Source organism: Puma concolor, chromosome A1, assembly GCF_028749965.1.
Source record: "Puma concolor isolate L17-30 chromosome A1, mPumCon1.1.hap2, whole genome shotgun sequence".
Classification (NCBI taxonomy): domain Eukaryota; kingdom Metazoa; phylum Chordata; class Mammalia; order Carnivora; family Felidae; genus Puma; species Puma concolor.
The window spans coordinates 173104812-174229821 of NC_141667.1; the positions used below are offsets into that span (position 1 = coordinate 173104812).

Sequence of the window (1125010 nt, forward strand, 5' to 3'; positions counted from 1 at the left end):
ATTGAGAGACAGAGAAAGACAGAGCATGAGCATGGGAGGGGCAGAAAGAGGGGGAGACGCAGAATCCGAAGCAGGCTCCAGGCTCTGAGCTGTCAGCACAGAGCCCGATGCAGGGCTCGAACCCACAAACTGTAAGATCATGACATGAGCTGAAGTTGGATGCTTAACGGACTGAGCCAGCTAGGTGCCATGAGTTGCAGATTCTTAACTGAAAGCTGGAATTGAGGGAAAGGTTGGGGAGAAGGAGTCCTTCAAACTCAGGAAGGACAGCATTCATGCATCTCTCAAATTTGCCTGGATGAAGAACTGGTCTGTTTTCAACTAGTACCAAGTCAAATTAGTTTACAGATATGTAGAGGAAGAAAGGAAGATGAATCTTTGTGAGTAAAATGTCTACCCATGGTTCCTCTTGGTACAACCCCAGCCATAGTTTCCAAGGACTCTGAAGGAATGTGAGAGGCACAGGGTTACAAGTTTATGCCTCCCCGGTCCACTGGCAGCTTGAGAAGAGGAAAGAATGAATGTTAACTCAGCTTTGGAACAGCACCAGAAAAACCCAGTGTGTGTGTGGAGGGAAGGGAACTCTAACGGGGTGGGGTGGGGTATTGTTGGATTAAGAGTTTACTACAAAATTAACAGATACCCTAGAAAAATCACATTTCATCATGAATCCTACTTGTTTCCCCCCTCCCCCCACCCCCCGGCAGGCAAGAGGGTGCCATGGACATAAAATAGTTTATGCTGCCATTTTTTGGTCCTGTCTTCCATATCAGAAGCTTGGAATCCCTGTCTATGAGGTTCATTGGCAAATTGACATTTAGGATAGCGGTTCTCAAACTGCTTGTTTCCAAAACACTGATAGCCTGCAGCTAGCCTCAAAGAATCACAATCTCTTCCCAATTTCCGAGAAAAAAAAATCAGCCAAAATGATGTGATTTTTTTCCTTTGTAAAAATATCCCCAAATCTTTGGTGTTTGCTTTTATTTGTGTGTTATCTGGTTTAGTTCAAACATATGCATCTGTTTATGTTAAAACTTAATAGATCATTATTTCTAGTTTGTAAAGAGTCTGTTAGTTCTAGGTGGTCTATAACCTCCCTTTGATTGAGGTCCGCTGTTGGAGCAAAATGTAGGGAGCATGTCATATCATTCTTGAGTGTCCCCTGAATGTAAATGAGTCCTTTGTGGACATCTGGCTCTCGGGATAGTAGCAGTGAATTGCACGAGATTGTGGGACGACTGAGGAAAGAAACCTGACCTCACATCCCTGACCGGTTTTGTCTGTTGTTCTAAACCTGACACATATTTTGTAAACTCAAACCATTCTTTTGCTGAGGTTTGTGGAAGAGGGGTTAAACTTCTTGGCCAACCCCTCCTCCCTTCCAGTTGGTCTGTCAGTCTTCATTAAATCCCCAGTTGAACTGTTGTTTTTCAAAACAATAAAGTGGTTGTTTCTACCTACAACCTGTCTTTTCCTGATATGATTATTGTTTAAAATGGGCCCATGACATGGCCAGGGGTTCATTTGGCAATGACAGAAATTATAATTTTGCTTCTTACTGTATTTATTTTGTTTAAAATTTTTTTAATGTTTATTTATTTTTGAGACAGAGAGAGACAGAGCATGAACAGAGGAGGGTCAGAGAGAGAGGGAGGCACAGAATCCGAAGCAGGCTCCAGGCTCTGAGCTGTCAGCACAGAGCTTGATGCGGGGCTCGAACTCACAGACCGTGAGATCATGACCTGAGCCGAAGTCGGAAGCTCAACCCACTGAGCCACCCAGGAGCCCCACTTCTTACTTTAAAAGTGGTTAAAGAGGGGCGCCTGGGTGGTGCAGTCGGTTAAGCGTCCGACTTCAGCCAGGTCACCATCTCGCGGTCCGTGAGTTCGAGCCCCGCGTCGGGCTCTGGGCTGATGGCTCGGAGCCTGGAGCCTGTTTCCGATTCTGTGTCTCCCTCTCTCTCTGCCCCTCTCCCGTTCATGCTGTCTCTCTCTGTCCCAAAAATAAATAAACGTTGAAAAAAAAAATTAAAAAAAAAAAGTGGTTAAAGAAGCAAACTTAAAACAAACAAAAAAAAGTTGCCATTTCATTAACCCTTCTGCCCCAGATAAAATTTTGCTGAAATTACTCATTGTTCTTTTCGTCAGCAAATATGTATTGAGAACCTTCGCTGTGTTGGCCCTTAGGGTATGAGGTGATTCCGTGTTTCTGGTTTCAGGGAGTTGACAGACAAGCAGTGTGGACCTAAGGACTTGCTAAGAACTGGCTTCCGGAAGTGCTGCCTCAGGGACTCTTTGACCGTGACCATTTTCTTTCAGGTACAAATTACTGCTCCCATCTGGGCATGAGCCCATTTAAAGAGTCTGGCCAAGGAAAAAGCTGTCTGCTGTAGTTTCCTGGCCTCAGAGAACCCTTGCTGGTCAGCAGTACCTGACTCGGATCACCTTCACTGCTGTGTAGGTAATAGTTCTAGGAATAGTGTGTCCAGTGAGAGTAAATTAACTTGGCAAGGAAGGAAACATTTGCTCTCCATCTGTGATACACGGTCCCAGGGAGCACTGGCGTCTCCCCTGGAGGATCCTAACAGCTGCCCAGTGGCATGCTTCACATCCCGAGGCTAGTCTTTCCCCAATTCGTATGGAATAGAAGTCATAAATGTTTAAGGCCATCCTGATCTGCACCCTAAGTGAGATCCGGAAGAGTATATTCAAGGCCAATGAACTGGGGAGGAGTCTACTAGTTTCGATTAGTTAAGCTGGGCCAGTCTGAAATCTACCTCTTTCCTGCACTGGGGGAAAGCTTGAAAGTGTCGATTTTAGTATCAGATAATAGTAATAATGATGGCAGACGATGATATAACACGTATGTCTTTCAAAACACATACATAAAGTATGTTTCAAAATGTACTTAACTCATTTAACCTCTCTCAACCCAAAGAGGTGGGTGCCGTTATTGTTGACAGGTTAGCCCTGGATCACACAATTTAGGATGTTTGATATACTTAGCCCATCTGGGATACAGTCTAATTCAACCTTGTTATTTTAGAGCATTTATTTGCCTCTTGCCTACTCACTGTGAGAGGCATCCCAGCTCTGCAGACTGACTGCCCTAGTCCGCATCTTATGGCTCACTACTAACTAGCAGGGTGACCTTGAGCAACTCATTGTCTTCTTGGTGCCTCAGTTTCCTCTGTAAAATGGGCATGATCACAGAACTACCTTGCCAGACTGCTGGGAGGATAAAATGAATGCATACTAGAGTAGTAGTGCTTTGTACCCAGGACGCGCTATTATTTTTATTATCAGCTATTACTTTCTTTCCAGCTTCATCTCCCACTGGTCCTTAATATAGCAGCCATGCTGAGCAGAGCTCCCTTGAATATCTCCCTCTGTCATATCTCAGTGCCTTTGCACATGCTATTCCTTTTGCCTAGAATGCCTTTCCCTTCCTCTCGCTACTTTCCGCTTAAATGTTCCTTCCTAATGACCTTGCTTCGTGCCCTCCCTTGTTCTCCAGGCAACTGTTCCCTTCCTTCTCATGCCATTCATCTATCAAAGGACTTAGTGATTAACAACTACCCAACATTTATTGAGCACTTATTATGTGCCCAATAGTGTTCCAAGTGTTTTTCCTGCCTTTTTAAAAAAATATATTGACAGCTCCATGTGGTAGGGTTACATTTTGTCAAAATTATGTCCATGTCTCTCCCCCAGTAGACTGTGATAGTGGCTTGTACATCTGTGTGTGTTATTCATTTTGTATCTCTAGGAGCTGGCAGAGTGCCTAATTAATACACAGTGGGCACTCCGTAAATGTGTAAGTGGGTACATTTTACCAACATCTATTTACATCTGAATAATAAGCTAATTGTAAGTGATTCTTCTTTTAAATAATCTTCATGCTTTTCTCGTTGCAGAAATTCACTGTCAAAATTTTAGAAAACCCCGATAAGTAAGAAGAAGGAAATTAAAACGCCACTGCTCCCAGCCCTGGAGAGCTTCAGCAACGTGCTTAGGGACACACAAGTGTTCTCAATAGCCAAACTGAGAATCAAGGTCAGGCAGGCTGGTGACAGAGCGCAAAGCTTTAACGCTGCATGAATCTGCTCTTCCTTCTCCCCTGGCAAACACACACACACACACACCCTCCCGTGAACAAATTATATTAGCTATTAAAATAGGTTGGAAGAGCCGACATTGGAAAATGAAATCTACCGTATGTATGATGGTGCAAGATGTGAAATCTACATTTAAAAAACGGACAGTATTCTGTCTTTTCATGCCTTCACACTTCCTGTTCCACCACCTACATGGGGGAATCTGGACTGGGAGGCAGCGTAGTGAGGGAAGCTAGAATTGAGGATGGCCTCTAAATCAGAGAGACACAGGTTCGAGCCCCGGCTGTGCCACCAGGTGCCTTCCAGGGATGTGTTGCAAAACCTCCCTCAGTCTTTATTTCTCCTGTAAAATAGAGATAATAAGAAACACTTCACAGCGTCTTGTGAAGTTTAGAGGTTACATGATGGTGAAGTGCCTTGCGCTTGATTAATGGTAGGTCTTGTTAAGTCTCTAATGGTGACATTCTGTGGCTTCCCCAAACAGCAACCTTGCCAACTTGATGTCCACTGCCGCTACATGTATTTGTTTATTTGCAATCCTTCGTTTTCATTCTGGTGGTAACTTAACTTTCATATTATTATTAGATGCCTTGCCTCACAATCGTTTTCTTAGAAATTCAATCTCTTCTCCACAGGGTCTCTTTGAGATTAAAGAGAAAGAAGTGGCACATTTAGGATCTGAGAGCAATTTTCATTTAAAAGAAGATCATTGTTTTCATTACCCTATCATTAATGTTTTCTATTTTCCTTTATCAGGGAGTTAGTTTGAAGTGATTTGTGTTGCCAAACCGAACGCTTGTTTTCCTGCAAGATGAAAGGAGACAGCCATGAATGAGCCACTGGACAGTTTTGCAAATGCTTCTTCCGACTTCCCCGATTTTGCAGCGCCTTTTGGAAATTGCACTGATGAAAAAATCCCACTCAAGAGGCACTACCTCCCTGTAATATATAGCATCATCTTCCTGGTGGGCTTTCCAGGGAACGCAGTAGCGATTTCCACTTACATTTTCAAAATGCGGCCGTGGAAAGGCAGCACCGTCATTATGCTGAACCTGGCCTGCACAGACCTGCTGTATCTAACCAGCTTCCCTTTCCTGATTCACTACTATGCCAGCGGCGAAAACTGGATCTTTGGGGATTTCATGTGCAAGTTCATCCGCTTCGGCTTCCATTTCAACCTGTACGGCAGCATCCTCTTCCTCACCTGTTACAGCATCTTCCGATACTTCGTGATCATTCACCCCATGAGCTGCTTTTCCTTTCACAAGACTCGATGGGCCGTGGTGGCCTGTGCTGTGGTGTGGATCATTTCCCTGGTGGCCGTCATTCCCATGACCTTCCTGATCACATCAACCACCGGGCCCAATAGATCGGCCTGCCTCGACCTCACCAGTTCGGATGACCTCGCCACTATCAAATGGTACAATCTAGTTTTGACTGCAACTACTTTCTGCCTTCCCCTGGTGATAGTGACACTGTGCTATACAATGATTATCTGCACCCTAACCCAAGGACCTCAGAATCACAGCTGCCTTAAGCAGAAAGCTAGAAGGCTAACCATTCTGCTACTCCTCGTGTTTTACATATGTTTTTTACCCTTCCACATCTTGAGGGTCATTCGGATCGAATCTCGACTGCTTTCAATCAGCTGCCCCATCGAGAATCAGATCCATGAAGCGTACATCGTTTCTAGGCCGTTAGCCGCCCTGAACACCTTCGGTAACCTGTTACTGTATGTGGTGGTCAGTGACAACTTCCAGCAGGCCCTCTGCTCGATGGTGAGATGCAAAGCCAGTGGGGACCTGGAACAAGCAAAAAAAATCAGTTACACAAACAACCCTTGACATACTTCATTTAGTCAACCAAGAAGAAAAGCCTGCTGATATTTTAACTTCTAAGTCCAGAACGGCTCCCTCAGTGGCTCTCAGGAAATATTGTATGTTCAGGTAATCACGTGCCAAAGCCAGGACGGGGCTACCGGGAGTTCTTGGTAACCCGTTTATTGAGATCTTCCCTAGGGTAGAGGTAAGAATGGGATACATGCATATCAGCAGAAGATTCACATGTAGAATCCAAACTATTAGAAATCAGGGACATCTTGCAAAACATCTAGTCTTGGGGCACCTGCATGGCTCAGTTGGTTAAGCCTCCAAATCTTGATTTCGATTCAGGTCATGATCTCGAAGTTCATGAGTTCGAGCCCCTCGCTGGCGCCTGCACTGGCACTGAGGAGCCTGCTTGGGATTCTCTCTCACCCTTTCTCTCTCTGTCCTCCTCAGCTCTCACTTTCTCTCTCTCTCCTCTCTCTCAAAACAAAAAAAATAGATAAACTTAAAAAAAAGAAAAACATGCCCTAGATCTGTCAGGAAGTTAGTGCCAAGATTGGGGAAAACCAAGCTACTCACTCATGGTTTCATGCCCCCTTCATACTGGGGCCTGTTTGTGTTGAACCCCCAGACTATCCAAGGCATTATTTATCTCTTTTTCAGTATTCTTTTTGTTTTCATTTCATAGCTTTAAAACTTACTCTTTCAAACTTTGCTTTGAGGCCATTAAACTGCGTTTCTCACAAGGCTTTAGTCAAGTAGATTCAAGGTGGTCAGTACAATTCACCTGAGACACCCCAAAGATGTCAGTGCAAATAACAACATATGTGGGTCATTATGTCTGTATTGTTGTAGGTCGTTTTAAAAGTTGCTGCTGATTTATAAAAATGATCAACTAATACTAGTTATTATCACCACATCCTGGGGAAGGAGGAGCCACTTCTTGGGGAAACAGAAGTCCTTTTATTTATTTATTTTTTTTATTATTATTTTTTTTTTAATTTTTTTTTCAACATTTATTTATTTTTGGGACAGAGAGAGACAGAGCATGAATGGGGGAGGGGCAGAGAGAGAGAGGGAGACACAGAATCGGAAACAGGCTCCAGGCTCTGAGCCATCAGCCCAGAGCCCGACGCGGGGCTCGAACTCACGGACCGCGAGATTGTGACCTGGCTGAAGTCGGATGCTTAACCGACTGCGCCACCCAGGCGCCCCAGAAGTCCTTTTAAATACCTTGTATATAGGGGCGCCTGGGTGGCTCAATCGGTTGGGTGTCCAACTTCGGCTCAGGTCATGGTCTCACTGTTCGCCGGTTCGAGCCCCGCGTCGGGCTCTGTGCTGACCACTTGGAGACTGGAACCTGCTTCGGATTCTGTGTCTCCCCCTCTCTCTGCCCCTCCCATGCTCATGCTCTGTCTCTCTCTGTCTCTCAATAATGAATAAATGTTAAAAAATTTTTTTAAATATCGTGTATATATTGGATGTTAAGTAAAATCTAACGTCGTCATGATTTCTGTGGAAAACGATTCTCGGAAACACTGATTCCCTTTAGATAACGTTCTCTTTTGTGACTCTCTTGAAAATATGTTATCTATTTATTTTAACAGCTAAAGGTATTTTTGATTTATGTGTGTGCCTAATTATCACAATATAAGTTGAAATAATTTGAGAAAAATGCTCAGTCTGGACATTTAAAACCTTAGTAAATGTGTCGATACAATTAATAAACTAATTTATAAATTTTTTATGTTTGCTTTTGAGAGAGAGACAGAGCGTGAGCAGGGGAGGGGCAGAGAGAGAGAGGGAGACACAGAATCTGAAGCAGGCTCCAGGTTCCGAGCTGTCAGCACAGAGCCCGACGCAGGGCTCGAACTCACAAACCGCGAGATTGTGACCTGAGCCAAAGTCGGATGCTTAAGCAACTGAGCCACCCAAGTGCCCCAATAAACTAATTTAAAGACACTGGATAAATACTGAATAAGCTGGTAGTATTTTTCTGTGAAAGTGCAGCTTTACCACCATTATATATATTTACATGAAGCTTACGTTCTCCATGTGTAGAGAGAAAAACTGTTTGTGACTTTCAGGTTCTTCTAGAACATTACATCTGACTTAGACCTAAGTAAAGATGTGCTCCGGGAGCCTCTGCCAGGCTTGCAGGGGGAAGGAAGAGGCAGGCCGAAGGCTCCGCACATGGATGTTTCTGGATGATGACACTGTCTCCACCACCCACCTTCTGAGCCATCGTCTCCAGGGCCTTTCCAGAGCATAAGGAACGAGTTGTTTGACTGGAGGGCTTGACTTCCTCATGCACGTTGGCTGCACAGCATGAAACAGCATTCAGAGACCCGTTGGGAACCTGAAGGCCGGGTAGCTCTCCTTCCTATCTCCCTAGTGTCCCGCCCTCACCAAAGTGTGGACAGGTCAGCCTCTGTACCACAGCTGTTGTTATTCTAGCCCAGGACACAAACCCCTTTCTGTCTCTATTCTTTCTTATTTCAAAGATTTTACCCACCAGAAAAAAAGCCACCCGAATCTCCTTTATGTCTGTCTCAACTGTCTCTGTAGAATCTTTTTTATCCTTTTCCTTCTTCCCACAAACGTACAGAACAGTAAATCATTTCTCTTTCTGATTCCAATTCTTCCACTGTGTCTTTGGTCCTTACTCTGCTGTCTTAGGGATTTAACTCTGCCACTGAATCCTATTTTCTCAAATTTTTAACATTTCTATTACCTTGGATAACCGACCTTAGTTTGGGAACATGCATAATATTCCTTTATCCTCAAAATACCTTCGCTCACTCAGCTGTGTTATTCTTTTATTGGCCCTGCTCCCTGCAGGTATGGGTCAGGTGCAGATGACAGTCTGTCCTCCAGGGTTCTGCTGATAGAATATAATCGCAAAGATCCGAGCTAAATTAGACTCAAAGGGTCAGTCTTATTTTCCAAAGTAAAGAGTTCTGGGCTAATTGTGTTTGGAACTGAGGCCAAAAGAAGAGATTGATGATACTCCCAAGACTAGAATAGGACCCGAATGACCTTGTCTCGTAGTTGTAGGCCAAGAAAGTACAGAGACAAAAGAGCAGAGCTCTGACTGTCTGCCAGAGAGGGAGCTGCTGGGTCTTCTCACCATATGAGGAATCTAAGTTCAAGTCAGGCCCAATGTGCTTGAGTGCAGGGAATCTAGAAAAAACTGTTCCGAACTTTAGCGACGCGCTAACCCCTCCACTTTGTTTTTAACTGTCGATCATAGAATTTTTAAAAAAATGTTTTCTTTTTAATTTTTATTTTAGAGAGAGAGAGTGTGAGCGGGGGAAAGGGACAGAGGGAAAGAGAGAGTGCACAAGAGAGCATCTCAAGCAGACTCCATGCTCAGCATGGATCCTGACATGGGGCTCAATCCCCCGACCCTGGGATCATGACCTGAGCTGAAATCAAGATTCAGACGCTCAACCGACTGAACCACCCAGGAGCCCCTATCATGGAAATTTAAATGGTCAAAGAAGTAGAAAAAGTAACAAAATGACGTCCCATATCCATGACTGAATGTCACCAGTAACCAACATCCTGCCATTCTTGTCTCATCCATTCCCCCCACCCTTTTGTGTTTTTTGCTAGAATATTTAAAAGCAAATCCTAGGAGACATAGTAGTTTCACCTATAAATGCTTCAACATTGATCTCTTTCAAAAAGCAGAAAACCAAACAAAATAAAAAATTATTTCTTAATATTATCTAATATCCAATCCTTATTTTCCTTCCCTTGGTTACCCCAAACATGTCTTTATACAGTTGGCTTTTTCAAATTAGGGTCCAGGCAAGTTCTATGCGCTACATGTGGTTGATAGGTCTATCAAATTTCTGTTCATCTATTAGAGTTCCCCTTTCCTTTATTTATTGTCATCTATTTACTGAAGGGATTGAGTCATTTGCCCTGTGGAATCTTCCTCATTGCGTTTTAATTCCGTTCGGCTGTTTGTCATGTGGCTCCATGTCCTGCATTTGGTGTAAATTAGAAAGAACTGGAGGTTAGAATAGATGTAGATTCTTTTCTCCCACCCTCGCACCCTCCCTCCTCTCCCTTTCTTTCCCTCCCTCCCTCTTTCCCTGCCTCCTCTCCTTCCTCCTTTGTTTTCTTTTCACAGAAACAGGACTCCACCTCAGGAGGTATAGGGCCTGACTGCTCTCCATTTAACGATTGAGCAGGGGTTTCAGGATGTATCAGCCTGATCCTTGTATCATAAGGATCCTTTGCCCTTCATAGTTTTTCCGTCATTACTTATTGTCTGGACCCACTAGGGTGATCACAGTGGTGACTTTTAAAAGTCTAACACCCTTCTGCTTTCATTTGTTAAGACTTTTCTGTAAAGATCTTTAACCCATCAACTGTCTCTTCCCCTGCTACTCTGAGCACAGACCCACCGATTACATTTAGCTCCTCCTCCTCCTTTGGGAAGGCACAAATAAGGCATGAAAAGACAGAGTGTAAGTACTGGCAGAGTATCCTTTCTGTATGGGCCACATTTTTGTTCTTTAACTCTTCAGGGTTAACGGCCATGCCTGTGACCCACAGGGTTAGAGCTGCAGCCTTGGGGACCGAGCTGGCCTTGTTGCGCCATGCTTCTACAAACCCACCTTAGTGCCTCTGTGTATCTTCTTGGACTACGGCAGGGCATTTTCACTTTCCCCTAGAGAGCTCTGAGAAGAGGGAGAACAAGGCATTAATAATGACAAGGCCACGTAGCACTTGAGGCTAAATGCGCACTTCCTGTGCTAATTTCATTCTTAAATTCCACCCAGCGAACACCGTTCAATACAATCTACCTGATACTATACAATGAGTCCAGATGATATCAGATGATACAAGGCCAGCAAGGCAAAAATCCCTGAAGGGTGAGAGCCCTGTTCATTACTGAGTTCCTGGGAAAAGACTACATTTGTTATGCACATTGATCTGTCTTCTTTCAATTCTATTTCCTTTTCTGCACTTTCTTCTGAATATTCTCTATTTATCTTTCATTAATCCTGGCTTGTACTATAGATAATTTGCTATGAAACTCATGCATCGAATTCCTGATTTCAGATATTGTATTTTTTTTTAATTTATACAATGTACTTTTGGTTCTCTTTATTCTACCACTTCTGTGAAGTAGTTTTTGTTGTTGTTGTTGTTGTTGTTTTTGTCTTTTGATCTGTTTTGTCCCTTTCCCTATATTTTCTAGAACTGAATAATCAGTTATTTTAAAGTCCCAATCTATTTGCTCCAATGTCATATCACCATTGGGTCTGCTTCTCTTGTCTGCCATTTTGCCTGTGTTTATGGGTCATGGGATCCTGTCTCCTTGAATGTCTATTAGTTTTTGCTTGACTGATAAAAATTGCCCATAAGAGAATCAAAGGGACTCCCCTGAGAGGTTTTTATTTCAGTTATTTTACTTTTTGATTATAAAGTTTTTATTTAATTCCACTTCTGAAATTTCCTCTCACTCACTAAATAAGTGAGAGAGTTAAAAGAAACTCTTCAAGCATATTTACATAGCTCCTTTATTATCTTTGTCTATTAAATCTAGCAGGACTGGCTGTCTTGCCTTACTTCTGGTGGCTCCACAAGGAAGCCATTTCCTGGCATTTTCCAGGTTCTAGAAGCCACCTCATTCCTTGGTTTATGGCTGCTCCTTCCATCTTCAAAGCCAACATCTTCAATTCTCTCTGATTTGTGCTTCTAGGTGACTATCTCCTCTGCCCAACTCTGATTCTCCTACTTCTTTTTATTGTATCTCTTGCAATTACCTTGGGCCCACCTGGGTAACTCAGGATAATCTCTTCATCTCAAAATCCATAATTGAATCACATCCTCAAATCCCTTTTCCTGTGTAACGTAGGATATTTACAGGTTCCTGGGATTAGGACAAGGACATTTTTGGAAGGCTGTTACACAGCTGACCACAGTGGTTTCTTAAAGAGCAACTGACTCAAGTAACAATAATAACAACGTAAAGTGACCTTGAGGCTGGTTTCTGATTGCTTTTTTTTTTTTCTTGGCTGTGAGACACATCTTTCTGTTTTTCATGTGTAATCATTTTTTACTGAATACGGGATATTGTGAGTACATCATTGTAGAGATTCTAGATTCTATTATTGTCCTCTGAAGATTGGTGACTTTTCTCTAGTAGACACAGCATTTACTTGCTAATCACTTTAAAATTATGTTGACTCGGTTCTACAAATTTTTAAAGAACAGATTTGTGAAAAGTCCATGATGTTTTCCATACCCTTCTAACACAGCAGCCCCAAATGCCAAATTCTGTTTCTCCTTTGGTCTTGTCCAGACTTGGCTTTAGGCTTTTTTTGTCAAAGCATGTCTAGAATAGACCTTACTCTGGGGCATGGTCTTTACAGCTAAGACACAGCTTTCTGCCGTCTCAGCAAGATGCGTTAATGGAGTGTTAGTGAGATTTTTCTTCCCTGGTTGGGCCAGACGCCCTCGCACTGCTTGACCACTGGTGTCTCCGATGCCATAACAGCATCTTACTGGTGAATATCAAGTAGTCTCTCCTTGCAAACAAGAATCACAGGAAATCTGCATATATTTCTGCCCCTAAGCTCCCCATGATTTCTTTGTCCTTGGTGCTCTGCTCCAAATATTTCAAATGATTCAACAATGCCAAACTCTGGCCTCTGTCTCCTTAGATCAACGGGACCACAGGACTGCTGTCTTCCACTTAGACTTCAGATTTCTGCACCACAGTCAGGAAATTATTTCCGGACAGAGAGCCCGGGTGACCGTGGGGCTTATAGCATTACCCCGTCTATAGTCCCAGCCTGAAAACATTGGATCCTGTGTTTCGCCCGGTCCTAGTGTTGCTAACAGTGGGAGAGCCTCTCCCTGACGTTCTACTGTACCGTGTACCAGGTGGGGGAGCGGTATCTGTGTGGAGGATTCCTGCCTTTCTCATTAATGCTTTCCACAAAACATGGGAGATTTTAGGGGCTCCTGGGTGGCTCAGTCAGTTGAGCGTCCGACTTCGGCTCAGGTCATGATCTCACAGTCCGTGAGTTCGAGCCCCGCGTCGGCTCTGTGCTGACAGCCTAGAGCCTGCTTCGGATTCTGTGTCTCCCTCTCTCTTTCTCTCTGCCCTTCCCCCCTCATGCTCTGTCTGTCTGTCTCTCTCTCTGTCAAGTACAAATAAACATTAAAAAATAGTTAAAATGTGGGAGATTTTAATTTAAACATGGAGGTGAGTCTCCTCCTCTCCTCAAGTGACACTAGAGCAATGACAGGAGCATAAGTATAAAGATATTGGAAGGTATGGAAGCTGAGAGCCCATGGTTGAGTGGTGAAGCCAGACAAAAACAGAGCTGGTAATGCGGGGAATCTGTAGGTAGGCTGACGTACTCCGGTTAACTGCAAAATGCTTAGGAGTTACAACTACCACTAGCTCCCTCTCGGGGACGGTTGTAAATGGGACTGACAACAGGACGTTTGGTTTAAAGCCTGAATAAGAAACAACGGCATCTCCAGAGACTCTCCCTTCTCCTGTGCAAACCGACGACTGTCCCTTTCCCACACCAGAATTCAAGACTCTTCATTCTGGGGAGGTTGAAGCAGGAAGTTTCTTGGGGACAATAGACAAAACCGAAGGCAGTAGAAAAGCGAGGTGCCAAGTACTGGATAAAAAGACGTGGCTCTGCTACCAAGGGCAACTCGTGCTTGCACTTCCTAGCAGAAGATTGGTGCATTCTTCTCTATGGAAATGAAAATACAGCAATAACCGATACAAATTCCTGATGTGGAAGAACGGCTTTCTTCATGCACCCAGGTGATCTGACTTCAGAGCCTGTGTGCAGAACTACTACACTCTCCTGACTTACATAAAAGGAGAGAAAATACTCGATGCTAACAGCTGGGGAATGGCTCAGCCTGCTCACCCACGGGGCTGCCTACGAGTTGACCCCCTCGTCAACCCTGCTTCTCAGCGCCTTCCTCTTCAGAATGAGCGGTCAGCCACAAATGACAAGGCGGCCGATGAAAGCCTGGAGTAGGGATCAGAGACTCCAAAATGAACACACAGGGAAAAAGCACTCAGGGAAACGGAAACACCGTAGGGAGCATAAGAAAATTTCAAAAAAAAAACCCTATAAATTAATACTCTCAGAGACATCTTTGAAACAGACCAGGAGGTTCTAAAAGAATGACTGTTCAAAAGACAACAAAGAACTCTTGGCTGCTGAGCAGGGGGAGGTTAGTGGGGTTATTCCACATGCCCTCCGCTACCTGCCCACGTCTTGGCATGTGCTCTGCACTGGGGAGCCGAGAGTTCTCCTGGCATCTTCTTTCAATTTATTCTAAATGTTTGATAACTAGAAGAAAGTCTCCGAGGCTGGTAGCATGATGCCAGAGTTATTTCCTGATTTCAGTGCAGGTAAAGCATTCTCTGATCTTTGTAATCTTGAGTGCCTCTGTGAGGTTTTAGGAAAGTGGGATGTCTTTAAGTGTACCCAAACACTGAGTTCCTTGAAGTTGCCCTATTTCCTTCTTATTTTACCTCTGTGATCACATATGAAATAAGAGTATATGTTATGTGATTATATAGTAGCATATCATTTTTTTTTCCTGTGATTTGAAAACATGCTCATAGCCTGAACATTGTTTTTCTTTCTAGAAATGCTCGCTGACACTACCTTAATGCTTCTAAATGATTTTTGGGGGGTTAGTCACAAGACCTTGCAGGAACATTAACAGAAAAATAAAACATACGTGCATAGATTCTTTGTTAGTCTTTATTTATATTGCTGCTGGTTAAGTAAAGGGAATTATAGAATGGAGGAATGCCTTCATGTTCAGGACTCGATATCAGTTTTAAATGCAATCAGGTTAACTAACACCAGCATCTTCTAAACCTCTATACCATGTGCAAAGTTCTGTGCTACACCCTGGAGACAGAAACCTGAGTAAATAAGCAAGTCTGCTTCCAAAGATAGACAATCGTGCAAACTAGCTGCATGATTGATATGTACCTTTTAGGGTGATTATTTATGCTACTCTGCATTTACTTACCAAATCTCAGCGAAATGTTTATCCAGTTCATTTTGCATTTTAGTTTATTATTACCCTAGTTATGTTCTAAGGAGCTTAATCCAAAGGGACTATTTCAGGAACATATATAATTATCTAAATCTCTCTCACTGATAACTCTGAAGGGTGTTCTAAATGGCAAAGCCACAGAAATATCCTAGGGTGCTAATTGTATATGGTTAAATGCCCTATTTATCTGTTTAAATCCACATAAGAGATAATCAATACCACAGTTAATACTTAGTATTATTTCATTATCAGAGGCAACACTATAAATATCTGAATCGTACACCATGAAAGCCAAAAAAAAAAAAAAAAAAAAATCTACGTGTGCATCACAAATGATGCTCTCTGGATCAAAAAACAAAGTACCTTCTTGCAAAACATTTTCTGATTCACATAGTCCATTTTAACTAATAGTGCTTCCCCCTTCCCCAAACCCAGATGTTATTCATACTAAAGAATTAAAACACAGCCAATGTTAAGGCCTCTATTCAATTTTTAGCCATCCACAAAAGCACTGCTGAAGTTTAGTTTTTGAGAACTTTTCTCCAACCATCCAGCCTAGGAAAACAAGCTTACCACCTCTCTTTTCTATTCATGAGGCATTTTGAGCACTTTATTACACAGGATTTGGATTACCAGTCTTCCATGTCCATGCATTCTTTTTGTCTCTGGTGAGATTTTAATTCCTCCAACACACAGTCACATTTACTTGTGTTTCCAGCTCCTAGCAATGTGCTAGAAGGTATGATATATGGAACAACAACACAAAGGAGCATCTCTGAGAATAAGAAATATCTACTTATAATCCCACTTCTTATTTGACCAATTTCTGGATATGGAAAATTCATGCTTAAACTGAGTCTTTGTATTGCCTTTGAAGAAGAGGGGAAAGACTTGTTTTTAGTAACATGCTAAATTAAATCTACTGTGCAACCTTCCAATTGGAAACGACAAAAATGGTTAAACAAAGTATTGTCGTAAGCACCTATAAAAAGGCTCACTGAGCTGGTAAGAAACTAAAAAATCCACAAAGGACAAAATACAATATATAGCTAGGGAACTAGAGGTCAGCAAGCAACAAAAACAGCAATTTTCCAAACAGGTGCTTTTGAGCCTAAGTTTTGATATCTGTCTTTGGATAAGTAGGGTGATCGTATATCTTGGTTAATGCCTGTTGCCTTGGTGTAATTATTAGTAGCACCTACTCTTATTCTTAAAAGTATCTAGGGTGGTACATGGTCATCCTAATTATAAGAGACAGGACATAATGTAGGAAACTTGAAAAAGTAAGGATTCTAATAGGAGATCTCACGAAAACCAGCGTGTTAATGGGCTCCATTCTCCATGTTAGGAAGAACGATAAATAAGGACACAAAGCTGAAGGAAGCAGCATGTGAAATAGCCTGTATTTACTTTGACACCGGGCAGAAGGAAAATGAATCTGCCCCTGAGAAATCATAGTCAGCATCAAGCCCTCATGTACATTTGTTGTTATCTGCATGTTTAAATTGAAGTTCAAGCGGAGAATTGCATTTAAAGTGATTTCCAGATGGGTAGTACCACCAGGCAACTGGCAGAGCATATGCAAAACCTCTCTGAGGGGACACAGCTTTCACCTAGGTCTCCAAGAATTCCTGGTGGTAAAGTTTCCAAGGAAATGAGAAACACATTTAAAAAGAAAGCACAAGAAACGCCAACCAAAAGGCACAATGGGTGAAGTACATCAGAGTTGGAGGATAGAAGAATCAGAGTGTCAGACTTTCCTACGTGAGAAATGTTAGGCATGGATTATAAAATGGAATGTTTATTTTGTTCAAAAAATTAAGGAAGTTCTAAGAAGTGGACTGATAAAGATAAGACAATAAAATGATTAAGCAAATTTAGGAAAACAAGACTTCCAGAAATAACAAATGTAAGTCGCTATAAAAAAATATTAATGGATTGGTAAAATAGAGGATTAGATACAGCAAAAAAGACCATTAAGGAGTTGGAAATGAGATAAGAAAGAAACTACCTGGAATGATACCAAAGAAACCCAAAGAAACCAGAAAATGAAAAGTGTAAAAGGGCCCTGGATTGAAGACTGAGGAGGCTTCACATATACATGAGCAGATTTTCAGAAGGAGATGGAAAAGAGAATGGGGGAAAAAGCAAAAACAGTCGCACAATTAGGTCACACGTGTTTATCGTAGTACTTAGCATGCAAACAAATGGATCATACGAAGGAAGGCTTTGCATAGAATGGTGATGAGAATCTGTCATAGGCCAAGGATTGTGATGAATCCAATTCTGTCACATGGCAGGTATAAAAGATAAGTCAGTCAACCAGCCAGTAAATAAATAAATAAATAAATAAATAAATAAATAAAATTTAAATGAAATCAAGAAAGAAGAGGGAAAAAGAAACAGAAAAGTGGAACAAACAGAAGCCATACAATGAGATGGAAAAACAAACACAAATATGTCAGTAATCACAGTAAATGTGAAAAGACTAAATATCCCAGTTAAAAAGAGCCAGGCTTTCAGACGACCCTTTAATATAACATATGGCCTTTTATTTATTTTTTTTTTAATTTTTTTTTTTCAACGTTTATTTATTTTTGGGACAGAGAGAGACAGAGCATGAACAGGGGAGGGGCAGAGAGAGGGGGAGACACAGAATTGGAAACAGGCTCCAGGCTCTGAGCCATCAGCCCAGAGCCCGACGCGGGGCTCGAACTCACGGACCGCGAGATCGTGACCTGGCTGAAGTCGGACGCTCAACCGACTGTGCCACCCAGGCGCCCCCGTATGGCCTTTTAAAGAGACACATCTAAGACATAAAAACAAGTTATGAACTTGTGAAAAAATGAAAAATGCAACAGATTATAACCATGAAGGAAATAGAACTAGAAATTGTCTTAAGACAATACAAGTTTGATACTCATTAAAAAAATCAGTGTAGATGTTCCTGGTCAGAAGGCAGCTTTTGTCCATGCAGTGATTCATGGACCGAAAGACTTTTCACTTCATGAGGCGTCCACTGCCCAGGGCCTCAGAATCTTCTTTTCTTTTAATGTTTATTTATTTATTTTGAGGGAGGGAGGGAGAGAGAGAGAGAAAGAGAGAGAGAGAGAAAGAAAGAGTGTGTGCGTGAACGGGTGGAGGGACAGAGAGAGGGAGAGAGAGAATCCCAAGCAGCCTCTGTGCTGAGAGCCTGCTCAGTCCCACAAAATGTAGGCTCATGACCTGAGCCCAAATCGAGAGTCTGATGCTTAACCAACTGCCACCCCACTGCCACCTGCGTGCCCCCCGAATCTTCTCACCTTTCTCACATTCCATCAGCAATAACCGATCACAGTTCTCTCCAAATGGTTTGGTTGTAAGAGCCTCATTATCTGGCTATTTAGGAATTAAAAGACTGGTTTTCTGCCGACCACACCCACCTCAATACAGAACAAAGTAAAGATAATATCAATGTAAAAGCTCCTTCAGAGAAAAGAAACGGAAGAAAACAATAGTCATGGAAATGTTGAACCCCTGCCATGTAGACATTGTGAAAACCCTCTTCCCTGGCTGTGATGTTCCCGATTAGACTCAATTCTGTTCTCTAGAAGAAACTTCCTTTTCACTGTTCCCCATCCTCCGGGAGATTTTTCCTGATTCTTTCTCCTCTAAGGCAGGGGTTTTAAGATTTAGCAAGCATCAGAATTCCCCGGAGGGCTTGTTACAATACAAATTGCTAGGCACCATTCTTAGAACCTCTGATTCGGTGAGTCGGGATAATTTACATTTCTAACAGATTCCTGGGTGACGATGAAACTGTTGGTTTGGGGACCACACTTTGGGAGAACCACAGTCCTAAGGCCCCATCTAAAATGGGCTGGAGGAATACGTACTCCCTGAGGGTGCTTCATGTTCACTGCCAGCTTCCTACTGGGGCAAGTTTGGAGGCGTGAGAGCTGTTTTATAGTTGCAGGCTTTTTAATTTTTTTTTTTAACATTTATTTATTTTTGAGACAGAGAGAGACAGAGCATGAACAGGGGAGGGGCAGAGAGAGAGGGAGACACAGAATCTGAAACAGGCTCTAGGCTCTGAACTGTCAGCACAGAGCCCGACGCGGGGCTCGAACTTACGGACCATGAGATCATGACCTGAGCCGAAGTCGGACGCTTAACCGACCAAGCCACCCAGGCGCCCCGTTGCAGGCTTTTTAAAACCAGGCTTCAGTTTATTTAGCAAGATATTCCCACAGATACTTCCTAGATTCCTCATGTATTTGCTTCCAGTAAATTCCATGTATGAATAACCACATTAGTTCTTCCCTGGATAGAATTCTTTGATGTGTATCTTTACTTTCTGCTCCGCACCCCCCAAGGTTGACTCTCTCAAATACAATGACAGGTATCTCGAGGCCATGTTACAAAGTAACCTCGAAGTGGAAAGAAAGAACCTTAATGCAAACTTGGCCACAGAGCCGAACCCCTTCGTGTAACTGAGAACCCCTGTGGGAACTTTGCTGCTCAAAGTCCTTTGTTATAGCTTCTAATTCTGCTTTACAGCATAGATACAGTTTTGCCAATCCTCAAACGTGCAAGTTCCTGGACTCTCTCCATTCCCGTTCATCTCTGCCCTTGAGCCAGCCACTTCTTGTGGGGACTCACCTTTTTGTTTTTTGCACTTCGCTATAAGAAGAAACCAACACACCAACATTTCTAGTTCCTTCCAATTACTGCTTGCAAATCCACACATTTACTAGGCATCAGATACGCTTTCGAGATTACAGCAGGCCACGTTTTATGCTACCAGGGAATAGAGCTCTCCGTATTTCTGTCTGGTTTTATTGTTTTCCTTGCTGCCTGCCACCCACCTATTACCTCAATGCTACAAATTTTACAGTTTATTAAGGGGCGGGGGGGATTCCCATTTCAAGATAGCAATTTCCATACTGGTTAGGGTAATAAATGTTAGCTGATGAAACAAAATAGTCCCCAAATATAGTGATTCACGCAACAGAGGTCCTTTTCTTGCACAAGTGACTGCCCAACATAGGTGTTCCTGGCTGGCAGGCTATTTACCTACGTGCAGGGATTCAAGCGTTTCTGTGCTTTCTATCTGTGGCCTCACCAAGTTCCAGGATCCCAGAGTCCCTGCATCTGAGTGGATAAGGAAAGAGAGAAGGCATGCACTTCTTGCAACAGTGCCATATCACTTCTACACATATTCCGTCGTCAAGAGCGGGTCATGTGGCCCCATCTCCATGCAAAGGTGGGTCAACTAATTGCCGACTGAGCAGACGCTTTCCCACGGTAGCTACCCTCGGGAAGTGGGGAGGGGCATGAGTTAGGGGGAGCTTTCTTTGCGACAAGTATCAAAGATAATACGGTAACACTTTCGAAGGTAAAGGAGCCTGTCTTTAAACACCCGAAAAGGAAAGGATTTTTACACAAGCCACGAAAAGTTACAAACCGTAAATATATTGATAAATTCAACTATGTAAAAAATTAAGAGCTTCTATTCATCCAAATACACCATGAAGAGAGCAAAACGACAAGCCTCAACTGTCTTTCGAGGCTGTCTCTGAAGATATTTGCTGTAGAAACAGCTGGCCCTACATACCCAGAATACGCGCAAAACTCTTCCAAGTGAATAAAAAAGATAATTCGGTAGAAACAGTAAGTAAAACCACGTAGGTAGCGACTTCCTGGAAGTAGCACGAAAGGCCACCAGGTATGTGGAAAGCTGTTTCCACTCATTGGAATTTAGGGAAATGCAAAATGGAAGTGCAAAGAGCTGCCCTCTCGCACCCGTCAGGTTGGGTGAGTGTTTAAAGGTTGGGCAAAGCGAAGTATCAGTGAGGAGATGGAGAGAAGTGAATTCTCTTACGGTGCTGTTAGGGACAAACATTTACACACTGATTTATCAAACAGACTGACATTGCCTCGTAAGGGTAGTGGGTGCCAGGGTTCTTGTTTTCTCATTATCCAATAGTAAACTGTGTGTGTGTGTGTGTGTGTGTGATCTATCTCACAGTACAAACATTTAAAACAGCACTCTTTTGAAAATATGGTGTAAGAACTATGGAAAAGAGAACGGCCACACCTCGGTTTCCCTGGACACGTTTGTGACGTCCCGTACTGCCTCCCTGTTTAGAACTGGCCCTTTCTTCCACCCTTGGATCAGCGGCGGATGGCATTTCTTCTCAGACTGATGAGAAATTCCAGCCCGAACAAATCCACCTTGTCATTTTAGTCTCAGTACTGGCAAATGGGGGATGAGAAAGCCGAGGCATGGAATCTTCTCCATCCCAACGCGCAGCCCTCTGCAGGAAATTCACGGAGGAAGCACACCTTCTGTTTATGTCAGAGGGGTTAATTAAGAAGAGTTGGTGTCATTTCCAATAATTACCAGAGATCGAAATTTACAGAAGGCACAATGAGGGCCCAGAGGCTCTAGTAAAATAAATCTGCCTCTGACCACAGGGCTGCAGCTGTTACATCTCAGAATGTATTTTTCAAATCACCTTGGCTTTTTGAAAGCCGGAGTCTGAGAATAGCGTGATTCCAACCACGTGGACTGGACCAGAAAACAAGAAGTCCCCACAAAATGCCACGTGGCTGTCCTCGGTGGCCTTAGAAAGGGACACAATTCATTTTCCATTTCTCAGAGGAGTGAATTTTAAAGCTTCTTCTCCAGGATCCAGAATTTAAGGACAGAAATAGGCTCTTCTCTGTCAACTTTCAGACTGAAATAACCAGTTCTTATAATAAACTATCAAATGTAGTCTAAGTGAGGCAGAATTTCACACAGCCCGGTGTTGGGGAGCACAGGAAAAGAGGTTGGAAAGATAAATTGGAAGTTTGCAACCTGTCTTTGTGGAAGGTGAAGTGAAGCCTAGAATTCAAGAATCTCCCGTTCTCTGAAGGTGCTCCAGAAACCACTTCAAATCCTACAATGAGTGCACAGCAGTTTCTCCTTTATTCCCCACAGGCGAAATTTTGCTCCCTAATTGCACATTGCCTTGCCTCAAACACCAGAAACAAAACATCCACTAGAGGGCATAGAAAAGCTTATTAGAAATAAAAGTGCCTCCGAGAAAACCATATTGGACAAAATGAAACGCTTAAAATGCGATCTCAGCCAAATGCAGCTGGGAAAGGCAAAGTGAGGATGCATTTTAAAAATACAGTCTCTTTCTATAAAATAAGATCCTCCTTTTGGAACGTGAACTAAATAGACAAAATTAGTAAATGGGCACCTTTTCCTACTGATGTGAAACAACTAACAATTTCTAACTTACCTTACAATTTAGATTAGCCCACAGATATCGGTGGTTTTCATCCAGAAAGGTCTTTCAAAAGAAAAGTACTGTAGTGGCTATTAAGCATCACAGCACTATTGGCTTACAAAGCCAACACTTTCTTAACTCACTGTGCTTAGAAGCTTCCAAGGGACCCCTGACCCATAAGAGATGGGGTCTAATGAATGGAGATTTTGTTTGGGAGAGAGTAGGATCATCTGTTTTAGGAATCTGTGCCTTGAACTCACTGGGAAATAAAGTCATGATCATTTAGCTGGCTAATCCTTCATCTGGTTGGTTTATGGCCTTTGTGTTGTTGTTGTTGGTGGTGGTGGTGTTTATCTTGGGTCTATGGGTCTCTCTCCGGAATGTAAGAAATGCATATCAGCTTTGGAATCCTGTTTTGTGATAAAAATGAATTGCTAAGTCATGCTATGACTTCATTTGCCAACCACATTCCTTCTGCCTCTGCCGAATCACCAAATATCTCCACGTTGCTGAAATCAGTTGAGCTACAAGTGAACTTTTAATAAGTATTGATGCATAAGGAAGATGAGGACATACCTGGAGACGAGATGCTGAGGGAAATTTTGTTGATCCCAACAGATAATCATTTGTTTTAAACTTGCAAGAAAATGGAAGTCAAAGGAGAAGTTGCCAAGAAATATAAAAAAATTATGCTGTGGGTTACTTGGTTCCACGGAGCTTGTGGCAGAAGAGAAAAAAGGGGGAATGAAAAATGCAACAAAGGAGATAACACACTATAACAGAGCATATGTTGGTAATATTTCAACATGGAGACTGCTGTTATCTTTTGTCTTCCGGGATGGAAACATGGAAGAAGAGCTGAGGAGCTTTTGGAAGAGACTCTCATCTTTTAGTGACAGGTATGGTTTCCAGACCAAAGAATTCAGTGGAACCTCATCTAAAATTCCCTTGGGTGTCAGAAGCATCTCAAGTGAGCAGAAATTTTGAGGATTACGTTTTCTCCTGTAAAGGCAGTCTGTTTGCTTAAATTTTTACTGTGTGCTTGGCTTGGCGTGTACAATAGAGAAGACACTTCAAATCAGAATTAAGAAGAACCATTAGACTACAGAATAATGATGGTGGTATCGATTATGACGATGACAGCAAATTCTTCAGAGTGCTTGGTTGTAAGCGCTTTGCGTATACTAACTCATCAAATCCTCACAACGACCCTATAAATTAGAAATTACTATTATTATTCCCGTTTATAGATGGAACTGAAGCGCAGAGAGATTAGGGAACTCACCCAAGGTCACGGGAGTAATAAACAGCGGAAATGGAATTGAACTCAAGGGATCTGTCTCAGGGCCTATGATTTTAACTGCTGGCCAAACTGCTTCTCTAATAAATAAATATTGTCTGTTATCATATGCTGTTATGGTAAAACTTTGGTTTGTGAGCATAATTCGTTCCAGAAACATGCTTGTAATCCAAAGCACTTGTATATCAAAGTGAATTTCAAGAACCGTTGGCTCCGTTGTGATCACGTACTACTCGCTTTGCAAGACATCCCTTGTTTATCAAGTTAAAATTTATTAGAAACGTTGGCTTGTCTTGGGGAACACTCACAGAACAAGTTCCTCACAATCCAAGGTATTATGGTATTGTATATTACTTTATTGTCTATTAGCCCTCGTCGTGTGAATGAAAGGTAGTAATCTGTAAGTTCAAGTGTCCTGTACCAGTTGACAGATCCCTGCACAAGTTAAGAAGAACGAATGCTATTATTTGCACACAGTCTCATCTCGATTTTGTATCTTGAAATGTACAGTGGTATCTCAAATAATAAACTCTAAAGAAGCAGATCTCAACAATGTTCTTCATGTTAGATAGAATGTGCCAAAAATGTTTATATTCCTAGTCGCCTGGAAGGAATGGTTTGGGGCAATCGGAAGGCAAGTTCAGACACTGGTGTCATCCACTCGGCATCTTTTTCCCTCCACTACCTTATTCCCACGTCTCCCTCTTCATTTTCCAGGCCTTTCCACATACTCATGACTATAAAATTTGCTCTCGCCCAGCAGTTTAGAAACTTTCATAAGACTGGTATCACACAGCGTTGGGGCTTTCTCTGAAGGTATGTTTCCCTCCCATCAGTCATTTTTAAGTAGAGCTTAATTTAAAATTCTATGACTTTGATCAAACCTAAGGGAATTCCTCGACCAGAAAAGATTGAGGGAGTGCCCATGAGGCACGGTTTTTATGGGTTTAGTTGGCCTATTCCTGTACTTACTCCCACCAAAGTAGAAGACTTTAAAATATAGGTTTTATATTTAGTCCAATCATATGATCTCAGGCATTTTGCTTACCAAGTTTATCTGAGCATCTGCCTGAACTTTTCTAATCATTTCTTTCAGCTAATATTTTAGACATTAGGAGGTTTGAAAAACCATAAAACAATGCCACTCTTTTCACAAATATCTTTTGCTTTGGTAAATACAGTTATCTTTCAGAAATATGCATTATTTATGTTAATACGTGATAGGTTTATTGTCATTTTAAGTTAATAAATAAATTTAAAACTTATTCTTAAAAATTATAAAGTTTATTTATTTTGAGAGAGACAGAGAGAGAGCATACACACAGCAGGGGAGGAGCAGAGAGAGAGAGGGGAGAGAGAGTCACAAGCAGGCCCTGCACTGTCAGCACAGAGTCTGACATGGGGCTCAATCCCATGAACAGTGGGATCATGACCTGAAAGAAATCAAGAGTCAGATGCTTAACTGAACGAGCCACCCATGTGCCCCTAACACTTTTTTTTTTTGCTTTGATATCTAATATCACATTGATAGATATAATCCACATTAACCAAATCTCTTTGAGGTCCTCATCACTTTTTTCATGAGTGTAGAGTGGTCCTGAGAACAGAGTCTAAAGACTTGTGCTTCACACACCTGGCCTCAGCAGCCCCAACCTCCACGCCATCAGAGGACCTGCCATGCTCCAGTGCCAAGACCACAATGGTAGAGTCTATAGCCCTGAGTCTGGTCATGACTGCCCATTTACTAAGAGGTGAGTCCTCCATGCTTTCATCCGTAAGGTGGAGACAATAATAACTAGTTCTAGGGATGTTAGAAAGCTTGCATAAGTTGCCAGAGGTTAATGTGCATAGCTCAGGGTCCAGAATAAAGTAGACAAGAAATACATAGTAGCTCCCTTCTAGTTTCCTGGGTGCCTCGTATGCACCATACCATTACATCATATTGTCTTTAAATCCTTAATTTTTAGCCCAATAGATCACCAAGAACACCTGCTTATCTCTTTCCTAAATAATGTTCTTTCTAAATCTCTCCTCATGACAAAATCTTGTAACCAGAAGCACAGCTTACATTTATATAGTGCTTGCTGTGTGCTAGGCACGGATCTACATATTTCATCTGTATTAATTCATTCAATCCTAACGACAAACTCAAGAGTTAGGAGCTATTACATATAGTTTGGTTTTACACAATAAAAAACTGAAGGACAGATAGCAAGCAACTAATATCATATAACCAGCAAGTGTTGGAGTCAGCACTAGAACTCAGGCTGTTTTCAGATTCTATGGGCTTCACTTCGGCTGATGGTGCTAAACATTTTATAAATGGCTCCTAAGGAACTCTGCACCGGACCCCACGGGTTCTGTGTGCAGCCAGTTAAAATATGACTAATGGCAAATTGACTTCATCACATCGATATCTGCTTGGTTGAGAAATTGCAACAGCGTCTTCTCTCTCCTTGCTTTGGTATCTCCGTTGCAAAACATGCCGACTTGTCAGCACTTAAGTAGGGTGGACCAACAAACCCAAGCTCGTTCTTCCGTGCAGTGGCTCTTTGGGACTGTTGCTGCTTAAACGCAATCAGATAATTGCCTCTGGAAGATAAACAAAAACAATTTAATATTTTCCTTCCAAATAATTGCACTGTAATCCATCGATTGGACTAAGGCCTCAGCATCAATGGCTACTTGACAGCCCATGTTAAACATCTTTAAGTTGCCAGGGTGGACAGAATGGGACATTGATACTTTTGTTGATGTGGGCACATTTGCATCCACACATACTGGAGACTTTTTAAACATTTTAATAACATAATTACATAAATACATGACATACATTGTGTATGCACTCAAGCAGTAATTTCAAAACACGTTGTAATTTTTAGAACAGACGCTACATTGCTGCCAGAAGGATCTGAACAAGCCATTGTTTGGTGCCATGAGAATACTTCTCTTAATTTGTTTTTTTCCCCCTCACCTAGGTGTTAAACGACTGTCATTATTTTGTCATCTCCAGTGCCTAATCAAGTTAATTCGGAGCACCAAACATTTTTCTACAATAGGACATAACTTCTATTAGTTTTCCCAAGCTCAGTGGAAGGTTGAGACTCACAGAATATTAAAGTTGGAGGGGCCCTGAGGGACCACCTAGTTTCTCCCTCTGATTTTACAGGTGGAGAAATAACTCGGTATATGGTTCATGTGGGGTACGTTGTTCAGACAGGGACGTAGAATGGGGGAAGGATGGTATTTCTATTTCTATTTCTTTTTCTAAATTTCCTTGCTAACTCTGGTGACCTAGTTTCTTCGGAGTTCTTTTTTCTCTTTGATCTCTGTGCCTTTCTCTCCGTCTTGGTCACATGATGGGTCACATCTGTCTCCTTCACACGCCAAAAGTTCCACTCACCTGATGAAGTCACAGAGAGGAAACTTTCACTGGACGTAGGTAGGAGTAACAGCATGGGGGCACTGCATCTCCTGACCACATGGTAGATGAATTTAAATTGAACATTAGATCCTTCTTTTTGTAAAAGTCTCTGCTTCGTCTGGTGACATATGTTTTCTGCCACATTCTCTGGATCTCTTCTGCCCATCCCCCCATCTCTCCCCCTTCTCTTCTCTCCCAGCTCCATACTGCTTTTTGTGGGTCTCAGGTTTTTAATCTGTCTCTGTGTTGTTCCTACTTTCTCTCAAGGCCTTATTTTCTGTTAGCTGTAGCTTTTCAGTGTGTTTTCCTAAACAAAAATGGTTCCTTCCCTAACCGGAACTCTGGTGTCAACAGCGAAACAATACTCTTCTTTTTACCCAGTTATATCATAGCTGAGATATATGCCAGAGCATTTTGGACAACTGGGCAAAAATGCTTCATCCTATTATAGGAAAGGTCATGCATGGCACCATTTGCTGTGGGAAATGAAGGAGGCAAGTTGGGGGAGGAAGTCGGGTCAGGCCAGAAGAGCCACGTGGAGGTGAACGTAGAACAAGCAGCAGTCTGCAGGGCACGGAGGGGCCTGAAGTTCACAGTTCCTCTGGCGGTGGGAGGCGGTGATACGCAGATGGATGTAGGGGCAGATAGCAAAGGGTCTTTCTTGTCATGGTGGAAACCATGCACATGGGGAACACCAGGCACCAGGATCTGCTCCCCTGGATCTTTAACTTCTCTACTAACATACTCTCCATCTGCCCTGCTGTGACCGTGGTCCAGCCTGCCATATCTTTTGCTTGGACTACTACCGTGCTTTGAGGTACAGAGACAAATAAGGACATGATACATGAGGCACACAGACTGTTAACTCAGGAGAGTTAGAGGAACAACGTGGAGGAGTAGATAGGAGATGAGGGGAAGACAAGCAGGGCCTCGTCTCCTTCCAAAGCCGACTCTCCATCCACTCAACTCTCGAAGATCCTGGCAATCTATCTACCCAAATCTGCTTATTCAACCTCCAGGAGGAAGTGTTCTCACCATCCAAACCTTTCTACCCACTGTCCTCTGGAAAAAAACAAAACAAAAACAAAAACATGAACAATTTATGATTCTAGCGGATTTCTAGTGTCGCATAAAAGTTTCTTATAAAAATGAATATCAGAGTAACAATATTTTATTGATAAAGATCAATGAAATTAGTAGAGACGCTCCACGTTTACAAGAACTGGTTGTAATAATGTTTAGTTATTCTAGGCCATCTGTGCACACACAGAGATAGCCTCATTATATGTAAACACATAATAATACTAGTTATTAAAATTTGATTCTCTTTGTAGTGTATTCAAACAAAATGAGAAGCAGAGAGGCTAAGGTACATATTCTTTTTTTTTAATTTTTAAATGTTTATTTATTTTTGAGAGAGACAGAGAGACAGAGCTTGAGTGGGGGGAGGGGCAGACAGAGAGGGAGACACAGAATCGGAAGCAGGCTCCAGGCTCTGAGTCATCAGCACAGAGCCCGACATAGGGCTTGAACCCACAAACCGTGAGATCGTGACCCAAGCTGAAGTGGGACACTTAACCGACTGAGCCTCCCAGGTGCCCCACTAAGGTACATTTTCTATGAATGTGGAATCAGGAAAATAATTAGATGTGAAAAGAACTGTAGAGTTAAAACATTTTTTTTCCCCTGGGATATTTATAGTTTTCATGAGAAAATCCAAGATGCCCTATAGGTTATCCTAGCTACTGACTAACCTTAATCACCCAGAGCTGGCAATGTTCGTATATGGAAGTTCAGAGTCATCGAAAGCAGCAGGCTGCCTTGGGGAGTGTTCTCTGTCACACCATGTCATGCCTACGTGCTGACCACGATCTCTGTCAAAGTCCCTGACGTTGACGAAGCCCATAATAAATGGTAGCTTCCTGGGGCGCCTGGGTGGCTCAGTCGGTTGAGCAGCCGACTTCAGCTCAGGTCATGATCTCGTGGTCCGTGAGTTCGAGCCCCGTGTCGGGCTTTGTGCTGACAGCTCAGAGCCTGGAGCCTGTTTCAGATTCTGTGTCTCCCTCTCTCTGACCCTCCTCCGTTCATGCTCTGTCTCTCTGTCTCAAAATAAATAAATAAATAAATAAATAAATAAATAAATGTTAAAAAAAGTAAATGGTAGCTTCCTTCCTTATTGGGTGAGGAAGGGGCTCCACCATCCCCACTGGAGTTTTACTTTCATAATTTATGTTTTGATTCTTTTTGAAGAAAAGAGAAAACAAGGCAACAGTTTATGGGTTTCTAGTATCTGCTAAACACTATGCACAATAGTTCTTCGTATGTGTATACACACATACGTATTTTTTTATATGCAGAACTGTCTTGTAACGTTGGTTTTACCATCTTCTTTTTACCGATGAGGCAAAAGTCTCAGCCATCGAATGGACACTGCAGACTGTAGACTAGATGAGCCAAAGAGCCAATATTTAGTTCAAGTTCTTGGTTCTCCAAAGCTCATCCTCTTCTTGAGCTTTCTTATTCTCCTGCCATCAGCTTTTTCCCCATGGGACTTGGGAGCCGATTAAAGAAACTTAAAGCCTTTTCTCCGACATGTATCGAAAAAAGATGTCCAACATTCTGCATCAGCTAAGTTTGGGTTTTACGGTTGAAGCACACTTACTATTCACCCACTAGCTTTTGAAATTCCTTTGAATATAGGTAGCCCTCACTGCAGATGCAAACTGAAACCACGCAAAGTGGTTTGAATAATCAATAGGAAAAATCACAAGTGTTCCTTGGCCTTTAAAATTTTATACTGAGACATTAAAAACTCCCTTATGTCTGTTGTAAAACATTAGAAGCACTGAGAATGAAAGTGTTTTCTTTGTAAAAAAAAAACAAAAAAAAAACCAAAAAACGTATCAAGAGTAGTTTGAAGCGTGCTCACTTTCTTCTGATTGTAGAACTTAGGACACAGAGCAAGCATCTTTTCTATGCCTTGTTGAATTGTTGTACTCCTTTCTAAACTTGGATCAGCTCTCGACGTTGTGTTCTCTGGGCCTTCAATGTCATGAAACACCTCTGAGAATTCCTTTCATGTGAAGGTTTTCTTTGCCAGCTTTGCTTCCTCTGGGACATCTTTATTTATTTATTTCTTTTATTGCAACCACTTTCTTCATTTATGTTGATGAGTTCACTTCCAATAAGTTCCTTCTGCTGCACATCCAGACTCTCTCAAAAGGAGGCAGACTCAACATTCTTGACACCTGCTATTGCTTCTATAGTTCTTTTATGTTTGATTTGCATTTCACTTACATGGTTATCAGTTTTCACTTTTCTTTTTCTTTACTTTCTTTCTTTCTTTTTTTTGGCCGTCTTTGTTTCAATTTCCTCTTTATTTCCTAAAAAATGTTTATTTATTTATTTTGAGAGAGAGAGAGAGAGAGAGAATGAGAGCAGGGGAGGGGCGGAAAGAAAGAGAATCCCAAGCAGGCTCCATGCTGCCAGCACAGAGCCCAGCGCGGGGCGTAATCCTGAAAACCATGATACCATGACCTGAGCTGAAATCAAGAGTCGGACACTTAACTGACCGAGCCACTCAGTTTCCTCTTTAGATCACCCTCACTGGTAAAGGCAAACATAACGATCCATACAAAACTATAATGGGGACATTTAAACCACTTTTAACCCTAATACATAAGTTAAAAGATAAAAAAAAATTAAGAAGAGCTACAACTACAGAAATTTGCCGGTGGATGTATAGCATAAAACATGTTAAGTATGGGGGATAAAGGGAAAGCATAGGGAATATGGTCAACAGTATTGTAACAGTGTTGCATGGTAAGGGATGGCGGCTACATTTGTGGTACATGCCTGTTGAATCGCTCTGTTGTATGCCTGAGATGAATATGATATTATGTTTCAATTATACTTCAATTAAAAAAAAGATGTAAGTATGACATCAATAACATAAAGGGTTAAAGGGGGAAGGGTAAACATGGGGAGACTTTGTATGCGATTGAAGTTCAGTTATCAGCTTAAAATAAACAGTTGTAACTATGAGATGTTTAATGAAAGCTTCATGGTAACTACAAAGAAAATACCAACTGTAGACACACAAAAGAAAAAGAGAAAGGAATCAAGCATAAGACTACATTAAAAAAGAAATCAACAAATCACAAAGGAAGATGTCAGGAAAGGAAAAGAGGGAAGGACGAAAGAACCACACATCAGACAAAAAAATAACAGAAGGGTAATAGTGACTTTTTACCTAACAATAATTTCTTCAAACGTAAATGGATACAGCTCTCCAATTCAAAGATACAAAATAAAATCAGGAAGTGTGATGACTACAGCTTTGCTTTTCTTGTCCAAAATTGCTTTCTCTATCCAGGGTATTTTGTGATTCCACATGAATTTTAGGATTGTTTTTTCTCTTTCTTTGAAAAATGTTATAGGAATTTTCATAGGGATCGCATTCATTCTGTAGATTGGGGGAGGGGGGGTGGCATGGACATTTCAACATTATTCATTTTCCCAACCCATTAGTATAAGATATCTTTCCATTCATTTGTGTCTTCAATTTCTTTAATCAATGTTTTATGGTGCTCACTGTATCAATCTTCTACCTCCCTGGTTAAATTTATTCCTAAGCATTTTAGTCTCGTTGATGCTACTGAAAATTATTTCAAATAATATTACAAAGCTACAGAAATAGAAAAGGTATGGTGCTGGCCTAAAAATAGACACAAGAGTAATGGAACATAATAGAAAACCCAGAAATAAATCCAACTGATCTTCGACAAAGGTGCCAAGAATACACAACGGAGCAGGATAGTGTCTTTAAGAAATGGTGCTGGAAAAGCTGCATATCTAAATGCAAAAGAATGAAATTGGGTCTTTATTCTACACCATGCACAAAACTCAACTCAAAACGGATTGAAGACTTAAACCTAATATCCAAAAATGTGAAAATTTTAGGAGAAAATATAGGGGAAAAGCTCTTTAAATATTGGTTATGGCAATGATTTCTTATATATGGTGACAAAAAAACACAAGCAACAAACACAAAAATGACAAAAAAAAATCCAGCGGAAAAGCTTTGTATAGCAATGGAAACAATCAACATAATGAAACACCAACTTTTGGAATGAGAGAAAATACCCACAAACCATATAGGTCATGATGGGTTATTATCCAAAACATATAAGGAACTCATACAAGTCAATAGCAAAAAAAAAAAAAAAAAAAAAAAAAAAAATAACCCAGTTTAAAAATGGGTAAAGGATTGAACAGACATTTTTCCAAAGAAGACAAATGATGGCCAGTGAAAAGATGCTCATTATCTAGGAAATGCAAATCAAAACTGCAATGAGATATCACCCCACACCAGTTAGGATGGTTATTATTAAAAAAAAAAAAAAAAAATATGGGGCGCCTGGGTGGCGCAGTCGGTTAAGCGTCCGACTTCAGCCAGGTCACGATCTCGCGGTCCGTGAGTTCGAGCCCCGCGTCAGGCTCTGGGCTGATGGCTCGGAGCCTGGAGCCTGTTTCCGATTCTGTGTCTCCCTCTCTCTCTGCCCCTCCCCCGTTCATGCTCTGTCTCTCTCTGTCCCCCAAAAAATAAATAAACGTTGAAAAAAAAAAATACAAGTTTTGATAAGGATGTGGAGAAAAGGAAACCCTTACACACTCTTTTTGGGAACGTAAAATGGTTAAGCCACTATGGAAAACAACAAAATTAAAAACAATAAATTAAAAATGGAACTACCATATGATCTGACAGTCCCGCTCCTGAGTATACACCCCAAAGAATGTAAATCAGGGCCTCTAAGTGATATCTGAATAATATCTTCACTCCCATGCCATGACAGTACTATCCACAATAGCCAAGTTATGGAAACAGCCCAAGCGATCATTGACAAACTAATACATAAGGAAAATGTGGAATATTAGTCAGCCTTAAAAATAAAGGAAATATGGGGTGCCTGGGTGGCTCAGTTGGTTAAGCACGTGACTTCGGTTCAGGTCATGATCTTGCAGTTTGTGAGCTCAAACCCCGTGTCGGGCTCTGTGCTGACAGCTTGGAGCCTGGGGCCTGCTTTGGATTCTGTGTCTCCCTCTCTCTCTGCCCCTCCCCTGTTCACACTCTGTCTCTCAATAATAAATAAACGTTAAAAAAATTTTTTTAAATAAATAAAGGAAATACAGCCATTTGTGACAACATGAATGAACTTGGAGGACATTTTGCTAAATGAAATAATCCAATCACAGAAGGACACATACTGTATGATTCCACTCACATAAACTACCTAAACTAATCAAACTCGAAGCACAGACTGGAATGGTGGTTATCAGGTGCCAGGAACAAGGGGCACCAGGGGAGAGGGGCAAACGAGGAGTTGTTCAACTGTTCTAAAGTTTCAGTTATGCAAGATGGATAGTTCTAATGATCTGATGTCCAGCATAGCACCTAAGTCATCACTATGTATTATGCACTTAAAAATTTTAAAGTGTGGCTCTCGTGTTAAGTATTCTTATGAAAAAATCCACAAAGAGATAGAAGGAAACTTCAGAGGTGTTAGATACATCTATTACCTTGGTTGTGGTGACGGTTTCATGGGTATATACATATGTTGAAACTCATCAAATTATATACATTAAATATGTGCAATTTATTGTATGTTGATTATACTTTAATAAAGCCATTTTTTTAATTTGTTTTTAACAACAAGCTAAGTGCATAAAAGGAAGAGTGAATTTCCTGGACAACTTCAGAAGCTTGTTCCTGCTTTAGGCACCACGTGAAAGAGTTGTCCTCAGTCTTTGTAACACCAATTTTTAACTCTGCTCTTTGGAGAATTATTTCCATGACCATGTATTTACCCAGCTCTTGGAGTCAATGAAGAAACTGCTTTCACTAATATTTACTTACTGCTGTTAACATATCTAAATGTTGAACGGCAGCTGGCCACCCCAGTTTCCATTGGGAGCTTTTATCTTCTTTTAGAGACGATTTTGTTTGACTATGTATCCCAGACTTTCTTCATGGTAAGTCAAGATATTTGCTCATATAAATATTTCAGGAAGGAATACAAAGAGCCTCGGAAAGAATCCTTGAAGAGGATACAGATTTAAGTCCAGATTCTCTTCCTGTGACACTTAAATTCTTTCTTCTTGTTTTCTAAACACAGTTCCAGAAATACTTCACCAGTGCAATCTCTCCAGATTTGAAGCGTCTCCCAGAGAGGGTCTAAAACAGGTCCAACCAGGGGCTGGCAGAGAGCTGCTCTTAGTCTGTGGTATGTGTCAGGCACCATGCTCTCATTACAGTGCAGGGCTCTGTTGTGATGGAAGGAAGGACAAAGCATTCAAAATAAATATCTTGGTATTTTAAAGAGCCTTAATTATGAAAAAGTGGCATTTTCACAATTCTTTCAACACTGTGGAAGGAAAAGCCTTTGTGCTCAAATGGCTTATTTCCTTGATTATTTAAAGGTTCTCTGCCTGTGCAGAAGGTCTTCTCCCAGAGGGAGGCAGAACCCTTGGGTCTCAGGGGGAAGGAGGTGAATCTGAATTCCACACAGTGGGTTAGTCTCAAGGATGAGCTTTGATGAAAGGAACAATGAGGATCGAATTGCATAGTAGTGATCGTAAACTTCATGCTTCCAAATCCCTCTAAGCTTTGGAGTAGATGAAGTTCAGGGTCTGCTGTCTACAGAACAGACAGTCATGATTCCAGCTGTGTCCACTCCTATACTATCCACTTACTCCTTCAAGGAACTGATGTTAGAGTCAAATTTCAAATAAAGGACACATGCCCTCTTTCGGTAGGCCAGAGAAGACATCTTGGTGAGAAGGAGTGAGTTGTGTGCCTTCCCAAATGAAGTTATATTGCAAGCCTGAGTTTGTTGTTTGGAAATATGGTAGTTCAATCATCTTCAGAGAAATTAATTATTCAAGAATGTTCTAAGACAGTAAAGAGAAAGTTTTTAAAGAAAAAGGGGATTAGCAATAAAGCTACTGATGAGCAAATATTGAAACTAGAGATAATTAAAATTAATTCACCAGATATTTATTGAGCAAATACGTTATGCCAGGCAGGTCTGCCATGTGCGATTGTGTAGTATGTAGACTGTGCAAAAGCATCTGGCTACTCACAAAGAAACCATGTGAATTAGTGGAGACCCTAAAGTGAAAAAGATATTTCAGCTCTGGGGATAGAATGGTGAACCCAACAGACAAAATGCCTCTCCTAATAGAGCTTATATTTCAGTGGAAGATGCAGACACATTGGCAAGCACTTCTATAACAGAGTGTGGGATGTTGCATATGTGGAATGCCATGGGCACAGTCAAGAGGACTCTGATCCAGGTAGAGGCTGGAGAGGGCAGAAAAAAATAAACTAACACCAGAGGGTGAGTAGGATCTAGACAGACTCACACACAGAATGTGGGCAAAGGGAGTGTTTCAGACTGAGAGAAGGAAATCGGTAAAAACTCAAAAGTGTTCCTGAGCTTGGGATTTCCAAGACTCTGAGTGAATTCCATTTTAGCTGGAGCATCAGAAGGAAGGCTGGAGAATGAGGCTGGGGGTGGGGGTGGGGGTAGGCCAGGCAGGGCTCCCTACTGCAGAGCTCAGCTGACCATAGCAAAGTGGTTGGAGCAGTGAGTAAATGTTTTTGAGCAGGAAGGGAGGGAAGCAGGGGTGACAGGATCTTTTTTTTTTTTAATGTTTATTTTTGAGAGAGAGACAGAGCACGAGTGGGAAAGGGGCAGAGAGAGAGGGAGATACAGAATCTGAAACAGGCCCCAGGCTCTGAGCTGTCAGCACACAGCCCAACACAGGCCTCCAACCCACAAACTGCGAGATCGTGACCTGAGCTGAAGTCGGACACTTACCCGACTGAGCCACCAGGGGCCCCAGGATCTGCTTTTTGAAAAGACCATAATGAATGCAAGGTCCAGACTGATTTAAGGGGAGCAAGAGACGAGTGTGCTTTGAACACACCCAGTATTGATTTTACTTTGGAACCATATACATTACTTCAACCACATTTAAATAAATTAAGAAGTAATTACTTAAAATTGAAAGTAAAATTAAATGGATGACCTTAACTACATATCTATTTGGAGACAAAACCATACAGAGAAGAGTTATTCCCAGTGACTTTAAAAAAACAATCACTAGGGGCGCCTGGGTGGCGCAGTCGGTTAAGCGTCCGACTTCAGCCAGGTCACGATCTCGCGGTCCGTGAGTTCGAGCCCCGCGTCGGGCTCTGGGCTGATGGCTCAGAGCCTGGAGCCTGTTTCCGATTCTGTGTCTCCCTCTCTCTCTGCCCCTCCCCTGTTCATGCTCTGTCTCTCTCTGTCCCAAAAAATAAATAAATGTTGAAAAAAAAATTAAAAAAAACAAAAAACAAAAAATAATCACTAGATTGACCCTAGTGGGATAGACCTTGAGGAAAAAAGCACTGTAAAAAAAAATCCCTTAAGATTTTAGAAAAATCCCTTAAGATTTAGCAATTATTTTGTTGGAAGAAATGTTAATATAAGTTTTCTGATATTTTTCTGTATGTGTCATGAACAATATCAAGCAAGTAATTAAGTGAGCTTTTCAGCAGTCTTGAAAGAAGATACAAGTATCAGAGCAAGGAGGTTAAAGGAAAACTCTATAGGCCTGAATCTGAATGGCAAGTATTACTATAAATTTATGCTCCATTTTTTATTTAAGAAAAATTATATTATTATTAGACACAACGAGCAACCCATCTGCCGTGACACCATTAGTGCCCAGAGTGTCATCCATAAAGAGTGAAAGGAATCAGAGATCTTGTGAGAAGTATATTATCCTAGGTCTGGCCCAGAATATGCACAAAATGAGTCTGGACTATCTCTTTGCACCAAAAGACACGATCTGAATTAGTTCCTGCTGACCAAACATGAGCAAATGCGACCGTTAATAAGTACGATGGATTAAAAGACAATGTCTTCGTATGTTTGGGCTACCATAACAGAAGTACCATAGAGAAGGGGGCTTATAAACAATAGAAATTTCTCACAGCTCTGGAGGCTCAAAGTCAATGTGCCTGCATGGGTCTGCTGAGAACCCTCTTCCTTCCGGGTTGCACATCAGTGACCCCTCACTGTGCCTCACACGGAGGAGAACAGAGGAAGCAAGCTCTGTCTCCTGAGTCTTAAACCCACCCTCATGACCTTATCTAATGCCAATCACCTCCCAAGGGCCCCACCTCCTAATACCAATGTGCGAGTGGGTAGAATTTCATGTGAATTTGAGGGGAGGACACGTTTATTCTAGAACACACAGCAAATGATATTTAAATGCCTGACCTCATAGATACCACAACAAACCAATAAATAAACAAAACCAAACCCTTACTGGTCAGTATGGGAGGATGAAAATGACTGACCTCGTGACCAAAGGTCCTTGAAGTCTTTAGACATATCTGAACCCTTGGGGCAAGACAGCCAGTACTGGGATCAGGGTTAGACCTAAGATTTAAGCAGAGTCACCCATGTTTGTGGGGTTTCTGTTTCACAGTGTTTAAAAATCCCATTTATGCTCTGGGTCTGAGAGAAAGCCCATTATTACTTAGAGCAACAGGTCTCACTCACCGAGACAATACTACCTTCCCCATTGTAAATGAAAGTACAGCTCTTTTTGGGCTGAAACCAAAATTTTTCTAAGTGATCTATGTGATCATCCATCACATAAATGAGATTTCCTAATCATATAAGCACAAGAATTTTCCAACATTCTAAAGAAATTGATTCCTCTCAGTTTAAATAAAAAAAAAAATGTGTCTCTCTTTTAAGATATAAATGGTGGAAGCTACAGAAGAACTATATCCAACACAAAAAAGAATTTCTTCCATTAACTAATTTCCAGAGACTGTCATTTTCTTAAAGACAAAAAAACAAAACAACAACAACAAAAAAACGCTAATACAAATTTAGCTGGTTGGGAAAATCTTGAACTTTGCTAAATATGTCACTGTTATTTCTTTGTTTTCCCTGTAACAACGGCAGCAAAAAATAACTATTATTGGAAAGCTTTGCAAGTTAAAATGAAGCTACCCTGGGGAACCAAATAGAGTTGCTAATCCTGTATACTTAGCTGGTTAGTTGATATTTTAGACTATATTTTTCAATGTACAATGAAGGGCACCTGGGTGGCTCAGCTGGTTAAGCGTCCGACTCCTGATTTTGGTTCAGGTCATGATCTCATGGTTCATGGTATGGAGCCCCCATAGGGCCCTTCGCTGACAGCACGGAGCCTGTTTGGGATTCTCTCTCTCTTCTTGTCTCTGCTCCTCCCCTGCTTGCATGCTTTCTCTCTCTTTCTTTCTCTCAAAATAAATTAATAAACTTAATAGATAGATAGTTGCACGTCAAGAGACGTCCACTTAGGGAAAGTAAGAAACTGAGGGCTAAGCTAAGAAGGGACCCAGTTTGTATCGAGCACCCCAGCACACATCTCCCAGGCCTGGGCCCTCTCCTGTTTGAGAGAGTTACTTGCAATCTAAACAGAAAAAGGACATTAACTTGCATTCCTAGTGCTCTTAATTCGTCTCCCTACAAATCGATAAGAAAAAACAAATAGGAAAGTGTGTGAAGGATGCAAAGCTGCTTCTCACAGGACAGGAAGGCCGCTGGTCAATAAGCACATCCCACTCGTAAAGGGAGAAAAGCAGACGCAGCAGCAGTCCATTGCCATTTCCCACCTGCCTGACACGTTGGCCAAAAATTAGAAGTCTGACCAGCCGTGCCCGGGTGAGATGCGGAGCAATGGGAGCCCCGCTCACTGCTTGTGGGATGAGACACCAGTCCACACTTTCTGAAGGAGAATTTTGTACCATCTGGAAGTCCTGGATATTTGTTTCTTCTTTATGATGAAATATTTTGAGTATGAAAAAAAAAAAAGCGGGGGAAAATATGCAAACATCCACGTATCCGCCACCCAGAAGGAAGGATGCACGTGAAAGAAGCTCTAAATGTTTCTCCTTCTCATCCCTTTCTCCTCTGTTCAGATGAAGCCACCGTCCCGAAGGTGGTGTTTGCCGTTCTGATGCTTACTTCCCTGCGTATGCGTCCACACGCCAAGTCCTCGAACTCCACGCAAATGATCTTACATTGTATATTTCTTCCCGGAACTTGGTTATTTTTATTTCTGTTCTTGGTTGCACGCACCATTATCTTTTCAGGAGTGACCCATATATCCACTTACCTTTACATCCATGGTAGATGTAGCTGGAGTTTTTTCCTTTTAACTTCTTGCGGTGTTCCTTTGATAAATACACTGCAACTTATTTTTCAATCCACTACAGATGATCAATTATTTTTTTCCAGGTTGTTTGTGCTTTCTGTTTGGTTGGGGGTTTGCTATTATAAGCAATATTTCAATAGGCTTTCCTGTGTAGATAGCTCCTGTGAAAATGTGCGCGAGTTATCCTGGGTGTGATTTGTACTCTCCTGTGGAGTAGTCTAGTTGAAAACCTCCCCAACTTGTAATGTGCATCGGAATCTTTTTCAAATGCAGATTCTGGTTCAGTGACGTCTGGGGTGGGAAGAGAAACCTCATTTTCAAAAACTCCAAGGTGATGCCAGGGTTGCTGGTCTGTGGACCACTTGGGGAGTTATGAGATATTAAGTAGCCTTTTGCTTCTTAGGACACTCCCATGCCCTTACATCAGTGAGCTCATGGTGTCCTTAGGTACACCTTAAATGCAATTGGCCTGCTTTAACTCTTTAGGGCGGAAGGGACCACTTATCTCAGTATACCTTCTCCGATCAATTCAAAACACCATAACGGCGTTTTTAAGAGATGTGATAGAGTTTCTTTACGATGTCTTAACGTTGCCATAAGGCTCCCCTTGATTTTCACGTACAGGAGAGGTGACATGCAAGCCTTGGCTCAGCACTGGCACTAAGCTGTCTCCGAACACAAACAGTGCTGGAGCCTGGGGTTACGAGGACGATTGCCAAGTGAACGACATGTTTTGTCCCTGGTCTTATATTTTATTCTCTTTACTGATTAGTGAAATTGCGTGCGTGTGTGTGTGTGTGTGTGTGTGTGCATGTGTTTATTTTAATAAAAAAGTAATAAATGCACTTGGAAAAAACTAAACTGTGAAAAAATGAAACTGGATCCAACCCAACTGTGTGGTAAGTTACATGAGATTGTAGCGCTCATCTTGCTTGAGTTCCTTGCTACCTTGAGGGCTATGTGGGTCCCGTGTGACATCCTTTAGGTGCCAAGGGGGGGCCTCAGCTTCTGCAACAACCATGTGAGTTTGAAAGCAGATCCATTCCAGGGCACCTGGGTGGCTCAGTCGGTTAAGCATCAGACTTTGGCTCAGGTCATGATCTCACAGGTCATGAGTTCGAGCCCCACCTCGGGCTGTGTGCTGACAGCTTAGAGCCTGGAGCTGCTTTGGATTCTGTCTTCCTGTCTCTCTGCCCCTCCCCCACTCTCACTCTGTCTCTCTCTCTCTCTCAAAAATATATAAATATTAAAAAAAAAAAAAAAAAAGAAAGCAGATCCATCCTAGTCAAAGCTTCAGGTGAGAGCACAGTCCACCTGCCACTGTGACTGTGCCCTCGGAGGGAGTCCAGCCAAGCCATTCCCCGACTCCTGACACAGAAACCAGGAGATAATGAGTGCGTATTGTCCTAACCATTGTAACAACATGGATACACAGTAATAGAAAATGAATGCACTACTTCCATAAATGATAAACATATACAAAAGATTTATACATTTCTCTCTCTCTCTCTTTTTTTTTTTTGCTCCAAATTTGGAAATTATTTAACATGGCCACATACACATGTACTCTCTTAATTTCTAAGGCTGTCTTGTATTTCAGAGATTGAGGCTCCACATTTTCCTATTTAATGCACTTCTAGATTGTTTCCCTTGGCTTTCAAAAGATCCCATTCTGTCGTCAGGGAATATATGAAAGTGGCTTCCAATGCCTAGGGACAGTAAACCATTTTTAAACAACTATCTGCTTTAGTTCCTGCTTCCCAGTCTTGTCTTTCTAGCCTTTCTTCCACTTGAGGTTTGAACTAAGATTAGTAACCATTTGGTTTACTCAGGACTAGGGTTTTTCTGGAATGCAAGATTTTTGGTGCTAACACTGGGGCAGTCCCCTCTCCCCCAAAGGGACAGTCGCTAGTCCTGCAACCCCTTTAAAAGTTCAAACAAGAGGAAAAGGAGGCATTCTAAGGACTGCAGGTGATTTCCTCTACGCTCAGCCAACAGTGAAGGAATAACAGTCCCCACGTCTGGTCTCTGCATTGCGGCCACGCTTGCATACCCAGCTTGGGGTTCCCTGCGAGGCCTCTGCTAAAAGTGAATATGCAAGTGTCTTTACCTAATGCAAGAATGAATAAAAGACTTTGGATTTTCAGAGCAATCATCTACCTCTTTTTATAGGAGGGATAAACCTCTCAACCTAAAAGAATAGTTATCCACACAGGGCTTGGATTACGCCTCATAAAACAGCAAGCCTTCTATTATCACCTAAATAAAGCTGCCATCAAGCTGGAACAAAGAGGCCAGGCAGAGAAAGTCTCTGAAAACAAGAGGCTCGGCATTTTATTTTTTTTATTTTTTATTTTTCTCTCAATATATGAAATTTATCGTCAAATTGGTTTCCATACAACACCCAGTGCTCATCCCAAAAGGTGCCCTCCTCAATACCCATCACCCACCCTCCCCTCCCTCCCACCCCCCATCAACCCTCAGTTTGTTCTCAGTTTTTAAGAGTCTCTTATGCTTTGGCTCTCTTCCACTCTAACCTCTTTTTTTTTTTTTTCTTCCCCTCCCCCATGGGTTTCTGTTAAGTTTCTCAGGATCCACATAAGAGTGAAAACATATGGTATCAGTCTTTCTCTGTATGGCTTATTTCACTTAGCATAACACTCTCCAGTTCCATCCATGTTGCTACAAAGGACCATATAGTATCGAAAATCTATAAAGAGCTCACCAAACTCCACACCCAAAAAACAAATAACCCAGTGAAGAAATGGGCAGAAAACATGAATAGACACTTCTCTAAAGAAGACATCCGGATGGCCAACAGGCACATGAAAAGATGCTCAACGTCGCTCCTCATCAGGGAAATACAAATCCAGACCACACTCAGATATCACCTCACGCCAGTCAGAGTGGCCAAAATGAACAAATCAGGAGACTATAGATGCTGGCGAGGATGTGGAGAAACGGGAACCCTCTTGCACTGTTGGTGGGAATGCAAATTGGTGCAGCCACTCTGGAAAACAATGTGGAGGTTCCTCAAGAAATTAAAAATAGACCTACCCTATGACCCAGCAATAGCACTGCTAGGAATTTACCCAAGGGATACAGGAGTACTGATGCATAGGGGCACTTGTACCCCAATGTTTATAGCAGCACTCTCAACAATAGCCAAATTATGGAAAGAGGTTCGGCATTTTAAAGGCTTCGGAAATGCACAGTAGGGTGGTGATGCCGGGGTCTGGAGTCTGACTGGCTAAAAGCCTGGAGGAGATTACTTCCTGCCTCCGCTTCTCTGTTTTTTCATCTGCAGGGCCTAATACATGGCAGACGTTTTGTAAATCTACATCCCACCCTCTCCCTTTTCCAGAAGAGGACACGGAGGTCGTGCCGGGTGGTCCGAGGTGAACGCTCGTTTCAGAAGGGCGGATAAGCCCATTCGACCTTGATGACACCCGTGTCCAAGTGCACTTGGGAAGAGGCACTGAGAGGAGGCTCCAGAGCCTGGGGCCCCACTTCCTGCCCTCAGAAAGGTGACGCCCCAGGTTTACGGCCCACACGTGAACTATATCCAGAGACAGACATTGCAAATCTGCTCAGTAGCACATTTGAGAGTCTCCACGAGGACAGATGGTTAGGGGATGTTTCCTTGCGCCCAATGGCAGGATTTCTGGCTTTGTGTTTATGACTTCATGCTTCCTTGTCAGCGTTCAAAGCTATGGTTCTAAGGAATGTAAAAAAACAAAACCTAAAAACCTACACTTTCATATACTGGAAGCCCATAAATTAAGCACCTTTTAGCCTTTTCTTTCTTGGACTCAAAAAACCCAATCCACATACCATTTCCTGGGGAGCCGGAGGTGCATTTGTGTGGCAGCTCGGAGCCTTCCATCCACAGCTGTCATTCTGCAGTCACGGTGCTCGGAGACCCTGGGACAAAGCTGTTACCTGCGCTTGCCAGCTCAGTAGTCAGGCTAAGTGGAATAAAAAGGGGCCCCAGGCAATGAGCACCCTCCTTTCACTCATGATGCTTCTAAATAGAGGCACAGGTGCCTGTGTGTTTGCTATTTTTATTTGCAAGTGTCCCATCTGCGGAAGGGCCTTTAAAACAACAACAACAAATGGGCTTTCGTTGGGGAAGGAAAACAAAATTGTCCGTTGAGAGTAATGAAAGTTTACTGATGACGACAGAAGCCATTAAAGATTTTTCAATGTTTATTTATTTCTTTATTTGAGAGAGACAGAGAGTGCATGAGTGGGGGAGGGGCAGAGAGGGAGGGAGGGGGGAGACAGAATCCTAAGCAGGTTCCATGCTTAGCACAGAGCCTGACTCAGGGCTCAATCCCACCACCAACTGTGAGATCATGACCTGAGTCCAGCTCCAGAGTCAGATGTTTAACCAACTGCACCACCAGGTGCCCCTGTTAAAGACTTTTAGAACAGACAGGAATCTGGGGTCTCCCATGTGTGACACCACAAGGTGTGTTATCAAAGAGAGAGATGTGGTTAAATGACTGTTCCTGGGCCACGGGGACAGGAAAGGAGCCAGAGAACCTTCGAGGAACGGCCGACAGACTTCCCTTTGTCTGGGGGCTCAGAGGGCAGAAGAAACAAAGGGGGGGTGGTAGCCCATGCGGATTCCTTCTGTACATTTTATCTTCTTACCTCCCTTTTTGCCTCACTCCCACCCCCTGGCCCTGAGACCTTTTAGTGACGGGCCTTCTGAGCCCGCAAACCTATCATGTAAGGTTTATATAGCCCCCTTACGAGGAAGCTAGGATTGCATCCCTGAAAATGTCACTCAAGGTTTTTGCAGGAATCATTTCGGTCTCCTTGGTTACTCGAAGCCATCCAGGTGACGTGTGTGTCTTTCACAAGCACGTGCTGCGAGGAAGCAGTTGAGAACCCAAGTGTCACAAGCACCAGGGTGTGCACTGCCCACGTTCAGCAGCAATGGCAGTAGAAGAGGCAAACTGATATAGAGTTGATACGTGACTCAATACTGATGCATATTTCCGCTCTGGAATTTTTCACTGTCCTCAGTCATTCGTTCATTTACCAGATATTTATTTGGCCCTAGCCATCATGCCCCTCATGTTCCCACTTTCTCTGCAAACACCTTTAATTCCCTTGCTCTCTACCTGCCTGGTCGATACCAATACTAGAGAAACCAAATATCCACTTATTCCATTCCTGCAGCGGAGTAGCCAAACATTGGCTTAGCAAAGCACACAGTTTCATGTGTTTGTCTCACTTTGAGTCATGTTCATACATTTCAAATGGGCATACAATGCTGCTTGCTAATCTTATCACAGATCCCTAGTGGTCTCTTTCCCATTCCCTAAAGTGACTTTTTAACACATTGCCCTCTCTCCTCAAACATCTTGCTTCCCCTCCTCCCCCTTCACTCTCAACAAATGACCTTGCTCTAAAGTTCTAAGAGAAATTAGAAACAGTGAAATAGGAATTTCTTGTGCTTCCCTCCACTAGATTCACCATGAGCCTAAGGTTTGCACCTGCGCTCCAAGGGTGGTGAATAAAGTATCTCTTCAGATGTCAACCACATGTCTTCCACCTTCTCTCCCCTTTTCAAGAACATCACTCGTGTAAGTATCCCTTCTTTCTCCGGGATCATTAGTTTCCTCTTTGTACCAGATCATTCTAATGTGAAACAAAAGTGCCTCCAATCCTTAATAAAATATAAGATAGAACCACAGAATCCTCTCTCGACAATCTACCAATCTATTAGTGTTCCTTACCTCCCCAAGCAAACATTCTTGCAAGGGCTGTCCAGAGTTCCTGTCTTTACTACACATTGGGACTCTGCTAACACTGCTAATTAAAATTCCTGAGGATCCTGACTCTGCCACATTCTTTCTCTATTTTTGCCTTACCTGATTTCTACGGAATAGTTGATGTGATCAGACATTCTATCCTTCTTCAAACACTTTTTCCCCTTGGCCTCTGTGATAGCACACTCTCCTGATTTTTCTTTTACTTAGTTGTGGCCATTTATTCAGAGTCACTCATTCTTAGTCTCCTTTGTTGACTGATGCTCTTCTGCTTGGCCTTAAATATTGGAATATTCCAAGGGATATGTCTGGGACTCCTCCTCCCAAATGATACTCTCTTTAGGTGGTTTCAAGTGTCTCATTTCAATGTCATTTATAAGATAAAAAGTCTCACCTTTGTGCATATACAGATCTTTTACACACCAGACTCTTGCATCTAATTGATTACTAGATGCCTTTACTTAGTAACGTATCCCCCAGTCTTTCCTATATCAGTGACACTTGCAACTGAAAGTCAAAAAACAGGATGAAGTCTCTTTTTCCCTTACCCATCATATTGAATTAATTAGAAGGCTCTGAAAATTCTTCCTCCAGAACACATCCTGAATCTCTCCATTTCTTCTTTTTTTTTTTTTTTAAATTTTTTTTTTCAACGTTTGTTTATTTTTGGGACAGAGAGAGACAGAGCATGAACGGGGGAGGGGCAGAGAGAGAGAGGGAGACACAGAATCGGAAACAGGCTCCAGGCTCTGAGCCATCAGCCCAGAGCCTGATGCGGGGCTCGAACTCACGGACCGCGAGATCGTGACCTGGCTGAAGTCGGACGCTTAACCAACTGCGCCACCCAGGCGCCCCCTCTCCATTTCTAATGCTACAACCTGAAAGAAAGCCAACATCATTACTTCTCTAGATTATTCCATTAAGCCCTCAATGATCTCTCTTCTTCCAGGTAGGTATTATCTTTATTTAACATATGAGGACACTAAAGCTCCACAAGGTCAAATGACTTCATACATTCATTCAGAAATATTTCTGAGCACCTGTTTTGTGCTGCCAGATGCTTGTCTAAGTTGCAGGATATAATGGCAGTGCCAGTTCTATCTGACACTAAAGCCCTGCTCTCAGTCTCACATACCATATTGGTATCGGATCAGGAATGTGCCAGAACATTCCTTCTAGTACAAGAAACAAATACATAGAAAATACACCGGTATGTAAGAACATCACATGCTTTATAATAGCAGAAATATACTAACTCAACCTGAGGGCTTTGGGAAGTTTACCTAAGGGAGCCAAACTGATCTATTTCTATTGGAAATTTCTCCCAAGGATCCTGACATCTTTTCCTTTACCAAAGTGGCTTTCCCTACCTGGCCTACCTTGTAGATCATTAGCCTGGCTAATGACTACTTAACTCTGCAAAAGCATTGCCTTATCTAGGAATGGTCTACCCTTGGCCTATCCATGTCAACAAAAGTTCTCTTCCTCTGTGTTCCTTAGTTGATGCTTATTATATTGTATTGCAATTTGGGGTTTATACCTACAAATAACTTTGTGAAATCCTTTAAAAAATATTAGGTGCAGTTGATAAATCTAGATGGAAATACTTGGAAAATGCATAGGGAACATCTAACTATCTAACTTTCCTTTGCAAAACCTGACACTCATCACCATGTTCTCTCTTACTAGCCTACATGTCTTGAAAACTAAAGAAGTTTAAAATGTGTATTCAGTACAGGGTTGAATGGAAATGTCATCCATATCAGTCACTACACAAGCCTGGAAAACAAATACAAGCCCTTCTCTTTGATCTTTCCAATGAATCACAAGACTCATTTGCCTTTCTTAGTAGAATGGTGCTACAGTGATGGTGGTGACACTTCCGAGGGCAAAACAGAATCTGAACCAACTTTCCCCCGCACTCCAGGAAGTGGAGACTCTGTAAGGATGTTGCTGAAAATTGAGCCTTCCCAGCCATCAAAGAAAGTGGGAGCTAGGTACTTTGCACGTGTATGTATTTTTTTATTCCGAATGACTCGGGTTTTAGTTTTAATGGTTACTGCATCTCTCATTCAAGGCTTTTCATCTGGAATTCATCTCTATTCAAACAAAGTTGGGTTTATGGATGCTTGGCGCAGCAAGCAAGACCACACATCATGGGGGAAACGCCCGGTATTTCAGTAGGAGAGTGTCTGAAAGGATAATTAGTAGGGATGTGGGCTCTACCGAACATCAGGATGTTCTGGCACATTCCTGATCCGATACCAATATGGTATGTGAGGGGGTTTGGGGGGGAAATTTAAGGAAGCAGGAATGCTCTCTGCATAGGTCACTGTCAGAAGGCAGGGGTAATTCTATAATCGAGCATGTCTCTTAAAAATTATTTATTTATTTATTTATTTATTTATTTATTTATTTATTTATTTTTGAGAGAGAGAGAAAGCGAGAACGAGCAGGGGAGGGGCAGAGGGAGAGGGAGAGAGAATCCAAACAGGCTCCAGGCTGTCAGAGCAGAACCCTATGTGGGGCTCAAACTCGTGAACCATGAGACCATGACCTGAGCCAAAATCAAGAGTTAGATGCTTAACAGTATGAGCCACCCAGGCACCCATATATAATTGGATATCTTAATAAATCTTATATCTAGAACCAAACAAACAAACAAACAAACAAACGAAAACAAAAAAAACACACAAACCAAAGAGTGAGGTCAAAGCATTAATTGGTAAAGGTGAGGTAGTCACTCAAGTTTGCCAGGAGAAGGGGACTGAGATATTATGAATTATAAGAAATGTACACATCTGATCTTCACCCACGTCTTTTGGGTGGCTCACATTTGGGGCCATTGCCTGAGTAATACCCATAGGGTATGCAGGGCAAAACCAGATGTACGTCTTTGTTCAAGTTTCTAGAACTGCTAAGTCAGCCCTTGCTAGCAAACCACCAAATCATCACCTGGCTGGACGGCAGAAACCAGCTGGCTTTTGGAGGGGTAACGTGGTACCAATGCCACCTCTGGGGTCCACCCCAGACTCTGAGGCTGGAATGCTTGGGTTTGAAGGCTGACGTGCCCACCCATTGCCTAGCTTTGCACATCTATGCTCTGTTTCCTCCACTAAAATAGTATATACCTTGTAGGATCATTGTAAAGATTGAATACTTCCATGCATGTGAAGTTTCTAGACCACTGAATGGCATATTGCCATCTGTGTTACTTTTCAACCCCACCATGCACACACATTCCTGGAATCCTTGGACCCCATACCTGAACTCAGTGGTTAGACAAACCCAGTTAGAGTTCCCAGGGCTGCATGGTTAGACAAACTGGATTAGCGCTTTCCAGTGAGGGGCAGGGGTCGTGGTGAGTAGGCAGGCCTGTCATGTGGTATTTGTGGAGCTGCAGAGATCAGAGTCTGAATCTGGCATGAGGAGTCTGAATTGATTCTGCCAGTCCCCTGGGTCCTACACAGGGTGCCTGTAAGGCAGGGGTCATGGACCATGTGCAGATAAACACACTCTTGAGTGCAGTGGGCCGGAAGTGCCATTTTTCCAGGCCTCTTTCTTTCCAACGTGCATTTTCACACACAATAGATCCCAATAAAGCCTGTAAAACTGCCACAGTTTCCCCATTTTAGGAAAGGCCAGCCTCCCATTATAGGGAGGGGCTGTGTGCAGCAAGCATTAGTGCTGTAAATCACAAGGATGGGCTCTGCACACAGCGACTCCTTGCTTATAAGCCTTTTAATGTCTTCTTCCGTCACTGGGGCGTATGTTATTTACTCTCTGCTGGAGCTTTGGCTTCTGCCCTTCTGCTGACCATAAAAGTAATAGCCTATGTTTGTGCACAATGACAAATCAGAGAAAGCAAATATTATACCTGTGGAGTACAAATCCACCTGAACTCCTTTTGATCCCTATCACAAGGTTAGGTTATTTGGATGTGTCAGAGTAAGAGGATTTGGCTCTGTTTCCTTATGAGGGTAGATCTTACGAGCAAGCAGAGCAAATAGGCAAATACAGTTTGATTTGAGGGGTACAGACAAGGGCCTCTGTCCAGCTCCCCATCCTCCACAAAATGTGCAAGTATACTTTTAATCTATGTGCAATTGATTGCTTTACTCAAGAGTGTACAGTCTGAGGGCGGTCAGCTGGTCTTTCCTATTGATCTATTGCCAGATTTCAGACCTAGGGGCATTTGAATTTCAAGGAATGCCAAGAGTTTAAGTTGAAGGAATACATCTCCAGTTGTGTAATTCAACCAACAGTTAGTCTGTGGTGGAGGTATTTGCTGGAGCATGGCAGGTTGAGGTCCAAGGTTTTGGGCTACAATTTGCTATGCATGTGAACGTGGGTTCGTGCCCACTCAGATTCTAAAAGATATAGACAATTCTTTTTAGACCATTGAGGGACCATTAGTCCCATTGTGGCCACTACATTGTGTTTTGGTTCAGTTGTATGCTTATTATTCTACATCATAAGCAAAAAGCTCCCAGTATGGATCATGATGAAAATAATTTAATTGCCAGCTTGATGGAAACTCAGAAATTCCAACATCCCACCTCCTAAGAACCTATGCTAATTTCTAGGAGAAAATTCCCAATCGGGTAGACTATGAGCATGGAGAAGGCTTTCCTGGGGCTGTGTTCTAAGGGAGGCCCATGTTCTGACCCTGGGGAAAGAAACTATAGACCCAGGTCAACTAGTAACCACAGATGAACAACCATAGAAACAGAGGAATGGAACAAGACATGCCCTGGAAGGATTGCGTTGAGGAGACATGACTCTGGGCAGGAGATTCAACCCTGTCATGAAGTCTGAAATGTCCATTAAAGTACTCTACCTACAGTAACGAAGACTTATGAATGTGCAAGTATAGTTTTAATCTATGTGCAATTGACTGCTTTACTCAAGAGTGTACAGTCTGAGGGAGGTCAGCTGGCATTATATTGGAAAATAACACATTTCAGGGGCAACTACAACATGTATTTCTGATAGCTAAATTTTAATCAACCCACAGTGTTCATTTGTATACCAAATGTCAGAAAGGGTCTTATTGGTGAAAAAATATTGATCTATTGACTAGTATGAGGACTTAGAAATGGGATCTGATTGGTAAATTCAAGGTTTCCAAGATATGTAGGTGCGCTAAGATATTTTGGAGACATCCCTGCGTTCCCTGCATCCCCCACATCTCACATGGCAAGGGTATAAAACCCAGCGAGGTCGGTAATCTGCTTATGCATGCATAACCCCTGAGATCCCCAAATGGTCCTTCATCCAGCCATCAGGAGGATTTCTGAACATCTGACTAACTTTACATCCCAGAGTACTATGTCTGCAATGTTATGTTTGGCTCAAGAGAATATTTCATGCAAAGTAAGGCCAGAACATTTAGAAGGACCAAGAACCGGACCCTCATTGAACTTACTGAATGCTAATTATTTTTGCCTGCTTGCTTAATGTTGATTTAATAAATGTCTGACATGTGGATTGGCATTTTGACCTGCTCTCTTTAGAGTATGGCAGTGAGGTTATGGATAAAAAGCCACTCTCATCTAACTTAGTCATTTTGGGGTAGCTTCTAGTCTCTACCAAACAAACTAAAACAAAAAAACACAAAGAGTTGGACATTACTATTTTTTCACCTGTTCAAGATGTAGTCTGAAACCTTTTTTTAGAAGGATAATTATACTATGTGGTTTTTAAATACTTTTCTAAATATAAGGATCTGTGGGAACATTTCTCTAGAGACATGGGGAAAGGGAAGGGATAACCGGATGGGGTCAGAAAAAGCTTCACGTCTTTAGAGGGCATTAAACAGAAACACAGCACTGAAGGGAGTCAGAGGAACAGGTTTTTCCCTTGGTTCTGCCACCAAACAGTTCTTTGTGGTTGGCTTTTCCTCTTGGACTCCATTACTCTCAGCTGTGTAAAATAAGGAAGATGAATAGAAAAAGCTCAAAGGTTCCCTCTGGCTCTCAAGTTCTAGGTGTTCCAAGGGGTGCAAGCAAACGGATCTCTCCACCTTCTGGGTAAGTCACCAGGAAGGTAATTCTATCCCAACAGAAGAGCCCCCTGCCTGACGTTCAGGTAATAACTGGAACCACACTTTGGTGAACACTCCTCCTTTTCAATAAAGTATTATTAGAGGACAGTGGGAAATTACAAACATTTACAATTCATTGAAAATGAATTTCATTGATAGCTTTCTGATAGCTGTTAACACTTCATGAACTAGAATGTTGATCATTCTTCCATGACTGGAAGGGGAGGTAAGAAGGAAAAGAAGCAAGGGGTCATTTTCATCAGTGGTACAGCACTGAGGACAGGAATGGGGGAGGAGGTATGTTGAGGGGTGTTCAGGACATGTGTAAGCACAAGTGGTGGTTAGTCAAAACCTGGACATCCAAGATTCCTAGGTTGCCTGGGGAGTGAGAAAGGGAAATTGGGAAAGGAGGGACAAAAAAGGCACAGGTGATTACTAAGCAGATTTGCCTATGGGTTACCTCTCCCCCAACAGGCCCTGTGCCATTACAGAAGCCACTGATGAACCCTGAATTTAGATTTGAGAGCAGAAAACACTATCCAGAAGGGGAGAAGGCACTGCCGTCTTGGGATTCCCCAACTTTCCAGCTCTCTGCCACCTTTCCTCCAGAAGCTAATGCTTTCTCCTTCTCTTTGCTTTGTGAGCTGACTCAATGGGAAGGCCCAGGTTAACAGGGCCCACCCAGTTAACAGGTGTGTGTGTGCAGAGCCATTTTTGGTTGAAATCTGCTTCCCCTGTCGGCAGTTCAGAAGGAGACTCCTGGTCTCATCTGGGCCCCCAACAGAAGCTGACATGGCATCAGCCTTCTGGTGCTCGAGGTAAGATGGCAACATTCCAAACACACTTCACAAATCTTGCTCGGGGAGCATGGGCACAAGCTGCCTCAGGAGCCTACCGTTGGAGCACCTATCAGTCCCAGAGAGGGCAGCAGCCATCCTGCTTTCTTAGTGATCATCCAGTCCTATCTCTTCTGCCAAGAATATCTTCCAGAAGCTTTCTAAGATGGGGGGAGTGAGGGGGAAATTAGAACTTTTGCATATCCGAGCTCACTTTCATAGTCCCTACTCACACTTTATTGATCACTTGGTGGGTATAGATTTCTGGATTGAAAATGATTTCTCATTTTAACTTTGAAGGTGATGCTCCATGATCTGCTAAGCTTGTAATGGTAGCCTTGAGAAGTCTAAAGACATTCTGGCCCCTTACCCTTTGCTTTTTGTCCCTGGAGCATTTAGGGATATTTCATCACACTGCAGTATTTTGGCATTTGGCAAAGATATAACTTGGTATTGCTGTCCTTGCTTTAATTATGCTGGGGACTCATTTTCCTCATTTCTCAGAAATCTTATCATATTTCATTGATAATGTCTCTATTTTCTCTGCTATTCCTTTCTTGATTGCAATTTTAGCTGGATGTTGTATGCCCTAACTTGATGACCTAAATCGCTTATATTTTCTCTTCCATTTTCCCAACTTGGTTTTGCTGTTATTCTGTTTGATGTTTTGTAAAGTGTATGTTTTCAATCACTTTGATTAAGTTATATTTTCATTCCCCACAAAGTGCTCAGTTTAGAGTTTATCCCTTACTTTCCTATTTCAGTCTATGCACGTTTTCTTTTTAGTAGTGTCCTTTCAGTCAAAAGATTCTCCGAAAGGATAAAGACACACACCAGACAAAACCCGCAAGACTACAGAAGTGTCTTGACACTTGTGAAATACACATGATACTCTTCTACTTCAATGTCCCTTTTGTGGCCACATGAGTTGAGACACTCTTGTGGTTCTTGTGGCCTGCCCTGAAGCTTCTATCCTACCTCTAAAATGCTGTTTCCACCAGAAGTTTCAGGAAACAACCGAGTTGTCACCAAATCCATAAATGGAAGGGTTATGCAATCACTGTAGTCAAATGGATGAGCAAAGCCCTAACTAGCAGCTGCTTTAAAACATTGATTCAGAGTATGGCAAATCAGTACTCCAGAGTGGGGAAAGTATAGTCATGATCCTTCTGCTGAGTTTCATAGTTATAATCCAGAACGTATCACTTTTACCGACTCCAGAGGATCAGAAAAGCCACTGAAATGATCATGGTTGTTGTAAATTTTTTCTTACTGGGTAACACAAACTCAACGTTTAATTGTAACCATGTCCATGTACCTATACTCTGTTGAGATTCATTTTTACAAGGAAATATATTTTTTTCTGGTTTTTGTTCTTTGGGGTGTTGAGATCTGGAATTCATAACTGCAGATCTAAGAATGCTAAAGCCCTTTTCAGCCACAGGCAGTTCCCTATTTAAAAGATAGATTCCAAATTGGCATTTATCTCCAGTTCCAGAGTTGGAAAGTGGGTAGCAGCCTATAAGTGCCTCCCTGCTAGGAAAAAAGAGTTCCCGGGGTCAAGGAGACCAGGAGAAAGCAAAGACAGAGGTTGGCAGGTTGTCTGAGAATTACGGAGTTTCAAATATGCACCTTTCTGTCTCTATAGACACAAAAGTAAAAGAAAAAGTGTTGTAAAGGCCCTATTCTCTCTGAGTATGAGGGGTATTTCTGTACTGTGAGTCTGTCCACTGGGAAATCTGATTTCAGCCAGTAAATCATGTAGAATGTGGCTCAACAACTCTTCCTTATCCTTTTCTTAGCTTCACTCCAGAGAAGCAAACTTCCTAATTCCATGAAGACCAAATATTTCCATTAGAATAATAATACAGATCCCATAACTGTGTTATCACACTACTGGGCATTTATTCCACAGAAATAATTCTAGAAAAGAAAATATAGTTTTACCTGTTCTTCACAGAAAAATTATTTATAATTGCAGAACTACTGCGGTGAGCATTTGTGTCACACAGGGGAATGGTATGTAAACGATGCTATTTCCTTAATGGGTCATTAACAGTAATAACTATTAAAACCATGTAACTATTAAAACCATGTAACAGTAAGAAAAGAGATTTGCAGTTAAGTTTTAGTGAGAAAGGAACACAAAATATCACCTATGTGATGATTGCCAATTTTTAAAATGTATTTATATGGACTACGGTGAGAAATAAAAAACAAAAATAAAGAATATTTACCAACAGTTGCTGGTGGAAGTTTGGTCGGTGTCTCTTTGTTGTTATTTGTCAAATAGTGGTCACCGTGGAATCTCATTCTGGAACAGCCGTTCTGCAGAGAAGCAATTGGGAATCCCTGGCCTCTGATAATACTTCCTGGGTATGTTTCATGGTATACTAGTTAGGTCTAGGATACTAAGATATTCCATGAAAACAATACAAAGCAAAACAACAAAGAAAATACTTTTGACCAAATGAATGTTAAATCCGTTTGCTCTCAAAAATGTTACTGTAGGGCTCCTTAGAGACTTAGATATGCTAATATAGAACATGAAGTTCCCAGAAGGGAAATAAATATGCAGTCTTTTCAAGACACTTCTGGCTACACAGATTCCCACCCTCTCCCCCAGCCCCACCTCCCTCTCTCCTCCCTCCCCTCCACCTGCCTCACACACACACACACACACACACACGCACACACAGGCATTCTGCAGGACTAGTGTCTTGCTGAGCAAGCTGTGGGTCATTTCTGATTGGGTTGGCACATTTCCTTGGCTGTGCCAGAACTAAACAAACACTTCTCCAGGGTTCATCGTCTAACATAGTAGCTGAGCAATTTCTTTTCATCTTTCAAGGTCTCCCTCGAGTGTCACATCCTCTATGAGAACCTTCCCAATCCCTCCAGGCAGAACTAATGTTCCTTCCTCTCACTCCCCTTCCACTTTGCCTTTGTTATTGCACACTTTATTCTTTGGCAATTATTTGTGTTTGTTCTTCAGCTAGAAGGGCTGTTTTCAGTCCTCCCTGTGCTTCAGAATCCACTGGGGACCTTAACATAGTACAGATGCCCAGGAACCACCCCCAGAGATTCGGGTTCTTTGGGTCTGGAGTGAGACCTTGGCAAGGTCTGATGAGGACCACTGGGAGAAAGAATCAGCTCCTTAAGGCCAGGTGTGAGTTTCATTGATCTTTGTATTACTACTGCCTGTCACTAATGGATAGGCACAAACTTCTGCTAAATCAATGTGCTTTAGTGAGAAAAGAGGAAATGCTTACTTAAACACTGGTTGTTAAATTCCTCTTAGTGAAATAACGTGTTTTGAGTAGCGAGGTTCCTTCGTTTGCCATTTTAGTTATGGAAAGACAGCTGTGGAAGTGTCCAGGAGATGAGGAGAGAAAGGACACAAAAGGTCAGCATGTGAGAGACCATGAGGAGTGAGTGGTCCTCTGGTGAGAACCAAGATGCCCGATGTTCAATGTTAAGTTTTCAGTTTTGCCTCATTGCCATACCCTGCTGTTGCTCTCAAACCTTAAGGAAAGATCATTCCAGCATAACGCTCTGAAGTTCAACCAGTCAGGGCCTGGGCTGGGCTATCCCTTGAGTTTTGTCTGAAAAGAAGAGAGGCCAGAGCCTGCATTAGGGTGAGGTGAGTGTGGTGCTTAGGGCACCAAAAACTGCAATCAAGATAAATACTATTTTGATGCAGTATTAAAAAAAATCAAAATGGAAACAAAAATAAGTCTATGATCAACCAAATACCAACATTTTATTATTTATTTAATTATTTATTTAATTTTTTTTTTTTTTTTTTTTGAGAGAGAGAGAGAGAGATTGAGAGAAATGCCAGCAGGGGAGAGGGACAGAGGGAGAGAGATAGAATCCCAAGCAGACTCCATGCTTGGAGTGGAGCCCAATGCAGGGCTCAATCCCACAACCCTGCCATCATGAACTGAGCCAAAATCAAAAGTCGGACATCAACCGACTGAGTCCCACAGACACCCCCCAAAATTTTAAATAAAGACAGAATCAATCATAGCTGTGTCCCTAAACATAGTAGAGCCTGAGGAAAGGAAAAATCAGTAATACTAATCCTGTCTTTATCTAAAACTTTGGTATTACGTTCATGATAGATTTGGGGGTTCATTTTGATTGTTTAGTATATTGCACTAAATAGTATTTATCAAAAGCTTTACTGATCTTGATCACTGAAGCATCTGGTGCCCCCACCGGTTTTATGTCTGAAGCAAGTACCCTCACTTGCTTTACTCTAGTCCCAACCCTGAGATGGACACTTGGAAACTCCTCTGAAACTAGTCTTCCAGCTTTGCAAAGGATGCTGTGTTTGAGAATACAGGATGCCCAATTAAATTCCAAGAAAGGAGGCTAACCAAAAAATTGCTCAGATGACACAGTATAACCCAACATCTATAGTCACAGAACGTCTTAAAGAAAAGAATATTGCTTTTTGATAGTAGGAGGCTTCAGACTGATCTGGAGAAGGATCCCCACTGGACTAGCCCATTGATGCAAACTGCATGCAATCCTGGTCTGGGGATTTTCTTGGGACTGACAGAAATTGGAAAGGATAATATTGAAACATGGCAAGGATACACCAACAATCTGCTACAACATTGGCATGTGTATGACACAGAAAAGCAAGGAATCCTCCCTATGCTGGAATCAATGTCTTGGGCACAGAACTTCAAATCCCTCAGTGCAGGAGACTTCTGTCCCTGAGCCCACGAGTGTTGGTTAGGTGAAATGCAACCAGGACTTGCGGTCTAGTCTATAAAACATGGATGATGCACCTGCATTGCTTGATGTATGTAAACCATTTTATCTTGGGGATCAGTGTAAACAATTATTCAAGTTCTACAAATAAATGATGTGTTTCTTTCTGCCATCCTCACTCATCACTTCAGGGTGAAAATTTGAGGGGTAGGTACCCTTATGGGGACTGCAAAGATTTTGCTGAGAGGAAAATGTAACAGAACCACCACAACACCCCCCCCCCCCCCGACCTGCAAAAACCAGCTATGGTTGGCATATCAGCTGGTGGCAGGATTCCTTTCTATGGGGTGAAGAAGTTTTTCTGTCTGTAGTGAGATACCTTGATGGGTCCTTTCAGTTGGAGTGAGTGAGCACCCAGTCATGACGCAGGTCATCAGGGCAAAGCAGAGGGAGCCACGTTGCCCTGCCTTGTAAAGTGGGAGAAGCTGTAAGTTTCAGGACATCGCCATGATGCATGGGGTGGCCTGCTGGAGAATGGACATGAAAGGGAATGAGTGCCTTTGGGGCTTGGGGAGGCTATCCAAAGCTCTGTTTGAAGATACTTGCTACACTGTGCTTTGCTGTCATTTATAGCCTCACCCTCACTCACTCCACCACCAAATTCGTCAATAAAAATCTCTCTAAATACAAGCGGTTTTTGCAAACGGCGTTTTGAGAGAAAAGCACAACAAAAGCAAAACGGGTTAGCATTCTGTGCTTGGGTTGATGGGGGGCGGGGAGAGAGGAAGTGAAATGAATAGTCAGAGAATGGGAACTTCAGGGGAACTGAAATAAAGTATAGAAGCAAAATAGAAAAAAAGAAGCAAAAGCCCTTGAAACTCCTTGGCCTGTGTTAGGTGGGGGATGGAGAAACTGGGAATGAGGGTCCTTCCTCGTGGGGGAGTGAGGCTCCAGCCACCTCCTCTCACTATTACGAGAAAAGGTGACCCATAAGACAGGCTAGGGTGAAGACTTCCAGGTGACTGACATAGAAATGAGAGCTTAAATGCCACCACGTGTCACATAATGGCATAATAGAGCTTCTTTTCCCAGAATAATAATAATGCACTTGACAAAAGGCTTTTACATGAGTGAAGAGAACATAATTTCTGAATATTTAATGCAAATTGCCATAGAATAAAATGATCATTAAATATGTAAATGCTATTTACACGTGCTTATTGCTACCATAACTCATCTCTTATATAATGCGATCTCTGTGCCCTAATTTGTTACTTGGTCATGGGTTCCACAAATCAAAATCTGGGGCAGCTTCTCACAAAGAAGCAAGTTGATGAAATGCACAAAAAATATCTCCTTTCAGCGCTAACAGGAGGTTTCTGAATTTGGCCTTTGTGCTCTTGATCCGAGGAGGAAAGATGGAGACCAGCACCCTACTGGGAACTGATGTGATGCCAGGTGCTGAAGGGCCATTCGGATCAAAGAGAAGCCCAAATGTCCCGTCTCAAGTACACACCGTGGGTCTCCTTAGTCTCCTTTAATGTAATACTAAGCAAAAGATTAAGAAAGTTTAAAAAATTGTCCTTTGATGATCACAAGTGAGCCAAATTTCTACTTTCTCTTGAGGGCTGCTTGGGTGCTATTTATTATTTTAAAAAGAAAATAAAGCGAAGCTGGTGAGAGCAGCCTCCCTCATTCTGACCCTCATTATTGTGCAGTTTTTGGATTTTCGTCAAAGGGCCCAAGGCCCGCTTACTCAAAGTGCATCTGGGCCAGCACTGGCGTCACCAGGAGCATCTTCGTTAGAATCCACATCTTAACAGATTCCCCAGGTGGACTGTATACACATCTGTGGTGGGTTGTTTTTAAGTTTATTTACTTATCTGGAGAGAGACAGAGACAGCACGAATGGGAGAGGGGCAGAGAGAGAGAGGGAGACAAAGAATGCCAAGCAGGCTCTGCACTGTCAGCGTGGAGCCCGAGACTCAAGAAACCATGAGGTCATGACCTCAGCTGAAACTAAGAGTCAGACGCTTAACCAACTGAGCCACCCAGGCTCCCCCCGTGGTGGTTTTATAACAGTGTCAGTTTGGATAAGACTACCCCGAAATTAGGGTTGGCCAAAAGAAAACCTTTGCGGGAGATTGACAAGATGGACTTAAAGCAGCCTCGGTCCTGCTCTGGGGCCCTCCTAGCCAGAGTCCCTGTAAACAGGTGGCTGGGTTCCAGCTTTTCCCTGCTGTCCCCCCTCTATCTGCACACCCAGCTCTTCTATCCGACCGTCAGCCCAGTGAATCAAGGGAACTCCAGACAGGGGGCAACAGCCTTCCATAGGCTCTAGCATCCCTTCCCTTTCCCACTGGCCTCCTAGATTTCCCAGAAAGTTCCAACTTGTTCATGCATGCAAAAGCTTCAGGTCAGTTTCCTTAGTGACCTTTCTGATTCCCCAGTTCCACTTATGGGAACTTCCCAGCTCATTCCACAACTATAATAGGTGCAGTTTGTATAATAAACCCCTTCCTCTATATTACTCAGAGCAGCTTTGCTTTCTTGGTAGAATTCTTAACTAGAAACGCATTGAAGTTCAGAAGGCACTGGTCTAGGTTACAGTCGTGATTAGCAAGCAACATTGCAAGTTATCCATTTTGAGCAAGTCCACTGGCCCCATCCCTTACAGGGTTTATCCGAATGAAGTATGTGCTTTCCAAGCAGTGGTGGAGGGAGATTCGGAGGTCTCTGGTAATTTCTGGTGAGTGCCCCTTATTTATATGAGAACTAGTTTGGTGGAGACAGTTCATCTGGGAAGGCTATTGAGTCCTTTCAGCCACATTGATTGGATGTTTCAGCTCGGAAGAGGAAAAGGTGAGCTGTTCCTTTGGACTTTGGATACCTTATCCTGGTCCTTGAAAGTTTTCCTGGTGCATTTTTGAGTGATTTTTTTGAACTCTTTGAAGTTCTGTGCTGATCAGCTCTCTGTCATTTGAAAGTGATAGAAACCAACTCAAAAACAGCCCAAAGCGGTTAGAAGTGCTGTTTTGGTTTTTTGTTTGTTTTGTTTTGTTTCTCCCTTAACTTTTTTCTTTTTTTTTGGCTGGGAGGAGGGGTCAGCAAGTTTTAGGCTGAATTTGATCCAAGACCTAGGTGATGTCCTGAGGACTGAGTTTCCATCCCTCTGTCCTGGATCTTCCTCTTTGGGGAAAGATTTTTTTTCAGTGGCTGCTGGAGACAATTCAGGGATCCAAAGTCCAGTGGCACAAAAAAGGTAATATCTTCTTTCTGGTCATGCAGGTGGAAATTCTGGGACCAGCCTTATAGGATCTGATGGACTGACCTATGCCACCTGCTCATCCATGATCCAGCCACCTGGCTAGGAGAAGGTCATAGGCCGAGGTCCACCCTGACAGCTGTGATTGGCATAGTCTCTACCTGAGGCACCCTGAAGTCCTGGGACTGAGAACCAGTATGGCAGGAGGTGGTGTTTTTACAGGAAGAATAGGGAATTGCTGCAGGCAGACACAAATCACCACAACCACCATGATGAAATGAATAGATGGCCACTTGAGGATCATAGTATAATATACTTTGGATTTCACTGTTCGGATTCTAGAAAGGAAGTAAGATCATGGCCTCTTAGTTTAAAACTCATCAAATGTTCATTGTTGAAATTTTAGAAAGTGCAGGAAAGCATAAAAAGGAGGAAGAAAAAAAAGTCACAGCAATCTTATCACCAAGGGAAAATCATTGTTATTGTGTAGGCAAGTAAACTTTTTTTCCAAGTAATTTACTGAAGAGTATTTTCCATATCATTAAATATACTTCTATACTGTGCTTTTCAGTAAAGGCATAGTTTTTCACTGTATGTTTGTGCTACACACCTGGTCTCATATTGTAGACCTTTTTATTGTTTCTAAATTATGAATCCAATGTGTAAAATGCTTACCCATCAATCTTTGTGAATATTTATAATAATTTCCACAGGATAAATGCCTAGCAGAGAACTCGCTCGGTTAAAAGACATGGACATTTCCTCTAATTTCCAACATCTTGCTATCCTAAATGTATCAATTTATGTTTCTATCGGATGTTCATTTTGCTACTTCCTCAACAGTGATTATTAAGAGTGTATTTTAAGCTTGCCAACTCCATAAGCAAAAATGTCATTGTTGTTTGCCCTTATATAACTTTGCGATGTTAACACACTTGCGTATGTGAATATCGGGGCTTGTATATTTGTATGTGTGTGTGTACTTCCTCTTCAGGTTGTTTGCCCATTTAAGAAATTGGAGCATTTTTATCTTTCCCTTTTATTTGTTAGACTCTTTGTAAACCAGGGACATTAATTCTTTATAATATATGTTATAAATATTTTTCTCAGTTTAACATGTACACTAAATTATTTTTTAATGGAAATTCAGATGTTTCCCTTTTTTTTTTTTTTTTTGTAGATCAAGTAATCTTTCCACTTATGTAACTTGCCCCTTTAGAATCGTTATTAAAAAATGCCTCTTTCATTGCAGGAAAGGGGGGGAAAAAGGAAGACAAAAATGGAACTCCTGAAGTTCCTTTCCAGGCATTCTGTGCTATTCAACAGTTAATAATAGATATTTTGTTACCCGCTGATAGGAATTACACCAGCCGTTTCCCGTTCCTCCCAAACGCTTCTAAGAAGGCGAAAGTTGTTGCTAGCCATTTCTGACATAAAATAATGTTATTTTGCACTGCGTTTTCCGTATGAATTTGGGTTTCTTTTCATGTGGGTCGTTCATTTCCAGTGATAAGTGTGTCTGTTCTAGTCCCAGAAACACACTGTTGAATGACTGCTACTTGGTAATATATTTTATTTTCTGCAAGTGTAAGTCACATCTAATTATTTTGATTATGTAAAATTTGACTACTATTTTATCTTTTTTTTTTTTTTGGATACACTGTAGAATACTTTTGTCAATCTAAACAAGTCCTTCTGAGTTTTTTATTGGAATTGCTTTAAGTTGATGAATTAACTTGGGGAAAAAAGTATTTCTTTCCATTCAATAGAATTTCATATTTGTTTCTTTTTCTCAAAGAGCATCATCCCCCAAATTGAATATGCTTTAAGATCCACAAAACCATGACACCTCTCCTCCCACATTTAGAAATCCCAGGCTTGGGGCTGACAGCAGTATAATAGTTTAGCTTCCTTCTTTCTGGGTGATCTGCTGATCCCTCTGGCATTCCCAAGGTTTTCCAGTGAGGACTGGGGAGCGCTCTATAAAATTCTCCATAACCAAAGGAGATCTGACCTTGATCTCCAGCCCTGCCATGAGAGAGAGGGAGGAACTAAGAGGCCCCTCCCATGTTCTTCGCTCTTCAAGGGGAAAAACACACCTTGCAGACAGGCTAACTCATGCTCCTCAAGGAAAACTGGCCAGAAGTCACAGTGGCAGAACTGGTCATTTTCTTCCACCTCAGAGCAGATTCTTTTAGAGCAGCAGGAAATGAAACGGTATTCACACTATCAATTACCCCAGCTGTTTACCTAACGAACTCAGCTGCAGAGACAGGCGTTTTCAAGACCAAAAGAATATAATAAGCCCACGGTAACCCTGCAGTAACAAGCACCTTGGCAAACTCAAGGTCTGAATTCACACGATTACAGTCTGGCTGCCGGGAAGATGCCATCCCATTATTGACTTATAATGCCATGTTATTTATTGGGATAATTATGCTTTTCTACCCTTCAGGGGCCCGAATCAGAGAAAGTGAGCAATTTATTCTTATTCATTCAGCATGTGAGCAAATTTCAAATTAGAATAGATCTCTCCAAGATCTATTATACTGCGTGGAGGCACTCTGCAGGCTTTGGTCCCTACCCCTAAAAATTACAGGGGCTTAGAGGCATTGTAGGAACCCGTGGGAAGCAGTGAAACAAATTTCCATTTTGTCCAGAACTCTACTCTCCCTCTCTGCCCTCAAATGTTAGCATCTTGTGCCGGCTCTCTGAGCTGGTTTGTAACGTTGGACGCAGTAAAATGAAATTTTAAAAAAGCATTGCATCTATTCTGCATAACCCTGGAAAGGAGTTATTATTGCAGACGAGGACGTAGTTAAATGACTTCTTTGGTGAACACAAGTTAATTATTTTCTTTTCACTGGGGCACCTGGGTGTCTCAGGGGTTAAGTGTCTGACTCTTGATTTTGACTCAGGTAGTGATCTCACAATTTGTGGGATTGAGCCCCAAGTTGGACTCTGTGCTGTCAGTGCAGAGCCTGCTTGGGATTCTCTCTCTCTTCCTCTCTTCCCCTCCCCCCCAAATAAATTAATAAATATTTTTAAACATAATTTTCTTTTCACTGAACATAATTCATTTGTTTGCTTATCTAATTTCCCACCAGGCTTCCAGGTCCTTGAAATCAGGCATCTTCTAGTTAGATATCAAATATCTCTGGCTCTGGTATAGGTCCTAATATACAGTGGGAGTTTAACAATTGTCTGCTGAATGGTGGGTCAATACTGGGCTAAATGTTGGTAGAATGCTCAGATCCAGTCTCGGGGCTAATGATTATTATTAGCCTCGTGAACCTGGGTCTATCGCTTTGCTCTGGCCTTCATTTTTCTCATCTCTAAGGGGACATAATCATACCAAACTTTTCTTTCTTTTTCTCACAAGTTTTTTTGCTAAGGATGAAATGAAATTTAGTGGAGGAGAGGGCTTTGAAATAAATTATAAAGTACGAATAAAATGAAATCCACCATGGGGTGCCTGGGTGGCTCAGTTGGTTAAGTGTCTGACCTTGGCTCAGGTCATGATCTCCAGTTCGTGAGTTCAAGCCCTGCATGGTGGTTGGGGGGGGGGGGTCTGTACTGACAGCTCAGAGCCTGGAGCCTGCTTTGGTTTCTGTGCCTCCCTCTCTCTCTGCCCCTGTCCCACTCGCGTGTGTGCGCTCTCTCTTAAATATAAACATTAAAAAATTTTAGAAAAAGAAAAATTTTAAATGAAATCCATCATATTAAATTCTTTTTAATACAAATTGACTAGATTAGAAGAGGCCATTATGAATGCGCTCATGCCTCTTAATATGCAGGTCAGGGCTGTTTTTGTGTCATCTGCGTTTACTGAGTTTATTCCGGTGGACCCTTCTTTCTGATGGGTGGTCTCTAGGTTCTATGCCCTTTTGAGTGGTGCAAGAGAAAGATCTCTGAATACGGAATCAAAGTATTAAGGCTTACTACCCGTTTTGCCAGTAATAAACCATGTGGTCAAGTCATTTAAGCCCCGGATTTCAGTTTGTATTTTCTTTTCTGTAAAATAATGATGGTGATAGTGTTGGTGGTTGTGTCTACGGAGAGAGAGAGAGAGTGGGGTGGAGGGAATTGGCTAGATCATCTCTAAATTATGCTGCAGCTTTATTATTCCACGTTTTCACCTGTACCTTTAAAGTCTAGTTTCTATGGTCCAACTAGAATTTAGAGAGAGCGTAGTTGAATTAGATGGAAAGCTCCGAGTTTGAGGCATATGCATGAGCACACAGGGTCACTGCTAAAGAGTGAGAATCAAGAATACCATTTCCCTTTCTCCGCCTAAAAGAAAACATTTTACATATGCCAGTTGGGAGTAAATTCGGCTCCGAACTTGGACCTGCTTCCACTGGAGTTGAGGTAAGTTAGACACCAAACCTACCACTAAATTGGATGGCTTCCTAATGAGCCACTGGAGCTCAGGCGGCCAGACTTCACTGTGAGGGCCTGAGCTGTTGACTTCTTCAGTGTGGGGAAAGTACTTACGAGGCTGTTGTCACAGGCATCACATGGAACTTTCTGAGGCCAGCACATGTCATGCCCAGAATCCGTGATCCCCAAAGACCACCAGGGAGCCGAGTCCGATGCAAAAGCAAAGAGCCTTTATTCGCGAGCTAGCTAAAGCTCAATCCCCTACCTGCACCTACGCCTCGGTGAGATACCGGAGACAGAGAACGGGTTTCAAGAGCACAAATGTTTTATAGGGATCATGGCCTTAGCCGATTGGCTGGGGGAGGGTCGTGGCCTCAGCTGATTGGCTGGGGAAGGATAGAACAATGGCTGCCAAGGTGTGGTCCCAGATCAGCAATTATCAGCGTCACCTGGAACTTGTTAAAAATGCAAATGTTGGGCCTGGTGGTCACAGACCCACTGAATCAGAAACTCTGGGGGTGGGGCTCAGCAATCTGTGTTTGAACAAGTCTTCCAGGAGATTCTGATGCACCTGAAGTTTAAGAACCACTGTGTCTGAGGGTCTCTAACATGTTTGGCCTCAAAGTATACAGAATGTTTCTCACTGGTCACCTATTAACCATTGGCTGTCAGCCTTGCTGTGCTATATAAATACCTAGCCCCAAACACCATCCCCAGAGACTCTGATTAATTGGTTTGGGGAGGGGTAACATGCTCCCAGGTCATTCTAAGCCTGGACAGGGTTGAGGGCTCCTGCCTTTGGCTCCCACCTGAGAGAAGCCCTCCCTCTTCTACTCACACTTTCCACGCCTCTCACACTCCCTTTTCTCCTGCCTTAGACTTCAGAAGAATGCATCAATCGGTAGCCTGCTTTCTTAGAAAACATAAGTTACTCAAGGGGAGGAGGCGTGGCCTGAGGTTTGAGCGGGAACTTCTTTCTGAGGCCATGTCAGGGACATAGTCACTAGTCAGCCAGCCTAGGTCTGCTCTTTCACACAGACTGTTCGCCCACTGTTGCTTGTGTCCTGGTCTGACCATTCTTCCAGTGCTTCCTCTTCCTGGAGGTGCCCCAGCTCTAATCTTCTCCATTTTCCTAATGAATATTGCCCAGACATTGCAATTCTGCCCCTGCAGTATGTCTGAGAAATTCATCACCTTCTCTGGCAGGCTTTGAACTTAGCTGCTGACTCAGAGGATAGGATCCAATAAAACTGGTTTCCGAAACAGTGGGAATAACACAAATTTCATAAAAATCAAAGGCCCATCTTCTCTGTTGTATTTCACATGAGTTTCCCATGATTCACACATGTTGCTGTATTTTACCTTAAGAGATTGATGCTTCGTAGGGAGAAAACATGTATGCTTGCAAAGTTTTCCATGGAAACTTTTCCTCCATCAGCCATGTTACTGCACTTCCTCAGGACTGTTCTGTTACAGACCCTGCTGAGACCTGATTCATATTCATGGGAAGAGAATACAAGCCTCTGAAGACATCTTGAACTTAAGGGTGAAGAAATATGCCTTGAGGAGACATTTCAGCTCCAGAGTACAGCTCAGAGCCACCAAATCTCCGAGAGAGGTGATGATGAAAGACAAAAACATTTTTTAGTCATGGGTTTTTATCAGCTAAACCCTGGGGATTAGTTCTTGGTGCTGGAAGAATGTGAGAGTCACATGGGCAAAGAGCCTGCTCAGTAATTTTAATGACCTTTCCTATGAATAAAATAGTTTTATTACTTTGTACCTTTACTAAGGATTCCGGGCCTAGGAAAAGGCAGGCACGGCAGCAAAAGATAGTTAGCTTTGACTTCAGTGGTGGAAAATACATTCCCCAAATAATCACACTGGGCTGGGCCAATGGAAGAGCTATTTTTGAAAAATACTGGAAATTACTGAGATCCAAACCAAATGGGGTCTGAATACTCTCCCGCCACCTTATATTTTCTTTCAGACTGCTGCCTTCCATCGTCCAGAGAGGCAACTTCCAGTCATCCCCACTCATCCCTAAACACCTCATGCCACCTCCCCCGGGGACTCCCCAAAGATGACGTGGGGGCCAAAGTCATAGAATAAGAAACCACCACCGACTCAGAATGGCCTTGACTTCTTGCCTCTCACATATGAACTTACCATGGCTGATATGCTGTTAGTCAGCTAGGGTTTCTATAACACAGTAGTACAAACTGGATTGCTTGAACGACGGAGATGCATTGCCTCACAGTGCCGGGGGCCAGAAGTCCAAGATCAAGGGTGGGTTCCTTCTGAAGGTGCCAGTGAATAATCTGTTGCAGGCTTCTCTCCTAACTCCTGCTGGTTTGACAGTGTCTACAGCCTCACCTCGATCTCTGTCTTGATCTTCATGAGGCACTCTCCCTGTATGTGCATGTCTCTGTCCAAATTTCTTCTTCTTCTAAGGGCATCAGACATATTGGATTAGAGGTCCACCATAGTCCAGTATGACCGCATCTTAACTAATTACACCTACAATGACCTACTTCCACATAATGTCACATCTGGAGGTACTTAGGGCTGGGACTTCAACCTAGAAGTTTAGGGAGACACAATTAGATCCATAACAGGTTCCCATGCCTGATCTTTTCCAAAGTACCTTTCTCTCCCATGTGGCTACCCCTTAGCAGGGATGTTTTGGAGACCAACCACTCCTGCCTCCCCTAGAATCATCTCTCTTCACCAGGTGCCATTGCTTCTGCTATACTGATCCTCCCAATCAAGCCTTCCAACAAATTCACTTCTCTTTCTTCTGAAGAACCAGCTGCGGCAACAAAAGCTTTCCATGGCCTTTACGTTCCACTTAAGCCTTGGCCCTGCACCATCTTTTCCGTCACTGCCCCCCGTCCGCTCCCTCCATGTGCTGTCTCCCGTTCGCCCAACTCACTACAGTGTGGCCTTCACCTTCACTGCCTTACTGAAATGGCTCTTGCTGGGAATAGTAGACACCTTCCTTCAGCTATGGGCTGCAGAGGCTGCATCTTCCTTGACTGTATATCATGGCTTAACATTGCTAACCTGTTTTGACTTTCGGAAGTGCTCTCCCATTTCAGCTTCCCCAGCTCCTCATTCTCCTGACATCATGTTGTGTTGTGTTCCTTCCTGTCTCACTAGATGTTACAGTGCAGTCTCCTTTGCTGGCTTTTCTTTCTTTGTCAATTTCTTGAAGTGTCAGCGCTTCTCAGGGTCCAAGCCTCGATTCTCCAGACTCCCCCCTCCTGTGATCTCCTGTCCCACCAAACTCCAATGACCACCCGTATGCTATGACTTTCAAATGTCCTTCAAGCTCAGATGGCTCTCCTGAGTTCCAGGCTCGCATGTCTAATTATCTGCAGATGTCTTCGGGTGGATAACCACAGCCATCTCAAACTCAGTTTATTCCACACTGAATTCATGACAGACAATCCAAGTCTATTTCTATTTCTCTCTCTCTGCTCATTATCTTAATGGTACCATTAATGGTTTTACCCAGTGTTGAAGTCTTGGATTCTTCTTCACTCTTTCCTTTCCCATATACCACATCTAACCACACTTATTCTCTAGATTCCATCTTGTTATCTTTTGGAATCCTGCTTCTGGCAGTGGCTTAAGCAGGCTGGGGGCATCATTTTTCCAGACTACCACAGCAGCCTGTGGACAGGTCTCCTTGCCTCTGATCTTGCAGTTTGCTGATCCGCTCTCCACACCGCAGCCAGAGTGGCCTTTCACAGTGCAATACTGCTCTTCTGCTAAAAGAGAGTTTTAATGCTTTTCATTGCTCTACAGTTGAAATTCAAACTCCTTAGCACTGGAGTCTCACAATTTGCTCACAACTATGCTGGACTCCTCAGCATCATTGTTCAATATCCTAATGGAGAGCTCCAATCTTTCTGAAGTACTTGCAAATCCCCAGTGCACTATGATTTCTTTCCACTCCTCACTCCATTCCCCTGCACGGCAAGCTCTTAGACCAGGAAACTCACCCCCAAAGCTGACCTAAAAAGTCTTCCTCTATTTTCTCATCAGACAGGTTTCCACCAGCTTTCCTAACTTTACCACATTATATATTGCATGCACATTCATATATTCCTTGAAGACTAGGACTTTGCCATCTATGGAAAAGAAATAGCCTAATTTAGTGCACACAGCACAGGGACTGGCATATAGTAATCGTTCAATAAATGCCTGTTAAATAAAATGAAAGGATCAAACCTCCAGAGATAGCCACCTTAGCCATATCCAACTTAAAATAGCAAATAGTTTTGAAACCCCCACCAAATATTCTCAAATGCAGAAAAGTTAAAAAAAAAAATCAGAAAGGTCCCCAAAAGCTTGAGTACGTGGGTAACGTTTAAGGACATAACATGAAGAATATGTCCTTCTAATCTATTTGTAATATTTCAAGGTAAGATTGAGCCCTCTGAGGGGGAGAGGGAAGATTACTTATGTCTATGACTAATAAAAACAAATTCTGCTAACTCTTCCATCAGAATATACCCCAAATCCAGTTACTTGCCACTACCCTCTCTGCTACTTCTCTGGCTCTAATCACCGTCATATTTTGCCTGGATTATTTCAAAAGCTTCCTAACATCTGCCTTCACACTTTCACTTTGCATTCTTAATCCAGTAGCTAAGGGGATCCTGCTCAAAGAGAAATGTAACTTTTCACTCCTGTGTGTAATCCATAACAATAATCAAAATGCTTATAATGAGCTTCAAGATCTTACAAGAGTAGCCTTCCCACCTCCAGCCACAACCACCCTGACCTCCTCTCCCGCTGCTGCTCCTTCACCCTCACCACATCCCACACCTTGTTGCTCTTCACACACTTCAGGCGTGTTCCTGGCTCAGGGCTTCTGCACTTTCCCTTCTCTCAGTCCAAGTGCTTTCGCCAGATATGTCCGTGACTAGCTCATTTGTTTCCTGAGGTCTTTGCTGTGACGATTTCTTTTCAGTGGTGTCTCCCCTATTCACTCTACTTTAAATTACAATTGCTTTTCACCCCCAACACTCCCTGTTTACCTTTCCTGTCTTGACTTGCTTTGTAGCACACAATCCTATCTGGTGCTCTGTCGGCTTGTTGACGTGTTAGTTTCTATTGCTTGATTTTTCCCACATGATATGCTCTTTAGGAGTTTTATCCACTCTTGCATTCTCTGCATTTAAAGCAGTGCCTGGCACATAATAGTCAATTGATAAATAAATGTTGGGTGAAAATATAAAATCAAATTTGAGGACTTTCACTTTAGCCATAGTGGAATGAGAGGGACCAGATTAATCTTCCGACTTAGAGAAAACATTAAAATGGAAAAATATAGGTAATAACATTTCCAGGTATTGGACAATGGGCAGCACAGGAAAGTTATCTCTGAGAGAAGGACAAGAAAGAAAATGAGACTCAAGATTGCTCCAGTTTACTGGGGTGTAATGCAGGTAGGGACCCAGAAGAATCCCTAAGTTGAGGAGGCAGAGACAGAATTTGGAGAGTCCAAGATGGCTAGAACTCATAGGGAAGAATAATGGAGAGGTGATATCTATATATCTACATATTTATATATTGATATCTATCTGTCTACCTACCTATCTATCTATTTATTTATTTATAGAGAGGAAGAGGGAAAGAAATTTCTGGAAATCTACAGAGGATTCCCTTTGAATCTTTAACTGGGTACTGGCCAGTGCATGTGTGTGAGAAAACTGCACGAGGCCAGAAAAAGATAGCAGGAAGGATCAGATGGGACCAGTCCCCAGTGATCACATAGAGCCAAAAATAGTTTCTTTTCCACTAGCCAGAGTGGAAAGACCTCTTAATACCTGGATCATCAAATATAATGTTTGGAAGGGTATTATCATAGCAGTGGGGCAAACAAGAATCAGAATAAAAATTGTTCTGAACCTATCTTAAAGTGGTTAAAAGAAAACATAAAGATCAAATTATTTCCAAGTAACTTAAGTGTAACACTGAACATAGCCCCACAGAATTTATAGTTCTCTAGAAAATCATGATGTTAATTTCACAACATCTGGCATTGAATCAAAAATTAATAGGCATGCAAAGAAACAGAAAGTTTAATTCATAACAAGGACAAAAATAAATCAATAGAAAAGACCCAGAAATGAGATTGTTATAGGTTGGATAATGTACCCCCCCCCCGCCCCGACAAATTCATATGTTAAAGACCTAAATCCCATACCTCAGAATGTGAAGCTATTTGGACATAGGCTCATTTTAGATATAATTAGATAAGATGAGGTTATTAGGGTGGTCTCTAACCCAAAACGACTGGTGCTCTTATTAAAAGGAAAATTTGGAGACATAAAGAAAGATGATGTGAAGAGACAGGTAGATGATTACCATCTTCAAGCAAGAAGAGAGTCCTGGAACAGATTTTTCCCTCATAGTCCTCAAAAAGGAACCAATCCTGCTGACACCTTGATTTTATATTTATAGTTTCTAGAAATGTGAGATAATAGATTTCTATTGTTTAAGCCACTTATTTTGTGGTACTTTGTTAAGGCAGCCCAAGCAAACTAATGCAGACATCAGTGGTAAAATTAGTACAGAATGACATTATAAAGCTCCTATACATGTGAGGTATATATTTAAGAAGGTAAAGGAAAATATGTACATAATAAGAGACTTGGAAATACATTCAAAAGACTCAGACTGAAGTTCTATAAATAAAAACTATATTATCGGAGGAAGAGAATTACTAATAGGTTTTACCTGTAGAAGAATAACTTGAAGACACAGCAATAGAAACAATTTGAAATCAAATACACAGAACAAAAGAAAACAAAATAATAACAGTATCAGTGAGTTGTGGGACAACTTTAAGTGGCCTACCACACAGGTAATCAGTCCTGGAAGGAGAAGAAGTTGAGGAAAAACAAATATTTGAAAAATAATGGCCCAAAATTTTCAAAGAAGCTCAAAGAATTCAAGCAGATGAAACATAGAGAAAATTACAGCAAGGCATAATGTAATCAAATTATTTAAAAGTAATGTTAATGATTAAAAATTTTTAAAGCAGCCAGAAGAGAAAGAAAAGAAACATTATGTACACAAAACAAAGTTAAGAGTGACACCAGGGTCAGAAGTAATGCAAACAAATAGTAGTATAGCAACATCTTTAACATCTGAAAGGGGAAAACTATCAACATAAAATTTTATATCCAGCAAAAGTATCTTTTAAAAAATGAAAGCAAAATGAAAGCAGTGTGGAATGGCCCACCAAGCCATTTACTGAAAAACATTACAAGATAGTGAGAGATTAAAAAAAAAAAGAAAAGAGAAAGAAAAAACCAAGAACAACAAAGACACAATAAATTGTTAACACTTCTCCTCTGTTGAGAAAATGCACAAAAATGCAAGCAATCCATGGTCACTTGTGTCCCAACAACAACAAGAAATCTTTATGCACCCAATAACAAACATTTAAAATACATAAAGTAAAACTGTTAGAACTGAGGAAAGAAATAGACACATCTAGAACTATATAAGACATTTCAATGTTTCTCTCAACAATTGATGGAACATGTATACAGGAAATTGGTTAGGATAGAAGAAATTAAGAACTCATTTGACCAACTCGACCCAAGTGCACATGGAAAATTTACTAAATTAGGCCATATGCTGGTCCATAGGATATTGAAGTTTTAAATTATATAAAATATGTCACCTGATCACAATAGAATTAAATTAGAAATCAGTAACTCAAAGATATGTGGAAATTCACTAAATAGTTGGACACTACACACATACTTCTTAATTCATGCATCAAAGAAAAAAATCATATGGGGAATTAGAAATTATTTTGAAGTGAATAGAAATGGAAATGCACTATACCAAACACTGGGAATGAAACTAAAACAGTGTTTACAGGGAAATGTATAGCCCTAAACACTAGTATTAGAGAAGAAGAAGGGTTTCAAATCAATGACCTAAGCTTCCACTCTATAATCTAAAAGAGGAACAAATTAAAATCAAGCAATCAGAAAAAATGAAATAACAAGCATAAAAAGAGAAACGAATAAAATGGAGACAATATTAAAAATCAATAAAACCAAAAGCTGGGTCCTGGGGAAGATTATAAAAAAAAAACAACAAAAAAGATAAATCTCTAGCCAGATTCATCAAGATGATCAAGATAGCTAGGGAAAAAAAATTGACAAACCCACAAATTATACCAATATCAGAAGTTAGAGTGGGGAAATTCTACTGGTAGTGCATTTATTAAAAGAATAATATAGAAATAATATGCATGATTTTGTGGCAATAAATTTGGCAACTTCTATAAAATAACACATTCCTCAAAAGTCATCGGCTACCAAAGTTCATTCAAGAAGATAACCTAGGGGCCTGGGTAGCTCAGTTGGTTAAGTGTTCAACTCTCGATTTTGGCTCAGGTCATGATCTCACAGTTGTGGGACGTGAGATCAAGCCCCATATCAGGCTCCACACTGAGCATTGAGTCTTCTTGGGATTCTCTCTCTCTCTCTCTCTCTCTCTCTCTCTCTCTCTCTTTCTCTCTCTCTCTCTCTCTCTCTCTCTTTCTCTCTCTCTCTCTCTCTCTCCCCCACCCCCCTCATGCTATCTCTCTCTCAAAAAAAATAAGTAAATAAAAATAAAAGGTAACCTAAACAGCTTTGTATCTATTATAGAAATTAAGTTCACAGTTAAAAACCTTCCTACAGTGAAAACTATAAGACCAGATGGCTTCACTGGTGAATTCTACTGAGTATTAATGAGGAAACAATATAAATTCTACACAAACTTCTCAGAAAATTGAAAGAGAGAGAGAGAGAGAGAACACTTCCAAACTCATTCTACAAGCCCAGTATCACTCTATAAAACCTGACAAAGCTACTACAAGGAAATTACAACCAATATTTCTCTTGAACACAGATGAACAATGTATTAATAAAATCTTGGCACATGATATTTAACAATATATAAAGGTATAATACATAATGACCTAGTTGATAAATCACATTAATTAGAAAAAAGGAACAAAATCACGTTTTCAGCTCAACAGATACAGAACATAATTTTTCAAAATTTAACACCTATTTATAAATTAAAAAAAAACTCTCAGAAAACTAAGAAGGGAGGAGATTTCCTCAATATGGTAAAGGAGATGAACAAAAATCACACAGCTAACATCAACATTTAAAGTCTGTGGGACTTAACGTAGGACATAGGAATTCTGTTCCTAGATATTTACTCAGAAGAAATGAAATAAGTTGTAGGAGGTTTTTTTGTATATTTCTTTGCAGTATCGTAACTATCTTTTCTCACCTGCAGCTTGCATCTCCCTCTCTTAATATGACTTTTGATCAAGTCTCTTAATATGACTTTCATCAGGAGTTCTTAATTTTAAAATAGTTCTACCTATCAGTCTTTTCTAGTTATTGTTTTTTATGTCCTGATATTAGAACGTGATTACAAAAATGACTCTGTAGGCAAAAACTGGAAACAACCCCAAAGTCCATCAAGAATTTACTAAATAAACAGATTAGGGTATTTTTACATGACTACTACTAAGCAAAGTGAAGAAACCAGGTACAAAAGAATTTATGCTGTATAATTAATTCTATTTATATGAAGTTCTAGAACAAAGAAAACCAATCTCTGCTTCTTACAATTAGAAGGATGTTTATAATTATCAGGGCCTGAGATGAGAAAGGGCAGGAAGGAGGCTTCTAGGAGGTTCTATATCTTGACTGAAGTAGTTGTTACACAGATATATGCATTTGTTGAATATCTTCACACTACATTTAAAATCTGGGCATTTTATTGTATATCTTTATAATTTAAAAGTATTTTTTGGTAGTGAAATATTTATTTATTTTTCTTTAAACACTTTTTAAAAATTCCTTAATTTTTTTAATTTTTTAAAATTTATTTGAGTTCAAGTTAGTTAACATACAGTGCAGTCTTGGCTTCAGGGGTAGAACCCAGTGATTCATCTCGTACATATGACACCCAGTGCTCATCCCAACAAGTGCCCTCCTTAATGCCCATCACCCAGTAAACCCACTCCCCACCCACCTCCCCTCCAGCAACCCTCGGTCTGTTCTCTGTATTTAAGAATCTCTTACGGCTTGCCTCCCTCTCTGCCCCCTTCTCCGCATCTATGAAAACATGCAGTAATAGGGATCAAGAACTTGAAGCTATGGCATATAAGGAACATGATGAGTGTGAATCAGGCTTGTAAAAATAAGATAGAGGAGTATCTCATCTAGCTTTTTAGACCATGTGAATTTCTTATCTTGGGTACCTATAAGGAAATGCACTCAGCAGGGAAGATAACTCATTATTGTTCAGGGGCAAACATTGATCTTTTTAAAGTTTCTAGAGGCTCTTGTGTAAAGGTCCTCCACTTTGTATCCAACAAAAAGGGGCTTGTGACTCAGCAGACACTTGCCCAGCTTAGGCTCTGACGGAAAATCCAGTGCCAAGTGCTACTTGGAGATGTACATTCTGCAGCCATTTAGCAAACAGGTAGAGGTTGAATGAGTGCCCTCCTCTCTCAGGAGAAAGGGTAATCTACCCCTGAAGTAAAATCCAATCAGGTAGGATTCCAGTGGTCCTTGCAGCATGACGGTCACATGGCTCTACAATTAGCCTTACATATGCCCAGCCTTAACTGCAGGCGAGAGCACTGGTCACAGTTTTCAATCGTTCTCTGGAGGTTAATGCACTGGCTTTCAGCAAGATTTGACACCGCACAGAACAAGGTGCTGTGTTATTAACTACTTGGGAATTACAAATAGGTTATGGTAGACCAGATATGATTTGGAAACCGCATAAAATGGAATGATCTGTAACTCACATTAAAACCGGAATTATGAAAATTCTGCCTTGGCCTATGTAGCCTCTGTCCTAAAGGTCCAATGTATTGAAACCTCATTATTCCAGCTTTACTTCAAAGGCCCTGGGCTTTCTGTCCTCAATGAGTCTCCTAACTCCCCCAGTCAATGAGGTGGTAACAAGGGCGACAACAAGACAATGAGCTGTGATGCAGAGCAGGGAGGATTCTCTGGAGTTCCCGCTGAAAGGCAATAGTCAGCCCTTCCTGGGGAGACATGACACAGTAGCATTATCGGAAGCTCTCCCCCTGCTTCCAGTTATTTTTCTTACTCTTACAGATGTCCAAGCGGCACTCTTACAGTCCAGTGGTCTTAGACGCGCACAGAAGGCGAGCCCCAAGTAGCCAACATCTTTTCAGTTATGGGAACTATCACCCTATGCCATAGATACGGAAAGCAAATGACATAACTACTATTCATGGAAAAGGCTTCTGTGAATCAACAACTAGCCTGGGAAGATGAGGCAAAGAGCACAAATGGAGAATTTACAAAAGAAGAAATGCAAATCTCTAATCTGCATTAAATAGATCCACGTGTCACTAGTGAGCAATTTAAAGCAAAATGTGCGCCAGACTTCACGTCTCAGGTTAGTGCTGATTTGGAGAATAATTGTGAGTGTATGGTAAGACAAGTACTCTTACGCACTGTTAATGGAACAGTCCATGCCATACCCTTCTAGGGAAGCGATTTGGCAATACATATTGAGTGACTTAAAATGTTCTTTCAATCAGTCATTATCTTATGACATGGTCCAAAGGAAATAATCTCACATGGGGACAAAGATGTGTATGCAAAGTGCTTATCACAGTTAGCAAAAACTGGAAATGACTTAAAGGTCTAATAAAAGAACAATGATTAACCAAGCTATGTCATATTAAGGAATATCATAAACCCATTATAAGTAATGTTTGTGGGCAGTTAAGAGACAGGATTCAAGGTTAAATGTTAAGTGCAAAGAGGATAAATGGGCAAAACTATGAATAGACATTCCAAAGAAGAAGAAGGTACATAATTCTATGCACAAGTGTTGAAACCCCACAGCTATCAGTTATAAATACAAATTAAAAAGAGACATTGATTTGCAGGCCTCAAAATAGCAAAAAATAGAAGAGCATATAATACAAAATGTCACTAAGTATGTGGGAAGATGGGAACTTGAACAACACTAGAAAGTGATATGTAGGTTCTTTGAGAAGTTTTCTCTGTGAGAACCCAAGGCCCAATAATTCCACTCACTCCTGGACATAGATCAGAAAGACATTCTTACGCCCGTCCTTTTTTTTTCTTATATATATTTTTTTAATTTTTTTTCAACGTTTATTTATTTTTGGGACAGAGAGAGACAGAGCATGAACGGGGGAGGGGCAGAGAGAGAGGGAGGCACAGAAACGGAAACAGGCTCCAGGCTCTGAGCCATCAGCCCAGAGCCTGACGCGGGGCTCGAACTCACAGACCGCGAAATCGTGACCTGGCTGAAGTCGGACGCTTAACTGACTGCGCCACCCAGGCGCCCCAACGCCCGTCCTTACAGGAACACGTAAAAGACGTTTGCCATGATATAGACTGGGGCGGCAAGGAGTTAGAATAACCCAAGTGTTCAACATTGGGGAAAGAACAGGCAAATGTAGTAGATTTACACTATGAAATGACAAAATTTGGATTAGGTATATGTCAATAAATCTGTAAAAGAGAAGGTTGAATGAAAACACTAAAGGAGAATGGGATTTTAGTAGAAATGAATATTAAAGACCATATATGTAAAACAGTGCAACAATGTATTTCTCAAGAACAGGTGGATATATAGAAATGGGTAGGTAAGCATCTTTATCAGAAGGGAATCATAAATGTTATTATTATTATTGCTAGTTTATAATTACAATAGAAAAGGACTTTGCCTAGGTGGATAGTCAATGATGAAATAGTTCTATAACTGAAAGGCATGAAAAATTCATTGCTTGGATACCTAGGACTTTAAAAAGAGAAGAGCCAGTATTAACATACCATATAGTTCTACCATATAGTTCCAAGTTTGTAATAAATGTGCAAAAAACACAGGAAGGAAAGAAAAACATTACGATGTTAAAATTAGAATCTTTGATTGATCGTTTGTCACCTGCCTCCTTCATATCTGTAGGTAGGTGCCAAAGTCTGGCATAACGTGTCCAGCTGTTGGGATATGGAGATATTTGAGCATGGGGGGTGGGCTGGGCTGGGGTGGGCAGAGCGACCTAAGATTCCACTGGATCAATGTTCTCATGGCATGAGCCTCAGAGCTCAGGCACCAAAGGGGCAGTAAATGTCCTCTGAAGACCCATTCTTTGGATACAGAACTTAGGCTAAGGGAGAGAGGAGCCACAGTCAGAAGGCAAGAAATGGTTCCCTAGTTTGCTAGGTCCTCAGTAAGAAGGTCTGGCTGGGGATGGGGGTGGAACTTGCTTTCCTCACATCTGCATGAAACCTCAGAACTTTAGTCGCACCGAGTGTCCTTTGGCAACTCCAAATCCTTAGGGAGGGGACTCTGAGTGGTCATATAAAGAAGAGCCCAGGGGTCCCCTCATTCGGTTTTGTAGGCAGCTGATGTCACTGAGTATGGCCAGATGTGGAAGGGAAATGATCAAAAGCCACAAATAATGGGCCAAACTAAATTGTGAACATCAGTCCAGGTGCTCTGGCCCCTTGGGTTTCTCATACTACCTAGAAATAAGAGGATGGAGGGGAAAATAATTGGTTAGGGATTTGAGAACTTGCAATAGGAAGGAAGAGAAAGAACCGGTGAAATATGAGTTATTACTATTAATAATCATTCAGGTCGATGAGCTGAGGAAATGTTTCCTATTTTCTCTATTTTCTGAGCATTCAGCAATAAACATATTTTTATAATAAAAATTATAATAAATTAGAAAATAAAAGTCTCAACTATAAAGGAAAAATAGAGAGGCAAGGTATTTCTAAGAAAAGTCCTGACGACAAACTGTCCTCATCTCAGGCTTATATTGCTTGTCTCTCTGCCCCATCCTAGGCTTTGTGTTGGAGTCTGGGAAAGAGAGAAGGAAAACACTGCCCTGTTGTCAAATGGCTCATGGTCTTGTTCTGGAAGAGCATCTAAAAGCCGTTCTTTTGACATAAGAAAGTTTAATCCCATAGTTCAAGTTAAAGGACTGTTTCTAAGGCTATGGATATCAAATTTTGTGGAAGACAGTCTCTTCATACCGCCACCCTTACGGATGAAGAGTCACACCCCAAATTCTTCTTCTGCGGCTGGAAAGAAGGAAGTTGGGTTTATCACGGACCAACCACATTCTGCAGAAGCAGCTTCTTCCTGGTTAGTGTCCTGAGTCCTGTGGTAACCACCCCGCAATCCCTTTCCCCACAGGTCTCCCCACCAAACGCTAGAGCCGGGGCGAGACTTCAGTAACACTGTTTGTCTTTGGTACTTTGCCTGTTTTCCATTTCCTGGGGCTTCCTCTCCTCTATCCCCAGAGAGGGCGCCCAGTCTCTCCCAATGCCCCACGCCTCCTGTTCCCATACCTACGTGCTACTGCGGAGCTTCACAAGCCAATATTTTCTCTTCCTCCACCTTCCTATTCTATCTCAGAGCTATATTTGAATTTTCAAAGCACATATTTGTTATTATGAATGGATCTATTAGGCATGCTGTATATTTTACTTGCTTATTTTCTGCCTCTCTATATACTCTCTCCCACTCCCCAACATCAGTAATTCTTGTTTCTTATTCTCTGATGTAGTTCCAGGGTCTAAATCAGTGCTTGGCTTATAGAGAAAATCCTACTAGGCATTTGATGGAAGTATGAACAGATTTGAGGGAAATAATGTGGGGTAATGAACTTCCAGGAAGAAAGGCCTGGTAGACGATTGACCATTCCATTCATTCATTCATCATTTATAGAATACCCATGAAGTGTCAACCACTAGTATGGGAGGGGGGATTCAATTCTTGCCCTGGGGGAGCTCACAGTCTGCAAGGGTAGACATGCCAATGGAAACCAAATAGTGTGAAAAGCGCTATAATTGGGTAAGCTTTGGAGCAAAGAGTGGGGGGCATCCACTTGGAGGTCTCCATAAGGGCATCAAATGCCCACCTAGGCTGAGGCCATCAAGTAGGGAGGAGTAGCCGAAAAACCGGAAGTGGTAAGTTTTGAAACAGGGAGTTTGGGGCGGAGGGGGAAAATGCTGCCAAAGCTTGAGGGTGAGAGAGGGTAGTATAATCCGGGCCTTGGTGCTGCACAGCTCAAGGGGATGGTGTTCACATCATGCTGGAAGCGAGTACCTCTCTAAGGCACTTACAAATATCCAGAAGCAAAGGCCGTCAGGTGGCCATGGGAGTGTTCGGCACTTTGTAAATGCTCGGCGCACACTGGCTCTACCACAAGAGAGAACAGGAGGCTTCGGGTGGGAAAACGGGGAAGATGGGGCTGATCTTCCTAAGACAGTAGGCGTGGCTCACACTGAGAGAGTTTCTGCCAACAAGGAGGAGCAGGGCAGCGCGTGAGATACGTAGCGTGTGAGGATGAGGTGGCAGTTAGTGGGGGTGACGGGGGACAGGGACGCAGGGCTGGCTGAGAGTACTGCAGTTGTCCAGTTGTGAAGTAGCTCAAGGTTTCAACCAGAACGCAGGCAGTGGAGCAGAAGCACTGGGCTCCGGTGGGTAAAGGGAGGGTTGCTGGGATCTTGACTAACTATAGGGGAGAATAAAGTAGGTGGATGTGAGGACCGTCTCTGCAAGCCCCTGGCTCCAGGGCAGTGACGGGGACATGGTGAGGATGGCACAGGGGGCCGGAAGGAGAGCTTGCTCTCTGGCCCTCAGCCCCCACTAAGCACCTGCCAGCAGTCCGAGCTGCTCTGCAAGTGCCCACAGGACAGCAACTGCCCTGTGCTGCAAATAACCAGAAAGCCTCGAGATGCTTCTGCACTCAGCATTTTAATAGATGGTGACAAATATTAAACCAAGGGAATGAATCTCTAATTATGGAGCTAGTCATCTGGGAGCAAAATAAGGATATCCAGGGCAGGAGAAATAAACTTCAAAATGCCTCCAGCCTGCAAATAAGATAGAGCCAACACACCCACTAGAATGGCTGTAATACAAAGGATGGAAAGTAACCAGCATTACTGAGGATGTGGAGAAACTGGGACACTTGCATTTGCTGGTGAGGAGGTAACACGGTCCAGCTGCCGTGGAAACAGCTCAGTGGCTCCTCTACAAGGTAAATATAAGTTAATTTATCTATTTTGAGGGGGTGAGGGCCAGAGAGAGAGAGACAGAGGAGAGACAATCCTAAGCAGGCTTCACACTGTGAGTGCAGAGCCAGACATGGGGCTCCAACTCATGAACCATGAGATCATGACTGGAGCCAAAACCAAGAGTCAGATGCTTAACTGACCGAGTCACGCAGGCACCCTTAAAAGGTAGAGATAGAATTACCAGTCACCCGGCTATTCCACTCCTGGGTGTACATCCAAAAGATATGCAATCACAGATACTCCCACGCATGTTCATTGCAGCATTATTCACCACAGCTAGAAGGCAGAAATAACCTGTGCCCATCAACAGATGAGTGGATGCACAAAATGTGGTGTATACATGGGGTGCAGTATTATTACTCAGCCCTAGAAAGGGAGGATGTGCTGACAGAGGCTACAACACAGATGAAACTTGAGAACACTGTGCTAAGTGAAATAAGTTAGGCACAAACAGGCAAATACTGCGTGATTCTATCTACCTAGAAATGGCAAATTTGGGGGACAACCGGTCGAGTAGCATCCGGGGAGAGACGAGAATGGGGAGTAACTGCTTACTGCCTACCGAGTTTCTGCCTGGGGAGATGGAAACGTGGTAGAAATTGATAGTGGTGACGGTCATACAACACGGTGAATGTCATTAATGCCGCTCAACCGTAAAGAACGGTTAACACGGCAACTTTTGTGTTATATGTAGTTTAGCACAGTAAAAAAGAAATTTAAGCACGTACATAAAATATGTAGGAAAAGGTACTGTAAAGATATGTCAGGGATTAAGATAAATATAGGGGGGATTTTCTTCTGGGTTTTGTGATGTTTTCGGGTAAATTTTAGCTTTTATACTTTGTAGTTTGTTGTGATTTCTTTTCTCATTTTGAGTACATTTTCCTATGGTAAAAAAAAAAAATACATAGAGCCAATGTGTAGTTGATAGTGCCATTACCCAAACGAGATACTTGCGGAATAGTTAACTCGCTGCTGGACCTCCCTCTGTCTCTCTGTCTTCTTCACTCTTGCGGCATCCCTGGGCCTGAGTGTCCTCTCTTCACAGCTGAGGAAAGGGATCTGAGGAAGCGAACGGACTTGCAAGGAACCCCTCATCAGAAGCCCGTGCTTGTGGATGAGGCTGCCTTATGTTTGGAAAGTGCCACTTTGGATCATAACGCGGTTGAAGGAAATCACCACGGTGCAATTCCTTTCTAAGCAAATGTATGCCCCAAAATGAACTTTTCAGACTGAACCACAATGAGTTTTTGGTTGGAAAGAAAAAGCTGCTATCCTGTCCTGGCATAGCCACTGACAAGTCATGGAGCACTGGAAAAGCCAGTTAGCCGCTCTGGGCCTCGGTGACAACATCTGCGAAAGCCAAGTCGATAATATTTATCAAGTGGCCACAAGGCACAAGACCCCAAGTGAGGCTCTGAAGGATGGGGAGGCAGCATCGGCAGCTTTGCTCTCGGTGAACTTGGGATCCAATTGAGAAGACAGGATCTAGTTGAACAGAACTGAAGGCCCATGAAAGACGACGGAAGCCAGAGAACAGATCCATCAATTCTGTCTGGGGAAACAACACTTGATGAAGTGTGAGAAGGAAATTGATAGGCGTGTAACTGAGTCACCGGCCTTTGTGTCTTGGAGGTGGGGGTGAGGGCTTCCAAGAATAGTCAGTGAAATCGGTTTTTCTGGTTAGCTGGTTGGCTGAACCCCTGCTTTGCTCTCTTCCATTCTCATAATGTATGGTTTTGATCTTAAATGCCTGCAGGTGACTTACAGGGGGTGGGAGAGGTGATGATCTATTCTCCGTCTTCTGCACGGTCCATACACACACACACACACACACACACACACACACACACACATTCCAGAAAAGGCCAAGCATTTGCTTTCATATCTCAGTGGTAGAATGCCCTGTAAAGAGCTGGAAATTCTCATGCACTCATGTCTGTGCTTGTCCTGACCCACAGCCTTCTTGCCCCCACCACCCTGGTGCCTCCACTGGCACGTGGGCTTTTTTTTAACTCCTTCCATCCCTTGAAGTCTTGACCTCCATCATTCTCTGGCTGGCCCTTCCTCACTGTTTCTCCTCAGTCTCTGAAACCTTAGATGTGTACATGAGTTATTCTGTTTGCTCTTCCCTTTGTTTCTGTGGTTGGGTTGGTCAGGAGGGCAGTGTGAAGAACTTTGGGTCTAAGAGTACAGGAAACGAGAAGGGTCATTTTAAAAGACAGGGATTCTGAATGGCAGCCTTTTGGCTCTTCCTAAGCTTTCACTACACCCCAAAGTCTCATTGTGTTAACTTTATTTGTCTGTTTTTAATTCCTGACTTTCTCAAACTTGAACACTCAAAGGGCCATAGATAAAAGACCAGCCCATTTCAGATACAAAAGAGGGAAGGGTATTTCTGGCAGAGAGAACAGAAGGAGCCAAGTGGAAAAGATGGGAATAGGCATGATACATCATAGGCATGGAGATTGTCTAGTCCATCCAGTAAGTAGGGTCCTGGAAGAAAGTGGTAAGAGATGAACTCTCAGAATTAAATTGAGGACTCTGAAAAGTCTCGAGTGCCTCAATTAAACATGGTGGCCTTCATTCTGTAGCACATGGGAAACAACTATGGAAAGGTTCAGAAAAAGTAATGATACGATTGTGTCTTTGTTTTGCTTAATTCTGATGGTTGTACAGAATGAATTAAAGGGGAGAGAATATAGAAATCGACTTTTTAATTTATTCAGCAAATATTTATAAGTTGCTTCAATGTTACGGGTACTATATTAAATGTTGACACTAGACAGTGAACAAAATGGACAAAAATCCCTGTCCTCACAGAGCTTAAAGGCTATGGTTAGAACACTGTGGGTTTGTTGTCACCTTCAATGGAGCAATGATAGGGGAATAGTTAAGAAATATGAGATAATATTTTGGAAGTTCAATTAATAAGATGTTGAAACTTGGAGTATGAGAGAAGGTGGTAATACAGTTGACTACTTTAACCAACATAAGATACAGAGAATAAGAAGAAAGTTTTCTATAGCTTTCAGGAGAGTATGGTGTAGGTATACTAAGTACTAAGTGGGAGGCCTTTTAAAATTAATTAATTTATTTATTTTGAGAGATAGCATGAGCTTGAGCCAGGAAAAGGTAGAGAGGGGGGAGAGAAAGAATCCCAAGCAGGCTCTGCATTGTCAGTTCGGAGCCTGATGTGGAGCTTGAACCCACTCACTGTGAGATCATGACCTGAGCCAAAATCAGGAGTTGGATGCTTAACCAACTGAACCACCCAGGAGCCCCTAAGCATGAATATTTTATAGGCATCCCTGTGGTGGTATCCAGAAGGCAGTTGGAAATATGCCTGGAGTTTGGGGGACAGGTGAGAACTACAGAAGTGAAGGACATCAGAATATAGGTGATAACTAAAGCCATGGGCAGAGTTGGAGTCATCCAGAAGGAATACATAGGGTAAAAAGAAAAGAAAATCAGGCTCATAACTTTTGACATTGGGGCTGCAAGACAAGAAATCAGTTAAAGACTGAGAAAAAGCCATCAGGGAAGCAAGAGGAGAAGTAGAAGATACTGGTGCTTTGGAGCTCAGAGGAAGCAAGTGTTTTAGGAAGGGATGGGTAGAGGTCAGTACGGGAGGAAGCCCAAGATAACCCGCGAGACGGTCAAGTCCATATGGAAGCTTTGAAAGCAGCTTCTTCCTTGGAGCAGAAAGGTACAGGGAGGGAAGTCTGATTTTATAGAAGGAGGGAAATAAAGGGAGTTGAGGAAGGACTGTAAGGCATTCTCCAACTCTCTATTTCTTAACTTGAGTCTAGATACATTAGAAATAGTAGTTTGGGTGTTCTGTGACTTCCTCTGTGACACTTAACATGACACAATTCCTTTGCTATAGTTTGTCTTATGAATTCCAAGAGACTAAATGTAGGGAGTGCAAAAGAATCAAACTTCTTCCTAAGGCCAACAGGAAATGTCTGATTTCCTTGTTGGAAATCAGGTCTTGTTCTCACTCCTCAGAGAGCTGGGGGTGCCTTGGATTCCCTCTCCATTGTCCATAGAAAGGATTCCCGGATTGCAGTGTCTAAGTGCTATCCCAACATCTTAGGAGATGGCACGGACATGTTTCCCTATTTTGTACCAGTAGCAGCAGCAGTGGCTTCAGATTAAAGATGAAATTCCCATGAAGGCTTCTCTGCGGTCAAAAAGCTCCGAAGCTTTTTGACTGCAACGCTCTTGAATGTCCTACAGAAAACAGGGTCCCCTTGGATGTTTCAACATCAGTATTTCTGAGGCATCATAAATCAGTAAATAATCCTTGGATCCGAATAAACTGAGTGAACCACAGCTGAGAGCTCTTAACTGGACAAGGCCTGCAGGAGATTTAAGGGATTAATAACTCAAACTTCCACCAGTCTACATGGTGACACAGCTTGATGTTGTCATAAGAACACCCGGTCCCCCTCTTTATTTATTGGAGTTCAAGTGCCTCTTCTTTCCTCCCATGGCAGTTCTCAGTGAATTTTGTGGCCAGCTCACACTAATTTATTTGTTCAAGTCTGCCCCCTTCAGCTTTCCGCAGAGGTTACAAAATTAAAAATTGTCAGTACCCATAACTGCCTGACCTTTTCAGTTGGAAAAGTTCAGAGACTGGCCCACTGGGGCTACAAGGTAATTCTGCCAGGAGCAGCTGTGGCCTCAAAGAATCAATGTAAATATTTCAAAAGGTAAATAATCAGTCAGAAGGCTTGGGCCAAAAAAACTACAAATGTTGAGCCAGACACAGGATGTCAAAGGTGGAGTAAACTTAAAAGGAAAGCTACAAGAGTGACATTTCATAAAAATAAAACCTTGTCAGAAGAAGAGCTTTGAAGTAGAATTATCTAAGTTCCAATAAATGGCTACTCTTCAAGGGAACTCAAGAGAACAAATGGAAGAACATGTGAAGGTTTCCATTCATCCCGGACTTTGCACTGTAAGTGCTGCACCATCACAATGGCCAAATTTATTATTTAAAACCTATGCAAAAAGCCTTTTTTTTTTTTTAGTCTTCAGGAGTTACTCTGCTGTTGGGTAGCACTGTAGAAAAGAAGCCAGGAAATACTTTAGTGAATGAGGGAGGAAAGACAAAAACATGATTACATGGCCTGAAAGTCTCTCAAAAGTCTTGCAACCAAGAGAAATGAGCAAAATGGAACTAACTGTGTCTGAATTATTCCCCATGAAAGTTCTATAAAAAGAGAGGGGTGTGAGCATTGAGAATGCACAAATAAACCCATATATCCACGGCCAATTGATTTTTGACAAGGGTGCCAAGACCATTCAATGGAGAAAAATAGTCTCTTCAATGAAATGTACAGGAACAACTAAATACCCCACATGGCAAAGAACTAAGTTGAACCCTTGCCTCACATTATATACAAAAGTTAACTCAAAATGGATCAACAACCTAAATAGAAGAGCTGAAACTATAAAACTCTTGGAGGAAAACATAGGGCTAAATCTTCATGACCTTGGATTTGGCAACAGATTCCTAGCTGTGATACCAAGAGCACAAGAAATAAAGGAAAGAATAGATATATTGGCCTTCATCAAAATTAAAAACTTGTGCACATCACAGGATATTATCAAGTAGTTAAAAAAGCCTACCCAATGGGAGAAACTATTTGCGAATCATATATTTGATAAGCGTCTAGCATGCAGAATACATAAAGAATCATTATAACTCAACAATAAAAAGATAACCCAATTTTTAAAATGGGCTAAGGACTTCAATAGACATTTCTTAAAAAAAAAAAAAAAAAAAAAAAAAAAAAGCTATCCAAAAGCTTACATGCCTTTAACTTGGGGCTCAGAGAAGACACACCAGATATTGACAGGCTTGTCAAGTAGACTCCTGTGACAGTATTGTCCTTCTTCAAGGGGATTAATCAGACTCATTCTCTAAGGCTCAGCTTAAGTGTTACCCGAACAAGAACATGAAAAATGTTCAACATAAATAGTCATTAAGAAAATGCAAATCAAAACTACAGTGAGATGCCTCTTCCCATCTGATAAGATGGCTATAAAAAAAAAAAACAAAACAAAACTCCCAGAAAATAGTACATGTTGATGAGGATATGGAGACTTTGGGACCCTTGTGCATTGCTGATGGGAATGTAAAATGGTGCACCTGCTGTGGAAAGCAGTTTGGTGGCTCCTCAAAACGTTAAGCGTAGAATTATCATATGACCCAGAAATTCTACTCCTAGGTACATACGCCACAGAACTGAAAACAGGAACTCAAATAAATGTATGTACATGTATGTTCATAGCAGCAAAATTCACGATAGCCAAAAAGTAGGAACAACTTCAATGTCCATTTGTGGACGGATGGATGGATAAATAAACTGTGGTGGAATATTATTCAGCCATAAAAAGGAATGAAGTCCTGATAGATGCTACAGTGTGGATGAACCTGAAACCCATTATGCTGAGTGAAAGAATTCAGGTATAAAATGTTACGTATTGTAATATTCCATTTACATATATTCAGAATAGGTAAATCCATAGAGACAGAAGGCAATTTGGTGTTTGCCTGGAGTTTCCAGAAGGAGAAGCTGGCGAATGACTGTTTAATGGGGATGAGGATTCCTTTTGGAAGATGAAAATACTTTGGAAATAGACTGAGGCAGTGGTTGCACCATATTGTGAATGTACTAAATACCATTGGACTGTCCATTTTAAAATGGTTAATTTTATTCTATGGGAATTTCACCTCAATTTTTTAAAAAAATTAGAGAAGTGTGGGTCATAATTCTATGCAGAGTGACTTGGGCTTGCTCCTTTAGGAAACATCTGAGCCCAGTAATGTAAAAAAGTATTTCCGTAGAGCTTAGCCCAAAGACACATGTGAAGTAGCTTTTGAGACTTTTCTCTCCTCATTTTACTGCACCAAGGCTATGGGTGGTGCAGGGTGAGGTCTTTTTTTCACTGTCAAACACGCTTGCTTTCTCTACCCACCCCACACCCCAGAAGGGTCCCCAACAACCACCCTGAACTCTCAGTTTCATCCCTCCAGTAAATTTCACTTATCCTGGGGCTTTGAGAAGTGACACCAGATAGTGACAGATTTGTCAAGTAGACCAGTAAATTCACTCCTGCTATAGTATTGGACTTCTTCAAGGGGTGCCTAGCAGAATGCTCAATGTATTAAGGGTATCAATGCCAATAGATTGAAATACCTGTTGGATAATACATCTCAGACTAAGTAAAAATGTACTTATTCCTTAGCAATATATCCATGGGTGTGTGCGTGTGTGTGTGTGTGTGTGTGTGTGTGTGTGAGAGAGAGAGAGAGAGAGAGAGAGAGAGAGATGAATTGGGCAGAATATATTCGCTTGTGGAAGCCTTTTCATGCATCAGATGACCTCCTGCCAATGCCTATGGGTATATCAGTCTTGCTGCCACAGAGTTTCTGCCCTTCAAAGAATAAATTTATCATTCAGAGACCAATTAATTTAACCTAATTCTATCTTCAAAATAAATTGGGAGCTGCTTTATCGGAGGCCAGCTCTCTGAGATGGAACTGGAAATGGGCCGGAGAAAGGTGTTTGATGAGCAGCCGGTCACTGGTGACTGGAGGACTTGGCGGGAAGCAGGGGGCCATGGACACCACCTGCGGCTCTACACCTGGCTGTGATTCTGTCACCCCACAGCAGGCTACAGAGGACTTGGACGCTGTCAGCCTCCGGGAGGGAGGACAGGAGAAGGAGGGTGGGGGAACTCAAGAAAGAAAATGCAATCGCTAGAGCAAAAATAACATTTTCTCCCCGAATCCAGAGTCAACCCGATTACTTCCATGTCCTCATTAGATAAACTCTGAACAATGTCCGATTGTTCTGAAAGTGAATTCAGAACCTCGGGTGGAAGACAGCTGGTGGTTGGAGAAGAGGATGCAGACGATGAGGAGAAGCTGCTAGGGCCTGAGCCCCCAGGGGAGGCGCTACAGGCAGCAGAGTGAGGGCCAGTTTATTTAAACTAAAACACAAGGTTTAATATATAGTTGACCCTTGAACAGAACAGGTTTAAACTGCGTGGGTCCCCTTATATGTAGATGTTTTCCAGTATACACAGGACACGACCATAAACGTATTTTCTCTTCCTTACGATTTTTCTTAATAACATTTCCTTTTCTCCAGCTGACTTTATGGTAAGAATACAGTATATAATCCATATGACATACAACATGTGTGTTCACCACCTGTTCATGTTATCAGTAGGGCTTCCGGTCAACAGTAGACCGCTAGTAGTTAAGTTTTTGGAGAGTCACAGTTACACTTGGGGTTGTGACTACGCAGGAGGTCAGTGCCCCACCCCCACATTTTGGAGGACCGGCTGGATCCACATTTCGCCGGCACTGCTGGGCTGCCGCTGTCCCCCATGGCATACTTTGGTTCTAAGAACTTCCCAAGACTCTACAGTGTGTCCTTTGCGCTAACCCCCTGGAGAGGAGCCGTACTACGTGTGTGTCTTGCCAGTATGTTCTTTGATTGCTTTCACTGAATGCTTGCTTTGGAGTTTATAGGTTCAGACCACTGGAAATCATTTCATTGTGTGCCCTCCTCTTACTTAATCTGGTTGGCTTTTCTTAGGAAAGCCGTGAGGGGAAAAACTAACTTTACTCACGTTTGTGACATTGGTAAGAAAAGATAAGAAGAAGGTAGAGGGCCTGGTGGGAGACGTGGGGCAGAGGGAGCTGCTGGGTAAGTGGGTACATTGTTACTCCACAATTTTGAAAGGATAGTAAAATCAACATAGAGTCAGTCATATCATTACCACCATGTAGTGGTAATTCTTGAAGCATGCAGGGGCAAATCAAATCACTGGCTTGAGTGTATGACCAAAGTTAGCCTGTTGCTGCACTGGTCATTGTAAAATAGTTTTGAATGTGGAAACACAGAACATTAAGACCAAAAGGCAGCTTAGGTATCATGTAATAGTATCTCTTCATTTTTCCTTCACTCCCTCTCTCACTAAATGAAAATCGGAGTAGCCACTGCCAGTGATCATGTTTCCCAAGATATGCCCCTGCCCTTGTGAAGCCTCTAAGCCTGGGAAAGAGTGGTGAATGACCTTGTCAAGGTCATATGAGTGCCGAGAGGCTGAGTCAAAACAGAATCCATGATACTTCCAACTGGCCTTCCTTCCCCAAGGGGTTTAAAGTAGCGGGAGCCCAGGAACCGCAGAAAGCCACGGGTCTTGACATACCTTCCAATCTATGACTAAACTAAAAAAAGTTAAAAATTCCTGATGTTTTTTTCTGAAAAATTTGTTATGGGTTTTGCCTTTCCCCCTCAGGACACAGGTGGTTCCTGGAAGTCTGCAATGGCTTCCCCCAGCCCCCGCCACTTAGCACAGGGAATTTTTCCAGCAGCACAATTGCATTCTGAAGTTTATGCTTCAAAGCGAGTACTAACAGTGCTCTCCCTAGGTGCCCCAGTGAAGGCAACTCCCCCAACACCACCTCAAATGACTTTTAATTAAATCGAACTCAGTCAGTCATGACTTATGCTTTGCCCTTCTGTTTTCCACATCTAAAGTTCTATTTATAAACCATTTAGTCATATGGGCTACTGGATTGGGAGCGTAATTAGAGTTGTATTACAGTATGGCCGCCTCAAACATTTGCCTCGCTTTGATAGGAGGTGGGCTAATTAATTGCTTGTGAAGGACCCACTGTACTTCTCTTAGCAGGTTTGTCTGTGGATTCCATCTAAAGGGGATGCACTCCCTCTAAAAGCCCCAAACCACACACTACTCCTTGGCCACCTCTCTCCGCTTACTGGCTGTGTGCTGTGTGGCTGTGTGCTGTGACAGAGGGAAGGAACAGCAGCCCCGCACCAAGCCCATGGGCAGCAGTCACTGCAGGCCCCCAGTCAGTGTGCGGGAGGCTTGGATCACCTTACAGCCTGCTGGTGGATCGGTATTGGAAGGTTTGGGCCCATTTCTCCTCCTGTCTTGGACGAAAGCCAGGATTTAAATAAAGGAAAGAAATAATAAGAAAAAGAAATCAAATAGAAATTCAACGACTGGAGTCAAGGGCAAGCGAAATTGATTTTAAAGGGCTGGCTTCAAGCCACAGAAACAAAAGAAAGTTGAGATGGAAATGACTCTCCTGCTCCTGGTTGAATCGCGGCCACTGCTGAAGGAGGGGGATATAATGGGAAAGGGGACATGAATGCTTCATTTTAGAATGCCCAATGTACTGAAAATGAAGACGGGGCACGCTGCTTAAAATTTGAGAAAAACCTGTCCCCCAGAACAGTTCTGTCTGCCTAAAATGTAAGCAAGAGGCACCAAAATCAGAGCAAAAAGAAAGGATGGTGGGAGGACAAGACAGCTTATATCTTGCAATTCTGCACTGTTCCTTTATTACTCGATTTCTCTACAGTCATGTAATTTGCAGCATGTAAGTAAGATGTCCAAATTTAGCCATTTTAACTCCACTTGTATCACCAACTGCAAACAATGTCAGATTTATTAAGAGGTGATACTGCCTTGTGGTTAGGGGAACTGGTTCTAAAGCCAGAATGCCTGCGTTCAAATGTTTGCCACTTATTAGCTGTGTGGCTTCAGACAAATTGTTTGACTTCTCTGAGCCTCAGTTTCTTAATCTATAATATAGGGATCATAGTAATAGTAAGTGTAGTACATAAAACGAGTGACATATGTAAAATGTAGAGGGCAGTATTTGCGCATACTAAGTGGTAAAGTGTTTGTTAGTTTTGTTTTTAAATATTAATGCTTTCTGCTGCCTATCCTACTTATCTATTTAATTTTCCTCAAAAGTTATCAGTGCAAAATATCCAAGTGGGTAAAAAATGAATCTTGACCTGATATTATACCGATATTATATACAAAAATTAATTCCAGGTATTGTGGGTATAAATAATAAAGTTGACACAATAAATCTTCTGGAGGAAAATGAAAAAATCTCTTTAGGACTATGGTTAAGGCAAAAATAATTTTTAAGCAGGACATAAAAAAACACTAACCATAAAAAAAAACACTAAAAAATTCTACTTAAAATTATTTATGCTATGGAAGTTAACAAATAAATGTGCTAAATAATTTAACCCCTCAAGTCTTAACATTTGTTTATAATCTATTCACATCTAAGTGAATTGAGCATGTGTGTGTGTGTGTGTGTGTGTGTGTGTGTGTGTTAGAATGTAAGTTCCATGAAGACAAGGATATTTGACTTTAAGACTTGCTGCTCCCATCTCTGGCCACTTCAATAGTGTCTGATATGTGGTAGGCACTCAATAAATATTCATTGGGTGCATAAATGAATAAATGCCTTGCATTTGATAAATTAAAGGAAAGTTAATTTAATACTGTATTTGTAGGCCAGGGAAATGGAATGGGTTCCTTCCTAGGAGGTATAAATATTATGATTGATCTACTTTTATGTTTTCTCCAGCTAGTTTTTTTCAAGCAGGGTTTGTAATTGCAGGGAGTGATATATGAGTAATAGTCAACAGTGGGAACCAGTGTTCAAGGCCATGAAACATAAAGGAAATTAATTTCTGAGCCCACCAAGATATCTCAGTATCTATCACTTAACAGAATACATGCATTCCAGTAAAGATAACTCTAAAGCAATTTCTTTGGTAAAAGGAAATCTATTTTCCTATGGGAACTCTCAAAAGAAGTTGAATGAGTGTTTTCACAGGGAAAACTCCTACAATAAATGAGAGTTACAAAAGAAGTCTTTCTGTGAGAAAAGGCACAAGATGGCGGTCAGTTTCGTAACAGACTAGACATGACAGTACCTAGGACAGATCCTAGAGCATGCTTCTGATTGTCATTTCTACCTTGTTTATTCTTTATTTGCATAGGTTTCCCAAATTTTGCATTCTTTATATCCAATCAGGGAACAAATTTCTGTGAAAGTCTGCATTTCCTACCTTCTTTTTGGGGTCAGGTATTTTCCATATAACGAAGCTGGCTCATGATAGTATGGGTCACCAGCATTAATAGTGATGTCACACTCTATCTTCAACATCCTTCAAGTCTGAAGTCAAAGATTGTATCAAAAAAAATTTTTATAGTCTTTTGTTTAATGTTTATTCACTTTTGAGAGAGAGAGAGAGAGAGAGAGAGAGCGCAAGAGAGTAGGGGAGGGACAGAGAGAAAGAATTCCAAGCGGCCTCTGTAGTGAGAGCAGGGAGCCTGATGTGGGGCTCAAACTCACGAGCCATGAGATCATGACCTGAGCTGAAACCAAGATTCGGACGCTTAACCGACTGAGCCACCCAGGTGCCCCGTGAAACAAATTTTTTAATGTGGCAAATTCCAAATCAGGTAAATCAGCCTTAATTTTCCTAATGGATGAACTTAATTTGCACACATAGCTTCCGAAGTGATTAGGTCAGTAAGTGGTATCATCACCATCACCATCGCCATTTACACCCAAACGGCCAGAAGCCACTTGGCCAGTAGCCAAGTGATACAAGCCCAGTAGTTAACTGCTGGTTTTTATGTGGATGGCTAAGAACTGGAATGGACTTTGGCCCTGAGACAGTTTAGCAGCTTGGCCTGAGGCACTGATCAGCTGGGGAGACCAGCTATTGTAGCTGCTGTTTTTGGTTCTGTCAGCACAGAGCAACTCATCACCATGCTTCATATTTCCATCTGCAAAATGGGGCTGAACACCCATAGCCACTCACAACAGCAAGGATTTCCACACTACCCATCTTGGAAACTGGCTGTGGAGGGAGCAGGATTAGCAAGGCAACGGGGAGGGAGGAAGGCCCTTGGGTTGCTGGTTGGAAGCTGAGAGCTGGCTGGAGATAATTCTCTCTGATCTATTGCCTGGAGAACATCAGGAGCCAGCTGGTCTGAGAAGATAAGAGAATTGTTCTTCTCCAGGCGAGGCGGTGCCATTACCTATCAAGGAGTTGGGCTAGCTGCTTAGCAAATGTTACTTTCACCATGTGCCAAAGTTTGCCCACGTTTCATCTGGATTTGAGAATTAGAAAAAAAAAAAAAAGGAAAAGGAAAAAAGCTCATGTTTTAAAAAATGACTTGGAATAACTTTGGAAATAACAGTAGTTTTGCATAAATGCTAAATTGCCCCTCATTGCCTCCTCCATCTGTTTGTATACCTGCTCTTGCTATCAGACTCTACCTTATCAGAAGCAGAGGTTCCACAGCTCAGAGGAAGAAGGGGAAACAATGGACTTTTACCCCTGCAGGATGGACGCATAAGAACAGAGCTGAGCGTGGTGATGAGCGAATTTATATCTACTTGGGTAGGTTGTGGTGCCCAGCTGTTTGGTCCAAGACCAATCTAAGTGTTGCTATGAAGGTTATTTTTTTAGCTGTGGTTAACATTTAAATCAGTAGATTCAATTCTGACACCAATTCTAATGTGTGAGTTCTCCAAAGCCATTCTGTGACGCCAACAGTTCAACTCAATTCTCAATTCTGACACTAAGTACCTGGAGATAAAATTAGGTCCCATAGGTTAGGGGCTTGTTCCCCCCACGCCCCCCCCCCCCACAACACTTCCAGATGCAAACCTGTGTTTCTGACTTACAAGCTATAGGTTGGAGGTTCTCATGATCCCCTCTCCTTGAATTAATTTGCTAGAGAGGCTCACAGAACTCAGAGAAACATCTTACTAGATTAGCGGTTTATGATAAAAAAGACTTAAATCAGGAATAGCCAGATGGAGGAGACACATTGGACAGGGTAGGGGGAAAGCTGGGAGAATTTCCATGTTGTCTCTGAGCACACTACTGTTTCCCAAAGCCCCACGTCTCCACCAACCCCGGCCTTTCCAGACCCTGTCCTCTTCTGTGTTTATGGAAGTGTCATTACACAGGCATGATTGATTAACTCATTGGCCATTGGTGATTGAACTCAATCTCCAGCCCCTCTCCCCTCCCCAGCAGTCAGGAGGTGGGACCTAAAGTTCCAATCCTCCAACCACAGGGTTGTCAGGTGACAAGCCCTAATCCTTAGTTGACCTAGGAGCATTCAAAAGTTGTGTCATTAACATAACAAAAGACACCTTTATGCTTTCATTGTTTCAGAAAATTCCGAGGGTTTTAGTTGTGTACCAGGAATGGTCTAAAGCCAAACATACAATTGTTATTGTAGAAATAGAAGAAGAAGTAATTCTAAGTTACAACATAGAAACCCTGCCTGAGTTTCTAGTTTGCTGCCTTGCAGATTGTGGACTCAAGACTGCAACATCAATTCTTACCTGTTTCCAGCCTGCCCACCTGGCCTACAAATGGCTGACTAGCTAGCCAGCCCCAAATCACATGAGCCAATTCTTTGCCAGATCTATCTATCTATCTATCTATCATCAATTATCTATCTCTATCTATCTATCTGTCTATATCTATCCACAGATAGAGTTCCCTACAGGATCTGTTTCCCTGGAGAATCCTGACGAACGCAAGCATCCCACTATTACGGTAAAGGGAAGATGTGCTGTTCCCCAGGAGGTATGGTTGAAAAGCTGCCAAAATATGGCCCGTCCTGAAACGTCTCCTTCCTCTCTTTATCCCCAAGTCTACCAGTTAGCTTGCAAATTCATTCTGGAAAGCCACTGAGAGGGACAACATCTCATACAGAAGGCCATAGAAGTATCCTTACCCATTAGGTTATTAGCTTGGTAAATTTCTCTGTTTGGGCAGGCCTTGCACCTTGAAGAGAGAGGCATAATACTGACTCCTGAAAATGGAGTTATATGGCTCATAGCCCTCAGGGGTAGGGGCATGTCAGGGTAGTCATATAGGATGAGACAGGGACTACAAGAGCTGCCCGGGAGGAGGGTGAAAAGACACAAGGTAGATGCTTTGTTATGGACAAAGCTTTGCTTTGTTATGGACACTATTATGAATGATTAGCATCATAAGATCAGTAAGCCCCAAGCTGGTCATCTAGTCATGGGGAGGCAAGTGACTCAAGCAGCTCACAGGGGCACCATAGTGAAGCCCCACACCCCAGACCACTTCCAGCCACCCCCTGCTTCCTAAGTGAGGTGCCCAGGTAACCCCACCCCGTCAGCAGGAAGCAGGGACTTGGCTTTCTCGATATGGGAAGAGGCACTTTGGGGTCGTTCAGCTTTCAAGGACTCACCGAATTTCTCCTCCTGGACATGTCATTCCTGGAAACCCAGCCCCCGTGCTGCAGGGGGATCCTTGGCAGCCAAACTCTTCCTCTCACTACTCCATCTTTGGTCTCTTATCATTTTTTTTCTTTAAAAAAAAAAAAAAACAATTACCGCGAACCTGGTTCCCATTCTCTTATCCTTACTTAGAACCCTTTGAGGTTAATAGTGCTCCATTTTGCAAGTGAGGCAACAGGCTGGGAGAGCTTGCCCAGATGTCAGTGGGCGGATCAGAGTTCGGCCTGGCGGAGGGCTGGTACTTGTGCTGACCCACAAGGAACTCAACGAGCGATAGACCAAGAAATGCCACGGCTGAGACCCCTTGGCCTGAGAGGGGCTCCAAGGTAGGGCCCCAGCACATGTGGGAAAGCCAGAAGAAAAGGGAGCTATTTAAAATGAAAGCCAAGGGGGTCTTTATTCTGTGAATTTAAATGCAGACATGACATTAACAGCAGGATAACCCAGGAATACTAGCTCACTGCTGGTAATTAGACCTCGCACGTCTTTACTCTTTGACAGATGCAAAGAATTTCAAAATATAATTAAACCTTCCAATACCCTTGTGAGGAGGTGGCATCATATTCATTTTACAGATGGGTGAATTGAGGCCAACAGAAGACGAGTCTCTGAAAGTTAGATCCCGAATCCATGAGAAAACATTAAGGAAAACCTGTGGTTCTTGGCTCCTCTGTGTTTCAGCCCCAACCAGCTCAGAGCAGTGGTCTAGAATTTTTAAGGGAGGAATCAAGATTAAATGTCGTTAAGGAAAGCATTTCACCCATATGTATCCATCCCAATATCTAAAGCAAATATCTAAAGCAACAGAACAAAAGTCGGTCCGTACAAGCATTTAGCCCCTGAGTGGCAGTGGTCTTATCCGGGGTTTCCGAATAGGACTCCCACAGGTGCTACTTGTAAATGATACAGGTTTTCTGGATTCTCCCCTGGAGATTCTGATTTGGCAGGTCTGGGATGGATCCTAGGAGTCTGCGTTTTGAACAAGTTTCCAGGTGATTTTTTATAAGTAGGCAAGTTTGGGAAACACTGGATTAGTTTCGTTTTTTTTTCTAAGTACTTCTGAAGCCTATTAATGTGCCTAGCACTGTGTTAGGTTCTATCAGATAAACTCAGAGTATAAAGAACAGCCTCTCGGGGTGCCTGGGTGGCTCAGTCGGTTAAGCATCTGACACTGGCTCAGGTCATGAGCTCGCAGTCTGTGAGTTCGAGCCCCACATCGGGGTCTGTGCTGACAGCTCAGAGCCCAGAGCCTGCTTAGGATTCTTTGTCTCCCTCGCTCTCTGCCCCTCCCCCACTCATGCTCTGTCTCTCTCTCTCTGTCTCTCTCTGTCTCTCAAAAATAAACAAACAAACAAACAAAAAAAGAAACAGCCTCTCCAATACCTTTCTCCCCCTACTCAATGTCATGGAGTATACAACAAATGTTTAATGCAGGCCTACTCTACGGAAAGCCTTAGCTCTCGGGTTGGGTGCTACAGCAGTCACAAAGATCAAGAAACCAGGAGAGACAGACAGCTAAACAACAATTAACAGCATCAGATAATAATGTGATAGAGGTGTGTACAAAGCATTCTGATGGAGGAGACAAGGGGGCAGGTAAATATAGCTGGAAGGAAGAGAGGGGAAATGTACAGCAAGAGAAGACCTATGAGCTGGGTTTTGAAGGATGGATAGGAGTTTGTCCACTGGGAGTACATTACAGAAAAAAAAAAAAAAAACCCAGTAACATAAGCAAAGGAATATATATATGCACATGTATGTGTACACATATATTTTAATCATGACTCTGAAGGAAAGGCAAGTGATACAGTGTAAGTCTGTGACAAGGTGTGGTAAGAGGTGGTGGCTAAGGGTTTCTTTTAGTGCCCTTGTATGTCTTGCTCATTCATTCAACAAATATGTATTGGGTACCTGTTGGCTGCCAGACAGTGTTTTAAGCTCCGGTGACTTATCAGTTACAAACTAATTTTTCAAAATGCCTTTCCTCGTTAGTTAACACTCCAGTGGGGGGAGAAGGTCAAAAGAACAGCAGTTCTGCCTGGACGAGGCTTTGCTCATAAGGGGACATCTGGTCCTGGCTCTGAAGAAGGCAAGTGTGGGAACCAAGTGGGGGACAGAGTGTTTACATTAGAGGGGGAAGCAAACGGAAAAGCCTTGAGCATAGAGTTTGCCTGGGGCCTCTGAGATATAGAGAGGAGGCCAGCATGGCGGGACTGGAGGGAGACAGGAGAGAGTGTTAGGAGATGAGGTTAACAGGGTGACAGTGTTGGAGGGGACAGTTAGTGAGGTCTCAATAGGATGTTTGCAGTCAGGGTGAGCTATCAGGTAAGTCAGAGGCCTGTTCCTGCAGCTCTCCCAAAACGTAGCCACAAGAAGCCAGATCAAACCAGACAGGCCAAGACAAAGAAGGCTGGAGACACTGACCAAGTAAGGCAGAAAAGGCATGAAACCCTGATGCCCCCAAATCCCCTCCCCAGTAATAAGCACTGCACCCCCCTGGCTAACATCTGTCAATAAAAGGTAGAGACCCAAACCTTAGGTACAAACTCTCCCTTGAGCTCACCTGCTCTAATATCTCAAGAGTGCACTCACTTTAATAAACTTTCTTGCTTGTGCTCACTCAACCATCGTTATCTGGTCTATTCTTAAATTCTTTCTTGCCGTGAGACCAAGAGCCTCCAGTGACATCCCAGAGATGGGCTGACTGGAGGTCTTAAGGTTGGGGACCTCCCCAGTCTACCCAGCAACAACAATAGGCAGAGAGAAGGGGGACCTGATTACGAAGGGCTCTCTAGGATATCTTATGGGTTTTTGGCTTTTTTGAATGAGAAGGAAAACCACTGGAGGGTTTTAAGTAGAGGTGTGACGTGATCTGATTCTCTTCAAAGATGTATCACTCTGACGCCCATGATGAAAACAGCATGCAGGGTTAAGTGCAAAGCAGAGAGGAGACTACTGCAATGATCCGAGTGTGAGCTGATGGCAGCCTGGGCCCTGGGGGAAGCACTGGAGGTGGTATAAAATGGTAGAATTCTTGATGTCTTTTGAATTGTTAGAAGGGTGGATATAGAGCATGAAAGACAGAAGGAAGCTGAGGATCTTGGTCTCATTCTGGAAACCATTTGCAACAGCATTACCTGATCTCTGCTTTGTGAAATCTTTCTAGTTTTCACCTAGAGAATAGGCGGAAGGCTATTATAACAAGCCAGGCAAGAGTTAAGGATGTTTGAACAAGACTGGGTCTATGAGTTCCAAAGAAGGAACCGTGGTAAGAGAAGTTTTGGAAGAACAAGTGCAGAATTAGGTGACAAATTTAATGGGTTTAGTGTGACTGGTGCATGATGGAGGCACAGAGTAGCAGTCAGACTCATGGCAGGAGAGAGGATGACTTTGGCTTTGGCTTGTTGATCTTGAGATGTCTCCGATCTTTGGATCAATGATCCTTAGAAGGCCACAGGCAATTTAGCTCTGCCACTTGGGAAGGAGATCATGGCCAGGAAGTTGTGGAAACAGCTAGTGATTTTAGATATTGATGCTAACTTTAAAGTAAGCCTTCTAGATTTTGCCAAGAATAATGATTTTTACAATATATAGTGCTCATCTCTAAATTTAAGCACAGGAGGGCTTGGGAAATACTTGGAGATACAAATAGTCCAGTAGGATGAGCATGAGTGTTGGGGTGGGTGGAGGAGTATAGTGTGGGCTGTGAGAAATTCCCCAGCCGGCTTGGATTGGCCAGCCTCCACAAGCAGACTGCATTCCTTGTGAGTTTTGTCTTTGCATAACTGCATAAGCACATTTATAAACTGTCTTTGCATTTTCATACGTTTATTTATTTATTTTGTAAGAGAGAGAGAGAGAAAGAGGCAGAGAGAGGGAGGGAGAGAGAGAATCCCTAGCAGGCTCCAGGTAGTTGATGTAGAGTCAGATGTGGGGCTTGACTTCAAGAAGCATGAGATCATGACCTGAGCTGAGATCGAGTCAGATGTTTAACCGGCTGAGCTACCCAGGTGCTCTGCTTTTGCATTTTTGAAGCATATAACGGGGCAGTGGGGGCAGGGTTTGGGGGGAAGATGCCTGAGTGGCTCAGTCAGTTGGACATCTGACTTCGGCTCAGGTCATGATCCCATGGTTTCATGGGTTCAAGTCCTGTGTCAGCCTCTGTGCCGACTGTCAGAGCCTGGAGCCTGCCTCAGATTATGCATCTCCCTCCCTGTCCCCCTCCCACCTGCACTGTCTCTCCCTCCTTCAGAAATGAGTAAACATTAAAAATATTTTTTTAATTAAAAAAAAAAGAAGCATGTAACAGGGATCTTCAGAAAACCCCCCGAGTGGCCCTTGAAATCCCTTACATGCCCACTGTGTCATCTCTTGCTTTGGTTGTTGGCTGGACAGGCAAGGGCTTCTAACGAACAGAAGACGGCCAAAGTGATGAGATGTCACTACTGACATTAGGTCATTAAAGACTGTGACTTCCATCTTGCCAGCACTTTCTCACCCCACCTGTTCACTTTGATGAAGCCAGCTGCCATTCTGGGAGCTTCCCTCCGGGGAAGCTCATGTAGCAAGAACCAGGGGTGGCCTCTGACCAATAGCTCAGGAGAAACTGAGGTCTAGAGACCACTGGTCCACAAGCAACTGAAGCCTGCCTACTACTACTGAAACAGCTTGGAAATAAGAGTCTTCCTGGGTTGAGCCTTGAGATAACTACACCCCAGGTGAGCCCTAGACTTCAGCCTTGTGAGGGGCTCAGGGCAGCACACCCAGCTCAGCCATGCCCAGATTCCTGACCCACAGCAAATGTAAGATAATAAACGGGTATTACATTAAGCTGCTAAAATCCAGGGTAATTTCTTACACAATAGATAACGAATACACCGATTAATGTAGCATAGCCTGGGATGGTTTGGAGGAAAAGAAATAAAGGGTCTTACATAACGAACCTGGGGGGTTTCCAAACATGTGACCCTGACATGGAAGGAAAGCTAAAAAAGAGGTCCTAAGAAGCGCTGGGGCAGAGCACAGAAAGAAAAGTGTGGAAATAAATGAAGACCAACCAAGTGAGAAAAGCGGAGGCTACTTATTCCAGAGCTTGCTGGAACAAGCGAGTCGTTGACCATCACTTGCATTTGGCAGAGACTCAAAGGCGGGCAGAGGATGGGAGAGCTTCGAAGAGGAGAAAGAGGAAGGCTCCAGGGGTGTCCTGATTGGAGGCTGCTGGCCTGGGGAAGCAGGAGGCTGGCCAACTAGAAGTGGGCTGTCCTGTGTGATGGGTTAGGGGTGCACGTCTGACTTCCTCTGGTTGGCCCCAAGTTGGAAGTGAGAACAAAAATTAGGGAAGTTGGCAGTTATTTATCGAAATCCTGGCCATTCGAGGCCAGTTGTTGCAGGGATTATTGTTCGGTTTCCTGGGCTGCTGATAAAGATAGTGCTCTGACTGGCCTTCTGGACGGCTTCACATAGATAAAGGGCTGGTTGCTGGAGACTGTAGGTCAGAGTTTTATTCTTATATTATGGTCTGGCCATTTCTGTACTCAGTCTCTCAGAAGGAAGAGTAACTATGAAGAAATGGGCTACCTGAGCCAGATCCAGGAGATGCCCACAAAGGGACTCAGGACATCCCTAGTCACAGAAGGGAAAGTGTCGGGAGCCCCTGCTGCTTTTTCACAGGGTCACAAATGACCCCATAAGTGAATACCATGGAGAAATGCTTGGCTGCACCGTGCTTCTGGAATCTGGACCCATGACAAGTCACTGGTCCAATTTGAATTGCTCATGACCGCGTTTTAGCCACACCTGTCTCTCCTTTCCTTACCTGGGTCTGAAAGCAAGTGGCAGTGCTTCCCGCCATCCACCTGATAGCCTTTCACACAGCCTGCTTTGCTCTCGCTGCATTTCTCTCCATAAAGCCACCATTTAAGTGGACTCTTAACCACTACGGCTTTTTTTTCTAGAAATAGTCCCAGGAGAGTCTTTACCTACATCGTCCTGAGTTGCACTGTAACTTTCTTTACTGGACCCCGTTTAATATGTTCTTTTTTTCACAGTCAGACTTAGGGGAGGTTTTCTTTTCCTTTCTTTTTTCTTTTTCTTTTTTGCTTTGCCTTTTCACCTGCTGACTAACTAGAAAATTACCCTCCGCATAGTAAATGCTATCTCATCCCGTTGTGAGAATCAAAAATTATCTTGTAACTTTGCTCTGTTGGGCAAAAATCTACATCAGATCAACACTCCCTCTTAGCAAGCAGTGACTTTCAGGAGAGGGACCAGGGTCTGGATAATAAGAGCAGGGCTTGTAATCTTCCCCGTGCTAATGAGGGTCGCATCCTCCCTGACTTTCAGGGCTTCTGCGGAGAGAGTTACAGCTTCCCCTGCTCTAATTAGCAATGGCTGATGGAAGTGGAAACCTGCGCCTTTAAAGGTATCCATTGCAAGTGGTTTGAACAATGCAGAGAACAATTATTTGCAGGCCCAATGGCAAAGATGGTTAATTAAAATAGTGATGATGTGGATGAGAGGCACGACAAACGGGGGTCTCTCTTTAATGAGAATGGTCTCATTCTCTGCTCCCTTCTCCCTTGGCTCATCAGGAAATAGCAGAGCGGAGCCCCCAGGAGACTCCTGCTCAATTAGGCCCCGCAGGCAGTGGAAGCTGCCAAAGGCCCTGTGAAGAGAAAATTTAACCACCTAATTTGGGAGGGAAGGAGAGAGGGCACAGGCTTTAATGGAATATGCCACTGGCACTTCCAGGTCTGTAGCTGATGGGACGCGCCTCTGGAAACAGAGCGTGTGATGTGAGCAGGAGACACACGGGCTTTGCCACCACGCAGGCCTACACCGGGATCCTCATTCTGGCAGTGTTCCTTCCCCACTCTGAGCCTGTCTTCTCATCGGAAAACACAATGACAATGACCTCCTTGAGGGCTGGGTGTGTATGTGTGAGGGGAAAAGAGAGGACGTTCACAGGGCTCACAGAGCACCCAAATAAAAATTGGCGCTTTTCCTCCTTACCTTCCTTTGTCCCAAACACACCTGCCCCGATGCACTTGATCCCTGTCATCTCTTGCAAACTACCGCTTACAGTTGATAGGACCTGTTTACAGTGGCCCACACTTTGTCCTGCCCGCTGTCACATCGAAGGTGTCCTAAAGACCTTTCTTGGGCATTTTGTGTCCTTTCTTCTAGGCATCAGCACCCTAAGCATAGGAGCTGTTCTTTGTCACCTTCTTCGATCCTCAACAGACTGCCACTTGTCCCATCTGAGTGGACATCACCTCCTCCCCTAAGAGAGAAGGGTCCTTGGAGGGACTCTGAGAACTAATGAACCCGACATCTGTCTCTTTCAGCTTTGAGGAAATCCCCCATTGTGGCTAACACCAATCTTTGTAAAGCAGAGGCATCTCGCGACCTCGATTTTGTTCTTTCCAATGACCTTGTGAAATTGTCCAACTTGGCCACAATCTAACTTTTTGGAAGAGGCAGAACTCAGGCCAAATATTCTGAGGACAAAGCTGGAATATACTCTCCATTTTCTGGAAATAACTAACATTGGACTCTGTATCTCAGGATAAATTATGAAAATCGCAGTGGCTGAAAATAACAAAGGCTTATTTCTGCCTCGTGCTACATGTCCATGACAGGTCAGTTGGGGTCCTGCCCACTAAGTCACCCCTGTAATCATCTGCACCGTGAGACCCGGGCTGATGGAACAGTGTCCGTTGGAGCATTGCTAACTGCCGGGGCAGAGGAAAGGCAGGCAAGCTAAGCATTTGCTTGATCCTAAAGCACTGGCCTGGAAGAGATGTATTTCTCTCCACTCCCATTTCACTGACCATGCGTGAGTTCACCAGGGCAGGGAAGCATCACCCTCGCTGAGTGCGAGGCAGGGACACTGGTGAACAGTTGCACAGTTTCCCACTGACCCCATTTCTCTTTGTCTCAACTCCTCAGTGTTCTTGAAATCAGCAGAGTCTGTTAGTGGTCTACTCATTCCGGCTAGTGATTGTCACTACAGATGGAGGACTGTGGACCCTCTACGTGCTCTTTTTTGAAAGCAAAGACAAAGCAAGGATATCCACTGTAGTGTTTGCTTTGGAGGACACAAGTTAGAAGGTGATGTTTGCGCTTGGCGATCAATAACATGTTTAAATCCTGGACCGGAGGTTATATTAGCAACTGCAGAAGAAGCTATGTGGGGCTTCTTGCCATAGATACTGTTCCAGTCTCCAGGGGTTCAAAGCCACGTGCAAATGTTTATGGTCTTCAACAGCAAGGTACTAACATGTCCCACTTTTTTGGTTTGTTTGCTGAAAAGAGGAGAGAACTAAATAACTTAACGAACGGCAGTTCGTGACGAACAGCAGAAACAGAATTTTAAAAGTGTTTGGAAGTGATACAGCAGAAGATGGCCAGGGGCCTGGAGTAAAGGACCCGAGGACTGAGTTCCCCTAGGACTGGAGTTGTCTTAGGACAGGCTGTGTGACTCCTCCATTTCTACCTCCAGTGTATGCTGTGTCTTCTTCCTTGAACTCATTTGCTTGTAAAAGAAAACAAAACAACACAAAACGAAAGTACCAAAAAAAATTTTTTTTTTTTTTTACAAACAAAAACCCAACCCAAACCTTCTCCTTCTAGTTTACGTGATTTGTTGCATACAGGTAAACATCAGATATATTTACTTACCTACTCAGACTTCATGCTTCATCTACTTCTAGGTGGATTTGAGGCAGGGTCAGCTTTAAACTTTATGCAAAATAGGGAAGTTGGAACTGAAGCCAGAGCAGAGACCATAGAGTGAGTAGATGTTTCCACATCCCTGAAAACAGCTAATGATGTGCTCAGCACTGACTTGTCTCCATAGGTTCTGGAAGCTATGGCACAACAGGACCACACTGGCCTCTTGGGAGTGTCATGCATCTGAAGTCCAGGTTATTGTGCAGGCAAAGTGCCACTTTGAGTGCCATCCTCTCCTGTCTTGGTGGGACTACCTGTCCCCTGAGGCTTAGGAAAGGCTGACTTATACTAGGATAGGTATGCAACAAAATCTGTCACACCAGCCCACTGACCAACAGTGTACGTAGCCCTCTCTCCATTCTGGTCCCTCCTAAGTCTCATGGTGGAAAAGCAGTCTGATCCATCTCTATGTTCAGATGTTATCTGAGACAACCTCAAGACCTGACCTGATTTAGGGATTTTTGTTCAATTCCATTTATCTAATGTTTATATATTGACTACATGTTCAGAGCCTGGAAATACAGAGATGGAGAAGACAGAGTGTCTGAACAAGAACACTGATTGGCAGAACCACCCTGGGACCTAGGCAGCTGGGCTCCCCTTGCTTAGAGGACCCATTTTGGGCCTCCACCAGTCATGCCCCACCTTATAATGAAAGATTCTACAGTGCCGGGAGGGATGTGTCCAACTGAAGCCTGTGGCTCTCCCTCCTTCTACTCCATGTTCTAGGTACACGGCACCCCAGATTTCCCTGCCCTAACAACCCACAATAGCATCTGGGGCCAGCATAAGCATCTTCTGAAGATCTAACCTGGCCTGGTGGGAGTGCATCCAAAGTGTGAGAGTAGGAGAGAGTTGGCCACAGTAGGACTCTTGGCCAGAGGTGTCCGCAGACTTGAGACCATCCCCTTCAGAGTGTGGGATGGAACAGGGGTGGGAGGTGGAGCAAGAGGGTCAGCAGGCCATGGCCTGTATTGGAATGTTTGCCCCTGGTCCTGAAAATGTGGAGATGACCTCGTGATTGGGCATTCTGGGAGGTAATGATAGAGCTAGGTTGGAGACAGATCCCAAGTCTAGAATGGGTTTCTTTTGGCCAGCAAGGGGTTAGTCATCCACTGTTACCTATTTCTGATTGTTTACGGGAAGATTTGATCATGAAAAGCCAATGAAAGTGTTCAAGAGTCTGATTCTTCTTGTCTATCTAAATTACCATCTCAGGAGGTAAAGCAAACCAATTTACCTTGAGGCTTTCATCAAAGAAATCCGTAGACAGTTCAGGAACCACATGCTAACAAGATAGTGAGTCTCAAAGCAGGAAAACAAACTAAAAAGCCAAACTCAAACTAAAAGGTATTGCTTCATGATGAACTCCCACTTATTTGGGCCAAAGAATCCAAAGATAGCAGTATCATGGGGAAACACAAATAGTTTTGTTAACTGGATGTAAGTTAGGATTGTGTCTTCACAGATTTAAATTATTGTAATTTATAATATAATATAATATAATAATTATATTTATTATATAATATTAAAATTATACTAAATATGATTATATCCCTTCTTTGTTACTGACTTCAGTAATTTGGCAGATTGCCTTTATTATTATTATTATTTAGGTTGCTAATATGTGCTTAGGGTCTATCCTCCAAAGACTAAGCAGTAGAAGTAGGACAAGAGGTCCCCTCCTTGTTATGACTGAAGACAGGTGCATGGGAACTTCTCATTAAAGAGAGGCAGAAACGTTTCTCCCATTGTGGCCCCTCTGTGGGTAACTCATGGCTTCACTGTTGCGATGGTACCTCCGTCTTCTCAACTGTTGTCATTCTAGAGTGTAGAGCTCATCAAAGAATTCTCTTTCACAAGAGAATTTCAGTGAAATTCTTTTTGCTCTGCCTTCTGTGTTGGGGGTCACATAATAGTTGTCGACTCAGACAAAATGGTTATCTTGCTATTTAAGTCCCTGCACCTGAAAAATGTGTAGGTCTTTGCTGTTCTTTGACTTCTTCCCTTATATTCTTAATTAACTCCATCTGTACCCACCCAATGATCCCCTGAAGGCATTCCTCCTGCCATCCACCATGCCCACCCCAGGCCATTAGGTAGAATTCTTCAGAAATTCTGTGTAACTGGAAGACAGATTTAGTAAAGAGGAAGATGACGTGGGAGAGTGTGAGTGTGGTGGGGAGAGGTTGCTGGGCCCTAAATGCCATGCTTACTCTATCTCAAGGTCAATGGATTACCATTGGGAAGGTTGAACAGGGAAGTGATATGACCGGGTCTTTGAATAAGAAGAGGAAAAGGTTTAGAGGCTGGGAGAGCAATGTTCTCATAGTAGAATGTGGGCTTTGGGTAGAAGCAAAGCTGATCTCAAATCCTAGTTCCAATATTTATCCATTAGGTGGTTACTGTTTACTTTCTTTGATAAGTCAATTTCCTAATTAAAAAAAAAATTGTAATGCCTCAGAGTGTTTCTGTGAAGGTTAAAATGGGTATAAGAATCTCCTACTGGCAGACTGGATGAGACAGAGGAAGGTCTACAGGCTGTGGCTGTGGAAATGGAGAGCAGCGATGGATGCTGAAGGTAGAGTTGCCAAAAATGGTAAGAAGAGTCAGGGGTAGGCGGGTGTTCTGCCTCAAGTGACCTTATAGGCTGCACAGTTCATGACTGAGTGGGGGTGAGGCAGAACAGAAGGAACCAAAGACTAATTCAGATAGAAAAGAAGCTAATTTATTTCATTTTATATAAGTTGAATTGAGGGGTGAGTGGAAGACATTTAGGTGCAGGTGGTTATTAGTTCACCAAAGACAGGGGTCTAGAGAGCACTATTGGGACTGGTCAGAACATGGGCCATTGTGGTCACCCTGGGATTTGCTAAGCTTGCCCAAGAGGACAAGTTGGATTCATTCTCTTATTGATTTTTTCACCTACTAATTCACTCATCAAATATATACTATTTACTATGTGCCAGTGTAAGTGCTATTAAACAATGATGAATGTGCAGAAGTTGTGCCTGATCCTCAAGGTCTTATGTCAAGGTTATAGGATGAAAGGGAGCCAAGGATGCCCCTGGCCTTCAATCCTGGGCAGCCAAAAACCCAGGTCTGTGTGTGGGCTGGATGCCAGGCTGCTGAGCTGAGCATGGAACAAGGTAGACTGGTCTGTGGTCGTGGGTTAGGGCACAAGAGGAGGGAAGACTGTCTAGCCTGACAGTGTCTGAGAACAGAGCAAAATGCGGATCCAGAATAAACCACGTACAACACAGGGTAAGAAAGGTGGAGTGTGCAGGTCTAGATGTGGAAAGAGGAAAGGTTTTCTGAGGTATGACTGGGGGCCAAGGGAAGAGCCTTTTCCAGCACACCTGTCACTTGGCCTGTGACTGCTAGAGAGATTGCTGAAGACATCAGATGGGCCCTATTCTTTTAACTTTAGCATCCAGCATCATGCCCCACTGTTAGAAAGTTTAGTGAACATTTCTTAAAATGGAAAGACAAAGGAATAATAAAAAGAAAGGTAGGAAAGAGATATTGAAAAGAGCTCGATTGTCATTGTCATCAGTCTGTAGATTTAGAAGGTGGTAAAGATATTGTGGAGTTTCTATTGACCTTCAACCCAATTACAGAAATTATTAAGGGGGGCAAAAAGTAGCTAATCTGAATTTGGGGGCTGTTGAAAATTCCTAAAAACTTGCTCCAATGACTTTGAGTACTAACACCAAGATGCACAACGTCATAGCGTGATGCTGAATGTATCAAGCACGTTTTCTAAAGTTCAGGATCTTAACTAGGGAAGGCTTTCTCCCCTAGAGAGCAAAGAAGCTGATGACATCAGATGGGGATTGTGGCTCTTCAGCTGTGACTGAGCTTCCTACGTGGGGTGCTGGTCTACCTTTCAATGGGGAGCAGCATGGGGGTGGCTGCGGGATTACTGGCTGTGGCTTGCAGCTGAACGTGGGAATCCTGTCAGCAGTGACCTCTTAGAACAGTAATATATATGCTTCCATTTGAAACTTAACTGGCAGAGCTCCTGGGAGTGATGCCCTGGTTTGCAAAGACATAATGACTCCGTGTCATCCAACACCTGTAGGTACAGAGACGAGATGGGAGGGCATCAGCACCTGGCTGTGCCCCAGATAAAGTGAGCCGCGTGAATTTGTGAAGGCACCGCCTTTCCTTTTGAGAAAAAAATTCTTTATTCAATAACTGTTACCTTGATTTTAAGATTACCAATGTTTTCACTCAGAAGTATTTTAAATTATATTCTTTTTGTAAGGTTTATTTATTTGTTTTGAGAGAGAGAGAACGAGCAGGGGAGGGGCAGAGGGGGGGACAGAGGATCTGAAGGGGGCTCTGTGCTGACAGCAGAGAGCCCGATGTGGGGCTCGAACTCACGAACTGTGAGATCATGACCTGAGCTGAAAAAAAAAAAAAGGCTGTTGCTCAACCGACAAGTCACCCAGGTGCCCCTAAATTATATTCTTAAAATATATCCCTGCTAGGTTCAATTCCCCCTTTTGTGTATATTAGGATGGGTTTTGTTAGTCATAAATTAAACTTGAGGACAATTGCATTTCTAGAGTCCTGATAGAATTTTCACTCCTTTGATTTCTTCTTTCTCTGAACAAACATACAATTCACAGGAACTGAGGACATCCTGAAAGCTAGCTGCCCCCCATGGCTTTCAAACCCAATTTGTGAGGTCCTAATTTCCTCTTTAGCATATATCTTCTTATTTCACATGTGACAACTGTTTAAATAATTTAAATGATCAGATACATGCAAGCCTCACCCAGAAGTGTGAGGATTTTGGCTTTGAAAGTAACTCAGTATTTCCAGATTAGGATGAAAGTAACAGTTTGCCTATTTTTACTCTCCCATCTCCTTTTGATATAATTATAATGCTAGCTACAATGACGATATGACAACAGCAATGACACTATGAATCTAAACGTTCATATTATTTCTAATCCAGGGCTATTACTTCAGGTATTAAAATATTAAACACTTGGAAGTATGATGGGGGAAACCGATAAATGCTTGCATTTATATAAATGTGAATATCTTCAGATTACACAAGGAAAGCCAAATAAATATGATTGCGTTCTTACCACTGATTCCAAAGAAATTGTAGCTTATCAAAACAACAGAAAATAAAACAGGAAAGGAGCATAAGTAGTAGAAATCATAAAATAACTGAAGACAATAATCCATAAATTATAACCATTTTCTAATGAAAAGACCATGACTCAAATTATGTGAAGACAAATTAAACTACATGTTAGTTACAGATTATAAAAAGTTGAAAACAATATTAAAATGAAAGTTGAATTGAAGGCAAAAAGTATTAAATGATACAAAGGGGGTCATTTTATATTGAAAATGGTAGCTTCATCAGTAAAGAATGTGGAACATTCTCTCTAATAAATTCTTATTTATTCTTTGATAACAAATCACCAAAGTATATAAACTAAAAACTATTATGAAATGATACACAGCTACAGTGGGAGAGTTTAGTATGCACTGTGTCTTTGATTAAAAAAAATACACACACATACAGTCGAGATATGTGTATATAATATAAATATATACATAAACAATACATATTTAATACATATATATCCTGGTATATAATCATTTAACTTGTGATACAAGTTAAATGTGCATATATATATATATATATATATATATATTTGTGCGTGTATATGCATTTGTGTGTGTGTAATTTGATAATGCAATACATTTTCTTTCCAGGTATCCATGAAATTTTTATGAAACCTGACCACTTACAAAGCCCCAAAGGAACCTCAGTAGAGTTTAGAAAGCACAAACTTTGCAGGCAGATTTATCTGAACACAACATGTTGATCAAAGATAATAGGAGTAAACGAATTTGTTTCAAATAAAGGGACAGTTAAAACCAACAATGACAAACTGAAATAAACTTATAGAAAAGCAAGTAAAAGGATAAACTGTCAACAAAAATCAAAGGCAAAGCATTGAGACAGATGAAAATGGTGGGATTTAAAATAAATCTTAAGTGGAGCCTGGGTGGCTTAGTTGGTTGAGCGTCTGACTTCAGCTCAGGTCATGATCTCTCTGTTCATGAGTTCGAGCCCCGTATCAGGCTCACTGCTGTTAGTGCAGACTCCACTTTGGATCCTCTGTCCCCCCCTCTCTCTGCCTCTCCCCTGCTTGCATTCTCTTAAAAATAAATAAAACATTAAAAAATAAAATAAAACATAAAATTAAATGAAAACATCCGTGCATAAATTAAGATTAATATTTGAAAATGAAAATTAAGAAGTGGGATGATAAAGTAAAATATAATCACAAATAGGAAAAGAAAAATCTTATTAAAGGGAATGAATATTAACAGAGAGGTTTATGGGAGGGATGAGCAGACACAGAGGGAATCCCCCCAAAGCAGAAAGAGAGTGAAAGTTAATCACGAAACTCTGGAGTTTTGAAATAGAATGTGACGAAGCGGCCAATAATGAGAAAGCAATGGAAATAGAGAATTGATAAGAGCAGACTTGTTTCTAGAAACTTGTCAGACTGAGCTAACACGGATTCCTCTTTCAACCATAAACAAGTAGAAATGTTGGACCAAATATGCCAAAATAACTTTTCAAAACGTAGCTGAGCTCCAAAGACAGGACGGGAGCTAGAAGGAAGCAACAGCAGCAGCAACAGCAGCAGGCCCTGGAGGCTGGAACGCAGGCAAGCCTGGGTCCCTGGAGAGGAGGTGTGTGTGTGTGCGGAGGGTTCACTGGGAACAACCTGTCCCGAGAGTCAGGGCCCCAGGAGGGGCAGAGGCAGGATTTCTTACAATGAAATCCTCAGCTGACCCTACCTACAGGCGTGTGCTGTGGAGCCGAGAAGTCCCCAGTTAAAAGACCTGGCCTTTGCCTCCACAGCCACGTCATTAGAAACAGCCTGGCCTCTACAGGTGACATGACCTTGGAGGCGGCAGGTGCTCCAGGCAGACCCAGATGAGAGCTGTCAGCCAGCAGCCACACTCCCAGCATCTTGCGGGAATGTGCGCTTCCCTCCAGGGCCAGGAAGACAGTTCTGGAGAGATAACATATAATTTTCTTTGAGTATATGAATAACGTTCATTTTTTCCCCCACAACTCATTTAGCTGCAGCTACGTTATTTTGACAACCTTGAATATGTTTTCTTTCTCAGTTGTTGGGGAGATCCAATCAAGCAGTCCACTGTCCTCTGTCCAACACGTGCACAAAGACAAAGATGCTACTTATGTATGCATATATTCATTTCAGTGTTAGTCATTTGGTGGAAACATTGAAAATAACAAGAATGCCCCAAAATACGGGAATGGTAGAATTACATGCACCTATTAAAATTACATTTTCAAAGAATGGCAGTAAGAAGTTAATATATGTATTTACATTATATAGATTGTATGATTCTAATTCCCTAAAACATCTGTTATTTAAAATTTTACTCTAATTGCTAATACATAAAAATATGAAAGGAAAAGGTCAAAATAATGTCAGGATTTGGCTCTATTATGTATGCATTTTTTCTCACATTTTTCAAATGATCTAAGATCACGTAGTATGTTGTAATAAAAAATTAACGTAATATATAAAATAAATAATTATGTTGAAATTAGCTTTTATTAATTTTCAAATTTATTTTTATGTAAAAGCTGACCTGTGAAAGGGAAACTTTACTATATTGAGAGCAGATTTTCAGTAATATTTTTGACATTTCTTTCAGTCTTACCTCGAACAGTATTTTCATGGTGAAGGGGGAAAGAAGTCTTGAGTATTTCTTAGTTCTTCTCTTCACTTATCTGTTTTTTTTTTCTTGGAAGACAGAAGCCCACAAAATGTCCATGCATGTCTGTGTGTGGGGGTGTGGGGGGATGCACACTTGTTTATATTTAACTTCAATTGTCTTTTGAAGCCTCTCCTATGGCTGCTCCAATTGCTCTAGAGTCAGGGACTTTGCCTATGATCCCCACTAGTTAGAGGAACACAGTCAAGTGACATTTCTCTGAGGCTTTAAATCTCATGAACCCATAAGCAAGGAAGGAATCCACAAATCCCACTTCCACAGAATAAAAAGAAAATGATAAAATGAACCATTCAGGGGATTTTTTTGAATGAAGGAACTTTTCTCTACTAGAAGTTAATTTTATTCTTTCTTTGCTTTTGTTGTAGGAACTAGTTATTTATTAAAAAATCTATGTGGACAAACTGTACACTTAGAAATTGTGGAGAAACCCACATCGGCTGCCATTGTTGTTGTTTTCTTCTTCTTCCATTTTCTCTCCCTGTCTTGCCTTTCCTCTCTCCCTCTTTTCCTTCCTTTTCTCATTTCTTTTCAGTTCCAAACTCCTTTGCTTCAGTTCCTGTTTTTGTCTCCCACCACTCTTTGTCAAAACTTTCCCTCATCCTTCCTCCCCAGGCTGCTGCTTTTCCAGGGCTCACAGTGAATTTCAATGTGCTGGGGGAGGGGGGGGGGTAGCAGGGGTGGGTGGGGAGGAGGGGGACAAAGAACAGGAGGACCCCCGAAAACGACGGTTCTAGAAGCTTATGTGTTTGAGAGCCTGTGAAATCCTCCCTGGCCTCAGAGATTTTAAATTGTTCCAATCTATATTATCTTTGTCTTTTATGCTTCTAAAGCTTCACATCCAATAGCCACATTTGTATCCAAAGCATGGATTCTTTAGAGTTTGACAAAGCTGATCCCATGCATTCAATTTCCATAAATCCCTTAAAGTGTTTGACCAACTTTTCTCATTTTGCAAAAACGTCTAACAAAATCACAGGGGAAAACAATTGTTCTTGACATCACAACAGTTTAATATGGTAACTTATTCATTAAATTGTGCTTCACATCAATGGAGATCCTCAGTTCTACAAACTATCATGTTTTAAATAGCAATAAGGGTTGATAATGTCACAATACAATCTCCTAGTACCCGAGTTCATACATATTATTGCACAGAAACAAAAGGAAATATCTCTTAGGTGAAATAATTTACTATCTATTGGATCACTATCTTTACATCTAAAATGGGGCACCAGATAAAAGTCTAGATTTTTCTTTCCAACATTTTTCATCTTTGATACATTAAATGAAAAATAATGCAAACAAAACCCAGAAAGTACCTCTGGGGAACAAAAAGAAACAAGAGAAAAAGGAAAGAAAAGATGGCCATGTGATTACAAACAAAAGAAATGATGGGTTGGTGGAGGGCAACTGTGACAATAACTAAAGCACGCAAACTCTGCTTCCTTAGAACGCCGTCTTCCCCGGCAAGAACTGAGGTCTTTCAGCACTGACATCTGGCCCTTTGAGGAGTTCCCACAGTGCAGCAGAGCACGTATCGCGCAGAGGCTCCATTTAATGCGTCAAAGGATGACAGTTGCAGCCTTTTCCGTAGAAAAGGAAACAGAACACAGGCTTCGGAAACATCTGTGCTTCGGCGTTCTCAGATCTGGAGTTTTGTTAGGTCACCTCGAGTCCTTGCCTGGAAGTTCAGGGGCTTTGGTCTTGCAGATGTAGCTGGTGTTCATAGCAAGGCCAGTCCTTCTGGAAATCTCAGCACTTCTGCAAGGTGGATTGGTTTTGCCAACGTGTGGCGTGGATGGGTCCATGTGCGTTCCATCCACGAGGCTACAAAACACGCAGGTCTCAGAACTCACCCACTTGCCCAGAAGGGCAAATTCAAAGTTTTAGGGGGTTAATTCAGATGCGTCCAGGTGAATGTGGTAGGAGGACAGCAGGATTCTGTCCCGTGGAGAACAGAGGAGGGGGATAAGGAAGGTGCCTTGGAGAAGGAACCTCTCTCTGCATGCTCCCCAGAGGCGATGTGACTGGGTGGAATCATCAGACTCAGGCTGCCCTGATACCCAGCCAGGAGACTTTCAGTTGGAGTTCTGATGACCAGTGGAGGCACAATAACTGTGGGAAAGGAAAGCCTTGGAGACGCAGCTGTGAGCAGATCGGGGTATCCATTGTCTAAGTCCAACCCAGGTTTCCCTTTCATCCAACCCTTCCAACTCATTCAGCCTTCAGTCCTGTCGATGCTCTCGTCCTGTTTCATGAGCCTCATGCCCTTGTCATCTCTTTTAAGTGGCCCAAAGAAATACAGTCCACATGTCTTCAGCCTGCTCTTGTTCTTGAGGACAGAAACCGTATGTCGTTTTTCTACTTTTCAATATTTCCTGGCACATATGTAATTCCCATTCTTTTCACCTTTGAAAGACTGCTTCCCTTTTAGGAGCCCTCTCCTCCTCTATAGTTACTCCTACTCTTCCAAACCCCCACCACTGCATGATCCCATTATACAGGACTTTCTTCTCAGCTAGAGGTCAAGTTTAGAGAGGAAGACGATCAACTCTGTGTGAAGATGTTAGCCTATGACAGCTTAAAGCATTTCCTCTCTCTGGCAAATGTGCAAGGGGACTCATTTAACACCAAATATAACCTTTAAGAACCAAAGCAATGAGTTGCTGATAAAATTCCAGAGATCTGGGGAAGAAGTAGAGAGGAGGGGAGATTTTTTGAGCAGGGTTCTATTGATCATTCCTCACACCTAACTATTCAGGCTGTTACTGATTCTAGATATTTCTAACACTGAGCTTCCCTAAGGAGTTGTGAGCATATTCCCTCAGCCTTCATCTTGAATCGGACTTTGGATTGGCTGGGGTGAACAGCCAGCATGAGGTGTTTGAACGTCTGTGCTTCTCAATCTCCCCTGAAACACTGCCCATCTCTTGGACATTTCACTGCTAATAAGATGATTCATCATTGGAGGCAGGGGTTGTGAGCCAACTCTACCAGTTTCCTTGGTATCTTGTAAGTCAGTAGTTCTATAAGAAGGTAAGGAAAGATATAAATCAATAAAGACTTAGATTTCATATTCTTGCAATTCCCAATCCTGATACTGATGCTGAACAGCATAAAGTAGTAGCAAAGGCTATGAAGTCAAGACAGGGGCTCTAAGCAACTTTCTTGTTAATAAACTAGAATTGAGAAATCTTTTAACATCTCTGAATCTCCATGTGAAACTATCAGATGGGATAATGAATAGAGGTCCTCTGTAGCTAACACACAAGAAAGTAGTGGAGATAAAATGGGATACTGAGTGTACAAATGTTTGGAAAGCATTAAATGCTATACAAAGTTATGAATTTTAATCTTATCCTTTGCAAAACATATGACAGAATAGAGAACTCTGAAGAGCACTCGAAATAGTTTTCAATTCCCTTTGGTGGCAGAGACTGATAGTTTTATCAGTATTAAGTTTCATATTGCCTCTTTAATAATAGATTCCCCCCTGTTGGTCAAGGTGCATGGCAACCAATAAGGAAGACATTTCCTGGTATCCTTTGTTTACTTGTAGCTAATGGCTAGGTTCTAGCCCATGAGATGTGAGTGGAAGCGATATTTGCAACTTCCTTCCGTACCCTCTCTGTTGTCTGAAATACAAACAAGATGGCAGGAGCGGCAGCAGGCACCTTGCATCATGAGGTGGAAGGCACGTGTTCGTGTTCGTATGAAAGAGCAACAAAGAGGGGGCCTGGGCTTCTGTAACTCACCAGAGCTATCCGACCAGTTTGTCTTTTAAATGAGAGGACAATGGCTTTGATCTCCTTGAAGTCATTATTATTTTGAATTTCTCTGTTAAAGTGGCCAAGTGGGAATCCTATCCTATGGATTTAATGTTTGTTTTTGTTTTTGTTTTAATGATCCGTGCTCATCTCCTTGCCAGGTCTATCTCTGGTAGACTTTCTTCCCTGTATAAATACTATCTCTACTCAGGCTTGAACAAGTCCTCATATTTCAAACCCTTGATTAGACGATGACCAAGTTACCTCCTCTAGATGATAAGAAACACGGTCTTATAATTCTTTAATAGCACACACGATATCTTTAGCTGTCGCCCAACACTGATTGCTAGTGTTATTAGTTATTAGAAGGAATATCCAAATAATTCTCAGGGCAGGCTTTCTCTGGTTAGCAAGAGTAGGCTGCCAAAAAATTAAAAAGAGACAGAAGAGATAGTATACCTTAGTCCCTGATGATAATTTCAACACACACACATAAACACGCACACGAGGACACCCCGTCCCAATCTGGGGCTCTCCTTGCCAAGAGAAGGGAAGAAATGTCTACCTGGGTGTTGTAGGAGTCAGTAGGATGTGGAAGCCCCTGGGGAATTTTCTCCCCCTCCTCTTGGGCTTTTAACAGCAATGTACCTGGTATTGGTTTGGTTTTGGATCTTAAAGCTGTTGACTCCCCATGGCTCCCAAGATCCAGATGTCTTCTGTTGGCATCCCCTCTCTGAGCTTCACTCAGCATGTAGGTGTGCAGTCAATTTTTGGAGAACAAACTGTGTCCCTACCTCTTCATTTCTATCAACATAGGACCCCAGGGATATGACAAGCGTGCTGCTTTCGAATGAAATGATATGAGGGAGGAAGCCTGTGTCGGTCTTTTTAATTTGCTCAGCACTGGCCTCGGGCCAACACAAAGAGATGGTTTCTCCTCTGAACATCCTGATATCTGGTCTCAAGTGGAGCTCCATACATCACGCCTTCAGCGGCAAAGAGCCTTTTGATATAAATCTCGAGATGCCTAAGGAACAGTGTGAAGTCAGCAGAGGCTGCCTCCAAGTCTCAGCTATGCATGAATTCCCTGCCAAACATTTAAAGTGAGTTTAAAAGAAACAATCCGAATGCTTTCTAACTTGTTTTGATTTTCCACATGACAAAACACTGGATTGTTATTGTGTGAGTGTGTGTGTGCAAGCGCGTGCGCGTGTGCGTGTCACAGCGGCAAGCAGATAATTTGCAGCTAGGCAGAACATTAGATCCTAACATCGAAATGTGACGATGGAGAGAGAGCTGCTCATTAACTGTAGCTGCCATCTTCTTCCCTCTCTACCTCAGGAACAAATCATGGGTAAGATTTTGTGAGTCTAATTTCTACCGACTAACAAGCAATGTTTATTTGGTCCCTTTAACTTATATATGTCTCAAAAAGTGTGACTGCCTAAAAAGTCATCAGTCTCTCAGCTTGCTGGTGGGCCAGGGATGTGGAGACGTCCGGGCTCACCCCAGGCGGCGTGGCTCTGGGTCACGGCCGGCTCAGGGCTAGCACAGTTGTGCCATGCACGTGGGTTAGAGACAAATCCTTCTGGGCTTTAATAGCTGGCTTCTTGCATGATTGGCAGGAAGCTTTTATCCCTCATGGAACACACGAGTAAAAGGAACTTGCACTTTGCAGTCTGTCACATCTAGCATACAACCTATGAGGAAGCCGGTTATTGTCTGTGGGATTCACTTTTCCCATCTACGTAATTGGGCCTAATAATATCTACCTTGTTGTGAATAGATTTATAGTATGAAAAGCCCCCCCCCCCACAGTGATGGACACAAGGGAGGCCCCCAATAATACTCCCCTCACGGGGCAGATGAAGCCAAGTGTAGTGAGAGAAGTACAAAGCCGCTTCTCCAAATCTCTCTTTGATGGAGACACTGGGCTCCCCTCTGTGCAGGCAGGCACTCCATGAATGCTTGTGGGTTGATTGACTCTCAACCCCAGAGAGACTATTCTGGAGGCTGAGATGTGGCTTACGTAAAGCTGGCTTAAACATCAAACATGTTAGATATCAATGAAATAGGCTTTTCAATCTGATTTAGGGGTTTCACTCATTTTGCCTTGAGCTCCTTGAAAGGATTGATCAGATCAATGTTGTGAAACTCTTGACCCGCTCTGATCCTGCTCCTGAATGCCAGGCAAGGGCTTTCTATCCCCTTTTCCCCGCTTTTCTCCTTATTATTCGACAAACTTGGTGTTCCTGTAGTTGTGATTGGGAAAAATTGAAAACGAGAAGTAATTGGCAATGCAGCACATTTTCAGGTCCTGTCTCACACACTCCAGCCCGAGCTGCCAGCTATGGGCATAGTCTAACAAGAGGAGAAGATCATGTGGGTAGAAGAAGGTTACCAGGCTGGAGACAGTCAAGATGTTGGGAGGTAGTCTGTCTAAACTCCTGGGACAACTGGCCCACTGAGTTCCATGTCTCCTAGCATAAATCAGTTATCATTTATTTAGTGACCCTGAAGATCTTTTGCATATTGGCTAGCTAAGCTCCTAGTCTTTGGGCCACATTCTTTTTAAACGTCTTCGCCTCTGTGCTATAGCAGAATTTCAAACTTGGAAGTACCATATCAAAGAAGATGATGGCTCCAAAGAGGTAAAACGGAAATACTCCTGGAAACACTACAAGTTCTGTAGCCTGTTTGGAAACGTTAGACATAGAGTTTTCTTCCTGCTTCCCCCAGCTCTTAATTTATTAGTCAATTCTTTTTGAACGAAAATAAAATCGGTAAAGGGTGATCTTAGACACTTGTTAATAAGCACATTTTCTCTTAAATGCCACTACCAGTGTTCATTTCTCAGGGCCTTTCCTGAGACATGCCTGTCCTGATTCCACCAGCCATTCCCTAAAAGACGGGAGATGCAGCACGGCTCCGAGCTGAGATGCAGGGGCTTTGCGGGGTGTGAGTCTCTAGTGATCGTCAATAGGAGGGTGACCTTGTTTAAAAACAGCTGCAACAACAAAACACCGCTACTTATGATTTGAACCGCATTCGCACCGGGTTCAAGATGAGAGCGAACAGCAAAGCGAGGGTTGGCGAAAAACCTCATTTAAGGGTGGAAGGGGACTTCTTTCTTTCTCTTTCTCTCTAGACAGACCAGTATTTCCATTACAGAGGCCGTGTGAAACAGACCAGTTTCAGCAGAACATCCAAGCCATAATTTGGCTTTTCATGTGTGCCTCTGTGGGTTCCCATGCTGCTGCAAAGGATGTTTTCAAGAACTGTTTCTTTCTGGTGCTTCTCTCCTTGAGCTTCTAAGGACGTCTAAGTCAGATGCATCCCTACCCTACTTAATATCATGGATTGAAAAACGTCGGGGGAAAAAAAGAAGAAGAAGACAGATCCTCTCCAGCTGGGCAAGGATGAAGACAAAGAGGAAGCAGGTGTCCAAATCAAGCCACCTACAGCCAGATGTCCTCCAAAAGGCCCATCCTTCTCCAAGGTAACCAACACCACAGAAGGTCGGTGAGCCTGCTCATCCCCCCCAGTCCTGAGGAAGGAGAGTGCAGGGGGTCACCATCTCACCACCTGGCTGTTGTAGTCCTCGGTGACCGCCCCGTCTGTGTTCCCGTCCTCCTTGGGCCACCGGTGGCCCCTGTGCTCCCGCTGCAGCCTGCGCCCCTCCCGCCTCTTTTGCCGGTCCCTCTGGTGCTCTAGCTGCTTGGTGTGGTGGTAGCGCTGCTGGAAGAGATCCTTCGCGTACTCGTAAAGCTGCATGTCCAGGAAGTTGAGCTCCTCGATGCGCTGGCGGGCGCCCTCGTTGATGTCCACGTTGGAAGCCCGCGTGATGTTGAACTGCGTGAAGGGGGAGATAAACTTGAGGTTGAATGTCCTCTCAAAGAGAAACTGAGTCTTCCTCTGGAATTCCGTGAGCCCAAAGAAGGCCATGTTCTTCAGGTTGTTTTTCGCGCTCTGCAACAGGATGGTGTTTCTCTCACTCTCATTCATGAAAGTCAAGTTGTAGCAGCCCACCAGGCTCAGGTCGGCCAGCATGCGCACCTGGCGGTTGTTGGCCAGGTTGTAGGTGCAGTCCATGAATTCCCGCAAGCTGACCCCAGACCAGTCATCCCCGGGGTAGCAGGTAGGCAGCTCATCAGGGGTGGGGCTTCTCCCATCACACATGTGGAGGGAGGTTTTCCACGTGGCCCCTCTCTGGACGTGTTTCCACTCGCTCAGGTAACGCGACACTGGATCCCGTAACATGGTGATGTAATAGAAATTCCTGGAAGAAATTAGAAGGAAGAGGGTCAGTCAGTCGTTGACAACCACAGCTCTGGGATTCTGAACCTCCGTTGTGTTTATATCAGCACTGAGTCAATTGCCTCTTCTGCCAAATGTTCATGCGAGCGTTGTTGCTTGGATTTGCACCTATCAGGCAAATGTTCCCAAATGTGATATTTCCATAAACATGCACGGACTGGTTTTCAATACCATTCATTTGTTGGGTATTTCCTCCCTTCTCCAGTGTGGGGAGAGATGTGGTGGGGGAATAGGTCATTCATTCATTAAGCAATTTCTTCACTGATAAATTACTACCAGAAATAACAATACCTTATGTTAAGAAAACACACCAAGAGTTTTCAAAGTTATTCTCCAACCAATGTTTTATTTGATCCTTACAACAAACCTTTGTAGCAGATGTGGGACTATTTGACAGGGAAACGTGCAAGGAGGCAAAGTGATTCATCCAAGGTTGTGGGACCAAAAAGGGCAAAGCCAGGAGCCAAGCCTCCTTAGTCTTGCCTATTTACACTGCTGTTTTGGATTACAAGGTAGGTGGGGTTGGGGGACGATGTGTTGTATGTGGAGACTGATGTTCACTGAACACCTACTGTGTACTAAGAGCTGCGACAGGTGCTTTATGATACTAGCACAGATAATCCTCAGCACAATTTCATAAAAGGTTCTTTATCATAACTTCTTTTTCTTCAAAGCTGAGACCATAGAGACTGAGAAAGGTGAAAACACAGTCTAAGATCCTAGAATGAATTAATACTTGAACTGCAATGGAGTCCAGGCCTATTGATTTTAACAATTCTGTGCTTTCCTATGTACTGTATTGCTTTTTTAAAAATAAAAATATAATTAATATTTATTGAATGTCTGTTTAATTTTTAAAAACGTTTATTTTTGAGAGCCAGAGAGCCAGAGAGAGAGAGAGAGAGAGAGAGAGAGAGAGAGAAGAACCATGAGCAGGGGAGGGGCAAAGAGAGAGGGAGACACAGAATCTGAAGCAAGATCTAGGCTCTGAGCTGTCAGCACAGAGCCCGATGTGGGTCTCGAACCCACAAACTGCGAAATCAGACCTGAGCCGAAGTCAGACGCTTCACTGACTGAACCCCCCAGGCCCCTTGAATGCCTATTAGTTGTCAGGTACTGTGGTTATTATAAGCACAGGTCTTCTCTACTGGCATCAGATGGAACATTGAGAAGAAATATGTCTTTCAAATGGTTAGCTTCAGAATGATTCTGTAAAGATCAGGGTGCTTCTGGCTTAAAGAGGCAAGAAAACTGTAAAGAGGCAAGAAGAGAGTTGGAAAAGTAGATAGGTAAAGACACAACACAAAGCATTACAGGAAAGTAAATATTGATTAAAATGAGGAAAACCCTTCTCATGATTTGAGCTGCCTCCCAATGGAATGAGCTGCCCACCCACCACTGGGACCAGGAGTGACAGTCAGAATGCCCCTGAGCAGACAAATGGTCCTGAAGAGCTCAGAAAGGAAGACTGGTCTTCCCTTGGCCAAGCTAACCTGGATTTTTTTTTTTTTTTAAACTTAATACCCAGGAAAAGCAATGACAAACATAAGGGCTTTGAGGGTGCACTGCTTTTGATGCTGCTTTTAAAAAGGAGTTGATAGGGTGCCAGGGTCGCTCAGTCAGTTAAGTGTCAGTCGGTTAAGCATTGGGCTTTGGCTCAGGTCATGATCTCGCAGTTCATGAGTTCGAGCCCCGTGTTGGGCTCTGTGCTGACAGCTCAGAGCCTGGAGCCTGCTTCAGATTCTGTGTTTCCCTTTCTCTCTGCCCCTCCCCTGCTCATGCTCTGTCTCTCCCTTTCTCTCTCTCAAACATAAATACACATTAAAATAAATAAGTAAATAGGAATAGATGAACTATAATATTTGAAACTACACATTTACTATAGTCAGTTATTTTGAATGTCTAGCCAGACAGTTTGAAACGTGCTAATGAAACTGCACTACCTTAAGGAATGCTAGCGTCTCCTTAAATTAGAAAGAGGAATGTGCTGACCACAGACAGGCCAGCCCCAGCCCTTGCTGTGGCCAGGCCCCATTTTACGTTACTCCATTGTCTTTCACTGTGACAGAATGACAATTCCATCAGTGGGAGAAAATTTCCTGAAAGGTCAGTAGGGAAAGCAGAAAACAACTTGATACAGCTTCTGGGCTCCACGACGAAATGTTGATGGCGAAGTTTTGTTCAGAGTAGGTATTACTATGGTTGAACGCTATGTGACATGTCATTACTTAATCCTGCTTTGGTCCCATCTCAGGGCTTGTTCATGTTTACATTTTATAAGCAGAGACTGATGTTTATTTCACAAGACAATTGCATAATAAATATAGAAACACAATAATGATGATAGTCACATAACTCATTAAGGATGCCAAACACTTCAAGACAGAACAATCTAAAGCAGACCGATCTTTAAATTGGGACAAAGACCACAAATGGAAAATTTAAGATTTTCCTGTTAATTGGGCAGAAGAGAAAACACACACAAAAAAAGGATTTAAGGAAAACGCATGATGACAATCAGTTGATAAGTCTCCACCTCATTCACGTGTCTCAGGGTTAGAAACAATCTAGATTTTTTAAATCATAGGAGCTGGAGGGTTTTATGGCCAGGAATTACAACGGTTTGTGACGTAAAGGTTTAACTGGAATCTGCTCCTGGAATTTTAGTGGCTTTTGTCTGACTCGGGAAAATTGGCCATAGAATTGCTGGGGCCCTTGTTCCATTGGAAATTTACAGGGTCTCAAAGCTGACTGAACCTGGCTTGGCTTAAAATGGTATTGGTTTCAAATTTAACTTTATTCAATTTAACACCGCAGTTAACAATGACCACCCAAGCTGTAGGATGATGTTTACATGAGTAAAATTAGTCCCAAATGTCTTCAGGTTCTGCCAGCTAAATAGGTAAGAGATCAATTTGTACGTAAAACTCCGACATCAAGACACAAGAATGTACTAGTGGGACATTTACATTGACGGAGTACAAAGTTGTCCCAATCTCATGGTTCCGTAAAGGAATGGCCCTTCGCATTTAAGTATTGCTTTAGTCAGACATATTCTCATGTATGTTGTGTTTCCTTGTTTAAATCCTGCCAAGGATTCAAAATAGAAATTTAGAAAAACAGTAAAAATAAAACAACGGGTTGAAGAGCACTCAACTACTGGTGAAAGACAAAACACTTAAACATGATCAATTAAATAATTTTTTCTCATCTCTACTTTTCCATTTTCATTTGCTTCTCTCCTTTCAGACAGAAAACTGCAAAGATCACTGTTGAAATGATGTTTATGTCCAGGCCACACGCCCACATGTGCAGCGTACAAGCTTTGCTCAGGTTTTATGAATCTTCTGCTCACTCCAAAGAACAACACGTACTCATTTTCTTCTGTTCTCCAGACTCCTGATTCAGTTTCTAGAGAGAAGTCTTAGAGGGTGCCACACTACTTAAATTTGCAAGTTTCTTTTGTACGCCTTTCTTGTTCAACAGCACAATGGAAGGTAAAGCAAAGAACAGAGAAAGACTAGCCCCAGCTCCCTAGCAAAGCCTGTTATGGCCACAGTGTGGAGGTCTTCATCCACTCTCTCCGTCTTTCCTAATGCAATCTCCTAGCCTAGGTACGGCGTCATCTGTTCAGACACCGTCCTTGCAGTTGACTTCAACTCCCCTCAGATTTGGGAAACACAAATAAGTAAACTACTATTTTCCTCCCTCATCTACCATTCATTCGTTTGTTAATTCTGCCAATGTTAATTGAGCCCCTTGTGTTTGGTAAGCACGTGGGGGGGTGGGGTAGGGTGGGTAGGAGACACCAGGGACTCAGAGATTACCAACACATCACCCTCAAGGGGATCTCCAGCACCCAGTGATTTTGTTGCAGTGAAAGAATCGCTAACTACCACGGTAAGGGAATGTTCTACCAGTCTCCTGGGACCACAGCAATCTCCGAGACAGATAACTTTATTTGTCGGTGACAGCATTCTGTCAGCAGGTCATCCGTTTGCCACCAAATTCATCGAGAGTTTGGGCAAATTCATTTAAGAATGTCTATAAAGCAATTGCAGCCCTTTCGAATTATCATTCTTGGGCCCCCAAGGTAATGATGGCAAATATGGGGTGTGCTCGGGAAGATTAGGGAACAAGTCACCTTGGTTAGTTCAAGGATGATTTTAACTGATGATGATCATCTGGGCCATCATGGCTTACTCAAGTTCAGGGCCACAGAAAACACGCTTTTCCACGGCTGCTTTAGAAGCACCTGAACGTCCTGCTCTGCTCTGAGGGAATCACATCAAACAATTCTACATGCAGCACAGAGGCATGACTGCCCTCCTTCAGTCTTTGACTTGTCTTTCGCTCACTTGCAAGCTGCCGCCTGGCCTTTTGTGGCCCAACTCCACCTTGCCTGATTTTTCCAGCCTCTGGGGTTTCCTGCATTACTCACTGCACTTTTAACCTGCACGTGAACATCGTGGTCACCTCTACCCTTGAATCTCCTTTTTGATAACTGGACTCAGGCCTCATGTCCCACAACACCTCACACAAAGTCCTGCTCACAGCAGATGTTCAATACACGATGCCACATAAAAGAAATGATGATCGTATGAGATTAAATGTATTTTAATAACTAAGGTTAATATCGCCTTTGATAAATATGCCACTATCTCCTTTCCTAAAACGAATCCAATATTGTTTTTGAATGTTTAAAATGTGTGAAAAGTGTAAAAAGATACATAATCTATGAGTGTATACATCATTTGATTGTGATGGTCCACGTGCAGAGAGAGACAGTCAACACAGACTTTGGGTAAAAAGTAGAGTGTTCAAGCAACAGGTAATTAGTAGCGATGAGGTGGCTTTTTAAAAATGTTAAGCTTACTAGTTTTCTTCCCTATTGCTTCAAAAATCTGTATTTCACCAAGCAGTTTATTGTATAATTGCTCATTTCTTTAATTAGCAAGCCATTTAATTAACACATGCTTATCGAGGGTTTGTTATGTGTAAGGATCTGCTCTAACAAATGTGGAGAACATAAAAAAAGAATAAAATGCCCTCAAGTATTGTGTGTGTAAGGGTGGTCGATTAGAAAAAGCCATTGTGTAGCAAGTTACGGAGGTAAGGAGTGAACAGGCAATATTTAAGAGAATAGTTACGAATGTACGGAGACAAGAGTGGTCTAGGTTAGACCAGGAGGTTCATGTTGTGCCTTTCACAAAATGTTTGTTTAATATATGAATGGGTGGGAGCTACAATAGGATGCTGAGTCCAAAGAGTCATGGGCTCTGAATACAACTGTCTATTCCCCAAATGGGAAATGTGTTGATTTAAGACTCATTTAGCAACAGTGTTCAGTGTAGACAGAAGTAGGCAGAGCCAGGAGAGACATTTGGTAGCTGTGGTGAAGGGCCAGCGGGGAAGAGCCCAGAACCATCGGCGTGGATGAGGAAGAATCAGGGACAGATTCCTATCATGAACCCATCTGTCATCCTTCCTTCCCTACTTCCACATTGCCAGCTTCCTCCAAACTACCTTTCCCTCTGTATATTCTTCTTCCCTTTTACCTCATCCTTCCTTTTCAATTCCTAAATGAAAGAAGGCAGAGCCAGTATGCCCATCAAAATGGTGGAATGAGAGTAGACGTCTCTAGAATCACCCTGCATGTGGTGATTAAAAAATAGTTTTATGAGGCTATCACTTGCCTAGCCATTGAAAACACATCCAGAAGAATCTACAAAATGCTACGTTCACAGGAGAGATTTAATAAATGTATTCCTTCCACCACTAGATTAACTCTTGTAAAATCAAGCAACAAAATTAGTAGCTCCATGGTCCACAGCTCTGTGCATTCAGAAAAAACAGCTCAAGTAGAAACTCCTCCAGCCAACACCCTGTGATGTCCTCTGAGGAAGAAGCTTCTACTCCCCTGTAACCTGTGCCATTCATACTTTGTCTTCATTCCAGTGACCAGTGACTATCCTATCCCTTGAACAGGTGTCATGCCTCACTCTTCTTGTTTCACCCGGAGCATATGGTGCACGACTTTATACAACATGGATGTTCAGTTGTTCAATGTTTGTGGAATGAAAAAATATTTTATCAGCTACTGTCTCAGGGATTCTGATAGTGATACCCCCGGGAAACTGAACTTGGTGCCTGGACCAACAAAAGGTTACCCAGGCTAACAGTTTCTCTTAGCCTAGATCTTGTGAAATGTATGGAAAATAATCAATTTCTCCACCTTCCTGTCACCGTACACTTTTCAGTGAGTTTTCCCTACCTAATCAAGTTTTGCCAAAGCTCAGCATCTCACAAAGAACCTTGTGAACAGTTGGAAGGTGGACTTGGGGGTCATCTGACGGAGATCTTTGGTCCTCCCAAAGGAGTGGTACAGACATCTAACAGTATACACCTTAAATGTAAGCTGATGTGCGCATTTTCAAATAGTGACACTTAGCTCCCCTTCTGCCCCGCTGTACTGCGTACTGGAGTCATTTTCCAAACGCTCAGAATGGAATTAATTTCTTGACTCTCTTTAGAGCTGCACACTCATTATGGGCTACCCATTCTTCATTATCTCAGTAGAGTGTTATCTGCATTATACTGTATCTGATAGGCGGAATGGTGGCAGTTAGAGCTTGGCAATCAGACTGCCCTTTGACACAGTGATGAAAAGGCCTTTTATTCGAGCCTTGAAAACAAATTAAGAAATTTAAGAATGATGTTCTAAGCAAATGGGAAATTGGGAACTATGATTGTTAAGTATGGTAATAAAGAACTTTCAGAGGCTGACAATGGTGTGTGTCAGAGCGATTGGTTCCAAGGATGTCCAGTATTGTGATGAGAAAATGGAGACATGCATGTGTGGTTATCTTACTTCACACAGAAGCTACACGTCCCCCACCCAGCTGCCACTGCTCCTCCCTCGCGGCGACTTACAAAGCAGCCAGACCCTTTTGGCTAAGGCCTTTTTATTTTATGTACTACCCAGAGATCTTGACTCTTTTCAGTTGGTAAGATAGAGGGGAGAGGAATGCCCACAGCCCTCCTCTCCTCCTCTCAGGAGGAGAGACACTTCTCATCACTTTTCCTGCCAGTGTACCTGATAAGTTTAGAAGGAGAATACTTTTAGATGTAGCTGGTTTGATCCTTTTTGTTTTTAAATCAGTGATTCCCCACCTTCCCCCAGTTGGAAATGCAATACATCGGGGCACCTGAATGGCTCAGTTTGTTGAATGTCTGACTTCAGCTCAGGTCATGATCTCACAGTTTGTGGTTTCGAGCTCCATGTCGGGCTCTGTGCTGACAGCTCGGACCCTGGAGCCTGCTTCAGATTCTGTGTCTCCCTCTCTCTCTGTCCATCCCCCTGCTGTGTTCTCGTTCTCTCTCAAAAATGAATGAAAAAATTTAAAAAAATAAATGCAATACATTGATTTTCATGCCACTATGGAAAATATGAGCAATGAAGAATAGCAAAAAAGAAAAAAAAATTAAAATTATGTATAAGCATTTCACTCATATATAACCATAGATAAATATATATTTTTCTTTGTAGATTAAGGATCATAAATGAGCATGATATTTTTAACCTGTAATTTTAAGAAAAAGGGTTTTTTTTACATTTATTTATTTTTGAGAGACAGAGTGAGACTGTGCGAGTAGCGGAGGGGCAGAGAGAGAAGGGGAGACACAGAATCCCAAGCAGGCTCCAGGCTCTGAGCTGTCAGCACGGAGCCCGATGTCAGGCTCTAACCCACGAACTGAGAGATTATGACCTGAGCTGAAGTCAGACGCCCCATCGACTAAGCCACCCAGGCTCCCTTAACCTGCACTTTAAGTCAAAACTACAGAGTGAACACTTTTTCTGTTTCATTTAATATTTTTCTATAAGAGTGTGATATTCCAATTATAGATGTACCATAATTTATGTGACTCATCTCCCGGTTTTGGACAATTAGGCTGATTCTATTTGGAGGAGGATACTACAAACAATAATCTGGTGAATATCCCAAGCCATAAATATTGACGCGGGAATAAATTGCCAGGAGTAGAATTTTGAGTCAAGAGAATTGCCCCCATTTTGCTCCCAAAATGCCAAAATATAGCTGACCATCACTAGCATTGGAGAGGACAGGGCCCTTCCACGAGGCCTGACATCAGGAGGTGCTGGGGGACAAGGCCGCCCAGAAGCTAAGGGAGGCCTATAAAACAGGCTCTTGGCTCTGCTCCCTTCTGGTTGGACCAGGAAGAGGTCCCACCGGGATCACATTTACCAAAGTTGGATGTTCAGGGACAGCCGGGGTGGGGTTTGTGACAGGGTGGTATGGAAACATTCTTCCAAAAAGATTTGTTTATTTTGCACTGGATGAGCAGCTGGAATATCAAATTAGAGACTAGACATCTGTGGAATCAAATCCCACTCATCAGTCTTGCAGCTATATTAAAGCTGACATCTGGATCAGAAAGACGGAGGTCCCTCACCCGATTATATTGGGGCCGGTCCTCCCAAGAAACAGCCCCTTGAGAGGCAGCATTTCTGCAGCTTTTAGTTGTCAACTAACTTTAATTATGAGAAGCCACAACACAGTACTAAAACAACCACACAAAAGCGTGAAATAAGAGGCTTCCGGACCACACTGGTCATTTCTCAGCGACGATCAGCCCACCTTCCAACCTCCCCAGAGGAAGAGGTAGTATTTATCGATAAGATAAAATTTTAAGTCCTGTCCCATTGCTGCTTTATATTGACACGAACGCTAGGAGCCTCAGACTCACTAAAATGCCATGATTTTTGGGCCGTTGTCTAATTTGCTTTTACTTTCCCCCAAGTGGCTGCCGCAAGAATAAATTTCAGGGCATGCATGTTCCAGGGGCTTGTTTTTTGCTATCTTGCTGAGTACAGTTCCTTCCAGTACAGTTCCAAATGTGCCAGGGAGGGTCCTGCTCTCATGCATTATTCAGGCGCTTCCGTGCTTATTTGGTTCAGAGGCGCCCTGCTTTGCGCTGCCTTGCTGGGATTTGGGCAGGAGGACGTCTCAGGGCGCTCCGCTCTGCAGAGCTGTGGTTTATGCGTGTGGGCATCCACCTGAAGCCTGGAGCCGCCCCAGAGTGAGATAAGGCCCAATTCCGTCTCACTTGCAGCTCTAATCCCAGCCGGGCAAAGCGGAACACCAGATAGTACACTCCGATTGTGTTATCAGGCCATGCGTGTTCTGCTGTGCTCTCTTCTTAGCTAATTTCCCAGACGCTGCTTTTAGCAAACGTGAGAATTACCCAGGGTAGAAGCAACGAGGTGTTTCCATTGCAATTGTTTTGCTCTAACCAATTTGGAGAGGAAAAGAAGTAAATCGGGATATTTAAGAGCAAGGCACGTGTTTCAATATTTAGGCTTATATATTGAATATATATATATCTGACGGCTTCGGTACACATTTCCCTAAAATATCTTAAGAACTTAAGAAAAAAATCGTCTCTGTCCAGATTTTGCTGTGCTCGTCCATAAAAGATTCTTCTGAGTTAGGATTTTCCTAGATTCTGCTATCATGACTTGGCAATCATTTTAGGATATTTAACAAAATACCTGAGAGATCTCTGCTTGATTCCATCCCTTGGCAGTTCTCAAAGAAAGAGTGACTTGGAGGTCATCCCTTGCACAAAGATTAAGGACCAAGCTAACTTAAAATATGCAAAGTTCCATGTGAAACAAATATTGATATTAATAGCAGTAATAATAACGGCTAACATTTATTGAGCTCTGTCTATGTCCAAGTACAGTTATAAGTGCCGTATTTGCATTAAGCAACTTAGTCATCAAAATAAGAGTTACATAGGCTTTTAGATGATGTCTGTAATTTCACCAAGCTCTCCCAAAAAGAGTTCTGATGGTCTCCTATCCTCTTCTAGGAGTCAGGCTGTTTTAAAGATGCAGTTTATGAATTAATGCTGCAGTGGGCCAGGCTTTGTTTAACTCAAAGCTCTAGAAGCAAAATGAGCATTTTGGGGTAAGGGGTTTGTGTTTACCTGTGGGGTGGGCAGCAGGAATGAGGGTGAGGCAGCACACTGTAGGGTCGGGGGGCAGAGGGTTTATCTCAACTCTGGAGCATATGGGCTCAGAGGGTCCTCTAGACGGTCACAGCTTAGAAGTTCAGAAACACTTATCCCGACCTCGGCATGCACACAAAACTGCATAACAAATTTGCACTTGAGCTATAGAGACTAGTGGGAAAGACTGCAGCTGCATGAGTTTTTTAACACTGCTGAGGAATCTAGAAGCCAAAAGACTGTGGTAATCTCAGGACAATAATGGATGGTTGGAAATAGCGACACAAGAGAATTCCGATAAGGCAGAGCTCATGCAATGCCATAATTCTCTTCCTGGCTTTAACATAAGTCTTTTTTGAACACAATGCTACAAAATCTCAGAAATGTGTTCACAGGAGGTTGTCGGATCCTGAAGTTGGCTTTTGTTTCGGAAGAGAAGATTCAAGAAAATACACGTCAAGCTCTCCTCATTTGGACATTGCATGGGCGCATAATTTCGAGCACGTTGGAAACTTCACTGAAGGTGCAGTGGAAAGAGAATGGGTTTGAAGTCAGAAAGATCTGGACTTCAATTTTGGATCCTCCTCCCCCTTGATGTGCGCTGGTTAGCTTATATGACCTCTGGGGGCCTTGGTTTCCTCGTCTAAATAGTCAGGGTATATACATGCTTATTTCATAGAGTTGCAGGATTAAAGTAATGAGCATGAAGGGCCCGGCGGCAGCTGATGCATGGCAGTCCCTTAACGTAAGTGCACACCCTCCCCTTTGACAGTTTTCCTTCTTGCATGATTATCAGAACCTCAGGAACTAGCCAAGTACCGTCAAGTTTTAAATGTTAAACAAGCTGTGTTAATAATAAAGAAAGAGAGAATGCCTTTCTATTTGTATAACATGCTTACAGTTCTCAAAACACTTTCCTTATCCATTATTGCACTTTATCCTCAGTAAAGGATTGTATCATAGCAGAATTTTCCAGGTGAGGACCCTGGCATTCAGACATAGGAAAGGATGTTCCTGAGGTCAAACAACTCAGGCGCAGTGGCTGTGGGACTTCTCTTCTGATCCGTCTTCATCTACTATACTCATTCATTTATTTATTTAAATATATTTTTGATTACGTCTTTCATGCCAAACACTGTGCTAAGTACTTGCGATATAATGGCACACAGGACGCGGCCTGACCTCAAGGAGCTGACCACGCAGTCATCTTTGATGATCCTACACTGTTGTGTTTTGCTCCTATGTAGTTGAGTTAGAAAGAAAACATGGGATTTGCACATCATTCTACAGTTTTGGAGGTTTCACTGATGTGTATATTAGCTCATTTTCTCTTTGAAACCCACCGAAAAGGGAGACCCAGAAGAAATAGGCAAAAATGCCAGGATACGGATATGCCTTTAGGTAATATTTGAAGTTGTAGAAAAAAATCAATCTGAAATAATAAACTCTTATTTCTAAGTAAGCAGTGTTGTGGACCTCAGTCTGGAGGCACACAATGTCTAGCGGTCTCTCTTTCTGTGATGCCAGTGGCCACTGGTGATCATTTATTAAAGGATTGCGAAATGGTGAGATTCTAATTCTATCATTTCTGCTTCATTTGTTAGCCACAATGCTTCTATAAGGAGAAACTGCCCTTTATCAACTATTTGATCCCCCAAGGTATAGTTGATATAGTTAGGAAAGGTAGATGAATGTGTGAATCATGTTATTTATTGGTTTCAAAATAATAGATTACTTTCCTAGAATCCTCCAGAGGGGCTTTTTTTTTGGATGTTGTTTGTTATTTGTTTTTCTATCACTAATAGGTCATGAGTTTAAACATATTTAGTGTGTTTCAAGACATTGCAGACATTATACTTACTGATGTTCAAATGGTCTAATTTTTGGCCAGTAGGATCTTATTCAAGATGGATTCTGAGTCCCTTTGATTTGGTCCCTTACATCCCTATAAGCCTTTTATGCATATTCTTATAGGATCTTGAACGTTGCAGAAGTTGCCTATTAACAAAGACCAAGGAAGATGGGGTTACAGCTGGAAACATGCCACCAGTCTGAAAGAACAAAGTGATAGCTGCCCAGCCTTTCCTCCTGGCCAGCCCGACCTCTCGCAGTCCCTACCCAGCAATGTAACTGACGCCTGTGCTAATTACCCCTGAGCGCAAATGGGGAAACAGACCAGACACCATCTTTAACTCTCATATGTTCTATCTGGGCCCAAACATCAGGGGTTTCCGCTTTGATTTTTTCTTCTCTCTTTTTTAAGTGCACACGCGTGACATTTTCCTCTGTGCTTGGAATAATAGGCAGGGCCAGTGACTCATCTGTGACTAGATGCCAATGTCACTCTACAAACTAATCTAGGAGAAACCAAATTATGCTGGAAGTAACACGGAGCTCTAATGAGGTTCTCTCCCAAATCCACTTATTCCCAATAACAGCGTGAGTTCCTTCCAGAAGCCCGGCTTACCACGTGGACACTCAGTGGGACCCTCCAGCTGCGGTGGGCTCTGAAGCACGGCTGTAATTCTGCCTAATTAATAAAGCAATGACAGGAATTTAGAAAAAAAATATATATGCACGAGAATTTAAATCTCCCAGGAAAAAATCAATTCGTTCTGTCTAAATTTTGCCTTGGGTGCTCCCTTTATCAATTCAAGTGTGGAGCACAGTGACCTTAAGTTGCAAATATTTTTCTTCAGGCATGATTGAAGCATCAGAGAGGTAATAGCTTTCAACATGCATTTCTTAGAAATTTAAAAACACTCAAATGAGGACACTCATTTCCCCACTTTGCTCTGCTGTATGGAAATCAGAGAAAATAATCTTTAAAATGGTCAAAATAAATGTAGCTCGGGGCTGCTAAAGTTAGCTTTACCTTTGTGTAGTCAACACCTGGATTAAAAATAAGAAGCAGCAAGCCTCAAGAAGCGGAATTATACACCTGTAATGCCCTTGCTTGCAAACTTCCCTAAACATACCCCCTCTGCATTTATTATTTCTCTTGGTGATAAGAATCTGAGTTTAATAATCAGAAAAAAAGGAGGCGTCTGTCTCTTAAAAATGGACACGGCTCCCGTCTCCGAGTCCTCCACTGAAATGATGTGAAATATGCTGATGTTAATCTAAAATGAAAAACAATTCAAAGCCATAATGCAAGCAAACAAATGTAACTGAAAAGAGAGAAAGAAAAAAAAAATCAACCAAAAACATCAACCAAAAAACCCAGCTAAAAGTGGATCGTCAGTGTTCAGTTCAGCTTTGCTAGAGCCACAAGGGGGCTCTCAAATCTTTCCAAACACTAGGTAAGTGCTGAGAACTGTTTTTCTAGTAATTAATTTCCACAAATCAATATTACCTATTAATGTACACTACAGAGACAAGCTACAGACTTCTGACACTTTATGCTCAAGTTAAAGAGAGAATTTCCTATAAAAATTCTAGGGGCCTGTAGCGATTGTAAGTCAAAACCAGAATGAGTTGCACCTGTGATTTCCTGTGTCTGCTCTAGCATAAAAAATCCCAACACTGCACATTTCATCAAAGGTTAAAACTGAATTTGAAGCACCATGTATATAATGGAATACATTGACCTCTGATGCATTTTTAAAGGCTGTCTGCTTCCTTCCACCACATCGCGCACCCCCAAAACAGCCAAGGAGGCTGATACACAAAAGTTAAAATGCGGTGACCCTTTCCTGGGGCAGGGGGAAGTTGCTAGAGCCATTAGTTCTGAAGGTTTTCAGCTCATGCTGAGAGTTTTATGGTGTCTTGGTGTTTGCAGCCTACATAAAGAAAAAAAAAAAAAACTTGAAAGGAAAGAGGGTATTTTCATTCTCCATTAAGCCAGAAGATGGAGGCAGGGTCTGCTGAGGTACAGGGGCAGAAAGGAGGTTTCCGCAACTAAGGACAGATTGGAAACTCAGCTTTCTCCGAAGCTTTCCCAGAAAAGAATACCACATATCACCCCTACCTCAGGCAAAATAAGGGAACAGAACAGACGTGCCCCCAAAACATTCTGTCAGATTCATTAAAATATCAAAATCATCTTTGTACAGATTCAGAAAGCCCCTCTGAGCTTTGATATAAAATGGCTTCTGATAACGGCCTTTCCTCTAATGGTAACAGTCCCAGTGAAGGGTAAGGATTGGTAACAATTCCACTGCGATAGGGCAGGAGTATTTTCATGGCATCTGGGGGATGTGGACCTTCTCCTTCTGGGCAGCTTCTCTCCTAGAACTGGCAATGAGGGAGGAAGGGGACACCAGTTAGGACAGCTCAATTGTCCCTTTGGATCAGAATTTCCACACATTCATCTACTTCTGAAATTAAGAATCACCATAGAGAGGCACCTGGGTGGCTCAGTCAGTTGAGCAGCTGACTCAGGTCATGATCTTACAGCTTGTAGGTTTGAGCCCCGCATCAGGCTCTGTGCTGACAGTGTGCAGCCTGCTTGGAATTCTCTCTCCCTCTCTCTCTCTCTCTGCTCTTCCCCCACTCATGCTTTCTCTCTCTCTCTCTCTCTCTCTCTCTCTCTCTCTCTCTCTCAAACATAAAAAAATAAACTTAAAAAAAGAGAGAATTATCATAGAGTAAATCCTGGTGTAAGAAGGCCAGTGTTCTGCCTTTAACTCAGGCACCCAAGAGATGTGTTATGGAAAAACAAAGTTCTCTCTCATGAAATCCGACACTGCTTGGCATATGCCCCAAATGCATATTGAACTAAACCTTGATGTAAAATGTGTAAATTTTTAGCTAGCACTTTTTAGAGTTAGTGCTTCCCCAAGTATTTTTTTAAATTGAAGTATAATTGACACATAATACAGTTGACTCTTGAACAGTGCAGGGGTGAGGGGTGCCCACCCCGGCACAGTTGAAAATACATGTATAAGTTTTGACTCCCCAAAACTTTAATAATAGTTTGCTGTTGGCCTGATAGCACAAACAGGTGATTAACACATATTCCGTATGTCATATGCATGATATACCGTATTCTTATCATAAAGTCAGCTGGAGAAAAGAAAATGTTATTAAGAAAATCATAAGGAAGGGAAAATACATTTAGAGTACTGTTCGTACATTTATTTTTGCTTTTTAAATTTATTTCTTAAAGATTTTTTAAATGTTTATTTATTTTTCAGAGAGAGAGAGAGCTAGCAAGTGAGGGAAGGGTAGAGACAAAGGGAGACAGAGAATCTCATGCAGGTTTCATGCTGCCAGCCAGAGCCCAACAGGGGGCTCTAACTCACAAGTCACGAGATCATGACCTGAGCTGAAAACAAGAGTCGGATGTTTAACCAACTGAGCCGTCCAAGGACCCTCCCCCCAACAATACATTTATTTTTAAAAATCCACCTACAAGTGGACCCATGCACTTCAAACCCATGTTGTTCAAGGATGAACTGTATTATATTAGTTTCAGGTGTACAACATAGTGATTCAATATTTATATATATATCATGAAATGCTCAACATAAGTGTAGTTACTGTTTGTCACCATACAAAGTTATCACAATATTATTGACTATATTCTATATGCTTTTCACTCCCATGACATATTTATTTTATAGCTAGAGACTTGTACTTGTACTTCTTCATCTTCCCCTACATCATCCATCCCCACTAGTTTGTTCCCTGTATTTATGAGTTTGTTGTTGTTGTTGGTTTTTTTTTTTTTTTTTGGTCTGTTCTTTTTAAAAATATATATTTTAGGGGCGCCTGGGTGGCGCAGTCGGTTAAGCGTCCGACTTCAGCCAGGTCACGATCTTGCGGTCCGTGAGTTCGAGCCCCGCGTCAGGCTCTGGGCTGATGGCTCGGAGCCTGGAGCCTGTTTCTGATTCTGTCTCCCTCTCTCTCTGCCCCTCCCCCGTTCATGCTCTGTCTCTCTCTGTCCCAAAAAATAAATAAACGTTGAAAAAAAAAATTTTAAAAATAAAAAAATAAATAAAATATATATTTTACACGTAAGTGAAATCATACAGTATTTGTCTTTCTGTGACTTATTTCAGTTAGCATTATACCCTCTAGTTTCATCCATGTTGTAACAAATGGCAAGATCTCAAGCTTTGTCATGGCTGAATAATATTTCATATGATATACATATCTCACAATCTCAATGGTATATATATATATATATATATATATATATATATATATATATATCTCACACCTTTATCCATTCATCTAACAATGGACACTTGGACACTTGGACCTTGGCTATTGTAAATAATGCTGTAATAAAGATAGGAGTGCATATATCTTTTCGAATTAGTGTTTTCATTTTCTTTCCAGTAGTGGAATTGACGGATCACAAAGTAGTACTATTTTTCATTTTTTGAGGAAACTCCACACTGTTTTCCACAGTAGTTGTACCAATTTACATTCCTATCAACAGTGCATTAGGGTTCCTTTTTCTCACTAACACTTATAATTTCTTGTCTTTTTTAAAAATTAAAAAAATAATTTTACTTTTGAGAGACAGAGAGAGACAGGGAGTGAGCAGTGGAGGGGCAGAGAGAGAGGGAGACACAGACTCAGAAGCAGGCTCCAGGCTCTGAGCTGTCAGCACAGAGAGCCTGATACAGGGCTCGAACCCACAGACCATGAGATCATGACCTGAGCTGAAGTCAGATGCTCAACTTACTGAGCCACCCAGGAGCCCCAATTTCTTGTCTTTTTGATTTTAGCCATTCTGACAGGTGTGAAGTGATATCTCATTGTGGTTTGGATTTGCATTTCTGTGATTCCCCAATTTTAATTCCCAGTTTAAGTAGCAACAGTCTCTCTTAATTTGCCTAAATAATTTCTTTTTGCAATTTCAAAAGGTACGTCCTAAGAGATCATGTTTTTCTTCCAGCTCTAATCCAGACTTCCATTCAAATCCTTCTTCTTCACCACTTTGCACATTACTTTTATGCTGTCCCACATCTAACCCATACTTTCATTCATGCAACCTCAGAATGTTGACCTTCTCAAGGGATATCCCTTGTTAAAATTCTGGTCATGACCTGGGATTGAAGTTTAGTCTAAGGCTTAGGTGTACACATGAGGGTCTTCAACTTGGTCTTGACTCAGAGCCCTACCCCTCCAGAAGGCAGCTAGGACTGAGGCAGAACTTGTGAAGGAGGAGGTCAAGCAGTAAGGAGGTAGAAACAGATCTTTAACTGATCCCAAGGCATTCCGTTTTTAGACAAAGCACATCTAGTCAAGTGTAAGTATATTTTTTTAACTACATTTTGATCTGTGTACTTAAAATCACTCAAGGTCATAAAGAGATAGAATTCCCCACCTCTAAGTAGGAGGCGAACATTATAGACTGCATGTTTGTGCCCGCCCCAATTCATATGTTGAAACTATAACCCTCAATGAGATGGTATTAGAATGCAGGGCCTTTGGGAGGTGACTAGCTTTAGAGCCCCACGATGGGATTAGTGCCCTCATGAGAATAAAAAGAGACTAGAGCTTGCCCTTTCTACCATGTGAGGATACAACCAGGAGACAGCTGTCTGTAAACCAGGAAAAAGGTCCTTACCAGACACCAATTTGCACCCTGGTCTTGAACCTCCCAGCCTCCAGAACTATGAGAAATAAATTCCTGTTGTTTAAGTCATGCAGTCTGTGGTATCTCATTATAATAGCCCCAACTGACCAAGAGAGCAAAGGTTGGTGTTTTAGAGAAAAAAAAGGAAATCTTTTTCCACCAACTTTCTCCTCTCATAGAATATCCATTGCAATATACCTGATCATGCTGAAACCTGCTTTCTAAAGAAACTAAATGACTAAATGATCTGACGTGATGGGCTGGGTTTGGGGCTGGGGCTAGGTTTTGTAGAATTGGTCTTTCTCAATTTAAAATTCACCAGCCCAACTGCTCCTCTTCACTAATCAACTCAAAACCCATCACTGATCTCCCATTTAGAGGTGTTGTGAGTTGAATTGGGTTGTCCCAAAAGATGTTGAAATCCCAACCTCCAGTACTTGTGAAAGTTACCTTATTTGGAAATCAGGTCTTTGTAGAGAATCAAATTGAGGTCATTAGTGTCTCCAATATGGCTAATCCAATATGCCTGGTGTTCTTGGAAAGGGGAGACATTTGGACACAGAGACATTGTGAAAAGGGAAGACAGTGTGAAAACACAAAAGGAGAAGACAACCATCTATAAGCCAAGGAATGTCTGAACATACCAGAAGCTAGGAGAAAGGCATGGAAGAGATTCTCCCTCACATAACTCAGAAGGAATCAACTTTGCCAACACCTTGTTTTAGGCTTCTAGACTCCAGAACTGTGAGACAATAAATTTCTGGTATTTTAGCCACACAGTATCCGGTGCTTTTGTTACAGCAGCCCTGAGAAACTAATGCAAGAGAGACATTTACTAGAGAAACAAGAACACAATGGTGGAGAAGGCACACACTAGCTACCCACATTAATAACCCTAGCTTTTCTCTATAAATATGAATGGACCATTAAGGTTTACTAAACATTTGAGGGGAAAAAAGTGAGTAAACAGAATAAATGCCTGGAAGAAAAAGGCAATTTAATAAACAAAATGTATTATTATGAACTATCCTGAAAAGTTACTGCAGCCATTAAATAAGAATAGGATAGTAGGGAAAAGAACATGAAAGAGTTCTTAGAAATTAATTTATATTCATATATATATTGGACCTGAAAAAAATTGATAGATGGAATAAGTGATAGGATCCAAGAAACCTGGTAGATAGGGAGGGGGAAGGTGTGGAAAATATGAGAAATTAAGAGACGAGGATATGCATTCTATAGGTCCAATACCTGTCTAGAAAAAATTTCCAATAGAGAGTAAAGAAGGAACAAGAAACCACAGGAAGAAATAATAAAGGTAGAGTATTTCCTAAGCCTAAAAATACTATGAATTTGCAAATTGAAAAGTCCTGTGGAATTCAAGGGATGTAAGTGGAATTTTAGAGCCCCCAAGATAAAGAGAAGTTCCCCAAAGCTTCCAGAGAAAAGGGATCTAAAGAGATCTAAGATAAAATAAAAAATTAAATTGCTAACAGTTTTCTTATCAGAATTCTGAATGCTAGAAACATTGGATCAGTGACTTCAAAATTCCGAGGGAAAATTATTTTAAAAATTGAATTTTCTACCTAGCCAAACTATCAATTAAGTGTGGAATAAAAATACTGATAAGCTCAGAATATCTACTTCTTCTACATTCTCTGGAAAGAAAAAAAAACTATACTCTAGAAAATATCCCAACACAAGTAAAAAGAAATCCATGAAAAGGAGATGGGATCTAAGACACTGGAATTAACAGTCTACACGGGAAAGATTTACTAGGATAGGAACTCAGATATCTCCAGAAAAAGAAGCAAGGGAAGTGAGAGAAAAGTCATTTCCTCAGGATTCGTAGATTGAATATTTTATTTTATTATTTAAAAAAATTTTTTAACCTTTATTTACTTTTTCTTTTTGAGACTGAGAGAGACAGAGCATGAACGGGCGAGGGTCAGAGAGAGAGGGAGACACAGAATCCGAAACAGGCTCCAGGCTCTGAGCTGTCGGCACAGAGGCGGACGCGGGGCTCAAACTCACAGACTGTGAGATCACGACCTGAGCCGAAGTCGGACGCTCAACCGACTGAGCCACCCAGGCGCCCCTAGATTGAATATTTTAGATAATAATGATGAAAGAGGCATAGAATTCTTCTCTCCACAAGATAAAAGAAAGACAATTTCCTGGCGACTCCAGGAAAAACCAAAACTGAAAGCAAAAGTCACAACTATATGTGAAGCAAACTAAAACATGGCAATATTTTAAGGATGAAATGGAATGCATGAAAGGAGAATCCATTTGGCTTGGTGTGGTTTGGGGGAACCAACGTACATTTCCTTTTTTTTGAGTCCAATCACACCATTTGTAGTTATTTACATGGTTACATTAGGCATGGTGCTTATTGGTTTTTTAATTTTTAATTTTTAGAATCATCTTACAGAATAAGTTCAGAAGCCTATGTTTCACTGAAGGCCAGAATGCAAATATTCACAAAAGCCTCACAAAATGAAGGTAAGGGCAACCGATGTTGAAGGTGGAGTGAATTGAGGGGCACACATGGAACTAAATGTGCCTTAATGTCCTCATTTTTCATAAGAGAGAGTCAACAGAACTCTTTGCCACAGAGGAAGAAATAGGCTTTTACTCACTGAATAATGAATAGTTGTTGAGCCCCTACGTAGCAGAGGCAGGAGTCGAAGCAGCATATCAGTAAAGAGGCTGTGGTCCAGGGTCTCATTCCCTATTGTACAGTGACACCATCAGTGACAGAGTATGTGATGGAGTATACCTATCTCGGGAAAGAGAGTTGCACATTGACGCCTTTTCCCACCCTTGCATTCAGTCCAAATTACATGGGAGAGGTTCTCCTAAAGTCAGATGTTGAGTCCACACTGCACCTTTCTTCCTGAGTGTGTGTGTGTGTGTGTGTGTGTGTGTTTACATTTTCTTTACCATTTTTGCATTTATTTCTTTTTCTCAGATCCTAGGGTAGCTGTGGATTAGGTAAACCTGCATGCATGCCATTATTTTTCTGGAAGGAAATTGTAAATATATGTCGATAGCCAGCTAGCTTCAGAACCAACGGCATTATATATACTTCCTCTACCTGGCCAGATATAAGATTAGAGACCAGGCAGGGCTGATCTCACAGGTATTGTGATCAGAGAGGAAGACCAGAAGGAAACAGGCCCTGAGTCCTAAGAAACTCTAAAGATAAGAAGCTGATAACCCTATACCAGATTCCTTCAGGTTCAAATCTGCAGGAGTCATTGAAAACACGAAACCTTCCAGCAAATCCTAAGTCAGGGTATCAAAGATATGTCTTGATTGTCCAACATCAATGCTTAAGAGGTGTGTGTGTGTGTGTTCACTTTTAAATACAAAGATAATTCCTCATATTCAGAAGGAGAAAAGACACCATATATGCTACTGTGATTTCTAATTAGGAAATATATATTTGGTGTTCATCTAGTTCCTGGCACAGAGCTCTTAAACCTTTGGAATTTCCTGAAGTGATGACAGCATAAATGTGTCTTTTGTTTTGCTAATGAGGCTACTGTTGGAAAGCTTCTGGGTAACCTAAGGATGGGAGAACCAACCCGGTGAGTGGTGAGTGGTTCCATCTGGAGTCTTCAGTTCCAGATGTGGCCACTGGGGAGGGGGGAGGGGCTGGAGATTTGAGTTTCATCACCAATGGCCAGTGATATAATCAATCACACTTATGTCATGAAACCACCATAAAACATAAAAATAAAAAAGGACAAGGTTCTGAGAGCTTCTGGGGTTGGTGAACCTGTGGAGATATGTGGAGAGTGGCATCTTAGAAAGATAAGAGAAGCTTTGCACTCTTTCCCCACACCTTGCCCTGTGCATCTCTTACATCTGATAGCTCCGGAGTCATATCTTTTTTATAATCAACTAGTGATCTAATAAGTAAAATATTTCTCTGAGTTCTGTGAGCCTTTCTAGCAATTAATTGAACCCAAGGAGGAGGTAGAGGGAAGCTCTAATTTACAGCCAGTTGATCAAAAGCACAGGTAAGAGCCTGGGCTCGCAAATGGTATCTGAAGTGTGGGTGATGTGGTGGCAAAGACAGTCTTGTAGGACTGAGTCCTTACCCTGTGGGATCTGATGCTATCTCCATGTGGATAATACTGGAATTGAGTTGAACTGTAGGACACCCAGCTGGCGTCAGAGAATTGCTTGGTGGTGTGGGAAAACCCTCTACACATAGTAATTGGGATTAGAATTATACCATGACTGGTTGACAACTTTATAATAAGAAGAGCTTCACCTAAGAGTTGGGAGAAACCAATATCTCAAAGCTTGAAGAATAAAAGGTTAGCAAGCTGACAATTGTTAGCAGGCAAACTGCCCTTCTATGCAAACTTCATTGTTCTTATGTGCTAGTGAGAAGGGAAAAAAATGTTGAAAGGTTAATTTTAAGATTCAACTTCAAAATTCTTCTCAGGAAAATACCTGTTCTAGCTTTGTGGAGGCCTTGTGGTACAGGCTTGCAGGGAAATATTGGCCGGCCAAAAATCTCTGATGGCAGAATGGTTGAAAGATGTGAAGAACAGAGATGACTAATATTAACCCTTAAATTTATCCCTTGGATTCTGTATTGTAAGCCCTCCTTGCCACCCCTAAGTCATCAGTAAAGTCTGGAATACAAACAATCATCTTGTGCAGGTGTCGGATTGGGACAACCCAGGACAAAAGGCTGGGTTCTTCAGCCGAGTCAGGATTGGAATGTCACTGAATTCAGGCCATCAGAGCCAAAGGTGACCTTGAAAAGGAATGGAATTCCCCGAGTGCCTAGAAAACTTGGGGAAGGATGTGTGCTCCCCTGCCTGTCCCCAGACCCTGATTCCGACAGTATGAACGTAGCCCACCTGGTAAACCCCAGCCTTACCCCCCAAGCCCACGCATGCTCTAACCAACATACCCCCGTTACCTAAGTCTATTCTGAGCATATTCTTTCTGGTCTAATAGAAATTGAGTCTTCTAGCTTGGCTGTGACTCAGGCTTGAGACCTAGGTATTCTTGGTCCTTCCATACTTCCATCTTGAATTTCAAGCTTTGATGTTCATATTTTAAACAAGGCTTTCTTTGGGTGTAAAAAGACTAAATTCAATGGCAGGTACAAATGGTTATTTATTATATGTGTTCAACTTTCTAATTTGTTTTTAATGAGGTCTCCTATTCATGTTTTTTATTCATTAATTCACTCAGCAGATACTTACATCCTACTATGTTGCAGCCACTATACGTTCTAGTCTATGAAGTAATTGCACCTTTTTGTACATTGTAACAAATGTATTTGCTTCCCAGTATAAAAAAAAAAAAGTTGAATACTATTAAGCTTTTCTTAGGTATTCTTTTTACAAATAATGGCATTTTTCCTATTTACATAGAGCTCCAGACATTTATTGAACATTTTCCAACGATTCTTTAACACTCCAGCCAAGTGGGTAAAAAAGAATTGCTATTCTGATTCTAAGATGATTTAGGAACAGGGCCCAAATCACATCAGAAGTAGAAAAGCCCTTTAAAAATAGGACTGCTTTTTCTGGGTTTCTCTTTGCCAAAGCAGAGCAGTGCAGGGTCTCGTGATGGTGCCTTATCACTTCCTAGCTAACATGCTGAAGATATTTCCTTTGCAGCCCCAAGGTAAGTAACAGCAGTGGCTTTTCATTTCTGCTTTTGGTTTTACACCATTAAAAATGCTCATTTTGCTTCATTAACAAGAAAAAGATTCACACTGTCTAGGGGCCTGCTGCTTCTTCATACAGAACATTGTCTCCTTATCACCTGTCCTAAACAGACCCAACGGAGCTGGGAGGTCTCTGGAGAATTTGTTTTTGGATGGCCCCTATTATTAGTACTTAGTGTATTGTTCACAGCAAAGAGGCCTATAATTAAGCTGCAGGAAAACTTGAATTGTAATTTCTCATTTTTGACTAACACAAGTAATAGAAAAATTGCCTAAGCTCTTTAGCTACATTATTGTTGCTATTTCGTTTTGTGTTTCATGGACAGTTTTCCACGAGGTAAAGGCAAAGAAAATTCCCTCACCCCAAAACACACACCCAGACAAATTCCCCAAAGTTAGGGCAACTTAGATTTCCCTCTATTTCAACGTAACAATTATTCCATTTTTAACATCATCCTAAGATTTGCTCATTAGACAGAATCCAAGCTGTGACACCACTTACTTGAACAAATTATTTAACCTTTCTGAGCTTTACCTTCCTCGTGTTTAAATGGTGATAAAAATAGTACCAAGTTCGCAGGGTTTCCTGGGAGGATTCACTGGGATACGATACGGAAAAATCTCGGCACAGAGCCATCCCATAATAAGCATCCATGAAGGTCAGCTATTCTCATCATTCACAAGGTTTTATGATTAATACTACTAATAATAAAAATACATGAAAACAACCCATGTGAGTACCTTTCACAGAGTACTTCCTGTGCCTTGTGGGGGGAGGAAAGAGGTCTGCTTCCTCCTTTGTTCTTCTATGTCTTTGTGTCCCTCACTGATGGAAGGAGAGGGGATTTCTAATGAATTGATTTGAGTCTAGAACAGGATGAAGCCATGCTTTCCTGATAATAAGGGCTACCAAACCTTCCAAGGAAGCCACCATAGGGAGACCACCCTATACTTGCTTCCCTCATGTCAGGGAGCTGTGATGTCTCACTGTGCCCTCCAGATCTCAAATCGCATTCTCCAAATGAGCTTTGACCTGATTTCAGCCTTGCAGGGTATTGGATGCCATCTCAGTCCTTCATCAAGATGAATGTTGAGTCCTACTTGGCATTGCCTCCTTGGTCAGGAACCCCAGCTGTAGCATTCTTGTGAGCTGGCCATACTACTATCCGAATGGTACCATGGTCTCATTTGGAATCCCTGGCCCCAGGCACTGGGACAAGTTCTATGGAAACATGACCTCGTGAAGCTCCTCAGGGAGGAAGGCGTTATTATCCTCAACTTTCGGAAGGCCACGCCAGGTTTAGAGAGGTGATGGCTTCTGCCCCAGAACTCATAAGTGTTAGAGCCAGCGTGTATATCCAGGCCTGTCTGACTGCGAAGCCAGTGTCTGTAAGTCTTATTCAGGGCTGCCTCGTATGTGCTAGGTATTAATAATTAGTGCCAGAGATACCAAGATAATGAAAACACTGTCCTACCTTCACAGAGCTTATGGCCAAGTCTGGAAGCTCAGGGTCAGTACTGTCCCACCCACTGTGGTCTGCAGATCCCCTGCATACATGACTTGACCTACTTCTTAATGTGCAGGTTCCCAGCTCCTGTCTTAATTCACTCAGGCTGCTATGACAAAAATATGGACTGGGTGGCTTAAACCTAAGCATTTATTTCGCACAGTTCTGGAGCCTGGGCAGTCCAAGGTCAAGGTACTGGCAGATTCAGTGTCTGGTGAGGGCCCTCTTACTGGTTCACAGGCGGCTGTCTCCTCACTGTGACCTCACAGGGCAGACGGGATAAGAGAGCTCTCTGGCATCTCCTCATATAAGGGCACTAATTCCATTCATGAGGGCTCCGCCTTCGTGACCTAATCACCTCCCAAAGGCCCGCCTCCTATTACCACCACATTGGAATTTACATTTCAACGCATGAATTGGGGGCTGAACTTAAACATTTAGTCCATAATACTGTTCCTTCCCTAAGTATGCTGAATTAGAATCGCTCTGAGGCAGATCTGAGGATTCTGCATTTTTTAAAAAATGTGTCACCGGGTTATTCTTAAAGTAATTAAAAGTTGAAAACTACTAGTTTTAAATTTAAAAGCAGAAGACAAGACAGACTAAGAAATAGCATATTCCTAGGAAATTCTCCTAAAACATTTACCCATAAGGGTGTCCTTTTTAAATTCTTAGCCTGAATATTTCCTGGGGTTGCCTAAATCCACCAAACATAATTCTTAGTTAGGAAGAATCGTGTTAGCATCGGATTACAATAAAAATTTTATTACTAGGCTTCACTTTAAAAAAAAGAGGACATTATTACAGGGCTAACAAGGACCATTACTCAAGCGTGATGAATGCAAAATCAGAGGTCCAAGAGCTTTTTTCCTTGAGTCTAAAATATTAAGCCAATAGCTCAAATGGTTAGAGGTGAAACTATAAATTCTGCCCAGAGTAGCATGTATTTTGTTTTGCTCGTGTGTGTGTGTGTGTGTGTGTGTGTGTGTGTGTGTGCAGTTTAAAAGAGAGGAATGCTCTCAGTTTAGGAAAACTTCGCTTCTCCCATCCCATCTGTACTCTGCAGAAACCTGGTTGGGCTCCCTTCTTGAATGCCCATGGACCACTGCCTTCACATGAATCATCACAATCACTTCTCATGTTAACTTCTACTCAAAATCAGTAACAGGCTCCTGAAAAAGTCCCCACTTCTTACCCTGACATGCAAAATTCTCCACAATCTGGGCTCCTTTGCCTTTTTTTTTTTTTTTTAGCATGTACTTCTTTTCAAAATTAAGCTTTTTCAAGGAGTTGACCTACTTAAGATGCTACATTCCCATAACTATGCTTTCTCTTTTGCCTTTTCTCCCACAAGTGCTGAGTCAGTAGGCACAGGCTGGGTTCTATGCAATAACAAAACAACCCCTGATTCCCAGTGGCTTAAAACAACAAAGGCTTCTTACTTTTTGTGCAAGTCGGGTATCTCTCATGAATTAGCACGGGGCTGGCCTCATCGTACACTACTGGGTCAGCAGGTGAGGTCGCCATTTTCAGCATTGCTGGTTGCCACGCCAGAGGATAAAGAGAGCTCGAGGAGACTCACATTGGCAGTTAAATGCTTTGACCTGCAAGTGACACGCATCACTTTTGCTCTCCACTCATTCATCAGAACTGGTCACATGGTCCCACCCAGCTGCAGTGAAATCAGGACATGCAACCCCATCAGCAGCTCAAATGGGAAAAGTATCAGTAAACAGCATTCATGACAAGCTGAAGTATTTTTTCAAATCCCATCAGTACTAAAGGCTGAGCTCAAATACCTCCTCCGTTGCTTTTCCTACAGAGCCCAGCTGGATGAGAGCAGGGTTTTTTTCCCCTTCACTTAGAACTTTTATTTTTCTGTTCCGTTTATTTGGCATAATCAAATCCAAAAAAATTTACATGATTATTTCATATACACATGTCTTATCTCTTCTGAGACCAGAAAACTGTCTTTTTGCAAATCATTTACCTGATGTATCATAGTTAAGATAACATGATAGATGTTTAATAGTATATGTAGGCATTGATTATCTTTCTAAATTACGTTAAAAATACGGCATCTATCCTACCACATTTTCATTTTGTACCTCTAGACATGAGAGCTTTGAACTCCTAGTTTACCCAGTTTAAATCTTATGACAATCATTTCAAATACTATATCCTTAGTTGCTGGTTTTGTCCAGTACTCACATTCTATCAAACCCTGATTAGATGTTTTCCAATGTTTTATATGTATCCCAGACACATAGGACAGTGACTGACAAATAATAAGCACCCAATAAGTTCTTGTTGAAGAGTTCATTCTATGTTCAAAATGACCCTAAAAGAAAACATCCCCATTTTACAGATGAATAAATGGGTTGAGGCTTAGGGAAGTCTGGCAAACAATATGCAGTATAATATTCCTAAACAAAATAAAGCTTCTTTTACCAACACCATTAAAAGGATATTGTTTTGATTTAGGATGCAATTGATATTTCTAGAACTTTTTAAAAAATGTTTTATTTATTCTTGAGAGAGCACAAATGGGGGAAGGACAGAGAGAGAGAGAGGGACAGAGGATCTGAAGTGGGCTCTACGCTGATAGCAGCAAGCTGACATGGGCCTTGAACTCATGAACCAAGAGATCATGACCTAAGCCGAAGTCAGACACTCAACTGGCTGAGCCACCCAGGTGCCCTGATACTTCTAAAACTTTTAAGCTCTTATTTTGGCTGGGTTCTTGATGGTGATCAAGAGACGTCAACTCTGTGGACTTAGGCAGAAAAAAAAATGGGGGGGGGGAGGAGGAAGGACAGGAAGCCTGTAGAAATGATGAACTGGCTAATTGACAGGTTCAGAAAGGAAAAGTGGGATCTCAGGGAAGCGATGCCTAGGTGCAGGCCCACAGCAGGAAGTCTGCTGAGGAAACCATTCCCCTGCCCTTCCCACCGGCCCCTGGCTCCCCAGCTTTAGGACTTTCCACTCAGTTGTAACTCTGACTGTCTTCACTTTCCTCACACCTGTGAACCACTTTCTCAACTATAGACTGGCTGAAACACGCCTGGATGAGCCTTCTCACATGTTTGTGTCATCAATGCCCAATGGTACAAGATGGGGCCCTACCACTCTCCATCTCGGGAATTCCCAAAATAAGAAGAACAGTCAGTGAACCAAACGGCAAATTTCCAACACCGTTATGTGCAGTCAATCAGTCCCCAGGGGCTGGACTGACATTCCTGACCTCAGATCCAAACAATAAGACCAACACTTGTATTAGACACAAGAGTAGAGAAAGGCTTCCCCAGACATGATCCACTAGAAGCGGGCAGAATTGCTACTCTCATTCCACAATAAGAACACAAGTCAGGTAGGTCATCCGACTAGAACTGTGGAGGCAGAGCATAAACTCAAGTCTTCCTTTCTGCAGATACTGTGTTCAATTTGCTACATTATGCTACAATTCAGTCTATATTAGAATTCAGGGAAGACAAAAAAATTATTTATAAAAGTTAGAACCAAGTTTTCTTCATTTAGAACAATGCTTCCCAACTTCTTCCATGGAATGGCACATGTAGAAAATAGTCATTACTATGCAGCCATCTGGGATAAAATGGATAAATCTGGTTAGGACCAGACCCTCTCAGACTCCACAGTACAGCTACTAAAAACAATCATGGAAAAGCTGAGTATCGACCAATGTATCTGGGAGTATAATACTGATATAGTCCATGAGCAGGGATAGTTCCTCAAACATGGGCTTCTTATCTCCCATGAGCCAACCTGAATAGTCAGGGCAGGAAAAAACAGGTCAACATGCATGAAGAGCTCAGATTTTCATAGGGGAGACAAAAACATAAGCAGAAAATTACAATGCAGTGTGACATAGCCACAAGGCAAGGGATACCAGCAGCCACTAGATGCTGGGAGAAGCAAGGAGCATATTCTCCCCTGGAGCCTTTGCAGGGAGGGCAGCCAAGCTAACACCTTGGTTTGGACCTGCTGATATTGATTTCAGACATCTGGGCTCTAGATCTGAGAGAGAATAAATTTATGTTATTTTTAGCTGCCAAATTTGCGATAATATGTTTTACTGTTAACTTGGGGATGACATTGCTCAGAATCTTCTTCTCTGTATGGGCTGGGTTAGAGTTCTGCAAAACAAATTATGTGATATTTGGAGCTGAAACTGAGGCAGAATTACACTCTGAAGGTCATCATTGGTTAGGAGCTTGAAATACGTGCAGAGGTGCAGGCAAACTCTCCTCTGGCCCTTCTCATCTACTCTGCCCCTACATCTTGGTCCGGACAGTGGCCCTGCTGACTGACAGTACTTCCAGACCCACACTGCATGGGAACTCACAGGGACAACAGCCATGAGTAGTCAGGAACCTTCCATAGGCTTTGTATACCAACCACCTCATGGCCCCACTGTGTCAACTGCTTGTGCCTACCTTCAGGATCTCCTTGCAAGCTTCAACCCAATTAACTCATAGCGAGACTGATCAGTGATTTTTCCTTTGATTTCCCAACTCTCTTTCTCATTTATTATCATTTTTTTAATTTAAGAAAGAGAGAGAGAAAATGCATGCACGTGAGCAGGGGGACAGAGACAGAATCTTAAGCAGTCTCCGTGCTGTCAGCGCAGAGCCCCGTGCGGGGCTCCATCTCACGACCATAAGATGGTGATCTGAGCTGAAGCCAAGAGTTGGTTGCTCAACCGACTGCATCACCCAGGTGCCCCTAAAATTCTCCTTTTCAGATCTTCACTTTCCTAGCTTCTGTCCCTGTTGTGAAAATTCTTACTCCTACGGTAAATTTCTTACTGTGCATAGTGGTTTACTCCCCTGATTGAATCCTGATTGATCCGCACGTGTGAGCCAAGCTAGGCCTTTGCAAAACGTACTTGGAAAGAGGGGAAGGATGTCAGCAAAGGTACAAGACAAAAGAGCTAGGGAGGGCTAAGTGCAGTGACTTAAGAAGAGGGAAAAGGTTTGGGTGGCTCCCGGGTTTCCAGCTTGGGAATGGGGGTGCTGATATTAGTTTTCTAGGTTTGCTATAATAAAGTACCAGACCGAGAGGCTCAGACAACGGAAATTTATTGTCTGGCAGTTTGGAGGCCAGAAGTCTGGGCTATGCTCCCTCTGAAGGTGCTGGGGAAGGATCTGTTCTAGGCTTCTCTCCCAGCTTCTGGTGTTTTGCTGGCTATCTTTGGTATGTCTTGCCTTGTGGATGCATCACCGCAATCTCTGCCTTCAGTTCATGTGACATGTTCCCTGTGTGCATGTCTGTGTCCAAATTTCCCTTTTTGTAGGAATACCAGTTACATTGAATCAGGAGCCCACCCTACCCCAGGATGACCTCATTTTAACTAATTATGTCTGCAAAGAATCTATGTCCAAACAAGTCACATTCTGAGGTACTGGGGGTTAGGATTTCAACATACGAATTTTAGGGGACATAATTTAACCCATAATAGGAGGATCATGACTCAATGAAGAAATTAGGAAGATTGATGGGGGAAGACTGAGTTCCATTTCTGACATAATAGTAATAACAACCACCATCTTGAGCACTTGCTATGTGCCAAGAGCTGTGTTCATTTTTTTTTCCATGTGTTTAGCTAGCTTATTCTTCACAAGTGATTCTTTAAAAAAATGATTAAAATTGGCATTTGACTTTCCAGAGGCTTAGAAATCCAGCTGTATGGCATTGAAGTCATTTGGACAAGGTCACACAGCTAAAACAGAGTAGATGAACCCAGATATTTCTGACCCAGGACCTTTGGTCTTAACCTGTATGATATTCCGCCTGCAGGGATGTCCATATAAGAGGGGTCTATAGTAGGCAACTGGATCAGGTGAACATACAGGTTTGGCAAATAGTAGCTTAGAAAAAGCTTGGGCATCCTAGAAACTTGTCCAAATCTAAGAATATAATTGAACAATTATAACCTGAAATCAAATAGCCAATATTCAACTGATTTATAGTTGTTTTATCTTCTGTGTACATCAATCCATTCAGTTAACTAAGACTACACTTTAAAATCTGATAACCAGGAAGATTGAAGGTGCAGTGAATGCTTTCCTGGTGCTGATTTTTTTTTCATGATCTGGTAAAGATTTTGTAATATTTGCTTTAATATGCTTTTTTCCCCCCAAACCAGGACTATTATGGCTACACCTTGACTCAATCCTAATATTCTTTTCAATTTCAACTGAAATGTCACTTCCCCAGGAAAGACTTCTCTCATCTTCTCCCCAAATAAAGCAGGCAGCTGTGATGGGTGCTCCCCACGTACCACAAATCTAACTGATCTTGGTTCTACCATGTTTCATGTTAATGGCTTATTTAGTTATGAGTCACTATCGGAAGATCATATGCTCAGTGATGAGAGGGGCTAGCGATATTTTGTTTCCATTATGCCTGTAATCCCTGGCACATCTCAATAACGTTTCCATGGGTGCATAAATATATAAATTAACTGAACTTTGATTATTGATTATTCTGAGACTTGAAAACATTTCGGAAACATTTTACGAGAAGCGTTTTGGTTCTACTCATGGACATTCTCTGCGTGAATTTATAGTGACCTGCTTGCTTATGTGTCCTCGTTAGTGTCCACCACATTTATAAGATGAAGTCAATCCCTCTTCCAGCTATGGGCTGTATTTAGCAAGTGGCATAGGTACCTACAATTCCAGGTGTTTGTCAGGGAGCATACATATTTAATAAAAGCTCTGAAGTAGAGTTTGTGGAACGTTGCTTTGAAGATAGAACTACTCATGCCTCTAGATACCCAAAAATACATCCTCGGATGAGACTGCAGTAGTACATTCCTGCATACCTGGGACAAAATTGCATAGCTTGTCATAGAATTTCATTAGCAAACTTCACTTGGATATAAATGTAACATAACAACACTGTCATCTTTCTAATGCTTTTTAACTCACTAAGATTCACCAGAAAAATATTTTTGAGGGTACTGGTCACCCTATTGCTTTGTGACCCTCTTGTTAGTGACCCACAGAGCAATACTAAGCTCCGTATTTTACTTCCTTTGGAACTCTGTTTATTTTTATCATATTGCCAAGTCTTGGGTTTCTTATTGGAAAGATGAGGACAATAATACTGAGATGAGAAAGTTTTGGACAATATGAAATGGGATAACACCAATAAAATGCTTGCTTAGCATAGTGCTTGGTGCATGGTAAGGAATTTGTTATGTACTGTTTTGTCACCATCATCACCACGATCACCATCACCATTATCATTGTCATATTACCCTCTTGGCATTTATGCCTGGAAAGTGCCAAAGCATGTTCCTAACCACCTCCACCAAGTGAAATTACTGTTTGGACAAAATAACCTTCACCTCATCCTAATTTTTCCCTACTCTTACTTTTCCCTTGAACCAGTTTTCTCATTTATACATGTCTAAGTACATTTTTGTTCATAGCACTAGATGCTGGCTCACAATCTTTGTGGAACCATTTGAGTTATTACTACGCACATATGTACGTACGTTAGTTTCCAAAGGGCAAAGATGGATCACAGAAAAGTGGAATGACTTGTACTCAGAGTAGCAAAGCAGAAAGAATTCTTGTGTTTTAAAGTGCGGCTCCAGCCCTTTTTTTTTGTGCAGAAGGCCACTGAAGCTTCTCTTTTGCTGAATTCCTACACAGTCCCGTCAAAGAGTCTGGTGTGCCTTTTGCCACGTTCCATGCTGCTTATTGTTGAAATGAAAGCTTTCCTTCTTTCACCAAATAAGGTGCAGAAACTTCATTGAGGGAAGGAAGGAGCCTGAGAGGACAGACCACAATAGCTGGAAAGGAAGAAAGGATTCCTGGCGTGCTGTGTACTGCCTGGGTAACCTAAATATCGCATAGTGAACTGATATAAGCAGGGATTTTAATATTATTTTTAAAGAAAGAAAAAGTCAATTTCTTTTTATTCCCAAAGGTAGCTGTGATTAATCTGTGGGGGTAAGAAGAAAGAGCGGCGAGACACAGAGCCCTTGAAGATTTATGGCTTTGTATGTGTAACGAACATAAGTTTATAAATACATTTGTAAGCCCCAGGCTCTACCCTTAAACATTCAAGACGCTTCCCTCCTCCCTTTTTGTACCACATGGCCTCAGAAACCACATAAAGGACACTCTGGGCTGCCATCTGCCCTACATTCTTATACAGAGACTAACTTTTCTCCGTTCTGACCACTTCAGCTGCGTATCTTCCCTTCCCCGCACTACCTCCCCACTTCTGGTTTTGCACTCATATATATCTTTTTTCCTTTTGGATGGGGTAACTTGACTAAAGCATTTGCCTTGGCACAAGAGAATAGGAAACCCCACATGGAATGCTGATCCAGGCATCCGCTCCACTGCTCAGCCTTCAAGCTTGTAAGCCCGTGTTTTAGGAGCTGTCTTTTGAGCCCTGCCAGGTTCCCAGGATAGGAAAACAGGCATGTCTAGCCTCCAGCTACAATCAGGGGTAGGAGAGATGGGTCCTAAATAGTTTTCCTTCAGACAGGCTGCAGCCTTTTGAGGGCAGGACCCACTTCACTGCCAAGGTCTTTCCAGTTGTGCAGAGCAGGAATCGTGTTGGAAATTTCTTTTCTTTCTTTCTGTTTTGTACATTCTCCCACACCCAAAGCATGAACACCTCTAGAGTTATATTCCATGTGACCCAATAAGTGCTCATTTAAGCAGATTATGGAACAGAAAAGGAATCATAATTTTCCTCGTCTGCTGTCAAATACTCCAGAGGGTAGAACTACCCATGCCCCAACACAAAACTTCTTGCCTATCCACTCTCAGTATTGGATCTCAAACTATGAACAAATAAACAAATAAACAAATACTGGCAAGATTTCAAATTTGAGTAGAGCCTATTTGCCAGAAAATGTTGAGTTCCAATCTTGGCTTTAACTCAGAGTCTATTTTTGTCTTAAAGGAGAAAAAAAACAAACAAAACACATTTTCTCATCAATTTGCGCAAAGTCATTCTTACCTGCCCCTTTGGGTACCGTGAGGATTAATGACTTCTATTTCTTAATAATACCCGAGTCCCTCCCTGGTAGTAAGCTAGGGATATGGGCCCATTAGCTGCAAATGTTGCTCCAGTGGCCTTTAAGGATTAATATACCTCCCAAAGCCCTTAACTTACTGGGACAAATCTGGCTCAATGAGTTAATTGGCTAATTAGTTAATTGTCAACTCTGCAAGATGAGAAGTATTGTTATTTTCACTTTATCAAATTCTTGAGGATTAACAACTAGAGGGAGTGCATGCTAAGAGGATTTGAAGGATCCTGGATGAGTGTGACACAAATTATTGGTCTTGTCAACAACCTCTTGTCCAGCCTTTCCTGGGGGAGTGAGGGGATGAGGCCATTCATTCTATCCCACGGGTAACTGACAACCAGAGCTGTTGGGAAGAGATTGGACTCCACTGTATAAAAGCCTTCTTGACATGAAAGTGCGTGTCCTAAAGTAGGACGAAGAGTCAGGGTGGTAGAATAATTGTCAGTTTCCATGTCACTGAGTGAGAGAGAGATGACTGTTGTGATGTGTGAACTGAGGAAAGATTTGGTCTGCAGCATAACTGGATATGCAGAATGATGAAGTACTTTTTAGTGAGGCTTTATAATGCCACTTGAAAATATGGTTCACTTTAGAGCCAAAGGAAAGAGCATGGGGGAAAGTATTTGAAAATGTGAATATTCTATAAATAAGAATGAGGTGAGATCAGCATGGGGCATCTGAGTCACAGATACTATTAACAAAGGGAAGTCATTGGAAGGGGTTCAAATTGTTAGTTATGATCAGAGATTATAGAGCTCAGACAACTTGTTTCTAAGGACAAACTTTAAAATTGCATGAGCCTCTGGATGGTTTAGGAGTGTGTTCAATCCCTTTGCAGACCAGTGCGTTTTGAAAAATTGGAAATTCTACACAGAGCAGTCATAGCCCAAAATGATGGATACGTAAGCCTTCCTGGTTCCACAGGAAGCATGTTTTATTTAAGGCTCTTAACAACAACAAAGTGGCTAATTAGACTTTTGGAAAAAAGGTATGCATGAAGAACAGGTGAAAAGTTGTTCTTAACAAAGAAAAGCTGTGTTAAAAGAGAAAATGGCTTCAAAAGGGAGCATACACAAACACAGATGGCCAGTTACAGACATTGTGCCAGAAACTCCTTGAGATACGGAGTAGACCCTCTCGGCTGTCTATGCAATAGTCATCATTCCTTCACAATGTCTAAGCCCTGATTTTCTTCTTGTTTCTAATCCCTTCTTCTTCCCCACGAATCAGGTATATCCTGAAAAGTCTCAGCCATTAGTGATGGGTCTACTGCTGCCAAGGTGGGGAGTTTACAGATGGGTATGTAGCCAGTTTTGTCAGTGGGATATGAAAAGATGCCTACTGAAGGGCTTCTGAAATTTTCCCTTCCTAATACATTTCTTTAAGTCAGAAATATCTCCTTTTCTATTGCTGGACAATGTTATACTTTGATGTGTTTCTATAACTCCTTCAGCCATTTTATGGTTATAAGGAAAAACAGCCTTTAGATGACGTCAACACAGAGGATGGCAAAACAGAGAGCTAGAAGGAGCTTGGATCCTTGATGACATTTTGAGCTACAGATCTTACGATGATATAACTCTGGAGTTCCTTTCATTAAGATGATAAATCTCATTATTTATTCCAGGTAAACTGAGTTCTCTATTGCTTGCAGCCAAAGGCACTGTATAAATCCAAAATTCCTGTTCGCTTTAAAACGCTAAATGTACACTGCAAATTTATTTTATTTTTTTAAAGTTTATTTATTTTGAAGTAGAGAAAAAGTGTGGGTGGGGGAAGGGCACAGAGAGAGAGGGAGAGAGAGAATGCCAAGCAGGCTCCTCACTGTCAGCCCATTGCCCGATGTGGGGCTTGAACTCACGAACCTCAGGATGGTGACCTGAGGAGAAATCAAGAGTCAGAGGCTTAACCAACTGAGCCATCCAGGCATCCCCATTGTACATTTATTAAGAGTATCATCAATGCATCCTGACATGGGTTTCGATCCTTGCCATTGACTGTGTGAACTTGGATAAGTCACTTAAACTCTCTAAGCTTCAAGTTTCTGTCAATAAAGGAATAATAACCACTATTTCCTAGGGCCCCTGTAAAGATTATGTAAGAGAACACATGGAAAATGTACTCAATAAATACCTGAAATAACAAACATGCATACATTCTAAAGGCAACTCTGACAGCTGTTTTCAAATAGGAAACAAATCAAGTGAGAAAATAAACACCATTCAAGCAGCAGGATAAATAAAACTAGAAAGACATATGGTATATCAGACAGCATCTGAGTTGAGAACTTAAAGCCTAATTTTTTATACCTAATCCTGGATTAAGTATAAAAATATTGGTATTTTTCTCAGATCTCTTAAGAACCCAGAATCTGAGGGAAGAATCCCTTAGGGATCTACAATGTGGGGCATACTCAATGTTTCAGGTCCTTGAAATTGTCAGAGAAGGATCAAACAATGAGACCAAGGTAGACTGGCCAGTGATGATAAGTAGGGCAAGAAGAAAGCGAAAATGTTGACCCCAAAGCCAAGGGAAGAAAGTGTTTGTGAAGTATGGAGTAAACAACAGTGCTGAGTGCTCTTAAGAGACTAAGTAGTGTAAGAACAGAGAAGTGAACATATGGATTTCCACGGAGGAAGATGATGAAACATGAGTGAGGGGTAAACGGTAAATGAAGGCTGAGAAGTTGGAAACAAGGACTACCTATACATTCTATATTTTACTCGGGCAGGATAGAATGAGTGGGACAAGAACTAGTGGGTAACCAGCGGTGTTTTTTCCTTTCTTTCTTTTAAGATCAGAGATGCTAGAAGATGTCTACATGCTGCTGGGAATGTGCAACAAGGAGGGTGAAACTGACCGAGCAGAGAGAAGGGGGATGATCCCAAGAGTGAAGTTCTGGAGAAGAAGAGAGAACAATGGGACATCTGGCTTTAGGTAGGAGCTGGGAAACTATTCATTATAACAAGATGGGAGGTATGGTTGTATGCAGACAGAGGGAGGTACTTTGGCAGATTTGGAAGATGAGTGGATTTCTATCTGTTGGTGGTGGACTTGGAAGGTAAGTGGATTTCTATCTATCTGTTGGCTTCCATCCTAGACAATGGACAAGAAAATATACCAGTCAAAAGACAGAATTTCCCAGAGATGGAAAAGTGTTCTACATTTCCCTTGTTCTAGATTTCAAAGTTTGGACCTTGGGTTAAAATCCCAGAATTCTGAGAAAGAAGAGTAGAATTTTCCTTAATTAGAGAGCATTCTAATTGCTCAGACACTGAGCTGCTTGGATGCATAGCTTCTTTGGCATAGATGCAGTATAAATGCTTTGGGACAGGATAGTCATGAATTTAACAGGAAAATTAATTCTCTGACAACTGTCCAACTACTTGGTGGCAGCATCATGTGGTGAAAAGAAAACAGTTTGAGGCTGGAAAATTGAGGTGTAATATTACACAGGGAGTGTAAACAACATTACACACCCTGTGTAATATTGGGCCAGGACTGTAACTTCTTTGTACTTCAGTTTCTCTGCCTACGTATACAATTATTATGATAATCTGCATCTAACAGATTTGATAAGAAAATCAAATTATATGAGAATAATGATAATAATGTCCCTGATAGTTATAAGGGCTATTTCTTATTGGGTGCCTACTTGGGGGCAGTAATTCTAAACTCTCTCTCGGGGGTGCCTGGGTGGCTCAGTTTGTTAAGTGTCCAACCAGGGCTCTGGTCATGATCTCACGGTTCATGAGTCTGAGCCCCGCGTTGGGCTTTCTGTTGACAGCTCAGAACCTGGAGCCTGCTTCAGATTCTGGGTCTCCCTGTCTCTCTGCCCCTTCCCCACTTGCACTGTCTCTCTCTGTCTCTCTCTGTCTCTCTTTCTCTCTCTCAAAAACAAACATTAAAAAAAATTTAAATTCTGTGTATGTGTATGTATATGTATGTACATATATACATACACATACACACACACATATATCTTGCTTTTGGCTAATTGTGCCCCCCTCCCGATAAATTAATGTGTTGATGACCTAATGCTCACTGCCCTGTATTTAGAGATAAGGCCTTTATGGCAGTGATTAAGTCAAAATGAGGCTATTAGGGTGGGCTCTAATCCAATCTGACTGTGTCCTTACAAGGTGTCCTTATAAGAAGAGGAAATTTGGACACACACAGTGACACTAGGGGTACACGCACACAGAGGACAGACCAGGTGAAAACACAGGGAGAAGGAGGCCATTTGCAAGCCAAGGAGAGAAGTCTCAGAGGAAACCAACACTGTCAGCACCTTGATCTTGGACTTCCAGCCTCTAGACCGTGAGGAAGTAAATTTCTGTTGTTTAAGCTTCTCAGTCTCTGGTGTCGTGTTATAGCAGCCCTAGGAGGCATATTTTATTTTATGTATAAAACCTCTTCTCCTTCCTCCAACTCAACAAGGTAAGATACTGTTATCCTTGCGTTACAGATGAGAACCCTGACACTTAGATTAAGTGACTTCCTCAAGGTCACGTATGACAGGCAAATTCTCACAAAGTGCATATTAACTTCAGAATCCCTCTTATTTTTTATTTTTTTAAGTTTATTTATATTTATTTTGAGAGAGACGGAGTGAGCGGGGGAGGGGTAAAGAAAGAGAGAGACGGAGAGGCGGGGATGAGATAGAAAGAGAAAAACAGAGGGAGAGAGACAGTCCCAAACAGGCTCCACAGGGTCGGTGCAGAGCCTGATGAGGGGCTCGAACCCACAAGACCATGAGGTCATGACCTGAACTGAAACCAAGAGTCAGCCGTTTAACCGACTATGCCACCCAGGTGTCCCTAGAATCCCTCTTAAAGTTAATTGTAAAAATTTGAAGTCATAGAAACAAATTTAAAAACTTCTCTGTTTCTCATAACCACATTCTTAGATTCCTAGTTCATATGCTCGGATTTCATAGCTGTTTGCTGTTGTTATTTTCAGAGCTCCTACCCTGCTATCTCTTCAAGGTTTATTAGAATTTTTAAACATCCTTCTTATTGCACCTTTTATTGGTCCCTCATTGCAATTCTATCATTCAAACTCAATTAACCAGATTGTTTATTCTCTCGGCCTTTGTTACCTTCTCAGCTGGGATCACTTATGGGGGTTGCAGCTTGCCAATTCTGCAATGAAGTGCTTAGATCAGAACTTCGAGCAGGACCTGGTTTACGGGACAGCATTGCAATCGGAAGGCGCCCTTGTCAGCGCAGCCTAGGACCTCATTTGAGGCTTGCAAACGTCTGCTCTCCCTGCAGCATTTCACTTCCATTAAACGTGGAGCCTCCAATCTCCCTTGTGCATCCATGCTTGGGCACTGGGTGACTTCCAGTTGAAGGGTCAATAAATATAATTAAAAGGCTCATTCAACTGGATCTCATTTTCCCAGTGTCTTCTCTTGGAAAGCCAACACTTTCCACGTCATAAATGGATTTTTTAAAACATGCGGGCTTTGAAAGGTTGCAGATATCCTCAGCCTATTGATTTGCACAGTTGAATGTCTGTCGAGTTGTAGTCAGGGGCCTTAGACTCATAAGGACACACTTTTATATGCAGAAAGTTAAGGGATAGTATTCACTGCATTATTGTCTGTTCAGTGGCTCCACTGAAGCAATGTCACCCATTCAGATCTCCTCACGGACAGGAAATAATGACCATGACTCATCAGGAAATAACAGTGAGAGAAAAAAACAGCAGTAGCCAGTTTCTTGAGCAGCTATTATGCGACAGGGCATTTCTTCGTATTCTTACATACCTTGGTCCTATTTCTTATGTTAACCTGGCATCCTGCCAATTATTACTTCCCTCTCATTACTAAGGAAACCAAAGCTTGGTGAATTTAACTAATGCATCCAAGGTTTCATAACTATAAAGTGTCTGAGATTGCCTCCCCATCTCCAAGACTCATGTCTTCTCGCTCTATTAAATTTTCCCTCAGCCAATCATCGCTGGCATTCCAAAAATATGAGTTTTCTTTAAAAAGTTACCCTTTGAAACTTCATTAAGTTGAATGTTGCTTTCTTATACCAACAGTCTGAACTGCTCTCCTGTTTTAGAAGTCTAGATGTTCAGCGAGCCTTTGAATTATTGGTTTATTGCCATATCAGTCAAAAGAAATGACAGTATGGTTCATTTTAAAAATTTCTTTTGCCTCTGAGGTTTTGCCAAGATCTGTTTATCGCTGTCATGTGGAAAAGGGAAATATGATGAGGCCTGAAACATTCAAATGTGAAGTTTTCCTTTTCCCATTCAAATAAGGGACAGTAACAAATCAAAAGGCGAGATTTCATTTCCAGTGATTGACTTAGACAAACGAAAGGCTGAATAAATGCTGGGTAAATTAGATGTGGTGACTGCTGCTTAAAATACGTGAATCTTAATGCTTCCGAAAAGTAACAGACAGATTAGAAGCAGATCTTCTATCAATACTAATGGTAACATCAAGGATCATGATGACGGTAATGTGGATTTGTGTCGCCTTTTTCCTTCCCACCATCTCCAAGCCATCAACAGATGCATCTGGGAACAAAGACCACAGGTGGACAAGTCCAATGAGCGCCACTGTGCTGGACCACTGTGCCTCATCTCCAACAAGCAGCAGCCCCTCCAGGAAGTGCAGCTTCTTGCCATTTGGTGGGTTGCAAAGGAGCATTCAGTCAGATGCTTGTTGCCATGGGGATAAGAGTCAGGAAAAGACCTGTTCAATTGGTCGCCCAACATAAAACCCTTCCCTTTAGATATAATTCTCTTTGGGCTCTCCGGGGGCCAGGCTGAAAGTGATTTGCAAAGAAGTCAGAAATTTGAATGAGTAAGAGCACAACCTTTAAACATATTTTTTATAGTTGCAGTCTTATCGCATTTTTGTTTGAAAAATATAAGGCAGGTATTAATGAAGGGGTAACAGAATTATCAAGTTTATACGATTTTGATAGCTTAGCATTTAAGAGAATGGGATTGGGATTCAGAGACTAGCTTCAAATCCTGCGTCTGCTACTTATCAGCTCTGTGGCCCCAGGGACGTTACTTAACCTCTTTTGTCTTTACTCATTGCAACTATATGATGGAAATAATAATACTTAGCGTATAGAGCTGTTGGAAGAATTTAAGAGCCATAATGAATATCAATCATATTTCAAATATCTGGCTCAAAGACAACACTGAAAATAGTAGATGTCAATATTAAAATTGATTATTAATGCCATGATAGCATTATGATGACCAGACTGGATAATAATGTCATCAGTCAGTTAGAAATTTAGGTTTATAATATGCACTTCCAAAGATAATAAAGAGGATGGAAAGGAGTGAAGGGTTTGAGTGATAATGAAAGCACTTGTGCAGGAATGACTTTGATATAAATAGGTTTTTGTTTCGGAGGGTGGGGTATTTTAAAGGAAACTAAGCAGAACAATTTTTTTTAAAGCCACACAGTAGGGTACCAAGGTGGAAGTCACAGGTGACAATCAATATGCTTTGCCAAAAATATAAATAAGAAAATTCATCAGCTGGAAGAAGCATTGCTACAATGTGCGTGTTGCTTCCATCTGGAAGGAGAATGCTAGAAAGAAACTTAATATTCATGACTGACACATTTTCTTTGTACTGTCAGTCAGCCAGAACCAAAATACACAGCTGGTTAGAAAGCCCATCTCTAGTTCATGTTTCATCTGATGACCTTATACATCAAATCAAAAATTGTGGGACGAAACAACCCTCTTCACCTAGTTTATTATTTTTTTCCTGAGGACGGTACAGGGACCAAAATCTGCCACCATGTAGCCTGTTTCCTTTCTTCACCTTTCAAGTTCTTATCAGAAATCAACACCAGAATTCAGTAATATAAGTCCACTTATCATCTCAAGAAATAAAGGAGGAGAAAATACACACTTGATCAAATACCTTATTTGCAGGCAAAGTAATTTGTCAAACAGAAGATTCATTTTTGTTTTCAAAGTGCTGAAGTTATGTAGAGATGTCTTAAAATACATTTTTTTTTGAAACTCAGCCATAAATATTCAGGAAATCCAAATGTTAGAAAGACTCTCCATTGTGAAAATGTTTATTTTTTATAGATTGTAAATTTCTGGAGTCAGATCCAACCTTTTCTTACACAGTTTCCTGGAAATGTTATCTGCATAGAGGAGTATTTATCAGTTTTGTACACACGTGGAACTCACGTGCCTAATTATAAGTTCAGGGCTGTGCATTTTCACAAAGAAGATGAACGTCAAAAGTGTTACTATTTAACCTATCATCAGGGATTGAAATAAAGGAATTGACACATAAAGAATGACATCGAAGTGTCTGTTCTCAGCAAAACAAAATCACCACTGGGTGTTGTACATAAGTGATGAATCATGGGAATCTACCCCCAAAACAAAGAGCACACCATACACACCGTATGTTAGCCAATTTGACAATAAATTATATTTAAAAAATAAAATAAAATAAATGAAATTGCAAAAAAACAAACCAACACCTCCACCACCACCAACAGAAAAACCCAGAAAAACAAAATCAGTGGCCACCTGTCATTTATTTTAGCAGAAACTGTCATAATTGCAAAATCAGTAGAAACAAAAGTAGTCAGGTACGTGCACACCTAAATCTTCCTCGAGGATTCCATTTCTTCTTAGCATGTCATATTCAATCAGTAAGAAAATATTTGGCTGATGATAAAAAATGAAAATGAAATGCATTATTATCTTTAAACAATATTTTAGGAAGGAAGTCATCCTTAGAACCATAATCATACCCTTGTTCCCTCTCGAGGGATTACTTCAAACTGGCATAGGAGTCCTAGAGCATTGTAGTGGAAATAAATTCCTAGTACTCTGGTCTTCTGAGGATTGATTGCAGATTTATATATCTTTTCTTGCTTTGGTATGGAACAGCCTGTAAAGATCCCCACATGACAAAGGGTGGTTGTGATCCTGTGGTATGAGAGATTTAATTAGACATCCAATGTGCCTCACCTAATGAGGGTTGTTTAAATTATCAAGGCACACACTGCCATTCTCCAGCTCACACACTGGAAGGAAGCATGAGGTAAAAATCCAGTGAATCCCTTTTCGACATAACGGGATGCAGGGAACTACCGTGTTACCCTTGGCAGGCACACAGCTCACCGACTCTCCTTCTCAAATGTCTGGGCTGTTTTGTATTACGTAGATGATCGCCACTTCTTCTCTTGTCTCTCAATCAACCGGTCCGCTCACCATCCCATTGATCAATTTAATACCTTGGCTAAGTTCACCCCAGAATAATGTTTCTGTTTATGGAAGTCTGGCTTCTGGGGTAAGCAACAAACACACAGGAGTGTCCATGAAGCAATGACGTGGATGCTGGAAGGACAAGGAGAGCCTCTCCAATCAAAACACAGTCTCAGCTTCCAGGGAGCCTGGGTGGCTCGGTTGGTTAAGTGTTAGACTCTTGGTTTCAACTCAGGTCATGATCTCACAGTCATGGGATTGAGCCCTATGTCAGTCTCTGCTCTGAGCATGGAACCTGTGTGGGATTCTCTCCCTCTCTCTCTCTCTCTCTCTGTCCCTCTCTCACTCTCTCTTCCTCTTTCAAAACAAAGGTAAACAAACATTAAAACAACAACAACAACAACAACAACAACAACAACAACAGCCCCCTCCTCCATGTCTCGTCTTCCCCCTCCAGGGGAATTGGTGGTTAGAACCCTTCTGTGCACAGCTCTACTTGTCCACGCAGCCTGTTGGGAGAGGGATGGTCCATGGGGATGAGGGTACCTCATTGCCACAACTTTCAGACTGCAAGGTAAAGAATGATGTGAAATGGATCCTTTCAAACCAAGGTCAGGGCTATTAAGGTATGTTGGCAAGACACGAACTCACTTCTCAGACCAAACAATTTGTTTTATTTCCCTCCATCTTTCTAATACCAGGCATGGGTCACATGTGACCAAAAGGAAGCAATTCTTGGTCATCTCGACAAATCGGTGTGGTGCCAGGAGGGAAGGAAAACTTGCCGATTAGAAAAGGATTGATGACTGCAAGTGTTTTCCAGGTATAAACCATCTGGGCAGGTGTCTTTTAACTAAGATTAATAAACATATGTCGCTGCAAGTTTCTCATTACAAGAGGCATGATAATGGAGATTCAAAAATTTCAAGTCAAACTGCCAGCCTGCCTGCCAGAGAGCAAAATCTCTCCAGATAAACAAAGCCATGCCAGCTCAGATAGGAAAAGCTCCACTTACTGCACCTGAAATGTGATGTCCAAGGTAAATAGTCCTCTTTGTTTCTGGAAAAGTGAATGTAGACCAGAGGTCTCTAGGTCCAGGCCAAAATACAGGTTATAAAATTTCCTCTCAATTGGCAATCTGTGCTCATATGGACAAAGCAACATCCTGGCCTCTAAGTTAATGCCTACAGCCAAGCACGGAACTATTTTAGAGCCTCTCACCAGAAATTGGTGGCCAGGGACCTGAATACAGCAACATTTTCATAGGGTAACTACACAAAAGTCGAGGACCATGGCAACAAATATCGGAAGTGTTCCATGGAACACCAGAGGGGAACATACATGGTCAGTTCAAAATTTCATTTCTCCCCAAATATCAAAATGGGCCAGGGCCGTAAGCTTCCAGGGAACCATCTGAACCATGGTTTGTGTTTCAAATTCAGGATCAATGCGCATTTCCATTTTACAGCCCACGTGTGTAAATCCATCACTGAACATTCATTTAAATCTTGCTGTGAAACTGTGGGCGAACTCTTTTCACAAAGACGATTAAAGGCTCAGAAAACAGAATATCTAATCTCCTTGCCCACAAAAGTTAATTATTAATTTTTCCATTTGCTTGAACTTTTGGTTGACTGAAGCCTTCACCTTTCACTTGAGATGTAGAGTAATGTTTGTGTTATCCTGTATGATAACATATATATGGTGTAATATGCGTATGCGTGTTATCTGTTTATATATGTTAAGACACAGGGAAATAATAACTCTATTATTTTGCCTCATGAAACCATTATGTTGGTAAAAAGTAGACAGGCAAGTCCTTAACAGGGACTTACAGGAAACCATCATCAATTTGAAATAATTATCTGGAGTGGAATGTCAAAGATCTAAAATACATGACGGTACTAAAGAACGGCATGAATTATGAAATAAACACAGATAAAGGAGGACAGACACAAGAAGACGTGGTCAGTGTTGTACTGTCCAGGTAAAGACTCCAGAAATTTACAATCTATAAAAAATAAACATATTTTCACAATGGAGAGTCTTTCTAACATTTGGATTTCCTGAATATTTATGGCTGAGTTTCCAAAAAAAAAATGTATTTTAGACATCTCTACATAACTTCAGCACTTTGAAAACAAAAATGAATCTTCTGTTTGACAAATTACTTTGCCTGCAAATAAGGTATTTGACCAAGTGTGTATTTTCTCCTCCTTATCCAGCCTGCCATATAAATAAAGATTTTTAATATCAGAATGAGAATGAGTGTTATTTTCCTGGATTATATTCATTATTACCTTTCATAGCCTGACAGAGTTATGGCAACCAAATTTTATCCCATGTGTCAAGTTTGATGGCTTGATGTGGCTGTCTGGACCCTTGTGCCGAGAAGGTTTCTGAAGCTGCATCTGGGTCAAAGAGACCAAAGATAATCAACAATCCCTGCTGTGGCTGTAAGACTGGCAGCTGGTGATTACACAGTATACACTTGCTGTGACTCACTCTGTACCTAACAGGTGTCTCTCTCTCTCTTTTTTTTAAAAATTTTTTAATGTTTATTTATTTTTGTGAGACAGAGAGAGAGAGAGAGAGAGCGAGTGAGCATGAGTGGGGGAAGGGCAGAGAGAAAGAATCTGAAGCAGACTCCAGGCTCTGAGCTGTCAGCACAGAGCCTGATGTGGGGCTTGAAACCACAAACCACGAGATCATGACCTGAGCCAAAGTCAGACGCTTAAACGACTGAGCCACCCAGGTGCTCCTAACGGGTGCTTCGTAAATGTTTATTATTGATAATAAAGAATGGAACATTAGCATGCAAGATGCCAAAAAACCAAAGGTCAGAGGTTAAAGGATGGTGAGGACAACCAAAGCTAAAATTTAAAAATGTGATTACATCAAACTAAAAAGCTTTTGCACAGAGAAGGAAACCATCACCACAATGAAAAGACAAACTACTGAATGGGGGAAGAGAAGATATTTGCAAATCATACATTCTGTAACAGTTATACGGGGCAGCTGGGTGGCTCAGTTGGTTAAGCATCCAACTTTGGCTCAGGTCATGATCTCACAGTTTATGAGTTTGAACCCTGCATTAGGCTTTCTGCTGTCAGCACAGAGCCTGCTTCAGATTCTCTGTCCCCTTTTCTCTCTGCTCCTTCCCCACTCTTGCTCACTCTCTCTCTCTCAAAAATAAATAAACATTAAAAAAATAAGGGATTATTATCTAAAAGATATAAATAACTTACATAAATTAATATCAAAAGAAAACACCTCTATATTTTTAAAAAGGCAAAGGACTTGAATACACATTTTTCAAAGAAGACATACAAATGGCCAAAGGTATATGAAAAGGGTTCAACATCACTAATCATCAAGGAAATGTGCAAGTCAAAACCACAGTGAGATATTACTTCACATCTGTCAGATCAGCTAGTGTCAAAAAACAAAAATAGAAACAAGATAACAAGTGCTGGTGAGGATGTGGAAAAAAAGGAACCCTTGTGCACTGTTGGTGGGAATGCAGGTTGGTGCAGCCACTGTGGAAAAAAGTATGGAGTTTACTCAAAAAATTAAAAGTAGTACTTTCTAGCAACTCCACTTCTGGGTATTTATCCGAAGAAATGAAACTACCAATTTGAAGAGATATATGCACGCTTATGTTTATTGCAGCATTATTTACAGCCAAGATATGGAAGTCGACTATGTGTCCATTGGTAGATGAATGGATAAAGAAGATGTGGTGTATATGTGTAATGGAATATTACTCAGCCATAAAAAAGAATGAAATCTTGCCATTTCCAACAACATGAATGGACCTAGAAGGTATTATGCCAAGTGAAATAAGTTAGACAGAGAAAGACATATACCAAACGATTTCGTTTATAAATGGAATATAAAAAACCTAAACAAATGAACAAACAAAACAAAATAGAAACAGCCTCATAGATGTAGGAAACAATCTGTTGGTTATCACAGGTGGGAAGGGGCTGGGAGGGGTTGGGTCAAATAGGTGAAGGGTACTAAGAAGTAACAAACTCCCAACTCACGAGGAGGTCATGTACAGCATAGGAAATAAAGTCAATAATATTGTAATAATTCTGCATGGTGACATATGCAGACTAGACTTATCCTGGGGACCATTTCATAATGTATAAAAACATTGAATCACCATATGTACTCCTGAAACTAATAGGATGTTGTATGTCAGCTATGTGTTAATAATAAAGTAAGAATAATTTCTACCCTACTGCTTTTAGTGTTTTTTTTAACTCCAAAAATATAAACTAATAAGTTTATGTCTCTCACAGTCCAAAATGATGAACTTTTTTTAAAAAGCTGCCATAGGATAAAGAAATTGTGGTTTATATACACAATGGAGTACTACGTGGCAATGAGAAAAAATGAAATATGGCCTTTTGTAGCAACGTGGATGGAACTGGAGAATGTGATGCTAAGTGAAATAAGCCATACAGAGAAAGACAGATACCATATGGTTTCACTCTTATGTGGATCCTGAGAAACTTAAGAGAAACCCATGGGGGAGGGGAACAACAACAACAAAAAAAAGAGGTTAGAGTGGGAGAGAGCCAAAGCATAAGAGACTGTTGAGAACTGAGAACAAACTAAGGGTTGATGGGGGGTGGGAGGGAGGAGAGGGTGGGTGATGGGTACTGAGGAGGGCACCTTTTGGGATGAGCACTGGGTGTTGTATGGAAACCAATTTGACAATAAATTTCATATATAAATAAAAAAAAAAAAAGCTGCCATAGGAAGAAAAAAAAAAAAACAACAACCCACAAGGAAGACAGATCCCAAATAAAGGTAAAGGAAGATTTTTGTATACGTTCCAGAAAGTTTTTAAATGCCTTTCGTCTTGGGCATCCTGTGGCTGGCTGCCTTTCTTTATTACTGTAAATCAGTGAGGGCGACTCCGCTGGCCATAGGGCCTGGATCCATGGAAGGTGGGAGTCAGTGGCAGGGCAAAGCAGCCCATGCCTGTAAGCTAAGGTTGACACCAGAGCTAAAGTTGATGATTCCTGCACAAGGAGATGAATGTCTTTGCTGATCTCTTTGTGTTGTCTGGATCACATCTCCTGCATGAACACATAATTAGAAGTTTGTTAGACTTGTTATCTGTTCCACAAGTCTCTGTCTGTTGAAATGAGGGCTATTTTTAAGTGAAAGGAAATAATTATGAAAATGGAATTTATATTTGACAGTTTCACCTGGCTGGTCAAGGAGAAATTTGCCATTTCCCAATCTGCTTTGGAGATGGCAATGAAACGAGCGAGCAAGTTTAAAAAAAGGAAATTAGGGGAGGTTAGGGGTGGCAAAAAATAGTGCAGCACAGAAGCGTCCTAATGAAACAGCCTCAGCAAAGTTCAATAACTTGAAGACACTGCCCGCTGCATGAGGAAGTCATCTCTCAACCTAGTAAGAATCTATTTCAGGTCACATAACTTGAGGATGTGGGACTAAAAATAGCCACTAAAAGCTGAAGGAAGAAGTTTCCTCAGAACTGCATCTATTATCAGGGCAGGTAGCAGGGAGGAAGAGACCTCTAAGACACTACTTCATGAATGACCATGGCAATTAGGGAATCAAAGGATATATGCTCTCTTGTTTGTAATCCTACAGAAATTTTTTTAAAGGGGAGGGATGGTACTTTCAAGGGAAAGTTAGACAACCATTTCTCAGAATTTGGGGAGGGAATTGGTTCGTGAGATAGCCAGGGTCACTGTGAACGAAGGTGGGGCACCAGAATCACCTGTGGAGCCAGCTAACAAGCCATCTTATGCAAACCTTCGGCCATGGGACCCGGGAATGTGAAATCACATCAAGAGATTCTGGCACAGAGACAGTACTGAAAACAAACAACGTTTTACAGAATGTCTTCTGAAGTTTAATTCAGACAGGCAAAGTTTTGTAATAAATAAAAATCAGTCTGTGTGGATATTTGGAATGGCACTTCACACGCAGCAGGAACTAAATAAATGTAGGTTGAATCTGAATCTTAATTTTGAATGTTTTGTATTTCCTCGTTTTAAGTTTTCCCCTCATTTCCAAAAATGATTACAAGAACTGCAGATAGCCCGTTACTTAACATGTAGTCAGGACTCCATAAATGTTGGTTAATTTGAATCCTGAGTTACTTTTCAAGACTTCTTAATATTAAATAGTATCTTCATTGAGTTAGCTCTTGGGACTGATTTTAAGTTTTTCTTTCATTTGCAACAATGATTATAAATAGGTGTTGCACATAGTGTAGAAGAGGTGTGTGTGTGTGTGTGTGTGTGTGTGTGTGTTAGAATCTGATTACTGAGTTAGTTTCCAGGAAACAAGCTTTTAATAAACCACAAATCTTAAAACACAGAAGTACTTGGTTGCTGAGTGCTCAGTCTATAACAGTGCTTATCAGTGAAGAGGGACATATGTTTCAGATGCTCAGTCTGACACTTTTCTAAAAAAGATGGGATAACCAGAGTAGGAAAAGTTGCAAATCAGAAGTCCTAACAAAGCTGATTGTTTGCTGGCCTTCTTTTGCTTAGGATTAGAACCCAAACTGGGGAAGGAAAACAGAACTTGACATACCATCAAATCAGCGGGGACTTTCCCAATGGCCTTGCCTCTGGTTTCTCCTGGCAGGGACACCTGGAGCTGCGCACTGGGTACAGCAGAAAAATCTCCAATGGAAGCCCTATTTTTATTGTTTAAGGAGTGGGAAAGAGGCCCCTGCCCTGTCAGAGAGAGTGTGGGGAGTGGGATCTGTTTTGTTCTGTTTTTTTGTTGTTGTCTGCTCTTGCCCAAGCTTCCAGGCAATCTTATGGTTTAGGTTAAGAGCCTAAAACTCTGAGAGGAGGAACCTTTCCTTCTGACAGAAGAACCGTGGTCCAGAGGCTATTGGGGAGGTATTCCCATTGCTTTTATTTTGCTACTTGGCCCCAAAGCGGGTATAGTTACAGGAAGTTTATGACAAAGAAGGCAAATACAGTTCTGGGTTTCTCCCCAGGGTGCCATGAAGAGGTGCCCTTGGAAGCAAGAATGTATAAAGGAGATCCTAGAGGTGAGGAGCCAAAGAAAGTAATCTCATAAAACTGTGTATGATCTCCTGAGCTCACCACCAAGCCATGAATATGTGGATCTGCATCCAGACAGCTTTCCAAAGCTTTGAGGACTGAAGTGTGAGGCAGATGATTGCCCAGGTCCTAGACTGGAAGTGAGCAGGCCTATATGTGACAGATCCAAAGTACATAGCAAAGATTTTTAAAAATGAACTAACAAAAGGACCACAGCTCACAGAAGGTGGGTAGGAAATTTTGGCCTGAACATAATCAAGTTAATTGCCTGCTAAACAAAAAAATCAACATCCTCCATACAGTCTTACTCAAAATGTCTGGAACATAATCCCAAATTACTTAAAATGTTAAGAATCAGGAAGATCTCAACATCACTCAAGGAAAAAGACAATCAAGAGATGACAAACAGGAGATAAAACAGATGTTGGAATTATCAACAAAGGCTTTGAGGCAAATATTATAACCATGACCTAAAAAGTAAGAATGAATACTATTGAAATGAATGGAAGATAGGAGAAAGAAGATACAAGGAATGACCAAATTAAAAGTTTAGAATTGAAAAATATAATAGCCCAAGGGGAGCCTGGGTAGCTCAGTCGGGTAAGCATCTGACTCTTGGTTTTGGCTCAGATCAGGATCTCACAGTTTCGTGAGTTCGAGCCCCGTGTTGGGCTCAGTGCTGACAGCATGGAGCTTGCTTGGGATTCTCTCTCTTTCCTTCTCTCTCTGCCCCTGCCCACTCATGCTCTGTCTCTCTCTAAATAAATAAATAAACTTAAAAAAAGAAAAAATATGATAGCCTAAAAAATAAAAATCACTGGGAGCACTCAATAGCTGAGTGGTGATGACAGACTGAAGTCAGTGAACTGAAAGATTCACAGAAAGTATGCAATCTGAAAAATGGAGAGAACAGAATTGAAAAATTAGAACAGTGAATCTAGGACCCATGGGACAATACCAGAAAACATTTATATTATCAGAATTCCAGGGGAGAATTTGTCCCCAGGGGAATAAAGTGTGGTGCAGAAAAACTGCTTGGAGAAGTAATAGATGAAAATTTCCCAAATTTGGTAGAAAACAAACTTATAGATGTAAGAGGCTCGTAAATTCCAAACAAGATAAACTCAAAGAACTCCATACCCAGGCACAACATGATCAAACTTCTAAAACTGAAGGCAAAGGAAAAAAATCTTTAAGGAAGCAAGGAAAACTGTCCTCTACAAAGGAACAGCAATGCAAATGGCTGTGGGGTTCTCATCAGAAACCATGGAGGACCAGAGGTAGTGCAGCTTTCTAATGTTTAAAGAAAAGAATGGTCAGTCTTGAATCCTAGAGCCAGCAAAAATATGCTCCTATAAAGAGGAAATAAAGACATCCTCGGAAGGAGAATTAAGAGAATCCATCGGCAGTACACCCACTCTAAAAGGCAAATTTTCTTCAACAGAAAGAGGAATGTTATCAGTGAGAAACTTGGAACTTCAGACATGATGGGAGAACAACAGAAATGGTAAATATGTGGCTAATATATTGGACTATTCTTCTCCTCTTACTCTTTAAATACAAATAATGGATGAAGACAAAAAAGATAATATTATCTGACTGGAGCTTCAATGTATAGAGGTTATGATGATCTTGAAATGAATGGTGATGAGAACAACATAAAGGGAGAAGGGCAAAAGAACTTTATGGCAGTAAATTTCCATATTCCACTGGAAGTGATAAAATAATAATTATAAGTAGACTATAAAAGTTAAGTATGGGGGCGCCTGGGTGTCTCAGTCAGTTGAATGGCTGACTTGATTTCGGCTCAGGTCATGATCTCATGGTTCATGAGATTGAGCGCCACAGGCTCATGTTGAGTGTGGAGGCTGCTTGGGATTCTCTCTTTCCCTCTGCCCCCACCCTCAAAATAAATAAATAAACTTTAAAAAGTTAAGTATATATTTTGTAACCCCTAGATAAACACAAACAAATTAATACAAAGAAATATTTAAAATTCAATAGATAAACTAAATTGGAATAAACAAATTCAAATAATCAAGAATGCAGGAATGAGAAAAGAGAGGAATGTAGAACCAAGGGAACCAATAAGCAAACAAAAATCAAATAAACATAAATCCAAGTATATAATACAAAATGTGAACAATGCACATATGAATTAGAAATGAAAGATTATCAGAATGTCAAAAAAAGAGCCTCAATTTTATGCTATCTTAAGCAACCTACTTTAAATGTGATGTCATAGGTAATTTTAAAAGCTATCCATATAAGCACTAAACAAAAGAAAGCAGCAGTAACCATATTAATTTCAGACACAGTAGAATTCAGGACAAAGAAAATTGTCAGTGTTAAAGAAGGAAATTGCAGGGGTGCCTGGGTGGCTCAGTCAGAAATTACATAATGATAAGAGGCTCAATTCACCAAGAATACATAACAATCCTCGATGTGTATGTAATCTAAAAACAGAACTTCAAAAACTGTGAAGCAAAAACTGTTATAACTGAAAGGAAAAATGTACAATCCATAATCCAACCCTTTCCCTTCACCTATAACTATGACAAGCAGACAGAAAATCAGCCAGGATATAGAACTGAATGATGTCATCAACCAATAGATCTAATAGACATTTACAGAACACCCTCAAAAAAAAAGCATCAAAATTTTATACTGAAAAGTACAAAAGGCTGATGAAAGAAATCAAAGAACTAATAATTGACCTGGCATACCATGTTCATAGAGTAGATGACTCAATAGGGTAAAGATACCAATTCTTCTCAAGTGATCTTTACATTTAATGTGATTCCAAAAAAATAAAAAATAAAAAAAAGTCCCAGGAAGATATCTTGTAGATATAGGCAAGCTAATTCTAAAATTTAAATGGAAAGACAAAATAGCAGAGTCAAAACAATTTTTAAAAGCTAGATTAATGTAGGAAAACTCATACTGTTTGATCCTAAGACTTACCATAAAGGTATAGTAGTCAATACTGTGTGGTTTGGCAAAGAGGTAGACTTGCAGGTAATGGAACAGAACAGAGAGTCCAGAAATAGATCAACACAAGTATGCTAAACTGATTTCTGACAAAGGTGCACAAGCAATTCAATGGAGGAAGGAAAAGTGTTTTCAACAAATGGTACTGGAGCAGTTGGACATCCATAGACAACAAAAGAAAAGAAAAAAAAAAGAAAAAGAACTTTGACTTAAACTTGACTTCTTATATGAAAGTTAATTAAAAATGGATCATCAACCTAAATATAAAATGTAAAGTGAGAAAACTCATAGGGAAAAAAAACATAGGTGGAAACCTTGACATTGGGTTAAGTGAAGAGTTCTCAGACATGAGACCAAAGGCACAATACAAAAAAAAAAAAAAAAAAGAAAAAAAGAGGATAAATTAGGCCTCATCAAAATTGAAAATTTCTGACAGTGCAAAGCACACTGCCAAGAGAAAGAATAGATGAGGTACAGTCTGGAGGAAAACGCTGATTACAAAATATATAAAGAGAGGTGCCTGGGTGGCTCAGTTGGTTAAGTGTCCAACTTCAGCTCAGGTCATGATCTCATGGTTTGTGGGTTTGAGCCTCACATCAGGCTCTGTGCTGATGGCATGGAGCCTCCTTGGGATTCTCTCTTTCCTTCTTTCTCTGCCCCTACCTCACTATCTCCCCCCCCCCTCAAAATAAATAAATAAACTTAATATATATATTCAATATATATATATATTATATATATGTGTGTGTGTATATATATATATAACTCTTATCATGCAATAAGACAAAACCTCATTTTTTAAAAAATGGGCAAAATATTTGAACAGACATTTTGGTAAAAATATATAGAGATATATAAAGAAACACATGGAAAGATAAAGAAATGCAAATTAAAACCAATTGAGATGTCACTGCACACCTATTAGAATGGCTGAAATGAATAAGTACATACATACGTACACATGGACATATGTGCATACATAAAGGATAACGCCAAGGGCTGGTCACGATGGAGAGCATCTGTAATTTTTGTACACAGTGCTGAGAGTGCGAACTGGTACAGCCAATCTGGGGAACATTTTGGCAGTTCCTTAATAAGCTAAATATGCATTTACCACTGACCCAGCCATTGTACGCCTGTATATTTACCCCAGAGAAATAAACTTGTATTCACAAAGAAACCCAGACACAAATGTGTACAGTTATTGAATCCATAATTGTGAAAAACTGGAAACAACCCAAATGTCCAGCAGCAGGTTAACATAAACTGTGGCACAACCATACAAGACAACTATTCATTAATAACACAAAACAACCAATATACTCAACCAACTGGACGGCTCTCAAGGGAGTTATGCTAAATGAACAAAAGTCCATTTCAAAAAGTTACATACTATGTGATTCCATTTATGCCGTTCTGAATAGGTAAAACTCTAGTGATCAGTGGTTACCAGGGATTGAATTAGGGAAAGGCTGAATCTAAAAAGAGCAACACGAGGGAGGCTTTTTGTGTGGCCATAAAACTGTTCTGTGCAATGGCTGTGGAACTTGTAAGAATCTATGCGTGTGCTAAAACTCTTAGAATTATACATCTTAAGAAAAGTCAACTTTATTGTATTTAAAATTCTTAAAAATTTACTTTTGATCACATGCCAAACTTTCTTAAATTTGTAATGTTTTCTCATGCAAAGTGTATGGCTGTGTGTGTGTGTGTGTGTGTGTGTGTGTGTGTGTGCATGTGTGCGTCCTGTCCCTGTGTGTAATTCTCTATTCATCTGTGCAACCACCAACAGGAGATCCTTACAGTCTAATGGAAGGAACACATGCTTTGGGGGCAAATCAAAACTTGAATTCTTGCCTCCCAAATTTATCTAATTAATAGTAACCTACTATGTGCTAGGCATGTGCTGCGTTCTAGGAATAGAAAGCCAAATAAAACAGATGTTTTGACATCAAGAAACTTACAATCTTGGGGTGCCTGGGTGGCTCAGTCGGTTAAGCGACCGACTCTTGGTTTCAGCTCAGGTCATGATCTCACGGTTCTTGAGTTCAAGCCCTGTGTCGGGCTCCACACTGACAGTGAAGAGCCTTCTTAGGATTCTCTGTCTCCCTCTGTCTCTGTTCCACCCCTCCCCCTCAAAATAAACAAATAAACTTAAAAGAAAAGAAACTTACAATCTCGGGACGAATTCAAAAGTAAGCAGATAAACGTGATAGTAGATACATAAAATGTGATAGGCTGTGGTAAGTTCTATCCAGAAAATAAACAGGCCGATGAGCTACAGCAGAATGAACGAGGGGACATTGAGACATGAAGGAAGACAATGAAGCATCCAGGCAGAGCGCTAGGAAAAGAGGCCTTCTTGTTGTAGGAATCAGTGAGTGCAAGGGAGCAGGGGGGAGAAAGCCCTGTGGAATTCAGAGAACGACGAAGCTGTCAATGTGGCTGGAGTGCTGTGAGGGGAGACAGGAGGCACGGAAGGTGCCATGTCATGGAGCCTCAAGGACGTGGTATACAGTGTGGCTGTCAGAGCAATGGGCAGCCACTGGTTTTTGTGGTTGTGTTTTGTTCTTTTTTTTTTTTTTTTTAAGCAAGGGAGTGGCCATGATCTGGTTTCTGCTATCAATGGGACCTTTAGAAAATTCTTTTTTTTTATTAACTTTATGTATTTTGAGAGAGAGCTAGACAGAGAGAACTAGAGAGAGAGAGCGAGCAGGGGAGGGACAGAGAGAGAGAGAGAGAGAGAGAGAGAGGGAGAGAGAATCCTAAGCAGGCTCTGTGCTGCCAGGGCAGCGCCTGACGTGGGGCTAGATCCCATGAGCCATGAGATCATGACCTGAGCCGAAATCAAGAGTCAGACGCTTAGCAGACTGAGCCACCCAGGCGCCCCTGGAAAATTCTTTTAACTCTGAATCTCAGTTTCTGCATATGCCAAATGGGAGGAACAATGCTTTTGTGAGAAATACACGTGCGCGTGTGCGTGCGTGCGTGTGTGTAGAATTGTGCAGGTTATAGCAGGTGCTCAATGAAATATGGGCTTCCCTTTTTTCACTGTGTCTCGTTATCTCTGGGTATGTGTGCCCGTGTACTGCTTTCCTGTTCATGTGAGCTTCTGTCTCTCTTGTCTGTCATTTTATCTTTCGTTGAACTCTGGGTGACCTTGGAAGGAGAATGCTAGCAAGTCCACAAGCACTAGCACAGTCAAAGCCTCTGGTTCCTGTTTGCCCATTTGCAGCTCAGATTCAATTTGGGCGAACCATATGAAGTGGCTGTGTCCGTAGATCTCAACTGACTGAATCAGGCTGACCCAATTTCACGGAACTGAGCTTTGTAAGCACACCAAAATGTGACCAACACGGATCTCAGTGGTTTCCTCATCTGCTAGAGATTAGATTATTTTTGAAAACCAGTATGGCTCTAAATTCTGTAATCAGGCCCACGTTGATTAAAGGCACAGCCTTTGTCACCAGTATAAGTGAGCATCTATCTCTCTTGCAAACTGTCTTGATCACCGACAAATTCCCAGGAGGCTCTCTCCAGGATCACAGCACCAATATACAAAGGAGCTTCCCCAAATACTGCACTTTATCTCTCAAAAGCATTCAATCCTTGTTATCTTTTCATTAGGCAGGTTTTAGGGTTTCATTGCATGGAGCACCATTTCCATCACTTCCTTGAGGATAGGCTTGGTAGAGAATACAGCAGAATTAGAGAATCAGGTCTAACTAATTCAGTCAGTTGATAAAGTTCTAGTTTTCAGGTCCAACGTGAGACACATAATTTATGGTTCCTTGAGGATAATGTGTAACATCTATAAAAAGTATCTTGAACAATGCTTTTTAGCCCGCTAATCAGTTGTTTGAAACAGAAATCCACTCTCCACCGCTTTCTAAGCAAAGCCAAGTCATTTTATCTGTCCACAAGCAAGAATAACGTTATCGTGTATTAGCTGAACGAGGTCCTATGACGTGGTGGGTAGGCGTATTTATAATACTCTACTTTAGTACATAATATTTTATCCAGCTCTCTACCTCCCCTTTGACAAAAATAAGGAGATAAAAATTAAAAAGTTACAAATCTCAAAAGCTCATTTCCTGAAGAGAGGATTGCAACTCCTTGCCTTTTCTCCCGCTCTGTGCAACGTCTGCTAACTCCACCCCCCAAGCACTGACTTTCACCAGACAGGTCAGTTTAAGCAGGTCATATTCATTTCCAAAGGGTTTTCATTACTACCATTAATCTTTCCCCAGATCCTCATGAGGAGATAAAGCAGATATCAATACAAATAAATATGCTGTTTATTTATTCATATCAAAGCTCCTTTCTTCTCAGCAGGAAGTGAATTTCGGCCTCAGTCTCCAATCTCCCATTAGTGATGAATCAAAGGGCGAGAGCAGGGAAAACTTGAAAATATTAAGATCGAGGAGGCCTCCAGGGCCTGGCTGTCCTCCGCTTTTTCTACTGAGTCTTTCTTTCTTCAGGGTGTTGTCATTAAGCTCACTGGTGAGTCTGGGGTGTAGCATGGTGGGAGTTTATCGTGAAGATCAGTGACACAATAAATATGATGGTTTTAAGTACACTCTTCTCAACCCAATCAATAATAGCTTTCATGTGATCTTGAGATGCAAAGTTCTTCCACACATTGCTTCTGGGCTCTGCTTAATCACACCTCCCCCTCCTGTTTGAGTTCTCATGACTGAAAACCACGCTGCTAATCCCCCAGCAAAAGGAACTGCTCTATATTGTCTCCACTTGCTTTGCAAAGATTCAGTGGCTCCATCCTGTCCATAAACCAAGTTATCATTGCCTGAGCCCCTGGGAGATTCTTCTTCCTTTCACAAGAGAGAAGAGACACTTTTATTTGTCTAACCCCTCCCCCCCCCCCCCGTATCGTTATGGTGGTAATCAGCTGTGGGATTCACAATTTCTTCATAGAAAAATAAAAACTGTTTTGAATTTCCAACCCAGAGAAAGAAATGAAGAGAAGGGGGAATACGTCAGAGATCATTTCAGCCTGTGTAACACCAAAACACTGGGTAAAAAATAAAACCATTAGCCAGACTTTGTGATGTTTAGCTGGTAGGGTGTTGCTGTCCAAATGGGACAAGAGGTAAGGAGGGCAGAGTCATGACCCATGATGGAGGCAAATCAGGCCAGTTCAGGACCCCAAAGACTAGCTACATCATTGGTTCCTAAGAAAGAAGTGATCCCAACACACAGCTTTGTGCACGAAGGGCTCATTCTGTGCCATACATTCTGTTTTCACATTTTTCTGTCCTATCCACATACCCACTTAAGACTCTTAGTTCATAAGCCTCTTTGTTCCTTCAACAAATAATGTGTTCTATTTTGTCCTCATTTGATCATATGGCTTGAAATAATTTACTCAACTTACTCATAAATTATTCCGGGTCCGATGCTCTGTCTGTTCTTACAGATGAGAATTTCTGGCCTCTCTCAGAGTTTATCTTTCTTACCATAGACAGTTTCTGTGCATATTTTTCCTCTCCCTTCACAATAGGGACCCAGAAGTTTCAGTATTGAGGTATTTGGAGGGTTTCTCCTCCCTCTACCTAAAATGAGTGATTTTAAGTGAGCATCTGATTAGCCTTGTTCAATAAAACTTCCCAAATTCCAAATCTCCCTTTGCATGTCTACCATTTTAGAGCTGGCCAAGGGCCACTCAGCAGCTCATGGCCACACATCCATGTGCAAGGAAAGACACTAAAGCTGAATAGGAACAAAGAAAATTCATTATGTCTGGCAATGATGTGACGTGTTCATGGCAACCATCTTGGAGAGTATGGAGAAAATTGGCAATCCTTAACTCTGCGATAATTTTACTGTCTTCAGCTTCTTAAATAATTCAATAGCCCTTTTTGCTTGACGTTAGCATATATAACCAGAGGAAACTTGGGAGCAGCATCGGGGCTAGATTGGTAAATTTATTATGTTCTCTGAAGAAAAGCATCAGATTCCAGAAAAAAAAAAAAACAAAACACACAACAGTATAGCTGAGACAAGCTTGAAAGTTCACCATCAATATGGATGCTAATACATCACAAAATTTGCCTTCAATTTCTATTTATTTCCTTAACAGATTTCTAGGTTATCTACAACGATTCCTGTTCCACATGAGAAGTTTATATTAAGGCTATGCGGATATTGGACACGAGATAATTATTTGGGAACATATTTATGAAAATAAGATTACTTTTTCAGGGTTTTAGTCCATGATTTTTCCTTCAAGGTTTGACAACTGACTAATAATAATGCCAATAAACACCAACAATAACATATTTGTCATTCCACTATAATAGCTAAGTGGAAGCAATTTTAGCGAAACATGATCATCTCTTGAAAACAAGATTTGGATTTGCAAGAAATGAAAGAAGGTTCACATTTCCCCTAATAATGGGAAAGAGATTATTTTTGAGGCCCAAAGACAACATAAGTTGTTTTGAATTGGGCTTCATCTCATTATTGATATATTTTCATTTGCTGAACTGCAGCAGAGTTATGATCTTCTCTGGTTTCCTGTTGAGAGTTTTATCTTTCCATTTTTATAGTGTATGCTTTTTTCAAAAGAGTAAACTTCCAGAGCAATTTGTTTAAGAAGATACAGCTACTGAATATCAAGAATGCTAAGAAACTGTTATGAATACACTACAGCTTTTCCTGAGAACAAAGCTTTGCCCTTGGCTCTTCACCTCTGATAGCATTCTGGAGAATTTCGCGCAAGGCTGCTGGGTACAGTTGGGTAGGTTGTTCACTGCACAAGGGCAACTGACCAAGAGATGAGGGGCTGAAATTTGGCTTCACTTGCACAGCTGTATGCCCTGGCATTGGGCTGCAACCCACTGGAAGAAGGAGTGCCTTTTACTAATTTTCACAGAGGCATTTATGCACTCGTGGCAGCCTTATTTAGCTTGGCAACTAACACCTAATAGGAAAACTCTCACATGTTGAGATTAATTTGCTCCTTAAAGTGCAGAAAGAAGAGAGTGTGTCCACAAGCAAGATATGGGCACTGCAGGTATGGAAGGAAGAATTCCTCATCGCGAGACAGACATAGCTATCTACCTCAGGGTATGTCACAACTGCTTCCAGACTCTTTCCTTATCAGTAAATTAGCTGTAATAATGTTTATACAGCAAGGTAAAGTATATCCTATACTGGCTGGTACTTAATAAGCCTGAAGTGCTTGGTGGTAGTTGTGGTGGTTGCTGCTGCTAGTGTTTTATTGTGCTGTGATTAATATCTCTTCCTTCCCCTCACTTCACAGTTAAGATTGCCACTCTGCCAGAACCAGCTCTCCCGTGCATACACGTGCAGCTAGGAACATTCGAGAGGAGAGGACAGAGCTCATCCCCACCCTGTCTTCTGTCGGCTGTCCATACAGCGGATGGTGAAGCAGAGCCTTTAACTTTCCCCCCCAGAAGCTAGGGTGTGCTGCACAAGAGCTGCCTTATTCTCACCCTGGACTAGCGGTGTCGAGGGGAGTTTGCGAACCGCTGTAACAATGGGAAGTATCTGAGGGTTCATGAGCCTTTGCAGTTCTGTGAGGAGCGAGTCTCTGGCTTTCACTCACCTCTGAAAGTGCCTCTCTCCCAAAAGTTAAGACCTGCAGTTCTGGACTAAGGAGAGGGGGAAGGAATTAAGGAAGATTATTTCTCTCCAACTGCAGGAAATGGAGTTCTTGTCTGGAATGCATGTGTCAAGATCTGCCCTGTCCAGCTCTCTGCCTCCTATTCATCTCTTTGTGCAAGACTTGGGCTGCCCAGCTAAGGCTGCTGGTTCTTACTAGTGCAGGATGATCACCCTTCCCTTCAGCTGAAGCAAATACTTGGCATATAGCGTGTGCAGTATCCACTGCTGCTTTCTATCTATTCTGTCAGCCCTCGGCATGGATCCCTAATCTCTACTACCCATTTTGTCTTTGCAGCCTCTTATTCCTTGATACTTACTTACTTCTTCCGTTTGGCACATCCATCCTCCCTCAGTTCTAACTGCTACTGTTCCAAATCTGAACCTGTTCTGGGAATCGTGTGCCATGCCTGCCACTGAGACCAATCTCCGTGCGTGCCCTCTGCCCACTCTGCTTTCTGATCTTGTGGTTCTGATTCTTTGCTTTAGTCTCCTGCTCTAAACGCAGGCTTTTAAAATAAATCATGTTATTCAGCAATACATTCCAATAACCACAGTTCCATTCTGGGATTGGACAATAGGTCATTGAGGCCTGTAGTTTCTGATTCATCTTGGCTTTTTTCCAGAGCCTCAACTTGAATTGCAATCTTGTTGAGCTAGGCAAGGATTCAAACGTCCTTCCGAAAAAAACAGTGTAAGTAAGATCAGGGGTTCTTTTTTTTAAAAAAAATTTTTTTTCAACGTTTATTTATTTTTGGGACACAGAGAGACAGAGCATGAATGGGGGAGGGGCAGAGAGAGGGGGAGACACAGAATCGGAAACAGGCTCCAGGCTCTGAGCCATCAGCCCAGAGCCTGACGCGGGGCTCGAACTCCCGGACCGCGAGATCGTGACCTGGCTGAAGTCGGACGCTTAACCGACTGCGCCACCCAGGCGCCCCAAGATCAGGGGTTCTAATAAGGGAAATATACCTGCTTGATCTCGGGGCAAGTCCGAGAGTCAAAGGGCCACGAGTTCCCTTACCTGTGTTCCTGGATCTGCCCTCACATTCACTCCTACACTGTGACAGGAACATTCCACTGCTTTACATTTCCATCTCTATTCTCCTTTTACATCCTGCACTTGCAACAGTGATCACACTCACCCTCGCGTGGATGTTCTGCCAACTCCTCACACTCGAAATGTCCAAACCCTCAATTCACTGTCTCCCCGCGAATGACCTCTAAACTCAGATGCATTTTTACACACTGCTGTCAGAGCAGCCTTTCCAATAGGCTTTGAGATAGTTGTTGAGATAGTTGTTGGCTACCTCAAAAAGTTCCAGTAGGGGAGCCTGGGTGGCTTAGTCGGTTAAGCATCCGACTTCAGCTCAGGTCACGATCTCACGGTCTGTGGGTTCGAGCCCCGCGTCGGGCTCTGTGCTGCCAGCTTGGAGCCTGGAGCCTGCTTCGGATTCTGTGTCTCCCTCTCTCTCTCTTCTCCTACCTCCCTTGTGTTCTTTCTAACAAAAATAAATAAACATTAAAAAAAAAGTTCCAGTAACAGTCTGTTCCCATAGAACAAATTTCGAACTTCTCAAGATGGCACTCGAGACCACAGTCTACTCTAGAGGGGGAAGGACCTCTTTTGCCAACATTATAATAACTTGGGGGAATGTCCTTCTCATTGAGTGTACCTTCCATGCCAATTCATAAATATCAAAGTACCTGTAGAAAGATGCACCTGTATAACTTACTGCTTTCTAGCACCAGGTGTGGCCCACAGAAGATGCTTAATAAATCTCATTTTATTATTTCCTCATCCCTGTGCCCTTAGGACAATTTTTCTTTTCTTTTCTTTTTTTTTTTTAGTTTTTATTTACTTATTTTTGAGAAAGAGAGAGAGAGAGAGAGAGAGAGAGAGAGAGAGAGAGAATGAGAATCCCAAGCAGGTTCTGCTCCATCAGTGCAGAGCCTGACATGGGGCTCAATCTCATGAACTGTAAGACCCATGACCTGAGCTAAAATCAAGAGTTAAATGCTTAACCAACTGAGCCACCCAATATTTAACTCCAACATAGAATTTTTGATTTCTCTCTATTTATATGTATTATAAACATTTTTCTCTTTACAATATTCCGAGTATTTGCTGACCATGGCTCAATAACCGCATAGCTTTTTTGCTCTGAGGTCTATTTTTTCCTTCTGACAAACATAGCATTGCTCTCTTGTTCTTTTTTAACCGGGTTTGTTTAGAATTTAGAGCTGAAGAGTGCTGAATCTACCATTCCATGTTGCTGGTATGCACTGGAATTAGGCATCTCACAAACCCTACTGAAATAAGGCAAGCCTTTACCTCTGGATGGTGAATCTCCAGATTGGGGATGGGTGGGGGGGCAGTAGTTGCTGATCTAAGTAGCACTTAGATAGCACAACTCTGATAGCCTTGCTGAATTTCACTTTCCTCTTAGGTCCCTCTCACCTTGATTGGAATGGCCTGCACCCATATCTCGGCTGCAGATGTGTGCTACTGTCCATATCAAACTCTGGCCTATGCATGAACCCAAAGGTCTTCCCTTGTGATCCTGAGCAAAGCTGAGGCACCATGAAATAAAACAAACAAGAAAGACTTCACCAAGTGTGAAAGAAGAGCAAAGATACAGCAAAGAAAGAACTAGAAGCCTAGACTTGGTCATGATTATACCCACATAGATTTGTGGTATTTCATAGCTAGTGTCTGACTTTTCTTGTTCATGGCCCATCCTTGTTGGAAGTAGAAGCTAAGGGCAAGATGGCCTCCTTGCAACACACACACACACACACACACACACACACACACACACAGAGTGAATGTATTTACATTGTAGTTTCTGGTAGTCTTGTCTAAGGTTGATGCCTAACTTCTTGAGGACTTTTTAAAGTCAAGCTGGGGTTACAGGTATCAAAAGCAGTCATGTCAAGATCCCTCACTGTGTGAGAGAGGACAGGATGCCTGCTCTGTAACAGGACAAAGCTGACAAAATCTTGGGAGGCTTGGCACCTTCATAGAGGAAGTGATGAACATTTGTTCACCGCAGTATTCCTAAACTGCACATATGCCCTCTGGATGCGGGGCTGGAATCATTGGGTTTCTTCTCCTCTACCCCCTCAGCCATTTTGGTCTGCTTATTTGATACTTCTATGAATAGCTGAGTGATTGCATCATGAGAATGCTCACATCGGTTTCTCGAATTCTTTCTAAAGCTGACTCTTGCTTTCAATGTACAGGTTGCCCTCGCTGTCTGAAAGGGTGCTCCTACGGAAACTTTCCCAAGCCAAAATGGCGAAAGGCGAAAAAGCAACTTCCATTAATTTTCATGGGAAACATTGTAAGCCTACCTAGATCCGAAAAATCACGTCTCCCAGGCTTTTCTGATACCTTAGCGCACATCTTGCTAACGGATGCACAAAACAAACCGAGACAAAGCCCAGATGCGCACAGACACCGCGCAAAGCTCTGGCAGCTGGAGGCGGAGGTGCTGAGCGCGGTCCCCAGGGAAGGAGCCTGGCGGGGTAGCTCCGGGCGCGCTAGCTCCGGGCGCGCTACTGGGGGCGCGCCCCGCCTCCGCGGATGCTCACCGCAAAACCGAGGTTGAACGCTTACTTGCACGTTTTGCCTTTTTCCGTAAAAGTGAAAATCCTCCTCAGATTTCTCCTGGTTAGTGAAAACAGATACCGACGTAGTAGGTCTTTTGCGACGCAAACTTTTGAAAAGTGGGGCATGCATGTCTCATTGAGTTTGCTGATCTCACCAGCCATTCCGCCAACGGATTAACTACCAAACACAGCACTGCCTCCTTCCTTTCAGGGACGTAGCTGACCAAACGCGTGTAACCTCCTCCAGGCTACTCTCGATGGGGTGACCAGAATACTTTCAGAGAAGTTCCCTGTCTCAACCTTCTATCGGTTTCTGACAGTCACTGCACGATAATTAATGAATCCATATTCAATACCAATCTATTGAATACTCACTACAACACAGAATCCGCTAGGTTTTCTTCCCTAATACCTCCTATTTTATCCCCACCAAGAAAATCACGCGCTGTTTGTTTTGCATTATAGTTTTTCCATATGTTGTGGCAAGCAAATTGTTATAAGACAATTTGCTACTCCAATGAAATAAATATGATGTCCCATCAAGAATCTGTTACCTCTATAAGGCAGGTATGTAAGTAAAACATGAAAGCGTTAAGTCTGACTTATATTTGTCTAAGTTTCTGGGTGTGTGTGTGTGTGTGTGTGTATTTATATAACATGTATAACATGGTGTATATATATATATATATATATGTATATATATATATACATATATATAACATGGTATGTGTGTATATATATATATATATATATATACATATATATAACATGGTATGTGTGTATATATATATATATATATATATATATATATATAACATGGTATGTGTGTGTATATATATATATATATATATATACATATATATATAACATGCCAGCATTAAAATTACACTAAAGAAAAATTATTTGAAAAATTATTAATTGCTAAGTTGCAAAAAAAAAAACAAAAAAACAAAAAACACCCACAATCAGGATGCATTTTCAATTAATGAGTCCAGCCTCTGGATCTCCAGTTTGGCTTGTATGAACAAGTGAACTGCATTGGGCAGTAAAGCCAGTATTTAGAGCCAGTAGCTGTGTGCACACATAGTTCTGGACGATTTATTATTCTGTACAGTAAATGGCTGGCCCATAATTCACAAGCTGAGAGTTAATGAGAATATCTGTCCTTAATACCCATAAGAAAGATAAGGACCAGCATAATGTGGTTTATCCAGCACTTCCCAGCCTTTCAAGGGCAAGAGTGAAAGCCTCTGACAGCAAAATGCAACAAGAAATATTGCACTGACCTACAGACTTCCTGCTCTCCCATCAAACCAATCCATGTGTACAGGCACTAAGGAACAATTCATTCTGAATAACTGTTCCCAAATAACTAGATCCTTTATAATTGTTGGCACAATTAATGATATGATTGTGTTGCTCCAAAGAAGAAAGGGATGGAGAGAGAAATTTATTTCTTCCTCATAACTTAGCTAGCAAAACTAGAATATATATACACATATGTGATGTTATACAATTATTTTCACAACCATATATAAAATATACATTCTCTATATATTCTATTCAAAACTACATGTGTATTATTATATATTATATATTTATATATATATATAAGATATGTAATATTCATACACACAAATGATATATACACAAATGCACATACACATAACATATATACACAGAAGGGCGGGATAGCAGTGAGAAACAAATTAAACAGGGAGAAAGTCCCCCAAATGACTAATTGTTTATCAGTTTATCTGATTTTATTACCAACCTTTAGAAAGTAAATATCTGCTTGGGGCCTCATCAGAGCAGTAATAAATATTAATAATTACCAATTGACTACAGGTTTTAAATGGTCTTTCTAAAGCAACGTGTCAGCAATACTGTGTTCCTAGTAAGCATAGAATGGATGTCTGCATTAACGGCTTCTCCTCTGTGTGGGGTTTTAAAGTCAGGGATGTTCTCAACGGTCTATCCTAATGGCCTCTAACTCTCTCTGCTATTTCCTTGAAGGCAGTTGAAGTGTCTTGTAAAGAAGATGTGTTACCACTCTGTGCTGAAATGAACCTACAAAATGCCCCACCTTAAATAAAGGCAGACTCTGTGTGTGTGTGTGTGTGTGTGTGTGTGTGTGTGTGTGTGTGTGAAACAGAGAGAGAGAAAGTGTGTGCGTGGGTGTGCATACATGTTGTTTAGGAACCTGATAGGGTTTAGCTAGGATGTGTTCCTCCCAGTGGTTTGTGGACCAGCAGTGTTGAAGTTTGTTAAAGCCGAAAATCCTCAGGTCCTTCCCATTGTCGATCTACTAACTGAGGGGAGCCCAGGAATCTGTGTTTACAAGTTTTGCAGGCGATGTGTTTGCTCACTAAAGCTTCTGAAGTATTGGAATGGTTTTTCTTGACTCAGTGTCGTGCTGTGAATCAAGTGGGTATGAGCCAGCAGATGCCAGAGACTTCGTAATGTGATCGCTGGCATTTTAAATTTTATATAAACGGTCAATGGTGTTGCTTGTATATTAATGGAAGATTTGATATTGCATTTTATGGAGGACATGCTCACGGGATCCAAAAGAGTAAAGAGGTATTAAGAGTCTTTTTGTCCCCCTCCTGCACTGTGGCTTACGTGGCAGGAAAGCATTCATTTTCTTCTGAGTTTAATCACACTTCAGTCAGACCACAAGAAACAGAGTTTGAGTATTCATGTTAAAATTCTATTCCTTCAAACAACGGTGTCTGAGGAGAAATGCAGAAAAAGCCAGAGAGGAATACAGGAGTGACCCAGTCGGGTTTGTGATCATTCGCTAAGAAAGGCTTACGCGTGTACTTACATGTACCACCTGCAAAATTTGGGCCCCAACTCACTGTTGGCAATTCCTGCTCTACACGGTCAACTAGCTGATGGAGTAACACTGAGCATTCTCCCTTTTGTATAGACTGTGTTCCTTCCCCTTCCCCTTCCCCTTAATCTATTGCCTCAAAGGCAGTCCAGAGTGGTGTGCAGGCTGAGCAAGTGTGACCTTCCTTCCAAGCATCAGTGAGGTAAACAGAGAGCAGGCGAAGTCAAAGCTAGTGATTGGAAAAGTAATGCCAGCCTTCTTCTCAAGCGCTCGGGGAAAAAGCATGAGTGTTTGAGACTCTACTGTGTCTGCCTGAGTAAGGAGAGACAAAAGAAAACAAGGTACAACGTGACCTTAGGGATGTTTTCCTTTCCGGTCCCTGGCCTCATCCTTCTTAGCTAAAATGGGAGAGCAAAACTATTATGGCATCCAACTGGGACAGAAGAAAAAAGATGTTACCTAGTTTTAAGACCAGCTCAAGGTGTCCCCTGGTTCTAAGCTAGGCGTTGGGTTATGGGTATCTATTCAGTAAAGTTGTGTATCTGATGCTTTTCTTTTTTCACTTTTAGCTCAGGGTGTGCACAATATCCTGCCTGCGTAACACTTAATTTCTGGGCTGACTGAGGTTTTGGCAATATGTGAACCTGGCTGGCTTCTTGCCACAATCTGCAATCTGCAGCTGCCAGTCTAATTTCTGCCCCCTGAGCTGTTCCACATGGCTTCAGGTGCCATTTATCACCAAATACCACGCAGGCGTCCAGTGGGCAGAAATTCTATCAATATGCGTGTTTGCCACAACATGCATATACCCAGTTTTATTTCAGTATGGCAATTCAAGACTTTATCAGATCAACAGAGAAGGAGTACTGTGTGTGTAACAGGTTATAAATGTGCAAAAGGTTTTGTTTCGTAATTCCCACACCCACCCTCCAACAAAGCCATAACATTTTCCCAAGGCTATTGTAATGAGAACAAGGCAGGTAGAGATTTGTCAGATAGATGGAGATACAGACGACCTTTGTTTTCTTAAATCATAAGGTTGGGGAGCATGTGTATGTGCATCACATGCATGTGTGTTTACCTGTGTTAGTCACAGTGCACCATGGATAGGAGTTTGTGGTCAATGTTTGTTGAATGAATTATTGAAAATATTTGTTGGATACTTGGCTCAGGTCATGATCTCATGGTTTGTGAGTTTGAGCCCCGCATCGGGCTCTGTGCTGACATCTCGGAGCCTGGAGCCTGCTTTGGATTCTGTGTCTCCTAGTCTCTCTCTGCCCCTCCCCCACTTGTGCTCTCTCTCTCTCTCTCTCTCTCTCTCTCTCTCTGTCTCTTTCCCTCTCTCTCTCCCTCTCACTCTCTCAAAAATAAATAAACATTAAAAAATTTATTTAAAAAAACAAAAATATAAATAAACAAAGACATACATGTATGTATGTGATTCATAACAGTTATAAAAAAAGCAAGCTACTTCTGGAGCGAGTTACACCCCTGTGTTAGGTATCTTAATCAGTAGGGATCTAATGAGACAAAGTTAGCACATAATTTCTGGCACACAACTGGAAGAGGTCTCAAATAATCTTGTCGAAGGGCAAACATCCTAGCAGAGGATGGCCTCATAGTCATAAATTGTATTTTGGCGACAAAGGGGGGATTATTTCCATCAGAAAATAAAAAGACCAAAGCTGGTGCAAGGTTGCCTCGGAAATATTTCTCAGTGACACCCCAAAGGAAGCTTATCCTTAGAGAAAGCTGCAATTCTTTTGATGGATTACAAGTGGAAGGATTCCCCTTAAAGATGTTAGAGACTTTCCAAGTCCCACAAACAATTGGCTGCAATCATGTAATCAGTCATCTCCAAATGTTATCCCACCTAGGCTCATAAAACTTTTACTTAATGATTTTGTCAGGCATATCCACCCAAGGGAGTTTCTGCCTGAAGAAAGTAGTGGGAAAATAGACATATGCTAAGAATCTTCCTAGTTAAGGGATTGAAATAACAAGCAAAAGACAATTAGCGCATATAATCAGCACTTTGGAAATTTGCTGCCTGCAAGGTTTTAAAGTTCCCCTTTTAAAGATGATTAACACCGCACTGTCACATTTACTTTTCAAAGGGATATAAACAGAACTTTTGTGTGGTATGATTTTTTTAATCATTTGTTTTAGTTTGTAAACTGAGGTTCACAAATGTTTCTCACCAGGTAATTAACTGCTGCCCATTCATGTAGGCAGTAGGAAAAGAAAGGAAAATTCTAGTGTCAATGATTTTAACGTCTATTTTTCTTACTCTTTTTTTCTTATAACCCCAGGGCCCCCCCCCAAAAAAAAAAAAAAAAAGAATGGAACAGAGATGAACTTGTAGTTCTGATTGATTGACAATAGGATGTCCTGCTGGTCTATGTTCAGAATGTGTACCTGGAAATTTGGAAGAATTTGCCTCATACAATCAAATAAAAATCAGTTGCTACCCTGACTTCATTAACTGTGATGGCATTTATTACAGTGTCATTTCTTCATCTCAGATGAAGCTTTTATCTCAAAATAGAATGTGTCCTCGTCTCTTTCTGAGACCTGTTTCATAGTAAAACAGCTGCCAACACTCATAAAAGAAAAAAAAAAGCTCTTTAAAAGTCTGAGGCTATATTTAGTACACAAAGCCTTTGTTGCATACATTACCATATTCTTTGTCAAGTACATGGTTCCAACATACAAGGTGAAGATAAGAGAGGTACCCTTCGCAAGATGAAGAGGGAAATGGAGAGAGAGAGAGAGGGAGCCGCAGCTCACAGAATCCAAGGCACTATTGCCAAACCCAAGAAAAATGCTGGGGGAGAAAATCACAGAATGTTAGTGCCAGGGGGAATCTTACATTCATCTAGCGGAGAAACTACCAAATGCTAGCGCAGGAGGGATCTTATGGTCACCGAATGCTGTCTTTCCACTCTAGAGGCGAGTAGACTGAGGTTGGAGCTGACAAAGATAACATGGTGGTTACTGGACACTTGAAATATAGCCAGTGCAACTGAGGGCCTGAATTTTTTATTTTATTATTTTATTTTTAATGTTTATTTATTTGGGAAAGAGAGAGACAGAGCATGAGTGGGAGAGAGGCAGAGAGAGGGAGAGACATAGAATCTGAAGCAGGCTTCAGGCTCTGAGCTATCAGCACAGAGCCCAACTTGGAGCTCGGACTCACGAACCACGAGATCATGACCTGAGCCGAAGTCAGATGCTCAACCAGCACCCAGGCGCCCCTGAGGGCCTGAATTTTAAATTTTGGTAACTTTAAGTTCCAACTTCAATTTCAGTGGGCTCATATGGCTAGTGGCTACCCTGTTGGACAGGTCAGAGGCCCTTCCTAGATCCTTCTCTTCAATTCGGTTTAAAGTCACGGCCAATCTGTTAAAACTCAAAAGAATCAAAAAAGACAAAAATCATTCACAATAAACAAAATCATCAAAGCCTTCTGAAACCATTCAGGAGCATGACAGGCACTCCAGGGGAACGTGATCAATAAAACAAAGACCTATGAGAACCAAAAACATCTATGAGGACTTCGATTCTTTCTCAGGAAGTGTGGAAAGCATAAGAGAGAGACAAAGTGGCAGCAGAGAGCAGCCAGGAACACACTTCTCATTCTGACCTCTCAGCTGGCGAGAATTCTGCCCCAACAGCTACAGGATGAAGGAAAGAAAGCCTGTTGAGAGACAGAATCAACAAAGGACAAAAGGGGAACCACTGAGCAAGATGGCGAGGTTGGAAAGACCAAGAAGATCACCCTGCCCATCTCCTTCTCGAATCACACACGGAATCAATACCGAGAGGATGAGTGGAGAGCAGACACTAATCAAGAATATTGGATTTTTATCGCTATGTTAGCAAGTTGGAGTATGACCTTGGGAAGCACACTTAACTGGCTATCTCACTTGCTTCGTCTACTGGAAGAAATGGTAATGAGACTTGGTTTCAGGTGCTTGGGGAGGCGTAAGATGAAAGTGTAAGATAGAATCATCACTTGTTCCTTTTCCCCTTTCTATCAGGCCATACTTCTCTTTCCAGTTAATAAGACCAATCACTTTCAAACCACAATCTAGTGTCTTGTTATAGAATCCTTCTTTGAAAACAGTCAGGCTTAACACTTTTTTTAGCTTCTTTGAAAATATAACAATTGGAGCTAAAATTAGTGTTGTTCGTGTACTCAATAGAAAAGGCTTTACAATATTTAAAGAAGGAGGATGACTGTGTGAGGAAGTCCGTGGAACCTAAAGAAGTAAATGTGAGTAAATGTTGAATTAAGAATACTCTGAACTATTCTTTTTTTAAAAAATTCATTTCTATTATAAATTTAAACAATTTTCAATGTTTATTTATTTTTGAGAGAGAGAGAGAAACAGAGCACAAGCAGGGGAGAGGCAGAGAGACAGGAGGACACAGAATCTGAGGCAGGCTCCAGGCTCCGAAGTGTCAGGACAGAGTCTGACACGGGGCTTGAACCCATGAGCTGTGAGATCATGACCTGAGCCGAAGTTGGACGCCCAACCGACTGAGCCACCAGGCGCTCCTTCTATTGTAAATTTTTTTAATGTTTACTTATTTTTGAGAGAGAGAGAGAACAATAGAAGGCAGAGAGAGAGGGAGACACAGAATCCGAAGCAGGCTCCAGGCTCTGAGCTGGAGCCCATACACATAGAGCCCAACACAGGGCTCGAACTCACAAACCATGAGATCAAGACCTGAGCTGAAGTCAGATGCTCAACTGACTGAGCCACCCAGGCTCCCCCTATCCTGAACTATTCTTAATTAAAGTTCCAACAATTATGATTCTGGGGGTACAATTGCAAGTTATTATAATTTCTTTCACTTCTACTATTTTTCTGCATGCCAGAAAATTTTCTTATTTTCTAACTTCAAGGTTACTCAAGTAACTCAAGTTACTTCAAGTAACTCAAGGTTACTTTCCTATCCAATGTTTTCCCCATTTGTTTTTTAATTTCGTCTATTTAGGAAACTATATAGTGCTTGCTATATATCCAACACTAATCTAAGCACTTTACAAACGTTGAGGCATTCAATCAACAATGTTAGGAGGTAGGTACCATTACTCCCTCCAACTCATAGAGGAGGAAGCAGATGCGAAAAGGGGCTTAAGAGTCTTTCCCAAGCCATGGACAGAATTCCAAATGGTGGGGAGTGAAACAACCCATCTGGGACTCTTAACCTCTAGGCCATGCTGTCTCGTTTTATTTTTATTTTTTTTTCAACGTTTATTTATTTTTGGGACAGAGAGAGACAGAGCATGAACGGGAGAGGAGCAGAGAGAGAGGGAGACACAGAATCGGAAACAGGCTCCAGGTTCTGAGCCATCAGCCCAGAGCCTGATGCGGGGCTCGAACTCATGGACCACGAGATCGTGACCTGGCTGAAGTCGGATGCTTAACCGACTGCGCCACCCAGGCGCCCCTCTGCCTCGTTTTATATACACACTTAGGTCAAATTTAAAATGAGTGTTTGTAAAATTAACTGCCTTGAAACACTTTTTTAGGCCACAGTTTTTCCTCAGTGTTGCTTCCCCATACCCTCTATCCCCACTCACTTTATTTCTGAAAAATCTCATACATGTGAGTCATTTGTGTCCAAAAGAGCTAAATCACCACTAGAACAAAGACCATATTGGAGGAAAACATCAGTACCAGTTTGTTTGTTTGTTTGTTTGTTTGTTTGTTTGTTTTTACTTTATTGTTTCTGAAATTTAATTTTTTTATGTTTTATTTTTTATATTTGAGAGAGAGAGAGAGAGACAGAGCATGAGTCAGGGAGGGGCAGAGAGAGAGGGAGACACAGAACCCAAAGCAGGCTCCAGGCCCTGAGCTGTCAGCACAGAGCCTGACGCGGGGCTTGAACTCACAAACTGTGAGATCATGACCTGAGCTGAAGTCAGATGCTTAACTGACTGAGCCACCCAGGCACCCCTATTATTTCTGAAATTTAAGGAACAAAACTGGAGGGGTGCCTGGGTGGCTCAATCAGTCAGGCGTCTGACTTCAGCTCAGGTCATGATCTTGCGGCTTGTGAGTTTGAGCCCCACATTGGGCTCTGTGCTGACAGCTTGGAGCCTCGAGCCTGCTTCAGATTCTGTGACTCCCTCTCTCTCTTCCTCTTCCCTACTCACGCTCTCTCTCTGTCTCTCAAACATGAGTAAATGTTAAAAAAATAATTAAAAAAAAAAAGAACAGAAATGGAAGAAGGCCAACTAAAAGAAAAGAAACAGGTGGAGGAGATCAATATAGAGGAGAAAGAACAATAGAAGGAATAAGGAAATGTAAGAAAGATACAACACCTGTCAGCTTTGCAGAGCCTCCTAACATGTTCAGTTCTCACAAGACAAATTTAGTAAGCGCTAATTATTTAGAGTCAGTGACTTGAGTGGTTAAAGAAAAGGTTGGCCTTCAAATAAGTACACCTTATTCTCCCAAAAGGAAGTAGTCTTGAATAAGTCTGCTGAGCCAATGAATAATCTTTTGTTAATTTTATTCACAGGTGGCAAAGACAACCTGAAGAACAGAGAATAAGGCTCCAACTGGAGTTGCACAGAAACAGCCTATGAGAGAGATCAGCACGATGGCAAACACCACTTTCCTTGCTGAGGAAATCCAGTGTGAAAGGCTTAGAATTTGTGTCCTCACTGTCAATATTTAGAACGATTTTAACACCTCCTCCACTCTGATCTGATGGTATATGTCTAACTATCTACACATTTGAATTATAAGCAATAATTTTTAAGTACATACATATGTACTACATGTATACACACTTCATTTTTTCTCCACTTTTATTGAGATACAATTGACATATATTGCTGTATAAGCTCAAGGTATACAGCAAAATGGCTTGATGTACACATACTGTGAAATCATTGCCACAATGATTTCAGTTATTTAGTGCCCAGCATCTCACATAGATACAATAAAAAAGAAAAAACAAAAAATTGTTTTTCCTTGTGATGAGAACTCTTAGGATCTACCCTCTTAACGACTTTCCGGTTACCTTTCAGCAGCATTAACTACAGTTGTCATGTTGTACATTCCATCTCTCTTGCTTATTTATCTTACAATGGAAAGCTTTTAATCCTTCCACCTTTTGACCATCTTCCTCCACTTCCGCTACCACCGCCCCCCCCAACCACTGTTAACCACAAATCTCATCATGGTCTATGAATTTGTTTTTGTTCTTGTTGTTCTGTCTATTTTGGATCTCACATATAAGTGATGGTGAATCCCTAATATATAAAAAAAGATAACACATCATGAACAAATATGGTTTGTCAGGGAATGAAAGATTTGTTTACCACTTGAAACTGAAACTGTAATTCACTATATTCATTAAACAAAGGAGAAAAGTTACATGATCATCTCATTAGATGAAAAAAATAATGACAACATGTAACCATGTTCATCACTTAAAAATTTTCAAAATTGCAAAGGTGGTTTTGAAAGCAGAAGTCGTTAAATACAATTCACCACATTAATAAGTGAAAGGAGAAGAAAGAAAGTCATATATTCTCTCAAAAGATGAAGAAAAATCTGTGATAAAATCGATTTACTCATGATCAACATCACTGGTAAGCTAGAAATAAAAGGGAACTTTCTGAACCCAGTAAAGAGTAGTTTCAAAAATCTAGACTGAAAACATTCCTAACAGTAGAATGTTAGAAGCAATCTCTTTAAAATCAAGAGCAAAAGAAGTATGCCCTGCTTCTATGCAGGTTGTATTAGAGATTCTTGCTTGTCTAGTAACACACAGGAAATAAAAAAAAAATTTAATGTATTTATTTATTTTTTACAGAGAGAGAAAGCATGAGTGGGGGAGGGGCAGAGAGCGAGGAGAGGGAGAATCCCAAGCAGGCTCTGCACTGTCAGTGTGGAGATGTGGGGCTCATGAACTGTGAGATCATGACCAGAGCGAAAGTCAGGTGCTCAACCAAATGAGCCACCCAGGAGCCCTGAGAAACAAATTTTAAAATATAAAAACCAGAATGGGAAAAACAAAAAAGGTCAACATAGATGATATAATTATCTACACAAAAAATCGAAAATAATTAAGAGAGATATTAAATTAATATAAGATAAATGAATTTAGCAATCTGGCTAGAACTAAGATCAATACATTTAATCTATATGCCATTAATGACAATTGAGAAAATGTCGTTTTAAAAAAAAGATAGCTCTTAAAATAGCAACCGAAATATGCAGCACCTAGAAATCTAACAAAAGATATAGGTCATTAAGGATACAATTTTACAACTTCATTGACAGACAAGGAAGAAATCATAACTAAATGAAGACATATAACATGTTCCTTGGCAAGAAGGCCATTGTATCATAAAGATACAATTCTCTCCAAATTTATCTACAGACCCAAACCCTATTCTTTTTTAAAGCAACTTACTGAGGTGATTCTACATGTGCATTAAAAAAAACAAAATGGCAACTGACTACTGGAAAAGATAAATAGTTGTGAAGACTTGCCCCACAAGACCAATTTAAGGCAACAGCAGTAAAAACACTGCAGGATAATTACAGGGATGTATAAAACAGAACAAAACAAATTCCAATAAAACTGAATAGAAAGACCACAGAGTTGATATAAGACAGACACAGATGGCAACACAAAGCTCTAAGAACAGAGATGCCTCTTCAAGAACAGGTTCTGGACAATCACGAACCAGTGACCTGAGGAAAGAAGTGAAATTTGAACATTACCTCTCTCCCCACTCACAAAAATCAATTCTGTGTGCTTTAAGTATAAACGTCAAACTTCCAAAGCTTTCCGAAGAAAGTACAGGAAAATATCTTTATCCTGCTGGAAGTTGGAAAGCGTTTTTAATTTTTTTTTTCAACGTTTTATTTATTTTTGGGACAGAGAGAGACAGAGCATGAACGGGCGAGGGGCAGAGAGAGAGGGAGACACAGAATCGGAAACAGGCTCCAGGCTCTGAGCCATCAGCCCAGAGCCCAACGCGGGGCTCGAACTCACAGACCGCGAGATCGTGACCTGGTTGAAGTCGGATGCTTAACCGACTGCGCCACCCAGGCGCCCCAAGGAAAGCGTTTTTAAAAAGCACAAACAAACTAAGGAATTAATAGATAGATTTAATTACATTAAGAACTTGTGTCATTAAGAGATATTATAAAGACGGTGAAAGAAAGGACACCAAGGAGAGGATATTTACAATATCTGTAACTGACGAGGATCTAATATGTGCAGAAATCCTAGGTATCAATATGAAAAAGACAAATGATTCAGTAGAAAAATGAGCAAAAGGTATGAATAAGCATCTCACTTAGTGGGCAACATAAATGATATAAAAACTTGCTTTTTATTTTATTTTTTAATTATTTCCTTTTTTTAACTTCATTTATTTATTTTGAGACAGAGAGAGAGAGACACAGCATGTGCAAGCCAGGGGCAGAGAGAGGGAGAGGATGAGAATCCCAAGCAGACTTCGCATTGTCAGTGCAGAGCCTGATGGGGGCTGAAACTCACAAACTGTGACATCATGACCTAAGCTGAAGTCCGATGCTTAACCAACTGAGCCCCCCAGGTGCCCCTAAAAACTTATTGTAAAATGATCAACGCAGTTAGTAATCAGAGAAACACAAAATCAGATCATAACCAGATTCCATTTTATGCTCATTAGTTTGGGGAAGTAAAGGATCCTTATGCTATCAAGTTTCGTAGAGTACCTGGAGTAGTGGAAACTGTCCTAGGCTGCCCGCAGGAGTATTAACTGGTGTCAACCCACCAGAAGGCAATTTGACATTACCCTGTACCCCAAACACGTGCACACCCTGAGAATCCGCAGTGTGGTATACCATGGTACGCGCACAAGCATGTTGTAAACGGCAACTACTACTAACAAAATGCTACAAATAGGTCCAACGTCCGTCCGTCCACAGAAAAATAAATACACAAATGAAGGTAGCACATGGGTAAATCCTAGAAATGTTCACTGAATGATAAAAGCATCTCTAAAATGACTACACTGAGTAAAATACCATGATATAGACTCAAAAGAAAAGCAATATAGTATTTGGGAAAGCATATGCATTTCTAAAACTTTTGGAAAATAAGAAATGTTTTTAAAAAGTCAGAGAGTAGTTACATTTCAGGGTCATGTGGGAGCAGGAAGACCACCCAAGAAGCTTTATCAGTACTGGCAATAATCTTGCCCTTAGATTTGACTGTCAGCTTATGACTCTTTGTTTTTAAATTTGCTTCAAAATTTTTCTCCAGGTGGGGCGCCTGGGTGGCTCAGTCAGTTGAATGTCCAACTCTGGATTTCGGCTCAGGTCATGATCCCAGGGTTGTGGGATTGAGCCCCATGTAGAGCTCCATGCTGAGCGTGGAGCCTGCTTAAGGTTCTCTCTCTCTCTCTCTCTCTCTCTCTCTCTCTCTCTCTCTCTCTCCCTCTCTCCCTCTACCCCTGTCCCCCACTCCTGCTCTTTCTCTAAAAAAAAAATTCTATATGCAAGTTATACAAATGATTCTATATTTCTATAATTCAGAATAATTCTATATATGGATATATAGCTGAGATTATATGTGTATATTTGTAATATATATACTATATGTATTATATGTAGAAACATATCACATTTTTTTGAAGAGGGAGGATGCATATACAATATACATACAATGTGTATCTCGATCCTGGAAATCAGCTTTTATTCTTTTAAACAGGGTATTCCATAAAATTGTTGCGTTGGCTATGAATTACATGCTCTGTTCTGTCGCTTGCCTCTTCCAGCTTCTGGTGGCTGCTGGCATTGCTGGGCTTGTGGCTGCATCTCTGCAGTCTCTGTCTCTTCTCACTGACCCTCTCCTCTGTGTCTCTAATTTCCGTCTGCCTTTCTCATGTAATGACAAAGCTGGATTCATGGCCCATAGTCCACAATGCGTTCATCTCAATATCTGTAGCTTAATTATGGCTGCAAAGACCCTGTTTCCAAATAAAGTCCGAGTCATGGTTTCCAAGTGGACGTATCTTGGGCACCATTCCAACCATAACAGTAAGTCACCTGTACTCATTTTATTTTAAATATTATTTAAAAATCTGAGATACTGTTCCTAACAGATGATGAGGGAAGAAACAGTTGTGTGATTCCCTTAATTCAAATGTAGACAAAATATACACTGATGTCTGAAAAGGGCATGGCAAGATGGTTTCATTTTGTGCGAGAGAAAATAGCAGTTTTAATTTTACATTTTCCTATATTGTTTGAAGGTGTTTCAATGAACCTGCACTTTTTTTATAAGCACACACAAAATTAAGCTCTTTTCTCTTTAACGCTAAAATGCTATTGGCATGGTTCTTTTTTATATTTGAAAATCTCCACCTACATTTCAACTTAGGTTGACAAAATTGTAAAGGAAGTTAGTGGTATGTCACGGTATGCTATGCCATGACTGGCTTCCTGCCTGTTGGGCAAAGCTTCCAGTCTTCCCTGAATATCTTCATGGTTAATTGCTTCCTCTCAACAAAGGCAGGGGGGAGTCAGACTCAGATCTGAGTCCAAGGCCAGCGGAGCATTTCTTCTTTTAAAAATACCTTCTTCTTTGTTTTTGTTTTTGCTCGGTCAAAGACATACAAGGGATTTTAAAAGCATTATCTTGTTAACAATAACACTTCTGTTGGCATGATGATGTCATGAATGAGTTACCAGGATGAAGATGTGGCGAATCCTTTATCTTCACTATAAAAGACAGACAGACAGGGATGTGGCTTGTCAAGGCTATGCAGTGAGGAAGGGGGGATCTAGGGCTGACCCGAAGGTGATGGCCACCAGTCCTAGGTCACTGGAAGATGGCACAGTGAGATACCGCATTTCTTATAATTGCTGGGTTTCCTTGGGACTTGCGCAGAATCGGTAGCATGTATGAAGCAACTTTCAAAAAATGGAAAGGTTTAGTTGGGCCATGTAACTATCACTTTGTGACTTTTCTTTACCAAGTGCCAACTTTGAAATGTGTGGTAACTGCTATAGTCTCTCCAAGGGTACTAGGGTAGTTAAGATATGTAAATGAAAGAATTGGGAACTTCTGATTATTTCAACTGTCTTCCTGTTAAAGTCATGGCATTTATTATAGGCAAAAACTTGTGAGAGATTTTGCAGTTACCAAAAAATTCTTTACACAAAATAATATCTTCCTCGATTTCTGACCGTCAAGAATCTTAAGTTTGATTTATTCTCATGACCATGGATTAGGGTAATGGATAGATCAATTTATTTATTAACTCTGGATTATGATATTTAGGAATATTATGAATTAAATAACTCAGTGCAGCAAAATAAAGCTTAAGAAAGCTGAGATACAAACTTATGAAAGATAAAAGTAGAAATTAATTAACTAGAACCCAAAAGACAACAGAGCAAGTAAACAAAAGTGTAAAATATACAGAATTTTGACGATGAGGGAAATACAAAGTGACATTACTATAGATATAAAGATGGAATTAGAAATTATAAGAGAGTACTATGTACAAACTTATGCAAGTGCATTTTAAAATATATATGGAAGGGACAATTTTAAATTAAATTACCAAAATTGAATGAAGATTTAAATATTTTAATGGACTAATGATCATAGACAAAATTAAAATTTAGGCAAATCTCAGGGCACCTGGGTGGCTCGGTCTGCTAAATGTCTGACTTTTGGTTTCAGCTCAGGTCATGATCTCACAGTTGTGGGATCTAGTCCCACGTCGGGCTCCAGGCTGGGTGTGGAGCCTCCTCGGGAGTCTGTCACTCCTTCTCTCTCTGCCCCTGTGCCACTCACACTCTCTCTCTTAAAAATAAATAAACAAATTTAAAAAAAAAAATTAGGCAAACCTCTATCCTTAATTTGAGACTACCAATCCAGATAATTTTATAAGTGAATACCAAAAAAATCCCCTCCCTCCCCCAAAAAAAAGCCCAAGGCAATGCACAACAACACCTAAACTATTTCAGAGCTTAGAAAAAGATGTAAAATTTCACATTCATCCTACAGTGCTTATATAATATTGACTCCAAAACTGGACAAGGAGAGCTCTCATGCACACACACATACACATAAGCACATGATCCAAAATTAATCTCATTTATAAATAAAGTACAGAAATCCTAAATAAAATATTCACAAAGTACACCTATCAGTGTATTGACAAGTTAATTAATATACATGTGCATTTTTATATGTGTATGTACATATATGTATAATTATATAATTATATATGACAAGATTTATTAAACTGTATATATTGTGCTTATTTTCACTCAATATGTGAGAAAATATCTTGACTTATCATCTTCAACAATAGTATGATGTTCCACTGAAACCACCAGTTTCATTATGCTATGAATGATGGACACTTGGGTTGTTTCCACTGAAATCACCAGTTTAAGGCAAAATAAAGAAAGAATTTATTTGTATTGAACACAAAGCATAACTGCAGTGACATTAGGGGGAAAAAAAAAACAAACACTTTTCAGTTCCTTTTGTGTTAGTTTCAATAAATCCCCAAGTAGCTGTGGAATCAACTTTTAATTTTCTATCTCAATAAGAGTATGTTTTCTCGGGGCGCCTGGGTGGCGCAGTCGGTTAAGCGTCCGACTTCAGCCAGGTCACGATCTCGCGGTCCGTGAGTTCGAGCCCCGTGTCAGGCTCTGGGCTGATGGCTCAGAGCCTGGAGCCTGTTTCCCATTCTGTGTCTCCCTCTCTCTCTGCCCCTCCCCCATTCATGCTCTGTCTCTCTCTGTCCCAAAAATAAATAAACGTTGAAAAAAAAAATTTAAAAAAAGAGTATGTTTTCTCATAACAGAGAGAAAAGGGGGACAGTGAGAGGGAATTCCAAAAATCTGTTGAGCTGAAAGTATTTAAATGTCTGGGCTATTTATTTCCTAAACTAAGGGGGAATAGGAGAGGCAGGGGGTGAGAGAGGCCAGGAATCTGAGGGAGGGTATCAAATGCCAACTCGGAAGAAGACAATTAAAATGGCAAGAACTTAAACTGTGAAAGAACAGTTAGTGCCAACCGAACTCTACTGGTTGTTCCACAAAAGTGAGAAAAAAGTATGACTATTATTATTCAGTTCACAAACTTTTTAAACTTGGGGTATAGTTGACACAGTTTATGTTAGTTTCAGGTGTACAACATAGTGATTCCATAAGCTTATACATTATGCTATAGTCAAATGTAGGCAAGTGTAGCTGCCATCTGTCCCCATATCACTATCACAATATTATTGACTATATTCCCTATGTGGTGCCTTTTATTCCCATGACTTATTCATTCCAAAACCGGAAGCCTGTATCTCGCTCTCCCCTTCACCCATTTTGCCCACCCCACGTCCCTCTGGTAAATATCAGTTTGCTCTCTGTATTTATAGGTCTGGTTCTGCTTTTTCTTTGTTTACTTTTTCTCATTCCACTTAAATCTGAAATCAGATGTTATTTGTCCTTCTCTGTCTGACATATTTCACTTAGCATAATGCTGTCTAGGTCCATCCATGTTATCACGAATGGCACAATCTCATCTTTTTTTATGGCTGTGGAATACTTTGTTTCATATGTATGTGTGTGTGTGTGTGTGTGTGTGTGTAAATATGTATGTAAACACACAACCTCTTCCTTATCCATTTGTCTGCTGATGGACACTTGGGTTGTTTCCATATCTCAGCTATTGCAAATAATGCTGCAATAAACACAGAGGCGCATATATCTTTTTGAATCAGTGTTTTCATTTCTTTGTGTAAATAACTAATAGTGGAATTATTGGATCATATGGTATTTCTATTTTTAATATTTTGGGGAACCTCCATACTATTTTCCACAGAGGCTGTACCAATTTACATTCCTATCACATACTCTAAAATACTCTGTAGTTATACAGAGGAGATTAGCATCGCCCCTGTACATTTCACAAACATTTTTAAGGTTCTACTATAAGGCAAGAAGAACAATAGGTGAGACACAGTCACTTAATGAAGCTTGAAAATTTACACTGTAATGAATGAGACCAGGCAAAACATTTATGTAAAATAAAGCATACAAAAGTATATATGGGTTGCATGTCAGACATTTGCAAACTAGTTTAGCTCCAAGTAGCTAAATAAAAGTGCATGAGTTAGACTGATTAGTTCCACTATGTGGGGATTAGCCATGATTAATTAGCCAGGATCAAAAGCTTTTCCTCTATATGAACTGAATCACCTTTTCATAACACTCTGTACTCCTGGGTCACAGGGGTGCACATCCCTGACCCAAGTCTGGTCAAACAAGCATTGGATCCCCATTTCTCCATCCATGGTGACTGGTCCAGGAGAGGACACAGGATCCAACCAGGGCTACAGAAATCTTGTCCTAGGAGTTGTATGTGGGCTTTGTAAGACATAAGTTCTCTTTGAACTCTGCTAAACAAAGAAGTTGGAAATCTGGAAATGCCCTTGGTCATCTTTCATGCCGTATAGAGAACACTAGTCTGCAAAGGCAGAGGATGAAGTAAACACAAGAGTGAAAGAGACAAGGTAAGGTGAGAGATGGATGAAGAAAAATGCCCTCCATCATGTGTGAAGTGGGGTATACCTCTAGCCTTCCCATTTATATGAGACGATAAATTTGCTTTTTGCATTAGTCAAAATTTCTGACTCTTATGATCAAATACCTCCTGAATATATCTTCCCAATATCTACCTTGTTCCTGAGAGGCTTCCATATATGAAGAATTCACACAACATGCTAGTGTCACCATGTTTTTATTATGGTGTCTCTAGTGGCTCTGAATCTCAATCTACTTCAACCACCACTGGACCCTTGTCATTATCCACAACTGCACCCCTATAAAATACTATCCCTAGGGGCGCCTGGGTGGCGCAGTCGGTTAAGCGTCCGACTTCAGCCAGGTCACGATCTCGCGGTCTGTGAGTTCGAGCCCCGCGTCAGGCTCTGGGCTGATGGCTCAGAGCCTGGAGCCTGTTTCCGATTCTGTGTCTCCCTCTCTCTCTGCCCCTCCCCCGTTCATGCTCTGTCTCTCTCTGTCCCAAAAATAAATAAACGTTGAAAAAATAAAATAAAATAAAATAAAATAAAATAAAATACTATCCCTAATATCCCCAGTTTCTCATAATCGCAGAGATACACATATATATTAGTGGCTGAATTATGAAAAATCAACTGTGACAGATTGCATCATATAATTAGGTGTTATGAAAGTTAAAAAAATAGTTCTTATTTGGAGTAGTAGTATTGAAAAAATCTCAAGTGTTCAATATAATTTCTATTTAAACATATGGCATGTAAAAGAATCGATCTTGTTAATGATTTTTCATTGCCCCTATTTTAAAACACATGGTATTCTTATATATTGATCAGTCTTTAACCAAAATAGACAAAAAGGGAAAACCGTAGCATTCCAACCCTGCCGAAAGCTAAATATAATTGATCTTTTTTTCTTCACATTTCTTTTAGCCTTATGCTGCATATTTAGGAAGCATGTAGAATTAATTGAATGTGATGAGCTACTGAAACATTCTGAGATAGCACTGGGATAATAGAGAGGTAAAGAGCTGGGCCACCGTTAATCATAACAACATCCCACTTAAAAGCTGGAATGTATCAGCAATCTGCTGTTGCCATATTGATTTCACTTAGCCCTTCTGGATGGAATACGAGGGAGATTTTCCAATGTAGAATCAAAACAGATGGTGGGGAGGTTGGGGAAAAAATAGTCTCGCAGTATAATGGAAGTCACAGCAAAGCTTTTTGAAAAATATTATTATAATTCCTTGACAAACAACTGACATAAAACCAAAAACATCTATTGGTACCATGGCAAGAATCAGTGTCATAAGAACCTTACAGTCTTCAGTGATGTTCACTGGCTGTTTACTTTTTATCAATGAAGTTAGACCTTGCGGGTCTAGGGTATGACTCTCTAACAGGGGAGTTCCTCAAATCACTTTATCAATCAAATGATATAATACAATTAATTAGATTAGAGCTTCAGGGGAAATCTTAACCTGGAAATGGAATCTTCAAAATAACATTTAATTATAGAGCAAGTGTTTAAATGTTATATTTTTATAAAAAATGATCATTCATATTCATGAACCAAACATTTACAGTGATGCCTCATGATTTCATATGAGATTACTACAGAAGCCAAAATCATGTTATTCTTGATATGCAAAAAATACGGAAGCCTAATATCACATAGGAAGCACTTGTGGTTTTCTTTATTCTATCTAAAGCATTGTAAGTAACCAGTTTTAACTAGTTAACTCAATATAGTTACTACATTCTACCTTCCTTGTGTACATCCTTCCCTTACCATCCTTTCTTTGATCTTTACAATTTGAGAGGAACTAAAGTAATTGTATTCTACGTCCTTGCAAACAGCAATAGTCTGGTTGAAAAAAACCAAAAACAAAACAAAACAGAATTTTTAGTTCAAGGGTTTTAATTCAATTCTATCACATATTAATTCTTTGACCTTAGGCAGGTCACTTAACCTTTTAAACCTTCAATTCCTCATTGCAAAATTGGAATTATATCAAATAATGCTAAAGGTTATTAAGATTAGATACATAATTATATAAAAGTGCCTGAATTAGTTCCCTTACTTTCCCTTAGTCTTGTCAAGAAAATACACTCTCTCTTTAAAGTGGGAGTGGAGCAGGGTAGTTCTCAAGTGGAGTTTTTTGCAGCTTGGAAGAGTCTAATGCATTTCTTGGGTCTAGTCCTAATATTGGAGGACTGCCTCCCTACCAATGCTTGCTTTGTTTGTTTCACTGGGGCCGATTATTTATGCCAGGGAGGAAAGGCAGTTCAACCAGAACTTGCTGCTACAATACATTGGTGGGCTTTGTCTTTCTGCAGCAGTGGGAAAGCCTGAAGATGGGAGTGAGGCACCAGGAACAAGACCAGACAAGTAGAAGCAGAGACCCAGAGGAAATCTGCTTCCGATCATGGCCAGCAGCCACATGGCTACAAGAGCGTTACTGGAGGCAAAGTAGAAAGTTTCAGGAGTGGTGTCAAACCACCTCCTGGGTGGGGCAAGCCAGAGACCTACTGAATTCAGTGCATTCAAGTGAGTTCTGAGATACTGATGTACATTAAGTATAATTGGCGCCTACTGGAAGCTCCTCGGCCTTCACGAAGAGAGGGCCTTGCCCTCTTCCTCCATGCCAAAGCCGGTTCACTCAGGAAATTGTGCTTCTGTTACAGTTACCTTCATGACTTTGGGTGCACTGCCAAAACATAAACGTCCCCCTGCCAACTCTGCTCTGACACATAGCTCCCAGAGATAACTGATTCATCTCTTTTAAATGGACACGGAGTCATGTATGCCTAGTGAGACGAGAAGCCATCACTTTTACAACTTGGCTGAGCACTACCTTAAATCCTAGCATGTTTAGTCACTACCACTGTTTTGCACTTTATTTGTTCTCTTTATGCCTTTTGGTCTCCTACTTCCTCTTCTAGAGGTTGGCATGTAGGTTCAGTGAAGTTCATTGAGGCTATGATGTTTCAACTAGAAGGTACGTTAGAAAATATTTATTTAGGTTTCCTCATTTTCATAAAGGCTAAGAGGTTGGGTGATCTGCAGTGATCACATAACTCATGGTAGAGACGGGAGTAGAACTCAGATGTTTTGAGGGATCTTTTGTACTTACGAAGCAACGTATCTTCTCTCACATAGGAATTACATAATTGTCTGGGCACTTAGTAGGTCTTCAACAATAAACGTTGGGTTAGTAGTTGTTCAACAGGTCATTTCCAATTTAGACATTTGATCCTTAAGAAAGTAGAACCCTCAGTGAAGTTGATGAAATTGTGAAACACAGCACAAGTGAGTGGAAAGAGCTTAAGTACGATGTGATGGTATGTACACAGGCAACAGATTTGGTTTTGATGGACAAATATCGTTATATTCCTCTTGGCTACCTTGCCACCTCAGAAAGTGCTGCCTAGTGCGTCTACTTATGCGAAGTTGGTATTAAAAACTTGATTCATCAAAAGTGGAAAAAAGATGATTGTCACAGGGGAAGGCTTCTCAGAACTGAAGACAAGCTGCTCCTTTCCAACTGAAAATGTCCAACACTTATTCATACAGTTCTTACCAGACTTGATTTATATGAGCAACTGCCGATCCTTAACCTCCCCCTCATGCAAGTGCAAATGGGAAGCCTGCTCGTTCAGCCATTAAAATCACGTTAGTTTTGTTTGATATCCCGAATAGAAAATCATTTCTTCCCTCCATGTGGGAGTTATTGATTTACCCTGTCATTCGCTTTAAAATCTTCTAGTTTCTAAATATGTTTGTTGTTTACCTGCGGGGTTGTAAAAAATATGATTATTTTCTTTATGGGTTTCTAGGAGTTTGGCTTAAAAAATAAACATTGCTTACAACCTAACTGATCATTTGAATTCACATTTTCCAAGCCCAGTGAAAATTACACTTTTTGCGGAGAGAGGGGGGAAAAAACCAAAATAAGGTAAAATTTCACGTGTACCGTGTTTCCAGGCAATAATGAGGTTTCTACACTGAAACCTATGCATTTTCTTAAGGACTCAAATATTAAACATTTTTTTACTTCTGAATTTCCTAGATGACATATGACTTTTATAGAAATATTCTTCAAATGGGCATGCCCAGATAATGGGAGAATTGCCAGGAAAAATGACACATACGTGGTTGGGGCAGATGAAAACAAGGTTTTCAGTGAAAATGAAAAAAAAAAAAAAAGAAGAAGAAAAAGCAAAAGGAACAGGCTTGATCCTACAGAATGAGTCACTTATTTCAGAAAGAGAAGAGGGAATCAGAAAGCGTGATTTATAGTGCCATGGTCCAATAAATCATAGCCAGGAAAGAGTTGTAAGGTACAAAACGTTTCCTGTGATATGCCTCTTCAAGCACCAGATTGATAAATCTTCAAAAATTAGTCCCTACCCCCAAATGTATATTACAACAGAGAGCTGTCTTGAAATACCCTGATTCACAACACCTTCATTGTCAAACTAACAAAGAAAAGACCACAAGCTGTGTTTTGGGTTTATTTCATAGAGCACAAGGACTAAGAGCCCCAGAAAAACTATAAAGAAACATGCCCCCATTTCCCCACTTCAAAAAGAATAGAAAGATCAGTTATTCACTAAGCAGGATTTCCACTGTCATTATGGGATTTTACTCACAGTATGGAGCAATGCTACAATAGAAGAATAGAGGATGTTTAATGGCCATGTTCTCCAGGGAAAGCTGGGTCATCTCAGAAGCTTTACCTCCCAATATAAACGTTCAGTGCCAAGACTGCCAAAGAGGCAGGGGCAAGTCAATACAGGGAGGGTCCCAGTGACTGTTCAATAGCCTCGGTATTTTTAAAGCATGAATTTTGAACCTCGCAACTTTCTTCACACTTGCTTTTTCCACATTAAGTGGCTTTCTTTTTAGATGCTCCTGATGAATAACTCAGAAAAAAGAATGACTTGAGACTGCATAACTTAACCAGTGGTTTGACCAGAAGGAGATCCACCATGTCCCCCAGGATTAGCAAAATCAAGACCTGATCATCCAAGGTTGGCAGTGAAGCATGGAAAGGATCGGAGGTCCCTTTGGAGCTCTCATCCACATGACTGCAGCCATATGTGGAAAGGGATTACCACTTTAAAAATCCAGCCACATTTCTCTATAAATCTTGGAGGATACAAAAAATGTGAGAGGGGACACTACCTAGTTTCCTGAGAAGAGTCTCTCTCTTCTTCCCGATGTTGGCAGGCTGAACTGGATTTCATCAGGGAAGTAGCTAGTCCTCAGCATCCCATCAGTTAACATTCTGCTGCCCTTAGATTACAGCTTCACCACAACTCAAGTTCATGAGCTGCAACGAAATAGGGTGCAACTTCCCATGGAAACATGTTTCACACAGAATGTGTCTTCATGGATAGCATTTTAATAAGAATATGACATTAATATCTGTAATCATAGGGATGTAACTCTTTAATGAAAATAAATGTGAAACTGGCATTTTCTAGGGGAAAAAATGAGCTCAGAATTTAAAACAAGCCTGAATATTCAGCTGAACTATTATGCACCTGAAATCGTGGTATTCAATTACATCTTCTTGTTCCTTTAAAAGGTGCAGAACCTTGAAATCTTACAGCTACAGGTAACAGAATAATGTGACTGTAGTGGCCTCAAGTACATTTATGATTAACATTCGCCTGGTGTACCTTTTTTCCTCCTTTAACTTTCAGTCTTTCCCTATATTTATGTTTTAGCTGTGTCGTTTTACATGTGTCACCTGTAAAGAGAATGAAGCTGAATCTGGGTTAGCTTTTATTCAAACTAGTGTGTCTGTACTTTACACAAGAGGGTTTGGCCCTCTTATACCACTTGAGATTATCAATGTATTTGGAATTATTTCTAATCATCTTATTTTGTTGTTCTCATTTTTTTCTGATTTTACCTATTTTTATTTTTTTCTCCTTTTCTGCCACATTTTTGAATTCAAATTTTTAAATTCCACCCCCTCTCCCCCTGCCACTGGTTAGGACGTGACACACACTATTTCTATTCTTTAGTAGCCATTTCTGTTAACAAGGATCTGCTGAGACTAGGTGAAGAATGTTGTGCTTTTTAATGCCATCCTAACTATTGGCTTCACACACACTCTTTCAGTGGGATGCTGGTATAGATTCAAAGGTGACAAGCCCTAATCGTGCTTAAAGAGATGTGGCATGTTTTGTTAATCTTGTGAAACCAAAGAATCACATAGAGGGCAGAGGAGCAAAGGAGAGGAGCCAGTATATCCATGATGCCCCCATCTTTGTCTATACTGCATTCATTCATTCATTCATTCATTCATTCAGATAGTCATGTATTCAAGGAGCAGGCCTTTGCTAAGTGCCTCCCATGCTATGGGTATATTGCTTGATAATAAAACCAAATTGCTTTCTATGTAAGGGGTTTGCCTTTACTCACTATATTGTGCATTGCAAAGGAACAAAGGCACGGTCTTCTATTTATTTTCATCTTCTCACGCAGTAGTTCTCAAACCTGAATGAGCAGCAGAATCATGGAGAAGCTGACAGTGTGTCTTTCAGATTAAGGTGAAGCATGACCACGTTTGCATGGTGTTTCCTGTCAATTCTGCACATAGCAGTGATCCATAAATGTTTGCCACAAGTGAAGGAGATAGCTGCACTAGACTTGGGGGGCAGGTAGAAGTCTACATTTCTACAAGCCAGTAGTTCTGATGTTAGTTGACAAAAGGCCTTCATAGTGTGGTTTGCAGAATAAAAAAAATTAATCCAAAGTAATAATAGCCACGGTTGCATTTTATCTTTATGTCGGTCTGACCCATCTAATCCTATAAAGTTGTACCAAGAACCTCACTCTTTCAAAATCATCTCTGGCTGAAAAGCTCTCAAAATAGATTATGCCAGGTAGGACAGACAGCAAGGGAATCTGTGATTGTGGAAATGTTGCTCATTGGCAAGAAAAAAAAAGTACATTAAGAGAATTTTAAGACTTTAATAATGCCACATAATGTCAAATGGCAGCCAATTATATACTTTGCTAAAGGAAGACACGTTTCTGGTGGCAGTAAATTGTTTTCCAGACAGAAAGTTACTTTCAAAAATAAGAAAGAACGGATTGTTTCCCCTTGTGGATTTATCTTTCAGTTGAAGGGGAAAATGCTTAATGCTAACAAAGTGCCTTTGCTTGTCAACACCATAACCGCTATTCTAACTTCTCACAATTACATGCTGGTTGGTATCTGGCACCTGTTTAATCAAGTATGATTGCTGTCTCCGTCTTGTTGCCAGACACACTGAGTTCGTCCATTTGTGAGCAGCTATTCGTCTGCTGACCTATGGCTAGCCTCTGTCTCCTCCTTGGAGGAAAGGATCGAATCTTGTTGCAGCTCAGAGCTAATCTGATTTTGATCTCAAGAGCCCTGTCTTTCTGGACACGACTTTTCTGCAAGTCCTCTTAAAATATGGGTCAATGAAAAACACCAATTCAAAGGGATACATCCACCCCTATGTTTACTGTAGCATTAACAATAGCGGAATGGTGGTAGCAGCCCAAGTGTCCATCTATAGATGAATGGATAAAGAAGATGTGGTGTATCTGTATACACGATGGAATATTATGCCATAAAAAATTATGAAATCTTGCCATTTGCAACAACATAGATGGATCTAGAGAGTATAATGCAAAGCAAAATAAGTCAGTCAGAGAAACACAAATACCATATGATTTCACTCATATGTAGAAGTTAAGAAACAAGACAAATGAGCAAAGGAAAAAAAGAGAGAGAGACACACACTCAAATCAAGAAACAGACTCTTAACTATAGAGAACAACCTGATGGTTACCAGAGGGGAGGTAGGGGGTGGTGGGTAAAATAGGTGATGGGGATTAAGGAGTGCACTTGTCATGATGAGCATTGAGTAATGCATAGAATTGGTGAATCACGAGATTGTACACTCGAAACTAATATAACACTGTATGGTAACTACACTAGAATTAAAATTGAAAAAACTTAATAAATACAAAAATAAACAATACTACCCCCCAAAAAGAAACCCAAAAACCAGGTCAATGGAATGAGAATGAATGATCTAGTGATGGAGAATACCATCAACACTTCTCCTGACGGACTTACATTAAATTACCATATGGTTAGCAGAGACATGTCCACACCAGAGTGTTGGATGACTTTGAATGGGTATGGGATATTTCAAATTCTTGGTTCAAAATATGTTACTACACCCAACTCCCAGCTGAGACTAAAGCCTTTAGCTAATATTTTTTCTTGTTTGTAAATGATCTATATGATTGTTTTAAATATAGAAACAGCATAAAAGTAAAAGATCAGAATGTGTGGAATAATAAACATTTCCCTTCCCTATTTGTCGCCCCAAAATCCACTTCCCCTCCACAGAGAAGCCTTTGTCCTCATTCTCTTGTGTATCCTTCTAGAAATCTGCTGTGCCCATATAAGGAATTAATAACCCTTTCAACAAATATTTATTTACCACTCAATATGTGTCAAGCATTGAATATGGTGTATATATATCAGTGAGCAAAGAAGTCAATATTCTTTTCCTTCAAGTAGTATACATTCTAGGGTGGGGAGACAGGCAATAGATAAGATAAATATGCGAATTTTTTAGTCTAGTAGAAGATGATAACTGTTTTGGGAGAAAACTCAAACAGGAAATGATAGTAGGGAGTCTTGGGAAGTTGTAGAAAAGGGTGGTCAGAAAGAACTTCATAGACAAAGTGACATTTGAGCAGACTTGGAGGAGAAGAGGTTGTAAGTTCTGTGAATACCAGGGAAGAGCATCCAGGAAGAGTGAGTTGGGAGCATAAAGTGAGAAATGAAGTCAAGGTCCAAGTGGACCAAATCAGACTGGGATTTGTCCTTGTAATAAACTTAGCTTTTGTTCTAATGGAAATAGAGTGCCATTGAAGGGTTTTGAGAAAGGAATGACACTATCCCAATCATACTTTGGCAGGATGTCTGGATGTTTCACAGAGAGCAGCCTGTATAAGGTAAGCAAGAGCTGGGGGACACTAAGAAGGACATTGCAGTAACACAGTCAAAAGGCTGATCAATGACTTGGATTAGGATGGCAGCAATGGAGGCGATGAGAAACAGCTGGACTCTGGATGTAGTTTGAAGGCAGAGGCAACACGAACAGACTGAGGCTTGGATGTGGGCTGCACGAGACCCTGAGGATTTTAGTCAGAACAAATGAAAGATTGGAACTGTCATGACCTGAGATAGGAAGGCTGAAGAAGGAACAGATTTGAGGGGGGGACGATGGGAAATTCAGTGTTCGATATCCTAAGCTTGAGATGCTTACTAGATGTCAAAATTGGATATGCCAAGAAGACAGTTGGATATATGAATATGAAATCGGGGAAAAGATGTGAGCCAGACATTAAAATTTGAGAGTTGAAGACAAATGGATGATATTCAAAGCTCTGAGTTTGGGGGAGCCCTCACAAAAGTGAACACGGAGAAGAGAAAGGGAGCAAGGACGAAGCCCTGGGGTCCTGAAACAGTGGTGAAGGCCATGAGGTAAAAGCAAAGAGACGAAAAGGAAAACCAGTGTGAAGGGTCCTGGAATCCAAGGGAAGGACAATATTTCAAGGAGGAGGCATGACAATTGTGTCCAATGGTGGTGAACGATTTATCAAGATTGAGGTCAATGGTAGTACTGACGTGAAGAGTTTTAGCGGGACAAAAACGAATTAGAATGGGTTTAAGGAGTAAGAAGCCAAGGAGAAGTTAGAGAAAATGAGTATACATTAAGTCTCTTGAGGAGTTTTGCTGTAAAAGAAAGTCAAGAAAAGAGGTATTAACTAGAGGGAGAAAATGTGATCAAAAGGAGATCTGTTTTTCTTTAATAGAAGAAATACAAAGCTTTTTTTGAATGCTGATGATAATGATCTAATAAAGAGGGAAAATGTGTGTTTTACACATAATTATTTTGTTGCACATATAATACAGTTACACACTAATGTGAACATCCCCCCCCCCACACTTAACTACAGTATTTCATCAAGTTCCAGTTCTCACTGACCAGAAAACACATCATTATTTCACTGCTAGGGAAGAACAAAACTATTCTGCCATTGAAAAAGGACAAGTCATTATTTGAAAGACACACCCTGATTTCAAAACGTTAACAAAACAAAACACAACAACATCAACAACAACAACAACAAAACACGTGCTTCATAAACAAATGACATACAGTCTGCCTCTTGGTGATAATAACAAAGAGAAAAGCATCTTTCATGAAAGGCGGCAGCATATTCCATTTTATCAGTGTACCATGACTATCCAACCAGTTATTTGTTGGTGATGACTTCTTTACAATTCTTTAATGTTACAAAAATGGAGCACTGAATACCCTTGTATATATAATCATCTTCACCTGTCTAGGTGTATCTGAAAGAGAAATTCCTGCAAGTGCAATTATACTCTTATGGATAATCCAACTGGCTGTGCATCAAGGTTTTACCAATTGCCAGCAATGTCTGAGATGCTGTTGGCCACCTTCATCCAAAATATGATGCTATCAAATCTGTTAACCTCTGCTTATATGGTGTGGGAGGTAGAAGAGTGCCTTTCCAAAGATGCCCATATCCTAACCACAGAACCTGTAACTGTATTACCTTACACAGCAAACACGACTTTGGGATTAATTTAAGGACCTTAAAATGGGGAGTTTAAACTGGATTACACAGGTGGGCCCCCTGCAATCACAAGGGTCCTTTAATAACTGAAGGAGGGAGGCAGGAGATCAGAGAATGGGATGTAAAGACAAGAGATGTCAGAAAAATAGGGCAGGGCACCTGGGTGGTTCAGTTGGTTAAACATCCGACTTTGGCTCAGGTCATGATCACACAGTTCATGGGTTTGAGCCCCGCACTGGGCTCTGTGCTGATGGCTCAGAGCCTGGAGCCTTTTGGTTTCTGTGTCTCTTTCTGTCTCTGCCCCTCCCCTGCTCGTGCTTCTTCTCTCTCTCTCTTCCTCTCTCTCTCTCTCTCAAAAATGAATAAACATTAAAAAAAAAAAAAAAGGAAAACAGAGGGCAGAGGGATACAGTTGCTGGCTTTGAAGATGGAAAGGGGTCACCAGCCAAAAATGGTGGCCTGTAGAAACTAGAAAGGCAAAGAAACAAATTCTCTTCCAGAGATGATAGCTTTACTAAAAAAACACAGATAGTATCCTCCTTTATCATACACTCTGAAACAGTCTGAACAGCATTGGAGTTCTCTATTCGTTAACATTTCAATAAATTGTGCTTTGAAATTATCTCTTTTATAGAAGTTGGTCTGTATAGATTTTCTATACATTCTATAATTCCCTATGAATTCATCATCTTCATCCATAGTCTTTATCATGTTTGTATAGACCTGAACAAAACAGTCTCTTGTGATTTTTAAAATTTTTACATCTGTACTCACTGTCATTTTTTTTTCTATTTTGCTTTATCTTCTTTTCTGTGATTAAGTCAGCTAATTTTTTTTTTCTGTTAACCAGCTTTTAGATTTACTTACTTTTCTATTTTTCTATTTTCCCATTCATGAAAATCTGTTTCATCATTTTTGAGGTTTTTTTTTTTTTGCTTTTCTTAGTTAGAAGTTTAAATCTTTTTCTTGTTTATTACTTTATTATTCAGTGCTGTAACTTTCTTTGAACGTGACTAGATGCCTCACATTCTGGCATATCACACTCTCATCAGTCTCTCCTACATGTATTACAACTTACATTTTGATTTTCTTATTGTCTCAAAAACAGTTTAGGAGAAAAATTTTTAAATATTTACATGGTTATGTTTGTTTGTTTTTTTTTAACTTTAAAATAGCTATATTTTGGGGCACGTTGGTGGCTCAGCTGATGAAGCATCTGACTCTTGATCTCAGCTCAGGTTTTGATCTCAGGGTTCTGAGTTCAAGCCCCGTTGGGTGTGGAGCCTACTTTAAAAAAAAACATAAAATAGCTATACTTTGAAGTTTTTCATTTTATTACATTGGATCAAAGGATGTTTTGGTCCTATTTCAGCTTTGGTGAATTTGCTGAGGTTTTATTGATGGCTAATATGTTACTTTATGCAAATATTTCTTGAGCACCTGAAATAAACGTTATTCTCCATTTTCAGGATAACGAGTCTCATATATATTTACAGAAATTAAATCTATCTTATTGTTATTTAGGTTTCCTGTATCCTTACTTATTTTTGTCCAGTTGGTCTATTGATGACTGTAATAAATAACTTAAAGTCTCCAATTTTGCCTTATGTTTCTGGTGGTTTTATGATGATTTTTATAAATGATTTTTTATGATGATTTCCATAATGCTCTTGATGCTCTATTATTTATTTGGTGATTAGGGCTTCACAGCGGGAGACCTCCATTGTGAGCTGTACTCTGTATCTTTATAAAGCACCACATTTTGTCTAGATTTACCTTGGATTCAAATTCATCTGGTATCAACATTGTGGCCAATACTTTATTTTTGTCCACATCTGCCTGGGATGTCTTTGTGTCTCCTGTGACTTCCTCCTTTTGTTGGTCACTTGGTTTCAGAGTCTTCCTTTTATACAGAATGCAGGTGGGGTTTCTCTTGTGTGTTTGAGAGCCTTCCTCTTAGATGAGTTTAACCAGTTTAAACTTAATTATATGATAGCTATATTTAGGCTTACCTCACTCATCTGTTATGGCTTTTACTTCTTTTTTAATTACCTGGCATAGGGGAGGAGAGAGCACAGTTTCCATTTATTTAACACAGCGATCTTGGGTAGTCTGGAGAGAGGCTGACTCTTAAATACCAGGGATCGAGATCTTGGCTCTTTTTTTTTTTTTTACTATTTTTCAGTATCCCACACCCTGCATTCTGACCCAATATCCTTCAAAATGTTTTCACATTTTGTTTAATATTCTTCCTCATATATATTGATGCCTCTTTGATAGTGAGTGCTTTTCATGAATAAGAATTATGTAATTGACAATAGGTGAGTGTTATCAACATATTGCCTTTCTGATAACTTTTCATGATTTGCAGCATTTCTGAACTTGCGCACTCCCCTTCCCATGTGCCCGCTCCATCCCCAACACACAGAACACATCAGCCTTTCTCAGATTTTTTTTAAAGAAAAATAATTTTTTCTTTAGAGATTTTGTGTGTCCCTTTGGTTCTTAGCTACAGGTGATTTTCATCATACATCATCCTAGGCTCTTCAAAAAAATTGTGCAGGTAATGGCTAATGTACTTGGCTGAGCAGTCTACCCCATTGCACAGCTGAAAGCCTGACGACTTTACTTTCTTTGTCAACTTAATATATTACATTCCGACTTTGAATGAGTATAAATGTCAAAATCCAGCATCCAGAATCGCCCTGCAGCATCTCAACCTTCAGCTTTTGGGGAGAATGCCAGAATCTGTTCTCTAAGATGCTTCTTAACTGTTAATGACTAGCACCTCAAAGCTTAGAGGCACTCATGACTCCTCATCTGAAAAAAATACCCATTAGCAGAAGCTACACTGGTGTGTGTGAGTGAAGGAAAACAAATTTCTCCAGACACCATGTCCTGGTGAGAGAAGTAAATGGGGGGTGTGCTGTCACTTGCTCATTCTCTGCGTTAATGCCGCTTCAGGCTTTGCTCATTTTAGTTTTGCATTAGCAAATAATCTTATTAAAAAGATGGCCATGATAACACTGATTGATGGAGAGGAAACATGCCTGGTTTAAAATACTCATAATTTATAATCAACTGTGCTTTAACAATGTAAAAGTGTCATTTAAAATGCTGGGTATATTTAATCTATTTCTGAGGGAGCAATTACATCTATATGAAATTCTAATGATTTGAATGTAATGTTCATCAAAGCGTTCTTCATTTTAATTTCAGTCCCCTCCTCTTTAACAAATAGTTACTTTAATCTATAAGAACCACTTTCTTGAATACTCAATGATTATTAAATGTCAATGTCTAGATAACAAAGGTGGGGCCAGTATAGGAGCAATCATAGTTTTACCATTGGTCGCTGTGCAACGTCTTTGAGCAATGTATTTTAGAACACTGACCTAGGAAGAGAATCTACGGCCAAGCTACAAGACAGTCTTTTGTTTCCCTTGCAGCAATAGTGCAGAGTATTTCCTTCATCTAGCAAATATTTGTGAGTGCCTCCTGTGTGATAGGAGACTGCCTGGTGCATGCTGCAATGACAGGCTGGTCCCTGTCCATGTGGAGCTTGTGGTCTGAGGGAAGTGGCCAGATCATAAGTAAACAAGGGGGCTGGATTGTATGTCAAGTCGGAGAAAAGTTCCTGCAACATGTCAGCAATGGAGTGGCAAGATCTGATATGCACTTTTAAGAGGTTAAATCTGACTTTTCAGTAGGCAGTGAACTGGAAGAAGGCTCCGTTGAAACAGGGAGATGTGGTCCATTGCAGGGACCCTGGGGTAAGGTACTGAGGTGGCAGTGGGTGGATCAGAGGTCTTCTCAAGAAAGTGGCAATGAGGCTCGCTATTTTGTGATGTGGAGGTGAAAGAAGAAGCCAATCACAGGTGTCTTCTGAATTTCTGGCTTGAGCAATGGGGCAGAGGGAGCTATTTCCTGAGATTAGGGGAAGGTGGCAGACGTATGTCTAGAGCCATCACTTGCCAAGAGTCTTCCTAGGGCCTGTCATCTGTGACATTCACAAAACCTCATGTGGTTGGGGCACCTGCATGGCTCAGTTGGTTAAGTATCGGACTTTGGCTCAGATCATGATCTTGAGGTTCATGAGTTCAAGCTCTGCATCAGGCTCTGTGCTGACAGCTCAGAGCCTGGAGCCTGTTTCACATTCTGTGTCTCTTGCTCTCTCTGCCTCTCTCCTGCTTACTCTCTGTCTCTCTCTCTCTTTCAAAAATAAATAAACATAAAAAAACCCAACTCATGTGGTTAAATATTATCATTCCCATATCACGGAGGATGAGACTGAGGGCTGGAAAGGGTTACACAACTCACTGAAGTCATTGATCTAACAAATAACAGTGTCAGAATTCAGTTCTTTTTTTTAAAGTTTATTTATTTGAAAGAGAGACAGCCATGAGAGGGGAGGGCAAAGAGAGAGAGAGAGAGAGAGAGAGAGAGAGAGAGAGAGAATCCCAAGCTGGCTCTGCACTGTCAGTACAGAGCCCAATGCGGGTCTCAAGCCCACGAACCATGAAATCATGACTTGAGCTGAAGCCAGATGCTTAACCAACTGAGCCACCCAGGTGTCCCCCTATTCTGACTTCTAAACTCAGACTCTCCTCTCTTCTCCCTTCTGCCCCTCTTGGAATAGTTTAGAAGAACTTTTAAAGTATGTATTTTTCCTTTCCTTCTCTTTTATTGTGTTCTTTCTTATATCCTCCGACAATAGGTACTGTCTTACTATAAATAGCAATTTATTATAGGATCTCTCAAATCCTATTAGGACTTTTGTGGGGTTATAAAGGCAACTGATTAATATTAAAGTTGCTACAGAATACATATAGCACTTGGCTATCTTTCTTGCTTATTGTTTATATCAGCACCTGGATTAAGATAGTTTCTGAACTATCAGAAAAAAAATGTAGCATCCTTAATACTTAAAAGTAGAGAAAATAGCTAAAATCTATCTTGCTAAGTCCGTCACAAAAAGGATTTATGATTTTTGTTTGCTCGTTTGTTTTGTTCTGTTTTGGATTTGGTAGGAGTGAGGTTGCCAAACACGTAAAAGCAAATGGCTGACCTGGTGACCCAATTTTGTTCTACTAATGTTTATCTAGTACTTATTATGTGCAAGGCATTCTGCTAGATTCTGAAACATAGATCACACAATTAATTTTAAATGACTGGATATGAACAGTATCTGGAGGATTGGGAAAGTGGTTGGCAAATCCTCAAAAAATTATATGCTATGATAAAGAGCACTGTGTTGAGCTGCAAGATGACCAGAAGGAAGCCATGGGAATAAATGTCAGGTTCAGTTTGAGGTACAACTTTATTAATGATCTGGAAGAAGACGTCCATTAATGAAATTTCCAGATGCTACTACACAGGGAATTGTCAAGCACACCAGTGAAAACAGAGAGCTAATATTATGTACAAAGGCTGATAATAGCAAGAAATAAAGGTTAAGTCTACAGAAAAGATCTTACTGCATGAAGTTCCACATTAAAAACCACCATATTCTAACAGATTCAAAAACTAAATAAATGCTAATTGGACTGCACATGTACCAGAGGTGAAAGAAAGAAGTAAGACAATAAAATCTGGAGATACCAAGGTGTTATATATACAGAAAATGAAGAGGAAGCTGGAAAAATAATTGCTAACCAAAACTAAAAATATTTTGTGATGTTTTGAGTACAGGAAGTATAAACCATTTTAAAAGCCCCTCAAAACAAATAGCGAAACAGAAGTCAAGACTGAAAGACTGTACTGAATTAAGCGTTTTAAGCTTCGAGCGTCTGCTCCATTTTCTTGGTTTGTTATAGTTCAGATTGCAGGATGGTCCATGGCTTCTCTCTACTGCTTTTTTTTTTTTTTTTTTTTTTTTTCAATGTTTATTTATTTTTGGGACAGAGAGAGACAGAGCATGAATGGGGGAGGGGCAGAGAGAGAGGGAGACACAGAATCGGAAACAGGCTCCAGGCTCTGAGCCATCAGCCCAGAGCCCGACGCGGGGCTCAAACTCACAGACCGTGAGATCGTGACCTGGGTGAAGTCAGACGCTTAACCGACTGCGCCACCCAGGCGCCCCTTCTCTCTACTGCTTTTAAGGCAGAGCTTCCTTTTGCACCCATAGCAGCTGAGATAATGCAACAATAGAATTAATTTTTAAAGTCAGTGAAGGTTCTTTGTTTCAAAGCATCACTGGAGGTTGGGATTCCAGCCTGAGTGGGCATTCTACTTATTGCCCTAGAGGATATATCTTCTCCCAACAATGCACCCCCTGGCATGGGCACTGTCGTTAACCACCAAAACTAGAAACTTCTTCTCCCTCCCCCTTAGATACACTAATTTTATTATTTAAGTTTATTCTTGGACTAGACAATGAAAGGAGGCTTTAAGCCTTGCTCTTAAAGCACCCTGTGTGTATTCTTACAGCTGATTCAGTGTTTGGTAAGTCAGATATTACTCACCTAAGTATGAAAACTAACAATTTGATATTAAGCAACCATCTGGCTCTTTTTCTCTCTCTCTTTTTCCCCCCTACACCAAATAAAGGAGGTAATTTCCATTACCACTACCACTCTGATTTATAGTTTGGTTGTAAGATGAATGGTAGAAAACACTTTTTTTTATAAACAGAATTAGTTTTTATTTAGACACTACAATATGCCAAGCCCTTTGCACATATTAGCTCTTTTATGCCCCATAATAATCTTATAAAGATAACAGACTACATTTTTAAAAAGCACTTCTTTTAACAAAACCCATAAAAAAATATGGCTTTCTCTTGAATATGATAATTTTTCATGCATCAGGTCACGGATGATCAATTAATATCTTAATTGTGGGAAGTGCCATATTCACTGGGTTCCCAGATAAAGCTTTTCAACATTTGAGCTTGCCATGCTATGAGAATGGTAACAAAAAAGAAGCTGAGAACGTTGACCTTCTAACCCTGAAAATGACTCAGTGTTATATTTATACTTTGTACAGTGTAACATGTAGAAAAATCTCAAACAGTGGGTAGGTAGCCTCTCCTTTCAGGAGAAGATAATTTTAAATATTAGAAAAAAGAACATTTTCTTTGTTAATATTTAAGGCACTCCTGAGTTATGTTTAATCTCAGTTCTAGGGTCTGTCTTATCTATATTTTAGGAAACCGAATGATGCCATGAAAAGTACCCTCCCTAACCTAGAAGACTTGCAACCTGAATTGTAGATATGGTCTGACACAAATTAGGTAAATGAATATAATACTGGGCTTCTTTTTTCATTCAGTAAATATTTATTGAGTACCAACTGAATAATCTCTCACCTCTGATACTGGAAGTGTAACTTGATTATCTATCTTGCATTTTCAGTATTTGTGTCTTTGTTCTTTTACTTTATTTTATGAATTTATTCAAGACAGTATTTATTGAGTGAATGCACTTTGCCAGGAAGTGTGCTAACTGGGTACTGTCTCCTTGCCTTCAAGAACTTAAAATCCGTGGAGAAGACAGACAAGAAAATAGACAATTACAATCAAAAGTACATACATGTGAGGAAACTACCCAAGACCAAGGAAAGAACTCCCCAAAAATATTAGAGGGAATAGGACTCGGCTTCTCATTCAGGGCTGGGAATGGTGACTGTTATTATAAGTCAAACACTAGATACTCTCAAAATTCACAGGTTATTGAGTAAAGTAGTATTTTCTGGTTCCCCCCCCCCCCCCCCAGAAGAATTTAGATGCAAGACCTAAAAGAATCTATTTCCAAGTAACTTAACTGCATTTAATAAAAAGTTTAAGAATATTTATAGAAATATAAAATATCCAGCATCCAACAAAGTAAAATGACAATGCCTGAAAGCCACTCAAAAATGATCAGACATACAAAGAAGTGAGAAAATACCACCCATAATGAGAAGAAAAATCTAACAAAGCAGATCCAATACTGACCCAGATATTAGAATTAAGAGATAAGGATACTGGGTTATTATGACTGCATTTAACATGTTCAAAAATTTTAGTAGAGACATTGAAAACATATAAATGATTCAAAATTAACTTTTAGACATTAAAACAACAGTTTATGAGATGAAAGTATGAGCTGGAGAGAAATAACCACAGATTAGAGATTGCAGAAGAAAGAATTAGTGAATTGGAAGATATAGCAATAAAAACTATCCAAATGAAACAAAGAAGGAAAGCCTTTTTTTTAATAAAAAAGAATATCAGTGAGCTATCAGACAACTTCAAGGGGCCTAACATTTATGTAATTGTAGTGCCTGAAGGACAGGATGAAGAAAGGGAAACTAAAAATATATTTGAAGAAATATTGGTTGAAACTTTAGACACACTGATCCAAGAAATTGAAGAAATACCAAGCAAACCCTACCAGAAAAAAAACACACAAAAATTATGAAGCAAACTACACCAAAGCACATCATAATCAAGTTGCTCAAAAAAAGTGATAAAGAGGAAATCTTAAAATCAGTTACAGAAAAATACACATAACAGAGAGTGAAAAGAAAAAAAAATGTAGATTTCTTTTTGCAAGCAACACAAATGAGAATAAAATGGAACAATAACCCTAAAGTACTAAAAGAAAATAAAAACTGGCTACAGTGAAAATATCTTTCAGAAATAAAGGAAAAATATTCTTTCAGTCATACTAAAGGTGAAATTATTCATCATCAGAAAACACGGACTCCAAGAAATGCTAAAGGAAGTCTTTAAGGCATAAGGAAGATGATACTAGAGGGCAATATGAATCAACAAATAGGAATTAAGAAGTAAATTTTTCTTTATTCCAGATGACATTATTGTCTATGCAGAAAATCCAATGGATTTTCCAATGGATCCAATGGAATTTACAAGGAAAGCTACAAAAATAATTGAGTTTAGCAAGGTCACATGATAAAAGATCAGTATTCAAAAGTTTGTTACTATTTACATATTAGCAATACTGAGGATTTGAAATTTAAAAACAGGACTATTTATAATATCAAAAATATAAGGGTGTCTGGGTGGCTCAGTCAGTAAAGCATCCAATTTCAGTTCAGGTCATGATCTCACGATTCATGAGTTCAAGCCCTGCATTCAGCTCTGTGCTGACAGCCCAGAACCTGGAGCCTATTGAAGATTCTATGAATCCCTCTCTCTGCCCCTCCTCTGCTCATGCTCTTTCTCCCTCAAAAACAAATAAACTTTAAAATAATATATTTAAAAAATATGAAATACTTAGCCATAAATCTAACCAAAGATGTGCAAGACCAGTACAGTGAAAACTGCAAAACATTTATGAAGGAAGTTTAATGGAAAGTTATACCATATTCATGGATAGGAAGAATCAATATTTTTAAGATTTCAGTTCTCCTCCAACTGATCTATACATTTAAAACAATTCCAATAAAAATCCCAGCAGTCTATTATAGATAATGCTGTTATAAACACCATGATGCATGTATCCCTTTGTTTCTTCTATTTTTTTTTTTTGTTTCTTCTATTATTTTTCTATTCTTTGGGTAAATAACTGATAGTGCAATTCCTGGGTTGTAGGGTAGTTCTAAACAGCCCAAATGTCCATTGACTGATAAATGGATAAAAATGATATGGTATATATACACAATAGAATATTACTCAGCCTTAGAAAAGAAGGAAACCCTGCCATTTGCAATGATGTGGATGGAGTTAGAGATTATTATGCTAAGCAAAATAAGTCAGTCAGAGAAAAACAAACACCATACGATTTCATACATATGTGGAACCTAAGAAACAAAATAAAGGTGGGGCACCTTGGTGGCTCAATCAGTTAAGCATCTGATTCTTGATCTTGGCTCAGGTCATATCTCATGGTTTGTGAATTTGAGCCCAGTGTCAAGCTCTGTGCTGACAGTGCAGAGCCTGCTTGAGATTCTCTCTCTCTCCCTCTCTTTGCAACTCGCCCTCCGTCTCCCTCTCTCTTTCTCTCCCTCTCCCTCCCTCTTTCTCTGTCTCTCAAAATAAAAAAAGGGGCACCTGGGTGACTCAGTCAGTTAAGTGTATGACTCTTGGTTTTGGCATAGATCATGGTGTTACGGTTTTGTGGGTTCAATCCCCACGTGGGGCTCTGCACTGACAGCACGGAGTCTGCTTGGGATTCTCTCTCTCCCTCTCTCTCTCTGTCCCTCCCCCACTGGTGTGGTCTCTGTCTCTCTCAAAACAAACTTAAAAAATATTTTTTAAAGAAACAAAATAAATGAGCAAAGAGAAAAAAAGGAGAGGCAAACCAAGAAACTCTTAACTATTGAGAACAATCTGATGCATACCATAAGGGAAGTGGGGGGGGGATGGGTGAAATAGGTGACGGGGATTAAGGAGTGCACTTATTTTGATGAGAACAGAGTGAAGAATGAAAGTGTTGAAATACTACTATATTGTACACCTGAAACTAATATAACTGAATAAATTTTTTTTTTAAATCCCAACAGTCCTAAAATTCATATGGAAATGCAACTGACCTAGAATAACAAGACAACTTTGGATTAAAAGAAAAAAGGTGAAAGATCAATATTTCCTGAGCTAAAGACTCACTATAAAGTTGCAATAATCAAGACAGTGAAGTATTGGCATAAAGATAGAAAAATATGTCAACAGAACAAAATGAAGTCCAGAAATCTCTCCCTTTTTCTTATTATACACACACACACACACACACACACAGGAAATTCAGTAAAGAAAGAATTGTCTTATCAACAAATTGTGCTGGGATACATTGGATATCTCTCTGCAAATAATTTTTAACTTTTATCCATATCTTGTACCTATATAAAAGTTAACTTCAAATGGATCATACTTCTACATGTAAAAGCCCAAATTTAAAAACTAATAGAAAAAGCATATGAAAAAAATCTTTGTGGCATAGGTTAGGTAATGATTTCACCTTTAATACACTAAAATCATAATTCATAAATGTATATAATGACAAATTTTACTTATTCAAAATTAAATGATTCTACTCTTGAAGATACTGCTAAGAGAGTTTAAAAAACAAGCCAAATACTAGGAGAAAGTCTTAGCAACTCGGGTTCTAACTAAGGATTTATATCCAGAATATATAAAAACTCATAAAAGTCAATAATAAAAAGCCAAAGAACTCAGTAAAAAAGAAGCAAAAGTTCTGAAGAGATACTTTACTAAAGGTGATATGTAAATAGCAAATAAGCATATAAACAGATGCTCAATATCATTTTTTGTTAGGGAAATGCAAATCAAACCCACAATCTGAGACCACTATGCACCTATCAGAGCCTACATATCCTCAGTACTAAGAACATAGAGTGGTACAGTTACGATGAAGGACAGTTTGATAGTTTCTGAAAAAAGTGAAACATGCATCTACTATATGATCCAGTCATACCGTTCTTAGGTATTTATTCAAGAGAAATAAAAACAAATGCTCATTCAGAGCTCACATACAATATTTCCAGCAGCTTTATTTATGATATCCCCATACTGGAAACAACCAAACTGTTCACCAATAGCTGAATGGATGAACAAATTATGGTCATCTATACAATGAACTACTACTCAGCACTAAATGAATAAACTGTGGGTGCAGACAAAATATGGATGAAACTCAAAATAATTATGGTCAGTGAAAGAAGCTCAACCCAAAAAAAAAAAAAGAGTATGTATTTTATGATTTCATTTGCATCACATTCTCAAAAATGACAACTCATCTCTAGGCACAGAGCCGATATAGATCCATGTTTGCCTGGATGAGGGTGAGAAGGGGAGCCAATAGAAGGAATTACAAAAGGGAACAAGAATTTGGGGGATGGTGGATATGTTCACTATCTTGATTGTGGTTTCATGGTGCATACATACATGAAAATTGATTGTGTTGTATACTTTATATGTGTAGAGTTTATCATATGCTAATTATATACTAATAAAGGTGCTTAAAAAGTTACAGACATAACCAAAGACCCCATTTCTCTCCCTGTCTCTACAGAAGTTGTCACTATCAAAGTTGAGATGTATCTACTCAGTGCATTTTCCTCACTTTTTCTACATTTCTGCGTACCCATTCAATATACACTTCTATTGTGTGTGTTCTAAGTGTACATAATGGTTAATATAATGTGCACATTATGTTTTATTGCTTTAATCTCTCCAGAGTGTTGTGAAGGATATATGAGCTTTGTTTGCGAAGCTGTACTGCCTTCTGGGAAGAAGCCAGTCTAATCCCAAGAGGAGAATAAAGCAATGGAGAGACAACTTTTTCTAAAATGTAAAAGTAAGACCACAAAAGAAAGCAAGCCAGCAAAGATGTGATGAAGAACTTGGAAGAGAGGAGGCAAAAAAAGGAGGCTAATAAAGTATTTCACAATGAAACATCAAAAGAGTTTTAGAATCATAAAATAGGAATTAAAGGGATTTAAGATGAGACCATTAAAAAGCTCTTTAAGAGGCTGGAGGAAATGAAAGTAGGATAAAACAGAAATGTCATGGAAAATGCCTTACAGAACAGACTACCGGTTAAGCCAAGATCGTGTTGAAGCGCGGAGAGGCAGAAAGCACTGCCAGGAAAGGGTATGGGGAGGAGGTGCCCACAGCCGGGTTGTGAACGCACCATAGAAATTAACCAGTAAGCCCCAACGTCAAGGTTCAGAAGACCTGCAAAGAGAGTCTTATGGGTACCAATGAAAAGAAGATGGTGAGGACAGCTCAGGAGAGCCAACATTTGTTGAAAGCTTTGCCAGTTAGAATCAGGTCGTCTGTAAGCATCAGAATATCCAAAATAACAGTGGCCTAACAAGATGGACTTTGGCTTCTCTGTCTCCTAAAGGAAATCCAGAAGTCGGCAGTACAGGGCTGGAAGGCCAGCTCCAGAGCTGCTCTGAGCTGCCCGGTGTCTTCTTCTTGTTGTGACACCATCCCCAGGGAGGGGAGAGTCCTCATCGTGATCCAAGGATGTCTGCTGGAGCACCTTGTGAGGAAGGAACAAAGGGGAAAGAACAAAGGGCACACACACCCGCTGTTTCCTCAGGTTTCCTGGCAGGTGCCATCCAGAACTTCTGCTTTCATTTCATTTCATTGGCGGTGACTGTGCGTCACAGGCATACCGAGCTTCAAGAAGGCTAGGAGATGTCGTCATCCTTTAGAGTGGCTATGCACCAGCTCAAAAATTAAGGTTCTGCAACTTGGTAAAAAGAGACCAGGGAAATCGGGTACACAATCAGCTGCTTTGCCACAAACCCCTTCAGGCTAAGTACTTTTATACATATATACTTTTAATCCTCACATAAACCCTACAAGACAAATCTTAGTATTCCCACTTTAGAGGTGAATAAAATGAGGTATCAAGGGTTCAAGTATATTTCAGAAAGTCACAAAAGGATTAAAATCTAGATCTGTCTGGCTCTAAAGCATATATCCTTTCACTTTTAAAAATGGGAAATTTAAGAGCCATGATCCCAGGATAAAGATGCTTGAGAATACAAATGCAAATGCAAAAAGAAAGCAGGAGGCCCAAGCATTAGAATGATTAAAATTTTATAAAAAACAGGACAGGGTATTGACAATTTTGGTTTTTTAATAAGAAATTGATAAGCAATGCCGATGGAACATTTTTGGCTTTTGTTAGTGAAACCCTGGGTCTTTGACATAGTTTTTGTATAGCTTCATGATCCTGTACTTATGTGCCAAATCCCCGCTCTCTCAAAACCAATTTTCACTCTAAATCATTTATTGGCAAAACCTGATTTAAACTGAAACGCGAGTCTTTAACTTTATTATTTAGCTTACTTCGTGTGACTATTCAGGAACTTCCCCGCAACAATACCAGAGAGCTTGACCACAGGGACTTCTGTGCACGGCCCTGGATGCCACATAATAAATGGTATATGTACAATCCTACCCTTACAAGTCAAACTTTTTAAGAAATATATCTGGCTCCAAGGATTCAGATAAGGTCACGTAGACTGTGCAACGATCCTCCTCAAACTGGAAACCAACTAAGCTGATGCGTGTGGAAGGGCATGGGGAGGACTTCAGAAATCCGTACCGATGTGTAATGTAGTATTATTAGTCCATGACCAGATGCACTCTTTGGTCTGTAGCTCGGTAAGTCAGTACCTGAGGTGTGTTTTCTTCCATAAAGAGAATGTGTCTATAAATTCGCCTTGAATCTAAATTTCTTAGACATTACTATTATTAGACAAATATTGTGATTTACGCTAACATTCTAATTAGCTTGGGTTTAATTTGGCAATAGAAAAATCTTCCTCAGACACAACACTTTATGCGCGGTTAATCCCCGAAGACTCCTGACTGGAACACAAATCACCCGCAGAGGCAAATATGAGGACATTAAGTAGATAAAGATATAAAAATGCTGTGTCTGTTCTAAAATAATATGTCTAAGCACCTCGCGCTCAGGTGATATGCACCATAAAAACACATAAACACCTTGTTCTTCAACAAGAGGAATTATCATTAGCCTCAGTACAGAGGCAACCAGCATGGGAGGGTTTTGAAGAATTTGAAACTTTGCTGCAGAGTCTGCTTGTTAATTCACAGTTTCTAGGTCTCCGCTATCTGCTCACCATGTGTCTTTGTACAAATTGTATGATTTTCCTTCAGTTCCCGCAGTGGTTATCATTACATAGACTTTCATTGAGCTCTTACAAAGATATGCAATGAAGAGAGAACAGGAAGATGTGCTGATGTGAATTGTTCTTTTAATGACACCCTTAAATGTGTGCTATGAATGACATAAAACACCATTTCCTAAGTGAGCAGCAAACTTCAAAATACCACCAGGCACATTATGTCATCATCTTACGAGCCAGGGGTCAAGCCCGATATGAGGATTATAAACCAAAGGAGAAAAATACTTATTTCCATATTGCTTTTCATCGTCGACAATACACGGTGCCTTTTTACCATGTCAGGATGAGGGTAAAAACAAAAGATGTCGAAATACAAACAAAACAGGGCCAATCAGTGACTCAGTCGGTGAGGATAACCATAACTAAGCAGGTATGTTAGCTCACCTGAGAAGAAATTCGAGCAAACACAGAAGACTGCTAGCATGTCATTAAAAAGCTCTCTGTTCATTCAGTTTTTTTTCCTGACCCCCCCATAAATTCCAAGAGAGAAAAAGAAAGCTAGTACCAAACCCAGGAGTGGAAGGAGAACCCACACGTGCCTCTCCCAGCTTGATTCCCTGGGGCGACTTCAGACCGAGCAGAAGCAGCCTGCAGAGTTAAGAGTCTCTCCTTTCTGTATTTCATTATCACCTACTATAAGCAAGTAGCTACTATGAGTAATACAAAAGGGAAGACAATAGCCATGGCCTTGTGCAGCTTATAATCCATTTCTCGGAGATAAAAGTACAAGAACAAGACAAATTCTATAGGAAGGTGCACATGAGTGGCAATAGGGTCTTAGAACTGATATACACTATAGGCGTTTAGAGGAAGAGGATAGTTAGGATGCTTCCAGAAGCTGAGTGGTTTCTTTTATCAATGCCTCCAATGTCAGGGGACCTAAAGAGTCAGATAGGAAGGAAGAAGAATGGGGAAGAACAGGAGAGCCAAACCCACATGTTGGCTTCTGGTGCTGTGAGGACACACACGTGCAATTTACCAGCACCTGGTCAGCAAGCATGAGAGGGCACCCCCTTGAATCCAGAGAGAGAGATGCGGGTTTCCCAGCAGACGGAGAGAAGGAAGACAGAGGGTGTTAGGAGACTGGGCTGTCAGGCCCCCAGGAGTCTGTGGGTTCTCTTGTTCTGGGCTTTACTCAGAGAATCTCTAGACAACTTTGTGGAAGGTAGAGTCACAGTTATAGGTAATGGCAGAGGTGCTACATTATTGAACTACGTTTTCTTTAGTCCGGCAAGTAAGAGCACCATAAACCTGTAGGAAGCTGGATTCACTGAAAAAGCCGAGTGCAGATCACATAATGTAAAACAGTAATTATGCTGGCAATTACTCATTTTAAAGTCTAAGCAAGCTGGCTTTAATAAACCACAAACCACCTATCACCAAAACTCTCCTTTTTATTACAATAAAATAACACTTCCAAGCTTGTAATTGCTTTAGAGACCTAGAAATAGGATGTTGATGAGATTATTTCCACAGGGTTCAAATATTTATGAAAATCCTAATAATTTCAAAAGTTACAACACAAACATTACCAAAAAAAAAAAAAAAAAAACAACCCTCATAAAATAAAAGAGTCTCTGTTGCTTTTTCTGTTGTTTTTAAACCAAGAAGAAGTGTTGGTCTCACATTTTCTGGCTTCTTGAAGTAGGAGCTTCTTAGGTGCCATTTTAAAGTAAAGATTTTGTAGGAGCACCTGGGTGGCTCAGTTGGTTATGTGTCCGACTCTTGATTTCAGCTCAGGTCATGATCTCGCAGTTCGTGGGTTCGAGCCCCACGAACATCACACATCACACATCAAGCTCTGTTCTGGGGGTACAGGGCCTGCTTGGGGCTCTCCCTCTCTCCTTCCCTCTCTGCCCCTCCCTAGTTCACTCTCCCTCTCTCTCAAAATGAATCAATAAACCTTTAGAGATTTTGTAGAGGAAATTTGCATGGCATATACATTGAGGCTATTTCTAAGGGTAAGTTTATTAACGTTTATTTATTTTTGAGAGACAGAGTGCAAACAGGGGAGGGACAGAGAGAGAGGGAGACACAGATTCTGAAGTGGGCTCCAGGCTCTGAGCTGTCAGCACAGAGCCCCATGCGGGGCTCGAACCCACGAACCGTGAAATCATGAACTGAGTCAAAGTCTGAAGCTTAACCGACTGAGCCACCCAGGTACCCAGAGGCTATTTCTAAAGGAACAAGCTTCTCTCCAAAGATGCACCTCTATCTACTACAACTTTAAAAAGCTTCATCACTGAAGGAAAGATGTAGCTGGGAAGGGGATACAAAATAAAAGAGGAACATGGATGGTGAGGAATAACGTGGAAAACAGTAGCTACAACGGCGAATGTAGGCATTTACCAAATGTCTTAGTCTGCTTGAGCCGCTGTAACAAAGTACTGTGACGGGGTGGGGTGGGGGGCTTGTAAGACACAGAACAATTTATTTCTCACAGTTTTGGAGTCTGGAAGTCCGAGATCAGAGGCATGGTTAGGTCTGGTGCGGGGCCTCTTCTGGGTTGCAGGCTGATGACTTATTGTATCCTTTCGTGCCAGAGAGCAGGGAGGAAGTAAGCTCTCCTGACCCTCATAAAGGCACCATCCCATTCCTGAGGGCTCCGCCCTCACAGTCTCATCTTACCCTAATGACCCAAAGTCTCCACCTCCAATTGCAGCACGTTAGGGAGGGGTGGGTTTCAACATGCGAATTTTAGAGGGTACACAAACATTCAGTCCCTATCACCATAGAGCATTCATTCATCCCTCCATTCATTCATTCTGTTATTTAACAGATTTTAATTAGGGCCTCTTCTGCACCCAGCATTATTTTGTGAAAGTTACATCAGTAGTTATTTAATTCTGTTTCAGATGAAATCTTACACTCTCTATATAAAACAGATTAAAAGGGTATTTTAGGAAGCTAGATATGTGTCATACTTTCAAATTTATAATCTTTATTTTGTATAGTCAATCATCAAACAATATGGCTATTTTTGTGAACCCCCAGATTGGAAGTTGGTAGTTACAGAAGTCAACATCCAATTTTTTGCCACCCCTCCCATTTTTTGTTGTTGTTGTTATTGTTGTTGGTTTCACACTATATAGAAAGAAACTTTGATTCATGCTGGAAAGGAGTCACAGTTGGTAACAGTTCCTTAACAGCATGACAGCATGTGTTGTAATCTCAGGGAGCTCTTCAATTAAATAGAGGTGGAAGGAAAGCTTTGATCTGAGGTCTGCACAAAAATGATTTAACCTGGCACTTATTTATAGATTCAGTAAGTCACTGCGAGAGATACAGTGGTGAGAAACTATCTTTGTCACCCTTGTACAATTTAAATCTGGCAGGGAAGATAGACATTAAACGAAATTAATTACATGAACTATTATTTAAAATCATTGTAATAGGTGCTATGTGAGGGTAGCTGGGATGCTGACCCAGACTCGGGATTCAGGAAATCTCAGGATTAAAGGCTTGAAATAGAGCGGTGCCAAGGACTGCTGAGAGGAACCTGAGACACGGGACCCTGGGTGGATCACGTTTGTTATTATCACTTATTTTGCAGGGTAGGGGAGGTCCAGTGTGGGAACCCCGGTGTATTAAAATGTGGAATATCACACTGCTGAGTGTATTGCATTTTTAATTATCTTTTGTAACATACAGCTATATGATACATTTAAAAAAATGAAAATTTCCCCTACATATGTAGAACCTCTAAAGCACCTCTCTGGGATCCCCACACTGCCCTCCCATCAGAGAAGTTCTTGGGGACACGTGCCAGGGTTAAGTCCAAGCCTAGCTAGCTTGACACCGAGCAAGTGCTGTCTCATTTCTGAGTGTTGGTTTCCCCACCTGTGAAATGGAGTTGTGGAGAATGAGCAAAACTAAATACGAAAGGCACCTTGCACAGTACTTACGAGCTAATAGCCATGTAATACGTGTTACATTTCCATTTCCTCCTCCCTTTCTTTCCTATACCTCAGCATAACAGGAATGAGAAGACGCGCTCTCCAGGGCTGGTCTGTGGAGTGAGTGCCACTCTCTACATGAAAGCATATAGTATGCGGTACACTTCCAAAAAGGATTAGTAATAAAAAATTAAAAAAACAAAACAAAACAGAAAAAGCATAGCAGCATGGTACTTCACACTTACTTGGGACCAAGATGCTTTTATTTTTCCCAGAACCTGTTCCCTCTGAGTGCATAATCTGTCAATGATAGAAGGGCCTACACGCTCCCCATTTGCCTACCTAAACACTAGTCCCTCGTATGCATTGTCGGAGACTCACTTCATTCGGGTGGACAGCAGAATCATACGCCCTGCCACACAAGTGTCCCCACTCTATAAAAGTATACTTCTTTCTTGACTGCATGTTTTCAGATACAACCTTTGTGGTTGATGTTTGCTCCTTTACTTGACCCACGTACCTAAACCGACGGAGGAGTCAAGGGCATTTGCTATCTTTCCCCGTGCATTTCTTTTCCTTTTCACTTTACTTTTACTGCATGCTGTCTTTTATAAGTCCAAAAACTAACTTGTGTCCTTACTGGAACAAAAACAGAAATAAAACGGCATAGAGATGGGCATGTATCTGGAGACACGGATGGCTAAGTAGATGCTGGATGATAGGGAGATTACGTAGGTAGGCAGGTAGGTAGGTACATAGGTAGGGAGGTAAAGGAAGGAAGGTGACAGAGTTGTGGGCAAAATTCTAAAGATCCTACCCCCAAGATTCTCCTACCCTGTTTATTCAGTCAAGCACTAATCCAGGTGCTGCTTAGAAGGGATTTTGCACATGTAATTAAAGCCCCAGATGGGCTTGATCTAATCACAGGAGCTCTTTAAAGCAGAGAGCCTTCTTCGGCTGATAGCAGTTTAGAAGTCAGATTTGAAGATGGAATGGGCCACATGAAACAGAAATACTGGCGGCCTCCAGGAGCAGACAGCAACCGCTGGCAAAGAAATGCAACTTCATTCCTAAAACCATCTGAATGAGTTTGGAAGCAGATTCTTTTTCAGAGCCTCCACTCAGTGTGGCTAACACCTTAATTTTGGTCTTGTGAGAACCTGAGAAGCCACCTAAGTCAACCATATTTCAGAACTAGAGTTATTAGCTAAGTTTGCAATAATTTCTTATGTAGCAACATAAAATTAACACAGATAAACAGAGAGGTAGGTTAGATAGATAGACAGACGATAGACAGACATCATTGCTGGCCTTTGTATTAATTAAAATATTAGTTGGAATTAGTTAATGACATGTACTAGGAGGCCTATTTGGTGGTGAGTCTAGAACAATTACATATACCCTCTCGGTTATTACTAGAGAGAGAATTTACATTGTACTCTTGGTAGACTATTAGGCTATTTAAGTTTTTTGTCCAGATTCACTTCTACTTAAAACAAACAAAAAACAAACAAACAAAAAAACCCCTTCTCTAATCATATCAGCCTCTCGAATGGAATGCTTGATATTATGGGATATTTGAACAATTCAGAAAATAATAATGGTATCTAATTCAAGAAATAAAGGCAATTAAAATTTCTAGAAAAAGCAAAAAGTGATATGAGAAAAGTAATAAAATCATGATACACTGCTAGGATCTGTCGTAAATCACTGTAAATAATCACAATAATGTAAATATTCCTTATTGATTGTGATCTGTTAGCTCAGAGACAAAGCACAAAAGATTTAATTACGATTACAGAACAGAATGTAGATGTTATCAATCTGAATAACGTAAAAGCACAAAAGAAAAAGTCTCAGGTGGAAAGGGAGGAAAACAGTAAGAAGTCAGAGGAGTAGGAAACACTATCTGTAATGGATAGAACAAGAAATTAAGATTTAAGTATGTCGTGTTTCCTAAAAGTCAATACAACCAAGAAGGGAACTTATAAAATCTTAATACAACTATGTTTAAAACATGTCGAGGGAAGGTAAGAAGTAATATAAGTGAATACAATCATTCACTTTCATCATGAGAAAGAGATAATGTTTCAATTAGATGGATTTCTACTGTAAATAGCTAAAGATAGGGCAATTACTGCTAGAAGAAACAGGTGGTTAATAAGGGTTGCCTCTGGGAAGTGGTACAAGGAATGGAAGGGAGTCAGGAACGAAAATGTTGTGTAGTTATTTTTAATTGGAAATATTTCAAGAATTTAACAGAGATAGGATAATGACATAATAAACATCCAAATACACCCAGCTTTATCAAATTTACTGTTTTCCTGTATATCCTCCAGATTTTTTTCTAATTTGAAAAATGTTGAAAAGAAAAAAAATCTCCCCAGAGTTAACGACTAGCTTTGGAGTCGGTGTTTCATCCCCTTGAATATTTTGTTTTCCCCTTCATATACATAAATCCAAAGCACTTAAATATTATTTTGCATGATTTTAAACTTTAAATTACCAGTTTGCCATTTTTTCCTTCGACATTCTTTCTTTGAAATTTATTCAAGTTGACATACGTAGCTCTATTTCATTCAGGAATGTTTGTTTTTGCCATTAGTATATTTAGCAAAATGCTATTTCTATTTAATGACTACTCCACAGTTTACTTGCTAATCCTTCCAATTAATGGACAGTTGGACCCTTTCCAGATCATCACTATTATAAACAATTATGAGTATCCTTAACCATCTGGTTGTGTATTAATACAGATGTGCAAACGTTGTTCTACGTTGGCAGTGAGTTGCTAGTGTGTTGGGAATGCACACCTTCAACGTTATTCATACAGGTAAGTCAGTGATGCCAATTAAAATTCCTACCAGCAATGTGTGAGTGTTCCTGTGGCCTCACAATCTCTCTAACGCTTGGCATTCTCACACATTTTTAAGTCTGCATACTTGATTAGGTAAAATGGCATTGCTTTGCGTTATTCTGCCTTCACCTGACCATTCTAGAAGAGGAAGCGCCTTTTCGTACGTTTGCTGGATTTCCTCCTTTATGATTATTCTGCTCCTACCCTTTACCCAATTTTGAATTGTTATTTGTTTTTCCTTGGTAATATGTGGACGATATCTATAAACTCAGGATATTAATACTCTGTTGTAATATACGTTACAAATATATTTTTCTAGATTGTCTTTCCATTTGGTACACATTTTTATAGAGATGTTACATACTTAAATATAGCCTTATTTATGTATATTTTCCTTTTCACTTTGTGGGGTTTTCTACCGTAAATCTCTCCCTACCTAGTGATCACAAAATAGTCTCTATTTTCTTCTAAAAATTTTAGTGTTTTTCATTTTCACATTTAATTTTTTAATCCACATAGGAGCTATTCAGGGCCCAGTGTAAGGTAAGGGTCTAATTTGATCCTCATGGGTAACCAATTATCCCAGCATCACTTACTGACTAGCCCAATTCTTTCCCCACTGGTTTATATGCTGCCCTGCCTACCAAGTTTCCATACATATGGAGGCGGTCTCTAGGCTGTTCCAGTAATCACCATGTTTCATCACTGGGTGTTCTGGAATATTTATTTTATTTTATTTTATTTTATTTTATTTTATTTTATTTTATTTTATTTTATTTTATTTTATTTTATTTTATTTTTTATTTTTTCAATATATGAAATTTATTGTCAAATTGGTTTCCATACAACACCCAGTGCTCATCCCAAAAGGTGCCCTCCTCAATACCCATCACCCACCCTCCCCTCCCTCCCACCCCCCATCAACCCTCAGTTTGTTCTCAGTTTTTAAGAGTCTCTTATGCTTTGGCTCTCTCCCACTCTAACCTCTTTTTTTTTTTTCCTTCCCCTTCCCCATGGGTTTCTATTAAGTTTCTCAGGATCCACATAAGAGTGAAACCATATGGTATCTGTCTTTTCTGTATGGCTTATTTCACTTAGCATCACACTCTCCAGTTCCATCCACGTTGCTACAAAGGGCCAGATTTCATTCCTTCTCATTGCCACGTAGTACTCCATTGTGTATATAAACCACAATTTCTTTATCCATTCATCAGCTGATGGACATTTAGGCTCTTTCCATAATTTGGCTATTGTTGAGAGTGCTGCTATGGAATGTTTATTTTAACCATAATCAACTTCAAAATAATAAATGTTAATAAAAACAGAAAATCTAATCATGTTTACTCTAAAGACAGAGAGTAAATTGGTAGAGCCACTATGAAAAACAGTATGGAAGTTCCTCAAAAATTTAAAAATAGAACTAACATACAATCCAGAAATTCTACTTCTAGCTATTTATCCAAAAAAAAAACCAAAAACACTAATTCAAAAAGATATGTACACCCTATGTTCATCTCAGCATAATTTGCAATAACCAAGATATGGAAGCAACCTAAGTGTCCATCAATAGATGAACGGATAAAGAATTCGTGGTACGTACACAATGTAATCTTACTCTGCCATAGAAAGGAATGGAATCTTGCCAGTTGTGACAGCATGGACAGACCTAGAGGGTATTATGCTAAGTGAAACAAGTCAGACAAAGACAAATGCCATATGATTTCACTTATATGTGGAACCTAAAAGACAAAACAGAACAAAACAGAAACAGATTCATAGATAATACTATGAATAATTACAATCATAAATTATATTTAGGTATACTTATATATATATAATTATAAATTTATATATATATTTATATCACAATAGCATTGCAATAATTTTGTATGTTAATTACAAATGGTAACTAGAGTGTGGTGGTCACTTTGTCATACATACAAGTATCAAAGCACTGTGTTGTACACCTGAAACTAATACAATATCATGTGCCAACTATTCCTCAGTAAAAAAATTTTTTAAAAGATTTAATTAAAGACAAAATAAAGGTGAAGAATTTTCATTTTTCTTTTGCAGCACTATTAAAAGAAAAAAGTGCTTTCAATAAAACCATGGATGACTGCTTCTACCAAAGCACCGCTCAAAGCAAATTATTTTTACAAAGAGTCACAAAATTGTTGAACGCACATGCCCTGGAAAAATATATTTTATTTAAAATATTGGATAAATTACCCAGTAGCATTATCTCCTCCCTTGGTATAAAATAAAATTCATATATGGGAGGTGTTCAGGATCTATTCTTGGAAAGGAGTTATAAATGGGCTCTAATGCATCTTTTGGAACCATTAAGCCTTGCCAGGTAAATAATGTGTGTTTTAAACATCGCTGAATCTATATTTACAGTCATATGATAGATGGTAATGGCTCTAAAGAGAAATGTTAAGATCTAATGGACATTTAAAACAGTCCCTCAATATGTATTTATGCAAGGGATCCAAAGAGACTCAAAAGCAGTTTAGTCCTATTTGATCAATGGCGATCAATGGTTTTGAAAGATGTAGAATATTTAGAGTCCATATTTAAAACTCCTATAACAAGCAAGCCTGCAAGCTTAGGGTTATAAATGCTTCTTTGTAGCTTGGGACAGATGTGGAATTTTGAAAATATCCCATTAACATCACACCAAAAAAAGGCCAAGAAAATTTAGCACAGAAAAAGATGACATTTCACAATAGTAAAGTTGTGGCACCGAACAAGGAAAGCTGGAGCATCCTTTTTATATCCTCAAATGGATTTTCATTTTATGTTACTCGGTAGGAGTCATTTTGAAGACAATTTCTTCTGAAAATAAGCTTTGAAGATTTACTGTTTTTAAAAATCTCATTTGATTCAGTTTGCACAGGCTTGGTTTCTATTTCTGTTCTTTTTTCCCTGTAGAATCACTTACATTTCCATTGTATTGTTTGAATGAAAGAATCACACCTACTGAATCCTTTAAATGCACTGGGTGTATGGGGAGGGAGAAGATGTCATAGAACTAGAATTTGTGTCAGATTCCTAGAAAGTCTTTATTGGCTAAAGAGTGTCAGGACACTGTCGGGGACATTTGGAAGCTATCCAACAGCTGTCTATCAACATATGAAATGGAGTCATCTTGACTGATCTAAATGGTAAGCCAATACTCTTTACTCCAAAAAAAAAAAAAAAAAAAAAAAAAAAAAAGGCTATTTGACATTCCCAAAGCACTAAGGTGCAGTCCTGGGGGCTAGTTCATTCTTTTACTGTCTGTCTACACAACACCATCCCTCAATCCTTACACTGGAATAATAGAGACCGTATGGTTTTGCTTGGGTGAGCCTGATATCTCGTTGAGTTTGGCATATGGAATTCCAATCTAACAGAGCCTATCAGCATGCAACTTAAAATTCCATAGCCCTAAATCACCAAGTGATGCCTAATCCATCTGTTCCCTTACTTTATTGTTGTTCCAAGTTCTTATGAGGCTGTCACACCAGGAAGTATCTACAGATACTGGTGTCAAGAAAGATGAATATGTATCTCTCAGTGTTCATTAGTGTTCACACCCTAAAACTCTAATTCTAACATTCACCTTCGTTCAATTCAGTTCAATTTAGTCATTTTTCATGAGTCTAGGAAGCCCTTAACATGATCACCAATCTATAGGTCACTGTGTGAAGTGAAAAAACTCAGGACTGGTTCACAAAATAGACAAGAAATGAAATAAAACCATTCATTCCTAGCTTATATATCTTTGGGCAAATATCCCATAATGGAGTAAATCATCTGTTATCCCATAAAACTAGAGTCCTACACAACTCGTATGGTTTAAATTCTATAGGGGCAGAGAATTACAATAAGAAATCTTAACTTCACAGATAGAATATGAACTGACCTGCTCAATCTATTGCAATTAAATTCAATGTCATTCTTGATAGAAGATGTACCAGAAATTATAAAACAATTCAAGTTGACCACAATATGGATTATATAATCATAGGTAGAGATACAAAGAAACATGGATATATAAAGAATAACCCATAGAGAGAGGGTGGCACAAAATATATTGGGATACACAAGGAAAGTCTGAAATGAGACACGCAATGGCACATAAATAGAAAATATGTGGGAAGGCAGTCCCTGAAAAAGTCCTATGGATATGCAGGTGCTTAATTGATGCTTTGGATGGTGGCTTAATAAGAAGATATCCTTAGAAGTTAGGAGAAAAAAAAAATATATGTGTGCAAAGTAGAACCTAGGAGGTTCACAGAAAGACACTAACTGACAAAAGCCAGAATGAAGACAGGCAAAGATGAGAACCACCTTGTCATAATTGCTCATACTGTATTTTCCTACAGAGAATTACTTAATAAATGTACATATCTCCCACATAAAAAGTGATTCATCTCCATGTTAAAATGCTTATGTATGTATGTATGTATTTTATTACCACATATTATTTTATCAATAAACTATACATATATTTAGGCTTTTATGCATTATGCATCATAAGAGTGTCCACTTATTTTATTTTCACCACATAGTTATATGGTTGGTGGATGTTCTGACTGGCCAGGTTCTGAGAAGTGTGGGTCATTCAGACTGAACTAGCATGTGGTCGACTCGGGGGAGACAGGTCAGACTGGGATTGCTGGCCAGTGGCAGGCCAAAGTCTAGGAAAGTTGCCAAAGCTGAATATGGAACACAGGTTGTTCACCTCCCTTTGGAAGGGACAGGTTACACATAAGTGGGTTCAGAAGCAGGACAGACTTAGGACAGAAGGTACATTTTTGTTGGTAAGACTAGCAAAAGAAGTGTCAAGGTAGGTATGGGATCATTGAGAAGTCTGAGAAAAATGTTCGATTCTGACACTGGCAGGGTTCACCCAGGTCCAGCTGGCTAAATTCACTTTGGGATACCTCCCATTTCATCTTCAAGGACAGAGACAATCCATCTAAGCCTGGCTTCCTAGGACAGCAGGAGATTCAGCTTCCATCCAGAATTCTCCATAAGGCCCTCATCTCCACTGGAGAAGCATTTCTCTTGGATTTGTGAGCAGCAGTACCCAGCAGGAGGCAGAGGTGATGATACGCACCCCACTGCAGTGGGGTCAGCCTGCTTTTCTTCATGGCAAGAGGAGGCTGGGGATCAGGACCCTGCCTGGCTTAGTAGGTATTTAATGAACATTTGTTGACTTACAAATGGAGGAGGAGTTATCTGCCTTATCTGTGCATTTGCTTACAGAGAGAATGTCCATTGTCACTTATGTTTACCTGGGGAAGACCATGGCCTCATGTGGTCCAGCTTTATCATTTTGGTCTCTGGCACCTGAATCAGCCATCTCTGGGTGGACTGTGCTCAGGACGTCCCACTGGTAGATGCGGGGCTCAGAGGTGACCCAGCGCCAGCTACCTTTGTGCACAATGCTGCTGAGCTACACCCCCAAGATAGCGTGGCCAGTTCAAGACTGGGATCTGCACTATGCTTTCATTTCTAAATTCACTGTTAGATGAAATTGCTTAATACTTTCTCCTATTTCCTTTAGCTGTCTTTTTAGCCATTTTCCAAATCTTGAGTTATATATTGAGTAGGCTAATTACACATCGCGGGAAAATTAGAATAATAGTCATTGCAACAGACGTTAATACCACCGCCTGATTATTTACTACGCAGCAGCCCTATTTCAGCTACTGTCCTTCCCTTACCTCTCCAAGTGACTGAGAAGCAGCACAGAGTTGCAGTCAATGACGCGAACTAAAGACACAAGTTCTAATAGCGCTCAGCTGTTCATAGCCGTTTGCTTGAATTATAAAATATTTTCTTTACATCGTTTCCAAGCTACAAAATAGGAATCATAATAAGGAAGATGGGGCTTTCTATTCCAAATTACCACTTTACGTAGGTATTAAATTTAAACAGTATCTTAAAATGCTTCACCTTGAGTAATCTATTTGACATTTATTGATTGCTTACAGTGCTAACTCAGGCTGCTCTAACAAATCCCACAAACAGGGCGGTTTAAACAACAAAAACTTATTTCTCACAATTCTGGAGGCTGAAACTCTGAGATCCATCTCCGGCATGGACAGATTTTCGGTGAGGACCCTCTTGCTCCTTTACACATGGCCACCTTCTTGCTGTATCCTTCCATGAAATCATCTCTTTTCTGTCTCTTCTTATAAGGGTGCTATCACTTGAGGATAGCACCTCTGAATGTGTGAGGGTGTATCACTCATGGCCTAACTACCTCCCCAAATCCTCTCTTCCAAACACCATTGGGTTGAAGATTAGGGCTTCAACACAGGAATTTGGGGGAAACACAAACGTTTAGCCCATAGCACTTATCAATGGGAAAGGCTCCAGACACAAAGGGGAATAAGACACAATTCCTACACTGAAAGAAATGGCAGTCACGTGCATGTGTGCTTGTGCATGTAAGTGTGAGAGAGAATGTAAGAGGGAGATGCTGTGGGAGTGGGGCAGTGGAGAGGTGGTGTTTAGGAACGGGAGAAGGGGTATCCAAAGGCATTGCTCTCCTATCCTTTCCTCCATCCTATCAACAGCTGAAAAGCATCTACTAACACTGTCTTTGTATTCCCTTGTCCTTCATTGATAGCTTATCATTTTGCATTTTCTCCCATAATGTGTTGTGCCAGAGATCAGTTCCACAGAGGAGTTGAAAGGAACAATCACATTCGTCCAGCTAAACTGGTATGATCTGCCCAGGATCCGTGGATCCCTCACTACTGGGCTATTCTTCCCCTGGGGACCACATCTCTCTGGAGAGAATCAGGCTCCAGGCTGTATATAAGGTCTGCTTAGTTAAATAAAAGCCTGACCCATGTGTATGGAGACAGCAGGGACCAAATGAGGAAGGGAAAGCCAGAGGATAGCACAATTGGCGTTGAGAAAATAAGGGAGGATGTATTAAGCAAATTAAGTATCCTTGACATCACGCATCAGTATTTTGCTGACCTTCCTCATTGAGACAATGAGCCTGATCGAGTTGAGAGAAAGAGAATGGTGCCTTTCAAACTGGAACACCCGTGCCTTGGAAAGTCTGAGTACTCGTATGGAAAATTCCACATCACACGCTAAAATATGAGGTCCAGACTTTCCTATGGTCTCATGTTTTGCGGAAACCTAATCTGAAGTCATAATTCAGATAATTATGACAAAAAAGTAAAGTGGCTTCTAAGTGAAATGTTTATTCATTTTCCACAAACATACTGTGAGGTAGCGAACATGTAAACAAGAGTTCCGGAATGATTTCTGGCTGCTGTTTTCTTGAACTCGTGACACCAGCACTTAGTGTCTTTCTGAAGGCTGGTTGAAAGGTTCACAAATCCAATATCCCTAGCAGACATTTCATTAGATTTCCTAACTTTAAAGCCCATCTGGAATGCCCTTATTCCTTGGCAACTCTTATTGACTGATGCTGATTATGCCATCAGCAAACCTCACGAACTCCAGTTCTTCATTTAGATCATTAATGGTCAATACAAGGCCTGAGATGGTTGACTATTAACCTCTTTTCATTCAGAGGACTGACACTGAATAGTTTTCCTTTGTTTTTCACTGCATGCTTAGCATGGCTCTCTATGGGGGAAAAGAAGAAGGGAGTGAGATAAATAAATCTCTCGGAACCTTCCTATACTCGTCCTTCATGTGCATGAGCTCTAGGGCTGTCAGGGCATCCCTGTATGAGCTGAGCACACGCAGTGCCAAAAAGAAAATATCCAATGTGTTTGGCTCCTGGTGTACATATGTAGAAGCCAGAAGGAGGCCCAGCCAACATGGACCACTGCCAGTGTGCTGTAGGAGCACAGCTCTGGGGCTCAGGCCCGGCTGGATTCATCACAATTCCATGGGGAGACTTGAAAATGCAGATTCCTTGCTGTTCCATTTCCAGTGATGTCTCAGCTTCCAGAGATCTTTTTTTTCCCATGCCTTTTTGTTCGAAGAGCCAGGCTACTAACAGCTCTGTCTGCTCCTTAGTCCATCTTAGAGGGTAACACATGACCCCAAACTCAGCTTCCAGGGACTGCCTGCTCGTTTTCTGTGCGTCTGATCCCGGGAAAAGAGAATGTACTTATTTCCTTTCTGCTCTTAGGGGACGGAGAGACTAAAAAGAACTCAGTCTCCTTATTTGTCAAGGATAAAAAAGACAATTTGAGATGATATTTTGTGGGAAGTGCTGCAAAGAAAGGAATCAATGGATTATTCCAGAAGAAAAGACTCCTAGATGAGCCCGGGCTTGACAAACTAAAGGTTGAGAACAAGCCAAACATCTAGGAGGGATGGAAGAAAGAGGGTGAGGGCCAGTGAGAAGTATCTGTCCCTGCCACCGTCCTTTCGGTGAAATAAGCAAGAGTTTGATGATGGGACCTATAGCTGAGGATTCAGTAAGACCTGTTGCCTGGCAGAGTGCCAGGACCATGGATGTAGGTAGAGGCCTGGGTGAATTGCTAGAGACTGATCAGGCTGCTTTTCTGCCTGCCTGTTATGTTTCTCAGCACTGCAAGCAAGGACTTGCTTCAGGGACAGAATGAACACAGCAGCTCCTGAGGATGTGAGTCATGGCGGGACTCGGAGGCTTGAGCCAGAAGACACCTGCCTTCACTCATCACATGTGGGCTGGTGGAAAGGCCATCAGCATCTGGATGCAAGGGTGCAGCACTGGTGGGCTAGAATGGCCTCGTGAGCTTCCAGCATCATTTTGTAGCATCCTTATGTAATATCTGATGTAGACACCCTCAGCAAGGCAAATATGCACCGTGTTCCACAAATGGTATCACGTGGAAGAATCTGACTAAAAATCCCATTGACAGAAGAATTCATCTAGGTCATTCTTTTGGCCGCTCTTATCCTTCTAAAAGTTGTTCTTACATTGGTTCAAATTGGTGCACTTTTAAAAGACCTATTGTTAAGGGAAGAGAAGGGATGAACAACAGGCAGAGCACAGAGAGTTTTTAGGGCAGTGAAACTCTTCTGTCGGCTACAATAACGGTGGGTATGTGACATTAATGCATTCATCCAAACTCAGAGAATGTACAACATCAAGAGTGAACTCAAACATAAACTATGGACTTTGGGTATAATGACACATTAGTGTAAGGTCATCGGTTGTAATGAACGTACCACACTGGTGGGGGCTGTTGATGGTGGAGGAGGCTGGGTGCATGGTAGGGCAGGAGGTATATGGTGAATCTCTGTACTTTCTGCTTGATTTTTTTGTGAACCTAAAATTGCTCTAAAAACTAAAGCCTATTTTTTAAAATGCCCTAGTAGAATCTCTGAAAATTATTTGCATAGTTTCTGAGAAGAGACTAGGTAGCTCACCAAAGGGAACCCAGGCCACTTGGGCCCTTCTCATCCCTCATAGAGACCCCAGATTACCTACAAAGCTGATTTGCAGGCTCTGACGTTTAGGAACTTGGGGGAATTGCTTGCTTTTCTAGTCCTCTGACTCAAATGTGCTTGTGGCTGATACAATCTTTATTTCCTCTAGCTCAGGTTGTAGTGTTGCCTGAGATATTTGGTGCTAATTAGAAGTGCCTACTTAGAACTATTTTGAGGGCAATGACTAATCCCAGCATGCTTAAGACAAGTTCTTCTGTAACGGAAGACATCTAGTATCCTTTGTTACATGTTAGTGAGATCAGTAATCCCAAGGAATCCAGCAAAGAAGCAGAATAGAGTGATTGCCAGGAAGCAGTGGTAACATTGATGCCTGTGAATTTGCTCCATTTTCTTTGTTATCCCCACTTTAGACATATGAAAATATTTGCAGCAATTTTATGCTGAACAAAAAGCAAGCACTCAATCAGGCTAAGTGCCTCTGATGAGAGCATAACATTATTTTCATTTTCTATTTTTAATTAGGATGCACCAGAAAATGACAGGTTGGTTACTCTTCTCACAACCTTAACAAATGCAGATGAGCAGAGATGCCTCACCGGTTGACACTAGAAGTCCTTAGTGCCATTTGTTAAATACAGTTCTTAAGCAAGCTTAAATAAAAGCATCAATTGATAGGCAATGCCAATGTCAATAGATGATTTAGAAAAGTTGGTCTTTAGTGGAAGCCATCTCATAAGTACACATGGTTTGCTATTTGGAAGCAGAAACTGTTGCTGATAACAGAGGTTATGCCCAGTATTAAAATTTGATTTTCTCATTAATGGAAGCAATTTGGAGAGCAAATATGTTCAATATACATGACTATTTTAAACCTAGAAGAGACTAAGTCTTGGAGATCCTAAATTTCAATCATATTATTAGACAAAGAAGTCTTAGACTAGTTGGATGGGCTAGATCAAAGTTACAGAACAGAAAATAACAATAATAATAGCACCTAATGCTTTATTAACTTCTACAGTTTAAAAACACCTATAAGTGTATTATTCCTGCTCTGGAAACTGAGGCTCACAGAATTTAATTGACTTGTGCTGGTCACTTACCCCTTCCTTTTTCAATCCCTTTGCTTCAGGTAAAGCTGATATACCTTGTGAGCTTGAATTCTCATGGTATTTCATGGTGGATATTTAAAAACTCTTTAAAGAGTTCCAATTATTTTACTTCTATTTCTCTTGGACACATTCTGAAATGAAAAGATTGAACTCCTCAAAATTTCTTCTTTCTGTATATAGAAGCAAGTGATTTGTTTCATACGTTTTCAATAGAGATACAGGCAGAAGGTTTGATATAGCTGTGCTGATGCCCAAGGTGGTATCAGCAGAAAGGGAGTGGGCAATCCTCAGTGCACCCTAGTAGTTTCAACATCAGACTTTAAAAGTAAGGTAGGAATATGTTCTATTGATAAATATTGATTTGGTTCATTTGCATATTGAATTGGGTATTCATTAAGTACTCACTGAGTATTTCCTTTTTTTTTTAAGTTTTTAAAAAATGTTTATTTATTTTGGGGGAGTGGGGTAGAGAGACTCAGTGCTGTGATTGCAGAGCCTAGGGCAGAGCTCGAATTCACCAACCATAAGATCATGACCTGAACCCAACTGAGATGAAGTCAGAGGCTTAACTGACTGAGTCACCCAGGAGCCCCTGAGTATTTCTTTTGAGAACTGTCAATGAACTACCCAGAAATATTGTCCCCAGAGGGCCACTTTACACATGGAACCACCAGAATGGTTTGTCTGAAAGGCAGAGAAATCTCTGTAGATAAACCAGATTGCTTTTGTATTATCTTACTGGAATGAGTGCAGACCATTTTGACCTAAGAGGAATGGATTACACGTTCTTTAATGGTGTTTTCTACATCTATAGTTCATCCCACAACTAAAATGGGACAATCAGTATTGTCTCTGACTTCACCTAGATATTTAATCCCATAGATATCTGCACAGCCATACTTGCTGTTCCTCTCATCCTCTTTCTCTTCACACCCTCTCTCCATCCGTCTGTCTGTGAAGTCCAATGATCACCTTGATCATCAATAGATGATCAGTCTCTGTCCTTACACCCATCATCTGTGCTGTATTGTTTTTTTCACTTCCCTTTGCTTACAGGAAATTCTTGTATCTTTCTTGTCTTCCTCAATCAGTGATAAATAGTTTGGTCATGGGGACACTTTTTTAAGTCTACCAAGGGCCCAAAGTGCTCTGAGTAGTACATTTTGATTGACTTTTCTTCCTAGCTTGTGAATTCCATAGTGTTAAATTTTATTTTTGTGCCCATTAAAAAAAGTCTAAGGCAAGTTAAATATGTATATTTAACCACTTTGAATAGTTATTTAAAATCAGCCTCTTCTATTTTTATTCTTAAATACCATCATTAAGATTTGTCTATACATAAGGTAGAATCTCAATGAGCTACCACATTATTCGATTAGTCATTCTCTACATCTTCAGACCAGTAATTAACATTTCACCTGTCTCAAATTGTGCAGTGTCTTAAAAGGAATGAAAACAAAGTGAAAGGCTGGTTTTAATAATACACCATGCCAGTTGTCATGACAGAAATGTTATGACTTTGGCAAGTATAGTACTTCTTTTGTTAGATGGTAATTTTGATTGATTGATCAACCCAACTATTTAAAATAGCTGATTATTATCCAACACGTTTCTTCCCCCCAAAAATCAGCCAAAATACGATTGTTCTGCTTATTATGATGATCAAAACAACTCTCTGGGTAAACCATTCACCCTTAAATTGTAACCAGGTCATTTGAAGATGTGAATTTCCGCTAGCTCCACTGCTTCTTTGGGTGAACTGAATGAGACCCGGATGTCCCAATGTCCTTGCCCCATAGGAGTAAGGAGTTTACACTCATTAAGTCATTATCTAGCCTAATGATTAAATCCCATGAAATGAGAGTGAATCATTCGCTCCAGGGGAAGTGTGTCATCTATTTTGGGCCAAAAGGAAACAATTTTGTAAATGACCTTTTCGGGGAGACAAGCAGTCCCTTCGGAGCCAGGGGGAATTAAGGCTCTTCTTCCTTACGGTGGGTAATTTTTCCTCCTCTCTTACACAGACCCAGATACAGTAAGATCACAAGCAAAGGACTTAAGCTGTCTTCGCTTTAGGACTAACAGATTTATTAGTTTAGGTTTCATATATAAGATAAAAAATCAGCATCAACAAAAATGTTTACAATGTACATGATGGGCTACCAGAATTAAAAAAAAAAAAAGGAAAATTGAAAAGGGATCATTGAAAAGGGATAATCTTTGGACATCGCTACAAACAAACAAATAAGAAATAATGCTGAGGTCCTGAGCAAAGGGAGATGTGCCTTAGGGACATACAAATGAAAAATAGTTTAGGGGCCTAGGCTGCCAATGCATTCAATAGGATTCAGCAAAAACTGTCACCAAAAAGGCTAATGGCAATCTTAGCCCACTGCTCAGTAGAAACAAAGTATTTTAAAGGACTTATGTAACAAACTTACACTGCTAAGCACTGATTACACTACATGTGGTCTTTTGTGTTTGTTTCTCTGATTCACACTTAAAAATTTGAAAACATATCAGTCTTTGGAGAATATCAGCGTATAATATAAAAATGCTCCAAAAACAAATAAAATAACCCATCGATTCACCATGCAAAGGTAACCATTCGCCAGTAGAATTCTGGGATCAAAACCATTTTCCCTGGTAGTTTTAAAGACATTGTACTGTTGTCTTCAAGCATGCATTGTCACTGATGAGACCTCCATCAGAGGTTACTTGTAGTTTAAAAATTTTCTCTCTAAATGGGAACTTTTAGATTTTTTTTTTTCTCTTGGTGCTCTAAAATTTCACATTGATAGGTCTAACTGTGGGTGTTATCTCCTTCATCCTACTCAACATGCAGTGAAAACTTTTAACTGGAGAAATCTTGCCTCCCATTAGCTCTTAAAATTTTCTTGCATTGTCTTTAGTTTCTCCAGCTGTATTTTCTCTTTCCGTTGGTGGAACTTTTAACTGTCATATGTTCAACTGCACAGATAGATTTTAATAAATTTGTAATATTTTCTCTCCTATTTCCCACTGTTAAAATTTTCCTGTGTTTGGATATATGGTATATATCTTACATATATATCTTAGGATATATATATGTGTCTGTGTATATATATAATCTTAGCATATATATCTTACATATCTTAGGATATTTTTTGTCACTTTTGTTCATAGCATCGTGTTCTTGTTTTATGAATTGTATTATCTTCTCAAATCTTTCTGAATATAATAGTCATATTATCACAAGTTATCTTCCAGTTCTTGAATTTTCTGTTTTTTCTGGGGCAGTTTTTCTATGTGCTCTTTCTTTAAAAAAAAAAAAATGCTGCATTCTTCCTCAAATGGCTGAAGACTCTGGTTTGCCATTTATAGTTAAGGATGAGTAAACAGAGCGGCTGCCTGAGAGCTGTGTCTGTGTGTGTGGACCATCCTTGCTCATTGTTTCGATTCTGTGCGACCAGATCCTGAGCTCACTGTCAGGCTAGGGACCTCTTCTAAATGCTAAATGAGGCAGGCCTCACTTTCATCTGCCAGCACCCACATTGGCTATCCTAATTCTTCCCACATATTAGTTCTGCTTCCGTAGAGAAAAACTCTCTGATTTTTTTGCTCTGGTTTAATGGTTAGTTTCACGCTATTGTGCGGAGAGTCCAAGGAAGGAAGAAGAGAGGAGGTCAGCTGACTTTTAGTGAATACCCAGTCTTCTGCCTCACTTCCCAGTCTACCCTAAAACCTGTCCCTGGAGTTCTTTCAAGCTAACCCCATCAGTGTATTATATATGCTGGGACCTCCTCCTCTCTGATTTATTGGATACATTCTTCCATCCATTTTCTATCTTCTAGAGTCATAGTTTTATATATCAGTTTGATGAGCCTACAGTTCCCAGTTATTCAATCAACGGCTAATCTAGCAGCTGCTATGAAGGTATTTGTAGATGATATTAAAAGTCCCCAGTGAATTGATTTTAAATGAGGGAGATAATCCTAGATAATCTGGGTGGGCCTGATCCACTTAGTCAGAAAGCTTTAGGGCAGAGTTGAGGCTTCCTTGAGAAAGGAGCCAATCTACCTGTTGACAGCTGCTTCAGCTCATACCTGAGATCCAGTCTGTCCTTCCTGAGCCTGGACTGTGGATTTTGAACCTACCCGATGAGACATAACAGTCATGGAAGCCGATCCTTTGCAGTAAATCTCTTATTATTTACCTCCTATTTCTCTGGTTAGACTCTGACTGATAGATTTCTTAAATTCTTTCATCCACTCAGAGACTCCTCTCTCCCTGTATAGTGCTCCTTACTGTTAACAGATTTACACTACTCTTTTTCAATACGTTATTGTGAAGGAAGAAGATCTGAACATAAACTCTCAGTCTACCATTTGGTGCCAGGAGCCCAGGATTATTTAATTCACTCATTGTTTGGGTTTTCCCAAATTTTCGTGATTATTATGTATTATTGTTGCATTATTATGTGATTATTATGTATTATTGTTACATTATTGTGTCGTGTTGCACATCACTGTATATGAACCTTGCACATCTCAATCTTTCTCTACACTAAACTCCTAGAAGGAATTGCTGCATCAAAGAATAAGCACAGTTTAAAAGCTTTTGTTGCATATTGCCAAATTGTCCTCAGGACACCTATTTCTCATTCCTGACTGCAGGGTGTGAGAGTGGCTCGCAAACTTTCTGACGGGCCATGGAACCAGAACTAGGGATGGCCAACTTAGAGGAGACTCACTTGCTACCTGAAAACAGTCTTCAATATTTTGACTCAAAGGAGTAAACTAGGACAAATGAGCAGAATCTGAAGGAGAGAGAGAGTTTTTTTCTTCTTCCTGGCCAACCTAAGACAGAACGTTAAATTAAAAAAATAAAATAAAAATAATGAATAGTTTTTAAAACACGATGATGGTATCCTTAGATGAAATGAGTGTTCTCATCACTAGACCTTTCATGCACTTACTGATAGGCTATCAAACAGCTGGGACTTTGGACCAAAATATTTGTAAGGATACTTCCAATGCAGAGCTTCTAGGTGTCTGTGTTTCTGTGCAGATGTGTGCGCATATAAGTGTGTGTGTGTGTGTGTGTGTGTGTGTGTGTGTGTGTGTGTGTATGTGTGTGTGTGTATCTTATTTTGATACATCAAGTTATTGTTGTTGTTTTTTTCACCATAACATTCAAAAACTATGGACAGGGGAAGAAGACATTACAGCCTGCAGATATGAGGAGGGTGTTACTGCTTAAGCTTAGCTGCTTTCTGAGTTTCAGGCCTGTAGGTTATAAATGGTTGCTGAGGGCAGCATTGAACGTGTATTAAGGGTCAAGTCTGAGCCTGTGTAACTTTAGTTTAAGGATGAGTCTCTATGACAGGGCTAGAGCCAACTGCCACATGAAAGATGCTCAGAGACTGAGAATGTGAATATGAAAGCAGTTCTCTCTGGCTTTAACCTTTGTGAGAGACGGTCTCACACTAGCTCTGCCTAATTTCCTCTAAATTGTGCTTATAGCCGATGATCACTTTACCATAAAAATAAATAACTGAAATAATCTGGATTAGGCAGTAATGACAATACACCTCTGAAGAATCTGGCTAAGATTTTTTTTTTTTTTAATGGCATAACAAAGTCACATATATTTGACATTAGAAAAGGTTGTTCTGTATTCAATAATGAGGTTGGAATCTGGTTTCATATTTTTATTAAAAATAGGTGAAGCAGAGCAGTAAGCTTTCTTGTCTTCCACCTATAGAGTAGAGAAAGCAGCCTTACCTACATAAGAGTGACGTACCAGATGAAGGGTAAATTTCATCTTAGAGAACCAAAATAAAACTGTGAATTGATATTGTAGATGGATATCAACACTAGGGAGTCATTGTACCTGAGTAGGAGACTTAAGTTTTCAAATAGGTATTATCATCTGGCCACAAATGGCCTTTTCAAGCAAAAAATTCCAGCGTGAGCTCAGTAAAATACAGACCATACCGCGTCCCTCAAATAGCACATTAGAAAATGCCCCTGTCTGAGGTGCCTGGGTGGCGCAGTCGGTTAAGCGTCCGACTTCAGCCAGGTCACAATCTCGCGGACCGTGAGTTCGAGCCCCGCGTCAGGCTCTAGGCTGATGGCTCAGAGCCTGGAACCTGTTTCCGATTCTGTGTCTCCCTCTATCTCTGCCCCTTGCCCGTTCATGCTCTGTCTCTCTCTGTCCCAAAAATAAATAAACGTTGAAAAAAAAATTAAAAAAAAAAAGAAAATGCCCCTGTCTGACAACAACATATTTCCTCCTACACAGTAATTTTTGAGAGTAGTAATTGGATTTGCATAATCCTGAATACAAAATAACAGAAAAATAAACACAAAAGAATTAATAGGAGACCAAAATTAGTAAATAAGTGAATGGAAAAAATATACATTTCTGTTTAATAATTTGACCAATAATAGCTATGCCAGAAAAAGAAAAGAAGTAAAAAATGAACATCTGTTACTCCATGAAACGTTATTAATATTCATATAGAAAGAGTTGCTGCTGAATCATTCAGTATGGAATCTTAATGCAGTTTAATTATTTTCATCTTCAGGATTTGCACAAGCTCCCTGAAAGCAATCTGTGATTAAAGTTCCCCACAGATTCAGAAATCTGTAGCTGTCCTAATAGTGGCAAGCGACCTTGAATATACTATGAAATCTGTATGGCCCCCAAGGCTACGTAACTCTGCAGAAATGAAAAAACAAAAACAAAACCTATGCCTTTCCTAGAAATATTTGTTGTTTGAATGAATCTGAAAATTTCAATTTTAATTTTTTTATATTTATTTACTTATTTTGAGAGAGAGAGAGAGCAAAAGCAGTGGAGGGGCAGAAAGAGAAGGAAAGAGAATCTCAAGCAGGCTCCACACTGTGGGCACAGAGCCCAACGTGGGGCTTGTTCCCACGAACTGTGAGATCAGGACCTGAACTGAAATCGAGTCGACGCTTAACCGACTGAGCCACCAAGGCGCTCCTGAAAATTTCAATTTTAGCTGGTTACTGACTGATCTATATTCCTCATTCTAAGTACTAGTCTTTCTCTTAGCCACACTAACCATGATTTTGTTTACAGTGGAAGATACTGAATTTAGGCCTCGCTGGAGTCCGAATGCTGCTTCTCTCGCTTGGACGTGTGTGACGTTGAGTATCCACTGTTTAACTTCCGCCATCTGTTTTTTCTTCTGCGCGGGAATATTGATGCCTACGTTAATGGTGACTAATTAGGGCAAGTGCTAGATGAGATGAAACAGTCCCTCAATGAAACGTTACTGAAGAGCAGATATTCACGGAAGAGCTCATTTCTTTAGGGCGCACAGCCACCAAATATGCTATTTTTCTTTTAAATCTCTGTGCTGACTTGGTGTTCAGGTTGTTCCCACGGTATAGGATGAGGAAAGGAAACGAGGAAAGAAGTAAAAAGCAAAAAAAGGAAAAGAGAAAGAAAAGAAAAAGGAAAAGAGAGGAAAGCTACGCAGAGTTGCCCGAGCTAGCTAGCAAACTCCGGATGTGCCCGTTTTGCCAGCTTACGAAGTCAAAAACTCAAATTAAGTTTATGTAAATTCCAAGTGACTTCCCCGTCCCCCTATTCTCGATATATGACCACCAGCAGTAAGAAGAGATACAATGGGGCTCCTTCACTGGCCAACCAGTTGAGAGACTATGGAGTTCCAACGACCGAGGGCAGAGACATGTGGCAGGTGGCTACCAGTCTTACATTAAAACCCCCCTTTAAATCCTTCCTCTCCAGTAGCCTGTCACCAGAGCCATCATTGACACATGGCCCTCTGACAACTTATCAATTACGAGACAGCTGCAAATTAAATATTTTGGCTGAAAACACCCCCTCCTTATGTCAGGACACATGAATTTGAAACAAACATTTTGCTGAGATGTGAAATGAAGCAGATCCATTAAAGGTTACTAGTCATGTGTTTTGATGTATTACTTTCTGATGTAGTATTTGCTGTTGGGCAGACACAACAATAGTTGACCAATGTGATGTATTCTTCATGGGACAGGAAGGAAACTGGAAATTATAGAGGGCCTGCTGTGTGCCAAGGACTGTGGTATACACTTTACTTTCTATACTTCCCTATAGTAATCTACTAGGTAGGCATTTATTCCCAACTTGGGAATTGAAAATTTTGAAACCTACCATAGCTGAGCATTAGCAATAAGAATAAAAACCATATTCAGGTTTTTGTTTTTTTGTTTTTTTTTTTTTTCTTATCTCTTATGGGCATTCATTTCATAAGGGACCAAACCTTCCCATGTGTTGGAAATGCATTTTCTCATTTCCCTATCCCTAGGTAGTTTCCATGCAGAGTAATGGTCTCTGTGCAGGAGCACTTGGAAAAGTGATCCAAAAATGCATTTCAACAATTTCAGAAGTTCTCGCCACTGCTTAAAGGGTAATCTCTGTCTACGTAAATAGAGGTAAACATTGCAAGGTGCCAGGGCCAAGAGTGCTTCCTCGCTATCCCTTCCTGGCATGGGAGATGGCTTTCACTTCAGATGATCCATGAAGGTCTTCGGGAGTGCAGTAGAGATGTCTACGTTGTATTTGTAAGATAGCCTATTATCTGGTTTCAAATACCGAGTCAGAGGGGAACCAAGCAATAGTGTCTAGAAAAGCTTTTGTCACGAAAACTCAAAATACCAATCTATCAAACAAAGATGACCTGATTGCATTTTGAATAGTAAATCACACACAGCACACTATGTCTGCATATAATTATAACCTGAGTAATGAAACCAAATGCTCTGATATCCGTATACTTTTGCCTTAATATTTGGGGTCTATTGGCTCTGTTTCCAGTTTTTTTTAATTAATTGTTTTCCTTTAAGTTTCTATTTCATTTAAATTGAGGATTCATTTATGCTTTTACATCTAATATTATAAGATGGGGCTGAATGATGTTCCCTTTGTAAGGACTCAGCCAGATCTCAAATCTGATGCAGCAATGTTCAGTGTGTAAGAGCTGATTCTTGTCCATAGGATCCATCACTGGTTTTCTTCAGCTGTAATTCAAATCATGAGCAATGAAAGGACCTGTGGGACCTTTCTTCAAATGGGTCTGTTTTCTCTGCTTATACCCCCTCTCCTGTGAATCTTCAACTTGGTAGCCAATTTAGCTAATATGGTTATAATATAGCAAATTCTCAATATTGATACAAAATCAAAACTGCATGCTACATATTCTCATTAAAAAGGAGGTGCCTGCGACCAGTATCATCTGAAGTCAATACTCTTTCTCAACAAACACTGATGGACAAATAAACTTTAGGATGCTGAATAAAGAAAGAATAGCCAAGGAAACTGCCTTCCTCTTTCTAGGAGGAAGATGAGCCAAAATTTGCACTTCATTTCTTTCATACATAAGTAGGTGTAGTTATTTCTACATATCAGTCCACCATGCAAACAAGTACCAAACACAAAACAAAACACAAACGCACAAACACAATTGGTGATGCTGATGGTTGTATAACCAATGAACCCACTTCTTGAAGACTCGAAATTGTGCCTATCCTTACGTCAGTGCCAATATAGTTGAGGATACAGGGCATACACATCAACTACACCAGAATATAGTTTATAACAAAGCTGAATTTGCTAAAGATCAGTATTTTAGGAACTAAGATGAGGGAAAGACATGGGAAACAAAGAGAAGCCTGGATTTTATTGTCCAACAAATTTGATTGTAAATTCCAGTTCCAGCACTTACTAGCTGGCAAAGATATGAGTCATACCTACCTTCCCAGACCCCTATGTGGACTGGAAGTGATAATCATTTGTCTGCTAACTATGTGTACTGAGCTAACCCTTATAGATGCCATTTTATTTAACTCTCAGAGCAACTCTGAAGGGCTGTGAAAGACTGTACTTTGATGATCCCCGTTTTCCACAGTATGAAACTAGGACTCAGAGATAAAACATGTATCAATACCACTGCCCTACCTTGTCCCATAGGAAATACAAAGACCTATCACAGACGTGGAGATAACAGGTGCTTTATAAATGGTGACTCTCAGGATTAGGGTGATGGGAAAAGCTTCAAGGAGGAAAAGATTTCTCCTGGACTCTAAAGCATAAGTCTGATTCAAATAAACATGCAGCGATAGAAGGATGCTTAAATTGGGGTGTCTTGGGTAAACAAAGGATCAGCAAAGCATCCTTGATATGTCATAAGCTGACTGCAGTGGCTACACAAAAGATATATGCCAGGGATTAGTGGGACCCTTTGCATAATGATGGGCAGCTTATTTAATGAAGATTATAAATCTATTTCACCATACTAAACAGGTCACTGAAGAGGAGAGAGAGTTCATCCACAACTGACAGATTCATAAGTTCAAGGAAAAACTCATTAACAAAAACACACTTAAATTCAGAGGTTGTGAATCTGACAGCTGATAGAGTTAGAATAAACTTCCCTCTCAAGTGAATATCTCTTCTCTATGATTCCTTCTGCAGCGTCCTTCAAGACCTGAAAGGGTGGGGCGGGGGGGTGGGTAGTACTTAAAAACAGAAGGAAGCAAGTACCTTCAACCTACCATCCTTTGGAACCACACAAAACTAATCCTACCTCTTCATGCCACCAGCTGGATGAAGCCACAGAAATCACAAATTAAAAAATCCATTAAAAAATAAAAACAAATTTTATATGTGCATAAACACATAGCATCCAGCCAAGCTCCCAAAGCCTAGCTTAGTGGCATCAGGGGGAGGTTTGGAAGGTTTTGGTTGACAAGATTGGAGCTGGAAAGAGTCAACTCCTCTCACAGATCTATTATTCAAATGGTGTAAATGAGGACTAAGCCAGTATTTGATCATCTCAAGCATTGTTTTAGCCAGTTTTTAGTGAGAAATTGCACGGTGGTAGCCATCGTGCCTCACTGGCTTTTTCCTCATCTATCGCCCATGCCCCTAAAAACACAGAGGGTCTCAAGCCTAGATATCACCACCAACTCCCAGCTTTTACCACTCTATTTCCAATGCCACCAACGGGCCTGCCCGCCCTCCTCCTCAGAGATAATATTTAGATACAACCAGCTCATCCTGTGAACTGCCTCTTAGATTGACATGCATACTACCAGATCATTTTAGAGATGGAAAGTGCTTCAAACTTTTCAGAGATTGGCTGATATGTGAGTTGGAAATATATAATCATTTCTGCCCTTCATTTCCTACAAATCTAAAATACCAAAGTGAGCTCAGCTGTGGGCATGTTTAGAGACATTCTGCATATTGTCGTCATTCTTTAAATGCACCCTGTCTAGATGTGTTACAAACATAAGTTGCCCAAATTCAAAGTAATTGACTTTCAGCCAACTGTGACCAAATCACAAAAAAAGAAGACACCATGTGTTACAGCATGAAAACCCACCCCAAACTCAGAAATTCCCACCCCAAGGAAACTTTTAATAGCCTGCCTTGAAACCAAATGCATTCTACGGTGGCTAAAAATAATGTATTCACTGGGGGTGGAGGGTGTAAATCTGTCTCCCTGCACAGATTATTCTTTAACAGAATTATTTTGTATATTTGTTATACTAAAAATATTCACAAAGTGAACATTTTTACCATCATATTTACGAAAAAAATAAAGGTTCTTTTGGCTGTTTCAGAATATATTTGATATTTGCTCAGTGTTTCTTTAACGAAAAGGAGAAAAGAGAGCCTGGAGGAAAGGGAGCAGCAAGCATGCATAAATTAAATTGCACTTTTATCTCTGGTGAATATTAAATACCAAAACCCACATTTTAATATATCTGATTATCACATGCATCGGACTCCACAATGGGGAATGGTGTAAAACCTAACTATAGACAATAGATGCCGAATAAATTGTATCTATGACATATGGCCATGAATCCCATTCCTCAACAGTAGTGTTATACAGTTAACTTCTAAGTCTGTTTCCACAATGGAAGAATCAAGCTCCAGAGCTATAATTTTACACAGGGACAGAGATTAAAGGACTGCAACAAACATATGGCATTTTAACTTTCCTTGACTGTAAGCGTGCTTGCTTTATCAAGGAGCCTTTTCTATTTTATTATTTAGTTGCACAGATCACCAGCTTCTTGATGGAAGGGGCTGTCTTGTGCATTCAGTGTCTTAGGAATGGAAGTTATTAGATGTACTAAATTAAAACAACAACAACAGCAATAAAAAAATGACTATCAATCCTTCTCAGATGTGCCTAGCCAACATAAGATAGCACATTAAACCCGAATAGGTTCAGTTACCTTGCGTTCAATAGAAAACTACAATAACTCAAGACATTTTTTTAGATGGCTTTGGCCTCTGAGCTGTATGTACTAAGCACCGTTTCAGCACTATTTACACAGGTAATAAACCATAATTATTAAAGAGGAATAAATGCATTGCTGTGGGCTAAACCACAATCTGGTCTGCACATCAATAAAAATATCTTTTCACTTGTGACAGCTATTTTCTTGGCTCGAAAGGTCATCATTTGCTTGAATAAATAGGCAAAGAGGAAGCTTTTCAAGCTGCATTTGAAGGAAAATGAGACCCCAAATTGGAGGAGACGTGTATGGTAATGAGAAAGTGTGATGATGAGTTGTGTGTAACTGCAGGCAGACGCCTTCCTCCTCATATGAAATTTTAATGATGGGTTACTTTTCCAATGGGAAAGTAATAACTTAGGTGAGTACAGTTGTACACTCCAAAAATGAAATTATTTTCAGTTTTAAAATATAACCCCGATGCTATCTACCTGCAATTTCGTCTGCCACTGTCATTAACGAAACACCTAAAATGAACATCTCATTCTCTGAATTACTCTCTGGTCCTTACGACCTGGCAGGGAGACATGGATGTAGACCACGTTTCTTAGCACCTCGGAAATTCTGGGAAATTATTCTGGGCAAAGGAGGGAAAACAGGAAGGAAATGTAGTCATTGCCATCTTTTCTGTGGTTGTGTCTGTAAGAGACGGTATTTTTTATCTATTGGATGTTGAATTCTCCTTCTCTTCCCTTTCCATCGCATCATGGGTTAGGTACACGGTTAGGCAGGAGGATATATAATTCATAATTGTCACATTCCTACAGAAGGGAAGATCTCAACTCCATGGTACTCTGAATATTGTTGATGCTCAGCATATGTTAATGAATGGGTGAATTATTGTCATGTTTATTCTCTTTGCAGAATATTAATACAATACTACATGTGGTAGAATGGAATCCATTGCATAAATGACTGATTGAAACATAAATTGGTGTGAGATAAACTTAAGTAAAGTACAAAACACAATGGTGACTTTGTCCTTCCGTATCCCTGTGCCAGGTATGCAGGAATTAACACTCCTTCAACAACCACAACCGTCCACCCTCTTTCCATCTTTATGAAGACAAAAAAAAAAAAAAAAAAAGCGAGAATGAGGTAATAATAGAAATAAACTATCCATATTTAATCCTTTCGACTTACGTAAAATAATCAATTTCTGGTCTACTTAGTGCCAAAATGACTGGTTTGACCCACATTATCACTTTTCATTGGTTTGTTTTGGAATCGTGGCAAAGAGAGTAACAGTCAAATGATACTTGTCTGTTAAAAATAGAAGACTGCCAGATTAGGAGAACCAGCCCCTGCTAAATAGATTGCTTCCATGTGCTGTGTGCTGAATACTCCTTTTATGTACTGATCATTTTTTTTTTTCACTCACATGTCTTTACTGCAAGCTACAGAACCAAATAAAAAATGCTGTGCAGGTATGCTTGTGTATATGTGTGTGTATACACGTATACACATTATGTATCATGCCAGGACAATCATAGTAGAAAAATGCCCTGTGTGTGTGTGTGTGTGTGTGTGTAAACATAACATATATACGTGTATACACACACACATACACACACACACACAGGGCATTTTTCTACTATGACTGTCGTGGCAAGCAGCTCTCAAATGCACCTAGTAACTTCCTGCTTGGATGGGTCTTCTGCTGGCATTCTTGCTGTCATCCACTCCTGTGAAGTGCATTGTAATTAGGCGTATGTTTCATGCCATGGAGCTGCACTACCAAGTGATAACAGGTTAGGGCTGTCAGTTCAGGTGTCAAGAATATGAAAGGATATTTAAGTGCAGATGACAACACAATGGGCATACTTCAAATCCAAGAGGCATTCGATGCTTGGTCCTTCATTGAGCAACAGGCCACCTTTGCAAAAGAAGCTATTTCTCGGATCCACTGGCCCTCCTCATGCCCCCAGCAGTATGCACAAACTGAGAACTTTGTTCTTAGGCTCCAGTTTTCAACAAGCCTCTAATTATACACACAAGCCTCCCAGTCCTGATTCCACTTACATTTCTGACTGTAAATGAAGAGTTCATTTCAAAAGTGTTGGATGATATCAAATATTAATGCCAACATTTAATTCAGCTACTTAAAACAGTTCGAAAATTGGACAACTCCTTTTGCTACGGCACTTGGTGTTTCTGGAAATACAGAAATATGGTTTAAAACAGACTACCTTTTGGGGCATCCACACAGGAACCTCTGAAACGGTACACCAAGAAAAAAAAATCACAGTATAAAAGAGAAATGAAGAGAAAAGATAACTATTTTACCCAGGTTCCTATAAATTATATATAATAAAAATATAAAACTTTTTACTCGGAGTGAAATAGTTTAGTTACTGGGGCAACAAATATATGCATAAATTCAGTGTTTAGCCTGTGCTACACAAACGACTTTCCCCAAAATTACAACTGCTCAACTATTTCTAGATAAGTCAATATTAGTGGACTTGCAGAAAGTGACTTAGCTGTCAACATAACCTTTCAGATTTCCCAGTATACAAAGATCATTCCCATCACAGTAGTATGGCACAGAAATGCCTACTTCTATTTAAAAAACAAAACACACACACACAAAAAAAGCAAAACAAAACAAAAAAAACACAGCCTTCAAATCCATCCACCCACCTTTCACTTCTTTTCAGATTCTCTGTGGTTGGTAATTCTTATACAGGTTTTTATAAAACTAAAGATAGTAGTGATTGTGTTCTGTTATGCTAAATGACTTGGGAATTGTTCAGGTTTTGTTGTTATTATCATTACTGCAGATTTTCCCCTTACAGAAAAATGTAATACCTTTTTGAGAGAGAGAAAGAGAGAGAGAATTTTAAGCATGCTCCACTCTCAGTGCCAAGCCCAACGGGAGGCTTGACCTCATGACTGTGAGATCATGACCCGAGCCAAAATTAAGAGTCAGATGTTTAACTGACTGAGTCACCCAGGTGCCCCTGATTCTTTTTTGTGCAAACAACAGTCCAGTAACACCAATAGAAATTAAATATGTGAAGAGAGTATTGCCCAAAGGCTGAAGATTATTTCACAACAATGCGATGACTTAGCCAAATTAACCAGCACCTATTAATACAAGTGGCTACCAATCTCGTTTCTACAGCATTTTGGCTGGCATGTGGTTGGAACAAAGTAGCAACAATAGATGAATTATGCATGTCCTAAACCAGTCATTAAATAATACCTGCTAGTATTCATGCTCTTACAATGTCTTAATGAACATTTGGAGGAAAAGGGGACTGCTTTAGAGGATTGTCTCCATCAGTAAAAATTCCGCCAAGGCATACCAAGGTTTAATTAAAATATCAAAATGTGGAGGAGAAACACAATTTGACAGATAAATGTAGATATCATGGCATTGTCACTGAGCTTTCTAATGAGATTAGATTCCTACTTTAATTGACATTTCCAACTGAGGCACAGATAAGACAGATTTAATGGGAGCAGTTATATATAGCTGGACTCTAGCTGGATGAATAAGTGTTTGACATTTAAATATCGTAAACGATATATGCTCCCGTCACTAATGCACTGTCAATGTTAAGAAGGATAAGCAGATACTTTAACTATACGCGGCACAGAAAGCACAAGTGAGGTAAATAAACCTTATGGCAGCTTAGTTGTTTCAAGCAAACCTTCATGAAATCGCTTTCATTCTGCGCATGCAGGGTCTTCTATAAAAAAGGGAAAATCCTCACACAGAATCCCTAAGGGTAGTTTAATTTCAGGTTTATAAAAGGGAATGGGAGAATATAAAGTTGCTTTCCTGGAATTATTTTCGTTTGGTAGGAACAAAAGTCATGGAAAAAAAATTGATCAACTAATGCAAGGTTGCATCATGATCAAGGCAAAAGAAATAAACCCATCATTTATTTAAAAATATCAATACAAGAACTTCTTTCTTTATTGGCCTTTAATGAGGTTTCCACCATGAATTCACCTTAAACACTTCAGCTTAATGAACAAAATTTGCTATTATGAAGTCTCTTTTGTATCGGGTCTAAAACCCAGGTGACACGGCTCTGGGATCTATGTGCAGTGCACTGCATTTAGTTCCCGAAGGGTCACTGGTTGTCTCTGGAGTCAAAGTCATTGTCCTCATTTGTCCAATTTACAGCTGGAGTTCCCCTGAGAATTCAGCAAGTACCACAGGATCATTGTATTTCCACAAATCCTTAAACCTAACTGCACAGGAACAAAGGAGGGAAGAAACAGAAGCGGAATAAAACATTCAGCTTCAGGAGGCAAGGTTTTACTGAGCTTGGTAAATATGAAGAGAAAGGAAATGATATGAAGATTGCACGGTTTAAAAAGTCGTTATTATGCCACCTAAATATTTATGCACAAACACAATTTCAGTGAGTTTAGAATATATCTGTGAATAGAAAGAGGTCATTATTCATGTATAAATATATATGTGTCTGCAATAGCGACATCTACCCTTAATATCCGGATTGAGCCCTGTGTATCAATTAATTTTGGAGAGTAAACTAATACCTTTATGGATTTTATTTTATTTATTCCCCAAATATTTATGAAACTCTTACTATGGTCCATACACAAAGATAAATAATGCATTTCACTGGTCTCCAGCAGCTTAGTCTATGAGATACACAAGAATATATTCAAGCAATTATATTCAACAGCCCCCTGATTTTGCCCACGTAGTCAGCACAGGCTTTGCACAGGTTGGAGGTTGGTGGGCGGGGGGAGTGATGCTGAACTCAATATGAAAAGGATGAGGAGGTATTTTTCACAGGGACAGTGTGGAAGAGAAAGGAGAAAAGGTCCTTTCTAGATGAGGCATGACAGGACAAGATCTAGTCAATAAATGGCCATCAGCTCAGCAAGTCCAGGCTTGGACTGGTTTAAAAAGTGGGCGACATAGAATCTCTCGGTGCAGGAAAAAGTGAGGGAAGGAAATGGGGAAAAAATGTTCCCCCCCACCCCGGAACTCAACTGGAACAGCCCTTTTCATTCATTCTCATACCAGCCTTTAAATAGGATTTTCTTTGAAGAAGTAGTCTCCTGTGAAGAGAATATATTAGAAAATCAATTCATTAGTGGCACATAGTCCATGATGGAACATACTAGGGATGATACTAAAAAGAATCTAGATTAATTTAGGGCTTTGAGTGCCCATCCAAGAGGTGTGGACTTTAGGGCAATAGGGCCAATGAAGGGTGTAATATGGTTAGCAATGTGATCAGTTCCGCTTTTTTGGAAATTAAGTCTAGTAGCAGCAGGATGGAGAATGGTTCACAAGAGATCATGAGAATCTAGAGCAAAGGAGGCCCAGGTGGAGAGAAGGTAAGTTTGATTCTGCAGATGAGAAAGGAAGTCTACACTGTTTTCCCAGATTTGACAAAGAGTATTGGTTGAAAACAGGTGTTATAATTCCTTGTTTCACAAAGCACTCGTATCTTGATCAGTATAAAACACATTTTGGGGGACTAATTTTATTTCTAACATTCATGCATCTGAACACATCCAAACAAACTTTATATGATCAAGTGTTATTATTCTTATTCTAGCCCAAATTGTGGAAAACCCATAAAGCAGAGCCAACTGTCTCAATTAGGCAAAGGAAAGAGCTACCCAAATGGCACATTTTGGCGATTATAGGAAAAACCAACCTAATCAGAGTATTTCCTGCCATTTTAAAGATGTAAAAACTGAGGCCCAAAAAACCTATGTACCTCATCCCAAGTCATAAAGCTAATGAGTGGTGAAGACTGCATTCCAAATCATGTTCATGTAATTCTGAAGCCATCACACTCTTTCTCCTTCCTCTACCAACTACCTATGTGCTTCCCACTCTTCCCTATTATTTCTCATCATGTCTATGATTCTAGAAAGGACTTTTCTGAAGTATAAAGCCTACAGGAGATTTAAATATCCCTGTAGTGGGTAGAAAATTATGCCCAGGGTTGAAGGATGGGACGGTTGCTCCAAGATGGTGGGTCAACTCCTAGTGCAACAGTCTTTAAAAGTTTTCCATGAGGACCCATGTCTTGGCATGACCAAGAGCTATGGTTTAAACCTCTTAGGAATATGGTGGTGCTTAAACCTTCCTCAGCTGTGCTAACATATTGTCTACACCTCTGTTGAAACACATTTCACTGTACTCAGGTAATAGAAGTGTCCTCTCCCCTTTGTCCCAGACTGGAGTGCACTGAAGTGTCTTGCTTCATCTCCGGGTAGGAAGACCCTGATGTGCCCCCACCCCAGCCTGGCTTCTAATAACATTTAATCTGAACTCACTCTCCCTATCCTCTCAGCAGAGTCCTGCCATCTCATATAGCTTACAAATGTACGGGAGGATTGCCAGGTTACATTTATCACACCACAGGGCTTCTAATGCAATATGATACCTTTTAGGTTAGGGCAAGGGGTTGCTAGGCCATGCCATGGTGAAGTGGCAAGATTCCCACCATGAAGCACAGAAGTCACTGGGGGGAACCAAGGAGTCTGTGGTAGGCTGCTTGGGTCAGTTGTCCCCCAGAAAGAGATGCTAGGATAGGTGCGGGGTCTTTTGTAGCAAATTTCCCATCCATAAACACTGGCGTCTCCAGAGGACAAGCCTGTCCTGGAGCACTGTGTTGGATGGGCTCGGAGGCTCTTCCCTCCTAACCCAGAACCGGGTCCCTGTCCTCCGAACTGCTTGCATTCCTTCCCCATTCTTCTCTCACCTCTGCGTTTCGGTTTGAAATATGGCACTTTGGGGTCTTGGGCACACCGTTTCTTATTTTGCTTCAATTCTCCCAAAGATTCTAATGCCCTCAAGGCCAGGACCTGTTTTCTTGGAACTTTTGATCCCGTTATTGTATCCCAGCTCATACCAGATCCTTAAATGTTTGATGAATGAATGTGCGATATCTACCTAAAAGCAAGAAATGGCAAAGAAGGATCTGCTGCTTACAGCTGTTGCCACAGTAACCAGCAGGTGACCTCCCTAAAAGAAGGCATCTGTGGGGGCAGAAAGCTAGGGAACAGCAGCATTTCAAGTGAGTCCTCATAGAAAAACAAAAAGGAAGCACTGACAAAGACTGGGAAGCAGCAAGGTGCTGAAGGGTAAAGTGTCTTTGGCTCTGCCTTGTGGCAATTGCGGAGGGTGGGCGGGGGCTTGAATGTTGGAGTGGGCATGTGTGGGGAGAGGGGTGGGGGAGGGGGCAAAAAGCTCCCAAATAAAGGCATCCAAACATGCACGTGCGAATGTGTCTGTGTAATCCTCTCACACTGAGAATCTGTGTAACTGCTGGTGTGGGGGTTAGTGAGAAGTCCATGGTCAGCGCTTTCAGGGTGAGGCAGGAAGGGATGCTGTGGCGTGCTTTAAACAAGCCCGTTAAGAGCTTTTCAAAGTAATGCTCATGTGTCTCATCATTAACTAATGAATTAACTAGTTCAGTCGTCCTCAACTTTTGACTGTTACATTAAGATGGCTGGATGCTAAGGGGCACTTGTACCCCAATGTTTATAGCAGCACTCTCAACAATAGCCAAATTATGGAAAGAGCCTAAATGTCCATCAACTGATGAATGGATAAAGAAATTGTGGTTTATATACACAATGGAGTACTACATGGCAATGAGAAAGAATGAAATATGGCCCTTTGTAGCAACGTGGATGGAACTGGAGAGTGTTATGCTAAGTGAAATAAGCCATACAGAGAAAGACAGATACCACATGTGTTCACTCTTATGTGGATCCTGAGAAACTTAACAGAAACCCATGGGGGAGGGGAAGGAAAAAAAAAAAAAAAGAGGTTAGAGTGGGAGAGAGCCAAAGCATAAGAGACTCTTAAAAACTGAGAACTGAGGGTTGATGGGGGGTGGGAGGGAGGGGAGGGTGGGTGATGGGTATTGAGGAGGGCACCTTTTGGGATGAGCACTGGGTGTTGTATGGAAACCAATTTGACAATAAATTTCATATATTGAAAAAAGAAAGATGGCTGGATGCTATCATCCTGTAGATACTATTAAGATGCTCAGGACATCAAAGACAAGTCCTGGTCCCATCCAACAGCCTAATAAGGAAAAGAGGTTGGTATCTGCAGATTATATCCCCATGTGGAAGTTAAATTAACAAGCATAGAAGAACTTTGCAAAGGCCAGCCAGACAGAGGAGGGTGTGGTGATTAAGAAAACAGAGCCATTGTCCTGTCTCCTCTGGTCCCTACAGGAGTGACCTCTTTGTTCTATGACTATGCAAGGAAACAGATGCAATTTTCCTATCATCCCCACACTCAGGGTGAGTTCAGGGTTGACATTTTAATAAATTGTTTTATAGATAACAAAAGCTTTGAAATTCTGCTTTCTTTGTTTCCTCTTCTGAATGCTATGAGGGTTGCACAAATAGCTGAATTGTTAAGAAAAACAAACGATGAAGTGTACAGTGTGGTAATTAATAGATGGACAGTTAATGAGATAAATTGGAATCGAAATCAGAGGAACTCTATATCATTGTCAGTTCTTCATGTTGCTTTTGAGGTCAGAGAGCCCATCTTGCTTTTAACTGGTTTTAAGTATTAGTCAGAATGCTACAATAATGTATTACAATGGTATTAGCAAATATTATAGGCCCAAGTCCTCAAAATATTTCTGCACCTTAAAGAATTCAGTATGAAACAATAAATAAATAAGTGTTTTGACCAAGTACAATATTCACTTAAATTTGAAACGAGATTTATGTGAATCTAGCATGACTCAAGTTCTCAAGAAGAAAGATGTAATCAAATATTTACAACACAATGTCATAAGATATATAAGAGAATTGAGTGCAAAATGATCTGGGCACGGAGTTGCTAATAATATCCTGAAAATAAATCTCTTTTAAAAAGAAATATAGCACAGGGAATGAAAATGACCCATAACCTTCTCATTTTAACTTTTCTTGAACAAAAATGTGTGATATACATACATACATACATACATACATACATACATACATACATACATAATATATATATGCATATACAGTTGACCCTTGGGCAACACAGATTTGAACTGCATGGGTCCATTTGTAGGTGAATTTTTTCAATAATTACACTGCAGTACTGTAAATGTATCTTTTCTTCCTTACAATCTTCTTAATCATTTTCTCCAGCTTACCTTCCGGTAAGAATACAGCATATAATACACATTATATACAAAATATATGCTAATTGCCTTAATTGGTAAGGCTTCTAGTCAGCAGGCCATTAGTGGTTGTTTTGGGGGAATCAAAAGTTATGCACAGATTTTTGACTGCACAGGGTGTGTTGGTGCCCTTATCCCCCACATTGTTCAAGAGTCAACTGCACACACACACAAACACACACACACACACACACACACACACACACACACACACACACGCCTAACTGAATTTTAAAGTACCAAGAAATGTCTTATCTTACATTTTATTGTGTCTTTCTGGGTAGAGAAAATATATCCTATCAAAATGCAAACTAATCCACATAACTTGCTTTAATCCAAAAACGGACTCTCGGAACAACAACAATATAGATGTTCTCCTGCTTCACCTCTATTTACTGTAATCCAAGACCCAGGGATGTGGCAAGCAACTTTTCCTTTTAATCTGAAAACCTCCCCAACCACCCAAAGAGATGACCCGTGCCCTACCTGTGAGATTGGCTGTAGGCATCGCCATGCAGTATTTGAGAAAAGGCAAATACAATGTCAACTTTTCTTTATTGACTATGACCTTGCCTGTTGTCCTGCTTCTAGTTTACTCAGAGAGATTTTCCACCTAACAGAACCTGCTGACCACCACACCCAAGGATAAGGTGCTGGAAAAAATCAAAATAACTTTCTGAGGAACAAATCACAGCCATCTAAATTACTCCTTTGACAGAGTAATGGATCTTATAGATGAAAGAGAACACAAGGTGTCATTTATCTTGACTTCACAAGACTTGTCAACTTTTCTTGGTCTTTTCTGAAGAATACAATCATAAATAATTTAGAAAATTATGACTTAGACCTCAAAACCTTTAAGGGAGACAACTACAACCTGGGAATGAGGACTTTAAAAAATAATAGTTACCTGGGTCTCCTGGGATGGAATGGGAATCATAAAGCAATTTGTCAGGGAAATTTATGGAGCCTGGTACTACCTATAATTGATATGAGGCATTCATTTCTTGGACAATTCAACTTCATTCAATTCAGCAAAAATACATTTGTTTAATGGAACTGTAATGGGGTTGAACACTGCCCTGGGCATGTCAGTGATGGTGTTTACAGCCCTGAGAGTTGGCTTCTGGTTCAAGAAGCTCTGCTTGTTGCCAGTGTGTGGTATTTTGCTACAGCAAGCAGTCCAAGCAGACTAATACAGAGCTCTGGGCCAAGAGGCAGCCCTGGGTCCTCTGCATTGCACAGGTGGCTCTGACGGGACCAGGGATTCGCAATAGACACCAGGGTAACTCATCTAGAAGGCTGAATGGCCCTGTATGGTGGCCAAGAGCACAGCTCTCTGTGCAACTGGGCAATGATAGAGAGCTACACAACCAGGCTGGCTCCTGGTGGATTTGCACTGGTGGGTGCAGTGGATTAATAATCAAAATCTAAAGAAGGTACAGTGCACACAGAAAAAAGTGACAGTACAGGAAGAGATCATGTGGGGTATTAGTGAAAACTGAACAGAGAGGTGAGTCTTCAAGTTGCTTCAGATGGATTTCCAAATCTGATTCCAATCTTCATAATTTAGCCTTATAATAATCTCCTCTGCCTCACTCCTTGTTTTCTCTCCTTCCTCCCTTCCTTCCTCCCTCCTTCCCTTCCTCTTTCTCTTTCTTTCTTTTTTCTTTCTTTCTTTCTTTCTTTCTTTCTTTCTTTCTTTCTTTCACTGAGAATATTTAAGTCCTATTCTCTTAGCAAATTTTAATTACACCATACAATGATGTCAACTCTAGTCACCATGATACACATTATATCCTCAGACCCTATTTGTTATAGCTAAAAGATTGTACCCCTTTACCAACCTCTCCCTATTTCTTCCATCTCCCAGTCTCTGGCCACCATGTTTCTACTCTGTTTTCATGAGTTTGACTTTTTTCTTTTTAAGTTCCACATATAAATATAAGTGATACCATGCCAACGTTGATCTTTCTCTGTCTGGCTTATTTCACTCGGCACAATGTTCTCAAAGTTCATCCATGCCGTTGCAAACGTCAGGATTTCCTTCTTTCTCACGTTGAATAATATTCCATTGTATATATACCACAATTTTATCTGTTCATCCACCAAAAGATGTTTAGGTGGTTTCAATATCTTGCCTTTTAATAATGCTGCAGAGAACCTGGGAGTGCTAATATCTCTTTGAAATCCTGTTTTCATCCTTTGAACATATACCTAGAAGTAGGATTTCTGGGTCATATGGTAGTTGTATTTTTGATTTTTTGAGGAACCACCATACTCCTGTCCATAGTGGCTTCACCAATTTACACCTCCACCAATACTTATCTCTTGTCTTTTTGATGATAACCATTCTAACAGATGTGAGCTGATATACCATTGTGGTTTTGATTTGCACTTCCCTGCTGGTGAATGATGGTTTCTTTAAACACTTTTATGTGACTAGAGGTCCAGGAGAGACTTGATCTTACATGGCTTTTGAAATTGGAAAAAAAAAATGTTTTTTGGAATTTGAAAAAAAAATTTTTTTGGAATCGGAAAAAAAATGTGTATTTTCTCTTATAAAAAGTGGGACCTTTAATTCTGCAAATATGAGAAAGCTCCTTCCTATTTTACCATTTTATTCTTGAGGAAGCCCTACATTCAACAAAATAACCAAAATACTCTTTCTTTAGAATGAGATAGACAATATATATTTTAGAATTTATATATATGTGTGTATATATATATATAGTTATATATATATAGTTATACATATATATATACACATATATATATTAGAAAGAGAGAGAACTTGTATATATTTAGAAAATAGTAAAGAATAATTCCCTCTCAAAATTAGAAAATAATAGTTCTTAAAAAATACAGTTCTTGATTTTTTTCAAATTGAGATTTAGCTTCAGATTCAGGGATATCTAATTTATATAATTAAATGTATACTTAAAATTATAGCTTATACTAGGGGTGTGTGTTTGTGCGTGTGTTGGTTTTTGTTTGCTTTTTATATTCTTGTCCAAGTAGTAGCTTCCCAAACATCAAGAGTAGAGACTGAGCTCCTGTGATAAAGGCATGCAGGCCTGAATTCCCTGCATCTTATACTGGAAGAAGGCTGGGCCCAGCATAGCTAAAGCTGGAATGGATTACTTGGATGCTAAATTTACTGTTATTTCAGATGAAGCGTAAACATGGTAAGTTGAATCAAGGCATGTATCTCTACTTTCTCCTGAAACATGATGTTTAAAAACAGTAAAACAGTAAAGGGATAAAAAAGGCATAAACTCACAAGGATATTCCATTTGGGAACAGAAAAGGAAACAGTAGCAAGTAAAAGGAAATCAGCACAAGTTCTGAGAGCAGAGCTGAAATCAAGTCTGTTGGGGGTGGAGGGAAGGGAGGAATGGAGAAAGAAGAAGTGAGCAGCTGAGCACCTACTGATCCCAAGAAGGCTCAGAAGTTGGAGGGGCCATATTTCCAAGGCTCTTCCTCGTCTTAATAAAGGAATGTGGAGTTTCTATTGAGACTAAATCAGAGCATATGAACTCAGGAACAATGAGTCCATCTGAGGGCCATGGAGAATGAAGTGAAAGTCTGCTCATGAATGGTGAGAAGCCAGCCTCTTTACCCATTCAGCTCGTACAATACTAGCGGCTTGGCTCACACATCCCAGAAAAAAGAGGGTTTCTCTCTAAGAGCAAGGACCACCTATAGGAAAAACAAAAAAACAAAAAACTTATAGAAACTGACACTTGGAGGTCACCCATCAAAAGAGCTTTGTCATCACCTTATAAGTGTTCATTACCTCACCACTAACTTTGAGCAAACATTCAGACATTTGAAGAAATCTTCCCACATAAATGAGAGAGGCGGGGCACCTGGGTGGCTCAGTCAGTTAAGCATCTGGCTCTTGATTTTGGCTTAGATCATGATCTCATGGTTTGTGAGTTTAAGCTTGGGATTCTCTCTCCCTCTCTCTGCCCCTCCTCATTTGTGTGTGTGCACTCTCTCTCTCTCAAAATAAATAAACGTTTAAAAAACGAGATAGGTAGAAACAAAGATTTTTTTAAAGCCCTTGGAAGAAAAAGAGATGAAACTAAAAGTTTAAAAAAAAATAATTAAAAAATCCAGAGGGTGCCTGGGTGTCTCTGTCAGTTAAGGGTCCCACCTTGGTTCAGGTCATGATCTTGGGGTTTATGAGTTTGAGCCCTGCATTGGGCGCTGTGCTGACAGCTCAGTGCCTGAAGCCTGTTTCAGATTCTGTGTCTCCCTCTCTCTCTACCCCTCTCCCACTTGCTCTCTGTTTCTCTCCATCAAAAATAAAGAAACATTAAAAATTTTTTTCAAAAATCATCAGAGATGAGAAAATATTGTGGTCATGAAATAAGAATTGGAGGCTATAAAAGTGAGGAAAAGTATTATTAGATATTAATATTTTAATGTGAGAAATGTAAAATATCAATAGGAAGGTTAAAGGATCTAAGTTGAAAGCTCTCAGGAACTGGAGCAAAAAGTTCAAGGACCAGAAAACACAAGAGAAAACATAAGCAGCCAGAGAATTCCTCCCAGAAGAACTGGGAGGTTCCACAACTGACAGGTAGGAATTCTTGACAAGGATCAGGTGTACACTGGAGAAAAAAGTTCAAAGAATCAATAAAATAGCCCTGAAATCAAGGACACGAGTTTCTAGATTAAATTACCCACAAAGTGCCTACGAAGCAAATGACTGACAGAAACTAACATCAAAACACATCATTTTTCAGTTTCAAAAGGGAAGATTCTATTAGCTTTGAGCAATAAAATACCGTTTACCTTCTGTGGATGGCTGAGTAATGGTTACCTAAAGATATCAGTTCCTAATTCGGAGAACTGTAAGTTTGGAAAAAGTGTTCTTGCAAACGTGATTAAATTAAGGCTCTTGAGATGGGGAGGTTATTCTGGATTATCCCAGTAGGCCCTAAATGCAACCATGAGTGCCCTTCTAAGAGAGAGGCAAAGGGGAAATTAACACACACAGAAGAGAATGTAGATGACGCAGAGACAGGCTTGAAGATGCTGGCCTGATGTATTTCAAGGACTGCTCATTTCCGGCACCGGATTCCCCCAGACTCCCCAAGAGGATTGATAGTGGCAATTCTCTTCCACTGAATCTATACTTAATCACAAGGATGTGCCCTGGGTCCATGTCTTCAATAGGACAACTGCCATAAAGGAGTCCCAAGTGTATCAGTTTCCTACAGCTGCTGTAACAAAGTACCACTGACTGGATGGCTTAAACAACAGAAATCTCTTTTGTCACAGTTCTGGAAGCTGGAAGTGTGAGACAAAGACGTTGGCCGAGCTAGTTTCTTCTGAGAGCTCTCTCCTTGGCTTGTAGACAGTGTCTTCGCCCTATGTCCTCACATGGTGTTGCCTCTGTCTGTGTCCAAATTTCCCTGCTTCTAAGGATACTAGGCTTATTGGATTAGGGTCCACCCTAATGACCTCATTTTAATTTAATTCCTCTTCAAAGAAGCTGTCTCCACAAAAGGAGAAATGTGGTCCAGAAACCCAGCATATAAATTTTGGGACAGGCACAATTCAGCCCGTAATGCCACATTACAATTTATTCAGCCTTAAAATATTTTTATCAAAATGACATCTAAAAACAAAATAATAGTTTAAAAAGTTAGAGTATTACATAACTTAAAAAAAATGTTTCTTTATTTTGAGAGACAGAGGGATAGAGAGCGAAGAGGGGAGGGGCAGAGAGAGAGGGAGAGAGAGAATCCCACCCAGGCTCAGTGCTGTCAGTATGGAGCCCAAAGCAGGGCTCAAACCCACAAACCGTGAGATCATGACCTGAGGCAAAACCAAGAGTCTAATGCTTAACCGACTGAGCCACCCAGGAGCTCCTAGAATATTACATAACTTACAGTTAAATGAGCACTCCTTGTCCCACTAGCCCCATCTGTAATATTTGCTCTCCAACAGTAGCCACTTTCAAGTTTTTTTTTCTCTATCCTTTATATCCACATTTCTAAATACACTTTTATACTTCTATTTATTTTTTCATCATAAATATTACGTGTTGGCTCCATAGTGTGGAATGTAAGGATTTTACTCTCTTGTACCCCTTATACACACTTCCCACCAAATGGTTAAATAGTCAATATTTACTTTATTATCACTATGTATCATTCACAGGTGATCCAAAAAGGAATTGTGTTTCCTTTCTTGTGCTGTCTTTCGTTTTATATGGGGCTTAAAATTGCCTTCATTTTCCCTAAGTGTTCAGTAAAGCCCTGTCAGTTCTTGTGGCACTGGCGGGTCTGGTCCCAGATATAGGAAGGAATGGCCAAGGAGCATCAGTGGTGGCCCCAGGGAGGACAGCCATGCCCGGCAGAAAGCACTTATCAGATCTTTGGCTGCATAAACACCGCACACAGTCCATTTCTGTTAACTGCTCATTATCCATTTGGCACAAGAGACCCTCTGCCAATGGCCAATGGATTATTCAAAGAACTCGTGATTAAGAAAATATTTGATTACCTGAGACAAATTCGATTCAAATATCTAAAAAGAATGGTTCGATATATTATTCAATGAGCCAAATCTCTAAACCTCCTCCATCTTTGCTCATATATCTGGCTTCCCTCTGATGGCCATAGATGAACACTCCCAGCTAGATCCAGGATCAATACTCGACTTGTGGGTACCAGACATCATCCCCTCCCTGGCATTTCCTTTCTCTCTAGCATTTTCATTTCTCTCTGCTACTGAATAATTCCCACTAGTATACATTCTTGCTGTTGGATCTCATACCTTAAAAACACTTATTCTTGAACTCACATTCCCCTCTGTTGCCATCCTGCTCTCTATTCCCTTTTATATTTAACTCCCTGAAAAGGATGTCTGCATTCACCTAGCTCTGCTTTTCATCTGCCATTGTCTCTTGAATCTACCTCAAACAGACTTTGTCCCTATTACACCACTAAAAATGACTTTGCCAAGGTCAACAAGGACTTTCTCTCATTTGACCTCCCAGCAGCATCAAACACAGCTGGCCACTCCCATCTTCTTAAAGCATTTCTTTATTTGGTTTCCAGGACACCACATTCTCCTAATTTTTCTTTTCATCTCTGGCTTCACTTCTTCTGAATCTTCTTTACTGGTTCATCCCTCTCTTTTCAGACCTCAGAATGCTGAAGTGCCCCGAGGCTCTGTTCTTTTTATATCTAATGCCACTTTCCACATCCACTCCTTAGGTTATCTCATTCAATCCCACTGCTTTGAAAATAATCTATGACTTGATGGGTCTCAAAAGAAATCTCTAGCCTCATTTTTTTAAAAATTTTATTAGAGAGAGAGAGAGAGAGAGAGAGAAAAGGAGAATCTCAAGCAGGCTCCACGCTCAATTCAGAGCCAGACGCGGGGCATGATCTCATGACCCTGGGCTCTTGACCTGAGCTGAAATCAAGAGTCAGATGCTCAACCAACTGAACCATCCACGCATCCTTCTCTAGCTTCATTTTGTCCCCTCAACCCTGCATCAGTGTATTCTCTGCTACTTAAACCTCAGTTCCCTGTTCCTCCTCCCAGACACTTGTCTCTCCTTCTCCCGTCTTAAGGAACAGCAGCAGCACTGGCTAAGTCAGCGTAACAACTATGATGACAATTTCCTGCTGCTTTTGCCTTAGGATGAAAAGTTGTCAGAGAAATTTCAACTTGTTAAAAAAAAATTTCTTAATGTTTATTTATTTCTGAGAGAGAGGCAGAGTGCAAGAAGGGGAGGGGCAGAGACAGAAGGAGACACAGAATCTGAACCAGGCTCCAGGCTCTGAGCTGTCAGCACAGAGGCCGTCGCGGGGAACCCACAAACAGTGAGATCATGACCTGAGCCAAAGTCGGCGCTCAACAGACTGTGCCGCCCAGGTGCCCCCGAATTTTAACATTTTTTTAAATACTACTTCTTTCAGAGCAGGATCCAGGGTAAAACAAGGAGATGAGTATTAAGTGGTAAAGAGAAAAACAGTGTGTCCAAGTGTAGGAAAGTTGAAGAACCACCAAATCATATATCTAGCTCTTCAGAAATAAGATAAAAAGACAGAGGTTAAACCACTGCTGGAGAGACCACGAGGTGCATGAGAGAGGACTTTCTCCACCCGGATGGGCACTGGCTAGAAATGGGCCACGGAGGAAGGGGGCATACACTGTCCCTCTGAGCACTTATTAGACATGGGTTGGTAACAATCTGCTCTGAAAGATTTCAAGACATGTCCTCCCTGGAGGGAGGAGGAAGAATCCAAAGGCCTCCTGAGGGCCCATATAACTCCTAGATTTACAGTGCACCATTACATTACCACCACGGTTTAGCGACACAGTGCAGTAAACATATAACATTAAGCCAGCTGCCATCTGGACCTTTCTTGGCCTAGGCACACTCAGTAGCCGTCCAGGGTTTACACCTAAGGAGGTGTTCACATATGTGTGTGCCTCCAGCATAGTTCATTATGGTTTTGTTTTATTTTATTTTATTTTATTTTATTTCATTTTATTTTCTCTTAATATACAGTGCCCTTCAAGTTTTCTTTTAAGTCTACCGCAAATAACAGGTTTTAGCACATCAGGTGATATTTTGCTTCCTGAAGCAGTTAAATTAATTTTCTATTACCAATGCAAATGTGTACTTTCCAATTTACCCACTGCACAATAAAACCTAATTTAAAGCAATTAATGTTCATTAATGGCCCCATCTGCATGTTTATCGCTTTATCCTTAAATACTTGAGACATGGTATCCATATTTTATAGCTCACTTCTTATCAGCAAGAATTCTTATCCTCAAGGGTAAATGTAAGACTAATGTGCCAGGATCTCATATCTTTATAAGAAAACTACATTGTCTTTTTTCTTTTTAGAGCTGTATGAGTAGGTTGAATGCGCATCATACCAATCGTACCTACTACCGAAAAAAGTGGGGGGCGGGGTTCTCCCTGGGCACTCACCTCCCTCTCCATCTTCCTTTCCCCAGAACTCGTGTGTCACAGCAGTGAGCGTGCTCTGGCCAGTTCTGCAACCCTCTGACAGGATTTGGCCAGGCATAGGATGGAATGCGGGGACAGCAGCACTGGCAGGTTATCTCACCTCGTCCCCTTCAGCAGGGCAACGCCTTGCCCGGAAGGGGCCAGGGGGCGGCGCTTCCTAGAATGTCAGAAGGCGTTCTGAGCATGCGCCTTGATATCAGCCAGGCATCGCTTTGCCACTTAATTGCCTTCGTTGTGTACACTTAAGGATATTGTCTACACCTGTTCCGCATCAGTTTTCTCACTCTGCTTGATTAGGCTTTTCTCAGGACTAAGATAATATGCTAAAAGTGAAAAGATGTGTCGTCAATAAGAGGGTAGCTTTCACCCGACCAGACTGTTGGGTTCAAATCCTGGCTTCACCTCTCACCAGCTATGTGTGGGTGTGAGAGAGGCCTCTCTCTGCCTTGGTTTTCTCATCTGTAAAATGGGCATCATTAATCTATCTCAAAGGGTTCCTGTAAGGATTAAAAGGAGCTAATATGTATAAATAGCTTAAAACAGAGCATGGCAAATAGCAAGGACTTGGTGACTGCTTGGAAAAGAACAAAAGCGGTAGTTAGATGGAAAACAAAAGCCATTTTTATTAAAGGAATTTGTCTAGAGTCACCGTCTGTAGTGATAAATTGTGGTTTCTGAGCTTAGAGACAAGAATCCTGACATAAGGGCACATTGCAGGTGGCTGGTCTCACAATATCTCCCCCACAACCTAGAGGAAGGCATAGTAAGTATCTCTGCTATGACACTATTATGTCTAAAGCCCTGACAGCCAAATGCATGTATAATGCTTGCAAAAAGAAAAAAAAAAAAAGGAAAAAAAATCAATAATATGTTTACACTCTTGTAACAAGGAAAGCGAATTCGTTTGGAAGGGATTTTTTTATATAATGTTGCTGAGCCAAGATCAACCCGTCTGATTTCTCTATTCCTTAAAAAAAAAAAAAAAGAAGAAGAAAGAAAGAAAAGTTAATAAATGTTTCCACACGTGTGATTTCAATGAAATTTACATTTATGAGTCATTATCATTTTGGCGGAAGGCAGAATGATACTCGGCTTGTCACTGGCGGGACAGATGGAGATGGGAGTTTAGGAAGTTGACACACTAGCTGACAGAAACGAGTAAAATTTACGTCCCAACCAACCTAATGGCAAGCAATTATCTCTGAACTAGGATAACAAATGTGCTTTTTTATACTCAAAAGATGACATGCATTTTAGAAGTTTCCAGAAGCCATATTTTCTGTAAAGAAGCAATTGCTTCTGTATTCAACATTTAGTACAAGAGTTTAATTGGATACTGACCCTCTCAGAAGATTTCGTTACAAGTTAAAGTTAGACATTAAGAGAATGGAAAAGTCTACCTAAAGTGGTGGCTACTTTCTGTTACCTATTTCTCTGTTTAAACATGGCCTTACAAACATGCTTTTACTGGGGCGCCTGGGTGGCTCAGTCGGTTAAGCAACTGACTTCGGCTCAGGCCATGTTCTCGCGGTCCGTGAGTTCCAGCCCCACGTTGGGCTCTGTGTTGACAGCTCAGAACCTGGAACCTGCATCAGATTCTGTGTCTCCCTCTTTCTCCGCCCCTCGTTTGCTTGTGCTCTATCTCTCTCTGTCTCTCAAAAATAAATAAACAAACAAACAAAAAACAAATGTGCTTTCACTTCATATTCAATACTGTTTCTAGACTTTGGCATCAGCAAAATATAAATTACTCTATGCACAATCCATAGGCATACTATCTTGTGAGCATGATAAATAAAACAAATACAAGTGGAAATCTGGTGTTTATCTTGTCTTGAAAGACTATCTTAGTATGAGAAAGGCATTTTTGATTCCACGATTAAATGACATCTTACATAACAAAAAATTGGCAAATGTACTGGTATAAATTCATCACGATGACATTATGTAATTAAAATGTATTGATATAAACCTTTAAGACACTTTAAATGTCTTACAGTGTAAATTTCAAATGCTTGGGCTCATAAATTTATTCTATATAAGAAAGTAACTTAACTAGATGCACTGTCCTATCTATAAATTATATATCGTGAAACATGATGAAATAGTTACATGAATGACTTTCATTTACTTATTTTCATGAGGGCATAGAATATAACTACTATTTGATAGAGAAGTAAAATTTTGAAAATTAACTTACATAGAAAGTCCAGAAATACACATTCTTGGCCTATTAGAGATGGAAGTGACCATGCTTATTCTCTAGATCAAATCCCTTAGGTTAGAAATAGGGAAGCTGAGGCTCAAAAATGTTGCTGTCACATCCTAACTGTGATATTAAATAACAGCAATGATACCGATACAATGAAAACATCCTCAGCCATTTAAAAATTAACCATATCTCTATTTAATAGTATCAAAATCTTAACCTCACAAAAATATTGGAAAGAAAGGAATACCAGAAAAAAAGAGCATAGATGTGATGTAATCCAATGAATTGATGATGGTGCTGTGACGTCAGAGGAAAGAGCAAAAGAAAGAAATAGGTACAAAAGAAATGATATTGAGCCCTTGCTCTCTGCCAAAATCACCGTAACATAACTTATTCAAAAATGACTTAAAGTCTGTCTTAATGCTTACTAGTCAGTGTCCTTGGGTGAATCAAGCCCTATGAATCTCTGATCCCATATTTCAAAGTGAAGGTAATAATACCCACAGTTACCATGGGAACTAAGCGAGATAATGCATGTAAAGTATGAAGTTATTCCTGCAGGACAGTAAGACTATACTGTACCCTTAAATCTTCAGATGGGCTCTGTCACTCACTGCTCGTGACCACACCATGATACAAAGTCAGTGGCAGAGCTGGGATTCGAATTTTGTCTCTCTAGTCCCAAACCCAAGCAATTCTCCTGTTTGGCTTCAAGACATTTGTACATGGTCATCCCTCCACTGAGAATTCTCTCCCCACCTCCCTGTCCTACATCTCCAACTGCCTGCTAAATCCTATCCATCATTCACAATTCATTTTAAATACAACTTTCAGTGAACTATCCCTGGAACTTCCCCTATATGTTCTCTTAGTATTCCCATATTTTTGCTTTGTTGTACTTATTAATAATTAAAGTTAATTACTCTTCTAACTATTTTTAACCACTGTTTCTCTACTAAACTGTATAAATTCCATGAGATCAAGGGCCATTTCTCTCTTGCTGAACACCATATCTCCGATCCTTGGGAAGGTATTTGGCACAACGTAGGCATTCAATAAAAACTTGCTGGATACATCAGTGAAGGCATGAATGGATAAACAAAGAATGAAAAAGAGCTTTGTATTGGCAAATATTTTTTATTTTGTTTAGTAATGGCAGAATGCTAATAAAGTCCCTGAGGAAGTCAAAGGACTTTTTCCAGGGCAGAAGCAAGAATTGCCCAAGAAAAGGAGGAGGGACGATTTTGACATTTGTAGAAAAGAAGATGGAAAGATCACTGCAGACGTACAAATATCTTCAAAGGATCCCTTCATAGACATGCTATTCTCTGTGAAGTGGGAGGTGGCCTTCACGTGTGATTAAGAGAGAGGAGGGAGATGAAGTTTGGAAGAGCTCTGTGAAAAGAACAGAAGGTTCTGAATGAGAGACACAGAACTGCCAGGAGGCATCAAGCATTCAGCCAAAGTTAGAGACCATGAATTTGGAATGTTACCAATTTACACCGGCTTGGGTAGCATTTTCTGTTGCTCAGTTCAGTGATCAGGGTCTTGAAGACAGATGTTTAGATTCAGTATAAAGATGAGGATCAGGAGGAGGAGGAGGAGGAGGAGGAGGAGGAGGAGGAGGAGGATGCTGACAAACATTGACTCACTCCACCAAACACTGTGCAAAGTTGTTTCTATGAATTATCTCATTTCTTATACACACAATATTGTGTATATCCATTTTTTACAGATGAAAATACGAAGACATTTTTATACCACTTTTTAAAGGTATAATTCACATACCATAAAATTCACCCATTGCATATGTAGAATTAAGTGAGATTTATAAATTTACAGAGTTAGCAACCATCATCACAAGTCAGTTTTAGACCATTTCCATCACTCCAAAAAAATTCCCTTGAGCCTGTTTGCACTCAATCCTCCTTCAACCTCCAAACCCAGGCAACCACTGATCTGCTCTCTGTTTGAATAATTTGTCTTTTTTGGACATCTCGTATAAATGGAATCATATAATAGAGACATTTGTATTTTGTGTATGAGTGTGGCTTTCTCACTTAGGATAACGTTTTTGTGGTTCATCCATGCTGTAGTATGTATTAGTATTTTGTTCTTTTTTTATTGCTGAATAGCATTTAATTATATGGATACATCCCATTTTGAAATTCATAGGCATTGGGATTATTTCCAGTTTGAGACTATTATGATGTTGCTATGAGTGTTCATATATAATTCTTTGTGTGGACATATATTTTTATTTCTTTCTGTAGATCCTAGAGTGGAACTTGGAATTATAAACCTGTCTGGTAAAGTTATATTTAGCTTTTTAGGAAACTCTCAAAATGTTTTCCAAACTAGACATGTACTGTCCAGTACCGTTGTATATCCCTACCAGAAATGTATATATCAAATGTATTTTCTGTGTCTATTGAGATAGCCATGCAGTTTCTATTCTTTATTCTATTAATATGGTTATTCAATTAGTTAGTTTTCAGATGTTAGTTTTCAAAGTTTTGCACTCCTGAGATAAACCCCACATGCTCATGCTATAGAATACTTTGGATATGCCTCTGAATTTTTTTTTGCTAATATTTTGTTAAGAAGTTTTGCATCTATATTTCTGAGGGATATCCATTTATAGTTTTCTTGCCATGTTTTTGTCTGGCTTTGGTATCAGGGTAATTGTGGCCTGAAAAAAAATTAGGCGAGAATGTTCCCTTTTCATCTATTTTATGAGTTTGTAAAGATTGTTATTACTTTAAACATTTAATAGAATGTACTATTTAAGACAAGAGAGGCAGGACCATTGTGGCAAGATTTTAAATTACTAGTTACATTTCTTTATTATTCTGGACTTTTCGGGTTTTCTATTTCTTCTTGAGTCCATCTCAGTAATTTGTAAACACACAATTTTCTACTCACATCTTTATCATTTCCTTCCTGCTGCTTACTCTGGATTTAGTTTGCTTTTCTTTTTCCATTTTTTCAAGATGGGAGCTTAGATTATTGGGATTAGAAACTTGCTTTTTTGGTGTTATAAGCATCTAGAGTTATAAATTTCCTTCTAAGCACTGCTTTAGTTGCACTCGATAATGGTCACCTCTTTTTAGCCTTCATTCAACTCAAAATAATTTTTGATTCCCTGTTTGGTTTCTCCTTTGACCCGTGGGTTATTTAGAAGTCTATTAGTACCCCAATGTTTGGCACACATCTCTTTCTGCTGTGGATATCTAATTTAATTTTGCTGTGGTCAGAAAATATACTTTGCATGATTTCAATTATTAAAAAACCTGTTCAGAGGGGCGCCTGGGTGGCTCAGTCAGTTAAGCATCCAACTTCAGCTCAGGTCGTTATATCATGGTTTGTGAGTTCAAGCTCCATATTGGGCTCTCTGCTTCAACACAGAGCCCACTTCAGATCCTGTCTCCCTCTTTCTGCCCCTCTCCAGTGCTGCTTGCTCCTCTCTCTCTCTCTCTTTCTCAAAAATAAGTAAACATTAAAAAAAGTATTGGGAATATTGTGTGGCCCAGCATATAGTCTATCCTGGAGAATATTCCATTGCAAAAATGTGTTCTATAGTTCTTGAGTGAGATGTGCCCAAATATCAGTTAAGTAACATTGGTTGATGATGTTGTTCAGTCTTTTATACCTTTGCTGATTTTCTGTTATTTGTTATATTGATTATTGGAGTGGAGTATTTAAACCTCCAACCATTAATTTTTTGATTGTGTATTTCTCTTTTCAAACCTGTTATTTTTTGCTTTAAGTATTGGGGGGGGGTCTCTGTTATTAGATGTGTATACATTTATAATGATTATATCTTTCTAATATATTGACCATTTTAACATTATAAAATGTCTTTCTTTGTTTCTAATGGTATTTATTATACTGAGGTTTACTTTGTTTGATAATAATATAACTGCTCCAGATCCATAATGGTTACTGTTTCATGGTGTACCTTTTTTCAACCTTTCTTTTTTTAAAAAATCTATTTATTTATTTTGAGAGAAAGAGAGAGAGAGGGAGAGAAAGAGGGAGAGAGAGATAATGAACCAGGGGAAGGGGGGGGAGAGAGAGAGAGAGTGAGAGAGAGAGAGAGAGAGAGAGAGAGAGAGAGAATCCCAAGCAGCCTCCATGCTGTCAGTGTGGAGCCCTATATGGGGCTCAGTCTCATGAACAGTGAGATCATGACCTGAGCCCAAACAAGAGTCAGACACTCAACTAACTGAGCCACCCAGGAGCCCCTTTTTCCAATCTTTTACTCTCAAGTTCTTTGTGTCTGCATCTAGGTTGCATTTCTTCTAGGCAGTACATAGATATCACAAAACACCAAAGAACACGTGGGTTTGTTTCTTCCTTGATTAGCACTCCAAGGATTTAGATTACAAAGCTAATGAAGACACTCTTTTCCTTAACCAAACAGTTGTGAGAATAGGTAATGAGACACAGAAGTTTTAACACTCTAATCTTCAGAAAATCTGGATAGCTTTCCTTTTAGGTTATCTCTGCAATTTGGAATTAAATGTTTAACTGCTCTGAGAGAACACAGATAAATGATTTTCAGCTTCTCAGTCACTTTGTCTTCTTTCACTGTGGTTCTGATGATTTCAGATACCCTATTAGTTTTAAGGACAGAAGGAAAACTTAAAAAACATTTCAGTCTTCACATCATAACATTCCTTCACTGAAACTAAAGGAGAATGTACCTTTTTCTTACAGTTTTAAAAACTGTCAACCAGGTCACTGACTGATATACCAACAAAGCAGGTGTGTGACATTTTACTCTTAACAATTTCATGACTGTTGGACACTGCACCTATGAGTAATGACTCATTGCTTCTTTTCAGCCCCTACATGTGGACATTTCATCTACTCCGTGCTCACCAATAACATGTACTGTTCTCCTAAAGTCTATGTTTTCAAAACACTTGTAATGATAGATTACATTCTCTATATATACAATTGCATCCAATTCCAGCCATTCGATTTTTAGGAAATGCACGGTTTCCACATCACTCAGGTTACTATTTCTACTGACTAACATGCAACAGGCTGGACACCGTGTTAACTAAAATGTCACGGCACTGGGACTAGAGGTCTGAATAAATCGATATTTCCCAGAAGCTCAGGAAGGATGGCCTGAGAACTACCCCAGGAGCTCAATGTGAGGAGCAACTTCTTGGAATAAGCAAAGGCAGACCCATCTTTCTCAATCTCTACCTTGGGAAGGCTGAAGATGTCAAGGTCATTGTGTCTCCTGCAGACCATTCTAAAATGTCTAAGAGGACCATCCTTCTGGAATGTCACTGCTGAAATTGGTAGTGTCCAAGCAATGCATAATCATCTGACTCCAACCTTAGTAAATTTATGGGCTGTTTTATTCTCATCATTTTCCCAGGCCTTTGAATTTATGTCTGAGACACCTTCATTGATTTTTGCAATCTAGGCGAGAAAGTCTGCCTGCCTTGCTTCATCAGGTGATGACAAGGAACATAGGGCAAATTCTTCTTGAAACTTTGAAATCATTTATTTAATTATCCCAAAATTACCGATTTAGGATGGCTCCAAGAAATAAGGCAAGTACTTAATGTTTAAAAGGTTACTACAATTTAAAGTTACTGAAGACTGGAGGTCTCTTCTGGATTAGAGCCTTGTCCCAGATAAGGTCCATTTCCTCATGAACAAGCTTGAGTGATTTTGTTTGTCAAATAAGCTAAAATGATAGGATTCTTGCCAAGCTTTTATTATTTACCAATAACAAAAGATATTTTTATAGTAACTTATAATTTTCAAAGCATTCCCATGTCCATTATCCTGCTATATTCTTGTTACAATTCTGAGAAGTAGGTGTTATTGTGCCCAAATTGTAGCTGGACCTAATAAGTGCCAGAATCTTGATTGGAATTCAGTTCTTCTGATTCTATATTAATGCATTTCACACTATATAATAGAGCGTCTCTTCATTAAAAAATTAATTGCCCTGGTATTGTTACAGCATTTGTACAGAATAAGAATTCGTAAAGATTCAGTATACATAAGAGCGAAAATAAATTTAATAAGTGAATTCATAAGCCATAGGGATTAAGTAAATTTCAGTGCATCTATAAATTAAATCCTGTCTATTTATTAAGAGGGTATTATGTTGAATATTTATTATTATAAAAATATAACCATAATATACAAAGCAGAAATTTGCAAAAGACTATGTGTATACAGAATAGGCAGTTCAGAAATAGATACACACATATACAGTCAAATGATTTATGACAAAGATGCCACTAAAATTTTGCAGGAAAAAAATTCTATTTTCAATAAATGGCTCTAGGGCAATGGGATATCCATATGTCCCATTATTTCACACCATATTTAAAAACTAACATGAAAAAGCCCAAGAAACCAAATGCAAAAAAATGTATTTTTTTTCCAGAAGAAAACAGAATCTCTTCATACCTTAGGGTAGAAAATAATTTCTTAATTAGTACATAAAAGCAATGTACATCAAAGAAAAAATAATAAATTATAGCTCATTGGTTTGAGAACTAATTTATCAAAAGATACCAGAAAGAGAATGAAATATAATCCAGGAAGAGAAGATATTTAAAATACATATACCCAAAAAAAGCTTAGTGTGGTATATCTCAAAAACTCTTACAAACTAATAAAAAAAAAAGACAAACCCTAATTTTTAAATTGGACAAATATACAACACACAGCCACTATACAAAAGAGAATATCCACATAACAAATTAGCAAAAATCAATAGAATTAATCATTAATTCAATGCAAATCAAATAATCCTTTTAGAGTAGCTAAATCCAGAAGACTGATAATACCACTCATTGGCAAGAATGTGGAGTAACTGGAAAGTTCATATCTTCCTCAAGGAAGCCAAACTGGTGCAAATAAATTTGAAAAACTATTTGCCATTTTTATTACCCTATGATCCAGCAATCACGCTCCTAGTCACAAGTGTGTATATCCATCAAAAGACATGTACAAGAGTGTTCAGAGAATTCTTACTCATAATAGCCAGAAACTGGAAACAACCTAAATGTTTACCAATAGAAGAATAGCTAAATACATTGAGACATAAAATAGTAGGCAGCATTGAAAATTAAACAGGGTAACAATACATAAAATGTGAATAAATCTCCTAAGATATCATGTTGAGGAACCAGACACACACAGAAAGTTCATACAATGTTATTTCATTTTTATGCACATCAGTAGTAAGGCATAAATAATTAGTCAATGGTGATAGAAGTAAAAAATCATTGCTACCTCTAGGGGGAAGTGTACTACTGAACATTCTAGAATGCCAAGAATGTTCTTAATCTTAATGTGGTGACAGTTGTATGTAAGGGCAGAGTCAGATGTTGCTTCAGTTTGATGTGCCTCCTTATGGCCAATGCCTTTTAATCATCTTATTGAATCCTGAGTTCAGCAACTGGCAATGGTGTCCCCTTTTTCTTCACAATTTTGTGAACGGCAATGTTGAATACTGAGCATGCACTTATTAAAACGAAGTTTTAGAACAGACACTCCTCCATCCCTCTCTCTCCACTTCTTTTTCCACAGCTACTGCCATGCAAGATTCTGAAAGACGTCACTGAACACTCCTAGTGTCAACGTGACCACAACCAGTCAGGTTCTTCACAAAAGTCCCTCCTGCAAAAGTTGCCAACAGCATTTTTAAAACACCAGCGCTCATAGCAAAGCACTTTTCAGGCTTCCGAAAAATTTTCTTTTGAAACAATGATAACAAGATGCACTTAAGGATTCTTGATCCAGTCCATTCTTGTTCCACCTTGAACGTGAATGACTTCTAGATGTCTTTCTTTCTCTTTTTAAAATTATCCTTGTTATGTTTAAAATTTTGCTTTGCAATAAATAAAAATAAGGAAAGAATATCTCTTTGCTTGTACTGAATTAATATTAGAGTTAGAGTGATTCTACCTTTCTTCTTTTCTTGCTTTACTATTTGAGGCATGTCCCGGGAGGCGGGGGGAGAGAATGCCAAAGAGACACATGCATTCTCTCTCTTTTACACACACACACACACACACACACACACACACACACACACACACACTTAAAGAAAGAGTAATCCATTTGACCATGACACATCTAGGTTTTGACAACCAGCATCCCGTGAAAAGGCATCCCAAATATGGCTTTAGAGCAACCATAAGACTTTTTAGGTATAATATACATAAAACCAGTCAGTTTGCTATGAAATCTAAGGTTTAGAACCCACCTAAATCTTGGAGCTCAGGCACATTAGCCCTAGTTTCTCAGCACAGACTATTTATTGAAGAATCCAACCAGCATCGCTCTTTTGTCCCTTTCTCTCATTCCCCTATGGAATGGCTCAGAGTGGAGCATAGCCAAAAGGAAAAAAGCTTTATGGTAGCCCTTATCTTAAGCCTAGAGACTTGGCCTCGAACACACCTCTTCCATACTGTCATATTTTGGTTTCATTTTGTTTCCTGGCCCTTATTCTAGTCCCAGAGGAGAAGTTTGAGATAGGATCAGAATTAATTCCAACAATGTACTCCTAGTCTATCTTTTGAAGATAAGTTTGTGATAGGAATAAAATGAGGTTTCCCTCAATAAATGAAAGTGTATGTGATATAATTGGGATATCGTAAAGCATCCTGAGAAATCACGATGGAAAGCATAATGGAGAATAAATTACTAATTGCATTAGTGGTCTTCTGTGCTCAACTCAGAGTATAACTTTTAAGTATACCTGGCCTCTAGTCCCATCACTGTAATTTGTTTTGCTTGCCTTTTTTAAAAACTCACACGAGTTATTTTTAATAATGTGTTTTCAAAGGTAGGACAAAGACAATCTTCATAATTGTCTCAGGTTATGAACAAAGGCACAGAAATAGGAGTCTAAATTAGAAGCTCTAGAGGGGATTATATCTATTGCTATGTTTTATACATTATCTAATTTCCTCTTGGCAACCGCAGATTCTGAATTATCACTGTGGTGATCATAAAAACAATGAAAATGAGTGACATCTCTTACTAGCATGAACTGTGTTCAGCCCACTCCTTTGTTCTTGAGATGTGGGATCTGGTTTCAGAATCTGTAGAGAGCCCTAAAACAGCATGATAGAAGGTTAACAGGAAAATAAAGGTTGGAAGACACATCTTTACTTTCTATCATCATGTTGTCTGCCTGTCTCTCCTTCTTTCCCAAGATCAAAATACATATGTGGCAAATATGGAAGGGAAAAGATCTGTGTGTACTTGGTAGAGTTTCATTTCATTCTTTATCCATAATGCCTGGTTTTTCTCAGCGCTAGCATTGATATTCTCCAGCATACGATCAGAATTTTCTTCCTGCAGACAGCTCATTTCTGGTATAACAGACAGTCTTCTAACAGTCTTTTAAATGAAAGGACTAGTGTTTTATGTAGGCCTCCAAGAAGTCTAACTATTTGAGGATAGATAACGAATGAAAAAAAACCTAAACAAAAATCAGCAACCCTCCCCTTGGCAGCCCATTTACAAGTTTTGAGTAAGAATTCAATGATGTTCTGAACATCGATAATAATGTTTTCTAAGACATTCAACTTCCCGGAGATAAGCAATAATCTTGTTTGCTCCAAACACTTTGGTATTCCCTGCTGAACTACTCTTTGAAGCACATTTTCTAACACATCTGCAATGCCCCCTGATTTAGCCTGCTCAAGGAAAGGGGATGACCCACCCACTCTCTGGGGTTCAGTGTCTCCAATCCCTGTCATCATAAGTGTGTGAGATTGAGAAATTCAGTTGCACTGAAAAGCATAAAGTAAGGAACTAAGATGCTCATTTTATTCTCCCTTGACAGATACTGGCAGAGAGAAGATATAAACTTAACAGTGTCCTAAGGGCTCAGGTGAGCTTTTACCTCACTTCTAAAACACCTTAAAAATAACAAAAATTGCTGGTAAAGCGGCCAAGTCGGCCAAGAAGTTCCTTCTTCAACATTTTGTAATGTAAACTCTTGTGGGGAAAAATTGGTACTGCCCTTGTCAAATTAAATAATCGCTGCAGACACGGTAACTCCAGGCTGTTTTCTAATAATGATGGCTTGAGGAACAGGTACATCTAAGTATGCGTACAAGAGATAAAGATGGGATGTGTGTTCTTACATTCATGATGAAAAAAGAACCATAGAGAGTCTGATTCGGTATAGATTTCCTTCATTTCAATCAGAATATTTGATTGAACAAAAATTGAAAACAAAAATTTCAGAAGATTTCCTACGTTGCCTACTCTTCAGCCTCAGTTTCCTTGGGAAGGGGTGGGAGGTAAGAATCAGACACACTGCGAATAGACAATCAGGTCTTCCCACCAGGTCTTGGTTCAAGACCAGAATGAGTCATGAAGTGAGATTCTCCTGCCTTCACACTTACCTCAGAAAAGCTTTTAGCAAACACAAGACCCCAAATAGTATTGACATTTTAAAAATATGTTTTTTTTAAAAAGCATTTCCATTTTCTTGCAGAGCAAACGGTCAACCATGAGAGTTTGGTTGTCAATTCACTGATGATTATTAGGATGTGATTATTATATGTGATTGAACTTTGTGACACCATAAGAAAGCCTTCCTTACTTCCTTTATCAGTGCCGCTTGTTTTTATGGCGTTTCTAAAGAGCTACCAAATATGAGCTCAAAGATGGCCAGCAATGCCTTTTTAAATTCAGTTTTAGAGTAATTAAGAGTCCCATTGCTAACTGCAGCAATATTTTCAGAACCCATACCCCCACAAAGGTCTTCAAAGACTAGAGGCAAAATTCACAGATTACGACTTGCCTGTTTGAATTCAATCTTTCTTTCAAAGAAGCACACAAAACTTTTTTTCTTATGCACTGTACAATCAAGAACAAATAGGTGAGATGCTTTCAACCCATAAGCCTATATCTCAACAATTCAATACAAGGTAACAATGGTTAGTTTAACCATCATCAGAACCTTTTATTGTGTGTACCAAATACATCAAAGTGGAGCCATATCTCAAAGAACCAGGAAGTAAGAGATAGGTGGGTAGACAGAGGGGAAGGAAAAGAAAGGAGGGTGGAAAGGAAAGAAAATGTGTGTTTGTGCATTTCTTCCTGGGCCTCAGACCACAGATGGGGATTCGCTGATGTGGTGACTGTCAGGGAGTGAATTACCTACATTTGAGTGGGGGTCAGGTGGGGGATGCCTTTACACTCAGGAAAATCCATTTTTCACACAGCAGAGTCATCTAGCATGCCCCAGCACTACCTTTCCCAGTGCTCCAGAAGGCCTAACCTCTTCTTGGAGAGATGATTGCTCCCTTAGATGAAAAGAGAGTCAGGAACTAGGGAAAGGGTTGACCTGACAGGCAGAGTATCAGAATAGCTGGGACAAAGGGACAAGGTCAGGAACTGGAAAAGCACCATTGTTTCCAGTGGCCATTGGGAAGTCTATGAGATACTCTCACAGCTCATAGCATATTCCCTGTGGCAAGAGATGTCCTAAGTGGCCTGTGTCAACACCATGCAGGTGTCACTACTGTCACACATGTGGCCCATGTCCTGCACTAGACAGCCATGAGACCATGATACTCTGACCTATACTTTCTATTATTTAATTATTGAGCTTTCTTGATACATTTAGCCCAAGGAAAGGCAATGACATTACATTTCTATTATTCAAATTTTATATATACACGTGTATGCTTATGCATGTGTATATATAAAGATGTGTTTATACATGTATCTATACAGAAAGACTGTACTAAATTACTGTATTATATAAAATAGTAGAGATTTAATACAGTATTATATATATACACATACATATATATGCATATATGCACATACACATGTGTATATATATATGCACATACACACATGTGTATATATACACATACACATATCTACTATACACAACCACACATACCAGATATATAGTAGAAACTTAACATGGTATATTTTATACATACATAGATGTGTATGTGTATGTATGTATATATAGAATTGACAGCATTATATATAATAGTAGAATTTAATGCAGTTTATAGGTCTTAGACTATATGCTTGAGACTATATACCAGGTATTAAACTTTTACATATCTGGTATTTATCATGACAGTGAACGTATCAAGTCAGATATGCATTCCACATTCTGCATTCATTCATTCTATACTTACCAAAGGTTTTCCTATGAACACAGAATTGGACCACATACTGTGAGGATAGGGAACCAAAGAGAATATAGTTCCTGAGGTCCAAATGAGCTTCAAGCCACATGACAGAAAACGTATGTCAGTAATTCATTGAATACAAATCAGTATGGAGCAGATGTCCCAAGGCAGACAGAGCCAGATGCTGAGAGTGTCTGAAGGAAGGAAGGGTTATTATGATTTGGTCTGAGAAAGGAGACAAGGAAATCATTGTTAAAGGAGATGCTTTTGAACCATTTTAATGACCAAAGGAGGAATATGGGATCTACAAGCCAACAGAGAAATGTGAGCCAGGGGATGAGGTGAGGAAGGTATCGCATGCTTAGGGATAACAAGCAGATTCACTTATGTTAAGAGGAAGGTGCAGCAAGGGAGCCAAGCCAGGGGCAATAAGAGAGACAAGATTGTCTGTTGGTGTGCATTCTATGTTGAGTCTGTATCAGAAGATGGGCCATTATGGATACGGTCAGGGCTGACGATGTGGAAGGCAAGGCATCTGAACTAAGTATTGAAAGATAAATATGATTTCTATAGTCAGAGGTATAATGAAGAAGAACATTGCAGGAAAAGAGAATTGCGTTAGGAAAGGGGCAGTGACAAGAACAAATAGTGGGGACTTAGGGAATGGTACAAGTAGGATAATAAATTTTGGCCCATTCCTCGCATGTACTGTGGGTCAACAAAAATTTGTTGAATGAATGAATAAATGATTGATCACAGGGATTTCAGGCAGAAAGAAGTTTCAAAATCTAGGTTGGAGTCAAACCTTGAATTCTAGACTAACAAGTCAGGCCCTTAGCCAGTAGCCATTGAGGAGGAACTAAAGAATTCTAAAAGGAAAGAGTGACAGGATTGACACTGTGATCTGGAAGAGGAATCTGGTATTGAGATTGAGAAAACGGTTGCATTAGAGAGGGGTTGTCACAAAGAAAAGGCTACGCATGTATCACCAACTCCTGTTGGCAGGGATTTAGGTAATAGTAGGAATGTAATAGACAGAATGAATGGAAGAAACATTAGAAAGACACGTAATACTATTACTCGGCTTTATCAGACTGGCCCACCCACACACAGCAAGGTTTGCAGGCCAGGAGAAATATACCCACAGGCCTACTTGTGGCCATTGTCTGGGGCTTCACACTTTGCTTCCCCTGGTGCATCATTCTTCTATTTCAATCTTCTGCCCCTTTAGCTCTGTTACCTGTTTCCAGGCAAGTCTGCACATACCTCTTGGACTTGAAATAAGTTTTACTTCCTGATGTGACATTCAACCCTCATTCTTGTACTCTTCCTGTGCCTGACTGTTTCAGATAAACATAGCCCTCATCTCAGCCTCAGCTTCAGCCCCTCGGAGGTAAAGCCACGAGGAAGGACTTACAAAAGGAGGGATTTCAGTAGAGATTGAAAGTGAGAAGGAAAGAAAAGTCAAAGATGAATTACCTTTCAAGAGAGATCATTCACTCATAGATATTTCTAGAGTTCCACTGTTTGCAGTCATGGTTTTTCATGCTTTACATAAATTAGGGAACGAAATGGCCAACAGTCCTGCTCTCATGTAGTTTGACTTCTAGGTGGGAGAGACAAACAATAAACAATAGGTATCATAAAAATATAAATGATACAGCATGTTTGAAGATGTTAAGTGTTCTGAAAAAATCAGCACGGGGTATGGCAGAAATAGTACTGTGGGAAAAAGTGGAGCAGGATGCTATATTGAAAAGGTTGTCAGGGTTGGCCTCACTGAGGAGGAGCGATACGAGCAAAGGCAGGAAAGAGACAGAAGAAATTAGCCAAGCATGTATCTGGGGGGAAGAACATTCCAGGCAGAAGGAATAATAGCAGCATGTGTAGCAGGTTCAGTGAGCAACAAGAACGTCAGTATACCTACCTCAGAGCAAACAAGAAGGGGTATAATAGGAAATGAAAAACATAGTAAATCTGGGATAGATCATGAAGACTTTTACAGTCCATAGTAAGGGCTTTGGCTTTCACTCTGAGTGAAGTAGGAGCCATTAGAGCATTTGGGCCAAAGAGGAACATGATCCAATTTACATTTTGTGGGATTACACTGGGTGTGCATTGAGGAAAATTACAAAGGAGCAAGGATAGAACAGGGAGGTCCCTGAGTAGGGCTTAGCAGTAATCCGAGTGAGACAGGACAATGTTCTCACAGCAAGGATGCAGCAAAATAGGGGGTGAGAAGTGAGCAGGATATATTTTCATGGTTAAACCAACGAGAGTTCCTCCTGAAAACCTGGATAAGGGGTGTGAAAGAGAGGAGTCAAGGAAGAGTTCAAGGGCATTTTTTTGGCTTGGACAACTAGAAAGATAGAGTTGCTATAAACTAACATAGAGAGAACTGAGGTTGGAGCAGATTACCTGGAGCACAGTGCAGCAGATATGGAAGCTCAAGATGTCTGTGAGCTATCCACATGGCATGTTCAGTAGGCAATGGGATGTGGGGGTCTGCAGAAAGGTCTGCGATGGAGACATAAATGGAAATGTGCTCAGCATGAAAACCATACATAAAGTCATGAGACAAGATGAAATTACCAAAGGAGCGAGTGAAGATGAGGCAGGGAAACAAAGAGGACCAAGGACTGGGGCCAGGGGCACTCCACATTAAGAGACTGGGTGGAAAAATGGTGCCATCCCTGAGGCAACAAGAGATAGTCTGAGTGTGGGGAGAGATGACTGGTTCAATAAATGAATTCTTTTTTTTAAATTTTTTTAACGTTTATTAATTTTTGAGAGACACAGACATGGCACGAGTGGGGGAGGGGCAGAGAAAGAGGGAGACAAAGAATCCGAAGCAGGCTCCTGGCTCCGAGCTGTCAGCACAGAGCCCAACGCGGGGCTCGAACTCATGAGCTGTGAGATCATGACCTGAGCCGAAGTTGGACGCTCAGCCAACTGAGCCGCCCAGGTGCCTCTACATGAATTCTTTTTTATCCATGTTGTGTTTGAGGTGAAATTATGAAATTCAGGTGACAGCTAATGGTGCACTGGTAAATAGTAAACAACTGACTTCAGGGGAGGAGAGTGTAATTTGTAGACTTGGCCAATTTCTCTGGTGTTATATACTCCCATCATTGCCAATTAGGAGCTACAAACTTGGAAGTCATTGCATTTTAGTGGCTGATGGAAATACAGGAGTAAGACCCAAAACAAAAATGTATTACTTTTTTGATTTTGAGAAATCAGCTCTAGGGAGGGGACAATTAAAGTGATAGGAAAGGATGAAATCTTCAGAGGGCATATTGTGATAAACAGGAGACAAGGCAAAACGTGGGTAAATGTCCATATTAAGGGGGCTCGAGAGATGTCCAAGGGAAGAAAGAAACGCAAAAAGCTAAATTCCAGAAAGGTTTTATAAACTGGGATCCTTTTTCTACTGTTGTGTTTCTTCTTTCTTTTCTTCTTAGTTTTCCCCTGGCAGGTGAAAGTATATGACTCAGGTAAGAGTTTTTCTTTCAGTGCCTCAGAGAATGGACACAACAAAGCCTTTTCCTTATCGATAGAAGAACTTTAGTATGAACGTGCTTATGAATAGTTTTACCCATTTCCAGCTTTCCATAAAAGAAAATGTCATAAGGATATCTGCATACTCCAACATTTATACCATTTGGATTTTCCAAATGGTCAATGTGTTTTTTTAGACACATTCAAAAAAAATTTTTAAGTCAATTTACATTTGGTATAAAGCGCTGTACTTAATAGCCAAAAGTCTTGTTACACTGATTAATACTGAGAACAACCAGTAGGAAACAGTGGCGTCTTAGTTTGCTTTTTTGTGTGCAACTTAGTTGCACTGATGAAGAACAGAATTAAGACTATGATTCATTCTTAGCTATTTAGATACAGGTCATGCTATGGAAAACGAGACATATGTTAGAACAATCAAACATGTGATGCAACTTTTTTAAATGTATGTATGTTTGTTTGTTTATTGAGAGAGAGTGTGTGAGGGAGGGGCGGAAAGAGAGGGAGAGAGAGAGAATCCCAAGCAGGCTCCACACTGTCAGCGCAGAGTCTGACATAGGGCTCGAACCCACAACCTGTGAGATCATGACCTCAGCTGAAATCAAGAGTCAGATGTTTAACCAACTGAGCCACCCAGGCACCCCAATGTGATGCGACTTTTTAAAAGCCTTTAAAAGTCTCTATGTACCTTTCAAGTATAGCATATGTGTGCTAATCACATTTCTAGGATATTTCAAGATTCAAGTACAAATGTATTTGTAATTGTCGAATCATGTATTCTAATTTTTTTCATTTGAAAAACATGAACACTGTTAGCAGATTTGCTTTGGGCTAAATTCAATTTAGATTCCACCCCCAGTGTCTGCTGGATGGTAGAGAGAAGGCTACTAAATCTAAGGAAAATGCACTAAAAGCCTACCCGACATGCTCATTGGGGCTGTACTCTCAAGAAAGCTTGGGCAGCCCAAGCTTGCTATAACACTACAAGTATTCTCAAATAGCAGTTGAATGTTTGTCCTAGTTCTTAGTAGCTGCTCTGAATCAAAAGAGCTCTCCGTTCTTAGGACATTGAAATTATGACTTGAAAAGGAAAAAAAAAAAAGCGTGTTACTGCATTTTTCCTGGATTGAAAATCACACTGAAGACAGTGAAACTCTTCCAAAAGGCAAAGTTCTGCTTCACCGTTTGGGGTCCTTGTGCAATCTCCCTCAGGACCCATACACAAAATGAGGACAATACGGAGACCTGCCTGTTCACATAATTGATCCACTTTCATCCGCATAAAGGGATGAGAAAGTCTCAAATTATTAACAGTCCAGTGCTTTTACAGCTCCCACCTACCATGCACTTATCGCTTTCAGATTTCTCCTAATTGAATTACTCAGAGCAGACCAAATGACCTTAGTTGTCCAAGCACTATTTATCACATTGTACTGTAAATGAATTACGTTATTGAAAGAAAAATATTCTCCTAATCCATTTTCCATCTTCTAGTAATTATATTCTCAGTGTCCTAATTTTTCCATGACTTTTCTTTTCAAGAAACAGCTATTAACCTTCAACATAGTCAGTGACCTTGTTTGGATGACTCTGTCCCCCCAGGTGACCTTGAAACAAAAAATTATAGAAGCATCAATTGGCAAGTTCACCAGCATTCAGCAAAGTATGAAAAGGGTAAGAGCTCTTCATTTCCCAGCACTGGCATTCATCATGGAAAGACACGTAAAAGAAAGGGCAAATTGCAATGACATGCATCCAATAAATTGGAGACTCTTGTCACAGTAAACGCAAATTCAGCAGTTTATAATCACAATGCATAATACGGCTACATTACTTATTTTTCAACCCTCCAAACTTATGCTTTTAATATGGGTTCTTCTGTGTCTTCCTTTTTATCATTAAAAATCCTAAGTGCTGTCTGCTATGAGATCATCTTTCTGAGTCTGTTGAATTTCATCTTGACTATTAGTAACAAATCTTTTTTGTAAAGGCATCCAATCAAGCGTCAAAGATTTTGAAGAAATCTGAAAGGTCACGTAGTTTCAAGTAGACCATGAACAAACTGAACTAGAGGGGAAATGACCTACCAAATTGTTAATAAACTATTTGCAAGTTCAAAAATCCAGCCCTTCTCTTGGCAATCTGCATGGCATTTCATTTCCTTTAATGTGGTAGATGGGATCCAAATTCTCTTGCCTAAATTGGAGTTAAACCCAACAAATCAATGATCAAGATGATTCATCATTCCTAAATAGATTTATGAACTAAGAGAGTGTAGTTCAATACATATTGTACTGGTGTCAGTAGAGTGTCCACACTAAGTGATGTTCTCTATTACATGTGCTTGATTTTTTTCAGATAGTGTGAATGCTGTCACTAAAGTGCATGTAATAAGGTCAAACACACTTACAGAGATGTCCATGTGTGGTCAGGCTCTCTCACCTCCATATTACATTTCACCCATGTGGGTTATGAAAGGTAGAGCAGCAACACAGAACAGACACTGGCCAAAAGGGATCACAGGTATGGGGTTGAGTCCAGCTCTCTGACTCTTGTGAATTCTACTAGACATTCACTTGAACCCCCTGGGCTTCTACTTCCTCATTCATGAAACTGTCTCTGAAGTCATACGATCCTATCGGTCTCCGTTGCTACAAGTAAACACCGGATTCATTTCTCCCTCTTCATTTCTCCCTCTTCTCCCAAAGCAAAACAAAGCAAAGCAATAAATAAATAAATAAATAAACAAACAAACAAACACACACACACACAGAAAAGGGGGCAAGGAGACAAAACTGGCTCTAGTCTGTCCCTGAGACATGATGAGTTTCCCAGTATTGCATGCCTGCTTCCCGAGCACTGTGAGTGTGTGCTAGCAGTGAGAAGCACTACTGTGGTAACCCATGCTCTGATGCTGTGATGATGCTCTGAATCCGATTAAACAATAGGATTCTTAGATTTCTGGATCTTTTCATGGTTCATCCCCAGTGATCGTAGCATACATATCACAACTTGAACAGTCAGTATTTCTGGTTCCGGACGGGTCCACATTATGAGGTGGAATATTTCCTCCACCTAAAATAGAGCCTTCTTCGAGATCATTCTTCAAATAACTTCCATTTTTGGAAGTATTATCATCTCTGCAGCTAGATCCATTGAGGAAAATCATTTCCAGAGATTTGTTTCCTGAAGCATTGTTTGTCTATTCACTGTACCAACAAAAGAGCTTGACCATTCTGTGTTTTGGAGTAAGGTGCTCCCAGGACATTTCTGATCCTGAGGTACAGCCATAGGTTCCTGCTACTGATTCTCATGTCCAATTTTGAGTTGCATCAGCTGCATGTTACGAAGCCAGTCCTCACTACATCCCACCAAGAATGTCAATCGGTTTTCCAGGCTGTTTCTACTCCCTGCCCCCACACCCCTGAGGCAGTGCCCTAATCATCTCACAGGAGCCCTGGCTGATCTCCATGCCCACACTTGGAGTTGGACTCTAAACTAGACCCACTAACGAGATTCAGGTCTCCTGCCCATATGATACCATTTCAGGCATCTCAAGGGCTTCCTTGCCTTAAAAACAAAATTCTACTTTTCTAACTGCTGCTTCAAATTCCCTTAAGAGGATAAAGACATGCTTTGACTCAGTACACATTTTCCTGGGATAGGAAACATATAACCTGAAATCTATATAATTGATTATTCTGACAAAATTGATTAATATCAAATCCTTTCCTGAGGAAGGACTCTGATGGGGGAGCCCCACTGGCTAGCGAAATGGGGAAAGTACAGCCAAAGGAGGTGAAAGACACCACATATTTTGCTTCCTTTTTGCCTCATTATTATTTGTGATAGGAGCATGATGTTAATCTCCTGAGGTTCTTCAGCTAACTGAACAATAAATAAACACCATTTACTGAGTCACTCAACAGTGAGAAGCAGCACCATGAAAACGCTGGTAAGCTCCAAAAAGCTTCTCCTTTATAAAAGCAAGGAGAGCACTGGCAAATATCATCAGAAGTTACTTCTTTATACCTCTGTATATTAGCTGAAGGCTTGCAACCATTCATGGAACTTTTGCTGTTGTTGTTGGTAAACGATAAGCCTTGTTAAGAGGAGCAAGCTTCATTGTGTTTTTACTTGCCCTATTTCCACCCCACCCCTAAATTCACAGTCCTCTTGAAAACTGACAGCCACAATCACTGTTAAAACCAGCAGTCTGGCATCCCTCACAAGGGGCAGAATGGTCCTGGAGCTTCTTGAAAGCCCAATTCTTAGAGAATTAATCATTATTTGACCTGTCTAGTGGTTCCCCAGAAGACCTTATTTGCAAAGATATCTTTATATGACATGACTTGAAACTCATCCAGTGTGAAAAGCCTTTGTCCCAGGGGTATTTGCCCCCCTCCAGAAACAATCTTAGGCTCCTATTTAACACTGCAGCCACCTGAGGCAGTGGGCAACAATGGGACAATGGGTAGGGAAAATGTTTAAAAGAAAAAGACAGGGAATGAGATGTCCAGAGGGGGTTTTGAACCTATTCCTAGTCATCTAGAAGCCCGTGTGCATGTGTGGGGCTGTGCACAAGGCCAGGACTGTGTGCACGTTCAGGAAGACTTAAGAAACTCTACCTTCTTGCTAAAGTTGACATTCCGCGCAAGTAGAAAATGAAGGCTAAGAAGAAGTAGCCTAGTTGAGTGTTGAAGGTGTTCCCCAGGACACATATAGAGCTCCTGGCAGAGACTGGGTGACTTATTAATTCCAGGCATTTAAGAAAATATCTATCCAATTATTATCTGACCATTAAGAGAATTGGGCAGGGACTTCACTGACCACACACACACACACACACACACACACACACAGAATTCAGAGTTTACAGAATTACAGAGTTCAGTAAAGTCACCGAACAAACACCAACAGCAACCCTGGTGAGGAGGAAGAATCTGATTTCCAGGGTTACCACAGGGTATTAGCTAACATGTTCATTTTTCAACAAAAAGTAGGAGACATACAAAGACGTAAGTGGGTATGGCACATACACACACAGGGGAAAAAAAGCAATTAATAGAAACTATCTCTGAGGCAGGTTAAAGGTTGGGACTTATAACACTGACTTTAAGTTAGCTATTTTATTTATTTTACTTTATTTTATTTTCTTAAAGTTTTATTTATTTATTTTGAAAGAGACAGACACAGTGCAAGTGTGGGAAGGGAAGAGAGAGAGAGGGGGAGAGAGAGAGGAATCCCAAGCAGGCTCCATGCTTCCAGCACAGAGCCCAACATGATGCCCAAACCCACAAAGCTGCGGGAACATGACCTGAGCTGAAACCAAGGGTTGGACACTCAACTGACAGAGCCACCCAGGCACCCCTAAATTAGCTATTTTAAATATGGTCTAAGAATGGTCACCAAAGAGAGTATGTCAATAAAAAGGCAGAAATTATACAAAGGAACCAAATAGGAATTCTGGAGACTAAAAGTATAATAAAGGAAATAAAAACTTTACTACAAGAGCTCAACAGAAGATTTGAGCAGGTGGAATTAAAAATTAGTGAGCTTTTAAGGCACCTGGGTGGCTCAGTCAGTTAAGCATCTGACTTCTGCCCAGGTCATGATCTCACGGCTCATGGGTTTGAGCCCCGTGTCAGGCTTTGTGCTGACAGCTCAGAGCCTGGAGACTGCTTCAGTCAGATTCTGTCTCCCTCTCTCTCTCTCTGCCCCTCCCTTGCTTATGCTCTGTCTCTCTCTCTCTCTTAAAAATAAATAAACATTAAAATTTTTTTAAAAAATAGTGAGCTTTTGGTGGGTATTTATCTCCCACAAAAAAACCCAAAAAACCAAAAATTTGAAAAGATATATACACCCCTACATTTACTGTAGCATTATTTACAATAGCCAAGATATGTAAGCAACCCAAGTGTCCATAGACAGATGAAGAGATAAAGAAGCTATGGTACACATATACAATGGAATATTACTCAGCCACATAAAAGAATGAGATTTTGCCATTTGTGGCAACATAGATGGACCTACAGGGTATTATGCTAAGTGAAATAAGTCAGCAAAAGACAAACGCTATATGATTTCACTCACAAGTGGAACCTCAAATATCAAAACAAATAAATAAACAAAAAGCATAATCAGACTTATAAAAACAGAGAACAGACTGATGGCCGCCAGTGAGGAAGGGGTGTGGGGAGATGGGTAAAATGGGTGAAAGGGAGCGGGAGGTACAGGTTTCCAGTTATGGAATGAGTGAATCACAGGAGTGAAAGGTACAGCATAGGGAATATAGTTAGTGGCACTGTGATAGTGTTGTACTGGAACATGGCAGCAACACTTGCAGTGAGCATAGGATAGTGTAGAAACCTGTTGAATCATGGTGTTGGACACTTGAAACTAATATAACACTGCCAACTATATTCTGATAATAGTAATAATAATAAAAATAAACAACGTAATCTGACTTCATGTACAGAGAAGGTGTACATGCATATGTGTGTGTGTGTGTGTGTGTGTGTGTGTGTGTGTGTGTGTGTAATGTTCAATTTTGGGTTTTTGGGAGGTGGCTTCTAGAACTATCACTAAGTCATATACATGTGCCTTTAAGATATAAAATGATCTCAAAAATATTTAGTGAGCTTGAAGATAGGTCAATTGAAATAATCTAGTCTAGAGAACAGAAAGAAAAAAGAATAAAGGAAAATGAATATAGCCTAAGAGCACCAAGTAGATTAATATATGCATAACGGGAGCCTCAGAGGAAGAGAAAAGAGCAGGAAAAAGGGGCAGAAAAATATTTGAAGAACTAATGGCTGAAACATCCCAATTTAAAGAAAACTATCAATCTACATATCCAATAAGATCAAAAAAATTCCAGGTGAGATAAACGCAAAAAGATCCACAGCTAGACACTTCATAATCAAATCATTTAAGCCTAGGACAAAGAGAGAATCTTGAAAGTATCAAGAGAGAAGCAACTTAGCATACACAAAGGATCTTAGACAAGACTAAATGACAAGCTGATTTCTCATCAGATATCAGGGAGTCCAGAAAGCAGTGGTATGACATAATCAAAATGCTGAAAGAATAAAGGCTGTCAACCAAGAATTCTACATCCAGCAACACTATCCTTCAAAGATGAAGTAGAAATTAAGATAGTCACTGATAAAAACTGAGAGAATGTATCTGCTTGCTTTTCTGCCCCACAAGAAATACTAAAGGAAGCCCTTTAGGTTGAAATAAAAGGATACTGGACAACAACTCAAATCTACATAAAGACATAAAAACCACTGGTAAAGGTAACTACATAGGTACACATAAAAAAATGATATAAATGTTTATTCACTTGTAACTCATTTTTTCTCCTATCTGATTTAAAAGACAACTATATAAAATGATACTTATAAATATGTGTCTATGGGCACAAAATGGATAAAGATATTTCCAGGACAATAATAGCACAAGGAGGGGGAGAAAATGGAGCTACATAACAGCAAAGATGTGTATATTATTGAAATTATATTGAAAATAACACTAGAGGGGCACCTGGGTTGCTCAGTTGGTTGAGTGTCTGATTTCAGCCCAGGTCATGATCTTGCAGTCCATGAGTTTGAGCCCCATGTTGGGCTCTGTGCTGACAGCTCAGAGCTCGGAGCCTGTTTTGGATTCTGTGTCTCCCTCTCTCTCTGCCCCTCCCTGCTCATGCTCTGTCTCTCTCTCTCTCTCTCTGTCAAAAATAAATAAACATAAAAAAATAAAAAAAATAAAATAACACTAGAAAATATCTATGTAACACAAGAAAAAAAGCTGTTATGGGCAAAACATTAAAGACATAAGACCTACAGGAAACAAATAGAAAAATAGCAGATGTATATTCTACCTTATAAGTAATTTCATTTAACAAAAATGAATTGAACAACCCAGTTAAGAGAAAGATATTGGCAGAATATATAATCCAATTATATGCTATCTGCAAGAGACAAACCTTCAAAGACACAAATAGGTTGGAGGTAAAAAAGATATATCATGCAAACAGAAACCAAATGAGAACTGAAGTGGTTATATGAATATTAGACAAAATAGACTCCAAAACCAAAATTATCACTAGAAATGCAGACATTTTACGATGTTAAAAGAGTCAATCCATCAAGAAGATATAGCAAGTATAAACATATATGTACCTAACAACAGTAGCAAAAACTGACAATACTTGTAGCAAAAACTGACAATATTAAAGAAATAGATAATTCAATAATAATAGATGAAAATGTCAATAACCCACTTCCAAAAATGTTTGAAAGAACTAGCAGGTGATCAACAAAAAGTAAAAATCTTGAAAAAACACCATACATCAACTAGACCTTCGGACATTTACTGAATGCTCCACTTGACAACAGAATATGCATTCTTAAGTGCACAAGGAACATTCTCCAGGACATGCCATATGTCAGGCCACAAAACAAGTCTCATTAATTTTAAATCTATATTACTAAAATGGAATTAATCAAAAATCAACACCCGGATAATATTCTGGTGTGTGTGTTTTCTTTTTGTTTGTTTGTTTTTAAGTAGGTTCTATGTCCAGCATGGAGCCCAACATGGGGCCTGAACCCACAACCCTGAGATCAAGACCTGAGCTGAGATCAAGAGTCAGATGAATAATCGAATGAGCCACCCAGGTGGCCCAGCCAGGCAATCTTTTAAGTCATTTACATGAGTTATTTTAATTAATTCTGAAAAAAAAATTCTATGAAGTATTGATAATATTGGGTCTCAGAAGCATGATTAGGTATGATGATTATCCACTTTTACAGATGAAGAAGCTACAGTAGTGAGGGTTATATGACCTACCTATGATGGAACACTTCATAAGGAACAAAGGTATGAGCTAAACTTAATGCCCTACTCATGTTTGAGGTCTCAGCTTAAACATTGCCTCATCAGAGATACTTCCTGCCCGATCTACACAAGATCCCCCCTGCAATTCACTCTTATAGCATCCTATCCTCTTTCTTCATAGAACTTTTTACAATGTGAAATTCTATATTTCTGGTCTGACGATGGACAAGTAGATAACATGAGTAGTGTGAACAACTTGTCTTTGTTTGCCTGGGACTTTCCCAGGGTTGACACTGACAGTTCCAAGTACTAGGAATCCTTTCAGTCCTGGGGAAACTAGAGTGGTTTGTCACACTAAGGAATAAACAAGCTATGAGCGTTTCCTCATTGATGTCACACAACAAGACATTCCCTCCATACGTGATCAGAGCTATCACCAGGACATTAGTGCTATAGCCAACCCTCTTTCCCCTGACAATCCTAAGTGGCTTCTAAGTCATGGGAGCGTCTCTGTGTCTACCCGCTACAAGGCACCCTCTTCAGTCACCATGGACACACCATGTAGAAACTAAATAGAGATGGGATTTTTAAAAAAATTTTTTACATTTATTTATTGTTGAGATACAGAGAGAGATAGAGCACAAGTGGGGAAAGGGCAGAGAGAGAAGGAGACACAGAATCCGAAGCAGACTCCAGGCTCTGAGCTGTCAGCACAGAACCCGATGCGGGGCTCAAACCCACAAACCGCGAGATCATGACCCGAGCCGAAGTCGGATGCTCAACCGACTGAGCCACCCAGGCGTGCCAAGAGATGAGATTTTTAACCCAGGTTTTGAATAAAAATGGAAACTCTGTGAGAAGGAACTCCCATTTTGGGTACCATTACTGTTTACTTGTTTATTCCCCTTCTTTTCCATTTACTCCATAAGAGCAGATGGCTTACATTTTTGTTCACCATTAAATATGCAGCATGTAGCAAAGGCCTGCATCTGGTGACTGTTCAATAAATATTTGAAGCAGGGACCATGTAACTTGTAAGGCCTTGCTCTTAATCACCATCTACCTGTTTTGATGTAATACTTTAATTCCCCTGCCTTAACAGTAACACAGGCTAACAGTATGAACTACTCACAACATTCCAGGAATGATATTATAATTAATTGACAGACCAAGTTTTTGAGGTAATTATTCCCATTTTCCAGATGAGGAAAAGAGAGATTAAAAAACTTGTCTAAGACCTCAAAGTTAATTTGTATTTGCTCCACAAATGTGTGCTGTAATTTCTCAACTCCATCATGCTTGTGGCAAGAAATATTTCTATACCCACACAGTGTAAAGTACAAAACATCAGATGCTTACTAACATTCCTTGTAGAGACCGCTTCTCCATGCTTCCCATATTGTTTAGCGTGCCAATCTGGTAAGCTAAATATTTTTCATATCTGGGAGTTTCACCTGGGTTCCTCTCCAATTCAGTTCAAATTTACACAGAGTTATAGTAGTTGTAATAATAACCTCTGAATTCCTCAGGCACTAGCAAATTTTGAGTCCATAATAATATAATTTCCCAAAGTTGTTTCTTCTTCTAATTTCTAAGACAATCAAGGAAACCATTTTCATTCATTTTTAAATTTCTATTTTATCTTATTTTATTTTATTTTATTATTTTCCATAACCAATGTATCTCTTAAAGCTCTCCTTTCTTCTTCTCCTTTTTTTTTTGAAAAGAATTCTCAGGTGTACATGCATGATATTTAAACTAAACTCCCTAGAGCTGAATATGATTTATCTTCAAACAGCAGGGAGGAGGGAGGTGAGTAGAAATCTTCAAATATATATAGATTCATAGCTAGCTTCTACTGAACTCCTGCCCTTGTCAACTCGTTTAGAACACAATTTTCCAAATGCCACTGCTTTCTGGGAATCAGGGGAGGGTAAGAGAGCTCTTTCATTTCATTAGATTTGTGTCAACTCCATTCTGAGTTTCGAGCAATGGAGACTCTTGGAAAAATATTCTGAGCTCCCCTTCAGGGCTGGGCTGCTGCAAATCTGGCAGCACAAAGCACTGAAAGTAAATAAAATGGTTCTCATTGTGCTCCAGGCATGAAGGAGCCCTAGAGATAGGACGAGAAATCCAGTTGATGTGCTCAGACCCTACCTCCAATTGTATGCTGCTGTTTTCTCAATAGTCAGAGCTGTAGCCATGGCCAAATTGCACAATTGGAGCCAAATCCTCCCTCAATTCTGTGTAGGCAACTTCATCCAAAGTCAGTAGGTGTAGAGTGCATATCTAAAAGGGACATTTGGAAATAGTGCCATTTAGTTCTCTTATCGGCCACATACTTACTATGCGGTAAGTGCTTTTCCACCAATTTCTGCACAAACGTGAGCCTGTTTGCTATTATCAGATGGCAACACTTGCTGTACAATTTCCTCACTTTTTAAAGCTTTTTGTGTTTTGCCAGTCAGGAGTACATCTTGCAAGTCCCTGGCAAACACAAGTGTACTTTCTCCTTGGCTTGAAAACTTGCGGAAGCCAGATGAAAGAAAACAGCTCCCAGGGAAAGCTCAGGATTTCATCAGTTCATCGGTGAAGTAGTCTTAGGCTTCTCCAGTCCAGTTTTGAGTGGATTGTATTTCCTTAATTGAAGAAGTAAAATTTCAGAAGAGGGTAAGTGAGGAAAAGAGCGGAAGGTTCACCTCATGAACAAGTTCTCGTCCTTCCCTTGGCTCTCCATCCTCAGGCTGAGGTGGTGGTTTCCATTTCCTATGTACATCTCACATCCTTTCATGTGGGGGTGAGATTTACCAGATTCATACATCCCCCACCGTCTAAGGTGGGCTCCCTGAGGCAGGACCAACAGTGTCTTCATCTCTATAATGCTAGCATGTCTCATCAAGAAACATTTGCTCTCTATCTACTCTGTGTTGGGCATTGCTGCTCCTCCCAGGGAAAGGGATAGGGTGGGGTTGCATACTTCTATTCCTTGAGGAACTTAGAGCCTAGTCAGGACACGGATGCATAAGCATAACATTTATGCATAATGCGAGTCAAGGTTATATGGAGTATGACCAGGGCGCCAAAGGGAACACGGCAGATGTGTGTGTAATCCTGATGGTATAGTCAAGAAGACTGCTGAGAGAGGACTATGCCAGAGCTGAATGCTGACAGTGACACTAACCAGGAATTACGTCAAGAATGAGCATGGAAGACAGGGAGTTCTAGGCATGGGCCACATGCCAGTGAAGAGGCACATGCTTGTCAAGAGCAAGAGGGCAGGGAACAGCATGTGGTGTGCCATGCAAATTTCAAGGGCCAGGCTGGGAATAGTAGGGCCATTAAAACTGAGGAGGTGGACAGTGTCCAGCTAGCCAAGACTTTCTTTTTAATTGTCTAAGTTTTTAAAAAGATAGAGACTAATTTCAACACTGAGAAAACAGGCTCGTATCTGTGTTTTAAACAGTTTGAATTGGGAAATTAATAAAGAGGACGGATTTTATCTGTGCAAGACAGAAAACAAGGAGCCCAACTGGGAAACAATTTTAATCATCTTGGTGAAAGACCAGGGCAGCCTGTGTTAGGGCATTGTTATTAGGCCTGGGAGTAAGGTTATGCAAGAAACATTGACAAGGCAGAATGGGAAGGATATCGTGCTGGAAAGGGGGTGGATGGAGGTACTCACTGGGCCCTGGGCTATGTAAACTTGAAGTTCAGAGAAGAGTGAGAGATTAAAGTTGCCTTATGTGCCTCCTAAATTTATCGGAATCAGAATAATCCTTGAGAGCAGATGAGATTCCCCATGAAGAACTTGTTAAAAGAGAAAAGCAGTAGCTGGGCATCCTTGGGGAAAAATACCATTTAGGGGGTGAGCAGGGGAGCAGGTGCCTTTCAAGGTGACAAGACCCTTCAGAGACCTACATGTGGGACAAAGACAGGGTGAGACCCTAGAGGTTCAGCAGTAAAGTTTTTCATAGAAAAGGCAGAAAACAGGGGCACCTGGGTGGTCCAGTCGGTTAAGTCTCCAACTTTGGCACAGGTCATGATCTCATGGCTGATGAGTTCAAGCCCCGCATTGGGCTCTTTGCTGACAGTTCAGACCCCCTGGAACCTGCTTCGGATTCTGTGTCTCCCCCTTTCCACCCCCCTCCCCACTTCATTCTCTGGCACTCTCTCTCTCAAAAATAAATAAAGATTAAAAAAACATTTTACAAAGAAAGGGAAGAAAACAGTGTCAATGCCACTTTGTGATTAGTCAACATAATGTCATACAACTTTGGCAATAAAATAGTCTTTGAAGACCTTTTGTGTAGTAAAGACACTTCTACCTATTGCTTACTTAATACATGAATGAATGAATGAATGAATGAGACCAAAACTTCAGAGACTCTGTTACCTTAGGATATAAAGGGGGAGGCTTCATTTGTTGGGTGAAGGCTGAGCTTCAGAGTAGTCCAATCTCTAGCCTTACTTACTTACTTACTTAGTATTGGTAACACAAAATAAGCCATTCTGTCCCAAGCTGTTTCTTATCGACTTTTCCTCTCCATAGAACTTGCCGCCACGCATATTAGCAGTGATAGAAGAGGGAAGAACTAAGGTGGAAATGCAGGATCCAGGGATAAGCTCCCTTCATCACTGGTCACAAATAGGACCCACTTCCACATTTCATGTAGGTTAAGGGTCATAGGTCTGTGTTCGGAAACATTGACAACTATGTGTCACAACGTCCAAGTTTTAGCACTAGCTCTTTTATTGCCCACAAAGAGATCTCTGGGTCCGCACCTGTTCATCCTTGAATTGAAGTGACAGACTAATGGACTTCGACGTTTTCTTCCATTTTAAAGTTTTTCTAGATACTCACTCTCTGATGCCTGTGAAGCATACTATATTCACTTAATAAGTGCTCAACAAAGATTTCAGCCACTAATTCAGTCCCTCCGTACCGAAAGCTTTACACTGAAGCGAACAGAACGATGTGCTGTTTGTTCCTGAACCAAGCAGAGATTTATTTCGCTTGCTGTGGTTGTTCTTCGTTTCTGCTTTCCCCGTTGTGTTGGTACATATGCCTTCACTTTATATTCCTGCCTTTCTCTCCGGAAGTCTGAGAAACACTGGTCGCTGCCAACGCATACACCCATGCTGACTCATCCAAGGAAGGTACTGAGATCCGCTCCTCCATGTTTTGACTCACTGCAGGGAAGAAGCACACTGCCAAGTTTGCAGCTTCCAGGGTTAGGAGAGTGACAGGACAGCAAGATGAAAGAACAAAGAAAAGAATGAGAAGAGGTTCTGATTCCAAGTGTGGCTTGCAGCACGGTGAGGGGAGAAACACAAACAAATGACCTGGCTGATTTCACTGGGAACGTGCGCATCTCACTCACGTGTTCCCGGATTTTGACATCTACTAATGTCTTGCCTGGTGTATTCAGATGACTCACCATATGGACAGAGGCAATGTTTTCCTTAATCCTTAGTGTAGTGTACAGCCCGAACTATCCAAGTTCCATCACCAACACTAACCACAAAAGGAAATGGTACTGCTGTTGCAAAACAGTGATTCACTTTCAGCACGGAAGCTGCAGAGGGCAGGGATCTTGTTTACGTTATATACTGTTCTCAGAGCTCACCAGGCAGTGACTAAATAGCGAAACCCGCAAGCCCATCTTCTTTCACTAACATACATCTAAGTCCTTAATGGCCGCCTAAATTCTCAACGTTTCCAAGGGTTGGTGCTTTGGAACTGCTTCGCAAAGGTATTTAAAAAGCCTGAACTGCAGAAAGCAGGCAATGTTTTGATGTTCAGAAAACAAGTCAGAATATCTGGTATTCTGGAGCTCCCCCAAATAACAGTCCACTCTTTGATATTCTTGAATTAGAACAGCTCTCCATTTGGTTCAAACAAGAGAACAGCCTACTCCCTCCTCTCTCACCTAGTCAGAGCTCTAACTTGCATGTATTTCCAGATATTCCCTATTGGGCTTGCCAAATGGCAGCCCTTTCTTACTCTGCTCTGGCACTCATAATCTTTTGCTTTTCTTGAAGATTTTCATGAGCCCCAGAGCACTGATCCTGACATCCAATCATTGCAAGAAATGTTTAAGAAATGTATGACATCTCGACCAAAGTGAATTGTAATTAATTGACTTTTTGAGAAATTTGCAATATTATCTGGAAATATATGGAGAAAACTTTTTTTTTTAAATTAGTTTTCTTTATTTTTGAGAGGTAGAGAGAGACAAAGCACGTGTGAGGAAGGGGCAGAGAGAGAGGGAGACACAGAATCCGAAGCAGGCTCCAGGCTCTGAGCTGTCAGCACAGAGCCCGATGCGGGGCCCGAACTCACGAACTGTGAGATCATGACCCGAGCCGAAGTCGAATGCCCAACCTACTGAGCCACCCAGGTGCCCCTAGAGAAAACTTTTAGTTGATGTTTTAAAATAAGACACACAAAAAATAAACATATGACATACAACCAAAGCGCACCGAAGATAATTATATTTTAAGAATTTTGCAACTTGTCTGGGATATCAGTAGATAAGATGCTATAGACTAGGGCTGAAAACCAGTCCCTTAGGGCAAAAGAATCTCCCAATAGAGTGACTGGTGGTAAGGGTTGGTGCAGAGAAAAAGAAAAATAGGATAAATGGCTATTTCTTTTCCCACACAAACAACATTGTTTACTCTTAGAACATTCTTGTTTACCTCATTAAATGTACGACTCTTGGACAAAGTCAGTGTCTTATGTTACCAGCCTTCTGAGAATGAAATTTACAACGTTCATTGCTGTTACTTCATGATAAAAACATTTGTTATTGCTGTGCCCTCTGATCTAAACAGGGCCATGGGCTGCTAAACTTTTATTTTTAGAAACAGAGAAGAATTGATAGATGATACCCAGGAACAAAAGAGAGAAAAGGACCATAATCTAAGCCATAATAAAACTACTCTGAAGAAAATTCTGGAAAAAGATGAGCTTTTTTGCGTATGCCTTACATTGCCCTTAAAACCAGAGCAGCTTGTCTGAAGTATTACCTTCACCTCCCAGCTCATTTGATTACAAGTCGGTTCTATCTACCTTTATTTTCTTATAGGAAATTAGCAACAATATCTAACTCATATGTGTTTGTACTCTCACATTTAGAATGTTTCTGCCTTGATTTTACATTGAAGAGTACTGAAAACCATTGATTTCTAATTATAATGGTAAGCTTCATATCTAAAACAATGTAGAACTCAATGAAATAAATTTCATTCATATCCCTATTCCAGCAGGCACTATAGAAAAAAGCCCATTTAGGGAGAATTTCCCATTTCTGAAAGTATGGCAGACTAAATTTTCTTTTTCCCTTTGAAAGCTCCCAAAATGATTAAATAAAATCTTTTTTAAAGCATAGCGTTTTAAAGCCATCTTGGAACTCATGAGAAAAAAGGAATCCCAGATAAACTGAATCCCCAAAATGAAATAAAAGCCAGCCCCAGAGAGGTAAGCCAGCATCAAAGCCTCAGCTGTCTTGAGGGTATTGGCCGAATTGTGTAACCTTGACTCTCTATTTAGGTAGATTGTCCAGGCATAGGAGGTAACAGACAAGAGTCTGGGTCTGCTCAGAGTGAGGAACTTAATAGAATTCTACACAGTGCTGAGATTCCAAAGTGGAAGAGTAAAAAATAAATAATCTTTACCCTCAGGAAAGGAGAGTAAGGGAACTTGCTACCATAAACTTGACACTAGGTATGAGGAAAAACAAATATCCTTGAGAATTAATAATCACAAGTCAATCCTTAGGGACAATTTGTGATTTGTAACCCACATTTGTGTTCTTTGTATGTACTGAAAAACCACAAGCATGGAAAATAGTTAAATGTGCAGCCAGATTAATATTAATCCCTGACATCCTTTAGAGAACTCAACATCAGGATGGAGTTCTAGTTCTCACAGGTAATTCCAAGAAAAACAAGGAAATCACAATAAAAATGATCACAACACATACAAGAAACAGCACACCAAGAATGAGAGATGACATAATTATCTGCAAAGACCTCAGATATTGAATACATAATACTCTTCTTTCAATGTTATTTTGAGAGAGAGAGAGAGACAGAGAGAGAGAGAGAGAGAGCATGCACATGTGTGTGTGTGTGTGTGTGTGTGTCATGTGTGTAGGACAGAGGGGCAGAGAGAGAGGGAGAGAGAAAATCCTAAGCAGGCTCCACTCAGTGCAGAGTCCGATGCAGGGATCAATCCCATGACCGTGAGATCATTACCTGAGCCAAAATCAAGTTAGACGCTCAACTGACTGAACCACCCAGGTGGCCCTACGTAAGACTCTTAACATAAAAAAATTTAATATGCTCCAAGACATAAAAGACTCAAAAAGATGAAAAAATAAGACATTTTTAAAACCAATCAATATTTCAAAGTATCTATTGGATTTATTGATTTTTCAACTGAAACTTAAATATCCGTATGATAAATTAGCAGACTTAACATAGCTGAAGACAGAACTAATGATCTTGAAGATAAATCTGAAGTAATCAACCCAGAGTGAAAACTATTAAAAATAGAAAAAAGTTGAAAAGAGATAGGTGGGATCACTGAGAAAGTTTGACGTACATATACATGGAGTCTCATAGTTTCATTTACTCACAATGAATAAAACTAGAAGGAAATGTTGGAAAAATATTTTCGACAGTGTTTGAAAGATACTAAACTTATTCAGAAAGCTTAGTGATTTCCAAGCATACCAAATAAAAAGAAATCCATACCTAGACATACTGAAAGTAAAAATATATATCGATGAAAATAAAGAAAAGATATTTGAAAGAATCAGAGGAAATAAGGGTTATCACTTATAAAGAAACAATGATACAGATACTGATTTCTCAGCATAGCAATGGATATCAGAAGATAAACTGCAACACACTGAGACAAAGCAGTCATTACCCTAGAATTTCATACCCAGTATAACTAACTTTTTAAGAACAGGGGCAAAATAAGAACATTTTCAGAAAGGTAAAACCTGAGAGTTTTCATCATACACAGACTATCCCTAACTGCAACTCTAAAGGATATGCTTTAGAAAGAAAGAAATCTAGTCCAGATGGAAGGCCTAAAATGTAAGATGGGATTCTGAGCAATGAGATTAGTAACTATATGGTAAATACCAACACTAACATCTAAAAAAGCTTAATTTGTGAAGGTTAAAAATATAGAACATCATAAATGGAAAATAATAGCTTGTAAGCTGGGAAGGTGGTGAAAAAGCTAAAGCATTCTAAGGTTTTTGCATCATTTGGGATGAGAGTGAAGTTATGATTAATTTTAAGCTGTGCTCATTTACAAATGTTAACATATCCATAGTAACTACTAAAAAGAAACATAAAGAATAAATTTTTTAAATGAGTGCAGAGATAAAATTAAAAAGAAAGCAAGAAATTAGAAAAATTGAGTAACTAAGCAAGACGTAAATTTAAAATAAAAAGGTAAAAGAAAATTCCAATGAAATAATCTTTGGGGAATTTTTTAAAAAGATTGCTAGAGTTGACACACACACACACACACACACATATATATTTGTGTGTGTGTATATATATATATATATATATATATATATATATTTGTGTATTTACAGGCACACACGCTAACATACATATATTCTCAACAAGTGAGAATGCAAAAGTATCAGTTAAGTCAAACAAATGCTAACCCAAAATATCACAAAGAGAATAGACTTTAAGGGGAAAAGAGCATGAGCAGAGAAAAATAAGGTCTCTTCATAAAGATAAAACATTTAATAAATTGGTATTTGTGACCAACAAAAAAGCCAGCATAAAGATGGAAGACCTGGACAGCCTACTTGACTCACATGGACATATGTAATACAGAACACTGCACCAAATAACTCCAGAAGTTACCTTCCTTTTAAGAACAGATGAACTATTTATGAAATCATCCACATGAGCGGCCATAAAGTACATCTCAATAGTTTTCAAAGGACTGGTCTCAGGTAGATTGTATTCCATTAACAGAAAGCAATCAGGTTAGAAATCAAAAACAGAAAGGTATATAGCACAAGAACTATATACTGGCAATATTAAAAGAGCATCTGCTTCTAAAAAAATACATGGATCAAAGAAGTCATGAGAGAAAAATTTTTAATGAACTGTTGAATGATTCTTTAAAAAAAACTGCATATTAACACTTGTGGGATTTAGCTAATAAGTTCAGCTAATAAGTTCTGAGGGAAATTTGTACACTTCTATGAATGTATTAAGAAGGATAAAATCTTTAAATAAATGAATTAAGTACCAAGCTTCAAAAATTAGAAAAGGAACAACAGTATAAATCCAAATAAAGCATGATATAGGAATTCATAAAGAGCAATCCATAATTAAAGAATGAGAAAACAAACATACAATAGAAAGTATCAAAATGCCAAGCCATTTCTTTGAAAATATCAACCACATAGGAAAACTGCTGGTAATATTAATTTTAAGAAGGAGAAAGAGTACAGATAAATAATAATAGGTATGAAAAAGAAGGCATAACTTTAGATGCAGAAGAGATTTAAATTATAGTGAAAGGTTATTATAAACAAATTTATACCAAAACATTTGAAATCACAGACAAAATGGGTAATCTTTTAGAACATACAACTTATCAAAACTGGTTCAAGTAAAGTAGAAAACCTAAATAGTCATATAATCATTAATACACTTAAATCCACTGTTCAAAATCTTTTAACAAAGAAAACTCCAGGCCCAAATTACTTTACGGAGAAATAAAAAATATAAGGCATAAACAAACTCTTTCAGACAATACAAAAAACCCACACTTTTAAACTTATTTTATGTAGCTAATATAGCTTTAAAAAAACAGAGAAGAGTATGAGAGAATAAAATAATAGGCCAAGTCAATCTTGGACACAGTTCCAAAATTCCTAAATAAAATATTAGGAAATAAAATCTAGCATTATATTAAAAATATACTCACCATAGCCAATTGTCTTCCTCCCATAAGTACAAAATTGTTAGAATATTGATGATTCTAACTCATCACATTAAAAGATTAAAAGAGGGGCGCCTGGGTGGCGCAGTCGGTTGGGCGTCCGACTTCAGCCAGGTCACGATCTCGCGGTCCGTGAGTTCGAGCCCCGCATCGGGCTCTGGGCTGATGGCTCAGAGCCTGGAGCCTGTTTCCGATTCTGTGTCTCCCTCTCTCTCTGCCCCTCCCCCGTTCATGCTCTGTCTCTCTCTGTCCCAAAAATAAATAAACGTTGAAAAAAAAAATTAAAAAAAAAAAGATTAAAAGAGAAAAATATATCATGTTCAACACAGATACATAAAATCATTGGTTAAAATTTAACATGCAAACATGATTAAATTATATGATGACAGAGGTGCTAGCTAATGCTATAATGGCAAACATATTACAGTATATAAATGTATCAAATAAACATGCTATAGACCTTACATTACACAATATTACATGTCAATTATAACTCAGATTAAGAGAATTAGTGAGATCTCTGCCAGTAAGAAAATACAAATAAATAAAAATAGAAGAATCAGAATGGAAAAAATAAAACTGTCCCCATTTGCAAAAGATATGAGTACATCCACAGAACACAAAAATAATATACAGATTATACATTATAAATAATTAGAGTTTTTTAGTAGACAACCTGGGTGGTTCAATCAGTTGAGCATCTGACTTTTAACATTGGCTCGGGTCATGATTTCACGGTTATTGAAACTGAGCCCCAGTGGGGCTCTGTGCTAACAGCATGGAACCTCCTTGAGATTCTCCCTCCCTCTCTGCCCCTCCCCTGCATGCTCTCTCTCTCTCTCTCTCTCTCTCTCTCTCTCAAAATAAATAAATATTAAAAATAAAGAGATTTTTTAGCAAAACTGTTGGATACAAAATATACAAAATTAAATTATATTTCCAATACCGCAGCAATAAGAAATGTAAATTTTGAAATATACCATTTATGGGCACCTGGGTGGCTCAGTTGGTTAAGCATCCGACTTTGGCTCAGGTCATGATGTTCCAGTTTGTGGGTTCAAGCCCTGCATTAGGTTCTGTGCTGACAGCTCAGAGCCTGGAGTCTACTTCAGATTCTGTGTCTCCCTCTTTCTTTGCCCCTCCCCTGATTGCACTCTGTCTCTCTCTCTCTCAAAAATAAATAAAACATTAAAAAATTTTTAAAAGTATACCATTTAAAATAGCACCAAATCCTATTAAGTACCAAGAAATAAATTTAACCAATGATATACAATACTTTTTAAAAATTACTCATTTTATGAACAATTGGGATCTCATGAAGATAAAATCTTCTACACTGCAAAGGAAACAATCAACAAAACTAAAAGGCGACAGACAATGGGAAAAGATATTTGCAAATGACATATCGGATAAAGGGCTAGTATCCAAAATCTATAAAGAACTCACCAAACTCCACACCCGAAAAACAAATAATCCAGTGAAGAAATGGGCACAAGACATGAATAGACACTTCTTTAAAGAAAACATCCAGATGGCCAACAGGCACATGAAAAGATGCTCAACGTCACTCCTCATCAGGGAAATACATATCAAAACCACACGGACATACCACCTCACGCCAGTCAGAGTGGCTAAAATGAACAAATCAGGAAACTATTGATGCTGGAGAGGATGTGGAGAAACGGGAACCCTCTTGCACTGTTGGTGGGAATGCAAACTGGTGCAGCCACTCTGGAAAACAATGTGGAGGTTCCTCAAGAAATTAAAAATAGATCTACCCTATGACCCAGCAATAGCACTGCTAGGAATTTAGCCAAAGGATACAGGAGTGCTGATGCATAGGGGCACTTGTACCCCAATGTTTATAGCAGCACTTTCTCTAATTATTTTTTTTAATGTTTATTTATTTTTGAGACAGAGAGAGACAGAGCATGAACGGGGGAGGGTCAGAGAGAGGGAGACACAGAATCTGAAACAGGCTCCAGGCTCTGAGCTGTCAGCACAGAGCCCGACGCGGGGCTCGAACTCACGGACCACAAGATCATGACCTGAGCTGAAGTCAGCTGCTTAACTGACTGAGCCACCCAGACGCCCCAGCAGCACTTTCAACAATAGCCAAATTATGGAAAGAGCCTAAATGTCCATCAACTGATGAATGGATAAAGGAGTTGTGGTTTATATACACAATGGAATACTACTTGGCAATGAGAAAGAATGAAATATGGCCTTTTGTAGCAACGTGGATGAAACTGGAGAGTGCTATGCTAAGTGAAATAAGTCAGGCAGAGAAAGACAGATACCATATGTTTTCACTCTTATGTGGATCCTGAGAAACTTAACAGAAGACCATGGGGGAGGGGAAGGAAAAAAAAAAGTTAGAGAGGGAGGGAGCCAAACCACAACAGATTCTTAAAAACTGAGAATAAACTGAGGGTTGATGGGGGGTGGGAGGGAGGGGAAAGTGGGTGATGGGCATTGAGGAGGGCACCTGTTGGGATGAGCACTAGTCGTTGTATAGAAACCAATTTCATATTAAAATAAATAAATAAAAATTAATCATTTTAAACAAAAAATTAGTCTATAAAATAAAAAAAATTGATAGGAATGACAAATTCATTAACAGAAAGAACCAATATTATGAAAATAACAGGTTTTCCCCAATTTTTCTACACACAAATAGATTTTTAAAATTATATGGAATATCCAAATAATGAAGAATAGCCCAGATACACTTGAAGAAGAAAACAAGGTGAGAACACCTGCCTAACAGGTAGTAGTACTTACTGTATAATAAGACAGTAAGATGCTGATTCAAGTATATGTAAATAAACCAGAGAAGTAGAACTGAAAGCTTTCAAACTGACCCAATCATGTATGAAAACTAACAGTTGATGGAGCTGGTTGAAAAGCTATAGAGAAAGCTATATGATATTGAAGAGTTGGTTTTCTATGTGAAGTAAATAAAGTTGGATTCCCTATCTCACACCATACAGAAAAAATCAAATCTAGGCATATTAACAGATAATAGAGGAGAATATCTCTGCAAATTGCTACAGATTAATATTTATAATATCAAAACAGGAAAATATTGATAAACTGGACTATGTTAAAATTAAGAACTTCACTTTATAAAAATAATCATAAAAAGAACAAAAGAGCTAACAGAAATTGGGGTAAGTTATTTGCAACCCATATGATGTTACAGTGGAACCATACATACAGTTTAAGGTCTAACCTTTCAAAAATGGTGGAAAATAAATATATGACCTCATCTGCACACACACACACACACACATACACACATACTGAGAGCTGGGTGAATAAAAGTTTCCCTGAGAATATTTACTCACAAGTATGTTCTTATATAGATTTGGTGTCTGAATCTTTACTACAACATGATACAGGAAATTACAACCTGATATTTAACATAGAATATTCTCTGCCAATAAAATTCCTGAGATTCCTGACTCCCATCCCCACCCCTACTCTAATCTCAACCCAGGATGCAAAGGATTCCAACGAATAAAACCACAAGGGAAATAAATTCACAATCTTAAATTACCAAATAAAAACAGGGAAAAAAATACATTAGGTAAAAGTCAACAGATAAATAAGAATAGATCTTGAAATAGATTTTGGATAATAGAACTATGAGATATGGAATAAAAATGAAGTATATTAAAATGATTGAGGACATAAAAGGAGAAGTTGAAAATATCTAAAAGGAATGAGCACTATCACAAAGGCAGGCAGATGTGAAAAATAGCCACCTGGAATTTCTAGAAACAATATAATTGAAATATAAAATCCAAGAGACAGATTAACAGCTGAATATGACCTAAATGAAGACAAAATTAATAAACTGAAATATAGAGATGGTAAAATTATTAAGAAAGCAGGACTGAGAAAGAAGTATAAAACCTGAAAGAGTCATTAAAAAGACCAACAACATCTGAGTTCCAAAAGAAGCAATAAGATGTGGGTAAAGCAGGCAATATGGAGAGCTATGGGAAGAGAAAGAAAGAAGATATTTAGTGATTTTCAAAAGATGCTTGATCAAACCTTGCCAGAAGCCCTTTCCATTACTCAGCCCTTCTGTTGTTAGTCCATACATTTTCTTAATTATTTAAGCCTATTTGTGTTGAGTATTTAGTTCTTTGCAAGTGAAGTTTTTCTAACTGATATGGGGAGTAAGAAAATAAAAATTAGTTAAATTGAAAAAGTAAACAAGGTACCTCTACATGCAGCATCTAGAAAAACAGATACAGATAAAGCCAGCTGAAAGTTAACAGGAAACAATACTTCTCCCAAGTACATACTGCCGATGTAAAGTGTCTCAACAAACACCTTTGGGTGACTACTGCTTTTTTTACTCACTGAGATACTTTGTTCTAAGGGATGAATCATTGGGTTCTATCTACTCCTGAAAACAATACTACACTGTATGTTAACTAATTTGAATTGAATTTTTTTTTAAATTAACATTTTAATTATCAAAAACTTTGGGTTTTTGGGGGGAATTGTATCAGTAAAAATTAAACATCACACTCTTGTAGAGATCTAAGCCACTTTGACACAGAGGCATCCTCAATTGCCAATCCTGGTGCAGAGCTTCAGATAGGGTTTCGAGACCCTACACTGTATGTCTGTCTTAACTTTGTAGTTTCCAAGGAAACAGGACTTTAGATCCACTTCACAGCCCGGACTTGATGTTAAACCCTTTGCACACAGCCCTGCTTTGCTTGAGCCTATCCAAACACTGCTTTATTTAAATGTAACCTAAACTCCATTATCCCTCAAAATCCTATAATAACCCCTATGTTTTCTTCTGTTTGGTGAAATGCCCCATAGTTCCCTGGTATGTGGTCTCCCTCACTGCAATGGCACAATAAACCTGACTTTGCTGAATAAAAGCTCGTTCCTGGTGATCTCAGGCCAACTGGGCTAGAAAAGAAGGCGAAAGAAAGCAAACTAAATAACTCAAAATATAAAAGTATATTTTTAGTATTTGCCTGAAGAGAGTCACGTTGAGAGGAGTACAAAAGAGGCAAATGACAGAATCATTTGGTTGGTCTGTAACTAAATAGGGAGGGTTTTCATTGATGATAGCTTCTTGGAGAAGGCGAGTTTTGGAGAGAGAGATTGATTCCCTTTGCTCCATTAAGAACATGGAACTAGCAACAGAGGTCCTTAAAGAAAAAGGACCCCCCTACCCCTCCCCTCGCCACATGTATGCTTCCAGACAGGGACAGTTCCTTGTTCAATGCAGGTGGCCATGGGGCTCCCAGAAAACTGAGTGCAGCTTAAAACAAGTGCCAAAGCACACTCTGGGATCCAGCTGCCTCCCAGGGCTAGGGCTGAGCTCCTGGGCTGTATTTTCAGCAGAGAACTGGCAGTCATAAATGTCAAGCCCTGATCAACATAATCCCCTTAGTTCTTCCAGCTTAGTTCACAGCAAGTAAAGGTGGCATGAAGAAGATTTCCTATGTTGGAAAAAAAAAATAATTGCTGAACTCAGATTGGCATAATATTATAGTATTAACGTTATCTATGGCCTTTATCTCCAGCAGGTTCAAGATTACTTAAGCGTTTGTGGGAATTAGATTTCTTTGTAATCAAGACAAAACACAGCCTTTTGGTGCCTTCTCTGATGGCGAAGTATGGTTATTTTTCAGCTGGGGGAACTAATAAGAAAAATCTGGTGTAATGCAGCAGTAAAAATAAAAAGTGGAGCATAATGAAGATGTAGCTCTCTGATATCCTCAGTTTCAAGAAACCCTTGTGGCTCCTCTCACCTTCTTCAGGTCCCACGGCTTTGACCTTGAACAGTGAAAGTCATACCCACAAGGCGTGCATAGGCTACTCAGTGTCTTGAATGTGGGGTACTTACATAAGTAAACACTAAGGAAAACTATACATGAACCAAGTACAGTTGCATTTTTAAGAGCTTGAAAACTGTTCTAATCCTAACTAGTTCACCTTTAAATTACTATGGCTTCCTGGGCTCTATCAGTCCATCGTGTTTGCATTTCCAAGCATTTTTTAAAACGCCAGTATGTTGATTTTCTTGACCAAACCATACTGAATTAAACGCATCAAAGTGTGTGGGGTGGGTGGGCGTAGATTCTAAATGGAACATTGAGAGATTGTTTGAAGGCACAACTTTCTTTCATAGCAACAGCTTTTGGAGCTTTAAATAACTCAGGTCATGCACGGGTACCTTCAGCCCCAATGGAGAGCTTCATCACCAAACTCCGTCCACTTCCCAAAGATGCAAAGCACATCTCACCTGCCAATCTCTACAGGTGTCAGCCTTGCAGGAAGAACATGACAGCCAGCTTCTCAGAAACGGAAGGGATCTGCCAATTCACCTACCTTGTATATTTCATAGACAGGCGATTTTAAAAGGTTTCAAGTCCCAAAGTTTGGTTGTTTACATCGATCCTGCCACTGATATGTTGCCCGGGCCTGCCACCTGTCAACTTTGTCCAACCTACCCAAAAAGGAAGCTGTAAGGGTGCATGTGCCATTACTGTAGAATATGGGATATTAAAATAAAAAATATTCCAGCTCTTTGATTTCCTCTGATTTTGTGGGTAATACAATAACCAGAATGAGATAGCTGAAACCAATAAAATCTGATTTATAGCATTAAAGGCAATCTTTATAGCACTTATTTATGGTACATTACATCTAAAATCCAATTTCACAGGCCGCTGTTTGAAACTTTCTGTTCAATCATAAATACACTACATACACTGTACCTCAGTGCCACAGAGTTAGATTACATAAATGTCTGTATCCCCAGAAGGTATTAAAATTCGGTTACTATGGTGGTGAGTGAGCTTGACAGTAATTTTCCTAACCAACTCTTCAACCAAAAAGATCCAGTCAGCATTTGATAAATACTGAAAACGCTAGACTACTGTCATTAAACCACACACACACACACACACACACACACACACACACACTGCTTAGATAACTCTACATTCTAGAATGAAATTAACTGAAAAGAAGTATAGAGAAATAGGATAATTGATGACGCTGAAGGATACTTGCATTAATGTCGCTGGGGTATGTTTTCAAGCCAATGAGAAAAAGTACTTTTTGCATGACACCATCCGTATTGCAAGGAGACACATGGCTAAGTCTACACATGCTACTGTGGAAATATAACCTTAAGTGTCTACATTCATACACTTCAATGGAGAAGCCTATATTGAGTTCAATTACTATAATCATTGTCAAAGAGAGGGCAGAGAATACAATCTTTCGGAGAACTGTCATTTGAATCTTAAGCAACTTCACATTAGTTTAAAAAGGTTTTGATCTTAAAAAAAAATCAGGTCTCCATAAGCTTTGCTTGCCAGGTATTAGATAAATGTAAACAGAGTGGCTGGAATCTTCGCCTGAGCTAAAAGGAAGCAGACTCTTGCTTTGTGAGAGTTGGCACTTAAGTTTTATTCCCTAAAGACATTTCCAACTCATTGTCTCCAGAAATGTGCGTCATGCACCCCTCACCTGGCTTATGTTCTATGCTGGTAAGTCATTCCAGACTACAGTTCAGGGCTCAGATGTAAATGACAGAAAATGGCAGGAAAAGGGAGGAGACTCAGTACCCAAATAACCAACACTCACTACGTCTCTGGCCCGTGCCAACCATTGCACTATGCCAGGAGTGCACTGGGATTCTGCGGGTCCTGAAGCTAATCCAGTTTGAGGATCCTCCTTAAGAAAAGAATACAGGCTTCAAAAAAATTACAAAACTAGGTTGCAAACTTAGTATTATCTAGAAGGGACTTGAAACAAGTGAAGCTTCGGTAACAAAGTGGTAAAAGCATCTCTGAGTCTTGCTTTTCACATATCATTCTATCCTCCCTACAACCCGGCAAGGTCAGCATTATTCTTTAGTTGAGGAACCTGCTGCTTACATGGGTTATCCCAGATGAGGAGTTAGGAATCCATTCCTTGGAATGCAAGCTCAAGTTTGTCTGCACGGAAACCCACGTATACTGTTGAGTTTCAGTTTATATTGATGAAGGTGTGGGTTGTATTAGCTGGACCTCCCTGAGATGGGAAGGTACTATTGGTTGCTTTAGCCTCCAGAGAATTCTTCACGGCAAGGGAAGATTTGAGCAAGAATTAGATTCCCCTGGAGGGCTTGTGAACTACAGATTGCTGGATCCTACCTCCGGGGATTCTCACTCGGTAGGTGTGGGCAGAACCTGAGAATCTGCCAGGCAATGTTGATACTGCTGGCCCTGGACTATACTTTCAGAGACGGACCTAGCGAAGCGGGATTAATCCCAGCATTCCGTCCATCCGTTGTCTTCCTCTGGTACAACTACAGCTACTGTCGTTCAGGTTTACTCTTACCAGCTCAGCTCAAACGGAGCTAAACCCCATCCTTTTCCGTAAAAGCCTTAGGCTGGATGAACAGTGGCTAAAATCCAAAAGATGCTGCAGAGGAAAAATGTTAGTGAAAGATTATGTTGGAAGTGCAGACTGATTCCTAAAATCTGATTCAACAGTGATAAACTCAGCGTATTTAAATTAGTTTCTATAGCATAATTTAAAATTGTTAAGTAACTGTAGTTAATGAAAACTCATATAAATGCCCCAAATTTTCTGTAAACTAATAGAAAAATAAAATCAATGAACATGGTGAGAAGCCAAGGAAAGACAATCACCATGTTGGTGGGGGAGGTGGGGGAGACCCTAAAACACTAAGGGCATGAAGTGTCATTCAAAATTGAGTTAGTAGGATTTAATCAAGGTATTTAAATGCATTCTACAATAGAGTACAACATACATTCTGTATTTAAGTCGGATTCAATATAATAATGATGGACTTTTATTACAAGACAGCTATTCAGTGATACTTATGAAATGATTGTAGACAAATTATCTCTGTGACATACTACAAAAGTCACATCCATAAATTATTTTAAGATGCCAGCACTAAGTATATTAAGATTTGAAAGACTTCAGTTCTCTCTGAACTCTTATGTCTCTTGAACATGTTTACGGAAAGAAAAAAATGACCCTTTTGTCACTAGCATCTCATGAATTATTCTGTAGTAAAGCATCTTGTGTATTTTGCCCTTTGGTTGAAAGCCTATGAGGAGCTTTGTTTATTCAACAAAGAATTACTGACACCTACTAGGTGCCAAAGGTACACAAATTAATAAGATACCGATTCAGCCTTCAAAGAATTAGCCAACTACATTATTCTCTTTGTCTCCTTTACTTGAAGAAAGAAAGTAGAAGTAATACAACTATCCAGCAAGTCATGTCAGAGATAGAAAAATATAATCTGAGCTTTGGGTTCAGGGAGGTTTTCTTCTGCTAACTCCATGTGACTTATAGAAATGGATGTTCAGAGATCCATAGTTTCCTCATGTGGTGATCAACAGACTAGGGGGTGCCTGGGTGGCCCAGTGGATTTTGGCTCAGGTCATGATGTGCTTCGTGGGATCAAGCCCCGCATTGGGCTCTCTTCTGTCAGCACAGAGTCCACTTCACATCCTCCACCCCTACTCTCTGCCTCTCCCCTGATCTCTTGCTCTTAAAAATAAACATTAAAAAAGAAAAAAGAAAAAACAGACTGATTTCTAAAAATATATACATAAGGTGAATATGGCCCTACTTAGAATACTTTCTGCTTCTAGGAGCAGAGAGGTTCATAAGGAGGGCTTGTGTGCATGGGCATCTGTATATGAATTGTCTAAAGAATAGGAAAGTGCTGATAATGAAAAGAAATTAAGAGTTTTTCAAGTAGAAACAGATTCTGAAAAGGAACCACAGATTTTTTTAAAGAACTAGTGATAAAATGATCAAATTTTAGATCAATAAGGTGATATACATGGAAGTTCTGCAATTGCCTAGAAAATGTACCAAGGGTAACAATAAATCTTAGCTCTGATTCCAGTCAATTACCTAGTTTATGGACCAGTACACAAGAAAACAATGAATTCCCTTCAATTATCGTGGGCTATAAGCACCTTCATTTATAAGAGAGTCCATAAGAAAATATATGTTTATATTTATAATATCAACATTTGATACTATTCTTGCTTTCTAAAAACAGCTGCTATAAATGTATTTTTACTACACATTTCATAGGCAGATGGTTTAAAAAAATACCGTTTAACAAAACAAAAACAAAAACAAAATAAAATAAAAAAACATTTCCTAGCCAGTGTCAACCGTGTTTCTATTAATCTGCAATATATGGGAATAATTCTTTTGATCCTCTCTTAAAGCTGTTAGCAGAAAACTTTTATTTAGTACAATCAAGGGAAGGGGTGCCTGGGTGGCTCCGTCGGTTAAGCATCTGACTTCAGCTCAGGTCATGATCTCACTGTTTGTGGGCTCGAGCCCCACATCAGGCTCTGTGCTGACAGCTCGGAGCCTGGAGCCTGCTTCAGATTCTGTGTCTCCCTCTCTCTCTGCCCCTCCCCTGCTCATGCTCTGTACCTCTCAAAAGTGAATAAACATTAAAAAAAATTAATTAAGGGAAATCATAAGTTTCTAATAGAAACAGATGACTTAAATGTTGCAGCAGCCTTACCAAAGTAAACTTCAGGTCATATATATCAAAAACGTGCCTATGTCAATATGAAACAAACTTTCAGTACATTCCACACGAGGAATGCTGCCTGTTTGTACAATGCCTATGATGACGTGTCCAAACACACTTCACTGGTGTCACAATGTCATAAATCCTTCATGCTTCACCAAAATTCTCTAACAGATTCCGCTAATGGTTGTGTTTATTCTGCTTCATTGACTTTCAAGTTCACATCAAGTCTCAAAACTTTGAACTAAAAGGAATCTTGGAGATGATTTAATCCCCTCCTTCCAGCTCACTCTCAGGTATGATTCATTGAGACCCAAAGAAGTCTGGTGATATGTCCAGGGTCTACATCTGGGTGATGAAAGAGCCAAGGTTGATTGAGGCCCTGGTCACATGACTCGCCGTCCATTGGCATTGGTCTCACTGTGCCCGTTGATCAATGATCTTGGATGGTGCCCTGACACCTTCTTTGGAATCACACGCTCTCAACAGCTATGTGAGTGTATGGCATCCAGACATTTGAAGAGCAAATATGAGAAGCAGGAATTTGTACATGGAATTCTGGACTAGCTGGCTTATGCTAACTCACAGAACGATCACTAGGAGCAACTGGTATGAAGTAGGTAAACTCTTAAAGCAACAGCCTTTGTAAATTGTAAAGCACGATGCAAATATAAGGCATTTTCAAGACCACATAACCTAAGACATTGTTATATGGAAAGTTTCTTAAAGAAAAACCGAGGTGTCTTGCTAAAAATGTATGGGATACCACAAAATATCCAAGCCAAGTTCTACCCACAAGCAAACTGACCGGATACATTTTAAAGATGTATTATAAGCAAATGTTAAGAACAATCTTATTACCAAAACATATCTGAGATGAAAACAAACCTGAAATTTAGCCAAAGGTTAACCAGCATTTGTAGAAATTTGGCTGCTCTTGAAAACTGTACCAAAATGCCAATTCTAAGGGGATGGAGTTGAATAAGACCATGATTTTCCATTTTCATAATTAAATGGGAATATATTTAAATCACCCATAAAATGATAGCATATTATTTTGTTTTTATTTTCTGTCATCAATGTGTATACATACGCAACTCTGAACCTTCAATAGTCTTACAGCAATTTATAGAATTAATAAGAAATTGGATTCTCACAAACTAATAGACTTTTTCACCATGAAAAACCAACTTGAACAAAGATTCACAACATGGTAAGTTTCCATTATTCTTGCTTCGTTCCTCTGCCTGGAAAGGCTTCCACCCACCGTGGCCACCAATTCTCTCTGCCCCGAAGTAGACCCCCCCCTGAGTCGGCCTTGCAGATGCTCACCTACCCCCCTCACCTCCATCAAGCCTTTCCTTGTCACTTCTCCTCCTTTATCCAATCCTCCTAACGTATAGCTCTCGGCTCCTGTTGTACGCTAGTGATCATTTTTGTACTTACTTATAGTCTACCTCTTAGACCGTAGACTCCATAGACGTAGGAACAACTCAAAGGCCTTTACGTTCACAGCACAGTGCTTGGAGCTTGCCATGACCAATAATCTTGCTCAGTTTGATAAGGCTAACGTTCCTCATCAAATATCTTTTTATTGACTATTTCCCACAGTGCAATTAAAGGGAGGAACTTTTAGACACAAGCCTTCTTTTGATTAATTTACTCAACTCAGCACGTGATCATAGAAAAGCAGTCAAGTATTTAGTATATTTAGTATTTACTGCTGAGTTTACAATAACAGCATTTTAATAGAAAATGGAATCAGGCAGGCCGATAAAATAAACGGCTCCCAAAAAAGCAACTTAAGTGATACTCTCAAAAGAAATAGTATATAGAGACTGAACAAAAACAAACTTCCTGATTTGTATCTTTCTATTTTTCCACCGGTCTCTGAACACAAGAAAGGAATGGCAAACCACCACCTCAAAATTAATAAAGTCAATGTTTATTTATTTATTCATTAAATGCTGAGCCAGGCACATCCTAGGTGCCAGGGAAGCAGCATAACAGTGACCACAACTAAGTCTCTGCCTTCAAAAGACAAAAACTTAGTGGTGGTGACGATGGTTGACGACCTGAGTTTGACTCTGAGCTCTGCCACATAGGAGCTGTGAAATCTCATGTAATTTACTACACCTCTCTCTGCTGCAATGTCCTAGCCTGGAAAATAATGCTACCTATGTTGCAGGGTTATGAGTAGTCGATGAGTTAATATTTGGAAAGTTCTTTAAAGCGTTCCTGGCACATATGATGCAAGTGTTTGACAAAATTTCAAGGTGCTTCAATTCTACCAAAAAGAGACAGACACAGAACACATCTCTCTATGATCTGTCACCTGGTGACAACCGCTGTGAAAAAAAGTAGGAGGCGGAGGGAACAGAGGGGTAGGTCGCTGCTACTTTATTCCTGGGTCACTGGAAGAACCACAGGGACTAAAGGAGCAGGACACTGGCTGGAGGCCAGGTCACAGAAGAACTGAGGGAGTATGATAGCTCCTGCTTCCGTGGGAAATACGGTCGAAGACCCCCAGTGGATTCCTGAAACCACAAATAGGACTGATCCCTATATATACGATGTTTTCCCTATACACATATCCATATGATAAGGTTTAATTTATAAATTAGGCGCAATAAGAGATTAACAACAATAACTAATAAAAAAACAGGACAAGGGGCGCCTGGGTGGCGCAGTCGGTTAAGCGTCCGACTTCAGCCAGGTCACGATCTCGCAGTCCGTGAGTTCGAGCCCCGCGTCGGGCTCTGGGCTGATGGCTCAGAGCCTGGAGCCTGTTTCCGATTCTGTGTCTCCCTCTCTCTCTGCCCCTCCCCCATTCATGCTCTGTCTCTCTCTGTCCCAAAAATAAATAAACGTTGAAAAAAAAAAAAAAAAACAGGACAATAATTGTAACAATGTACTGAAAAAAAAAAAGCTGTGTGAATGTGGTCTCTCTTATTGTCAGCGTCCTCACCCTTCTTCGTGTGACGCTGTGAAGTGATAAAATGCCCATGTGATGAGATGAAGTGAGATGAAGGACGTAACTCTTCTGCTCTGGACCGCAGGCAACTGAAACCTTAGGAAGCAAAACCATGGATAAAGGGGGATTACCGTAATCCCACAGGGCATTGCGGGTCGTGAAAAGGACCACACGTTTCAATGTGCATGAGGTGAAAAGCCACTGGAGGATTCAGAATGGAATATTAATGTTACTGGGGTTTTGTGGTAAAAGGACAATTGTGTCTGCTACAGAAGATCAGCGAGCACACAAACAGTCTAGATGAGAGACGATCTGTCTTTGACGAACAAGGTAGCAGTGGAGAACATAACATGTGGCCAGTCTCAGGTTAGTTTCGAGGTATAGTCCCAGGATTTCCTGACTGAGGGAAGCAGGGAGAGAAAGAGAAGTCCAGGGCGACTCCAGGGTTTTTGGTCCAAGCCTCTGCAATGATGAAATCATTATCCATGGAGATGTGCAGACCAAGGGACAGTTTTTATCTACTACAAGTCAAATCAGTCTCCTCCTCAGAAATCTCCGGTGGGCCCCACTTACTTTGTGAAGTAAGTCCAGCCCTCTTGGCATTTGATTCGAGGTCCTGCTGGCTGACACCACAGTCTTGCCCCCATCCATTTCACACATGCTCTTTCTGCTTCAGCCATACCTGACCCATTGCTGGTCCCCAAACCTTCACAGTTTAATGACTTTTCCTTGATCTTCCCTTTCCTGGAAGCACTTCCTCCTCTTGTGTGCCTAAGTAAAAGTTACTCAGTCCTTCAGTGATTAACTCGAAAGTCCATCTCTCCAATGACGCCTTCTCTGATATTTCTTGGCAGAAAGTTTTGGGCTTTCTATTCTTGTCACACATACCTCATTTCACCTTAAATTATTTTACATACTTGTTTTCCCGTTTCATCGAGTAGACTGTATGCTCTTTGAAGGTAGAAATCATTTCTTATTTATGTGAATAGATCCATGGTTCCTAACACACTGCTTGCATTAAAAATAATTCAAATTTTTGTTGAAATGAGATTAATATTAGTATCACTGAAAATATCTTTCGGGGGGGGGAGCACCTGCGTGGCTCAGCTGGTTGAGAACCCGACTCTTGATTTCTGCTCAGGTCATGATCTCGGGGTTCGTGATATCAAGCCCTGCATCAGACTCTGCACTGACAGCATTGAGCCTGCCTGGAATTCTCTCTCTCCGTCTCTCTCTGTCCCTCCCTCTCTCTCTTTCTCAAAATAATAAACTTAAAAAATGTCTTTTGATATGGAAACAAGCAAGTGCTCTCTTCAAAATATGCTAATTTCAGAATTTTGCTATTTTTTTATTTCACCAAATAAACATATATTTAACATTTTCTTCACTTATAGAATGCCAATAGGTAAATCATAGAGGAAAGGAGGAAGGAAAGGAAAGGAAAGGAAAGGAAAGGAAAGGAAAGGAAAGGAAAGGAAAGGAAAACGGAAAACGGAAAACGGAAAAAGGAAACAGGAAACAGGAAAAAGGAAAAAAGGGAGAATTGATGTGCCTCTGGTTTTTTGCGTTTGTTTTTCAGCCAGATACATTTCTTTGGCTGATCGTGTAGGTAATACTCTTGAGCTTTACATGATAAGGTTAAAATTTTTCTCTATGATATCCCAGCATATAGTTCAGGCAATATGCCTTAAGTTTTTATTTTTTCTTTCTCTTTCCAGCACAGCTACAAGCTTCTCTGGGGAACCAGCTGTAACACAAAGATTTGGTACACTATCTGTCTCTTCCATTTCAGAAAACTACAAATTATGTGCTTTGAGACATAGGGAAGTAAAACATTGATTGTATACAACATTTCAGTAGAGTGGAAGGTATTCTAATTAACATGATAATCAGCACAGTCCTTTTCATTGGAAGAGATTGTATAATCGAACATTTTTTATGGATTTTGATAAACATACTTTATTCTCTGAGGGAGTTCAAGCTTCTGGTGTTATTTCTCTTTTCTGGATACCAAGGTATACAATTAAGGTAAAAGAACAAAGACAGAACCAGACGTTAACTTATAAATGAGCTAATAATTGACTATTACATAAGGGAATAACACCACTCCCTGACTCTTCTGATGCTGATTAAAATAAATCATACTGGGGACACTGGAAATCAATAACGGTCTCAGAAATCCTCTACCATTCTTTATACTGGTGTGTAAGCCTGACTTTCCATCCATATTATTTGTTGAAAATAAATAAATAATTTTACCTGGGGCACAATGATAGCAACCTTTATTATATGAAGTTACTCTTAATTGAGTACAAACTCAGCCAGGCATTGAACTGAACATTTCATATATAAAATCTTAAATTTTTGCAATAATCCAGAGGATAGCTAATATTATCCCCACATGTTTTAATTGAAGCTGAGAGAGATTAAGTAATTGCTCCAAGGCAACAGAAGTCATTAACAGTCCAAGTCGGGATTTGAACCCAGGCTACCTGATGCCAGAATCCACGTCCAGAATCATGGATTCTGGATACTACCAATTTCCTTGATCTTCCTGTGTACCTATGTGCCTGTGTTGTCATAAGGAATGAACTGGTGGAGAAAAGTTCAGTAACCACTCTCATGGAGCCTCCCTAATCATTCCGAGAGGAAGGAAAATGGCTTCCCTAGTGTATATTTTGAAGATTCAAGTGGAAGGCAATATTGACCTTCCCAGTTCATTTTCCATCACCACATTTTATTAGAAACAGTAAAGTATGATAGTATATTTCAAATTAAAGTATGTTTTAATGGAATTATTTCCACTAGATTCACAGGTAAATTTTCATAGAACATAATGAATCTTCCCCTGTTAGATTCCTACTTTGTAACTGAAGAAAATGTTTCTATGATCTTGAAAATGTATGACTCTATTGACAGGACTTGCTGATGAATCTACCGGCACCTATTTGGAGCCAGTGTCAGCTGAGTTCTGGTCCTGGTGTTGCCATGATAAGAGTCAGTACCTACTAAAAGAAGTGCGTCATATGCATGCCTCAGTTTATAACAGATTGTTGTCAATAAACACTCATTTATTATTTATGGTTTGTAGCTCATAGAAGCATTTTTAAAGCGTCCTCTCTCTGAACACTGGTTCATGAAGATATCCACACAGTCTGTTTTGAAACTAAATTTATAAGGATGTAAAAAATGAAAAATAAAATTCCTTCAAGGTGTAAACCCACACAGAAAACCACGGTAAAACTTGGTGCTATCTATCCAGACATTTTCATATTCATCTACCAGACAGAGATCCTTGACTTCTTATATTGGACCATTTATTTAATTTTTTAACATTTATTTATTTTTGAGAGACAGAGACAGAGCATGAGCAGGGGAGGGGCAGAAAGAAAGAGACACAGAATCCAAAGTAGGCTCTAGGCTCCAAGCTGTCAGCATAGAGCCCAAAGTGGGGCTCGAACTCAATGAACCATGAGATCATGACCTGAGCCAAAGTCAGACACTTAACCGACTGAGCCACTCAGGTGCCCCTATACTGGACCATTGAAAATAATGACTAATTTAATTTTTCTGAGTTTCTTTTTGTTTGGTCTTTAAATTTTAATGTAAGTTTCTCGTGAAAAAAGATTCACAATATATCATTTGCTTTATGTATTGGGATGGAGTAGGACTAATTATACCAGATCCTCTGGTTAGTAATATAGGGAAAGTTTTGGTGTGGGAGTCCTATGAACAATGTGTGGGGCCCAAAAGTCTTAGAAAAATATAAGTAGGTAATATTTCACAGACAAACTGTAAGGAGTAAATAAAAAGCTTTGGCTTTAATTCTTCCAAACCAATACAAAGAAGATACAAATGAAATCTGATGGGATTAAAATGCGTACCTCTGAGATGGTTCATTTATTACAGACATGATGTTAGTGCATTGTCATATTTTTCAGAATTCAGTCATTATTTCAAAATAATATTAATGTGGGATAGGCTCCTCAAATCCATAGAACCCTATTATTAATTATTTTCCATTCCCTCTGCACAATATTTAAAGGGAATAATATATCTCTACTGATAGGTAAGAATACCTTCAGGTCCCAGAACCTATAAGAGCTGGAGTGGAGGCTTTTAAAAAAATCTGTTGATAAATTATTTAAAACTGACTGAGCTAGAAAACCACCAGAAGAGAAAATATTTGGTAAATGATGTAGAAATCTTAAAAATCATCAATACTGGAATATTTTAAAGCCTTTTCCCTTTTCTTCTCCACCTCACACCTCACTCATCAATTCTCCAAATGTCAGCTTAAACCCTCTGGCCAAATCCTGTTTCAGGGAATCCACTTGTGGAAGTGCCACAGCAGGCATTAAAGATGCCATTAAACTGACATCTGCTCCCGGACACATGAACCTTAAATGGCCCAAAAGCATATAATGCATATAATGTGCCATGCCAACTTAAGAGAAATAAAAAAAACAGAAGCAAGAAAACAGAAACAAATTAAAAATTACTTAAATGAAATTTGAATGTAAGTGTGTGCACAGGCGTGCATGCTCACACACACACACACATTAATATGCTCAACTGGCTTTAGATTCATAGCATTGAGCACAGAACTGGAATACCACATGCTCCATTCTGATAGTGACGCATGTTTTGCATTATTTTGAAAGAACTAATCCTTATGCTCTTTTGCCAAACCATTATATTATCGATGCCATTTACATCTCTGCCACCTTTGGTCATACAGAGAAAGACTCTCTTCTTGTTCTTTTCAAATAAGCCCAAATATACATATCTTATGAAACAAAGACACATCTCAAATATGCACTGTCATCCCTAAGACCTGAAATTTCTTTCCCAGCACCCTGACTCAAATGATGTTCTCGGTATCTCCATCTCTAAAATACACTTGAAATTAATGGAAAGTTGAATTACACCCACTGCCTTTATTTTTAAAAATATTTTTACAAAGTAGCAAATTGTTTCCACTCAGTAAAAATGATGGATTATTGTATAGTGTGAAAAAATTAATGAGCAGATGGAATGCCAACCCATTATTCATTAAAATATTGCACTGGGTTAATTCAGCAAATAAAAATGGAGAAGAGAGCAGATGGCCATTTATAGTTCTCTTGAATTCTTAAACTACTTCTTTACAGCCAGAACTGCTCCTATATTTAACTTGAAATGCACAGCTCTTACCATATGCACAGTAAGCAAGCATTCATGTGACCTCATAAACTTTTCATATAGCACAGCAATGATTTTTATGATTTAGTTAAAGGAACACTATACACTTACAGAGCAACTTATTCCCATATCCCCAATATTCTGGGGATAATTTGAATTTCCTAGACTCAGTAGATCCTTGCCATCATTATCTGGTCTGAAGGAGGTTCAAGTAGGCACATGGGTAAAATTTCACAAAAGGAAGTGATCAGCTTTGTTATAAACGCTTAAGTATGCCAAGCATACATAAAATTATTACAGAGTAGGCAGTGTTTCTCTTAAGGCAATGCTTTTTCCCCCCATCATATCCTGATCTTACAAGTTATTGCCTTTTTCAAAAATTCTTTTCTCATGTAGAGTAAATGGAACTCTCACGCAAGTAAATTGAATCAACCACTCTGGAAGGGTGTTTGGCAGTCTCTATCACAGCGGAACATACACACACTCGATGGGCCAGCAATTCCACTCCTCATTATACGCCCAACAGAAATGCACACTCATACCCACAAAAGACAAAAAATGTGAATATTCACAGAAGCACTATCTGAAAAAGCTCAAACCAGGAAACAACCCAGATAGAATGAATCAATAACCGGTGACATATTTATACAATGGTATAATATAGGAAATGAAGATCAAGGAACAACAGCTATAAGAACAACCTGAGTCAATGTCACAAACACAAAGCTGAGCAAAAGAAGGCAAACACAAGAGCATGTACTATGTGATTCCCTAGGTAGAAACTTCAAAGGTTGAAAAACATCACTCTGTGATGATAGGACTTGGCATAGAGGTAGCTCTGGGGGGAAGAGTGGGGAACAGTCATTGAAACAGGACGGGGCTCTTTGGGGGTGCTGGCCAAGCTCTATTTCCTGATCCGGGAGGTTGTTAGTAGGTTCTTAGGAAGTATGATGACTTTTTTTTTTTGAAATTTACTTTAGAAGCTAAACAGACACTACGAATGAAAGAAAAAAAGTCCTCTGTATCAATGCCACATAAAGAAATCACACTAGGATTAATAGCAAGAATTATATTCTATCAGAGGTAACACAAGTAACATAATACAACAAATACTATGTGAACACTTTTTTCATGAAATTCTCTGATCCCCATATTCCAAGAAAGCCTTCAGTAACTTCTCTTTTGTACCTTTACCGGTTAAAGAAGGCCTATGTTATTTCTCCCAAGCACTGGGCCTTCCTCTTCCTGGTGAGTATCCTAACTTTCCTTGGTGAAATTCCTTTCCCCGGTTCTCCTCCGTGGTCTATGCCCAATGATGTTCTCACCAGGAATGGCTGAAGCCCAGTGTTTCTCTCAGGGACAGTGTTCTCATTTGGGGTAGGATAATTTTTTGTTGTATGGAACTGAGCCAAGCACTGTTCCATAAGGTCCAGGGAATCTTGGTTAGATTCCCTGGACCTTATGCAAGATGGTGGCTTGGTTAGATTCCCTGGACCTTATGCAAGATGGTGGTAAGCCTGTAGGATGTGTCATTGTTATTATATGTAGCCTGGAGTTCATGACTGGGCTTCAGTGTAAGCTTTCAGAGACAAGAGACCAGGCATAATGTCTTGTACATTGTTATTCCATCTAAACCCAACAGTGCCTGGGGCATGCTAGCTCTTCAATAAAGGTCATCTGAATTTATTTGGCATATATTCAATAAATGTTTATTGAGCACCTTTATATGCCAGGCATAGTTCTGGACAATAATAAGGATATAGACTTGAGTAAAATAGGCCAAATCTTGCACACATTACTTTTCTTCTAGTGAGAGAGAAAGAGATGATAAACAAATAGCAAATAAATGCAAATAGAAAAACTGCAGATAGTGAAGTTAGGAAAATAGGATAATGTGATAGAAATAAAGTGGAAGGGGGCTGGTTGCTTCCGTGGCCCTCAACCAGCAGTGATTTTGCCTCTGCGGACATTTGATGAGACAGTTTTAATTGTCTCAAGTGAGGGCATCTAGTGAGTAGAGGCTGCTAAACATCTTACAATGCACAGGACAAGCCATCCTCACAAAGGATTCTCCAACCCAAAATGTCAATAGTGCCGAGGCTGAGAAACTGTGCTTGATAGAGTGACCAGGGGAAGCCTCTCTGAAGACGTCCCATTGGAGCTAAGAGCTGAGCAATGATAGAGACAGGTGAGCAAAGCGTTGGAGAAAGAACATTCTAAGGCTCAGGGACAGCAAGTGCAAAAGCCCTAGTGTGCAAATCAGTGTGGGCAATGTGAAGAAAATGAAGGATAGAGGGGCTGAACTTAGCCAGAGGGAAGAATGGTGTATTCATGATGAATTTGGGCAGGTAATTGTACCTGGAAGATAAAGCTGGACGAGGGGGCATGGACTACATCATTTAGGGCCTTGCAAGTCACAGTAAGGAGTTCGAATTTGATTCTAAGTCCAAAGGGAAACCCCTAAGATGTGTTAAGCAAGGAGATGACCGTAACTACATGAAAAAATATCACCCTGCCTGTTCTGTGAAGAACGGCTTGTAGAAGAGCCAAGTGGAAACAATAGGGTGAGAAGGAAGACTCGATCCAAGAGAAATAGGATGGTACATGCACAGAGTTGCCAAATAAAATACAGGATGGCAAGCTTAATTTGCATTTCAGAGAAACAATTAATACTTTGTTGTATAAAGATAGCCCACAAAATATTTGGTATATACTTATACAAAAATCGTTTGTTGTTTATGTGAAATCCAAATTCAACCGGGCATCCTGTATTTTTATTTGCAAAATCTGGCAACCCTGTGCATGCATGAATGGATGAATATCCACATAGGTAAACAGAGAATAATGTGTATTTGGAAAATAAGCCAACTGCTACATTTCTCAAATTCAAAAATAAAAGGTTCTGCACAAATGATTCCTATATGTAGAAGAGGGGTGTGTCTAAATATATAGTGTTTATAGAGGAGATCAACTAAGTCTCTAATCAATTTTGACATTTATGTCTTCCTGTCATTAGTTTAAAATCTAATGAAAGTAGGAACATATATAGTAAATTGGTTCTCATTGCCCCCTGAGCTGTCTTCTAAGTCTCCAGCGACCTAGACCCCCAAGTTCAAAACTTTGCAGTAGGCTTCTTCCATGGCTTTAATTTTATATGTGAACTAATAAAATTTCCAAATTCTGTCAATTATTCTGCAAATTCTCTTAAATTAGATGCTCCTTCCCAGTTTCCATAGACCCATTTTTGTCTGGATCTGACTCCTGCTCATTTCCTACACTCTCATGTTTAACCGTTCCCTTGTTCCTTATCATGGAAGTGGTAACTGGTCATCCTTAGGCTGTATCAAGCCAGCAGGTGTCTTTAATTTGGCTCACACAGTAGCAAAAAAGAGTAAACGTTTAAAATTAGGAGCATTTCCTTTAAAATGTGGGTATCTGGCTACATTTGAAAGATCTGAAGATCTGGCCACACCAGATCTATCTACTCATGGTTACCACAGCTGGAGTTGAATGAAAACTTCCTTCTTTAGACAGAGCTTGTAAGTCCTCCTCTGTTTTGGGACCTGGCTGGCATCTGACATTAGATCACATTCAAATACCTCTATAGTGAGCGTCGGAGACCTCTAAAAGCTCTTTCTTGCTCTCCACTTGAACCCAAACTCTGGATTAGACCGATAGCCCCAGCAATCTCCTTTTGTTCCTTCTTCCTTCACCTGCAATAGCCAGGAGAGGCTGAATCCACATTTCTTTTCCTCAATTCAGATTGGTTTATCTTTATGTTGATTTCCTATGTAAAGTTTTTTTCCATACAATCTCACCCACATTGTTCATTTCCTGGATTTTCTTTCTGAAAGTTAACATGCAGATATTCTCTAGGCGTTTCTTAGGAACTTGCCTTTTCTCGCCAAGATGACTGTGTCAGCTCCCTGAGGACAAGAGCCTTCCTTGCTACCTCTTCTAGCAGTTCTGGGCATCCAAAAGCACTCAAAAAGTAGTTGGTGCATGAAATGACTCTACCACAACCTAATCAGCATGTAAAGAGAAAAGTGGGCCTGAATTTATTCCTTTTCTGAATGGTATACTAGTATGGTTTGAAACTGGTCATTTTTCCTGACATCAACTATTTTAAAAAATAGCATATAAGAAATAGAAACTGAGAAAGCTCTTTTAAAGTTCTGTTTAAAGTAATTTAATAAAGCCTTTGTATTAAACCACATTATCTTACTTTATTCCACAGATATATTTGATTCTATGACCAATAAAAACTAAAAATTTCATTCATTTTGCCCTTACTTCTTATGAGATTATTAAACTCAAAGATCCAATTTTCTATCGTTTTAAGAAGGCTGATTATTTAAATGTTAAAAGCTTGAAATGAGGAAATAAAGCATTCTCTGGGTTTGTATGTATCTATTAAAGCACAAAGGAATAAATGAGAAGCCTGAATCCTAAGGGAAAAAAAAATTAACTATGTGAGCAGATACCAAAATCTATTTAAACTGGTATGTAAGAAACAGTGAGTCTTAAATCATTTACTTTAATTGTACACCTTAAAAAAATAAGATTTAAAGTGGTCCAAAACGCAGTATTTCCTTAACGAAAAAAAAATTCATTCCACACAATAATTACCTCTAAAGAATATTTTTAAAGAGGTTCAAAGTAAAAAAATAATTAGTAAGAAATCTACTCGCAGTAGGGATTAGCAAACAGTCTGTGTTTTCCTAAATCAGCTCCTCTCGATGTGTTGTCAGGATCATGAGGCATGACAAATTTTAAATGGGCTTTCTGCCGAGAACTCATCCATAAGGTACAACCATTTCACACACACACACACACACACACACACACACACACACACACACACACACACTTCAAAGGGGTGAATAAAGCAGCAAACAGGCATGGCTTAGCCATTTTCATCATAATCAGTAGAAATGAAAATAACATTCCAGATAAATCTTTTAGGAAAGGCATATATGTCAATATGCTATGTGAAACATGAACTGCATTTTTCATAAATTTACATGTATGTAAACTTACACATAAATATATATGGCTTGAAAGATGCTTACTCATTAACAAATAAGAAAAAAATGCACTGCTCAAGCAATTGAATCTTTAGCACAATATAGAAGAATTTAAGGGAAAAGTATATACAAGGACATTGGTTTCTGATTAGATTTACTCAGATTTCATGTTTCTGGTATGATTTACTCTAAATCATAAGATCATATGGTGAATAAAAAATAAAAGAACATACAAAAAATAAACAAACAAAATTAATGATCAACTCAAATGTAAGACAGCAGCCCTTAATTATCCAAGGGAAATTACATTGTTCATAACACAGCACATGACTTACTAATATCATTTGCATAGAATCATATGTCTCATTAGCACTTGGAAGGGATCTTAATGAGTGTCTAAGACCTGTAACTCTAGAAATACCACCAAGGAAACCTCATACAATGACTTTCCCAAGGTCACTCAATTTGTCAGTGACAGAGAAAGGGCTGAAACTTGGGACGTTTTGCTTTAGAAAAAAAAACCTGGTAGCTCTTGAATTTGTTTGGTTAATTACTTGCCCTGCTGATATCTTGCTTGTAGTTTGTTGGTTTCTTCACTTGTTTGTTTAAATGAAAGGCTGAAGATTCTATCTATTCTAAGAAAGTTTGTGAGGGGTTTGAAGTGCTCTTTGGTCAGGGATGTAAAAACACATCAAGAGTAGACTGGCAGATATCGAGCAAGAAATGGAATTGAAAAATGAGCCCAGGAGATTTTCACATTCAACTTTGTCTAAATATCTATGAACAAAGGGACGTCCGGAGATGCGCTATGGCTTGCTCCATGTTAACACAGCTAGCTGGTGGCAGGAATGGGGCTAGAACCCCGTGTACCCGTCTGGTCTAGGTTCTTTCATTTGCATCTTGTCCTTGAGTTGTGTCTTCAGGGTGAGGCTTCATTGTAACATTGAAATGGAATTCTTCATTGAATTAGATCATCATATTAATTACAAATGCGAACACCATGCTCCAAAACCGGATATAGATGTTTTGATTATTTGGTGTTCTACAATGAGTCTATTATTGTTCCTTGCAATTAGAATGGATAAACAACCATTGCCTTAGGGTACTGCTCATGTGTCTTTAATCCGTTAGTTCATCATGGGCAAACAGGAACGCAGGCAGGACCAACACATCACATGTTTTAGAATTAGGCGTTGTGTCAAGCACAGGCTGGGACAAAACACTTACAGCTTCATTGATTCAGACTATTTGGGAGGAATATGGTACAAGATGGGGACAAGTGAAGTGGTGAAAAGACGAAGTCTAAAATTAAATAGTTTTGAAGAAATACAAATCAATTATTTTGAAATAAGCGAAAGTAACCCACTCCACTACTGCCAAATATGAGTCCTGTAGGGCTTATTTTAATAACTGAATAACTCAGCTGTAATTAGCAGACAAATTGTTTATATGCAAATGGCATCAGAAAACATTTGAAAATACTTTAGCACATTAAAAATGTGCCATTGAATCTTATTTATTCCAAACTTCACATGGAAAACTCTTCCCTACAGGGAGCAGAGAGGGAAAAATTAGTATATTTGTAGTTAAATTATCAAAAAGTCTCCTACTAATAATGCTCTTACTACTATAAGAAGTGATAAAGAGAGTAATAATAATTCATTTCTGTTCCTTCGAGGGAGTCCATATGTATTTTCTAATTTGTACTCTAACAGAGCTCTGTGCCCTGAGGGTACAAAGAGGTGACAGGACTTACCCAAGATCTAATAGCAACTATGTTCTACAGCCTGAACTAGAACCTGGGTCTTCTGACCCCTGCCATGTGCCCTTTTGCTTCTCCACATACTCTCCATGATAGAACACAGTGCTCTGGGTTAGGCCAGATGAGCCCTATGTCATTTTTCTTGCTAGCAGGGTCTACATTTGCCTGGCTTCATGTGCACTATGGCATCAAAGAGAAAGGTACAAAATCCACATATGTGCAATTGGGGCTTAGCTTCCTGTATTTCAGGGACACTGGATTGCCCTTCTGTGTGATCACTGTTCCGTGGATCAGTACCTATGTTCACCACCTCAAATCCTTGTTGATATGAGGTGGGCATAAATATTCAAACTATCTTTTTTTCCTAAACACTGGGTTTAATTTATAAAGGAAACAAAGTCAACTGTCCCTTAGTTTTGTAACAGCGAGGAAAAATGATAGCTCCTAATCTACCATTAACATTACCAACACCTAGATATATGGATAATCTTATTTTCTCAGGCAACAGCTACTGTGAGCCTCACTTTGTCAAGGAGAGCAGAGACACCAAAAGAAAGAACCTTGGAGATTAATTTGTTAAACTAAGAGACACATGCAGGCTAAGAAAAAAGCCTTTATGCTGTTTATGCTGCTAATTTAATTAATAAAGAGGCAGATGAAGTAAGCATGCACTCGTTCAAGAGTCTCTTTCACCTTAGCCTGTGTGTATGCCAATATTATGTTTATGGCCTTACTTATGTTGATACAGATATGATCTTAGACAAGACTCAGTTTGAATTTTTTAATAGTAAAATTTCACCTCTCAGACTCTGTATATGATACAAGGGAGATCTTTTTCGACTGAAGTGTGCCCACATGTAATACTGCCTATGACAGCAGATGAGGGTGCTAATACCTAATGACTGATCAACACTGGAGTTGACCAACATGCGTAGAGGGGAGGAAAGAAGGCTTGAGCTTTAAGTAATGCTGTGAGTGGCTTAAATGAGTGTTTCTTACATCCCTCTCTTTGTTCTTTATTGTCAAGATTTTTCAGCTTGATTTCTCATGCATATCCTCCACCCCAGGCCTCCTTGACTATTTACTCATGGTTGCTTCAACAATAATTTTCTCACGCTGTTCCTTTGCAAATAGTATTTTGTCACCTGTAAAGCCCCTTTATCCTTTCGCTTCTCCACTCATGGAATTCTACTCATTTTTAAAGACCCAGATTATATGTCACCTCCTGAGAGAAGCCCTCAGGAAATGTGCACTCATCTATATTCAAAAATATGCTGGTCACACCATTATTATAGCACTGACCGTAATGTTCTGCAATTATTTGATTAGTTACCTCCCCAGTAGACTGCACATTCTTCATGGCCTGGGTCATTGTGTTATTCCTTTCTGCTACTCCTTCGTAGCCTGCCTCTTAAATGTGACCCTTGCCAATATGCTTCCCAGTGTCTTGCACACTGTTGGGCATACAGTAGGTATTCTATAAATGCTTATTGACTGAACCAGAGTGGAAGTGGCCAATGGATAATCAGGATCTAATGGGTAGTTAGATTTATGTGTGATGAAAACCCTCCTAAACATAATGCATTGACCTAAAGTCTCAACTCCCTGACCTTTCATTTACACTGCAAACCAGAGTGCATGAATCTTTGCTTACTTTTTTTTTTAATGTGCTATACACTTAGATTTCAGCCTTACATTAATCTGGGATATTAATTCCACCAGCACTTTTGATAGAAGCTATCATTTATACCACTGAAAAACCCTTCTGTGGGTTAATATTCAGAGGTGTAAAAATACAAATGACATTAAACATTAACTAGGCAGAGAAGTATGAGTAAAGAAATTGTACTGTGTAAAAACTGAGAGCTAAAATTAAGGCTAAAACATTTCACAATTAAAACAGGATGAAATGAACGTGTTACAGGCTATGCATTAATCAGAAAGGACATAAACCAAAGCAGAGGCGTATTTATTCCTTAAAAAATATTCTCAACTCCCTAAAGCGCCTGTAATTATTAATTATTTATAAACAACACTGGAAGTGTTGACACTGCATATTCCCATAAAATGAAACATAAAATAATAATGCCTCAATTTTATACAATCCCTTCAAGTTAATGATACATTTGAAAAAGGATCCTGTGAAGTTTTAGGTGGGCACGCATTGATGACCACCCAGAAATGGCACCCATTAGGTTAATACCTCAGTCTCCTCTCTCATTAAATATCCTCTCTTTGACCCTAACACCACAGACAGACAATATGAAGTGGCTGATCCAGTCCTGAGATCTTATGTTGACATGCCACAAACTTCCTGAATGACCATGAGTAAGGTCTGTATTCCTCTGGGCCTGAAGTTCCCAACGTAAATGAAAGGACTAGAATAGTTCATCTTTATTTCTTTTTCAGCGAGTATTCAATCATCGGTATTTCTAAAGTTTATTTTATTTGTTTTCCCTGCTCTTGTTTCTCACACAGAGGGAAAGGGTGGTGGTCTGATAAAAACACATGCCATTTTGTAGCATTTTTGGTTAGTTGAAAAGTCAGTTTATTGAAAAATTTTATCCATTTTGGTGTTTCTAGCCTCACCTAATAGACAGTCTAACCTCATGCAAGTATTATTTCATATACTAGGATAGGCAGGGTGGAGATGGGCTCAGGTGAAGGTATCATCAAAGACAAAGATTCTTTCCATCTCTCGCCCCTACCCTCTTTGTGTCAGTCTGTTCTTCAGATTTCTAGTAAGACAGCTATCTTGGTACAATGGTCCAATAGGGAATACAAAGACGGGACTCATAACTTCCAATATCCTTGGATGATGTCATCATTCTCCTCTAAGCAAACAGCCAACAACTCATCTAAGTACCTTCTTCTTTCTGTCACATTATTAAGGTAATTTGGAAAGTAACCATTGAATCCCTAGAAGTCCAGTATGGTGCTAGGAGCTGTTAGTTATACAATGAAAAGTATTAAGGAAAATCCATTCACTCTTTCACTGTGGAATCATGACTGATACAGAAAATCAAGCATATCTGTTCCAGAGTCTAAAAACAGGACACAAACACTCTCCATGAGGTTAACCTAGCCCTAGCTGAATCTCCAGGTATAGTTAGACAGTGTTGCCTCATTCATAGTAGAATGAATAGTAGAATGAATTGTAGAATAGTAGAAATTCCATACCGTTAAATTCCATACTTAAGAAATTCCATACTTTTAAATGAAAATTATTTCATTATTGCAGGCTGCAGTGACCTTGTTCTTGAAGTGACTAAAGCTCAGTGATGCAGAATGCATTTCAGATTATAGTGGCTAGAAACCAAGGGTTTCCTGCAATATCTAGAATAAAATTTTCAGCAAGGTAAACATAGTATAATCCAAAACATAATCATAGTTGCTATAGATTAAAATATGTCATATATCACAGATGGTATGTACAATTCATTCCCAAATCCACTCTTCTCAGATAGGACTTGATTTTGAGATGATAAGTATTACATTAGAGTCTAAAAAGGGAGTACGTGGGGTGCCTGTGTGGCTCAGTCAGGTAAGTGACTGACTCACGATTTTGGCTCAGGTCATGATCTCACAGATTCGTGAGTCTACACCTAGCCTCGGGATCTGCACACCGTGTGGAACCTGCTTAGGATTCTCTCTCTCCCTCTCTCTCTGCCCCTCCACTGCTCCCACTCTCTGTCTCTCAAAATAAATAAATAAACTTTAAATAAATACAAATAAAAATGGAGTATGTGATAAAAATCATAATCATAATACCCAGGCACTTGAATGTAAATATTCCCAGAGTCAAATGGCCCTGGGCTTTGTTTACAAAAACAAAAAACAAAAACAAAAAACAGTGTGGTATGACTATATCACAGAATATCTAAATAGATCTTTATTTCTTATTTCCAACAATGTGGTAGTAACACTCACATATGTGCCTTCTGGAATATATTAGTGACAGTTTCTCTGTGCTGGAGACCTAGTAGTAGAACTCCTTCTGGGTCATAGGGTAACCACATTTTCCATTTTCATGACTGCTGCTAATTACCTCCAAAATGGCTGTCCTAAATCCCACCAGCTGTATGTTAGAGTTTTTGTTTCACTGAATTCTCCACAAATGTATGCTATGATAAGACATTTTAATTTTTACCATTCCAGTGGGTGAGAAACAGCACCTCATTTTTTAATTCGTTTGCACTTCCCAGATCCCCAGTGAGATTAAAGTTGAACACTTTCTTGTAGGTTCATTAGCCACAAAAAGCCTTTCTCGTACTAAAAAATGCTGAGGCGCCTGGGCGGCTCAGTCGGTTGAGCATCCGACTTCAGCCCAGGTCATGATCTCGCAGTCCGTGGGTTCGAGCCCCTCATCGAGCTCTGTGCTGATAGCTCGGAGCCCGGAGCCTGTTTCTGATTCTGTGTCTCCCTCTCTCTCTGACCCTCCTCTGTTCATGCTCTGTCTCTCTCTGTCTCAAAAATAAATAAACATTAAAAAAAAAGCCTACCTGTTCTGTTTGCTCATTTTTCTATTGGGATCTTTTCTAGTTCACATGACTTTGTAAGTTTTTCACATATGTGTTGCTTTTTGTGGGTTGATGCCTTTTCTATTCCTTTGCTCTCATTTTCTTTTTTTACAGTTTTGTTGAGTTATGGTAGAAAAATAAAAATTATTGTGTATATTTAGGTAGTTCAATGTGATTTTTTAAAGGGCTAGAGTGTGACAATTTAATATGCCTCTATATTGTGAAATGATCAGCACAATCAAGTTAATGCACACATCCAGTGCCTCACACAGAAGTACAGAGATTTCTTCAAGACACTGATTTCATCTCCATTGCATATATACCCAGAAGTACTGTTGAATCATATGGAAGCTCAAATTTTAATATTTGAGAAACTTCCATACTGTTTCCAAAATGGCTGTGCCAATTTACATTCCCACCAACAGTATACAAAGGACCCCAGAAGGAAACTCTACACACTGACCCAAACTTGTTATCACTTATCTTTTTAAAATCTCTTATCTTTTTGATAATAGCCACCCTGACAAGTATAAGGTGGTATCTCATTGTGTTTTGATTTGCATTTCACTGATGATTCCTCATGTTGAGCGTCTTTTCCTTTATCTGTTGACCATTTGTGTGTCTTCTCTTGGAAAAATGTCTGTGAAGTTCCTCTGCCCATTCTTTAGTCAGATTGCTTTGTTTTTAGGTGGTTTTTGCTTTTGTTTTTTGCTATGGATTTGTAGGAGTTCCTTACATATTTTGGGTTTAAGCCTTTATCAGATACGCAGTTTGTAAATATTTTCCCATTCTGTAGGTTGTCCTTTCAGTCTGTTGATGGTTTCCTTTGCTGTGCAGAAACTTTCTAGTTTGATGTGGTCCTACTTGTCTATGTTTGCTTTTGTGGCTGTGCTTTTGTTGTCACAAAAAAAAAAAAAGACAAACAAAAAACAAAACATTGCCAACGTCAAAGAGCTTTTTCCCATTTTCTTCTAGTAGTTTTATGATTCAGATCTTAATTTACATCTTTACTTCATTATGAGTTAGTTTTAAATTTTTTTTTTCAACGTTTATTTATTTTTGGGACAGAGAGAGACAGAGCATGAACAGGGGAGGGGCAGAGAGAGAGGGAGACACAGAATTGGAAACAGGCTCCAGGCTCTGAGCCATCAGCCCAGAGCCCGACGCGGGGCTCGAACTCACGGACCGCGAGATCGTGACCTGGCTGAAGTCGGACGCTTAACCGACTGCGCCACCCAGGCGCCCCTGAGTTAGTTTTTATGTAGGGTACAAGAGCCTAAATTTCTTTTTTTTTTTTTTTTTTTTTTTGGCATGAGTCTATCCAGTTTCCCCATTTTATTTTTTTTTTTTAATTTTTTTTTCAACGTTTATTTATTTTTGGGACAGAGAGAGACAGAGCATGAACGGGGGAGGGGCAGAGAGAGAGGAAGACACAGAATCGGAAACAGGCTCCAGGCTCCGAGCCATCAGCCCAGAGCCCGACGCGGGGCTTGAACTCACGGACCGCGAGATCGTGACCTGGCTGAAGTCGGACGCTTAACCAACTGCGCCATCCAGGCGCCCCCAGTTTCCCCATTTTAAAGAAACTATTCTTTCTCCTATTGTGTATCTTAGCACCGCTGATAAAGATTAGTTGACCATATATGTGTGGGTTTATTGCTGGGCCTTCTGTGTTGCTCCATTGGTCTATGTGTCTGATTTTACACTAGTACCATACTGTTTTGATTACTATATTATCTAATAAAGAAATAAAAGGCATCCAAATCAGAAAGGAAGAAGTTAAATTGACACGTCAATCTTATACATGGAAAACCCCAAAGATTCTACCAAAAAAGTATTAGAACTAATAAATTCAGTAAAGGTGCAGGATATAAAATCAATATACAAAAATTAGTTATGTTTATATACACTAACAATGGACTACTTGAAAACGAAATTAAGAAAACAATCCCATTCAAAATAGCAACAAAAAGATAAAATACTTAGTGGTAAACTGAGGAGGTGAAAGATCTGTACACTGAATACTAGCTGACACTGTTGAAAGTAACTGAAGACACAAAAAAAATGGAAAGACAGCTCATGCTCGCGTATTGGAAGAATTAGTATTGTTAAAATGTTCATGCTACCCAAAGCAATTTATGGATTCAATAAAATTGCAATCAAAATCCCAATGGCATTTCCCATAGAAATAAAAAAAATAATTCCAGTATTTATATGGACCCACAACAGACCCCAAATAGACAAAGCAATCTTGAGAAAGAAGAATCAAGCTGGAGGCACCACAATTCCTGCTTTCCTTTAGTCTCATTCTATAAGAGTTTGGGAAGGAGAAAGGAGTTAAATGCATGTAGCTGACTCACTATGTCAACTACAAGTTCTGAGCGCTCCATAGTTAAGACCCTCTTCATATATGAAAGGGGTCTGTCATATATTTGGACTTATGCTCTGTCATGCATGCTGGTCTGCACATAGCTGCGGCTAGAATGTCACCGTGGCTTCTAAACTTGTCCTTCTAACATACCAACCACCATAGAACTTCTGATTTCTTTTCTCACCAAAGAGACAGGTGGAGATAATGTAATTATTCTGCAAACGCACATGGAAAACAAGTAACTTCCAGGGATTTAGTATGAATTTTGTTACGATGCGTTCTTTAAAGAATTTGGGTTTTTTGTTTGATCTATTCTTGATATGTTGGAGCACCATCCCAGAAGTCAATTGAGTACCTATTTAGGGTAATGAGAAGTATCTAGCTTGTTTTAAACTAGGGATGGGGATGAGGGAAGATTGAGTTTAATGAGATAGTCTATCATTTCTGTAAATTTAATGAAGAGCTCTGTAGTCTAGAGTTGCCCAGATCGTTTCGTGGGGAAAACATCCCCCCATTAATTCTCAGGACCTTGTGCTTTCTTCTTCTTTTATTTTCCTGTGCTTATTGCTATGGTTTTAAAGAGTCACTTCTCGTCAAATAGGGAATTTCTTTTGGTTGTGTGACTAAATGGTGCTTAAGCGGTATGCCAATGAGACATTCATTATGCAAGGTGCTACGGCAAAGCACCCAATGATCTGTGAAGGAAACAGAACTTCATCTTTGGTATTTTAAAAGTACTTTCCAAGACAGATTATAGCAGTTCACCACAAAGGGGACAAAAAAATAGTCTCACGTAGTTTTACAAGACAAAAGAATAGCAAGTATGTGCTATCTTGGCTTAAAAACACATAAGCTGCATGCCGTCTGAGTTTTTCCCAAACAAAGAGTTCCTGAACAGGTAGAAGAAAAGTTCTACAAAATGCATCAGCCAGAAGTACTGTGCTAAATTGCCCAATTACTCATGCTTTACAGAAACTTTCAAAATGCAGTTCACACCACTTGCTGAACTTGTTAGTTCATTTTCAATTGCAAGGAACAACAAAATAGTTTCTTTCCCTATTTTTGGGCGGTGAAAAATGAGTAACCTCATAAACTAGATATGTATCATTATCATTTATATCTGAGGAGGCTGCAGCCAATTATATTATTTTCTATGTTATCTGCAGGGCAACAAATAGAGGCAGGAGAAAAGTCAGCAAGCTGTTTGCACACGGGCTGACCACACTGATAGAGCACAGACCTGAGGCTTGGGGCTGAAGCAGTGAGTGGGGATTGGGTGGAAACATATGTGTGAGAAGCTCCTTGGGCTCCATTCTCTTCCAAAAGCCCATCAGCCCAGAAGGAGGCTGTGTCATAAAGGAAGGTGATAAATGTTGGCCTCAGGCATGTCACTTAACCATCTGGGAGAAGAGGGTATGATAATATATACTTCATAGGGACTCCATGAAGACTAAGAGAGAGACAATCCAGGTAATACAGACAGCACAATGCATACTTAATAGGTGCACAATTAAGCTCCTTTGAATCCCCCTTCCGTGTTACCTGTCAGATCCCAATCATTAAACTGGGTCTCATTCTCATGCTGCGATGCTACACTAAAGAGCAGGGCACACTTTTCAAACCTTTGAGTAGCTCTATATAGAGTGACTATTTCTCTGGGACTGTCATAGGCCCCATACCTGTACACCCACTAGAGTTTCTGCCAGTAAGACCTGTGGTCTGTGACCAGACTTCCTTTCCCTTTCTTACATGCTTCAGATTCTTCCTCTCAAATGGAACTTGAAGTGTTTTCTCCCCATTGCTACAAGACTTCTTCAAGCATAAAAGTAAATACCTGAAGACGGCACAGCTTTCTCAAAAAAAAAAAAAAAAAATTAAGACTAATGGGTGTTCATTCTAAAAGAGCAAGGATCAAAAAAAAATAATAATAACTTTCAAAGCAAAACAAATGCTGTTGCTCTGTCACCATCGAAGACACCTGGGGTTTGGTTTCCTTTTAAGGTTTTTTTTTTTCATTCCTTTGAAATATACATAAATGTGATAGGTTTTCCCATTTAATCAGGAACGGGTCTGAGACAATGTGATAGAAAGAAACCCAGCCTTGCCTAAGCCACTGCCAGACCTACATCATGGGATCCTTTTTATTCAAATCTCTATATAGGATGACTAGAAGTGTGATTTATTAGAAAAATTAAAAGGAGATCAAAAGAAAATATTTTACCTGTTGAATTGCTAACTAGCTTTTCATCCTGAGGCTCTTTTTCTGTTTCTTCTAGATGGATCCATTGTTCAGTCTAGCCCGACTTCCAGGAAGCAGCTTTGCTTTCTCTTTCCTTAGCTAGATCTCAGAAACCTGAGAGTTTCTATCTGGGTTCCCAGTCTCAGTGTTGGCTGCTTTCTCTCTCTGCCTCCCTGGCCTTTGGTGAACCACAAGCAAGGCGCCTCTTGCCACTTGCTGAGTTGCAAAGTACCTGCCATCTTCTCCCCCACCCCCACCCCCACCCCCCCCCCTACCGCCTGCTGCACAGAGGCCTTCTGACTCCTTACTTCTGGATGCAAGATGCTAATTCCAGTCACACACTTTCCTTGCCTGGTGCAGGGACACAGTAAAACATAGTTGATTATTTTACCAAAACTCAACAGCTAGGCAAGAATTTGTTGTTGTTGTTGTTGTTGTTGTTGTTGTGATCCCAAAAGAGAGATTCAACTTGCTTAACAGACCTTTAAATCTACATTTTTAAAGTCTGAATCGTCAAGGATGATGTAATCACAACTGTTTCAGAAACTGTGTGGGAAATAAGTCTACATTTACTGGTTAAATATTATCTCTGATGTCCAACATTTTTTATAAATATATGAAATTTATTGTCAAATTGGTTTCCATACAACACCCAGTGCTCATCCCAACAGGTGCTCTCCTCAATACCATCACCAGCCCTCCCACCCCCCATCAGCCCTCAGTTTGTTCTCAGTTTTTAAGAGTCTCTTATGCTTTGGCTCTCTCCTACTCTAACCTCTTTTTTTTTTCCTTCCCCTCCCCCATGGGTTCCTGTTAAGTTTCTCAGGATCCACATAAGAGTGAAACCATATGGTATCTGTCTTTCTCTGTATGGCTTATTTCACTTAGCATAACACTCTCCAGTTCCATCCACGTTGCTACAAAGGGCCATGTTTCATTCTTTCTCATTGCCACGTAGTACTCCATTGTGTATATAAACCACAATTTCTTTATCCATTCATCAGTTGATGGACATTTAGGCTCTTTCCATAATTTGGTTATTGTTGAGAGTGCTGCTATAAACATTGGGGTAAAAGTGCCCCTATGCATCAGTACTCCTGTATCCCTTGGGTAAATTCCTAGCAGTGCTACTGCTGGGTCATAGGGTAGGTCTATTTTTAATTTTTTGAGGAATCTCCACACTGTTTTCTAGAGCAGCTGCACCAGTTTGCATTCCCACCAACAGTGCAAGAGGGTTCTTGTGTCTCCACATCCTCTCCAGCATCTATAGTCTCCTGATTTGTTCATTTTGGCCACTCTGACTGGCGTGAGGTGATATCTGAGTGTGGTTTTGATTTGTATTTCCCTGATGAGTAGCGACGTTGAGCATCCAACATCTTATTTTTAAAGAGCTACTCTACTGAGCTTGGTGCTAGGGATTTACTTAATACAAATCACCTTATTGCTCACAAGGTAACACTGTTCTCAGAGGTGATTAGGTAATACATCCAATGTTGGCCACTAGTAAGCGAAGTCTTTGAACCTAAACCAGCACATTCAGAAGCCCCCACTCAACCCCACACACCAATACCTTCTATAATAAATAATGTGCCCGTCGTTCATTTAAGAGGTTGGATAAGCTTCAAGGTTATTTCCAACTATAAGCTTGTGGAGGGCCTGGCTGAAACCCTCATAGATCTCAACTCAGGAATATGCACAAAGGAATTTTGGATACATGCTTTTTGATTAGGATGATAATAATTAAAAATAAAATTGTATGAATGATCATAGGGAATACTGATTAGACCAATTTAATAAAACCCCATCACCACCCCTCTAAAGATACATTTTAGCATCTCAATGATTTAATAGAAGATTGCTATATTGCAATTCCCAGCTGCACAAAACCTATTCTCAAGCATGATCATTATAATCTCGTGCTTTATTAAACATCTGAAAGGAATGGCATAATGGTCCTTCAAGGACAGCTCCATTAGGGGAAAAAAATAGAATAATCTACAGTATAATGTGTTTAAAATGCTTTTTAAAATAGTGTTGTCATTAAGGTGATCAGCACCTGGGTTATTCTCACTGAAACAAGCCTGAGGTCTGCTGATTAAAGAGACAGCTACACCCCCTTTCCCTGACCCATTAAATGAACCAAAGATGTAATCTACACATGTCTTCCTGTGGTCTAGTTTCATTAGGATGGAAATCTTCAAAAACCAGTTCGTTATCAGCTCAATAAATAGGTTGGGAAATAGAGGAGTGGAATGACACATAGCTTTATTGACCAATAAAATTTAATTGACTATATATATTCTCACTTGGAAATTGGTCAAAATGACCCCCAAATTCAGTTTGATGCTACCAGACCTGCCTTCAAAGGTCAGAACAAAATTTTTAAAAAGCACAAGTCCACCGTTCTTCATCTTTTCCTGGCCAAAATTATATCAGGCATTCCTTCCAAATGAAGCTTGCCTGATAGTTGATTAATACTCCCCAATCTTGGGGCGCCTGGGTGGCGCAGTCGGTTAAGCGTCCGACTTCAGCCAGGTCACGATCTCGCGGTCTGTGAGTTCGAGCCCCGCGTCGGGCTCTGGGCTGATGGCTCAGAGCCTGGTGCCTGTTTCCGATTCTGTGTCTCCCTCTCTCTCTCTGCCCCTCCCCCGTTCATGCTCTGTCTCTCTCTGTCCCAAAAATAAATAAACGTTGAAAAAAAAAAATTTTATAAAAAAAAATAAAAAAAAAAAAATACTCCCCAATCCACATCTAAGATTATAGGTGGAACTCTACTGGACTGAAAAACAAATAATAAGATTAATAAAACTTACATTTATGTTGTGACATAAAATCTACTGGCAATTTTAATGTCTGTTCCCATTTTTAAATTCTCACCTTGACAACATTATGATGCCCGTTTTTCAGATGAGGAAAATGAGGACTGAAAGATTACATGACTTGCCTGAGATGACAGAAAGCACAAATCACTAAAAAAGGATTCCCAGCCAGAACTTGGAACTGGCCCTGGGCTTTCTGTAGTATGCTATCTTTTTTAAGTTAAAACTTTCCCCTTACCTGGCACTTGCCATACTGCCCAAATTCTCCAGAACGTTATTACATGCTTTGTAAATGAGTCCGTAAATGGTTTGTGAAAAATGAACCTCTTACGCACAGCAGGCAGCAGGCAGTGATAACTGTTATCTGCCTGCTGTGAGACGTAGGGCAAGTTAGTAAATCTCTCTGAAACTTAACTTTCTCTTCTTAGTATCAAAATAATAACATACTTGCCTATAGAGAAACCAGGGCAATAATGCATCAGAGGACCTCTCACAGAACTTGGCACATAGGGAGTTCTCAAAACGACTTATTTAATACACATTTCAATTAGAGCATTATCAGAACCTACATGTAATTAAGCTTGGAATTGTAGCCTTTCTTTTCAAAGATGGGACTGTTGGAGGTAAAATCAGTGGAGGGCGGACTTGATGGCATGCTCATCTAGAAAATCGGAAACAGAAGAGCATTGGAAAGAGAGACGAAAAGAGACAAAGATAAAAAGCTGAGGGAAATCAAAAAGGAATTTCAAGAAGACTGATGATACCTATGCACAGACAGGTATCAGCCTGCAGATGATGACTGGATGGCCCAAAGCAGATAGAACATTTATGTACTTAGTAATCCTCCCGCTAACTCTATGAGACAGCTCTTGTTGTTACTGTTCCCATTTTACAGAAGAGCAAATTGAGGGACAGAAGGTTAAGGATTTCCCCAAGGTCACACAGCCAGGAGGTGGCAGAGCTGAGATTCGAAGCCTGGCTGTGTGACTCCAGAGTCTGTGCTCTGATTCCATGCTATTGTTTTCCTGGTCTAGCGGGCAAAGGCAGCTGAGCGTTAGAGTGGGCACTGAACATACTCGGTCGCTCCACAAGAGGACATGGGTCTTGAAGGCAAACACCACCTGCGTGTGCCATCCTTTGGACACAGCCGTCCAGGGAAGCCGCTGGCTCAGAGCTTGGGATGACCAGAGCACAAGGCAGACGCCGCTCTTTGCACACTTGCCAAGACGGCTGAGGGATCCCTTAGGGTGCATGATTGTGGCTGAAAGACACTAAATTTTCCCAGTAACGTTCTCTGCACATTGTGAGAGAACTAAAAAGTTCAGAGGGGTCCGGGAGAGCTGGCTGCAGTTTGCTTGGGGGTTTTCCTTAAGCTCTTCCCTGCCCTCCTTACTCCTGAGCAACACCGCGTCCGCTTATCTCTCAGCCACTGCCTTGGCATCTCACCACCTGCCTTAACCACACAGACCCTTCCAGCTGAAGCCCTTCCGTACTGGCTCTGCAGCGACAACCTGTTCAGTGCCACCGCTGCTCATGTGACCTTTAACTTCCCTGAGAACCTCTCCGTCTATAAAACCCGGTACAACAGGATCTACCTCCTGGGGTAGGTGCAGAGGTACAATGAGATTATACTTGTGAAAATGATCTGGGATTATAGAAATGTTTGTTGAATCTGGACTTTAGTAGCAAATATTACCTACAAACAGCTAGACTGACTGTTTCTAGACCCTCACTGTTGGTGAATCCATCTCAACTTTAGAGATGACCTATAAATCACCTGGATTAAGTAGTTTAAGAAATTGGATGTGACATCAGATATAAGGCTATCTCATTTCAGCATACCCAACAATGGCCTGTGCTGTAGCTGCTGCTGCTGATAAAAATGCGCGCAGCCAAAATATCCTGAGCCATTATTATATGCCATTAATGTCACTTTCAGCATTGGAAAACTGCTTTTCTGTCATTTTTATGAGTAATGACTCACCTGTGCCTGGGATGTAGTTACCATCATTCACTCTTCCCATAGAAGTGGATGGTTTGGAACACACATGAGGGTTGGTATGAGAATCGGGATTCAAACTACTCTACCTGTATTGCTTAGTCAAATCAAGCCTAATTGACCAGGATTAAAATACACTTGTATCTTCAAAGCAAATACTTTTCTCAATCAGCCCCAAGGTACACCAAAGCAGGATTTTGTTTTTAATGGTCAAAGAGTCATTCCAGTTCACAAATTTAGGGATAATGAGTTCTGGCCAAATCTACGGGTAATTATGGAAAACCAAAGATGCCCATTTAGATATCAATTTCTAGGAATGAATTCATAAGAATGAAGGTAAAACCTAAATATATATACACATATATGTGTATATATTCTGGAAAGGAACTTTATTTTAAAGCTAAGGAAAAGGAAGCCGGAAAAACTACCTAGCTACACAGTTGGTTAGTACAAAAACTAGCAATAAATGCAAAGTCTCTTCACCCAAGTCCAGTTTTTTTTAAGCATTATAAATCTAGAGGCACGGGGCTCCTGGGTGACTCAATCGGTTAAGCGTCTGTCTTCAGCTCAGGTCATGAACTCGCTTTCATGAGTTCGAGCCCCATGTTGGGCTCTGTGCTGACAGCTCAGAACCTGGAGCCTACTTCTGATTCTGTGTCTCCCTCTCTCTTTCTGCCCCTTCCCTGCTTGCACTCTCTCTCTCTCTCAAAAATAAATAAACATTAAAATAATAATAATAATAATAATAATAATAATAATAAATCTAGGGGCATGAAAAACTAAGGCAGTCCTATTAATTTATGAGCAACACAGCCCCTCCTACTCTCATTCTAGGGAAAGTCCAGGTAGACCTCTTCAAATGGAAGAATAGCCTAGGAAAGCAAATAGTCAGTAGTGGGTTGATCAAAAATTCATTTCCATTATACTAAGAATGGTTCAGATTCAAAGGGCAAAAGCATAGAGCCAACTCACTCTTTAGACCCTTCTGAAATGTTCCATTTCCCCTTCATTCAGATATACAGGAGGTGACCAAGGTATAATAATCTATGGTGCTAATTTAAGGTGGCTGAGGTCCTGGGAAAATAAATTGTTTGAAGCAATTTTCCCACTAAAAAATCTAGAATTTATTATCTCTGTCTGGCATTTATTGTCACTGACATCTGTGAAGATTTTCAGACAAGAATGTATTGTCTTCCACATCTCGCTCCAGTTCAGTGCACCATATTCCATTCAGGATTTTTTTTTTTTTTAAATAAAGAGCCATCTGTTTAAAATGACTTTATTAATTCCTTTTGGTGTATTTTTTGATATGTCTACAAATTACAGATCATAAATTTTCTAATAACAAATTGTTCATGGAGCTCTAGGCAGAACCTAACATGAGACTAAATATAGAAGTGGTATTTACATATGTACCCAAGTAATTCATACATAATAGAAGCCCTGTTTCCCAAGACCAGGATCACCGGTAGACAAGCTCTGATAACACAGAATATAGAGCCCCTATAGAGTTTCCATTAGGTCTAGCGAACTCTGCAGTAAGGCTACAGTTTTACTCTCATTACAAATCTCTAACTTATTTCATTGTTTTCTTCAAAAATACCATATTTGACTTGAGCCTAAGGCAAATGTTTTCTGAAAAGTTTGCACTCAGCCAATTTCTTTGTGACCCATTGTTTCCAGTGGTATTCAAAAGAGCAGAAGGGGAAACAAAGGAACAGAAGCAGAATTAGGTCTAATACTCTTAATGTACAAATATCCACACAGCGTCTCACTTTCTTCTGCAGATTGTAAAATTTCTCAACCGCCAGGCTCCATGAAATCCCACAGTGCCTTTTCCAAGCTCCTGATGGGAAGTGCCCCAGGGAGGTTGGGAAGGTGATGCTGGATGATGCCCTGGAGAAGGGCAGGAGTTGCTGATGAAAGAGGCACATTTCCTGTGCCCAGAAGCTGATGAAATGGGCTTTGCTACCATCTTTCAGATTCCTTCCTTGACCTGAGGTCCAGATATAAGAGATGGTGTTCAGACTCTTCACCAGAGAAGCCAAATAAAATGTTACTTAAGCAGTGAACACTGGCTTGGTTACAGCAAAGACAGGGTATTTCTATCTGCTATTGTTTTTAGCTGTTCACGTTCTGAAAATGGATATTAATGGATATATGTACTTGTTTGGCTCTGACGCTCTCACTCATCTTTGACTCATGTTGACTTTTACTGTTCTATCTATATCCCACTGTAGTTAATTTACCCAAACATGTTTAAGTCGTAAATACATATATTTTAGAGAGAGAAAGATATGACACTTTCTCCATGAAACTGTCATCTCTTGGCTTGGTGACACTTATATTTACTGGTTCTCATCTATTCTGAACAGTCCTTTCTCTGTTCCTTTTGTTCCTCGTTTTTCTTCTGTCCCTTAAATGAGGATGAACCCCAAGGTTCTGACCTCTCTCCTGTTTTAACCCCTAACATATCTCCCAAGCTGTGGCACAGCATTCTAATTACCTGGACATGTTCACATCCATTTCCAGCCAGCTGCCTAATCAACCTATTTGTATTACTGTCGTCGGCATTCATTACCTAGCCTAGTGCGTGCACACACGGCCAATTCCTTTGTCTAATTTCCCTAATGCTATTTGTGCCAATATTCTCTGAGTCAATCAAATTCAAATCCACAGCTGTCTTTGATTCTTCTTCCTCTGCCACCAAATTGTTACCATCACGGGCACTTCATGATGGTGTCACAAATGCATATGCTTTCTGACATGGCCTTCTTCTTTGAGTCTCTGTTTAATTCCGTCCGGATAAAACTAAGCACCTCTTTGGTTGCATTAATCTTATGCATAATATATTCAGTAAGGCTCTGGGACATCCACACAAAGTTTCAATGTGATTTAGTGGAATTAATCTGACACGTAAGATTCCACCAAATGTAGGCATGTCTGTACGAGGCTACCTTTCCATTATAACCTTTTGTCTCCTTGTTGCCCTAAATACCAACAAGCTTAAAGAATGCTTTCCTATCTTGTACGCCTGCTCTTTCCTCAATCTTATCCCCTTCATCTACATTTACTGGGATCATTCCTGGGAAGCTCCTTTTCTGCCCCTGAGTACTGTGGCATTCTAGACCACTCATCCTGCATTCCCTGGACTTTTCCTCATTTGTACCCTGTCATACCTCTCCAGCATAGTGACAGCATCTGGAAATCTGGAAATTTCTGGAATTTCTGGCATGATCTGGAAATCATGCCTTATCGAACACTAGGACCCACATAGCATCCAGCACGTGGCCTTTGCATAGTAGGTGCTCAGTAAGAACATGCTGCATATTGAAACAATGGACACAGGAGTCCCCAGGAAGAGGGAAGAAGTGCCATTAAGTCAAGGAATCAAGGCATCCCAAGGTAGACCTGACAGGTGACAAGGTAAATAAATTGCACGTGTGGGAGTTACACGACCTCTTCAAATATACTTTGAGTTTCATGAAGTCCAATATCTCCAGTGACCCCAATGTCCACACCTCAGGGAGGACCCACTGACCCCTAGTGTCAGGCTTACCCTTTCTCAGCCCCTACTTCACTCCTGTCCCTGCAGCTGGACAACTCAAACCCCTGCTAGACTCCAAGGGCGTCTGCTACAAGTTCTGCTCAGAATCTTTATTTCAGCCATGATAACTGGGCTTAACTCTTCTCCCACCGGAGTTTCCAGTCTGGTAGCTGTATTCTTTTGTTTTGTGCCATGGCTACGGCTTCCTATTCTTCCCTGTCCCCAGTCCCCTGAGTGTCAGACGATTCTAGTTTGTATTTCTCAGTGCCATCCTCACATCTCCTCCAGTGTAAACTCCTACACTTGAACCTCAGCCAGGTGCCCTCTACCTGCTGAAGTAGCTCTTGATACTGAGTGCCTGACTCCTGAAAATCCACTGCCATGCTCCAACCACTTGTCCAGACGCCCCTCTTTGTCCTTACCATGAAGTCTCTCTGTGTGGCTCTTGCTGGCCCGGATATCTACTTTGGCAGCCCCACTACATTTGCTCCAAGAGCGAGCCGCTGGATGTGTGCCCACAGTGCCCATAGTGCCCAGATGGGAAGGTCTGGATTAGAGCCCTGGACCCTTGCCCTCTGACCCTTCCTGTTCTAGTTGACTTGGTACTGACCACAGATGTGACAAGCTGGTAAAAGGCCAGCTACGGAGAACCCAGAGACACATAGCACAAACACTATGTCACCTCCTGAGAAGTCAGGATCAGCTGTCTCTTGCTGCATCTGGCCTCAGGTGACCCCGTAAGGCTACGGCCAAAATACTACAAAGGAACGTACTTCAGAAGAGTCAAACATTTTTAAGAGCAAAGACATTGAAAATATCACAAGCCTCTGTACTCTTATAATAGGTGTATAGCATACATCTAAGCAATAAATACATGCACTTTGAATTGCTGCAAACCATTGAAATAAACCAAATTTCATTTTTTAATGCATGCAATAAACTTCTTCCGTAGCCTATCAGTTAAGATTGCTCTAACTTTAAAAAAAAACCACAACTGACTCGTTCTGTATTCCTATAGCTCAGAATAAATAGATCAACTAACTTTAAAGTTGGCAGGTTTACAGTTCTCACAGAGAAGAGAAATTAAAGCCAAGCTGAAGATAAAAAGTAAGTATTTTTTTATATTTATGAAGTCTTAAAATTACAGAGCTGAACATACAAGGTCAATACAGAGCTGGCAGAGAGCTGAAGTCGGATATTTCCTACATTAGCTTTATTTTCTAAACTGAGAAAGTATGATCCAGGGGGTGGAGATGTGTGAGCAGAGCAGCAGGGAAATGGTGAGGCGTGGTTCCGATGCAAACTGCGCATGAAGAGTAAACATTTACAGGTGGAACCCCAATTCTAGGCTTCATCCAGCGAAATCCCTTCCCAAAGAAATGTCAAAATATGAACTGTGGCATAGAATGCTTTCTTGGGTATTTGCAAGGTATTAGGTCTTCATTTTGTAATTATTTTGTGTTTTATTTTCCTACGTATTTGCATCTCCTTACCCCCCAGCAGTTAACTCCCCAGGACAAAATTTCTGCTTTCGTTAAACAAAGTCATAAACAGGACCATAATCCCAGCATCGAGAATAATGTCTGACACATGGCAGTTTCTCAATAAAAATTTGTTGAATAAATGAATACATTTTTAGTCCTACCGTGACCCTCTCAAAGGAGCTCACCAACCTTAGCACCTATTCAATGCACACAAAAAACAAAACAAAACAAAAAAAACACCCTGCTTGTTCACTTTCTATATAAGGATATCTAAGCACTGTAATTTAAGGTGTCACGTTCAAAGGTAACATTTTATTTTATCACTTTGAGGGCCCATCTCTAAGCATGAGAAAGAATATTAATCTTCCTTGTATTTGTCTCTCTGATCACTAGAAATTTATTAACATTTAATTGTCTGGAATTTGAATTTGGCTTCCAGGAAGCTTCAAAGAATTAGCACACTCTGAGTAAATCCTTGTACGATATTAGTTTTTGATCTCAAAGGATAGTTAATTTAGCTTGTTTACATGACAGATTTGGACAGAGTTAAAGGTTAAATTCTACCTTGGAAGTCTAAATATAACTGACAGTTGATATTAATAATTTTATAATTACTGAAACTATGATTAGCATTGTCTAAGTATCTTGTGCTAGTAAAAAGTGTCATATGATTCTAGCTTGTTCTCCTGGGAGATGACCTGACTTTTGAATTTTCATTACCCCTAAAATTATCAGCTTCAAAACAGCATTTATGAAAAGAAATTAACATAAACCTTTAAATGAGGTTTTTCTGAAAAGCTACTTGCTCATATAAAATTGAAAGTCAACAATGAAATTACTTAAATTAATCATTCTTTCATTCACTCCACACATAATTATTGAATATCTGGTGTGTGTTGTTTATTATGCTAAGTTCTGGGGATACAAAAAAAAAAAAAAACCCATAGGTTTGGGTCCCTATCATTGAGGAGTCTAGTGCAGAGTTGGGTTTTATTTGCTGGTTTCATAAGCCCTGGTATTTACAAAGATGCCAAGACTTGAGCTCACATAAGGCTCGGAGCTCCGTGATGGTAGCATTCAGGCTGTGCTGTTCACCATTGAATGTCCAATGTCAGGAGTATTAGTAAGTATGGGTGTCTCTGTGGTGCTTTCCAAGGTGCTGACGTGGTAGAAAGACAAATGTGGAAACAGAGATCAACACACAATGTGGTAAGCGAAATAACAAAGAAATAGAGCAAAATGAACATGGCCTGGATGAATAGCTCAGTCTGCCTGCAGAAGCCAGAGAAGGCCTCTGACAGGAGTCACCCTTGGGCTGAAGCCCCTCTGGGATGAAGCATTATTATGCCAGGCACGGGAGAGGGTTCCAGGCACACAGCACAGCACACGTCAGGCATGGAAGCATGAGAGAACATGACGTGCTCTAAACCCATAAATGTTTGGATACAGCTGGTAAGGAAATCTGAAGACTGCCATGGACGTTATCAGGATTTCCCTCAGGTTTCCTTACTAACTGTTGTTACCTCATCAAAAACAATGCTCCTGCAAGTAATCTAAGTGAAAAATTATTATTGGACTAAAGTTGACTCTTTTATAATTATTTCAGCAAAGGAGAGAGGACCTTTTACAATATCATTTGTAAAGTTTAATAAAGTGTTCTCTTTTCAAATACTTGTATTTTTATTACTTCCAGAAACATGCTTTAACAATTTCTCTATAAGCCTGGAATCAAATCAGAGCCACAGCTATTCCTTGACTCAGTGCGGATTTAATATTCTAAGCTATACTGTGAAAAAGCCAGCATCAAAAATTCCTCATGGGGGTTCCCCGGGTGACTGAATCGGTTAATCAGCATACTTGATTTCAGCTCAGGTCATGATCTCACGGTCCTGGGATCGAGCCCCATGTTGGGCTCTGCACTGATGGTGCGGAACCTGCTTAAGATTCTCTCTCTCCCTCCTCTCTCTGCCCTCCCCTGGTCACGCACACACACTCTCTCTCAAAATAAATAAAGAAACAAAAGAAAAAAGAAAAAGAAAAAAAATTCCTCCGCCACATTTCCCCCAGTCTGATAAACTATCTCAAATGTGTATTGAAAAACACAAATAAATTAACACAAGCACCCAACTAACAAATAAACAGTGGTTTGTGGAGGCTGTGGAGGTTCTTCATTTTGTGTGCACACCCAAGAATAATTTCCACTGAGTGCCTCCGGTGAGTACAACAAAACAAGTGTGTCTGGTCACTTGGAGAAATGAAGGAGACTAAACAGCCCTTCTCCTTTGAGACTGGATTGTGGGGAGGAGGGACGGTGGGGAACAAAGTGCAGTGTGATTCATAGGAGCGTAATCAGGGTCCAGGTATACCTGGAGCACAGCTGTATGAGGAATGACTCAAGGTCACTCCAAGGTCTGGGATGTTTAGGTTGAGAGCTGTGTATTGAGGGGAATAATAATAACTGTCTTCAAATGTAGGGAATGTGATGGCTAATTTTATATGTCAATATCACTGGGCCAGAGGGTGCTCAGATATTTATTTAGTCAAACATTATTCTGGGTGTTACCATAGGGGATTTTGGATAGATGAGGTTAACATTTAAATCTGTAGACTGAGTAAAGCAGACAGCCCTCCCTCATGTGGTTGGGTCTCATCCAATTAGTTGAAAATCTAAACAAAACATAATGATGGGCCTCCCCCAATTAAGAGAGAGAATTGTCCTGTCTGACAGCTCTCAGACTGAATATCAGCTCTTCCTGGTTCTACTGCAGCTTTGGGTTTGAGCTGGGATATTAGCTATGTAGACTCTGAACTTGCCAGCCCCCATAATCATATAAACCAATTCCTAGATTGGTCTATATCTAGATTGGTATAGATAGATAGATAGATAGATAGATAGATAGATAGATAAAGAGAGAAGGGGGAGAGAGAGAGAGAGAGATCTCCTATTGGTTCTGTTTCTCTGGAGAACCTGACTAATACAGAAAGTAATAACAAAGGAAGAATACCATGAGAAAACATGAAAAGTTGAGAAAGTAGAAGGCATTTTGGGGTGACAGTAGAGAGGCCAATTTACAGGAAGAGAGGGATATTGTAGAGAAGATGAAATAGTCACATTAGAGCCATGAGGTTGATTCCCACAGTTTCCACATCACTGGAAGTCTTTGAGTGGGGTGGGATAAAATTAGTATACTTTTTGAGGAAGAAGTGTTTGGATACAGCATATAACCTTCTAGGGGAGGAAAAGTCTGGAGGCCCCAGGGTCCACTCACATGCTGAAGAAGAGTGAACTCCTCTATATGAACCCAATTTTGAATCAAAAGAACTTGACAGTATTTTGAGTTAAACATTAGGTTGGCCAAGATGGAAAGGGCGGGGGCATGCTTCAAGTGAAACAGAATCATTGAACAAAATGTAACAAGACCGGATTTGTCCTTCTCTATATGTTACAACTTTGCAATTTTTGCACTTTTCTGCATTTCTCCTAAATAAAGCTTCACAGTGGAAGGGAATTGTTATGACTTCCTTGGATGCCTCTGTGACAGCTTCATCTTTCAAGCAAATCTCTAGGATTAAAAAAGGATTCTCAGGCCTTAAAACACCCCTGATACCCTAAGTCTTTTAAGCCAAAAACAAACTACAAACCAAGCAACCCTAAGACCCAAAACTGGAGCCTTTCCCATGTCAGCAGGTAAACACACTATGATAGATACACTATACAAACTTGAAACATCTCAGATGACAAATGAAGATGAGGCAAAAAGCAATCAAGGCAGCAGATAGAACACTAAGACTGTATAAAGGACAGAATTCATTAACATGCTTAAGTTGAATTCTCTCTTTCTCTGCTTTTCACTTTTTTGACAACAAGGGAACCACTAAGGTTAATCTTAAGGAAAACTATTCGATCATGTTTAAGTTTCAAAAGCAATACTAAGAAAGTAATAAATATCACATTAGTAGAGTGTCTCTAATTTGTCCCTGATCAAAGGTATCTACTGATGTAGCACTCTGTCTCCAATGCCCTTTAAGGAGTGAAGAAATACTAGTCTGAGAGGCTGGGCAAACCCTCAAAGGATGAAAGACTTGTTAGAATCAGCTGGTGGATTTGCTGTGAACTGAGTTTGGTACCACATTAGCATCCTGATGTTAATAGCTCCCCGAGCCATACCTGAGCTTACCTTAAACTTCACCCGTACCCTATACCCCCAAGCTGTTCTCTCCAGGGTTACTTTCTTCCAGAAAATATTTACTGTACCCTGCCGAGAGGAGTCCTCCACAGTATCTCTTCACTTCTCCTCTGTTCCCATGGTGCTTGTTAATATCAGCAAGTTTCCACCTAACTGCCATAAAAAGAGCCCAGCTGTTGCCAGGGACAATGATGCCACAAGACTTTAAGAAGTGAAACCCAGATCACTATAGCTTCTGGCTTCTGTCATTTACTGTTTTTCTCTGGCATCAGATGTGGATTACCCAGATCAGATTCCCCTCCACTCTTACTTGTAACAGAATACAAAAGGGAGACATGGCCGGAACAAGTGTGGACATTGCTGGCCCTCTAGGAATCCTTACATGAGCCCAGGTCGATGCTGAAACATGTATTCTAGGGTAAGTGCCCATTGTGGCTTGGGAGTTTATTTTAAATTGAATCTTTAATATGCAAATGTGAGATTCACCTGGGGCACCATAAGAATGAAATCTATCCTCCACCCTGTCTTGCGCTCTTACATTAAAGGGAAGAAGAGTAATTTTTAACACACCCCTACGATGGTTTTATGCAAATTCTTCAAGCTAGGCAAATTATTTTTGTGTTAAAATTTTTCAACCCCATAAAAACAGGAGTGAATTTATGTGGCATTTTAAAACGATGTTAGGCACATTGTAAACCTATTTCATCTCATTTATAAAGAAGAGTGAACATAAAAACAGGCCACAGCATAATTAATAGTGAAATGATTTATAGCACCAACTCTTTCTCCATTCATATTTATGTATTTTCTGCAGTGTGGTGCAAGTTTTCCCTTACACATCCCCAATGCCTGACCTTGCCACAAGAGAGAAATGCTAGCAGGTGAAATTCACCAGTTGGAGCTTAAATTCACTTAGGCGCACACGCACGCATGCTCACGTGCCATATACTCTTAACAATGGTTTCCAACTTGGCTGCATGCCAGAATTTCCTAGCGAGGGCTAGAAAGTACTGATCCCTGGGTTCCACCACCAGGGGGTCTGTTTCAGTTGGCTTTGGTGGAGGGGGGGGCAGTGTGGAGCACTGGGATTTTTCAAATGTCCCAGGTGAGGCTAATGTACAGTCTAGATTGAGATTTACTACATTAAAGTATTTTAAGATTATTAGGCAAAGCTATGGAATTTACATACTCCCTGTTAAATAACTTGAAGAATAAATTCAGAGGCTACCCTATAAGGCTGCTCCATTTCTAATTCACCCTGTAATTTATGGCTTATAGCAAATTCAACAAGTATTCAAGTGAGTACCTACAATGTGCCAGGCACTGCAGTAGGTCCTGCAGATACAAGAATAACACCTATCTTATCTTCACAAAGTAAAGTGTAGAGTTGCGCAGATATTTGTAAGTATTTTTTTCGACTTTCTGTATTCCAGCTAATGCTCTACCTGCTCTTGATATTTACTTTCCGTAACAGGTGGTTCTTAAAGTAGATCTTGGCTTTTTCTACTTGGAGCTTCTGTTTTTAAATGTCTTACGAATACAGATGAAAACTAGCAAACTCACGTATCTTTATAAGAGCAATAAGAACACAGGTAATAAACCAATTCTAAAACTAATTAACATTTCAAAGAACCACCTGAAAGAGAAATAAGAAATATTATCTCCTCATGAGGATTTAATCCTACATTGTGAAGTTTATGAGAGAAATAAAAGTTCAGCACAGACTATACGGACAGCTCTTAAGATAGTAACAGTCTGATGTCCGTCGGAAGTAGGGCAATGAGTTATATACTTCCCTCCTTCCCATGATTATTGGTGTGGGTTTGAGTATAATTTGAGATAAGCTCTAAACTATCTCCTAAGCTTTTCAGAAGAGTAGTTTTGGCTACAAAGGGAGTGCAAAATAGTAAATATGCCAGCATCATTTGTAAGATGTCATTTAATTTCTCTTGACTATGTTCAGCTGAGAAGTCTGCTCACAATGGTTTAATGAGGTAAATTGAAATAATTGCTCCATTCTTACATGGGAGAACATGAGCACAATAAGCTGAGTTATCAAACTCACAATCCAAGTAAGTAGCAGAAATTTGAGCAAGAATTGATTCAAAAGAAAAACAAGTTTCAGTCTTGCATAGAAACCACCACAACTTTCTCATGGCTGACACAGGCTGCATAAAAAATGCCAGGAAGACTTAGAGAAATGTTCTCAAACATTTCTATTATATATTCACCAGGCAAGGAGTGCAGTTTCCATTTTTTAATTAACAAAGATCTGTTTGATTCTCTCTAGAATACCAATTTGGAAGGTAGTTTCTTTATTGTTATAATTTCCAAAAATCTCTTCTAGGACGAGCTTCATTTCAAAGCAATACAGACGTGAATTTCTAAGAAGGTTCATTTTTAAATAGTATAATGAGCCAGATTTTCTCTGAGTGCCCAAGTCACAACTTGGGAAGACTTCCTGGCCAGCAGAGGACCACTTACCACGTCCCATCAGACAGACATCCACCAGTGAAGATGGTAATGTGGAAGTTGGCGCAAGCTTTATGCATGCACAAGAGGGTAGAAGAGGGACTCAAAGCTGGAAAATATTCATATTCTGGATTTTTCCATATTGTGGGTCAAAGAGGAAGACTAACAATGAGTTGTTTTGAATATCATAGTAATAATTGGAACCAAGATAACTAACAGTGATATATATTTTGCAGATGTGTTTAGGCTCCTACCTGATCATTTTCTGTGCCAAAGCACTCACCACTTTATTCAGGAGCTTTTGCCACTATTAGATTGTTCTCAAATTCCTGTTTGTCTGACATAGTTCTATCTACTCATTCTTCCATATGCTACCCATCTAACTATTTAAAGATACATATCATATTTACTACAAGCCTTCTCTTTCTGTGTGAAATTCCTTAGTTTTCAGATGCCCTTCTATTGGATTCAACCTACTCTGAATGCTCTCTGGTTTGTAAATATCTCTGTGAGTGAGTTAGCACCCAAATTTGAGACAATATTCCAGATTTCAGCTTTCCAGTGCAGATGTCTATGGATATCTATCTTCCCTTGTTCTGGCCGCTTGCCCTCTTGTTGCCATGCCACCCTGTAGAAGGGCAAGTTTGTGATCTACTGAAGCCATCAAGGTCTTTTTTCACATCAACTGTCATTGAGTCATGTCAGGCCTCCCCAACCCTGAGCGAGTACGGATAAGGTTTAGAATCCAGTACCTTACATTTAATCCTATCATATTTAATATCCATGGTTGGAACACATCATTCCATCCTATTAAGAAAAAAATTTGATTCTGTCATTATTTTGGCCTGCTCAACATTTTTTCTTAAAATATCTCATATGAACACCAGTTTTAAAGCTTACTTGCCATCACTCATATTTTGTATCTTACACAGAACCCAGAAGCATGTTTTCTATGTCTAACCGAAGCACAATTCACCCACACCTTTCTGAAGTGTTACCTGGACAGAAGAAGAATTGATCCTGAAACTGATTCTCTTTACACAAATATTATAGGAAGATGTTCTGGTCAAGAAATTGTCTTGGCCCCAGATTTAAGCAAAAATATATTAATTGCAAAGTTTTTCCTCGATATTTGTATAGCTAAGAGATGGCCCCTATGGAGTGGTGGACCCTGTAATGGTTCCTTTTTTTTTTTTTTTTTTGTATTCCTATAGATTTCAGTGTAAGTCAAAAGCAAAGATCTGCAAATTAATTAAGGTTCATGAAGTTGTTCATGATCTCTCTGCTGTGGGCAGGGGCAGCCGTGAAGATTATGCTTCTCTTTTTCAACATGTGTTTTGACCATCCTCTGAGAATTGTTCCTGGAGTTGAGCACCTGTTTGGGTTCAGTGATCATCCAGGGGATGACGACCAAAATAAGGAGAGCTATTGTACCACACGCCATTGAGACCTGGAACCAACCAGCCCTGAGAGAGAGGGTGGCAATGTCTCCCAGCAGATTGATCTAGACAGAATAAATCAGGTATCCAGTAATGCTGCTGGGAATGCTGTGTCCCAGACTGTCTGGAGGGGAGATGGGAAGAGAAATAGAGTCCTGTCTGTGAGTGAGAGTGGCCCTCCTTAAAGGCAATCCATTGTGACTGTGTTAAGATATCGATATGGATGTGTGAAGAATTAAAAACTCTAGTGTCTTTTTCTTCATAGCCCTAGTCGCTATCTGAAAGCATTTGTTTACTTGAGAATTTTTAATCGTCTCTTTCCTACCATCAGAATGTAAATCCCCATTTGAGCAGGGACTGCCATCATGTTTTGCTGTCATGTGTCCTTGAACAGTGCCCAGAGAGGCTCTCAATTACTATGTGTGACTATAATGATGTGTTGAAAGGCAGACAGAGACAGGACAGGCCTTGAAAGTGGCAGAGCAAGGACCTAGACTATGTCCCTGAGAGGAAATCTCTCTTAAAAATTGATAAAGGTGAATGCAGTCACTTCCACACTTCCCACTCTGCTGAAGTTTGTGAGAAGGAAGAAACAGCAAACACAGGGGACTGTGGTCAGGAGGTGTCAGAAAGGGGCAGGAATGGAGAGAAAGCCCCTAAATGCATTTGCAATAGGAGATCAAGTCCTGCTTTCCCAGGATATTCCAGGAGGGATTCACTCGTAAAACACTGGGAGGGTGTTACTTTGTTTAATCATGCATTTGCATAATCATAAATAAAAACCCCAAATGGACAATAGATTATCTTTAAGGTAAGGTGAATCTAACACTTTACGGGTAGGTGTTCAATCAAAGGGACCATCTGACTCTATTACCACGCCTTTCAATTTCTCCCTACTCACCACAGGCATATCCGTATCGGCAGAAAAGCTGCTGGAGATCTTAATGAAATAAAGATATACTGTTTCTATGGTTTATGGTCTTCCCCTTCATCTGCCAGTCCAGTAATCCCATCTATAAATGTGAGGAAGTAATTTGGTCATGTCTTGTCTTAATAAGCCAGGAACCATCTTTTTCTTAGGTAATTGTTCAAACATAATTTAAGTATTTGTTCCTGAGACTTTCTTTTTCTTTTTTTTTTTTTTTTTTTTTTTTGCCCCTGGGGATCCTTGAATCAAAAAGGTTTCAGGTCTAAGGATCCATAACTAATCCACAGGAAGGAAAAAATATTTTGATTCAATAAGACTAAGAAAAAAATGTAAATACAAAAAACTCTCAGGAAATGAACATGATGTCAAACTTAACTCCCACTGTGTTACATTTCAACTGACATAAGAAGAGCAGTTGGTAAATTGTGGCACCGCCTCTAAGTCAGATGATACAATGAGTTGCACAGTCTACCAACAAAATCGCTTCATGAATAATTCAGCACTGATGAAAATACTTTATGTGTCGGGCCCCTAGGTGACTATTTTGGGCATCACGGTTGCAAGCCATAGCTAATGGTAATGGGCAAAGATTCCCCTAGATTCCACGAGGTCACATAGCACCGGGTGATTTGAGGAGGCACCTCCCCTCTGGCCCTGGGCAGGCGTCATATCATCCCATTTTCAGAAGCTTCTCAGTAAAGTTATCATTTTCATTACATTTTGCATTTTTACAGCACCTGTAATCATAGCTCCCAGGCACTATACATTGTTAATTTATTACAGGCATTTCAATTTTGCTAGTTAACTCCCCGGTCTCCTTACACACTAAGCCCTAAAATCGGCACCGAGAACTGAAATTCATGCGGCTTCAAACCGGAGTATGTTCTCGGGAATCTGGAGGCCTGGGTTCCAATATCAGGACTTCCCCTGATTGGCTCTGTGATGAGGGGAAGTCCCTTCTTCTTTCTGGGCTTCAGTCTTCTCTTGGATAAAAGGCTGAGACTGGACGACATGTCTTCTAAAATCCCCTGCAGCTCTAAGCTTTTCTGGTTTTGTGTGTCAGAGCTCTCAGGAAGATGTGTCTGACATATATCTGTGCATAGATATGGATTAAATCTGTTCCTGAGGTCACTCTTGCTCTGCACTCCTTAAGTGCATCATCCATCCTGGTGTTGGCCGCTGACAGCTCCCTGTGGAGGACCTCATGCCAAATCTAATTCCATAAGGTACTCAGAACCAGAATTAAATAGGAATGCCTAGGGCTAATTTAGATGTCCCAAGCTAAGCCAAGAGAAGTGATTCCTTCATGAGATTTATTTTAGAACAAAAATGGTTTGCAGAGTGAAGTGAAGGAAATGGCATTAAGTTACGAGAGCATGTTAGTTAGTAATTAATGGCACAGCTTAAAATGTCAATTTAAGAGATTTTCCTCAGTGAGGAAAATCCATTAACCAAATTTAAACAATGCTGACAAGGTCCCTTTGGCTGAGGAGGAACTGCGGATGTTGAGGTAGATACAGGAGGTCAGACAATGTCCCTACATGTTTCTTGCCCTTCATGTGCTTACAATTTAGCAGATAAAATGAATCAAACATTTAAGGAAGAGACAAGTTAAAAAAAAAAATAAATATCTGGACTGACAGCACATGATACATATTTGGGAAATCTTGAATCAGGTTTATATCCAAGTGCCATAAAGACCTCAGAACGGGCCTTTAGGGAAAAATAGAATTTGTTTTGGAAAGTGGCTTGGAAGAAATAAATACAATATATACACTGGAAAGTACTGAGAAGAAATGCAATCAGGTTGGACTTACCAAAGAATCCGTTATATATTAAGGTCTAGAGCAATGCTCCCCACACAGTAAGACCCAACCTGCCAGGAAATTTCAGAGCTCTGCCTGGCCATCCCAAGGTTAGTTCTCTATAGACGCTGGGTTTCAGATGACAGCCACTGCTCCCTTGCCGGGCCTATCGACGACCTCTACCTAACAATCTGCTCTAGTTATCCAGCAGGGAAACTGTGAGAATGAAGGAATCAAGTAGATTCTCTTATGGGAAAGACCCAGCCCCTGGGCTACAGGAAAATGCCAAGCGTGTTTATGGTGTAGGCCACAAGAGAAGTGGGAAGTGAGAAATGCAAAAGCAGAACAGTAGTTAAGGATATTATCCAGGGAAGAGAATGTGTCAATATACAAAAGGGAGCCACTGCAACTTTCTGAACCTGGCAGTGGCTACTCAACACCTGGTATTCATCACCCAATTATCCATTAGAGGGTTTCCTTTTCAATTCCAGGACTCTATTAAAACAGAACGAAAACAATGAAGAGGCAGTTGGAGATAGACAGACTTTCACGTGAGCACTCAGAGCTGTGCAGATGCCTGGGTTGAGCTGGGGGGTTGGTAGTCATTGGAGTCATATGATAGATACAAATCTGAGCTCAGATAAAAATTTATAGAGAAAACTAGTAAGACAATGAATGCTAGGGCAGAACATAAACTGAAAAGGACTTTTCTTATGTCTGTAATTTCCCTATTTGGGAACAAGTATACCCAAAGTATAAAGCACCTGCTTTGTGCCAACAACTCTTTCCTAGATGTCATTCTCTATTAGAAAATACAGTGCTGGGAAAACCTGGAGGAATGAGCCACTCTTCTGCCTGTGATGATACAATGATATCACAACCTACAGAGACATTGGGGCAGGAAAAATGTTGGTCTTATGCAAAAATACAGAACAAGAGACCTGCCCAAAGACAACGTACAAACCAATTGGAGATACAGGATCTCCTCTGAACCAAGTCCTCTATAAGCCACCCTCACAAAAAAACAGTAAAACTGGTATAAAAACAATCCACTGAGGGGCACTTCTGTGACTCAGTCGGCTCAGGTCATGATCCCATGGTCGTGAATTCAACCCCTGTGTCAGCCTCCATGCTGACAGTGCGGAACCTGCTTGGGATTCTCTCTCTCTCTCTCTCTCTCTCTCTCTCTCTCTCTCTCCCTCTCCCTCTGCCCCTCCCCTGCTCACTCTCTCTCTCTCTCAAAATAAATAAATAAACTTAAAAAAAATCAACTGAAAAAGTGGAATTGGTAAAAATTTCAAAAGGAGATTCTTCCTCATTTAAGTCTCGAACTCTCGATATCATCTAAATATTGCTAAAATCAATTTCCACACACTCAAATAGTTCCTTAGGATATCTCCCAATACTTTAAAACAAAAACTCCTTTCCTCCCAAATTGCTAATAAATGCACAATGCAAAAATCGCTCTAATTAATATATAAAGCAGGAGAGGGGCATGACCACTGTCATTTTTTTTTTCCTTCAACATGTGATTAGAATTACTTCATAAATTATTCACATGTTCTGCTAGAATAATAAAAGAGCATCTCATTTTACATAAATCACATTACTTATTTGGAAGGGGTGGCAAAGTTCCTCTAAAATGTTGTTTTGATAACATGGAAGACAAGGCACCCCAAGCTCTGATTAGCATTTGGTTCATCCCGTTTTGAAGTAAACAGTGTAAGCAACCCACTTGCATGAGCAACCACTTCACCTGCATCTATTATCTGTGGAGCATCACCGTCAAGGTTTGCCAGGGCTGCAGCGGAACTGTGAGGCTGAAGAGAAGAATCTCTCCATGTCTCTCCTCCACGTTTTCGGATACTCACTTTCCCCTTTGAAAGCACCATGACCCACCTGTACCTCCTGCTACACGGAAGCTGTGTCTTCCATAAGCCTCTGCCAGCAGAGGCAAACTCTCTCCCACTCTCATTTATGAAACAGACTTCTGACATCCAACCATCCTCAACGCTTGATCTGTCCCTAGCATCGGTTTATTTATTAGTGTCCTTGAGTTTTGAGACACATGAACAAAATTCACTGTTCCAAGCTAAGACCACTGTTTCCTGTTGTATTATAATTAACATTTAGTTATGTGAATAGCACCCTACTAGTTATTAGGGAAGACGATGACACAGGAATGTATGAAACATGTGCCCTGTCCTAAGAGGTTTTTTTTTTTTTTTTTTTTTGATCTTATGGTCTACATGGGGAAAAAAATATATGTATATAAGTAATAGAATGAATATTTCAAATGGGGGACCAGCACAGAAATAGAAGGTGCTCAATATAAGATGAGCATGGAAGTTGATGTAACTGGAAATGTGGACCCCCTGCAATCCTGGCCTATTGTAGAGTCTTCCTCAGGTCTTGGAGGCAAGAGAGAAGTGCTTTGGTCTAACGAAAAGAGTATGAGCTTCTCAATGGCTTTTCATGTCACACACAGAACAAAGGGCCTAGTAAAGGTTTAAAGAACATTTTTTGAATGAGGAGAGCCTAAAAGGGAAGACCATCAGGGATATGGGTAAGTGGAAGAATCAAAAAGTAGAACCCCCCCAAAAAAAGAACAACAACAAAAAAAGAAGAACCAAGAAGTATCCTTCTGAAACCACACAGCTTAGGTAGCCTCTGTACTTTTTTGACAGCGTTTCTTTTTTGTTTTGCGTAATCATCCACAAACAAAGTATTCCCTATCACAGACCCTTTGAGAGACCCTAGGACCACATTCTCCCTGGCTGACTCAGATTATCCTAAAAAGAGAACGGCAAACACCAACCAATTCCTTGAGGGTCATGGTTTTCCACCTTGTCTGGCCAACCGAAGTCAGAATTCCAGGCATCACTTTGCCTCTCCTCTCCCCAAGCACAGATGGACAAGAGCCACAATCTCCAGCTGTCTAGAAACGAACGCCCTCAGCTAAGAATGCCCTTTATATTTGATCATTCAGGATCTGTACAGAGTTCTTCTCTAAGCATCCCTGTGTGTGTTATTCATGTGGAGAGAGAGCATCTTGTTTTTATGTTGCCTATAATAAATTATAAGTGTAACAGCGGGAGCTTTTTCAATACTATTTGTAAATGCAGCCAGAGGCTATTAAGTGATTGGTGTATCAAATAAATATAATTAGTAAATAGAAAAATAACATGTCTGTAAACTGCCTTTGGAAATATGTGATTAGACCAAAGACAACAATTTCTGCCAAAGCTTCTAAGTGTTTCCAAGAGATACCAGGAAAATACTTTAACGATTTCATAATGACTTTGAAAAATTTCTATGTAAATCTGTTAAGAAGGTAGACAGTACGCTTACTTAGTCCCAACTCCTTCTGAATGCTACATGTTGGAAATTTAAGTGCAGGGGTATGCTTAAGTGTGCATCATAATTTTTTCAGGGGAGTTAAAATGTGCTTGATTATTGACTCTATAAGTTTTGAAATTGACATTTGATGAGGTTAAGAAGAGTTATAAATATACCTCCATGTGCAAAGTGCTCTCAGGCGGTAGCGTTATTCTCAATTACTAACACTTAAAATGATCCCAGCAAGTCAATCAGTGTGAAGCGAGGTGAACTCACCCTGCCCTTCTCTCTTATTGGCATTATGGAAAAGTTTGCTCTTCACCAGTGATGCGATGCTCATTGTCTGGCAATGGAAACTGAAGAGTCACCTGAACCCACTGATTCCTCCTCTGAGAGATACAGACAGACACCCATGTTTGTCCCTTACTCATCTCCCCTGAATTCATATGGGACTGCACTGGAACCCCGCCTCCTTCATTGCTCCCACCCCAACTTCTCACTCCCAGGCCACATGAATTACTCTTCCAAGAACCTCACTTTTACCTGTGACTTCCTGGGAAAGAACCTAAAATGGATCTCTATGCACACGTAGCAAGCCACACATTTAAACCCTACCTACCCTTCCAGATTGTCCAGAATTTAGCTCCACCCATGCCTACAGAATTTCATTTCCTACTAACCCCCAATCCAACCTCCTAGTCAAGTTAGACTAGTCTCCTCAATGTCCCTGGGGCCCACTCCCAGGGACACCTCTGTCCCCCATCTCATTCAGGACTCTCTGCTACAATGACTTGCCTTCTAAGAGCTACCTACTTCCCCACCACATCGGATCCCTCCATACATACCTGAGCGGGCCCTACTTTGCATTTGCGGTCTTTCTGCATTTATGGTTTGTTCTGCATTTCACTGCTACATTGTTCCTGCCTGTGTCTTTTTTCTTGTCTTCCCAGTCCCTTAGAAATTCCTCCTGGGAAAAGAACAAATTTTATGTCTCTTGCCTCCTCTACAATGCCAAGACTGGTGCTGAGCTAAAAGCATGTAAACAATGATAACCGTGATGACGATGACTGTGACTGTGGCGTCATTAATTATGTTGTTATTTGCTTATGTGGCAGGCCCGGTGCCATCCAATGTCAACAATTATGTAATTTAAATCTCTCAACAACCAATTGGGATAAGATATGGTTAAATACACGATTTCAAACATGAGAAAACGGAGACATATGAAGGCAGTTTGATTAGCTAGTCAGTGAGTTACAACTGAATTTCAAAGAGGTAGGTATATTATTACCCTAGAGATGTTTACTAATAGAGTCAGTGTATACATTTGGCTTACAATCAGAAATATATGGCTCTTAATCCTCTGATCAGAACATTTGGCTGAGTTTCATGATTACTCATTTACTCATTCATTCAACATACACTAACTGAGTCACCTCTATGTGTCATATGCTAATTACTAAATCCTAAGGATAGAGAAAAGCAATAACATATGGTCCCTGCCCTCAAACAACTCACAGTCTTGACATTGCCCAAAATTACATCTATGGCTTTATTTCCTATGAGTTGGAGGAGCCTGGTGGACAATAGTGTGGGATGGTGGAGAAGGAGCATTTGAAAAGCAACCAAGATCCAATGGTCATTTTGGGGCCTGGGTGATCAGTGCCTGGTGGGATAAAGAATGATGAGAAAGGAAAAAGTATATCAGGAAAGGATAGATTGGTGAAGTGACTGGGAGAGCTAGAGCAAAAACTCTGGAAAAGCAAAGACCATGCCATGTGTACAGGTTTCTAGAAAAATAATCCCCGGGGCAGTGCACTAAAGCCCATATTTATCTGTCCAGAGCAGAGGTGTGAATGTGTGCAAAGACCTCAAGGCCAGATCAAATGAGACTGCGCTTCTTTCTAGTTTGGGGGCCCCTGGGGATTACTTTAATACTGAGCACTTCGTCATCATGCTTGATGGCTTCGGCGGCCTCATTTATCAAGGATCTATAGTTAAATTTAATTTTCCTGTAAGTGGAGGACAGCCATGGCAGCCGGGCTCCTTGTTGCTGATCCGTCCCCGTTGATGTCTTCTGAAGTGGAAATGATGGATGCCACATGTTCTGGCTGTGATTAAATTTGCTTTGACAAAGCAGCATGGAAATCTGATTTTCAATAGACTTCTGCATTTCACCTAGTGCTGAGTAAACAGATACAGAACATAATGCTTACATGGCTGTCAGGCCGCTAGCTAATTCATTGTGCCCATCTAATCAGGCTGTCCATTAAATTATTATTTGTCAATAACATGCAGGATCATTTTTGAAACTCTTGAGGAATGGGAAACTTGTTTTTAAGTAAATAAACGTGAAGCCCTTGACAAAGGCTGGGGATTTTCTTAGGAAGATCCAAATAACTCATCCGTCTCTATGTTCCCCACTCCCCTGAAGAATCAAAGCACCATTTAAGAAGTTTTTAGTTTCACTTCACTTGTCTCCCATTTCAAATGCAAACAACAGCATCCAATTACAACAGAGAATGAAGCTACAAACATTGACACTTTAGCTCCCCAGTTTATCTTTAAAGGAGAATGAAGCAGAAAATCACATTAAGTATGCATCTTATATTAGAGCTTTTAACCTCCTGCCTAGAAGTGCTTCGTGCAGACCACCTCCTGGAAAAGGCTCCCACTTTGGGGGAACGCAGAAGAGAGTTGTCTCCAGAGGCAAGCAAAAGTGGCAAGAGTGTGATGTTAATGCTTGTTCTTTTCCCCAGTCAGTGGGGGTCCATGTAATATCAGGAAAGCCCAGCTCCCAAACTCAGACATTCCTTCTCTCTGTACTCTTTTACTTCTGGAAGTTCACACCAAGTACTTTCTGACCTTGCCTGAGCCTTTCTTAAAACATCTGAGCCTCCATCAACGCTCTCCTTTTGAGCCAACCTCTTGTCAACCACCCGCATAGCCCTGAAATCTATTTGCCAATGGAACCCACAGACCTCACACCTTCCGTATCACTGAAGAGCCAAGAGTAGGCAGTGTACTTGCATATCCACACTGGCTGAAGGACCTTGAGCACATTTCTTAAGCTCTCTAACCTTTATATTTCTCACTGGAAGAATGCCATGTAGTCAAAGTGCAGTTGCAAGAGTTAAATGGAATAATGTGTGGAAGAAACCATTTTTCCCCTCAATCAGTTACCCTTTGTGACCCTTCAAATAGGAATTACCCTCTCTCAAAATTACTGGGGACCAGCTGTCAGTCTTCTTACAGTCATTCTTGCCTTTCCACAGAAAAGGGTGACTGCGTGATGAGGTCTGGCTGCTCTTTGGATCCAGATGAGGCAGGTCCCACCTCTGCTGGGACAGTGTGGGGCTGCCATCTCTGGAATGGCCTGCAGTTACCTGTCTAGCTCATTGGCTTTTGGAGGTAGGTATGTTGTATTCAGAAGAGAAAGAAGGTATCACAAATTGGCCTCCAGTCCATGGTGTGTTCTTCTCCCCAGCTTTAAGGGTAATGAAACTGATATGTGACAGTTGTCTTTATTTCTCAAAGGGGAAAGGACTGGGGAGAGACACAACACGAATTATTTATTACACTCATTGCCCCAACACGGATGACTGGACATGCCAGCTACTCCATTCTAGCAGCTTTAATAATAAATAAGTGACTCTAGGAGATACAAAATGGTAGTGATGTTTCTTGTCTCATTAAGCCTTCACAACACCCCAGGTCAGCAAGTAGGGCAAATAAAACCTCCATTTCACACGGGAAGAAGCTGAGTTTCACAGATGTTTGGTGATTTGCTCAAGTTCACAAAACCTAGGATACAGGACAAGAAGAACCAAGCTTTATAATGTCCACTCAAGTACACTTTCTTTTTTTTTTTTTTTTCTTTTTTTTTTTTTTAACACTTTATTTATTTTTGAGACAGGGAGAGACAGAGCATGAACAGGGGAGGGTCAGAGAGAGGGAGACACAGAATCTGAAACAGGCTCCAGGCTCTGAGCTGGCAGCACAGAGCCCGACGCGGGGCTCGAACTCACGGACCGTGAGATCATGACCTGAGCCGAAGTCGGCCGCTTAACCGACTGAGCCACCCAGGCGCCCCTCAAGTACACTTTCTACAACCACACTCTGCTTTCTTACTTTCATGTGTCCAGGAGGGGACAGATCTCTGAAACAGTCCCCTGAGTTCTCAAAGTCCCTTGGATTTCTCAGTATAAGGTTTCTTTTCAACTTCCATGACCCCGCCACTGTGCTATTTTAACTTACTCGAAAGTATTTTGTTGCCAAAACACTTACACCCTCAAGGAAGCTGGCATCTCCATAATGCTTACTGTAAAGATGACCATGGATTGGCCAATGACCCTGTCACAGCCAGAGGATGGCCCTAGCTACAACAGCAACTAATGAATCACAGTCCACCCTCTGCCCTGCTGACCTGCACTGAAAGAGCAGTAAATATAAGAAACAGTTCAAGGCTTAACATAATTATCATGAATTGAAATTTAAGCTAACACCTAGCCCACAGTGAGATGTTCCCAGAAGACTCCTCTTCTAAAATTTGAGCTTATAGTGATCTTACAGTGACTGGAAAAGAATCAAATCTTCTGCAGTATGTCTAAAAGGAAATGGAGGGATATCTGTAAAACATGACTTAATCCAACCCAAATCCCTTTTTTTCAAATATCAACACCACCAGGCCAAGAGAGTTTGAATCTCTCAAAGCCTGGTTGTACAGACAAGGTGGGGGTAGAGGGTTTTCAGACTTTTACTTTGTCCAAATAAATTCATTGTTTATTAGGAGCGTGACCAGAACAATAAAGAGGGAAGAGAAGAGGATGAGTGGAGAGAGAAAGTGGAAAGAGATATTGCTAGCAATATAGACTCAACACTTTCTGATCAGCATTGAATGTTGCTCTGAAGATGAGGCATTGGTAAGCCCTGAGGAGTGCTCTAAACTCTTGCTACTCAGTGTGGCCAATGGATCAGCTACACAGGATTCACGTGAACACAGACTCATCAGATCTACTAAATCAGAATTTGCATTTTAACAAGACCTTAGGGTTCTAATGAACCTTAAGACTTGAGAAACACTCGCTGGTTATGGCTTTAAAAATAGGGATGAGAGGGGTGCCTGGGTGGCTTAGTTGTTTAAGCGTCTGACTCTTGATTTCGGCTTAGGTCATGATCTCCTGGCTTGTGGGATTGAGCCCTGCATCAGACTCTGTGCTGACAGCATGGAGTCTACTTGGGATTCTCTGTCGCCCTCTTTCTCTCTCTGTTTCCACTTGCATTCTCTCTCTAAATAAATAAATAAACTTAAAAAAGAGTAAACACTAAAAAATGGGGATGAGGGGCACCCGGGTGGCTCAGTCGGTTAAGCATCCGATGTCGGCTCAGGTCATGATCTCCCAGTTCATGAGTTCAAGCCCCGTGTCAGGCTCTGTGCTGACAGCTCAGAGCCTGGAGCCTGTTTCAGATTCCGTGTCTTGCTCTCTCTCTGCCCCTCCCCTGTCCACGCTCTGTCTCTGTCTCAAAAAAAAGTAAAACATTAAAAATAAATAAATAAACAAACAAACAAACAAATAAATAAATAACGCGGTGATAGTATGAGATCTAGGGTTCAAGCAGGACTGGGAAGCATGGGAGACAAACAGCAGTATGGGAACAAATTATCAACAAGACAGGTTATAATATCTCCTTTGCATGTTATCTGCTTTGATGTGTTATTTTGGTGGAAGGATATGAGAAAATTTGTCACACATGTAGTTGGAAATGACAGGAATATTCTAATGTCACTTTTAGATAATTTGAATATGTTTCTTGGGTACTACATGCCAACTTGACAAGTGGTAGTGCCTTCAGGGTTAGTTACAATGTGGAATCTGAAGCTTTATCAATGAACATTTGTAAGGTATTGTGGTAAGATACCTTGCTGTGTCTCACACTTTGAATGATTCTTTATTCGGGCATGATTTCTGACATTATGTGTTGGTCATTAGAAACCATCGGTTCAATGGGTTATGTGGAACTGTCAAATGTTAACATACTTCATTGCCTAACATTTAAAAATTGCATTTGTTAATATTACCACCAATCTCATCAGTATTGGGCAACAGTGACGCTCATGGAGCCTCACACAGGCCTTCCAAAAATTTGAACTTTCTCTTGAGAGCTCAAATTTTATCATTAGCAACAAATATTGCCATTTGTTTCCCCTGAAGTGACAGACTCGCTTTCAAAGTGATAGGTTCATTTTTGAGAACCTTTCTGCCAAATACCTGAGTCTGAATAACCGTAACTTGCAAGACATTATTTCAAATTAAAAAAAAAAAAAAAAAATGATGCTCCATCAAAAACACTACCAGTTGGGCTCACAATCAATTGTGCCATTGCTTTCCCTTGGCACAACCATCATATTTGGGTATTTGCTTCCTATGTACTTCCCAAGTCATTAGAAAGAATGTTAAAAAGATGTGTACTCACAGCTCAAGATTTAATGCAATTAATAATTACACTGCTTTAGCAAGGTCATTCTTATGTGAACCTGGCATTATGTGTACTTGTCCTGAATGGCAATGAAGACTATAGTGACTCGTACAGTTTGGTGCCCCACCTGGATAAGCCCTAGAACTCCACCGCTGCCTTTCCATCAGGAGTGCAAATATTAACACAGTAAAATAGTTTTGACCTTGCAGATGCCCCCTGAAAGGTCTTGAGATCCCCAGGGGTCTGCACAGCACACTTACAGAACAACCCTGCCTACTTCTCCAAGGGAGCCCTTACTACTGCCTGCCTCACTCTGCCCCAGCCACATTGGCTTCCTTGACCTTTCGTGAACACACTGAGCTTGTTTCTGCCTCAGGGGAGTCGAGCTCTGTGGTTGCAGTTTCTTCCATTGGTGATGTGATGCTCCTACCTGCGGGGTTCACCTAGCCGGCTCTCCTCATCACTTCTGGTTTCTGTTGAAGTGATAGCCCCTTGAAGATGCTTTCCCCAACCGCCCTATCCACATTAGGCTCCATCTTATCCAGCAGAGACTCAGGAAACTCTCTATCTCCTTATCCTGCCGTAGTTCTTCATGTTACTCATCATTAACGAGATTTCCACCATGCACTTATTAGTTTACTTGCCGATTGTCTGCCATCCCCACCAAAACAGATCCTGCATGAGATCTAGGGCTTTGTCACATTTACCACTACAGCTCTGATGCCTAGAAAAGTGTTGACATATAATAATCAATACTTGTTTCATGAATAAATTAACTTACTTAAAAATCCCTCAATACTGTTGCTATCATTTAAAAAAATTTAATGTGTATTTATTTTTTAGAGAGAGAGAGAGAGAGAGAGAGAGAGAGATAGGGCACAAACAGTGAAGGGGCAGAGAGGGAGATGCAGATTCCGAAGCAGGCTCCAGGCTCTGAGCTGTCAGCACAGAACCCGATGTAGGGCTTGAACTCATGGGCCGCAAGATCATGATGAGCTGAGGTTGGACACTGAATCAATTGAGCCATCCAGGCACCCTTACCATTGCTAACATTTTAAAGAAATAAAAGAAAGTCTTCTGAGTCATTGCTGTCCAATAAAAATATAAGGTGAGCCACAGATGTAATTTTAGATTTTCTAGTAACCGCCCTAAAAAAAAAACAAAAACTAAAAGAAACAGCTAAAAATAATTTAATGGTGTATTTTATTTAACCCAAAATATTCAAAATATTATAATTTCAACATGTAATCAATATAAAAATTATTAATATGCTGTGCTTTCTTATTTTTCTTGATAAACCTTTGAAGTCTGGTGTGTATTTTACATTCACAGAACATGTCCGTTCTGATCAGAGAATACAATCTAAGGAAAAATTAGAGGAAACTAGAAAGCAAACAGTATTTGCTTTCTCTCAAATGTAATGGAATGAAGAGAAAAATTATGAACAGTAGCAAAGAAGAACAATAATAATTACCAGCACAACCGAATAAAGGAAGAGTCCAAGTTAATGCCATGTATTTTACAAAAATGGAGGCCACGAATGAGGCAGCGAATGTGCCCCAACCCACCCCTTCTAATCATCCCCACTTCCACTCCTAGAACCGGTACTATGAAAAGAAGGTGAGTTACCAGTTTGCTGAGAATTTTCACTAATACCTCTTAATTTGGCGAGGATTAGAAGGAGGGGGTGAGCAGGCATCCCAGCCCTTAACTATCACTGCGGTCTCTGCCAAAATAAAATAAGCCCCCCCACCGCACCACACAAATTCAAGGGACTAATTAATTCTAAGTCTCCACACAGCATCCGGAGTGACCTTTCTAAATGCAATTCTGATCATGACACTCACCTATTTTAAATCCTTCACTTGTGCACTAACTTCATCCTCTGGAGAAATTCTGAGCTCATCAGCACGTCACACAAGCTCATTGTGGGTGAGCAGCTCTATCCTCCCTTTCACCGCACCAAACGCGTTCTCCAGATCAGGAACCGCTGTTCTTTCCCTGAGCCACTCCATTTGCCCAGAATATACTCTATCTTCCCCTTTCCAGGCTAACTCCAAAAATCCTCTAAATTCAACCCAGCAACTTAGCAAAAGCCTTTCCTCTCTCCCTGGTTTACCTAATGATGGATTCCTGTGTCCTGGAAACCTCTAGATTACTGCATACACAGCTCTATCATTGTAGCTCTACTTGTATCTCTTTTTTTAATTTATTTATGTACTTGGAAAGAGAGAAAGCATGAACAAGAGAGGGGCAGAGAGAGAGGGAGAGGCAGAATCCCAAGCAGGCTCTGTGCTGTCAGTAGAGAGCCCAATGGAGGGCTCGAACTCACAAACTGTGAGATCATGACCCGAGCCAAAATCAAGAGTTGGATGTTTAACCGACTGAGCCACCCAGGTGCCCCTCTCCATATATGTCTTGACTGAAATGCAAATTCCTCCAGATCAGGAATGAGATCTTCCATTGCTCTGTCACCAGAGCGTAACACAATGCCTGCTTCATGGTTTGCAGAATACATAGGTGTAGGACAACTTAGACTTGTCATTTACTGGCTGTCATCACACTTATAACTAATAAGTACATTACAAGAGATAATGAAAACCAAAGCACTCTAAGTAGGCACGTAATAATTCCGGGTGAAGTTCATTCAAAGTCACAGGTCACATCTGTTTATATCTCAAATAACTGAGAGCAAAACGTCCCAAGTTAAGTTTGGGATGTGTGCGTGCGTGTGTGTTTGTGTGTGTGTGTTTGTGTTTCATATGGAAACATTAGGCAAATGTTCAAGGCTTTTGTGTCAGTATATCATCAGTAGCTGCTGTGCCCTCTTGGCTGTAAGAGGTAAGAGCCAGTCTGCCTGATGAAGTCTCACAATTGCCACAAAGTTCAGAGTCACTGGTAACCAGGAGGGGTGGAGGATGAGACAGAAAATGAGGTGGGTAATTAAGCAATACACCAGTCCCCAATCTCCCATCTCTATCCTAGCATGTGCTAACAATGAGCAACTCAAAATTTACCTCAAGGCAAAACAAACTAAATACTCTCTCTCTCTCTTTTTATTTTTTTACAGAAATTAAATAATTTGCCTGTGGCAAACTAGTGTGGTTACATAGAGGGACTGAAGGTCAACTTGCTGGCCTATTTCACACCCCAACACTCTAAATTTAATTGGTGCCGGAAGAAACATAATTCAGAGAACAAAAGACAACTTTCATAAAATGAATTCTTATTCTTGTAGGCATTTGAAGATATTGCCATCATAAAATAAAAATAGGATGCTATGAGAAAGAATCATATGTGAAACTAAAAAGAATATAATTATATATTATAATTATAAGTATAGACCTAGCAAAATAAAAATACAAATAAAGGCAGAAATTATTTTTAGGAAATTTTATAGCATGGAAACAGAAGAACAGGAGACAGAAGACATGAAATAAAATTTAAGAGAGAAAAAGATTAGGAGAGTCCACATCGAACCAATAGGAGATCCAAAAAGGGAGAACAAACAAAATGGAGGGAAACATGTAATCAAATAAATAATAGAAGAAAAATTTTTAAGACCAGAATGAAAATAAAAAATTCAGCACCCCAGCACATCCCTGTGAAATTTCAGCACAATCAAGACTAGCAGAAAATCCTAAGTGTCCAGAGGAAAATAAAACATGAAGAATATCTACAAAGTTATGAGTGTTAGACTTTTCATTATCAACACTAGATTCTAAAAGGCAATGGAATGATGCAGTCAAAATACTGAAGGGACATTCCATTATCCTAAAGTGCTTTGGCAACCCAAATTGTCAGTTATTTGAGGATAAAACACTGACACGCTCAAGCATCCAAGGACTCAGAAAATCTTCCTCAAAGGCACCCTTTCATAAGAAGTTACGAGAGTGTGTGCTCCAACAAAGCAACCTGCATTGCTTGGCTTATTAAAAATTGTAACATTCAATAAAACGAAATGAGCTATCAAGCCACAAAAAGACATGGAGGAAACTTAAAATGCATATTTCTCACTGAAAGAAGCAAGTCTAATATGATTCCAATTGTATGGCATTCTGGATAAGGCAAAACTGTAGAGACAGTAAAAAGATCAGTAGTCACCAGGGTTTGGGACAAGGGAGGGAGGGATAAATCAGTGGAGCACAGTGGAACACAGTGGAACTGGGGGACTGTTCTACGTGATACTGTAATGATGGATATGGAACATTATACTTTCGCCAAGATCCACAGGATGTTCGATAGGAAGAGTGACCTCTAATGTAAACTGTGGACTTTAGCTAATAATAATGTATAAATATTCCTTCATCAATTGTAAGAAATGTACCACACTAATGCAAGGTCATAACAGTAAGGGAAACTGTCATGGGAGGTAGTACATGGGATCTCTGTACTTTCTGCTCAGTTTTTCTGTAACCCTAACACTACTCTCAAATAAAAAGTTGATTAATTAAAAATAAATACATTGTACCCACCCCTCACTAACCCTGCTGGTCTCCTTTACCCTGATCTACATCATCTATTTTTTCATATATCACTCACTCATCACCTTCTAACATGTTAATATAATTTACCTATTCTTTATTGTTTATTTTCTGTTTTCCTGGCTTCAGGGACACTTCCACAAGACAGGGATTTTGTCTTTCTTATACACAATTGCATCAAAAGTGCCTGGCACATCGTGTGCTCAAAAAGTACTTATTGAATAAAGATAAGAGCGCAGTAAAAAAACAAAAACTGCAAAGGAAAATAAGAACAGGGATTCCTGGAAATAGAAGACATAATCCATACCAGTAAAAGTTGCTCTCTGCCTGATGCTGGACTGCAGACCTAGAAAGATTCTCATTCACATTGGGGCAGGAAGTGTGCAGGCTTTAAGAGAATATCTGAATATACAAAGTAGACTCAGAAAGATGAAAAATGATAGACAGATAGATAGATGATAGAGATATCATCTATCTAGACTAGAGATCTAGTCTATCATCTATCTAGATCATCTATCAAGACTAGAGAGATCAGTTTCCATATTTCTTCAAGATCAATCACCATTTGACTCTTCAATAAGCCACACTTCCATAATCATAATAATACAGATGTTGAAAACATTTTTATAGTTTTAGAGTTAACTGACAGACAAAATATTTAAATTATGGTTTCAGAAGAATGGGTAAATTTTATAAACCCTGATGATAGGAAAATAATAGTAGAGCTAATGGAATTTGGGAGTTAGAGGAAGAGGTGGGAGTTGGAGGAAGAGGAGAAAGGTAATGATGTTATTTCCCTCAGCTTTTGTAGTGAGGAATCGTGAAATGTTGCCTAAAGTCAATGCGACAAGCAATGGAGGTTCAAATAGATTATTAAAACTGATAACATTACAAATTGTAATAATAAAAGAATCATTAGTGAAGTGAAGGGAAGAAAGGCTGGGGGAAATCAAATAGTCCTTCATTTTTCATATTAAGTGATCAAAAAGCCATATTTACATTTTCCAAATCAAGATCTAAGTGTATATGCTTATAACTTAGCATTACAGATATTATTGCCAGCAGAACCAGGAACTTCATTTTCAAACAACTTTATGGAGTAAATTCTATTATTTTACCTAAAATAAATTCTATTATTTTACCTGTGCATTTACACAGGAGGAAATGCAAGCACAGCAAGGTTAAGCAATCTGCTTGAAGTTTCACAGCTAATAAATCACATTGGTGGGATACAAACTCATTTTGTTGGACCTGTGCTTATAGCCTTCACACCATATTTTCTCCTAAGCTATCAATGGACAAATAAACATGGTCTCCCCAAGTAAGTTTCAACTGCTTAAGAGCGGAACTATTTTTACTCATCTTCATATACTCTTAGGCGGTCAGTTCATTACCAGTCACATCCCTGGAACCCAATAAATGACCACCGGGCAGACCATGCCCAGAAATATTCACTCATTTGCTCCTCTGACCCCAGGGGTAGGTCAGTACGCCCGAGAGTTCAGTTCAGACATAGTCATTCAAGGCACAGAAATAAGACCTAGCCCAGAATACCCCATCTCTCTCCTATAACTTAGGGAGTATGTAGGTCATTGAGTAAAGCCATAGTTCTTCTCTAGCAGACAGACTATCAAACATGATGCCAGTTACCTACCACTTAGGAAAATGTTGGAGTCAGTGAGAGCTGAGACCACCGGTCATTAACACAGTGATGCCACTGCAGTGTTAACCATGTTTTAGACCCAGAGGTCTCTCCAGGCATTTCTCTGTCCTGCCCACTAAGAACACGTCTTCTGAAAGGCAGGGAGAATGAACTCTATTACCTTGTGCTAAGTAAATAGGTTTTAAACAAGTGTTCTATCATTTTAGACAACTTACCAATAAAAAAATAAAATAAAAAAGAATGCACATATTTGGATCATAAACTCTCTATCTATTCTAAAGTCATTTTCAGCCAAAATGTGAAAATAAATGTTTTCTAAAGGCTTGTACATAGAAAGGATAGAGATAATGTTCCAGAACATAGAAATCTGTCCTTTTTAGAAATAAGTGAAATGATTTGAGTATGAATGCTGCTTCATAAAATAACCTGAAAACTATAAGATGACTTTGAATGAAGGATAGGCATTACAAAATGTACCTAATAAATCAGAAGTTCAAAAATGCTATTAGACACTTCCTTCTCACGTGACAGTTGCCTTTACTGGGAACATAATATAGGCGAATTATTAAATTACTGCTGTCTTAATCCAGACATCCGAATTCTGAATTCCTACAACTTCAATATCTGGTTAACCACTCATTAAAGATAAAGAGCTACTTATAGCAATCAAGTAATGGAAACGAATGTTTGCTGACTTTATTTTTACCACCCAAGGGTGAAGGAGGAAAGGCAGTTGGGGTGTACATAACATAATATTCTTTTTCTACATTTTTTAATAAATAGTTTCAAAGTTGCTACATAGCATACCTAATATACTACATAGATCAAATAAATAGCACTGCTTTAATGAATATCTTGCTCTAAGCAACTAAAAATTACCTAGTATTATTCCAACCGCTCCCCATAGAAAGGGGATTAGAATTAATTTGCAGTCATACCCCCCATTCATGTAGGATTATATTTAATTAACATTTGTATGATCTTAATCAGAAAGAAATTGAAAATGTTCTAGGTATCACTGCTTTTCTTTTAATAAACATCTACCTAGGAGATGGTATTTTCCTCCATGGAAAAGGAAGCATTTCCAGGAAACCCAAAATGCCCAAAGGAAAACCAGTTTAATAAAGGTGTATAGGCCCCTGCAATGATCTTAGCTTCCATCTTAGTCAAGGAATACTTAAAAGCTCACTGTGATAGATTTGATTCTTGTCCCCACTTCCTGGTCCCCAATCCTGACCTCCACAGGAGGCTGTGATATTATGATTTATAATAAGAGATATACATTTGGTCTTTGTCCCCATTCCTGGCGCAGAGTTCCTAAAACCCTTGGAATTTCCTAAGGGATGACAGCAAAAAAGGTGTCTTCCGTTATGTTAAAGAGGTGACTTTTGGAACCCACCCTTGGATGGGTACCTGCTGCCAAAGGAGCCAACCAAGTGATTACAGGGTTGAAACTTTAAGCAACGACCCCCCTCCCATCTCCTGCTTCTGGGAAGGAGGGAGGTTCTGGAGGTTGGATGGCTAGACAATTGCCAATGATCTAACCAATCATGCCTATGTACTGAAACCTCCATAAAAACCCAAAAGGACTGGGTTGAGAGAGCTTCCCAACTGGTGGACGCATGGAGGTGCAGAAGCAGTGGTGTCCTGGAGAGGGTATGGAAGCTCCATGCCCCTTTCCCGTGCCTCAGCCTATGCACCTCTTCCATCTGGCTGTTTCTGAGTTATATCCTCTTATAATACTGGTGATCTAGTAAGTAAAATGTTTGTCTGAGTTCTGTGAGCCACTTTAGCAAATTAGTGGGACACAAGGAGGGGACTGTGGGAATGTCTTTGTAGCCAGTTGAGCAGAAGCACGGGTAACACCCTGGGCTTGTGACTGATGACTGAAGGCATGCATACGAAGGGGAAAACCTTGTTCAACTGAACCTTTAACCTGTGGGATCAGACACTATCTTCACACAAATAGTGTCAGAATTGATTTGAATTGTTAGCACACCAAGTTGTGTCCAGAGCATTGCTTGATTACGTGGAGAAAAACAAAAACAAAAACAAAACCCTCCACCCCACCCCCCCGCCCACATACACACACATATTTGGAATTGGGTCCTAGAACCCAAACGAGAAGTGTATTCTCTGCCTTGCTGTTGTTGGGTTGGCCATAATATTTGCCTTGGTCAATGGGACACAGGTGGAAATGGGTGATATGCCAGTTCTGAGCACATCCTCCTGGCCCTCTGAGAGCTTCCAAACACTGCCATACCCCTGGCAGCCTGCTGGTCACAGAAGAATGAGAAATATGTGGAGGGTGCCTGGGTGGCCAGTAGGCATCTGACTCTTGCTTTTGGCTTAGGTCATGATCTCACGGTTCGTGAGTTCGAGCCCCGTGTTGGGCTCCATGCTGGTGGGCACAGAGCCTGCTTGGGATTCTCTCTCTCTCTCTCTCTCTCTCTCTCTCTCTCTCTCTCTCTGCCCCTCCCTCACTTGCATGCTCTTTCTCTCTCTTTCAAAAGTACATAAATAAACTTAAAAAAAAAAAGAAATATGTGGAGCTGACCTGCACCTCACCATGGCTTTAAACCAAGACTAACCAAGCCCAGATCTGATCACTGAACCTGCAGAATTGCCTGTAACAAAAAGTGCTTATTGTTTCATGCCACTAGATTTTAGGACAGTTTGTCACACTGCATGATTGTGGCAGTAGTTAAAGTTAACACATAATAGTTTTGAAAACTATTTAGGTTGTCAATAAACCTAGACAATAAATTCCTAGAATAAATTCTAGACTAGAATAAATGCGATTCTTTTCAGTGTGTCCCGTGAGGGTCTAATGCAAATCACTACCTGAACCAATAAAGGTTCTTCCAGTATCTTCCCTAAGCATAGAAAATAAAACTGAAAGTACTTATTAAGTTCTTATTCAAAAATGTATGCCAATTTAAGAACATTTGAACTTCAACAAAATATATCAGGGGTGGAAAATGTTTTACTACTTACTAGTTATTTACTGAGCACCCATTAATTGCTAAACAAATGTCAAAATATAAAGATGAGAAGTATAGGTTAACTAAATAGGGCAGCATCAGCCACATAGTAAGTATGATATAAATTTTAATGCTGTTACTCTCTTCATAATCATTAGACAAACAATAGAGTGTACTATAATGATGTAATATAGTAACAACTAAAATGGAACCTTGTACAAAGTTGAAATAGGAGTTTACAGTACAGAGCCTCCATTTACTTTAGGCAGTCTGACAGTCTCTTAGAGGAGGCAGCAATCAAGGGGAAGGTAGGAAGATGTCTAAGAATTTGCAAATACAAGAGCAGGGGAAAGGCATTCTAGCACATATAAAAAGGCACAAAACGTGAATGTGCCCAACATGTCTAGAATGAAAAAAGCAGGAGCCACTCTACAAAAGGCGAACAAGGCCAACCCCTCATGCCTACCGCTAGCAAGGACCTCACTAGCTCCTTGCTTCCCCACAATCTGGACCAAGGGAGCCCTCCTGGTGAGCTGCATACTGACTTGAGAAATATAATTGCTTCCTTGAATTCTTATAAAGGAATTATAAGAAACTCAACAGATCTTACTTTTGAGTTGCATGTTAGTGATTTATTGAAGTTTGCCAATATTAGGTATTCCTAATCAAACACTATATTATTCCTAAAGTTAATACGGACTCCAGTGACAGAGTAGAACAAGGAGGCTGGCTGATTACACCAACCGCAAAGCTCCTTCCTCCAAGGCAAAGGTGCACAGAAAGATAGATAAAATTCTTACCCATTTCAGAAAGAATGCTTTGCTTTTAGTGCAAACTGAGTCGCCTTAAGGTACCTCTGACTTTCAGTTATTCAGCTATTCTAGACCTTTTATTACAAATAACTGTTACTATACCTTCATCATTATTAACACTTTTCCCCTGAACTCCTTGTTACCAGACAACGTCACTTGCATGTCTAATAGAATCTCAAATTTAACTTGTCAAAAACTGAACCCTTTGATAAATACCACAACGTGAAAATAACAAAGTAAATAAATAAAGGAACTACTGTATTAGTCTGCTCGAGCTCTTATAACAAAATACCACTGATCGTGGGGATTGGGTGGTTTAAAAAACAGACAGTTTTTTAGATAGTTTTCACAGTTCTGGAGGCTGGAAATCCAAACGAGGTGCTGGGAGGACTGGTCTCCTGCCTGTGACTGGTTTGTCAACAGCCACAATATGCTTGTGTGTTCATATGACCTCTTCTTTGTAAGTGTAGAGATAGAGAGGTCTCTCTTTCCCTTCTTATAAGGCCACCTATCAGATTAGAACCCCACCCTTAAGATCTCATTTAACCATAATTACCTCCTAAAAACTCTATCTTCACATATAGTCATGTTGAAAGTAAGTGTTTCAACATATTTATTTTGGGAAGGATACATAGCGGTCACCAATGGTAAATTGTATCATCATTCAGTCTGATGATCAGGCCAAGAAAAACCTTGAAATTGGTCCCCTTTCAAACATTTTATAACTCACATTGAATTTATCACCAAATCCTACTGGCTCTACCTTCAATATAGAGCCCAAATCCAGTAAATTCTACCCTGCTACACTCTTACCAACCTAGTTCAGGCTGGTATCATCTCATCTCAGGGTTATTACAGTTGTTTCCTATTTGCCCTCCCACCCCCACCCTGCCATTCTACCCCCCTCCTAAAATCTGTTCTCCACATAGCAGCCAGAGTGATCCTTTGAAAAACAAGTTATGTCATTATCACTCTCCTACTCGGATGCCCCACTGGCTTTTTTGTCCCACTGAGAATGAAGTCCAAATCCTTACTGTGTCCCACAAGGCTCATGACATGCTCCTGACCACCCTTCCAACCCTCCCTAGAATTAAAGCTTTATAAGGCAAGTAGGTTCTCCTCCTCCTCTTCCTCCCTATTCTTCCCACTATATATTACCCTCTCCTAGAAAAGTACCTAGACCATTTGATCTATTTAAGTAATATACATATTGGATAAATGAACGGATTTAGGTTGTTAGAGTTTCTTGGTCAGCCTTACAATATGTAGTGATAGAATATATTAATATTATTTTAATAAGATTTATAATTTTCAAAAAACTGGACATTAAAATATCTACGGGCTATGATTCAAATGTAAATCATCCAATTCCTCACTCCTAAACTAAGGATGCAAACATAACACTCCAAATTTGTTCATACTTCATCATTGTATTGTTGTTCTTTTAAACTATTTTTTCACTAGGAAGTAGAACCTTAGAGAATGGGCCGCAGATAAAATGTTTGAGAACCACTATGCTAACCCTGTAATGAACAAGCTCTCAGGAAATATGATGATGAATAACTCCTGGCAGTTTCACACACATATGCCCTTATTTATAAAAGTGTATATTGTGTAAAGTATGCAATATACTTTATGAATGCATCTGCTATATAGTGTGAAGCCCAGACCAAGTTGAGGGACCACCTGAGAACAGGTGCACACTTCCTCAGAACTCAAGCAGGACACAGACGTTCTCTAATTTACCTATATGATCTTGAAAACAAATATCAGCGATCCTTGAATCAGAGTAATGAGATCTAGAGTCATGGCCACAGGCATGAAAAGTGGGTGATGATTCTGTAAATCATAATTAGAATCAGGAAATCAGGGAAAGATCATTGAGAGGGAAACATGCCACTCATCTATTTCTACTGTTTACCACCTGTCTTTTTCTCAGGGAGACCGTGGCAGATAAAGTGGAGGGAATGGAGAAGACAGACACATAAGTCACATGGCGACGGTAAGACATCCTGACCCCAAGCCATAGCAACCTCCTGAACTCCCAGTCTGAGAGAAGCATCCCCAGCGAGACTGAGTAGAAGGGACTTCAGATCATTTCAACTCCCAAACACCCTGCCTTCATTGTCTGCATGGGCTTTCCTTTAATTAGTATCTGTCTGCATTACTACAACCCTTTGAAAGATCCAGTATCACAATTATGCATCAAATCCGTGAGAAGAGAAAAGTAAAGGAACACAAGCAAAGCTACCTGGGGAAAATACATTATAAGAGGTACAATATCTGGGGGAACAGAGGCAGAGTTGAGATAGTTCTCTGTTGCCTCAAAGAGATTATTGACAGTATGATGGCTCTAAAGAAAAAAAGCTCAAGAAAGAGACACAAGAGGGGCACCTGGGTGGCTCAATCGGTCGGGCATCCGACTTCGGCTCAGGTCATGATCTCACAGCTTGTGAATTCGAGTCCCGTGTCGGGCTCTGTGCTGACAACTCAGAGCCTGGAGCCTGCTTCAGATTCTGTGTCTCCCTCTCTCTGTGTCCCTCCCGTGCTTGCACTCTGTCTGTCTCTCTGTCTGTCTCTCTCTCAAAAATAAATAAAGATTAAAAAGAAATTTTTTAAAAAAAGAGATACAATTGGGGCGCCTGGGTGGCGCAGTCGGTTAAGCGTCCGACTTCAGCCAGGTCACGATCTCGCGGTCCGTGAGTTCGAGCCCCGCGTCAGGCTCTGGGCTGATGGCTCGGAGCCTGGAGCCTGTTTCCGATTCTGTGTCTCCCTCTCTCTCTGCCCCTCCCCCGTTCATGCTCTGTCTCTCTCTGTCCCAAAAATAAATAAAAAACGTTGAAAAAAAAATTTAAAAAAAAAAAAAAAAAAAAAAAAAGAGATACAAGAATTCAAATATTTAAGACACCATAAGGAAATGAAAAGTAAGTTGCCAGAGCTCAGACAAGAAGTAGCAGGGGAAGGCATATAAAAAGTCATACAAATTACAAGTAACACATAGAAAAGTGAAGATAATAGTGAAAAATCACACAAAACAAAAGGTAATTTAGGAAAGATACTTCTATTTCAATGATTATGGCAATGAGCAGAGACATGAAAACAAAGAAAACTCCAAATGAGTATTACTGGTATTTAGAAAGTAGAGAACAGGCAAAAAATTAAATGAAAAAAGCACCCAATGAAATAATAGAGCTTTCCTAAAATGAAGACTTGAAACTTCAGATCTTGTCCCAGAAAAAAAAAAAAAAATACACAGAAAGATCAAGGCCAGAATGTACTGTGGAAAGTCACTGAACTTCATGGATAAGGAGAAAGATTATATTGATATCCCATAAAAGGCAGGGGAGGAAGAAGCATTTAAATGGGGAAAATTACAGTCTGATCTCATATCTACCCACAGCAACACACACTGTGATCTCACAGTGCAGCTGGCCACAGAATTTCAAGGGAAAGAAAGGGTATTATCATTATTTTAGAATCATGCAGTTGGAGTAACAGAAAGATGCTCTTGAGCTTACAAGGACCAAGGGAAGGCAACGTCATGAAGCTTTCTTCAAACTACTGGGGAGCAGTACCATCACTGTTTCTGTAGAGGAAAATGGTGCATACTATAAACACAACATGAACAACGAGAGGTTAAAGATCGGAAAAAAGAAAGAGAAAAACAATCATTATTATCTATAGATGATATAACTGCCCCCAGAGAAGAATCAATAGAATCAACAAACAACTAGAATTAATGAGAGGGTTTGGTGAAGTGGACAGATACAAGATCCATTGATACCAACAGTAGCATTTTTCTACAACAATGAACTACTAGAAAATATAACTAAGAAGATAGCATTTGCAATCACAATAGACTTACGAAGTTGCCTAGGAATTTTAAAATAATTCACAAGCCCCTCATATAGAAAACATTTAAATCTACTGAAGGACGTAAGAAGACATAACTGATGGACAGTTTGTACTCTTAAGTGGGAATACTTAATATCAAGAAGTCAGTCCTTCCCTGTTAGATCTAAACTTTAGTGCAACCTGGAGCGCCTGGGTGGCGCAGTCGGTTAAGTGTCCGACTTCAGCCAGGTCACGATCTCACGGTCTGTGGGTTCGAGCCCCGCGTCAGGCTCTGGGCTGATGGCTCAGAGCCTGGAGCCTGTTTCCGATTCTGTGTCTCCCTCTCTCTCTGCCCCTCCCCCGTTCATGCTCTGTCTCTCTCTGTCCCAAAAATAAATAAACATTGAAAAAAAAAATTAAAAAAAAAAAACTTTAGTGCAACCAAAATCAGAATTCCAGCTGAAATTTGGTGGATTTTAACCAACTGAATCTAAAACTTATTTTAAAATTTAAATAAGAGTTCTAAGAATTGCCAGCTCAATACTGCAAAAGAAAAGCAAAGACAGGGGACTTGCCTAAAGAGATATTTTTAAAACAAAGTCATACTAATAAATACCATATGATACTGGGGCAAGAAAAGGAGACTGTATAATCAAATAATCTTTTCATATGATAAAGTTCATACCTTAGCTCAATGGATAAATATTAGTTTGCATAGTAACACTAGGAAAATTGACTTACTGTGAGGAGAAAAATAAACCTATATTCCTATATAATAGTGTATAGTAAAGTGGATCTCAGACCAAAATGTGGAAATTAAAATAATGAAGTTAATAGAAATGATGTAGGAGAAGACTGTTGTAACCTAGGAGTACAGAAGGACTTCATAAACATAAGCCTCAAAGCACATTTTACATAAATTAACATAGACGGATTTGGTGAAATAAAAATAACAATATCTATTTAACTAAGGACACCATGTGCAAAGTTAACAACAACAACAGACAGACTGAGAGATGCCTGCAATCTAACACTAGCAAGGAACTCTTATTTATTGAGAATGCCTGCAAGTCAAAATCAAACAAACCAAAGCAAGAAACCCAATAAAAAAACAGAATGCTCTGTATATGCACAGGCCATTCAATGGAGGAAGAAACTCAAAGGCTAATAAGCCCAAGCTTAATAGTATTTAGAGAAATTCACATTTAAACAGCATTGAGCTATTACTCTACGCTATCACCTTGACAAGAACTGGAGAGTTGCCTCGCGTCAGAGTTGGACAGATGTGGGAATCTGAGAATCCCCATGTACTACTGATAAAGTTTACACAGCTGGGGTCATTCTAGAATGCAAACCAGCTCGTTAGACAAATTAATCATATGTACACCTCTGACCCAGCAACCTCTAGGTATAAATTCCCAGGAAATTCTCACCCAGTTCCATGAGGGCATATACAAGCATATCCATCTAGACATACTTAGTAGTGGCAGAAAGTTGGACACAACCTAAGTTTCCATGAATAAAGCCCTGAAAATATAAAATGTGGAAAAGGTATCCTAAGGATACGGTGACCATGCTCTTCAGTGTTCTGAGTCAATCCCAATCACTGTATGCCTACTGTCCTGGTGTAATTTATTAGTACAGTGTTTTGGCCTCAACGGTGTTCCATTTTGGATGATAAATTACCCCTAATGCTCTGCAGAGAAAAAAGCCACAAACTATACACACAGGAACATGGATGAAACCTTAAAATGTCATGATGAGTAAAGAAGAAGTTCAATGAAGTCCTTAGTACAGCGTCACTTATGTAAAAACACAACGCTGTATGTTTTATAAGGAAGCAAACTCATTCATCAAACACCTGGGATATTCATCAAACACACCAGAATGATTGTCTATGGGGTCATGTCAGGAAAATGAAATTGGGGAATAAAACAATAATAACAACAATCATAAAATAATTATCATAATAATCTTTTCAAAGAGATTGTGTCCCATAAACTAAGGAGCAGGATTAACCTAGCCTCTAGAAGTGAGATTCAAAATGATGGTGGTGGGGATGGCTATTGCCAAGGGATCCAGCCAATTATGGAATAAATCAGAGCAAAACTAAAAATATAAACTCAGTAGTAGGAAGGCTTGAGTTGAGCATTCTATTCATTTAAATGCCGATTACCATTATGAAACCATGGGGATGAATGAGAACCGCAAAAGGTAAATGCTATAAACTTCAGTGGTGAAAAACCTAACCATATAACTAATAAAAATAGTATGTTGTGAGGAATCAAAAGTGTGCTAATCTCCTCAGTCTTCATAGCAGGGAGTCGACCGCTAAAGTCTAAATTTCAAACATGTAGGTAAAATAAGCAATATTCCTTAGGAAAGATTTACCTGAATTTCAACTACCTTGGGTTCATTCAGCTTCCCTCATTAACCTGAACTAAAAGTCAACTGGATACTTAATATTAAAATTGTAGCTACGGCATTATGCATTCTACAGTTATTTCGATTTTACTTTTGTCAATCTCTCTACCTATCTGCTTAGGGCAACATCTAGAATAATGCTCACCAAATGTTCGTGATGATTACACCCGAACGTTTATGTTCATTTTCCTTGCCTTTTTTTTAATTGTTTAAATTTTACGATGGCTTTAACTTCTTTAGAGGAACAATACAGTTATTACAAATAAAATGAGAGGAAAATAGTGAATGCACGGCAGTAATGGCAGGAACCGTTCTTAGCTGCTAAGTTACACAAGTAAGTTCAGATACAGAGGCAGAGAACCAAGCTCTGTATGCCAAGACTTCCCAGTACCACATATTAATTGCAGAAAATTGAAAGCAAAAACGTTATTCTGAGTAAATTCCCAGTTGCAAAACCCTATTTCCTCCTCCAGAGGTGAGATCTGTCTTCTTAGGATCTCAGAAAGGCACAGCTCAGCCAGGGTCCAGCTTTCCTCCACAGTTCATTACTGGAAAGGCAAAACCACAGGAGACGGTGAACAGAAACAATGTCAAATTTGTCATCGACAGCCAACCATTCTCGCTCGGGACACACGTCATTACATTTTACATTAAAAGGTAAAGTTAGCCAAAATAGTGCCCATGACTGATGCACCAAATTGCCACCCAGAATTCTCCAGTGGAGGCTGAGGTGGAACAGTTCTTGATATCCTTAGTTATTTGAGTTAAATGAAGTCTGACATAGTCCCACATGGAAATAGTAAGGAGAAACGTTTTTTTTTTTCAGTCTATTAAATTTAATTCATTGTGTATATTTTTCTTCCTTATCAGCAGTTCAAATTAATTTTTCTCATTGTCAATGGGGCTGACAGACTTCCACATTTTTAAATCCAAGCACACAATATTTGCTAGGACTATCCATACCCACGGGTGTGGAAAACAACATGTTCATTCCATTAGGTCTTAGCCAGGCTCTAACAATTACACAAAATAATTTATCCCTCGACGATCGGGTACAGCTGTATCTAACTCCTCCTGTCAATTTCCATTTCAGCAGCAGAAATTATGATGTTCTCGGGAGAGGAATGATTGGTTTTCAGTTACACACTGCAACAGGTGGAAGTCATCTGAAAACTGTAATGCCAGCATATGGGTAACCTGTGTGGCAGCATAATGATATCTGTATGTGCCTTACAGGTGCTCATTCAGGACTATGGCAATGTAATCAGTTTCACAGGGGGCAGAAATAACATGCATCTCTCCATTCACTTATTGCATTGAGCACTGAAATAATGATCCCCATCTAAATGGAAGGGCAGCATTCAATAGAAAAATAAGGGATAACTGCAAAGAAAGATCTCTTATCCTATTTAAGAAATGAATGAATGACAGACACAACTTGCAGAGGCAGCCTTCATGGGAAGTCTCCCCACTCGTATCTCATGTGTAGTGGAAATACATTTGCCATTTGAAAATCAGGAAAACCTCCTGGAATCAGAAATACAGGTTTTTAAAATTAGTACTCATTCCAACATCTTGCTGCCTCATTTTTTTTTTACCTGCAAAATGAGGAAGCTGATACTTTCTCATTCTTCCCTTGAAAGGGTATTTTGAGGACAAATGGAAGAAGAATGTACAAGTGGTTAGAGCTTTTGGAAGAAAAGTTCTCTTAATCCAAGCTATTACTATTATTATCACCGCTGACTATACAGTGGTTTCAAATTTCAAATCTAAAAGCTTTTTCAGACATGTATTATTCAAATCTTATAAAAAAAAATCCTGCATTATTTAGCTCCTTATTAGAGGTGGGTAAACTGAGACCTAAAAAGAATAAGAAACCTCCTCAAGATCACACAATGGCAGCTAAAGAAACAGAAATATTAATTCTGTGTACAACATCCCACAAAAAGGCGAAGTGAAACTCAGAACCATTAATATCAGAGCCTGAACCAGCAACTTTTATATTTAAAAAGGATTCAATTGAAAACACTACCCCAGTAAAAATCTTGGAGAAGCCCTAAGCAGAAGCACTTTTGCACAAACCACTTTTCTATCCTTTCTTTAGTTGTATTTTTTTAAATGTTTATTTTAGAGAGAGAAAGTGTGTGTGTATGTGTGTGGGGAAGGGACAGAGAGAAATGGAGACACAGAATCTGAAGCAAGCTCCAGGCTCTGAGCTTTCAAAACAGAGCCCCATATGGGCTCAAACTCACGAGCTGTGATACCACAACCTAAGCCAAAGTCAGACACCTAACCAACTGAGCCACCCAGGCACCCCTCTTCAGTTGTATTTCTTGATGTGACATATATTTTTTATTGAGAGTAAGGGCAATGTACTTCTATATATGATTCTCTCTCTGTACTTATGAAACCCCTCAATTTTCTTCATTGAATAACGAGAGGTCTACCTATGTGAAGTTGTCTTCATTTGCAATGCATTTTTAGAATAGACGAAGGCAAGTAAATATCTTCCTGCCAGTGTATTTCCCTCAATTCATTTAAGTTTTCCATGTACTTTGCGGAAATCAGTATTCTCTGAGTGATGGTAAGGGCTATAGGGACATGTACAGCCCAAAGCCATGTATGAATTGGATTGCCCCATGGCACAACGGGGCAACACCCACCTTTAACTCATGGACATTCCAACTTACAGCTCGAGTTATACTTTGAGAATTCTTAGAAATATTTTCCGGGGAGCCTAGGTGGCTCAGTTGGTTGAGCTTCTCACTCTTGATTTGGGCTTAGGTCATGATCTCACGGTTGTGGAATTGAGCCCCTTCACTGATCGTGGAGCTTGCTTGGGATTCTCTCTCTCACCCTCTCTCTCTGTCCTTCTCCCACTCACATGCTCTCTCTCTTTCTCAAAATAAATACATAAACTTAAAAAAAAAAGAAATATTTTCCAGATACAGAGCTCCACCTTAAAGGGCTCATGACTGTCCTACAATGGCACCTACTTCCGTGACCCACTTGCTGTTCTTATCAGCGCTTTTTCATTTTAATGGAAGCCTGCCTATTCACATTTTCTTGCATGTTTTTGATGGATTTAAACTGCGGCCTGCCAATCTTTTGGGAATTCTCCCATGTGATTACAGGGGATGTAAAGTAGCAATTACAAAGGAATAAATTTGTTCCACATTAAAGATATTTTCAGCTGCTTTGGGAGATCACTTTGAAAAATTTGGAAATGTTTCCATCTTGTTGAGTAAGCATTATTTACATTCTCATAGGGAGGATGTCACCAAAATTTAGTACTTGAGTATAACATAGAGTACTGTGGGTCAGAGTTGTCTCATTGGGGTAATACTTCTCAAAAGTGGCAGGCAGGAAAGCTGGACTTTGGGGTCACTTACTATTTTAAATTTTATTTTTATATTTCTCAGTTTCACCTTGAAATAATAGTATTATTTTATTACTGTTGCATAGGAATTATGCAACAGAACTTTATACATTTCAAACACTTTTGAAAGCTATTCTACCACCACTGAACATCTTTGGAGTTGTGGTCGTACATCACAACATGCTTGTAAGAAATACATTGAAAGCAAAAAAAAAAAAAAAAAAAAGAGAGAGAGAGCCTCATTTTCTAAGAGTAAAGGTCATATTTGATTATGTTAGGTACTTTAGAACTAGGTCAAAGGAATGGAGAGCAGGGGTGCCACTAAATGTCATTGGGTGTCACTCAAGGTCTCCTTTTCCTATCTATATTCTAAGCTCTACTGAACTCTGCTAGCAACATTCATACCAAAGCAATTGCTAACACCTGATCAGAATCTGCTGTAAATATCTGTAGTACCCAAGACTGCCCACAATACACCAGCTACCACAGTCAGTGGCCACCAGAGGGGCAAAATTGTAGTTACAGATGTGAGTGTTGCAACATCTGGAGTCATGCTGCCTGCATTCAAATCCCACATCTGTCCTTTATCAGCTGTGTGACCCCTGGGCAAGTGATTTCACTTCACCATACTTTAGTTCATCTTCTGTAAGATAGGAATAATACTAGCCACTACTTCATAAGGGTTTTGGAATCATTAAACGTATTCATAGATACAAAGTATTTAACACATAGTATGGCGCATGCTCAGTAAATGCAAACTATTATTATTAGTCCAAACTCTTCTACTCTACCACCCAATTCATACTGGTTTCATTGTTGTTCTAGAATGCTCCATGCTCCCATATGTTCCCCCATCCCCACCTCATGATGATCTCCTATCCCATGAATCTAAAATGGAAGAATCCCTGTGTTCTTCCATTTATAAATCCTACCCATCTTGTTACACTCACCTCCACCATAAGCTATTCCTGGGATACATCAGGTCACAGTGATCTCCCACTATTTCTTCTCTGTCTTTTATACTCTCATATTCTTTCATTGTTAATTACATACTTTAGTATACCGTTCTCTATTTGTTTTCCATGTATTCATGTTATCTTCATAGTTAAACATCAGCATTAGGCACTGCCTTGACCTTCCTCATGTGCCAGAATGGTGACCAATGGTAGTTCCAAACAGGTGTTAGTTCACTCCCTTGTAAACACCCTAGGGGAGTTTTCTGGGCATTAGATGAAGGAGAAGGAGAAGGAGAAGGAGAAGGAGAAGGAGAAAGGGGGAGGAGAAGGAGAAGGAGGAGAAGAAAAAGAAGAAGAAGGAAGAGAAGGGGGAGAAGGAGCAGGGAGGGAAAGAATGGGGGTGAGGAGGAGGAGGAAGAGGTAGAGGAGGAGGAGGAAGAGGAGGAGAAGAAGGAGAAGGAGAAGAAGAAGTTTTCCAATCATTTAATTCAATCCAAGCATTTAGAAAACAAAATTTATAAATGCAGGAGGGGTTCTGATTATCACACACTCACACTGCACTGAATGAAGCTCACTAACATCATATTAAAAATAATAAGCTCTTTTGTGAATAGCATAGATAGTGGATAGTGGATAGATAGTATGTGTGATTTAGTTAAGTTACAATCAAGCTATAGTCAGTTGACCTAATTAGGGATTCTCAATCCAGGAAACTCATACCAGTCCACCAACCCAACAAAGGAGATTCTGTTATCTCTACTTCAGTCAACACCAGAAGTTTTGCTAATTAGTGTAATGAATGTCCAAAATGGGTTTTCATCGGCACTAGGGTATGTTCAAGATATGCAGTTTGGCTAAATATTTCAGAAATGTTCCCACCCTTGAAAGAACAAAGTATAAGAACTACTGAAGCCGATAACTTGTACTCTGAGGGCTGGTACAGAACTGGCACTGGAAGACCTATAGTTGCATAAAGCCGCCTGCAGAAACTTCTACAGAATCCTTACTTCGGAATACTGTATATCTGATTCCAGTGACTCTTGCTGGCAAGGTCACGGTTGCAGACCCTAAAAAGAATGGAGAGCTGGGACTTCATCTAACTTACAGAGCAAGCTGTATATCTGCTTTGTCCCCGCTTGCTAACAAATAGGTTCTTTAAATAATAATAGTAAAAAAAGCTCATTTGTGAGAAAGTGTCAGGAGGGAACCAGTACTTTGAACCATTTCCCTCTATATGTCGAAACTTTTGATCTATTCCCATTTAGAGTGTCCAAAACTGACAAATGAAAGAAAATAATGTGATATAAATGTGCACACACATGGACAAGGCAGGCTATGCTGGCACTTTGCTAACCAGAAGGCTGTGGAAATCAAATCAATCAATCAACTGATATTTACTGAGTGCCTGCTAGGTGCCCAGAACCGTGAAAGTACAAGATATCAGAAATTGGCATTTCAGATATCACCTAAAATAAATCTCCAATCTGGTCAGGAACAGTAGGCTAACTGAGTACTGTAGTCTACACAGTGAGATGAGGGTACCTGAGGGTTGCCAGAACACTGCTATTTATTATTCCAGCTTTTCTTGAGGGGAAAAGTTAGATATCTGTCATACACGGCCTTAACAAACAGTCATGATTTATGGTCCATATATTTGCTTATAGGTCTAAGGAGAAAAGAAAAGGGGAGAACAAATGTAAGTAAGAATATAAGAAGCAACATAAATGAAGTCTCATTTTCCCGGAAATTTTGCTTTATTCACCATTACAATTTTATGCTAGATTACAAAAGTTTTGTGGTGTATGTCAGAGGTCAAGTGGCTCATATCCTAATCAACCAACAAATTCAACTGGACTCATCTCATGCTGTAGGGGACTTTAGGTCCCTCCATTCACGAGGAATTCTTAGCATGCCAGAAGTGAAACAGGTAAATTAGGAAAGTGTAAATCATGCATAATGTGTTATTCTTCTATGGATTGCAGCAGCGTGTAAGGTGAAAGGAAACAAGTCAGGCTCTTGGCAGAACTTACTTCACACTGGTTCATGGAAGACTCACTCTGGGCCAGGCTCTGCTCTAAATGCTTTGAATATATTAATCCTCACAGCTGCCCTGTGTGGTAGGTGATCAGTATTATCCCCATTTATAGATAAGGAAATAAGCACAGCACACTTACGTGCCCCAAAACAGCAGTTAATAAGTGGCAGGAGCTGGAATTTGAAGTCAGGGAGTTTGGCTCCAGAACCTATTCTCTTAACCCCAGCATCCACTCAGAGAGTATAACGGAGGTCAAAGTGTAAAAGTATATATAGTAGTAGGCGCTCGATACACTTAATTCCACTTTCCCTTATTTAGAAACCAATTTTATGTACTATAGGTGCTCAAAGAATAGACACTCCTCTATTAAGCAAACAGACCATTAGGTTCTAAGCCACAGCACAGGCACAGTATACCAAGGGTGTCATCAACTGTGGGCGTCAAAACTCGACAGATGTGGGTTGAGACACCTCTGTCTCTCTCTCTCTCATCAGCATTAGAAGACATTCTATAGTCAGATGTGTGGGCTCTATTTTTTTCTGGCCCTATCCATTTCTTCCCACAATTCCTTCCTCCCAAACTTTCATTCTACCAAAGAGAAATTAAGATTGCCAAGAGTGTCATAAATTGCAATGCATTTCACAGCCAAGGAAGCCCACAATTGGTGAAAGCATTTAAATAATATGGCCACAAATTTATTTTTGCAAGCCAACTACAGTTATGCTTTATGGCTCTAACATTATTGGACAATTGCATTTTAATAGATTTCATATTGATCCAGTGCAGTATCATTAGACCTATGAATAGAAACTCTCTCTAGAAAACAAATGCCACAGACAGCTAATCCATTAAACGTGGGGCTTTTCATGCCATCTTCAGTATGGCAGGCAGACTTGTTGATATGTTGTTATGGCACCATCCTGAGCAATGGCTATCACCAGGGGCCGCAGCTCAGTCATGTCCCAGGACTTGTGGTTGGTCGAAAACTTTCAGGTCACCATCCTCTCGCATCTGGATTACTGCAAAAACCTTTACTTTTAACCCCCTTCAGTCTATTCTCATCATAGCAGACAAGAGTGGTACTTTTTTTTTTAAGTTTGTTTATTTATTTGTTGAGGGGGATGGCACAGAGAGAGGGAGAGAGAGAGAATCCCAAGCACGCTCTATACTGTCAGCTCAGAGCCCAACCTGGGGCTCAAACCCGTGAGCCATGAGATCATGACCTGAGCAGAAATCAAGAGTTGGATGCTTAACCAACTGAGCCACCCAGGCGCCTTAAGAGTGGTCCTTTTAAAACAGAAGTCATTCCACTCACAAGTGGATACCCAAGGAAACTGAAAACATGCAACCATACAAAAACTTATACATGAATGTTCATAGCAGCATTACTCACAATGACCAAAGTGTGGAAACAACCCAAATCAATGAATAAAGAAACTATGGTATACCCATACAGTGGAATGACATTTGGCAATACAAAGGAATAAAGTACTGATATATGCTACAACATGGGTAGACCTTCAAAACCTGCAACATGGTTGCTAAATGAAAGAAGCCAGCCACAAAAGACCATGTATTGTGTGATTCCAATTATATGTGATGTCCAGAATTGGCAAATCTACTGAGACATTCAACACTAGAAGGCACCACATGGAGAAGAAAATGAACAGCCCAGTTCATCACAGTCCAAATTTTCATTCATATGTCTGACATTTCACCTGTGGTGGTTGGACAAGCTGGAGAGAGGTGTGGGGCAGGCCTCTTCCCACAAAGCCTCTACATTGCATGAGCCTTGTCGTCTTAAGTTGTCATCTCTTGCTTGGCAGCCAGCTTCCAAGAGGGAAGAAGACCGAGAATGTCACATCTGCTAAACTCTACTGGTTGAAGCCTGCTGGAAGGCTAGCCCATTCAAGGACAGGGAATAAAGATTCCACCTCTTGATGGGTAAAGTGGCATGAGCATACAAGGGAGGGGAGGGGTGGATGGTGGCCATTTTGGAAACAAGTTCCCAGAGCCTCACAGAGGGATTTTGAGGAACTTCAGATGTTCTCTCCCCGTGGTCTTTACTCCATTCCAAGGTAGAATGGAATTTCCCCAGAGTCAAAGATAAAATGAGTACCAGGAATAGAATGTGGCCACTGGAGTCAGGGGTGGAGACTTCAGGAATTCCCCCTCAGGGATAAAAAGGATTTTAGGTGGAATTGGATTAGAGCATAGCCCTGTTCTTGGAACTGTTGACTGTAGTGAGTGCTCTTAGAATCACTCCCTTTTTTTTCTTGCCCTCTTCTTCTAATGTGGCTCAGACAGCAATCTTGATTCCACATCCCACTTATGAGTGCTTCTGCCTCTGTCCATCACCCCTAGATGGCCCAGTTATCCAAGAGGCTCAACCAAGGATGTCTCAGACTCAGAGCATGTTGCTCATGCCTACCTTGTGTCCAGGCTTCATGGGATAAGAACCACTGGTCTGTTCCTAAGGGTAGCAGGTACGTGAGAATAAATCTAAACCTTAATGAGTTACAAAAAAAAAAAAAAAAAAAAAAAAGCATGCTTTGTTCTGTATTTATATTTATCACAAATCTAGTCTTAGTGGCATGCAAAGGATTATATTCAAAAATACTAAGATTCAGGTCTTGGCCACACATTTACACAACTAACAACTCGTGGCCCTATGAAGTCATATCAATTACACTCCCACTGCCCCAGGCTGAGATTATATTAGAGTCTTCATTAAATGGCTCTTTAAGTAAAGAGGCAATATGCTCTTTCATTAAGCTGTTAATAATCTTAGCTTGAGCAGGACTAAAGAAGTTACTCAAAGAAGCCATCAACAACACAAAAACAATCTCTCCACTTACTCTGTGGCTATTTTCCTCATCAACTCTTTCCACCTAAGATGGAGAACCACAAGTTCGCTGTGTGTAAGGCACTGTTAAAATTCTAAGGAGGTAATGGCATTTTTTCTTAATGAGGACCCTTATAAAATACTGGCAAGAGGGGAACCGCTAACTAGCCAAAAATAAAGATAAAAACACAGGAGGGATATTTCTTACAAGTGGCAACAGCCCTCAAAACAAGAATCCTCATACATAGTATCCTCAGCTAGTATTAAAAGAGGGAATCTCATTCCATTAATGAATTCTGTGCCAATAAATTCTTGAATCCATTTAACAAGAACTGAGTGTTATAAATGGGCTATGGAAAAAACATAAAAATCCCCCTCAGGGTGATTGTGGAAAAGGAAACAGTATAATATCAGTCAAGAGGAATGAAAAAGATGACAAGACAGAATAAGAGAAGAAAAGCAGCAGGCTAGAAGGGGGAGGCGAAGAAGCAGGAGTGAGTACAGGAGAAATGGAAAGGATGGTGTAAAGTAACCAGACACCATCCACTGTATGTAGTCAAACTTGATTGTCCTTGGGGCAAAACTGTTCCTACTTATTCTTCATATTGCTATATCAAAGCGCATATCAAAGAGACATCTCAAAGAAAAGGCTCCCAACAATACTGGTTATGCTGAAGCACAGACTATCAGTGGGACCAGTAGCAAGAAAGCAGTCATCTTATTACCTCTTTGTTAATAGAAGCATACTGAGGGAGTCCCTCCAGTATATGTGCTGGGACATGTGCTCAATATCATTTCTCTTTTCTTATCATTTCCCTCATGTATGTATACGTATTTTTGGTGATTCCAAAAGGATGTTGCAAAATTGCCAGTAGAGCTTGACAAAAGCTATCTTGAGAGATTGTGATTTAGTAAATATGTGGCAGTTCTAGGCACCTCTAATCCTATAGGCTCCTAAGGTTATTCTGATATATCACAAAGACCAAGAGTCATCAGCACAGAGCAAAGACATGGACAGAGATTAAGGACAGTATGTTTGAAGTCTGACTGAACTGATGGCTTTTAAGCAGGACCATGAGATCTTCAGTAATTCATTTAGCCATTCTGAAAAATTATAATAGTCCTTGCATTTGTTTTAAAATGTGAGATATTGATATTCATATGTTATAAGCCATAATATTTCTCATAACTTTCTATACTTGCCTCTATCTTTTTATCATTCTACTCCAATTTGCAGCACATGTCATTTGAAGTTAAAAAGACATGACCATAAAAAAAAAAAAAAGACCACAAGAGAAAGAAAACCTACCCTTTTTTCAGAGCTTGTGGCAAAGCAAAATCACAGTATAATTAATATTTTGCTATGGAGGAAACATGAAGTTCAGTTCATAAGTTAAGATATTAACTTTTCCCCATCATTATCAAGGTCAAGAGGATAGCATTAATTTATTTGAGCTGATGAGTGCCAATACCACTCCAAAGAAGAGGTATCCCACACTGTGCCACATACTGTCCCCAAGGAATATGGTAACATTGATATTGAGAGTGGTTGTGCAGAATAAACATGATAATGAGTCAGTATAAAACATCCTGAAAAACATTCTAAAACCTAAATGGTTATCATTATTAGGTATATATGCAGCCAAATGCTCTGTTATTTTTTTTTTTTTTAATATTCTATTAAGAGAGCCATCAGAGAATTACTTTGAAATCCTTGAGGGGAACTTTGAGAAGGATGAATAGAGGGATGCCTACAATCTTTAAGGTAACCTCCCTCAGAAAGGTGAACTATCTGGGAAATGGGTACAGTGAAACCTTCTCCGTACCAAGAACAAAAAGAGAAAAAGTGCCCAATCTCTAGGTACAGGTCTCCAGGGGCAGGAAGAAAACAATGGTTCTAGTTCTGAAAACGGACTAAACGAACTGAACAGCAAGAACCATGACCTTGGGAAGCCAAGTGAAGGGCAACTTTTTTGGAGCATGGCTCTGAGAAATTAAAGTTGTCCTCGCTCAAAAGTCAACATTGGCAGAGTGCCCTTGGCCAGTGTGGAGATGTGAATTAGCAGCATCTGTCAGAGCAGGGAGCATGATTTTGTCAACAGCCACCAAACTTGGCAGCCTCAAGCAATAGCATTAGCAAACTGAAGAGGATTCAATCTCTCTGCTCTTATAATGGAAATTGAATTGACCTTTCAGCCCCCATTTGGATCCGATATAAGCCCTCAGGTTTCAAGGAAGTTTTAAGAGGGGAAGGATCCCCAAAAGGGAAGCTACTGTACTTCCTGTCAATATACAAGAAGACTCAAATCAATTTTAATTTGTGTTTAAAAGTCATAGAGGAGTTCAAACTCAGTTATATGCCCACATATATGTATTAGGGTCTCAGCAAAGGCCATTCTTCAAAAAAATTAAATTTCCCTGTTAGAAATGGTGAACGTATCTTGGGACTGATCATCCATCTGTAGACACTAGGACTAAAACTCTTAAGGAAGAAGAGACAGAATGCCCCAAAAGGCAAAGTCCTCAACTTACTAAGGAGGAATTGAAGGGTATTTACTCTGACATAGGACCAAGTCAAGATTAAGGAGGAAGATGTACCTATGACACAGAGTAGTATCACACATTAGCCCTAAGCCCGGCTTCTTGATAACTGGTATATGTTCCTTAATAGAACATGCTTTGAAGCAAAATGAGATGCTAATCTCTCTAAAGTTGGCTGAAAGAATGGAGATTCTGTCCCGTTGCCACAGAAAGAGTGGTACTGCTGGCAGAACGTGTGGATTGGGCAGAAAAGCCACAGGAATGAACCAAGTCTCTAGAGTGTGGACTGACCAACAAAATGACAGCGTTTGTGAAATAGTAATTAAGACATAGTGGCCATACTGGGCAGAAAACAACAATAACAAAAGCAACCTGAGCCACCTACAATCCACAGGTAAAATGGAAAAAGAAAAATCAGGATGTTTCATCCTCTAGTATATAAATAGACCCCTTAGCAGAGTCACAATGGGACACCCTTATAAGGAGAGCCAAGCCCATAACAAAATCTGGGTTGAGACTAGATCTATCCACTTCATTCTTACACTAGCTTTTAATTTTTCCTTTGAAAAATAGACTAGGAAACAAAAGTTTAATAGTGTCTCTGTCATACATGGGAGAATAAAATCACTGGTGATGATGACGCCTACCAAGCTACTCTAAAGATTGACACGAATGACCCAACAAGATAGCAGCCTTCATTACCAAGAGCATACCTTCACAGTATTAGGTAGCCAGACTGACACAAACTAATGCTTGCTAAATGTGACGTATCAACTAACAATGGGCCATCAAGTCTCTATGGATCACACGCTAACCAAAATGGGAAGCAGAAGAGAAGTACAGGAGTGTCTAGTCACAATTACGAGAGAGGTGTGAGACTTCTGGGACACATATTAGAGATTTGTGGACTGGGACACATATTAGAGATTTTTTATTCAAGTGAAGTCAGTTTTGATGTGCTGGGAACAACTATGTACCAAGTACTTCCACAGGAGGCACGGACAAGGAAAGAAGAAAAGATGAGAACATGACTTGCGTGAATGTTGAATGCCAAGCCAATTACTGAGCAGCAGTCAGAATGAAGCATGACTCTAAAAAAATGTAAGATCTGTATTTGTTTATATTGATTACCTGGCAAAGGAGAATAGTTGAGGAAGTACTGTGGAAGGATTTATTAATAAACATTAGTTAGGAGTCATACTGTACAATGAATTAATTCCCTGGGTGGGAAACAATAAGCAAGCAATAACAAAGTTGCCCAGGAGATCCTTGAGACACACTTCTGAGCAAGAGTGGCTGGAATTGAGAGATCTGGAAATGAGGGCAAGATGAGCACAGGTATCATGACCATGGTCTCATTGAAGGGTTTAGCACATCACTGAGACTGGAAGAGGCTATGTGTTTACAAACTGGCTACTAGGAAATATTGCTAACAGCTAGGGTATAACTCACCACTGTAACTGGCCCAATGGGGCCCAGAGGCCTATTAATATGCAAACTGAGGATGCAGGCAGGTGATCGCAGATTATGCAGTTACGAAAGGTGACACATTCAGGGGCAGACAACTGGGAACCCCCATCTTGCCGTGCTCCTGTCAAAGTCTCATAACCATACATCTGCACTGTTCTGGGTATTTTATGCCCATTAATATTATAATTGCGAAGTTACTAATAACCATGTAACAGGAAAATCTCCTTCCTCCCTTTGAAAACAAAATATCTCTCCACTTTTCCTGCTCTTCTTTAATGGTGGTACGAAATGTGTCCCTGAGTCCCTCCAACCTACCACAGAACACTGAAACAATAACCATGAGGATAAATACCAGATGGCAAACTTATGGTGCTGGGAATAACTTTCAGCAATGGTCACTTTTTTTTTTTTTTTTTTTTTTTTTTAGCTTTCAAAATGCATTTAGTTAGCAAAAATAATGAGATAATTCACTCAAATAAATGGAATCTATTTGAACTTGATTAGCTAAAGTATAATATTCAGATTAACATGGGTCTTCTTCAGAACTGGTCCAAGAAGATAAATTATGTTAAAAACTAACTTCTACCCTACGGTAACCCCAGACTGAGTATCAAGGAAGTCATTGTGATAAGTGTTCAGAATAGCTCATAAGCAGTCATAAGCCACACACTCATGTCCTAAATACACAATGGCAGCAAGTGTCCTTTGCACTGTAGATGGCTCACCCAGGCTGTCCAGATGGACCCATTATTGATTGCTAAGACAACATATAGCACAATAGCACAATATGACTGAAGATTTGAAACAGGTTAGCCTGTGTTAACACAATAGTGGAAACAGAGTGGGGGTTAGCTATGAGTTTGCTTACTACCCAATGAATGCTGTGGAAAATCCTGTATTTAATAGATTACCACTCTGTAGACATTTTAAGGAGTTCTATTTATAGATCAGATGATACAGGGGAGCCAATAAAATATGTCTCTCAAGTGATATCATAGCCATGAAATGCAGTTGTGTGGTACTTAGGAAGACAGGGTCTATAATCATGTCATTTAAATATCCTCAGCATTTCAGAACCGTAATATGTACACATATTAATATTTTAAATGCATTCTTAGTCTGGTCAATGCAAAACAGTCATCTCATAAATCTTTCAGCACTGCAATACTGTTTTCATTTTATTCATTTTATTATCCCTAAAATTCTGCCTTGCACATTTATTTCTATTTATGACCCTTAAAAATACATTGAAAATATCTGTGTATGGCTGAACTCCTTGGGACAGTTCAGACTTCAGTTCACTCTCTGAGGTTCAGATTAGGGTGCACATGTTGTCCTTTCTTCTCCTACCATGAAAACACATGTCAGATGCCCTTATTCTGATGCACACCACAAACACCGAATATTTCTAGAATTAACATTCTGGGGCTGAGCTAATTATGTATGTTTTCCTATTGCATTAAGTTCAGCTACTGCCAAATCCAAGTATGTTTCAACGAATCTAACTCCAGAATTGGTACCATTGATTATAATTATTGCCTCTGTAACTGAAAGACCTAATCCTCAGAAATGTAACACACTTGTCCTTATTTAATGCATTTCCAGGTTTCTTTAATATGCAAAGAAAGACTCAGAGTTGAGTATGAGTGGAAAGGCTAAATGGAGCTAACTCGTTCTACATAAGAAAACATAGTGAAATTTATATTTATACATACGAAGGAAGGGACAGAAGTAAGAAGAAGAGAGAAAAAAAGACTGAGCTACACGGAGGAGGATATTTTAAGAGTATTATTATCTGATACGCTATGATATAAATGTACTCTTTCCCCTAAATATCAACAAAATCTGTTCAAACAGACAAGAAGTACACACATGTGATTTAAACAAGTTAATATCAGGGCATGCTATTTGAGAAACTCTTAAAGAATATTAGGTCTTACTATGATCCATACCATTATTTACCATTTATAATGTTGACTAACGATAGAGACTCATGGTATTACAACACCCATAAGCAGTGCTATTAAAATGATGGGTGTTTTTAGAAAACATGGAAAGATATTTAAAAAAAAAAAAGAATTTCACCAGGAACTACGATGAACTAGTTACTATAATTAAGAATAAAAATTAATTCTAAGTTTCTTAGTTGGGAGTCAAAAATAGAAGCAGATTTTCTTTTATTTTCCTAATTTGAGAAAAACTATATGTTTGTACATATACAGGCAAAAAAATTCCTGGCACAAAATCTTGTAAGTTTATTGTGTGTCTTGATGAATTAAGAGCCATCAAATAACGAAGAGCTATTTACTAACTGTAGTTTGTTCTGTAAGTAGTCATTTTGCTATAAAAAGCCTGGTTAAAAGCTGAAGATATAACATTAAATCATAGCTTCAAAGGCAGTTCTTTGGGGAAAGAAAGCTAATAGAGGCTAGAAATGCTATTTCCTCTTACTTCAATAATATAAAGATAGATCTTAGAGAACCTAACGGTATGGCTTGGTTCGCATGCCCATTGTAGTATCATTTATTATTTCTCATGACTCTTTCTGAATATCATCATACATTGCCAGCCGGCCTCTTCAGTATATAAGGCACACGTATATCAAAGAGCAAGCATGCTGTCTTAGACATAGAGTTCCATTAGGCATACATTCTTGAAATTTTTTAAATCTATTTTCCTCACGAAGGTAAAAGGAATGATTTTTAAGGATTCCAAAAATTTTGGGTAGCTGTTATGAAATATATTCACCTACACCAAAAGTAAAATTGGTGTAGAAGCATTCAGTGTGGCCAAGAATATTATTTTAATTGAATGCATGTTCCACTTAAAAAAAAAACAACAAAAAAACACTACACTACCGTACAGCCAGTACTGATTATTTACAACATAAAAGATGATTTGATTGACAAAAGGCTTCATGGTCATGTCCTTATTCACCAAATGCATTTTCCTGATCTTTGTAAGTATCCAACTACTTGATGGCAATGAAGCTAGTGGAAAAAAAGGAAGCTCAGCTTTGAAAACATAAGGCAGCATTGCCAATGGACATCAAATCAGAAGTTATGACAGGAGTCAACAGGGAATGACGAATCAATTTACAGTCTGATTTTAGGAACCCATCCCACTTACTAAAACGCCTTGATATACAAATACCAACACATGATCTAAATAACAACGTACAGCATGTATCATCAATAATTTAAAGATTTCATCTCGGAGGCATCCTAAGAGATATCAGTTTTCAAGTTTAGGAGCACATTCTCAGCATATTAAAGGACAACAGTGGAACAGAGAAGTGATGTTTCTTACTAAATATAACTGAAGCACAAAAGAAAAATATAAGCAGTAAAATGATCCTTTCTTACCTGTCATTGGAGAGAAGGAGCCAAGTTCACAGGGTTCATACACATCCAAAGGAGGAAGCCGGAGGGGGGCGGTGGGGGGGGGGGGGAGAGAAAAAAATGACACAAAGGATCATTTTGGGTAAAACTAAAGTAGAGGTGACAATAAAAATGAAACATTTTGCAAAGAAAACCACTCTCCTCCCATACAGGAAGCATCTGATTATGTGGATTTATTCAGTTTTTTTTTTCTCCTGCCAAGTAAACTCGAGTTAATTTGCTTATAATGTTGTGGATCTCTCATACTAGACATTGTTAGGTTGTACAGCTGCTTCTATTCACAATGATAGATGTATAAAACCAGTCTCCCATTTTAAACATCATTCAACATAGAAAACATTGAACATGTCTCATGGTATCAATGGGCTCACACTCAGCTGCAGAAACTCTGCAGTCGTGTTCAAAATCACCTTGAAAAAGGGATTATAAGCCAAATGTGAATAGTCTGAATGTGATTTGCGATCTAATTATTTTCTCTGCTTTTAAAAAACATTGACTGTATCTCTAAAATACAGGAGCCAGTGCTGGGAACTAGGACACATAGACGCCAACCTCAGCCCCTGTCCTTTAATACCTACTATTCTACATGAATGTGGTTTTCATATGATTTAAATAGGTGTAACTAGAGATCATCCATGAATTCTGAATCTGAGATCACCAGAAGATTCTCTGACACCAGCTTCACCAGGAAGTGTAGTCCCTGTTAAAAGTCAATTTTTTTTTTTTTTTTTTTTTTTTTACTTTGCAGGGATATCATATTTAGAAATGAAATTTCGGCATACAGTATTTTCTGAAGTTATTTATCAGTCACCTATTAGGCCTCTGAGGCAATGGCTTACAACCCCAACCCAACATCAAATCACCATGTGCTCTAGGAAACCTCAAATATACCCATGCTATTGTACCTTTCTAAGTAACATTGTTCTATTAGAGTTTTCCTTTTTTCCCTCATTTCTTAACCATTTTATGGTTAAGGGAGGCAGACAGGAAAACCCACACAAAAGAAGTCAGATCTCCCTTTAAGAACAAACAAAACAAAACCCCAACACCCATGTATTTGAGATACTTCACAACAAACTGATCATAACTGAACAGGGTCTAACCTTATCCACCTTATCCTTATTCACCTTATATGGGTCCTTTCCAGATAATGCCTCACCTCTTACAGTTCCCAGTGACCCTGTCCCTTTATCCAACCCTTACCAGATTTTGCATTCTCTAAACTGAAAATTCTGCCTATTTGTAAAGTTTGACCCAATGGTATTGTTGCTACTGAATACCAGCCATCCCACTTTACTGCCTTTGTAGGTGAGGATGTCACAGATCAGTTGGAGATTTGCCAGCCACTGATATTAGTCATTCTATGACTCTGATCTATTCAAGGCTTCCTACCGTATAGAAAATTAACAAGGAGGTACACAGATTTCTAAAAAGAATTTGCGAGCTCTAACGAATCTCAGACTGCATGAACCAGGTCAAAACAACTCCATATGTGTTCATAACACTAATGTTTATTCTTTTGTTCATCTCTCTCTCTCTCTCTCTCTCTAGCCATTTACTCAGAAGCAATTTAATGTGCACCCAATATTGTTCCAGGCACCGTGTTAAGTACTAATGTGGAAAAGATACAAAACAAAAAATATTGTTCTCTTAAGGATGCCCATCTCCTGAGTGAGACAAATAGCCCACAAAGATATACAATGATATAATATGAGTGATAGAAGAGTCAGCCAAAGAACCATATACTCCAAATTTCTCAAACTAAGTATCTTTCTTAATTCTTAGAATATATGTTATCCCTTCTTCACTTTGAAGCTAAATGCCTCTTTTAAAAGTAAAAAATCTGATTATGTCCCAATCCTTACTAAAACTATTATAGCCATTTCACATGACCTTGCATGGATAATCTACATGGCCTCAGGAGTCTTGGCTTTGTCCATCTCTCCCACCTCATCCCAAACTACTGCTCCCTTGATCTCTGAGCTCCAAACACACTGTTCTCGTTTCAGTTCCTCAGAGATGCCAGGCTCTTTCCACCACTGGACCTTTGCACTTCCTGTTCCCTTTTTGTGGAATACTCTCCTTATAAGCTCCATCCTTCATCCGGCTAATCCCTATTCACCTTTCACATCTCCAGGATCATTTCCCTGACTGCCATGCCCTCAAAGTCTGATCATTTTCCAGTGTTAAATGCATCCATCATACCATATTCCTTTCCTTCAGAAGTTAGATCTCAGTTTGCTTTTATAATTTCATTAGTATGATGTCTCATTAACAACTGTCTGTGCCATGAAGATGGAACATCTACTTTTGCTTACGAATGGTATCTTCTGTAGCTAGCATCTGGCGTAGTGTAAACGCTCGATACACACTGCTTATATCAAATCTGTTGATGGAATAAGAACCTCTTTTAGTGTACATGGCATGCGAAAAGTAACACTAGGGGGAAAAAAAGAACATTCGTTGGGAGACATCAGAGAGGCCAGAAAAAGGTAATGAGTATTAAAGGCATGGGCATGTTTTCTCTATTTAACAAATTTTCCTAGGATCTCCTTTGAACATAATGATATTAACAACTAAAAGGAACATATCCACGCAGATTAATCTCTCTGTTTAGTTTTATACTTTCTTATACATTTCTATTTTACCTATTTCCTTATATTTCATGTTTGATTGAACTTGAAGTGGGGAAAGACCACTGCTGTATGGGATTGAAGAAAAGTCATTTTGAAAGCTGCTGAGGATCGAGACAGATTAAGCTGCCTAGGCCCAGGAAATGACCTTAATCAAGTCATTTCATTGTTATGGGCTTCTAAAAGCACCGCAGGGGAGACCAAATAAAAAGTTAGTCCCCATAGGACAGACAGTGCTATATCCAAGCTGAGCTTTATGGAAAATACAAGGGTAGGAATGTGAATCCTAAGATATTGAAAAATATTGTCATATGAGCAGAAAATACATTCTGTTTGGTTTCAGGGAGCCAGATTGGAAAGCTAATGATCTCAGTCTCATAACCAGTCTCCCCATCAGTCTCCTCTGGGAGATATGGCAAAGAAAGTAGATAGACCAAATAATGAACCTGCATTTGCCCCAGGAGAAAGGACCCTGAAGATCGGTGTTATAGGTTACTGGTAAATATTATTGCCGGTGTAGAAACAGATAATTCTCTGGGTTATTTTGTATAGGAGTATTTATAAAGTACCCCAGTATAGGAGAGGCGCTGTGAATAATATACTTGAGGACAAGACGGGAGGAAGAGAAAAGAGCATTTTGCTGAAACTTTCAGCAGTAGTAACAGATTCTTTCCCATTTGTATTCTTTAATTTTGGGGGTTGATGAAACACAGAGGGTGGAGATCTAAGAGCAAGGAGCGGCATGTAGTGAAGAGAGAGGCGAGTAGGACTCAGAGAGAACAAAGAGGGGAAGACAAAGACAAAGATAAGCCAGGTGAGACTACGGCCAGACAAAGAGAACTTTGAAAACTGATTTGTTTCCCTTTAGAGCTCATCACAAGCTGTTTTCCAGTGTCCAAAGCACGTTGCACATGTGACTTACATCAAGCCTATGAGACAGACGGAGCAGAGATCACCACCCACGTTCTTGATCACCTGAGGCTCAGAGACAATGCAAAATGCCAGACCCAGTGAGCAGAGGAGCAGAGTGGATGGACAGGATGACTCTGACAGCAGCACGCATGCGGGGAGGGCAACAAGGCGCACCATGTTGTGAGGTTGGTAGAGCGTGAGCCCATGGAAGTGCTGGTACCATTGCCAGCCTGGGAGACAGGCAGAGCTGCTTCCAGAAAAGGAGAAATCCGGTTAAGTCCTGTTTTTCTACTCTCCATGCATTCTACAAAGGTTTCCTGCGGCCCAGTCTGGGGCCACTCTAGAGAAAAGCGGGCACCGCATCTTTCTTCAAAAACCCACCACTTCCCTCTGCTTACGCAGGAAGAAAACCAAGAAGCACAGTTTTTGTTGTGACTGTTTTTTGTAATCAACAAACGCAGTTTTTAAATTTCCACTTTACATCATAAGCTTTTCTCAATGGCCTCGACACAAATTCTAAATCATGTGCTCCTGGGTTTCAGAAAGTTCGTCTGGGTTTAACTTGACCGCATCTAAAGCATAAGCCAAAGATGTCTACGATATACTTGGTCGTTGATTAGTCAGATCCTGAAATGTATTATACTGAGAAAATAAAGACGTTCTCATTCCCGATTAAAACCCTAAATCCGATGTTACAAAATAGAAAACAAGGGTTTTTAGATAGAGCAGATATTTTTGTGATTAATCAATCTGATTTATGGTTAGGAATGAATCTAAACAAAAAGTGTCCAAATCACTTAGTTTCTCTTCAACACACTGCCATTTGTAAGTGCATGTACACATTTCATAAGCATCTGGTGCTGTGGGCTCCTGAGTACACTGAGGCCACACTCAGATGAACCTACAACCTGGGTCAGTCCACACAAGGACTGAGGACAGCAAGTGAGTCACCTCCCAGTATTGCACAAAACTCCCCCATAAACCATTTAGAAAGGGACACTGATGCCAGGATGGCAGAAGGTGGGCAGGAATAGGAGTGGGGAGTAGTGAGATGGAGAGGGAAAGACCCAGAAGCCTAGAGGACCTCGTGATATGCAAACAGACACCCTAATAAATATCAACACACTTCAGGACAAAGCAGCCAAATCTGTAAAAGCCACTGAGACCCGCATGCCCTTTCCCATCTCATGAATCAGCCCAACACTTGGAAAGTTAATCCTCTGCTGCCACACACACTAGACTCTCTTCTCTCCACACACATGTACCTATGTCCTTATAATTCTTCAAGTGCAGAACTTACTAGTCCTTGTGGTAGACAATGCTGTGCATTCCTGCCATTTGGGGGAGGGGGGCATGTGACTCATTCTAGCCAATGAGATGGAAGCAGAAGAAAGTGGGTCACTTCTGGGCTAAGGCAGTGAAAAGCTCACCACACTCCAAGTCTTCCTCGCCCCCATCAAGGTGATGGCAGAGGAGTTCTAGTGTCAAGACAGAGCTAACACAGGCTGAAGCCACTAGATCACTGGGCATGCAGGACAATTGCCTACAAGAGTTGCCTGGACCTACGTGGACTCTGCACTAGAGAAAAACAAGTTTTTGTTATACTCCGGAGATCTAGGTGCTGTTTTTTAGAGCAATGTAACTTGGTTTAATCTGACTCAGTCTCATTGTCCATATTACTAATCACCAAGTTCTCTTACTTCCATTTTTCAAATCCCCTGAAATCTAACCACTGTGACTACCTTAAATCAGGTTATCATCCCTCTTACCTGTGTCAGTGGAACAAGTGTTCCTGCTTCTGGTCTTGAAGCAGAATGGGCGGGCCCAACCCATCTCTTACGTACCTAGAGTCATCATTCTAAAGTGCAAATTGAACCTTTTGTTCCTCTACCTAAAACCATTCAACGGTTCCCAGTTGCTCTGAGGATAAAACGCAAACTCCTTCCCATAGTATTCAAGGCCCTCTGGTTACCTCTTCAGCCTCATCTCTTGACATCCCACTCTCCATGCTTCAGTCCTATAAATATCTGACGTCCTTTGAATTACCATGGTGCAGACTCATTAGTCCTTCTTCTTAGAACACTGTTGTCCACCTCACTCAACTTTCTCTAGACTAATTTCTCAGGAACCTGTTTAGGCAACACCTACTCTTCTGATTTCTTAAGGCTGAACTGAGTATTCCAGAGTCAACCTCTGTTCACCCAGGTCAGTTCTTTGGGATAAACAATCGCCTGTCTCCTTGATACTCCTCTGCTAGAGTGAGAGGTCCCTGAAAGGCCTAGAACACAATAGACCTTTAACAAGTATTTGCCAAATGAAAAATGAATAACTGAATGCTTAAATCCGAGGCTCCCACCCCCACCCCGCTCCCCGCTTCCCTTCTCCACAATTATTCCCTTCTCTGTTAGCTTGGGCATAGAACAAAAAGGAAAGAGAAAGGACTTAAAGTCTGACCAAGCTGGCTTTAAATTATTTCCCCAAAACCAAGAGCACACTACATACACTGTCTGTTAGCCAACTTGACAATAAATTATATTAAAAAATAATAATAATAAATTCTTCCTCTATCACTTGAAAACTGTGTGACCCCAGGCGAAAAACCGAATCTTTCTCAGCCCCCAAATCTCCATTTGTGAAACTCCATTACTCCATTACTCCAATGGAGTAATCGCATCTCCATTAGGGAGTTGTAAACAATGGACTTGTGAACATAAAACAGCCCTGGAATGAGAGGCACAAAGCAAATGCTAAATATAAATGCTAGGTATAATATTATTCCTGTTGTTATTATTATTATTGATCAGATAAAAACTAGTCTGATGGCAGCAATGGAAATGCACTTGAAAGTGAGATCAGCTTCCATTTCAAGCAGGAGCAAAGAGGAAAGAATTAGGCTAGAAATGAGTCCGGGGAACTATGCGGGCGATAATGGACTTCTACTCAACTCCCCTGCTGGCTTCCTCTGTCTTTCTCATCCTTTATGTTTTTCATAAATGCATTATTGTTTAAGCTACTCCCAATGTTCCTTCCTTTTTTGCCTCTTAAGACCCCAGTCATTCCTCCCCATGCTTTCCACGTCCCCTCCCCTTCCCCTGTCATCCTTGAAACTCCTCTCTGCACATGTCCCTTTTTATATTCCTGGCCAAGAAGAAGCAGGCTGTTAATGAACACAAATAAGACAGAGCAATCCATCCTCACTTGAAATACTAAGTCTTAATTCCAGGTCTTCCAACGTCCACATCAGTCATTCATTCGCCACACATTGATTGAGTGCCCACCGTTCGAGGCCTGGGGCGCTGAACTAGGTGCAATTTTTCTCTCTAAACAAGAATTAATTAGTTACAAACTACCGGGCACACCTATTAGAATAAAATTTCTTGGAGGAAAAACCAGTCTCTTCCATACTCAGGCCATCTCAGTACCCAGGCACAGAGAGGGGGGTTTTATTTTGCTGCTGTTGTTGCCGTTAATAAATCATGTAGCAAATTGGTAGCATAGAATTTTGTTTTCGGCGTATATGAGACTTGCATTTTAGTCATGAAAATTAGCCACTCTTTTGATTGAACCAGACCAGACGTAAGGGCATGCATGCATAAACGGGAGCTCTGCTGCTCTAAAAAGCTGACCCTATCAATACATAAATGCATTTATCTTTTTAACCTAAAAATCTCACAAGTGTCAATGTAGCATACAGTATGGTCGCATATTAAAGGACATGGTAATTTCTTGACTTTCTGTTTTGTGTAACGTGAGATTCTTGTTGCTACAGAAATCTGATGACCAAAATGAAAAGTCGGTTTATATCTCTATCGTCTTCCTCTATCTCTCCCCCACCTCCCCCAGCCTTCTGTATAAACTAGATGAGGCAACAGTATCATGGACACTATTGCTGGTCAAGAATTCCAAAGAATAACCTTCCCATAGGTCTAGGTAGAGTGTGGTACATGAGGGAGACTTGGCCTCTATTAGACTCTGGATCTTCTTGAGGGAAATAGAAAGAAATGTTACATGACCAATGTTTTACTAAAGGTTGATTTAAACACACACACACACACACACACACACACACACACACACACACAGTTACTAACCTTCCTCATGTAACTCATGTCCAATATTAAACAACCCAATTTCAGGAAATTCCTCCTTATAACTTACTCCAACCCTCGGTATGTGCAAAATTCTCTGAATTATTTAGGGGAACTCAAGGACACTATCAAATTAAGGTGTTGTCCTTGTAAGCTTCATTTCACTATCCTTTGATATGAACTCTTCCTCAGAGATTGGTTTCCCCTCATTAACAGCATGAATATATTTCCCTTTCTGATGATTAAAGTATGGTCCAAGATACTACGCCACAAATATATCCCATCCCAGTGAGCCACATTTGGCAACATTCATAAGATCTAATGTCACCACAGGTGCTAAACAGTCTCAAGGAATGATTCACATCCTAGTCCCCTGTCTCCTTGGTCAACCCATCATTGGATCTGTCTAGGGATCCTGAGTAAGCTATAGAGGAAATTAACCTAATTATCTGTGTTCTTAGAGTGTTAAGGCTCCAGCAAAGATGAAAATAGCCTCTCTTTCTCATGTCTGTGTCAGATTTATTCCTTAAATTTAAGAGCTTTCACCAGCTATGAAGAAGCACATTCCATTCCTTTCAACAAAAGGATAGCTACCTCTTCTTTTCAGATGGTGTTTGTTTTCTTCAAATAAAAATCTACCACTAGCCAAGGTCACTGTGCACCTCAGCAAGTGAGGTTATGTTTTATTTCATGGTTCTTCCTGCATTTCCTCCTTTTGGCCATTCATGGATGAAGATTTTTAAATGTAGGTAAGCTAATTACCCTAAGTTTCATCTCAACTCTGAATTCCTCATTTTGGAATAGACCACAGATGTCTTTGTGTCTTAACAGGTTTACCAAGGGATAAAGTTACAATGATTTCATCTGATTTTCTTTTTTTCTGCAACCATTGTTGGATGAGTAAAGTCCCTAATTAAACAATTCATACCATTAGCAAAACACATTTAGAACAGTCCCGGACTTCATTTTCTCTTTGTAAAACTGGTTGATGGGTAACACTGCTGTTTTCTCAGGGCCATATTGTAAACACACAGCTTCTGCCAACATGGACCTTAACAGACTGCTGATGGTCAAAGAGCAGGCAGAGGTTTCCAGGGAAATAAAAGAAAACTTGCAACAACCAGCTTAAGGAACACACTACATATTTATTATCAAGCAACTAAACTATTATGTTTGTATTAGCGCCCAAGGCTGTAAGGAAAACGTGCATTCATGGAACCTATTTTAATAACCACTATCCACCGCCTGTCATCCCTGTTTCGTATGCCCAGAGCTACATAAGCACTTACTGTCCTGTTAAAAGGCATTGCTTGCATGAGAGAGTAGGCTTTTAAGTAACTGCCCACCTTTCTGGTCAAAAAAGTAGAAGCCTGAAGAGTAAGGAGAGCCCAGAGAAATGAATATATTGTAATCCCAAGAATGTTCAGGACACTTTAGTGTTAACTATGGGAGCAGGAATTTCCAAATGCAAACTATAAGTTAAAATGTCTATTTAGGAACAAAACTATAGCCTCACTGGTGAGAAGAGAGTTGCAATTTAGCCTTGAACCTTGGTTTTTCTACTTGAGGAGATTCCTATAACTGTCAACTGCTTCCCTACAAGGTAATATGTTTCAGTAGCCAATCGAAGACAAAATGTTTAGGGCTTTGAGCTCTCATCCAAGCATTGTATTTAGCATCTATCTGATGTTACATCATTTTTTAAAAATATTCTGTGTCTGAGTTTCACACCTGAAAGTTAAAAAATATGAAGAGCCATCCACCGCTTATTTGAAAGAAATAACTAAAACAAGTTCTAGCTAGAGATAATAATTGTTGCAGGTTACTATAAGTTTCTTTTGATCTTTTTCTCATTAATTTCAACAGACTTCACTGGTGCAAACACTCTGGAGAGGTCACGATTTCTGGGTTTCTGATTTTTCTCCAGGATAGCCAAATTATTCTTCCACCTAGGGTGGTAACCAAAAACACGATTAACTTACTAATTACACTAAACTTGCATCACTGTAAACCAAATGCCATTCTTCTTCTCTGCATTCACATAGAACCATCAATATAGTAACTGTGTTTGGCCAAAGATACCTCTGAAATCCTATCATTAGGCCCACACAGATTTAGTACCACTCACTTCCCAGGGCACTACATGTGCTCTTTATCTACAGCATCTGTCACTGATCCTCTTGCCCTTTCAATATTTTCTATCCATTTGGACACAATCACTGCAGTTGTTAAGCTAACCTACTCAACCCTAATACCCCCAGCCCCGCCATCCGCCCCCTGCAACCGACACTCTCTCTAACATTAGGAGCAAGCATCACATTCTCCAAGCTTCGGTTTCATCTCCCCGAGCTCTTCTGCAAACCTACCCATCGCCATCACTAACGGCCTTCTGTGATTCAAGGAACTGTCACTCTCAGCTCCCCACTTGATACAGAGCACTGACATTAAGATGTGCCCACCAGGGAAAAAATACTGAAGGAGGGGTGTACATAAAATGAAAAGGATTCATTGACCAGCAAAAATCAATGAAGCAAAAATGGGCCATTTTCCTCTCATTGATTTTCACTGCCCATTGTATGTTGACAGCCATTTCTGCAACTTTTCCCTCCTTTGTAGTTCTCAGGGAGGCCATGCAACAACATGGGATGCTCACAACACTTGGCCAGGCCCTTTCCATTCCACTGGGTTAGAGCAGCATACCAGAAAGAAATGCACATTGAGGAAACAATGAGATTCTTTCTTAGTAAACTGCAGCCAACACGTTTGTGAGCAAGCTGTCCTCGCTGGACTCTGAAGAAATCACACCATGGCCCTCACTCAATGGCCTCTTGACTTCATCTGGCCACATTCTCAGATCTGCTGTCCTGTGGGAACCACGACCTACCCTCTTCTGGATTCAACCTCCCAGTATTCTAAAGAAATGGCCATTTTACACAAAGTGCCATCCATCATCTGCAAACGCTAGGAAGTTTAAGTCCCTGCCAAGAGCAGGGGCAGATATTCTGAGTAATTGGATGCTGCCTCTGTAACCTAACTGCTGCTGAGCAGCTGGAGACAAGAGGTGAGGTGACGAGGAACCTTCCCAGAAGAGGCTGCAATGCCAGACACTTCGAATTCCATCTCCGAGGCAATCAGGTGTGTGTCAAACTCCCTACCTATTTTTAAACAGCACACGCATTCTAAAACAAGTCAGCATATACTTTTTTAAGAAGTTATTTACCATGATGTGTCATGCAGTCACTTAGGTCCTAGAGAAGCTCAGATAAAGATAAACTCTTCTGAATACATGCCTAGAATATGAGGGAACTCAGCCTGGGTTACATTCACTGCCCTTTGTTTTACCAAGAAGAATATGCCTAACTAAAAACCAAGTCCTTCTTTCCTTAATTAGCATTCTAGCAGGGCTACACAAACCTGTGCATTTAACTATGCATCAGTCAATAGCAGGGCAAGAGTGCGCCTGTGTAATTAAACATGCCCATATTCATGCACACACTGCTAAGCAAGGTAGAAGCCACAAAATATTCACAGACAAGTAGGAAGGGCACAAACTTGGCTTTGGAAAGGGACTTAGGATTTAAGCATGTGCTTACAGTACTAATTCTTTAGAGGTGGTCCATGAAAGAACGTTGCCTAGAAAACAGAGCTAACGATGTATCGGTTAAGGTCTAGCATCTCTTAATTACATTCCTAGCATATGCTTACTAGATGAACCCAGTGAATGAACTGTCCCACAAGTACCACGACCTTTCCTTGCTTCCTTCTTTCCTCCCTCCCTCCTTTTCTTCCACCCTCTCACCTTGTTATTCTTCTCCTTTCCTTTTACAAACATTGATTGAATGCCCATAAGTGTCAGGCACTGCACTAGTTCCTGGGGATGCAAGTCGACTAAAGTTTTCCCATAGCCCTTGAGTAACTGCCTCAAGCCCTTTCGACTCGGTCTAAAGGAACAGATAGTTAAGGCAATGATAAGGCACCCAGGGTTAAGTGCAATGATAAAGGTAAACCCGAGGTGCTAAGAATCACAGAGAAGGGGCATCAATCCATGTTTAATGGAATCATGGAGGGCTTACAGGGAAGAAGTCTTTTCTTGACCTTAGTTTTCGAGGTTAAATAGGAGTTAGCTAGACAAAGAACGGAAGGAAAGTCCAAAAGAGTAGCATGCAATGAGAGGCATGATACAACATGATAGGTTGAACAAATTGGAGGACAAATGAAAGAGAAATGAGGCTCCAGACATCAGCCAGAGGCAGTTACAGACTTAGCACACCTGGCTAAGGAATTTGAACTCCACCTTAAAAATTAAAATTTCATTGAAATCGTTTAGGCAATTTAGAATTGTGGTAGTTCAGTTTGCCCTGTGTCTGGCGTGCCTGTTTGCTTTATTTATTTATTTATTTATTTATTTATTTATTTATTTATTTATTATTTTAGAGAGAGTGGGGAGAGGAGGAGAAAGAACCTCAGCGCCAAGCCTGACACAGGGCTTGATCCCACAACCCTGGGATCATGACCTGAGCTGAAATCAGGAGTCAGACAACTGACTGAGCCACCCAAGTGCCCCTCTCTGGCTTTAAACAATAGGACAACTTCCCCTTCCGAGCCCAGGCCTGCTGAAGCATCCCATATCTGCTCAGGATTCTGCCTTGGGGGAGCAAGCTCTGGGTAGCCTCTGTCTTCTCAACCCAGTTCCTGAAAGGAGCAGACCCAAATCTGACTGCACCAAATCCAACCAAGCTCGGCCAAAATCAGCCAGACCTCAGCTCCTACAGACCCATGAGCAAGAAAAATAAATTCATGTTGTGAGCCCTGAGACTTGGACCATTGTTTATTACTCTACCTTGTTGAAGCAATACATTATTTATTACTCTGACTGACCGAAGTACTGAGAAGTACTCATTCTCCCTACTTTTTTTGGTGGGAAATATTTGTGTTTGGGGAGTCTAGATTGCTTAAAAAAAATGAGAGAAGGGGTGCTTGGGTGGCTCAGGCAGTTAAGCGTCCAGCTCTTGATTTTGGCTCAGGTCATGATCTCAAGGTTCGTGGGATCGAGCCCCATATCAGGATCTGAACTGACAGTATGGATCCTGCTTGGGATTCTCTCTCTCTCTGCACCCACACCCACCCCCTGCCCCCCACACTCTCTCTCTGAAAATAAATAAATAAACATTTTTTTGAAAAAAGAAATGAGAGAATGCTGGGAGGTAGATGTTCAATCATTCACCACATTTTTAAGTGAACAATGAAAGAGACCTATGCTGGAGCACCTGGCTGGCTCCTGTCCCCTCCACGGTGAGCAGCCCATGCCCCCTCATGGGACACCATGTTTCTACCACTTGTCTCTGCTCCCCTGGCGATAAGGACAAGAAGTGATGATGTCAGAGGAGGGACAGGGAAGCCAAGAAGCAGGGAAAGCTTGTCTGCAGAGGGAAAAAAAAATGGAGCCAAAACACAGAAAGCAGCAGAAACCAGTAGCTATTTGGCCTTGGAGGGTAGAGGACATCCAAGATAAATTGCGTTGGTGCCCACAGCTGTCTGTCCTATTCTCAGTCTCCGCAAAGCCTGGCACACTTCCTGCCTATTAACCCAAAACGTGACTCTGAATCACAATAATAAATCCTCCATTTGCTTAAGCTCAAGAAAAGATCTGTTACTTGAAACCAAAAGAAACTTGAGGAAAATTGTGCCCATTCTGTGCCATACATGTGCATGGCATGAGGGGTAACAAAGAAACAGGACAGATAAATAAATAGACTTTTTTTTTTTAATTTTTTAACGTTTTTTTAATTTTATTTTTGAGACAGAGAGAGACAGAGCATGAACGGGCGAGGGTCAGAGAGACAGGGAGACACAGAATCTGAAACAGGCTCCAGGCTCTGAGCAGTCAGCACAGAGCCCGACGCGGGGCTCAAACCCACATACCGCGAGATCATGACCTGAGCCGAAGTCGGACGCTTAACGGACTGAGCCACCCAGGCGCCCCATAAATAGACATTTTTGAACAGTTCCCAAGTTATGACGGAAATGCAGATGGTAGGGGAGTACTTTCCCACACATAGAGGCATCCAGAAAGTCATCTTGGAGGAACTTACATTTAAGCTGAATATAAGCAGAATACTTTACCAGAGAAGGTGTAGTCAATGAGGTCAAATGTCATTTAGGTGGCCAGTAGGAATCTGAGAAATGGCCTCTCAGTTGAGCCAAAAAGGTCACTGGCTAATATTGAGAGGAATTTTGAGGAGTGGTCAGGACAAGCCAGACCACAGGGGTTGAAGAGAAGAGTGGGAGGTAGGAACAAGGGACGACAACACTTACCATACTTTAAAATCCATGCCTATGGAAGAGGCAGGTGTGTGGGATGGAGTTGAAAACTTGTTTGTTGTTATGTTGTTATTGTCTGAGTAGGAAAGCCTTCACATCCCAGACATGAGGACACAGGCTGATGTATCTAGAAAGGGCTATCTTTTTTGGGAATTGATGAACAGAAGGAACGGTACAATGAAATTAGGAAATAATGTGTCAAGAAGATAAAGACAGGCCACTCAGAAAATGCAAGTTTATTATAAACCAACTGCTTGGAAGGAAATTATTTTGGGGGGAAATGCATTGCCATCCTCAAATGGAATGCCTGAAAACTAATTACTATTCCTAACTTATTTATGCTCGGTGCCTCACCAACATGATCTTTCCATAATAGATTCATAGTTCAAAGTATGGAATGAAAAAAAAAATGTAACAACCAGCAATGAATGACACAGAGACAATGATCTCAGGTATAACAGCAATTGGAAAAGTGAATATGGGGAGATGTTCAACTCTACTAAATTTACACGATTGTTTTCCTTTTTACAAGTCTCATTTCTCAAGGGCACTGAATGTATACCAAACAAATAATTGAAAATTAATTTTGTTGACTTTGAAGAATTTCCCATATGCATACAGTATATCCAATAAAGACTTCCCTTGGTGTAATCAGTTGTATTTTTACACACAGGAAAATATTAGCAGAGGAAGAGAATACTTGTGAAATGAGCAGAGCGCAGAAGTAAAGAAAAGCATCGTACTAAATACATCTCCTAGAACCTGGTGTTTGTAAGCCACTGCTATGCCCCTTCCACCACCACAATCATTACCGACACCACCATCCCCATCATCATCATCACCATCACCACCCTTGCCACCATCATCATCATCACCACCACCACCATCCCCATCATCATCATCGTCACCACCACTACCACCATCCCCATCATCATCACCATCACCACCCTTACCACCATCATCACCATCACCACTACCACCATCCCCATCATCATCATCACCATCACCACCCTTGCCACTATCATCATCATCACCACCACCACCATCCCCATCATCATCATCACCACCACCACCATCCCCATCATCATCATCGTCACCACCACCATCCCCATCATCATCACCACCACCACTACCACCATCCCCATCATCATCATCACCATCACCACCCTTACCACCATCATCACCATCACCACTACCACCATCCCCATCATCACCAGCAGTAAACCATCTCTACTACCATCCCTACCATCACCACCACCATAGCTACCAATGTCATCACCACCAGCTAGTTTCCAAGAATGATCTCTGAGCCGTGAGGGGCTATTCGAATCACCAATATTAGGTATGACTCATTCAGTTGCAACACAGTTTGGTGCTACTTTTTCTCCTGAAACTCCTCTCCTTCTTTATTCGTATAATAAATATAATAAATATACAAATGCAGGCCAGTGGCAGGGGTGGAAGTGAAGAACTAAGCCTCAGGGTGAGAGGTGGAGGAGCGGGACACCGAACAACCAAGCTGCAATAATGACCTGACTCTCAAGGCACACTAGCCTGCTGCAGGACGGATTTTTGATAGGAACTTACAAAAATAGCATGTGCAGCCAGGGTTTTATTTTTAATGTCCCAGCATTGATCAAAAAAAAAGGGGGGGGGGTGGGATTCAACTAAGCCAATGATGGAGAAAACTAATTTCATGGTAAAATAATTCTAAAATGTATTTAAGGTGCACTGGCAAGACCATTTTCAAAGACATCTGCATTACAAAACATGCATGGGAATTGAAGACTCTATTCAGACAACCTCCAGCTGCTAAAGAAAACTGTTTTTCTGTAGCTCTCCCCCACTGTTTCGTGTAAACAATTTTATGAGGGAGAAAGCTTCCTTACCACATCTGCCCTTGTCAAAAAGAAAGGCACAGCATGGTGTAAATATTTTGCTTTGTTTCTTCCATTAGCAAATATTTCTTTCCTCTAGTAAAAGACATGAATAAACAAAAAGAAAACAGTGGCACTGAAATCATTTACTAGCTTACGTGGAGGGTATCGATATGGAAAAGCGATCGAAATCATCTTTTTCAGGTGTTGCCAAAGAGAGGAGATTCAGTGAAGGTGTGTCTTCCTGTGAACTGTTGTATTTTACATTTGATGCCAAAGATCCAAGATAAATATTTTACTTCTTAAAAAAACATCTAAAATTCTCAAGTATAGCTTCTATAGTGTCTGTATACAGGGTTCTATAGTATATTTACATAGTACACTTGCCTTGTTTTGATCACCCCTTGCTCCAGCATGTGTGTGTTGAGTGAACTTAAACTTGCAGTAGGACGTAATACTCAAATACAGCCTTGTAGTAGCATGCCTTTTTTCTTTCAATTTCCTTGTTTTCCTTACAGCAAAAGGAGCTGATTGATCGCCGTGGGTGTGTGTGTGTGTGTGTGTGTGTGTGTGTGTGTGTGTGTGTAGCCTTTTAAATAAAATTTAAATGACCACACAAAATCATTCAATTAAATGACCACATAACCAGATAAATGTCCCATCAGTTCAATTTCTCTCTTCTTATTCACACTTATTTCAATTTAAAGACATCCAATTTCTGGCTTTCTGGGACTTCTCATAATTTATAAGGAAAAATGCCCATTCACGATGCCTAGCACATCACGCCATACATTGTTTGTGCATTTGTTTCTAAGCCTCATTTGTCATTTTCTCAAACTTAAGGCTTGAAGTTCTCATTTAGGATCGTGTGCAGCAATCTCTGACATTTTAGAATGCAAATAGCTGCTGGGAAAAGTCAACAAAAAGGTACCTTTAAAGAAAACAGAAGTTTTAATCATTAGGAAGACACAGCCCTTGGGTGTCAACATAAAGAAACACAGGACTGACTAAGACTAAATACACCATTCCAGGAATGGGTCTTTAATGAAGTCAGTTCCAAATTCCTGGGTTTCAGTTTGAACCTTGACACTGACTAGTTTTGTTCTCAATCCATACCTAGCCCTTGCACCAACCTTGTTCTTGGCTTTATTTTGCAGTGAACTTAAATACCATGTGTGTGGTGAGTACAAAAAGTGGGTCTTCAACTAGGCTACTCAGTTTTAAAATTCTGACTGTACCCTGTATGAGTTTGGGCACATGATTTGACTTCCCTCTCTCAATTTCCTCCTTGCAAAATGGTGCCAAGTAGTACCCATGTGATGCAGTTATTATGAAGGCTAGGCAAGTTAATACATAGAAACTGATTATCATAAAGGATATGCTAAATTAGTTCTGTGGTTGTTATCGCTTATTCTTTTTAATGTTTATTTATTTATTTTGAGAGAGAGCAAGCGCACAAGTGGGGGAGAGGCAGAGAGAGAGAGAGAGACAGAGACAGAGAGAGAGAGAGACAGAGAGAGAGAGAGAATCCCAAGCAGTCTCCATGCCATCAGTGCAGAGCCTGATGCAGGGCTTCATCTCACAAGCCCCAAGATCTGACCTGAGTTGAAGTCAAGAGTTGGGCGCCTAACCAACTGAGCCATCCAGGCACCCCATGTTATCACTTATTTTTATAATAATAATTATTTTCAATAAATATTGTATCTACTTAATGTATACAACATGATGTTTTGATACACCTATCCATAGTGAAATGATTGGTACAGTCAAGCTAAATAACATATCCATCTCCTCAAATGGTTACCTTTTTTGTGTCTATGTGTTAAGAGAACCTGAAATCTACTCTCAGCTAATTTCCAGTATACAATGCAGTATTATTAACTATAGTCATCCTCTATACATTAAATCTTTAGACTTATTCATCCTACGTAACTGCAACCTTCCTACATAACGGGATCCTTTGACCAACATCTCTCCATTTTCCTTACCTCCTCACCCTTGATAACTACTATTCTGTTCTCTGCTTGTATGCATTCAACTCTTTCAGATTACACATATAAGTGAGATCGTGTAGCATTTTTCTGTGTCTGGCTTATTTCACTTTGCACAACGTCCTCCAGGTTCATCTGTATTGTTGCAAATGTCAGGATCTCTTTCCTTTTAAATGCTGAATTTTATATCTATATCTATAGATATAGATACATCTATAGATATATATTATAGAATATATATATCACAATTTCTTTATCCATTTATCTGACAATGACAGTTGTCTCAATACCTCGGCTATTGTGAAAAATGCTATAATGGCACCAAAAGTTCAGGCAGAAAAAGCAAAAAAAGTGACCAGGAATACATTAAACCAAAAGGCTTCTGCATAGCAAAAGCCAAAATCAACAAAATGAAAAGTCAACCTACTGATTAAGAGAAAATATTTGCAAACCTAATATCTAATAAACAGTTAATTCAAAATATATATCCAAAATATACAGAAAAAAACAATCCAATTTAAAAATGGCAAAGGACTTGAACAGATATTTTTTTTCTAAAAAGACATGCAAATGGCCAACAGGTATGTGAAAAGATGCTCCGTATCACTAATCATCAGGGAAATACAAGTCAAAGCAAAATGAGATATCACCTCACACCTTTGAATGCTTATTACCAAAAAGATAACAGATAATAAATACTGGCTTTGGTAAGGATGTGGAGAAAAGGAAACCTTTATACACTGTTGGTGGTAATATAAATTTTTTTATTTTGTTTTAATGTTTATTTATTTTTGAGAGAGACACAGAGTGAGAGTGGGGGGAAAGAGGACGAGAGAGGTGTTAGCACACCTCTGAGCTGTTAGCACAGAGCCTGATGCAGGGTCCAAACACACGAACCGTGAGATCATGACCTGAGCTGAAGTCGGATGCTTAACCAACTGAGCCACCCAAGTGCCCCAGTGGGAATGTAAATTTGTATAGCCATTATGAAAAACAGTATTCAGGTTCATCAAAACATTAAAATAGAACTACCAAATGATTCAGCAATCTCACTTCTGGGCATATACCCAAAGGAAATTAAATGAACACCTCAAAGAGGTATCTGTGCTCCCATGTTCATTGCCACATTATTTTTAGTGACTATTATCATTAACATGGTTGTCTGTCCCTTTGAATTATAGGTTCCTTGAAGAAAGGTGCAGGCCCTGTATATTTGTGTAGCCCAAACAATGCCTTGTACACGGTAGATGTTTAATAAATTAAATCTACCTAGACTCTGGTTTTTATTAGAAACTCTACAAAGGTAAAGATAAAAAATGACCAGGGGCACAATTATAAAAGAATAATAAGAATTCCAAAAATATCCCATCTTGAAACATGATCTTGTTTTTCTTTTCCTATGAGACTAATTAAAGAAACACAGGACTAAGAACAAACTTAAGCAGAGGTTGGTGCCAGCTGCCAATATGGCATTCCTCTGAGTTTCCTTGCCATCTTTTTCCTTTGACATCATATCAAATGGAGATGCTTGAGAAATACCATTCGAATAATGGCAAATAGAACACAAGGACAGTTGGAAAGTATAATCATATTTTGAAACGTATCATAAACAACGTCAATGAGATCTACACGTGTGACAAATTGAATTCCAGCAAACATGGTAGACCCAGAGATCCAAGAAAAACTGGTAAGTACAACCACTAATATGCAAACAAGACCCTAGACAGACCACCTAATATCTACCCAGATTGTACCTCTTTCTCTACCCAAAAACGAAAAGCAGGGTATGATGTCAAGTTAAGGGGGGGGGGAGCTAAAAATCCAAAAAACTTCAATTTCACTCTGAGTCCAATAATTTTGTCTCCCATTCAACTTGTAAATAGGAGTCATTAAGAACAAACAGAAAACACATATATAAAGGCAAAATAATTGAAATAAAGGAAGCTACCTTCCAGTGATACTACATTTTTTTCTAACTTTTTTCCCCTAACATTTCTTGCTAAGAAGTATAGAAAAATCAAATTCCACTCAGGGAGCACCACACTTCTCTTCTATGACCAGGAAGCTTTCATGTGTAATGCATGTGCCCCGTCCCATCAAATAATTGTTACCACGTTTTAAAATGATACATGGTGGTGTGCCTGGGTGGCTCAGTTGGTTAAGCATCCGACTTCAACTCAGGGCATGATCTCACAGTTTGTGAGTTCAAGCCCTGCGTCAGTCTCTGTGCTGACAGCTCAGAGCCTGGACCCTGCTTCGGATTCTGTGTCTCCCTCTCTTTCTGCCCCTCCCCTGCTCATGCTCTGTCTCTCTCTGTCTCTCAAAAATAAATAAAACATTAAAGAATAGAATAGAATAGAATAGAATAGAATAGAATAGAATAGAATAAAACATAGTGTGTGTCATTTCTCTTCAGTTATTTTCATGGCTCCGCAGTACTCGAGAAATGAGTAAGCCCCCATGTATATTTTGATTCTACTGCCAATGGCTATTTGGGGTGTTTCTATGTTTTCCTGCTAAAAATATTTTTATGCAAGTTTCTGGGTGAAAATATGCAAATGTTTTCTAGGGTTTCCACCTAATAGTGAATTTTCTAGTTTCATGAGTTATGTGTAGGTTTAAATTTACTAAGTAATACCAAAGTGTTTTCCAGAGTATTATACAAATTCCTACTCCCAGTAGAAGTAAATGAGAATCCCATCTACAACCTGATATTTAGTGTTATCCAATTTTTTATTTTTTGCCAATCTGGTGGGTATGTATAGTTTTAACACTAATAACTCTTGAGTTGGAGCGTCTTCTTAAATCAGCTTTGCCATTTGAGGATCTGTGTGTGTGTGCCTGGTGTGTGTGCAGTGTCTTGCTTAAATCACAGTATATTTATTATAGATACTGTGGATGACTATGTTTTGTTTTTATATTGAGAAACATATACATTGTTTTTATATATGCTTTTAGAATTAAGAAAACATATATAGCAATAATGAGAAAAATATCATGGTCAATGGCACCACTATCGACATCATTGGCCAAATTAGAACTAGAAATCACTCCACTGCTCTCACTTTCCGTTACTCTACCTTCCAGGAGATAGGTCCTCTGCTACCTTCCAGTAGGTGATCAAATTCTGCTGAAACTATTTAACTACATAGTTAGGTCTAGAAAACTGGTTCCTCTCCTTCCATAATGTAATAAATATTTAGTTATTTGTATGCTCTACTCTTGTCTCTCAAGAGCAGCTATTACAAACTGTGATGCCATGAACATTGTTGTACAACAGTGTGCAAGCATTTCTCTAAGATGTATATTAAAAAGTGGCATTTAGAATCATGACAGTGTGTGAGTGTTGAAAGTTACTATTAAGAAATCCCAAAAGTGAATGAGCGTCCTCCACTGCAGTCACAACCTCACAACACTTTTTAGTTTGGCAGCTTTCATGGGGAGGTAATGGTATCTAATGTTTTTAATTTTCATTTCTCTGAGTAATAATATTATTTAACATCCTATAAGATGTTTGTTAGTATTTTAATTTTCTCTTTTTTTCTCCTTTTTCCCCCCGTATTATTGTATTAGATTATCTTTTCTTACTGACTTGAGGAAGTTCTTTCACCTGGATACTAGTTATTTGCCAGTTGTACATGTTGCTAGCTTGCTGGCTCCCCCTTGTCTTTTCACTCTGCTTACAGTATCTTTTGATAAAGAATATTTCAACTTTAATATGGTCAAGTTAAATCCTTACTTCAGGGTTTTGCCTTCTTGTGCCTTGCATTATTTGTATCTTTGTTTAAGAAATATTTTTCTATCTTGTGGTCATAAAAATATAATCTTCTACTTTCTTCTAAACGTTTTGTAGTGTTTCTTTCACTTGCAAAATTTTAATCCGTTTAATTGGCTTCCTCATAAGAAGATAGGCACCCGATTTCAATCTTATCATATGCTTAACTAATTATCTGCCTTATTACTATTTACATTGACCCCTTTCTGCAATGTTCTCTTGATAAAGTTTTCATACATTGCCTTTGTCTAGTGGGGTGCTCTGCATTTTACCACATAGTTCTATATATCCAACCCTGTACACTGTCTAAATTGGAATATAAACTTAACTAAGCTCTATTATCTGAAAGAGTTTGCCTCGCTTACTTATTCTTCATGAGTGTCTTGGGCAATCCTTGTACTTTCCTTTTTCAAACAAAAAATTTTTAACTTTATCTAGTTACACAAATACACACTACTCTGTTGAAGTTTTTATTAAATTGGCATTGAATCAACATGGGAAAAATTAACATCTTCCTATCTAGAAGAATGATAGAACTCTCCATTTATTCAGATTTTCTTTAACATTTTCCAATATAATTTATGATATTCTATATTTGTTCCCTAGTTCTAATCTCACACATCATTTAAATAGGAATATGATATTATAAAATTTTTGTTAGATTTATTTCTTGTTACTTTATATATGCTGCTACACTGACTTCCTGGGTATTCACATAGATAACTGCAACTCATGTTTATATCTTGATTTTATATCTAGCATTTTACTAAACTGTCTAATTAATTTTAGCATTTTATTTATAGATCTTTTGAGTTTCCTAGATAGGAAACCTTTGAACAATGGCAGTTTTGTTTTTGCTTCTCAGTTATTTATTTTTTTGTCTTATTACATTAGCTAACACCTCCAGTAACATTGAATAGAAGTGGCAATAGTCAGCATTCTTATCTTGTTCTTGATTATAAAAAGTGCTTCCAAAGTGAATTACTGGGACCTTATGAAGATAAAAAGCTTCTGCACAGCAAAGGAAACAACCAACAAAACTAAAAGGCAACCAATGGAATGGGAAAAGATATTTGCAAATGACATATCGGACAAAGGGCTAGTATCCAAAATCTATAAAGAGCTCACCAAACTCCACACCCGAAAAGCAAATAACCCAGTGAAGAAATGGGCAGAAAACATGAATAGACACTTCTCTAAAGAAGACATCCGGATGGCCAACAGGCACATGAAAAGATGTTCAGCGTCGCTCCTTATCAGGGAAATACAAATCAAAACCACACTCAGGTATCACCTCACGCCAGTCACAGTGGCCAAAATGAACAAATCAGGAGACTATAGATGCTGGAGAGGATGTGGAGAAATGGGAACCCTCTTGCACTGTTGGTGGGAATGCAAATTGGTGCAGCCGCTCTGGAAAGCAGTGTGGAGGTTCCTCAGAAAATTAAAAATAGACCTACCCTATGACCCAGCAATAGCACTACTAGGAATTTATCCAAGGGACACAGGAGTACTGATGCATAGGGGCACTTGTACCCCAATGTTCATAGCAGCACTCTCAACAATAGCCAAATTATGGAAAGAGCCTAAATGTCCATCAACTGATGAATGGATAAAGAAATTGTGGTTTATATACACAATGGAGTACTACGTGGCAATGAGAAAAAATGAAATATGGCCTTTTGTAGCAACGTGGATGGAACTGGAGAGTGTGATGCTAAGTGAAATAAGCCATACAGAGAAAGACAGATACCATATGGTTTCACTCTTATGTGGATCCTGAGAAACTTAACAGGAACCCATGGGGGAGGGGAAGGAAAAAAAAAAAAAAAAAGAGGTTAGAGTGGGAGAGAGCCAAAGCATAAGAGACTGTTGAGAACTGAGAACAAACTAAGGGTTGATGGGGGGTGGGAGGGAGGAGAGGGTGGGTGATGGGTATTGAGGAGGGCACCTTTTGGGATGAGCACTGGGTGTTGTATGGAAACCAATTTGACAATAAATTTCATATATAAATAAAAAATAAATAAATAAAAATAAAAATAAAAAGTGCTTCCAGCATTTCACCATTAGGTGGATGTTTTGCTGTACATTTTGTAGAAGTTTCTTTTACCAAAATAATGAAGTTTCATTACCCTCCTAGTTTACCAAGAATTATTCTTTCTAAGTCATGAATAGATGCTGAAATTTATCAAATTTGTTTTTTCCCGAATCCATTAGGAGTTTTAAGAAATTCTTCAATGTGTTTGGGTAACTTATTACATTAATCAAGTTCCTCATATTAAGTAAACTTTGCATTACTGAGATAACATTATATACTATCTTCTTTAGATGTGCTAGATTTCATGTGCTACAACTTTAACTAGGTATTTGCATCTATATTCATGAGAAGAATAGCCTATAATTTTTCTATCTTCTTATCTATGTGCTTCCTTGCCTCCAACGTTTTGCTTGCCTCACATAATAAGGTTGAAACTGCTCCCTCTTCCATATTCTTAGAAAGATTATATGTAACATTGGTATTACACATTCCCTGACCATCTGGCAAGCCACTTGGCCCTGATGTGAAGGTTTAAGGTCTCGTGGATTTGGCAGAACCCCTCAGGGTGAAAGCCAGCTTTGGAGCTCATCCACCTTGCAGAATTCCAACTTTTACTTCAGCTGTAGTTTCTTCCGATTCATGTTGTGTTCCATTCAGCAATGCATGTTACAAGACTTTTAAAAATGCATTTTCACCAGCCAATGGTTCTTTTAATCAGGTGGTCTTTTATACCAACAGAAATGGATATCCCAGCGGCTATGTTCTTCTAACAACATTCAAACTGCCCTTACTTCTGAGACCATGTCTACTCTGGCACATGGTAGAGGTTCAAGTAATATTTTTCAAATAAATTAATGAATAGTACAACCAAACATGTTGTTGTCCTTATCACAACACATTATAACATTTACCTATGTGTTTATCACTCCTGCTGAATGGTCAGCGCTGAAGGACAGGAGCTATGTATATATCTGTTTACACATCTTCTTATCCCCAATGTCTAGCACATAAATATAATGAATAAATGAGTGAATAAATATACAGATAAATCAATCACTATAGTTAATTTGAATATATGTAGGTTAAATTTTACCCAGATGCTTTTTAATCTGCTACCAACTAGGTAATTAATGCAATGCAGGGAAACCAAGATGTAAATTATTGAATTCTGCAGCAAAGTAAATTTACTGTCATTTAATTGGGTGTATCTCCCATTTTGTAGAGTTGCATATGTAAATCTCAGATAATTAAAAGCCTACAGTGAGTTGTTCAATAGCACTTATGATGCTTTTTTTTTTTGTTTCTGCCCCCAGGCAGCTTGTTTTTGGCAGTAGATGTCCAGCTCACATGCATTATTTGAACATAAGTTATACTTCTTGACAAGATGCTCTGACCTCCCCATTGAAAGAGAGGGAATTCAAGTAGGCCTGTGCTGAGCAGGCACACTGCCAGACCTCTTTCCTTAACTGAAAACTGCCTGCAAATTGAATTTAGAGTCATATGAGCTGTCTAATTCTTAAAGCCACTGTTATGTGAAGTAATGGCCTCCCGTAGTTTACTGCTAAGTATAAAGATATAAAAAATCAATACCAAGCACACATATTTCTCTGAAGAAAGACAAATGGATCTGCAATCACACAGCATCTAGTCTTAAAGCTTATATGAACCACACCAATGGCTGTGTGACCCTGCTGAGGTCAAAGTCTGAAAACAGCAGTGTGTTTCCCAAACCCTAGAGCTCAGAGAATATAAACCAACTAAATACATGTTTACAAACATTATGGGATCTTACAAAAATACATATGAGCCTTGAGAAGGAAAGTGCTCCAGAATGAAGCTTAGTTACCAAAACAAAAAACAAAAAACAAAAAACAAAAAAAAAAAAAACTTTCCTATATATAAAACCATTAGCAAACTTAAATAACAAGTAGAATTCCAAACAAATAAATTACTTTCACAGTTCAACTCCTTTGCTTTGTTTAAATTCCTAGTAAATGTCTGATAGTCTGAAGCCAGAATTCTCTGTCCATTGTTGGGTTTGCTTTCTGCTCCCACATACTGATAATGGCACCGTGGCTAGGTTAAAAACACAGAAGAATGGTACAATCCCAGGGAAAACAATACCTTTTCACAGAAATTATTTTTTTGCTGTTATGTCATGTATAATATCTTGGCCCAATCTCGATCTCCAAGTAAAGGAATTTAATGAGACTCTTGCTTTTAATAATGCCAATATAGTGAATTTAGCTACTTGAAAACATATTTAAAGTAAACCAATCTGCTCATTAATCATCATTACAGTTACAAAGAGAATCAAGCAAATAACCTTTCAAAATGTTTCTCAGGTCAAACTTCAAATCACTCCTGCAACTTTCAAACACTGAGTTTTAAAAGATAGTTTACCAATACATGCACACACTGTAACCAGTTAATTAAAGTAGATATTAATTATGCTATTATTCAATTTATCATTTTTAAGTTACAAAAGCAAATGTGAACACTCATCAATCCCTTTATGGCTTGGAAGGCATCATTCTCAGGTAAACGTTACAGCCATTTGTGTTCCCAAAGCCAGAAAAGGAACAGACTATGCAATCTTATCAAGAATTGTTGAAAACAAAAGGACAATTAAAATCACCTCTTAATCCCAGTGAATATGTAGGAATAAACACATTGCCACACTGCAACAGTACAAATATCAGACTCCACCATTATTCCAAAACTGCACACCTATTCCTACTGTCAGGGATAAAAGCTGGCCTGGTTCGAACTGTACCTGTATTTTCAGATATACTCAGTATTTCTCCTTATTGCTTTATACTCTGCCCTGAAAGCAGTATGACCTTCCCAGTTTGTAGAACTTCTCCAATACAACAACCAGGATGACCTTCTATATAAGTAACTCAATGATGAATTGATGATCTCGACATCCCTTTTTTGAGGTCATGTAGGCGTTCCGGGTTTGGAACAAGATAAAATGGATGTGTATTTCTTCCTTTGTTTAATGACTCCTATGGGGATTTATTTATTTTCTTATTCCTTATTTATGATTCAATTAATACAATTCAGATGAGCATGAATATGATCTCAGAACACCTACCACCAGGTTCCGGTGTCTCTCCTGTCAAGACCAAATACAATCTGAATCGTCTCCCCCTTTTTACACCACCTCTTTCTTATAGACTGCTTCATTTTTATCAGTGACTACCTCAGTCTTCACTTCCCTCATGGTTTTAATATATCCCAGCTCCCTCAGAATATGTACAGCAGGAAATGGAAATATGATCTGGGAATTTCAAATCTCAAACTGCAATTCAAAGATCTTTTTTTTTTTTTTTTTTTTTTGTCTTGAGAACCTGACAAATGTAACAGATTGGGCAAGACAGTCTCTTAGAACCTATTCCAAATGTTATAAAAGAAAGTCAAATCAGAACCAGAGCACCTTGAGTTTGAAATGCTGCTGCTTGCCAAGGCTTTGTCCTTTCTCAATTACTTCCTACTTCTTTGAGTGAGTCTGAACTTTATTTTAGCATGCAGAAAAATGGCTCCATTAGAAGAATTGAGCAGAAAACATCAAAGAAAAACTGCTTTGGGCGCTCTGTTGTAAGATGGAAATATCCTAAATCAGATGTCACACAGGCAATCCACACACCTTCTGTAATCTTGTTACTACAAGTGTGATTATATGCATAAATGCTTAAAATAGAAAATACAATTTGACATTCCTAATAGGCAGTGTATTCTGGATTCCAAGTCATCAACCAGTTACCCTTGAGCATAGTAAGGCTGGGTAAATGTTTTATGAATGAATAAAGGCAGGAGTCGTGTTCATTCGGATGATGATGAAAGAAAAAGCACTACCATGCTATTAGCCAAAATGGTTCTTTTTTTATTATTCTATTTTCCCCCATTCCTAAATGATTTATAAAAAAGGTCAAAAATGCTGATTATACAGCTAAACCCATCTAGTTTTCTACAGTTTTACACAGCAGTAATTATAACCAAAGGATCAAAACAGGGATTGAACAGTCACTTTCTATGTGGAATACTGACTGTATTCATCCTACCACACCTAGATAATAAGGCAGATTATGCAGTATACAGAGGAAAAATTTTTACCTAGCAGCAAAGATAGAGTAGAATAGGGGTATTATCCACTAGTGAAGGCCCTCTTAGCATTCTTCCTGAGGAAAGGGGGGAAAAAAAAACCCAAAGAAACACTTGACATACTGAAAAAAAAAAAGAAACAAATTTTACTGTGAAAAATGCCAGCATGCAATTTTTATCTTAACTAAAATATTTTGAATCGTATTACTCAAGAGTATCTAATGATGAGATTTCCAGGGCTAAATTAACAGAGCTACTTCTCCTTGATACAGAAATAGGTTCCTATTGATCAAATTCAGCACAGGGCAAACTAAGCAGTCTTGTCTGCCCATCTGTATGTGTTTTGCCAGCTCAGAATATCCCTAAAGAGGAACAGAAGTGCTTGGAATCAATACTGTCCAATCCAATTTTTTTTCATGGCTATCAAAGAGAGTTCGGTAATTAAGAAACAATTCCATTAAAATGTCTAGCACCTATACTATAATCAACAGGGTCTCAGATGATTCTCTGTTTCTGAAATACTATTTACGTTTTCACTTTGTACATCACATTTATGTAACTACCACATTGTCACCAAGGAAATAACCACTTTCTCTTTCTACTGCCTGTGCTGCCAGAAGTTGTAAGTTAAGGGAAATCCCTATATGCTGTTTAAGGTTTGAGATTCTTTTAAGGAGACCCATCTTGTGATTATGAAGCTTGTGACGTTAACCATTTTTTTCAATTTAAGCTGTTTCTGATAAGTGTTTTAAAGATAAATGCCAATCTGGCCATATTCAAATAATAGAAATTTTCTGCTAAAAGGATAAGTAAGTGTTTGACCCCTGCAATGTATTTCAGAGCAAGGACACAATAAGAGGAGGAATTCTAACCGAGGTCTTTAAACTAATTGTTATCAGCTTCTATGTAACTGATAGAATTTAAAGTTCTACATATCAACATTTTTTGCCTGTTATTTTGTTCTTTTATTAAAATATTCACTTATACATTCTAGAGACTAAAAATGATTTGCATGCACTAAGGATTGCTATGGTAATAATTCAAAGAGATTAATTTATTTCAAAAATATGCGATTACTATAAATATGTACAATAGCTACATTTTCAAAAAATAAAAATAAAAACTCTAGATAACAGGCCAAATACTTCATCTGAGATTGAAAAAATATAAATAAACATTAAAAAAAATTTTTAAAAAGGGGCTCCTGGGTGGCTCAGTCGGTTGAGCTTCTGACTTCGGCTCGGGTCATGATCTCGCAGTCTGTGAGCTTGAGCCCCGCGTCGGGCTCTGTGCTGACAGCTCAGAGCCTGGAGCCTGCTTCAGATTCTGTGTCCCTCTCTCTCTGCCCCTCCCCACTCATGCTCTGTCTCTCTCTGTCTCAGAAATAAACATTAAAAAAATTCTTTTTAAGAATAAAAAAATATTAAAAAGTCAGGACTGCATAGTCAAACCCATGACTTATGCCAAAAAATAGATGTAAATATATATATAAAGTTTTATAATTTCATATAAATGAAGTTATAGGGAAAAACAGATTAGACCAAGAAAATCTCAGCTTAAATACCACCATCACCGAGGGGAAAAAAAGCTTTTGCCAAATCTCTAATTACATAAGTCATTTTCTCAAATGACTAAAATAAATTAGAAGCAAAACTGTCCTCTAGGAACCTAAAATCTCAGACTCTCATAGCTAACAAAGTTAGGGCATTTATAGTACATACACATAATAGATACCTATATTACAGAATATATAAATAAGATGAAATACTGTATAAGAAAAATTCACTTGCTTCTCACTTAGGAACATGCATTTACACATCAGTAATTTGTGTAATTGGAGTGGAGAGCTGCTGGGCGTTCAAAACTGGATATAGCGGGGCCACTCTGCCTCATCTGAAAACAGATTACAAATGGATAACACATGTTCTGATTAAGCCCCCTCATCTTCAGTTTTACACAACCGAAATGATTTGCAACGAAGGCGATTACACAGCTAACTGGATCTAGTCTTTACTTCTACACAGCGGTAATTAAAACAAAAGTATCAAAACATTGATTGTCCGGTCGCTTTATATGCAGTATATTTATTGCAGTCATCCTACCACACCCAGATAATAAGACAGAAAATAAATATGTTCTTTCAAAAATTTACCTACCAGAGCCGAGTTTTTATAATTCCACTGAAGCCTCAGGGTCTGACTGAACATACATGTAATAAAAAGCCTTCAGAGAAGTTGGCTCTTCGACAAAAGATAGCACATCTTCGTCATTCTGCCAGGAACACCTGAGAGACCGTAGCTAACTCAAGAGGCCGTGGTTTAGCCATCAGCATTTAAAAGACATTTTTCTACAGTAATTCCACTGGCCTGATGAGTTCTGTTTCACAGAAGTACAGGCTTCCTGTGTCCATTATAAGCCAGGATTAAAGAGTTTTAAACCGACCTTAAAACCAGACGATCGTTTGGATATCCTGGAAATCACGTGGATAAACAGTTCACTCTGCTTTACAATAAAGATGAAGTTCTAAATTAACTAATCACCAAAATTTCATTTTAGAAAAAGCAATAGGCATACAAAAAGTAGTCAGTTATTCAAGTTCAAGTCTTACAAGCAATTAATTTCTTTTAAACTTCTTTCATCTATCAAGGGCTGGGGACACAAATATGTTGCCTACATAGTAGATATTCGTCCATATGTGTTTGATGGACTGATGTTTAGGCATGCCCCTTGAGCTCCATTATTTATGGAGCTAATACTCACTGAGAATCCTCTTACCCTACTAAGAAGCCTTACTCTGTGGTACTTCATTCTAACACCATGCCACATGAACACATTTTAAAGCAAAGTAGTCTTGGTTAATACACAGAAATTAAGTCAGACCAGCAGGTAAAAATGGAGAGGAGAAAGCTGAGTCCTCATCCATAAAGAAGGAAAAAGAAGAATTTACACCACTCATCTTCCCACCCTCTACACACACGCACACACACCCACACAGCTAATTCCTGAACTTCAATTTATTTCAGCATATCAAGAATACTGTATACTTCTCTGCTAGGTTGGCATGAAGGCAGACATCGCATATTTTAGGATCCGATTATGTCATTCCTCAGTAATAAGAGAAGTGGCAGAAATAAAACAAGAAGAGAACTAGATAATTAGCTACAGGACTCAAAGTCTAAAATGCCAGCACTCTTGCTACTCCTGACTACTGTCCTCAAGATATGAGGATTCTACTGCCCATAGTGATCCACAGCCAAACTGGCTGCAAATTTATCTTTTTTAATCAAATGGGTCTCTCCATTCATTAGAGAGAGAGAAAAAAAAACCCTAAATGTTTTAAGCTGTAAGAAGAAAGCCCCGATACTTTAGCAGGCACCCATCCAAATGAAGATAGAGCACCACATATGAGCGGACTTTAGTGTTATAATCAATGCAACTTAAAAACATTGATCTGACACATATTTAGTATTATGAATAATCATTGTGCTGCATGGTAATTAGGGATAAATGCTAAGTCGTTCACATAAATGACAAAAATTAATGTTAGGTTTACACAGCGAAATCAAATTTTCATGGTACTACACTTTTCTTTAAATTACCCCCCAAATCAATGTCTGCTATCACATGCAGCAGATCTTGTATCCAGCAGCTCTCATTAAAAAGGCAAAGGTCTCAAATCTTAGCCCCATGAGGCTGGTAGATGCTTCTGCCCTGCATCACCACAGACCCGCTGTGAGTTTCTCAGGGGCCCAGAGCTGAGGTACATTCAGTTCCTAACACACGCCCTCATCTCCAGATCTTGGTCCACAGGCTCCATGGAAGGACCTGTATAACACTTCCATGCTTAGTAGCATTTAGTTGGCAAAGAGCCAACACTACAAGATAGTGGAAACCTTGAGCTCATAAGGCTAAGGGTGAGCTGACTATAGGTTGTGGAATGTGTATGAGAGAAAGGGAGAGATACTTTCTTTTTCTATTAACTTTTCTCGAGGATCTTCGACAATTCCTTACAATTATACCCAACAGGGCAAGATAAGGAGAGTAAAATCAAGGGAAGGAGTCCCAGAAAGGGGAGCATAGTTAGCCTTATAACAGACATTCTTTTCCTTATCAGTGTTTCAATCAAGGCTGACTGAAGTATAACCAGCAAAAGTTGGTCAAGAAATATTTAAATTTTCTAGACCACTCAGAGGTAGGGGTAAGAAGGAGTTTTATGTACCCAGGGGTTCTGGGATGCAATTCTAGCTTCCTGTTATTGATTTACAGGTGTGTGATGACTTTGGTGGCCTTCCAAATGAACAAAGTCACCAGTGGCTAATGAGATGACCTGTGGCTGCAATAAAAATAAACTAGAACCGGTTTCCTTCTACCTCCATATACTACTAAGACAACATTACAGATACACTACTGAAGTGGCTTGAAACAGGGCCTGATCATTTTCACTCAGCAGCATTGACAGACAATTCTCCAAGGTGGTTCTGCACATCTCGTATCAGCTGTTGTTTCAGGCCTAACTTTCCAAGATTGTTTTATGGCAAACAGTCCTAGAAGATCAAGAGAGTGTCTCTCTCCAGGGCATGGGTTGATCAGGCTACACACAGTTTGTTAGAAAATATTGGGTTTCCTATACTCAGGGGTCCTCAGCTGTGGCACAAACCCACTGTGTGCACAGCATCTACCTGGGCTGCGCCTCATCACTCCCACGGGACTTGGAGATGAGGAGAATGGGGAAGAAGGGGAACCAGAGCAACCATGTAGCTCATGCCATCTGTTGTGCCATGAGTAAATCCTTTGTCTCAGGCCCACGAGTCTCATGTCTTTTGCCAGCATCCAAACTGTGGCAGGCTAACCTGTTAGTTTGCAAGTAGAGCAAAATCTCATACCTTTAGGAGTAATTCCTGGCAGGATAAGACTATCCTCCCAGGTAGCAGGGTAGAAAGTTGCTACGGATTTTCCATCCCCCTGGGAAAAAAATATAGGAGTATATCTTATCTTGGGAGAGGTAGTTCTGATGCTGAAGGAAGAATAAATAGCCAGCTAGAAAAGAACTTCTCCAAGACCTTGGAGGCAGCCATATTGCCCACATAATCTAAAGATTCATTTTATTATGCATTAGAAAAAAACGTGTATTATTTTAAGATATCCCTTGTTGATTCCTGATGGAATTAGAATAGCTGATAATTCAAATAAAATTAAGACACATTCAGTAAACTAAGAAAATCTTCTTAAACTCCTTTAAAAATAAAACTGTAGGGGCTCTTGCGTGGCTCAGTTGGTTAAGTTTCCAATTCTTGATTTCAGTTCACGTCATGATCCCAGGGTCATGGGATCTAGCCCTGCATCAGGCTCTGTGCTGAGAGTGTGGAGCCTGATTGGTATTCTCTCTCTCTCTCTCTCTCTCTCTCTCTCTCTCTCTCTCTCTCTCTTTCTGCCCCAACCCCACTCATTCTTGTGCTCTCTCTCTCAAACAAATAAACATCTTAAAATGTAAATAAATAAGAAATTTAAAATATAAAATTAAAAAGTTAAAACTGTAATGACATGAGAAATTAGGGTTTCTTTTCCCATATTAATTTCCTGGCTGCTCACAAAATACGAACATTAAGCTCAATCATTTTCCTGTCACTGGTTTTTTGTCAGTATTTTGAAGTGAGAAAGGGAAACCTTTAAAATTCTCTGGAGTACGAAAAATGTCTCCTTCAATACTTGGGTTTCTACTGCTCAGCTGTGTCATTTGGTTGGAGCACAAATTCAGTGATATGGTTCCAAAAAATGGCTATTTACCCTGAAGTTCTGAGCCTCTATGAATTTTACAGGTTTACTATATAGATTCTGCTGATGATTATAGTTCTCCTTGGTTAATTAACGCTCTGCAACATTTAATTTTGCACTACATAAATACCAGTAAAGAGAGTGAAAAATAAAACTAGATGCAAATTTTATGCTCATTGCAATGCACAAATTAGGCCATAGAAAATCCCTGGCTGGATTCAGAGTTTTCTTGCGCCAGCTAGAGCCTCAAAAAAAATGTTAAATTATTTTTCACCAATTCAACAGAGGTAAAAATGATCACATAAAAACCAGACTAAACAGAAACAAGTCAATGAGGCTGCTACACATAAAGCTTTATACAAATGAAGCATTGTCAAAACATTTCAAAATGTCAGAAATTCATTTAGAAATTTACAGTCTCTAAAAAAAAAAAAAAAAAAAAAAAAAAACATACACTCCTGGCATAAATTTGCCTTTCTGTAAATGTAGTCCCAACCTCTCATTATCACAAAAATGTCAGTCTTCTCAATTTCTAGAACTGCATCTATGATATTAATTTGCAGAGTGCGAGCTGTCTGCCAGTGTCATGTCCCAAAGGTGGCCTTTTTGATCGGAGTGTTTGAGGAACACAGCATAGAAGGACAAAACTGTGCACAATAACAATCAAGCTGCACAAGACGGCATTTCAAAGTCATTTTTAGACACACATTAAATCAGAGATGCATTTGTGTTGCCTAATCACTACTAATGAAGCTTGAGCAGATAATTCAAACTTCAATATTTAGCTAAAATGTTGAAGTGTCGGGGCACCTGGGTGGCTCAGTTAGTTGGGTGCCTGACTTCGGCTCAGGTCATGTTCTCACGGTTCGTGGTTCGAGCCCCGTGTCGGGCTCTGTGCTGACAGCTCAGAGCCTGGAGCCTGCTTCAGATTCTGTGTCTCCCTCTCTCTCTGCCCCTCCCCCACTCTCAAACTCTCTCTCTCTCTCTCTCTCTCTCTCTCTCTCTCTCTCTTTCTCTCTCTCCTTCAAAAATAAACATTAAAAAATAATAATAATTTAGAAAAATAAATAAAATGTTGAGTGTAGCATCTAAATTAAATACTATTACTTGGGAAGCTAAGATTAGGCATTTTTACATTTTCTAGACACTCAGGACTGGATGATATGACCACAGACTAGAACAGAACTGAAACCCAAAGAGTTTGAAAAACCATTCTTGCTGATATTGGAAATTCAAAATAAAAGCCTATTTTTGTTTTTGTTTTTGTTTTTGTTTTAATAAAGTTCTGTTACCTAGGTCAACATCGTTGAGGCTTTTTAGTCGTAGAAGGATGGGTAATGTGATTACCATCTACCCCTTCTTTTTTCTCCTCTAATGTCAGGCGATTTTTTTTTTAATACATTGAAAGAAAAATGTTCTGTGAAACATGAAAAAAAAGCCAGAAATAAAATTACAAAAGTTTAGTTACAGCCATAGAAGACTAAATCTGCTTCTTTAATATTGGTTGGTCTACTAACATGGCAAAAATTGGCTGTTGGTTCCAGCTGGGGCCTTCACATGGAGCGGGGGTTGAAGAGTCGCCATTCTGACTTCACAAGCCACAGCCGAGTGTTTGTCTAGTGCCAACGTACTTGATAACCCACCCAGATTGTTTTGCCAATAACATAATTTCACCTCTTTAGCAGAGATGCCAAATGTTCTATGACAGGCTACAACTGCACTTTCAACCACATCTATCTCATAATGAACAAAAAGAGTCACTGCCTCTCCCTCAGTGGAGAAAAATATTGCTAGAGCATAATTTCTTATTAATCATACACACAGTTTCTGAGGACAAGTTAGCCAGAAACCTCTTGGGCAATTTGTGTGCTCAAGACAATCATCTCAACTTCTTGTGGGACTGGTAAATATTTGTACTGAAGAATGAAAGATAGATGGCCAGTCTCCAGGGTATGGGGAAAAATACTCAATAGTCATTCCAATCCAGCCAGGAAAAAAAAAAAAAAAAAAAGGTACAGAGGTAGGCAAGCAGAGGTCTCTATTCAACACAAAATGCTTAAAGACATCTTTACTAAAAATAAGCAGATTGCAACAGTAATTCTATAAAAAGTCAACTATGGTGAGATATTTCACAAATATCAATGTTCTGTTGAGATGAATAGACAAGTTTTTAAATAAGTCTCAAAACAAATCATAAAAGTTCCTATGGCAAATACCACTGGGAAAACAAGAAAGTAACAGTCCATCAAAAAGGCTCATAAAACTGAATAAAAGCCAATCGTACACCCCCTGAAAAAATGACTGTGTTCGAGTCAACTCATTTATTAAAACTACCCATCTCTCAGAGACTGAGTTTCCAGATTCCCTGAACTACCTCTGAGCAAAACATTTGTTTGAAGTCAGAGCAAGGCAGGCACCACTAGTGGAAGGACTAGTGGGGTCTTAGGGAGAAGAAAGCATAAACACAGGGAAAGGACAGGAATAAAAATCACTTGGTAACCTGGGGCTGCTCTGTGGAGCGTTTTTAAAAATCCAAACTATACATCTGATCTTGGGTTTTCACAAGTCCAATTAGAGTTTTAGCAAGCAATATAAGGTAATGCATAATACCTTTTATCTGTAGAAAATCCTCACTTTAAAATTCTATGATCTCTTTCTACATAGAAAGGAGAAGGGCAACAGAAGTAGCCGACATTGTTCAATGTCTTTGAACATGTTCCTAAGTAGGAAGTCTATTGTGACAAATAGCTGGATAGCCCACTACACCTGCATTCTCTTTGGTTAAGAACATGATATTGGTATGGCCTTCTGAAGGGTTAAACATAGGCAAGTACACAGCTGGGTAGGTAGATATAGGTGGACACACATATGGGAGTACAATCTTCTGAAGATAAATACATACATATATATGTGTGTATTTATTTATTTATGTATTCATTCATTCATTCATTCATTCATTCATTCATTTATCTCAGATTTAATATGAGCCCACCCCATAAAGAGATCTGTTTAGTATTGTTATTTGGTAACAAGGGAGTCACTGTCCATGAGGTAGAGTTGAGTAAGTGAGATGGGAGACTGAGTCACATGAAACATCCTCTCTTACAGGAACTCTACAAGAACTGGAATCAGACAGACTCATAGCAGGGACATAATTTTATTTCTCCAAACTTGGCATGGTAGATGTCATAAAGAAGAGTAGCAGTGTCTTTCTGGGGTGGAGGGGAGAGAGGGCCTATTTTGAATAATAGTTCATACTCAGCCTTCAAACCATTCTAAAGGTTTCCAGACTATACCCATTCATCACAAAGGTAGGGAGAAAAGACACAAAATTATACCTCATCCAACAATTATGCTCAATCTGTGTCTGCTAAAGTTCTAGGCATGACATATAAAAATGAACAAAACAAATATTCTCATAGTCTAATGGAGACAGGCAATTAAACTTAATTGCAATACAACCTAAGTGCTACACTAGAACTACAGAAATAAACAAGAAAGGCACTCTGGTAGGGAAGGCTTAAGCATTGGATGGGAAGGCTCCCCAGGAGGGACTCTCTAGAGTTGAATCGAGAAAGTCAAGTGGATGGGGAGAAAGAGAAACTGTAGGAGCTGTAGCTGGAAGGAAAAGGCACAGTGGCAAAAGACAACATGATTCACTAGAAGCACAAGTGGTTTAGGATGGATAGGATTTTTTTTTTAGTATTTCATAGGCACTGCAATAGACATTGGAAATATCCAGGAAAAAAATTGTGTTCAGGAGTCTGAAAGTTAAGTTAAGCCACAGGCAGAATGGAATGAGTATTGGGTGCCATTCTAAGTTATTTTGGCCTTTCGTACAGGTGATTAAAAAAAAAAAGCTGAAAAATTTTAGGCAGTAAAATTACAACCTTATTTGCATTGGAAAGAGACAGTTTGGGGCATATTCGGAGATGATGACAATGGTTGATTATTTAAGGGATACAATTAAGTGAGTCAATACAAGAAGCATAGAATTTATGACCATAAAATGCATTTTTAGTGGGTTGATTTTTTTTAAAGTAACCCAGAAGTTTTGTGTCAAGAGAGAAGATAAGCTACACCATCCTCAAGTTTTTAGGTGAGAACTAAAAGATAAGATGATGTGGGCAGAGGAACAGACCTGGCTTCACCCAGCTGCATTGACCACCGTCCCATGGACAATTAGGTGAAGAGTCTCCATCGCATCTGCAGTAAGAAAAACACCATTTCCTCAGCCTCTAGTAAGATGGAAATGAAGAAAACACTTCTGGAGATAGCACACAAGGGTAGGCCTTCTGGGAACTGAGAACGGAGACACAAAAGAGAAAATGAATGAGGAAGTGGGATGGAGGAAAAGATTGACTTGGGATAGTTACGAACACAGAGGATGCAGGAAAGCGGATGACCCTGCCATGTTAGTGAGCTCCACCCAGAAATCCCTCAGCTGGTAAAGTTGTCGAATGAGACTAAAGTAGAAGTTGATGCTTTCGTGAGTGTCCTTACCTGGAGACCAGATATTGAGGGCTGTGGCTAGAAAATGCACAAGCTGGGAACACCTAGAAACAAAGGTGTTTCAGATTTCCAACTGGATAATGAGGTTGATACTAGCCCCACTAACTGAACTAAAGAAAGCAAAAGGACTACATTTAGAGGGCAAACTGCTTGCCTTTGTGGAATTCAGTTTCTTCACATTCATGGAATGAGGGCATTGCCCTGGTGCACCCTAACATCCATGCCAGTGCTGAGAACAAGAATTCATCAAGAACATTCCACTTTCAACTAATGGATCTCACCCCCCACAGCCCTCCTGGACCCCTCAACATGCCTCCTCTTTTCCACTACCAAAGCATGTATGAATACAGTAAAACAGAAACTTCTGGAATAGGAATAATGAAGTCTAGTTCAAGGCCATTAGGAATGCCAAGTATTCTTTTTTTCAGAGGGAGGTCATACCACAGACCTTGTCAATCATGTTCCCTTATCATTATGAAGGGAGAAAACTACTCCCACTTGCAACCCCACACGGGTCTTCTCACAGATAGAGGATTCTTTCATTATTAAATAGCAGCAGTCACAGAAAAGCATACATATTTGAAGGTGTTTCTATTGGATAGGTCAGTATGCAGAGTAAGATACTGCTGATTAAATTCAGCCTCAGTTCACTGGTCTAAAAAGAAATCCTACACATAAAAAAATTATTAACTTACTTTGGGACTCATTTTTTATAAAAGATGTAGATATTAAGACTGATAGCCATCTAGCATGAATTCCATAAATAAAATATTTTTATTTCAAAAAGTTTAACATTATCATTTTTTTTATTACTTCTACCAAAGTGGAATGAAGAAAAATATATAGCGCTGCGTACTCTTGCGGGGCTTTATTTGAAGTCTTTACTAGGAGATGTTTGGGTAATAGCGGATTTTAGTTGCTCTCTCAAGAAGGAGTTTTAGGTTTAACAAAATATAATCTGTAAGAAGACTTCAAAGTACTTTTTAAAAACATAAATGTTAAATATAAATGAACAATCATATTTGGCTGTCATATACTCTGGTTACCAATACGGATGTCAAGCCTTCCTCTGACACACTTTTTCCTCAACTGATTGTTTTATTTCATAAAAAATGTAATAGCTTCAGTGTTTTCTTCTTCAGTAAACACTGGGTGATATCTGGTTCAATGCTTTTCAGCACAAAATTACGCCAAAGAAAGGCCGGTGTAATAGGTTTGACCTATTATTTTTACCTATTTCTTTCCAATTTCCACAACCCATTGTAGCATCAAGCATCTCTAATGCAGGGTAATTCATTTCTGACTCTACAGCTGACCCCTAACTACACCGAGGTCATTCACTACATTTGATACCCTTATTTTTTTTAACAACCTCTCCTTAAATTTAGATTATGCTACAGCTTAGACGGGTGTAGTATGTGCTAAATCTTCTGATCTTCAAAGAATATGTTTACGCGCTTCGAGTACGGTTTGAAAATGAGAAAAAAAAATCTCTAAAAATGCTATTTCAGCAGACGCCATCCATTCAGTCTATTTATAAGAAACTAGCAGATGAAACTTCATCTCACATCACTATCCAGAGAGATGTCACATGTATAAATAGCACAGTAGCAGTATCTGTTTTATATATCACATAATTGTATACTTGGTCACGTTCAAATCTTTTTATTGCCTAAAAAAGGTGAGCTCTATCCAGTATAGTCCTACAGAAGAAACCCTTTCGTTTAGGTATCACACTGAACCCACAAAGCTTAGTATAAAATGTCAATGACGTACAAACCCATTTGTGTTCCATATGAACACAGAAATTTCCAGATTTTAGTCACAAGAAATTGAGACGACTCACTTAATTATTAGGCTATTCTGGATGTTCCAATCTTGTTCGGCTCACAAAAACAAGAGTGAAACCTCACGACTATAAATCAATTCTTGTTAAACATGTAATGTCCATTAGTGGGAAGTCTTCATTCTAATAAAACTTCCTTTTTGGGCTTGTTCCCACATCAGGGACCATGCCAGAATAAGCAGTACTGCTTTGAAATCCACATGCCATGTGATATAGGCTATAACTCTGGTCATTTCCAAAAAGTCATAAGGTCTACCTGCCTCAAATTACACAGTGCTTCCATTTATACACCCCAGCCCTGTGTACTCACTGCAGTGGTAATTTGTTTTTAAATTTTGCTCAAAGTGTACTTGCCCATGATTTAAACAGCAAGTAGTCCAGGAGGATCTATGGTATAAAGAAGAAGCTTCTGCCCCACAGTCTATATTTTCTCCACCTCTCTCATCAGCTTCTTCCAACTATAAATGAAAGTCCATAATATGGGAATGATAGCAGTGAAAGCAGTTTACAGTAAGAAGTAAATGAGTTTATACATATATATACTTGGAGGAGTGTCACGAGCATAGGACACACTATGTAAGTGTAATCTGTGATGATAATCACTTTTATAGTCCCAGGGCCAACACTATCAAGAAATACAACAGTTGTATTCTGTCCTATAACTAGAATTAAGTCAAGACCAGAAACTGAGCACTTCCTAGGAAAGGGCATTGTCTTTAATGAGAACCATGGGGAGCCAGTGTACATTTCTAGTTCAGCAGCATACCTATCATGGGCCACTCTTCTACAAGCTGGGTACAGAGGGGTGAACCAGCCCAACACGGTGCTGACATTCTAGTAAGGAAAAACAATAAAGAAACCAACAAATAAACTTTTGAAGAAACACATTCAAAGAATGATTCCTTTTTTTTTTTTTTTTTAAGCCCATGATTACTCAAAATTTGCCAGGATTTTAGTGTGCTTTACATTTACATGGCACTTCCCTATATGCTTCCTTTCTTTGTTCTTGTTAGAAGTAGGACTTTCTCACCTTGTCCCTAATATCATCCAGTTCACTCATTCTTTCTGTTGGAGCCTCTTCCATTTTTCTTGAAGCCCAGTAATGTCCTAATCTAACGAGGGCTGGTTGTTTCATATTTGAACCATAAAAAAATAAATTTTTTTTTAGAATTTCAACTTTAGTCTTATGGTCTATTTCTCATTATATTCTCAAATGTTTTTCTCCCTGTTAATTGTACCTTTTATTATGTTGAATCCACCATTTTCTCAGAACCCCACCTCCTGAGATCTTTTTTCTCTTCTCCGATCTGGCCTCCCTTGGTGAGCTACCCTTCAATTGTCACCCTTCAATTTTTCTATCTCCCTTGGATGCCTTGTTTTTTAAAACCCACACTTTTTAAAAAAAAATCTTACCTTCTTTTTGCTGCTATGCATTATCAAGTAACTCTCTCGGAGTACATGTCTGAAAACGACTTCATCCTGGCCTCCTGATTGATAATTTATCAAGATATAGAACTCCTGACTAAAAATCTCTTAATGCAGGTTTGAAAGTCAATGTTCCATTGACTTCTAGGATCCAGTGTGCTAACGAGCACAGTGGGAGGAAAACTGGACTTTTTTTTTTTCTTTTAGGTCTTAACAAGGTTAATTCTCTCTGTTAAACTCGATATCCAAAAATTTTTAGAAGGCATTGTTACTCTGCTCAACCCTATCTGCAATGTGAAAATCTGTGACCAGTTTTCACTCCAGGAACTTTCTTATATAAGATTTATTCCCATCGGGGTGCCTGGGTGGCTCAGTCAGTTAAGCATCCGACTTCAGTTCAGGTCACGATCTCAGGGTTTGCGAGTTCAAGCCCTACATCGGCTCACTACTGTCAGCACAGAGCCCTCTTTGGATCCTCTGTCCCCCCGCCCTCTGCCTCTCTCTGCCCCTCCCCCTCTCACTTTCTCTCTCTCTCTCCCTCAAAAATAAAACATTTTAAAAAAAGATTTATTCCCATCAACTTTTTTCAGTTACTTATTCCTGAAACTCCTATTTGTTGAACAGTGGACATTCCAGATTGAATTCTATGTCCCTTATCTTTCTCTCACACTTCCAGTCTCTTGTCTTTTCATTCTCCATCCTTATAGACCCCCTAAATTTTAACCTCCAAATCTCCTACTGTAGTTTGTATATCAATAATATTTTTTTCAGGAGCTCTTTCTCTTTATCTGATTATTCACTTTTACAGTATATTATTCCTTTTATGGATGTACTATCTTAAATCTCTGTGTGGAGACCAATGATAACATTTCTTATAATTTTCCACGTGTTCTGAACTCTGAATTACCTGTTTCCTTTACAGTCAGTTTTCCTATATTTTTTACAGGTCTTTCTCTAATGTTGAAGACTTTCCTCAGCTATCTTGTGCTTCCGTGTTGTTCATTATTTTATAATAATAATGGGGCCTCTGTGTTCATGGGTAAGATTTGCCAACTGGAAAGCTCTACTTTAGAATGAGCAAGTGAGGAGCAGTCTTTGAGTCAATGCCCCCCCCATATCCTACCAAGTGGAAAGCTTTACTTTGCAGCACAACAAACGCTCCAATTGTTTTCTGGGTTATCCTCTCACCCTTCCCCCAAAAAGCATGTTTAATATTTTCAAGTTCACTCTATTTTTCATCTACCTAGTAATAAGTGCTGGAGAAAAGTTGGGGGGGGGGGTTGGTCAGTGAAAGGATTTATTAATCTACTTCATAGTCCCTGTGCACAGGGCTCATTCCTCATGGCTATAGTCTTGCTGAGATTCTTTAGTTAAAACCCCTGAAGGCTCCCCTGCTCTAGAGGCCATGTGGAATCAGAATATTTTAAACCAGAAAAGGCCTTGAAATTCTGAACCACAGGACCATACACATGATGATTCTCAACATTCTTGAGAAGTTTCATAAGCATCACCCATGTATGGACATTATTGGTCTGAAACAGTTGTAAGGTCTTTCAATGGACTCAATACATTTTTATTGACATGGTGTTCATTGTAAGCCAACCTCTCTCATTAAGAAATGTGAACAAGATAATTTAGTCCAAATAGTTCCCTCAGTATGAGCTCATATGGGTTCAACATGAGCCAAATAAGAAAAAGTGAGAGAGAAAAGAAAACACAAGACTAGAAGGTAGGAGATCTGGGTGTGGATCCTAGTTCTACCTCTAATCAGCTATGAGACCTTAAATAAGTTGATTCACCTTCCTGGACCTTTTCTGTAAAATAAGAACCTCTCATGAGAATAAGCAGCATAATGAAATACTAAGCATGGCCCGAGATATATGTCAGAATATGATTTAAATTTGTGTATATATTAAACCTACAAAATACTCTTGTTTTATATACCAGAAGTGGAGGAGGAAAGAAATCAAGTTGTTATACAACGAATAGAGTATATGGAGACACAAGAACCAGCTGGAACTCAATAAAGACATCAGTCCCTTGACACAGTGGAGTATATACTGAATGAATGAACAAGTGGAAAGAAATATATGTTTAGAGCAGTGAAACTCTTAAAAGATGAATGTTGCTGACATTTGTAAAGAGTAAAAAGTCATGACATCATAACAGAGTGTCCCCCGGCGAGTTCACTGTTAAAAGTGTTACTTCTCCCTAATACAGGTTGGAGATTTCCAATAACATTTGTCTGTGCCTCTGACTGTCAAAGGAATTTATTGTGCATTTACACAAGCAAGAAAGAAAAATTAGAAGAGAGACCAATCCTCATACTTTTTTAACATGAGAAGTATCCCCAAAAGTTCCCCTTAAATAATTTCAGGGTCTTTCCATCCAATGTATTGAATAGTCAATAGCAGTTTGCTTTTCCTTTGCACATCATGAACTGACTAGAGCAAGAAAGATATCAAACAAGAAAAGGCAAAGGCTTAATCTAGCATAATAATCTGTCTTTGCATTCAGACATTCCCTTCATTTCAGAAAACAAATGTTGATAGTTCCTACCAAGTTTATTTCTTTTTTTTTTTTTTTTTAATGTTTACTTATCCTTGAAAGAGAGACAGAGCACGAGCAAGGGATGGGCAGAGAGAGAGGGAGACACAGAATCCGAAGCAGGCTCCACGCTCTGAGCTTCAGCACAGAGCCCGACACAGGGCTCAAACTCATGAACCGCAAGATCATGACCTGAGCCAAAGTCAGATGCTTAACCAACTGAGCCACCCAGGCGCCCCTACCTACCCTATTTCTGATCAGTCGTGAGGAATCAGAATTGTGGAAACCTCTTAATTTAATTCAAGTGCTAAGAATCCTCATGTGTTCAGTGATAACACTAGCCCCTCTGGGATAGGGACAAAGCAGTGATGGTGGGGAAGGACAGGAGTGAAAGAAGTGATAGTGCTGTCCTTGCATCCAGAAAATATAAAATTCCTTGAAGGCAAGGAAGACAAAACATTGAAGGGGCTGAACAATGTAAACAGCTGATGATGACACTCAGCAACTAGGAAGCCACCTCAGTGGACAACATGAACAAAGGGCCAAGGATAGAGAAGGAAGAAATTGGTGTAGACTGGGGAATCAGGGTGACCTCCAGGAAGGAGAGAAAATTAACAGCATGCAGGACAATAGTCGTGGTCTAGAAATACGGGAAGGAGTGCGGAGGAATCTTGAGTTGGTAAACTCAGCAACCAGCACTCAAGGAACAAAACTACAAAGAGGTTAGTAAAGTGACAACGAGGAAGTGGACCACAAGGTGTCTCAAGTTGTTCGAGGAATGCTCTTGTGGCATATTTAGTATCCACCATGGCCTTCTAGACCACTGCCCTGAGCTCTGACCCCACAGTGCATTTGTGAGGATAACAGGAAGAGCTAAAAGAGAAAAATAGAAAAGAAAAAGAAGGACTTTATTCCCCAACTTTAATATCCTCCATTTTGAAATTTATCAATCAATATATTTGAGTGTTTATTTTTGCCATGAGGTTACATTAACTTGCTTGGCTGCCACCACAAAATAGGTCAGACTGGGTGACTTAAACAACAGAAACTTATTTTGTTACAGTTCTGGGGGTTGAAGTCCAAGATCAACTTGTCAGCACACCCTGGTTTCTCCTGAGGTCTCTCTCCTTGGCTTGCAGACGACTGCCTTCTTGCTGTGTCCTCAAATGGTCTTGCCTCTGTGCACACATCCGTAGTATCTCTATGTGTGTCCAAATTTCCTCCTCATATAAGGATACCGGTCTGATTGAATTAAAGCCCACCCTAAAGGCCTCATTTTGATTTAACAAGCTCTTTAAAAACCCAATCTCCAAATATAGTCACATTCTAAGGTACTAGGGGTTAGGGCTCCCACATATGAATTGAAGGGAAAAAAACTCAGCCAATGACATGTATTTTATGTGTTTTTTAGGCAAAAGAGAAATGACACTGATAACTATATACAGTACTTTAAACACAGCATGATATACTGGACATTGTTGTAAATGTGAAATGTAATTTAAAAATACAGGGGCGCCTGGATGGCTCAGTCGGTTAAGTGTTGGACTTCGGCTCAGGTCATGATCTCCCAGTTCATGGGTTGGAGCCCCGCATCAGGCTCTGTACTGACAGCTCAGAGCCTGCTTCGGATTCTGTGTCTTCCTCTCTCTCTGCCCCTCCCCTGATCGCACTCTGTCTCTCTTTCTCTCTCTCAAAAATAAACATTAAAAAAAAAATTAAAAACACAGATTTTGGGGGCACCTGGGTGACTCAGTCAGTTAAGTGTCCAACTTCAGCTCAGGTCATGATCTCACAGTTTGTGAGTTTGAGTCCCTTGTCGGGCTCTGTGCTGACAGCTGAGAGCCTGGAGCCTGCTTTAGATTCTGTGTCTCCCTCTCTCTCTGCCCCTCCCCCACTAGTGATCTGTCTTTCTCCCTCTCAAAAATAAATAAACATTAAACAAAATAAAAATACAGATTTATACAAAAGTACAGATAAATACCTTATAATTTGAACAATTAAACTCCGAAATCTCGCCAGACAGGGGAGTCGCAAATTTAGACCAGGAAATGATAATGTCGACCTTCGATTACCTGCCCACTGAACTGAACTGATGAAATATCTCAATAGATTATTTGCTGGAAAGGCTTTTTGATAAAACAAATAACCATGTCCTAGGGAAATGTAAAGCAAAGGGAATAATGTAGTAGAAAGAGCCATGGATTAGGATTCTGGTGTTCTGGATACTAGCTTGAGGCAGAAATATCCAAAGAGATTGACAAAGAGAAGGGAAAGAATTAGGAAAGAGCAACATTGTAACAGCTAAAGGGATTCAAGATCCAAAGAAGAGGTCAACCCAGAGTCCCCTGCTGTGAACAGATCAGCCAAACATGGCCTGAGAAGAGTCTGACACACCTCTGGGTTCACTCAACCTTCACAAAAGCAAGCCAGGAGAGCTGAGACAGTTAAGGACAGATTTGGTGGACGGAGCAATGAATAAGAAATAAAGTGTAGAGGATTAGTGATTTTTTTGTTTAGGTCTGACCACTGGAGACTTTGGTGGTGGCTTAGAGGAAGACCAGACAAAGGAGTTTTTTTCCTTCCTTTTTTTCTTTTTCTTTTCCCTCTCTTGTTTTGTTTTGTTTTGTTTTGGTGATAAAACTAGAGCTTGTTGACAGGTTTAAAGAAAGAACCTGCTTGGAAGTAAGGCTTGAGGAATCTAAGGAGTGATGGAATTCTCCCTGGGTTCCCTGAAGCAATGTGTGAGGAACTTCTAGTTATGTTTGTCCCTCCCTGTCCTCAGGGGGCTTATAGATTAGTGGGGCTACAGACAATTACCATAAAATTTTTGTTTTCATGGCTGGATGTCAAACTGAAAAGAACACATTGGCAAAGGAGAACCCACATGTCCTTGAAAGTCTAAGAAGGTCTTCCAAAGAAGTTGGAGCCAAACCTTGTGGGATGTGAACCCAAGAGAGGAGGTATTTCATGCAGATGAGTTTATGCAAAACCAGAATCATGAAGAATACAGACAGACCCCATGGAGAGATTCACCTAAAAAGGGAATAAGACGCTTCTATAATTCATAGAAGGAAAAACAGAAAATACGAAAAACAATCTGGTCAAGTTTTGGGAAAGAATGGATGGGAAAGGAGAGGAAGTAATGCCTAAGGACCCCCATTTTCTCAATTTTCTTCTTAAACCACATGAGCTGTTGGTCCGATATAAGCATCACACTTTGAATGTTCACTTTTAAAACTGCATAGTGCTTCATGGGACAGTTTAGCATCAAATACAGACACCCTCAGAAGAAAGGAAATAAGATGGACTGGGCAGAGGATAGGTTTGAAAAGTCACCTGGAGACAAAGGCAAAAAGTTTAAATGAGGCAGATAACAAGGGCTCTGCCCATCAACACAGCTCAGTTGTAAGTGCAAACAGGCATTATTTGATAAAAAAAAAAAAGGCATTGAATCAAGAATTCTTTCAATTAACCTCCTTATAATTTACAATGAGAATTAGTCAAAGTACTAACAATCTTACAGGAGAGATAAAACATGAACCAAAAATACTGGTGTACAAATTGGAATATGATATGTACCTAAAAGATAAATAATGTTCAATCCTCATAAAAGCAATCAAAGTAAAGTTAATCCTATCTAGGGATCAGATCATGCGCCAAAAAAAACAAACAAAACAAAACAAAACTTCATAGAAAGTATAGGGGGTTTGGAAAGGGAATCATGGATCTCCACTGAGTTGGTAAGGTCAAGACCTGGTAATATGAGAGAGGAAAGCAACCAGCAACAAAAGGGACTATGATACGGAGGCATCTGTACCCTTCAGAACAGTCTTCAAGGCTGAGTGAACTTGACCAGTATTAGGAGGCCAATCAAGTCATCTGACTGGAAAGCAAGGGTGACTGAGAAAGCCATATGGACAACCGAACCTAAGGCCAAGGCAGCCACTGGTCAAGGAAGGCAGGGAGCTGAGGCAATCATGGTGATAATTAGGGTTGACACGCAGCAAAATAAGAAAAAACCTGATTGGTGTAGTAGTTGGCTAAAGCTGCCATAATAAGTCCCACAGTCCAAGTGCCCTAAGCAACAAAAGTTTACTTTCCCACAATTCCGGAGGCGGGAAGGCTGAGATCAAGGCGTTGGCAGAGTTGATTTCTTCTGAGACCTCTCTCCTCAGCTTGTAGATGGCCATCCTCAACCTGTCTCCCTTCACGTCCTCTTGCCTCTCTGTGTGACTGTGTGTTCAAATTTTCTCTTCTTATACGGACATTGGTTATATTGGATTAGGTTCCCTCCTAATAGCTTCATTTTAATGTAATCATTTCTCAAAAGATGATCTTCAAATCCAGTCACATTCTGAAGTACTTGGTGTTAGAACTTCAACATATGACTTGGGAGAGGGAGGAACACCTCAGCCCATAACAGTTGGTAATTATAGGATTCTTTTAAAAATGCAGCAGGTAATCAATCTTCCTGGTCAAAATTTAGTCACAGACATTCTTGCTTAGCTTTGGAAAATAGAGCAATATTCAGATGACCTTATCCGCCATAGAAAGGTATCACCCTCATTCGGTTGAAGAACTAGAACGTGAAGTACAATTTTTGGTTGTGGGCTCTTTTTTATATTAGAGCTGAGAATTTTATTATCACCCAATCATTTTACCTCAAATAAAAACATAGAACAGAGAAGTGGAAAATGCTTTTTTTAAAAATGGACAAATTTCAATAATCTGTGGCTTTGGCTACTTCCCAGCTTCACTTTTCTTACTATTTATTAGCTAAATAAGCCTACTTAGGATTTAAAGTCAAAAAGAGGAGGCAAAATTGCCATGTTCTCTTCACTTACGATTTTCAATATTTTAAAAAGAGCTTAAAGACCTTTTATTTTATACAATTGCCCATAATTGTCTTTATGGTCTTATTGGTATTAATTTCATACAGCTCATTTAGAATGTCAGGCCACATACTCAACATAGTAATAAAGTCATTATTACTGCATAGAGATATAATTATAAGTAATTTTGATTCTCTCATTTTTGTCCTCTTACTTTCTTCTCATTTCTGCCCACATTTTATAAGAATGAAGATGAGTTTGGTGACCTTTTGCTAAAGAACATTTACTACAAAGAAGCTGATGATTTCATCCTGATCAGGGTCCGGGAAACTTTTATTTTCTAGCACTTTTAGCGCCTTCGGAGTAAGTCTGATTATAATATCACTGAATTACAAATAAACTTCTAAATTCAGAGGAGAATGCTAAGGCTACAAAACAGTAAATAATTCAAATAATATATTTGAATTTTAGCCATAATTCAATATAACATTTTTTCCTTTATTAACAATATACTAGAGAAATAATTATTTAAAAGTAAAAGAACACAGGAATAAGAGGAAAAATAAAATTTCTCATTTTTTGTCCAAGATGGGATGACATACATCATTAAATATCCTACAATAAAGTTTCTCGGAATTAGGTCAGCAATTTAAAATATGTAGTAAATGGAATCTATGCCCACTAAGGCAATTTGCATATTTCTACAGGCTTCATTAGGCATAATTTTGAAGGACTTTATGAATCTATTAGTTCTTACATAAGAGAGCACACTATTTGGCCCTGGTAAGGATAAGTACATTTTGGCAAATGTTTTGAGTTCCAAACGTATAGGGGAAAAGGCAAAAAGAAATGGAAGATCGTATTTCCAGGCCTTGTGCTGGGAGGGGGTAGAGTAACACCCCCTTCTAGGTAGCCAGACTAGAACCTGTGATCTAAAGGGGAAAAACCCAACCAATTTCAGAGCTTGTACCATGAGGGATGAAATGAGATGAGTGGAATGTACTTAGTGCTGACCATGCCTTTGTTTTGGGAAAGACACAGGTGTAGACACAGAATTATGCCAATGTAAAACAAAAAACATATTGTACAGTGGAAACTTAGAGAAGCTGGGGCTTTGAGGAACTAAGTGGGTCTGCGAAAGATGATTATATAATAGGCAAGATTTGTATCTCTGAACACGATCTTCTAATTGGAAAAATATTGCTTGCCAACCATCACTCCCTCTTAGGCGCAAGGGTATGTTGTATTTCAGCTGCCTGCTCATAGCTTAAGCAGAGCCTGAGAACATTCAGATGGCAGAAAACCCTAGAAAAAGAACTAGACCTGTCATGACAAAGCTCACCCAGGAAGTCCAACCCACGGCAGTACATAAAAATGAAATCTGCAGATATTCAGAAATGTCTACATTAAAGGACCTTTTCTTTTTGTAATTTAGAAGAAGACATGAGGAAGAGATTTAGAATTGCAGGACTACAGCTGTCTGGAGAATGACTGTGTTATTTGGGGAAAAGTGAAAACCACAACCCTATGAATAGAGGGTGGGATCTGAAGGAACTGGACATACTCACTGTCAGTCACCTTTGGAGTTTCAAACAGCAAGACTTGGAGGGTGGGACTAAACTGGGAAGAGGGGAACTCCATACTCTTCCTTGTATTGTTCTCTTAGGACTGGACCCGAAGGAATCTACCTCAAGGGTAGACATAAATAGTGGAGGAAATATACCTCTGAAAGATGAAAGCAGGCAGGGGGATGCTGGCAAAAGCATACCCTGTGGTCAATCAGGGCAACATGATTTGCCTGAGCAGGGAAGCAGCTTCAGCTGGAAGGGCTGAACAAGACTATAACCTATGAGAGTCGCCATTGCTAGTGGCCAATGAGAATTTGGTCTGGGTGGTGATCTTCCCCTGGGCCATCTCTGACCTCGTGCTGCAGGTAATGACTGGAAATCCAAGGTGATAAAGAGAAGAGCAGGGCCCTCTGAGACTAGCAGAAAGGGCAGCATGATAGCAGCAGGACTCAGCTGCCCAAACAAGCAGCTACTTGGAATGCAGGCTCCAATCATGGCGACAGTGAGGACTGGGGTCCCAGGAAAACCTGAAGTCAGCTCTCTGCAGCGAGCAAAGAGCCAGCCAGTGCCCAGCCTGACATCAGCGGTTCATGGAAGCACTGTCCTGGAAAAATATTAGCCAAAGGAGGTTATCTTGAAGAATCCAGAAAGGAGAGAGAGTTCGCCTAGTACAGTTTTCCAGGCAAAGGGAGCAATCGTATTCGAATTTAACTTACACGTGACATCCCGTGTATCCCCCATGCTGGTGAGACCCCGGGGAAACATCTGTATTACATTTCAAATAAACACAACTCCCATGAAGCTAGAAATTAGGGTTATTCTAATTTCATCGGTAGGAAATTTAAAGATTGTGATATTTCCTCAAACTAAAAAGGGTAATACCCCAAATTAGAGCCCAAAGCTGCTAATATTCACAGCGACGCTAAGACACTAGCCGCAATGTTGTCTCAGACAGCGAACACCCAGCAGGCACACTACATCAAATTGTGGAAGCACAGTGATCAACGTCAATTCGGATTCTATGAATGAGCCCCTAGATTTTACCATGCCTTTCTGTCAGGGTTTATTATCTGTTAAGGGGTTTAAATTGACAACAGAAAAATATTTCTGTGAAATCCGGTAATACACAGTGGTTAACCACAGCCGAATTTTATAAACTGTGATTTGTCAAATAATTCATGCTTTTCCCCAAACACAAGCCCTGCATTATTCTGACAGCAAAAAGAGTCTACCTAGCACCTATAATTTACCATTGAACCTACCGCATATCTGCTTTATCTGGCTTCTTAGAGGGTTAGGAATTTAAGCCCCCAAACCACTTTGTGATAGAAAATGTAAAGTCTTCAAGCTAAAAGGACTGGAAATATCATTTCCCTGGACTTCAAATGCGACCATACATGCCAGCTCAGGCTGAGCAGAGAACACTGACTGTACTCTTTAGTAGACACATCTAAGAAATGAAATTATACAAGAGAGAAAGTAACAATCAATCAAATTAACAATTATTGAGTGGCAAGCTCTCTTCTCAATATGCTCAATTTACATTAGTAACTCTGTTAAAATGGCTGCTAGTAGCTCACTTAGTCCTTAAAAATAATGAGACCGATAGTGTTGTCATAGGGGTTAAGTTCTCTGTCCAAGATCGCACAGCCAAATGGTAGAGTTGGTATTTAAAACCAGTGTCTCTAACACCGACATCACTGTTCTTTTTACAATATCACGCTTCTTCTTCCATCTGTAACCTTTCTGGTACTTAGCCACGGCTTCTGTCAGGAAATTTTTTATTCTATTCTAAATCTCATTCATTTAAGCCTGTTTACTTGAAATCTTTTCTCGTAAAGTTTTGAAACAGCTGGTCACTGTCCTTGGTTTCAGAACTCCCTCACATACAGTACTCGGAGATAATTAAATCCCCCATCAGCAATTTCTTCTTTTGGCTGAATAAGCCCCTTCCAATGTTTCCTTAAAAAGATTTCTGCACCCTTAAATATCTTGCAGCATCCCCATATCGTGTTTTACAGCTGGAACACTGGCACATGTGTTTTGGGGAATCATTTATAACCCTGAGGACCAACCCTTCCCCCATTGCCATCATGTTCCTTAACCAAATGTCTTCTGTTTAATGCTTAAGCAGCTTGGTTCTCCCTGCTAAGCATTTTGTCCTCCTTGAGTTTCCTTATGTTTGCCGTGACCATTTTCTCCAATTCGCCAAGAAGCTGCTTCTGTTTTCTAAGGAGCACGGCAGATCATTTGCCATCCTGGCAAAATCCTTACCTCTTCTGTTTCAGTGTATGTATCTGCTTGAGAAGCACCTGTTACAAGCTAAATGGTGCTCCCCCATCCATAGGTTAAAGTCCCAACCACCAGTTCCTCAGAATGTGACTGTGTTCGGTCGGAATTAGGGCATTTAAAGGTATTTAAGTTTAAATGAAGTCATTGGGGTGGACTCTGATGCAATGGGACTGAGGTTGTTATAAAAAGAGACTGTGGGGGCTCCTGGGTAGCTCAGTCGGTGAAGCATCTGCCATCTGCCTTCGGCTTAGGACATGATCTCATGGTGCGTGAGTTCAAGCCCCACATCAGGCTCTCTGCTGTCCTTGCAGAGCCTCCTTTAGATCCTCTGTCCCCCTCTCTGCCCCTCCCCAACTTGCATGCTCTCTCTCTCAAAAAAAAAAAACTAAACTAAAAAATAAGATTAGAACACAGACACATGCACAGAATTAGGACCATCTGAATGCACCATAAAAAGACCAGTCACCTACAAGTCAAGGAGAGAGGCCTCAAAAGATACCAGTCCTGACAACACCTTGATCTCAGATTTCTAGCCTCCAGAATGGTGAGAAAATAAATCTCTGGGGTTAAAGCCATTCAGTCTGTGGTCCTTACTATGGCAGCCGAAGAAACTACTGTAGCTCCCTGTAACGCCTCATCTCACTAACCATATGATTAATTATGTAAAGAATTCCACACTAGGTACCTGGGTGGCTTAGTTGGTTTAGGCGTCCGACTTCAGCTCAGGTCAAGATCTTATGGTTCATGGGTTCGTCGGGCTCTGTACTGACATCTCAGAGCCTGGAGACTGCTTCGGATTTTGTGTCTCCCTCTCTCTCTGCTCCTCCCCCCCACTCATGCTCTCTCTCTCTCTCTCTCAAAAATAAATAAACTTAAAAAAATTAAAAAAAAAAAAAAGGATTCCACACAAACTGAAAATCCCCTAATACTGAAAAGGTCACATCACTTCCGTGGTATTCATGTCAAAAATGAGCCAACTCTATCCATAAGTAGGCATTCGATGATTCCTGAATCGTAAAGCACTCTACAAAATAACTGACCAGTACTCTTCAGAGGGTCAAAGGCATCAAAGCAAAGAAAGAGCAAGAACAGCCACAGAATGGAGGAAACTAAGGAAATATGAAAACTAAATGCAATAGGAGATTCTGGATTGAATCCTGGGCCAAAGAGTATTAGTGGAAACCCGGTGAATTCACAATAAGGTCTATTCTTAATTAATAACATTGTACCAGCTTTGATATTTCAGTTTTGATAAAAGTATTATTGTTATGCAAAATGTTGACATTAGGGAAACCCAGGCAAAGCATACATGGAAAATCTCAGTTTTACCTTTGCGATACTTTTGAAATCCCAAATTATTTCCGAAAAAACCCTAGGATAACAAATATATAGCAATAAATATATCATAATACAAATACATATTATAAAAATTATATATTCTAAATACATATAAAACAATAGATATAACAAAAATTTAAATAAAATAAATGCATCAATAAATAACCACTGGGAGAGGAAAAAAAACCTTTAAACACTAAAGTATTCTCTGAAATAAACTCTATTAAAGAAAGCAGGGGAGAAGGAAAGAGCGACTATTCATTGAGATCTACTGGATGATAGATCCAAGCACTTAATCCTCACAACACTGTCATCCATAAAATGTGACAGCGGATGAAACAAGCTCAAAAATATTTAAGTAACTCATTCAAGGTCACATAACAAGTATGAGGCCTGAATTTCAGACCCAAGTCCATTTAAATCCAATGCACACGCTAGTTCTACTGGCCTCCCCACCAACTTAACATTCATTTAGTTGTATCTGTTCTGCCTTTGGGGTTCCCTTCCTTGGCCGCACATTGGAATCACCTGGGGGGCTTTAAAAACACCCCGATCCCAACCTAGAAAACTCTGATGTCACCGTTTTGGGGTTCAACCTGATCTCAGGATTTTAAAAAATCTCCCCAGATGATTGAATATGAAGAGAACAACTGTACTAGCTTATCAATGTGTGGGGTCACACAGAACAGAACTCAAACCTTCCCAAAGACGGAGCAATACTATCTATCATTTCGCTGGGAGTGAGAACGTATCATCAAAATCAATTCAATTTCACCAGTGCAACACATTCTTTATGGGAACAACGAGAGAAGTGGAAATTCTTCAGGAGAACAGGAGAACAGGGACCAGCTGTAGAAGGGTGCCATCAGCTAATTGCGTATGTGCCAAGAATTTAGAGGCAGTTGATTTGAGAGATAAATCTCTGAACTCTTTCAGTACAGAGAAGAACGTAGCAATCTTTTGACGGGTAGAAGTCAAATGACTTAGTGTCTTTGATTTTAATTTCCTCTGGTCCCTTTAAAATGGCAAAGGAAAATCATCAAGCTATGTAAGACTCTAATTGAAAATAAACATTTTCCTACTTTTGAGTGGAATTGAAGCTGGGAAAAAACTGAATAGCTTCAAGGTGAGGAATGAAACAGAAAGCACCATCAAGAAGGCTGCAGTGAGGGGATTTGAAAACCATTCCGTTTGCTGAATTGTGAGCCGTGCAAGCACTTACAGACAATTACAACCCTAGAAAACAAATAAAAAGTGGGTAAGTAGGCACTTTGATACTTCTTCCTAATTATAGGGTTTACGAGCTGGATTCTAAAAACACAAATAGAGGCAATGCAAACAATAGTAACCCTGAAATGAGGTTATGAACTTATTAGCTTTACATAATTACACAGCTGTGACAGGTTGACGAGACCCCTCCCTGAGGCACAGTGCCTCCTCGCCGCTGGGTCTTGGAGTAAGGGTACCACCTTTGTGCTTTAGATTTTGAAAAAAATGCAAGTTAGGTGGAGACATGTGGAACTGCCAATATTTGGCCTACGAAACGGCAAGTCCATATTTTGAGTGACAATATGAAGATCTCCTTCATCTCCCTTGGGTTTCTCAGGGGCACAGACTTCTTTTCCTAGAGCCTTTGAAACATCCATAGCACCAACCACAGAGCTGCGAATAATAGAGCAAGCTTAGTAAAGGCATATACAATAAAAGAAGAAAGTCACCTACCTATAGAGAAAAGCTGTATTTTTCTAATATCTAATGAATCGAGAAGCCCCTGGAAACCACCATCTGTGATATATATACCAAATAACATTTCATTCTGGTAATTGGCCCAGATACCAAATTGCACCTGCAAATCGGCTGACTGGGGCTTTTAGAGAATGATTATTTACTGTCCCTCTTGATTTATTTGTAGAGGGCTTTGGAAACTCAGTGGGGTTAGGAGCCTTTCACTGCATTTAGACACACATACACACACACAAAGAAGGCTTATAATTAACTGTTTTACATACCCATGATTCACAAATGCTTGTGATTAATCTTCCATGTTTTTAGATATAAGGGAAAAAAACTAGGCAAAGAGCAATCGCCAAGAAAGGCATAAACTAATTCTTAATTGTCTAACATTTGTTTTAGTAATGAAAACCTGTTTGTGAATTCCCATGTCACACACACACATTTTGCCTTTGAAAAGCCAAATATGGACTTGGCAGATTTTTCTCATATATGCCAAAGAGAGATGTCTATAGAAAGTTTCATTCCAAAGAAAAACTGCTAAGTTCTTCAAGGCTCCAGGCAGCAAACTGCAAGATATAATAATAAAAGCTCACGTTTATTGAGTGCTCGCCATGTTTGCTGTTCTAGTGCTTTAAACATATTAGCTATTTACTCTTCACAATGATCTTAAGAGGCTGGTACCATGTTTATTCCATTTAGCATAGAAATGAGAGGCTTCAATAGGTCATTTTCCCACAGACACATGCTTCTTAAAAGGCAGCCTGAGCTCTGTCTTATGTGGCCTCTTGCCTGAGCATGTACTCAGACTCACGACTCTCCTGCCTCACATCGATAGCCCACACCAGCCAAACTACAATGCAACCATAATAATATTCCAGAAGTACATAACCCCATTGTACGTTATTTTGATTTGTGTAGTAGGTTATTAGCAGCTATCTTGAGTGTTGCTCAATGAAAACAAAGAGGCATCATCTCCCATACAGGCATGCATTATAAGTTTGTTTTATTATGTTTATCACTTCAGGGTTTATTTCAAGTTCATTATGTAAAAGAATGTTTGTCAAAAAAAAAAAAAAAAAAAAAAAAAACACGAGGATATGCCCACTGAATGTATATTGCATTTCTAAGTGAAATGCTAGCAAAAGATGTTAGAGAGTTTATAATTCTTTTAATTTATTGAACAGTTTTACTGTTTTCAGTTTGGAAACTAATTAATTGAAACCATTTACAGGTATAATCATTAAACAAGAATTGGTTGGACCCACGTTTTATCAAAACAAGATGTCTTCGTTTTAATTGGAAAGATTCCACTGCTAGAATTCATTTGTTGGGAAATGTCCACAGTGGGGAAAAAAATGTGTCTCTAATAAATTTAGTCATTGTAATTGGATTTCATAACACAGATCTTGTTGAAGAATGATGATGCTATATAGGAAACATACACTTGTAATATGAATATGATTGGTCTCTGTGGTTGGTTTTTTATTTATTTATTGAGAGAGTGGGAGAGAGACAGAGAAGTTGAGTGGGGGAGAAGCAGAGAGAGAGGGAGAGAATCCCAAGCAGGCTCCACACTGTCAGCACAGAGCTCGACCCGGGGCTCCATCTTACAGACTGAGATCAGATCATGACCTGAGCAGAAATCAAGAGACTGTGGCTTAACCCACTGAGCTACCCAGGTGCCCCCCTATGGTAGATTTGAATCCAGTCTTCATGAAGTGTAAAACTGGGATAACAGGCTTAAAGTATTGAATGCATGTGAATAATTCAGATTATTGCAGCCAAGATACAATCGCATGCTTGGGGAACGAAGTAAGTTTGGAAACCCACAGGTTGTGTTACTGTGCGGTTACATGGAGTACTACAGTAGCTTCCTAATTGGCCTCCCTAATTTCATGTTATTCACTCCCTGTAGTCTATTCTCAACACAGCAACCCATAAGGCGAATTAGATTAGTTTTCTGAAGTGTATCATGGTGGGTAGAATCAAATATAAAATCCTCACAGTGGCCAACAAGGTCCATTCTGCTCCAGCCACACTGGCCTCACACCGGTCATGTGAACCCCCATCAAAGAGCCTCTGCACCATGGTTCCTTCTGCCTGCAGTGAAGACTTTCAAGTGGATGGTATTCTCACTTCATCCAAATGTTACCTCCCAAGGGGCCTTGGCCATCCACCCCATCTCAGACTCACCCATATCCCACCCCAGCATTCTCTTCAGGCAACTGACCCATTTTGTTTCTCACTTGCTTTTCATTCCCTTGAGAGCATGTACCATTTGTTTATTTGTTTGTTTCCTGTCCTCCCTGCTAGAAAATAAATTCACTGAGGGCAGGGACTTATTTTTTTTGGACCCAGGACCAAGAAGAGTGCTAGGCACATAACAGACATTCTCTAAACGTTTTTGGAATGAATGAATGAATCTGAAAAACTGAGTGACTGTCTATGAATGAACAGCCCATTTTGATTTAAGGTGAAATATCAGAATTAGAATGAAGATGGAACCTTCATCCTTAAAGAAAGCAGGATTTGCAGATTTCATGGGTTCTATTTGGAGGACCACTTTTCCCAAATCCAATAATCCTTGGGGAAAATATATGGAGTCCTGAAAAATAAGAAAGTAAAAATTGTTGCATTTTCTCTATTGTCCACTGAAGATTTTTATTTCAATTATATATTTATTTCATTTTAGTGCTTTTTTATTTTATTTTTTTTAATTTTTTTTTTTGCAATGTTTATTTATTTTTGGGACAGAGAGAGACAGAGCATGAATGGGGGAGGGGCAGAGAGAGAGGGAGACACAGAATCGGAAACAGGCTCCAGGCTCTGAGCCATCAGCCCAGAGCCTGACGCGGTGCTCGAACTCACGGACCACGAGATCATGACCTGGCTGAAGTCGGACGCTTAACCGACTGCGCCACCCAGGCGCCCCTTTAGTGCTTTTTTAAAGTTTGTTTATTTGAGAGAGAGTGCATGAGAGTGTTATTTTTTCAGCTATTTATTTATTGTGAGAGACAGCACATGAGCAGGGGAGTGGCAGAGGAAGAGGGAGAGAGAGAATCCCAAGCAGGCTTTGCACGGTCACCATAGAGCTCGACTCAGGGCTCGATCTCATGAACCATGAGAGCATGGCATAAGCTTGAATCCAGAGTGGACACTAACCAACTGAGTCACGCAGGCATCAGTTTACTGTTTACTTAATGAACAGTTCTGTTTACTTTTACATATGCATGCCTCCTTTATTTTTGTAGTTTATTTATTTATTTTGAAAGAGAGAGAGCACAAGCAGGGGTGGGGCACAGAGAGAGAGAGAGAGAGAGAGAGAGAGAGAGAGACGAAGACAGAGAATCTCTCCACACTGTCAGCACAGAGCCCAACGCAGGGCTCGAACTCACAAACCATGAGATCATGACCTGAGCCAAAACCAAGAGTCAGACACTTAACTGAGCCACCCAGTCACTCTTAAATATACATGCCTCCTTTAATGTTCACATTACAAGTATATTACTTACAATGTGATGATAGTATTATATAAGTTAGGTGGGAGGACTAGATGCTTTAAAAAGCAAATAAAAAAGAGAAACCATGTTTTAAAAGTAAAAGATAAATGGGAGTATTTTCTGTTATTACTTCTTGCTAGTTTGTTATTTTGTATCCTATCACATTTCTTGCTCTCTTGCATTTAATTCTAAGAGTAAATACATACCTCATTTTAAGAATAGGAAGGAAGGAGGTGGGGTGGATTCCCAGATAAGGGCTCTAAGAGAATTATTTCTAGTGTGACTCACATAACATGAAGCCATTATATCTTTGTCCCTATGGAGATGCATCACACAGTGACAAGAGCTCCTTGATCCTCCTCAACATGTCCTGGAATCATGATACACCTTCCACCATAGTTTGTTCTAGACCCCAGTCTCCTTTAGAACATCCTGCCCAGTCTGTGGGGACGTATACGTGCCCTCCATAATGTCAAGGGACTTGCCAATCCCTGATTTCCTGATAAATATTATCCTCTGTTTTCTAGAACATTGCTTGGAGGACCTTTAAGCTACCATAAAACCCAAATTTCAATACTAAAAAGGATATTGTTGCTTTGCAGAGATGTCTGCCAAAGTACAAAATATGTGACAAAGAGAGAGAACACTACAGACCAAACTACATGTGCTGCAGAACCCACTCGACTCAGAATAGTGCGGTGGGCTCACACACGGCTGAGAGAGTTTGCAGTGTATGTGCTAATGCATTCTGGCCAAGAGCGTTCGGCACAGTCTGCCATAGCACTCACTGGCTGAAAGTGCACGGCAAAGAGTATATATACAGGGATCTGTAATTTTGTTTTAATTACAAAAACACTTCTATGATAAATAGTGCTAAAACGAATCATTATTACGCAGGGAAGCACGGAACATGCAATATATTCAGGAGGAGGTGATAATTATTTCACGAATGATAAAACAATTATGTAAAGATGTGAAAAGCTGAATTGTGGAGAAAATGAGCCAAGGCACGAAAACATGCATTCATTTAATAAACATTTACTTATCATGTGCCAGCGAGGGGCACTCAACCAATACCCAAATTTATAAACTAGACATACAACAAGGAGAAGACATTGTTCCTTGACCTCAAAGAGCTTACAATCTACTATGGAATAATACATACATAAATAAGCAATATGTTGACTGTTTACTAGAGCTTTTGCAAAATTCTATGGGGTTTTTGTCGGTCTTTTTGGAGAAAGAGGTGGAAGACATGAATCCTCCCTGTTTTGTCAGGGGCACCTTTACTAAAGATTACTAGAACAGAACCTAAGGAGATGATTGCGTGAATCAAGCAAAGAGGGCTTCCTAGATATAAGGAACAGCATGTGCCAAGGTGAGAAGGAAAATGGCACATTCAGGTGACTGTAAGTCATTGTGAGTAGCAGAGGTCAGATCATAAAGGGCCTTCTATACCATGCTAAGAAGGAGCTTGGTCTTCATCTTGAGTAAAATGGAAAGTAAAATGGAAATATTTTAAATAAGGGAGTATTACGATCAGATTTTCAGTCCAACTATAACAGACTGTAAAACAGTCCTGTCCTTTTCCCTTCCTTGAGAAGTTGAGGCATTGACAATACCCTAAAAGTTCTCCATAGAGGGGAGACAAAATCATGAATGAATGAATGAATGAATGAATGACTTAATATTTTACTAATCTCCGTTCTATGTGTTATGCTAAAGCAATCCTACACAAGGAGTATTTCTGTGCAACAACTAAAAAAATGGGGTTTTAATAATTCAATAGTAATCAATATTAACGTTTGTTACTAGCTTTCTTATGCAACTCTGATTTCCGCCATGAATAACTTCCAGTGGAGTCAACATAATGGAGTCTAGAAATTCTCAATAAAGGAGAAAAACAAAGGTTAAGAGGCATAGAAAGTGGGGTAGAAAAGAAAGCCAAAAGAAAAGAAAGCCAGCTAAGAGAACCAAGATTCGAAACACATTCTCATTCCCTAATGGGGTGAATCTCAGTTCACACTCTCTCAATTTTCCTCCTTCCAGACAAAGTGGGAATAACTATACTACTCCCTGACTATGCAGAACTGTTTCCCAAACCAAATGAAAAACATGCTTATCAGTGAAAAGCACAAAATATCTAGGTTATGAAAACCTCATCTATCAGTGTGCATAACATAAGTGCAAACATGGGCACTACTGTGATAAAAGTCATAAATCCAATACTAGTACATATTTGACCATTGATTATGAGATGGTTTTAAAATTTAGAAAGCGTATTTGTTGATCTAAAGATAGCTCTTCCCCCAAATATTTACCATGTGGGCACAACAGTAAAAATACGTAAAATAAATTTTTCAAATGAAAATTTCTCATCCACTAGAGTCCTTCTCCATGTTACATTAAAGTGCATTCAGATTCAGTACACCATGAATCTGATGAAGAAATAGGATGGCATAAAGGGTGAAGGGTAAGGAAGAGAGAAATATACAAAGATTTCCAGGAAAGTAGACACAACACAGGGACACTTCCAAACACAAAAATGTGACCTTTTATTCCCCCCAGATGTGCCATGAATCCTGTCATATACATCCAGGTGCGCATCAGGTAATTCCCAGCACTGTACCCCACCTAACCAGAATGTATTGGTGACAGTACATGGTTCCAGGGCACGCAGATGCCAGCTATGTGTTTCTTGCTACTGCTGGCTGGAAAACTTGAGGTAAATCCCCAGCAGGAGGGAACTGGAGAAGCCCACAGATATCTGTGACTGTGTAAGGTTGTGTCCCAAAGTTAAATACAAGATTTTCATGAACGATAGAGCAACCCCTCTATCGTGGGGCAGAATCTCATCTTCACAAAGATACATTGAGGGGCATCAGAGTGGCTCAGTCAGTTGAGCGTCTGACTCTTGGTTTCAGCTCAGATCGTGGGATTGAGCTCCACATCAGCTCCACGCTAGGCATGGAGCTTGCTTGGGATTCATTCTCTTTCTCCCTCTGCCCCTCTTCCCTGCTTGCACTCACTCTCTCTCTCTCTCAAATAAAGAAAGAAAAAAAATATATATATATATGAAGATAGGTTGGAGTCCAAACTCCTGGTACCTGTGTGTATGACCTTATTTGGAAATAGGGTCTTTTGCATATGTAATCATGTTAAGATGAGATCATTAGAATGAACCCTAATCCAGAATGCCTGGTGTCAGAAGAAGTGGGATGTACCACGTGGGCACAGAGACACACGGGGCAAAGACAGCCAGGTGACAATGAAGGCAGAGGTTGGAGTAATGTCTCCATAAGTCAAGGAAAGCCAAGGATTGTTGGTACAAGGAAGGATTCTCCCCTACACATTTCATGGGGAGCACAGCTCTGATGACACCTTGACTTTGGATGTCTAGACTCCAGGCTTATACGACAATAAGCTTCTGTTGTTTTAAGCCACCTAGTTTGTAGTACTTTGTTATGGCAGCTGTAAAAAACTAAAACATAGTTTCATACAAATTCATCTATCTACCTACCTATCTCTCTATTTATCTATCTATCATCATCAAAAGATCATACCAAGCAGGGCGCCTGGGTGGCTCAGTCCGTTGAGCATTCAACCCTTGATTTCGGCTCAGGTTGTGATCCCACAGTGAGATTGAGTCCTGCATCAGTCTCCATGCTCAGTGTGGAGCCTGCTTAAGTTTCTCTCTCTCTCTCTCTCTCTCTCTCTCTCTCTCTCTCTCTCTCTCTCTCTCTCTCCCTCTGCCTTTCTCCCCTGATCATGCTCTGTCACTCTCTAAAATAAATAAATTAATTAATTAGTTAATTATCAGACTAAGCAGAAATGATGCTTTAGTGAATACTATACCACAGAGACCAGCTATATTCCCTGTCCAGGCCCGATCAAATGCAAACTGGTCAAATTTCCCTTTTTTTCTTTTTTTTTTTTAATTGGCTGTTCCATTTTCTCCCTACATTTTTATACAGTTTCAGTATTAAGGTATCCTTTTGCTACAGATGCCTGAAGGACGGTTTCACATCAAAATAGAAAAGAAACTCAAAATGAATAATGTACATTTGTTGACTAGCTGCATTTTAACAGAAAAACATTCATACTAAACTGTTACAAATGAATACTTTTGTGATCTTTTCCTTGCTGCCATATTACAGTTTTTTTTTTTCTCATCTCAATATAGGAATTTTAGGCAACTATTAGGCACCTATTCAACCAACACTAAAAAAAGTCTAACTTAAAATCAGTAAAAAGCCTGAATACAGTTAATCACTCAAGAAGGTATTTATGGGTGGGTTGCCTGGGTGGCGTCAGGAGGTTAAACGACCAAGACTCAAGTCATGATGTCAAGGGCTCAGGTCATGATGTCAAGGTTAGGGAGCTGGTGAGTTCCACCCCTGCATTGGCTCTGCACTGACAGTGCTGAGCCTGCCTTCGATTCTGTTTCCCTCTCTCCCTCTCTGCCCCTCCCCCGTTCATGCACACTCTCTCTCAAAAATAAATAAACATTAGGGGCGCCTGGGTGGCGCAGTCGGTTAAGCGTCCGACTTCAGCCAGGTCACGATCTCGCAGTCCGTGAGTTCGAGCCCCGCGTCGGGCTCTGGGCTGATGGCTCGGAGCCTGGAGCCTGTTTCCGATTCTGTGTCTCCCTCTCTCTCTGCCCCTCCCCCGTTCATGCTCTGTCTCTCTCTGTCCCAAAAATAAATAAACGTTGAAAAAAAAAAATTTAAAAAAAAAAATAAATAAATAAATAAATAAACATTAAAAAAATAAAAGGAGATATTTATGGGGGCCTTGCACACACTGATGCTGAACTTCAGGCTCCCAGGGCAACGCGTCCCATGTCCTTGAAAGAACTGCCAGTCAGCTGGGAAGGACACAGTCTTCAGGAGGCTGGGACCGGTGGCGTCTAAGTGTGCAGTGAGTGACTCAGTGAAGCCTGGAGTTACAGCCATAAACAGGAATCTGGCCCATAACCGAGAACGAAGCCACGCTGCCACCTGGTCGAGTTCCGATAGCTTGTTTTCTGGTGTCTCCATACACTCATCGCTGCTTACGTCCTCATTTCCAGCCATTTCTTCTCCAGCTCAGTATTCACAACCCCTGGGCCATGGTTGGGATGTGCCTGTGGGCTGATTGAACCACTGTGCCATCCCATCTCTTAGGGTGCTACCAGTATAAAGGCAGAGAGGAGGTCTGGATTGCTGAGCCCAGCACTTGGGGGAAGGGGATTATCTTGCCCCCCTACTGTGAGCTGGAAACTGCATTTCCAGCTTTGAATTACAAACTCGTCCAGAGCTAAATTCCCAGCGCAGAACTCACGAAAAAAGACAGAAGATGCAATTTAATCTGTGTCTATATATAAAGCCAATCCTCATTATTTGCAGATTCCATATTTGCAAAATCACCCACTCGCTAAATTTTTTTTGTAACACCAAAATCAATACTCCTGGTGCCTCTGTGATCTTTCAGACCCCGTACTCAGAGCAGCAACAATTCCGATCCACGTTCCCAACTGAGGTTGAACAAGGCAATGCTCTGCCTTCTTGCTTCAGCTTTCATAGTGCAAACAAGTGTCTTTTTTGTGCTCTATTTAGTGCTATGTTTTTTTTTACATTTTTTGTGCTTTTTCTTGGTAATTTTGCTGCTTAAATGGTCCCCAAGCATACAGCTGAAGTGCTGTCTGGTATTCCTAAGTGCAAGAAGGCTGGGGTGTGCCTTAGGGAGAAAAATACATGTGTTAGATACAGGCAGGAGTTATAGTGCACTTGGCGATGAGTTCGATGTTAATGAATCAACAATAGATACCAAATATTGTGTCTTTAAACAGAAACATACATAAAATAACGTTGTGTATTGATCAGTTGAAAATGCTGTGTGACCAGAGGCTTGCAGGAATCTAAATCTAGATTTCCCCTAGGAGTAATTAGTATTCACTAATTCATTGTTCACAGAAACTTCATAGACACAACTACCACAAATAACGAGAATAGACTCTGTCTCCATATACGTATACATATATACGTACGTACAATTATGTATATATGTGAAATCAACTATATACACATATATAAATATATTTACACAAATATATAAATATAAAATACATTATGTATACATATATACACATGTTATTTATAGGATGTTATATCGTTTTTCACTATGTTGGCTCTATAGAGGTGGTAGTCAACAAAACCGATATGGCCTCACTTCTCAGGAAGCTTAGTCTAGTAAAGGAGTAAAACATTAATTAGCAAACCTCTCTGGGCTGCTAAATCGAAAGCCACATTCTCCAATCACCTTCATCAGTAGTAAAACTTGATATGTTTACCTTCGCTGATTTCTCGCTCTCTCTCAAGTGGTTCTGAGGTAGAGCAAGGAAGAAGACATTGCCTTAAAATGTGAGCTCAGTGGGGCAGGGCTCTTTGTTTATTTTGCTCTGAACCCCTCGCTCCTAACACAGGTACTGTGTACATAACGGACTCTCATAAATGAATACATTTATTGGTCCACTGAACACACAAACAGCTGGTACCAATAAGAAAAGGGTGCAGAAGCAAACTGCAAAGTAAAACTACAAAATATATTCATTCATCTGATAATAATTCTTCTAATTCCTTTCTCCTTGCTAAGAACTTCTGAATGTGTGCTGGCAGTGGGAAAGTTAGCCAAAGATAACCAAGCAGGCAGGCTCTCTAAGGGCCAGTGGAAATTAGGAAATGAGCAATCCAAAAACATGCTTGTGGCTAGTTTAGTGTTCTAAAAGATTCTTCTTTGTAACTGCCAAATACCTTTCTGCTCTCCAATCAATCAATTTATTGAGTTCAGTTGCTCAATAAATTTGGCCTGTATAACCAGCAATGAAAATGCTTTAAGCCCTTCAGGAAAATGATCAATAATTGTAAATGCCATTAATGAAAAATCATCTGTAAATTGTTTGTGCCGTTGTCATTTTATTCCTAACTCTATGCATATTGACAGTGAAACTGGTAACATTCCAGCTGTTAATCTTTGTATTGGGCTAAATGGGGGAATCCCCCAATACAACTAGGCAAATAGGTAAAACATTTTAATGGGGAAAAATTTTTTTTTTCAATTGACTGCAAATACATTTTAATGCATGCATCCCAAGATATCGGCAATACCAACTGAATGAGAAGAGACAGTCTGGCCAGTTGCCATTTTGCCACTAACTAAAAAAGCTAAGGACTGCTCTGCAAATCTCCTAAATAAAAAAGCAATCTAGTTTCTGGCAAGGAGATCAGCAATGGCCATTTCATATAAATGAATCTGTCATGATTTCATTTGCGCACAAGCTCGATCATCCAAAATAGCAGAAACAGCAGGCTGTGGTGTGGCTTTTCTTTATCTGTTTTTGATAGACTGCTTCTCCCTTTCCTGCCCCAAATGATGACTGCCATAGATGAAAAACTGTACTGTGAAATTGCAAGAAAATTATTCTCAATTTTAATAGTCAACTAACTTACCAAAGAGAAATTGTGCCTTTTATTTTGTTAGTGCTTTACAGATTCCTAACACAAGATCAAGTACAAATGTGATCTTCCCCTTATATATCTTCATCAAAATAAGATAAGTGGAGTATGACAGGCTATAAAGCACATTCTTTGCTTATTGGTATGCCCACCTGTTCCAGATCATTTGCAAGGCTGCCAGTAACAGAAGGAAGTGGCATAAATGAAACATGCCTTTTTCAGTAAGATTTTCTTGCAAGATCCACAGAGAACATCAACTATTATTTTCTAAAGCCAATCAAAGGTCTTCTGTGCCAATATGCCCATCTCGACAGCCATGCACGCTGGCCTTATTTCCCAACTCTGGCTATTCCGGTCACGTGGTGCCTAAGCTGCTTCATTAGGCAGAACCAGCAAAGACAGAGTGAGGAAATGGTGTGCTCTTCATTCCAAATACAAGCAGAACACTTTATTTTTTCTTTCCTTCAAAAGGCAATGAAAGTTGTTATAGCTTAGCAAGAGGATAATGGCAGTGCATCACTGGGCTAGGAGAGGCGTAAGACTTGTATTATACTGTGTCCTCTCCACCAGCAGGACTTGGGGGCTCCTCACCGATGCCCGAGATTTCCCAGGCCAAGAAGGATAAGATGACTCTACCTCCCTCCCGCTCCTCATCCGCTCCCATCCCATCTGTACTGAACATCATGTTCCCAGACAAGTTCCCTCAGGAACTGTAATTTTCTGATTAATGTTACACTGTGAGAAGATTCAAAATGGCTGAGCAGGGTCACTCCATTCCCTAAAGAACCATAATTGTAAGGCAGCGATAGCCTAGCCTGAATTTTTTCAGTTATGTTTGAAACATCCTATTTTTAAATCTACCTTTTTGAGGACTTAATTATTATAACTATGGAGGCTAAATTTAGAAGAATAAAGTTTGTTGAATCCTCAAGAAATGTTTTGGGTTTCGGTGGTGATTGTGTTTTTTAAAGGAACAGCAACTTTAATTTCCTGCTCAAATATCACAGAGCTCTAAAAAAGTCTCCATCATGTCTTATAAAGTATACCATTTTTTAAACACCTAATGTCAATTTTGTGCAAAATGAAAATAAGCCCGTATTTATTCAGCAAGAAGTAGCACCATGTTAAGAAAGAAAACTAGAATATAAATCTAGTCATCTGACTTGAAGTTGAAATCACAAAACTAGTTAAAATTTGGCTTTGAGTAAATATACCTCTTTGGACTCCATATTTTGCATACACATATGAAAAGGTCAGGCCAAAGGATACTAAGATCTCTTCAAAGTCCCGAATTCCACTATTCTAATCAGCAAAGGAACAATATGACTAAAAATCACTTCTTGTTTCATTTAATACTTAGTAAACCACAAACAAAATAAATTGTCCCTCTGCAGGGCTGATCTATGTGAAAATTCTATTTTACTTTTGAATTCATCTCCTAAAATGCATTGTTAAAATACCTTCTTTCTTAAAGATACAACTAAACAAGGCCATTTGTTACGAATTTTACAACTGTAACAAAATCCGCACAACTTACCATATGGGTTTGAAAAGACACTGAAAGTCTTCTTTCTCAGTTTTGACTTTGCCATCCTCTGAAAGAAATTTGGCTATTGTCCAGTTTAATTTATGTAACACTTTGTTGCCTGTGTTTAACATAATTGCAGACATGATACGCATTCATAATTGCAACCTAAGCTCTAATGGTCTATTTTTCATCTCATCAAAAACTAGCTACAGGAAGAAAGGAATTCCAAGACAGCAGCAACAATCACAATTATTCACAGGACGTCCATATTAGGCATCATTAGCTGGTAAAGTTCAAGACTGATGATGTTTGCAAAACTTAGTAGATGGGTTTAGACCCAAAACATGAATCATAACAATTATCACATGATATATATTCAAGCCTTCAATAGCCACCAAATATCCTATTATTTGCACAACTCTAACCTTTTTAAAAAAATATTTAGGGGCGCCTGGGTGGCGCAGTCGGTTAAGCGTCCGACTTCAGCCAGGTCACGATCTCGCGGTCCGTGAGTTCGAGCCCCGCGTCGGGCTCTGGGCTGATGGCTCGGAGCCTGGAGCCTGTTTCCGATTCTGTGTCTCCCTCTCTCTCTGCCCCTCCCCCGTTCATGCTCTGTCTCTCTCTGTCCCAAAAATAAATAAACGTTGAAAAAAAAAATTAAAAAAAAATTTTTTTTTAATGTTTACTTATTTTTGAAAGAGAAAGCGTGAGCAGTGGAGGGGCAGAGAGAGAGAGAGAAGGAGACACAGAATCAGAAGCAGGCTCCAGACTTGGAGCTGTCAGCACAGAGCCCGACGCGGGTCTTGAACTCACAAACTGTGAGATCATGACCTGAGCCGAAGTCAGACGCTTAACCGACTGAGCCACCCAGGCGCCCCAAGAATACATGGACAGCTAGAAAATTCTTAAGAGATGTTACATAAAATAATGCATTGCTTTTCTATCTCTTTCACCCCAATTTCTTCTCTGACCATGTTTACCAAGATTGTCCTTCATGCCACAGGGGTGCCAGTGTTTTTTCTGCTCCTCTAAAGAACATAACATTGTGTGCTTTAACCAATTAAATTCTACACTGTGTGTACCCTTTCGTTTGATTTCCAGATTGCTTTATTTTCAGATGTGCTCAAGGTACTGTTATTCATATATTTAAGAAACACTTGGATTAACCAATGAATAACATTCAAGAAGAGGTGAAACAATATTGAGACCAAGGCTGGAATCTCAAATTCTAATTAAAAACAGTTTGCAAATGACATATCAGACAAAGGGCTCATATCCAGAATCTATAAAGAACTCACCAAACTCCACACCCGATAAACAAATAATCCAGTGAAGAAATGGGCAGAAAACATAGACGCTTTTCCAGAGAAGACATCCAGATGGCCAACAGGCACATGAAAAGATGCTCAACGTCGCTCCTCATCAGGGAAATACAAATCAAAACCACACTCAGATACCACCTCACGCCAGTCAGAGTGGCTAAAATGAACAAATCAGGAGACTATAGATGCTGGAGAGGATGTGGAGAAACAGCAACCCTTTTGCACTGTTGGTGGGAATGCAAACTGGTGCAGCCGCTCTGGGAAACAGTGTGGAGGTTCCTCAAAAAATTAAAAATAGACCTACCCTATGACCCAGCAATAGCACTGCTAGGAATTCACCCAAGGGATACAGGAGTACTGATGCATAGGGTCACTTGTACCCCAATGTTTATAGCAGCACTTTCAACAATAGCCAAATTATGGGAAGAGCCTAAATGTCCATCAACTGATGAATGGATAAAGAAATTGTGGTTTATATACACAATGGAATACTACGTGGCAATGAGAAAGAATGAAATATGGCCTTTTGTAGCAACATGGATGGAACTGGAGAGTGTTATGCTAAGTGAAATAAGTCAGGCAGAGAAAGACAGATACCATATGTTTTTACTCTTATGTGGATCTTGAGAAACTTAACAGAAAACCATGGGGGAGGGGAAGGAAAAAAAAAAGTTAGAGAGGGTGGGAGCCAAACCATAAGAGACTCTTAAAAACTGAGAACAAACTGAGGGTTGATGGAGGGTGGGAGGGAGGGGAGGGTGGGTGATGGGTATTGAGGAGGGCACCTTTTGGGATGAGCACTGGGTGTTGTATGGAAACCAATTTGACAATAAATTTCATATTAAAAAAAAAACAACAGCGCCATCTGATAATGACAGTAAAACACAGAATGCAGCCCACCCAAAGGACCCTTCAAATGAAAGAGGGCTCAGGTAGCACACACATGTGTCCATGTACCCGTAGTGTGTTGATGGTCATGTTCTCTGCACCTTAAATACAGTCAGTCCGTCTCCACCCTCAGGAGAGGGTGCAAATGTAACCATTTACATATTACATAATACACTTGTATATTCCCTGACAGTGGGGCTGAAGAACTTTAATCTGGAAATGCAATATCCCTGTTCCCAGCTATGAGCACCAAGGGTCACAGTAAAGTTCAAATTGTGTAGCAAAACATTTCTCTCTACTTCTTTAAAAAGAATTATTTCTTTATTCTCTTATCATTTCTTAATTATAGTGAATTTGGAAAATATGACCTTCACAATGTAACCAAAGTCAGACCATCATGATTACCATTTAAATGCATTGCTTCCAACCTTTTTATTTATCTATATTCCTATTTTAACAAAGCAATATTATCCTTTATGGATGTGCTACTTATTTAATATAAGGCACCTATTATATAATTAAATATTATATCTAAGTGGGGTTAACTAACATTCCACTGGATATAATTTGGGTAATTTAGCTAACAATAACAAACAATATTTTGACAACTGCCTATTATGGATTTTTTTTCAATTTTTCACAGCTGAAGGGAAAAAGTGTCAACAAATATCCAAACAGTATATTAGAGGTGTGTGTGTGTGTGTGTGTGTGTGTGTGTGTGTGTGTGTGTGTTTCAGAACCTCCCCCCAGGACAAAGGTTTTGTTTTGTTTTAAATCATTATCAATTTGATAGTTAACATGAGGCATCTCATTATGGCTTTAAGTTTTTAGTTCTTGAGTATCAGTAAGATTGTTTCTACGTGCTTATTAAATTATAATATATATTAATATATATTATATATGACATATAGAATATATATGAATAATATATATTCATTTCTTCTGCCCATTTTTAATTAGGGAATTTGTATTTTTCTTATTTATTTGTAAAACACTTTTATATTAAATTAAATTATATCATATCATATCACATCATATTATTATATCATGGATCTTAACCTCCAGATGCATATTTTGTTTTTCACAATTTGCCATTTTCGTTTCAACTTTGTGCATGGTATCTTTTTATTCTTTTGATTTATAGAAACTATAAATATTTCTGTAGTCAAATCCATCATTATTTTCACTGTTGCTCCTTTATCTGCTTTTATATACAGAATGTCTTTCTACCTACAAATATAAGGAAAATACTAACCTTATGGTGCTTTTGTAATTTCTTTATTCTTTTTTTTTTTTTTTTTTTACATTTAACTCTGTACTCCCTCTGGCATTCACAATGAAATACTGGTTCAGGTAAGAATGGAACTATTTTTCTACTAAAATTAAGACCTTACTCCTAGTTATTGAATAAATCTCTATATTTGCACTTGTTTTAAGGCAGTATGATCATAGTCTATTTTCCTTTGTGCCATAGACCCTTTCAGGAGCTTTCTGTTTCTAGATTCTTTCTCAGGTCTTACTGATCTTGTGTCCTTGAATAAGCCCATTCACTTCCTGATGTCTGATTCCATTACCTACAAAACAGAGTTGGATCTATTTGCAGATCATTTTAAAAATTAGAGATGATTCATATGAAATGCTTATCACAGCCCATGTAAAGTTTGGAGCACTCATTAAACAGAAGTTCCTATTTATTGTTTTATTTATTCATTTTTTTATTGATCTATATCTCATCTTGTGCCAGTACCACAATGACAAACACATTTGAAATTTAACATATGCTCTGATACATCAGTATAGGAAAACTCTGACATGTTTACTTACCACTTAAGCCTAATTATCAACACCCCCTCCAACAGTCATACATTTAACAAGTATTTCAGCACCAACAATTACACCAAGACTGTATTAGGCACCATAGGGGCAACAAAGAAATGAGAAATAGGGGTGCCATTCAGAATTTTTCAAACCCCTGCCTCCTTCTGTTAATGCACAGTGTATATTCATTTATTCAACCAAATCTTCATTAGCCCTTGAAATGATTGGATATCATGCCAGGGGCCAAATATAAGGATGGAATATTTTGTCCAGGTTTCACCATACAAATCTGATGCTGCACATATCAGATATGAACCAATATCTCCCAATATTGGGGAGTTTGCTGAGATAATAATCTCCCTTCAATATCCAACTCAAAAACTTCTCTCATGAAGTCTTCCCTGATTTCCCCATTAGAGGTCATTATTATTTACTTTTTTACCTGGCTATTCTGTTTATCTGTATGTCTGTCTATCAGTCACCCTCCCCACCTTTAGACTCTTTCCTCCTCAAGGCCAGGGCTGTATCTTTCTCACTTTGCATCCCTGGCAAACCACTACCATTCAATAGTGAGCACAGTGAGCAGGTACAAACATGTTTGGTCTCTTTCCTCACCTAGGATATGTTAGTTGAATGATCTTATCGTATCACATGTCATACTGTAGTTTCATGTGTATTTGTGCAATGTGCTCCAGGTTGGGGAATATTTTCATCCCTTATTGTATATCCGGCTGGGCCATATGTTAGCCTTCATGTAGGGAAGCATAAATATCACGATTTATTTTTACACCATGTACTTTGAAATATGAATATTGGGGGGGGGTGGAGAATAGGACACACTTACCATCATCAGTATTAAAAACAAGGCTAAAAATCCCAAATATTCTCAATATTGAAGTGTTGCGTTATAACAATCTTCCCTAAATCCTGAGGCTTGAAATTTTATTTCACTCCTAAGATTTTTATTATCTCCATTACTTACTAGAGACTTTTTAAAAATCATTCTCTTTTTTTTTTAATTTTTTTTTCAACGTTTATTTATTTTTGGGACAGAGAGAGACAGAGCAGGAACGGGGGAGGGGCAGAGAGAGAGGGAGACACAGAATCGGAAACAGGCTCCAGGCTCTGAGCCATCAGCCCAGAGCCCGACGCGGGGCTCGAACTCACGGGCCGCGAGATCGTGACCTGGCTGAAGTGGGATGCTTAACCGACTGCGCCACCCAGGCGCCCCAAAAATCATTCTCTTTTATCATGTCACTTGTTACCTAAATTCAGTATTACTGTTGAACATTTCAAACGTTCAGTTCTTATTCCCCCATCTATAATTGTAACGTAAATTCCTTATGGACAAGGACATCTTCTTCTTTTGCTTTATATATCTCACAGCACCTAGCACAGTGTCTTGATCTTGCTAGGTCATCAAAAACTTATTACTGATTCAAGTAATTAACACTTTACCCAGGGATATGTGTAATAGATCACCAAAGTGAACCCAATCTCTCCAGCCAGGTGTTTCAGAATCAATTTTGTTTGCAGAACCCAAAGCATTGACTTATTTATTCAATAAGTAATTTTGAGCATGGGCAAGACACTGTTTCAGGCTCAATCTAATTGAGCCCCTAATATGTGTTCAATATTGGGCTTTTCACGTGGTCTTGCTTATCATAGCATTACAGTTCTATGAGGTGAATATTATGATTCCCATTTCATCAGTAAAAACAAAACAAACAAAACAATGAACAAAAAGCTGCTGAAATTTAAACAGGCAGTGAATAGCTGAGCAAATATATGATCCCAGTCTATCCAAAAGCCAAGTTTAACATCTTAACCAGTACGCATACTGCCTGTAGAAGCGTCCAAGGCTTTATCAATGAAGAGATAAATGGTTTATCAGATGAAATCGATAGAAACTTTATAAATAGCTCTCTCCTTTTTTAAAATTATATTTATTTATTTTGAGAGAGAGAGAGAAAGAGAGACCAGGCACAAGCAGGGTAGGGGCAAAAGAGAGAGAGAGAGAGAGAGAGAGAGAGAGAATCCCAAGCAGTTTCCACACTGTCAACACAGAGCCTGATGCAGTGCTTGATCTCACAAACTGCAAGATCATGACCTGAGCTGAAAGAGAGACATACACTTAACCTAATGAGCCACCTAGGTGCCCCAAGAGCTCCCTGCTTTTAAGCTTAAAATGTCACAAAAAATATTTTAAATTTCAATATTAAAAATGACTGCATTAAGTTTCAATATTAGCAAATATGTCCATTTCTAAGACATTCCCTGGATTTAAAGTCAGATACAATTTCAAAAATGTAATTTTTTTTATAAATCATGACACTGTAGAATGTTAATACAGAAATGCAGAAGCTGAAGTGGAGAATAATTATCAGGATGCAGTTTCCATTGAAAACAAGAAAACTACATTTCAAACATACAAGTCTATGTATATCTTGTCTGCAGAAAATGTTTAATGAATGTTGACCTAAAGAAATCAATATAGGAAGAGACTTTCTTCACAAAATCCCAAAAAATAGGATAGCATGTGCCAAATCAAAAACCTGTTTAGAGGAACTTCTGCCAATTTAAGATTATAAATACCTGATACGCACCTTAATCTAACTCAAAGATGTGCATTCTCCCCACCCCCACCCCCAGGGCATAAAGACATGCTATGCTTAAATAAGTTATAGATGTTGCTTTTTTTTTAACATTCTACAATTCTTGTTGCCTGAGAAAACACTAGTAACTACATTTTTAAAAATCATGCCATTCCAAAAAAAAAAAAAAATTGAGAATGACCATAAATCCAGTTCCAAACTTCCCATTAGATATGCCTGGGTTGAACCCCTCTCTGGTCATGAAATGCAAATGACAGATAAAACATTCTGCTAATTCCAAAGTTCCAATGCAAGATGAATATACATGGCACTTTAGTGTTCCAGTCTATAGCTAATGGAGAGCATGGGTATTTTCAGACATGAAAGCAAAGTGCCACAATTTCATGAAGATAAATGCGATATACAGGCATACGTAACAGTGGTATTCACTAGTGTTTGAGGAGGAAGAAATCAGGATCACTGAGGCTAAGAATTATGGTACAAGGTCTTACACTCTTCAAAGTACTAGTTGAATGTTTTCCTTTTTTTTTTTTTATTAAGCTGTCAGAATTATCTGTGTGTGATACCAGATTAATGTCTGTATAAAAATATAAAACTGATTAGAAGAGACTGAGTGTAATTAAAATGAACTAATCCAAAATAAACACAACAGTTTAATGCCATTAGTATTCCAGCTCCTTAAAAAGTTGTTGAACCTAGCACAAAAAGGATTACAAATTTCAAAGAAAACTAAATTAACCACATAGCTGAAAAGTGAATTAGGAAAACAAAAATTCCAGGCTGTTGAGCAAACAAGAATTTTATTTTCTATTGTTCTAAGTTTCCAAAGTTCGGAAGTTCCCTTTCTTGCTGGAAAAGTAAATCGGTCTAAAAGTCAAGCCACAAGAGTTTATGAATTGGAATCTCTTTAAAAAGTAACTAAATACCACACCAAAGTCACTTGCAAGAAAATGTAAATTATCTTCTGAAATTCCGTTGTTCTTCCAAACTGTGTTTGTGTGTCCCAGGCCTTTTAACACCAATGGAAAAAATCAATCCGAAGATTCTTGACTTGCTATGCCATAGGTAATCTCTTTCTGCATTAGAAAGGTAATTCAGGGGCGCTTGGTGGCTCAGTCAGTTAAGCATCTGACTTTGGCTCAGGTCATGACCTCAAGGCTCATGAGTTCGAGCCCCACGTCAGGATCTGTGCTGACTGCTCAGAGCCTGGAGTCTGCTTCAGATTCTGTGTCTCCCTCTCCCCCCCCCAGCCCGCCTGCACTCTGTGTCTCTTTCTCTCTCTCAAAAATAAATAAACATTAAAAAGTATTTTTTTTAAAAAAAAAGAAAGGTAATTTATACCAGTAAAGGGGATAAAAATGTAACACTGTTGGATGTGCTTACCACTTAAGAAAAGGGATTGGTCACATTCCATCCAGAAAGATCATTATTCTGAAGTACTGGTAGTACTCAGTACAGTAGTAGAAAGCTCCTAAATCTGATTTTATTCCATTAACTGATGTTCCCTGTTTACCTACCAGAGGCAAGGCATGGTGTTAGATCCAGAAGGTATAAAAATGAAGAGATATGGATCCTTCCTTCTAGGAGTTCCTATCAACCAATGACCAAACATAGTAACACCACATTTCCACATACAGCCATACCTTCATACGGTTTACTGCCCTCCCCCAAAATAAAGCACTAACATTTGTTAACATGACAAATTAAAGCTAACCAATTAAAAATTCTCTAACGCAGAGTGGCTTTGGGGTGAGGTGTTGGCTACACCCATGGCTGTTAAGGTGTTGACCTTTTGCAAGCTTCTTGGCTTCTTAGCCTGATTTGGCACTGAAAAACCACAACTTTTCCTTCCAAACTTTGCTGCCTATACTGCTCCATAAAATGTCTTCTATTCTTCTCATGCCACAATTCTTACTTACTCTAAGATTTCCCCCAGTCCTTCATCACACTGACAGATGAGAGTCTGCAACAAAAGGTTCAAAAATATATCAGCCCACTCTTTAAAATGTTAAGGAATTTCTCTCCCTGTCGTCAAGTAAAAAGGAATATTGAGCCAGGTCTTTCCAGGACAGGCACTGCCTCCTGAGAGCACATTAGACTCTTTTAGAAACAATCTTAAAATTTTTGGGTCACACAGTATATAACACTAAATTGTATCCTGGGGGCATATAAGGCCCAGAGCAGCATCCAAAAGAATTTATTTTATTCCTAGGGAATAGTCACTTTTTTCCCCCAAAATAATGTTCTTTAAAATGAAATAATTGGAGAATGACTTCCTTAGTCCTACATATGAGATCTAGAAACACAGTTGAGTGTTAAAAGGTATGTTCTTTTAGAAAAGTTTTATAATTATAACCCCTCTCTTATGAACAACAGATGCTAAAAGAAATTGTCATTCTACAGAAACAGTTCATTTTAAAATAAATCAATTAGAAGACGTTACTAAAGACAAATAAAAATATCGAGATATTTCTCATTTATATTCAAAGCTAAAGATTAGGAGAACAACCCAATTACTCATCCAATCTGCCCATTTAAGCACCTGTCAACTAAAGGGATTAATATGCCTTATGTTTATGGAATTAAGGGCAGTTCTGTCACAGTCTCTGCCTGAGAACCATTAACAAACACATTTTCTAAGTATGTATTAACATTTCTTAGCTGTCTCTACTGTAATGACCATGATACAAGCTAATCAAAGCATTCAAATTTCACAGCTATATTATTGTACATAGAAGGCAATGCCCCCCAAAAAAGACAGGTGGTCCCCCCACCTAAAAAATGTTTGTTGCAAATACCCAATTCATAGAAACTAATTATTCTCACATTCTCAAAGGGATTTTGTTTCCTTGAAGAGACCAATTAAAACAAGTGTAAGAAGGAAATGATTAAGTCACAAAAGTGTAAAAAATGTAGAGAACTACATAATGTAAGATCTGAGTTACCAAAGATACCATATGTAGCATCTGCAAATGATTATCACTCTCAGATGGTAGCAACACCTGCTTTGGCTCTGGTTTTGGTGTGAAAACTCTGAAACAAAGGTATTGATACTTTACTGAGCCTATCTGAGGATAAGTGAACTACTCCAGCAGTGATTTCTTTCCCTTGACAAATGGAATAAATGCACAATAAATAGCTTTTACATATACAAATAATTTGTTAATAATTACTGAAATCACATAATCAACAATAAAAACAAACAGACCAATTACAAATTGGCAAAATACTTGAATAGACACATCACAAAGGAAGAAACATGAATTGCCAATACGCACACGGAAAGAAGCTCTTCATCATTAGCCAACACGGAAATGGAAATGAAAACTATGATGAGATCCTCTTATACCACTAGAATGGCTGAAATGACAGACTGGGGTCAGTGTGAACATGGAGGAACTGGAAATCTCATCCGTTTCTGCTAAGAATACAGAAATGGCAAAACCATTTGGGAACTGCTGGACAGCTTCTTAAAAAGCTAACATGTGCCTACCTGATTCCGTGATTCTGCTCCTAGGTGTTACCCAGGAGAAAGGAAAATATACATCCACAAAAAGATGTATACATGAATATGCGGTTTCATTCATAAGAACCCCCAAACTGGAAATAGCTCAAACATTCATCCATAGGAGACTGGGAAAACAAATTGTGTATATTCATGCAATGGGCTACCCCTCAGAAAAGGACCAAACAACTGACACATGCAACAACATCAAAAATATGTTGCAGAAAAGAAGACACAAAAGAGTTCTAGAATAGGCAAAACTAACCATTGGTGATAAAAAACTAAATATTTTTTTTTCCTCTGGGAGACAGTGGATCGATTGCAAAGGTGCACAAGGAACTTTCTGAGGTGATATAAGTGTTCTATATCTTAATTGGAGTGTGAATTACATGAGCATATAGTTGCCAAAAGTAAAAAAAAAAAAAACTGCACAACTAAAATTGTGCATTTTTATTGTACGTAAATTATGCCTCAATTAACAAATACAAAATCAGGAATGATCAGTCACATTAACATTGACCATTTCAGACCACCCAATAACTAAAACTTATATGGTATGCATATATTCCAGGCTGTTCTAAGCAGTTTATGTATGTTATCTCACTTAATCCACCTAACAATCTTATGCAATAAATGGTATTATTGTCCTCATTAGATAGATGAAGATCTAAGAAGTTAAGTAACTTGACCCAAAGTCTCATAACTTGTATATCCATCTGTCCCTTATTTAGACAGTTAATAAGTTAAACATACATTATATCAACTTGAAAGAGTCCCAGGTAGTTTAGAGTTTGGGTTGATGAGTTCTTTAACTCACAGATTACTGAATTATTATTCTACAGGGTTATATGGTAAATTAAAAGGCTGTTATAGAGTATTTCTGACTCACGAATGTGTACGCTCATGACAACTGTAACAGTCAATATATAAAGCTCCATGAAACAGAGAAGTGATAGACTTTTAAAAAATTTTTTAATGTTTATTTATTTTTGAGAGACAGAGAGACAGAGTGTGAGTGGGGGAGGGGCACAGACAGAGAGGGAGACACTGAATCTGAAGCAGGCTCCAGGCTCCAGGCTCTGAGCTGTCAGCATAGAGCCTGATGCAGGGCTTGAACTCACGAACCGTGAGATCATGAGCTGAGCCAAAGTCAGATGCTTTACTGACTTAGCCACTCAGGCACCCCAGAAAAGGGATAGTTTTTACCAAGATTCATTGAGTGCATTCAGGCACTTTCAATCTGTGCAGGCAGGACAGAAGTGTGTAGCGCTGGGAGAACTATCAGTTAACTAAGGGACATCCAATGAGGGGACGGGGGACCTGCTACAGCTGATGTGTTGAACGGTGACTTGGACGATGAAAAAACAAAGGATGCTTTAAGTCTCTATCGACACCCAACTTGGAGGGCTTTAGAGGGTCATGGTTTCAAACAACCCCTACAAGTTGGAGTTAAAAATAGAATGATGTTCAATAGCAACAAAGATAGATCTTTCAATCAGGAAAAGGGGTGGGGGGACGTAAGTACAAAAGAAAAGGAAAGTCTTCTGTTAAAAAATGCCCCATAAAAGCAGAGTACAACCTCTTCTGTGCTCCCCTGGTCTCCACACCATTTTCATTACTTTGATGTCTTTGCTATCCCTGCTTAAAATAATTAAATATGCAATAATCAATACATTTTAAATTAGAGATACTCAGTTACACATTCATATAATTTCATTCCAGAAATGTATGCTTTAAATTTTTTTTCTAGATTTTAGCTCTCTGTACTATCCATCTCTATTTTCATTCATTATCTTCAAATTAATGCTCTGGGTCTGGGAACCAGGGGATAGGTTTACTCTAAGGAGAAGGAAAAGAAACCACTCTGAAATACTGATGGACTATAAGTCAAGGACTTAGAGTGACATGACATGAGGAAAAGGAAAATCCCCTGTACAAACCATGACATATTTTCCTGCTCTTCAGTTTGTCAGAGAATTATCCTATACACATAATTCCAAAACCACAAAGCCCTGAGCCATTGGGGGATCTTCCCTCAGCTGCTCAGTCTCAGTGCCTCTTCTCATGTTCCTCCTCCCTGGTGGTGTCATGTTCCCAACAGCATCCCTTTCCTGATATACTCCTGTTATTAGGTCTCTAATTATACCATTACCAACTCCCCAGTTCCCATCAACTGTGATAAGTTCCTGTTATCAACCCACTAATTACGTCCATCACCCTCTTCCTTATCCATACTAACCGATTAATCAATTAATCAGTTAACAAACATCAAATTAATAATTATCAGAGCACATTACTAGATACTGCAGGGGAAGAAAATTAGTATATGACACTCTTCACTCAACTCAAAGAATCTAGTCTATTTAGGGAGCCAAGAGCATGTGTGTGTGTGTGTGTGTGTGTGTGTGTGTGTGATTTAAGCACTACCTAATCAAAGACAGTATTCTCAGTGTGTTGAGATGAACAGAGGCAGCCCCCATTGAAGAGAGGGAGGACTTGAACTTCCCTGTCTGAAGGAAGAACAGAGTTCAAACCTGTAGTGAGTTGTATGCACAAAACCCAGAGGTGGAAATGATAAGGCCAATCTCCCTTGAAAAGAAAGTTTGAGTCCTGCAGCAGAGTGTTACAGAACTGAAGCAGTAAATTAGCCAGATCATTGAAAACAGACTTTCAATAGCAAAATGCAGAAATTTACTTATTCTACAGACATCATTGACTTAACTGAACACTGCATTCTCTGTAAGAGAGATCCAAGTAAACTTATTAAACTTGGGTCTCCTGATCTTAAATCAGAAGCCAACCTACTGATAGCACATAAGAAGAGGAATAGCATGACTGATGGCACCAGCCATTGGACATGGATAACTCTTGGATACCTCCAGGCCTGTCTCCACTCTGTAACTATCAATGATCTATAATGGGTAGGGAGGGCTCTTGTTAACATTAAAGTATTTTCTTTGTATCTGTACAGTGCAACTTTAGGCATTTCTTCACTCCTATAAGTAAACAATATAAGCAAAGCAATGTTGTTTCAATATCCCTTGAAATTCTGTTGAAAATCTCGTTCAGTAAAGTAAGAAAAATCTCAGTAAGAATTTCACAATTCACAGAGTCAATGGAAGGTACTGTAAAAGTGATTCAATTTTCTCATTTATAAAATAAAAGGGTTAGACAAACTCTAACATCTCTCTGAGTCCAAAAGGGTTTAACTCTGTAATCACACTCACATTTTAAATTTGTTGATATGATAATTAAAAATTATTAGTGGCCCCTTAAATACTTAAGAAACTAGATTTTATTTTGCTATAGTGACAAATTAAATTTAAGACATACATTAATGTCTGATACTCATGTGGCAAAAATGGGTCAAAGTTAGACAGGTATTGAGAAACTTGATGTATCTATCAGTAATCTACTGCTGGATAACAAAGTACCACACATGTGACAATAAGTGTGGCTCAAAAGAAGGCATATTTATTATCTGGTAATTTCTGAGGGTCAGGAGTCTGGGCACAGCATACTGGTCCTTGGCTCAGGTTCTCACAAGGCTGTAATTTATGGTGTCAGCCAAGCTGCATTCATTTCTAGAGCATGAGGTCCTCTGCCAAGCTCATGGGGTATGGAAGTATCCCATTCGTGAGGTCCTTATCCTACTTTCTGGGTGTCCTTGGGGGGCCAACATCAGCTCCTAGAGGCTGTCTGCATGCCACATGGCCTTCTTCTCTGGTCTCTCACATCATGGCAGCCTCTCCCTGCTGCTGAAGGGCCAGCCAGAGAATTTGGCACTCCTGTCTGCTAAAAACAAAGTCTTATGTAATACCACATATCCACAGGAGGGACAACCCACCACTTTTGCCAAATCTCATTTGCTGGAAGTAAGTCACAACTTCCACCCGCCACTCAAGGTTAGTGGATTATACAAAGGCATGATTCACCAACGGTCACCTTAGGGTGTGTTTCAAAATGTGAAATGTGAAACAACTGAGTTACTACAGCCACCTAAGTTCCTCCCATCAATTAAAAAATATTTTTGGGGGGCGCCTGGGTGGCTCAGTAGGTTAAGCATCTGACTTCACCTCAGGTCACGATCTCGCGATCCGTGAGTTCGAGCCCCGCGTCAGGCTCTGGGCTGATGGCTGGGAGCCTGGAGCCTGCTTCCGATTCTGTGTCCCTCTCTCTCTGCCCCTCCCCCGTTCATGCTCTGTCTCTCTCTGTCTCAAAAATAAATAAACGTTAAAAAAATTAACAAAAAATATTTTTTGATGGAAAGATAAGAAGTAAAATGAGAATGGAAGGTTACTATTGGAAAACTTCTTGTAATAGTCGCCATGACAAGAATAAGGGTAGAAAGCCTACGTTCAGCATTTTTAAGCAGTGGGCACCACACACCTCTTATGATATTTACCGGTTACAATAAGTCCATGGGGGAAGTTATTACCCTCATCTTACAGTAAGTAAAATGAGCAAAGATAGGTTAAGTTGGCTTGCACATGTCCACACAACTAGAAAGCAGAACTGTCTCAGAACCCGGTACAGCAGCAAAGGGAATGTCTAGTAGTTTTGCAAATCTAGTAACGAGGTTACTCAGCAAATCATAATAACCTTAAGACTCGGTTTTCTCATCTGTAAAATGGGGAAGATAATAATACCTAGTCTAGAAATCTCCTAAGGTTGTTGTGAAGATGAAATACATACATGTATAATAGAAAACCTAAAGCGCTTCACTCAAATCTGAAACCTGGTAAGTTCTTAATAAATAGTATCATTGCTGTTCAGTTATAAGCACTGAGTAAATGCTGAAGTATTTATACATTTGGATGTATGGGTAAGGATGATAAATTTAATGGGCTTTTGTGTGTTATTTTTTTTTTTTACTGGTAGGAAATGTTCAGGATATTTACTAATCAGTCGACTACTTTTCTGTGTTAAAGACTCTCAAGAAATAAAGAGGAATAAATATTGCACCTATCTTTCTGTACAAGAAGAAATAAAACTCTCTTATCCACCAATAAATTGAAATGCAAAATACATTTTTTAACAATTCCTGTTGGTGGGTCAAAGACGTGGACTGCTTACATGCTTGATAAGGATGTTTGAATTAGCCTTTGTTAAAAAGTAAAGTATTAAGATAGCCAAAAATGGACTATTCAAAAGAATGAGTGGATCAAAGAAAAAAAACAAGATATTCAGAAAGATTTAATCGTACAGTAATAACATTATAGAACATTATATAAGTCATCCTTAATAAATCTATAATGTTCTTAAAACTTAGACACCTATATTGTTAATTGTCTAGTCTAAAAGGTGGCTATTTCTGAGACCAGAGATGACTATATACTTCCCCTTGAACTCCTTGGCTTGTCTTTCCCATTAACTTGTTTTTCATTTTTAAATGTTACTAATCAGATCAATATCATCACCATTTATAAGTGTTGACTTTTCATAGGGGATATTCATCAATGTTAGCCATTGCACATGACCAAAGGCCACCTATAGGACACTGCTGTGCTAGTAATTGTTCAACAGACAACCTCTGAGCAGAAAAAGAGTTTTGTCAATCTCTATGGCCAATTTCAAGCTACCAATAGGGTGTCAATGATCAAGAGGTAGGAAAAGGTAGGTCTGGCACACCACATAGCCCTAGTGGGAGATCAAAAGGAAACCACTGAGAGAATATAAAAATTCAATTTAATGTAGTATAACTCATGTATCTATATGGTGATGTCTTGGAATTTCCAAACTGGGCTTGGGAAGACCTCTGGAGGAAGTATGGAATTTTTCAAACGAAGGATTGAAAATAAAATAATTAATCATACTACATATTCCACGAATGTTCTCTCAGGTAATCCCTGATTAACCACAGAAGGTAAGTATTATTTCCCTCATTTTACAAGTAAGAAAACAGAGGCTCAGGGAAACATCCTCATAGCTAGTAAGAGGCAAGTCCTTCCACCCTTTCGTCCCTTCCTCACCTCTTTCCTGTGTTTCTTTCTCATATTTTCCTTTCTTCCTTCCCTCTTTCTATCCCTTACCAGCTCTCCTTTATTGTATATTCATCTACTGTTTTCTATGCTCAAGATAGTGTGCCTGGAACCAAGTATATGGCATGTTGGGAGGGAAGAACCACATGGGACCCAAAAGAGAGAGTAAACATACTCATATTGCAACACATACTTAACACTAGACCACTTACTTAAAATTGAGAATAGACTTTAGTCTGCTATTAACAATCAATTTGACTTAACATGGTTTTTTTCTTTACAAATTAGGAACAATTAAACTATTGCTAGAAACTCCACAGGAATGTGGTAATGCTAATAGACACACTTTTTGCTCTTCTCCGTGAATACGATAAAAAAAATTTGCAATATATTATTATTACAAAAACCTAATTTATCTTTTAACTCAGAAAAAAAGTAGAGTCTCTCCAACATCCTCTGGAGCACACAGAAATCCTCCAAATAATAAAAGCACATTAGCAAAAGCTTTCCTTCTGAGAAGACCACAAAGCAATAAATGAATAAGTGAAAACTTAACAGGAAGATCTTCTTGGCACAAATATGGCAGTAATATTTTAATGTCTTAGCTACCTTCTCTGCTTGTTTTTTCTACAGTTAATAAAATAACACAATTAAATATATCTATTGATTTTCACATAGTATATAAAACTGAATGATTCTGAGTATTTGATACTCCAATTCCCTCACCTTGGGGTACATTTTTTTCCTTAAAAGATCTAAGCCTCACTTTGTACAAAAATGATTTTGAATTTGCACTATTCTTAAACTACTCCCTATCACAGTGCTAAACAATGTACTATAAGGTAGGGATAATTTAAATAATAGGATCGCACTCTGAGCTCTTTATTATAAAGATTACTGGCAAAAAGTTATATTCACGCCTTCCTTCATGCTCTGCACAATGAGGATTATACATTTTATACAACCATATTTCTACCAGATATGAACCGTGTCACCTCTAAAGTTAATTTATCAAGCTTTAGGTGTAGCTTTATAAAAATGATACCATGCTGATTTTAAAGTGAGACTACAAAAGATATAAAAGCTTCTATCCTGTCCAGAGAGTCAACATGAAAGCAGAATAAGATTTAGGATTAGAGGAGAAGTTTAATCTCTGGCTACAGCCTAGAAGAATGGCCTACCCCTTATCCCAAGATGTGTTAGAGCCCTAAATACTACTGAACTCCTGATTACCAGCTGTGGCCATTCTATTCTAGAACAAATTGGGAACACTGACTAAGCCTGTCTCCAACTGAGGCACTCTTCTCAATAGGCATTAAGGACCATAAGAAGAGTCTTGGAGAAACTCAAGCAGTAAAGGAGCCACAACTACAACCAGACATCTGGTTTACCCTGCTTCCTCAGCACATATATATTTGAGAGAAGAAGCTAAAAGAATATAGAAGTTACCATCTGCCAAGAGAGGTAGAGAATATTTTTAAAAAGAATATTCTAATGTTTCCATGTTTGCTTAATCTTTAAAATTGATGCCTTATAAAAATTTTCATAGGACACATGACTGTGATCATTCCTCCCCCACCATTATTTTCATTATTAAACAATTTTCTGGCATCACAGGCTAGCAATAGTTACCAGCATCTGAGTGCCAACCTACTGACCTCATCCACAAAGAAGAAATCTTGGCCTGGTGAAGCTCTGGCTCGCTCATTTAGCTTGGTGACGTTAAGAAAGCTGAACTGTTTGGTGTTAAGAGAGGAGGTCAGAGACTGGTGGCTAGATAAGAGGCTGTTGCAAAAGTCATCCCAGAGTGATACATACTGAATTAGCACAGTTATGGGGAAAAGGTAAGAAAGGGAGCATGCATTGGCATACACATAAGAGGTAAAAAGCAACAGAGTTCGGTGACAGATTGAGTGTGGTGGATGAGAGAAAGGGAAGAGTTTGTTGAAGACTGGAAGAATGATCTAAACATACTGCATGGTACTTTTAAGAATCTACAAAGACTCTTAATATCTAAGAGCCCTTAGATGTGAATTATGAGCGTCTCATGGAAGATCATTCAGTTCATGCTTACTGGGCTGAATTAAATATCCTATGCAATATTTCAAATGATACTAAAATTACAGATAATTTAAAAAAAATTTTAAAATGTATTTATTTATTTTTGAGAGAGATCCAGAGAGAGTGAGTGGGGAGGGGCGGAGAGAGGGAGAGAGAGAATCTCAAGCAAGCTCCACACTGTCAGTCAGCATGGAGCCCAATGTGGGGCTCTAACTCACAAACCTATGGGATGCGACCTGAGCCGAAACCAAGAGTCGAACACTTAATCGACTGAGCCACCCAGGCTCCCCCGGATAATTCTAAATAAAAAGGCTTAGTTTGCATACTGAAGACATTCTTACATTTAACCAAAATTAAAATGAAAAGAAAAATAACTTATTGCAGCACTGAAGAGATACTGCCATTGACACTACAAAAAAGGGTAGAAAGCAAGAAATTTCAAGCCAAGTTCCTCCTTGCTGAGCCAGTCCTCAGTTAGCATTAAGTTATTTTAAACGTTCTGTTTTCTCCTGGAATGTGAAAAGAATAACAGCCAAAGAGACAGAGAAGCAGAGCGCAAACCTTGACCCTGTCACTGTTAACATCTTGGGTCCCATTCAGCTATCTGGTCCTGAATCTTCTCATCTATAAAATAAAGATTTCAGCTAGATGGTTTATAAGAATCCATCCATTTCTTTTTTTTTTAACTTTTTAAAATGTTTATTTATTTTTGAGAGAGAGAGAGAGAGAGAGTAAGCATGAGTGGGGAAGGGACAGAGAGAGAAGGAGACACAGAATCTGAAGTAGGCTCCAGGCTCTAACTGTCAGCACAGAGCCCGATGTAGGGCTCAATCCCACAAACTGTGAGAACATGGCTTGAGCCGAAGTCATATGCTTAACTGACTGAGCCACCTAGGTGCCCCTGAATCCGTCCATTTCTTATAGTCTTTCATCCACTATGCTAATTAAAAGCTTAAATACTATATATTCATATTCTCATAGATAGTCCTTTTTGTGGAGAAAAGGTGAGTTTAGAGGACCAAAATGCACTCATCACCTTACAGATAAATGTCTCAATTCTTTTTTTAATGCTAGGCCTGCATATCAATGTATTTCATACAGGTAAGAAAAATCATACATACACACACACACACACACACACACACACACACACACACATAGTGGGACAGGTTTTTAAAATAATTAACAATCATTTATATCAATATGGTATACACATTTATTTCTAACTTATAAGTTTATTGAATATTTAACAAACCAATAGGATTTCCACAAAAGCTTCCCCATCTGTTAGGTTAAGGACGTAGCCAATGGCAAAAAGAGAATCAGACTGTGGTTACCAGAGGTGGAGGGAGGATTGGAGGAAGGTGGTTAAAAGGCACAAACTTCCAGTTATAAGATAAATAAGTACTAGGGATGGAACACACAACATAGTGACTATAGTTACCACTGCTCTGTGAAATACAGTAAAGTTAACAAAATAAATCCTAAAAGTTCTCATTATAAGGAAAAGAACATTTTTTTTCTTTTTTTCCATTTATTTTATTATATCTTTATGAGATGATGAATGTTAAGTAAACTTATTGTGGTAATCACTTCACAATGTATGTAGGTCAAATCTTTCTGCCATACACCTGAAATTCATACAGTGATGTATGCCAATTACATCTCAATAAAACTTGGTGGGGGGAAGGGGGCAGGGGATGTAGCCAATGGTAAGAAGCTTCAGAAACTTTCAAAAAGTATAGATGAGTGACATTTTTCTTTTACTATTATCAGGTTTTAGGTATGATCACATTTTCATGAACTCTAAACCTAGGGGCCATTGAAATTTGAAGGTTCGTCTACATGACCTGCTTTGTTTCCAGAAGCCTTTGAAATCATTTTAGTTAATGATTCCTTATAACTGCCATCTCATTTAGTAAATTAATATTGCCTTAGCATATTCATGAAGACTATATTTCTTAGGCGTAAATGTGATGGCAATCCTTCAGAAACCGTATCACCCCATCCTTGTGAATATTAAACTTTTCTAATTAGAATCCATGGACTCACTTAAAATCATGTCCAACTTATTACTTAAAATCTTAAATCATGTCCAACTTATTACTTAAAATCATGTCCAACTTATTACTTAAATAAATCAACATGGCTATTTTGATTCATTCTGGATATCCATATAGAATTCTTCCATACTTGCTCTGTGATTAAGCTCCATAAAGGCAAATATAACACATACTAACTTGGATGTGACCAAAAGTGTATGATTAAATACCTTGAGGTTCATTTTCCAGCAAACAAACCACATATGAGTTTATGGCAGTCAAGGCAGACCAGAGGGTACTTGACAGCTTAAAAGCCATCAAAGTTGGCCAAATGATTGCTCTATAATAGAATGGGTGATAAATCCACTGCTGGGGGCTCCATGGCTCTAAGACTCAGAGGCCATGGCTACACCAGATGGCCAGCAATCAAATGACCTGGCACAGTTACCTGCAAATGGCTCCTAATGCACAAAATGGGAGAAAAGACAGGCTTTATGCAACTCCCTATTGAGAACATCATGCAAAATCTCTGTGCATTGATGGATCCAAAATAAATAAATGAATGAATAAACAAGCAGGCAAACAAACAGCAACACATGAAACCTTTACTTTTAGAGACTGATTGATTCTGCATGGGGCAGGCAATATTTGGGATTTGGGGGTAACTGGAGTAATCCAGTTGGCCCATGGCTGTAAACGTGTTTTTCTCCTAATAGAGAATAATAAAGTATAATGCAAAATTTAAGCACCCTTTATAAAATACCAGCTTCCCCAATGGATTATGTTCAACATGGATTTTGGCTGTATTATAATTCTCTGCTTTCTAAGCCATCTTTTTGATTTCCAAAAGAAAATATTTTAACCAACATGCACAGATGGATGATGAACAGCTCCATGAGAAGAATGATTCCTGTACAGAATAGCATAATAGTTCAACCATCTAATCTTATATGTAGACAAAGGATTTAAATTATTAGTTTTTTCAGGTGTGGATTATTTGCTTTGAAGATCATCCATGGTTAATTTAAACGTCTGAATCACTCAACACACTCCTGGTTATCTTTCCACGGTGTTCAAGTTTATACTCAAGGAACCCAAAGTGATCATGGTCTTAGACAAACATAATAAGATGATATAAAAGTATGATTGTTTCAAAAGTCATATAATGCATCCCAAAGCTATATATTAAGGTATTATCTATGCTGCAGGTTCTCTTCAATGCAGAAGACTACCAAGAATTACCTTCATTTGAAAAAGAAGCAAAAGACTTCAAAATAAAAAAGGCATTATACAAAAACAGAATCAACTCAGAAATGTTTCTTAAGCACTTGTCTTTGGTCTAACATAGTGCTGAGTTCTGTAACAAAAAAGAAAAAAAAAGACATATATCAGCCTTATGGGAACTTAACAGATATATCGAACAAGACTTATCCAATACATTCACACACATTGCAAAATTATGACATCTTATAAGGCCAAATATTATTAATCAAAGTAAGCTTACAGTTTATAGACTATAGTGCTATAGAAATTCAGGAAAGACAAGATCACTGTTAAGCAGGGTTAACCAGAGAAGATTTCTTGGAGGACGTGGATCAAAGGGCTACCCTGAAGGGAGACTCTTCTCATTCTTTCATGTGTCCAGATTGCCTGGCACAGTGCAAGGATCACATAACAGTTTTCTGAATTTAACTGAAGGGAATATAGAGTTTGCAATAATGAAATGGAAGTGAAAGACCATTCAAGCTAAGAGAGCAACATAAGGAAAGAAGAAAAGGAGCAAATCGATATCACTTATGTAGGATTTTTACTAAACTGTTTAACTGGGATATAACCATAAGGAAACCACCAGACAAATCCAAACAGAAGGACATCCTGTAAAACACTTCAAGTGTGCTCTTCAAAAAAACCATTATCACAAAAGATAAAACATAATATAGGAGTGTTCTAGAGTAAAGGATACCAAAGAGTCCTAACAATCTAATGCAATTCAATTCCTTAACTAGATTCTGGAGAGAGGAAAAACAGCTGCACAGAACTTCTTCCCCCCAAATCATAGAAATGTGAATATGGACTGCATTTTAGATAATATTACTGAATCATTGCTGAATTACTGGATGTGATAATGGTTGTGTAGAAGAACATCCTTATTTTTAAGACATGCAGCTGAAGTATTTAGTGGTGATGTATCATGTCTACAACTTAGTCTCAAATGGTTCAGTGAAAAAAAAAACAAATCTATAAATAAATACACACCTACGAAGAGAGAGATAAAGCAAATGTGGCTTTGGTGAATCTCAGTGAAATAAATAGTGGTGGGGAGAGAAATAATGAGTCAGATGGGACTAGATTAGGAGGATGGATGGCACCAAGAAGTGAGGCAAAGATCTGTGAATAAGGAAAGTATGAACAACTGATGGAGATCCTTGGATTGCAAAAGAGGAACTTGGCCTTGACTTGGAAAAACAGTAGGGACACAGGATACACAATAGTCTTTGACTTAAAAGTAAAACAATGACTTCATCCATCAGGAAAATAAATATGGCAGCCCTTGGCAGACAGCACTAGAAAAGGAATGATTTGAAGGCCAATTAGAACAGTCTCTCGTAATAACCAAAGGGACATTTAAAAAGTGTTGGCTTCGGGGCCCTGGGTGGCTCAGTCGGTTAACCATCCGACTTCAGCTCAGGTCACGATCTCGCGGTCCGTGAGTTCGAGCCCCGCATCGGGCTCTGGGCTGATGGCTCAGAGCCTGGAGCCTGCTTCCGATTCTGTGTCTCCCTCTCTCTCTGCCCCTCCCCCGTTCATGCTCTGTCTCTCTCTGTCTCAAAAATAAATAAACGTTAAAAAAAAATTAAAAAAAAGAAAAGTGTTGGCTTCATAGAAGCAGAGGAATTGAAAAGACAAAGATAGAACCGGTAGGAAATATACATTGTCGATGGATTACTTCCACTTCCACAGATATTAATTCCTTAGGATTATTTCTCTCACCAGCCTCCCCTAAAATCTCAAGGCAGATATTATCATCTCTCCTAATAATGGTCTGATTCCACTAGAATTTGACCACAGCAAGATCCCACGCTGGCTGTGATTGTTCTCACAGGATTGAAAGTCTCAGCCACAAGTAACCCTCAATAAACATGAAGCTCCAGGAAACAAGTGTGTATCTGGTTCAACATTAATGCCCAGCATCTACACAAGAATAAAAAGGAAAGTGACACACAGGGTTCAAAGGAAAGGAGGAGGTCAAAATGCTTGTGAGATTTCTAACATGGAGGCTGAGAGAAGTGGAGACATCTAGAAACAGAGCTTACTTAGAGTGAAGGTGTCATTCTCTATGCTATTTCAGAGATGATAGTATGTTAGTGGGATGGAGAATTTATTTCAGAAACTGTCTATAGCAACAGTATTCTTCCCAAATTGTTTTTGGACCTGATTTGTTTAAAATACGGTAGATATTCTTACTCACATAATTAGTTTGTCTAATTTCCTGTCAAATCAATATTTATTCACACAAATCAATCTTGTTGCTTTTTTCCCTGAAAGTATTTGGTCAACTTGTGTCACTATAAAGAAACTTTCCAGGGCATTTTCTCCTACAAATCTTTTTTTTTTTTTCTTTTCTACACAATTTATTCCTAGTCTCTCTTTTTTTTTATTGCCTAGTTCATTTTGGTGTAGATTTTAGTTTCCTTACAGACCAATCATACATTGATTTGAGTATTTTTCTGCATGCACTCTATGTACATAATAAGAACCATATGGACCTGGGTTTTAATCTCAGATCTGCTACCAATTAACTTTGGCTCAGTACATGATCGCATAGTAAGTGAGTTCAATCCCTCCATCAGGCTCTCTGCTGTCAGCATGGAGCTGCTTTCAATTCTCTGCCCTCCTCTCTCTCTCTGTCTCTCTCTCTCTCTCAAAAGTAAACATTAAAAAAGAAAAGAATAAATTTGAGGACCACTTCCCAAGTCCCTCTAATTTCATAAATATCCAAAGAGATTAAGTAACTTCTCTATGGTCACACAGTTTATAATGGTAGAAATCCAGTTCATCCAGGGTCTTCTGTCTTCCAAGCCAGGGAGTGTTTTATCCACTTTATCACAGTGGCATCCAACTGGGAAAGAGCTGGAATTACTACCAATGTGCACTGTAATTTTAACACATTCCTAAAACCAATGCTATACTGCAGTGTGAACAAGTTAGCAAAGAGGAAAGTTCACTGAGGTCTTATGTACATGAAAGAGTTGCCTGGGCAGGGGAAATATTATTTTTTCAAGGGCAGCAAAATGTCTTTTGACAAATATTGACACATATTCTATTACAAAGCTAGAAATTATCCTTAAGGAAAACTTCTTTTAATCTCAAAAGAACCACTTTAAGAGCTCTTTTTAATTATATAAATGCAAAGCAAGGTTCCAGTGCTTTATCTTTGGGATATACAACATGGCAAGCTTAACTAGAATCTGAGCGTGGGCCAGTAAGTGGAAGGAATCACTTTGTCCCTTAACCACAGTCACTGGTATAGAGTTAGAAGCTGTTAAAAACGGGTTGAACACATTTGCAACTTAGGGGTGTTCTGAGATGGAAGGCATTGAGAACTCAAAAGCTTCTCTCTGACACTCAGTGGTACTGAACTCCATTGAGTTAGCCCTGACTAGGGCCAAGTTGGAAAAGCCCCTGATCAAATTCACCATAAGAAAGAGGAACATCTCCAGCTAAGCCTAATGCCAGCATAAGGAAGAAACATTCCCACCCACTGCCACAACCACAGCAGCCAACAGGGCTAGTCAGCAACAGCAAAAACTCTCATTGCTTCAAAGGAAGCAATACTCTCAACTTTTTGGACTTAAGAGAAGACAAGACCAAGGAAGGCTGGCCTTTGGTTTTCAGCAGCCACCTTTGACAGCCTTAGACATAAGATAGGAGGAGTTCCTAAGGAGAAGAAAAATTAGAAGAAGTTAAGGTAGGAGCTCAGAGTTCTCATTTGAATATTAAAATAACTATCTTATTTGTAGTCACAGGCTGAAAGACTAAGGATGCCTCATTACAACATCATATGACATTATGTTAATAGACTCAACTATGGCTCAGGCAGAGGGCTCTTTCCACAAATATAACTTCAGGGTCTCAAATAGTCTCTACCTTTCATGGATCACTTTTGCCTCTGATAGCTTACAGAGTTCTCCAGAAGTGTCTCCCATGGGATCAGGGCTCCCCTCCTGGAGCTGTCTCAGAGCCCCTCTGCCCTGCTGTGAGCCACCTCTGCTCTGGACCCTTCTTTTCTTCAGTATTTCTTCTCAGGACACTCCAGGGCATGGAAACTGCCTCAGATTGCTGATGCCCTCTCAGGGTGCACTGACCTGCCTTATGAGGCCCAGAACTCCCTCAGGCTTCGGCTTCATCCTGAACCCTGATCTCCCTCAGACACTATCTATCCACTAACGTTCACCTTGAGGCCAACTCACTGCTCTCAACCACTTTGTGTTCACCTCTTGGCCAACTGGGATCTGCTCCCCTTCCTTTGTGTTCTCCTCTCCTTGACATGTTTGGCCCCCAGGAATTCACCCTTTTAGGTTTGACGCAAACAGTGTTCATCTCTTGGTTTGCACACAAACTACCAGGGACCTGGCAAACAGCAGGATCAATCAACAACCTCACAGCTGACCCAAAAACACAGCTTCCTTCTGAGCTTCAGACTCCGCTGCCAAGTGTGCCTTGTTGTTCCAGAAACAATTTCTCCAAGGAGGAATATTTGTAATCTCTTTTGTAGTTGGATTCTCTTGAGTCCCTCTCTCCCATGCTCACTGCATTCACTGCCTCTCAGCCTTGCTTCTATATGGCTGAACCTCAATCTCTAAGACTGAATCTCAATCACTAATACTTTTTTTCTACATTAGGCCCCTTAGTCCCATATAAATCAGTTGATACAAATATACATCACAGTATGGAGGTGGATTGTTGGCTTTTCACACCTAGGCAAGGACATGCTTTAGATTCAGCAAGGATATACTTTATACACACTCATACACATAAACACACAGCAAAAGAATTTTAAATATATGTACACATTCTTTCATTTTCATCTGACTATTCATTCCCATGAATGGAATATACTGAAAAATATTATAGATTAATCGTAGATTAAGGGAAATAAATAAGGAAAGAGAAGAATGTCCTTAATTATATAGTTCTTCATAACTTTGACATTATTTGTCAGATGGAAATATTGATCTGAGAAGTAAAATAGCATGATGAGCCAGAAACATTAACTGATGTCTGCTATCTACAAGGTAAGTTTTATCATATTCACCCTTTACTAGAAGTGCATGGCTCCTGGGCTTCAATTACTAAAGTAATAGGACTAAGTTTGACATCTATGTTAGTTATATTATCACAAGTCTTACTAAAACTCATTAATTTTCTATATGGAAACACAGTCCTTGACTCTAAAAGAAAGGAAGTTTCAGTAAGGATGTAAGAAAGATCTTGACTTGTGCAAGAGTTTGCCAAGATATTGTTTTCAGAACATTACCATCAAGTTACAGGCAATCATATTCAGTCATAGCTTATTTAATAATACCACACCTTTGTGGACTATGCAGTTTGTAAGACACATTCATTTTAAGTCATACTTTTTTACAAAGGAAGAAGAAGAGTTGCAATGGGATGAAAGTGAACTTTTCAGCGTCATAGTGTGATATATGACCTATAATTAAGGTTCAATATTATGTGCTGCCTTGACATCTGGTAAAATCAGGTGTAGAATAGCCTCACTATAAGTGAGGCTTCCCATACTGCATCCATAAAAAGTGCTTTAGCCAAATAGCCCTCCTTGTTGTTGTTTTTTAATGTTTATTTACTTTTTGAGAGAGGGAGAGAGAGAGAGAAAGAGAGAGAGAGAGAGCAAGCAGGATAGGGGCAGAGAGAGGGAAAGAGAATCCCAAGCAAGCTCCTTGCTGTCAGCACAGAGCCTGATGCAGGGCCTGGTCTCACAAACCGTGAGATGATGACCTGAGCTGAAATCAAGAGAGGGATGTGTAACTGACTAAGCCATCTAGGCATCCCCAGATAGCCCTCCTCATTAAAGAAACCAAGCAACAGTTTTTGCTTCTCCCTGAGTAGCAGATTTTAGTTCCCTGCCAGCCCACAAAATTATTCAAACAAGCCAATCACATCCTCCCACAGGAGCAAGGAAACATTCCACCCTCTTGATACTACAAAGTCTGCCTCCCACAGCTCCTGGTTGTTCATTCTGTTCTGGAGTGCAACCCTGTGCGACCCTGCATGATACACTGTCCTCCTCTTGGCTGTGTGCATATGTGACTAAAAAATTGGTCTCCATCTCATGTATCTAGTAGTGGATGTCCTGTGTTCAGCCATCCCAAAAACCCTAGGCAAAGAACCCCTCACTCACCAACAGGATGAAGAGGAAGCAATCAAAACACAGAGCAGGCACATGGCAGAGAGGATGTTCCAAGCCAAGCTTTCTGACTGACTCCACAGCCACTGCTATTCCAGTCCCCAGAGCTACACCCACCACATGATGACAGCACTCAGGGGGTAATTTCTGTGTGAGTTATTTATGAGGATTATCTCATCTAAGCCACACAACTATCCTGTAAGATAGGGACCATGATTCTTACCATTTTACAGATGATGCATCTGATGCACAAAGAAGTTGAGTAACCAGCTAGAGACTGATGGAGCTGGGATCTCATAGCCTGCCACTGCCAAACCCCACTCCCAAAAGAACTACGGCCTTCCCAATCGAAGAGTCCTCTGCTAAATGGATTTTACAGAAACACTCAGCCACCAGACAAAAAGAGCTGAAAAATATAAGATTATGAGTATAAATTGGGTGTACAAAGGTCACTCTGATTTGCAACCACGCCTAAGCAAATAGTGGTTTCTACTGAGAGTACAAACTGAAGGCAAGACTTGCCTCAAGCATGGTTAATGAAAAGCAGCACACAATCCTGATATTCCTATCCTCCAAAGTCATAATTTTTATTAAACATTTTAAAATAGTTTAGTATATTTTAGGTCCTCTCTTTTTTCTATAGTCATTTTCAAATCCAGATATAATTACACACAGTGACATGTCTAGCTCGAGCTACGTCTCTTCAGATTTCTTGAATCCAGCTTCTATGCTTCCAACTGCCCTGCTGAACATCTCATTCTACTTCATCATGTCCATATCTTTCTCCCTCATCTAGACTACGATCTGCTTGTGAGCAGTGACCAGGTTTTACTCATTTCTTTTTTCTATCACCAAAATCTCACTCAGTCCCTGAATGGTTTTTGAAAATGAGCCAATAAATGAATATAAAAGTAAATAAAGTCAAGCAAGGAACAATTTTTTTTTTTTAATGTCAAGGGGTTAGAAGCTACTTTATTTTTATCCAAAACTAGTTCTTCATTTAGAGGCTACATTTTTTTTCTGAACATTTTGACAATGTTTGGAACAGAATTTACAATTTTCATACAAAGTGATAAAGTACTTCCCTAAAAATAATTTTTTTAACTTGTCATCTTTTTAAAAAAAGTATGGTAATTTGGAACTAGTACCTGTTATACAGTCATATGTCATTTAGGAATACAAATCATGTACATACACACATACAAAGTCAACCAACGGACACTATTGATGAGCAACATTGAAACAGACCTTCTATGAAGCAGTGAGCTCCTCACAGAAAGTAGAGTGTTCAGTGGCCAATCATCAAACATTTCTGCCTTTGTAAATGTTGAATCAACTCTCTTTCTCAGAGCATTTTTAACTATAATACATGGTTTTACAGAAAACGCAAGCATCTTATTATTCTAATATAAACTGGTTTTACAATATTTTTTCTTTTCTCTGATTCTCTGCTCAAAAAAAAATGTTCTTTTATGTACTAGGCTGTGTCCAAAACTCTAGAAAATTTCCTTGTAAGAAACTTTTTGATAAAGCACAGTCTCATTCTAGGCAATATTTAACCTATTGTTCAAACTTAAATTTATAATAATCCTCGAGGAAGGTTACTGAAATGCAGGTCCTAGGGGCCCATGGGTGGCTGAGTCAGCTAAGTGGCTAAGCATCTGACTCTTAATCTCAGCTCAGGTCTTGATCTTGTGGTCTATGAGTTCAAGCCCTGCATTGGGCTCCATGTTAGGCATGGAGCCTACTTTAAAAAGGAAAGAAATTCAGATTCTAGGTCCCAATAAACTTCCCACATACCTCACACCAGAGATTGCAATCCAGCAGATCTGGAATGTAGCTAAGGGATCTACATTTTTCTCAGGTCCTGTCTAAGTTGGGGTTGTATCAACTATACTTGGAAAAATATTGCTTTCAGAATATTGCTATTCAAAATATGATGTCAGTTTGAACAGCAAACTTAAATTTAAGATTTTTGCAAGGCTGTTTGCAACGATGTGGAGAATGGTTTCAGGACAAAGAGGTTTTAGTCAAGAAAATCTGTTAGCATAATCCAGAGAGAAGTTTACACAGGATTGAAGAAGAATGTAGGATGGAAGAAGGATAGCAAGAAAAATATTGCAGAGGCTCAATATTGACAAACTAAATCATTAAGACTTGGTGATTCAATAGTTAGGCAAAGTGGGGGGAAGAGAGTTGGGGTGAAATCAGGAATACTGAAAGACAAATTCACTTCCATAACTCAAGCCCTGGAGACAGACTAGCTGGAGATGCTGTTAAGTGAGGTGGTTATTAGCCAAGTCTGTAACCTGCACAAACCAGCAGGAATACTGCCAGTTCATAGCGGTCTCTGTGAAAATTTGGAAAAGTAACCACATTTTATGTAGAAGCACATCTCGAGTCAAAGCTTGGTGAGTGGAAAACTCCTTCGGGCAAATTAGAAGGTGCTCCAGTCTGTGAACAAACAGCCCTGTGCCAGTCACATTTGGTGTAACATAACAAAGGCTGGATTTAAGCCCCCACTTCCCCTGAAAAAAGGGTCCTCATGAAAAGCATGATGTGCAGTTGGCCCAGAGAGACACTAACAAGATTCAGGGTGTGGTGAACGGCCTTGGGAATTGATGGTTAGAAAAGAAGGGAGGCAAAGTCACTAAATGGAATAATTCTCAGGAATGGTGAGGTAAATTGATGACTGGGTTACCTACATGCATAATGAATTCTTCTAGGGTTGCTTTCCTAAAAGGCCCCATAAAAACCTCACAGAAGCCCTTATCACCCTGCCTGATATGAGAGCAGATATTACTAAAGTGAGGGTCCATTTAGGGGAGGGACCTTTGCTGTGTGATTCAGAATAACACAGCCAGGGGTAACTCTCACTAGACTGCAAGATGAAAGAGGGCAGGGATGGTTTCATTCATGGCTTCTATACCCAGCACCATGGACAGCACCCAGCACACTGGTACAATGACTGAAGTCCAGTCTTCAGTAATATTCTTCCACTTCATTTGTGGAAACACGATTTGGGATTCTCTGTTCTTGTTTTCACCATCCCTAGTACTATAAAATAACATGAATAAGACTAACTTTATAAATGACACGTTAGTCTGGAGGGGAGGTGGGCAGGGAATGGATTAAATGGGTGATGGGTATTAAGAATACACATCGGGGCGCCTGGGTGGCGCAGTCGGTTAAGCGTCCGACTTCAGCTCAGGTCACGATCTCGCGGTCCGTGAGTTCGAGCCCCGCGTCAGGCTCTGGGCTGATGGCTCGGAGCCTGGAGCCTGTTTCCGATTCTGTGTCTCCCTCTCTCTCTGCCCCTCCCCCGTTCATGCTCTGTCTCTCTCTGTCCCAAAAATAAAATAAACATTGAAAAAAAAAATTTAAAAAAAAAAAAAAAAGAATACACATCAAGTATTAAGTGATGAGCACTGGGTGCTGTATATAAGTGATGAGTCACTAAATTCTACACCTGAAAATAATATTACACTGTATGGTAAATAACTTGAATTTAAATAAAAACTTGGAAAAAAAAAGAAATGACAACTTAGTGTATTAATACCACCAAAACTTGGCAAATAAAGTAAAATAGCCTTCTTTTGGAGATTTCTCAATTGTAAAAGAAAACAACTCTACCATGCATTTCATTGTATCTCAATTTCTGCTTACTCAATTTACATATTATTCTATAATAAATCTTTTGTCTTCTTTTGACTAATTCTGGTCCTACAACATGTAGCTTTGTATACCTATTCTGGATTTTCTCTCCCTCTTCAATAGTGTCACTTTTTTGTCACAGTCATTTAATTTCCTTGTTCTTTATAATGGTGCTTAAGTTGTTTTGACTGAGGATGTTCATCAGATGGAAACAGCACAGATGTCAGCACCTGTATGCTAAACCTGTGTCTTAATGTACCATTTGGTTCATTATTTTACAGATTTTACAGCCATAGTAGGAATTGTGGCTTTTTTATTTACAGGGAACATTTCAGGAAATACTGTTTTTATTTCTTTTGTAAATTCCTACTAATTGTTAGTGCTCATAACTTTGTGCCTCAGAGACCTCATTAAATACAGCAAAAAATACTTGAGAACCACTACCAATAATTATGTGTGTGGCGAATTGCCTTTAGAATTAAGCTACATTTTCTTAAAAAGAACAGCCTCTTAACTTTCAAAAGTCAAAATTTCTAGGGAAAGGGAGAACAGAAAAGAGAGAATAAGTAAGCATTTATTATGTACTATAATACAGAAATTTATAATATTTCTCAAAACATCTTGACAATAATTCTGTGATGTTGGTATTGTTCACCCCAGTCCACAGATGAGGAGCTTCATAAAGGCCAAGGAACTTGCTGGAGACCATAGATAATGTTGTAATCAATATATGTTGTAGATGCTGGGAAAAGGCAGATCAAGGATTCAGTCCCTGAGCCTGCCAGGCTCTTGTCATGCTACCAGTTGTGGACAGTATTTAAGCAATACAATTTTTCCTAACATCACAGTCCATTTTCAGATTATGACATACCAATGCATGTGAATGTAACACTGAAGAATAAATTTATCTCTAGACTGAATCACTTTGCTATCTGTCTGCTTGACATGAAGGATAACACAATGGCTCCCAAGCATTTGTCTATTTACCAAAAGCTTCTTAAAGGAGTTTACAGTAACAAATTTGCATCTGTAGTTAATAATCCAATAGCAATTTTAGATATCAATCCATAAGAAGCACAAATGGTACTTGAGCATGTTTGCACATATGTTTCATAAAAGATAAAATATACTGTTGGTTAAGCCATGATGGCAAGTTTATTTTTCTTTATTTAGCTTAGTCCCTAGGACATTATGATGCCCCCTTGTCAACTCCGTCTGCTCTTATGACTCAAATCACTCACCTACTTGGTGGAAGCTTAGATTATGTTGATCTCTCAGGGCTCCATATGCTTCTAGGGACATGGTTACCATATTGCCGACTTGCAAAGCTCAGAAAACAAATTATTAAGGAAATGAAATGCCAGGAACTCAAAATATTGAAGACAAATATGTAAATAAATCCAGAGAGTAATGTTGGCTGAAATTACCATTGAAATGTGGCGTTAAAAACATATACACAGGGGCGTTTATCTTCCCAGGGCCTCTAGCATCACTAATTCCATGCTAGTGTCACAAACAGTAATGTTCATAAAGAAAAGATTTACCAGTAACATCTAAGTTGTTTAAGTCCACGGGATATATTTTGCACATAAAGGAAATACTAGCAATCAATTTTCATTCAAGGTCAAGTGTAGTTGGTATATTACAATTTTCTAGAATTTAGGTGGCACATGTTAATTGGCTTTTATCTCATGTTGAGAGATATTAATAAGCAATAAAGACAAATAATTGAGAACCAAAATAAGCACCCTGCCATACACACTGACCCAGGTCACAGGCTTGAAGATAGAGATTCTTTAGAGTACCCATGATAATTTATTAAATGTGCTTTATTGAAGAGCAATTTGATACCCTTAGGAAAATTAATTCATTCAATGGAATTTGGGGGGGGGGGACATTTATCTATATACTCTAGGCACTGGGATACAGCAAAATAACCCAGAGAAGATTGCTACCCTCAAAGTACTTATATGCTGAGATACAGAGTAGAAGTAGATAATAAAAAGAAAGTAAGGAAGCAAGATCACTACAGATCACGACAATGGCTATAAAGAAAATAATCCAGGGGTGTCTCGGTGGTTCAGTCAGTTGGGCATCTGACTCTTGATTTCAGCTGAGGTCATGATCTCAGGGTGCAGAGCCTGCTTGGGATTCTCTGTCTCCCTCTCTCTCTGCCCCTTCCCCACTCACAATCTCTCTCTCTCTCTCTCTCTCTCTCTCTCGCTCTCGCTCTCGCTCTCACTCTCTCTCTCTCAAAAATAAACATTTAAAAAAAAAAGAAAAGAAGCAAAGTGATGGAAAGAAACTAGGAGTCAGAGGTGAGTGGATGAAAGGCCACATCTTTGTAGAGAAGCCAGGCAACACTTACTGAGGTGGCGTTTTTGCTAAGTCTTGAACAATGAGAAGGGACAAGACCAGGGATGAGCTGAAGAACCATGTGCTGAGTAGAGGGAATTGCAAATGCAAAGAGCCTGAAGCAAGAAAGAACTTTCTATGTTCAAAGAACAGAAACAGTGCCAGTGTGGCTAGAGCGCAGTGAGCAAGGAGGGTGGACTACGATGAAGCTTAAGAGGTAAATAGAGGCAGATTTTCCTTGCGTGACATGAAGGACTTAGAAATGACAGAAATTAGTAAAAGTTTCTTGTAACTTGGTGGATACCTAAAATTAATGCCATCTATCTGGGCTTGCTAGTGAATTGGAAGAAAATAATAATAATAAAATTTTAGGATTGGAGGGGAATTTATGGATTATCTATTCTACCCCTTGTTTCATAGAACCATGAAGGCCCAGTGTGGTCAGTGAGGAGGGGAGTCAGAACTCTGGGTTCCCTGAGGTCTAGTGACCTTTTCATGACGCCCACAGGCTTATAGTTTTTACCACTTGAGACTCCAGTGGCTTTCTACCAGACCCTGTACATTGCAGACATCTAGCTGCTGAAGAAAGCTACTCAAACTCTTCTCAGAAGATGGAAATGAAAAAGAACTAAAAAGTGTTAATGCATGCCCAAGGGGGGAATGTCTTATTACTCTGTCTTAGGCAAACGACAGCCTTGAATAGAAAATACAGAAAAATACAGGGATAAAGATTCAGGGAGTGCTACTAGAAAGAGAAATTTGATGAAATTACAGAAAATGGGGAACCCCACAGGTGAAATAGCCTCAATTAGCAGGTAACAATAGCTAAAGTTGGAAAAGACATGAAGTCTGCCAGAGCTAAAAGATAAACATATAAAAACACAGTAAAAATGACCTTTAAAATTCAATATTAACAAAAATCTCAAAATTACTGATTGTCAGGTCAGATTCTCTTTCCAATTGCAACCCTTTTTCAGGTCTTTTTTTCAACTGACCAACATAAACAAATAAAAATACTATAGAGTAAAACAATAATATAATACTGGAAGGACACATGACAGGATGCTTACTTGAGGAACAGACTGATAAGGGTTAAGACAGTCCCTCTCTTTCCAGAGAGAGAGAGCTTAGACTTGTCTGGTCAAGGTATTTACCTGTTTGAGGGCATGAAGCTAAACCAAATAACTTTATAAGTAATGCTCTCTATAACAAAATGGAATCACTTTGTCCTCCCTGAATGCAGAGCATGATTAACAGGGTCAAAATTCTATAAGAGAGAAGGAAAGCATATTTAAACTAACATCATGACAAAATAAGATAAATGCAACATAGAAGTTTTGATAGTCAGACACAGCAGTGTTTTTAATGTCGCTATCAGTGTGTCAGGCAAACCATGATTTGTACACCCCTGGGATTACATTGGGAAAAACCCAGCCACTTATTTCAATCAAATTGATGAGAACAGACATGATTGAAATAAGCAGAGAATGCTTGAGGAAGATTTTCCTTAACACTCACAGCTTCACATAAAAGAGTCCTCATACATCTCCTTAAATCACATATTTGTTAGCAACACGAACAAAAATCTAAATGGCCCTGTTTTCAAATTGGTGAAGAAAGCAAGCAATGAGACATAGAAAACACAAAGCTTAGTCTTCAGGAAGCTTCATTCCAATGTTAGATTTATAAATTGTTTAAGCGACAATCACTACATATTCTCACTCTTGTTCTTTTAATAAAAATAACACATAGCCAAAATCCCTTTTTTATTTATGTATATATGTATTTATTTATATTTTTTAGAGCAAGAGAGAGCATGTGCGAGCAAGGGAGAGGGGCAGAGGGAGAGAATCTTAAGTAGGTTCCACACTCAGCACAGAGCCTGATGTAGGGCTTGATCTCACAACCCTGGGATCATGACTTGAGCCGAAATCAAGAGTCAGATGCTCAGCTGACTGAGCCACCCAGGCACCACTCAAAATCCCTTTTGTAAAGTATGTCTCTAAAAAATGTAGATATAGTGTATTCAATTTATGTGCACACCATGTCTGGTATTGAAATACTGGCATATTTGAAGATCATGTACATTAGCTACTGTAAGGTGGAGGTTTTTAGAGGCTTCGTTGGTGGCTCTCAGAATGATATGTTCACCTCCTAACATCCAGGAACCTCAGAGTGCGATCTTATTTTAAAAGAAGGATCTTTGGGTATTGAGGAGGGCACCTTTTAGGATGAGCACTGGGTGTCGTATGGAAACAAATTTGACAATAAATTTGATATTAAAATAAATAAGTGAATGAATGAATGAATGAATGAATAAATAAATAAATAAATAAATAAACATTAAAAAAAAAAGGATCTAAATCCAATGATAAGTATCCCTATAAGAGACACACATAGGAAAAAGTAGGGAGAGAAGAAAAGGCCATGGGAAGATGAAGACAGAGGCAGGAGTGATGCAGCCAAAAACAAAGAAATGCCCGGAGCCACAGAAGGTGGAGGAGGCCAGGATTTCAGAGGGGACCCAGCTCCGCTGATGCCTTGGTTTTGGACTTCTGGCTTCCAGAACTGTGAGAGAATAAATTCTCTTGTTTTAAGCCACCAAGTTTGTCATGATGTATTACAGTCGCCCTAGAAAATTAATACAGAATCTTTCTGCTCTTCTTCTTAAAGACTATAAAAGCACTATTGCAACATTAAAGAAAGGTTTGACCAGAAGATTGAGACAAATCATTCAACAAAATCTAGCAGGTATTTTCATTTTAGCATACTCCTGCTGACTTTTTGTCCATTTACTTACATTGTTGCACTCAAACTGAGCACATGATTTCATTGCCCTTTTCTCACTAAAAATTACATCATAATCATTTTCACTGCATCTATGATGGCCTTCAAATGTGTTTTAATGTCTGTATCAATTCTGCTGAATTGATACACTATATATTACCTATTTTGCAAGCTTCGAAGGTCTGGACTGATTCTTGTATTAGTCTAATAAATGGCTTAGATAGAACTATAGTAAGACACAAGTCCTGGATATGTTTGATGCAACTATTACAACATTGCAAATAGGCTGGATGATAATGCACTGAGAAACAGTCAGTCACTCGCCAAGTATTTCTTGAACAACTACTAAGTGTCAGGCACTGTTTCATGTCTTAGAAATGCTACAGGAAACATAAAGAAAGTGTACAGGCTATTGGTTTATATCACAACCAAAAAGTCAACTGATAAAACATGGTCAACATATTTTACAAACATGATACATCTGATCAACAATGAAAGAACTCTTAGCAAACTAGAAATGGAAATGTTTTTCCCTAATTTAATAGATGCCATCTCTCAAAACTACAGCAAATACCAAGCTTCATAGGTAGAATGTTAAGAGCATTTCCTTTGAAACTGGCAACAAAGAAACAGTATCATCTGTTACCACTTCCACTTAACATTGTTCCAGATATCCAAAAAGCACCATAAGATAAGAAAAAGAAAATACAGGACTGAAACAAAGAGAGATAAAACTATCATAATTGCAAATAATATGACCATCGATATAGAAAATACCTCAAATATCTACAAGTTTTTACAATTAACGAATTCAGTGAGATGGCTGGATATGACATCAGGGTACAAAACAAGTTCTTACAAGAGCTACAGAGAGCATAGTTATAAAAGAAAAGATTGATCATTTTGACCATGGTAAAATTAATCATTTCTCATCAAGACACCATAGAGTGATCTTGGCAACACATAAAACATATTTCCACGTATATGGCTTGCTAGGCATGAATACTAGAAATGTATAAAGAAGTTCTACATGTTGATAAGGAAATAAATACAACCATTAGAAAAAATAGACATAAAACTTGAACAGGTCTTTCATGGAAATGAAAACCCAAATAGCAAATAAACACATTAGAAGATATTTAGTCATCAGGGAAATGTCAATTAAGACTACTATGAAATACCAATTTATTCACATTAGATTGGCCAAAATAAAAGCCCCCAAACCCTAAAGGTTTGCCAGTATATGTTCATGATATGCAGTAGAGTAACATGTAACCTAATATCCATTATCAGGAGGATGACAAAATCATCATGTGCTTTGTTCATACAAATAAAATGTTACCCAGCAATTAAAATGAATGAAATATTTTCTATGTACAGCAAGGAAGAAGACTCAGAAATAATCTTAAGTGAAAAAAAAATTGCACGAGATAACACAGAGCATAGAATTATTTTCATAATGCTCAAAATCCAGCAAAACTAAATAATATATTGTTTGGTATACGTGCATAAAGTAATAATAATAAATATTTTAAAAACAGTAATGATGAAAGCAAAATCCATAACACTGATAACCCTTGAGGAAATCAGGAGATAGGAGATTTTAGAGGAACACATAAACAAATTCATTAGTTAGGGTAATTCCTCTAGTTCTTGAGTTGGATAATTTGTTCATGGGTTTTCATATTATTGTTAAGCTTCAAAACTTATATATATGTTACATAAATGTTTCACATATCATAAATATTACATAGGAAATTTCTTAAAGTAAAAGTCAGAATACACAAAAGAACAGACAAAATTTAATTGTTCTAGAGAGAAAAGTTGCAAATGAACAGAAAATATTGCTGCTGAAAGCAACTTTAACTATAGACCTCTCATTCTCAACCCTAGCTGTACATTAGAATCACTTAGAGATATTTTTTAAATTAAAAAAAATGTTTTATTTATGTTTGGAGAGAGAGAGTGCAAGCAGGGAAGGGGCCGAGAGAGAGGGGGACAGAGGATCCAAAGAGGGCTCCATGCTGACAGGTTGACAGCAGGGAAGCCGTGTGGGGCTGGAACTCATGACCCACAAGATGTGTGGCTTGAACTCACCAACCCGCAAGATCATGATCAGAGCTAAAGTCAAATGCTCAACTGACTGAGCCAACCAGGAGCCCTGAGGTTGTAGAGACTTTTTAAAAGAGGCTGGACCCCTCCTGGACCCCTCCTGAGATCCGATACATCAAATTTACTGGGCTAGGCACCTGCCATCAACTTATTTGTTCTCCTTTGATTTTACATTCAGCATTTGCCAGATGATTCTTTTTTTTTTCTTCAATATATGAAGTTTATTGTCAAATTGGTTTCCATACAACACCCAGTGCTCATCCCAAAATGTGCCAGATGATTCTAATATGCAGCCAGGCAGACAGATCACTGATCTAGACCAGGCCTTCTATTTTCTATTGAGAAACTGAGGCCACTATGTTAGTGGAAATCCCAAGCTGCAAACCATTCGCTAACTCACCAAAGTAACCCTACCGTCAGGAAATTTCACCAAACTTTGACTAAAACGAAGCACAAGATGTGGAAAGAGTACATTTTGAAAAGATCTCATTCTGAAAATAGTCACCAGTGCTCTCCTTGCACATTTTCTCCAGGCGAAAATTACACAAAGCTTCATCATTTTTCCATCCCTTTCTGGGTGGGTGGGAGGAACCCTCCCTGCTCTATATCCTTTGCTCCACTTTGTACTTATTGAAGTGCAGCAAAGCCCTAGAAATCAGCCCAAAGAGGTGTCTAACAGCCTCTTCCCCACACTCATCAGTCTTTTTGTGCAACCGCTGCCCAGATGACAGAGGCCAGTGAGGTGCTGACAAATGTGCAGGGCTGCCTAGAAGGAGCACAGATTCAAAATATAACCTGCAGCTTCTACTTTCCCTAGGCTTTGCCCGGAAAGGCTTCATGGCAGTTCAAACGGTGGCCATATCGTGGGATCCCAGATTATACTCACACGAAGTCACCAGACAGCTGTTAATAATACCTAAGGCGATTGGGTATGTTAAGGCGTCTGCTTTCTGCTTCACCATGCAGAAAACTGGGGAAGGAGGGAGTGATCTTTTGATTCAATAACCAAAAAGCCTTCTGCCTGCCTCTCCTGTGGTTGGTTCTGACAGGGCATCAGCCAGTCACTGCTTGGTAGTTTTGCCCGAAGTACTTTAGGTCCTTCTCTCTAATAGGCTGCAAGAGGGTCGGCCCCCACTAACCCTCTGGAGGATTTGGTGCTTAGGAGAAGGGATAACCATGTTCAAACAACTGGGTCCATATCACCCTTCTATGATTATGGGTGCACACACACCCCCACTCTCACGCTCCTTCCCCAAACACACAACCTCAAGGAACCACCATTTTTCTCTCACCGACTTAATCCTCCTGAATCCAAACACAGTACCCTGTGATAGAGTTGTATGTCTCCCTCAGATCCCAACGGTATTAAGACAAATGTTTCCTGAAGGTAAAAATGTGTCCTTATGCATTTACCCCAAGATGGAAGTATCAGGACATTTGCAAAGACTTGGAGCGTTAGGAATAATAAACACTGGCGTGTGTGTTACCAGTTTCAATGGGTCCTGCTCTTGAGCAATTCACGCAACCCTTGCAATATCATAACTAACTTACTTGAACTGAGACTCCTTTCATTCCCCTGGCGAACCCAGAATGTTTTGTCTAAACTCAAAACAGAAAAAGGCCAATGGATGGGATTACGCCCAACACAGACAAATTCTAAATAATTGATAGTTGACTAAGACAAAATGCATAAATATGCAAACAAAAATAGAATTTTTACTCCGTTTTATTATGTTTCTGTTAAAATGAAGAATTATACTGTAGATCCTGAATTATACCATGTAATTTAACATGAAGAAGAAAATTATGGTTTTTTAAAAGCTCCGAACATCAGGCTTGTTGGCTAGAGACTGGATTAATGCTTATGATGTGAGAAGTCCTTTTTTCATTGAACATGTCTGCCAGCTGGATTGAAAACATGTCTTCTTAAAATACAGTAAAGCCTAATATAATAGGCATTTATACACAAAGCAGCCATTCTTTTATGACTGAGTTCTGAAAATTCTGTTATTTATAAGCACCCCATCTTCAATTCAAATAGGGTGGCCCCATGCCCAGAGAGCCCTTTATTTTGGAGTGGTTAATAGGATTCAGCCTGCAAGTGTAGAAGCAGGGCCTAAATTTAGTGAACTATTATGCCTAATAAAGGAGAGAAAAACGTAGAGTGAGGAAAATAAAAAAGAGATAGCCAGCAACGTGGGGGCGGGGGCTGTGCTAGGGTTGGGGCTGAGGGTGAAAAACCATAGGGGATGTTGAGCAAAACGATGTAGGAAAATTTGGAGGGTTTTTTGGAGCAAAATACTGCACTCTGAACTCTCTCTTTGACCTCGTACATTTACAGGGGGGAAGAAATTAAAAATTAGGCCATAAGTTTTCATTGAATTATCAATAGAAGCATGGAAAACCTGAGCACTGCTCAGTGTGTGTGTGCTTAGAAGAGTTATCACAAGGAAAAAAAGAGGTGCTGACAGCTCAGAGCCTGGAGCCTGCTTCGGATTCTGTGTCTCCCTCTCTCTCTCACACTCTGTCTCTCTCTCTCCTTCAAAAATAAATAAACATTAAAAAAAAAAAAAAAGATTAGGCCCAGCCAATCAACTAGATATTGCCAGCCACTCCTCCTCTGTGATTTCAAAGTAACTGAGTTCTACAAACTGAGGGTTGATGGGGGGGTGGGAGGGAGGGGAGGGTGGGTGATGGGTATTGAGGAGGGCACCTTTTGGGATGAGCACTGGGTGTTGTATGGAAACCAATTTGACAATAAATTTCATATATTGAAAAAAAAAACAAAGTAACTGAGTTCTAGAACATTCTGAGTTGTTTGAATCTACAATAATAATGGACAGCATGTGATTTTGTTCTTACATTTTGCAAAATTGTTATCATGTTATCTCATTCACATCCCCTTTGTTTTCTCCATTATTAACACCCAGGAAGTGAACCAGTCTTAAAGAGCAGGAAAAAGAGCCAGTAAGAATTGAGAAGCAGAAACTTAGAAGTTCATCTCAGAACATAAGTAATAAGCATAGTAAAACTGTACCAGCATCACGGTCAACAACTATGATTTGGGTAAAGTGTGGATCAATATTTAATTAAACACATTACACAGAGGAAACAAAACATGCAGACATCTGATTTGCAAAAATAAATGTGAACCCTATCATCCTGTAATCAAAAGATTTAAAAATACAAATCCTTTTATCATTCATTACTGTTGTTATAAAGCACCATTGTCTAAGAATATTATCTTAGAGTTATATCAACTTTTACCATACAGAATTAAGATATCTTTTTTACTTCAGGTTTTTTAACAAAAATATTTTAAAATATTGCTATTAATCTGTATTACAACAAGTATTATCCTTATACAAGAGTAAAATGCAAATTGTAATTATTCACAGCTCAGTTTACCAACCTATTGTTTAAAGCTGTGTTCTTTACCCACATCAGAATCATGAGGGGTACTCATACCTGGTTCTCACCACCAAAATTCTGATATAATGCGTCTGGGGTATAGCATGGGGATGGGGGATTTTTGAAATTCCCTAGGTGATTCTGATGTGCACTCAAGGTCGAAAACTACTACCCTAGATCCATTGAAGAATTTCTGGGCATGGGTCCTATAATCTTAATAGGCCTTAGTGGGTTCCCAGGTGATGCTTAAACACAATAAATTATAAAAATATTTTTAAAAATGTTTTTGATTTACATGTACCTGAAAAGGATTCAAAGATACTCAAGTGTATAACAAAATCCAGCATCCTCCTAACTTTAGTTGCCTCCCTAGAGAAGGGGCAGAACTCATTCAAAATGCTGGATGTGATCATTTTAAATATCTCCTTAGAATGCCTCACTGTTTCAAAAGGTTGTCTTTGTAATTTATCTCATTTAATAAGACAACTTTGTGGGGTAGTCTTATAATCCTCATTTTAAATATAATGCAAATTTAGATTCAAGGCTTTTGACTCACCTAAAGTGAAATTAGCTAGTTAAGCCATGAAATTAGAACAGAAGAATCCCAAATTTCTTCCTGAAATATCTGCTTTTTCCTCTGTATACACAATGACCACATTAGTTAGAAGGAAATCATAGTTCCTGGCCTGACAAAGGCACTAAACTTGAAAAAACTCACATTTCATACTTGTGGCTTTTCCTTTATCTTTCTAATTACACAGTTTAAAATGAGTTTCAGAGGCTCATGGGTGGCTCACTCAGTTAAACATCCAACTTCTGGTTTTGGCTCAGGTCACGATCTTGCGGTTTGTGAGTTCGAGCCCCACACCAGGCTCTGGGCTGACACAGAGGAGCCGTCTTGGAATTCTTTCTCTGCCCCTCCCTCCACGTCTCTCTTGCTCTCATGATAAACAAATGAACTTAAAAAATAAGTTTCAGAAATAATAGCATCTACATGGTGCACAGTACATGTCACAGTTGACAGTATTCATAGAATAATGTCACATGAATGATTTTGATCTCCTTATTTAAAACCTTTAGTTTTGACCCATGACTCCCAGTACCTAGTACAGAGCCCTAAAAGAGAGACAATCCAATCAATACTTATTAAACAAGGGAATCATGTGTGCCACTTCGAGGTCAAGTTTCTTTCCTCTAAACTTTTAATTTCAAAATAACTACAGATTCACAGGAAGTTGCCAGAAAAAGGGTACAGGAAGATTCCTTGTTTCCTTCACCCAGCCTTTCCTACTGGTCACATCCCATATAACTCTAATGTAGTATTAAAAGCAGGAAATCAATATTTGTATCATCCATAGAATGTGTTCATATTTATAAACACTTGTGTGTGTCTTTCTATGGAATTTTGTCATATATATATAGATTCATGTAATGGTAATGGCACCACCCCAATCACGTCACAGAACTGTTCTGTCACCCTTAGAGTCACAGCCTCCCTTTCATCCTTAACCCCTGCCAACCACTAATCTGTTCTCCACATCCCCAATCTTGCTGTTTCCAGAATGTCTTATAAATAAAACCATACAGTACGTAATCTTCTGGGATCAGCTGTTTTTCACTCAGCCTAAGGCCTTTGAGATTCATCAAATGTGTTGCATCTATCAGTGGTTTATTGCTTTTTATTGCTGAGTAGTATCCCATAGTATGGATATATCACTGTTTGTTTAACCAGTAATCCACCGAAGGACATGTGGGCTGTTTCCAACTTTGCGCTATTAGGAGTAATAAAGCTGTTATGAACATTCACGAGCAAGTTTTTGAATGCACATGCATTTTCATTTCACTGGAATAAGTGAAAAGGAGCTAAGCATTTTAATAAGTGGGCATGCCTCCTCTACTCTCCCTCCCTTCCACCAGGGGGATGCAAAGGACAACAGGGCTTCTGGGCTGGCACAGAGTCACAGAATGGAAGGAGCATGGTTTCTGAATCACTGAGTGCAGGAGAGTCTCCTCCTGCTCAGGAATACCCACCTGGGAGGTTAAGTAGCCCAGAAATAAACTTTTATTGTACCTGGGTCTGTTAGAGAAATTCGGCCCATTTTGTCTAAAAACCTAACAAGCAAAACAAATCCAAACTAATACTATACATTCTAGCCAACGAATGAAATATATTTGCCGTAAGTCAATTGCATTCAAAAATGATTTTTTAAATTTTAACTGTTAGAAATCTTTATAAAACATTATTACTGCCTTACGACAACGGTAACATGGGTTGTGCAGGTGGTCCCCCTACATTAAGTGATCCCCACACAGAATGGCTTGATTCCATTTGTGCTTGACTCTAATATTACTTCTCCCACTAGATTTAATATACAACCTCTCTCCTGTTACCTAGCACACAGGCATCAGGTTCACCTGGAGGGCTGTTAACAACCAGACTGCAGGGGCAGGGGGCACTCCTAGAGTTGCTGGTCCATTTGCATTTTTAACAAGTTGCCCAGGTGATACTGAAGCTGTTGGTCTAGGAAACACATTTGGAGAACCACTGACCTAGAAAATCAGGAAAATAAACTTGCAGCATTTTCAAACCAGAGCAGCAAGACCCTGAAAGGCAACATCCATGAGAGTGTCTCTAATGAGCAGTAAGCTGCACTAGAGATCCAGACTTTGCAGCATCTACTCTGGCTTGAAGGAACTGGGTTTTGCTATTGTTGTTTGTTTGCTATGTTTTCACTTGCTTCCAGCTTCTCATGGAATCTTGTCAATCAGACTTAAAGGTTACCCAGTCAAACCTCTTCTCCAACCAAGAAATTCCTCTATATTCCCAAACAAGCAAACAGCCTGCTGCTTTCAGCACTCCCGGCGATGGGTAACTCACCCGTATGTTTTTTTTCAGATCGTTGACACTGTCAGATGGGAAATGTCTAGTTAGGTGTTACTTTAAAATGATGTAAATTATGTTTCTTAAATTCTACATATGAGTGAAATCATATGGTATTTGTCTTTCTCCCCTTGACTTATTTCACTTAGCATAATACACTCTAGCTTCATCCGCATTATTGCAAATGGCATGTCATTCTTTTCTATGGCTGAGTAATATTCCACCGTGTGTGTGTGTGTGTGTGTGTGTGTGTGTGTGTACACACACCACATCTTCTTTTTTTTTTTTTTTTTATATATGAAATTTATTGTCAAATTGGTTTCCATACAACACCCAGTGCTCATCCCAAAACGTGCCCTCCTCAGTACCCATCACCCACCCTCTCCTCCCTCCCACCCCCCATCAACCCTTAGTTTGTTCTCAGTTCTCAACAGTCTCTTATGCTTTGGCTCTCTCCCACTCTAACCTCTTTTTTTTTTTTTTCTTCCCCTCCCCCATGGGTTTCTCTTAAGTTTCTCAGGATCCACATAAGAGTGAAACCATATGGTATCTGTCTTTCTCTGTATGGCTTATTTCACTTAGCATCACACTCTCCAGTTCCATCCACGTTGCTACAAAAGGCCATATTTCATTTTTTCTCATTGCCACGTAGTACTCCATTGTGTATATAAACCACAATTTCTTTATCCATTCATCAGTTGATGGACATTTAGGCTCTTTCCATAATTTGGCTATTGTTGAGAGTGCTGCTATGAACATTGGGGTACAAGTGCCCCTATGCATCAGTACTCCTGTGTCCCTTGGATAAATTCCTAGCAGTGCTATTGCTGGGTCATAGGGTAGGTCTATTTTTAATTTTCTGAGGAACCTCCACACTGCTTTCCAGAGCGGCTGCACCAATTTGCATTCCCACCAACAGTGCAAGAGGGTTCCCGTTTCTCCACATCCTCTCCAGCATCTATAGTCTCCTGATTTGTTCATTTTGGCCACTCTGACTGGCGTGAGGTGATATCTGAGTGTGGTTTTGATTTGTATTTCCCTGATAAGGAGCGACACTGAACATCTTTTCATGTGCCTGTTGGCCATCCGGATGTCTTCTTTAGAGAAGTGTCTATTCATGTTTTCTGCCCATTTCTTCACTGGGTTATTTGCTTTTCGGGTGTGGAGTTTGGTGAGCTCTTTATAGATTTTGGATACTAGCCCTTTGTCCGATATGTCATTTGCAAATATCTTTTCCCATTCCGTTGGTTGCCTTTTAGTTTTGTTGGTTGTTTCCTTTGCTGTGCAGAAGCTTTTGATCTTCATAAGGTCCCAGGAATTCACTTTTGCTTTTAATTCCCTTGCCTTTGGGGATGTGTCGAGTAAGAGATTGCTACGGCTGAGGTCAGAGAGGTCTTTTCCTGCTTTCTCCTCTAAGGTTTTGATGGTTTCCTGTCTCACATTCAGGTCCTTTATCCATTTTGAGTTTATTTTTGTGAATGGTGTGAGAAAGTGGTCTAGTTTCAACCTTCTGCATGTTGCTGTCCAGTTCTCCCAGCACCATTTGTTAAAGAGACTGTCTTTTTTCCATTGGATGTTCTTTCCTGCTTTGTCAAAGATGAGTTGGCCATACGTTTGTGGGTCTAGTTCTGGGGTTTCTATTCTATTCCATTGGTCTATGTGTCTGTTTTTGTGCCAATACCATGCTGTCTTGATGATGACAGCTTTGTAGTAGAGGCTAAAGTCTGGGATTGTGATGCCTCCTGCTTTGGTCTTCTTCTTCAAAATTCCTTTGGCTATTCGGGGCCTTTTGTGGTTCCATATGAATTTTAGGATTGCTTGTTCTAGTTTCGAGAAGAATGCTGGTGCAATTTTGATTGGGATTGCATTGAATGTGTAGATAGCTTTGGGTAGTATTGACATTTTGATAATATTTATTCTTCCAATCCATGAGCAGGGGATGTCTTTCCATTTCTTTAAATCTTCTTCAATTACCTTCATAAGCTTTCTATAGTTTTCAGCATACAGATCCTTTACATCTTTGGTTAGATTTATTCCTAGGTATTTTATGCTTCTTGGTGCAATTGTGAATGGGATCAGTTTCTTTATTTGTCTTTCTGTTGCTTCATTGTTAGTGTATAAGAATGCAACTGATTTCTGTACATTGATTTTGTATCCTGCAACTTTGCTGAATTCATGTATCAGTTCTAGCAGACTTTTGGTGGAGTCTATCGGATTTTCCATGTATAATATCATGTCATCTGCAAAGAGCGAAAGCTTGACTTCATCTTTGCCAATTTTGACGCCTTTGATTTCCTTTTGTTGTCTGATTGCTGTTGCTAGAACTTCCAGCACTATGTTAAATAACAGCGGTGAGAGTGGGCATCCCTGTCGTGTTCCTGATCTCAGGGAAAAAGCTCTCAGTTTTTCCCCGTTGAGGATGATGTTAGCTGTGGGCTTTTCATAAATGGCTTTTATGATCTTTAAGTATGTTCCTTCTATCCCGACTTTCTCAAGAGTTTTTATTAAGAAAGGGTGCTGGATTTTGTCGAAGGCCTTTTCTGCATCGATTGACAGGATCATATGGTTCTTCTCCTTTTTTTTGTCAATGTGATGTATCACGTTGATTGATTTGCGAATGTTGAACCAGCCCTGCATCCCAGGAATGAATCCCACTTGATCATGGTGAATAATTCTTTTTATATGCCGTTGAATTCGATTTGCTAGTATCTTATTGAGAATTTTTGCATCCATATTCATCAGGGATATTGGCCTGTAGTTCTCTTTTTTTACTGGGTCTCTGTCTGGTTTAGGAATCAAAGTAATACTGGCTTCATAGAATGAGTCTGGAAGTTTTCCTTCCCTTTCTATTTCTTGGAATAGCTTGAGAAGGATAGGTATTATCTCTGCTTTAAACGTCTGGTAGAACTCCCCTGGGAAGCCATCTGGTCCTGGACTCTTATTTGTTGGGAGATTTTTGATAACCGATTCAATTTCTTCGCTGGTGATGGGTCTGTTCAAGCTTTCTATTTCCTCCTGATTGAGTTTTGGAAGAGTGTGGGTGTTCAGGAATTTGTCCATTTCTTCCAGGTTGTCCAATTTGTTGGCATATAATTTTTCATAGTATTCCCTGATAATTGTTTGTATCTCTGAGGGATTGGTTGTAATCATTCCATTTTCATTCATGATTTTATCTATTTGGGTCATCTCCCTTTTCTTTTTGAGAAGCCTGGCTAGAGGTTTGTCAATTTTGTTTATTTTTTCAAAAAACCAACTCTTGGTTTCGTTGATCTGCTCTACAGTTTTTTTAGATTCTATATTGTTTATTTCTGCTCTGATCTTTATTATTTCTCTTCTTCTGCTGGGTTTAGGCTGCCTTTGCTGTTCTGCTTCTAGTTCCTTTAGGTGTGCTGTTAGATTTTGTATTTGGGATTTTTCTTGTTTCTTGAGATAGGCCTGGATTGCAATGTATTTTCCTCTCAGGACTGCCTTCGCTGCATCCCAAAGCGTTTGGATTGTTGTATTTTCATTTTCGTTTGTTTCCATATATTTTTTAATTTCTTCTCTAATTGCCTGGTTGACCCACTCATTCGTTAGTAGGGTGTTCTTTAACCTCCATGCTTTTGGAGGTTTTCCAGACTTTTTTCTGTGGTTGATTTCAAGCTTCATAGCATTGTGGTCTGAAAGTATGCATGGTATGATTTCAATTCTTGTAAACTTATGAAGGGCTGACACCACATCTTCTTTATCCATTCATCAGTCTATGGAGTTTTGGGTTCTTTCCATAGTTTGGCTGTTGTTGATAATGCTGCTCTAAACATTGAGGTGCATGTACCCCTTCAAATCTGTATTTTGTATCCTTTGGTAAATACCTAATAGTGCACTTGCTGGATTGTAGGGTAGTTCTATTTTTGGTTTTTTTGAGGCACCTCCATATTGTTCTCAAGAGTGGCTGCACCAGCTTGCATTCCCACCAACAGTGCAAGAGGGTTCCCCTTTCTCCATATTATGCTAAGTGAAATAAGTCAATCGGAGAAAGATAATACCACGTGATTTCACTCATATGTGCAATTTAAGAAATGAAATAGATGAACATATGGGAAGAGGGGGAAGAGAAGAAAGGGAAACAAAGCACAAGAAACTCTTGACGACAGAGAACAAGATGGATGATGGGTATTAAGGACGGCACTTGTGATGAGCACTGGGTGCTGGATGTAAGTGATGAATCACTGAATTCTGCTGAAACCAATATTGTACTGTTAACTAAATAAAATTTATATTAAAAATATTATGTGAATTATGATCTGAACTCAGACATGGGGCAATGAAACCATCTTAGCTTCCCCTAATAGCTTCTTAAGAGGAATCTTTAAAAACTTCTTACATTTTGGGGGGATTTTGGGTGTCTCTGTCGGTTAAATGTCTGACTCTTGATCTCAGCTCAGGTCATGATCTCATGGTTTGTGAGTTCGAGCCCAGCGTCGGGCTCTGGACTGCTCACATCAGGCTCTGCGCTGACCGTGCGGAGCCTGCTTGGGATTCTCTTTACCCCTTCCCCTGCTTGCTCTCTCTCTCTCTCTCTCTCTCTCTCTCTCTCTCTCTCTCTCAAAATAAATAAATAAACTTAAAAAAATAAAAACTTCTTACTTTCTTTTTTCCATTACACTTATTCAGAATAAGAGAAAAGAAAGACTTTAAAAAGAACCAAAAACATTTTTTTAGTATGATCAGCAAAGCCTTGTGATAAGTAAGGCATCAGGAAATTCGGCTGGAATCACAGTCTTCCACTGATGAGTCATGTCATTTAATTACTCTTAACCCCAACTTCCTCATTTGCATTATGGGGATAAAAGTGTGTCCCTTACTACTCACAGGTGCACCACATCAAATATTGTACATCAAAGCATTTTCTAAATTAGGATAATCAACTCATTAGCTATTAATAGCTTAATGATTCATTCTATCGCTGTTATTTAACTAATATACCACTCTCACATACTTTTTCCAATAATATTTTCATCTCTGGGTCAAACGCTCATAAATTTCTGATATGTAAATGCTCTCTGGCCTCCTCCTGCATTTTTTAATTATATAAAAATATCATAAATCAGGGCTGTCTGTCTCCTGAGAATTTCAAAATAATGTTCCCTACCTCTCTTAACCTCTCTACATTCATAATGATGGCTGCCCCAAACTTAAGCCTCCCCTGGTACCAACAGAAACCTAGCCTGATAGGATACTAGCAGCTCTCTTTCTGATAGTGGGGAACCAAAATATTTTCAGTGCCCTCTTCTGCTTCCTCTTGCCTGTATTAATATCAGGGATTAGCCTCTGCTCCTTTCCCACAACCAGCCTGAAGGTCTAATCTTTCCCAAAGACCTAGAGGGATCTAACATTAATCCCTTTTGTCCTGTACCCCAAAACAGGAGCACTGAGGAAGGCATTTCCCCCTTCTCCCCTATTTCTGTCAGTAAGACCTACAAAAACCCAAAGGGTGCCCACCCTTTTGGCCCAGACATTTAGATACCCTGAGTCTTTTTGTTCCCTCCCTACAGAGTGGAATGTTTTTTCAACCATCCCAGGAAGGTCCCTCACTGCTTCCTGGATTGTGCCAGCACCCAATCCTTCAACCTTGGGTTGAAGGGCTGACCCAGGCTCTGCTTAGGAGAGCTCTGAGCTGGCCAAGCATACAGTTGACTTTGTTTTTGCCCTGTTCTCCTTAAGTTTGTTCTCACTTCCTTTTTTTTTTTTAAGTTTATTTATTTATTTTGAGAGAGAGAGAGAAAATACACATGCAAGTAGGGGAGGGGAGAGAGAGAGAGAGAGAGAGAGAGAGAGAGAGAGAGAAACCCAAGCAGGCTCCACTCCACACTGTCAATGTGGGGCTCGAACACATGAACTGTAAGATCATGACCTAAGTCAAAGTCAGATGCTTAACCAATTGAGCCACCCAGGTGCCCTATTTCCTCACTTTCTATCTGGCTGGCCTAGACTAAGTCACTTCCCATACTGGACCCTCCACCCCATACCCCTCCTACTTTACTGCTAGCTTCTCCTCTGCTGGGTCTTCCCTTGGCCCAGGTTGGAAGGGTTTTATCCACCCTGCTAGAGACTAAAACTGGATGGACTGTTTTGCATCTGGTTATCTTTGAAGCTATTTTTTTTATGTTTATATTTATTTTTGACAGAGAGAGAGAGAGAGAGAGAGAGAGAGAGAGAGAGAGAGATAACATGAGTGGGGAGGGGCAGAGAGAGAGGGAGACCCAGAATCCGAAGCAGGCTCCAGGCTCTGAGCTGTCAGCACAGAGACCAACGCAGGCCCCAGCTCATGGACCGTGAGATCATGACCTGAGCCGAAGTCGGACGCTCAACTGACTGAGCCACCCACGTGCCCCTCTTTGGAGCTATTAATTCACTTTCTGCTGCTCTGCCTTATTAGGTCAATCTCATAGAATTTTTCAGTGCTTTCAGCATGTTCAGACCAATGGCATGAAGTAGTCCACAATCTGTGTGATGTTCCCCCTCCCCTCTCCACAGCAACAGGACCCTCAGTGGCCATTCCTGACAACCTCCATGGTCAAGGAGAGGACCTGTCCATTTCATTCACCGAAGGCTTGTTAGTGCCAGCTCTCAGGGCTCCACTCCTGGAATTTGTGATTTCATTTGCATTTCTTTTTTTTTAAAACATTTTTTTTTTCCGACGTTTATTTATTTTTGGGACAGAGAGAGACAGAGCATGAACGGAGGAGGGGCAGAGAGAGAGGGAGACACAGAATCGGAAACAGGCTCCAGGCTCTGAGCCATCAGCCCAGAGTCCGACGCGGGGCTGGAACTCACAGATCGCGAGATCGTGACCTGGCTGAAGTCGGACGCTTAACCGACCGCGCCACCCAGGCGCCCCTTCATTTGCATTTCTAACAAGTTTCCCAGGTAATACTGAAGGTGCTGTTTTGGGGAACCAGTTAACTGAGAAGCAGTAAATGGTTAAAAGAAAAACTCTAATGAGGAACCAAGGTTTTCTAGAAGTGTACTTTGCCTATATAACTAGGTGGAATTCTGCGTTCCTACACAGAAACCTAATTCAAAACTTTTAAAAGCAAATGTGCTTATGATAAACTGTTCAATACTCTGCCTGCCAGTCAATCTGGAGCACAAATAATCCCATCAAATGCACAAGCAATTTAAGGAAGAAAAAAGTGACCATGGGTAAAGCTCTGTCAGAAGTACACTCATTCACGTTAGCAATCGTAATTTGTTTCTAGTAAAAATAAGAGCCCTCCTCATCTTGCCTAGTTAGTTCCTTCCCAGTCACCTTTTCTCAAACCTTGTAACTTGATCCTGAAGGCAAGGCTGAAGTCAGCACTAGGGACATCAGAAATAGTGCAAGTCGTTAATCCACACTTAATATTTCTCTTCTCATTTTGCAAAATTTCAAACCTAGAGAATATTAGAGTGAACACGTGTATCCTAGATTCATCAATTATTATTTACCACATTTGCTTTCTCTCTCCACATATCTTCTCCTTCTAATTGCATCTTCTAAGAATAAAAATATTTTCCTAAGTAACCACAAAACCATTACTGCACTCAAGAAAACTAACATTAATTACTTTAATTTGTGATCTGTGATATAGTCTACATTCAAAGTATTCCAGTTCCTCCTAAGCCTCAAAATGTCCTTTATAGTTTTCTCTCCTTTTTTATTTTTAATTCAGCATCAAAATTTCATGCACTGTATTTGGTTCTTAGGTTTCTCTAAATCTTTTTAATTTAAATATTCCCTTTGCTTTGTGTGTGTGTTTCATGATATTATTTTTTTTAATCCAGGCCAGCTGTCTGTCACACTATCCCACTTTCTAAATTTGTCTAATTGTTCCCCCACGATAAGATTTGCTTTAACATATTTGGCAAGAATATTACCTAGGTGATATGATAGCAAATCAGGAGACATACAATAGCAGGTTTTTCTATTACTAAGTTTGATCACATGGATAAGGTGACCTCCACTTTTTAAGTTTATTTTTCACTTTATAAGAACCTAAGAGACAGAACACTTAAGTCTACATGGAGATACCTTCAGACCATGTGAAGATCCTGCTTCCAACCACCCTTCTCCAAAAGGGTTAGTACTGACTGATGATCCTTGATGGATCAATTATTGAATTGAGCATTACAACACTGTGATTTTCTTATTTTATCTCTTCTGCTGTAATTACTAATTAGCATTCTTCTGTTAAAAAAAGGGATTTCTCTGTACTTATATAAGTATATACATACGAATATACATACATATAACTATAGACTCATGCTTTAACTTAATATGTTATAATCCATTATCATATCTATTCTTTTTTGATGTTCAAATTATCCAAATTTAGCCTATTAAATCTACTCCATGCCAGTTCCTGGAGATGGACACATTCTCACTTTGGTTAGTTTTTTGTTGAGTTGCTTAAATTTTTCAATGAACTCTCACTTTAAATGGATTTTGATAATTTGTATGAGAAACGATTTACATAGCTTAGGTAGGTGGGTAAGTCACTGACCATTTGAAAATAGCTTAAATCACAACAGTCCAGGCTAGCATACTTGCAAATATTGACATACAACATCATTGTGTATTTGAAAGCAAATAGTTAATTCCATTTCAGTAGGGTTTATTTCAGGACACTTTAAGTAAAACTAATGCTAATAGTAAAGCGGCATTAAAAACTAAAAATTACCCAGAATCTCACACCTCTAAATTACCTTGTCCATTTTAAGTCACCTCTATGGATTTTACACTGTTGTAATAATAATACCTATATTATTATTTGTTGTTTTCACCTAATAAATAGTAACTTATTTAATTTTTCAGAGGAACTAGACGTAAACTCAGTGATATATGGAGTTTCAAATCATAGATCATAAAACCAAACCCTATCACAGCCCACAATTTTAAATTATGAATTAATTTTATTATAAAAGGAATTCAGGGGGCTCCTGGGTGGCTCAGTCCGATAAGTGACCGACTTCTGCTCAGGTCATGATCTCCCAGTTCTGTGAGCTCAGTCCCGCATCAGGCTCTGTGCTGTCAGCTCAGAGCCCACTTTGGACCCTCCATCTCCCTCTGCCCATCCCCCACTGGCTCTAGCGCACTCTCTTTCTCTCTAAAAAATACACTTTAAAAAACTGCTAAAAGTAAAATTTTTAAAATCTTTTAAGTAATTCAGGGGCGCCTGGGTGGCTCAGTCACTTAAGCATCCGACTCTTGATCTCAGCTCATATCATAGTCTTACAGTTTGTGGGTTCGAGCCCCACATCGGGCTTTTTGCTGACAGGGCAAAGCCTGCATGGCATTCTCTCTTCCTCTCTGCTCCTCCCCCACGTGCACTCTCTCCCTCTCAAAAATAAATAAACATTAAAAAAAATTTAAGTGATTCAGACACATGACAAAAGTAGAAAAGCATAAGATGAAATAAAATGAAATTACATTTTCCTTCTCTTCAAGACCCTGTCTCTCCTTCCTCAAAACCATCAACTTGCACAGCTTCTTACAGAAGGAATTCCAGAAATTTCAAATTTATAAACCTAAATGTCAGCAAATCCTTTGTTGTTGTTGTTGTTGTTGTTGTTGCTAAAGAAAGGAGAATTTATAACAGCCAGCGTTCTGCTTTTGAATGGTTCAAATGGAATCTGAGGAACCTTTTCATTTCAGATCAGCACACCCCTGGTAGCTAACTCCAAAGGATATACGCCTAGTTTTTCATGGGGTAGCTCTACCATAATTTATTTAGCCCGTTCCATTGTGGTCGACAGTTTTCATTTCTGTATTTGCTTGTTTATTACTGTTTCGGGCAATGGTACAATAGACGTTAAGTGTGTGTGGAAACAGAGGAGGGCCTTTATATCTAATAATATAAAGGTGAGGTCAAAAGATCAGAGTAGATTTTAATCTGAGAGATACTGTCAGTAGTGTGTAAGAGTCCTCTATTCCCCTATACCCTCAGTAATACTGTGGTGTGGCAAAATTTCAATTTCTACCATATCCCAAGGGGATAAGTGAAAATTAAGCTTAATTTCTTTAACTAGGAGGAAGAGCATTTTTCTTGTTTATGAACACTTTATATTTTTTTGTCAATCACTATCTCTGTGATTTTTCATTGAATTATGTGTCTTTCCTTTATGATTTGTAAGAACTCCCTTTCAAGAGGAAATTAGAGCTTTGTCAATTGCGTAAGTGAAGGCATTATCTTTTTCCCTAGCTTGTTGTTTATCTTTTGATTGCTTATGGCATGTTTTGCATATGTAGTCAAATTGATCACTGTCTTGCTATATGACTTACTGATTAAGAGTTTTCTTTACTTGTTAAAAATTGTGGTAACATTTTCTTCCAGTATTTTTATCTTTTCCTGTTTTTATATTATAGTACTTTATCCACAGAGGTTTGATATAAAGAATGATTATATTTAGCTTTCTTTTTTCCCAAATAACTAGCCAAGCTATCATGATGCCATTTGTTAAATTTTCCACTCTAATCTGAAATGTCACCCACATTCCACACTCAATTCCTACATGGATGTCTGGGCTCTATTTGGTTCCATTAATTTCTCTTTCCGTTTGTCTCCCAGAACTGTTTTCATTACAGTAGATTTAAATATGTACTGAGTCTAATGGGCACACCTGCCATTTCTACTTGGAGTTAAGGACTTGAGCTCTAGAGTCAGACTTTCCTGGGTTCAAATCCTGCCTCTGCCTCTTACTGTGAGACCTTGGAGAAGTTAGGTCAATCTCTCTGTGACTTCCTTTCCTCATCTGTCATAGAGATAATAATAAAAAGTATCCCACAGGGATATTAGGGGGCATAACTGATATAACTCATACATAATGGTTATAATTGTGCCTGGTGGAGAGCAATTTTTAAATAAATATCAACTTTCTCCTTTCAAAAGATTTCCTGGCTAGTCTCAGATTTTTATTTCCTTGTACAACCACCAGGATTGATGTGCCAATATTCAAACCTTCTGTGGTAGCCAGCCTCTAACATGGCCCCCAATGATCCATGATGCCTAGAATTCATGCCCTGAGGCAATCTCCTCTCACATTAAATAGGACTGACCTTTGTGGCCAGTGGGATATTGCAGGAGTGACGGTGCATGACATTCAAAATTAGGTCATAAAAGACATTACTGCTCCCACCTTATCCTCACTCTTGGTTCACTCACTCTGGGAGAAGTGGCTACCCTGTTGTAAATACATATAAGTAGCCTCTGGAGAGATTCACCTGGGAGGAATTGAGGCTACCTGCCAACAACCACGGTCATGAGAATGAACCATCATACAAGTGAATCTTCCAGCCCAAGTCATGTCTGCATATGACTACAGCCTTGCCTGCAACTTCGTAAGAGACTCCAACCCAGAACCACCCAGCCAAGTAGCTCCCAAATTCCAGACACAGAGAAACTGCATGAATTAATAAACACTTATTGTTCAAATTCACTACATTTGGGCTAATTTGTTATGCAGTGATATATAACAAATACATCCTCCCAATTTTATTGGGAAGACGCTGAATTTACAGACTCATTTATAGAGAGCTGACCTCTTTACAATATTAAACATTCTTATCCAAGTAGAACTTCTTTCAGTTGAGTCAAGATTTTTAAAAAGAAAGACATAAAGAAAGAAAGAAAGAAAGAAAGAAAGAAAGAAAGAAAGAAAGAAAAAAGGAAGGAAGGAAGGAAGGAAGGAAGGAAGGAAGGAAGGAAGGAAGGAGAAAACCTGGTAGATATTGTAAGTCTTGTTCATCTATGTCTGGTGCATTTCTCATATAATTTTTCTTTCTATTTTATTTCCTTCTATTTTATTCTCTAAATAGTACCAACACTATCAACTTTAATGCTATTAATCATCTATTAATTTGTAACCAGCCAACTTACTGAGTTTTGTCATTTTTCTAGCAGCTGATACATTTTTCTAGCAGCTATTTAGTAATAGCTAAAACTATACAACTGATAGTTTTGGATTTTTCAGGTGTATAATCATACCATCTGAAAATAATGACAATTTTGCCTCATATTTTCCTTTTTTCTTTACAGCTATTATTTTTCAAATTACATTGGCTGAAGTAATAAATATTAGCACTAAAAAATGTATTGTGGCAGAAGACAATATAAACCCTTAGTATTTATCAGTTTGATTTCTTCCATTTCTCTAAACGTTCTGTGGTTAAAGACTGCCAGTTTCCCAAGTTGGGTTGAAATGGTTAACATTTTTATTTAACAACACCTCATTTTAATAGAAATATTAATAATTAATTTTTTTAATTATGCCAAATCAAACCTTCTTAAAGTTCTTAGCAACATGACTTAAAAAATGTAAAAAAAAAAAAAAGAAAATGGCTAAAAGATGATAGTCATTGTCATAGTTCACGATCTTTCACTTGTTCTCCTTAATCCTACTTGACCTTTCACCAAAAGATTTGATTATCTTCCTAACCCACGGGAAGTAGAAATCAGAACTACAGAAATAAATAAATACATGCTTCTCAATGGAAAAGGTTAACATAAAAGGGAGCAACATCTTGAGATTGCTGAGGAAAAAAAAAATCTTCCCAAATAAATTTTCCTTTTAATAACTCTCAAAAGTAATGCAATTTCTGAAATATTTAAGTTGAAAAACAATTTCCAGATAAAACAGGATAGGGAGGAAGCAATGGGGAACATCTTTGAAACCAAGGAAAGTGAGAACACTACAGGGTAACTGGTAAATTGATTTTTAATAATGTTAGAAGCTTGCAAACCCTCTCTCTTCATTGTGCTGCACTAAGAGAATACATTAGCAGGCGTTAAAACACCTCCAAGGATTTTCAATTTTATTATTATATCCATGCAAGGGAAAGGAAAGACAAAATAACACCCAGGTAAGTAAAAAGTTCATTATTACCTAGAATTGTTTAGTGGTAATTTTTCCCTTATCTGTGTCTAACAGAAGAACATCTTGCACTTTATACAGAAGGCAAAATGAACATACAAGTTTAACGTTGAAGACCCCACATTTTACAGATTCTAATTTTGGAAACATTTTCTTGCATATAAATGATAATTCTGCTTGAGAAGACCCTCTTCTGTGCTTTCCAGGCAAATGTTATGCCAAGACTTTCCAAAGTGACTTATCACAACGCCAGATTGATAAGCAGGTTTGATCAACACTAGCAAAATCCTCTCACATCAAATATTACAGGATTTACAAGAGTACAGACCGTGACGGTAACATGTAAGCTGGCTTTTTCTGTGCTTAACTTGGAACCACAGACGTGTTCAGCTCAAACCTTTTCAAGTCATAACATCTGTTATGAGCATGATGAAAAACAATAGACTTGGGAAATTGGATTCATTTCAATACTAATTTCAGTGGCCTGACTCCATGTAGCTACAGGATTGACATGAATAATAGCAAGAGCAAGAAAGACTATTTAACCCAGGTGAGGAAATTTGTGATTGTCGACTGCAGATTTGGGGTCTATACCTGGGACATGGCAGAATACCCTTTTTAAATACCCAACTAATCTCTTCAGAAGCACAGTGTAAGATTTATTGTAGCATCTCAGTCAACAACTAAGAAGAAAGGGTTTATCTTCACGTATTACACCATGGGAACTGGGGTTAAATGATCTTCCTTTAAGATAAATTCTTCATTGATTTTCTGAACTGCCAATCACAACCTCAGTCAACATTTACACCAACATTATTTGGTTTTCAAATGAATAGATTCTCCTTAGTCTGCTAAGTGAACATATCAAGGTCTTGGCATTAACAACTCAACCGTATTTTCTTTGTAAAATTTTCTCTTCCTCTTTTACTTCTGCTGAACTGAACTGAAATGGAGCCCGTGGCTTAAATTTTTGTCTTATGTTGCAGTCAAGTCCAACAACACATGTCTGAGAAACAAACTTGCTCTAAAGAAAGATGACTGGCAAGCTAAAACTTGCACCAAGCTACACCATCAATATACTTTCAGAAGTGGAATGAATCTCAATCTTCATGGAGTTGAAACATAATGCCCCTGGATATTTCCTTTTTCTGGAGGGGTTGTGACATTTTATTTAAAATTTTGAAAATGTTATGCAGCATTTTTGGAGAGTTGTTTGGGAAGGGAGAGAAATAAACTTAACTAGAGAACAATATGATTTCTGAAACAAACAAACAGAACACCACCACAATATCGTCTTTAAAAATATAATATAGAGAGAGGGAAGATGGCGGCGTAGGAGGATGCTGGGCTCACCGCGCGTCCTGCTGATCACTTAGATTCCACCTACACCTGCCTAAATAACCCAGAAAACCACCAGAGGATTAGCAGAACGGAGTCGCCGGAGCCAAGCGCAGACCAGAGGCCCACGGAAGAGGGTAGGAAGGGCGGCGAGGCGGTGCGCGCTCCACGGACTGGCGGGAGGGAGCCGGGGAGGAGGGGCGGCTCGCCGGCCAAGCAGAGCCCCCGAGTCTGGCTTGCAAAAAGCGGAGGGGCCTGACGGACTGTGTTCCGACAGCAAGCGCGACTTAGCGTCTGGGAGGTCATAAGTTAACAGCTCTGCTCGGAAAGCAGGAAGGCTGGAGGACAAAGAGAAGGAGAGCTGCTGAGCCCCCGGAGACAGAGCTCAGTTTGGTGGGGAACAAAGGCGCTCGCCAGCGCCATCTCCCCCGCCCATCCCCCAGCCAAAATCCCAAAGAGAACCAGTTCCTGCCAGGGAACTTGCTCGCTCCGCGCAAACACCCAACTCTGCGCTTCTGCGGAGCCAAACCTCCGGCAGCGGATCTGACTCCCTCCTGCTGCCACAGGGCCCCTCCTGAAGTGGATCACCTAAGGAGAAGCAAGCTAAGCCTGCCCCTCCTGCCCCTGTGCACCTTGCCTACCCACCCCAGCTAAGACGCCAGATCCCCAGCATCACAAGCCTGGCAATGTGCAAGTAGCCCAGACAGGCCACCCCACCCCACAGTGAATCCCGCCCCTAGGAGAGGGGAAGAGAAGGCACGCACCAGTCTGACTGTGGCCCCAGCGGTGGGCTGGGGGCAGACATCAGGTCTGACTGCGGCTCCGCCCACCAACTCCAGTTATACACCACAGCACAGGGGAAGTGCCCTGCAGGTCCGCACCACGCCAGGGACTATCCAAAATGACCAAGCGGAAGAATTCCCCTCAGAAGAATATCCAGGAAATAACAACAGCTAATGAGCTGATCAAAAAGGATTTAAATAATATAACAGAAAGTGAATTTAGAATAATAGTCATAAAATTAATCGCTGGGCTTGAAAACAGTATAGCTGACAGCAGAGAATCTCTTGCTACAGAGATCAAGGGCCTAAGGAACAGTCACGAGGAGCTGAAAAACGCTTTAAACGAAATGCATAACAAAATGGAAACCACCACGGCTCGGATTGAAGAGGCAGAGGAGAGAATAGGTGAACTAGAAGATAAACTTATGGAAAAAGAGGAAGCTGAGAAAAAGAGAGATAAAAAAATCCAGGAATATGAGGGGAAAATTAGAGAACTAAGTGATACACTAAAAAGAAATAATCTACGCATAATTGGTATCCCAGAGGAGGAAGAGAGAGGGAAAGGTGCTGAAGGGGTACTTGAAGAAATTATAGCTGAGAACTTCCCTGAAGTGGGGAAGGAAAAAGGCATTGAAATCCAAGAGGCACAGAGAACTCCCTTCAGACGTAACTTGAATCGATCTTCTGCACGACATATCATAGTGAAACTGGCAAAATACAAGGATAAAGAGAAAATTCTGAAAGCAGCAAGGGGTAAACGTGCCCTCACATATGAAGGGAGACCTATAAGACTCGTGACTGATCTCTCTTTTGAAACTTGGCAGGCCAGAAAGAATTGGCACGAGATTTTCAGTGTGCTAGACAGAAAAAATATGCAGCCGAGAATCCTTTATCCAGCAAGTCTGTCATTTAGAATAGAAGGAGAGATAAAGGTCTTCCCAAACAAACAAAAACTGAAGGAATTTGTCACCACTAAACCAGCCCTACAAGAGATCCTAAGGGGGACCCTGTGAGACAAAGTACCAGAGACATCACTACAAGCATAAAACATACAGACATCACAATGACTCTAAACCCATATCTTTCTATAATATCACTGAATGTAAATGGATTAAATGCGCCAACCAAAAGACATAGGGTATCAGAATGGATAAAAAAACAAGACCCATCTATTTGCTGTCTACAAGAGACTCATTTTAGACCTGAGGACACCTTTAGATTGAGAGTGAGGGGATGGAGAACTATTTATCATGCTACTGGAAGCCAAAAGAAAGCTGGAGTAGCCATACTTATATCAGACAAACTAGACTTTAAATTAAAGGCTGTAACAAGAGATGAAGAAGGACATTATATAATAGTGACAGGGTCTATCCATCAGGAAGAGCTAACAATTATAAATGTCTATGCGCCAAATACCGGAGCGCCCAAATATATAAAACAATTACTCATAAACATAAGCAACCTTATTGAGAAGAATGTGGTCATTGCAGGGGACTTTAACACCCCACTTACAGAAATGGATAGATCATCTAGACACACGGTCAATAAAGAAACAAGGGCCCTGAATGAGACATTGGATCAGATGGACTTGACAGATATATTTAGAACTCTGCATCCCAAAGCAACAGAATATACTTTCTTCTCGAGTGCACATGGAACATTCTCCAAGATAGATCATATACTGGGTCACAAAACAGCCCTTCATAAGTTTACAAGAATTGAAATCATACCATGCATACTTTCAGACCACAATGCTATGAAGCTTGAAATCAACCACAGAAAAAAGTCTGGAAAACCTCCAAAAGCGTGGAGGTTAAAGAACACCCTACTAACGAATGAGTGGGTCAACCAGGCAATTAGAGAAGAAATTAAAAAATATATGGAAACAAACGAAAATGAAAATACAACAATCCAAACGCTTTGGAACGCAGCAAAGGCAGTCCTGAGAGGAAAATACATTGCAATCCAGGCCTATCTCAAGAAACAAGAAAAATCCCAAATACAAAATCTAACAGCACACCTAAAGGAACTAGAAGCAGAACAGCAAAGGCAGCCTAAACCCAGCAGAAGAAGAGAAATAATAAAGATCAGAGCAGAAATAAACAATATAGAATCTAAAAAAACTGTAGAGCAGATCAATGAAACCAAGAGTTGGTTTTTTGAAAAAATAAACAAAATTGACAAACCTCTAGCCAGGCTTCTCAAAAAGAAAAGGGAGATGACCCAAATAGATAAAATCATGAATGAAAATGGAATGATTACAACCAATCCCTCAGAGATACAAACAATTATCAGGGAATACTATGAAAAATTATATGCCAACAAATTGGACAACCTGGAAGAAATGGACAAATTCCTGAACACCCACACTCTTCCAAAACTCAATCAGGAGGAAATAGAAAGCTTGAACAGACCCATCACCAGCGAAGAAATTGAATCGGTTATCAAAAATCTCCCAACAAATAAGAGTCCAGGACCAGATGGCTTCCCAGGGGAGTTCTACCAGACGTTTAAAGCAGAGATAATACCTATCCTTCTCAAGCTATTCCAAGAAATAGAAAGGGAAGGAAAACTTCCAGACTCATTCTATGAAGCCAGTATTACTTTGATTCCTAAACCAGACAGAGACCCAGTAAAAAAAGAGAACTACAGGCCAATATCCCTGATGAATATGGATGCAAAAATTCTCAATAAGATACTAGCAAATCGAATTCAACGGCATATAAAAAGAATTATTCACCATGATCAAGTGGGATTCATTCCTGGGATGCAGGGCTGGTTCAACATTCGCAAATCAATCAACGTGATACATCACATTAACAAAAAAAAAGAGAAGAACCATATGATCCTGTCAATCGATGCAGAAAAGGCCTTTGATAAAATCCAGCACCCTTTCTTAATAAAAACTCTTGAGAAAGTCGGGATAGAAGGAACATACTTAAAGATCATAAAAGCCATTTATGAAAAGCCCACAGCTAACATCATCCTCAACGGGGAAAAACTGAGAGCTTTTTCCCTGAGATCAGGAACACGACAGGGATGCCCACTCTCACCGCTGTTGTTTAACATAGTGCTGGAAGTTCTAGCATCAGCAATCAGACAACAAAAGGAAATCAAAGGCGTCAAAATTGGCAAAGATGAAGTCAAGCTTTCGCTCTTTGCAGATGACATGATATTATACATGGAAAATCCGATAGACTCCACCAAAAGTCTGCTAGAACTGATACATGAATTCAGCAAAGTTGCAGGATACAAAATCAATGTACAGAAATCAGTTGCATTCTTATACACTAACAATGAAGCAACAGAAAGACAAATAAAGAAATTGATCCCATTCACAATTGCATCAAGAAGCATAAAATACCTAGGAATAAATCTAACCAAAGATGTAAAGGATCTGTATGCTGAAAACTATAGAAAGCTTATGAAGGTAATTGAAGAAGATTTAAAGAAATGGAAAGACATCCCCTGCTCATGGATTGGAAGAATAAATATTATCAAAATGTCAATACTACCCAAAGCTATCTACACATTCAATGCAATCCCAATCAAAATTGCACCAGCATTCTTCTCGAAACTAGAACAAGCAATCCTAAAATTCATATGGAACCACAAAAGGCCCCGAATAGCCAAAGTAATTTTGAAGAAGAAGACCAAAGCAGGAGGCATCACAATCCCAGACTTTAGCCTCTACTACAAAGCTGTCATCATCAAGACAGCATGGTATTGGCACAAAAACAGACACATAGACCAATGGAATAGAATAGAAACCCCAGAACTAGACCCACAAACGTATGGCCAACTCATCTTTGACAAAACAGGAAAGAACATCCAATGGAAAAAAGACAGTCTCTTTAACAAATGGTGCTGGGAGAACTGGACAGCAACATGCAGAAGGTTGAAACTAGACCACTTTCTCACACCATTCACAAAAATAAACTCAAAATGGATAAAGGACCTGAAGGTGAGACAGGAAACCATCAAAACCTTAGAGGAGAAAGCAGGAAAAGACCTCTCTGACCTCAGCCGTAGCAATCTCTTACTCGACACATCCCCAAAGGCAAGGGAATTAAAAGCAAAAGTGAATTCCTGGGACCTTATGAAGATAAAAAGCTTCTGCACAGCAAAGGAAACAACCAACAAAACTAAAAGGCAACCAACGGAATGGGAAAAGATATTTGCAAATGACATATCGGACAAAGGGCTAGTATCCAAAATCTATAAAGAGCTCACCAAACTCCACACCCGAAAAGCAAATAACCCAGTGAAGAAATGGGCAGAAAACATGAATAGACACTTCTCTAAAGAAGACATCCGGATGGCCAACAGGCACATGAAAAGATGTTCAGCGTCGCTCCTTATCAGGGAAATACAAATCAAAACCACACTCAGGTATCACCTCACGCCAGTCACAGTGGCCAAAATGAACAAATCAGGAGACTATAGATGCTGGAGAGGATGTGGAGAAACGGGAACCCTCTTGCACTGTTGGTGGGAATGCAAATTGGTGCAGCCGCTCTGGAAAGCAGTGTGGAGGTTCCTCAGAAAATTAAAAATAGACCTACCCTATGACCCAGCAATAGCACTGCTAGGAATTTATCCAAGGGACACAGGAGTACTGATGCATAGGGGCACTTGTACCCCAATGTTCATAGCAGCACTCTCAACAATAGCCAAATTATGGAAAGAGCCTAAATGTCCATCAACTGATGAATGGATAAAGAAATTGTGGTTTATATACACAATGGAGTACTACGTGGCAATGAGAAAAAATGAAATATGGCCTTTTGTAGCAACGTGGATGGAACTGGAGAGTGTGATGCTAAGTGAAATAAGCCATACAGAGAAAGACAGATACCATATGGTTTCACTCTTATGTGGATCCTGAGAAACTTAAGAAAAACCCATGGGGGAGGGGAACAAAAAAAAAAAAAAAAAGAGGTGAGAGTGGGAGAGAGCCAAAGCATAAGAGACTGGTGAGAACTGAGATAAACTAAGGGTTGATGGGGGGTGGGAGGGAGGAGAGGGTGGGTGATGGGTACTGAGGAGGGCACGTTTTGGGATGAGCACTGGGTGTTGTATGGAAACCAATTTGACAATAAATTTCATATATTAAAATATATATATATATATATATAATATAGAACACACAAATACGCTTGATTTGCTTATTTCAAATTATGGAAAAAAAGCTGCAAACCTGAGAACCCGTCGTTCTACTTTTTAACTTCAACTTAGCAGCCCACGCCCCATTAATAGCTCAGAGAACGTTAACTGAAAATTGTACTGGTACTTAAAGATTATTGCAAATGCAGAAGAAAATGCAAGTCAACATTCGACTGAACATGAAATCAAATCTTTTGTGTAAGTTTACAAATTTCTATTTATGGGGGAATATAACATTTAGGGTATTATTAGTCAATCAAGGACAGAGTGTTCCAGGATATAAACTGTCATGAAATTTTAATTTGGTAAACCCTAACTTTCATGAATTTTTTTTTCTCTGTCAGTTGTCTGTATTCAAATCATAGGATGAGCATGTATGGAAGTGCTGAGTCACTAAATTGTGCTCCTGACGCTAATATTGCACTGTATGTTAACTAATGGGAATTAATGTCTTCAATGGGTTTTTTTTTTTAAGTTTATTTATTTACTTTGAGATGGGGTGGCAGAGAGAGAGAGAAAAAGAGAATCTTAAGAAGGCTCCATGCCCAGCATGAAGCCTAACACAGGGCTTGATCTTATGACTAGGAGATCATGCCCTGAGCCGAAATCAAGGCTGGTTTGATAAGAACACTTTGATTAGTTATCAGCCTTTTCTTCACTTTTATTTTTCTTTAAGCACAAAGTCCAATCTTCAAGAGTATGTGTGGCCTGAAGAGATCTAGACATAAAGATACTGGCTGTTCCCATAAGTGCCCACCACTTTGAACAGTGTCTGGGGAAAGCAGCTGAGACCTTTCTGAAGCTGGGCTATTCTAACTGCCCTGGTTGCTGGTTCTCTGGGTGGTGAAATACATGCCTGCAGTCCTTGAGAAGACAAGTCAAAGTCCCTCTGTGAGGGAGTTTTCACAACACAACACTTAGTGATTTCTCACTGAATCCACAAGTATACACATTGGTTTCAGTAACCTTGACAAATAGTTCTTTGGGGGAAAATGCTATGGAAGGCATATTTACCAATTATGTCACAATCAGAGTTAGGTTTCATTTTACATGTTAATCATTGATTAGCACTATTTCAAAAAATGCAGATGTACTTTGAGGCACATTCCCTCAGACCCTCTAAATATGATACAACCCATGGCTTTTAGTGTTATGTGAATAGCCAACACCTCCAGAACTCTGAGTAATCGGGACTACAGTAATAGGTCCTCAACTTGACTCTAATGGATTTTGAATGTTACACCTCCTTAGATGGGATTCTCTTTGGAACAATCTATACCCAACATTCATATATTTACCAATAGAGTGCTGCTGTAATAACTTCCAGCAAAGCAAGTGTCAGTAGTTTTCCACGACCTGTAGATTTTCTGGGGCAAGCACCTTCTCCCACATTTTTGCTGATTCCATTGGTAAGAATTTTGATTGCATTTTATTGACATTTAACTTTATTTCTTCAATGAAATTCTTACTGAGTGCTCACTCTATACCAAAGAGCATGCTAGGTGCTAGTGATACTAGGTGGATAAGGGATTTATACTCCTTGCTTTAATGGACCTGAAGCCTGTTGGGAGATACCAATAATTAAACAATAGCTTTTCAGTGGAATGGGAAGCACAGAGTGGGAGCACCCAGTTTACTCCCGGTGGAAGGGAAAAAGTGAAGAAGGGTGTCAGCTAAAGTATCTGGAGAGAGTGTCATTCAACTGAGATCTAAAAGGTGACTGGGAACAAAGAGCTCTAGCAAAAGGTGGCAGAGGGTAGAAGCGGAATTTTCCCTAATCAAAGAATTGTGTAATATATTCTATTCCTCTGAACTCTAAGTCTAAAAAGAATGCAGTATCCCCGCCCAGCATCTTTTCTGATTATATTATTAATTCCTACTAATGTTAACTGTGGTCCAGTCAGAAGGAATGGATTTATTATAGATTCCAAATAGTAGGTCATCCTGCAGTATAAAATTTAAGAATTCCTCAAAATTGCACAGTTGGAATATGTACAAAGGAAAGCTTTCATCAGGCTACTGGTTTCATTTATGAAAATCAATTTTCTGAACAATGGCTGCTGAAACAATGAGCATTTCATCAAGCCTGGGTCTTAGGTGAAAAAAGGCAGCAAAGGAACATAAGACTTGAATATGGTTGGGATGAATGGTCAACCATTACGGTTTGTTGGCAATGTCATTGTACATTTCACAACAGAATGGAAGCTTGGGCAGGCTGTGCTGATGTTCTATTTCTGCATAACAAATGGCCACAAAGCTTAAAGTAGCTTAAAACAATGCACGATTCTTATCTCATAATGTCTGTGTATCAGGAATCCAGGCACAGCCTATCTGGGTTCTCTGCCTCAGGATCTCACACAGACTGTAATGAAGGTGTCAAAGCTGGGGTCTCAGCTGTAGCCTTGAATTAAGAAGGACCCACATCAAGCTTATGTAGTTGTTTGCAGGATTAAATTCCATGCTGGTTGTTGGCTGGAAGCCACCCTCAGTTCCTTGCCATAGGGATCTCTCCAACACGACAGCTTGCTTCAGCAAAGCATATATGCAGAAAAGCGAATAGAGTCCACTATCAAGAAAGAAGTCACAATCTCTTGTAACCTAATCATGGAAGTGACATTCCTTTAATGTTACCATATTCTGTATGTTAGAAGAAAGTTCCTCAAGGGAAGGGGATCACACAAGGTCATTAGTACCCAGAGGCTGGGATTACTGGGGACCATCTAACAGGCTGTCTGCCTTACCTGCTGATTGATGGTCCGCTCTCAGTGTGTCACAGGTCAGTGTAAAATGTTATCAAGTTTTATCACATTTCCAATCCTCTAGCAAGAATATACAAACATGGAATTATAGTACCTGTTTTTCTTGGTTTTATTTTTATAAGTAATATTTAGTATGGTCAAAGCACAGCTGGTTCCAACAGAGGATTTTTATCATAGATGAGAAATCAAATATACTTCAACTGAACAATATGGTAAATACTTGTCCTCTACTACACATGAAGTAAACAGTAGAAATGTAAATGGTAAATATGGGTGTGGCAGAAATGAATTCTACTGGTCAAATAAAATTCTCGCACACCTAGCAGTATCTGAAATCCTTTAGCAATATAACATCCTCATACCATTCTAATAAATAATACTGGGCTGTGGACACACACACACACACACACACACACACACACACAGCACAGCACACTTAAAAATTAATGTAGTCACTAAGACAAACACGCTTTAGAAAAAAGCTGTCTAGCCTAAAAACAACAATGCTCTGAAACAACAATATGAATAGGAATATTTCAGGTAAAATGCTAGAGGCTATATTTTGTTTTCTAAGTAATTGCATTTTTCAAGGATTGATGATAGCCTTATGAAAAACAAGGCACTATGAGCTCACTCTAAGGAAGAGTTCCTCCAAAGGCTGCCTACTTCAATGCAAATATATCTCTAAGACAAAACAAACAGCAAAATGTCTCTCAGTGCCCCTGACTCTAGTGTGTTTCTCAAATGCTGCCTTAATCCATGCTGTGGGGTGAGATTATTCCTAACCCAAATGTTTCTTCAGCATGAAAACAGAAGATAATTTTACTAGAAAATGTGCCTGTATTCCATTACTTTTGTCCGAATTTGATCCTTACACAATTGAAAAAGAATTTCCTTTCTGTCCTTATTATTTATACACGGAGAAGAGAATAATCAAGGAGAAAGCCAAAAAAAATCATGTCAAAAAATTCCTCATCCATCCATGGGCAGAACGGGTGTTCTTACAACACCTCAATCAGCTGGCTCATCACACTGATTCTTAGATGGTGTTCCAGAGACCAATGACACTGTTCACGAGCAATAATGACCTTCATTCAACAGAAACATCCAATGTGAAAGTAACATCAAAAGGAAGAACTGAAATACGAACTGAACACTTCTTTGTAATAAAGGACAGCTCAGGGTCAGGATATGCTTCTAACTACCACAGGAGACAATACACATTCAATAAACATATCCCGAAATGTAATATGTGCACTCCCTATGTTTAACAACTATCCAACCAATAACAAAGAGAAAGAGCAGTGGCCATGTACAACCAAACCTATAAATATTCATTGGGCAAGACAATATCTCATGACGCAAAGATCATAAGCTTTGGTGTTCCAAAACAGTTTGACCTTGGGCAAGTGCTCTAAGTTTGGAGACTCAACCTAGGAAATGATGACAATGATACCTACCCCTCAAAGAAGACATTTAAATAAGTATCTCTTTCCTCCTGATTATTTCTACAGGTTTTTTCTTTTAATCCTAAGCAAAATGTATGAATAAGGAAAGAGTATATTAATTGTTGAAGAACTGTTAGACAAATGACTATTTTCTCTGGGCCCCTATTTCCTCATCTGTAAAATGAAGATGAAAATAGTGCCTATCTTAGGACAATTTTATACATCTCTTATAAAGTGGTAATATTTTTGAAAAGCTTCATCTGACACCTGCACACACATACATACAAGTATATAACTGTAGGCTAGATAAAGTAAAGCTAAATACAACATAATAAACAAGATGAATAAGGGATACTATGAATAAGGAATGACGTGGAAGAAATAGGGATATGAAAAGATAATTAACAGTTTAAGAGAAGGAAAAGATAATGGGAGATATGGTCATGAGAAAAATTACCTTGCCTCCGCTCGCCAGCAAGAATGTCAACGTCTTATCTGCAAAAACCTATGAATGTGTTGTGTGATATGGCAAAGGAGAATTGAGGTTGCTAAACAGGTGACCTTAAAACAGAAATTATCCTGCATTCTCTAGATGGGCCCAATGTAATCATAAGGGTCCTTAAAAGTAGAAAAGAATAGCATAAGAGGAGGTCAGCGTGATGTACCGTGCCGAGGACTGGACGTTCCATTGCTGACTTTGAAGACGGAAGAGGTCACAAGCTAAAGAAGGTGGAGAGTTTCTAGAAGCTGGAAAAAGCAAGAAAACAGATCCTCCCCTGGAGCCTTAAGAAGAGAATGCAGCTTTGTCATCCCCTTGACTTTAGCCCAGTGAGACAAGTGTTGGACTTCGGACCTTACACATTTGTTTCGTTTTAAGCCATTAAAAGTGTACCAGTATTTTGTAGTCTGTAGTATTTTGTTGCAGCAGCAATGGGAAACATACAGGAGGCTGAGGAGAAGTAACACATCCCATCTCTTAAGCAGCTAAGGAACAGACTGATGAGAGTGGCTGTCATTGATGCTGAAGAATAAGAAATCCCTTCTCTTAGTAATAATTATCTTTGGATGAAAGGAAAGGTTCCATGACCCTTTGGCAGCTTGGCAGTTAGGACAAATCCCTTTAAGAGAGGAGAGAAACAGTACAATATTAAGTACAGAGTACAGACATAGAGTCCAAAGATATGCTATTTGCCCCTGAAATTTAGAAATCCTATCTGAAATGTATCAGTTATCTCTAATCTAGAGTCACAGATGGAAGCATTTTTTCTTGAATAACACAAAGCCCAACAATAGTGAGAACAGAATTGTGCCCAGATAAATTATATGCACTTGACACAGCATGGCTTCTCTCTAGATAGGGTAAAAATTTTAGCTGATAATTAAGCACCAAATGAACCATTTGAAAATTTCAGTGCCATGAGCAGAAGAAAATTAAATTAAATCAGAATGAACATATTAAGTCTGGGTTGAGTAAAGACAGATTATTGCTTTGTCTGGATTCTGTCTTGTTAAGGAGAAGCTATTCTTCAAAACATCCAACTCTAAAATACAATTGATAGGATGACATTAGCAAGTAAACATGATAATTAAATCATTTAAGTTAAAACTAACGTGCAACAGAATGTTCTGTTGGTTACAAGGGCAATGCTTCAGAGGGCCTATATGAGTGGGCTTGTTATTCAGTTCCATTCGACACCTACTACTGAGCCACGCATAGTATTAGATGCTTGGACTTTAAAGCTAATAAGACACAGTCCTTACCCTTCATGAACTTCATAGTCTAGAGGAAGAAGATGTGGTAAACAAATAATATTAACAAATAATATGCAAAGAAACTGCCATCGAGTTTCAAGTCATAAGCGTCTAAATTTCGAAAGTGATCATTTGTCCACAGATCTCCCAACCTATGTATGACAAACTTTTCTAAAAAATTTAAATCAGTAAGTTCTTAATACTACTTTCACCACAGAGACCTTCATGAATCTGATGAAAATCATGGACCTTTTTTGGGTGGAAGACAAATGAGTCTGATTGTCATTGATGCTGAAGAATAAGGAAGCTCTTCTATTAGTACATAATTCCTTTTAGATAAAAAGAGGGTTCGATGCTGGAGAAAGGGTACCAAATACAAACATATTCACATATAGCTGCATTCAATTTAAGGATGTACATATGAACCCTTGATTTAGAGCATCTTATGATGTACACATGAACACTTGATTAACAGTATCTTATATGAACTGAGGATATATAAATTACAAATCACCTCTACACATGGTAATTAAAATAAACATACTAAATAATTATCTTTAGCAAAGGTTATAAAAATTTTTATGGTAATGGTAAAGGAGAATGAAGATGCATCCCTTAGAGCTTGGGAGTCCAACTCTTAAAATATTCTTGAAGTTTGAAATTTTAGCTTTAAAAAGTCTGTAAGAATTTTTATCCAATTCCATAATATATCTACTTTTTCATTATAAAAAGTGTTTTAATTAACATTCAATGAATACTTAAGGGGCACCTGGGTGGCTTAGTTGGTTAAGTGTCCAACTTCAGCTCAGGTCATAATGTCGCAGTTTGTGAATTTGAGCCCCACATCAGGCTCACTGCTGACAGCCTGTCCGTGCAGATCCCCCTTCGGATCCTCTGTCCCCCTCTCTCTGCCCCCCCCCCCCGGCTTGTGTCCTCCCAAAAATAAATATTTAAGAATAAATAAATAAATAAATAAATAAATAAATAAATACTTAACTCAGCCCCTCAACCTCCATTTCTCATGTTTACCCTAGGACTTCACAATAATCCTGGCATATTCCTATGTATCCCCAGGGTAAGAATATCTTAGTTTTAAAACACCATGAGAACATGCTAGAGTGGTCTCTTCATGAAAAGAAACTTGTATATCAGATAATTTTTTAAATGTCATAAACTTACATATGTGTTGCACCTGATATATTGAAAACTGTGTACATATACATGCATATATATTTACAAATTGCTTCATTTTAAGATTCACATGGTGCAAGTTTCCCATGCTGAAGGAAAAACTAGTCCTACAAAACGAAGTAAGAGCCCTTCCTAATAGCAAATGAAAGCATGGCTCAAGTTTAAAATGGTGTGATTTTTTAATTGGATTAAATTTTAAATGTATTTTATTGTTTTAATCTATACATCAAAAATGTAATCTAAAAATTAACACATTAATATTTTAGACTACTTTTTTAAAAATAGGATAAGGTTCTGAAAGCAATCCATCACATTTTCTCTTCCCATTTTGAACACTGGCCAAATTCTGCACAGAGATCTAAATTGAAAAGATATTTTATAGATTATTTTTACTTCACAGAAAAGGAATGCCATTTTCCCCCCAACCCTGTAGAAGCTTAGTTGGGAATAAATAGCTGATTTTTCTACATATACCCAGAAAAGATGGAACTTCAAAGACTTTCTTTGTTAGTTTAGCCATTATGTCTGAGAAGAAAACATCCAATATTTCTACAAGATATAAGCTGGAAGCTAAGAAAATCCAAAACATTTTGTGTGTATGTGTATAAACATTGACTTAAGAAAAGAATTAGTGATTAAGTATCTATATACAAGTATAAACATGTATTCATTTAAAAAAACATTTACTGAGCATCTACGACACAGCACTGGGTTGGGCCATGAGACTAAAATTATAAAATGAATTGTGATGTGCAGGCAGAGTACAGGGTTTGATAAGAGATGCTGACATGCAAATGAGATGATCCTCTCTCCCCCAAAAAATGAGATGATGCCACAGGAGAAGTGTTGACATGCTAAGAAAACCATAGACTGATTCCAAGGACCCCAACCATGCCACCTACTTCCGCACATCTCAGTACCCAGCTCAGTAAGCACAAGTCCAGATCAAAATAGCTAACACTGATGGCACTCTTCCTCCATGCCAAGCACTCTGCTACATGCTTCATATACACTACCCCTGATTATCTTTTCATCAATCTAGGAGGGAGGCCTTGCTATCTATCCCTGCTTTATATTTGAAAAATAGGCAGTTTGGAGAGGTCAATGTGCCCCAGGGTACACAACGGAAATGACAGAGCTCAGACTTCCACCAGGTCCATCCATCAACAAATTTTCTGTCCTGAATCGACCGCCAACTACCCTTCACATGTCAGGTGTCTTTTAGATTGCGCTGCTTCTTGTTTTTATACATTGAATTCATTTCTGCAATCGGCTCCAAGTTCAGGACATCTGGGTGACACCATATCCACTTCTTGGAACCTGGTCGGGTTCTCTGATTCAGCAACACGCATCTAAAAGATAAATCATCTATTTCCAACATACCTAACACACAACAGTCAATAAGGACCCAATAACAGCAATTTTTTTAAGATAAAAAATACCTAATTCCGAAAAGGGGAGCCGAGAAACACTGCACAGAGCTTCCTGATTGACAGGACAAACCATACCCAACAGGACAGAGTGAGCAATGATTCCTTTCTGGATATGAGTAGGTTCTTCACCAGCAAACTTAACCTCAGTTCTGCTCTTGGAGACTCTCTTGGTCCTTTGTCTTCCAAAATCTTTGTTTATACCTGCGAAAAGCATCTTCCATTTGCACTGTTCTCCAAATCCACACAGGAGATGATAACCAAGAAGCCCCTTCTCAAGATTGAATAACAATAGTAAACCAAGGCCAGTTCAAAGGGAGAGGGGTTAGCGGCCTGAGGATTATGTTAGGAGATAAACAGTCACAGGCTATAATTCACGGGTTTCAGTTTCTTTGGCAATCCACTTCTTCAATTATTTAATAAACTCCTGGTCTACTTATATCTTCAATCATCTTTGCTTCTCGAACTCCAGTCTCCCTGCCACAGGTTTCTGGAGCCTGACCATCCCTTGGCTTTCAATTTAAAGGCCTCTGCTGTGATGAAATTCGAAACCATAGACTTGGGCAGGGAAGCACCACCAATAATTCCTTCTTTCCCCTCAGGCCTGATCACCTTGTAGGTCCAAATGCTTAAGGAGAGGGACTTGGGAGATGCTAACAACTCATGCTCACTGCCCCATTTCATCTCTTATTAAGTGTCCAGCTCTTCTTGATTTAAGGAGAGAATCTGGCGTTTTAAACGATTTCAGGCCCTAACCAAAGATAATATCTCTAAAAAGAAATTTTTTAATGTTTATTTATTTCTGAGACACAGAGAGACAGAGTGTGAGTGGGGAAGGGGCAGAGAAAGAGGAAGACACAGAAACAGAAGCAGACTCCAGGCTCTGAGCTGTCAGCACAGAGCAGGATGTGGGGCTTGAACTCACAGACTGCAAGATCATGACCTGAGCCAAAGTCGGTTGCTCAACCGACTGAGCCACCCAGGTGCCCCAAGATAATATCTTTTTTAAAAATGAATTATTCCTGCACCTCTTTTTTTTCATTTTTAAAAGCTCACCTTCAGTTCAGTTCTATTCTTTCTCATAGCATGTCATGAAAGTCTCACAGAGGAGCCAGTACACTCCACATCCTGATTTGCCCTACTATTTCCCAAATACTCTAGCCTTGGTAGGAGCAGCATCCATATCCCAATGCACAGCAGGCAGACATTTGACTGATTGGTTTGCAAACACATCACCAAAATCACCAATTTTTCAACCCAGAAACAGAGGGCAACCCCCTATCCTTGACTAGCCAAGACCCCCAAAGCAAGTAGCCTTGTTCTGAAAGAGAATGTCAGTGTAATGTAGTTCCTCCAGAAATGTGATAGATGGAACCAGTATGGATATTGCCACACCCTTTTGAATCCCACTAATGTCAAGAAACAGGCACCAGTGGTGTGGACCTGCAACCACACAGCAGAAGAGAAAAACGCTGGTGTAACTGGCAGCTAAAGAAGCCGATGCCTGCGCTGGCAGTAGGCAGCCGGTAGCTGGAGATTTCATCCCCCAGAGCCCAGGAATTAGAGGCACCAGAAATCTCTGAAGTTAGGGGACTGTACGAACCGCTGACAGATACTCATAATGCTGGTTGAAAGAAAACTCAGGTCTCCAGATCCTTTCTCCAGCTCCTCCTGGCCACGTGACTGCCCTTCTCATGCTCCAGTAGAAAACCAGAAGATTACTCTGGAGGTAGTGAAAGAGAAGAACTCTAGGCTCAGATAAGTACTGTACCCTGAAAAACAAGGATGCGTGATAATCTTCAGAAAACTTAAGAGTGGCCCCAGGGTCCTCTACCTTCACTAGCTCCCAGAACATTGCAGCCAGGCATCTACCTCCCCTGCAAACAGACAACCCAAGAGAGAAAGATCTACACCTCTTGCAGGACGGGAGTCCCCCCAACAACGCAGCTCATGGGTCATTTTCAAAGTTTCCAATTAGCTTTTCATGTCTCACCCTTAGATATTAATTTTAGTCAAAGAACACCAAATATTTGAGAGCTGTCTCTAGAAAAACTGAGGCTCAAAATCATGAAAGTAAAACCAGAAGCTAGAGGTAACAAAGATAAAGGAGAATAATTTTTTAAATTCTATTAAAAAGATCTCAGAGTAAGAAAAGGTATCACATCTATAAAATAGGGGGGGAAAGAGGTTATAAAAATATTTAGGGAACAAGTATTCCCAGTGTTTTGATGTACACAAGAAAAAAGAATTTTTTAAAATTAAAATTTGACAGCACAAATGAAAAAAAAACTTAATGGGTTGAAAGATAAAGTTGAGGAAATCTTCTAGAAAGTAAGTCAAAAAGTTGGAAAATCAGAGAGAAACTATAAGGAAATTAGGTAATCAATCCAGGAATCCCTACTTCCAAATAACAGTTGCTCCAGGGGCACCTGGGTGGCTCAGTCGGTTGAGCTTCCGACTTCGGCTCAGGTCACGATCTCACCATCTGTGAGTTCGAGCCCCGCATTGGGCTCTGTGCTGACAGCTCAGAGCCTGGAGCCTGCTTCGGATTCTGTGTCTCCCTCTCTCTCTAACCCTCCCCCGCTCATGCTCTGTCTCTCTCTGTCTCAAAAATAAAATAAAACATTAAAAAAAGAATTAAAAAAAAAAACCAAATAACAGTTGCTCCAGAAAGAAAGAAGAGAAAAAATGGAGAGAGAGAAACTGACAAAGAAAAGTATTTTTTTAGATGTTCCAGGTTTGAGAAGATGAATTTCTAAAATGAGAGAATTCACTGAATGTTGAGCTAAGCAGATGAAAATATACCTACCCCAAAGCACATCATCCAATGCACATTATCATGAAATGTGCTAGGAACAGTAGGAATGACAATGTTCCAGATGAGAAGATACAAGTAAGGTCACAACATAGGATCGGAAATGAGAATGTCTCTGAAATTTCAGCAGCAGCATTGGAAACCAGAAATAATGGAAATGTGTTTCTCATGCTAGAGCCAACTGTAAGAGAAGAAGAAAACTTTAAGTCCCATGACCCTTTCTCAGGATACTAGAAAATATTTTCCACCAACATGAGGAAGTAAACCTTGAAAAAGGAACCCAGGAAATAGGGGATTTAAGATAAGTGACAAATCATGGGAATTAATGGCATAATGGAAAATGGAGACTCTGGGATTAAGCTGACCACAAAATGCAGAAAACATTTTCCAGAGAAAAACAAAACTGATCCCTTATTTCATGTGTTTGGAGGTACTGAGAAGAGATTCACACTTCCATCAGAGTTGAGAATGAAGAAGTAGGTGGTCACAGAAAACTGACCAAATGAGAAATGAGACAATTATTAATTTCAGGAAGGACAAATAGTTTATGTAATTATGATCTATTTCTTGGCTGATCTGTGTGTTTATAATATTGTAATCCCAAAGATTGATTTAATAAGATGATAAGAATATAATAACTTCGGATGTTTCTGTATATAAATTCAGGATGGAGATATTAGGTATAAGAAAGAAAAAGTCTTTTATCTTACTTTCATACCACTATATTATTAACTTGCTAGCATTGTGTGAAAAAATAGGAAATATACATATTGATCTCTGCCTTGGTTCCTGACAGAGCTCCTAAAATCCTTTTAGTCTCCTAAGTGATAAGAGTCCAGGAGCATCTTTTGTTCTTCTATTTGGTCTTTGGCTCTGGTTCCTGATGCAGTGCTCCTAAATTCCTTGCAATTTCTTGGGTGATAGGAGTGTCTTTTGTTCTGATGAGGTGACTTGGTGAGTTTGTGAATAGCTTCAGGATAGGGGCTGATCACCAGAAAGGCCAAGCCATGATAAGCTCAGAACTTTCCACCCCAATGGTTATCCTCACCCTCCTTGGGGGGCAGGGGAGGAGAAGAAGATTAAGCACTCCTACAGGATGATGTCTCCATAAAAATCCCCAAAGTGGGTGCCTGTGTGGCTCAGTCAGTTGAGTGTCTGATTGTGGATTTTGGCTCAGGTCATGATCTCAGTTTGTGAGAGTGAGCCCCGTGTCAGGCTCTGTGCTGTCAGCATGGAGCCTGCTTGGGATTCTCTCTCTCTCTCTCTCTCTCTCTCTCTCTCTCTGCCCCTCCCCTGCTCACACACTCTCTCTCTCTCAAAATAAATAAATAAGCTTAAAACAAAATCACAAAAGTACAGGATTCATAGTGCTTCTGGGTTGGTGAACACACCCATATCTGGAAGGGTGGTACACCCCATCCTAATGGGACAAAAGCTTCTGTACTCAGGACTCTTCCTTACCTTGCCTTATGTGTCTCTTCATTTGCCTATTTATCTGTATCATCTATCGCATCCTTTATTATATAATAAACTAGTAAATGCATTTGCTTCCCTTGAGTTCTGTGAGTTGTTCTGGCAAATGATCAAATCTATGGAGGGAGTCATTAGGACCACCAATTCATAGCCAAGTCACACAAAAATTGAGTAATCTGGGGACCTACTACATGTGATTGGTATCTGAAATGGGGGGCAGTCTCGCGGGACTGAGTCCTTAATACGTGGGGTCTGTGCTAACTTAACCTGTGTCAGAATTGGACTGAATTGTGGGACACCCAGCTAGTGTCACAGCAAATTGCCTGGGTGGGAAGAAAAAAAAAAAAAATGACACACCTGGTGTCAGAAGTGTTGGGAGGGTGGTAATGCTGTAAAAGGACAGAAGACACATGGGAGGAGTGTGTTTTCTACTCAGACTGCCATAACAAACACCACAGAATGGGGCACCCAAACAACAGAAATGCATCTCCCCAGCATTCTGGAGCCTAGAAATGTCAGATGAAGGTGTCAACAGGACTGGTTTCTTTCTGAAGCCTCTCTCCTTCATTTAGAGATGGCCATTTTCTTCCAGTGTCTTCACATGACCTTCCCCCTGTGCAGGGTCATGTCCCAATCTTCTCTTCTCCTAAGGATACTACTCAGTTTGAAGGAGGGCTTAACGTAATGACCTCATTTTGATTTAATTACCTCTTTAAAGGCTCCCTCTAAACACAGTCACATTCTGAAGTACTGTCGTGGGGGGGTGGTGGGGGGTCAGATTAGGGCTCCAATACACGAATTTTTGGAGGACACAATCCAGCCCATAACAATAGGTCAGTAAATAATCATCTGAAACTGAAAAATCCTGGTATTAAAAACATAGAGGCAAATAAAAAAAAAAAAATCTGAAAGAACAAAGTGGTTGTCTCTGCAAAGTGGACATCAGGTGCCAGTTAATGGAGGGGAATTGCTTTTCTGTTATAAAACTTACAGAACTAGTTGCTTTAAGAAGCACATATTTAAATACAATAAAAACAAATTAGACTATTTCAACATAAAAATAATTATGAACATGTGAGTAATAGCCAAAAATATATCATTACCAATTAGGCAAAACTCTTTGCTTATTACCAGATGCTTGGGGAAGCAACAAGTTATGACAATTAAAACATAAATAAGAAACATGGTGATAAACTAACCAGAACTTGCAGTGTTTTAAAATGTCAAACACTGGGGCGCCTGGGTGGCGCAGTCGGTTAAGCGTCCGACTTCAGCCAGGTCACGATCTCGCGGTCCGTGAGTTCGAGCCCCGCGTCAGGCTCTGGGCTGATCGCTCGGAGCCTGGAGCCTGTTTCCGATTCTGTGTCTCCCTCTCTCTCTACCCCTCCCCCGTTCATGCTCTGTCTCTCTCTGTCCCAAAAATAAAATAAAAACGTTGAAGAGAAAAAAAATTTAAAAAATGTCAAACACTTAGGTTTACGACTTCCCAGGCACCGATAATCTAAAGAAAGGCCAAGTCTATAAGACATCATAAACCTGATCAAAGAAGAGATGATTCTACCATGGACACCCACACAAAGAGTATTTTTCTTTGTTTCCTATACATCTTTTGAAAAAACAAAAGAGGGAATTATGCAAGCCATTAGTATCCTATCAAGCCTAAGGGCTGGGGAAAATAAACTCTAGAGAGGAGCACTGCACCAATTCCCATCTGATTAATAAAACTACACTCCGCAGGCAGCAACGTAGTCCGCTGGGGCCACGCGTGCCTGCCCAAACTGCCCCCTCGTAGACACCTCATTCCAGGAGTTAGAATTGCCATGGAAACCTTCCCCGAAGCTATAACTAGAAGAGAGCTGCCCTAGGCAGTAAGTAGGGCCCTGTTAACAGAGGTACTAGGGATCCAAAGACATAAGGAATGAAAAGGGAGGCCCGTATTTAGGACAAGCTATTGTGCTGCTCGGTTGGCAAAGCCAGCAGTCAAGTCACTGGGGCCACAATACCACCTGGGCTAATCACTGAGGTCTATTCAAACCGCTGAATGGCTGGTATGGCATTTATGGTAAATACACCACCACTTGGAACACGTCCTTGGTCAAAACCGGCCTGGGTGCTTCCAAAGACTTCTTTCAACCTTCAAGTTTCAAGTTTCAACCTTCAAGTGTTCCTGTAACAGCTTACCCTGAATATGGTTTCTACTTTATCTGTTGGCATAGTCCCAAGGTTCTCCTACCTGTGGGGACATCCCCCGATAAGCACATGACTCCTCCTTCACAAGCCACCCTCAATTAGCAGCAACGAACACCCTCCCAGTCAACAGGATGATCAGCCTCCATGGAATGTCAAGATCCCCAACGGCCACACAGAGCCAAATTTGCACAGAAGTTTTGGGTGGTGCTTTCTAAGGGCTTTGAGTTTCTTTCATACCAGTCTTCCCCTGTCATTCATCAACCCATGGCAGAGCCAAGAAGCATCAACTAGGTAGTTGAACAACTACAAAGAATATATACCTACAGTAGTTTGTTTTCTTAAATACAATCTCGATTCAGTTTTGAGAACCTGGCTACAGGCCAGTCAACTCCTCTTCTTGCCCAGTCTACACCTCAACCATTTCCCTTATCAGGCTCTCACATCCTGGGCTACAACACATATTCCCTAACTGTCTCAGGGCCAGGTAACAGGCAGCTAGGGATAGACTCTATACCCCGGAGCCCACAGAATTCTTCAAATTATCAAATCCACAGAGAACCTGTGAAACCACGTTAACACCAGCCACCTGCCATTCATAAGCTGTCTCCTGCAGCTCTGGCTTGCTATCACCCTGCCCCTGGGAACAACCCCCTGGGTGGCTGTGCCTGGCAGCCTGCTCCAGTTGGCAGCTGTAGGCAACAAAGAGTTCTGCCTTCATCTACCCAAGGGTCAATGTGCTGTGTCCTGCCACCAAAAGAATGTTTAAACCTTATAAAGCACCTGCCCCCACATCCGTAACTCGCAGAATTTGTTTTTGGTGACACACTGCATTCTTTAACTTTGGACACAAGTTGGGGGAGGGCTTCCACCCCTGCCAATTTCTCCTGAAAATTCTAGAACTACTGTTACTCCAAAAGCTCGACTTTGTCAACTCCTGGGGAAAGCTATGGGCTTCTCCAAAACCCTCAGTACCATCCAGCACTGCAGACCTCCAAAAAAGACAGGAGAGATTTGGGGCCCAGACTTTCTCCCTCCCCCAGACACCTTTCCTTTGTTTGTACCTGACCTTTACCACAAGTCCTAGCAGTAGACACCTCTAAAGCGTTATTACTTCAGGTTAATAATCTGCCAACAAAGAACACAAATATTCTGGGCACCCACTACCCTGAATTACAAACACAGAATTGTTGTAGAGAGTTGCCTCAGCTTTGATGCTGACTCAGATGTCCTTAGTGTGGTTATGGTCCTAAATATCAGCCTATCACCCAAAATAAGTACCGGCAACGTGCCTGAATTTCCATTTCCTTTCCTCAAGTAGATGGCAAGTAAATGTTTACCTATGTGCTGCTGATAGAACATATAAATAGGCACAATGCCAAGTCAATGCATATTTTAGATACTAAGCAATCCCCTGCACAAAATGTGAAGTGCCTTCGATTTTGTTTCATTTCAGTCCCTTAAATCATACTGGCATTCTTCAAATCCTCACAGATTGAGCAGTACTTTTTCAAATGAGATGTCCAAAGAGGGCCTCTAATGATTAAGGGAAATGCAACCCAGTAGCGAAGCAAGACCAAACACCCACGTAACCAAGAGAACATTCAAATGGTGCCGCACTGACTCTAAACACTCGGGGGAATCACTTACCTAAATTTTGTCAGGCTCCACAAAGACTGTCAAGAGGCAAACTAAACAGATTGTTACAGTTTATAGATGACAAAAATAAAATCAAAAAGGTGAAGAGACTTGCTCAAGGTCACCAGTTACTTGCTAGTAAAACCAGAGCTACAACTAAGGTCCAAAATTTACAAGGCCTACAAGAGACACATATACTCAGACCTTCAGTACTTTTATGTATTAAGCAAAACTGTCATGTATCTTTAAGTGAAGCAAAATTTAAAGCTATGATATAAAACTTGGGGAAAAGAAACCTGAAACATGAAAGAAAGTCATCAGATATCTCAGATATGTTTGAAATTATGGATCTTCATAAATAGAGTAAGTTGGACAATATTCAACATTATTGAGTACGGTTTTCCCACTGTCTTACGTCTGTAATTCACTGAGCGTACAAGGTTCCCTCCAAGTTCATTATCACTGTGGAATTTTATGCCCCTGATCGCTTCTTAGATATTTTCTTTCTTACAATAATTTCAAACTAAATTAAGTATTTGTAAAATACAGTTTGTGTATATATTACCATATCTTAAGATGCATAATGAATACAGGAGGGAAAGGATTTTAACATACAAAACCACTTCTTCCTAGCATTAAAGTCTGTCAATTTAAATGAATTCTAAATGTCTTAAAAACTTTCTCAACAAATTTAAATGACCAATTTTAGCCCCTCAAAGGATAACCCTTCCAGACTCCATTCATAGTCCCAATAATGTTAAATGTTTAAGACTCTATAAAAATATTACCTTACCTCAGAAAATTCTGAAGGGCTATCATTTATATAAATTGCATTTGTAAAGCAGTATTTATCAAAAATACGTCTTAAAATCTAGCATTAAACAAACATAATCTGTCCTTTTATTTGTATAGTCTTCCCTCTAAATGACACATTAAAAAACAGTAAAATAATACTTCTTTTCATTAATTGTCTGAGAATATTGCCATATATAACACGATTTTACTAGTGAATTAGAAATAAGTGGAAATTTTTCTAGGTAATGAAAATCTAATGCTTTGAGATTTAAATAAACTATCAGTCCTAACATAATATGTCCAACCTATACACAGTAATAAAATAAGGTAATATAGTGGTTTCCTAGGGATGCCATAACAAAGTAGGACAAACTGGGTGGTTTCAACATTATAAATGTATTGTCTCACTGTTCTGGAGTCTAGAAATCTGAAACAAGGGTGCTGGCAGGGTTAATTCCTTCCGAGGGCTGAGGGAGTGTCTGCTCCATGCCTCTCTCCTAGCTTCTGGTAGCCTCAGCCATTCCTTGGCTTGTAGATGATATTATCCCCCTGTCTTCCCTCTGCATGTGTCTCTGTGTCCAAATTTCTCCTTTAGGAGAATTAAAGGTTATTAAGGTTACATTCATAGGTATTAGGGAATAGGACTCTAACATATCTTTGAGGAGGGGGATACAATTCAACCCATTAGAAGTACCAACTAAATATCATGAAATCCTGAAGCATTGGTAATCATTTCCCTTAGAATTCTTTAATCTACTAAAATTGAGGAAAAGGGTAGTTTACACCCCTATCCTAAAGATATTCACGAGGCCATTGATCCCATCAGTGAAGCTGATAATAAAGCTTTTGAAGATGTCTGGAGAAGGCGTTTCTGCAACTTCTGTCAGCCTATTTGTGCTAAAGAGCTGCCTCTGTAAGTGTCTTCCTGGAGTATAGCCTTCTACCATCTATTGCCACAAATCTTCATGGCTAGCACAAAGGCACAGAGGACTGATAAAATATTCTTGAGTTTCTCAGTGTGGTTCATTTAAGGGAGACTTGTCACCTCACACAGTTTATGGAAAGAGGTAGGTTATAATAAGAGAGATGGTCCAATTTAAATCCACATGATATTCATATGGCAAATATTTATTGAGTTCTTATTATGCTAAGCACCGTTGTTGGCATTGAATGAAATGGACAAAAATCCTTTATGAAGCCTATTTTTTGCTGGGGGTAGGGACAGAAAATAAACAAAATAAGATGTAAAATATATAGCATGTTAGATGGTTATAAATGCTATACAAAATAAGGAAGGAAGGAAAATAGAAAGTACCAGAAGGCAGCAGATTGCAACTTTAAATAGGCTCTTCAGGGAAGATGATGCTGAGCAAAGAAGGGAAGAAGATATGGGAGCACACTCTCCAGGCAGAAGAAATAGGAAGAGCAAAGGCCCTGAAGAGTGTTTGTGTTCCAGGAACAGTAAGGAGGCCTGTGGCTGGAACCGAGTGCAGGGGCCACTAGAAGACCTGGAGCAGAGGAGTGCCATGCTCTGTCAGACTGTGGCTGCTTTGATGAGAATAAGTTGCAAGGAGGCAAAAGTGGAATCGCAGAGACCAGCTAGGAAGCTACTGGCTTAGACAAGGGGGGTAGAGGTGCAGGTGGTGAGAAGGAGTTATATCCTTCATATTTGGAAGCTCGATGGTCATAAAGATTGGCCTAAAGGTTGAATCTGAGGGGTTTGGAAAGAAAAGGAGGTCGAAGGTGACTCTAGATTTTTAGCCTGAGCAACTGGAAGATAGTTTCCATTTATGAAGCTAGAGAAGATGGTGGAAAGGCTAGATTTGGAGGGAAGTTCAGATGTCAGTTTTGAGTGTTGTCAACTGAGCTGGATCATTCCTCAGTTACTGGAGAGGAGGCGCTACATGTGCAATTAGACATACGAGGAATGATGAGAGGCGTGCAGTGTGGAGGCATTTCTTAGGGAGTGCAAAATATATGCGTATTTAAAGTCATGAGCCCAGATAAGACCACCAGTGGCAGAAACGGAGGAGAGGTCCAAGTACTGAGCCTTGAAACATACCAATCAAAGGAGGTTGAGGAAGTGAACAGAGATTAGCAAGGGAGACTGAGAAGAATCAAGTGTGAGGCAGGAGGAACACCAGGAGACTATGGTATCCCAGAGGCCAAGTGAAGACCGTGTTTCAAAATGGAGAAAGTGAGGGGCGCCTGGGTGGCGCAGTCGGTTAAGCGTCCGACTTCAGCCAGGTCACGATCTCGCGGTCCGTGGGTTCGAGCCCCGCGTCGGGCTCTGGGCTGATGGCTCGGAGCCTGGAGCCTGTTTCCGATTCTGTGTCTCCCTCTCTCTCTGCCCCTCGCCCATTCATGCTCTGTCTCTCTCTGTCCCAAAAATAAATAAACGTTGGAAAAAAAAAAGAAAAAGAAAAAAAAAACTCTTCAAAAAAAAAAAAAATGGAGAAAGTGATAGACTATGTCAAGGGTGCCAATAGAGCAAGATAACTGGCAATGGACCGCTGAATCTAGCTACACAGAAGTCATCAATGGCTTGACGAAGCAATTTCAATAGAGTGGTAGACACTGCTAAAAAGAAAACCACAAGACACTGCTAAAGAGTGGAGCCACTTAGGGTAGGGCCTCAAGTCAGTAAACCAAGACTGAATACCTAACCTAACTGCAGTTTCAATTTTCCTGGAATATAACCTTCAACCAGTCAACACGGGAATTTCCTGGTCAGCACTAGGAAATTTACAGAGAAGCCCCATCTGTTCCCTTTAGGAGTGCGAGACCTTGCCTAAAACGATGGATTCCTTGTTAATAATTTCCTTTTCCCCATTCCCTCTCTACCTTTAATTTGTTTTTCCTTTTCTGCAGTTCAGTGGAGCTCCTTTCTATTTGCTAGATGGGATCTTGCCCAATTCATGAATCATTTAATAAAGCCAATTCAATCTTTAAAATTTACTTGGTAGAATTTTGTTTTTTAACAAAACAAAGCCTAATTATAGAGGCCTCACGAAAGAATGGAAAGAGTGGGATGGAGATAGTAATTTCATATAATTCTTTTCAGGAGTTTTGCTATAAATTGAAAAACAGAAAAATCAAAAGCTTGAAAGGGATGGTGAGTCAAGGGAGGGCTTCTTTTTTTAATAGGAGAAATAAATAGTATTTTTATATGTTGATGGAGATGATCAAATAGAGAGGGAAAACAGCCGATGCAAGTCAGAAAGGGGAAAATTCACAGAGCTCTTGAATAAACAAAGCGTTAGAAACAACTGAATAGGTTGAGAGACTGGCTTGGTACTGGTGCTAAAAAATTAGTCTATGGTAGTTGTTATAAAGGCAGAGTATGTGAGTAGATTGATGAGATGATGAGAGTCTGGGAGTTCTTTTCTTATTGCTTTTCTTTTTCTCACTGAAGTAGAAATAAAGTTGTCAGCTGAGAATGAAGATGGGAGAAGAGGTATTAGTAGTTTTGGGGGTGGGGGAAAGCTATGAAATAGCTTAGGAACATACAGATCGAATGGACTAGGGAAGCATGGCACAGGTGCATTTGAGGTTCATGGTCATGACTTAAAGTGAAACTTATTAGTAGGACTATTTTTCCTTGGCCCCATTCACCTGCATGGGTTACAGACACAAAGAATAGAATCTATCGAGGATTGTGGCTTTACCAATGAAGTGACACAGGAGCAGGACATTGAGACAAAGGGCAAAAGAAAAAACACAGTGAATGACTATGGAATTTACACAGAGTACAGAGAGAAGTAAGGGCATGAGGAGGTGAGAGACAGTGAAAACATGGCGGTCAATAGATTGTAGTTCCAGAGAATTACTGGAGAGTTGGAGAATTACTAGAGTCACGTTACAGAGAAAATAAGTGGGAAACACAGGGCATGGTAGTCAGAGAATAAGATTCTTGGAATTAAAATGTGGAAGAGTTGAAGTTAATAGCAATAATAAGATCCAGGCTAAACCAGCTGGGGAAAACCAGAGGGGAAAAAAATCATCGTCATCAGAAAATCATGATCAAGGAAATTAGAGGCAAGGAAATTAACGGCAAGAATACAGGAAGGATCATCCTCACAGATACTGAGGAAGAATGAACGGAGTGTGGAGAGACACCTTCAACATGGAGAGCTCACAAGTCATTTATTCTAGGGACATGAGATTCAAAATAGAGGGATTAGAGAATTTTTTTTCCTTAGTATTCTCTTGCATTAAATAGGAAAGCCAAAAGAAGACAATCCTATGTTACTTTTCTTTAAGTTGAATTTATTAGACAGAGTCAATTAAAAGCATACCAATTATTCAGCATAGCCAGGAAGGGATAAGAAGTAATCATAAAAAGAATAGGACCTAGACCCAAGAAATCATCCTTGCCCCATACCCCAGCCCTAGGAAGGGGTCAGAAATCCACATTATAATATTCAAAAGTGTGAGGCAGATGTCAGTCTGGTCGGGACCATCATTCATTCCGAAGTGGCCAGCCACGATGGGCCTTTGGCACAGTGGTGGCAACACAATGAAGCAAGCTCAGCAAGGCACCACAGGCTTTAGATAACAGATTGACTCAAGATCCCACTCACTACAGGAAATCAGGATCCCAGCATCCTTACTCTTCCCTGACTCTGGGATGTTGAGAGTCAGCCCTGAAGCTGTTTGACCAGCCCCTGGGCTACAATGGGGTTGGTGGCTGCTGAAAGTGTAAAGTCAGCTGAAATGCTGTCCTGAACCAAAATAAATACGTACGCACTCTGAAGTCTGGGAACATTTAAAGTGGGACTCGGCATTGTGGTGAATCTCAGTTCCATCTCAAAGATAACAAAGCTCATTTTCAAACCTTCTGTGTTTCTTTGTCAGCTTTCTGTACACATTTATGCCTCAACACGCTCTATTTCCATAACAATACTGCTATCCCAATTGTGAAGAGTGAGCAAAACTTATTACAACTGAATATTCTCATATATCAATGTAAACTTCAGGATGGGAGACAATATAACACAAGGCACTGCGAAGGCTTGGAATCTTCCTCCAACAGTTCAATTTTGGGTCACAAGAAACACATTCATATGTACTTGGAGCTGTGAATGAGAAGTAAACAACACTTTCCAAATCCAAAGGGGAAGAACATAAGACAAGCATCTTGCTAAGAAAACTGTGAGTAAAAGATCAAAGTGTTCACTTAGGCACGTAAATGACTTTTCAGAACAAAAGGAGGAGGTTTCCACATGAAGCTGCATATTAATTCCCCAATAAACGGCACCAAGACAGTAAGGCAAAGATTCTCTGATAGATATTCCCTCTCTGTCTGTCTGTCTGTCTGTCTCTCTCTTCACTTTATTGAAAGGAGTCATTTGAGGAATAAATGAAAATGCCACCATCATGGAAGCACTCACAGCAAACCTCATCAGAAACCAAACCCGGATCTAGTGTCCTCAGAGAACAAAGACAAGCAATTTCTAGGGCAGCAATCTTGTTTTTCCAGTGTTCAGGGAACTCTAGTATTGGTAAATTTCCTGACTCCTAGCAAAGAGCTATAGAAAGACCATTCTCAAATGCTAGACAACCAATTCCTTAAAACGGACCTGCAAAAGTCCTAACAAGTTTGATCATTATTGGCTCCGGTGTTGACATTGTAATGTTGAGCTAAGTATAGACTTTGATTCTAGTGTGGCTTAGTAACAAAAACCCAATGAAAAGCAAAGGACAAAGAGCAAGCGAAACCCTCATATACTGGTGGTGGGAATGGAAAATGGTGCGACGGCTTTGGGAAACAGACCGGCAGTTCCTCAGAAGGTTAAAATAGCAGCACTGCCATGTGACTCAGCAACTCCATTCCTACGTATATATACCCAAGGATATGCAAAATGTACAGTCATGCAAAAACTTGTACATAAATGTTCATGGCAGCATTATCCGTAATAGTCGGATAATGGGACACCATTATGAAACATGGAAACCACCTAAATATCTCCATCAACCTGATGAACAGATAAATAAACTATGGTATATCCATGTAGAGGAATACTATTGGGGCAATAAAATAAAGTATCACTAAATGCTATAGCATGGAGAAACGTTGGGAACATTGATAAATCAAAGAAGTCAGTTACAAAAGATTATATATATTTTTATCTCATTTATATGAAATGTGGTTGTCAGGTGCTGGGGGATGCTGGAGGGAAACAAGCAGTGACTGTTAATGGCAAGGGGTTTCTGTCTGGGTTAATGACAATGTTCTAAAATTAATTGTGGTGATGGATGTATGACCCTATGAATATACTAAAAACTACTGAGTGATTTTAAATTTAAATGGATGAAATGTGTGATAGATTAATTATATCTCAATAAAGCTATTATTTTAGAAAGCTAAGGACAGCTACTAAGCCAGAATTAACATTTTCCTTTAGGAATATCTATGTGCCAAAAACTGCTTTTTCTTTGAATGTCACCCTTAGAATTTGGACTTAACAGGTGAGCAACATATAAAGAGTAATTCTTTGTGACTTAAGAATGCCCGTCCATTTTTTTCCCATGTTACTTTATATATAATATAGAAAGTTGGGAAAAAAAGAGAAGGGGGGTGGGCGTGTTTGTTCCTATGAGGAGAAGAAATGTCCAGAAGCCAGAAAAGTAGCATCTGCTCCTGCTGGCTGTGACTAAAATTAAGCTCTAATTTAGCTTTCAGCTAAAATTATCATAATTGAAATAAAACTAACAAACTGGATGTGACTTGCAATTTTCTTATCACTTAGGAGAGAAGAGGCCAAATGGTTAACTCCGGAAGAGGGGGCTTCTCCCCTGAAGGGTGGCCTTATGGTTTGGGATGGACAAAGACCCTCTCTGTTAATAGAACTTCACTTCTTCCCCAATCCTCCAAATACATGTTCTGTAAGTTGTATTTGGAGAAAAATCTAAGGAGGCAAATGGAGATGAGCACCTTGGGTTAGCTTGGAATTTAGGGAAATTATGTTTTTTTTTCTTTATTTGACTGTTCTTTTTTGGTTCTTTCTTAAAAAGAAACTTTCACACATTTGCAATCAGATATACTCCCACACACTACACATACCCACATGAGTGTTGTGTGTGTGTGTGTGTGTGTGTGTGTGTGTGTGTGTGTGTGTAATCTTATACATGTAGTGGTCCACAAGTACTGATTTAAGAAAACAAAATAGCACTTACCACAAATACGTGCTGCAAATATTTGTTCAATACAAGCTGTAAATATTAACACAATAATGATAATTTTAAAAATACAACCAGAAGTGAGCACTCCAGGGTTCTGGAAAGAAGCCAAGCACTAAAGTATGTCTGGCTTGCTCCACAGTGGTGTCAACTCCTGTTTTTCTTACAAAAGGAAAAAAGAGAACATGGCCTTATTATAAAGAAAACCCACTGACTTCATACATAACTTGGAAAAAGTCACATCTCTCTTGGGTATCTATTTTACCTATTCAAAGGCTAGCAAGCTTGCTATTGAAAATGCAGAGGCATACAACCTCAGCAGAAAGGTACCAGGTCTGCGAGTATAATACACATAATTGTATGATTAACACAAACAGTCTTTTACAAACAAAATGGCATTTTCACTTGTTATAATGGGTGACAAGCAGAATCAAGTAAAACGTACAGAAATTAATGCATACAAATGGGGAAATTACACTCTATGTTATATAAAGCTTTAATTTCTTCATGAGCTTTGACACATTCTGTATAGAAAGATTTGTTGGACTTTTTTTCATTTTTAATCTCTGAAAGAGGATTCTATCTAAAAACCTAACATAAACAGTGGCAGTTATTGTTCTGAATGTAAATAAAAGCTGCTTCTTGCACTTCAAGTAATAGATCCCTAGCTATCAGGTTAAATAACATGTTATGTTTATTTTTACTTATTCTGCAACTATTAATAATAATTGGCTATATTTAAACTTCTCTATTTCCACAGAAATGATGATGGGCTGTTGTTTTTTTTTTTTCTGTTTCTTAGTAATGGCTTGGGTCATAACCAACCAATATCAGTTGTCAAGATCTTAGAGAAATATGTCTGAACCTCCTAAGAATAATTAATCTAAATCCTTTGTGCAGACACTGGGTGTAGTATGATATGAGTCACTGGTTTTCTCCTCTACAGTTGATACATTCAGCAAGAAGAAAGACTTTTTGTTTAGTAGCAATTGTACTTTGTTTTTTTTTTTCCCAAGGTCAAATACATTTAGATAAGATTTGTTCATCCACAGATAGATCTAATGCCAGACTTCAGAAATTTAAGAGTTTTTGATACATTCTGCTTTGTTAATATTGGTGTATTGTTGATGTATTTTATTTTTTGGTTTCATTGTCTCATCTACGTATGTACCATACTTTGAAATATAACATACCTACAGAAGAGTATATGAAAATATATAAATGCAACTGCATAGTTTAAAAAGCAGTAAGAAAATAAACTACCTGCATCTGACTTTCGGACCAATAAGTAGGACATTCCCATACATCCCCAAACTATTTTTACTACTTTTGTATGTAACTTTAAACAATTCATAGTTTGGTTTTACCTGTTTTTTGTACTTTACTTAAATGAAATAATGCTAATTATCTTCTCTTCTGAGAAAATGTGTTTTTGAAATTCATCCATGTTGATGAGTATAGCTATTGTTCACGATGGTGCTTTGTTTTTCACACAAAATATCTATCCCCTTTCAAAGACATATAGACTGATTTGCCTCTTTGAAATAAACATTAGATAAACGAGCCCAGTCTAATGAACCCATGTACTACTGAATCCATGAACTATTGAGTTGCATGATTTCAAAGACGTGAAGCAAATCATTCTCCATTACTCTCTTTCTTCCTCTTCCCCTGCACCCCACCCTCATATACCCTCTCCAAGAAAAAAAAAAAAAAGCCATTTTTTGTAGAGCTATTTCAGTTTTTCTTACCTTGGAATGCTTAGAACAAACAAAAGGTACAGCACCAGGTTCAGAAAACAAGTAGAGCTAAGTAAGAAAATGCTAAAAACAAACAATGCTATATAGTTCTTTTCTCCTGCTCAATCATGCCACCAGAAATAGCAGCACCAGCTGCATCCTGCCACCTGGGTTCTTACCTCCTGATGACCACATTGCTAAAGGAGGGTTTGTAAGAGAGTTAGCTTTGAGTTGCTGGAAGAAGATATTCTTGAGTTAGGACAGCAGTGAATAAACAGCTGCCCTGGGGATTTGGATTTAGGAAAATACCTTGATAGGTTACTTGATGGATTAGTGAGAATCTGGGAGTGTGGATATGCAGAAGGGAAGAGAAAACTTTTTCTAATACTTAGCATTAGAAATAATTTTTTTAAATTAAGGGTATTAGGAGAAGGGTTGGGGAAAGGAGAGGAGCCAAGAAGTTGATGTAAGGCTGGAGCAACGTTTGGGGTGAAGGTGTTCAAGAACACTATTCCTGATAATGGAGAAGAAGAGTGATTTTTTTAAAAAATTTTTAATGTTTATTTATCTTTGAGAGAGAGAGGGAGAGACAGAGCATGAGCAGGGGGAGAAATTAGGAGACACAGAATCCAAAGCAGGCTCCAGGCTCCTAGCTGTCAGCACACAGCCCAATGTGGGGTTCAAACCCACGACTGTGAGATCATGACCTGAGCTGAAGTCGGATGCTTAACCAACTGAGCCACCCACGCACCCTTAGAAGAGTGATTTTTAAGAAAAGATATGGTAAATAATAAAGTTAAACTTACTTGCATTGCTGGATGCACATTTCCCAATATCTTAGTAAAATGTATTATAGACAAGAACTACATGTGAGTGAGTTTTCTTGTGGAAATTGAGTAAGAGAATGAATTTCATACCTGGGTTGATGTGGGGAGAACAAAAACAGCAAGCACAATATATAAATATGGCCCATAAACATATAATCCTATGAGAACAGGAGATTGGAGACGGGGTGAATTTAAGAACCATACCTCTACTCCAGCCTGGAAAAGGCCAAAAAGCTTGGAGAGGGTTTGGGACACATGCTCAGTGTGCAATGGTGGTTCAAGTCAATCTTACCTGTAATTAAAGAGACACAGAGACTTCAGCTGACATCTGGGTGTGACAGAACAAAAATATGTTAACCTCTTCTTGGTTTCTATATGGGTACATCAAAAAACTAGGACAAGATGAGGACAAAATCAGGACAAGAGAACAAGGCAAGATACGAACCATAAGGTGCTATTTCTGTGACATTAGGTAAGAAAGTAATAGGAGTTCAGAAATAGAATACATCAGTGAGGAGCAGAATATCTGAAACCATCAGGCAGGACATGAAATTTATACCAGACTTAGGAAAAATCTATGGCATTTTGGAAGATGGGCAGAAAGAGAGAAGATCTTGCTGGGTGGGCACAAGCACAGAAGAGTTGCATGAGCTAAGATGTATAAATGAGAATTGACTATGGTTGAATGAAATCAGTGCTAAGTGGAAATATAAATAATATGGGGAAATCCAGAGGAAGGGATGATTAATTTTGTCTAATAGAAGATCTCTCTAAAAAAGTAGGTTTAGAGCATTTAAGAACAATAAGGGTCTAAATAGTCAGACAATGGAGGAGAATTTGTTTCTCACAATACAGCAAATAAAATAAACTTGCTTAAAATGTTGGAGAAAATTCTTTTTCAAAAGTCCATTCTAGTGCATGGCTGGGCTTGCATGACAATAAGAAAATGAAGTAAATCTCAAGAAGATAGTAGAAAGTAAGAGCAAGAATCCAAGGTGATAAGCAGGCTCTCAATCCAGCAAGTACCCTAAAGTACTTGCCAGTTCCCAGTAACCTAGATGGAAAGCAGTCTATAAGCAAACACTACCCAAAAGAAAAAGGATATTGCTATTTATATTAAACTCACAGTAACTTAAAATGTCTTTACATTTGAAGACAGTAAGAACTTTTAATGAAAAATAAGTACATAATGCTAAAAGATGCAATCCTCCAAGAAGATGTAATAATTCTAAACTTGTATATAGCTAATAACATAAAGTCCAAATAAATAAAGCAATATTTGACAGAACTAATAAGAGAATTTAGAAGATTCATTATATTAGATTTTTTTTTTTTTTAACGTTTATTTATTTTTTTGGGACAGAGAGAGACAGAGCATGAACGGGGGAGGGGCAGAGAGAGAGGGAGACACAGAATCAGAAACAGGGTCCAGGCTCTGAGCCATCAGCCCAGAGCCCGACGCGGGGCTCGAACTCACGGACCGCGAGATCGTGACCTGGCTGAAGTCGGACGCTTAACCGACTGCGCCACCCAGGCGCCCCTATATTAGATTTTTAACAGAGGTCTTTCAGTAACTAACGCACACAACGATAGCAATAAATAAACTAAAACAGATAATAAAACCATTTGAATGAAATTAACAAAGTTAATATAATTTATTCATATTTATGTGTTTTGTAACCTACTTTTCCACTTAACATTTTTAACTATTGATTTTAATATTCCTCTCATTTAAAGTCTTATTATAGCTAAAAATAAGGACATTGATGTATTTAAAAATTTTTAAATATAAAATACAGTGTCGAATAGGAACATATGTCCTTATTTCATTTTTTTTTTACCAAAATTTAATTCAAATGATCAAGTACAAAGAGAACGTGATAACTGACAAAATCTGGACTTTTCACCAAAATAACTACTCTTTAACTCAGTTATTTTTAATCTTAAGTCACAGGCTTCTTTGAGAATCTAATAAAAGCTTTGATCCCCTCTCCAGAAAAACACATGCATGCAATTTTGCAAACTATTTCAAAGAATTTGTATTACCTACCTATGGAGCCCCAGTGGACCACAGAACTTGTTTAAGTATCCAAGTATACGTGAAAATGTTGTTGCTAAAGGAAGTAATCTTACTTAGAATGGGAATTCAATGAAATATTTTTAAAAAATAAGTTAGCACCAATTTCTAAAAAATGTTACATTTACATTTTTATTACAGTTAAAAATGATGTGTCCATTTTGAGCATCGCTAATGTTGTCTATCATCTTTCAATTAAACAGTACTTACTGAGCACTATCTACGTGCCAGGCTCAGCATGGAATCAAGCAAGTGCTAAAATCAATGCTGTCTCCCTCAGAAATGTATGACTATGTAAGAAAAACAAATAATAAAACCAGAAGGTGATAAATGCAAAGCGTAGATCAAAGTGCTAAGCATCCCAGCATCTAACCTGAAACAATATTAGAATAAAACTTGAGAAAAATAAATATTTGCCAACTATGCCGAGTGTATGTTTGATCAGAAAATTCACTTAGAAAATATTTTAAATTAGTTTTCCTATAGTGGAAGACTGTGTAAATATTTTGTACAAATACAGGAGAAACATGCCAAATATAATTTTTCTTTCTTTCCCTCTAGACAAAGGCTAATTTTCCTAATCTTCCCAGGAAATTCCTTAATTTCCTATCAGTGAAACTCTCTTCAGTCAACACGTGTATGCAATTTCCCCATTGTAACAGACTATATCATGCAAGCGGCAAATTGTCATGGACAGAATCTTTGCTTCCCAGAATAGCATGCATATTTATGAAGCTGTGAACTTGAAAAGAACAAGCTAATCTTAACCACACATGGCTGTTGAGAGGGGTTCTTGCTGGATCCCAGACTTAAGAGTACAGGAAGAAAGGAATAAGAATGGAATGGAGCAGAAATGGAAACAGGAATGAAAATGGCACCTCAGAAATTACCTCACCTCTAATTTCCCAGAGCCGGTAACACGTATTTAAATGCCTTGCCCTGTCTTCCATAAGTCTGCTGCCTGCTGCAATACCTACTAATGAATTATAGACAGAGAAAAGGAAACCATGTTGATTATTTTAATGACTTTTAAGGTCCAATATTTAAACTGTCTACAACTCCTGTGTCTTATATTTTCTGTTTTCCTAATGCTTCCATCTACAGCATTGTCTTGGTACCAGCAATAAATATTTTCTGTCTGATTATAATTATTTGACTAAGAAGAACTGAAATGAATCTCAATTACCATTCTAGTAGGATAATGAATACCACATTCGAAGATCATCACAAAGGCTTTCAATGAAGCAATACATAGGGAATCGGTTGTGTTCCTTTTAATGTAACGTCTAATGTTGTCAGTTCAGTAAATCAGTCCACTAAATATAAGAATAACTATTTTCTTAAAGATTGAAAAATATCTATAAAGTACAACACTAACATTTTAATAAATGCTTTCTCTCATCTTGCTGATCACCATATTAAAGTTGGAGTTAAATGTCATTACTTCTCGGTGTTGATACCCTCGACTCTTCATCTTATCTCTTTCTTTAAAATAAATTAGTTCTTCATTTCTCAACAACTGATGGAAGTAATGTAAATCCAAAAAGCAGCAATTATGCAAAAACTAAAGTCAAAACCGTTTTCTTTTTCCCCCCTCTCTAACAGCTTGTAAGCATAATTAATCAAATCAAGCTTCCCTCTCATCGTGAAGAGCTATAATTTCAAAAAGCAAATTACAGCATTCTTGCAGTAGCACATATAAAGTATATTAAGAAAATATGTATATGAAGTAGGAGTTTGTTCTTGGAGATAAATTTTATTTTATTAACTCCCATTCTGTATCACAAATTCAAAATCATATGATATACACTGCCCATTGAAGGAGCTATCTTATTATAGGAATTTTGAATCACTGAAAATATAATAAATTAAAACACTTCCTATGTCACAAGAAATCAGTCAGAGGAACAACATTAATGGACACCACATCCTCAGGAATAATCTCAAACATATCTAATGTATTATGTTAATAAGTATACCTTAGCAGTTTCTTTTTTTAACAGACTCGTGACACACGTGTAATAAAACAAAAAAGTACTATTCTTTACATTTATTTATTTATTTTGAGACAGAGAGTGCGAGTGGAGGGAGGGACAGAGGGAGAGGAGAGAGGGAGAATTCCAAGCAGGCTCCCCGTTGTCAGTGCTGAGTCCAATGCGGGGCTCAATCCCACAAACCACAAGATCATGAACGGAGCCAAAATCAAGAGTTAGATACTGAACTGACTGAGCTATCCAGGTGCCCCGGAAAAAAGTACTGTTTTGAAACCTGTCTATAGTGTCCCAAAATGCCCACAATTAGGATATTACCAACTTCCAGCAAGATAAGTTATTTTCAATGTTTCCAGGAAACAACATCTAATAATTTCTCCTATTATTTGCAGAAATGTATGGATATTGCTCCCTCAGTTCCGGAGATTCAGGAAGGCCATGTGTCCAAATATTTGCCCAAGATTATGAATGCAGGCAAAATATGGGAAAAGTAATTTCCTTCCCAAAATACAGTATTAGAGAGAGCATTTTCTTCCACTGAAGCATATCTTAAAATCCCTCCGCTTTCTTAAAGCCTCTCCAGACTAATTGAATGTAGAAGACTAACAAATTTTATGGCTTCCTACCACTTACTACCACCCTTTCCTATATAATTATTCCCCTGAGTGTTATAATGCTATTAAATCATCTATTTGGCATACGCATTTTTAATTTTAACATTGATTGAGCCGTCTGCATCTTCCTTGTATTTATTTGAATCAATGCTGCCTGTCTACTTTGTTCCCAGCCCAGGACCAGCTCCAGATAAGGCTGTCTGGTAGAAACAGTTTCAAAAGCTGTTTGGTATAAATGATGATGATGACAAAAAATTATTTGTTAAAGTCAAGATTTCTTATCATACTAGAATCCAGTTTCATAGGGAGGTAACATTTTTTTTTTCTTCAAAGCAAAGACCTTATTTACAGGGTTAAACACTTCCTGACAGAAATCCTAAAACACAAAAAGAAACCATCGACTTGCACACTGAGCAGGCAGAGCATATGTGCAGAGCGAGCATACGCACTTCCCAAATGGAGACACTGACTCAGTCAACAAGACCCTTCTGGTCCTCCTGAAAGGATAAACTACTAACTAGCTCTTTCATTCAAAGAGAAACAGTGTTTAATTCACCTTCAGACAGATCATATGAAGCAAAACGAATGTGGACTCGTTTTCACTTAACAGGGAAGAGTTAACCGGGAACCAGATAGCATTTCACAGCAAGGCAAGTAACAAACCAATCTTGAACCAATTATAAATTGGTTTATATTATGTATATTCTTGTGGGATATATGCAGATTGCACTACAGATCACTAATAACTACTTTTATCTCTATCAGTTGTTAAAGACATTAAACTTTAACAAGATAGAGATATTAAACTTTTACACAAGACCCAGCATTATATTCTAAAATTAGTTATATATTATTCTATAGTAATATAGTAATATAAAAGAACACACATTATTTTCATTTTCATGTATATAAGAAATTCTGTATGCAAATATATATACATATATATATATATATATATATATATATATATATATATCGCTCAATCTATACTGATCCTCTACTTAAATATCATAATTTGTGAAAATACAGAGCTGTCCAAAATTTGATGAGAAGCATAAAGAATGCAAATTAGAAAATTCCATAAATGATGCATTTCATATGTTCTTTGTATTTCAACAAAAATTTGCTATCAAAATATATTACCTATCAAATATGAAACTTAAAACATTCATGAAATATTTTAAAAATAAATGTTAACTTAGGGAATAAATATGGATTTTTCAGAAATATTTATAAATATATCAAGCAAATATGAATAATATCATTTGACAACAAGTTTATTGTTGTCAATAGTGTTCCCATAATTTTGTTTCCAAATAAAAAAGCCATTAGGTTTTCCAGCCATAATAAGATCCAGGTACGCAATGCCCACAATCTAGAAATGGGAATTTACTTCAGAGGAATTATTAGATACCTCTGATCTCCTGATAATTCAATAAATGTGAAAGGATAGAAATATGGAAAACTCAGGGCAGGAAAATCATTAGAAAAACATCAAGTAATGACTCTCATGCAGTTGAGCTTGGAAATCTTCCAAATTGTGTGTGGTATTCTCTGTCGTCTCCCCCAGGCAATCAAGGAGTTTACAGTGCCCTTCGAAGACACCCCCAGCTCCAGAAAGATCAACCCTGCACCTCTGATCATTATCATTAACTAAGGCAGATCTCCATTAGATGGTCACTTGAGGAGACCTTGGCACTAATGTATAACAAATAATGTAGTGCTCCTCAAATCTAATCACATTTTTAATAAAATAAATGTCTACTGGAGAATAAAAGAGAAAGCATTTAGAAGCACAGAAGACTCTAGCTCTCTTTGCTGTTTGCTGTTCTGGATGAGATGCAACTCCACCCTGAAAATAAGCCACCAACCAATATAATTCCACTATGAGGGTCAATCAGAGTGGAATCCACATTAAGTAGAAAACTATTTTTCAAAGTTGAATACCTTTGAAAGCTGCAAGTCACATTTTTAAGTTAAATCTTCCTAGTTCTATTAATTAAAATCTTAGGTGAATCTGATAAAATATTATAAAACAAAGTGGGGGGAAAAAAACCATGGCTAAATAAATACAAAACCCTGACTCAGTTCTTTCACAGATTTATCATGTACTTCACTCTCACTTTTTCATCTTCCCCCAGACCACCATTTCCCCTCAATTCTCAGATGTCCTTCCAGTGCCATACCGGCACTTTGATTCTCCCCTTATCCAGAATGTGCCTCCCTGTCTATTTTGCTCCTGTTCCTCAAGATCAGGAACTCTTCAGTCATCTTCCACAGCAGCCCACAAAAGTGCCTCATTCAATAAACATGTGTTACTGAAATGAGACAATATTTCACCTTTAGCTGGATAGTGGGCCAACCATTTGGCCAAAAAACAAAAACAATAACAATAACAGTTCCTTTTCCTTCCCACAAAACTAGACTGGAAATAACAGTGTGAGGCCCATAAGGTCAGGGCACAGAATGAGAAAAGGCCCAGATCGCTAAACTTCTCTGGTTTCTCAATAGAAGAGAGCCAAGTTGAATCTTGCTCTTTCCTGGTCCTGGGAATTTACTATTCACAAAATCATTTAAATACAGTATACATCTTTGCAGAATTTGAGGCATTAAAATTTACCTGAAAGTATGACATTAAACTATATTTTAACTGAATTAGTGTGTTTTTCAAATGATAGACATTTCCAACTCAACCTTCTAGAATACAGGTCAGAAAACATTTTCTGTAGAGGGTCAGATAATAAATATTCTAGCTTCTGTGGGCTATCACAACTATTCAATTCTACCACTGTGGCATGAAAATAGCCATAAGTAATATGTCCATGGATGGGCGAACCTGTGTTTCAATAAAACGTCATTTCCAAAATCAGGTAGCAGGCCCAATTAGGTCTGAAGGCGGTAGTTTGCCAAACCGTGTTCTAAGATAAAATCATGGGATTATTAGAACCTTGGAACAAGAGCTGGCACTATAAGTTATCTAGTTTAGCAACATTTTTGAATTCAAAAGTATTATATAACAATTATTGTCCTTTGTAAAATACATAATCATTTCCTTGAAAAATATTTCCAAATAAAATAATAAAGAAGAAAGCAAAAGTTCCCTCTAATCTCACAACACTGCGATAGCTACTGTTAACATTTTGCTATTCACTCTTGTAGTCATTATGTATAAATCCCATGTATAAATTTCATTCTTTTTCATGTGATATAGGCCCTTTTTTTGCAAAGTAATTATCATACTACCTATGCAATTTTGTGAGCCATTTATCTATTTAACAACTCTTCAAAAGCATTTACTTACACCCTTAATCTTCAAGATATACTTTGAAAAGACTACATAATTTTATCATCAGCTGCTTATGCCATAAGTTATTTAATCAGTCCCTTCACACTAGACATTTCCCTCAAGTTGCTATGCTGTTATAAATAACTAGACAATAGATCTCCCTGTGCATAGATCTCTCTATGACAATCTGATTACTTCCCCATGGTAAATTCTTATAAAGGGAATTGCGAAATCAAAAAGCATGGAAAAAGTTTTTTGTTTTTTTTTAATTTTGCGGCTTTCGACACATATTGGTAGATTGCCCTCCTGAGTGGATTTATCAATTTATACCTCCACCATCAGTAAACCACAATACCCACTGCCATGTAATATTGTGATGTTTTCTTTTTCTTACACTTGTCACCTTGATGAGCCTCAACTGCTATAAATAGTTTGGCATGTGTTTCTTCCATCAGTGAAAAAACTGCACCCTTTTCCTAATTTTGGAAAATTGTTTTGTGAATTTCAACTCTCATTTGAAGGACAAAGAAGATAACTGAGGTTCAGAGGGGTGAAGTATTGTCTCAGGGTCACAAAGTGAGAAAAAAAAAAGATCCAGGACCAGAACTCAAGTCTTTAGCTGACAGACCAAAGCTTTTTGCATTGTACTATGTGCTACCCCCATGCTACCCATCTACAATCTATATACTTGGATCTGTCTTACAGAGTTTAAAAATTCTTTCTAGATACCTTATTGCTTAATGTTTAAGTGCAAGATAACCAATACATGTTTTTTTTTCCCCTTTTGTCTTTCCTATTGCCAAAGTGTTTTGGACCAAGGTCTACTGTAAAGGCAAAGTTTATAGTGAGTTATTTTATGTTCTGCTTAATTTGTACATTGGAGAGGATTTTTAAAAAGCAAACATTGGGGCGCCTGGGTGGCGCAGTCGGTTAAGCGTCCGACTTCAGCCAGGTCACGATCTCGCGGTCCGTGAGTTCGAGCCCCGCGTCAGGCTCTGGGCTGATGGCTCGGAGCCTGGAGCCTGTTTCCGATTCTGTGTCTCCCTCTCTCTCTGACCCTCCCCCGTTCATGCTCTGTCTCTCTCTGTCCCAAAAATAAATAAAAAACGTTGAAAAAATTAAAAAAAAAAAAAAGCAAACATTGTGAATAACAAATATACCAAATAAAATATATATATATTTCTAATGCTACACGGTTGTTCTTAGAGATGGCCAGACGTCTTGGTTTGGCCAGGGACTGCCTCAGTTAACACCTCTTTTCCAGCATAATAATTAGCAGAACACTCCTTCGCTCTCAAAAATTTTCCCATGTGGAAGAGAAAGTTAATCGGAGATGTACTTGAGAACCACTGCACAGAAAAAACAAGTATCTCTTTCCTCTAGAACACTAGAGTCAATGACCTCTCTCTAATGATGCTTCTGGTATTTTTCAACATCTATGCAAAGTATAGTCCAGTCAACATTCTAAAATATATTTCTCATGAAGTTATTATAGTTTTGCTAATATTAAAATCTTTCAAAGTAAATTAAATGATCGCTTTTTCACCATTAATTAAATTTCAGTTTTGCAACCTAATGCAGCAAATGTGATTATTTTCTAAACACACTGAGGCATATTATATATATATATATATATATATATATATATATATATATATATGAAACCAAAAGTGACTTGTTAAAAAGACCCTAGATAAATAGTCAATAAATATTTACCTTCTCTAAACTGTTTTTTCACGAAAGATAAACCAACCTCGCCCACTGATGTCAGAGTTCTACAAATTTTCTCTCTGTCTATAAGATTTCTTCCTATCACAGTTTGGAATATTTGGGTTCTGATCTGGGTTATCCCACTGCCATCACTCTTCAAAATATAAAGGTCACAGTAATTTTTTTCTTCAATGCAAACCTAAGTATGCCACTAAATGCTTCATGGAGCCCTGGTGGCCTTCACACAAAGTGCAATTTCTAGCTAATCCCCCATGTCCTTTCAGAATTTGGACTTGCTGCCTCTACACTCTTAAACACCCAACACAACCACTGCATGCTGTCTCGTGCTATTGTGCTTTTCCTACTCTGTTCCATGGTCTTAGAAGGCCATTCATGATCAGTCCCATCTGGCATCCATTTTCTCTATGCATGGTGATATTCCTTCTAAAGGACATGCCCTTCTAAACTTTACTCAGGTGACACTGTCTGTGGGAAACCCTCTCTCCACTGGATCAGATGCCACTTCTCCAAGTTCTCCCTGTGCTAAATCCCAAATAACATCTGACACATATTTACTCAGCTTTTGCTATGTACAAGGCATTGTGCTAGATGCCAGGGAAAGGCAGCAGTGAGTAAGACACATTCCTGCCCTCGCGGAGTCTTCCATTTTAAGTTCACAGGATGTTACCCTCTTTTCATCATTGCTTTACTTGCTTACCTTAGCCAACAGATTACAAACCCCATGCAAGTAAAGACAGTCTTCTTTGTCTTTGAATTTTCAGAGCCTGGATTAAGGTTGGAATTTAATAGGAGTTTAACCTACCATGAGAAATATCCCGACAAAACATGACATCTAGACTTCTAGGAGAGTTAGATGAATTGCATATGTTTAAAGTTTTAGTTTACTTAAAGATTAAATATTTCAAAAAATATTTTTCTCTACCACTACTGAATTTACAGCTTGAAAGGTTGCAATAATGTTTCTCTCTCATCTCAAGAGTATTGCTAATCTTCATTTTTCCCCCTGCAATATGAAATCTCTTCCATTCAATTCCAGGTGTTTGGCAGAAGTGAAAGTTGCCATGACAAAGAATAGGTTCTCAGCTTCACTTCTGCTGAGCTGTTAGTTTCTACCCTTAAAATAGGCAGAGGATACAAAGGTCAAGCGCGATAACCTCGTTTCGTGTGACAGGTCAACTAATATCTATAAAGTTGAAATGGAGCTCGGTAATAAAAAAATTTTGCAATTGCTGTAGAACAATTTGGGTGCTACTTTATCTTGATTTAGGTAGCAGACTATTAGAGATGTCTCTGGATTCAAAGAATGTGCACAAGAGGAGGGCAAAGTGTCCAGCCTTAGAGGACCCTCGGTAAGATGAACAAATACAGAGCCGTGTGCTGGATCTCAGCACTAGCGTTCTTTGTCAAGGAGCCTAAGGAGAAAATTCACTTTATAATACTCATCTTAGTATCAAACCTTCTAATAATTTGTTACTAGTTTTTTGCCCTTTCCCATTTTCCATTTCTCCATTTCCTTCCTTCCTTCCGCTATGCACAACGTGTTTTGTAGGTGCACACGCAAAATCATGGTCACGTAAGTGCAAACGCACCTCTGTTTACCTCATCATAAATCCTGACATCTTAGTGTTTAAGCACACCAAGAAAGAATCTATGGAATAACATCTGTTAAACAAGATATTGCCCTATGTTTAAATCTAACACACTTGAGCATTTTAGGAATTGTCTAAACACATCATCTCCAACCAGCTAAAATAAGAAATTAATCATTCCCATCCCAATCCACAGTTCATTAATGAATAGCCAAATTAGCAGGTTTCTCTAAGAAATTTTCATCTTAAAATAGGTGCAGCTTTATAAGTAATGTTTAATGAAATGTTCAGGCTTGGAAATAAGTGATGTCATTCATTCAAAATGTATTCATTTTACATTTCATTCATTCAAAAAATGGATTCAAAATACATTTATTTTTTTTTAGTTTCATGTTTTTATTTAAGTTCCAGTTAATTAACATACAGTGTAATATTAGCTTCAGGTGTAGAATTTAGTAATTCATCACTTACATAGAACACCCAGTGCTCATCATAAGTGCCCCCCTTAATACTCACCCCCCCCCATGTTTTCAGCATGTCCTAAATACAAGACTGTGTGGTAGGTATTGTGGGGAAATGGCAAAGCTGAATCAGCAATAAATTGTTACCAAGAAGCTCCTCCTCCAGTAGCAAGCTTATGGACGGCAGCAGAAGTGATGATAAAGTGTCCCAGGAGTGCAGATGAGGCATGAGCATTGCACACTGGGTGAATCAGAAACGCCTTCATCTGGGACACAGTTTTTGTCTGGATGCCCCAAATCATTAGGGAGAAGGCAGAGGAACATGACATTTAGAAGAAAGAGCTTCAGGCAGGTCAAAGGAGAAAGCAAAGCAAAGCGCAGAGAATTAATCCCATTTGCACGGGCCACTGAAGGAAGGAACACCCTGAGGACAACACTGGCAAAGCAGGTTTGGGCCAAATCATGGTGTGCCTTGAACGCCAAGCAAAAGAGCCTTATTCACTGGAATGTACACTCCACAGGGGAAACCACTGAAGTTTTCTGAGAAAGGATTCAAGAGTTTGGCCTTAGTTCCGTTAATTGGACAGAAGAGATATTTCTTCCTCTGAGAAGAGTGGAAGAAAAAGAAAACTGGTGGAATATACAGAAATTTAGAAGCAGAAAAGAGGGAAGTCACGAAAACCATCTCATCTCAATGCATACAGTAAACTAAAATGGTCCTAGCAGAGAGCAGATAGATACAGATGAGGCTAGGAATCTATGCAGAAAGGGAAAATTGAGTATAAAGGCTTACGGATTTATCAGAAATTTGTTACAGAATAAGAGGGAAGGTTAAAAAAAAGGGGGGGAGGGGGGAGTTGTTGGAAATGTAGTTGGAAGTAGGTGGGAGCCGAACTGTGACAGGCCACTGAATGAATGCTAAGGATTCTGCCTCCGATACAGCAAAGGACGGGACTAAAACAGAACATGAGCCAGGGTGGAGGACGACCCTAGTAGCAGCATTGAGGATAGACAGGATAGGGGATAAACAGCAGAAGACGACACAACCAGCTTGCAGGCTAATCCAATAGGCAGACAGAGAGATGAGGATATATTCGATTAATTGTTTAATAAACCAAAGCATAATCAATTTAGAATATGGAGAAGGGCAGATCTAACAAAATTAACAAAAGCACTCCCTGTAAAACATGTGAATAAAGCTATGTCACTTGAAAAGCTATTTCATATTACAAGAGATGCAAGTAGGAAGAGTGGGAGATACTTGAACCCCTTCACTCAAAATAGGCAAAAAAAAAAAAAAAAAGTCAGTTGAGTGTCGGACTCAATTTCGTCTCAGGTCATGATCTCACAGTTCATGGGTTTGAGCCCCACGTCGGGCTCTACACTGACAGCACAGACCCTGCTTGGGATTCTCTCTCTGCCCCTCCCCGCCCCTCCCCCTCAAAAATAAACATTTTTAAAAAAGGAGTTTCAGGGTAAAGTGATCATGAACTCATCCACTGAAAGTTATTCTATCAGCTATATAAAGACTAAATTATTTTATTAATTACATAACATACAAAAAAATAGCCTGGAAAATGTTGGCATTTTCTAAACACTGAATTTTGTGCCAGCTTTTCTCCCTATCATTCTGCCGTTCGGAGATACACAGTCTACTATCAACTTCTCAGGAGTCTCTTCTTGAGGGTTATCCAAGTCCCTAAAAAAATTAGCTATTCCAAGAATCTATTCTTAAATCTCTAAGTATACTCTATCACCCGAAGATTCAAATGTTAAGCTAGAAAGAACAGGAGCTGATCATTCCTCTAGAGAAAATGTGATGCTTTTGATTTTAACACTATAAATTTTAAGGAATCACGAGCCCATTGAAGAAATCTTTTTAAGAACATAAACAGAAATCCTGTAGCATATGGATCAGTCAGGTATTTAAAGATCAGAGCAATGCTGTCCACCAGGATTTTCTGCAATGATGGACATGTTCTATGTCCAACAATTTGATAATAGCAGAAAACTCCACTAACATGGCTCCAAGAAAGTTGAAGTAAGTCCTCCATTAGCAACCCGTTTATGGAAAATCAGAGCCCCTCCTTCCTGTGTCCCTACGGTGATTCTGTAATGACAATCAACTAATCAAACCATGATGGTTCCCATGTCAAACTCAAGTCCGCAGCTAATATCGGACATCCTCATTAGTCTACACTAATGCTTTCCAATTTGTACTTACCAGACACCAAAACCGTCCATAGAACAAAAAGTATAAACACAATGCTCAATAAAGACTGCCAGGCTTTTAATAAGACACATGGGAACATACTAATCCAGATTTCTTGTAGGCAGATACTTCATAAAAGGTTAATCAAAGTGCTGGGCAATGTGGGAACATCTGTATCAGGCTCAGCACTATTTTTTTTCCAGAGAGCTCAACATCTGCACGTAGGCCAAGATTGCTCCTTGGGGACAACCCTGAGCCTTAAAATGGAAAGATTTGCAAGGGCATCAACTGTTGTTATGTTAACATGACTTCTCTTCAGCAACCACTTCTAAATCACAATGACGGTTGGAGGGAAAAAAAGGGAAAAAACACCTCTGTGCTCTGATATTGAATATCTTTGTAATATATCTTTGAATATTCTTTGTAAAAAAAAAAAAACCTAATAACTTAAGTAAGCAAACCTATTAAATACTAAAGATATATTATCTCTGTTTAAAAAAAAACTGAAAAAGAAAAATATTTGAGATGTTACCATCGAACTAGTAAGATTTAAATGGAAGGATTTTCATGCTATTACACACGACCTGTTTAAAAGGTACAAAAATACCTGACTATGGCCATCTGCTGAAACAGCTGGAGGGTGAAGCCTGTCCATTGATCACTCTCCTGTGTTTGCTGTCATGACCCTGCGTTTAACCACATACTATTTATTTTAAAACAACAACTGATTATAAAAATCCATTTGTTTTGTTTCTTGCTATGACTCCGGTAAAATGACTTTCATTCTATTCACACAACTAACAAAGGAAAATTTAAATTTCAGACAATTACAGTGATGCTGTTAAGGACCAGGCCATGTTCCTATCACAAGCCTTTATTCTGCACAGTATTTATCTGAATACACACTCCTCATTCATAAAAAAAAAAAAAATTAAAAAAAATAAACAGAAAAAACCTTTCATTGCCAACATCCACATTTTTACATCCCCAAACCTCCGTACATGAGTATTTTTTAAGAATCTAAAAAGTAAGTTACCCTACAAAAGGTCATAGAATGAAAAAACCTCATTTAATTTATTTTGTATAAAAATGTGATGTTATAATTGCAGTGTCTTTTCACAAACTCTCATCTTTTTCCACCAATCTCTTCACCCATCTATATTGTTCTATTTAGGTTAACACCACCCACTGGGATAAGAAAGTGACCATTTTTGTTATTGTTTTCTTTTAACTTAAGTTATTGCTTGTGAACCAAGTTACTGTAGTAACTTTAGCCACATTCAAATATTACTTTAAAGTTTTATTTGTTTTAAGAGAGAAAGAGAGCACAAGCAGGGGAGGAGCAGAGAGAGAGGGAGAGAGAGAGACAAAAAGAGAGAGAGAGAGAATACCAAGCAGTCTCCACACTGTCCGTGCAGAGCCAGATGCAGGGCTCAAACTCCTGAACCGTGAGATCATGACCTGAGCCAAAATTCAGAGTCAGATGCTTAACTGACTGAGCCACCAAGGTGCCCCTCAAATATTACTTTATTCCATAAATTAGGGATATGATTCTCTCTCCCTACCTGAAGGGGTTCCTGAAAAGGTAAGCTGGTATATTAAGTGTTGAAATCTACCAATTATCCTTGGTCTGAGCTTCAAAAATAAGGCATAAGATTATTGACAAGCTCTACAAGTGCCAATGCTGAAGTAAAAGACCACCAGTAGCCCTGACCTTCAAAAACTATTAGAGTTGCTGTTTTTTTTCTGAAGGAATGTCAAATAACTATTCAATAAAATCCCCAAATATAATGAGTGCTTAAGCTCCTAATTGAACCCAACTCTTAATAATTTTACAAGTTGTTCTTTGTTCTATTTCAAGGCACGATTGTTCCATAAATATCTATATTATCTTTCGTTAATAATATAAATCTTGATTGAGGGGGAAGACTGTCATACCTTTTTGATATCTCTACATCCCCTCAGTTCTAAAGGGAATCTATGGGATTCATTATCACTGAAGTTCACCATCCATTAGTTGTAAAATTAGCCTGTGGCTTGAAAATTAGGATGTGACAATACATAGCATATAAGAGCAGCAACTCATATTTAGCATAAACTATTGCATCTAGGAAATATTTTAAGTAATTTAGAATCTTCAGTCTAAAATTTGAAATCATTTGAAATTGAACAAATTTTTTTTCTTTTATAATCAGTAATTAGGGAGAAGATTAAAGTTATTCTAATAATCTTGCTATTTATTCACCAACATGAATTCACCTTGGGGATAGAGATTTTCTCTCTCCTAGTCCCTAGTTGCCTATGGAGTACCTGACACAGTGCAAGCTCATTAAATATTTGTCAGTTTGTTTATTTTGCTGAAGTACTAGCTATACAGTTTTGTACTTTTCATAGAAATTTAACTAAAATTAAGAATGTGAAATACATTCATTTCTTTCTATAGATTAAAAAATAACCTGAATAATCAAAAGTGGTTCAGCAAATGCACTTTTAATTTAAATAGTTCTTTTAATAACAAACATTTGAACAGACAATGGCCTCCCAAATCCATGATGAATCATTCTGTTGCTTAGAGGAGAATTAAAATGAAAACTACTATGCCAAAACTTAGAGGCACCTGGGTGGCTCAGTAAGTTGGGGATCTGATTCTTGATTTCAGCTCAGGACATGATCTTACAGTTCATGAGATTAAGCCTCACATTAGGCTCTGCACGGACATCTCAAAGCCTACTTGGGATTCTCTGTCTCCTCTCTTTCTGACCCTCCCCTGCTCTCGCTCTCTCTCTCAAAATAAATAAATAAATAACCAAACATTATTTAAAAAATGAAAACTACTATACCAAATATACTATACTACTGTACCAAAATAAAATAACCAGACTATCATTTTCTTTTAGGTAGTATGGTCCTAAATTGGCTTGCATATAATATCATTCTCAAGTAAGTTAACAAGTGTTTTTTAATAAAAGTGTTCCATGATATGCAATTATATTTCAAAAGCCCTCTTAGATATTTATAATCTCTGAAGTCAATGTTTCCTAAACATAGTTATTCACAGAACATTTGTTTTTGTTGTTGTTGTTTTGTTTATTGTTTTTTGTTCTCTTGTTGTTTTGTGGGGGTTTTTTGTTTTGTTTTGTTTTGCTGTCCAGCTCTTAGCATCTTGCAATATTGCTTTCCCTGGAACACCAGCTTGCCAAATGAGGCAAAGAGTATGTACTCAATAGATACTTGATGGTATGCTTTTTGCTAAAAAAAAAAAAAAAATCATTGGCATCTTCCTGAATGGCAAATCAGGTCATTATTTTATATTGATTTCATTTGAATGGAATCCTGGCTATATAAGCTTTTCAAAATCAATCACGTTTTTGGTTTGTTGTTGCTAACAGCCCTTCTCTTTCCCACTTAAGTCATTGCCAGAAAGCTCTGTCGTAGCACAAAATAATATTTCAATAACTCTTCTTGTCGTCAGATCAAGGAAGCGTTCCTCTTTTGAGAAGGTAATTTTTTGAATAAATACATTTATTCCTTTGTCAGGACCATCAATTTTCATTAAAAACAAAAGTTTATTATCAAACTAAACCCCAATCACTTCATTTTCCCAGCAAGATTCCTCCGCCTTCCTCCTAACACATCAATTTCCCTTTTTCCCTAATCTATACTCAAGAACACAGGAGTTCTAGTCATATCTCAAAATATGAGCCACACCAGGGATGCCGACGAGTCAGAAGTGCCTCTTTCAAGTTCCTCTCATGACCACCAACCCTCACCAGCAACACTAAATGAGACTAAGGCTAGCAGCATCCAGACCTTACTCTTGGGCTGTGACCACTTAATTCGACAAATACTTACCGACCATCTACTATATGCCAGGAATACAATAGTGAATGAAACATATAGACCCTCATGGGGCCCACATTCTATGAGGGAAACAGACAACAAACTAAATAAATAAGTAAAATATATGGATTATTAGATTTATAAGTGATAGAAGTTTGTTTTTTTTTTTTTTTTTTTTTTTTTTTAAATCATCAGGGTAGAGGGATATAAAATGTCATGGATAGGAGTCTGGAAATTTTTAAAGAGTGGTCAATAAAAGCCTTAATGCAAAGGTGCCCTTTGAGTAAGTGATGAGACAGAAAAGGAGTAAGCAGATACCCAGGAAAAGGGAGATGCCCAAAGCCCTGAGGTAGAGTATGTTTGGCCTGTGACTAGAGCTAAAAAAATGAAAACAAAAACAAAAACAAAACAAACAAACAAACGAAACAATGGGGTTGTGGTAGAAGAGGAGATCAGAGAGGTAACAAACCAAGTTATGTGGGGATTTACAGGTTATCAGAAGGACTTTAACTTATTCTCTAAGGTATATAGGAAGCCATAGGTGATTTTTGAGCACAAAAATAAAGTGCCCTCATTTCTATTGTAATGAGATTACTTTGGCTGCTATAGTAAGAATAGATTCAGTGAAGTGAGAGTAGAAAGAAGTAGGAGGTCAATTCAAAAGCTAGTTCCTTCTAATCCATGCATTAAAGAGACAATGGTAGCTTTAACCAGAGCACTGGCAGTAGGACATCTGTGAGAAACGGATAACTCCAAGGTTTGGGCGATTCTTAACTCTTACTATGGCAGATGTTTTGAATAATATATTTACTGAGAAGGTCAGTCACCTTGTCATATTACCCATTTAAATGTGAACTTCTTTGAAATGCTTTTTTATATCCTTCTGCTATTGTACTGGATACAAATCTTCTCCTCAGATCCCCTGGGTTATACTATCTGTCTCTTAGACCCCACTAACACCCTGGGGGTCCAGCTGGTCACCGGCCTCACATGTGTCAGGCCATCCCCCTTGGTCACTGCTGTGCTAGGCTGACCAGCTGGATGTTCAGAGTTTTTGAATCCTTTGTCAGTTTCAGACTAGAACGAAACAATGAGGGGCATGAGAACCGGCATGTAGAACAGCCAGTAAAGTGGTCTAATGACACAGGTGAAAGCTTACTACCTATTGGGCATGCTCTGACCAATAGGAAAGAAAACACAGAACCGCGCTAGGCAGATACCTCCCCTCCAGCTTCCCTCCCACGGACTTCTCCATCGCTAAATTCTCCTTGTCACTCATTTGAGAAGTTCCTTATGCTGAGTAAATACACCTGCCACATCACTTTGGATCGCAGGGCATCTTGCCTTGCTTCTCTTCCTTTAATCCTCACCCTTGTAACCTGAGCTGGAACCTCATAAATAAAGCATCAGCACTATAATCCTGCCTCAGACTCCACTTTCTTGGGAAAGTGGACCAAGAGAGCCATCAATGTGTCAGGCTTCTTTGAAGATGATGATGATGATGATGATGATGATGGTGATGAGGTTTACATTATCATTACAAATAACTTCTCCAGCTGTGATCCATTGTCTTTGGTAGCTTCTGCCATTTTCAAAATTTTCATTTTTATGTAGCCAAAAGTTCTTTGCTAGTTTCTAGATTTCTTGGCTTGATTAGAAAGGTCTCCACAGGAGCGCCTCAGTGGCTCAGTCGGTTGAGCATTCGACTATTGGTTTCGGCTCAGGTCATGATCTCGCAGTTTGTGTGTTCAAGCCCCACATTGGGCTCTGTGCTGACAACACACAATGCAAAGCCTGCTTGGGATTCTCTCTCTCTCCCTCTCTCTCTGTCCCTCCCCTTGCTCTCTCAATCCCTCTCTCAAAATAAATAAATAAACTTATAAAAAAAAAAAAAAAAGGTCTCCACAACCTGTATGTTACCACATGAACTATTAATTTTCTTCTTGATTTTTTTTAATTTTTCAAATGTTTATTTATTTTTGAGAGAGAGAGACAGAGAGAGAGACAGAAAGTGAGCAGGAGAGGGGCAGGAAGAGAGGGAGGCACAGAATCCAAAGCAGGCTCCAGGCTCTGAGGTGTCAGCACAGAGCTCGAGGAGGAGTTTGAACCCATGAACTGCAAGATCATGACCTGAGCCAAAGTGGGATGCTTAACCAACTGAGCCACCCAGGTGCCCCTAGAATTTTATTTTTAAATTTAAGCCTTTTGCTCAACTGAAATTAATTTTACACACTTTTAAAGTAATGGTACCCATTTATTGTGATTTCCAGATGTGTGGGAACAACTTATTAAATAAATCATCATTTTTATAATGAAATAGGGGCGCCTGGGTGGCTCAGTCGGTTAAGCGTCTGACTTCGGCTCAGGTCACGATCTCGCGGTCCGTGAGTTCAAGCCCCATGTCGGGTTCTGGGCTGATGGCTCAGATCCTGGAGCCTGCTTCCGATTCTGTGTCTCCCTCTCTCTCTGCCCCTCCCCCGTTCATGCTCTGTCTCTCTCTGTCTCAAAAATAAATAAACGTTAAAAAATATATATATATATAATGAAATAAAATGCCAGCTTTATCATATGTTAAGTTTCCATATATACTGAGAACTACTTCAGAATACCTATCCTAGTTTATATGTCTATTCCCAACCATTTTTGTTGTTATCAGAGTTGTCTTATGGTGTTTTGGTATTTGGTAAGGAAAATGGCTCTTCACTATTTCTCCTTTTCATATTTTAATTTTTTTCTCAGATACTGATTTTTCCAAACCTTGAACTTCTTAAACTCCAATAATAAGTTGTAATTTTAAATGAAATTTCCCTCAGTTTATATATTATGAATAGGATATTAGTTCTCTGTGTTTACATCTTGTTTTGTATCTTTCAATATTATTTTGTAATTTCATTTATATGTATTGTGTGATTTCCTTGCTTAAAATTATACCTAAGCATTTTGGTTTTTGTCATTCCCAAAACTAAGAAATTTTTACTATTTCCATCTTTAAATAGCTATTAATGGTATAAAAATTTAATATTTTTCTTTTTGTTAAGATTCTGTTTTTAAGCAATCTCTGCACCCAACGTGGGGCTCGAACTCACAACCCTGAGATCAAGAGTCACATGCTCCACTGACTGAGCCAGCTAGGCACTCCTTAATATTTTTCTTATAACCTGGCTCTCTATAAAGTTTCCTTACCAATTCTAGTCACTTTTACTAGCATATCTTGGGGTTTCTAGTTACAGAAGAAGTATCTTCAAAAATAACCCAATAGCCTTACTTTTTATAATAGTTATTGTTATTATTATATTTTCTATATTTTATACTTTGACTTTTCACATTTACTTTAACCAACAAGAAAATATTAAATAATAACAGCAATAGAAGACATCCTCTTTTCTATCCTGATTTCAGTGGATATAGATTAGTGTTTTACTATTTTGGCTGAACCTAGGATGATGTTTGCTATCAGTTTTAGTAAGTAGTCTTTATAATAATGTGGTGTTTCCCTTTTATTCCTATTTGGCTTAATTGTTTTATTAGGGATGGCTGTTACATTTGTCAAAAACTTTTTCAATAAATGTATGAATTTTTCTCATTTCGTTTATTGAATCAGGAAATTAGATTAATAGTTTCCTGGATATCCGATCCATCCTTATATTCCTAGAATTAAACCTAGTTGGTCACAATGATGTGGGAAACAAAGGCAAAAGGAAAAAATTAAATTTCCTTACAACTTACAGCCCACTGACAAGTCCTTGAGACAGGCAGAGTGACCCTCTAGGAACTCAACTGCCTCAATGTTAATACTTTGCTAAGGACAAAAGGCAATCTTAGCTTAACATCATCCCAACCTCCAGGATCCTGTAAGTCTTCTTTACCACATAAAAAAATTCCTTTGGAAACTTCCTTTACCCCTGCCCCCAAGATATATATTAGCAATCATCCCCCAAGCATATGGCCCACTGATATACATCTAAGGGGCCTCATCATGATTGAGTTTTTACTAAACAGTAATAAATGACAGTTTCCTAGCAGCAGCTAGCCTCTCAATGTCCTGGAAACCTTGCTTCCAAAATTCCTTAGAGATGTCTGCTATCTCTAACCCTTCCCAATATTTAAAGTATATAATCAATTGCTCCTCATAATCCCAGTGCAGCTCTTTCTGCCCAGAGGTCCTGTCCCTGTGCGTTAATAAAACAACCTATTTGCACCAAAGACGTCTCAAGGATTCTTTCTTGACCATTCACATCAATAGTGCATATTTTTTTCATATGTTACTATACTGCTGGATTCTACCTGGTTAACATTTTGAGTAACTCGGTTTAAAATGCAAATTTTTAAAAAATAATCACTAGAATAAACTATAAGAAACCCATTTAAACCCAAGAGTTTTCACCAATATGTTTAGAGGTAAAATAAAATGAGACACAACCTACAAGAACAAATTCATATGACTATATTTATGACATAGGGAAAAAGTCCACAATAGAGAATGTAGTTTTCACACAGAGTTCAGAGAAGAATGATATCAGTGGTTCTCAAACTTCAGCATGGATCAAAATCACTCGCCAGACTTGTTAAAATGCAGACTGGCAGGTCCCGCCTCCCAAAGTTTCTCATTCTGTACATCTGGGGAGATGCCTAAGAATCTGCCTTTCTAACAAGTTCCCACATGATGCCGATGTTGCCGCAGCTCCAGGGACTACACTGGGAGAACTTCTGCAGTGGCTCCCTGGAAGCTTTCAACTTTCCAATTGCTTAAACTTTGAACTTCAGCCCCCAACATCTGAAAACCGGAGATAACCATCATTCCTCTGAAGATGACTGTGAGAAATAATCTAGGAATTATTGGAGGAAATAGCATTTAAACAGAGCCTGGCACATGGCACACATTAAATAAATGTTAGTTATTTCTCACTAAGAAAGTAAAGAACTAAAGAATAAAGAGGAAGAGGAAGAGGGGAGAAGAACTAAGAAGAAGGAAGATGAACACAATCCCCAAAACTTGTGAACTACTGCCATTTTATGTCAATATCTAACATAGGAATTAATGGCAGAAAGAACTGAATTAATGGGGCGCCTGGGTGGCTCAGGCGGTTAAGCATCTAACTGTATTTCAGCTCAGGTCATGATCTCACACTTCATGAATTCAAGCCCCAGGTCGGGCTCTGTGCCTGGCAGTGCAGAGCCTGCTTGGGATTCTCTCTCCCTCTCTCTCTCTCTCTGCCCGCCCCCCCCCCACACTATAAATAAATAAATAAATAAATAAACAAACAAACAAACAAACAAACAAAAAAACTTTTTTAAGAAGTTTAAAAGAAAGAATTCAATTAAGAAGAAGAGTATAGTCATCCCTGTACGAGGTGATGATAAAATATATCATAAGGACTTTCAGCACTGATTCCTAAATTCCCTGAAAAGAAAAATAAATCTTATTTTAAATTTGACATTAGGTATTATTCCACTTTAAAATTTCTGCTAAGTTACTTTCCACATATAGCTTGATATTACGTAATGACATATGGAGCTATATGTAGATAATACTCTTCTTTACAGATCTTAAAATATCTCTAAAGAGATAATACTCCTTAAGGACCTTAAAATAGCCAAATATTAAAATATTTAAGGTATTTTATAAAATTTTCCTGTATATCTTGATGGTTGAGTCAACTTAAAAATGAAGTAACTCAGATTTATTTCATAGATACTAAACATTTGGAAGTGTACCTTAATAAAAAAAAAGATTCATTTAGATTTTTAATTAGGAATTGAACAGGCACCTGTAGGATGTTATATAGAAGCTCATCTGATTTACTTTTATGGGAAACCTTTGGGGGTTAGGGAATGTGACTGCTGGAGTCAATTTCTACCGTGTTGTGCCTTGACAACAAAAGATGTCTTTGTATCATGAGGTCTTCCAGAGAAGAGGCCCTCCTCTGGAGGCGCAGCCCTGGCAGGAGCTGGGAAACAGATTTCTCTCCCATATCTTTCCCTGCTTTGCACACTCAGCGTGGCCACTCCTTCTCTCTCCCTCCCTCTCTCTCTCTCTCTCTCTCTCTCTCTCTCTCTCTCTCTCACACACACACACACACACACACACACACACCATCCCTCCTCAGGCATAGTCAGGGGCAGGCATGTGTCCCACCCTGAACTCAGGAACATTAAATGAAAGTTTGCATACCCAGTGTTAAAGCTCCCAGACTCCAGCTCCACTTGGCTTCCAAGGTAATGGATGTATAAGCAAATATATTTGCATATACAAGCAAATCTCCCATCAGGTGAATGAAAGAACCTTCTTTGGGGAGTGTGAGCTGCCCAGGAGAAAAGATTTAAATATACAAAGCTACTTTTTTTGGAATTTAGTTGGCTATAATCAATGTTAACTCTTTAGAGTATATCCTATTGAATACCTTTGCTATTACCTATATATCATCACACCTATAGAATTAGATATTCTCCTCCTGTGTATTTTAAAAGATATCACAGTCTACAGCTGTTTTAGGATCTGCTTTTCTACATAATGTACTGTGCACATTTTCACATGATGTTAAATATTACATAATATTATTTTAAGTGGCTACATCAACAAACCCCACCTCAGCCTCGCACACATGCAGAGCTTTTTAGTGATCTTAGGCAATAAAGAAATAGAAGGGTAATTACAGACGGAAATAGGACATTCTAAATGAGAGCAGTTGAAGAGTTGAAAGATTAAGAGTTAAATAGCTGAAGGAGAAGAAGAGAGAGAGGTTAAAATAAAGGATAACAGGGGAGAACTAGTTAAGCTATCCAGAAAGCACTTAATAGACTGACATCAGCCTCAAACCACAGGTGGCCAGCTTGGCCACTCCCTTGGCCACAAGAAAGAAAATGGACCTGGGCTGCAGAGAGAGAAGGACAGAGAGAGGGAGAGAGAGAACTGGCAACTTGATTAAGCCCTAGATCTATCCATGACTGATGCTACAAAACCATGAGAATTTTTGCCAGTCACATGAGCACAGAAATTCCTCTTGGAGCTTAAAATGATTTGAGTGGAGTTGCTGTCATTTGCAATGAAAATACACCTTGTCCTTTAATTAAACATCAACTTCTCTATCTCTAAACAAACTAGGAAGACTTTCAAATACACAACACACCTATCAAATTCATCATTATTTAGAGTAATGGTAAATATTGGGTAAAATAATTCATGACTTATTCCTCAGAACACTAATTTCTCTCACTAAGGCAAACAACTATTAGAACCAAAAAGCTCAATTCCCTCTTCCATCCCACTTTATTAAATAACACGTAATATGTGGCCATATTTTCCATTTTCTCAAAGGCTAAATTGCTCTTCTTAAAGTGCAAGTTGATTGTAGTTTCATACTTTAACATTGTGAATTCAGAAGTAGAATAAATAGCACTAACAAGTATCTTTTAGTCTCTCTGAAAGCAAAAGGACTGCTAAATAGTCTATCTTTAAGAGGATCAGAAGTGCCAGGGGCTCCTTGAAATGTATGCGCTGGGAGACGCAAGGATGATAAATCATCTCCATATCAGAGCTGCTCATCTTCCTGCTGAGTCACACTGAAGAGGGGCCCAAAATTCTGTCACACAGCTTCCTGTTCTTTTCTTACAGGTTATCTCACACTATTAGGACCTTACCAAAGCCAAAGGTTCACGAAGTGATGAAGTGCAAGGCAAAGAAAGTAAAAAATATACATTTAGTCCTAGAGCCCTCACATAGTAAGATATCCACAGCCAACAAACATTGCCATTGCCTGACAATCCCAGTTTTCAAAAAAAACAAAAAAACAAAAAATGACCGTAGTCTCTCTACATGAAATATGATGCAAAAGCATCCCCAGCAGAGAAGCTGGGTTAATTTTAACCAAGTGGGCTTCAGCCAAGGGCATCGCTCATCCTTGCTCTTAGGTCAAAGGGAGCCAGCCCCAAATGCTTCTCACATTTCCGTCTTTCCACTAAGGTTTAGGAAAAGAAATAAACGTAAGGAAGATGTGTGTTTTCAGGAAGGTACACCTGAATTTAATAAGCTATTTATCTCAGACTAAGGCCCCATATATCTATTAACTGTAAATAATCTGTGCCCCCTATAACTTTGCTGGTCAAGATGTGACACAAACCAGCAACATGAACAAGACCCGAGAGCATGTTGGAAACGCAGAGCCTCAGGTCCGACTGTGGATGTCCTGAATCAAAAACCAGATCTTAACAAGCTCCCAAGGTGATTTGTGTGCACGTTCAAGTTTAAAAAGCCTGGCTCTTTAAGGAGCAAATCACCGAAATTTCTTAGAAATGTTATTTTGTCCCCACAAAGCAAGTCATCGAAAATTGTATATATCGATACTCATTTTAAGATCACAAAATTAATGAAACTAAATGGCATACTCTTTAGAGATTCAAACTTATGTGATAAAAAGTATAAATTAAAAAGCAATTTAGGACACCCGGTACCCCGGAGGGGGTTGGGGGGGTAGAAACCAAAGACCAGAAGAGGTTGAGACCAAATAGGTAAGGAGTTCAAGGTAAGACACTAGGATGCAATAGTATCGTGGATTCACAGATGTTCCTGTTCTTATGCTACATGTATTTTGTATATTCAGACATGACATAATAAGCATTCTCAAAAGTGAGGAAACATAACCTCAACTGGAATAAAAATAATGTTTTATAGTCATAAAATAACAGCTTTTGCATAGGCCAAGTATATAGAGAATTGAAAAGGACTGACTTAGCAGCCTTGTAGGGCATTATTAAGGAAGAAGAACAATGAAATAATCCAGATGGGTCATAAAGAATGCTTTATTACTTAAGAGTGGAAAGGTAACAACAAATACATACATAAACAGATAGATCAAGCATTTGTTTGCATTTTTCTTCAGAGAGGAAAAAAAACCCACCCTGCATCACCAGCATCTCTCTGAAACATGAGAAGCAAATGCTGAGTCTGGGACAACAGATGCTTGGAGTGCAGTGAGGAGGAGATATTCAAGAGATGCTGAGCCAGGTTATCCATCAGGGACTTTCGGAACTAGGGACAGATGTGGACTGAATGGATTTTCCAGCCAACAATGATGCCCTCAGGTAACCAGGCATGTGTTCCTTATTTGCAATTTTGCATTAAACAATAACATATTTTAAAAATTCATGCTCACAACAACACTTTGTATAAACCTTGAATTCTAACGCTCTGCTTGTAAGGAAAGAAACATGAATGTGCAAACATGCGGTCTCAGATTTCCATGATCCTAACTGGCACATTGCATCATACACTTGCTTTCACGTCTGGTGCCTGATGAGAAAGTGAATCTTCAAACAATGGATGACATGTTTCTCATTAAAACTTTATGTGAGAATTGACATATTCTTTAACATACATAGAGCACCCTAATCCTAACAATGAGAGGTGGAGGGGAAACAATAGAAAACGTACTCAAAAGCTGTAGGTTTGATTCTTGGCATCCCATTGACTGGGGAAGAACAACCTTGGGTAAGTTGGCTCACCCCAATAACCCTCATGCTTTCCTCATTGGTTAACTAAGCAAACCAAGCTTTTTTGAACATGTGGACACAGACATAGATGTATCTCCTGAAACATCTTCCCTGGTCTCCATCTACTTCACTATTTCTTGACTTTTTGGATATTGACCTTCATCTGCTATTGGTTTGTGCTTCTGCCAAAGCATGTTCAGCTAGACTTCTGGCCATCTGACTTGGCTAGGCTTCCTGACCACTGACTTTCTCTTTCTCCCAGAGGATACTGACTCCAGAGGAGCCATCTCATCCTTCCTTCCACCCCTACTTAGCATATCTCACCTATGCATGACTGAGGATTCATGGCATGTCTTATTCCCATTTTTGCAGACCAAAGTAGACATGAGGTATGAAGGTGTTTTGAAGAGTTCAGAAGAGTTACTGAGAATAATTGGGAAATGAAAATACAGCAGAGGTTAACCTGTCAAAAATATTCATAAAATTGATTAAATTATTTCCCCAACTATGCCAGAACTTTAGACTTTCACCCAAGTATTATCACAACCAGAGGTCCTAGGTCCAGATGTGTCACCAAGTAGACCCACTGGAAGAGTCTTATTGTAAATTTTCTTAAGCTTTTCCTGCGGCATTGATTAGATATGATCTTAATTTTCTTGAGCCCAGCACACAGGTATGCAAAATATGATGACCATAATTACTGGAAGGAAGGAAGTTGAAAAGAACTCACAGCCCTTAGTGACCTTGGAGAGAGTCCAATCTAACTCCCCTACTTTCCATTTTTTAACATATGCCTACGATCATATATCTAACTACTATCAGAACCAGAACTAGAACGCAGGTCTCAGTGTAAAAATAATTCCTGTAATTTTATGATGTCTGATAATACTTCTGAATGCAGGTAACTTAACAACTTCAGGCTGGTGACACTGTGCCATTTTTAAAGCCGCCAGGCCAAAAATTCCACAACAGCCCTCAGAATCCTGTGGTAGTGCCAGTGTGATATTTCTACTGGCCTTTCTCCTCATGGTTCTCTAAATCAGTCCTATTCCAATTTTAACTTTTCTCTCTTGTTGGAACTGACGAAAAGCATGCACATTTGTTTTTACTCCTCACCACAGCAATACTCAGATTTATGAAAAATTGCCTGGGTTTGTTGTTGTTCTTTCTGTTGTTTGTTTTGTTTTGTTTTTTCGTCACAGAGCCCAAGGCATTAACCATCATTAGAGACCTAAGTTCCTGTTGCTGTGCTATGCTAGAGTATGCTAAATAGAGCTGCCCTTAAGAGGAGCAACACCTTCAGAAACCAATACCTATAATTCAGAGTACCTGTTTTTGTTACTTTGATTGGAATCATATATCGAAACCACCCATTTGTTTTTAAAGATATGGTATCTGAATATGTGTGGTTCATCTCTCTGGAATGTCAGTCACATAGACCTATTGTTCTATCTCAGTATTAGCTATTACTCCAGAAAATGACTATCATATTGAAGTATACCAGCATAAATTTCATTTAGGCCTCAAAAGCTCTTTCCAGATAAACTACACTAGACCTAGACTCCAGATTACTCTCTAGCCGAACATACATCCAGCAGGTTTTGTGTTATGTGATACAAGACAGACAAAAACATAATTCACTTTGTATTGATTACAAAATATATACTCTCTCACCACTCTTTTTTTGTCCAAGCAATTTAGTAGAAATCTGCTTTTCTGTTTCATTTGTTGTTGAATGGAACACATCCTGAATTTGTCATCTCTTCTTTCTCTACAAGGAGTCTTTCATGTTAAAGGTAATCAATCAATTGGTTTACAATAGAATGCCTGATATACTGCAGTTACACATCACTTCATTGATAGGAATAATAAACCTAAAATGGAGAAATGGTAGACATGTTTTAAATGAACAGGGAAAAAAAGAAGGTTTCATTGGCAATCTTTTGGAAAATATATCATCAAAAAACTAGAATATATGGCCAGGAAGAAATGGTTCATTTCTTGAAGAACAAATATTTCATCACAGCCATTAACCACCAGGTAAGAGACATGTCAAAAAAGAAAATTTCAGTGACACATCACCTTTCCAGAACCATCCAGGAGCTAATACTGTGCACAAAACAAGCTTTGTGTTGACAGACAATAAGAACCTGCCAGTGTAATATGTTGCCAAGCTACTGATTGAGGGCACCAAGGCAAAGAACTGACACACTCAGAAGCTATGTCCACATACAATTAAAGCCACAAAGGCAGATATTCGCAACATTTTAGGGAGTTGTGATTCCCTGCCATTTTTAATACAATATAACCATTTTCTAAAATGTATTGGATCTCTTATAAAAATTAAGTCTGAGTAGTCTTTAAAAATTGAGTTAAAATAGCACAGAAATACGGTTTTATGAGGTGACACAGAGAAGAAACCCCTAAGCACCAAACAACTGCAGGCACAATTAAGAATTTCCAACCACTGCCAAATCATGCCTAACACAGAATAAAAGAAACATACTGATTGAATGCCAATGACTACCCTTTTTATGTGATATTCCAAAGAACAAAAAGGAGTTATGAGATAAAGAAGGCAAGAAAGAAGAAAGGGGAACAAAGCAGGGAAGAAAGTAGATTGGCAGCTAACAGAAGCAGCAGAATTCAATCAGCAGGGATGGCCTGGCTGGGGTCTAGATAAATCTACTCGGCTTTTAGATCTCATTTTGCCAATTTCCTTTTTGAAACAAACCTTTTCTGGTTCCTCTAAACAAGGTTAAGTTTTCCTCATAATACTTTCAGGTTACTGTCAAACACTCTGAAACTTACCCTTGGTATCACTCATAATTTGTATAATTATTAGTCTAATGTTTCTACTCCCCTGTCCCTCAATTACAAGCTCTGTAATGGTAGAGACTATATGTCCATATCCACAGTGACTAGCATATGGTATATATATGTTCAATAAATATTAGAATAAATGAATTAAATATAATCATTAATGTAAATATTTGAAGAGGCAGCATAATGATCAAAGGCATAATCTGGAGCCTGACTGCCTGGATTTGAATTCGGTTTCTGCCATTCATTATTCATACAAACTCTGGAAAGTTTCTTAGCCTCTCTGTGACTTTGTTTCCTCAGTTCAAAATAAGGCTAATAATGACACTCTCCTCAGAGGGTTATGGAAATTAAATACATCAATGTTTATAAACTGGTTAGAACAGTATAAATATTCATAAAAATATTTGTTAAACAAATATTTGAATGTTAATAAAACACATATTTGCTTGTAAACAATAAGAATTAAATTTTTAGATACATTAACTATGAATCCAAATTTGGTATTCCCAAGTATAATAGACTATCGACATGACATGTTCTAGCCAACATAACTGTAAAAGCAAAAGTAAAATTTCCCCACTGGGGTTTTAAATAATAAGTTAAAAATTACCTAACTTGTTAAAACACCTAAACAATAATAAGTAATACCTATAAAAAGTCATAAAGGTGGATGACAGAATGACATCAGCAATAATAGCAGAGTAAGAACCTCTGAAAATTCTTTCCTCTATAAAAGCAATAAAAAAAAACTGGCAAAAATAGTCAAAGATAACTTTCTCAGAACTTTGCAAAGTAACCAAATTCTTGCAAGGACCCAGAGGGCATTTCTGTAAGAAAGCCAAGTATCAGTAAGAACTTTGTGGCATTTAGACTTGCCATGCCTTGCCCTCCAGCTCACAGCTAGGTTGCAAATCAGCAGCCTGAAACCCACCTTTGGAAACAATGGAGCTTCCTCTTTTTCTATCTGCTGTGAAAGGCAACTGCATAAAGCCATGACTATAAATCTGTGTTAATGGGCACATAATGCGAGTGTACATATATATACATCAAGATATATAGATAGATAGATAGATACACATACACACACATATATACATATATATACATATATACATGTGTATATGTACATATATACATACATATACACGTATATATACATATATATACATATATGTGTGTGTGTGTGTGTGTGTGTGTGTGTGTGTGTATGTATTACTGAAAGCAGCACAAAGGAGGGAGTGGAAAATGGAGCTATGTAGGAGGAAAGTTGTTTTACAATACCGAAATTAAGTTGGTATTGATCCAAACTAGACTGTTATAAATTATGATGTAAATTGAATCCTCAGGGCATTCACTAAAAAAACCCCTGAAATTTATAGCAAAATATATAGTAAAAGAAATGACAAGGGCATTAAACTGGGAACCTAGAAAATATCTATTTAACCCAAAAGAAGGCAGTAATGGAGAAAGAGAGAAACAAAAATGACAACACATATAGAAAACTAAACAATCTCCATCTTTAGTGGGAATGTTCATTACATTTACATTTAATAAAATTACTGATATGGTAGGGTTTACACCAAAAGAAAGCAGAAATGACTACACAAATATCAGATAAAATAGATTTTAAGGCAAAAAATGCTACAAGAGACAAGGCAGGATATTTTATAATGATAAGGGGGTCAACCCATCAAGAAAACATACGAAGTTATGAGAAATTATATAAAAAGAAATTATAAACATGTATCAATAACAGAGCCCCAAAATATATGAAAACTAAAACTAACAGGAATGAACAAAACAAAAACTAACAGAAATGAAGGGAAAAACAGGCAATTCAACAATAATAGCTTAATAAGGAAGGCTAATAATAAGTTTAATAATAAGGCTTCCATGTCTCACTTTCAACAATGGAGAGAACAAGTAGACAAAAGGTAAAGAAACAAAATTTTGAACAATATTATAAACAAACTAGACCTAACAGATATCTATAGAACATTCCACACAACAACAGCAGAATCATATTATTTCCAAGTACACAAGGAACATTCTTCAGGATAGACCATATGTTAGGCCATAAAGCAAGTCTCCATAAATTGTAAAGGATTCAAATCATACAAAGTGTATTCTCTGACTACATGAAGTGAAGTAAGTAATACACCTTTACTCACTCTTTAAGGTGGAGACACTCTGAGATAGAGAATCATCCCTACCCAGGGCTTCTGTTCCAGCTATTTCCTTCAGTGGAATGTTTCCCTCCACTTTTCAGCTGATCTAAATTCCATCCACTTATGCTGGGATCTAGGGTTGGCTATAACAGGGACACTCAAAATAACAATGGCTTAAACAAGATATTAATTTCTCTTACACATAGAATCCTTAGCTGTCATGACAACTCTGATGAGGTTGACAAGGGCTCTTGCTCCTTTCATTTTGTTATCTGCCATATTCACATGACTCCAATATCATGGCCCAAGATGGATGTTCCAGCTTCTTGCTATTTTATCTGTGTCCCATCCAGTAAGACAGACAAAAAGTAATAAGGGGCAGGCATACTTCCTGCTTTAATAGCATGATCTAGAAGCTAAACACACAGTTCTGCTTAGAACCCACTGTACAGAACTTGATCACATGTAGGTGCAAGAGCTGTGAGAGGTGCAGCATTCAGCCAGGAAATCAGTGAAATTAGATAAATTTCACTCCTATCTAAGAAAGGAAGAACAGGTACTGGAGAAAAGTAATAGACTCAGCCACACCACACCTCAAGTCTCCACCCAAGTTTCATGTCCTCCAAGGAGCTCACACTACTCAAGCTTTCCTGCATTTCTGAAATTACTTATCTACAATCAGTTCAGATGACACTTTGAAAGCCAGTTATTCTTGATTGTTTCATGTATGTCCAATCATTCTGTTCCTCCATTTATATTAGAAGGTCTTTGAAAATAAGATCTGTCCCTTACGCTACTTTTGACTCACTTCTCTGCCTCCATGTACCAGGCACAGTGTTGGAAATATACGAGGCACTCCTATATTATTACTCAGTGGTTAAAACGAAACAGTTAAAATACCTGAAGAACACAAAATTACATTAACATTTCAATAAATGTGTTCTGAAAAGGTATTGCAAATGCTATTGCTGAAATTCAGGAGTAAATTGATAAGTTGTAGTTCCTCCAAAATACAGCTAAAATCATTTATAAGGTTTTGAATAAGGTTAGATAACCTATTACTTATATCACTGTAGCTATTTAAAAAAAAAAAACCTAAGGTTAAAATTACAGCTGATTCATTTTAGTCACAGCTGATTAATTACAAGTCTTGATAAAATTAAGCAGTTGATGTGAAACTTCAAAAGAAATTATTGATTCTTCTCATGAGAAACAGCCAATTAAAACAGTATGGTGCAAGACTGCTCTAGTTCTTAGTATTCTAATTTTGGATTTTTTCTCTTCATTTTTTTAAACAAAGAACATTATATAAAGACTTCAAATTAGCTCTTGGCTTTTCCTATTCAGTATCAACCACTTACTGAGTGCCAATCATTTTGCTGAACCTTCTTTAAAAAAGAGTTTTGCCAGTGGCATAGCAAATGAAAAGCGATGATGAGATAATCATAGCTAAATCTTATCCGGTGTGCTGCCTTTTCTTCCCTGATGAGAACCCCACATGACATTGTTATGTGGCAAAAGGACATGATGATTCAAACACCAGAACTGTTTCTTTCACACAAACAAAATATGAGAACCCCCAAAAGGTGTGGATTTTGAACAAAAGAAGTTTAGGGTAGATCTTGAATTCCAGATATCCTACTGGCAATTCTACTTTTAGGGGGAAATTGAAATTGATGCTTCTTTTATAAATGGCAGGATTCCAAGGTGGATCTCCTAAGACAGTGTAGCCATGTCCTATATCAAGTGAATATACATTATTGTTTAAGATAAAAATTAAAAAGCATAAAGCTATCCAAATCAGTTTATGCAAATAAAGCTGTTGAAATGTCTGTATAACTCATTTCATTTTCCACTCCCAGAAACTGAATACTTTTCTCCATAGCTGACCACAGTCTGAACTATTGCTGTTTTTCAATTATTATAAAAATGGTATTTTAGTATTAAAATAAAGTAATTCACCCATTAATCTATCACCTAAATATAACTGTCTTTATATTTACATTCTCTCCCAGCCTTATTCATGTTTTCCCATAGCTATAACTGTAGTATAAATATAATTTTATCTTCTATTTTCTTCACTTAAAATTAAATAGAATTTGTGACATTTTCATGCTGATATATAATCATCATAGTTATGATTTTAGTGGATGTATATATTCCATTTAATTAGTACAATATACTTAATCATCACTCTTTTCCAGGGACTTTTGGAAAATGTCGCCTTTCTGAAGACTTCCGTTTTTCATTTTGTTTAATGTTTATTTTTTAGAGAGAGAGAGAGAGAGAGAGAGACAGAGCATGAGTAGGGGAGGGGCAGAGAGAGAGGGACACACAGACGCCAAAGCACGTTCCAAGCTCTGAGCTGTCAGCACAGAGCCCAACAGGGGTGGCGCGGCGTTCGTTGGGAGAGTTCGTTCAAACTCACGAACCGCAAGATCATGACCTGAGCCAAAGTCAGATGCTCAACCGACTGAATCACCCAGATGCCTCAAGACGTCCATTTTTAAAGATGGTCTTTGCCAAGCACTAGAGGTTCCACATTATAACAGAAATAATAAGAAATACCCAGAAGGGCAACATATGATTCCTGATTGCAACTAATTTACAATACAACAGATGAGGTAAAACAAGAGCAGAGGATAAAACTCAACCAGGACTTCACAGGAAAGCTCATTAAGGAAGGTTTCACTAGGCAGATCTCACTCGTGTGAGGCCTGGAAATACGACAGAGTGTTTGTTTGGAAAGGCAGAGAAATGTAGGGAGAGCATTCCAGAAGGGGGAAAGGTTATTTGACTATGTCAAAACAAGAGCTTTGGCCAGAATGGTGAAATCTGTCCTAGACCGAAGCAGGGTTGGACCTGTAAGTGGACATTTCATCCTTTCTAGTGGTGAGGGTCAGCGGGGTTCAAGGACTGAGCACCAGGTAGATAAATAAACCCACTCTTTTGGCAGTGTGTGCCCAACAGGAGTGAGGAGGGAGGTAAAGACTCATAGATAATTCCTCCCTTACAAATGTATCCCTAGATTTTTCCCTTCATTGCATAACTTCATTACAATCACACAGGTGTAGCTCACAATATATTTAGGGTACAACTACTAGATGGTCGACATTTTAGATACTAAAACAAGAATAATATCACAACATGAAAAAATATTCATCATATATTTTTAAGTAGGACACAAAATATATAGTTATAAATAAACCACTACCATATAAACCTAAATATGGACATAAAAATAAAAATGATTATCTTTGGGTCTTGCATTATGACTTGACCTAAGGAAGCAGGTAAGAGGACAGGAAACCTTCTCATGGAGAGTTGCTTCCACCTACCTGGACTCTTCCCTAATTCTTTCCTTTACATTCTGTGGGACCTGTACCTCTTCTTGGGTGAAAAAAACAACAACTTGGCTTTATATCATAAGGCACTTTTCCACATCTGTTGTTTCTTTCATACATTTATGGCAAGTCTCTCAACTATATCTTCTGTGGTTTTCCAATGTCTTTGGGTCATCTCCCCTCATTCATAACAGTCCTCTCCTGAGACACTGGACTAGAAGACTCTAGTTACCTGGCCCAGGCAGAGCCATGGGGTATGAGCAGGTACATTAAGAAAAATAAATCCTGGGGGCGCCTGGGTGGCGCAGTCGGTTAAGCGTCCGACTTCAGCCAGGTCACGATCTCGCGGTCCGTGAGTTCGAGCCCCGCGTCGGGCTCTGGGCTGATGGCTCAGAGCCTGGAGCCTGTTTCCGATTCTGTGTCTCCCTCTCTCTCTGCCCCTCCCCCGTTCATGCTCTGTCTCTCTCTGTCCCAAAAATAAATAAACGTTGAAAAAAAAAATTAAAAAAAAAGAAAAAGAAATCCTGAATATTTTCAAATATTAGGCCATAATACCCATACATATTCTTTTTTAATTTTATTGGAAATATGCCTGAAAATATGCCCAGCAATATCAGAGCTAAAATGTAATCTCATTGTCAATTCCAAATTATAAAGCAGTGCTCTCCAAGCACATACCAGCTGGAGGAGCTGGAGTAAGGCATTCCTCTTTACTTCAGGTATCTTCCAGAACTCTCCACCACAGGTTCAGCTCAGGGATGGAGGTAACTGGTGTAACGAGGGAAGCCCTAGGTTGGTCACCATGTATTTGAATTTTCACATGACCAGTCCATCTATGGAGAGAGATAATATTTTGGAAAGGTCTACACTTAGGTACTATGGCCTAAGGTTCTAGAGTAAACATGCATGGGTCTGTGGCAGGAATTACCAAACAATTCAGAAGAACTATACAAGTAAGCTGAGGTTCTGAGCATGGACTCAGCTAGATTTCTCAGGATCACAGCCCTGTCACAGGGTTGAGGATACCGCCCAGAAGCCTTCCAGGTTTAACAGGAGTGCTAATAATGTCTCCTCCAGAGCTGTTCAGAAGCAATCCCTAAGGTCTCTGTTCACCTACCGTTAGTTACAAGGGTGTTCTTTTCTAGTCACCCTATGTACCATGCTTCATTCCGCTTTCAACTGCTTCTCTCAAATATAAAGAAAACACAGCACTGGGAAGCCACTAGCCTCACATTCTCTGACACTCAGCCTGTAGTCTCCCATCCAGTGTTTCTCAAAATGGAATACAAACCACATCTGGGTCAGAATCACTTAGGACATGTTATAGGTGGGGTTATGTGCCTCCCCCCTACCCCCCGACAATTCACATACCAAAGTCCAAAATTCACATGTGAAAGTCTGCCAGTATCTCATAAGGTGACATTATTTGGAAATAGGGCCTTTGCAGATGATTAAGTTAAGATACGGTCAGTAGGATGGGCCTTAGTCCAAATATGACTATGTCCTTATAAAAAGAGGAAATTTGGAGACACATGTACATAGAGAGGACACCCTTTGAACATGAAGTCAGAGACTGGGATGATATATCCATAGCCAAGTAACACCACAGCCCGCCAACAAAGCAACAGAAACTAGAAGAGAGTCCTGAGCAGATTCTCCCTCACAGCCCTTATAAGGAACCGGCCCTGCCAACACCTTGAGCTTGAACTTCTAGCCTTCAGACTGTGAGACAATAAATTTCTGTTGTTCAAGCCACCCAGTTTCTGGTACCTTGTTGTAACAACCACTGGAAGCCAGTCCACAGTGCTTGTTAAAAATGCATGTTCCCCAGGGAGCCTGGGTGGCTCAGTCAGTTAAGCGTCCGGCTTCAGCTCAGGTCATGATCTCGCGGTTCGTGGATTCGAGCCCCACATTGGGCTCTGTGCTGACAGCTCAGAGGCTGGAACCTGCTTCGAATTCTGTGTCTCCCCACCTCTCTCCCCCTCCCCTGCTCATGCTCTGTCTCTCTTTATCTCTCAAGAATAAATGAACTTAAAAAAAATGCATGTTCCCTGGTCCTCCAGGCAAACCTAAAACCAGAAACTCTGGTCATGGGTCTCAGAAATCTATCTCTATAAAACACTCCAGATGATTCTGATATTTTTAAAAGCATAGAAACCTTCCACAAAACTTAAGCTAAATATTAAACTATAATACCAGTATAGAACCTCCTAGAAGAAATCTGCTAATTGAGATTTTGGAGATTATTCTTCAAAAGAAACCTAGATGTGTACCTACAATGAAATAAAATAACTAACCTCTATACAGCAACTTATAAAAGATAGTTTCACATGCTTTACTATATTGAGTCATCACAATAACTGTCAGGTACATAAGGTGGATACTTATATTAGTCCTATTTTCTAAATATAATAAGGAAGGTTCAGAATATTTCCAACATGCTGAGCATCGCACAGCCAGAAAGGCACTAAGCTAGTGCTCCCAGCCAGGTTTGGGTATATGCTCAATAAATGTTTTCCGAGTGTTGAAGGTCAAAGCTAATCAGTGGGAAAGATTAGGCAGTGGAATCAGAAAGTGGCACTATGGTTCCAGAGAAGTGTCTTGTTGAAAGGAGGATACCAGTCAGGGTAGTGTCCTGGGTCCTGCCAGCAATTGAGGGCAGGCATGAGGCTATGAAGGCACAAAGGAAATAGCAAGGCATGATGGGAACAGTGGGCTAGTCCTAACAGAAGTAGGCCAACTCTTTCCTGCTCCACAACCACAAAGCTATATCCATTTTGTATTTAACAGGCTTGAGGAGATTTTGCAGACCTAATTTGATGTATGTTTCAGAATTAATTCAGAACCACCACCACTACCAAAAAAAAAAAAAAAAAAAAAAAAAAAAAGAATGTTGGTGGCATTTAGATTATTTAACTTCACAGCTACTGACATTTCAGAAAAGTCATGATTGTCACCTTGTGCCTTACACAAAAGCTAGGGAAAACAAAGGAACACAACTTCAGTAAATAAAGATTTCAAAGAAAAATGCTTTTAACCAAAATGATAGCTTATGGATATGTGCTTCAGTCCTTTTACGTACTGAATTTCCACTCCCGATACATAACCCATTCTTTACACCATATAGCTAACTAGAGAGAGTATGATGTGATACTTTTACTATAGAAACATTATTCTATTGATTAGAAATTTCAATAGAAATGGAGAAAAATAAATTACATGAAAATTCTCTAAAAATGAGAATGAAAATGCACTGCCTGTTGCTGTATGACACAAATTCCCCAAATAATTATTGGTAGGGTCCATTGCCATATAGTTGTATAAACATAAATGAGCCCAAGATAATACCCAAAGCTCAAAGAGTAATGACAAAGGTGGAAGAGATGGTCTAGTCAGGCATGAAATTGATTTTATAATAACAAATATCTGTTGCCTTCCATGTGCTAAGTAAATAATTCTGAAGCAGGGGGTAAAGATAATAAAAACAAAATCATTAACTGCTTCTACTAAATCAAACACAGAAAGAAACCCATTGTCATGTTGACCCTGAAGCCTGTTTAATGGCTAATTAAAGCAATTATTTTCATCACGATACAGCCCTTAATCATAGGTACGTTCAGAGCTGTAGGAAAGTTTGGCTGGTAATCTTGTTGGAACTACATCCCCCCAAATTTACACTGAAAACATGAGAGACGCTGTGCTCAGGTAAGGCAGGAGAAAGGAAAGTAGGGGATGAACTCAGTGTTGGAGCCCACAATTGGATCATAGACTCCACAATCTAACCTTCGAAGGCAGGCTTAATATGATGTATAATCTCACTCTTTAGTTTGTGGGTTTTTTTTTAAAGGACTAAATTAGCTAATTACAGATAATGGAAGTTTATGGTCAGCTTTAAAAAGTCACTTTGAATGTCATTATGTCATTTATGTTCCCACAGCTCAGCTCAGTTGATTAGAATATAATTCTAAGGAGAATAGCATTTCTGGTTCAATGCCCAGGTGGGTCAGTTAGCTTTACTCAGTCCCTTGGCCCCACAACTCATCATTTCTCCACCCAGCTATTTTCAAAGGTGAGGCTTTTATCTAAAAGGAATCACAAAAGAAAAAAGGGGGAGAGGAGAAGAATGTTATCAACTTTTACAAATTCCAGGAATAATTCCAGAAAAGCTCTAAGCAAGTTCCTTATTAATGACATCTGTCCACGTCCAAGAAATCACATGAAATAAACACCTAGTGTTTTTGCCTTCTTAGTACCCTGCTCTTCTTGATGCTTCCCCTCCCCCTTTCCCAGTGCAGTTTCCAGAAACACTGCCTTGGTCCTAAATGGCTCAATCCTCCAGGCCTCGGCAGAGACGGACACCTTTCCAAAACTGAGCCAAACAGAAATCCTTGCCTGGGATTTTTGAAATTGGATTCAAAGAACATCTGTAAGTCTGTCCTTCTTGATGACACAAGCAATCAGACTTAGAATTTAGGAGCTTCTGGTGGCCATAATTTGACCCCCTGCAGAAAAAATTTGGCTTTAGTGAGAGGCAATGAGGCCTCCACACAGAGAGAAGTTGAGACAGAAGGTAGAAACAAAGGGGCTGGCGGTATTCAGTCCCATCCCACAGCTTGGGCTTTGCCTGAGGCTCAGATCCATCTGTACCCCCCTATTGTTTTATTTTTTAACCTTTCTTGGATTCCAAGCACTGCTAAATCCCTTCGTTTTTGCCTCAATAAGTTTGAGTTCAGTTTGTCACTTGCAATCCAAATAATACATATGTACTCGTTTACAGGCAATGAAGCAAAAAAGAGAATGTCATTTTTAGTTCTGGCATCGACTCCATGTATCAGTCTGGATAAGAGGTTACGATGCAGTAACAAACAACTCTGTGCTCAGCAGAAAAAAATAACAAAGAATTAGTTCAAAATGACTGCATGTCCCTGTTCGCTGAGGACAGTTCCGGTTTATGACTCTATTTCAACCAAATTATTAGTAGAGGCTCCTCTGAGTCTCAAAAGTGATCTGGTTTGAATGATAAAACTATACAGTCACACTATTTATTTCTCACTTACCTTATCTATCCATCACATAATGCCCAGGCTGAGGGAATGGTCACTGTATTGAACACCACCACTCAATATAACAGAGGGAAAACAGAGGCCTAGTGTCTTAAACTAGCAATTAAATGCCACAGACTAGAAGCATCATCTAGATATATCATGTCTCCTTCACAACTCACAGCCCCACTTCATTGCAAGGAGCCAAGAACTCAAATTATTTGGTGAACAGTACTAATGACTTCCAAATTCTAACTCTCTCCTATTGTGTATTGGTTTTCTTATTTGTAAATCTAAAATTCTTAGTCATTTTTTTCTAATGGACTATTACATAGGTCCTTAGATGAAGATTAGTTTATTTTAGTTTATGTTTCCTTTTCTAAATTTATCTCTTGACAACCTGCATCATTTCATTTCACATTCATTGGATGCCTGTTTGCCAAATATAGTGCTCACTCTTGAAGGATAAGGCAATGATTAAGACATGATCCCAGCCCCCAGAAAGTTAAAGCAATTTTAGTATTCTTTAGAGTATCTTTTAGTTCATTGTACTCGTAATTTACTAAGTGATTCCTTTAAGAACTGCCAGAGTTAATATCCCCAGGGTATGGTTCACTCACCTGGTAAGACCTCTAAAGAAAATCTCTATGCAAATTTAATATAGCTTATTCTCCTAATTTAATTTTAACTCTATAGCTTATACTCTTATGCAATGAAAACTCTGATCTTAATTAAATAAGCATAATACAGAAAATCCTAATATAAAGCACTTGCAATGTCCTTTACATAGAATTGACTTTTTCATTACAGCTACTAGAACTCCTTCCCCCCATCCAGAATTTTCTATCTCCTACTACTAGGACACTCAGAACTTAAGTTGCCCTGTTATGACTAAGGCTGAAACTACATCAAAATGTTCCTATTCTGGTTGCTTAAAGTCTAAAAGGAATTGGGGAGGAGGAATTTGTACAGTTGTTGCCAGTGATGCAAAAGCAGAAAATGTAGATCTGGCACCAGAACTGGAACTTGAAGTATATTTTCTTGCAGAATATTGTATAACGTGATGAGCTACCACCTTATGAGTGCTATATTTCAGCAGTATTATGAGTGAAATGCGTTTTTTATGGACCTCACCACCACTGATAGTCAGTCTAGGGACCTCACCACCATTTATAGTCAGAAATAGGTTTTAAACAAAGCTATACATTTACTTTCAGAACACTATTGCCTAACTTGGTTTATCTGAATGCTGTAGGTAGGTGAAGATACTTGAGTGAGATGTCCAAATCCATCCTTTGCTTTAAAGTCAATTACTCTTTGTCAAGGCCGTGTTATATACGTTCAACACCTGGGCCTCAATCATTTAACCAACATATACTGAGCACCTCCTATACCCAAGAGAATATTCTAGATGCTGGTGATATGTTAGTGGGCAAGTGAGATAGATTGTCTATGATCAACTTGGTATCATCTCTGCTCCCTTCTATAGACACTTCACATTGCAGAGAGAACACAGAAACCAGCCTCTTCAGAATGCCCTTCCTAGCATGGTGCCAGGTTAGAGCCATCCCATGAGAGGAGTCCAGGTCTCTGGGAAAGTTGCAGGGAGACTCATGGGCAAAATGCTAGTTCTTAAGAATCCCTAGGATCAACAGTGGCAATTCCCACTGAGACTGGGAGGTTCTCTGAGACAGCTTCTGGGTAGGTTCCTACAAGTCAACTACACCCAACCATCTGTTTCCATAACCTTCTCCAGAAATAAAGATACAATTTATAATTCAACTTTTTGAACTAAACAAAAATAATAGGTTTTAAGTGAAAGGAGACAATTTACTGTGTGTACGCACTCACAATGAGTTAGAAAAGCCCAAACCAAAATAACTTAAACGTATTTGGTATTAAAAGATGATGTATGGGTGCGCCTGAGTGACTCAGTGGGTTAAGCGTGTGACTCTTGATCTTGACTCTGGTCATGATCTCACATTTTGTGAGATCAAGCCCCATAATGGGCTCTGCTCTGACATGGATTGGGATTCTCTCTCTCCCTCTCTCTGCCTCTCCCCTACTCTCTTGCTCTCAAAATAAATAAATAAACATTGAAAAGAAAGAAGATGATGTGTGTACTGTCTGCTCCAGTTGTCATAACAAAAGACCATAGACGGGGGACACTTAAACAACAAAATGTGTTTCTCACAATTCTGGAGGCTGGGAAGTCTAAGATCAAGGTGCTGAAAAGTAGGTTTCATTTTGAGGCTTCTTCCCTACACTTGTAAGCAGCTGCCTTCTCACTATAAGCTCACACGGCCTCTTCTAGTGTAGAGAGATTTCTGGTATCTCTTCCTCTTTTATAAGGACGCCAATGGATCTATCGGATCAGGGCATTACCCTCACGACCTAATTTAATCATAATCACTCCTTTAAAAAGGCCTATTTCCAATACAGTCACAAAGGGGCTAGGCCTTTAACATATGAATACTGGGGAGAAAGGACAAAATTCAGTGCATAGCGATATGACTTCATATAACAACATATGTCAGATATTTGGTTCAAGGATACAAAGAAATCCTTTCTAAAATTATATCAATAATCAGGGACAACTGGGTGGCTCAGTTGTTTAAGCGTCTGACTCTTATCCTCGGCTCAAGTCATGATCTCAGGGTTTTGTGAGTTCGAGCCCTGCATCAGCCTACACACTGTCAGTGCAGAGCCTACTTGGGATTCTCCCTCTCCCTTTCTCTCTGTCCCTCCCTCCCCCACTCACGATCTCTCTCTCTCTCTCTCTCTCTCTCTTAGAATAAATAAACTTACAAAAATGTCTTAAAATAAAATAAAATTACATCAATAATCATGATAGCCACTACTGGATACCCTACATCTTGTATATTATATAATACAACCCTACACACACACACACACACACACACACACACACACACACACACACACATTCTCTCTCTCTCTCTCTCTCTCTCTCTCTCTCTCTCTCTCTCTCAACCATCCACAAATCACAGCCCTTCAAAGCTGACAGCTGAGTAGGTTGACCACAGACAGCATCAGGATCTCTCATTCCTACAAGGCAGCAGCACTTTGGCTAATAAGCAGAAATATCAGAAATAAAAGTATCCCATGAACCACACTTGGCTTTATAGTCTGGGAACATCCTGAATGGGTTTGTGACTACTGTACTATTATTTTAATGTTCAGTGCTATTATAATTTATAATTGTTTTTATATCCCACAATAATATCCCCAAATGCACCGAATGGTGATGCTGTGAAATGTGCCACCCACCCCCCCACCCCCAGTCAAAAGCCATGGAGTGAAACTACACGTGATAAAAAGCTATGAAAAGGGTCAAGGTTTTATAGTTTATTTATTCATGTGTTATTTTTATGTTATTTGCTATACATAAAAAGTATATTTAAAAGTAAAATTACACTACAATTGTGGTAGATTTATGAAGTCTGAGAAAGCAACCCTCTGCATTACAATTTATTACAATAAGAAAATTAGTGTTGAATTATGTGAGCTTTGAAAAATACACAGTCTTTATGAACCTATTCCTCACATAAAATGTGACTGCGTCGTGCATACAACTGAGAAGCATGGACATCCTGTGAACCCAGAGACGGTGGAGGGATCACTGTTCTGCTTTCCAAGGAACGTTTGTTCCTGCCTATTCACAAATGTACATCTCTGCCATTATTTAAATAACCTGTAATAGAAAAATTGTGTCCATGTCCTCAAAGTATTACCGAGATGGAATTGACAAAAGATAATAGGGCACACGAGACCCAAAGGAAAGTTGTCGTTAGCTCCAGCTGAGACTTCGTGCTAAAGTCATTTGATATGTGAGTCACACCTCCATCCAGAATCATCAATGTGCAATTTTGCCAGGAAGCAAGAGGATAAGCAAGATGATCTGATGTCCTTTGCAGTCTGATAAATGTAAGTAATTGTTGGCAGTTCAAAATGTAGCTATGTTAGATTTTATCTTTTGTTGAGCCTAACCCTCTGCTCTAATCAAGTACTTCGGCCACTTTGGAAAACCACCTGATAAGCCTTGTTGGTCTCTGGCGTTGTACACAATCCCTTCCTCCCAGCAAGTTTCATCAGAATGTAGCCAAGGGCAAGCAGACTGTGTTCTTGGGTCAACAGTGGGAGGTCAGCCGTACCTGGTTATCTGTCTTAAAGCTGGATTCTTTCTCCACTTCCAACCTGTCCCTTGATAAACCAATTCCTTTTTAGGGCTCTTTTATGACCCAAATACCCAGAATATGTTTCATATCCATTCCTTCCCATCAGTAAGATCCCCACATTTTCATCGTAAAATAACAATCTCCCAGCATGGACAATGTGCCCCTTGTACCCTCTCAACACATACATAATTCTTGATCCATCTAAAAGAATTTCCTATCCTAACTGGAACCACCTTGCAAATGTTATAATAGAGCACTCACAAAATTGGTATCATACCCTAAATTTTACAAACAACAGTTTGTATTACCATGAACAAAATGAAAAGATGCAGCCTAATAGTTGTGTCCATTATGGTACTTAAGGTTACCACATGGTATCACACTCTTACAGTGCTTTGAAAAAGCCTGACAGATTTTTAATAACATAAAAGATATTCATGTAGTCAGAAGAACAGATTTTTCTCCTTTCCCACTGAGAAAAAGCAGAAAGGAAAATGTTCAAGTTGAAACCAAGGAGGTTTAGTTAGATTTAAAGATTTAGAAATTGTTATATAGGATTAGGTGAAGAAATCTAAAATATTCTTTCCTGTTGTAAGAAGAGAGATGCCTGTCTGTCAGCAATGCTTAGAAAATATCACAGGACAGCCAGACTGACCATTCCTTTGGGGCAGGCACCATATTTCTTTTGTCTGCTTTTGATTTATCAGTCACTGGAATGTATGTGGCATACAGGCACTTACAGAATAGACATTCAATAAATATATGTTGAATGAATGAATGTCTAATCAAAATGTCAAGTCAAATATGTTCATTATTGTATATCTACTTTAGCCAATCCTCATAACTACTGAAAGTAAGAGGGATCTTAGAAGATGTGCCCACGGTCAAAACAGAGAGTGGCAGACCTAAAACTTGAGTCTCTCACTGTTAAGTCCTATCAGTTAAACAAGCATGTAACTCTGTCCACAGAAGAATAATTAACAACCTCTATTTTCCCCAGAACATCAGATGAATTGATAAAAAGTACCCTGAGTCCCAATAACTAGCAATAGATTCAGACCAGCCAAACTAAAATATCTTATGTCCACTGTTAGCCAAGCATTACTGTGGTGCTCTCACGTCCATGGTTGTTAGGTAAACATCTGGACTATTCTGTGAGGTAGGGATTGTTATCTCCATTTTAAAGATAAAGAAAAGCCACAGAGACATTAAGCCAACTGCCTAATGTAGCTCGGTTAGTAGAGATTTGAAGCCAAATGTTTTGATTCTACTTCATTCTTTTTCTATATCTTGAGAAACCATGGAATTCATTGGACAATTAAATACGATGACCATCTGTTTCAGCATCTAAATGAGGACATTTTTTGAAAATGAAAAGACTATGAAAATCATCAAGCATAAACTCACTCTGTCCTGGGAAAAACTGGAGGAAGACCCTTCTGGTCCTGCCCCTTGATCCCTTCCTCTGTCAAAGCATGTCTGTATCACCATAATCTTAATCACTCCTTCATAAAGAGTTTCTACTTTTGGATCAGCATATCTGTCTGTACATTTTAAAATTCTAAGGTAGGTATTTTCACTTTGCGTACTACAAAAGTAGCTGGAGTGTTTCAAGGGATTCTAAATGAATTAGAGTCAATACTGTTGTCATATATTAATTGAATTACAATTGCTTAAATAAAGTCAATTTCTATTCAAAATTTCCAAGGAACAATAAACTCTTTCTCTGTGTAGGGTGATATCAACAGTGCTTTGCAGGGGAACTGAGAGGAAGTAGAGGTAGGCTAGATGCTAAGACCCCAATTTCCTACACAACACCACAATGTCATTCTATATTTATATAATGGCTTTGGGTTGGAAATTTGAAAAGAAGGGGTTATTTTCTGGGTAACTTCTTAGTGAATGGTAGAAAATGTCAATTCCCACTTATTACTGCTTAATTAGAACTTTTTAAAAGTTATTTTCAAATTTCAGCATTTTGAAATGTCAACTTGTAACACTTGCAAATAATTTCTAAAAAGCTGTACAAACTAAGCCTTATACCTTTGCCTTTTAGAAATAACCCATGGTGACACTGGGTTGCTTTGGAGAACTGTAAAGGCTCTCATCTCCCCAGAGCTTACCTCCCTGCCCCGTAAAATAAAGCTGAGAAAGGTTTGAACTCAGAGTCGATCAGTTTACTTCTGTTTATAGTCATCCGTGAGGGCCATGGTGTCTTTAAAAACAAACCAGGGTGTTCATTGTTTGGTGGTACCAGAAATACAAATAATCTAATTTGCTGTGGTCCATGTGCTGTGTGGATTACCCCTTAAGCGTGGACAAGCCAGGACCAGTTAAAACCCATCCTTAGAAATTTGAGTATTTTGCATAGCTAGGGAGAGGCTGGCAATCTGTTGTGCAGGCTCAGAAACACCTCTCAGTAAAAACTAGTTAAAGATGGCTCTGCTTGGGGTGCCTGGGTGGCTCAGTTGGTTAAACATCCTACTTCAGTTCAGGTCATGATCTCATAGTTTGTGATTTCAAGCCCTGCAATGGGCTCTGTGCTGACAGCTTGGAGTCTGGAGCCTGCTTTGGATTCTGTGTCTCTCTCTGTCCCTCCTCTGTTCACACTCTGTCTCGGTCTCAAAACAAATAAACAAAACATTAAAATAAATAAATAAAGATGGCTCTGCTTGAACAAAAGGCACATCTCCTTCCATGATCTTTATCCTGGAGATTTCATCCATCTGCTAACTTCTACGCCTCATCCAGAATTGGCACAGCCAGTACAGGGAGCCATTGCGATATCAGTATGAATGTGGAAGATTGACTCTTAATATTGTTTACTAGGAGAAACTGCATTATTTGAGGTTAAAACAAAACAAATTATCATAGGCATAGGTTTGCGATCTCCCAATGTCACCCCATCTGACCACGCACATGAAGCCACTAACTCCAGAACATTCTCATACATCTAGGGGTAGGGAGGAAAATGGAAGTGTGTCACCCACCTTGGCTGGCTCCTAGCCCCAAGAGGTAGCCCATTAAGTGGTTCTCACCCCACCTGAACCCAGACATGTGGCTGTCATCACAGAGAATTCCCTAACCCCTCACCAACTACGAGTTCTTTGTCAAAGAAGATGATTTTCCTCCTGGCGAAGTATTAATCATGATAACATTGTAAATGAAAATGAAATATCCAGACCTGGACCTGGGCCAGTGGCTGCTCTGTTCTTGTCCAGATCTGATTTGTATAAGCCAATAGTCTACTCCATGTAATAAATGTCTGAATCTCAGCTTCTGCTTCCTATAATCTATACCAAATCTTCTGTGATCCATTAAATACTTAAGAAATACCCTCATTTGTTGAAAGTTTGTCCACAGTTGTTTAATAATTTTCCACACAAACTATACAGATGATCTTATGCCTTATAAGGAAATCAAGGGTGGGGGGGGGGAACTTAGGGCTAGAGAGGTATACCCAAACACATCAATATTTTCTATCAGTACTTAGCATTCTAATTACAATAAACATGACAGGATTACTTCATTTCCCATTTATTATAATAATGTGGGCATTTATATCCGTCTTCCCTTCCTCTGTGAATGTTAAGTCTATTGTAGAGTACAGACCAGGAAAATTTCCTAGGCTAGTGGTTTTTAACCTGGAATCCTTGAACTCTCAAGGTGTCCTGGGAGAGAACCCAGGGAGTCCATTAATTTGGATAGGAAAAAACAAATTTGCATCTTTATTTTTTCGACCTCTAGTGAAAATTTAGCTTTTCTTTCAACATATCATCACAGTATTAGTCAATCCTGTGACTGGGTCGCCAATAGAATTCATGTATGTCTTCATATCACATTAGGTTGTAACAGCTGTCTCACAACACCAATGATATTCATCATTACTTCAAAATCATGGTACTTAGATGTCCACCCCATGTCACAGTTTTATTTTGTACAATTTTTTTTGTTTACAAACTTTTAAGGAATCTAGAAAAATGATTTTTAAAATTTATATTTTTATTGAGGGATAATTGACATACAACACTGTATTAGTTTCAGGTGTACAACATGATGACCCAGTATTTGTATATATTGTGAAATGATCACCACAGTAAGTCTAGGTAATATCTGTCACCACACAGAGCTACACAATTTTTTTTCTCGTGATGAGAACTTTTATGATCTACTCTCTTAGCAACTTTCAAGTAAGCAATACAGTATTCTTAACTGTAGTCACCTGTTTTATGTAATTTTGAAAACAGTGTTTTAACACAAATGACTTCTTTTGTAATCCTGTGTACTTTATCTTAATTTATACACCTACAAGCATTATTCTGAGAAGTCATTTACAGGCTTCTACAGACCAACAAAGAGGTCCAAGGTACAGAGAAGATCAAGAATCACTGTCAGTCCTCACATTTAATAACATAAATAGGGGCCCCTGGGTGGCCCAGCCGGTTAGGCATCCAACTTCAGCTCAGGTCATGATCTCAAGTTTCATGAGTTTGAGTCCCGAGTCAGGCTCTGTGCTGACAGAGCAGGGTCTGGAGCCTGCTTTGGATTCTGTGTCTCCCTCTCTCTCTGCCCCTGCCCCACTCACACTCCATCTCTCTCTCTCAAAAATAAACATTTTTTTAAAAAAATAACATAATTGGGGCGCCTGGGTGGCGCAGTCGGTTAAGCGTCCGACTTCAGCCAGGTCACGATCTCGCGGTCCGGGAGTTCGAGCCCCGAGTCAGGCTCTGGGCTGATGGCTCGGAGCCTGGAGCCTGTTTCCGATTCTGTGTCTCCCTCTCTCTCTGCCCCTCCCCCGTTCATGCTCTGTCTCTCTCTGTCCCAAAAATAAATAAAAACGTTGAAAAAAAAATTTTTTTAAATAAAAAAAATTTAAAAAAAATAAAAAAATAACATAAGTAAATGCAGGGAGACATTAAAAAAAAGTTTTTTACATGAAAATGCTTAAGTAAATAATTCATAATATCATGTGATCCATTTCAGGGTAAGTGCAGATTTCAATCCTCATTAATTCAAGTTCATTTTAAAAGGTATCCTTTCTTTTTTATGCAGCTGTCCAGTTTTGCCAACACCATCTGTTGAAGAAGCTTTCTTTTCCCCATTGTATATTCTTGCCTCTTTTGTGGTAAATTAACTGACCATAAAAGTGTGGGTTTATTTCTGGACTCTATTCTATTCTGTTGACCTATGTGTCTATTCTTGTGCCAGTACCATACTGTTTTGATTACTACAGCTTTGTAGTGTATCTTGAAATCTGGGACTGTCATATCTCCGGTTTTGTTCTTCTTTTTCAAGACTGCTTTGATTATTCAAGGTCTTTTGTGACTCCATACCAACTTTAAGATTACCTGTTCTAGTTCTTTGAAAAACGTTGTTGATATGTTGATAGAGGTTACATTAAATCTGTAAACTGCTTTGGCTAGTATGGACTTTTAGGAATATCATTTCTTTCAACCCATAAGCATGGAATGTCTTTCCATGTGTGTCATCTCCGATTTCTTTTATCAATTTTTTATAGTTTTCAGAGTACAGGTCTTTTACCTCCTTCATTAAGTTTATTCCTAAGCTACATGCAAAGGAATAAAACTACTTTCTTATGGGGCGCCTGGGTGGCGCAGTCGGTTAAAACTACTTTCTTATGCTAAATGCCAAAATAAACCCAAAATGGATTAAAGACCTAATGTGAGAAACCTGAAACCATAAAGTTCCTAGAAGAACACATATGTAGTAATGTCTTTGACACTAGCTGTAAAAACATTTTTCTAGATGTGTCTCCTCTGGCAAGGGAAACAAAAGCAAAATTAAACTATTGAGACTACACCAAAATAAAAAGCTTCTGCCTAGTGAAGAAAAACATCAACAAAACAAAAAGGCAACCTACTAGATGGGAGAAGATATTTGCAAATGATATATCCAATAAGGGGTTAATATCCAAAATATATAAAGCACTTATACAACTCATTACCAAAACAAAAATAATAATCCAATTAAAAAATAGGCAAAGGACCTGAATAGACATTTTCCAAAGAAGATAAACAGATGACAGGCACATGAAAAGATGCTCAACATCACTAGTCATCAGGCAAATGTAAATTAAAGCCACAATGAGATGTCACTTTATACTTGTCAGAATGGGTAAGTTCAAAAACATAAGAAATAACAAGTGTTGAGGCATCTGGGTGACTCAGTCAGTTGAGCATGGGCTCAGGTCATAATCCCAGGGTCATGGGGTTGAGCCCCATGTCAGGCTCCATGCTGAGTGTGGAGCCTGCTTAATATTCTCTCTCCCTCTGACCCTCTCCCCTAAAACTTTGTTTTTAAAAAAGGAAATAACAAGCACTGACAAAGATGTGGAAAATAGAGAAATCCTTGTATGCTGTTGGTGAGAATGCAAATTCATTTAGCCACTGTGGAAAACAGTATTGAGATAGCTCAAAAAATTAAAAATAGAATTGCCATATGATCCAGTAATCCCAAAGAAAATGAACATGCTACGTCAAAAAGACATATGCACCCCTATGTTTACTGCAGCAGTATTTACAATAGCCAAGATATGGAAGCAACTCAAACGTCTATGGATAGATAAGTGGATAAAGAAGATGTGGCCCATGTATATAATGAAATATTACTCAGCCATAAAAAAAGAATGAGATCTTTCCATCTGCAAAAACATGGATGGACATAGTGGGTATCATGCTAAGTGAAGTAAGTCAGTCAGATAAATACCATATTATTTCACTCATACATGTGATTAAGAAACAAAACAAAGAAAAAAAAGACAAAAAAATACAGACTCGTAAATACAGAGCATCAACTAGCGGTTGCCAGAGGGAAAGTGGGCAGGGATATGGGTGAAATAGATTAAGGGGAGTAAACGTACACTTCTCTTGATAAGCACCAAGAAATGTATAGAATTATTGAATTATTCTATTGTACACCTGAAACAAATATAACACTGTATGGTAATTATACTTAAATACAAGTAAATAATTAAGCACTCTGCATATAATATGGGGGGCAAAATGTATCCTCTCCTGAAAACTAAAGAGAAAGGAGCCTTCGCAGCTGTCTGGGAGGTACATGATATAGGAGTCCAGTGGGCTGGATAAGGATAAATTTCTGCCATGATAAACCCAGGATGGGTAGATGGATACAAAACTGATCGTACTGTTCATGAAGACTGTTCACAGAGAATCTTACTCTTGTGTTCTTTGTGCCTGGTTTTCCATTTCATTAAATCTCGTTAAGAATCAAATTATTTACAGTGTAAAGGAACAATTATAATTAATGTTTGATGATAATTTCCTTGATTTTCCCCCAAAAAGCCCATGCTATCTTCATACATAGAAGTTACAGAGGGCAGAAATATCCGCCTTGACTCTCCATGGCTTTCAGACTTACCTGGGCACTTAAACGCCCCTCATTGTTCAGCCAAAAAGACCAGACTAGGACAAAAGTTCCCTCGGCCCTAACAGTCTGGTTTTTTTCATAGAAAATGTTTACTTTCTTTCATCTCATTTTTCTTTATATTTTTCACCTGCTAATAATTATCTCTTTATCCTTATCTTCATTTCAGTAGAGACAAATATGTAGTTAAATGGCCTTTCTCAATGTCCTGGGAATGAAGGTACCTAATTGTGATGTTGTTGCCATCTTACTTCTGAAACCTTTCTGAATGACAGTTACCATTCACTATTCTGATGACCTTCATCCATCCCAGGTAAACCCCACAAGGATAAGTGGGGTTTAAGACGATTCTAGGACCCACGGTTAAGACAATTCCAGGACCTTGTGGTACCTTTATAAATGCAGCTGATCCTGCTATCAGTTTCTTCTATGAGAAACTTGGTTCATATGACCTGTGTAGTACTTGCTGTAAATCCCTAACACATTCACCAGGGCTGGCTGAAGGGGATTAGTCTAGGACCACAAAGTTCCTTTATTTTCATATTTCAATGTCAAAAAAAAAAAAAAAAATCAGGGACCAATTTCCCCATAGATCCACAGCCTCCACATATTTCTATCTTCACACAACTTCCCAAGCTTTGAAGAATAACATTTTAAAGATGCTAAAGTTCAAATGTTTCAATCTCCCGACTTTGTAGATAAAGAAAGGTAAACCTAAGCGGGTGGAGAGACTCATGCAAAGTCCTCCAGGTGCCAGAGCTGAGAAAACGCGCTTCCTGTGCCTTTTCCATTTTACCACGCTGCCTCCTCACCCTCCCTGAGTTTTCTTGCATTCATAGGCACTTACTACTGAAAAAAACTATCATCAAGGATATTTGCTAACACTTTAAAAACAGCAGTGTTCGACCAATTTTCTTCCTTCATTCACAGCTCCATATCCCCTTTTTCAATTGGTGCTTTCCTATAGCTGATTATAGCTCAACAATTTGAAGCCTACCATTACGTACCAATCTATACCTAAGAAACTGGACTGCTTTAAAGTGCTTATACTACTAAACAAAGAATCAATTCCTGTTCTATTTTATTAAGCTTACTGGTATTTGCTAATGAATTTCTGTGAAACAAAATATAAAATTTTTAGGATGCAACCCAAAGACATTTTGAAAGTAATGGCTTTGTTCAATTGAATAATCTTCCAGAAAAAAAACCCTCAAATATATGAATTTCTGTTCTTATAAATAAATCCCTTTTGGCTTTTACTCCAAAGCCCAGGAAGGCAGCCATTGTAAAGGGGATTAAAATAAAAGGCAAATAGGCTACACTATAAGAAAACTCGTTCAATGAAAACAAAATATTTAAAAGGCCATTCAAGCTTGGAACCTAGCAAAGTAGCAACCAAATGATTTGAGCAAGGACATCAAAGGATATTCGCATATAGTGGTATATACGTGGTAGTATTGAACACTTTGTCTTTGGTGGCAGTAACAAAAGATACAATACATGAAAGGCTCAGATTCTTAACTCATTTTGTGTATCTTACAGAACTCAGATGGGAACTCATGACCAAGTGAGGGCACAGCCAAGAAAACAATTTTATGGAAAATATTGCTATGCATCCAAATCATGGTTTAATACAGTCATTGATTTAAGCTTCATATTGTAATATAAGTTTAAGTGGAACTAATAAACTAGAAACAAAAATTTTACTCCTCCTCTTTATGGCTACTCTCTGACAGAGATGCTAATCAATGGCTACTTTTTCCACCCAATTAAACAACCACAGGTACAAATGGGAGAAGACCAATGGGAAAATCCAAAGTTAAATGTTTGTAAGGACATGAGCTAGAAAGAACCAAAGAAAAAATTAAAAGGACAATGGATGAGTGTGGTGGCTTTCAGATGTTAAAAACACTACAGTAAAGTCAGAAAATCTAATGAAAACACAAAATATTTTCTATGCCTCTTAAAATACAGAAGAATCTCTACTGATAGAACTCAACCCAGGATTGGGTTTCTCTAGATTTTACATCTGATCAGTACCAAAGTCCTTTTGAATCCATCCCATTGGACTTCCCAGAGCCACTGTGTGTTCCCATGTCCTCTGCCTCACTTGGAACAACACAGTAGTCATGAGCTGTCCTCCATGTGGCAGCCAGAAGGCCCTATCTAAATTGGTCCTGTCCATCCTCACTTAAAATCCTCTGAAGGCTCTCCATCACCCTTACGATACAGTTCGAGTGTCCAAACAAATCTTAAAAGAATCATGATTCGCCCCCCTGCCTAGCTTTTCACCCCAGATTCCATCAAGACTCCCCTTCCCCAGTCCCCCAAACACACACACACACACACACACACACACACACACACACACACACACACACACACTATTCTCCAGATATGTGAAAACACCTGCAGTTCACAGAACACAGCATGTTCTGCCCTCCCCCTGAGTTCTTGTACATGTAATTACCTCTAGGAAGAGGGCTCTTCCCCTCACTATATCTGCTGAGTGGATTTAGCTTAAACATCTCTTCCTCTGTGAAGCTTTCCCAGACTTTCCCAATTAGAGTAAGGGCACTTCCTCATTTGTGCACCCATACTGCCTTGTACAGACTTTTTATAAGGTGTATTCTCTCCTTCCCTTCTATAAGTCTCTATGGGAAGGGAACCATGCCATGTTCGTCTCTGTTTCTCAAGTTCTTAGCAGAGTAACTCACATAGAATGGTTACTTAATTAGGGGTTGATGAATGAATGGATTTAATTAGACCATTATTCATTCAATACTGAATAAATATCCATTTAATATCTCCTATATGTCAGACACTGTTTTGGGTGCTGGGGATGTACTAATAAAAAGGCACGATCTCTATGACTAAGAAACAGTCTAGTTGATGGTAGAGAAAAGGAAATTGCCTCTATCAAGTGCCACTAAGAACAGCTACTTTGACATATATGATCTCATTTCATCCCTACTCTGACTCTATGAGGGGTTGTCAATCCCATTTCATAGATAGTCTCTGAGAGTTTCACAAATTCTTGAGCCTCATACAATTGATGCCAGAGCCAGAATTTGTATACAATGCTATCAAATTCCAAAACCCATACCCCTTTGTACTGTGTCTTTGTATTTTTCCAATGTTTAAACTTCTGGGGTTCTTTGTTGTTAACTTTTTGTTTTTACTTCTGACATAAGAACTGGGACCTGGATAATAAGACTAACTTGTTCACATCACTCTGAAGCAGTGATTCTCAGACCACTCTATCTAGGATATAGAAGCAGTCATTGCCAGATGCTGCACTGTCAGTTCTATGAATTGTTTCCATTTTCCTGTTTCATTCAGAAAACTCAACAGCAGACATACTAAATCCACTGTGATCTCATCCAGACTTCAATAAGAAACTACCATTTCAGAACCTCTAGTCCTGAGGCTGGACCATTGTTTTAAATGGTACAGTGAACTGCCAAAATCAAATGGAATCTAATATTTTATATAATCATCAAAATAATGATGATAGTGATGACAATATTAACAATTATGAAAATGATTGTAGCAACACCCCAGAAAAACTCAACAGTGCTCAACGAAGAAAGCAAAGGAAAAATCACGTTTGTCTCTCAGGTTCGTGATACCCAAGAAAACACTGGCTCTGCTAACACACAAGATTTCCATCTTTAAATCTCCTGAGGAATGTATTTCCTACTCTTCTCTTGAATGCCTCAGTGCTATCTGTAGCCCTCACTTTTTCTTTTGTTCTTTCCTTTATCCCATATTTATGCTTGCGAGCATTTTAAGCTTAATATCACCAGCACCTGATTCTATGTAAAAGCTTTATTTATATTTTTTTCTTACAAACATTTATATAGTTCTTGCTAAGTATCACACCCTGTTATAAACATTTTATAAATATAAATTCATCTAGTCCCTGCAACAAGGCCATGAGGTAGGTATTTTTTTGAGGTAGGTATTATTATTATCCTCATATTACTTATGAAGGAAATGAAGGGAAAGAAATTAAATAACTTATCGAGGGTCACAAAATTGATGTGGGTAAAGCAGAGTGGCAGCTAGAGTCTTGACCCTAAGTATCATGCTAATCCATCTCTCAGATAAATATGATAATGCATACAGCAATCCTGGAAAGGAATGTCAGCATGGGTCATTAGAAAACTACAAATAATATGTGAATAACTGTTGACTTTGAATCATACAGCCTTATATTCCAAGTGCTGCTTCAAGACTAATTAAACACCTCCAGTGGAGATGCAGAAGGTTCTTCTGGAATCCTGTGATCTCCTGATAAACCTGTTAATCTCAAGGTCCCAGTACCATTGCTCAATTAAGGACAGTCAAGTGATGCTAAACACCTGCCTCCAGAAAGATCCCTAACACTTTGAGGAAGTGAGAAAGGCCATCGTCAGGAATAAGTCCACTCGTGCTTAGAATGTGGTTATGTCATAACTCAACAGAAACAGGAAGCCCTTCTGAGAAATGCTCCATCTTAAATTAAGTCAGATCCCAAATGAAGAACATCAAGCCCAAATAGGGTAACCATCTATCTCCGTTTGCCTGGGAGAAGTCCAGACTTCAACTGTGGTGCAAGTGTAAATATACGCAACACGCTCTCTCGCTCTCAAATGCATACGAACCTGGGAGATAAAATTTACTGTAACCCTCACCATGGACAACCAAGGGTTGGTTGTAACTCTTAACACATCTAGGCAAGAATGATCTCCGCCAATGACCATACGCAGCTTCTCTAAAAATGTCAAAGCTTACCATATCTGATTCACAACTCTTCATCTAAAACCCAATTGCTAAATCGCCTTTGACATCCAAACCACAGAAAGATTAAGGAATTTTTTTAATGCTTCTTAACTATGTAACCACCTGTACAAAGTCTCACACAGGCCTGCAAGCCTTGGCCCCTGTCCTCCAGCTGCCCCACCCACCTGAGAAGATGTTAATGTTAGATTTCTGGCTCCCACCATGCAGCTACTTAATCCTCACCGTAGTGCTGTGAGATCAGGATCAGTACCCTCTTTTTAGAAAAAGAAGAACAGGCTTGAAAGTCACTGTTGAACTGATCAACTAAATTAATCATCTGGACACTGCTGAAATGACATGGAATTTTTAGCTCCCATTCCTACCACACTTTTGAGATGACGGAACGTTTTTTTTTTTTTTTTCAACGTTTATTTATTTTTGGGACAGAGAGAGACAGAGCATGAACGGGGAAGGGGCAGAGAGAGAGGGAGACACAGAATCGGAAACAGGCTCCAGGCTCTGAGCCATCAGCCCAGAGCCCGACGCGGGGCTCGAACTCACGGACCGCGAGATCGTGACCTGGCTGAAGTCGGCCGCTTAACCGACTGCGCCACCCAGGCGCCCCAAGATGACGGAACGTTTTAATATACACATGACAGAGTCTTTGAGATTCACACAACCTTTGTTTTCATTTATTATACAGTGAAACCCCATTCTCTCTGGGACCAATCCTGTGTGCGTGTCTCACCTGATGAAACACCAGGCTGAAGTATGACCTGATGGGACTACATTGCCCGTACAGCGGCATTTATTTAAGTACCTGAAAATTCAGTTGCCTTTTCTTTCCTGTTTTTATACAACACTGTGGAAGACAGAAAAATAAAATGTTAATACTGGTACTAATACAATTTAGGAAATGCGAATTATCATCAAGCATACCAAAAGCAAGACATCAAAAGCTCATGGGACACGAGCTGGTCAATTGTGAGTTTATTTGTGAAGGAAATAGCAATTCCTCAATGACACACAAGCAATGACAGAACTGGGGGTGAAACCATGTGTCTATAATTGAAGTAAGGGTAGAGAAAATGGAGACAGTCATAAATCTGTGGATTAAGAATCAATGTCAGAAAAGGATGTAAGTGATTCAGATACAAAGAGAAACTCAGAAATTGTTAGAGCTGTTGATATGAATAAAGTTTTCTACAGGTTTCTTCTCAAGGGAAGACAAAGGCTAGTTTCCACTCTTCTGAACAAATTTTGTATGAAAGCTGGTAATTCACATTAAAGTCAGCATCAAAACTGCCTGCTGAGTCCCCTGAAAAATTACCACCTAGGAAGCCCATCCCACTGTTTATTTTTTTAAATGTTTATTTTTGAGAAAGAGAGAGAAGAGGCAGAGAGAGGGAGACAGAGGATCCAAAGTGGGCTCCACACTGACAGCAGAGAGCCCGATGTGGAGCTCGAACATGAACCCACAAGATCACAACCTGAGCTGAAGTCGGACGCTCAACCGACTGAGACACCCAGGTGCCCCACGACTCCACTGTTTAAATACATTTTTTCTATCTCCTAAAGTCATACCAGGTAAGCTGAGAAACTAAAACCTTAGGTAGGAAATTAGTTTTAAAATAAATTCACATTACACACATTTAATGCTTAACATTGTTTTTAGTGCAACAGACAATCATACATACATTGTAGCGTTTACAAAGAAAAACCTAGGGCCCATTCACCATGCTTGATGCCATAATTAGGGGTTTTATAACATTTTCATTGCTATGGGATTGTCTCTCCTCAACTCCTTGCTATTAACCAGCCAATCTGTGTTACTCAGCCATTGTACATGATTTCACCCTTGTTTTCAGAAAGACCTTCTGTGATAAAATGGGATAAAATGAAAACTATTTGCTGTCACCATCAGCCTGTGGTAGAGGAGATCCCACGGAACTAATTTAATATACTGTGGGTGGAGACTCACTTCTCTCTGAGTCTGCCCTGACTTGCTGTGTTCCAGTTAGGTGGCAGATACTAATTGCTTGTTGCATAAATTTTAAAAAGAGTCTCAAAAGTTAAGAATATATCCAAAGTAAGAAAAACAGAATGTCTTTTCCAGCCTAACTTTCACCATTTACTTTGACTCACTCTTTCGCAACTGGTTTTTAAGCAGCTGAAATCCACTTATAATTCTCGCTGAATGTTGGCTTTCTATTCGCCGCTATGGAGAAAGCTACAAGGTCAGGAATCAACCTCGTCAGCTTTTTTCTTCGGGTTTTCAGAACATACAGCCTTCTCTTTTCTGGAACGACTTGAAGTTCCTTCTTCTAAAGCACATCCTTTTCCTTTGAGGCAAAAAGTCTCCTTTCTTTGGTTCCTCCGAGCTAGACAGTTTCTAAGCTTCTCTCTGGCGTCTGTCCATCCCTTTGAGCCTTTCTGCATCTTTATACCCTAGAGGCCTAAAATGACATCACTTTCTTTAGCTGATCCCAACTGAGCTCTTCCGAGAAGAAGTATGAAGATTAACTACAAATGGTCCTTTTAAATGGCCATGCTTTTTGGAAATAATACAGTAGGTCACAAGGCACTAATCAGGAGGAGCTGCCCATGATGTAGTTGTTAAAAGGAAAAAGTATACTACAGAGCAATATGCCCTTTTGTGGGAAAACTATATTTATAATAATCTGTACACATCCACAAAATGAAAGGCTACATTCAAAATGTTGGCATTAAGGATGACATTCACTCTTTTCACTTCCTACACTTGGTCAATGCTTGAAATTTTAATAAATAAGCACGTAGTTCTTTTGTAATGAAAACAAAAAAGAATGGTTAGGCTTTTTCAGCATGCAATGCCTTCTTTATGCGAGGCCCTGCCCTAGAGACTAGAGATAAGAGAATAAATTAAATGTGGCCCCACCATGGAACAGTTAGTGATCTCAGGGAAATGGACACAGAGGCAGTTAGCCATACTATCATTGTTTTGATATGGAACCAAATGAGTAAATAATTATTGGTTATTTAATATTTAGAAAGAAAACAATTTATTCACTGGTGCCTCTGAATCCTTGCAGGAATTTAGAGGGAAGAGGAAAAAGGAAAAGTCAGCTGGTTTCTGTTGGAAAGGACATGTGCTGGATTCAAGCCCTCACTGCCTTTTTTACCTGCCATTACACATCATGCAAGTTACCTACTCTCTTAGAGCAGTGGCTCTCAAAATCCAATAGGCATGCGTATTACGGAAAGATGATCACACAAAATGCAGATTCCTGGAGAATATGCCTAGACTTTCTGATTCACTAGGTCTTGGTCAGGGCCCAGGAGACTGCATTTCAACAAACACCACAGGTGATTCTCCTGCAGATGGTCCACAGATCACACACACTATGAAAAGCACTGGTGGGGATCCTCAGTTTCCCCATCTAAGGAAGACGCCTACTTTCTTCGGGCTTTTGTGAACATAAATCAGACCTACTAAGGGTGGTTCCATTTTTTTATAACCATGAAGTCTGTAGAGATGCCTTCAGGATGTTGATGGGATTGGCCACAAGCCAACCTTCTCTGTAGTGGGAACCCTTAGAACTGCCCGTGACTAGTCAGATTTTCCAGAGCACAGAGGAGTTAGAGGTTGTATTCATTTCCTAGAGCTCCATAACAAATAACCATAAACCTGGTGGCTTAAAATGCAGAGATTTATTCTCTCACAGTTCTGGAAGCTGGAAGCACAGAATCAAGGTGCTGGCAGAGCCATGTTCCTCTGAAGGTTCTAGAGGAGAAGCCTTGCTTGCCTCTTCCAGTTTCTGGTGGCTCCAGACATTGCTTGGTACCACTCCAATCTCAGCCTACATCTTTACATGGTCTTCTCCTGTCATTCTGTTTTTTTCTTCTCTTCTGTCTCTTATAAAGACATCTGTCATTGGATTTGGAGCTCACCTGTGTAATCCGGGGTGCTCTCATCTTGAGATCCATATTTAATTACATCTGCAAAGACCCTTTTTTCAAATAAGGTCATATTCCCAGGTTCCAGGTGCTAGGACATAAACATATCTTTGGGGGTGGGGGCACCATTCAACCTACTATGGGGGTTTTATGGGCTTTTTTCTCTCTCTGGTTCTATAACCCAACCTCTGCTGAAGTAATTCACCTTCTAGATCATCTTCCATCCTGCACAAACTGTGCACACATGGACACAGACTCTCTCTCCACATTTTTAAAAAAGAAATTTACTGTGATAAAATATTCATAAAAATGAACCATTTTGGCCATTCTTAAGTGTATAGTTCAATGGCATTAAGGACATTTACATTGGCGTACAGCCATCAACACCATCCACCTCCAGCATATTTCCATTATCCCAAAATGAACCCCTTCAACATCTGTACGCCTTAAACAACTCCACATTTCACCCTCCCTCCATCCCCTGGTAACCTCTAATCTGCATTCTGTCTCTATGGATCTGAGTAGTTTAGGTACCACATATAAATTGAATCATATAATGTTTGTCCTTTTGTGTCTGGTTTCTTTCACTTAGTATAATGTCCTCAAGATTTATCACGTGACATGTATAAGAAGTTCGTTCCTTTATAAGGCTGAGTAATATTCCACTGTATGGATACACCACATTTTGTTTATCTGTTCATCTGTTGATGGACATCTGGACTGCTTCCAACATTTGGCTGTTGTGAATAATCCTGCTCTGTTCTAATATGTTTCTAGATATGACGTGGAAAAATTCACCCATTGAAGGCTGTTGTGAATATAGCAGATTGTACTGGAGAGAGGAAGACATCTATCTTACAAAAAATAGCAACATTCCAAATCTGACTATCAAACCAACCTGACCTTACAAAGTCCGTTAGCCTTTTCTGCCTACTCTGTTTCCACTTCTCTCTAAGTTTTCTGGTCACTCGCTCCCTTCCCTCTCCCTCCTCTCTCCTCCTACTCCTTTTCCCTCCTTCCCTTCTAACCACAAATCTCTGGTGACCATGTATCCAGGGTGATTCAGCTACCTTTTCTTACCTTGTTTCTGCCAACCTTTTTTTTCTCAGGGTCCCAATTTGTAGCATCGATTGGCTTACAGGCCATTTTCCTAGGCAAAGCCCATGGCCTCCCCAGATGGATTTCTGGGGCCCTCCCTGCTCTGTGACATTTGAAGTAGCACTAGGACACAAATGTAGAAAAGCAGCTAGTTGAAAATGAGGGACAGGAGGATGAAAGAGAGAGCAGGGTTTGAGATGAAGAGTTTGGCATAGGAAGGAGAACAAAAATTTCTTTCAGTTCAGGAGAGGGAGGAAAGAGAAGACCTGAGGACAAAGACCCTTTGGAAGGACATGCAGAGGACTCCGAGCCAGCAAATGAGAAAACTGTCAAGAGATGCACAAAGTTATAAGTGCATCGGTTGATAGAACAGCTGGCCACATTGTTTACACTCGATGGCAAATATGAGGGTTAGTCATGCATAAGTTTTCAGGCTAACTTCACTAGTATCAGCTACTACAGGAATTATATGTGCATGTGCTCAGAGAAGAAAGATAGGCATCCTTCAACTGAATTCAATTCGTTTCTGAAAGTACGTCACATAGTAATTTTCAAGTGGTGGGACACTATCACTCTATTATTTTAATGGGGAAAATTAGTATGTTCCAAATCCATCCAAACATACATCCAGTTCCCCCAAGTACCAGTAAAACACCTGTAAACATCTAGATAGCAATCCAAATCAACTTCTGAATGACATAAATTAAATCATTTGAAACACCAAGTATCTAATTCTTTAACACCTAAGGAAGCATGTGGAGGGTATGTTTGTGCACAGTACACAGGGAATCCTTCCTAACAGTATCAAGTGGGAAAATTATTTTCCTTTTACACATGCAAGGAACATATACGTAATGTAAGTAAACCATGAGATAACATGTTAGAGATACTAAAGGTCCCAGATTCCATGTTGGAAGTGCTCCCAGATCATGGCATAAAGGAACTGAGATGTAGGAAGGGCCGAATGTTCAGGGAAAAGCATGAGGAAGATCAGTGACTATGCAAACACTTTCAAACAACCTGAGTACAGGCTTACTGAAGCTAGTATCCCACTCACTCCATATCCTCTTGACTGAGTTCAATAGCAACAAACTTTTTTGTTACATACACACACATGCATATTGATTATGGTAAATTGCTGATTCACACTGTGTATTTAGTATAAAAGTGTCTATAAATCCTTATGGTAAATATTTGAATAATGAGGGTTTACATACACCTGTATACTTTCAAAGAAAAACAACCTATAGGGAATTATTCTCACATTATCTTAATATATTAATGTTAATATATTCCCACATTAAATTAATTCTAAATTAAATTCAAATTTTAGTTTCTGTCTCTAAGGAATTAATGTTACAGAGTTGACACAGAGTGAGAACTTAGCTGGAAGGTATATTGGAAACACAACTCACCTTATTATTATAACCTTAAGAGATACATAAAATTAAAAGTTCCCTCAGATTAGTTGAATATACTAAAATATGAAGCTGTAGTATGCAGTATGTACTTGAGATTCTCAAATTCAATAAAAATATGTACTTTAGATTCTCATGTTAAAAATAGCCTCTGTTATAGATGAATGGATAGAGAAAATCACACGCCCATGCACGCGCGCACGCGCGCACACACACACACACACACACACACACACACACATCAGAATGTTGTTCCACCATGAAAAAGAAAGGAAATCTTGCCATTTGCAACAACATGGATGAACGTGAGGGCATTATGCTAAGTGAAATAACATTTCTAATTATGCTAAGTGAAATATACTAAGTGAAAGGAAAACACTGTACGGTCTCACTTATATATAGAATCGGAAAAAGCCAAACTCATAGGAACAGTAGAATGGTGGTTGGCAGGGGCAGGGGGGTAGGGGAATGGGAAGATGTTGGTCAAAGGGTACAGACTCCCGATTTATTAGATGAATAATAAGTTCTGGGGATCTCATGTACAGCATGGCACCCACAACCTGATCATGACTTGAGCTGAGAGTCAGACGTTCAATTGACTGAGCCACCCAGACACCCTGAAAGCTAAGACTTTTAATATTGCCATAGGAAAAGGAAATGTCTGATTGGCTTTCTAAAATGTTGCTCTCTCCATCAGGGAGAAATGAAATACAAAATAATCTCTCTAAAATGTGTCTAAATCTCTACATATCCACACAAAAACATGAATACTTCGCTTTAACCTTTTCTTTTTTTTAATGCAACACAGCCTTCCAGGTTTGTTTTCAGCAGATACTAGGCGAAATCAATTACTATTCCCAAGAAATAGTCCACTGAAAAATTATTTTTGAAACCCGTCACATCTTTTACACTATCTGGCCCATAAAGTTACAAATCCTCTCCCAACAGAAATCCATTCCATCTCAAGGAAGAAGCCAAAGTTCTATGCAATCCAATCTCCTCTAGGGATCTGAAGACAATTTCACTCTTCTGTTTTTAAACATCTCGAAAAATCCTTACATTTGCTTGAAAGGGCAAACTGATATTCCCTACACACACACACACACACACACACACACACACACACACACACGCACATGCACACGCACACGCACACACACATACACAAACAAGGAAATAACAGTACATTCTACAGGGGCAGTTTCTGTGGTAAATATTTCAATCAAGTCTATATTTGTAAACCTTTTTTGAAGTATCTGCCTTAAAATCATGCAATCTAAAAATCGACTTCAATAAGCCATATCTTCCCTGATTCCACAAGGACTGCCTCCAGGCCAGAGCAAAAAGGTAGCTGCCTAACCATTTTTTTAAAATAACCACTGCAAATGTCCTTGATAATGTATTTCAATGTTTCGACCTATTAGCATCAAAAAGTTCATCCTGATAGTTAACCTAATTCTCTTCAATTGCATAACAATATCATTCTCAGGCAAGCTGGGAAGAAATGAACAAAGAATTCTGAGCAAGTCAGAGGACCTGGTTTCACATTCTGGTCCACTACATTTGCTGTGTGACATCATACTAGTTATGGGTCCCCATTTCCTAATTGTTAAAATAAATTACTGGACTAAATTACTGGTCTTTACAGGTATGACACTGCTCTAGCAGTAAGTACCTAACTGGTTAGCTCAAGTCAAACTGAACAGCCATCCACATATGTATGTATTATTATTTTGTGTGTGTGTGTGTGTGTATACACATATATAATTATCACGTATTTTATTTGTATATTAGTTAAACATATAACTATTTCATTATATATATATACATATATAACTAAACATGTAACTATTTCATTATATATATATACATATATAACTATTTCATTATATACATAATTAGTACATATATATTTAGTATAAATACAGACAAAATTAGTATCTTAGATACCTTTCTTTTACTCAAACTGACCAACCCTACTCTTTTATTTAATGTTCATTTATTTATTTTGAGAGAGAGAGCACATGCGCCATATGCACATGAGCAGGGGAGGGGCAGAGAGAGGGAGAGAGAATCCCAATCAGGCTCCATGCTATCAGCACAGAGCCCAATGCAGGGCTTGAACTCATGAACAATGAGATCATGACCTGAGCTGAAATCAAGAGTCAGATGCTCAACTGACTGAGCTACCCAGGCATCCCATCTTTTCTAACATTCTCCCCCCTGAATCCCCCCCCCAATTCAGTTTGTTTGATCTTGTAGAGAATAATGCTTTTAACATATCAATGATGTAACATATTAACTAATTTTTCCCTGTATATTTCCTATTCTCCCAGGACACTCCCTCACTCCCAGATTACTGCAGTCTAGGAGACAGGTAGACATTTGGGGGTTTCTATTTCAGAGAAGAACCAAAGAGGCAAATTCTTTACTTTTGCACCTAAAAAGCCAAGGACCTCGCATAGGCAAGAAACTTACTTGGAAGAAGAATATGCTATGTCCCAATGCTACCAAGAGGCTACGATAGTTTGCATGGGTGTAGGTACCCCCAAAAGCTCAGGAGCACCACATGGGTGAGGAGGCAGCGCTGTGCGAGATCCTGCAGACCTCATCATCAGAACAAGGAAGGTCTCTAGCAATCTCTAAGGACCAACACATAAGAGACCAGAGAGAGCACCAGTGTGGACCCGCATGCCTTGGCCTCTGCAAGGTCCCCCCAAATTAGTTGGAACCTATGAGCAAATGGAAACCAAGAGCTAAGTGAGGATTCTGAACTGACAGCTATTACCTTGAATTGTTGAAAGCCTTGAAAGAGAAAAATAATTGAGTTACATCTATTGGAGACCCTGAGGTTGCGGTCTTAATGCCATAACATTCACACTCTTCTCTGACTCAATTCTCTGAATCTTGTATAAGTAGCAAGGTCCAAAGTAGACATGATGACTGAAGAGACATACTCTAGGGAGCCCAAGAATAACCTCATTGTTTGCAACATCACATGTTGATTCCAAATCCTCCCTGAAAGCCTGATTTTGATCATCTGAGATGATTTAGCAATAGCACACAAAATTAGTGCCATTGTAGCTGATCATATTCATCTAAGGGGGTTATGCAGTAAGATTTCACTATTGCTGGAAGAGATTAAAAGTAATATTCAACACATGCTGTGACTTCCTAGCATAGACAAGTGAATAACATTTAAAGTTAATAGGTATTAACTTTAATAGCAGTCACAACAATTTTATATTCAAACACAGTTACACCTAACTTAAAAAGAAAATGCAGGGTTGCCTGGGTGGCGCAGTCGGTTAAGCGTCCGACTTCAGCCAGGTCACGATCTCGCGGTCCGTGAGTTCGAGCCCCGCGTCGGGCTCTGGGCTGATGGCTCAGAGCCTGGAGCCTGTTTCCGATTCTGTGTCTCCCTCTCTCTCTGACCCTCCCCCGTTCATGCTCTGTCTCTCTCTGTCCCAAAAATAAATAAACATTGAAAAAAAAAAAATTTAAAAAAAAAAAAAAAGAAAATGCAATATATCCTGTTTCCCCTTGAGAGAAACTGACAACAGTTCATTACCTATGTACAAAATGCATCATATTTGGCCAACTTCCATTATGAGCCGCCCATAGACTTCACTCCCTAGTGGAATGAACCTCAATAATTACACCAGAGGCTTCAAATTTCAATTCTATATCTATGGTGAAAGTTTAAAACTAGCTTACATAATCCTCTTTCCATCTGTAAATTACCTAGAACTGGAGGAAGAATATGTTTTTTTTTCCCCTTTGATTAATACCAAAATAGATGGAATGCATAACAACCCAATTTGCTTTGTATGGTGATAGGATTAAGCATTTCTGATTCATCACAATGACATCGCCTGTTCCCATAAAGCTTTTTAGGAAATCAATTGCATCAGTTAGAAGTGAATTAGCACACTCTCTTGATTGCTTTAACATAGTGGTCATAATTACAGAAAAAAAAAATTCCCCTTTCATGCAAAAGACCTCCATTCTGCAACTGATACAAGGATTTCTATTACAAAACTGATTTTGATATGATAAATTTATTTTAGCATAAAGTCATTAGAACAAAGTAATCACTTTGTCAACTCTCCTCCCTCCACAAGACACCCTGGAGATTTTCTAATGCCATAGGGCTGCTGTTCCAGAATTTGCACTACTGAATTCCTATCATTGCATTCACGATGGTGGAAACTTAAAAAGAAAATCCTACAACTCTGAATAATTACTGTGTTTTCATTGACCCTGCATGTAAGGGTGATATAATTTCCCCAAAGGAATGGTTAAAATACTGTGCTAAAGTTCAGAATAGCTTTTTAAAACAGCTTTATTATCTTCCTATGTTCATTTTAATTTGAACAAATTAAGATTCTCAAGGGTCCCTTTTCCATTTGTTTATCCTGAAGGCCACAGCTCTCTACATAAAGGCTTATCAGAAAGACATAATGACATTTTCAGCAGCTAGGCAACCCCCTCATTCCTGCCCCCCCCCAAAAAAAAAGTGAAAAGTTTCTAAGGGACTAGTTGGTGCAGCTATGCCAATTTATTTTCAATCTAGGTTCTCAGGTAACTCAAATATAAGTGTGATAATATTAACCAACTCTACAAACACCCCAGGGAACATTTAAACTCATAATTTCTTTTAAAGAGCATCTAATACCTTCCAAAGAACTATTAATTTGTGTGCAAACATGTTCATACTTAAAATAAAAGCCGTTGTGGCCGGATGTAGCTGAAAAGACACCACAGTCCCACCCCCAGGATGCTTACAAATTTAAATAATGGCCTACTGACAGGAGCAGCAACCATTGGCCAACTTGTCAATTATTTAAAACCCTGACAGCTTTGTTGTTCCAAAAAGAGCTATCCTATTCCCCAAGGGTCAGTCAACAGATTGGTATTGTCAAGGTGGTTTAACAATTAAGTTTCATTAGTCAAAATAATTCAACCAATGTAGTAGATTGTTTTATCTTACTATGACTGAACATTGAGCCAGCCATAGCATATCCATATTCCTATTCAGCCACAGCATTGAGCATATCACCTTAACAATGTCAAAGAAGTTTCAAATATGATCCTTGCCCTTAAGAATCATACAGTCTGCTTAAAAAAAAAAAAAAAAAAAAAAGCAAGACAAAACAAAACAAAACAAAACACTCAAGAAATACTCGGGAAATAAAAATGGAATTTTTAGTACTAGTATTTGCCATATAAATTTCCCTTTCCAATATGGTAGCCACTAGCTACATATATGGCTATTAGCACTTGAAATGTGACTAGTCCAAACTGAGATGTGCTATAAATGTAAAATACACACTTGATTTTGAATACTTATCTAAAAATATATAAAATATCTCATTAATAATGTTTGTATTTATTACACATTGAAGTTACAATATCTTGAATAGACTGGGTTAAATGAGATATATTAAAATGAATTTCAATGGTTTCTTTTTAGTTTTGTCAATGTATCTCAGTGAAAAACAAGAATTACATATGCAGCCCGCATTTGTGGTTTGTATTCTTTTCCTCCTGGATAGGGCTGGTACAGATGATAAATACAAGTGTAATTGGGAAAATTCAGGGAGGGGCTGGCCTTTAAAGGATCCAGAGGACTTGAACAAGGTAGAATTAGGAGGGAGGCATGTTTCAGGCAAGAACTGGAATGTAAAATTCTACGGGCAGAGGGGACATTGTCCAGGAAGTGCATTTGGAGGGTTGGATATTTGGGTAGAGACCATGTTTCGGGGTCAGGCAGAGGGGTACACATATATTCTTTTTCTAACTTCTCCTCTCACTTCTGATGCACTTTATAAGCAAACTCACTATAAGAGATACCATAAAGAAGTACAAAGTGAGTTTACAAAATCTTCAGTGAAAAAAGTGAGAAGCTGAGATTCTATCTGCCAAAGGTAACCTTGCATAAATGACTTATCATCTCTGCCTTTGATTATTTTCCACAGTACCTTAACATTGTGTAATGTCTAGTATTTCTCATAATGCCAAGTTATCTTCTGACTTTAAGAATTTTTTGCCAAGTGTGCTTGAAGAATATCACATACCAAACAGATTGGTATCACTTTAGGGTCAAGGTCAGCCAACCTTGAGACCAGCTTTTCAACCATCAGCTGAAGCTCCCACTCTCCACAACAGCCACCCCAAACATTACACTCTCTTTGGCCATCCTCCCCCACCCTTCCTGCCCTATCATGGATGGTCTAATCTCCAGCCCCATAGAGACAACCTTCAAACTTACCTCCAGAAACACTTCTTGCTTCCCTTCCTTGTATGCTGGTGAAGGGAGAAGGATCCTTGAATAACAATGCTTCTGGGGACTGAACCTATGCCCTTTTCTCACTTCAGCCTACTTCTCTCCCAAGACCAGAGGTCCTCAAACTTGTGTTCTCAATATACTCACTAAAATGATTTTGAAACACCCCACTAACACTTTCAAGTTAACATCCAAAAATTACCATACAACCTCATATAGGATATCATTGGCGAAGGATACAATTCCCTCCATTTTATAAATATTGTAACACCATTTGAAAATATTACCATTATTTCATTCTTTTAAACATGTCAAATGTTTAAGATATGTGAGATCATTATAGAGATTTCATTCCCACCTTCATCTAGTTAAAAAATACATGAACAAGCTCTTCTTTTACATTAAAAAATATTACATCATTCCTTTTTCTCTTAGAACTCATAATTCTGTTTTGCTTCTCCAACAAAATTTCCACCCAGTGTAATATATTTTATGTTTAGAAGTCTTTTATTGATCACCTTATCCTACATCTCTAAAAAAAAAATATGTTGATATATTTGATTTTTTTTAATTGCCTGGGACCATAAGTTTCTAAGTGATAACATTTTTCTTCTGGATTGAGTTCTCATTAAATTACCATTATATCCAATTAATAAACACAATGTAACATATTTTATATTTGATAGATATTTATTAATTATATAAAATGTAATTTATACAGAACTATTAATTAATTAAGATGGTTTTCATTTTTTTCAATTAGTTTATGGGTTCATGGATAATATAACTTACTGCCAGAATGAAACAATGTTCTGCATCAGGTTTACTCCTGTTTTCATTTTTTGTGCCTGAAACATTTCCTAAATACTAGGTAGACAGAAATAAAGAGTTTTATTATGAGAATGTCACACAATTACTTAACTCCTTCTGAGTTATATGCTAAAAATCAAATAGCATTCTTTTCATTTCATGGTATGCAAAAACAAACAAACGAACAAACAAAACAGAATGTACCCAAGTTACAAAAGGATATATTACCCCCATTTGGGTCATTCACTCTCTCTGTATAAATGCCACCACTTTTGTGTGGGGCCCACAGAAGCACCACATCAAGAAAGAACAAACTGCAGGTCTGCCCTTCTTTTGTAAACAGGAAACGAACTCTGTGAAAGGAGGTGTGGGGAAGAAGAATCTGCTTGACCACAGAAGGATCCTCAGGAATACTGATCTTAGAAAAACAACTTATGAGGGGCACCTGGGTGGCGCAGTCGGTTAAGCGTCCGACTTCGGCCAGGTCACGATCTCGCGGTCCGTGAGTTCGAGCCCCGCGTCGGGCTCTGGGCTGATGGCTCGGAGCCTGGAGCCTGTTTCTGATGCTGTGTCTCCCTCTCTCTCTGCCCCTCCCCCGTTCATGCTCTGTTTCTCTCTGTCCCAAAAATAAATAAAAAACGTTGAAAAAAAAATTAAAAAAAAAAAAAAAAAAAAAAGAAAAACAACTTATGAAAGTTGGAAACCTAGCAATTGGATTCCCTTAAAATTATTTGCATGCCCACATAAACTTTTGAGTCTTTATGTACTCCCAGAAGTACATGTACCTCAATTTGAAGACCATGGCTATAGTCCTTTCACTGATTTCCATGACATCAATTACAAAACGTCTAAGTGCTGATAACTGTCAAACATACATCAGGTCAGTCCACTCTCCTGAGATTCAGAACCACCTATCTAGCAACCTATTGACCATCCTAACTCATAAATATTTCCTGAATCTATCCACTTGTCTCTACCCCCCTGCCCTTGCCCATACTTTCTTGCCTGGAATGCCATTTTAACGTCCTCATTCACTCATCTCCCTGTATCCAGTCTTATTTCCTTCCTACCCATTCTCCACACTTCAGCTAGAGTGGTTAAAATGATAAAATGAAATTGGATCATGTTCTGACTCTCTTTAAAATCTTTAGTGTTGCCCCAGCATTTAGGATAAAGTACAAATTCTTTATCATGACTCACAAGGCAATCCGAATCTGGTCTCAGCCCTTCTGGGCATATTTCTGCAACTTTTCTTATCACTCTAAGCTCCAGCCAATCTGGACTTCATTCCATTTTCCTTCCTTCCCTCCTACATACATACATGTTCTTTCCTCTGTCCACGTTGCCTAACTTCTTCTTAAATAAAGCCTTAGTTTAACTGTTATTACCTCCAGGAAGACTTCCCCTGATTCCTATAATAGGTTAGAACCTCACAGATAAATGCCCCTGTGGTACTCTTAATTCCTCTATCACAGCACATATCACATGACACTGGAGCAACCTGTTTAATGCTTCATTTCACCCAAAGACAATCAACTTTATACTGCAAGGAACATATCTGTCTTCTATTCCTAGTACTGAAACTGAAATATTGTAAATGTCACACAAATGAATAGTTGCTGAATAAAAAAATTCTTATCAGTACATAATCAAAATTTTATTATCAGTATATTTACCATTCTCTAGCACAAAATTTGCTTGAAATATATCAATTTCCATTATCCCTTGAAAGCAAGTCCAGAATTCCTTCCTGATGACTCATAAAAGCATCAAATACTCCAGGGGCACCTGGGTGGTGCAGTCGGTTGGGTGTCCAACTTTGGCTCAGGTCATGATCTCGAGATTTGTGAGTTCGAGCCCCACGTCAGGCACTGTGCTGACAGCTCAGAGCCTGGAGCCTGCTTTGGATTCTGTGTCTGCCCCTCCCATGCCCTTGCTCTGTCTCTCTATAATAAATAAACCTTAAAAAAACCTTTTTAAAAAAAAGCATCAAATACTCCAAAGCAACTAAACATAGAGACCTAAGCACCAAGAGTTTGTTTGTCTACTGTGTCAAAGGCACTATTAAGGAAAAAGCCAGCTCTTTTGAAAGGACACTATAGCCTGTACCAACATTCCATTTAGATAGAATCACATCAGTCACCTACATGGATCCAGGTAGGAATTATGTTGATTTAAAGGTTCTCATTCCTCGAATGTTCTGAAGAGGCTTAAAATAGAAGTTATTATTAATTTCTGACAAATTTCCATACACCATATTTGTGTTTGCCTTGCCTCTTACATATAAACTCTTTGTGTGATAACATTCATTATTTTTATCTGCATGCTCATAGTAATTGGCTATTAAGTATTTCAAATTTCTTTTGTACAGTAAAAATTAGCAAAAACAAATGTATAATTGGCTTTAATAAAACAAATGAGCGCAGTGCAAAAATTACTGTCTTTGCTATGAACACAGTTAAGCTGTATTCTGTAACAGTGTTTGCCTTATTAAACCACCCATTACAATTGCCTTTATGGGTAGCATCTTTCATATGAAGTAGTGCAATATGATAAGCCAACTGCTGCTAAGTGATTGACTTCATTTGTGTAGCCAGATGAAGAGATATCTCCCATATCAACACTCTAAGGCATAAGACAATCACAAGGGAATTCTTGGACAATCAATAAGCATCAGTCATGAAAATAATTAACCTTCTTATTAACCATTTCCATGGTATGCGTTCATGTACTCACCTGTACGAATATAAATACTGAGGAACCAGTATCTCCACACTTTCTTAACTTTAATATCTCGGTGGTTTCTACTCTGTATTCTACCCTGAATAATTCATAAATTTTAATTTTGAGTCAGGTTGCCTGAAGAGATTTTTTTTTTAAATATAAGATCTCCCACAAAAGGTAGAAAATACTGAGCTCCCAGTATTCTTTCCTCAGCCCTTTCCACTGCCCTATTTCCTCATTCCCACAAAGATACAATCATTTTGTCATTTGTCAAGTTCTAAATTTTGCTGTTGTATTTTCCATTTCTCCATATTGTGCGGCCAATCCTTACCTCTTACTCTGTGTCACCCAGGCACCACGATAATCATCTTACAACCCAGATCATTTTTATCCTTTCTCTTCGCATCAGCACCAAATAATATCAACACTTGCCAAATATTCATCTGTTCATTCATTTCACAAACATCTATTGAAAACACACTATCGGGGCGCCTGGGTGGCGCAGTCGGTTAAGCGTCCGACTTCAGCCAGGTCACGATCTCGCGGTCCGTGAGTTCGAGCCCCGCGTCAGGCTCTGGGCTGATGGCTCAGAGCCTGGAGCCTGTTTCTGATTCTGTGTCTCCCTCTCTCTCTGCCCCTCCCCCGTTCATGCTCTGTCTCTCTCTGTCCCAAAAATAAACATTGAAAAAAAAATTAAAAAAAAATTAAAAAAAAAAAGAAAACACACTATCTACTATGCATAAGCACTGTGGTAGGTACTGGGGTAAAACAGTAATCAGAGGAGACTTGAACTTTGACCTAAGGGGCCTCCAGCCTAGCAGAGGAGACACAATAAACACATAAATATACGTAATTCGAGATCATAAATGTTGTAAATAAAACAAAAATGGTTTTGAGCTAGAGGGGCACCTGGGTGGCTCAGTCAGTTAAGCGTCCGGCTTCTGCTCAGCTCATGACCTCACAGTTTATGAGTTTGAGCCCCGCGTCAGGCTCTGTGCTGACAGCTCAGAGCCTGGAGCCTGCTTAGGATTCTGTGTCTCCCTCTCTCTCTCTCTCTGCTCTTCCCCTGCTCACATTCTGTCTGTCTGTCTCTCTCTCTCTCTCTCAAAAATACATAAACATTTAAAAAAACTAAAAACTAACTAAATAAATAAATAATAAAATAGTTCTGAGTGAGAGAATAATAACGGAGAGAAGATCTACTTTTTTATCAGGAGGTTGAGGAAAGCCTCTTAGAATTAATTACATTTAATCTGAGACCTAAAGAATGACATGTCAGGAGCAAAGGGGATAAAGGCATAAATAGAATGATAAACAAAAGAGCCTTATAGATGAGTCTTCACTATAGAGAACTGGTTGCTGCCAGAGGGCAAGTGAGTGGGGGTATAGGCGAAATAGGTGATGGAGATTAAGAGTAAACTTAGCATGATAAGCACTGAGAAATATATAGAATTGTTAAATCACTACATTGTTAAATATACTGAAATTAAATTTTTAAACAATAAAAATAAAAAAGCAAATTAAAAAAAAAAAATGAGCCTCGCAGGCTGTTGTAAGGAATCCACAGTGCGTCTAAATGGCAAAATCAGATTTAACTTTTTTAAAAAAGGCACTTTGGGCTGAAGAATGGATAAAAGGTGACAAGACTAGAGCAAGGAAACTGAGAGGGCTTCAGTGGTAGTCCAAGTAAGGGGCCATGTGGCTTGGCTTTGAATGTTAATGATAGAAACGGACAGGAGTAGAAGGTTTAGAGATATACAGGAGCTAAAAGCTATAGATTTTGGTAGCAAACTGGATGTGAGAGGTGAAATGGATGAATTAAGGCTAACCCTCAGTGTTTTTTCTCAAACAACTGGGTAGATGGTGGTAGTGTTTACTGAGATGAGGAAGACTAAAACAGGAAGAGATGTGGAGGATGGAATCGAAGTTTCCATTTTTGGAAATAAGCCTGACAAGCCCATAAGGCAATCAACTGTCAACATGGCAGCTGGGAGATCATCTGAGATTCATGGGTAGAGCAGGAGACCTGTCAGAGAGAAAATATGGGATTGGGAGTCATGGGAGGAAGGTTCGGGTTTAGCTGACAGAAACACCAAAATTCTGAGACAGAGTAGTGAAAAACCATGAAGTGAAAGAAGAATAAAATAAGAGAGTCTGAGGTTGAAGAAGCCAAAGGAGATCACATTTCAAGAAAGGAGTGGTCCACTGAGTCTAGTGCTGAGTCAAGTCTGAGGACAAAAAGAGCAAAACTGTGGCCACTGATTTAGGCCATATGAAGGTCATTTGCCACCTTGACAAGAGCAGTTCCAACTGAGTGTTGGGGTTAAAAACAAGATTAGAAGTAAAGCATCAGCACATGTAGATGACTTTCCAAGCAGGGGGATTACTAAGAAAACAGGAATGGAGCAAATGTTAGAGAGAAATATGGGGCCAGAGATTTTAAGTCTGTTTTTACACAAGGGCCTGGTAGTGACAAAGAGATCAGTGATGCAGCGAGAAGGGATAAGTGAGAGAAGGAAGTGAGAGAAGACAGAAAAGTTGGAATGGAATCCAACAATGGGCTTGGATAGGAGGAAGAGGGATAGTTCCCCTGTTGTACTAAGAGGGAAGAATAATAATGCAAGTGGGTTTGCAGATTTGGTAATGAGAAGACAAATAAATATCTTCCTGATGGCTTCTATCTTCTCAATGACATAAGAAACAAGGTCACTCTAGCTGCAAGATAAGTGGGAAGAAGAAGTCTGAGAGATCTGAGGAGAGCGGATGTTAGGAAACAGTCATTACAGGAGGTGGGAAAGTGAGTCCACTAGAGAAATATGGTAGGATAGCAGTTTTGAGATTTGTGATCATGCATTTAAAATTAAACCAGGCAGCCCTCTTGTGTTTTTTTTCTCTAGGAATAGTTAGCTGCTTGGGTGCTGGCAAGGAGATAGTAAATGACAGATTCAGTGTCAGAATTGTTCTAGAAATAAATAACAGAGGAAGAAAAGTAAGAGAAGTTGAGGGATTTTTCAATGGCGCTACTACAGTGGACAACCATGGAATCTGAGCCGGGTAGGGAGAAAAATGAAGAGAGGGTGCTTCAGGTGATGAATGGACAGTGGGAATGGGCTGGGGGATGGGGCAGTAGACAAGATGATTCAGAAGGTAGAGGAGCCAAGCTGGAATCGTGGATGGGTGTTAGAGTCACTGAGAGGAGAATAACGACAGGGTTCAGGGCACTAATACTATGCAAACGGGAGCTAAAATCTTCAATGAGTGAAGAAATATGACCAGAAGATCATCTATAGGGATTTGAGGGTGAAGGTGCTATAATCTTGGAAAACTCAAAGGATCAGGGGTTTTTGATGTAGGGAAGGAGAAGTACTGGTCTGAAAAAGAGTAAGAGAAAACAAGGGAAAAAACCATGCCTCTCCATAGCTTTTTTGTTTTTTAATGTTTATTTTTTTGAGAGAGAGAGGCAGAGAGAGAGGGAGGCCCAGAATCTGAAGCAGGTTCCAGGCTCTGAGCTGTCATGACAGCACAGAGCCCAATGCGGGGCCCAAACTAAGAGACCGTGAGATCATGACCTGAGCTGAAGTCAGACGCATAACCGACTAAGCCACCCAGGCACCCCCATAATTTTTAAATTTATTTTCTACATTTCACTGAAATTTTTTTTATTGGTCTTTTGGATAGAAACAGTTTTATGCCATGAAGGATGATCCCATCATACTTCTGCTGGAACCATGGCCTTCTCTTTCCTGACTCTGTGTTTGGCCCCAAAGCAGCCTGTACTGTACTTGCAGCACTCGGGCTATAAGTAGAAAAAGTTTCTGTTTGATGGGGCCTATTTTCAAATACCAGTTGACTGCCTACTCTGCATAGTACAAATCCTTGTCATCTTGCAGCTCAGTCACAGGGCCTCATATAAGGCAGAATTCCAGATAGTTATGAAGTATATATTTTTCTATAAGTAACCATAAATAATGAGAGAATATTGGCACAAGAACAGACACTCAGATCAATGGAACAGAATAGAGAACTCAGAAATGGACCCACAAACGTATGGCCAACTAATCTTTGACAAAGCAGGAAAGAATATCCAGTGGAATAAACACAGTCTCTTCAGCAAGTGGTGCTGGGAAAACTGGACAGCGACATGCAGAAGAATGAACCTGGACCACTTTTTCACACCATACACAAAAATAAACTCAATAAAAGGGGCGCCTGGGTGGCTCAGTCGGTTAGGCATCCAACTTCGGCTCGGGTCATGATCTCACCGTTCATGAGTTCAAGTCCCACATCAGGCTTTGTGCTGACAGCTCAGACCCTGGAGCGGGCTTCAGATTCTGTGTCTCCCTCTTTCTCTGCCCCTCCCCTGTTCACGCACTGTCTCTCTCTCCTTCTCAAAAATAAACATTAAAAAAACAAATAAAAAAAAGAAAACTCAAAATGGATGAAAGACCTCAATGTAAGACAGGAAGCCATCAAAGTCCTCGAGAAGAAAGCAGACAAAAACCTCTTTGATCTTGGCCACAGCAACATCTTTTAACTCAACACGTCTCCGGAGGCAAGGGAAACAAAAGCAAAAATTAACTACTGGGACCTCATCAAAATAAAAAGCTTTTGCACAGTGAAGGAAACAATCAGCAAAACTAAAAGGCAACCGACAGAATGGGAGAAGATATTTGCAAATGACATATCAGATAAAGGGTTAGTATCCAAAATCTATAAAGAACTTACCAAACTCAACACCCAAAAAAACAAATAATCCAGTGAAGAAATGGGCAAAAGACATGAAGAGACACGTTTCCAAAGAAGACATGCAGATGGCCAACTGACACGTGAAAAAATGCTCAACATCACTCATCATCAGGGAAATACAAATCAAAACCACACTGAGATACCACCTCACACCGGTCAGAATGGCTAACATTAACAACTCAGGCAACAACAGATGTTGGCGAGGATGCAGAGAAAGAGGATCGCTTCTGCATTGTTGGTGGGAATGCAAGCTGGTGCAGCCACTCTGGAAAACAGTATGGAGGTTCCTCAAAAAATTAAATATAGAACTACCCTATGACCCAGCAATTGCACTACTAGGCATTTCTCCACGGGATACAGGTGTGCTGTTTCAAAGGGACACATGCACCCCCATGTTTATAGCAGCACTATCAACAATAGCCAAAGTAGGGAAAGAGCCCAAATGTCCATCGATGGATGAATGGATAAAGAAGATGTGGTATATATATATACAATGGAGTATTACTCGGCAATCAAAAAGAATGAAATCTTGCCATCTGCAACTATGTGGATAGAACTGGAGGGTATTATGCTAAGTGAAATTAGAGAAAGACAAAAATGATATGACTTCACTCATATGAGGACTTTAAGAGACAAAACAGATGAACATAAGGGAAGGGAAACAAAAATAATATAAAAACAGGGAGGGGGACAAAACAGAAGAGACTCATAAATATGGAGAACAAACTGAGGGTTGCTGGAGGGGTTGTGGGAGGGGAGATGGGCTAAATGGGTAAGGGGCATTAAGGAATCTACTCCTGAAATCATTGTTTCACTATATGCTAATTTGGATATAAATTTTAAAAAATAAAATTAAAAATTAATTAATTAATTAATTAAGCTGTTAAAAAAGTAATGAGAGAATATCCAGCATCCACCCATACATTCAGACATATATTTTTTCCCATATTGTATAAACTATTCATGAAACTGATTTTCCACTTAGCAATGTATCACAAAGATTTCCCAACATTAGATATTCTTATCCAACAAACATGATCTTAATAAATGCATTATATGACATTGGATAAATCAGCTGAAATTTATTTAAGTAAGGTGCTACTGTTATATGTCTAGGTGTTTTCCAAATTTGGGATATTATAAATAATGCTATAATGAGGATCCATGGGCATAAATCTTTGCAAATATTACCAAATATAAATGCCTTGAAGAAGTATTAGTTAGTCATAGGAAATGGATGACTTTAACATTTTTGAGACATAGCATCCTATTATCTTCCAAAAAAGCTTATAAAAGTAGCATCTAAGATTTTCCTTGGACCTTGCCAAGCCTGGGTATATTCTTTGTTTCCTTTCTTTCTTTCTGTCTTTTTAATAGATGATAGAAAAGGACCCAAAAGAAAAGGTCTTGTTCAAAGGTCAGCCTCCCTTCCAGAACCTGGATGTGCTGACGTGCCAAGGCGTGCCAGCTCCAACATGCAGCAGGTAACAACATTCACTGCACACACTTCCCTTAAGATGCCTTTCTTTCTGCTCCTGCATCCTGAATGCTAATTATCTTCCCTGCTGCCATCTGACCATGTCAGTCCTTTACACAAAATTACCCCAAAGCTCCCTGGATTAAATTTAAATTCCTTCACAATCTTTACTGCCTATTTACAGACTTGCCCAGACCCCATCCCTCACCTCCTACAACCAAGTCATTATCAGCTTGCCTCCCAACCTCCTCTAATCCTCTACTCCTATCAAATTTAATTTCTGGATTAAAGCTTCCAGGCAAACACAAATCGCTATCATTTCATATTTTTCTATTGTGTTTCATTATCTCTTATTATTTTCCCAATTTCCTACTGTGTTTTCCCTCTTCCTCATAACAGGTTTCATTTTGATTTATTAGGTATCTTTTCCAGTCCTCATGACTGTATCTCTTTCCATTTCAGATTTATTTTGCTGGAGCTCTTCAAACTATAGTTTCTTTCTTAGGTATTTCAAACCCTCTATAATAAAATGAATGTTCTATATTTGTCGAGTTCAAAATTACATTTCCCACTGGCTATCGCTTTCAATAGGACAGTAATAGTTACTACACAAAACTAAAGGAATAAAAAGAACAAAAAACCAATATTACAATATTTTAATATCCTTCCCATTCTGATAGACAGGACAAGTCTCTTTGCATGTGATGTGTTATATAGCTTCAAAAGAAAAGGGCCTTTTTCTGGATGGAAATTCTACTCTTGATAGCCTGATATGGTCCCACTTAGGGAAGGAACTTAGAACTTCATTCTACTATTTTCTAATTTGTAGGAAACAAATATTTCCACACCACAATTAGAGGAAAATGCATTATCTTAAAAAAAAATCCAATGTTTTAATAAGGGAAAACAGATGTATCAATCAAGCAATGGCTCTATACTGTCATTCAAAAAGAATGTATAACATGCTTATCAAAATTATGGAATGAATCCTTCAACATCTTCTTATTTGGTATGCATAAAATAAGCAGACCTGTTTTTTTTGGCTGACAAGACTACACGCCAAATGAAAGATACTGGGCCTACATCCCCAACACATCCACCCTCGGAACAGGTTTGCCAATACCCTTCTCAAAACTCTTTTACCCAAGCCTCAGCCAGAACCCAAGACCAGCCAACAACATCTCTGCCCTTCTCCTTGCTATCATCTTTCACCACTGCCAAGAGTGATCGCCTTAGGTACCAACCATTTCTCCCATTGCTCTTCCTTTCCTCCTGGCCCTTTCTATAGCCAATCCCCTTCAGTCGTGTCCTCTGAGCTCTCTGGAAACAGGCCTGCCCGTGCCCATTCTCCATTCAACTCCACCCATATATACTCAAGCTCTTCTCAGAATGATCACATTTTTTCCTACCCTATCTAGATCCTGCTTTCCTAAGGATTCATTATCCCCTGTAGCCCTCTCTAGAGGAGACTGCTCACCCTTGCACACCCCATACACAATGCATAGCATTTTCTCTGCATTTCTAAACCATTATTTTTCCACTCATTATCACATTTTTCAGGGGGTCATGGCATCCGTCTATCCCATCCTCAACATTTCCCTTCCCTGGCAATAATGATCCTATGATCACTCTCACAGTGGATGAGAGATTTGGCATCTGTCCTTCTCCAGTCCTCAACTCTGCCATCCATCCAAACACTTCCTTAGCAACCTGCTCCAAGCCACTGTCACCTCCTGGGTTACCTGCCCTCCATCATCTTAGACTGTGAACTCACTCTTTCACAACACAACCTCCTGACATCCCGTTTTCTCACTCCTACACCTTAAGCCTCCCTCCTCGGGCTACACGCTCTACCTTTTCCCAAATCAAGAACAGAACAACATGGCATATCTCTTCAAGGGTCTTAGCACATCCCCCTTCAGTCCAACTATCTATGTATACCCCACTTATTCCCAAGAACACAAACACTGCTGGAAACAGCACACAATCATTCATGCTGGTACCATCAATGTTTTGATTTCTAACTTTAGGGGAGAAAACAGCTTTTATTTGCCCTTTATGATGGTCAGTCCAGGGGCCAATGCTAGCTTCAGAAGTCCTTAACCCCTCTTTTTGTCTATCAGCACTCTTCATCAAAGCCTTCCCCCATATGAACATACAATTTAAGTAAAAACAGTATATACAACAGCTTCTAGAAAATGCCCTAGTTTCTTGTACTCAAAGTTTGGTGATATGGCACATAACATCAGCATCACTTGGGACTTAGCAAGTTGTAAGAAATTCAGGATGTGAAGCCCTACCCTAGACCTAATGAATCAAAATGTCCATATTAACAAGATCCCCAAATGATCGACAAGTACATTAACGGTTGACAAGCACAGCCTGGGCCCCACTTGCCCTTTTCTCCAATTCCTCTCCCAAAACACACACACACACACACACACTACAGAAATTATGAGAGCTTCATTGGACAGTTGAATCTCCTAATTAGTTACTTCCACCTTATTCTTTACACCACCTTTTCCCCCTCACCTGACATAGGTAGCCTTACCACTTTCTTTCAAAAGGAGATGTAGGGGAGCCTGGGTGGCTCAGTCGGTTAAGCGGCTGACTTCGGCTCAGGTCATGATCTCGCGGTCTGTGAGTTCGAGCCCCGCGTCGGGCTCTGTGCTGACAGCTCAGAGCCTGGAGCCTGTTTCGGATTTTGTGTCTCCCTCTCTCTGACCCTCCCCCGTTCATGCTCTGTCTCTCTCTGTCTCAAAAATAAACGTTTAAAAAAAAAAAGGAGATGTAGGTCATGAGGTGGGAGCTCCCTCAGTTTCTTGATCTTCAAACTCTAAGTCCGTCAATCACCACAAGGACCTTCATCTCTTGCTGTTCATACTGGATTCCCCTCTTATCCAAGGTAAGCCCTCCTCTCCCTCCTAACCCCTTTGGCATCTTGCTCCAGGCATTTTCTCCTTTCTCTGCACTGTCAGGAACATATCAGTCTTCACTTCTGATGGGCTCCATTTTCTTAGCCTATGAACATGCTCAGATACTACCTGCCTTTTACAAAGCTTCTCATGACCTTGAGTCCCCCTCTAAGGTCCACTTTGTCATTCTCTTTAATTCTGTCTCTTGAAAGACACCTACACTCATGCTTCCACTTCTACTGTCCCCACCCTATCTTCCTTTGGCTTCCATGAAGTTCCTCTCCTCTTCCCGGGGAGGTTGGCCTCCAGCCAATTTCAATCCTTGGACCTCATGTTCTACATGACCCACCCTCCCTGCACACTTTCTCATGTCTAAATGCTTCAACTACAACTTCATGCTGATTGATTTCCAAAGTCTACATCTCCAGACCCTTATTTCATCCAGACGGCTGGACAATTACACTTGGAACCCCACATTCAATGTCTCCAAAAACTGAATTTACCTTCTTTACCACCAAATCAATCCACTGATCCACATCTGATGGGGTACTGATGAGCACATCATCTATATAGTTTCCAAACCAGTACTTTGAGACTTTTCTAAGACTCCTGAATCCCTTCCTGCTACCCTCTTCATTCTCGCTCTCCTGGTCTGTTTAACTTTGCATCACTTCATATGGATCAAAACAATGGATTCTTATTTTGTTTCCCTACCTTAGCCTTATGCCCACTCCAATCCATCTTATACACTGTGCCTAAAGAGATGATCAATCTTGTCATATCCCTACTCCACTCAGGGTCCTTCAATAACTCACTATTACTCATAGGGTAAAGTTCAAACTCCTCAATAGGACATGAAAGACCTTTCAAAATCCTAAGCTCTGATAACTTCCTAGACTCTTTTCCTACCAATCCAACATGTTCTTCTTATGCTCTAGCCATGCTGAGTTACTTGCATTTCCTGAATATGCCTCACGCTTTCCCAACTCTGCCCCTGCTGCTGAGACTCTTCTGTCTCACCTGGTTAATTCATACTCATCATTTGAGATCAACCCAAATGTTGCCCCCTCTTTGAATCATTTCCTTGCCTGAGCCCCCAAATAGAAGTAAGCACCTCTCCTGCAAATTATATGTCCCTTTATTTTAGCACTTATCATTTCATGGTACTAAGAGCCTAAATGGATTCTCCCCATGAGGTGATGACCCAAAAGAAGTCTGTGATTATGTTCTATTCTATTATTTATATTCCTAGTACCCAGCTGTTATGTACTGAACTGTCCCTCCCCTGCAAATTCATATGTTGAAGCCCTAGCCCCCCAGTATGATGGTATTCGAAGATGGGGTCTTAGAGAGGTAATTAGATGTAGATAAAGTCATAGGGTAGGGCCCTAGTGATGGGATTAATGACCTTATAGGAAGATAAGAGATATATTTCTCCCTGTCACTGTCTGTCTCTCTCTCTCTTTCTCTATGCCATGTGAGGACACTGAGAAGATGATTGTCTACAAGCCAAGAAAAAGCCCCTCATCAGAAAGTGAATCTGACAGCACTGTGATCTTGGCATCCAGAGCTATTAGAAATAAGTTCATCCCTCCCTCTCCCTGGTCCCTGTTCCTTCTTCCTGAGCTAGCTAGAGAACTAGTATGGGTCAGGTTTTAGCATTTAATTACATTCTGGTTTATAATATGATGTCTTTATGCAGTCAACCTTTTCTCCATCTGAATTAAAAGTTCCTGAAGGCAGAGACAACACTTAATATTTTCTGTGTGTCTTCTCTAGCACTAAACACAGCACTAATTATGTAGCACAGAATTTCATGAAATGCATTAAATGGGGTTTAGCAAACTGTGGCCCACTGGCCAACACCAGCCCACTGCTTATTATTCTATGGCCCTGGAGCGAAGAATATTTTTTACATTTCTAATTGGTTGGGAAAAATTAAAAGAAGAAGGATATTCATGGCATGTGGAAATTATATTTAATTCAAATTTCAGTCTCAGGGCATGTCGGTGGCTCAGTTGGTTAAGCGTCCAACTTCAGTTCAGGTCATGATCTCACATTTCGTGGGTTCTAGCTCCACATAGGGCTCCATGCTGACAGCTCAGAGTCTGGAGCCTGCTTCACATTCTGTGTCTCCCTCTCTCTCTCTGCCCCTTCTTCACCTGCACTCTGCCCCTCTCTCTCTCTCTCTCCCTCTCTCTCTCTCTCTCTCTCTCAAAAATCAATAAACATTTAAATATTTTTTCAGTCTCTATACAGTTATATACAAACACAGCCACATTTATTCATGTGTGTGTTGTCTGTGGCTGCTTTCATGTCCCTACTGCAGAGTTAAGTAGTTGCAATGGAGACCATCTGGCCCACAAAGCCTGAAATATTTACTCTTAAATCCTTTACAGAAAGTTTGCTGATCTCTGCATTAGAAAGTTGAAGCGATTGAATTAAGTTCACCAAGATTATTGAAATATTCACCCAAAATACTTCCCCCACAAAAAGAAAAAAGAAAACTCTTCAAATTGAGTAAGTAGGTAAAAAAATAAAGAAAGAATCACAAATCTGCTATTGGAGAATCCACTTGCAGAACTGTCCATGACATAATCTGATACTGAGAGATCACAAAGCATCATGAATTCAAGAGAGAAGGTCATGTCCCTGTATCATTTTGCTCTGAGAGTCTTTCTAGACAGGAAGCAGTAACCAGTGAGGGCATCCTGCACAGTCTTTACCTAGACAATCTACACTGAAATTAATGCAAGAAGACATAAAAAAAAAAGCTTTCTTTCCAGCAGTTTACACCCATGTTGTGCAGAAGGAATATGAATCATGGATTGGAAACAATGAGGCTTCTTGTCTAATTAATCATTTTTATGCACTAGTCTCTCACTGCAGGATAGGGATCAGTAAAAAATGACCTAAAAGAGCTGGGACTTCCACACCTACCTTGCTTTCTGAAACACTGTGAATAGATGAAAGTTGAAGCCAGTGGTGCCCCAGCACAGAGATATTTTGATCAAATGATGGGAAATGCAAAACTTGGAGACTTAACTGACTTAATAAGGTGCCACCTTTACCTCATTGTAACATCTGTACTTGTGCAACCATGGCCCCTACAGGTGCCAACACATTAACTCCATCGCCTTCCTACCTGAAATCTCAGCTTAATTGGACCATTTATCAAAATGGCACCTGTTTTAGAGGCCAGATCAAATTGATTACTGTTGTTCTGCTGGATCTCCACAAATGCTGTTAAGTACCTATTTTTAGAGCAAAAGATGGGTAAATATTTACCCCAAAGATTATAGTAAATATAGTAGGTAGATGAGAAGGAATATATCTGATACGTGAAGAACATCCACACTTATAAAGTAAGACCATATTTTTACTTTTGCATGGAACTTGCGGAAGATGGAATCAGTGCAAAATCAACGTTTTAGGGCTTACTCTTTCAAAGAGATGGGCTAAAAACAGTTCTGGCTCATCAATTTAAGGTGACTAATCCCAACAAGCATGGATTTAACTGGCCACAATTTTAAATATAATAAAAATATTTATGCAGAACACTAGATAAAGTCCACATGGAGTACCATGAAGCTACTGTCTAAGGATCAGCAAGTTGATATGAAAAATGTCTAGATGAACTGGCTCCCATCAATAACAGCCACGGCTAAAATGCTTTGTCTGTAATGTACCTGAAAAAAAGACCTCTCATATCTTGGCTTAACATTTCATTTTACTGTATGTAAGTGCCACTTATGTGCATTCACACCAAGGCCTCTAACCTAGATTAAGGCCTCCAAGGACATAACTGCGCCATTATATTTCTTTAATCAGAAAAATACTACTCTACATGACAGAATTTGAAACTACAAAGTGTGTTGTCCCATTTAAATGGCATGTCGCACTTAAATGGTATATTTTTGACAAAAATATAAACAACAGCAACAAGGAGACAAAAGATAATGTACTCTTAATTTCCCCATCTAAATCCTGAAAATGTTCAAAGTATGAACTCTGAAATGCATATAAATCCAGCCATTGGTTATTTCTAAATGCTCTAAATTCTTTAAGTTAGTGGAATGAAACCATTTTTAAGAGTGATATGCTCTCTCAAAAACTCATCATTCTACACACAAAGTGACACTTTTGGCTGTATCTTTGCTTAACTCTCATCATGCCCACTACCACTGAGGGGACTACAGAGGCCTGGAGACTCAACAAAAAGAACTTGTTTACTACCAAAGATCATCCAGGTCGTGGCAAGACCATAAACGAAATTTCCTACCATATTGCCCCAGGACTCGCCATAATAAATGACTACATGTTTATAATCCATTTTTCCACAAAGTCTCCTTGCTCTTCCAGGTTTCTCTTTTACTTTTTTTCCCCAGGTGAAGTACATCCTTCTCTTCTGTCTTAAATCTTAAGATACTTAAAAATCATCAATATTAATTGATCTCAAGGAGAAAATACCTACACGAAAGCCAAAAAACCTGGGTAAATAGCAGTGCCAGAGAAAGAGCCAATAGGAAAGAAAATAAACAAAACTAGGTTATAAACTGATCACTGATCAAAAACAGGAAAGTAGGGGCGCCTGGGTGGCGCAGTCGGTTAAGCGTCCGACTTCAGCCAGGTCACGATCTCGCATTCCGTGAGTTCGAGCCCCACGTCAGGCTCTGGGCTGATGGCTCAGAGCCTGGAGCCTGTTTCCGATTCTGTGTCTCCCTCTCTCTCTGCCCCTCCCCCGTTCATGCTCTGTCTCTCTCTGTCCCAAAAATAAATCAACGTTGAAAAAAAAAAAAATTAAAAAAAAAAAAACAGGAAAGTATAGTTATTAAAATAAAATGTTATACCAGGGATATCCTGATGCAAGTAGGGATGGATGTACAAGAACTATAAGATACACTTCTTTCCTTTTCCATTAAGAAAATACATAAAAGAGGGACACATTCGACATAACTACCTAAAATAATCCTATCTACGCATTGAAAGAAGTGTTTTAAAGCATGATGTTTATTTCAAGTAAAAATGTTTCACTTTGGGAAGAAACATGACTCTTAGAATATTGAAGCCTATTGTTTCTTAATGTATGGGCATTGGAAATTATTTGCTAATTCACAAAATGGTTTCCAAAGAAATATTCCCAGAATAACTCACCGTTTACACCTCCTAGTGTAGGCAATCTGTAATAACAGCATCAGCACCTACACACTTATGTCCCCTGGATAATTTAATTAGGCCAAACTCACTTTGATACGCATTTACTTCTCAAATGGCCTGGCATCTGGGTATACCTGTCAGATACGACCAATTAAATCTATTGTCTACAAAGGATGTCTGTGATCAAAATTCACATTTTAAGCTACCAAAATACTATGATGCTTGCAGGAAATGTTTTATTCTTAGTGACTCCCTCAATTGCCAACTTACAAGCTAATATATTGCTGTGCATAAACCATGCATTCAACTTCAGAATAATTCAATTACCCTTTGGAAAAATTAAACGCACTCTCAGTAACAATGCAAACATACTGCACTTAAGCAAACATAAAAGTCTACCCGAATTATTTAAGAATAGCCTGAAAGAAATCTAAGTAATGATGATGGAGAGGATTTTCATTCTAACTGACTGTAAGATTCTTACCAAAAGAAACTCGTAAAAAGACCACTGGTGGAGGGAATTGGAAAACAATTAGCTGACCTGCAACCTTGGGTCAAGCACTGACTTCCTCTAACCCTGTATTCAGTTATCCTAAAACAAAGATGATTTATATTCTGCCTAGAACACAGGACTATAAGCATATATAAAAACGTTTTGTTAATTTCTAATAGGTACCAAACTACTAATCAAATTGATTCTCATGGTAAAATTTGATACAAGCTTGAAGATTTTACTCTTCCCTGTCCAAACCCGCAGCCCTCAGTGATGGGGCTCTGGAGTCTCATTTGCAATCATTAGCCTTAAGAACCACAGAATAAATGAAAGCACCATAGAGGCTAATATTCTAACACAGAAATTAGAACATCTTGAAAACCCATAGGTAACATGCAAAAGGAGTTATGTGCGTCACTAGGATGGACAACTTGCTGCTTACAGGGCTGATTCGTCCCCATATATATTCAGTAATTCACCCTCTGCAAAGGGGGAGGAGGAGAGGAGAAGAGAAGGGGGGAACAGGGGACAGAGGAGGATGCTGGAGGGGAGAGGAGAAGAGGGAAGAACGGAAGTGATTGGAATATTCTGTTTGAGTTTATATACAGAGCTAGCTTCCATCTGAAAGCAATTGCCATGGTTAGAGAGAGAAATTGGAGTCCCTCAACTAGATATCCAAGGATAGCATTTTTGACCTTTTATGGTAGCAACTATTAGGGTGAGTTTTATAGTTATTGCCAAAAATTGTAGCATATATGTTATTGCAACAGCTAAGCAATTTTCTTCCTTCTCTTACCACCCCCCACAAGTTAGACACAAATCAAGGAATAACCTAAAAAATGAAAAACAGAAAGGTTTTTTCCCCTGCATCCATTCCAGAAAGAACATCCAAGGGGTTATTTTGTGTCACCACAAAGTATAGGTGTTCTGTTCTGAGCACAATTGCTCTGGTCCCATCCATGAATGTCAATACTAGAAATGGGTCTTGGGTTCAGGCCCAGACTGGGGCATTAGAAAGACACTCTGTGTACCTCAGCCCTGCCAACACCAATGTGGGAATCAGCTGAATGGTGTCAGTGGCGGGTTTGAGCAACTGTGGGGGCAACCATATTACAAAGGGCATTGGAACAGGTTGTCTTGTTCTAGTGTTTTAGGCTGTGCTGTCCAGTGCAACAAGAATGCCTATGTATTATCACCTCAGCAACAGGCCATTTGCTAAATGGCCACTATCACATTTCCTATTGCAAAATACGGGTGACTCATTATCCCATCCATCTCTATTCCCCTCCTCCAACTTCACTAGACTTACCCCACTCTTGTCCCGACTGGATTACACAACTGACATACTAATACTGAAAATTCAAACAAGAGAATAAAATATTGGGGTTTTTTTTTTGATTTGGTGAAATAAAATATCCTAAAACAAGCATGGCTTACAATGAGAGGCAACTTAGCCCACAAACACATCCTACAAATCATAAACAAATAATAGGACATAGTACATGGCTACACTCCATTTCTAAACCAAAACACATAATATCTTCAATTTTGCAGTTTCAATATAGAATAGTGCAATAGAAGCTCCTGGTTTGACATCTTTTACCAAGTTCAGATCCATAAATGCCACTGAAATAGACACAAAAACTACAAGAGTCATCCCCTACACACACACACACACACACACACACACACACACACACACACACACACACACAAAATGAATCCTATCATTAAACTATGTGAGCTAAAGCATGCTTCCAGACAAATGAAAAATTAATTTATGAGAAAAAAGGAATGGAAATCCAAGAAATTAATGGCTTAGCAGTCCCAAGTGTTAACTTCCTATTTATTCCTCTAAAATTCACTAACACACAATAATTCTCTGTAAATAAGTTCATTTTGATTATTCTGTTACTGATTCAGCCATATGAGCAATTACTAGCTGTTAGGCCTGAATAATATGCTACTGTTTAAAGAGCGGTGCTGGAGAAGCGAAATCCTCCAGGTACCAGGTGAAGCAACGAAGCCCATTTACCTGGTATGAGATCAGTAGGCAATTTTCATTAAAGAAAGTTAGGGACTCATGTTAGCTTTCACTGATCTTGTTAACTCCTTGCTTGGATATTGACCTTGTGATTTTGCCTCTGGTTTTCTCTGAGCTTTACCACATTCTTTAATTTCCTGTGTGATTAATCTTCATCCCAGGGAAAATGAAGCTGATGTTGAACCATAAGAAATGTTTCTCATCACCTTTCCACACAGACATGTGTAGCATCTTCTAAAGCCTGAAAATTATTAAAGTCCATTTCAAGGCCTTAACTCTTTTGGCTTATGTGATTTGTGCCTTGTTAGAAAGGAAATCAATGTATTCCCTTTACATCATAAAGTGTCTAGGAGGAAAATTATATTTACTCCAGCATCTCTAGATTGTCTTATGAAGTTAAAAAAAAAAAAAAGAATTGAGATTGGTATTTTATGGTTACCCAAGGAAAAATAACCTTGATTTTATCCAATTGTATTGTCAATTTCACCATCTCTATTTCAGAACTCGAGTAAATTTAAAGTCAACATGCTATAGTTTATTGTTCAATCATTTAGAATCAATTATAAAATTTAAAATAGCACTTTATCATCCAAAAAGAAAATTTAATATTATAACTAAAGTTGATTTTTTTCCATCTTGAGTGGGAAATATAATCATTTTTTTTTCAGTCATCCATGCTAAAGAGAGAAATAACCCAATGTAAAAGACTACATCTTATTCATTTTTGTATCCTAGCACCCAGGACACATAATCTGCCGGGTAGCTTACATTTTACAACCACGTGGTAGATACTGCAACAGTCTAGAATTCCAGGAAGTCAAGCATCAATGGCGTCCTTTTTCTGATGAGCTTGTTGGAACCACTTTTTGCCTTACTAGACTCTGGAGGCCACCAGTTTACCCATGCCACTCCTGGATGTCTACACCATATTTTCCCTCTCCTGTTTACTGCCTGCCAAATGAACTTTATTTAGGACATTAACTTCAGTTCATTCCCCCAAACTCTGCCTCTCCACTCCCCTTTCTATTACAGTTCAATAGAATTTGGTTAACAAAATCACTCAACAAAGATTTATTGGAAGCTACCACAGGCATTGTTCTCGGTGCCTGGATCACTGTAGTATTTAAGACAATCCCAATCATTAGTTTGAATTCTACAGATGAGAATAAGCCATAAGCAATGAGACAAATAAATAAGTGACAATTTGAGGGAGCAGTGACCACCCAACAGTGATTTGAGTAACAGTCCTATTTGCCCCCACTCAGATAGATGTAATTGGATTATTATTTCCCAAAAAGACTTCTCCTGACCCTAACTGCTTTCCAATCAATCAAAAGGGTGTAACAAACTGTTTCCTCACCAACAAAGCAGCACCTATTTTCCCCATAAAAAGAAGTTTATGTTTTGCTGTTTTGTTTTGGGGGGGGGGGCGGAGGGCAGGAGGATTATTTGAGACACAAAGAAGGTATATTTTCTTCTTCACAGCTATTTTTGTCGGTTCATTTCAACCTAATGTACAATAATGTGTAAGATCTTTGAGATATGGGAGGAAGGATAAGGAAAGGGACTTCTTAAAAAGATAAAGCAGGGATGCCTGGGTGGCTCAGTCAGTTAAGCATCTGACTTTGGCTCAGGTCATGATCTCACGGTTCGTGAATTTGAGCCCCATATCAGACTCTGTGCTGACAGCTCAGAGCCTGGAGCCTACTTTGGATTCTCTCTCTCTCTCTCTCTTACTCTCTCATTCTCTCTGCCTCTCCCCCACTCATACTCTCTCCCTGTCAAAAATAAATAAAACATTAAAAAAAATTTTTAAAAAGACGAAGCAGAGTGCAGGGCAAATAGGGAATGCACAGGGATAGCACAGGACCCTGAGACCCATAACAGCAGGGTTGTCACCAGCACTTTTGTTCTAAACAGAAAGAGGTGGAGTGAGCGGTTATAGGGACCCAGAACAAGAAAGGATGTGAGAAGAGGGCTACCTAACATATGCTGTGACCTTGGGTCATTGGGCACAGCCAGCCCAGGAGAACCCTTGATTTCAGTTTCCCCCTTCCCTCCATCTCCTACTGAAGCTCCCCATCGGCTAAACTCAATAGTAAGGCAGAGGCAAAGCATGCTTTGAAGTACCCTATACTAGTCACATTCTCAGGTGTTATGGATTGAATGTGTCCCCCAAAATTCATATGTTGAAGCCCTACCTAACCCCCTATGCAATGGTATTTGAAGTAGGAGTCTTTGAGAGGTCATTACAATTGGATGAGGTCATGAGGTAGTGCACTCACTATGGGATTAGTGCCCTTACAAGAGGAGACACTAGAGAGTTTGTGCCCTCTACACACACGCACACACACACACACACACACACACACACACACACACACACACACCAAGGAAAGGCCATGTGAGTACACAGCAAGAAGGCTGCCATCTACAAGCCAGGAAAAGAGCCTTCATCAGACACTTAACCCTGCTGGACCTTGATCCTTTCCCACCTCCTGAACAGTGAGAAACAAATCTGTTGTTTATGCCACCTGGTCTATTTTGTTACAGCAGCCTAAACCAGCTAATACAAAAGGAAACAAAGTAGGGGGAGAAGGGTGGAAAGTGGATCTAAAGAGGCAAGCGAAATACTCAGCATGCTCAGCTATATTTTATAAATTAAAAGTAATCAATACTATGGCTCCAAGTATGAGCTGGCTGATATTTAAATTATTAATTCAGTCAGAAAATGTGTTATTGCTAAATATGTTGTGTACTGAGTCTCTCTTAGCCTAAGACAGAAGACCTCCTCAATTTTTTTTTGCCAGCTTGCAAACAACATTAATTGACAAGCAAAACCTTTTAAAGGAGTTGGCAAAACAAATGTCCATTTGTGCCCCAATAGTATTAAAGCTTTAAGAATATTTTTTTCTATTTAATTTCTGAATGATGTTAGTATTTTGTAGTAAACTGTCATGGTTTCTGTATCCATACATTTACCCCAAACAGGATGTTTCAATCCTGAGGCATAAAAACGGGAAAATCATGACATTGTCAGACCACATTAATTTCAACAATTACATAATTAAATTCATGAAGCCAGTGGAACAGACTTAAAATTTTATATCATATGACTTAGCTATATAATATGTGAATTTATAGAAGCCCTGGGCCAGATAAATGTCACAGATTTATTAGGGGATATAAAACTATTATCAGGAAAAGAAGTTAAAATAAAGTTTCTTTAAAGTTTTGGGTGTGTGTGTTTTTTTTAAGATAAAGTGTCCATTTGAAACAGATCATCACAAACAACCTAGCCAGCCCAAATGAGCTGATAGTTTCACTTCAGGGAAAATCACCACAATTTCTAATTAAAGCTCTTTAAGTGGGAGAAAAAAAGGAAGGTGACTTCAGATGTCTGTGAGATACACACCCTTTAAAAAAAATATGTCTTTCCTTACAACTTAAAAGCCAAGAAAACAAATCAGAAAATTTAAAGTTTTAATGAGGCTTTAAATCTGTGTATTTAAAAAGGTCTTTCAGGGATGCCTGGTGGCTCAGTTAAGCGTCTGACTTCAGCTCAGATCGTGATCTCACAGTTCGTGAGTTTGAGCCCTGTGTCAGGCTCTGTGCTGTCAGCTCAGAGCCTGGAGCCTGCTTCAGATTCTATGTCTCCCTCTCTCTCCGCCCCTCCCCTGCTCACAGGCTGTGTGTCTCAAAAATAAAAAAATTAAAACATTTAAAAACAAAATAAAATAAAAAGGTCTTTCAACAATATATTTCTCTAGATGATCTTTCTCAAAACTCTTAAAAATGTATCTAACATCATGTTTATTATCTGCAGGGAAAGGTGTTATCCTTAAATATGATTTAATAAGCAACCACTATGTACCAAATTCTATGTTGGTTGCTTTATATACCCCATCTCATCTCATCCTAACCACGACCTTCCAGGACAGAGATTATTTCACCATCTCATAAGGCACCTGTAGTCAGCTTTGTCTATCTCCAAGTTGCCAGAGGCTAAAAAAAAGTGCCTGATACTCATATCAGGATGCACTCAATAAATGTTCCTGAAATGAATGAATGAATGATGCTACTAGAGTTTAAGTACCTGTCGTCACATGAGCTCAGGTCTGTCTACCTCCACCATACTTTTTTTATCAACATGCCATGTGGAAAGTGTGAGCCTCAAAATACAGTCACAGGACAAATCACCACATAACATTGTTCTCAGGAAATGCAGCCTCTCTGACTACAGCGATTTGTTCATATTATTTAGACGACGTTCCACATTAAAATACCTTCACAAGGCTGACAAAACTATATTGGAAGGGAAAATGGACAACAGAGAAAAGAAGGAAAATGCCAAGAATTTAACAGAGCAGTGTCTAAGGGGGGAACTCCAGGCAGGGGTGAATAAGGCTAAGACCATCTGTGAGCTAGGTAAGTTCTTTGAGTTAGTTAAGTTCCAGAAGCACATACTTAAAGATCTGAATTTAGGCAAATGATTTAAGGGGAAGATGTACAGTAACTTAACAGGTGTCACAGCTGGTCCCCCAGGGCATCTTTGTGTAAAAGATGCAGCTTTTGGGGTGTCTGGGCAACTCAGTGGGTTAAGCGTCTCACTCTTGATTTCAGCTCAGATCATGATCTCATGGTCGTGAGAGTGAGCCCTGCATCGGGCTCAGTGAGGATCGCAGAGCCTGTTTGGGATTTTCTCTCTCCGCCCCTCTCCCACTTGTGAACTGGTGCACACGCATGCTCTCTCTCTCAAAATAAATACACGTTAAGAAAAAAGAAAAGAAAAGAAAAGAAAAGATGCAGCTCTATAAGGGGATGGCTTAGGGAGGCATTGGTGTCTTTGTGGAAAAAAGAAAATGGCACACCAGGCTCAACCGCAAGCAACAGCTCTCGGTGCCTGACCGAAAATGTCCACCGAGAAACAGCGTGAGCTAGGGACTGGAGGGAAAAACAAAAGTGGTGAGAAAGCCTGTCCCTGCCAAGAGCAGTCAAAGCCATCATGGAGAAAGAATGGTGCACATCCAGGCTTGGTTCGGCACCAGCAAAACCCATCTGTCAAGTGATGGACAGCAGCAAATCACATCAGAGAGCACAAGACAAAAATATTCCCTAAACCCCAGTCCTTCAACAGATGCCTTCTTAATTGAGTGGGGCCAGGCCACATCTCTTCCTTGCAGTCTCCATCTCTGGCCAGTTCTGATGTAAGCTTTAAACATATCCCTAATGCTTGTCCTCTCTCCACGTGGCTTGGGTAGTTGACATTTGGTAACTGGCATGTTCCCACAGGAAACGTGAAGTCCTGGAAATAGCCGGATTAGCAGAGAGAAAGACATCATATACAGTCATTGTCTGCCAGATCTCGTCCCTTGGCCCCTCCAGGTGTCTCCACCCTGGTCTGACTGCCCCGAGGTTCAACTGCATGGACTATGACAAGGCGCCCCCTGCCTTCTGGCTTCCATTTGGATTTGGCAGATGGGGAGCCCTAGCAGGAAACAAGAGTGGGGGAGGAGAGTGGGGTCTGGGTATTTATTCTCCTGGTTTTTGCAGGGTTCCCTCTAGCTGCTATGTCCCTCGCCTGACAGTCACTGATGTTCTCGAGGTAGTCTGCTCTAGATGACTCTCTCCTCTGCTTTCAGGAACTTCTGCCACTCTGCATCCCACCCTAGCCCCTTATCTCCGTCGACACAGAAATGGCGAAGACTGTGACTGCTTCCAGTCCTGAGTCCTGGATTATCCCCAGGTCTTCTATCCTATATCTCTATAATGAATCATTTTATAAATAAATTCATCTTGAATTGTTTTAATGTGAGGGCACCATCTCTTTCGTATCTTTCATACTGGGACCTTGACTTACATAAATTTATGCATTCATTCAACTAGTATTTATTAAACGCCTACTGTATGCCAGGCATTATTCCCTGTGCTGGAAATACAGCAGAAATAAGATAGGTAAAGAAATATATATGTACACACACACACACACACACACACACACACACACAAACATACATTCATACTGCTGCTATGCAGTATAACATAGTTATTAACAGTACAGACTGCAGTTAAACTATCTGGTTTCAAATCCCTGCCCTACTCTTAACTAACTGTGAGATTCTGCAGGAATTTGCTTAAGCTCTCTGTGCCTCAGTTTATTCACCTGCAAAATAAAAGATGACAGATAGATGATAGATAATAGGACCTCCTTCCTTAATTTGTTGAGAGGATTGAGTGAGGAAATGCTACCCAGCCAATCAGCCCTGAGTAAATGCAATCATATTTTAGTATCTCCTAGAGTTTCCATTCTGGCAGAGGGGGACAGATGAGTAAAAACTGTCTCCGTTATATCGTAAACGGGCAATGGCGATCTTAAGCACAGTACTTTAATTTTCCAAGATTCCGTTTTCTCATCAACTAATCAATGAGAGAAAAGTAAACCCTATCTCGCAATTTGAGGAAGATGTAAATTGGATTATGTATATAAAACACCTAGCACAAGGAGGTCCCTCAATAAATGCTCATTGTCTTCTATCCTTTTACTTCTTAATTCAGATTCCTTGCTCTTAGATTAGATACGATGTTCAAAGTCAGCTTCTCCTTTACTGACCACCAGGAACACTGCTGGCTTCTGTCTTGCTTCCTGACATCCCACAATGGCTCCAAGGCAGGAGACGATAGGCAGAGAATGTGATGAGGAGGGCTCCAGAAATGCATCCTGGAGTCACAGGAGGGGTCTGGAGTCAGAGAGAACCCAGGGCGGAGACACAGACAACTCTGTAGGTCAAGGGGACCAGGGGAGTCAGGGCAGGAGTGTGGAGGGTAGGGAAAACAAGGCAAGTGCTGACAGAAAATTAGATGGCTATGTTTTTTGTATCTTTTAAATTTTTTTTAATCTTTATTTTTGAGAGAGAGAGAGAGAGAGAGAGAGAGAGAGAGACAGAGTGAAAGTGGGGGAGGAACAGAGAGAGGGAGACACAGAATCCGAAGCAAGCTCCATGCTCCGAGCTGTCAGCACAGAGCCCAACGCGGGGCTCGAACTCACAGACCTTTAGATCATGACCTGAGCCCAAGTCGGACGCTTAACTGACTGAGCCACCCAGGCGCCCCTGTTTTTTGTATTTTCAAACATTCCTTCCACTTTTGTTTTCCCTTTATTTTTAGTAAAAGTCCCTTTGAAAATGGCAACCTGTTCTAGTATGCTCAGGGAACACAGGAAGCTGCAGATTGTGCATGCTTAGACCAGGTTAATATACCGTAGAATGTCACTTCTGTGGTAGGAGGGAGGGGTCTGGGATGGAGACAGCCTTCAACTCTAAGAGGAAGTGTCTTCCAGACTGTGTCCCCCACCACCACCTCTCTCACCCCTTCCCACCCGTGATGACATCATTTCTTAGCAAAGGATGAACCACAAGTAAATATAGTAACATGTTAGTTTGGGTGAATCTGGTTGTGTGTCAGGTTATTTTCTATACTTCTTTGTAGATATAAAGTATTGTCAAATTTAAGATGAATCTCCACTTTGGGGAAATGATCAGAATTTTCAACAAATGCTATGCACCGTAATATTTCTCTATTATTTATCAGAGAGGGGGTGGGGGAAGTAACAAACTTTAAAGGGCCAGTACTGCGGCTCAGTGACTCATGGAGTGCCCTCTCAGTGGAATATTATGCGGTCATTAAAAGGACGGCTCACAGGTGCGGGTTATGTGCCAAAGCAGAACAAAAAGTTTATCTGTGACACAAACAAATAAAATATGCTAGAATGTCAGCCCTGACTGCCCAGAAATTGCACAGTAGTGATAATAGTTAACATTTACTTACTATACACAGAGTAGGTGCTATTTTATGTTGTTTATATATATAAATGTATACAATTCTCAGAACAAATTTATGATTAAATACTATTATTATACCCATTTTATGGATGAGAAAACAGAAACACTGAGAAATAAAGGAATTTGTCAAAGAGTATGATGCTAGGAAGTGGCAGAAATGGGGTTTGAGCCCAGGCAGTTGGCTCCAGAAGAGTCTCTTAACCACTCTTCTCTACTGCTTCCCATAAATGGGCCAAAATAATAATAGCTACCAACCGTTAAGGCCAGCAATCATCTCAGTCCTCACAACAACCCTGTGTGTAGAGATTATGGACTCCACTAAAAAGATGAAAAACTCAGCAGAGAGAGGTCTAAGTAACATACCTAAAAACACAAAGCCGGAAAGAAACCGACAAATCATAACCCATGTCCTAATCGTGACGCTCTACGTTCATCCTTCGCCTTCCTAAATCTTCGACAGGAAGCATGTATTCCTTTGACTAAAATAATTAAAAACACACCAAAAAACACAGAAAGACAGAAAGCCCAGAAGAAAAGGTGCTTTTAACAACCGCAAACATAAAGCAATAAAACATTTTAGAGAACAAATTTGAACGTGCCACGTTGTAGCCTTCCATTAAGTCTTCTCTCATATTCATTTCCCACAATTACTGGAAGAGACTACCTACAATTTCATATCCCCCAGAAATGATTCTGACGAGCCACACTTGGGAAGGGCAACATTTCTTTACATGATTGGCTGGATATAGCTACTGCCACGGGCAGTTCACATCTCGAATTCAATTTAATGGCGTGACCAATGATTTTCTTTCCAAGCCATCCGAGTTGTGTCTCATTACCCATTAGCACCCAGGAATTACTACTCACTGGGTGAGCTGAAGGCCGTGCGTTCGCAAGCGACACATCACACAAACAGCTTCCTGCTTCTTCGAGGAACGCCGCTTACGCGCCACTGACACAAATTGGACAAAACAGGCCCGGGGTGTTTGGAAGCTGCTGTGGCAATGCAGACATTTAGACTGAGAGAGCTGCCTTTGCCACCAACCTCACCTCTCCCGGACACCTTCCCTCATCTCCGAACACCCTTCCCCCTGCCTCCCACACGGACAAAATGGCTCTCGAGGTGGAGTGGAGGTGAGCGAAGAGGTGGGGATTGGAAATGATTCACAGGCCAAACTGCACACCGGCCGGCACCGTCTCTGCTACCGCTCAGCTCACATGCTCGGCAACATGTCTCTCTCTTCCTCAGAATTCAGCTGCCTCTCAATGGTCCAAGCCTCCAGTTCCTCATTTTGCTCTTAAAGCCATCGTGGTCACCTTCATTCACTTTCAAATAATAAAACCCCAGGCTCGATTTCCTTTTTAAAATTTTAGACATGGATATTTCCACGATCTGGAGATCTCCTAATTATGCTAACTAAAGAGATCTTCAGGTCACAAGGTTAACTACTCACAGCTCCAGGCTCAGTTAAATTTAGACCAGTTCTGGGCCCTCAATAATGCACATCCACAGTATTTAATAATCTCCTTTAAAACAATCGTCTTGGGGCATAGGTAGCTCACCTCAGATGCCATCCAGTTAATACAGTCTATATAAGCCAATAAAGGATTTTTAAAAAATTGTAATGAGATGGGAAATTTTATTTACCAGCACTCGAGGAGTCTGGAGGAAACAGATCACCATGGCAGGGCTATTCCCCAGGAAAGAAATAGAGATGAGGTGAGATTATACTCCCTGGGGGCTTGGTGGGCTACGTGAGCAACGGTACCTCCATGTAATTCCTCCTTACCACCGATTCCACCTACCCAAGTAAAATCCTGCAAAATGTACTAGCTCACAAAGATGCTGAGTATGAATGAATTTCACGGAGAAATGGTCTACAGGTGGAATTCTGGATCCTGGTCTGACTGGTGCAAACACGCACGCTAGCGATACATGTTTATAAGATTATAAAAGTAGAATGTAGCCACAAAAATACAAACTACAAAAATGAAAAGGCAGACAGTAAAACTCTAGGAGGGTTTCTTAATGACCTGGAGTTAGGGAATGATATCTTAACCAAGAAACTAATATGAATAAACTTTATAAAAGGGGGGTGGATACGGAGCCTGGTGTCTCAGTCAATGAGGCATCCAACTCTTGGTTTCAGCTCAGGTCATGATCTCATGGTTTGTGAGATCAAGCCCCAAGTGGGGCTCTCTCTGCCCCTCCCCCATTTGCATTCTCTCTCTCTCTCTCTCTCTCTCAAAATAAATAAATAAACTTAAAAAAAAAAGAAACTGGGGTGCCTGGGTGGCTCAGCCTGTTGAGTGTGCCACTTTGGCTCAGGTCATGATCTCACAGCTTGTGAGTTCAAGCCCTTCATCGGGCTCTGTGCTGACCACTCAGAGCCTGGAGCCTGCTTTGGATTCTGTGTCTCCCTCTCTCTCTGTCCCTGCCCTGCTCATACTCACTCTATCTCTCTCTCAAAATAAATAAACATTAAATTTTAAAAATTTAATTAAAAAAATAAACTAAGGGGTGCCTGGGTGGCTCAGTCGGTTGGGCGGCCGACGTCACCTCAGGTCATGATCTCGCGGTCCGTGAGTTCAAGCCCTGCGTCGGGCTCTGTGCTGACAGCTCAGAGCCTGGAGCCTGTTTCAGATTCTGTGTCTCCCTCTCTCTGACCCTCCCTCGTTCATGCTCTGTCTCTCTCTGTCTCAAAAAAATTAAAAAAAAAAAAAAAAAAGAGTCTATTTCTTGGTTTGTCTCTCACTCCTCTGCCTTTGCTCATTTAAAAAAAATAATAAACTAAAAGGAAAAGATTGAAATACATTAATTAAATATAAAAATTACAGTTCAATCAAAGATTTTTTTTAAGAAAATGAATAGAGAAGCCAGAGATTAGGAAAAAGATCTTTGCCATATATGTAATGAAGGATTAGAACCTAGGGGCGCCTGGGTGGCTCAGTTGGTTAAGCGTCCGACTTCAGCTCAGGTCATGATCTCACAGTTCATGGGATTCAAGCCCCAAGTCAGGCTCTGTGCTGACAGCTCGGGGCCTGGAGCCTGTTTCAGATTCTGTGTGTGTGTCTCTCTCTCTGTCCCTCCCCTGCTGGCACTCTCTCTCTCTCTCTCCCAAAAAAAATAAATAAATATTTTTTAAAAATTTTTAATTAAAAAAGATTAGAACCTAGAATATGTAAAGAATTCTTACAAAACAATAAGAATCACCACTGTTATGGACAAAATGTGCTTCCCCACCAAATTCAGATATTGAAATCCTAACACCCAATCTGATAGTAGTAGGAAGTGGAGCCTTTGGACAATGATTAGGTCATGAGGTTGAAGTCCTTATGAATACAATTAGTGCCCTTTAAAAGGACCTCAGAGAGCTCCCTCCTTCTCTCCCCATCAAGTGAGGATACCAGCAGTTGGCACTCTGCAAGCTGGAAGAGGACCCTCATCAGAACCGAAGCATGTGGCACCCTGATCTCAGAAGTCCAGACTCCAGAACTCTGAGAAATAAATCTCCATGGTTTATGAGGCTTCCAGCCTCTGGTATATTTGTTATTGCAACCTGAACTAAGACAACCACCAAAAAAAAGGGGGGGAGGGGCTATTAAAAAATGACTTACTGAAGAAAAGCACCGTTTGTATGCACCAGACTGACAATGAAAATTTAAATTTAAAGTCTCACTGCTGGTAAGGATATGCAGCAACTAGAGTTCTTACATGCCACTGATGCAAGCATTAATTCGAGAATAATATCTAGTAAAGTTAAAGACATGTATGTCCTACAACGCAGCAATTCCACTCATAGGTAGATGCCCTAGAGAAAAATCCCAGATGTGTGCACATGGTAATGTAGACTTTGTCAACTTCCTATATTGAGAAAATCAAAATGCCCATCAACAAGAGGAAGGATAAATAAAATGGGATAAATTCATACGATGCAGAAGTACAGTGCAATAAAAATAAACTATATCTATATTTATTCATGTGATCGATCTCCAAAAACACAATGGTGAGCTAAAAAAAAGCAGACTGTGAAAGTATAGCAGGTGTCCTCATGCCTTTTATGTAAAGTTTGTTAAGTATGCAAAAGAATCATCTCATTTTTGGTTTAGATATGCATGCATACAGAGTAAAAGTATACAAATATGCAGAAAATGATCACACCATACTTAAGTTAGGATTGCGTCCAGGAGAAAGGTCAGAAGACCTGGGAGGATGTGCAGGGATCTTCAACTGTATTTGTGTTCTTTCTTTTCCCTTAAACTGGGCATTCAAGGATATTTTTATAAGGTTTTTATATGGCTTAAAAAAATTCATAATAACAGAGAGCAAAAGAACCTCACTAATGAAAGCAGGTGTAATGGGTGAAATAAGGACATGGGGGTTTATGACACATATACTCTATAATACTATCCCATCATTAAAATACCCAAACTTAGCATTCGCGATCCACTTGCAAAAGTTAATGTATTTTGCTTATCTCTGAAAATGAAACACATAGGTATTAGGACCCCATACAAAAGTGATTCCAGGGATTTTCCATTTTCTCTTCTTTTGTAGACGGGCACTGCTTGTGTGTGAGACAGACGCACACTGAGATTCACTATTCAGACATCAAAACTATTCAGACTCCTGCCCTGAGGGAGGAGTCAGTTATAAGCCACAGAGTAGGAACATTCATTTTCACTTACCTTGGTCTTCACCTCAACTGCCATTATCACAGACAGAAAAAAAAGGAGACCCCCCAGAAGCAGAATGCAGAATCTTTAGGGGTGGACGAAGCAAATGGTTTACACTCCAGTACTCCAGTACTGAATGGTGCCCTGTTTGTGGTGACGTGATGGGAAATAGATGACAAGTACTTGTACAAGGGGGCCAAATTTTAAGGAAAATCTGTGGCTGTCTTATGAAAACTCCACTGGGCTAAATTAAGTTTTTTCCCCTTGAAAAGTCAATATTTGGATTTGTAAAGTCCAAGATAAGCCAGTACAAAATAGCATAAAAATCCCTTGACCTAACTCACAGTTTATACATTAAGTCAAACCAAAAATAAGTTATCAGCTGCTCTGTCAGTATAGGAAAATCAATATTTTCCTATCATACCATCTGCTTTAGCAGTGCAAGTTAATAAATTTAGCTGGTGAAATTTTCTTCTCTCTTTGGATTCTGGAGAAAGAAGATATATTTTCAATAGTTAATCTAGTCACTTACTATATAGAGCAATGAAAAATGAAATACTATTATTTGAACATGTGAGTTTGCCATGTTCGGTAATAGAATTCTTCACCACTGAAATAGCAAACCTGTATCACATCTATTTTTCAACACACTCCACCCCGGTCCCCCTACTTCCAAACTTCTTGCCCTGTTTGCCCCCCAAAATTGTATCAAGAGAATAAAATAATCTGAACTCTAGAAAGTAACTTGGCCTTTGAGGCATGCTTTCAACCCTGAGGGTATTTTGTTTTTCTTTGACAAAATAGAATTGACTACGTTTATATAACTTGAATACATGTGGACTAGATCTATAAACAGATTCAAAGAACTTTCTAATTTTCTCAAATTTTGTAAAGATATTGTTATTGAAAGAGATGTGCCCTGAGTGATCATATCCTGATAATATGTATCTTTTGAAGAAAAGAAGTTAAATAAGACTTCAGCTTTTAAACCACAGGCAAACAGTCCACAATGGAAATAGGCTTTCATAGAAATGTTCAAAGCAATGACATATATCTTGAGTACCTACCATGTGCCTAGCATGTATAATGATATATCAAGAAATCATGTTTTCTTATATGCACTGCCACAATGCCCAGGCATCAAAACGGATGCCAGTATTTCTTTTATAATATTTTTAATATTCTACAAAAAGCTTTCTTTTAATTTTTACCCTAGAGATATTTTCCTATTAGTGTGCCTGGCAGCAATTGACCAGTCAGATAAAAGTTCCTTTTGATGTAAGTTTTTCAGTTAGAAGAGTATATCCAAATTGGTAGAATCATCCTAATCAGGAAATACTCTCGTTTGAGAAATAGCAAAATTAGCAGACCTTTCTTGCTCTTGGTATACTCTATGATGTCAAGAAAATGGTCTATCCATCCTGTAACTTTCTTTCAGGCTGCCATTTATCTTGTCTTCTGGGGTTGTTGAGAGTTAATATCTATAAAAGGCTTTGTGTTTTCTTCACAAAAAGAGGGTAAGTGGAAGAAAAGCAGCAGTATATCACTGCACTTTGTAGACTTTTAGGTGAGTTCCATGCAACCTGAATGTAAAATTTTAAGTTTCCCACAAACACAATATAAAGACAGCCACCTATGGTGCCATACTTCTACCAGAAAATAGCATCCTTTTTATGATCTTTTTTTTTTCCTAGAGGAGAAGAAATAAAGATTTTTGGAGTAAGAAAGTATCTAATAAAATAATAGAAAACAATATATGTAAAGAGTTTCGACATTCTCGCAATCTAAAAAGACATTTAAACGATACAACATTCTGTTCTCTAAAAACAGGAGCATCTAATTCAGTCCTGCAAAGTACTAGCCAGGAAGTCACCCAGCCTGCTGCACATCTGTTTATGCAAACACAAATGAGCAGGCTGAGAATCGAGGCCATGGTGCAATCACTCGGCTGGACACTGCTGACCTGACCCCAGAGGTGTGGCAGGCCAAGTTTGTAGTGGGGTGAGTGCTGGAGACAGGACCTGCTGACGATTGATGGTGTAAGGTTTGCATAATCCCAAGGGCTGGAAGTTTATCTTGCCATCCAAATAAGAACCATAATAATAAAAATAGAAATGATAGCAACCATAATAATGATGATGACATAAACAGATGATGAAGTTGATATCATAGAATGAAAAAATATAGAAAGACATCTGCTTTCCTTAACTTCTGCTAAGGCTACGGTGCCTGAGCAGGGGAATTGCTGAATGCCCTAGGGACACAAGATCACACCTCAGGACATGCCACGCCATGCCAAAGCCCACCCAACTGTGACCTAACAGTGGCTAGCGGAGAACTGGCCCCCCAGGAAGGTTATAAGAAAAAAACCCTTCTCTTCCTGGTAACCACAAGTCAGGTGAAGGCCATTCAACCTCAGAAAGTTTACCAACGTGAGAATGCTAGGAAATAGAAATATTTTGGCTTACATTTATCACTTCCTTAATTCCCAATGTCCATTACTTCCTGCTTTTGAAAACTGGTTTGGAGATGGGATCCTAAAATTTTGAGAAGTGAGAATTCCTTCAGAGAGTCTGGGACCGTGGACATGATGGAAAGAAAGCTGTCCGCCTCTTGGGGAATCCCAGGAGGAGGCTCTGTAGCTGGAGGGGAGTGCTCCCCTATCTTAGGGTTCTATCAGAGATCTTGAAGTACAGCTTGTCACAGCGTGGACAGCAAGATGCCACAGCACCAGGGGCTGGAGGATATGATATGCAATATCATTTTGCGATGGGACCGCAGTGTTAATGGCTGTGGATGCTTAGGGTAGGAAATAAGGACTGAGGCATCTGATGAAATCACTGCTGTCACAACAAGAGGAAGTAGCTTGCACAGCGGATAGTAGCTAGAAAGCATTAAATCCTTTTGTCAGGAAATCCAAATGGATGTGAGGAATACCTGAATAAGGAAAATATAATTCCCTTTCACGCCCTTGGATTATTTCAGATGGTATCAAGGCATTAAAATGGCAGTTCTCGGGGTGCTTGGGTGGCTCAGTCAGTTAAGTGGCCAACTCTTGATTTCAGTTCAGGTCTAGATCTCATGGTTCATGGGTTCGAGCCCCGTGTTGGGCTACACTGTCAGCATAGAGCCTACTTCGGATTCTCTCCCTCCTTCCTCTCTGCTCCTCCCCAATTCATGTGTGCATGCATGCATCTTCTCTCCCCTCTCTCACTCTCTCTCAAAATAAATAAATAAACTTCAAAAAATAAAATAAAATACAGTTCTCTGGTGTGATTCGTTATAACAAGTCCCATTGGTGCCAGATCAATTCATTTTTTAAAAGACATTAAAAGCAGTATTTAGGGATGAAATCTTTTATAGCCACTGCAATGTATCAGTGTGTGTGTGTGTGTGTGTGTGTGTGTGCGCGCGCAGATGTGTATGTCTGCATACGTATACATACAAGTATTTTTCAGTGCATTTATACTGAACAAACTCGACAAATATATAGAGGGAAATCTATTTTACAATGAAACTTTGCTACTCTTATTTGCTAGGAAGTATTAAATATCCACCCTCATCAATTTCATGAAAATGCATTCATGTAGTTTCCACATGGTGCTTGCAGAGGGCTATAAAAGCAGGTGATCTAGAGAGTCATCAGCTCATTATTTAGTATCTTTCCAGTCATATCTGAAGTTTACACTCTAAGAATGGTGTTAACCAACATATTATATGGTTCATAGAGCTGTGTACCTTGAGCACTGGAAGAGATACTATGCAACAGGAATTAAAAATTAATGTAGCATCATTCATGCAATGGCACCAAACACAACTCTCCATAAAAACGATGGACTTTCACTTTCTACATGAATTTCTAAATTTTTCTATTTTGTTAAATTTCCTGTGGACTTCACAAGTAAAGACCAATATTAGTCACAGAAACCTGGGGTGTAAAGATATCATTATTCCAACCAGCCTAATCTAGGATAGCTTCCACCATGAGAGGGATTTACAAATTTGAAATGGAAACTAATTGGAAAGCAGATATGCTCTCATCTGAATTTCTGATGATGCCATTTTGCAGGCCAAGCTTCCTTTTAGGCAAGGAGTTTTGTCCCTTACATCAGGCCCCAAATAGCTCCATCTATTCAGCCACCATCATCAGAAATTCTGAGGCATGCCAGAGCTCAGAGTGACACAGGTGCGTCTGCAAACAGCCGTCTGAGGGATGTACACCCAGCCCCATGCACAGCTGGGATGTGGTAATAAATACTTGGCAGGCTGGCATTTATCAACTGTGTCTCTAATCTCAGAGATAACCAGGCAGAATACCATGGCCACCTGCCATGAACTCATAGCTGTAAGTTTTCTGGCCTAGGCTTTGTCCTGATCAGTCCCTGGGTAGCACTAGAACACACACAACAAGGGGAAGGGGGGACGAGGCTAGGAATGAATGAAAGTTACAGTCATACAGAGAGTATGGAACTAAGTATGGTCTGTACTTCTTATTTGGAGACTTGAACACATGGATGTAATTCATTATCAGTGTCAGAAATATTTTTTTCACTCCTGGAAGGGCATAGAAGGCATAGAAGGCTGTTACTCTGGAGAAAGTTTAATTTTAATCTCATATGCATTTGGGCTGCTAGCAAACTATTCAAACAATCACATGAAACCAGAATCTGCATGTCTTTTGACTTTGACACTGGCTAAAAGGCATTCCTAGGTTTTTCTTACCAAATATGAATGAGATTGTCAATGGGTTGTATCTTTGGTAGGCCTACCTTCTACTTTCTGGTCAAATTTTAAAATAAACCATAGTATGATTTGTAAAAGTCTCAGCCTTGTCTTAGAAGAAGTTATAGTTTAACTTCTAAAATTAAAACTTGGGGCACCTGGTTAGCTCAGTCAGTTAAGCGTCCAACTTTGGCTCCAGTCATGATCTCGCGGTTTGTGGGTTCAAGCCCCACATTAGGCTCTGTGCTGACAGTTCCGAGCCTATAGACTGCTTCAGGTTCTCTGTGTGTGTCTCTCTCTGCCCCTCCCCCATTTGCTCTCTGTCTCTCTCTTTCTCTCAAAAAATAAACATTGAAAATATTAAAAGTGAAGTGATATACACAGAAGTGATACAGAAATCAGAACCAAAAAAAATCAATATATGTTCAATGGTTCTCATTTCTTTATAGCTAATAGTTATTAAAATGAATTAATGCTGACCAGGTACTTGGCTATATAACAGCCCACTAATTCTTAGCCAGTGACCTTATAATTAATTTTATAAATAATATAATTGGGATATATAACTATCAAGAGATCTTCTGTGGTCGTTCCTTCTTTAAGTAAAGCAATCTATATCCTATATACAAAATCTCACCTTCACTATAATTGTTCAGCTGTATACATGGAGAATACAATTTCATGTTGCTAAGGTCTCCTTTTAATTCCATAAAGCAAATTAATTTATACATTGTTAGTATTTAGACGTACTTTAGCCCTAAAACCCAAAGAAAATTCCTATCCCCACTTATTAAACATACTTAGATAACTGCCAATGAACCAGTCCTCCATGAATTATATAGATCCATTTGGAGGTTGCAGGGAGAAAGAACAATAGAGCCAGCAACAGGAGCCTCAGAATGATGCAGAAACACTGGTCAGAAAGCTGCATTTCAGAGCAAGAAAGGCACTTCCTTGTCCTGAGAAACAAAGGCTGTGAGAAGTTTGACAATTGACCATTGAAAGGGCTATGGGAAAAGCCTTGGGGACCAGGCTTGGGGACCATATCCTTGGGACCAGCAAGGTTACAGTTCAAATCAAGAAGCCAGGAAAATATCTGGAGACGTAAAAAAGAATAGGAAAGAGAGAAGAGTGGAGGTTTGGTTCATGAAGATAATAGTTTTGGGGTGATGAGTAACCTTGGGTTTATAGCAGTGACCAAAGGAAAACAGGCCTGTGGAACACGAGTAAATTTAGTCCCACAGTGTTTGGGAGCAATGAACAATAAGGCTGGAGAGGACCCCACCGTGGCCCATACCAGATGCCCAGTAGCTATAGTGGGAAAGCTGGGCTTTGATTTTCCCAGTGTCCCCTGCAATGGTGGTTAGTAGCAATGAGCAAATAGAAGCTACATGGCCCTTCGCCCAAAAGATAGGTTGTTTGTACATGTGGCTGGCACTTCCCAATGCCAAGGCCATGTATCACTCTCAGTGGCCTCACAACTGAAGGGGGTCGGACAATGAACGAGTGAGCCACTAACCCACACTTGATTCCTGCATCTTGGACCCAGTGGTGATAACAAAAAACCAGCTCACCTATCCTTATACCTTGGATTCCTGAACACCAAGAGCTCCCCTGTCCTTTCCTCAGGTCGCTGGGCCCCCGAGCAGATTTTCTGGTGTTTGTTTTGGCCCTTTGTACCTGTTTACACTGTCCTTTATGCCTTTTCTCTCCCATCTTATATTTTTATAGTTTTCTTCTAAATTCTATTTTGCTTAACTGTAGACTTAACACAGACTGAACTGTGTTTTTGGTGCACATTCGGTGGTGAAATAGACAGAAGTTTCTTACATAATGTAGCCAGAGAGGCAGTGCAGGTCTGGTGTGACAGCTTCATGGTGTCACCAGGGAACCAATCTGCTAAGGCATGGCTTCAGCCCTCAAGGTCATCCTGTCTGAGGTGTAGGCCAGGAGAAGGAAAGTCAGAACAGAAAAAGACATCCTTCTGTGGACGCAGGATTCTCAAAAGCCTCACCAACACTTAATTCACAACCCACCAACCAGAGTTGTTACATGGCCACTCCTAGCCGCAAGGAAGGCTGGGAAAAGGTGACTGTATCACACAGGAACAGGGATAGCTAAATATTGGGATCCTAAAACAAAGAAAGAAGGAGACATGTTTACTGGGTAGAAGCCAGCTGTATCTGCTACATATGTGGAGCTGTGTTTCACTCATGATCCTCTTGCAAAGGTCCCTCTGAGATCTCCACCTGCCTAGGACAGCTCTCCGCCCCCCACTGGCACTACCATGCTGTGGGTGAGCAGTTACACCATTGTTTTCCTAAGTCCCCACATAGTTACCGAAGTCACCCAGCAACCATCGTCAACATGGTCCTCAAGACCCAGAAAATCATTAATCAATCCTGTGGCCTCGGGAGGTTATTTATTCTCTCTATGCTGTTTAGCATCAACTGCACAAGAGGATAATAAATCCCTACAGTCATAGGGCTGTTGTGACGATTCTGGTCAACACAGCACCTTTCCCTTTCCTGTCTGATTTACCTTCCAGATAGTAGAGAGCTGAGGGGACCTTCTGAGGGGAAGCATTTAAGGAGATGCCAATCAGAAACGCAATAGACATGGGGCACCTGGGTCGCTCAGTCCGTTAAGCGACTCACTTCGGCTCAGGTCATGATCTCACGGTCTATGAGTTCGAGCCCCGCCTCAGGCTCTGTGCTGACAGCTCAGAGCTTGGAGCCTGCTTCAGATTCTGTGTCTCCCTCTCTCTACCCCTACCCTGCTCATGCTCACTCTCTCTCCCTCTCTCTCAAAAATAAATAAGCATTAAAAATTTTTTTAATAATAAAAAAAAATACAACAGACATGGGTCATAATCCAAAGAGGTGAGACCAAGACAGACAAAGCAGCTGAGAAACTAAAGTAACAAGGACAGCAGAGACCTGATAAGAGGAGAGATCTGAATAGGAGGCTGAATCTAATAATTCTGTGGGCCACCAGTGGTGGCTGCCCCAGTCTTTACAGGCATTGCAGAGAGGAAGCAGTTAACATGCTGACCCAGGGTGACACTTCATACTAAATCGCTCTTCACTTTCACTCACATCTGTGCTCTCAGGAACATACTAGAAGAGTACCAAATTATGCCTTCTACTTCAGGAAAAAGCACACAAGTAAAAGCAGATCGAAAATAGAAAGAAATCATGTGGTTCCTGAGATTGATGAACTCAAGCCTATTCTGAAGACCCAAGGATAAAAAATTGCTTTAAACTAACATTTACTGAGAGCATATTTTACTATTTGCCGCACACTTCTTGAGATGTTTCCAGAGCTCTACTTCATCTCATCACGTCGTGAATTTATGGTTGAGATACAATAATGCCCCCATTTGGCAAAGGAGGAAACTGAGGCAGAGAGGGGTTAAACGACTTTAAGCCTGTTGGGAACACCTGTAGTGGTGGGGGCGTGGATGACCTTGTACGGAGAGTGATGCTTTTCGGGCACCGGCTCTACAACAAATCCTCGGTGATGGTGACCACCATGGCGAGGAGGTCCCAGCGAACCTTATCACCTTAACAAAGTAGAGAGTGATCATCCAGGCCATGTTTTACATCAGGCAATAGAGCCCCACGCACAGTGCTGCCTGCAGTTACTCACAACGAGGTCGTAGTTCCTTCCTGACAGAATTTATGCACACACTTGAAGATATGTAGGGCTGTGGAGATGGATTAAGCATGCCACTGGGAGTGCACTTATGCACGGAGACAAGAAGATGCTCTGGAAAGGATAAACTATTTCTGCAAAGGGTTTAAAAAAAAAAAAAAAAACCTTCGAAGCTATACAGCAGTTCTTTTTATCAAGCAAAAGCTCAAAGATGGCATTAAAGATTGTCTCTGTTATTCATTGCTATTTTCAGGAAGCAGGGAAGTCTGCAAAAAACATGTTCCATCTTCCAATTTGACATCTTCAAATAATATAATTTCCTACGTGGGTCTGTTAATGTTATTTTTGTTTCCCTTTTTAGTTTTGACATTTCAAAAAGAAAATCCTTGAAACTAGCAGACAAATCTTGAACTAGTGAAGGCATCATTTCCCCCCAACATGTTGCTCTCTTGGCGGATGTAATGGTTTTATATCAGAAATCAATAAAATTGCATTTTAAAATAACCATTACACACAATATTCTCATTAATTCCATGAATAGCACAGGACCTCTAAGTTTAATCAATAACAAAACGCTAATTAAAGTTTGGAAATGGGATCAATTTACCTAATAGAAATGATAGATAACCATTACAAGCGAGGCTAAACGGAATGAAAAGAGGGAAGAGCAGCATAATAAGATGAATTTTCTGAATAAAAAGATAAGGCTAGAAAATAGAGACCTCCATACTTCCTAGGGTTGAAAGTTGACAAAATGCATCAAAGGAAATGCTTTTAAAGTTCAGAGACCAGGACTAAATATCTTCAAATGTATTCTGTGGGTTATTTTTTTTTTTACATCTACTTTTGGTTTGGTTACATGGCCTTCAGGTTCAGGCAGACAAAATACATTTCCGGTGAGCAGATTTTTGAGTACTCTTCATTTTACAATATTACATAGAGAATGAGCTGAGGGCGCCAGGGAAATGCCTGCGGTATATGAAATGGCAGCCAATAAGGGGACCAAGGCTTGGAAATGGGCTGGGGACAATTGTCCCCACAGGATTGCTGTGCAGAATACAGGAGACTTAGATAAAGCTCTGAGCACAGTGCCCAGCACACTGTAAATGGCCAACAGCTCACATCTAGTGTTATTATTACTGAAAAGCAACAAAATGATTCCTAGAACGCACACTTTGCAGTTTCAAGGGATCCTTAAGGAGTTCCACTTAATGAAGTAGCAGATTACCAAGTGTATTAATTAGCTCTGGTGTCCTGAAAGAGTTTATTCAATTTGCAAAATAATAAGATGGCTAGAAAGGGACTTAATGAAATCCCAGAGGAAACTTCGCTACCCCTCTTTCTAAATGCCCTGTATACTTATACGGTGCACACTCAAACGCTATCCAAGCAACAGCCAAATCCAAGCCATAGGCTAGGTCATTAGTGTTTTCAGCCTCCCCCACCTCCCTTGCTCTCTCTCTCTCCTCTGACTTCTTTTTTACAGTCTGAGATCCCTCCAGTTTGGAAGAGCATACCCATAATCAGTCTCATCCTAAACGTTTATGACACATCCACAACATAGCCTCCAACTTCCTCGAATCAACTGCCCTTCTGAGAGTTCAGCACTTTTGTTTATCCTTCAATTCCCCATCACCAGTGTCATGGCTCTCTTAGAAAACGTACACTGAAGCTCCCCTCCCTTTCCTTACCCTCTGCCTTTACTAACCACTTATTTCCTATGTTTTATTTACATTACCTTAATGACATCTCTAAGAAATGCAGAATGAAATACCCGATAGGAGCCTGAAAAGGCTGGTTGAATGGAACTGAGCTGTCAAGCCATGTTCCATCTGATTTCTTTCTGCTTTGAGTAGATGGTTCTACTCATAGAAACAGGGTCAGAAGCAGTTGGGTCAGTGACAGGGTGAAGGTGTGAAAAATCCACTGGGTTTATCTGATCTCACCGAAAACCTGAGGAGAGAGATCTCTGGACCATGGCAACTTTGACTTCTCTCTTGTGCTTCTAAACAGAAACCTGGAGCCAAAGGCATCAGAGGACCAGAGGAATGGATAGAGATAGGGCTGTGGGGGAAGAGGTAATGGATTTGGCATTTCTGTGATCTGCTGGAGAGAGGAGTGAGCAGCACTGAAGGAGGCAGAAGGATGCTCAGAGACACCTCGGAAGGCTCTTGAGCACCATGATGCCTCTGGGAGAGCTCAAACACTCTTTCCTTCAACCTTGCCACATACTGTCCCATTTTTCACTTCTTCTCAACCTTACACTCATTCTAACTAAATATATTTCTACACTAATATACTACCAATATTGCCTTTTAAAAATTATCATACTTGGTCAACATTATAACTCTTAATGAAAATATCCTTATCTTGGGGCACTTGGGTGGCCCCTTATCTTGGGGCACTTGGGTGGCTGAGTCAGTTCAGCATCTGACTCTTGATCTCAGCTCAGGTCTTAATCTCAGAGTCATGAGTTCAAGCCCCATTTTGGGCTGCACAATGGATGTGAAGCTGAAAGAAAGAAAGAAAGAAAGAAAGAAAGAAAGAAAGAAAGAAAGAAAGAAAGAAAGAAAAAGAAAAGAGGGATGGAGGAAGAAAATATTCCTATCTCTATTTTAGTACTGATTATAACAATAGTAATTTTTATCAGAAAAATATTCTCTTTCTTAGTACTAATGATAACAATAGTAATACTTGTCAGACACTTCTCTATACACTTTCCTAAACTCACTTAATCCTCACAGCAATGCTGAGTGAAATAAGCCAGGAAGAAAAAGACAATACCTCATGGCATCATTTATATGCGGAATCTGGGGTGGGGGGGTGGGGAGTCACATTCATAGAACAGAGAGTAGAAAAGTAAATGCCACGGGCTGGGGTGAGGGAAATAGGGAGAGGCTGATGAAAGGGTATAAATCTTTAACTCTAAGATGAGTAAGGTCTGAGGAGCTAATGTAAAACATGGTGACTACAGTTGATTACACTATATTGTATAATTGAAAAGTTGCTGAGAATAGAATTTAAATATTCTCACCAAAAAAAATTTAAAAACATAAATATATACATGAGGTGAATAATGTGTTAACTAGATGAGAAGATTCTTTACATAATGTATACATACATATCAAATTACCATGATGTACACTTTAAATCTAATCGTACCATTTTATTTCTTAATTATACCTTAAGAAAGCTGAATTTAAAAAAAAAAAATCCTTACAGCAGTACAACTGACTCTCCCACTCTCCAGAGGATAAGTAATTCACCCACAGTCACAATTAGAAAATTCCAGATCCAGATTTGAACCCAGTTCTCTGGCTCCTGAGCATGTCTGGATAAGTTACTTGACCAAAGTCATCCAATGAATAATATTAAAGATTCGACTTGTGTTCTGACCCCAGGCTCAATATTCTCTCTGCCACCCTGAGCAGAATGTCTTTGCTCTCTATCTTGAAGGGATGCTCCTTTTTACTTTCCATCTGCCTACTCCTACTTCTGTTACAAGAAATGACTCCTATTGAACTCCTATGAACTCCAGCTTTATTGAACTCAGCTGGCTTTTGTAAATAGAAGGTGTTCTACAAAATAGTCACATTTTTGGCTGCTTGAATTATACATATATATTCATTTGTTCGATCAAAATGTTTAATTTTTTAATGTTTATATTTGAGAGAGAGAGAGAGAGAGAGAGAGAGAGAGTGCATGAGCAGGGGAGGGGCAGAGAGAAAGAGAGAGAGAGAGAGATGGAGACAGAATCTGTAGCAGGCTCCTGGCTCCGAGCTGTCAGCACAGAGCCTAATGTGGGGCTTGAACTCACAAACTGTGAGATCATGACCTGAGCCAAAGTCGGACACTCAATCCACTGAGCCACCCAGGCACCTCCAATCAAAAAAGTTTTTTTAAACATCCACTAGTTGTGGGCACTGTGTTAAGCCTTGAGGCACAAAAGTGAGTAAGACAGAGCTCACATTGCGATGGGAAGACAGACGAGTAAACTATGGAGTGGCACTAAGATGGGAAGGAACAACACACAGGAGACAGTGAGTGCACACAGGAGGTAATTAACCCAGGCAGAGCCATCAGGAACATGGACACTGGGACCTGGAAGGTGAACTGAGGTCATTCAGTAGTGGGAATGGAGCCAGAAGGAAGAGAATGCATAGGGACTAAGTGTGTCTAGTCAGGGAGGGTGGGAGAGACAGGTCCTCCAGAGGACCACAGATATGTGGTGTGCAAGGGCTAGAAGATCAGCTCCAGTGTGTGTGTGTGTGTGTGTGTGTGTGTGTGTGTGTGTGTGTATACAGGGCGGGTGGTGGAGCATAAGGCGACTGAAAGCATTGAATGTCTCTATGCAGAGACTGACTTGAACAAAGTTGCTTTTTAGAAAGCTCATTCTGGCAGTGAGATGGAGACCAAGCTGGAAGTGGGCAAGTCTAGAGGCAGAAAGACCAACTAGAAGCCACCCTGAATTGTGATGGCCTGGACTGGGTAGGGGGCAGAAGGAGGTAGTGAGGCAGACAGACTGAGAAGTTTTGGGGAAAGAGAAAGTCATAGAGATAAATTAGATACAGGAATGAAGAAGAGGAATCAACAATGAGGCCTAGGCTTCTGGCTTGATGGTGGGGCCACATCAATGGTGTCTCATCAACTCTTGAACCACACTTACTGCAGCCTTCAAAGCCCATCATGTCTGGGTCCCAGCCACCTCTCCAACCCCATCTAGCTCAGTGTTGCTCACCAGACTCCCCTGCTGCGTTCCCCTGCATACATCAAGCTTGTCTCCACCTTCAGCTCTCTTCATCAACTGTTCCTTGTACCTGAAGCAGACGTTCTCCAAATTCACATCGCTGGTTCCTTCTTGTCCATCAGGTCCCTCCTGAAATGCCCCCTCCTCAAAAGACCCTCCTTGACCACCCTGTCTGTTTTTTTTTATTTTACAGTACTTCTCATTATCTACCTTTAGTTTCTTTGTTACTTATTACTTGCTAACTGCTACCTCTTCACTTCTAAGTGTACGCTCTTATGAAAGCGAGAATCTCCAACAGCTCAGGCAGCACTTAGCATATGGTAAGTAGTTGGCAAATATTTGCTGAATGACTAAATGAATGAATAAATAAATGAGTGCATGAATGAGTGGAGAACTCATAGGGACGGGAAGCTGGGGACATACGAAAGAGTTCAATTTTTGACATGAGGTACTAGATGGGTATTAGCAATAAGAGCACAGTTACCATCCAGAAGGTAGACAACATGGAGCTCAGAACAGAGTCTGTGCCTGACAACGGATTCCGTCATCCACCTACAGATGGGAACTGAGGCTCTGCGACTGAAGGAAAGTGCCCAGGCAGAGAGCAAAATTAAGAAGGCAAGAGAGCCAGCACCTAGAACAGTACCTGGCACACAGTAAATACTTAATAAGTGTTTATGACACAAATCAACAAATGAATGGATGGATATGTTACAGTTACTTGCACACACATCTGATCCTATAAAACGCTATGTAAGTTTCATTTGGACATCAAGTTTGGACCATTTATCTTTTTAACACTTACAGTCTACTACATGGTTCAATAAATGCCAGGTGAGGGAATTCACAATATGTTATAAATTTTTATCACCTAATTTACTCCTTAACATCTAAGGTCCAGGAGATCTGTGTCAATGTGGGTGGACTGCATCATTGCTCACAAGTATCTGCTTTCTCCTCTTGCCCCTAACCCACCCCTGCCCTTTGAGATTAGCCAGGTGATTTGCTTCAGCCAATGGCCTGTGAGCAGACATGATGTATATCACATCAAGTCATGGCTTTAAATCCAACTGTGTACTCGATTTAGCCTCTTGGGTTCAGTCTCACTGCCAGAAGATGCCCCAGATAGGAGCTGCTCCTTTTGGTCTGTGTTCCAGAATGATAACACAAATGGAACAGACCCACAGTAATTCAGCAACCTGGATGTCCAGATGGTATGATATATAGACCTACAGCCAATCCACAGCCACAAGTAATATGAACAAGAAACACATTTTTGCTAGTGTAAGCCACCGAGACTTGAGGGTTATCACTGCAGCAAAAGTTGAGCAATTCTTAGATTCCCCAGAAGACACGAAGGCCTCCAGGATGAAAGTAAGGGAGTGCATACCTCAAAGACAAGGTCTTCCTCGACAAATTCCACACAAAACAACTTGAGAGATAACCCTACATCCCTTCCTAGAAGGAAGTTCAGGCCAAGAGGATGTCATTTACACCTTACATAGTGGCATGTGTCCAACTAAAAACTGAAGGATGAATCATCCAGGAATTGATATTCATTATTAAATAAGATTCGATTGGGGGCGCCTGAGCGGCTCAGTCTGTTGAGCATCCGACTTCAGCTCGGGTCGCGAACTCGCAGTTCATGAGTTGGAGCTCCGCGATGCGCTCTGTGCTGACAGCTTGGAGCCTGGAGCCTGTTTCAGATTCTGTGTCTTCTTCTCTCTCTGTTCTTCCCCTACTTATGCTCTGTCTCTCTCTCTCTCTCAAAAATAAAGATTAAAAATAATTTAAAAAGAAATAAATAAATAAGATTCGAGTGAATCTGCTATTAGAGACTCTATCATGACCCCTCTGGTCTATTACACCACCTTGTATTCAGCCTCCACTCACTACCTCTGTTTTGAATGTTTTCAGTTTTAAACCTATAGCTCTTAAGCTACTCTGAAAGAAAACTTAATAAAACTATAAACATAAAGGAGCATTAAAGTAATGATGATAAAAATAATCAATTTTCATTTCTTTTACAGTCCTGTAAGTCTTATGGATTTAATCAAGTCATGAAATTTTTTTCATAGAAAATTACAGGTAAAGAAAAATGAACTGAAATACATTTTTCCACTCTTGCTTAATCAAAATGAATCCCTCAAGTAGGAAAATATAAATACCTGTATTAAGAAATTTATTCTTGGGGCACCTGGGTGGTTCAGTTGGTTAAGTGTCCGACTTTGGCTCAGGTCATGATCTCATAGTGTTATGAATTGAAGCCCCACATTGAGCTTTGTGCTGACAGCTCAGAGCCTGGAGCCTGCTTTGGATTCTATATCTCCCTCTCTCTGTGTTCCTCTCCTACTTGCACTGTGTCTCTCTCAAAAATAAATATTAAAAAAAATTTTTTAGAAGTTTATTCTTGCTGGCTATAGCTACACATTTTTTATTATGTGATAATATGAATCTTAATGTTTGTATCGAAAATTAAATAAAACATAAACTAGTATATTGGGAGAAAGATTTTTAATTTGCATACAAAGTAACCTAGACTCTCCTATCTATACCTTCAATGACAGTTAGAGGGTATCCTAAATGCAGTTGTCTGACAGCAGTAACAATTAAATATTGATAACTTTAATGATAAAGTAAACATACGAAGAAAATCGGTGAAGAATTATTTCACAGGATTCACAGTTTATAGAGGAAGAGAAAGGCCATTTTGAGCAATAATATGCCAGACACCATACAAGGCCACTTTATACGTATTTATTTTCATTCACAATGTCTAAAACAGAAGCATGTATGTTAGCTTTGTTTTACTGATAAGAAAAATGACTCAAAAAAAGATTTTAAAATTGATCGAGGCTTTACTTAATTTTCTAGAAATTTTACTTTGATTTTAAAACCAAAACAATGTTACATGTAAGTCATAATGAAGACTGATATTCAACTTCATCTGAAAGTTACTATAAGCAACACACTTATTTAAACCATAGTCCTATATATAATAGTATGTTAAGTTCTCTAAAGTTTGTTAATTGAAACAGAGTATGTGGTAAGCATCACCGGTGACAGGATATGTGACCATCCCAGAGATGTGAGCAGATGCCATTTCCATGAGCCAGTGCTGATGCAGAAAAGGGGGCACGCCAGCAAATAGAAATATACATTTCAATACCTTATATACAAGTATTTCCATGTATCACCAGCAGCACTTTGCAAATAAAATGATTACAACCTGAGTGGCTAAAAGTTGGTTGTTGCCCAAGGAGGATCAACCTTTGCTTAGATACCAATATTTGCTTAGAAGAATAGGAACTCATTTTCAGGTGTCCATTCTCAATGGAGAGAAAGAAATTATCACTAAATTCTGCTACCTGGGAAGTAAGCTTTTTGACAGCAGCTTGACAGATAAAGAGGTAATCAGCCAAATCAGAAAAGTCAACATGTCCTTTAGCAGGCTGGCAGACAGAACAGAACACCAACATGGCATTGATCTACAGATCAAAGGTGTCAGATCCACAATGCATTGAGGTGGTAGAGATCTAGTCATAAGAATCACTGAGTCAGACTTCATTAAGGAAAGTCAGATGGCCAAAATTAAGTGCCAGAACCTGTTATACAACCCAAGGTGAGCCCATGCGCACTATGGTCACATCACAGAAAACTTGGGCTTTGGAATCAGTTCAGGATGAGTCCTGAACTGACTCATCCACTGTCTAACTGGGATATCTTGACCAAATTGATGCTCTGAATCTCAATTTCCTCCTCTGTAAAATGAGGAACGTGAAATGAGGCTCTGGGAAACGGGGCTAATGCCTTACATTTCTGGTGAAGAGTAAATGAGATAGCATAGGTGAGCTGTCCAGCACTTAGCAGGTGCTCAGTAAATGACAGCTATTTATGTTATAAATCATTTGATCAGCTTGGAAATGGTGTTCTCAGCAGTTCCCAGCAGATATGGGATAGAAATGCGATATCACAAAAGTTGCCTCAAGGTGAACAAATTCAAGTAAGTCCAAAAGACGTCAGAAAAACGTTTTAAAGGCACGTGGAAGCACAACCTCAAAGAGTGTGCTTTTCCCTGCAAAATGCCGATAAGCAGCCGCTGCCGCCGCTCGAAGCTAGAGAGTGTGTTGGGATGACTCCTTTGCAGCAACGGTGGTAGACAGATTGTGGGAAGCAAGGAAATCAGATCCATCAGAGCTCAGGGAATCCTGTGCCACAAACCAAGAAATGGTTTTCATAGCAAATTACATCGCGGACACTCTTCATCACAGTAGCCACTTCTATCACAGCTACCCCTCCACCCTCACGGCATCATCTCTAAACCTGAAGGGCAATAAAATAAAAAATGCTCCCCTGTTCCACTGTGAATAAAGGTGAAGACCGTATGCCTAGGATTATATGTAATCCACACACAGAACTAAAACAAGGAGCGCCTGGAAGGCTCAATGGATTAAACCACCAACTCTTGATTTCAGCACAGGTCATGATCTCACAGTTTGTGAGTTCAAGCCCCCCATCAGGCTCTGTGCTGACAGTGCAGAGCCTGCCTGGGATTCTTTCTCTCTGCCACCCCTTTGAAAAATAAATAAACATTTAAAAAAGAACTAAAACAAGGAAAAGAGGCTTATATATCACAGAGTCTAATTAAAAATAGATATTTGAAGAAACATTCAGGGGAAAAAGCATACCCTCCCTCAGAGAAGTGGTTTACACACCTGCCGACAGAGTCAAAAATAATATAAAGTGGTGACCCTGATGTCCACAATTTACTTGGATTTTCAAATATCTCTAGATAGGGCTTTAAGTCCGAGGGTGATTTATACCCACACACAAAGGTCTCCTTAGTGGAAAGGCATCCAGATATTACTTTGAATCCCATCAAACTTTCAAGACCCATCCACCTAACAACCACCAGGTACATAATAATGTAAAGTCAAAGTGTAAACTTGTGTACGTGGACCATAAGGCTCAGCAGGAGAAAGGTCACTAGAGACAGGTGAAAGAAACATTCAATCATTGCCCACAATCACATAGGCTGTCTCCTTCAGGATTCCTGTGGTTGAAATTCTAAAGAAGTCCCCAGAGCTCCACCTTTCCCAAACGGCGAAACTCAGAGGGTAGAGCAGGTATCTTAGTGCTCTGAGTCAACTTGTTTTTCTTCTTTCTTTTTGCCCAAATGGAACACACTTTGGAGAGCCTTGTCTGTTTGCAGTGCACACATGAAAAGTGAAAGCCAGGCTGTTTGCTAATTGTCAAAAGGAAAAAATTACATATACATATATATGTATACTGTGCATGCATATACACGTGCATATTTGTATGTAGGCACATTACATATATATACCATTTATACACATAAAACATAGACACACATATGTGTACATACACACATATACATACAGTACATGACTGCATTTAGACCTACTCCAGTTTTTTTAGCATCTCTGCCCAACTGGGGAGGAGCACATGGGCCCTATATGTGTGAATAAATGCTTCCAACTGCAAACATCACATGGTAAGTACCCACACGTGACCCAAAGCATGATCCGCAAAAGCAAAGAGAAAGAGATACAGAGTCGAATTCAGCAAGCTAAATAATTTCAAGTGCCTTTATTTTCACTGCCTCTAAATTCAAGCAAAATAAACAATTTTGGAATTGAACAAGTGCTACTGAAAACATTACGTGGAGTATATATGTGTGTGCTTCTGCATATGGCCCAAATCCTTAAAATCAATTAATATGCAAGAAAATGCAGCAAACTTATATAAGGTAAAACTCCGCGTGGTTAAAAGAGGTAACAGTAAGAATGCATGTTTTCCATAGCACTTTAGAACGTTCAAAATGGCCTCTGTCCCCTGGCTGTGGTGCAGGGAGTGGTCAGCGGCCACACCAAAGACAGCATAATAGATATGCAGCCAACAGTTTCAGTTTGAGGCCCACCTTTGTCACTCTTTAGCTCTGGAATATCAGAAGTGAAGTTCCTCTTCTAAAAAAGGCAAATATTCATACCTAGTCTACCGGGTTGCTCTGAGGCATAAATAAGAAAACACTTTGTAAATGTTAAAGCATTCTACAAATAAGGAGAAAAAAAAAAAGACACAATCTCTTGAACAACTCCAAATGGATGGGACAGGTATTTTTATCCCAATTTCCCACTAGGAAACTCAGTGCACTCATATGACAGACAGCATTCTGTAACATCCAAATTGGTGACCAGCTGATTCTAGCTCACTTGTCTTAAAGTACAATTCCTCACTTTTATTATTAGCTATTAAGATCATATTTTGTATTTTTTTAATTTAAATTCCTGTCAGTTTGCATACAATTGTTACATTAGTTATATAATTAGTTATATTAGTTTCAGATGTACCATATAGTGATTCAATACTTCCACACATCACCCGGTGCTCATCATGACAAGTGCCCACCTCATCATGTATTTTAAATATCTTCAAAACAAACTACAAATACACAATTTCCTCAAATCCATGTTTTTATAATATCATGATGAGCTACATAATGCATCTAAAACATTTTAAAATTATTTTTAAACAGTGAAAGTGAGATGTGTACAACCATATATTTTTTGTTCATTCATTCAGTAATTCAACTGAATATCTACCACATTGTCTACCCTGTCCTGGGGCTCTGTGGGTTTAGCAGGGAAGATGAGATCCCTAACCTCATGATGTTTGCATTCTCCTCAAAAAGATAGTCAATAATCAACCAAGTAAATAAGAAAAGTACATGATGGGGGTGGGGGCACCTGTGTGGCTCAGTCAGTTGAGTATCTGACTCTTGCTTTCGGTTAAGGTCACGATCTCATGTTTCATGAGTTCAAGCCCCACAAAGGGCTCAGCACTATGCTTAGGATTTTCTCTCTCTCTCCCTCTCTCTCTGCCTCTCCCTTACTCTCTTTCTCTCTCTCTCAAAATAAATAATTGAACCTTAATTTTTTTTTCAAAACAGAAGAAAGAAAAAACCATGATGGTAAGTGTACTGAAGAAAATAAATAGGGGACTGAGAAAAAACTAGGAAAGCCAGCATGGAAGGGGAGGGAGGAATGACCTGTTAGAACAGATGATGAGAAGCACTCTGCATGATGCGACCTTCCCAGGAAGACCTGAAAGAAGAGAAGGCTAGCCTAGTAAAATAATGGAGGAAGAAGATGGCGTAACAGCATGGAAGGTTTTTTTGCATCTCACATCCATGAAATACAGCCAGATCAACACTAAACCATCCTGCACACCTACAAAACTGATTTGAGGATTAACACAACAATCTGCACAACCTGAACCACAGAATTCAGCAAGTATACAGTGCAGAGAGGTGAACTGGGGGAGAGAAGCCGCGGAGGGCAGGGAGCTGTTTTTGCTTGAGGAGAGAGGATGGAGATGGGGGGAGAGTACAGGAATAACACCCCCCACCAAAAGCGCTGGAGAGTGGAAAAGTGGAAACAGCCACAGGGACTGAACTAAAAAGGGAGAAAGGAGAAAGGAGAGGGTTAAATTCTATTAAGACTCTATAGGGGCGCCTGGGTGGCGCAGTCGGTTAAGCGTCCGACTTCAGCCAGGTCACGATCTCGCGGTCCGTGAGTTCGAGCCCCGCGTCGGGCTCTGGGCTGATGGCTCAGAGCCTGGAGCCTGTTTCCGATTCTGTGTCTCCCTCTCTCTCTGCCCCTCCCCCGTTCATGCTGTGTCTCTCTCTGTCCCAAAAATAAATAAACATTGAAAAAAAAATTTTTTAAAAAGACTCTATAAACAGGGGGAGCGCAGAGTCTGAAACTCCGCAGCTCAATACCTGGTGGTGCTCTGGTGGGAAGGGTGAATCCCCAGGAGCAGAGTGAGGTCTGGCTCCTCGGGCCACAGGGGAAGAGGCAGTTCCCCTGGAGGAACATTTGGTAGAGGCTGTGTGGCCATCCGGTCCCAGCAGACCCTAGAGAACAACCACATTCTCTGGTGCTGGAACAAAGTCGTTAAGGGTGAAGTCTGGTGCCAGATGTGTGTTGTGATATTCCATTACCCTTGAAACACTGCTGCTACATGATCGTGTTAACTTTTTTGGGGATGGGGTGGCACCCAGCCACAGTCTCAGCATCGGCAGCAACACGGTCCTGCCAATGTTCCTTGGTGTGGCTGACACCCGGCCATTATTCGTGAGACTTTCCCAGACGATCTGAGCAGGTCAAAGCCATAGTCCCCCAAAAGTGAGGGGTCAGGAAACACAGCCATATCTGAGATAAAACTCAGGAGGGAGGTGCCTGGCAACCTGACAGCTTGGTCACAGACAGTGTAAAAGTGGGGAGTGGACAGAAGCCGGAGACAAAGGATGGGTGCACGATTGCTGGTCTGGGAGACCACAGAGTTCTTATACTAGAGACTGGAGAGCTGGTGACACCATTTTCACCTCTTCCATGCATGCGCACGGAAGTGCCACTACAAGCGCCCCAACAATGCACCCCAGTAAGCTAAGCAGCGCCATCTAGTGGAAAACGGAGTCGTTACACTAAGCCCCGCCCAACTGGGCCAACCTTGCTCTTCAGGAACACTACAAGTCTCTCCGCCTGCTTAGTTTACAGACTATAAAGTGCTTCATAGTTTGACTTTTTGGGGAAAACGATGTAATTTCAATCGTATTTCAGTCTGTTCTCTGGCCCATCTATTCAGTTTTCTTTTTTTTTTCTTTTTCATTCCTTTTCTTTTTCTTCAATACAAAGAAAACATTTGTTTTCATTAAAAATATTTTATTTTTTGTACTATATTTTTACTTATTTATAAATCTTTCAAATTATATTTTACTTCCATCATTTCATTTTATTCTATTTCATTGTATTTATTTTTTCAAATTTTCAGACATTTTCCTTTTTTTTTCCTTTCTTCTTTTTCTTTTTTCTTGTTTTTTTTCTCCCCCCCCCCCTTTTCCTCTAATCTATCAAGCTCCTTTCAACAACCAAACCAAAACACACATAGGATTTAACATCATTTATTTCATTTTGTGTGTGTGTGTGCTGTTTTAAATCTTTTAATTTTAGTTTTTTTACCTTATTAATTCATTTTCTTCCTTCAAAATGACAAAATCAAGGAATTCATCCTGAAAAAAAGTAGGAAGAAACAACAGCCAGGGACTTAATCAACACAGATGCAAGCAAGATGTCTGAACCAGAATTTAGAATCACGATAATAATAATACTAGCTGGGGTCAAAAATAGATTAAAATCCCTTTCTGTGGAGATAAAAAAAAAAAATAAAAGCTGGTCAGGATAAAATAAAAAATGTTATAACTGAGCTGCAATCTCAAATGAATGCCATGGCAGCAAGGATGGATGAGGCAAAGCAGCTAATAAGCAATAAAGAGGAGAATAATGGAGAATAATGAAGCAGAAAAAAAAGGGAGACTAAGGCAAAAGAGTACGATTTAAGAATTAGAGAAATCAGTGACACATTAAAAAGGAACAACATCAGAATCATAGGGGTCCCAGAAGATGAAGAGAGAGAAAAAAGGAAAAAAGGGTAGAAGGGTTATGTGAGCAAATCACAGTGGAAAACGTTCCTAACCTGGGAATGACACAGATATCAAAATCCAGAAAGCACAGAGGACTCCCATAAGATTCAACAAAAACAGACTGTCCACAAGGCATATCATAGTCAAATTCATAAGATACTCAGGCAAAGAAAGAATCATGAAAGCAGCAAGGGAAAATAAGTCCTTAACCTACAAAGGAAGACATATCAAGTTTGCAGCAGGCCTAAGAACAGAAACTTGGCAGGCCAGAAAGGAGTGGCAGAATATGTTCAATGTGCTGAATTGGAAAAATATGTAGCCAAGAATTCTTTATCCAGCAAGGATGTCATTCAAAATAGAAGGAGAGATAAAAAGTTTCCCAAACAAACAAAAATTAAAGGAGCTTGTGACCATGAAACCAGCCCTGCAAGAAATTTTAAGGAGGACTCTCTGAGGGGATAAAAGACGATAAAAAGAAAAGAAAAAGACCAAAAGCAACAAAGACTAGAAAGGACCAGAGAACACCACCAGAAACTCCAACTCTACAAGAAACATACTGGCAATAAATTCATATATTTCAGTACTTACTCTAAATGTCAATGGACTAAATGCTCCAATCAAAAGACATACGGTAACAGAATGGATAAGAAAACAAGATCCATCTCTATGCTGTTTACAAGAGATCCACCTTAGACCTAAAGACACCTTCAGATTAAAAGTAAGGGGATGGAGGGGCGCCTGGGTGGCTCAGTTGGTTAAGCGTCCGACTTCGGCTCAGGTCATGATCTCGCGGTCCATGAGTTCAAGCACCGCGTCAGGCTCTGTGCTGACTGCTCGGAGCCTGGAGCCTGTTTCCGATTCTGTGTCTCCCTCTCTCTCTGACCCTCCCCCGTTCATGCTCTGTCTCTCTCTGTCTCAAAAATAAATAAACGTTAAACAAAAAATTTTTAAAGTAAGGGGATGGAGAACCATCTATCACGCTAATGGTCAACAAAAGAAAGCCAGAGTAGCCATACTTATATCAGACAATCTAGACTTTAAAATAAAGACTGTAACAAGAGATGAAGAATGGCATTATATCATAATTAAGGGGTCTATCCACCAAGAAGACCTAAGAATTGTAAACATTTATGCTCCACATGTGAAAGCACCCAAATATATAAATCAATTAACAACAAACACACAGAAACTCATAGATAATAATAATAGTAGTAGGGGACTTCAACACCCCACTTACAACAATGGACAGATCATCTAAACAGAAAATCAACAAGGAAACAATGGCTTTGAATGCCACGCTGGACCAGACGGACTTAACAGATCTGTTCAGAACATTTCACCCTAAAGCAGTGGAACATACATTCTTTTCCAGTGCACATGGAACGTTCTCCAGAATAGATCACATACTGGGACACAAATTAGCCCTCAACAAGTACAAAAAGATTGAGATTATACCATGCATATCAGACCACAACTCTATGAAACTCAAAATCGACCACAAGAAAATATTTGGAAAGGTAACAAGCACTTGGAGACTAAAGAAAATCCTAGTAAAGAATGATGGGCTAACCAAGAAATTAAATAGGAAATTAAAAAGTACATGGAAGCCAATGAAAATGATAACACCACAGACCAAAACCTCTGGGACGCAGCAAAGGCGGTCGTAAGAAGACAGTATATAGTAATCCAGGCCTTCCTAAAAAAGAAAGAAAGTTCTCAGATACACAACCTAACCTGACACCTTAAAGAGCTGGAAAAAGAACAGCAAATAAAGCCCAAAACCAGCAGAAGACAGGAAATAATAAACATTGAGCAGAAATCCATGCTATTGAACCCAAAAAATAGTAGAACATATCAATGAAACTAGAAGCTGGTTCTTTGAAAGAATTAACAAAATTGATAAACCACTAGCCAGGTTAATCAAAAAGAAAAAGGAAAGGGCCCAAATAAGTAAAATGAAGAATGAAAGAGGAGAGATCATAACCAAAACAGCAGAAATAAAAAAAATAATAAGAGAACATTATGAGCAATTATATGCCAATAAAATGGGCAACCTGGAAGAAATAGACAAATTCCTAGAAACATATAAACTACCAAAACTGAAACAGGAAGAAATAGAAAATTTGAACACACCCATAACTGGTAAAGAAATCAAATCAGTAATCAAAAATCTCCCCCAAAAACAAGATTCCAAGGCCAGATGGCTTTCCAAGGGAATTCTACCAAACATTTAAGGAAGAGTTAGCACCTATTCTCTTGAAGCTTTTCCAAAAAATAGTAATGGAAGGAAAACTTCCAAACTCTTTATATGAAGCCAGCATTACCTTGATTCCAAAACCAAACACCCCACTAAAAAAGAGAACTATAGACCTTTTTCCCTGATGAACATGGATGCAAAAATCCTCAACAAAATATTAGCCAACCGGATCCAACAATATATTAAAAAAATTATTCACCACGACCAAGTGGGATTTATACCTGGGATGCAGGGATGGTTCAACATCCACAAAACAATCAATGTGATTCATCACATCAATAAAAGAAAGGACAAGAACCACATGATCCTCTCAATAGATGCAGAGAAAGCATTTGACAAAATACAGCATCATTTCTTAATAAAAATCCTTAAGAAAGTAGGGATAGAAGGAACGTACCTTGAGATCATAAAAGCCATATATGAAAGACCCAACTCTAATATCATCCTCAATGGGGAAAAGCTGAGAGCTTTCCCCTAAGGTCAGGAATAAGATAGGGACGTCCACTCTCACCACTGTTATTAAACATAGTATTGAAAGTCTTAGGCTCAGCAATCAGACAACATGAAGAAATAAAAGGCATCCAAACTGGCCAGGAAGAGGTCAAACTTTCACTCTTCACAGATGACAAAATACTCTATATGGAAAACCCAAAAGATTCCACCAAAAAATGCTGGAACTCATCCACGAATTCAGCAAAGTTGCAGGATATAAAATCAATGCACAGAAATCAGTTGCATTCCTATACACCAACAATTAAGTGGCAGAAAGAGAAATGACGGAATCGATCTCATTTGCAATTGCACCAAAACCCATAAAATACCTAGGAATAAATCTAACCAAAGAGGTGAAAAATCTATACACTGAAAACTATACAAAACTTATGAAAGAAATTGAAGAAGCCACAAAAAATGGAAAAAGTTTCCATGCTCCTGGAGAGGAAGAACAAATATTGTTAACATGTCAATACTACCTAAAGAAATCTACATATTCCATGCAATCCCTTTCAAAATAACACTAGCATTCTTCACAGAGCTAGAACAAACAATCCTAAAATCTGTATGCAACCATTACATATGACAAATAGCCAAAGCAATCTTGAAAAAGAAAACAAAAGCAGCAGGTATCACAATCCCGGACTTCAAGCTGTATTACAAAGCTGTAATCATCAAGACAGTATGATACCGGCACAAGAATAGACAGTCAAATCAATGGAACAGAATAGAGAACCCAGAAATGGACCCACAAACGTATGGCCAACTAATCTTTGACAAAGCAGGAAAGAATATCCAGTGGAATAAACACAGTCTGGGAAAACAGGACAGTGACATGCAGAAGAATGAACCTGGACCACTTTCTTACACCATACACAAAAATAAACTCAAAATGGATGAAAGACCTCAATGTAAGACAGGAAGCCATCAAAATCCTTGAGGAGAAAGCAGGCGAAAACTTCTCTGACCTTGGCTGCAGCAACTTCTTACTCAACATGTCTCCGGAGGCAACGGAAACAGAAGCAAAAATGAACTATTGGGACCTCATCAAAATAAAAAGCTTCTGCACGGCGAAGGAAACAATCAGAAAAACTAAAAGGCAACCAACAGAATGGGAGAAGATATTTGCAAATGACATATCAGATAAAGGGTTAATATCCAAAATCTACGAAGAATTTATCAAACTCAACACCCAAAAAACAAATAATCCAGTGAAGAAATGGGCAAAAGACACGAATAGACACTTCTCCAAAGAAGACATCCAAACAGCCAACCAACACACAAAAAGATGCCCAACATCACTCATCATCAGGGAAATACAAATCAAAACCACAATGAGATACCACCTCACACCTCTCAGAATGGCTAACATTAACAACTCAAGCAACAACAGATATTGGTAAGGATGTGGAGAAAGAGGATCTCTTTTGGACTGCTGGTGGGAATGCAAACTGGTGCAGCCACTCTGGAAAACAGTATGGAGGGTCCACAAAAAACTAAAAATAGAACTACCCTATGACCCAGCAATTGTACTACTAGGCATTTATCCAAAGGATACAGGTATGCTGTTTTGAAGGGGCACATGCACCCCAATGTTTACAGCAGCACTATCAACAATAGCCAAAGTAGGGAAAGAGCCCAAATGTCCATCAATGGATGAATGGATAAAGAAGATGTGGTATATATATATATATATATATATATATATATATATATATATATACACACACACACACACACACACACACACACACACACACACAATGGAGTATTATTTGGCAATCAAAAAGAATAAATCTTGCCATTTGCAACTACGTGGTTGGAACTAGAGGGTATTATGCTAAGTGAAATTAGTCAGAGAAAGACAAAAATCATATTATTTCACTCATATGAGGACTTTAAAAGACAAAAGAGATGAACATAAGGGAAGGGAAACAAAAATAATATAAAAACAGGGAAGGGGACAAAACATAAGAGACTTAAATATAGAGAATAAACAGAGGGTTACTGGAGGGGTTGTGGGAGGGAGGATGGGCCAAATGGGTAAGGGGCATTAAGGAATCTACTCCTGAGATCATTGTTGCACTATATGCTAACTTGGATGTAAACTGAAAACAAAAATTAAATTTTAAAAAAGTTAAAAATGGAAAAAAAAATGGAGGAAGAACATTCCATGTAGAAGGAACTGCAAAAAAGGCTGGAAAGACATAGTTGGAAACCACTTAGGAGGGTACCACAGGAATCGAGGGGAGAGAGCATGGTGGTCTAGCCTTTGTGGCAGATGAAAAGCAGCATATTTTGAGAGTCAAATCACCTGTACTGGGGACGGACTGGCTGTGTGGGTGAGAGAAAGGGTGGATACAATTCCCACATTTGAGTACCTGGGTGAGCATTTTGTAGGTGAGAAAAGGTGAGATTATCTAGTTGAGGGGAGAAAATATAAACATAATGAATGGCATGATAGAAGATTTTTTAAATTCTTTTTACATTGTAAAAACACATAACACATTTTTCTACCTTGACAATGTTTAAGGGTCATGGTTCAGTAGCATTAAATGCATTCACAATATTGTGCAACCATCACCACCACCCATCTCTAGAACTCTCTACGCCTTGCAAAATTGAAACTCTGTCCCCGTTAAACGGTAACTTCCCAACCCCACCTCTTCCCAGCCCCTGGAGACCACCAATCTACTTTCTGTCTCTATAAATTTGACTGCTCTAGGAAGCTCATAGTAGTGGAATCCTACCACATCTATCCTTTTGTGTCTGGCTTATTTCACTGAGCACAATACCCTCAAGATTCATCCATGTTGTAACATGTATTTGAATTCCCTTTAGAAGAGGATATGCTTACAATGTGGCCATGGAAAGACTAAGGGAACCTGAATCAAGATCTATCTGGGCGTCAAACAGAACTGGGCAGAGAGGAGCTGTGCTCGGTGAAGCTTTCTCTTGCGTTATAACTGAGAGGATGGGGTTAGTATATAGCTGTTAGGACTGGAGAGGAGAACTGACTAATACCCCCAGGTACCACTGCAATTTCCCCTAAGACACAGTAAGTAAAGTGGAGATCATCCAAAGACTTTTCCACTCTGAAGCATCCAGGTTTCTTGGGTCATTGACCTGGGGTGTGACCTCGGTAGAAATCCACATGTTTTTCTTCAGCCTCCCCCTCATCGAACATGAAGCCAGAGCTGGACAATAGCAAAGGTGAAGAAAAATCAACTTCTCTACAGGCTTTCCCCCACAAAGGCTTTAACATAGCACGCAGTAATTTCCAAGCTTATATTTTCAATTCAATCATTTTCCAAGAAAATGGAGGTTATCAAAATGATTGTTATTATCCACAACATTTGGTAACAGAAAAACAACAGGGTCTTGTCTCATGTTAGGCTCCACTGCTATGTAGCAGCAGCTCTCGAACAATCTCTATCACGTCTTTAATTCACCCAGGAGGAGCCTACTGACAACAGCTCCCCTCCACAAAATGGAAATTCTTAATTTCCAAATACTGGGTGAAGGAAGAAATTGCAGAAGACTTTGCAAAGGAAGCTAATAATTTAGGTTGGAGTGATGGGCTGGCTATTTTCCTGCAATTCTGTGCATTTGAATCCTAATCTCACAGAGGTCTGTAGTTCAGAGGAGGACCTCCAGAGAGAAGAAGGTAAGACAATGACATTATTTTGCAACCAAGTGTTAGTACAAGGAATTGTGTTAAGGATTTTATTTGCTTACTCACAACAGGTATATTACGTTTCATGTTATCTCTGCTGCAGGTTCTAAGGAGTTCTATGCCTTTAAGCACAACAGGTACAGAACAAGAAGAAAAGCAAAGTAATGATACCAAGTCCTTTACAATCTGCAGCAGATATAACAGCAAATGTAGTATAATTAAGCTAAAATAAAATCAATACTCCCCTTCATTAACATTCTACTTCACAAACTTAAGAATATTACCCATGAATATCTAATTGCAGTTTTCCCTCATGAAGTTCTATTTTGAAACCTCTGTCAAACTGAAATTGAGCTCCCTGATCACATTAGTGAACAGAATTATTTCAGGAATAAAGGATTCTTGTCTTAAATCATGAAGACATTGCCTTTATGTCCCGGCATACTTTCAGCAGCTTTTTCAATCGCTGTGCCCCAGAAGTCATAATGAATTGCGGGGTTCAATATCATTTTAGGAAAAGTCAAGGGTCGGCAATACAGCAAAGCCTCAGAAACGCAAATTAATTGAATGAATCAATTTATGAAGAGTGCTATTTTGAAAATGTGCTATATGAGCAGCGTGGTCTAGTCTCAAGAGGTGTGGACCAACAGTCACAAATTCTAAGCTGGAGTTCTGACCCCTTCGCCATCTAGCTGTGGCATTACCTGAGTCCCTGAACGTCTTCCAAGTTGCAGTATCTCATCTAATAAAAGTTCTTCTAACTCTTAGGCTTATGGAGCAGACAAAACAAAATAGGGTAGGTGTGAGTGCTTTTAAAACCAGAAATTACTCAACATATGAGGTATTATTAAGTAAAAATACTGCTGGTTAAAAAAAATCATCAAGGAAAAGTCCTTTGATAGCCTGCAGCAAAAATAGATAAATTGAAACAAACCAGGACAGAGATGTGGATATAAACCCAGAAGATCTGTTTTAGTCTAGAGAAACTATTTTCAAGAAGTGCTGTTCAGAGATAATGGATTCTCTTCTAGGAAAGTCTTGGTGACAGACCACAAGAGCTCTGAAATGGAAGCGAGCTTCTCCATCGAGATCAGCCTTCCAGAACATAGCCTCTTGTGTAGCTTCAAGAGCGCAATTTTCCAGCAAGAGGTTCTGAAAAGCAGACGGTAGGCAGTGCTGCTGCTAGAGGTCTGTGAAGATGCCAGAGGACAGCTAAATAACCTGGAAGCTTCTGGCTACTGAGCTCAAACAGGCAGAATAAATCTCTTCTTTCCTGAGGAAAATATTTGGAGGGAAGTTTTTCCAGCCATTGCTAACTATAATAATTGCATTTGACATTTTAGGAGCACGATTCAATAACTAAAACATGTAAATGTAAATGACTTGCAGGAAGAAATATAAATGGGCATACATTCAAAGACCAACTGCTCCTCTTCTGAGAAAATGAGCTTCCAAAGTTTCTCACAGTTAGAAGTTAAAAAAAAAAAAAGTTCTGTAATACACCATGAATTCAGAGTAGAGGATTTTTTTTAATATAGTACCATATATTACAGAAAATAAAACCTCTAGATTCAATTGTGTTGAGTAGTTTATGTAATAAAATAACAATGTACTTCTGTATTACATGCAAAGTATAATTTAACAACTGAATTTCAACCAGTGGCCACCATTCACTAACAATAAACGCATGTGATAATAGAACATTAATATTAGTATCTGAAGCAGACTATTATTTTTAAAAAATTAAGTATGTTACGGTAAATGAACTATTGATACATAGTGCCATACCAAATGTAGTCATACAATCTGGTTCCATATACCTGTTTATAAGCTATCCACAAAAGGAAGGAAGGGAGGGAGGGAGGGAGGGAGGGAAGGAGGAAGGAAGGAAGGAAGGAAGGAAGGAAGGAAGGAAGGAAGGAAGGAAGGAAGGAAGGAAGGGAGGGAGGGAGGGAGGGAGGAAGAGAAAATCCAGCAAGGTTTCTATTTGATACTTTGATACAATTGTGATTAGTTCAAATCTCAGACTCACCACTTGCTAGCTATGAACAAATTATTCAATGTCTTTAAGCCTCAGAGTCTTAACCTGCAGTAAAATATCAAAAGAGAGATACTTGGCTCATTCAATTGTGAGTTCTAAACGAGTTACTCCATATAAAAGACTTGGCTTAGTACCAGGTACCTATAAGTACTCAATCATTCTTACTGTTTATACGTCAAGTGCTTCCGATACAGCAATTAATCTCCCGGTTTCAAGATTCTATTGATATCATTAAGAGTAGTTGAAAAATTTTTTATGAATATTTATTAACCATTTCTTATGTCTATGCCTCCAGGAGGAACCCCTAAAATTTTATTAATAAAAGCAACTTTTTTATTTTCAAAAGAAACAACAAACACTATAATTGAGGTGGAAGAGTTCTAACAATAACGCTCAATATCAGAGAAGGGAGGCAGATGTAATTTTCACTCTCCTCCTGGTAGGAAGCTGACAAATATGGAGGAAGGCATCACACTGCCGGCTGAGAGAGGCATGGCGCTGTGTAAGGCATCTGGTCATCTGCTTTAAAGTCCCTCACTACTGCACACAAAGGGGGTGCATATAAATAAGGGTTTGGAAGGTGGGAAAGGAAAATACATAAGAAATGAATTCTGTTCCTAACCTAATGGCATGATAGACACATAACCATAATCTAAAACAGACGGTGGTGAGGATGATTTTAGAGATGCCAAGGAAAAGGTGATAATGTTGAGAGAAACTGGTTTGACCCTGTACATTGGCCCTAGGGACAGGAAGGGCCATGAGTGATCTCTGTATGACTCTTAACTCCATACATGCCGGGACCTTATTCATCTGGCTCACCGCAGTATCCCCAGCACCTAGGACAGAGCCTGGTGGGTGCAAGCACGGATAAATGTGTGTTGAATGAATGCCTGGGTAAATAATGATTTCAAGATCATGAGCACAAGGAGTGAAAAGACAGCATTACCAGGAATTTCGATAGGAAAAGCCAGATGCTAAATAAAGATGATGCTAGTATGCAGCAGGGAGAATGAGAAAGATAAAGAGTTTGGTTAGTGATGCATGAGTGTGCTGGTGTTTTGCAAAATACAGAGTTAACGATAGCCTTCAACGGTGCAGTCCTGGTAGAGTGGATAAGGAGCCCAGTTTAAATGGCATTTAGACTATTACAGATATAGTCTGGATCTCTTATTTTAAAGACACTTTGCCCAGGACTCAGTTACATTCAATTCTCACTTTTCTGTCCACTAATACCTTATTTTACTACTTAATCGAGTTTGTCATTTCCCAATATGTAAATTTCACTGTTCAAACCTGTCTCTTGACTTAACTACGTAAAAATCTGACAGTTTCTGCACTATTTTATTTTATTAATCCATTAACTTCATCTACTGAAAGACTTGCTTATTTCCTTAGTGTGAGCCCAGTCTCTCCATTTATTAGTATTTGGCCTAAAGCCGATATACTTTGGCTTTTAAAATAGTCCTCTATACAAAATCTGGTCGGTAGCTATTAGAAATCTAAAAAAAGATCCAGCTCTACTTTTCACTTCATCAGACATGTCCTTCCTTCATGAGGCAATAGCATCTTTTCCCAGAGGACAGTTCCAACCTTCCATATTGTCTACTCCTACCTGTAAAGAAGTATTCCTGGTCTACAAAAGAGCAAGGACAAAGCCGGTTCCCAGGTGTCTGATATAAATGATGCTTGGAACAGATAGATTTACTCCAAACTAAGAGATCTCACATAGAATGTGTCCCCAGTGGGCTATATAATGGCAATCGGGCTAATTTACTCAAAGACTTATTTTTGGAACACTCCTTACCCTCATAGATAGAGACTGATAGCCAGGGCATTTACCCTAAAATAAAACCTAAGATCTGCTCTGCTAAGAATTTACCAAGGCAGATATAATTCTGGAGCAGGGGTGAGTACTCCCAAAGTGGAGTCCTCCTTCTATTTGCATGTGAACAAGCAGTACATATCTTGCACAGCCCCAAGTGAAGTCTGCCAGTTAAAACTCCCCCACCTAGTTACATGGAACTCAAAGGCATCCCTCCTCACAGGGAAGAGGTCTTACAGCTAAAAAATCCCTCTGAGTCACCAAAGAAACCTATGCTGGCTACCTATTTTTAACCCAAACTGGTTTTTTTATTCTTTATTCTTTTATACTTTTATTTATGGAAAATTCCAAACATATACAAAAGTAGACACCCCCAACACCCACCTTCAAAAGTATTAATTCATGGCCAGTCTTGACCTTTACATACCCTAACTTACTTCACCAACCCACAAAATTGTTTCGAAATTCCCAGACGTTATACCATTCCACCATTAAATTAGGTATGTTTCTGTAGAAGACAAAGATTCCCCTTCCAAACCATAACCAAAATAACTAAGTCACAGCTCCCCAAAATCAACAATTCCTTCACACCATCATTCAGTGTCCATCTACTTGATTTGTCCTACAAACAATCTTTAAAAACTACAATTTGCTTATTTGAATCAGTACCAAAACAAGGAAATACATTATGATTGGTTGGTAAGTTTCTTGATTTCTTATAGTCTATAGATTTTCTTTCTGTCCCTTTTTTTCTTCCCTGAAATTTAATTTGTTGAAGAAATCACATTGTCTGTTCAGTAGAGTGTCTCAAAGTCTAGACTTTACTGACTGCTTCTCCATAGCATCACCTAATATATTCCTCTACCAGCCACATTTCTTACACATTGATAGATTTATGGAAAGCTTGGTCTGATACTGGTTCAGTTCAGAGGGTGGGGGGCAAGACCATTTCAAATATAGTGTGTATACGTCCATCAGGAGGGAAATAATGTCTGTTTGTGTCTTCTTCTGCAAAGTATTGATAACCACTGCCTGAATCAAATAATTCATTAGGGTTGCATAAAGATGACATTCTCATTCAATCATACCTTCCTCATTTATTATCTGGAATACTCCTATAAAGATAAGCTTCTTTGGGGCGCCTGGGTGGCTCAGTCGGTTAAGTGTCTGACTTTGGCTCAGGTCATGATCTCACGGTTTGTGGATTCGAGCCCATGTCGGGCTTTGTGCTGTCAGTTCAGAGCCTGGAGCTTGCTTTGGATTCTGTGTCTCCCTCTGTCTCTGCCCCTCCCCCACTCACATTCTGTCTCTCAAAAACTGAATAAATGTTAACAAAAAATTTTTTTAAGATAAGCTTCTTCTCATCAAATATTTGGTTATCCTCAGGTACTGTTTATATAAGAAAGGCAAGATAAATGCTAATTTTTCCCTTTATTCACCAGCCTTTTTTTAAAAATTGAGTTTTGTACCTTACAAAAGTTATCCTTGAAATTTGGAGTCGTTTTGGGGGGAGAGTTGTTTGTTTTATTATGAATCCATAGATTTAAACATATTTGATATGTTTAAATTCATTGCAGTTACTTTTTTGATGATGTGTAAACTTTCCCAGCTTTCTCCAGAAGGAGCCAATATGAATTGGCTCCTCACTTCTTTCAACATGACCCTAGCAGGGCAGTTTCCTTTCTAGAATGACAAAATATTGTGGGTTCATTTTGTATATTTCTTACCCCTGACCAGGTATCAGCCATTTCTTCAAGAAGTTCTTTCATTTTAGCTTAAGATGGTATTTATAAACAACAATCTAGGTGCTGGGGGTGTCCATTGCTGAGTTGATCATTCTTTCTGCAGTTTTTTGGTGGAGAAAGCTAACACGACTTAATCTCATTGATCTTCTATATCTTAACAACCATCCTCCCTGCCCAAAACCCCAGTCCTCAATAGCACCAACATAATTACTAGTTTTCTTTATTGTGCAATACACAGTCTGATTTCAAGACTATCATCAATGATATAATTGCTAAAAACAATTTTAAGTGTTTTGCAATTATTTTCATCCTTGGGGGCACATCCTTCCAAGAATATACAGATCACTGTGTTTTAAATCACTTGGGATGGCTCATCCCTGTGTGGTTACATTGCCAAATGAATATACAAGCAGATTCATCTATTTCATTTTACTACTGGTTTGAGAGGATTATCCTTTAAAATTCAACTTTGTATTATAATTAGGTAAAATAAGTGCATGGTTCCAAAGGAAAATTGACAAAATAGCATAATTCTATTCCCTCCCTCTTCAAAAGCTAACTTTTTTAAATTTCATGGTTTACCCTTCTGTCTTAAAATATAAGTGCATGTGTATAGATTTAGATTTAGATTTTCCCTTTCTCAGTAAATAGTATCACACTACACACACTTTTCTCCACCTTACCTTCTGTTCTATGTACCAATATATCCCAACAATGACTCCTCATATAGATAGATAGATAGATAGATAGATAGATCAATCAAACTACATCTTCCTGATCTTTTTTTTACACAATCATAGTACTCCATTCTGATGTTCCATAGATCATTCAACCAGTTCCCAATTGATGGATATTTCAGTTATTTCCAATCTTTTACTACTACAAATAGTGCTATAAAGAGTAGCCTTGGTCATACATATTTCCATACTTTTGTCACTTCCTGTAAGTGGGGAACCCGTCATTTTTAAATGTAAACAGAGAAATAAATATCATCAAACATTTTGAAAATAAAAAACAAAATGCAAGATGACCGAGAGGTATGAAGATTAGAAACTGACTCCAGAGAAAGTGAAAATAATTTAAGAACATAATTAGTATCATCAGAGAGAATCATGAGGATACTGCAGTCACAAAATAAGAACAAACTGCTTTTAAAATGTGAGATGAGAGAACAAGAATGAAATACTACCTGAAGGATGTGTGAAGTAAACCACTCTTTCATGATTGGTATTCAACAAATACTTTCTAATGTTGATTAATTAGGGGATAAAGATGTAACCTCTGTGTGTGTGTGTGTGTGTGTGTGTGTGTGTGTGTGTGTGTGTGTCTATCTATATATCTCTATGTCATATACACAGAAAAATATAGAAGTGATTGCCTCTGGGGAGTGGTATTGGAGATGGGAAACCATTTTCATCTTATGTCATGCGGCATACCTAGAATTTTTTCACAATATTTTAATTAAGCTTAAAATATGAGAATGAATAAATAAATGTGAGCTGGCATTGATATGCTTTTATTTGCAACATGTTTCTCAGAGCACTGAGGAACTGAAGACTATTCTTACCTGCTGAAAACCTTCCAAAAGTAATGTTAACAGGTGACAATTTACTCTGATGTCCAAAACACAGTGTGACAAGCATGATTTACTTCTAACACATTTCCCTTAGAGCTTGCTGAGCCTCCTTCTTCTGTCCATCACTCTCTTGCTCTCTTTTCCATTTAACTGGTCATAATAATAATAATTAAAGTCCATTACTATCCCTTGTATGTTGTCTTTCTTATATGATTCTTTTTTCTGTTCATAAAATTCAGGTGAATAGAATATTTTACTTTTCTTTCACAGAAAGTGAAAGTAAGTTGTTTAATTTGAAATGCAATTCCCAATTAATTTTCTCTCACTAGCTAACAATTAACAAGAAAAAAATCTCTTTCTTAAACTAAATAAATATTATTGTCCTCCAAACACCATTTTTATCCCAACCAGAGAATTTTCATCTTCTAAGACAAATCTTGTTCATCCTCAAAAAAAAAAAACCATTTTGTTCTATCACACTGGACAATGTGTGCATGTGTACTCAATAATTCCACTCTTATGATAATAGATATTATCTCCTTGATAAGTATGTAAATGAGACTGATCTTTCTGTAGTTCTCAAGTTCTTTATAGATGAGAGTTAATGTTAGAACATTTCAGCTACTCGGACACAATGATGTTATCAACTCACACGCTTTGACAAACTTGTTAATAACTTTATCTTTGAATTAATTCAAGACCCCTGGTTGCACTGCATTAATTCTTTGATTAGAGTGATTTGAATTCCACTAAGGTTTTTGAACTGTGCTACAGTGGACAAGTCACTTAATCTCGGTGCGACTCAGTTTCTACCTTCACAGAACAGAAATAATACCATGCATTTCAGAGTTATATCCTGACCATCCTATCTAAAATGACATCTCCACTGTGTCTCCCTCTCTCTCTACCCCTCCCCTGCTCATGCTGTCTCTCTCTCTCTCTCTCAAGAATAAACATTAAGAAAAAATTTTTAATGACATCTTCATTCTTCTCTTTCCCTTTTATCTTATTTATTTTTCTTAATTGTAGCACTTCTTTCTATTTGCTATCACTCTATTATATCTATTTTTGCTTACTGTCTCCCATTCTAGACTGCAAGTTATTTGAGGCTAGAGCTCCCCCTGTTTTTTTCACATCTATACTCTGCAGCCCTTACAACAATGCTTAGCGCATTGCGCCTGCTCAGTAAATGTTCCTCAAAAGGTTGAATATAGAGCATTGCTGAAAGATTAAAGTAAGATAAATATAGAGCATTGCTGAAAGATTAAAGTAAGATAATGTACACAAAATGCTTGGTGCTTTGGCAGAAAGTAAGCTCCTAATGAAAGGTAAATATTAACATTTTCCTATGTTTATTATGTCAATATTTCCTATTTTTTGCCTAATATTAAAAAGACAAGGGGAGCAATATCTCAAGAGACGAAGACAAAGAATTTGTTGGTTTCTTCTGCTCTCATAACATCTTCTCTAACAATTGGAAGCAAGATGATTTATCCGAGCCATTTGTGGACAGAACTCTACAGGGACCATTTTAAGGAAGTTTAAGAAACACTTATAATAGTGATTGTAAATAATAATTTATAAACACAGATAAAAATGTTACTATGGTCCTAATAAAAACAATAACTAATGCTTGTTATAAAATCAAAGTATAATATAATGCTGAGGGCAATTAGGTAAAAGGAAACTGGTAAATGAACTCTATGCTAAATGGATCTGTTGGTGAAACAAAGGGCCACATGGTGGTTCTCAAACTATACACTCCAGGGCACTACAGTGAACCCACAGGCCACCACAAGGTAGTTTTAATTTGGGAGGAAAACCAGCACCATGTGACAGACACTGCATGAGTTACTAGTCAAAGTAGTTCACAGTTTCAACATGAGACTGCATTATGTACCTTTGATGATGTCATATCTTTGCAAAGGTGAGTTTGGGGCAGTTGATGTAATAAAACACACGAATCACATGGATATCACCATGGAACAGAAAATGAGGGTGATAACAGCCAATCAGATCTCAGGGCTTGTGAAGTGGCACAGTGCTCAATATGTACACACATTCCATTTTTAAGAATTAAATTAAAATATTTTTTCTTTCAACATATGTGTATTAATTTTTTTAACAGTTACAATAGTTTGGAATAAATATTCATTAAATTGTCTGAACCTAACCACTTAAGCAGAATCATTAAGTTTATTTGTTTGGTTTATGCCTAGGAGCCCTAGGGGGAAAAAGTTACTGAAAACTAAGGGCTTCAGGAATCAATGAGGTTTGGAAATCTCTGCTGTAGAAGCTAGAGACAAACCACATCAGCACGTGTAGACCAGAAAACAAATTTCGTAATTTGCCAAGACATCCTAATATACTGCGAGATGTCTTGGAAGCCCACTGAGAGAACATCATAAAAAAAAAAAAACAAACAGATATTCAAGCAACCAGGGAGGCCTGAGCAAGCTTCTTGGATATAGAATCAGAGTGTGAAATGCGGCTCTTGAAGAGTGTTCCATCCCGTGACCCGTGACCCGTCACAACAACGCCTGCAGCCTAGGGGGTGCTTCCCTGTGGCCAAAGAGGGAAGGAAAGGCATTTTGAACACACCAGGCCAGCTCTGAACCATGAAGCTACCAGAGCAGGGCAGACACAAGAGGCAGGAGATGGGAAGGGGTAAACAGAGGAGGGCCAAGGAAGGAGGCTGGTATGAAAGCTGGAAATTTAGCATTTCATGTCAACCACCTTCTGTAAGGTTTCATCTTAATAAATATAATAATATTGGCTTTTTTTAAAGTTTATTTATTTTGAGAGAGAGTGTACAAAAGGGGCGGGGCAGAGAGAGGGAGAGGGAGAGAATACCAAGCAGGCTCAATGCTGTCAACACAGAGCCTGATGCAGAGCTCAAACTCATGAACCATGAGATCATGACCTGAGTTGAAATCAAGATGCTTAACTGACCGAGCGACCCAGGTGCCCCAGTATTGGCTTTTTAACTAGATATCTGAGCATTTCCTGTCATAAACTGATCCTAAAACTGTGTGATTTCGTGGTCTTAACCAAAAATCTAAGGTTTATATTTCTTCATTAAAAGATACTCATCTAGTACTACGTGGCAATGAGAAAGAATGAAATATGGCCCTTTGTAGCAACATGGATGGAATTGGAGAGTGTGATGCTAAGTGAAATAAGCCATACAGAGAAAGACAGATACCATATGTTTTCACTCTTATGTGGATCCTGAGAAACTTAACAGAAACCCATGGGGGAGGGGAAGGAAAAAAAAAAAAGAGGTTAGAGTGGAAGAGAGACAAAGCATAAGAGACTCTTAAAAACTGAGAACAAACTGAGGGTTGATGGGGGGTGGGAGGGAGGGGAGGATGGGTGATGGGTATTGAGGAGGGCACCTTTTGGGATGAGCACTGGGTGTTGTATGGAAACCAGTTTGACAATAAACTTCATATATTGAAAAAAAATAAAAATTTAAAAAATTTAAAAAAAAGATACTCATCTAATCTATATGTAGGTGTACTGGACATCTCAGCCTGGCCTGAGAGTAAATTTTTCCAATCTTTTTCTGTTCTTAAATGATTTTAATACAGTCTCATGGGACCATGTATGTGTGCATGCACACACATAGCAAATAAGCTCCTTATTTAATCTACCCTTCCTATTTTCCGATTCTACCCATTTCCCTCCACCTACTTTCTGTGCTATGCCAAGGCCTCACTTGCTGTCAATCATCTTGCGTTCTTTTAAGTTCCCAAAATCCAGAAGCGTTTTTACCACTTCCATGTTTATCAGTTACACAGGGAAGTGGGTTCACTGCCTCCTCATCCCCATTTCCCTCCTGCACAACACTGAGTTCTCCTTGACAGTCCCAGGGAGGCCTTTATCAATCTGTGTCTCCAGTTTTTCCTTACTCATTGGCTTTTCTCCAGTTTGCTCGCCTTAAAAAAAAAAATTCCCACCATTTTTAAACTTCAGGGGATCTGCAGACATAAGGAAACTCCTTGGCTGCATCTTTGCTCCAGCAGGAGAAGCTCACTAACAGGATCACATGAAATGGCTTATTTTTAGGAGAGAGGAAGTAAATGTAAGTAGGCTGAACGGCGCCCATATCAAGTTGCTCTTCTCCACTGAAAGTTTTCTCTTCTGTTGCAGGCAGCAAGCCAAATTCAAATTCTAGTATCTCCATTGATTAACTGTCTCCTTAAGAAGGGCACTAAAACTTCCTGATTCCCAGTGTCCTCATCTGTAAGATGACGACAACGATACCTTCTTCACCTGATGGTGAAGACGGACTATCAGTGATGGACAGACAGACACAGCACACAGGAAGTCTCATTATTCCCTTTTTCTTTCTTGTGTTCCTTACGCTCGACATTAGTTAACTGCTAAGCAATTAAACACACAAGTTATCAGTATGAATGTGATGGTCCTGAAACACTACAAGTGGAAACTCTAAAGTACAAATCAGGTAGTTTTGCTTTTATCATGAGCAAGATCTAATTCTTCCTCACAGCCATGATTCCATTCTTCGGCAGTACTATAGGCAACCACGTTAACTAGGCAGGCTAGCAGAAATATGCTAAGTAAGCCAAACAGGTTATTCAGACAGACACCCTTGCTTCTGAGCCCTCCCCTCCTCACATTGTGTCTGCACACATTTTGAGAGCTCGCTGTTGGGATGAGATGCACAGAGAGCATGTGTGGTATTAAAAACACTTCTGCTAGAGCTTGGAGGTGGCATGATGGATTACATACTCGCTCAAGGTTCCTTTCCACTCTGTGATTCCATAACTCTCCCAAGACAACTTCTAAAATTCCAACACTACCGAACAATTTTCCTACAGCAGTGTTATTTAAATACGGGACTTTGATTTAACTGGAAAAGGTGGGACCGTCCTCAGTCTAAACCAGAAAGAGAGAGAAAAAAAACACCACTCTGGAAATCAGGAACTTAGAATTGAAATCCCTACTTCTCAGATCTTCAGTCACCAGATCTGAAAAATGTGGGCTGAGCTCAGCAAACTTGTATGTTTCATTTCAACCATGAAATTCTGATTCCAGGATAAGGTTGCTGCCTATCACAGTACCCAGTTCGGCAGAGGGTCATAAATAAACATGGGAGAGCCGCTCCCTCTTCAGAAGTGTCCTGTGACCCTTGCCACTTTCAGCACTGGTTATCCCTGAGAAAAGGTGGGGGTAGAGAACAATAACTAAAGAAAAAAAATAACAGCTGTGGATCAGGATCATTAGGTTCTCTCTGCTCTCTATTTCAAACTAGTAACTTCAAATAACTGCTCAAGGACGTGCCTTTGTGCACCAGAAACATTCAGAAAAGGACTCACATATGTCTTAAAGATAATGGTTCTCCATATCAATGATGCTATTCTCTCTGGGGGCTCAGAAATTAGCCAAACTCCTGGCTGCCACAGCCATCTTTCCCCCCTAGACAGCACATACATTTTCTCTTTACATGCCCCACAGAGTGCTTAATTAGCACCATCATGGGCCCAAAATAAATAGGAGACTAGTCCTCAACTGTCTAAAGGCCCAGATTATTTTAATATTCCAAGAGTTACCAAGGCAACCAGATTTCAGAAACACAATATTACTGCCAATAAAGCCTTCTGATTTGTTCGATTTTTTAAGACAGTTACTCTTTAAACCGAAAAAAAAATGGTGTTAGGTTTTAACAACACTTGGAAAATTTTTCACTATTAACTTCCAGCTTTATAATCTAAATAAGCCCACACCAATAAAATCTTAATCATCATCAAGCACTTCACACTTACACACACACACAGGCACACACATGCACAGTATATTTATATATCAGAGATACCACGTCATTAGGCATATATATGTATATATGTAAAGAGGCCCAAAGAGGATTTTCATGAAAATGTTAATAATTTCTATAAAAATACTCACGTACTCACATGCATGACACTTGCATATAACATTTCAATTAATTACCTATTCCTGAAACACTTGGGTACTTGCACAATTCAGCAGAATTAACGCAGCATTAGTATGAGGACATGGTAAAGATCGTCTAATAAACCCTTCCTCAGGATGTTTCATGTTTGCAAAGCACTGAAGCTCAGTAAATGACCCAGCAGCCTGGCTGAATGCCCCAATCTGTTCTGTACAACATCAGGCCCCTTCTGGCCCTGTTTGATTTAGGCCAGGGGAGTCACATGCAAGATCCTCGGGCTATAAGGAAAGATAGAGTGAGAGCACATGGCACTCTGCAGCCCCCAGAAGCCAATTCAAAAATAGACTTCCTCCTGTCCTTCCTCCTGAACAAACACTGGAACTCTGATAGGCTGTGGCTAAATAACTCTGGCAGAGGAGAAAGTAGAAGAGTTAAAGATGTCCCTCTTCCTAATAATAGCTACCATATTAATGTGCCAGCTCTGAGCACTCTACAGACATTATCTGATACATTCCCCAAAACTCCTTGCAAAAGATGCATGAAAACTCCATTTATGTGATGGGAACCTGGAGCTCAGAGAGATAAGGGGCATGCATGGTCCTGAAACCTAGTTTTTCTAACTGGCCCCATGCTGCTCCTTTGAAGGAACTAGGTTATGAAATCTCTACTATGTTAAGAGAGATTTTCATATTCCTAATAGACACGTGGGGTTTTGAGACACGCCCATCCACTCACCCCATCTTGCTGCTAGGAACTTAGAGGAGGGAGAGTTTTCTCCATGTGATGTTGACTAACCACTCAGAGCCCTGCAAAGCAAGCTGAGCGATGAGAGTGGGAGTTGGGTAGTCACAGCATCAATGGCCATCAAAGTGTCCCACAGAGAAGACGGGAGGGAAGTGGCTAAACAATTACTACAACTCTCTCCACAACCACTCCATCCTTCAGGCAGTGGACATTAGTGGCACGTTTTTTCTTTGTTTTGTCTTGTTCTGATTTGTCTATGCAACCTTCTCTTCGGATGGATGGGTAAAAGGATAATTCTAGCTTTGTTCAGTCTTGCTGGGACTCATGACCCACTTCTTTTTACCAATGCCAAAGTTGGAGCTCATTCACTGCCGACTACCCAGGAGCCAGGGCACAGGTGTGTAAGAGAGATAATGTCCTCCTCACGATCCATGGCGTGTGGTCTTGGCTCTACCAATCAGACAGTCCAGCCCAGACTCTGACTGGAGCAAAACTGAAGGAGTGACCAGCCTTTATTCACAGCAACTGCAGAAGTGCCTGGTGGCAGCCACAGTTTTGTCCAGCAGTGACGAAGTTCTGACGAGACTGTCCCTGCCAATGATGAGAGACTGTCTTCTCAGCACCTGTGGGGTATGGTTTTCAAATCTGGTTCTTCAGCTCCCATGCTTTGTCCCCATCCCCAATAGTTTGATAGTCTTCAAAATGGCATTTTTCCACTTAAGGCAGCCAGCATCGGTTTCTGTTGCTAGCATCAAGCAAATCACACACACACACACACACACACACACACACACACACACACACACACCTCTCTACCCTGTCACAGACTGTATTATTGTTCTTAAATATTGACCAAGATGGCCTTAAAAATTCCCCTCAACTGGACCATACTTTACACAGATTTCTTCCTGACTCTAGGCCCCTGCCATATCTTAGAAGCATTTACATTATAAAACTTGAACTATAAATTCTTTCTCTGCCCTTTTGAGATGTAAACCTTTTTAAAATTCTCTTGCTGGTTTTGCAACCCAGGAAGGGTTTCTCAAGGTTCCGGCAGCCAACTCTCTGAAATGTCAACTTCAAGGAAGAGAAGCCCTCTCTAGAGAAGGCTTCTTTTCCTCAGTAGAGAGTAGAAGCCTAACTTTGGTGGGTCCCTTACTCCAAATTTTAAAACTACCTCCTGTCATGAAGATACAAGAAAATTGACTTTTCCTTTTGGTAAGGCCAAAGAACAAACAGAGATGGCCAATGACTACCCTACCCTCCACTCCAGCTCTTAAAACCTCCCCTTCCCTTTGTTCAGCATAGTTGAATGCAGATTCTGTTGAGGTCTCTCTCGTCTAATGCAGTGTCCTTGAATAAAGTCTTCCCTGCCTCTTTAACTTTGTCCAGTATAATTTTGCTTTGACAATACTCATTACTCCTCCCTAAGAGAGAACCAGATTCCTCACATACACCCCCTGATACCAGGTTTGGCCCATGAACTTGCTCTGGTCAATGAAAAGTAAACTGAAGAGATATGCCACTTCCAGGCCAACGCTGCGTGTGATCTAGTCTGTAGTCTGCCTGGTTTCCTCTTGCCTAGACTACCTGAATTCTCGAGTGAAATGAGAATTGACTCGAGTCAATCACAGTTGACTCGTTGTGTGCACATGTGCCATGAGCAAGAAATACATTTTGGCAGTTGTAAGCCACCAAGATGTTGGTTATCATTTGTTACCACAGCACCAGCAGTTTTGACTGGTCACATGCCTTTTATGGCCCGTGGCCCTGCAAAAGGGAAGTTCTGAAATGGACCAAGTATCTCCTGGAAACCTGCCCTCTGACATTGCCTTCCACAAACCAGCAGTGAGCTTCTGAAGTCCTCCTGGACAAGACAACCCAGAGGGAATCCTGGATAAACCAGGGGGCTTTAAAACAGCATGTGGACCGCACCAAAAGAGGTAAGCTTCTATGATCCAGGGGCCAACAGAGGCCTTTGGACAATCCCAGATGGTGTTTAAAGGGGGCCTTTTTTCAGTGCTATCCAAAACATTTTGCTCACATTCCTCCTAAAATATATAGGCACTCCTTTTACATATTTTTTAGTTGTCACCCCAAAGTTTTAAATTTTAAAAAGTTAATTTTTTATTGACAGAAAGATATGAAATATTAAATATTTTACAAGACAAAATAGGATGAAGATCAACTTTAACTGAAATCAGTATTTCATGACATGCTTTGATAAAATAGGTTTTAACTATCATAGTGAAAACTGCACTGAATCCAAAAGGAACCACATGAAATATGTGTTTACAGTCTTATCTAATGTATCTTTAAAACTTTGTTAGTCCTGGAAAACACAGATGTTAGTTTTAAAAGAACTGGCACCAATACGCTATGTTGCAAGGCTTAACTTCATCCTTCTCAGAAACATATGTAAGATCTAGAAAGACCAGAAACCCACCAGGTGTGTTTCCTTGATTAATCATTAGAGGAGCCCTCCTCCAAAACTAATATTTCTGAGCAGACCTTTTGCTGGTGCATGGGATATTTCTGATCCTGGGGCAAATGCGCTACATTAACACTTCAGATCGGTGAAGAGCAGGCCTTTATTTGTAAAGTAAGGGAGGAATTTGCAAAGCAGACGCCTTCTCAGGCAATTTGAGAAAAGAATAAATGTAGAAGTAGCAAATCTTAAAAGCAAGATTTGCAGCGTTACTGCAAATCCTTAAGACTACCCATGCATGAGCGTACTCAGAAAGAGTGCAAGCCCCTGTTTAAAGAAAATGTTTTATATACATACAAAACACAGTTGGTGTGTATGGGACAGAGAAGCAGCAGATGAGCGGACGCTCTCTCATAGCTGCTCTCTGGACTCACAAAACAAGTCTGAGCAGAAAGCCTACTCCCATTTGAAGTGACTCTTCCTGGAGACCAGGGGACGCCTTCTCACCGCAATGATATCTGCACAGCTACCGTAAAGCACCAGGAACCATTTCTGGAGCGCCACTGAGGACTGAGAACTGCATTCCCCAGAACTCAAATCATGTATCACAGGATGCCAACAAGACCATAAAATTTTTTCCCGGTTTTATACATATTTAAGAATTCGTGGGTAATATATCTAAACTCTTCTCCTAAAAAGAACCCTGCTAGCAACTACACTTTTGAATAAAGAACTGTCAACACTGGCAGATTCAGATCTTCTGCTGAGAAGAATTTACCCCAACAGAATGATCGAAGTACATCATGTCATGCAGCAGTTTAATAAGGACACATTCGTAAGCTGGAGGGAAAGACGGTTTTCAGTAAGCTATGGATACTTTAAAAATCATTATAAATTAATTCTACGCTATTATGTCGATGGCATTTGCTGAACAGAGCTCTATATGGTTCAACGTACCACCTGGGCTGGAACCAAGGAAAATATTGTACACTGGTATGGTTTAAAAAAAAAAAAAAAAAAAAACTATCTCAGAAAGACTTACTATCAAGATGCATTGAAATGGCACAGAAAAAAATACCATGCTTATATGCCCACTGCCCTATGAAAGCAGCATGCTACTCCAAACACAAAAGAGCAACTCTATAAAATCAACAACTCTCCTCCTTTCTTAAGAATGGGTGACTAGGGGCGCCTGGGTGGCTCAGTCCGTTGAGCGTCCGACTTCGGCTCAGGTCATGATCTCACGGTCCGGTCCGTGAGTTCAAGCCCCGCTTCAGGCTCTGTGCTGACCACTCAGAGCCTGGAGCCTGTTTCGGATTCTGTGTCTCCCTCTCTCTCTGACCACCGCTCCCCCCCCCCCCCCCCCGTTCATGTTCTGTCTCTCTCTGTCTCAAAAATAAATAAATGTTAAAAAAAAAAATTAAAAAAAAAAAAGAATGGGTGACTAGATGATTCCAGTCTTATTAGAAGTTTGATGGCAGATCTCAAAATAAGGTTTCATATATATTAATATCAGATTACATGGGGGACCTTTTATGTGAATAATTTAGTAGCTATGATGATTTTATCATACATTTCTTTTGGGAAGGGGGTGGGGTAGGACAAAAAGTCATATTACAGTTCATATGGAAAAACATTAATAATAATCAAACATAATGGTTCATTAACATATCAAACAAACTAAACAACATAATCCCAACACAAAATATGAAAAATAACTGCTAGATAACAAAATGCGTTGCCTTTCATCTGAACTGTGATAAATTTTTAATGGGCCAGAACTCTTTATATCACAATCAACTTTGATTTGACAAAATTAAACCACATAGCACAACAATAATATGCCAAAGAGAATTCTTCACACTACATCTTATCTCATTTTTCATTGTAGTATGCACTTGAATTCCTCCAAGTACTACCTCAGCGATCTCTTCCCTACCTGTCCTCTGAGCTTCCAGATGTAAAATCCTAGTCCTGGATTAAAAGGTCCATATAGCGATTTCTCCTGCATTTCCAAACCAAGAGGTCCAAAACCAAACTGAAATTCTTTGCCCACAACTTTTTTTTTCTTCCTGTATTCAGTAGCACCACCCATATCTATTTACTCCCTTAGGATCCTTTTCAACCATCTTCACACTCTATATCCAAAAATTTGACAAGTGCTCTGAGTTTCACACATGCTCAACCATTTGATTCAACAATTCAGTTCCTTCTTTTAGGTTCCCATTACTCCATTTTTCCTCTTTTTTTTGTTTTTTGTCTTTTTTACCTTCTGTATTTTCATACCATTAGATGGATGTTGGAATTTATGAATCCATCCTCCACATTTCTTACATTTCCTATCATTTCTTCCACATCTTTATCTCTGCAGAATTCTGGGAAAATTCCTTAGGTTGAACTTCCAAATCAGTGGCTGGCTATTCAGCTGTTTCTAGGCTGTTATTTAGCCTATTGGCTATGTTTCTGTTTTAGTAATTTTATTATTTCCAAGATTTCTTGGAACACTTATTTCAGTCTTATGAATGTGAAGACATTTATCATCTGAAGATCTTAAATATTCTCATTGTAAAATCTTTTTTCAGGCTATTCTATCATCTCTATTTCCTTGGGAGCAAATTCCTGTGTATGTGGAGTGACTGTGATCTCTTCAGTGATGGTACCCTTTGCAAGTCCCTACTGACTTCCTCTTTTATGTGAGAAATTCTCCCTTGTACTTTTATACTTTACCCCATCTAGTTCCTCCTTTTACCAGAGATATGGATTTGTTGGTTTTATAATCTTCTCTTTTACATATTTCTCTGAGTTTTGTGTGGGAAGGAAAGATTTCAATATATGCTTTCCCCATCAGTCTTAAAAGATAAAGGTCTTTTATCATCTGTTCAGGGGATTTTGACAATAGCCTCCTAACTCATCTCTCCTCCCCAGCGTCTCAAGTCACACGGCAACCAATGCGATCCTTAATGGTTCTGCTAAGAACCCAATCTCTGGGTTTGGTGTTATTCTTCTAACTAAAGTATACTTCAATTAAAAAAAATGTGTAGTAAAATGTGCTCCTAGATCCTTCACTCTTAAGAGAAATAAAGAACTCTATAGCAAGGATCATGTAAGGTAAAACCCCTGAATATTAGCCCCATCTCCTTTTCCACCCTACCTCCCCACTCCATCTCTTCATTATCGCCACCCTCTAAGCATCCCAACTACTCAGGGAATCTACGCAATTGCATGTTTCCCTGCCTTTGCTGATGTGCACTGCACTTACATGTCCCACTCATCTGCCAAGATCCAGAGAAAATCCAACGATCTACTCTATGAAACCTTCCATATGTTATGGACATTTCATGATCTGGGCCTCCATTAGACATTACCCAGACCCCTATTGGTATATTTTCCTCATTCTGCCTTAATAATGCATTAGAATCCCCAACTAGGCCACAACTTCTTGAGAACAAAGGTTCCTCATTATTTCTTTCCCTATTTCAGGCAGCACCTAGCATAATGTTCAGCATATAACAGGCACTCAACAAGCTTTTTTAAATAAAAGATGACCCTTGTTCCAGTGACTAGAAATGCTATTTAGCAAATATATTTAGCAAATATATACTCATAAAATTAAATTCCAAGAACTGAGGAATTAAAGGAAGTGAAGACGTTTGAACTAGGATTCAGTATCATAGCTTTCGACTGTAGGTAAAGGAAATTTCCTCTTGACATTCTGAACCTGTATCAGCCTCAAGTACTCCTCCCCTTCTAAAAAGCCCCCTGATGGCTCAGTCCTCGGGCTCTCTTGCATGCCTGCATGCCTCTTTCATTGTATTTACTATTCAAAAGTGCAACTGCCTGTGTATCCGTCTACACCACTGGATTATATCCCCTCCGAGAGCAGAAACCAGATAGAGTGTTTATCCGAGAATAAATAAAAGTGTGTTGGCTACATAAATGCTTAAATACCACATTTTCCCTTATTTGTCCTCAGAACAGTCTCAAGCAGTAAGGAAAGCTGTTATTATTCTCATTTCCAATAGATAAACAAGAGTAAATGGAAGTTAGACGAACTCATGGTCACAGGGGAAGGGAACTTGGTAGCAGAATTTAGGTCTTCTTGAAATAAATCACCACCTTTCTTTTCACTCCTATATAATAGGAAGCATCCATGGTCAGAAATATATGAATGGGACAACCTGGAGCTCTTTACATAGAGGAAATAACCCTCACAATAGCACAGTGAATAAACCCAATCTTTAAATAACCCTCAGAGTTCTGTTTCATCCATTCACTCAATACTAAGAGCTTCCAGAAAATAACTAATATCATAACAAAGTAGTCAGCTACACACTGGTCAGCACAACACAATCATTTCTAGGCATCCAGGGCAACCCTATTAATTTAACCTGTTTGGCAGAACTTTAAAAAGCTACAAACATCACCAGATTTAGTGTATGTTAATTTCTACCAATTCAGCATTTTCATTACATGCAACGTCCTCTACTCTACAAACAAGATGCTTCTACTAAAACCTCACATAACCACATAGGTTTTAAGTTATTATTGCTCTTATTATTCATTTCATTAGCTATTTATTGAGTGTTTACTATATGCCACGCATGTTGCTAAGAGCTACATAAATTATCTCCTTTACTCCTCATAAAAAATACTATGAATCAAGCACTATCATTACTGCTTTTAAAAAATGAGAACTGGAGCTCAGAGATATGAAATAATACGTCCAAGGTCACGCAGCTAATAGAGAAGGGGATAGGAATAGCTCCTAGTCCTTTCTGGTGCCACAGTCCTGGCGCCTCCCTACTATGGACGCTGGTTTGCATTAGTGTCCACTGGAAGAATGCACCTGGTCAGATATCCTCATAAGTTTGACATTATCATCATGTTGAATTGTATGAAATTGCTATTTTTGTGGGCTAAAAATGGTCAAATAGTTCAACCTAACACTTAGATCTTAATTATCTACAGGTTTTGCTTCCTTAAAAATGTATTATTTTCTTTTTATTTTTCATAGAATATGCATCTAATGACTCCTGAGATTATTATTATTATTATTACAAGTTGCAGTATAAGACATAAACACCAGTCAGTCCTTCACGTAATTCCCCAATTCTGATCACAGACTGATTATATGAGAAACATGTTGGGAAGATGTGGCCAGGAATTCTCCCCTTCAGAAAACCATTTCCTGATCAGCATGTGCTAGAGTTAGAGACAATGATCTGTTTCTACGAACTTGCAATGATTAGTATAGTACCTCCATTTCCTTTAAAACACAAATTAAAGCCTAAATAATTCCAAGAAAATGAAATAAAATAATAAAATAATGATAAAATAAAATAAAATAAAATAAAATAAAATAAAATAAAATAAAATAAAATAAAAGCAAGGCAAAGCAAAGCAAATGCTAGCACTGGGGAATGAGAGTTTAGAAACTAGAACATTCATGGGTGCCTGGGTGGGTCAGTTGGTTAAGTGTTCAGCTCATGATTTAAAGCATCCGACTCTTGATTTTGGCTCAGGTCAGGTCATGATCTCACAGGTTTGTGGGTTCAAGCCTCGTGTCAGGGGAGAGCCTGTTTGGGATTCCCTCTCTCTCTGCCCATCCCCTGTGTGCATGTACACTCTCTCTTGTGCTCTCTCTCTCTCTCTCTCCCTTCTCTTTCTCTCTCTCTCTCTTTGAAAAATAAATGAACATTTTAAAAAATAAAAATTGTTAAAAATACATTGTTAAAAAAGAAACTAGCACATTCATGCAGCCCACTCTCCTTTTCACCTTCATTGATCCCTGTGCCTTTCCTTCCCGTCTTAGAGGAAACAGGGTCCTGCATCTTCAAGAATAATCCTTTCATTCTTGCTCTTCACCCCAGCCTGTCCTCTCCTCAGGGAACTTCCTCTGGAAATCTTATCTCTGCTCCCTGCCTCCTGGCTTCAGCTCTTACACCAAACACAAGCAAGTTGGGGTCTCCTGTATCTACACAGAGGCCACACTTCCCAGGGCTCTCTTCCCCTTCTTCCACTTCTCTTCCCTGGCAAAAGGATTAACAAAGTGACAGGTTCTGCCCATACTCCCTCACCTCCCACCCACTCGTCATCTCAAACTAGCCTGGCTTAGCTGTCCCTTCTCTAAAATCATTCTCAGCAATAGCCCCAGTGACCCCCTCCCCCCAATTACTGGTCTCTCCGTTCTCACCCTACTTAATCTCTCCCTAGCTTGTGTTAATATTGTCTCCTCCTGCTCCAATGTGCCCTATGGGACTCATCAACACTAACCCTTCCTGGTTCTCTCCCTACCTCTATGACTGTTCCTCTCCGAGCCTTCCTTCTTTCACTGTCCTATGCACAGGTCTCTTCCTTGGTCCTTTCCTCCAAAGGTTCAAGCTTCTCATTTTTTCTTTTCGCTCTACTCTTCCCAATATACTCCCAGGAGGCTCGACATCAAAATACTCAAAGCCATGTTTCTCTCCTCAAATCCATACCTTTTTTGCCCTTAGACCCATTTCATTTCCCAAACGAAAATCACCTAGTCATTTTGAAATCCCTTCCCAAATTTATTCTGCAGCCTCACCTCCCTTCCCTCCTGGAACTCAGCCAAGCCATCCCCCAGGTGCACCAGAGTCCTTACTCAGATGGTCCTTGGCTTTCATGCCTTTATACATACTGTTTCCTTCACTTGATCTAGCCCTTCACCTTCAGATCTCTACTTGAGTGTCACATTCTTTGTGAAGCTTTCTCTACTCTTCCTGAGAATATTCAGTTCTTCCTCAATGGTCCCAAAACACTTTGTATACACCAGTAATTTATAGCATTTACCTCACTGATAAAGTTACCATGGTAACTCTGTATGGTTCTGTCCCTCTCCAATCCTGTTCTTGTCTTCATTGTTCGTAAAAAGAAAGGGACTGGGTTATATAGTCCCCACTGTATCTCATGTAACACTGAACAAGTGCCTGGTTCATAGCAGGTCTTCAAAATGTCTGTTTTATTGAACTGATCCATCTGTCTGGTCAGGTTTATATACAATCTTGTTCAGAGGTAAGGTAAGGTAAATCACCTTATGCTAGGTGATTTTTTCGAATCCTTTTGAAAACTAATAATCCATTATGTAAGACATACACAACACAAAAACAAGAGTTAACATTTTAATTTTTTTATTTTAATTTTTCCTCCTAATATAAACACATTGTCAAAAAAATACAACTCTTTAAGGTTCATATCTGGAGGTTGCCTCCACCTAACAAAGAAAACAGATTCTCTTGAGAGCACCTATCAGTTTCCCAAGTCAGCCAACTGCTTACTACTGCTTTCTTAAATCCTACTTTAAAAGTCCAAAATGACAAATTATCTCACAGGTCCCTGGGCAAATACTTCACTGCTTTCTGAAATGTCAGTGCTGATGCCCTATGCCAATATTGTTAAGCCAATAGAAATATCTCTTCCTGCCAGCCTATATTTTGTTTTATAAAACTATTTTTCCCTTTCTTATTTTTCAGGATACAATTTCTCTGATAAACTACCCCTAACTTCTAAGCTTTGGGAGTTAAAATATCCCCAAATATCTAAACTTTGGGAGTCAAATATCCCAAAATATCTAAACTTTGGGAGTTGAATAGCAGGAAGAAGAAACTGAGTCCAAAGCAAGATGGCCATGAAAGTGAACACTGGAAAAATCATTGCCAAAGATGTTTTCCACCAATAACTAACATTTACCAAATGGCATCAAATAATAAAGAAATGAGAAAGCAGGTTAGCACTTAAAAACATTATCACATTTTAATCTTCATCAGAGTAAATGTCATTATTCTTGTTTAACAGATCAATAAACTGAGGTTCAGAGAGGGTTAGTAATCACCCAAGGTTACTCAGATAATAAATGGTAGGCCCTTGCCATATGTTGGAATGACCTGAAGTAATTTTCTCAGGAAAAATGGACTTGCCTGAAGGTTTCTGCTTCTGCTCCCTGGCATGTCACCATTCTGCTCCCTGGTCAATCACCATTGTCCCCATAAGGGAACAGCAAACCCATACTCTGCCTGCATTTCTGCTGTGCACCATGCTAAGAGCCTTCATCCATTTTTTTTTTTTTCATTTAATCACTGAATGAGTTATATATGAGGCAGAGCCGTATTGTCACATTACAGATAAGGAAATGAAAGTTCAGCACCTGAAGTTCAGAAATAAATCCAACATCTCCCAGTTAGGGGAGCAGACTAAATCTATCCTCAAAGCCAACACTGCTGTCTCAACATGGCCAACACTGCCCTAAAACAGCAGGATCTTGCCTGAGACTATCACCCAGAACTTGGCTCTACTATTCTGAAATTCAGTTGTGATAAGTCATATTCAAGACCGGTTGGTCTTCTGGGTGTTCTGAAACATCGCCTCCTATCCTGCCACTTAATCAGAGAGCAGTGAATCTTTCCTTCTTTGGATTTCTCATAGCAATGGCTGTCTTCACTGGGCCACCTTTGGGTTTTCAGTCACTGTTTGCACTGAGGATCACTCTGAGAAACAAAAGGGCACAGTTGTAAAGCACCCGTGCTATGAAACCAGGCTGCTGGGTTTCAATGCAAGGTCTGCCATTTATTATGTGACTTGGGCAAGTCACTTAAACTCTCTGTGCCTCAATTTACCCACCTGTAAAATGGGGGAAATGACCCTCCCTATCTCAAAGAGCTTCTGTGATTCTACAGTGAGATAATACCTGTAGAGTGCTTAGAGCAGTACTGCCTCTATGATAAAGTTCAATAAATATTAGACATTTCACAGACTGTTAGAAGAGTCCATATTGTGAGAAGAGAAAAATAAAAGGAAAATCAAAACAATTGGACTTTGTGGAAGCTGAAGAGAAGACATGTTTAAGGAAAGGAGAAAAGATGTGCCTGATGCTCTCAAAGGTCCCTGTCTTAGTCAAATCAGACTGCTATAACAAAATACCACAGACTAGGTGGCTTAAACAACAAATTTACTTTCTCACAGTCTGGAGGCTGAACATCCAAGATCAAGGGTGCCAGCAAGGTTGATGTTTGGAGAGCTGTCACCAAAGAGAGGAAATCAGTGTGTGAACGCAGGGAGGGAGGATATGAGCTGTCTTGTGTCTTCCTTTAAAAGGACACTAATAATATCAGATGATGGGCCCGCCCTATGACTTCATTTAATCTCAGTTACTTCCTTAGAGCCCCCATCTGCAAATACAGCCACAGCAGGAGTTGAGCTCCAACTTATGAATTTTGCCATAAGGGACAAAAATTTTCAGTGGTAAGTCACTGAAAAAGTAACTTTGGGGTTTGGCTAAAAGGAGGTCTTTGGTAAGCTTAAAAATAAGTTTCCATGACTCTGACTTATTCACCAAACAATGTAGCGTGTTTACAATTCCTCTCCAAGTATTCAGGGAAACAGTTTTAGAAGATTAAACAGAATCCTAAGATTCATGTATTCTGACAGAAAAATAGTATGATAAATTACAGACCATGATAAACTAACTGTACTTATGTTGTTGGCCATGGAAGACAGAAGTACTTGGTAGATACAGAAATCTTTTTTCTATTATCAGTTTTTCATTATTAAAAATTACTGTCATTCTTAGTCTTTAAAAAAAAAATCTCTAACCTTTTTTTAAAGAAAAACTGGCCAGAATAGCATGGACATGAATTTTCATTGTATAAATTATCCCAATCAAAATTTGTATTAACCTCCGACATCTTCATGCTCCCCTTGTACTGAATCTAGGGCTAATTAATACCTGTTTAAGTATTCAATTTCTGCCCTGGAAGCCAAGATAAACTTGTCCACAAGACAAGAATATATTTGCCCAATAGTAAATCTCAATGAGGAGAGTCTCTTTTTTTTTTTATTTCATAAAAGATTTTGTATAAAATTTAACAATAGCAAAGAAAATCTGGAGATTGTACAAAGGGGAAAAGGTTTATGATATCACCTCTATTAGGTAATAATCACTACTATTCCTTCAAGGTTGTTTTCCGTGCATATTTTAATATAACTTTAATTATGGTATACACATAATTTCCCATTCTGTCTTTCTCAATTAGCACTTCTGTTGGTACACATATGTAAGTAATACATGTGTGTTGATTACACAATATATAACTGAAAAACTAATTTAACCATTCCCATGGTGATGGACATTAACATTGATTCTAGTCATAATTTTAAACAACATTGCGATGGACATTTCCTACACCTACCTTTTTCTATCTTTGTATTATTTCCTTAGATTTAATTTCCAAAGGTAAACTTGGGGGTCTATAGGTCTAAGTATTTATAAGGCTCTTGATACATATTCTAAAATTGCCTCCACATTTTACAGTCACCAGTAATCTCAGACCCCTTTCTCTGTAGCAAAAAGTTTTCCTACCACAACAAGCAATAAATAGACAATTTGCTGCATTAACATTTTTCCTGTCATGGTTATTTCCTAGTTTCACTCTTCCTTTGTGAGTTACCCATTCATTATCTTTACCTGTTCATCTGTTAGAACCCTCATTTTTTTTTCACTGATTTGTATGAAGCCATCTCTTTTACTCATAAAATTATTTAATAGTAAAAGTAAGAACATTAGAAGGATCCTTGACATTCTGCTGATGTTACACTAAGCTGAAGAGTAAAATCACAGTCACTAATAAATGAAAATTAAAATATTTTAGGAACACTTTACCAAGTTCTGACAGTGTTTGAGGGACAATTTAGAGGATTTAAAAGTCTTTACTTTCACTGAAACCTACCTGTTATAATTATACTTCTCTTTTGAAATGAAAATAAAGAGTTTATTTCCCAAACATGGCACACCAGCCAATGAAAGACAAAGTATCTTATTTCCTATCCCCCACAACCTTTAATTTTATTTATTTATTTATTTATTTATTTATTTATTTGAGAGAGAGAGCATACAAGCAGGGGAGAAGGGCAGAGAGAATCTTAAGCAGACTCCACACTCAGCACAGAGCCCGACATGGGTCTTGATCCTATGACCCTGGGATCATGACCTGAGCCAAAATCAAGAGTAGGATGCTCAACCAACTGAGCCACCCACATGCCTGTCCCCCACAACCTTTTAATGCATTATGGAAACAATTCAGTGAGTTCAAATAAAGCGGAGAATTCTGCCCCTCTAAAACTGATGCTTACACTAAATCTCAAATTATCTGACATTGTTTAATGTTAACATTATCATTAATCCTCTCCATTCACTGAAAAACTACTAAGTGCCAGATGATGTGCTGAGTATTTTGGATCATTATACTCTCCAAATAAACCTTTGACGTGGTATTAGCCACCCCACTTTATAATTGAGAAAATATGGGTTAAAACAGCTAACCACCTGGCCAAGCCAGTCAGCAGGTGATGGACAGAAATGTAAACCCAGGACCTATGTCCCTCGCCACTAACTATCCAACCTTATATTACTGCAGCCCTTACCATGGCAATATTGTGTAGTAACTAATACTGATGAAAAGCAGCTTAGAAACAGACATTTGTCAAGTGTATTTGGTATACATATTGGGGTTGGAAATTCCTCAAATGATATTTCATCATTAATAAAAGTCAGCATTTTTAAAGTTTACATTTGCAAAGCTTAGCCTATCATTACTTTTTGAAAGTTTAGCCTATGTAACTTACTAAAATTTAAAATAGAATTTTTCATCCTGGCAGTTTTAATGGTGGAAATCACTTTTATGTAAATATGATACAATTCTCAAACACTTTGCTTGCTTTTGATGGATCTGCATACAGAACATTGGGTTAATGAGGGGCGCCTGGGTGGCGCAGTCGGTTAAGCGTCCGACTTCAGCCAGGTCACGATCTCGCGGTCCGTGATTTCGAGCCCCGCGTCGGGCTCTGGGCTGATAGCTCAGAGCCTGGAGCCTGTTTCCGATTCTGTGTCTCCCTCTCTCTCTGCCCCTCCCCCGTTCATGCTATGTCTCTCTCTGTCCCAAAAATAAATAAACGTTGAAAAAAAAAAATTTAAAAAAAAAAAAAAAAAAAGAAAAAAAGAACATTGGGTTAATGAGATAAATTCTATGTCCCAGAAACTGAGCCAATTTCTCCATTTTCTAACCATTTTCAGAGGAAGTACAACACATCTCCCAATAGGCACACAAACTTCAGCCCAGTTGATGGGGAAATGGCAAAGAAGGATTCAATTTTCTCCCATAGATTTCAGAGGAAGCATGGCTCTGTGGACACCGTGATTTCAGACTTCTGACCTCCAGAACTATGAGACTATATATCTGGTGTTTTTAGGACAATTTGTGGTACTTACAGCAGCCCTAGGAAACTAATACAGTGATTTTTAAAAAATAATATTTACTGGATTTTTTCCTATTGATGGACATCTTCAGTGACCGTGAGGCATCTACTTAGAAATATGTTCAAGCCATTAACCATCATGCCAAAAGGAAATGGTGATAGATTTGCTACCCACATTTCTCCACTCAAGTTTCCCTTGAGAACACACACACACACACACACACACAGAGAGCTTGGTACATTTAGATTTTTTATATAGGTTATCATAATTTTGAAAAAAGAATCAGAGTGCCCAAGTGTCCTTCTTGGGCATCTAGCCTAGGCCAACGGGAGGAAAGAAAGTTGGAAGTGTCCTGCCCCAAGTCATAGGCAGAACCACCCAGACAGGAGCCTAATCTCATTTCCAGTGCTATTACTATTCAATGTGCTGCTTTTGACATAGGAACTATTTTTTAAATTGATGTGGACCTTCCTCTAGAGCTTCTAGATAAAGTCTGGACCTTCATCAGAAATCTATTTGTTTTATTAGCTAATTTTTTTTTAAGTCAAAATATTTGGAGCGCATGCATGGCTCAGTTGGTTGGGCGTCCGACTCTTAATTTCAGCTCAGGTCATGATCCCAGAGTCATGGGATTGAGCCCTGTATCAGGCTCTGAGCTAAGCATGGAACCTGCTTAGGATTTTCTTTCTCTCTCCCTCTGCCTCTCTCTCCCTCTCTCTCTCTAAAATTGGCCCTGTGAAAACATAAATACTCAAAATGTTCCATTGAAATCCCACCACTAACAGTTTCATTTCTAGTGAAACTAGTTGTCTTCAGATAATTAGTTATCTTCAGATAACACGTCTTAATCTCCATGGGATTGGTTTAGTCATTCTCAGACATCTTATGAGAAAATATACATTAAACTACGTGTATAGGCATTATTCAGCTGCTAGTGAATAATCTCTGCAAATCTTCCTGGAAGTTTACCATATTGTTCAGATCCCTGTAATTGAAAAATATAAAGGTTGTACATTGTATTCTGTCCTGGACATAATAAGCTGTCTTTACAGGGGAGGAATAGTTTTTTTTAATTTTTTTAACGTTTATTTATTTTTGAGACAGAGAGAGACAGAGCATGAACAGGACAGGAGCAGAGACAGAGGGAGACACAGAATCTGAAGCAGGCTCCAAGCTCTGAGCCATCAGCCCAGAGCCCGACGAGGGGCTCGAATTCACGGTCCATGAGATAGGAACCTGAGTTGAAGTCGGACACTTAACCAACCGAGCCACCCAGGCGCCCCAATTTTTGTTTTAGTATCACACATTTTCCTTAATTGACCCAAATAAGAGATATGCTTTTCAAAAATAGGATTAGGATGCTGACATGGGGTTATCTTTTGTTTCTCTTCTTCCTGATGCCCTGGCAGCTTTGGGACAGAGATTGGCTTTTCTCACCTAGACAGACCTATAATTCTTAGCATGAATGCAACTTACTTTAAAACGAGGTGATGGGAATACAAACTGGTGGAGCCACTGTGGAAAACAGTATGGAGGTTCCTCAAAAAACTAAAAATGGAACTACCTTACAACCCAGCAATTGCACTACTAGGCATTTATCCACTGGATACAGGTGTGCTGTTTCGAAGGGACACATGCACCCCCATGTTTATAGCAGCACTATCAACAATAACCAAAGTAGGGAAAGGGCCCAAATGTCCATTGATGGATGAATGGATAAAGAAGATGTGGCATATATACACAATGGAGTATTACTCAGCAATCAAAAAGAATGAAATCTGGCCATTTGCAACTTTGTGGATGCAACTAGAGGGTATTATGCTAAATGAAATTAGTCAGTCAGAGAAAGACAAAAATCATATGACTTCACTCATATGAGGACTTTAAGAGACAAAACAGATGAACATAAGGGAAGGGAAATAAAAATAATATAAAAACAGGGACGGGGACAAAACAGAAGAGATTCATAAATATGGAGAACAAACTGATGGTTACTGGAGGGGTTGTGGGAGGCGGGATGGGCTAAATGGGTAAGGGGCACTAAGGCATCTACTCCTGAAATCATTGTTGCACTATATGATAACTAATTTGGATGTAAATTTTAAAAAATAAAAAAAATTAAATTAAAAAAAAATGAGGTGAGCTTTTTCTCCTAGAATCCTGATACAGGAAAATAGGAGTCACACTCTTGTGGTTTTAAAGAAAAAAAGGCTATAAAAATGAAGGCACTTTTTAAAAAAATGTTCAGGAACTACTTTCATAATAAAAAAATAAATTCCATTTTGTGTCCTTTGACATAAAGCATAATGAAGCAGGCACTAACCGTTCACAGTGATCTAGAAATCACTAAGAACAATTTTCTACAGTAACAAAAAGGTGTTATTTTTAGCACCTCAGAGCTGGAATCATCAATAATTGGCATTCTAATTTGAAAGTCGTCGGGATCTGTTTATTTAAGTGATTTTGATCAATTCCCTGCCAAGTCTAGTTTGTTTCTCTGCCCTTCAACCACGCTGTTTCCTGTTCCACTTTCCAAATTGTACATTACACTTTATCATGAAAGCTAAATTTTCTTAAAGAACAAGTGGATTCTGCTTGCTTTTTTTCATTTTTATTTATTTATTTTTTGGTACCAATTCATTTTTTCTTTGCGTCTAATAGAGAGGATATGTTTTTTTCAGGCTTCCTTTCATCTCATACAGACCTAAAGAATATTGCCTTGTCATTTTCAGTGACTTTCACCTTTTTTCTAAGTAATATTTATTTATTTTTTATTTTTTTAATTTTTTTTTTCAACGTTTATTTATTTTTGGGACAGAGAGAGACAGAGCATGAATGGGGGAGGAGCAGAGAAAGAGGGAGACACAGAATCAGAAACAGGCTCCAGGCTCTGAGCCATCAGCCCAGAGCCCGACACGGGGCTCGAACTCCCGGACCGCGAGATCGTGACCTGGCTGAAGTCGGACGCTCAACCGACTGCGCCACCCAGGCACCCCTTTATTTATTTTTTAGAGAGACAGTGGGAGAGGGGCAGGGCGGAGAGATCAGAGGATGGGAAGGGGGCTCTGTGCCGACAGCAGAGAGCCTCATGCGGGGCTGGGAAAGTCAGACCCTTAACTGACTGAGTCACCCAGAAGCCCCAGTGCATTTCACCTTCTATGGACCATTTGTTTCCTGGTTTTATCCTCATATGCTACCACTGAGATGCCCTATTTCTAGTGTATTACTCTTTTCTAATCCCTACTCTGTTGGGCATTTCACATGCGCAGCTCTGTGTAGTTATGCAGATGTCACCCTGTTCTCTGCATCTTCTTGCCACCCTTACAAGTGCTGCTTTCAGAAGCAACCTAGTGTGTGTGTATCCTTCCACTTATAGATCCTTTTCTTATCATTTATTTAAGCTGTCTGAAGTTGACTTTCCTGAAATTCATTTTCTTTAGATTGCTGTCTTCACTTCTTTGAAGTTTACACAAAGACTACCGATCTTGAAATGCATTTTCTTAATTAAATGAAATGTTCATCAAAGAAATAGCTCCAGGGATGCCCAGGTCATGATCTCGGGTCATGATCTCACGGTTCGTGGGTTCGAGCCCCACATTGGGCTCTGTGCTGACACCGTGGAGCCTGGAGCCAGCTTCAGATTCTGTGTCTACCTCTCTCTCTGCCCCTCCCCCACTCGCACTCTGTCTCTCTCTCTATCTCTATCTCTCAAAAATAAATAAACATTAAAAATTTGAGGAAAAAAAAAAAAGAAGAAGAAGAAGAAATAGCTCCAGTATGCAGGCCAAGGTCAAGGGTAGCTATAAATACAAGCACAATCTCATCTCTTTTGTCTCTCTCCCTCTCTCTCCAGACCCTACCCAGAGAGGTTTCCACCTCACCATGTGTCACATATACTCTCTTGCCTTTAATCCACTGACTGTGCTGTAATTCTCTCGTTAAATGGTTTTGTCCAATATGCACTTAGGATGATGGCTAGTGTGTTTTCAATCTCATCACGACTTATCAAGACAGCTGAAACCTGGCAATATCTGTCAGAGATAAATAAACTAACTGGTCAAAGGGCAGGTTAGCTGTCGATGAGTGATTTTGAGTAACCTAAAAAACACAGAGTAAAATGGGAAAAACACACAGCCTGAACTTAGTAATGAAAGTAGACTTCTTTTGAATGACATTCCCTACAATGATTAGTAATTAAGTTAATCCTTCATTATGTGCTTCACTGATCACTATCAAGAATGACAAAACACATTTGCCCTTTTTTCAATTAAAATATGTGGGAGTAAGTACAGAAATTGGAGAAAATGAAAGTTTGGCTTTTAAAATGTCCCTCAACCACACTTAGTCACTTTGTTGGCTTATCTGCATCTCTTGGCATCTCAATTCTGCATCTGGAAGATACAACAAACTTTCCTGGTGTTGCTGATGACAAGTGATATGACCACCTTCTTTTGCAGCTTGATTCTCCCAGTCAGTGCCGCCTACCACCTGATTCATGCTTCAACTCCAGTTAACAATTCAACACTAGCATATGCAATGGTTTCCTTTTTAAAGGCACTAAGCCTTGTGTTCTCTGAATTTTAAAAAAGCAACTTTAAATAAACCATAACTTACTTGAAAAACTATTTTTCCAAAAGATGTCTGCATACAGTGACTACACCTGGGTATCAATTACTTTATAAAATTGCTTTCATCCCAGGCTTGCATGAGAGCCCTGGGAAAGCAGTCCAGGCAGGAACAAGAAGAATGAGGCATGATTTATAACGTATTTTGAAGAATTCTAAAAATATATTAGGGAGCATCTATCTGAAGTTTCTGTCCGACTTCTTTGAACATCAAGGTTCTCTAATCTATTTGCATTTCTACTTTTTAAAAAACATTTTATTTATAAGCAATTTCAGGATCACGTCTAGTACATAAAAGACATAAATTGAGATCTTTTAATATATGACTATTTGATAGTGAACACAACATGAAGAAAAACGGGTCTCTAGAGTTCTCACTTTCAACTTACTTTCCTGTGTCTGTATCCTAATTCTGGTGGAAATCTTTTATGCTTTCAATAAAAGTGACGAGTGCTTTTCTATGACTTAGAATAGCCAGCTTCGTGGAATTATGTGAATAATGTGTCATTACACTGATATAATAAACCTTTGGCCATTGATAGTTCTGATAACCACTCTTTGTAGTATACTTAGAAATCTTAATCAAGTAATGGGTCTCTGGTATTGAATATGTTCTAATAAACCAAGAGACATACCCAGGTAAAAAGGTGTGAATATTCTATATAACAAATTTTACCATAAATCATTATTAATTCTCATAAAACTCAGTATGCCAAATATTTTATCCTCCATGAGCTGATTAAAAAATAGAGGCTAATAAATTAAACTATCTTGTCAAAGTCATATGGATAGTAATGGCAGAGATGGGATTTGAACTCCACGGAGTCTGATTTCAAAGCTCTTCACTACATCATGCTATCTTTGTTTTCAATTAAGTTTAGGATTCCCTAAATTAGTGAAAGACACATATACCATAAATTAAAATCACTAATACCTTGAAAACCTAATTTTAAGTAAGCTTTCCGGCAAAACATTTTCCTAACATTAATAAGGAAAACATTGGCTCATCTAACTCCTGTTTCTTCATGTGCTTCCCTCAATCACCCAACCCCATCAGGATGCTGGTAAGCACTCATATAAACAGAAGGTAAACAGCAGCCAGAGAAACAGAGGGTCTGAATAATCTACAAACTGGGTAACTATCTTCCAAACAATCAAGAGTAAACTGAATTAAATGGTTTGTTTAGAGTGTGTCTAGAAAGGGAAAATAAGTTATTTTCAATTACAAAAAACAGTCTTTATTATTTTTTCAGTAAACTGCATTCGTTTTAAAAGGTGAAAAATGATCTCAAGTATGTAAATCATACTATTTTTAGATATCTCTTCAACATAAACAATTTAGAGATTCAATTCTAATCACTGCAGTAAACCACTTACAAGTATTTAAGGTTTTTCTTGAAACTGCCCTGACTGTTAATATACATATATTGGGTCACTTGTCTAAATATAAAGTGGTTAAGGAACATTCATGTATCACTATTTTTACTCCAAGTTTTATTTGGATCTGCAAAAAACTTTTTTCGGGAGCTCTGTAAATTTTGAAAGTTCATTATCTTATTTTATAGGGATATTAGCTTCATTATGCAAGGCGTTCAATCGCTGCTGTCAGTAGGATCTGTGCTCATCCATAAAGCCTTTTCCAATGAGGTGAAAAACATTTGCAGACTACATTATGTTGTGATAGTGAATGATTTTAAAAGATGTCAAGTTTTACTTTAAGGAGTTTTCTATGAAATAGCATTTATATTAGAGAAAGGTTTGGGGGAGGTGAAGGATGTAAGTCATCAGAATTTCATTTATTTTTAAATATAATTAAGCTCTCAGAAAGCATCAGCACCTTAACTTTGAATATCTTTTTTAAAGACATTACTGAAATATCATATTACTGTTTCTTGATTTTCTAATGCATCTCTGAAAATGAATTCACTTTAATAAGTGGGAGGATTTGTCTGGGAAGAAAACCAGACTATAAGCACAAAGGAAGGATAAAATGTTCAATTGTATTAATTATACTTTCATGATATGCCATTGATCCTGACATACATATTTACCACATTTATAAACTTCAGGAACAATCCAGTGATAAGATATGAGCATGTGTATCAGAATTGCCTGAGGCCACAATTCATATGCTTTTTTGCCACAGATACGTGGAAGCACAGTATACAGCCTTCTGATTGTGTGAGGAATCATCTGTGCCCTTGGGAATATTTTACTGCGTGTAATATCGTGGGTTTACACTTCAGTTCAGAACTGAAATAACTGCCTTAGGAGGTATTGCGTTGATCCCAGGTTCTTTCCAATCAGTCTCATTTTACCTCCACTAATCCTGGAATTGAGACGCAAAATAAGAAATTTTTACTTCTTTGGAAAAAGGGATTTCCAGGAGAATGATCTACCCAAAAGTGGGAAATAACAATACTTCTAAAAATAAATGAGAAAAAAAATGATTATTGTCACATTTTTAATAAAATACAATCTTTTTTAAATGACCTAAACACTAACTTTAATGGAAATTGATAACTATATTGATCTATGCTGTCACTTTCATTTTCTTTTAGTATGGCCACAGTTAGACTTGAAAATACTTCTTCAGGCTCAAAATAGTTGATTTAAGGCCTAAGTGCCACACCTCCCCCCCAAAATGCACTAAACTTTATGTGGCTTGTGAACAGGGGCACTACTTGCTCATTTTGCATTTTTCATCGCAACTGAGCAGAGTCCTACTAACACATGATAGGAAATTACTATTTTGTTAAGTCAAGAAGTAAAAAATACATAAACTTTGTAAACTCTTGTTTATGTTATACACACTGTAAGTCTTATGCAAAACTCAAGAAGAAAAAGTACTTTCCTATCAAGATTATTTATAAAAAAAAAATAAATAACGTGCTTCCGTCGAACAAATTATTTTAATTTGTATGTGCTTTTTTGCTGAATCTTTCACTATTTCAGGAAAAATGTTTTTATTCCCAACTGACAACAGGGAACACCAGCTCATCCTTAATTCATTAAGTGCCGTTTTTTACCCACTGACATTTGTCAAATTATAGGATTCATTATAACAGGGATGTAGAGTTATGGCTTTAGCTCTTTTTGTTCTAATCCTTTTTTCATGTATTCTTTCTTTTGATTTGTGACCTTCATTACCAAGAGAGCTCATTTAATGCTTTCAGTTCAGTTCCAGGAGGATAAGCAGTCAGATACTGCAGGAATTATTTTACATACCACAGTTATTAACATGATTACTCAGAGAAATTATATTAATATCCAAGTCACTCCAGTACTTCCAGGAAAAAGAAATGCTTTTTATCAGAGTTTATCCTTTGGCACAGAGAACACGTTCTTACCTATTTACAGTTAAAATCCCCAGGTGAACGTTTCCTTGGCCAAGTAGCAATGCATTATATAAAGAGTTCATTGTAGATGCAGATCACCTAGGTCACAGATTTCTTTTTTTTTCTGATTATGAAATAATGTATTCTGATTATACTAAATTTAGAAAATTGAAAATAGTATAAAATAAATTAAATCACCCATGACCCCGCATACCTAGAAATAACCCTATCATTTTAATATGTTTCCTTCACCTTTTTTCTATTCATGTTAAAGATATTCTGTGTGTAAATCTAGACTATTCTAGATTTAGAATTTTATATCATTTCTCACCTAACATTATATCAAAACTTCTTCCCTGTAATTAAATATTCTTCAGAAGTATTATTTTAATTTTAACAAAAATAAATGTACTATAACTTATTTCAACATCCCCTTACTAAAACTGTACAAAATGCAAACTAATCTATAATAAAGCTAACCAGTGGGGGAAAGATAGGGCAGGAGAAAAAAGTGTTAAGGGGCACAAGGAAACTTTTGGAGATGACAGACACGTTCATTATTTTGGTTGTGGTGATAGTTTTATAGTAAAACATATATCAAATTTCATAAATTTTAAATATTTATACTTACTGTACATCAACCATGCCTCATAAAGCTGATAAAAATAATTTTTATAAATTCTCCTATTGTATGGGGCTCATAGCTGGCTCAGTTGGTAGAACATGTGACTTTTTTTTTAATTTTTTTAACGTTTATTTATTTTTGAGAAAGAGAGAGAGAGAGAGAGAGACAGAGCATGAGTGGGGGAGGGGCAGAGAGAGGGAGACACAGAATCTGAAACAGGCTCTAGGCTCTGAGCTGTCAGCACAGACACCAATGTGGGGCTTGAACCCATGAACCATGAGATCATGACCTGAGCTGAAGTCAGACACTCAACCAACTGAGCCACCCAGGTGCCCCAAGCATGTGACTCTTGATCTCAGGACTGTGAGTTCAAGCCAGTGGGTGTAGAGATTACTTAAAAAATAAATAAAACTTTTAAACAATATTTCTCTTATTACATAGTAGGTTGTTTCCCATGGTCAGCTATTATAAAGTGGTAATAAATATAATTCTCCATGTCATTTCAAAGAGAATATAACTTTGTACACTTAAGGCTTAATCAGATTTGATGAAGAGACATTTTGATTCTTTTGCAATTCACAACTGTTTTTATTAAATTTTTTCTGAAACTAAAATATTTACTATACTACTTAAGTTTAGAACTAAAAAGTATTTGGAGGTAAAACTAGATAAACTGTTCGTTGCTACCATGAAGGCTCACATTAATTGAAGACTTTCCATGAGCTAGACACTGTGTTAGCATTTTACACTATACAAGCAAGTATCTTCTTGTTTCTTTCAACAGTATCAGGCAAAACAAAGTAAAAATGTGACAATACTAAGTAATGAGGTCAGGAGGAAGCTTAACCTACAGAATTCAAAATCCTTGGAAATGTTCGGCCTTGTTCCTCTAAGTTTCAACTAGTAAAATCGTCAGAAGGACCAATGGATAAATTAGGTATTCATATAATGAAATACAACAAAAAGGAACAAACTACTGATACCTGCAATACTGCAAATGATGAACATCCGAAACACTACGGTGAGTGAAGAAAGTCAGACACAAATGAGTACATGTTGCATGACTCCATCTATATGGGGACCAAGAGGTGAAACTAATCTATAGATACCGAAGTCAGAAAGTTGTTGAACTATGGGGGTGAGGATGAGGATAAAATCAATTAGAAAGGGCCATGAAGGAACTTCCAGGAAGTGGCTACACAGGTATATACCGTTGTCAAAACTCACACTAAACACAGAACCATGCATTTAATTATACATTACTTATTAAAGTAAATTGAAATAAAATAAACCTCCAGGGGCGCCTGGGTGGCTCAGTCGGTTGCGCGTCCAACTTCGGCTCAGGTCATGATCTCACGGTTCATGAGTTAGAGCCCCACGTCGGGCTCTGTGCTGCCAGCTCAGAGCCTGGAGCCTGCTTGGGATTCTGTGTCTCCCTCTCTCTCTGCTCCTCCCCTGCTCACGCTCTGTCTCTCTCTCAAAAACAAATAAAGATTTAAAAAATAAAAAAATAAATAAATAAACCTCCAGAAATCTAAGGATTAGCTCTAAAATTATTCCCATCCAATGCCATATCTTTTGTTTCGTGTGACTCCGTGACATTCAATGAATCCTACTGAATATAAGGACAACCGCCACCATGTGGATGACATGACCAGATGATGCTGAACACAAAGAACTGCCTTATCAAAAAATTGAAAATAATCAGAAGAATGAAATAAATTTAGATGAGGAAACCCAATTCAAATTCAAATACTCTACTTTGAAGTAAGCTAATCAGATCATTAAAATCCAATATTAGGTCAGAGGTCGAAATGAACTTAAGGCCAAAGAATCACAGACAGAACCTTCTAACCTCCCTCTAAAATTAGCCTATCACGGTCCACTCTGAAGCAGCATGTTGTCTGGCTAAACAGTTTTCATATTTGAATTTTTTTTTTCTATAAACACAGCCAAAGCTGGCTCTCTATAAATTCCACCCATTGCATCTGGTTCTGCCCTAGTTAGCAACCCCCTCTTCCATGACAGTCCTAGGGATATCTGCCAATAGCAAGCAAATTTCCTTTAAGTTCCTGTTATAATTAGACTGAACAATTCCCTCAACTGCTCTTCATTATAGCACAATTTTTAAGTTGCCTCACCTTTCTATTTTTAAAGTGTATTTTCATTCATCCACACTTTTATTCATCCATACTTTTATTTGATGTTAAAAAAAAGGAAAGGAAAGGAAAGGAAAGGAAAGGAAAGGAAAGGAAAGGAAAGGAAAGGAAAGGAAAGGAAAGGAAAGGAAACCTGTTGGTGATAATCACAGCCAACGTGCTTCCCAAAGCGTGAGACAAAGGAAATAGATTCACTCAGGATTCTCCCACAAACTGCCAGAAGGGTGGTAGGTCCAACCCAACACGTACAGCAGTCGGAGGAAGAGCAGATTTCAGAAGCATGACTGTGGCGATCCCACTATAAAGTCTCCTTCCAGAACAGTCTTTTGGAAGTTTCCTCAACAAAGCCAGGCCTCAGAGGTGGCCTTCCCTGCTGACCTCTTTGAGGTGCCACAATTGGCACTCTGCTGAACAACTTGCTGGTCCCAGTGCTTGTGTCAGAGAGAACAGTTGTGAGAATATCCAGCTCCTGATAAACAATTAATGAATATGGCATACCTGGAGAGAAAAACTTACCAATTCTAATATAAAATGTGCCTCTTCCATAAAGAGGATCATTATCAGCCTTGGATAAGAAATGTATCATATGCAACTGATATGCGGGTATCATTGATGACATTATTTTTCCTGGAGAATCAACACTGAAGGGAAATGAAGAGATAGTCTACAAACTCAAAGGAACAACTATTAGCGACAGTCAGGAGAAACACATCCAAACTCTGTGATCGCTGAGAAGAATTTCTTTGCGATTTTCATCCCCAGCGAAACGCTTAGTGTTTGTAATCTTACAAATAATAACAAAAGGAATTAAAGGAACAGGCTATAATAGGAAAATAAGAAATAGATAAATAACATGAAAGGGTTTGGGAGATTACAATGCAAAGAATTAGCAAAATTAAAACCTATAAAACAGATAAAACCAAACCTCACAAAAAAGAAAATAATTACATTGCTAAAACATAAATTGGTAAAAAATAAGAAGAAAAAAGAGCCAAAGAAAAAATATCAAAGATAGAAAATTAAAGAGAGATATATGAAGGTAAAACCAGAGCACCAAAAAAAAAAACAAAAAAAGAGGGGGTAAAAAGTAAGACAAGTGAAAAAGAATAATTACCATGTAGAATACTAAAAGAACTAGATTAAAAATTAAAAATATATAAAACCATAAGCCAAGGTATACATGGAAAAATGCTCGATGTCACTCATCATCACAGAAATGCGAATCAAAACCACAATGAGATACACTTCACCACTGTCAATATGGTGAGTATTATAATAAAATTTTAAAAGTGTTGGCAAGGATGTAGAGAAATCGGAATACTTGCACACTGTTGGTGGGGAGGCAACATGGTGCAGCCGCTGTGGAAAACAGTATGAAGTTTCCTCAAAAAAATTAAAAATAGAGCTAGCATATGATCCACCAATCCCCCTTCTGGGTATTTGTCCAAAAGAATGGAAATCGGGATTTCAAAGAGAGATTGGCACTTCTATATTCATTGCAGCATAATTCACAATAGCAAGACAGCCAAGATGTGGAAACAACATAAATGTCCATCCATAAACAAATGAATGGATAAAGAAACTGGTGTGTACATGTGTGTCATACATAAATACATGTATACATACACATAATGGAATACTGCTGAGTCTTTTAAAAAAAGAAGAAGAAAATTCTGCAATATGTGACAATGTGGATGAACCTTAAGGACATCATGCTAAGGGAATAAGGCAATCACAGAAAGACAAACACTGCATGATTTCACTTACATGAGGTATTTAAAATAGTCAAATTCACAGACTTGAAGAGTAGCAGTGTTTCCGGGGACTTGGGGGGTGGGGGTGGGGGGAAATGGAAGGTACTAGTCAACAGGCATAGCTTCAGTCAAACAAGATGAACAAGCTCTGCAGGAAACAAGAGAACAAGAGATCTGCAGGAAAATATGGTAACTGTGGTCAACAATCATATGTTCTACACTAACATTTTCAGAGGGTAGACCTCATGTTAAGTCTTCCTTCCACAATAAATTAAAGTTATGATAATAAATTAATATCATAGAATATAAAAGAATAACAATAGTAAATGACAAGAAGGATTTTTTAAGTTAAACCAGGAAGGTTTTTGTATTTGTAAAGGTAAAATGTCCTAAGCCTTAAGTGGACTAATAAACCAAGACAAACAATCTACAGGAGAGTAAATTGAAACCATTTAAATGAATAGAGAGGTTCTTTAAATAGCAGAGTAAGATATACGCTTCTCTTAGGTGCAGTTAAGAACTTGCTCTGAGTTCAGCGCAAACGTGGCAGGTCTCCTGCAGATTAGCCGAAGACTTACGGTTCCTGGCAAAAGATGCCAAGATGGTTTTACTGGAAAGCTGAGGGCGGTGAGCTGATGAAAGCTAGGAAGATCAGAATCAGCACACTTCTTATGACAGACACTCACCCAAGCCCTGATGTCCACCAGTCCTCAAATACTTTGCTTGGTGGTAGGAAGAGGAAACCAAGGCCTGGCTTTAAAAACGTACACAGCCGAGCTAGGGTTCAGGGCTATAGGGGTGTGTTTCGAGGACTGGTAACCTGGGTAAGGCCCGAAGACTCTGAGAAACTACTGGGAGTGAGGCATCAGAGAGAGGAGGAAGTTGGAAATCTGAGAGCAGTGATAATTGAAGAAGAAGTTCCAGACTAGATAGTCGAGGATAAAGAGCTCAGAGAAAACTGCAGAGAAATTCATTACGTGTAAATCCCTCTCTAAGCAGTTTTTAATGCAATACGACAGAGCTCACTGAAAAGCCCAAGGCTTAACCAATAGGGCCAATAATGAATGCAGATTTGGGGATATAGTTGCTCTTGGCATTACTTCAAGAAAAAGGAATTAAGGAAAGACAGGTTCACAATGATTGGTTAGGTAAGTTATTTCTCCCCATGGGATTCGTCCCATGTTTCATAGACCCTAAAACCTTCCCCAGCTAGGATCTGGTAACCCTTTGCCTTTACAGCATATATAATTAATGACTTTTCCAGAAATGATATTTTGCCTAGAAGACAATATCATTTGCTTTAATGGTAGCAAATCCTAATCCACGGAAAGAGCCTAATTAACCCCTCAGGGATGGTTCCTTCTGGGTCAATTCAAATTCGTAGCCAAGAGTATCTCCACTGTCTCAAAAGGCTCAGGGTTCCAAGCCACCTAAAGGGGTGGATGACGTGGAAAGGGGAAGAGCAACCAGTTCCCAGACATGCACCTGCTTTTTTAATCAAAGCAACTCATTTCTGTTATTACCTCCTTTAAAATTCTTAAAAAACAAAACAAAACAAAAACTCCCTGCCAAATCAAGTTTGGAAACCCCTAGGATAAGTTACTGTATTTATCCAAAAGTTACCATCCTTCTCCCCAGAATTATACATTCTTCATTTTCAGTGGAAACACTTTTCAAACTCTTTGGTATTATTGTCCCCTCTCAAACTGAAGAGCTACATTCGTCAGTCTTTCATCCTGAATAAAGAACTGCAGTTTAAAACATACTGTACTTGGGGCACCTGGGTGGCTCAGTCGGTTAAGCTTCCGACCTCAGATCAGGTCATGATCTCACAGTGCGTAAGTTCGAGCTCTGTGCTGACAGCTCAGAGCCTGGAGCCTGCTTCGGATTCCGTGTCTCCGTCTCTCTCTGCTCCTGTCCTGCTCACACTCTGTCTCTCTCTCTCTCTCTCTCAAAAATAAATAAATATTTCTGAAAAATCTTACAAATAAATAAATAAATAAATAAATAAATAAATAACACACTGTACCAGTTTGTTAGGGCACCATAAGAAAGTACCACAAACTGGGGGACTTAAACTACAGAAATGTATCATCTCCCATTGTGTTGGCTAGGAGTCTGAGGTCTAGGTGTTGGTAGGGCTGGTTCCTGTAGAAGCCTGTGAGGAGGGATCTGTCCCGGGCCTCCTCCCCTCAGCTTGCAAATGGCTGTCTTCGTGCGCACAGGGAAAACGTCATTCTTGGAAAAGACTATCTCCAAATAAGGTCACATACTGAGTGTCAGAACTGTAATTTATGAATTATGGGGAGGCCCAATTCAAACCCTAGCACATACTCTTTGCATATGGCCATTACTACTACTTAAGAAAATAACTCAGATGAATTTTTTAAAGACACGACTAATGCTCCAAATTGACTTCGATTCTTGATTCCCAGCCACTCTTGGTTCCATACAAACTAACAAAGATACCGATCCCAAGGACTTCAAATCCGTTAATTGTAATATCACTACAAGAATCATAATAGACCATGTTTCAACAAATCGAACTCCAAATTATGTCAAGCAAAACTATGCTATACCTTCCAGCCTCTGTAATTTAGCTATTAGATTATCTGTGTGCATACTTGCCAGCCACAAAATCCACAAAATCTTTTCAGCCACAAAATCTTACTTAAGAAGTAAGAAATAGTCTTCTTTCAGAAACTGAACAATCATGGCCAGAAGAAACCACTCACAATATTGCCTATACTACCACCAAAACTATCACGTTTAAGAAACAGCTTTGAAGAAACATCTTAAAAAGGGAGACAGAAAAAAATTTTATTTTTGGAATTCCTCTTAAAAAGAGGTCAGAAATAAATAAATATTTTGATAAACCTTTTGGAATGAAGGAAAAGATTCCAAACACATTGACGCTTTATTTTTTTAACTTTTTTTAATGTTTATTTATTTTTGACAGAGAGAGAGAGACAGAGAGACAGAGAGCATGAGCGGGGGCGGGGCAGAGAGAGAGGAAGACACAGAATCCAAAGCAGGCTCCAGGCTCTGAGCTGTCAGCACAGAGTCTGACACGGGGCTCGAACTCACAGACCTTAAGATCATGACCTGAGCCGAAGTCAGACACTCAACTGACTGAGCCACTCAGGCGCCCCCACATTGACATTTTAAAATGACCGTTATTAAGCTCTCTACAACAAACAAGGAGGGGAATGTGTGTAGGTCCTAGCAGAGAGAGGGAATGAGGATGAGGAGAAGACAGAGAAGGAAAGAGAAGCAGGGAAAGGAGACAACTTGGAGACATAGAAAGGCTGCCTGATGTAAGATAATTTCCACTCGAACCCCCAAATCTTCAGGAAACTAATGAAGGGAGGTAAGGGATTTGGGAACCCGAAGGAGCTAGGCTTTGCACCCAGGCAAGGCAAAACCATTCAGTACTCTTCTGGAGAAGCCAGGTAGGGAGGAGCACCTCAGCTGATATCTGTATCTTAAGAATAACCTGGTTCCATCTGGTTAGCTCGGGATACACTTTAAGGCTAACCCACCATGCACACACCATGATACAGCACTGCTTAAAGTCAGAGACTGTCCATGAGAGGACATCTTGGAAACAAAAGAAAAAAAAAGAGAGAGAGAAAAAATTCTTTGCAATATTCTGGGCCACCACACTGCCAGCATTTCATGAGACAGAACCTAATACTTAATCAACTCTTACTAGTTATGAGAACATTTTTAGAAGTCTGCTTTTAGAAGAAAGCTCTGATCTTGTCTTTGGGTCTTCCTGCAGCCAGAAAGCTTATCTTTAACTCGAGATTACAGATAAGACTTTTAACTTCCATGATAAAATGTTGATTTTAGTAACACAGTCCAGTACCTGATATACAGTAAGCACTCAATAAATGTGCATCAGAAGCAACTCAGGGTGTGTCTGGGTGGCTCAGTTGGCTGAGTGTCTGACTCTTGACTCTTGACTTCGACTCATGTCATGATCTCACAGCTGATGAGTTTGAGTATGGAGCCTGCTTGGGATTCTCTGTCTCCCTCTCTCTCTGCCCCTCCCCTGCTCTCTCTCAAAATAAATAAATAAAATTAAAGATGAAGAAGAGAAAGAAGAAGAAGAAGAGGAAGAAGAAGAAGCAGCAGCAGCAATTCAGGAATGTTTTGACAATACAGGTTCCCAAGTCCCACCCCAAACATACCAACTCAAAAATCAAAGATAAGGCTGGGTGAATATATTTAAAAGATTCTGTTGCAGAAGGTGTAGGGATTTTACTTCAAAATCTCCAGGAAGATGCTAGCTGTTACCTCCTCATGCCTCCTCGTGCTCTAAGAGTCCAAATCACCATGTCAAGGTGGCCTGACTCAACTTCCCCATCAATTAACAAGCACATAAGGGGTTGATGAAACCACAAAGAATTGCGAGATCTTCCAAGGAGAGCATCTAGGATAAGAACAAAACTAAGGACATCTAAATAACACTACCATTTGAAGGGCACCTGAAGGAAAAAGAGTACTTTCGAAAAAACAAAAAATAGTCAGAGAGATGAAAGGAGAATCAAGAAAACCTGATAACTATACCAGATAGCTTCAACCTGTAATGAATTAATCACATAGAAGGGTAGCAAGTATTTATTGGAGTTAACATAGTAGATATTACCAGCAACCTTAGCAGGAACAATTTTACTGGAGGGGCAGAAGCTGAAATCCAACTGCAGTATGCTAAGGAGTGGAGACATAGTAAGACCAAGAGCCAGTGCAGAAGCATCAAGAAATTGGAATGCTCTGGAACAGAGCAAGACTTATGCTCATCCAAGAGTAGTTGTTGCTATTCATGTTGTAAGTAAGAGAGACACTTGAAATCCTTTCAAAGAAAGGAAATACTGGGACTTCAGGGGTGGCCGGTTTAAGAAGGGTCGCCATTGGTAGACCAAGTGCACAGAGGAGATGGGAGACCAAAGCAAGAGGCTGGGTGGGTGGCCTCCTATTAAACAGAGAGCCAGACACTTCACTGTCTTTGACCAGAGAGAACAGGGTAAAGATAAACGAAACATAGGTAAGTTTTCAGGAGGAAGTGGGAAGAAATGGGGATAACCTTGGTGGACCCAATATTTTCAATACAGAAGAAAACAAAGTAGGAGTTAGAGGGGAGAGGTTGGAGGGGGAGCCTGCAGAGGTGAAACTTTGAGTTCATTACTAATGAGAGAGAAAGTATAAGGATGGCTGGAGACTCAGATGAGCCAGAATTCCATGATAATGGGATGGCAACAGCCTACACAGTTGTGTAGTTTTCTCCAACAGGGTTCAGCAGACAGGGTCAGGTGAGAGAAAACAAACTGTAGCATCAACCCTGACGCCAGATTTTGCAGAGTAAAGTGCAGCAGAAGAGTAAGTGTAGCATGGCAAAGGGTCCTGGTGAAAAAAGAGCTTGGGTGATAAACCACATGGCCCCTAGTAGGTTGGAAAGGAATAGAGGTCAAGAGGGAACTGACTGGTAGATGCAAAGAAAAAAGAGAAACTAAGAGATTAATGGTCTACATGAAATCATCGAGCAGGTATAGTGGGAGTAAAATTATGAGAGACCAGGAAGGAAGGAAGCTCATGCACTTACAGAACTAAAATTAAATAGCCATGGTCATTGGCTAAAATGTCCCAACAGAACCTTGACCACATGCTGTTAACTTGTGTAATTTTATTGAGTCGGTTATAAATGACCACATTAAATGATTCCTCACATGATATAAAAACTGCAATTGAAGGCCGTACTATCACATTGCTTATTTTACTTGTCTTACATTTACCTTTACCCTATATAGGATCTGGGTGGTTCACAACGTTATAAAAATACAGCATGATAGAACAAATTTAAGATAAGTAAGAAAGATGGAGGAATGGGTTAATAAGGTTAAGCAAACAAGATGGAACTGGAATTGAGACTGGTTTGTGAAGCCTAATGCTCCTTAAGATCGATGAAAGAAATTCTTCTTAGAATTTGGTGCCAGGGAGAGTTTTCTCCTAACACACTGGTATATTCCCTAATTTTAAACAAGAGGAGTTATTTAACCCATTACATTTCCATTTGGATCTTGACTCCAAGAAACATGGAAGCATATATTTTCCCCGATTATAATAGCTATGCTTAACCCAGGTGTTTCTATTAAAACCAATACCTTCCCTCATGATATATATCTTGCTCTTTTTCCTTGATGTAATAGACTTTTGTGGAATTTATAATGGCATGCCACCGCAAACACTGCTGGAGTAGATGCAACATAAATTAAAAATAAATATTCAGAAACCTCATTCCTAACAGTGATCTAGATAGCCCCTAGACCTTTACTTAAAATTTCCAGCTCCATACTTAATTTCAAACCCTAAGAATAATTTCTCAAGTTATCCTACAGTGTTTTCTCTTACTTTTCTACATATGGCAGATGGAGCACAGTGAAATATCCTCCATGAACTTGGCATATCACTACATTGATCGGTCTAAATGATACTCTACAATGGAATATCACTGATAATATACTGTACATCAAACCTACTCTCTACTCCCTACCACTACTTATTTGTATTCTGTCGTCAAAAGCAAGAATCTTCAAGAGTTTATCGTAAGTCAGAGGTGCTTAGATGACGAAACTGCTTATATACACCATGTTTTACTATGGATGACTCACTGGGTTAGCAAAACATGTGTTTATCTGCTTATGCCCCAGCGGTGACCCACAGGCCTCTGGCTCAAGAGTAGAAATCTGAGGCAACTCCAAACACCATACCAAAGACTTATCCATCCTCAGTGACATTAGATGTCTATAGGCTTTTTAGGCCAAAGTTGCCTACACCTTCCATTACTAATAAAGCAATATCTATTTTTTTTCCTTTTACCTTATTTTAGTTGTTTATTTCACATCTATTCAATTAAACAAGGAATTGGGAGTGCCAAAATAAGGAAGCAGATGGTGGGGCTAGTCTGCCAAAGAAACTTGGCTAAATAATTTTGTCCTTAGGGACCTTTAATGCCTGGAATCAGTGCTTCCATTCGAGTCCCCAATGGTCTCCTTGTCCTAAAGGATGACCCTCTTGAGATGGTTAATAACTTCACACCTAAAATCGCTGTTCCTGGCAATTCAGAGGAACAATGGGCTAGAAACTACCATCAAGAGAGCTATAAGCACAACTTCTAAAAACTATTAAGGAAATCTCCTGAATGTTTTACTTTCTTTTCTTTTTAATATCTGGGATGATTCAGTCCCTATATGACAAAGATGAGAACTTAAGTCCATGATTTTCAAAAGCTTAACTTTATGCTATCAGCCAAACTCCTTAATTGGCCCATGCACCCAACAACTACCATTTCAATAAGCTCTGCACTTTTAATTTTCTAAAACAACCAGGTGCTCCTTTTCTATAATGTTTCCAAGAGGAAAGCACAACAGAAGATCTTTATCTACACTCTTTTGAATGCTCAACAAACTAGCTTTTCTGCAACAAGCTTCAAAAAGATTTTTCCATCATATAAATCTTTTATCTGCATCCTTCACTCATGAAAATTAAGAGATAGTTGAGGGGCGCCTGGGTGGCTCAGTTGGTTAAGCGCCCAACTATTGATTTTGGCCCAGGTCATGATCTCATGGTTCGTGAGATGGAGCCCCGCACTGAGCTCTGCGCTGACAGTGCACAGCCTGCTTGGGATTCTCTCTCCCTCTCTCTTTGCCCCTCCCCCCCTCAAAATAAATAAATAAACTTTAAAAAAGAGATAGCTGAGTATAAAGACAATCATAACCATAACAGCCATGCCCTTTTCATAAATAATCTCATGCCAAAATTCCTTTGGCAATAAACCTTAGCTGATAATTCTAGACCCTTCAAGGGAAGAGAATTTATATGTACCTAGTCATACTCAATGCCAGCTTTCCAGGAATGGTTTTCCTCAGTACTGGAAACTAGATGAGAAATTTCTTTGACAGTTATTTATATCTTTATAAGGGTGAGAGACTTTTCTCATAATTGACACGAAGCAGCCTGAGCATTGGCTCCAACCATCCAATCACAAGGTCATTTGTCCAATGCTCATTCTGTTCAGTCTGAATACTTTTTACTCACCAGTCGATGGTAGGTGAGGAAATCTATTGCACTTGAGTAATACATGCTTTCCCTATTATTTAAGAATACTCAATTCTTCACCAACAGACAAGCAAAACAAATAGAATGTATAGAACTCAAAGAAATGTTACACTTAAATAAAAAGTAAACTAATAGCTTAAGGAAAAAGCAAAAGTCATAGGATGCATTAAGTACGGATAAAGAGTAGCTTGTGAGACATAGGCATATGATGTGTTAATTATAAATAGTAAGTTAGTAACTTGTAAGATGTGTTAAAGATGGAATAAATGGAATGTATGATGGAATGAGCAAGAGTATTACTCTTCAACTATAAGGTTTAGAAAGACCAAGTATTAATGTAAAATCACACCATTCTGTAGTGACAACCATGTTATCCTTAAATCAGCTATTTAATGTGGTTCAACTCTGGATGAACAAGTGCTCTCTCCAAAAGAACACAAATAAAACCCAAAGATGTTCAGCAGGCTAATTAGCAAGCTAATGCTCTTGGCAGGTGTACTTGCCCTTGCATCCCTCTGATAGAAACCTCCTGTCTGTCTGTTGGGAATCCTTCCTCAAACCCCACTGTCGTCCTCTTAACCACACCACCAGTTTGGAAGGTGATACAGCAAAGAGACAAGATAGATGAACATTGTATACCGCAGAATTCAGATGATGGGTTTACTTTCACCCCTTAACTTACCGCACCTTTCTCCTCTTGATTTCTTCTTATATGCTTTGAACTGACTTAGTAAACCATATAATTAGAGCATCTTATTTTTTCCATGAGCCTTTCTTTTCAGTGGTCTCCGACTGAGAGGCTACCATTGCACTGGTATAATTTCCCATGCAACAGTGTGAGTGGGAAGATATATTAGGCTAAACTGAAAATTATATATATATATATATATATATATATATATATATATATATATATATATATGGTTAGAGGGTTTGCAAAAGCATAATCATGAAATCATGTTAGTAGAAATATAATCTACTATAATAATAGATTTAGAATTACATGTATTTGAATGTTGTCTTATGACAACTGAAGGTATAATTGAAAAAACATAACTGGAAAGAAGCAAATGCACATAGCTAAGTGTCTGAGCTTTTGAGATCAAATGCAAATGCATATAAGTGTATGTACTCCTAACATCAAATCCTGGCTCCACCACGTTTCTTTGTCACCTCAGGCAAATTTCTCTTTGTGCCTCTATTTCCTCATCTGTAAAATAGAGACAATATCATTAATAAAATAAATATTAGTAACCATTTTCAAAGGGTTATTTTGATCATTAAAGGAATTAGCACATGTAAACCTCTTACAACAGTCATATGATAGGAAATACTTTACATTTTTCAGCTATTGAAAAAGAAAGAGTGCAAGTTAGAGTATGACCAAAGGAAACAAAATTTGGGGTGACAAAGGGTTATACAAACACTACTCCCCAGATTGCTGTGGTAATGAGACTCTCTTCTCATGCTAATGACATTACAAAGGATAAAAATCACAGTGTATAAAGCAATAGTAAGTAATCAGTACGGAGTAACATGTAGTTTGTGTGTTCTTCATCAGGTTGGGATGGATTTTAGGAGGGCTTAAGTACCAAACAAAGAGTGAGTTCATTTGAGGGAGGGATGGGGTAGTAGATGAGAGAAGGTTCAGAGTCCAGTATCTAGAAAACTTTGGGAGCCCAAGGCCAACTCCTCCTCCAAACAGAGCGACCAGAGCCAGTAAAAATAAGCCAAGTGCTCATGAGTCTGTCATGTCTTACTCATAACCATTGCTACTAGAAGAGACCTTGGACTGGTGGGGATTTGAGCTCACTCTTCTGATGGCTGTTAGGAACTAGCCTGGGCTATTAGCACTTGTGGCCATTTGCTGCCCCATTAGCTTTCTCCACTCCTTAGTGGCATCAGAGAGGTCCTAGGTGTCCAGAAGGAAGAATGCTCACAAGGTATCAATGCACATTATAATCAAACATAGCAATAAGAGTATGAGTTTTCTACAGACATCTCCATTCTATACCTCTCAGGGTGACCTCACCTCAAATAATCCTAGCTTCACTCTACATTTGTTTGACTCCTTAATAAGCCTCTAAAAAAAACTGTACCAAGAAGCCAAAAAAACCTACCTATTCCAATTGGGTATATCTCAATTCAGCTAAATTAAATACACATAAATTCAAAGTATTAGTAAATCACCAACTCTGAAATGGCATACTTTTAAAACCCTAAAGGGAAATGAAGGCATTTTTAAAACGCTAGCATGGTTGGGAATACACCTACAAATAATTTAAAATATTCTTTGGATAGGTGTGCAAACGAATTTAAATCCTCTGTGACCGGTTTTAACACTATCTATTTTAGGAGGTCTGAGATTCGGAAAATGAAATTCTTGGTGCCCAAGTTTTATTACTCACTTTTCCCATCCAGCCCAGACCAGATAATTTCATTATAGGTCAGTGGATCTCCATTAGCTGTGGAAATTCCTATATTTATCGCAAACCTTATCCAGTTTCCAGATGAGACTTTACTGCTTTGAGTCTTGATGGATAATTTCCTAATGCTTTTGTAATATATGTCTGTTAGATATGTCAGCACTCCATATTTTATACAACTGATTTGTCCATGTTAGGGCTCTTGGGTGCCAGAGCTAGTAATTATTCCGCTAAGCTCCATGCAAAGAAGTTTAAATAGAAAAAAAAAAAAAAAAAGATTATTGTGTACTTTTCATGAAGAAACATAGTTGTCTAAGTCACAGGAAGACAATGCCAAGTAAAATACATTTTTCTTCAAAAAAGATAACATTTATAGATTTTTGTGTCCTGATAAAATTTGAAAAAATCAGAAAACTATAACAAAGGAAATAAAAGTTGTCCAAAATGCTCCCATTCACAGGAAACCAGATTTAACAATATGATGCACTGGGGAAAAAAATGGAGGAATATATATACATATGTTTATGTATTTTTTAAATAATAGGAGTCAGAGTATATAGAATATTTTTATAAACATTCTCAATGATTAATATACTGTGAGCATTTTTACATATCCTTAAAATATTCAAAAATGTGCTCTAAATGACTGCAAAAACTACATAGTCCTTGCATACATTTCCTATGGCTGTTGTAACTAAAGACCACAAATTGGGGTAGCTTAAAACAATAGAAATTTACTCTCTCACAGTTCTGGAAACCAGGAATCTGACACCAATGTGTCAGCAGGGCCATGCTCTGAAATCTATAGGGAAAAATCCTTCATTGCCCTTTGTAACTTCTGGTGTTTGGGAACCTTTGACATTCCTTTGCTTATGGCTCCATAACTCCAACCTTTGCCTTCATTGTCACATGTGTGTCTGTCTTCATTCCTGTGGCCATCCTCCCACAAGGACACCACTTATATTCTATTAGGGGCCCACCCTACTCTGGTTTGACCTCATCTTAAGTTAATTACACCTGCAACCATGTTCTTTCCAAATAAAGTCACGTTCTGAGATCCTAGAAATTAATACTCTAACATATTTTCTAGTTGGGAGGACACAATCCAATCTTTATCAGTCCCCTATGGTAAAAGAGTTTCCTTTTTTTTTATTTTTGCTATTATATTTAATGCTGAAAACAGTCTGTGAAAGTGATTTTAAACTTGATGCACTATTTCAGAACTCATTAGTCCTTATAACAACCTTATCCCCATTTTACAGAGTGAAAATTGAGCAGAAGTATTAAATAACTGCCCAAGGGCACTCAGATAATAGATGAAAAGAACCCTCTGATTCAATAGTCTTTGAGATTAATCATACTCTATAGTAGAGAATGGAATAGATCCAATGCAAATTTCATTAAATCAAGGGTCAAAATGATTGCTCACTGAGCAACCAGGAATTCCTTTTTTTATCTCAATCCTTAAGTATTTTAGACCATCTTAAAATCTTCTTTCTCCTAAAATGTCTGAGTCTTGATTTTGCTATCCTAAACTCTTCTAATAAAACAATATCTAGCACCCAAATCTTTATAATTTATAAAGTACACCAAGATCTATTATATTTAATTCCACTTAATAAAGAGATATTAAAATCATTATCATACTTAGTAAGATCCTTCTGAAGTAAAATATTACTTTTTCCCAGTTTTATTTTAAAAATTACTGTATTTTTCCCAATTTTTCTCCCATTATTTTAAAATTCCTTTCAATAGTTTTCACATCCTACATTAAATTAATTAGCAGTTATTTAATGCTATTTTACTATTTATAAAGAGATTAATTTTTGTTACATTTTATAGGTTCATGAAGCACTAGAGACCAGGAATTTATTTTATGTTATAACTGTGCAGAACTCTTATTACTACAACAGTTTTCATTTGATTTCCTAGGGTTTTCTATATCCATAATCATGTATGCATTTACTAACATGAGTTATTCACCTAACCTTTCATATTTTTTCCACTCATAGTCCTGCAGCAAGCATCTCTAACATTGTTAAGTATTGATAGAAAGCATTTTAACATTCGTCCTGGTTCTTTTTTCATAATTTCCCCTTTTCTAGGTTATAAGTCTCTACTTCCTTTCTGTGGTTTTCATGTTGATTTTCCATCATTTTTGGTATCTGTTATTACTTTGCCATAACAAAGTACCACAGACTAGGTAAATTAAACAACAGAAATGTATTTCTTCATGGTGCTGAAGACCAGATGTTCAAGATCAAGTGTTGGCAGGGCTGGTTTCATCCTGAAGCCTTGTTCTGTGCATACCCAGCTTCTTCCTTTGTCTTTACATGGGTCTGCCCTCTGTGTGTCTGTGTTCCAATCTTCTCTTCTCATAAGGATCCCAGTCATATTGGATTATGGCCCACCCCAATGACTTCAGTTAACCTTAATTACCTCTTTAAAGTCCCCATCTCCAAATACAATCACCTTCTGAGGTACCAGGGTTAAGAATTCAACATATGAATTTGGGAGTGGGGGACACAATCCAGCCCATAACGGTGTCCCTATTCTTTGCAGATTTATCTCAATCTATTTTCTGGAATCATGCAGTCTATTACATGTTTTTAATTCAATCACCTAACATTACAATTTACTACGAATGTGAATTTTTACTGTAGTGCTCTAAACCTATCCTTTGTAGCCTATCTTGTTTTCTGGTATTTCTGCAGCCTTTCCATGTGCTGCAGTCATTCATCATCACTGCATATTTTTATAGATATTATGTCTTCCTTTCTATTTTCTCAAGTGGGTATCGTCATCCAATCTTATCTCCTTGTGATTCTTGATATTTGTTTTCCACCTCTACCAGTGCAGAAGCCTGGTCCTACAAATACGTTCTGTCTCTTTGATGTTAAAATACTTTCACAATGGGATTTGATTTTTTATTTTCATTTATTATTTTCAAATGTTATTTTCCCTTTGTGAGGCTTATTATGATTTTTGTAATTCTTCTGCTATTATTTTGATAAGTTTAAACCACAGGGGGTGGCTACAATGCTAATCCATTTAGCATTTTCCTGAAAGTTCTTGTCTTATGAAATATTCAGGCCCAAATCGGTTTCTTTCATGCTACAAAAATCAAGACTCCTAGGACTCCATTCAAAATAAGCCTCAAAGCACTTAAGGAAGGAAGAAGCAAGGAGAGAAAAGGAAGGGAATTAAATCACTAATACCTACTGCATCCTAGAAACATCATTTCAAAATCTCATTTAATACTTAATCCTAAAAAAATGGATGAAATGTTCTATCTCATTTTACAGATGAGTAAACTGAGGCTCAGAGACGTTAGGGACTTTCTCAAGTTCATACAGGTAACAAATGATAAACCTCAGGGTCAAAATTAATTTGTATACTCCAAAACCCATGCTTTCCCCATGACTTCATATTAACTCCCATCCATCCTTACATACCTTTTCATCTACCTTCAAGTTGCCCTGAGCCTCTCTGAAGAAGCAGAATGATGAGAATATAACACAGGTGCCCAAAAAATCACCACAGGGTGGCGGGTCTGCCACCTGCACCTCTCTAGCCCACCTCTCAAATCAACAGTTTAAAATAGTGGTTCGCAGGCATTCATTGGAAAATTCACTGCAATTTAGAAAGTTCAGTTCAATAAATGTATATGGAGCACTTTCCACACGCCTGACACCAGGCCCGTTGCCTAGAACACACAGATGAATGAGACATTCATCTGCCTCTGAAAAATCTACGGTCTGGGACTCACATGCGGCAGGGAGACTGCTATACATTAACACATTTGCAGGGGAGTTTGTCAGGCTACTGTTCCTGTCTCAAGAGCCCACCCCAGGCTACGTCTCGACAGATCAAGAGACGGCCGTGTGTACCTCAATACTACAATACTCCTTCCCACCACCCCAATCCCAACTGGGTCAGGTGAGGTAGGTCAGTCAGCTTTCTCGGCCACACATTTAAAATTAGGCCTATAAGAAGTGAGCTAGAGAGTAGCAGTGTAAAAGAAGCCAATGAGAGAAGAGAGTATGTAGCCATGGCCATGATGTCATGCATCCTGCTGTCCAGCTCCTGAAGCTGACCAGATTCTTCAGACTCTTCCAGACATTCATTGTTCTCCTGTCTGTTTTCCAGAGATGTTGCTCTGGCCAGCCAGCATCTTAAATAAACACCGCTTCTGGTGTGAGCTAATTACACTGGCTTCTATCGCTTGGAAGTAGGTGAGCTCCAACTGATGCAAAACTGTAACTATAATACGATAAACGCTATAACAGATATATCAGCAGGGTTCCGTGTCCGTGCTATGAAAGAGCTTCTGACCCAGCCTCAACAGATGACACCTGAACTAAGTTCTGAAAATCTAGGAAACTGAACAAAGACACAGAGGTGGAGGGAGGGAGGTAGGGCCTAAAGTAGTCACAAGATCAAGGAGGAATGATTGCTGTGGTTAACCTAAACTCTGGCTAAATATTAAGCCAGATCATCAAAAAGCCACGTATCTTGGCCAATTCATTAAAAATATATATACTGATTGCTTATCATGAACCAGCATGTGGTAGAAATGGATAAAATTGGAGTCGTACTAAAGGAACTCACAGTCCAGTGCAAATGGCTTTGCTCTCTACATGACTTATGAGAAGTCAATATATTTATTAAGCCTTGGGTGATGGTGTTTTATAATAACAAAGTTTCATTCATTTGGAGGTTTTTGCACCCTTTTATGTCTTATCAGAATCAACATTATACTAATAGCTAATACTGACATAGTGCTTTACATGTGCCAGGTACTTTTCTAAGCACTTTACAAATATCAATTTACATAATCTTCACAATTCTGTAATTAGACACTATTATCCCCATTTTACTGAAGAGCACACTGAGGCACAAAAATGGTAAGTTACTTTCCCTACAGGGAGTAGGTAGAATTTGTGTGTGTACCCAGCAATCTGAGGATCCACATTTTTAATCGCCACTGCACACTGCTTTATAATAAAGAAAGTAGGGAGGCACCTGGGTGGTTGAGCATCCAACTCTTGATTTCGGCTCAGGTCATGATCCCAGGGTTATGGGATTGAGTCTCAGGTCAGGTTCCACACTGGGTACAGAGCCTGCTTAACACTCTCCACGCCCCACCCCCCGTCCCCTTCCCACTCATGAGCATGCATGTGCATTCTTTCTCTCTCTCTCAAGTCAAAAATAATAGGGGCACCTGGGTGGCTCAGCCGATTAAGCGTCCGACTTCGAGTCAGGTCATGATCTCACAGTTCGTGGGTTCAAGCCCTGTGTCGGGCTCATGCTCTCTCTCTCTCTCTCTCAAAAATAAATAAATGTTAAAAAAATTTAATAAAATCAAAAATAATAATAAGCTAGGAATAAAACTAAAATTACCCACCCTTTCACAGATTTTTTTTTCATTTTATTATGTTCCCTTGTAAAGTTCTACAGGAGAGACACGAATCCGATCCCTGGATAGATACTACTTTGTGTCTTCATTAACAATGCCTCAAAATTTCCTAATATGCTGGTCTTCATAATTACCATTTTAATGGAGACAAAATATTCCATCAGTTTGTTTTATCATAGCTTAACCTACCATTCCCCTACCATCCAGCTGTGTGTGACCTTCTCATCCCAATAAAACCCTGTATCCTTGGCTAAAGAAATCAGGAATGTAATCTAACCTAACAGTGGAGTGTGTGCATCTCTGGTATTCCGGTAAACCCACACGCACGACACTCTGCTCCCCTCTTCCCTTTTATTTGTTGTATTGCCTTCACAGTACACTTTTCTCCTTTTTAACACAGATAGATCTCTTGGACTTTTTCCTGGGCTCTCTGTTATCTCTTCACATGTTGGAAAGGATCCCTCTCTCCCAGGTACTCCCAATATGTCCAATTTTATATTATCCCCAGGCTTATATTAATTTTTATGTTTAACTATTGAGTTCACCTGGAACATAGTTTATTGTATGAGACGCAGATCTAAAAGAGTTCGCTTCGCTGTGTTTCTAAATGTTGTTGGGAAATTGGTTATTAAATGGGTATTCCTTACCCTATTCTGTGATAACTACTACATCCCACATTCAGTCCGCAAATACGACTGTATCAATTTCTAGAGCTTTTCATCCTATTCAAGTCCTGTTTTTCCTTTTCCTATTCAGGCATCACTATATGCAGTTTATATTATTGTTTCTAAACTGGTATATATCCATGACTAACTTCACCTCGTTACTTTTCTTCTTTAGTAATATTTCTAGTATCCTGTGATTTTTTTTCAGAATGTTTTAGAATGATTTTGTCATGAAAGAGTCTAGCAGATTTTTAAATGTTTGAACTTATAAATGAACTTACTAAAAATATCCAGTCTTTACAATATTCATTCTCCCACTGAGGAAACATTATTCATTCATGCTTCAAGAATATTCTCCAGGAAAGTGTTGTCATTTTGTTTACGCAGGTCACAGTGATTCCCTAAAAAAGCGAATTCCTAAGTATTTTATATCTTTGTCACTATAGGGGATGAGATTTTCTTTTCATCGTATTCTTCAGTCACTCATTAGTGATACACCAAAATCTCTGTTTGATAGAATTGATGTAAGTAACAGCCCTTTGAAGAATGTTTCTTATCTCTATCAAAACTACCATGAAAACGTTGTTCATGACGTCATTCCATGTCCCTTTAAGCAATAAATTCCTTCCGGAGGTCAGAAAAAAGAAGCTGTTGTGGGTTTTGCTTTGTTTTGTTTTGTTTTGTTTTTCCTGAGACAAACTTAAATCAATGACCAAGTCTCTCTAAGTATTTTATTTTTGAGGGCATCTGGGTGGCTCAGTTGTTTAAGCTTCTGACTTCAGTTCAGGTCATGATCTCTCAGTTCATGAGTTCAAACCCCGCATCGGGCTCTGTGCTGACAACTCAAAGCCTGGAGCCTGCTTTGGATTCTGTGTCTCCCTCTCTCTCTGCCCCTCCCCTGTTCACACTCTGTCTCTGTCTCTCAAAAATAAATAAACATTTTTTAAAAAGTATTTTATTTTTTGTCTTAGCAGCCAAGATATTAAAAGCTTAAGTTCATGTTTAACTGCACAAATGAACTAAACTTAGATGCCTGGCACACACATCTTTCTGTTCCTTTTAATTGGTTTTCATTTTACTCATATTTTTAATTGTCCTATTTTAATTCTGTAATCCACCTCAAATTGTCTTTGGAGGTAGGCAGTTAGCCTGGGAAGGTTATGTACCTTAATATGCACATTCACAAGTAATTAAGCTATATGATAATTGAATAGTATTGTTCATCTGTTCCTAATTATATATGCTGAAAACGGAGTAATCAACCTTTTCCCTTCAGGACACACTGTAAATCTGTCCCTCTGTGTCCCTCTTAAGAAAGGATCAGAGAACATGAGAGAGATCCCACAGGTCACCTTGAGTCCTCTTTAATTTAAAAGGAAAATATAATCATTTTTTTGTAAACTTTGGTACTTCTAACACTTTTAGTAATAAATCACTTACACTACAACTTAATAACTAGTCAAAGTGCAGCAAACAGTATGTCACAGAGACACATCTGGGACACCCCTGGATGCATGGCTCCTGCATCATAACTTCTGAGGTCGTTACCATATCCCCTTGGCAAAATCAGCCGCTCTTTCTCCTAAGTTCGCATCACCTTTTCTAATTAATCCGTTTCCTTGGGGCAAGTCTGTCCTGCCCTTGCTGACCACGCCTCTCTCCTTACCTGGCTCCCACTTCACCTATGCCAGCACATCCCTCGATACAATCGTAAAACTGTCCAGTGTTTAGTCCGTCTGTAAGGTCCTTGAGAACAGTGACAACGTCTGATTCACCTTTTATTTCCAGTGCGTAGCCAGCACCTAGCACTTCCAACCTCCTCTCACTGTATCTCAGTGGCTCAGATTGTTCTCTTCCATCCAAAAAGAGAACTTTTTTTTTTTTTCTTAAATGTATCAGCAGGGCCTTAGCCACCTCTGCAAACCAAACTTGTCCTATTGCCAAACACGAAGTATAAACACTTAAATACTGGTTGTTGTGCCCACCCACCATTTATACCTTTCTAGTCTCGATTTCTTGGGCCACTTTTTGGATCTTCATTCCTAGGCCCTTCCTGGGTCCCTTTTGACCTCTCTGATACCTCAAAGTCATGAACATCAGTGTAATTTATTGTACTGCCCTTAGCCCTTCTCCAGAACAGAAGAGGGTATCCGATTTTTAATAAATGCTAAGTAGCTCTCCCAACGTGGAAAGAATCAAGCTTTAGACAAAACACAGCCCAATCTACCTATGAAAGAGGCCCCTTCCACATATAAACAATGCATGACCTTTTAGAAATAGTAGTAATTATTCTCTAACACCTTCTCCTAGTCCATCCCATCAAAACCCAAGTGTTTTGAAATAGACTAACCCTCCTTTATGAATGAGAGCTATCTCCTCGAGAAACCTTTATTTCTCAGAAACCTACCTACTCATGTACTAACGTATGATCACATACTGACACGTGATCACGTACGACATACGATCATGGTTTGTTTGCAGCTTCTGGGGCCCAGCTCACAGCCAATGGTCAAGATCTTATTTCCTGCAAAGTCATCTGCCCACTGGAAAACCTTGTGTACCTGGCAATCCAGGGACAGAGCTATCCCTCATCAGGGAAGTTTTAAGGTAACAGAATCTCGGTCCCCTTGATACCAAGGTTTAAAATTTCTAAATGCTTTTAGACAAGAAACTTTACAAATATTATTCCCATTACTGCTTTCATAAAAAGGGAATGTTGCACAAAACTGTGTCTTGATAACTGTGATCAAGTGATACATACAAGGATAGTGAAAGTCATAGGCCCTAACCTTCCATGGGAAGCTGCACTCTGACCTCCTTACAGAGGAGTCCCTAGTGGGGACTAGTGCCCTAATGGGATACTGAAGGATGGGAAGCTTTTGCCCTTTTCCACAGAACATCCTTTTTCCTTCAGGTTCTTGTATCTCCTTATTTAACATCCTATTGCAACCTCTGTTTTATCTTATTTCTATGTTCTGCTCTCTTCTCTCCTTTATCTCTTTCCTTCTTTGTTCCTCAAAATCCCAAAAACTGACTAGCATAGAAGCCTGACTTGAGGAATTACGTGCCCACACTCTACTGGGGCACATGTCATTCTTTGTCCCCCTGAACCCATGGTGCTGTCACCACGGACTTCCCAACTCCCAGCGCCAGGCTCCTTACTCTCCTCTCCAACTCCACATTTATCGTCAGTCTTGACTTCAACATTTGCATGAATAATCCATCCAACATCCCGTCCCAGCCTTTCTTTGACCTTCTTAACTGCAGGGATCACTTCTTGCCCCCACCTCAGCACTTACTCACATAGATCACACAATTACAGCACCTGCTCCAGCATGTCAACCTCGCACACTCTGTTCCCTGACTATCATCCCCTGCAGTCCAGCACACTTACACCACAGGCCAGCTCCCCTCCTACAGTTCCCCAGACAGACCTAGGCCATCAACCCTAACACACACCCTTGACTGTTCTACTCTCTATCCTCGTGTATCTCTTAACCAGTCTGGATTGCATGATCTGGGTCTATAAATGCCTCCTTGCCACCATAACTCTCTTGTTCCCCCACTGGTAAAACCCCAATCCTGGTTAAATACCCCATGCACTTACTCTATGCCTCTACCAGAGCAGCTTAATGTTGCTGAAGAAAATCACAGAACGTTGCTGACTGGACTGGTTTCAAATTTATAATCACAGGTCTCAGAACAGAACTCAATACTGCCAGACAGCTTACTTCCTAGGAAATTTGTTTTTCCAACTTCTGAGATAATTATTTACACCTTCTCTGCTCTCCTCAAGTTTCCAGCATTTGTTCCTCTCTGCCCCTCTCTCAGCTAATGACCTTGCTGTGTACTTCATAGAGAAAAGAATGCAATCAGATTAGAACGACCTCATCTTTCAACCCTCAGCTCACCAACCTGCCTGGATCTGTAGTCAAATACTCTGCCTTCATTTCTGTTAAAAAGAGAAGAAGATAGATGAGATCCTGTGTTCTATGATTGGATCATCTGTCATTGTCTTTAAAACATCGCTCCTACGATCACCCAGCTTTGCTTTATCATTCCTGTTAGCATTCAAACATGGCTCAGGGGCTCTTGCAAGGTTGCAGTCTCTGAAGACTAGACAGGGGCTGGGCGATCCCCCGCCAAGCCCACTCACACCGCTGTTGGCAGAAGGCTTTAGCTCCTTGCCATATGAGCCTCCCCAGAGGGTGCTCAGGACACAACTTTACCCAGAGAAAGAGATGACGGGGGAGGGGTGAGAGACGGAGAGAGAAAGAACACTAATACAGAAGCCACGGTCCTTTTATAACCTAACCTCTGAAGCGGCATCTCATCGCTTTGGTTGTATTCTGTTCATTAGAACCAAGTCACTGAAGTCAATCCTGGGGGGTAGAGAAGAATTAAGCTTTACCTCTTGAAGAGAAGAGCGTCAGAGAATTTTTGGACATATTTGTAAAACCATCACTGTTTAAGGACTTGAGGTAATTCTAAATGTGATACTGAACAAAAAATAATATCTCTTCAGTCCAGCATATATTTGGAGCCCTCTATAAACTACCCTATATCATCCCAATATCACACCCTCTTCAGCCAATTCAAACACTTTATTATGTGCCTGTTTATTACTGAAAATATTCACACTCTTTCTTACAGCACATCTTCTTTAGAACTTGTATATGTAGTTCTGAATACAATACCATGAGTGGACTTGAATGTTGTGATGTAAATATTTCCAAGTCATTTTGTCTATGCCTTACAGAACTGTATTTCACTCTTTCAAAGCCAGGACCAGATCTCCCCAGTCTGTGTCCTCCACAATGCCCAGTATTGGGCTACGTCCAATCACGAATCAATCAATCAATCAATCAATCTAGCCAGCTACCTATAGAAATAAAACCACTTCAAAATAAAATTAAATAACAAAACCACTAATTCAAAGGGATACATGCACCCCCATGTTTATAGCAGCATTATGTACAATAGCCAAGATATGGAAGCATCCCAAATGTCCAATGATAGATGAATGATAAAGAAGATGTGGTATATGTGTACAATGGAATATTATTCAGCCATAAAAAAGAAGGAAATCTTGCCATTTGCAATGACACGGATGAGCTAAAGAGTATACTGCTAAGTGAAACAAGTCAGTCAGAGAAAGACAAATACCATATGATTTCACTCATGTGTGGAATTTTAGAAACAAAAGAGCAAAGGAAAAGAAAAAGAGAGAGAAAAACCAAGAAACAGACTCTTAACTGTAGAGAACAAACTGATGATTGCCGGAGTCGAGGGGTGTGGGGAGATGGGTTGAATAGGTGATGGGGATTAAGAACTTAGGGCACTTGTGATGAGCACTGGGTGTTGTGTGCAAGCGTTGAATCACTATATTGTATACCTGAAACTAATATAACACTGTATGTTAACTAACTGGAATTAAAATAAAAACTTTTTAAAAATTAAATATTATATCACTCTTGTCAACAAGTCAATGTTCTCACAACATTGTATTATTCAATTTTTTTTAATGTTTATTTATTTTTGAGAGAGAGAGAGAGACAGAGCATGAGCGGGAGAGGGGCAGAGAGAGAGAGAGAGAGAGAGGGAGACACAGAATCCAAGGAAGGCTCCAGGCTCTGAGCTGTCCACACAGAGCCTGACACAGGACTTGAACTCACAAACCATGAGATCATGACCTGAGCCAGAATAGGATGCTCAACCGACTGAATCACCCAGGTGCCCTCACAACGTTGTTTAAATTGTAAGGGATCATTGAGGTCACCATTCTACAGCCCATCCTTTTCCTCCCTCTGTCCTCCCACATCCATGTCCTCCTGTAGCTCAGAACCATACGAATTGAAGACCTGGTCCCACACCACCCTCGGCAACCAAGCCACAGTCCTGACTATGAATGTGAGGGCAATGACTAGTCGAATCCAGAACCCAATCCCAACTTGACTTTGCTTCTGTACTCTGATCACTTGTTTTTTACTCTGCTTCTGAACCTACTTTTTACCACTTTTATGCTTTTGAATAACTAGATTCCGTGTCCTATATTTGAGTTCCATTCTTAATGGCTGTTTTAAGGATACTCGGGGATTTATTTTAATCATTTGTGGTAGGAAGAGCGGACACAGAAATGATTGTTAGGAAGGAAGGAGTTTTGTATACTCACAGAGCCCTGGTGAAAGAAGGCCCAGTATGCCACACCAGGCCACGTAGGGGAGCACCAGGGTCAGCTAGGTGACAGAGGAAGCAAGGGGAAAACCTGGACAAGAGGCTTTCTTGTGGTTTCTCAGGGAAGGAACAAGGGAGGCAGGGTTTAGGACGGGCTGGTTTGAGTCGTTGCTGTGGGCTCTGGGGTATAGCAGCTGTGCTAAATTGTCTAATACCTGGCCCTCAGGTGATTAGCGCAGGGGTGGGGCACGGGGGACAGTGACCTGGAGTATAAGAGCTTAGTAAAGGAAATGGTTGGGGATATGCGCTCTGAGTTAGTTGGCTTTCATGTGCAAGACATGCTCAATGTCATGGGCACGTACTTTATCTCCAGGAATTAGCTAACCCTGGGAGGGGCAATCCCTCCAAGGGTCAGTAAGGCCCCAGATGTCAAGGCATAAAATACAAAAACCAGAAAACATGGTTGTTATTATAATAATAATAATAATAATAATAACAACTTAGCTCCACCCTGGTTCTGCCTTGCTCTTCCTGGTATTCTTACTACCTGCCTAGACAGCAGTCATATATGCACAATATCAGCACAGGTATGGTTCTGCAGTACACTTATCTTAATGTGCACTGAAACTAATGTAACACTGTATGTTAATTATACTTGAATGAAAAATAATAATAAAGTACTTGCTACTTTCTGCTCAAAAAAAAAAAAAAAAAGAGAGAGAGAGAGAGATGGTTCTGAAATCAGACACACCTCAGTTAAAACACCTCACTGCTTTTAGGGGTGCCTGGGTGGCTCAGTCGGTTAGGCGCCCGACTTCACCTCTAGTCATGATCTCACAGTTTGTGAGTTTGAGCCCCACGTCGGGCTCTGTGCTGACAGCTCGGAGCCTGGAGCCTACTTCAGATTTCTGTGTCCCCCTCTCTCTCTGCTCCTTCCCCACTCATGTTGTCTCTCTCTGTCTCCCAAAAATAAAATGAAAAACATTTAAAAAATTAAAATAAAGGAAAAAACCTCACTGCTCCACCAATGATTAATTCTGCAGCCACGAACAAGTCACTTAACCTCCCTGAGCCTCATTTTCTCATCTGTACAATGAAGGTGATAATGGTACCTACTTAATGCAAGTCCTTACATAAGAAAGCACTTAGCCTAAAGCAGGGTAAGCAATTAAAATGTGTCAGCAATAATTACTAGTTCTTCTCCCTCTGATTTCTCCCAAAGTGTACTGTGATTGATATGTAGTAGACACTCAATAAATGTATGTTGAAGTTAACTAAACCAACAAGGAAGTAAATGGAAAAAAAATCAATGAATAATCTTTGACTAAGCACAGAAATGTTAACACGTTTCATAGATGTAGTTAGGATAATTGGCAGACCAGAACTTGGAAGTGAGGCCTGGATTTGAAGTCTAGTTTTGTAATTTAATCCCATGTGTCTCTCTACAACAGGATGGAGAGTCTATTGGTAGGCTCTCCAACATCCATTCCCCCCTTTCCCTTGCTGGGAGAGCCTTGATTTTGTCCTGCTATCCACTATCCCCACCTTCACGGATAAATCCTGGAGGTCCTATTCCCATTGCCATTGATTGGCTTAGGGGTGGGAAAGTGAACTTTCTGCTCTAAATATTGTCCCTTTGGCCAGGAAATTCTGCCTGAGCAACTGCAGCCTTCCTGCAACCATGAGTCAACAAGGTTAAGGGGGTAAGGCAAAGGTGTGAAAAAACACCTGGGGCCTCAGTAAAATAATGACAGCTAACATTTAATGAGTGCTTACTGTGCTTCAGGTATACCTCTAAATGTCTGTGTGCATTAACTCATATGATCCTCAATACTAATACCAGGTAGGAATGTTTTTATCACTGTTTTACAGGTCGAGAAACTGAGGCTTCAAGTATTCACACAGTCTGTGCAAAGTCACATGGCAGAAAGTGGCAGAGTCGGTATTCAAACCCACGGTTGGACTCCAAAATTATGTTCTTTGCCTCTTTGCTTTACTAGATCTGGAAAATGCTATCAAGACAGAATCAACCAATTCTCTCTGGGCTTGTTATGAGACTTAAAATGTCTCACTATTAAGCCAATATGAACTTGAGATTTTGTTAAATGCAGCTGATAGTTTCCCAATAAATATACTCAGATTCTTCATCTGTAAAATGGGGACACTTCTACGTGCCTCAGAGGGTTGCCGTTAACATAGAGTTCAACAAGTGCAATACCCTCCCTCTCTTCTTCTGGATCACCTCCTACTGCTGGTCATCACATCTCTCCTGGTTTTCCATCAGCTTACTGACCTTCTTCCAAGACTCTGGTCCAGAAGAAGTCTGGTCAGGTCATGATCTCATTGCTTGCGGGTTCGAGCCCCACATGGGTCTCTGTGCTGATAGCTCACAACCTGGAGCCTGCTTCAGATGCTGTGTCTCCCTCTCTCTCTGTCCCTCCCCCACTTGCACTCTGTCTCTCTCTCGTCCGCTCTCAAAAATAAATAAACATCAAAAAAAAATTTTTAAGACTCCAGTCCAACCCAGATACTTTGTATAGTTTAAGGTCTCCACCCAAGCAAATGTGTATATCCTCCTAGAAGTGATCAAGCATACCTCATATATGAAAACCAGCTCCTTACTAAGCAAAGTTATTCTGCTAACAGATCTTTATTATGAAACATAAACTCTTGATTCTAGAAGATTTTATTTTCTCTTCTAAAGTAACTTTTTGCTCTCCTGTAATTAGCTTCAAAAGCAAGTATGCAGAGAACAGCTCAGTAGATTATCACATGCTAAATCAGCTTAAATGAAAATGAGTTACATTCTCAGCACACTTTGAGGACATATTAACCGAAAGTTATAATTTATAGTGGTCATATGAAAATAATGATAAAGTCATGAATACAAAAGTAAAAATACCAATTTTAGGATAGCTTCCTCAAAAGGGTAAAGCAATGCAGGGGAAAAAAACTTTTATACCTTGATCTGTGCCAAATCCCTGGAAAAAGAGTTTCCTGATGGTCTAAGGAGAAAAACTTGAGCATCTTGATAAGCCTTTTATGATATATTATGTCCTGTTTTAAGTGAAACTGCTCATTACTCTAACAAGTTGTTGAGCTGAATGTGTGTTTTGCATATTTTCGAATGCATCTTTGTCATTCCTGATTTTTGACACTCCCTGTAAACACTGAATTATATATTCATTGCATTTCCAAAATCCAACTTTCCTTCCTTTTCCATTCTATGTCAAAAGGCTCCTCACTGTCAGAGTAAATTTAAGTTTGTAGAGTACTTTATCCTTTCCCAAGTGTTTTCACTTAACCTCCAACAATTTCTTTCATTCTTTCATTTATTCAGCCAACATTTATTTGACAGCCATTATGACCAGGCACTATTCTAGGCACTGAGGATGCAGAGGGAAACAAAACAGTCACTATCTTCAGGAAGCTTAAATATTGGCAGGAAGGCCACACAATCAATAAGTAAACAAGTCCATGAAGAAGCCTAGATTCAAACCGTGTTGCTTAATCACAAGTGCAGAGCTCTTTTCAGGATAACACTCTCCCTCCTTGGTCCAAATGAGCTGACACAAAAGTTCTCTTTGCCACGAATTTGGGCAGTTTGATTTCTTGGACTCCAATCTCTTTGGGTTTCCAAAAGGGCTCAGATTTTTCATAGTCTTCTGAAAAAATTCAGTGGACAACTATCGAAGCAGCATCTAATAACCAATTCATTCAGAGCACTGTTACAGACAGTTGGGAAGATTATCCCTTATCCTCCCCAAAACAAAAGAATTGTGGATTTAGAAATAAAATTTAAAAAGAAACATACACACCTGTAAATGTTTGTGGGCGTTAACTCAGATGATCCTCATTACTAATTGTCGGAGGAAGTCATCTAGAGGATGGAACCAACGGGTGAGCCAGCACAAGTTGGACCTGTGGTAAATGGAAGGCATCCCCCAGCCACTCCCCTGTCCTTGGAATGCACTTTCTGCCTACATCCCCACACTAGGAGCTGTCTCTAGGACACGGCCTTGAGATAGTAAGGTGTAGAGACCATCTGGACTGAACTCAGCTAAGGTCTCTGTATAAACTCTTAAGATTCTGGCAGGCAGGTGCAGAATCATCATGGGGCCACGCGCCCAAGACAAGCCTCATATGTAAGTTCCCTTGCTTAGTAAACCCGCTGCCTACCAATCTGGAATGGCTGTCTCTTCCTTCAGTCTTTCTTTGCCCTCCATGTACAGGGGTGTTTCTGATTTCACCCAGGAAGCTCCCAAAGTCTGGAACCAACACTGACACCAAACAGGAATGTTTTTATCACTGTTTTATGGGTCAAGAAAACAAAGCCTGAAGAACTCGTGCAATCCGTGACAGGTCGTATAATAGTAAGTAATAGAGTCAGGACTTAAACCTACATTTGGGCTTCAGAACATATGTTCTTTGCCTTTTATTTTACTGGATCTAGAAAATGCTATTGAGGCAGAATGTCTGCCAATGCTAAGACCTTCTTCCCTGGAAAAATATGGTCACATAAAATTTTAAAGTACAAATTAATATCCTGCAAGAGTCTACTCATTTAGTTATTAGCCGTCGTGACTACACAGGCTTTCCACGGGACAGCATTTCAAATGACTCCCCTTTGCCTGTTTTCCGTCTTACAGCACTCACTAGTAGGTTAACTTCTTCCAAGTATCATTAGTAATTCATGACTTATTCGTGAAGGTGCACGGCTAGCACTACTACAGACCTAATACAATGAATATCTTATTAGGAAGAAATTAACAAATGAATTGTTGCCGATCAATAGGTGTTGAAGAGAAAATTACAATGATAGTAAAGCCTAAATAATTTATACACAATATTGATTTTTTCATTACATTAATTATTCTTTATAGCACACATAGGGAACTCGCAGAATAAAACTTTCAAAGCAAAGAAATTTATCTGCAGTGGTGCTGTAGGCTTAAGTGTGAATTTAAAAGACAAAGAATGGACCATGAGAGCTGAGAAGTATTTTTAGATTAAATACGCATCAGATAATAAATTTGACAGCTCCAACGTACCAGAGTTCCTTCATGTTGTCTGACGGTTTTATACACAATACTTTTGATATTTATTTATCAAGAGAAGTATTGATAGAACTGTTTCTTTAATAGAATCATTAGAAATAGAACTATCCATTAATCCACCTCTTTCATCGAATGTTTGGAAGGCAGAATGACAAACTCGATGAAGCTATGTGGGAAAGAAAACCTTCTCTAACAGCTCGCCCAGAATCTTTAAGTTAACGGGACTTACATTCAGTTGACTGGAGTGCAGGCTCCTTATAGTTAATATTCGGAGCCAGCAGAATACAATTCCTAAGGCAATTTTTTTTTTAATTTTTTTTTCAACGTTTATTTATTTTTGGGACAGAGAGAGACAGAGCATGAACGGGGGAGGGGCAGAGAGAGAGGGAGACACAGAATCGGAAACAGGCTCCAGGCTCTGGGCCATCAGCTCAGAGCCTGACGCGGGGCTCGAACTCACAGACCGCAAGACCGTGACCTGGCTGAAGTCGGAGGCCTAACCGACTGCGCCACCCAGGCGCCCCCCTAAGGCAATTTTATCATGGCAAGTACACTTCACACAGATGCAAGGGCCTGCACAAGAGCCTGATGTTTGCAGACCATTGACAACTCTAGCCATCACATAATGGGGTTCTAGAGAACAAAAAACAGTGCTGTACATAAAGAGTACATACATGTGAAAAAGAGTATGTTCTTCATGGATGATGCTGTTCCCAGCAACGCAAAATCCCCTCCTCATGGATGGAAGAAATGAACTCAACACACATGAGCCAAGCTCAGTAGAGGTACTAGGGACAGATATTGAATTGAATATCTACAAATGCATATGTTGAATCATGTTTGGCTCATGACATTTTGACTCTTGGAATTTGCACAGTGAATTGATAGTTCTTATGTCAAGTTTTCTCAGACATCAGCTTTAACTATTTTTCAGTATTAATGTTAGGAGATTCCATGTTCCTAATATTTTGCAAAGAGTTGCATATATGTATAGTATCAAGCATATCATATCTCTCCCGCAAAATTAATATGGAAATAGTGTTTCAAATGGCTTTTAAATAAAAACAAAAAAAAACATTAAAATAGTTTCAAATTGATACTTTTTTCTAATTGATACATTTTTTTTTCTTTCCTCATCATTCACCCCGAGACTGAAAGCCACATTAATGTTACTTTTAATGTTCTTAATGTTCTTGGAAGAAAATCTAAGCAACAGGAAGCATCTCATCTCACAAGTGTGCTTTTGCAAACTACAGCCGGTTTTGCAAACTATTTTGTCAGTCTCAATTAATATCTCTATACAACTTCAAATTTATAAAATACCACATACAGGTATAATATAATATGCATCATAATACAGGTAAAACTTCCCCAATCTGTTACTATTATCAGCTGATTCTGGGGTGACAAAACACCCAAATTTAGCATCATTTCTATCGTTCAGTGAAAAAGTCACTGTCTATGGTGACTGCTATTCTGTGGAGTGTGCTTTGCTGCATTCACCGTTCTTTAGGTGGAGACTAACAGTCCATACAGAAAACATGAGGTCCAGGTACGAAAAGAACAGATATTTATAAGTGGTCTCATTTGTAGACTTGAACAGGACATTCATAAAATGGATTAGAAGATATTTCAAACTATTTAAAGGCAAGTTATTCTGCGTGTTCATCCCACCCACTGCCCACCCCCCCCCAAACCCAAATCCATTCTCCATCTTTCTCTGGCTTGTGGAACACACGTGGTTATATCAAGTAGCTCTCTTACTGTTCACTTTCTGCGTGGATTCAGCCAGTGGAAGGCAATGGAAGGAGACCGGCAGGTGGGAGGAGAAAGTGATCAGGATATTTCCTCCCCATCCCGTCCTCTCTGCCTCAAGCAGCTCCCGTGGGAAAGCCCTTCTTACCACTGGGGCCATAGCTCCTGTCAGGCCCCAGCAGACAATGGATGCTGACAACATGGTCTCCTCTCTCTGCCACTTCAGGCCCGGAGGGGATACCCTTGTCGGTAGTTACAAGGGGCCCCAGGTCCAGTGGTGGCCCTTAACCAGTCCATACCTCTGTAATAGCCCCATCACAATCCCAGAGTGTCCCTCTGTTTGCTTCTAGGACCCTGACTAATACAGCTAGCTGTGCTAGAGAAGAAGAATGTGTAAGTAATCAAAAGAACACCCGCAGCATTTAATGACACCGGCCCTCGGAGGCAGGGGATAGATGGCGAATTACTCCCCATGAAGGCACTAATGAGACCAACCATTGCACGCAAGATAAACTGCTCACCTCCATTTTCAATATTCCTTCTGATTCGGTTTTTTAAGATTTCATTCTTCACCTTGACTACTTGTGTCCTTCTGCTCTCCCTCCTCCGTAGCATCCTTCTAATTTACGCTCCACATTATCAGTGTCTGTTCTCTCTTCCCGGGCATGTCACTTTGTTTTTTACTGTACTATACAGATCTTACCTTCCACACACAGCTTAAGTTACCAACTATATGTGTTTAAAGTCATGTGTACCCTTCTCTCTAGTTCTGTTTTCACTTTTTCAAGCAAATCTATAAAATTCTACAAGTCCATAATTAGAGTCCACAAAATATAGAAGCTACCATCCAACTATATAGTCAACATCCATAACCTTGATTCCTTTGAAAGAAATACTCTGTAAAATCCAACAAATAAATGTGGAGGACAGCAAGGAGGTTAGCATTTCTACCCTCTTACGTTTATAAAGAAACTAGAATGCAGAGGTAACCGTGAACATACGGTGTTAAATGCAAGGTTCTGACAACAAATGGCACAGTACTTACCAATAAAAGCATGCTAAGATATTAATAATAGCAATGAACTGCAAATATTTATGTGCCCACAGGCAACTAATTCAATTTCACTGCAGGATTGCTCCATTTATGAATTTAATTGTGTGTGTTTAAACATTTTTGCTGCTGTTTCATTAATTACCCATAAAAAAAATAAAATGATATGCTGAAGAAGAGGAAGAGTGAGAGTTTCCATTCAAATGCCTTCATTTAAGTGCCCACTAAGTGTCCACGGCAGCTTACAAATTAACACTTACCTTCATCATCTGTGGCTTTTCTGCATCACAACTTACAGATTCATTTTTCGTCTCTCAGGATGAGAAGTGCCAGAGTCAAAAAGGACGGTACAGGGGCACCTGCGTGGCTCAGTCGGTTAAGCATCTGACTCTGGATTTCAGCTCAGGACATGATCTCACCATCCTGAGATTGAGCCCTGCATCAGGTTCCACACTGAGCATGGAGCCTGCTTAAGATTCTCTCTCTCCCTCTCCTTCTGCCCCTCCCTTGCTGGCTCACTCTCACTCTCTCTCTCTCTCTCTCTCTCTCTCTCTGTCTCTCTCTCTCTCAAAAAAAAGGAAGGGGAATGGTACAGGCTTACCTATCATTTTATTTTTACACAAAACAGCGTGGATGTGTAAGACGAGCCCCATGAGAAGAAAATGATGGCTAATGCTTACATGTGGCAGGCTTTGCTTCAAAGGTGCCACATGCACCGTGAGAACCCACCAGGAGTAGTACCACCATGTCTCCCATTTTCCAGAAAAGGAATCAAAGTACAGAACAGGTAACTGACTTATTCAGGGTCACATGAGAGTAAGAGGTTGAGCCAGATGAAAATCCAGCTCCCTTGACTTCACAGCCCATGCTCTTAAACATCACCCTAACTACACTCACAAATTGGACATCAGCACAACTCACAGTGATTTTCAGTGACTGATAAATTTGTCACTGATTTCTTCCAATTTCCCTTGAGGACTGTTTTCCTAATTTGGGGTCTCCTTCCAACACTCCTCAATATCACAACCACCTCAACCATCTGACTTCAACCAGTAGTAATCCAGTACATATTATTTACACTTTTCTCAGCTTCCCAACCTACATCGAAGACACTGTGCTCTCCAGAGGCTGATTTTTTTTCTTTTTTACTAAAGTTACAATAAATGAGATTAACCTTCCCAAGAGGCTGTTTGTACCCACATGAATTTCTGAGTTGTAGCATACTATCTCATAGGAGAAACCTCCTAGCATAGTCCAATAAGGTCTGGCTTCTGTCCTTACTTTTACTCCTCTAGAGAATCAAAGGAGTTGACATCTTGCTAATCATGGAAGGCAACTACTAACAATTAGAACTGTCACCTGAAGTAAGAGAGTCATGCTATAAAACATTTAATCATTCCCTCTTTTAAAGAACCACAATCTTGTCAGGTTATGCTGATATTTTTCCAATGTAATCTAGAACATGTCACAGACTTTCAGCTGACGTTTATGGAGTATCTTTCATAGATCAGTCTCTGTGCTGGGAACTTTGCGTGTGTTTTACTGAGCAAATGTATGTGCTAGAGGAAGATATAAACAAATAATATCATCTAAGTTAAACGTCTGGTACACTTCCCAACACATAGTTAAATGCTTAGCTATAATTAAAACAAAGCTCTAGGGCGCCTGGGTGGCGCAGTCGGTTAGGCATCCGACTTCAGCCAGGTCACGATCTCGCGGTCCGTGAGTTCGAGCCCCGCGTCGGGCTCTGGGCTGATGGCTCAGAGCCTGGAGACTGTTTCCGATTCTGTGTCTCCCTCTCTCTCTGCCCCTCCCCCGTTCATGCTCTGTCTCTCTCTGTCCCAAAAATAAATAAAAAACGTTGAAAAAAAATTAAAAAAAAAAACAAAGCTCTATTAGCCAATTAAAATCAACAGAGGATTTATATATAATATCCATAATTTAACAAACTCAAAAACAAGATAATTAATACTAGAAAATATTAATTTGGGCTCCCCATTTAATTGTTTTCATACTAAACCTATTTCTTGGCCCAATAATTTATTTCATGAGTCTTAAAATCACATTAGGATTTGGCAGTATCATTTAGACCTGTTTAATCCATTATCAAGCATAAGTGACTTTCAAATGCCATAAGCTTCTGATTGTCCTTCGTCAAAATGAGATGATGATAATTAGCTTTGGGGAATAATAATACAAGAGTCTAAGATTAAGCAAACCCACATTGTCAGTGGCTAAATTTACCTAGAATTCAATTATTACAAGAGCATTTGGATTTTTCCAAAAAAAAATCAACCCTTGCCAATATCCCAAGGTAACCAGCAAGAAAGAGGCAAAAAAATAAATCATCGATCACCATTTGCCAGGTTCCAGTTTTAGCTTCACAACTCAAAAAGAAAAAAAAAGGAATGGGTTTAATTCAACCTGTTTCTGATTTATAGCAAATGTTGGTGGTTTGGACCAGAAGCAATACTTTCAGAGACTCTGTAATGAACATGTAAGTGGATACAGCATAGAGACAATCTCTTATCTCCTTAGTTTCACACAGCACACAAACCTGATGGTGAAAATTAACCTTCTTCGCAGTTCAACATTTCTAATTAGAAGAGACATCAAAGAGATTATACTTTAGAAGGCTGTATGGGCCATAATATTCTAGACAATCTGAAAGAGAGCTCTGCTGACTCCTTATATATTGCAGCCCACTGTCTAAAGGAAAAAGCAATAACCAGATGATGTTTCAAAGTGGTGATGGCTTAAAACATAAGAGACTCTTAAAAACTGAGAACAAACTGAGGGTTGATGGGGGGTGGGAGGGAGGGACGGTGATGGGTATTGAGGAGGGCACCTGTTGGGATGAGCACTGGGTGTTGTATGGAAACCAATTTGACAATAAATTTCATATTAAAAAAAAAAAAAAAAAAACCAAAGTGGTGAAGGCTTTTGGTGGTAAGTTGTGTTATATTTTCTCATCTTTCCTTTTTTTAAATTTTGTGAATATTTATTTATTTATTGTTTTTATGTTTTTTTTTTTTTTTTTTTTGAGAAAGAGAGAGAGACAGAGTACAAGCAGGGGAGGGGCAGAGAGAGAGGGAGACACAGAATCTGAAGCAGGCTCCAGGCTCCGAGCTGTCAGCATGGAGCCCAACAGGGGGCTCAAGCTCACGGACTGTGATATCATGACCTGAGCCAAAGTTGGAAGCTTAACCGACTGAGCCACTCAGGCGCCCGACTCATCTTTCCTTTTTATATTCATTATGAAGAAACAGAAGCTCTAGTACACTGGACTACTGCTTTTGGCCCTCACCATGTAAAACAGTCTATACCACCAGACCTGTGCTTTCCAAGTTTCCTTGGTGGAAATATTTACAAATGTTTGACAACTGAGTAGTTCATTTGTAATCTTTTTTTTTTGGGGGGGGGGGGTTGTGTTTTGCTTTCTCTGCATGGGGCAGAAGAGGGGAGAAGAAAGATACCCTGAATTCAGCTTAGATTAGAACACAGAATCTTAAAATAGAAGGCCAGAGAGGCTAAGCTCTTCCTCAGGGAATAGTTCCTTTCACAACCTCAGTGGTTAATGAGCCAGATTTCAAGTTTTCACTGCTGGGGAGTAAGCCACTGCACAAAAGAGTCCATCCGCATTTTAGATAGCTACAAATTTTAGGAAGTTCTTACTCTGAGTTGAAACCTTCTCCAACCACCTGAATCTCAAGTATCCTAGTTCCATCCTTTGGAGAAATACAGAGCAAGCTTCCTCCATCTTGCACACCTTCCTCCTTTGAGTATTTGAAGGCAATTTTTACATCTCTCCTTATTTTTTGCCACCTCTATATTAAATCCCCCCTGTTCCTCCAAATTATTCCTCATGTGACATGGATTCCAGCTGCTGCAAATAAATTGGAGCTGCAGCTTAACATTAAAATGTTCCTACACACAAGAATGCAAGGGAGAGATCTGAAAGTTTGTTTATTTTTTATTTACTTACACCTGTAATTGACACAGTTGGAAAGACTATCCAGAACCCAATGGTCCCTGTGGGAGCTGTATATATGTGAGCTCCCCTTATCACTACACACACACACACACACACACACACACACACACACACACCAGTCCCATGGATGGTTCTGTGATACCAGGTGGGTCCGGAAACCTCACTGCCCCGGCCCCATGGACTGGCTAAAAGAAGACTCACAAGTTCCAAGCTGGGCTATTCAGAGTCATGCCCCAACATTTCAAATTGGAACATGGAGAAGGCTTGCTAGCCTCTTGGCCTGTGGAGCTATTAGACATGACAGCCATTTACCCATTTCATAGAATAAGCCGATTGGACAGAGTGAGATCAATATCCAAAGGAGTATGGGGAGAAAGACCCCAAACTTCCAGTTCCAATCATTCTTGAAACCAACTCTAACCCTCCGTTTCCTGTGGTCTGGTTGTTAAGCCAGTAATGCCCCCTGGCTGAACTGAGTTTGAGTCAGGTTTATATCATTTGCAACACAGAAGGTCCTATCTACCACAATATTCATTAGATTCCAACTACTCTACCAGAACCAACAGAAAGTAGGTCATAAAAGGGAAAAATCACTACCCCACCCTATAAAAGGTGTGGACAGAATCTCTTGCCAGCTTTATTTAAGAATGAGAGTGATACTCACCTATCAAAGATGAAGGTCTTTCATCCTAATGACTAACTTCCGTAGGGCTGACACTGTTCAAAACTGCATTCCTAGAACTATTGCAGTAACTGGCACATAATAAGAGCTTAAAACATTCTCCACTATACTTTTCATAGTAAACAGAAAAAACAATAGGCAAAACATCATATATAAATTATTAAAATGAATATTCAAGTCCCTGAATAAACCTTAGACATATCATTTCACTTCCTTGGGATTAAATTGCCCATTTGCCATATATATTGTAGGACTCGATCACCTCTTCAGTCTTCTTTAGCCATAAAATGCTATGATTCTATCCATACTCAACAATAGTAAAGAATAGTCTTCTAAAGGCCTGAACATGCAAATAAAAGAAGGGAACATGGTAATAAAGAAGGCAGCACAAGAATAATAATTAAAAAAAGAAGGGTTCCTGGGTGGATCAGTCAGTTGAGCATCAGACTCTTGATTTCAGGTCAGGTCATGATCTCATAGTTCACAGGATCAACCCCTGCTTCAGGCTCTGTGCTGAGCATGGAGGCTGCTTAACAGTCTCTCTCTCTCTCTCTCTCTCTCTCTCTCTCTCTCTGCCTCTCTCCCCTGCTCATGCACGTTCTCGCTCTCTCTCCCAAATAAATTAATAAATACAAACATACATACATAAAAAGAATAACCTACTAAAAAGATACTTAGGGAGGAAGCAGAAGAAAAATGAGCAGAAATCATCAGTGATGTGATTGAAGAGGTCACTCATACATGCCACCTTCTGATTTGCTTCCTATTTTACTCTAACTAATCATTGTGCTGGAAAAAGCCCTCTGTGCTGGGTCCAAACTGCCAGCCCCAGAGCCTTTTTCCCTTCCTGGGCATGTATAGTCCACATGATGGCTTCTCCATCTAAACCATGTCCTTTCAGAGTTGGCTTCCCACTTTTGCCTTTGGTCCTAGATATTCCATTTTTTCATCTTTAAAGATAAAGAATGTTTTTTTATCTTTAAAGTTTATTTACTTATTTTGAGAGAGAGTGTGTGTGTGAGCAGGGGAAGGGCAGAGAGAGAGAGAGAGAGAGAGAGAGAGAGAGAGAGAGGATCCCAAGCAGGCTCTGCACTATCAGTGCTTAAACTCACTATCAGTGCTTAACACAGGGCTTAAACTCACAAAATGTGAGATTATGACCCCGACGCAGGGCTTAAATTCACAAATTGTGAGATCAGAACCTGATCCAAAACCAAGAGTCGGAGGCTTAACTGACTGAGCCACCCAGGCGCCCCCTAGACATTCTCTCTTGCTCTCGCACCATTCCAGACAGGTTTCCTTTTTGTCACCAACAGAATATATACACCCAAGTACACTGTGTGCTTTCCCTGTTTCCCATCCTGTACCCTGCATTCACTGATGCCCAAATGTCCATAATTTTCCACTTATTTCTTAAGTTCGGAGTTTAGGATTCTGTCTCGACACAAGAAATCACAAAATGGCATCTCTATGGCCAACAGACACATGAAAAGGTGTTCAACGTGACTCATCATCAGGGAAACACAAATCAAAACCACACTGAGATACCACCTCACACCGGTCAGAGAGGCTAAAATTAACAACTCAAGAAACAACAGATGCTGGCGAGGATGTGGAGAAAGGGGAGCCTTCTTGCACTGTTGGTGGGAATGCAAACTGGTGCAGCCACTCTGGAAAACAGTGTGGAGGTTCCTCAAAAAATTAAAAATAGATCTACCCTATGACCCAGCAATAACACTGCTAGGAATTCACCCAAGGGATACAGGAGTGCTGATGCAGAGGGGCACTTGTACCCCAATGTTTATAGCAGCACTTTCAACAATAGCCAAATTATGGAAAGAGCCTAAATGTCCATCAACTGATGAATGGATAAAGAGGTTGTGGTTTATATACACAATGGAATACTACTTGGCAGTAAGAAAGAATGAAATCCTGCCATTTGCAGCAACATGGATGGAACTGGAGGGTATTATGCTAAGTGAAATAAGTCAGTCAGAGAAGGACAGATACCATATGTTTTCACTCATATGTGGATCTTGAGAAACATAACAGAAAACCACGGGAGAAGGAAAGGGGAAAAAATAGTTACAAACAGAGAGGGAGGGAGGCAAGCCATAAGAGACTCTTAAATACAAAATATTCTAAATAAATAAATAAAACTGAGGGTTGATGGGGGAGAGGCAGGGGAGAGGGGAAAATGGGTGATGGGCATTGAGGAGGGCACCTGTTGGGATGAGCACTGGGTGTTGTATGTAAGTGATGAATCACGGGAATCTACCCCCAAAACCAAGAGCCCACTGTATACACTGTATGTTAGCCAACCTGACAATAAATTATATTAAAATTAATTAATTAATTAATTTTAAATTTTTAAAATGGCATCTCTATAAAATAAGGTGACCTACTTTACAATGAGCTGCTCTAAGGAAGTCACCTCAGTTCCTTTCATAAAAGATGACCTTGATTCAAGAAATATTGTTAATACAATCAACAAGTAATGTTAAGTATGACTATATACCAGCACATTCTACTATGCACAGATACTGTGCTAAGTATGTTGCATACATTTGCCCTTTCAGGTCTCGTAACACCTCTCTAAGAGAGTACCAATTACTACCTATGCATTAAAGATGAAGATTCTGAGGCTCAGAAAGAGTAACTTACTCCTGCTTACTAAGTAAGAGCCACTCTTGGTTACACAAGAGAGCCATATCCATCTGAATCCAGAGTTCTTGCTGTTACCCACTACATGACTTACAAAGACACTAATCCCTGTGAGAAATGGGGAGGGGGGCCTTTCAGGGGGACCAAAAGCAAAGAGACCAGGGAACTAAAACATGATCTACTTCTTGATTTTGCTTAGAGTCTGCCCTATTTGAAGAACCTTGTTCCCATTATGTAGCAATAGATTATCTGCCATTTTGCATTGTGGAAACGTACCCTCCATTATCCAGGCTAATCTAGTTGACTGTAGAATGCTGTACTCGGGCATTCCAATGACAGACTACTAATTCAATCTTCTTGGTGAGGAAGATGGTACCGGACATCCCTTCAACCTTTTCCCTAAAACTTTAGATGTAGGGCACCTCACATAAACCACAACCATTCCTTCCTACAACATCTAGAGCAAAGAAGTAACTTAGAATATCAGGAAGGGGAGAGAGCGTGTAGAAGAAAAGGAAAAAGGATTATAAAGAGTAGTGTAAAAAAAAAAAAAAGCTACCATGAAAATTTTGAAATCAAAAAAAAAAAAGAAAGAAAGCAAACCGGTTCAGGGTGATTATCTGATAACTTGTGGTTCAGAGAGAAATAAATGTTCATGGTCCATCATTAAACAAAAAGAAGCACTTGTGCAACAGAAACTATATGTTCGAATAGCCACAGTGGAACTTTCCTGCATCCCAGCGTAGACACATACTGAGGATTTCCTATGGGAGTGAGACCTCAGTGCTGTAATCCATGTAGGGTCTATAGTAGCAGCAACATTTCATCACTAAGCAAAAATCCAGTTATTTTTGGTTCCAGGATCTCTAATTCCTCCTAAACTCTTCATCTATTCACTGTGAGTTTTACACATATTGGCAGAATATACTGCCGGTCTCTGTTAAAGAGTCTTTAGATGTTCCTGTGTGATAATCAAAGTCTCTAGTTTTACTGAAATGGAAGCTGGGACTCAGACTAGCAGACTCCCTGGGGTCATTCAGGAATTAATACATAAAGGTCTAAATACAAAAAGTACAACTTTGGCTAAAAGGTAGCAAAGATTGTCTCTCGTTGAAGTAATCTTGTTTGTCAGGAAGTTTGAGAGTCATAATTAATTGAAAAACTGTTTTGAGCTAAACATAGAAAGGCAGGATCTAAAATACTACACAATTAGACATTTTTAAAAGTAAAAGGTCTTTAAAATATGCTAAGGAAGGAGCCTTCATACCAAGCCCAACCAGTTTCCTATTCTAACCAATTTCCATTAAACAAGGAAAGGAGCAGGGAGGAGAGAAAGTATTTGAAAAACTGCCAGACTAAAAAATCCCATAATGAAATTTTGCTCATTCTTGGAGAAATGAAGTAGAATTAGATGCTTCAGTGGTGGTGAATTTCAGAATCTGGGTAGCTTCCAGTAAATGAAGTTTTTCCATAATGTCAAATGCAAAAGCTATCTGATATCAACATATTGAGCTTGAGTTTTTAAATTCCTATTTCCTTACACCAAATTGTTTGAAACCTTTGAGATAAAAACTTCAATAAACTAGTGTTCCAAGCTTTTAATATTTTAGTCCCTTGAGCAAGCATGTCAGATTAATCTTCAAATTGCAATGGGCAGAAAGAACATTCAACCAAATTCTCAAGCCCATGCCTCTCTCAAAGGATGTTAATAATGTAGGCAGTTTCATTGGCTATTAAGATTTCAAACTTTCCTAATTCTCAGCAGTATTGCTATTTAAAAGTAGGGGGTATGGGGCGGAGAAAACCATCTATCTTGAAAGGAAGGGATTTTACTTATTGTATCTCTGGATTCACTTAGCACGTAGCACGTTGCCAGGCACACAGTAGGCATTTAACTAACACCTCTGGCACGAGTTGATGGTTGGCCTGGGGGAGAGTGGAAATCTTGCTGAGAACAGCATGAGTCCAAATCTGGCATTGCTCAGCAACAAAGACCATCTCCAGAATTAGGGTTATCGAGGTACAGCAGGAATTTGAAAGTGTATCTTCAAAGACACATCAGGAGGATTGTTTCCCCGAGCTGGAGAGGAGCCACCCAAGAGCCACCTATAGAGGGATTCGGCTCGTCCGGGGGCTTCAGCATGTCTGTAAAACTCCTGCCCTGCCTCTCTACGCCCAGCTCCTCCTGCCTTTTACCGGGTTTGGGTTTCCACTCACACAACTTAGGAGCAAGATCCGACCTCGCTAGTCTAACCCAGGCCTCCTCTCCATTCCACGGTCAGCGGGAGGCCGCACCGTCCTAGACACACGGAAGAACATACACTATTGCTCCCGGACACCTCTGAAGATGCAAGGGGGTGGCAGGAACCCCGGGGGCGAGGGTGGGGTAAGGGAGGGAGAGGAGTGAGTTCAAGCCCAGGGCTCTAGCCAGAGGTTTCTTATCCCACTCCCCAAGCCTCTGCCCGGACCGCTGGAAGACGCTGGGGAAACTACCCGCAGGCTCGGGCAGCGCAGGGCCGCCCAGGGTCCGCACCGGGGGTGGGGAGAGGGGCGGGGAGGTGGCAGGAAGCGAAAGGGGGCCGGAGACAGTACCTGGTGTGGCTGTGGTTGCGGGGACAGTCTTTCTTCTCCATGATGGCCGGCACGCAGTTGGTGAGCTCCGTCCAGTCGGCATGCAGCCCGCAGCTCCAGCCGGTGGAGAAGCGGGAGAAGAGCCACGTCTCCTTCTTGCCCGGCCGGTGGCAGGTGCACTTCTTCTGGCCCGCTTTGCAGCTACACGGCTGCTCCAGCCGGATGTTCTTCACAAGGTGCCGGCCGAACGTGGTGCCCCCGGTCTTCTGGATGTGCAAGAACACAATCACGTCGCGCCCTTTGATATTGAAATCCACGAAGCGGGTCAGGTCCTTCAGGGTGAAGTTAAAGCGCGGCACGAACCGGGGCAGGGAGCCATTCTCGGGGGCCTCGGGGTCCGGCTCCTCTTCCTCCTCCTCTTCTTCCTCCTCCGGCTCCCCGAGCTCCTCGTCCTCGTCCTCCGGCGCCGCGGCCCCCCGAGGGCCCTCGGGCGGCCCCCGGGGTGGCGGGGGCAGCTGGGGCCGCCGCTCCCACTCCTCCGGCGGCGCCTGTGCCCGGCGGGCGGGACTCGGGGCGGCCGGCTGTCCGGCCTCCCCCGCGCGGGGCTGCTCCCCGAAGTTGGCGCAGGAGCTGGTGCAGGAGGGGGACACGTACTGGTACATGATGACCACGAAGAGGAGAGTGAGCACCGGCGTCAGCAGCCACTTGTTGAACCTTTCATCCATGGTCCCGCTCTCAGGCCGGCAGGCGAAGCGGCGGCGGCGGCAGCGGCGCGGACTGGCGCCCGCTCGGAAGTTTCGGGGACTCCGGGGCGCGGCTCCGAGTCCGCCGCTCCTCCATGCCCCTGACGCGAGGCGTGCGTCTGGCTGGCGGCCCCGCGGCACTCCGGCACTCCGGGGCTGGCAGCGCCGGGGCCTGCGAGCCGAGCGGGGAGGCGGGCGCCGGCGCGGGTGGCTGCGGCTGCGGCGTGGGGCGCCCTGCGCTCCCGGGGGCGCCCGGCTCGGCCCGCTCCCCGCTCCCGCCCGGGCGCGGCGCGCGCTCTCAGGCCACGCGGGGCATCCCGCCGCCGGCGCTCAGGCGCTCAGGCGCTCAGGCGCTGAGGAGCGCGGCTCCGGTCCTGCACCTGCCCGGGGCAGCCGGGCGGCTGCGGCCGCGAGCGCGGGGGCTGCATGAGGCTCGCCAGGGCGCGGGCCAAGGGCGAAGGCGCGGCCCGGCCCTGCCGCCCCGGCCGGCCGCGGGCACCGCGCTCGGAACGCGCGCCCGGCGCCTCTGCCCGCAGGTCGCCGGGCGCGGGAGCCGAGAGGGCAGACGGCGCCCGCCGCAAGTTTGCGGAGGAGCCCCCGCGGCGGCTGCGGGCGCGGCGCCTGTGCGCAGCCGCCTCTCCGGGAAGAGTCGCACTGCTGTCCGGGTCGGTCTGCCCAGGCGCGAGCACGCAGGCACACTCGCACACCCTGGCTGGCACCGCCACAACCCGCCAGCCGGTGTGACAGGAGCCCTGCTACCCGCAGCAAAAACCTGCCCTAGGTACGGAGCATGCGCCAAAGCCTTCCCCAGCCCCGGAGGAGTTTCCAGGGGAGGAGTCCGCTGCTCCGCGGGGCTCGGAGGAGGCAGCTGGGGGCGGGAATCCCTTCAGCCTCCAGCGAGGAGGTATTTGGGAGAGAGGTGAAGGCGGAGAGAGGAGAGAGGCCCCGAGGAGAGCCGCCGGCTCGGATCCGAGACCTCTAAATCCGCAGCTTTCTCTTCCTGAGGATGGACGCAAATCTGGCCGGCCTCTGTGCAGGAATACCACTTGCGCACCGCTGGCAGACTCACCTAGACAGGTCTGCGCTCGAGCTGGCTGGGGAAAATCGGCTCCAGACTGCTTTTAATTTCTACCCAAGACATTCTAACTGGTGCTCAAGTTTTATTCCGGTCCCTCCTTAACTACAGATTTGGTGTGTCCAACTCCACAATTGTATGCAACCAGCATCCATTCATCAATTATCCATTAGGTACCTGCTGTCTATCACAGGCTCTTTGTTGAACGCACACTTCATTTCCTCCACCACGGGACCAACCAGCCCACAACCGCGCAGTACTTAGAAGAGCTTAGGGGTCACCTCCTAAAATCCACCCTACTAATAATACACACCGAGTTCCCAAATGTGCAAGACTCACCCCTAACCCCCAACGTGGATGATAAGACCGACACGTACCTCTATTGCATAAGCTAAATAAGCTCTAGTTGACGTGCAGATGTTTTTAACTTTATTTTTCAAACATGTGAATTTTGCATTTACCTGAGTACCACATCTTTGTTTAATAACATTTTCTGTTTTTCAGGTGATGAATGGATGTACCATCAAATGGGAGTAACTACCCCTCCACAATCCCTACACTCATTTGACCCATGTGGAGAGGGGAGGTGTGTTGAAGAGGGAAACAATGCAATGTGATTATGTCCCTCCTGGCTACCTTGCCAATCCCAGTCCACCACACCTGGCATCTCCTGCCTTTAGAGCGGTCAACCTTCCCACCTGGCCCCTTTATGGATGGGTATGGTACTTGTCTTCTCTTGAGACAGTGTACTATCTCTTCCATTTGTCAGACTACCCCCTTCACAGCCATCAGTTAAGATCCAGATCTCTTTCAGGGATGCTAATTGAAAGTTATTTTTATTGTTCTAGACAGGTGGAATTCTCAACAAAGCTTCCCGCCTCTGCTTCCTTTCCTCTTTTCAACTCTATAAACAACCACAAACAGTGCCCTTCCTGATACTGTATGAGCCTACATTAGTTACAAAAAAAAAAGTGTTGGGTAAGATGAATCAGCTTCTTTAAAGCTTACTTAATTCTACTTATTTCTCTCTCTTAAATGCTAAAATCCTATTAATGACATCACACTGCTCTCCAAAGCAAGAAATTGTGAGTGATAAGACAAAGAAAACAATAGAACTCAACAGTTACTTCCTGAATGCATCTGGTTAATGGTATTACTTATTCAAAAACATACACCTTTGCTTACCAAAGTAAAACTTCATTATACTTTTTTATGTTACTTTATTTGAGAAGTTTCTCATTTTCTATAAAATCATTTGCTCTCACATGCATAAGTATAACCTTGTCAGCTACCCAAATATATAACTTCAGTGCTTCGGCAATTTGTATAATGGAAAGCACTTTCTAGATATTATCTCATTTGCTCTCAGAACAACATTCTAGGAAGATAAGAGAAGTATAATATCCCATTTCAGAGATGAGGAGATGGAACCAAGGAAAACCAGGAGAAAGCAGAGCCAAGATTAGCAACCACTAACATCCCTGAGATACATTCAAATCGCCATTGAAGAAACCCAATGAACATCAACAACAGAGCCCATAATTTCCTCTCTCTCCTCTGGAGACCCTTTGAGTCAAGAGGCAGGAAGAGGCAACGGAATTGCAATAGAACAATTAAATTATTTTCCCTCTCCCTCTGGCTTTAGAGACAAAGCTGAGCAATCTCTGTATCCTGCGGTTTGGGACACCTACTCTGTCAGTTTCCAGATAAACAGAGGAGAGACAATAACACTCTTCACATGGTTATGTCATTGTTAAAAGACATTATTTAGGGGAATTTCAGAAGAAAATATGATAACAAAAATATCACAGTTACGTTATTAACAAAATGTATAGTTCCATAAATAAGTGCACTTTAACCCTTTTCAGTGTAGGTTATCCCAGAAATCTGTTTTTGCTTTTAGTAAAATAACTAATGGAGGGCCACCATTTCCTCGAGGTAACCACAAGAAAAGCAATGCAAAGAATCAAGTAATTACACAGACAATTCAAGCATGTATGCAAGTATTCATTTTTAATGAGAGGTAACTTTGGTTGTGTAAACACGTCTGTCCCAGGTGTGGCCTCCCTATTACAGTTGTGGAACTTGGTGTGAACTTAATCGAAGCTCTTAAATCATGCAATAAACAGGTTTCCTTATCTACAAGGGCAGACCTCACATCCAGGGGCAAATGAATAGAAACCTTGTAAAATTGAATGCTCTCCAGGTAAAAGGAAAAACATGTTTGCATTCAGCCTGCTACAGTTACTCCACGATGACACCAGCTGGCAATTGTTTCTGGCTAACAGATTGCAGCTACTATGAATCCTACACAAATTATTAAAATAATAAAAATAATGTTTTCAAAGACTCTCTTCCACTTCCTTTGCCAGTCTAGCAATGAGCTTAACACTGTCTGTGAAGCAATTTGTTCACCTAATTTTATGCCTTAATAAGCTTTACTACAATTATTTTCTTGCCTGCTTCCTTCTCTGCCGTAACTTTAGTACTCTTCTTCCCTGTTCTTCTTGAATATTCTCAAGCCCGTTAACAACATTGCACTCCCCTAGGATTGAAACTTTTGATTAGAACAGTCCCCATTTAATCAAGTTCAATTGGGAGATAAAATTGCATCTCAACTTCTCCATTTTCCCTTTGGTGCCAGAAACTGCCTTTGAGAATGTTGAGGAAACCCTGGAGAGATTAACAATCCAAACAATCACAGAGAATGGTTTTGGATCCCCTACGTTTGCACACAGGAATATATAGATACGAATGCCCTTCAAATACAGATGAAAAACAAAATAGATTATGTAAGTCATTGGCAGCATGAATCTCTCCTTCAGGAACACAAAGGACTCCTATACATTGAAATACTTTTTTTTTCATTCTTGTAAACAAACCTAAAAAAAAAAAAAAAAGCCCTCATGGTAAGCAGTTTTCCAAATAACCAGCAAAGCAGTCACTTTTTTTCCTGAGGAAGTTAAGCAGAAGAGTTTGTATAGACACAGCAAACTGCAGAAAAAATAGTGATATATACTAAGTGTATTCCAGTTCAATTGGGACTGCCAATCAGTTACATGATTGTAACTTTGGGGGAACCATAACCCTACTTACTGTTTTCCATAAAGTTCTATTTATATGAGCAGTTCATTTTTTGCTTTATTGTATAACACTCTTTACCCACCGTAGATAGCTGGCTGTGAGTGATGAATGGCCACTCTGCTACCTGTCTTCATTACCGCGGTATAGCATAAGCAGATACAATAACCTTTTCATTGTAGAAATTCACATATGTCTTCAACAAGAACTTTTAAGCATTCACACATACCACATGCTGTTCTGAGTGTTTTGGAAACAACATTAAACAAGACCAAAAAGGACACTACCCTCATGTACCTTACTTTCTAACAGTAGAAAAATAAATGATGATTAAGTAAAAAAGATTCACACATTTAACCCAAAAATATCTGTTGAGCCACTACTATGTATTAGGTACTTTTAGGTACTTGGGATACTTTAGTGACCACTAAAGACAGTGATTTTTGCCCTCAAGAGTGTGAATGCCAGCTGGGTAAGACATTACCCAGGAAATGGTAGGGAAGACATTAGAGGGATAAGAGAGGCAGGTCCTGTTGGACCTGTTGGCCACTATAAGAAATTTACTATGAAAAGATGGTAGCCACTGGAGGATCTGAACAGTTTTTAAAGGGTTGTTTTGACTGTTTTGTTGAGAACAGACTGTAAGAGGGCAAATGTAAAAGGAAAACAAGTTAAATGGCTTTTCCAATAACCGGGATGATGTGGTGGGAGGGGAGGGAAGTGGCTGCCTGCATTTTTCAAGACAGAGCCATCAGTTTTTCCTGGTGGATTGAATGTAAGGAACAAGAGGAAGGGGGAGTCAAGTACGATGCCAAGGCTTGGGCCTATGCAACTAGAAGGATGGATTCCCCATTGCCTGGCATGTCACCTGGTACCATTACACGTGACTTATCAGGGTAAATGTGGAGGGTGATGTAGCGAAGGATATAAATGGCAAGGGTGAAAAGGATTTGGTCCATTCCATTGGGCACTCAGAAAAGACCATTGTTATGAAGAGGCAAAGGGGCTGAGCCCTGAAGGATTGGAATGAACCAGCCATGCCAAACATCCTGAAGAAGAGCTTTCTCAGCAGAATGACAAGTGCAAAGGTCTGAAGTAGGAAAGGCCTTGGCTGGCTCAAGGTGGAGAAAAGATGTTAGACAGGATGGTTGGGGCAGATCACGTAGAGCATGGTAACAGGTGCAAAGAAGCCAGCAAGGAGTTTTAAGCAAGGAAACGACAAGAATAATTGACATTAAAAGCTCATTTGCTCCATAAGGAATGCATTTGATTAGGGGGGATAAGAGAGAAAGTGGGGAAGCCAGTGAGGAGGCTGGTGCAGTTTTCCAGGCAAGAGATGACGAGGGTGTGAACTAGCATGGGAAAGGTGGAGAAAATCATTTACGGTCATGAACCTGCAAACTCCTTATGGAAAGGTGTAACTTCATTTATTTTCTAATAACAGAATGAACCTTTGCCTTTATGACTGAGTTTCTGAAAGACAGGAACATGGAAAGTATCCAACTTATTTTAACCCATCACTTCTCAGTGAACCTCTATCTCTTTGGGGTAAATATTCAGGTTCCTGTGTCTCCTTTCCTCTTTCTCTTTGCCTTCCTCTGGGATGATCTGAGGTAAGGGAGACATCTTCATTTTGGATGAAGGAGATGTGGGGAGTTTTCTGTTCCTACAGCCCTCTCCACAGTGTGTGGCTAATCTCACCTGGACTCATGTGTAGATCTTGACTCCTGCTGTTACGGCCGCCCTGTTATGACCCCAACTGTCATAGCCTGGTCCATACAATCTGCACTTTCTCAGCCAAACTTCTGCCCTTACTGTCTGCCAGCCCCTTTAGCTCTTCTCTGATCTTTTCTCAGGGGCACTTTTGCACCTAGATCCGTGGTTTTCAACTCCATCAGACCCAGCAGTAGCTTATGTTGAACAAATATTTTGTAAATAGTCCCTTTAAAAGTCCCACTTTAAATGTCATGCAATTTTTGCAAAATTAACATAAAATGCCCCAAATGTAATGTGAAGGAGATATTTTTTAAGTAATTCATAATAGAACACTGTTATATTTCAACATGGAAATGCCCAGACCCAAGTACAGCAGACAGCATCAAAACATCAGATGCTTGTGTCTCTTAACTATCTTGTTTGGATATGAAAGAAGGAGCCTAGAAGTCATCCCTTTCAAGAAGAAACTGAACAAGCAAAAGGTGTTAGTGGACACTAGGATTAAAAATAGTGGTTGGGTAAGAACAGATCTGGCTTATAAATATGTATGCATATCATAAGACAAAGAGGAGAATAACCTTATTAAATGAAGCAAAGGTAACACACCATGACAAATTACCAAGATGGATTTTTGGATTAAACAGGGAAATATGATATTCTCATAAATGAGCTAGATCCTCTTCAAAATACTTCTCTATTCTATAAAACATCTGAAAAAAACATACCTTCTATCTTGAAATCCTACCACACATCAAGGCTAATCTCATTTCTGAACATAGTAGAATATTTGAAAGTCACATTACTACAAGACAACTCTAGCATTGCCCCCACCAAAAAAGGTCAGTAAAGACACCCCTCCTAGGCACTAATGGCACTAATATCACTTCCATTGAGAATCTAAGTACTCCTCTTTCTTTCTCCCTTCAAAATAAATCAGTTTGGGGGAGACACAGCTAAGTGACATATTTGGATTTGAACCATACTTGGATTTGATCCATACTTGGATTTGGTAGCCTGATGCAGAGATGGAGAAAAGTGGCTGGATTCAAGATAGATGTTGGAAGTCAAATTAACAGGACTTCATGAAGGGTTGAATAAGGGGAGGAAATAAGGAATGAGTCAAAGATGATTCTGATGTTTGTGTTTGAGCTAGAGGAAGGCTGACGGATCTATTTACTTATTGAAAAGGAGGAAATAAATGTGAAACACATTTGGGAGTCTGGCGATTCAGGTGAATTCTGAGTTCTGCTTTGGATAAGTTAAATGTAAAATACTAATGGGACTGCCAAATGGAGATATCAAATAAATAACTGTTTATGGGATCTGGAGTTCAGCTATGACAGAAGTTATATGATGGTGGTTTTAGTAACATGGGTAACAGATAGTAGCAAGTGTTGTATAAATATTGAAAAAATATGTGAAAAACTAAATAAGAAATTACTATGATACAAGAGAGAAATCACACACACACACACACACACACACACACAGAGAGAGAGAGAGAGAGAGAGAGAGAGAGAGAGAGAGAAATAGCAGTAGAACAAAAGAGTAAAAATTTGAGAAATATTCCAGAAGTAGAATCAGTAAGATCTAGCTATTACATGTGAAGCAGTAAGAGAGGGAGAAATTAAGAACAGCTCAAAATGTCCAAGCTTGGAAAGCTACATGGGTGGCAATACCATGAATATGGGAGAAGAAATTGCTGAAAGACTGGGAGTGAAAATAAGTGTAGATAATAATTAACTCTCTCAGCAAATCAAAATGTTTGCATTTTTCAGATGGGTTTGAGCTTCAAAACATTCACACTTCATTTTAAGGAAGCAGGCTTTAAAAATATACTTTCATTTTTCTGCAGCTAGACAGATAACCTTAGTTTAATTATTAGCTTCAGAAAGAAAGGTCTAGCAAGGTACAAGCATATTTGGTAGACTCTTTTCTCTTTTCTAATGTTTCATATGATAAATCAGGATGCCGTGCTCCTCTTTTCCATGTTGGCAATGAATTTTATCCTTCGTTTCAGTATCTGTCTCTTGCTCCTCTGTCCCTCAACAGATAAATAGGTAGACAGAGACAGAGAGAGAAATCTATCTCCATCGAACTACATCTACCATAAGAAATCAAATAGCTGAAGCAGGTTCTAAGAAATACTGTAAGTAGCTGCTCTTTGCTCCAGTAGGATGGCATTTTCCAACAACACAGAAAGACAGGTGATCTGAAAGCTCCCTGAGGGAAGACTTTAATTCCGACTCTTCTTTTTTTTTTTTTTTTTAAGTTTATTTACTTATTTTTGAGAGAGGGAGGGAGAGAGAGAAAGCACCTGCGCACAAGCAGGGGAGAGACAGAGAGAGGGAGAGAGAGAATCCCAAGCAGGCTCTGCACTTTCAGTGTGGAACCTGATGTGGGGCTTGAACTCACGAACCATGAGATCATGACTTGAGCCAAAATCAAGAGGACACTTCACTGCCTGAGCCACCCAAGTGCCCCTGTCCCAACTCTTCCTTTATAAAGCCCAGTCCTTTACACTTACCAGACATCTGAATAAACGTTCTTTGAACAAGTTAAGAAATACACATGCTTCAATTTTAAATTACCAAATGAATTCCAAAAACTCCCTTGCTAACATGTGCCTAACCTCAAATCCCTGACACTTTTTGCACATCTTGTCCAAGGTGAAGTGAGCACGGAATCCCTCAGTAAATCATTCAACTGTGTTCCTACTACTGATAACAGCCTTTTTAGCACAACCTTTCGCTAAGGTTTCTACTGATGTTCCTATGGTCCGATGAATTATACTATACAAAAGCAAACTTCTATTACACATATATGAATATCTATATTCACTTATCAAAAAGACTGGTCACCTTGCCGTGGAAGTATATTAGCTACCGGGAAAAATTATTTTTGCTACCTTCTAATGGTTACTATATAGAATCTCATTATCTTCCAAACTTTGTAATTATTTCCTTTCTTCCCCCAAGGAATTCAGCCGTAAACACTCACTGTCCTCAGAGCATTTTCTTAAAGCTTTCTGTTCTGCTCATTATTGTTCTAGCTCTCTATTTTACCAAGAAAGCATATTCTAAATGTAAAAAACAGGCTTAATGTAGCTATAACTGGCTTACCCAAACCCAAGTCAAGATCCTACACACAACCCCAGAAATACATACCCATTTTTATTCGATTAATTAATATAAGTACTCGTTTTAAAAATCATGCTGAGAAATGCATGGGTTTTTTTTTTATCCAATGAATTCTTAATTGTGCTCAGACACCCAAATTCAATATGCTTTTTTGCACAAAAAGTCATTTGGAAACAGTTGCTCTTTCATTTTTCCTCCCTCCGTGGAGTGTAGCTGTCTACTGATCATTCTTGCCTGTGAATTGCTCTTAAGCATTTAATGCTAATTCTTCCCAACTATTGTGAGTCAAATGTTGTTCTTGTGATTTTATAAGGCAATGATACATCATTTAAGTGTCTAACGCTAAGGTGCTGTCCTAATGTAGCAAATGCAAAAACATCTCATTTCCCTGAAAAGAGGGAAATTGAAACATCTGTCTTTCGGGCCTTTGTTGTGAGACGTTCTATTTGCAGAAAGGGCAAAATGGCCGAGCAAGCTAAGAAGATGGTGTGCTTCACGTGGTGGCTACTTGTACAGGTCACGTGCCCCACTCACAGAAGAGTGGGCTGAGGATGGTTGTTTGTGGAGAGTTAACGCAAATACCAGGTCTTTGACAACCACTCTTTCCTGGGTCTGTCTTACCAGCTGCTGTTCTACCATTTATCTCTATATGTTATCAGTCTAGACTCTATTATCAGCATCCTCTTTCCACTCTCCTACATTCCGATAGCAAAGACCCGCATCTCCCCATCACACACACACACACACGCACACACACACACACTTTCTAGTCCTGACAATCTTCCATCAGGAATACTTTTCTGTAGCCTTCCCACCTGATGACCCAGTTTGCGCTCCCACACTCAGTTGAGAAACGTCCTCTTCAATAAAGTGATTTGGACACTCCATAGTCATCTATTGCAGGTAAAGTTAATTATTCCTTTCTCTCTTCCACCTCACTACAATTACGCAGCTCTAATACCAAACTATGCGTTTACATTACATTTCTATAAATGACTCTTAGGCGGGTCTGTGAATTCCCTGTGAGCAGGCACTATTGATTGTTGATATCTGTATTTACCTAGCTGAGGTAGGCAGAATTCCAACGTGCCTCCCAGTGACCCCTACCCTTGTATAATCCCATTCTGTTGAGTGTGGGCAGAGATGTGATTCTGTCAGGTTGTATGGTAAAAAGAAATAATCCTGGTTATATCTGAGTCTTTGAAAGGCAGAAAAGTGTTCTCCAGCTGGTCACAGAGGAAGAAATAAGAGAGATTCATTCTTACTGACCTGGAAGAAGAATCATTTTGTGAACTGCCCAGGGGGACCACCTGGCAAGCAACTGCCAGCAACCTCTAGGTGCTGAAAGCAGTCCCTGACCAATAGCCTGCAAGACCTCAAGGAAATGAATTCTGCCAGAATTTGAACGCACTTGGAAGCGGATTCTTCCTCAGCGCCCCCGGGCAGGAAATGACCCATCTGACTCATTGGTTTCAGCAAGATGAGTCACTGAGCGGAGAACTCAGCCATGACAAGCCCCACCTGTGATCTGCAGAACTATGCCCCACAAACTGTATTTTTTGGGCTGCTATGTTTATTGTTATTCATTATATTGCAATAGAAAAGTAATACGCTGGCCCAGTGCCTGGTATATAATAAAATATTGGCTGGTTATTTGTTGGGTGGATGGTTTGGATTAATCAATCAAGTTAGGGAAGGAAGAAAGTTACTACAGGTGTGTGCCCAGTGGCCTCTAGCTGGTGGGCCATCACAGGGATGAGGTTATCTCCACCTTGGATGCACAATAAAATCACCTTGGGAGCTCAAAAAAATCCTAATATTAGACCTCATCCCAGACCAGTTAAATCAGGATGTGGGCATCAGAATGTTTTCAACTCCCCATGTGATTCCGAAGTCAAGCTGACATTGAGGCCAATGCTCGAAACAAAAGATTGAGGCTTTTTCCCCATTTGGCCCAGTTCCTGGCTGTCCTTTCTTGCATAAAAAAGGCCCAGGTGGGGCGCCTGGGTGGCGCAGTCGGTTAAGCGTCCGACTTCAGCCAGGTCACGATCTCGCGGTCCATGAGTTCGAGCCCCGCGTCAGGCTCTGGGCTGATGGCTCGGAGCCTGGAGCCTGTTTCCGATTCTGTGTCTCCCTCTCTCTCTGCCCCTCCCCCGTTCATGCTCTGTCTCTCTCTGTCCCAAAAAAAATAAATAAACGTTGAAGAAAAAAAAATTAAAAAAAAAAAAAGGCCCAGGCTTCTCCTAGTGGGTGTTAATTGCCAAGCTGACTGGTGAGTTCCCAAAGATTCAATGTGATGGCCTGGTTTGTGGTAGAGATCAGAACCATGTGTTGGAAACCCAAATATTCAGCCAGAAGGAGTAGTTGTCTCTATGAGAGCGGGACATGAATTTCTCCATGACCCCATAGATTTCTTATCAAGTTGAGGAGCTGAAGCCTGAAAGCCAATGCCCCCTGGATTATGGGCTACTCAGGGCAGAGTCATGCCTTCCTCTTATTCGGATTATTTCTAGAACCTAGTTCAATGACGCTCAGTAGGTGCTTCTTGTGAAACTGAACGAATGGATGGTTTTTACTTGAATTTCATTTTCCTGTGCCACATCTTTCACTTGGGCTATAAAAGCCAAGTTATACACAGTCGGCCAAAGGTGATTTGAACTCTATGACCACTCCTTTTCACCTTTTTTGTTAGAGTCCCTCAAAGCTCCGCCCGCCTCTGTTTTCACTCTAAATCCCCTCCACCAAAAGCTTTACCTGTGCCCTTGCCTTCAGTCTACTACCTGTACACCAGTGACATTCAGGGCTCTCTCTATCTCCAGCCCAAACCTCGCCTCTCGACTGTACCTGCACTAGCCCCCTGTACCTGCAGTAGCCACTGCCTTCTCAATACCACTATTTGGTTGCTTTACTAATATCTCCAACTCAACGTGTCCATAACCAAACTCATGATCTTTCCTATGTATGTGCCCCAAGTCAATGGCAAAACTATCTTAAACCAGAAACCTGAGAGTCATCCCTGATAATTCTTCTTCATCATCCCTCTCATTCCATCCATTTTCAAGTCCTACAGATTTTTACTTTCTAAATACTTCTTAGAACATCTTTCTTTCTAATAACTTGATAAAAGCTAAGCTGCCAGTATCCATGGCTTTGGCTCACAATTCTAACTGGTCTCCCTCTTTCTGAATCTTTCAATTTATTTTACACTTTGAAGTCATAATATTCTTTTCAGATATCTGATCATATTTTTTCCCTGTTTACAATAATTCATTGGTTTCTCATGCTTTTCAAATAATGACTTACATCTTCAGCATGGACCTCAAAGCCTTCCCATGCCCACCTTGCCCCCCTCATTCTCTGCAATATAGTCACACTCGTCTTCTTTCATTTTCTAGAATATGCCATGAACATTGCAACCTGCCTCAGGATCTTTGCACATGCTCATTCTGTCCCAGAACACATCCTCACCATCCTTCACATGGTTCATTTCTACTCATCCATGAGATGTCAGCTCAAATGTCACTTCTTCAGAGAAGTTCTTCTTGATACATTCCACCAGTATATCTAATCCTTCTGTTATGCAGCACTTCCTTTCTAGCACCATATGCTTTCATTCCATAACATTTTAGCAATCTTCAATTATACATTTATTGGTATGTCATTTGGTTAGTTGCCATCTTCTTTACTAAGTGTATGTCCCAAAAGACAGAGATGATACTTGCACTCATCACTGTACCTGCATCGCCTAGCATAATGCCTGGCACATAGTGGACACTCAGTCAATATTCGCTGAATGGAGGAATCTAGACTTTGTGAATACCCTTATCCTGTTTGTCTCGAGAGACAACTTTTACCCTTTCTTGATGTACAGGTATTAGGAAAACTGACACTCCCCTTTTTGACAAGAGACGACTCTGTACTTGGACGAAGGAAATTAATAAAGACTTCCAGCATTTTAAGGATGCCTGTTTGTTGTGTCCCAAAGTCTCCTTTTCTTTTCTGATAGCCTGTTGTGTCTTAGGGGCATTATCTGCCATGATAAACTCTCCAGAATCCCTCACTCACTCTTCCAAAGGTGGCTTAGTACAAATGTCACTTGTGAGCTGCAGACTAATTTATTACTGTATCCCCAGCAACCTCTAGGGGGCACCAAAAATAATAGCTATTTCAGCAAAGATCTCTAAAGGAATTTGCTCAGTATTCTCTAAAATAGCAAAAAGGAAACAGGCTTGTATAACACCATATGCTGGAGGGTTATATTTATAAATCCCCCTTTGCTGTGCTCTGAGAGAAGGCATGAGTCTACTCTCCCTGTTGGCTCAGGCCAAACACCTCTTCTTGACTCCTTGGGGCTTCCCAACTTCTTTTCACGCACCACATATTACTTTGGGAGACAATGGTTTGGGGTCAAGCTTAAAATGGCTCGCCACAAATAGCAACTTTCTCGGCGGCACTTATATTTTATCTTAGAAACTCCACGCAAATGCTTTGTTTTACTCCATAAAATATTCCAGTATGCTTTATTTTAAAAATACCTTGCCTAAACGCTTCGACAAAAAATGATACCCTCAAGTAGCATGTCTGTCTTGTAGTTTCGCATAACCCTGGACGTAAGTGTCTACCATGATGCTGTATATACACCAGTTTTGAAACAAGACTGTGAAGGTCCAGTAGATATTCATTTGCCAAGTTTTGAAACAAGACTGTGAAGGTCCAGTAGATATCCATTTGCCAACATTAATTAGATCACATACACAAAAGTGTATGTAACATACCAGTACAATTTTAAAAATCTATCATCCCGCTTAAGAAACAAAATACTATTATGGGGCCCCTGGGAGGCTCAGTCGGTTAAGCGTCTGACTTCGGCTCAGGTCATGATCTTTCAGTTTGTGAGTTTGAGCCCCACATCAGGCTCCGTGCTGACAGTGTGGAGCCTGCTTGGGATTCTCTCCCTCTCTCTCTGCCCCTCTCTCACTAGTGATCTCTCTCTCCCTCTCTCAAAATAAATAAACTTTAAAAAAAAAAAGAAAATATTATCTGTATCTTTGGACACCCTCTGTTATGCCTCCTACACTGCACTTCCCTTGCATCTCTTTAAAGAAAGTTCACTTCTTAAACTTTGCATTGACATTTTCTATGTTCTTCATGTTTTGACATTATACATATGCCTCTCAACAACATATTATCTTGGGGCGCCTGGGTGGCGCAGTCGGTTAAGCGTCCGACTTCAGCCAGGTCACGATCTCACGGTCCGTGAGTTCGAGCCCCGCGTCAGGCTCTGGGCTGATGGCTCAGAGCCTGGAGCCTGTTTCCGATTCTGTGTCTCTCTCTCTCTCTGCCCCTCCCCCGTTCATGCTCTGTCTCTCTCTGTCCCAAAAATAAATAAACGTTGAAAAAAAATTTAAAAAAAAACAACATATTATCTTGTTTTATCTGCTTTTTAACTTTATGTAAAGGGACGTGTCCTGTACATCTTCTTCTGTGATTTGCTTTTTCAGTAATCAATGTGTTTTTTGAGATTGAGCTATGTTGATACATGTAACTATGGTTCCTTCGTTTTTTCTAGGTTCTTATTATTTCTTTGAAGTAGTGTCTCAAATCAGAATTTCTCTTCTTATTGCTGGGAGGCAGAGGGACACTATGAAAATAGAGAAATGTGTATTGTCATAAGTATCCATTCTTTCCACAGGGAAGTATGGAGATTACCTCTAATTAGCACTTTAGGTTACTTACATCTTCTGATTCTAAAATAATTTACATTTTACAATTCTTTTAATTTAAGACAAAGGTAGATAACAACATGGATCCCCTTCCATGTGTATAGAAATCTCTAGAATGGCAGTTTTGCTATTTTTCACTTCCACACAGTTTTGTTTTGTAAATACATTTCCCAAATGGATGAGCACCTATTATAATATAGTTACTGGAATACAAATAGTATCCTCTAAAGAATTTCTTGGTTACTTTTCCATCTTGCTTGTTTTAGAACTGTATCAACTGTTGCAATTTGTTATTACCAATTCACCTTTCAATGTTGTACTATGGGAAGGAATTTTACCCACAAAATTGCTTTTTAAAAAAACTCCATGAATTTATAAGAGACGATGTAGGTTAAAAACGTCTATTTGACGAGCCAGGCATGCATTTCCCCGTAGATGTTGATGGAGTATCTGCTAAGCGTACTGACCCGGGGTCTAGGTGGAAATAGAACAGGTTCCCTTCCTAGGAGGAGCTCACACTCTCTCAGCCCAAAGAGACTTGCCCGTGTGGCTGTCATACAAGGCAGTGGATGATGAGGAACTTGAAAGAGCTGCAAACAAAATGTAAGAATAAGAATCAAAGAGAAAATCATTTCCACCCAGGGAGTCAGAGAAGGCTTTAAGGGGACGATGGCATTTAAACTTTGGAAGATTGGTAGGATTTGGAGAGCCGGGTGGAACGGAAGTGATAGAGGATATTAAGGCTGAGCTAGAGGTAAGAAGGGGCAAAAAGTTCAGGAAGCAGTGAGCAGTTTCATTCGGCTGTAGGAGATAATTTACAGGACAATAAAGGCAGCGATTCCTATTTTTTAATAGTTTTTTTCACTCTGCTTCTTCTTTGGGTCTTAGTGGGTCAGCTCTGCTCTTACCTAATGCCCAGCCACATGTGTTGACATAACAGATGGTGCACACACACACACACACACACACATACACACACACACACGACCTTTTCAGGATTTGGTTGGAAATAGAGATATAAGGATTCCATCATGCATCCCATAGCAATAAATCTTTATTACCCATTTCCTCTCCTCCAGAAGTCCCATATACCATTTGGCTCCACACTTCTCCCAACCTCCCCACCTGAGCCTCCCCCGACCCCCCCCCCCCCGCGGGCCATCACCCCTCTAGCCTCCAATCCCTCAACCAGATCTTTCCTTCTGAACTTATCCTTCCCTTTTTATTGTGGAGAGCCATCTGGCTTTTGTTTTCTCCAATTTTCCTTCCCACACAACAGCAAAGGAAGTCTAGTAGCTTGTAAAAGAAGAGGAAAGGGAAGATTAAGAGAGGACAGAGAGGAGGAGATGGAGAAGAAAAAGGAAGAAAAAGAAGGAAAAGAGAAAAAAGAGAGGTAAATAGTTTCTTCCCTAGAAAGACGGTAGGACAAGCATGCAAAAACTTACACTGTAAATTTTCTCTGAACAGTCACAGAACTTGATTTAATCTCTAGCAGTCAGACAAAGTAGATGAATTGGAGGTCACCGGCGTCCTGCAAGTATCCATGTCATGGGTACTATGACTTCGACATCGGGGTCACATTTTCATTTTTTTAAACCCTCTACTGATTGTCTGTTCCATCGTTTGGTGGGTTTGTGCTTTCCTCCTACCACTTCATTTGCAATAGCCTTCACTGTTCCTTGCTTTCCACCACACACTCCCCCCTTCCTGTTGATTTTTCCCATGGGTGGCATAGACAGGCAGACCATGTTTTGAATATTCATGGCTCAGCCTGTGCAATGAACACACAGAACAAGTAAAACAGCTGTCAACAACTCTGCAAAATTCTGTTTCTTGGAGGAAGACCATCAGACGCACCTGCAGATAAATGTTATTACATCTTCTTTTCCTTTGCGAACACCTATTAAGCAAAGAGATATTGTAGCCATTGATTCCCACAAACTCTGTTAATAACCAAGAGCATCAGGTGCGGGCAAGTAGAAGGTAGTTAAGCACAACCTGCTATTGCCAAGAACAGTCCCCGGGAGCCTCTCCTACCTAATCGTTTACTCTTACAAATACACAAGACAAGAAAGTCAGTGCAGAACTAATGTAAAACCCAGGGGGCAGAAAGTAATAGGAAACTCAACTACTTAAGCTTCCTGGATCTCCGGAGAAAATCACTTCTAAACAATTACAGTACGTTTTGTTAGCATCATCTCCTCCAAGCCAAGAAACAGAATAGTTTTTGATTCATAAACAAAGGAGAAGGTAAAATGGTGAAATGAAAATGGCAAAGTGTGCATTATATCTGATGCTTAAATAATGGTCTATTATTTTTTCTAAGATCAGCTTACTAAAGAACTTATACATCCCCCATTTGGAAATATGGATTTTCCAAATTTAGAGAGAGTGCTTTATATTATATCAAATTTTAGACAGCTTTAATGGGACTTTTGTCATGATTGGTTACCATCACTGTTTCAAAATACATATCCAGCTTCTATGCCTAAAAGTCATTCATTGGCAAAAGTTGACTTATTAAGAATATCAAAGACACCTAGGAAACTTGGGACTCATCAACTGGTGGACTGTTATCACTTTTATGACATATGGTGGTTGTGGGCGTGTGCTTTCCTAACTGCTCTTGGCTATTGCGAGATCTGAAGAAAACAGGATATTTGTGGAAATTGTGAAGCAAAAATCACTTTATCCCTGAACAAATATTCTCTTAAGGGGAAAGTCTCAGTGATGTATGAGAAAAAGCACCTGGCTTGGAATCAGAATCAGTCTCTGCCACTGGCCAAATGGTCTTGTTTGAATAAATAAACATCTTCGCTTTTGTGGTGTGGAGATAGTCCTTCCTATAACCCAGTGGGATTGAAAAGGTTAGAAGAGTTATCCTTTGATAAATGTCTGTTCCCCTTTCTCCCCTCTCTTGCCTACCTTTGACCAGTTAGCATGGCAAACATTTGCATTTCCTTAGTGAAAAAGGAAAATCTCTTCTCTAGAGTGGGGCTAATCCCTGCATAATGTTGGAAGATGGGCAAAGAAGCACAGAAACTTTTAGTTTGAGTATTTCTGTTTCTTGGTTTGTCTGTTGGCTTGCTTGGTATGGGAGCAAAGGAGAGAGGTTAAGCAAGATTTATATTCCACCAAAAGGAAACCAGAGGATCCCTTATCTTTTCTTTTCCTTACCCAGGAAGCAAACTTAAGTCTAATATTCAATTATATTTAATCACTCAGAGAATGGGACAATGACAGTAAGTGACAGCACTGAAAGTTTCCACTTTTATTTTGTATCCTCCAATTAAGGAATGAATGGGGTGCCTGGGTGGCTCAGTCAGTTAAGCGTCTGACTTTGGCTCAGGTCATGATCTCACAGCTCCTGAGTTCAATCCCCGCATCGGACTCTCTACTGTTAGCACAAAGCTGGCTTCAGATCCTCCCCTTCTCTCGGCCCCTCCCCCACTCGTGCCTGCTCTCTCTCAAAAATAAATAAACATTAAAAAAAAAATTAAGGAATGACTGACACCAGAGATATGTAAGATAGATAGAGACATAGATTCTCCTGAGGAAAATGCCTGCATATGTCAGGTAAACAGTATGGAACTAAATCTGTGAGTTCTTAATTTAGGTAAAATGTTAAAGGAAATAAGTACTTGGTCATTATATCCTGATGTCTTCTATAATTTTATTTATCTTATAGATATCATGAGTATTTCCAAAGTATTAGATACAATAAGATACTCTTCATTTTTGAGCTATTCTGCAAAGATCATAAAGATTAGATGATCCCAAATTTTTGTCCCACTCTCTAGTGGGACATTTCAGCAAAATATTCATTTTAAAATAATAAAGCTTCTAGGTGCGCCTGGGTGGCTCAGTCGGTTAAGCGTCCAACTTGGGCTCAGGTCATGATCTCGCGGTTTGTGAGCTCAAGCTCCAGATCAGGCTCTGTGCTGACAGCTCAGAGCCTGGAGCCTGCTTCAGATTCTGTGTCTCCCTCTCTCTCTGACCCTCCCCTGCTCGCACTCTGTCTCTCTCTCTCAAAAATAAATAAACATTTAAAAATATTTTAATAAAATAAAATAATAAAGCTTCTGTAGGGACAAGCCCTTCATTGGTCCAACAGGTCACATTGAGTGGGGAATAGGAGGTCTTGGCAGAGATCTTGTTCCAATTTCAGCCTTAAATTTTCACAGGTATAATCCCCAATATACTCTTTTGCACTTCAACAGCTATTTCTTTACTTCTTTTTTTTTTTTTTTTTTTTTTTTTTTTTTTTGCCGGACCCATAATAAGCTCAGTGCTTTTACTTATTTGCCTATATGTGGTAAAATGCACATAACATCAAATCGGTGTAGCCTTGAGCAAATCACTTAACCTCTCCTGTTTCTCAGATTCTCTCATTATTTGGATTCCAAACTCTGCCATTTATATCCTAAATCTTTGCTTGGAAATATGGACTAATCAGGAATTCAGCTGACCCTACAATCCTACAGGCCTTTGGATCTAGTTGTCAGAGTTACAAAAGTCCTGAAAGACTTGCCTTTGGTGGATATATTTTGGAGGCACCTAGAGACAACAGATGTGGCTCAATCAATTTTTGCATCACCACCAAGTGCGGGCTACCAGCACTTCATGGACAATATGACCTCACCATGACCAATGCCACACATCCTTCATTTCCGATGTGCCTCCATTATATACCTCACCACTCCTGGTTCCAACTGATACTGATGCTTTGGTTCCAAGGAACATAAATCAGTTCACTGAATATTAGAATTAAGGAGAACCTGAAGCTCACCACATTGGAATCCAGAAGGGAGACAGCCAGTCCTCATGGGAGAACAGGAAACTTGTTCTGGGCACGTCAGAGAGACTGATTTCTTTCCTAGGGCTTTCTTGTCCAAGTAGCGCGAACTGAGCGGCTAAAGACAGCAAAAGTGCATCATCTCGTGGTTCTGGGGGCTAGAAGTCGGAACTCAAGGTGTCTGCAACCAGTAAGAGGGAATCCTTCCTCACCTCTTCCATAGCTTCCAGTCATTTGCCGGCGTTTCTTGGCACTACTCGGCTTGTGCCAGCATCCCTTGGGGACGATTCTGCTGTCGCATGGCCTCCTCCTGGGTGTCCGGTCTGCACATGGTGTTCTCCTCTTCTGAGGACACCAGTCATGTTAGCTTCGGGCCCACTCTCGCGGCCTCATCTTAACTTGATTCCATCTGCAAAGACCCTATTTCCAAATAAGGTCACGATCACAGGTATGGGGGTGAGGACTTCCACGTATCTTTTGGGGGACGCCATTCAATCCACGAGTTTGACCTAGAAGCTTGTTTAGGGTCAACCTGAGCAACTAGCTTACCTGGCTGCCTCCTCAGGGAGCAAGCTTTTCTGAATCCTTGTTGCAGTATTTCCCTGTTAACAGGCTTTCCCTTCTTTGTTTTCATCTTTTTAATGATTTTGCTCCATCTACCAACTGCTCAGCTTCTCTGAATCACACATTCAAAATCAGTGAGAGAACAGGATTATTCTAATAAGCGACCTACTCTTCTCTCTTGCAAAGCCCTTCATTCTATTCACCACTCAGCCTTTGACAAATCTACACCTTGGGGAAACCTGGGTAGGATGCCCACCCACCCATTATTTCACCTGTGGCCCCGGGAACAGGATTCTGAAATGTCCATGTAGCCACTTAAATTAAGCAATCATCTCAGGCTACTTTGCTTAGGGATCCTGTGCAGGGAACAATAGGCTATCTAGGACACAAAGAAAGCTTTTAAATATAGAATAAAATTATTACACATAGAAATCTATGCCTCATACTTTAAGAATGTAAGGTATGAAATTCAAGGAATTCACACAGATGCCAATAAATCCACCTTGCCAGAGAGATGTATTGTGATATAAATTTCATGCAAAATGCAGTGATTCATAACTACCTGTATGTTAATGCTGCTTAGGGAATCATAATTTTTAATTACCTGAATTTTACACATTTAAATTTGCATATATATTATTATATTAGTTCAGCTTTAAAGACTATATATGTACTTTATATATGTGTAACATTATAATGTGTATGTGTGTAATTATAATTGAACTCAAGGGATCCCCATAATGATTCAATAACAGAGAGGGAAAAAATCAAAGCCAAAAGCAATAAATCCATTTTAATTATATGTTTAATAGCTTGTGGCTGCAGTTTTTTTATACATATTCATTCATGTGTGCCTTTTGTATTTTGCATTGATTTTAAAACTGTTTCTTCAATGTTTTATAATTATGACCCCATGTACATCAGCTCAGTTGAAAATTTTACATATTCAAATTAATGGGAAAAGACATAAGATGTTCATCTGCATTATTGAAAAGTAATTTTTACATGCTCGCCGTAGTTACACTCAATACATGCGATTGCACGGACTCAGTGTTTGAATGACCATAACTTAAATGCTCTGTTTAAAATCAGGAAAATGAGGGGTCCCTGGGTGGCGCAGTTGGTTAAGCGTCCGACTTCAGCCAGGTCACGATCTCGCGGTCCGTGAGTTCGAGCCCTGCGTCAGGCTCTGAGCTGATAGCTCAGAGCCTGGAGCCTGTTTCCGATTCTGTGTCTCCCTCTCTCTCTGCCCCTCCCCCGTTCATGTTCTGTCTCTCTCTGTCCCAAAAATAAATAAACGTTTAAAAAAAAATCAGGAAAATGATAAGTTGTTATATAAACTCAATGTTTTTGAGCAGAAAATATTTAATTCATAAGGGACTCTTTACCAATTTGAAATGCTATAATCAGAGCATGATTTATTGTATTTCCCAAAGCATGAATCAAATATCCTGATTGCCTGATAATGTTTTGGTTTTAGCTATTAGCATGTTTTTGTTTTTTGTTTTACTGCACTTAAAACATGGGAGGATTTGATTTTAATGGGGGTATGCATTTCAATACTCATTTGGTTACAACTGAATATATAATACTACAACTTGGGCAATATGTCTTTCCTAAACTCTCTGGAAATTCGGCACGCAGGAATTACAGTGAGGCATTGAATAGAAAATGGAGAAAAACATTACTGCCTCTTTTTGCTTGAGTCTGGTGTGGTCTCCACTTATACATGGCATGAGAGAGCCATCTACAGAACGTTAAGAAAAGAACTGTCTCCTACAGTAGGTACAGAAAGTCTGAGAATGTCTGTTAGGACACATTACTCTGTGGTGACATGTGCTGTCACACAGTGCTCACGGGATTGGAGCCCGGGATGGACTCAAACAATAACAGGCAGCTCCTGGAAGGATTTAAAACAACCTCGTCATATAGTAAGACATGTCACATTCACAGTGGTCTAAGGCCTGAAAAGCTCTGTTGTCAGGCCAGGCCGAGCAGGCAGTTACCAAGAGTCTGCGATGATAAAATCAGGAAGCAAGCCATAGATCTGACACCGAGTGCCCTGGGCCAGCATGAAAAAGACTGTTAACATGCCGCCAAATAGATACACCTTTCTCGTTGAATCATTTGACAGTATGTGACCGACATCTTAAACACCGTACATCTCCTCAGAACAAGTCCATTCTCCTTTATAACCACAGTTTCCATATCACAACTAAGAAAATTAACAATGCTACAACCTAACTGAATGTCCAGTTTCTATTCAAAAGTTTTCTATTCTATGTCCCAGTTTCCCCCCAAATATCCTCACTAGCTATTTGTTTTCTGAAGCAGGGATCCAATCAAGGTTCACACTTTGCACTTTGTTGCTAGGTTTCCTCTTCATCTAGGATGGTACCATTTTCTTCCCCACGACATTAACCTACAAAAGATCAGGCCAATTTTATCGTAGAATGACCCCACAGTCTGAATTTGTTCCACTGTTTCTCAAAAAGTTGTTTACCTTATTCCTCTCTTCCTTGTATTTCCTCTAAAATGGAAGTTCAGTTTAGAGGTTTGAGTAGATTGTATTTAGCCAAAACTTTTGTATTTTAGCCAAAAATACTTCATAAGTGATGTTGTGCACTTCCAATGACATCTCATCAGAAGGTTTATCACCTTGTCTCACTACCTGGGATGATGTATTTGGTCATCTGTTAAGGCAGTGTCCCCAGATCACTCTGTTGTGCAATTACAATTATACTTTTGTAATGAATAAGTGAACTCTTGGGTGATACTTTGGTCCCATTCAAATATCACATTCTCGAAAATCATTTTACCCAAAGTTTTTGGCATCTATTTATGAATCATATCCAAATCAAGCATTACATTGGGAGTTTCAGATGATGATTTTTCTGATGTTATCATTTTGTCTACATTTATTAGCTTCCCTTCTCCCACTCCCTCCATAGCTCTCCTCTGCCCCATAACTATCTCCCCCCTGCCTTCTTTCTTGAACATCACTATGGACCTAAGGATATTTTTTTGCTCGGTGTACAATAGTTAATTACTGTCATCTTTTGTTCTGGCTATCATCAGTTTGCTATTCTTTTTTTTAAATATTTATTTATTTTTGAGACAGAGAGAGACAGAGCATGAGCAGGGGAGGGGCAGAGAGAGAGGGAGACACAGAATCCAAAGTAGGCTCCAGGTTCTGAGCAGTCAGCACAGAGCCCGACATGGGGCTTGAACTCGTCAAGAGCGAGATCATGACTTGAGCCAGTCGGACGCTCACCCAGGTGCCCCTTCATCAGTTTGGCTAATGGAAGTATCTGCAAGCTTTCTGGCCTGTTGGAATTCCAACTCATGTCTCTACTCTTATTTCAGACCACTTAATCTGTGAAATATTCTTTACTGGGAGTATTAAGTGCCCTCTTCCCCTTTGCTCCAGTTGTGTTGTATATCTCCATTACTATAATTAACATTTTTGCATGATTATTTACAGGTTTGTCTCTCCACTGGTCTGTAAGAACCCTGAAGGAAGAGACATGTTTATACTCGTATCCCCAACATTGAGCATTGCGCCTGGTGAGTATGAATTCTGTCTGGTGGAAGGAAGCTATGATTTCTCATGTCCAGTTTATTACTTCTTCAAATTTGTTCTCCTTTTTTTAAAAATGTTTCTTTTTTTCTATTTTATTCTTCTTTTTTTTTTTTTTTTAGTTTTACTGAGGTGTAATTGACATATAGAATTGTAAGATATTTAAAGTGTTCATAGTGGAGTGGCGATTTGATATACATAGACATTGCAAAAGGACTCCCCTCATCTACTTACTTCACACATCATCACCTCACATATTTACCTTTATGGTGTGTCTGAGAACATTTAAGTCCTAGATTGTTAACAAATTTCAATGATACGATACAGTGTTATTAATCATAGTCACCATGGTATACATTAAACCCTCAGATGCTATTCATCATATAGCTGAAAGTTTGTAGCCTTTTACCAACTCTCTTTTCTCCCACCACCCCTGCCCCCAGCACTTAGCAACCACTTTTCTATTGTCATTCTCTGTCTGCCTTATCTCACTTAGTGTAATACCCTCAATATCCATCCATGTTGGTGTGCCTGGGTGGCTCAGTCTATTAAGCACCTGACTCTTAATTTCGACTCTGGTCATGATCTCACAGTTCATGGGTTCAAGCCCTTTGTCAGGCTCTGCACTGATAGTGAGGAGCTTGCTTGGGATTCTCTCTCTCCCTCTGTCTCTCTGCTCCCCCCACCCCCTCTCAAAATAAATAAATTTAAAAAACAAGATCCATCCATGTTGTAGGAAATGGCAGGATTTCCTTCTTTCTCGTGGCTGAATAATATTCCATTGTATGTATAGTCCACATTTTCTCTATTCGCTCATCCATTGACGGATACCTAGGTTGTTCTCTTTCTACTTGGTCTTGCTTCCATACTTACTAAAGCCTCAAGGGGCCACACTCTCTCACAAAAGGATGAATGACCTCTTCAGGACAGGAGTTTTAAAGCTGTGGTGCTTGTCTAAACTATCCAGTGTTGTCCTTATACATCTTTTTCAGGTCTTTTCTATGGAGTCCCCTGACTTCAAACCCAAGCACTACACCACTTTCTTGCTGATGCTTCCCTGGTTCCTAAGTGAATCACTAGGATCTGAAAAGGAAGGTGATGACAATGTCATAGCAAAGAAGTTTTCTTGATAATGAGCTTTTCACTCTGGACTACTGAGTGAAACTGAAGGATCCTCAGTTTCAACCAATTAGAGTCCAGAAGGATCCTCAGTTTCAACCAATTACTTACCCAGGTAAAGGCATTTTTAGTGCCACAATTAATAGTAAAAATTTTTTAAAAAAATAAATTAATATCCCTTTCTTACAGAATTGAATTGCCTCACAGTTAAAATTTCGGTGAATGATTTCTGATGTGCACTGGCTGAAATGGCTTTAGAGACTGGCACTATGCCATTGTTATCAGTGACAAATGCTGATGTCTTATTTCACCTCCACAAAACCACAAATGATGTTTTTCCTCCAGCAATTAATCAGGGACCAGTTGGATATCACTATCAGGGCCTTTTTAAACTGAGTCAACAAAAAAATAATAGCTGCTAGTGGTCTATGGAGCACTCTCTACTTTCCGGAGTGTTGTTAAATACCTTATTTTATTTAATCTTCTTCAAAAAGAACATCCATGTTTTGAGCCCAGACCCATATATCCAACTATTTCACTATCTCTATCTGGATTCCTTTTAAGTGCCTCAAACTCACTGAAACTCATCGGTTGTCCTAGCTCGGTGAACATCCCTCCTATTCATCTATGTGCCCAAGCCAGAGTCCTAAGCATCATAATCACACCTTTATTACTTTTTTCCCTAAGTATTTACTTGTTTGTTTGTTTGTTTGTTTGTTTGTTTCACCTCTACACCCGACGTGGGGCTCAAATTCATGACCCCAAGGTCAAGAGTAGCATGCTCTTCAGACTGAGCCAGCCAGGTGCCCCACACCTTGATTTCTTTGATGTGTCCTTCCCTCAGACATTCAACCAACAAATATTTTGCATTCTGACTTCCTAATGCCTTGAATGCTACCCATCTCCTTGCCACATTGTGCCTCAAGCTCAGTATGTCCAACACCAAACTCATTTCTTCTCCCCTAAAACCTGCTACATCTTCTCAGGGAATGGAACCACATTCATGCAGTTCTCAAAGCCAGAAATCTGTATGTCAGTCTGAACCCCTCATGCCCCATACATGCATGTGTGCTTCTTCTTTTCCAGCCCTACTCTACTGACTTGATCTCTCTTACCTGAACTATTTCAATCACTTCTTACCCAGTCTTTGTGGCTCAGGTTTATTCTTCGTATGGGTGTAGAACAGTCTTTCTGTAACATTTGTCTGATAACCCACTCCCTCACTTTAAACCACTCTCAACAGTAGCACGGAAGTATGACTCAACATTAAATAAAACTAACTCATTATGTAAGAATTCAGGCTAGTGGTTACCTTTGGGGAGGGAACTATGGGTACTGATTGCTAGCAGGCAGTAGGAGTGTGGACAGTATGTACCATTTTTTGATGTGGGTGCAGGATACATGAGTGTGGTAGCCGTATGAGAATTCATTGAGTCACTTAAGTATGACGTGCTCACTTTTCTGTATAAATGTTTTTCTTCAATTAAAAACATTGACTAAATAAAAAAAATTGATTAGCCAGTGATCATCCTATCAGGACTGAGCAACAGCTATAGTTTTTTTCTAGATGGCTTCATCATGGTGACTTTCATTTTTAGCACGTTTAGAACGAAAGCATTCTGGTCTCAGTTAATCTTCAATGACCAGCAAAGAGTCATATACTTGTTCTTACGTATTCTGGGTAGTTGGGATCTACTGATTTGTTTCATGTCATGATGATAATGCACCATCTCACTGTAAACATTCTCTCTTCGAGTGGGCAACTGCTCATCCATTTTAGGGGATGAGTCCCGTCAGCTCCCCTTTGTCACCACACTTGTTTAATGCCCGTATGAAGCAGTTTCGTGAGACAGAGAGACATTTTGGTGTCACTATCATCAATATGCTGACACAGACTCAACTCCATGCCAGCTAGTATTACTATTCAACTCTTCCAGCCTGGCTGAATTAGAGATAAAAACGAAAGCCAAATGCTTAACTATAAATCCAGACAACACAGCAGAGATACTGGTAGGCAAAGAGATACCTTCTGAGGCAATGGCAGAAATCGTTGTGACATTTTAAATTATAGAAACGTGGAACACAAAGTTTAGGTGAATAATCTGACTCATACTTTCCAAAGAGCATTTAATAAAAATCCCCACCAGTTTAGGAAATGTTATGAACAGAAAATTCTGCTACATGGACATTAAAGTTATAACAATGAGAAACAAAGATAATCTCATAAAGCACCTAGTACTGATAAAATGATATAATGTTTTATTATAGAATCATAATATAGTGTGACAAATATGTAACAAAATAATATAATTGATAAGAGATTTTCATTTTCAGTGCCTACCATGTCCTAGGCATACACGAAGCATTATTTAGATACATTGTTTTGTTTAATACATTATAGTTTTACATATACTTCTTGTGACACATTACAATAAAGAAAAAACAGTGAGATGTTCCCTAACTCGTTCCATTGTTCTTAAAGTTTTTATCCTCCCTGTATTGTTTTTTGGGTATCCGTGAATGTCCATACTGGCAGATTAATCTTCATTATTATCGTCACATATGTTAATATGTTAACATAATGCACTAAAATACCTAAGTTTTGAATCCAACTTCCCAGTAGTCAACTGTTAGGAAATGTTGTCACCCGTGACTGAAGTTGTCCACCAGTCATTACGTACGCTCTAATCCGTTTTTACTTATTGCCTAGCCGCCACCCGCCCCCAAGATGTTTCTGAGAAGTATATCCCTGCTCATCCCACTTGTCTTTAGAAGGAGAAGCTCCAGATGTTCTGGATACCAAATGATTCAAAATAAAAACTGTCTGGGGCATGAGACCAAAGGGCTGGTCTAGTGAGTGGTTATCCAATTTGAGGAAGGGCAGCAGAATCAATGAGCTAAAGGGGTTGATGCGAGGAGAGAAGTGCGAACTACAGGGAAAAGAGTCTAGAAGCCAAGGATGGAACAAGCAGGGACTTCTTGTTACACCGAATAACCTGTGCCCCCTAGGGTCATGTCCATGTCCCTGTTTCTTCCGGGGCAGTTGCAGCTGAGGGTAGTGACTGACATTTGAGCAGACAGAACCACTCCTGCAAACAGTACTCCCGCAACTCCAGCCTAGTTTCGGAAACGCACTCACACTGAATTAAAGATGATTTCCCGTGGAAGGGAAAAGGAGAAGAGGGAAGAGAAAACAGAAAGGTACTGGGCCCCAAAGTGGAATGGACACAAAAAGGAAAATAACTAAAAAGGTTTCCCAAGTCTGCTAATGTTGTCAAAACTCCCGTCCCTTTCCTCTTCTGCCCCCCTCAGGATCTCCATCTGACACAATATACACAAGAAATAAATTCCCTATTTGATTTCCTACTTCAACTACCTTCCTGCCTCCTTCCTCTCCAGAATCCCCCTTCCTAATTCTAGAGCTGAAATACGCACTCAGAAGCAGAAGAGAAGTTAAATAGGAAGTGAATTTCTCTGGCTTTCCTTTGGCTAGGCAAAAACAAATTTGGGCTTTTGAAATGAAACAAATTGTTATTTGATTGTATTAATATTGGTTGCTGGATCTGGAGGATTTTAAACCAAAATTATACAAATGACGTAAATTTTCTTGGCTCATCATGCTTGATAATTTTAGACAAAGTGATTTTTAGCATTTGCAGCTGCAAATATAACAGCTTCAAGACAACGATCAACACTAAATTTTGACATTTTGCTATTTTTGAATTATAATATTTTTGAAATAAAGGCACATCTTCACGTACTGCAATTTGACTTTCGAGTGATTCTTTGACCAATTGAACACTCATTATGGTACTTACAGTAAGCTACAAGATATTTACTTATGGCATACAGTCCTTGTCCTGATGTTGCCTTACAAAATGTCCTCTGGCTTCTGGAAATCTTACTCCCTCTAGTTTCCAGGCTAATTCGTTGCCTCAAAATGAAACACTGAAAGCAGAAAGGTGTAGCAAACACAGCCAGTTGTCTACATAATACACATCACTCCATGATTCCTCAGCAACACAAACGTGATTTTGTTGGGAGAGGGCAAGATGGGCCCACTATACAATTACATTTCCTAGACCCATCCCACAAGGGGGGGGGGGTCCAGATGGTAAAGAACTAGTGGATGAGGTCAGAGGATACGCTTCTGGAAAACTTTATTAAATATAACCAACTCAACAGGCACTCAGGTTTTGCCTATTGGCCTTTCTCTTTTCCTCTTCCTCCTGCTAGGAATATATAAATGATGACTAGGGATGTAGGAGTCGTCTGTAATGATGAGGTTAAAATCCACACCTGGAAGATGACAAAAGATTGCACAGCTCTGAGCTATCATAAGCAGCTTCGGTGTGCTTATTTACAGTTTCGTGAGGAAAAAAATACAATTTTTCCGTGGTTTAGGCTACTCTGTTGGGGGGTGTTGATAATGTCACCCTAACTCAATCTCCTTAAAAAATTTTTTTTAAGTTTTTCATTTTAATTCCAATGTAGTTAACATATAGTGTTATATTGGTTTCGGGTGTGCAATATAGAGATTCAGCAATTCTATGCATAACTCAGTGCTCATCATGATAAGTATACTGCATAATTCCCATCACCTATTTCACCCAACCCCACCCACCCACCTCCCCTCTGGGAGTCATCAGTTTGTTCTCCATAGTTAAGAGTCTGTTTCTTGGTTTGCGTGTGCCTCTTTTTTTCCCCTTTGCTCTTTGTTTCTTAAATTCCATGTATGAGTGAAATCCTATGGTATTTGTCTTTCTCAGACTTATTTCACTTAGCACAATACCCTCTGGTTCCATCTATGTTGTTGCAAATGGCAAGATTTCATTCTTTCTTATGGCTGAGCAATATTCCATTGCTGCTAATACACATCTTCTTTATGCATTTGTCAGCCAATGGACACTTGGGCTGCTTCCATAATTTGGCTACTGTAAACAGTGCTGTAATAAACATTGGGGATCATGTATCCCTTTGAATTACTAAATCTCTCAGGTGATACGTTGAGATGTATGGCTTGTACTCATATAATGATGGAAATTAATTACTTGAATAGCTCATAAACTGGGTATGAAAATAGTTCCAAAACTGGTTTTTCAAAAACATTTTGACAGGGTGCTGGGGTGGCTCAGTCGGTTGAGTGTCAGCTCCTGATTTAAGCTCAGGTCATGATCTCATGGTTCATGGGATTGAGCCCCACATCCTCTGTGCTGACAGCATGGACACTGTTTGGGATTCTCTCTCTCCTTCTCTCACTGCCCCTCCCCTGCTCATATGCACGAGCACTCTCTTTCTCTCTCTCTCTATCAAAAATAAATAAGTAAACATTAAAAAAATACTGTGACCAATTGGGAATGTAAAAATCAAGACCACAATGAGATATCACCTCACCCCTATTAGGATGACCCATTAAAAAAAGAAAAAGAAAAAAAAAAAACCCTTGTGTACCGTTGGTGAGAATATAAAATGGTGCAGCCACTTTGGAAAACAATATGGCATTTCCTCAAAAAATGTTAAGTAGAATTTCCATATGATCCAGTGATTCCACTTTTGGTGATGTCAAGACACACACACACACACACACACACACACACACACACAGAGTTTATTGTCAAGTTGCCTAACATACAGCGTATACAGTACGCTCTTGGTTTTGGAGATAGATTCCCGTGATTCATTGCTTACATACAACATCCAGTGCTCATCCCAACAAATGAAATCCCTCTTCAATGCCCATCACCCATTTTCCCCTCTCTCCCACCACCTCCCAGCAGCCCAAAGTTTGTTTCACATATTTAAGAGTCTCTCATGATTTGCTTCCCTAACTCTCTGTTTGTAACTATTTTTCCCCCTTCCTTTCCCCCATGGTCTTCTGTTAAGTTTCTCAAGTTCCACATATGAGTCAAAACATATGATATCCATCTTTCTCTGCCTGACTTATTTCACTTAGCATAATACCCTCCAGTTCCATCCATGTTGCTGCAAATGGCAGGATTTCATTCCCATTGCCAAGTAGTATCTCGTTGCACATATAAACCACATCTTCTTTACCCATTCATCAGTTGATGGACATTTAGGCTCTTTCCATAATTTGGCTATTGTTGAAAGCGCTGCTATAAACATTGGGGTACACTTTGTTCGTAGCAGCACTGTTCACAAAAAGATGGAAGCAACGCAAGTGTCCACCAAGGATAAACAAAGTGTGGCATATACATAAAACAGAATATTATCCAGCCGTAAAAAGGAAGAAGATTCTGACATATGCTGTACATGCAAGAACCTTGAGGACATTATGCTAAGTTAGTCATAAAAAGATAAATACCACAGGATTCCACTTATATGAGGTGTCTAGAGCACCCAAATTCACAAAGACAGAAATTAGAATGGAGTTGCCCACAGCTGGAAGGAGGGGGAATTGGAGACTTGTTAAATGGGTCTAGAGGTTCAGTTTTACAAGATGAGAAAGTCCTGGAGATTGGTTGTACAACAATGTGAACGTACTTAACACTACACTTAAAAATGGTTGACATGGTAACTTTATGTCATGTATATTTTACCACAATGTTAAAACATACTTTTACCAGTTGAAGCATCTGATAAAGTGCCTACTCCCTGAAAAGGGGCTTTCTAGGATGTTGTTTGAATAGGTAAATTCTTAAATGTGTCATTAAAAACTTAACTTCATGAGGCATCTGGGTGGCTCAGTTGGTTAAGCATCCAACGTTGGCTCAGATCACGATCTTGTGGTTTGTGAACTCAAGCCCCATGTCAGGCTCTGTGCTGACAGCTCAGAGCCCACTTCAGAGCCCACTTTGGATCATCTGCCTCCCCTTCGCTACACCTCCCCACTCTCGAAAACAAGTAAGTGTTTTAAAAAATTAATTTCATTGCTCTATAGCCATTTTGTAAATTCTTTCCATTGAAAACACTGAAAATAAAAAGAAAATCAAATGTTCTAGAGAATATTCATCATTTAAGATTCAATAGATATTTGTTAAGCACTTACTATAAGCTAAACCCCAGGCAAGGACTAGAGAGCCATGGTGACTGAGATATTATCTCTACCTCCCGACATAATAGAAAAGATACGGGCTTTGCTGCCAGGTCGGATGAAAAAAAAAATGAAAGTTAATTCTAGCTAAAAGTTACAAAATTCACATAAAAGAGGACACAAAAGGGCTTGTCAAGTTCAGGAAATGAAAAATAATTTTAAAAATCAGGAACATAGTGATGAGATTGAGGACAAAGAGTATGGATATGATGGGGTCAGAGTGTTAAACAAAAAAGTTTTCTTTAAACATTGGGAAAATAAAATATAGAAATATTCTCTAAAAACTTACATATTCTAGGAGAGAGGATTTCTAAATAGCATAGCTGGACTTAGAACACAAATGGAGGCTCTTCCGGGAAATGAAGAAGCCATGGCCAGTATTCAATTAAACATGTAAAGTCTAGAAGTGCGTCAAGCAATATATATGTAAGGAATTTCAATTTAATTCTGCGGGCAATGGAGAAGCATCATTTTTGAAGACATTGACATAATTTGCTTTGTGGCTTTTTTATTCCACTTTGTAAACATTATGAACTACGTCCCACACAAGTGAGATCACATATCCACCACCTTTCTTAAGAAGTAGACTATTAATATCTTATTTTTTAATATGAATTTTATTGTCAAATTGGTTTCCATACAACACCCAGTGCTCATCCCAACAGGTGCCCTCCTCAGTGCCCATCACCCACTTTCCCCTCCCTCCCACCACCATCAACCCTCAGTTTACTCTCAGTTTTTAAGAGTCTCTTATGGTTTGGCTCCCTCCCTCTCTAACTTTTTTTTTCCTTCCCTTCCCCCATGGTCTTCTGTTAAGTTTCTCAGGATCCACATTAAGAGTGAAAACATATGGTATCTGTCTTTCTCTGTATGACTTATTTCACTTAACATAACACTCTTCACTTCCATCCACGTTGCTACAAAGGGCCATATTTCATTCTTTCTCATTGCCATGTAGTACTCCATTGTGTATATAAACCACAATTTCTTTATCCATTCATCAGTTGATGGACATTTAGGCTCTTTCCATAATTTGGCTATTGTTGAGAGTGCTGCTATAAACATGGGGGTACAAGTGCCCCTATGCCTCAGCACTCCTGTATCCTTTGGGTAAATTCCTAGCAGTGTTATTGCTGGGTCATAGCGTAGGTCTATTTTTAATTTTTTGAGGAACTTCCACACTGATTTCCAGAGTGGCTGCACCAGTTTGCATTCCCACCAACAGTGCAAGAGAGTTCCCATTTCTCCACATCCTCTCCAGCATCTATAGTCTCCTGATTTGTTCATTTTAGCCGCTCTGACTGGTGAGGTGATAATCTCAGTGTGGTTTTGATTTGTATTTCCCTGATGAGGAGCGACGTTGAGCATCTTTTCATGTGCCTGTTGGCCATCTGGATGTCTTCTTTAGAGAAGTGTCTATTCATGTTTTCTGCCCATTTCTTCACTGGATTATTTGTTTTTTGGTTGTGGAGTTTGGTGAGTTCTTTGCAGACCATTAATATCTTAGAAGGCAAATCTTTGTTTCATCTTCTTTTTCTCACTCAGAGATAACCAAAACACCGAGTTTTGTGTTCGCCATTCCCTTGCTTTCATTTGAGTTTCCATGTATCCCCAAAGGTTATATTGTTAATTCCATCTGTCTTTGAACCCTATGTAACAGAATCTTAGTATATGTATTCTTTGACTGGCTTTATCACTGATACTGTGTTTTTGAGGCTCATCCATGTTTATTTACATAGCTGTGACTCATTTATTGTCACTACTGTTTCATATTGTATTGAACAAAGAAGCCACAAATTATTTTGTCATTGTACTTCAGTGGACATTTGATCTGTATCCAGTTTTTTGTTATCACAGAAAATAATTCATAAAGAGTTCTTTAGGTTTCCTGCAAAACTTTCTCTAGAGCAAAGGTTGGCACTCTAGGGCCCATGGGCCAAATATGTACAGCTTGTAAGTTAAGAATGCTTTTACATTTTTCGGGGCACCTGGTGGCTCAGTCAGTTAAGCATACAACTTTGGCTCAGGTCATGATCTCACAGTTCGTGAATTTGAGCCCCTCATCGGGCTCTCTGCTATCAGTGCAGACCCTGCTTAGGATCTTCTGTCTCCCTTTCTCTGCCCTTCCCCTGCTTGCTCTCTCTCTCTCTCTCTCTCTCTCTCTCTCTCAAATAAGTAAACTTTAAAAAAAATGGTTTTACATTTTAAAATTTAAAAACAAAAGAATATTTTATGATACGTGAAAATAGGAAATTCAGTGTCCATAAGTAAAGACTTTCGAAACACGTCCATCCACGTCCATTTGTTTGCAATGTCTATGGCTGCATCCACGCTACAATGGCAGACCTGCCCCCTGAACTCCCTTCAGGTCACACCACTTATTCTGCGAAGCTTTTCTTGAGACCACTTCCTCCCTCAATTCCTGTCACGTTTCTTGTAACGTGCAGTCCTTTACATCTTCTCACAGAAAACTTCTCATTCTAATTTACTTTTTACGTCCGGTGCTACCCTCCCAACCAATGGACAAAGTCACTTAAGATTTGAGACCATGTTTCATGATGTAAATGTAAAGCTGCTATACAAAGGCTTCTTTTTTGTTGTTGATAATCATGACAGTAGGGCCAGGTGCTTCCCTAGGGATGGAAAGCATTTGTGCAGCTTCTCAAAGCGCTAGATTTACTTTTTTTTTTTTTACATTTTATTTATTTTTGAGAGACAGAGAGAGACAGAGCACAGGTGGGGGAGGAGCAGAGAGAGACGGAGACACAGAACCCAAAGCAGGCTCCAGGCTCCGAGCTGTCAGCACAGAGCCCGACGTGGGACTCGAACTCTCAAACCGTGAGATTATGACCTGAGCCGAAGTCGGACGCCTAAGCGACTGGGCCACCCAGGCGCCCCTCAAAGTGCTAGATTTAAATTCGGGAAATAATTTGGGTGAGAAATTTGACTAAAGCTGTTTATTTGTTCAACGAGATTTCTTAAAAAGTATTTTCTTCTGGACTTCCCTAGAATTTTATTATCTTTTCCCTATAATAATTTATTGGGCGATGTCATATCTTCACTACACTGTGAGCCCTTCGAAGACATTAACCATTTTATCCACCTCAGTATCCTTTCACATATATGAAATGGTCAGCTTCCCATACAGGATAAGCAACATATTTTGAACAAATTGATGAGCTGGTGCACATAACTATACTAGCCTCTACTAGAAGATGTAAAAGCAGGACATAGGTTTGTCTGCCACCAACATGCTTCAATCCTATGTGTTTTGTTGAAGAAACAAAGCAAATAATAGAAGCAATAGTAACTTAGCAAACTTTGAATGCATAACTGTAAAATATCGACCATGTATGTAAGTATAAAAGAATGTTGTTAAATAGATGTCAAGTTCTCATATCAGCCCAATTGATTAACTTAAAAATGTTATATTTTTTCTTCCAATATTTTATTTAAGTTCAAGTTACTTAACATATAATGTAGTATTGGTTTCAGGAGTGGAATTCAGTGGTTTATTATATACAACACCCAGTGCTTATCACAAGTACCCTCCTTTTTACCCATCACCCATCTAGCCCATCCTCCACCCATCAACCCTCCCTCCCTCCCTCCATCAACCCTCAGTTTGTTCTCTATGGTTTGCTTCCCTCTTTCTTTTTTCCCCTTCCCCTGTGTTCATCTGTTTTGTTTCTTAAATTCTACAAATGAGTGAAATCATATGGTATTTGTCTTTCTCTGACTGACTTATTTCATTTAGCACAATACACTCTAGTTCCATCCACATCGTTGCAAGTGGCAAGATTTCATTCTTTTTGATGGTTGGGTAATATTCCATTATATATATGTGTATATGTGTGTATATATACACACATGTATATGGATGGATGGATACTGATGAATGGATAAAGAAGCTTTTATATATATATATATATAAAAGCTTATATAGATATAAAAGCTTCTTTATATATAACATATATGTTATATACATATTATATATATATTATATATATTATATATATATGTATAACAGCTTCTTTATCCATTCATCAGTCAATGGACTCTCCATCAGTTTGGGCTCTTTCCATGATTTGCTGATTCGAAGGGGCACGTACACCCTGATGTTTATAGCAGCATTATCAACAATAGCCAAGCTATGGAGAGAACCCAAATGTTCTATCTGAGTAATATTCCATTATATATGTGTGTGTGTGTGTGTGTGTGTGTGTGTGTGTGTATACACATCAATGAAATATTTGGAATATTACCTAACCATCAAAAATAATGAAATCTTGCCATTTGCAATGATGTGGGTGGAACTAGAGTGTATTATGCTAAGTGAGATAAGTCAGAGAAAGACAAATACCATATGATTTCACTCATTTGTGGAATTTAAGAAACAAAACAGATGGACACAAGGGAAGGAAAAAAAAGGGGGAGGGAAGCAAATCTAAAAGACTCGTAACCATAGAGAACAAACTGAGGGTTGATAGATGGGCTAGATGGGTGATGGGTACAAAGGAGGGTATTGTGATGAGCACTGAGTGTTACATGTAAGTGATGAATCACTAAATTCTACACCTGAAACCAATTTTACCATATGTGTTAACTAACTGGAATTTAAACGAAAACTTGAAAAAATTATGTATTTTCTATACTTAATTTGCTATTTGAAAGTCACTGTAGTTAATAAACCACAGTAAAAAATTTCATCAAACATACCTGGAGTTAGACATTTGTGAGGCATTTGTAATGTATGTTAGGTAAAATGTGCAAACTTATAAAAATCAAATTTACTGACACTTAAAGGAAACTAAACAATAACTCATTTGATTACAGTTTTAGTATAATCCTGCCTAGGGAGTAGGAATATAACAAATTAAATAAGTCTATAAATTCTTCCCAACTGGAATGAAGAGTTAGACATTTTCTTGTACTTAAGATATTCAAATAAAAAATGAGAAAAGGGTCTTTGTTATAGTAAGGGAAATCTGGAAGACCTACAGGGTAATATTTTTAAAAAGCCATTTCAGCTATGAGACTATAGGTAGAGAAAATTAAAGTTTTATTATATTACATGATAATTTGGTAGTAACTTTATCATCACATAGCACTACTATTTTCATTAAATAAATATAGTCCATGCAGTACTTACTTCAAGATGATTTATTTTATTAAACACAATATTCTTATTATGAAGGACTCATTAATCACTCCTTCCACATACAATGAAAACTGCTATCATCATCAATTTTCATTCATATTACCCTGATGTGAATAACTTTGAATAACATTTTGCTAAAAAATATTCAAGTACAATTGTGTTCCTGATCTATATTCACTTCATAGCCAATCTGTGCCAAAGGGTTATTGATAATGAAGGTTAGAATGCTTTGCTGCTCCACTAACTTGAGTGACCTTCACTGAGTTACTCAGTTTTTGCACTTTAATACAGTAAAACCTTTGATTGCAAGTAACTTGTTCAGCGAGTGTTCTGCAAGATGAGCAAACATTTCTAATAAATTTTAACTTGATAAATGAGCGATGTCTTGCAATACAAGTAGTACGTGATGCCGAATATCACATGATCACGACTGAGCCAATGGTTCTTGAAATTCGCTTTGATATATAAGTGCTTTGGATTACAAGCACGTTTCCAGAATGAATTATGCTCGCAATCCAAGGTTTTACTGTATTTCTATCTGTACATAGAAATGACATACAGAAGAAACTTCAATGTTGGCTCACAACCTTGAGAGTTCCCTGGGTGAAATTTGAAACGGGCAGTCATAAACAGAGGGCAAGGAGAAACTGAAGAGAGAAGCAGAGGACTCCAGATTGGTAGGTGGCAGTTTTAATAAGCAAGGGGACTTACTTACAAGGCTTATCTTGGGCAACTGCAAGACAAGTAGATTTGAGCACCCACCTGTCAGAATCTTAAGAGTTTATACTGAGGCTTTAACAGGGTTCAATCACATATACAGAGCAGAGGTCTCTATAACATTACTCCCTGAAGGCTGCTTCCTTGAAGTGGCTCCTGATTTGGGAACAGTGGGAAGAACTTATATTCCAAGGACAGAAAAGGGAATAAAGTGTCTCTCATTGCCCACGTCCAGCTCTGAGGTCAACCAGAAGTTCTCCTAATGATTTCCTCCAACACTTACATATCACCTAGTCCTAGTCTTTCATTGTGCATGTGAGGAAACAAGCCCAAGGATAGTCAGTCTAAGGAATATTTCAAACCCACTGAAGTTTCTAGGAAAATACTATGTAGGCTAAAATTTATAATAATTATGTAAATAAATGACCCTGGATTAGATTAATTTCATTCTTTAAAAGAGAAATGTAGCATTCCTCTTGTGAATTCAAATATACTGGAATGTATATAAATATATGTTTTATTAGTGTCTTTTAATAGTGTATTTTATGTGACTCTTCATACACAAGTCATTTCTCAAAGATTTGCAACCATCAGATATGCTGACATTTAAGACATTCACCGTCAATATCTTATTTCCTTTATCCTACAATTTCAGTCAAAATTTCAGTCCAAAAATAAATGGACATGAGGAGTTAATTAAAGCAAATAGTTGTGGAAGATTCTGAATATATTTTCCCATTATGTTCTATGGATAGAAATGAAGCTCCATACTCATCTGCCTTAGTGTTCTACTTATCCAAAAAACAAGGACTGTTCAATATTTATTGAGCCCCAATAACATGTACTGTGCTAGGTATTGCAACGGATGCTAAAATTAAGGCACGAGCCCTGGGGAAACACCATCTCTAACAGGAGAAATATATAAGTACTGTATTCAAATTCTAAAGTGAAAATTACAAGTGGTTTATGACAGTTACGATAAAGAGCTTATGAGAATTTAAAGGAAGGATAGGTCATACCAAATAGGAAAAATCAGGAAATGAAGGCTAAACATAGAAGATGAGAACTAAGTAGAATTTCCAGAGCAAGTTCTTCTGAGGAAAGGTATATACTAAACAAATGAAAGGAAATGAAAAAATTATCACGTTTCAGCAGCTTCAGGAGATCCAGATTCCCTAAAAGGCAGAGGAGTAACTGGAAAAAAGGAACGGCTCGGTACATCCTCCGAAACTATTTTTCCCAGCTGCTGCTTCTCTTTACCATATATTTTAATATTTATAATAAATTTAACAGCTTTCTGAATAGAAAAAGAAGCATGCCTGACGAGGAGTCAGAATCTCCACGCTCCACCTCCGCCCAGTTGAATAAAACGGAATATTTTGATTTGATGAATCATCTGTACTGGAAAAACACTTAACTCTGTTGCAAGCTTTTGTCTTTGAGCCTGATGCAGTAAATGCATGTTAACCTGGGGATTCAGATTCAGTAGGTCTGGGGTAGGGCCTGAGATTCTGCATTTCTAAGGAGCTCATAGGTGATGCTGCAGCCGTCCTGTGGGCCACTTTTGAGTACAAAGGCTAAAAGCGATGTTTCCCAGCCAGCAATATCAGTATCACCTGGGGCCTTGATAGACGTGAAATGTAAATTCTTGCATCCTTGCCCCCCCACCAGATCTACTGAATTAGAAACACTAGGATGAGGCCCAACACCCTATGTTTTAACAAGCGCTCCAGGTGATGTCACTGGTTTCCGAACAAGATTGCACATTCAGTCACCTGGGGGCTGGGGAGAGTTAAATACTATTGGGCATCGGGCTTTCGAAAAGCTCTACCAGGTGGCTTTAATATGCTATAAAATGTAGAAGCCCGTAGACAACTGAACTTGGATGGGCCTTATTTTCTGCCTGCGAAAACATGGGTAAAAGCCACGCCGGTTTCTGCCTTCGCTTCCAGTTTTTGGCATCTCCACCCAGCCTCAGTCGGCTGCAATCCCAGTTTGGCCTCCGGGAGCTAGCTTCCCCTCCCGGTGTCCCACAGCCCCTGCGCGGTAACAGGGGGTCGGATCGCGGATCCGCCGGAGCATCAGCCACGCCGCCGCAGGTTCCGGCACCGCCCGCACCTACGTGGCTCCAGGATCCAGCCCCGGGGGGCTCCCGGGACAGCCCCGGAGCGGGACGCGCATGCGCTCCGTGCCCGCCAGGCCCCGGCTCCGAGTAACGGACTGGAGCTCCCCCCACCGGAAGTGGGCGGCCGCGGCCAGAGGAGCCGGCTGTGCCGTGGTGGCTGCGGGCTGTGGGCTCCGGGTACGAGGGGCTCGCGCTTCTCTCTCCCCGCCATGGCAAAGGCCACGGACGTGGTGCGGCTGCTCCTGGGCTCCACGGCGCTGTGCTTCTCCCTGCTCGACGCCCGGACGGCCCTGGCGTCAAAGTCGGTGATGGCCCACTTGGCCGCGAAGTGGCCCGAGACCCCGCTGCTGCTGGAGGCCAGGTGGGTGCGGGCCGGCCCCTCTGCCGAGTCCAGCTCGGAGGGAGGATCGGCGGGGTCTCTCGGGCCCGATCTCGCCGTCTGCGGGCCCTCTAGCTCCCTCTCTGCTGCTGGGGCGCCCTCGTGCTGGGCGCTGGAGCATCCCCTCCACTCCGGCTACCCCTTCGCGGCACTCACTTGCAATTCCTTTTCCTCGCAGTTCATACTTTGCCTCACCTACGGTTTCTCAGACTTAAGGGCCTCTGTTTAATTCGTCTGGATCTCATTCACATTTAAGAAAAAGAGGAATAGGAGATGGATTGTGGGGTTTAATGCAGGCAATTCCATTGATGTGGGGCAGTTCTTTTTAAAACGTATTGGAAGCACCTAGTGTCGTAATAACACCAGTGATGAGCTTCCTGTGGAGAAGGTAGCTTCCCCCAAGTTGTTTCTTCCCGAATCTCCTCCACTGAAATTAGTTCATGTCACTTTGCAGAAAAAAGAGTTGTAGCTATTGAATTTTGCTCTTAGTATTCTAGAAGTTAAACAGAATTTGGAAGTTCCTTTCATTGGTTAGGATGAACTTTAAACTCCCGTTGCTTTTGTCCATTCAAAGAAACAGCTTATGGAACTAAAAAGAGACTCCCCATCACCTGGTACCACGTTGCATATATAAGATAGAAAAAGTTTTTTTAATTGAGATGTAATTAACACACCATATTAATTTCAGGTGTACAACATAACATTCAGTGTTTGAATCGCGAAATGATCACAGCAATAAGTCTAGTTAACATCCATCACCTGACATGTATCCAAAAGGTTTTTTTCTTGTGTTGAACTTTTAACATTTCTTAACTTTCAAATATGCAATACCGCACTCTTCACTGTAGCCACTATGCTATACATTACATTCCTATGACCTATTTTATAACTGAAAGTTTGTACCTGTTAACCTTAAAAATAAAAGTTATTTTACCAGCAGAAAATGGATTTATTAGGGAATAATAGAGAATTGCAAATAGGGACAAGCAAAATATGGCATAGGGAAGTCTAACAAAGGAGAGGAACATTATTTTATGCAGAAGGAGAAAGCATGGAGGGGTGGTTTGGAACAAAAGTCTGTTGGAGAAAAGCCGGAACCCAGTGTGATGATAGTTTCTCTTTGGCTGAGTTGCAGGACTAGTCAATTTCTTGTAGGAGATGCAATGTACCTTCTTTCTCTGTTGGGGCCTGTAATTGATGATTCCTGTGGAAAATGTTCTGCTAGAAGTCTGTAATTGACGTTGAGTGGTACAGCTTCCCACACCCCCAGTCCACTTTAGTGAGGTTTCTCTCTAATACTCCCATTTCATCATTTTGATCAAAATCTTTCCTTGAAAGCATTGCTGACCAAAAGTCAGGTTTTTCATATTTAGTGGTTTTGTCCCTCAGTGCCAGAAAGGATCTTTCCTGATTGTTTTGTCCCTACATAGGAGGGAAAGTACATAACGGTTGGAAACCACATAAGGCCACATTTGACTAACAGGCAAGGTTAGGGGGTGGAACTCTGAGGCACTTTCCACCTAAAGTCTGTATCATTTCAAGACCGTAAGTATTGGAGATCCTCTCCTAATTGGGTACATCATTTTTATAAAAGTTTGACAGGCAACTAAATACAAAAAAACAATTAGGGAAAAACAGAAGAAGGAACATAACTTTCAAATTGTATGATGATTCCGATCCAGGACCCTAGGTCAGAAAGTATCCAGCTGAAAGTGTTTATTGGCACTTAATTCCAATTTAGGGGAAAAATTCTCCCAATGGGGTCCATTGGAGTCATGTATGCCTCCTGGAAGTCCTTACCTATAGTAGCCATGAAAGCAAAATAGTGAATACTGTAAGAATTAACCAAGTGCATTTGAGAAGATTCCGTGCAGGTAAAAACATGAGGCAATAACTAATGAACTTTTTGCAAAACTAGTGAAACTTCAAAGATGTATTAAAACAGTGTTGTTATGGGGCGCCTGGGTGGCTCAGTCAGTTAGGCGGCCGACTTCGGCTCAGGTCATGATCTCGCGGTCCGTGATTTCGAGCCCCGCGTCAGGCTCTGTGCTGACAGCTCAGAGCCTGGAGCCTGTTTTGGATTCTGTGTCTCCCTCTCTCTCTGACCCTCCCACATTCATGCTCTGTCTCTCTCTGTCTCAAAAATAAATAAACATTAAAAAAAAATTTAAAAAAAAACAAAAAAAGTGTTGTTATCTCAAAGAAACCATTTGAAAATAAATCTTATCTAGTGATAAAGCCTGTAAGGTTGCAAATTCAGAAACCATGAATTTGGATAAGAATTCAGAATCAGATGAAAGATGAATTCTGAACCTTCAACCCAGCCCTTCAGAAAAAGCAAGTGAAAATTTAATTTGTCCTGGGATCATGATGAGGCTGTTGCTCAAAGGCCTAATCAAGAGAAGAGGTTTTCTCCCTTTCACAAAGGTTTGGGAAATGTGCACAAGAGCATTTCCTTTCTTTAATTTTTATTTTTTTAGTGTTTATTTTTGAGACAGAGACAGAGCATGAGTGGGAGGGAGACACAGAATCTGAAGCAGGATCCAGGCTCTGAACTGTCAGCACAGAGCCCAATGCAGGGCTCGAACTCATGAAGGTGAGATCATAACCTGAGTGAAGTTGGATGCTTAACCCACTGAGCTACCCAGGTGCCCCTAGAGCATTTCCTTTCTATGAAAGAGCTGGTAGAAGCAATCAGTGAGGAAAAAGTATATAGGCCTGGTCCCGGTATGTTGAAAAAGCTGTATTGTCAATTGTCCTCGACTTTCGTTGCAGCTTACCAGATGGTGTGCAGGTCTGGTAGGGTTTGGTGATTTCTCCTTGTATTCATGTGAATCCAAGAGCCTATTCCTTGGAGTTTGGTGCCATCGGGATTAGCAGTTCTTGATAAGAGCCTTTTCAACAAGACCGAATAGTCTTTATGGAGGTGCCTTTCCCAGTTTCCAGCTTGCAAGATATGATGCTTAAGGTTGTTGTCTTCCGGGAATGCACTTTGAAAAAGATCATCTACTAAAGCATGGTTATTTTTCATGGAAGTAGTTAGACCCTTGCAGTCTTGAAGTATATCTCCTCTTTTATCTACTGTAGCTCAAAGGAGGTACAGGGGCCAAGTGGATTTGGGCATCTGTGACGATCTCAAACGGTGACAGTCTAGGAGGTTCAAAGGGGTGGAACCAAGATTTAGAGGAACCAATGGCAGTACTTTGGGCCAAGGTATTTTAGGATCTGTACAAATTTTTACAAGTTGAGTGTTAACAGTATTGTTAATATGTTCAAGTAACCCCGAGGATTGAGGACAATCTGCACCATGCCAGTGTTGTAAAACTGGCCAAACAGCACACACTTGTCAAAACACCTGACCAGTAAAATAGGTTCCCAATCACTATGAAGTTTGAGAGGGTTCCCCAGTTAGGGATAATTTTTTCTAACAGAGAAGCAGCAGCAGCCTGTCTAGAAGGGAAAGCTTCAGTCCCGTGAGAAAACATATAGACCATTACTAAAACATGTTTCTATTCACGTAGTGGGAAAGCTATATGAAATCCATTTGTGCAGACAGGTTTCTCTGGGTCCTGTTTTAGACAGGTGGGGCAAGTGACGTAGGCACTTGTTGCAACCTCATTAACACTTCCTCACCAGTATTGGTTCATGAATGCTGCTATTGTCAGTAGACCATGATGGTTTAATGCATGTATAGTGGTAAGTATAAGAACTTGAGAATTTCTAGTAGGGCCAGATATTTATTTGGTCCAAACCAGGGCTCTCCTTATTGAACCAACAATGACTAGATTTCCAATATTTTTCCCTTTCTGAGGCAATTGTTGGGTGTCGTCTGTCTTTCTGAATTATCATTTGACAGAACATCTCTTTGGACCATAACAGGGGTCTGGTTATTAGTTTCTTTGAGAGTGGTGTTTTGGGCAGAAATATCAATGAGAAGGTTTTCTTTGGCCCCCAGGGAGTTGACTCTGGAATGGCCAGGAACCTTAATAAAGTAGCCAGCAAAAGTGTGGTATATAACAAATTTTGGACATAAGAGCCATTTTAAATTTTATCCCTCTTGGAGGTAAGGAAACCTTGTTTCCATAATCCAAAGTCATGAGCTATCCCAAGGGCATACCAGCTCTCAGTATAAATGTTTGAAGTTTTGCCCCTGGCCAAAATACAAGGATGGTTGAAAGGGATTCCATGATTATTTTGTCAGTGGCAGGAATGTCTCTGAAGCGAGGTGATATCCCTGTGCCACAGGGTCAAATTGTTGGTTGTAATACCCTGTGTTTTTGGGTGAGTAATCCCAAGGGTATTCTCTCCCATCTCCCATACAAAGAGGAAAAAGGAAAGTTGATAATTAGGATGTCTGAGGGCAGGTGGGTTTAATAGGCTTTTCTTTAAAGTCCCCAAAGCAAGTCTTTCTGATTTTTCCAAATAGGGTGAGGTTTTATATTTTTTAGTAAAACATACAGAGATTGAGCCAGAAGAGAGAAGTTTGGAATCCAGTTTTGACAGTAGCCAACCAGTTCAAGAAAAACTCATATTTGGCACTTAGTTTTAGGTTTTGGAAAGTTTGGAAAGCCGTGGAGTCTCTCTGGATCCAAATATTCTGAGGTCAGATGCCCTAAGTATCAAACCTGAGTTTGAGCAAATAGCGATTTTTCTTTAGAGTCTTTATTTCCCTTTAAGGGCAAAGGTTTTTAACAGGTGGATACTGTCTTCCTGTAAAGTGGTTTAAGAAGAGGAGCAGAGAGGGGCGCCTGGGTAGCTCAGTCAGTTAAGCATCCAACTTCAGCTCAGGTCATAATCTCATGGTTAATGGGTTCGAACCCCACATAGGGCTCCGTGCTGATAGCTCAGAGCCTGAAGCCTGCTTCGGATTCTGTCTCCCTCTCTCTCTCTCTCCCCTTCTCCTGGTCGTGTTCTGTCTCTCGAAAATAAACATTAAAAAAGGAGCAGAGGAGCAAATCATCTAGGTATTGTAACAAAGTAGATAGAGACTGCAGAAAATCTACCATTCAAATCAGCTTCTAAGGTTTGTTAAAAGTAAGAAGGACCCTTTGAAACTCTGGGTGGGGCATTACTGTCCTGGTGTATTTCCATTCTTCCCAAGTGAAAGCAACTGGAATACTAAAGAATGCACTGCATAGATCAACTACAGTGAAAAATTTGCATCCGGTGGGAATTGTTGTCAGCATATGGGTTAAGAACAACAGGGTGCTGAAGGATAACAGTGTCATTTATTGCCCAGAGGTCCTAGACAAACTATCCTTGGCTACTGGGTTTTCTCATAGGTAAAATAGGTGTATTAAAGGGACTGGTACAGGGGATAATGGGGCCTTGAGCTTTGTAACCTATGAGCTTGATGCCTTGAAAGGCTTCTTTATTTATAGGATATTCATTAAATTTAGGGGGATGTTTTGAGGAATCTATTTGAATCTTGATGGGAGGTATACTGTGGATGCTGCCAGTATCTGTTGAAGATGTCGCCCACAGAGGATGGATCCGACAGGGATAAATGATCAGTGTCCTCAGACTCGGCTATAGTGCTATCAGACTCAGAGCGAATTGAGGGTGTCAAAGGGTCATTTAATTTACCTGGCTGCCTATTTTTATTACTATGGTCAAATTCTAGTATTATTTCTCCTTTTGGGAGAAAGGAACTCTGGTATATTTTTCTAAGAAATCTCAGCCCAATAAATGAAGAGCAGCACAGCAACTAAGGAGAAAGGTATGTGTATCAGAGCCCTTAGACTAAAGGAAGTAGGTTCAGCGACTGTGTTATAAACCTGTTGAGGCTTATTAGAGACTCCCCATCCCCCATTAGAACCATTTTAGTACTCCAGGGCAGGGGCTGTTTTTAGCAGTGGGATTGAGCACTAAGAGCGTACGTCTGGTGTCAATAAAGACAGCTGCATTCTCAATCTTTATTTTGTAAGAGAAAGCATGAGCAGGTGAGTGGTTTCTCTGAGTTGATTAAGAGGGGAGACTGGGAAGAGCCTCGAACTCTTCGGAATCCTATTGTTGGGAATTAGGAGGACACTGGGAATATTGGCTACCCGGCTGAAGGTGCCTGGAGCACTTAAGCTGGTAACAGATTTTTCACCCCAATGCCCTAGCTCTTTGCAAATAGTAAAAACTAGGTTTTTGGTTTTGTTTAGGGTCTTTCATTTGTTGGAGATGAAAATCAAGAATTTTAAGAATTTGGGGGGCACCTAGGTGGCTGAGTCAGTTAGCTTCCGACTTCAGGTCATGATCTCGTGGTTCACAAGTTCAAGCCCCGCATTGGGTTCTGTGCTGACAGCTCAGAGTATGGATCCTGCTTCGGATTCTGTGTCTCCTTCTCTCTCTGTCCATTCTCACTCGTACTCTGTCTCTCTCAAAAATAATGAAAACATTTAAAAAATTTAAAAAATAAGAATTTTAAGAATTTTATCAGTCTTTTTTGGGTGATGCATGTAGGATGTGTGCAAGCTAGTTTGCCAAATTGACTGAATCTGGAGTGAACAGAGTTTCCCATTCACCTCTGGTCCTTTTCCTAAAGGAGAAGGATCAAGTTCACCTCATTAATGAATATAGAGTTAAATGCTACCTAGGTGGATTCAGCATCTAAGGGAAGACCAGAATTTAAAGACAATTTGTAGAGTCAATTGTAATAGTCATGAATGGATTCACTAGGCTTTTGTATACTAGCCTAAAATTTGTTTAATCAACAGTCTTAGGAAAAGCTACTGCAATTGCTCAGTGGAGATTTCCAGCAAGTGTTTAGCATTTTGACAGAAGTTAGATGTCAATTTCTGTAACTCCTTTTCAGGATATTCTCATTGGACTAGTTTTATCCGGTGTGGATAACACTGTGGGTTGTTTGTTCTATTTCTGTGGAAAATGGCATTGGAATTTTGATGGGGATTGCACTGAATCTACAGATTGTTTGGGTAGTATGAATACTTTATTCTTTTCGTCTGTGAACATGGAATGTCTTTTCATTTATTTATGTCTTTAATTTCTTTTATCAGTGACTTCTAGTGTTCAGGTTTTTACCTCCTTGGTTAAATTTATTCCTAGGTATTTTATTCCTTCTGATGTACTTGTAAATGGGATTGTTTTTAATTTTCTCTGAGAGTTTGGTATCAGAAATGCAATAGATTTTTGTATACTGATTTTGTATCCTATCATTTAATTTGTCCTAATAGTTTTTTTGGTGAAATTTTAGGGTTTTTTATATATAATATGATGCCTGTCTTCTTCAAACAGTGACAGTTTTACTCCTTCCTTTCTGATTTGGATATCTTTTATTTATTTTTCTCTCCTCATTCCTCTGGCTAGAATTTCAAATATTGTATTGAATAAAAGGGATGAGCATGAGCATCCTTGTTCCTGATTGTAGAGGAAAATTCTCAGCTTTTCACTGCTGAGTATGATGTTAACTGTGGGCTTGTCATATGTGGCCCTTCTTATGTTAAGGTTTATTCCGTCTGTGCCCTGTGGAGAGTTTTAATTACAAATGGACGTTGACTTTTGTCTAATGATTTTTCTGTATCAAAGTGATCATATGATTTTTATTTTTCACTGTGTTGATATAGTATACCATGTTGACTAATTAGTAGATGTCGAACCATCCTTGCATCTCTGGAGTAAATCCCATTTGTTCATGGTGTGTGATTCTTTTAATGTATTGTTTGCTAATAGTTTGTTGATTTTTGCATCTGTGGTCATCAGGGACATTGGCCTGTAATTTCTGTGTGTGTGTGTGTGTGTGTTCGTGTTCCTTGGTATCAAGGCAATGCTCCTTTGTACAACTCCTTTGTAAAAGGAGTTTGGAAGCATTTCCTCCTCTTCAAGATTTTAAAAGAGTTTCAGAAAAATAGGTATTAAATCTGTGAATGTTTGGCAGAATTCACCAGTGAATCCATCCGGTCCTAGACTTTTGTTTTTGGGGGAGTTTTTTGTTTTGTTTTGATTTTTTTGTTTGTTTATTTTGTAAGAGAAAGAGCATGAGCAGGTGAGGGTCAGAGAGAGGGAGAATCCCAAGCAAGCTCCGAGCTATGAGTGCAGAGCCTGAGATGGGGCTTAAACTCCTGAAGCATTGGAATGCTTAACCTACTGAGCCATCCAGGTGCTCCTTTTTGGGGAGTTTGTTTGTTTGTTTTGTTTTTTATTACTCAATCTCTGTAGTAGTAATTGGTTCAGATTTTCTATTTGTGAGTCAGTCTTGATAGCTTATTGTTTCCAGGAGTTTATCTATTTCTTTTAGGTGGTCTGATTTGTTGGTACATAATTGTTCATATTATCTTGTAATCCATTGTATTTTACGATATCAGATGTAATAAAATAGTTGTATTGAATAAAATATTCAAGCCTAGTGTGTGTCCTCTTCCTCTGTTTCTCCCCCCCGTTTCTCCCCCCCGTTTCTCCCCCCCGTTTCTCCCCCCCGTTTCTCCCCCCCGTTTCTCCCCCCCGTTTCTCCCCCCCGTTTCTCCCCCCCGTTTCTCCCCCCCCGTTTCTCCCCCCCCGTTTCTCCCCCCCCGTTTCTCCCCCCCCGTTTCTCCCCCCCCGTTTCTCCCCCCCCGTTTCTCCCCCCCCGTTTCTCCCCCCCCGTTTCTCCCCCCCCGTTTCTCCCCCCCGTTTCTCCCCCCCGTTTCTCCCAGTTTGCATCCATCTGATCCCATTCTCTGTTCCAGATCTGCAGTCTAACTTCTTCCAATCTTGGATTTGTAGTTACATTGTCCTGATTTGTATTTGCCTTGAGTCTCTTAGAGCTGGAACTTTTGTAGGATGCTACTTCAGGTTCTTCATAATCTGACCCCCATCTATGTACCAACTGCATCACTTGTAGTGGGAGAATTGCAGTTCCTAAAAAGTTTACATCCTAACTCCTGGAACCTGTGAATGTTACCTTACTTGGATAAAGGATCTTCGCAGATGTAATTAGTAAGGGTCTTGAGACCAGATCATTGTGGACTATCTGGATGGCTGCTAAATCCAATGTCCTTAGAAGAGGAGAGGGCTATGTGAACAGAGGCAGAGATTGGATTGATGTAACTACTGCCAAGGAACACTTGTAGCCCTCAGAAGCTTGAAGAGGCCACACCGGTACCTTGATTTTGGACTTCTGGGCTCCAGAACTGTGAGACCATAAGTTTCTGTTCCTTTAGGTTGCCAGGTTTTTGGTAATTTGTTACAGCTGCCCTAGGAAACCAATACAGACTTGATAAAGTGGAGTGCTGCTGTAAGAAATAGCTAAAAATGTAGAAGTAGCTGGTAAGTCCAGCAAAAGCTAGAAGGATTTTGAGAAATGTGGTTAAAAAACAAAAGCCTACATGCCTTGAGGAGACTGTTGGCAGAAATAGGGACATTAAAGGTGATTCTGCTAAGGACTTAGAGGAAAGCAGGGAGCATGGTCATTAATAAAGCTTCTGTCATAGGGAATACTTATGTCTTCATGAGTAGAATGTTGGTAGAAATAAGAACATTAAAGGCTCTTTTGGTAAGAGTACGGAAGGAAATGAGTGACCTGTTATTGGAAACAAAGAAAGATGATCCTTGTTTTGTAGGGGCAGAAAAGGGGCTGAATTGGATTCTACAGTTGTGTGGAAAACAGTACTTGCAATCAGTGAACTTGAATAGCTAACTAAGGAGATTGCCAAGCAAAGCATTAAAGGTATCCCCTGGTTTTGCCTTGTTTATAGTAAAATGCAAGAGGACGGAGAGAAACTGAAGAAGGAGCTGTTCAGAAAAAAGGAAGCCACACTTGATAATTTGGGAGTTTCTCCTGCTACCCAGATGGCAAAGACTGTTAAAATGAGGAAACCCAGTGTTGGGGATGCATGCTTCAGAAAGAAGACCAACTTTGTGGCTGGTCAGTCTTTTTCTGTATAGGTTAGGCTTGTGACTCATGGGTCCATTCCACCGTCTCAGTAGAAGCCAGGAATGGAGGGGTAGATTTGTCCAGGATGGATCTGAGGAAGGTTTTTCTGGCATGATGCTGGTGAGATCTACAAAAGACCCAAAGGATTTTGATTATGTTGTATCAGCAAAAATGTTGCCAAAAGAGACAGAGACGGGATGAAATGAGAGAAGGCTGTCAGACTTTCAAAATTCCATAGGCAGGAAATTGGCTGATAAACTGCTTGGCTGCAAACACGCAAACATTTTTCCTTCAAGAGAAGGGAGTAATGACCCTGAGGGCAGAGCCGTGGCACGCAGCAGAGAGTGGAGCAGCACGCCGCTGAGGGTTCTGCTCACGACTTGAAACCTAACACAATTTGTCCTGCTGTATTTTGAACTTGTTTGGGACTGGTAACTCCTTCATTCTTTGTAATTTCTGCCTTTTGGAATTGGAATATTTGTCTTTGGAATTTGGAATGCGTATCTCGATACTGCATTTTGGAAGCAGACAGCTTGTTTTCTAGTTCACGGGTCCACATACGGAGAAGAATTTTGCCTCAGGATGGAGCATACCCAGCGTCTCACTCCTACCTCGTCTAAATGATTTACATGATGAGATTTGAGACTTCTGGTGGTATTTACATGGGCTCTTGGTTTAGAGATGATGCCCAATGGGTTGAGATTACAGTGGGGGATGTTGGGATAGGACGTATGCATTTTGTATGCGGGACAGATGTGGATTCTGGGGAGCCTAGGGTGGACTTTAGTGGCGTGAATGGTGGCCCCCCAAAAGATGGGTCTAGATCCTGACCTGTGGGACCTGTTGTGTTAACCCTGACACCAAGAATTTAGACTTTTCTTCTCCAGAACTGTGAGAATAAATTTCTTTCGTTTTAAGCCACTATGTGGTAATTTGATATGGTAATATAACACTCTACTATGGTCCTTTCTTCGTTGATGCCCTATTTGTGGACCTACCATATTACTTTCTCTTTGGCTGATTCTTTCACCTGATAAAACTGATGTCTTTCTAGTATGTTCTCCTAACATCTGGTCCATACTTCTGTAATAATCCTTATTGAAAGGTATGTATGCTAATCTCTGCTGTAAAATGTGAGCTGCAGGGGATAAAAATCTGTATTTTGCCAAGGCACCGTGCCCAAAAGTAGGTGCTCAACAAGTGTTAGTAATAAGTATTAGCTCAGCAGAAGCGACGAGTATTTCTTATTCATACTTGTTTTCCCAGGGCTCAGTACATCAGGATCAGGTGCCCAATAATGTCGACGCAGTGGAAGGGGCTTATATTACGTAGTGTCTACTTCAAACCACCATCAGAATTCCCTCTATACTCTAGCTGTGTACCTGACCTATGGAAAACTGGTGTCCTGCCGGGGTAATCCAGCTAGGACGCTTAGTGTTACTTCATGCACTTACCTGTTCTGTTGTGAACAAATATAAATTTGTTCAATAAACTAAACTCTTTCCCACTATAATTTTTATCTAGTGGTCTTGACTTTATACTTTGGAACCAAATCTCTCCTTTGTGACAGTGTAGCAGGCTGGCAGCCTATAGTTTCTTTAACCATTGCACTTTTGTGTTTTCTAGACTCCATTATTCTACTCACATCTGGGTTTTAGTGTTTCTTTTAATAAAAATTGTAGGAAAATCAAAGAGGTTGAGGGGAATAAGTGTAGAACAGGAAGAATTGAGAGCATTGGGTAGATTGAAGGAGCTTGGGAGATAGAAACTTAAGAGAACTGTTAGCTCTCTGTTTGGGATGCCCCCTTATATATATATATTTAAAGCATTCATGGGAATTTCTCCCTCCCCCTCCCCATCCTCTGCCTCTGCCTCTCCTGCCTCTGCCTCTCCTGCCTCTGCCTCTCCTGCCTCTGCCTCTCCTGCCTCTGCCTCTCCTGCCTCTGCCTCTCCTGCCTCTGCCTCTCCTGCCTCTGCCTCTCCTGCCTCTGCCTCTCCTGCCTCTGCCTCTCCTGCCTCTGCCTCTCCTGCCTCTGCCTCTCCTGCCTCTGCCTCTCCTGCCTCTGCCTCTCCTGCCTCTGCCTCTCCTGCCTCTGCCTCTCCTGCCTCTGCCTCTCCTGCCTCTGCCTCTCCTGCCTCTGCCTCTCCTGCCTCTGCCTCTCCTGCCTCTGCCTCTCCTGCCTCTGCCTCTCCTGCCTCTGCCTCTCCTGCCTCTGCCTCTCCTGCCTCTGCCTCTCCTGCCTCTGCCTCTCCTGCCTCTGCCTCTCCTGCCTCTGCCTCTCCTGCCTCTGCCTCTCCTGCCTCTGCCTCTCCTGCCTCTGCCTCTCCTGCCTCTGCCTCTCCTGCCTCTGCCTCTCCTGCCTCTGCCTCTCCTGCCTCTGCCTCTCCTGCCTCTGCCTCTCCTGCCTCTGCCTCTCCTGCCTCTGCCTCTCCTGCCTCTGCCTCTCCTGCCTCTGCCTCTCCTGCCTCTGCCTCTCCTGCCTCTGCCTCTCCTGCCTCTGCCTCTCCTGCCTCTGCCTCTCCTGCCTCTGCCTCTCCTGCCTCTGCCTCTCCTGCCTCTGCCTCTCCTGCCTCTGCCTCTCCTGCCTCTGCCTCTCCTGCCTCTGCCTCTCCTGCCTCTGCCTCTCCTGCCTCTGCCTCTCCTGCCTCTGCCTCTCCTGCCTCTGCCTCTCCTGCCTCTGCCTCTCCTGCCTCTGCCTCTCCTGCCTCTGCCTCTCCTGCCTCTGCCTCTCCTGCCTCTGCCTCTCCTGCCTCTGCCTCTCCTGCCTCTGCCTCTCCTGCCTCTGCCTCTCCTGCCTCTGCCTCTCCTGCCTCTGCCTCTCCTGCCTCTCTCTACACAGAATCTTTTAGTTCAGCCTAGAAATTTGAGTGCCTATTTTGAGCATGGCCCTGTGATGGGTACTGTGTAGGAAGCAAAGATGACTGAGTATGTCCCCTACCTAATTTATAATTTAGTATTATTTGCTAGGGATGATTACAGGCTGATGAGGGTAAATTTTTATAACCTGTAACTTCCACATCTAAACTGCATTTATTCCACTGGTGTTGCTCTTGCCAAAAATATTTTTTGGAATTTTACTTATAACTGCTGTCAAGCTCTTTTGTACATATAAACATATTCTGTAGAAATCACTTTTTTTCTCTGTGGTAGAATTTTTTGGGAAACAGTTATTTGGAACTAGATGTATAAAACAAGTGAACAAATTGAAAATGCCAGTTTTTTTTTTTTCTTTTTTTCTTTTCTTTTTTTTTTTTTTTTTTTTTTACTTTTTTTAAACTTAAGGCGAGGAGCTGATTTAGATGATCTCTCAAGGTTATTTCTCTCTCTAAAATTAATGATGAGGGGCGCCTGGGTGGCGCAGTCGGTTAAGCATCCGACTTCAGCCAGGTCACGATCTCGCGGTCCGTGAGTTCGAGCCCCGCGTCGGGCTCTGGGCTGATGGCTCAGAGCCTGGAGCCTGTTTCCGATTCTGTGTCTCCCTCTCTCTCTGCCCCTCGCCCGTTCATGCTCTGTCTCTCTCTGTCCCAAAAATAAATAAACGTTGAAAAAAATTTTAAAATTAATGATGAGTTCCTGGCAAATTGCCTCTGAAAGTAAATTCTAGAAGAGTTCCATAAGTGCTGAGAGCAGTGGTATGTTGAGGGAATAAGTGTATTCGAATACTTTCTCAAGGTCTTTGAAGGCTTATACTTCAATGTGTAAATTCTGGCATCGAGAAGTTTGTGGACCTCCCATATTACTTTCTCTTTGGCTGATTCTTTCCCCTGATAAAACTGATGTCTGTGGCTGCACAGCCTCTGAACAGGTCTGTAGATGTCTAGGCAGATCAGTTAGGTATTAAGTGGTGCTCCCTGCTTTGCTTAACGTTTTGTATCATTCCTGTCCTTTTCAGGTCACACGTTCTGTTTATCCCATTATTTCCTCTGCTTTTAGCTTCTCCTTTTTTTTTTTTTTTTTTAATGCCATTGAGTTGGACACCGTTGCTAGCAAGAACCACTTACCAATTGCTGTGAATTCTAGTGCTTGTCCTGTTTATGTGGATGAATTAATCAGTTTTTCTCTTTAGTAACCAAACTCACAGAATTACTTTGCATGTGTCTTGAATGTCCTTGTACTTTCCATTCATATTAAGCATCAAAGTTTACCAAGACTCGCGAGAAAGATAAGATGGGTGATAACAAATCTGTACTGTCTGTTTGGTGCCTGGTTCCTCTCTAGTTTAAACGGTTGAATCTACTTGCTTTGGGTGTCCTGTGCTTTGTTCTATACAGAACGGAATATCCTCTCACTTAATTCATTATTTCCAGAGGTTTTAAATGGCTTTGGTCATTTTTTATGACCTATATTCTGTGGAAAAATCGAAGTGTCTGGGATTCAAGGCCAAAGACCTAATTCGATACACTAACTTCCTATTCGTTTTTTCATTATGGTATTTTCTCTTCTAAATAATAAAAAGATTGTCTACATAAATAAGTAACAAAATAAAAATAATAGATAATACTATTTTTTAAAGTTTGAGAGAGTGTGAGCAGAGGGAGAGGCAGAGAGAGAGGGAGAGAGCGAATCCCAAGCAGGTTCCATGCTGCCAGCATAGAGCCCAGCTCAAGACTCGATCTCATGAACCAGGAGATAATGATCTGAGCTGAAATTAAGAGTCAGATGCTTATCTGACTGAGCCACCCAGGCATCCCTAGATAATACTTTTTTTCATTTTTCTTAGTTTATTTATTTGAGAGAGACAGAGTGCGAGCTGCGGAGGGGCAAAGAGAGAGGGGGACAAAGGATCCAAAACTGGCTCTGCACTGACCACAGAATGCCCGATGCAGGGCTCGAACCCACAAGCTGTGAGATCATGACCTGAGCCAAAGTCAGACATTTAACCTACTGAGCCACCCACATGCCCCTAGACAATATTTTTAAAAAGTGTTTATAGAACCAATTTTTATAGAACACCAGGTTGTGTGTGTGTGTGTGTGTGTGTGTGTGTGTGTGTGTGTGTGTGTGTGTTACTTTTATATAATACTCCATCACGGTTAAATTATACTTCTCAGTAATTTACAGTAACATGGACGGAGCTGGAGAGTATTATGCTAAGTGAAGTCAGTCACAGAGAGACAAATACCCTATGATTTCACTCATGTGGAGTTGAAGAAAACAAACGAACATAGGAGGAACAAAAAGGAAAACCAAGAAACCGACTCTTAACTATAAAGAACAAACTCCTAGTTACCAGAGGGGAGGTGGCTGGGGGGGGTGGGTGAAGTAGGTGATGGGGATTAACAGTACACTCACTTCCCTTGATGGGCACTGAGTAATGTATAGAATTGTTGAATCATTATATGGTACACCTGAAAGTAATATAACTATGTGTTGGAATTAAAATAAAAACAAAAAATTATACTTCTCAGTGGTATTTCACATGGAGAAACAAAATAAATCCATTTTTTACTTATAGCTAATGAGGAAAAGCCAAAAGTGATTTCTTGTACAGTCTTTTCCAGTCATAATATATGCTTGTCTGTTGAGAATGATATCTGTGTAAGAATCATCCACTTGTTCTCTTCATTAAAATGAAAGTCACTTTAATTTTTGGAGGTTTTTAACCAGAAGTTATAATTTGGTTCTAAGGTATAGTTTCTCATTTCATTTCTCATTCCCATCTATTAACTGATTACTTTTATTTTAATAGTGAATTTATGGCAGAAGAAAGTAATGAAAAATTTTGGCAGTTTTTGGAAACTGTACAAGAATTAGCCATTTATAAGCAAACAGGTAGGTGATGTGCATATTATAACTTAAAGGTTTGGATTTATGTGCATACATTAGATATGTCTATTTTTAACATTAAGGGTGAAGTGTAAATGCTTAATTGGGTTAGTAAATCTGAATATTAAATTTGAAAAGATGTTTTCCTGGATGTTTTCCTGTATTCCAAGCATCCATTTCCAAAAAATAAAGGTTTTAACGCTTTATTTTAAGAAAATTCATATAATTGACAGTGTTTGCGTATAGAAACAAAGAGAAATAGAAATTGTTGAATTATGGCTTTCTTTTTACCTAGATTTATATGAAATAGTATTACTTTTGTATCTAGTAGTGTTGATTTTTTTTTTTTTTTGCCAAAATACTTGTAAACTCTTAAAGAGATTTTTTAATACTTGCCTGTAACAAATCAGGTAATCTGTATGCTTTCATTTCACTATTAGAAGAGTTACTGATTCCCGCTTTTTAAATATGTACGAATATATATTACAAATGTGTACATACATCTGTCTTTAGAATGGGCATGTATTTATTAATGTATTCTTAGAGGTCAGTAGATTAAAGATAATGAAATTAGGTTTTAGCAGCACAGGTTAAAAGGTTAATTATTAATTATTATAAAGGAAGGCTATTTTCCTGACTCTACAGAGAATGGAATAAATATTAATGTGGATCCCTCAAGAGCAGATTCTTTAGCCTGGTAGACATGGGGAGAACTTCTTACTATGGAGATTAAATAGTTTAGAGAAAATTTACTATGGTGATTAGTTTATGATTTTGTTCTGGAGTGTAAATGTAAGAGAAACAAGTTTTGAATATTTTAAGTGTTCATTTATTGGACTCCTTTTGGCTCAAGTGGCCTTGAATTTCAGCAATTTGATGATTTCATGAGATAGGTTTAAAAAATAGAGCAGACATGCCTTTAGTGATACTTTAAACTGAAATATTTTCAAAACCAAGTAATTTGCTTTTTAAAAAAAACTTTTATTACTGAAAAGCTTCATTATTATCATTATTTGGGTCACAAGAGATACTGTGCACTGCTTTAGATACTGGGAATACAAAGATGAATAAATGTGATCTATGGTCCCTGGACCCCACAATATTGTGAAGGGGACAACAGAAGAATGTTAAGAGCTTCGCGGATGTGGACGACATGGAAGTGCATGAAAAAGTGCTTGCAGTTATTATTTCAGAGAGAGCAGGACAGCCTTTCTAGTGGTGAGTGTAGGAGTAGAGTCTGGAAGACAGGGACAGCCAGGTGGTAGGGAAGGGAAGAAAGCAGGAGAGAGGGTGGAATGCACAGAGGAATTTTGACCACTTAGAAGTCAACTTGCAAATCAATGGGAAACTGTCATTGATTGGCTTTGTATTTGCCCTGACAATTTTGGTTTTGGTATTTAAGGTAAAAATAGGCTAGATTAATATGTAAGATTCTGATAGTTTAAAAAAAATCCACCAAATTTTGTGTCTTTCACCTAAGCTCCTAAATGCAACTATCCCAAATCTTTGGTTCTCAGTATGTACCTTATAGCCTTATTCAGTGCCATTTTCCATTGGGAAGCAATCTGGAAAATTATTTTTACAAATTTTGAACTCTTTAAGTTGCTTAGATGTAGCCACATATTTTAGCTAAATGAAATGACATGCCTGGACAATCTGATGGCAGATGATTATTAACAAGTTGGAATATAAATTTAGGAATATGTAAGCTCTGCTTCAAGCATATAATGTAGGAGGTGTGTATTTCAGGGTTGAACCTAAAAGAAATTCTACTAAATAAGAATTACTAACACTGAAGATATAATTCTGTTAAAATCATTTATAATGGCAAGAATGAAGTGCATAAGCTGCATCATTGCTGATGTTGTTAGGTGTAGGAGAGAATGGCGTAGATGAGGAGTTAAATATGTCAACAACTGTCAGATTTACTGAATTTACTTCCAAGATATTATCCTAGAGGAAACATTTTAAATCCTCAGTTACTTGTAATTTTTTAGGTTGTTGAATCTCCATGAGACCCTGTAAATACTCTTTACTGAAGAATAATTCCGGTGATCTACTTGTCTAAAAAAGTTGTAATGTTGAAGATTTAACATTTCGAATACAGGTGCTATTTCCATGTCATTTAGTGAGAACACGTTACATTATGTGTCAGCAAATTAAGACCTTTTTAAACATTGAATTGCCTGGTTTTGCAACCATTTTAGATGGTTTTGCTACAGAGTTCTATTTTTGTCAATGCTTCAAGATTCAAGTGGCATGATATTAGCTAACCTATGAGTTTTGTGTGGTGAGTTAGAAATGTCATCCAAGGTTTATCTAATTCCAGAGTCCCTATTTATTTTTACTTATGTGCTCCACATAGAAGAAGCTCATTCTCAAAGTCCTTGAAGATTTCTGCGGTTTTTACATAAGTAAAGTTGCTTATGTATTTTAATGGAAAGATTTTCAGAAAATGTTATGACATTTCTAATTCAGTTACTTGTAACTGAGAACTGGGTTTGGATAGGAGGATGATTGCAGTTTGGATGTGTCACATTTGAAATGCTTGTCGAATATCCAAGTGAAGATCTCCCATAAGGTGATAGATGACGGAGATTTAGGTGGTAAAAATCTAGGCTAAAGGGTAGGATTTGGGAGTTATCAACATGAAGAGAGTCACTGAAGTTACAGGGAGAAGGTATAGAAGGAGAAGAAAATAAATCCCAAGGGCAGAACCCTGAAGAACATCAATGTTTAAGAACCAACCAGAGGAAGAACCAAAGGATAGAGACTAGAAGTATCCGTAGAGGCAGGTGAAAACCTAGAAAGCACATTGTCATGAAAGCCAGGAGAATATTGATAAGTGATGGATGTTATCAAATAGCATAGACAGATCAAATAATGTGAATATTAAGCTTTTAACAACAGAAAAATTATTGATGACTTAGTAGTTTCACTGGTATAATAACTATGGTAGGTTGAGGTATGAGTTGAGGTTCGAAGCAGAGATAAGTATTAAGTCTTTCAAAATTGACTGCGAAGCATGACAAGATGCTCAACATCCCACTCATCATCAGGGAAATACAAATCAAAACCACAGTGACATATCCCCTCACTCCAGTCAGAATGGCTAAAATTAACAACTTGGGAAGGATGGGTATTGGCAAGGATACAGAGAAAGTGAACCCTCTTGCACTGTTGGTAGGGATGCAAACTGGAAAATGGAATGGAGATTCCTCAAAAAGTTAAAAACTGGGGCACCTGGGTGGCTCAGTCAATAAGTCTCTTCATCTCTCTGTAAGCTAAGTCTGTCTCATCATCTCAGCTCAGGTCTTGATAATCAGGGTTGTGAGTTCAAGCCCCATGCTGGGCTCCATTCTGGATGTGAAGCCTACTGGGGGTGGGGGGAGATTAAAAATAGAACTACCTTGCAATCCTGTAACTGCACTACTAGGTGTTTACCCAAAGAATACAAAAATACTAATTTGAAGGGGCACATGCACCCCAATGTTTATGGCAACATTATCAACAATAGCCAAGTTATGGAAAGAGCCCAAATGTCCATCAACTGACAAATGGATAAAGATGTGTGTGTGCGCGCGCGCGCACACACACACACACACACACACACACACACACACACACACTGGAATATTACTCAGCCATAAAAAAGAATGAAATCCTGTCCTTTTCAATGACCTGAATAGAGCTAGAGAGTATTATGCTAAATCAGTAAGTCAGAAAAGGACAAATACCATATGATTTTACTCATGTGGAATTTAAGAAAACAAACATAGGGGAAACAAAAAGGAAAACCAAGAAACAGACTCAACTATAGAGTTACGGGGGGGGGGGGGGGAGGTGAGTGGAGGGATGGGTTAAATAGGTGATGGGGATTATAGAATGAACTCGTGATGAACACCGGGTATTGTATATCTAAGTGTTCAATCGCTAAATTCTACCCCGGGGTCGGGGGGAGGTGGGGAAGATTGTGAAGCAAATAAGATGAATCAGTAGCAGGCTATGGAGGCTGCTGCTTCCCTCCCGCCAAAGGTGAGAGTGATTTATGTATGTTAAATGCCAATAGGCAAAGTTCAAGTAAAACATGAGGCTAGAGAAAGAGGAAGGATATTGAAAGGGCGAAGTTGTTATCAGCAGGTTGGTTGGTAAGTCTGGATTCAGTGATTTTAAAACTTCAGCTGAAGTAGTCCAACACCTCCATCTCACGATTGAGATGATGGTACAAGTTAAGCCTAAATAACAGATGTTTACTTTCTATAAATCCCTGACCCCTACCTACATCCATCTCTCCCTTAGAGACCTTGACAGTGACCAGTGACAAAACTTGATCTCAGTTGACAGGCACTACTCATGTTTGTTTCTGTTGATGATTTTCCCTGTTTTCATGGAGGACTGATCCCTGTTCAATTGATATAGTCTTAGTTATGTTATTATATTAATTTTGGCTATTTTTCTGTTGGCCCTGCAGCTGTTATGTCTTTTTTAAGATAATTTCTCTAATCTGTACTGCTTTTACTGTTGAAGGTGAGTCTTACTTGTGTTACTTTTTTATTCTTGAGGGAAGCTAACCATAACTTCCTGAGAAATCCTGTATAGTTTGTTAAAGAAGTAGGAATGAATGTGCACACCTATTCTAGAACTCTTTAAAAGTACTATATTGGGAAAGTATCATGGCCTAGAATGAAGAGACTTCCTCATTTTTTAAATATTCCAGAAATGTATTGAAGGCCTATTTTATGTGCCAGGAGCAGAAAGCTACAATTGAAAGCCTAGAAAAGATTCCTGCATTCGCAGCTTATAGCTTAATGGAAGGGACAGCATTATTAAGTTACAAATAATTTTTAATTACAGTTTTGAGAATTGACCTAGAGATTGTACGGCCCTGTCAGAGTGTATGACAGGATCTGGGCTGGGAGGTCAGAGAAAACTCTTTCCACAACAATGGCATTTAAGCCAAGGTGTGCTAATAGGAGTTGGCTGAACATGCACTGCCTACCCTCCTGCATTTCAAACGGAAGGAACATCGTGTGAAGGCCCTGAGTGGTTAGCCCCCTCTAGCTCTGGGCATTGTGTCTTGGTCCCCCATAAACAGTAATGAGTCGGCTGGCAATCCTTTCTTCCCCTTACTGCCATCTGATTTTGTCCGCCAGTATTCTTAGTCTTTATCTTTGTATTCTTAAGTATACATAAACTTCGACTACGTGCTCTGTTGGCTTCGGTGATATTCTTTCATTCCCAGATAGTATTTGTGAGGAATCTCCAACCTTATGTTACTTTCCACTTAATTTCCCTTTTGTGGCAGTTTTGCTGGTTGTGTGCTTTTCTGTGTCACCGAAGCGTGCATCGTTGACCAGGTCTTCTGTAAACCTCCACTCCTTCAGTTATTCTTGTTCTAGTTAAGTATATTCAGGGCTCACCCTCAAACTTGATGCTGCATTTCCTCCAATTATTTCTTGGTTATGTGAAGTTTGCTCCCTAGTTGATGCCTCATGAATAACTCCTAGGAATGATGACCTTGAGTTCTTCACATGCATGACTATGTACGTGTGTGTGCATTTTGTACTTCAGGTTTTTAACTTTAAGGTCCTATAGTTTTACTGGAAAGTGCTGCAGTGCTAACCATTCTGAGTCTTCACTCTTAGGTATATAGATTCATTGTTCCTTTTTAATTCTGGACAGTTTTCTTGAATTACGGGGTTTCGTATCGTCGTTGTTGTTCGTTCTGTTCTATTCCCCTGATTCTCTGTTGGGGATATAATTATACATACTATAGGTCTCCTTGGCCTGACTTCTATATCTGTCATTTACTCAGATCTTTTTTTCATTTTCTCCTCCTTTATTTCTGATTCATTGTCAGTTCACGTTTCCCCTGCATTTGGTATTTCTGTGTTTCCCAATTCTTTTTACTTTGGTGTTACCTCTAGTTTAGTCTGTATTTTATGGTACCCTTTCTTGTTCTTTCCTCCATTCTTTCAGTACAATTTTCATATCCCCCTGTATTTTAGTTCTCTCACTCTTGAGCTTTTTACCCAGAGCTGTAAAGGGGTTGAGGTTTTCTTTTTATCTTACTTGCAAGCCAAAAACTTAGCTTCCCACAGTTTCAAGGATCAGACATGAGACATGAGACTTCTGGATCCGAGCCGAAAGACTTTATAACTGACCAAGGGAAATCTCCCCAGTTGTCCACAGCTTTCTCTTATCAGCCAGGACCCATCACAGTAATTCTTGAGACTTATTACTGGCCTGTTCGAAAGGATCTGTGATTGGCACAATAGACCGTATGAACGATTGAATCATAAGTTGGTTGTAATTCTGCATTATGTACTCCACCCTGTCCTTTGCTTGGCAAGCCAAAGTTCTAATGCATTTCCGGCCTTCTGTCCATACTGGTAACAGATTTCCTTCCTTTTTCACTCCATGTAGATATGCGTGTCTGTACCTATTGTCTGATGAAGGTCAGACCTTACCTCATCCAAGATAGGTCTTTGTACTTGTCATAGTGGGTTGGACTTGAAGCTGACAGAACCACTGGTAGGGAAGTCCCCTTGCATGGAAGAGAGTTAACCACTAAGACTTGATTAGGGGAAATTTTTGAATGTACTGCCCAGTTCTTGAACTGTAATCTCTTATTTTCTTTTCAATAATAGGCAAAGTAGAGGACTACTTTTTGCCTGATTGACCATACTATTTTGTCAGTATGTTCACTATCAATTAACAAGGGCTTCTTCTAATCCTGTCAATTTGACCCATGGAGCTGGGTCTTTTCTCCTCCAAAAATCCAAGTTGCTGTCAGCAATCCATCTCTGATCTGTCACGTACTGTGAAGGATCTGAGATTTTACCATTTCCAAGCTAACAGATTAGTTTTGTGGATACTGACAGAAGACCTGAAACCCTGGACGAGAGGCAAAGGACTTTATTACTCAAAGAAAAAGCAGTACCCACCATGTCCACATTATTAGTGCTGGCTTCCTGAACCCCAGTTCCCATAGAGCAACATAGAAGTCAAGATGGCACCTGTACCATGAATGGGTTGAGTTAAGGAGAGGAACCAAGCAAGGGTTGAGAGCCCAGCGCCTTTGAGCAAGCAGTAAATACAGCAGTCAGCAAACACCCAAATCTCCCTCACCACCCCCAGAGTTTCTCCATTCAGACAGTACCCTTTCCTCCTCCCCCAGGAGGGTGTCTGTAGTTGCACATCCCTTTTGTCCTCCCTTTTCACACCTGGGAACTGTGAGTGAAGCTCTGGGTCTGCCCCAGCTCAGCTCTTTTAATGAAGTTTCCATCAATTGATAGCTTAATGCCAAGGAGTAAAGGAGAGAAGACATGACCAGGGAATGTCTAGGGGCCAGTTTATGGGCGTCTGCGCCAGTTGGCTCCTGAGCTGCTATGCTGTTACCTTACCATCTCTGGCTGACACAGTGGCAACAGTGCAGATGATAAATACACCTCAGGTGGTGTAGAGAAAAGAAAAGGGCAAAAATATAGTTCTTTCCCTGGTTATTCCAAGAGTGTCACCAGGCCCTCTGTAGATCTCAGCTTCTGTTCTCCTTGGCCCTCTCCATCAGAAAGATCTGTCTCCCCTGGGGTGTCAGAGTTCTTAAATTCTAGGATTCATCCTTCTCTTTGGTGTCTTCAGGATCTTGGGAGATGGGTTTAGAGGAAACCAGCTTCAGGTTATTCTATACAAGAAGACCTTTCTCTTCTTTAAGGTCTGTTTCAAATTCTGTCTCCTAAAGTATTCTGGACATACTAATTGCATTTGGCTATGTGCACTAAATCTGAGTAGAATTTATTTATACATGTCATTTAAAATTTATTAACGATCATATTCTTCAATTTTTGCGTGCTGTTCATAGTGTCCTCTTAAATGATAAGTAGAGCCTGTATCTTTTCCTTGTTATTATAACTCCATAACCTTGGAGTGAATTGATCTGATATGCTGGCATCTTCCAAATAGATTGACAATATTATTTTTACCTGGACTTACATTGATTGTACCTCACTGGTAGATCCAAACGAAGTTAATAAAACAGATCTTGATTTTCCACTTTTCTCTAACCCCAGCCATAACCAAACTTAAGAAATGATTATATATTAGTTTTACAGTAGAGGTGTGTCAATGTATTGAAAATGAAATGACGTCCTTTTATTTTGAATTTTTTTATAGAATCTGCTTATTCTTATTACAATTTAATCCTGAAGAAAGCTGGACAATTCTTAGACAATTTACATATCAATCTCCTAAAGTTTGCTTTCTCTATAAGGGCATACTCACCAACTATTCAGATGTTTCAACAGGTACGTAGAAATACCCAAACTATAGGGGCGCCTGGGTGGCGCAGTCGGTTAAGCGTCCGACTTCAGCCAGGTCACGATCTCGCGGTCCGTGAGTTCGAGCCCCGCGTCGGGCTCTGGGCTGATGGCTCAGAGCCTGGAGCCTGTTTCCGATTCTGTGTCTCCCTCTCTCTCTGCCCCTCGCCCGTTCATGCTCTGTCTCTCTCTGTCCCAAAAATAAATAAACGTTGAAAAAAAAAAAAAGTATAAAAAAAAAAATACCCAAACTATAATTGACAAAGAGGCATGCTGGTAGTATACATAAATCTATCTTAATGTGAGTATCTTTGGTTCCAAAGGATCTACAAACTTACAATACCTGGTTCCGTAGCCTATCATTGATTATATTATCATTGTTATTGATTGTAATTGAATATATTATATAATTTTATAGTTCTGTGGAATAAGGAGATTATGAGGACAAATCATTATTGACATGAACAGTAATGAAAGTTTTAATTTGGAATTTTTTCAATAACTTTGAAGCATGTATTTCCTACTATAAAGTTGATTTTGTTAAAGTATTTGATTCTGAGTGTAGATATTTTTTTACTTAGAGCAATAACTTGATAGTAGTTGATGAGTTATTTTAATCAAAGGAATGCATGAGTTTTAAAGATTATATTGTAATTATCAACTACTGTAGCTAAATATAATCTTTGAAATCTTAGATTGCAGCTGATGAGCCCCCGCCAGATGGTTGTGATGCATTTGTGGTTATCCATAAAAAACACACCTGTAAAATTAATGAGATTAAAAAGCTGCTGAAGAAGGCTACTTCAAGGTAAGTTAATAATAGCCTTTAGTGAAAGGTATGGTTTATAAAAAGAGATGAGGGTTGAAATAGAAATTTCTTATAATAAGCAATGTCTTCATTATTAAAAATTTGTATTAAAGCATGTGCTCTGGATTGAAAAAACTGAATGGGCTGGTAGTTAAGTCCTTTCAGTATTTTGTCTCAATTAGCTTTTGATTTTAGAATATAAATTATATCAAAATACCATAAAATACATGAAATATGTTTTATATAATCATAAAATGTTTTCTCAAACATGCAAAATTGTGTATTTATTTCACTTCTCTTTATTTTTTAAGTTTATTTGTTTTGAGAGAGAGAGAGAGAGAGAGAATGAATCCCAATGTGGGGCTCGATCCCATGACCCTGGGATCATGACCCGGTCCTAAATTGAGTCGGAAGGAAGCCCAACCTACTAAGTCACCCAGGTGACTCTGGCCTCCATCTCTTTAAGCTGAATGTATAACCTGGGAATAAAAAATTAATACTACAGTAATACACAGTATAGAGTTGCATTGTTATAATGTATTATTCAAAACTTTATTTTTTTACTTCTACATAGTTAATACAAAAGGATGTGGATAGTCAGAAGGAAATTATTAATTTATTTGTACCAGTGTGTGTTTTAGTGCCTGATTTATCTGTACTTTCAAAAGTATTAAAGTTGTTTCTCTAATTTTGAAAGAGCTATTTATATGTTAAACAGTAATATAGATATAGTAATTCATATCAGTACTTCCCTTGTTTGTTGGAAACCTTTTAAAATATTTGGTTATATTTTATATTAATTTTAATGTACAGAAGGCTTTTTATTTTTATGTAGGCAAATTTTGTGTGTGTGGGTGTGTGTGTTTATAGTTTTTCCAAACATGCATGAGAGATGTTAAATTTTACAGTTGCTTTCCTAAAGTTTTTCCTTTCATTCTACCTTAAACTTTTAATCCATTAATTTTAAACTTTTAATTCATGTAATTTATTATTATGAAAGGTAAGGAGCCTATCAGATCTTTTTCCCTTCAGATGGCTAGTCAATTAAATATTCATTATATTTGTTATGCTCTATGACATAGCTACTCTGTATATTGCCTGTTTCTTATAGCAATGCCATGCTGTTTTAGTATTTGTTTTAAAATATATTCTGATACCTAATGATACAATTTCATTGCTACTTTATTTCCTCCAAATTTTTTTATAGTTCTATGCATTTTTTGATGCTTTCAGATTAATACTAGAGTCCCTTTTCTCCTGCAAAAATGAGCATCGGTAGGATTTTAATCAGAATTATGAGGGGTTCCTGGGTGGCTCAGTCAGTTAAGCATCTGAATCTTGATTTCAGCTCAGGTCATGATCTCACAGTTCCTGGGACTGAGCCTCACATCAGGCTCCACACCGACAGCATGGAGCCTGCTTTGGATTCTCTCTCTCTCTCTCTCTCTCTCTCTCTCTCTCTCTCTCTCTCTCTCTCTCTCTCTCTCTCTGCCTCTCCTCCACTCACACCCTCTCATTCTCTCTCTCTCTCTCAAAATAAATTAAAAAAAACCCAAACAATTGAATCTTTATTATACTGGGTCTCGCAACAGATGACATGGTGTGTCTTCTATTCATACTGTCTTTTAAATGTTAACGTTTTGTAGTAATCTGTGTTTTTTAAATCAGACATAGTGGGGTGCCTGGGTGACTCATTCGGTTAAGCATCTGACTCTTGGTTTTGGCTCAGGTCATGATCTCACCATTTGTGGGATTGAGCCCCAAATGGGGTTCCATGCTGACAGCACGGAGTCCGCTTAGGATTCTCTCTCTCTCTCTCTCTCTCTCTCTCTCTCTCTCTCTCTCTCTCCCCCCCCCCGTCTCTCTTGCATGCATGCTCTCTCAAAATAAATTTTTTTAAATATAATTTTTTTTTTCAACGTTTATTTTTTATTTTTATTTTTGGGACAGAGAGAGACAGAGCATGAACAGGGGAGGGTCAGAGAGAGAGGGAGACACAGAATCGGAAACAGGCTCCAGGCTCTGAGCCATCAGCCCAGAGCCCGACGCGGGGCTCGAACTCACGGACCACGAGATCGTGACCTGGCTGAAGTCGGCCGCTTAACCGACTGCGCCACCCAGGCGCCCCTAAATATAAATTTTTTTAATCTATTGAGATGAATACAAAGTTTTTCTCATTGGACATACTGTGTATTATGGTAATAAATGTTAAAATATTATACCATCTTTGCATTTGTTAATGGTGTGAGATTATCTTAATTTCTCTTAAGATTGCTTATGTTTTCATTAAGATTCATGCTTCTTTTTTAATAGATGATATTAGATTAGCTATTATTTAAATTATTAATGCCATCTTTTTATTTTTTGGAGAGAGCGAGCAGGAGAGAGGGGCAGTGGGAGAGAGAGAGAATCTTAAGCAGCAGGCTCCACATTCAGCACAGAGCCCAACACAGGGCTCAATTCCATGATCCTGGGATCATGACCTAAGCTAAAATCCAGAGTTAGGTGCCCAACCAACTGAGCCACTGAGGCTAATGCCACCTTTTTTTTTTTTTTAATCATTCTAGCTTCATATAGTATATTACACAACTTACCATGTTATTTTTGTAAATTCTGGTATTCTTTTACATATAAATATCATTGAAAATAAGTATACCATAGAAATTACCAATTCCTTTTTAAAAATACAGCCACTTATTTCTCAAAGGAGTTTGATCCAGGTGTTTAGTACTCTTATGCAAGTTTTAGATCCCTTAGCTTCTGTGGAAAGTACCCTGTGCTGTGTTTTAAGGGTCCAGCACTGAATTTTGTTGTTTTTATTATTTAAGTATAGTTGATATACAACATTGTCTTTTAACTTCAGGTGCACCACGTGGTAATTTAACAATTCTGCCCATCATGCAGTGCTCACCATGAGAAATGTGGTTACCCTCTGTCACCACACAGCGTTATTATAACATTATTGGCTATATTCCTTCTGCTGTACTTTTCATCTCCACGACTGACTTATTTTATAACTAGAAGTTTGAACCTCTTCATCCCCTTCACCTATTTTGCCCATCCTCCCTACTCTTCTCCTGTGGCCCCCAGTTTGTTCTGTGTATTTATCAATCTGTTTCTGGTTTTTTTGTTTTTTAGATTCCACATATAACTGAAATCATATGGTATTTGTCTTTTTCTTATTTCACTTAATACCCACTAGGTCTGTCTCTGTTGTCACAAATGGCAGAATCTTCAATTCCTTTATAGCTTTATAACACTAACTGGGAAATTGTCAGCCCTCATGCATTTTTTTTCTTTTCCTAGTGCATTTTTAAGCATAATTTTTGGTAACTTTCAACATTCTTAATTTTTGATGACTGACTTTATAATTTTCTTAAATACTCAATATTTAAATATTAAACGTAAAGTTAAATTAAGATTAAGAAAAATATTAGCATCAAGCATTTGGGAGAGGCGATCTGCAGTGGGCCCTCTGAGTCCTTGCATGTTCTTGGTCTGACGAGTAGAAAGTGGCTCTTTACTCGAGCCATTTCTCAGGGTTGTGTTTACAGCAGGCAACCTGGAGGAATGAAGTGATTTTTTTCCTTTTGGAAAGAAGAGCACGCTTCTTTACTGCTTGGTATAAAATAGTAGTTCGCCAATTAGTGTCCCTCAGCTATAACATATACCCTCTATTTGTGTAGTATCTATCCATTTAGATCCATATTTCAGAGGGGAGGGGCAGAGAGAGAGAGGGACACACAGAATCCAAAGCAGGCTCTAGGCTCTGAGCCATCAGCACAGAGCCCAATGCATGGCTTGAACTCATGAACCGTGAGATCATGACCTGAGTTGAAGTTGGACGCTTAACCGACTGAGCCACGCAGGCACCCCAGTTCTTGACCATTTTTGGAAGTAGGGTAGGATGTTGACAGACTATGGCTTTCCGGGAAAGGAAGGACAAGGTCCCCATGGTTTGGTGAAGACAAAAGCTCGACACTTTTTTTTTTTTTCCTACTGCTCCTCTCTCTCTCTCCCTCTGCCATTTTGTACTCTCTGTGTTCCTGGCTTGGTGATAGCAGTTTTCTGATAACTTTCTGTAGCCCCTGCCACGACTCCTTGATATGTGTTCCTCCAGGAAGAGGCACCCAAACTCAACTGATGGGGTTTCGAAGGTGTTCACAATGGGCAAGAGTTTAGAATGATCTCTAGACCAATTCAGTGAAGTTTTATTGTTGTAGCTTCCATGAGTGAATAGCAACTGGTACTGATATTGTATATGTTTATACGGTGAATACTCATGAAGTCTCCAGGGAGATACTCATTCGGGGACTGCCACATGTACTGTCTGTTCCCAGGTGAATAACCTAGAATCCCAGGGGGAGAAAGTTGAACTACAATCCCAACTTGAGTAACTGAGTGGCTGCTGGAATTCCCAGAGGCAGTTTCGAGTACAGCAGCGCCACCTACCTGACTCAGCCATCAAGTGTAACCCTTTTTCAAAAGCAGCTCAGTAAGAGCTCTTACTGAACCTGAAGACCTGACCCAGGGAAGCCTTATGACTCTGACATCTGATGTTTACATTTTGGCATAGGTCAAGTAGGATTCAGTGACTAATGAGATAGTCCTGGACTAATGAGATAGACTTGGACTCCACAAGTCTCTCTGGTCAGTTGAAAATGGTATATTCAAGAGCATAGTTGTCTTGACTTAGCATGATCTTAGATTTACATGAAAAAGTGGTAGCTGCCCTTGGGGACAAACCATGTGCCCCATTCCACTACCTCAAGTGAAGTTTCTTGGCTCAGTGGAGCTCTCAGTCCACAGTGGTTTTCCTTAATGCCTGGACTAAGTTACTGGTCTGTTCAGCTAAGGTAAAGCTGGTTGTATCTTTTTTTTTTTTTTTTTTTTTTTAAATGTTTGAGAGAGAGAGACAGCATGTGAGCAGGGGAGGGGCAGAGAGAGAGACAAAGAATCTGAAGCAGGCTCCAGGCTCTGAGCTGTCAGCACAGAGCCTGATGTGGGGCTCGAACCCATGAACCGCGAGATCATGACCTGAGCCGAAGTCAGATGCTTAACCGACTGAGCCCCCTTGCCAGGCGCTCCAAAACTGGTGATGTCGGCAGTCTGCTGCTGCTGTTCAGTCAGGCCCCAGCTATGTAACACCAATAGCAGATGTGTTCATTCAGTGGGCAGAGTTCAAGGCAGTCCTCCTACCTCTGACCCCTTGATGAAATTTGGTACATTTATACTGACTCTTGGGCTGTTGCCAGAGGCCTACCTGTCTGGTCTGCCAGTTGGGGGACTACCAACCGGCAAAGCAGAGGCACCCCTCTTTGGGGCTGTATGCTGCGAGAATAAATCACAGCTTCCCATCTGCCAGTCTGAGTAGATACACACGGTGTTAGACCCATTCTTTTAGTCTGAGTCAAGTTAAGCTGCTTACCACTTAAAACATAACAATGTACTAGCCAAAAAAAGGTAGAATGATTTGTTTTTTCCCTACCTCCTGATCAAAGATCTGTGCTGTGGATCCGCCCTAGAATTTGACAGATGTTATATTAAAATGTGCTTATGTGTTTGAGAGAAGGTGACAGGAATCCTTGGCATCCTAGGTAAGTATGATTTTTCTCCTCCCTGCCCCCAACAGGGAAATAAAACTATTAAGGAGGTTTTTTTGTCTCTTGCTTTTTTGAAATTGGGATGATAAAAATGCCACATAGGAAAGAACGGTGTGGCACCTGGGTGACTTGGTCAGTTCAGCATCTGACTCTTGGGTTTGGCTCAGGTCATGATCTCGTGGTTCGTGGGATTGAGCCCCGTCTCAGGTTCCACACTGATGACATGGAGCCTGTTTAGGATTCTCTTTCTCCTTCTCTCTCTGCCCCTCCCTCACTCTGTCTCTCTCAGAAATTAACTTAGCATAGTTCCTGTTTTTAATTTTTTGTTTTTATGATTTAAAAATGGAAAAAATAAACCAAGGGTTTAGCTCAAGGCAAAAGAAAATAACATGAATGCAAAGGTAATAGAATTTTTCCTTTTCTGTTGTTACTAATCAGTCATTTCTTTAAAGAAAAACTAAAAATCTAACCCAGAAAACATGAAAGAAAATGAAAACTGAAGAAAATTTAGGGATGAGAAACATCTACAGAGGGGAAAAAGTATGTTACTGACATACTTTATATGTATGTGTATATATGTGTGTGTGTATGTGTGTGTGTATATAGATAGAGATATAGATGTATGTATATGTATGTTATTTGCTTAAATAAGAAAACAACCACTGTGGATGAATATTGATAGTGTGTCCTGAACCAAGGATCATGTGCCTAAGATTCACAAAAAGAAAAGTGTGTTAACCTAATGCTATAAATAGCTTCTCTCAGGCTGTGGAATTGATTTGGCCCTACCTACAAGCTGATAAGCTTGCCTCTGGCTGTTTCATGGATTCTGGCCAAAGACAGGAGGCTCTTTGTCAGAAACAAAGAACTATTTATTCATGGACACAACGGCCATGCATTAGCATATGGTTAGCACCAGTTCCCTTGGCTCCACATACCCCCGGGCTGAAAATGGACCCACAAGAATACTACACAAGCGGTGGGTAGGTTGCAGCTGAAGGACACAGAGCTGGGGGAGCTTTATCGATTATAACAAGCAGTAAGCAACCTGCTGTTTGTCCCAGAGTGAGATGGTAACATACCCCTCAAAGTTACTTGCTGCGAACCCTGAGAAATGGCCTGTCAGTCTTGACATAGCCAGAAGGACAGTCAAGGGCCCTGGCAGAGTGCCTCTCCCAACAATCCATCCCTTGGCCTGGCAAATTCTTGACCAAACTCCTATTTTTATGAGCGATTCTGTTGTCTCTTAAAGTGTTTAGTTAAGGCTACTGTCAACAGGACTCCAAGTGGCAGGATGAGGTCCATCTGCAGGATTAGCCTCAGCCATGCCTGCAGGATTCCAGGTTCAGCCAACTCTGAATAAGTCCCAAGGGGCCTAGTATGTCCTCTTTTGGACAGGTGGGATGTAGTCTAATATCGGTCTTCCATCGCTTACAACCTGTACGAGGGAGTTTATATCTACCTGATCTTTGCTGGCACTGCACATATTCACTGGGGACGATAAAAGGGTCAAAAAAGCAATCCCCATCCCCAGTGGAACTGGGCCCACTTTTCCCAAATACATTAAACCTAAAAGTGGCACATGTCGCTCCAGTTCCAAAATTGTTAAACTTGCACCTCGTAGCTGCAGCGTCAGTCTTCATACATGGCCTAAACCAAGGCTTCTCCGGGCACAGAAGTACAGGGAATTGCATGATTAATATTCAGATGAAATTTTTCCAGTCTTCGTATTCATACATGAATTTGGGGTGGGGGGCATCTACAGTCGGGAGATCTTTGTCTCTGGGAAATCTGTTCCCTTTCTTCTAGTTTTTATTTTCAGCCTAAAGATTTATCTACGAGCATTGTTTCATTAGCAGTCTTTCCAATTACTAATAATAGCAAATTATTTGAAAGAATTATCTTTCAGACTAATATTAAAATATAAGGTATCCTGTATAAATTCTGAAATGTACTTCTATAGTACTGATTTGATAAAAATCAGTTTTTTTACATGACAGTCCATTTGACTTAGTGCCATTTGAGTTCCAAGGTATCAGTGAAAATAAATGATGTTAATAATTTCATCTAGTTTGATTCCTTTTTACTTTTTAAATGTGAAGTGTGGGTTTAGTATTTTTTTGTGTTTATTAATAGGATCCTACGAAAAATAGCAACTCATTCCGTTTTCTTGTTTTGTGTATTCATCTGTCTTCATCTGTTGCAGAAGAGATGTTGTGAATTCAGCTCTTCTTTGGATAAGATTTCGTTTCAGGTTTCAAATATCCAAACATTGGGGCGCCTGGGTGGCTCAGTCGGTTAAGCATCCGACTTCATCTCAGGTCATGATCTCGCGGTCCGTGAGTTCGAGCCCCACATGGGGCTCTGGGCTGATGGCTCAGAGCCTGGAGCCTGTTTCCCATTCTGTGTCTCCCTCTCTCTCTGCCCCTCCCCCGTTCATGCTCTGTCTCTCTCTGTCTCAAAAATAAACTTAAAAAAAAAAATTCAAATATCCAAACATTAACAGTAATATTTGTAAAATCCTATCTTATGTTAAATGCTAATAAATACAGATGAATGTGTAAAACTTGAAAAGAAATTTATTAGAAGAATGTTGATGAGTGTGCATACATACTGTGAAAGTCCTCTGTAAACCAGTGTAAAGATTCTTGAACTCAGGTCATTTATACACCTGAAGTAAACCCCATTCCCCATACTGAAGTCCACAAATTTCACATGCTTTAAGCCAAATAATTGGTGGAAAGTTTTCATTCTGTTAGATTTATTGAGCACTTGAGTGATTTGGATTTAAAGAAAGTTAAGCTAATAACCAGGAACATAGTATTTTAGTCATTTTTAAAATGTAAAAGTAAACTTATATTCATTGGTAAGCCTTATTCTGTAATAATTAAACAAAATAGAAATTTGAATTTCTCTATTAGAAGGCATAATTTATACATGTACAATTTTCCAGCCATGCCAGAAAATTGAAACATTAATTATTTACCATAGTTTGTTGTAGAAAGTCTGTAAATTTCTTATCAGTATTTTAGAAATGTTTCTCTAACAGGCCATGGTTATCACTAGATGATTTTATCAATTTCTGTTTAGCTCAAATAAGTAATAGAATATTCTGTAATTTTTCATATTTAAAATTATACTTTTTAAAATTTTTTTCTAGTGTTTATTTTTGAGAGACAGAGTGTGAGCAGGGGAGGGACACAGAGAGAGAGAGACAGACAGACAGAATCTGAAGCAGGCTCCAGGCTCCAAGCTGTCAGCACAGAGCCCGACACAGGGCTTGAACTCACAAAACCTGAGATTGTGACCTCAGCCAAAGTCGGATGCTTAACCAGTTGAGCCACCCAGGCACCCCTAGGATTATACTTCTTGATAAAAATATTCAATTTTCATTTTAAATTTTGATTGAGAATTTTCATTCTTACACTAGGCAGGTTAATTACCGTGGGTGAATTAAAAAATGTAAAGAAAATATGCCTACAAAATAACTTCCCTTACATACAAAACAATATAATAAACATAAAATAAGATTGTAATATAAACATGCTGTAAAATTTTATAGTTATGTCAATAAGTGAAAAAGAATCCTATATGTATCTAGTGTATGGAACCTGAGGGAATCAATAGAAAATGACCTAACAATTCAGTATTTTCATCTAAGTGTAGTATTTGTCTCTATTGTTTTGATGCATTTTATGTTTATTTACACTAAAAGGACATGTTCCCAATGTATTAAGTTTAAACATTGAAAATTAGAATAATGCGACATATACATACAGCAAATTATATGATTCTTATTTATTCCAGTTTTCTAGAACTCTCCATAATCAACAGTGCTATTAAGTTCTTGTATGCCTTTTTGGAAATAAGATTATATGATCATAACTATATAGATAAATACCCCCTACTTTCATCATTAATGGTGGTATAACGTCCAACACTTGGTTGGATGTTCTGTGGATCTTTGATAGTACTCTTGGTCGATAGTTTAAGTAAATGGAGGTTTGCTAGACGGAGAGAAAAATGATCATTTCTTGAGCATCACACATGTGCTTCATGCTCTGCTAGATGATTTGCAAGTCCTTTTGGTAAAGCTACCTAGGCGGTAGCAAGAATTCCTCCTCTTGAGCAGATAAAGAAATAAGCCCAAGAGAGATCAAATCACTGGTGCAGGGACACATAGCTGGTAAGTAGTTAAATTAGAACTTGAATCCAATTCTGCCTAATTTCAAAACCCACAGCCTTTTCACTAGCATGCTGTAGCTTTGTTATTCATACCCCCTTTCCCTCTCCCCTTTTCTTTGTATTTGTGTTTTAAAGGTAGTAAATGACTAAAAGGCTATAGAGATCTGAATTCATTAAATGTTACTTCTCAACACCTTTGTTATTCAGTATCTCTTTTTTCTACCTATATAATTGTTAAAAGATGTGGCTTTAGGATTCCTATTTATGGATAAGAGTTGAAATTTGGCTTTCTGTTTGATCTTGCTGTGGATATTTAACTTGTCTGAGCCTCAGAAACCTTTAAAGTATTAAGTAAATGATAGTAACTATCTACAGGAATTGTTGGGAAGATAGAATGTAATATGTACAAAAAATCTAGCATAGTGCCTGGAAAATTAAAAGATATCAAAGTCTGTTTATGATAGGGCTGGACTATAGTATTTCTCTGATTATCCTTGCGGGTTTAATGGGTTGTTATTAAGTACTGATAATCTTTGATATAGTGCCTTTGTTTTTTAAATATTCGGAACCCATTTTCAGGAAACACGAGCTATGAAAAATTATATACTCTTCTAATTGAACAAAATATAGATTTTATTTCGTTGAAAAATATATTGCCATTATATGTTGTTATTTAAAGATTGTGAACTTTCGCCATTAAAAATATTCATAATACTCAGTTTTGGGTTAACCAGGTTTCTTTTCTGTCTTTAGTAGAAGCCACTTTCTATTGATTCCCTCTGATTTCATATATTAGATGTATTCTTTCTCAGTTATTGACATATATCCATAAAATTATGCAGCATGTTTATATTGTATTCTGTCTTATGTGTGTATTGTTTTGTGTATGAGTAAAGTTATTTTGCAGGTATATTTTGTTTACATTTTTTAATTCTCCCATAGTAGTTACTATGTTAACTGTGGTAAATGAAAATTTACCACAGGAAGTTTAAACTCTTTTTGGTGATACACAGACACACACACACACACACACACACACACACACACACACACACACATACATACACACACGAAACGTGTGTATATTTTATCTGTAAGTTATTTGATAAGCAGAAATTATAAAAGGTCATGATGTATTTCCCATATGTTCTTTGACTTTTTTAAAAGTTTGTGTTTTGTTTTCATTTTAGGCCCAGACCTTATCTATTTAAAGGAGATCATAAATTTCCTACAAACAAAGAGAACTTACCAGTGATTATACTCTATGCTGAAATGGGTACCAGAGCATTTGGTAAATTTCACCCAGTATTGTCTGAAAAAGCAAAAAATGGGGAAATCCTATATGTTCTTCGACATTATATTCAGGTACAGTTTTATCCGAGATTATTTTGGCTATAAAAAACCTGTTTAATAATTTCCTCACCAGATTTTACATGATTTCTTCCTGAACGGTTAAAGATTTAAAAAAAAAATGTTTTAAATTATTTATTTTGAAAGAGAGAGCTCATGAGAGCAGGGAAGGGACAGAGAAGAGAGAGAATCTCAAGCAGGCTCCTCTCTGTCAGTGCAGTCCCAATGTGGGCCTTGAACTCCTGAACAATGAGATAATGACCTGAGGCAAAACTCAGAGTCTGATGCTTAACCAACTGAGCCACCCAGGCACCCCTAAAGATTTTAAAAAATTAATACAACTATCAAATGTGAATTTTAGTGGAAAAATATATTGGGATTCTCTATGCTTTTCTGGAATTATCCTGTTGATATTTCTTTTCAGATTCCTTTCTTCTTAAATCTGAAACAGATTTAAAGCTTGGATAAAAACCAGAACCATAATGCATATAATATTTGCTAGGATTCATAGTTATTTTTAATGAAAATATTACTTCGAGAAAATCTAATTGATAATACTGATTATGTATATCATGTGAACCCTGATGCAGAAATGCTCTTAACTATGTCTTTGGACAGGTGACTATTTCTTTGTTCAAGTTTCTGGCCAAATGTGTTCCCACCTTTTCAACTTCTCATTGCTCTCACACTTTTATCACATTATTGTGGTCTAATGACCTTGTAGCACTCATTGCTATATCTCAAGTTTTCTTTTATACCTCTGCACTATCCATCCCCTCCACCCCACACAACCAAACTCACACATATTTACTAGAATATAATGACCATTAGAAGGACTTTTCTTATTTTACTGCTATATGCCCAACACGGAAAGAGTGTTTTATATTAAAATATATAATTACTTGCATAATAATGTATAAAGTAATAAAAGCATTGCAGATATACTTGTTAATTGCCTATCCATATTCTTCACCTATTTTTATCTTAGATTCTTTGGGTTTTTCTTTTTCTCATATACAGATTTTAACAAATATATTCTGAATACTAATCTTCCATAGCTTGCAAACATCTTCTAGTATATTTCTAGTATTAAAAAAAATTACGACATCTTTGGTTCAGCACAAGTATAGAGATTTAATCAGACTTATCCACCTTTTCTTTAATGGTTTCCTTTGCGGTGTCATAAGGACATTCTCCTATATTTTCTTGTGACAAAATGCCATCCTTTATGTTTTGGTCTTTAATCCCTCTAGAATGTATTTGAATATGCTGTAAGGTAGAGATAGAATTCTAATTTTTCCATATAGAAGAGTATTGGCTCCCACATGATTTATTGAACAGTTAAGTCTTTATTCTAAGCCATCACATACATACCAAGTTTTCTTACAGGCCTGTATGTTTTTAGACTCTGTTCCAGTAATATATATGTATATTCTACACAAATATAACATTTTAATTGCAGCAGCTTTAAAATCTAAAGCAGTCTTGAGAAAGAAGAACAAAGCTAGAGGCACCATACGTCCTGATTTCAAACTATATTACAAAGCTGTAGTATTAAAACTGTGGTATTGGAATAAGAACGCATGGACCAGTGTAACAGAATAGAGAACCAAGAAATAAACCCATACGTGTATAGTCAACTAATATTCAGCAGGGGATCCAAGCCTACTCAGTTAAACGATGCTGGAAAAACTAGATAACCACATGCAAATGAATGGAACTGGCCCCCTATCTTATAACACTCAAAAAAATTAACTTAAAATGTATTTAAAATGTAAACGTAAAATGTGAAAGCATGAGGGTGCCACAGTGGCTCAGACGGTTAACATCTGACTCTTGATTTCAGCTCAGATCATGATCTCATAGTTCATGGGTTTGAGCCCTGCCTTAGCCTCCTCCATGTTGACAGCACAGAGCCTTGGGATTCTCCCTCTCTCTCTTCCCCTCCCCTGCTCGCTTTCTCTCTCAAAATAAAAATAAACTTAAAAAAAATGAAACTGTAAAAGTCCTAGAAGAAAACCTAAGAAAAAAGCGCCTTGATGGTGGTCTTGGCAGTGATTTTTTTGGATTTGACATCAAAAGCAAAGGCAACAAAAGTAAAAATAAAGAACAACAAAATTGAAAAGAAAAAATGAAGTGGGTCTACATCAAACTAAATTAAGCCTCTGCACGGCAAAGGAAACCATTAACAAAACCAAAGGCAATGGCTGGAATGGGAGAAAATATTTATAAATCATTTATGTAAGGAGGGGTTAATATCCAAAATATATAAGGAACTCCTACAACTCAGTATCAAAAAACAATCTGATTAAAAATTGGGCAAAGGACCTGAATAGGTATTTTTTCAAAGGAGACCTACAGATGGCCACATGTACATGAAAAGGTCTCAAAAAGACAAGTGTGAGGGGCGCCTGGGTGGCGCAGTCGGTTAAGAGGCCGACTTCAGCCAGGTCACGATCTCGCGGTCCGTGAGTTCGAGCCCCGCGTCAGGCTCTGGGCCGATGGCTCAGAGCCTGGAGCCTGTTTCCGATTCTGTGTCTCCCTCTCTCTCTGCCCCTCCCCCGTTCATGCTCTCTCTCTGTCCCAAAAATAAATAAATAAACGTTGAAAAAAAAATTAAAAAAAAAAAAAAGTGTGAGAGGATATGGAGAAAAGGGAGCCCTTTTGCACTGTTGATGGGAGTGTAAATTAGTGCAGCCACTATGGAAAACAGCTTGGAGTTCCTCAAAAAGTTTTAAGAAGAACGACCATGTGGTCTAGCATTTCTGCTTCTGGGTGAACATTCAAAGGAAAGAAAGCACTAACTTGAGAAGATCTCTGTGCTCTCGTGTTCACAGCAGCAATACCTACCATAACTGAGATGAGGGAACAGCCGAAGGGCTAGATGGGTCATGGGCATTGAGGAGGGCACTTTTAGGGATGAGCACTGGGTGTGATACATAAGAGATGAGTCACTGGGTTCTATCTCTAAAGCCAAGACTATGCTCTATGTTAACTTGAATTAAAAAAAAATGTCCCCCACGTGACTAATGTACACTATAGGGAGGTATGCTCATCTACTGAGAATCAGTGTCCCGAATTATTTTTTGGAGAATGCAGCCATTAAATATACTATGAAATCATACCAGCCAACTGTCTGGGCACTTTGTAGAATCAAATTACGGCTTTCTTTTTAACGAATGACCTATTGTACATTCAAAATAGTTATGTTTTAAATCTAGTCCATGTAATTCTAATAAAATGAACTTATTTATGCTGCTTTTGAAACAGATGCCTTTTTATGGGGAGAGAAGAAATAGAAAAATGAAGAAAGATTCTTCTCACCAATTGATTTAGTCTGTGAGCATTTTTGGTTTGCAAACCCAAACTTACTAAACTACCATTCAAATCTTATATTAATACATTTTCAAATGGAGACAGTAAATATGAATTTAATAAACATTTATCTTTGTTCCCAAGGAGCTAATAATATTTTGGAATTGATAATGGAAATTGGTTACATGAAATTGCATTTCTTTTATGAACTATAACAAAGTATATGGACTTGGAGCTTCAATTTGCTTCTCTACCAGCTGATTGCCTTTTTAGTGGATAGTCAGAATGCATTTTTAAATTGTGCTGTATGAAATTGAAAACTCTTTAAAATATTTTTAACTTTTTCAGATGACCATAATTAGAAGCAATTCAGTTTTCCCATGCTATCTTTCATTGTAGCACATGCCTGAGAAATTAGCAAGTTACATTGTCATGTGTGCAGCAGTGTTAAATACTTGTCTGCATATCTGAAACTAATTCTTCTATCTTCTTATTTGAAAAGATGTGGTGACTTCCTTGGTGGGGCAGTCTCTGCAAGTATATTTTGTATGTGCCCCTTACTTCAGACAGCTCCATGTGAAGCAATTGTTGCCCCTCATTGCAGAACAGATACTCATTTGTGGCATTGGGTATTTTAATCATTTAAAAACATGAAGAAAATGTAATCAAGTTGTTCAAGACACTGCATTTTCTTGCGTGTCTTTTGCCTCTACTCTTCAGTATTTGCTCTTGGCACCACTCTCGTTGTCCTACAGCTAGACAACGAGCAAGCAAACAGCATTTGCTGGTTTAGGAAATCTTGTGGCGTTCACCAAAAGGAGTACAGTTTTATTGAAACTTGATTGTATTGGAGCCTCTGTTAATTAACTCTTGGGAGAAATGGGGAAGTTACCACAAACAGAAAAAGATCAGATTTTTTTTTTCTTGTAAAGAGTAATTAAAACATTTGGGATGCCTGGGTGGCGTCAGTTAAGCGTCTGACTCCTGATCTTGGCTCGGGGGATGATTTCACGGTTCATGATTTTGAGCCCACATTGGGCTCTGTGCTGATGGCACGGAGCTTGCTTGGGATTCTGTCTCTCCTCCTCTCTGCCCCTCCCTTACTTGTGTGCGCAAGCTCTCTCTCTCCCTCTCTCTCTCTCAAAATAAATAAACTTAAAAAAAATTAAAACATTAGAGTCATTGCGAAGTTTTTAGAAAGTAAAGAAGTGGTAATCAACCAAATACTGGGTCCTTGATAAACTGTCTAGAGAGAGTATAAATATCCCCCAAATAATAATCCAGTGATTTAAAAAGTCAATATTAATAATTTACTCTAATGTCCTAATAAACATTGAATTTAAAAGAAGATGTTTGAATCAGTATTTTCTCTTTTTAAAAAAATAAATGTGTTTGAACAGAAACCAGTCTCACAGAAAATGTACTTATCTGGCTACGGTGTGGAGCTAGCAATTAAGAGTACAGAATACAAAGCTTTGGATGATACTCAAGTTAAAAGTAAGTTTACTCTCTGTACTTGAATAGAATAAAAACTTGGAGGCTTACAAACTTTGTTCTTTTAAAAATGTAATGACTATAGTCTTATGTATGATAATTTGAGGGGAGTTTGGGGCATTACGCCTGTCAAACGGTTATGCAGGTGTCCTAAGGTGAGCTCAGGGAGGGCAGGAACCTCCCGTGGAGCAGAAGGGCAAAAGCTCGCTTGATCTTGATTTTCAGTACGAACACAAACCGTGAAAGCGGGGCCTCACGATCCTTCTGATCTTTTGGGTTAGACATGTTCTCCTTAGTTTAGAGTTTAATTTAATTTAATTTTATTATTTTTTGAATTTTTAAATTTTTTTTAAAATTTACATCCAAATTAGTTAGCATATAGTGAAACAATGATTTCAGAAGTAGATTCCTTAGCACCCCTTACCCATTTAGCCCAGCCCCCCCCCACAACCCCTCCAGTAACCCTCAGTTCTCCATATTTATGAGTCTCTTCTGTTTTGTCCCCCTCCCTGTTTTTATATTATTTTTGCTTCTCTTCCCTTATGTTCATCTGTTTTGTCTCTTAAAGTCCTCATATGAGTGAAGTCCTATCATTTGTGTCTTTCTCTAATTTCACTTAGCATAATACCCTCCAGTTCCATCCACGAAGTTGCAAATGGCAAGATTTCATTCTTTTTGATTGCCGAGTAATACTCCATTGTGTGTGTGTGTGTGTGTGTGTATATATACACACCACATCTTCTTTATCCATTCATCCATCAACGGACATCTGGGCTCTTTCCATACTTTAGCTATTGTTGATAGTGCTGCTATAAACATGGGGGTGCATGTGTCCCTTCGAAACAGCACACCTGTATCCCGTGGAGAAATGCCTAGTAGTGTAATTGCTGGGTCATAGGGTAGTTCTATTTTTAGTTTTTTGAGGAACCTCCATACTGTTTTCCAGAGTGACTGCACCAGCTTGCATTCCCACCAACAATGCAAAAGAGCTCCTCTTTCTCCGCATCCTCGCCAACATCTGTTGTTGCCTGAGTTGTTAATGTTAGCCATTCTGACAGGTGTGAGGTGGTATCTCAGTGTGGTTTTGATTTGTATTTCCCTGATGATGAGTGATGATGAGCATTTTTTCACGTGTCAGTTGGCCATCTGCATGTCTTCTTTGGAAACGTGTCTCTTCATGTCTTTTGCCCATTTCTTCACTGGATTATTTGTTTTTTGGGTGTTGAGTTTGATAAGTTCTTTATAGATTTTGGATACTAACCCTTTATCTGATATGTCATTTGCAAATATCTTCTCCCATTCTGTCGGTTGCCTTTTAGTTTTGCTGATTGTTTCCTTCACTGTGCAGAAGCTTTTTATTTTGATGAGGTCCCAGTAGTTCATTTTTGCTTTTGTTTCCTTTGCCTCTGGAGACGTGTTGAGTAAGAAGTTGCCGCAGCCAAGGTCAGAGAGGTTTTTGCCTGCTTTCTTCTCAAGGATTTTGGTGGCATCCTGTCTTACATTGAGGTGTTTCATCCATTTTGAGTTTATTTTTGTGTAAGAAAGTGGTCCAGGTTCATTCTTCCGCATGTCGCTGTCCAGTTTTCCCAGCACCACTTGCTGAAGAGACTGTTTTTATTCCATTGGATATTCTTTCCTGCTCTGTGAAAGATTAGTTGGCCATACGTTTCTAGGTCCATTTCTGGGTTCTCTATTCTGTTCCATTGATCTGAGTGTCTGTTCTTGTGCCAGTACCATACTGTCTTGGTAATTACAGCTTTGTAGTGTAGCTTGAAGTCTGGGATTGTGATGCCTCCTGCTTTGGTTTTCTTTTTCAAGATCACTTTGGCTATTTGGGGTCTTTTCAGGTTCCATACAGATTTTAGGATTATTTGTTCTAGCTCTGTGAAGAATGCTGGTGTTACTTTGATAGGGATTGCACTGAATAATGAGATTGCTTTGGGTAGTATCAACATTTTAACAATATTTGTTCTTCCTATCCAGGAGCATGGAATCTTTTTCCATTTTTCTTGTGTCTTCTTTCATAAGCTTTCTATAGTTTTCAGTGTATAGATTTTTCACCTCTTTGGTTAGATTTATTCCTAGGTATTTTATGGTTTTTGGTGCAACTGTAAATGGGATCGATTCCTTGATTTCTCTTTCTGTCGCTTCATTGTTGGTGTAGAGGAATACAACTGATTTCTGTGCATTGATTTTCTATCCTGCAACTTTGCTGAATTCATGAATCAATTCTAGCAGCTTTTTGTGGAATATTTTGGGTTTTCCATATAGAGTATCATGTCATCTGCGAAGAGTGAAAGTTTGACCTCCTCCTGGCCGACTTGGATGCCTTTTATTTCTTTGTGTTGTCTGATTGCAGAGGCTAAGACTTCCAATACTATGTTGAATAATCGTGGTGAGAGTCGACATCCCTGTCTTGTTCCTGTCCTTAGGGGAAAAGCTCTGTTTTTCCCCATTGAGAATGATATTAGCATTGGCTCATTCATATATGGCTTTTATGATCTCGAGGTATGCTCCTTCTATCCCTACCTTCTTGAGGGTTTTTATCAAGAAAGGATGCTGTATTTTGTCAAATGCTTTCTCTGCACCTATTGAGAGGATCGTATGGTTCTTGTCCTTTCTTTTATTGATGTGATGAATTGCATTAGTTGTTTTGCAGATATTGAACCAGCCCTGCATCCCAGGTATAAATCCCGCTTGGTCGTGGTGAATAATTTTTTTAATGTATTGTTGGATCCGGTTGGCTAATATCTTGTTGAGGATTTTTGCATCCATGTTCATCAGGGAAATTGGTCCATAGTTCTCCTTTTTTAGTGGGGTCTTTGTCTTGTTTTGGAATCAAGGTAACACTGGCTTCATAGAAGAGTTTGGAAGTTTTCCTTCCATTTCTATTTTTTGGAACAGCTTCAAGAGAATAGGTGTTAACTCTTCCTTAAATGTTTGGTAGAATTCCCTTGGAAAGCCACCTGGCCCTGGACTCTTGTTTTTTGGGAGATTTTTGATTACTAATTCGATTTCTTTACTGGTGATAGGTCTGTTCAAATTTTCTATTTCTTCCTGTTTGTTTTGGTAGTTTATATGTTTCTAGGAATTTGTACATTTCTTCCAGATTGCCCATTTTACTGGCATATAATTGCTTATAATATTCTCTTATTATTTTTATTTCTGCTGTGTTGGTTGTAATCTCTCCTTTTTCATTCTTGATTTTATTTATTTGGGGCTTTCCATTTTTCTTTTTATCAAACCGGCTAGTGATTTATTAATTTTGTTAATTCTTTTAAAGAACCAGCTTCTGGTTTCATTGAACTATTCTACTGGGGTTTTTTGTTTGTTTCCTTTTTGTTGTTTTGTTTCGATAGCATTGGTTTCTGCTCTACTGTTTATTATTTCCTGTCTTCTGTTGGTTTGGGGTTTTATTTGCTGTTCTTTTCCCAGCTCCTTAAGGCGTAAGGTTAGGTTGTGTATCTGAGATCTTTCTTCCTTCTTTAGGAAGTCCTGGATTGCTATATACTTCCCTCTTATGACTGCCTTTGCTGCATCCCAGAGGTTTGGGGCTGTGGTTTTATCATTTTCATTGACTTCCATATACTTTTTAATTTCCTCTTTAACTGCTTGGTTGGCCCATTCATTCTTTAGTAGAATGTTCTTCAGTCTCCAAGTATGTGTTAGCTTTCCCAGTTTTTTCTTGTGGTTGATTTTGAGTTTCATAGTGTTGTGGTCTGAAAATATGCACGGTATGATCTCAATCTTTGTGTACTTACTTAGGGCTGATTTGTGTCCCAGTATATGGTCTGTTCTGGAGAACATTCCATGTGCACTGGAGAAGAATGTATATTCTGCTGCTTTAGGATGAAATGTTCTGAATATATCTGTTAAGTCCATCTGGTCCAGTATGTCATTCAAAGCCATTGTTTCCTTGTTGAATTTTTGATTAGATGATCTGTCCATTGTTGTGAGTGGGGTGTTGAAGTCTCCTACTATTACGGTATTACTATCAATGAGTTTTTTTATGTTTGTGATTAATTAACATATATTTGGGTGCTTCCACATTTGGCGCATAAATGTTTACAGTTGTTAGGTCTTCTTGGTGGACAGACCCCTTGATTATGATATAATGCCCTTCTGCATCTCTTGCTGCAGTCTTTATTTTAAAGTCTAGATTGTCTGATATAAGTATGGCTACTCCAGCTTTCTTTTGTTGACCATTAGCATGATAGATGGTTCTCCATCCCCTTATTTTCAATATGAAGGTGTCTTTAGGTCTAAAGTGGGTCTCTTGTAAATAGCATACGGATGGGTCTTGTTTTCTGATCCATTCTGTTACCCTGTGTCTTTTGATTGAAGCATTGAGTCCATTGACGTTTAGAGTGAGTACTGAAAGATAAGAATTTATTGCCATTATGATGCTTGTAGAGTTGGAGTTTCTGGTGGTGGTCTCTGGTCCTTTCTAATCTTTGTTGCTTTTGAGATATATATATATATTTTTTTTTTTTTTTCATCTTTTCTCCCCTCAGTCCCCCTTAAAATTTCTTATTTCTTGCAGGGCTGGTTTAGTGGTCACAAACTCCTTTAATTTTTGTTTGTCTGGGAAACTTTTTATCTCTCCTTCTATTTTGTAGAATTTAATTTTAAACTGAAAGAAATATGTTTAATATTGTGCTCCCAAAAACTTTTTTAGAAATTTGAAATAGCATATTATTTTCCTTTATCCAGTGGCTTCCCAACCATTTTCAGCAACATATAAAAAATGGTAACATGTGCGAGGCACACTGAGGTAACGAGGCTGGTTATGACTGGAGGTGACTGGCCCATGATGTGCCCAGCCACCTCCAGGATGGGGACCGGGTGTCTCAGGGGATCAGTATCTCAGTAAATCTGAAAGTCATTGGCAACACATGGTCTTAGGGAGCTTTGTCTCAAGTAATCATAATAAAGTTAGGATGATGATGCTGTTCTTGAAGTAAGACAGGAGAGGCCTGTGAATTGCTACATTGGATGAAGTAGATTGATTAGATTTGTGTCTACAAACTGATATCTGTCCATGGTTGTGCATTCTAACTGCAGGCCCCAGATGAAGGACTCTGGAGACCTGAACAAGATGAATAAGTTTTCAGATTCTTAGGAAAATCTTTTCTTCTCTGGTTCATCTGAAATTTATTTATACCTGATTCTTGGTTAAGAGTTTTTAATTCATTTTTTTATAGGCTCTCAGATGTGGCTTCTGCTTCAACTTTATTTTTCTATCCAGGATCTGGTCCTGGAGGCCCTGCCCTGATCAGACTTCTCTCTGGCCATTCCTCCTGAATGTGCTTCAGATAAAGATCTGTATTCCTGTTAAGTCCTACCAGTTAAAGAGTTACTGGAAAAGTAATAGTCAGATTTTATGTATTTCTATATTGCTTATATATAGCCTTATAATGCTTTATAATTTAGTATCTTAGTTTACAGTTATATTAGTAACAGGCATTTTCTAGCTATCCTTGGGCTTGTGGAGTTTTCTTTAAAATGTCAGGTAAAAAAAAGGAAATTGAAAAAAATAATTTAAAAAATGTTAGGTGAAAAAAAATTTTAAACTCCGGTGATCACATGAATGATCTATATTACATATTTAACTCAGTTCATTTTTTCCCTTTGTGTACATGTGTCAGACTTCTAACTGGCCTTCTCTCTGATCTTTGGCCTTCTGTAACTTGACCCTCCCTCCTCCCCCATATAAATTAATGGATATTCTTGACAGTGCTTTCAGATTGAGTGCCTTATGCTGAAAATCTGACTTCGTGATTCTGCTGGTTAAAATCCTTAGTGGCCCCCCATAACCTCCCTCATAAATTACAGTACCATGGCATTGCAAAGAGAGCTTTCATACTCCATCCAGCCTCTTTCTGCCTTATCACTCTCCCATAGCCTCTCATTTGTACCCTCTGGTTCTGCAACACTAAACTACTATACAGAATAATTTTCTGTTCCCTGGATGCCTCCATGTTTGGCTCCATGCGAAGCCTTTATGACCTCTATAGAGTACTTTTATCCCTTAGCATATGCTGTTGCCTCTTCCTGAAACCTTCCGTCTTCTCCCACTTTCCTTTCATCAAAGCCTACGCATCTTTTAAGTCTCCTATCCATTAGTACCTGTGAGACGGCTGCCTACCGTTGTCTCTGTCGAGGGTGGTTTTCTCCTTTCTACATCCCATGTGTTGTGTGCTGCTTTCATGAAAACTTCACACAGTGCCTTAAAATTGTCTATTTGTCTCTCTCCTTTCCCCCAACTGGAGTTTCTTTCTTTTGTGTCTCTCTTCCTGGTGTGTATGTGGCAGGAGTCTTAGCAAACAGCCAGCAAATGTTTGTGTGATGAGGGACTAAAAGGGAGGAGAAGGAGGACTAGATCCAAACACCCAGCGCTTTTAGCTGTAGCCCTGAGGTGTGGGCCTTCAGAAGAGAGAGGAGGAGTGTACTTGAGGGGCACTGGTGCACCCTGAAAGCAGCCCCATGCTGTAGGAGGTCACGAGTTCTTGTGACCCCAAGTATCCTTTACATGTACCATTTACCTCCCTGTATGTTGTATTATTTGGTGAGTAATGGAGAAGGAAAGGGAGAGATGACTGTAAAATGTTATATCCTTACTTTTTGAGGCCATGAGTTTGGGTTCTTCCTAAAGATTTCTTGATTATCTTTAAAGGCATTGGAAATATGCATGCATGCTTATATTTGTTAGGGTTTGGCGCTCCTGCCTGGCTTAAGAGCTAAGCCCAGGATTTGTTGCAGCCACTTTGGCTTATCATTCTGGTTATAAAATAGAACTTGACTGTGAAATAATCTGTAAAGCATTTGTTAAATATTTAACGATCCAAGCCTGTTTAAAAAGAGCACAGTCGGAAATAAAAGCATGTGCACATGCGTGTATCAGCTGATGCGTGAAAGAAGAACAAGGTAAAACAAAAGGAATCTAATCTCGCGTTCTTCTAATTTTTTATTACATCTCCCTTTTCCAGTCTGAAAATGTTTTTGTATTGTTTCATTTCCAAAATAGCAGTGACTAATGCTACCGTAGAGGATGGGACTGAAACAAATGAAGTTCAAGGATTTCTCTTCGGGAAACTAAAGTAAGTCTGAATGGAAATGAAGTTCTATTACTGTACCTTAAGTTTGTTCTTAAAGGAATTCAGTGTGCTGTGTTGGCACATGTTTCAGTTCTCAAAATATACATGTAATTGGTTTTATTTATTACAAAAGTAATACATGGCTAATGCAAAACACAAAATTGAAAAATAATCACTAATTTCACATATGATGAGTATGATTAGAAAAATAGGAATTAGAAATGATCAAACTTATCTTTGTCAAAAAAAACAAAACATTAGAGCATCTTTCACAGATCTACTGGGTTAGAAAAATCATGGTTAGTATTGGGTTGTTTGCATGAAGTAATCAAAATTTTTATGCGTCAAAAGAAAATATGTATTTTTCTTAAATTTCTATGTGCAGATTGCCATATCGAAAACCTTTTAATATCTCGTCTTAATCTCATATACACCTATAAGTAACTGTTCAGATATTAAAGTTGTCCCCCCCTCTTTTTCTGTCTTGCATCACTGATTGGAGACCAAGAATGGGATGGTGAGTGCTCTCTGAATGGGGATTGTTGTCGTTTTATATGTGCTTTCCCTTAGTTCCAAGAAGGGAAGGTTTGTGGCTTCTTACAAAGGCAAAATTAATTACAGGTAAAGGACAGTTTTTATTAATAGCTTTAAGTTTTACTTAATGTTGCAAGTATTTATAAAGGACACTAAGGTCAGTTCTCCTGGCGAGTAGGTACTCTACAGAGCAGGGGAACGTTTGTGGAGACTGTGCTAATTTATATAGATGACGGAGTTATAAAGTATTGGCACAGTGGTGTGCTAATTGGCCTTGAAAAGTTCGCGCATCTTGAAAAATGGATTTATTCTAAGTAAGGTATTTAGTAGATAATAATATACTTTTATTCCATTGTCAGCTGTATCTCAGCCTCGTGGAATCCACAGTTCTATTCTTTTTTAAACGTAAAACTTTTTATGGGAATAAATTGCACATTCTACAGAAAGCCTTGGGAGCCATTTTTAAAAGAGGAGGTACTCAAAATTAGTTCTTACACAGCTATTCAGTTGATTTAAGCAAAACCCTTTGCTTTGAGGTATTATATGAATAATGTATTTTTGTCTGATTGACATAAATTTAGCAGTGAAATTTAAGATTATTATTAAATATGAAAACCAGTAATATAGCTCTTATAAACTTAATATTGCTCTGTAATTAAATTGATAAAGAGGGGTTAATTTAGTTCATAGTGAACTGAACTTCCTTTTGGAAGAGGTTCTATTGCCCTTTCACTGTAACAGTTGTAGTCAGTCTTCATTCATTTTTAAAACGTGCCCCCGTGTTGTACTAAAATTGCATAAAATCAACACTGTGGTGTATTTACTTAGTGTTAACCATATGATTAATGCATTTCTGTGTATGTGTTCTGTATATTTTTTCCTCTTCTTAAAATCTTTTTGCTGTTGAAATATGTGTTTTGTGAGTTGTGTTGGTGGTAAGGTTTTTTTAAAAAAAAGAATTTAAATCTGAAATGGCATTGTGTCTTGATTTCATGAGTTAGAAAAAAGAAGTTATAGTTTACTTTTTTTAATTTTTGAGAGACAGCACGAACAGAGGAAGAGGGACAAAGGGAGAGGGGGGAGAGAGAGACTTACGCAGGCTCCACACTCAACATGGAGCCTGATGTGAGGCTCAATCCCACAACCCTGGGATCATGACCTGAGCCAAAAACAGGAGTCAGATGCTCAACCAAATGAGCCACCCATGTGCCCTGAAGTTACAGTGTATATCATATGTATAGTAAAATGTCATTGCTACTACGTTATTATTTGGCATTCTAAAAAGATACCTAGGTGTGTTTAACATTGGGCAAAATTGTCTTACTGAAGATTTTTATAAGTTTCAAAGATGGAACTCTAAGGTTGTATAGGAAGCATTAATGTTTTCCTTATAAAATAGTTTTGTTTTAAATTATAAAGGCAATACTTGTAATTTATAAAATGTTAAAAAGTATAGAATGTAAAAAGCTAATGCTTCTGCCCTCGTCCTTCAATCCCTTTTAGTTAATGTTAACATAGTAACAATTGAGAGTACATCCCTCCAGATTTTGGGTTGTTTCCTATATTTAAAAAAGTGGACGTATATACCTCATTATTTTTAAGTTCTGTGGATATAGCTGTATCATAATTTATTATCTGGATGGAACAGGTTTTTGTGTCTAGTTTGAGAAAGTTAATTTAAAAAATATACTGCTTGTATAATTTGTAGTAGGTGATGACAATTAACATGACTTAATATTCTAATGCAGAGAAAGATATTCAGATCTTAGAGATAATCTGACAGCATTCCAAAAATACCTGATTGAGAGTAGCAAAGAAATGATGCCTTTGAAAGTCTGGGAACTGCAAGGTACAGTACTTCTATAACACAGCATTTTGGTAACTGATCTCTGTTCAATAAGCTTTTATGTAATATGATATAAATTATTTCATAGGTAATAGTTAACTGATGTGAATTTTTGTCAAAATTCATATTTAATTAAAAGGCTGTCAAGCCGATCATATGGTTATGTTTATTAGAGTTAAAATTATGTGAAATATAGTTATTTGCTCTTATCATTTTTAAAGTATACACTGATTTATCTTATAGGTTCATCTCCAGTAGTAAATCACATTTCAAGTTGTCTTTAACAGTGATTAAAAATCTTGACTAGTCAGTCCAGGAAATCATTAGTTTTCTTCTGTTTAAAATTTTGATCTTAATACAACATTGCATATTTCACTGTAGCTTAGAACAGCCTCTGTGCTGACATCCTATAAGCACATATCTTATGACCAAAATTTAGTTTGAACTGTAACTGCTTTTCGGTTTATTTTCTTTATTACTTGTAATTTTTAGTCAGTCATGGGGACATCATTTTTCTGTGTAATCTATAGTTTCTATCACTCAACTTTTTATTAACAGCTTATTGAGACAGTTGACATACTATACAATTCATCCCTTTAAAATGTACCATTTAACGGGTTTTAGTATATTTTCTGAGTTTTTTTTTAACTGTTCCACAACTTTAGAGTATTTTCATCACCTCAGAAAGTCACGTTCCCATTAACAGTCAACTCCCCATTTCTCCCCAGTTTCTCCAACTGTTGTAGGCAAGCACCATTCTACTTTCTTCTTCAAAATGTTCTCCAAGGATCCCCTAATTTATAAAATATAATTACAGGTGATAATTGTAGATGATGCTTTTGAAGGCCTATAAACAGAACGTGCGATCTGTTTTAATGGATCTGGCTGATGTCTGTGTCAGATGGATTTCAATGGACTAGAAACAGGACCTCATGCTAAGACCTCTTTGAAATCATACAGTGAGAGAGAACACTGTGACTGTGGCAGAGGGCATCAGGAAGGCTGGATTTAGCAAATGTTTAGGAGATGAAAGGAGTCAAAGATGGCTTAAGACATCCAGCTTTGAGCCTGAATAGAGAGAATGTAAAGCATGTAAGTATGTTTTCGGGTTGAAGATCGAGTTCCAGAATAAAGAGACTGAAGTGAAATGGATTGCTTGCATTGGATGATGTCATTCAGATGACAGGGTCCAGTAGTGGGCTGAACAGGAAGTCCGTAGTTAAAAGGAGAGAAGTGGAAGAGCTGTGGGCGTCTTAGCATAAAGGTCTTCAAGAGGAGGGGGAGCTGATAGTGCAGAGTGAGCAGCCGGTGCATGAGGGCGGGCCCTGTGGCGCTGGTCCAGGGGTGTGAAGTAGAGCCTGTGAGGAGCACCTAATAGAAGCCAAACAGAGTAGGTTTCCAGGACATAGAGAGTGAGTAATACCTGTGTTCTTTCATTTTATAATTTCTGGCTCAGAGGCGGCGGAATTTATTTACATCCGGACCCGTACACGAGTATATAATGTAAGAATACACTGACAGGTTCAAACTTTAAAAAAAAAAAAAAAAAAAAGCTCCCACATACACAACATGTATGTTTACTACATTTTATTCATTCTGGAAAACTGTCTTTTATTCTACCTTATATTGTTAGAAAAATAACTTCACATTACCTACTCAATCTGATGTCACTACTGACTAATGGGTTCCAACTGACATTTTGAAAAACACTAGATTCTGAAGATAAGATGAGCTAAAGTAGACGCTGTGTGTCTTCTAAGGATCTTAGGTAAACGTTAAAAAATTAGAAAACCAATGTAAAAATTATGATTGTAATTGCTTTGAAGCAAAGGTAGGTAGGATTAAGAAGGGTGTGTGCCAGGAAGACCTACCTGATCTGGTGGGGGTGAGCGCTGGGGAGAGTGAGAGGCCTCCCCAGTGTCAGTAAGTGGCAGCTGATGTGAGATCTCAGGAAGGGTTGGGATAAATTTGGGGGTGGATTATTTAGAGAGAATACAGGGATCATTGTGAGAGGTTGGATAGGGATATGTGATGGAGAAAGATACTAAGAACTGTAAGATCATGGTTTGTCCAGCTGCATGGACAGTGTTTGCTGAGGAGAGTAGAGGAGAGTAGAGGAGCAGATTTGGGCAAAGATGGGGTAGGAATATTACAAACTTAGGATTAAACATGTTGCTTTTGAAGTGTCCAAGTCGTGAAACAGTTAAATATGGGGATCTGGGTTTCCGAGGCTAAGCGTAGGACTTAAATAGCTATCGGTGAGTTAATAGGTATGGACAGTTTAGAACAAAGCAAAAAGTGTTAATAGAATCTGGTAATATATTCATTTGGTTGTTACTTATACTCTGTCTGACTTCATAAGTGAGTTTTCAGGGGCTTTCAAATAAGTTGTGCTCAGAAGATTGGTCGTGTAAAGGAGAATTACGTTCGTGTTAATAAAAAGTTTTAAAAGACTAGTTGTGCTGTCAAACCTGAGTAGAAGGTGGTAGAAGGATCATCACGACGGTGGATTGACGATGATAAAACTATTAGCCGACACTGTGTCTGGCAAAGTGTTAGGCTGTTTATATACAGTACGATTAATTTTTAAAAACTCATATGCGGTTAGATCTCTCACTTTTCAGATGAGGAAATCAGGAATGGACACATAATTAATTAGTCCAAGTTCACGAATATGATAAAGCACAGATCAAGGATATCTAAAATGAGCCTAAATTGTTTCTTCCACACCGCATTCTACTGTTTCTGAGTATGACATTGTACAGCAGCCAAATACCATCAGGCAAGATCTTTGATCATCCATTTTCCTCTTTTTTTTTTTAATTTTTTTTTTCAACTTTTATTTATTTTTTGGGGGACAGAGAGAGACAGAGCATGAATGGGGGAGGGGCAGAGAGAGAGGGAGACACAGAATCGGAAACAGGCTCCAGGCTCTGAGCCATCAGCCCAGAGCCTGACGCGGGGCTCGAACTCACGGACTGCGAGATCGTGACCTGGCTGAAGTCGGACGCTTAACCGACTGCGCCACCCAGGCGCCCCCATTTTCCTCTTTTATAAGCCATTAACTCCATTCAGTCATGTGTCGTAGACTCTGGGTATAAAGTTCTCTCTTGTCTAGCAAGAGAGCAGGACACAGGATGAAAAATGAGAGATGGCTTATGTCTGGGAAAAGACAAGAGCCCAGAATAAGGGTCCTTGCCCAGTTTTATTAGGATCAGAAAGCTTACAAACATGGGGACGGACGTGCACATAGAGACAATGAATCTGTGAACATTAAATTGTGGATGTGACGGAAAGGGGGTCTTTAAAAATTCGGGGTTAGGGGTTTGGGTTAATACAAAACAAAATCCAGGCACCAGGCAGTCAGGCTGAAGGTTGTTTATGGCAGACGTGAGGCACCACCCCTGTTTATCTTAGCTAGCCTAGGGATGAGACAGGTAGGACAAATAACCTCAGAGTTAACAAGGCACCTTTTCTTTTGTTAATCATCTCCGCTGTGGGCTGCTTCACCTGCAGCGCAGCCATCTATATCCCGATTTACCTGTTTACCTAACTTGGTCCTTCTTTCCTGTGAAAGCAGCTTTCTGCTGTAGTACTAAATTGGGGGGGGGGAGGTGCTTTCACCCTGATATATCTAATCTTGTTTATTTCATATACCTATGTATTGGGCACCTTTGCACCTCCCTATTCTTGGTTGTCTTCTCAGGTGTGAGCATCCTATGGCTTTGTGCTTTTTTCCTTGTTAACCCATTGGTGTAAGCCCAGGGAATTTCTAAGCTTATTCCCCACAGTCATGTAAATAACAATTATGTTTTCTTGCCTAAAAGTGCATATATTCCTAAATATATACCCATGAGTTAAAAATTGTGTTGCTTATAAATGCCTTTAATAGCAATAGAATAATAAGAAACAGAACATAAAGAATCTTACTTGTAATCTGACTATTCATTTATTCTTTCATCAGTATTTAGTGAGCACCTACTTGTGTATCAGGTCTTTTTCTTTTTTGGTGAGAACATTTAATTTCTACTCTTTGAGCAAATTTCAGTTATGTAATACAGTGATATCAACTCCAGTCACCGTGGTATACATTAGATCTTCAGACCCTCTTCATTTTATACCCTTTTACCAACCTCGCCTTTTTTCCTCTATCCAGCCCCCAGGCAACTATTCTAATTTGTTTGTATGAGTTTAACTTTTTTTTTAAACATGTACCTGATACCGTGCAATATTTATCTTTGTTTTCACTTAGCATAATGTCATCCAGGTTCATTGATGTTGTTACAAATGGCAGAATTTCCTCTCTTTTTAATGCTGAATAATATTCCATTGTATATGTACACCACATTTTCTCATCCATCAATGGATAGTTAGATTATTTCCACCTTGGCTGTTGTGGATAATGCTGCAGTGAACATGGGAGTCCAGGTATCTCTTTGAGAGACTGATTTCATTTCCTTTGGATACATACCCAGAAGCTGGACCATATGGTGGTTCTAGTTTTAATTTTTGGAGGAATTGCCATGTTTTCCATAGTGGCGACACCAGTTTACATGAGTTTCTTCTGTATTTTGGTTATTGGTGCCTTATCAGATATATGATTTTCAGATATTTTCTCCCATTCTGTAGCTTGCTTTTTCACTTTGTTGATGATTTCCTTGCTGTTGCAGAAGCTTTTGAGTAGGATATAGTCCCGCTTGTTTATTTTTGCTTCGCTGCCTTTGGTTTTGGTGTCATACCCAAAAAATCATCACTAAGACTGATGTCAGGGAGCTTATCCCTATATTTTCTTTCAGGATTTTATGGATTTAGGTCTTAAATTTAAGTCCTTAATCCATTTTGAGTTAATTTTTGTGTATTGTATAAGATAGGGGTCCATTTTCATTCTTCTGCACATGAATGTCTAGTTTTCCCAGCACCATTTACTGAATAGAAAGTCAGTACTTTTTCTTTGTAGGATGTAATAACCCTCTTGCAAAAGGATCTTCGTAAGATAAGGACTGACACATTGACACATATCCATTGTGTTTGGTAATTAGGAGATACTCATGAGTACCGATGGCTTTGCTGCAGTGCTGGGGCTGGAAACCTGCTAAAGTAGGTTGAGGAAATGTGATTTAAAGTTACTCAGCTAGAAAGTGAATACAGAGCTAGAATTTGAACCTTGGTTGTTAGGCTGTCTATCCCACAGTAAGCTGTGCTAAGAACACCTTTTCCTAAGCTTTGATTCCACCTCGATGCACTGTACTGAGAATGCGGAAATGAAACTAGTCTTACTATGTTAAGCTGGTTATTTTACTAGTGTATGGTAAACTAGGATTCTACCTGTGGTGAAACATTAAAGAGAAACAGTATGTTTCACTATTCAGTAACAAACAGAATCAAGCTTTAAAATCTTTTCTGACTCTTGAACAAAGGGACGAGATTAAGATGACTGCTTCCGACATATTGGGGACTGACCACGTAAGCCACAGTTTTCTTTTCGTAGAACTTTCGTATCCGGTAAAATACTAAGTTTAGGATTTGATTTTTATTGTCATATAAGGGTAATACATTGAAAGAAAAAGTGAATTTTTGATATGTACTGAGTTAATAAACACATCGGATCTTTCTTAAAGTTCTTTCCAGAATTAGTTCCCCAAAGCTCTTTTTTCCTTCCTCTTGTTATCCTTATCAAAGCTTTTTGTTGCATGTTTTGTTAAACCTTAAGTATAGAAAAAATAGCTTGGCATTAACGTTTCTTTTCAAATATCTCTTTTTGAAGTTATACTGTAATTTGTGGAAAACAATAGGTATTAAATGATTAGCCCTTCAAAAATGTGTAAAGCTTACCTTATTTGGACATTGGTGATCGCCTTCTGTTTAAAACTTTTGAAAAATGCTACATGTAAGTGTTAACATGTCCATATAATAAATATGTGGCAAGAAATGTTGAGTAAATTATTTAAATTACCTGGAAATGTCTGTGAAGATCTGACATGATGCTAGATTTTTTTTTCCAGATCTTAGTTTTCAGGCAGCTTCTCAAATAATGTCTACGCCAGTTTATGATGCCATCAAATTAATGAAAGACATTTCACAGAACTTCCCCATAAAAGCCAGGTATGTTAAAGTTCATGGGTTGATTATAGCCAGAACTCTTTCCATTAAATAAACTTTATGAAAATAGCTGATTTCATTTAACATTGTGATATCAACTAATTCTAACAGATACAGCTTTAATGAAAATAGGGCATTTCTTTATTATGAGTGTTGGGTTGTTTTTTGGTTTTTGTTTTTACCAGAGGAAAATACTGGCATGTGCACACATGCGTACACATCCTGAAAAATAGAACTCTTGAATTAGAGGCAAATGGAAAGGAAAAGTAATCTATTAAAGTTATTTAAACAAAAATAGTGATACGGTAATCCAGGATAAAACTTGTTCAAGCAATGAATAGAGAGAATATTTTTCTCTTTTCTGGGTGGAGGGTGATGAAAAGTATTATTCTAAATAGATTTATGCCCAGAATATGGCCAGATCATGTTCTTGCCCTTTCAGATTCTAAACAAGTCTTCTTTATGGAATATTTTGTGGAATACTTTTTGCCAGTAGGATACCTAAACGAACTGCTTCCAGAAATACTGATTTTACACTAAACACATCTTGCAGTTTAATAGATAATACATTTGCATGTCTAAAAGTAATCAGTGCTTTCACAAAATAACAAAACGCTTATTCATTTGTAGTCTGGTTAGGAGTGACAGGATGTGAAATTATAAGCAACCAGTAAAACAGAAAATAAGTTAGCTTCTCTTGAAGACGTGGAGTGTGTGGCTAGCATAGCAGCGTTTTCCTGAGGAGAGGGGAGAGCACCCCTGCACGAGCAGCACCCTCTCTTAGCCCGTGGGTGATCACCAGACCTCTCTTTGCCTCATGCGTTTTGCTGTACATTTATCCACAGTGCAAAATATTGAATCTTAAATCTAGATATTCGTTCCTTTGTGGGTAAATAACTAGCACGTAGTTGGCCAAAAGATAACAACCTTTCTAGGGGACCCTGAAAATAGAGAGATGCACCAACTCAGTTACAGATTAAGAATCAATATATTGATGACTCTTCTGTTAATTTTAAAGAGCCAAGAATTTGAGAAGTCAGTACTTGCATACTTAAAACTTGAAATGTGCATATGTGTATAAATGTTTAGTTACACTGCTGTTTTTGAAATTACTAGATCAAATACAAATAAAGTAAAATAACTTCAGTGTTAAGAAGATTATTCACTCTTTTGACTGTAAGTCAGTTGCAACTCAAGGTTGTGGGCTAAACTCTGCTCTTAATTTGTGGTTGATCATTTAAAAAGAATGCAAACTATGGTAACACTGCTGAATGGCTAACTTACAGGCTTGAGCATATCTGTAAAGCCACTTGATAGACCATTACTAAATGTTTGTTAAAATATCTGCTAAATGGATGAAAAACTGTGATACCAAATTATACATTGTAATTCCTCTTAAATGCTGCCAAATTTTAGGAGATAATCTACACTTTTTGTGGGAGTTTTATTTTAAAGCAGAACTCTGCATTAACGGTCTTTTAATTTTTAAATTGTTTTGTTTGCATAAAACTGACAAATATGTAACTAATTTTCCTAGGAGTTATCAAGTCAAATAAATGTAGTTAATAAACTTGTTTAAAAAAATCTCTAAGTTATGAGGGAGTTCTAAGTTCTTCAAGAGTGGATATGGAGGAAGTCAGTATTGTTAGTCATTTAGAGCTTACATACTCTGGTAAAGATCCCAGGTTTACCAAAACTCTTTTTTATGTGCAAGTATTTTGAAATTTGTTTGCATTGACACATGTGTCATATTGGTCATTTTATACAAAGTTTCTCTGAATGGGCCAAACAGCACAAAATAGCATTTTCAGTCAAGTATATCTGAAAAGTATCTAGTAGTAAACAAGTTCCGACTGTACCTAATGCATACATTTGTGCCCATGAACTCTTTTTTTTTTAATTATTTAATTCCAGTGTAGTTAACATACAGTGTCGTGTTAGTTTCAGGTGTACAATATAGTGACCCAGCAACTCGGTCCATCACCCAGGTGTGCACAAGCTCCTGTCAGTCTTGAATCCGCCTGAATCAGACACAGTCAGACACCCTTGTCAAAGGAGAGCCGTGGTGCCAGTTGTCCAATAGCTACATAGAAATGTGCACTTTTGGTCGTGAAGCATTCTGAGTTTTTAGGTTCTTATCCAGAGTATTATATTATACTGAATTATAGATTGTCCTAAACATTTAAGTAAAAATGAATTATATCAGTATTTTTTTTTTCCAGATCTCTGACCAGAATTGCTGTAAATCATCTTATGAGGGAGGAAATACAGGGAAACCAAAAGGTTTGTTTGAATTCTTTTTTTTTAAAAAATTGACTACACTAATATCAACGATTTTAGACTTTGGATCTTCAGTTTCCATACAGAAAAGAAAACATTAATTTGTGCTTTTTGATTATTAAAACAGTTCAGATTTTCCACTTTTAGATTGTCTACTTTATATAGCTCACAGTCTGTGATAACAGCAAGTCTCCTCTGACATACATCTTACCTACTTCTTCATTCACCCTATGCTTCGGACCTTCTGCCCACGTAGTATGGTTGTCTTTACAGGACAAAGAATAAAGCTGTGAGTTAATTACTCTGTTTCTCATGATCAGTTTTTCTTTAAAAGCTTGTAAGGCCTGAGTCAGGTTTGGACTGCTGGAACATCATTAGAATCCTGTGGCATAAAGGGCACAATTGATCAGTGATTTGATAAGATTCTGCCAAGTGGTCTCTTAAGTCACAGTAAGAACCCAAATGATCCTAGTTGTGTGCTATTTGTGAAGTGCTTCGAACACTGCCTGGCTTCATTACATAGGACTGCCCTGGCTTAAAGAAATACAAGACGCACCGGGCGCTGAACAGTAGGAGTTTGTTTTTCTGACCTAAAAGAAGTCTCAGAGTGAGCAGTTACAGACATGGTTTACTCCTTCTATGGCCACAGCTTTAGACTTCTTATTTGTATTTAAAGCAGAAAGAGGCAGGAAGTTGGTATTAAATACCACATTAATCCTCCGTAACGCCTTTCTGGAATGCATCACCTGTCTGACTTCCAACTCACTGGCCAGAATTTTGTCCTGTGGCTATCTCTAGCTGCAAGGGAGGCTAGAAAAGTAGTGTTCACTTTTCTAGTAATGGAGGTAGCAAAGTGGGTTAACTTAGCCAGGCAACAGTGCCTGTCACCCAGAAGCAGAATGAACTCTCAGTAGGTACCAGCTCTTGTGATGGCGGCCAGCAACTACAGCAGTAATAATGAAGAAGTAGATGCATAGTTCACATTTGGAGCACGAGTGTTGGGAACCATCACACATCATCCCTATGTACGATATTCTTTGCCTAGCTTACCACCTGAGAAATTATTGTTTATCCTCCCAAAATGGTTGTGGTATTACTCCTTTCTCCAATTTTCCTAATTGCTCTTACCATTCTTTGAACACAGTGATTTTCTTATAAAAGCTCCTGTACTAATAGTGAATTTTGTTTGAATAGTGCCACCTGCAGCAGGAAAAGAAGAGAGGGTAGAAAAGGGAGGAGAAATAAAGGATGCCGAAGTTTCAGTGGCTTCACCCAGTCCAGTATATTTTTTTTGCCCATTTAATAGTCCAGAGAGGGTGTTCAGGTCATCAGAACATCAAGTTGTGATTTGGGGTCCAAATGCCGGAGGACTTCATGAGGTTACAGAAGAAATACTGTGAGAATGAAAGAGAAGTAACTGGAACTGAAGACCCAAATTTTCTCAGGTAGACCCGTATGACCTCATGATCACAGGGTGACTGCTAAAGCTAGTTGCTGCAGCAGAGTGGAAGTGGAAGTTGATAGAAATGAGTAGATCAGGAAACTCTGAATCTAGAGGCTTGAATGAGTATGGTACCTGATACAGCCCATTCCCTCAGAAATACCGGTTGAATTGAAAACTGTTGAATGTTTACATGTTATCTGTAATACATTGAATGTTTAGCATTAGGTAGTTTTTTTTAAGTGTTCTAGAGAGAGAGAGTATAGGAGTCATTAATATCCCAGTGTATAAAATGGGATCCAGTGATTTCTGTTGGGTCACAGAGTTGGTAAAAGAACCAGAATTTGTGCTCTGATAGACAGTTCATTTCAGATCAATTTCATAAGCACTTTGAATTTGTTCAGGTGCCAAACCTCTTGCCAGGTGATTAGAAAACAAGGTATTTGAGGAGATCGAGAAATTTTGGTGTAGTTTCTTTTCTTCTAAAAATTCTTGAATGACTGCTATTTCCAGAAGAACATCATACAAAATTTAGAAAATTGCATTTAATAAAACCAGGTGGATATGAGGAGTCTAGTGTAAACTGTCATTCCTCTACAGAAATCAACAGGGAAACCTGTCGATCAAGCAAAGCTGAGTTTAATCAACTTACCACAGTAAGGGGGAACAACATTTGGTAGAATCTTCTTAGTGTCTCAAAAGAAGGATATTATGGTAGATTACTTATGGGTTGTAGGGCTTCTGTTCAAGTGGTTTAACAGTAGTTGAGTATTGGTCAACACAATAGTAATGGTTTTGATGAGTGAACTGTTACAAGCAAGCTCTTTGCCCAGATGAGGTAACTGTTCACATGGGCAAACCAGACCATTTTGTAGTTCTAGTCCAAGTTTGCCTGGAACTATTTGTTTGTAAGAATTTCCTGAAGCAAATGGTTATTTATTCATTTATAGCTTTATCTTCCTGGATAAGAATTTCCTGTAATAGTTCAGTAATGTCAGCTCAGGTGATCTCTGTTCTCAGTCCCAGTAGTTGAGCTGTAATACATAAGTGGTCCCTGCATTTCTCTCTGGAAGGGCAAGAGAGGACTCCAGAAGTAGACAGTAGCTGGGTAGAAAAGTGGGGAGAGACCATGTTACTTTCACGATAGTACTTTATGACCAAAGGTTTCATATTACTAGTAAATAGAAAGTCATAGGGAAGGACAATTTAAAAATTTAAGATCATTGGTTGGTATATTTGCAGAGGGAAAACATGAAGTATTGAGATGGATTATGTTATTATTCACAAATAGTCACTCTCTTCCCTCTGTCAGAGGAGTCTGCTCCTCTGCCCCTACGATGTTGACTGATACCATGTCACTTGTGACTTGCTTTAACTAATATGAAATGAGCAAATACACATGTCATGTGCAAGCAGCAGCTTTGTGGTTTCGTTGCCTTTTGGCTTCTGCACTCTCCCTCTCTCTCCCACCCTCTCTCTCCCACCCTCTCTCTCCCACCCTCTCTCTCCCACCCTCTCTCTCCCACCCTCTCTCTCCCACCCTCTCTCTCCCACCCTCTCTCTCCCACCCTCTCTCTCCCACCCTCTCTCTCCCACCCTCTCTCTCCCACCCTCTCTCTCCCACCCTCTCTCTCCCACCCTCTCTCCCCCACCCTCTCTCTCCCACCCTCTCTCTCCCACCCTCTCTCTCCCACCCTCTCTCCCCCACCCTCTCTCCCCCACCCTCTCTCCCTCTCCCTCTCCCTCTCCCTCTCCCTCTCTCTCTCCCTGCCTCTCCCACATAGAGGCTGCTCTCCTGGTCTGGCACCTGAAATGAAAAAGGCCCTGGGGTGAGCCAAAGATAATTGAAGGTGTGAATATGTGATATGAACAAGAAATCAGTGTTTCCTCTGGGAAGCCACTGAGATTTGGGGATTCTTTATATTAAGAACTTGGATACTGTAATATCAAATATAATTAAGCTTTATACGTTACTTTTCCGTTTGCTAAATTGTATTTTATCTTATGCTCCTGAAACTGTTAAACACTGTTTCTATGTTTCAAAGAAATGCAGAATAATGTCTGTTGCTCTATAAAAGGGTGATTTTAGGGCTATTGGAAAGGGTGAAGGAATAAAGTAGCTATGGAAATAGAACAGAAAGGCAGAAGTTGTGGGTTTAGTTCCTGGTACTAGCTTTGAGAAGTTCTCTTTAAACCTCTTCTGTAAAATGTAATTACACAGTTCAGATTAGAATAATCTGTGAGCATATTTTGTAAATATATACAACTATAAGATGGCAGAAATCATGGGAATGTAGTCAAAATGACAAGTTTAAGGTTAGAATTCTTACAGAAAGAGTTATTCTAATACTACATTTAAAAAAGGTCATTCTTTCATTTACATTATCCAGAATTAACATTATGTGTCAATCCTAGTATTTGCTTTATCTTCTCATTTTTTTAGGAATTATTTGGATCTTTTCAATTTTAATATCTTTATTTTTTGCATAGTTCAGCATTTTATTACCAACTTAGCTAGGAAGCCTGGCTATGGTTAATTTTATTTAGTTATATCATATTTTTAATTGAAGCTGGCCTAAGTTGACATTTTATTAAGAATATAGTGACTGGTTCCAATAGAAATATGGCTGCAGCCAAATTTAAAGTAGTCCCATTTATTCTCCTAAAAATCATACAGAGCAACAAAGAAAATGAGTAGAATTCATATATAGCGACAAAAAGAATGAAACCACGTTTTCAGCAAAACTATCAGAAGGCAAAAACCTACAAACTCTCAATTTTGTGTGTGGTGGAAAATGCCAGCACCAGTAGAACTTAAGTATAAAGCTGTAGTTGCATGGAGGGGAAGAATGGAACATGGCAAGAGTCCCAGCATGACAATCCCAGCAATCATCAGCAAGCACTCACCCTCAAAGGAGAGGGCTCCACTCTGAGTAGGAACACTGGGGTGGGCAGGATTAAAAACAAATAGGAGAGGGGCGCCTGGGTGGCTCAGTGTGTTGAGCGTCTGACTCCTGATTTTGGCTCAGGTCATGATCCCAGGGTCTTGGGATTGAGCCCACTTTGGGCTATGTGTGGAGTCTGCTTAAGATTCTCTCTCTCTCTCTCTCTCTCTCTCTCTCTCTCTCTCTCTCTCTCTCTCTCTCTCCCCCTCCCTCCCTCCCTCCCTCTCTCTCCACCCCCCCCCCCCGCCCTTCCCCTGCTCATGCTTGCATGATCTCTATTTCTCATAAAAATTAAAAACACACACACATCAGCTGCAGGAGGGGGAAAGAGGAGTCATGTGAAGTGCACAGAAGTGGCAGATTTAAGAAAATCTAGCTGGGGGGGTGGGGGTGGGGTGGTTTATCCAAGAGACCAGGTCATCATCCTTTAGTGGCAAAGTGAAGAGAAAAAGTGCCTGGTGATTAGAGCCTCTCAGCTGGGCTAATATTTGAGAATCTGAGGAAGACTGTCTACATTGGGTGACCCAGCTGAAACTGTTGATGACAATAAGGAAACTTCAAAGCAGGAAACCTGCAAGGCTAATTTTGCCTCTTTCACTCCCAAACCATCTCCCCTGCTAATGTCTAGTGCGAGAAAATCTAAGTGATTCAGATATGCTTATCAGAAAGCTAGAACTACTACATCCATGTAAAGATCTCCCTGTAAAGGGGGAAAGGAGGAGCAGAATTACACTGTAAATGAAGAAACCTCACTAAGCAGAGGAAGATTGCAACACGACATTCAGATGTGTGCTTGAAAAGCTACTGAAGTCGAGAAGCAACACAGTACAGAAGTACAGTGACTCACAGCGAAGATGGGCCAAGAATAGGACCAGAGAATGGGAAACCAGAGCTGGGAGGGCTTTGCAAAGATATAGAAAGCAACCATTTCAGAAGTAAAAGCTAAAACTACAAATGGCAGGCACAAGGGAGAATTGAATTTCTAGAAAACCCCATAGAAGACATAGTGGATAGAATTAAGAAATGCAAAGAAAGCAGAAAAGATTCAAGACAGATGATAATTAAAAGGCAGGTAAAGGAAATCCAGCATTCCTATAGTAGAGTTTCTGAAATAGAAAACCAAACAAATGGACAGAGCAAATGTTTAAAACTGTAATTAAACCATTTTCTGAAATAAAAGACTTGAATCCACATTATTTAAAGGATACACCATATAACTAGGAAAATTGACCAAGAATCATCAAAATAAAGAAAGACTGTAGGAAAAAAGGAATTATTTGTGCATTTAGCAATAAGGATTATAAAGAAAGAAAACCAGATTGGCATCAGATTTTCAAAAACAGTATTCAGCCCCAGAAGACAGTGAAGTTCTGCCTATGGGATTCTCAGAGAAAGAAAAACTGTCCTTCAAACTAGCTCTCAGATAGATATGCATATATAGACTACAAAAAATGTTGAACAACAAGAATTCAGGGAAAGCATGCTCCCTGAGGAATTTCTTCTGATCAAGAACTCATAGAAGATGCTTTGGCAGAAAAACTGCCTAGTTGGGCATTGAATGAGTTTATTGTCTAACTAAAACAGAGACGCAGGTGAGGGAAAGGGCGATGCTGCAATATATAAATAGCGCCCACTCTGACATAGTAAAATATTGCAACTAATACAAGTAGGGAGGTAGTAAATAGAATAAATTTGCTGACTGCCTTAACGGAGATACTCGGGAATCATGGGAGTGGATTAAAGCTGAAAAATCACGCAGTGGAGCCTAAACATACTTAAAAGTGCACAGTTAGCCACTAATGAGTAGAAGGCTATTGAGTAAAAGTGGGCTGTGCAAGAGCAGGAAGAGGTTAAAAACTATTTTTTATAATAGCATCATTAGATACCTTTTAAAGAGCTGAGGGTATTACATGAAGATACATGTGTAAGAGTAGCTAGTGGAACAGAGATCTAAATCTTCCCTTGGAAAAGAACCTAAAAAAAAGAAATGTACATGCACCCCCCCCCCACAATCCATTCATGAATGAATTTTAGAAACACACCCGGAAAGAGTGAATGCAACATGGAAGAATGACAGTTGCAGCTACTCTCTGTCGTATCAACCAATGTAAATAAACTTGACATTACCAAGAGGTGTCAGTTTGAATCATTAGACTAATAAATGTGAAATAACTCTTAAACTAATTCAGAAATGTTAAAGATTAAAGATGGGGCAGTGGTAGACCAAGCAAATACTGTGTTACAGGGGTAGTGATCTTAATACCATAAAGCTAGGTTCAGGCCTGAAAGTATTAATGAGCAAAAAATGGCCCTGTATGAGACTGATGAAAGTGTAACGATTATTAATATCTATCCATCAAAGCTCTGTAGGAATATTCATAAAACAGAAACTACTGGAGATGGAAGGAAAAACAATTTACCTAAGACTGATGTAGTCAAATATCAAAGATACGACCAAACATTATCAATGTGATAGGTGTTACAGATATATAATAAATTTTATATCCTGATAACAGAGAAAAGTCTTTTCTCAAATTGTTATGGAGTAATGACCTCCCCCCCAAAAAAAACTAGAAAGCAGATATAATAGAAAAAAACATTCTTTCATCCCTGTGCACTCAAACTGGAAGTTGATTAAAAAAAAAAAAATCAGGAGAACATGGCTTCTTCTCTGGGAGATTAAAACTCTGTTTACTCTTAAGTAGAAGGGAAAATAAAATACACATCAAAATTGAAGTATCCTTGATAAATTTTAAAAAGACAAGCTATTAGAATCTTTGGGGCACAAAACAAAGTTCAGAGAAAAGCCTTAAAATCTTACATCAGTAAAAATAAAAGATTAAAAATAAAGGAATTAAATTTAGGACCTAAAAGGTTAGGAAAAGCAATAAAGAAAATCAAAAGAAAGCAGAAGAAAATAATACAGGGTAAAAATTAATGCACTAAAAGACAAAAATAGTGAAACTAATAAAAGGATAATATGCCATAATCAAGTTTACTTGAATGCAGGGATGGTTCAATATTAGGAAGTCTATTTGTATAATAATATCATTGGATATTTGTTGTAAAGTGGCACGATTTTCTCCATAGATGCTGAGAAGCATTTTACACAATTCAAGATCTATTCCTGACTGTAAAAACATTTTTAAAAACTTCATAAAGGAATCAATGAGACCTTTTTTTAAAGTGTGCACATGTAGGGCGCCTGGGTGGCGCGGTCGGTTAAGCGGCCGACTTCAGCCAGGTCACGATCTCGCGGTCCGTGAGTTCGAGCCCCGCGTCAGGCTCTGGGCTGATGGCTCGGAGCCTGGAGCCTGCTTCTGATTCTGTGTCTCCCTCTCTCTCTGCCCCTCCCCCGTTCATGCTCTGTCTCTCTCTGTCCCAAAAATAAATAAACGTTGAAAAAAAAATTTTTTTAAGTGTGCACATGTATATTTGTGTGTATCTCAGCTTAAAAACCATCTTACTATTGGAAAAGATGTCAGAGAGAAAAGAAAAAGACTCCATTTATAATAGCAACATAAACAGCTGTATATTTACCAAAATCAGGAACAAGACAGTGAAGCTCATTATTGTCATTGTAATTTATCATTGTATTAGCTGTTAGCCAACATGATTAGTTAAGAGAAACATGTTAGAAGTATAAAAATTGGGGGGAAATGCAGCGTAAGAGAATCTGTGAAAAAGCCAAAAACTGGAGACAGGTGTTCTAGTCTTCTCAGGCTCCCATGGACTGGGTGGCTTCGACAAGTTATTTTCTCACACTTTGGGAGCCTACAAGTCCTAGATCGTGGTTTTGGCAGATTCTGTTTCTGGTGAGGGCTGTCTTCCTGGTTGGTAGACAGACAGCCACCTCCTTGGTGTGTCTTCACATGGCCTTTCTGTGCATACGAAGTGCACCACCCTCATGACCTCATTTCACTGTAATTATATCTCTGTAGGTCCTGTCACTAAATACAGTCACATTGGGGGTGAGGGCTTCAGTTATTTGAATTTGGAGAGGGACGTGCTTTAGTCCCCAACAAAAGGTAATAGGTTACACGACTAATATATAGAGAAATCAGTGGGTTCCAAATATTGCAAACAACTAGTTCAAACAACTTGTTGGAAGATGTCAGAAGAGAGAAAGACTCCATTTATAATAGTAACATAAACAGCATCTTGACAACGAAGTCAATTCTAAGTTAATTTATAGTTGTAATCAGAACCTATAAAAATACCAAAGGTGACTTTTTTTTTTTCTGAAACTTGACAAATCTAAAACTTCACGTGGAAAAGATAGGCAAGGAATAATAGTCAGGGATACTGTGGAAAATTTAAAAGAACAGTAGGGACCTGCCCCGTGGGGACACCAGCACAGACTGTTCATGCCATCATGGATTGTCACTCCAGCCTGCTCAGGGCCACTGGGGCCACCACTGCCATCACCTTTCTACCTCTCCTCCATTTGTAATCAGTGAAATAATTTTGAAATAAGCTTTGATTTCAGAGCAAGAAATCTGAATTGAATCCGTAAACTAAGGAACCGTGGTGTATATTGCTGTCTCAGCCATCTCCCTTGGAGCATGCTGGGAGAAGGACAAGAATGGTAATGGCTTTCCTGTCATTAATCTTGGCTAAATGGGTTTGGACCAGTAGTGCATGTTACCTGCTACCGTGTGGGGCATGTGAGTGGTACCTAAAAAAACGGAGACGAGGGTGGTGGGGACTAGAGGCCGGGAATCCCAGGATCCCTTGCAGTGTTCCTGAGTGTGGACTGAGCACTGGAACAATCATGATGTACGTCACTGCTGTGACATATCCTCCCCACACACCAAAGAGTACAGTTCCCACAAAACGTGTAAACAAGAGGTTTATGCATAAGAAAGAAATAATAGTGGTCATTAAATATGTAGAAAGATGATCTGTCTTCACTCCTAATAGAAATACAGGTCCAAGTTAAACGGAGACACCGGATTTTAAAAATTAGAAAGTTTGATAGTGTAATCAGCGAGCGGATCTATCTTTTGTGAAAGAAAGCAGGGAAAACGAGATGTATTATCTGGACATATAAGTGTTTGCATAAAGGGACACCAGAAGGATGAACGAGAAACTGGGGGGAAAAAAACCCTGGTCACCTCTACGGGCCACAAAGAGAGGCTGGGAGACAGAGTGAAAGGTTGCAGAATGGGCATGAGAATTGTGTAGAGGTTTTTATGTGGTTTGACTTTGAACTCATGCGGAGATTATTCTGGAAAAATTATGACTGTGCTGAAGGTACATAAGTATATTTGGGTTTGATTTTATTCAGGAGGCAACTGATTTCACTCCAAACTATGGCACATTTCCCTTCAAAGTTCAGAATTGTTATTTTGATCAGAGATTTACCAGAAGCTGCTTTTCCTGGTTTTAAATTAAATGTCAGTATACTGTGTATCTGTTCTTATTTGCTTGTAAGAGCTGTTTGTGTTCCATAACATTTTTTGGTTTGGGGAATAAAATGGAGATATGATAGGGTGATCTGGTAACTTTGTTGTTGTTTTGTTGTTTTTTACTTCAGTGTAAAACAGATTGTTTCAATTTCATAATTACATAATCAAATGCAGGTATTTAAATACAAGATCCAAGTAAAGGATTATATCTAATTCAAATAAAAGCTCACACCTTTTCTAATTATGTGAACTAATTACTTAGAAGAGACAGCAATTTTAGAATTCTTGAGAAAATCCCAAGATTAGAATATCCTTCCCAAAAGTTCTTCTGTAAAACATTTTCTTTAGAATCTTATATTCTCTCATCATTCATCCTGGGGGCAGGGGAGGGAGAACCTCTTCTATATTACAATATATCTGACTTCAAATTTTAAATCCAGAATGGATGCAGTTTCAGCTTGGGGGCCTCCCTCCAGATGTGTTTATAAGCAAATTTACCATGATAAAGCTCTACCAGTCTTCTGGGATCCACCCAGTTGGAATTTTTTTAGTTTCTGGTAATGGCCCAGCTCTGTTGGTGGTTAAAGGGATATGTTACAATGTATTCCCTCTTTTTTTTTCAGCCTCTGCTTTATTTTTTTAATATAATTTATTGTCAAATTGGCTAACATACAGTGTGTAAAGTGTGCTCTTGGTTTTTGGGGTAGATTCCCATGGTTCATTGCTTACATACAACACCCAGTGCTCATCCCAACAAGTGCCCTCCTCAATGCCCATCACCCATTTTCCCCTCTACCCACCCCCCCCATCAACCCTCAGATTGTTCTCTGTATTTAAGAGTCTCTTACGGTTTGTCTCCCTCCCTGTTTGTAACTATTTTTTTTCCCTTTCCCTTTTCCATGGTCTTGTGTTAAGTTTCTCAAAATCCACATGAATGAAAACATACGATATCTGTCCTTCTCTGACTGACTTATTTTACTCAACATAATACCTTCCAGTTTCATCCACATTGCTGCAAATGACAGGATTTCATTCTTTCTCATTGCCAAGCAGTATTGTATATATAAACCACATCTTTATCCATTCATCAGTTAATGGACATTTGGGCTCTTTCTATAATTTGGCTATTGTTAAAAGCGCTCCTATAAACATTAGGGTACATGTGCCCCTATGAATCAGCACTCCTGTATCCTTTGGATAAATTCCTAGTAGTGCTGTTGCTGGGTCGTAGGGTAGTTCTATTTTTAATTTTTTGAGGAACCTCCACACTATTTTCCAGAGTGGCTGCACCAGTTTGCATTCCCACCAGCAGTGCAAGAGGGTTCCTGTTTCTCCACATTCTTGCCAGCATCTGTAGTTTCCTGGTTTGCTCATTTTAGCCACTCTGACTGGTGTGAGGTGATATCTGAGTGTGGTTTTGATTTGTATTTCCCTGATGATGAGTGACATTGAGAATCTTTTCATGTGCCTGTTGGCCATCTGGATGTCTTCTTTGGAGAAGTGTCTATTCATGTCTTCTGCCCATTTCTTCACTGGATTATTTGTTTTTTGGGTGTTGAGTTTGGTAAGTTCTTTGTAGATTTTGGATACTAACCCTTTGTCTGATATGTCATTTGCAAATATCTTTTCCCATTCTGTTGGTTGCCTTTTAGTTTTGTTAATTATTTCCTTTGCAGTGCAGAAGCTTTTTATCTTGATGAGGTCCCATTTTTGCTTTTAATTCCCTTGCCTTTGGAGATGTGTAGATCAAGAAATTGCTGCAGCTGAGGTCAAAGAGGTTGTTGCCTACTTCTCTAGGGTTTTGATGGTTTTCTGTCTCACAGTTAGGTCTTTCATCCATTTTGAGTTAATTTTTGGGTATGGTGTAAGAAAGTGGTCTCGTTTCATTCTTCTGCATGTTGCTGTCCAGTTCTCCCAGCACCATTTGCTAAAGAGACTTTTTTCCATTGGATACTCTTTCCTGCTTTGTCAAAGATTAGCTGGCTATACATTTTGTGGGTCCAGTTTTGGGTACTCTATTCTATTCCATTGGTCTTTGTGTCTGTTTTATGCCAATACCATACTGTCTTGATGATTACAGCTTTGTAGTAGAGACTAAAGTCTTGGATTGTGATGCCTCCCACTTTGGTTTTCTTTTTCAGTATTACTTTGGCTATTCGGGGTCTTTTGTGGTTCCATACAAATTTTAGGATTGATTGTTCTAGCTTTAAGAAGAATGCCCGTGCAATTTTGATTGGGATTGCATTGAATGTGTAGATTGCTTTTGGCAGTATTGACATTTTAACATATTCTTCCAGTCCATGAGTATGGGATGTTCCGTTTCCTTCATTTTCCTTCATGAGTTTTCTATAGTTTTTTAGCATATAAATCTTTTATATCTTTGGTTAGGTTTATTCCTAGGTATTTTATGGTTTCTGGTGCAATTGTAAATGGGATCAATTTCTTGATTTCTCTTTCTGTTGCTTCATTATTGATGTATAGAAATGTAACCAATTTCTATACATTGATTTTGTACCCTGTGACTGCTGAATTCATGTATCCATTCTAGTAGCCTTTTGGTGGAGTCTTTCAGGTTTTCCACGTAGAGTATCATGTCATTTGCGAAAAGTAAAAGTTTGACCTCTTCGCCAATTTTGATGCCTTTTATTTCATTTTGTTGTCTGATTGCTGATGCTAGCTAGCTGGACTTCCAACACTATGTTAAACAACAGTGGTGAGAGTGGACCTCCCTGTCGTGTCCCTGATCTCAGGGGGAAAGCTCTCAGTTTTTCCCTACTGAGGATGATATTAGCTGTGGGCTTTTCATGTATGGCTTTTATGATGTTTAGGTATATTCCTGCTGTCCCAACTTCCTTGAGGGTTTTTATGAAGAAAGGATGCTGTATTTTGTCACATGCTTTTTCTGCATGTATTGACAGGATCATGTGGTTCTTATCCGTTCTTTTATTAATGCGATGTATCACATTGATTGATTTGCGAATATTGAACCAGCCCTGCAGCTCAGGAAAGATTCCTACTTGATCATGGTGAATAATTCTTTTTATATACTGTTGAATTCAATTTGCTAGTATCTTGTCGAGAATTTTTGCATCCATGTTCATCAGGGATGTTGGCCTGTAATTCTCCTTTTTTGTGGGGTCTCTGTCTGGTTTGGGAATCAAGGTAATGCTGGTTTCATAGAATGAGTCCGGAAGTTTTCCTTCCGTTTCTATTTTTCTGAAATAGCTTGAGAAGGATAGGTATTAACTCTGCTTTAAATGTCTGGTAGAATTTCCCTGGGAAGCCATCTGACTCAGGACTCTTATTTGTTGGGAGATTTTTGATAACTGATTCAATTTCTTTACTAGTTATGGGTCTGTTTAAATTTTCTATTTCTTCCCATTTGAGTTTTAGTATTGTGTGGGTGTCTAATTTGTCCATTTCTTCTAGGTTGTCCAGTTTGTTGGCATATAATTTTTCATAGTATTCTCTGATAAGTGCTTGTATTTCTGAGGGATTGGTTGTAATAATTCCATTTTCATTCATGATTTTATCTATTTGGGTCCTCTCTCTTTTCTTTTTGAGAAGTCTGGCTAGGGGGTTATCAATTTTGGTTATTTTTTCAAAAAAAACAGCTCTTAGTTTCATTGATCTGTTCTACTGTTTTGTTTTTTGGGGGGGGGGGGGCAGGAATTCTATATTGTTTATTTCTGCTCTGATCTTTATTATTTCTCTTCTGCTGCTGGCCCGGGGTTCCTTTGTTGTTCTGCTTCTAGTTCCTTTAGGTGTGCTGTTAGATTTTGTATTTGGAATTTTTCTTGTTTCTTGAGATAGGCTTGGGTTGCTATGTATTTTCCTCTTAGGACTCCCTTTGCTGCATCCCAAGGGGTTTGGACTGTTGTGTTTTCATTTTCATTTGTTTCCATATATTTGCTAATTTCTTCTTTAATTGCCTGGTTGACCCATTCATTCTTTAGTAGGGTGTTCTTTAACCTCCATGCATTTGGAGGCTTTCCAATTTTTTTTTCTGTGGTTGATTTCAAGTTTCATAGCATTGTGATCTGAAAATGTGCATGGTATGATCTCAATTCTTTTATATTTATTGAGGACTGTTTTGTGATCCAGCATATGATCTATCTTGGAGAATGTTCCATGTGCACTAGAGTAAAATGTGTATTCTGCTGCTTTAGGATGAAAAGTTCTGAATATATCTGTCAAGTCCATCTTGTCCATTGTATCATTCAGGGCCATTGTTTCTTTATTGATTTTCTGTCTGGATGATCTGTCCATTTCTGTAAGTGCAGTATTAAAGTCCCCTGCAATTACCACATTCTTACCAATAAGATGCTCATGTTTGTGATTGTTTTATATATTTGGGTTCTCCTGAATTCAGTGCACAGACATTTATAATTTTTAGCTCTTCTTGATGGATACACATCATAATTATGATATAATGCCCTTCTTCATCTCTTGTTAAAGCCTTTAGTTTAAAATCTAGTTTATCTGATATAAGTAATGGCTACTCCAGCTTTCTTTTGACTTCCAGTAGCATGATAGATGGTTCTCCATCCCCTCACTTTCAATCTGAAGGTGTCCTCAGGTCTAAAATGAGTCTCTTGTAGACAGCAAATAGATGGGTCTTGTTTTTGTTTTGTTTTGTTTTAATCCATTCTGATACCCTGTGTCTTTTGATTGGAGCATTTAGTCCATTTACATTCAGTGTTGTTACTGAAAGATATGGATTTAGTGTCATTGTGTTATCTGTAGGTTTCATGCTTATAGTGATGTCTCTGGTCCTTTGTGGTCCTTGCAACATTCCACTCACAGAGTCCCCCTTAGAATCTCTTGCAGGGCTGGTTTAGTGGTCATAAACTCCTTCAGTTTTTGTTTGTCTGGGAAAGCCTTTATCTCTCCTTCTATTCTGAATGACAGGCTTGCTGAATAAAGGATTCTTGGTTGCATATTTTTCTTTTTCAGCACGTTGAAAACTCCTGCCACTCCTTTCTGGCCTGCCACATTTCAGTAGATTGGTCTGCTACTACCCTTATGGGTACCCTTGTAGACCTTAAGGCCCATTTTTCTAGTTATGGGTCTGTTTAAATTTTCTGTTTCTTCCCATTTGAGTGGGTGCCTAATTTGTCCATCCCTAGCTGCTTTCAGAGTTCTCTTTATCTTCATATTTTGCCAGTTTCACTATGACATGTCACACAGAAGATGGATTCAAGTTACATCTGAAGGGAGTTCTCTGTGCCTGCTAGATTTCAATGTCTGTTTCCTTCCCCAGATTGGGGAAGTTCCTACCTACGATTTGTTCAAGTACACCTTCGGCCCCTTTCTCTCTTCTTCTTCTTCTGGAACTCCTATGATATGGATATTGTTCTGTTTCACTTTATCACTTAGTTCTCTAATTCTCCCCTTGTGGTCCAGAATTTTCTTATCTTTCTTTTTCTCAGCTTCATCTTTGCCATAATTTTGTCTTCTCTTTCACTTAATCTCCCCTCTGCCTCTTGAATCCTTGCTGTCACTGCCTCGAGTTTATTTTGCACCTCATTTACAACATTTTTAAATTCATCATGACTATTTTTTACTTTCTTGATCTGTGCAGCAATAGATTCTCTGCTGTCTTCCATGTTTCTTTCAAGCCCAGCAATTAATCTTATGACTATTCTAAATTCTTGTTCACTTATGTTGTTTATATCTTTTGATCAATTCTTTAGTTGTCATTTCTTCCTGAAATTTCTTTTGAGGGAAATTCTTCCGTTTCATCATTTTGGCTAGTTCCCTGTCCCTTATGTGTTTTAAAAGCTTGCTATGTGTCCTGCACTACTATATTAAAGAGGGGTCATACAGTCTCCAGGGCCTGGCCCTTCAGGAGGTGTTTTTTGGAGTGTGCTACTTGCTCTCTGTTGTTGTGACTGTGGTTGCTTTATCTCCCTACCCATCGTGATGTTTTGGACCCTCCACCAGGTGTGCTTTGATTTGTTCGCTGAAGTAGCCTTGGAAAAGAAAACAAAAAAACAGAAAGACAAAACAAAAACACCAGCTACAGCAAAACAACGGGGTGATGGTGTTGATGGAAGAGGCCTTATCCCATACAAAGAGAGAGATGACAGGAGCAGGGAAAAAGAAAAGAAAATTGAGCAGAGAAACTCTATGGCTTGATCCAGACAGAGAGGAAACTGAAGGAGATATAGAATAGTAAAGAGAATAGATTCAATATGTCTGCTTAAACAAACCAACAACCAGAATAACCAGACTAGAGAAGGGAAGAAATAAGGAGAAAAGGAAGAGGGGGGGAAAAAAAAAGTGTGTGTATTTATATATATACACACACACAAAACAAGAATTGTCCAAGAATTAGAAAATGCAAAACCACTGGGGGCCTTGGAACCAGGGGCAGCACTGGTCTGGAGGAGGGGCTGTCTGGTTAACATCTGTCCTGCCCCAGTAGATCCAGAGTCAGCAGGCACAGAGGGGCGTGGTTTGGTGTGTGCAGGTCCCCGCCTCCACTGTGAACCTGCTGTCCCTTCCCTGATGCCACATGTTGGAGGTGGTGGGGAGAAAAATGGCGACACTTGAGTCTCTCCTTCACCGACCAGGTGTCCCAAACCACTCGTTCAGGCCATCCTTGCGGTGCCGCAGGAGGGCGTGAACGAAGCAGTTTGCCCCACTCCCCCAACTCTCGCATCTCCCTGGCTCATGGCTGGGATTTAAACCCCGATGTCTTAAAGGGCTCTGCTCTGTGCATCCCAGTTCCGGGGAAGAGCCACTCCGCGTGGCAGATAGGACTTCTGGCTGGTGGGCACAGGCAGCCTTTGTCCTTTGAATGGTTATATACCTTCTTCCCACAGCACTCCAGGGAGAGGATCACTTTCTCCCACTGCAGACTGCACCTCTGAACTAGGTACTGAGCCCAGGACTGGCTCCCCTCCTCCCCAGGTGCACAAACAGGGCAGCCGGCCTCAGTTCAGAGGAAGCCCCACAGTTTGAGATCGGATCTTTCCCTGTCCTACTCTGTGGTTTTTCTCTTGTCCAGATATAGTCCTACGCTTCCTTAGTCTCTCTTTTTCATCCCTTTGTCTCTGTGCAGAAGGGGATCCCTCCCGTCCCTGCGTTATACAGCCTGTTTTATCTTTCCCAGTTTGCAATCACGCACCTATGACCCGCCAGGTTGTCCCCGTGGGTCCCTGGAGACGTCTTTGTCACTCTGCAGCCTGGACTCTTGGAATTCAAAGTCCTTTGGCCTCAACACTGCTGTGTTTGAGGGACGAGGGAACTACAGGTTTCCCTACTTCTCTGCCAGTTGGATCTCTCCTCAGCCTCAGCTTATCCCCTCTTTTTGAATGAGGTTCTGTTTCTCACTGGGAATTTGTATTCATTTCTGCTCAAAGCCTAGGAGCACCCCCAGCTTAATTCCACTTCCAATAAAAGGTCTGTGTATGTGTTTTAGACCTTAAAAATAGTGTGAAGTCAAGCCTCAAACTCCTAAAAATGAAAGAGGTCATGAATCCTTACTGAAAACTTGTTCTCCCCCTGCCAAGAACCAAGGGGAGATCGGCAAATTTCCGTGCTGCTTCTGCCAGGCTCGCTGTGAGTATAATACTCTTTTGTGTGCACAAGGATCTGACATTCCTCCCTGCCCCGGGTGGGCCCACCCTTAAAACCCTAAGCTTTAGGCTACCTGGGAAGCTTGAGATTTCCTTGGGGGCAGGGCCTTCAGTGTTCACTTACATCCTTGACTCCTCTTCCTACTTCTTTTCTGCCCTTAGATGCTTCACTTTTAAGAACTAAACCATTTATTTAGAGGGCATTATTAATATTTTAATCCAGCATGTTGTATTTTTTTTTTTTTTAGTAGAATTTCAGGATCTCTGGTTCATCATATTGCTGGAAACTGAAGTGTTACCTTTTGATTTGCGAAAAGCTACCTTAAATCATATTCTCAGGGTAATTTTCCAGGATTTAAGGCTCACTCCTCTGAGGGGAATGAGAAAGAACTTGTCGGCCAGTCGCCAGTAGACAGTATTTTAGCAATCAAATCCACTGAGTTTAATTTATTACCCTTTTTTGAGTATCTTCTTTGTTCGAGGCACAGGGGCTGGCATCAGCATTCTTGAGGGAATTAGCAATTTAGTATAGATCTGTGTACTTGATATGCTGTCTCCTTACTGTTGAGATGCCTAAAAATGAATGAGGTGCTGGAGAGAGCTGGAGGCCATGTGTGTGAAGGTTCAGGGCAAGTTTTGGGGAAAACAGTGATGAGTTCATTAGACATTTGTAGATTATGAAGTTGGAATGCAGATTTCTTAGAATAAGTCTTCGATAGAAAGGCATAGAAATAGCTAAAGGTAAATCCTATTTTCACCTATGAATCTTCTCAGGTTTAACCTCTTGCTAGTATTCTGTAAATCAAGTGGAAATACTTTCTGTCCTATTACAAATTTAGTTCCTTCTCTCCCTTCTCTTTATGTAACCTGTCGTGGTGAGTGATCACCATAGAGAAAAATTTACCTCTGCCAAGCCTTCTCTGAATCTCCTCATGTTAATTGCTTCACCTGCCTTTCCAGAATAATTTATAGAAGTCTCCGTTAGGTCACTCACATAGCATCACTGAAATGCACTGTTTTGAAATTGTTTTTCCTTCTAAATGAATTTGCCTGCCCTGCTAACAGTAATAATAAAAGCTTAGCTTGTGAGTGCCGCATATGTGAGTAGGCACCGATATATATCACATCTACAGCCTATAACATGTGAGATGGGAATAAGTACACCCGTTTTGCAGATGATGATGATGAAACTGAGACATACGAAGCAAATAACTGTATCCAAACTTTACCGTGACTAAGTAGCAAGACTAGGCTTTAAAGTTGATTTGACCCCCTCACTGGCAAGAAGGTCACATTCTGTACCTTTGTTACTGCTCTAGTGCCTGGAGTGGTTTCTAGCTCAGAGCGCGTGCTCAGGGGATATTTACTGAATGAAAAACAACATTGAGATAAGTCTTTAATGGAAGCCTTTATGAACTTAGAGTGATCTCCAACAAATATTTACAGATACACCCAAGTTTTGAGTCCTGGGTTAGGTGTATGGCACCTATCAAATTCTAAGTGTGTGTACAACTGCATACACACGCGATACAAAATGAATTAGGTAATTGTCATAGAATTAGAACTTTATTTTTTTTTTTAAGTTTATTCATTTTTGAGAGCAAGGGAAGTGCAGAGAGAGAGGGGATGGGACACGGAATCTGAAGCAGGCTTCAGGCTCTGAGTTGTCAGCACAGGGCCCATTGTGGGGCTTGAACTCACAAACCGCGAGGATCATGACCAGAGCTGAAGTCAGATGGTTAACTGACAGAGCCAGGCGCCCTGAAGTGGACCGTTAATATCCTGTATTGCAGAATCAAAATATTTGGGTATTTGTATCTCTAACCTATCATAAGATTTCCATCACTTAGCTTGGGTGGGTGAACTGCTGCAGCTATAGGCCAAATCTGGCCTGCCACCTGTTTTTATAAATAAAGGTTTTGTTGGAACATAGTCACGCCTATTTGTTTACATGTCTGTGGCTGCTTTCGTGCTGTAAGGAGAGAGTTGAGTGGTTGTGACAGAGATGATGTGGCCGGCAAAGCCTAAACTACTTACTATATGACCCTCAGAAAGTTTGCTGACTCCTGGCATAGATCACTGTTGGTACATGACTTGGTTAACCATTCCCCTGCTCTATTTCAAGGGTCTTCATGCTAGATTTGAAATTCAGCCAGGTGATGCTTGTCTGTTCATAAATGGACTTCGTGTGGATATGAGTGCTTATGATCCTTTTAGGTAAGTATTGAATTACTGATACAAACTAACTATGACTTGTATAAAGGCAAATGTTGTCCTAAGTTTTGTATTTGCCAAAATGCAAATAATTACTTTAAAGGTAAGTCAAATACATGTGTTTGTGCAAGACTTCAGAAAGTCTTGTATTTGTCATGGGCAGAATTCTGTTATTATTTTAGTGGAGTACTCACAAGTGTCTTAGAACGCAGAATTGGGAGAGACCTTGGCAACATCTGTTCAGATGTGAAAATTGAAGTTTCTGAACTTTCGTCCTATACTTGTCACATTGTTGGGAACGGTCTTTCATGAGTAGGTCTGTCCGTTAGCAGGGAAGTTCCTTGGGATTGGGCTGAGCAGCTGAGGACTTCTACCCTCCAGAAAGGAACTGAAAGGAACATGACACATTTCCCCAGAAGAATGAAAACAAAAAGAGTTTAAAGGACTTCTATTTGTCAGAAAGGAAATTTGAAATTATAGAATGCAGGGTATTATCTGTTTAGGTCAAAAACAATTCTTGAAAAATGCTGTAGGGCAAAATTACAAAGTATTGTGTTTATCATGGCCACTGATCCATAAATTAGTCAAGGGTCAAACAGAAGAAAACTCAATCTGAAATTATTTTACATTTAAAGAGAAGCATAAAACTACTTTAAAAATTAATAAGGTAAACTGAGTAAACACAATACTTTAGTTCAGATATTCTATTTTAATTCAATTGAATAAACTTTCATTGAACTTCAGTTAATTAAATGTTTATCATCTTTTCTTACCAATTTGGAAAGAGTAGGAAAGTATAGGAATGACTGAGAAACATAGTAGTTCAAATGAGGCTTTTCTCTTTATTTAGTTGGATCCTTGGGAAAAATGATAATGAAGTATCTGTAGGCTAAGTACTGTACATAGAGTAGAGTGGTTGTTAGCTCCTGGCCTGTGAGCTTCAGGGGGACAAAACTTCATCTGTGCTCAGGAACAGTGAAAGTGGGTTTAAGAGAGGGAGAAAAAGGGATGCCTGGGTGACTCAGTCGGTTAAGCGTCTGACTTCAGCTCAGGTCATGATCTCGCGGTCCGTGAGTTCGAGCCCCACTTTGGGCTCTGTGCTGACAGCCCAGAGGCTGGAGCCTGCTTCAGATTCTGTATCCCTCTCTCTCTCCACACAACCCCTGTGTCTCAAAAATGAATAAACATTAAAAAAAATTTTTTTTGAGAGAGGGAGAAGAATGGTGGGTAGATTTCGGGAAAGTCTTCATAGGAACATTTTGCCCAGTAATTTAGAAAGGCTTTAGGCTGTTCAAGAAATAAAGCCCCCTTGGCTCCTCCACCTGGTAGGTAGCAATCTGCACAACACGTAATACAAAATCACTAGTCGTAACTACTGTAATTCCCTCCAAGGAGGAAAAGAAAACGCGTGAGGATATTTAGGTTTTCTGGCATTTTTAGCCCAAAATAAACAAATTCTCCAAAAGAAACCAGAACATGTAGAATAAAACCAGTGTGGAGCATGAAAGGAAGTGATTCAGGAGAGAGGAGAAGGAAGGAAAATATCCTATTACTGAAATTATGTCCTAAATCTAGAGCAAGGTCCTGTGCCACTAGTACTTCAGAATTGCCTGTTTAAGAAAAGATTGGGAGTGAGGAATTAGCTTCTTTCCCATCTCCTGTCTCATTGCATTTTGGCTTGTTGAGGCCTGATACCATGCACCGTGACCTTCAGGTCCTGGAAGTAGTGGGAGGAGCTGGAGCCTCCATGGGTCAGGCCGGCAGTGGTTCAGTCATGGCCCAGGCCGAGCCTGGCTCTCCTCCCCAGCGAGGTTAGACAGCAGGAGGCTGTAGCAGTGACCAGGGAGGAAGGCAGGTAGGGCTGAGCAAATTTGGAGCTCCATAAATGGTGTTTCACACCTGTGCCCTAGAGCCACCGACTCATCTTTTTCTTTGAACAATCACCTCAGCCACAGATTTGACCAGACAAGCTGGTGCCAAGTGGATATTAAGCATTTTGATAACCAACCTGTTCTGCTTGAGTGGTGTCACCACAGTATACCTGCCAAAGAGACAGACGGAACAAAGGCGTCTTGATATCCCTGCTTGCATGGGGCTTCTTTGTGTATCTGAAGTTATCTGACTCACAATCCTTCGGGGCTCTTGATAAATAGGTATTTGTAATGCACGCAGCATTAGAATTCAGTATTGCAAATTAATTCAATATTAAAATTCAATTCAGTAAATATCTGAGTGCCTGCATGCTACAGAAGCTGGTCAATATTGGGGGTATAATGGTAGAGATAGAAATAAGTGGTCTAGTCGGATAACTGATACCAAATATATAATGACAGTGTGAATTATAAAAGATAAAGTGCAGTGCTCTGGGAGGTTATAACTCCAGAGATTTAAACTAGTTCTTGGTGGAACATAGGGACAAGTAGAAATGTCAGATTTCTTCAAGGAAGTGATAATTTAAGCTAACACCTAAAGGAGGAATCAGGCAAAGTGGACAGTAGAGGTTCTGCAAGCAATGGGGTATTTGGAGAAAATGACAGTGGACTCCTTTGGCCGGGCTGTGGAGTGAGAAGCCAGAAGAAGCTGAGGCCACACACGTGAGAAGGGTCAGCTTGCGCGACCCAGTTTCGGATTTTTGCCTTTTGTCTTCAGGGCTGGAGAAGCCAATAAAGGGCTCTAAGCCAACCTAAAGATAGTACCTGTTTCAAAGAGAAGCATGAAAAATTACTTTGTTTCACAATCTATAGATATAAGGCATTTTCTTAATAAATAGACCTAGCATATTTAAAGAACCTTTTTTTTTCCCCATTGGTAGCCAAAATTCAGGATTTGAAAAGAGCAAGGAAGAAACTAATGCTTATAGAGGACAGCTGTATGCCCAGTAGTGAGTTAATTTAATCTTAATACCTTATACAGTGATTATCACCATTCTCTCTTTTAGATGGGAAAATGACACTAGTGTCACTCAAAGATAGGGATACAGCTGGCAAAAAGCAGGATTCAAAACCTCATGCTCTTTCCAGTGTACTGTGTAACTCGATCAGGTTTTTCTCTTGATGGTTTTCCTTGGAGACTAGGTTGGGATAACAAAGATGGTAGATACAAAAACTGTGGAGAATATTTTTTTTTTTTTTTTTTTTAATTTTTTTTTTCAACGTTTATTTATTTTTGGGACAGAGAGAGACAGAGCATGAACGGGGGAGGGGCAGAGAGAGAGGGAGACACAGAATCGGAAACAGGCTCCAGGCTCCGAGCCATCAGCCCAGAGCCCGACGCGGGGCTCGAACTCACGGACCGCGAGATCGTGACCTGGCTGAAGTCGGACGCTTAACCGACTGCGCCACCCAGGCGCCAAAAACTGTGGAGAATATTAAAGTTGTCCAAAAAGAGTGACCAGTAAGCATCGTAAAATGTTCATTTTTTTTAATTTTTTAATTTATTTTTGAGAGAGAAAGACTATGAGCCGGAGAGGGGCAGAGAGAGGGGGAGACACAGAATCTGAAGCAGGGTCCAGGCTCTGAGCTGTCAGTACAGGACCTGACATGGGGCTCGAACTTATGAACCACAAGACGATGACCTGAACTGAAGTCAGAGGCTTAGCCGACTGAGCCGCCCAGGTGCCCCACATCATAAAATTTTAAAAACGGAGAGAGCACTGGCAAGCAATCCGGAATTTTTATCTTACAAAATAAGAGAATTTAGACCAAAGGGGTTAAGAATTTCAAGAAGCCTCACATGAAGTAGCATGGTAGCCCAGACTAAATCTTATAATTAGATTGGGATTTGGGGGATCTAAGCTAGTGTTCTTTTGAGCATACACGTCATCTTCTCATAGATTGGAGGCGGGTGGGTAAAAACGGTGCTTTGTAAAGCAGTGGTCAGGAGTGCCTGGGGTACAGACATTCAGAGCCAAGTCATCCAGGCCAGCTGACAACACTAACAAAAACCAGCTTTTGTAAGAGTTCGGATATTAGATCTGAGCCTTCTAAATGTAGATCTCTCCAGGCCTGCCTGAGCATGGTATTCTGAAATCCACACATTGCTTTATTCTGATTCTGTTCATTTCTGAAAAGCGAAGTGACTTCTTCCGTGGTTGGATTTTGTGATGAAGCAGTTCGGTTAACTATTATAAATATGAATTTTAACACTTGGTTTCAAAAAGCAATAAAGTCCTTTCTTGCCTGGGAAAGCTTTACCTTTGCAAACACACACACACTTTACCACTACCCGTAAAGTCTTACCTTTACAGATACAGGGAAGCACTGCCTTCCTATAGCATTCATACCCCAGCTCTGTCCTCACCCACTGAGAGGCCTGGGCAGGAGACCACCTGTCTGGGCCTCGCCTGCATCACCAGGACGTCCTGAGGCAGTTGTGAGGTGCGCTCTGTTTGGGGAGGACGTAGACTTACCTGGAACACAGTGTGAGCTTGATCAGTATAAGTGTAAGGAATCAAATTGCCCAAACTTTTTGCCAGTGGGATTGTATATTGATGTTATTTTTAGCAGTAATCTTCCTGTCATGTTTAAGAGCTCTCAAAGTGTTACATATATGATGAGAAATTTTAGTGTGTGTTCTAAACAGATGTGAACTTTCATGTTTTAATGGGGCTTTTTCTGTGCTAAAATTTTATATCATGGGTCCCCTTGTTTTATTAGTTGATTTACCAAAATGGTGACCTAGTATATTTTTCCCTTCATTTTTGGCTTGCTCAGGGATGAGCATATCTTCACTTCTTTGCTAAAGAGTGTAATAAATATATCTTGTTGCTTTGCCTTTTAAATAGATTTTGTCAATGTACACAAAAAGTCAACATGAGCTTACCCTAGATAATTAGAACTCCTTGTTTGTTAATAAGTTTTATATTTTTCCTGATATTCATAAAAATACCAGTGGAATCTGTTTCTAATGCTTTAAGAAACTTCTAAACATTAAAGTTTTTTTTAATGTGGCAAATGAAAGTAAAACTCATTTCTTTTCTTTAAAAGAATTTTGGATATGCTGAAACTAGAAGGAAAAATGATGAATGGCCTTCACAATCTTGGGATCAGCCAAGAAGATATGAGCAAATTTTTAAAATTAAAATCCCATGTTTGGGACCATACCTATGCATTAGATATTAGGCATTCTTCTATAATGGTAAGTGCTTATGTGTAGTTCTTTTTTAAAAAAGGTTTTTTTAATGTTTATGTTTAAGAGAGAGACAGAGACAGAGTGCGAGCAGGGGAGGGGCAGAGAGAGAGACAGATAGGGAAACACAGAGTCTGAATCAGGCTCCAGGCTCCGAGCTGTCAGTAAAAAGCCTGATGCGGGGCTCAAACCTACTAACCAGAAGATCGTGACCTGAGCGGAAGTCCGACACGCTTAACGTACTGAGCCACCCAGGCGCCCCTCATGTAGTTTAAAAACCTTTAGTAGCTTTAAGACTGAACGTAAAACCCATTGTTGGCAGGCCTTCAAATAAATGTAAGCATTTTGGAGAAGGTTGCAGGAGAACTCCGAAGAAAAGTGAAAATACAGACTCCTCCCCTCTGATTTCTTGTATTAGCTTTCCTGTCCGTCCTGTTCTCTGCGTTTCCTCGCAAGAACTCACTCGTTCAGGATCCGTCCCAGCTTTAAAAAAAATAATAAACACAAATAACCCCATGAACGACAGCAAGAATTGAACATCCACGATTAAAATCAGTGGAATGTAAGGATGCCACCTACCATCACGACAAGCTCGTCTGGCCGGTTAACAGTGGCCGCAAGCCTTCCGGTCGGTGCTGCACCTGCGGGATTGGGCGTCTGCTCTCGTCCCCACCTGCTCGCAGCTCCGATGCCCTCCCGAGTGAGGCCCGTGAGGCTGTCGGTGGCCTTCTCCCTCCTTTCGTTTCTAGGATGTGAAATACTCTTCTCCCCACTTTCCCTTCGCCGTGCTCCCTCCAGCCGGGCGGCTCCTGCTCGCTCTTCCGGCTACAGCTCCCAACAGCTGGGACCAAGAGCAGCTTTGGAGGATGTGTTCCTGTGTGCCCTGTGCAGAGGAGTCCCAGCATCCCCTTACGTTCGGCGATTCGCCAGAAGGACTCACGGAGCCTAGAAGTTGTCATACTCGAGGTTACAGGCTGTTGTGAGCAGAACACAGAGTGGCGTCCGCAGAGGGAGAAAGCACGAGGTGAAGTCCAGGGGAGACCGGGCGCAAGCTCCCACGTGCTTCACTTCCCGCGTGACCACGCCAGGCGCGCTAGAGCCGGTCTGTTGTGTAGGCATACGGTGGCTGGGTGACTGAGGTCAGCCACTCAAGTTCCTGGCCCTCAGACGGAAGGAAGGTGTTCATCCTGTCATGTTCACGTTCGCTCTGTACAGACTGCCGGAGCCTGCAGCGAGGTCCTCCGTGAGGGAGAGAGGCCGCAGTCGAAACCTCTTAAGGGCTCAGTTACCGGAAACCAACCTAGAGGACCTTTGTCACGGAAACAAGCCCTTGTACAGAACATGCAAAGTGTGAGCAGCGCGGCCCACTGAGTTAACCCCTTCTACCCCGCCACGTACACACACGTGTGTGTCTGTATACGTATTTATTGTTACACGATTACCAATCCTTCCTTATACTTTGGGCAGTTAGTTTTTATAATTTTGCAATTTTGTCCTGTGATTCTTTGAGGACTTTGTTCCTTACTAGACCATATAAACTTGAAAGTAGGAATTTTTATCCATTTTTTTCCTCTCACCATTATACCCCTGGTTTTAGTAGGTACTCCATAAATATAAATATTCTTTGAACGAATAAGTAATTATTTATCTCAAACCAACATAAAACATAATTTTTAGTTGTGAAACTAGGAACATTCTAATTACAACATAATATCACCATTATGATTTAACATTAGTATAAAAAAGTTTGGCAGTTAGAAAGGAGAAAATAAAAGTATCATGTGGCAGATTATATAACTAAAACTCCTCCAAGACAGCTGTTACAATATATAAGACTTCAGTAAGATGGGTTTGAAGTGACAGCAGATCAAAAGCTTTATTTCCAAAAGCCACTTGGAAGACACAGTGATTTATTCATAATATAAAAATGCAAGTACCTGGATAATATCTTTACTATGTAATAATCTTAATAATGAATAATACAAACTGCAACTTAATTGAGGAAATATAGACAGATATAAAGACAAACGGAAAGAGCATTAATTGGCAAAGACTTTGAAGCAGTTGTGGCTGTGGTGCCTTTACAGCATTTATAGACTTTGATCAAGTAATTTCACTGGAAACTCACATAAGGAAATAGTGGGAAATGGAGAAAAGTGTTTATACCCAAAGATATGATCACCACTGCATGTTTTTAAAGCAAAATAGAAATGAGTTAAGTATGTAATAGAGAAATGTTGTAAATTTTATATCCATGTGCTCAGGTATTATTCAGACACCAAAATTATGTTTATAAGGATTGTGTGTATAAGGATTGTCAGGAACAATGACTGTGCTCTCATGTTAAGTAAAAAATATTTTTTTAATTTAAATTTAAAAAAAATTAAATTAAAAAAATGTTTTACATGTTAAGTAAAAAAAGATTATCTTACATGATAAGATAGAGGATCAGAAGGAAATGTATCAAGATGTTCTTATTAATGGATGATGTGGTTTAAGGGGTAGTTGGGTCTTTTTCTTCATGCTTTCTGTAAAGGCCAAATTTTTAGCAGGTATATTTTACTTTCTATGATTGGGGAAAAAAAAATTTTTAGAGATTTTATTTTTAAGTAATCTCTAGACCCAACGTGGGGCTCAAACTCACAACCTCAAGAAAAAGAGTCACACTGCTCCACTGACTGAGCCAGCCAGGCACCCCAGAAAAAAATTTTTTTTTTTTTAATGTAAAGAGGCATAACCTCTCTGAACATCTTGCTAACTGTCTCATGTAAAAATTTAAGGGATTTTCTTGGAAGTATCTCAGTTTTTATAGTTCTGTCCTACCTGAAAAGCCTTCTCACTTACAAATTTAGTCTACCATCCAAGAATCATGGAAAGACAACAGCAACAACGAAATGCCATATTCCCTAAGTTATTAATTAGTTTATTCTCTAGGGTATTATTAGTGTATTCTCTAGAACACTAAGTGCCTTGTTATAAATGTTTATTGCTACTGTGTTTTACTGCTCTTTAGACCATATTGTCTCATTGGCTAGATTTTACTTTGACTTGGAAATCTCTAAGCTCCATTAACAGATGTCTTCTCTAAAAATGTTTCATCAGAAAAAGGAATGACCATGTTAGTAATCCTAATACTTTGTGACTTTCAAGCATTCGTGCATTTGTAGAAGACACTGGGAGTGTGGGCTACAATAAGAAAAGGAAAGTAGTCTTCAAGACTACTCTTAATAAGAAATAAATCTATAAGGAAACCTTGCAGCTCCATTTATAAAATAACATCCTGGTCCTCCCGGGTTGGCCACGAAGGCCAGTCACCACTGGAGAGGGGCAGCCTGATGCTGTCCCCATTGCCCCCAGTGCCATTTCCCCACTGCACTGCTGTGACAGCTCTCTTGATCCAGCTCTTGGACACCTTAGGAGACGTTCTTTTCCATTCTAAGAGTATCAAAGTAATTTTTTATTGAGGTAAAATGTGTATAAGATATGCTCCTTTAACCTTTATAAGTGTGTGATTTAGTGGTATTAAGCACATTCACAGTGTTGTAAAGTCATCACCAAGATCCATTTCCAGAACTTCTTTGTTCCAAACAGAAACTCTGAGCCATTCAGCAATAACTCCTTCTCCCCTTCTCCCCAAACTCCCTGGTAACCTCTGTTCTACTTTCTGTCCCTATGAATTTGCCTTTTCTAAGTGCTTCATAAAGGTGAGATTATATAGTGTTTGCCCATTTCTGTCTGTATTTCACTAGGCATACTGTTTTCAAGGTTCATCCATGTTGTAGCATGTGGCAGAATTTTATTCTTTTTAAAGGCTAAATAATAGCTTAATTTTTTAAATACCCTTTTTTGCATATTATTAAGGGAAATTTTGTGTCTCAAATGCTTTTATTTTTCCACTTGGAAAGTGTCTGCTTTCAGTAGATAATTATTTGTGAGAGTTGATTTTCTGGATTCCTTTAAAAAAAACTGGCAAGAAATGCAGAGCTCTGGGTTTGAGTACTCTTCACCCTGGTCTGTGAAAGCAAAATTAACTCATGCATAAGCTTGATTTTTGCTTAGATTTGCTACCTCCCAATATGATATGTATTTATTTGTTTACATATAATCTTCTTCCAGTGGCATGTGAGCTCTATAAAAACCAGGACTTTGTTAAATATCCTCAGCATCCAACAGGCCCTATCACATAGGAAGCACTCAGAAAATCTGTTGGATGCCTTAATGTCAAAACAGGTATTCATGAACAAAAGCAATACTTTGCGTTTAATTCTTTTTCTCCCCCTGGATCTGTTTCTGTACTTTTTGTCTTTACAGAAAAAGCTGAGTCACTGAGTTAGATTACTTCAACCTCTGTATTTATACCCTCCCCAAAACAAACCCTGGCAGTTTATTTCTTAAAATCTGCTTGCTTAAAAGTTGAGTAAAAACTCAAGAAGGTCATTGAATATTCTCCCATCCTTGGTTAACCATTTTAGGTTTCTCTCACCAGACGTCAGGAGACACAACTTAAATTTTATATAGTTTAGTTTCCTGTTTCTTGTCTTGCCACAGTCCATCAGGTTTCACTAGTATTTTGTTAAAGTCTGTAAAAATGACCATACAATTGTATGCTTGGCTCCTTTGCATTGTAATTCCTTTTCAGTCTAATGTGCCAGACCCCCCATCATGAAGGGGGCTGGGTCATATTCCACCAAAACTACCCCTGCCCCTAGCTGCAATTTTCTGTCTTCTATTCTGGGATATCCGTGATGTAGCCATATTCCTGAGTTGCTTATGATCATTTTCTTCAATTTCCTTTAAAGTTCCCAAGTCACCCTAGCCATTTGTCATCCTATCAAAACAGCTCTAATTCTTTGTTTTTGTCACAAAATGACAGTGATAAGATTAAAAACAAACACTAGACAGCACAGGCAGAGGAAATGAATTCTTTATCCAGATTAAGAATGTAAATTGGTACCCACAGTGGGCCCCACAGTCTATGACAGCAAATTTCCCACCCAAGCCCCATAATGTTGTAAATCAGCTTACCGTAGACACATGGGTTTACTCTGGACTCTTAGTTCCATTGATCTATATCTTACCCTTATGCAGACGCCACACTGTTTGATTACTGTAGTTTTTGTCAGTTTTGAAATTGGAATTGTGAGTCCTCCAAATTTGTTTTGTTTTATTTTATTTTAAGATTATCTTGGCACTCCTAGGACCCTTGCCCTTCATTATGAATTATAGGATCATTTTGTCCATTTCGGGAAAAAGGACAGTTGGCATTTTTATTGAAATTTCATTGAACCTATAGATAATTTAGAAGGTATTGCTATATTAATACATTAAGTCTTCTGATCCATGAATATGGGATGCCTTTCCATTTGGTCTTTATTTTCTTTCAGTGATCTTTTGTAGCTTTCAGTGTACAAGCCTACTACTTGTTAAACTTATTTCTAAGTATGTTATCCTTCCTGATGCTATTGTAAATGGAATTGTCTTCTTATGTGTATTTTAGGATTTTTCAATGCCTCTTAATTTTTTGTTGAACATGGGACATTTTGAACTAGAAGTCAGATTCTCACCTTCCCTGGGTTTGTTGTTAACTGTTTGCTGTTGTTTTTATCATTTGTTTAGTGTCTTCTCTGAACTAACTTTGTAAAGTCTATATTCTTTTTTGTGTGTGGCCATGGAAATCTCTGTTATTCTAGCCTAGTCATCTACTCAATTTTGGACAGAGATTTACTTAAATCCCCGGACCCAGAAAACCTCCCAGTCTTGAATAGGGGCTCTATGTGTGTGGCTGAGGGAGGAGGGGGCAGCTTGGGTCAGACCCTCAGCCAAGCGGTGTGCATGTGCCTCAGCCTTCACTCCCTGCTTGCACAGAACTTCAGAGTCAACCTGAGAAGAGAATTCGGGGCCTTTCAGTCTTCCCTGGGCATGTGCAGGGCCGTTTAGAAAATCCCAGGAATATGCCAGAATGTCTTAAAACCCTATTTCCCAAAACGTCTCATTCCCCAACCTTTCTTCACTGGATTTTGACTACTCTGCTTCCATCCCAACCATTTTCTGTTGCCTCAGGGAGGAGTAACTAAAACATTTGCCCATAAATGTTTTCCTCAAATTGGGTTTGCAGCTCTAACACTGTTATGACTCAGTCAGATAAAGCCCTGGTCTTCAGTGGGTTTTCTAGGAAGTCACCAGACCGTTCAAACAAAAACTAGAATTCTTTCAGAATGAAGTCCATTGTACTTTCTCCAATATTGGTACTGGAATTCAGGCTGCTGTTGTCAAAGCTACTGATAAGCTTGGTAGCAGAAGATAGGGCTGGGATAACTTATCACACCACAAATCTCACTGCTCTTACTGAGACTCAGCCATTTTTCTTCAGTATTCTCAAGGTTGCTGCAAGCTTTTGGTTAGTTTTCATAGTTCTTCTGATGTTGATTCCCCCCCCCCCAGATTTTCTAGTTTTTTTGTTGCTTTTATGTAAGGGTGGAGTTTTGGAATTCCTTAGCCATTTTGCTGATGCCACTCCCTCAAGAAAACCCAAAGGTATAAATTATAAATCTTTTAAGTGTTTTGCTTCTCTCAGAAAGAGAGTCATCGTGTAACACCATGACCAGCCTTGTGTCCTTTTGCTGACCTGTGTAGCTCCTAGGACACTGAGGAGATTGTCTGGTAGGTTCTACTCTGTTAATAACAATGTCTTTTATTCAGTGTCTTGGCAGCCCAGTAGATACAAAGGTCAGAGTTGCGACCAACGAAACTAATAGAGGTAGTTCATTGGAATTTCAATGCCAGCTCTCGATGCAGCTTTGTGAGGTCACGCTCACAAAGCTCACAAAGCTCATTGCTGCTGCTTCTGTAAATTTACTTGAAGTGAGAAATGGGCAGTTCAGTCTCTGGGCCTATGCACCCAATTTCCATTGTCTCTGTAGTTCTCCAAAGTGGATCAGGGTATCACGTAGGTGAGTTTACCCAGCACCCATGCTATAAATTGGGCCATTGCTGTAGTGTTTGTTCTAACTGCAGTATTTGTGGTAAGAATCACCAAGGGCACTTGTTTTACATGGAGATTCCTAGGCCCTATTCTGAGATTCTTGCTACTTGGTAGGTCTGAAGGCCGGCCAAGGAATCTGCATTTTCAGTAAACACCTCCAGCTATTTTGATCCATATTAAAAGTGACTCTGCCTCCAATCATTAATCAGGTTCAGTGGGACAGATACATAAAGCATTATAAGGCCAATTTTTCACATAAAACCCATATTAAGTGATCAGGGGGATCAGATATTCACATCCTCTACTCTGGTGCCTTTTCCTCCACTGGCCTCGGATTCCCAGAGAACAATGAACTGATCTAGACACTCCTAGAGTCTACCAAGATTTCCAGTTCATAGGGGATTCCTAGCATATTGCCAGGATCTTTAGAACTGTTCCCATTACCTTCACATCTTGGCAGGAGTTATCTCAGAAACATAAACAAGATATATCACTACCTACTTTTCCAGGGAGACTGAAGTTCTCCCTTCTCCCTCCCCTCAGTATTACCAGGACAGATGGTAGCAGAAGTAAGCTAATCACAGATCCCCATCATACTTGTTAACCACAAAATGGAAATTGTTGCAGCTGACCCAGTTACCCCTGCCCGCGTGTCTTTATGGACTTCTTCAGTACGTCCCGGACTGAACCATCTCCCTTTCCTGTCCTCTCCCCTCAACAACCTGCTTCTGTTACAGCTGCTGTCTCAGTGTTGGTATGCTGCTCCTTTCTGAAAGCCACGAATTACCCTAGATTTTCCCTCTTACCTGTCCCTCTGTGTGTGTGTCTCTGAATTCAGTCTTCTCTCTGAAACCACTGCCTCTGACTTGGTTCAGCTCTCCAAAACCTCTAGAACACTGCAGAAGCCGCCTAATTTCTTCAGTCCCAATGGTCTCCTCCCTCCTTTCTTCTGGGACTTTCAGGGGCATGTGATAGACCGTTTGCCTGTGTCGTTCATCTCTCTTACCCTTTGTTTGAATTTTTGCACTGTTTTTTTCTCTGTGTACTTTAGTTAATATACACTTGATTGACCTGTCTCCAGCTGACTTATCACTGTCTTCCTCCGTGTCCAGTCTACAGTTGAGAACTGTAAGAACTAATTAGGATTTAAGTATAGAGTTTTAGAATCTAGAATATCCCAGGGCGCCTGAGTGGCTTAGTCAGTTAAGCAACTGACTTTGGCTCAGGTCATGATTTCACAGTTTGTGGGTTTGAGCCCCATGTTGGACTCTGTGCTGACAGCTCAGAACCTGGACCCTGCTTCGGATTCTGTGTCTCCCTCTCTCTCTCTGTCCTTCACCTGCTTGTGCTCTGTCTCTCTCTTTCAAAAATAAACATTTAAAAAAATTTTTTTTAAAAACTAAGTAAAATCTAGAATATCCTGCTGGCTCTGTTTTTAAAAAATAGGTTTTTCTCTTAACATTTTCCATCCTTCCATCCATTTTCTTTTTATTTTTTTAAAGTTATTTATTTTGAGGGAGAGGGAGAGAGAATGAGCAGGAGAGGGGCAGAGAGCAAGGGAGACAGAGGATCTGAAGCGAGTTTAATGCCGATAGCAGCAAGCCCGACGCGGGGCTCAAACTCACAAACCATGAGGTCATGACTTGTGCCGAAGTCAGATGCTTAACCGACTGTGCCACTCAGGTGGCCCTATTTTTGTTCTTTTTTTAATATGTAAATCATTAAAGTCCTTGTGTAAGTCCTATGTTATCTGGTTTTTCTCTTACGTTGTAATATTTGGTCCTTTATTTACATGGCAGTTTTTGAGAGGAGCCCCAAATTGCCGATGTAAAGTCACGGAAGCAAAGGCTTGTAAGGTTTGCCCAGCAGTCCAGGCAGCAGGCCTCCCCCGGCTCTGTTGAGGCAGGTTTCTGGGCTTTGTGAGAGCTCTTCTGCTGTGTGTCTCACTTCTAGGGGCTAGCCCTCCCTCTCCTTTTCTCAAAGCACAGTGTTTACCAAAGTCTTAACACTTTGAACTTCAACTTCTGTCTCCTTATTACCATGCCCTGGCTGCAGTTTCAACTTCCCAGTGTCAATTCCCCCTAGCTTCTTTTTTTTTTTTTTTTTTTTTTTTTTTTTTTTTTTTGGCAGTGTTGAGGTGAGTATGTGTGTGTATGCTCACGTGTGCAGGTTAGTAGTCAGCAAATGAGAGGAATTTGTATAAAGACAGTTTGTTTTCTTCCCTGCAGTTTCCTCCTCTCCTGGATTCTCCCCACCCCCACCCTGGCCCAGTTCCTACCATTTAGGAAACCCTAATTTTAACTTCTGTCTTTCCAGCACAATATGGCTGTCACTTTCAGTTTAAATTAGTTCTTCCAGGCTGCAATTTTGAAAATGCCCCTAGGGATAGAATTGAGGTGAGCATGGAGCTTTTCCCTTAACGCCTCCTGCTTTCAAGGATTGTAACTCCTTGACTCTTGATTGTTGGTTGACCTTACCTCCATGTAAACAAAGGTTTATATGTTTTCCGCCCGCTTTTAGCATGTTTCAGGCAGGCGGCTTAGTCTAGTGTAAGTAGTTACCTCTTGATTCTAATTGGCTTTCCAAGGTATCATGTTTTATTTTCCTTATGTCTGAGGGTTTAAATTTGAGAAGGGAGGTGGAGGACCTCATTGCCTCCTCTACTGCTGATAATTAAGATAAACACTTATCTCTCTCAAATAGTTTATGGAGAGTAATTTCTATGCAATCTTACCTATTCATTTTTATTGAGAGAGAACACATGCGAGGGTTGGGAGAGGCTACTGGGAGAGGGAGAGAGAGAATCTTAAGCAGGATCCACACCCAGCGTAGAGTCTGATGAGGGGCTTGATCCCACAACCATGAGACCACGACTTGAGCTGAAATCTAGAGGCAGGCCCTCAACTGACAGAACCACCCAGGCACCCCCAATTTTATTTTTTAATATGAAAAACAAACCTGAATAGAAGTCAGTTGTTCTGGCGGGGGGGAAGGCTTACTCTTAAAGGCCATGGTAATAAAGATTGTTGTACATGATGTATTCCTTAATGTAAAGAATATTCAACTGGCTTCTTCCATTTAATCAGAAATATATAAATTTCTGTGTACGATTTTACTTGTTTGATAGAATAAAAATTGGCTTTGAAGATGATTTAAGTGTTAATATACTTAAAGATTTCTGGATTCTTTTCTAGTGGATCAATGACCTAGAAAATGATGATCTGTACGTTACATGGCCTACAAGTTGCCAGGAGCTTCTAAAGCCAGTGTTCCCTGGAACTGTACCTTCCATAAGGCGTAATTTTCATAATTTGGTGAGTTTTATTTTGACATTTTATATACATCTTTTATAGAGATGTCAGCATTCTTTCTGGATTACCTTGTTCTTGGTAAATAGACATCTGTGTAATAAGAAGGAAATACTCACCTGATGCAACAAGCTTAAGGTGGCATGACTGACTGTCCAAAGCCAGCAGAGTCACATAATCTGCCTCTTCTTGTTTACATGTGCTTTTATAATACCAATATGATATTGGTGGTGAGTTACTTTTACATTTTCTGAAAGGAATTTGATTGAACTTTTTCCTTCTGTATAATAAAGAACTAATGATTAAAGTTTAGTACATTTCAGGGAAAAACACAGAAATATCACTTTACCATCCATGTCTGAGTTCACTATTACAATATTAAAGAACCTTATAGAACTTTGAAATGTGTAGAAAATACTTTTTTCCCACAAAGACAAATTTCCTACAGCAAGGTAGAGAGAGCAGTTATGTCAATGCTATTTTTTTTCAAAATTCAATTACTATCTTTTAAAAATATTAAAATCCAGTGCACATTTAGAATACGATATTTCACTTCACATAAAAAAATTTTCTTTGTGCTGTGGTTCAGAAAGAGGATGAATAATCTGGTAATTAAATTCCATGTCTTATTCAGATGTGCAGCCTTTAGAAATCCTTCATTATCTGTGAAGTTCTTATATAAAATTCTTTAGTATTGCTAGAAATTTCTTTAAAAAAAGATTGTACCTTGAATTTCATACTTTTAGCTACAGGAATCAGACTAAACTTGAATTTCATGAAAATTCCAAAATGTTAAAACAAAATAGTGATTATGAACTATCTACTTTCTTTTAGGTTCTGTTTATTGATCCTGCCCAAGAATATACCTTGGACTTTATAAAACTTGCTGAACTTCTCTATTATCACAAAATTCCTCTTAGGTAATTGTCAGTTTATAACATTAAACTATCAACTGAAGGAAATCTGTGAAATTCATGTTGTATTAAGGAGTATTGCATCGAGTGTTAATGTGGGATTCAAAGCAGTGGTGGTCTCTAATGCCCAACACAACACAGCTCTGTTGTGAAGTATCATTTACCTTTATGATCGACCATGTTAATCAAAGCTGCTTGGTAATCTCATTTATCCCATTATTTCCTGGGAAAGTGATCTCATCACTTTGGGTGCTTATAGATGGATCCATTTCCCTGGGATTGGGTTAAGAATACACTTTCCCTTTTTTTTTCTTGGAAAAACACAATCATTTAATAATATCACCACCAGAGAGAGTTTGACAGTTTGGAAAAATCCAATAGGTAGGCGGATGTTGGTGAATAGTCTTTACAAATCAAACCTTTTCAAATTAAGTACTTCCCCTCCCCCCTCTATTAACACATTCCGTCCATCTAGATGTTATAGTCTAGTAATGTTTAAAAATGGTGGTTGGTTGTGACTCAAGGGTTAGTTGTGACATTCCTTCTTCACCTTCTTTTCCCAGAATTGGTTTTGTGTTCGTTGTTAACACAGATGATGAAGTTGATGGAGCAGATGATGTCGGTGTCGCTCTTTGGCGAGCTTTCAACTATATTGCAGAAGAACAGGATGTGTCACAAGCGTTTCTTTCTGTAGTACATGTGAGTGTGTGCATGAGGTATAATTTCTTTAGAAAGTATAGTGGGTTTTCCTGCACTATTCCTGTAATTACTATCATTTATTATTTTTATCTTTCAAAGTTTATAAAAAAATGATTGTGAGGATTAATACAGATGATGAATTTAATTCTTGCAGCTTCTACCTGAAATACATAATGTCGTCCCCACTTTACAAATTAGGCAACTGAGACTCTGCCAGAGTGGATGAATTTTCTTGGGTTTATTCAGCCGCTAATGGAATTTAGATTGTATATAGAAGTTTAGAAGAAAACATACTCATAGAAAATGATTAGTCAAGGATGAATTCTTGAATGAGGTCTTGAACAAGATTATGAATAAAAGAGGTTACTGCAAAGTTAAACATTCTAAATGACAAAATATGTAGACCCTCCTTAGAGAATTTCAAAGGAGAAGGAGATCACTTCATGACAGCAAATTGAGGGGGGAAATGGTAGGATGGGTACTGAGTTTGACAAAGAGATGGTATAAGAAAAGTTAAAAGTTGGTAAGCACCTGATTAAAGAACAAGAGGTGAGAAGATTATTTTGTAATTGAGGTTTTGAAACTACTATGGCCCATCATGGAAAAGATATATTAAAGAACTATATTGTTATTATTAAGGACGTCAGATCATAGATTAAAAACTAGTTTCATTAATTCATTGGTCTTTTGCTTTCAACCGTTATTACAACAAGGACTGGTTCTTCTTCAAAGTGAGAATGAAATTACCAAAGCCCTGTAAACTCCCTACCCTGCTTCTGTAGCCCCGGGAAAACCACTAAATACCTCATTCATTCACTGTCCTGGGACACAGAAACAACCTCAGTGACTTGGGGATACACTTTGTTCTGTAAAAGAGTGCTGTGGAATATGTGTCATTCTTGTATCTCAGTCTATTTTACTAACTGTTTAGTGTAAGAGTTTATAAGGACTTCAGATTGACCTATCTTTTATTGAAGTCCGGCTACCTTATCATAAAAGGATCAGTATGACATTCAAAACTAACAAAACTTGAAGACTTTTGAAATTCTCTTTACCTAAGTAATCTTAATTCTCTCCTTTGACTCTTATATCAGACATTAATTTGCATGTGATGGCATATTTCTCAATTGCTTGCCTTTTGAATTATCTACTGTGATGTTCAGCATAATACTGTAGTATCTTGGAAAAACAAATTACATTTGAAACCATAGGATTCACTACGAAGCAGCATAAAAGTATTAAATGTGTGCCATAGCCTACAAGTTGTGCTAACTTATTAGAGGAAAGAGAAGGAAAAATGAATGAGGAAGGAATACCTATAACATACTAGAATTCACCAGGGTCTGAAGTGTGAGAATGGTCATGGTTATTCAAACTATGTATGGTCTTGGGGCACCTGGGTGGCTCAGTTGGCTAAGCATTCGACTTTGGCTCAGGTCATGATCTCACAGTTGGTGATTTCAAGCCCAGCATCAAGCTCTGTGCTGACAGCTCAGAGCCTGGAGCCTTCTTTGGATTCTGTGTCTCCCTCTGTCTCTGCCCCTTCCCAGCTTGTGCTCTCTCGGTCTCACTCTCAAAAATAAATAAACATTAAAAAAACCAACAATGTATGCTCTTGACCCTAAAATTTCAATAGCCCATGGAAAAGTAAAACATGATTGAGCTAATACCATTCTGTTGGAAATGTATCCTTTAGGTGACTTAGCTTCACTAATTCAGAATAATTTGAGCAAAATTTAGTCTTTTAGTAAAATACCTGAACTATAAAGTCTCTTTAATATTATTCCAATGCTTTCATGAGAAAATTATTTTATCTATATGAAATAATTTGAAAATATAGTATCAGGAGAAAGAAATATTATAGCAGACAAAATTATAAAAGTCTATGAAAATTATTGAAATGTGTTAGAGAGTTACGGTAGAGTAAGTACAGTATTTATAGCAAAACAATTGACTTTGTATCTCAGCTCTCCACACTGGCTATACAAACTTACAAGTAATTTGATTTTCTCTTCCTACCCTACAAGATTAAGAGCCAAAAAATAGGATATTACATAGTTGATGAATATTTGTTGAATGCACGTTTGAGAATGCAAAAGTACCTTAAGACTTTAACTTTTGGCCATGATAGGTAACTGACAACACATTAACCATCTCACCATAAGCACAAAAGTGGACAAACAACATGAAATAAGTTTATTTTCAGAAGTTCAACAAGAAGTAACATGAACTTGGATCCTTCCAATTCCGTGCTACTTCAGGAGAAATACCAAGAAGAGGAAATACAAAGAAATCCTTTAGGCTGAAAGGAAATGACACCAGGTGGTAACTCAAATTCACACACAAAAATGAAATGGTAACCATAAATAAAAATGTAAATATACGGGTGAATAAGAAAGGCTATATGAATATATTTTATTGTGTTTGAATTGCACAAGATTGACTAAAGCAGATTTTAACATATAGATGTAGTACAAATGACAATAACTGTACAAAGGAGCAGAGGATGAAATGGATCTAATTTGGGACTTAAAATTTAACGTTTGTCAACAGAAAGTTAGGATTAATAGGAAGCAGAGTGGAGTAAATTGGCACAACTGAATATCCACATGCAAAATGATGAAACTGGATCCCTATCTTCCACCATATACAAAAGTTAACTCAAAATGGATTAAAAAGTTGAACATAAGACCTGAAACTGTTTCCTAAAAGAAAGCATAGAGGGTAAGTAAGCTCTTCGTCATTGATCTTGGCAATGGTTTTTGGATTTGACAACAAAGTCAAAGGCAACAAAAACAAAAAAAATAGGGGGTTTATATCAAAATGAAATATGTCTACACAGCAAGGGAAACCATCAGTGAAATGAAATGGCAACTGTGGAATGAGAGAAAATATTTGCAAACTACCTATTCGGTAAGGAATTAATATCTGCAATATACAAGGAATTCATACAACTCAACAGCAACAAAACAAAACAAAAAAATAACTCACTTAAAAAATGGGCAATAAGGGCTACCTGGGTGGCTCAGTCGGTTAAGCGTCTGACTTCGGCTCAGGTCATGATCCTGCAGTTTGTGGGTTTGAGCCCCGTGTCAGGCTCCATGCTGACAGCTGGGAGCCTGGGAGCCTGCTTTGGATTCTGTGTCTCCCTCTATCTCTGCCCCTACCCCGTTCCCGCTCTTTCTTCCTCTAAAAAATAAATAAACGTCAAAAGGAAAAAAAAATTTTTTTTGAAAGGGTAATAGAAAGGCCCCTGGGTGGCTCAGTTGGTTAAGCATCGACTTCCACTTAGGTCATGATCTCACAGCCTGTGAGTTGGAGCACTGTGTCGGGCTCTGTGCTGACAGCTCAGAGCCTGGAGCCTGCTTCAGATTCTGTGTCTCCCTCCCTCTCTCTCTCTCTGCCTCTCCCCCACTCGTGCTCTGTCTCTCTCTCACATAAAACATTTAAAAAAATTTTTTTTTAATGGGCAATAGATCTGAATGGAAATTTTTCCAAAGAAGACATACAGATGACCAGCAGGTGTATGAAAAGATGCTCAGCTTGATTAATCCTCAGGGAAATGAAAATCAGAATCCACGATGAGCTTTCACCTCGGGTGTCTATTATCAAACAAACAAGAAAACAAATGCTGGCATGATGTAAAGAAAACAGAACCCTCTGAGACTATAACTGGTATAGCCATTATGGAAAAGTCTGGAGGTTCCTCAAGAAATTAAAATTGTAGGAGGTTCCTACAATTTGAACCAGCAATCCCACTTCTAGGTGTATTTCCAAAGGAAATCAGTATCTCAAAGAACTATCTGTGTTCCCACGTTTACTGAAACATTGTTCATGATAGCTAAGGTATGGAAACAATGTAAGTGTCCATGAGTGGATGAATGGACGAAGAAAATGGTGCATCATATACATGAATTAGAACATCAGACTTTAAAAAGAAGGAAATCCTGCCGTTTGCAACAACATGGGTGAATCTGGAAGGCATTAGACTCGGTGACATATATCAGACAAAGACAAATACTGTGTGATATCACCTGTATGTGGAATCTAAAAAGGCTGAAGTCCTAGAAACTGAGAGTAGAAAAGTGGTTGGCACAGGGCTGGGCAAAGTGAGAAAATGTTAGTCGAAAAGTATAACTTCCAGTTTTAAGAGGAATGAGTTATGGAGATCTAATATATAGCATGTTGACTATGGTTTGATGATACTATTCTGTGTAACTGAAATTTGCAAAGACTAGAATTTTAGTGTTCTCACCAAAAAGAAAACCTGTGTGCAGCGATGGATATATTAATTAGTGGTGGCAGTTCTTTCACGGCGTGTTCATTTACCAAATTATCATGTTGTACAGTTTAAATGTATTGTGTTATTTGTCAATTACACCTTAATAAAGCACGAAAGAATAGAAAAATAAATAAAATTTGTATGGAGAAGTAGAGACCCAAAATTGCTGTTTTTGCTTGCCGAGTTACGTAATAGTTTAAAATTTTTTTTAATGTATGAGAAGATTGGATCATTATATATCTAAGTAATTTAGACATTCTAGCTGCCTTAGATACCTTAGGAATATCTACTGTTTTAAAATGACTAATTTGTAAAAGGACTAATCTCAGCAACTTTTCATATATAACTTTTGCCGTATTCAAAATATCATTTTTCTAATCCCTGTTTATGCTTTATAGAAGGCTGAAATTTTTGCTTTTTTTTTTCCAGTTACTAAGCTCATAGCATGTGCTGCTCAATATGAGAAGAAAACCTGCCCATAAATTGAGAAGCTCATAAAACTAAATTGTGTGATCTAATCATAGACTGCCTCTTTTTAAAGGAATAGGTTACCAGGTTTACACTGAGAAAATGAAAATGAAGAAGAATGCTGATTCCTTATTGTCTCTGGCCATAATGATACAAGTGAATTGAAACTGAGAATAATACTCTCAACTAATACAGGTCTCCCCCACTCCTGAAGTAGAGCATTCCTGAAACCTTTTGTAGACACAAATGGTATGAAGTGAAGAAGCAGTTACCATCAGTTTATATGGAAAAATGTTTCTAGTATTTTCCAGGACCAAAAACTAACCTCTTTCAAGGCTTTTCTGGTACCTTAGGACACACCTTGCTAATGATATGCACAAAATAAATTAAGCACAGATGTTCATAGACACAATTGAGACTCTGGTGGCTGGATGCTGAGATGCTCCTGAGTGTAGTTCCTGGGGAAGGAGCTTGGTGGGGCCACTGTCCTCACTCACTGCAAAACAGATGCTGAACACTGTTTTCACTTTTTTACCATTTTTCATAAAAGCAAAAGATCCTCTTTGGATTTCTTTTGGTTGGTGAAAACAGATGTCACTCTTGTAATAGAGAAGTGGCATAACGTGAACTTTTGAGAGGCGAGGGATACCTGTATATCAAACTGCTACTTAATGGTACTTGTACTTTTCTGGTTTCTTCTGCCTTAATGCTAACTCTGTGTTCATGTTTATGTCTCAGCTGAGGTTTCTGCTCAGAGAGGCCTTCTCTCTTGGTGCAGAGTAGTTCCTTTTCCCCATGCCTAGCGGAGTGCCTGGCATGGTGTGCAATGAGGGACAAGTGAAACAAGAAAATAAAGGAGTAACAGCCTACCTCATGCCAGTGTGCTTACAACATTTGAGATGGAGTGGGAACGGGGGGTGGGGTGGTAAAGAACGGAGGTACAGAGGAAGCCTAGAATGAAAAGAAAGCCTTTGTGAAATAAGGCATTTGAAATATTTTATACATACCTTTTTAAATGATGGAAACCATCATTTTACTAAGAATAATAGTGTCTAGTTAGACCAAAATAGAACATAACATAAATTTGTTACAGTATTTTTGAAAGCTATGGAATACTCATAAAGCAATTTTTATTGGAAGAAGAAATATTGTGTGGTTAAAATGATTTATTCATCGGGGCGCCTGGGTGGCTCAGTCAGTTAAGCATCCGACTTGGGCTCAGGTCATGATCTCATGGTTCATGGGTTTGAGCCCCACATCGGGCTCTGTGCTGACAGCTGAGAGCCCGGAGTGCACTTCAGATTCTGTGTCTCTCTCTCTGCCCCTCCCCTGCTCACGCTCTGTCTCTGTCTCTCAAAAATAAATAAATGTGAAAAAAAAATTTTCTAATAAAATTATTTGTGAATGGGGGAATGTGTGTATATATGTATGTATATGGTATACTTAGAACTTACAAAGTAGAAAGCTTGTTTTTATAAATCTGCCGGCATACTCAGGGAAAGAAAGAAAACTAATTGCCATAAGATGAAAATTAATTATAAAATCTTTATTTCTACAGATGTACCAAAAAGTGAAGAATGACAATATACTCACTGTGGACAATGTGAAGAGTGTTCTCCTAAATGTTTTTCCAGATGCTAATATCTGGGATATTTTGGGAATTCATTCTAAATATGATAATGACAGAAAGGTAAGTTGGAATATAAGTTTTTGAAAATAGGATCCAAGAAACTTTTACTATAATCTCATGAATAAATGATCTCAATAAAATTAACTCATGATTGGGGTTTTAGACCCTCAGACTTGTCACAAGTTGTACACCAGTACTTAAATTGCCACTGTTGACCTTTCGAAAAGTACGAGAAAAGAGAATTCTCAGGATTTATAGGATAGAAAACTTGCGGGTATAATTGTAAGGAACGGGGGGCGCCTGGGTGGCTCAGTCAGTTAAGCGTCCGACTTCGACTCAGGTCATGATCTCGCGGTCTGTGAGTTCAAGCCCCGTGTCGGGCTCTGTGCTGACAGCTCAGAGCCTGGAGCCTGCTTCAGACTCTGTGTCTCCCTCTCTCTCTGCCCCTCCCCCGGTCATGCTCTGTCTCTCTCTGTCTCAAAAATAAATAAACGTTAAATTTTTTTAAAAATTGTAAGGAACGTAATTTGTATTTGAAGAAATGGAAAGCTGGCCTTGTAGGTAAAGGCTGGGGCAAGAACCAAACCTGGGAAGATAGAGCACCGCTGGGGCTGAATTTCTAACGCTCCTACAGGCATCAAGTTTTCTAGATGGGTTCTTGCATTTTGTAAGAGGTTTTAGACCACAGATCTGATCCTGGCTTTCTTGTATGCAGTATTTCTCCATGGTAATGGCAAAGGCCAGGATCGCTGGTGTTGTAATCCGCACCCCCCCCCCCCCATCTTGGCCCCTGTTTTCTCTTTGGTCTTGCCTTTCACGACTCTTTTCTTTCCTTGCTCTTCTGTTCCCGCCACACAGGCGGACTAGTTCAGGTTGCTGCATGGGCTCCTCCTGAGCATTGTTGCACACTGCCTCCCTTCTCTCCTAGCCTGTGCCTGCTTCTCTGTAGTGCTTGGCTTTAATGTTACTTTGGGGAAAAAGCAACACTTTGGAAAGAACTTCTGGGCATCCCTTCCTAACCCTCCAGGTGAGATTAAGTTGTTCGTGCTAATTTCACATGCTGAAATAGTACTGTGTACTCCTGCATAATGCTGGTTACGCTTGGCTGTTCATTACCTGCCCTCTCACTGGTCCACATCCTCTGTAAGAGTGGGGATCGTGGCTCGTGTTGAGTTTTGCAAGCCCAGGGCCCAGTGACTAGAACATACTATGTAATCAGTAAACATCTACTGAATGAAATACTGAGGAGACAAAGCCATCTGAGAGTGAGGGTTGCGCAGTGGGACGGAACGTCACGAGAGCAGTGAAGTTTTAGAGACTGCTGCTCTGGGGGCGAGGAAGGGGGTACAGTAAAGCCATGTATAAGGATTGCTGTGCTGCTGAATCTCTGCTGGAAATGCCTACCCTAAATTTACGGGAGTGTCTTTTGTAAAGTCTAAGATACTGGGGCATGCGAGTGAAGGAGGTAGCTGGGTAAAGTGCTGTCAGGGTGAAGTGTCATAGTTGGATATGGACACGGCCTTACTGGGAGAGGCCCCAACAGTAGCCCATGGGGAGCCCTCCGGGGCACACAGGCTGCACCAAAATGGAAGCAGAGCCAGGAGTCCGGTGGTCTCAATGCAACTGAAAGCCAGTGTGGTAGGAATTAGGGAGTTTTTTTAGTCCTGCACAAATGGTTTTCCAAATCATAATTTCAAAAGCGAGAGTTTCATTGATTGTTTTCATGACTCTATCTTCATATAATTAAAAAAAAAATTAAAAAGCAATCAAGATGAACGTGTAGGGCCAAGTTGCATAGAGGCATCTCTTTTAATAAAACTATTCACCGGACCAAGGAAATTTAGGAAGAAAATTATTTTTTTACAAATATACTTCAGGTACTCTTAACAGGGAAAGAGGAACCCAAATTTCCTATAGTGATTATGTAAACTCACAGAATAGAAAAACAGTGAATTTTTATATAGCAAGGATCCTATTTGCACAGGTTGAAAGCAAAAGGTTGCACCAGTTGGGTTTTAATATCAGCTGATGGTGAATGGTAATTATAGGAGTCCTGGAAGTAATTCTGTTCTTAAACCTTACATGCTGTGTTTTTCTTCTCTCTTTTTTTTTTTGTTATTTTTTTATTTTTTATATTTTTATTCTATGTTATTTTAATTTTTTAATCTTATTTTTTTTTAATGTTTATTTATTTTTGAGAGAGAGACAGAACACGAGTGGGTTAGGGGCAGAAAGAGAGGGGGAGACACAGAATCCGAAGCAGGCTCCAGGCCCTGAGCTGTCAGCACAGAGCCTGACGCGGGGCTGAACTCACGGACCGCGAGATCGTGACCTGAGCCTAAGTCAGACGCTCAACCAACCGAGCCCCTTTTATTTTACTTTTTTTAAAGAAGTGGGCTCTTCTCTGCTTGCTACTAAGTGGTAGAGCACAATTTCTAGTCAGACCTTACCTTCCTTAGGGACTAACACTTGTGCAGAAATCGTATCTCTTGAGCCTGCCTGCCTGATAGATGCATAATGGTGATACTAAGAATCACTTCTCATTCCAGAGTAAAAAAAAAAAAAAAAAAAAAAATTTCTAATTGATTTTCCCTTTTTTTTTTTTTTTTAATAAATCTGTAACAGCCTATTGATGTTTTACTGATTTGTATATGCTTTGTTTCTGTAAAAAAAACTTTTTCTGGTTCAAGTTAATCATAGTATTTAAAACTTTTTGTGGGGTGCCTAGGTGGCTCAGTCGGTGAAGCCTCTGACTCTTGATTTCGGCTCATGTCATGTTCTCACAGTTCACGAGTTTGAGCCCTGCCTGCACCGGGCTCCTTGCTGACAGCATGGAGCCTGCTTAGGATTCTCTCTCTCCCCTCCTCTCAGTGCCCCTCCCCTGTGTTGGCTCTCTAAATAAATAAACTTTAAAACATTAATGAATAAAGCCTTTTATAACACCTATGTACCTAAGGCTATGAAGTGCATTTAAATAAAATACATTCCTAAGAACAGCTAGGTAAAAATATTCAAGCTGTTTATTTAATTTCAGTATATTTATTTAGCTTTAAATATTGTTCATAATCTAAGTTATATATGGAAAGAAATGGATTCATTTATTCGTGTCGATTCTGAGTAAATGTAACAGTAGTCTCTGCTGATACACAAATGAATTTAAGTTGAGCTCTTATATAGCCAAAACATAGTACTTATTATCAGTTGCCATAAAAACATCATCTGAATAACACCATGTTATCCTTAAATATTGGTATTCACAACCCAATATTACCGTTCCCCATTAATTGCCTTTTTTATACATACCATATATGGATGTAAATTTCATTTCCAACTGGACTGTTGTTACTTCAAGAAAAGGAGTCATCTTCTTTTGTATTCCTTCAGTTGCACAGCACATCTTAAGTTTTAGATACATTTGCTGAGTTTCTGTTATAGTCATGGGGGATTGAGCTCTTTCCTACCTCCAGACCTTCACTTGGTCTCTCCAAGTCTAGGAGCGTTACTTAAAATATTTAAAAACTGTTGTGGCTTCACAAGCAACCAGTCAGAGAGAGTCAACCCGAGGCAGGTCCTAGAGCTGGAGTGGAGTCTTGAGGCCCTCATGCTGATGGTTACCCTGTAATGGCTGAATCATGTCGACATTGGGAGTGTGACAAAGAGGTCACGATGGTTCTCATGGGCAATCGCCATCCCAGGACAGCAGCTATTTACCAAGTGGTACAGAAGTATTTTATTACGTTAGGAAGTGGTAAAGTCTGTATAGTGCAAACCAGCTGATTATCAGCTCTGTTTTTAACACATTTTGGGTAAGTGAATATTTAGTGTGTCTGAGTTTTTAAGTATTCCCTGTTTAGTAAATCAAATACTATGATTGTCCTTCCATTTTTTAGTAACCCTTTTTAAACTTTAAGACTTGCTCCATATTTTTACCCATTTGTGGAGTGTTCTAACTGCAAATGTATCCAAATAGTCAGTAGATCGGTCACATATCTATCCAGAGACTTTCATACAAATAAACATAGCAATGAACAAACCGGCACGTTCCTTCACGCCTCCTGTAGCCATGTGCCCCTTCCTCTAAAGTGAACTGGCCGTCCCCTGGGCCTGAAGCACCACTGTCCTTTCTGGGTCTGCCTTTGCTGTTCCCACTTACAGGCTCTCTGATTTATCTCTGGTTTTGCTAGCACTGTGCATTTCCTATTTTTTATTTATTTCTGATTTTAGTTCTCTCCCAAGCAAATATGCTTAAGAGAAAAATTATCATTCCTTTATGTTCAAAAATCTTATACTGTATTTGTGTCTTATTGGTAGTTGGAGCGGGTAACCATTTTTCTTTCAAATTTTGGAGGCTTTTCTATACTGTCTCCTATCTTCTGATAGGCTGTGGAGACCAGTGATATCATTCTGATTTTAATTCTTTTGTCTTTCTGCCTTTTTTTTTTTAAATCCAGTTTGAAAGCTTCTAGAATCTTTTTATCTCTGGTGTTTGGAAATCTCATGATCTGTCTTTGTATTGATCCTCTTTCATTCTATGTAGGGAGTATTTGGTGAGTTCCTTCTAATAGATTCATATCTATAATTCTGGGGATTTCTTTTTTCTTTCTCTAATGCTTTCGTTTATTTTCTCTGGCCTTTCTGAGTTTTCTGAGTTGGGTCTCTATTTGCTTTTTCTTCTTTTTTTGTTCCTTTGTCTTTTTCATTCAGTTTTTTAAAAATTTTCTGGAGGTGCCTCTTGTATCATATTCCTGTTTTATAGCATCCCAGTTTTTCTTTCATGGACGCAATATACTGTCTTAGCTACAAGTGTTTTGTGATGTGTTGTTGTGCTCCCTGCATTACCTCTGCCTTCTAAAGCTTCCATTTTCTCATTCGTTTCGATTTCTCTCTTTTGTGTTCGAAGCATTTGTCAGATGTCTTACACTGTCTGGTTGTCTTTCACATGGAAGTATGAAATCCTGAAAAGCGGATCACAAACACGTGGGTCTTGTGAGTTGGTGAGCCTCGCTCGGGGCGCTGAGCTGACCTGCAGTTAAAGCAGCATTTGATTCTTCAAATAAGAATTCTTTATTTTCTTCTTAGAAGGAGTACATGTGACAGAAGAGGGTGCACCTGTGGGAGTGAGGGCACGAGTTATGTGTGGGAACCCACTATTGTGGTCCAGCACTGGGTGTGAAGGATGGGAACTTTCCTTGAATCTCCCGCCTGGTCTCCGTCCCCTTTCTCAGCTCTCCACCCTGCCTGTCATCACCGAGGCTGGTCTCTGTGATTCAGTTTCAGCAGAGAATAAGAAACGCAGAACAGTTTGGATTTTCGGGGTTGAGAGAGGGCCCTTGAGAGCCAGCTGCTCCCTGTGCAGACTCTCAGCTAGTTTCCGCTTTCTCTGCTCTCATCCTCCGTCCGGGATCCGGAGTGTCTCCAGCGATGATGAAAAATACTCATGTTCCGTTCTGTCTGCACAGGTGTGACTTCACTTTTTACTTTGCTCGCCTGCTTTTTGTCTTTTCTTCCGTTTTTCTTTATCTTTGCGGGCTCTTACATTCTCTGTTATTCTCACTTTAGTGAAATGTGTGAAGAGAGAAGAGGTAAGCATGTATGTGGATGAACCTACCGTATTTAATCAGAAACCCACTTTTAAGCAGTGAAATTTGTATTGTGTTATTTAAGATGTCTGCAGTCATCGTCTCCTGAAGTTACGAATATTAAGGATTTTTGTAAAGATTAGGGACACAGTACACTCTTCAGAAATACTAAGTTCCATTTTTGTGTTATGTGCGTACGTGCCCCCTGTTTGCTCTCGGTTCACTGCCGTCCTTTCCTGCAACTGTCCTGTAAGGATGGTCTACGTCTTCCGTCCCAGTGTTACCTGACAACCCTTCAGTTGAGCTGGGTCTTCTCCACTCCCTACCCCTCCCAAACTCTACTCTAAACCTGCATCTATTCCCTAAGCCCCTTTCCTGCCTTCCTCTTCACACCTAGAAAATCATTCTGACTCCTGCATCATGAAGAAAATTGACGAGTTTAGGCCTTTATTCCCTCAGCTCATGTTCCCGTAATTTTCTCTCTCCATCCAAACTTTATCTGCACTTTGAACAGATGTTTATTGAGTACTTCTAATGTTCAAGCACAAGACGTAAAAGAATAGCGTGCAAGGAAAATCTCCTTGAAAATTTTTAATGAAATAAAAATGTAATAGAGCAGAGAGAGAAATTAAGAGAAAGAAATAAAAATAAGAATAAATGGCAAACCAGTAGAGTCTCAATCCAGAAGACTCAGGAAGAACAGAGAAAACAAAGGAAAGGAAAGCATCAGAGAAATTTGTCCCCGAGAAGTCCCCGAGATTGATGGACATGTGTCTTCACTGGAAGGGACCCCCAGTACACAGCACATAGAGTGAAAGGGGAGTGCTCTGGGGGTGGAGATAAGGAATACAGTCTCTGAGTGGGGGATGGCAAGCTGAGTCCTGAAGTAGGACGAAAAGTTGAATCAAAGAAAACAAGAAAGTGGCAGGAGATTGACACCCCAGAGGACAGTGTTAGGAAGTCCAGAGTTGTGAAGAACTGTGAGCAGTTGGTGTTGCCTCTGTGTGGATAGCAGTGGAGTTCTGTTGTGTGTGTGTCATGGAAGGAAGGGGGCGGATTGCACAGTGAACAGTGTCTAACTGGAACTCAGAACAGTCGAAGAAGACCGTGGCAACAGTAAAAAGTCTGAGAAGATTGGGGCGCCTGGGTGGCGCAGTCGGTTAAGCGTCCGACTTCAGCCAGGTCACGATCTCGCGGTCCGTGAGTTCGAGCCCCGCGTCGGGCTCTGGGCTGATGGCTCAGAGCCTGGAGCCTGTTTCCGATTCTGTGTCTCCCTCTCTCTCTGACCCTCCCCTGTTCATGCTCTGTCTCTCTCTGTCCCAAAAATAAATAAACGTTGAAAAAAAATTAAAAAAAAAAAAAAAAAGTCTGAGAAGATACTGAGCAGTGAGGTGACCATGACCTGCCTTTTTTTGAAAGAGCACTCTCCATCATTTTGAGTCAGTCGCTGGAGGGCACAGTGTATGGGATCGTCTGTCTTTCAGAAGAGAGAACTGACAGGAACCGACCCACAGCTCTTAGAAGTGGCAGGAAAGACCAGGAGCTCAAAGGGTTTGCGGCTCCTACACCTGTGTTTCTTGCCCCCAAATGCTGGCAAAGTTCACTTTGGACCCCGTTGCTGCCACCAAATCTGTTAAATGACACAAATTCAACCGAGTAACTTTTAAGGTTCTAAATGGCTTTTTTTTTTTTTTTTTTAATGCTCATGAATAGGACAGCATCCCCTCTAGCAAACGGAAGGATGATCTGAGGAGTTACACTAAGTGGAAAGATTTTTAGAGATGGAGGTGGGGCAGGAACGTTATTAGCAAAAGAAAAGGATTGTTTTGGGCAAGGAGGCTTTCCCTTAGGGGAAAAGCAGGGGGGTTAATATGGAGACTACTTCTCTGCCCTTGTGACAGACTCATTGGTACTGATCTGATGGAAAATTTTCTGAGGGAGACTGAAGCTGCAGTTAGATTAGGTGTTAAGTCCCTGTTTGGCAACTTGTTCTTACAGGGCTAAAAATATAAAATTCAGTGTCATTGGCTTATTTGTGGTACTTAAAGCTTTTGGAATGGGCGGGTGGCCTAATTAGAAATCATGGAGTAAATCAGAAGAGGGCTTGCATTTCCAGCAGAGACATACCCATACCTGGTTGATTGCCCGTAAGGATCCTGAATCAAAAGCATCTAAAACCACGCCCATCATCTTCCTTGTTACCCCATTTTGTTCTTCTTTATGCCTGTCCTACAGGGTAGCGTCATCATTCACCCTGGCCACCTATGCAAGAAGCCTGATGGCCATCCTAACCCACTGCTTCGCTCCTACCATCCCAAACAGTACAGGGTTATGTTCCGGCCGTCCAGCCAGCTGAATGTCTCAGAAACTGCCTTGTTCTCTCCTTGCCCATCACCCCTGATTTCTGTTCTGCTTTTGCCCTCTTTCCCATGCTATTGTTGTAGTTCATGAGCGACACTCCCAGGGCGTGTTCTCCCCCGTCTTTCCTTCTCACTGTTGCTGCTGTGGTCTTTTTTTTAAATAAGCACACCTGATCCTATTACTTACCAGTATTTACCCTCTTCTTAGATGGAACTGACCATGCCCTCCTTGGAACCCCTGGGTGCTATACTCACACTTGTTTTTAATGGGTCCATCTCTTCCTCTGTTAAGCTATGAGTTCCCTTAGGACAGAATTTGCATTTTATTTATGTGCACTCATAAGCCTAATACACAGTAAGTGCCCAGTAAATGGGTGGTGGGCATTAAGGAGGGCACTTGTTGGGATGGGCACTGGGAATTGTATGTACAGGATGAATTACTAAATTCTGTACCTGAAACTAATACTATACTGTATGTTAAACTGACTGGAATTTAAATAAAAACTTGAAAAAGAAAAAATTAAATGAAATGCAGTAGCCGCGTGGTGGCCCTGGAGGTGATTTCATCTCTGCGTGTGTGTTTCAGCATCTGTAAAATGGATGTAATGGTAGTACTTAGCTTCACAGAGTAATTATGAGAATGTTAGCAATGATGGTAGCTATAATAATACATAGTTGTGAATAGCAGATGAATTGGTTAGTAACTTCTGTCATTCCCAAGGTAAATAGCAGATGTTGAGCGCCTTCAGGAGCTGGCCTCTGTCCCGTATCTCACTGCTCCCACACACAGAACTCTCCCCACCGTAGACACAGAAAATTACTTGCAGTTCTAAATATATCTGTCAAGTCATTCAGGGCCCTTGTTTCCTTATGGACCGTGTGTCTAGATGATCTATCCATTGTTGTAAATGGAGTGTTAAAGTCCCCTGTCATTACCACATTCTTATCAATAAGGTTGCTTATGTTTGTGAGTAATCGTTTTATATATTTGGGGGTTCCCATATTCAGCGCATAGACATTTATAATTGTTAGCTTTTCCTGATGGATAGGCCCTGTAATTATTATGTAGTGCCCTTCTTCATCTCTTGTTACAGCCTTTAACTTAAAGTCTAGTTTGTCTGATATAAGTATGGCTACTCCAGCTTTCTTTTGACTTCCAATAGCATGATAAATAGTTCTCCATCCCCTCACTTTCAATCTGAAGGTGTCCTCAGGTCTAAAATGAGTCTCTTGTAGACAGCAAAGAGATGGGTCTTGTTTTTTTATCCATTCTGATACCCTATGTCTTTTGGTTGGCGCATTTAGTCCATTTACATTCAGTGTTATAGAAAGATATGGGTTTAGAGTCATTGTGATGTCTGTAGGTTTCATGCTTGTAGCGATGTCTCTGGTACTTTGTCTCACAGGATCCCCCTTGACCCAAAGCAACAGAATATACTTTCTTCTTGAGTGCACATGGAACATTCTCCAAGATCACATACTGGGTCACAAAACAACCCTTCATAAGTATACAAGAATTGAGATCATACCATGCATACTTCCAGACCACAATGCTATGAAGCTTAAAATCAACCACAGAAAAAAGTCTGAAAAACCTCCAAAAGCATGGAGGTTAAAGAACACCCTACTAAAGAATGAATGGGTCAACCAGGCAATTAGAGAAGAAATTAAAAAATATATGGAAACAAACGAAAATGAAAATACAACAATCCAAACGCTTTGGAATGCAGCGAAGGCAGTCCTGAGAGGAAAATACATTGCAATCCAGGCCTATCTCAAGAAACAAGAAAAATCCCAAATACAAAATCTAACAGCACACCTAAAGGAAATAGAAGCAGAACAGCAAAGACACCCTAAACCCAGCAGAAGAAGAGAAATAATAAAGATCAGAGCAGAAATAAACAATATAGAATCAAAAAACTGTAGAGCAGATCAATGAAACCAAGAGTTGGTTTTTTGAAAAAATAAAATTGATAAACCTCTAGCTAGGCTTCTCAAAAAGAAAAGGGAGATGACCCAAATAGATAAAATCATGAATGAAAGTGGAGTTATTACAACCAATCCCTCAGAGATTCAAGCAGTTATCAGGGAATACTATGAAAAATTATATGCCGACAACCTGGAAGAAATGGACAAATTCCTAAACACCCACACGCTTCCAAAACTCAATCAGGAGGAAATAGAAAGCTTGAGCAGACCCATAACCAGCGAAGAAATTGAATCAGTTATCAAAAATCTCCCAATAAATAAGAGTCCAGGACCAGATGGCTTCCCAGGGGAGTTCTACCAGACGTTTAAAGCAGAGATAATACCTGTCCTTCTCAAGCTATTCCAAAAAATAGAAAGGGAAGGAAAACTTCCAGACTCATTCTATGAAGCCAGTATTACTTTGATTCCTAAACCAGACAGAGACCCAGTAAAAAAAAAAGAGAACTACAGGCCAATATCCCTGATGAATATGGATGCAAAAATTCTCAATAAGATACTAGCAAATCAAATTCAACAGCATATAAAAAGAATTATTCACCATGATCAAGTGGGATTCATTCCTGGGATGCAGGGCTGGTTCAACATTCGCAAATCAATCAACATGATACATCACATTAATAAAAGAAAAGAACCATATGATCCTATCAATCGATGCAGAAAAAGCATTTGACAAAATTCAGCATCCTTTCTTTATAAAAACCCTTGAGAAAGTGGGGATAAAAGGAACATATTTAAATATCATAAAAGCCATTTATGAAAAGCCCACAGCTAACATCATCCTCAATGGGGAAAAACTGAGAGCTTTTTCCCTGAGGTCAGGAACATGACAGGGATGTCCACTCTCACTGCTGTTGTTGAACAAAATGTTGCAAGGTCTAGCATCAGCAATCAGACAACAAAAGGAAATCAAAGGCATCAAAATTGGCAAGATGAAGTTAAGCTTTCACTTTTTGTAGATGACATGATATACATGGAAATTCCGATAGACTCCACCAAAAGTCTGCTAGAACTGATACATGAATTCAGCAAAGTTGCAAGATACAAAATCAATGTACAGAAATCAGTTGCATTCTTATACACTAATAATGAAGCAACAGAAAGACAAATAAAGAAACTGATCCCATTCACAATTGCACCAAGAAGCATAAAATACCTAGGAATAAACCTAACCAAAGATGTAAAAGATCTGTATGCTGAAAACTATAGAAAGTTTATGAAGGAAATTGAAGAAGATATAAAGAAATGGAAAAACATTCCGTGCTCATGGGTTGGAAGAATAAATATTGTCAAAATGTCAATACTACCCAAAGCTATCTACACATTCAATGCAATCCCAATCAAAATTGCACCAGCATTCTTCTCGAAGCTAGAACAAGCAATCCTGAAATTCATATGGAACCACAAAAGGCCCCGAATAGCCAAAGTAATTTTGAAGACCAAAGCGGGAGGCATCACAATCCCAGACTTTAGCCTCTACAACAGCTGTAATCATCAAGACAGCATGGTATTGGCACAAAAACAGACACATAGACCAATGGAGTAGAATAGAAACCCCAGAACTAGACCCACAAAAGTATGGCCAACTAATCTTTGACAAAGCAGGAAAGAACATCCAATGGAAAAAAGACAGTCTCTTTAACAAATGGTGCTGGGAGAACTGAACAGCAACATGCAGAAGGTTGAAACTAGACCACTTTCTCACACCATTCACAAAAATAAACTCAAAATGGGAAAAGGACCTGAATGTGAGACAGGAAACCATCAAAACCCTAGAGGAGAAAGCAGGAAAAGACCTCTCTGACCTCAGCCGTAGCAATTTCTTACTTGACATGTCCCCAAAGGCAAGGGAATTAAAAGCAAAAATGAACTACTGGGACCTCATGAAGATAAAAAAGCTTCTGCAAACAAAGGAAATAATCAACAAAACTAAAAGGCAACCAACGGAATGGGAAAAGATATTTGCAAATGACATATTGGATAAAGGGCTAGTATCCAAAATCTACAAAGAGCTCACCAAACTCTGCACCCGAAAAACAAATAATCCAGTGAAGAAATGGGCAGAAAACATGAATAGACACTTCTCTAAAGAAGACATCCGGATGGCCAACAGGCACATGAAAAGATGCTCAACGTCGCTCCTTATCAGGGAAATACAAATCAAAACCACACTCAGGTATCACCTCACACCAGTCAGAGTGGCCAAGATGAACAAATCAGGAGACTATAGATGCTGGAGAGGATGTGGAGAAACGGGAACCCTCTTGCACTGTTGGTGGGAATGCAAACTGGTGCAGCTTCTCTGGAAGACAGTGTGGAGGTTCCTCAAAAAATTAAAAATAGACCTACCCTATGACCCAGCAGTAGCACTGCTAGGAATTTACCCAAGGGATACAGGAGTACTGATGCATAGGGGCACTTGTACCCCAATGTTTATAGCAGCACTCTCAACAATAGCCAAATTATGGAAGAGCCTAAATGTCCATCAACTGATGAATGGAGAAAGAAATTGTGGTTTATATACACAATGGAGTACTACGTGGCAATGAGAAAGAATGAAATATGGCCCTTTGTAGCAATGTGGTTGGAACTGGAGAGTGTTATGCTAAGTGAAATAAGTCATACAGAGAAAGACAGATACCATATGTTTTCACTCTTATGTGAATCCTGAGAAACTTAACAGAAGACCATGGGGAAGGGGAAGGAAAAAAAAAGAGGTTAGAGTGGGACAGAGCCAAAGCATAAGAGACTCTTAAAAACTGAGAACAAACTGAGGGTTTATGGGGGGTGGGAGGGAGGGGAAAGGGGGTGATGGGTATTGAAGAGGGTGTCTTTTGGGATGAGCACTGGGTGTTGTATGGAAACCAATTCGACAATAAATTTCATATATTAAAAAAAAAAGAAAAGAAAAGTTGCAATTGCCTGAGGCTGTGTTCTCTTCCCCCCAATTCCTGTCTTCACATGCACTTCTCCCACTTTATCTTCCCAGCAAATGTTTACTCACCCTTTAAGACTTTCCCTGTCACCCCTTCCCAGAGGCTTCTCTGACCCCCTCCTCTCCATCCCCGAGTTTTCTTCCTGGCTGCCACAGAACTTTGCATGTGCCTCTGTTTTGGCCGTGTCTGTGTGAATCCCTTGAGGGCCGACTTTCAGCTTTGTATTCACAGTGTCTTGTTTAATGCCGATGGCATGAATTCAAAAATTGTTAATGAAACGAATGCAGGGCTGAATGAATCTCTGATCCAGATAAATGGTATGTTTTTTAATGTTATACTGTGCACAGGGGTCAGCACATCCTGCCCTCCCACTGCCTCTTTTACATATACAGTTTTCTTGGGAGGTAGCCCCACATCCCTGCATCGGTGTATACCCCTGCTACACTACATACAGCATCAGAGCTGAGTAGTGGAGACGGAGACTGGATGGCCCACAGAGGCTGTGATGTGTGCTAGCTGGCCCTTTACAGGAAAAGCTTCCTGATTCTTGCTCCATAGGTAGATTACTTTGCTTTAAATAATGTTCGGAAAGGACAAATGAAATTAGCACAATTAACCTTTTTTTCCTGTGGCGTCTCAAAATGCACCAATGCCCGTCCCTTCTTTTACATATGCATTTCTTTTCCAGACAGACGTTTTTCAGTTTAACTCTGATATTTTTTGAACTAAATAGGTGGGAGCAAGCTTTTATAAGATGACTGGCCTGGGTCCTTTGCCTCAAGCTCTTTATAACGGAGAATCCTTTAAGCTTGAAGAGCTCAATATGAAAGAACTAGAAATGGCCCTTCTTCGCAGAATGATGGACGCGACGGTATATTTACAGAGGGACGTTTTTATGGTAGGCAAGCATTTATGAGGAAGTACATGATAGATGATATCTTTATAAATGATTTTTTGCATTAAAACAACTTTCTGTAGCAAAAGTTTCCATCCTGATCACTTAGTAACGAATTTAAAAGTAATAATTAACTAAGTTTATCTGTGCATAATTACATCAGAAATGCTTAATCGGAAAAAAATTCAGGTATTTACAGGAATATTTGTTGTAAATGTAAAGTTTATTGTATGAATCCTAATTGCCTAAATTATTTATTTATTTATTTATTTATTTATTTTAGATTAGCCTTTAAGTATGTAAAGTTTATTGTATGAATCCTAATTGCCTTAATTAATTATTTAATTATTTATTTATTTATTTATTTATTTTATTTATTTTAGATTAGCCTTTATATTCTGCGCATAACTTTAGAACATATGCCTATAAATTATCTGTGTTACCTAAGTAATATTTTTGTTGTTTCAGGGTCGATTAAATGATCGAACAAATGCAGTTGATTTCCTTATGGATAAGAATAATGTTGTACCCCGTATAAATCCTTTGATTTTGCATGCTAAATGGCAGTACCTTAATTTAATATCCACATCAGGTAAAATGATCCATATACTTTCTACAAATGCTTACTGAGTTGTGCATGTTTTATTAAGTGGTTATTTAACATTTAATATGAAAATTTTCAGTAACTGCTGATGTTGAAGATTTCTCTACGTTCTTTTTCTTGGATTCGCAAGATAAGAGTGCTGTAATAGCAAAGAACATGTATTATTTAACCCAAGAAGGTAATGAGCATATTTTATTTTCCTGACTTTATTCCTAAAGTAGCAAAATTTGCAATTTTGGTGAGGTGTTTGCATAATGAATTTGTATGTTGCCATTTGACTAGAGGTCTGGTTTTCAGTTTCAGAGTTTGTAGTTTTTTAGGATACAAGGATTGTGCTGGGAAAATACCTTCTACCCTAGTTATATGTTCAGGGGCTCATCTTGGTTTTTTGCCTTTTCTTAAAGCAAGCTGTTCCACTTTTCACCTTTTTAAGAAAGTGATAAAAGACTTTCCGGACTGTGTAACCTCGTGTCTTATAATGCACGAGTAAGTATAATTCCCAGATCAGAGGAGAAGTAGTTCTACCCACTGATTAAACTTCTGGATTTTTGTTTACATTGGTGATTATAAGAAAAGAAGGGAGACCGATACAGGAATGTACTGGGAAATACACATTTAGCCTGGACAGGGAAGTCGATGGTGGAGCCAAGCCTTGTTAGAGTACAGTGACCTATTCGAAATAGACAAGGATAGTTGGAGTTCAGCTGGTTCGGTTTGCTTTGTTTTATTTGATGATCTTTGCTCTAGAGAGAAAAATGAGAGCCAATATGTGAAAGATAAAAGAAGACTGAGTTTTGTCTCAGTGTATGAGAGTGATCTAAAGATAAAATGAGGGGCGCCTGGGTGGCGCAGTCGGTTAAGCGTCCGACTTCAGCCAGGTCACGATCTCGCGGTCCGTGAGTTCGAGCCCCGCGTCGGGCTCTGGGCTGATGGCTCAGAGCCTGGAGCCTGTTTCCGATTCTGTCTCTCTCTCTGCCCCTCCCCCGTTCATGCTCTGTCTCTCTCTGTCCCAAAAATAAATAAACGTTGAAAAAAAAAAAATTTTTTTTTAAAAAATAAAGATAAAATGAACTTCATAGTAAGGGGTATATTTTTATAGAGAGAGTTTTAAGCAGAGGCCACCCAGCCAGTTTTTTAGAATGCCATGGAATCAAGATTGGATCAGATGGCCCCAGAATTACTTCCTAACAGATCCCAGATTTTATGTTCATAAAGTGGTCTGTCTCCAAGAAATCCAACAAATAATAAAATACAATGCAGTTCTATGTTATGGCAGAATAAGGTCCTGACTGTGACAAGTGAAGGGAAAAGGAAACAGAAACAAGGAATAAAAATAGGAGAAGTCTATTTTTCAGGTTCTGAGGTGTATTTCAAAAATTCCTTCTGGGCATCAGAATAAGTTAGCCTATAATTAATGGCCTTTGCTTAAATCTCTAGCAATTTAAAAGAATGTTAACTGGGAAACACCCAATTTCCTTTTGCTTGGCATTTATATAAACGTGTAAAGAACTGATGGAGTTGTGAGAAATTTACTTAGCACTTTGAAATAGTTCTCAGTTTACTAACTATGATGGTGAAAGTGCTGACCTTAAAAAGGCGTTAGAATTCTTTACCTTTCTTCTTTGAAAAGAATGTGCTGCTACTGCCTCACACTTAAATTGCTTCAATGTGAATTCAATGTCAGCCCTCTTTCTGTTATAGTTTTCATATAGTTAGATATCACTGAGTGTGGTAGTAATGGTGGCCTCACATCTATTCAGGGGTAAGTTTTTGGTCTGGCAAACGTTTTATAATTGTTTCAAGTAGGTTATGTGATCTAAAGGACTAGCTTTTGTGTAGGTTTTAATGATGGCTAGACAAGTGTACAGGTGATGCATACAGAGCCTAGATGAAATTAAACCCATTTAACTGTGACTTCAGAACTAAAAATTGTTTCTCCTTGTGGTTTCCAAATTTTCAAATTTTTCTGAAAAAAAGAATTGTATTAATGTTGATGGCACAGGTAATGTGAATTAGACCAAGTTAATAATAGAGGTTTGGGAATAAATGAATTGTAAGCTAATATTGCTGTTTTTAGTATCTATTAATAAGCTTTATTGTATCTAGTTTTACATCTATGTGGGGTATAATTCTCAATTTTAAAAAAATATATAGCTGTAGCTGGAAGACCATTTTGCTCGCCAATTCCGAAAACATAAGTATAATACAACTTTTGTCTACTAATAAAAGTATTCCACAGGTATGTCCCTTAGAGACTATTCTTACTTTTTGGTATCCGAGTTTATTTAAAGCTTATATAGCACTCTTCTAGTGTTTTTATATGCCTGTCAGTGTGTGTGTGTGTGTGTGTGTGTGTGTGTGTGTGTGTGTGTGTATAATCTTTAGCAATATTTTCTTATTTTCAAAAAATTAGCTTAATACTTTTTAATGTATTTTGTTAGCTGGAAATGTCCCCTGCTTTTAGTTTAATTTTAAAAAGAGGCAGCTTGACTAAACTATTTGATACTTTCAGATGATGATGTAATTTCTTCAGTTACTCTCTGGATTATTGCTGATTTTGACAAACCATCTGGGCGAAAACTACTTTTTAATGCATTAAAGCACATGGTGAGTATTTAGATACTCTTACCACAAAAATTTTATAATTTGTTGTTAATTTTGAGAAAGCCAAATGAAGAACGTGCATTAAATCTTATTCTCCTCCACGTTAATGTTTTAAGTCCTTCAGCTTGTTGATAAGGAGGCGAAAACGGGAACTCAAATTCAGTCTCCATGTACAATAGGCAGATTTGACCAGGAAAAGAAAACCCTGCAAGTCATCCATGATTCAGACCTGTGTGTTCCTGCTTGCCCTTGCTATTAGACATATACTTGTCTGCAATGTGTATGCACTGAATGTTTGTGTCTCCCATAAAATTCACATGTTCAAATCTAATCTGTAGTGCAGTGGCATTTGGAGGTGCGACCTTTAGGAAGGAATTGGGTGATGAATGGGATCAGTGCCCTTGTCAGAAGAGGTCAGAGAGCCTACTTCACTCTCTGTCCATCATGTGTAGATACATGGACAGATCCGTAGTCTGCAGCCCAGAAGAGGGTCCTCACCAGAACCTGACCATGCTGGCACCCTGATCTCAGATTCCCAGTTCCAGAACTGTAGGAAGTACATTTCAGTTGTTTATAAACCACCCTGTCTATGGGTACTTTGTTGTAGCAGCTGGAACTAAGACATAGTAGTTATAAATAGGCTATTAAAACAGAGTGAATGGTCCAGACCCTACCATTACATCAATGACACCAAATCTAGTTTTTACCAAAAGCAGTTTGTAAGAGCAGTTTTCCATCACATAGTCAGACAGCACTTTCTTTCTCTGAATATTTAAGAAAAAGAAAATAAATTTTCACTGAAGAGTATTTTAAGCCTTAAGTCAACCTTAATTTTTTTTTGTTATTAGAGAATTACAAACCAATATACTTCGATAGTATACATTTCTATATTTATTTAAAAATACTCTTTCATGGGGCACCTGGGTGGCTCAGTCAGTTGAGTATCCAACTTTGGCTCAGGTCATGATCTGGTTTGTGCACTGGAGCCCCGCACGGGCTGGCTGCTATCAGCACAGAGCCTCCTCTGGACCCCCTATCCCCACCTCTCTCTCTCTCTGTCCCTCCCCCACTCACACTCTCTCTCATTAAGGTAAATAAACATTTTTTAAAAATACTCTTCTATAACCTTCCATATTTCTAAGGGAGCATAAAAGTTTGTCTAGATTAAAAACACCTACAAAACGTAACTCAAAGTATTTTATGAAATTGTTTGTTTTCCATTAGCTAAGTGTAAATTTAGTGCTGATAACAAATTACCCCATAACTTAATGGTTTAAAAACAATAAACATTTTCTCAGAGTGTCTGGGGTTTAAGAATTCAAGAGTGACTTGGCCGAGTGGCTGTGGCTCAGGGTTTCTTGTGAGGGTGCAGTCAGGACTCTGGCAGCAGTTGTCTGAAGACTTGACTGGAACCAGAGCATCAGCTGCTAAGAGGGCTTGCGTGGCTGCTGGCAGGGGGCCTCAGTTTGTCACTGGCTCTTCATGGAACATCTCATTCCGTTGCCACATAGACCCCATTTTAGCATTGCTAAGTGTCCGCACAACGTGACAGCGGGCTTTCCCTAGAGTGAGTGCTAAAGAGACAGAAGCCACAGTGTGTTTTATGATCTGGCCTCAAAAGTCACACACTGTGCTTCCATAATATCCTATTGATGACACAGATCGCTCCTATCCAGTATGAGGAGGAACAATATGGAAGCACAAGTATAAAGAAGTAGGGATCATCGGGGGCCATCTTGGAGGGGCACTACCACATCAAGAATAGTTAATACATTTTAGACGAAACATAATAACATCAGTTGGGAGAATTTTCATGTCATGTTAGGCAGTCTCAGAACACATTCTGGCTTCATTCAAGCCCTGCAGACCAGCACATTCAAAAAGGGGTGTTTGAGGTCTGTGGAGTACATCACCTCTGCCTTCTGTCTCTTCTCAAGAATTTTTGGTAGCGTGTTCTTTGCGAGGCTGACAGATTGCCTTTTCCCAGTAGTTCCAATGTATGTGGCTCTCCCATTATGCACATATTGGTATGTTTAATGGTGTCCCACATTTCTCTGAGAATCTGATCATTTTAGTTCTTTTTACATTCTATTTTTCAAACTATAGCTCTGTTGATTTATCTTTAAATTCAGTGATCCTTCTGCCAAGTCAAATCTATTGAACCCCACTAGTGAATTTTTCATTTCAGTGATTGTACTTTCCAATTCCAGAGTTTCCATTTGGTTCTTCTTTATAATTTCTATTGCTTTGTTATTATCATCAGTGTAATAAGTTGTTGTACCTTCCTTTAACTCTTTAAGCATGGTTTCCTTTAGTTCTTTGAAGATACGTGTATGTCTGTTAAGTCCATCATCTAAGGTCCCTCAAAGATAGTTTCTGATGCTTAGTATTTTTCCTTAGTATAAATCATACTGTCCTCTTTCACTGCATATCTCATAATCTTTTACTGAAAACCAAACATTTTAGATAATACACTGGAGCACATTTGGATCCCATACCACTTCATCACCTGGACTGTTTGGTCATTTGTTTGTTTAGTGATATGACCGAACTCTCTCTCTAGTCTATCTCCCTCTCATTGTTTTTCTCTGATGTTCCTGCTCAGACTTTTTCCCTTGTTTTTATCTTTGATCTTGGTTTCCTGGAGACTGCCTCTGAGTCAGCAAAAGCCAATTATTGTTCAAAGTTTATACTTAAATACCCCCAGGCAGTTAGATGTTCACGCTTTACTGTTGGATGTCTGCTTGATTTAAAGGCTGCTTTCCAGGTTAGAGATTTTATGATTTTGCCCCACATTCACAGTGGAATAGTATCTTGGAATTTCCCTGATGACTCCTGAGAAGATTCAACCTTTGGTTTGGTCTTCCAGACTGCCGAGAAGGACTTTAATATTATTTTTAAACTTGACTTCCTAGCAGTTGCCCCTGGGTCAGAGTACCTTTTTATTTAGCAGTATTTGTTTAGGGAATGCCTTCAGTGTGCCCCCTGTCCCATTCTCATTACCCTGAGTGGGGCCACTGTAACACAGATGCAGTTTTCCGGAACCTCAGGGATGAGTGTGATCCCAGGACAGCTCTTTTCATCTCTCTCTTTCTCTGAGTCTCTCTCTCTGTTAAACCCATGGCCAATCTCTCATTCCACCTCACGTTTTTTTGCCTGGAGGACCATGTAAAAACATGCTCCAGATGGGATTTCACCCACAGGCTGTCACTTGCTAACTCTTGATCTGGTTCATTAATTGAATTATCTGCAGTATCAATTCTTATTTTTATTCTTTCCAGTATTATATTTTGAGCCTCTCTCATTTTCATTTCAGCCAGCTTGCTTTTAACTTTTGCCTTTCTCTCACTGGGGTCTCTCCTTATCTCTCTCTGAGTCTGTTTTTTGGAGGCATGTTTTCTTTTCATAGCTACACAAACTTTAAGAGACTAACATAATGAACACTTATATACCTAACACCTAGATTCTATAATTTTAACATCTTGCCACATTTGTTTTATCTGATTATCTGTTGTTAGTGGGGAGGAAGGGCAGAATAGTCTGCATTTTAAAGTAAGTCACAGAAATCAGCATATATTTTAAAGTACATACATTTTAAAGTAAGTCACAGAAATCAGCATACGTCATCCCTTAGTATTTTAATATGCATTTTCTAAGAATTAGGATATTTTACATAACTGCAATACCACTGTCCCATTCCTAGTACTAAGCCTACATTAAATTGTTCGCACAAAGATGTCTTTTCTTTTTTCAAGCTAGGATCTAAACGTGTTTCATTGTTACGTTTCATTAGTTTCTTTTATTATAGAACAGTCCCATCCACATTTTGTCTATTGACTTTTTAAAGAGACCAAGCTGGTCGCCTTTTAGAAAAATCCCACCTTACAAATTTCACAGATTTTTTTTTTCCTTACAGTATTTTTAACTTGTCCCTTAGCCCTTATATCTCCTCTACACTGGAAGCTATGTCTGACTTAATTAGATTCAGCTTCCGCATGTTCATGAGTGATGATGTATTCTTCATGCTCTGTTTGTACACTACCAACCTGAAAAAAAATTTCAATGTCCAGCATCAATAGAATGTATAAAAGAGTATATTCATACAGTGGAAATCTATGCAGTCCTAAAAAATAAAGCAACTAAAGATACACAAAACAGTGTTGATGAATCTCACAACCATTATGTTGAGTGGAAACAAGGCAGGAAAGAATATATACTGTATGATTATATGAAGCTCAAAATAGGTTAAAGGTTTAATGATGAAACTTAGGTGATAAACCAGAAGAAGAAGCAAGAATGATCCTACAAATAAGTAACAGGATCGTGGTTGTTTTTAGAAAAGTGGAAAGGTGTAGTCATTGGCAGGGTGTCTGAGAGACGTTTTTGGGTTGCTGGCAATGCTCTGTTTCTCGACCTGGGTTATAGTTTTATGGGTTAACTCACTGAATTCTACATTTTTGTTTCGTGTATTGTTTTATATGTGTTATTTCACATACAAAAAGTGGTTAAAGTATCTCCTAAAAGACTCGTTATACAAAGAGGTGAAGCAGTCGGAGTTCCTAAAGTGACTGCTTTCTGGCTATGTCAGTAGGTACACGTTCAGTACCATCCACACAGAAAGACCTCTGCCTTGAGGGCTGCTGTGTGTTAAAGTGAACAAGCTCGAATGGAAAGAGAAAAGTTCGGCTGTAAAATCATATGTGAGATACCGATCTTTTCCACCTATAAATGTGTTTTGCAGAAAACAAGTGTTCATAGTCGGTTGGGAGTTATTTATAATCCTACATCGAAAATAAATGAAGAAAACACCGCTATTTCTAGAGGAATTTTGGCAGCTTTTCTTACACAGAAAAACAGCTTTTTGAAAAACTTTCTCAGGAAACTGGCAAAGGAAGAAACTGCTACAGCTATTTACTCTGGAAAAAAAATTCACACATTCCTTACTGAGGTCAGTGGCTATTTGTTTGGAGTAAGAAGTATCTGTTGCATTTTTAGAATGTATAAGCCAATGTGGTCATGCTACTGAAAAATGTCAATAAATAAGTATAATCAATTGGGGATAATAAACATTCCTTCAACGGGAAAAGACAGTGATGTGACTTTGCATCAAGGCACTTAGACAACCAAATTTCACGTATTTCTGCTACTACTGTATGATCCTTGAAGTTGATAGCATTCTAGTTAGGACTTGTATGTGAAGATTCAGAGTTCAAGGGCTATGTAAGTCATACTCAGGTAGTTCACTGAAGGGTCCAGTATGAGGGAAATTCTAAAGATGGAAGATGATCCTCAAGAAAGAAGATCCGTTAATCCACTCAAAAATATCAATTGATTGTCTGCCATACAAGGGAGGTATACTTGTGGACAAGGCAGATATGTTGAGTCCGTGCTCCTGTGGAGCTTCCACGGTGGTGGGAAAGGCATACAAACTAAATGGTACTGGAAAAATATAAAGAAATGAGAGGGTAGATAGTTTGAGGGACGCTCTTTTAGCTGAAGTGGTCGGGGAAGGCATCTCTTAAAGAGCTTATGTTTGAGCAGAGGTCTGAATGTAATGAGAAAATTTGTGAGAAGAATGTACCAGATCCAGGAACACAGTAAGTCTAAAGGACTGACGCAGAGACCGTCTTTCCAGGTTTGAGGTACGGGCAGAAGATCATCATGAGCAAAATAGGGAGCGTGATGTGGAGAGTAGTAGGAGCTGAGGTCAGAAACATAACCCAGATATTTCAGGAGTCTGTAGGCCATGGTAAGGAACTGAAGTCTTTCCTGAGTATGATGGGAAACCACTGAGGAATCTTGAAGAGGTGAATAACCCTTAAAAAGGTGACTCTGGATGCCATGTGAAATTTTGTAGTAGGCAGACAACAGTGGATATAGGATGAACAATTGGAATGTTTTTGCAGTAATCTAGACAAGACATAATGGCATCTTGGACTAGGTAGTAGTGGTGGGAATGGTGAGGTGATTGGTACATATTTGTTACAATCAGAATTAGCTGATCAATTGTATGTGATATGTGAAGGTAACATCCTTACATTTTAGCTTGAACAGCTAGAATTAATGGTGGTGCCTTTTTTTGAGATGGGAAAGTCTAGATGAAGAGAAGATCTGGACACATAGAGGATCAAGCGTTAAGTCTGTACATGTTAAGTTGGAGATGTCTGTTGGACATTCAGGGGGAGATGTTGAGTTGACAGTTGAGTTAATGAGTATAGAAATCAACTCAGGGTTGTCAGGGTACTTTTAGAGTACATCACTTCGAGAGTTACCAACATTATATATCATTTAAAACCAAGAAACTGGGTGAGATACCTCAGAAATGAGTTGGGTGAGGGAAGAGGGGCTAAAAAATGGAGCTCTGGAATATTCCAACATACAGAGGTATGCAAGAAAAGGATGATCCAGCAAAGGAGACAGATGGAATAGCCATAAGTTAAGAAGATAATCAGGAGAATATGGTATCTTGAAAGTCAGTTGGAGAAAGTATTTTAAGGACAGAATGATCAACTGTGCAGATGTTCCTGAAATTAGGCTTCATAATTGACCATTTACTTGTTCAGGTGGTCATTGGGGACTTTGATGAAAATAGTTTCAGTGGAGTAGTAGGTATAAAAGTAAACTTGATGGAAAAGAGAATGGGAAATCAGGAACTAGAGATAGTGAGTATAGGTAGCGCTTTCAAAAAACTTTATTTTCCCGTGAACAGAGAAATATTTTGTAGCCAGAAAAGGACTTGGCATCAAGAGTTTCTAAATTTGCAAGATGTTACTTTTTGTATGCTAATGGAGACAGTCCATCCAAACAATGAGAAAGGAGGATAGGGAGGGGAGCAGAGAAGAAGCAGAGTTCTTGAGTAGATATGAGGTGCTGGGATCCCCTGGACAGGTGTTTACAGTTGGTCTTAAGAAAAGGAACCATTCATCCATTTTTACTGGAAAGAAGGCAGAATATATGAGCATGGCTGCAGAAGGGTAGATTTAGCAGGATAAAGGACTTCTGATTATTTTCATTTTCAGAAGAAATTCAGGTCATTCGCTAAGTATTAGAATGAGAGTAGGTATTATTAGAGGTTCGAGGGAAGAGGAGCAAATGCCACATATTCTTCTCTTATTCTGAGAGAGAGAAAGTGAATTAACCACATTAGTGTGGGGGGGTTTCTGAGGGCCCACTAGATGTTAACAACTGTAAACTGAAAGTGAGGTCGCTATTAGTTGCAGCTTTTTTTCCAGCTGTATTAAGACTATTTTGGTTCCAGTTACAGGGGAAGCAGAGTCGTGCTTAAACAGAGTTGAGGTTTTGCCAGATGAATATGACTTCAGGGAAGCATTCCAGGGATCTAAGCATGGCAAGTTTGTGTTGTAGTAAAGGCCTTTGAGGTATAACTCAGGAGGAAATTATGGGAGGTGTGATGGGTAATAACGAGGTGGTAGGGGCAGAGGACAGAAGGGATTGGGTAATGGTTGGTATGGTGACACTAGGTTGAATGAGCTGGAAATTGAGCAGTTTGTGGTCAGAGGGGATGATTGAGATGGAGATTTTGGATGTAAGTGGGATCTCAGGCTGCACTGTCCAATACTGTATCCACTAGCTGCATGTGGCTCCTTTAAACTTAAAATCAAGTTAAAATTCCAGTTGCTGGGGCGCCTGGGTGGCGCAGTCGGTTAAGCGTCCGACTTCAGCCAGGTCACAATCTCGCGGTCCGTGAGTTCGAGCCCCGCGTCGGGCTCTGGGCTGATGGCTCAGAGCCTGGAGCCTGTTTCCGATTCTGTGTCTCCCTCTCTCTCTGCCCCTCCCCTGTTCATGCTCTGTCTCTCTCTGTCCCAAAAATAAATAAATGTTGAAAAAAAAAATTCCAGTTGTTTAAGCATCCAGCTTTTGATTTTGGTTCAGGTCATGATCTCATGGTTCATGAGATCGAGCCCCATGTGAGGCTTTGTGCTGACAGCTGGAGGCCTGCTTGGGATTCTGTCTCTCTCCCTTTCTCTGCCCCTCCCACACTCATTCCCTCTCTAAATAAATAAATAAGCAAACAAACAAACAAACTTAAAAAAAATTAAGTTAAAATTTAAATTCAGTGCTCCAGTCATTCTAGCCACATTTTAAGTGCTCAGTAACCATCCATGGCTGTGGCTGGCATATTGGACTGTTTAGTGGAACATTTCTACCATCGCGGGAGCGTACCAGGAACCTGCTAGAAATTCAGAATTTAAGGCCCCACCTTGGATCTTCTGTGGTAGAAACTACATTTCAACAAGGCTTCCAGGTGATTGCACATTAAAGTTTGATAAGTACTGATACGGAGAGTGTTTTAGTGTGAAGATGTGAAGAAGCTATTCGTGGTTTATTTTCTGTGAATGTCCATATATTTTTTGACTCTCACCAAGGATTACTTTTATATTTCAGAAATAAAATGCACTATTACTGAATTGGTTTTGTGAGGTTGGTATAATGGGGTGTGATAGGGTATTTCTATTTTAAACACTGTTTTTTTTCCACTGAGGGTACCAAAATGGGGTACTGAGTTCAGAATTTAATTAACATTTGTTTAATTTCTTTAATGATAAATTGTATTTAAGTTGATGTTCCCTAGCATATTCCCTAGCATTACTAGTCAGTAATCCACCTGAAATCTTCAAAGAATGAATGTGGCATGTGATATCTACTTGTAACAGGATTTACAAATGTTATAATTGGCTTGGCAAAGAAATATTCTTTTTTAAAATGTAGTTTCAACATTATGGAGGTTTCTCAAAAAACTAAAAATAGAACTACCCTACGACCCAGCAATTGCACTACTAGGCATCTATCCAGGAGACACAGGTGTGCTGTTTCGAAGGGACACATGCACCCCCATGTTTATAGCAGCACTATCCACAATAGCCAAAGGAAAGAACCCAAATGTCCATCGATGGATGAACAGATAAAGAAAATGTGAGATATATATATATGTATACACACACACACAATGGAGGATTAGTCAGCAATCAAAAAGAATGAAATCTTGCCATTTGCAACTACATGGATGGAACTGGAGGGTACTATGCTAAGTGAAATTAGTCAGAGAAAGACAAAAATCATATGACTTCACTCATATTAGGACTTTAAGAGACAAAACAGATGAACATAAGGGAAAGGAAACAAAAATAATATAAAAACAGGGAGGGGGACAAAGCAAAAGAGACTCATAAATATGGAGAACAAACTGAGGGTTGCTGGAGGGGTTGTGGGAGGTAGGATGGGTTAAATGGGTAAGGAATCTACTGAAATCATTGCTTCACTATATACTAATTTGGATGTAAATTTTAAAAAATAAAAAATAAAGTTAAATTTAAATAAATAAAATAAAATGTAGTTTCAGATGAAAATAGTGCTTTTTAAATCAAAATTTAGAATAATTTCAAATTTTGCATTAATATATTAAAGTAGTCTTTGTTAAAATGATTTGCTGGGGCACCTGGTTGGCTCAGTCAGTTAATAGTCCGACATCGGCTCAGGTCATGATCTCACTGTCTGTGAGTTTGAGCCCCACGTCAGGCTCTGTGTGGACAGCTCAGAGCCTGGAGCCTGCTTCGGATTCTGTGTCTCCCTCTCTCACTGCCCCTCCCCTGCTCACACTCTGTGTCTCTCTCAAAAATAAGTGTTAAAAAAAAATTTTTTTTTAAATAAAAAATGATTTGCTATATTTCTCTTGTTAATTTCATCCTTCTTAATTTATGGTTTAGGGGATGGATAAGAACGCTTTTCAGAAAAAATATAATACCATTGGAGTGAATATTTTCCGAACTCATCAGCTGTTCTGTCAAGATGTACTTAAAATTCGTCCTGGAGAAATAGGTGTTGTCAGCAATGGGAAAGTAAGTAGAAAACGCAATTGCTCGCTTTTTCTCACTGACCCGTGACCTGGGGGCCTGTCACAACACGCAGGAGATGCGGCTCCTGTGCTGGACACAGTGGACAGGGGTCAGCATAAACTGCCCGTGGTCCCACCCCTTCCCCCAGGGATGGACGCATCGAATGTGGCGCGAAAGAGCGTTCGTATGGGAATAGCTGTTGTTGTGTTCTAATGTAAGGATTAGAACTACTACAACATTGCGACTAAGAGCCACTGTTGCTGTAGATGTGGAAAGTACGTTGTGATGTCTTTTTCTTCTTGTCGCTTTTCTCTACAATTGACTGTGTTAACTTCCATAAGTACCGAATTGTTATTTTTGAAATATAAAGTCATAGTTATTAATGTAATCATTAAAATCTATAAGAAAAATCACTTACTTCAACCCTCCTAATGAAATTGGTTATTCATAGTTTATTGTTTTACCTTCTAACCCTTCTCTCTACCCTACATAGGCATGTCTGGTTTGTAAAAATACATAATTTAATCCTGTTATATACATGTATGTATAAAATTTTATATCACACTTTTTTTCTCTTGGTATATCGGAAACATTTTCTTATTAGAGAGGTCTTTATAGACCTACAAAATTAATAATATCTACTTAATATTATTTGAGTATGAGAATCTTGTTTTCTCAGTAATGATTTAAGTTTTAAAAAGTTGAATCTGGTGCATAGATTTATTAAGAAATCAACTACGGGGCGCCTGGGTGGCTCAGTCGGTTAGGCGTCCGACTTCGGCTCAGGTCATGATCTCACGGTCCGTGGGTTTGAGCCCCACGTCGGTCTCTGTGCTGACAGCTCAGAGCCTGGAGCCCATTTCAGATTCTGTGTCTCCCTCTCTCTCTGCCCCTCCCCTGTTCATGCTCTGTCTCTCTCTGTCTCAAAAATAAATAAACGTTAAAAAAAAAAAAAAAGAAATCAACTAATGCAAAATGTTTGGCATCCTCTGTTTGAACTACCAAATTATATAACCCAAATTGTCTTCCAAGGTCTAGTGCGCTCTTAACGTTTTTGTTTTCTACATTTCTAGGTGAAGCTCTCTTTATCTAATGTTTTATTCCCCTATCATTTTCCCTGAAAATTATGCTCATTTTTTTCTTATCTGACTCTATAAAGACTAGGAACTGGAGAGTAGTGAGGGTCTCACATCCACAAGCCTCTGCAGATCAAATATATCTGCTTCAATGTAACAGTTTTCAGGCTAATTGTATTTAAGTGTTCATCTTTGTATGGTGCTGTTTTATAAATTGGTGACAATGGTTGCCATTTATTGCATTAATACACAGTATTTGTGAATTTGATAAGCAAGGTTTGTGGAAGCCCAGTAATGTCATTGCTTTTTATTTTTAACAGTTGTTTGGGGAGGAAATGCGGCTTTTTAGAACAGTTTTGCAGTATATGGCTCTGTCCCTTTGGCTCTGTCTAGCACTGTAAGGGGTGAAGAGGGAAAAAAAATTACACCAGCTGTATTTAGTACCTTGCCTTTTGATTATATGTTGTGGAAAGGCTACCCTATGTTTTCTTTGCTGTTATTTAATGTAATTCACATATTACCCATGTTATCGATAGCAAATGTTATAGTTATATTTACCTTATTTCTCCTAGAATAATTGTTTCACTTCATCTTCCTTGAAATTGACAAAAATACTCAGATTCTAATTTTGCACCTGCTGTGATCAGTCTTCTAGGTTCTGAGAGTATAGTAGTGAACAAACTTGTTTTCATGAAGTTTATATTTTGGTGGGCAGTGACACCTAACAAGTAGCATCCTTATTGATAAGGTGTCATTTGGAGAGAGCCAGAGGAGGCAGGGAGGGGGGTGGGGGGGTAGAGCAAGCCGAGTGGAATATGTGCAAGAGGAATGTTCTAGATTGAGGGAACAGTGAGTACAAAGGTCCTGAGGTGAGATGATCACTGTGTCCTAGAAATAGCCAGTACAGAGAGTAGTCAGAAGAGAAGCTTCAGAAAAGTAGCTGCCGACCAGATCCCATAGGGTTTCAGGACAGTGTAAGGACTCCTGCTCTACTGTGAGTGAGTTGTGAAGTTTAATTCTGGGCAGAGGACTGACATGGTCTGACTTATGTCTTCTTTGCGCATCTCTAGTGGCTGTTCAATAGAGAATAAAACATAGGGCATCAGGAGAGCAGTCAGGAGCTAGTTCAGTAGTCCACGTGAGAGCTGATGGTGAGTTGGACTGGAATGGTCCTGGAGGAGGAAGTGAGGGATGTATCGTGGAGGAAGAGTGGACCTGAATTACTGACAGACTTGGGGTGGGATGGAGAGAACCGTGTTACTGGCAAAGTGAGGCTGCTCAGGACGAGTGGAAGGGGAGGGAAGATGGAAATTCAGCTCCGGATGTAGGAAGAGTTCAGTGGCCAGTTCTGGTCCTGTGCCTGCTCTTGGGCTGACACTTGAGCATATGAGTTGAATTCAGGGAAGAGGTTGGGGCTGGAGGTAGTAGATATTAAGTTAAATTATGTTGGCTTTTGCGTTGATTAGTAGAAAATTATAATTTTATTTTTTTAATTTATGGAACAGTAATTTGAATAGAAAAGTAGAAAAGTATAATGTATCTGAAAGCAAGTACTGTGGCTTAGAGCTGTGTAATGTAATACTTAGCTTGTTACTCTCAGAGTGAGGCTTTAAAGCACAGTAGTCACAGCAATTGCAGCAGATAGGTACAACTCTCAGCCAGATCGTTTAATGCTTGAAATCTGACGTTTTAGAATCAGCCTTCATCGTGAACCTGTCCAAATGTTTGTTAGAATTGGAACATACTCAGGTTGTTTATGAATGATCAAAACTGGGGGGTGGTGATTATCTCATACTTTCTTACTAAGATGCTGAAGAATTAAAAATGCATTTATTTTTAGTATTAAATAAAAGTCTAATACTGCCACTATAATTATAACAGATTTATTGTCATTAACCTACATGTTTACAAATTGGCGAAAGACGGCGTAGCAGGCAGTAGAGAAGCAGGGCCTTTTTTGTTATTTTTTTTTTTTTTTTTAGCCAAACAAATCTCTGTTTGAATTCCATTTCACCATTAATTAATTAATTATATGACTTCTATGAGACTTGGTTTAGAAATATCATTTGGACAGTGGGAATGGTGATGGTCTATTTTACAGAGTTGTCAGAGATTAAATATACTTTTATAGGTAAAGCACATAAAACAGCCCCAGACACAGAGCACATTTTCAGTAAATATTAATTCCTGTTTTCTCTTTAAATATTTGAAGGCTGTCATGAGAAATAGTGGGTACATTTGTAGACCTGATTTGTGTTACACTTGATGAGAGAGTCAATATAGAATCATACTGAGATGTCCATGAGTGGAGAGAGATTTTTGTAAAGCTCAGTGTGTGGATGAACATTCTAACAGAGTTTTCTAAAATTTTAATGAGCTGTCAGAGGTAATGCATTTCTGTTACAACAGTTATTCCGTATAACTGAAAAATCACATTTCCAAAATGTTGTAAAGAAGATGGAAGCACCAGATACATTTTATTATGTTTGTACATGATTTTCAAGTTCAGTGTTCCTTTTCCCAACTTAGACATTATGTGATTTTATACTGTTTATGTTACTTTATCCCACAAGAATCAAGTTTTTCCTAGCTGTTTCACACTGCACTCACATAGGTGAAATAGAGCCAGTTCTCTGGTGAATTTAATCAATGAAAAGAGCCAATCTAATTAACCCCTTAAGAAAATAATTTGAGATTATATTTCCTTTTTCTGAGTTATTAACAAAACTGCTCAAATCAATAGAGGTGGTACAGATAAAATTCAGCTATTTTCCAGGCCTCCTATTCATAGTCCATAAAATATAACATTGAAAGTGCTTTCAAAGTATCTCAAAAGTGATACCAAATCTTAAGGCAATGAAATGTTTCTATGTGTACTTTTAGTTTTATGGTATCCATTTTTTCATTTTGAAGAGCCCGTTTTATATGTTTAAGGGTGAAACATGATATTTGTTTAGTTGGAATGCTAACATCCCAGCTAATATCACCTGTGATATGAGCAAATAATAAAAAATTCAAGAACTATACCTCATTCATTTTTAGAAAAATATTAATTGCAGAAGCAGATGAAGCAGTCGAGGGAGTGAGAAAATCTGCTACAACCATTTAATTCTGGTCTGTTTACCAAGAAAAAAAGGATTCTGGATGCTATACTTTGTGGTTGTCATTAAGTGTAAGTGTTTAGGGCATAAGACCATGTCAGGCTCACCTTCTACATCGGTGCTTGCATTCATAATATGATGATGTTGCATGGATTAATTTTGAAATTAGGCGTGTGACAATTTGACAACTCCTCCTCTAGAGTTAACTGGTTCACAGCCGACTTGCATACATGACCTTACTGTGGTCCAAACCATTTATACAGCATCAGTTAGATGAAGATGCGTTGGTATGTTTAAGTGATTATGTAGTTTGTCTTTGGTTTTTTGCTCGTTTATGCCTTGCTTATGTATTAATTCGTATCTACGTCATGTAGGCCACAACTGATAGAAGAATGGAAAAGCAAATTGAAAATAAAAGACTTATGAAATACAGACCGTTTCATAATTTACCTTAGAATGAAAAGCCTTAGGTTTTTGAAAGCATTATGTTTCAAAGTAAAACTTTCTAATGGAAATAATTTACTACTTTTCTATTTTGTCAGTTAGATATTGGTGTTTATGCAAATGTTACTTGTAATATGAAAGTGAGAAAACCTTTTTCTCTTTGTCTCCCGGTAGATTTAGTAAGTGGTGGGATTGATCGCCACCGTCTGTTTAATCGGTAATCGGTTGTTGTTTAAATATCTATTTGATGAGAAAATATTTGTCCCAAACTGGTATCTTCTAGAAGGTATACAATAATAAAACTACTTTTATTTTAAGTTCTTAGGACCTTTAGATGAAAATTTCTATACAGAAGATTTTTACTTCTTGGAAAAGATAACATTTACTAATTTAGTAGAGAAAATTAAAGGCGTTGTTGAAAATATGAAAATCAGCTCAAAGAAGTAAGTATTTAAAATCGTAAGAGAAATTCATTTCAGGATGTGCTATTTTGCATCTTATTTTTTTCTTTTTAAGAATAGAAAATATTTCAAATATGTACACAATTAAAGATATAAGCGATATGTAGAGAATATTTAAAAATGATAATAAAGGACATTCACATACTCACCACCACCAAACTGTACATGTTAATGGTTTGTTTTATTTGCCTTGGATCGCACTGTCCTCTTTGTTTCTTACCCACCTACACAGTCTCCATCCTCCCTGAGAAGTAACCATTTTCCTAAATGCTGTGTGCATGATTCCATACTCATATTTATACTTTGCTTCATTTCTGAATATCCATGAGCAGTGTTGTTTGGGTCGAATGCCTGACTTTTATAGAGAAACTCTGTTTCCTGTAGGTTCCTCTGCACTCTACTTCCTCTGGAGCTTCATCCAGGTTCATGTACGCAGTTCATTTTAATTCCTTTTCGGTGTTTAATGAATATTCTGTAGCTCGTTTATGCAGTCCATTACTGAGGTACAGTGAACTTGGCTTTAGTGTTTTTACTGTTACAGAAGTGCTGGAGTGAACCGGCTTTCAGTGTCTCCTTGTGCAGTGTGAGTTTCTCTAGAGCACAGGGGTGTTGTAGTTGGGTTGTAGGGTGTGCGTGTCTTCAGCCTTACCAGATATTGTTAAATACCCTTTAAAGTCGTTGCAGCAATTAACACTCCCACCAGAAAGGTGAAAGTTCTGTTTCCACAGGTTCTTACCAATACCTGGAGTTGTCTGACTTGATAATTTTCTCTGTCTGGTGGATGTGAAATTGTGGCTTGTTTTACTTTGCATTTCTTTGACTCTTAGTAAAGTTGAGTATCTTCTCATACGATTATTTTCATTCACGTTTACCCTTCTGTAAAATACCTGTTTGTGTCTTTTGCTCAGTTATCTGTTGGGCTTTTTTTCTTCTTTTAATGATCTATAAACATATTCTCTGTGATTCTGTATACTAATCTTTATCAGTTATATGTGTTACAAATATTATATTCTAGTTTGTGACATGACTATTTACTTTTTTATTGGAATTTTTTTACCAAATACTTAGATGATTTTTATTTTAATGTCAAAACATTATCAGGATTTTTCTGTCATGGTTTGTCTGTGGTCTCTGTGTGTGAGGGAGGGAGGGAGTGAGTGAGTGAGTTTGTGTGTGTGTGTGTGTGTGTGTGTGTGTGTGTGTGTGTGTGTATCTGTAGGATGTATAAGAATTTTTTTCTAGTCTGCGTTCATAAAGATATTCTCCTTTATTGTCTTCTAAAAGTTTTACAGTTTTGCTTTTTTATTGGTTTATATCTTTAGTTCTTCTTGGATTTTTAAAAAAGTATTTATTTATTTTGAGAGAGAGTGTGTATGTGTGAGTGAGCAGAGGAGGGGCAGATCTGCACTGTCAGCACAGAGCCCCATGCAGGGCTCGATCCCATGAACTGAGATCATGACCTGAGCTCATGTCCTTAATTCTTCTTAGATCTTTATATTGTTCCACTGGTATGCTGTCTCATGCCAGTCCCACACTCCAGTTACCACAGCCTTATAATAAATTTTGATAATAGCAAAAATTTTTTCTTCTGTCTCTTCAAAATTGCATCGATTGTTTTTTGCTACTTGTGTTTCCACATAAATGTAATTAGAACCAGCATAACAAGTTCTACAAAAAACTGTCCTGGAATTTTTATGAGAATTTCCGTGAATTTATAGATTAGTTTAAGAATTGCCATCTTTATGTAATATTAAATTATCTCATCTGTTAAATATATACATATATTGTTTATGTATGGCTATATGAATGTATAATATATAAAACATATAAAATAACATATAGGTATATAACTGATGTATCTGGCATACAATTTATATGTGGTATATGATTTATATATAAACATATGTATATAAGAATATGTAGGTAGATAGTTTGACACACTTACTTAGTGTTCCTTTTGGGTCCTTTGGTGAAGCTTCCGTTTTTTCCCCATGAGTTTTTACACATGTAGTTTTAGATTTATTCCCTTGTACTTTATACTTTTAGCCCATATTATAAATAGTGTACTTTATATTTTCAAATTGTTTATTGCTAAATTACAGGAATAATAATAAATTCTATAATAAATAATAAATTCTATATTGATCTTCCTTGCTCAACTCTCTTATTTTTTGTAACATTTTATCTGGTGTTAGACGCTCATGTCATTTGTGAATTGTAACAGCTTCGTACTTCTAGCTTTTAAAACATCTCCTGTTGGCCTTTCTCTTGTTCTAGTTTGCTTAATTTAGGATAGACTTATTTTACTGTTTTACTTTTCATATATGTAGATTTAGGACCTGGCAGGCTCTTAATTGTTTTGGTTGTTTTTATCAGTTTCAGTTTTTACTATTTTTTTCATCTGTTCTCTTTCATAAACTTCTCAAGTTGGGTTCTAAGCTTTTTAATATCACATTTTTTTTTCCTTACATACCCTTAAATTACAGGCTTAAAAGTGTCTTTCTAAACTCTATTTAGCTGTATCACATAAGTTGTGATATATAAATGCTTCATTATGATTCATTGCTAACATGTTCAGATTTCTGGGTTTTTTAACATTTGCTTGTGAAGATGTTTTGAAATATTTATAGTGTCTTCTTCATGAAGGCAAACTCCTTGTCCATTTTATCATTTTTATCTTCCTTATATGGAATTGTGCCTAGATCTTGTTAGACATCCAGTAAATCTTTATTGAATAAATAAATGAATAAGATGCATTTTAAAAATTTTAAGTGGCACAGTGTGTTATTAATTGATTTCCAGTTTGTTTTTGAACTGTGATTAGAGAACATGGTTTATGAAAATCAATTATTTGGTATTTATTTCTACAAATTTTGTGAGACAGCGTTAATCTTTATCATTGTTCCATGCCTGATTTTTTTAAGGCTTATTCTCTAATTGTGTGGAAGATTTTACACATTTATTATTTTGAACATGCTATTTTTTTTCCAACCATCGAAAAACTGAATTATTCTTTATCTGTCAGTTACTAGATGAAGTTTGTTAAAACACTGCAATGATGATTATGGATCTGTCATTTAATTCTTGCAACTTTGTCAAATTTTATTCTAAATATTTTGAGCTATAGTTATATATACTCTGATTCAGAATTATGTTTCTAGTGAATTGTTCCTTTTATCATTATATATTACTCCTTTTGCTATAATTTTGTCTTAAAGTCTGTGGGGTCTCGTATTTAAGCCACATCAACATTCTTTTTGGTTAATGCTTTTCTGTTTTATCTTTTTCCATTTACTTTCAGTGTACCCACACATCTTATGGCATACAACTAGGCTTCCTGCCAGAACTAAAAATTCTGATTCTTAGTCTTAAATACAGAATTCTGATTCGGATGAAATGGATGTCCTTGCTTAATCTGTTCCTTTAGGAAGTAATTCATCATTTAGGAAATGATGTTAACATAGAAAACTATAAATAAAGTAGGAAAGTCTAAGGGCATTTCTGCAGTAAAGAGATAATATCCACAGTTATTTTCAAGTGGATATTTTAAAAAGAAAACTTTAAAAAGCAAAAAAAGTTATTTTTGGTGAAATAATTTAGGTCTAGCTTATGTTGGAAAGCATATAAGTCATACTGAATTTTGTGAATATATCGTTAACATTTCAGAATGAATTTTTTTAATCTGATCTGGCAAAAAAATAGTTTTAAATAGGTTTGGGAAGCTATTTCAGCCACTTTAGAGGTGGATTTCAGACCAAAACCACCACCGAAACAACAAAAACCAACACTAAACTATAAGAACATCCCCTCTAATTGTCTGAAGTCATTGCATGCACACACATAATGCTAAACACGTCATGTTGTGGTTAGAATAAATGCATATATGCTTAAATGTGAACATATGTTTAAGATATGCGTCCTTATTTTCATGTCTTCCAAGAGTTAGCTACCTAGGAAGGTGGAACTCTGGGTGCAAAAGACAGAGTCCTTGGAACCATTGCTGGGGGAGCACGTGACACCTGTTTCTGGAGCAGAGTGATTACTGCCTGCTCTGCTCGGAGACCATCTCCACTCCTTAGACAGGAGGTGCTGACCTTCTCGTGCATGTTCCCTTCTGCAGTTCAGAGTATTTTGCAAAAAGAGAGAATTGAGAGAATCTACAAAAAGGCTGTTTGGGGCCCCCAATTTTCCCTTTCCTCATTTCCTCTTTTCTTAGTGCATATGGTCTCCTTGAAACATGGGGAGCATGTTTAACCGTATTTCCTCCATTGTGTCTACAATTTCACATATTAGAGATTATGTGGCTAATAAATACCTTTGAGGGAGTTTAGGAATAGAGATTATGATTTTGATTAATTTACTCATTTAAAACAGGTTTATTGGGTGGCTCAGTCGGTTAAGTGTCCGACTTCAGGTCATGAACTCGCGGTTTGTGAGTTCGAGCCCCACATCAGGCTCTGTGCTGACAGCTTGGAGCCTGCTTCCAATTTTGTGTCTCCCTCTCTCTCTGCCCCTGCCCTGCTCATGCTCTGTCTCTCTCTGTCTCTCAAAAATAAATAAATGTAAAAAAAAATTTTTTTAAACAGGTTTATTAACTGGTCATTAAGCAGTGCTCTGTGAAAGATATGGTGTGTAATACAAATAGAAGGAATGTGAAGTCCTACATGTCAGAACCTTGTAGTCAAAGCTGATATAGTAGAGAGATACAAGTTCTCAACTCTGCATCTGAATTTCTTTATAAAAAAGAAGTGCTTATCGTTTCTTTTCTTGTTTCTTTATTTTCAAAAACTTTCCTTAAAGTTTAGCCAACATTTTCTGCCCCAATGTATCAGTGAACATATAATACATTTCCTCTGGCATGGATTTTCAAATTCGGTTATGTTTAATCTAGGTATTTGTTTTATGCAGTCGTAATTTGTGACCATACAAGTCTGGACTTCTTAGTTATTTTGGAAATTCTCCCTTTTGTTCTTCCTGCCCTTCTTTCTTTCCTGGGTGGGCTCCAGTGCTTGAACACGTAACCAGCACTCAGCAAATATTGCCTTGAATTGAATGACGCACCGTATCCTTACAGGCACTGTTAAGAACACTACTTATAAGTGTTTAAAGATCATGTCAATGATAAAAAAAAAAAAAAAAGGATGGTTTTTAAAGCAGCAGTCATCTTTAAACTGACAAATTCTAGGGGCATCTGGGTGGCTCAGTCGGCTAAGCATCCGACTCTTGGTTTTGGTTCAGGTCATGATCTCTTACGGTTCATGAGGTCAAGCCCTACGTTGGACTCTGTGCTGACAGCGTGGACACTGCTTGGGATTTCCTCTCCCTCTCTCCCTCTCTCTCCCTCTCTCTCTCTCTGTCTCTCTCTCTCCCTGTCTCTCTCTCTTCCTCTCTCTCCCTCTCCCTCTCCCTCCTTCCCTCTCCCCGCCCCCATGCTTGCTCTCTCTCAAAATAAGTTTTTAAAAAAACTGACAAATTCTACTTACAAATTTGGAAGAAAAGTCATTTATATAAAGCTTGTCTATTGGAGATATTTTACATTAAATTTCCATTTCTCAGGGCATTAATTGTGACATGAAATATGGACCTTTCTCCTCAGAAAAACTCATCTGTTGTTTATCTTGTTTACCTAGCATGAGTGACCTTGTTATGAAAGCTGATGCCCTTATTTCCTCTTTGCCTAAACGTGAATCTCGGTATGATATCACATTTCTTAGAGAGAATCACAGGTAAGATTATATATTTTCTGTCACTGTATCCTTTACTCAGTTATGGTTTCCACTTATAGCAAAATTTAGAGCAAATTAAAAATTTTTAGAGAAGAAATGTATTTGACAAGACTAGGAAAAGAAATTGCAGCTCTAAGATATTTGAAATGAAATTCATCAAGCTCTGTCTACTTACGTACAATTATCTGTTTCCCCCGAAGGGAACCTTTTCTGTTGTTTTTAATTAGGGACCGCATAGAATTGGAGGAAAAAATAGACATTATATAATTAACCTATAGACATGTTTCATTGTGTGATCTTTTTCTAATCAGTGCTCCTATAAAACTAAACTGAGATGAACACCTTAACATAGACTCATGATGGCTGAGAGTACCTTGTAAGTTTTCTGATTTTATGGTAGATGCAATCTTACATTGCTCATGTGTACTACTAGATGGTAATACGTGCTGTAGCTCCAGGAAGTCTGACTTTCAAGAGGTCTTTACACATGTGCAGTTGTATACTCAGGGAAAATAACTTTCTAAAGAAAGGAGCACTGTTGGGAAGGAAGTTTAATTTTTTTATTTTATTTTTTTTCAGATAACTAAGATTCAATACTTTTAAGTGTTTATTATTATTTTAGATAGCACAAGAGCTGGGGAGAGGGACAGAGGGAGAGAGAGAAAGAATCTTAAGCAGACTCCACAGTGAGTGTGGAGCCTGACACGGGGCTCAATCCCACTACCCCGGATCATGATCTGAGCCTAAATCAAGAATCAAATGCTCAACCGACTGAGCCACCCAGGTGCCCCTCTTTTCTACGGGAATTCTTTTTACAAACTTCTTTGACTTCTAAATGCCATGTGCTGAAATAATTTAACACAAATTACTCAAAACCATCACTGTAAACATTAGTCACTAGACTGCTCTGTTAAGCTATATTGTACTTAGGAATTTTGATTTGTTTGGAACTTATTTACTCCCGTGTTAAATGTCTTAAACAATTGATTTTTATAGTTTATTGTCGGTTAGTTTCAGCTCCCTTTCTCTAACTTTCAATTTCTCTAACTTTCAAATCTCTCAATGCATCTGTTGCTTTTAAGCCTACTGCCTTATTTTATATAGACAGAAGGTATGATGTGACTTTTTGATATTGGTTTGCAATTCTCCAATTTTTTCTGTTATTTATAAAAATGTATAAATGGATATGCAGTATGTACATATTGATGTGCATCTCTGTTTATACAGTAATACCTAATGCCTGATAAGATGCAGATAAGATAATTTGCCATTTTCTGAGTTCATGTATATACTTTAGGCATTTAACTTTTGTTTTCTATGTGCTTACCCATGCTGATAAATTCATCTGGGTCAACATTGGTTGTGTAGCATAGCATGAGCTTTCTTGTCCAAAAAACCCAGTTTTTGAATCCCAGTCTACCATGGCCCTGTGACTTCTCGTAGCTTCAGTTTCTTAATCTATAAAATGCGGGTGTGGAGTCCTACCCTTCCAGGGTTTTATGAGACTCAGGCCTACTGCCATGAATATAATAAATATTTAACGCATTGCAGCTATTATGTGTATTTGTTACACAAATAATGTCACTTGGAAATAAGAGAAAGAAGATTAGACCTGAAAGTTAAACCATAAAATCAACTCCTCTTAATCTGGGGAGAGATGTGAATACCTACCTTAAGTAGGATCCAGGTCAGCAAAACTTAATGATAACCTAAGTGAAGGTATTAATTTAATGAAGGAAGAATGACTTTGTTGGATTCTGTGTTGGAAGCCTAGGAAAGGTAGAGAGAAGCACATTAACAATGCTGGACTGTACAAGCAGGGCTTAATCAGAGCAGTTGGAATGCTGTTAATGTGTGTGTGTGTGTGTGTGTGTGCGTGCACGCATGTGCGCATACACATGTGGAGGTTGTGTAGATGAGAACCCGTTATTCATTTATAAAAGAATTGTTGTAGGGTTCGACCTTACACAATTGTAGGAGCTGGTTAAGCAGTCCCTCTGAGGCTATTGATACTGGAGCTTGGAGCTCACAGTGCAAGCAGGAAGGAAAGGAGGTTGCAAGGCGGATGGCCGTTCTTTCTGCCTGCCATGAGCACACCCCAAGTTTCACTGTAAGCTTTCCAGTTTACATGGTTCATGAAGTCCATGATGGAAACAGAGGAGTTGTTCAGGTGAAATGTAACTGTATTTATTTATTTTTATTATTATTATTTTTAATATGAAATTTATTGTCAAATTGGTTTCCATACAACACCCAGTGCTCATTCCAACAGGTGCCCTCCTTAATACCCATCTCCCACCCCCATCAACCCTTGAAATGTAACTTTTTAAAATTTTTTTTTCAACGTTTATTTATTTTTGGGACAGAGAGAGACAGAGCATGAACGGGCGAGGGGCAGAGAGAGAGGGAGACACAGAATCGGAAACAGGCTCCAGGCTCTGAGCCATCAGCCCAGAGCCTGACGCGGGGCTCAAACTCACGGACCGCGAGATCGTGACCTGGCTGAAGTCGGACGCTTAACCGACTGCGCCACCCAGGCGCCCCGAAATGTAACTTTTTAGAAGAGGGAGGACACAAATTCTCTGAGAAATCTTTGCGGAGGGAATACTATAGAACGAATAGTGTCTTCAACATCTTTTAAGATAGGTGGCTTGACCTGTCTTTATATACAAACTAATAACATCATAACAGACTTAATTCAGTAGAACATCTCTGCATGGAATGGATATGATATTGGCTGAGCATCTTCCTGCTGCGGTGGCCTGTTTGAAATGTGCTTAGTTTATCCCTAAGACTTGAAGGGCTGCACATACCTACCTCAAGCCAACCTTCATGGCTCTCTTTGACGTAAGCTTTTAATAATTATTGACTGTCAGTGCACTTGACATCATTCTTCCTTGCTAATGGCATAAAGTGTAACACTAGTTTCTTGGCAATTGAATACACATCCATTGCCTTAAAAAGGTGGTGTAGGTGGAATTAGCATCTTTTTGTTAATATTGTATGGGAAAAGAGATGTGCTGCTTCCATTCTTAGATTAGTCAATGTAATACCTACTAATAGGCTCAGGATTTTGCTCAGAAAATGGTCATGAGTCTACATCAATGCATGTAGAAATAGATGATGGGGAGGGACTGTTGGATTCGGATACAGACAGCCTCACAGAATCGGCAGTCGTCTGAGTAAACAGATGCCTGCTTTAGCCTCCACAACAGAAAATAACCAGTTTTGGCAGTTTGGGCATATTGGCAGTTTTAGCCAATCGGCAGTAGTCTGAATAAACAGATGCCTGCTTTTAGCCACCATAACAGCACATACAGAAAATACAAGTTTTGAGTAATGCTACAAGTATAGCAATAATTGGTAAAATTGTCACCAACATAACTAAAGTAATTAACCACTGTAGATAGTCTCTTCAGTTTTAAAACATCTGATTTGTAGTCCTTATTTCTAGTAATAGTTCCGTAGCAGGATATGTTGTCTGATTCTGTCACTCCTATTCTTCACAAAATTAAATCATGTCAACTTCATATAAAAATAAAATATCTTTCATTTCTTTGTCAAAGGACCCATATTTGAAGTGACTTTTACGTTAACTTTTATTGCTGAGAAATTCATCCCTTCGCTGCAAAAAGTCTAGATATTTATAGTCTTTCTGCACCAAAGAAGACTATATCCCTGTCATTTTACAGGGATACATTTTGATTTGGTAACCTTCATCCCTTTGTAATACATAAAATATAATTCATACATCTCAAAAAACTGACTTCCTGTGTTATTACAGTGTTAAAACAGTAATTCAATTGAATATTCTGTACTTTTAGTCAAGTATATACTTTTAACTTTGAATTACGTTAAATATAAAATTTATTATCTTTCACTGGCCTCTTCTGTGCTCTGTGTTCCTTGTAAAGATGAGTCCATCTTCCAACTTAGAACTTAGTTCAGTGAAAGAAACAAGCAGGAAGACTGAGAGGAGGAGCTCGGGAGAAGGTGCCTGGGGCCAAAAATAAGTATGATAAATTTGGGCTTTTACCTCCTGAACTTTCCTGTTATATGCTATATTGGAGTTTTTTAAATACTAAATTCAAAAAAAACTACTGAACAGTTAATTTTATTCTCAAATCTGAAAAAATATATTCAACCAACACAAAAGTAACCTGGTTTTATTTTTTATGTTGTATGGTCCATGAGAATTTGGGGGAGGTTAAAGTTAGAGTTTCACTGTAATAGTATTGTTCTTTGAAGAGTTTTTAAAAATCACTCATTCATAAGTTCTTATTTTCTCTGTTTCCTTCCAGTTTTGTAGTTTATTGAACACAAACATGAGGCTTTTAAATTTGCATTTTCATCTGTGAAATAACCAGGTTTTTTTAATCTAGTGAGAAAGAGAACAATTTATAAGAATGTATATAGGTGAGATTAAGGTTTATTAGATAAAGAGATTTAACTCATCCCCTTTCATCTTATTTTCTATTTTCGTAGCATTATAAAGATAAAGCCTCAAGAGAATGGTATGTTCTTTGATGTCATTGCTATTGTTGATCCATTGACAAGAGAGGCACAGAAGATGGCCCAGTTATTGATTGTGAGATAATATTTTTATTCTATATTCTATATATGTCATTTTATTATATACTTTTGTTTTGAAATTTATCATTAATCTGTCAGGTCTGTTTTCAAGTATAGTGTTTATGTCCTCTTGATTCTTTATTCTGTGTAACTTTTTAATCATATTTCAATGTAGAAAATGGAGTGGTGTAAGGCTGTGCACGAGGTGTATGGCAGGCCCAAGGTTCGGTGTTGCTGTGGACTTAATTGTTGTCTCCACCTCCCCTGAAATTTATATGGTGAAGCCCTACCCTTCCTGTGACTGTGTTTGGAAATGGGGCCTTTAGGGGGTAATTAAGGTTAAATGAGATTTTACAGTTTGGGCCCTAATCCAATAGGATTTATATCCTTACAGAAGAGGAAGAGAGAGAGCTCTCTTTCTCGCCTCACACACACACAAAGCAGAGGTCATGTGAGCACGTGGCAACATGGTGGCTGCCTCCAAGGCAGGAAGAGGGCTTTCACCAGAAACGGAATCAGCCGGCCTCTTGATTGAAAATTAGTAAATTTCTGTTGTTTAAGCCACCCAGTCTGTGGTATTCTGTGGCAGCATTCTGAGCTAACTAACACACGGTCTTCCTGTCTTCACCCTGTCTCGAGTTCTGAAGAAATGGCTTCTGGAGAAGCCGATGGTATAATAAGTAACAATAGCCAAACAGGTGAGTGAAGGTTAGATTCAGAAAGTTTGGCCAAAGTAACAGAACCTTCAAGACTGGAGTTTATTTCTCTCATCTCACAGCAGCCTGGAGTGGCTAAGGCGGCCCCACGGTGTGAGGACTTGGCCAGCCTTTGTGTGGTAGTTCAGTCTTCCTCCTGAAGCGGCTGGTGTCTTGTGGCCTGAGATCCAGTCAGGCTCCTCTGACCCACCTCTGTGTTCCTGTGAGCGGGAAGGGGAGAGCAAGGGCGTACCCATCCAGTCTTGTCTCACTGACGTGAACCCTGCATGAGGCTCTGCGCTGACAGCATGGAGCCTGCTTGGGATTCTGTCCCTCCTGATGATGCATTTTAGTGTATAAATACCTATTCCTACAGAGTCATTATTCAGAAAAAAAAAAAAAAAACATTGCTTACCTCCGAAGTTTTTATGTAAAGGTAGAATTTAGGAATAAAATAGGAATTTAAATGGAAATATAAAATATGGGATTGGATCCCAGTTTATGTGATTGGAAATAATAACATGTTTCCTTCTGAGCACCTCAGCACTTCATATAATTTATTATTTCTTACCATAATGAAAGTTTATGCTATAAAACATAATTTATTGGAAGAAATGGATAGTTTCTCATTGAACACTTGAGAAAAACAGTGCCTCAGTGACCTCTGTTGTAGCAAATATGAGGAATGATAGAATAGGAAATAGGGCTCTGAAATCCTTAGTCTGTCCTGATTCCTTCTCAAGCCTGTTCTTTCCTGTTCTATGTGCCTTTTCTCATCCTTCTGTCTTTCTCTATGTCCTCTGTTGACTAATATCTTTCAAATCTGCACTGACTTGCCTTCTAGAGGTAGGGACTACCAAAATTAATAATTCTTCTACATCATATGCCCCAGGAAAAGAGACAGTATTTCCTCTGTATGTAGCTAGGAACTTCCTACATCTCTACCACGTGGGCAGAATTCCAAATGGACTGGGGCACCCTGGCCATTGTTGCCATGAGGACAGCACTTTGTATTCACATGTCATAGTTCCAGCAATTATTTTACTTGTTCTTCAATACTAAGGAAATATGGAGACCATGAAAGAAAGTCACATTAGGCAAAAGGGAGGCCGCATAACTCTTGAGCAATGAAATCAACTGTCTGGATTCAAATCTGACCCTGGCCATGATTTATTGTGTGATCTTGGGTGAATTACTACTACATTTCTCTGTGGCTCAGCTGTGAAGGTGGTCTCCTCTAAAGGCTGTTGTGAGGATCACATGAGATAATGAATATCAAGTGTGAACGCAGGGCACCTGAGTAGCTCAGTCAGTTAAGTGTCAGACTTTGGCTCAGGTCATGATTTTTTGGGTCGTGAGTTCAAGCGCTGCATCAGGTTCACTGCTGTCATCACAGAGCCTTCTTCAGATCCTCTGTTCCTGTCTCTTTCTGCCTCTTTGCCACCCCTTCTCTCTCAAAAATAAATAAAACATTTTTTAAAGGTGTGAACACAGTGCCTGGTGCATAGTAAATGCCTAATAAATGTTAGATATTAAGATTATTTAATATAAAATATGGGAATTTTTTTCTAACAGGTACTTGGCAAGATTATCAACATGAAGATAAAGTTGTTCATGAACTGTAGGGGTAAGCTTTCAGAAGCCCCTTTAACCAGGTGAGTCTGAGTGAACATAATTTCATTTCAAAAAGTTTGCAGATGCTAAGACTAAAAGAAAGGACCATAATTACTGGGTCTGTTTTTTTTTTTCTTCACAAGATGGTTAACTGAAAAATCAGAAGACCAAAAATAATTCACTAACCTTAATGGACGCAAAAGTATAATAACCAGTAAAATTGATCTGACATAATTACAGTATTTACATGGATTTATGTTTGTCCATGGGTATTTTTGAAAATGTGATGTAGAAATACCTATATAAAGTTGAATTAAACCATTTTTGTGTTTGTGTACTTTCAGTACTTCAGAGCTGAATTATCAAAATGAACTTTATGATATTGTCTCATTTCTTATTTGGAAGTATTGAGATGTAGTTAGTGTAGAATAATCTTTTAATAATACAGAAAATGTTTATTGTTATATGCAATTAAAAATTTTTATATATAATTTATTGTCAAGTTAGTTAACATACAGTATATATGGTGTGCTCTTGGTTTGGGGGGTAGATTCCTATGATTCATCGCTTACATACAACACCCAGTGCTCATCCCAACAAGTGTCCTCCTCAATGGCCATCACCCATTTCTCCCCTTTCTCCATCCCCTCTGTCAACCCTCAGTTTGTTCTCCACATTCAAGAGTCTGTTATGGTTTGCCTCCCTCTCTGTTTGAAACTATTTTTTCCCTTTCCTTCTCCCATGGTCCTCTATTAAGTTTCTCAAGTTCCATATATGAGTGAAAACATATGATATCTGTCTTTCTCTGAATGAGTTATTTCACTTAGCATAATGCCCTCCAGTTCCATCCACATTGTTGCAAATGGCAGGATTTCATTCTTTCTTATTGCCAAGTAGTATTCCATTGTATATATAAAACACATCTTTATCCATTCATCAGTTGATGGACATTTGGGTTCTTTCCATGATTTGGCTATTATTGAAAGCACTGCTATAAACATTGGGGTACATGTACCCTTTTGAATCAGCAGTCCTGTATTGATTCAGGCAGGATCAATTGCTGGGTCGTAGGGTAATTCTATTTTTAATTTTTTAAGGAACCTCCACACTGTTTTCCAGAATGGCTTCATTAGTTTACATTCCCACCAACAATGCAAGAGGATTCCTGTTTCTCCACATTGTCCCCAGCATCTGTTGTTTCCTGAGTTGTTAATTTTAAGCACTCTTACTGGTGTGAGGTGGTATCTCACTGTGGTTTTAATTTGTATTTCCCTGATGATAAGTGATGTTGAGCATCTTTTCATGTGTCTGTTGGCTCTCTGGATATCTTCTTTGGAAAAGCGTCTGTTCATGTTTTCTTCCCATTTCTTCACTGGATAATTTGTTTTTCGGGTGTTGAGTTTGGTAAGTTTAATCCTTTATCTGATATGTCATTTGCAAATATCTTCCCCCATTCCATCGGTTGCCTTTTAGTTTTGTTGATTGTTTCCTTTGCAGTGCAAAAGCTTTTTATCTTGATGAGGTCCCAATAGTACAGTTTTGCTTTTATTTCCCTTGCCTTTGGAGACGTGTCAAACAAGAAGTTGCTGCAGCTGAGGTCAAAGAGATTGTTTTTCTTCTCTGGGGTTTTGATGGTTTCCTGTCTCACATTTAGGTCTTTCATCTATTTTGAGTTTGTTTTTGTGTGTGGTGTCAGAAAGTCGTCCAGTTTCATTCTCCCAGCACCATTTGCTAAAGAGACTGTCTCTTTTCCATTGGATACTCTTTCCTGCTTTGTCAAAGATTAGTTGGCCATACATTTGTGGGTCCAATTCCAGGTTCTTCATTCCATTGGTCTATGTTTCTGTTCTTGTGCCAGTACCATGGGGTTCTATCCTTCAAGAAGAGCTAAAAATTATAAATGTTTATGCTCTCAACTTGGAAGCACCCAAATACATAAATCAGTTAATCACAAACATAAGCAATCTTATTGATAGGAATACTATAATTGCAGGGGACTTTAATACTCCACTTACAGCAATGGACAGATAATCTAGGCAAAAAAATCAATAAAGAAACAATGGCCTTGAATGATACACTGGACCAGATGGATTTGACAGATAGATTCAGAACTTTTCATCCAAAAGCAGCAGAGTATACATTCTTCTAGAGTGTACATGGAACATTCTCCAAGATAGATCACATGCTGGGTCACAAAACAGTCCTCAAACATATAAAAGAATTGAGATCGTACCATGCATATTTTCTGTTCACAACAGTATGAAACTTGAAATCAGCCACAGAAAAAAAAATTGGAAAGCCTCCAAATGCATGGAGGTTAAAGAACATCCTACTAAAGAATGAATGGGTCAACCAGGCAATTAAAGGAGAAATTTAAAAAATACATGGAAACAAGTGAAAATGAAGACACGACAGTCCAAACCCCTTGGGATGCAGCAAAGGAAGATACATTGTAATCCAGACCTATCTCAAGAAACAAGAAAAATCCCAAATACAAAAACTAACAGCATACCTAGAGGAACTAGAAGCAGGACAGCAAAGAAACCCCAAAGCCAGCAGAAGAATAGAAATAGTAAATATTAGAGCAGAAATAAACAATACAGAATCAAAAAACAAAACAGAACAGATCAATGAATCTAGGAGCTGGTTTTTTGAAAAAAACAGACAAAATTGATAAACCCCTAGCCAGACTTCTCAAAAAGAGGACCCAAATAGATAAAATCACAAATGAAAAGAGGATAGATCACAACCAACACCACAGAAATACAAACAATTATCAGAGAATACTATGCAAATTATATGCCAACAAACTGGACAACCTGGAAGAAATGGACAAATTAGACACCTACACACTACTAAAACTCAAATGGGAAGAAATAGAAAATTTAAACAGACCCATAACCAGCAGAGAAATTGAATCAGTTATCAAAAATCTCCCAATAAGTAAGAGTCCTGGGCCAGATGGCTTCCCAGGGGAATTCTACCAGACATTTAAAGCAGAGTTAATGCCTATCCTTCTCAAGCTGTTCCAAAAATAGAAATGGGAGGAAAGCTTTCAGACTCATTGTATGAAGCCATCATTACCTTGATTTGCAAACCAGAGACTCCACTAAAAAGGAGAATTACACGTCAATATCCCTGATGAACATTGGATGCACAAATTCTCAACAAGATACTAGCAAATCAAATTCAACAGTATATCAAAAGAGTTATTCACCACAATCAAGTGGGATTCATTCTTGGGCTGCAGGGCTGGTTCAGTATTTGAAAATCTATCAGTGTGATACATCACATTAATAGAAGAAAGAATAAGAACCGTATGGTCCTATCTTGGATGGAGAAAGCATGTGACAAAATACAGCATCCTTTCTTCATAAAATTCTCAAGAAAGTCGGGATAGAAGGAACATACCTAAACATCATAGAAGCCATATATGAAAAGCCCACAGCTAATATCATCCTCAATAGGGGAAAAACTGAGAGCTTTCCCCCTGAGATCAGGAACACAACAGTGATGTCCACTCTCAGTTGTTTAACATAGTGTTGGAAGTCCTCGCCTCAGCAATAAGACAATAAAATGAAATAAAAGGCATCCAAATTGGCAAGAAGAAGTCAAACTTTCACTTTTTGTAGGTGACATGATACTCTACATGGAAAATTGGAAAGACTTCACCAAAAAGTTGCTAGAACTGATACAGGAATTCAGCAAAGTTGCAGGATACAAAACCAGTGTATACAAATCAGTTATCTTTCTATACACCAATAATGAAGCAACAGAAAGAGAAATCAAGACATCGATCCCATTTACAATTGCACCAAGAACTGTAAAGTACCAAGGAATAAATCTAACCAAAGATGTAAAAGATCTGTATGCTGAAAACTATAGAAAATTTATGAAGGAAATTGAAGAAGACACAAATGGAAAAACATTCAATGCTCATGGATTGGAAGAACAAATATTGTTAAAATGTCATTACTACCCGGGGGCGCCTGGGTGGCGCAGTCGGTTAAGCGTCCGACTTCAGCCAGGTCACGATCTCGCGGTCCGTGAGTTCGAGCCCCGCGTCGGGCTCTGGGCTGATGGCTCAGAGCCTGGAGCCTGTTTCCGATTCTGTGTCTCCCTCTCTCTCTGCCCCTCCCCCGTTCATGCTCTGTCTCTCTCTGTCCCACAAATAAATAAACGTTGAAAAAAATTTAAAAAAAAAAAGAAAAAATGTCATTACTACCCAAAGCAATCTACATGTTCAGTGCAATCCCAATCCAAATTGCCCTGGCATTCTTCTCAAAGCTAGAGCAAACAATACTAAAATTTGTATGGAATCACAAAAGACCCTGAATAGCCAAAGTTATGTTGAAAAAGAAAACCAAAGCGGGAAGCATCACAATCCCAGACCTTAGCCTCTACTACAAGGCTGTAATCATCAAGACAGTATGGTACTGGCACAAGAACAGATGCAAATATTTCACATTAAAACTGTTGAAATAACATGGTCTCTAAAGTGGGGACAAAAACTTACCCGTCTTCCCCTTTCTGAGTCAGGGTCATTATCATTTTGAGCTACCCTTTCTGATAGGAATATGCAGATCTTTCAGGTGTCACGGGGCAAAAAAAAAAAAAAAAAGGCTTGTCAATGTACCATGCAAACACAAGACAGAAAAGTTGCATTCAGTTAGTCCCTTGTTTACTTATTGAATTGTATTTGTTGTAATTGATAAACATAGGTTATTGCCTTGAGCAGATATTTTAAACATGGCAAATATTTTTAATACAGTGTTTGGAAAGCAATAAAATGGGAAATGTAAGGAATTTAGATGAAAATTTAGGGTACATTCATTCCTTTCCTGAGACTCATGTCCTCATATCTCATTCACTTTTCATACTTCTCATTTATCTTGTGTATTTCAAATTTTATTACGTCCCTCTAAATCCAAACAAAAGCTTTCATCTTATTTTAGCCACTAATGGAGAGAGGTCAGTTAGCTCTGTGAGTACAGAATTTTTATTCACACGACTAGAGATGCTCTCCATAGTATCCCTATAAAGAGTAAGAATATTGAACATAAGGAAGCACAATCCATTAGGAAGGAAAGAACTTGACCTAAGGTGAAATGACCGTTAATGTACCAGACAGATGCTTTGAGCAGTTAATAATGCTGCACAACACGAAGACTTTGAAACTGGTTTGGAACTATGGGCTCAACAGAGTATTATTTACTCGGTAGCATCTATCAAGAAAACTAGATGACACATTGGTCCCCAAGCCCTTTGCTTTTAGAATACTGTCCCTCCTTCTCAGACGTGGCACAGGTTGTGGGCACCCTGCTGTGTCTCCCACGTGTCCAGCCTTCCTGCGGGGTAGGGGAAGGGGTGCTGAATCTCCTCTTAGCTAATCCTCCCTTCCTGTTGGAACCCACACTTGCTTTGTCACATAGCTCCTTTGTTCCATGTCTTTGACCTCCCTGCCAGCCCTTTTCTTTCTGTCCTGAGAGTTTACTCAATTTAAGAGAAATAAAAAGGGGCGCCTGGGTGGCTCAGTTGGTTAAGCATCTGACTTCGGCTCAGGTCATGATCTTGTGGTTCGTGAGTTCAAGCCCCACGTCGGGCTCTGTGCTGACAGCTCAGAGCCTGGAGCCTGTTTCAGATTCAGTGTCTCCCTCTCTCTGACCCTCCCCCGTTCATGCTCTGTCTCTCTGTCTCAAAAATAAATAAATGTTAAAAAAAAAATTAAAAAAAAAGAAGAGAAATAAATTGCTCTCTTAGTAACCTCTCCTCTGGAGCCCAGACTTTTTTCTCCTCTTCTGCATTCTTTCTCTTCTCAGCTTCTTCAGGGATGGCTCATACCCCCTGTTCACCCCTCATTCACCTTGTACCTCCCCCTGCACCTTGCCTTTCCCAACACAGAGCTTGATCCCACAACCCTGGGATCATACCTGAGCTGAAGTCAAGAGTCAGATACTCAACTGACTGAGCCACTCAGGTGCCCCAGTCCTATTTGTTTTTAATTGAACTTTCATCAGAATTTTAGCTTGAATTTTATTTGCTTTCTGGTTATCATTTCTCCTCATACAATTAGTGGTGCCAACATTTAATAAAATGGCTGACAAATAGTCAAATCTGAAGAAGGATCAGTGAGCAAATACAGCTCATAATACTAGAACCTACATAAGTCGTTATATCCTAAAAGCATTCTAACCATGTTCATTAAGAAATAATTAACAAGGATATATGATATATACAATCTGGTAATAGATGACAGTGTAAACAGACTGTGTACCATTTATAAGCATCAACTGTTCGGCAGTTACAGTGTGTTTTAGTCTTTTTAATTTGAGACTTTTTGGTCATGTTCGTAAGTGATTTTCAGTTTTTAAATATTTTAGAAGAAATTTCAGTTTTGGTCATAGTATGTATTTTTATTTATGTTCTGTTGACAGCTTTTATCGTTTTGTTCTGGAGCCAGAACTGAGGTTAGTGGGTAATGACATTACTGGACCAGTGGCAAAATTCTTGGATATCCCTGAAGCGCCCCTTCTAACCCTCAACATGATTACTCCTGAAGGCTGGTTGGTTGAAACAGTACACAGCAATTGTGACCTTGATAATATTCACCTCAAGGATGTAAGTTGTCCTGTAAAGTTGTATAAGATAAGAGGAATAGGGTACATTCTTGTCAGCCACTGTAATTGTAAGCAATGACTGATCATGCCATGGCTGCTCCCAGAATTTTCTTCCTTATGGTTCTAGGTCCTGATCCAGTCTTTCCTTTGATTTTTGAGTTTCCTTAATTTACAAATTCACCTTCTCTAGTTTTCCAGGTTCCTAGGTACTCTTACCTTCTTTGTTGCCCCAGACCCCTACTTCACAGGTGCTCCTCTAAGATGAACGACGTAGGAAATATGGAGTTGGATGACTTAGGACAACACCGTGAAATACCTATTTTGCCCCTCAGGTTTTGTTTTTAACTCTGGAAGGAACAGTTTTAGCTGAAACTCTGTTTTGCCTCACAGCACATGGCCAGAGAAAGCAGCCCGAACGAGATTAGGGTAGAAAGCAGGGAACAGGGCGCTCTCAAAACTGCAGGCTGGGTGCACTCCTTCCCACCTGCCCCCTACACTCCCTACCCTACCTCTGCCCACCCTCTGGCCCCACCCCCTGCACCCCCACCCTGTGATCCTTCTCCAGGAAATGTCCAGCCTTCTCTTCCCCACCTATTACATTCCGCCCAGGGCCCACAAAAGGGGAGGAGACTATTTTAAAGTACACTCGGTCTTTCAAAAAATTGGATTCAGAAGTCAGAACTGATTCGTGGCTAATGACATTACTGGACCAGTGGCAGAATTCTTGGATATGACTGAAGCACCCCAAAATACTCCTAAAAACAGAAGCATTTTAGGAGAGCTTACCTAGAGAATAGGTATCCAGAGAAGGGAGCAAATCCCTCCTTCTTAGTGTCTTCCCTCTTGGCTTGGTTCTGCGTAGCCCTGACCTGTTTTCCAGCTCTGAGTGTGGCAGCTTCTTGTAGCTACTGCTCTAACCTAGGCTGTGAACATTTTACCGCTGATAAAATGCTTAAGATTGTTCATCATATTTGTTTCTCATGTGTTACCTTTGTCTAAAGACTTTCCTTCCAGGCAGGTTTCTTCGGATCCAGTTGTGAATAGATTGTGTGGTTTCCCATCACTTCCGGGGAACACACCCACTGCTGTCAGCCTCAGCCACCCAGAGAAGGACCTAAAACCCTGCCATAGCCATCACCAATAATCAGTCCTTCAAATATCGGGAAAGAATAGAAAAGCAGCAAAATAACATAATCCAGGAGAGAAAATTCAGAAATGAGTTTGTCAAAACGTAAAAAACAATCCTGTTTTCTCTGTGATCAGCCAGCTCTCTTAAAGGATTGTCTGGATTCTCCATTAAGAGAGTTCAGTGATCTATACCAATAAGATGAATTTATAAGTTCCAACCCAAATGCTAAAGAGTTTGAGGTGGGAGAATTAACACGGCTTAGAAAAGATTTAAATTGAATCTGTGGTAAAAAGTTAAGCAGCTATTAAACAATTAATGGAGATTAACTACACATTGTTGTGACTAGCGGATACAGCAGTGTCTTTTTAGAAGCTATTAATAAATATACAATGTATATATATTTATATTAAAATATATATTAAAAATTATACAAAGAGCCAGCCAGATGCTTCTAGAAGCTATTTAAATGAACAATAGTTACATTTATTTTAGAAGACTAAAATAAAGAGAAATCGTTTTTTCTGACTTCATAGATTATATGAATAAACCGAAGGAAATTACAAATTCTCGGGGCTATGAAAGTTAACTACTTGTAAGTCTCTTCTCTCCCGCTATGTTCTGTACATACTTCCAGTATGACCCGCAACAATCCTAGAAGAATCTGAAATCACAAAGTAGAGACACTTGTTGGAGTAGAGAGAAGGAGTTGCAGGTAAAAGGGAAAGTACGGCTGACAAAAATGAGGCAGATAGAGATTTGTCCCACGCATTGGCTCGTGCAAGTACTCCTTTGCGTCTAATCCCTGGACGTTTCATAGACACCTAAAAACATTTGATGGCGTAAAACTCTCCCTCACCAGGACTTTTGTTCATGTGTTTATGACACAACCATCATTAATGCCAAAATCGAAGGTGACAGAAGTGGTTCTAGGGAAGCTTAAAGTGAGACAATCCCTCTTCCCTGGAATTTAGAAGTGGTTCTCCTCGGAGCTTCTTATTAGAACTTCATCCGAAGACTCCTCAGTTATATTAAATCACAGCCTGTATCCGAAAGATACCAAAACACCTGAAACACTAGTGTATGTTTACCCCTAAAGAGAAAGTGAGGAATAAAAGATTGCTAAAGGATAGTAGGAGGTGGCTGTGTTAAAAAGGAATTCATAGAACAATGTATTAGCTGCCTCCGAAACAGCAGTACAGTTGACCTTTGAACAACACAGGGGCAGGGCTGCTGACACCGCCCCCCCCACCCCGCCCCAACACACACACACACACACACACACACAGTCAAAAATCTGCATATAACTTTGACTCCTGCCCAAAACTTAACTACTAATAGCCTACTGTTGATGAGAAGCCTTACTTCACATAAGCAATCAACACATATTTTTTATATGTCGTATATATTGTACTTTTCATAAATTACTAATTTTTAAAATTCTTTTTTTATAATAGGAAATTTTATTTCAATATTTATCTTTAACACTATTGTAGTGGTTTTTAAAAACATGGATGTAAATTTTTTTTCATTTAAATCCAGGTTTGTTAACAGATAGTGTAATAATTTCAGGAATAGAATTCAGTGATTCATCACTTACGTATAGCACCCAAGTAAGCTGGAGAAGAAAAACCTGACTAAGAAAATTATACAGGAGAGGACATGCTTTTCCAGTACTGTACTGTATTTATAAAAAAAGAATCCATATGTAAGTGGAACCGTGCGGTTCAAACCCATGTTGTTCAAAGGCCAGCTGTAATTTAATTTTTTCCAAATTTTTACTTAAATTCTAGTTAGTTAACATATAATGTAATTTTAGTTTCAGGAGTAAAATTCAGTGATTCATCACTTACATATAACACCCAGTGCTCATAGTAACAAGAAGGGTCACCTGTAATTTAGATGTCCATTGCCAGTGTAATTGTGAAAGAATTCATATTTTACTACCATAGATAATTGTTAATAAATCCAAATGATAATCTTTATAATTAAACTTATACTTTTTTTAAAGGAAGAAGCTAACTTCCTTACTATTTAGCCACAGAACAATAAACACTTATATTTAGAAATATTAGTATGACCCAAAGTTATATTTGTAAGGTATTAAATTCATGTCTCATATCAATAAGCTAACGTTTAGAACAGATAAGTAAGCACATAAAGGAAATGCAAACATCACAAAAGACCACAAACTCCTGTCCTTGCTAAAAATAAACCTTGATAATAGAAACCAATTTAACTTAAATTACCTTAATGAAATTATTTGAAATGAACTTATAATATTCACTAGAAACAACTCTTTGAAAAATGGATTGTCTGTTTTTGGTGTTGTAGTTTGAGGAAGTCCGTAGAATTGATGTCTGTTATCCAAATCTATAGGGACAAGAGAAAGTTTCACATTAATATATTATAAAATAAAAGTATTACTGGTCTCAAACTGATGTGTATTTGGACTTTGCCCTGATATGTAACTCCTAAAGAAAAATATTTCAGCTTCGTGACCACTGTGAGGTACAGTTCCTCGTCTGTAAAGTTCTGTGATTTTATTTTGACTTCACTCTTCTCCCCTCCTGAGACCGTCTCCTGTGAATGTTTCCTTGCACACGTGGTGCTGTCAGGACTGGGGGCACACGTGCGTGATGTAGGTGAAGCTCATTGCTAGACTAGTAGAAGTTCGAGTAATTCAGATCCCAGCTAACGTTGAAACAAGCACCGTTGTCAAAGAAAGTACTTATCTCTTGTTCTTAAGACCTGAACTTGAAGAGAAATGCTGCACACAAGTATTATCATTCTTTCTGTAGTGATTGTGAGGAAAAGCAGCTATCCAATAGAGAATGTTTTGAAATACTATATATCCTAAACACACCAAAAAATAGTGTCAAAAACTCACAGCGAAATAAAATGATACCGTATAGTGAGCATCACTGTTTCATCTGCTCAACAAAATTACCAAACCATGTAAAAGTCACTTATACCATTTGATTCAGCCTCATGTTTGCTTATGTTTTTCATATCAAGTAGAGAAAAAGTGTTATCCCTAAAATACATTTGCAGTAGAGGGAAATCTGGAAAAAGTCTTAGATCTTTTTTTTTTTTAATTTTTTTTCAATGTTTTATTTATTTTTGAGACAGAGACAGAGCATGAGCAGGGGAGGGGCAGAGAGAGAGGGAGACACAGAATCCGAAGCAGGCTCCAGGCCCTGAGCTGTCAGCACAGAGCCCGACATCGGGCCGAACTCACAAACCGTGAGATCATGACCTGAGCCGAAGTCGGATGCTTAACCAACTGCGCCACCCAGGTGCCCAAAAGTCTTAGCTCTTTAAAAAGAGATTTGTAGAGACAGGGACGTGTTCATAGAAAACTATTTAATGAAACAGCTTTACATTTTCTTAGAAAAAAAATTACAGAAAAGAAAAAGAAATGTGTTATGTGTAATGAATGTTAAATCTGTAGGTAATTTCTGTTTTTTTTTCTCTTTTCCACATTTTTATATTTGCTCAATTTTTTGATGAGCATATTTTATTTTGAGTGCAAAACAATGAAATATTAACTTTTTGTATTACAAGAAAGGTGATAAGTTGGCTTTCTTGCCAGATCTGGAGGAGCTCAAGGGCAACAGCCAATGAAGCAGATTCCTTGAGTTTCCCATCTCACTCTCTCTTGAAGAGATCTGCAAATACTCCCAACTTGATGACATCTTTCCTGACTGTGATATTGGTGCATATATCATGAAGTTGGAGTAGAGCTGATGTCATGGGAAAGGAGAAAAAAACTCATCATGAGTTTTGGTCTTGAAGAAATTGCCTCAACCATTAAGTCACTAGTTTGAAAGACTTGAAGTTGCCCCCACAATACATTGACTGATATTAATTACGTTTATTTATTACAAAATTTATTTTATGAGAATTACTAAACACCAGAAGTAATGACCTGTTTTCCCCCATAGATTGAGAGAACTGTCACCGCAGAATATGAGCTGGAATATCTACTACTTGAAGGACACTGCTTCGATACAGTGACAGAACAGCCTCCTCGGGGTCTGCAGTTCACACTAGGCACAAAAAGTAAACCTGTTGTGGTTGATACAATAGTGATGGCCAATCTCGTAAGTATTATCAGTACTTAATCGATTGTATGTAATTACATGTTTGGGGGAAATCCTCGAAGTTTTCCTGATAACAAGATGAAATAGATTTTATCCTGCTATTGCTGAAAAGCTCCCAGAAAACAAAATTGATCCTTAAATAAGGTAATTAAGTAAAACAAAAATGAAGGGAATCATACTTTCAGGATGTATTATTCAGGCTATTGCAAAATCTCCTTTTTGTAATTCATTTATAGAATTCATCCATTCCAGTTTAGTAAACACTTTCCTGAATGATTCATGTATAATCTTTTTTGAACAATTGAAGGCTTTTAGTCCTATAACTGTGATCATATTTTTCTCATCCTAAAAGGGATATTTTCAATTAAAAGCAAATCCAGGTGCTTGGATACTGAAATTACGCCAAGGAAAATCTGAAGATATTTACCAAATAGTTGGGTGAGTTCTATAAACCACTTTAAAATTTTTGTGTAAATAAGGTTTTAATGTCTTGGATAAGAAGTGAGAGGGTGATTTATTTTTCCTCTACAAAAATTTAAAATATATTTATATTTAGGATTCCCAGGAAAATAAGTATGTGTCCATTTTTTTAAAAAAAAAATTATGCTTCTTGACATGTAGTGAATCCTTTCATTTTGCAGCAAATGGCTTTTACTGAGATACTGTGTTCTTCCAAATCTCATTGAGAATGTAAATTATTTGAATGCTCCCCTTTTTCCCTGCATTAATTCTTTCCCAGTGAAGTCCATGTCCTCTGACTGCTTGCTTAGCTTGTTCCTTTCATTGAAGCTGCTGACTGTCCTTATGTATCCAGTGACTTTTAGTTGCCTAGCATTACTTAAAGATCGAATAGTGCAGTGGTGAACATCCCAACTACCTGGGCTTTTTGGGTCTAGGATAATCGTTGTACCCTCCTCAAAGGATGAGTGTATGGATCAAATGAGTTAACATCTCTAAAGTGCTTGCGATAATACCTGAAATAGGGTAAGAGTCTTCCTCGCTACTACCTCTGCTATCTGGTTGGATGGAGGGAGTTTGCTTTAGATCTTGTGTGGGTCTAGCTGCAGTGTGTGCGACCTGGCTCTACCTGCTCTTGACGGACAGTGGATTCAGTGGCTAAAGTTGCTGGTGTCCGTGAGCAACATTTATGACTGGAAACTCTCGAAAATTCTAAGAAATTTGACATTACTAGCACAAAAATTGGAACCCTTTCTTTTTCCTGGTGGTAACTGTCGGGGATGGCTGTGCCTTCTACTTGGGTTTAGCCACCTCAGCTGGAGAATTGGGAGAAAAAGGGAGTCAGAGGCATGTGTCAACATACTCCTGTAACCATTCAGATTTCCATTTCAGGAAAATGTTCAGGTGTGTGTTCTAAATCTGACTAAGCTCAAAGTATCTACTAATTTGACATCTGGTTGCCTTCCCTCATTGACGAAATTCAGCTTTGTTGCTTTATTGTAAATGTTTTTAACAGCATTTTTCTGTACATAGAATGATACCAAAAAAATTACTGGTCATAGCTATCATACTTGATTTGTTCATGCAATGTCAAAAATTGGACAATGAAATACATTATAATATAAAACACATTCAGGTCATGCAGATGAGCATAATAGACATCTTCAGTTTTATGGGTTTAATACTTCAAATTTTGCTATTTGAAAATAGCTGGTGGATATTGAAAAGTTGTTGGTGTAGAATTCCTTCGATTATGATATATAACAACTTATTTTAAAGTCTCAAAAACACTTCATATTTTAATTATCATTGCAATATACCAAAAACACCTGAAAGATTTGACTTTAGCGGTAATCTTGGTATACTATGGCAAAGATCAGCAATAATTTGAGCTTGCTCAGTGATTAGGCAATATGGAATTTAGTGAGTTACTTTTGGACAGTTTTAATTTGTGTCAAGTTAAAATTGGATAATTTTGAAAATTGTGTATTATAGCATATCTTAATTGACTATAGAAACAGCAAATATACATATACACAGTGATGTTATACTTGTGTTTATTGCAAAATGAATTTATTCTGTTATTTATACCATCATAATTACATGTCTCTTCTTGAGTTGATGATAGACATTTACAGGTTTTTCTGCTTTTAGGCATGAAGGAACTGACTCTCAACCAGACCTGGGAGATGTCATTGTTGTGATAAACAGCTTCAAGAGCAAAATACTGGAAGTGCAAGTGTGTGGGGCAGAAGCTCTTCATGGGTTTTGTTCTTAGACTAAGAATTCTCTTTTTTGTCCTTAATTGATTATTTTCAAACTCATTTTATAATTTTACTACCTAAAATGTCATACTGGAACTGTGGCATGAAAGGAAGAAGAGAGTTAAGTTCATGAAAGAAAGGCAGAGAGCTTGAAGGTAGAAGAAAAGGAAAGACTTTTTCTAAGTTAGGATGGGTCTGTCATATCTGTTGTATCCATAGCCAGATAGTGTTACAAATTAGGCTCTAGAGTTGAGATCAGTAGCACAGATTGAAAAGTTAGCCCTGAAAGAAAAAGTGATGTTTCTTTCATTTACAAAAAAAAAAAAAAAAAAAAAAAGATAGATAGAAAAATAGTTTTTAATGATGGCAAATTTATTTCTTTGGACCAATTTACCTACTTAAAACTAGTAAAGATGTCGGATAAGTGTTTTTGAAACATCTTAAAAGCAATGAGGAGCTGACAGTACCAAAATAATAAGAAAAACAAGGAGATACAAAACCAAAATTATAGGGAAAATAGGAGCCTAGTGAAGTAAGCACAGAAGCTTCTCTTGTCCTGAGAACAGCTGTCCATCCTGGTACACCTGAACTATCATTTTGATTTAATTTGCAGGGTGATGGGGACAGAAAGTAAAATCCTGGACCCATATAAAGTGGGTAGTCTGTTAGAAGACCCTCTCTACAATAAGCTGGATATAGCTTCAGGGTAAGGATGAACCCTAGTAAATTATTCCACACAGTCTTTTAACCCAAATTTGTATCATGCAAGTGGTCCAGAGAACCCTGAGCCTTGGATTTGCACTAAACTAGTTCCAGATTAATGAGGTTGTACAGACATTTGGAAGAAACACGTATATATCCCTAGAATAAGATTACTATCTCCAAATACATAGAGAAAACCAACAGAAACAAACACAGAAACCAGGCACATAAACACTTCCTGTATTAGAATTATTGACACAGACTCTGAAACAACTGTGCTTACAGAGTTTAAAGAAATGAAAGACAAACTTGAAAACAGTTGCAGGGACCAAAAAACTATTAAAAAGTGTATATCTGATTTTTTTTTAAGTAGAACTTTTAAAACTGAGTGATACAATAACCAAAATTAAGAATTCGGTGGATAACTTTTACATGTCTAAAGAGAGAATTAGTGAGCTGAAAGGCCAGAAAATATTCCAAATGTAACAGAGACATTTAAAAAGAGTATAGTACAGCAGAGAGCATAAAAGACATAGAGAATAGAGTGAGAAATTTGAGAGACCAGGATTGCGGTGAACCTGGCTCTGCCATTCACTAGCTGTGTGACCTTGGACAGATTGCTTAGCCTCTTTGTTTCATTTTCCTCATCTATAAATTGGGGGTAATAATACCTTACGTGTTTGTTATAAGGATAAGATAGTTCGGTTTGTAAAGTGCTTTATGAGTATTGAATAATTAACATCATTTTAAATGGAGTTCCAGACAATGATGAAAGAATAAGGTAAGTGTAACATTGTGTGTCAACTATACTCACATTAAAAAAGGAAAAAAGTATAATATTTGAAGCATTAATGGCTGAGAATTTTCATGAACTGATGGCTGTTACCAATTTGCATATTCGGACAGTCCAGTGATTACCAAGCAAGACAATTCACACCTATGATAAAACTGCAGAAAACAAAGAGAAATCTTGAGAGAAACCAGAGGAAAAAGGAAAAATTACCTTCAAAGAGCTATAGATAGTCTGACCGTTGATTTCTCAGCAGTAAAAATGAAAGCCAAAAGATACTGGAATGATATTTAAAAGCACTCAGTGAAAAAAAGAATGCCAAGCTAGAATAATTTACCCTAAAAATATATCTTTCAAGAGGAAACATAAAACAAGGTATTTTCGGACAAATGGAAAAAACTGAATTTGCCACCAGCACTCTCACACTAAAGAAAGTTCTAAAAGAGGTACTTCAGGCAGAAAAAAAAAAAAAAATGCCTCTAGAGGGACATTTGAGTTTTAAAAGATTAAAGAGAGAAGAAAATGGTAAATTATGTAGATAATTCTATGAACAGTGAATATATAAAACAAAAGTAATGTCTTAGAAGGATTTTTTTAAATATACAGAATTTAAAAATAACAATCGCATTTAAGCCATAAGATAAATAGGGTTGTTTTCAATAACATGTAAAATTCTTATATTGATCAGAGCAAGGGTAATGATTACTTTTAGACTTTCAGGCAAATATGAGTTTAATTTCTAAGATAACCACTAAAAGAATAGAAACAAGGCATAATGTCATAATAAAAAGGAAAAATGGAATGAAATAATATAAACAGACTAAGAAAGGAGAATAAATAAAGCAGAATATATGGGATATGGAGGAGGCACAAAATAATAAGTTAGAATTTAACCCAATTACATTAAATGTAAATAGACTAAATGTTTTAATTAAAAGACAAAGGTTGTGATATTGGATTTTTTAAAATTACAACTACATGTCGTTTGTGGAAAGTACACCTCATACCTAAGAATACAACTTTAGGATGAAGATGAAAATAAAATACAAGAGTGGCAAAAGTATTCTAGGCCAATACTAAGCTAAAGAAAATTGGCATAGCTCTACTGATACCAGAGATATAGGACAACAAGACAAATAACCTTACTAAGATAAAGTCATTTTACATATATAAGGCAGTAATAGAATTAGAGAAATTTACAGTTCTCTATCATGCTGGGATTATTTTTAATGCCCATCTCTCAGTACCTGATACAATAAACTGACCAAAATATCAAGAGAGAGATTTGAACAGATTATAAATTTTGACCTAAACACATATAGAACACAACACCCAGTAACACCAAGTGAATAATCCTTCAAATACACATAAAATGGGGATCGTAGGGAAGATGGCGGCGTAGGAGGATGCTGGGCTCACCGCGCGTCCTGCTGATCACTTAGATTCCACCTACACCTGCCTAAATAACCCAGAAAACCACCAGAGGATTACCAGAACGGAGTAGCCGGAGCCAAGCGCAGACGAGAGGCCCACGGAAGAGGGTAGGAAGGGCGGCGAGGCGGTGCGCGCTCCACGGACTGGCGGGAGGGAGCCGGGGCGGAGGGGCGGCTCGCCGGCCAAGCAGAGCCCCCGAGTCTGGCTTGCAAAAAGCGGAGGGGCCTGACGGACTGTGTTCCGACAGCAAGCGCGACTTAGCGTCTGGGAGGTCATAAGCTAACAGCTCTGCTCAGAAAGCGGGAAGGCTGGAGGACAAAGGGAAGGAGAGCTGCTGAGCCCCCGGACGACAGAGCTCAGTTTGGTGGGGAACAAAGGCGCTCGCCAGCGCCATCTTCCCCGCCCATCCCCCAGCCAAAATCCCAAAGAGAACCAGTTCCTGCCAGGGAACTTGCTCGCTCAGCGCAAACACCCAACTCTGCACTTCTGCGGAGCCAAACCTCCGGCAGCGGATCTGACTCCCTCCTGCTGCCACAGGGCCCCTCCTGAAGTGGATCACCTAAGGAGAAGCAAGCTAAGCCTGCCCCTCCTGCCCCTGTGCACCTTGCCTACCCACCCCAGCTAAGACGCCAGATCCCCAGCATCACAAGCCTGGCAATGTGCAAGTAGCCCAGACAGACCACCCCACCCCACAGTGAATCCCGCCCCTAGGAGAGGGGAAGAGAAGGCACGCACCAGTCTGACTGTGGCCCCAGCGGTGGGCTCGGGGCAGACATCAGGTCTGACTGCGGCTCCGCCCACCAACTCCAGTTATACACCACAGCACAGGGGAAGTGCCCTGCAGGTCCTCACCACGCCGGGACTATCCAAAATGACCAAGCAGAAGAATTCCCCTCAGAAGAATCTCCAGGAAATAACAACAGCTAATGAGCTGATCAAAAAGGATTTAAATAATATAACAGAAAGTGAATTTAGAATAATAGTCATAAAATTAATCGCTGGGCTTGAAAACAGTATAGCTGACAGCAGAGAATCTCTTGCTACAGAGATCAAGGGACTAAGGAACAGTCACGAGGAGCTGAAAAACGCTTTAAACGAAATGCATAACAAAATGGAAACCACCACGGCTCGGATTGAAGAGGCAGAGGAGAGAATAGGTGAACTAGAAGATAAAGTTATGGAAAAAGAGGAAGCTGAGAAAAAGATAAAAAAATCCAGGAATATGAGGGGAAAATTAGAGAACTAAGTGATACACTAAAAAGAAATAATATACGCATAATTGGTATCCCAGAGGAGGAAGAGAGAGGGAAAGGTGCTGAAGGGGTACTTGAAGAAATAATAGCTGAGAACTTCCCTGAAGTGGGGAAGGAAAAAGGCATTGAAATCCAAGAGGCACAGAGAACTCCCTTCAGACGGAACTTGAATCGATCTTCTGCACGACATATCATAGTGAAACTGGCAAAATACAAGGATAAAGAGAAAATTCTGAAAGCAGCAAGGGGTAAACGTGCCCTCACATATAAAGGGAGACCTATAAGACTCGTGACTGATCTCTCTTTTGAAACTTGGCAGGCCAGAAAGAATTGGCACGAGATTTTCAGTGTGCTAGACAGAAAAAATATGCAGCCGAGAATCCTCTATCCAGCAAGTCTGTCATTTAGAATAGAAGGAGAGATAAAGGTCTTCCCAAACAAACAAAAACTGAAGGAATTTGTCACCACTAAACCAGCCCTACAAGAGATCCTAAGGGGGACCCTGTGAGACAAAGTACCAGAGACATCACTACAAGCATAAAACATACAGACATCACAATGACTCTAAACCCATATCTTTCTATAATAACACTGAATGTAAATGGATTAAATGCGCCAACCAAAAGACATAGGGTATCAGAATGGATAAAAAAACAAGACCCATCTATTTGCTGTCTACAAGAGACTCATTTTAGACCTGAGGACACCTTTAGATTGAGGGGATGGAGATCTATTTATCATGCTACTGGAAGCCAAAAGAAAGCTGGAGTAGCCGTCCTTATATCAGACAAACTAGACTTTAAATTAAAGGCTGTAACAAGAGATGAAGAAGGACATTATATAATAGTGACAGGGTCTATCCATCAGGAAGAGCTAACAATTATAAATGTCTATGCGCCGAATACCGGAGCGCCCAAATATATAAAACAATTACTCATAAACATAAGCAACCTTATTGAGAAGAATGTGGTAATTGCAGGGGACTTTAACACCCCACTTACAGAAATGGATAGATCATCTAGACACACGGTCAATAAAGGAACAAGGGCCCTGAATGAGACATTGGATCAGATGGACTTGACAGATATATTTAGAACTCTGCATCCCAAAGCAACAGAATATACTTTCTTCTCGAGTGCACATGGAACATTCTCCAAGATAGATCATATACTGGGTCACAAAACAGCCCTTCATAAGTTTACAAGAATTGAAATCATACCATGCATACTTTCAGACCACAATGCTATGAAGCTTGAAATCAACCACAGAAAAAAGTCTGCAAAACCTCCAAAAGCATGGAGGTTAAAGAACACCCTACTAACGAATGAGTGGGTCAACCAGGCAATTCGAGAAGAAATTAAAAAATATATGGAAACAAACGAAAATGAAAATACAACAATCCAAACGCTTTGGGACGCAGCAAAGGCAGTCCTGAGAGGAAAATACATTGCAATCCAGGCCTATCTCAAGAAACAAGAAAAATCCCAAATACAAAATCTAACAGCACACCTAAAGGAAATAGAAGCAGAACAGCAAAGGCAGCCTAAACCCAGCAGAAGAAGAGAAATAATAAAGATCAGAGCAGAAATAAACAATATAGAATCTAAAAAAACTGTAGAGCAGATCAACGAAACCAAGAGTTGGTTTTTTGAAAAAATAAACAAAATTGACAAACCTCTAGCCAGGCTTCTCAAAAAGAAAAGGGAGATGACCCAAATAGATAAAATCATGAATGAAAATGGAATGATTACAACCAATCCCTCAGAGATACAAACAATTATCAGGGAATACTATGAAAAATTATATGCCAACAAATTGGACAACCTGGAAGAAATGGACAAATTCCTGAACACCCACACTCTTCCAAAACTCAATCAGGAGGAAATAGAAAGCTTGAACAGACCCATCACCAGCGAAGAAATTGAATCGGTTATCAAAAATCTCCCAATAAATAAGAGTCCAGGACCAGATGGCTTCCCAGGGGAGTTCTACCAGACGTTTAAAGCAGAGATAATACCTATCCTTCTCAAGCTATTCCAAGAAATAGAAAGGGAAGGAAAACTTCCAGACTCAATCTGTGAAGCCAGTATTACTTTGATTCCTAAACCAGACGGAGACCCAGTAAAAAAAGAGAACTACAGGCCAATATCCCTGATGAATATGGATGCAAAAATTCTCAATAAGATACTAGCAAATCGAATTCAACGGCATATAAAAAGAATTATTCACCATGATCAAGTGGGATTCATTCCTGGGATGCAGGGCTGGTTCAACATTCGCAAATCAATCAACGTGATACATCACATTAACAAAAAAAAAGAGAAAAACCATATGATCCTGTCAATCGATGCAGAAAAGGCCTTTGACAAAATCCAGCACCCTTTCTTAATAAAAACCCTTGAGAAAGTCGGGATAGAAGGAACATACTTAAAGATCATAAAAGCCATTTATGAAAAGCCCACAGCTAACATCATCCTCAACGGGGAAAAACTGAGAGCTTTTTCTCTGAGATCAGGAACACGACAGGGATGCCCACTCTCACCGCTGTTGTTTAACATAGTGCTGGAAGTTCTAGCATCAGCAATCAGACAACAAAAGGAAATCAAAGGCGTCAAAATTGGCAAAGATGAAGTCAAGCTTTCGCTCTTTGCAGATGACATGATATTATACATGGAAAATCCGATAGACTCCACCAAAAGTCTGCTAGAACTGATCCATGAATTCAGCAAAGTTGCAGGATACAAAATCAATGTACAGAAATCAGTTGCATTCTTATACACTAACAATGAAGCAACAGAAAGACAAATAAAGAAACTGATCCCATTCACAATTGCACCAAGAAGCATAAAATACCTAGGAATCAATCTAACCAAAGATGTAAAGGATCTGTATGCTGAAAACTATAGAAAGCTTATGAAGGTAATTGAAGAAGATTTAAAGAAATGGAAAGACATTCCCTGCTCATGGATTGGAAGAATAAATATTGTCAAAATGTCAATACTACCCAAAGCTATCTACACATTCAATGCAATCCCAATCAAAATTGCACCAGCATTCTTCTCGAAACTAGAACAAGCAATCCTAAAATTCATATGGAACCACAAAAGGCCCCGAATAGCCAAAGTAATTTTGAAGAAGAAGACCAAAGCAGGAGGCATCACAATCCCAGACTTTAGCCTCTACTACAAAGCTGTCATCATCAAGACAGCATGGTATTGGCACAAAAACAGACACATAGACCAATGGAATAGAATAGAAACCCCAGAACTAGACCCACAAACGTATGGCCAACTCATCTTTGACAAAGCAGGAAAGAACATCCAATGGAAAAAAGACAGTCTCTTTAACAAATGGTGCTGGGAGAACTGGACAGCAACATGCAGAAGGTTGAAACTAGACCACTTTCTCACACCATTCACAAAAATAAACTCAAAATGGATAAAGGACCTGAATGTGAGACAGGAAACCATCAAAACCTTAGAGGAGAAAGCAGGAAAAGACCTCTCTGACCTCAGCCGTAGCAATCTCTTACTCGACACATCCCCAAAGGCAAGGGAATTAAAAGCAAAAGTGAATTCCTGGGACCTTATGAAGATCAAAAGCTTCTGCACAGCAAAGGAAACAACCAACAAAACTAAAAGGCAACCAACGGAATGGGAAAAGATATTTGCAAATGACATATCGGACAAAGGGCTAGTATCCAAAATCTATAAAGAGCTCACCAAACTCCACACCCGAAAAGCAAATAACCCAGTGAAGAAATGGGCAGAAAACATGAATAGACACTTCTCTAAAGAAGACATCCGGATGGCCAACAGGCACATGAAAAGATGTTCAGCGTCGCTCCTTATCAGGGAAATACAAATCAAAACCACACTCAGATATCACCTCACGCCAGTCAGAGTGGCCAAAATGAACAAATCAGGAGACTATAGATGCTGGAGAGGATGTGGAGAAACGGGAACCCTCTTGCACTGTTGGTGGGAATGCAAATTGGTGCAGCCGCTCTGGAAAGCAGTGTGGAGGTTCCTCAGAAAATTAAAAATAGACCTACCCTATGACCCAGCAATAGCACTGCTAGGAATTTATCCAAGGGACACAGGAGTACTTGTGTCCCAAGGGGCACATAGGGGCACTTGTACCCCAATGTTCATAGCAGCACTCTCAACAATAGCCAAATTATGGAAAGAGCCTAAATGTCCATCAACTGATGAATGGATAAAGAAATTGTGGTTTATATACACAATGGAGTACTACGTGGCAATGAGAAAAAATGAAATATGGCCTTTTGTAGCAACGTGGATGGAACTGGAGAGTGTGATGCTAAGTGAAATAAGCCATACAGAGAAAGACAGATACCATATGGTTTCACTCTTATGTGGATCCTGAGAAACTTAAGAGAAACCCATGCGGGAGGGGAACAAAAAAAAAAAAAAGAGGTTAGAGTGGGAGAGAGCCAAAGCATAAGAGACTGTTGAGAACTGAGAACAAACTGAGGGTTGATGGGGGGTGGGAGGGAGGGGAGGGTGGGTGATGGGTACTGAGGAGGGCACCTTTTGGGATGAGCACTGGGTGTTGTATGGAAACCAATTTGACAATGTCATATATAAATAAAAAAAAAAAAACAAATACACATAAAATGTTATAAAAATTAACTTTGCATTTAGTTGAAAAGCAAGTTTCAACAAATTTCAGAAGAATGAAATTGTACAGGGTGTATCCTCCATCTACAGTGCAGTAGAGCAGAAATTAATTTCCAAAGATAATTAGAAAATACAATGTGGTTGTAATTTCTAAGATCCAATAACAGCAGGCTACCAAACCTCACACCTTACATATTGCCTAGATTCTAAACTACTGTATCACCAAATTTTACCTTGCATCCCATATCATAACCTATTCCTTATCACCTCTGCTTTTTATCCTGTGATCAGTTATACATGTTGCTCACATTCATCTTTGATTCTCTTCCTCCTGTATTGACCTTGATTTTCTTTCTCAATAGTAACACAGTCTCTTCTTTAATACATTTCTTTCTGGTCATTTCAGAAGAAAAACCCCACAAAACCCAGACCAGCTACTTAAGATACTAACTCAACCAAGCCCTATAGGACCAGCATTCCAGGAAGCTTTACGCTAGCCCTGCAAACAAGAAAGAAAGACCATTTCTACCAGGCTGGGGGACGAGAGGACAGTTCCATCTTTGAGCTATTTTGACCATTGAAAAGCCGCTTAGGTTTTCTTGAGCTGAATTTTTGCACTCTGCTTATCGGTTCTAATTTGACTTCTTGGTCTATAGTACAGAGCAGGTTGAACTCTTTCACCATAGCCATCAAATCTTTGAGGTAATAATCATGCCCTACCTGAATCAGACCACCCACCTCGGTCCTTCTGTTGTTTTTTTAATAACACCGTTTTATCTCCTCACCATCCATCTCAGAATAATATCAAAAGACAGAAAAGGGACAGCAGAAAAGATAAACAATGTTAAGGATCAGCCCATGAATTCCACAGCCCATGAATAGGAATTCCATAGAGAAAGAATAGACAATGGAGGAGGGGGACGATCCACTGGCTCGCTTGCTCCGTGGAGCACGCAACTCCTGATCTAGGGGTTGTAAGTTTCAGCTCCATGTTGGATGTAGAGATTCCTTAAAAATCTTAAAAAAAAAAAAAAAAAAAGAGGGAGGGTATTTCACAGAGAAGGAGAGGGAATAATGTTCATAAGGGTCCATAAATTACCGTGAGTGAAAGATGGCCCACATGAGACCCTAATAACTATCAGGGAGAAAAGGCAGGTCAGAGTCATAGAATGACACTAACCCTAGCATCAGACTTTTCATTTTCAAAATGAATGTTACCAGACAGCAAAACAAAGCCTTTAGTATTTTGAGGAAAATTATTTTGAAGCTAGGATTCTTTAACCAAATTCTTAAAGACAAAGTTATTTTCTGAAGAGTGAAGGTTTAGAAAAATTTTTCACACCCCTTGAAGATGTTTGCCAGTCCAATGAAGATGAAGACCAAGAAAGAGGAAGATAGGTACGTCAAGAAATGGTGAAATTAATCTGAAAAACAATGCAAAGAAATCCTTGAAAGAAATAGGCAGTTAATTACTGAGCTCTGGGAAAAACATTTCCAAGAAGACAGGAATTCCAGGCAATGAACATGAATAATAAACTGGGAAATATTAGGTATGTGGTAAGGAAGAAACATATCTCACTACAAGGAAAAATAAATGCAATAAAATTCCAAGAAAAAATGTTTATGTGTTGGTGGGATGTAAGAAAACAGAATCCATTTGAAATATCCAGAGTCTCCCATGAGTGGCACGATGGTCCGGTTACTATAACTGCACCGAGGAAATACAGCTTCAGTGGCCTTGCAGACTCTGCAGTGAATAATAATTACATCTTCACAATAAGCACTATTTGCTGATCTTCAAGTTGTAAAATAAACGTAGCAAAATGCAGTAGATATGATTACGTTTACCAGCGTAAATGTAGGTAGTACCTATCCTTATACGATGCTAAAGTAAAAGTTCAGCTAATGTAAGGTGGGAGGCGGAGGGAAAAGGTAGAAATACCATTAGTATTCTTATCTTACATGCGAGAGAAACCTGAAATTGTTGGAACAAAAAATAGACATTTAAGTATTATTTGAAGCTACAAAGATACTCAGTAGAAGAACTAATGGTAATGATACTACTCCCAAAACTTCCAGACAAAGAGAGGCAGACCATTAGAAGGGAGCTGCTTGTCTGTCGTCCCAAAGAATGAAAAATACCTAAACCCTGTGGTTGCAGATATGCTGGTAGATAAAGCCTGAAGTTGAAAAATCAGTAAATACAAGTATAAGCACATTATTTAACAGAATGGAGGTAACCACCAAAAGAGCTAACAATGAGATTGAACTGATAATTGAAACCAGATTGTGTCTGTAATGTACTAAGATCTTCCCTGGCTCCGTCACTGCAACTGTCTTAGATTTACAGGGGTCACCTTGCACTTTCGAACTTTCTAAGCACGTTGCATAATACTTAAAGCTGCACAATTCTAAGATTTTTCTTTACCGTGCTATCTAGGTGCAAAAAAAGCCAGACAAAATTAAGGAAGATCTCCTAACCGATAAAGATGAGAAGAAAAAAGGAATGTGGGATTCTATTAAAAGGTAATTACCAGTGAATATTTTAACATATAATGATAGATCCATCAGGAGTCTAGTATGTGGAAGGCCTGCAGATGGTAAACATCTAAGTAAAGCAGATCCTCTCTTCATGTGGGGTGAGATCAATACACAAGTGTTGATAAAACGGGATAGGAAACGAGCTATAAGACAGCTGAAAATCAAGTGCCCTGCGAACCACAGGAGAAGAAGACTTTATCTAGTTAGGAGGAACCTCAGGAAATACTTCTTGGCTAAGATGTGCTCTAAAAGATGGACAAGACTTCAGAAGTTGGAGATAGAGAGAAGGTACCTGGTTATATGAAGTCAAAGAGATTAAACAGAAAATAGCCCAGCTTAGCTAGAACACTGGGGCATTGAATATAATAGGGAATCTATAAATTAGGTCAAGGCCTAATCAAACAGGAATCGATGTTAATAATATTAATAAATATTAATCAAAACAGGAATATATTGGCTCACATGTAGAGAGTCCAGGAGTAGAGCTGGCTTTGGGCATTCGGGTGACGTGACCTAGGAACTCTTTTTCCATGTCTTAGTTCTATTCTCTATGCCTCCCTCATTTTCAGAGAAACTTTTACAAGGAAAAGTTTGCCATCTTTCCATATAGTGCCAGCAAAAGTTCCAGGACTGACTCATGAGTCCAGTTGTTAGACATTTGTCCCAAACTGAACTGGTTCCTGTGACTCTAACCACACTTGGGTCGTATGCCCACCTCTAGAACGAGTGGGCAGGCCTATCGCAGACTCACAGAATGCAACTGGAGGAGGAATGCTTCCCCCAGAAAAATACCAGGCGATTGTTACTAGAAATGTAAAGGACATTAGATGGGCAAAAACAAAGGCGTCTGCTGTAGATCCACATTGTAGAGAACTTTGAAAGCCAGTTTTAGAAATCTGAGCTTCATTTGATTTATGAGAGAGAACCACTGAGAGATTATTGTCTCCCAGAGATAATTTCTATCAGTTGTCTATTTCTGTAGACACTTTGAGCCAGCCAGATTCAGCAACCTAAGTGGATTGTGTTATGCCAATCAGGGGCACTCCTATCATTGGGATCTTGCCCAGTTTAGGCCTCTTTTTCTGTAGTTGGTGCCTTGTTTGATAAGAATGGTGTTCTTGTCCCTTTATGTGCATTGAACTATTACTGACTGAGAAGGTCTCAGACCCCCTCATTTTGAGATCATCTGGAGAGTAGGTATATTTGACAGGGGATAATGAAGCAGAATGGGAGCATTTTAAAGAGTATCTCTCCATAATCTTCCATTAAAACCACAAAGTGGAGACAAGAATGAATATAGGTAATTGTTAAACAACAGCATGGCCACTTGCTGTATGGAAAGGGTACCAAAAACAAATACTGCTGTGTAGAAAGGGAGAAAAGACATGTTCAGGAGGGAAGCTCCTTCAGCTTACAGAAGTATTGTGTATGTTATAATGCTGTCACTTTTTTATCCGAATTTTAATCCTAACTTGGAGTATCAACTGTATTTTTCTTATTTGAGAGATTATAATAAGATTTGAAAAATACTCTGTCATAACAGTTCCTATTTGGCAAAATACATCTGTGGTGATTGTAAGTTATTTTTTTCCAAATTTTAGTCGTTCTAAATATCTGTGCCTATAAAAATGAAAATTTTAATTAAATAAATTTTTACACCTGAAGAAAACAGAAATTATAATTATGAATACTCCAAATAAAAAGATTCAGTAATTTTGTGTATGAGATGGAGCTTATTTTGAGAGGCTTTCCTATCGCGTATTAAATTTAGTATGCATATTAAATTATGTAGGTTTGTAAAGTGTGCAAATGCAGATTAAGAACTTGTCAATCACTACTTTTTTATTCCAAGTTTCACAAGAAGTTTGTATAAAGAAAAAGATGAAGCAGACGTTCTAAACATTTTTTCAGTTGCTTCTGGCCATTTATATGAACGCTTTTTAAGGTAGGTATGTTTTTTATCAAATGCTTTGAAAAGCGGTTCAAAAAGAATTTCAAAAGTTCAGAAGAATAAAAGAATGTACAGTGAAAAGAATCCCACCTGTTTCCTTATTACCCAGTTTCCTTCCAACAGGAAACCAGTATTATTTTTGTAACTTGCCAAGGATGTATGTAGATAAGCATATATATCTTCTTCATTTTTTAACTTGTTTTTACTTAAGTAGTAACCAAGTATATGTTGTTCTGCACCTTGCTTTTTTCTTTTTTTTAACCTAAGATTATGAGAGAAGTATATCTTTAAAATGTAGTCGAATTTCATGAGTTTAATTGATTTGGAATACCAGTGTTCTTTAAGGCTAGGAAATGAACATATTTTATGACAAAATAATATGTGAGAAAAAATATATACAGTAAATTTCCCTTTTATTTTATAAGAAGGAGGAGGGGGAATAAGAAGAGAACTAAATTCCAAACCTTAGGGCTGTTGTTTTTAACTTTTCATATAGAAGGATATCAGAGAATTCCTCAAAAATATTTGAAGATGTGATATTCAAGTATATGTCTATAGGTGGTATTTTAGATACATCTGTCTCTTTTCCAGTCAGAGGTCTAGCGTAGCAAAACAAGGGACCTATCCCATGAATTTACTAGTATAGATCATTCAGTTCTTCCATTTCTGTATACTTGATGTTAATGACAAAGTAATAGAGTGGAGATTAGAATGTAATCAACTAAACAAGAGTATTTCAGAGTCAAGTGGAACAAACAAAAAGCAATCAATTTATTCTGTATAGTGTGTGTGCATGTGTGTGTGTGTGTGTGTATATATATATATATACATACATACATACACACACCTCCTTACACATTACATACTTGATAAGTAACCATAATTTGTGAAGGTGCTTCAGTCTATTTCCCCGTAATTCATAGTGAAAAATTAATGCCTTTAATTATTGCATATATATATAATAATTAAAAAGCCTTAGGAAAAGCAGGATGAACTCCTATTAATATTAACTTACTGGGTTAAATGTTCCTCTATACAGAATTATGATGCTTTCTGTTTTACGTAACACCAAAACACCTGTGAAATTCTGGTTTCTAAAAAATTATCTCTCACCAACATTTAAAGTAAGTACATTAACCTTTTTATTATAGAGTGGTTCAATGTTTAAAAGTAAATTCTTTATGTCATTGTAAGTTCACAACATTTTCAGAATGAGCCTTTTGAAATTACTGTTTCTAATTTTAAAGCTTTGGTATTCATTGTTTTATCTGGCTTAAGAAAAATGTTATGCCGCTTTTATTTAGAGAAGTGTTTAGGAGGACAGAAGGAGATGGTTTATTTTTAAGTAAACTCAAAATCAGAAGGATTAGTGGTTTTTCATGATAATATAATTAAACTTGGCAGTGAAAGATATGTACAGATTGTCAATAAAAAGAATTAGATTCTGTCATAATTTTACAAAGATAGACTAGAACAGTAGTATCCAGAGAACATGAAAACCGTACCATAGGAAGTAGTTCGATAGTCCCAGGAATAATAAGGCTCTTTGATCTTTCTGAGGCGCGGTGACTGCTGTGGTAGTGGTTTGGGGACTATATTCAGAAGTGTGAGGCATTTTATCCTGAGAAGTTTTCAGGGGGCCAACAGCTGCTCCCCTGTACTCAGCCTCACACTCTTGCTACAAAGTATACCCTGTTTCTCCCTATTCTCACTGCGGACTAATCAGATTTCATGCAAGTTAGGGTCTCATTCAGTAGCAGTTCAAAGGAGTTCTCTTTTTCTAAACCAAAACCAGCGGTAAAAGCAGAAATAAAAATAGCCAGCCATGTTGTTATTCCTTAATATTGCCAGGCACATTGCTGAGTGATTTACCTACATTATTTGTTCTTCATAAAGTTCTATTCACGGAAAACCAAGACTCAGAAATTACATAACCAGCCTGCACAATGGGGAGGCATCCAAGTTCACCTTAAGTTCAGTGATTAACTAGAAGGACTCACAGAAATAAGGAACACCATTATCGGGGTGCCTGGCCCGCTTGGTCGGTTAAGCTGCCAGCTTCAGCTCAGGTCATGATCTCATGGTTCGTGGGTTCGAGCCCCGTGTCAGGCTCTGCACTGACAGTGTGGAGCCTGCTTAGGATTCTCTCTCTCTCCTTCTGTCTCTGCCCTTCCCCCACTTTTGCGCACTCTCTGTCTCTCGGGATAGATGAATAAATTAAAAAAAAGAAAGAAAAGAGGGACACCTGGGTGGCTCAGTCAGTTGAACATCCAACTTCGGCTCAGGTCATGATCTCATGGTTCATGGGTTCAAGCCCCACGTTGGGCTCTGTGCTGACAGCTGAGAGCCTGGAGCCTGCTTCTGATTCTGTGTCTCCCTCCCTCTCTCTCTCTCTCTGCCCCTCCCCAACTTGCTCTCTCTCAAAAATAAACTTAAAAAAAAGAAAGAAAGAAACACCATTATGCTCACAGTTACAGTTTACAGCAAAGCAGTGCAGGTTAAAACGAGCAAGGCAAAGAGACGCGTAGGGCAGACCAGACCCAGAGCTTCCAGTTGTCCTCTCCCAGTGGGTTTGGCAGCAGCGCTTATTTCTCCCAACAAAAACGTGACAATACACATGGAGTATTGCCAACCAGGGAAGCTCACTCAGACTGTGGTGTCCACAGTTCTTACTGGGGGTTGGCCACATAGACCCACTTGACTGCCACAGTGTTACCTTTGCCTCCAGCCCCTCGAGAGGTTCAGCTGATACGTTGTGGCTCACAGTCCCAGCGGTAAGTTGCATTGTTGGCGTAGACTATTTGGTGTTGACTGAGGCAGGACAGTGGAAGGCATAGAGGTTACCTACCGGGAGCCTGGGACAAAGGGTCTAACCTTTCTCTGAGCAAGCTTTGTCCTTTAAAGCAGAGTCCTGAGATCAAACAGCTAATTCAGCAGATAGCTGAGATCTGATCCCAGGCGTGCTGCCCTCACAGCCTGGTGCTTAACCCTCACGTAACAGCATCTTCCGCAACCACCAAGAGTGCCGCCTCCTGTGTGCATTTAGCAGTAGATAAAACCGAGAAAGAACCCATTCATATAAACAACAAGTCCTACTAGTTTGTCAGCAAGTTTTTGATGTTATCCTACTAGGCAAATACTGCATACGGGGATTGGTTAATTTTACATAAACTGAGATAATACAATTGTAAGATTCTCTCAGCAGGAAATATACCATTCAGTAGAAATATAGCGTTGTGTCTGCATAAAGGTCTTGTTCTCCCACGTGGCCAAAAGTAATACCATATCTGAAATAATATTTTCCTTCTTTTTGGAATTTTGTTCCTTTCCCTTAAAATGTTTCTTTTTGAAGCTTTTCATGTACAATGTGTACAGATCGTAAGTGTGCAGCTTTGATGAATTTTTACAAAGATAAAACACCTGTGTAACCAGCAATTAGATATAGAAATAGAAATTACTAGTACCCTAGATCCTTTCCTTCCAATTTTCAAAATGTACCTCCTCTCTTCCTTCAAACATTTAATGAATTCTGCCTGCGTAGGGAATAATCCTTTCCTGACCACACAGTCTGAAGTTACAGTCCCTTCTGATTTTTCACTCTGCTTCCCTTCCTTTTTTATTTTTTCCTAGCGCTGTCTTCTATAGATAACTTACTGATTTCATTTAATCCACTCACCACCTCTAAAATGTAAGCATCATGAGGGCCACAATTTGTATCTGTTTTGTTCACATCTGTATCCCTAGGACCTAAAATAGTGCCTGGCACATAGGGCATGCTCAGTATGGGTGGAGCCCGGTGCAGGGCTGGAGCTCATGATCCTGAGATCAAGAGTCCAACATTTAACTGACTGAGCCACCCAGGCAGCAACCCTCAGTGAAAATTTTAATACATATTTGCTGAATTAGAAATTACTAATTTTTCCTAATACATATTTTTAAATTTTGAAATCAAAACAGTGATTCTCAACGACTGGTCTAGCCATAATTACAGCATTATAATTCATAAATAAAAACCAATGCTTATGCTAAGGAATATAATTTAAATCTACGTTGTTCTTACAAAAGCAAGGAGAAAATTTAAGTATATAACTAGCAGCTAGCTACAAATGAGAACTGAGCAGGAAAAAGCAAATTCTCTGTGTGCTAACCTGTCTTTCCCCACCCCTTTACCATTCTCCCTCTCACGTGGGGCTCTTGAACCAAACTTAACCAACAGTGTATTTCATTAACTGCTCTGGTTTAAATTTTTTTTTTCAACATTTATTTATTTTTGGGACAGAGAGAGAGATAGAGCATGAACGGGGGAGGGGCAGAGAGAGAGGGAGACACAGAATCGGAAACAGGCTCCAGGCTCTGAGCCATCAGCCCAGACCCTGACGCGGGGCTCGAACTCACAGACCGCGAGATCGTGACCTGGCTGAAGTCGGACGCTTAACCGACTGCGCCACCCAGGCGCCCCAACTGCTCTGGTTTAAACAGAATAAGATACTTTAAGTCTCTAAGACCCTGAATCAAATATCAGACATTCACACCCACAATGACTACCCTGTGTTTTTAATCCTTGAATTAGGTAGTCATAAATCTCAGACATGAAACTCATGTGGAGAACCTAATTCATCAATTTACAACTCATTTTGTGGTTTTTTGCACCCCTCTTCATGTTGTAGCTGTCTGACCAGCCAGTATGTTGACATAAACATAAACTGTTTGCTGTGTCGATGTTCCAAGATCCAAATGCTTTTCCTTTATAGTCAGGCTTTCTCAAGTCAAACAGTAGTGATAAAAACCAGGGGAACATTGATCTTAGTTGATAAGCTTGCTAGTTAATATGGTGTACCTATTTTTTAATGTCATTAGATCGTATAGTTTTATGTATACTTATATTTTGATATTTGTCAGCATTTTCCTATTCCTCATTAACAGGTATAAGTTGTAGAAGTAGTTTACACTTTTTTACCAATTAGTTTGTAATAATTTATGGTAAACTCTTTCCAATGTTAAATTGTTCTCTAAACATATGAACATATTCTTTGATTCGTGTGTGTGTGCGCATTTTTAGGAGGTGATTCCTCACATGGCTGAGGAATATGGGTTCCAGTACGAGCTAGTGCAGTATCAGTGGCCCCGCTGGCTTCACCAGCAGACGGAAAAACAGAGGATTATTTGGGGTTACAAAATTCTTTTCCTCGATGTCCTTTTTCCCCTAGCGGTGGACAAAATCATTTTTGTTGATGCTGACCAGGTAATAAGATTAACTGTTGCTTTCAGTAATACTTAAACTATGTTTGCACTTCTGAGTACAGGGACTCAATTCATGTTGCTGGTGCTCATTATTGTCTTTGTTGCCCTGCTGCATAAATGTGTAAGACGTGAATGTGATATGTAAGGAAAGTATCTTTAAAAAAAAAAACAGAATTCCAGGGGAAAATCAAGTGTATCACAAGAAGTACCATTTATTATTTGGACATTGCAGTTTTCTCTCTGAAGTGGTGGTTTTTTTGATTTTGGTAATTAAAAATAAGTACTGAAATTAGTCATGATAAAAGTAGTTGTGTGAGTTCCTATGAATGTATGAGCTGTTTGCTTAAAAGGAGCTATGCTTCTTGCTGAAAAAGTTGGCGATTACAGACAGCTCTGCTCTCTTGCTTGTACCTCCCACAGCATTCTTGGGCCTTTAGCCAATAGCCAAAACCTCATCATCCTTACACTTAAGGGGGAAAAATGTCCCAAATTTATCCCCCAAAAACCCATTCTGGTACCTAGCTTTCAAAACTTACATATCCAAAAATTATGACTTTTCCCCTTCCCTCCTTGCATTGCATGCCTTTGTAATCACTAATGGGAAAAATATTTGCAAAATACACAGAATCTTTAAGAAGAACAGTAAATAATAATGTTATATAAATTAAGTACACAAGTTAGTATTTATATTTAGGACAAAAGTGTATTTTCAAATCCTCTATTAGAGTTTACTTGTATTGTTAACTCTGTTGTTGTTTTTGTGTTAGTTTCCAAGTTGACAAATATGAATCATTATCCTTAAAAATGAAGAAAACAGGAAAATGTGGATAATGAGCTAAGCATTTCAAAACATATTGTCTAACATAAAACATATTTCTCCTACCTTCCCCCAGCTTACACAGTGGCATTTTCCAGCAGGCTAGAGTCTATTAAAAACTGGAACACGCTAATGTTATTTCATTAAAGCCATTGAGGATAATTAAGAGGTTTTTCTTCATCATTCAGACTAATATTGGCCAATATAAAATACTGGAGATTTATCATAAAAATGATTTTGAATTATTAATCCATACCTTGATAAACTAAGAGCGATGAACTTGTGAAATATTTAATTTCTTCCCAAAATGCATATTGTTTAAGAAATCTTGATTAAGATGACATGACAGACTATTCTTATTAATAAGACCACTGTCCTATAGACTAGGCATATGCATTTTAGGTTTCTCTTCATCTGTACGAACAAGAGAAAAGGGAACGTCATAAACTCCCTACTGCTTGAAAGAGCTGTGAGCAGGGAGCCTGGGTGGCTCAGTCAGTTAAGCGTCCAACTTCAGCTCGGGTCATGATCTCATGGTTCGTGAGTTCGAGCCCTGTGTTGGGACTCTGTGCTGACAGCTCACACCTGGAGCCTGCTTCAGATTCTGTGTCTCCCTTGTTCTCTGCCTCTCCCCCCTCACACACTGTCTGTCTCTCAAAATAATGAACGTTGAAAAACAATTTTTTAAAAAGAAAGAACTGTGAGGAAAACACAGTTCTGTTTCTACAGTCAGGTGACAATTTGAGATTCACATTAAAAAGGCTTATTATAATAGCATAATGTTATATTATTGTATAGGCTTCATCAGAGAAACTGTTTTATTTATTTAGATTGTAAGACATGACCTAAAAGAACTCCGAGATTTTGATCTGGATGGAGCGCCCTATGGGTATACCCCATTTTGTGATAGCCGCACTGAAATGGATGGGTATCGTTTCTGGAAAAAGGGATACTGGGCATCACATCTTTTAAGAAGGAAATACCATATCAGGTAAGAAAATCCATACTCTTACTTTTTAGTAACCAAATAACTTACTGGATCTCAATACTCTGTTTTCTTAGAAATCAGACAATTATGACAACCAATTGGTGTTTGCTATGTGCTAATCACTCTTACAAGACTTTACATATATATATTTTTTTAAACATAGATTCATCTCTTTTTAATATTTATTTGTTTGTTTGTTTTGGGAGAGAGGAACAGCACAAGTAGGGGAGGGGCAAGTGGAAGAGGGAGAGAGAGAATCCTAAGCAAGCTCTGTGCCGTCAGTGCAGAGCCCAGCGCGGGGCTCAATCCCACGAACTGTGAGATCGTGACCAGAGTTGGTATCAAGAGTCAGACGCTTAACCAACTGAGCCACCCAGGCACCCCAAGACTTTACCTGTATCAACTCATAAAATTTCTGTGACAACCTTTTGAGATACTGTTATCATCCCCATGTAATAGATGTTTCAGAGGGATGAAGCACTCATGTAACTTGCCCCGGCTTACACTGTTAGTGCGTAACTGAGCCAGGAGTTCAACCAAGTAATGGAACTCAGGGGAGAGGCTCCTGACCACAACAGAAGACTTAAACTGGCTTGTCATATAACAAAATGAACATGCTGTCTTCAAATATGTTGTTTTGTAGAGCCATGAGTTCCGTGGTATCTTGGAAAAACCTGTGGTGACTCTAAGAGGATATGGATCCTAACAGTATTATAACAAACTTCAAACCCTTGGAAACAGTTTTAGAATTGGGAGAAAATTTAGGAAAGGACTTGTTATTAGACCCAGGGATATCTGAAGTCAATCCCATTACTGTAAATAGTCACTGGGGGAAAGTAAAAATACGTGAACAACATGAACCACCAAAGACTGTTCACCTTTGCAGTGCCTTGTATGTAGTGGATCTCAAGAAGTTCAGGAGAATTGCAGCCGGTGACAGGCTCCGGGGCCAGTACCAAGCTCTCAGTCAAGATCCAAACAGTCTGTCAAACCTAGATCAGGTAAGTAGAACGCTCTTAGACTCATTTGCAGTGCATAGATCCAGACTGCTCCAATTCCCTGCTTGTAAACTTTAAAACCTTATATTTTCAGCCTCTCCCTCCCTTTCCATTTTGGAAAACAGTTTGGGGTTTTCTTAAAATTTAAACTTAAACCTACCATATGACCAGTTATTCTCTTTGAAGGGAAATGAAAGCATATGTCTACACAAATACTTGTGCATGAATAGTAGCAGCTTTGTTTGTCAAATCCAAATCCCACAACAATCTTGTATTCATTATCTGTTGCTACCTAATGACTTACCTGAAAACCTAGCCACTTACAGTAACTGTGGGTCAGGAATCTGGGTCTGACATTGCTGGGCATTCTGCTGCAGTCTCTCACAACGCTGAAGTCTTTGTGGACCCAGGGGTTGCCATCTAATCTGAAGACTTGACTGGGTCGGTCACTCACATGATTGTGGGCATGATTCAGGGCTTTGTCATCTGTGAGGCTCATTTGCCATTTAAACTTCCTTTAACGCAGGCGCCAGCAGTCTTTACTTAGAAAGCCCCGAGCATGCAGAAATGTGAGAATTCTCCTGGAGCATTGTTTCCGAACAGGGACACGAAAGGTCACCTCCAAATCTGGAGAGCACAGCAATGGCAGCCATAAACAGCAAGAGCAGGCACGGTGTGGGTGATCGGTCGCCTTGTTTCAGGACAGGCAGAGGCATTGAGGCTATCCGCTTGGGGCAGTGAAGAGCGGTGGGTTTCTGGGCTTCCCGCTCCATTCCTGACACGAGGGGTGAAGTCCAGGGCAGCTGTGGGCATAGTTCTAGGGCATGGATTCATCATGACACAAGATGGTGGAGTCAGATTAAATGTTTACTAGCTTAAAAATAGATATTTTAGGGGCACCTGGGTGGCTCAGTTGGTTCAGCATCTGACTTTGGCTCCAGTCATGATCTCATGGTGTGGGTTCGAGCCCCATGTCGGGCTCTGTGCCGACAGCTCAGAGCCTGGAGCCTGCTTCAGACTCTGTGTCTCCCTCTCTCCCTTTCTCCCTCTCTCCCTCGCTCGCTCTCTCTCTCTGCCCCTCCTCCTCGTGCGCGCGCACACTCTCTCTCTCAAAAATAAATAAACGTTACAATTTTTTTCAAATAGATATTTTAGATCTGCATATGATTCTTCAGACCCGTTTTTAATTTAATTGACCTCATCAACCTCATTCCCTCTGACTCTAATTTCTATACCTCTGTGTTTAAATCATTTTTCTTCTATAGGATCTTCCCAATAATATGATTTACCAAGTGGCCATTAAGTCTCTTCCTCAAGACTGGCTGTGGTGTGAAACCTGGTGTGACGATGAATCCAAACAGAGAGCCAAAACAATCGATCTGGTGAGTGCGTGTGTGTTGTCATTTGTGTATAAGCAGATGTGAAAATGTTCAAATAGAAGTATCTTCTCTTTTACAAATGGAATGGCACACATGTGGCACACTGCTGCTTAGTCTATTTGCTCTATTTACTTAGGTTGGCCAAGTACAGGGCTGTCTCTGGGGGCCCCCAAGGTCACCCCCAAGTTTGCTGAATCACAAGAGGACTCACAGGATTCAGAATATCATCATACTCATGGCTATGCTTTATTCCAGTGGGTACAGGGCAAAAGGGAAAGGATGTATGGGGCAAAGTCCAGAGAAAACCAGATGCCAGCTTCCAAGAGCCCTCTCCCCATGCAGCCTCACAGGGCAAGCTTAATCCCTGAAGCTATAAGGAATTTCACAGCACATGTGAAGTGTTGTCTACCAGGGAAGCTGATTAGGAACCCAGTACCCAGGATTCTTATTGAGGGCTGGTCCCATAAGCACGCCCCTGCCTGTCACATACCAGGCACTTCACACTTTAAAAGCTTATAATTCGCAACATCCAGAAGGAAAGCACGTGGTTGGCACAGGTTAGGCATGGTGAGCCATTCTTATCAGGAATGGTGGGAACACTCCTGAAACCCAAGTTCCCAGATGCCAGCTGAGGCCCCTCCTTGCAAGCAGGCCTTTCCGAGGATAGCGATCTCAGGCTTGCTGGGTTCCTCTTTAATGCACAGCGGCATCTGAGAGAAAGACCATGAGCTGCTGAAATGTTCCTGGATTAACTATCATCTTAATACACAATCAGTTTGGTTCTCCTGCCAATATTTTTCCCAAATGTGTCTACTTGAATTATCCTATACATGTCTGGGTTTTTTTCCTTCCTTTTGAGAAAAATTTTTAACTTTTAGTTTTAAGCAGTTTATGCTCTATTTCTCCTAGACATGAAATATTTCAAGCTAACGTATTGTCTAGCTGTCTTGAACTTACATTCCAGTACTATAGTGTCTTTAATAGTTATATCGTCATTCTTTTTCTGACCATATTGTTTTTATGTGCTAATTTGAGTTTAAAATAATTATTTATAAGATCTTCCGTTAAAAAATAAACTATCCAAATATTAGCATTCATGCAGTTTTGAACATAAGACAGGACAATAAAATCTAGGGACATTTTTCTAGGTACGTGTAGAAACGTATAGGAAAGTGGTAGCACGCCTACTTGTCAGATTGCAGTCAAAGGTGATAGAAAGTAGCAGAAACGAGGTGGCATTGTTAAGAAGAAAGCAAGGGAATTTTCTAAAGAGAGACCAAGAACCTTACTGAACATAACTCATAAGATGTTAAGGTTGTGCTGTGACCTATAAGGTTGTGACTCATACATTAGTGACATAAGGTCTCCTTGGGATCTCCAACACTTAGGTTAACATGAGCTAACTATAACAAACCCCAGATTTCAGTGGTGTCACACTCACCTAAGTCCAGATCTAAGTGGGTGTTGTCAGTGAGTAGCTTCCCTGTCCATCATGGGACCAGCCTCCATCCGTCTTGTGGCTCCTTCATCCTCTGAGGTGCTGTCATCATCTGTAGCCATCAGAAGCTGATCTGTCCAGTATGGCAGCCACTTGCCACATGTGGCCATTGGGCACTTAAAAATATTGCTGATCTGGGGCGCCTGGGTGGCTCAGTCGGTTAAGTGTCCGACTTCGGCTCAGGTCATGATCTCGTGGTTCATGAGTTCAAGCCCCGCGTCGGGCTCTGTGCTGACAGTTCGGAGCCTGGAGCCTGTTTCGGATTCTGTGTCTCCCTCTCTCTCTGACCCTCCCCCCATTCATGCTCTGTCTCTCTCTGTCTCAAAAATAAATAAACGTTAGAAAGAAAAAATTGTTTTTAAATATTGCTGATCTGAATTGAGATGTGCTGTAAAGTGTAAAATACACACTAGATTTTGAAGACTCAGCACCATAAAAAGAATATAATAATATAAATAATATTTCTATTTATTGCATATTGACTGATGGTGTTTTTGATATGTTTATATGTTTATTTCACCTGTTCCATTTATACTTTTATATGTGGCTACTAGAAAATTTAAAATTCCATCATATTTCTGTTGGGTAGTGTTGATCTGGAGGGGAGAAAAAGAGTATGAGGAATGCTTCCTGACTCCTAAAAGCTGCGGCCCCTTGGTGGATTGGTTGTGGGGCCACATTTAGATGTAAGGGGAGCTAAGAAATGTCATTCCCAGATGGGCAGCTGCTACTTAGTGATAGGTCTACATAGAAAAAAGATGGCATAAATTTTAGTGGACAGATAGCCATCCCTCCCACAGAAACACTTAAAAATGAGAGAACATGCTAATTTGGGCCAACTTCTTGGGGAAAAAAGTTAAGGGAATGCAGACAAACCCCAAGGAAATGGCCTAATGAAGAGGAAAAAGCATGATTAATGGTATCAAAGGCGAGGATGAGAGCATTTATGAATATCATGGTACCATCTCGGCTCTGTTTCAGTCAACCTGGGCATTATTGACATTTGAGACCATATAATTCATAATTGTGGGGGGCTGTCCTGGGCCCTGGAGCACGTTTAGCAGCATCTCTGGCTTTACCCACTAGATGGCAGTAGTGCCCCACCACCCCCCAGTCATGACACCCAAAAATGTGTCCAGACCTTGCCAAAGCTCCCCTGGGGGGCATGATAACCCATGTAAGCACCACCAATATAGATTGTGGGGGCGGGGGGGGGGGGGAATTGTAAGACAGAAAACTAAGGGAAACACAGTATTTTAACAGTTTCTGACAGGATTAAAATGGAAATAGTTCCATTATCTTTACTTTATAGAACATAATGCCTGTAAGGTTAATTTCTGCAGAGAAAATCTCCTTTTCCCACTTACTTCAGGAATATATTACTATAGGAAAAAATCCACAATGGAATGAAGTGAAAATATTTGATGAGGAAGGGATTAAGACAACAGGCTCAGGGCGCCTGGGTGGCTCAGTCGGTTGAGCGTCCGACTTCGGCTCAGGTCATGATCTCGCAGTTTGTGAGTTTGAGCCCCGCATCGGGCTCTGTGCTGACAGCTGGGAGCCTGGAACCTGCTTCGGATTCTGTGTCTCCCTCTCTCTCTGCCCCTCCCCTGCTCACGCTCTGTCTCTCCCTCTCTCCCAAAAATAAACAAACATAAAAAAACAAAAGACAATAGGCTCATGGCTCGTACATAACCAGTAGCTCTCCCATAAGGAATTAGGGAGAAAGCAAGTTGCGGCAACTACAAGACGTCTCATGAAAGTGAGCTCAAGATGTGTTCTCTGTTAATGTCTTATAAAGAGCAAATGGGATGCTTCTGGAACTTTGTGACATTTGTCCTCCTCCCATAGTCCTTCATGTCTTGGTCGATGGCATCTCCATTCTTCATGTCGCTCAAGCCCCACACTCTTGGGTCATCTTTGACCTCTCTCCTCACACCTCACATCCAGCACATTAGCATCTTGTCAGCTGTACCGTCACATACATCCAGAATCAGATCCTTTTCCTGTTCACTTTGCCTTTTGACCTCTTAATTTCCCAAGAAACCCCATAATAGGACCAACTGCTTGCTGAGTCGTTTACATCGGTCAGATATCAGTGGAAGCATAGAGATTATCTTATTTCAGCTTCCTCCCTTGTGATGAAGCTAAGATCTTCCCCCCGCCCCCCCCCCGCCACACACACACAGTTAACTGAAATGTATGGGTCTTACTACCAGTAAGCAAAGAGTTGGAACCATGAGGACTGAGGATCTGTACCCATAGTTATTCCACTGTATCTGTCAGGTAGACTAGTTAATATGTTTAGACATGAGATTTATAAACTCCTGTGAATTTCACCCTATCAGTATTTTGACACATGAGTTCCAGTTAACTGATTTTTAATATCGCCACAGTTGCTAATTAGAACAGAAGCATATAAAGGGGAGGGAATGCTTTTGCTAAACAAACTCGAGGAATTTCTAAAGGCTAACAATATTTGTCTGTGGAAAACACAAGTATATAAACCAGATTTTAGTCCAAAGAAAGATAAGAGAATACTTATTAATATAGTCTGCTATGTTCTTTTACAAAATAATCATGTAATTAGATCTTTTGCCAAAACATTTTGGAGAAGTGTTTGACAGACTCCTTGTTAACCATAAGAATGTTTTTAAACAATTTTTGTTTAAATTTCTGATTGAGGTATTTGCATTAAATACTTACTGCTTACATAAACTATCATTTGTCATTTTGCTTGATTCTTTCCCTATTAAACTAAGTACTTTTATTTGTTAGTGATTTAAATATTTAGTACTTAGGGCTCTGCTTTTTATAAAATTCATTTTGTATGCTGTAGTGACATAGTAATGTTCTCAAGTATTTCCTTTTTTCCTGGACAATGATCTGTTCATCCTCTATCCCTCCCTCCCTCCCTCCCACCCTTCCTTCCTTAAATGAAGCATAATTAACATACAAGGAAAGTCATTTTTCATTAACCAAATTTTATTTAAACTTTTAGTGCAATAATCCCAAAACAAAAGAACCTAAGCTAAAAGCTGCTGCCAGGATTGTCCCAGAATGGGTGGAGTATGACACTGAGATACGACAACTGTTAGAACACCTAGAAAACAAGAAGAAAAATGCAAGTAAGTCATCATTCTGTGGTGGTGTCTGAATCATGTGTTGCCTGAAGTGAAATTAAAATAGATTACAAACTCATTTCTTGGTGAATTTAGTAAATGATCAGGTCAGAATTTCTTTCAGAAAATTTGTGACATTAAGAACTTCATTTTATGTGGACTTAAACTCACAAATTTAAAACATGGATAGAGAATCTATTCCCCCATGGATGTAACTTCAGTTCATATCACCACATAAATGGGTGCCAAAGCATTAGCCTTCTGACACAAGAGGTAGAAAATAAAAGTAGAAAACATGCTTGTCTTTGGGACCAAATGTCCCAAATATGAAAATCCAAACCCTAAAGTTTAGTGAAAGACTTATATGGAACCTAGAAATATTACCTCCTATCTCCTGAATTAATCCCATGTGGAATATGGATTTCCCATGTGTTCCTGGTTCTAGTAGCCTCCTCAGGGCTGGAGGGTGACTTGGACTAGATTTGCTTCCATTTCTAAGATTAAAATGTGGTTACCTAGGCATTTCATTACTCTACATAAACCTTCAACAAGTAAGTGTTGAATATTCTGTTAAAGCTGCTGTAAACTTCTTGATTGCCTCCTAATTCTCTTTCCTCATGAGTGCCTAGTTCTCTCAATTTTTCTTTACTCTTGTTTAAAAATAGCACTGAGCTCCAGTGTTAGAGACTTTCAAACAGGTTGTATTAATCCTCAACAGTAATTCTTCCCAGTGGTTCAGAATAATGTTCTTATTTCCCTCAGCTTTATTTTTTTTAGAAGCTGAAATGTTAAATATAAGCATACAAATGTTATACATAAGGGCGCCTGGGTGGCTCAGTTGGTTGAGTGTCTGACTCTTGATTTCAGGTCATGATCTCACAGTTTGTGGGTTGAAGCCCTGCATCAGTCTCAGTGCTGGCAGTGTGGAGCCTGCTTGGGATTTTCTCTCTCTCTCTCTCTCTCTCTCTCTCTCTCTCTCTCTCTCTCTCTGTCTCTCCCTCTCTCCCTCTCTCCCTCTCTCTCCCTCTCTCCCTCTCTCTCCCACTCTCACTCTCTGCCCTTCCCCCACTCATTCACTTGTGCAAGCACATGCGTGTGCACCCTTGCACTCTTTCTCAAAATAAACTTAAAAAAATATTATATATAAACTTTCACATAAGCATGAAATTGTGTTTCATCTTTTTGTATTCTTTAACAAAACCAACGCAGTTATTTTCTGAGAGGTTGAGTATTTAAAACACATCCATGTTTTGTTAATGAATTTATTTTTCTACTGTTTATTTATTTTGAGAGAGAAAGGGCATAGGGGAGGGGCCGAGAGAGAGAGAGAGAGAGAGAGAGAATCCCAAGCCCAGTGTGGGACCCCATCTCACACACTGTGAGATCATGACCTGAGCTGAAATCAAGAGTCAGATGCTTAACCAACTGAGCCACCCAGGTGCCCCTATTTTTAATTAATAACTTAAATACTTTGAAGACACCATTTCAATTCAGAAGAAGATTCTGTAAGTGGTGTGATACAACTGTTTTAAAAGGGAGTTGAAGAAGGCAGAAAACGGGAGAAAGGGGTGGGGAAAAGAAGACAGAAAGGAAATTTTACACAATTACCTCAAAATTTTTTAATGCACAGAACATACGGATGAAATGTTTCTCTTCCCAAATTGGAAAGAGTTAAAGGATTAATAATAGCCAGAGTTAGTGAAGTTACTGACAAGTGAGCACTCATATGCTCATACATACAGCAGCTGTATAAATTAAGAAAATTTTACAATGTGTATAAAAACTAAAATATGTGTGTCAGGTTTACATTTAAAAAGAGAAGTGAGGGGCATCTGGGTGGCTTAGTCGGTTAAGCATCTGACTCCTGATTTCAGCTCAGGTCATGATCTCACAGTTTGCGAGTTTGAGCCCCGCATTGGGCTGTGTGCTGATGGTGTGGAGCCTGCTTGGGATTCTCTCTCTCCCTCTCTCTCTGCCCCTCTACTCATGTGCGCGCGCGCACTCTCTTTCTAATAAATAAATAAATAAATAAATAAATAAATAAATAAGAAATATGTATACATGTTATGCCATTGTTTTTAATAATGAAATAGAAATAATTGATCCATTAATAGAAGATTGATTATATAAATGTCAATACATACAAAGAAATATTGTAGTCTTTCAAGAGAATTGAGATAAATGTATTTTGTGGATAGCATATTTTAAGTTAAAAATATAGTAATATTTGTAATTGGCCCCATCTTAAGTAAAAATGGCATGTTTGTATACATACCTATGAATGTGTAAAAATAAGTTTTACAAAAGATTTTTGGATTTTTTACTTAATTTTGAATTACAAATGTAAGTCTGTTATAAACATGAAAACAATATGGAAGTACTATATATAGAAAGAATAAAATTGGAAGACCTCTTTTACTCAAACACAAAGAGGCAATCGTTTTTAAGGCTATAGTAGGCCTTGTTTTATAACTTTTGTATTTCTCTTATAAGCTGTATTAGTTTTCTGGGGGTGCTCTAACACAGTACCACAAAGTAGCTGACTCAAACGGAAGAAATTTTTTGTCTCACTGTTCTAGAAGCTTGAAGTCCAAGATCAAAGTGTCTTTAGAGTTGGTTCCTTCCTGAGGGCAGTGAGGGAGGATCTGTCCCAGGCCTTCTCTTGACTTGTAGGTAGCCACTTTCTCGCTGCGTCTCTTCACATTGTCTTCTCTCTGTATACGTCTCTGTGCAGATTTCCTCATCCTACAAGGACACTAGTCATGTTGGATTAGGGTCTACCCTGATGATGTCATTTTAACCGTATTACTTCTGTAAAGACTATCTCCAAATAAGGTCACATTCTGAAGTCCTGCAGGTTAGGGTTCCAACATATGAATTTTGGAGAAACACAGTTCAACCTGTAACATGAATGGAGTTGAGAATCTGGTCATATGTTTCAGGGACATTTGTAATTCTGTTTTTCAACTGCTTATTTTTATCCTTTGCTCATTTTTTCTAGAGGATTATTGTCCAATACTGGAAAAAAGTTGATGGTGTTTATTTCAGAGATTTGTGTTGCCACCTTTATCATACACTAAATTCCTGCATTATTTCTGTCTCATTTGGCACATTTTTTATCCTGTGCCATTTATCTCTGTCTATACATGTGCCTATTATATACTTTTTTAATTAGAAGATTTATAGCATGTTTTATTACTGAGTAGGGCTCATCTCCCCTCATTACTATTTTGTTGTTGTTTTCCTGGTATTCTTGTGTATTTTTCCATACAAGCTTTAGAATCATCTAGTTCCAGAAATTTTTCGGTTTTTCTTTTTTGGTGGGGGGTAGAGAAGAGGATGGAGGGAAGATTACATTAAATTTATTACTTAAGTTAGGGAGTATTGACGTGTTTGTGAAAACTGTTCTTTGCACCTAAGAACATGTTGTATCTTTATGTTCAGTTTCAGTTTTATGTTTGTCAAGAATCATAACATTTTAATCATATAGGTCTTACCCATATCTTTTTCAAGCTTGTCCCTAGGTATTTCATCTTTTTGTTATTATTATAAATGGGATTTTCTCTTACAGTGTATCTTACTGGTATTTGCTTGTGATAGATTATTGTTTTCAGCTTATGAATCTTTATGATCATACTGAATCCCCCTATTATTTATAGTAATATTTCAGCTGGTTCTCTTGAATTTTTTCCCCTAGGATTACATACATCTTATCTGCAAACAAAAATGGTTTTTCCTCTAATCATTATACCTCACATTGCTTTTTCTTGTCTAATTGCTTTGGTTGGTATATCTAATATGATGTTAAATATTAGCTTCTTTTTCTCACTTTGTTTGGCCAACCTTCTCTGTTTCCCTGTTAAGATAATGGCTTTGGACTAAAAAATTTATGTTGAGGAAATATCCATTGACTCCTGTTCTAATAAGTGTTTTTATCAAGAATGGGTTGCATTTTATCAACCGCATCCTCAACAAAAATAGAAGCAACTGCCTGGTTTTTATATTTGATTTATTAATATAATAGACAATATTAATAGATTTACTAATATTGAAATTTCCTGTGTTCCAGAAACAGCTTGGTCATGACCTATTATTCTTTATTTTTCCTTTTTTTAAATTAAGATATTATAGCTATAATATTCATTTCAAGCATGTAACATTCATTATTTGTATATATTGTGAAATTATAGATACTTATAAAATTTGTTTTCCTTGTGATAAGAACTTTTAAGGTCTCTTAGCAACTTTCAGTATACCATAGAGTGTTGTTAACTATAATCACCATGCTGTGCATTACATCCCTATTACTTATTTTATAACTAGAAGTTTGTACCTTTTGACCCCTCACCTATTTTATCCATCCCTCAACCTAACTCTGACAACCACTAATCTATTCTGTGTGTGTGTGAGCTCAGTATTGTTTTATTTTAGATTCCTTATATAAGTGAGATCATACAGTATTTGTCTTTCTCTGACTTATTTCATTTAGCATAATGCCCTCAAGGTCCATTCATGTTGTACAAAGGGTAGGATTTCCTTCTTTTTGTGTAATGTTCTGAGGAACTGCCATATGTTTTCCATCGTGGCTGCAGCAGTTTACATTCCCATCAACAGTGCACAAGGGTTCCCTTTTCCTCCACATCCTTGCTAACTCTTGTTATTGTCTTTCTGATAATTGCCATTCTACAGGTACATGATGATAACTATGGTTTTGATTTTCATTTCCCTATGATTAGTGATTTTGACCTATTTATCTTTTTTGGGAAAATGTCTCTTCAGAGCCTCTGTCCATTTTCTTAATTGGATTGTTTAGATTTTTGCTATTGAGTTGTATGAGTTCTTTATATATTTTGGATATTACCCCCTAATCAGATACATAGTTTCTTTCATCTGCAGAAGCTTTTTAGTTTCATGTAGTCCCATTTGTTTACTTTTGCTTTTATTATCTTTACTTTTGATGACAAATTCAAAAAATTATTGCCAACACTGATATCAAGATGCTTACTGCCTATGTTTTCATCTGGGAGGTTTATAATTTCAGGTCTTACATTTGAGTCTTTAATCCATTTTGAGTGAATCTTTGTGTTTGGTGTAAGAATGGGGCAAAGTTTCATTCTTTTGCATGTGGCTGTCCAGATTTCCCAACACTTATATAAGTGAATAAGTATTTATTGAAGAAATTGTACTTTCCCCATTGCCTATTCTTGGCTTCTTTGTCATAAGTGCCCATCATTCTGTTTCAGTGATCTGTGTATCTGTTTTTATGGCAATGTCAAACTGTTTTGGTTACTGTAGCTTTGTGATATAGTTTTCTTGGTTTTGTTTGTTTGTTTGTTTTGTTTTTTTGGAGAGGGAGAAAGAATCTTCCCACAAAGGGCAGAGAGAAGTGGGGCTCACCCAAAGCAGAGTTCATGTTCACTGAAGCAGAGTTTGTGCTCACCTGAAATGGGACTCGAGCTCACCCAAAGCAAGCCTCCAACTTACGAACCATGATATCATGACCTGAGCCGAAGTCAGATGCTTAATGACTGAGCCACCCAGGCACTCCTGTGATACAGTTTTAAATCAGGGACCCTGATGCCTCCAGCTTCATCATCTCTCTCTGTTACTTTGGCTATTTGGTGTCTTTTGTGGTTCTTCATAAGTTTTAAAGTTGCTTGTTCTATTTCTGTGAGAAATGATATTGGAATTTTGATAGGGATTGCATTGAACCTATACGTTGCTTAGGATAGTATGGACATTTTAACAATATTAATTCTTCCAGTCCGTGAGCATGGAATATCTTTCTGTTTATTTGTGTCTTCATCAATGTCTTAGAGTTTTCAGGGTATAGGTCTTTCACCTCCTTGGTTAAATTTATTCCTAGTATTTTATTCTTTTTGATACAATTGTAAATAGATTATTTTCTTAATTTTTCTTTCTTATAGTTTGGTATCAGTGTATAGAAACACAACAGATTTCTGTATATTGATTTTATGTCCTGCCACTTTACTGAATTCATTTATAGTTTTAACAGTTTTTTTGGTGGTCTTTAGGGTTTCTTCTATATAATATCATGTTATCTTCAAATACTGACAGTTTATGTCTATTCAGCTTGGATGCATTTTCTTTTCTTGCTTAATTGCTATGGCTGGTACTTCTAATAGTATATTGAATAAAAGGGGCAAGGGTAGGCATTCTTGTTCATGATCTGAGACGAAAAGTTTTCAACTTTTTGCCGTTGAATATAATGTTTGATTTCTGTGGACTTGTCATATATGGTCTTTATTACATTGAGGTACAGTCCCTCTATACCCACTTAGTTGTGAGTTTTTGTCATAAATGGATGCTGAGTTTTTTCAAATGCTTTTTCTGCATCCATTGAGATGATTTTTATCCTTCATATTGTTGATGTTTATCATGTTGATCGATTTGTGAATATTGAGCCATCCTTGCATCTCTGGAATAAATCCCACTTGATCTTGGTGTGTGATCTTTTTAATGTATTGTTGAATTCAGTTTGCTAATATTTTGAGGATCTTTGCATTTTTATTTATCAGGAATAATGGCCTGTAATTTTCTTTCCTTATAAAGTACACTTTTCTGGTTTTGGAATCCAGTTAATGCTGATCTTATAAAATGAGTTCGGGTGTGTCCTTCTCTGTCTGTTGTTTGGAAAAGTTAAGAAGGATTGGTATTATTCCTTAAATGTTTGGTAGAATTCACCAGTGAAGCCTTTTGGTCCTGGACTTTTGTTTCTCAGGAGGTTTTGATTACTGATTCAGTCTCAGGTTTGTTAAGGTATTCTATTTCTTCATGAGACAGTATATTCATGGTAAGTTGTATGTTTTTAGGGATTTATTCATGTCTTCTAGATTGTCCCTGGGTTTTTGTTTTTTTTTGTTGTTGTTTTGTTTTTTTGGTGTATAATTGTTCATAGTAGTCTCTTAGGATCCTTTGTATTTCTGTGGTTATATTTTCTATTACCTAGTTTTTTTCTCTGTTCAGGGAAATTTTTTTTACTTTATCTTCTATTGATTATTTTTGAAGGGGGCAATCACATCTTAATTAATGTCTTCCCTAGGCTCATTATTATTATTCCCTTTACATTTTGTCTCAGGTGAAATTTGGTGAAGAAGAAACATAGTCTACCATCTCAAATTGTGGAATAGGATGCACTTACATTGTACTTTAATTCATTTCTGCCTGAAAATATCCTGAATTCTCAGTGTTTTAAAATCAGTTAGTATGTGACAACTCAGTAATACAAAAGAAACCATTTTGGTCTCTGATAGTCTTCACTGATCCTCGCATTTGTATCAGCTAAATCAGTATTTGACTGCTCTCTCTTTCCATCACAGAAGGAGACCATATATGGCTTCTGCTCTTTGTTGTTCCATTACATTAGTGATATGCTATTTGTGCATAGTAAGTGATAAATACGTATTTTTCAAGGCTTCAAATTGCCAGACAGTGTGCTAGGCTTTAGAGATAACAGAGATAACAAAGATATGGTCCTTGTCCTCATAGACTCATGAAAGCTCCCTTCTAGGTGGTAAAATGTAAGTACTTATGATACAGTAATGTACAAACAACTAATAATGAAGCAAAAAGGTACTAACCAAACAGAAGGATCCTCAGCCAGCACCTATGATTTGGGTGACATTTGAGCTCATTTGATATTTAAGATTTCAATCACTAAATAAACTTTCCTCCTCTACAGTTTTGACACATGATGAACTCTAGCACTGGCTTATGAAAGACGACGAAAGTATTTCAAGAAATCTGCCACCTGCTGGGGAAGTGTGGAACTACTGCCAAGGCTTTTGGAAATTTCATTAAAGATTAGTGACATATTCTTCAATTTAAATAATATTTAAAAATACATGCAGTTAATGTGTTGAATAAGTTTAAGTTATATAAAAAATGGCCATTGAGTATTTAAAACTAGATTATTTCTTTTTCCTTATTGCTTAAGACCCTGGGTTTTCACCCATTAAAGTGATATTTTGCCAGATAGCCCAGTAGAACATACCTGACTAGCTGGTTCTCAGGGGGATTTATCAAACCATCTGTGTCTGTGTATTCCAGCTTGTTGTGCACCCATATTTGCTTATTCTCAAAGTGCATTTAAAATTAAAGAAAGCTGTTTTGTGTTTTTTTCCTCTAAGAAAAAAGGATTTGTGGTTACCCCTGAATAATAAAAAAATTAAGCCCATTTATAACTTATTTTTAAATGAAAGTTGTGTGGTACTGTAATCATTTATCTTAAACAGTATGATGTTTTCATCCTGTGCTGCATTTGTAGTTTCTTAATGTTTCTAGTTTTTATTTCACAAAATTATATTCATGGACTTACTGAGCTTTGTATGCCTTCAAAATAAGTATAAAAAAAGAAGTATAAAAGTAGTCACTTCAATGGAAACTAAGTTAAGAATATGAAGTTTGTTTTCCTGCCGTGTATTAATAATAGATGAATAGGAATAGTAAATGTTCAAAAACTATCCAGCTATTCTAAATCGGATCTCAGTAATGGAAGAGACTTCAGTGTCATCTGAATCCCATCCCCTGAAGAAGCTGATTCAGTGGGGCTGAGCTGAGAATGGGAAATCATGATTGCTTAAGGAGATCACCACACTCCTGATGAGTGTGGTGTGGGAAATGTTTAATAGAGGGGCTTCCCAGCCACCATGGCAGTCCCACCTAGTGGAGCCTCAAGCCCCCTGGACCCTTGCAAGGCAATAGGGAGCTGTCTGCTTCAGGAGGCAGGCTGGTCCATCTGTGCTCTGCAGTGAGCCAGAACGGTCCACTGGTGGTTTCTCCTGCTTCTTGAGCTCTACTGAACAAGTCTAGCCCTTCTCTATTCAGCAGCATAGCCCATAGAGTATTTGAAAATAGCCTCCCTGTTCCCAGCTGCTTCATTCATTTCTAATTAGAAGTCACAAGGGCTCTCCCTCTCCTGCTCACCCCGTCTCTGTTACTTGTTCTTGTCTGTGATAAAATGGAGTGTGACCTGCCCTGATGGAACTAGATTGTTCTAGATGGTTTGATAAAGCTTATAGATAAGAGACTCTATAATCTGCTCAAGTGAGTTAGATGCTCCAACCCAGCTAACCTGAGGTCTGCAGTGGTTTTCGGGACAGAATCCCCAAATGACTGAAGATGGTACCTACACTTCTTTCACTGTCAGTCTCTGTTTTCGCTTGTCTAAGAATTTTGTGGGGAGAAGGATCGGGTAGGTAAAGGCACTAGTTCCCATGTCTATCACTAACTGCCATCTCCCATATGCTAGATTCTATATTTCATGCAGTATAAGCTGAAATTACAGACTAATACAAAGTCCTGATGCTCCCCTCCTAGTTTGTATCTTGTGATTTGAAGGGCACAGTGTACAAGTCTCATTTCAGGTGAGTGATAGCTTGCATTTAAAAATCTCAATTTAAGGGGTGCCTGGCTGGCTCAGTCAGTAGAGCATGAGACTCTTGATCTCTGGGTCATGAGTTCATGCCCCACATTGGGCATGAACCCTACTTAAAAGAGTAATTTTTTTTTTTTTGAGTGGACGAGAACTTGAGCAGGGGAGGGGCAGAGGGAAAGGGAGAGAGAGAATCCTAAACAGGCTCCACCACATCCAGCACAGAGCCTGATGCAGGGCTCAATCTCATGACCATGAGATCATGACCTGAGCTGAAATCAAGAGTTGAATGCTTAACTGAGTCACCCAGGTGCCCCAAGAATAAATAAATTTTTTTAATTAAAAAATATAAAATAAAAATCCAGATTTCTAAACAGATACTTCTTTACGGGGCGATTCTTTGATAAAATGGCTCATCTTTACGCTAAGTGCTTATAGACTGCTGTGTCATACAAAAATCTACCCCCCCCCCCCCTCAGGGACACAGTGTGGGAACTGACCTTCAGGTCTGACTTGAGCATGTGGGCAGCTCTTCCAGAGAAAGCCACCAGCTCCATTGAGCTGGAAATGCTGAAATGTAGCCCAGGCCAGGGGCTTTAGTGTACGTTCTGGATCCTGAATTCAGGTGCAGGCCCTGTATCAAACTTTAACAAAAATCAAATCCTAGAAGAAAAGGATCTATCTGTGAAGTTATAATCCACTTCTCTTTCCCCCTCCTTTAAGAAAACTGTCTGAATGGTTTATCCAAGAATTGGCAGATTTTGAGCTTATCCTGTAAAAACCTGTACGTTTTAGGCATACAGTAAACCCAGAATATGAGACTGAGACTGAAGGCAACTCGGTGTTTGCACCACTAAGAAGCTCCAATGCAAAAGGTTAGATTTTGGAAGTGCCCATCCTTTGGCTCCGGTTGTCAAGTTCAGAGGACAACGGAGCTTCTAGAGAGAATAGAATACTTCCAGAAAGCACCATACGCCATCTCAGCCTTGGAGCTAACAAATAAAATCAGGCTTTTCTTTCATAGGAAACATGTAGTTCGACACAAGGTGGAGGGCGTTGGGGGGGTGGTGCTTAAGGAAATGGTTGTTCCTATGTACTACATACCAGGTCCTGACTCAGGCACCCAGCAGGACAATTTTAAAGGCAGAAGGTAGGTAGATGTCAAGTCCGAATATCCTTCAGTGACTAAAGCATGGCTGAGACATTCTTTGAGCTATAGCAGCAAAGAAGTTAGTGACATTTAACTTCCCACTAGAACAAATAAGACTGTTCACGGAAGGACTCTACAGGTCTCGGATCCCTGGCTCCAGAGGAAAGGTGCTGATGAGGCTCAGTACCATGAAGTCTAAGGTACTGTCCAGCCCCCTCTTGCCTGCTTCTCTGACTTGGTAGACTTAAGGCGGTCCACTCATTTTCAAAAAACCAGTTGATTTGTTAAAATCTTACCTTTGGTGGCAAAGTGAGAGGAGTGGCAGGGAGGTCCAGGGCTCTGATGGCCAGAGTTTAACTCACAGGCAACTCTGTGGCCCAGGGGTGCATGGTCTGCCGTAGGGATCCCTGGGGGCCCGTGCTGCTGCTCTGGAGCCCGGAGGGACCATGGAAATGGGACAGCTGCTCCCTTTTTATGGTGTATTATAAAGCTCAGATTATCAAATACAAACTTCTATTTTCTGAGAAATTCCAGAGGGGAACCTCTTGACTTAAAAGTTACTGTAAACAACCTTGTTTAAAAATTTCAGGTTTGGGAAGGTATCTTGTTCCCTACAGTTCTTAATTACTTGAATTTTAAAAGTTGTCTTTGATCACATGGACGTGCCCAACTATATCAGGCTTGTTTCCTACCAGATATGATTTCACTTTAAGGTTTTTCCACGATGAAGTACCACCTCACACCTGTCAGAATGGCTAAAATCAACAACACAAGAAACAACAGATGTTGGCAAGGATGTGGACAAAGGGGAACCCTCTTGCACTGTTGGTGTGAATGAAGACTGGTGCAGCCGCTCCGGAAAACAGTGTAGAGGTTCCTCAAAAAGTTAAAAATAGAGCTACCCTACGACCCAGCCATTGCACTACTAGGTATTTACCCAAAGGACCCAAAACCACAGATTCGAAGGGGCATGTGCACCCTGATGTTTATAGCAGCACTAGTGACAATAGCCCAAGTATGGAGAGAGCCCAAGTGTCCACTGACTGATGAATGGATAAAGACACACACACAATAGAATATTAGCCCTCAAAAAAGAATGAAATCTTGCCATTTGTAACAACATGGATAGAGCTAGAGTGTATTATGCTAATAAGCAAAGTAAGTCAGAGAAAGACCAGTATTTCACTCCTATGTCAAATTTAAGAAAAAACAGATGAACATATGGGAAGTGGGGGAGAGAGGAAAACAAACCACAAGAGACCCTTAAGGATAGCGAACAAACAGGGTTGCCAGAGGGAGGTGGGTGGGGGGTGGGCTAGATGGTAATGGGTACTAAGGAGGGCACTTGTGATGAACGCTGGGTGTTGAAGGTGATGAATCACCAAATTCTCCTGAAACTAACACTGCACTGTATGTTAACCACCTAGAATTTAAATAAAATTTTGAAAAGAAAACCACCCATGTTTTCACATCTCCCTGAATTAAAGGTTTTTGATAAGAATTAAGGGAATACAAATTAAATTTTAAAAGACTGGTTCAAAACCAAAACGTTTGAATGACAAAGATCAACTTCATGTTTAATTTAAAATTGGGGAGAAGGTAGAGAAGAAAGAACGGTAGTGACCTTGCTGAGAGGAATTTTGAAGTAAACATGACTAATCGTATAGAGGAGAATCTAGAGCAGCACCAACTCCTTCTCATACAAAAGTCACTGAACCTGCCTCTGCTTCTACCAGAAAATGTGTCCAAAAGGCTTCATCTGAGGAAGGCCAAAATATAAAGTTTCCATAACCTGAAACAATCCAACAGCTATTTAAGTACCTACTATGTGTCCTTTTGAAGTTATCAGACCAGAACAAATGGCATTCAGTAAATCTCCAAATGAAGATGTTATGAAGGGGAAGTGTCAGGAAGGAAGGGACATGGGGGACGAAACTCGAGGTGGGAGCCGGCTGCTAGCCGGGAGGGGGAGGGGGTGACAGGGTCATGCAGGAGAGCTTGCAGACCACAGGAAGAGCTTTTGTGCTGTGGTCCTAAAATGCAGTGACGGGCTTTGCCATCCATGAACACTTCTCCAGGATTGCTCCGTATCTTTCTGCCTGCACGGCTTCCTGACAGTCCTATTTATTTTTTTTTTTTTTTTCTGACAGTCCTATTTAATCTAAGTGTTCTGCAGCACTTGGTCTAGCAGGTAACAGCTCACGGATACCAGGACAAGTAGGATTCTCTGGGATTTGGTGCCATTTTTCTCCACTGCACAGCAGCCATAATAAACTTCCCCAGGTGTAAAGACCACATCTTACAAGGCCCTCCTTGCATGTTAGCATAACCAGAGTGGATCCAGGTGGAAGAGATGCTATTTTGTTTGCACAAAAATTGTACAATTTCCACTCATGAGGTCTTAGTAACTTGAGGTAATAAAATGCATTAAATTCTCGCAAGAAGCCAAACACTGCAACAGGTGATAGAATTCATATAATCCTAAGAAAATACAGTGAAATGTTTTGTTAGAAGAGTTATCCTTTGCTATCTTTGAAGCATCTTTCACACCGAGAAAAACCCTGAGGATCTGGGAAGAGAAAATGGATCTTCCCTTCCTCTTCTTGTTTTCCTGCCAGCTGTCACATCTGTTGATATTTTCATGATCTTCAGACTGATGGCTCATAGATTGCAAAGACAGCAGGATTATTAGCAAGAATTTGGAAACTGCGCTTTTTGGGAAAGTCCTAAGTATTCTAGTCTTTGAGGATATGCGGGAGACTTGAGAAGAAAGCTATGTGGGTCTGTAGTTGGAAATCTGAAACCGCACTGCAAACCCCGTTTTACGACTTTAACAGAAATGTGCAAATTAAGTATAAAAGTCTTCCAACCAAGCCAATTTATTAGATTTTAACAGTATTGAACCTGAAGAACTGTCCACTTTAAGGCCTAGCTGTTCTAGGACTTTTGGGGTAAGAAGTTTTAGCTATTTCTGTTTTGTGCTCTGACTTTCCTTCACCTGAACATGAAGGAGGAGCCCTTTGGTCACCCCGGTCACAGACTACATGTCAGGCGAAGTTGGAAGAGAGACTTCTCCAAAAGACTAAAAATGAAGCGAAAGCAAGAAAATAATGATTTGACCATAAATATTTTTATTAAATGTGAAAATACATGGGCATAAAAATAGTACCCATATTTGCAGACATATCTGAGACCCATTTCAATTAATTTTCAGTTTCTTTATTAAAACACTAACTTGGGATGGATTAAGTTAGTCTTGTCTCACTCAAAACCAGCTATAGCCTTATAGTAGGAGTAATATTTTAACTTCTCAAACATCTCCAGGATCCACCTCCTCCACACTCTTTCCTTCCCCTGCAGGCAGGAGGGGCCGACCACAGACGAGTGCAACAAAACCTGTTACTTATACACAAGGCCACGCAGTGGCTAATCTGACTCTTAAATCATTCAGCAAATGAGATCATCCATTAAAAAAAAATTATCCCCACCTATTAACATCATTTGCAATTACAGCATAGACTCTGCTAACAAAAGGAATGATCTGATTTAGAGTAAGGATGTTATTTGTGGACAAATGAGCATTTGCCTTCCTCCTTCCTTTACAAATACGGAAAAATCACTACGTTCAACGAGGCTGCGTGAACTTCTCTAGGTGCCACCGCTGACGTGTACTCTGAAAATGTCTGTAAGGCCCGTCACTGTGACCTCTGGGCTTTAAGGCAGGCGGCTCAAACACAACCTGACCGAGGAACCACTTTTAATGGAAGTCTCTCACGCATTTTTTTCATGGTAAATGTCACAACTGCTGACCAATTTCATGCCTTTAAAGGTGTAATCTTTCATTTTCCACCATGAATAGGAAATGCTGCCAATTTCAAATTGTGATTCTATGAACTTTTTCCCTACTTGGTTATCAGCATTTTTCTCTTAAAAAAAAAAAAAAAGGTAGTTTTTACATTCCATTATCAGAGTCCCCAAAAGTTCTGCTTTCATACTGATATTTAAGATACATTTTTAACACTGACTGAAGACGTTTTAAAGTTAGCATGACGTTCATCCAATTCACAGTAAACTATTGAGGTTGTCCTCCATTTTTCATTTATCCATGGAAAGAAAGCACAAACTTTCAAAACTGGGCACTAAATTAGTTTATTCTCTTTTAGGACCTTTCTCGCGTTTCTAGGTTGCTGTGCTCGTTCCCGGCTGCTGTGGAAGGCAAAGTGTCCACAGTGCACAGACAAGTGAGACTTCGCTTCCAGAGCTTACTGAGGAGGGAGGGAGGACCTTAATACAGCTAAGGCTTGGCACCTCTCTGGTTTTACTTTTCCAGAAAGAGCCATCATGGTGACCGGGCACCTGCGGGCCCCAGAGACAAGAGCCTAGAGAGTGGCACATGGAAGGAGCCCCAAAACAAGTGCCTTTTCAGTCCGTGCGATGACCTCACCCATCGGGCCAGCAGGAGGAGCGACTTTCCCTCGATGGCCCGGAGGACTGTCTGCCCTGACAGGCGGTGGCCTCTGACACCCAGCAGGGCTGGACTTGCGGGTCATTATTTTGTCACTGAGCCCTCTCTGTGGCACTGGCACATGGCACCATAGCTTCTCTCCTCTGTTCACTGAAGACGAGCAAGTAACTGCACATTTCAGCTACGCCGACTAGACTGAATCCACGGGAAAGGTTTAGGCGCAGGAACGACGGTTACTGCAAGTAGAGAAAACGCGAGCCACCGTCCGGGCAGCTTGGACGGTCCGTGGGGTAATGGCGCCAGGGATGCATCTCCCGCGGCCCAGCCCTCCACCGTCCTGACTCCCTCGGGCTCCTTCTAGACCTCTTCTCTGAATGGAAAGGCAAGTGATTGGATATTTCCTTGTTCTGACTCTGCATGAAAATTCTTACTTCAAAAGTAGGTAGAGGCCATTGCTAGACTGCAAAACGGTCAGTGACAACAGACACCAAAGAACCAGACTGGAAAAAATATATTGCTGACACAGTGGAGTAATGAGATTACTAAGATTAAAGAATAAGCAAAATTGAATTTCCCTTAGAAATCATCTTCACACTGGCTTGCATTTTAAGATACTAAAAAGAAAGGAAAGCTGCAAACTGTTCCCCAATTCTCCAAATGCACTGTTAAGTTTATTGGTAAGAAACAGACTTCTAAGTAGATGTAAAAAAGCACATATATGTTTTGCTTAACTCAGCTATGTGATTTTTGTCTCTCAAAGAAATTTTCTTCATGTACGTTGCAGGGTGACCACGGAAGGAAACGCTCTGTGCTTGGCTGCTGTGGTCAGGACGCTTCCCACCACTGAAATTAAAATGCCTGACTTCATAAAAACAATATATTAGAGACCCATACTCGTCAAAATGCTCTGAGGCAAAAAACAAAAACCTTTCCAGAATGAAGGTAATCATTCTTATCTAAAGTAATTCTCTTAGATCTTAAATGCAGCATCAATAGTTCCATAAATATTTAATGCTCTTGATTAAAATAATACTTTTTAGGGAAAAAATTATCCAGTACACAAAGACTGAATACCTTAATTTCTTAAAAGGTAAGAAGACAGAATCCCAAGAAGAGATGCCATCTTGATGATGGAAATACAGCCAGAGCTGACTAGATTTGTGAATGTGTATTTTTCCTGGCAGAACAGCGGACGCATCGAGGTCCGGGCAAGCGGCGGGTCTACAGTTTAACTGAGGCCTCGACAGTCCCATGTGGGAGTGACTGCAACCCCAGAGGGTTGGCCAGGCAGTCAGAGAAGCTGCCCCACCACCCTGATTACAAGTGGGGCACACGGCATTCTCTCTCTCTCTCTCTGTCAACTGAGCAACTTGACCGTTCCAAGCCAATCCTGTTACAGGAAATTCTGTTTAACTCACAACTTCAGCTATTAAAGTATTTCATTCCGCACCTCAGTTCTATTTTAGGTAACACCACTGCTGTATTACCCATTCTCCTTTAGTTAATTTGTTTCATATTAAACAAAAGGGCCCATAGATTTTTATAATCAACTCCATTTCAGTGGTCTTCAGCGTTCTCTTGCAGGTACTGGACATAAAATGCACGCTTAATACCCATCCAAAGTCTGTACCTGGCGATGTCAGCTACCACTGGGCAGCAGGCTTTCTAAAAGGCGGGTTCCGTCCCTCCCTCAGTGCCAGCCGTGCTCACGCCAGCAGAGGTGCAAGTGCGCTTGCATTCACGAGGCTCTGTAATTTCACAGGTATCTGCAAGCAAAGGGACTGACCAAAATCGAAGCCAAGGTGTCCCTAGGACCGCACAGCTCAAAATGGTAATATCCTAAGAATACTAAAACTTAACCTGCTCTCCCCAAAACTACAGCTCCCCGTCCTCGTGCAGGCACTGATGGGCTATGCGAGGCTGTGAAGAAGAATGTCTACCGCTCCGGTGAGAAAACTATGTGAGCGCTGGCACAGGCACACCTCCCTCAGACCCTCTTCCAGAGGCTCAAACATTTACATGAGCTGCTCTGTCAGAAATAGAACGAGTCTTCGCCTCTCTGCCTTCTCAGACCCATCAACCTCCAGTCTAAAATGGGTAAGAACGGATTTTTCCTATTAAAACAACTCTTTGGTCATGGACAAACTAAGAGATTTGAATTTTTTTTTTTTTTCCATTAGGATCCCGGGACAAGGTTTCTTTCTTTTTAATCTTTAAAAAAATTAAGGAAGAAGAGCAGAAAAACAGCTGGTTTAATTGAAGTGGAATTTAAATCTAAAAGGTCCGCCTGAGCTGAAGGGGTTAAACCCCTGCCATGAGTTCCAGCTTCTGTGGAAAGGGTTGCCTCCACCACCTTGTTGGCTCTCTGCGTCCAGGGGATCTTCTCCATCATCAAATTTCTTCCTCATTTCTACAAGAAAGAAACCAGAAAATGAAGACCCAGGTATTAACTAAGGCCTGGGGAGGGGGAAGGGAGCATCACAGGATTCCTGGCTTCTCTCTTATCAAATCAGTCATGCCTGACACACAGATCCCGGCTCCCCCATTCCTGCCCAGCTCACAGGTTTGGTCTCAGGAGAAACAGCCTAGAGAAGAAATACCGGTCACAGAAAAAGGGTTGAGGTTCAGGGCTGGAAATGGGTATTCCTTGAAATTCAGGCCCCCTTAATGTTCTCTCCTCACAAGAAGCTACCCAAGGAAATTCTCTGGAAAAAAATAATTGCAAAGAAAGAGACCTCCAAAAGTCACACCCCTATGATCAAAGAGCCACATCACCGTCCTCACCCCAGTAACACAGTCTCAACAGCTTTCCACGCCTCACTCTTAGTTCTGTGTGGACTTAAGGTTCCCTGCTGTGCAGCACAGGAGGCTGCCCTCACCGCTGTACCTCTCAGTCCCGAGGAGGGTCTCTGACGAGACAGAGGCTAATGCAGGCAAACGGGAGAAAGGAATCCTGCAGGTGGCAGGAGAGCAAGTGACTACACTCAGACTAGAAAAAACTATTCATCCCTAAAATAAGAACAGGGGCTAAGAAAAAGGAACAGAACCAAAAGAACTCCTAAGCATCCAGAAAAGAACTGCATTTGTAGGTACTTTGTTACTATCGGCCCCAACTCCATTGGTTGGCTCCCTGCCATCCTTAGTGCTCAGCTGCAGGGTCGTCTCCCCATATGCCCACCACCCCCCCCCACCCCCCGCCGAAGATTCCCAGCTCCCAGTCCACTGTGGCCCCCCCACCTGTCCACTGTGCCAGCTGAAGACAGACCATTTGAGAATGTTGCTGGCACTCGTTTGCTGAGTGAAAAGATAGACTATCCTGCTGTGCTCATTAACTCCATTTCCACCTCCCTTACAGGATTATAAATGCAAATAGAGGGCCATACAGCTTCGATTCCATAGCAGGAACAGATGTTCAAAAAAGATTTGCCAAGGAGGGCACCTGGTTGGCTTAGTCGGTTAAGTGTCCAACTTCAGCCCAGGTCATGTAGGTTCGAGCCCCATGTCAGGTTCTGTGCTGACAGTGTGGGGCCTGCTTGGATTCTCTCTCTCCCTCTCTCTCTTTTCAAAATAAATACACTTTAAAAATTAAAAAAAAAAAAAATTTGCCAAATGGGCATAAATCTTGAGTCCCTTCTATTTTTGATGAATTTGTCTAGCTCAAGTCATAGCTTCTACTCCTACTGACATGGAAAGGCACAAAAAAGCAATAGGTATTAGCTTAACATTAAATTCCCTCTGGAAATGTCTAAGCATTGTTCAGTATTACCTAATTTCTTCATTTTCTCTCTCGTTTTCCAGGCCATTTTAGCATATGATAAAAACATTCCAGCAACCAGTCAATCTAATGAACATTTGATTCAGGACAAGGTTCCTGGGCTAGGTATACACCTCCCACCCTCACTGCCCGCCCCCCCTCCCCCCCAAGGCATTCTGGTTTCCTAATCGAGCTCCTAGAAGTTTGGTATAAAGAATTCATCAGTGATCCGGGAAGGTGGAAGGAACCTAAGACATCCCCCTCACTGGTGTAAAATCTGAGGCTCAAAAAGCTCTAAGAACTTTGGCAGTAGAGCGAAGAGTCAAATCAGGCCTTCTGATTCCAAGCTTGTTGGTCTTTCCACTGAGCCAGACAGAAGGGCCCTGAGTCTGACGGGGGCAGGCATGACATCTGAACTTCTGAAACTGCAAGGCGGGGGACCCAGTGGTCCCCAGCTCCTACGGGGTGACCCTGAGCAGCCCGCCTGTCCCCCCTGTGTGACCCTGTCTCCAAGTCAGCAAAGGAACGGAGCTAGACGTCTGCGCATCGCAGACTCGGCCATTTCAGAAGAACAGAAAATGCTAAGGACAAACAATACCTGGGTCAGAGAGGACCTCTTTAGCAGCCGCTATGTCAATGAACTTTTTCTCAGCTTTTTTCTTTTCTTCTTCATTCTGGAAGTTATCCGGGTGCCACTGCAATGCTAATTTTCGGTATGCTTTAATGATTTCTTGCTTTTTGGCGTTTCTGAGAAGTATGAAAATAAATAATCATTAGTTAAGCAGTGCCCAACACACAGCCACAAAAAACTAAAAGACAGTTATGATCCCGCCGGCAAGTTAGCAACCTGGTTCTTCTAATCGTGCCCATGGTGTCACAGGCTGAACATTAAATATCCAGACTGGATGATCATTAAAGCTGGTCAGGCTTCCTCAGATACTTGTTCCCTAAGATCAGAATCTCACTGGGGAGAAATTACTTTTGATCTTTGCAATGTTCCCTTTAAAAAAAAAATCACACAGATGTGTTTTTAAACTTTCTGAATTTCCAGCCTACCATGATACAAATCTTGGCATTAAAAGAGATACTCTGAGTCTGAAACCCACTTTCTATTTTGCATCTGGTTAGCTTACTTAACAAAGGTTCAACTTTTGATAAAAGATTGATGGTTCCTTCTTCAGGGAAAGTGGGTCTGACATTACCCAGCTTTTGTAGATCTCAGTGCGTGTAAGTTAATTCTCAAAAGTGCCACTTTATTTTTAGGCCTAGAGTTTTCTTTCCCCCTCTCTCCCTCCTGTCCTCACAAAAGAAAGCTCACTCCTACCTCCTTACCCTTCCTAAATAATCTAGGGCAGGATCTATTCATGCTACAGTGTCATACCTTTGTCACCAACTACTAATTCCCTATCACTGCAGTACTAGTTGCTATCAAAGAAATCTGCCTGTAACAAAATAGCTTCACTATGTTAAAGATGGTTAGGTTTAATCCATGACTGAAATTACATAAAGAAAGCAATGAATCAGAGAAAAAAGGAAGAGCAATGATAAGCTTTAAAACAGTTGATTTATGAAAATTTTAAATTAATAACTCACCTTTTTACTCCCAAAATTTTATAATAATCTCGTTTCTGTGACTGTTTCAGTAGCCTCTGTGCCTTCTCTAGACCTTCCCGAATCTGCTGATCATTTTCATTGTGTTCCTGAGCAGTTTCATAATCCTGAATAGCTGTCAAATTATGTTTAAGATAATGCTGTTAAAGGTAATGCAATTTGTTTTTTTTTGTTTTTTTTTGTTTTTTTTTGTTTTTTTTAAATTTTTTTTTCAACGTTTTTTTATTTATTTATGGGACAGACAGAGACAGAGCATGAACGGGGGAGGGGCAGAGAGAGAGGGAGACACAGAATCGGAAACAGGCTCCAGGCTCCGAGCCATCAGCCCAGAGCCGGACGCGGGGCTCGAACTCACGGACCGCGAGATCGTGACCTGGCTGAAGTCGGACGCTTAACCGACTGCGCCACCCAGGCGCCCCAAAGGTAATGCAATTTGTAACCTCTACTTATCTGGTAAGATTGACACTAAAGTCACTATCCCGACCCTTTACTCTCGTGCAATTACTGCTTAAGAGCCTAAGAAGTTATAGTAATGATTTTGTTAGCAAACTTATGAAAGGCATAGCATAATTAAGGCTGAATTTAGGTAGCTTTTTACTCCCACTCAATCACTGCTATTTGTTTACTTGCCACCCCCTCCCACATTACCTTCACCACATCTTTGAGGTATTTTAATGCCCATACTTTATACAAAGCAGTCTTAACCATCACTAAGATTGAAGTGATTGTTACAAAGGAAAATAAGACCATGGCAAAGAAAATCTGCACAGTCAGCTATGGGTCCACAGTTCAGAAGAATCAGAGGCTTATAAAGGGAGCCCAAGAGGAACCGTCAGCAACCAGAATGTCTGTGTCACTCAGGAGCTGTTACAAACCTGATGTTTTTTAAAGTATGAATCAAAGCAAAACAACACACACTGTCCCAGTATAGGAAGTCTGATAACAATCCACATTATGTCTTTTATCTCATTTTCAAATACTTTAATATCTAGAACACAAGGCATCTGGATATCTAAGTCACCCAGAAAAGAGCCAACATAGCCAGCTTGAAACTGTTATCCTTAGAAGGGCCTGCTGGTAAGGCTGGTCCTGGCTGACCTCTCGAAAGACGGGCTGCAGGAGTGTTCCCACCACTCCCTGGTAAGAATGGCTCACCGTGCCTAAATGTCTGTACAAACAATGTGGTTTATGCTAAACATCTTCTTTCCTTCTGGGAGTCTGGAATTTGGGTAGGGGATGGGCAGAAGGTGCCTACCTGACCAGCCTCAAATAAACACCCTGGGTGGTGGCTCTACCAAACTTCCCCAGTAGGCAACACTTCACACGTCTTGAGGAATTAGCTTGTCCTACAATTTCACAGAGAAAGACTCTTGGAATCCTCTACCTGGTTTCCTCTGGAATTTGCACCATATGCCTTTTCTCTTTGCTGATACTATTTTGTACCCTTTCAACTAGGTTAAATCTTAGCCGGAGTACAACTGTATGCTGAGTCTCATGTGTCCTCCTACCCAATCATCAAATCTAGGAGCGGCCTTGAGAAGCTCCAATACAAGTCTTCCTTATTGTTCTCCCTGGACAGACATCTCAAATAATGGACTGCTGAATGCAAATTCTAGTTTTTATGGAAGTGCAATGCACTGTGGGAAAAGACCTCTCTCTTGATGACATGCCTGAGCATTGGTCTTGGCAACAGCTGATCCTGGAAGGGAGTAGGAAGGCCGATCATCCTTCCTTCTGACATAGTGCTGGAAGGTCAAGAGCAGCCTAATGCCCTGTCACAACAATGCCTATGTCATTCACCTCACTTCGACTCATCCTGCAGGCATTTCATCATCTCATATCATCACAGGAACAAGGGTGAGTACAGGACAATGAGGTATTTCTAGAGACCACATTTACATAACTTTTATGACAGTATTTTGTTATAATTATTCCGTTTTATTATTCATTAATACTGCTGTATTATTACTGTTTATTATCACTGTGCCTAATTAATAAGTGAAACTTGATCATGGATATGTATGTATAGGAAAAAACAGTATATATAGGGTTCAGTACTATCTGCAGTTTTGGGCATACACTGGGGGACTTGGAAAGTATCCCCTGCATAAGGGACAGTTACTGTCATAAGCCTGCACTCCATAGAAAATGCACCCATGCTACCTTTGGCCCGTCGGGGATGGTATGTTTAAATTTTTATCCTAATTCCTACCTCAGTGCATTAGTATTGCATATTAATATGAAACATTATTACAGTCACCCAATCCACAATGACAACACAAAATACCTTTCCAATTTAGTACACAAAACCATCATAAATAGTAGTGAGGGTTAACTTTACAATTAATACCCATAGCACTTGATGCCACAATCTAGTAAGGAAATGTACTTTGAAGGAATTTAATACAAAATGTTTCAATATATGCCATTTTGCTATTAATGCAAACTCTACATTTTAAACAAGTTTTAATTCTTAAATGTTCAGACTGTCTCCTTCGAAGCAGTCTTCTATCTTTTATTAAAACTTAAGGTAGGCACATTTTTCCCCATACAGAAAAAATATAAAATTATATAGGTTGTTTCCTACATTCACATGATTACAGGTAGGTAATTTAATTAGAAACTTACTATAGGTGACGTTAAAACTTACCATGGACATTATATTTACTCCGATTCCACACTCTAAGGAGGAATCTTCAAAAAAATAAAAGTAACACCCAATTATGTTTATCCCATACTGTCATTAAGCATCCGTGAAAAGCAGAATAAGCCAGAAATATTCAGGCCCTGAATAAACCGTCTATTACATATCAGCCAACTCATTTTCTATCCTCTGAATCTAAAAAATCTTCCCAAATCCTTTTTCTGCCAGTCCCCCCAGTCGATTCCTAGGGAACAAAGCAAACTAGACCAAGCTGGCAGACAGAGGAGGGCACATCCCTTCCATCCCACTCTTCCACAGAAATGACACACACAAAAATAATAGAATCACGGCAGCACCAAAAACAGCAGCAGACCAGAAACTTTCAGAAGTTTCTGAAAGAAAGGTTTATTAATTATTACCATGATCCCATGTGATTCCTGCGTGTAGAGAACCCCAGTGCAAGCAGAGGCCCTCGCAGATGTGGGAGCCATTGTGTTTGGCCAAGGATCCGCAGTTCAGCATTCAGCAAGCAGGGGCAGCTTACACAACCACCAGGACAGCTCGGGAGAGAACTGAGGGATGTCTGGGCGGGCTCTCCCTGTGAGTGTGCAGCCGCCACTGCTGCATTCGCCCCACCAGGGCCCAAGAATCAGTCTCTGAACCGAACAGAAGATGCGCACGTGGCGCAGCCCCCGATGTGGCTGTGGGAACCAGGAAGGGTGGCAGAACCAAGCCCACGGACACTCCAGATCTCTACAACAGACCTGGACTAAACAAGGACAAGAACTCCACCCAATAAGTAAAATGATTAATTTCCTGTTCATTTTGGCAACTGGGCCAGATGGCAAGCGCCACAGGGGAAGTCTCCCTGCGAACAGTCCCACCCACGTAAAGCCTGCTTTAAGCTCCCCAGTGCAGAAGCAGCATTTCAAAGTCAGATGTGCACAGCTGCAAAAGACTGCCTCTTTCAGTCCTTCAGTCCACTAGCAAATCCCAAAAACTATGTCCAGAATTTACCTGCTTCTCACCATTTCTCCAATGACCAATGTGACATATGCAGTCCACCGTTAATACACCTGAACAGCTGTTTCCGGCTTCCACCCTTATCCCCCTAAAAGTCTATTCTCAGTACAGGGACCTAGAGAGCCTCTAAAAGAGAACATCAGACCCCAATATAAATATGTCCATGGACACCAACCATCTCCTCCAGGATATCATGCAAAACAATCAAAGTGTACAAGGCCTGCTAAAATTAGCTAATATCAGCCATGAATCCAAGATGAGAGGGGGAAGCAATAGTGAGAAAGCCCAAAACCAAAAACAAAAACAAAAACTTTCTAGGAGTATGGGCTCACCCTATAGTGACAACCTATATCCTTTGCATATTATGAGACCCATGAAATCCGAAGCCAGACAGAGTGGAGATAAAGCAAAGACCTTACTCAGGAAAAGACAGAAAAAAGAGAATACGAGAAGAGAAAATAGCCCTGAGCAGCACATCTCAGAAAACCCCAGCAACTATGTGCTCTCTGAAGGTGAGGGCTCACCCTCAAGTGTAAAAGATATACCCCTTTGGTAGCAAAGGAAGTGGGCAGAGGGGCAGCAGGGCTGGCAGCTGATGACCTGGACACGGTTTGGTTCAGAGAAGCAGAGAGGGCAGAGCTATGTAGAAAGGCCATTTTAGCAGGAGGCAGAATGTCTGTGGAAACAGTGAAGCAGAGAGACTGCAATTGCTAAGTACAGAAGGCTGCCCTGTCCCCAGCACTCCCTTATATACACACACACACACACACCAAAGGACTTGCCCACAAATAGCTAGGGCAGGATAATTCATTTTAATGGTACAGCATCGGGGCACCTGGGTGGCTCAGTCAGTTAAGTGCCTGACTCTTGGTTTCAGCTCAGGTCATGGTCTCACACTTCCTAGGTTCGAGCCCCATGTCGGGCTCCATGCTGATAGCTTGGAGCCTGCTTGGGATCCTCTCTCTCTCTCTGCCCCTCCCCTGCTCATGCGCTCGCTCTCTCTCTCTCTCTCTCAAAATAGATTTTTAAGAAAATGGTATAGCATCAATTCAAGGACAGCTTTTAAATTTTTTTTTTTTTTAACGTTTATTTATTTTTTGGGGACAGAGAGAGACAGAGCATGAACGGGGGAGGGGCAGAGAGAGAGGGAGACACAGAATCAGAAACAGGCTCCAGGCTCTGAGCCATCAGCCCAGAGCCTGACGCGGGGCTCGAACTCACGGACCGCGAGATCGTGACCTGGCTGAAGTCGGCCGCTTAACCGACTGCACCACCCAGGCGCCCCTCAAGGACAGCTTTTAAATAGAGACAGGAAAAGAGCACCAAGACTTACCTGATGAACACACATCAGAACAGTAGCCGAACACATGAGAATTCTGAGCAAACATGCCATGAATTTTTAGAACTTATCCAATCCCCTCTTGTAAGGGTAATCACAAAGCAGAATAAGAACTCAGCAAAGAGAGAGACAAAGAGGAGACAAAAATGTGAGTAGTCAATACTCAAGAAGATCACAACTATCGTAGAATTACAGATGAAATGAGAAGGAGCACCGGAAGCAGCATCATATGGAAAAAAATAAGGATCTAACAAAATGAAATGGAAATAAAGAGTTTAAGAAGACTAGAGAAAAAACAGCAGCTATACCCGACAAGCAAAGGGAATACAACCTACACATAATTAGATCTCAGAAGGAGAAAACCAAACCAGTAGAACAAAACAATTCAAATATTTTTTAAATTTTTTTAAAGTTTATTTATTATTGAGAGACAGAGAGACACACAGTGTGAGCAGGGGAGGGATAGAGAGAGGGGGAGACACAGAATCCGAAGCAGGCTCCAGGCTCTGAGCCATCAGCCCAGAGCCCGACGCGGGGCTCGAACTCACGGACTGCGAGATCATGACCTGAGCTGAAGTCGGTCACCTAACCAACTGAACCACCCAGGCGCCCCCAGATTAAATTTAAGACATTTTCAATCTGTAAATTCATTTGTTATTTCAGGAAAGGGCACACTAGGTGTCAGGGCAAACTGGATGGTAACAGTAAAGAGGAAGACCTATGCTGGCTAGTCTAATTATGCATTTGAAAGATGAGGGCTCTTTGAACCTGGCCCCAGATTTTCCAGAGCAATATTCTGTGCCAGGGGACAATGGAACAATAACTTCAAGATACAGAAAAAGTGTGAGCAAAGGATTTTCTTATCTAACCAAACCATCCTTTTAAGAATAAAGATACAAACGTAAAAGAAATGAGAAAATAAATTTTCCTAGGAACCCCTCGAGGATGAACTTACCAAGGAGAAAGCTAGAGAAACCACAACCAAAGGAGGGATGAAGAAGAAAAAGAACTGGTAAGTCAAAAGGCTTAGTTCTTGGCAAAAATCAATACATATCTCTAACCTAATCAGGAAAAGAAAGCAGGATCAAAACCAAAAATAAGAAATAAGTGACAAATAAGATAGAAGAAATTAAAATAATGAGACTACTTTGCTAAATTTGAAAACTCAAATGAGTAACACAAACTGATCCTAAAAGAAAAACTAAACAGAACAATTTTCACAGAGAAATAAAGCCACAGGCTTTCCACAGAGATATGGAACTGAAAAGGAAAATTTCCAAATAATTACAAAAAACTACCCTAATTGATAGTTTGCTATATATAAAAATCTGGGGTAAAAAATAATTCTTCCTCTGAGTTTTTTGAGAATACTGAAATACTCCTTTCTGGACTTGGTAGGAGGGGATATGAGACAGGAAGCGGTGTTCACGAGCAGAATTTAGCAGTCACAGATGCGTGCGTTGCTAATAGCAGACCTTCAAAGTGCTTAAAGGAAAAATGGACAATATTAAAGGGAAAGATAAGAAAGTTTGCAACCTTCACAACAGGTAAAGATCTTGAAAACTCTCCTCTCTCAGCAATTGATGGGAAAACTAACATAAACATTACACGCAACAACTGCAGATACACATTATTTTCAAGTTCACACAGAACAGTCAGCAAAAACAGACACCATACTGGACTAAAAGACAGGTCTACATAAATTTAAAAGGAAGGAAATCACATGAAGTATGTACAGTGACCACATAAAATTAATAAGATACCACCAAACATTTCAAAATTAAAAAAAAATCCAAATAATCCATGTGTCAAAAAAGAAGGGAATTAGAATACATTTCAAACCAAATCATAATGAAAACAAAATATGAGACGTACAGCTTTAAATGCTTATATTGAAGGGCGCCTGGGTGGCTCAGTCGGTTGGGCATCCAACTTTGGCTCAGGCCATGATCTCATAGTCCGTGAGTTTGAGCCCCGCGTCAGGCTCTGTGCTGACAGCTCAGAGCCTGGAGCCTGCTTTGGATTCTGTGTCTCCCTCTCTTTCTGCTCCTCCCCTACTCGTGCGCTGTCTCTCTCTCTGTCTCAAAAATAAATAAAAACATTAAAAATTTAAATGCTTATACTGAAGGAAAAAAGAGAGAGAGAGACCTAAAATCAGTGGCAATTCAACCACAAAAAGCCAGAAAAGCACAAAGTAAACCCAAAATAAGTCAAAGGAAGGAAACAAAGAAGAAATCAATGAAATAAAGGAAAATCATAGAAAACATTAATAAATCCCTAAAGTTGTTGCCTTTAAAAGACCAATAAATTTGGCCAAACTCAAGCTATATTAAGAGGGAAAAAAAGAATTACAAAACTATCAGTATTAGAAGTTAAAGAGGGGCGCCTAGGTGGCTCAGTGGGTTAAGCATCCGACTTCTACTCAGGTCATGATCTCATGGTTTGTGAATTCAAGCCCCACGTCGGGCTCTGTGCTGACAGCTCAGAGCCTGGAGCCTGCTTCAGATTCCGTGTTTCCCTCCCTGCCCGCTTGCGCTCATGCACTCTCTCTCAAAAATAAACATTAAAAAAAAGAGGACATACGATATGGTTCTATTAATATGAAGATCTAGAATTGGAAAAACTAAATGAGGAAAATCAGGACAAGGGCTGCCTGAGCAGTGGATTGGGACTGATTGGTAAGGGACAAGAAGAAAATGTAATGTTCTGCATCTTGATAGGAGTTTGTGTTTGACACTCTCTTTAACCAAAATTTTAGTCAGGCTCCTCTGAGACCTCTTTCTAAGGGCCTGACCTTGGGTTTTCCTCTTGGTTGTTATAGAATCCAGTTTGAGCAAGAATCCTGCTAAGTCAGTTTACCTAACATCTCCCTGATTTTGGTATCTGACCAAATTTGAATTTGTATCTGATCAGTTTTCTCATTCCCTACCCTGGCCTGCCATCAGCAAGAATCCAGTTGAGTCCATCTAGCAAGAATCCCCCCTCTCCATGATGTTTCCTCTTGGTAATTTTCCATCCAGTGACCCCCCACGATGCTCCTTGGTTATAAATCCCCACTTGTCCTTGTTGGTGTCAGAGTTGAACCCAGTCTCCCCCTCACTGCAAGACCCCACACTGCAGTAGTGGTCCCTACACCTATGGTGATTAGCCACTCCCCTTCACAAGAATAAAGCCTTCCTTAAGGTCTTTAACAAGTGTCACAAATAATTTTCTTTTTAATAGATGACATGGGTATCAGAACTCAGGATTGGTATCCCTAAGATTTGTGCATTTCATTGTATCTAAAACTACTCTCCCTCAATAAGGAATAAAAAGGAAAACAGTAAACAAATTCTAGTTAATGATATGCCAGTTGAAGTATTTGGGGAAAAGTAAACTAAAGTCTACATTGTTTTGAAATGCATCTAAAAAAGATGAACTGACAGAAAAATAGAGGGATAGGCAGATTAAATATGACAAAACATAATAAAATATTAACTTCAGAATCTAGATAGTGAGGACATGAGTGCTTACTGTAAAATTCTTTCTACTTCTTTCTGTATTTGAAATTTCTCATAATCGCATGTAAGGGGGAATGTTTCCCTGCTTTGAGACTGTCCTAATAAAGACAATGGAAATCATAAATTTTCTACCACCTTGTTTTCTACATATTCATTCTTAAGACAACGACCTTATCCAAGAACTCTTATAATATAGCCTCATCATGTAAGAAAACAGTGAGCTATTTCTGATATTATTAAAGTCAAACTCCATGCATGTAACTACTTCCTACAGTAGACTGCATTCCAACATTAGACTGAGGGCAAGCTCAACCATTACACTTTAGGCTGATTTAAATAGTGTAGAGGTTTAATTCTGTACACTGGGACTTCCTCTAGGAAGTCCATAACATGGACATAACATGGCCTGCACACTAACTGAAGCTATATATCAATGTGCTGTATACATAGGTGTTGAATTTTTCACTTGGAAAAGAGATAGTGTCAACAGTAAAATACAAGGAGAGAACTTCAGTTTGTCAGACTATGAAATTCTAAATCCTGCACTATAATTTCTCTATCAATAGTCAGGAGATCTCACCAACTGTATTTAAGCCCTGGAGTAGACAGACATAAATATAGGCCTTGTTCCATGTACTTAGTCTGTCTCTATTGTAACATGATAAATACTTGGGTTTGTTTTTATTTCTCTTAAAGAAGTCACTTCAATATTTGAGGTCACACAAAAACCTATCAAATGTCTTTCTTCCCCCTATCCAAACTTCCCCTCTGTCCAGTCAGATGTGCCTGTCACCACTGGAAAAGCAAAGGACCCCATCATTCTCCTGCCCCTGGACTTCTGTTCCAGCTACATCTCCCACACCTGGTGTCTGTCCCAATTTTTTTCCTTAATATTTTTTCCAATACTTTAAGCTTTTGATCATTTGGAAATTAGCTTGTAACGTATCTTTTTCTGCCGCATAATGCTGCTGAACTACTGTAAATATTTCCATTTCTCCATCTCCTATTAAGCTCATGGATTCCTTGGTATTTCCTAGAGGAAGTCCCAGTGTTGCCAAGATACAAGTGGTACCATGTTTTGCCCAGTAATATATGATATGCAAATGTGCTAAATCTAAGCTGATTGGTAAATGTGCTAATCCCCACAGAGCAGGGAGCTTCGTAGTCTCCCCTGTAACCATGCACTTTTATTTTTCTCAGTAATCTCTATACCCAACATGGGGCTCAAACTCATGACCCTAAAAGCAAGAGTTGGAGGCTCTACCAAATGAGCCAGCCAGGCGCCCCTGAAACCATGCACTTTTAAAAAGAAAAGGGGCTATGGCTAAGCAGTCTGTATGTAAATAAAAATGGAGGCCAGACTTACAGTTCATGAATTTATAACCAAAGGACTTAAGCAATCCACATATACAGCATCTTACACTAGTTGTCTTTGCAAAGGACTAAGCCATTTTCTAGGCTAACAACCTGCTTCCAACTCCTTAGGTGAAGCTAAGGGAGATGCACCTATTTCAAGACATGGAAGGTTCAAAAATACCTGCTTTCAAGATTCTGACTACGTGGGCCCACAGTTATATGACTAGCATCATCAGAACAGATGACCCTTGAACAATGTCAGGGTTAGGGCACTGACCCCCTACACAAAAGAAAATCTGCATATAGTTGTTGATTCCCCAAAAACTTAACTAATAGTAGCCAGTGCTGACCGGAAGCCTCACCCATAACATGAACAGTGGATTAACACAGATTTTGTATATATATTATACATTGTATTGTTACAATAAGGTAAGCTAAAGAATAAAATTTAAATACTAGGAAAGAAAAAATACATTTACACTACTGTACTGTATTTATCAAAATAAATGTACATGTAAGTGAACCCATGCAGTTCAAACCCATGTTGTTCAAGGGTCAACTGTATACAAGCAGCTTCCAACTTACAAAGCTAACTTTAGGTATGATCTTAAATACAACCAATCTCTTCCCTTCCTTCTCCCCATATATTAGGAGCCAGGGAATCTGGCCAATGACCTCAAAAAAAAAAAAAAAAGCAGCAGCCATGACAAATATGATCCACTCTCAGTCCTTCCTGACTCAGGATGAGCCCTGTAGCTCTATACCTGCCCCCAACACTGCCTAACATGTAAGTGGTGGCACAGGCACTTGCTTATATCATAAGGAATAGAAATCTATCCGTGTTTTATGTAAATATCCTAAAATTAGCCACTGTTCCTCAAATACTACTGTACTGGGGGGCATAAGAGCACTGAAGCAAGGAGGTGGTATAAATCTTGAACACAGAATATTTTTGTGGAAGATGGTGAGCCTAGAGAGTGTCATGAGATAGTGTCTCAGGATAAGCAAGAGGACACAAGAATCTGTACACAGGACATCAAAGACAAACTTTATCTATTTTACAATTTTGCCCAGGCCAGCTCTTTATCTAGAAAAAGTACTACTCGGCTCCTTTTCTTAGAATTTTGGATATCCATAGTAATACCAGAACACCTGTGTCAAATGGAGTTAATGCAGCAGTCACAGATTGGACCTAGAAGCTAGGCATCCCATACAACTGTTTATAGAGAGAAGTCAATGCAAGGTCCAAACAACTGTCCTGAAAATGAATATAATGGAAACAATGTACCAAAAAACATAGGAGGAGTGTTCTGGAGTCTGAGAGGTCTCTTGGAGTTGGGGCTTTCCTGGTCTTTGGGGTGAGGGTAACAAGATGACCTGGAACTGTGGCTTCTGCCAGTGATCCTCTCCCCGTCTGATGGTGGAGAAGGTGGAGAAACACCATGGGCAAGAACGAGGTCCCCAGTGTAGGAAAGTCTTTGGCTTGGGGTTACAGAATACTTGCCCTGGCACCTAGCCAGCACGCTGTGAGGAAGCCCAGGCCACATGCAGAAGGTACAGGCAGGTGCTCTAGCCACCAGCCCCAGCTAAGGCCTCTGCCAACAGCCAGCATCAACCTCCAGCCGCGTGACTAGATAAGGCTTCAGATAACTCCAACCACTATCTTTGGAGTTTTCCAGCTGAGGCCACAAACTGTCCTGTCATTTTGTGTGGTTGCACAACAATGTGAACGTACTCGTACCTTAAAAACAGCTAAAGATGCTGGAGACAGCAGGAGTAAGAGAACCCTAGGCTTGCCTCATCCCACAAATACAACTACGTAACTATGAAGTCATCCTCAATACCCCCAAAATCCATCTGAAGACAGGAAAAACAAACTCCACAACTAAGAGTGGAGAAGAGGCCACCTCAAAAGAGGCAGGAAGTGCAAAGACACTCTTTGGGAGAAAAACAGATTGTGGCCACTGTGGTAGGAACAGTGCTGGAGTCATAGAGAAGGGCAAAAGACAGAGTACCACACAGAGGAGCACACAGGGAAAATAAATCACCATAGCAATTGGCTAGGAAAGTGAGAGGACCCAAATTTTGCAGGTTCTTACAACCAGCGGGGCTTACAGCCTAGAATTTTAGGGTCAGCGTGATTGGCTCTGGGAGAACTTAGAGCACATTGTACTGCTCTTGGAGAAAAGGCTGGGCAAACAGCCTGCGGACATACAGCATGGAAACAGCAATTGGAAGAGCACCAGGGGCACACAGTGGGAGGTTAGCTGCTCATTTCAGAGTGTGTCCCCGAGAAGCAGCATTCAAACATAGGCCCCCTCTGGGAACAAAGGAACCGGTCAGCACCATTTCCCTGCCCTGCCCTGCCCCTGAGCATAAGCACAGAGCCCGGACGCTCACTACCTAACTTGCTTACACCAAGCTCCCCTTCCCCCCACGCACCAGAAGAACTGCCCTTCCCAGTCAGGCCCACTTCAGTCCCAGTGTGACTGGCACCCTCCCCCAGACAAGCCCAAACCCCTTCTGACACCTCATCTCCCCATCCAGGAGTTTTCCAAGGCCTCTGTTCCAGCGGCAGCAACAACACGTCACATTTCACAAGCCAACCAGAGCACAACTAGTTAGAACTCACCACGTTCAGGCCAGGGATCAAGCAATGTCCACAACAGGCAAAGAAAGGCTCTGGAGATGACCAGCCTGAAGGATAAAGCAGCAGGGGCACAAGAGCAGGGCACACGCAGTACACACTGGAGACGCTCCTGGAAGAGCCAGGCCTTGGGGAACAGGGGACACTTCAGAGCACTACAGGACCTCTTCTTCATAAAGCCATCACCCTCAAGAACAGGAGATAGTTGCCTTTCCTAGCACACAGAAGTAGGCACAGAGACTTAGACACAATGACAAGATAGAAGAATTAGTCCCAAATGAAAGAATAGGACAAGGCCATTGCCAGAGATCTAAAGCAAAACGGATATAAGTAACATGCCTGGTGGAGGGAGACTTTAAGGATAATCACTGGACTTGGGAAAAGAGTGGAGAACATGAGTGAAACAACAGAGATAAAGAATAACATAGCAGAGATAAAGGACTCAATAAATTAAATGAGAAACACACTTGATGAAATGAACAGCAGGCTGGAAGAAGCAGAGGAATGAATTAATGACCTAGAAGACAAGAACGGAAAGTGATCTAGTTGAACACAAAAGAGAGTAAAAAGAATTATGCAAAATGAGAATAGACCTAGGGAACTCATGACTCCATCAAATGTAGTAACACAAACATAATAACATTCAGGGGTACCGGGGTGGCTCAGTTGGTTAAGCGTCCGACTCTGGATTTTGGCTCAAGTCATGACCTCACAGTTTGTGACATCGAGCCCACATCAGGCTCTGACAACTCAGAGCCTAGAGTCTGCTTCAGATTCTGTCTCCATCTCTCTCTGCCCCTCCCCCACTTGTGTTCTGTCTCTGTGTCTCTCAAAAATAAACAAACATTGGGGCTCCTCGGTGGCTCAGTCGGTTAAGCATCTGACTTTGGCTCAGGTCATGATTTCATAGTTCGTGGGTTCAAGCCCAGCCTCAGGCTCTATACTGACAGCTCAGAGTCTGGAGCCTGCTTCGGATTCTGTGTCTCCCTCTTTCTCTCTGCCCCTCCCCCACTCATGCTCTGTCTCTCTCAAAAATAAACATTTAAAAAAATTTTAAATAAGCATTAAAATATTAAAAAATAAATAAAAAGCTTCTGCACAGCAAAAGGAAACAATCAACAAAACTAAAAGGCAACCTACAAAATTGGAGACGATATTTGTAAATGACATATCTAATAGAGGGTATATAAAGAACTTGTAAAACTCAACACCCAAAAAACAAATAATCCAATTTAAAAATGGACAAGGGGCCAGGATGGCAGAGCAGCATGGAAGGTTTTTTTCTTGCCTCTCTTGTCCCTGAAATGCAGCTAAGATCGACACCAAAACATCTTGTACACCTAGAACACTGAATTGAAGATTAACACAGCAATGTGCACAATGTGAACCACAGAACTCAGCAAGTATGTAGTACAGAGAGGTTAACTGGGGGAGGGAGAAGCCATGGAGGGTAAGGAGCTATTTTTGTTTGTGTCAAGAGGACGGAGACAGGGAGGAGAGTACAGGAAAAGCACTTCCCCTGAGAGCAGCTGGGGAGAAAGAGAAAAAGTGGAAATACCTGCAAGTGACTGAACAAGAAAGGGAGAAAGGAGAGGGTTTAAATAACATTGACTCTATAGGGAGTGCAGAGTCTGAAACCCTGCAGCTCAATATCTGGCAGAGCTCTGGTGGGAAGGACGAATCCCCAGGAGAGAGAATGAGGTCTGAGAGGTCCTTGGGCCACAGGGGGAGAGGTGGTTCCCCTGCTGGGAGGACACTGGGTAGAGGCTGTGCAGCCTCGCCACAGGCAAAGGTCCCAGCAGACCCTGGACAACAGCCACGTTCACTGGTGTTGGAAGAAGGACATTAAGGGTGAAACCTGGTGCCAGATACGTGTTGTGATTTACCATAATCCCTGAAACCCTGCTGCTACACGATCACGTGAACTTTTTCTGGGGTTTTTCTGGGGTGGGCCAAAACCCAGTTGCAGTCTTGGGGTATCTGCAGCAGCGCAGTTGCCCCAACGTTCCTGGGGGTGGGCCAGCACCCAGCCATTGCTCAGTAAGACCCTCCCCCAGAGGGTCTGAGCAGGTCAACACTGCAGGGCCCTCAGAAGTGAGGGGTTTGGAAACAGCCCCATTTGAGATAAAACTCGGAAGGGACATGCCACCTGGCAGGCTGATGGGTTCGTCACGTACAGTGTAGAAGAGGGGAGTGAACAGAAGCCACAGAAAAAGGAGGGGTGCTAGACTGCGGGTTGACAAGAGCACAGTTCTGATGCTAGAGACTGGGTAGCTGGGTGAAGCCATTTTCACCCCTCCTGCACATGCGCATACATGCCTACACTCGCCACAATGATCCACCCCAGTAATTAAGCAGCACCATCTAGTGGAAAACAAGGTGTTACACCAAGCCCTGTCCAACTGGGCTAACTGCTCTAGAGGAACACAAGTCTCTCCGCCTGCTTAGTTTATGGACTCTAAAGTGCTTCGTAGTTTGACTTCTAGCGGAAACTGGATATAATTTCAATTGTATTTCATTCTGTTCACTGGTCCATGTATTCAATTTATTTTCCCTTTTTCTTTTCTTATTCTTGAATACAGAAAGATAAATCTATTTTTATTTTGTTTTATAAAAAATATTTAATTTTTCTACTGTATTTTTGTAAATTTTTTAAATTCTACTTTATTTTCATCATTTCATTCTATTTTATTGTATTCATTTTTTATATTTTCAAATGTTTTCCTTTTTTTTTCTTCTTTCCCTTTTTTCTCTATTCTATCAAGGTTCTTAAAACAACCAGATGAAAACACACCTAGGATCTAGCATCCTTTATTTGATTTTTTTGTGTGTTGTTTTCAATTTTTTAATTTTAATTTTGCTTTTTACTTTACTAATTATTTTCCTTCCTTCAAAACGACAACACGAAGGAATTCACCCCAAAAGAAAGAACAGGAAGAAATGACAGCCAGGGACTTAACACAGATACAAGCATGATATCTGAACCAGAATTTAGAATCACGATAATAAAAATACTAGCTGGGGTGGAAACAAGCATAGAATTCCTTTTTTCAGAAATAAAAGAAGTAAAATCCAGTCAGGTCAAAATTTAAAAATGCCATAATTGAGATACAATCTCAAATAGGTGCCACAGCGGCAAAGATGGATGAAGCAGAGCAGGAATTCAGCAATACAGAGGACAAAGTTATGGACAAACTGATCAAGCAGAAGACAAGAGAGACACTAAGGCAAAACCACACGATTTAAGAATTAGAAAACTCAGTGACTCATTAAAAAGGAATAACATCCAAATCATAGGGGTCCCATAAGATGAAGAGAGAGAAAAAGGGGTAGAAGGTTTATGTGAGCAAATCACAGTGGAAAACTTTCCTAACCAAGGAATGACACAGACATCAAAATCCAGGAAGCACAGAAAACTCCCATTAGACTCAACAAAAACTGACCATCAGCAAGGACTATCATAGTCAAATTCACAAAATATTCAGGCAAGGAAAGAACCATGAAAGCAGCAAGGGAAAAAAGCCCTTAACCTATGAGGGAAGACAGATCAGGTTTGCAGCAGACCCATCCACAGAAACATGGCAGGCTAGAAAGGAGAGGCAGGATATATTCAATGTGCTGAATTAGAAAAATATGCAGCCAAGAATTCCTTATCCAACAAAGTTGTCACTCAAAATAGAAGGAAAGATAAAAAGTTTCCCAGACAAACAAAAACTAGTGGATTTCATGACCACTAAACCAGCCCTGAAATTTTAAGGTGGACTCTGAGAAAAGATGAAAAAAACAGAAAAACAAAAACAAAAAAGTCCAAAAGCAATAAAGACTAGAAAGGACCAGAGAACACAACCAGAAACTCCAACTCTACAGGCAACATTATGGCAATAAATTTGTATCTTTAAGTACTCACTCTAAATGTCAATGGACTAAATGCCCCAATCAAAAGACACAGGGTAACAGAATGGATAAGAAAATAAGATCCATCTATATGCTGTTTACAAGAGACCCATTTTACACCTAAAGACACCCTCAGATTGAACATAAGGGGATGGAGAACCATATCATGCTAATAGTCACCAAAAGAAAGCCAGAGTATCCATACTTACATCAAACAACTAGATTTTTTAAAATAAAGACTGTAATAAGAGATGAAGAAGGGAAATGTATCATAATTAAGGGGTCTATCCACCAAGAAGACTTAACAACTGTAAACATTTATGCTCCAAACGTGGAGCACCCAAATACATAAATCAATTAATAACAAACATACAGAAACTCATGGATAGTAATACCACAATAGTAGGGAACTTCAACACCCCACTTACAACAATGGACAGATCATGTAACAGAAAATCAACAAGGAAACAATGGCTTTGAACGACACACTGGACCAGATGGATATTCAGAACATTTCATCCTAAAGCGGAATACACACTCTTCTAGAGTACACATGGGACATTCTCCAGAGCCGATCACATACTGGGACACAAATCAGCCCTCAAGAAGTACAAAAAGATTGAGATCATACCATGCATATTTTCAGACCACGACACTATGAAACTCGAAATCAACCACAGGAAAAAATTTGGAAAGACAATAAATACTTGGAGACTAAAGAACATCCTACTAAAGAATAAATGGGCTAACCAAGAAGTAAAAGAGGAAATTAAAAAGTACATGGAAGCCAATGAAAACGGTAACACCACAGTCCAAAACCTCTGGAATGCAGCAAAAGTGGTCATATGAGGGAAGTATATAGCAATCCAGGCCTTCCTAAAGAAGGAAGAAAGGTCTCAGATACACAACCTAACCTTTCACGTTAAAGAGTTGGAAAAAGAACAGCAAAAAAAAAAAAAAAACAAAAACAAAAACAAAAACAACAACAAAAAGAACAGATCAATGAAACCAGGAGCTGGTTCTTTGAAATAATTAACAAAATTTATAAACTCCTAGCCAGTTTGATCAAAAACAAAAGGGAAAGGACCCAAATAAATAAAATCAAGAATGAAAGAGGAGAGATCACAACCAACACTGTGGAAATACAAACAAAAATAAGAGAATATTATCAGCAATTATATGCCAATAAGTTGGGCAAGCTGGAAGAAATGGACAAATTCCTAGAAACATATAAACTACCAAAACTGAAAGAAATAGAAAATTTGAACAGACCCCTAACCAGTAATCGAAAATCTCCCAAAAAACAAGAGTCCAGGGCTGGATGGCTTTCTAGGGGAATTCTACCAAACATTTAAAGAGGAGTTAATATCTATTCTTTTGAAGCTGTTCCAAAAATAGAAATGGAAGGAAAACTTCCAAACTCATTCTACGAAGCCAGCATTACCGTGATTCCAAACCAGACAAGGACCCCACTGAAAAGAACTACAGACCAATTTCCCTAACGAACATGGATGCAAAATTCCTCAACAAGATACTAACTAACTGGATCCAACAATACATTAAAAGAATTATTCACCACAACCAAGTGGGATTTATACCTGGGATATAGGGTTGGTTCAATATCTGCAACTCAATCAGTGTGATACATCACATCAATAAAAGAAAGAAAAAGAACCACATGAACCTCTCAATAGAGTCAGAGAAAGCATTTAACAAAATACAGCATCCTTTCTTGATTAAAGAAAAAAAAACCCTCAAGAAAGTAGGGATAGAAGGATCATATCTCAAGATCATAAAAGCCATATATGAAAGACCAACTGCTAATATCATCCTCAATGGGGAAGCTTTCCTCCTAAGGCCGGGAACACAACAGGGATGCCCACTCTCACCACTGTTACTCAACACAGTATTGGAAGCCCTAGTCTCATAAGTCAGACAACACAAAGGAAAAAATGGCATCCAAATCAGCAAGGAGAGGGTCAAACTTTCAGTCTTTGCAGACACCATGATACTCTATATGGAAAACCCTAAAGATTCCACCAAAAAAACTGCTAGAACTGATCCATGAATTCAGCAAAGTCTCAGGATATAAAATCAATGCACAGAAATCAGCTGCATTTCTATACAGCAACAATGTAGCAACAGAAACAGAAATCAAGCAATTGATCCCATTTACAACTGCACCAAAAACAATAACCTAGGAATAAACCTAACCAAACAGGTAAAAATCCATACACTGACAACTACAGAAAGCTTATGAAAGAAACTGAAGAAGACACACACACAAAAAAAGGAAAAATATTCCATGCTCATGGATTGGAAGAACAAATATTATTGTTAAAATATCAATACTACCCAAAGCAATCTACATATTCAATGAAATCCCTATCAAAATAACACCAGCATTCTTCACAGAGCTAGAACAAACAATCCTAAAATTTGTATGGAACCAGAAAAGATCCCAAATAGCCAAAGCAAACCTGAAAAAGAAAACCAAAGCTGGATGCATCACAATCCCAGACTTCAAGATGTATTACAAAGCTGTAATCATCAAGACAGTATGGTACTGGCACAAAAACAGACACTCAGATCAATGGAACAGAATAGAGAATCCAGAAATGGACCCACAAATGTATGGCCAACCAATCCTTGACAAAGCGGAAAAGAATATCCAATGTTAAAGACAGTCTCTTCAGCAAGTGGTGCTGGGAAAACTGCACAGTGACATGCAGAAAAATGAACCTGGACCACTTTCTTACACCATACATAAAAATAAACTCAAAATGGATGAAAGACCTCAATGTAAGACAGGAAGCCATCAAAACCCTCGAGGAGAAAGCAGGCAAAAACCTCTTTGATCTTGGCCGCAGCAACTTCTTACTCAACACGTCACCGGAGGCAAGAGAAACAAAAGCAAAAATGAATTATTGGGACCTCATCAAAAAAAAGCTTCTGCACAGCAAAGGAAACATTCAGCAAAACTGAAGGCAACCAACAGAATGGGAGAAGATATACACAAATGACATATCAGATAAAGGGTTAGTATTCGAAATCTATAAATAACTTTTCAAACTCAACATCCAAAAAACATAATCCAGTGAAGAAATGGGCAAAAGACATGAATAGACACTTTTCCAAAGAAGACATCCAGATGGCTAACAGATACATGAAAAGATGCTCAACAACACTCATCATCAGGGAAATACAAATCAAAACCACACTGAAATACCACCTCACACCTGTCAGAATGGCTAACATTAACAACTCAAGCAACAACAGATGTTGGCGAGAATGCAGAAAAAGATGATCTCTTTTGCACTGCTGATGGAAATACAAACTGGTGCAGCCACTCTGGAAAACAGTATGGAGGTTCCTCAAAAAATTAAAAATAGAACTACCCTACAACCCAGCAATTGCACTGCTAGGTATTTATCCAAGGGATACAGGTATGCTGTTTCAAAGGGGCATATGCACCCCAATGTTTATAGCAGCACTGTTAATAACAGCCAAAGTATGGAAAGAGCCCAAACGTCCATTGACGGATGAATGGATAAAGAAGATGTGGTGTATATATACAATAGAGTACTATTCAGCAATCAAAAAGAAAATCTTGCCATTTTCAACTATGTGGATGGAACTAGAGGGTATTATGCTAAGAGAAATTAGAGAAAGACAAATATCATATGACATCACTCATAGGAGGACTTTAAGAGACAAAACAGATGAACATAAGGGAAGGGAAGCAAAAACAATATAAAAACAAAGAGGCGGACAAAGGATAATAGATTCTTATATACAGAGAACAAACTGAGGGTGCTGGAGGGGTTGTGGGTGGGGGGATGGGCTAAAAGGGTAAGGGGCATTAAGGAAGACCCTTCATGGGATGAGCAGTGGGTGTTATACATAGAGGATGAATCACTGGAATCTACTCCTGAAATCATTATTGCACTATATGCTAACTAACTTGGATGTAAATTTAAACAATTTTTTAAAAAAGAATAAGGGACACATGTGCAAACAACTAATTGTGAAGCTTGGCTCTTTCGCTACCGTTGATGGTTCTTCATTTGCTCAAGAATAAAATCAATGGCATGTTATTGAGCATATTTTCACACCATATGCAGATGCTTGTAGAACATAAAGAATGAGTTTCCAGGACTAAATGAAGCCAGATTGGAGTAGGAATCCTTCTCCATAGCACCATATGTGGACATGCTGGTTGGGTTACCGTCTGAATGCAGTCACCAGTGAGCTCTGTCCATCATTTCCATCTAACAGAGCCCCCAGCACTTGCCACCATCCTGACTCATTACAGTGAATCTGTATTCTAAAAATTGACAGAAGTCAAATCTCAGGAAATAAACCGACCAGGTATTAAACTTAACCTAGAACCTAAGCTTTTCACCAAGTTGCATATAGACACCTCATGAAAGATATCAGAAGATGTCATTACTCCCATCAATATGAAACCATTATCAGTAATTTTTAAAGATACAGCTTCATGTTTATTATTTTAAGTTTTGTGACAAATATATGTTTTAATTAATTGAAAAAAAATCTGTTGAATGCACAAAAAAAGAATATTATCTCTTATTTTTAAAGTTTATGGAATTTTTCTTTGAGTGTTATTTTAGGATTAATTTTAACAAATGTCCAGAGGGACTATGAAAAGAGTTAGTCTCTACTTGCATACTATAGAATTCAAAATTTACAGTCCTGGTATACTTCTCAAATCCTCTACATAGTGTTGTTTATTTTTTGACCACTTGGTTTTCCACGGAAAATTGATGCTAAAAATTTCTATATGTTATGTTATGTTTCTTTTCACCTACATTTTTTTATTTTATCATATTATTTGATGCATTAAAACTCATAATTAACATTTAAAAAAAAATTAAAATGGGCAGAAGACATGAACAGACATTTCTCCAAAGAAGACATACAGATGGCCAATGGACACATGAAAAGATGCTCATCATCACTTATCATCAGAAAAATGCAAATCAAAACTATAATGAGATACCACCTCACACCCGTCAGAATGGCCAAAATCAACAACACAAGACAGAACAGATGTTGGCGAGGACATGGAGAAAGGGGAACCTTCTTGCACTGTTGGTGGGAATGCAAACTGGTACACCCATTCTGGAGAACAGTATGGAAGTTCCTCAGAAAGTTAAAAATAGAACTACCCTATGACCCAGTAATCGTACTACTGGGTATTTACCCAAAGAATACAAAAACACGAATTCAAAGGGACACATGCATTCCTATATTTATAGCAGCGTTATTTACAATAGCCAGGATATGGTAGTAGTCCAAGTGTGTGTCAATAGATGAATGGGTAAAGATGTGGTATATATCTACAACAGAATATTATTCATCCATAATAAAGGATGAAATACTGCCATTTGCAATGACATGGATAGAGCTAGAGCATAATGCTAAATGAACTAAGTCAGCCAGAGAAAGACAAATACCATATGATCTTAGTCACATGTGGAATATAAGAAACACACACACACACAAAAAAAAAAATGAGCAAAGGGAAAAAAGGAAATGAGACAAATCCAGAAATAGACTTTTTTTTTTTTTTTAAGTAATCTCTATACCCAACATGGGGCTCAAATTCATGATCCTGATATTAGGAGTCATGCTCTACCAACTGAACCAGCCAGGTGCCCCTCAGACTCTTAACTATAGAGAACAAAGTGATGGTCACCAGAGGGAAGTGGGTGAGGGATGGGTGAAATAGGTGATGGGATTAAGGAGTGCACTTGTGGTGATGAGCACCAGTCATAAAACTTAAAAAAAAATGGCTAAGATGGCAAATTTTGTTATGTTAATTTTCCTACAAGTAAAAACAAAAAATAAAATAAATGACACAGACTCAAATATAGGACTAATTCTAAATCCCATACTCCTTCCACTATGAACTTATTGATAAACTACCTACCTTCATTCATTCAGCAAACATATGAGTGCCTGCTATGTGCCAGGCACAAGTAGCCGAGATGGATCAGTTAATGAAAGAAAGACACAGGTTGTCATGTAGCTTAAGTTCTAGCCAGTTTAACTCCTTATCTCATAAGGATGGCACTTGAATCATCCCTATATTCAAAGGAACTTTGCTAACTGTTTAGTATCGCTTCAATGTCAGTTTGTTCCTCTGAAAAGCTATGAAAAGAATTACTCGGGGCACCCGGATGACACAGTCAATTGAGTTTCCAACTTGGACTCAGGTTGTGATCTCATGGTTGGTGAGTTCGAGCCCTGCATTGGGCTTGCTGCTGTCAGCCTGTCAGCATGGAGCCTGCTTTGGATCCTCTGTCCTCCTCTCTCTCTGCCCTTCCCCTGCTCACACTCAGTCTCTCAAAAAATAAATAAAAAACATTAAAAAAAAATTTTTAATTACTCATCTATCTGAAGAGCCTCCTTCATTTTTCATGATCTCAGAGGCATCCTCAAACAACAATCTTACTTACTTTCTCATGAGTGGAATCCCCTAATATCTTTCCTGATAACTCTGCCAGAATCTCCAAATTAATAAGTCTCCATGTTCCATTATTCAGTAACCTAAAACTTTGTTTTTCTCTATTCACCACATTCCTATCATCATTTTTAAATGCTTATTTAAATACAGGCTAAGCCAGTAAACAGAATATGGAAAGCCCTCATATTTTAACTCAGGATTTCAAAATACTATTTAGCCTAGGTAAGTAAGATTACTTACTCATCTCATCATTTACTAAACCTTCAATTCAATAAGTAATAGCCTTCAGTTTTAGTTATACAGGTGTCCTCAGCACCTCCCCCCAAATTGAGAGGCCTAGAAATCCATTCTCAGTCTCTCCATGAGGTTGCTTAATTGCCATATTTGTGACTCAAACAGCCATTTTACTTGAAAACCTTAATTCAGAAAGATTCCCAGTGTATAATCCAAACCCACCAACAAAGACAAAGAATAAATTCCTATTTATTTTTTTAATGTCTGTTTATTTTTGAGAGAGAGAGAGAGAGAGAAAGCAGGGGAGAAGCAGAAAGAGAGGGAGACACAGAATCGGGAGCAGGCTCCAGGCTCTGAGCTGTAAGCACAGAGCCCAATGCAGGGCTCAAAACCATGAGATCATGACGTGAGCCGAAGTTAGACACTTAAGTGACTGAGCCACCCAGGCACCCCAATAGACTCCTATTTAAAAGAAATTTTAAAAGAAAAAACAGACTCTGAAGACAGATCTATTCTATTAAATTAGTATGAAGCATCTTTTTAAGAATTAAGCTGTCAAGTTTCCCTAAAAAGCAAGTCAGTTTAGCTTTCAAGTTACAAAAGCATCTTCAAATTACATTTAGTAGCCTACAAGATTTAACCATTTTTTTAACAGCGCTTTTCATATTCTTCTGTGGCTTCTCTAATTTCACAATTAGAGCTGAGGGTTTAAATACAAATGACAAAAGTCCCTTTGATGAAGAGTTCCAAACACTAACGGGAATGCAGAATCCTACAGTATGGCCAATCTCACTGAGAAGACACAGTAGCTCAAAAGTGAAAAGAACAAGGATGCTAATAGGATCTTCTTGAAGATCATTTGGATTATGTACATTCCAAGCCCCAACCAAACCTCAAGGACTATACTATAAAATGTCCCACAAATAGCAGTAACTAGAATTGTCAGCACTCATAGGAAACCACTTAGGAGCAAGATTCTTTTCAAATTGTGAAAAGCAGAAAACAAATGATCAGTTTGTCTTAAAAGAAAATGAGTGCCACAAACCTATGTAATCTATCATTGTTACAGATACATTCTCAGTATGTTTAAAGTATTACCCAGGATTACCGCTTACCATATCATAATTACTTTAACATGACATTAAATGTAATACATATTAATAGTTGCATGCTTTTTTATTAAGTAAATATTCAGCACTTAATTGGGGGGGGGGGGGGGGAAGAATACCACAACCCAAGTTTCACCAGAAAAATACTCTTACCATTCTCAATTTAAAATGCTTTACCTGATCGAAATGAAAACTTTGCAATAAGGGCTATAAGGCTCACTTCTTTTAAAAACCATCTTATTGGGGCGCCTGGGTGGCGCAGTCGGTTAAGCGTCCGACTTGAGCCAGGTCACGATCTCGCGGTCCGGGAGTTCGAGCCCCGCGTCAGGCTCTGGGCTGATGGCTCAGAGCCTGGAGCCTGTTTCCAACTCTGTGTCTCCCTCTCTCTCTGCCCCTCCCCCGTTCATGCTCTGTCTCTCTCTGTCCCAAAAATAAATAAATAAACGTTGAAAAAAAAAATTTAAAAAAAAAAAAAACCATCTTATTTAAATGTTCATAGCATACGGTCACATAAAAAAAGCCACAAAACAATAAATATGAAAGGATTCTTTTTTTTAATGTATGTGACCATATACTTTAGTTATCTTCTGAAAATAGGACACTGCCCTTATTCAAGGTCCTTACAACATCTAACAGGAAACTCTGTTACTTCAACTTGAACAAAGAAGGATAAGCAACTACCCTAATGTTACTAAACAGCTTTTGGTCACAGAAGATCATTTTAGGGGCGTCTGGGTGGCTCAGTCGGTTAAGCCACCGACTCCAGATTTCTGCTGAGGTCACAGTCTCACAGCTTATGGCACTGAGCCCCCATCGGGCTCTGCACTGACAGCACGGAGTCTGCTTGGAATTCTCTCTCTTTCTCTCTCTCTGCTCATCCCCCACTCGTGTTCTCTCTCTCTCTCTCTCTCAGAATAAACTTAAAAAAAAAAAAACTTAAAAAAAGATCATTTATATGTAGGACATATATGACATATATATGTATGTTGTAGGTATAATATGTATACTGTACACATGCATAGAATATATATACATACATACACGCACATATATATGCATAAAACATAGACTAATATATATGCACAGAAAAAGTATAAAAGATATAAATCCCAAATGAACAGCATTTATCTCTGGATGATACGAAATCTATCATTTAAATTTTTATTTTGCTATTTATCTATTCTAACTTGTCTACAACAAAAAAAAGGCTAAAATTTTTATTTTTATATCCCCCTGAACTGGTTTCAACAGCAGAAATCTTTCCTCATATGGTGTACTAGTTCCACTAAGGAAGACTAATTTTCAAACTCAATGCCATCTTCCTAAAGTCATCAACACTTCCAGCTACTCTGGTAAACTTGTTCTAAACAAAAGGATGTTAAACATGTGCTAATTTCATATACACCAACGTTTAGATACTGCAAATCAAATTCCTTGAAGACTAACCTTCATCATACATTTCTTCTATTAAATAGGCCTCTGCTCGATCTTTCAGGGCATTCACATTGTCAGGCTCCGTCTGTAAAACTTCAGAACACACTCGAATAGCTTCAACAGGCTTCTCATCCTATAAGTAAATGTGAGAAAAGGATTTATGGCTGTTTTGCCATATATTAAGTTTTCACACTTCTGCGAATGAATCAACTGTTACCTTAGAAAAGCAGTGGCAAATTCTTTCTTTTGAGCGAATCGTATATTCAGCAACACTCGGCTCTGTTTTCATGACAGACTCATATTTGCTGGTCGCATCTGTGTATCTATTAATGAGCAAATCATGATGAGTAACAATGAAATTCTATCTCAGGGGTTAAAGACAGAGCCCTCTACTCTTCACTAATCGTTGCTTAATCAATTCACCTAAATGAGTACGTGCCTTCAAACACGACTTTTACCTTACTATCAGTCAAAAGTTGGGAGATAAAACACATGACCACAGAAAATGTCTATGTACAAATCAAAGCATACCTGTGAATACCAATCAAACAAAATGATGAATTTCTTTACAGAATAATGCTCATGATTTTGAAACGGAGTAAAACATCTTCTTAAAGTCTGACTTACACATGGCATTTTTCAGCAAAATAGAGATCAGGTTTATTTCTTGGTCCCTACACACCTTCATGAAATAACAAAGCCCATTATCTACATGTCATTTTATACAATGAATGTCAATATTCACAACTAAGTACAATGTGGTTCCCTGCAAAAAGAACCTGCTTAAATTCCCAACTTACTAGCTTTCTGAGAACAATAAAAGCTATTTCAGCCTTTTTTTAAAAACTAGTGAAAAATATTAGCCATGTTATACACGAAGTTACTTTCCTCAGTAACGGCACACTAAACAATATATTTATATGCCACTGTGGCACATTTTTCCCAAAATGCATTACAATCTTCACATTTAAATGCTGATGTATTAAAACACAGATTTCAGCAGAACACTTAAAACAGAAGTTATTGATGTCAAAATCCTAGCTGGGATAGTGTTGTATAGTTTTCCAAGATAGTACAACAGTTGTAGGAAGCCGTACAGAGCATGCAAAACCTTGCTTTCCTTTTTACAACTACATTTGAAATGATGATTAGATCAAAACAAAAAGTTCAGTTAGAAAGTACTGAACTTCACTTGAAAAAAAAAGGTAGCTTCTGGGAAAGTGGAGTGAATGTACTTTCCCCAGTTCCCCCAACTAGGTACAATTAAATACCCCTACACATTATGTATTTGTCAACATATGAAAAAACTCAGCAAGGGGAGAGAAGGAGGCAGACCAGCCCAGGACATGCGGCCTGAGGGGGAAACACAATATGGGAAAGCTTCCCAGGTTTTTTTGTTTGCTTCATATACTGCAGACTTGGAGCTGAAGAGACCAGCAACCCAGAAATGCCAATGGGTGCAGACAAAAAATCCAAAACCCAGCAAGAACCTACTCTCTCAAGCCACAGGACCTGGAAAGGGCAGCCTGGCAAGACAGAAAATTTATGACAATAACAGCTCCACTCCAGCCAAACACCACAGAAGAAAAAATAAGGCTCCCTCCCAATGCCAACAGGTCAAGTGGAGAGGCTATGACAAGGTGTGCCCACACCCCCACCATGGTGGTGTCAGAGAAGGCCAAGTGGGAAGCTAGGACTTTCATCCATGGCTGGAAGTAAATATCCCCCAACCTCCACCTGCTCTAAGCAGTAGTGAGAAACCCCACACCTCAGCTATCAACAAATGCCAACGGGGAAAACTTCTACCTCCCCGACAGCAACAAAGTGATACCCGCCCCTGCTTTGCTGGAACAATGTCTGAAAAAGCCAGGCAAAACAGATTTAAATTAAAAAACAGTCTTATAAAATGAAAGTGTCCAGGTTTCAATCAGAAACCACTCACCATACCAACAGACAGTAAGATCTCAAACTGAACGAGAAAAGACAATAAATTCCAAAACCAATTATCTGACAAAGATCTTAAAGTAGCCTTGGCAATAGCAGCAGTGACAAACATGCTTAAAGAAATGAAAGCAACAGACGGCCTTGGCAAAGAAACAGAAGAGATACAAGAATAACGTTTGGTTATCAGAACTGAAAACTAGAAAAACCCAAATAAAAAGTTCACTGAACATGCTCAACAGTAGAATGGAGGGGACAGAGAAGAGAATCAGTGAATTGGAATGATAAAAAAAATTACGAAATCTGATCAGAAAGAAAAGGAATGGAGAAAAATGAACAGAGCCTCAGGGACCTGTGGGGCTGAAACAAAAGAGCTAACATTTATGTCAATCAGAATCTAAGACAAAAACTAGAGATAGAGGGTAAAGCTAAAAAAATATTTCAAGACATAAAGGCTAAGGGGCACCTGGGTGGCTCAGTCAGTTAAGTATCAAACTCTTGATTTCAGCTCAGGTCGTGAGCTCATGGTTCATTGGTTCGAGCCCCACATCTGGCTCTGCGCTAAAGACAGCTCGGAGCCCGGAGCCTGCTTCAGATCCTGTGTCTCCCTCTCTCTCTCTGCCCCTCCCCCGCTTGCACGCTGTCTCTCTCTCAAAAATAAATAAATATTTAAAATATAAGCAATCTTTAAAAAGAAGTAATGGCTGAAACTTCCCAAGTTTGACAAGACACAAACCTACATATTCTAGAAGCTAAATAAATTCCAGATAGGATAAAAACAAAGAAATCCACACCAAGATACACCATAATTAAACTTCTGAATACTAAAAACAAAGAAAACAGATTTTGAAAGCAGTCAGAGGAAAATATGTTATTTTAGGGAAAAACAATCAGAATGACCATGGGTTTCTCATCAGGAACCATGGAGGCCACAAAGAAGTGGTACAATATTTTTCAGGTGCTCTAACAAAAGGACTTAACTGAGAATCTTATACCACAAGAAAGTCTCTATATACTCTGTATACATCTCTATCACTCTAGATCCCACATTATCTTTTAACAATCAGTTTATATGTCCGTCTCCCACACTAATCTTTAAGCTTCTTAACACCAAAAACCATGTCATATTCATCTCTGCACCCCTTAGTACATTGTCAGTGCCTGACACAGGAGATACTCAATATATATTTGGTGAAATATAAATAAATCTGCTGGTAAGAATATTATGCAGTTACTATTACTTATATTCTGCCTTATTAAAAATAAGTACAGGGGCACCTGGGTGGCTCAGTCAGTTGAGCATCCAACGTAACGCACGCTTCGTGAGTTCGAGCCCCACGTCACGCTCTGTGTTGACAGCTCAGAGCCTGCAGCCTGCTACAGATTCTGTGTCCCCCCCTCTCTCTGTTCCTCCTCTACTCGCACGCTCTCTTTCTGTGTATCTCAAAAATAAATAAATATTTAAAAATAATAATTATTAAGTAGAGCTGCAGTAGTTTTGCCAAGGCCCAGGGCTATCTAGGATAGTCTATCCTCAATGGCTAATAAGTAAGAGAGCAAGCAGTTCAACTGTTCTTCTGTGCCCAGAAAAGACAGAGAAGGGAGGCTGTAGACTGCAGACAAGCACATTCTTACCTGCCGTCTCTGATGAGCTCTTCAGCTGACTCAATTAGCTTATTAAGTTTCTTTACTTGTTTATAGTGTGCAAAACACCTTTTATGATCCTGGTCCAGTTTAAGACATTCACGAACTTCACTGCTCATGTATTTAAAAACAGGAAAATACTCCAAGTCAAAATAATTAATGACTGGTTTTCCACAATACAGAAATCACATTAAAGGTATTTTTTGCTTGTAACGATTAAACAAAACACACTGACTTAACAACTGACCATATACTTTTACATGTGGCATTGTGCCACACACACGTATTAACTCAAATTATAATAACTTAAGTAGAATTATACATTAAACACCCTATTTTCTTTCTGCAAATATATCTCTATTTTAATAAGCATAGCTCATGAAAATAAACTATGTGGAAATAGAATAACTTAGGGAAAATACAAAATATACAAATAAAGAATATAAAAACAACCTTAACCACAGTTTTAATTTAAAATTAAAGTCTTTAAAAACGGGATTATCATCTTACTGCCAACAGTGAAAAGAGGATGAGGACGAGATGTGTATGTCACTAGAGCTGACCTGAGGGACAGTTCATGGTCTCCTAGTTGATAGTACAGTGTGCTGATTTTATAAAAAGCCTCAGTATTATCATTCTTCAACTTTGATGCAGCTTTTAAGTCACTTATCGCTTTCCTAGGTTCCCCCTCTTTTATGAAACATTCAGCTCGAAGTTCCCGTAGTTCTGCATCCCAAACACAAACCTTGAGAAACAAGAGAACTAGACTTTAAGAAGCAGTAAACTATGCACACTCATACTTCATCCCGCGTAGTTTGCTGACACACTTATCAACATGAAACCATCTTCAATTACTGTGATTTCTATATCGTAAAGCATTAAAAAGGCTGATACAATTCAGATGCGACAAAATAATTTCTCCAAGGATATCTTCAATTCTAATGGGAGAAGGGATGTATACGCTAACAAGGCCCCTTTCCTACTTCCTTCAATTATATAATTTTAAAACTCTGAAAATAAGAATACATGGCATTACTATTAGAAGGCTGCTCCCAGTGAAGCACATCTGATTTTGAAAAGAATATTCTTTAGTCAGGTTTTTGTACTTAATCAACAATTCTAATTTCTAGTTCCAAAACATAAAATCTAGGTTCTAAACCTGCAAAATACTTCTATTCTACTAATAACTAAATAGAACTCTCTTTTGTAAATGTTGTCTCCTTGAAATTAAATTCTCATACCACAAAAACAAAGAAAAGAGGAGAACAATGTGAGAAGGTGGAGGCTTCACCATTTCCACTTTGTCAAAATGTTTATAAATGCATGAGTTTTTTTTAAAAATGTAAACCCAAAAGGTCACCAATAGGGTCTGTGGAAGGATCTTTACACATTTCTTAGAGCTGTTCTAAGGTCATATCAACTTTTCACATATTTTAGATACCAAAATCAACACGTACATAAATTAAATATCTTGGCTAATCAAGTAGGTAAAAATGGTTATCTAAGTCCTGGAAGATAAAAATTATAACTTTATGTTTCCTTAACAAATCATAAACAAAATAATTTAATAAAACATGAATTCCACTCGACTGTATCACACAATTTCCTCTATAAAATTATCAAAGAAGCACCTACTCTACATACGTTAAGTTTCCTGCCATGATTAAATGCAATTGTACATCAAAGTGCCATGAAAATGATAAATAAACAAGAATTAGGATTGCTCCTACTTGAATATCTCAGTAGACTTCCTCCTGAAACCATCTGTCATTAAGTCCTTCAGAGGCAAGGAAACTATAGACTGAGCTCTTGTCTTGACTTCTGGGGCTTGTCAACATTCCATCTGCTTCTTCCCTATAGACTTGTCACTCTAAACCTTCTTCCCCTGAAACATTACTTTTCCTTTTTCTTCAACCAGTTCTTTCATCTTTCACCCCCTTTATCTAACTTCTAGAATTCTCTCCACCCCCCCCCAATGCAAAATCAAACAAAAACAGTAAACCAAGCAATGTATAAAAATGTGTAACTCCCATTCCACAGCACATCGAGTACATTTTCTGCAAACTCCAGTTCCAAATTTTGTTCTACATAAACACCATCTCTCACTTAAGAGCTAAAAGCCCAAGGACCAATGTGATCTTATCCTCTCTAGGTTGCTTGTGATACATAACATGTCCAAGTGCATGAATGTGCCTCAGAGTAAAACACAGCATGTGTCAGGCTTGCCAGCTGCAATGTCTAAGAAACTTACCTCTAAAATCTTATCAAGGAAGGTTATAGCAGCAGTATAATCTGAGCTTTCAAAAGCATCAAGCGCTTGTGAGCGCAAACGCTGCATTTCATCAGATTTCACAAGTTGAAACTGGGCTTCCTTTTCTTCATTTTCACTTGGATTAGATTTGAGCTATAAGAATGAGAAGAGAAATTAAGCAGGGTTTTTAATCTCTTAAATCTAATACCCATAGTACACACAACGATCTGACCGTCGTAAATACTTAAATTCATCAGGGGAACAAAGGGTAAGAGACGCTGGCAAAACTGGCTTGTGCAAGAACTTGAGAGCATGAGAGCACCTTTACCTCCATTTGTAAGGTACACAGGAGCGAGCTGTGAAATGACCTATGGTCCCCGCACCTTCCTAGGATGCAAACACACTTAGGACTGTGAAAGAGCAGAGATGAATGAAGTAAGGAGAGCACCCTCCTCACTCTTAGGTTAAGCTCTGCGGAGTAACGAGAGTTTCATGTAGTGGGCCTTCTAGTTCTATTTCCTAAATGTGTATTTTTAAGAATAAAATGATTTTACCAAAATAATGAAAAACATAGGGAAACTGAGGAGATGGCAGTATTTTTTAGAGGTTATAGAGCAAAGATTTGGCACCAGAGGGGCTAAGGTGTAATGAGTAAGGAAGAATTTATGGGGGAAAATGAGAGTAATACTTTATCACAAGGCTTCTAATGGAGTTTTAAGACATGTACACATTGTCTCTCTTTTTTAATAACTTTATAAAGGTATAATTTATACCATAAAAATTCATGCATTTTAAGTATGCAATTCTGATTTTTAACAAATGTACCAAGTATGTGACCGCTACCACAGTTTTAGGCCATTTCGGTCAAACTTTTAAGATCCCTGGTGTCTGCTTACAGTTCATTCTTGCTCCCAGCCCAGCCTAGGCACAGGGACTCTGAACAATTTCTTCCTCCATATGGAAAATCTTAACCTTAATGGCTTAGAAAAATTGAGTGCCTACATTTAAAAGCTATTGACTTGGGTGAGGGGGGACTTTTTTCATGGCAATTATAGTTTATATGTAATAACTTCTGAAATCTAATATTCTTACCAAGATGGGAATCATAGTTGATGGGTTCCAATTTGGGGTGAGGTAGTGCCAATGGGAGATTATTTCTAGAAATGTCTCTCCTTCGACTGACCAATAACACTGCTTCTCCTTTTAGTGGATTCATTTTTTTAAAAAAAAACACCCTACTAGCTACCTGGTAGGAGAGAACACTCCACACGAGAAACCTTGAGCATATTATTTCTTGGTAGAGGCTCTACATTTCTCCATTTGGTTTTCAGGATACTTAAGGTATTCTGTTTTGTCTGTTTAATCCTTAGTTTTGAAGGAATGGACAGGACTCTAAGTATTCATAGGTAACTAGGAACTCACAGCCTCAGCTTGCTCTGGCAAGGACTGTCCCTCCATGACTGAATTATCCAGCTGAAGGGAGCTGCTGAGAGGCCGTGGCATGTTTATCTATGACTGTTTCATCATCTTCGGGCTGGTCTTGAATACTTCTGCCAGACCACACTGGAAGGAGGAAAATGTGCAGGCACTATCACTTTGCTCTGGGTAAAAGTAGTTTATTGATAACTTGTTTCCTGTACGTATACTACCACTCCTTTTTGAATAGGATACATTAGAATGGATTAGAGATTGCCTCTTGTGTGGAATTTGCACCTTTTCTCTCGCAAACTTTACAGTCTAATCTCTACCACACAATTTTTCTTGCTGGAAGGTGAGAGCGGGTAAAGTCCTAAAGCCTGAGATTGAGGATGGAGCTCAGGCTCACTTGGTGCTCAGACAATGGGAATGGGAATGAGAAAGAGGGGGTGAGGTCAGGTCGTCTGGAGCTCTTTGAGGCTGGAGGGAACTAGGGGAGGGAGGAGATTCTTGCAAGGAGGGAAGAAAGGAGTCTGAGACTAAGGACTTACTTGTAACCCTGAGGACTTTCAAAGAGGGTTAAAGGAGATGAAAATTTTCACTCTTACCACAGGCCGGGCTCCTCCAAGATATTTACATGTAGGGATTGGACCCTGCTAGCATTTCCCTCTCCTTTTTTCACATTTCTTGATATCCCTTCTCTTTCTTTAGTGTTTCGTATTTCAGACCCTTTCAACCAAACCGCTACCTATGACAATATTCTATTTCTTATTTCTTACCGTTTACTGCGATCACTGAGCTTTTGGATATAAACCCGTAATAGCTATGGGATGGGGGGCTTATTAAAAGGGGTGAGCTGCTCTCTAATCTAATCTAAATACACTCCCATTTCTGGGATTTCAAATGAAAACTACAGGTTGGTAGTGGTGGTGGGCAGACTTCTAAGATGGCCCCAAAAGACCCCCAGGCTCCTGGAATTCATACCTTTGTGTGATCCCCTCTCCTACTCCTTTTAAGAAACAGAATGTGACAAAGGTGACAGGACATCACTTCCTTAGTTAGGTACAAAACACTGTGACCTCCATCTTGCTAGCACTCACTCTCTTGCTGGCATCTCTTGCCTTCTCACCTGCTCACTCTGACAAGCAAGCTGCCTGCTGTGGGATGCTTTATGGGGAGACCCACAAAAGAAAGAACCAAGGGAAGCCTCTGGCTGACACTCAGAAAAAACAAAGGCCTCAACCAAACAGCTCAAGAGGAATTACATCCTGCCAACAACAAAGTGAATCTGGAAGTAGTTCCTTCACCAGCCAAATCTTCAGATAATACTGCAAGCCTATCTGACACCTTAACTGTAGCCTAGGAGAGACCCTGGGGCAGAGGACCCAGCTAAACCTGCCCAGATTCCTGACCCCATGAACTGTAAGATCACAAAGGTAGGAAGCTTTAAGCTGCTAACTTTGAGTAATTTGTTAAGCAGCAACAGAGAACTAATATAGTAGTTTTACCATTTTTCAATGGCCAGGTTGTGAATATTTCCAAACAGATTTTCTACCATTAATGTTTTAAAATAAAATCTAAATGGGGAAAAAAACAAACCCTCAGCCCAAACCTTGGCTTTATCACTTACTATCTGTGTATTATTTGCATTTTCTTCACCAATAAAAGGGGAATAATAATGCTTACACCCTGAGGAGCAGTCATTGAGAAATCAAAAGGACCACCACATAGCGAGTATTCCAAAAAATGCTAATAAAAATTCCAAGCTCCTTTTTTGAACTTTCTAGAATATATAAATTCATAATGAGGACAGGATGCAAGACATAATACACACTTTAAAAGGCCATTCAATTTATTTATCATTGCATTCCATACCAGCCAACTTGAACTGGATGCCTTTACAATTAAAGTCCCAGAATAATAAAACCTTAATTTGACTCAAGGTCAAAATAAAATTAGACTTTAGCATAAAATATATTCACCAAACTGCCTGTTGCTCAAGAAATTAATCTTCCAATTCTATTAAATTTAATTATGGTTTTAAGAGGTAAGTAGCACAAGTTTACATTTTTAATTTGTTACTATTTGATAACATGGAAAAATATGTAATATTTGAGGTATATTGCAATATTCTCTAGCAACTCCTAGAATTTGCCTTCACCAATTCTTTCCTAAGTCTTTAAGGGATCTATACAAAAGTAATACTAATTTGAATGTCAATAAAAAGCCCCAATTTTTGAAAAATAATTATATCCAAGCCAGGGAGTAGGTGATTGAGTTAAAGTATTCTAAGGCCCCTGTAATTTTCTGGAGGAAGCTAAAGATATTGATTACCTATAAACCTTAGTAAGCATGGATGTTGAAATTCGTGAAGTAATGACTAAGAGAAAAAGATATTCTTAAGGACTATCTTCACTGACACAAAAGAAACAGTTGGATAAATAGAATCTAAGAGAAATAGACACAAAAGATGTAAAGTTGCATTTCTTATACCAACCAAGCCAGCAAAAATACTACTGATACCAAGTGGTATTGAAGTTATGGGGCTCATAGAACCCCCCTAAACTGCTGGTGGGAATATAAATTGGAATAACCACTTAACGAGACAGTGCCAAACTGGCCAGCTTTAAAATGCCCATAACTTTCAAAGTAGCAATTATCCTCTTAGGTATATATCCTATAGTAGTGATTCTCAGTGTATGATCCAGGGACCCTTGGGAATCCTTAATACTCTTTCAGGGGTCTGTGGGGCCAAAACACATATGGATAAAAGACAAAGTACCCATTCAAAGTGCAGGCTAAACTAATGGATTTCATTATGACAGAGTACTACAAGTTCACTGGCAGGATTTCAGAGTCCACATTGCAACTAACCAATAACAACTACTGGAGTTTTGGTGTAACATCGAAGAGCATCCACAATTATATAAAAAGACTATTAAAACATTCTTCCTTTTCCAACTGCTTATATGTATAAACCACATTTTCTTCAATAGTACTTCAACCAAAATATAAATCAGATCTGGGAATCTGATGGTCTTCAAGTAAGCCACATATTAAAGAGATTTGTAAAAATGTAAAACTTACCTCATTAAACTTTTTGTTTTTGAAAATATAGTTAGGTTGCATGCAAAAAAAATCTATATTAACATAATGGGTTTGTTACTTTTAAATTAATAAGTATTTTTTAATTTCTAAAATTAACTTCTAATCCCGTAAATATTGCTAAACAAAAGGTCTCTGGAGGCCTCCATATTGACTAGTATAATGGGATCCTGAGAGCCATCCTAAGAACTGCTGCCCTAGAGGGACGCAGCACGTACAAGGAAAACGAGCAAGAACGTTCAATGAACCTGACAAAATATAAATTCAAATATTTGTGAAATTCATAAATAAAACCTACCAGAAATGAAACATGGAAATGTGAGGATAGGCTAATTTCTCACAATTATAACACAAGAAAAAAGGTATCTTCGAGATTCCAAAACTCTCTTGTTCCCTCATACAATTTTCATCAAACCAACACCCTTTTCATGTCCCATCTCCTCCTAGCCTCCCTAACTGTTCCATACTATGGTAGTAATCGCTTCTCTCTAAATGCCGAAATCACGTAAGAAACTCTTAACAAGGAAGTAACCTAAGAAATCATCTTGCCCAATCAACTCGCACTTTGTAAATGAAAATACTGAGTCTCACAGTATTGACAGGATAATGATAACTTGCCCAACATCACACAGCTAATCAGGAGAAAAAGTGAGGTGGGTCTCCCAACTTCTAGTCGTGTTCTTAATTCTTAATCTTATCGTTTTATCCAAACTTATATGTCACTTCTTATAAATATCTCTGTGCTATTAATTTTTTACATATTTAGCGCTGATTTCCTCCAACTAAAGTATAAACTGCTAAAAAACAGGACATATGCCTTAATGCCTACATTGCATGCCTGTCTTTCTTTTTTCATTTATACTATTACCCATGAGCTAGATTTTACTACCCCAACTTTAGATAAAGAAATTGAATGATTATGTAACTTGCCAGAAGTCTTGCTTACTTTCCAACTAAGGTCTGTATCTCCAAAGCCCATGTTTTTGGATGATGGTGATGATGAAGATCAATCATGACAGCAGAAAACATTTACTGAGTCCTCTCTAGGTTTCAGGCAATATTCTAAAGCTAAACCAAAAGCCCTAAAGGGCATTTTGGATTATCTCCATTTTACACAGGAGGAAACCAAGGCTCAAAGTCACTTCCAGAGCCTACATTCTTAACCGCTCCCTCTTACATGTACGCTGACGCCAAACATGCAACTGCCCACCTTACATCTCCAGCAAGACATCTTAACAGCGTTTCGCTAAGAAGAATTCCACGTCCCATTCCCAACCCACTGCCACTGTCACTGTCACCATCCCATGCTGTTCAAAAATGGCTCCTCTTGGGGCGCCTGGGTGGCTCCGTTGGTTAAGCGGCCGACTTCGTCTCAGGTCATGGTCTCGCACTCGTGAGTTTGAGCCCCGCGTCGGGCTCTGTGCTGACAGCTCAGAGCCTGGAGCCTGTTTCAGATTCTGTGTCTCCCTCTCTCTGACCCTCCCCTGTTCATGCTCTGTCTCTCCCTGTCTCAAAAATAAATGAAACGTTAAAAAAAATTTAAAAAAAAATGGCTCCTCTTATTATTTAGGATGTTAGATTCCTCTTTCCTTGATGTAATTAGGAGTCCAACTCCATTTTACTGCTGCTATCTTTTAAGCCTCATCCTTCCCTCTTCCCTTTCTGCCTCACATCTAAAGCAAGGTGATAAAGCATACTTTGATTTCTCTCAATGGAATGAGTCTTACCATCAGCCCATCAACATGACTGCATATGCACAAAAATGGTCTAGCACGCTTGAGTCCAGTTATTAACACCGTTGGTACTATACATACAGGTTTTAAATGCCAAAGTCTTCATGAAGTTAATGTATAACAGAAAGGCAATGAGCAGAGCAGTGTGATAATAAAAACTTGTGTCTAAGTCTCAAATAGCTCTTTCTATAAGCACAAAATAAAAATATTAAGTTATAAGAAGGCATTATTAACCAGCAGCATTTATTCTTTTAATACAGCATAAAATAATAACATGTCTTACAATTGATAGCTCCTTATATCTGATGAATTATGGCATATTTATACTATTACCCATATATAGCATTATTTCTGATTCAAAGAAAAAGAGAGCAACTGTAGCAAGCTATAGCACACATTGCTATCTTTATATTAAATTATAACCAAATTTATTTCATGCCTTTAAAAGTACTGCTCCCTTTTCTTCCTAGTTCATAATACTTAGTATTTTTTTTTAACTTTGGTTATTTCTGATTTAGTTAACTTGAGGCACCACAATCATTCTTTCTGTACTAAAAGATTAAAGATGGAAAAAACAATGCCTAAAGTTATATTGATGCATTTGGTAGATTTATGGTAGTTTGTTTTCAAGTAACACAAACTACCAATGAAGAGTTTATTTATTAAAAATCACACCAAAGCTTTGTACTTAAATTAAAAATTAAATTGCAATTGGCACTGATATTTATCTAATAATATGGCTTCTCACCAAAAACAAAATGTGAGTTGCCAATTTCATCAAAATAAAAAATACCGAAATATGAAATAAACATTTAAACTGATCATTACCTTCACTGTATTTGGATCACATGGAACACTGCCTTGATCTAAAGATTTTTCACTTAAACCCAAAGCATTGATAGCAAAGATAAATAAGGAAAAGATAAAACACCAAAGTCCAAAAACAGATGAGTTTAAAGTGCATTTACTGTATCTTGAAGTTGATAAGAAGGAAGAATTTATAGATCACAAAGTATTAAATAAAATGAGTTGCTGAGAATCAGGAAAATTTTTAAAACATTTTTTTTAATGTTTATTTTTTATTTTTGAGAGAGAAACAGAGCATTAGCAGGGAAGGGGCAGAGAGAGAGGAAGACACAGAATCCAAAGAAGGCTCCAGAATCTGAGCTGTCAGCACAGGGCTCAAATTCACTAACCATGAGATCATGACCTGAGCCGAAGTCATACACTTAACCAACTGAGCCACCCAGGCGCTCCAGGATATTTTTATAAAAATAAGGGAGTCGGGGGTGCCTGGCTGGCTGAGTGGGTTAAACATCCAACTCTTGGTTTCAGCTCAGGTCAGCACAGAGCCTGCTTGGGATTCTCTCTCACTCTCCCTCTCTCTCTGCCACCCCCACTCATGTTGTCTCTGTCTCTCTCAAAACTAAGTAAACTTAAAAAAAAAAAAAAGAATAAGAGCGTCAAACCATATGATCATTTTCAACAGATGCAGAAAAAGCATTTGACAAAGTACAACATCCATTCACGATAAAAACCATCAACAAAATAGGTTTAAAGGGAACAGACTTCAACGTAATAAAGACCATATATGAAAAACCCACAGCAAACATCACCCTCAATGAGGAAGAATGGAGAGCCCCTCCCCTAAGGTCAGGAACAAGACAAGGATGTCCACTCTCACCACTTCTATTCAATATAGCACTGGACATCCTAGCCACAGCAATCAGACAACAAAAAGAAATAAAAGGCATAAAAATCTATAAGGAAGAAGTCAAACTTTCCCTATTTGCAGCTGACATGATATTATATACAGAAAACCTGAAAAACTCTACCAAAAAACTGCTAGAACTGATTAACAAATTCAGTAAAGTCGCAGGATACAAAATTACTCTACAGAATTCTGTTGCACTTCTATACATCAATAATGAAACAGCAGAAAAAGAAATTAAGAAAACAATCCCATTTACTACTGTACCCCAAATGGTAAGATACCCAGAAATAAACCTCACCAAAGAGGTGAAAGACCTGTACTCTGAAAACTATAGAACACTGATGAAAGAAACTGAAGATGATGCAAAGAAATGGAAAGACATTCCATGTTCATGGATTGGAAGGACACTGTTAAAATATCTATACTACCCAAAGCAATCTACACATTTAATGCAATCTCTATCAAAATACCAACAGCATTTTTCACAGAACTAGAACAAACAATCCTAAAATTTGTATGAAACTACAAAAGACCTGGAATAGCCAAAGCAATCTTAAAGAGGAAAAAAAAAAAAAAAAAAAAACTAAGTTGGAGGCATCACAATTCCAGACTTCAAGTTATAGCACAAAGCTGTAGTAATCAAACAGCATGGTACTTGCACAAAAACAGAAACATATAGATCAAGGGAACAGAATACAAAATCCAGAAATAAACCCACAATTATATCATCAATTAATTAATCTTTGACCATCCAATGAAAGACTCTCCAATGAAAAAGTCTCTTCAACAAATGGTGTTGGGAAAACTGGATAGCAACATGTGGAAGAATGAAACTGGACCACTTTCCTACGCTATACACAAAAATAAATTCAAAATGGATTAAAGACCTAAATGTAAGACCTGAAACCATACAAATCCTAGAAGAGAGCACAGGCAGTAATTTCTCTGACATCAGCTGAGCAACTTTTTTCTAGATATGTCTCCTGAGGCAAGGAAAACAAAAGCAATAATAAACTATTGAGGCTATATCAAAATAAAAAGCTTCTGCACTTGTTGTGATGACTACACGGTGATGTGTGGAAGTGCTAAATTACTATATCGTACACCTGAAACCAATATAACACCATAAGTTAACTAATGGAAATTAAAATAAAAACTTTAAAAAATAAAACAAATTTAAAAAATAAAAAGCTTCTATACAGTAAAGGAAACAATCAACAAAAACTAAATGGCAACCTACAAATTGGGAGAAGATACTTACAAAAGACATATCCAATAAAGGGTATCTAAAATATGTAAAGAACTTATAAAATTCAACACCCAAAAACAAATAATCCAATTTAAAAATGGGCAGAAGACATGAACAGACATTTCTCCAAAGAAGACATACAGACGGCCAACAGACATATGAAAAGATATTCATCGTCACTCACTGTCAGAGAAATGCAAATCAAAACTATACCTCACACCTGTCAGAATGGCTAAAATCAACAACGCAACAAACAATAGGTGTTGGCGAGGATGCAGAGAAAGGGGAACCCTCTTGCATTGCTGGTGGGAATGCAAACTGGTGCAGCCACTCTGAAAAACAGAATGGAGGTTTCTCAGAAAGTTAAAAATAGAACTACCCTATGGCCCAGCAATCACACTACGGGTATTTACCCAAAGAATACAAAAACACTAATTCAAAGGGACACATGCACTCCTATATTTATAGCAGTGTTATTTACAATAGCCAGGATATGGAAGCAGCCCAAGTGTCCATTGATTAATCAAAGGATAAAGAAGATGTTTAAGAAACAGGACTGCCTGGGTAGCTCAGTCGGTTGAGTGTCCCACTCTTGGTCTTGGCTCAGGTCATGATCTCACAGTTCATGGGATCAAGCCCCACATAGGGCTCTGCACTGACAACACAGAGCCTGCTTGGGATTCTCTCTCCCTCTCTCTCTCTGCCCCTCCCCTGCTCACTCTCATGCTTTCTCTCTCTCAAAACAAATAAATTTTTTTTAAAAAGATGTTTAAAAAACAAAACAAATGAGCAAAGGGGAAAAAGAGAAACTAAGAAACAGACTCTTAACTACAGAGAACAAACTAATGGTCACCAGAGGGGATGGGGGCGGGGTAGGTGGGTGATTAAGGGGATTAAGGAGTGTGCATTTGTGATGAGCACTAAGTGATTAAAATAAAAACTTGAGGAAAAAAAAGTATAAGACAGGCATATTTTCTCTACCCATCCTTCTCTCCTAAATAATTGTTCTCTGAGTTTCTATCTGAGGGAATAGCATGGACATGTAACCAATTTGAACAATCCAGAAACCCGGGCATCATACCTAATTGTTCCTTCTCCCTTAGCACAATCACTGCATCTCTCTTGATCCAACCTCCTAAATGTCCACCTATTTCTCTCAATCCCCACCTACTCCAGCCTAATCTTTGGCCTCCATAAAGTCACACTTGGACTACTTACTGCAACAGCTTAATTATCAGACTGTTTACTTCCACTCTCATCTTCTTCCAACCCATTTTCCAGAGTAGTCTGGGTTTTACTGAAGCAAAACCCTGATCATGACATTCCCAGCGTAAACCTTCCATGGCTATTAAATGAATGAACAAACACACACCCAGGTCCCAGCACTACATATGTCCTCTCTGCAATCAGACCCCTGCTTACCTGTCCAGCATTCTCAAACCCCTACTGCAGTGGTACTAGAGGTGTCATTTTCTTAAATGACAGGATGCTCACCGTCTGCCTGAATGGCCCTCCCAGCCACTTTGCTAACACAGATTCATTCATTCTCTTACCATTCAGACTTCAAGTACATCCTCCTTTAAAAAGGCCTTTCTTGACTCCAGACTCCCAAATCCCAGCTAAGTTAGGTGGCCATTCTGTCTGTTCCCACAGGGCTCAATCACAACATTTGTCATATGGTATCATATTCGCCAGATTATTTCTTACCCTAGTACAATCTCTCCAAAGGCTGAGACTAGTTTTCTTCATCAGCAATTCTCTAACACCTACCATTCTGCCTTGCAAATAATATGCACTCAAATGCTCACTGACCTAACAAATGACCACATGCACTGGCTACAGCAGGAGTCACTGATGGCTCCAAGACAAACTAAACCACGTAAAGTACTGATCAGGATTAGGATAGCTGGTATGGACCTGACGTGATGCTCATTTACAGGACAGCCTCCAACAGTAGAGTAACCTGTACACCTAACAAAGAACGAGTTTCTCACTGTAGCCCAAAAAGAGATTAAGTATATTCAAATTTCTGTTCCGTTATGTAAAATGTAGTTGAATACATCTACCTGGTTGTATACAGCACTTTACTAGTATGATTAAATCTTTACTATATGTAACAGGCTCGTAAATGCTCCTAAATACCACAAAAAGTCCATTTAACTAAAAAATATATAAAGCAAACAAGTTATTATGGATCATCTATATTCACAAATCTTTAAAAATTAATAAGGATTCTTTAACTGCTAAAAATAAAATGCAGTCATAACACAAAATTTATCTTTTCAAACGAGACCCAGAAATCATCTACTTTATGGTACCAAACTTTAAAGATGGGATGTCATCTATACAATTTCTATGCTTTGCAATGAGGAAAACAAGGTGCTCAGAAGGGAAGAACTTCTCAAAATCACCTTTCTTTCAAGAAGTACCAATGTTATCAGTTTCTTGCTTATCTTTCCAGAGGTTTTTGTCTGTATATAAGCAAATACACGTTTTCTCACACTTCTTAACGCGAATAACAACAAATGTTCTGTACCATGTGAAACACATACAGGTTTGAGTCCTGTGCCCATATTCGACAGGAATAGCCCTCAGAGCATGCATACAATTACTAATGACAGCAGAGAGCAACAGTACCGTGCATAAGAATGCAGGTTCTAGAATTTTCTAACCTACTTGCTTGCTACTGGTGTAATCTTGGGCAAGTCACCAAACTTCTCTGAACCTCTATTTGCTCAGCTGAAAATGAGACTACCAGTATGCCAGACCACAGAGGCAGAATAGCGATTAAGTGAAATAATCCATCCAAGTCCTTAGCAATACGCCCCGTGCATGCTGAGTGCTGTACAAACCATGGCTAAAGTACAAAAGTAGATCTAAAACCCAACGCTCCTTCCTGCCTCTTGTTCCAAAACTTGTCTTTTTTCTTCAGAATTTGTTTTATACAACTTTAAAACAGAAAAAAACTATAAATTTTAACCAATTGCCACTTATACCAGTTTAGCACACAAAAGTTTTCTGTAATCAGAAATAGCATTTACACACAATTTTTATTTTGCCCTTTAATTGACTTTATTTTGTAATGTAGGTCTATAAATCAATAGCAAACATAAATAATTCTTGTTCATGAATATTATTCTATCATACTGACACAATATTCTCTAATAGTTTCCAAAACAAATAGAACTCCAATAAGTATCTTTGGGCAAAATGTTTTTCTTTCATAATACTTACTGCCAGATTTTTCTGTAAAAGTTCTATTTATACTTGCAATGTCAACAGTATTATATAACTGGAAACATTTCCTTAAAGTCTCATCAAGGTTGGGCTGTATGTTATCTATTTTTGCTAAACATAAGAGATAGTGGTCCTGTGAACAGTTCTAATGTTCATTTTTACATTTAGAAAGACTGGACACTGTAGACACTGGGTTTGGGTTTATATCTCGTGTTGTCCATCTGATAACATTCTTTTATCATTTTCCCAGTAGAATCAAGGTTCCAAATGCTTAAAATTTAATCTTTTATATACATATGTTAACTGATAAGTTCTTCTCAATATTCTCATTTCATGATGCTCTAACACCTACACCCTTGGGACACTGTAATTACTGTTCAGACAAAAGATATACATGTCAGATTTTCTAATTATTAATCTGAATCTTAAGTCCAGGTATTTCCAATTTATTCCAAGTGAAACATAAAATAACTGTAAAATAATAAATTCTGTACTTGTATCTTCCTCTAAACCCAATCCAATCTAATATAAGTATTATTACACACAACCAAATTGTTATTACATATTAAACATAGCTTTTGCAGTGTTAAGATTTAACTTGGCCTCCCATCTGTATTCCCATGGGGAACTGAGGTGGCTCTGTTGGTTAAGTGTCTGACTCTTGATCTTGGCTCAGGTCAGGATCGCATGGTTCGTGGGTTCGAGCCCTGCGTCAGGCTCCACGCTGACAGTGTGGAGCTTGCTTGGGATTCTCTCTCTCCCTCTCTCTCTGCCCCTCCCTGCTCACTCTCTCTCTCTAAATAAGTAAATAAACATTAAAAAAAATTTTTTTTAATTTCTTCTACAAATTTAGATATGTGAACACTTTCCTGAAGAAAAAAAAATCACAAAGATTATTCAATATGAAAAATGAAATTAAAAACACAGTACCAGGGGCACCTGGGTGGCTCAGTCGGCTGAGCGTCCGACTTCAGCTCAGGTCATGACCTCACGGTTCGTGGGTTTGAGCCCCGCATTGGGCTCTGTGCTGACAGCTCAGAGCCTGGAGCCTGCTTCTGATTCTGTGTCTCACTCTCTCTCTCTGCCCCTCCCCTGCTCACACTGTCTCTCTCTGTCTCTCAAAAATAAATAAATGTAAAAAACATTTTAAAAAAAAAAACACAGTACAATTTTAAATCATCCCTCCCACACCCAAAAAAGAACTCGGGTATATACATTTAACAAAATATGTACAGGATCTGTACATTGCAAGTTACAAAACACTGATAAAAGAAATCAAAGACCTAAACAAATGGGGAGGCATATTATTTCATGGATTGGAAGACTCAACATAATAAGTATTTCATTTCTCCCCAAACTGACTTTTAAGCTTATTGCAATTCCTTTCCTATCAAAATATCAGCAAGGCTTTTTGTAGACATAGAGAAGTTTATTCTAAATTTACATAAAAGGGTAAAGGCCAGGGAATAGCTAAAACGATACTGACAGAGAAGAATAAAGTGAGAAGGAATCACTCCACTCCGTAGTAAGACTCCTTATAGAGCTAAAACACCAACAGAGTACAGGAATGGCAGAGGGATAGACACACAGAAAACAGAAGAGAGAACCCAGAAATACACCCACCCAAGTACAGCAAATGTCTTATTTTTAAAGGTGTGAAAGCACTTCAGTGAAGGACAGAAAGCCTTTTCAAAATATGGTGCTGGAACAATGGCATATCCAAAGGCAAAACAAATCAACCTCAACCTAAACTTCACACATTACACAAACATTAAGTCAAAATAGAACACAGACTTAAATGTAAAACATAAGACCATAAAACTTTAAAAAAAAATAACATAGGAGAAAACGTTCAGAACGTAAGGCTTGGAGAACAGTTCTTCAACAGGACACCAAAAACAGTGTATGCAGAAGAAAAAGCAAAATGGATAAATTGAATATCATCAAAATTAAAAACATCTCTCTGAAACACCCTGTGAATAGTAAAAGACAAGCTATGGACGGGGAGAACATATTTGCCGACCACACATGTGATAAAGTATTGAAAAATACATAAAGAGGGGCACCTGGGTGGCTCAGTCAGTTAAGCATCCGACTCTTGATCTTGGCTCAGGTCATGATTCCATGGTTCATGTGACCAAGCTCCCAGTCAGCCTCTGTGCTCACTGAGTGGAGCCTGCTTGGGATTCTCTCTCCCTCTCCCTCCCTCTCTCTCTCTGCCCCTCCCCTGCTAGCAGGCACACCCATGTGCTCTCTCAAAATAAATAAATTTTAAAAAGAAAAAAGCAGTGACAAAACCACATACTGGCAAAGATGCAGAGGAACATAAAATGGCACACTCACTCTGAAAAGCAGTTTGGTGGTTCCTTATAAAACTAAACAGGCAATTATGACACAACCCAGAAATTGCACTTCTAGGCATTTATCCCAGGAAAATGAAAACTTCTGTTCACACTAAAACCTATGCAAGAATATTTGTAGCATTAAAAAAAAAAGTTCATACCAGTTTTATTCATAATTGTGAAAAAGTGGAAACAACCCAAATGTCCATTAATTGATGAATGAGTGTCACACACATACCATGGACTACTTAGCAATTAAAAGGAACTAAGTGATATATGCAACAATCTGAATGAATCTCCAGGGAATTATATGGAATAAAAAAAAGTCAATGCCAAAAGGTTACATAACGTTTGTCCATGTATAATGTTTGAAATGTCAAAATTAAAGAAATGAGTAACAAATTAGTGGTTGCCGAAAGTGGATGAGGGGCCAAAACAGTATGTGAGGGAAGTGGGTGTGCTTATAAAAGGGCAACAGGAAGGATCCTTGTGGCAACAGAAGTGCTGAGTATGTTAACTGCGGTGTAAATAAAACGTGTATCAAATTAAACACACACGCAGACACGGACACTAGGCCTGGGTGGCTCAGTCCATTGAGCATCTGATTCTTGGTTTTGGCTCAGGTCATAATCTCACAATTCGTGGGATGGAGCCCCACATCTGGCTCTGCACTGACAGTGAGGAGCCTGCTTGGAATTCTCTGTCTCCCTCTCTCTCTGCCCCTCCCCCGATCGCTGTCTCTTGCAAAATAAATACACAAACATTAAAAAAAAACAAAAAACAAATGAACACTACTACTAAAACTGAGGAAATCTGAATAGACAGATTGTATCAATGTCAATATCTTTGTTGTAATATCGTACTATAGTTTTACAAGATGTTATCATTGGGGGACAGTAGGTATTGGGTAAAGGGTACACAGGATCTCTCTGTATTATTAATTACAACTGCATGGGAATCTACAATTATCTCAATGCAAATTTCAATTAAAAATAAAAAATCATTCAATTCAGTTGCACACTGTCATAGAAGTATCCTGTAATAATAATAGCAACGGCAATTTTAAGAATGCACTAGCAGAAGTATGACCATCAGAAAACAATCGAAAAGTGGCAATGCTGGCTGGTTCTTTGAAAGAATAAACAAAATTGATAAGCCCCTAGCCAGGCTTATAAAAAAGAAAAGAGAGAGGACCCAAATAGATAAAATCATGAATGAAAGAGATCACAACAAACACTACAAAAATACAAACAACTGTACGAGAATACCATGAAAAATTATATGCCAACACACGAGGCAATCTGGAAGAAATGGACAAATTCCTAGAAACTCATGCACTACCAAAACTGAAACAGTAAGAGACAGAAAATTTGAACATACCCATAACCAGCAAAGAAACTGAATCAGTTATCAAAAATCTCCCAACAAACAAATCTCCCAGAGTCCTGGGCCAGATGGCCTCCCAGGGGAATTCTACCAGACATTCATTTTCTTAAAGAGTATTCTCTTTTTATTTTCTTTTTTAAATTTATTTATTTATTTAGAGAGAGAGAGCATGCACACGTGAGTTGGGGAGGGGCAGAAAGAGAGAATCCCAAGCAGGCTCCACGCTGTCAGTGCAGAGCTCCACACGGGGCTCGAACCCAAGGACCATGAGATCATGACCTGAGCCGAAACTAAGAGACACTCAACTGCACTATTCACCATGATCAAATGGGATTTATTGCTGGGCTGCAGGGCTGGCTTAGTGTTCGCAAATCAATCAATGCAATACACCACATTAACACAAGAAAGGATAAGAACTATATGATCCTCTCAGGGGCACCTGGGTGGCTCAGTCAGTTGAGGGTCCGACTTTGTCTCAGGTCATGATCTCGCAGTTCGTGAGTTTAAGCCCTGCGTTGGACTCTGTGCTGACAGCTCGGAGCCTGGAGCCTGCTTCCGATTCTGTGTCTCCCTCTCTGCCCCTTCCCCCCTCATGCTCTGTCTCTCTCTGTCTCTCAAAGATGAATAAACATTAAAAAAAAAAAAAAAAGAACTATAGGATCCTCTCAATAGATGCAGAAAAAGCATTTGACAAAATACAGCATCCTTTCTTGATAAAAACTCTCAAGAAAGTTGGGAGTAGAAGGAACATACCTCAGCATTATAATTGCCATATATGAAAGACTCACAGCTGTAACATCCTCAATGGGGAAAAACTGAGAGCTTTGTCACTAAGGTCAGGAACAGGGATTTCCACTCTCACCACTGTGGTTCAACTTAGTATTGGAAGTCCTAGCCTCAGCAATCAGACAACGAAAAGAAATAAAAGGCATACAAGGAAGGAAGGAAGAAGTCAAACTTTCACTCTTCACAGATGACATGATACTCTACATGGAAAACCCAAAAGACTCCACCAAAAAACTGCTAGAATTGATATATGAATTCAGAATATAAAATCAACATAATGAAACTGGTTGCAGAAAGAGAAATTAAGAAAACAATCCTACTTACGATTGCCCCAAAAACCTTAAGATACCTAGGAATAAACCTAATAACCAAAAAAGTAAGTTCTGTACACTATAGAAAGCTTATGAAAGAAACTGAAGAAGACACAAAGAAATGGAAAAACAGTCCATGCTCACGGATTGAAGAACAAATATTGTTAAAATGTCGACACTACAAAGCAATCTACATGTGCAATGAAATCCCCATCAAAAATAACAGCATTCTTCATAGAGCTAGAACAAATAATCCTAAAATTTGTATGGAACCAGAAAAGACCCTGAATAGCCAAAGTAATGTTGAAAAAGAAAAGCAAAGCTGGAAGCATCACAATCCTGGACTTCAAGCTGTATTCCAAAGCAGTAATCATCAAGACTGTATGGTACTGGCACAAAAACAGACGCAAAGATCATTGGAACAGAATGGAGAACCTAGATATGATATGGACCCACAAATGTATGGCCAATTAATCTTCCACAAAGCAGGAAAGAATATGGAATGGAAAAGATAGTCTCTTCAAATGGTGCTGGGAAAACTGGACAGCGACATGCAGAAGAAGGAACTTGGACCACTTTCCTAGAACATACACAAAAATAAATTCAAAACGGATGGAAGACCTAAATGTGAGTCAGAAAACCATCAAAATCCTATAGGAGAACACAGGCAGCAACCTCTTTGACCTTGGCCACAGTAACCTCTTGCTTGACATGTCTCCAGAGGCAAGGGAAACAAAAGCAAAAATGAACTACTGGGACCTCATGAGGATAAAAACCTTCTGCACTGCAAAGGAAACAGTCAACAAAACTAAAAGGCAACCAACAGAATGGGAAAAGATATTTGCAAATGACATATCAGATAAAGGGTTAGTATCCAAAAACTATGAAGAACTTATCAAACTCAACACCCAAAAACAAACAATCCAGTGAAGTAATGGGCAGAAGACAGGAACAGACACATCGAGATGGCTAACAGACACATGAAAAGATGTTCAACATCACTCATCAGGAAGTTACAAATGTTCAACTCATCATCAGGGAAATACAAATCAAAACCGCACTGAGATACCACCTCACACCAGTCAGAGTGGCTCAAATTAATAACTCAGGAAACAAGAGACGTTGGCAAGAGAGAAAGGGGAACCCTCTTACACTCTTGGTGGGAATGCAGCCACTCTGGAAAACAGAATGGAGACTCCTCAAAAAATTAAACATAGAACTACCCTATTACCCAGCATTTGACTGCTAGGTATTTATCCAAAAGATAGAAAAATGCTGATTCAAAGGGGCACATGCACCCCAATGTTTATAGCAGCACTATCAAAAATAGCTAAATTATGGAAAGATCCCAAATGGCTACTGACTGATGAATGGATAAAGAAGAGGTGGGGTGTGTGTGTGTGTGTGTGTGTGTGTGTGTGTGTGTGTGCGTGCGCGCAATGGAATATTATTCAGTCATCAAAAAGAAATGAAATCTTGCCATTTGCAACAATGTAGATAGAACTAGAGGGTGTTATGCTATGAAAAATAAGTCAGAGAAAGACAAATATATGATTTCACTCATGGAATTTAAGAAACACAACAGATGAACATAGGGAAGGAAAAATAAGATAAAAACAGAGAGGGAGGCAAACCATAAGACTCTTAACTACAGAGAACAAACTGAGGTCTGCTGGAGGGGAGGTGGGTAGGGGGATGGGCTAAAAGGATGACGGGCATTAAGGAGAGCACTTGTTAGGATGAGCACTGGGTGTCATATGTAAGTGGGTTCTACTCCTGAAATCAATACTACACTGTATGTTAACTTACTTGAAGTTAAATGAATAAATTTTAAAAAATAAATAAAAGTGGAAAGTCCCCCTTTTGTTTCTGTGAGGTTTGGGAGGGTTTTTTTGTTTGTTTGTTTTTTAGAGAGAGAGCAAATGCAGGGGAGGGCAAAGGGAGGGGGCGGGAGGGAGAAAGGGATGGGAGGAGGGAGAGGAGAGGAAAGAGAGGAAAGAAGAGAGAGAGGAGAGAGGGGGAGAGGGAGGGGAGAAGGAGGGGGAAGGGGAGGGAGAGAGACAATATCTTAAGCAGGCTCCATGCTCAGTGTGGAAACTGACACAGGGCTCAATCCCACAACCCTGGAATCATGACCTGAGCTGAAATCAAGAGTTGGATGTTCAACTGACAGAACCACTCAGCCACCCCTCTGTGAGGTTTTAATATTGATCACAGAAAAGACATTAACTGAAGACATACCCAAAATTCAAAGAACTCACTTTTCCAGAAGGATATATCCAATGCCCAGTAAGGATTAATTTTTGCTAAAGCTTTCTTCTAAATTGTGTTATTCCCAAAAGGCTACTCTAATGTTGTGATTGAGAAACAATTCTACATAATAGATTTAGGCATTTGTTAAAAAGAAGGAAACTCATTCTTATGTTTTATCATTCATCCATCCATTCAACAAATTTCTCACAACACTTGCTATGTATAAGAACGAGGCTGGGGACTCAGATGCCATCACATCCCACGACCTATCCTTCAGCCTGTTCTCAAGCACCTTCCCTAGTAAGGAAAATTAAATAAACATAAAAGGACGTCCAGTTTTACTGAGACCAGGAGACAGCTGCTGATTAGATTTTAATACAATTAAGTCTAATGTTTAATTTCTCTGCATATGACTGAGTACTGTGAAAACACTGAGGTTATGAAATACTAAGGGTATAAAATACTGAGGTTATGAAAATATTAGAAATTTCAGTTTTATTTTCATAGTGGTTATCATCTAGTAACTAAGTATTTTTATAAACTACAAAAATGCAAATAATGAACAATGGGGTTTTATACAGTTGACCTTTGAACAACACAGGGTTAGGGGCACCGATGCCACCCACCCCACGCAGTCAAATCCTCATAAAACTTCTGACTCCCCCAAAACTACTAGTAGTCTACTGTTAACCAGAAGCCTTAACAATAACATAGTCAATTAACACATACTCTGTATGTTATACGTATTATATACTGTATTCTTACAATAAAGTAAGCTAGAGAAAAGAAAACATCATTAAGAATATCATAAGGAAGAGAAAATGCATTAATAGTACTTATACAGCCCACATAAAAGTGGACCCATGCAGTTCAAATCCATTTTGTTCAAGGGTCAACTGTATATATGCCCTTTCTAGACCACTTCAGAAACAAATCCAGATGGAACAAAAATGCAGGTCTTAAAATAAGCTTCATGAGGGCATAAAGACTTTGGCTGTCTCTCCAACAAATCATTTTTCAATTATAGGTAATCTATAACATCCCCCAATGAATTCAAAACACTACACTTTGTAGAGTAGCCATACAGGAAATTACAAATCTCCCTTTTAAGAATGTCTCCTTATTCCTTCAAATCAAATGAAGTGTTTCCCAGGGGTATCTAGAGGAGTTTTAGAATAGTTCAGTTGATATCTCTAGATCCTCACGGAAAGCAAAGCAGAACACGTGAGCTATATAAACTGAATTAAAATTATATATTCATTCCATATACTTTATCTTCCAACTCTTAAAGTGATTCTTTCATGTCAGCCACTATGTATTAATACAGAAACTGTGATTTTTATATATACAAATCAAATGATTTTCCCTTTTAGCTACAAAGTTATTACTAAATGTCTTACTGTATAAAAAAATAAGTCCAACATGTTCACTCATCTTCATAAAGGAGTTCAACATCTTCATAAAGCCAAATACAAGCTGAACTTACCACTTTTTTAAAATCATCTTCTGCTTCATCAAGTTTTCCTTGTTTGAGTAATAAGTGACCTCTCTGTAATCTTGCCTAGAAAAAAGAAAGGGTGTTCTGAGAACCATGCATTACCAAATTTTCTTTAAACACAAAGAATGAAACCAAATACACTAATAAACTATTAACGAAATATTTATTTTTCCAATGCCCATTTGACTTGGCACTCTTGAGAACAATTCCTGGAACCAATGAATGTGTATAATTTTTAAGCATTAAGTATGCTTCTTTAAAAATACTTTTTGTGCTATATCCCCCAAAATTGAAAATATGTATCCACACAAATCTTGTACATGGATGTTCAAATCAATAGCTAAAAAGTAGAAATCACCCAAATTCCTATCAACTAATAAATCAATAAGCAAATGTGACATACACACACACACACACACACACACACACACACACACACACACACAATGGAATATTGCTATTGTTATTCAGCATTAAAAGGAATGAAGTACTGACACGTGCTACAACATGGGTGAACCATGAAAACAATATGCTAAGTGAAAGAAGTCAGACACAAAAGGACAAATACTGAATGATTTCATTTATATGAAATGTCCAAATAGGCAAGCCCACACAGACAGAAAGAAAAGTGGTTGCCAGAGTCCAGGGCATAAATGGGGAGGGACTGCTAATGTGTACTCGATTTCTTTTGGGGGTCATAAAAATGTTCTGGAACTAGACAGTGGTGATGCCTGCACAACCTTGTGAATACACTAAAACACCACTGAATTATACACTTTAAAAAAGGATGAATTTGATGATATGTGAATTTTATCTCAATATTTTTTTTTTTGGCCATCGTAATAACTTTTGTCACCACAAAAAAAAAGTTGTGTAATTTGGGACTTTACCAATCAAAGTTCTAGATATAATTTTGTTTTTATTAACTTTGGAAATATTCACTCTACTACAACCGAATAACACCTCTTCCCTTTTCCCATGCATCATTTTTCCCCCTCCATCTCTGGTATTCCTCTTCTCATGTGCATGATCCCATCTCTTCCAAGAATACCAACTCTCTGATGACCAATGTGACCATAAGACAGAAACCACACTGACATTCCACTAAAACTTAACACATTACTGGGGCGCCTGGGTGGCTCGGTCGGTTGAGTGTCCGACTTCAGCTCAGGTCATGATCTCGCGGTCGATGGGTTTGAGCCCCCCATCTGGCTCTGTGCTGACAGTCCAGAGCCTGGAACCTGCTTCGGATTCTGTGTCTCCCTCTCTCTCTGCCCCTCCCTCACTCACACTCTGTCTCTCTCTGTCTCAAAAATAAATAAACATTAAAAACAAAAATTTAAAAAAAAACTTAACACATTACTTTGACAGTACAAAAAATTTCCCTGATCCTCTGTTAAGCGCATCAACACACATAAAAAGGAAAACGAAGCCACTTTAACTAACTAATAATACTAGGAAAATGAACTACTCAGCTTTTGTGAAAGGTTGTGCTCAGTTAGCTAGGTAAAGTAACAGATTAAAAGAAAGTCTGACACTTGGCAATTCCGTCCTAAAATAATAGTAATATTTCAAACCAAACATTCACCCATATCTAATCAGTTATCCCAAGTCCTTTTTAGATTATGGCAGGATATAAACAGTAAACGGGCTACCAAATTAATTTTGAAAGCATCTAACTTATCCCATTATTTTAAGCCATTACACTAAATGCCAAACATCAGGATATCCCATTAGACTGTAAATTCCTCCATTTCTGAAGCTTGTGTGTTGGTTGCAGGGGAGGATGCCATCTAATTCAGAACTGTGTCCTTACTACAAACCACTATGTAAGTGACCTATCTCCTTTTCTTTATCTTTCCTATGACAGCCTTAATTGGAACTACTGTCAGTCACCTGACAGCCTGTTAATTCAATGGCCTCTTGATCAACTGGTTACTCAGCCTCACATCTTGCCCTACACTCCCCCCAAAAACAGAGGTCTTTCTAAGCCACAAGGATGATGTCACTGCCAAGCTTCTAAAATTCACCAAATTTACCCACTGTTCCTTTTTCACACAGATCTTTGATTCCAGGGACTTTGGATTGTTCTTACGGCCCAGTCTACTACACCACAGCAGCTTCCTATGCTCCCCAGCTATGCCTAACAGGTCGATCCTCACCTTTAAAAACAAATTACCTCTTCCAAATTTCCTTAAGTTTTCTTTAAAGGAAGTTTAGATGCACTTACTGCAGTAAAATCCATCTTCAGTTCAATCACCTTAGTTAAATCAGGAAGTGCTGCTTTTGATTTGCCCATAGCTAAAAAGACAGTAGCTCTCCGATAGTAAGCAATATAGTTATCTGGGTCACCATCTGAAAATTAAAATAATAAATATTAGCTCTTGGTAATTTCCTTAAAAACACAAATCACCTGAACCATACTAGAGTTTGCAATTCCCTTAAGGCATTTAAGAGTCTTTCCATCAATAATGGGTCCAGGTGACTAGCAAGATCACTCCAAATAAATCCAGAACAGGATTGGCAAACTGTAGTCTCTGAGCCAAATCCAACCCACAGGCTTCAAGAATATCTTTTACATTTTTAAAGAGTTGTCAAAAAATAAAAATAAATGCACAGAGACTGTATGGCTTAAAAGCTTAAATATTCATCATCTGGCTCTTTAGAGGAAATGTTTGCCAACCTCTGATCTAAAATATTAACTATATTCGACTCACAACTTTTATAAGTATGCAATTCAGTCTTTGTCTTTACTGAAATTTCCTTAAGTTAAATACTGATTGAGGAGCACCTGGGTGGCTCAGTCAGTTAAGCATCCGACTTCAGCTCAGGCCATGATCTCATGGTTCGTGAATTCGAGCCCCTGTGTCAGGCTCTGTGTGGACAGCTTAGACCCTGGAACCTACTTTAGGTTCTGTGTCTCCCTTTCTCCCTGCCCTCCCCCACTCATGCTCTCTCTCTCTCTCTCTCTCTCAAAATAAACATTAAAAAAATTTTTTTTAAAATACTGATTGAGAATGTGACTATGCTTTATTCAGAGTTAAGAAAATTATAGACTTCCAATTAAACTGACATATTAGGGGCGCCTGGGTGGCGCAGTCGGTTAAGCGTCCGACTTCAGCCAGGTCACGATCTCACGGTCCGTGAGTTCAAGCCCCACGTCAGGCTCTAGGCTGATGGCTCGGAGCCTGGAGCCTGTTTCTGATTCTGTGTCTCCCTCTCTCTCTGCCCCTCCCCCGTTCATGCTCTGTCTCTCTCTGTCCCAAAAATAATAAATAAAAAAACGTTGAAAAAAAAATTTTATAAACTGACATATTAAATGTACAATCTCTGTTCCCTCACAAATTCCAAATAATATGGCAGTGAAGAAATAAAGATACAAACCTTAGGACAAAGGAGGAGAATGGAAATGAGACAAGACTAAGTTACCAATATTTGAAAGAAGGAAAACAGATGGATGATTAGGTTTTTTAGCTAATTCTACTTTACTCAGTGGAAGTAAACCTTGTGCTGCCAAACAGTCCTTCTAGAAAGCAATTTTGAAATACATATGTGTGTGTGTATGTGTGTGTATATATATAGATATAGATATATAGATATGTATCTTGACCAAATCCAGCCACGTGTCTTAAACAAATATTTATTTATGCACAGTTCTATCATTATAAGATTTACAACTAAAACTCTCTGAAAGTTCTACCCCTGAAGGTCTTATCATCTGAAAAACATGACCAATGGCAATCTATGACAGGATGGTTTGTCATCATTCAAAATATGGTTTTGAGCAGTTGTTAATGGCATTAACCTACCTGAACCACTGCTGAGCAAAAGAGGACAGGAGGAGAAAGTAAAGCTATAAAACCATATATGAGAGAAGATATACAAATGGCCAAAAGCACATGAAAAGATGCTTACCATCACTAATCATTAGGGAAAGGTAAATCAAAACCACAGTGAGATACCACTTCCCATCCATTAAGATGGCTATTACAAAAACGAAGGAAGCAAGGAGAGAAAGGGAGTGAGAAAAATGGGGAACAACTGCTTAATGGGTAGAGTTTCAGTTTGGGATGATGAAAAAGCTCTGGAAATGGATGGTGATGCAGGTTGCACAAATATGTGAATGCGCTTAGTGCCACTAACCCAATACACTTAAAAATGGTCAAAGAAGTAAAATTTTGTAACATACTTTTCATTATACCATTTTATTAGGATATTTTTGAAAAGCTATGAAAACTGGGCATTTTAACAATTAAAGAACTATTTTTTCCTCAAATCTGAAACAAAAACCAAAAACAATCCATACATCCCAGCTAAGCATCACTGAAAATTTCTTTCCTGATCAATTTTGCTCAGGAGACCAGGAAAAAAAAAGAGCATAGTCAGCCGCCTGTATATAGGGTATTTCCTACAAAATGCTATAATTAGCCTGAGGAAAAAGTAAGATATAGAGTAACTATACTTAAGAGCATAAATGATATATAATATTTTTAGGTTCAGTTTATATTTGATTTAGAATGTACAATAAATTAAAAATATGTGAGTCTGGGCAGCATAACTGGCCTGAACAATGACTTGATACCAGTCACTTTTAAGTGACTGCCTCTGAAAGTAAAAGGAAATTCACCACGTGTCAACAGTAGTTATCTGGGCAGAGAGATCAGATTTTCTTCTTTATACCAAACACATTCCAAAATGTTTCATAATAAACATGGAGTGCTTTTATATTCATTAATTTAAAAAAAATTAAGTTTTCCATGACTTATTTACACTAAGCAAAAAATACTAGAAGTAACATGATTTAAGACCTGGAGTTTACATCACACATGATCATCTTCGTATGTCCAAATCCTACTCAATCTTTGAGGCACAGCTCAAATGACTCATTTGATGACACATGTGAAATATATACCTTCCATTCCCTCAATTTCCATAACATTCTATAATATAGTATACCTCTTACTGTGCCCATAACACTTATCACTCCCTCGGGTATCAATTATTTATACACACACCTCAGTCTAGAGAAAATAAAACTCCTTGTGTGAATTCACTCGAGTGTCTCCATATGACCTGGCCCAAGGTATTCAAATAAAAGGAAATGGAAACAAATTCCTGATCACCACAACAAATGCCAACACTGAGACCTGCCTAGGACAAGCAAGGGGCTAAAGTCAGTACAGACATGGCTTCTTTGGTGTTTCTTTCATTTCCACAGGACGCTGTAGTACTCAGCGGGTCCCTGGAGCTAGCCAGCTTTCCCACAGGGTCTCCTCAGCCCTACCATACCCCAGGAGCTCCTCCCTTGCTTCTGGCTTTGATTCCTGGGTCCTTCTCATTGAGAAAGCCCAAGAAACCCTTCATGTGAAGGGCTTCTGTTCTGTTTGCTTTCCCTAGTGCCATCCTGTTGTGGACAAGGAGGAAGCACGCCAACATCAGCCCTGCCACAGACCAAGAGAAACATTTCCCAGCCTCCGGATGAATATGGTCCACTTCCCATGGGTCTTGTTTCCAGAGCCAGGTCTGTAAACCCAGGGAGCAAATGTTTTGTTGTCACACTCTGTCCAGCCCAGAAGAGGTTTTTCTCAGAGGGGACAAAAGAGGAAGGGGGCTAAAGTCTCTGCTGCATTGCCCGCCCTCTGGTCCCTGCAGTCCTCCCAAGTTGGCACAGAGGGTATGACAGACACTGCCATCTCTTGCTTTTCAAAGAGTTGCTGCTTGTAGATTCTGACCTCACTGGTCCGGGTAAGCTTTCCATTTGGAGTGCTTTCCATCCAGGAGGCAAAGCAAACAAACATCTGGTCACCCAGTTCCCTTTCTCCCTGCCAGCCACCCCACGCAGGGATTCCAGAGAACAGACCTGGCTCTTAAAAAGATGTGCCTCACCAGGATATTCAGATCATTCTCCCATATGAAATCAGCAATGGCATATTGAAAAACAGATGTCGGTTATTTCGACCTCTGTATCTAGTTCTTTCAAGAAAAAAAAAAGAATGCTTAATGCTAGCATTGGGCAACTTATCAAGAAGGTACCTACACTTCTACTTGGGGAAAAACTGACCATTTCAGTCCATGCAGAAAAACCTCTAATGAGGATTACATATGACACAGCTTTTAAGTATTTGATTACACATATATTAAAAAATGTTTATATACAATAATCTGGAGCACTTTCATTTACTTTATTCTTCAGTTTTTAGGTATTTTTAAGGTATGAAATCAGATTAGAGACCCATTTTATAACAATGAACCTACAAAATTGAGTAATCAAATGACCATGGCTCAACATATGAATCAAGAATCAATGTTCTGAGTGCCTGGGTGGCTCAGTCATTAAGTATCTGACTCAGGCTTGGGTCATGATCTCACAGTTCATGAGTTTGAGTCTCACACTGGCCGAGCCCTGCTTCAGGTGAGCACGAACCCTGCTTCAGGAGAGCCCCCGCTTCTCTCTCTCTCTCTCTCTTTCCTCCCCCCACCTCCCTCTGCCCCTCCTGGGATTTTTCTCTCTCTGCCCCTCCTTCACTTGCTCTCTCTCTCTCAAAATAAATAAATGTGCTCTTTATTTTTTTTCTTTTTTTTTTTCATGTTTTCAGTGAACACCTTGTTTTGTTTCTTAATATAATTTATTGTCAAGTTAGCTAACATACAGTGCATACAGTGTGCTCCTGGTTTCAGGTATAGATTCCTGTGATCCATCGCTTACATAAAACACCCAGTGCACATCCCAACAAGCCCATCCGCAAAGCCCATCACCCATTTTCCCCTCTCCGCTGCCCCTCTCGTCAACCCTCTGTTTGTTCCCTGCATTTAAGAGTCTCTTATGGTTTGCCTCTCTCTGTTTGAAACTATTTTTTCCCCTTCCCTTCCCCCCATGGTCTTTTGTTAAGTTTCTCAAGTTCCACATATGAGTGAAAACATGAGATCTGTCTCTGACTTATTTCACCCATCATGATACCCTCCAATTCCATCCACGTTGTTACAAATGGCAGGATTTCATTCTTTCTCATTGCCAAATAGTATTTCATTGTATATATAAACCACATCTTCTTTGTCCATTCATCAGTTAATGGACATTTGGGCTCTTTCTATAATTTGGCTATTGTTGAAAGCGCTGCTATAAACATTAGGGTACCTGTGCCCCTATGAATCAGCACTCCTGTATCCTTTGGATAAATTCCTAGTAGTGCTATTGCTGGGTCGTAGGGTAGTTCTATTTTTAATTTTTTAAGGAACCTCCACACTGTTTTCCAGAAGGGCTGTACCAGTTTGCATTCCCACCAACAGTGCAAGAGGGTTCCCATTTCTTCACATCCTCGCCAGCATCTGTTGTTTACTGAGTTGTTAATTTTAGCCACTCTGACTGGTGTGAGGTGGTATCTCAGTGTGGTTTTGATTTGTATTTCCCTGATGAGGAGTGACATTGAGCATCTTTTCATGTGCCTGTTGGCCATCTGGATGTCTTCTTTAGAGAAGTGTCTATTCATGTCTTCTGCCCATTTCTTACTAGATTATTTGTTTTTTGGGTGTTGAGTTTGGTAAGTTCTTTATAGTTTTTGGATACTAATCCTTTATCTGATATGTCATTTGCAAATATCTTCTTCTATTCTGTCAGTCGCCTTTTAGTTTTGTTGATTGTTTCCTTTGCAGTGAAGAAGCTTTTTATCTTGATGAGGCCCCAATAGTTAATTTGTCCTTTTATTTCCCTTGCCTTCAAATCAATGTTCTTAGTCGTATGAGGTCACGTGAATGGCAAAACAAAATAGTTTTCCCTAGATCTTCATCTTAAAATACCAACAGTTCCTAGAACTAGTGTCCATTCCTGTATCATTGTGCATGAAGTAGCAACTGAACAAGGATCGGTTTAAAAATTCATGCTTAATTTCTCATAAAACAACATCTGACAACCTTGAAAATAATCACTTATCCTGTTATCCATTCAATACACAATACAATTCATTATTTTTCTTTTTTAATTTTTATTTTAACGTTTATTTATTTTTGAGACAGAGAGAGACAGAGCATGAACAGGGGAGGGGCAGAGAGAGAGGGAGACACAGAATTGGAAGCAGGCTCCAGGCTCCGAGCCATCAGCCCAGAGCCTGACGCGGGGCTCGAACTCACGGACCACGAGATCGTGACCTGAGCTGAAGTCGGATGCCCAACCAACTGAGCCACCCAGGCGCCCCTACAGTTCATTATTTAAAATACTTGCAAGCCTACCTATAGAAATACTAGATTTCATGTGAAAACATGCCATTCAAATTGTTATACTCGTTTATTAGAAACTTGAACATGAGAGATGGATTTAAGGTCTAATCTTCAAACTACTATTCAAATATGAAAAGATAAGCTGTAATAAAATACAACTAATGAAGAAAATACATCAGAAAGCCAATTACAAATGATGTTATAAACAGTGGTAGTGGAAAACAGAAAGACCACACTTGTCTAAATACAGAAAAATGTTATTCTTGCTCCCAGCTAACCCAACTCTATCCCTTCATTTAAACTTTTACTGAGCACCTACCAGAGATTAAAATAATAATGGCAAAATAGGATACTACCTATCTTTAAGATGTGTGTGTGTGTGTGTCTCTCTCTCTCTCTTTCTCTCTCTCTCTCTCTCACACACACACATACACACAGAGGAATATTACTCAGCCATAAAAAAAAGAATTAAATCTTGCCATTTGCAACATCATGGATGGACCTAAAAGGTATTATGCTTTATGCTAACTGAAATAAATCAGGAAAAGATAAATATCATACGATTTCATTTATTTTATTTTTAAAGGTTTTAGTTTTAATAAACCTCTACACTCAACATGGGGCTTGAACTCAGAACCCCAAGATCAAGAGTCACATGCTCTACCAACTGAGCCAGCTAGGCACCCTCCATACGATTTCACTTATATGTAGAATCTAAAAAACAGCATAAGCAAACAAACAACAGACTCTTAAATATAGAGAGCAAACTGATGACTACTGGATGGGGTGGGGTAGAGAGATGGGTAAAATAGATAAAAAGAATTATTTATTTTATAAAAAAGAGATGAAACACACAGTAGGGGAATATACTCAATAATACTATAATAATGTTGTATGATGACATGACTACACTTATTGTGGTGAGCACTGAATCATGTGTAGAATTGTCAATCACTATGTTGTCCATCCACCTGAAACTAACATTGTATACTAATTATACTTCAGTAAAAATAATGACAATGGTAATAACAACAATGAGATTCTACCTATCCTTAAGAAGTTCACAATCTTTTGCATTAGAACATGATGTTTAAAAAGTCACTAAGGTACTTTCTTTCCTTCTGTCTAAATGTGAATAGTAAATGCCCATCCCCATTTCACAAATGAGGTCCAAATGTGATGAGAAAGCACCATGATACGTTTGTGACAAACAAATGTAGGCATAGATTTTGTTTTCTGATTTAGCAAAACTATAAACGTGATACTGATTTTCTTACCAAGCAAATAGAGAAAACTATCATTTCAGACATGCCTACCATTTAATCCACCACATTAGACAGGCATTCCTGCCCGATATAGCTCAGACATTCTGTTAGGTCTATCAAAAAAGTGATTTCAGACCCTAGAATTCATTATTTCCTTAAGACCATGCAGCGGGAATGAGAGTCAGGTCATTTTCACATTGCACTGCAGTTTTCTCTAATGATAAATCTCTAAACAATACTTGTGTCTGACTACTTCATAACATTGAAATGGATGCAACTGTTTTAGAAGACTAATTGGAAAGTGATAATCAACATCCTTCCTTAAATCACAGTTTCCGACAGATCAAGAATATTTCCCCATCTTAAATCTTAAAACTCCTGCCAAAAAATATTCATATGCCAGATACAAAAAAACTTCATATCATTGATAGACCCGTACCACTCTGTAGGAACAATGTGACACTACTGAATTTTAATACATAAACCTTTTATTGTGTTAAAAATGTAATCATAAAACATACCAAGCCCAAGTAATTTTCAAAATGCACCTAGTAATTTTTCAAGAATGAAAATGGAAGGGTGCCACAACCATAAATAATGTCAACTACAGCATTATAATAAGAAATGATCCATTGATACTTACAATGCTGCCAGCCAAATTCTATTACAAACTTTCACATCAATTTCTAATCACAGAAGTTAAATAAAGTACATCACACAATTTAGAAGCTGGGAAGTATAACAAATGAATAAACATTTAATAAACTCTTTTACACAGTCAGTTTAAAGCAATGTATTAAACCATGGGTGATATTTCACCACAGAAGATTGGCATATATTTTACAGCAGCCCAGCTCTACCGCCTACAGCAACAAGCACACAACTTGTTAGTCTACAAGTCAGGAGACCCGGACAAATTCACTGTTGGTGAGACGCTCTCCCTAACTCGCTGGGCTACCTGAAGCAGCCAGTGTGGCCATGCTAAATGTGAGGTCTGGTAAACCAGACAACTGAAACAGAGGATCTAACGTTCTTTTCTGATAAACACACTTTTAATAGGAGGGTCAGTAGGCCATGACACCACCACCCCCCTCACCATCTCCTGTATACTGCCATCATATACAATTTAATCTTTGTTTTCTACAGTTGGCTATAATCTGTGTTTGACACAAACTAAGATGATGAATGTCCCAAACTACACAGGTCTTTCTGAGAAATTAAGACATGTGAACATTCTGAGAATTGTTGTAAGTCGCCAAATCATGACGAACAAAAGGGCACATAGCTCTACAGCTCTCTGAACTCTGAATGCACTAGCACTGCTTCACTTTCTCCCTTCGCCGAATTTCACAAATAAATTATCAGTTCTTAGCTTTACTAACTGACATCTGACAATGAATATAATATTTTATTGGGTATTTTGGGGAAGAACCATCTCAAGAGTTCAAGTACAGCAGTGAAGCTAAAGAAAAGCAAGAAGTCATTTTAAACGACCGTAACAATATGCCATGGCCTTAACGTTTCTGCTAAAAGGGAGATTTAAAAAAGCAAATAATAAAGTAGAAAATAGGTAGGAGGTGTAAGTTTCTGCAAATATTCTTGCAGTACTAGGGAAGAATCAATATTTTTTAAGACATGCTTTATCTAAGACAATAATTGAAATTTTTTTAATTACCACGCTGCAGCAGAGCTCAAACCACCAGAACACTGTGGACTCAGTAATGACATGGTCATTTAGTATATGGTCTCCAGTGAAAATTAACTGGTACAAATTGCTGTGCCGATTACCTACCACCTCCCAAGGTGAGCTAATTGCTAAAATGAAAAAACCTACCCAACAGAAATTTCACATAGTTAAGAAAATTCTATTAACATATCAAGTCTGTTTTTTAAAAGTCTTAATTTTCAGGGGCGCCTGGGTGGCGCAGTCGGTTGAGCGTCCGACTTCAGCCAGGTCACGATCTCGCGGTCCGTGAGTTCGAGCCCCGCGTCGGGCTCTGGGCTGATGGCTCAGAGCCTGCAGCCTGTTTCCGATTCTGTGTCTCCCTCTCTCTCTGCCCCTCCCCCGTTCATGCTCTGTCTCTCTCTGTCCCAAAAATAAAAATAAACGTTGAAAAAAAAAATTTTTTTTTAAATAAAAGTCTTAATTTTCAGAGATATAAAAACTGTATTTCTACAGATCCTACATGTGTGATTGTACCCTATTTTCAAAAAAAAATCTTTATATACATTATTCTCACCAATCTTCACAAAAAATCCTTTTAGGTGGCACAGTGAAAACTGCTAGGAATATGCAGGTAACTTATTTAAGTCTATATTTACTTACATAACTTAACCAATAATCATAGGATTATCAAGTGGCAAAGCCAAGATTAAAAACCTTGGTTTCCTGTTATTCCAGAGGGTTAATAATACCAGTAATAAAAGTGTGAGTTTACAAAAAAGCATGAAGAAAAATACTGCCAAACCAAAATCTAATTATGTTCTGTTTGCAAAGTAAATTACAGGAGTGGGATGATCATTCTTCTGGTGAGAACTTTATCTTATCAAAAACATAGAAAAAAATAAGCAAAAAAACCCACCTCATTACCCTACAGGTTAACTTGTCACTCTTAACCATCCCAAATAAAGGTGAGAATGTATAATTTAAGAGAGGATTCCAAAAAGTCAGTGTCAGAAAGTCCTGCACAAAAGCATATAGAAAATCCTTTAAGCCCTCACTTGGAACCTATTTATTGTGGCCATCTCGTTTCTCTCAGTCCCAATAGATTAAAAGCTGCAGAGAGTAGAAACTATAGACAAACATAAGTGAGCAACAGGATGTCCAGACTAAGGGAGTGAGGAAGTTTGGCCAACACAGAAGAGGCAACGGACTACAGGAACCCCCAAGGGCCTCAAAGTAAAAGAACTATATTTCTGATCTCAAGTCATCAAGAAAATTAAACCGTCTTTAGTGAAATCTTTTAGGGGGGGTAAAAAACTATATAATACAGTGAGAAAAGCTTTCTGTCAAAATTATCTTGACTTGGGGCGCCTGGGTGGCTCTATCAGTTGGGCGTCCGACTTCAGCTCAGGTCATGATCTCACAGTCTGTGGGTTCGAGCCCCGCATCAGGCTCTGTGCTGACAGCCTGGAGCCTGCTTCGGATTTTGTGTCTCCCTCTCTCTCTCTGCCCCTCCCCTGCTCTCACTCTGTCTCTCTCAAAAATAAATAAAGGTTAAAAAAAAAAAAAAATCTTAAAAAAAAAATTATCTTGACTTATTCTTGATACTTACAGTAGAAAATGTAGTTATCTGGAAAATTCTCTTGTGTTAGATACATATGCATTTAAGTGTTGTGTATTTATTTTATTAATCTATTTCACTCAAAATCCTGCAAATATTTTTAAATGTTTTCTTTCAACATTAAATAATGTTTATTTTAAATGTTATCCAAATGCTATTAACTAGAAATAACTAGGATGGCCACTGAGGGTTTTGGTTCCAAGATACAAACCTACTGCAGCATGAAACTGAGATAAAGCATCAGCTAGTTGTCCAGCTGCAAGTAATTTCTTGCCCAATTCAAGATGTTTCTCAACATCTGCATTTACTCCACATTCAGCACCTAAAAACAACAACAAAAATCAGTTAACTCTCCATGACCAAGATTCAATTCTGAATAAAATGTTAAAAATACAGTTATCTCCCTCAAGCATTTGCCCAGATAAGAGTCACAGAAGCCAAAGACATAGCTTTAGCTATAGAAAAGGTAACTTAATAAAACACAGTGCTTCATTTAAAGCATATAAGCCACCCAAAAATATACCCTGGTCATATCAAAAGAATGTAACTGTCTCCAAAATATAAGGGAAACTGCATAACCCAGTAGTAAAAATACATTGAACAACAAAGTCAGAATTCCTTTGTTAAACTAGAATCTCATTTTAATGGGTATTATCACCAAGTCCACTCTAATATTCAAGTACTAATTAAGCATCTACAATGCACTAGGCACTATTCTAGGTATTTGGGATAAGTGAGCAAAACACACACACACACACACACACACCTCTGCCACTCACGGCACCTGACATTATGAAGGGAGAAGGCAGACACGAGAAATACATACACTACACAGTATGTTAGGTGAAAAGTACCACGGAAAAAGTCAAGCCACATGAGGGCACCAGAAGTGCTGGTGCTTCCAGTATTAAAGAACATGGTCAAGGGCGGGCCTCATGGAGAAGCTGACATCTGAGCAAAGACAAAGGAAAGGAAGGAACTCACCAGGCAGATATGTAGAAAAAGAACTTTCTAAGAGGAACCAGTTAGTGCAAGGGCCCTAAGTCAGGAGAATGCCAGCTTATGTTTCAGAAACAGCAGGGAGACCAGGATGGCTACCCCAGAGCCAACAAGGAAAACAGTACTAGAAGATGAGGTCAAGAAGCAGAGGGCCATGTACAGCTTTGGTTTCACTCTGGGTAAAATGGGGAGCTCATGAGGAACTGTGAGTAAAATAACCTCCTCTGACTGACTAGGCCAGTTATCAATGTGCTACCTCTCTCCTCTGAATTCATCTTTCAGTACCTGGCTTTAAAAATGGACTGGAGTTTTTAAGCATTTCTTCTTTATACTGAGTACAATATTACACTCTGTCAAGTAAAAGGTACTGAAGGGGCACTGCAGGAAAGACACCTTCAGGGTCTTGTTGCTATCTTTATTTTGTTCTGGTTCCTACTGCACGGTACCTATGGGGAGGATACCCAGTGGCTCCCAGTCCTAGCCATATGCCCCTGGGTCCAGTCCCTCAGCAACCTGGTAGCCTTGACCAGGCACTACCTCCCAATGAGGACACCATGAAGTCCAGGTTTTATGCCCACACACAGCACCCTGACTCCCCCCCCCCCACACACACACACATACAGGCCAACCAACCCGGGTTCAACTACACTTAAGAGGGTTATTTCCTGCTTGCCCAGCTACAGTGGACCAGCTCTAATCTCAGCAACTCTGCAAACTTTTCTACCAGCAACTTAAGGTTGTACCTCTACCTTCTCTAACAAGATCTTAAACCCAAGACTTTAGTAGTTCACCCCTCTAAGTTGGCCCTTCTTTGGGGACCATCTGTTAGCCCCAGAGTATCCTTTAGAGCTCCCTTTACATCTTTATAGTTATTCTCCTATCATAGCGTAACAATTCTTTATATTAAACTTCCCTCTTTTAAATTACTCTGTGGTCTCTGTCTCCTGAATGGATCCAGACTTATATACAGTTGGCACTGGGGAATGGTCCTAGCAGACCCACAAAGACAGGATTTAAGGACAAGTTTGGTCATATCCTTGAGCTTGAATGTAGTGATGAGCTCATTGTCAATGAGAAATAAGATGTCAGTAATCCATAGCAGGTATTAGAATCATAATTAATCAAGATACCATTTGTGGTTGACAGTAATCCCATGCTAACTAGAAAACCGAGACTGTTGTTGCACTTGACACCAATAATAGTAGTGATGAAGGTAAGGACTGTGGTTCGGGGGGATTCTTCTGAGTGCATTAGAGCACTTTCAGAGACAAAGGAAGAAGCAGCTCAGCCCGAGCCCTCAGCTCAAGTCTCTTTCTGCGAGCTTCCATGTCAGCCCTAAAACAATTTCTTATTTTTGTAGCCACACAGCTGATTGAGCTGAAAATCAAACACAAAATTGAATGTAACGTGTGTAGAAGGGTGCATATGGAAACTAAGAAGCCAAAGCATTTCTCATTTATGGTGAGCATGAGGTTCCACTATTCAGATACTTAGAATGATGCTAAAATAGACACTGCCCGAAAAAAATTCAGAACAATCATCACTTGGGAAGGTGGGAGAAAGGACAGACTGGGAAAGCGCAGATGAGAACCTTCTGGGGTGATAATGTTGTAATCTTGATAGAGGTTTGGGTACACAGGGAGGTGCAGTTATCAAAACTCAGCAAATAGACACTTAAAATATGGACATTTTATTATACATAAATTTTACCCCCAAAAAAGCTGTTGATGATGTGCATGTTAAAGTGTTTAGGGAAATCTGCACGGATATTATGAAATATATATATTTATGTTTGTGTATTTATTTTGAGTGGGGGAAGAGACAGAAAGAGAGGGAGAGATAATCCCAAGCAAGCTCCACACTGTCAGCGCAGAGCCCCATACAGGGCTCGATCTCACAAACCATGAGATCATGACCTGAGCCAAAATCAAGAGTCAGACGATTAACCAACTGAGCTACCCAGGTGCCCCTTGAAATATATTTTTTTGAAAAGAATTAATGGGTAGAGAAATGCCCAGATATGTGTTAAAACCAAGTATGATAATTATATTAATGGCAGAATCGAGATGATGGATATAGGAGCATACATTACAAAATTCTTTCAACTTTATGAAATGTTTTAATAATACAATTTTCGGAAAATATACACTATAGTGTTGTAGTGGGGGAATACACGCAAGGTGCTGTAAGGACACAAGTTAGGGCACCTAACACCTATAGTTAAATAAAATTTAAAATTTGGGGTGCCTGGGTGGCTTGGTGGGTTGATTGTCCAACTCTTAATTTCAACTAAGGTCATGATCCCAGGGTCATGGGACGGAGTCCTGTGTCAGGCTCTGTGCTGAGCATGGAGGCTGCTTAAGATTCTTAAGATTCATTCATTTCTCTCTCTCTCTCTCTCTCTCTCTCTCTCTCTCCCTCCCTCCCTCCCTCTCCTCCTCTCTCCTGCTCTTTCTCTCAAAAATAAATTTTTTAAAAAATGAAAACAATTTCAATTTCTCAGTCATTAGTCACAGTTTAAGTGCTGGAAAGCTACCGGCTAGTCCAGGAAACAGTGCACATAATATTGAACACTTCCCATCATCATAGAAAGTTCTACTGGACGGCACTGAGGGGGGTTTTACTGAAGTATCACCCAAAACCCAAAGGAAAAATGGGGACAATACTGCCTGCATGAAAAAGCCTTAAGAGGGAAAAAAAACCCAACACTCCAAACACAAAGAACATCACCTTTAAATGCCCAGACAGAAGAGAATTAATGAGGCTTTCAGAGAAATTAAAGTCCTGCATTTCAGCTCTCTCTCCTCTCCATCATGATTTAATTATTCTGGAGTGGGTCACTTTAAGTGCTAGGTGAGTCTCATAAATAGCCAGCATGGAAGAGGGAAATTATAAGGTATCCTGTTACAACAACCCAGGTAACTTGACAGCGAGGCGATCGAGAGTGTGGAGTAGGAGTGTGGAGGAGAAGCCATGAAAAAAAAGAAGAGTAGATTGCTCAGAGGAATAGAAGAGAGAAAGACAACTACACATGACTTGCGGTGACTGGCTGGATGTGGAGGGCGGGTGAAGAAAGACCAGGAGTGCAGGGTCCAGGATATCCACAACAATGTGGGCAACTATGTGAGCCTGCCACTTTAGCCATCAAAAGCAATTGAATTCTTTATTTCATCTAACATAGCAAAGAGCTGAAAGAAATGCACTCTATCTTGCTATTTTCCCTACTAAACAAAGTAGCTTTTTCAGCTTCCAGCGTTCCTAGTTTCTGTGCAGTGTCTTATTACCTTGGCTGCCTGATGGACCCCTCCACACAAGGAAGACAAGGAAGGGAGGGAGGGAAGGAGAAAACCTTAACTTGATGGCCTCAAAAACTTAGGATCCTGTGAACCCTGTTTGGGGCAACAATGTGAAGACGTCTACCCTATTTAAGAGTGTGTGAGTAACATGTAGAGAAATTAGTTGGGAGTTTTCAATGGGCTGGGAAAGCATTATTTTTCCCTTTATTTTTTTTAATGTTTATTTCTTTATTTTGAGAAAGAGAGAGAGAGAGAGAGAATGAGTAGGGGGAAGGGCAGAGAGAGAGGGAGGGAGCATTCCAAGCAGGCTCCAGGCTTCAAGCACTGTAAGATCCCATGAACCATGAGATCGTGACCCGAGGCAAAATCAAGAGTTGGATGCCTAACTGACTGAGCCCCCCAGGTGATGTGGGAAACAAAGGCAGAAGGAAACAGCAGATAAAATTAAATTTCCTTATAACCTGCAACCCATTAACAACTACCTGAGGCTAGAGTTTCTCCAGGAACTCCCTACCGTCTTAATGCTAATGCTTTGCTAGAGGAAAAACCACCTTAGCCTGACAATAGCTAGGCCTCCAGTTATCCTGTGAGTCTTCTTTAGCAGATGAAAATCTCTTTGGAAACTTCCTCTTGACATTACCTCCCACCAAATCCCAACTCTATAAGCAGTCTCTCCACAGGGTCCCAGAGCAGCTCTTCCTGCCCATGGGTCTTATCCCCGTGCTTTAATAAAATCACTTTTGCACCAAAGATGTCTTCAAAAATTCTTTCTTGGCTGTCGGCTCCAGACCCCACAAACCCCACTATCATCCCAAAACCTCATCACCAGGCACCCCTATTTTTCCCTTTAAAAATGAGAATATAGGCTCTTGCTCTGTAAATTCACTATGTAGTAACAATTCAGAAACCAGTTACGTTCTGACAGTGAGGGTCACCTGTAGTTCTACCTAATTCCATACCATATCCAAAAATAATCTGCTTTTTCATAATGAAGACTACAGAAACCAAGGTATTTCATTAAACAAATGTTACTGAATATACACTATGTGTTAAACTGTGGCCATAACAGAGATGAACAGGGTGGTCTTCCTCAAAGAGGCAATGAGGAGAATCCCTCAGGCTTTAGTCATTTATGAGAATGCCCTAGCGGGCAGGGTTCCCATCAGTGACTCTGGAGAAAGGCTGTTTTTGAACATTACACTGGCATCTCTGCCACATATTGAAGTATTTACAGAATATATAATATGAAGAACAGCACTGACTTCAAAATAATCTTGAAAGGAAAATGAAAGTATAAGTGAAATAAGATTGGCCATATGTTGATAAATTCTGAAGCTGGCTCACAATACTATTCCCTCTACTTTGGTATATTTTTAAGATTTTCCCAAATCAAGTTTTTAAAAAATTTAAATCCTTTCAATAAAGAGAAAACTGGCTTATAAAAATCTCTTACACTGGGGCCCCTGGATGGCTCAGTCGGTTAAGCATCCGACTTTGGCTCAGGTCATGATCTCATGGTTCATGAGTTCAAGCCCCGCATTGGGCTCTCTGCTGACAGCTCAGAGCCTGGAACCTGCTTCAGATTCTGTCTCTGTCTCTCTGCCCCTCCCCTGCTCATGCGCTCTTTCTTTCTCTCTCTCTCAAATATAAAATAAAACATTAAAAAAAAAAATCTCTTACATCAAAAATGTTTTGAAGTAAGTGGACCACAGGGACTAGCACATGAGCCTACCTCCCAACATACTCAAATTTACAGAAGCTATTTAAAGAATAAATGCATAACCTTGCTGGGGGTGAGGGGGGAATTTTTATTTAAAGAAGAAGGCCATCAGAGAAACAGAAATCTTAGGGGAAAAATGTAGAAAGGACAGAATAGGGTTACTGGGCAAAATCACATACAAACACCATTCCGGGGAATGTGTGCCATGGAGGTAGATGCAGTCCTTTGTGCTCCAAACTCCAATACAAGGAAAAGGAAGGGACCCTTGGATTTCCCAGCCTCCAGACAATTGGCCTTCTCCCACAAACTGCTCTCACACTGGCAATGAGCAATTCTGAAATTTACAAAGATAATCATAAAATCAATCTTTAAGAAACTAATACCAAGTAAGAGAATTTAGGGGAAATAATTAGTGGGACAAATAATAAAAAAATTCTAAAAATGAATATAATGGCCATTCTTACAAATTCAAAAGGATGCAGCATTCATAACACACAGAACAGACCAACTATTTATTCACTTATTGCTGTAGCAGTGGAGAAAAAGACAGATAAAATCATTTCTAAGTGCCATAACAAACTGCCAGAGGAAAGGAGGAGTACTTAATACAAAGGGGTCAAATAAGTCTTCCCTAAGAAGATAATGTTTGAGTTAAAACACAAAGGGGTATGGGGATAGGGAGGATCCTGAATGACAAGTGCCTCCAGAATGCCAAAATATGTCCAGACAAGGAGTACAAAACAAGTGCAAAGGGCTTAGATAGGACCAAGCTCACCTTCAAGGAATCAAAAGGAGGCTCCAGCATGTTAGGAAGGATAGAGGACAGGTGCCTGAGTGGCTCAGTCAAACTTCGGACTCTTGGTTTCAGCTCAGGTCATGATCTCATTGTTCCTGAGATAGAGCCCATTCAGCTCAGGTTATGATCTCACGGTTCCTGAGATAGAGCCCCATGTAGGGCTCTGCGCTGGCAGGATGGAGCCTGTTTGGGATTTTCTCTCTCCCTCTCTCTCTGACCCTCTCCTGCTCATGCGCAAGCACATGTGTGCTCTCTCTCTCTCTCAAAATAAATATTTTTTTTTATAAATAAATAAATATCCTTTTTTTAAGGATATTTAAAAAAAAAAAAAAAGGATAGAGGATGCAGGCAAGACAGATCACAATGGGCCTTTCAGGCCAAGGTATGAAACTTACATTTTATTCTAAGTACAAAGACACATCATTAGAAGGGTCTTACTAAGGAACTCACTACCTGATTTACATTTTAAAAAGACCCCTGCTGGCTGCAGTGTGGAAAAGAGATTAGAGGCAGACAAGAATGTGAAGAAGTGTGGTGGGTAGCAAGCTGCATTATAGTATATACACTCTGATTTCATTTATGCTTAAAATATATATATAACATATATTCCTAGATTAACCTTTTCCAGTAAAAATGTACTCATGTACAAATACAGTACAAACTTAATAAACTGAGAAAGATGTTCCTGATTGAATAATCACTTGCAACTGAAAACTCTTGTAAAGAATATTTGCAAACACTATATACATATAATATTTTACAACGAAGCAGCCAATTAAGTCAGGAAAGAAAAGCAAAATAACCCTGCCTCCTTTCTCAGAGGACTGTGCAGCTGGGGAGATTCCAACAGGACAGAGGATGTTAGATCTCATTGTCTTCCTACCCCTGGACCTTTCCCCCAAGCACTTCAATAAAATGGTTTCATTCCTCCCACCCCCAAAAACAACAACAACAACAACAACACCCTACCTCACTTGTTTAAGTGTAGTTCAAAGGGACAGCATTATAATCAGATACTGCAGAGAATATAGGTGATATAGATCCTAAAATTTAAAACAATCCTTATCTTTTACAGATTCTAAAATATTTACGAATGAAATGAGAGCATGTATGATAGGTTTAAAAATAATCCATGGGTATAGATGCAATAAGATCAATCATGAGTTGGTAACTGTTAAAGCTAGGAGATGGGTACCTAGGGGTTCATATACCATTCCCCACTTTTGTAAATGTGTGCAATTTTCCACAATAAAATTTTATATTAAATCTCTTTAAGGGATTAGGGGTGGAATATTAAAACAGTTAAAGATAGCTCATTTTCATTTTTTAAAAGATAATTTCTAATATAAGCTATCCATCCATAAACATTTATAGTGCCTAGTGTAAAATACAAAAATTTGTGCATCGCTCATGAAGGGAGAAATGTGTGTACAGAAGCCATGGTAAATTAAAGTAGAGAATGACTAAGAATCAAATAAGAATGGTGAAAGCGCTGTGTGTGAACTCTGGAACGATCCAGCCCATTACAGGAGGCTCAAGTAATTACAGGGGCATGTCGATGGGATTCTGTGTATTCTCAAAATGCAGGGGGTATGAAGGGGGTAGTCTTCAAAATAGTATGAAGGTTTCATTTAAAACATTTTCCTGATACATTTTCTCAAAGGGAGGATCAGATCAATGTACTCAATACAAGATTCCAGACTGCCCGAGGAGGGAAGAAATTTGGGCATGAGATAAACTATTAGTGAAAATGTTTTCCTTATCCAACTATGAAAATGTTTAACAGGAAAGATGTAACACAAAAGGAATTAAGAACCTACTATGGGCTGGATACTTTCAGTGTCATAATTTCACTTAATTTTCACAACAACCCTAGAAAATAAACATGTTTCATACTCTTACAGCTCAGAAAACCGAGGTTTAAAGAAGTTACCCATGCTGCTAGAAGACTCACAGTATCTGTCAAAACAAGATTCGATTCCAAAGCCCAACTTTCTTTTCAGCATAGGCCATGATCCTTTTCCCTATCTAATCTAGGCTAGGTGTCCCGCAGTTACTAAGCCCTGTATGCTTCATTCACTCGACCCATCATTTAATATGACATTTTAGCACAATGGTTTCCAACCTCCAAGGCTGATTTGAACTTAGGTCTAGTGAGAAGCAAGGAATGCATCTGCCAAGTTCTTTGAACTATTCCATCAAGTCATTTTGGGTCAGACATTCCTCACTGAGTCATTGTGGTTTCCTGCTTTCACAGTGGTTGGAAGGAACCAGAGCTCAACACCCAACTGACTCTCCACCACCTCCCCACAGTGCCCTTAGAAGAACCCTCCTTGGCTACCCTCGCAGGTGTGCCAGAACTACAACCAGGAACCAGGGACCACCATCAACTGCCAGATCAACCTGGAGCTCTCTGACTCCTACTTCTACCTACTTCTGCCTCCATGCCTTACTACTTTGACCTCAATGGTGTGGCTTTGAAGAACTTTGTCAGATATTTTCCTCTCCAATCTCAAGAGAGGAAACATGCTAAGATACTGAGGAAGCTGCAGAACCAACCAGGTGACCAAATCTCAAATCTTTCAGGATATCAAGAAACTAAACCATGGTAAGTGAGAGAGCTGGCTGAAGGCAATAGAGTGTGGAAGTGTTACCTTGGAAAAACGCATAAATCTGTCACTACTGAATGCACAATACTGCACAAACTGGTCACTGACAAAAATAACCGCTACTTATGTGACTTCACTGACATTTATTACCTGAATGAGCAGGTGAAATCCATCAAAAAATGGGGGCCCCAGAATTGGTATGGCAGAGTATCTCTTTGATAAGCACATCCTGGGAGACAAGTAACAATGACAGCTAAGCCTTAGGCTGGCTTCACATAGTCATGAGGTTGACTTCCCTGGTCACCAAAGATAAGCATGCACGCTGAGGTTACCTTTAACTTTTCTGTAAACTATACCAACACTTCCACTTAAGTTATTTCATTTGTACTGTTCCCTCAGATAAATTTAATTTGGCATATACCCTCCAAAAAAGTTATGCCTTACTCTCACCCCAAAAGTTAAGTTACTCTTCAAACTAAATTTCTCTCACCTTCTAGGATTACAAGAGGTATCCAGCATTTCTCTGTCCCTTCTAAATGCAACTCAGATCTTTATTACATTACAATTTTGTCCAATATAATTTCTATTTAATGTGATAAGTAAATACCACCTCCTCTACAAGAATTTTCTGTGGCCCTCTCCAATCATCCAGAAAGAATGATTATGCCTTCAGTGCACCTTGGTCACGTCTCCCTAACAGACCCTGCCACAGCATAAAGGTTGTTGCATAGGCGCCTTTCTCCCTGCAAGAGGTGGTGTGCCTTCTAACTGGGATCTTCTCTCACCTTCTTCCAAATCCAGCCCCCCATGCTGCTGCCAAAGTGATCCCTCAAAAACGCACTCCTAATAAAAAGGATGTGGTATTTTCACATCGCTGGCTAAGTTCAATCTACACCCTTTCAGAACTGGGGTGTCTGGGTGGCTCAGTCAGTTAAGCAGCTGACTCTTGATCCCAGGGTCATGAGTTCAAGCCCCATGTTGAGCTCCACACTGGGCATGAAGCTTACTTAATTAAAAAAAGAAAAGAAAAGAAAAGAAAAGAAAAGAAAAGAAAAGAAAAGAAAAGAAAAGAAAAGAGAAAAGAACTTTTAAAAAACAAAAATAAAAATAAACCCCTTCAGCTCTGAAGGCAAACAAGACCCTTCGTGATCAGATCCCATGATGTGTGTCCAGTCTCATCATGACCACTCCTCCACCTCTTACTTTACACTCCTGTATCAGCATGAACTGGTTGTACTTCCCTGAAGAGACTGTGTTCTCATGCCACATCCCTTTGCACTTGCTGTTCCATGAAAAGGACTTTCCCACTTGCCCCCTGGGATATTTCTACCCCAACAGGATTCCGTCCTCACATGCTGGCTCCTTTGTGAGACCTCCCCTAACTACTGCAGTGAGAGGGTGGGTGGGAGAAAGCCCCTTCTGTGCTCGTATGACATCTCCACACTCAAAAGTACATGAGTTTAAGTTGCAATACCACTGTCTCAATTACTGACCTTCACCGTTTGCTGGCTTCTCACAACCCCTGAGAACCCAACCCAGGTAAAAAGCAAGTTTGAGAAAAGAAACCATCTTTTCTTCTTTATATCACCTCATCCAGTACCTTGCCCACAGTGGACACTCAATACTCACTGACTGATGTAACTATCTTCCTTCTTAAATGTATCACAACTCATCATAATAATAAAATCCAATGTCTGGTTCCTCCACTGGTTGTGGCTATGAAGCAAGGGGTTCAACAGCTCCCTTGGAAGCAGGAGTGCAAGCTTGTGAAGTTTTCTCAAGCGGCTGCAGATTTGAAACAATTCTGTCTGTACAAGGTTCAACACAATCCCCTGCTGACTAGAGTAACTTCAAGTAGGAATCCCTTCAGACCCCAGAAGGTCTGTTCCTTTTGGTAGAAAAATGAATCTGTGGATGGTTTTCTAACCCACTTTTCATGAACCAGTGAATATTCAAAGGAGCACTACATTTGAAGCCTGTAGAAAATCTTATCCCTAAACATATGCCATACTAAAATTCTACTTTTGTCAATCCTTAACAATCTCTCTGCATTTTCATAAATTTCTATTTCACAAGAATATGTATATTTTACATACACTGGCAGCAGCATACAACAAAATACTTAGTGTAATATATAATATGTGATAACAATTACCAAATCAAACTGATGCTACCAAAGATTCATAAAGACACTAATATATAAAAAGAAAAAATTATTTATAAATCATGGCTGTTTTTGTAGTATCTCAACCCTGTTTTCAGCCATGGATACTTTTTATTCCTTTGCCACATACAGTGGCAGTGGTAACAAGCTATCTCCTGTTTTCTGATTAGGCAACCAAACATCATGCCATTGCCTAATCAGCATGAAACAATAGGTTCCTCCTTAGATGAGCATAACCATAGGTCAGCAAAATATACAGGAAGCATAAGAAAAAAGGTAGAGTAGTTAAGTCCTTCAATGAAGTTAGTACTGAAATCCATCACATTTTGAAGAGCAAAATTAAAGAATTTTAAGAAATGTAAAGTTGAGGGGTTAAGAATATGATGTGGTGGGGCACCTGGGTGGTTCAGACGGTTAAGCGTCCGACTTCAGCTCACGTCACAATCTCACGGTCCGTGGGTTCGAGCCCCGCGTCGGGCTCTGGGCTGATGGCTCAGAGCCTGGAGCCTGCTTCGGATTCTGTGTCTCCCTCTCTCTCTGCCCCTCCCCCGTTCATGCTCTGTCTCTTGTCTCAAAAATAAATAAACGTTTAAAAAAAATTAAAAAAAAAAGAATATGATGTGGTGAGAATCACAATCAAGACTGAAGAACAAGAACAAAAAAGGCAACAACTAGGGTCAAAGATACTAAGGTTCAAGCTAAGGCCAGGTGACAGGGCCAGAAGCAAGCCCAGGGTAGCTATTCAGGTTGGAGCACTTAGAATGTGAGAGATGAGAGGGACCTCTGGCTGGCTCAGTAAGTACATCATGGAACTCTTGATCTTGGAGTTGCAGGTTCAAGCCCCATATTGAGTGTAGAGATTACTTAAAAATAAAATCTTTAAAAGGGAAGAAAAAAAATGTTAGGGATGAGGAAAACCCAAAGGTCATTCTACAAAGGCACATGAGGCCAAAAAAAAAAAAAAAAAAGGACAAAATACTGTCTATAAAAGATCTGATCTGAATCCAAGATGCAAGCAAGAGGGGGGCAGAGTCTGAAAGAAGTCTCATGGCAGAAACACAGAAAAAGTGGAAACTGGCCACAGAAAGAGCAAGAAGTGCATTATCTTAGCAATTCCATAGTCAACTAAGGACCAATGACAAAAGAGTTTCAATAAAAATACACTGAGCTGGAAACCCTAAAGTCATTATGACCTAAAAAGTGGATCAGCCAAAATGAAAGGAAAAAAGGCTGAGTAGTTGTGTAATACATCTGAACTAAATGTCTGCACCGAAATCTTCCTTAGATGAACTTGAAAAATAAAATCTATTGTAACCAGGTTTGCTCAATTTCAGTGGACATTGTCTGTCTTTGCTTCAATTAACTGTGAAGGTATAAATGTGATGTGATCCCCTGCTCAAGGAATGTAGAAAATAAGTATGAAGAGTCCTTGCAAAAACAAAACAGAACAAAAAACAAACAAACAAACAAAATCTCAGCCAACTTCACTCACCAATTTAAAAAATATTTAGTCTACTTCATCTCAACATGTTTTAGGTACAGAGATAAGAGCTCTTTCCACAAAGCTTATATTCTTGAGATAACAGGCAAGAAAAGTAAACGAGGTAATTCAGACAATGTGAAATTTTATGAAGACAATTCAAAAAGGTAAACAGAGACTATTAACTGAAGGAGAGCATGCTTTTTAACATAGTATGTCAGGCCTCTCTGAAATACGAACATTCATTTGAAGACCTCATATAAAGCTTTCCAAACCGTGGGAACAGCAAGAATCAAGACTCTCAGTCAGAAATGAGGTTGGCATTTGGAAGTAAAAGAAGTTGTGTGGTGGGAGCCTAACGATGAGGGGAAGATTAGGACGAAATAGGTGTAAGTAAATGAGTCTGATATGTAAGGCTTTGCAGTTATCAGCGGAGTAATGTGTTGAAGAGAGAACAGAAGAGGAGGAAATAGAGACTATCAACAACTCTTCAAAGTCCTGCTGTCCAGAGAAGCAAAGATACAGTTCAGTAGCTGAAGGGACACACTACATCAAAGAACAGTTTAGGATGGAAACACTACAGCATCTTGGGAGTGCTGATGTCAAGGATCCCACAGAGAGGAACAAAGTGATGACGCAGGAGAAAAATGATAACTATAGGAGCAATACTTTCAGAAGATGAGAGAAAATGGAATCCAGGACATAAGTATACGAATTGGATTTTGCCAGGAATAGAGATGCTTTATCCATTTTAACATAAGAAAAGTAGCAAACTGGGTACAGATACACGTAAGCTAGTGAGTGCCTTTAGTGGAAGAAAGAAAAGGAAACTACCCTGTGATGGCCTTCATTTTCTCAAACAACGACACGTTCGAAGAGAATGAGGTAAAGGAAGGGAGGAAAGGAGGGGTACATTGGAGATTTAAGGAAAGAAAAGGTTTGAAATGCAGATTTTCAAGAACAGACACACAAGGCAATTGTAGGAATGTTGGCAGTATTGCATATGCATTTGAAATTGAGATTATGTGCTTAAAATGAAACCAGTCAGCAAGGTTATCTCCATTTTTCTCCAGCCATGTTCAACTCTGAGGTATAACAAACAAGCCTGCCAAGTTGGACTGAAGAGGTGTCAAATTTTGCCAAGTGAGTAAGACAAAATAATACAGAAGCAAGGAAATTAAAGGCTGTTTTCAATAGAGCAACTACAAGGTGGACCACTAAATCTAAACTGAGAAAGAAGGGAAAAGAATATATATGCTTTACAAAGCATGTCTTATACCCCCAAGTGGTCGGTAAGCTCGATGACAAAAACTGTGAGTTCCACACTATGTGTATCTCATCAGAAAGCACTACAGTGTAAGCCTCTGCTGACTGATTAAATGAGTCTTTCCCATATCCAGAACTCCAAATGACACAAACTCATCAGATTTACAAAACAAAACAAAAAATAAACAAAATTTTTTAAAAACAGCTTTCTAAAGATCTTGGAAGAAAAATAAATCTATAATTGAAATGTCTTAGTTCTAAAAAGCAGGTGACTGGGTTCCCATGATACTTCCATATGAACAAAGATAAACTGCTGGGCATTAATCAAAGGAAAACCATGACAATAGAAATTCAACTTAACCACAATTAATTCACTTCATATGAGAAAATAAAGCCTAATAATTACTACAAAGAATCCCATCAGAGAACAACCTGTCCCACAGAATCAAAACTGCATTTCAGGCTCTTATTTAGCAAACGATAACTAGTCAAGTAAATTGGAACTTTTACACTACTAACTACAGCATATTGCATTAAAATAATTCTAGAAGCTATCTGACCACCTGCTAAAATACTTGGTATAGGGGCGCCTGGGTGGCTCAGTCAGTTAAGCGTCCAACTTCACCTCAGATCATGATCTCGAAGCTCATGAGTTGGAGCCCAGCGTCAGGCTCTGTGCTGACAGCCTGGGGCCTGCTTTGGATTCTGTGTCTGCCTCTTTCTGCCCCTCCCCTGCTCACGCTCTTGCACACGCGCTCTCTCTCTCTCTCTCAAAAATAAACATTAAAAAAAATAAAAATAAATAAATACTTAATGTATATATGTTACTTAAAGTCACTCATTTTCCCTGCTTTATTTTTTCTTTCCGAATTTAAATAATGTCAGAAAATCCTAGAGAAGACAAAACATACTTTCAGTAGGTTAGGCGAATATAGAAGTTATCAATATCACTTATACTTAAAATTTTCCAACTATTCTTTTCCTATGGCCAAATAAACAGTTTAGTCAGGTCAGTTCAGTGAAATAAAGAAAAATTGAGTCCCAGTAGCATGTTAGTAAGAAAAAGAGTTAAAAGAAAGTTTGGTTCCCAGGCTGTGCTCCCATTGAAACAGAACAAACCATTAGCAAAGAATTAAAATAGCTACGTTATCTGTAACATGAGAATACTAGACACTACTAAAGTTTTCTTTCTGCTCCAAAAATTCTACTCCTAACCTAGTGCTTTAGACTTCCTTCTTTCAAGGGCCTTTTTAAAAGGGGGTGCTAAGAGATGTAATCTTTCAATTCATAAGACTGCTACATAGTTTCTTTCTTTGGATTACAATTAACAGAAAAGCCTAGAAAAAACCAAAGACGAGTATTTTTAAGTACGGAAGAAACTAGGCCAACTAAGCCAATTACTGGTGACCCTCTCTGTCACATGCAGCTCTCGTTGCTTCACACTCACTCTTCTCACACCCTTCTCCTTCAGTTCCTCTCCCTCCAAACCTCAGACTTAAATCCCCCTGAAGGACTCTGAGGTTACTGAAACCAAACACAACTTATTTTGGAAAACAGGAGCTAACAGTTTGCCAATTCAGGTAAGAGGTTCTTTCTTATCTTTATATCCTCATCACCAAATTTAGTGTCTGGTACATGGCAGACACCTAATCTACTCCTCTATATGTCTTGCTAGACCAGTGATTCTCACCAGTGATTTCTTTTTAGAAATGCAAAATTTCAGGTCCCACCCAGACCTACTGAATCAGAAACACTGGTAGGGGAACCCAGCACTCAGTTTTTAAAAGCCCTCCAGGCAGCTTCTGATGCACACTCAAGTTTGGGGACCACTTTTTTTTTTTTTTTTAACATTTATTTATTTTTGGGACAGAGAGAGACAGAGCATGAACGGGGGAGGGGCAGAGAGAGAGGGAGACACAGAATCGGAAACAGGCTCCAGGCTCTGAGCCGGCAGCCCAGAGCCTGACGCAGGGCTCGAACTCACGAACCGCGAGATCTTGACCTGGCTGAAGTCGGACGCTTAACCGACTGCGCCACCCAGGCGCCCCTGGGGACCACTTTTAAACATGCCAGGAAATCAACTTTCTGTTCATTACTGCCAGTGGCCAAAAAAAAAACAAACAAAATGCTGATTTTTCCCAGCTGCCACCAGTTACAAATGTTTGGGCCCACATGATACTGTCAGCCACTTAACTTCTGCCTCCAGCCTGCACACAAGATGAACTTCAGAGTCGAAAAACTGAGCTTAACTTATGGCTCTTAGATTTAACAGCTCTGTGACCTTATAGCTACACTTAATTAAATGCATCTGTAAAGGAGGAATAGTATCAAATACCTCCATAAGAGATCACTCATAGAAAGGTGCCTGGCACACAGACCTTTAATAAATTTCACGTCTTTTCCCTTTCTTCCCTGCCACCTGTACCAAGTCCCTGTTACCCTCATACAGACAATGCTCCTGAAAAACAGCACTCTGGCTTTCCTCTGAGAAGTGTCACCAATGCCTCTTATACAGAAAAACTGCCTTACAAAGTTTTCCTTCTGGAAAATACTGTAGGAGGGAAATGAAATATTAAGAGTTCTACAGAACCAGGGGCACCTGGGTGACTCAGATCTCACAGTTCAGGAGTTTCAGTCCACGTCAGGCCCGCAATGACAGTGTGGAGCCTGCTAGGGATTCTCTCTCTCCCCCTCTCTCTCTCTGCCCCTCCTCTCTCTCTCTCAAAATAAATAAATAGGGGCGCCTGGGTGGCGCAGTCGGTTAAGCGTCCGACTTCAGCCAGGTCACGATCTCGCGGTCCGTGAGTTCGAGCCCCGCATCAGGCTCTGGGCTGATGGCTCGGAGCCTGGAGCCTGTTTCCGATTCTGTGTCTCCCTCTCTCTGCCCCTCCCCCGTTCATGCTCTGTCTCTCTCTGTCCCAAAAATAAATAAAAACGTTGAAAATAAATAAATAAATAAATAAATAAATAAACTTTAAAAAAAAAAAAGAGTCTTACAGAACGATATACAGAACAGCAATTCCAAAAAGCTAGTCCAAAAGCTAGCAGGAAAAGAAAATCACATAGAAGTGTGCACTTTCATTAAAAAAAAAAAAAAAAAAGGCATTAAATGGAACATAGGCAACTTTCTCTTAAGTGGTCAAAATAAACCACCAGTAGTAACTGGACATAAATGTGACACTGGGGCGGGGGAGGGTTAGCATTAGAAAATGCAAGAGAACTGGAATAGGTACACGACCCATATTAAAAGTGGTCCAGGCATTCAAATCTCAACTTCCTAGACTGGCGCAATACGAATGTCAAATTCTTTGTCCCAGTGTTGTCACGCTATATGTTCGCATTTGGGGTTCAGAAAAGAATATGCTCACCAGGAGAACAACATCAATGAAGTTGAGAATTTTGAGGGGATTTTACCATAAACAAGTCCCAACTTCAGCTCCTCACTTCCTCTAAATCTAACATTAAGTCTCATACTGAAATGTGTGACCCCTTGACTACTAGCCCTTTGCATAGGAATGAAAGTAGATCAGTGACTGTAATAGGTCATTATGCCCAATTATTTGTCACAGTCACCAGGCTGGAAGCATTAGTTCAACTGGCACCTTCAACTTTAATTCTTACTCCACTCGCTGACCTCTAGGATGGGACAGCCCTCTACTTTTGCTATTGTTAGAGTAACCAACACTCCAATCTGTAGGACCCAAGCGAAACTTAAGCGTTTGCACCTTTAAGGGGGCCTTTTCCCCCCCAAGAGAACTCGGAAAAAGGAAAACCAGCCCTAAGTAGAAGGACACCATCCTGAGCATAGTAAAACCACAAACTTTGTGCCTTGCCCTCCGGGACCTTGAATTCCAGCACCGGCAACAACCAAACAACTTCTATCCACCGCAGAGTACAGTAGTGCGATGGTTACTCAACTTTTTACGGTCAACACTGTCCCCCCCCCCCCCCCCCCCCCCCGCTTCACGCGGCCGGACACACTGCTCCCTCCCCCCGGAACTCCAAAACGAAAGAAGCCTCCCCTTTGGCCACCTTTACTGCCTCCTCCCAGCACCACTGACCAAGTGTCTCCAGGCGCCAAGCGAGGGTGCCAAGCGAGGGTCCCAAGCGAGGCCGGGGCCCGACGGCTGCTCCAGACTCCGCGTCCCAGGACACTCCCGAAGTCGCTGCCGGGTGCCCCGCTCCCCTAGACCCCCTCGACCCCCTCCGGTCCCGCTCTTCCCTCCAAACCCGCCGTCCCCGCCCGGCGGCCCGCCAGTCCCACCACCCCGTCCCCGGACAAACCCGGAACCCAGCGCCGGCTCCCGCCCCGGGGCGGGCTCAGGCCCAGCCGGTCCGCGCGGAGTCCCCGATGCCCGCCCCGCGGCCCCGGCCGCCGGAAGACTCGCGCCGGGACGCAGGCGGGGAAGCGCCAGGGGGCTTGGCCCGGGCGCCCGCTTCCCCGGCCAGAGCAGGGAAGGACTCACCTTCGTACTGCAGGTCCACCAGGACCAACAGGAAGGGGAACACCGAGCCCAGCCGGCTGGTCACAGAGCCGGGGGCCACCATGTCCAAGGGCGCGGGCAGTAAGGAGGAGAGAGGGTGCGGGGCCCACCAGCCCCGCCGGCGCTCAGGGTGCAGCTGCGCCCGCCCGCCGTCGGCTCTCGCTCAGGCCTAAGCCGCAGCTGGCGCCCAGCAGAGGAAGGCAGCGGTGGGCGGGGTCCGGGAGACGCTACGCCCCGAGCGCCGCCACCGCCCAATCGCCTTCTTCCTGGCCCCGCGCCTACTGGGCTCGCCGGGATCGTGGTTCGCGCTGATAGGCTGCGGGGGCCGCCGCCCCGCCCCGTCTCTGATAGGACAACGTGGAGGCACAAGACGAGGCTGCGTCCGCTGGTCGTGGAGCTGTCAGGGAGCTCCAAACGGCCGCGGCCGGCGGGAGGGAGGCGGCCGGGGCGGCTGTGTGGCGGCCGCCGAGTCCGCATGCGCAGGCCGCGGAAGCCTTTTAGGGTCGCTCCTGGAGCCGGAGGTTAGCGAGGAGGAGGTTTTCCGGTGTGCTGTTTGGCCAGCTAGGTGAAGCCGCCGCGCCCGCAATGAGAAGGCCAAGCCAGGTCCCAGGAAGTCCGAGCGCCTGGAGTGGAGGTCTCGGAATGGACCGGCGAACTGCAGGATTCTCAGAGCCTGCTACCTCCAGCCGAGAGTCTGGGAACGAGTACAGACTCCTCTGAAGAATGATCGAGAAACGGCCAGAGGCCCGGGCTCGGTAGAGGAGGGTGAGCTGGTGGGGCCCGGAGCATTTCGGGGACAGCCGGGCAGAAGTACGTTAGTGACCCGAGGCCCGCGAGAATGGTTTGGAAGCCCGGGAACCCCCTCCCCACCACTGGCCAGCGGACCAGCGTGCCCAGAAAAGAGAACAATTCTGGAAGATTCTGTGAAGAAACAACCAGGGAGGCACAGCTGCCAAGAGAGCAAGGGGGTCTGGAGAGTGTAGCCAACGTCAACCATAAGGGGGGTGAGGGGGGAGACCTGTTAGAAAGGATCTTGCATCATGTCCTCATCAAAGGAAACTCAACAAGAGAGATAGGAAGCTGAACAAGATAAGATTCAAGGTACTCGCTTTAGCGTTTTGTTCAAAGCCACTTTCTCTGGCGTCCCCAACACAATCCAGCTCGCAAGCTGTACATCAGTGATGTTTTAGGTGGAGTACAACAGTAATGCTGTTCTGTGTTTATTGCCAAGCATAAACTTCTTACTTTACCAATAAGTATACAACTGAGTATTAAATAAATAAAACGTCCATGTAATATTGATAATAAATAGATGAATCTTTGGACAGTTGTAATGAATTAATATTGATTTTTTTAAACAGCTGTGTGGCCACCCCGTGTTCATTGCACCACTACTTACAATAGCCAAGACATGGAAACAATCTAAGCACCATTAACAGATGAATTAATGGATAAAGAAAATGTGGCATGCCTGCATGAGTATTTTTTAGCCATAAAAAAGGAAATCCTGCCATTTGCAACAACATGGGTGGACCTTGTGAGCATTATGCTAAGTGAAAGAAGTCAAAGAAAAATAAATACTATATGATCTTGTATGTGGAATCTAAAAAACTCGGATAAAGAGAACAAATTGGTGGTTGTCAAAGGTGGTCAAAAGTTTCAAACATCCAGTTACAAGAGAAGTCCTGTGAATATAATGTACAACATGGACAGTATAGTTAATAATACTGAATTTGAAAAAGTAACAATACCGTATTGTATATGTGAAAGTTGCTAAGAAAGCAGATGTTAAAAGTTCTCATCACAAGAAAAAAATTGTAACTATAGTGATGGATAGTAACTAAACCTATAATTATTTTGTAATACGTGCACATATCAAATCATTGTACACCTACAACTAATACAATGTTATATGTCAATTATAGCTCAATAAAAAAATGTAAAAACTGGTACAGTTCTATGCCTTCTGATTTTTGATTATATGAAATTAGTGATAAAATGTTTTACATACAATGGGTAAACTCTTCAAAACAAACTTTCTAAAGTGAATTCTAATAGTCAATGTCTTTATAAAGGTTTCTTGTGAAAATATGATAACAAATCATAAGGACTTTATTTTTTCCAGATTTTATGTCTATAGATTTATATATATGAATATCTAGATATCTAAATATTTAAATCTAATATACTTACAGATATTAATATCTATCTCATATCTAAATTATATCCTTACATCTAACTCCAAGCATAGAAACAATTGCATTTAATCTTATAAACACAATAATTAAAGGACAGATAATGTCAAAATGGACAATAAAGGAAATAACGTATCAATTATAAAGCTGTCTACATGGTATGATGAACTTCCTTTTGTGGCCTGGTGATTTCAACAAAGATGCCAAGACAATTCAATGGGGCAAAGGTAGTCACTTCAACAAATGATCCATGTGCAGAAGAATGGAGTTGGACCCCTTCCCTACTTAGACCATAAAGTATAAAATCTATAAAACTCATAAAAGAAGATAGTAGTAAATCTCCATGTTCTTGGGTTAAGTAAAGGGTTCTTAGATACAACACCAAAAACACAAGCACAGAGGAATAATTAAAGTGGATTTCATAAAAATTTAGATTTCTTGTGCTTCAAAGGACACCAAGAAAATGAAAAGACAATACACAAGATGGAAGAAAAAAATGCAAATTGTAGATTTGATAAGGGAATTGTATCCAAAAAAAAAAAGTATATATATATATACATGTGTATATATATATATATATATATACACACATATATATATCCTTTTACAACTCGAGAATAAAAAGACAACCCAATTGAATACTCAAAGAATCTGAATAGGCATTTTTCAAAAGAATATATGTAAATGGTCAATAAGTACATAAAAAGATAGTCCAAATCATTAGCCATTAGGGAAATTCAATTCAAAACCACAATGAGGTACCACTTCATACTTGATAGAATGGCTATAACCAAGAGTTGGTGAGGATATGGAGAAATGGGGATTTTCACATATTGTTATTGAGAATGTATAATGGCACAGCCACTTTAGAAAACAAACATCAAAATGTTAAATGTCCACTTACCATATGACCCAGCAATTCCACTCCTAGATATATAGTTAAGAGGATTGAAAACATGTTCACACAAAATCTTGTTACACAGACATTCCTAACTTATATAATCAAAGGTAGAAACAGTTCAGGTGCCTATCAACAAGAGAGTGGGTAAACTGTGCTAAATCCATTCAATAAAATATTGTTTGACTATAAACAAGGAATAAAGTACTGATACACGTTACAACATCAATGAACTCTGAAGAAGATTATGCTAAGTGAAAAAAGCTGCTCACAAAAGGCCACAAATTGTAGGCTTCCATTTATGTGAAATGACCAGGATAGATAAATCCATACAGGCAAGATTAGTGGTATCCCAGGGCTGGGAGTAAAGAATAGGGAGTGACTACTAATGTGGATAGGGTTTCTTTCGGGGGGGGGGTGATGAAAATATTCTAACATTAGGTAGTGGTGATGGTTGCACATATCCATGAATTTACTAAAAATTATTGTACACATTTATTTTTTTGTTTTTCAGAGAGAGCACACGTGAGCAGGGGAGAGGGGCAGAAGGAGAGAGAGAAAGAATCTTAAGCAGGCTCCATGCTCTGCACAGAGCCTGACACCAGGCTCAATCCCATGACCCTGGGATCATGACCTGAGACTAAATCAAGAGTCAGACACTCAACCAACTGAGCCACCCAGTCACCCCTAACTGTACACTTTAAATGAGTAAATTATAGGGGCACCTGGGTGGCTCAGTCGGTTAGGCGGCCGACTTCGGCTCAGGTCATGATCTCGCAGTCCGTGAGGTCAAGCCCCACGTCGGGCTCCGTGCTGACCGCTCAGAGCCTGGAGCCTGTTTCAGATTCTGTGTCTCCCTCTCTCTGACCCTCCCCCATTCATGTTCTGTCTCTCTCTGTCTCAAAAATAAATAAACGTTAAAAAAAAATTTTTTTTAATGAGTAAATTATATCAATTATAACTCAATAGAGTTCTCTAAAAAAAAAAAAAAGAAAAAGTAAAAGGATGGAAAAAATATTTATCATGCAGATACTAATCAAAAGAAAGACAGCTGGGGTGGGTATCTAAAGTAGGCAAACCTATAGAAACAAAGTGGAATGGTGGTTCTCAGCAGTTTGAGGGAGACAGAATGGGGAGCTGTTGTTTCAGTTTTACATTATGGAAAAGCTCTATTGCATAATAATTGTGAATATACTTAAGACTACTGAACGGTACACTTACAAGTGGTTAACATGGGGCCCCTGGGTGGCTCAGTCAGTTAGGCCCTTGGTTTCAGCTCAGGTCGTGATTTCATGGTTCCTGGGATTGAGCCCCGCGTCGGGCTCTGTGCTGATAGCTTGGAGCCTGCTTGGGATACTCTCTCTCCCTCTCTCTCTCTCTGCCTCCTCCCCCCTGCCAAAATAAATAAATAAACTTTTTTTTTCAAGTGGTTAGAGGCATCTGGGTGGCTCTTGATTTTGGCTCCGGTCATGATCTCATGGTTCATGAGATCAAGCATGTCAGGCTCTGCACTGTCAAGAAGGGATTCTCTCTCTGCCATTCCCCTGCTCATGTTCTCTCTCTCCCTAACCTCCAACTCCAGGAACAACCTGAAAAGGCTTCCTTAGCATGCGCATGTGGCTTCATGGTTCAAGCTCCTCATCAGGCTCTGTGCTGGCAGAGCAGAGCCTGCTTGGGATTGTCTCTCTCACCCCCTCGCTCTCTGCCCCTCCCCCACTCATGCTGTTTCTGTCCCTCTCAAAGTAAAAATAACTTCTAAAAAAGTGGTTAATATGGTTTATTTTGCTAGACCTTTTTTACCACAATTTTTTAAATGTACTAAATCTCAGGACAGCTGTGGAAAAAGACATTTAAAAAAAGAAAATGCTGGGGCGCCTGGGAGGCTCAGTTGGTTGAGCGTCCGACTTCAGCACAGGTCATGATCTCCACCTGTTTGTGAGTTCGAGCCCCGCGTCAGGTTCTGTGATGACAGCTCGGAGCCTAGAGTCTGCTTCAGATTCTGTGTCTCCCTCTCTCTCTTCCCCTCCCCTGCTCATGCTCTGTCTCTCTCTGTCTCTCAAAAATGAGTAAGTGGAAGGAAAGAAAGAAAGAAAGAAAGAAAGAAAGAAAGAAAGAAAGAAAGAAAGAAAGAAAGATGCCAGAAGACTGATTAATATGGGACAAAGTAGAATTCAAAGCAAAACAAAATGACCAGGGATAAAGAGGGACGTTACAAATGATAAAAGGATCAATTCAATGAGAAGACATAAAAATTCTAGAGGATATGCACCTAACAACAGATCTTCAAAATACACGAAGCTAAAACTAACAGAACTGAAAGGTAAAAGAGAGAAATTTATAATTTTAGTTGGAGACATTAATACTTCTCTCTCAGTAATACATAGAATGAGTACACAGGATCAGCAAGGAAAATCAGAAGAACTGTTCATTAACCAACTGAATCCATCTGACATTTATAGAACACTACTGAATACACATTCTTTTTAAAAAAAAAAAAAACGTTTATTTATTTTTGAGAGAGAGAGAGAACGTGGGCAGGGGAGGTGCAGCGAGAGGGGGGCACAGAGGATCCAAAGTGCAGAGATAGCAGAGACAGCACAGAGCCCGATGCTCTCTCAGCAACTGTGAGATCATGACCTGAGCCAAAGTCACACATTCAACCAGGTGCCCCACAAATACACATTCCTTTTAGGTGCACATGGAATATTCGCCAAGATAAACCATATCCTACATCATAAAACAAAACTTCACCAATTTAAAATAATTGCAATCATAAAATAAAAGAACTCATTATATAAAGTATGTTCTCTGACCATGATACAACTAACCAAGAAATCAATAACAGAAAGGTAATAGGGAAATCTTCAAATATTTCTAAACAACACACTTCTAAGTAACCCATGAGTCAAAAGGGAAGCCTCAACAGAAATTAGAAAACATTAGGACTGAATAAAAAAGAAAATACAACATATGAAAATTTCTGGGATACAGTTAACGTACACAAATTCCAACACAGTTCCTATGAAACTCCCTATGAGGCAACTCCTGTACAGCTCCCTACAAGTAGGCAATAATGTATCCAACGTCTTCTGGTTGCCCAGGCATAGAAAGAAAAATAGAGCTTGAATCCATGTGAAATGAACACATGTCATTTACACTTCCATTGGCCATAACTAGAGACATGACTCCATGTAACTTCAAAGGCCCTGGGGAGTTTGTTG

General features: G+C 39.6%; 4 protein-coding genes, 1 long non-coding RNA gene and 1 pseudogene across 8 annotated transcripts; 4 read left to right on the forward strand and 2 right to left on the reverse strand.

The window, feature by feature from the left end:
* The first annotated feature begins 4876 nt into the window (after positions 1-4876).
* Positions 4877-6877, forward strand: OXGR1 (oxoglutarate receptor 1). The gene has a single exon (XM_025924919.2). The coding sequence runs from the start codon at positions 4945-4947 to the stop codon at positions 5959-5961; it is 1017 nt and encodes a 338-aa protein (XP_025780704.1). The 5' UTR covers positions 4877-4944; the 3' UTR covers positions 5962-6877.
* Positions 6878-113217: 106340 nt separating this feature from the next.
* HS6ST3 (heparan sulfate 6-O-sulfotransferase 3) lies at positions 113218-787260 on the reverse strand. The gene is made up of 2 exons (XM_086709323.1): positions 785768-787260; positions 113218-120277 (listed from the first exon to the last, which is right to left on the reverse strand). Exons 1-2 carry the CDS (start codon positions 786469-786471, stop codon positions 119569-119571), a joined length of 1413 nt encoding a protein of 470 aa, XP_086565449.1. The 5' UTR covers positions 786472-787260; the 3' UTR covers positions 113218-119568.
* Positions 787261-826443: 39183 nt separating this feature from the next.
* UGGT2 (UDP-glucose glycoprotein glucosyltransferase 2) lies at positions 826444-1022430 on the forward strand. 4 transcript variants are annotated; one of them, XM_025924004.2, is made up of 39 exons: positions 826445-826700; positions 842265-842347; positions 850514-850644; positions 851352-851464; positions 862443-862617; positions 867318-867414; positions 874439-874511; positions 876791-876891; positions 882891-882990; positions 885210-885270; positions 904776-904867; positions 909850-910000; positions 920168-920287; positions 921116-921201; positions 921759-921894; positions 928203-928334; positions 941869-942033; positions 942499-942622; positions 942714-942812; positions 945147-945241; positions 949980-950186; positions 954964-955095; positions 960032-960156; positions 965805-965900; positions 970386-970488; positions 972743-972822; positions 979216-979399; positions 984472-984630; positions 984983-985068; positions 986743-986827; positions 998115-998200; positions 1000068-1000160; positions 1001206-1001290; positions 1005226-1005408; positions 1007055-1007215; positions 1008099-1008213; positions 1009476-1009592; positions 1014089-1014215; positions 1021912-1022430. In XM_025924004.2, exons 1-39 carry the CDS (start codon positions 826549-826551, stop codon positions 1021932-1021934), a joined length of 4533 nt encoding a protein of 1510 aa, XP_025779789.2. In that variant the 5' UTR covers positions 826445-826548; the 3' UTR covers positions 1021935-1022430. The 4 variants fall into 4 exon arrangements, with proteins under 4 accessions (XP_086565475.1, XP_025779789.2, XP_086565481.1 ...); XM_086709349.1 differs by lacking the exon at positions 1005226-1005408 and having other exon boundaries at positions 826444-826700; XM_086709355.1 differs by lacking the exon at positions 842265-842347 and having other exon boundaries at positions 826562-826700.
* A 5434-nt stretch (positions 1022431-1027864) lies between these two features.
* DNAJC3 (DnaJ heat shock protein family (Hsp40) member C3) lies at positions 1027865-1118902 on the reverse strand. The gene is made up of 12 exons (XM_025923518.2): positions 1118679-1118902; positions 1100094-1100204; positions 1089353-1089477; positions 1087111-1087185; positions 1066093-1066245; positions 1064405-1064586; positions 1063833-1063952; positions 1060474-1060579; positions 1060269-1060389; positions 1034566-1034698; positions 1033571-1033719; positions 1027865-1031628 (listed from the first exon to the last, which is right to left on the reverse strand). Exons 1-12 carry the CDS (start codon positions 1118758-1118760, stop codon positions 1031471-1031473), a joined length of 1515 nt encoding a protein of 504 aa, XP_025779303.1. The 5' UTR covers positions 1118761-1118902; the 3' UTR covers positions 1027865-1031470.
* On the forward strand, positions 1034611-1039262 carry LOC147584655 (uncharacterized). Its single transcript, XR_015252217.1, has 3 exons — positions 1034611-1034732; positions 1035007-1036440; positions 1037675-1039262. It is a non-coding gene; the product is annotated as an uncharacterized LOC147584655 (long non-coding RNA).
* On the forward strand, positions 1110993-1111855 carry LOC112861691 (guanine nucleotide-binding protein G(I)/G(S)/G(O) subunit gamma-5 pseudogene; annotated as a pseudogene).
* Positions 1118903-1125010: the final 6108 nt, after the last annotated feature.

Excerpts from the sequence above, each read along its gene's own strand:
- OXGR1 (XM_025924919.2), top strand. The coding sequence starts at position 4,945 with ATGAATGAGCCACTGGACAGTTTTGCAAATGCTTCTTCCGACTTCCCC.
- HS6ST3 (XM_086709323.1), bottom strand. The coding sequence starts at position 786,471 with ATGGATGAAAGGTTCAACAAGTGGCTGCTGACGCCGGTGCTCACTCTC. Across the intron at positions 120,278-785,767 it reads CGCAACCACAGCCACACCAG|GAATTTCTATTACATCACCA; the intron begins GTACTGTCTCCG and ends AATTTCTTCCAG.
- UGGT2 (XM_025924004.2), top strand. The coding sequence starts at position 826,549 with ATGGCAAAGGCCACGGACGTGGTGCGGCTGCTCCTGGGCTCCACGGCG. Across the intron at positions 910,001-920,167 it reads TTAGGCATTCTTCTATAATG|TGGATCAATGACCTAGAAAA; the intron begins GTAAGTGCTTAT and ends ATTCTTTTCTAG. Across the intron at positions 984,631-984,982 it reads CAATAGTGATGGCCAATCTC|GGATATTTTCAATTAAAAGC; the intron begins GTAAGTATTATC and ends TCATCCTAAAAG.
- DNAJC3 (XM_025923518.2), bottom strand. The coding sequence starts at position 1,118,760 with ATGGTGGCCCCCGGCTCTGTGACCAGCCGGCTGGGCTCGGTGTTCCCC. Across the intron at positions 1,034,699-1,060,268 it reads AGAAGAAATGTATGATGAAG|CTATTCAGGATTATGAAACT; the intron begins GTTAGTCTTCAA and ends ATAATTTGACAG. Across the intron at positions 1,033,720-1,034,565 it reads AAAATTTTGGGAGTAAAAAG|AAACGCCAAAAAGCAAGAAA; the intron begins GTGAGTTATTAA and ends CATACTTCTCAG.